Source organism: Equus caballus, chromosome 4 (genome assembly GCF_041296265.1).
Source record: "Equus caballus isolate H_3958 breed thoroughbred chromosome 4, TB-T2T, whole genome shotgun sequence".
In the NCBI taxonomy this organism is placed as follows: domain Eukaryota; kingdom Metazoa; phylum Chordata; class Mammalia; order Perissodactyla; family Equidae; genus Equus; species Equus caballus.
This window is the reverse complement of record NC_091687.1, coordinates 112,153,690-113,298,472: the sequence shown is the minus strand read 5'-3', so window position 1 is coordinate 113,298,472 and position 1,144,783 is coordinate 112,153,690. Positions and strand designations below refer to the sequence as shown.

Below are 1,144,783 nucleotides of genomic sequence, written 5' to 3'. Positions count from 1 at the left end.
ACATGAGCAGGTCACAGAAGATTGAGGAGTATAAAGAGTCGAATGCTAGCAAAAGCCTCGGAACCTAGCTGGGCCTGTTACCAGACTCGGTGCAGAATGAGATGCATTCAGCCTTGCTGGTATGATTAAAGACAGGGGCGTGGCCAGGAGTTCAGTGGGGTCAGGAAGGCAGCTGAGGCCAGGAGCTGATTGGTGTACAACATGGACACTTGTCTTCAGTGTATTTCACGCCGCTGGGCCCCCAGGTCAAACATGTTATTGCAGTCATGAAGGACTTTCTATGTGGCTTGTGTTCACTCAAGTCTTTATCTATGGGATGTGATTCTACAACTCTAGAGGGAAGACCACAAGACAGAAAAGCTCATGCTCCTTCCTATGTTTACAAGGCAATCACTTCTTTTGAGGTTGTAACTTAGTCTTGAGTGAAATGTGGCATTAAAACATTACACTGTTACATAGGAAAAGGGTTCTCACCATTTTACATATCACAACTAATATAATGAAATTTGGTGAAGAGCAAGAAAGGAAAAACCACTTCCTTCCCTTGCTTGAGGTTTAGAGCCCTTGCCTGAAGCTGTGTTCAAGCCCCTAGAGCAATGTTTTCACAGCAGATATCTATTCACATTTCTCCATAGCCATACACACATATAGGTATATATAACTGCAGACAGACTCACAGACGGAGGAGGAGAGAGGTGTGGTTTATTCATTCACGTTGCAGCAGGCACTATGCTAGCCTGAGGATATGACGATAGACACAATAAATGTGGTTCTTGCCCTCACCGAACTTAAGCCTACTTGAATTACTAATGAGAACTTGGCAAAGTCACCAATGCATGTAAATGCTCCGCCGACTGGAAAAGTTCACGCTAGCAGCAAGTCTTTTATTCAGTGCCTCGAACAGGGCTGTGATTGCAGTTTAGTCTTTGGTTGGCAGTCCTCTTCTTCTTACAGGCTTTTGTCCTCCTATCTGCACAGCAAAGTGGCCTGTGGGATATGGCTGTTTTGTCCTGAAGACACGAGGCTCTGTCACTGCAGCTCCTGCATAGTGATCAAGCCATTATTCCAGAATCCCTGCAGCATGGCAGGGAAGAACCCATGTGATATGAAGTACACACATCAATCAAGAACGTAAAAACGTGCAAGCATGCTATATTTCTCTCCAATCGTCCCTGTCCTTTCTAACGGCGATCATTCAAGGCTGCCAGCAGCATAAAGATATGAAGGATAGAAGAGAGAGAGGAAATAACTAACCTTATTGTTACAATTAAAACTTCCTTGGAACTCACTGAATACGCCCAAAAACACTTAGGAATTATCCTGATTTGAGTCCGCCGAATCATAGTGATCAAGAGCTGTCTTGCTTCCCAGAAATCACAAGCATGGTCTAGCCTAGCACCGTTAACGGCGAGTCAGCGGGATGCGGGCACCTTTCAGAGAAGTGGTTGGCATCCTGCTGAGGACACCTGCTGGGCGCCCCCTGGGGAACGTTATTTGAGCCGAAACGCTTTCATTTCATATACGCATAGGAAGGCCTATCCTGCTGGGGCTTTCCCATCCCTAAGGCAGCTCAGAGTCCGGAGCAGCAGAGCGGTACCTCCCACGCAGCGCCCTCTGCGCACCACTCGCGACGGAGTGCACGCGCGCGCGCGCGCTAACACCTTGAAGGCAGCCTGCGCCGCCTAACGACGTCTCGGTTAACGACGGGCGGCACGTCCACGGTGCTCCCGCGAGACTAGGGCCGCGGCCCGGCTGTGTGCCCGCGTGCACTGCGACGGTCGCACAACCGTGAAGCCGCTCAGCAGCGCTTCCTTGGACATGTCCCCGTCGTCGTTAAACGACCGCGACAGTGCACGGAACAGCGCCTTCCTAGCACTCGGCAAGTGCAAGGCCCGCGGAGCGTCACCTCCCCTTCCGCGGGAGCCCGCAGGCCCGGGTGACCCCGGCCGGGGCCAGCACCGCCCGACGCCCCGGCCGACACACCCGTCGGCCCAGGCCCAGAGGCGGGTGACGGAGCAGGCCCGCACACCGGCAGCGCTCGGAAGCCACGACCACCTCCGCCAGCCGCTCCCGAGCGTCCCCCTTGCCCGCCTCACGTCCCAACTGCCAGCCGGCGGCCAGAGCCCGCCCACCCCTGAAAGGACGTGCCCCAGGGCTGTACTGCCCACCGCGGGATGACGTCATAGACGGCCCCGCCCGCCCTCGAGGGGGCGTACCCAGGCCCAGGGCGGTGCCCGCCGTGCGGCTTCATGGGCGCCCCGCCCACTCGCGAGATGACGCCACACGCCAGACCCGCCCACCCCTGAGAGGGCGTGCCCGGGCCCAGGGCGGTGCCCGCCTGCCCGCTTCAGGGGCGCCCCGCCCACCCGCGCGATGACGTCACATGACAGCCCCCGCCCACCCCTGAGAGGGCGTGCCCGGGCCCAGCGCGGCCCCAACCCGCGCGATGACGTTACCGCCAGCCCCGTGAGAGGACGTGCCTCAGGCCTAGGGCCGTGACCGCTCTCCTCGTGCGATGACGCTACACAGCCACCCCGCCCGCTCCGCGCGAAGACCTCACACGGCAGACCCGCCCATCCCCCCGTTGTGACGCTTCCTTCCACCCCGAGCGGTGACGCTCTGACTAGCCCCGCCCACCTCGCTCCCCAGCACTGTGACGTGGACCAGGCCCAGGGCCGCGCCCGGTCGCGGCACCGGCGCGCGCCCTCCCGTCCGCCCGCGGCACCCTGCCCACGCTGCGTGCTGACGTCGCACGCCGCCCGCGGGCGGAAGGGCGGGCGGGCCGTAGCGGCGGCGCGCACCCCTCAGAGGGGCGCTGGCGCGCGGGCGGAGGCGCTCGGCCGGGCGGACGCGAGCGTTTAGGGTGCGGCGCGATGAGTGGCGCCCCGGACCGGGGCCCAGAGGCCGGCGCTGCCCGGGCCGAACCCCCCGGCCCGGCGCTGAGCGTGGACGTGGCGGGGCTGCTGGCACAGCTGGCGCGCAGCTTCGCGCTGCTGCTGCCGGTGTACGCGCTGGGCTACCTGGGCCTGAGCTTCAGCTGGGTGCTGCTGGCTCTCGGGCTGCTCGTGTGGTGCCGGCGCAGCCGCGGCCTCAAGGCCAGCCGCCTGTGCCGCGCGCTGGCGCTGCTGGAGGACGAGGAGCGCGCCGTGCGCCTGGGGGTGCGCGCCTGCGACCTGCCCGCCTGGGTGAGTGGGCGCCGCGCGGCCCCGCCGCGCCCGGGTCGGGGGTCCCCGCCGCGCGGTCTCTTGTCGCCACCCGCCACCTTGCCCGCGTCGGGTCCTCCCCTTGTCACGGCCCCGATCAGGGGTCCCTACCCCGCCCAAGTCAGGGGTCACCGCCCTCCTGCCCGGGTCGTGGGCCCCACCCGCCACGGCCCCGGTCGGGGGTGCCCGGCTCCGCCCAAGTCAAGAGTTCCCGCCCCCTGCCCGGGTCAGGGGTCCCCACCCGCCACGGCCCCGGTCAGGGGTCCCCGGCTCCGCCCAAGTCAAGAGTTCCCGCCCCCTGCCCGGGTCAGGGGTCCCCACCCGCCACGGTCCCGATCAAGGGTCCCCGACTGCCTCGCCACCACCCCGCCTCCCTGCCCCGACCAGGGGTCCCCGCCCCACCCGGGTCAGGGGTCGGCACCGCCGTCAGTGTACCCTCCCCAGCCTGCCTGTCTTCCCGGGCCGGGCCGCTGTCACCCGGCGCCCCCGCCCAGGTCGGGTCTCCTGACCAGCAGCAGCGTCCCGCGGGCCTCCGCCCGGGCGACGCCGGAGCCGAGTCCTGCCCCTGTCAGCCCCCTGTCTCAGTCAAGCGTCCCCGCCGCCCATCGCAAGCGGGGCCGCCAGGTGAGCGGGGCCGCCAGGTGGGCGCGCCCGTGCGCTGGCGCTGCGGCCGGGCGCCGGTGCCTCCGGAGTGTGCCGAGGGGATGGCGCAGGGGCAGCCGGGCGGGGCTCACGCCGCTCCCGCCCCAGACGGCTCCGGCGTTCCCGGCTGTGCGGCGCGGGCGGAGGGCAGCGAGGGCCCCCGAGGCTTTGCGGAGCGGGATGATTGAGGTCTGTCTCCCGTCTGGCAGTCACGTGTGGGGTCGCGCCCGTCCCCGGAGGGTGCGCTCGAGCCGGGGGCCGGCCGCGCTGCTGCCGTCTTCCTTGCCGCGGGCGGGCCTTGCTCTGACGGAGGCGGACGCGCGCGGAGTGGCTCCCGCGTCTCCTGCTGCCTCCCTGACCCCGAGCTGGTGTCGGTGCCTGGCCGCGGGAAGTCGTGCTCATTTTAGGATGCCGGACGCTCACGTTGGGCTGGGCGTGAACTTGGGTGAAGACGGCCGGCCTGGGTTTCGCGAGGGTCGCCGTCCCGGAGGAGGAAGGGCGTGGAGGAGCCGTCTTGGGAGCATTCGGTCCCCGGCGGGCTGCGGGCGGCCTCGGGAACGGAGCCGGGCGCCCGGACGGAGCCGCGCTCGGAAACGCGGGGGGACCTTCGAGTGCGCCGGTGTCTGCGGCACCGACTTACACGGCGCCGGAAGGCAGCGAGAGCAGGAGGTTCGCTGCCCGAGGAGCGGGCGCAGTCGGGCCGAAATTCGCAGGAATCAGTGATGCTGACTTGCGTGCGACGTTGGCTGTCCAGCAGTTGGTTGATACCAGATTTGCTCATAAAAATCCTTGTGAGCTGCACGCTCTAATAACAAAGTACGTTAAATACAATTGCTACCAGATTGAGGGACAGGACAAATTCTTTGTTTTTTGGGGATTTTTTAGTAGAATAAAAGGGTGATTAGCCAAAGATTTTTTTCTTGGGTTTTTCCTCCGTGTGCCTTAAACTGATGAACCATCAGTTCATCACATAGAGTAAGGAATTTATATTTTCTCCAGAATTTTTCACTTGTCTATTCCGGATTTGTATTTGCTCTCACATCTCACTTTTATGCTTAAACAAGCCTGCCTTAGAAAACTTCTGGAAGGATTCACGCGAAACTTGATGGTGATCGTATCCAAGAAGAGCACTAGGAGTCTGGAGTTTGAGAGCGATTTTTTTAATGTACTTTTGTTATTGTAATAGCCTTGTATTATTTTCGTAATAAAACCAGTGAATTACACTGTCTAGAAGTGTGCTTGTTATTCTGCTGTAGCCAGGGAGCAAATCAATAATAGGAGCCATGCATGAGAAAAGTTAAGCTTTCTGTATTAGTAGTACTTTGATTTTTACTGTACATACTTAGGTTCTTGGGGTTCTGAACTTTCAGCTGGTGTTTTTCTTTAAACGAGATATATTTGTACACGTTTTCATAGTGTGGTTGACAACTGTGATTCATAGCAGGGTAGAAGCATAGGGAAACATGAAGTAATGTGGTACTCACCTCCTAACCCCACTTTTGGATATGTTCACTCACAATTTTTCATCTTTTTATTTAGTGCAGTAAAAATTTATACTGGATTGGAAAATAAAATAATTAAAGAATATTAATACTTTGAGAAAAAAATTTGCTGTTTTGAATGAAGACTATTAGGATATGAAAAATGGTCCTCACTTAACATGTAATACTTCTTTAGGACTTTGGTCCTACAGTTTTAATGTAAATACATTGTTTTTCATTCTTCATTTTTTTTTTCCCCATAAATAGAGAAAAGGCCTAGCAGGTTTGGGTTGATGGAATGAGGGCTGGCTTTTTTGTTGTACCAGTGTTGACCCATATTAATTGTCTACCCCTGTGAAATTAGACTATGGGTGAGGAATATTCTTGAAGAGTTGTTACAGAGATGAATAAGGACAGTTTTCCGCTGCTATTTTTGTTTACTTGAAAACTTAGAACTTGGTAGTTGAAATCTGCCTTTTTCCTGCTTTTACTGCTGCCAGTCAGTGCTGATTCTGTGGCTGCAAATAAGTAGGGACTCAAACCTGTCATATATAGTATCACTCAACTTTTTTGACAGTTGGTCTCTTATTACTCTAATACTTTGTTCTGTACTATACATGTACAACCTTTTCTTTGAGGAGAGCTTTCTTCCCATAGTTCTTCTGGGAAGTTCAAGAGAATTTAACTCTAGCCAAATTTAATATGTGTAGGCTAAGAACCAAATGAACAAAAGAGAAGAAAACACTTTGGTCTCATGTAAAAGAGAGGCAAATATTTCTTTTATTCTTGGTGTTAGTCATTGAGTTATACTTTAATGAAATTTTGTGAAGACTTGTAACAAAATAACTGGTGTAGCTAAATCAGGAACCACCGTTTAGCTATTTTAGACTGTGATTGCAGCTTTAGCAGTTGGATCCTAGAGCAATTATGTACTTTGAGAAAATGTTGGAGTCGTCCTCGTAGCTGTGAAGGGATATGGATGCTGCTGGGGGTTCTTGATTATGCCCACTCTGCTGCCGTACTGTAGTCAGAGAGGAAAAGGACTGAGAGCACTGCCTGGCTCTGTGGTCTAGGATCTAAATGCTTCCTTCAGTTGGACCAGAACGCCCCAAGGTTGCTAGACGTAAAGCGGTAAATATCTGTTTTTTAGTTTAAACTTAAAAAATGAATTTAAATTTAGAATACATGCATCCATCAGCTTATGTGGTCCGGTTTTACTAATACTTCTGTCTCAGTCGAATCTTAGCCTCACGTTACATTCCACCATGGGAGAACATAGAGCTAGGACTGAACTATAAATCATTTAAATAAATACGTGAATTGAAAATGTATGTAATAAACTTATATTATGTTAAGTATATTATGTGTATTTATAAAATATAGATTTTAATCCTGTGAAGAACCAAAAACTGGTAATTTAGTGTTCTCATTAGGCCTACTGAACTTTTTATCTTTTCTGTGGGTTTTAAGGATTTCTACATTGGTTCTAACATTTAATCTTGAATAGTATCACAGACATTGTGAATATACCAGAAAACATTGAATTGTACCCTGCAAGCGATATGGCATATGCTAATTGTATCTCAGCACGTAAAAAAATGTAGACATTGAATTTCTTTTAAAAATAAGTGAAAAAGGCAGTCTGTTATAGTACTAGGTAAGCTGTATGTACTTATTTGCTTATGGAATTCCAGCTAAAACTGTACAACTTTTAAAAATTATTGTTCCAACTTAGATTTGGAGGGATTTAACGTTTTAAAGAATATTTAATGAAAGGAGTGGGCTTATGAATGAAAAAAGTAACTAGGTAAATATTTTTACCTTAAACCTAATGTACCTTTACACATTGATACCATATTGGCTGATTCTGATGGAATAACAATAGAAATCATGCTTCAAAGATATAAACAGCAGAAATGTGTTTTTCTCTAAGTTATTCTAAGCTCTTAACTTTGATTCAAGGTATCGACACATAATTATCATGTATGTTTGAGAAATTTAGCCTGTAGATTGATTTGTTTTATATTAGATACATTTTATCATGGCATGATTTTAGAATGTACTGTTTGTGGTCTTTTGCATTTTATTGTGTTGTCGCTATCTTTAGTTTCCATGATAGTGCTGCCTCAGATGAATTTTCCTCCTCCATTTAATGATCTGAGGACCCACAATAATGCAGAAGTGTAAGAGGTCATCCTGCCTTCACGTGTGTACTCTTCTGGGTAGAAACAAGGCAGTATGTGATGGCCCCCGAGTGCTGTGGTGGGTCAGAAGAGAGGATGGAAGGTGGTTAGTGGTGAGGGGGTACCTACAGACACACTTGTGGACTTTTAAGAATAGGTGGGAAATCAGGGGCATATCCTGGGATGGGGTGCGGGGTGGAAGCATCAGAGCCGGGTAGGGCAGCAGTGTGAATTCCTGAGTGGTCCCATCTGGAGGGAGCTATACAGATGGTGATGGAAGGTTGAACTGAGGCTCAACGGTTACTCTGGGCCCAGGGGTGAGGAGTGGATGTGTTTGGACTGGGGCCCAGGCCCGGCTCTCAGGGCAGCTCTCCCATTTCACAGGGAGCCCTTAGTGGGCATAAATATGAACACTACTCTTAAGACAAGGAGTGTTTGGACATGGGAGGAGGGGAAGATAGTGATGTATTCAGAACTAAGCTTGTAAAATCAGAAAATGGAAACTCCTATGCAATACATTAGAGTTCTGTTCTTGCCTCAGCTGCCAAAAAGCTTAGAGCCAAGATTATTGCTGGATTGTTGTGCTCTATACCATTGAGGCAGCTGGAAGTACCCATCCACCTTCCTTCAAATAGACTGTTCTGTTTTACTCTTAATGATCTTATTGTGCCTTAAACACTGAGTCATCTTGAGTTCTTTTGGAATTGGGTGGGGCATAGTTCTTACACAGTGTCAGTAGTTGTCTTGCCTGGAATCATTTTTCCATTTAACATGTTTATTTACAAGTATTCTCATCTTTTCCTTTCATTTATTTTTTTTAAACTGTTACAAAAGTTCTATAATTTTATTAAAGGAAACCATTTATTTTGGTGAATTTTTCCTAGAGTAGATCACATTTTAAGGAACTAACCCAATTTGTGTGTGGGTATTAAAATGAACCTTAATTGATGCATCTATTCACTCAGCCAACATTTACTAGACATTTGCTCTGTTCCAGGTATTGTGCTAGGTACTAGAGACACAAACATGAGTAAGACAAGACCTTAAACTGAAGAATTCACTAGCTGGTAAAAAGGCAATCTCTGTGTAAACCTAGTTTTAGTCATAGTATGCATTGGCAATTTTTCTTTATTAGTAAAAGTAATACAGACTCATTTTTTTAATCCAGGAAAAAAGTGTATTAAAAGCATCATCCGTAATTCCAAACAACCTGTAATAGTAGTTGGTGGAAAATTGTAACAACCTTGAATGGAGTTGTTATCGTGAATGTTTCTCTTTGTGCTGGTAAACCATACTAAAAATCATTTGTTCAGGAAAATATGGTTTAGGATTTAAAAGTTTTCCAGACTTAACTATCTGTGGAAAAAGAAAGGCAGACTTTCATTAGGTCTTTCAGTTGGTGAAGTGGGATGTTCATTTTTTAATAAAGTTATGCCATTTGGAGCATTTTGTACATTTATTAAGGTAACAGCTCAGCTCTTTAAGTCAATCTGTTTTAAAACAAAGATTTTATTGATGAAGATTAAAGCTTTTTTCTAGGGTTTGTTGATATGGCTATGCACGTAAGTCCAGTTTTGTGCTATGCTATCTTTGCCTATTTTGTGAGAGGCAGTTTTATGATTACTCATAGTGGGCGCCTGTGAGACCTCTAGTCCAATATCTTGTGTCTGTTTAATGGGTTACAACAGGATGTCCAGATGAAAGCATTGAGGATGAAAGAATCAATGCAAAGTGACAGCACATCTTAAGTGCACCCTGTGTGTCAGCAGCAGTAATTTCCTGTATAAAATAACTCTGTTTTGTACCTGGTGACTACACTTGAAAGTTAGTGATAACCACACAAACGGCAGAGGTGGAAATAGGAGTATGACCGTTTTCATTTTGCTTTCTTTTTTTATTTATAAAATTGTCATTGAACTTTAAGTTCTGTTCTTTGTTCTGTCACTTATTGCAGTTCTCCTTATCTATTTTTAGTGAATATGTAGTTGTGTTTTTCTTTATTTCTTATGTTATGGCTAGACAGGTTTTAAAAACAGTTTTTCTGGTATGAGAAGAATGCATGCAGAACATTTCAGTTTTGCAGAAGAACAAATAGGAAAAAGTCACCTGCAATTCTACTAACTAGTGATAACAATTATGAACATTTTGGTGATTTTCTCAGTCTGTAGTGATATGTTTGGATGTATGTGGATGTATGTGTGTATTGTATCCTCCTTTATTAGGTGTGCAATATTGTCAGTCTTATGGGAGTGCCATGCTTTGTTTAAATGATGTCTGATGGACAGATTCCCAAAATGAGATTGCTAGATATTATTTGGTGAGAAAAGATAAAACTAGAGATCGAGACATTTAATTTTCTGCTCTTTTCAAGTTATGAAGGATGATTTGCTTGAGCTATTTATCAGATCTGTCTAGGACATGAACTATTTTTGAATTCATGAGAGTAGCATGATGATTTTATAAGCAAAAGTCTAGCTTTGGAGGGCAGTGTTTGTTTTTGAATGGTATGATGTTAAAATGCACCTAGATTTTTCCAGATCTCCTCTTATGTAAATAACCTTTAGAAGAAAAGCATTCCCCCATGTGGAATCACAACTTTAATTAGCTTTTCTTCCTCTGTACTGTGTTGGGATATTAAAGTTTGTTAACCGAGGAATATTTTATTGTATTTATTTATTTTTTTATTGAGGTAACGTTGGTTTGTAACATTATATAAATTTCAGATGTACATCATTATATTTCAATTTCTGTGTAGATTATATCATGTTCACCACCCAAAGGCTAATTACCATCCATCACCGCACACATGTGCCTAACCACCCCTTTCGCCCTCCTCCCTCCCCCCCCACCCCTCTGGTAACCACCAGTCCAATCTCTGTCTCTATATGTTTGTTGTTGTTTTTATCTTCTACTTATGAGTGAGATCACACAGTATTTGACTTTCTCCCTCTGACTTATTTCACTTAGCATAATACTTTCAAGTTCCATCCATGTTGTCACAAATGGCAAGACTTCATCTTTTTTTATGGCTGAATAGTATTCTATTGTGTATATATACTACATCTTCTTTATCCATTTGTCCCTTGATGGGCACCTAGGTTGCTTCCAAGTCTTGGCTATTGTGAATAATGCTCCATTGAATGTAGGGGTGCATGTATCTTTACACAATCCTGTTTTCATGTTCTTTGGATAGATACCCAGCAGTGTAATATCTGGGTTGTGTGGTAGTTTTATTCTTAATTTTTTAAGGAATCTCCATACTCTTTTCCATAGTGGCTGTACCAGTTTACATTCCCCCCAGCAGTGTATGAGGGTTCCCTTCTCTCCACATCCTCTCCAACACTTGTTATTTCTTGTCTTGTTAATTATAGCCATTCTCATGGGCGTGAGGTGATATCTCATTGTAGTTTTGATTTGCATTTCCCTGATAATTAGTATGTTGAACATCTTTTCATGTGCCTGTTGGCCATCTGTGTATCTTCTCTGGAGAAATGTCTGTTCAGATCTCTTGCCCATTTTTTAATTGAGTTGTTAGTTTTTTTGTTGTTGAGTTGTATGAGTTCTTTGGATATTAACCCTTTATCAGATAGATGGTTTGCAAATATCTTCTCCCAATTGTTAGGTTGTCTTTTCATTTTGTTGATGATTTTCTTTGCTGTGCAAAAGCTTTTTAGTTTGATGTCATCCCATTTATTTTTTCTATTGTTTCCCTTGCCTAGTCAGACATGTTATTTCAAAATATGCTGCTAAGACCAGTGTCGAAGAGTGTACTGCCTGTGTTTCCTTCTAGTGGTTTTATGGTTTCAGGTGTTACACTCAAGTCTTTAATCCATTTTGAGTTAATTTTTTGTGTATGGTGTAAGATAATGGTCCAGTTTCATTCTTTTGCATAGGGCTGTCCAGTTTTCCCAACACCATTTATTGAGGAAACTTTCCTTTCTAACAGGAGGAATATTTTAAACTGAAGCAGTGGCCTCATGTAGCACAGTGTTGTGATGGCTACTTGGAGATTGCTGAGAAGACTCACTGGGTTGTCATTGACCTTGTCTAAGAGTAACCGGCCGTGTGACTAGTGTCACTGTCATCAGGCAGCCCTTGGTCACTGAGTGGTGTGTGCCACTGGCAGATGAGTGGGCTGCCTTCATGGTACCAGTCTCACACATGGCCATATCGCTGCTTAGGCACACACTCATGAGGCAGGCTCTGGATCTGATAGATGTAGGTCCTGTCTGAGATCCACCCCTTCTTTATTCTGTGCAGTTGGGTAAGTCAGTCACACCTTTTAGAACCTCAGTTTCTTCATCATTAGATGGGCATTGAAATGAGCCTGACCTTGTGATGTGGTTATGAAGCCGGAATGGGGAAAGGCCAAGGGACGTGCTGGGCCTGGGAGGACAGCAGTGGCCACTGGTGCTCTTGGGTTAGTGATCTAAGTGACTAATGCCCCCTTTCACCTTTTCCTCCGCCACTTCATCTGGAGGGGGGCTGATGAGACCTGAAGCTCCTCTTTGTTTCTGTTTCACTGCCATTTGTTTATTTTGTGGTGTTGCTCATAATCTGTCTACCATAATGCTTTGTTATTATTCACACTTGAAAGTAGTCCTTGTAATTTCTCTCTCTCTCTTTCTTCTCTGTGCATCTCTGAAATAATATCCAGGGAGCCTGCAGTATTACCCCTCATCCTTGATGCTTCTTCCTTAAAACAAATGCTGTTCCGAGGAGGACATGGTTAATCTTTCCTCGCCCTGCTTTTAGCAGCCGCCCTAATGTAGTAGATAACCGTAGTTACATTTTGACAGTCTCATGTTGTAAAGTTTTTCATTCTAATTCTCATTTCCTTTTGTGAATAAGTGTTGATTAGTGACTAAGATGGGGATTTGAAAATGCGCATCCTGTTTCTGGGTCAGTTGTAATCATTTAGTTTAACCTGTATTAGATGTGGAATTGTTTCCTGCTGAGAGATTGATATGTTTTAAGTCTCCCAGAGAAGGTAGATCTGTAGAAGGTAAATCCAGTAATGTGGGAAGAGAACGTTGTTTACTTGCTTCATGCATGTTACACTGGAGTACAGACTCCACACTGGTGTTCAGTTATCCTACTGATTCTGAGATACCAGCATCAGCTTGCTAAAATTATTGATCTGAATGATTCTCTTACTTTCTGTTTTCTTACAAAACTTTGCTTACATATTTGTTAAAACACTAGTTAGATCAGCTTTGTCCTGTAATTGTGTATAGAATTAGGAGTTTAAAGATAAGGACTTTTTATATCCACCATAGCGTCTAGCAGAGTGTATTTGCGTATAGTTTGCTCTGTACATGTAGTGAATTGTTGGAACAGTGAACTACTAATTGCTTGTTTTGTTAGGACTTTCTACACCCAGTTTGTAAATTGTTACATGATGCCCATGTTGCCATTATTATATATATTTGAGGTGAACTGCCTACTGAGATCATTAATTTATTTCATTTGTACTAAATATTTAAATGCCTAGCAAGTGAATGCATAAGTTCTGTTAACACTTTCTAAATTAGTGTCTGAGTACTGGGTTTTTAAAACCAAAAATCCAAATATAGTCCAAAACAAAAATGATAATACAACTTATACTTATTTTTTCACGTATGTAAAGATCTTGAAATCTATCCAGTAGCTAATAGAAAGTGTTGGTTATACGTAATAGCTTAAGTCAGATGGTGGTTTTGTCTTGTACAAAATAAAAGAGTGACCATTGCTGTGTGTGCGAAGGATACTTTAAAAGGAACTGTCTGTGGAGTGTAATGCCGTAGTGAATGGAACAGGAGGGGAAGGTGACAGCCTGTCTTTGTTTGCGGCCTGCACCAGGACTGCTATAACAAAACATCACAGACTTGCCAGCTTAGAACCATGCAGATTTATCTTTTACCATTCTGGGGGCCAGAGGTCTGAAGTAAGTTTCTGTGGGCTGAAACCAAAGAGTCCTGCTCCCTCTGGGGAGCCCCTGCTCCCTCTGAGGCCTTTCCCAGCTACTGGAGCTGTATTCCTGGTCTCCTGGCCCTTCCTCCACCTTCACAGCCAGTAGCTGCTTCCATCATCACATGGAGTCTTCTCTCTCTGTCAAATCTCCTTCTGCCCCCTTTTATAAGGACACTTTTGATTGCATTAGGGCCCACCCGGATAATCCAGGATAATCTCCTGAACTCAGAATCTTATCACATCTGCAAAGTCCTCCCTCCCCACCCCCTCCCTCCCCCACCCTTGCCCCTAATAAGGCAATACTCACATGTTCTAGGGATTAGGATGTGGATAGTGTCTTCTGGGGGCCTTATTCAGCTGACACTACTGCCCTATGTCTTGGAATATTCAGGAGCCAGGATAGCTAAACAACAATAATTATGACTCAGCCGTATTTTGTCAGTTCTGGAAAACACTTTCCCCTACACTTGATGCCTCTGGACAGATTCATCTCACAACTGTGTGTCATTGTTTAGTTAGCACACTCTTTCCTTCTTAGTGGCACAAAAGGAGATGACGCATCTTATAATTGATCACATCTTGGATTCAACACTGGCTATTCTCTTTTTCCATTCTATCCCTAGTGCCTGAAAGTTATGTGTGATCTTGCAGAGATGGAATAAGCAGAAACAAACGGGAGAAGGAGGAGCTGAGCCGTTGGAAGAAGGGTGGCTGACAGAAAGTGTTTGCATTGGGAGATGGGGAGAGGAACACACGAAGCAGGGCCTTACATTGTGTAAGTGAAGGAATTTGGGCTTGATCTGATAGATACTAGGGAAACATCAAAACATTTAAAAGAATCACGTCTTCCATTTTAAAAAAGGGCATGCGTAGCAAGATAAATTTGATAGTGAGATCCAGATGGACCAATAGGACAAAGACTGGTGGCCAGATCTGAGCATAAGGAAGGAAGGCATGCCTGATCTCATGGGGAAGGAAGGGAAAAAGGAGCTAAGATGGAAAAGTGAAAGATCCCAGGTTACTTGCTCGGGCTACTACTGGATATGATGCCATTTGCCAACAGGATGCCAATAGGAATAGTAGTTTGGAGGCCTAGGGATAAGGCCTGGGGATAAGGATGGGAGATTATTAATTTCGTTTTTAAAACATTGCGTTTCAAGAGCTTAGAGGAGTTCCAAGAGGAGTAATCCAAACAGCAGCCAGCACTTGGTAGATGAGATCCGGAAAATGCACATCTGAACACTGTCAGTTCACAGGTGGTTGAAATCACGCTTGAAGTGGGGACATGGAGGAAGAGTGTGTAGATAGCCTGCCAAGAGCTGACGACCCAGGACAGAACCTTTACGCTTCTGTGCAATCAGGGGATGGGAACAAAAGGAAAGTGGTTAATGCGTTTAGTGTTCACTGAGTACAAGATCTCTTCTAAGCACTCTACGTAGAAGTCATTTACACCCCACAGCAGACCTGTTACCCTCTTTTTACAGATGAGGAAACAGACCACGCTAACTCTTGAGAGGTTCCATAGTTCCAGGCGAACTCTCGCCTTTGGTCCCAGAATTGGAAGCGGCAGGGGTAGATTTTGAACTGGAAAGCCTGTTGGCTGCTGTGCAGTTCTTTCTATGCCTTCTACCCTCTCTCTTTTTTTTTGAAAGATTTTATTTTTTTTCCTTTTTCTCCCCAAAGTCCCCAGGTACACAGTTGCACATTCTTAGCTGTGGGTCCCCCTAGTTGTGGCATACGCGATGCTGCCCCAGCGTGCCCTGATGAGTGGTGCCATGTCCTCACCCAGGATCCCAACTTGTGAAACCCTTGGCCACTGCAGCGGAGTGTGAGAACCTAACCATTCGGCCACGGGGCCGGCCCCTCCACCCTCTCTTGATGGTAGTGAACAAGAAACTTGGGGTTAGACATTGACGAATCTAGTCAGTTTCCACTTTTCAGAGGAGGCGGCTAAGGCCCAAGAGCTTCCGTAGTTACCTGCAGTCACACAAGTAGCAGAGGTGATGCTGGGCTGAGGTCAGGTGCCCCTGCCCACCATACCCTTTGCACTGCTCCTTGGTGCCCAGAGAACTGGGCCTGCCACAGCACCTGCAAAGGTGGAGGCAGTATTGCTGCCAGTAGAGCAGACTAACTTGAACTGATGGTCCGCCTCAACAGCATGTTAGACCTTCCATTTACAGAGCGTTGGTGTTCTTAAGTGTTATATTAGGGGTGACAACTGGACAGTGGCATATATTTTAAATATTTTTCGTCTATGTGAGTAATTGGGACAAGTAATAAAACTGCTCTTTCTTGATCTTTGTTTCCTTCTTACATTTCCAGGTTTTTTGTCTGGGATCATTTTCTTCCTGCTTAAAGAACTCACTTTAATATTTATTTTAGAACACGTCGGCCAGCAACAAATTTCCTCAATTTGTGTTTTTTTACAAAAAACTGAGCCGATAATACAGAGTTCCCATATCCCACCCCATATACAATTTCTTGTATGTGTCATTAACATCTTGCCATTAGTGTACTACATTTGTTACTGTTATTGAAACAATGTTGATACAGTATTAACCCAAGTCCACAAATTTACATTAGGAGTCTCTCCCTGTTTTGTAGAATAGTTTCACCGTCCTAAAAATTCCGTGTGCCCTAAAAATCCCCCTTTCTTCCCCCCTCTCTCCCCAAACCCTTGAGTGGTTACTGATCTTTTGCCTTCTCCAGAATGTCATATAGTTGGAATCATACAGCATGTGGCCTTTGCAGACTGGCTTCTTTCACTTAGCAGTATACATTTAAGGTTCCTCCATGTCTTTTCATGATTTGATAGCTCATTTCTTTCCTTTATTTTTATTACTATAAAATTAACTTTTTTTTTTTTCAAAGATTGGCACCTGAGCTAACAACTGTTGCCAATTTTTTTTTTTTCTGCTTTATCTCTCCAAATCCCCCTGGTACATAGTTGTATATTAGTTGCAGGTCCTTCTAGTTGTGCTATGTGGGACACCACCTCAACGTGGTCTGACGAGCGGTGCCATGTCCACACCCAGCATCCGAACCGGCGAAACCCTGGGCCGCCGCAGTGGAGCGCATGAACTTAACCACTCGGCCACAGGCCCAGCCCCTAAAATTAACTATTTTAAAATGTACAATGAAGTGTCATTTAGTACCTTCACACTGTTATGCAGGCATCACTTCTATCTAGTTCCAAAACATTTTCATCACCCCAAAATAAACCCTTGTGCCCATTAGCAATCACTCTCCACTCCCCCGGCCCATGCAACCACTAATCTGCTTTCTGTCTCTGATTTTACGTATTCTGAACATTTCTTATAAATGGAATGATACAATATGTGACCTTTTGTGTCTGGCTTATTTCACTTAGCATAATATTTTGAAAAGATCGTACCCAGTAGCATGATTCATTTATTTTGATAGCTAAATAATATTCCATTGTATGGATATACCACAATTTGTTTATCCATTCATCCGTGATGAAAATTTGGGTTCTATCTTTTGGCTGTTGTGAATAATGCTGTGAACATTTGTGTACATTTTTTTTTCACTTTTTATTAAGACTGTGATAGTTTACAGCCTTGTGAAATTTCAGTTATACATTATTGTCAGTCATGTTGTAGATGCACCACTTCACCCTTTGTGCCCACCCCTCCACCCCCCCTTTCCCCTGGTAACCACCAATCACTTCTCTTTGTCTACATGTTTGACTTCCACCTATGAGTGGAGTCATATAGAGTTCGTCTTTCTCTATCTGGCTTATTTCACTTAACATAATACCTTCAACGTCCATCCATGTTGTTGTGAATGGGACGATTTTATCCTTTTTTATGGCTGAGTAGTATTCCATTCTATATGTATACCATATCTTCTTTATCCAATCATCAGTTGATGGGCATTTAGGTTGCTTCCACGTCTTGGTTATTGTAAATAATGCTGCAATGAACATAGGGGTGCATGGGATTTTGGGAATTGCTGATTTCAAGTTCTTTGGATAGCTACCCAGTAGTGGGATGGCTGGGTCATATGGTATTTCTATTTTTAAGTTTTTGAGAAATCTCTGTACTATTTTCCATAGTGGCTGCACCAGTTTGCATTCCCACCAACAGTGTATGAGGGTTCCTTTTTCTCCACAACCTCTCCAACATTTGTCACTTTTTCTTTTGGTTATTTTTGCCATTCTCACAGGTGTAAGGTGATGTCTTATTGTAGTTTTGATTTACATTTCCCTGGTGAGTAGTGATGGTGAGCATCTTTTCATGTGTCTATTGGCTATCCATGTAACTTCTTTGGAAAATGTCTGTTCATGTCCCCTGCCCATTTTTTGATGGGGTTGTTTGATTTTTTGTTGTTGAGCTGTGTGAGTTCTTTATATATTATGGAAATTAACCCTTTGTCGGATAAATAACTTGTAAATATTTTTTCCCAACTAGTGGGTTGTTTTTTTGTTTCAATCCTGTTTTCCCTTGCCTTGAAGAAGCTCTTTGGTCTGATGAAGTCCCGTTTGTTTATTCTTTCTGTTGTTTCCCTCGTCTGAGGAGTTATGGGTCCGAAAAGATCCTTTTGATACTGATGTCAAAGAGTGTACTGCCTATGTTCTCTTCTAGAAGACTTATTGCTTCAGGTCTACTCTTTAGGTCTTTGATCCATTTTGAGTTTATTTTTGTGAATGGTGAAAAAGAATGGTCAATTTTCATTCTGGGGCCGGCCCGGTGGCACAGCGGTTAAGTGTGCACGTTCCACTTCTTGGCGGCCTGGGGTTCACCAGTTCGGATCCCGGGTGTGGACATGGCACCGCTTGGCACGCCATGCTGTGGTAGGCGTTCCATATATAAAGTAGAGGAAGATGGGCATGGATGTTAGCTCAGGGCCAGTCTTCCTCAGCAAAAAGAAGAGGACTGGCAGTAGTTAGCTCAGGGCTAATATTCCTCAAAAAAAAAAAAAAAAAAAAACAATTTTCATTCTTTTACATGTGGCTTTCCAGTTTTCCAAGCACCATTTGTTGAAGAGACTTTCTTTTCTCCGTTGTAGGCCCTCAGCTCCTTTGTCAAAGATTAGTTGTCCATAGATCTGTGGTTCTATTTCTGGGCTTTCAATTCTTTTCCATTGATCTGTGCACCTGTTTTTGCACCAGTACCATGCTGTTTTGATTACTGTAGCTTTGTGGTATGTTTTGAAGTCAGGGGTTGTGATGCCTCCAGCTTTGTTCTTTTTTCTCAGGATTGCTTTAGCAATTTGGGGTCTTTTGTTGCCCCATATGAATTTTAGGATTCTTTGTTCAATTTCTGTAAAGAATGTCATTGGGATTCTGATGGGATGGCATTGAATCTGTGGATTGCTTTAGGTAGTATGGCCATTTTAACTATGTTTATTCTTCCAATGCATGTGCATGGAATGTCTTTTCATCTCTTTATGTTGTCATCAGTTTCTTTCAGGAAAGACTTGTAGTTTTTGTTGTAAAGGTTTTTCACTTCCTTGGTTAAATTTACCCCAAGGTATTTTATTCTTTTTGTTGCGATTGTGCATGTGATTGAGTTCTTGAGTTCTTTTTCTGTTAGTTCATTGTTAGGGTATAGAAATGCTACTGATTTATGTATGTTGATTTTATATCCTGCACCTTTCCTGTAGCTATTGATTATTTCTAATAGTTCTCCTATGAATTCTTTGGGGTTTTCTATATATAAGATCATGTCGTCTGCAAACAGCGAGAATTTCACTTCTTCATTGCCTATTTGGATTCCTTTTATTTCTTTTTCCTGCCAAATTGCTCTGGCCAACACCTCCAGTTCTATGTTGAATAAGAGTGGTGATAGTGGACACTCTTGTCTTGCTCCTGTTCTCAGAGGGATGGCTTTCAGTTTTTGCCCATTGAGTATGATGTTGGCAGTGGGTTTGTCATATATGGCCTTTATTATGTTGAGGTACTTTCCTTCTATACCCATTTTATTGAGGGTTTTTATCGTAAATGGATGTTGGATCTTGTCAAATGCTTTCTCTGCAACTATTGAGATGATCATGTGGTTTTTGTTTCTCATTTTGTTAATGTAGTGTATCACGTTGATTGACTTGCGGATGTTGAACCATCCCTGTGTCCCTGGTATAAATCCCACGTGATCATGGTGTATAATCTTTTCGATGTATTGCTGTATTTGGTTTGCCAAAATTTTGTTGAGGTTTTTTGCGTCTATATTCATCAGTGATATTGGCCTGTAGTTTTCCTTCCTTGTGTTGTCCTCATCAGGTTTTGGGATCAGGGTGATGTTGACTTCATAGAATGTGTTAGGGAGTGCTCCATCTTCCTCAAGTTTCTGGAATAGTTTGAGAAGAATAGGTATTAAATCTTCTTTGAATGTTTGGTAGAATTCTCCAGAGAAGCCTTCTGTTCCTGGACTTTTATTTTGGGGGAGGTTTTTGATTACTGTTTCAATTTCTTTACTTATGATTGGTTTATTCAGATTCTCTATTTCTTCCTGCTTCAGTTTTGGGAGGTTCTAAGAGTCTAAGAATTTGTCCATTTCTTCTAGGTTGTCAAATTTGTTGGCATATAGTTTTTCATAGTATTCTTTTATGATCCTTTATATTTCTGTGGTATCTGTTGTGATTTCTCCTCTCATTTCTAATTTTAGTTATTTGAGTCTTCTCTCTTTTTTTTTTGGTGAGGCTGGCTAAGGGTTTGTCAATTTTGTTTATGTTTTCGAAGAACCAACTCTTCGTTTCAGTGATCCTTTCTACTCTCTTTTTTGTTGCAATATCGTTTATTTCTGCTCAAATTTTTATTATTTCTCTCCTTCTACTGACTTTGGGCATGATTTGTTCTTTTTCTAATTCTGTTAGGTATCACTTAAGATTGCTTATCTGAGATTTTTCTTGTTAATTGAGGTGAGCCTGGGTTGCGATGAATTTCCCTCTTAGGACCGCTTTTGCTGCGTCCCAAATGAGTTGGTATGGCGTGTTTTCATTTTCATTTGTCTCCAGTTAATATTTGATTTCTTCTTTAATTTTTTTAATACTCCATTGTTTGTTCAGTAGCATGTTGTTTAGTCTGCACATTTTTTCCCCTTTCCCTGCTTTATTCTTGTAGTTGATTTCTAGTTCCATAGCATTGTGATCAGAAAAGATGCTTGATATTATTTCAACCCTCTTGAATTTGTTGAGGCTTGCTTTGTTTCCCAGGATATGGTCTATCCTTGAGAATGTTCCATGCGCACTTGAGAAGAATGTGTAGCCTGCTGTTTTTGGATGGAGTGTTCTATATATATCTATTAGGTCCATCTGGTCTAGTTTTTCATTTAATTCTATAATTTCCTTGTTGACTTTCTGTCTGGATGACCTATCCAGTGGTGTTAATGGGCTGTTGAGGTCCCCTACTATTGTTGTATTGTTGTTGATATCTCCTTTTAGTTTTGTTAATAGTTGCTTTACAAATTTTGGTGCTTCTGTGTTGGGTGCATATATGTTTATAAGTGTTAGGTCATCTTGGTTAAGAGTCCCTTTTAACATTATAAACTGCCCCTCTTTGTCTTTCTTTATCTGTTTTGCTTTGAAGTCTACTTTGTCTGATATAAGTATGGCGACACCTGCTTTCTTACGTTCATTATTAGCTTGGAGTATCGTCTTCCATCCCTTCACTCTGAGTCTGTGTTTGTCTTTGGGGCTGAGGTGTGTTTCTTGGAGGCAGCATATTGTTGGGTCTTGTTCTTTAATCCATCCTGCCATCCTGTGTCTTTTGATTGGAGAGTTCAATCCGTTTATATTTAGTGTGATTATTGAAATGTGGGGGCCTAATGGTGCCATTTTATCGCTTGTTTTCTGGTTCATTTGCATTTCCTTTGTTTCCCGTCCCATGATTTTTGGACTACTAATTCAGGTAGGTAGATTTCTTTATTGGTTTTCTTCTTATTTGTAATTTGTGTCTTTATTGTTGTTATTTGTTTAGTGGTTACCAAGTCGTTTGTATAGAACATGTCATAGATGAGATAGTCCATTTTCTGATAGCCTCTTATTTCCTTACATTAAGACGTTCCATCATTTTCCTCTTCCCCTTCTAAGTTGTTATTGTCAGATTTTTTTTCTTCCTTCTTGTGTTGTGAGTTTGTGGTTAAAATGACAAGATTATATTTATTCTTTGTGTTTCCATTCCTTTTATCTTTAATGTTATACTTAACTTTTGCCAACCTGTTCTGGTGGAGACCTGCAACTTTCTGATTTTGTCTTTCTACTTATCTCCTATGCTCTGGGTTTTGTAGCCCGTTTCCTATTTTGATTTTTCAGGTATGAGGGTCTTCCTGAGCATTTCTTGTAGGGGAGGTCTTGTGGCAATGAACTCTCTTAACTTTTGTTTATCTTGGAAGGTTTTTATTTCTCCATCATATTTGAAGGATATTTTCGCTGGATAGAATATTCTTGGCTGCAAGATTTTGTCCTTCAGAGTTTTGGATATATCATTCCACTCTTGTAGCCTGTAAAGTATCTGCTGAGAAATCTGCTGACAGCCTTATGGGGGTTCCTTTGTTGGTTATTTTCTTCTGCCTTCCTGTCCTTAGTATTTTCTCTTTGTCATTGACTTTTGCAAGCTTCACTACTATATGCCTTGGGGTTGGTCTTTTAACATTGATAAAGTTTGGAGATCTATTCGCTTCTGTCACATGGAGTTCCATCTCTCTCCCCAGGTTTGGAAAAGCCTCAACCATTATTTCTTTGAACAGGCCTTCTGCCCGCTTCTCCTTCTCTTCTCCCTCTGGTATACCTATAATCCTTATGTTGCATCTCATAATTGAGTCGGATAATTCTCGGAGAGTTTCTTCATTTCTTTTTAGTCTTAATTCTCTCTCCTCCTCTATCTGCAGCATTTCTATATTCCTATCCTCCAAATTGCTAATTGTGTCCTCCATATTATCAACCCTACTGTTCAGAGAGTCCAGATTTTTCTTAATCTCCTGCATTGCGTTCTTCGTCTCCAATATTTCTGATTGGTTCTTCTTTATGGTATCAAGCTCTTTTGTGACATAGCTCCTGAACTCGTTGAGTTGTCTATCTGTATTCTCTGTTAACTCATTGAGTTTTTTAATAATGGCTGTTTTGAATTCATTCTCATTTAGGTTGTAGATTTCATTGTCTTTGGGATTGTTTTCTGGGCACTTGTCATTTTCCTACTCTTCTGGAGACTTAATATGTTTTTTTTCATACTGCCTGATGGCGTGGATTTGTGCCTCCTCATAGAGATAGAGTTTAGTTACTGTTTCCACTTGCTTCTACTGGAGTGGGGGGGAGCTGTTTATTAATCTGCACTGACCAGGATCCCTGTCAGCTGTTGCTGCCCAGACCTGGGCCCCTCCTCATAGTCACAGTGGTCCTGTGGGGTCCCTCATCAGCTGTGGGGACAATCACAAGGGGGCCTCAGGTTGCTGGTGCCTACTGTCACAGACCACCTAGATGTGCTCCCTCCTTAGGCTCTGCAGTGGTGTTATGGGCTTTCACAGTGGCTGGGAGCAGGTTCACTTAGATTCGCAGCTCTATCACCGTCAGGGCCCGCAAGATCTCACTTGTCCACTATGGGCCACAGCAGAGCTATGGGTATCCACTGCAGTCTGTGGTTAGCTCACCCAGCTTTGCTACTTCTGCCTCAGGGTCTTCCAGCCTTGTGATTGCCAGGCGGGGCCTCTCCACTGATGCTGCCCGGAGGCTTTTGCTGTGGCTGCTGTGGGACTGTGGATTTTCCCCCTGGAACACAGAGAAGGGTGGCTAGGGCTCCAGCCAGCCCCCGCCCACTCACTTGGTCTCACTGGGTGTCCCTTGCCCCTTCTGGGACACAGCCGGAGTCCATGAGTCAGAGGCGGCAGCTGGCAGGCTGCTGCCCCACCCGGGCTCCTCCTTTCCTGGAGCCTCCCAGCGTTCTGAATGCTGGGCGTGGCCTCTCTGCTAATGCCGAGTAGAGTCTTTCCCAGCTGCTAGTGCGGGACCATAGATTTTCCCCCTGGACTTAGGGGCAGTTGCGGGGTTTTAGGTAGAGCTGTAGTCACCTGTTTCCACCATTGCTCTGCTGATACCTGCACAAGCCAGCCCTTTGTGTGTGGTGATGCTGTGAGTGTGTCTGCTGGAAGAAAGTCACTTGCAGTTACTAAGCTCTCTGAGGGTTGGGGGTCAGAGAGTACTGCCTATCCCCACCTCCTCCCAGGGGGATGTCCATCTGCCTTCCGATGTATAGCAGCACAGGTCTCTCAGGCATCCTGAGATGCTGTGTGGCTATCCTTTGTTGACCGATGAATGTCCAATTAAGTTGTAGATTCCAAGGGGGAGAGACAAAGAAAACTGCTCACTCCGCCATTTTGATGACGTCACCCCCTGTGTACATATTTTTGGTTGAAAACTTGTTTTCAATTTTGAGAGGAATATGCCTAGAAGTGGAATTGCTCGGTTTAATTTTTGAGGAACTGCCAAACCATTTTTCACAATAGTAGGAATATTTTACATTCTCACCAGCAATGTAAGAAGCTTCTGTTTGCTCCACATGCTTGCCAACATTTATTTTTATTTTTTTGATTATAAGCCATCCTATGGATGTGAAGTGGTATCTCATTGTGGGTTTGATTGTATTTCCCTGATAACGAATATCACCTTCACATGATTTTGTGAAGATTACCTTAATCCATTAAGGTTCTGAATTGGCCTGTGGGTGGGTTGCAAGGAAAGCTCTGTCCAGACTGGTCTCACCCATTCTTAGGGTGTAGCCCTCCCAAGGTTGTGACTGAAGACCTACACTGTTGACTAAGTCCCTGCTTGATCGGTCTGAAAGGCCAGGTTGTGCTTTCACAATATGAGGAGCCTGCCAAAAGCTCTATCCTGATTTGTAGGCTAGCTTGTCCTAAGTAGCTTAGGAATTTGGCAAATGCCTCAAGGCTAAAATTGTAACTGTTAGCTCACTTCCTTTCGCCTCCCTCTCTCAGGGCTCTTGACCCCTCAAGTCCTGGCTGCTCAGCTGTCCCAAACTCCAGTTCTTGTCTTTCTGGTCTTGTGAAATTTCTGTAAACTTGGCTGTCTCCTCTGCTCCTCAGCCACATTTCTCTGGATTTTGCCACGTCTTGTACCACACACCTGGGGGAAAAGAGCCATGGTGTTGACCCCCTAGTCGGTAGTGCCTTCTCCCCTGCATCACAGCCCCTCTAGTCCTCCATGCCTTGGCAGCTTTCCAGTGTTTCAGGGGGCGTGCATGAGCGTGCAGGTGTGTGAGAGTGTAAGTGTGTTTCATCTGGCTTTTCTGGTTATTCTCAGCAGAATTGGTCTGCTGCGAGGTACTTGGGTCATCATAACTGGAAGCCAGTGTGATTTTTAGGGAAAAATGGATTTGTGAACTCCTAATATATTGCCTGTGAAAGTTTGAAGAAAAATTCTTTCCTGTTGTTGAATGTGTGCTTTGGAAGGGGGATGAGGAGATAGATTTAGGAGAAAGGGGTCAAGTGTCAAGTTTTACTTGTATAATTTTATTTCAAAATGTTTCCCTGGGTAAATATTTTAAGTTTATGTGGGTTTCATAGTATTTTTTTTAAAGGAAAGTACTGTTAGCACAAGGTGTGCGATGACTGACTTGTACATTTTAAACAATAGAGCTTGAAGTAAACAGTTATAGAAAAATTCCGGTTTGGGCTTCACTTATTTTACCTGTGAAATGGCACCTGACGAGTCAGGTAAACTCTGCGATACCTGATCAACACAACCATTTAGTGAACTTATCTTTTTATCACTGGCAAGTACTATTTGTTTCATTTATTTTCCACTTGATAACTTCAGAAGGACAGGCTGAAAACACTGGGAGTGTTAGTTATAATTAGAGGAGAAAAAAAGTTTTGAAAATTAAATTGAAAACTTTCACAAGAACCCCCTTCCTGTGTAAGGAGGGGCGGGGGAATCTGGCTGCTCCACAGGACAGTTCATCCAGCACTGCATCAGGGCCCCCCGCCCCCCGGGAAGCTTGCCTGTTGCAGCCCTGGATCTGGAGTCAGGGTCCAAGCCAGTCCTCAGTGTGGCCACCCCTGTTCCATGGCTGCTGGCCAGCACTGACCTCATGGGGCTCAGATTCTTCATCTGCAGAATGGTGAGGAAATGCAAAAACTGATCTGTCAGGTACCTGCAAGTGCTTAAAAATAAAACAAAAGTGAGCCAGGAGTTGGCCCTTACATGGGGGAAGGGAGAGGGCAGAGTAGCACAGGTAAGACACAGTAGGCAAGAAACCACTTTAAAGCGGGAGGTGAATGTTTTGTAGTTTAGAAGAGGGGAGAGAAGGCGTGAAGGGGAATATCTGATTAAAATAAGTGAAGTGTGGTAATGCAGCGTGTGTTTTAAGAGATGAATGTATTTATTCCCCTTTTATTTATTAACAGCTCTATTGAAATATAATTCACATACCATATGATTCACCCATTGAAAATATACAATTCAGTGTATTTCAGTATAGTCACAGGATTGTGTAACCATCACCAAAATATAATTTTAGGACATTTTTGTCCCCCCTTAAAGACTCTATACCCACTAGTACTCATTCACCCATTCCCTCCACATTTCTCCTGCCAGCCCTAGGGAACCACTGATCCACTTTCTGTCTCTGTACACTTCCCTGTTCTGGACATCCCATGTAAATGGAATCAGACTGTATGTGGTCTTTGTAACTTTGAGTACTTGTATGATAGATGATAGAGAGAGAGAGATGGCAGGTTGAGAGATGGTAGAAGATGATAGATGATTGGTAGATAAATAGATGATAGATTGGTAGGTAGCATGTCCATCTCCTGGTTGTGATGTTGTCCTATAGTTGTGTAAGACGTAACCATTGTGGGGAACCGTGAAGTGCATACAGGGCCTGTCTGTGCTTTTTGCAACGTCCATAATTATTTTAAAAGAAAAAGAAGAAGAAAAGAAATCCTTGAGGGCAATCTTATGATCTAAGTATTGGTTTCTGTATACAGTTACGCACATATGGTGGATAAACTAGTGGGTTTTCTAAGAAGAATTGAAGAGAGCCTGGCATTTGACCAAGAGATGTGCAAAAATTGTTATAATTTTTTTCCCTGAGGTTCCCTGTTATTGTTCAGTCTCTTGTATGCAAAACAAAGAATGATAGAGTCAGCCATGATATTTCTCCCTGGACCATCACTGTAACACCAAGACTGACGATTTTTTAAAAGATATTTTCATATCGCATTGATCACAGTTAATGACAAACCAGCATAATAGGGAATGTACCACAATCTTGTTCTCAAACATCCAGTAAAGGTAAATGATTATATTTAGGAAAAAAGTCCTAATGTTTTCAAGTGCCTGATTATGTACTGTTCTTCATTGTGTACAAATAAAGGAGTAAAAGGAAAATACAAGTAGATTTTAGGTTGGTAAATTTCTCTGACTAAATTCTCATAACTCTTAAGATATTTATTGTCTATGAGAGAATAAAATTAAGCTTTTAGACATAGCTTAAACCTCTTTCTTGAAAATGAAAAATTCACAGTAAGATTTCAAACATAATGTGACTTGTGAATCCATGTAAATGTTTGGTATTCCTGTCAGCTCTGTAATTCTAGGGGATTTTAACCCTGACTATATAGTTTATTTTTTTTTATAGTAGAACAAAGCTGGATTGATTCCACCATAGTGTACAGAACATGTGCAATTAATTCAGTGTGACAATTACATATCTATCTTCTAGTCCATTCAAGTCAAAACATAGCATATAAATTTGAATAGTAGCATTTGATTTAAATTTAAAATAAAAAAAAACAGATTGTTTTACGTGTTTTGGTAAAGGAGATGAGAGGACATGTTTCCTATTCTTGGACTCATTTTAATTTGTAAGATTGATGTAACCCATGCCAGAACCTCAACTTGAAATCAAGATTGTCAAATAATTTACTTACGTGACTTTTCTTTTAGCAGTTACAGGAAGAATATCTAAATGATGTTAGAATTTTCTTAAAATATACTGCAAGTCTTTGAAAAATATCTGTAGATATGCATCTGTATATAGTAAGGAATTAACTAAGTCTCTTGAAAGTAGTATTTTGATGAAGGGGTCTCTAATTGTCCTCATGGGTAGAAGTTATGAAGTGTCCCTGTTTTGACTCTGCCATTGAATGTTAGTCCTGGCTTAAATTCTCCTGTCATTCTATACATGCACTGAAACTTAAGCCCCCCTTCAAAAATAAATGGATGGATGAATAGTATATCTAACATAGCAGATATATTATATGAAATTACAGAAGGTCTCATAGTAAAATTCGTTTAAAGTGTACTTTTTTGGGTTTTTTTTTGGTGAGGAAGATTGTCCCAGAGCTAACATCCATTGCCAGTCTTCCTCCTTTTGCTTGAGGAAGATTGTCTCTGAGCTAACATCTGTGGCAATCTTCCTCTGTTTTATATGTAGGACACTGCCACAGTGTGACTTGGTAAGAGGTGTGTAGGTCCACGCCCAGGATCGAAACTGCAAACCCCAGGCCGCAGAAGCAGAGTGCATGAACTTAACCACTACGCCACTGGGCCAGCCCCTAAAGTGTACAGTCTTTTAGTGAATTAGAAATAAGAATTGCTTTTCAAATAACTTAGCTTTATTAGTTACAGAAGGTATGCCGGGATGAACCTAACTTTTTAATGTTTATTTTACTGTGTGCTGATCTACAAAATTATGTAGTGGTCATTCATATAACAAAGCCATAGTATATTATTGAAGATGAACTTGCTTTAAACAAGCATTTGTCTGCAGTGGCATGTAAACACTTCCCCTCTCTGCCACCTCTCCTGCTCCTTGAGAGAAGAACCTCAAGTCCGTGGAGCTGATGTTTGGCCCAAGCTGTGGCTCTTCACTGTGGCTTCAGCTGTCTTTCCTTTTGTCAGCAGCCAGTTCTTATTTCAAACTGTTTAGGGGCCTGCCCCATGGCCAAGTGGTTAACTTCGTGTGCTCTGCTGTGGTGTTTAAATAAAGCATTCCATCAAGTAAAATCCACATTGAATAGGTGAAGCACATGGTTGCAAAATCCAAAAGTATAGGATGTCAGTAAAAATTCTTGGTATGCTAAATTTCAACAAAGAGCCAAAAGCCCTTCAACAGATCTAATTTAAAAAAAATCCTTGGGGCCGGCCCCATGGCCAAGTGGTTAAGTTCGTGTGCTCCTCTTCAGTGGCTCAGGGTTTCGCTGGTTCGGATCCTGGGCGTGGACATGGCACCACTCATCAGGCCACGTTGAGGCGATTGGAATGGGGATTGTGAGGAAAGACAGAGATAGATTACAGTAGCCCTTGTGGGAAATGGGTAAAGAAGTTTAAATATACAAAGATCTAGGGCACAAATTTCTGTTGGTACCAGTTTACATTTGAGTCATTTTCTCCTGATAGCAGCCAATCTGTAGAGTGTGCAGAGCTCCGCATTGGTCTGCCACAAAGAGGTAACATGTACGTTGCAAGATACTAATGGCTTAAAGTTCAGAATTTTTAAAGTCTTTTTGTTTGGAAGTGTTAGCCAATGTCAGTATTTAATACTGTCTCTAAAGCTTTTTTTCTCATCATAACTACATAATATGAAGAAATTGTAATGCGTTTTTCTCCAGGCCCCACACAGATGCTCCCAGGTACCCTCCAGCTTATTTCAGCAGGCCATTCACACATTGTTCTCTGTGTCTGTCATGATTGGAAGGCACTGGTGTAGAGAATTGTCAATGTCCGAATGATCCAAGATCAAGAGAATGAGAGAGATTTCTGAATGCTCTCTTGCACTGGTGTCCCAAGATTAGTTCTCCAGGAAGTCCTTCTAGATGTTGGAACCTTGGACTCCCTTTGTTTGATTTGTGTGTGAAGCAGAATTTTTCTGGGAAGTTTTAATTTTCTGGAGGTGTTTTTCCCATTTGCATTGATTTTAAGACTAATCCATGTGCAGGCAAAACAATATTAAGCATTTAAAGATTTTTAGTTAGTATCTCTCCAGCCTGTGAACTCTGAATGCAGGTCAGCTCTGTTTATGTAAACTGCAGTGTACGACATACCTCCAGGCACAGGTATGTGTTGACTGCTTAAAACTTTCCTGAAAACAGAGTGTCTCTTGTGATATAACTAATAAAGTACAGGCGTCTCATGTTTTCTTAGAACTTAGGGTTCTCCTATCCTGGCCTTCCCTCATCTGTGCTTAGTTTTTGAGATGTGTGCTAATTTTAGTAAGGAAACAAAACTCCTGCTTAAATATTTTCAATTTGTAGACTTATATAGAACTCATGGCATGGTGGAGGAAGGTTGGTGTTTTGGATTGATGATGAGTGGGTGACAGTCACTCAGGTTTACTAGGTGTGTGGTGAGGTAGGTAGAGCCCGAGAGCCTGAAGGGCCTTGGGCCCTGCTGAAAGGCAGGGTTGTGCTGGTTGGAAGCTGCCCCCAGGCTCCCAGGGCATACTCAAGAACTGCTTTACCAGATGAAGCAGATTCCTCCTTCCTTCCCCCAAAGACAGTGACAGAATTCTTCCACTAGAACCAGTCATTGCTCCAAGTAAAAATTTGGTGTGGTTTCTGGTGTTGGGTTTTTTTTGTTTTTGTTTTTGAGATAGTACATAAAGGGCTATGCAGAAATGAGCAAAGCTCAAATCCTTCTTGGAATGAGGAAGGATATGAATAAATGAACTTGATTAGCCGGTTTACTATTTGACGTTTAATGACATTTGGTTTCTGAAATGATCAATTTATCCATTTATCTTTGACTTTTTCTTAAAGATATTAAATCACTAATGCTTCAGGTATAATAGATATCTTTCTTCCTATTTTCCCAGACATAGATTATCTTATTCTAGATTTCTTTAATAAAGGGGTGAGCCGAGAGCGTTAATTAAACTGCATGTTTCAAGTGCTGTGACGCTGATGGAGTTTGGAAGGTCTCCTCCACACCCCTGTGAGGGCCACTGCACTTTGTGTAGTTCAGGTGCTCGGTCCCGTGTGGGCATGGGGTCAAGCGCTGAAGTCCTGCTCAAGTGTTAGCTGTTAACCTTGTCCTCAAGAGGAGTACTGTTTGAAGAAAGTCCTTTTAACTTCAATTTTAAAGATTATCCCATGTTATTTTTTTAATGTTCAAAAATGGGGAAAAATATGATTTACTTAGAAAATTTTAGCTATGTATGAATTTGTTGCATCCTTTATACTTCAGCAAGATGTGACAGGGAGGACTTTAGAGCCCTCTGGCTCTGGGTCTCTTCCTTCTAGTCCGATTATTTCCCCTGCGACCCTGACCAAATTAGTTACCCTCCATGGATCTGTTTTGTTATCTGTTAGATGGAGACATTAATTGTTCAAACGGTTGTTGTGAGGATTAAACAAGATATTGTATATAGAGTTCCTGGCACACAGTTAATGTTCTGTCTTTGTATACTTGGTTTAATTTTTTCTAAACAAAACAACTTTGATAATATCAGCATCATGTTAGGATCCAAAATATGTCTTTGTTCTTTTTAAAGATAAGATTAAAAAGAGGTTTCTTGAGTAGTGTCACCTCTTAAATATAATCAAACTTGAGTAATCATACAATGATTATTTCTAGTTTGTAGAGATAATATAAATAATAAATATGAAAACTTCTTTTATAATTGGACTTACAAAGGAGATTTGCGTGGTTTTTTTTTTTAGTTGAAAGGGAAGATTTGAAACCAAATGATATGTGTTCATGCATTCCTATATGATTTAGGAACATGTTTTCTGTTTTCCCTGTGTATCCCAGTCTTGCTCTGCTATGTTTTTGCTCCTTTAAATTGTGTTTTGTGGAACATAAGCAAATGTTTGTGAATATGTGTTAGTGAGAAGGAGACTTTCGACTTAGTGAACAGAATTGAAATTTGGTAACAGGTTTACTTCAATTTTGATATATTCTTTTCTTTTGGCCTTTAAAATAATCACTTATAAATTAAAAACTTCAAAACTATGGAATGCCTTGAGATTCTCTGTCTGGCCCTCCCCTGTGTCAGTGTCAGCAGTGTAAGCCAGCGCACTCTGTTGAAAGCTTATTGGGGCAGGTGGTTTCTCTGCCTTCTTCTCTCTGGTAGTTCCAGAATAAATAGGGGTGCTTCAAAGTTTTTCTTCAAACACTAACCTTACATCATTTCTCTACTGAAAACTCCAGCATCGACTTGTTGCCTGTAGAATAAAATAACACGCCTTTGCATGGCACAGAAAGCATTTCAGGCTGGTTCTGACTTGATTTTTCAGCTTCCTCACTTACCATTCCTCTCATCTCCTAATCCAGCCAGAGTAAATTGAATATACCGTTATTTTGCTTAGAATATTCTCTTTTCTTTGCATGGCAAACCTTAGCTAATCCTTTCAAACCCATCTCACATGCTGTGTTCTTCGTGAATCTCTTATAGACTCTTGCAGGCAATGTCAGACCCCTGCTCCCACCCTTGCCCCCACTGTCCTTCCCTCCCAGGCTGGCGGTCACACCTCTCCGTGTCAATCCACTCCACCAGTCATGAGCTTCCTAAGAACAGGAACATGTCTAAATCTCCCTTATACTCCTAACTCTGGACAGAAAGCCAGACCCAAGTAACTGCTTGAAAAGTGACTTCTTCAGCCTGCTCTTTAAAAAAAAACAATCTACACGTATGCATTAGATTAAGGAATAGTGCAATGACAAAAATGCAATAACAAAAATTCACACCAGTCAAACTGTGTTTCTGTTCTAGTGTGTGATCGTGAGTAGAGAAGCTTTATTATTACATGTTTAAATCCTCTAGGTGATGTGGGACCAGTGTGTGTTTTCCAAGAGAGAAACAACAGCTTTATGGTGTTACTCTGGCTTTAAGTATGATAAGATGGATAGGAATTTGCTAGCACACTGGCAGCCTAATTTGAGAAATATCAGTGAACTTAGAGAAATAAAATAATTTAGAGGAAGCAGATGTTTTCATTTTGGAACATTTTTTGCAGGAGTCATTTTGTCATTTCATCAGTAAAGCATTTGGCTCAGCATAGTTATACTTTGCCTTTAAAACTTGATGTCACAGGAAAGTTTTTCTTCAAATCAAATTTGGAGTAGATTACTTATGTTATAAGAGTCTTGTTTCTAAGTATCATTCTCTCGAATGTAATGAAAATATGATTTAATTTATGAAAATTCCGTTTTCACATAATTTTAGAGTTTTAAAACAACTCTATATGTATAAAAATAATACTTATGTGTTAGAAAATTCTTAATTTTAATCTTAAATTACAGTGGTAATTAGAAAAGTAGTTTATGCTTTGAATAAGAAATTTGAATATTTAGAAATATATAGAGGAAAATCTTATAAGCCTCATTCCCCTCCTAATACAATACATGTTACACTAATTCAATATTCCTGCAAACTTTTCTGTGCATTTATAAACACGTATAAGATATATAAAAATATATGCTTGTATAACATATGTATGCAATATTTTTAAGAATATATGGCCTCTATTAATAAATTTTTATTGATTGGAAGATCTGGCAACATCTTATGTTACCAAACATAGTCATTTCTTGTAATTTATGAAGACTTTAATAGAAAGTAGAAGTTCATTTGATGGTATTTGCAAATATGAATTTGGTACTAGGTACTGACTGGAAAATATAGGGACTAAAACTTACTGGACCGATTAGTGAATTATGTCATTTGTTCTGTATCGATAGGAATTCTCTGATGCTGGGAAGATAGAAAAGGGACCACATAAATAGCCTAATGATTTTAAGATTTGGACTTGGAGGCGGGAAGTGAGGGTTTGACCTTAACTCTGGTTGTGTAACTTGAGGCAGACCACTTTAGTTTTGAGTCCTTGTAAGCAAAGTGGAATATGCTTGCTCTGCCTGTTCATGTGGTCATAGTGATGTAATAGATGTGCATGTTCCTTGAGAGGAAACAGAGCATTCTACTAATGTATGGTGGTGTCATTAAGTGGAAGTTAATGTGAATGGATGATTGACTTGATTCCATTGCCTGACTTATATACTTGTCTCTTCTACCCTGTCCTCTCCCCCACCAAGGTAAAATTTTTAAAGTTTTTGTTAATTTTTTATTTTAGAAAATTCTAAGCTTTTTTATACACACTCAGGTATACATACATAAGCATCTCCCCTCCCCTCCTTCTGAGATGAATAGTAGCTGATTGTACATGCTTTTCTCCATCTTGTATTTTCACTTAAAAATAGATCCTGAAAATTATTCCATAGCAATTATTCAAATAATTATGAAAATTATTATTATAGAAATCTTCCTCATTCCTTTTTTAGCTTTGTAGTACGTCATCGTGTGGGTGCACAATAGTTTATTCAACCAGTCTGCTGTTGATGGCCGTTTGGGTTGTTTCTGGTCTTTGCTATTACAGATAGTGCTGTGCACACATCATTTCATATTTTTGATAGTCTGTTTTTAAGATAGACTCTTAGAAAATAGGATTGCTGGGTCACAGTGTGAATGCATATGGAATTTTGTCATTACTTCTTAATTATCACAGCCCTTTCATGTGAAGAAATGTGAATATTAGGTAAAACCAGTCTTTAAATCACTCTCTTCTTTGTCTTGGGTGAGATACTGGGTCTGTTAACAGTAGCTTATTGTGACTTGCTATGGCGTTTGCTGAACTTTGCTCTCAGCTGTTTTAGGACTTTTACTATATTTAACCTCTAGAGTCTAGATAAAGAGATCGTTATTGAACACAACATTTTCTACTCCTGGCTGTTATTCAGTACCTCATACAATTTAAGGCGTTCACCCTGAGTTTTAAGCTTTACTCTTTGATTGGAGTGTGCCCACTGAGAGCTCGGTGAGCTCTGTGGATGTCTCTGCAGCGCTTTCCACATCCCTCAGTAACAAAGTGGTCACGAGCATGGTCGCGCAAATCTACTCACACACATCATCCCCATTCTGTCACTTAGTAACGATCCTGTAAATTTAGGATATTAATAGTTCCTATTGGTAGATTTGTTTTAAGAATTAACTCAAGTAATATATGTGAATCGCTTAGCACAGAACCTGCAACGTATATAGCAGTACATCTTCAGTGGATAGCAGTTACTGTTATTATTTCAAACATGGGTAGTTGGGTCTGAAGATTCATATTGCCCTCACTAATCTTCCAGAAACCCAGTTTGGGGGAGATTTATCATCTCTCCCTTAGCCATCTGAGGACTGGGTCTTCAGTGTCTGCAATCCCTCACCTTCTCCTCCTATGAACCTTTTACATGAAAGGCTTTGATGAGAGCTCAGCCTTATCAACCACCTTATGCCATGATCTTAACCTTTTTGGTTTCTTGGATCTTGTGAAAATCTGATGATTTGGTGTACGAGCAGATTTGCCTACACACAGTTTTGTGCATGTGGCCTCTCAGACAAGACCCCAGCCTTTGAGCCTGCCTTAGATTTGAAGTGGATAGAAAATCTGGACTAGCCAAAATTTTCTCTATGTGAAGTACAGTACTTAGGATACCTGGCTAGAGGCTTTCAGAATTTAGCAAGAATTCAGTTTGTCAGAGAAACCAAGGAATCTTAAAAAAAAAAAACAAACACACCATAAACTCATTTCCCCCTTGGTAGTAGAAGGAAATCCTTCTGCACATAAACTGCAGAGAAACAGAATTTCTCTTAGGTATGTAGGGTTAATAGATGACTCCCCACCAGTCAGCAAAAGGGAACTGACCACGTACCCCTGCTCCCTGGAAAAAGATGCCTCCAGTCTGGCCAAGGACCTGAGGCTGTCCTGTCCTTGGGTTACTGCGGGATATGGAGTGTCCATCTTCAGAGGTGCCATGCCAGCCCCAAGCCCACCATATTATCAGTAGTGCACACTCTGATGTCTGCACAGGCTGACACCTGCTGTATCACAGACTCAGTAGCAACAGGTAAAGTCATTGTTTTCATGGATAGTGTTCAGTTTACTGGGGATGAGGTATAAATGAATATATCTTGTCACTTCCTAATATTTAGGGCACATGGAAGGATCTGAAAACAGGCAAAAGAGAGGGTTACATGGCAGATTAAACTCATCTTGCTGTAACTTTGTCAAAATACACTTGATGTTTGGGGTGTTTCTTTATGAAGCAGAGTAACAATCTGTTTTCTAGAATTGATGTCATGGACTGCCTTTGTGAGCCCCTCTCATTGACATCCTAGTGTCACACATTCTCACTGTAATCTGTAATCTCAGGTGGTCCTAAGGATTATCTTGATGCGGATAATTGTTATTTCTATTCAGTGTGGAATGGTACAGCATTTTAAACTAATTCCAATGTCAGGATATTATACTTCAGATAACATTTTACATTAAAGTAGAGCCCAGGAGCTGGCCCTGTGGCCGAGTGGTTAAGTTCATGCACTCAGTGTCAGTGGCCTGGGGTTCGCCAGTTAGGATCCTGGGCACAGACCTAGCACCGCTCATCAGGCCATGCCATGGCAGCATCCCACATAGATGAACTAGAATGACTTACAGCTAGGATATGCAACTATGTACTGGGGCTTTGGGGAGAGATAAAAAAAAGGAAGATTGGCAACATATGTTACCTCAGGGCCAATCTTCCTAAAAAAGGAAAAAGAAAAACAAAAGAACCCTGTAATTGGGCTTGGGTCTAAAAAAATAAGTAGAGCCCAAAGAAATTTACAGTAATTTCAGTAATATTATAAATGAACAATTGAAAAATAGTTACAAATATAGACTTCTATAAAAAAGCAAAGTACGTAGAGAGGTTCAGGAGTAATATCCTTAGAGTGAGTGGTGAGCATTCTGTCAGTTCTGAGTAACATCTCTTAGAACATCTCTCAAAAGAGAAATAATTCTTTTCTACAAGTGTGTAGTTCACTGGACAAGGGGCAATTATTGGGCACACAGAGCAGTTAGACATTTACAGAGGGATGGTGTGACAAATGCAGATTTACAGAGAAAACCTGAGGGTGAAGGCGCTGTGGTGTTGAGGAGTGATTGTGGATGGTGTCATACTTGGGGAGTTGTCTAGAACTGAGCTGAGCTGATGGTAAAGAAGTGGCAGAGAGCGGATGTAGTAACCAGGTGATTGGTGAGTGAAGAAGAATACATTTCTGTGTAAAGCAGCCATGATTGTTTTGACTGAATTCAACAGGAGCGTGATAAAGATAAGATTTGTGAGTTGTGAACCAAAGGAAATACATGAGGTAGGTCTTTGAAGATCAGGCTGAGGAAGTAGAGCCATTTGATAAACATGTGGGAGTTTATGGTCTTGAGTGAGGTAACGGAAGTGCGGCTCCTGTGTTCTAGAGTGATGGTGCTGGTAGCCAGATTTAGTGTAGTTGGGAAGCAGGTGCAGACAGTCACAACATCACTGGAGAGGGCGAGTGTGTGCATATGTTGAGGCAGAAGCGGGCAGAGACTTATTGGCTCTGTTGTTTACTCTGAAATTATAAAAGGAGGAACGCATCTACAATGAAGAAGTTCTAGCTGTCCCCAGGTGGAATGTGCTCTGCATCTGCCTTTGGTCCTTTCTCTTATTGCCAGTGGTTGGTTGGATCAGAGGCTTGGGGGCAGAAGGACGGAAAACCTCACAGCAAATTGCTACGTGGGAGCACAGCTCCACACCAGCTTTAAGGCTCATATACCCTGGAGTGGCAGCCACCTGTCGTGTTCCTGATCTAAGTAGTGTATTGTAACTTACTAGTATAATGTAAAGAAATAGCAGAATACAACCTGCAGATGAATTGCACATAATTTTGTAACCTAGTCTGCTAGTCTCGTAAACCTCTAGCTCTCCTCACCCCAACCCCCAGATGTCTCATGTTCTTGGGGAAACACAGTCCTTTCAGTACTCTGGTTCCACTCTGGTCAAAATAGGCCTCTTTCCAGTGACATATCCTCCCTATTTAAGCAAGCATTGTCAGCAATTCTCTTCCTGACTCTTCACCTTCTTGAGCATTTCTTTCCAAACTCTTAAGCCTTTTTCTTAATTCTGGGAGGTTGCCATCCCTTTGCCATCCCTTTGTCCCAGAGTGGACTCAAGCTAACTTAACTTAGAAGAACCTATTTCAGTTCACTCTCGTGCACCCTCATGAACCAAGCAAATTCAAGGCTTCACCTCCTGTGGTGTAAGGGCATAGGCCTGCTCAGGCAGGTGGACACAGGGAACAGATGGAACTTGCTGTGGCCTCTCGCATGGAGCAGTGTGGCCTCGACAGCCATGAGGACAGTGGCCTCTCTCTGACTAGGAATTGGCTGCTGCTGGGCCCCATTCTGTGGTTTGTTCTTAGGGGCCCAGGAGGAGGGGTGGGCTCGGTTCTCCAAGAACCATCTTCTTAAGGGACCCTCCCCCCATTCCCCCGGCAGTAGTACTATTCCCTGGCCAGCTCCTCTCAGCCAGAGCATGGGCAGAAGCTTGTCTTTTATTGGTGGCAGTACGTGGGTTACTTAGGAAAGTAAGTGTGGCAGTTCCAGAAACCAGAACATTTCTCTGACCACATCACCAGTACGAAAGTGTCCTGTGACCAAGCAAAAATGTGGTCTACACAATGTTAGTGTGACGTGTATGCTCTTCTTTCTTTGAGGGGCAAGGGAGTACATAACTTTTCTCAGAGGAGAACTCTCTACCCAAAAGAGCTTTAGTCTTCCTCTGCAAGGGGGTTTTATTTTTAACAGCAAAGAAAATACTTTCACCTTTTTTCCAGGTAGGTTTCTTTGTAGCTCTACAAACACTTATTTTCTCCAGTATTACAGGCCCTACTCGTGTATAACTGAAGTTGTAATACTCCTTTGGGAGAAGGTGGGAGACTGTCTAGAGAGGAGCCAAATGTGGGCAAGTATCTGCTGGCTGGTTTGGGCCAAAAGAGAAAAGCAGAAGGGAAGGTGGACTTTTGAGGCTTTGAGTCTAGGTCTCTAGGATATATGATGACAGTGCTAATGATGGAATGGAAAAGAAATTCTATTAAAAAGGAGGAGGTCTATTTGGAGCACTCTTTATGCTGTTCTGGACACCACTGAACATTGCTCTGGACAGTGGGGCGGTAGAGAAGGGCCTGTGGCCTTTGGTGACGTTAGACTTTTCTGGCCCAAAGTGTTCTTAGAATGTAAAGAGCCATTGCCACCTGTTCCAGCCTCCCTCCTCAGAGGCCTCAGAGCAGGGTGTTTTAAAGAAGCATTATGTGAACAATAGACACACAGGAAGAATACTAAGTGGCCCTTTTTTTCGTTAGTGCCATCAGGTTGATTCTAACCCCTGGCACCCCTGTGCACAGCAGAGCGGAACCCTGCCCTGTCCCTCTGTGCCATCCTCTCACCTTCCAGCGTTGTATCAATGTTCTGCTGCTAAATCACAGGGTTTTTATGGACCATTTTTTCAGAAGTGGGTGGCCAGGTCCTTCTTCCTAGTCTCTCTAGTCTGGAAGCTCTGCTGAAACCTGTCTACCATGGGTGACCCTGCTGGTGCTTGAAATACTGGAAGCAGAGCTTTCAGCATCACAGCAACACGCAGCCCCTATAGTATGACAGCCTACAGATGGGTGGTGTGGTTCCTTGACCAGGACACAAATCCGGACTGCAGTGGGGAGAGCACCAAATCTTAACCACTAGACCATGAGGGCTGGCTCCTAAATGGCCTACATGACATTTTATATAGTTGTCAGGAGTCACTAAGTCATCTGTGTGTGTGTTTTTCTCTTAGGTTCATTTTCCAGACACTGAAAGAGCAGAATGGCTAAATAAGGTAAGAATAGAATATGCTAAACACCAGATATCAGTGGGCTAGAGGATGAGATGCCATCTTTCCATATTTGGGAATTGAAATGTTGGCAACATGGGAACTCATTTGGACTTAGTGGATTTGGCTTCTGCTCCCGAAAGAACTCAATCATAACTGATAGGTTAACTTTCCTTTTCTAAACAGTGAAAACTGTCTTTGACATGAGAAAGTTAATGATGTATTCACAGTTGTATCTTTGGCCTTGTGTCTTCTCTCCTGATCAGCTAGTGCTCAAATCTATTTTATAATAATAATAAGTGAAAACTTTGGTAACATTATGGAGAGGGAATTAACTCCCAAGAAACCTACTAATAGATAATAATTATTTATTTTTTTAGAAAAAGGTTATGTTTTTAGATCAGTGTACTTTGAAGTAGATCTCTTTCATCTCTATATTTTATATATCCTTAGAGCTATATAGTAAAAACTGATGTAGATAATGATTACCTTACAGCACTGGAAGTTAGTTCATCATTAAAGAAAACTCATTAATGTTTATTAAGATCTATACAGTTTTAGAAAGTTTTTCCTAATAAGTTGAAACCACAAGATTTTCGTATCTTGTAGCAATCATGAAATGTGTTTATAAGCTTAAAGAGAATATTTTACCAAAATAACTAATTCCTGCAACTATTGGTTAATCAATAATCTATTGTAATACATTTTTGAAATTTAGATCGTGTTGATTTTGTATAACAAAAAGCACCCTCTCTTTAGTGATCAAAAATTCTGGTAAACTATAATACAGGCATAATTTTTCATGATGACTTAAGTACATTATGTATTACAACATTTTGTTTAACATGAGTTCTTTCTCCTTTCCAGACTGTAAAACATATGTGGCCTTTTATTTGCCAATTTATAGAGAAGTTGTTTCGAGAAACCATAGAACCAGCTGTGCGGGGAGCAAACACCCACCTTAGCACCTTTAGTTTCACGAAAGTTGACATGGGTCAGCAGGTCAGTTCTTCTTAAGTATCTTTACTTGTGCACACAATAGGATTGCTGTGAAAACTCTTAAACTACTTCAAATTATTTTCTAGAGAAAATTGTTCCCTAGGAAGTTCGGGTGGGTTGTCTGCAGCTCCCCTGAGGTTCTGCCTCCCACATGGGATGCCCTCTGCTGGTCTGTCAGTCAGGGAGTCCTCATCCTGCCCTCATCCGTCCACTGTGCTCTTCTGGCCAGTTTAGGTCTATTGGGTGGTTTCCCTTCGTTCCAACGTGTCTTTCTACCTCACATTCTTCTGTCAGAATTACCTGTTTTCCACAATCCATGCTATTAGAAATGGAGTCTATGTGAATTCACACTAAAGCTTCAGTAGTTGAAAACAAGCTTAAGGTGTTTAGCCCTCCAGACTTTTAAAAACTATTGAGAACTCCAGTGCCAGCCTTTTAGGCATCGTAGTAATGACATACGTGAAGGAAAAGATGGATTTTGTTATTGGAATCCTCCTATATACAAAGGAAAACTCCTAGTTCCTAATATTACTTCTAGTGAAAGCCTCAAGACTATATCCAAATTAGTTGATCAGGGGCTGGCCCCATGGCCGAGTGGTTAAGTTTGCACCCTCTGCTTTGGCGGCCCAGGGTTTTGCTGGTTCGGATCCTGGGTGTGGACATGGTACCGTTCATCAGGACACCCTGAGGCGGCATCCCACATGCCACAACTAGAAGGACCCACAACTAAAATATACAACTATGTACTGGGGAGATTTGGGGAGAAAAAGCAGGTAATAAATAAATAAATAAATAGATCATGGCAAGTTTCCCTGTTTATTTTTTTAAGTCAGTGTTTATAATAATTAGCAACAAAGGTAGCATTTTCTTTTATTGACGTATAATTAACATATAGCATTATATTAGTTTCCAAGGTGACACTATTTTCTATGCCTAATAAAAATTCAGAGTGCAGTAGTACTTTTAAACATACACACCCACACAGTTTACACCCGTTTGGTACATGTACGGCAGAGCCAGAAAACACCTCACCATACACTGTGTTCAGATGTCTTTGCTTCAGCCCATCAGGGTTTTAATAAATGTGGCTGAGGAGTGTCTGACCTGGTTGCTGTGTTGTGTTTGTCACCCCAGGTGAGTGTCAGTGCCCCCAGGCTCATTCCCATCCCACACCCTCCAGTCCCTGGGTCACCTTCCCCCATCAAAGGCGACATTCTGCATGCAGAGAATGCTCTGTCTCATCTCCGATTACTCAGAACCTGGGTCTCCAGTGCAGGCACATGCATTGCACTTAGCTGTGTTGTGCAGGTGATTTTTCCTCTTGGCTGTGAGGTCTCCACATATGTTACAAGCCAGGACTGTGGCCATCCTGTTGTTGGAGTGCACAAGTGCCTGCCCAGGAGGCCCCTGTGACACTTACCTTCAATATTTACTTTACCTTCTGTAACTAAAATGATAACAACAGATGGGGAAGCACAATTACAGGTTAGGATACTGTGTGACTATGGAACAGGGGCTGCACACTTTCTGGAAAGGGCCAGATGGTAAATATTTCAGCTTTTGATGGCCACATGCCTTTGAGGCATGTTTTTCTTCTGCCCCTCCCACCTCTTCTTTTACAACCCTTTAAAAATGTAAAAACCATTCTTAGCCAAAGGCCAGATTTAGCCCGCAGGCCCCTAATGTAAGGTATGTTCATGTTTGTGGAGATTGAGAATTCTAACCCCAGCTGGATTTGTTTTAGGAAGAATTACATTCATGTCCTATTACATGCACTTGGATTTTCATGCTAACTAAATAAGATCATCATTGGAGAGCAGGAGAATATTAAGAGGAGTGCTGATTCAGTAAAGGTAGCTTGGCATTATTATTAACTGGAGTGACGTCTTACAAGAGCAGGTAAACTTGAGCTATATGATGAAGGAACAGCTGAGCAGGGTGTGCACAGCCCTGAGCAGGGCATCTTGTCCGCTTCATGTGCTGGCTGCGTCCCTTGGGTAGCTGGCTTCCATTGCCCTCAGGTCTTTGTCTTTCAGTCGTCGGGAGTGAGGTGGGCCTCCCGCTTCTCCTAATGTAACATGTCGTCTAAGTGGAAGAAAGGAGGATTATCTAATGCAAACATTTAAACTAGTCACTACATCACCTATGCCCCATTTCCACTTAGTGATGTAGTGAGTTGACTGTGTTCTCTAAGTCTGTACATGTCTGAGCTAGTATCATCAGGGAAGAGCCCGGGAACCTGGCATAGTAGGAAATGAAGACTCTCAAATAAAGACTTAGAGTTTAATCCTACAGCTAGTTGAGGGGTAAGATTGCAGGACACCCAAACTGTCAGAGTAAACACTAGTTCTCTAAAGATTGGGTATTTTTCAGCTTGAGTTTTTAATGCTTAGGTGTGGTGTTGAGAACTTTCTTAGAAGGGATCTCAAATTGATAAATGGGAGAAGGTTTTGAGCAATGTTGTAACTGGACCCTTGAAATATAACATTTGTTACAATCTGTGTTTTCTTTTTACAGAGTAATTTGATTCTGACCCTGTATCATGTATTAGGTGTTGAAATTATACTTACAGCTAGTATTTTTGATTCACTCAAAAGCCTCATTTTTGTGAAAATCTTAAGTGCAAAATTACAAGACATTAAAGAAAAAATGAAAGGAAGTTATATTTCGAACAATGTAGTAAGGATGGAATAGAAGGAAAGGATCAGAAAATTGGAAGAGAAAGAAGGGCTAAGGGCTTGGACAGGAGCAAAACTGCATCACACGTGAGCTGACAAAGCAGGTCTTCTGTCACTAAGAACTCACTGTGCGCCAGGCAGTGCCTGACTTCCTTACGTTCCTCATGTCCTTTAATTTTGCTGTAATCTCATGCAAGAGATACCATTATTACCCATATTTTACATATGAGACTGAGGAACAAAGGTTAATAACTTGCTGAAAGTCAACAGCTAGTGTGCTGTGAAAGCAGTATTCTAACTCTCATAGCCTGATGCTAACACTCACTCTCTTCATCTCTACGTGCTATTATAGGGTTTGATTTTTCTTACCCTCCCTTCATTTTAAATTAAGCCACTTCTTGTTTCAGCCTCTCAGGATCAATGGTGTTAAGGTGTATACCGAAAATGTGGACAAAAGGCAAATTATTATGGACCTTCAGATTAGGTAAGTTTTTATTTGTATCATAGTTAATGACATAGAATGTCACTTAGCTATACCCATAAGGTGGAGGATATAATGAGCACACTTCTTACCTACTGTTTTTGTGGAATTTGACTAAATTGTTGAAGACCCAAATTTATTTACTTTCTGGATCTCAGTTCCTAATAGCCTAGAAAACTGCTAGTCATAAAACATGTTATGAATAAAAGAATAAAAGAAATTAAATAAATAAAAGAAATTAAAGGCCGTACAAGAAAACTACAGACTCATATCCCTTGTGAACATGGATGTCAATCCTCAACAAAATACTAGAAAACTGATTTCAGCAACATATTAAAAGGATTATACGCCATTACGAAGTAGGATTTATTCCGGGATTTATTCCCAGGATTCAAGGATTGTACAACATATGAAAATCAGTGTGATACACCACGTTAATAGAGTGAAGGGAAAAAACACATGATCATCTCAGTTGATACATTTGACCAAAAAAAGCATTTGACGAAATTCAGCACTCTTCCCTGATAAAAACACTCAGCAAACTATGAACAGAAGGAAGCTACTTCAGCATAATAAAAGACATATATGAGAAACTCATATATAGTCAGTGTTAAAAGACTGAAAGCTTTTCCTCTAAGATCAGGAACAAGACAGGGATGCCCGATTTCACCACTTCTATTCAACATGGTACCGGAAGTTCTTGCCAGATCAATTAGGTAGGAAGAAAAAGAAAGAAAAGGTATCCAAGTTGGAAAGGAAATTATCTCTGTTTACAGATGATCTGATCTTATATGTAAGAAACCCTAAAAGATTCCACCAAAAAAACCTCATAGAACTAATGAACAAATTCAGTAAAGTAGCAGGAAACAAAATCAACACAAAAGAAATTAATTACATTCTATACACTGACAATGAACAATTCAAAAAGGAAATTAAGAAAACAATTTCATTTACAATAGAATCAAAAAGAATAAAATGCTTAGTAATTAACTTAACCAAGTAGATGAAAGACTTGTACAATGAAAACTATAAAACAGTGCTGTGAGAAATTAAACAAGACATAGATAAATGGAAAGACATCCCATGTTCATGGATTAGAAGGCTTAATATTGTTAAATGTCAACACTAAAAGCAATCTGTAGATTCAGTGTGATCCTTATAAACATATATTTGATAAGGGATCGATATGCAGGATATATAGAGAACTCCTCCAACTCAACAGCAAAAAACCCAATTAAAAATGGGTAAAGGACTTGAATAGACATTTCTCCAAAGCAGACATACAAATGGACAATAGTCACCTGAAAAGATGCTCAACCTCACTAATAATCATGGAACTGCAAATCAGAACTACAATGAGATACCACCTTGCACCCGTTGAATGGTTCCTATCAAGAAAACAGAAATCAACAACTGTTGCTAGGCATGTGGAGAAGTTGGAGCCCTTGTGTACTGTTGGTGGGAATGTAAAATGGTGCAGCTGCTGTGGAAAGCAGTATAGAGGTCCCTCAGAAAATTAAACATAGGACTACCGTGTGACCCAGCAATTCCACTTTTGGATATACACCCAAAAGAATTGAAAACAAGGTCTCAAGAGAAACATTCGTCCCTGCTTATCTGCAGTTACACTTTCCATAGTTTCAGTTACCCATGGTCAACTATGGTCCAAAAATATTAAGTGGAAAATTCCAGAAGTAAACAATTCATAAGTTTTAAGTTGCATGTCATTCTGAGTATCATGATGAAATCTTGTGCTGTCCCTCCCAGGACAGGAGTCATCCCTTTGTCCAGTGGATCCATGCTACATATACCACCCACCCATTAGTTACTTAGTAGCCCACTCAGTTAACAGATCGACTGTCACAGTATCACAGTGCTTGTGTTCAAGTAACCCTTATTTTACTGAATAATGGCCCAAAAGCACAAGAGTAATGTTGTTGGCAATTTGGATATGCTTCCTGCATCCCCTGTGAGCCTAATAACATAGCTTTGTACGCAGTGACTGCTGAAATGTGTTGACTTAGGACACAGCTCAGAGTGTTTCTTTTTTTTTATCCTTGAGTAAGAATCATTTTATTTTATAATGTCTTTGAGCTTGTAAAGTATGTTAATATAGTCAATGTACAGAGTTGATACAAATTACCTTTATTTTAGAAAGGCGCATAGAATGTCTATAATGATCTATTATGGAAAAATCTGCATCTTTAAAATAGTTGGTACTACTGCAAAAACTGTTGGCATCAATAGAATAAAAGAGAAAGCCCCACTTATGTCTTCACTTCAGCTGTGCCCTAGAAGGACTGTCCACCAGGCTGGTCATGAGCATCATGAAGATGGAAACCTTGTTTTCTTGTTCCAGCACTGAGGGAAGATTTCATACGCATTAAGTGAGCATTTGGATGAGTCAGCTCCTGGACGCCATTTTGGAGATGCTGCCTGGCCTTTGTGGATTTAGCAGTCATATCAACATTTGCAAATTATGCTGCTCAGATATTTATGTCTCTAGAAAAAATCTGCATTCTACTTTTTTTGTATGTTCCAGACAAGGACCTTAACTAATGGGCAGTAGAGATGGGGAAGGAGTAATTGAAAGATATTAGGAAATAAAAAAGATCAAGTCTTAGAGTGAAGAAAGGGAAAATTTTGAGGTAGTTTTGTAACAGGGTATTGGTGATTTTACCAACTAGATAGAGAATCATGCTCGATGAGAAGAATCTGTAGGTATTTGCTTTAACACCAAGACAATAAATACCAGAAGAATTTCATCCTAGGTGCTTTTTGTTAGTGTTCTGTTCATGTGCTAAGACACTCTCTTTCCAGCATTTATCAAACTGCCCCCAGACATTCTCAGGCAGGAGCACAATGTCCTGCTTCCAGAATCGAGGGTGGGAGTCAAATCATACAGACCCCACTCAAAATATAGTTGACCTTCCATAGTCATATTAAAAATAGATGCAAGCCTTACATTCAGCATCACACTATGTTCATGTTTGTTTTTTATTAGTAATTTAAATGTCTTGGGAGTGCAAACTGGCGCAGCCAGTATGGAAAGCAGTATGGAGTATCCTCAAAAAATTAAGAATAGATCTACCATACGATCCAGCTATCCCACTGCTGGGTGTTTATTCAAAGAACTTGAAAACACAAAGGCATAAAGATACCTGCACCCCTGTGTTCATTGCAGCATTGTTCACTATAGCCAAGACTTGGAAGCAACCTAGGTGCCCATCAAGGGACGAATGGATAAAGAAGATGTGGTATATATACACAGTGGAATACTACTCAGCCATAAGAAATGATGAAATCCGGCCATTTGTGACAACATGGATGGTCTTTGAGGGTATTATGCTGAGTGAAATAAGTTAGAGGGAGAAAGTCAAATACCGTATGATCTCACTCATAGGTAGAAGATAAAAACAACGATAAACACACACATAGCAATGGAGATTGGATTGGTGGTTACCATAAGGGGAGGGGGTGGGGGCCAAAAGGGATGATTAAGCTCACATGTGAGGGGATGGACTATAATTAGTTTTTGGGTGGTGAACATGATGTAATCTACACAGAATTAGAAATATATTACAGTGTACATCTGAAAGCTATATATTGTTGTAATCCAATGTTACTGCAATTAAACAAAAGTTAAAAAAATAATAATTTAAATGACTTAATTGTTGAGTAAAATTGATGCCCCAAACAGGTGCATCATTTCTAACCTTTGACATCACAGAGCCCTGTAGCGCACTGATAGTTTTTTCATGACTGAGGAGCATGGGCACAGAATTTACTTGTGATGAAATATAATCTAAACTTTATATATTAAACAAACATAGTGTTTATAAAACAAATGGAAACTACATTCCATCAAGAGCCTGTTCCAGAAGTTGCACCTTGGAAGTGACATTTATAATGGGCCCTAAGCCCACTCAGCAGGCCTCCCATCAGTGTGGCTGTGTCGCATCTGGTGGCAGTGACGCTGTAACCTGGCAGTAAAAGACTTTGCCTCCACTCTGGTCTTGGTTGCTTTATATCATTTTATTCAGATTTTATACTTGCAGGTCTGTGGTGATGAAGAGAATGTAATCCAGAACTCTTTCTTTGCTAGTTTTGTAGGAAATTGTGAGATTGATTTGGAGATCAAGCGATATTTTTGTAGAGCGGGTGTGCAAAGTATACAGGTAAGGTTTTTTTACACTTCTGTCTTCTAAAATTTTCTGTGCTCTATTCAAAAAAAATTGTGAAGTTTTTATTAACTCAGAATTTCTTTGAAGTTAAGTTTTTGTTTGTAGGTTATACATGAGGAAAACCTGTAGTCAAATGCTCAGAAGTCGCTAAGACAATCCTACATCCTCTTTGCATCGGTCAGTGGTTTCTGGAATTGTTTTCTGTTACATGTTTCGGTTTCCGTTTGAATTTAGATCCATGGCACAATGCGGGTGATCCTGGAACCATTGATTGGAGACATGCCCTTGGTGGGAGCGTTGTCTGTCTTCTTTCTTAGGAAGCCAGTAAGTCAATGTTTATTTTGTTCTTGTCTTCCCACTCACTGACAAGAATATGTACATAACGAAGAGTATATAAAGTGCAGAAAGAGTTCTCTCCTTAACTCACTCTTTTCCCTTTCTGATGCATGAATCCTATGAGTGTTTTCATACCTTTTTGTGCCTTAATGGAGGGTTCATCTCTTTTGGTAGACAACTTTTCTTCTTGATTATAAAAATAGTATATTTGTTACAGAACATTTGAAAATCTAGACTTTTTTAAAAGTGTAGGCTGTACCTTGCCATTCAGCACCTATCACTGAGTATGATTTATAGATATTTGCTCATTTGATCCTCATAGCTCTGTAGATACATACTGTCTCAGTGTTGTTGTACTCACCAGGAACTGAGAGTCTAATCTGTTTTAGTCGTTCCTATATAGACACCCCTTCACCTAGGCTCCTCCCCTTGCCTGACTCCTCCTCCTCCTCCTCCTCCCCCCTCCCTTCCCTGGGCTCCTCCTCCCAGGCTCGTCCCCTCACTGAGCCTCCTCCCCCTCACCTGGTGGCTCCTTTCCTGCAAGGCTCCTCACCTAGGCTTCTGCAATCTCTGATAGGCTTCCTGCCTTGGCCCTGTCCTCAGTAGACTTCACCACCAGCGTATCTTCCCAAGGTGAAATCTGACCCACCAGAGGTTGTCTCTCACTTGCAGACAATCATCGTGGTCTAGGTGGGGTCTCTCCAGCCTCATTTCCTGGCACTGCCCCATGAGCATCTTGAGTTCCAGCAACAGGGAAGAATTACAGTCAGGCCTTTGTGTTATCCTTTCCTGGGACACAGGTGGTCAGGTTTCCTCCTTGCTCCCATGGCACCCGTATAGTCCTGTGGGGTGTAGCACACTTCTCATTAACTCTTTGAAAGCCACAACTATATCTGTCCCAACACCTTTGAGTAAATGTCTGATGGATCAATTCATCTTTTTCTCAAATGTCTCTTCACAATATGCCATTTTTGTACCATTAATATCAGGTATAGTTTAAAATGGGAATATTAGTTTGTATAATTTGATTCAAATAACTTAATACAATTTATTGTTCTTGGGTTTTTAAAGTATGTGTTTGTCTAAACCAAACTACAGGTGGCCTTTTTTTTGTATAAAAACACAAGAAAAATTAACTGTCATCACTTTCTATTGCCACTAAAATTATTATTCTCATTTGCTTTTTTTGCTTATAATGGGCTTATTTTGAGTGTATTTTAACTACACAAAACATGGTAAAATTCAAAAGCTATTAAGGAACCTCTTTGTTAAATTTTAATATATTAAAATTTTGAGAAGAGATCCATAAAAGATTTTAAATTCATGGATTCTTTTTTACATACAAGTTATTTAAAAGCCAGTATGTGTAAGAAACTTCCTTCATTAATGAGTATAAAAAACTAATCTTTAGCAAATTGCTAAGTACTTTTAACTTATAGGGAATTTTTAACAATTTAAAAAAAAGCCTGGGGCCAGCCCAGGGGTGCAGCAGTTCAGTTCGCACATTCTGCTTCAGCGGCCTGGGGTTCGCTGGTTCGGATCCCGGGTGCGGACCTATGCACGGCTTGCCGTGCTGTGGCAGGCGTCCCACATGTAAAGTAGAGGAAGATGGGCACAGATGTTAGCTCGGGGCCAGGCTTCCTCAGCAAAAAGAGGAGGATTGACAGCAGATGTTAGCTCAGGGCTAATCTTCCTCAAAGAAAAAATAAAAGCCTGGGGTTTTTTTCAGTTCAGAATGTAACAAAATCCAAATCTTTAAATCTTCCTCCAAAGTTAGTAATACTCTTCCTTAGTATGGATCTCCCATAGGTGTATTTACTTTAAAAGTAACCTTATAATAATAACTTCCAAGTGAAATGTTAATGCTGAGAAAAGAAGGATGAGTCTGAAAAGTTCAGAATCATTCATTTCCTTATATGGTGAGTAAAGTCACTAAACATATGCTTCAGAGAAGGGAATTTTTTTCAGTTACTTTCAACTGGAAAATATGAGAATAGAATTCACTGCTGACTGCCAAGTAATTCTTCCTCACTGCAGTGAAAAATACAGCTATAAAGATTTTGAGGGTTTTTGACTATTCGGATGATTTAGAAGCATAGTGCCACAGACACTTATGGAAACCTTTACACATTATTTTTCTGCTTGTTGGTTTGTTTAGATTAGTTTTGATAATGTGCTCCTTGTTAAAAAAACTAAACTAAAAATTTCTGAAGTGATGAACTTTTGGAGCACAGTATAATATGATGGTTAAATGACAGTCTTGGGTGTCATAAACCTGGTTTTGCACTCCTGGTTCTTTCTCTTCTTACTGTGTGGTTTGAATAACTTATTTAATTTCTCTAAGCCTCTGTTTCCCCATCTGCAACATGGGAATTACACTAACACCTCCCTCATAGGATTAAATGTGAAGATTAAATAACAGTGGATGTAAAACACTTAGTACCAAGCTGGCACATAGTAAGTCCTCAGATTTTTAAGAAATTAAATATTTTCCTAACGTAGGTTTAGCATTCTGGTGGAGTCCTGACACCAGAGATCAAGTATTGGTAAGCACAAAAGCTTGGATGAAACTTCTGGTAAGAACCAGGACAAAAGCTTGGATGAAGATTCTGATAAGAACCAGAACAAGTCAGTGTCTGCCCTTGGGTGTGTCCCAGGGAATGGGTGGCCCCACACCCAGGCTAAATTGCCTCTGGCATGCACACTCGTATGGTGTTTCTGAATCCTTAGGTCTTTTTTAGATCTGTCCCAGGAGTATGGATTAGACTAGAGTGAAGCCAGGAGGTCTTTTCCAGAACTTCTCCAGGAGATGGTCTGAGTTGCTCTGAGTGTGTTTATGCTAAGGAGGTCCTCCCAGCCAGCAGAGGACATGCCTCCTGAGTCTTTGAACTGCGGATTATCTTTCTTCATCTGTAAAATGGAAATAACATCTTCCTTTTAGAGTAACTGTGAGAAAAAATTGAATCCTGTTAGCCAGGACTCCAGCAATTGAAGTACCTTAGGCAAAGGAGGGAAAAAATGAAAGGTTTTACTTAAAAATAAACATAGCGTATATTGATATCTCATTAAATCTGTGCAGGAGTTGCAGTTCAGTGTCAGGAACAGACTGGAATGAGGAATTCGAGAGCCACTGTGACTGTCTCCCACCCATGCCTGTGATGCCTTTGCTCCATTCTCTCTCTCTCAGACCAGCTTCCTCTGGTCCCTTAATCCACATGCCAGAAACATAGCTTACAGCACTCCCAAGAGGCAGGGAGTCTTCCTCTCTTCCCTTCATCCTTCTTCTCCCTACCCAGCTGGGTCAGACCAGCCAGGAGTAGGAAAGTTGCAGCGTTTGTTAAGGCTCCCAGAAGCCAACTCCTACAACCCTGCGTAAAAGGCAGCAGTGAGGTGGAGAGGCAGGACTGTGCAGACAGACTGAAGAGGATCCCAAACTTAGACCACACGTGAAGCCACCAGGAAGCTTTGGGGATATTTATCCTGTTAGGTGTTTTCTGAGTTTCTGGGATCTATGGTTTGATATCTTTCATTATTTTGGACTGTCTTGCTCCACCCCCAGTGGTGGGGACAGGGGAGCTGTCTGTCATCCTTTCCGTCCTGGGTCTCGGGCCTGGTGCTCTTTCAGTAACCCTACACCCTCTCTTTGCCTGTGTCTTTCGTGGGTCTTGTGCAGGAGAGAGTTTGCACACTCACCCCCAGCACTATGGGATCTCTAATGGTCTGGGCCTGTGACTGTGTCCTACCCTCCCCAAGGCATAGAGGGTATTTTCTCTTCTTTTCCTCTCCACCAGATGCAATGGGCCTTCCCCTGTGCTTGCTTCCCCAGTGGCTTCTGTTCCTTATGGTGGAAGGTGGGGCTGTGTCTTTCTTGCAGCAGCTGCCCCTCACCAGCCTCAGCCCTACAGGAAGTGTTCTCCCTGGTCTCCAGTGTTTGCAGCGACCACATACTGCTCGGTTCACCAATTGGATTACACGTGCCCTGTGTCTGTGGATTTCAAAGGGTTTATTTTGGCTCACGCACACTTGGTCTTTAGCAGTTAGGATCTAGCTAGAGTCATCTCACCTGCCCTGTAGTGGCCTCCTCCTCCCCTTGGAGCTGCCTTTAAGGAAGGGTTTCAGGCAGGCTGGTGGCCCTGTCACTTCCGCCCTCCCATGTGTTCAAGAGTGATGCTCTTTCCAGTTTTCTACATCCCAGTTGGTAGCTGGAAGTCCCAGGAGCTTTAAAACATAAAAACACTCTTGACCTTTACCACCAGCCCAAATTGACTAATTCAAAAACTCTGGAAAAGGGTGGGAGCCACAAGTCTGTATTTTTACCAGACCTCCCAGGTGATTATATTCTGTGACCCGTGGAACTTAATGCACTTAGGATACCCAGCATGTAGCAAGTGCTGGTATAAACAGTTGCTGTTGTTGAACTATAAATTTTACTACATCCATCACACAGTGCATTATGGAAACGCAGAGAGAAGGGCATGTCTGTGCTTTTCATGAAATGCATGGATATGTTCACAGCCCACTTGAAAGGTGACCACATTACTCCTTCCGTTTCTTATAGAAGAGCTGTAGCAGCCCACAGAGGTGATTTCCTGTCCTCTGGACACCTTTCACTAGCTCTTCAGTTTCCCAGAGCAGAGACTTTAGTCATCCAGATGGGGTGGTTGAGGGGGGCGTGAGCGGTACTAACTTTAGTGGCTTTTCCAAAGCTGTGGCTTATCCTTTCCCTTCTCAGGTGTTCCTCCCTGTGTCCCTGTTCAGACTTTGCAGACTGAGTTTTCACACCTCTCTCTCTCACACACACACACGCTCATTCTCTCACTCATACCCATTCTCACACTCACACACTTTACACACTTGTGGTCATACATTCACTTACTCTCACACATACACACTTGTTCTCATACACATTCTCACATTCACTCACACTCATTCTCACACACACTTGTTCTCTCATGCTCATTCCCTCACACCTTCATACTCGTCCTCACATTCACACATTCTCACTCACTCATACTCATTTTCACAGTCACACTTTTTTTTCTCTCTTGCTGCCTCCTGCTCTATCCACTCTCGTTGCTTCCTGGTCCCCAGCCTCCCCTGTGCTCAGAGACATGCCAGCTCCTGCGTCAGGGCCTTAGACGTGGGCCCTCTTCTCCTGGAGCCTTCTTTCTTACATTCAGATCTCCTCTTTTCAAGCCCAGCTGAGTCCTGTCCTTCCAAAAATTCTGCCTTTGCCTCCCTGGTGTTTTCTTTCTTTGACCTTGGGTAGCATTTAAATGTATCGCATCATTTTGACAAGAATCATCTGAGCCAGCCCTCTATCCTTGAAGAGTTCCATAATCTTTGAGTCCCTTCCAGGTGACCTGCCCTTTGACAGGGCCTCTCATTAATCTTTGAGTGTTTCCTTAAGCTTTCTGATTCAACAAGATCCCCCAGGCTCATCTTAATAGTTTTTGCCCCAGGCCTGGAATCAGCTGTTTCTTCAAAATCCCTGGTTACTTTGAGTGAAAAATGTGTTTAGAGATCATAGTCAGGGTGCTAGGGGGTGCTGATTGCCCCTGGGTTGTCATTGCTTCTAGGCCTGTTCTTTTAAAGGGCCTATTGATATTTGCAATGCAAATTTATGTCTCATTTCTCTTAGACCAAAAAGTCTTGCTCTTTTGGGACTTTTTTAAATTGTTGCTTTTTAGTTGTGGTCTACCTAAAAGAATCTTGACTCTTCTAATTCATATTTATTTATAAACCATCTACCTCTCAAAGAGATTTGAGCGGTTGCTATATAGGTTATTGAGATCATGCAATTTCTCCTAGCATTTATTCTACAAATATAATGCACAGGTAATTTTGTTATGTGTAATATGCATTTTGATAGGAAAACAGGGTTTCTAATCAATGGTTTTTACCCGTCCACATCCACTTAATGGAATCTTAGCCAACTATTTAAGAATTATTCTAAGATAAATACCCACTGAAAAAATGAACAAAAAAAATTATAAATGTTGAATGAGTGGGTGGAACATGTTCACTAATGTCAGGAAAATACAAATTGAAACTTATAAAATACCATTTTTTAACTGCCAGATGAACTGATTTTTAATATCTATATTTGGTGAAGGTATAAAGAAAGAACGTTTTCATGCACTTTTGGTGGGATATAAATTGGTACAGTATTTTTTTAGAGCAATTAGGTGGTATCTATCAACATAAAAAGTGAACGTTTATCTTCGACCATAACTTCTACTTTTTGAATACTGGTCTGCATGTGCATACCAGGACATGGCATGTAAAAAGATATTTACTGAATCATTACTTATAATAAAAGAGAAATTATAAATATTCCAAGTGGCCATCAATAGGAGGATGGGTATGTAAATTATTATATGATTTTACTGGTGAAAACTATGACATTACAAAAAACAAAGCAAAAACAGAGGTGGGTGTCTAAATGCCAGCACAGGACGATGACCTTGATTTTTACAAAGTGAAATACAAGGTGTGGGGCAGTGTTATGTACTGACCCATTTTGTTTATAAAGAAACAAACCTGTATGATCTGATTTGATAACTGGAAGTAATTTTGATACTTCGTGTTTTTGCCCTTTTTTTAACACAGCTTGTAGAAATTAACTGGACAGGACTGACTAATCTTCTTGATATCCCTGGACTGAAGTAAGTATTATGTCATGTCCTATGGTCAGCTTGTTGATGGTGTTGTAATGTGCATTTACACTGTTATGAAAACTACACAGAACTGTTAAGGCCTGTCTCTACCAGGCGGAATCTGTGCCTTCCCAGCAGGCTCTCATATGAGACTCGAATGGAGAGACTGTCGTGGGCTCTGTTCTCATAACCTGCCTGAGACTGCTGGGATCCAAATGAGCTAGAGTAGAGTGGTTTTAGGACTTTAGACTGAGTCACTCGCCTTTCATTTTACTTTCATTCAACATGAGGCGTGTTTTGAGTTTTGTTATTTTAGAAAACTAACAGCCTTTTAGTATCTAAATTAATTTTTAAATTTGGTATTTATTATTTTTCCAGAAAAATAAGCTTGAAAAGCGAATATATGTTTCGAAACTAGCCCTCTCTGGGTTCTTTTCAAGTTTTGCTACCCCCTCCCCCTTCTGCCTTTTGTGCCTGTAGCCACTCCTCCTTGGAGGGTGGATGCCAGTTCTGGGCCTAAGAATGTGTGGGATGGCTCCAGGAGTCTGGGTGGGCAAGGTGAGAAGCCCGAAGTCCCTGCAGCACATGAGGGGAGTCCTTCATTCCCCTGGACCAATCTAGTATCTAAAACATGAGCACGGTTTCCCACAATAAGCATATGAAAACATTAGAGTGCATCCCTACTGTGAGAGAAGTGAGATCTTCCTACTTGTGTCACAATCCCCCTCACATGGTGGATGGTGACTGTGGAAAACCTGAGTCACTTCCAAGCGTCAGTCTGAGACTACAGCCTCAAAACCTGCTTTTGCTGGTTTTACTATTGTATTCAAAGGTTAAAATATAATTACTTACTGGTTAAAGTTACATATGTTTCTAGTGGGTACTTTGCTAATTTGTGAATTTTTTTTTCCCCTAAAATAGCTTAGAAATTAAATTATGAAAGCCTTCGTTTCGGTCTGTTTTTCCTATTCCTATGTATTTGTTTATGCCCCTGAAATGGCCATTAGAAAGAACTTTGTTTCATTATCAGGGAAAAATTAGGACTTTAATAAATTAAGGCATGTTCATAATAATAAAAGTCTTTCTTAGGTACTGTGGTTTACTGGATATAGAAAAATACTGTTATCTTTAAAAGATCTTTGGAAAGAAAGGACAATTTAAAAAAAGATTTGTTAAAGTGTTCATTAGAGTTCTTGGTTGCAAACAACAAACGCAACTCAAGTGGTCTTAAATAAGTGAGTAAATAAATACTGTTTTTTAAAGACAGTTTATTCATTCATCCAACAGATAGGTATTGATTGCCTGCTATGAGCCGGGACAGTTCTTAGTGCTGGGGTGTGACTGTGAACACAACAGCCACACACCCACTCTCATGGAGCTCGCAGTCCAGTGGCTCACTCCTGCCTCCTGTCACTGGGTGACTTCAGACACAGACAGGTGTTGGTGTTAAATGACTGTCCAGCTCTTGGCTCTGCTTTTCTCTGTGTGGCTTTGTTTTCAGGCAGGGTTTTGCTATGAACTAGCAGTTTCTAGCTTCTCTTCTGTAAGCTTAGCAACCTTAGTCAAAAAAGAACCGTTTCCACTAGTTCCAGCAGAAGTTCGAGGGTTGAATTCTGGTTGTCCACCCATCCTGGACAAATTCCTGTGATTCTGATGATCAGGTTTGGGTCTTATGCTCACCACTTGAGAAGGCAGAGAAATGCTTGAACAAACCCCAGTGAATGGGGGTCCCCCAAAGGAAGAACTTTCACAGAAGTAGGGGGAATGGATACTGGACAAATCTCTGTTGTCATTTAGGGTAAGAAAAAGTATTTGTTCTACATTCCTCCCTTTAATATCACGGGAGGACTGAAATAGACATAGGGTTGTGGAAGTCTACTCTGTAAATAGCGTTGTGTTAGCACCCTTAAAGGGTGAGCCAGAGGGCATGTTCTGCCCTCAGCAAGCCTGCAGCTCAGGAAGTCAGCCCAAGTCATTTATAAAACGGAGATACACACATACACATGTGCATATACACATGGAGATAACATACATACATGCATACACATACGTATGTAGCTCCATTCTATTTAATGATGTTTGTATGTAGGCAGATTCTTTTTATATAGTAATAGCTTCTAGCTATTGTTTTATATATAGATTTTATATACATAATATATAAAATATATATTCGACATATATAGAATTATATATATCATTAAAAACATATACTCATATAAACAACAGCAAACATAGATACAGAGAACAGATTGGTGGTTACCAGAGGGCAAGGGAGGTGAGGGGGGCAAAAGGAGTAAAAAGGGACGTTTATACAGTGACAGATGGAAACTAGACTTTTGGTGGTGAACATGATGTAGTGTATACAGAAGTCTAAATATAATGATGTACACCTGAAATTTATATAATGTTATAAACCAGTGTTACCTCAAAAAATATATATATACACTTGTGTATATTTTAGAAATATAGAGGGAAAAATACACACACCACTCAAAAACAAGGCTATGGCATAAAAGGGATATGTAAAAATATCCGTTTTAAATGAAATTATGTATTTTATATGACATAATTTATATTTAATTATGTAAATTTTATAAAATTGACATTTTATATTTATATAAATTTTATGTAATATATACATACTTAACATAAAATTTAGGGTACTATTTTTCACTCAGAGACTTTCTTCGAGTGAAAGCTATGGCAAGCCTTATGTTATAAAAGTAAATATTCAATAATTTTGAACCTAACATGAAATCTTGCCCCTAGCTTTATAAAATGAACATCTACATGCTGTATTTGGTGGTTAGAAAACAGAACTCAAGGTATTATAAAGTGGCAATAATTCCTGAATTACTTCAGTTTACCATAAATTTCAGCTATCCCTACTATTTTCCACTGAAGAGCCCTAAACTGAGTGTTGAAGGTGTAAGAAGAGATGAGAATTATGACAGAACCAGAGCTAACATGATGAATAGGGATGGTGTTCCGAAGCACAGAGAGGATCAGCCACAGTAGGAAGCCGCTCCTGTGTGATGAGACCGCGGCAGCAGTCAGGTCAAGCAGGGTGGCCAGCTAAGTGGGGAGGCTCCAGTGAGTGCTCGGGAGCAGCTGCAGCCATGACAAGTCAGGAGGAGGCTGAATGTGTGACAGGATGAAAGGCGAGTGTGGGGGGCACCCGGGTGGGCCTTCTGCTGGTTTGTAGGTGTCGAGCCAGAGCCTGCATGGTGTGAAGGTGAGTGGCAAGGCCATTGACCTACCACCATTGCAGCTAAGGGATTCTTGAAAACATTTATGTCCTCGGTGAGGGGATTCCTGTTTCAACAGATTTTTCGATACAAATAAAACTGGTATTTTGGGTGGAAAATGCCGAAAGTAAGAATGTGCTTGATATTGAAGCTTTGAAGGACCACCTCATACCTCTACTTTATGAACATATATCCACTGTCTGCCAGCTTAAACCCTCTGAGTCTCTTTGGAGCATTAACATCTAATTAACTGACCTATTCACAAGTAAAGTAGTGTTGTCTGTGGAGTTGGGTTTTTCTTTTTTTTCCCCCAGGTTCTGAGGTCAGGTCCCATATCTTGTCGTTGCATTTGGACACCCAACTTACAGTGAATGCTCAGTTACTACTCATTGAACGATAGTGCTGTCCCAGTGGATATTTTTATATGTACAGTTACTTCATGTATGTTAATAATTTTAACGTCTGAGAAGTACTGGCAAGAAGTAGAATTCTTTTAAAACTTTGCACTTCTGCTTAAAGGTGTCTTCTATAGCAATGAAACTTCATTTATGTATGCTTTCAGAAGTGTTGTCACATACCTGTTACTTAATTCTCACATTTACCCCAAAGAATAGGCAAAAAATATATATTAAATGTACATTTGTGTTTCTTTATCCTCCACAATTTTATTCTTATTACTGAGTTCTGTGTAGTGGTATATAGTATTTCAAAATTATTACAGTATTCAGTACCCAAATAAAGTGAAGAGAGAATAAGCTGAAAGTAAACTTCTTTTACCTCATTGGGGGGAATATAATGCATATGTACCCATGCATATATAACAAGAGAGAAATTTAATGTAATAAACATGGAATGAGTAAATGGCTGTTTGTTAGAGTATTCTCTGGACTTTTATGGATATTTGAAATATTGCATATTAAAAAAGAAAGTTAGTAAAATGTAAGTTAGTCATTATTAAATCAACGATAATGTTACATAGGAATGTATGAAATGTTATTTAGGACATTATGAAATGTCGCCAGAATGTTGCCTTGTGTTCTCAGAATAAATGCTACATAATAGTCACCATAGCAGTATTGTAGCTAAAGTGTTGAACTGCTGGTTTTAAATATTGTGTTGGAGAAATTAGACAACTCCAACCCTGTAAATGGGATGTTGTGTTGTGTTTGTGGTGAGTTTACTGTTAAAGCGACAACTAGCATTGATGTGTCTGATAGTTGGTTTGTTCTTTTTACCTCTTACCTCACAGTGGTTTATCAGATACTATCATTTTGGATATAATATCAAATTATCTGGTGCTTCCCAATCGAATCACCGTTCCTCTTGTCAGTGAAATTCAAATAGCTCAGCTGCGGTTTCCTATACCAAAGGTAAGCGCGTCTTAGCCTCCCTCAGCCCTTACAAGTACATATGGAGAACCTTCGCACACACTGGGTGTTGTAACTTCTTGCATTTCTCCTAACAGTGACCTTGCCACATGGATCTTGATGCAGTAAAGGTAGTTTCTCCTGCCACACTCCTTAAGAGGTTGGCTAATGAGTGTCTGACCTGAAAGCTTTCACAAAGACTTCAGATCAGTTCTTAAACCTCAGCTGTGAACCTCAAAGGTGCTAATAGAGATTTAATTCTGCACATGCTATTGCAAGTCATAAAGGACACTGTGATAATTTAGTTATCACAAAGCACATGTTACTTGTGTTATCAAAATGTGACTGCTTAGTCTAAGCAATGGGGACTTTGTCTAAGGACTGGTGCAGGTTTTCTCTCAGATGTGAGAATATGCTTATCTCTGGAGTCGTTAAATGAGCAGCGTGGCAGAAGCCATGCTGGTACTACAGTTACCCTGGGTGGGAGGAAGGGACGGGGCTGTATCTGAGCCACAGCCTGGGGTTGAGCCACAGCTCCACTTCCGGACATATTAATTGGCACGTCTGGGCCTCAGTTTCTTCATCTGTAAATTGGAGGTGATACCTGTCACACAGAGTTGGGTCACAGATACTGGAATCACCTTCATTCGAGTAAATAAGTAAAGTCGACTAAAGACTATGAGAACTGGCCAGTCAAGGACAGGCTAGCGAAGGAGGTACTTGGGGTAGACAGCCCCTCACAGGTATATGAGAGCTTTTCCCACTCTGTACTTGACCCACATCCCTCTAGTCTTGTCTGACTTTGGACTCTGTCTGTAGTGAGCATGACACTGATGCACACAGGATAGGTTACAGTTAAGTAACCAAAACAAAAGTGTTGAGTTGGTCCTGTTCAGTGGGAGTGGTGGTATTTTTAGTTTGTTTCCTGAAGTCGAAGTAGACAACTTTTCCCTGAGGCCTGATACTTTCTCTAGTTAAATTAGATCCCAGGGGCTGGCCCTGGGGCCGAGTGGTTTAAGTTCACGTCCTCCACTTCGGCTGCCCAGGGTTTTGCTGTTTCAGATCCTGAGTGCGGACATGGCACTGTTCATCAGGCCATGCTGAGGCAGCGTCCCACACAGCACCACCAGAAGGACCTACAACTAGAATATACAACTCTGTACTGGAGGGCCTTGGGGACAACAGATGTTAGCTCAGGTGCCAATCATTAACAACAACAACAACAAAAATTTAGATCCCAGTATCAGTGCACAAATCAGTAAATGTGTTTGAGCATTCTTAGACAGTCAGGGACTGCATGTAAATGGTGATCTCATAGGATTGGTACCATGTGACCTAGCTGTGTGGTAGACTGTACTATGATGTTAGCACAACCCTGACATCTTCTGACGACACTTTTCTCAGAGTGTATCCCCTTCGTCAGCAGACGCATAACTGTATTTTTTAAAAGTAACAGCACTCCATTTAATTGACGCCCAGTTATATTGTTGGCATTTAGCAGGTTTAGTGAAGCACTACATATGAGAAAAGGATGTCTTTTTCCTTGTCTGCTGATCTTCATCTCTGAAAATGCAGGAATTCCTTTCCATGCAGAAATCCTCGTGCTCCTTTGCCACTTAGGCTTTTTATTCTTGAGTGCGGGTGAGCGTCTCAGCCTTCCCAGATCCAGTCTTACTTAACCATGTGGTGGTTAATAATGGATGATGCTTAAATATGTTGCCAGATTATCTAAACTTTAGACATGAAATTGTAAACAGGAAATTTTGTTTGAGTTTTTAAAAGTGTATTTTTCTGTAAAAATGCCTATCTTCGTATGCTGATTGGGTTAGGAATGTCGCACAGTAATTTTTTAAAAAGGTTATGGGGGAGAATGCCACCCTACCGAAAGGTAACTTTGCCACCTTTGTTTGCTTTGAAAGAAATAGGAGTGAATATTTTTATTTTATCAATTAAACAACATTCTGGGAAAAGAGAACTGTATTTAAAGTCTATCAGTAGTAGGTATTTCAAGGTTTTTTCCTATCTATAAAATAATTTTAATGACAGTATTTCCTAGGATTGTTCTAACAATTAAATGAAGTAATCATTGCATATCAAGGGCTTATTAACGGGTCTGATACCTCCTGTAATGTTAGTTATCACTCACTGTAGTAGCAAAACAAGATTGTTTGGTGACCCACGAGGCCCTGTGTAATCTGACCTCCACTCGCCAGAGCCTGGCTCCTTGGGCTCCTGGAGCCCCGGGTTGCTCTGCAATCTCTGCCAGGAGAAGTCTCTGGAGGGGTCAGTGGCTCATGCCTTGCTCTCTTCCCACCTCTGGTCTCCGGTCTAAGCAGTGCCCCTTGGATGCTGTCCTCTTGCCCTGCTTCCGTGTTTCCTTAGCATGGCCTCAGATGTGCTCCATGGTCACTTTCTTCTTTGCTGCATGAGAAGAGGGTCTTTGTTTTGTTCCCTCTGCACCTTATTTTTAGGAGGGGCAGCACACAGCCATCCCTCCGTGTCTGTCACAGGAACCCATGAACAGTCTTCATGTATGTTCTCCTTTTCAGGGTGTTCTAAGGATCCATTTTATTGAAGCTCAGGATCTTCAGGGGAAAGATACTTATCTGAAGGGACTTGTCAAAGGAAAGTCAGACCCCTATGGAGTAATTCGAGTTGGCAACCAAATCTTCCAAAGCAAGGTCATCAAAGAGAACCTCAGTCCAAAGTGGAACGAGGTATACGAGGTAAGGTGTGCCCAGTCATGTCAGCTGGGCGCCCACACTCTTTAATTCCACTCCTGTCACGTGGCAGTGTGAGGTAAGGTGTGTCCAGTCGTATCGACTGAGCCCCACTCTCTAATTCCACTCCTGTCACGTGGGAGTGCGAGGTAAGGTGTATCCAGTCTTGTTGACTGGGCCCCCACCCTCTGATTCCACTCCTGTCACATGGGAGTGCAAGGTAAGGTGTGTCCAGTCGTGTCAACTGGGCGCCCACACTCTTTAATTCCACTCCTGTCACGTGGCAGTGTGAGGTAAGGTGTGTCCAGTCGTATCGACTGAGCCCCACTCTCTAATTCCACTCCTGTCACGTGGGAGTGCGAGGTAAGGTGTATCCAGTCTTGTTGACTGGGCCCCCACCCTCTGATTCCACTCCTGTCACACGGGAGTGCGAGGTAAGGTGTATCCAGTCTTGTTGACTGGGCCCCCACCCTCTGATTCCACTCCTGTCACATGGGAGTGCAAGGTAAGGTGTGTCCAGTCGTGTCGACTGAGCCCCACTCTGTAATTCCACTCCTGTCACGCAGGAGTGCGAGGTAAGGTGTGTCCAGTCTTGTTGACTGGGCCCCCACCCTCTGATTCCACTCTTGTCACATGGGAGTGCAAGGTAAGGTGTGTCCAGTCGTGTTGACTGGGCCCCACTCTATAATTCCACTCCTGTCACATGGGAGTGCAAGGTAAGGTGTGTCCAGTCGTGTTGACTGGGCCCCACTCTGTAATTCCACTCCTGTCATGCGGGAGTGTGAGGTAAGGTGTATCCAGTCGTGTTGACTGGGCCCCCACCCTCTGATTCCTCTCCTGTAACATGGGAGTGCAAGGTAAGGGGTGTCCAGTTGAGTCGACTGGGCCCCACACTCTCATTCCACTCCTGTCACGCGGGAATGCAGTCGGACTAGGCCGCAGTTGAAGTCCTTTTTGCTTTAATTTCCCATCTTTAAAAAGTGTCATACCTTCTATCCCTGCCTCACAACATTCTTGTCATACCAGCACATAAAATTTTAAACCTGAATTACAGAAAGCAATCATAGTAAATAATTGGCCAAATATTTTTCATAGTGTGAAAAATGTTGTGTGTAGTTAACTACACGTAAACTATACAAAAATGAGATTATTTATAGTTTGGTAAATTTTAATTTAGTACATCTGGACATCTCTACATGTCAATAAATGGACATTTATTTATAATAGCCATTCATTGAATAGATACTATCATTCCTTTACCCAACAAGATCAGCATTATAACCATTGCTGTTCCAGTGTGAATGTATTTTCCTTCATGTGGCCAAGTTTTCCCCAGTAAAGCTCCTCAAAGTAGAATTGCTGCATCAAAAGTTACGTGTTTTTGAAAGGACTGATACGTTTTTGCAAAATTGTTCTTCAGAACAGTAGTACAGTTTATATTCCACCAGCTTCCCATCCTTCCCTTCCGATTGTTGCCATATCTCTTAATCTCTGAGTGCTGGTAAGTGGATCACTTGTGGTTCTCCCAAGGATGGCATCTGAACAGAGCCACTTCAGGACAAGAAACATGTCCCAAGCCTGTACCAGGTTTATGAGTTCTGTCCTGTGACCTCGTTCTGGAGCAATTGAACTTCACCCATTGAGATGTAATCCCAGATAACTGAAAACAAACACAGTGGACTGTTACCATGTAGGCAAATATTTCAGAATGATATCCCAGTCATTGAGAAGCGTGTGGTTTGACAGGAAATATAAGTGCTTTACAACTGTTTACCACTGGAGAAAGTACAGCATATGGTGATATTTACTATTGATTATTGAGTATGATCATTATACTCAATAGGTGACAATATTAGTAAAAATGTAAAATAACTACTAATCATTAATTTTTCAGGCTTTAGTCTATGAACACCCTGGACAGGAATTAGAGATTGAGCTTTTTGATGAAGACCCAGACAAGGATGACTTTCTGGGAAGGTAAATCCTTCATGACTGTAAGGAGACCATAGGATCGCTTTTTTTAATAATTACTCTTAAAACTATAATTTAAAAAATAGATTTATGTACATGTTATATGTATTTTTAAATGGCTCTTAGGTATAATATTTGTTTCACCTTAGACATCTTAAAACAGGTTTTATTCCTAAAAAGTTTCACATTTAAGTAAGAGAAGGAAAGCTTCTAGATCTGTGTCTGTCACAGCAGCCACTAGCCACATTTAAATTATTTAAATGCTGTTTAAATTAAATTGATTAAAGTTAAACAAAATTTAAAATTCACTTTCCTAGTGTGCTTGCCGCATTTTGTTAAGTGCTCAGTGGCCACATGGGGTGTGTGGCCCCAGATGCCAGCGTAGCTTTCCAGCCTTCGTACCATGCGGACAGCTTTCCTCTGCATTGTAGAAATGGGTTTTTTAACTTTTTCAATTTGTTGGGTTATTTTTCAGGGGGGAAGTAGTAATTTACATTGTGCCTACACATTGGGAAAATAAATATTGATTTGTTTACTTCAATTGAACAGTCAGTGCAGCTGAAAAAAATGAGCTTTTAAAAAATACACTTTGGGGGGCCGGCCCGGTGGCACTGCGGTTAAGTGCGCACATTCTGCTTTGGCGGCCCGGGGTTCACCAGTTCGGATCCCTGGTACGGACATGGCACCGCTTGGCAAGCCATGCTGTGGCAGGCATCCCACATATAAAGTAGAGGAAGATGGGCACGGATGTTAGTTTGGGGCCAGTCTTCCTCAGCAAAAAGAGGAGGCTTGGCAGCAGGTGTTAGCTCAGGGCTAATCTTCCTAAAAAAAAGTACACTTTAGCCTAATCTTTATTTAACTGAATTTCTTGTGGCAAAAAAGATACAGGGATTAGATGACATTGGGCAGATTTGGCCTCATCAAGAATGGCCTATATGTTGTGCTGTGACTTATTCATGAGACAGTTTAACAAGGAGCAATGGAAAGATTTTAAGTGGGGTCGTGAGGGGATCAAATTTGCCTTCTAGTAAATCCACTGTGTGGATTAGATTATCAGGGATTGAGCCTGGAGTCTGGCAGACCATTAGGAGACTATTGTAATATACCAGAAAAGAGATGTGAGGGTCTAACCTGAGACAAAGATTGTAGGGGTAGAGGTGAGGGAGTGGCTGCAAGAAAAAATAGGTTTGTAACATCCTATCTTAGTCACCTCTGGCTTCAAGGCTGGGGGGTCCATTCTTTGCAATAGAGTGGGACTATTTAGGGGAAATGGAACGGGCTGTCTCAGACATGCTGAGCAAGAGGTGTCTGGGGAGCTCCAGGTCCGCCTGGCCCAGAGCTGAGGAGCAGAGTTGGGACGGTGGCAAAGGCCTAATTCAGCATGTGATCCGTAGTGGCGGGTGGCAGCGCTGAGGGAGAGCGCGCCAAACAAGACGGCTGAGTATTCCTGAACATTCTTGGCACATTGTAAATGGCCACATGGTGGGGAAGACCAGCTGCTTTACAGCTCTCACCTCAACTTTGCCAAACTGAGTGCTTCAGCCTCCCAGGAACTCAGCCGTGCTCTCCTCACCCTCTCTTCACACTCTTGGGTGTGAGTTTGAGGGAGCTTTTGGAAGAAGTCTGTTTATTGATAAACTGTGTAGCATTTTGTTACATTTCTGGAGTACTTTTTCATAGACAAATGTTTAAGGTTATTTCAATTATAAGGAGTGTGTTTTTATGTTCTAAAGTTGTTGTATTATTATTTCTATAGTCTTATGATTGATCTTATTGAAGTTGAAAAGGAGCGCCTTTTAGATGAAGTAAGTTTTCTTTGCATATTGTTCCACTTAATAAGCATCAACTAAGTTACCTGCTGCCGCCCACTGCATGATGCTCACAAATATCGAGAACATGGCCTTTTAATAATAGCAAAGAAAAAGAAGTAAGTTTGAGAGCCAAATCAGATAGTATGTGTTTCGTACCTACCATGTGCTAGAAGTTCATAAGAATACAAACACAATCTGACTGTCTTTCAGGCGACTGTGTGCTCTCTTTCGGAGTCAGGGCAGGGGCCTGGGAGAAGCTCCCTGATAATGGGCATTTTAAAGATAGCTGGGGTTAATGAGCAGAGCTAGCACAGAGCAGGTGATGAGAAGATGTCACATGAAAGATATCTGTCAGGCAGTGGGAATTGACAGCAAGCAGATGCTACCTCAAACAGGATATTGCTATCAGAGTAAAAAGTATGAAAAAAGGAAAAGTTTGTGGTGGCTTCTAAAAGATAAGTAAAGCATAACCAAATCAATGTTGAGATCTGCTGCTTACAAAGTAAGGTGTTTTCCTTCCCAAGCAGACAGCATTGCTTCAATACATATTTGCGTACCTGTTGTATACCAGGTGCTGAGAATAAAACCCTGCATTTGTGGCACTCTCTTCTTAACATTGAGTATTTGGGGGCCATCTTTGATTAGTTACTTTGTGGTTTTTAAGTTGAAACAACTGTATACTATTTTGTTAATTAGTATATCGTGATGAATAAAAACAAACATATTAACTTGTTGGATATTGAAATTCAGTATTTAGGATCCATGTTATATTATCTCTTGGCCCATAAGTTCTGTTAAAATTCATACTTAGAAGCCTGATAGTACTGGATGGTACTGGAAGACGTGAATCTTTGCATGTAAATTAAAGATGAAAATTGTATTTACTGCACAGGGCTTTTGTCAGGATTCAATGAGTAAGTGTATGTAAAGCATTTAGAATGGTCTCCAGCCGGTAGGCAGTGCTGTGCAAGTTCCATAGAGCTGAACATGGCAGGATTCAGTCCTTCCACGTTAACTGAGAACTGTTTATCCCTCAGTGAGCACCTTGTGACATTTGTAGAGACTGTTTAATTTGAATTTTGATTCAGGAGAACTTTTGCTGAACTTGTGCGTTTTCTCTTCAGTGGTTCACCCTAGACGAGGTCCCCAAAGGAAAGCTGCACTTGAAACTGGAGTGGCTCACGTTAATGCCAAACGCCTCAAACCTTGATAAGGTGCTGCAAAGGTTTTCCTGTGATGACCAACAGGCTGAGATTCATATCTTTAAGTTGTGTTGCTACTCAGTTTAAAAAGAAATTACAGCAATAATTTTGACTGTTGTGCTGTAAGTCACTACAGTAGTATCAGGGATAAATTAAAGATAATGGGATATTTTTAAGAGAGATTTACAGTTCATTCACACCTGTTTTACAAGATATTAAAATTGTGTGCTTGATATAGTACAGGGATCTGGAGAGCCACAGATCACCTGAGTGCTTCATTTAATTGATTTGTTTAGATTCTTGTCATTTAAAAGATATTTATTGTTTTTATTCTCTCTGTATTGCATATATTAGATGGTTTATTTCTCTACTTATTTTTTTGAGCATTATAGACATACTTAGGTAGAAATAGTCTAACATTTTGTGGAAACAGGCCTGTTGAGGCTTCTTTTCCTTTCCTTGTAGGTGCTAACAGACATCAGAGCTGACAAAGACCAAGCCAATGATGGTCTTTCCTCTTCATTGCTGATCTTGTATTTGGATTCAGCGAGGAACCTTCCGGTAGGTAACGCCATGGGAACTCATTCAAGTGCTCATTCCCTGGGAGTGGATCTTGCTGTGTTCAGCCATGCTGAGTCACCTGTTCTTGTTGCTGTTATTTTCACTTCCCTCCAGCCTGAGAGAGCAGCAGTGGAGATGGATAAGTGTGTATTTGCTTCAGAGTGTAATTTTCTCTTTACACATCTTCCTGATTTATCCAGGGTGTTCAGAATGATCTTTACGCTGACTTGTTTTATGAAGAAATCTCCAACACATAGGAAAAGAATATGCCTAGTTTTTAGGGAAGAAGTTATTCTGTAGGAAATCACTAATTATTAAAATTTAGTTACCTAAAGATGGAAATTATCTCTGTTTGGCACGGGAATAAAATGAAGCAGCTCTGATGACAACCCAGAGTTCATCCTGACTGTGGCATGGCAGGATGACAGGCCAGGCAGCGGTGAGAGGAGGAGGGTGCTCAGGACGTGCGGACACAGCACAAAAGATACACACACTGCCCCTGGTGATCTGTCACGCACACTGCTTCTACAGCCCGGGCATGTGCTGCTACTCATTTGCCTCACAATTGTTTTGCTCTTAGAAAAAACTATACAGTACAGTTTTTATAGGTAACGACTGTCACCTTGGAGAAGGAAAATCATGCCGCTTCAGTCACGTAAGGCCTGGTGGGATCCTCCACCACCATACCTAACCCCACTATTTAGGATAATGTGGTCATTATAAACGTTATGTTGTTTTGATAATTTTTTTTGAGTGCCCATTCAGTTGTTCAGTAGATGGTGATTCTTGCTTTATTTATTGTATCAAAGGCCAATTTTGTTGAAGGAAAGACTACTGCCCCCAACTACAGGGTGTTTTCCTCCTTAGATTGTAGTGAATGCACCTTCATCCAAGTGCCTTTGTAGATACCCTCCCTGTGGGGATTCACTTGGTGGAGACAGACAGGTGGGCACAGAGCACTCACTCAGCCCTTTACGGTGATGCGTCTGAGAGTCTGCTGGGATTCCGGTCTCACCTCAGCTCACCACAGTTGGACTGTTTCCTTCACCTCATGAAATACGCATTCTCATGTCAACTGTACATTTTATTTAAAGTTTTTAACAATTGAAGTCTGATTGATCATCTATTTTTTTCACACTGGGAAGATGCAATTGAACTGTTTGTGTAAATTATATATAATTGTACTCTTTCTTTCAGTAAAAGTTTCTTGACTGATTTTAACTTCTTAACCTCTTAGTTTCTCGTAAAGTATTACCTTAACCTTTTGGCCGGTCTTCCAATCTGAAGTCTATGACTCTATCTGTTATAATTTCCATTTGGGGGAAGTTGTTTCATTATTTAACGTTTCTAGAGTATTTCTTGTGTGGTAGAACTTTCTGTTTTTAACCGTGATAATGTTTGTTATAAAGTCATGCCTGATGACAGTGAATTTGTTGTATATTTTAGGAGATAGAAAATAGTGTTGGTGAATTGGCAAGAAGGAGTAGGCCTCTCTTTAGAACTGTTTTGTCACATTAAATTGAAATTTGAATAACGTCACGTAAGCAAAAGAAAAGAAAAGTGAATTTATTAACCTTCTATTAAAAGCGCACCTTGTGCATGAAGTATGCTCTGGCCGTCAGAGGCAAAGCATCTTTGCGAAACTGCTGCCCTGCGGGTGTGTTTGAGGGGCGCTCGCGTGTCGGCCCCCTGCGTTTCTGCGGGATTCTTTGACTCTGCCTTTGCACTCCTGTTTATTAGTGCTGCCTGTGCATTCATTGACCACAATCCACCATTCTTTGCTTTCTCCTCCCATTTCTACTTTCCTAAGAGTATCTACGAGGGAAACTTTGGGTGTGGCTACTTAAAAGAGAGGCGAGCGTCGGGACTAGTGTTTTGTGAAAATACTACCTCAGTCTATAGAGCACTATTTGTGAGTTCTCCAGTGTTCTTTCTTCCTTTATTTTAATGGAGACTGCTAGAATGTGGACTGGACCCTCTAATGCCGTCTACTCCGTGGTGGAATGACGCCGCATGCTGCTTTAATTTCCTTGCATGACTTCAGTTACTGTGTGTGTTTCCTCTGTGCTTGTTTTGTAAAATGTAACACTGCTGTAACTAACGTTGGTGACTGCATCTGATGATGAGATGAACAGACCTGATGAGTCACGAAGAAGCTCTAGCTTCCTAAACTGCTACTGGCCCATAAAAAAATAAAAATAAAAATTTTTGTGAGGAAAAAATGAAGCTGTAATGATTACAATTGATTTCCTTGTGGTTCATCTCAGTGTGAGATGTGAAGATTTCTTTGCAAGTTTTCAAAAAGTTTCCTTAAATCTACTTTCTCCTCCTGACCAAACACAGAAGTGCCAGAACTTGGCTTTCCCTAAAGTCCCAGCTGTGCCCATGGGGACAGTCGGTGAAGACATAAATTCACCTGTTACCCTGAAAACGTGCCTTCTCCCTCACTGTTTAACCAGAGCCCCTAAGGGAGAAAATAGAGTGTATGATCCAGCTTCTTTTAAGGAACTTAAAGAATTTCCTGGAGTGGATAATGGAGCATTTCTGATCTCTCTTTGGGAAGCTGATTTTGGTCTCATTCTACCCATCTCCCTGGGGGCTTGCTCTGGCACCTTGACTCCTCATATTGTTTTTGGCAGATAGTTGTTTTTACTTGCTTTGGGGTCAGAGAAAGCCGCCGATAGCTTAGTCATTAGTCTAGAAAGTCACCCTTTCCGGACTAACTATTGGTTTAATTCAGTAGCTAGTGAGATTCGTAAAGTTCATTCAGCCCTTTAATCTCGTAGTGGTAGCGCTTTGCATTTTTGAAGAGTTTTCATTTCTCTTTCCACATGCATTCTCAGTCTATTCTTAGTAAAAAGAAGAAGGGGGGCAAAACTTGGGGACTAGGTATTTTGTCCCAAGTAGTAGATGAGGAAAGCCCAGACTCGGAAGAACAGTTAGGAGAGCTGTTCGGAGCTGCACTGACAGTAAACGATAACCGTGGCCCCCACACCCCTTACTTGCAGCTGTTTAAAAGTAAGCATGAGGCCAGCAGTGCATGTTGCAGCTGTTTTCCACCACTTGCTAGTGAAGTGGTTTTCTGTCCCGGGTCTTCCTAGTGGAAGACTGTGTTGTGAGCTGCTGTGAGTGGCAGGCGGCTCTGCTGCGTAAGCTCGTAGTCTGTTGCCAGCAGCTTTTCTAAGTTACTTTTTCCATTCTGTAACTGCTTCTTTGAAAGAAAGTATTTCTGACCTTGTGTCAGGATTTTTTAAATCGCTTTGTAATATTTAGCTAAGACATTGCTGGGTGATCAAAACTAACTTTCCTCCTGCATTATCAAAATCACATACTCTAGGGCCAGTCTGGTGGCATATGGTTAAGTTCATGCGCTCCGCCTCAGCAGCCAAGGGTTCACAAGTTCGATTCCAGGTGCAGCCCTATGTACCACCCATCAAGCTATGCTGTGGTGGCATCCCACATAAAATAGAGGAAGATGGGCACAGAGGTTAGCTCAGCAGCAATCTTCCTCAAACAAAAAGAAGATTGACAACAGATGTTAACTCAGGGCCAATTGTCCTCAGCAAAAAAAAAAAAGAAAAGAAAAGAAAAGAAAACCACATACTCTGCTTTATATAATTCACATAGAGTCATCAACAAAGTGTTCCGTAAAATAAATTTGAACAAATTAATGGCTTTTTTGTTTTTTACCTATTGTTTTTACTGTGAAGTTAGATCAGTACTTTTCCACATTCCTCTAAAGGCTGAGACTGTTGCTGTTTCTAGTAAAAGTTTTACATGGCTGCCAGCGTGTTGCTCTCTGATCTTCTACCTGCTCAGAATTTCAGAGGAATGCTGAGGGTGTGCTCTGCCTCCAGGCCAGCTTTAGAACTTGAGGCTTACAACATACCGTGCTATTGCTGAGCACTTTCTAAGGGCTGTACGTGTCTCCCTCATTTAGTCTCAGACCATCCTGATCACTTCTCAGATAAGGAAACAGACACCACAGAGAGCCTGAGGGACTGGATTAGAGACCCAAGGTCACGGCTAGTAAGTAGCAGAGCTGGGATATGAACTCAGCTGTGTCACCTAGAGTCCGCATTTTTGACCCTCCTGTCTACTCCATCCTGGTATAAAGTGAATTTGCTATTATTTTATTAAGTTATGAGTTCATAATGCTGTATATGGAGTTTATCTGAGATGAGTGGTGTTTTTATTAATGTCTATTTCATACATAAAAATGCCAGCTGTATAATATGAGACCCATGGGTGTTGATGATGCTAGGAGCTTTATAAAAGTTATCTTGGCTCTCATTTTAAAAGCACAGGTGGCTATTACCGCCTCCGTTTATGGTGAATACCCAAGGGTGGAAGGTGCAGTCATGTTCAGAGGCCTTACACTGTGCCTCCACCTAGCGCCCTGGATGATCTGGTCTGTCTCACCCCCAGGCCTGTGCAGCTTTCACAACCTCACTTGGCTCCTCGTGCACCCGTATCCCCACACCATGGCCTCTCTCCTTGTTTGCTTTAATTGATGCATGTTAGAATAATATGTGCGGTTAGTACAGGTCGTATCTATCCAAAGTGAGCTTCAGGAAAGGTTCTTATGACACCTGAATATTGTCAGTCCTCACACCTCAGGGCAAGGGTTCCCAGCCTCCCCTGTCTTGGCGGCCCCAGAGATGGAGCTGGTGGGTCCAGTGTTTTCAGAGTTCCACAGGCTCTTCAGTGGCAGCCTGGGCTGAGGGCTGCTTTAACATTGCCTTAATTTCATTTGACCAGATGTTTGATCTTCTCATCTGGCCCAGCCTGCCGTGATCATGGAAGGCTGGGAGACTGGTTGTCTTCCATCTTTATTCATTATAAAATCTTTTCCATAAAAAAAATAATAAAATTCAATTTGTCGTTTGAAGTTAATTACAATTAAAATGATAAAATCTTTAATCTTAAACATTAGTCCTCAAAGGAGTTTGTACAACTCAGTCTTGCCTTTTTGAGGGAAAGAAAGTAATGAATTTTTAAAAATCAATGGAAGTAGGACTTAAAACCTGTAATAATAGCACTTTAAAGCCAGGAGAAACTTTTGAGGTGATCTAATCAGCCTCTGCATTTTGTACATGGAAGAGAATGGGGGACAAAGTAGAGAGGGCCCCATCTCTGCTGTGGTCTTGCATGAAGAAGGGAAATTTCAGGAGGAAGGAAAGTAGCATCTGTATTACAGGATATGATTTGGCTTCAGAGCCATTTGGGCATCTTTGGTCCCTTCATTATACTTTAAATAAAACCTTTAGTTTAATTATAATTGATACTTTAGGGGTTTATTCAAGCAAGGGATAGTAAATAGAACCTCTTCCCAAAGTGTCACTCTTGGATTTTTCACATCCCAAAGACAGGGGCTGGGGACTAAAAGACTAGTAACAATGGAGGCAAAGGAGATATGTTTTACTATTTATAGATTAAAGATTCATTCTAAGGTAGAATCTTGGGCATAAAGAAGAATTTTACAAATGATTTTTACTGTTTTTGTGTAATCCTTGTTGGTTTTCGTTTAAAGATTTTTTGTTCTCATAAATTTCATGTCATTAACCTTACATAAACTCCTCATTGCATGTTTTATTAACCCTTGGTATATTCATTTTCTTCTGACTTGAAAGAGTAACCCATTAGAATTTAACCCTGATGTCTTGAAGAAGGCTGCAGTTCAGAAAGCTTTAAAGGTAAACTAATAGTTTTCCCTTCGAAAAGTTAATTAAACATATTGAAAGAGATGATGCTTTAACCCTTATGGGTTTATCAACAAATTGCTTCCAGACTGATGTAGTCATTAGTTATCTAGTTGGAGAGAGCCTGCTTTTGTTACCAAGTATTAGTAGTGAGAAGAATGAAAACCAGCTTTAAAGATAAATTTTGTAAAGTACCAATATGATAAATTGGACTTCTGTCCTGTTGGCCTTAGGTAGCAATATCTAAGGTGGCTTTAAATCATCTGTATTTTAATTGGATTTGAATTTGTGAAAATGGTGAAATAGAGGTTCTATTTAAAATGGTAACCAGTTTTTAGGTTATGATTGACTGATATGCCTTGTGCAATGTGGCCGTCCATTTAAAAATCACCTCTTCCAATATGCTGAATCAGGGCCGTCTCTGAGTGGGTCACCTCATGGCTTTTGGTGCTGCTGGGTTTGGGTGACAGATCTTTGAGAATCTTTAAATTTCATTAAATGAGGTATATTGAAAACTAAGCTCCACTCCCTAAAACGACATGAACATGTATTTTTCTGGCTAAATTGTTAAAAGTTTTCTATGACTTACAATGTTTTATTATTTTTTATCTGATTGCTTTGATCATTTTAGGCTTAAATATTTGGGCGTGGGGGTGGTTAATGTAATTGTTTTAAGAAAATTCCATCCAGAGGAATAAAGAATGGTTTGTAATCAGTTAAATTTTAAAAGTGAGGAAGACTCATGGAGTCTGCTTTGATGTGATATGCCTTCAGCCCTTAGCGCACCCTGTCCTGTGGCTGCCAGTGAATTACTCCTCTGGAGTACTAACTAGCACAGTCATTGAAATAACTGTTCCCATCAGCACACTGGGCAGATTTATATCAACAGTCTTCTCCTCCTGCTTCTTTGATATTTGAAGGTTATTGAGCAGCAGAACATGATGGTTACAACAAAGACTCTGAAGTCGGACTGTCTGGGTTTGATCTGTTCAGCAGTGTGACCTACAGCAAGATATTTAGTCCTCTCTGTTATTCATAGGACGGAAGTGATATAATCTTCTTTATTGGAGTATTGAGTAAATTAAATAAAATCATGCATGTAAAAGTGCTCAGGATAGCTAGGGATAATATGTGTATTTTAATCATTATTACATTATCTCATTTAAGCCTAACAACTAGATTCTGGAAATGGTATTGTGCCCATTTTATAGACAGGAAAACTGAGGTTCAAATAGATGAAATATGTAGGTCTCATTAATCAAGTGGTGAAGAGCTGAGATTTAAATTCAAGACAGTCTGACTTAAATTTTTATTTTTATTATACCTTGTGTCTCTTACTTGTGCTAATACATTTTGAATATTGTGTCCTGGTAGAAAACTTAGTCAGCAATTTAACCTTATTTCATAGAATCTAAAACATCATCCATTGTAAAATACACCATTATTTTATGTACCACTAAGAAAGGAAAAAAAGTGCCTCTTAAGATTTGATAGTATTTTATACTTACTGAAAGAATTTTTAGATTTAGGATAAACATAGATTTTTATCATGTTACATGCACATGTGAAAGGAAAATATAAGCAAAATAAATTGGTTAAGGCAGTGACAACTATCTCCATACCACGATTTGCCCAAAAGCAGGTGCATAAAGTATCAATTGTAAGTTTCGTTCTGTTTTCAGAAACATTAGAAAGAAAGAAAAAAAAAGTGTGTCTTGAAATTGATAAGATAAAGTAAATCTCTAGGAATGAATGGCTACTTTTTTAGAGATGAAGTAAGTATATTAAGAAACAAACTCAGCTTCTGTATCAAAGACTCAAAAGTAGCAGCAACTTAAGCAAGACAGAAGTTTATTTCCCTCGAATATAACAGAATTCTGTGACTCTGCTGTGTTCAACCCCTGCACAAAAGTGGGGGGCGTGGCAAAGGAAGGACACCCCTTCTCTGAGGCCAGACTGTTCCCTGGCCACACCAGCTTCAAGGGAGGTTCGGAAACAGAATCTCTATTTACAGAAGACTTGTGCTCAGCCAAAACTCCGGGGTTCTGATGTTAAGGAAGAAGGAGAAAATGGATTTAGGGGAAAAATTAGTATTCTCTGCCACAGTAGTCTATAGCCTTGGATATTTTTTTAACAGTATTTATTTCATTTTGCAGAATTCATTCACATCAAAAAGATGAACCAGAAAATAGATTATTGCAGTAGGTTTGGGCTAGTAATATTTTATTCCAGTAATCATGAATTTGATGCCTTTTTCTGTCATTGCTGCAGTATTGAGTGTTGACTCAAATTATTTAACTAAAAAACATTTTTGTGACCTTCTAATATTATTAATTTCCACTAACACAGATATTTAACTGCATCTTCTTGTGGGGCTAAGTTATAAATAAACCTCATGTCCATATATGTTGTGTTTTACTATGTTTTCTTCTATCAGTTGTCTGTACTAAAGTATACTTCTTACCATTTTTTCTTATTCTTGAATTTTTCTCATTATATTCATCTCTGCTTAATTTAATGTGATTCTAGATTGATGTTTATTCTTCCAGTCAAAATTACTTAGCAGCTGGTAAGCAGGATTTGATGTCTGGTAGCTACATGTTTGAACAGCAGATACTAAGTTAAAAACGTAAAAACTTGTCTCTGACATTATAGTATTTTTATTATGCCAACCAGAGGACTATTCCCAATTATACAGTCTTTTACATTTGTCCTTTCTCATGTTTTTCTGTATCCATTCGTTGCACTTGATTCATTTTGTTATCCCAGTAAAATAAGTTTTGAGAGCTGTAATTAACATTAAAGATTTCCAGGAGATTCCATTTTTCCAAAGTAGCTTGCTATAAAGATAAAAGACCTTAACATTTAAAACTTGTTTGCAAATAGAAGTTTTCTTAATTTATTTCATGGTAGATACAGTTATGGCTTTGGGATGTGCTTAGCAATTGTTTTCCATTAAATTGTTGCCAGATATTTCCTGTAATTAAAATATCAAAAGTAAATAGAAATGACTGTTAATATAAGCCAATAATTATGTTTTTAGTAAGCCCCATTTCAAGATGTATTTGTTTATTTTGTCTGTTTTTTGTTTTTGGATAGTCAAGGAAGAAGATAAACAGCAACCCAAATCCTCTTGTCCAAATGTCAGTTGGTCACAAGGCCCAGGAGAGCAAGGTGAGGCTGATGTTCCCACAGTTGCCTGTGATGTCACTATCACAGGGGGTGGGGACTGCCAGGCTGGTGATGATGCAGGTGTCCAGACCATTGATTCCATGTCTTCCTTTTGTTTTCTCAAAGCAGTCGTTTGATAACCAGCTACTTAATTTGGTAACAAATATATTTTTGGTATTATACTAGTATATTAATTTTGGTAAAAAATAGCATTTAAAAATAACGTATGAATGTGCTTTTGTTTGATTTCATGGGTAGATGACGAGGGACAAATTTCTAAGTTTCCTTAGAATACTCTATAAATGTTTCGTTTAAAAGATAACCAACAGTGTGCTTAAAATTCAACAAATACAATTCTGTTCAAGAATTGAGAGAGGGCATTGCTGTTGCTGTAATAAGTTCTACATTCCTAAGATGAGAGAAAACATTTCAGGAATTATATGAAGTTACAGGCCATTGTTCACTTTTAACTGTGAGTTAATTTAAGAAGCTTCCTGACGTGCAGCACTGTGTCATCCCCAGGGCAGTAGGGGGACGAGGCCCAAACCAAGCAGAAGTCCTTGTCACTGGGACTGGCGCACAGGGTAGGGTGTCATATGACTGATTTCCCTCACACACTCTAAAAGCTTTGGCCTGTCTCTCCGTCTTTTGAACACTTTCCACGATTTTTTTTTTTTTTAAGATTGGCACCTGGGCTAACAACTGTTGCCAATCTTTTTTTTTTTTTTCCTGCTTTATTTCCCAAATGCCACCCCCCGCCCCCCCCCCGTACATAGTTGTATATCTTAGTTGCAGGCCCTTCTAGTTGTGGGATGTGGGACGCCGCCTCAACATGGCTTGACGAGCAGTGCCATGTCCACGCCCAGGATCTGAACCCTGGGCTGCCACAGCAGAGCACGCAAACTTAACCACTTGGCCACGGAGCCGGCCCCACTTTCCACGATTAATACATAGTATTGCGTGCTCAGTAAATATATGCCTTGGGATTTAAAGTCATCCCAAGCTTCCAAATACAATAAATGGATAAACACACTGTTGGTAGCCCCTTTCCACAGAAAATATCGCAGCGCTCATATTTGGATATTTCTTTCAGATTCGGTACAAAACCAATGAACCTGTGTGGGAGGAAAACTTCACTTTCTTCATTCACAATCCCAAGCGCCAGGACCTTGAAGTTGAGGTATTTTATTTGCATTTCTAATATATTTGTTGAAATATAATCAAATGCAAAGAACTGCACATATTTAAAGTGTGCAATTATGGACCCATCACTGTAATCAATACATCTTTGTCAACCTTATCCCTACAGTAATTTTTTTTTTAATTTTCAACTTTTGATTGATTATTACTACTATCTAGAAACGTGGTTGATTTTTATTTTTATTTATGTCATATTGTACAACCCTGCTAAACTTGTTTATTCGTTTTGTTGGCTTTTTGTGGATATCTTAGATTGTCTCCTACATGTTGTCTGCAGTAGGAATGCTTCTGTGTTTCCAGTCTGAGAGCCTTTTCCTTCCTTTCCTACCTTGTCGCCCTACCTGGCCTCCAGCCTCTGGCACGAGTGGACACCTTTGCCTGCTTCCCGACCTGAAAGGGGAGGCCTAGTGTTTCACCATTAATTCTGATGTGTGAGGACGTTTCCTTCTACTCCTACTACTAGTTTGCTGAGTGCTTTTGTCGGGAGTGGATGTTGAATTTTGTCAGAGGCTCCTCTACTTAAGCTGATTGTACAGTGTTTCTTTTTAAGTTTGTAAATATGGTGAAATACATTGTTGATTTTCAAATGTTAAACCTTGCAAACCTTTATTTGGTTTTCAAGACTTAACATTTGAAAACCTTGCAAGTAAGCCCTTATGTGGGGATAATCTCCACTGGGTGATGATGTGGTGTCTCTTTTAGAAGAGTGTGTGTAGAATTGGTTTTGCTCCTCCAGTGCTGGCTGGAATTCCCTAGTGAAGCCGTCTGGCCTGCATTTGTAAGATGTTTAAGTACAAGTTCAATTCCATTGATAGATGTAGATTTGTGCATCTTATCCATTTCTTCTTGATGATTTTTGGTATTTATGTCGTTCAAGGAATTCATCCATTTCATCTAAATTTTGAATTTCTTGGCACAAAGTTATTCGTAATATTCCTTTAATGTCCTGTAGAGATACCACCTTTCTTGTGCCTGATATTGGTAATTATTGTCTTCTCTCTCTTTTTTCCCTGTGATCAGTCTGACAAGAGGTTTATCAATTTTATTTTCTCAAAGAACCAACTCTGGTTTCATTGATTATCATTATTGTTTTCCTCTCTTTACTGTTTCATTGTAGACATTTTTTTTTTTTTGAGGAAGATTAGCCCTGAGCTAACATCTGCTGCCAAGCCTCCTCTCTTTGCTGAGGAAGACTGACCCTGAGCTAACATCTGTGCCCATCTTCCTCTACTTTATGTGTGGGACACCTGCCATAGCATGGCTTGCCAAGCGGTGCCTTGTCCACACCTGGGATCCAAACTGGCAAACCCTGGGCCGCCGAAGCGGAACGTGTGAACTTAACCGCTCTGCCACCAAGCCGGCCCTCTTTACTGTTTCATTGATTTCTGCTATAATCATCATTTCCTTTCTTCTGCTTATTTTGGGTTTCCTTTGCTTTTCTTTTCCTAGCTTCTTAAAGTGGAAGCTTGATTTGAAAACTTTCTTTTATCATTTGAACATTTAGTCTGATATATTTCTCTTTAAGTACTGTCTTAGCCGCATCTTACAAATTTTGACTTGCTGTGGCTTCATTTTCAATCCTCTCAAAATACTTCCCCTTTGATTTCTTTCTTTGACTCACGGATTGTTTATTTAGAGGTCTGTTAGTTTTCAACTGTTCGGGCATTGTTCTTTGTATTCATTGAAATTTAATTTCATAGTGGTCAGATGATGCGCTTTGTGTGGCTCGAGTCCTTTTAAACTTGAGACGAACTTTCTGGTCTAGAGTGTTGTCTCTGTCGGCACGTGTGCACACTGAGCGCGTGGAAGGAGTGCTGTCGTGTGGCAGGTGCAACGTTCCCTGCACATCTGCGAGGTCACATTGGCTGATGGTGGTGTTCAGGGTTTCTGTGTCCTTGCTGTTTTCTGCCTGCTTGTTATGTAGTTAGTGAGAGTGTGGTGTTGGGACCTCTGACTGCTGTATTTGTGGATTTATCTGTTTTTTTCCCTCAGTCTCAGGTTTTGCTTCATGTATTTTGAACCTGTGTTATTAGGTGCATGAACATTTAGGATTGTTACGCTTGCCCACCTGATGAATTGATCCCTTTATCATGGTAAAAATCCCCTTTTACAGTTACACTTGAGTGATATTCTTTGCTCCATAATCGCATCTCCATATCCTAGTCTGATACTAATCTAGCTATCTGGCCTTTTTTTATATGGGAGTTAGTGTGGTTTATTTTTCCTGTTTTTTTCTATTTAACCTATTTGTGACTTTATGTTTAAAGTTGGTTTCTTACACACAACATACAGTGGAATCTTGCTTTTTTTTTAAAAAAAGATTGGCACCTGCACTAACGTTTATTGCTAATCTTTTTTTTTTCCCTCTCCCCAAAGCCCCCTAGTACGTAGTTGTATATTCTAGTTGTGAGTGCCTCTGGTTGTGCTATGTGGGACACCACCTCAACATGACCTGATGAGCGATATGCCCAGGATCCAAAGTCCATGCCCAGGATCCAAAGTGGCAAAACCCTGGGCCACCAAAGTGGAGTGCGCAAACTTAACCACTTGGCCACGGGGCCAGCCCCTGAATCTTACTTTTTCCAATCTGACAATCTCTTCCTTTTAATTTCGCATTTAGGCCATTTGCGCTTAATGCCATTGTTGATGTGGTTGGTTTGAGTCTGCCGCCATGCTTTTTGCCCCATTTATTCTTTGTTCTCTTTCTCTTTTTTTTAATCTGACTTCTTTTGGATTAATTGAGCATTTCTTATAATTGCATTGTGTCTCCTTTTTTGGCTTATTAGCTATACCTCCTTATTTTTTTTGAGTTTTTTAGTGGTGCACATCTTTAACTTACAGTAGCCTGCCTTTCAGTAGTGGACCAGCACACAGGTGGGACAGGAGCCTTCCCTGGCATACTTCTGTTTCCTCTCTCCCAGACTTTGTGTTGTTGTTGTCTTACATTTTACTGCTGTGTGTGTGTTTAATCCCACAATATGTTTTTCTATTTTTGTTTTAAACAGTTACTTATATTTTAAAGAGCTTTAAAGAAAGTAAGGAAGTATTCTTTCCTGTTTAGCCACATATTTACCATCCCAGCATTCTTCGCTCCTTTGTGTAGATTCCAGTTTCCACCCGATGAGATTTTCCTTCTGCCTGAAGGACCTGCTTTAACAGTTTCTGTAGGGCTGGTCTGCTGGAGATGAATTTTTTAAGCATTTGTATGTCTGAAAACACCCCTGTTTCACCTTTATTTTTGAAAAATATTTCATAAGATAGAAAATTTTTGGTTAACACTTTTTTTTCTTCCACTGTCTTCCATCTTGCGTTGCTTCTCATGAGAAGTCTGCTGTTGTTAAGTTTGGAAAATTTTTGGCCATTACATCCTCCAGTTTTTCCCACCTCAAGTGTCTAATCTGCTGTCAGTCCCATCCTGCGTATTTTTCATCTTAAAGTTGAATTTGGATCTTTTTGTCTTCGCTGTCTTTCCTCGCCTTCTCGTGTATGTGGTGTCTGTGTGATAGCTTTTAGTGCCTCATTGCTAATTCTGTCATCTGTTTAATTGCTGAATCTGCTTCTGCGACTGATTTTTACCCTCCTTATAGGTCATGTATTTCCTGCTCCTTTGATTGCCTGGTACTTTTGCCTGGTGAATTTTACATTTTTGAGTGCTGGGTTTTTGTATTCCTTTAAATATTTTGGTGCTATGTTCTCATTTGCAGGTGAGTTACTTAGTAGGAAACATTGAGCCTTTCAAGGTTTGTTAGGCAAACCTGACAGCCTTTAGTCTTGGGATCATGTGCCTCATGGGTCTGATGCCCCAGGTGTGATAAGGTTTCTTCTCTCTGTTTGGAGTGGATGCTACTGGCAGCCCTTTGTGCTGTGGGAATTGTCCCTCTGCTCCTCCTGGAACATCTTTTCTGGCCTCAGGTGGTTCATTCCCTTCCATGTGCTGATCAGCTGAAGATGCCTTCAGAGGCCTCTAGCTCTCTGCATGGAGCTCTGTCCTCTCCAGAACCTCCTGCTCCCTGACTTTTTCACCTCCTATCTTTAACGCAGGGGCACTACTGGCTTCTGTCTGGGATCCTCTTACTGAACACCGTGGCCTGGACACTCACCAGGCCGTGACCAGACCCGTTGTTGAGTGCACCTCACTTGTTAGATTGTTGTCCAAAAAACCCGTTGTCTCATATATTTTATCTGGTTTTTAAGCTCAGGTGAGATGGTAAATTCAGTTCCTCTTACTCCATCAAGGTCAGAAGCAGAAGTCCTCCGTTTGCATGTTTTAAAATATATGCCGTATACCTTACATACTCAGGAGGAGTTGGAGGGAGCTTCTTAGATGTACGCCTGGTACTTTCAATGTTGTGTATTCTACCCTCCTCTCACATAGCTCAGCTTAAAGGAAAGAGCTATTAGGTGGATCACACAGCTTGTGTGGTCATCCCAGTGGTGAGTGTACTGAATGTGTCAGTCTAAACAGTTCTGGCTCCTGCATTTCTTTTTTGGCATGGCCTCCTTTCCAGCATTCAATCTTTGAGAAGTTTGAGGGCGTCTGTTTCCATTTGGCTTGTGCACCTCTGACTTGGTTCCCCAGCCGCTGAGATCCTGAGTCTGAGAGGATGGCCTGCCGTGGAGTTCTCACTTCTCCCTGACAGACCCCAGGTCACTGGAGGGTGTGCCCACCTGTTCCATTATTCTGTGTTTATTTTATATTTTTATTTTCTGTTTTATACCAAATGTGTATATCTAGCTTATTTTTGTATTAACTTTTAAAGTCCTCTAAACACTGTCTCATTATTTCATTTAAAAATGGTTTTGTTATTGCAGTTTAAAGAGAAATAAGCAATCAGACGTTTGGGTTTTCACATGTAGTTAACTTCTTTGACCATTTTCATAGAGCCTGTGAAACCACCTAAATTCTTACTCTGTTTGGTTGAACTATTTTAAGAGGTGATGCTGAAGGTTATTATTCTGGAGACAGAAATCGCCATGCCTTTAAAGTAGATATTGTAAATTTTCAAAACAACCGTGTAGATTTTGAATAGAGAAGGCTTAAAAGACTCTTAGAAATGTTTTTTCTCCATAAACAAGTGTCACCAGTAGAAACAACACATCACTATGTTGTGTGTTATCACCATTTTCAAAGGGTTTAGGACATTTCTTTCTAATCTTCAGGTTTGTGTAGACTGCTGCCTCTTAGCTCAGGATTCTTAAAATGTATTCATAAAACATGACATTCTCTTCTTTGTGCTTATTATAATTCTGTGTTGAGGAAATGACAGATACATGTGACATGGATACATTGTAACATCACTTGTTATAATTTGTGTCTTCCTAAGGAGGTTTCCTACTGTGTTAATCATTTATGGAAATAGTGCTTAGAAGGAGATGGCTGAAATATGTTTTTAAAGGCTGAATTTTGGACCTTTCTACATTTTCTGTCTTTATCCTCAGAGCTGAGTGTTTCTGTGCGATGTTTCACAGGTCAAAGATGAAGAGCATCAGTGTTCCCTGGGGAATCTGAAGATCCCTCTCAGTCAGCTGCTCACCAGTGATGACATGACCATGAACCAGCGATTCCAACTCAGTAATTCAGGTCCAAACAGCACTCTGAAGATGAAGATCGCCCTCAGGGTACTGTAGTCTCCCACAGTAAATCTAGGAGTGGACAGGGGGCAGGCTGCATTGGCGATCCTCAAGGGCGCTTGCTGCTTCAGAGTGTGGTGGAGGCACAGGACCCGGGGAGAGGTGACCGTAGTGCTGATTGCATGGCACAGGTGGACAGCGATCATGGTGACAGCCACAGGGCAGAGGACATGTGGGTGGTGATCACAGTGACAGCCACAGGACATGAGTGGATAGTGATCACAGTGCTGGCCACAGGGCCAGGCGCAAACAAGAAGGAGCTTGTTTTGGGAGCATGGAAACTATTGCTGAATGTTGTGGGAGCTCAGGGGAGAAATGATTAAGGCTTAGACTCAAACATGCAACAGAAGTAGTATTTCCAGATTGCTTGAGCAGGCCCAGGATTATTCCTTATGCTTTCACATGAATCCAGCCAACTGTTGTTTTACCCTTTGTTCCAGAAGGTATTGCTATCTGGATCAACAAAGTTTTGTGCTGAGGTTAAGTTTTCAAAGGTTACATCCCACAACTAGAAGGACCTGCAACTAAGATATACAACTGTGTACGGGGCTGGGGGGCGGGGGGAGGGAGTTGGGGAGATAAAGCAGAAAAAAAAAAAAAAGATTGGCAACAGTTGTTAGCCCAGGTGCCAATCTTTAAAAAAAAAAATGTTCAAAGGTCATTCTGAAGAGAAAATATAATAAAACTACAAGATGGTAGAAATTACAGAAAGAAAGAATTTTGTTCAAAATAGACAATACTTCATTTGTAAGTACCTAAGGAAATGTTGAAAATAAAACGGGCAATCATACGGGAAAATGCTAAAACTCACTAATTTAAAAAATGCAAATTAAAATGAAGAACCAGGGGCCACCCCCGTGGCCAAGTGGTTAAGTTCGTGCGCTCTGCTTCAGCGGCCCAGGGTTTCACTGGTTTGGATCCTGGGTGCAGACATGGCACCGGTTATCAAGCCATGCTGAGGTGGCATCCCACATTGCACAACCAGAGGCACTCACAACCAGAATATACAACTATGCACTAGGGGGGGTTGGGGAGAAGAAGAAGAAGAAAAAAAAACAGAAGATTGGCAACAGATGTTAGCTCAGGTGTCAATCTTTAAAAAAAAAAACTTTAAAAAATTAGAACAGGTGAGCCCTATTAGCCCAGTAGTTAAGTTCAGCGTGCTCTGCTCTGGCAGCCTGGGTTTGGCTCCCTAGTGCAGACCTACACCACTCATCTGTCAGTGGCCATGCTATAGCAGCAGCTCACATACAAAAAGAGGAAGATTGGCAGCAGATGTTATCTCAGGGCGAATCTTCCTCAGCAACAAAAAAAGAGAAAAATTAGAACAAACCTAGTCTGTGGAGGGTGCAGTGGAAATGGTCTTCTTGAACCTGGTCATGGCCCTGAGAATCAGCCTTTCCTGAGAGGACTGCAGTGTCTTCAGGCTGTAAATCACAGAGCCCCTCGGACCAGGGACCCTTTCTCTGCAAATCTGACTTTTGGTAATAATGTAGGATGTGAGGAGGCCACGGACATAAAGAGGTTTGCTGTAACTTTATTTCGTAAAAGCAGGAAAAAACTTCAAGCCATCATAATAACCTCAGAGTGCAGGGGTTTATGGAGTATTGTGTGCATTAAAAGTAAATATTAACAGCCAGCAAAGTGAACTATTCGTGTGCTGTCACAAAGTGAAAGGCATGAGAGCTGCTCCCGCCTTGAAGCTCGGTGTTTGGGGTAACTCTGCTGGGCAGAGGTGTCCTCAGCCCCCATCCCTTCCCTGGGGTCGCTGTTGGAGGGCCCCCGTGTAGGAAAAGAGATTAGTCTCCTGTCCAGGGCATGCAACTCAGGCTCTTCCAGCAGTAGCATTGCCCCACGGCTGTGCAGCGATGTGTGCACGTGGAAGAGGCTGAGGATAAATACACGGAAACATTTGCATCATGAGAGTGTGATTTTGATGACTTAAAGTTCCCTTTTTCTAAACTCTCTGTAATGTGGTATTACTTTAATAATAGAATAGCTGAACTGATAGACTAGATTGTTTTTAATACTTTGTGCCAAGTTTTAAAGAAACACTTGCAAATGAAAAGCTGTTCATGTATCAGGCTGTTACCACTGTGTTTATTTCCACCTCCAGGTGCTGCACCTTGAAAAGCAAGAGCGGTCTCCAGACCACCAACACTCAGCCCAAGTAAAGCGACCCTCTGTTTCCAAAGAAGGGAGAAAAGTATCTGTCAGATCTCAGATGTCTGCGTCACCAGGCGCTGGCGACAGCAGCACGGCCCCATCCACACCAGTCATTGGGGGCAGTGATAAGCCTGGCGTGGAAGAGAGAGCCCAGCCCGCGGAGGCCAGCCCTCTGGGGCCGCGAGACCTGGGCAGGAGCTCCTCCAGCCTCCACGCTGGCCCCGCCTGCTCCCCCAGCCACATCTCTGTCAAGGAGCCCACCCCAAGCATAGCCTCAGACATATCACTGCCCATCGCCACACAGGAGCTCCGGCAGAGGCTGCGGCAGCTTGAAAAGTAACTAGACACTCACTTTGCTCTTGTTGAATCCAAGCGCACGCCTCACGTGCTGTGGCGAGGGCACGCTGTCTCAGCTGAAGGAACTTCAGGGGACGTTGCCCTGTCACTCACTGAGTCTCACTTGCACAGTAAAGCCTACCATTTTCTAGGGCCTAATATTTGGCTCATTTAGAGACAGCAGTGGGGTGACAGGTTGACAGCTACGAGAGGCTCTGCAGCTCCTGTGTGCCTGTCCTCAGACCAGCAGGCAGAGGCTGGAGCTGACTGTGGAACCTTCATATGGGGGTTGGCATCTGTTTGTTGTATAAGAACAGGTCCTGTTCTTTCATTTTGGGTCAACACCCCATTACTACTATCAAGTTGCTTTGCTCTGTCTCTGAATGTTTGTGTTGATTTCTAATTTAAGTCCCATGATTTATAGATGTATTTGTGGTTTCTTTAGATAAGGAGGAAAAAACAGTCTGAGCTATCACAGGTTTCAGATGTTAACCTTTTCCTCTCAGTGGAAGGGGTAGAGTTGCCCTTTGAAACAGTTCTTCCTGTTTGTCGTTCTGAGAGGCGTGTAAAGTAATAAGAAGTGGAGGCAGAAGTGAAACATGTGGTCCTGATGGTTAGAGGGACTCCCTTGGCACTTCTCTCCTTTGTACTTTCTCATGTCCCCTATTTTGGAAAAAAGAAATCAGTCCCTCCCTCTTGTCTCGAAGGAAATAGAATTTTAAAGCAGAAACCGGTTCTTCTCAGGAGTTAAATTTGGGGAGTAGCCAAGATGACCATAGGGACACTGAGCCAGAGCAGCCGTTGGTTGTCTTGGGAGTCTGTGCTCAACTTGAGAAAGAAATGGAAGCAGGGCCGTTGCAGTCTCATGAGATGACCATCAGTCAGAAATAAAGCCAGCAACATCTGTGGGGCTGTGAGAAAGGATACACAGGTTTGCGTAGTTACAGGCTACGCCTTGCTTCGCAAAGACCGCAGAATTGATGTTTCTAAGTAGGAGACCGCTATGTCTCATTTTTCCTTGGGGCCTAACTGAAAAAGCTGTCAGTTTTTGATAATTAAATTTTATTAACCCTCAACCGAAGTATGAATTAAACTGGTTGATTTACACTCAGAAATTCAGATTAAGTTCAAGTTCACGGGTAATTTGATTCCTTCTTATCTGAATGAACATGATCTTACCCAGTAGTTGTACCAGTGACTCAGGCCCTACGTGAGGTCAGAGCAGAGCTGTAATTTCCCTCTTTGTTTCGCCAGTGGGGCAACACTGGGGCAGTCTCCCCTGGGGCAGATCCAGCTGACCATCCGGCACAGCTCGCAGAGAAACAAGCTCGTGGTGGTTGTGCACTCCTGCAGGTGAGCTGGCGCCCAGGGCCTTGGTGTAGACGTGGGATAGGGCAAGGAACCACTTAGTTGTAGTTTCCCCAAACAGATGAGTTTGTTCCATTTGAAGAACAAAGCACTCAGAGTGTGCTATAGTTAGACAGTGATCCAAGTATTCAGTTCTTATTCTTTTTTTGTTCTTAACGTCGTTTCATAAACATTTTCTACTCGTAACCATTTTGATTGCTTTGTAATACTCCCTTGAACTGCCATACTGTAGTTTATATAACATTCCTTATAGTTGGATGTTTGACATATCTATGTTATGTGTAGCACAATAATGAACATAGTTTTCTTTTCTTGAAGTGTCTTTTTGGCATTAAATGTCCAGGAGTAGGCTTGTATCAATTCAAAGGATCGAAAAAAGTTTCTGGGACCCTGATAGATATTTCCAGGCTTTCAAGAAAGAGCCTCCCAGTTGACAGCGGCACCCAGGGGTACGGGTGTACGATCAGGAACGATTTATTTTAACTTGTGCAGGGTACTACTTTAGTAAGTGTCATGTGGGACGACAGTGTTGCTTTAATTTGTATTTGATTAATGGTGATGGTATGAAGCTAACTAATTTCCTTTTATGTGACTTGTCTGTGTTGGTAGTAGTTGTGATATAAGTATTTGGATCTTGTAAAAAGCTGTTGGAAACATAGGAAAATAACATTAGTGACATTTAGAAATATGATTATATAAACGTAGAGTTCAATTCAATACATACTTATTGAGCACCTTATATGTTCTTGCTACTGAGATAATTCCTATGGGAGATGCAGGAACAGAAGACCGTTTTAGAGAACTCCAACTAAACAGTCCCGTAACTCAGTTTTCAGGTTGATCAATAAGTGAATAAATTGAAGTGGTTGCACATAACTAAATCCTAAACTGTGTTTGGTTCAGACCAGTTGTCCTAGGAAAAGAGCAACGGGCACATGAAGGAGGTGGGCCCTTGTCTGTGTAGGGTTTAAGTGGACAAGGACAGAGAGTGGGGTCAGCAGCCTGAGCAGGCACCAGAGAGGGCCGGGTGCCACTCAGGGGTCCTGTGGACAGTGGCTATGTGGCCTCCCTGGGGTCTCCTCGGAGGCCACTTTGTTTGGCTGAAAGTCTGACCATGTTACCTCACTGTGGAAAGAGGAAGCAGTAGTTTCTATGTTGGACACAGGGCAAGGGGTCACAAGACTCCCCAAACTCTGGGCTCAAAAATTGGAGACACGGGGCCGGCCCAGTGGTGCAGTGGATAAGTTCACATGTTCCGCTTCAGCGGCCTGGGGTTTGCCAGTTTGGATCCTGGGCGCAGACCTACACAGAGCTTATCAAGCCATGCTGTGGTAGGCATCCCATATACAAAATAGAGGAAGGTGGGCACAGATGTTAGCTCAGGGCCAATCTTCCTCAGCAAAAAGAGGAGGCTTGGTGGCAGATGTTAGCTCAGGCTAATCTTCCTCAGAAAAAAAAATGGAGGCAAAATAACCTTAGGGAACGCTGCTGAGAGGTTTGAAAGAGGCCAGCAGGGGAGCATGGGGTGAAGACAGAAGCATGCTGCACTCTTGTGCTCCTCAGCTTTAGATAAACATGAAATCAAAATAGTAGATTCAAATATGATGTTGTCCTTTTCCAAGATTCTAATACCTAGTGTTCTCTGGTTTGTGTCATAAGAAACCTCATTGCCTTCTCTGAAGATGGCTCTGACCCGTATGTCCGCATGTATTTGTTACCAGACAAGAGGAGGTCAGGAAGGAGAAAAACACACGTGTCAAAGAAAACACTGAACCCGGTGTTTGATCAGAGGTATGGTGTGTACTCAGCTGGGGGTAGACTGTTTGGGTTAACAAATAAGGAAGGCCTGATCAGTACCTTTCACGACTAAAGCATTTAAGCCAACACACTGTTGAGAGGTATAAGTGAAAACCCTCCTCAAAATTAGTAGATGTGGACTTGTTAAACAAATAAGTATTTTGAACTTCATGTAGAAGTGCTAAACATCATAAATTCAAGTTGTAAACACTGTGGACAGGGAGACTACTGATTAAATAAAGAGCAAATGATTGATGACCGGAAAGAACTTTCATTCATGGGGGCTCTATTGATTTTTACTGAGTTATAAATTAAATCTGAGAATTTTAAAATAACAATAAACCTATAACATTTTAAAATAGAATATTCTTGTGAAAAACAACTAGTTTCCAAACCAATAAAATAATTAGTGGGAAGTGGCAGTATTTTAATTTTTGTGAATCTGCTTAGTAGTCTGGCTTAATAGAGGCGTATGTTTGCTCTGCAGTCACTCTAGTGTGGTGACCTGGGGAGGCTCTTGGGGACCCTGGGCTGCTTCAGGCCAACTTACAGAGCCTCAATCTGTGCAAATTTCGTGTCTTATGTTATAGTCCTCTGTAGCTAAAAAGAACACCAGCATTTGGGAAATGGTCAAGTTGAATGGTAGCAATATCTGTGAATTTAGTTTACATTCCATCTTTAAAGATGCTACTCCTTTATCGCATTCTCACACCAGTAACTTTACTTGAACCAAGGTCAGAAACCGACAGACATCTACTAAATCCTGGTGTGGGCACGTTTCATCTGACAGAGTGTTCATAGCTGCAGCACTTAAGAATTGGAAGCTCCACATACGAGTTTGGGTTTCTCACTGCTGTAGCTCCGTGGGAAAGCCAGCCGTGTTCCAGCCATGTCCCTATGTGGCTGCAGGCCCTCAGTCCTCTGGGTTGCCAGAGACCCTGGTGCACTCTAGCCACACACCAGCCAGCTTCTGGGACTTGGTTCCCCAGAGGCATTTCAGTTGGTGGCATGTGACTTAGGGCATTGAAAAGTATGTGGCAGACCTTTACCCTTCTGTGAAGTTGTATTACATAATACCTTTTTTCAGTTCACTCACCCAGGGTTTGAAATTACTCTCCTTTAGTCCTTAGGCCTGTGTGAGTGAACTGTCATGTCAGATGTTACCACCACAGTCCATGTTTTAACTACCATAAAGAGTTAGGTGTTTATGTTCAAAAGAACACCCCTCCCACACGTGAGGGAGCCACAGGTATTAGGGCCTTCCACATAGGATCGAGAACCTTCTCTTATGTTTGGAAAGTAATGAAAAAAAACTTCGTTTTTGAGTCTTCATGAAATGCCAGATCCAAACATCTAACAGAACTCAATTTTACAATATTTATTTTACAATAAATTTAGAAAAAATTTTACAAAAAAATTACAGTATTTATTTTACAATAAATAACAAACATAACATTTGGAATGGCCTTAAAAACAGAAATGGCATTTTTTAGTTATAATAAAATACAGCAAAATTATGGAGAAATTTAAGGAAGGTCGTCTTTTTCCATTTCAGCTTTGATTTCAGCGTTTCACTACCGGAAGTGCAGAGGAGAACGCTGGACGTAGCAGTGAAGAACAGTGGCGGCTTCCTGTCCAAAGACAAAGGGCTTCTTGGCAAAGTAAGTTTGGAAAAAATCCTTCATCAGTTACTACACTTTGTAAAAATTAAACACTTACCCAAAGTGTATTTTTTAGACCATACTTATATAAGTGGAAAGGGGTGAACTTACTCCCTCATTAATGCTCATTTCTAAAATAGTGGACTGTGAAAGATGTGTATCAACTAAGACATCACTACATTTTAAAGATACTTTAAGGTATTTTTGTTGTTTTACATATTCATATTATTGGCACATTAGTCACACTAATTTCCTGGACTTATACTTGAAGAAAAGGTTATTTTTAAATTTTTTTTCAAGTATCACATTGAAAGAAAACCCAAAGGAAGATATTCTCCTACAATTCTGTCTCCTCAACTCATCAGCTGTTCTTTTTCTGACAAATCATTGGCTTCATTTCTCTCAATTCCTTCTAGTCTTTGTCCATATTCACATTTAACTCTTGCCTTAGATTATATGTGCTTTAATTATATGCTTAGAGGTTAAGTTAGAGAAGAGGAGTTTTGAATTGTAGATGCCATTAACAGAAAATCCACGTCAGCTATGCTGCCATTAAAGGCACATGAGCCAATATCTCTATAAATTATCTCCACTGATACTTCCTAGCAACTTAATTTTAAGGCTGTTGGATACAGGAAGGACCTCTTGGCTATCATCAACCATACAGCTCATAGGATTGTAGGTTAAGAAAATATTGAAAAACAAGAGACTCAAAATAAAGGAAAGTTCTGTGTTGCCAGATGAAGACAGAGGAAGATTGGAGAGATTGAAGAAGTGGTGAAAAGTCTAAAAGGAATTCTGTCAGCCCACTTTTACAAACTTTTAACCCACAGGTATTGGTTGGTCTGGCGTCTGAAGAGCTCGCCAAAGGCTGGACCCAGTGGTGAGTGTCCCTACCACAGACAGACAAACCAATAGACAGAGAACCCTGTATGTTTATCTGATGACACTATCCACAGTTGACCGCATGTCTGTTGTCCTCATCCTTTGCTCTCAGGTACGACCTCACGGAAGATGGGACGAGACCACAGGTGGTGACGTAGGCCACTCTGGCGTGAGGAGCCCTCCTTGGTGTGTCTGCCCCACCCCACGTGCTCGGAATGCACCCTCCCACAGACATACTGATACTATTTTTATAATGTCATCTATTTAGTTATACCTACCTTAATAGTTTTATAAAACTTGTTGACATTTTAGGCATATTTGGCCAATATTATTGTTAATTTTGTATGTTTAATCTCCTCTAGTATTTCACCAGTTATTTAGAATACAGTAGGATAGTAGTTGATTACTGTCTGATGTAAAGCTATGTGAGTTGTATCTACTGGGAAGTGGATATATGTATATGCTTTACTATTGCCTTGTTTTGTATATCACTGAGGTACACTATGCCATGTAAATAGACTCTATTTTTTATAATATCTACATGCTGGTTTGAATTCAGAAGAAAATGAATCAAGGAAATATATATATTTTTTCTTCTAAAACTTATTAAATTCTTATGACAAATAATCATTTTTGTCTTTGCAGGAAAAAGTTCTCAGTGACCTATTTTGTGGTGTTTCTTTTTAAAAAGAAAAGCTGAAAGATTATTACCTATTAGTGTATTTCTGCCCATTCTGGATAATGAAAGTATTCAGAATATTAACACTTTCATAAATATAAAGATGTATTGTTGAGAAGTCAGTTGAAGAACTTATAAGGAAAAAATATTGTATAACTGAGTAATTTAAAATATTAAGAGAATTGTCATGGTTCATAAATCATAGTGTTCTAATCTGAAATTCCTTACATAAAATGAAATGTCTTAAGTTTATTTTTAATTGCTTGTTATAACTTACTTATGAGGTAGTACACAGATACACAATCATACTTTTTAAAAAAGATAATACAGACAGACTTTCAATGTTAGCAGTTAGGCTGTTGTGAAATAGTTGGTGGTGAGCTTTGTTAATTTTCGGTGTTTTCCCAGCCTGTAAAGAAAGACAAGCTCACATTGTCACCAAAAAGATCAGGGTAAGCAGATAGGAAATGGTGTTAAAAACCAAATCGTTGGTCAGTATGACATCATGCAGAGAACAGATCACCCTGATAGCTCTTTCATTTGTCCGTCAGTGTGACATCATACAGAGGACAGGTCACCCTGAGCTGGCACTCGGTTTCACTCTGCTCTTATGCACAGACCACCACCAGTTCCATAGGGTTCGGCCCAGCGGCCAGCACAGTAGCTGTTGGTTGTAAATAACCATTTCCTGGGTTTCCTCACTTATGCCATGACTGACCTCAGTGTTGGGATATTGTTATACTATTTTTATTTTGGAATATGTTTTTCTTTTTAGGTTGTTAAAAGCATGTTTTATTTACTTAAGAGTTCCAGACCTCTTGGGAGGTGAGGCTCTATGGCAGTGTCATAGCTGTGCACGCCTATCAACAACGTATGCACATATGCAGAAAGAGTTTGAAATATTTTAAGCTGTATGATGCAAATGACTTCCTTAGCCATAAGAGCATCTAAAATCATGTATACATTATTGAGGAAATACAGCTTTGTGCTTGAAATTGGAGATCTCACCGTAAATCATTTCCTGGACTTCGGGACTGCTCGCGTGACCAAACATACCAAAGTGCCTCTAGGGGACGCTGGTGGTTATTTCTGCACACTCCTCCTTCCAGCAGATTTCAGTTTCCTCTTAATTTACACCTCAAACCCTGAGTTTGTTTATAGCGGTGTCTATAGCTCCACAACACATTTCACGTGCTCATAACGACCAGTATAATCTCACTGTTTCCTGTTTAATGAAACTTCACTCCAAAGCGTCATTGTAAATCGCTTCCTGTGTTCATGTATAGGGGAAGTTTATGAATATGCTGATACACACATCAACATATACCCACACGGAACATTTACTGTGGTATTGTAGTAGACAGGTTGCCTGCCTGCAGTATTAGATTTATTGAGAATTTTTTTTTCCCCTGAGGAAGATTAGCCCTGAGCTAACATCTGTGCCAGTCTTCCTCCACTTTATATGTGGGTCACTGTCACAGCATGGCTGACAAGTGGTGAGGGCTGTGCCCAGGATCCCAACCCATGGGCCTGGGCCAACAAAGCAGAGCACGCTGAACTTAACCACTATGCCACGGGGCTGGCCTTAAGGACTTTTTTTGTTTTTTTAAAGATTGGCACCTGAGCTAACATCTGTTGCCAATCTTCTTTTTTTTTTCCCTTCTTCTTCTTCTCCCCAAAGTCCCCCAGTACATAGTTGTATATTCCAGTTGTGAGTGCCTCTAGTTGTGCCATGTGGGACGCCACCTCAGCATGGCCTGATGAGCAGTGCCATGTCCATGCCCAGGATCCAAACCGGCGAAACCCTGGGCCACTGAAGAGGAGCACATGAACTTAACCACTTGGCCATGGGGCCGGCCCCAAGGATTTTTTTTTAAATTAGATCTGTTGAAGGGCTTTTGGCTCTTTGTTGAAATTTAGCATACCAAGAATTTTTACTGACATCCTATACTTTTGGATTTTGCAACCATGTGCTTCACCTATTCAATGTGGATTTTACTTGATGGAATGCTTTATTTAAACACCTAGGCAAAATAAGTACAGTGAAAGATACAAAGCCCAAATAAAGCCAGTTAGCAGCATGATGCCCTGCCCTCTGATGTGGTGATGGTGGGGGCTGGAGGCAGAGACCCACCTGCAGGTTCCAAGCCCCTAGCAGCCAGCTCCATTCTCTTTAAAAGAAAGGACAGGGCTGATTCTAAGGGCACCAAACACCTCCCAGATGTGATTCTGTCTCCTGTGGCAAGATAAGTGCTCGAAGGGAAGCTCTCGAGTGCTGTGGGAAGGGCCAGGCTCTGCACTCCAGGGTCCTGCGGTGGAGAACACTCTGAGTTCTCAACCTGTTCTTTTCTGGTTCTTAATAACAGGTTCATCTAGAAAAAGGGAACTGTAACTTTTCTACACACCAATGAGCCAAACCAGTGGAGGGAAGATTAACTTAAATGAATTCGAATTCTGTTAGTTTGTTCATGTGGGTTGCTTATCCTGTGCCTTAAATTAGTACAGAAATATGAAGACGTTGTTTTCAAGTTTCAGATGAATCAAAAGAAGCCTCGTACTAGATTTACCACAGTTTGTATTCTGTACTGTGAGAATTCCTTTTACGGATGTTCTTCATGAAGAAGTCGACCCTTGTTCAAGAACCTAAGCCAAATGCAAGTCCGTGTGCTCCTTTGTACTGTGGTTGCTCCTTCAGCCCCAGCTCCAGCCCGATCACCCCTGCAGACGGAAACAGCAGCGGGTGTTTTTCATTATTACAGAATGTCCTTTCTGCTCGGCTAATTTTACATGACAATGCATGTATTTATTCAATAAAACTTTTATGTTAGCTCACTTGCGATTTGTTTTTCCTTTGTGTTTTGAAATGAAATTTTTACTATAGAACCAGATAATTTGAACAGTAGATATATTGTACTATTTATACGTGCTATTTGTGAATCCTTTCATTTTCAAAAGAACCACATCAGATCATTGACATTCCTCCTCTTATTTCCATCTTTGTTTGACTCTCCTCTGCCTACCTTAGACTCTGGGTTTTGAAAACTGCTCTTCTGAAAGGTAATCATGAGGAGAGAATATAGTCTTTATATATGCTTTACAACCAGAACCCTGAGAAGCAGTGAAACAGAGGCTGGTTTGAACAGATGGAGAGGAAATGCCGGAGGTCTTCACCACTGTCCACACCCACTCCTGACGACTGGGATTGACCGAGGGCCTCCTGCTCTGGGTCCCTCCATTCAGCACGGTTGACCTCTTTTCTCGCTCTCCAACGCCTTGCTCTCTGGGTTTCCCTTCCACATTGCCGGCCATTGATCAAGCTCTTTTACCGTCTTCTCCTCTAACCGGACTCTGAATATTAGAGTAACACAGGTTTTGGTTCTGGTCCCTTTTTTAATTTGTACTCTGTATTCTGCTTAATTCCATGGGTATTCCGTGCTTTCCAAATTTACATCTCCCGTGCAGACTTTGCTGCTGAGCGCAAGATTGTTTATGCAGCTGCTGCTCATTATGCCTCTGCACGTGGAGGTCTCGCAGTGTTCCTGTCTGTCTAGGTGCTTGACCTCGAGGCCTGGACCCTCCTGACACTCCCTCTGCCTCTCTTCCCATGTGCAGATGCCAAGTCCTTTAGTTCTTCTGAGGATGTACCCACCGTGACTGCTGTGCCTGCCTGTAAGCTCCCAACATTCGGGCCTCAGCCCCTCTTTCCCCTGCTGCATTCTCCACGCAACAGCCAAAGGAATCTTTCAAAACACAAATCTGACTCATCAGTCTACTGCTTTCCATTGCCCTTAAAATAAGACCGAGAGCTTAACATATCTCTGAGGCCCTGACAACTTCCCAGCTGTATTTCCTCCTCCTGCACCCCTCACCTATGATACTTCTCAGTTCCTCAGACGTCCCCCTCCTTCCCATCTCACTGCCTCCAGCCTGCTTTTTGCCTGACACTGGCCCAGCTGACTTCCACCCGCCTTGACTCCTCAGCGTAAAGTGTATTTGCCAGGCGTCCTGACCGACACGCTCCCGTCAGACGCGGTCTCCCTGTCATCAGCTCTCTCAGTGCCTGTTACCTTCCAGCACCACACTGAACATGTTGCAGTTTGGCTTTATTTAAAGCCATTTCCCACCTGGACTGTAAGATCCCAAGGGCAGAGATGATGTGGATGTTATTTAAATCTTTTTCCGATGGCTTATCACTTTTCCTGGCACGTAGTTGGTGAACAAATATCTATTGAATAAGTGATGTATATATAAAGTTTGGCAGACCCTAAGTAACAATTTATTTTAACAAGTTTCTGTTTAAAGATGGACAGACATGCTCCGCTCCGGCAGCCCGGGTTTGGTTCCTGTGGGTGGACCTGCCCACTTGTCTGTCAGTGGCCATGGTGTGGCAGTGGCTCACATACAAAAAGAGGAAGATTGGCAACAGATGTTAGCTCAGGCAAATTTTCCTCAGGAAAAAAAAAAATACTATTTAGATAAAAAGCCAACAGTGTAATTATCTGAGAAACAATTGAGGTGTAAAAATAGGAGATGAGCCAGGAAGTCTGCCTTTAGCGTTATTCTGGAAATCCTGGGCAATACAATATGAAAAGAAAAAGATTATAAATTTTATATCAAGAAAAAATCAGGGGCCGGCCCAGTGGCACATGCCTTGCTGTGGTAGGCGTCCCACATATAAAGTGGAAGAAGATGGGCACGGATGTTAGGGCCAGTCTTCCTCAGCGAAAAGAGGAGGATTGGCAGCAGTTGGCTCAGGGCTAGTCTTCCTAAAAACAAAAGAAAAAAGTTTCAAATATGAGGTCATCTACCTGAAAAATAAAATAATCTGAAGACTTTTGAATTTAACATGTTTAATAGGGGAAAATCATAAAAACATACAAATCTCTGTGTCTTATACACTATTGTTAATAGCTATTAGAAAATGGGCTAGCCCGGTGGCATAGTGGTTAACTTTGCACACTCTGTTTCAGAGGCCTGGGGTTCGCCAGTTCAGATCCTGGACGCAGACCTACATACCACTCATTAAGCCATGCTGTGGCAGTATCCCACATGGAAAATAGAGGAAGATTGGCATGGATGTTAGCTTAGGGACAATCTTCCTCACGAAAAAGAAAGAAAAAAAAATACAATGGAAAAAACCGATACAGCAGCCTTGGAACCACAATAGCAATGAAAACCTAAAGCCAAACAAGGGAGGGGCAGAATAGGTTTAGAGCTCCCCGAAAGCCCCATCCCCAGAAAACTCAGTATTTGACCTGTCTGGCTCCTGGGAAAACCGTATCACCAGGGTGTTTATCAAAAGAATTTGTGGCAATTGTTTACCATTGCAGCTGCCTGGAGCAGTGATACCAGTTGGGATAAACAAGAGGCCAGTGAAAAAATTTTAAAGGGAAATCTGGAAAATGAGGTGTTCATAGGAGGCTTTGAAAAACTCTGGTGTTCCTGGGGCTCTAGAAAGATGTGTGCATGTGCAGGGCTGTGTGCGTGCCCAGGAAGGGCCGGTAAGAGTCGTAATCTGCCACCTCTGGTTGGGGTTGAGATTCTGTGCCAGCAGGAAGTGAAGGCTGAGGCAGAGTCGTGAGCTGCCTGCCAGAATGTTGAAGACGTACCCTAACACACACACAGGCCCTCAGCAAAGACTGGGAGACTAGTTCAAAGTATTTAAAGAAATTTCTGTCCAATCGTTAGCTGACCCAAATCAGCTAACTGAGCAGAGGCTAGAGGCAACACATGACAAAGAATAAAGCTTTTAGAAAATCAATGCAAGAAAGTTACTAAATAAAAAAATTAAGAGGGAGAGATTTTATTTGCATTGTTGCCATGCTATATTATTTTAAATGTCTAGTTTTAAACAACAACAACAAACATGAAACAGTAAAGTAGGGACTATACCCAGGGGGGGAAAGAGTCAGTAGAAAGTGTCCCTGAGGAAGCCCGGATGTTGGACACAGTGGACAAAAACCTCAAATCAGCTATTATGAGTATGTTCAAAGAAATAAAGGAAACTGTCTAAAGAATTTGAAGAAAGTATGAAAATGATGTCTCACCAAAATAGAGAATATCAATGAAGAGATAGAAAATTTTTTTCTAAATAGAAATTCTTGAGTTTAAAATAACAGTAAGTGAAATACAAAATTCACTAAAGGAGTTCAACAGTAGATCTGAGCTGACAGAAGAAAGAATCAGCAAACTTGGAGATAGGTCAACTGAGATGATCTCATCTGACGAACAGAAAGAAGAAGGAAGTAAGGGAAACAAGCAGGGTACTGACGTACACGTAATGGGAGTCCCAGAGGTGGGGAGGGAGAGCAGGGCCAGAAAGAGAATTTAAGGAAGCAACGGGCAGACATGCCCAGGTTGGATGGAAACCTGGCTCATTAACGAAGCTCAGCAGCCCGCCCTGATGGCCTAGTGGCTGAGGTTCGGCATGCTCACCACTTGGTGGCCAGGATTTGGCTCCCGGTCACAGAACCACACCACTCATCTGTCCATAGCCACGCTTTGGCAGCAGCTCACATAGAAAAACTAGAGGGACTTAGAACTAGAATACACAACTATGTACTGGGGCTTTGGGGAGGAAAAAAAAAGGGGGAAGATGCAACAGATGCTAGCTCAGGGCCAATCTTTCCCAGCAAAAAAAAAAAAAAAAAAACCTCAACAAACTCCAGGTAAGATAAACTTACAGAGATCCACTCCTAGGCACATCGCAGTCAAACTTGAAAATCAAAGACAAAGAGAGTCTTAATGGCAGCAAAGACAGACCTGTCTCTCACAAGGACTCTTCCAGAAGATACCGCTGTCTCTCATCTGAAACCACAGTGGCCGGTGCAGGGGGAGGACAAATTCAGAGTGCTGAGAGAAAGGCCACCACGGAAGAGTCCTGTCTCCAACAAAACTGCCCTTCAAAATGAGGAGAAAGAAAAGTTGGTTTTTTAATTGTTTATTTTCACCGGCCCATGTGCCCTATAAGAAACTGTAAAGGAATGAATGTCACTTTTTGTCTTTGTGTGCATTTATTATGATGGCTGCATGACTTCAGAGATCTCCTTGGGTAGTGCCTACCACTTCTGCTTGTACTATCTTTTGAGCCTGGGAAGCAGTGCGGCCCAGTGGGTGAGAGTGTGGCTCCGAGTTAGACGGCCTGCATTCGAACCCCACTCCTGGCCCCGTGTGACTGGAGCAAACCTGCAGCACCCCATCTGTACAGTAGGAGTAGCCATAGTATTTGTCTACGAGGTGGTATGAAAGATACAGTGACATAATGCCTGTGAAGTATTTGGGACAGCACTGGCACACACGGGTGGTGGTTAGCTATTGTGTGGCCCGGTCTCATTATTCTGCTTCAGACCAGAATGTGGCTACCTCTGTTCCTCGCCACCAGCACAGGGCCGCCATGCAGGGTTGCACTTTCCTCTACACTCAAATTGCCAAGACACGGACCTCCACCACTTCATTGTTGCAGATGCCCCCCAACCCAGCTATTCCAAGTTTCTGGCATGTTGCCACTCACCTGTCCAAGAACAAGAGCCTCGACCCACACACACCTCGGCCGTGGCATCTGCTGGCCGTGACCACCTGTGGTCGTGCGTCTGATGGGCCTTCCTCTGGGGGTCACTTCCACGGGGCTCCACCTGGCCTTGTTGAGAGGATGTGCCCTTCTTTCTTCTCTGCAGTACAAAGAAAGAACAGTTTTGTTATTATCACTTTTATTCATTGTGGTGTAAAACACATAGAAAAATGTGCACAAACCCTAACTGTTCCACCTTAAATTTTTACAAACTGAGCACCCCTGTGTGACCAGCACTGTGATGAAGAACAGCATCCTGGGTCCCTTGCTATGCCCCCTTCAGTATGACTGCACCCCACGGGGCCACTCCTATCCCAACGGCCGCCCTACAGATTGGCTGGTCAGATTCTGAGCTCTGTGTGAATGGAGTCATATGGCAGGTGTTCATTTGTGTCTGGCCTTTTATTCCACATGTGTTTGTGAGCGACAACAGGACGTCTTTTACGGTGATTTGGTGAAGACTGGGGATGAGACAAGCACACCACAGAGAGAACTGACACGGTCAGCCTGGGGCTTCGCATGCAGCCTTCTCCATGCGGCCAGTTCACACACCTTTCAACAAATGCATCCAGCACCCTCCTCCTGAGATCCGGGCCTGCGTGAGGGAGGGACTTCTAGGTCCAAAGAGACACCGGCCCCAGTTCCTGGACTCTCTTCCCCAGACGGGAACTCTGATTGACCCCGGGACACTAGACCTCCCTGGAGGGAGCTCTCCACTAGCACCTGGCACACATGCCTGGGCTGCACAGCTCACGGAGCAGGTAGCACGTTTTCCCAAGGCTGGCTCATCTGTTCTAAATATCTCCGTGTGAGGACACTGCAGACCAGGCCGGGTTACACCACAGCAATTCCAGCACAGGTTTCGCTCCAATGGGATCAAGGGCCATACCTCGCTGGGACCAGACCGCAGGCTGGTCTCCATTGCCAGTCTTGTGAGGACAATCACACACATGACACACAACACACTTTCCTGGAATCTAAACCTGACTGGATCAAATCGTGGAGGCCAGGCCTCTCGTGTTTTGGATCACTTCACTGCCTCGACCTGCCAATGCGAGATCCATCTCCATAACAAAAGGCAGAGCTATGTATGGCAGTTTTCTCATTTAAAAATAAGCTAAAGATGCAGACTGCTGTTCCCTGGTTAACTTCACCTCAATGTGATAGAGACTTGGTTTCTCTTTCTTGAATTCCCTTTTCCATTTCTTACAAATACTTAATACCAAATAACCTCTTTGTTTTGCCCAAGACTCCCTTTTACTTGTCCGCAGTTTTGCAAGCAGCTTCAACTCTCACTTGAGAGGCCAAACTTTTTCTTTACAAACATTTCAGCATAACTTAAACAAAACATAACACCAGAAGCTTCTTGGATCATTTTTATGCAACAGTTCTTCCAAAATCTTGCCCAGAGATGGTGCCACAAAAGTGTCCATCACACCCCACCAAATGTGTGAATGCCCTAAACACAAGAACTGGGCCTGGCAAAGTAGTTCTCAGGGCAGAACAGCTGGTCAAGTCCATTCGTTCTTCCTGGTCAAGTGTAGGAAATAGCTTTTGAGAATTTTTTGCTAGACACTCATACATTCCCTTTCTTTGAAAATGTAAACCTATGAAGCATCCATCGACTTTCTCAAAATATAAAATAAAAGACCAAACACTGATAATACTCTCCCTCCTTTCAGTAATTTTTCAATCACATACCCATTCTGCATACAAGGCAGTATGCAGGGCATGAGGGAGCAGCTCCTGTCATCATCGACCAATTGTGTATGCGTGCATGTGTGTGCACTAGTGTGTGTGTGCATGCACGTGTGCATGTGTGGGTGCATGAGTGTGTGCATGTGTACATTGTGCATGCACACTTGAGTGGGCACACATATATGTGTGTGTTCTGTCTGCACTGTGTGAGTGCACAGGCATGTGAGTGTATATGTGTGTTGCGTGTGCACGGTGAGTGTGTACATGCATATGAGTGTGTGTATATTGTGTGCATGCATGTGCATGTGAGTGCACATGTATATGCTTGTGTGTTGCGTTACATGTGCGTGTGTGGATGCCTACGAGTGTTCATGTATATGTGCTGTGTACACACAAGCATGTGTGCATGTGCATGTTGTGTGCACACGTGCGAGTGTGTATCTATATGTGTGTACACACACGTGGGAGTCTACATGTGTGTATGTGTTTAGCTCTTCCAAGACCATCTTCTCAAACTCAGGATCTGAGCCTGGGTCCCCCTGAAAGCAGAGCCTGAGGCAAGGCTTCTAAGCATGTGATTTATTTGATAATGAGGTCCTGTGATGTAAGTCTTTTCTCTTTTGTTCTATTCCCTGAAACAATTCGTATAAGATAGTGATCATCTGTTTCTTGAAAATCTGGTGAAACTTGCCTATAAAATTTTTGGAGCCTAATGCCTTTTCAGAATGGAGATTTTGATACCCATTCATTAAAAAATTTTGTATTAGTTTGTTTTCAATTCTTATCAAGTCCATTTTGAATATTATCCATTTTCTGCTTTCAAATTTATTGGAAAAATATTTCTTATGAATTTACTATCTCTGTTACATTTGTAGTTGCATCTCCTTTTAATTTCCAAATATAGTTTATTTGTACCTTCTGCTTCTTCTTGATTAGACTAACCAGAAGTCTATTTATTTTATTAGTTTTGTGAAGACCTTGCTTTTTATTTTACTATGTCAACTGTTTCTTGTTTTGTTTTGTATTAAAGTTTGCTCTTGCCTTCCCTTTTATTTTGGGTCACTAAAATGCTCTTGTTGTTCTTCTAGCTTCTTGAGTTGAACATCAAACTTATTTTAAAGCTTTCTTTTAAAAAAATTAAATTTACGTAAGGCTACAAATCTCACCTTGCTTTCACCCACTTTAGTTTCACATCCCAAGTTTTGGTGAGCACTTTCATTGTCATTTAGATCTAAGTGTGTCTAATTTCCATTGTCTTGCTCTTTATTCCATTAGTTACTTAGAACATTTTTAAGTTTTAAAGAATATTTTCCCTACCTCTTCAGTGTTGGTTACTAATTTAATTGCACTGAGGTCAGAGAAGATAGTCTACATGACACTGATTCTTTGGGGAGAAATTGAGCTCACCCCACCCCCCCCCAGTCTTTGCCCTCCTAGCCCCTGGTCCAAGCATGTCTTAAAGGACATTCTGAGACCCCCTACTGCTTAGTGATATTTGAGATTTTGAGACAGCAACTCCTGCAAGCAAGTGAGAGGGGACTTGACATGGTTGCTGGGCAAGAGTGCTAACTTGAAAATCCTCAACATGAGTTTACTTCGGAATAGCCAAAAGGGTTGCAATTTAGGCCGGGTATGCTATAGCAAACCATAGGCAAATCCAGAGGACAAAGGAGGGAGCTGCTTTTATAGAGAAAATGGAGGAGAGGGAGGGGCTGTCCTAAAGGAAAGTCCACTGGGGGAGAGGAACAGTTCAGGGTGACAACAGCTTCTCATTGGCTGAGCTGTGGCATTTCTCATTGGCTGAACTGCATTGTTTCTCATTAGCTGAGCTGCATTGTTTCTCATTGGCCAGGCTGTGTTGTTTCTGATTGGCTGAGTTGTGGTGTTTCTCATTGGCTGAGCTGCGTTGTTTCTCATTGGCTGAGTTGTGGTGTTTCTCATTGGCTGAGCTGCGTTGTTTCTCATTGGCTGAGTTGTGGTGTTTCTCATTGGCTGAGCTGCGGCATTTCTCATTGGGTGAGCTGTGGCGTTTCTGATTGGCTGGGATGTTGCCAGGTGGAGAGGGAAATCTTCCTTGAGTAGTAAAGTAGAGGTACTTCCCTGCTACTTAGGAGATGCAAGTGCTTGTCTCTTCCCCTTTGGAGAAATTGACAATGTGAGATGGGGGTGAGAGCTCCCCGTTCAGGCCTTCCTGACTGCAATTTAGTTAAGGTTTCTTTCATTAATTTCCAAAGGAGCTTATGTCTTGGCCTATGGCTCCCTATTACCTGTGCCATAGGCACCAGGCGGTGAGCTTATCAGCTTCTTTTCCTGGACAAGCAGATCCGTCCTACCCTTGGCTGCAAGCGGTGAGCCCAGACCTGGTATCCGTCCTCCATGGGGCGTGCTCAGCCCTTTTGCACAGGGAATCGCACTCTGGCTGTGCCTGACCTCCTAGAGCGGGGCGCCCAGTCTTCACCTTACACCCCTTCCTGAGTGTTTCCCGAAGGGAGTCATGCAATCTAGGGTTCGGCAGGTGTCCTACAGAGCCTGCTGGCCCAGTTCCCAGGGGGAGGGGGCGGTGGTGGGCCTCCAGCTTCCAATTACTTCTGCGTTTTCTTTAATTATTGTTCAAATAAATCTACATCCTCATTTCCCATTTTCAAACTTTTACTTTTAGAGACAGTACTGTATAAAACCACAAAACTGAAGGGAATGTTCCTGCAACTGCCTCCCAATTAGCCAGGCCCCCTTTTTCTGGAATTCATGACTCAGGCCCCTGCAGCATCCTGTTTAGTTCTTGGCTGGCCAGGCCCTTAGCTCTGCTCCACCCTGTTGCTTTTGCCCAGAATAGCTGTGAAATGCTTGTTGTAGTCAGCACCATATTAGGTTCCTAGCCAGTGACCTGTTGTTTCAGCTTATTCCACCAGTTGCAATTATTATGACTAAATTACAAATTTTGTATTTTATTATTTGGCAGAATATTTCTGGAAGGATATTCAGAAAACTGATAACAGCAGTTTCCTTTAAATTTGACCCATGTGATTGTATTTTTTGTCTGCTACAAAATAAAGTTTTAAAAAACTGAACTTTACACTCGGTCCATTATCAAAGTATTTTAGCCAAATTTTAAACCTTTTAGCCTATATGTTGCAAACAGCTTCAGCCTTAGTTTGTATTGGCTTGCCATGGAGTCCAATTTTAATTCGATAAACCTCTTCCTATTACCACATTGTAAAGTTTTAAGAAGAGAGATTATCTAATACCTCATCCATTCGTTTATTCAGAAAACACTTTCTTCAAGCATCTAAAACGTGCCAGACTTGCACTGAGGACTAGGACTGAATAAGACGCAGTCTTGTCCTCCATTGAGGGGTTGGCAGGGAGGAGGAGGGCTCAGAGGCTGCATCCCAGGGTGCGTGGGGGTTGGGAAGTGCTCCTGAAAAGGTGAAGAGGAGAGGAGTTTTTGAGGAGGCTGGGAACTATTCAGTTGGGGAAAGGCACACTGTTGCATTCAGCGGCTGACAGGCAGGCCTCCGTGTGCTTCCCTCGCATGGACCCCCCCTGAAGGAGGTACCATTACTGTCCCCATTTTACATGTGAGGAAACTGAGGCTCAGAGTCATTAAGTAGCCTGTCCAAGGTCACAAGCCTCGCTGGTAGCGAAGCCAACCGCCCAGGCAGTGTGGCTTCAGAACCCGCCTTGTTTCATCAATTTCGCATTCAGGAGGCGGAATACCAGGAAGAGTTAACTGAGTGGATGTGGAGATGAAGAGTGAGGAGGGAGCAGGATTCAGTGGAGATGAGGGGCAGCGGGGACTTCCATTCTGGACACAGTGGGTGTGCAGCGAGCTGTAGAAAGTTCCAGAGCTCCAAGAATGTGCACATAGAAGTCATTGGTTCCCAGGTGAGAGCGGACAGCTAGGCCGGGGTGACAGTGCTCAAGGAAGAGCCCAGTGTGAGAAGAAGGGGCGCCCAAACTGGGGGCTTGGCATTCACAGCACACAGGGGGTGCTGCACAGAGGGGCGGGGTTGGCGCCTCAGTGTGAGATGCCTAAGTGGCTACACTGACCCCATGGGTCTGAGCTCCTCATGCTGTTTGTGGGCCCCCTCTGTTGCCCCACTGCCACACACTTCCTGACAGACCAGTCTCCCCACCCCCGAAAAGCTATAATTTTATGTTACCTATTGAAACGACAGTATTTTGGATCTACTGGGTTTAACAAGGCACATGATTAAATTTTGTTTCACCTATTTATTTTCACTTTTCTAGGGGGGGCTACTGGAGGTCCACAGTCACATCTGTGGCTCAGGTTATATTTCTATCGGGCAGCGTTGTGCTAGGACGGGAGCAACCACCCTCGACCTCACTGAGACCCCCAGTTAGCGTGGGTTCAGTCGGGAAAATAGAATCCACCCTGGAGGTTTCAAGCATCAGTAGCTGTGAGGGGTCATGTCCTCACAGAGGGCTGTTGGGGCACGGAGGTGGGAGGTCATGCAGACAACAGGTTGAGCACAAAGGGTTTTGCTGGCAATGGACTGAGGATCCCAGTGCACAGGGGAAGGATTCCCGACGTCAGGTCGAGTGGGAGAAGGGAGAGAGTAGGTATATGGCAGAGGCTTGTGGGAACTGGGACGCAGGAGAAGAGGGGTGGTCTCAGAATGTGGGCTTTGTGTAGTGACCAACATGAACAGAACAAGAGGCACAGTGAGCACAGTGCACCATGGGACATGGGTTTCTGGGGCCCTCCTTTTCCCTCTCAAGAGGAAAAAAAGCTAAAGCCTAATGAGATGAAGTCTTAGCCCGGTGAGTTGGTTCATGCTGGACCCAGAGGGGACAGTCTTCTTCCAGGTCCTCACTCCAGTTGGAGGACAGGAGGACTAGGATGAGCCCAGGCAGGGCCCACGGGCCACGATCTTAGGAGACACATTCTTTATTTCTTAGTAGTTTATGAAACTCTTTCAGACTTTTCCAGCAGAGGTAATTCCGATTTGGCTGATTGGCTTAACAATGAGACCAGGATTTACCGATTGCATTGTTAGCAGACATTTTCTATAAATTAAGTGAGTTAAATATGCAGCTCTCCAAGGTGTGGGGAAAACGTATATAAAGCAAACAATAAAGGCATTTTTATTAAAAAGAACTGTAGGGGACCAGCTCATAGCTGAGTGGTTAAAGTTTTGCACACTCTGCTTTGGCAGCCCGGAGTTTACTGTTGGATCCCAGGCACAGACCTGCTCCACTCTTCAGCCTTGCTGTGGATGTGACCCACATACAAAGTAGAGGATGATGGGGCCACCCTGTGGCGCAGTGGTTGAGTGCACAGGTTCTGCTTCAGTGGCCCAGGGTTTGCCGGTTCAGATCCCGGGTGAGGACATGGCACCACTTGGCAAGCCGTGCTGTGGCAGGTGTCCCACATATAAAATAGATGAAGATGGGCACGGATGTTAGCTCAGGGCCAGCCTTCCTCAGCAAAAAGAGGAGGAATGGCAGCAGATGTTAGCTCAGGGCTAATCTTCCTAAAAAGAAAAAAGTAGAGGTAGATTGGCACAGATGTTAGCTCAGGACCAATCTTCCTCACAAAAACAAAAACAAAAACAAAAATGCAAAAAAAACTGTATCGACAGAAGTCCCTTGAAAGAGTAACTGATATAATTAATAGTGATTTAATGTATCTGGGTAAAGTTTTTCCCATAAACTTCCTAGAAACTGAGAAAGTGAATGATTCCAAGTGACTGGCTAGAAAATATTTTTGAATTTCAGGCAACTTCCCAGTCTTTGCTTTCAACAAAAATTGAAGAAAAGCCCAATCAGATTAATAGCTGATACAAATTAAATTAAAAAAATTGATGATAGATCAGTGTGTGGTTTTTGTATTTAACTAAAACATATTCAAGGAATTGAGTGACATTGCTATTAATTTTTCTTCATTTCTGTCTCCTTATTTGTGTGAACAAGTTTTCTGAGTATTTACATCTATAAACATGAAAAATCAGAATCAAATATTCATCCTTGGAAACATGAATTGATTGAAAAAATAGTGTTAACCATAGCATTGAGGTGTGTTTCAACAAAATTTTAGTTTTATATTTAGTAAGTACTTAAAATTTATGATTATTTATATGGTTTTGATCTATTTGTATCTCTAATAAATGTAAAAACATTTTCAATCCAGAGCATTGTGGTCATAAGATATTAAAAATACCAGTTTATATATTTATATATATATTTTGCTGGAGACATGATCTGCAATAACTGCATAACAAAAATTGATGTTACGGTTAGGACAGAATTACGTGGGAGTCACGGAATGGAAATATGAGTTCAAGAATTCCAGGTATCCAATTATTAAGAGTATTCAGATTTCGCTGGAAGTATATAAAGAGGGATGTCACAGTATTAAGAGTCAATCTTTACAATTATATCAAAGATTGCATCAGTGTCAGTCATTTAAGCCAATGATAAATTTACACGCCAGACAAAATGCCAGGATCCGAGCTCACGTGGAAGAGGCGGGGCCGCAGCGTGTGGGCGGAGCCCGAGCGTGTGCGCGGGGGGCGGGCGTGAGGGCGGGGCCCGAGTGCGGGAGGGGCGAGCCTCTCGCCCCCAAGCGGCTCCGCCCAGGAGTCCCCGGATCTCGCGAGAGCGGCGCGTGGTGACGCGCGGGCGGGCGGGCGCGCCGCGGGCGCCGGCGGGCGGGTTTGAATCTGGTCCGAGCGCGGGAAACGGCGGGTCCGGGGGACGAGGTGAGCGCTGTGGTGCCGGCCGACGGAGGGCTCGGGTTAGGGCGCCAAGAAACGGCGGGGGTCGGGCGCGTCGAGTCCCCAGCACCGCAGCCTCCGCGTGGGCCGCGATCCCGACTTGCGGCTCTGAGGCGGCCCCGGGAGAGGCGGGCGCCCGGGTCCTGGGCGCGCTGACGCTCCGTGACTTCCCTCCGGGACTGACCCCGGAGAGGACCCCTAGCCCTGGACCCGGGGACTGACCCCAGAGAGGACGCCCAGCCCTGGACCCTGGGTCTGACCCCCAAGAGGACCCCCAGCCCTGGACGCGGGGACTGGCCCCCAGAGAGGACGCCCAGCCCTGGACCCGGGGACTGACCATAGAGAGGAACCCCAGCCCTGGACGCGGGGACTGACCCCAGAGAGGACCCCTGCCCTGGACCCGGGGACTGACCCCAGAGAGGACCCCTGGCCTGGACCCGGGGACTGACCCCAGAGAGGACCCCTGCCCTGGACCCGGGGACTGACCCCAGAGGGGACCCCTGGCCTGGACCTGAGGAGAGGATCTCAGAGAGGATCAGTTCCCTGAGCCCTTGTGTCCTGGGGGAACCTGTCGCCAAGCGTCTCTCATCCTTTGTGGGAGGGCTGGAACACAGCCTGCAGGCGGTGACAAGGTGACAGGGATCTCCTTGTTAGTGCTCATCTTACCTCAGTGCCAGACCTCCTGCGTGAAGAGCAGCCTGCAGTGGGGACAGATAACTGCTGGTGAGATGATCCCTCTCCTTGGAACTGGCATCTGGCTGGAGGGGGAGGGCTTGTGTGCGAATAGTACAGTAGTGCACTTTGAGAGAGAGACTGAGTTGAAAAGGGAGTACCCTAAAGAACTGTAGTCGCCAGTGTCAGAGAGAACAGGGCAGCGTGGTCACAGACGTGGTCTGGTGGAAGGAGATTAGTGTGAAGGCGAAAGTGCCAAGGGAAGTGCTTGGAAAGAGAGGCAACCGGAAAAGTTACGAGGGTTCCCGAAAGTGGGGAGGGTTCACGCACTTGCCACTTTAGGCTGTTTGGTTCCGTGTGCTTGGCTGCACCTTTTTGGAAGGTTGTTTGTTTTTAACTCGTGAGCTGGTACTAGCCATTGTTAGTTGTCCAGCTTGTTGCTGGCTGCCCTCCCCGCCCGCTCGGCCAGTAGGAAGCTCTGCTTCACAGCTCAGACATCTGAGTTGAGACGTGAGGAGGCCAGACTTCATGGTGTTGCTTGGGGAAGTTATTTTTTTGGTTTAATTTAGACACTAAGATCTGGGGTTCTGTATTTAGGATGACTCTCTATCCCTGTAATTATTGCCGTTGGTACCAATAATTTTCCATATTGCTCTTTTAAAGCGGTGCAGGAGGTTTTCAGTTATTTTTAAAGGGAGGGGTCCTGTTGTGTGCATGTTCCATCATTTTGCTATTACTTCATCTTTGGGTTGATGTCAAAGAGGGCAGTGCTAGCACCAGGTGGTGTAATGGAAAATAGGATTTATTAGGGGAAACACAGGCAGGGAAGGAGGTTGCACACAATCCCCTGAGCTCTTGTTCCTCGCAGGGGTGGGGAGGAGCGTGCTGTGGTTGGGCGCACCCAGTGCAGGTGCTAACAAGCTCCCAGGGGACCCCAGTGCCACACTGCATAACGAGGTGCCTGACTGGGATTCTTGACGGAGAGACGGCGCTTTGGAAAGGGCGGCTCAGGGTTCAGTGGCTGGGCCAGCCCGCTCTTTGCTGAGCTGACTCGCACCTGCCTGAGCATCTTGCTAAGGTACTAACAAGGGAGGGGAGGCGCGCCTCCTGGAGCCCCTCAGTCCTCTTTCCTTATTGGCAGCTTCATGAACAGTTGATAATAACACGATGTGATATTGATACTCGCCTCAGTAAAGAAAATGAGCACATTATTCTTTAGATATTGTAACTTGTTTTATGCCAGAGTATTGTTAGAAACTGTCTACCATAGGTGGTACAGGAATTTTCTTGCAGTTTTGGATGTTAGTAACAAATTACATCTTCTAGGAAGAGGTATATTTACAAATGTTGGTTTCAGTATGATTTTGTTTTCCACAGAGTAAATGCCTTATGAAGAACAGTTTCGTTTGTCATGGAAAAACGTGAGACATTTGTACAAGTGGTATCTAAGGAGCTGATTGAAGAATTTTTGCAATTCATTCAACTTGATGTAAGTATTGTGTTTAGCTTTATTGTGATTTTGACTGTTAATGTAAAACATTTTCTAAAATCATTATGTCTACAAATGAAATATAGTCAGTTCAGTGAATCCTTAGGAACCAAGCTTTATTTAAAAAAAAAACTATACTCAAATAGACCTGGTGATGGGCAGCTATTCACAAATTGTGTTTCCTCCTTTCTTTTAAGAAGGATGTGGTAAGGATGCTGAGTGATGGACGTGAAGTCATTCTATTTACCTAACAACTGTTTATTGATCTCTTGCTGTGTGTGTGGCATAGTGAGGAAAACAGATACTTTTTTGTCCACAGTTATTTCCAGTGTTGTGGTGGATCCAGGCATGTAAATACAGCAGAGTGCGGGCTTGGCTGGGGCGGGGATACAGGTGGGACCCCAAATCCAGCCATGGAATGGTTCCCATCCCAGTGGGAAGGCTCTGGGAGCTCAGAGCTACAAGGTACACAGAAGTCAGCCAGTCAAAGGGATGTGGGGAGGGGCCCCGTTAACCAAAGGGGTAACTTTACAGACTGAGGAAGGCAGGTTGTGTTTGAACCTGAAGATGTTCGTAGGGCTGGAGTGTAGAAATGTGAGGTGAGGACTGGGCAGGAGCTGAGCCCTGGGGATGAGACCTAGATTACATCAGGCCTGCTTTGCCGTTTTAAGAAGTTGAGACTTTATCCAGAGAGACTTTATCTCTGCTTTATCTTTAAGCAAAGAGTCCCCTGCGTGCAAGAGAACAAAAGAGGGAGAGAAAACTAGTGGGCCAGAAGAGATAGACAGAAAAATAGGATTTGCCTTTTGGAAATATTGCTTCGGCTGCACATGAAGACGATTGAAGAGAGCCACAGGAGAAGCCAGAGCGTAGTGAAGAGTCTTCCCTTCATAGTGGTGGTCGAATTAGGACACGGAAGTGGGGAGACCTGGGTGCCTTTGTGAGATGTCAGGTGGTGGGCTGCTGGCACTATTGATTGACTGGATGTGCGTCAGGGGAAGGGTCAAGGAGCATCCCAGGTTCTGACTTGTAGTGCCGTTCAACGAGATCATGCACGTGGGAAGAAGACGGACTCAATTTGGGACGTGCTGAATGACTGCCCGAGGGACATGTCCAGGAGATGTCTGATAGGCAGGGGTCAGGCCGGTGCTAGAGACAGAAATTTGGACATCGTCAGCTCCAGCTGGAAGCTTAAGTCATGGGGATGCATAGGATCATCTCTGTAGTGTAGTAGGAGAAAAGGGGTCTAGGACAGAGCTCTGAGGAACCCCAACATTTAAGGTACCGACTATAAAATACTTGTGACCTTGGGGCAGAGGATGCATCCCTCACTTGTTCTGATCACGCAGTGAAAATCAGATTAGTGATAATTAGCAATTAGAGAGTGATAACTAACAATTTGCAGTAGGAGTGTAGATGATTTGTATTGATGTGCAATACACACGTGGTTTAAAGTCTAAAAGATTGTTGTAAACTACATACTATAGTGTTAACTAAAATCACAAACTTAAGTTGCTGATGATGAAGCTAAGTTAATATTAATTTAAAATTTAAAGGCAAGAATACAGCACTTGGGTGGCCCAGTCAGCACAGGATCACACTGGTGCTGTGATGACAAAACGTCCTTCTAGGTGCATTCGCATGTGGGGTCCCAGGAGCTGGCAGCTGTTTGGGGTGTGCGTGTTTTGTGTGATCCTGCAGCTCCACTCAGTTTTCTGAATTCTCCTGGGGATGAAATCCCACATAAGCAAAGCAGAAATTTGCCTTTTGCTCAAATTGTTCCCTAATGTATCTTTTGCATTGGAACAAATTGGCATTTCAAAACAAGTATTACAGAGCAGAGCCAACTGTGCCATACCCTGTCTTCCCTTTGTTTGAGGGTCAAGGATCAGTGTTGGGAGTAGAGGACTCAGGACTGAAGAGAGTCACCATTTAACTGACACGTCCTGAGTGCCTTCTCCTATGCCAGGCTCTGCTCTGAGGGGTGGGATACAGCATACAAAGCAAAATTTCTGCCCAAATGGAGTTTATGTTCTGGTGGTGGAGGGAGAGAAACAAGAAGACAGGTGTGTATGATAATCAAGCAGGGTAGAGGATGGGAGTGGCGGGTGGTTTTGATAGAGAGCTAGATGGGCCGTGTGGAGGTGGTGGAGAATTCTAGACAGAAGGGTTGGGAGGGCCAAGAGCCTGAGGCAGGCGCACTCGGGCACAGCTCAGGTGTGGACTTCCTGAGAGGAGGAGGCAGGAGTCAGGATGGAGACGTCCCCTTAGAGGGCCCTGGAGGGGCAGGCCTGCCCTCTCCTTTCCTGTTGGAATAATTACAGAGTTAAGGGAAAGTTGCAAGAGGAACACAAAGGAATCCTGAATGCCCTACTGAGCTGTGCTGGTCGTTGCTACCCACATATTTTCCTTATCCTTCTGTGTACTCACACGTTCTTCTGAATCACCCAAGAGTCAGTGCAGGCACTGTGTCTCATTATCCCTAAAAATTTCAGTGTGTATTTTCCTAGAACCAAGGTATTAGATAATCACAATAAAATCCTCAAAGTCGGGAAGTTTGGCATTGGTACAATATTTTACCTGCAGTGCCTGCATTCAGTGGTCTTGACTTGTTAGTTTTCTTTAATCTGGAGAGTCTCTCAGCCTTACTTTATTTTTCATGATGTTGACAGTTTTGAAGAGTGCAGGCAGCTATTTTGTGGCATATCCTTCAATTTGCATTTATTTGATGGTCTGGTTATTATTTTATGTGTTTTGGCAGGAACTACATGAGTGATGTTATGTCCTCAGTGGAGGGACGTGGTGTCAGTTTGTCCCATTATTGGTGGTGGTAGTTTTGATCAGTCTCTGAAGCTGCTCTTTACTCCTTAATTAGTAAGTCATCTGTGGGTGACGAAGGTGAGACTAGGTAAATACCCTGCTCCTCATCAAACTTCTACCCACTGGGTTTAGCATCCATTGATGATTCTTGCCTGAATCAATTATTATTATAATGGCTATAAAATTGTGATTTTTTCCACCTCATATTCCTTCTGTATTTAGTGATTGGCATTCTGTAGCATGCCACTACTATTAGCTAATTGTCTGTTATTTATTTACTCATTATCAGTATGATCTCATTGATTCTCATTTTGTTCAATGGGTTATAATCCTTTGCTGTCACTGTTTTGGTACTCATTGTCCCAGATTGGCTATAGGGAGTCCCTTTAAGCTGCATTCTCTACCCTTTTGATAATGGCCTCTGTTTAGTATATTAAAGAGTAGATGAGGTTGTCTGCTCAGAGTGAGAGGAAGTGGTGGATGGCTCAGAGGTTTTAAGGATAGTTAAGAGGATCTTGGCTAATGGGAGAGGAGGCTGTCTAGAGATGACTAGAGGGTGGGCTTTGAGGGCCCAAGTCAGATTGGGGACTGGAAACTTAAAATGCAGTCACGTGGCATGACCATGTTATTATTATTGTTGCTGTTATTGTTATTTTAGCTCCAGCATACTTTTGTAACCTAGTTATAGGCCTGAAGTTGGTGGACATCTGGACAGATTGATCTTAGAGAGGATTTTGCTAAATTGATTAAATTTTAAGCTCTAAAGATGAGGATACTAGGGCTGAATAGTTGGAAGAAGAATCTGCTACTTTCTGTCTGATAATTCCTGTGCTTTTCCCTTTTAGGAGTGGATTTCAAAAACTACAACCAAACTCTTGAACTTGTCACTAAGTTAGCTCTTAATCTTTTCTTTTGACGCCATTATAAAAAGGGTAGAACTAACTTTTTGTATTTGAAATGTAATACTTGCTATTTATTTTACAGAAAGATGCTTCTGACCCTTTCAACTTAAATGAATTACTAGATGAATTATCAAGGAAACAGAAGGAAGAGCTATGGCAACGTCTCAAGAGTTTATTGACAGATGTGTTGTTAGAGAGCCCTGTGGATGGGTGGCAGGCAGAGGAAGCCCAGGGTGAAGATAATATGGAAACAGAGTGTCGTGCAAAAATGGTAGCATTGGTCTTTCAAAACTAAAAATTTTTCCCTTTTGTTTGTTAAAAAAATAATTGTTTATTGAGTATAGTTGGATTTTAAGTTAAGGAAAAATTTTAAATTAGAAGTCAAGAATATTAGAAGTGTATTTATTGTAGTTTCACGTTTTCCAGTCCCACCCTTATTAAGATACTGTTCAACATTGCTCTTGTTTTCAGACAGCAAACTTGTATTCAACTTAATAAGCTAGAAATGTGGCTTGATTTTTATAAATTTAGTAATTTTTACATTTCTCTTAAAAATTGAGTTTTAAGTTGATTTTAATTTACTCATACTTTGATTTTTTTCATTTATAGAAAAAAAACATAGAAATAATTCATGCAATTACATCTGTGATTCTTGCTTCTGTGTCTGTAATAAATGAAAATGAGAACTATGAAGCCTTACTGGAATGTGCTGTCATATTAAATGGTAAGTTGACTTGTTATAATGCAGCCTATTTAGAAGTGGGGCATCTAAATAAGGCTCTGCAGAAGGAAGCCAGTGGTGAACTAGAGGCAGAAATGAGGCAGGACTTTGCCCTCAAGCTCTTTACTTCAGCTAGAAAAGGAGGAGGAGTATTTTATGAGCTATCCTGAGTAGTTAGTTTAAGCCACATATGAATGTTTTAGATGGTGAGAATGCTATTGTTTGCAGGTTTTTCAGGAGTGTCTATTTGACCTACAGGACCAATGAAAAATAGGAAATAATCAGGAAAAATAGTCTGATTATAACTTTCTCTGCTGGTGGTTACTGCCAAGTAGTTTCAATTTAATCAAGCATTTATGACATTGAATTTTTTTCTTTAAATGTGTTTTGAACACGACCTGCGGAATAATTGATGACTCTTAGGAGAGCTTTACTGTACTGAAATTTATATCATGGTACTTTTCAAGTTTTAACTAAACTGTAAAACTGTAGTTATTAATTTAGGAGGAAAACTAGTCTGAGTTAATGAGATGATCTGATTATGAATATTTATATAAAATTATTTTATAGATATAAAAGATGTAAAAGTAATTTTAAGTAATGATTTTTAAGAAAAACCTCCCAAGTACCCTCACCTCTCACTATGTGAGTATAATCGGTTCCGTGTGACAAATTCTCTCATCGAGTTTTTCACTCTCAGCGTCACTTGGATTTATACATCTGTTTAGAATGCTGTTTTATTCAGAATTCTTAAATTGGAATACAGCGTTTTATTAAGAAGTCATCCCTAATCAATGCAAAAAAGCTCCGAAATGTGTTGTGAGTGTTACTACCAGTTTGTTTATTTGCACAGTTGCCACATAACTTGCATAAAATGATTAGTGCTAATACTGTAGTTGCTCCCAACTTCCCATTAATTTGGGAATTTTACATTAGTATAATGGCATTCAGATATCTATGGATTATAATTATGAGCACATTATTAATAATTTAATTCTTGAGCTTTTCTGTTAATAAAAGCACTGCAGTTTTTGTATTCATTATAATAGTTGATTTTACTTGTTTTCACCAATGAGCCATACTTTGAGGCCAGCACACTGAGGGATAGTTGTAGTGGATTAGCCATCAGTAGACCTGACCTGGCTCTGGGGTTAAGTGTTCCCATGGGCGTCCTTGCGCTTACACTTGGGTGGCCTCGATGTCTGCCTCTCTTAAATTAAGGGTTTGGGCAATATGACCTCTTTTAGTCTTCCAGTTCTAAAATTCTCCATTCTACTGGATCTGCCTTTATAACAGTAGTAAAACAATTTTTTTAATTAACATCATTTGTATTCTATAAATAATGTATATAAATCTTTGGTGAGTTAAACTAATTTTTGCTTAATGGACCTTTGTAAGTCATAGCGCTCTACACTATTGAACCTGAACTAATACTGATTTACTTTACTAGTTGAACAGTCACTGTGCTCTGTTTCAGGTATTTTATATGCGTTACCTGAATCTGAACGGAAGCTGCAGAGTTCCATTCAGGATCTGTGTGTTATGTGGTGGGAGAAAGGCCTGCCTGCCAAAGAAGACATGGGGAAGACGGCTTTTATCATGCTGTTAAGGAAGAGTCTCGAGACTAAAACAGTACGTTTACTTTTTAAAATATATACTTTACTAAAAAGTGCGTGTCTTTATATCAGTTAGGAGTTGTGCTTGCTTGTGAGTGGGCTGACTGCAGTGGCCTCCACAGCAGGGTTTTTGAACTGTAAGCAGTTTGGAGGTGGGCGCTGGGGTGGGCAGCAGCTCCACGTGGTGGTCGTATGCAGGCTGTCTCCTCTTCTCCCTTGGTGTGTGGGCCTTGTCCTCTCTTGTGTTGCTTCATGGTTGCAAGGCAGCTACTCTACCTCTCCCCTTTTTTTTTTTTAAAGAGTTTATTTTTCCTTTTTCTCCTCAAAGCCCCCCAGTACATAGTTGTATATTTTTAGCTGTGGGTCCTTCTAGTTGAGGCATATGCGACGCCGCCTCAGCATGGCCTGACAAGCGGTGCCATGTCCGTGCCCAGGATCCAAACCGGCAAATCCCTGGGCTGTTGAAGCAGAGCACTCGAACTTAACCACTCAGCCACTTGGCCACGGGGCCAGCCCCAACCTCCGCCTTCTTGTGTGAGTTCCAGGCAGGGGAACAGCAAGGGCCAGACCTTCTCAGAAATTCTCTGCTTATATCCAAGGCCAGAGTCTGTCACCTGGCCACATCTGCAAATGGAGATTGAGCTTTTAAAGGGATACGTTGCCACTGTTAACAAAAGTGGGGATCTTTTTAGTAGCAAAGAAGGGATGAGACACTGAGATAGGCGATTGGGTGTAGCTGCCTGTGTTGGTGTGGTCTTCTGAGAGGCAGATCCCACGAGGGGATTGGACGGGATTGGATGTGCGTGGTGATGGACAGAGGGGGCAGGAGTCGTCTTGGAGAGCCTTCAGACCCAGATTCAGGTGCCACTCCGTGGGGGTGGGCAGAAAGGCAGGTGGGGTGGGACTGTTTCAGACCTCAGCCCAGATCTGAGGAAGTTCCCACCAGGCCAACAGAGAGCGTGTTTGACGATTGGATGTGACTTGGGCTGTTTCTCATCCTTTAATCTTTGGTGTACAGTTCAGAAATCCAGAAAAAGAACAGTTTTTCCCTGATCAAGACAGCAACAGATGCTTATGTTCATCCTAGAAAATTAGACAAATGAAAGAAAGGGAAAATGAGGAAGATAAAAATCATCCACAATTCCACCACCCAAGGTGGTCTTTGTTGTTTTAGGGATATTTAGGAATTTCTCTTTGACTTCCTCCCTTGTATCTTTATTTCCTTGTGAGAGGTTCCTAGAAATGAAATTCGCAGTTTGAGGCTTGGAGGTTTGAGCTTGGAGCTCTTGAAACACATTGCCAACAACTTTCTAGAAAGCTCGTACCTATTCACATTCCCCCATCCGTGGGAGGTCTGTCTCACTGTGGCCTCCAAGGAGGATTCGGGTTTATGCAGCCTCAGCTAGCTATCTCACTTTCCCTGCTGGCCATAGAGTGATGAAAAACTCTTGTTTGTGTCAGAATTTATCCTTAAGCCATCATTTGTTTGTCCTTTTTGTTCCCTCCCCAAAGACCCAGTGCACAGTTGTGTATCCTAGTTGTGGGTCCTTCTAATTCTTCTGTGTGGGACGCTGCCTCAGCATGGCTTGATGAGTGGTGCTAGGTCTGCACCCAGGATCCAAACTGGTGAACCCCAGGCCACTGAAGTGGAGTGTGCAAATTTAACCATTACACCACTGGACCAACCCTATTTATCTTTTTAAAATCCATTTTCCCTGCCATTTTTGTTTAGCTTTTAAATCTAGACTTTATTTAATGTCTTTGTAGTATTCTACAGGTGTGCTCTTCAATACGGTAGCCACTAGCCACATGATGTTATTTAAATTTAAATTTAATTTAAAGTTAAGAAAATTAAGAATTCAGTTCTTCAGTTGCACCAGTCCCATTTCAGTTGCCCCATAGCCTGATGTGGCCAATGGCTACTGCACCAGTTTGTGCAGACTCAGACATCTTCATCATCACCCAGAACACTGCCTGGCAGTGCTGGGTGTCAGTATCTCTATCTGCTTTTGCCTGTGTTTTAAAAAAATGTTCTTGAGAGCTATAAGTGGTATTCACAACTTAAAATCTATTTTCTCTTGTCATTATTTCTTCCTTTTTGATGAATAATCTAGAGTTGTAATTATTTATGATATAAAATATTCTTATAGTTAATTTGAAATGTACCTTATTTAAAAACTCTGTTTTTCTTTTTTATGTCATTCCTAGGGTGTTAACATATGTCGGCTTTGGCATATTCATCAAGCTTTATATTGCTTTGATTATGATTTGGAGGAAAGTAGAGAAATTAAAGATATGCTACTTGAGTGCTTCATAAATGTTAATTATATCAAGAAAGAAGAGGTAAATAGGTTTTTCTTTTTTGGTGTGTTTGAACTGCTTTTGAGTGGATGTTCTCCTGAGCTCATGTGGTTGCTGTTTGTACCCTGCTCAGTGTTTTAATGTTAATGAGAGAGTCAACTTAGCTATCAAGAGCTATTTCGTTTATTATACGTCATTTTTACTGCATGGCAATATTAAGCAAACATTTTACAAGTCATTGCTTATTTCATCATTAAATCAGATGGTAACAGGTGGCATTGTGAATCCTGAAGGAACCATGATTGCATGTTAAATTAAGAAAGATTAAAAATAAGGCTGAGAAAGCACTTCCCCATGGATCAGATCTGACCCTCTGCCCTAATTGCAGGTTAATTGGCATATACTCAAAACCATCATCACACACCATTGTGTATTTCTTTTTTCTACCCATCACCCAAATCCAAAGAGAGGCCTCTGGCCACTGCTGCACTGTCCATTCTGGTGGTCACTCCCACATGTGGCTACTGAGCACAAGAAAGGTAGCCGGTCGAATTGTGACCTTAAGTGTAAAATACATATGGATTTGAAACTTAGGATGAAAAAAGAATGTAAAATATCTCAATACTTTTTATATATTTATTACATATTTAAGTGATGATATTTTGGATATATTGGCTTACATATATTATTAAAATTAATCTTTTACTTTTATTAATTTGGCTACTGGAGAATTAAAAATTAGAGTGGCTTGCATAGTTCCATTGGACGTGGCTGATCTGTGTCTTAGGATTCTTCTGTAGTCATTTACTGAACGTTGATGATATTCCCAGGCTAGGGGTGCAAAGAAGAATATTGTTTATATTGTAGAATATAGCCTTTGTTTTTGATTGCTTGTGGCCTAGCAGACACATATTTGAGGCAGAAGGAGGAAGTCATCCCTCCTCCCAGAGGAGCAGGATGAATACCAGTTCTGAGGCCCACGAATGAAGAAGTTGCTCAAGGTCTCACAGCTAATCAGTGGTAGAGACAGAATTTGACCGATCCACAGTGCACTGTTGCCAGCCAGCTAGGTTAAGGAGCCATATGTGATTACTGACCGTACTGACCAAGACCTTGGGCTCCCAGGGTGTGTTGAGATCCCTGTCCAGTCACTTTATGGGTGGTGACCTTGGTCAGACTAGTTTCAACCTCAGCATCTCCTGTAAAACAGGAGCGACAGTTGCTCTCTCTCAGGACTCCAGTGAGGAGCACATGTGGGCTGCGTGCAGAGCCTATCAAGTGGCGCCTGGCAGGTAATGAGCAGGCCGGAGGTGCTCTGATTGTGCTTATTGCTGTTGTTCCTCATCCTTGTTGGAGAAGGTGCAGATGCCTGGCCTGTGCCCTAAGCATCTCCAGGGATTGTTATGAAATTTGGGAAGAGTAAAGAAGTGAAGAGTGGATTCAGACAAACTTTGTTTGTATTGACTTAGACGTTGGCAGTTGATGAATTGCATTTGTTTAACTTATAGGTATGTGTCAGTACATAGCATAGACATAAATACACATGTGTGCATGTTACTACTTCCTTTTCTTAAGAATTGGTATGTTCTTTTGAATTTAAGATATCTTAACTTAGTTTCCTAATCAGTCATTAATTTAGTCAGGTCAGTTTCTGGTCATTCTGGGTAAACAATAAATATCTTGTACTCTACTGGCAAATTACTTCCAGTGAATACTTTTGTTTTTAACTTGGCTGTTTCAAGCATGGTTCCCCTGCCATTTGTACCAGTGTGTGGCATTTCTGTAGGACTCCAGAGACAGTAGTGGTGTGCTGGTGAGTGACAAAGAGAGAATGGTGCTGTTCACTGGGAGGATTCTTGGCAGATGTATTTCATGCACTCTCCAGAGTGTAAATACTGTATTTTTGCTTTTATGGTCATCTGTATAATCTAGTAGCTTGCATATAAATTAACATTACATGATATATGTATGACATTTATAGCTTAGGGACTGCATGTATTTGAGAATTGTAGCTTGCAAACACTTAGCCTCTTAACTTTACAAGTCCTCAATTTTCTTATATGTAAAAGATGACATGAACTGGTGTTCAATTCCATTCCCACCCCAAAATGCTGGATTTCAAGCATTCTTTGATTTTAGGTTATGTAGATATCCATGACAGAGCCAGAATGACAGGACCATTTAACTTAGCTGCTGGGCAGCATGGTAAATGTCTGTCTGTGTAATCCTGTGGTGGAGCAAGGGAGGAGCTCAAGGGTGTCTGCTGCTCGACCCTCAAGAGGGGAGGCCCAAGCCCTGCTGCCTGACTGTCTCTCTGGGACTCCCACTGCTGTCCCCACACAGGAGCTGCCACCGGAGGTGCTTTTCCCAGCACAACTTCAGTGTGTAAATTCTAAGTTATAATTATGTACACTTCCTTTCTTAGGAATAGCAAACTTTAGCATTATTAAACATCCAAAAAGGATTCTTGGTTTGTTTTCTAGTTACTGGGAACTTTTTATTTGGTTGCAATTTTAACATTATATCCTATATCCTATTTTTTAATTTATAGGGGAGAAGATTTCTTAGTTCTCTCTTCAATTGGAATATAAGTTTTATTAAAATGATCCATGGGACCATTAAGAACCAGTTACAGGGATTACAAAAGTAAGTATTAAAAGTAATTAATATTTTGTGGTATCTTAATCTGGTTTTGAAAGATCCTATTTGACCTGACCTTCAAGTTATATTAATGTGTTAGAAGCTTTAGAAATTATCTCTTAATTATTTATTATGTAGTGTTGTATCACTGGATAGTTTTTTTCCTGCTATAGGAGATCATTCTTTTTCAGTAGTGACATTGAAATTAGGATTTTAATTGTGGTAGTTCTATAAATAGATTATCTACCAGTTAAATCTCAGCCTCAATCCCAATCAAGCCTGTGTCACTACACTTTTGATACCGTTTGAAGTGGTGCCTCCTGGCTGGTTTGCCCGGAGTGTGGTGTGAAGAGCCCTGTGGGGAAGTCTCAGATGCGCTCTGGCCGAGCTCCCAGCCTCCTGGACCCAACAGTGGTCAAGCTGTCATGGCCTGTTCACTGTTTGCCAGGGACAGGGCTGGGCGCTTAATCTGTTCTGGGCTGAGTGCTCAGTCTGCTTTTTAAATTGCATCCTCACACTCTCAAGGTGAGCTTGCTTCCTGGACCTCCCTCTGTCAGGCAGCTGTGTAAATACTGGCTTGGAATTTGGTTCTGGATTTCTACTTGCAAAGCTCCTGCTGTTTACTAGAATGCTTCCTCCTGTCTCTTTATTTGCAGAGTATTTGGATTGAACCGAGAGATTTCTAAACCATGATCCTGAAATCCACTCTGGTATTTTAGGGCTCTCCGAACCTGAGGGAATTAATAGCCTGGAAAACCCAAAATGACTCCAAGTCAAAAATTTATTTATATTTAAATGTTTTTTACCTAAGAGTTTGGTTCTGGGCTTGTATTCTCATAGTTTGACAGAAAATAAAAGTTCTGAGGAAGCCTTGACTGAGAAGGAAGAAAATAGTTTGATAATTCAGTTGTTCTTCTCAAAACTTTCTCCTTTTTCTACTTTCTGCTACTATAGATAGTTTGCAAAGCTCTAGTCTAAATCGAATCTCTTCTTCCCTAGGATAGAAGAGTAATCTGAAATGATATACGTTAAAAGTATAATTCTGTGAACTTGTATTAAAAGTTTTTAATTTTTATTTAAATAGATCTTTGATGGTACACATTGCAGAAATTTATTTCAGAGCTTGGAAAAAGGCTTCAGGGAAAATATTAGAGGTATGTTCATTTTGTTAAATGTTTACACATTATTATTATTTTCTAGTTAATAAATAATCATGGAAGGGTCTATGTTGGTGCTGTCTGTCAAAATAAAGCCAAATAATAAGAACTTGTGTCACAGAGATGTGACGTCGTCTTCACTCTCCCTCATGTTCATTTTCGTGCTTGAGTACAGCCCCAAGATACCTATGACTCGGTGAGATATGCACGCAGTTTGAGTGAAATCGGGATTTTACCCTTTATCATTTTGGTAGCTCTAGACCTCTACTGTCCGGCCACGTGTATTGGCTGTTTGAAATCTGGCCAGTCTGCATTGAGATGTGCTATAAATGTAAGAAACATACCAGACTTTTTTTTTTTTAAAGATTGGCACCTGAGCTAACAACTATTGCCAGTCTTGTTTTTTTTTTCCCTCCTGCTTTTTCTCCACAAACCACCCAGTACCTAGTTGTATATTTTAGTTGTAGGTCCTTCTAGTTGTGATATGTGGGACACCACCTCAATATGGCCCAATGAGTGGTACCATGTCCGTGCCCAGGATCCGAACCAGCGAAACCCTGGGTCGCCGAAGTGGAGTGCGCGAACTTAACCACTCAGCCACAGGGCTGGCCCCAGAAACATTCCAGATTTTGAAGATTGAGTGTGGAAAAGGAAGAATGTAGAATATCTCATGAATATTTCTTTAAAATATTGATTACAGGGGCTGACCCTGTGGCCTAGTGGTTAAGTTCGGTGTGCTCTGCTTTGGTGGCTGAGGTTTGGTTCCTGGGTGCAGACCTACACCACTTGTTGGCGGCCGTGCTGTGGCGGCAACCCACATATGAAATAGAGGAAGGTTGGCACAGATGTTAGCTCAGGGTGAACCTTCCTCAGAGGAAAAAAAAAAAAAAGATATATATATATAGAGAGAGAGAGAGAGAGAGAGAGAGATTGCATGTTGAAATGATAGTGTTTTGGATATATTGGGCTAAGCAAAATATATTATTGAAGTAATTTTACCTGTTTCTTTTTTCTGCCTTTTTTTGGTGAGGAAGATTGTTTCTGAGCTAACATCTGTACCAGGCTTCCTCTATTTTGTATGTGGGACGCTGCCACAGCATGGCTGGATGAGCAGTGTGTAGGTCCATGCCCAGGATTCAGACTGGCAAACGGTGGGCCACTGAAGCGGAGCATGCAAACCTAACTGCTGTGCCATTGGGCGGCCCCTCTTTTCTCCGTTTTTAATGTAGCCACTGGTAAATTTAAAATTGCATTTGTGGCTCACATTCTGTTTCTGTTGGACAGTCCTACTTGGGAACCTCAAGCCACCTCTGCCGTTACATGATTTTTGAGAATTTAGAGACAGTCATTTTGAATATGGCTAACCTTTAATGACTGTGTAATATCTATATGATGAAGATATGACTATATAGTTCACAATCATAATGAAACATTCAAAGGCCCTTTTGGGAAAAAGATCAAAAGAAGGTATCTTTGTCTGATATCTCTTATATTTTTCTAATACTAGGTTCTCAAATGTTTTCTTTCCCTCTGAGAGTAAAATTTTTACTCTTTAAGTCAAAAAAGTGTCTTTCCTCTTTGGGAGCAGGCCCTGACCTGGGGGGAGTTGCTGTGCAGGCTGAGGGGGAGGTTACCTGATGCTTGAAGTTTGTTTCTGCTCTCCTGCCCAGTGTAAGCTTGGTTGATATTGCCAGGGTTTATCTGACCTCTACTTCTAGGAAACAAAAAATTATCTCTTGTACTCCCCTGCTGATAACTCATAGAATCGTTTTACAGTGTGTAATTTTTAAGCAAAAGCGTAAAACCAGGACATTGTTATGCATTTTTTTGCATTGTTTTATTGCTGCATGAAACTTGTTCACATGAAGGAATATTTGTCCCCCTTTTCTCTGATAGTGATTTAAAAAAATGGGAGTTTGTAATTAAAAACTTAATTATTTGACTAGATATGTACCAAATTAGTACAGTAATTTGTACTTCTTAGTTTCACTCCCTTCCCTCTTTCCTCTCTTGCTTCAAGTTTTTTTTTTTTTTTTTTAAAAGATTTTATTTGTCCTTTTTCTCCCCAAAGCCCCCTGGTACATAGTTGTGTATTTTTAGTTGTGGGTCCTTCCAGTTGTGGCATGTGGGATGCCGCCTCAGCATGGCTTGATGAGTGGTGCCATGTCCGCACCCAGTATTTGAACTGGCAAAGCCCCTGGCCGCTGAAGCAGAGGTTGCGAACTTAACCGCTCAGCCACGGGGCTGGCCCCCATGCTTCAAGTTTTTAAAGCAAATTCTAGACATGACATCTCATTTCCGTGTCCATAAGTATGCATCTCTAAAAAATATGGTTATGCAATGCCATTATCCTGCTTAACAAAATTAGCCGTAATTTGTGGGTATTTTTTAAAATAATCAGGCCCTGTTTAAATTTCTCTGCTTTGTTTCGAAAACATCTTTTTACAGTTTTTTTGGAATTGGGATTCAAGTCCCCCTGGTATTTGCTTGTTATATCATTTAAATCTCTTAGAGCATTCCTTGTTCCCTCCTTTTCTTTTTTTCAAAACCTATGCTACTGGTATGTTCAAGAAGCTGGGTTGTCGTCGAGTAGAATGTCCACATTCTGGTACTTAACTCTACAGCTTCGACTTTTGTGGCACAGACACTTGACAGGTGGTGTGAGTGTCTCATATTTCATGACAAGTCAGACAGTGTGTGGTTCCCCGTGTCGTGGTGCTGAGATTTATTGGTGGCTTCGGGTGAAGGAAATATTTTCAGAGATAAAGGAGAAGAGGTTGATATCAGTAGCAAGCCTTTCCTATGTCCTTCCCTAGCTCCATGCAACCCCGTCATGAGGGCAGGGTCCAGGGTGACAGAGCCTGTGGTCCGTGGGGCTTTGGGCTGCTCCTGGCAGTTGACCTGCCTCAGTGGCTGCACTCTGGAGGCCCCTCAGTGTTCTAGGTTAGCCGAGGAGTGCCCACACCCCACCCCATCCCGGCCCTCCCCTTGGCAGCCCTGAAGGGTCTTGTTTCAGTCGGTTTGGAGTCCTGGCCCCACCTCAGAGGTCATTCCGTGTCTGTTCTGGGGAGGCTCTTGGAACAGATCCAGTCTTCTGGGATTGTCAGTGACTTAGAGGGGGCTCCCTGGCCACACGCCCTCTCTGAGCCGTCTGGCTGGAACTAGCCTTGAGTGGTAGGGGTGAGCTTACCATGCTGCTTAGCACAAATTTGGTATTTCATCAAATTAGATAGAAGGAACTAAGCATTGTCTTTGGTATATGAGAACTAAAGGAATTCTAGGAGGTGGAGACTTAAAATAGAAAAGCTCTCATGAGAGGATCCAGTTTTTTCTCTCAAGGACTGGAAGGTGAGTAGATCAGATTCTTCTTTTGTACTAAAGCTGCTGCACTGTGCTGTCGTGCCGGAACGCGCACACACCTGGTGCTTACCTGCGTTTGTCATTGCAGACAATTGAAAATGACTGCATCCAGGACTTCATGTACCACGGGATTCACCTCCCCAGGAGGTCCCCAGTGCACTCCAAAGTGCGCGAGGTGAGCGAGGCACTTTTCCGGAATTGACTGTGCGCTTCTTAAACAGTGTCTCATCTTGCTTGTGTTTTGATAATTGTTTTTGTTAAATTTAAAAATTAAGTTAAGCTTTCACAGGCATCAGTTAAAAGGACTTCTCAGAATTGTGATCTTTGGCATCTGGCAGTTTTATCTTGCCACCAAAGTCTTAATTAGGAGAGCAAAGACTGTTAAGGTGTCAGAACTTTATTCAAGCAATCTTTAATTAAATTCTTTGACATAAAAGTGTTCAGAATCATCACTTTCTGAGAGTATACTTTTTCCAAAAAAGAGGATATTTGAAATTATTTTTATTTACTTTCATACATTAAATTTCCATTTTGGTATTCTGCAAACCAAATGGAATAAATGTTTTGATAGCTCTCTTAGTGAGATTTTGTTTTTAAAAGGTAATCTCAGAATTTAGATGTACATTTTATCCCTATATTATTAGTAGTCTAACTAAATCAGGCTCTGCTATCAGTGTGATTATTACGCTGAGAGGTGTTTGATAGTCATAATGACCCTGGCAGGAGAAACTGGAGAAACTGGTCTGTTGTGTTGATCAGTTTCCTCACTCCAAGGTGATGCCTTCTCTGCTTGTGGTCAGTTTTGGCAACTATGTGTCAAGAAGCTAGGTGAACAAAGACTACCTCTTTACCTTTTTGTATGGTGAAATTGCTATTATTTGTAGAATATAAATATACTAAGTATATTAGTATATTTTAGTATATAGTATATAGTAGGATATTATATTATTTGAATGGATACAAAAACTTTTCTTTTAATGTTATTGATGATTTAGTTTGAGTTATCCAGAGATAAAGAACCCAGAGATAAATATATCCAGTTGCCCCCCTGGCCCCCAATTCCCAGTGTGGCTTCAGTAAGTTTTAGGTCCATTTGGGTCATTATTTCACATATATGATTTGATGTTTCAGAATCTATTTAGTCATAACGATGGCATCATGTTAAACTGTACAAATTTGTGACACACTTGCTTCACTCTTAGCAAATAATGAAAGCCTTTTTTTCATATCTGATTTTCTGCTGTGGCAGTCTAAGATATTATAAGTATAGATATCACTATTTGGTGAATTTATGGGAAAATGCACAGAAGGAATTAAAAAGAAGAATACTAAATTTCACTTTTCAAATGAAATGTATTCCTGAACTCCAAGTACTTGATATCACTGCTTATAACACTTTATGCCTTTTCCCTCAAATTCTTTTTTTTATAAACATCATATTTATACGGTAAATCATTTTATTGACATGAAATAAGCTTCAGGAATGCTTCGAGAGTCATTTGAAAGTACAAATCCCTGTATTGTTGATAAAAATCTTCTAAAATTAGATAGCAGTGATGGTTGCACAGCTCTGAACATCCTAAAACCCAGGGAGTTGCAGACTTTAGAAGAGTGACTTTATGGTATGTGAGTTATATCTCAATCAAGCTGTTTATAAATCTTTCTATGAAGTGAGGATACCTTTGCTACCAAAACTTGATAATGTTGTACACACAAAGAACTATAGACTAATTCCACTTACCACCATCAATAAAAACTCCTAAGTAAAGAATTGACAATCAGAAAAAGAGTCCCCAGACTGTAGTTCTTTTAGGGTAAAGTTGATTCAAGTTCACGTCAAGTATAGGCTGTTGTTTTATAGTCTCTTTAACTTTTTATTTTCCATTTTTCACTAATATAATTTCAGCTTCAAGAGTTGTAGATTAAGGAAATAAGGGAAAATTGATTGTTGTTGGGGACAAGTCTGTGAAGAGAGGCAGGAAGATACTGGCTGGTAAAGAAGGGAGTAGAGGAGAACAGGAATGAAGGCTGAAAGAGTGGTCTGTTTTCTGCTTATTCATAGGTTTTGGGAGTTTGATATCTGAATTAAGCTTGTACTGTGAAGGATCACTAGGCAGTGAGACCCACTTTGAGACATAGGCCTCTTTTGGATGCCCGTTATAGATTCTTAGAACAAAAGAGATGGCAGCCAGCACGTTTTAGAACCAGAATGGGCTATAGAGACTGCCCAGCCTGGCTCCTTTACACTCTCCTATTCCATTTTACCCTGAAGGTCAGAGGTTTAAGTGATTTTTTTATGAGGTTACGTAGCTGTTGGTGGAAGAGTGGAAACTAGAACCCAGACCTTTTTATAGCACAGGGTCATTGATCTGTATTTCTCCCATAGGTTTCTTTCACATGATTAACCATGTTTAGTACTGTCAATATATCTATCCACTGTAGTCACTCTTAGGAAAGAGTTGTTGAGACTTGACTGCCTGTTTTGGTGGAGAGAACAGCCTGTTCTCCTTGTTGGTTTTTTCAAAGTAGGACCTTAAATGCTTTTTTTTAAAAACAGCATTATCTTTCTTTTCTTCTTGTTTTGGCTTTTAGGTGCTGAGTTATTTTCACCATCAAAAGAAAGTTCGGCAGGGAGTGGAAGAGATGCTTTATAGATTATATAAGCCCATCCTTTGGAGAGGATTAAAGGTATGCCTGTTAAGTACTCTATCCATGTTTGGAATGTACTAATTATGCTTTTGAATTTAGCATACTCGAATTCAAAATTGTAATAAGTAGTAAAAATAAAACTAGAGACTGGGAACTTTGTGAAATTTGGGGATGAATGTTTTATTCATTTATTAAAAACATTTTTTAGGGGCTGGCTGGTGGCAGAGTGGTTAAGTTTGTGTGTGCTCTGCTTTGGCGGCCCAGAGTTTGCAGATTTGGATCCCAGGCATGGACCTACACACTGCTCATCAATCCATGCTGTGGTAGCATCCCACATACATAATAGAGGAAGGTTGGCACAGATGTTAGCTCAGGGACAATCTTCCTCAAGCAAAAAGAGGAAGGTTGGCAACAGATGTTAGTTCAGGGACAAGCTTCCTCACCAAAAAACAAAACAAAGAAAAAAACTCACTTTTTTTTTTTTTTGTGAGGAAGATTAGCCCTGAGCTAACATCCGCTGCCAATCCTCCTCTTTTTGCTGAGGAAGACTGGCCCTGAGCTAACATCAGTGCCCATCTTCCTCTACTTTATATGTGGGATTCCTATCACAGCGTGGCTTGTCAAGTGATGCCATGTCTGTACCTGGGATCTGAACCAGCAACCCCTGGGCTGCCGAAGTGGAACATGTGCACTTAACTACTGCGTCACCGGGCTGGCCCAAAAGCTCATGGTTTTTAGGCCCGTTAAACTAGGAATCTGAATTAGTCTAGTGCTGACTACACAGTTGGAAGGGGAGTAGTTGTGCTAAGTAAACCAGCAGAGGTGTTGGAAGGTCTGCAGAGCTAATTGGACTGTCCTGGTCCTCAGGACCTCCTGCTGGTGACGGGGGAACAGGGTGGTAATATTCTAAGAAGTGTTCAAATGAACACATGAGTAATTTTCACTGCAGGTAACTCTGGTGTCAGGCGTGGGATATGATGGTCACTGTTAATGCCACAAGGAGGGCTCTGAAGGAAGGAAACAGATCTTTTAATATCTCTCGACATTCGACATTAAATTGAGAGTTTGGTGTGACTTAAGGAAGATCTCACAAGTTTGGTCAATTTAAATGTTATGATTGTCTTTAATTTGTAAATAAGTCTATATTGAGACACTAGAAACGTTACTTTAGGAACTCTATACTGAAGCCCTTGAATGTCATCTCTTTCTATTCTGAAACACTCTTTTATTATTCTAGGCCAGAAACTCTGAAGTCCGGTCAAATGCTGCACTGTTGTTCGTTGAAGCATTTCCTATTAGGGATCCTAACTTTAATGCTGTTGAAATGGATAGTGAAATTCAGAAGCAATTTGAAGAACTCTATGTACGTATTTCATGTGGTCGAGCTCCTACGGCTTTAGCTCTGTCTAGGCCTGATGTGCATCCTGGTCATCCCTCGTAACTGCCTGTGCACTGGCCCCCCAAGGGCAAGCTTTCCAGATATTGACCTTCTTCAAGGAAGTCCATTCTCTCCCTGGTAACTTCTGCAACAGCGTGGACCCGCGGTATCCTTTCTTCTTCCTCTTATCTCCTTTGGAACACCTAGTTGTTTATTACTTTATATAGTTTTAAATGTTTTATGTGTACTCTTGTTTCCCCGGCAGAGAGGCAGTATGACATAGTGGTTAAGACACACCCTGGGCTTGATTTCCTCTCTCATTTAAGCTGTGTAACTTAGGGCAGGTCACTAACTTTTCTGTGCCTTTTTCTGTGAATTACGGTTGGTGGTATTACCTACTATAAAGTTGTGGGTAGTATGAGTGAACAAACTCTGGTTGTATTTTAAGGTGAGACTACAAATAATGCTTGTCAAAATAGGTTTTTTCAGATGACTGATTTTTCAAATGAGATGTTAAGACATTAGAATGTGACATTTATCTCCAAGGGATATTGTGGATCTTTTTCATCTAGCTGGAGAGTGGTAGCCTCTGGTTGTTTCTCTCTGTTCCCTGACATTTGCAGGGTTTCCTAACACAAGCTAAAAAATATTATTTGTTGTCCTAGTTAGTAGAGCAAAATTTTAGGAGGCTGTAGCAAAAATACCATGATAATGATGGTTACCCATGGCACTCCTAAAATACTTCCTTTTGTTTGTTTGTTTTCTGATGTATTGTAAAAAAACTCAGACATGCAGAAAGTAGACATAACAGTATAATGCATATGTGTATACTTACCTTTTCATACACACATGTACATACACACATATGCACCCACATACATGCATATGCATGCATTCACTTATATATATATATGTATAAACACCCCCCACACAGACACGCACAGACCCCTGAAATGAACAGTCATTAGTGTTTTGCCATGAGTGCCTTACCTACGTGTGTACGTATCTAAAATTCCTTGAGGATGATGGTTAATTTTGTGGGGCAAATGTTGCTTTGCAAACTAAAACTAGAGTTTGGTAGGTTTTAGTCAAAAAACTATGAGAAACTTGCACTTTTTATTTATTTACTTATTTATTTTTGGTGAGGAAGATTGTCCCTGAGCTAACATCTGTGCCAGTCTTCCTCTGTTTTGTATGTGGGTTGCTGCCACAGCATGGCTCGATGAGCGGTGTGTGGGTCTGCGCTTGGGATCCACGCTTGCGAACACTGGGCCACCAACATGGAACGTTTGAACTTAACCACTGTGCCACTGGGCCAGCTGTAAATTATATTAACTGTAAATTAAAGGAATCTTACTGTGAGAACATCATAGTTGGTAGAAATATCATATGAATAAAAATGTTTCCAAGATATGAAGGCTAATGGCTTTTTAGCAATTGTGTAATATGTACATGCTAATAAGTTTAAGAGGCAGGACTTATGAAATAATTATTTTACGGTGGAAAAAAATTACACATAGGAATGGCAAATTCTTATTAGAGAAAACACCTGAAAGATATTCTAAATCCTTGCTAGAATCAAAGGAACTCAACCATATTAAGATTGGAACACAGAGTAATCTATATTTGGATTAATCATCCTGAGTTTTGTTTTAGTTTTATTAACCTTTTAAAAAATAAAAATTATTAGGAGCTGGCCCCATGGCCAAGTGGTTCAGTTCGTGCACTCTGCTCAGTGGCCCAGGGTTTCACTGGTTCAGATCCTGGGCGTGGACATGGTACCGCTCATCAGGCCACTCTGAGGTGGCGTTCCACATGCCACAACTAGAAGGACCCACAACTAAAATATACAACTATGTACTGGAGGGATTTGGGGAGAAAAAGCAAAAAACAAAAGATTGGCAACAGTGGTTAGCTCAGGTGCCTATCTTTAAAAAAATAAATAGGTAAGAATTATTAAATGCTATTTTATTTGATTTTAAGGGAAGAGGAAAATTAAAAGAATTGTTCAAGTCAGTTAAATGTTTGTTCAGAACAAGAAATATTAAATTCTAATTAATTCCTGTAAATTTAAAAAATAGTAGATGTAGGTAGGGGCTGGCCCCGTGGCATAGTGGTTAAGTCCGGCATGCTCTGCTTTGGCAGCCCTGGTTTGCAGGTTTGGATCCTGGATGTGGGCCTACACCACTTATCAAGCCACACTGTGGCAGCAGCCCACATACAAAATAGAGGAAGATTGACACGGATGTTAGCTCAGGGCTAATCTTCCTCAAGCAAAAGGGAAGGAAGATTGGCAGCAGATGTTAGAGTAGTTGTATATTCTAGTTGTGGGTCCTTCTAGTTGCGGCTTGTGGGACGCCGCCTCAGCGTGGCTTGATGAGCAGTGCTATGTCTGTGCCCAGGATCCGAACCAGTGAAACCCTGGGCTGCTGAAGCAGAGTGCGTGAACTTAACCACTTGGCCCCGGGGCTGGACCACACAAAGACAAGCACAGGCCGGACTTGGCCTGCGTGTTGGTTAAGAGTTGACCGCATTGGATGAGGTACTGAGTAAAAGGAAATCAGTCTTTTAAGAGGATTGATGAAGGAGATAATCCGATAAATGAGAGCAATGATTACTTTCTGGGACCCTCCATGTGCCTTGACTGTTCTCACACGCTCTTTGCTCTGTTAGTGCTTCTCAATCCTGAGTAATATGGAGACTTGTTTTGAAGATAAGAAATTGAGGCCTCCCGTGAGTGTCTGTAGATGTCGAGATGCAGTGATTTCTCCCGTAGAAACAGCATTGCAAGTTAAGTGCCACCGTTTTGAGTGATTATCTGGTGACAGTGTGATTGGTTGGAAACAGATGTGGGCCCTGAGTTGTATGAGACTATGTGGTTATAAGGTGATTATCCAGAATATATTTTTGAAGAATAATATTGTAAGTAATTCATAGAAAACAAAATCTCTAAAACCTGTGAATTCCAAATTTAGATCCTCAGATTGCTAGAGTTTTCTTCTGTATTTTTTCTTTTTTTTTCTTGCCATTTGTTTTCTCTCAAATGATTTGTCATCTTCACTTGTCCATTTTTATCTTTGAATAAAGGATTGGGTTGATTTGGTGGTTGGCGTGGGTTTTTTTCTGCTTGTAGAGCTGTGTCTTCAGTAGGCTTCCTCCTTGAGTGCTAAGTTGGTCGTGGTTTTGCGTGAGTGGGTAAGCGTGTCAGCAGATAGGATTTCCTGTAGGTTCTGTGGATGAGGGATGGGCAGGCTGGTGACCCCACCGTTAGCAGGTAGGGAGGAGCCTTCCCTCTGGTGGCATTCTCTCCTTTTGTGTTTCCCCTGTGGAGGTTTTGCAATTGTCACTACTCCTCTGTGCTCCTGTCCCGCAGTGTGTATTTTGGGAACTCTTCCTGGCCGGTTGTTTACCCTGGGAGCAGGTGCTCACTCCTGAACCACCACGCTGTGCTGGGAATTGTTTGCAGCCCTTGTATCATCTCTAGTCCTGACCCGGGGTTTGGGCCTGGCCTGAGTCTATGCAGGGCGTAGGAATGTCCAGCTCACAGCCTTTTCTGCTCCTTTCTCCATGAATCTATTCCTTATTTGCTTTCTTTCTTGTAGGAATCTTGCAGTCTTTTTGTTTCCAGCATTGTTGTCTCTATTTTCTTATTTGTCAGTCTGGTCAGATTTTGGGGAGGAGTGGAAGTAAGTGCTCATTCATCCTAATTTGAAGCTTTTCTTTTTTTCTAATTATGGAGTAAGAATTATTTTATGTTTCTGTAAATAGAGCGCCTAGTGCGTTGAACCTCTATCCCCCTTACACCGTTTCAGTACTTGCCGACCCAAGCCTGACCTAGCTCCTCTTCCCCTGTTTGGAAGTAGATCTGAGGTGTCCTACCATTTCAACTGTAAATACTTCAGGAGGTATTGTTAAAAGATAGGGACTCTGTTTTTTTAAGTATAATCATACCGTTGTCATAACTAAAGAAAGATGAATAATGATTCCTTAATGTCATCAAATATCCAGTCCTTTTTTTTTAGCAATATTTCAGTGACTTTTTTCCAGTTTTGTTTGAATCTATGTCTAAATAAAATCCATACGTTGTGATTGGCCGATGAATTGTTTAAATCTCTTGGACTGTCAGTTCCCTCTCCAGCAATCCCTTCCTCTTTCTCTCTTTGTTTTTGTTATTGTTATCTTGCTATTTTTGTTGTCGAAGAAACCAAATTATTCTTTTGTTTCCCATGGTCTGAGTTTTACAGAACCTATTCCTGCGGTGTTCCCTGCCCTTTGTATTTCCTGTAAATTTGTAGTGGGATATAGAGTTGATGAGAGTCACGTTTTTGTAGGGATTTTGTTTATTGTGTTAGATTCTTCATGACACTTGCATACTTCCCTTGGGGTGCATAATGTCTTGTCTCTTTTTGTCCCGTTAGCACCCACTGACGAGCGTGGCCTGGATTGACTCATTACAAGTAGAGGGACTTTATTCTGGGCTGAGTGCGTTACAGCACTTTGGAAATTCACGGGAGCGGTTTCCGTAGGCTGTGTGTGCTAAGATCAACTGAAGTCTGTATTTCCCACTGAAAGTGGAGCTGGTGTCAAGGCCCTGCTGTCAGCAGAGTCCTCTGGCTGGGACTGGCACATAAGGCACCACATGTGTCTGGACTGTCCTTAAATACTCGGCTATGGAGCTGATAGCTAATCGGAGATCCATGAGTCTACATGACCAGTCTTTGTATAGCTTGAAATGTCTGTGTTGTGAACGCCCTGAGTGCTAATGTGCAGAGCAAATATTGATGTAAAGGGAACAGATTTAAGATTTTTAAGCCTTTCTCCCCCTCCTACTTATAGAGCCTTTTAGAAGATCCTTATCCGATGGTCCGTTCCACAGGGATCCTTGGTGTTTGTAAAATAACTTCCAAATACTGGGAAATGATGCCTCCAACCATTCTTATTGATCTCCTCAAGAAAGTAACTGGGGAACTGGCATTTGATACGAGCTCAGCTGACGTACGCTGCTCTGTCTTTAAGGTAAGATTCAAAATTAGATAAGTAGTATTTATTTATTGTAGAATAGTGGGAAATACCGAGAAAGAAAAATGTAATGATCCCCCCAATCCTGCTCCGTAGATTAGCACTATTGACATTTTTGTTGTATATCAAAGTAATGTTCTTAAAAACCAAATTGAAAGTGATTTCTACAAAAAACTGTCTACTTGAAATAATACTAGTTTTTAGTGGGGGGAGCACAGCATTTTACAATAGTAACTGTATGTACTTAAAAGTGGAAAAAATTATTATACATGAAAATTGACCTTTTTGCTATACTGTATGTACCTTTAATAAAAATATCCTTTCTCCAATCATCCAGCTTCAACAGTTACCAGGACGTATCCAGTCTTGTTTTTTATCTGTAGCCCCATTCCTTGTCTGCCACATGGTTACTTTGAAGCAGATCGCAGACATTATATCAGCTCATCTGTAAATATTTCAGTACGATTTTTAGAGTATAAGGTCTCTTTAAAAATAAAACCCTTTCTCCTAATAACTGGGAAAAGAAGATGGTCGGGCGCATCCGAGCTTCAGACAAGTTGGTACTGGACTGCGCTCGGGCCGGCTGCTTGGCTGCCCACCTGAGGGGTGTGTGGGTGTAGCCGTGTCGGAGTCCGAGTCTGACAGTCCTGGGGCTCTATGCCCTCTGGTTTTCATGCAACATCAAGTCAGGAAACAGAATTTTGGGGCTGTTAAAAAATATGTAAAAGGCTTCTTGAACACCAACTTTAGACGCAAACTGGCTTTGGAGCCCACTCTACCAGCAACTGTTCTGGGTTTCTTTCAACTCTAAAAATCCTTTAAAATTTAGCTGAGAAAGCATTGAAAAATTATTTTATAACTGCTTTAATCTTATTTGAGTGAAACAATGGATGAACTGATTATCAGTCATTGAAACTATACTAATTCATTAAAAGTATACTTTTTATATGAAACTTTTAGGAAAGTATTATTTTCTGTAGGTACGTTTATTTCTTTTACTAGTAGTTCTGGTAAAGATGGAACTGAATGTTTTCTTTTTTTTGTTTTAGATTGGCACCTGAGCTAACATCTGTTGTCAGTCTTTTTTTCCCTTCTTCTCCCCAAAGCCCCCCAGTACACAGTTGTGTGTTCTAGTTGTGGGTCCTTCTGGTTCCTCAGCAGGGCCTGAGGAGCAGTGCTAGGTCTGCACCCAGGATCTGAACCAGCAAAACCCCGGGCCGCCGACGCGGAGCACGTGAACTTAACCACTTGGCCACAGGGCTGGCCCCTGAATATTTTCTTAACTGAGTTTTTCTTTACTGAACTTTTTATTGTTTATGTTTTAATTCTGAACTATTTATGTTTCTCCTTTCTTGTAGTGTCTGCCGATAATTTTGGATAACAAATTAAGCCACCCATTATTAGAACAGCTTTTGCCAGCACTAAAATACAGTCTCCATGACAATTCAGAGAAAGTGAGAGTGGCTTTTGTTGATATGCTGCTGAAGATTAAAGCCGTGAGGGCTGCTAAGGTAGAGTGAACCGGGTTTCCCTTATTTAAGACATGAAATCAATAAGCGCATTTGTTTTCATCAGCAAAAACACAAAGCAGTTCTTATTCCAAGAGTTTTAGTAATAACATTTTAACTAATTGAAATCTGGTATATCCTACTAATTGTTTGTGTCATAAATTTTATTTAGTTTGTGATTTTCATTGAAGTTTCTAGGAATGTCATCACTGTGTATTTTCTTTTCGAAAGGTGTTAGTGTAAGCAGCCCCTGCCTTAAATTATATTTTTATCATTTGCATGAAAGTTTTTGTTGAAATATTTAAATACTTGGCACATAGTAAGCACTTAAATACTACTTTGGAAAATGTTGAATATGAAATGCCTCCTAGCCCCACGTTTTATAGAGGGAAGCGAGGAGATACTTGTTTTATCATAATGTACATTTTGGCGTGGTGTAAAACTATTGAAGTGAGAATGTTCTTCTTTACTCTAGTTCTGTTCCGCTTTTGGCTAAAAATGTTAGTTATGAAATTCTTCATTGTTATTTGGTATTATTATTTGTGAGCTTCCTTCCTCCACACAGGAGTTCTCTGAAATTACTTTAAAAGGCCGTTTTGTCACGGCACAGGATTTGCGAACAACCTGAGAGTCCATTAGCATCGGGTCAGCCACACAGACGTGTGGTGCGTTCATGCAGTGAAATAATGCTGTGTGGCCATGAAAGGGAACGAGCTTACATGGAAATACCGCTAACATGTAAGAGTAAAAGCAAGTGTAGACGTGTGTAGTGTGCTGCCAGCTGCATAAAATGGGGAACATACAGAGATATTTTCTCAGATGCCCATAAAATATCCCTGGAAGCAAACAAGGCATCAGTAACAGTTGCCTGAGTGAGGGGGATGGGACACCAGGGATGGGGCGCTGGGGAGGCCTGACCACTGCATGGGAGGTGCATTGTTTTATGCTTTTTGAATTTCAAACTGGGAATTTTTTTTATGTTTAAAAAAAACAACAAAGAATATTTTGTGTGACTTGTGTAGTAGGAATACCCCATGTCATACCTCGGTGCTTTTGTTGAAAGTCATTGGGCTGTGCGTGGTCTGTTCCGGACTCTGTTCTGTCTCATTGATCTGTTTGTTTGTCCTTAGCGAGGTGGCGCTGTCTCGATTGCTGCTGCTTTCCAGGAAGTGTCCAGTGAGTCCCCCAGCGCTGTTCTTTTGCAACCCTTTGGCTGGTTTAGGTCCTTTGCATTTACATATACATTTTAGAATTGGCATGTTAGTTTCAACAAAAAAGCCAGCTGCAATTTTGATTGCATTTGTTAGAACAGTCTGTTAAAACTATAGTTCTGAATCTGAAAGGGAAAATTTTGGCTTAGTATTGTGTTTAAAGTGTGAATCTGTTTGCAAAGGGTTATTGAAGTAATGGCTGGTGAGGAAATGGAGAGAGCAATTGTTTTCAGTTTATTAATGAGTCTACTCAAGAGAACGGGGGGGGGGGGGGGGGTGTGGGGGGAGGGACCAGGTAAGACAGGAACAAAAGGTCTGGATTTGGGGGACTAGCAAGAGCAGAGAAAGAAAGCATAGTGCTTTAATGAAGTGCTTCTTTTCTCTTAATCCTTAGCTCTGCAAAATCAAGGCAGAGCGATTGAACTGTGAGATCTCTGGAAGGTTTGTGATGGGCACACAAGCTAATTCTCCTTGAAAATCAAGGTCAAGGTTGACAGGCACGTGGAGAGGCAACTAACGGGGGTGGCTGATCATCCAGCAGGTGGGAGTGACCTGGGCAGTGTGTGCTAGGCTGTCAGGCACTGGTTGTGCTGTGTTACCCATGGACACATTTGCACAGTCATGGTCTCCTGCAGATAGCTTTAGAAGGAATGAGAGTTGCCCTTTCTTTTTATTTCCTTTGTAAGCCATGGAGGGCTGAGCTCAGAGGGGCCCAAAGCTGCGTCTTAGTCTCAGAGGTCCTGGGCCAAATGACTGATACATGTTAGATAATAAAATTAAATAAAATTATATTGTATGGTGAAGGAGCAGTTACCAACTTAGTTAGGCTTCTGTCTGTGTTTTTCATTGTCAATGTTAGTAATTTCAAGTTGTTTACTGTTTATTTTGAAATTCTACATTTCTCGCTTGTATATCTGAGATTTAGGCTGAATCAACAGTTACTGATATTGAAACCTCTTTATTAAAAAGAATCTTAGGTTTATTAATATGCAGTTATTCTTAACATTAGAAGTGAAACGCCAGTTACCCATTTGTTACGTTCTTGTCTGTTGTAGATCTCAACCTGTGGTTGATATGTTTGGGTAAAATGAAACCTCAAGGTAACTGAAACAAAACAAATGAGAATCCTGAAGTAATCAGAATTGTTCTGCTTTTTGTTTTAGAAAAGTGAATCAAAGCAAACAAGCTAATGTGCAGAGTTTCTGGAAAGGCAGACGTGCAGGGAATGTTAGTTGTGAGAATTGCTCCTGGAACCTTGGCATTTGGTGGTACAAGGTGGCTCGTGCCCATTCAGGATGGTGTGGTCTCCAGGAGCCATCTTTTTTTTTTTTTAATACACATTTGTGGATGTTGGATCCTAGTTCTTTTTTTTTTTTTTAAAGATTTTATTTTTTTCCTTTTTCTCCCCAAAGCCCCCCAGTACATAGTTGTATATTCTTCGTTGTGGGTCCTTCTAGTTGTGGCATGTGGGACGTTGCCTCAGCGTGGTTTGATGAGCAGTGCCATGTCCGCACCCAGGATTCGAACCAACGAAACAGTGGGCCGCCTGCAGCGGAGCGCACAAACTTAACCACTCGGCCACGGGGCCAGCCCCCAGGAGCCATCTTTTTAAAGTGAAAGGGGACAGACTGTGGAAAACCTCTCTTTGGGTACAGCCTCCCTGGTCGGGCCATTGTGCTGTGAGTTAAGGTGTTTCTCACGGGTAGTCATTCAGCCAGGTTTGAACTCTGAGGTCTTGAGGCTTGAAAGGCTCCCCTGAGTTCTCAAGCACAGGGCTTTCTCCTCTCTTCTTTTTCCCTCTGCGGATCTGTCTGTTGCTGTGCTTGCACGTTCTGGGAGTTGACATTCAGCTAATGCCATGGTTATTGTGGCCCAACACAAGTTCTCACTGTGGCCCCCTGCTGCCAACCAGCACATGCTTGGGGAAGGAGTGATGCTACTGCTGAGGCACTGCCCCCCAGAGAGGCTGCGTTCTAGGGCTCACAGTCTGGAGCTGTGGCCCCTGCTGCCGACCAGCACATGCTTGGGGAAGGAGTGATGCTACTGCTGAGGCACTGCCCCCCAGAGAGGCTGCGTTCTAGGGCTCACAGTCTGGAGCTGTGGCCCCTGCTGCCGACCAGCGCATGCTTGGGGAAGCAGTGATGCTACTGCTGAGGCACTGCCCCCCAGAGAGGCTGCATTTGAGGGCTCGCAGTCTGGAGCTGTGGCCCTGCCCCTTCACATATCTACTTCAGTGCTGGCCTACATGCCTCTCTCATCTCCTTTCTGTGATGTTGCAGGCAGCACAGCAGAGTAGGTAAAGGGTGAATCTATTCGTTGGTTTGTGTTGAGTCACTCTGAGCCTTGGTTTCTTATCTATAAAGGGGATACTAATATCTACTTTGAGATTGTTGTGAAACTACAACAAATAGTTATGCAGAGCCCTGAAGTGTTTTGGGAAACATTTTTTGCTGGCATCATCGCCCACAAGTGTGCTAGTGTGCTGTTCAGAGTTATTCGTTGATGTACTCAGACGCAAAACTAACCGCCGATCTGGGCTGGCACCTGTGGGCAGACAGGGACCACGGCAGAGGAGAGAGGAAAGGTGAGAGAAGGTGTTAAAACTGTCAGAATGTGAATACTAGTATTTATCTTTCTTTTTCTTTTAAACCTTGAGAGCACTACCTCTAACTCGCGAATAAGTCTCTCATCGCTTCATTTCTAAGCCTCGCTCAGTGCTGGAGTTAGTTGGCAGCAGGTTCTTTTCCACGAAGCTGCCTGCCTCCCATGGGGTGAGGGCAGGAGCTGGGCCCTCTGCTCCCCTCTTCCCGTGGCTTGCTGTTGGAAGCACTGGCTCTTGTTTGCCTCCCCAGCAATAGAGTGTGAGTACGAGGGTTTGGTGTGGGATTTGGGGTTAGTTGTTGTCTTTACTCCAGTAACTTTTTCAGAAACCAAGAGGTGTCTGAGTGGAAGTGTCCTGGGAGCGTTTCAGGGGGTCATAATCAGTAGTGTCCAGTGCTCAGAGAGTTCCTCTAAGGTGAGGGCATGACTTTGTCCATCTGAATTTGCAATAAAAGGTCACTATGACCTTGGCAAGAATAACTTCAGTGAGGGTGGACTAGATCCATGTGGATTGAGGTACAAGTGAGAGTGACAGTGAAGGTCTGGGTATAGGCGGGTTGCTGAGAGGGGAGCAGCAAAGGTGGCAGCTGGAAGGAGATGGGAAACACTTCAGAGTTTTGTGTGCGGGTATTTTGTTTTAAGGGTTGGAACGATATGAAAGTACATAAATGCTGGTGAGAAAGATCTGATTGAGAATATTGAAAAGACACAAGGATCATTAGAGCCAGGTCCTCAAGAAGAATACCTGTCAGTGGTATTGTACCCATTATACAGACGAGGAAACTATTTTGAGTGTATTTGCGCAGGATTACCAGCTGATAAGTGACTGGGACAGGATTTGGACACTCCAGCATTAAAATCTCTTTTTCTCTAATTCCGTGATATTTTTTCTTGTCTTGAATTTCTTGCTTAGAAGTTTGGCCCTAGCAGGCAGTGGACAGCTTCCATGCTTTCCAGCAGAGGGGCATAGGACAGTCTGATCTTCAGTCACGTGGCAGCAGCTGTGAGCAGGGCTGGGGCCACGCTGGTCATCTAGGCAAGCTGGCCCCAGGGAGGGAGGGAGGGGCACTGCTACAGAGCGACATGCTGGGCAACCTGGGTGTTCCTGAGTGATGCCTCTGTGTCTCTGAGGTCAGAAATGGGACGTCCGTGAGCTTTCTGTGTCAAAACTGTTGTAAAGTTTTTCGCTTTTCACATTAATGGGCCGAAAGTCATGGTGTTGTAGGAAATACAGAAATTATTAGACTGATAATCATAGCTATCGTTTGAGAGTTTACTATACGTCAAGAATGGTACTAATTGGGGCCGGCTCCGTGGCAGAGTGGTTAAGTTCATGCGCTCTGCTGCGGCGGCCCAGGGTTCGGATCCTGGACATGGACATGGCACTGCTCATCAGGCCACGTTGAGGCGGCGTCCCACATCCCACAACTAGAAGGACCGGTAATTAAGATATACAACTGTGTACAGGGCGGGTTTGGGGAGATTAAAAAAAAAAAAGAATGGTACTAATTAATTATAATTCTCCCAACACTCTTATGCTTAGGTACCTTATCTGTCAGTGCCTTTTGTTTTTGTTTTGAGGAAGATTAGCCCTGAGCTAACTGCTGAACTGCTGCCAATCCTCCTCTTTTTGCTGAGGAAGACTGGCCCTGAGTTAATATCCGTGCCCATCTTCCTCTACTTTATATGTGGGATGCCTACCACAGCATGGCTTGCCGAGCGGTGCCATGTCCACACCTGGGATCCAAACCAGTGAACCCCAGGCCGCTGAAGCAGAACGTGTGCACTTAACTGCTGCGCCACCGGGCCGGCCCCAGTGCTTTTTAAATATGGATTTATTAGTTCTAATTTCTCTACAGAAGAGTCTCAGATTCTGGTATATAGTCATTTGAAATGAATTTTCTTGAATATGAAAATCAGTTCCTTTTTGATTACGCTCTGGATATGTTGCTTAAAATCTTTTCAAGATTACAGGAACAATTGATGTTTTCCTTCTGCATGTGTGCTTTATTTATAGTTTTGGAAAATATGCCCCATGGAGCATATTTTGGTTCGCCTGGAATCGGATTCCCAGCCTGTGTCTAGGCGCCTGGTGAGCCTCATCTTTAACTCGTTCCTGCCCGTGAACCAGCCCGAGGAGGTGTGGTGTGAGCGCTGCGTCACCCTGGTCCAGATGAACCATGGAGCCGCCAGGAAGTTCTACCAGCACGCCCACAGGCACACCGCCTGCACGAACATAGGTACTGAGCACAGCCGCTCTGGTGCTTACGAGTTCTCCCTAAAGCAGAGTGTTACGTGGGCTCAGGGTTTGTCATTTTAATAAACTTTATGCTTTAATGAATTTCTTAATGGTTTCCCCTAATCTAATACTTTTATTTGGGATTATAATTTTACTATTAGAAAGATAATTTTGTTGAAGAAACACGTAAATTGTTTTTATCTTAAACATTTTAGCAAAGCTGATTCATGTGATTCGCCATTGCTTAAATGCCTGCATACGGAGGGCGGTAAGAGAGCAGCAAGAGGACCATGCTGAGAGGGAGAAGGAGAAGGAGAATGCGAGTGTAAGTGGAACGCGCCGCGTCTGGGGGAACGCCGGACCGTGCTACCTGGTGGGGACAAGGCAGGCGCCTCTACCTCTTTGCTTGGAAGAGGGCAGAGCATTAATCATTTCCACGGACTGTTTGTTAGGAATGTTTTTGTTTTCTGTTTGTTCCTTTAGTATTGATACTTCAATTCATTATTTTGGGGTATCACAAATCATGTTTTGAAAGAATTGCTGTATATTTTTTATAGTTCATTGTGAAGTTTGGGTAGGATTTAATTCAGAGGAAAGAGGAAAATTTATTATTGGTAGCACCCTGTCTCAAATTTTCTTTGCCTTAAGCTTCTCTGTATGTTTTAATTCGACCTGAGGGTAGCATATCTGCATTGGATTTTGGACACTGTTGTATTTTACAGGGACACGAGTGGTGGCCCCCAAGGATTTAGTCCTAGCCACTGCCGTAAGATTCTACTAGAAACATCTTGGGGTTGAATGTCTGGGAATGAGCTTTATTTAGAATTATCTTTTTTAAAAAAGTAATTTATCAAAGGAACTGTTGAGCTGTTATTCCTTCAGAGTCCAAAGTGACCAGTGATATAGTAAGAAAAGAATGTTTAAGCCTTAGACTTTTACTACTTAGAAGCAGTATCTTAAGCTTATAAGTAAACTCTCATGCGTATGTCCATTGAAAGTAAAATTTTTGGATAGTTTCGTAGTGCCCAACGAGGTTAGGAAATTGGCCTTTTAAAAAGAAAGTCACAAGACATTTTATCCTTTTGCTGAGCATGGTTCCTCATGTTGGCAACAAGGCAGGGTCCCTGCATGGTCTGATCTCGCCTCACTCCCCGTCCTGTGTGCTACCACCTCTGACAGAGGCTTGCTTCCTAGGCAAGGCTGGCAGGTTTGCTCAGAGCTGAAGTTTTGGCTTTGCTTGTTCATTGGTTTCACTCCAGCCTGCCTGCATTGTGAGGACAACAGTGCTGGTCACAGTTACTCCTACGCATGCTGCCATCGCACATGTGCCCATGGACTCACACCTAGTGGGGCCACCACTCCACCAGCCCAGCCCCTGTTTAAACATTTCCTTTTCTGTTTGTCTCAGCAAGGGAAAACAGATGTGGAATTAGAAGAGAAAAGAGTGTAGAAGAGTGAGTCTGGCTTTTATCCTAACAGCTGACGCTGACTAGTGGTTTCATCAGCTCCAGGCCGTTTCAGCCTGGATTTGGGAAATCCTCATCCGAGGGCATTCAGAGTTGCTTCTGCTTTTGGTTTTGGTGGAATTTGAGTTCCTCTCTTCAGAGTTTTCCCCTCAGTATGTGGATTGCATGGGCAGAATTTTTCAGGGAAGTCATCCCATTGCTTATAATACATCTTCAGAACCTTCACTGGAGATGCCAGCATGGTGACCTCAGTCCAGGACACAGGGCATTTGGGGAACCCCAGTGTGCAAAGTAGATGCAGCAGCGGGCAGTGAGCTAAAAGTGGCATGTGAAGGACTGAGCAGATCTCTCCGGGCCACCCTTGCAAACTCCTACTGATGGAAATGGTTTTGCAAAAGAGCAAGACATATTTTGTAACCTAACAGGTGAAAAACTATTACATTGTTTCATTATTGAAGGCACCCCCCCCCACCTCCATTGTTAAAACCCTAGCATTATTGAGAAACTTGTGGTTGTACAACATTTTATGTCAATATCTGTACCATTAGAAAAGGCAAGGTTTAGAAATATGTAGCTCCATTGTAACCTATGCTAGAAAAGAAATACAATTTGTCATATAGATCTTCTAATTTTAAGACTATCTAAATGGCTAAAAGCAACAATTTTTGAAGGATTCTTTTACTTTTTCTCATTGCTATCTACTAAAATCAAAGATGTTATCTGCCAAAAATAAAAAGGTGGCTTCCTATTTAATGAAATCTTGCTTAGGAACTTGGCAAAATTTTTGTAAAGAAGTAGTGACTTTCTCATGAAACTTTAATGGTAGGGCTGCTATGCTTATCAGTGGAACAGTAAAAAGTAAAATTAAATACAGAATGAAATTTTGTCAATCTGTTATTTGTATCATTCTTATAGTAGTTTCTAAGACTTTGGTAGTTTCATTGCTTTTTAAATTTGACAAAAACTCATTCAAAGTATTAAATGCCTATTGAAAAATTCAGCTTTCTATAGAAACTACCCTTAGGTTTTCTGTGTACCCCCATTAAACAAGTTAATTTTCTCCCCGGTATCTTTTTCCATTAAATTTGTATAGATAGCATAAAAATACCAATGCCTGAAATGAATCATCCTTTGCATCTGAAGGTTGTCCCCTTTCAGGAAGTTGTCTGCATTGGTATTTGCAGGTTATCAGACTCTTTGTTACAGTCACACCACAGGGCTCGTTAGCAGAGCCCATCAGTGTGGATCTGAGCTGGTCACGTCCGAGCGCAGCCTGCGGTGGTGGCAGTGTGGGTCTCTGGCTCTGTGGAGGAGAAGAGGAGTTTGTGAGAGCACACTTGTGGTTTAAACTGAACACGCAGAACATAGCAGTAGTTATTGCTCACTGCCACCACGAGTGCAGAAAATGTAAATCCGTCTATTATTTTAGAACAAACCAAAGAAGCCCATGATTGAGTGGGAGTTGATCATCGTCAGTCATTACACCAGAGTCTGGGGATCATACCCCACAAGCCCTGGAGGATGGCGGTGGCTGGCCAGAGGTACATCCAGTGTGGTCTGATGGGTGGAGTTGTAGCTGAGTCTCAGCAGTAATCACATTTAAATATATTAGGTTTTAGAGCCCTTCCCTTCCCCCATCAGTCTGTTCATATTGAGGTTTGTGGTGAGAAGTGACATCTTTTAACAAATCAGAAGCTGTATCTTGTGGTTTATACATGTTGATTTTTAGAGGATTTTTAATTCAGATAAACTGTTTATTGAAAGGATATAGGGTTAATTTAGAATTTATTTCTTGAGTGGGCTTTAAGAACAGGTTTACCTCTAATAGAGATTCTCAAATAGAGAATAAAGTCATTTTACGACTTGAAAAGAGACTTGATATCCTTTACATTTCTGCCTTAGGCCTGGAATTCTGGGATATGCTGTTATCTTAATACTTGTTATGGTTTGATTCTTTCACAATAAAATTATTTGTGTCTTAGGTTCTGGACAAAACACTGTCAGTAAGCGATGTTGCATCCATGGCAGGTTTATTAGAAATCGTTGTGATTCTATGGAAGAGCATTCACAGAAGTATGGAAAACAATAAAGAGGCCAGAGTTTACACCATTAACAAGTTTGCCTCTGTGCTCCCTGAGTACCTGGAAGTGTTCAAGGTAAGGCTGGCCGCGCTTGTCAGCAGGCTTGGTGAGATGGCACCGTGCAGTTTGCAGAAGTACCCGCACTCTTTCCTCTCTGTGCCTGGCTCCTCGTCTGTGGCAGGAGAGGCTGAGCCGGCACTCGCCCTGCAGGCCAGCCAGCCTCGCCCTTCTCAAGGATCGGGGACATGGCTCTTTCAGGGTCCTGTCCCAGCACCCAGGGAAGTGTTGGGCGAGCTCTCAGGTTTTCTGTCTCTAATAGTCTGGGACACGATTTTAGAATCCAGTCTCACTTGCTGGGAATTGAGAAAGAGGAGTCTGTGGACATCAAGATACACTAGCACCGAAGTTTTGGGGCAGTTTTAGGCATTTGGCAACACACTGTAAGCTAACATGTTTCTGACGTATCTGAGTTGTGTCTGCGTTCTTGGGACAGACAGACCCAGGTGTGTGACTTCTGTTTGGATGAAGGAAACCTTCTCATTCCTTGACTTCTTACTTCTGAAGGAAATTTATATTTCAAAAACAAAAATAAGACTGATAGCTAAAAATGCAAATTTGTTCCCAATTATGAAGAGAGCATGGTTTAAGTATAGAAAGATCATAGGTCTTATGAACCACCCTTCTTTCGGTAAATGTTACTCTTGGCTCTTCTACAACTGCTTATGTGTCCTGGGACCTCTTAGCTTTTCTGAGCTGTATTTCTGTGACTGTCGCATCTCTGAGCTTCATTCTGCCTCTAAAATACAAACGTGAGCTGCCCATGAAAGTAAATCTAGGTTGCCGAAGTTACTAGGGCATTTGAAAAGCTCAAAATAATTACACTGGGGTGAGAAACCAGCACTATCAGAAATCTCAGAAGATATACACAGAAGCCCATAGGACACTGGATGAGATGGCAAATGAGCAGTGTGGCCTGGGGATGTCCAGGAAGCCCAGGAAGGCCGTTAATTAATTCAGTTAGTTCCAAATGATTCTGGCAAGAGAGCCTCTCTCCCCTCAGTAGCTGAGAATATTGTGGTCATCCAATAAGTGAATATACAATCTATAACCCGCACATAGAGTGGAATCAGCAGCAATTACCAGTGTAATTCTGTAACATTAAGAAAATATTTTCCTTTTTTGTTAGGAGTTAGGGGTAAGGGTGGGTTTATTCTAACTGAATGCATATTAATTACAGATCAGATTTTGATGTTGCTCCTATTTCTGTTTCATGTATATTTTCAGGGAAATTGTTATTTCTTTTTCTTTTAGAATTCACCATCCCTCATTCTCCCAACCAAACAAGGATATTGTTTTGCTTTGTTTTCTTTTTGTTTTTTTTTTTTTTTGCTGAGGAAGATTTGCCCTGAGCTAACACCTGTGCCAGTCTTCTTCTATTTTATATGTGGGTTACCACCACAGCATGGCTGACAAGTGGTGTAGGTCTGTGCCTGGGATCTGAGCCCATGAACCCAGGCCGCCAAAGTGGAGTGCGCCGAATCTAACCACTACACCATGGGGCCAGCCCCAAGGATATTTTTTTTTTTTTAAGATTTTTAAAATTTTTTTTCCTTTTTCTCCCCAAAGCCCCCCAGTACATAGTTGTATATTCTTTGTTGTGGGTCCCTCCAGCTGTGGCATGTGGGACGCTGCCTCAGCGTGGTTTGATGAGCAGTGCCATGTCCGCGCCCAGGATTCGAACCAATGAAACACTGGGCTGCCGGCAGCGGAGCGCACGAACTCAACCACTCAGCCACGGGGCCAGCCCCAAGGATATTTTTTATTGAGTGTTCTTGATTGAGTCTGGTCTACTGTTTGCTTTATTGTTGTAATAATAATAATGTAGCTACAGTTTTTCAGCACTACCATGTACTAGGTACTGTCATTGGTTCTGATGTGGTTTACCTCACTCAGTTCTCCTAATAACTCTTTCCCGTTTTGCAGAGGAGGAAACTGAGACTCAGAGACTCCAACCTCTTTGCTCTGTGTTCCAGCTAGTTAGCTTGTGGAATCTGATTGGACTTGGATTTGGCAAAGTAGCTCCAAAGTCTGTACATTTTCCATTAAACTGCCGTCTTCCTAAAGATATTCTCATTATTTTATTTAAAATTTTTTCTTTGACTAGTTTCATTCTCTTGAGATTTATGTTCAGGATACCAAGTGTGTAGAGTTAATTTTTTTCCTTTCATCAGTATTTTTACAATAGACGTTAGTGCCTTGACACAAGGAATTTTGTCTATTCTGGGTACTGATGTATCCCCAGGATCTAGATTGGTGCCTGGTACACAGTAGGTGCTTAATAAATATCTGGAAAAATTAATGCATCACACAAAGTCGTGGAATATCATATAAAACGTTGAGAATACGTCTCAAATGTGAAGTTTACCAATAGGTGTAAGTTTTCCTGTTGAGCATTGGGAGGATTACTCTAGTTCCTACTGAGTGACTTTGAAAATAGGTTATTGGGAAGCTTTATGAACAGGCTTTCAAAACGTCATCGTGTTTAAATACCCTTTTGTTTTGTTTTCTTTTTATGCTTTTAGGATGATCGGTGTAAGATCCCTTTGTTCATGCTGATGTCCTTCATGCCTGCTTCTGCTGTGCCTGCATTCAGGTATTCTCTCTGCTTTTCAGGACAGCAGTGAGGTGGGAATCCTGCGTCATTGTGCTTAGGTGTCAGATGAATGTCAGATTCAGCAGACTGTCACACCTCAGTTCCAAGTCCAAAGCCACTTCCTCCCTCCTGTCTCCCTCTCCCTGTGGCAGGGAAAATAGCCGGGTGCAATTTCTGGTGGCTCTGGAGTGCTAAGGAAGGTAGGAGGAGACTACGTGGCACTAAAACAGTCTCTGAGCTGTAACGTCTGGGCTATTTGTAAAGCCCGATGTGATGAGACTCTGAAGCTGTTATCCGCCATGGAGCCGTGGGCTGCATGTGGCTCTGACGGCTGGAACATGGCTCTCTGGGTTGAGAGGTGCTGTGAGTGCAGAATGCACACACCGAGACTTGGTGTGAAAAGAAGAATGTAAAGTATCTCATTAGTAGTTTTCTATGTTGATTACATCTTAAAATGATGTTGTGGATAGATTGGGTTAAATAAGATATATTATTGAAATTAATTTTACCTGTCTCTCTTTGCTTTTTTAAATGTGGCTACTAGAAAATTAAAAATGACTTACATGGCCTGCTTTTGTGGCTTGCATTATATGTTTTTTTGGACGATGTTGCTCGAGTGTTGGTTATTATCTCAGTAAAAATTACTTATTTTTATTCATATTATGAAAAATGGATGTTTTGATGCTAAACAAAAATTATTCCTCCAAAATTAGGGTTCTTTGCTCTAGAGTCTGACAGAGGTGACACAGATATGAAAGGCTGGGGGTTTTATGTGACTGATGTGTTCTTGATAACTTAATACCTATGTTGGTATGTCTGGACTGTGTTGAGTCTAATATTCCTAAAGCTGCTTTCAAATTCAGTATTTTGTATTGAAACTTATCTCCTGTAGTAATTGTGAGAAAACAATATAATTATTCTGCAGCAGAGAATGTCCAAGAGTTCCTGTGATAGGAAGGGCTTAAGTACCCTCAATTTTTGGCTTCTTTATTTTCCTCACCTTTTAGAAAAGTGGGAAATTGTTATTGAAATATGAGATCTGATTTTGTGTATTTGACATTTTCAGCTGTGGTGTGATTTCCACGTTAAGAAACCAAGAGGAAGGAGCAGCAGACAAGAGCTACTGCACTTTGTTAGACTGTCTCTGCTCCTGGGGACAAGTGGGACACATTCTGGAACTCATCTGTGACTGGCTGCCAGATGAGCAGCCCCAGAGTAAGGTATATTTGTATCATGTTTCTTTAAATTTGCTGAATGAGGATAACTCTGTATTAGAAATCTGCATGGTTTCCCGGAAACATATGTTTTATTTATCAGTTTACTGCTCTCTGTTCTTTCAGAGTAACTCAGTGTCTAAACGTAAAGTGCAAATCCGTGATACACGCCCAGTCAAACCCGAATTGGCGTTGGTTTACATAGAGTATCTGCTGACCCATCCGGAGAATCGAGAGTGCCTGCTATCGGCTCCCCGAAAGAAGCTTAACCATCTTTTGAAAGCACTTGAAACGTCCAAGGTAACTTTCTAGAACAAATACAGGCCCTGTGAACGTTGAGTGATTCCATGAGTCATAGGAGTGATAAAGTAAGATTAAATTTTTCATATTTGTAGTATAAATTTTTCCAGCGGGAAAGGAGTTGTGTTATCTGGCCCCTTCCTCCAGTGTACAGGCGAGGACATCAAACTCAGGTGACTAACTGGGTGGCAAGATGGGGACTAGGTCACAATTTCCAGGCCTTTCAGCCAAGTGGTGTTCAGAGCCCAGTGTTTTGTCAAGGCTGACTCCTGCGAATAACCCTGTTTTTGTGAACACGGGTCTGCAGGAAGACTTCCTGTCACCCTCAAGCTCTGTTGCTCTGCTCCTGCCCATTGTCGTGGGAATCCTGATTTCCCCTCAGTCCTTGGCAGGCTTTTCTAGGAATCGGTGGAGCATTCCTGTGAATTCACCATTTTCCTCCTCTCCTTCCTGGCTCTCTGGCCATCTCCTCCAGGGCCAGGCCTCAGAAACAGCCTGTTAGTGCTGCTGAGCTTGGTTGTGCCAGTGGCAGAGCCTCCGGTGCACCAGCGCCGGGCACCAGGTGGGAGAGGAGGGAGGTCTGAAGGGGAGAGGTGCACAGCACTCAGGGGAGGAGGTGGCGGGGCTGATGGCAAGCCCAGTACCTGGCCATGCGCTCCCTCAAGGCTCTCCAGCGTTCATGTCCAGGTGGGGGTGGGCAGCGCTGGGATTTTGCCCATGGACTAAGCTGGGCACCGGCTGCACTGGTGTAGAAAGTAGGGCTGCCTGTGGGTTCTGGGAAAAGGGTGGATGTATTTCCCGTCAGGCTTTCCTAGCAGGGGCACAAATGGTATTGTCACCTATTCAATGCTGGTGGGACACCCACCCCTCCATTGTGACAGCCAAACCCACTCCCACACATTTCCAAACACTCACGCTGCTCCTGCTGGGTGCAAGATGAGGGAGTTGCAGGCAGGCGGGAGGGTCTCACTCTGCCTGAGTGGCGAGGGACTGTTCCTGGGAGGCACTGCCTCTCTCTCTGTGTTGTCGGTCTGTCCTAACAGCACCGTCTTTCTTTGCAGACCTGGCCTCTCACCCCCAGCAGGCCAGAACCTACCCCAGGGGCAAAGGCTTTAACATACTCGCTCCTGACAGCTCCTTAAGCAATAACTTAAAGTTACGTTCTTGAGGGGAGAGGAAGGGAAGACACTGCAGACTTCTCAGAAGGCTTTGCTGTGCTGCTGAATCACCTCTGTTGCTCCACGTGTCCCTCTTGAAGCGCAGCTTTGTCAGGTGCTTCCGATCATCCTGGCCATGACTTATCAGTCAGAACGCAGCCTACAGATTTTTTTATTTTACAGGTGGATCTGGAATCAATTTTGCAATTGCCAGGTGTGAAACCTCACAACTTTAATGAAGCAACTGCCCTGCGAGCCTTCAGCCTCTATTGTCGGTTGAGTATTCATCTTCAGCACAAGGTGCGTCCGTCCCTGGCTCTGTATCAGAATAAGAAGCGCATTGGCACGGCTGGCCTAGTACTAATTCATCTTTCTGTTGTTGGACAGTTCTGCTCAGAAGGAAAGGTTTACCTGTCCCCTTTGGAAGACACTGGGTTTTGGTTAGAAAGCAAAGTTTTATCTTTTATCCAAGATCAAGAAGAAGAATATCTGAAGCTTCATAGGGTCGTTTATCAGCAAATTATCCAGGTTAGAAGTCTTAAGACGCAGAAACCTTTTTATTTACGAAGTTTGTGATGTGTTTCAAGATTTTATTTTCTGTTTTAAAGTTGTAACTTTAGACGTAATGTTGCTCTTCTTAAATCCTTACAGCGGCATTTAAAGATCTGTAGTTTATCTTTTCTCAAAGTATAGACTGCATAATTTTAAGGTAATTTTACACATTCCATGTAATAGTGTTCAGTAATGTTTATGGAATTACGTAAAATGTGTTTCTGGATTTCTTATCAAAACAAAAATTAGAATTAATGTGTCTTTGTGGGAATCCTTTATAAAAATATCTGCTTTGTAAGATAACTGGTAGGACATCAGATGTGAGAGGCTTTGCAAGCCTGGATTTGTTCCCTTTTTTCCCTTTCTGTGGCCTTTGTTGGTAAATCACATCAGCACATCTGTCTCTTACAGACCTACCTGACCGTGTGTAAAGATGTTGTTATGGTTGGCCTTGGCGATTGTAAGTTTCAGATACAGCTTTTACAGTGGAGTCTTGGAATCATGCAAACAGGTATACTTCGTTCATTAAAGGACTAGTTTAGAGCAATTAATAATCAAAACCACTTCCTCTCTCCCTCCCTTACTTTTCTGGTCAGCACTCTTGCTTTTTTTGTGTGTGTATGTATGAGGTAGATTGGTCCTGAGCTAACATCTGTTGCCAGTCTTCCTCTTTGTGCTTCAGGAGGATTATCGCTGAGCTAAGATCTGTGCCAGTCTTCCTCTATTTTATATGGGATGCCACCACAGTGTGGCTTGATGAGCAGTTCTAGGTCCGTGCCCAGGATCTGAACCTGTGAACCCTGCAGCCAGGAAGTTCACAGGTGTTTCTGGCATTGGATGTGATGAAGTCCAGTTTCTGACGGGGCCTTGGGCTTCTGCTCCTTGCAGTTTGCTTGATTGTCAGGGGACTTGCCGTGTGGGAGGCTAGCGCAGTGGCAGCCCCTTGCCTCTCTGCTGCTCCCCACTGGCATCTGTATGGCAAAGCTCACAGAATAGTTCTCTTATCTGCTCTGGACACTGGGGATGGTAAGTCAGGGGATGTTCAATGCCCCCTAGAACCCCTGGGAAGTGTGTGTTACCCCACGGACAGGGGTGACAGGGTCAGCCCTGGGACTCATCCCATGGTGCTCATGCTGGCTGCATACTAGGTGCTAAGTGAAATGTGTTCAGTGAGGGAGTGAGAAGTCTGCCTCCTTATAGGTGGTCTGGGCAGGCTGGCCACTGGAGCTGGGCTGTGTGATGTTCTGGAGCATCCTACCCGTGGGTCCCCAGGCCAGCTTCTCACAGCCTATCACATGATGGCGGGAGGAGTTGGGGTATGGTCCAGAGTGTCTCCTCCACCTCTGGTCACACTGGCTAAGAAGTATCCTGCTGGGCTGTGACCCACAACCCTGACCCTGCCGCCTCCCTGGGGTAGCTGAATTGCTGTATGGAGCTGTTTCTAAATTTTCTGAGTTGTTCTTACTACACATCCCCACGCTATGTTTGGTTCTTTCTGAGATCTATGGAAACTTGAAAATTTGACATTTAAATTCCTTTAAGCCTACATATTTACTAGAAGAGATTGAAAATGATATAATCTAGCAAATTCAACATTAAGTTTTGAAAATTAGATTCAATGAGTCAATAGTTAAGTTCACAGTTAGTCATCTGGAGTCTTCAGTCTCGTCATGCAGACCCCAGAGGATTCTTGTCAGCAACTTCCGCCGTGTTTTTCTCTCCGTGCTTCTGGCACTGAGGTTGGTACTTGTGCTGTGCTGGAGCTGGGGTACTGGCCACTCTGTTCTGCTGTTTCGAGTATACATCCCCTTGAATTAATCTGTACTCACAAGCAAGATTATACATTATTTATTTAAAATATCCACAAAGACTAAGTATTAAATAAAACAAATATTTTGTTTTAAAGTCTAGCTTTCTTTTGTTTAACTCTTTATAACTCTTACTTTCTATTGTGAAAACAGCAGGTTAAACTTAAGCTTAATGATTGAAACATTAAAAATAATTTGCATCATTTAAATTTCATTTATCATTTAGGAATTATTTTCTCCTAAGAACTGAATCTATTTTTTGTATTTATAAAATTCATTTTCCAGGGAGCTAAATAGAATTTCGATCTCAGTGTAACTAGTTTCATTGTATAGAGGCGTCTCTTCCCCCAAAATGAGGCCCTAAGCTATTGACTTTATCTTTGACCAAACTGAAGCAATCTTTGTACTTATACTTTCCAATAATCAGCATTTCCCAGGAAAGAATCAACTGTGTGGTCATTTTTTATAGTCTTGTCACAAATAGGATTATACTTAGCAATTTAGCTAGGTAGACCCAGAGTCCACTGATCACTGGACTTTTTGCTCTACTTGAAAGAGTCCTAATAAAGCGTTTTAATTAAAGCCAGTCGCATTTATATTAATATTTAAGTATGGCGTTTTCTATGCTGAAGTGCATATTCCAGAAGAGAGGTCCTTGAATACAGCTGAGTCCCCACACATAACCCAAATGTAAAAATCTAAGCTCACAAAAATGCAGGTGTTTCTGCTCTAACACAGTGTGTGTGTTTCAAAAAACACCATGCATTCTGCAAAATCAGGGACTAAAAGTCAGAGGCTTTTGGGAAAGATGACTGTGCAGATACTCAGTGACACTTATTGACAGCGCTAGTACATGGTCATCTTAGCAAGAAGTAATGAGTACAATGAAAAAGGAAGGTTAAATTTCTAATAAATAAACCTTACAGTAAATATAGGACTTTGCCTTCAATGAAAAGGTAAAGGGAGATTGATGGAGACCGCGGCCACCTGGTAGAGCTGGAGAGAGCTGGGCAGGAGGGACTCCCGGGACAGAGCACGCGCCTGTCTGAGCCAGAAGGAGGACGCTCCACAGGCTCGTACGCTGAGCTAGTTCTCTGTGACTGCTGCCCTGGGCCGGGCTAGTGAGCTTCTGCTCATTTGCAGACACGTGATAGCCTGAGATATTAACTGCTGGGAAAATCCTAGCAGCCAGCACGCCATCAGTGTCAAACTGACATCTCTCCCAGCCCAGCAACTGTTTGTGAGCTGATTCACTCTCAAGAAGTAATAACTTCCAAAGTCAATGTCTTCTACTGTACATTCCTATGAATTCTGATACATCTTTAGTAATTTGTGCTGTTTTACTTAACCACTATCTCTCTCTATATTTGGTTATAAGGCACATACTGCTTGAACATAATGAAATAGCTTTGAATTAGAATTTTCAACTTTCCAGGTTTTTGTCACTAATTAAAAGTACTGACTAAGTGTGTGGTTCTCCCCCATGAACCATGACTGTGAGGATGGATGTCAGAAGACTGGCCCTCTTCTTTTCAGGGTCCTTTACGCTTCAGCACATCAGTCTCTGTGCTGCTCGTGTTTGATTTAGCCCAGCATTTCCTTGCTCACCCACATATGTGGAGAATGTGTGTCCCTTTGCCTTCTTTTATTATTATTATTATTTTTAATTTTTTAAAATTTTTTTATTATTTTTTATTGAGTTAATGATAGGTTACAATCTTGTGAAATTTCAGTTGTACATTATTGTCTGTCAGTCGTGTTGTAGGTGCACCCCTTCACCCTTTGTGCCCACCCCCCACCCCACCTTTCCCCTGGTATCCACTGATCTGTTCTCTTTGTCCACATGTTTAAATTCCTCATATGAGTGGAGTCATACAGAGATTGTCCTTCTCTATCTGACTTATTTCACTTAACATAATTCCCTCAAGGTCCATCCATGTTGTTGCAAATGGGACGATTTTGTTCTGTTTTACAGCTGAGTAGTGTTCCATTGTATATATATACCACATCTTCTTTATCCAATCATCTGTTGATGGGCACTTAGGTTGCTTCCACGTCTTGGCTATTGTAAATAATGCTGCAGTGAACATGGAGGTGCATAGGACTTTTGGAATTGTTGACTTCAGGTTCTTTGGATAGATACCCAGTAGCGGGATAGCTGGATCGTATGGTAGTTCTATTTTTAACTTTGTGAGTAATCTCCGTACTGTTTTCCATAGTGGCTGCACCAGTTTGCATTCCCACCAGCAGTGTATGAGGGTTCCTTTTTCTCCACAACCTCTCCAACATTTGTTACTATTAGTTTTAGATATTTTTGTCATTCTAATGGGTGTAAGGTGGTATCTTAGTGTAGTTTTGATTTGCATTTCCCTGATGATCAGCGATGATGAACACCTTTTCATGTGTCTATTGGCCATCTGTATCTCTCCTTTGGAGAAATGTCTGTTCATGTCTCCAACCCATTTTTTGATGGGGCTGATTGATTTTTTGTTGTTGAGTTGTGTGAGTTCTTTATATATTATGGATATTAAGCCTTTCTCAGATGTATTACTTGCAAATATTTTTTCTCAGTTAGTGGGTTGTTTTTTTGTTTTAATCCTGTTTTCCTTTGCCTTGAAGAAGCTCTTTAGTCTGATGAAGTACCATTTGTTTATTCTTTCTATTGTTTCCCTTCTCTGAAAAGACATGGTGTCCGAAAAGATCCTTTTAATACTGATGTCACAGAGTGTACTGCCTACATTTTCTTCTAGAAACCTTATGGTTTCAGGTCTCAGCTTTAGGTCTTTGATCCATTTTGAGTTTATTTTGGTGAATGGTGAAAAAGAATGGTCAATTTTCATTCTTTTACACGTGGCTTTCCAGTTTTCCCAGCACCATTTGTTGAAAAGACTTTCTTTTCTCCATCGTATGCCCTCAGCTCCTTTGTCAAAGATAAGCTGTCCATAGATGTGTGGTTTTATTTCTGGGCTTTCAATTCTATTCCATTGATCTGTGCACCTGTTTCTCTACCAGTATCATGCTGTTTTGATTACTGTAGCTTCATAGTATGTTTTGAAGTCAGGGATTGTGATGTCTCCAGCTTTGTTCTTTTTTCTCAGGATTGCTTTAGCAATTCGGGGTCTTTTGTTGCCCCATATGAATTGTAGGATTCTTTGTTCAATTTCTGTAAAGAATGTCATTGGGATTCTGATTGGGATAGCATTGAATCTGTAGATTGCTTTAGGTAGTATGGACATTTTAACTATGTTTATTCTTCCAATCCATGTACATTTGGAATATCTTTCCATCTCTTTATGTCATCATCCATTTCTTTCAGAAAAGCCTTGTAATTTTCATTGTATAAGTCTTTCACTTCCTTAGTTAAATTCACCCTGAGGTATTTTATTCTTTTTGTTGCGATTGTGAATGGTATTGTGTTCTTAAGTTCTTTTTCTGTTAGTTCGTTATTAGAGTATAGAAATGCTACTGATTTATGTAAATTGATTTTATACCTGCAACTTTGCTGTAGTTGCTGATTACTTCTAAAAGTTTTCCAATGGATTCTTTGGGGTTCTCTATATATAAGATCATGTCGTCTGCAAACAGCGAGAGTTTCACTTCTTCCCTCCCTATTTGGATTCCTTTTATTCCTTCTTCTTGCCTAATTGCTCTGGCCAGGACCTCCAGTACTGTGTTAAATAAGAGTGGTGATAGAGGGCATCCTTGTCTCGTTCCTGTTTTCAGGGGGATGACACTCAGTTTTTGCCCATTGAGTATGATGTGGGCTGTGGGTTTGTCATATATGGCCTTTATGATGTTGAGGTAGTTCCCTTCTATCCCCATTTTGTTCAGAGTTTTTATCATAAATGGCTGTTGGGTCTTGTCAAATGCTTTCTCTACATCTATTGAGATGATCATGTGGTTTTTATTCCTCAGTTTGTTGATGTTGGTGTATCACGTTGATTGATTTGCGGATGTTGAACTTTCCCTGTGTCCCTGGTATGAATCCCACTTGATCATGATGTATGAGCCTTTTGATGAATTGCTGAATTTGAGTTGCTGTAATTTTGTGGAGAATTTTTGCATCTATGTTCATCAGCGATATTGGCCTGTAGTTCTCCTTTTTTGTGCTGTCCTTGTCAGGCTTTGGTATCAGCATGATATTGGCCTCGTAGAATACGTTAGGAAGTGTTTCATCCTCCCTAATTTTTTGGAATAGCTTGAAAAGGATAGGTGTTAAATCCTCTCTGAAAGTTTGGTAGAATTCCCCAGGAAAACCATCTGGTCCTGGGGTTTTATTCTTTGGGATGCTTTTGATTGCTGTTTCAATCTCTTTCCTTGTGATTGGTCTGTTTAAATTGTCTGCTTCTTCTTGACTAAGCTTTGGGAGATTGTAGGAGTCCAAGAATTTATCCATTTCCTCTAGGTTATCCATTTTGTTGGCATATAGTTTTTTGTAGTATTCTCTTATAATCTCTTGTATTTCTTCAGAGTCTGTTGTTATTTCTCCTCTTTCAATTCTGATTTTGTTTATTTGAGCTTTCTCTCTTTTTTTCTTTGTAAGTCTGGCTAGGAATTTGTCAATTTTATTTATCTTCTCAAAGAACCAGCTCTTTGTTTCATTGATCCTTTCTACTGCCTTTTTTGTTTCAATAGCATTTATTTCTGCTCTGATTTTTATTACTTCTCTCCTTCTGCTGACTTTGGGCTTTGTTCTTCTTTCTCTAATTCAGTTAGGTGTAGTTTAAGATTGCTTATTTGGGATTTTTCTTGTTTGTTAAGATGTGCCTGTATTGTGATGAATTTTCCTCTTAATACATCTTTTGCTGCATCCCATATGAGTTGGTATGGCATGTTATCATTTTCATTTGTTTCCAGGTATTTTTTGATTTCTTCAATTTCTTCAATGATCCATTGCTTGTTCAATAGTGTATTATTTAGTCTCCAAATCCTTGTGCATTTCTCAGCTTTTTTCTTGTAATTAATTTCTAGCTTTACAGCATTATGATTGGAGAAGATGCTTGTTATTATTTCAAGTTTTTTAAATTTGTAGAGGCTTGCCTTGTTTCCCATCATATGGTCTATCCTTGTGAATGTTCCATGCGCGCTTGAGAAGAATGTGTATTCTGCTGTTTTTGGATGAAGTGTTCTATATATGTCTATTAAGTCCAACTGTTTTAGCTTTTTGTTTAGCTCCACTGTTTCTTTGTTGATTTTCTGTCTGGATGATCTGTCCAATGATGTGAGTGGGGTGTTGAGGTCCCCTACTATTATTGCGTTATTTTTAATATCTTCTTTTAGTTTTGTTAATAGTTGCTTTATGAACTTTGGTGCTCCTGTCTTGGCCGCATAGATATTTATAAGCATTATTTCTTCTTGATGAAGTATCCATTTGATCATTATATATTGGCCCCCTGTGTCTCTCTATACCTGCCTTATCTTGAAGTCTGTTTTGTCTGATATAAGTATTGCGACACCTGCTTTCTTTTGTTTGCTATTAGCTTGGAGTATTGTCTTCCACCTCTTCACTCTGAGCCTGTGTTTGTCCTTGGAGCTGAGGTTTGTTTCCCGGAGGCAACAAATTGTTGGATCTTGCTCTTTAATCCATTTTGCCACTCTGTGTCTTTTTATTGGAGAGTTCAGTCCGTTTACATTGAGGGTGAGTGTTGATGCATGAGGGCTTAATGCTGTCATTCTGTCGCTCGTTATCTGGTTTTCCTGTGTTTTCTTTGTTTCTCGTCCTGTGTGTTTTAGCCTGTCCATTGACTTCTGCAATTTCTTATGCTGGGTTTCTTAGATTTTTCCTTATTTATGTTTTGTGTCTCTGTTCTGTTTTTTAGTTTAGTGGCTACCCTGAGGTTTGTATTCAGAACCTCATGTATAACATAGTCCATTTTCTGGTGGTCTCTTACTTACTTAGCCTAGACTGTTTCAGTCCCTTTCCTCCTCCCCTCCTAAATTAGTATTTCCATGTCTTATTCCAACTTGTGCTGTCAGTTTGTGGTTAGAGTGATGATTGTCTTTGCTTTGGTGATTTCCTTCCCTTTATCCTAATGCTGTAGTTGCATATTTGCTCTCCTATTCCTATTCTATCTATTTGTCTCCCTACTCTGTGTTTTGTGACCACTCGTTCCCTTTTTTTCTTATTTCAGGTATAAGAACCTTCTTGAGGATTTCTTGTAGTGGAGGTCTTATGACTATGAAGTCCCTTCCTTTTGTTTGTCTGGAAAAGATTTAATTTCTCCCTCATATCTGAAGGATATTTTTGCTGGATAGAGTATTCCTGGCTGATGATTTTTATCCTTTAAAGTTTTGAATACGTCATTCCAATCTCTCCTAGCTTGTAAGGTTTCTGTAGAGAAATCCGCTGAAAGTCTGATAGGGGTTCCTTTGTAAGTTATTTTCTTCTGCCTTGCTGCCCTGAGTATTTCTTTGTCGTTCATTTTTGCCATTTTTACTACTATGTGCCTTGCAGTAGGTGTTTTTACATTGACAAATCTAGGAGATCTGAAAGCTTCCTCCACACACCTTTCTCTCCCAATCCCTAGATTTGGGAAGTTCTCTTCTATTATTTCATTGAGCACCCTTTCTGCTCCATTTTCCTTTTTGACGCACTCAGGAATTCCAATGATTCTTAAGTTGCATTTTCTCATTGAGTCAGCTATTTCTCGGAGATTTTTTTCAGTTTTTTTAATTCTTAGTTGTCTTTCTTCCTCTGTCTGGAGCCATTCATCGTGTCTATCTTTGATTATGCTAATTTGCTCCTCTATGGTGTCTACACGGGCATTCAGGGAGTCCGTATTCTGTTTTATCTGATCCATTGTGATTTTCATCTCTAGTATTTCTGATTGGTTCTTTTTTGTAGTTTCAATCTCTCGTGAAGTAACTCCAGAACTCATTGAGTTGTCTCCCCATATTTCCCTTTACCTCATTGAGTGTTTTGATGATAGCTATTCTGAACTCATTTTCACTTAGTTTACTTATTTCCACGCCCTCAGGACCTACTTCTGTGTTTTCATTGTTTTCGTTGTGGACTGGAGCTTTTATAAATTGCTGGATGGTAGAGGAGCGGTTTTTGCTCACGATGCTGTTATTCACTTGCAGTTACAGCCTGTCACCAGTAGATGGGGGTCGAGAGCCATGCTTTCTGGGCCTGCCGCTTTCAGCTGTGATGGTGGTGAGCGCGGTTTGGGGGAGGAGGGGCACTTTCTCTTGCGCACTGACCTGGATTCGGATAAGCTCTTGCTGTCTCTTCTCCCAGGGCCCTGGCTTGCTGGGGCTCCCCCACACGAAACCTTTCCCCTGTTAGAAGGTTTCACTGCACAGGTGGTGGGAGTCCTGGTCGATCCCTGGATGTGCGGCCCCTTCCCCTGCTCTTTCACACACCCTCAGCAGCGATCCCGGTCTCTAGGGGAGGGAGTGAAGTTCTCTCTTACCCCTTCCAGCTCCTCCGAGGGCGGCTCCAGCCTCTCCGCCCTCCGCTATGTGGCTGGTGTGGGTCTCTGATGATTTCAGTTATTAGGACCTTTTTTTTTGGTTGGAAAGTAATTGTTCTTTTTGGTTGTAATCTGGAGGGGAGAGAGTCCCGGGTGAGCTCAGACCACCATGTTGCTGACGTCACTCCCCTTTGCCTTCTTTTAGATTAAAGAAATTAGTTTCTTACAAGATTCTAATCTGTTTGCAAAGATTTTACAAAATTGTGTTGACTCTGGCAGTGTCATCGACCTTTTGAGAGGTAATCTCCCCTGGAACATGTCTCTTTATTTTACTTAGTTTTAGCAGATAAATTTGGGTTTTTCTTTAGTTTCTTACCTCTTTCTGAAGCAGTGCTTACTGTATCTTATTGATCTGTTTTCTAAACTGAGGTGCTTTGCATACTTTCTCCAGGTCCATTTCCTATGTAAGGTGATTCCATTCTAAGTTCAAAGAGGTCATACCTCTTCATCACCCAGATAATAATCTTTTTCTTTTTCTTTTTGAGGAAGATTAGCCCTGAGTTAACATCTGTCATCAATCCTCCTCTTTTTTGCTGAGGAAGAGTGGCCCTGAGCTAACATCCATGCCCATCTTCCTCCACTTTATATGTGGGATGCCTGCTACAGCATGGCTTACCAAGTGGTGCGTAGGTTCGAACCTGGGATCCAAACTGGCGAATCTCGGGCCACCAAAGTGGAACATGTGAGCTTAACTGGTGCGCCACCAGGCTGGCCCTCTAGATAATACTCTTTTAGTGAGGAACATTATTTCTGTGCTTTTTCATATGATGAATTTTGAAAATATACATGTGTATAGTTTATATAGTGCATATCTTATCACGTGTATAGGAAAGTCATGCAGCATGGCCCCTATGGGAGGGCCTGCCATCTGAGTGGGAGGCACTCATGTACACAGACCTAGAGGTTAGTCAGTGTGGTGCAGCCTGAGGGGCCAGGGATGAGAACTCAGGTGGGTGCTCATGAAGCTTGCTGGGGGCCAAGACCACGCTTTCTGCTTTTAAAACCTAACTCACAAGCAAGCTTGGATAGAAACAAAGATGAAAATTCAGGATCTCCAAGATGGAACGTAGGATTATGCTCACACATGGAAGACATTTTACTGAATTAATGCAACACAGGAAAGGAGGTGATTTGGAAGAAAAAGACAACCAATAAACCGTAGAGTATCGGGAATTTAACAGAGTTGGCCTGAGGTTCTTCAGTCGTACTGTGCAAGCTCCTGGGCTGTCCCTCTCAGGCTGTAATAGTGGAGCTGGTGTGGTGGTCAACATTATGTAAGCAAACAGGGCATGCTCTCTAACTGGGGCTCAGGGACCACCCTGTCCGTGTGTGGTGAGTGCAGTGCCAGGGGCTGATCAGGCACGCTGTTACTGTTCTCGAAGGCATTGGTGTTCTGTTTCAACAGAGCAACATTGATTGGTTGATGTTAAAGTTTATATTAGTTTGACCAACCTGGTATTGGCTTACCGGTGACAGTCTCTTACATTACCATGATACATGTGTTAAGTGAAAAATGTATATTAATTTCAACTAAATTGTGTAATTAGTTAACTGATTTTTGCATTTTTTTTTCCTAGTGAAGGGATTCTTTTATGTTTCACTACTTCTTGGCATTCTGAAAGAGGTAACTGGAAGTTCCTTGATGCAGAAAACAGATTCAGACAAAGAAGTTGCAACCCTGTTTGATACGGTCCAGAAAGTATTTCAGAAGATGCTGGAATGCATGGCATGGAGCTTCAGGAAGCAACCGGAAGAAGGCCTGCGGGTACTCGCACCTTCATAGGACGGGGTCATTAGACGTTAGATGGGCAGTGCTCCCTGAGGGACTAGGGTGTGTGGTATGTGTCCACTCACCTGCAGGCCCAGCCAACGCTTGCTTGTGCCATTGGCCTGTTGAGTGAGGTGCAGCGCAGTGCAGGAGAAAATTGCCGCGTGCCGTTCTTCAGGCGGCGTGTGCAGCCTTCTGCATTGCGTGGCGCACTCAGAGAGAAGGGGTTACCTGCATGGGGCATGCGGCCAGGAAGGGTCGAGAGCCCACTTTCCACTGTCAGCCGTGGGGCAGGTGTTCACAAGTTCACGTAAACAGCCAGCGGTGAGAGAACTTCTCCTCCTAGTAGGAGAGGAAGCAGAGAATGAATTGCATTGTCTTGTGAGTGCTCAATTGTTATTCAACAGAATTTTCCAAATAAAATATACTTTTTTTTTTAAGATTTTTTTTTTTTCCTTTTTCTCCCCAAAGCCCCCTGGTACATAGTTGTATATTCTTAGTTGTGGGTCCTTCTAGTTGTGGTATGTGGGATGCCACCTCAGCATGGCTTGATGAACGGTGCCATGACTGCACGCAGGATTCAAACTAGCGAAACCCTGGGCCACTGTAGCGGAACGTGCGAACTTAACCACTTGGCCACGGGGCCGGCCCCTAAAATGTACTTTTGAGAAGGCTAAGTTTTTTTTTTTTAAGGAAGATTAGCCCTGAGCTAACTGCTGCCAATCCTCCTCTTTTTGCTGAGGAAGACTGGTCCTGAGCTAACATCTGTACCCATCTTCCTCTACTTTATATTTGGGACGCCTGCCACAGCATGGCTTGATGAGCGGTGCCCTGTCCACACCTGGGATCTGAACCGGGGGACCCCTGGCCACCGAAGCAGAATGTGCGAACTTAACCACTGTCCCACCAGGCCAGCCCCAAGAATGCTAATTTTGATTATTTGTAAATGACAAAGACTTTGCCCAGATGAGATGTTATTTTCTGTTGCAGGTTGCCCTCCCATCACGTGTTAACCTTCTGCTGTTTGGAAGGTTAGGGCAAGGACCCGCAAGGGCCTGTGGTTCCTTTGCTGATTGAAAGCTGACGTGAAGTGGGGTATTGAGTAACCAAGTCATGTAAAAAGAGTTGACACGTGTGCCAGACTTGCTTTACTCATAAAATCATATTGTCATCAGAGAGGACCATTCTTTCTAAGTAGTAGTTTAAAAACATGAATGAGCTATTCTTTTTTAGTGAAGATATTTTTAAATGCTTAAATGGGAGAGTGTTTATGAAATATTGAAAACTTTCAATTTTATTCTGTTCTTCGCTGATAGAGATAATTGAAGTTTGTTGGCTGTATTTTCTGTAGTCTAGTTTACATTTGAGTTAATATGAAATGTTTCAGTTTTTGGATGAGTTGGTTCAAGCGTCTGTAATTTGTTTATGTAATGTAATTTGTGCCAAAATCTTTTATTTTCTCACCATTGGCTATGTAACTTCATTCAGAACACATGGCCTCATAGTTGATGTCTTCTCTTAATGTCAGTGATATTTCTTTATCTTTATCTTTCTTTCTTTTTTCTTTATTAATATTACTGATACTTCTATTCTTAGGGATTTTCCTTTGCTTTTAAGAAAGAATGTTGGAAAGATAATTCCCAGTGGGCTTCAGTCCTCTCTGTTCTCTTCTACCCACGGTGTTTAAGAGATTTGAGTCGCCAACAGAAAAGAAGGGAGTGGACACTGATAATGGACAAATAAGATTAGTGACTCCTGAGGGAGGGCAGTAGGAATACTCATTCTTAAAGTGCTCTTTTTTTTGTATATACAACCACTAAAAACGACTGATGTTTTTTCTTGTAGCTCCTTTATTCTGTTCAGACGCCTCTTCATGAGTTTATAACCACCGTTCAGTCTTGGCACGTGGGCTCGCCTGTTCACCGGGGCGTGCTTTCAACTCTGATTGCTGCCTCTGTGGTGGAGATAAGTCACCGACTACGAAAGGTGAATCTACTGATCCTGAAACTACTGTGTCTCTTTTGATTGTATAAGATGCTGTTTTCTACTAGTGGCACATTTTTATGTTTTTTCAGTATTTTTTTAAGAACTCAAAGTTTATGAGTGATCTGCCTCATGGAGGCTGGACTTCACACATTCACAGCTAGTTTGCATTTTAGAGTCATGTAATTGGGAAAATACATTAAGGGTGTTATTCTTGTTTTGTGTGTGTGAGAGGAAGATTGTCGCTGACCTAACGTTTGTGCCAATCGTCCTCTATTTTATGTGGGATGCCACCACAGGGTGGCTCAATGAGTGCTGCTAGGTCCACGCCCGGGTTCTTAACCTGTGAACCTCCGGCCACCAAAGTGGGGCGCACAACTTAACCACTACACCACAGGCCAGCCTCTAGGATGTTGTCCTTCTTGATTAAAGCCAAACTAGTTCTCCTGTTGTGAATGTTTCTTTTTGCTATCTTTTAGAGGTTTAAGTGAGTTGATACATTTCTTAAGATTCCTCTCTCCTGACAAAGTGAAAGCACTTGTGGTCAGTGGTGAGCAGGATGAAGACTACCTGGGATTGCATTTGGGGATACAGTCAATTACGCCGTATAGTGACATTTTGGTCAGTGACTGCCACATATACGACAGTGGTCCCATAAGATTAGTACCGTAGAGCCTAGCTGTGTAGTAGGCTATACCATCTAGGTTTGTGTAAGGACATGCTATGATATTTGCACGAGATGACATCGCCTAATGATGCATTTCTCAGAATGTGTCCCTGTCATTAAGGACGCATGGCTGTATTCATGTCTCTTTGACTACCTTCTACAGCATAACTCTTTGTTTTCATTTCTAAGCATGGGAATTTAAATTTCTGCTATGAATTTAAACAGATAATTTATTTATCCCTGCTCTATAAAGGACTAGCTCTTTCCCTACCAGTAGCCTACTTTATTTGGTTAAAGATCGACACAGTCATGAGGATAATTCAAGTCAGGACAAAAAGTGCTGTTTCCCCATATGGAATCCTCATGGTATTGAGTGAGGGTGTGGAATAGTGACTTAAGAAGATAGTAAAAGTAATGATGGGTTTTCTCAGAATGAAAAGATGGCATCTGACCTGGAATATCATTGAATTATACAAATGTATATATATATATATAAGTTATATAAATTTTCTATTATAAGATCATGAATATAAAAAAAGTTAACTAAATTCTAAAACATTAATAGAATTTAGTTTTGGAAAGTAATCACTAGATTATACATAGAATAAGAACTAGAACTTATTTACTCCAGTGAGCTGCACAGCTAAGAACTATAAATAAATCAGTTAATGTCCTGTGGTCAAACCTGGCCTGCTATCAGTTTGTAAATGAAGTTCTGTTGGAGCACAGCCACACTGTTCATTTACGTGTTTTCTGTAGTTGCTTTGTGTTACAACAGCACAGCCAACTCTTTGTGACAGACGGTTTTGCCCATAAAGCTGAATATATTTACTATTTTATTTAAATTTTTACTACTTTACAGAAAAAATTTGCTTGCCTCTGTTCTATATCCTTGCTTATTTTCTTTGTCTGCTTGTTCCATCAATAAAAAGTTAGCTCCGTGGAGGGTTTGTCTCTTTTGGTTAGGTCTGTCGATTTTCTTTCTGTGTGTCTGGGAGCTTTGTCACTAGGTGCGTGCGCACTGAAGATTGTCGTCTTGTTGGTGCCCTGCCCATCTTGTTCTTTTGAGAGGTCTCTTGGTCTCTCTTAAGGCTTCCATCATGCTGTCCTTTCTCTGGGGTGTGTCGTGTCTGCGTAGTGTATCTTTTTTCACCTTTTTGCTTTTAACCTGTGTTTCTTATAAACACCACATAGGTGAGTCTTTCTTTTTGTCCAGTCCTATAATCTCTGCCTTCTAGTTGAGGTGCCTAATCCATTTGATTTTCATGAAATTATTGGTATCTTTGGGTTTGAGTTGACCATTTGGACGTTTGTTTTCTCTTAGTCCCTGACTTTTCTTCCTTTCCTGCCTTTTTGATGAATCAAGTGTTTGTACTGTTCTATTATATCTTCTCTGTTGACTGTATGTTATCTGTTGTGTAATTTACTTAGTGGTTTCTCTAGGGATTAAGTTAGCGTGTGTTTCACTCACCACAGGCTCCCTGCAGAAATGCTGCTGTGCCCATGCATCGTAAGACTCCTAGAACAATGTTCTTTCCATTAGCGTCTCCTACCCCTTATGCTCCTGTCATAGACTTTGCTTCTGCATATGCCAAAAATCTCAAGATACATTTTTATTTTAACTAGTCAATAATCATCTGTCTTGTTGTGTCAGAAAAGCATTTACAACATTTAAGATGTAAAGCATTTTAATGAGAAACAGTGCTATATCATAAATAATGATGATTGACTTTAATATCCAAATTGGTGTTATGACTCTGGCAGAGGAAATACAGGAACGTTTAAGTGCTGGCTATAGTCATGCCTGAGTGAAATTTCCCAAGATAGCCAAGAAATAGGCAAAGATAGTGGTGGAAGGATATGAGGGTGTGGTGGGCATATTCACACCTCAGCTATTACAGTGGGGAAAAAAGCCCCTTCCTGGAGCAGGAGTTCTGGACTTAGACTTCACGGAGCCACTTGCACGTGGAGCTCGTTCACTAAGAACAGACGACTTTAAACTCACGAGGTTGGGGCCGACCTTGTGGCCAAGTGGTTAAGTTCATGCGCTCCTCTTCTGCGGCCCAGGGTTTCGCTGGTTTGGATCCTGGGTGCGGACTTGGCACTGCTCATCAGGCCATGTTGAGGCAGCATCCCACATAGCACAGCCAGAGGCACTCACACCCAGAATGTACAAGTACATACTAGGGGGCTTTGGGGAGAAGAAGAAGAAAAGAAGAAGAAGATTGGCGACAGATGTTAGCACAGGTGCCAATCTTTAAAAAAAAAAAAAAACTCGTGAGGTTGATAATAAAGGGCATAGATCAAGTCAGACCCCTTTGTGGATCCAGACCAGCGGTACTGCACTATGGGCAATTCTGCTTCTCCAAAGGACATTGGCAATGTCTGGGAACATTACTGGTTCTCACTTCTGGGATCTGATGGATGGAGGTGAGGGGTGCTTCTCAACACCACACAGTGCACAGGACACCCCACAACGAGGAATATCCAGTGTAAAATGTCAGTAATGCTGAGACTGAGAATACGTGATCTGGACTAATAAGAATAACTAGTTAAATTTGCTTAGTATAAAAACATTATTTACAGACGATGATATCAAGTTAAGGCTATTTGACAAAAGGCTTGTTGAGTGACAGGTCTTTCTTTTTTCTTCTGTCTAACTGAATAAGACACCCCAGTGTATAATAATAGATAAGTCATAATTATTATAGACATTTCACCAGTCAATAAAATTAACTTTCGAGTTTCTGGGAAGCCCTGCTCAAGTGTTGAAGAAAACACAAAGCAGTGTAAAATAAGTAATTAGCCCATTCTCATCCTTGATTTGCCTTTGTTTTCAGGTTTCTGATATAGAAGAGCTAACCCCATCAGAGTGTCTTTCAGACCTGCCACCATTTTCAAGGTGTTTAATAGGAATAATAATAAAATCTCCGAATGTGGTCAGGTAATCATTTTCTCTTTACTGTCCTGGTACTCTTATCGTGGATGTAAGCTCTCAGTAGCTTTTGCTCTATTCCTTTTACTCTCACAATTTTTCAAAGGTGCATTTTTTTCTATGAGAAAAACATTCCATAGAATTTTCTCTCATTTTATCAATGATTAAAAGTGTTTGCATTATACAAAGAGAAATTCTAACTTTCTATAAAATACATTCACCCAAATAGTGTCTGGTTATGCTTATCATACTAAGATTCCGTTAGAGGGAGACGTGTCAAATGTCAACGTGGAGCAGAATACTCCTTACTACGTATACTTTCCAAACACTTGACTAGTTTCATTCAGCGCACAGCTGTCACTCATTTCTCTTGTCTGTGTGTCACTTGAGTAAAATTCTAGAGTTTGTTGGGCGTGTGAAGGACTGATGGGTCACAGAAGGAATAGTGCTGCAGACGTGCTCAGTGAAAGCTCTGAAAAGCAGCTGTGCATTATCTTTCAATAACATAGTAAATCTTTTTTGTGTGCCTCGTGGGTATAAAGATTAGCTTTTTTCAGTTGCCAGAGCGCCCTGTTCTCTTTCTAGCAACATCTGATTTTTTATGTTTCACCTTTAAGATTTGCAGACTCACAGTGAAAGGATGGGAAGAGTTTGTTTAGCCAACTTTCCATGTTACCTGAAAACTAGAATTTGTGGTGGCTGATGAATCTTTGCTATGTTTGTTTTTCTATAAAGTATTAGGATATACACTGTAGAGTAATTTCAGGTGTTTACTATTTCTGCAGGTCATTTTTAGATGAATTAAAGACATGTGTTACTTCGGATGACATTGAAGGCATTGTGTGTCTCACAGCTGTCACGTATATCATTTTGGTGATTAATAAAGGTTGGTTAAATTTCCTCTCATATTGTCTGGGATATTGCTGGATGTGTCTCGCCCAGAACTTTCATGGAATGTTTGGGACCTGAGCTCCTATGTTTGACAAGTCCCCTGCCAGTCAGGCTCTCCCAGTCTTTCCACACTGTGCTCTCCCAGGCTCTGAACACATGCTGTCTGCCTGGCTTCCTCTCCCTAGCTGACCCTGTGCCCTTGTGTACCAGCTGGCTCACGCTTCTTAATCAGTTCGTGTCCACCTTTCCCCCTTCCCCATTGGACCCATTACACATCTCTCTCTGCCTCAGAATTGAATTTCTGGTGATTTGTCATGTATTAGTTATGTTTAAAAATCTGAATTTATTTTTGCGAACGATATGTTTTCATGTTAATATTTAGTATGTCTGCTGTTTTGCATTAGCCTTAACCTTGCCTATTCTGAATATCCCAGCTAGGTGAAAAAGTCCTGGAAAGTAATAGGGGAAATGTGTAAAATGCTTACCTCAGTGTAAAATATAGTAATGTCCTTGCAGGTGGACTACTGTTAATTTCTATTTTGTTTAGTTTTACTAATGTGGAAATTACTTTCTGATGTAACATATGATACATAGAGAGTGCTCCTGTTGAAACAAGCTCTCCTCATAAGGCTGTGTGCGCGTAGTATGTCTGTAGATTTATATGGCTACTTTGTAGCCAGTTTGACCCAGGCTTGGCATCAGAAGAGGCTTCCACTCTGTTCACTCAGAAAAGAGTATCCCCTGAGTTGAGATCTGGAGAATGAGGGACATTCTCCACATGGAGGGTGTGAGCTGTCTCTGAGTTGAGATCTGCAGGATTAGAGGACATTCTCCACACGAAGGATGTGAGGATGGAGGTTAGGGTGCTGATGAGGACCTAGAACTTAATAGGTACTTAAATATTTGCCAAACAGATGATGACTCTGAAATGTAGTTGTCATTTCTGATGGAGGCACAGGTGGGCGTCTGATGCATGGACAGAGCTCTGGGATCCTGTCCATTAGAACTCCACCTCAAGCCTGATGAGTTGCTCTCATAAGCATTCGTTTGATCTTCCCACATCCCTGTAAAGGGATGATTACTATCCCACAGGTCGCTAGGGGGGTTAACTCAAAGGGAAGGGAGGGGAGGCTCAGTCCTTTGAAACTGCCCACATTGATAGCAGTGTGTGTTTGCTTTTGTGTGGTGGTAATAAATCTTTTTTCTATCTTTAATACAATTTTCTCATAGGTAAACATAAGAGTTCAAAAGTGAAGGATGTTGCAGCCACTGTTCACAGAAAACTGAAGACGTTTATGGAAATTACTTTGGAAGAGGATAGCATAGAAAGGTAAAGCATAGATACACTCCAGGTCTGAAGATCTGGAAACTTAGGTATACTTGAGGTCATGTTTTCATTGCTGCTCCTACAGCCAGGGGATTGTGAGGACAGAAACATTTCTGTTGGCAGAACTCCTGGAGCATATGTTTAATTTACTTTCCTAATTCTGTCTGCAAAGCAAAACTATCATTTGCAAAATTCTGGACTACAAAAGTAACAGCATACAAACTTATATGGCTTTAAAAGTAGATAGGTTAGTGGCTGGCCCCATGGCTGAGTGGTTAAGTTCACGCGCTTCGCTGCAGGTGGCCCAGTGTTTCGTTGGTTCAAATCCTGGGCACGGACATGGCACTGCTCATCAAGCCACACTGAGGCAGCATCCCACATGCCACAACTAGAAGGACCCACAGTGAAGACTATGCAACTGTGTACCTGGGGGCTTTGGGGAGAAAAAGGAAAAAAATAAAATGTTTAAAAAAAAAAGTAGACAGGTTATCTTTGGTGGTTCCCTGGGCATTCCTAAGAGAAATTACCCAGTCCACAAGTGTCCACACTGGGGATGGGAAGGTCCTACAGAGACTGAATAAACATGTATCATTTCTTCCTTTCTGGGCCATTGCTGCCACAGGGACTGCTGCTCAGGAATGTGTTCTTTGGGCTGCTTTCTAACCGAGTGTTTTTGCTGTTATATACTGTTTTTGACAGGCTGTACAGTTTTTTTTTTCTGCTTTTTCTCCCCAAATTCCCCTAGTACATAGTTGTATATTTTAGTTGTGGGTCCTTCTAGTTGTCACATGTGGGACACCGCCTCAGCATGGCCTGATGAGCGGTGCCATGTCTGTGCCCAGGATCTGAACTGGCGAAACCCCGGGCTGTCGAAGCAGAGCACACGAACTTAACCACTCGGCCATGGGGCTGGCCCCAGGCTGTACAATTTTATGTAGACTCTGTTATGAATTGTGTTTGACTCTCAGACCAGACATAAAAGCAGTGTTTTTTCCTGCTATTTGGTGAACGTCATAAGGTTAAGTGTTACAGAGATCTGAACTAGGTCATCAGTGTTTTCTATGCCTGGGAAACTAGCTACTTTCCATAGCCACTCTCTCCTTTGGAGAAAGGCTTTCAAAATCCTAAATTGCTAACTTATGAATAAAGACAGTTTTGTCTCTTTCTTCTCAGTCTAGTACCTTTTCTTTCCTTTTCTTGTCTTACTGCATTAGCTAGTACTTCTAGTACTTTTCACGCTGAAAAGGAGCAGTGAGAGAGGACATCCTTGCCTTGTTCCTGATCTTAGTGGGAAAGCCTCTACTTTCTCATCAATAAGTATGACATTAGTTAGCTGTAGATTTTTTGTGGCTATTCTTTATCAAGTTGATGAGTTCTCCTCTATTCCTAGTTTAGTGGGAGTTTTCATTAGGAAAGGACACTGGATTTTATCAAAAGCTTTTTCTGAATCTATTATCATCATCATGTGATTTTTCTTTTATCGTCTGTTGATGTGATGGATTACCTTAATTGATTTCCAGATGTTAAACCAGCTTTGCAAACCTTTACATAGTTAACCCCACTTGATCTTGGTGTATTATTTTTTATACATTGTTGGATTTGATTTGCTAATATTTTGTTGAGTATTTTTGCATCTGTGCTCATGAGAGGGATTGGTCTGTAGTTTTCTTGTAACATCTTTGTCTGGCTTTAGTATTAGGGAAATGCTGGCATCATAGAATAAGTTTGGAAGTATTTCCTCTTGCTTCTGTCTTATGGAAGAGATTGTAGAGAATTGGTATCACTTCTTCCTTAAATATTTGGTAGAATTTACCAGTGAAACCATCTGGATCTACTGCTTTCTGCTTTGGAAGATTATTAATTATTGATTCAATTTTTTAATAGATATAGGCTTATTCAGGTTGTCTGTTATTTCTTTTTCCATCAGTTTTGGCAGATTGTGCCTTTCAAGGATTTGGTCCATCTCATCTAGGTTATCAAATTTGGCATAGAGTTGTTCATAATATTCCTTGATTATCCTCTCTCTCTCTCTCTCTCTTTTTTTGCTGAGGAAGATTAGCCCTGAGCTAACATCCATGCCCATCTTCCTCTACTTTATATGTGGGACACATGCCACAGCATGGCTTGATAAGTGGTGCTTAGGTCCACACCCGGGATCTGACCCAGCAAACCCCGGGCCACTGAAGTGGAATGTGTGAACTTAACTGCTGCATCACCAGGTTGGAACCCCCTTCTTGAGTATCCTTTTAATGTCCCTGGAATCTGCAGTGATGTCCCTGTTCTCATTTTTCATATTAGTAATTTACGTCTTCTCTCTTTTTTCTTAGCCTGGCTAGAGGCTTATTGATTTTATGGATCTTTTCAAAGAACTAGCTTTTGGTTTCATTGATTTTCTATGTTGATTTCCTGTTTTCAATTTTCTTGATTTCTGCTCTGGTTTTTATTCTTTCTTGTTTTTTGCCTGCTTTGGATTTAACTTGCTCTTCTTTTTCTAGTTTCCTAAGGTGAAAGCTTAGATTATTGATTTTAGATCTTTCTTCTTTTCTAATATATTCATTCAGTGCTATAAATTATCCTCGTAGCACTGCTTTTGCTGTATTCCACAAGTTTTGGTAAGTTGTGTTTTCATTTTCATTTAGTTAAAAGTCTTTTAAAATTTTTCTTGAGATTTCTTCTTTGACCCATGTATTATTTAGAAGTGTTCTGTTTAATCTCCACTTACTTGAGGATTTTCTGGTTGTTTCTACTGTTGATTTCTAGTTCAATTCTGTTGTGGTCTGAAAACAGACATTGTATGATTTCTATTCTTTTAAACTTGTTAAGGTGTGTTTTATAGCCCAGAATGTGATCTGTCTTGGGGAATGTCCTATGTGAGCTTGAAAAGAATATGTATTTTACTGTTGTTGGGTGAAGTAGTCTATCCATGTCACAGGTGTCTAGTTGATTGATGGTGTTGTTGAGTTCAACGATGTTTTTACTGATTTTCCGCCTGCTGGATCTGTCCATTTCTGATAGAGGTTTTGCTTTACATACTTTTTGATCCTGATATTAGGTGCATGTGAATTTAGACCTGCTATATCTTCTTGATGACTTGACCCTCGTTTTTCTTTTTAAACATTGGCACCTGAGCTAACAACTGTTGCCAATCTTTTTTTTTCCCCTCTGCTTTTTCTCCTCCAAATCCCCCCAGTACATAGTTGTATATTCTAGTTGCGGGTCCTTCTAGTTGTGGCATGTGGGACTGCTGCCTCAGCGTGGCCTGACGAGCAGTGCCATGTCCACACCCAGGATATGAACCAGTGAAACCCTGAGCCGCCAAAGCAGAGTGCACAAACTTAACCACTCGGCCACAGGGCCGGCCCCTGACCCTCTTATTTTTATGAAGGATCCCTCTGTATCTCTAGCAATGCTCTTCCTCATGAAGTCCATTTTGTCAAGTGTTAAGACAGCTGCGTCAGCCTCCTTTGGTGAGCATTTCCTGAGTGTTGGCAGCATTCTAGCCAGGAGGCAGCACCCACACAGTGAGTCGGACAGGGAAAGCTCAGTGTCAAGAAATCTTATCAGGGCATTAGTGTAACAGATTATTGGCTGGTGAGGGTTAAAGGGAACTCTAAAGCATAGAGGAGCCACAGACATGAGGAGCAGCCCACACCAGGACTGAGATGTGGCTCCCAGGATGGAGAAGTCCTGAGGCCTTCTAGTGAGACTCACTGGATGTCCAGTTCCAGGGGGCAGGGATTCCTGTTCACGGGGAGGTGCTGGGGGAGCTGCCAGGACCAAAGCTGGAGCCCTCTCCCGGGTCCTGCAAGCTTCCTTGTGCTGCTCAGGTCAGAGCGGCTGGCTGAACAGCCACCCCAGGGAGCCTGGTGCTCTGCAGGGCTGGAACTGAGAAGAGAAAGCCTCCCCCTTCCCCTGTGCCCTCCAGCGCCCCCTGCCTCCAGTGCTGTGCTTGGCGCTGTGCCTGGATGATGGCACTAGAGCAGGGGATTCTGGTGTCCTTGGTGGTAAGTAAAGGAAATGCATTCAATTATGTACTTTAGTCTAAAAACTATCGAATATTTACCATGTGGTTTTAGTAAGGTCAGGTTTGCACTTGTGTATTTGAAGGAAGACCCCAACAGACTCTAGGTTTTATGAACTTGTTTTATTTCTAGGTGTGTGGGGACGAGGGAAGTGGTCTTCTGATTTGGAGGAAGCTGAGGAGCATTTGTATATTTCAGAAAACACATGGCGTTTAAATATTTTTACCAGACACAAATATTAAATAAGGCAATCAGAATTACAAACTATATAAATGATCAGTTGTTTTCATAAGACGTGGTAACAATCTCAGAAGTCCAAGCATTTTACAAGATTTCTTTGTTAGAAATAACGTTGCAAGGACGATGTTTTGTGTGTAGAATGGTACTGTTCTGAAGATGTAAGGAAAGAGGAACATTTGCTCCTGGCTAGAAATTTCTTTCATTTCCACTTGCACAGAGTTTTAAGTGAGTACTTGAATTCTGTTAGTTACATTGAGAGAAAAAAGGCCTTAGAAGTTCAAAACTTACACTATGGAGAAGAAAAGGATATTAACAGAATTAAACACAGGGCATGTAATATTTTGTTTCTTCGTTTTTTCTACAACTATATGTCATCTTCTCTGCTAAGCTTATGCACAGATAGTAAAAAGAGTTCTTCCCTTTACAGAGGAAATATCCTAAAAAAGTAGATAGGTGGGGGCTGTGAAACACTGGACATAGAAAAGCCAGTGTCAAAAAAAAAATCAGTCTAAAAAATTGAAACTTAAAAAAGAATCAATCTAATGGAAGATAAACAATTAGGATTTAGGACTGTTTTAAAATATGATTGCTTTAATGTTGGAGTAGCGACATTAAGGCAAGTCAACATCTTTAAGACTCGGAGAGCCCCTTGGTCCAATTAACATTTTAGACAATGGGGCATTAATTTAGAAGTGAACGTTTTCTTAACATATACACTAGTTTTCTCTCCAGCAAGGTTAGTATTTTCTTAACTGGTCTGTTGGGAGCTAAGTAAAAAATGCTTCTCATGCACTTTAATTGTCTCGCCCAGTAGAGCATACTGTAAATTGGACATATTTTCTCAGAAGCAACAGTATGCATTTGCCAATGGACTGGTGCATTTAACTGTCAAGTAGGTTATATTTATTACTTTCATAAATAATTTGAAAAGAGCAATAAATTTGTAATTAGAGATTAGAGTAGCATAAGTATTCTTAAGGTTTGTGTTATATCATTAATTTTTCCCACTATGTAAATGAATTGTAATCATATTACAAGCCAATTACTTACCAATATTAATTATGCCTATATACTGTCAATTAGATGGTGTTATGTGCAGTCTCCAACATCAAACGTTGCTATCAGACCTTGAAGGAAAGAGTGCTCCCTGAAAAGTGACCTCTTTTTTGTTATGAAGTATTGATAAATAATATCATTTTATTCTGCTGTATAGAATTTTAATACTCTTTTTTAAAAAATAATTTGAGGCTGGATGCTTGTTATAGCTCATTTTGAAGCACACTTCTATCATCATCAACACTTAGCAGACCTTGATGTGGATAATTAAAAGCTATACATAAATAAAACCACTCTTTAATAAAAACATACATTGTTTATCTTACTGATTCTCAGAAAATTGATTTTTTCTGCCTCTCCCGTGGCCATGGTTGTGTTGGATGTAAACACAGCTTCCGCAGGCAGTAGGGGCTGAGGATGGATAGGGTTGTGAAGACTCATGTGTGTTGAAAGACTTTTAGAGCTCAGGTGGGCAAACATGTCACCCGTTTCAGATGTCTTGTCACACACAAGGAGAACCCTGGCCCAGGGGATTTAATTTGTCTAAGGTTTGCCACTATCCCTTCAGCTCTAAAATTCTGCATTTCCTTCATTTTGTCCTTGAATAGTTCTTACTTTATTCAACCCTTTCCCCGGGCAATGGGAGAATGAATAAAGTATGGTGGAATATGGTTTTAGTATCCAAGGCCTTTAGGGGAGTCAGAAGACGGGCAGCCTGGGTTTGAACCTAAACTCCTCCTTTATCACAGTGTGGTCTTGGGCAAGTTGCTTCACCACTCTCAGCCTCGGTTACCTTGCCTGTGAAAGGAGAACATACAGCGCCCAGTGCGCCAGCACGATGCTGGGTTCAGAGGTGACAATAAATAGTTATCATTGTAGTTAGTCTAGACTTAGGTCAGTGTGAGCAGCTGATTATTCTATAGTTAATAGGAACTTTTGTCAAGGTAACCTAACATTTTTCTCTTAAGTATTTTTAAATTCATGCTCACTGAAAGAGACAATATTTTTGAGTAATTAAAAATAAATTATAGATTCTGGAGTGTTGGTGACTTAATGTGTTCTGTGTGTGTCTCTCTCTCAACTCCTGGGGTTTGATAGAGAGCCCTTTCTTCCTTCTAGCCACCAGGGAGCTTGGGTCTGGCTGACACCTTGACCCACAGAGATCCAGAGATACGGGCCCTCATGAGAGTTCTTAAAGAGCTGAGCCGGGTGGGGTGATCTCTTTTCTGTCACTGAGGCTGAAGAGATGAAGGCACATTGGGAGTCTCCTGTTGTTTCTTTTAGATAGAGATGCCCCACTTCCTGCTGCGATGGTGGTCTCCACAGGTCTTGTGCCTCTCATTGTCCACCATCTCTGCATCCACCTGGGATGTCTATAGGACACAGACTAACCACACACGTAGGGTGGCCCAACAGTTGGAGGAAACAATCAGAACAGCCATTAATAAAGTAACAGTGATGGGCCAGCCAGACAATTAAGAATAAAAGTCTTTAAAGAAAAAAATCAATTTTAGCCCCAGAAGGATGATCTAGAACTAAAACCCTTGAATTAAAATGTCACCGATACACTGGAGTGATGTCACTCTTGGGACTCAGATTCCAGAGGATCTAAAAGATCAAGTTGGAGGAACGTCTCAGAACACAGAACAGATACTAATGAAGAGAAGTCATGGGGCTAAAGACAGTCTTGGTGGAATAGACCCAAAAGAAGCAGTGATTTAACAAATGACAGGAGAGAATTTCCTGGAGCTGAAGAAATATGTAATTTAAAAAATTATTATTATTATTATTTTCACTAAATTCTGGATGGGATTAATGGAAAAAATCACACCTAAGGAAGTCAAAAAATTCATGAATTCCAGGGATAAGGAGAAAAATCTTAAAGTTTGTCTAGATTTGTGCTGGCTACGACTGTGGCTGCTTGTCACATGTGGAAATTGAACACATGAAACATGGTGAGTCTGAACTGAGATTGGCCTAAGTATAAACTACACACCAGGTTCTGAAGATAGTATGAAAAAAAGGTAAAATATGTCAGTAATATTTTTTTTTTGCTGGGAAAGATTTACCCTGAAGTAACCTCTATTGCCAATCTTCCTTTTTCTTTTTCCTCCCCAAAGCCTCAGTACATAGTTGTGTATTCTAGTTGCAGGTCCTTCTAGTTCTTCTCTGTGAGCCGCTGCCACAGCGTGGCTACTGACAGTGGTGTGGTTCCGTGCCGGGAACTGAGCCCGGGCTGCCAAAGTGGAACACACCGAACTTTAACCACCAGGCCATCAGTGCTGGCTCAGTAATATTTTTATATTGATCACAAGTTGACGTGTGTTGAGTATGTTGCACTAAATAAAATTTATTAAGATGAATTTCACCTGATTATTTTAATTGCTTTTAATGTGGCTACTAGAAAGTTTAAAGTTACACATGTGCTTGTGTTGATGCTAGACAGGGCTGTTCTAGACTGTGTGATTGGTTAGTTTCCACGAGGAGCAGGACATGGGCAGACACTAGTGTCTGTAACCTTCTCTAGGCTGAAGGGTGTCAGTCGAGTTGAGACATTGTTTGGGATGAAGATTGGTATTTGTGTCTAGGCAGGAATTCAGAGGTTAGCTGGTCCACTCGCCATCTGAGGGAGCAGGGCGACTGTGCCCTTGTAAATACGTCTGTTTGTCTTAGTGGTGATGTACTACCTGGTGCATGTGAGAGCTGCCCAGTGAGGGCTCTTCACATAAAGGAGGCCCCTGCAAGGGAGTTGGGGTGGGGTCCTAGAAAGGAAAGCACTGAGTGGGCTCCGCCCAAACTCTGCTCCCTCCTCCTCCGGGGGAGGAGCTGGTCTCACCTGGGACAAGTGTGCGCAGGAGGGGGCGGGACAGTGGAAGTGTCTGAAGGTTTCTGGTGGTTGAGGTGGTGGGAATAAGCGTCATTGTAACAGCACATCCTGGGGTAAGTAGTTCTCATTTATGTTGTGTTGTTATGTGGGAGGGAAACAAGCTCTTGATTATGAGTGCTGCAAAGGGAGGTGCGTGTGTCCTATTTGTGAGTCTGCCGTGAATCCAAGCAGCAGTTTAGATCCTCAGAAATGAGAGTCCTTTTGAGTAAAAATGAGTCCACCCATAGGAAACACAGCCAGGGGAGCATGTGTTATTGAACTGTAGTGTTTTATTTACGCGCAGAGTTCCTTGGGGACCCCAGTGGACTGTTGCTGGCTGTGGGGACAGTGATGACGGCCCCACTACTGACGGCTTTGTCCGTGTGCCGTGGATTGTAATGAGATGACCAGTGATGGGGATTCTTACTCCATTTGACATATGAGAAGCAATTAGTGAAACAGTTACTGATTATTTCAACTTTCTTTTTAAGTGTATTTGGTTGCAAACCATTTTTAGATTTATTTCATGAAAATGTGCATTTGGGTAATTTTGTCACTTGTTTCTGTAGCTAATTATTTCTTTTTTTGAATTTCAGATTTCTCTATGAGTCGTCATCAAGAACTTTGGGAGCACTTTTGAATTCATAGCCAAGCCAACATCTTTGGTCATGTAAAAATAGAGAAAAAGGACTTACAGAAAAATGAAACGAGTGTGTATTTTTCTAGTGTTTTTAATGTTAATAACCCATATAGCAGAGAAGGGGTGGGATTTATTTGGGAGGGTCTGAGTAGAAAACTCAGAGGTTCTTAGAGTTTTGCCCAGAGCCTGCATAAATAATATATTTACTGTAAAGGACTCTAGGTATCAAGAGTGCAGAACCCTATGGTGCGAAGAAAAAAAGACACTTTTCTAGCAAACCTGGTTGTTTTAAAAAGGACTTTTATATATATAACATTGCTTGCAAACTATGAGTAATAAAGCAGACAACATCCATTTGTGTACTTTATTTAAAAATATTAGTATGAGTTGTCCCCCTAGGGACAAGGGTTGAGTTCTCGGGCAATCCTGTCTTTCTGCCCGGAAGAGAAGGTGCTAAAGCAGAGGGGATGGCTGTGCTGGGCGGAGGGAGAGGTGCCACGCGCAGGGTCCTGCAGCGGTCTCCTCTTCTGGTCTAGGTGCTGCTTCACTGGATGTTGAGATGGGCCCCATGGCTGTAAACAGGAGGAATGCAGAACTGAGTCATTCAGCCTGAAGCTGAGCCACCACTATTTTATTTTTTCTTTACGAGAGCAGTTACAGTGCTGACGGAGGACTGGCCCCAGGCCTCCTAGATACATCGTCTGTGACCCCATCTCTTCTGTCCCAGGTTACCAGGTGGTCTGCATGTTCTTATCCCTGTCAGCCACAAGTCCTAAGTCATGGCCAGTCAGCATCCTGTGGCCTGTTAGGCCACCTTATGACAGATGGGAAGTGAGTGCTGCTTCAATCACAAGCTCATTCTGTCCCCAGCCCCCAAGCGAAAAAGTAAGAAGTACCAATTTTTCATTGCCTCTGTTTCTCTAAGGTACAGAAAGGGGCCACTTACTGCAGTTATGAGCAGTTAGGGTAAGGTTTTACTGAGGGATAATCTGAGGAATTGGGAGGTGGGGGTTGCTTGTTTTAGGCAATCTTTGAACATATGACTTTCCAGAGATCTTTGCTAACTCAGCTGTATTCTGGATTGGTGAGTGTAATTTTTTTTCTTTTTTGCCCTTGTCCTTGTTTGATTTAGTATCAAGAATTGTCAAGCCTCATAAAATGAACTAAGGAGTGTTCTATGTTTTTATATTCCTGGAAGAATTTGTGTAAGATTAGAAATAGTTCCTTGGATTTGTTGTAACATTAACTGTAAAATTATCTGAGCTTGGTATTTTCTTTGTGGGAAGAATTTAATTAGTTTTTTACATTTAGATACGAGTTTTCGGAGTAGTCAAGTTTTCTCTTTTATCTTGTGTCAGTCTTGATGGTTGAACTAATCCAATTTGTGAAAAAGTACAATTCAGTTTTTCATGGGGCAAAATAGTTTGTGAATCTCCTCTAGGCATACACCCCAGAGAGACTCCTGTGGACGTGCATGAGGAGACTCGAGGAAGGACACTCGGCATCAGTGTTTGCCACAGCAGAGTGGAAACAGTCACATTCCCTTCAGTGGGAGAGTGGGCAAGGCAGCTGGGGCAGCCACAGCTCCCACTTCCCTGGGGATGACAGGGCGAGGTGGGCGGTCACCTCAGGAGCATGATGTTGAGGAAAAGAGTTTAGTCAGGATAATATTTTATGATTCTGTTTATGTAAAGTTCAAAAACATGCAAAACTGAACACTGTATTGCTTATGCTCACGTGTGATAATATGTCAATGTTTAACAAGGAAAAGATAAAACAAAATCCAGACTGCTGTTTATGGGAGGGCAGGATGGGGGAGCATGCAGGATTCTTCAAAAGTAATGGTAGAAATCTGTTATTTAAACTGGAAATAGATATTTGAATGTTCATTTTACTGTTATTCTCTCTACCTTACGCATGTTATAAATATTCTCTTGTATTCAATAATTTAATCAATTCAGTGTGAGGGAAAGAGAGAAAACATATGCAACTTTGGCAAAGGATGTGTTATCAACATGGAGTGCTGGGACACATGACTTAGTACCCTGGCAAGGACCCCGGGTTGCAGTGTGAACACTCCACGAGGCCAGCTCCTAGCAGCATGGAAGAAGTGATGGCCACACAAAGTGAAGATGCCAGAATTGTTGTGCAGACCATGGAAGGGGGCTCGGAGAGGTAGGTGAGCTGGTGTGGACACTACCTAAGGCCAGAAAAGCCATGCAGGGCTGTGTTCCACAGGAGGAGCACCATCCACTGAACCCAGAATTCTGCCCTGGGGACAGGCTACCAGCATCACCAAGGAGGGCAGGGGTGGGCTCTGCAGCTGATGGTACCGCAGGCCGTTACAGAACTGCGCTCTCTTGACAGTCATGGGATTACAGGACCCTGAACAACAGGACCAACTGGTGGCAAGTGAACATCAGATGAGTGGATGCAATGATCATAAAGACGGCACAGCAAGAGGGTTTTGTTCCTGTCCAGGAGAATCATGGAGAGGATCCTGGAATGTAGCGTTTCATAATAGATGGGCAATGAGGGCCCTGGCCAGTCTGTACCATCAAAAGAAGTCAAAGATGATGGCTGGTGGCCTCAGGGAAGTGGCCCCAGTAAGAAGTCACAATCCTTTGTCCAAGTTCCAGACCTGAGCCATGAGTAACCCAGAGGCCAGGTCCCCAAAAGGAAGGAAGTGTACCCACCTGTCTCTTCCCCAGATGGCCTGTGGCCGCAGATCCTGGGGCCCTGGGAAAAGGTGATTCCAAAACATTGTGAAGACTGGGTGTGAACTGACAAGGATACCTGTCCCCGTGAGTGTGGGGCGGTGTCTGGGCTCCAGTAAGACATGAGCCCAGCCCATTGGCCTGTGGAGTCAGAGCTGTGCAGAAGGCCCCACAGAAGCCTCAGAGACAGCTCTGCCCCCGCCAAACCAGCAAGTGAAGCACAACATCACATCAAAGAGGAGTGGTGGGAGCGTGTCGCCTGGAAAGGCCTGCGGATAAAGGTGGGCCATTGTGTCTCCCTTTAGCTCTCCGCTCAGCCTCTGCAAAGCCAGACAGAACCTGGAGGGTGAGAGCGAGTGCCGCCATCTTGACCAAACAGCAGCAGCCCAGCATGGCCTCAGACCCAGAGCATGTGATCACTCACTGGACAAACACCCTTCCTGTCCACATTTGGAACAGTCCACATTCACACGAAATGGACAAAAATAGACATTAACAGTTTTGCCCAAGCCCATATTACTCTCCCACCCTCTCACTCCAAAGAGGTCCTGCCATCTGGACATCCTCCCAGAGGCTGCCCTGTCCCGGATGCCAGAACATCACTCTGAACTGGGCCATGTGAGCAAGAAGTGGCTGGACACGGGGGTCTTGAAGTGATGTGTGCTCTAGGGGTGGGAGGTAAGCCGTGGGTCAGGACTTGCCATGCTGTGCCATCATTAGTACACATTGGTCTGGGTCTGGATTTCTCGTGGCCAGTGTTGGATGAGGAAATGGCCTGAGCTAGTGCCATGGATGGTCAGCCTGGTAGGTGGGTACAGGAAAATAATGGACAGGGCAGCACTTCTGCTCCTCTGCCCCCTCCCCCCCAGTGGCTAGTCCTGGAAGCCAGTGGGGAGGGAGCCTTCTATGGATGCAGGTTCCACTGGCACTCCTGGCTATCCACATTCAGTACACACTGCATCCCCAGGGGCTGCCAGCCTGCAGCAGCCAGTGAAATGCACCACTGCAGGACCAGTCCAGGTGGTGGTCCATGCAGATGGGTGCCCTGCTCAGGTGCAGTGCACGCTGTAACACAAAGACCTCCAATGGAGCTGTGTCTCCAGGGGCAGAGCTGAAAGGTGGCCAGCTGGACAGGGGCCTGGAAGGAGAAGTATTGGAAGCTTGGGCACAAGCAAGTCTGGTGTAGAGGTGCCTGCATGGAAATGTGGAAGTCTTCAGACCACCTGTTAAAATCCAACAGAAAACCCTTGTACCACATGATACAGCAGGAAGTCTTAGCACATGTCAACACTCAGCAGAAAAGCCTCCTCCAGGGACAAGGCACCAAACATGCAAGGAAGGCATGACGTGACCGCCTCACTCATCAGCCACCCAGTGCTGGCTTGGGGGTGTGAACAAGCAGTCACGGGGGCAGGGAAGGGGACTACACATAGGCCAACACCAGGACCTGCCACTTACCGAGGCCAGTCTAGCTGCTGCCATACCCAGTGGCCCCCTGCCAGCCTTAGACACCAAGGCGCAGCCCTTCTTATGGGACCACCCGTTGAGACCAGTCAGCCCTTTGCTAATTGCAGATCTGTGAGGAAGTGTGACTCTTCTTTAAAAACTGCCCTAACACAAAACATTTACACTATAAATTGTTTCTAAGGTGAGAATTCTTTCTCTAGGTAACCCTCAGAATTTAATAATGAAAAAACTGAAAAAGTGGCCACACTACCGTGCTTATTTTGAAAATATTCAACATAAAACATAACGATAGCTCTCTTAGGACCACTGGTAGCTAACTCTGGTGCCGTTGTTCTTTGAAAGGGGACTGGTGACAGTGCAGATGCCTGGTTACCTTCTATCTGATTCAGCAGAGAAAGCACAGCGTCGGTCTTGGGCAACGGCTGTGCTAAGGTTTAAAGCAGGGGACACTTCAGGCGAGCTCCCAACTGGGCTGAAGGCCTCCCGTTCCCAGTGCTCCTGCAGCAGAGCGGGACCGTGAGTAATGGGGTTGGGGTTCAGCTCACCCCGATCCCACATCTGAGTACTTCTCATGTGCTTCTGTGGGTTTTCTGACACCCTTTATAGCTAACTCGTGACTGAACCATTCTTCTTTGTGAAAACAAAGGATATTTCTGAGAAATGATTAATTTCAGCAGATGTGTCTTAACTCTGCTGCTAAGCTGTTACATTATCTGGCTCTTCTGTCATGCTGCAGCATGTGTGTGTGTTTCCAGTAGGAGGAAATTTCCTGGTTTACATTTCTCTATACTCCCTGGCACCAGGGAGCCCTGTGTCCCTTGGGTATGTCTCTTCAGCCTCTGTCACGTGTGACACACGCAGCTGTTTCTGTGAGTGACACTGAGCATGGAATAAATGTGAATAAGCAGCCCAAATGAGTTTGAGAAACTCATGCAGAATGGTTTCCCTGTCACACTTTAAGTTAGGGTCTCCTCAGCCTTGACTAGGCTATTTTGGATGTGAATCTCCTGTCTCCCAGACAAATGAGCATGGCGGGAAGATGCATCAGAAGGGCAGACACAAGTCAGCGTTCCAATTCTTGCATACAAATCAACTTGTAGACTTCCAGTGGGGCGGAGGAGGTGGGAGAGTGGGGGAAAGGTTGAAGACAAGTTATGGCCAGTAGAACATCCATTGACCAACAGAGGACTCCCTGCACAGCACACCAGAACGCCTGAGGGATCCATACATCAGTAAAACTGAAGGTGGGTGGACGGGACCTCCTGGAGGCAGTGGGATCAGGAAGCAAGGGTGGTAACTCCTGAGACTGGAGGTTCTGGGAACTGCAGTGATACCTCTGACCAGACACCCCAGGAACTATGGTAGGGCCCACCAATGGAGGCCCCAGGAATCCAGGCAGCCCATGCTCCCAGAGGCACCAGGAATCACTGGGCCTGTGACTGGAGACTCCAGGAACTGCAAAAATACCTGTGACCCAGCCGCCTTCCCCTCCCCCAGCAGTGGCACCTCTGACATGAGCCCTTCTAGCAGCTGGGGCTGCAATCAAGACCCTGGTACCCCCGGCAGCAGCAGTGGTCCCCATGACCTTAGATTCCAGGAATTGGCCGAGTGCCTGAGATGAGAGCCTGTAGGAGATGCAGTGCAGTCGTGGCTCAGCTCCTACTCCTCCTCCTGCAGTGGCAGGTGGTGCCTGTGACCTGAGGCTTCAGGAGCTGCAGCATTGCCCATGACCCAGCCCCCAGCAGCAGCACCCCTGACACTGACCCTACTGGCAGCAGGGGCTGCATACAAGACCCCGGGTCCCCAGCAGTGGTGACATTGCCAGCACCCCCAGATAAGTTGAGAGCAGCAGTGCAGGCAGCACATGTGGCAGCAGCACCTGAGCCTGTGGAGAGCACTGTGGAGAGCCAGGTAACCACAACAGTGGAGCCCATGACCCTGGTCCCCCAGCTGCAAAGGCACCCACATCTTTGGACCCCCTACCTGTAGCAGCAGCAGCTGCAGACACAATAAAGCCAGATGTAGTGGAGGTGCCTGTGACCCTTGCACCCACCCCACTCTTCCCCTCCCCACTGCTGCAGTAGGGGAACACACAACCCAGGTCACCAGCCTGGTGACACCTGCAACTAGGAGTGACATTGTAAGCAGCAAGGCACCAGCAACCTCAGAGGCACAGGCAGCACAAGGAGGACACTGATGACACCTCTGGCAGAGGCTGTGGAGGGTGGAAAGCACAGGCTCTCAAATACAAGCAGAAGCAGCTCAGAACAACAGTAAACGATGTCTTACCCAAATAGGAGAGGGGTTTGCCACTACAAGTGCACTGGCAGAGGAATAACTCAAGCACCATGAAGATCTACAGGGACACAGCAGACCAGAAAGAAAATGACCACCCTCAAGAAACTACACTTGAAGTCACAGAAGATTACAATCTGACAGAATTCACAAGAGCTGTCATGAAGAAACTCAACAAGTTATAAGAAGACTCAGAAGACAGTTCAATGAGCTCAGGAGTAAAATTAATGAACAGCAGGAGCACTTCACCAAAGAGATTGAAACTAAAAAACGGGGGTCAGCCCCATGGCCGAGTGGTTAAATTTGCATGCTCTGCTTCAGAGGCCCAGGGTTTCCCCTGTTTGGATCCTGGGTGCAGACCTAGCACCACTCATCAAGCCATGCTGAGGCGGCATCCCACATGCCACAACTAGAAGGATCCACAACTAAAACATACAACCGTGTACTGTTGTACTGGTTTTGGGGAGAAGGAAAAATAAAAAATAAATAAAATCTTACAAAAAACCCCCAGGAATTCTGGAGCTGAAAATCAATAAATGAGATGGAGAATAAAGTAGAGGGGCCAGCCCAGTGGTGGTTAAGTTTGCATGTTCCACTTCGGTGGCCCAGGGTTTGCTGGTTCAGATCCCGGGTGTGGACATGGCACTGCTCAGCAAGCCATGCTGTGGTAGGCATCCCACATATAAAGCAGAGGAAGATGGGCATGGATGTTAGCTCAGGGCCAGTCTTCCTCAGCAAAAAGAGGAGGATTGGCCACAGATGTTAGCTCAGGGCTAATCTTCCTCAAAAAGACGAAACAAATAAAAGTAAATAAATAAATAAATAATAAAGTAGAAAGCATTGGAAATAAAGCAGATGGTATGGAAGAAAGAATTAGTGAGCTTGAAGACAGAAATCTAGAAATGATTCAGATGGAAGAGGAGAGAGAACTCAGATTTTAAAAAAGTGGAGAAATTCTATGAGCACTGTCCAACACAATTGGGAAAAGCTACATAAGGATAATGGGTATCCCAGAAGGAGAAGAGAGGGAAAAAGGAGCAGAGAACTTATTTAAAAAAAAATAATAGCTGATGGGGCTGGCCCAGTGGCATAATGGTTAAGTTCACACACTCCTCTGTGGTGGCCTGGGGTTCACTGGTTTGGATTCCAGCTGCAGACCTACACACCGCTCATCAAGCCATGCTTTAGCAGCATCCCACATACAAAGTAGAGGAAGATTGGCACAGATGTTAGCTCAGGGACAATCTTCCTCACCAAAAAAAAAAAAAAATTAGCTGAGAACTTCCCAAACCTGGGCAAGGGACTGGATATACAAGTACATGACGCTAATAGAACTCCTAATTGTCTCAACACAAAAAGGCCTTCTCTAAGGCACATTGTATTAAAACTATCAAAAGTCAATGACAAAGAAAAAATATTAAGGGCGGCCGGAGAGAAGAAAATAATCTACAGAGTTACCCCTATTAGGCTATCAGTGAATTTCTCAAAGTATTGAAAGATTAAAAACTGTCAGCCAAGACGGGCTGGCCCCGTGGCCGAGTGGTTAAGTTCGCACACTTCGCTGCAGGCGGCCCAGTGTTTCGTTAGTTCGAATCCTGGGCGCGGACATGGCACTGCTCATCAGACCACGCTGAGGCAGTGTCCCACATGCCACAACTAGAAGAACCCACAATGAAGAATACACAACTATGTACTGGGGGGCTTTGGGGAGAAAAAGGAAAAAAAAAAAAAACTGTCAGCCAAGAATACTCTATCCAGCAAAGTTATCCTTCAGATATGAAGGAGGAATAAAGGCTTTCCCAGACAAAAGCTAAGGAAATTCTTCACCAGATAAGCTTTACAAGAAATGTTGAAAGGAGCCCTCCTACCTGAAACAAAAAGGCAAAGGTTTGCAAAGCTTTGAGCAAGGAGATAAACAGAAAGAATACGAAAATTGCACTTCTGTATCAGAATAGGTTACTAAACACTGAATTATAACATAAAGTCTAAAGGAAAAGAAAGCATCAAAGATAATTGTAACGATTTCAATTTGGTTAACTCACAATACAAAAGGGATATTTGTGACAACAAAAATGTAGAAGGGGAGAGGAGAAGGACAGAACCGCATAGGCAAATGAAGATAAGATGGTAACAGCAGAAAAAGTATTTCATCTATGAGATCTTTTATACAAACCTCATGGTAACCCCCCACCCCCCCAAAAAAAATCAGAGCAGAGTTACAAAATGTAAAAAAGGGGGAAACTGAGAAACACATCATAGAAAACCACCAAACTGAAATGCAGATGGAAACACAAGGAAAAAGAAATAACGGAAGCATAGAACAACCAGAAAACAAAAGATAAAATGGAAGTCTCAAGCCCTCATATATTAATAATCACCCTAAATGTAAATAGATTGAATTCACCAATCAAAAGACACAGAGTGGCTGGATGGGCGAAAAAATAAGACCCAAAAATATGCCACCCCCAGGTGACTCAACTCAGTTCTAAAGACAAACATAGGCTCAGAATGAAGGGATAGAAAGTGATACTCTAAGTAAATGGTAACCAAAAGAAAGTGGGCATAACCATACTTACATCAAACAAAATAGACTTCAAGCCAAGAAAGATAATAAGATACAAAGATGGACATTATATAATGATAAAGGGGACATTCCACCAAGAAAACTTAACATTTATTAATATATACTCACCTAACACAGCAGCAGCAAAGTGTATAAAGCAACTATTAACAGACCTAAAGGGAGAAATTGACAGCAACACAATAATAGTAGGAGACTTGAATATCCCACTAACATCAATGAATAGGTCATCTTACACAGAAAGTCAACAAAGAAACAATAGCCTTAAATAAAAAACTAGACCAGGTGGAGTTAACAGATATGTATAGAATGTTCCATCCCAAAGCAGCAGAATGCACATTCTTCTCAAGTGCGTGTGGAACATTCTCAAAGATAGACCATATCTTGGGAAACAAAACAAGTCTCAATAAATTTGAGAAGATTGAAATCATATCAAGCATCTTTCCTGACCACAATGGTATAAAACTAGAAATCAACTACAAGAAGAAAGGTGGGAAAGTCACAAATATGTGGAGATTAAACAACATGCTACTGAACAACTATTGAATCAATGAAGAAATCAAAGGAGAAATTAAAAAAATACCTGGAGACAAATGAAAATGGAAACACAACATACCAAAACCTATGGGATTCATCAAAACCAGTATTAAGAGGGAAGTATATAGCAATACAGGCCTCCCTTAAGAAAGAAGAAGGGGGCCAGCCCCATGGCCAAGTGGTTAAGTTTGTGCACTCTGCTTCAGTGGCCCAGGGTTCAGATGAGCAGACGTGGCACTGCTCATTAACCCATGTTGAGGTGGTGTCCCACATGCCACAACTAGAAGGACCCACAACTAAAATATACAGCTATGTACTAGGGGGGATTTGGGGAGAAAAAAAGCAGGAAAAAAAAAGAGAAGATGATTGGCAACAGTTGGTAGCTCAGGTGCCAATCTTTAAAAAAAAAAAAAAAAAACAAGAAAAATCTCAAACAATCTAACACTACATCTAAAAGAAAGAGAAAAACAAGAACAAATGAAGCCCAAAGTCAGTATAAGGAAGGAAATAAGAAAAATCAGAGTCAAAATAAATGAGACTGAAAAGGCAATAGAAAAGATTAATGAAACTAAGAGCTGGTTCTTTGAAAAGATAAAATTGACAAACCCTTAGCTACACAACTAAGAAAAAAAGAGAGACGGTTCAAATAAATAAGGTGAGAAATAAAAGAAGAGAAATTACAATGGGTACCACAGAAATACAAAAAAGATTATAAGAGAATTCTATTAAAAACTATATGCCAACAAATTGGATAACCTAGAAGAAATGGATGAATTCTTAGAATCATAGAATCTCCCAAAACTGAATCAAGAAGAAACAGAGAATCTGAATAGACTAATCACAAGTAAAAAGATTGAAAGAATAATCAAAAACCTCCCAATAAACAAAAATCCGGAGCCAGACAGCTTTCCCAGTAAATTATACCAAACATTCAAAGAAGATTTAATACCAGTCCTTCTCAAACTCTTCCAAAAAAATTGAAGAGGATGGGACACTTTCTAACTCATTTTACAAGGCCAACATTACCCTGTCTACCTTGAAGTTTGTATTTAGAATCTCATGTATAATATAGTCTATTCTCTGGTGGTGTCTTACCTACTTGACCAATACTGATTTAGACCCTTTGCTCTTCCCCTCCTAAATAATTATTTTCATTTTTTATTCCAACTCGTCTTATTAATTTGTAGTTGGAGTGCTAAGATCGTCCTTGTTTTGGTAGTTTCCTTACCTTTATCCTAATGCTATAATTGAATATTTGCTATCCTGTTCTGGTTCTATCCATCGGTCTCCCTAGTCTGTGGATTGTGTCCCCTTTCTCCCTTTTTTCTTTTTTCAAGTATGAGAGCCTTCTTAAAGATTTCTTGTAATGGAGGGCTTTTAGTTACAAATTCCCTTAACTTTTGTTTGTCTGGAAAAGATTTAATTTCTCCCTCATATCTGAAGGAAATTCTTGCTGGATAGAGTATTCTTGGCTGAAGGTTTTTATCCTTTAAAGCTCTGAATATATCACTCCATTCTCTCCTAGCTTGTAGGGTTTCTGTAGAGAAATCCGCTGACAGTCTGATAGGGGCTCCTTTATAGGTTATTCTCTTTTTTTCCCTTACTTCCCTGAGTATTCTCTCCTTATCTTTCCTATTTGCCAACTTTACTACTATGTGCCTTGCAGTGGGTCTTTTTACATTGACAAATCTAGGAGATCTAAAACCCTCCTCTACACGCATTTCTCCATTGATCCCTAGATTTGGGAAGTGCTCTTCAATAATTTCATTAAGCACACTTTCTGCTCCATTTTCCTTTTCCATATTCTTGGGAATTCCTATGATCCTTATGTTCTTACTCCTCATTGAATCCATTATCTCTCGGAGATTTTCCTCATTTTTTTTAATTCTTAGTTCTCTTTCTTCCTCTGTCTGGCACCGTTCAGCCTGTCTATCCTCGATTATGCTGATTTGCTCCTCTAGGTTGTCTACACGGGCATTCAGGGAATCCGTATTCTGTTTTATCTGGTCCATTGTGTTTTTCATCTCAAGTAATTCTGTTTGATTCTTCTTTATGATTTCAATCTCTTTTGTGAAGTAACTCCAGAACTCGGCTTGTTTCTCTATCTTTCTCTCTACCTCATTGAGTTTTTTGATTATAGCTGCTCTGAATTCATTATCACTTAGTTTACCTAATTCCAAGTCCTCAGGACTTAATTCTGTGTTTTTATTGTTTTCCTTCTGGTCTGGGGCTTTTATAAATTGCTGGAAGGTAGAGGAGCGGTTTTTTCGCATGGTGCTAGAATTCAGTTGCAGTTACAGCCTGTCGCCACTAGATGGGGGTCGAGAGCGGCGTGTTAGCTCTCCGCCTTCGGGGCAAGATGGCTGCGCCCACTGGCTTTGCTGTGGGGGAGGGGCTGTTACTCACATGCACCGGTCTGGGTTCAGATCAGTTCTGTTCTCTGGTCTCCCAAGGCCCTTGATTTATGGGGTCCCCACGGACGGAAGCTTTCCCCCCGTCAGCGGGTCTCCACTGAATCAGCGGCAGGAGTCCTGGATGATCCCCCGGTCGCGCGGCCCTTCCCCCGCTCCTTCCCCACCCGCGCCGCAGCGATCGCAGACTCTAGGAGAGGGAGCGATGTTCTCTCCTACCGTTCCAGCGCCTGGAGGGTGTAAGCAAGGTTATGATCTCCGCCTTCTTGATATTGTAGGTCTCTAACGAGCTGGCATTATGTTTATTCTCTGAAATTCAGTTCTTCCAATCTTTTGTTGTATTTTGGAGAGGAGAGAATCCCGGGTCAGCTCACCCCGCCATTTTGCTCCGCCCCCTTCTCCCAACATTACCCTGATACCAAAACCGGACAAGGACAACACAGAAAAGGAAAACTACAGGCTAAAATCACTGATGAACGTAAATGCAAACATCCTCAACAAAATATTAGCAAACTGAATACAACAATACATTAAAAGGATCATCCACAATCAAGTGGAATTTATTCCAGTGATGCAGGGATGGTTTAACATCTGCAAATCAATCAATGTGATATACCACATTAACACAATGAAGAATAAAAATCACATGATCATCTCAGTAGATGGAGAGAAAGCATTGACAAGACTCAACATCCATTTAAAAAAATTCTCAATAAAATGGGTATAGAAGGAAAGTACATAATGCTCAACATAATAAATACTCAACATAATAAACACTCAACATAATAAAGGCCATATAGGACAAACCCCCAACCAACATCATAATGGTGAAAAACTGAAAGCTATTCCTCTTAGAACAGGAACAAGAAAAGGGTGCCCACTCTCCCACTCTTATTCAACATAGTACTGGAAGTCCTAGCCAGAGCAATTAGGCAAGAAAAAGAGACAAAAGGTATCCAAATCAGAAAGGAAGAAGTAAAACTGTCATTATTTGTAGATGACATGACTATATATATATAGAAAACCCTAAAGAATATACCAAAAAAAGCTATTAAAAATAACTAACACAATAAAGTTGTGTGGTACAAAATGAACATATAAAAATCAGTTTTATTTCTATACATGAATAACAAACTACAGAAAGAGAAATCAAGAATACAATCCCATTTACAATTACAACAAAAGAATAAAATACCTAGGAATAAATTTAACCAAGGAGGTAAAAGACCTGTACACTGAAAACTATAAGACGTTGAAAGAAACTGAAGAAGACATAAAGAAATGGAAAGATATTCCATGCTCACAGATTGGAAGAATAACATACAACAAGAATAACATTTTAACATAGTTAAAACATTGTTTTACATATGTTTAGCATAATAAACATAGTAAAACATAGTTAAAATATCCATATTATGTAAAGCAATCTACAGATTCAATGCAATTCCAATCAGAATCCCAAGAACATTTTTCACTGAAATAGAACAAAGAATCCTAAAATTTATATGGAACAGCAAAAGACCCCAAATAAACAAAGCAATCCTGAGAAAAAAGAACAAAGCTGGAGCTATCACACTCCCTGATTTCAAAATATACTACAAAGCTATAGTAATCAAAACAGCATGGTACTGGCAGAAAAACAGACACACAGATAAATGGAAAAGAACTGAAAGCCCCAAAATAAACTCTCACATTCATGGACAGCTAATTTTGGACAAAAGAGCCAAGAACATATAATGGAGAAAGGAAAGTCTCTTCAATCAATGGTATTGGGAAAACTGGACAGCCACATGCAAAAGAATGGAAGTAGACCATTATCTTACACCATGCACAAAAATTAACTCAAAATGGATTAAAGACTTAAATGTAAGACCTGAAACCATAAAGCTAAAAGAAAACACAGGCAGTACACTCTTTGACATTGGTCTTGGCAGTATGTTTTTGAATATCATGTCTCCTCAGACAGGGGAAACAAAGGAAAAAATAAATGGGACTATATCAAACTAAAAAGCTTCTGCACAGCAAAGGAAACCATCAACAAAAGGAAAAGACAACTTAGCAATTGGGAGAAAATATTTGCAAATCATATCCAATAAGGGGTTAATATCCAAAATACATAAAGAACTCATACTACTCAACAACAAAAAAAAACAAACAACCAGATCAAAACATGGGGAGAAGTCCTGAACAGATATTTTCTAAAGAAGATATACAGATGGCCAACAGACACATGAAAAGATGTTCAACATCACTAATTATTAGGCAAATGCAAATCAAAACTACAGTGAAATATCACCTCAAACCCATCAGAATGGCTATTATTAAAAAGACAAGAAATAACAGGTGTTGGAGAGAGTGTGGAGAAAAATGAACCATTGTACACTGCTGGTGGGAGTGCAAACTGGATCAGCCACTATGGAAAACAGTATGGAGATTTCTCACAAAATTAAAAATAGAAATAACGTATGATCCAGCTATTGCACTTCTGGGTATTTATCCAAAGAACACAAAAACACTAATTTGAAAAGATACATGCACCCAATGTTCATTGCAGCATTATTCACAAAAGCCAAGACTTGGAAGCAACCTAAGTGTTTATCAGTGGGTGAATGGATAAAGAATATGTGGTATATATATATATATACACACACACACACACAATGGAATACTACTCAGCCATAAAAAGATGAAATCTTGCCATTTGTGACAACATGGATGGACCTTGAAGATTTTGTGCTAAGCAAAATAAGTCAGAGAAAGACAGTTACCATAGGACCTCACTTATATGTGCAAGATAAACAAACAAACATTCATATACACGGAGAACAGATTGGTGGTTATTAGAGAGGAAGAGGGCAGGGGAAGGGCGAAAGGGGTAAAGGGGCACATGTTTACGACGACAGATGGCAACTAGAGTTTTGGTGGTGAACACGATGTAGTCTATACAGAAGCCGAAATATAATGTTGTACACCTGAAATTTATATAATGTTATAAAAAAATGTGACCTCAGTAAAAAAAACAAAGACAAAAAACCAACTCACACAGTGGAATGGACTCTTCCCCAACAAATGCTCCAGGAACAGCTGAGGCCAAGCCTTCTTTATTCCAGGTCCATGGTTTCCCCCAGGAACAGCTGAGTATGAGAGTCTGCACAGCCTGTTGACCCCATGTGTCATTGTCTACTGCCCACCAGAAAGAACCTTGGTGACTGCCTAGCCTAGTCCCACCTTTTCACTTCTCAGATGAGTAGAGCGAGGTCCACAGGGTGAAAGAGTTTTGTGAAGTCTTACTGCGCCATAATGGCAATGCCAGGCTCTGCCCTATGTGGTTGCAGGTTTGATGATCATGTGCCAAACACACTTTCTACACAACAGCTCACAGCGATTACTCTCCCATGTGGACTTACACTTGTAAGTGGTAGGTGTTGCTTTCCTTGTGGAAGAAAGTGAGTTTCAGGGATAACAGCTCATATCTTCACATAGACATTCTCCTCTGTCTTGCTGAAAGACCATTCTGATAAGTTTCCAGGGAAGATCATTTTAGAGAATAAAAGTACATTTCTTGTATAAACATAGCATGTGGGATTCATGCTTACCAAGGGGCCCTGTGTAGTCTGAATAATGGCCCCCAAAGAATATTTATTATAATCCCTGGAACCTATAAATGTTACCTTATATAGCAAAACAGACTTTGCAGATGTGATGAAGTTTAGGATCTTGAGTTGGGGGTTATTATAGATTGTCCAGGTGGGTCGTAATGCCACATCACAAATGTCCTTGTGAGAGGGAGATTTGACAGAAACACACAGAGAAGGCAGTGTGACCACAGAGGCAGAGACTGGAGTGATGCAGCCACAGGCCAAGGACTGCAGGCAGCCACCAGAGGCTGGAGGAGGAACAAACAGGTCCCTCTACAGCCTTTAGGGGAAGCGCAGCCCTCCGACACCTCGACTTTGGCCCAGTGAGACACTGGACTTCCTGCCTCCAGAGCCGTGAGAGAATAAATTAGTGTTGTTTTAAGCCCCAAAGATTGTGGTAATTTGTTATAGCAGCCACAGGAAACTAATATCCCATCTTCCTCCAAAATTCTCACAAATGCAGAAAATTCAGCTATCGGGCAGCCCCCCCTCAAAAGTTCACACTTCACTTCTAGTGCACTGCTCTCCGTCCCTCCACTCACAGGCACCTTCCCGCTTATCATTACACGTCAAGTAAAAGCAGGATCTCCTGGCTAACAGTGCCACAGCCCTTCACACGGGAGGTAGCTGACTGAGCCGCCATTCCCATGGGGAGGCTCTCTGAGGGAGTTTCCAGTCCTCTAGGACTGCCAGACCCTCTCAGTTTGCTGTGATCCCAATAATGTCATGAAACAGCACAACTTATGTTCAGTAGTGGGTGAAAGGTTAGAATGTGAACATGAGCTGAAATATGTAAAATGTACGTGACGGAGATGTGGGGGAAACACGAGTGGAGACTGTGGGGTGGGCTCTGTTCAGTGGCTGGAGCCTTTGACTCTGTCTTCTCAGGACCCATTCCGTATTCCCCTGGACATCAACCAAGAGCTCTTGGTGAGCATCTTTTTCTGCTGGTGTAACCCAAATATACATTTCTCAGGGTTCATATCGAGCCAAAGTAATTTTCTCAAGAAGAAAGTAATTACTTGTTGGGAAACCCAGGAGCTTCCACTGTGACTCTCCTGTTACTGTTTTCTATAGGTAGCACACAGAGTCCTGTTCTGTCTACAAACCTTGGACCTGCTTGGTTTAAGGCAAATGGCAAAGCAGTTTGTCCTGTAGTTGGAAAACCTCCTTTCAGTTTGGGGCCTCACAAAACTGGCAGTTTTTAGCTTTATCCAGGAAGTGGTCAGAATGCACATCTCCAAATCCTGAAAGTTCCGATGGGGCTGTGCTAGCTCCCACATATCCACACAGCACACCATGCCATGCGCAGTGCCCTCCCACACTGGGGTCTCACCTGCCAGTCCTTGGTTGGCTGTGTGATGTCCTCTGGCCGTAGCACAAGGCGGAGTGCCGGCCGCTGAGCACAAGCCTGGCCTCCTATGCTCCTGCACTTTCACCATGGCCCTGAGGACATTCCTGTCTCTTCTCCAGGACCCTTCTGCCTTCTATGCAGGCCACACTGAGGTAAAGTCATGTGATGGGAATCACCACCTGGCATCGTTCAAAACTTGGGCAGCAGTACAGATCTCTGAGATTCCAGAGAAATTGGTATTACTTTTGAAAAAAATTGCATAATAATTTACATGCAGTGAAAAACACTGATCTTAAGTGTACGGTTTGATGAGTTTTGAAAAATGCATTCAACTACATAACCCATACTCCAATGGAGATTAGAACATTTCCGTCACCCAGAAAGTTCCCTCCTGCCCTCACTCTGGCAAGCAGCAGCCATGATTCAGATTTACACCACCACAGGGAATGCTGCCTGCTCTTGGACTTGATGACATGAAATTGCACAGGACTTACTCTTCTCTGTCTGGCTTCTTTCACTCGGTGTTGCATGTATTCGTAGTTCACTCCTCTTGTTTGTTGAGTAGTATTCCATTTTACCAATATATCAAGTTGCTCACCCATAGTATAGGTTTTGATTTAATGTTTTTTTTTTTTTTTTTTTTTTTGCGGGGAAGAGGTGTTCAGAGACTTTCTCTTTGCTTTCATACTTCGGAACCTCTCATTCCATGGTTGGGGACTCATCTGTAGTTCTGCACGTTGCCGAGGGTGACTATCCCAGCCACACATTCAGGAACCAGGAAATGGAATGGAGTGGGTTTCGGGGTCCACTTTGGCAGGCCATAGTGGCATTCTAGCTTGCAAAGGGTTAGAATTAGTTCCCAGTCACTGTCCTACAGTCCGTAAAAGTGTTAGCATTTGCCTTTCCCAGGTCCACAACTGGTGAATAGCTACAGAGCTTCAGGAGAAGGAAGGAGAGTAAAAGAACATGTGCTGGCGATATTATCTGCATCCTCTCTGAAGCCCCAAGCTCTGTGTTTTGGGTGATCATTAGGAATTGGGTGAGAGGCCATAACTTCACTGTGGAGGTCCACGTTAGATCGTTGTTTGCTAGACTTAGAATTATTTTGGTTAAATAAGCCAAGTAAGAATTTAATAGGCTGCCTGTGTAGTTTGGTCCTATAACCTCCACCTGTTAGGGCTTCCGAGGCTTTTTTAGACCTTTTCTATGGGTACGCCTGCTCCACACTTTTTGTGCCCTCTTGAGAGAGAATTCTGAAGCTTATATGTCTTCTCTTGATCCTGCAGAGCCAGGCCAGGTGCTGACAGCCTCCCTCTTGTTTTCCCTAGGATGGTGCTGCATGCTCAAGTTTATGCGGTTTCTCCCAATTGCACAGAGCTGCGCAGGATCTCTGCAAATGCTCACTAGCCATCTGCAAAGGCTCACTCCTACTGCCCTTGGGGGTGTGCAGCGACAGATGGCCATGGGGTTTGGGTGTGTGGGGGTGAAGTATGGGGCATCGAGGGTGCTCACGGGCCAGTTGGGGGTGTCCACAGGTAAGGTGACCCCAGTTGCGCTCCCAGTGGTGTTCACGAAGAGGTAGCTAGGATCCGTGTACCTTTGATACCCTTGAGAGCCCTGGCTGCTGTTCTCCTAGCTGCTCCCACCCAGAGTTCCTCAGCACCCCTCAGCACTCTGGATGGGGTGAGAAAGAAGTGGGTTTCTTTGGCAGTGCCCGACATAGCTGATGAAGCTGGATGCTCACTCACACTCACTTTCCCCCAAGTGAGACATCAGGAACTGGAAAGACTCTCTTGGCCCTGAGCTGTGCTGCCCTGGGGGAGGGGAGGCGGGTGAAGTGAAACTGTGCCACTTCCCTCTCCAGTGGGCCCAGTCTTGGATTTTTTTTCTTTGCTCTAATGTGCTGTAACTTCACTGGACCTCTGGACTTCCTCAGGGTGTGGGTGACTGTAAAAAAATCAGTGTTCTTTGGGGGGAAGACAATAGAAAACTTATTCTGCCATGTTGATGACATCCTGCCCCACTTTTAGTTATCACCAATTGATTACTGTTATCTGGATCTAGTATTTCACTAGGAGTTGCAAAATGGTGATTTTCTAAATCTATCATTCTTTTGCATCAATCGCTTGGAATTTTTCTGCAAAGAACTTTCCTTTAAAAACCATTTGGTTACCTTGAAATATTATTCATGCAGAAAAGTTATGATAAATGCTTTGATTTCTTTATCAATTTTTAGAAGAATGAGTTGGTGCCCTAGCAACTTGTAAAGATTATCAATACTTTTTAGTACCACTCTGAACATTTTTATTTATGTCTGATGAATTTTAATCCATTGCAGTCATTGTTTTTTTAATACTCAAATTTTCCCAGCTTTGGCCAGTAGGAGCCTCTTCAAGTTTGTTGCTGTGGTTCTTTTACATGACTCCGGTCTCCTTTGAAAGTTTCTGTGCCAGGAGCATCTCGATTCTGGAATTCTGTGAGATGCCCTGTGGGACATTCTGGCATGGCTTTGAAATTAGATCTGGCTTCACATTCTGGTTTAGCCTCTTACTAGCTGTGAGGATTGAGCAAGTTACATAAACTTTCTGAGACTCACTTTCCTTATCTCTAAAATCTGGGTAATAATACTCGTCTCGTATCAGAAAGGTATCAGATGTGAAACACCTCTGAAATATAGGAGGTAATAAATATTTACCCTTTCCTTACTTCAGAGGGTATTTCTTGACATCCCTCCTATGCACTGTAGTGTTTTGCTGAGTACTTAGTAGCTGTGTAACAAAACTTACCCACTGATAACTTACACATGGCGTAGTCACTAAGGTGGTGCTGGAGGAGGTATTATTAACGTTTTAAAGTAGGGAGTAAGACTGCATGGCATTCAAACTGGGATTTCCTCTCTACCCCATCCCTAAAGTTACCTGTTGGGAATTAGAGTCCAAATCAAATTCAAAGCTGTGTTCGTTTGGCTCTGCTAATAAACATAATTTGAAGGCTGATTTAGGACTTTAATCTGCCCCCCTGCCCCTGTGGTCTTAGCTCTGCTCCATTTGGTCAGAGAGATACTTCAAAGGGGACTGCAGTTTAAGTACTTAAGGCTTGTATCCTCTACAATCCTCAGGCTGAAAGACAAACTGTAAATAAGGAAGCTCTGTCATGGCAAATGAACAAATGAAGACTGGCTTTGTGGAAACTCCAGTTCTGACATCTGAATGGCAACACTCAGGTACTCTGATTAAAGGTGGCCCAAGGAGACTTGAGCTGGCACGTTTAGGACACATCAGACTGCAGATGGTTGGCTCCCAGTGTGGCCCAAAGCAGAACTGGTCAGAGAACTGAGAGGAGCCCCAGGCTGCCCGCAGCCCTGCACTGAAGGGCTTGGTTTTGGGTGGGCTGGACCTTCTCCTTCTTTGGCTTGGTGGTCCCTGTGGGTCAGGTGCATGAATGCTGGCTGCTAACTTGGGGAGAAGTGGATTATGGGGGTGGATGTCCCAGAGGTGAGGGCAGCACTCAAGGCTCCGATTTGGTCTTCTTCTAGGGCTTTGCCAGGAGACCTTCAGCCAGGATGTCTCCGTGTACCACTTGTTCATCTAGAATATTCTGGGAAAGCACCATAGGATATGAATGTGCTCCAGAAACAGATTGATTAGCCAGATTGTTGGGAGAACATGACTTTCTGCTCAGTTTAAATTTTGGTGAAGTAAGATTAATGCCTGTTGCTTCAGACCTTCCCTCGTCTACTTTCCTGACTCTAAGTAAAAGAAAGAACACTGATTTAAATATGAAGTCCCAGGAGCCACAGGCAATCCCCAGGGGGCAGCTTCGACCATTTCCAGCCTGTGTCACTCTGCTGTAACCCACATTCCAGGACAGAGCATCTGCCTGGCCTCATTCAAGCCCAAGCCTTTACCTGGTGGCACATCGTGATGGACAGGTATTCACGGGGAGAAGTCCCACAAAGACAAGCTGGAGTGCTGTTGACGTCACGGGAACAGTGCTGTGCAGACAACACCAGCTCCACATCACTCAGGATCAGAACGCTCTTACCATGTGTTCACTGGCAAAGTGCTGATGACACAACACCACAACATGCTCAGCCCAATTCTTCTGAGCTTTGGGGTCCAGGAGCAATACTGGGGGAGCGCTGGACAGAACTGTCACTCTCTGGGAGCCAGGGAGGTGTACTGCAGAGGGCAGGGGATCCACTCTGGACAAGACCTCAAGGAGTAGCAGGTAGGTTCCTGGTGACGTGCCAGTGCTGAGTGGCAGGCAGCCTTGTGGGGCACCTGTCTCTGCAGCAGTGGAGGTGGGAACGGTTCACTCCCAGCCCTACAGACGGGGCTCAGTGAACATCGGGCTGGCAGCCCACAGGCCAACTCAGGAGGCCCCTCTCCTTGGGGTATGGCCGCCTGCTTTCCCTCACGGATGGAACTAGACCATCAGATGACTCACACCCAGGTTCGCTGTTCAAATAGAGACCCGGGCTGTGTTTAAATGAAGAAAAATAGCCAACTAAAAATGGCCAATCTGGCAGTTTTGACTGCTTTAGTCAGTAATTCAAATTTCATCACAGTTGACCAGACTATTATGCCATTCAGCAAGAGCCAAACTGTATGCCTACAATGAATAATTTGAGGATATTTGTTAGCACATGTTCAGGCACCTTTGCTCACATGCTGCCTCTCTGCATGCGCTAAAACCTCACCTCAAATGCCCCTTCTTTAGAAAGCTGTTTCTGATCAAGTGGAAGCCCAGTGAGCATTTCAACCTAGCACAGTGAACATCCCAGCCTTCCACCTGGAGGAGGAGAGTGCCAGGACACATTCAGTGCTGTTGACGCAGTGAAAGCCTGGGGCATTCATGACTGAGCCTTCTCCCCCAGCTCTCATACTCACCACCCCACTGAATCCCCTGCAGCTCTGCTGTTTTGTGTTTTTTTCCTTTTGACACAGAGAACCGGAGGCCTAGTTGCCCCATTTAAAATACTTTCTGGGGCCAGCCTCGTGGCCAAGTGGTTAAGTTGGCACCCTCTGCTTTGGCAGCCCAGGGTTTTACAAGTTTGGATCCTGGGTACGGACATGGCACTGCTCATTAGGTCATGCTGAGGCGGCGTCCCACATGCCACAACTAGAGGGACCCACAACTAAAAAATATACAACTATGTACTGTGGGGATTTGGGGAGAAAAAACAGGAAAAAAAAAAAAAAGATTGGCAACAGTTGGTGGTTCAGGTGCTAACCTTAAGAAAAAAAAAAATATTTTCTGGTCCTAATTAGATGTCACAGTTATTCTCGTCAACTCTGATATAATCCAGAGCACTCACTGATACGGTCAAAACCATCAGGGTGGCCAATAGTTTGATCTCTCACCCCTCAGCAACATTCAAGGCCACAGAGCTGGTGCATGTGAGATGCTAGGATCTGAGCCCTGACCTTCTGACTTCAAGCCCCTGGGTTCTCTCTGGGAGTTCCACTCTACTCACCTCAGGCAGACAGGAGGCCCTTGAAGGAAGCCCAGCTCCAATGCTGTATTTGACCTTGAAAATCTCCTTAGAAGTCATTCCTTGACCTATGACTGCAAATATGTTTTAACTGTGAACTGTAAGATTGCACCACATACTGCCCCTGGCACGCTATGAGGGTATATCACAAATATTAGCAAGTGAGACAATAATAGATTAAATGATTTTATAAGTAGAAAAGCACAAAGCATAAATAAATGTAGGGGACACCCTTGGCCTAAAGGGCCCAGGGATTAAGCATATGTTTTGAGTGAATGCTGTACACGTAGTGGACAGATACATGTATATGTGTGCCTTGTATAGCATTTAATCATGTTCTTATACATACATGTAGGCACGTGCACCCAGCACACCAAATACATGTGCACGAGTGCATGCACACGTACACACCCACACATGCACATACATATGTGCAGTTGCACACACATGTACACACGCACACATGCACGCACGGGTGCACACACATGCACAGCTCGTGTATCACGGTCAAAGACTGGGAATTCCTGGTGTGATGATCTATCTAGCTAGCATTCCAGAAGGAGCCATGCACAGCTGTCCTCCAGGTCAGAAATCTGGGCTACCTCAGATTTAGTTCTGGAACCTAGCCCCATTCTTTCTTCCTTCCTTCCACATTCTCCATTTCTCTGCCTTTAACTTCCTGTCGTTTCAGCAGAGCTAAGGTTTTGTGGGTTGTCAAGTACAGCCCAGGACTGGTGTGCTCTGGTCAAATTCAGTGCTGAGACCAGAAGGAATGGGCAGCAGCTTCCACCCTCTTTCCTACGCCACCTGGTGAATTTTGTGCTTCTTCTCAGTGCCTTTGTTACTATAATCTTGCAATCCCTCTTGTGCCTCTCTGGTTTTCCATTTTGCCTTTCTTGGGGCAAACTTTGCTACAACTTTGCTTCGACCCTGTCAGAATTCCGGAGCTGGGGCCTTGGAGTGAAGCAGGACCTGGTTCAGGAAACCACTGTCAACAGCAGCCAGTCAAACAATGAAAGAACAAACAATCCCAGGCCCTTTCCGTGAGACCTGTTTAACAATGCCAAGGAACAGGAGACACCCACCCCAAAAGTAAACAGTCCTCCAGGATACAGGCACAGGAGGAGCCCTAAGCTCCTCCAAGTCTTTCACAATGTCCACTACAAATGCCAGTGGATTCTGCCAGTGGCAGAGGCCCAGCAGCCTCCAACTTGTGGGCACGGATAGGCTTTTTGGTTCTTGGACGGATGGCTCCCTCTCCAGTGTGAATGTAGTGACTCGCATTTAAGCAGGCATTTGGTTACGTAGACCCTCACCTACAACAGAAAAACGGAGTTAGGTATTTGGAAACAGATCCTTCCACATCACAAAGTGATGTCACTGAACAGAGTTGTATGTCCTGCCCTCTTGCTTCTGAATCACCTCTTGGGCCCTGGCATTAATGAGCTTTACCTTCCAGCCCATTTTGATCTTATTTCTCTTTTTTCCTATTGTTTCTGTCACCAAATTTACCACCAGTTGGCTCTCCGGACCTCTGAGGATAGACATGCCTGTCCAAGCCATCTGCCAATGTCTCCTCCCCGTTCGGCCTCCCACCTTCACCAAGGTGGATCTCTCATGCTCTGAGCCCACATTTGGGGTAAGCCCTGTGTGCTCACATTGTGGCTTGTGGTGTGGTGTAATCAAGCTGAGGAATGAGTGTCTTGCAGCCTTTCTCAGAGTGTGAGAATGAATCGTCTCATTGATGAATTCTACTCAAGGAGTCCCATTTGCTTTGAGGTGAGAGCAGCAGGGTGCTAACCTGGAGTCAGGCTACTAAGAATAACACAAGGAATAAAGAAACCCAAGTCTACTGAAAAGCCCCTTCACCACCCTTTTCCCCTACCCGTTGTGGGATCTGGAGGTTACAAACAGCCAATTGTCCATGCAGCAGGAGGAAGAAAAGTCACTGTGGGGCGATGACTGCTGCTGCTCTCTCAGGGAAAGGGACAGACAGAGCATGCTGAGCAGGTGGGGAGAGGGAGGGACCCTGCAGGGAGGGCAGTGGCCGTCTGGGGATGCAGGGCATCAGCAAAGGGGGAACTGTGGGGCAGTCAGACCCAATATTCAATTCCAACTGGAGATGGGCTGTGCTGAGTCCCAACTCCCTCGCCATCACCCTTAACCCCAAAGTGTGCACAGGTAGCCTTGTCGGGAGTGGTGAGGGGCACACACAGGCTGGCTGACGAGGGCCAGGCAGCGAGAACCCAGAGGGATGGGCAGGAGCGGGAATGAGAGCTGACCTTGGGTGAGTGGGATCCACAGGGGTCAGTGGAGGCTCAGGCCACTGCCAACGCTGAAGCAGGCGGGGGACTGGGGTCCCTGGCAGGGCCACAAGAGATGACGACGAAGACAATGATGGAGGAGATTGGCCTGGGGTGAGATGTGGGGGGCACACACACACCACACTCGCATAATACGACCATACTCTACATCCTCACCCCCCACACCCATTCACAGCGCGCACGCACACCCCACCTCTCTCTGACACACTCACACACAGAGCCCCCTCTGATGCCTTCTGCCCCCGGGGACCCTCACAGCCCCGCCTTTAGGAAGTAGCAGTCTCCCCGGGAAGTACACAGGGTTCTCAGGGGCCCCTCTGGGCCCGGCCACAGGGAGGAGGGAAGGACCCAGGCGGACCCCACCTCCGGGCCTCGTCCCCGCTATGGAGCCCTGACCCGCCAACCGAGCGCAGAGCGCAGGAGGGGCTTCCACAGCTCCAGGTTAGCCTCCCGCAGGCCCCTTCTGTCCAGGCTGAGGACCCCGCACGGCTGTTCCTCCGTCCCCTTCCAGGGGCCGCGACACCGCCCGCGCTTCAGGAGAGCTTCCACCGGGTCTGCACCTGCGGGGACACAAATGGTCATTCACATTCAAACGCAGCAAAGCTCAGTGAGAGCCGGAACTGGCTCCTGGGCCGCGCCGTCCACGCCTCAAGTGCCGCCAGGCCCGCGTGGTCGTGACGCCGCGTGTCACAGCGCGGTGGCACCTGCCCAGCCGAGGAGAGAGGGTTCGCGCCGTTCCGTCCCAGGCCCCGGACGTCTGCAAGCGGGGCAGTGCGACTCCCGAGAAAGCCGGGGCAGAGGGGCCCGAAGAGGAAGACCGGCTGGGACTACAGAGGCGCGACGCCCGTCCGACTCGGAGGCAGCGCGGGGCCAGGCGCGGGGACGTCGGGGGGCGTGGCCGGCGGGCGAACGCACGTCGTGGGGCGTGCCCGGCGCATCGGGGGCGTGGCCGGGGGCGTGTCGGGGGCGGGGCCGGCGGCGCTGTCCGGTGCTGAAGCTTCGGCGGCGCCAGGCGCGCAGGGAGGAGCCGCCGCCATGGACTGAGCGCCGCCTGCCCGCCAGCCAGCGGACATGGGGCCGCCGCTCGCGCTCCTGCTGTTGCTGCTTCTACTGCCGCGCGGCCCGCCCGCCGCCCCCGCGACCCGCGCCCGGCCACTCCCGGGGCTTCTGGGTGAGTGGGGGGGGGGTCAGAGGTCGGGAGGGGAGGGGGCGCCTGAGTGAGGGGGCGGGGGAAAGGGGGTACCTGAGTGAATGAGGCGGTTGGAGGCAGGGGGCGCCTGAGTCAGTGAGGGTATGGGAGAGGGACGCCTCAGTGAGTGAGGAGATAGGGGGAGGGGCGTCTGTGTGAGTGAGGGGAAGGGGGAGGGACGCCTGAGTGAATAATGGGGGAGGGGCGCTTGAGCGAGTGAAGGGGCGGGGGAGGGGTGCCTGAGTGAATGAGGGGCGCGGGAGGGGCGCCTGAGTGAATGTGGGTGTTGGAGGCAGGGGGCGTCTGTGTGAGTGAGCACAAGGGGGAGGGACTCCTGAGTGAGTAATGGGGGAAGGGCGCGTGAGTGAGTGAAGGGGGAGGGTCGCCTGAGGGAGTGAGGGGCGCAGGAGGGGCGCCTGAGTGAATGTGGGTGTGAGTGAGCGCAAGGGGGAGGGACGCCTGAGTGAGTAATGGGGGAGGGGCGCGTGAGTGAATGAAAGGGGGAGGGTCGCCTGAGGGAGTGAGGGGGCTGGGGGAGGGTCGCCTGAGGGAGTGAGGGGGCGGGGGGGGGGGAGGGTCGCCTGAGGGAGTGAGGGGGCCGGGGGGGGGGAGGGTCGCCTGAGGGAGTGAGGGGGCGGGGGGGGGAGGGTCGCCTGAGGGAGTGAGGGGGCTGGGGGAGGGTCGCCTGAGGGAGTGAGGGGGCGGGGGAGGGTCGCCTGAGGGAGTGAGGGGGCTGGGGGAGGGTCGCCTGAGGGAGTGAGGGGCGCGGGGCAGGGGTGGGGGGGCTCCCTAGAGCTGAGAGGGGCTTGGCCCAGGCCCCTCCCGGTGCTCGCGCGCGATGCTGAGCGGGACTCGCGCCTGCCTCAGCGTCCTCCGCCAGCGGCCGGCGTCCCCTGGTCCCCTCCCCTGGTCTCCTCCCGCGAGGCCCCTGCCCGGGCGCTCCGCGCTCGCAGACGCGCGGCCTCAGCCCCTCCCGCCTCGGCGTGGGGTTGGGCGCCGCCAGCGCCCTTGGCGACCGGCTGGGGTGCGGTGCGCCCGCCGCGTGTTCGAGCCGCGTGCGCCGCGGGCGGGCGGTGCCGGAGGGCCGCGCCGGGAGGCCGCCCACTTGGACAGGACCCTCCCGCGCGGCCTGGGGCGACCGAGAGGGGACGCGCGGCCGGGGGTCTTCTCTCTCACCCAGCCCTCCGCGCCGCGCCGATCCTGCCCTGCCTCAGCCTCCCACCTGCGTCTTCAACGCGTGGACCCTCTACCGCCATCCTTGTAATCAGACATTTTCCTTCTGACAGAAGTGGAAGGAAGAGGGAAGGGGAAGTGTTCCTGACGGGCTGAGCCCGGAGTTAGCTCTCTTCGGACACGGCCTTTTAAATTTTAACCCAGGAAGTGGCTGTCCCCCGTACCTCCCTCCTTTCTAATCTCGTTTGTTAAGGAGATTTACCGTAAAGCTCAGGTTTGAGCTTCAAGGCCAAGATTATCAAACGTAATGGATTAGAATAATAGGTGTTAAAAGAGTGAGTGCGAATTTAGGTGCATGGTGGTGGAGCGAGGACTCAGCTCAGCCACCCTGACCCCGCTCCCATCCCGGGCTTGCCCTTCTCATCTCCAGTGGGCTTCACCTTCCCGTCCCAGACAGGAACTGCAGGGAGAGGTGTGTGAACAGTCTCCCCAGATTCCTGGCTAAGCAATTTCTCCCTTGCTTTCCTTGTTTCCTCGCACTCTCCCTGGCCTGGTGGGCAGTGTGGCACAGCGTGGCAGTTAGAGCCAGAGCTGGTGCTTGGAAGGGACATCCTTGCTTCCTGGGGTGGAGTTCAGGGGTAGAGTGGTGATTCCTGTACCCCACATCCTGGAGTGCTGTTGTCAGACTTACTGGGTGTCCTGAGGGCCACTCCACACACACATCATCCTTGTTAGGTGAGCCCTGCTTGGGGAGGCTTGGGGCCTCGCTTGTTCTGGCTTGACCTTCAGGACCTTGCTCCAAACCAGCTATGAAGGCTGAGCTGTGCACCAGTACTGTTACTGGACTGTGTTCCTTCTTTCCTGCGGCTTGAACAGGTGTGGTACCTCGTGTGTGAGCTGTTTGCTCAGCTGGCCAGAAACCACCCTCCACGTACACATAGGTCATGGAGAACCAGAGTGAGCTGATCTCAGCCACTCTGTGTTCCAGAGAAGGTGGCTTCTATGAGATGAGCAGGAGGTTGGTTCTTGACTACTCTCTTTGCATTATAATTGCCGATTTATAGCATTTTGCTGAAATCACAGAGAAAGGAAGAAGGGGGAGGTGGCTGATGCAGGGAGCTAAGGAAAACTCAAAAGATGGGAAGTATATGAAGAGAAGAAAATCACGAGACTGTCTTGAACAAAGCTGCCTGATGCAGCAATGGTATTTTAGCTAGAAGCACAATTGAATCATATCCTTGAAAAGAGATGCCTTATTCCTCTTCCGTTCAGGGTGTGCCCCAAGGGAGCCTCCTGGTCACAGTCTGTGTGTGGGACAACATTGGGGGCCCAGACATCATAAGAACTGTTTCAAGGACTTCAGGTGATAGGTTTAACCTGCTACATTCCCTGTTTGATTGGAAATTGCTTGGTGCTATATCCAGATAGTGAGAGGTGTGGTCTTCCCATTTTGAGACCCAACCTGGGATAGCGTGTAGCCTTGTTTACCTTTATAAGCTTTCTACATCCTTGTCCATGTAGCCTTCCTATCCCTGCAACATCTTCACCCAGAGTGCTGCTGCCATATCCTCAGAATTCTTGTAAGCAGTCTCTAGAAAGTATAGGGGGAGCCGTGGTCACCCATGAGGGACATATGCTGCCATTTTTCTCTTTCCTTAGCCATCTGCATCTTGTTTGATAATGGTCACACCAACTACATTGTTCCAGATAATGAGGCACAATGGAAGATGCACCCAGAGACCTTAAATCTGGCCTCAACCATGTCACTTGTAATCTATTTATTTAGCTATCAATACAACCTCAGGTTGAGGCCTACAGAACACACATGGTTCCTGGAGATTTGAGTATTTGCTCTTCGCTTACATTATAAGTTGTAGGTTAAAAAGAGGGGTCAGTTGTTACTAAGACCTAAGACCAGTTCTTTCTGAACAGGGTGCCTTGCTTTGAGCCAGGGGACTCGTTACATTTGGATAGTAAAAGAGCTTTTGATGAAACCTTAGATCAACAAAACTCCCATATCTGAGTTATTCTCATTGCTCTGAGACACGCTCCATGACACCATCTTATTTTCACAATAGCCATTAGCAGCATCCCGATGGCGGTGGATGTCCCACCTCTCCCTTTCTTCAAGGGCGTGCTTTCCCCTGATCGCTTGAGCTTCCTGCCCTTGCACCACGCGTTTTGCCTGTGTCTTTTCTGTGCAAAGGCTCCCTTATGGCACTTAGTGTGCCATTGTCTGTGATATTATTGTCAGAGGTGAATGGGGCAGGAATATGGCACCCCTTTTCGATGATATGATTCAACTTTTTTCTTGTAGCCAAAATACTATTACTGTGTCAGGCAGCATTGTCCCTGACAGTTTCACAATTCTCTTTGTATACTTCCATCTTTGAGTTTTTCTTTGCTCCTTCCTTCTGCCTTTTTCTGTGATTTCAGTACATCCTTTTGTTTGGTGTTCAGCACTTTTCTCTAATTCTGACTTGAATGTAAGCCCTTTGAATTTAAGCCATTCTTCGGTTACAGGGAGGCCAGTTTGTACACCTCAGGCAGCCCCATGTTTATAAGGGCCATCATATCAAAGATCTTCCTCCTTTTGCTGAGGAAATATGAATTTCATTTGCCAAAGGATAGAGTCAACCTTTCATGCAAATTTTGCTTGGAGAATGCAAAGTCAAACCTAACCAACATACCTAGCTTTGAAGACAAGCGTTTGTTTTCCTCCTTTGTTTTTGCCGCCCTCTTCCCTTTTGCCCACACATATTTTTCGTTCATAGTAAGCCCCCATGCAGAGCTGGGAAGGAAAGAGCGGCCAGGAGCAGGAGTAGGCTTTGTGGACTAGATGCTATGATTGTTAATTGTGAAACCAAAGCCCCCTTCCTGCCATAAAAGCACAAATCCATCTTTGCTTCTTGGAGTCCGGAGCCTTTGATTCTGTTGGTTGTATGGTAATGACAGCCTTCCCCTCCCCCAGAGCCGGAGCCCTGCTGCCTTCTCTGCTGTGAGCACTTCTCTGCCTGTTGTCTCTTCTCTCTCCTGTTCTGGCTCCTTCAGCCTCAGGTGCTGATGTCCCCATGCAGAAGGATTGGGATGCATAGAAAACCCAGGGCTTCTGGGAAAAGGAGGTGCCAGACAATGCGGTCACCCACGAGACCAGATGCATTGGGTGGAATTGTGACGTGGCTGTCCCCTGTGTCCAGAGATGGCAGTTAAATGTGTCAGACTTGGAAGGAATGTGCGGGGAGTAAAAGAAGTTTTCAAATGACTTTCTTTCTATGCTAAGCTTAGCTGTGCATCTCAGCTCTTTTTGTGCCTGGGTACCAATATCATCATCAGTGGTGCCCACCGAGCAGGTACAGGGCATGTGCTAAATTTGTAGTAGTCTGCCTTCTACTTTCCTCCATGGTGATGTTGGGCCCACGGCAGCATGCAAGCCAGGGATTTCTGTGTGCCATGAAATGTGCAGACTTGTTGGATCCCTGGCTTCCATGAAGAATGGTGATAGCAGTGCAGTGAATCTGCAGCTCAGGCTGAAATATGTGACTCAAAGCTCTTCACCCCAGGACATATGTTTTGATGAACTCTGTAGCTATCATTGATTCTTTTACATGATGATAATTTCTGCATTCTGGGTTTATTTTGTTACGTTTTTTACATGCAGTATTACCTAATTTGTGAATACTGTTATTCACCCACTTTTCTTTGGATTTTTCAAAGTTAGGAATAGGGGGTGGGGAAGAGTAGTAAAGTATGAAGGAGAGGTGGGGTCAGCTGGGCTATCATTATATACGGTTTTATTAAGAAAAGTTTCCATTACTGTGACCTCTTGGGACCTTACCTTAGAATTTCAAAATTCCTTATGAAAAACTATTTATAACTAAATGTGGAAAAAACTAAAAATAACCCTCTTGCTTTGGGTGGAAGATATTTAAGACATGCCTGGGTATATGCAAATATTGCTAGTTTAAGGATTCCTTGTGTATAGAGAGGTGAAAAAGAGCTTAAGAAATGGGCAGAAAGGGTTTTCATCCAGATGTATCCTGAGGTAGATGGGGCCCAGAGAGGCTCAGTTAACTAATAACCTATCTTATCTCTTCTGACAAAGATGTTTCGTTTCCCAAGAAAGCCAACAGCTGAATTCATGGCAGATAACCCTCTGCTCCACATAAAAGCACCTGGCAGCTATTTTCACATTAGTCTAAATTGACCTTCATAAGTGTAGACCCAGCTGGACTTATTTTTTAATCTTGGTTGATAGGAAGCCAGAAACCCAAGAAGCAGAACACAGTCAATGCACTTTTTCTGCTGCCTGGAAACAGAGTTTGTTGAAGGAAGACGGAATTTTTTTCTCTTAAATTGTGCTGTCTCTAACTACTCTACCCAACCACTATTTCAATATCTAGGGCAGGAAGTGAAGAGAGGTGTGGTTCTAGAAACACTTGTTCACATATTAAGTAACTTTTTGTTTGTTAGTTGGTTTCTGCACTTATAAGTAGGTGACTCCATTATTCTAAGAAACTAGACTTTGGACTAGAGGTGCTGATGTTCGAAACATCAGGTTGCTCTGTCTTTAAAATGGTCTCTGGGGACTGGCCACATGGCCTCGTGGTTAAATTCAGCGTGCTCTGCTTTGGTGGGCTAGGTTCGGTTCCTGGGTGTGGACCTATAGCACTTGTTGGCAGCCATGCTGTGGCAGTGATGCACATACAAAATAGATGGAAGAATGGCCTGGATGTTAGCTTAGGGCGAATCTTCCTCAAGCAAAAAGAGGAAGATTGGTAACAGATGTTAACTCAGCGCCAATTTTCCTCACCAAAAAACCCCCGAAAAACCCCGAAAACCCAAAGGCCTCTGTGTATATGATGTGAAAAAAATAAGCAAGCCCTTTAGGGTTTTGTGATGATCACTCAGTGTTAACTCTCCTGTATGGAGGTAGATAAGAGGGCATTTTACTTATTTTGTTTTTATATATTCCCTCCAGTAGTATTGACTTGATTCAGAAAGGCAGGGACAGTCCCTCTCAGCACCAGTGACTAGTGATGGTTTCCATTAGGGTGGTTCAAGCCATGGCAGGAGGGAGGGAATGGATGAGCTAATAGTTATGAAACAGTTCAGGGTGCTTTCTCTTTTTAATTTGATTAAAAATGATCATACAGTGAAATTGACTTTTTATTTTGGTATACCATTCTATGTATAGATTTTAAGGACAGGTTATAGAACAGTTTCATCACCCCGTCACTGCCTGGTGCTCTCCCTTTGTAGTGACAGCCTGCCTCTCCCTTTGTAGCAACCCCTGGAGCTCTCCACGTCTGGTTACTTGTACTCCCCAGAATAACCTTGACAGGTGAGCATTTCTATCTCCATTTTACAGATTGGAAGGCAGGCTTGGAGTGGCTAAGCAGCATATTACAGGATACCCAGTGCTGGGATTGGGTCCTAGGTCTGTGCCCTTCAGAGTCTCCTTTTGTTTCCAGTGGGTGATGCCAGGATGGGGCAGGGATAGTTCTGTAGGATGCAGGTCCTAGCAGAAGGATTCTGTGTGTTGTTAGAACATACTTCCCCAACTCTACAAGAACAGGGATGTCTGCCTCTTACTGTTGTAGGGACAGAGGTGGTTTTCATTTGTCAAATTGTCTTTCTCTAAGGAGCTTCAGAACCTCTAGGCTTGTTAGGCCTGTTCCAAGAGAATTTGAAAATGCCCTTTGGCCCTGGAGGGGCCAAATTTTGATTTTTTCAAATCAAACTTTGATTTTCTGAGTTGGGTTTTGTTTTGGGTGTCAGGTTCAATTACAGATGGTCTTGGACTTATGATGGTTTGACTTAACAATGTTTCGACTTTGCAATGGTGTGAAAGCAATACTCACTGAAACTGTACTTTGAATTTTGAAGTTTGATCTTTTCCTGGGCTAGTGATATGCATGCGGTCAGATGCTCTCTTGTGATGCTGGTAAGGGGCAGCGAGCCACAGCTCCCAGTCAGCCACACAATCATGAGGGTAAACAACTGATACACTTAGAACCATTCTGCACCCATACAACCATTCTGTTTTTCACTTTCAGTACAGTATTCAATAAGTTACATGAGATGTTCAGCACTTTATTATAAAATAGGCTTTGTGTTAGGTGGTTTTGCCCAACCGTAGGCTAATGTAAGTGTTCTGAGCACATTAAGGTGGGCTAGGCTATGATGTTTGGTAGGTTAGGTGTATTTTAAACATTTTCAACTTTCGATATTTTCAACTTACGATGGGTTTATTGGGACATAACCCCATTGTAATTCGAGAAAGATCTGTACTTGGTTTGCCTATCTGAGGGAATTTTGATGTTTGGAAATGGATGACTGGTTTTTGGACTCTTTTAGTCTTCCCATGATGGCAGGAATGCAAGTGCCACCATAGAATTCACTGCTTGATGTGTCCATAAACACTCTGTTCGGAATGCTTCTATCAGATTTTTAAAATGTCATAATTCAAACAGCAAAGAAGCTAGCTCTCATTTCATACTTGTTTCAACAAAAAGCCCACTTCAGAGTAAAGGATAAAAGAGAGATTACTCTCATAAGAAAATTTTAAGGGTAGGTTCCATCTAAGCTTACTATTTATAGTGGCAAATAGGCAAAGAGATGGCTCGTTTCAGTCACTCAGTGTTCTTTTCTGAGGTGTGCTGGTAGATGAAAGAACTAAACTTTCCCTCATGTGACGTGGGCATTCTGTGTCACTGTGTGGTTCTAAAAGCCCAGTTTGGTTTCTGATGTAATGTCCTACATGCAATACAAAGCAAGTGTTTGGAAATGGTTTGTTTGGTGGAAGAAATTTTCAGAAGAAAGGCTGACTTGGTTTCCAAAGGGAAAAGGACTTTATATTAATGGTGCAAGTTAATTCTGACTCCAACAGTGAAATGTGGTCAACTTGTAAATGGATGGAGCAGCCAATAAAATTGGCCATGGGAGGCTGATACTTTTTTCATTTGAGGCTGTGGCTTTAATCCAGCTCAAAGCAGTAATTAACCTGTGGTACAGCTTGAAGCCAATTCAGTGATGGGTATCTTCTCTGAAATAGCCAGTACTTGAATGGCATCAGAGGAAGCATACCAGTGAAAGCACAGTTTCTCAGTAGTGGGCAGGGAATGGGAATCTGGGTCCATGAGTCACTGTCCACTAGCCTTGCCACCTCAAGTCTTCTGTCCTGCAAAGGTACATCTGCTTTTGCCAAAAAATGTTTCAGAACTTATTGAATCTGTTTCTCTGCTTTTGCCTCAAAATAGGCCAACTTTAAGATCATCAGACTTCCATCTGATTTAAGTGTCGTATGAGTGGAACACAGATGTGATTAAAAGCCCCTGTGGGAGTATGAGGATCAGCTCCAAGGGACGGGGGCCCATGCTTGTGACTGAGCCTTCTGGCAGCCTCATTCCTGCTTCCCCCAGGGTGTTCCAGTCTTTGATCCCATGAAATAGTCAATATAGAATGAAAAGAGGATTCTAGCAGAGCCAAAAACTTCAGATGATTTCCGCAAATATGGTGGGAAATGAATGGATGTGGCTCCAGAACACAAATTAAATGACAGAAGATATCCTTTCAGCGCAGCATGTTGACTGGTTGAGAGGTTGCCTTATCTTTCCAATCTGGTCATCTTTAGTTTGCACTTAAACTCATATTAGAAGCCAAGAGAAATGAAAGGACTTCACCTATAATCTCTCTTAATTTATACCACAAGCAAATTACCAAATTCTTTGTGTTTTTGAGATGGCCCCTGGACTCAGACTTTCTGATTTGGGGCTCTGGGTGCCTCATGGTGTGTGGGCCTGATGGGACTAAGTCCCCCTCTACAGGGAGGGGGCCCTGACTCTCCAGGCCCCACCTGGTTCATGTCCAGCGGTCACTACAATCTGTCCCTTCCTGCTTGTTCATGCGGCTCTGTGGGCCACTCTCTCTCCTCTCCCAAAGTGAGCTTGGTGACTCTGTGCCCAGTTGCCTGCCTTCTGAACTGCAGTTTTAAGGGGTGATTCTTGTCACACAATGTTTGCCTGGCCTGTGGGAATGGACGGTGAGAGAAAGGCAGCCGGTGGTTCAGGTCTGTTAAGAGTCCTGTGTGCTCTTTGACTTGCTTCGGCTGTGTCAGATTCCTAAGGGGAGATGAGCTGTTGGGCTCTGGATTGAGGCCCGGATTCCTGTTGTTTGCTCCCCATGGTTCACCCATTTCTTCCCAACATCCTTCCTCTCAGAGAAAGATGGATAAGGGTAAGTGCTTCCTTGGTCTTCTCCTGGTTTTCCTAAGGTTCCTTGGGTTCTGCAGACCCCTGGACTATCTGTGAGGTGGTGGGGAGGGTTAGGAGCTGAGCCATGTGTGACTTCCACCTTGCCTCAACTCTGTTTCTGTCTTGACTACCAGCTTTTTTGTCAGTGTATCAGGGTTGGTGCTCTCCTTGTTCTGTTGCTGTTGGTGAACATGTGTGGTATATGGCTCATGTACTCAGTATATTAGTCTCCAGAGAAAAACTGGCAGAGACGTCTGGGGGGAGAGGTAGGCAGAGGTGCCAGTGGGATGTTGTGGCAGGCAGGGGAGGTGGGGGTCCCCACGTGAAGCCCTCATGCTGCGAGGTGCACGCTCTGGGGCCTGCCCAGCAAGGACTCCATGTTCTCAGCCCCTAATATCTATTTCACACCTGTGGCCCGGAATATGCTTTAAAAAAAGGCTTTGTGGTAGAGTTGATTTGGAATAGAAACTGTAATGTCAGAAGCAAAACTGTGCAGAGACTTTGATATTTTGCAGAACCAGATGTGGGCTGAAATTCTTCTTCTGGCAGGGTCCCTGTGCAGGGTGGCCCAGCACGCAGGCTACGCTCAGCCTGCTGGCTGCTGTGGGTGGTCACCGAGCACACTGGGCCTTGGGTCTCCTGTTTTCTTTTGTCTTGTTTGGGGCAAGAAGCAAGCACTTCAAGAGGAGTCATCAAGTGTGAATCTTGAAGACATAGAGAATGCTCTTTTATGTGAGTTTTTCATTGCTGGGAGATTAGGCAGAAGGAAACATTTTGACCACTTGAATAAAAAGAAACCTTTTTCTTGTTGTTGTAGCTATTTTAATTCTTTTGGTTCCTCATTTTTTCTAAAAAAATTTTTATTTCGGTAACATTGGTTTATAATGTTATATAACTTTCAGGTGTACATTGTTATATAATTCTATTTATGTCTAGATTCCATGATGTTCACCATCCAAAGACTAATTACAATCCATTACCACACGCATGTGCTGAATCACCCCTTTCACTCTCCTTCCTCCCTCTTTCACCTCTCGTAGCCACCACTCCAATCTTTGTTTCTGTGTGTGTGTTTGTCGTTTTTATCTTCTACTTATGAGTGAGATCATACGGTATTTGACTTTCTCCATCTGACTTTTTTCACTTAGCATAATACCCTCAAGGTCCTCCATGTTGTCACAAATGGCCGGATTTCATCATTTCTTATGGCTGAGTAGTATTCCACTGTGTATATATACCACCTTAGTTTAATCCCCTAAGAAGTAGAACCTAGTTGTCAAATTCATTTTAGTGCAATATTAGTATATTCATTAAGAAGTCTATTAGTGATGTTAAGAAGTGATATATCTGGTCAATACTGTTGAAGAATATATAGCATTTGTTTAATGATTAAATGTTTTTTTGGGAACTTGAAAGAACATCAGATATCCAAGGATAATTTAAAGTCAAGTACTATGGAAAGAAGAATGTTGCAGACTGTTACAGGCAATCTTACATAAAATAATATGTCTCACAAAGATTGTAGATTAAATGAGTGCAAACTCCAAAATCAAAGGCTCCTTTTGAAAGATTCTACCTGGGTATGGGTATATTGTTACCATGTTCCAAATGTTATAATAGTTCCTCCAGAATAGCAAAAGATGCTGTTTTGCTGTGTAAAAATAAATGAATAAAGGAGGAAGAATACACCCTGTGAAGAAGGGGTAGAGGGTTGTTTTAACTCACAGCCTGGAGGAGAAGAGAGCGATCAATTCCTTTATGTAATCCAGTGGTTCTCAACTGGGGTATCAGTTGTCTGGGGACATTTTTGGTTGTCCCAACTGGGATGGAAGGTGTGCTACTGGGACCTAGAGAGTGGAGCATTCCTGATGCTGCTGAACGTTCTGCAGTGCACAGGACACCCCCACCACAGAGAATCATCCACAAAGAATCAGCCAGAACCTCAGCCAGGCCAAGACTGAGATGCCTGGTGTAGGTGGAAAGCCTTGGGAGGAAGCTGCTAGCCATGTGCTTATGTGTAGGAGAGGACGAGATTGACTGAAATTGTGGCAGAACAAACTGTAATAGAAAGCAATCTTGGCCTCTAAGCCCTCCTCCAATTCTGGCTGGAGTGACCCCTGCAGACAAGATCTGATCCTACCCACTGTTCTACTTGAAGCTTCCCCAAACCTCATGGACGAGGCACAGTCCCCCTTTCGCCTTACCACATGCACATGCCCTCCTTTCTAGCTCTCATTAGTGGGGTCCACAGGTTTGATGGCATAGCCCAATAGAAATGTGCATTTATTTATCACATATAATATAAGTATACTTATTTACTAATTATATATGCTCTATTGAACTAATGTTTATTATAAAACAGATTACGAATTAAAGAAGGAGAGATTAAACATTATCAGTGATTAAAATATGATTTTTGAAGGTACGGAAACTTTCTTGTACTCACTAAAATTATTAATATTGTTTCAGATACTTGGTTTTTAAATATCTTTAATTTCGATGGCTTCAAGCTTGCATTATCTGCTGTCTCAAGTCACAATATGCAGTTAGAACAGTGTCCACCACTAATGATGATATATGTAAATCCATATTTGAAGAAATCTGAAGGATGATTTTTAATCTTTTTGGCTGTCTTCTTGTTGGGTCTAATTAAATTGCCCTGCCTTTGACCTCAGAATGTGTCTGAAGACAGGATCCCACTAGGAGAAGTATCAGCTCGCCTCTGTTTTCTGTGTTTGGGTCATCATTAACAATCCATGATTTCTTTGCAAGAATCCCTTCAAATCTCTGGTTCATATTGTGTTAGTTAAAATGGGTCATTTAGTCCATGAATCATGGCACCAGGCATGTGTGAGCCATAGTGCATCCTGAGAACCAGGAAGCGTCCACTCTCCCTTCACCAGAACACATGGGCCATTTGCCATGGGCCTAGTGAGGCTGCAGAGTGAGCCCATATATCAAAAATACTTAGTTTTAAATTGGTGTAAGGGTGGACATATCTCAAAACATTCACTCAGTAATTTTTGCTGAATAAACCAATAATAGACTTTCAGAGTTGGAAGAGGTTCCCTTGTCCACTTTCATCAATTTATAAATAACTTCTAAGTAAGGAGATTCAGACCTAGGGGTGTTAAGATCATGAAGCCTCCCAGACCGACCGAGACAGAGAACCTGAGAAGGGATGTGGGGTCTCTTGGTCTGAAAGTCTTCAAGGAAAGAATAAACATAGCCATGAAGGGTGTGGGCGAGCACTTTGTTGGAAGTCAGGAGGCTGGCTAGTTGTTCTAGCCTAGTTATTCTTCCAGAATCTGTTCTGGTTTAGGATTGGACTTTTTATTTTAAAAAGTGATAACTGAAGAATAACTATTTTGTACAAATAACAATCTTATTTTAAAAATTTCTTGACTGTATCTGAACATCTGTTCTGGCCTCATCAGCGCCCAAAGTTGATGTTTTCTGCATTTCTAGGAAGCATATTCCCTTTCTCATCCCACACCCAGTTTATCTAGTGGTTGATATAAAATGTCAATGAAATACAGAGGAATGTTGATTATCAGGTGAAGCACCTGTGCCAGGAACAGTCATTCATTCCTATCAGGTATTTTTGTGAAAGTAAGATGAGGGAAGGGAATACGTTTCTACACTATAAGCATCAGATTTTCTTGCTCCTGTTCATCATGCATCACTCTAACCTCCAGAACAACGCTTTAGAATTTAGATTCTCATTCTAAGGACATTTCAAAATGAGTTAACGACTATTCTTCAGCTTAGAAAATGTCAGGGCATGAGATTTATTTATTCAGTTGAAATAAGATGTAAGTTATTCAGAAAATATAAACTCATATTTGCAAGCTTACTATACTGGCAATTATCATATAGATGTGATATATAGCTCAATGACATATATCATGCTCTCATCTTCATTTAGAAACTGTCATTTCTATATCAGCTTAATTGCTTTCTGCTGAAGAACAAAAATCTAAAGCCATTTCAATGCTAAAGATCCCAGATAGAGTTCTGTGTCCAACAGTGGTGGGCTGAGGTGTTTGCCTAATGCTCCTACAGAGAACACGAGAGAATCTGGACAAAACGTAGGAAATTAAAGAAGGATCAGAGTGGAGAGTCAGGGGGTGGAGACTCAGGAGAGGGAGAAGCAGAGTTTCAGCCAGTTCTGGGGAGGTGCTGCAAGGATTCTCTGCTTCCCAGGCAAGGGTCCCTGGTGTGCCTCCAAGTGGCAAGTTGGGAACCCAGTGGGCTGCACACTGGGAGAAGTGGTTCAATAGACACAGGACAGCCCTTGCAGCGACAGAGGCCCAGCTGTGAACCGTCTCAGTTCCTGGTTGAATAAAGCTGTTAGGGGTCCTTGGTCTTTAGCTACTAGACAGAAGCAAGATCCAGTCTTCTTTGGAGGAAAGCAGAATCGTTAGAGCTTCAAGGTAGCTCCATGGTTGTTCGTATATGATGCCCAGGACCAAACAAAACATTTGGAATTCAGATATTTATCCTTTGTCAGTTTCCTCTGTTCTGTGAACAAAGAGTATCAGTTTTCCATTAAACTATACAATTAGCCAGGTAGGAAAAACTCTGGTCAGTACAATAGACTGAGCACCTACTGTGGGCCAAGCCCTGTACCAGGCTCTGGATGTGCAAACACAAACAAGATAGTGTCCTTGCCCTCCGGAACCTTCCCTGCCCCCCAGAATCTTCCATGCCTCCAGAACCTTTCCTGCTTTCCAGAACCTTCCCTGCCTTCCAGAGCCTTCCCTGCCTCCAGAAGCTCACCATGGCCTTTCTCTTTCCCATACATTCCTTGTGCTTGTCTTATAATTGAATTTTGTTAAGTTAGCTCACTTAATAACTCTAGAGAATTTTCCATGCTACAGACACTGTTTGGGAAGCTCTTATCTGGCTTCATGTGAGAAGACTTTGGTGAGTAAGTAGTACCGTTTTTATTTCATGGATATTTATTTTGTTGTGTTTCCTAATTCCTGCCAGGATATGGAAACAGCACTGTGAAGTTGGCATTTACCTTTTGGGACCCTTAAGAAATAGATGCTTTTCATTAGATGTGCCAACAAACATGGGCCTAATTATTAAAAAATAACAACATGCGAAAACAAACAAAAAATCTCAAACCCTGCAACAGGCAGAATAAAATGAAATGAAATAGGTAACTGATTAAAAACTGAAGACTCATAAGGTGGAGTGTTAGGTGCAGCTTGAAAACATGCCACACAAAATGCTTGTGAGTATGGTGACCCCGGGGCAGTAGGCATTTGAGAAGGCAGGGGATCCTGTGTCCTGGCCTTCTTCCCCCTCATTCTCATACGTGGCATTTGTGACTTTGCTGTCTGGGTCCTTTGGGGCTTTGCATGGAGTAGCTGCTTGGGTGAGATAAGAAAGCTCTTCTGTAAATCCCCAGAGGAGGAGCCATCCCTAAAAAGATATAAAAACATCTCAGCTTCTGTACTAGGAGTTGTTGCCTTAGTCACGAACTACAATTGAACTTGATCTACCAGTTTATAAAGCATTCCATAGATCAGCATTGAAAGGCTAGAAAGTGACCCATCATCTTTAGGTGCCTTTGCTGATTGGTGATGAGTTCAAGGACTTGTGAGATTATTATCTATTTCTCTGCTTTGTGCTCTGCATGGCTTGTGTTTGGAATTGATGACCTTCAGTTTCTTTTCTGGGCTGTGTTACAAATTAACAGCTAGGAAAAACTGAAAGTGAAGTATTTGTGGAAGGGAAACGAGACTGAAAAGGAAGGGTTCATGTCTAGATTCTGCACACTTCACTATGTGGGCAGGCACACGAGTACTCAGCCGTCTTCTCCTGACTGCACAGACCAGCTGGTGACGCTGGGCGAGTTGTTGCCTCCTGGGCCCATGGTCTAGGCTGTCAGCGAGGTCCCTCAAGAGCGGACAGCACATGATTCTGCAGTAGATTTGAGGCCCAGAGTCGTGAATTTCCTCTTCTGGGTAACTTCAATTTGACACAGAGCAAGCCCCATTACCTTGTGTGTTCATTGCCCACAGGCTCTCTGTATTTCTGATAAATGGGGTTCCAGGTCTAGGGGCAGCACCCCTGCTATAAGACCTGGTGGAAGAGCGTGTGTCCTGGGACCCAAAGAGGGTGAAGCCAGAGGGGGAGGCCCCAGTCAGGGAAGACTAGGACCGCCTGCTTTGTGATGAGTGAAGGCCCTGGAAATTGGGCTTGTCATACACTCTTTCTAACCCAAGAGGAGGAAGGAAACACCATCCCAAGTCAGATGCTGCTTGATCCTTTGAAGCGGGGCTTCTCCCTTACCAGTCTTGTCCCGGCCTTCCCTGTGCGTGGGCCTGGTGCTCTGCATTTTCTGATGGGGAAGAGGTACAAGGCGGTGTTAGAAGGGTTAGAACTTAGACTGACAGTGTGTGCTTGCTGCCGGTGTCCTTAGAGGCTTTGGAACACAAGAAGGAGAGTGGGGGCAGTAGCGGTGGCTGTGGCAGGGCAGCAGAGTATCTCCACTGTTGGTGAGTGGGAAGGACAGCCAGTGCCCCGAGAGGCTTCAGAAAAGGTGAAGTCCCTGCATTCTCTTGGCTTTTAATGGTGAGATGGCCTCTTTTCCAGCAGGCAGAATGGCAGATGCGTTTGCATTACGTGGGCTTTCCCCATTCCTCCTCCTCCTGGACAGGGTGATTATGTTTCTCCTTTTATAGTGGATGGCCAGGCATGGTCTTTGGGCAGTCAGGTTAGGTGGATACATGTACGTGCATGATTCAGTACCCCAGGGTTACCCGTCCCCCCATCTGGCTCTCTGCCCCCACTTGAAGTGACCAGCATTGGGTTGGGTCCTCCAGCGTCATTGAAGGGGAGTGCAGTGCGTGTGGAGGGGCTGATTTATAAACTGAAGGTCAGTATGGTACCTTGGGGGAACGTGTAACCAGGGAGTGACTGGTGTGGATCATTGCACCAAGTCTGGTCACCTGGTGAGTGTGGAGCAGACGTGGTATCCCCGATCCTGAAGGGACAGTGAGTGACTGTTTCCATTGGGTCAAATTCATTCACTTTGAAAGACTTTTTGAAATTCTGAGATTATATTATTTTTTTTGCTATTAGTGATTTTTTTCTTTTTAGACGTGATTGTGATAGCAGGTGGTAGATTTTTTTTTCTTTAAGCATTTTTAATTGGAAGCATAAAGATTTGGCAACCTTACGTAGCTTCCCCCAAATTAAAAAAAAAAAGGTTGCTTGTATGTGAAATTAAAATAAGTAGAAACTACTGTTTTTAAGGAATATTTTTTCTTTCAGTTTTATTGAGACTGACATAATGCACTGTGTAAGTTATAAGGTGTACAGTGTAATGGCCAGAGTCACATATATTGTGAAATGATTACCACAGTAAGTTTAGTTAACAGCCATCATCTCATACACATACAAATAAAAGGAGAAAGAAAAAAAATGTGTTTTTCCCTGTGACGAGAACTTTTGGGATCTACTCTCTTAGCAACTTTCAAATATACCATACAGCAGTGCTAACTGTAGTTGTCATGTTGAAGGATATTTATATGAAGTGTGATAGGTGAATGATAGCTGCTTCAGGAATATTTGTTTAGAGTATTTGTGGTAAATATAATTTTGTGCAATATATTTCAGGCATGTGATTGACACCAACATTTGAAGACCTTTCCCTGCAGATTTCCTCAGTATGTTGGAAAAAGGAAATCTAGTCTAAAAGTTGTTTTCTCCCAAATCGAGGACCCCAGAAGGAATCACGTAATGTTTCTACCATCTCTGGGAGTGACAGAAAAAAAAGTAAGGGGGTTCATTATATTGTGAGTGACCAAGTTATCAGCTTTTCCTGGACCTCAATTTCCCCATTTATGAAATAAGGAGGTTAAACTACATGTGTTCATAGGGACACAATTCATAAGCACTAGTTTCAATAAATGGAAGAGTCACCTCCTTTTGTGCACGTCTTAGCGGCAGTAATGGAGGTAGCTAGCAGCATGCTGGTCATTTCTGCGTCCAGGATGACCTGCACCCTGTCCCTCACATCTGGGATGGGGCACGGTGCCTGTTTCTTGAGGTAGGATCTTTTCCAGGGTCTTCCCCTGCCGCCGAGAGTCCCCCGATGTTTCCCTGCTCCTCACTGTCTGGTGACTTTCAGCACGATGCCCCTGCCTCTCTCCTCTATCCTGGAGGGCCACATCCATGCCCAATTCATCTTTCCTCCAGCATTTCCGACTAGTTAATTAACTTGGATGTTGGGTTGCCTGCTTTGGAGAGTGGGCCAGCCCTCTCAGCACATGGCAGGAACTTGTGTGTTTGTCAGATAATGAGTGAGCCTGGATGTCTGGAGAGAGCCCGCCACATCTCAGCCTTGACATTTTACATCGCCATAATGAAAAGCCTTCCTAAAATAAATGCTGCCTGCATATGTCTAATATATTCTGTTTGGAGGGTGGAAAATGCAATCGCAGGCACAGCCTGGCCTCAGCCAGCCTGTTTGTCACAGTGACAGGATGGCCTGTGGTGAGCTCAGGAATTTTCTGGCCTAGAAAAGATTGGAATAAACACCATAAATATCCTGGCAAGTGCAGTACAAGATACATTTCATTTTTTCAGCTGGATGAAAGCCATTTAGCTTCCTTTAATTTTTTATCGTTTCTGTGGTTTTAGCATTTGCTAAGGGACCCCCATGATACCCGATGACTGTCAGGTAACCTGTGAAAACCAGGAGAGCTAAATTGACAAGGACGAGTGCTGTGCCTCCCATGGGGGCTGTTCTTACCCTCTTCCCACCAGAAGAAAATGATGAAGAAGATGAAGATCCTTTTCTCCTTTAGAGACATTTAACGAAAGGAAACCCAGAAGCTCAGAAAGGAACTGGGTGTTGCTAGCCCCCTCACCTTTGAAGGTCACATGCACAGGGACATCAGGTGCCCTGGGGTAAAGGTCAGGGATGCCTGTGCTGGGTGACTGGCCATGGGGTCGTGTCACTGGCCTGGAGAGGGGTGTGCAGGGTCACTAGTGACCGTCTGTCTGGTGTTCTTGAAGTGCTCAGGAGCTAAAAGGACCTTCTGACATCCCTGGACAAAGCAAGTAATTTAGCTGATCTTATTGTCATCAAAACTGTTCATACTCTCATGGGGAGGTTTTTAAGGGAGAAACATAGCTAAAACAAGGAATCTACTTAGAGGATAGTACTATGGTTAATGGGTGGGCTTAGATTCAGGTGACAGGGGCAGTCACTTAACACCTCTGTGCCTTGGTCTCCTCATCTGTAAGGGGCGTGGTTGTGTGAGGCTTGAGTCAGACAGTTTCTGTTTATTGTGTGGAGTCAAGACATGGTAGAGTAGCATCCTGGTCCCCCAGCAACTACGTGTCTGCTCCCGGTGAGTTCTGCTTCTGCCAGGGCCGAAAATCCCACATGGGAAGTTAGAGGCCCTGACTGCACTGGGATTCCAAAGGACTCTGCATTTTTGTGGACACAGCCACTTAGTACCTGGCCAGGTGGAGCCCGATGGCCCGTGGCTTGGAGAGGACTGGTTGGAGCATGGTTGGCTCTGTTTCCCCATCAGGTTGAGTCTTGGCTACCTGCAAAACTCTCCTTCCATATAGCTGTATTTGAAAGTTGTTTATTTAGCTCTTTTCTGACAGCTTGTTTCATGTAGCCATAAATATTGCCTGGATGAACTACAGCTCTAAAAGTTAACCTCTCCTGCAAATACAGTTGGATCCTGATCCTCAGACCTGGATGCAGCCTGGGCTATCTCCTGTCCTGGGAACCTCATGGTTTTATAAAGGAGAAGCCTCATGCTCACATATTCTGTCCTTGCCTCTTTACCCACAATGCAGTTTTCCCAGCCATGTCAGCATCCCTGGGGCTACATATGATTGTATAGGACAAGGCCTGGATAAAGGGCCTCCCTGTAGTTTCTCATGAATGCAGATCCCATAAAAAAACAAACACACACACAAAGGGACGACTTGGGCCCTCCTTGTCCCATGGCATAATTCTTCTTAGGTTAGCACATACTCTTTGCTCCAGCAAGCCCTTCCTGGCTAATTTAGGTGACAGAGACTTTCCTGGGGCTACAAGGTTGATGGCCTGCTGGCTGAGCCCACTACTCTCTGGGCCTCACCTGACAGTCTCTTAACTGCCCTGTAAATAAACATGTGCCAGGTAAAGCTCAAGCAAAACGGGTCTAAATGAAGTTGGAGGACTCAGTGGGAGATAAGAGGATCAAGGCAGGTGCTCCCAGAGCCACTCAAGTAGACTGTTGGGATGGGGGCTTGGGCCAGGAGCCTGGCAGACACCTACTGTCTGGCTGCCTGCTAATGTACCACCCTGGGGCTGAGTGCCGCTCATATTTATGTTCTGTCTCCAAGTCTCACAGAGCACTCAGGTGACTGGTGAGGTCATGGGGTGGCCTCACTTTCATGCCCTCTTGATGGGAGTGGAGTCATCTCAGCTTCTCACAGGGTGATTGGCTTCATCCATCACAAACTGCACACCTCTGTGACCTGAAACTCCACTTCTCGGAATTTGCCCTGTGACCTACTTGCACACGTGTGCAAAGATGTTTGCACAAGGATCTTCATCGCTGCGTTTTTTTGTTATAGAATAATACTAGAAAAAGTTAACTTTTCATATTAAGAGACTGGTTAAATGCATCATTGTATTCATACCATAAAATCTTATAGCTGTTACAAAGATTGAGGTAGAACAATCTCTAGAGATTTGGTTGATGATACTTATAGTAACAATCAGCTCCCATCGAGCGCTTGCTGTGTGCTGGCGCCGCTCTGTGCTCTGTATTCGTGTTTTCTTGTTCAGTCCTCACAGCGGCCCTGTGCTGTAGGAGCCATTAAGAGGCGTGTTTCATAGATGTACTCAGGCATGTGGCTTCAGGGCCCAGGTTCTTAACCACTGTAATAAATATCCAGGGGTAAAGAATGACTCTATTGCTAAGTTTTAAAAATATATACATATAGCCTGTAAATAGAAGAGACCATTCATTAAAAAATAGGAATCTTATCAAAGACCTCACCATCTTTTCAAAATTTATTAAGAGATAAGACAAAGAGAGATGAGACTGGGCCCATAGAGTCCCTGGGGGTGTCTCGAGGCCCTCTCCACCTCTCCTTGAGCCATGCCATACTTGCCCCTTCTCAGGCTGTGGGGGTCAAAGAAGGGGTCTGGGCCTGAGCCAACAAGGATGCCCAAATGTTGAAGGCAGAAATGCACATCCGGAGGTCCTATTCGAGCTGCCGGGAGCAGCTGAATGCTACGTGATTAGCTTCGTTTGGGAGAAGTATTCATTGTAATCAAGCTGTTTTTCCAGCCCAGTTGTGTTTCCAGCTTGCACCAGCTGGGTGTTGGCACCACCTCACCCAAAATGCAGACTGTGAAACATCACGGCCGATTTCCAAACTGGTGTATGAATAAGACTTGTATTTTGTTAGGTTTTCAATTCTTTCTGATCCACCGTGTCCGTTCCATTTGGGTCCCTCCTGTGTTGAACTTCAAGAAAAGGCCATTAATGACTAGTTAGCATTGAATGATCAATCATAGTGATTCTGCCTTTTCCAAGAAGTCACTTCAGGATAACTCCCCCGCCCCTCCCCGGTCTTTAGGTGAGAGTTTGCAGTCCTGCCTTGGTGGCAGGGATTTCGGCTCTCAGGTCATCCTGTGCCAGTGGGCACCTTCTTTGCCTGCATGGGGCAGCGGGGGCTCTCTATGCATGAGGGTTTGGCCATGGTGGACAATTCCTCTGTAGCCAGGAGGACCACTCCCTGCCCCAGAGAACATTTACTGTTGGAAATACTGAGCTACTGGCCTCTGTCATCTGCTGATGCTGCGATGGATCAGGGAGACATTCTGAGTCTTTGAAGGACCTATACTCTGTATAAAGAAGGCTTTTTATGTCTTAGTTTTGGTATTTAGTTAATCCACTTCCCTCCACATATGAGATTTTGAGCTGGGTCCCATTATGTTTTGGCTTTGGCCCCCAGGGGTGTTTAACACATCATCAATCCTGAATTGCCTCCTGCAAGCCTTCCAGCTCTGTGTAACCCTTGAGGTTGGTTGTACAACAGAAGATGCACGTTGTGAATTATTAAGGCCAGTGGTAATTGAAGAGCTTCACTCTCATGGTATATTACTGAACACGTTCTTCTTCTTCAGGCTTGCTGAGCAAGTGTCCAGGGTGTCCAAGGCATGTGAGGATTGGCAGTGCTGCTTTTAAGTGCTAAATGGACTATTAATAATAGGGAAATTTAACATGACGCTGACTTTATTTGTGAGAGATGGAGGGGCTGTCTTAATGTAGACAGACACTGGGTGTTGCTGCATTGACTTGCATTTTGTTTGCTGCTGTTGTCCTTGTTGATTTCATGATCACTTCTCATGCAAAGGGAAGATGGAGGTAGGGCTATATGTGCCTCTCCCCAACTCAGAAGACTTGTACTGGAGGTCATGAGATCTCCTCAAAAGACGTGTCCATTGGTCTCTTTGCTTATCCAGTCAGCACCAGGGAGAGGGAGGTGTGCTGGTTGAAGGTCTTGCTCCTGTGGAAATGTGTCTAAACGGATTCCCACCTGTGAGCTTCCTTGAGGCTCCATTCTTGGTGACCATGCTCACCCATGCTGTGGAGTTCTTGCCAAGCATCAGCAGTAGGGAAGACTGATGTGATTTTGGGAGTGGCCCATCTGCCCCAGGACTGTCTGCCCCAAGAGAAGTGTCTTGTCTTGCACAGGGATTCTCAAACTGAGATGTGACTGAGTCTTGGGGGTGGGAAGAAGGTTAAAATGCAGTTTCTGATTCAGATTTGGACCCTCAATTCTGCATTTCTTGGCCCACATTTAGAAGTGAGGTCTGAGTCAGCATTGAAGCCAATAGACTAAGCAATGAACTTGGTGCTTCTTGGGGATCAGGAAAAAGTTTCAGCTTGCCCTAAAAGAAAAAAATGAAATAACACTAAAACCTGCTGGTGTGTGTGTAAGATCATTTGGTCTTTTCTTTAAAAAGTCTCTCCTATTCAAAGAAAATGTACAGATATTGGAGGTTAGCAAAGTCAGCAGAAGCAGAGGTTTTCCATGTTACAAGAGGAAGGCCATGCCAAAAACCCCCTCCCCAGAGAGCTGTCAGGGACAAGTGGTCCAGGCAGGTCATTATCTCTCAGACCTGAGGTAATTTGCTTTTCTATAGCAATAGGTGTTGCAAATTTGTAATTTTGTAAAATACCCTGAAATGTTAATCAGAATTTTGGGGGTTGTTACTTCTAGAACCGTTGGAATGTTCTGGCGTCAAGGAAGTATGAGAATAGTTTAATGCACACCCTGATCCACTTAATCTTTGTGAACTTTTGAGATTTATTGACTTGGTCAAGTTTGCAAGGGAAGGAGAATTTAGTAAAATTAGAACCCAGGGCTCCTGGACTCCCAGAACGGCCCTTTTACCACTAACAGAGCAGCTCCCAAATACGGAATGCCTGCTGTGTGTGGTGGTTTTACCGACAGGTATGGATGAACCTTCTGGACGTGGTGAATGACAGACATCGAGTTAATCAGTCAATGCCCAGTCACACCTAAAGGAACAACATTTGGGCAAGATTTCTCTTATAATGCAAATTCTGAGTTGCTGGGATAGATATTTGCCTGCTAGGTGTATGCAGAAGTTAGGACAACTGACTTCTCTTAAGGACATTCAAGTGCAGCTTGTCATCCATTTTTTGGCAAACCAGGTATTTTTGGCTCTAACTTCAGAGATGATATAGTTTGTGCCTGTCAATTTCTATTCTCAAAAGGCTTCTTATAAAGAGCTGTGTCCTCTCTACCACTGCACGTAATAGGTTTCCTCATCTGAAAGTGAGATGAGGGGATATATTTGCATCATAAGGCCGCTCTGAGGATTAACTGAAGTGTCTGTCCTAAGCATGCAGTAAAGGACATCAGCTGTTCTCATTTGTTAAGGTCTCTGTGAGCTCCGCACTTGGCTGGTTCTTAATAAAAATCAGTTACACTTTCACCTACAATTAATTTAAAAAGAATACCCTTATTTTGTCCCCTGGCTAGGTCAAAATATTTACTTATTACTCTGAGTATCACACACATCCCATATAGACATAAACCATAGGACATAAAAATTAATATGTCCTGGGTACATACCCTAAAGAACTGAAAGCAGGATCTCGAAGATATATTAATACATCCTTGTTCACAGCAGCATTATTCACAACAGCTAAATTTGAAAGCAACTCAAGTGTCCATTGATGGATGAATGGATAAACAAAATATCCTTATAATGGGATATTATTCAGCCTTAAAAAGGACAGAAATTCTGACATGTGACAACGTGGATGAACCTTGAGAATGTTATGCTCAGTGAAAAAAGCCAGTCACAAAAGGACAAACTGCATGATTCCACTTTTATGAAGCACCTAGGGTAGTCAAATTCAGAGACAGAAAGTAGATTGGTGGTTACTGGGGGCTGGGGGAGGGGGAATGGGAGTTAATGTTTAGTGGGGGCAGTTTCAGATTTGCAAGACAAAAAAGTTTTAGAGATCTGTTGCACAACAATATGCATATAGTTAACACTATTGAACTGTGCACTTAAAAATGGCTAAGATAGTAAATTTTATGTTATGCGCTTTTTATCACAATTAAAATTTAAAATAGGTAAATAGGAAGAAAACAGCAAGGAGCATTTAGTTTTGTAATGTCTCCCCACTGCTTAGGTGTCCTTCTAGAGCCCTGGCTTTACTTCTAGGCCTTCTGGCATTCAGGGGACCTGGGATCACAGCCGTGGATCAGTCAACCTACATTTGTTTATTTTATTTTATTTTATTGAGATGATAATAGTTTATAACATTGTGAAATTTCAGGTGTACGTTATTTGTCAGTCACCGTATAAATGTGCCCCTCTACCCCTTGTGCCCACCCCCAACCCCCTTTCCCTCTGGTAACCACTAAATTGTTCTCTTTGTTCATGTGCTTGTTTATCTTCCACATATGAGTGAAGCTGTACAGTGTTTGTCTTTATCTGTCTGGCTTATTTCACTTAACATGATACCCTCAAGGTCCATCCATGTTGTTACAAATGGGACTATTTTGTCTTTTTTATGCCTGAGTAGTATTCCACTGTGTGTGTGTGTGTATGTGTGTGTGTGTGTGTGTATGTCTTTATCCAGTCATCAGTTCTTGGGCACTTGGGTTGCTTCTGTGTCTTGGCTATTGTGAATAATGGTGCAATGAACATAGGGGTGGATAAGTCTCTTTGGATTGTTGATTTCAAGTTCTTTGGATAAATACCCAGTAGTGGGATTGTTGGGTTGTATGATATTTTCTATTTTTAATCTTTTTTTTGGTGAGGAACATTGGCCCTGAGCTGACATCTGTTGCCAATCCTCCTCTTTTTGCTTGAGGAAGATTGTCCCTGAGCTAGCATCTGTGCCAGTCTTCCTCTGTTTTATATGTGGGATGCCACCACAGCATGGCTTGATAAGTGATGTCTAGGTCCACACCTGGGATCTAAACCCACGAACCCTGGGCTACCAATTGGAGAGTGTGTACATAACTGCTATCCCATGGCGCTGGCCCTATTTTTAATTTTTTGAGAAGTCTCTATACCATTTTCCATGGTGGCTGCACCAGTTTGTATTCCTACCAGCAGTTCATGAGGGTTCCCTCTTCTTCATATCCTCTCAACATTTGTTGTTTTTTGTCTTGGTAATTATAGCCATTCTAAGAGGTGTAAGGTAATATCTCATTGTTTTGATTTGCATTTTCCTAATGATTAGTGATTTTGAACAGCTTTTCATGAGCCCACATTTCTTCTTTATTGACGTCCCAGAATGGGGAGGAGAATGTGGGAATGTGGGGTGATTGGAAGGCTGCTGAAGGTCCCAGAGGAAGGTCTTTGTGGTCTGGGTCTGACAGAGTGTGCCGTGGAGAGCCAGGCATTCCCCTCAGTTACATGCTGGGGCCATGTTCCAAAATTATAACCCAATTATGTGCTAAGTCAACAAGACTTTTTTTCTCTCTGCACAATGTATTTTTGGTTTCGTTTGGTTTCCTTCATATGATAGAACTGTAATTATTTTGGTTGGAAATGAATGTTCAGTAAGAGGGAATTGGGTAAATAAATGGACATACCTACATAATGGAGTTCTGTGTGGCCATTTACTGTCCTGGAAAGATAGGGTTATGTAGTTCTGAAGAGGAAAAAATCAGATCTCAAAAAAGTACATATGGTATGACCCAATTCTGGTTTTAAAAAATTTTATATACGTTCATGGTGTTATATGTATCTGTATATAAGTGGGACTTGGGGGGTGCATTTTCTTTTCTTTTCACTTATCTTTGTTTTAAGAAAATGTTTAAGGAGAGCCATAGAAATTAGTTTTTAATTTAAAATATATAAATTATTATTTCTTTTTAAATGGGATGATGAAGAACAAAGAAAATTTGAACGAAAAATCTTCTCCCAGAACCAGACAGATTTTTGCTGGCGGTTCTGGGAAAGCCAGCCTGTCAGCCCTCAGTGGCCTTTGCCCTGCTGGACTTGTGGCCGAGCTGTAGGCGGCATCAGAGGTCCAGGTTCAAGCCATCCTGGGGCCTCAGACCCGACGCTGCTCACCTGCTAGTGGCTGACCTCAGCATGTGGTTCCTCATCTGAACACAGAATAACAATAGTGATGAAATCCCCGTTTGTCCCAAGGATTAATGAGCAATGCCTGCAAAGGTGTTTGTCTCCCTCTTCCTGGGCCTGGTGTCTTGGTGTTTGGTCTGGGGAGCTTCCTGCCCATGGAAGCTGAGAGCATCTCAGGATTCCAGAATTGCTTTTTTTCTGGTCTTGTGTTGACGTATAGAGAGGGAAGAGACTCTCCCTGGCCTGCACGGGTCGATGAGGAGAAATGCCCCTCTCCGTGCAGGATTCTGGACACTGCTCCATGCCTCGCCTTCAAGGCCCTTTTTCCAAGCTCAGCTTTAATAGTCTCCTTTGGTTCAGACACATCTGTCTCTCCGTGCCTGAAAACTTTGATGGAGATGTCCCTTGGCAGCTTTTGGGAGCCTCGTTCCTGGAACCTGCCAGACGGCGTTTGCAGCCTGGACACCCTCCAGGGACAGTGCACCAAAGACACAGGTTAATACTGGAAGGTTGTGCCTGGGCCTCAGAACCTAGAGAAGAGGGACTGAGCTGAATGGGGGAAGAGTCTTGGTTAAAGATGATCAAGTGTATCAGCTTTGAGTCTATGAATGCAACGTTTGTAACTGGGCTGACGGTGGCCATCCTGTAGGAGTTATTTAAGAGGGCTTGTGGGACTGACAGTGGTGAGGCCTGGAGGAGTAAAGAGGGGGTCCTCACCATGAGAATAAACTGTGAGGTTTTCATGCTCGAAACACGAGAAGAGTAACCCTGCCCTGTTTGCCTCTTCAGCTCAGTTAGCCCGATGCCAGGCACAGCTCTGGGCATGCTGGCACTGGGTGCTTTCTAGGGGTGGGTGGTCCAGAGAGCTCACTGACTGAGTAGCTTCACAAATAATGAATGGAATTTTAAACCTATAACTCGGAGAAATCAATGTAGGAAGCTCTAAAGTAAGGACAGGGTAGGCCAGAGGGTGGTCATGGTTTTTGGGTATTTGGAGAGAGAACTAGAAATGAAGAAAAACTGGGAGCCATGCCTAGGGTCCAGTTGGCTGCACTGGATAAACTTAAGGCTGTCAGTTTGACTAGACTGGTCAGGCTAGTTACTGAATGGTGGCTGAGGTGACTTCGAGAGATGATCTTGTGGGCCATCCCAATCCCACCATCAGATGCGTGCTCTGCCAAGATCTCCTGAGCCTTGTTGGAGCCCAGTGCTCTCTGAGGTGGGCTCTTTCCCAGTGATGCTGGTGACACCGGGGGGGAAATGAATGACTCATAACCTGCTGCGTCAGAGGGTTCACGGTCACCACAGTGATGGTAAGGTCCGTCCCGGGAGGTGGGTACCCTGCAGTGCCTGTTTCTGCAGGTGAGCAAACCAGATCCCAGAGAGGGCTTTGCAGGTTGGCAAGGGCAGAGTGAGGAGGACTCAGGCAGCCTGGGGGTTAATTCCTTGTGGTTTGTATCCTGCACTTGGGGGCTACCACCTGTCTGCCCCCAATGAAGAGCTGGTGCTGGCCTATGGGATGGGGATAGGGTACAGAGGAGGGGCCCCTGCGGGTTTCATGACTCTTGACTGGACAAATGTTGGTTAGGGCCTGAAGGGCGTCTCTGGGAGCCCCTGAGAGTCAGAGCCTCTCCCACAGCAGGTAATGTCCTCACTGCCCAGCGGGGTTCTCAGTGACATAGTCTCTGGTCCTCTGATTTTTCTAAGTCCCATTCTCCATCAACAAGATTGTGACTTTTTAGGATTCTTCTTTCGTATCCTTTTGGGGCTGACACATGGTAGAATGTTACTGCTGCCTGTAAACTGTGCCTGAGGAGTCCTGCAGGACTGTCCCAGGGTTGCTGGTGGGACGTGGTCAGCCTGGGCCGAGGGCACAGGATGGCAGACCCCACCCCAACCGGCTTCAGCCAGTGCAGCTCTGTTTTAACCTGTTTGATACTTTTAGCATCCTTGAAACCTCATGGCCCCTTTCTTTTGCAGGCAAGCAAATGGGGACTTGGGGGCTCAGAGGAAAGCTCCAGGCCTCATAGCCAACCAGGGGCAGAAACGTAATAACCCAGCTGTTCTGATGCCCAGGCACAGTGGGGTTACTTGTCTTCCTAATTGGGACGCTTCTGGGAGTGAAAGAGGTGCTATCAGTGATCTCACCAGGTCCAAAGTGGGCTTGACCTGGGCTTCGGGAGGTGTGGGTCCACACAGTACTGGCTGTGTGCCACTCGGGTGGGTGCAGCTGCTTCCTTGGTGGGTCCTCGGGAAGGAGTGCTTCCCCCAGACCTCAGGAGTACCTGTGAAGCTGTGCAGAGAGCAAGTTAAAGCAAGAGAAGCACTCCATATTTTTTTTTGACTTCATAATAGTTTACAACATTGTGAAATTTCAGTTATACATTATTACTTGTCTATCACCACAAAAGTGCTCTCTTTCATCCCCTGTGCACATCCTCCAGCCCCCTTCACCCGGTAACCACTGAACTGTTCTCGTTGTCTGTGTGTTTGTTTATCTTCCACATATGAGTGAAATCATATGGTGTTTGTCTTTCTCTGTCAGCAGTGGGATAGCTGGATCATATGGTAGATCTATTCTTAATTTTCTGAGGATACTCCATACTGCTTTCCATAGTGGCTGCACCAGTTTGCACACCCACCAGCAGTGTACGAGGGTTCCCTTCTCTCCACATCCTCTCCAACACTTGTTATTTTCTGTCTTGTTAATTATAGCCATTCTGACCAGAGTGAGGTGATACCTCATTGTTGTTTTGACTTGCATTTCCCTGATAGCTCATGATGTTGAGCACCTTTTCACATGCCTGTTGGCCATCCGTATATCTTCTTTGGAGAAATCTCTGTTCAGATCTTTTGCCCATTTTTTAATTGTGTTGTTGGTTTTCTTGTTGTTGAGATGTATGAGTTCTTTGTATATTTTGGATATTAACCCCTTATCTGATATATGGTTTGCAAATATCTTCTCCCAATTGTTAGGTTGTCTTTTCGTTTTGTTGATGGTTTCCTTTGCTGTGCAGAAGCTTTTTAGTTTGATGTAGTCCCATTTGTTCATTTTTTCTTTTGTTTCTCTTGCCCGGTCAGACATAGTTCTTGAAAATATCTTGCTAAGACTGATGTCAAAGAGCGTACTGCGTGTTTTCTTCTAGAAATTTCATGGTTTCGGGTCTGACATTCAAGTCTTTAATCCATCTTGAGCTGATTTTTGTGCATGGTGTAAGGTAATGGTCTACTTTCATTCTTTTCCATGTGGCTGTCCAGTTTTCCCAACACCATTGATTGAAGAGACTCTCCTTTCTCCATTGTATGCTCTTGGCTCCCTTCTTGAATATTAGCTGACCATAAATGTATGGGTTTATTTCTGGGCTCTCGATTCTGTTCCATTGATCTGTGTGTCTGTTTTTATGCCAGTACCATGCTGTTTTGGTTACTATGGCTTTGTAGTATATTTTGAAATCAGGGAGTGTGATACCTCCAGCTTCGTTCTTTTTTCTCAGGAATCCTTTGGCTATTTGGGATCTTTTGTTGTTCCATATAAATTTTAGGATTCTTTGTTCTATTTCTGTGAAAAATGTTGTTGGAACTTTGATAGGGATTGCGTTGAATCTATAGATTGCTTTAGGAAGTATGGACATTTTAACAATGTTAATTCTTCCAATCCAAGAGCACGGAATATCTTTCCATTTCTTTGTGTCTTCTTCGATTTCTTTCAACAATGTTTTATAGATTTCAGTGTACAGATCTTTCACCTCTTTGGTTAAGTTTATTCCTAGGTATTTTATTCTTTTTGTTGTAATTGTAAGTGGGATTGTGTTCTTAATTTCTCTTTCTACTACATCATTGTTAGTGTATAGAAAGGCAAATGATTTTTGTATGTTGATTTTATGTCCTGCGACTTGATTGTATGCATTTATTGTTTCTAAAAGTTTTTTAGTGGATTCTTTAGAGTTTTCTGTATATAAAATCATGTCGTCTGCAAAGAGTGACAGTTTCACTTCTTCTTTTCCAAAACGGATCCCTTTTATTTCTTTTTTCTTGCCTGATTGCTCTGGCTAAGACTTCCAATACTATGTTAAATAAGAGTGGTGACAGTGGGCATCCTTGTCTGGTTCCTGTTCTTAGAGGGATAGCTTTTACTTTTTCTCCATTGTGAGAATGATATTTGCTGTGAGTTTGTCATATATGGTCTTTATTATGTTGAGGTATTTTCTTTCTACACCCATTTTATTTAGAGTTTTTATCATAAGTGGATGCTGTATCTTGTCAAATCCTTTCTCCGCATCTATTGAGACAATCATGTGATTTTTATTCTTCATTTTGTTAATGTGGTGTATCACGTTGATAGATTTGTGGATGTTGAACCATCCCTGCATCCCTGGAATGAAACCCACTTGATCATGATGTATGATCTTTTTAATGTATTGTTGTATTCTATTTGCTAGTATTTTGTTGAGAATTTTTGCATTGATGTTCATCAGTGATATTGGCCTGTAATTTTCTTCTTTTGTGTTGTCCTTGTCTTATTTTGGTATCAGGATAATATTGGCTTCGTAGAAGGAGTTAGGAAGCCTCCCCTCCTCTTCAAGTTTTTGGAAGAGTTTGAGAAGGATAAGGTATTAAGTCTTCTATGAATGTTTGGTAAAATTCACCAGGGAAGCCATCTGGTCCTGGACTTTTATTTTTGGGGAGGTTTTTGATTGCTATTTTGATCTCCTTACTGGTGATTGTTCTATTCAAGTTCTCTAATTCTTCTTGGCCCAGTTTTGGAAAGTTGAATGTTTCTAAGAATTTATCCATTTCTTCCAGATTATCCAATTTATTGGCATATAGCTTTTCATAGTATACTGTTATTATCTTTTGTATTTCTGAGGTGTCCATTGTAATCTCTCCTCTTTCATTTCTGATTTTATTTATTTGATCCTTCTCTTTTTTTTTCTCGGTGAGTCTAGCTAAGGGTTTGTCAATTTTGTTTATCTTTTCAAAGAACCAGCTCTTGGTTTCATTATTTTTTTCTATTTTTTTTAGTCTCTATTTTGTTTATTTCTGTTCTGATTTTTATTTCCTTCCTTCTGCTGATGTTGGGCTTTGTTTGTTCTTCCTTTTCCAGTACCTTTAGATGTTGCTTTTAGATTGTTTATTTGGGATTTTTCTTGTTTGTTGAGGTAGGCCTGAATTACTATAAACTTCCCTCTTAGAAATGCTTTTGCTGTATCCCACAGATTTTGGCATGTTGTATTTTCATTTTCATTTGTCTCCAGGAATTTTTTGATTTCTCCTTTGATTTCTTCGTTGACCAAATGGTTATTCAGGAGCATTTGTTTAATCTCCACATTTTTGTGGCTTTTCTGGTTTTCTTCCTATAGTTGATTTCTAGTTTCATACTTTTGTGGTCAGAAAAGATGCTTGGTATTATTTCAGTCTTCTTAAATTTATTGAGACTTGTTTTGTGGCCTAATATGTGATCAATCCTGGAGAGTGTTCCATGTGCATTCGAAAAGAATGTGTATTCTGTGGTTTTTGCATGGAATGTTCTATATATATATATACTAAGTCCATCTGGTCTAATGTGTCCTTTAAGGCCAGTGTTTCCTTATTGATCTTCTGTTTGGATGATCTATCCATTGGTGTAAGTGGAGTGTTAAAGTCCCCTACTATTATTGCGTTACTGTGTATTTCTCCTTTAATGTCTGTTAATAATTGTTTTATATATTTAGGTGCTCCTATGTTCGGTGCATAGATATTTACAAGTGTTATATTTTCTTATTGGATTGTTCTCTTTATCATTATGTAGTGCCTATCTTTGTCTCTTGTTACAGTTTTTGTTTTAAAGTCTATTTTGTCTGATCTATGTGTCGACAAAAATAATCCATAACCAATCTATAAATGAAAATTTGGGAGAGTTTATTCTGAGCTAGAATGTGAGGACCATGGCCTGTGAGAGTCCTTCCACAAAGGACCGGAGCACTCCAAAGAAACGGGGGTATACAGGGTGGTTATATACCCTCAAAGAGGATGTTTCACATATGATTGAAATGTCCCCCTTACGATAGTCACAAGATTGCCCTGTTGGCACAGCGTTTGATGGACATAGCAGGTAGTGGGTCTGCTATCTCTGCAGGCGTAGCAGGAAGCAAGTCTATTGTCTCCAGCTGGGTGGTCACAGGTGAGCGCAGCAATCAGTTCCTAGCCTAAGGAAAGATGCTTAATCTTTAAGGAAATGCCAGCGGTTTGGGGGCGGGGAGGGAAGTTGCACCTTTATCTCAAGGGCCTTTTTTCTTGCCGTAGGGAATGTCTAAAGCAGATATACAATGCATGCTCAATGGCCACGGTCAGGCCCTTCTGGAAGAACAAAGTCAGGCCGAATTAGGTTTACACCAAATGGCTTCCTTATATACTCCAATATATCCTATTGCTTGCCATTTCTATTTATCATATGTATTGCTACCCTCACTTTCTTTTCTTTGCCATTTGCATGGAATGTCTTTTTCTATCCTTTCACTTTCAGTTTGTGAGAGTCTTTAAGTCTGAAGTGTGTCTCTTATATGCAGCATATACATGGGTCTTGTCTTTTTTATCCAATTGGCCATCCTACGCCTTTTGATTGGAGCATTTAGTCCATTGACATTTAAAGTAGCTATTGATAAATATGTATTTATTGCCATTTTGTTACCTTTTTTTTTCTGGGTGTTTTAGTAGTTCTTCTCTGTTCCTTTCTTTTGCTCTCTTCCCTTGTGGTTTGATGGCTTTCTTTAGTAATATGTTTGATTTCTTTTGTCTTACTTTTTTGCTTATTTATTATAGGTTTCTGATTTATGATTACCATGAGGATCCTATTTAATATTCTATGTATATAACAGTCTATATCGAGTTGATAGACTCTTTAGCTTGATCTCTTTCTAAAAGCTCTACTTTTTCACTCCCCTCCTCCTACATTTTATGTTTTTGAAATCATAGTCTCTTGTTTAGTGCATGTCTGTCCATTACTCTCTTATCATTGAAATAGGTGATTTTTGTACATTTGTCTTTTAATGTTCATATTATCTTCACAGGTAGTCGATCTGCTACCTTTACTATATTTTCACCTTTACAAGTGATTTTATTGCCTTTTTTTTCTACTTTTGATAATTTTTTTTATCTCTATTTGTGGTCATCGCTTTCCCACTTAAATAAGTCCCTTCAGCATTTCTTGTAGAACTGGTTTCTTGGTGATAAACTCCTTTACTTTTTGCTTGTCTGGGAAGCTCTTTATCTCTCCTTCCATTCTGAATGACAATCTTGATGGATAGAGTATTCTTGGCTGTAGGTTTTTTTCCTTTTAGCACTTTAAATACATCTGCCGTTCTCTTCTTGCCTGTAGGGTCTCTGCTAACAAGTCCACTGATAGCCTTATGGACTTTCCTTTGTAAGTCGCTTGTGGCCTTTCTCTTGCTGCTTTTAGGATTCTCTCTTTATCTTTAATTTTGGACATTTTAATTATAATATGTCTTGGTGTGGGCCTCTTTGGGCTTATCTTGTTTGGAGCTCTCTGTGCTTCTTGTATTTGGATGTCTGTTTCCCTCCTTAGGTTAGGAAGATTTTCATCTATTTTTCTTCAAATAAATTTTCTGCCCCTTTGTCTCTCTCTTCTCCTTCTGGGACACCTATAATCTGAATGTTGGTGTGCTTGATATTGTCCCAGAGTTCCCTTAGGCTGTTCTCATTCTGTCTAATTCTTTTTTCTTTTTTCTGTTCAGCTTGGGTGATTTCCTCTAGTCTTTTGTCTAGCTCCCTGATCCGTTCTTCTGCATCCTCTACTCTGCTATTGAGTCCCTCTAGTGAATTTTTCATTTCCAGTATTGTATTCTTCATTTCTGATTGGTTCTTTTTTATATTTTCCAATTCTTTGCTGATGAGCTCACTGTGTTCATCCAATCTTCTCCCAATATCTGTGAGCATCCTTATGATACTTTGTTTGAACTCTTTGTTGAGTAGGTCGCTTATTTCTGTTTCATTTAGTCCTTTTTCTGGGTTTTGTCTTGTTCCCTTGCTTGGAAAGTATTCCTTTGCCTCTTCATTATGCCTGTTTCTCTGTGCTTATTTCTATGTATTAGGTGAGTTGGCTATGTCTCCTGATTTTAGAGAAGTGGCCTTATGTATGAGATGTCTTATGAAGCCCAGCAGTGTGCCTCCCTCTCATCACCAGTCCAAATGATCCAGGAGTGACCCTTTTGTGGGCTACTTGTGTCTTTCTGCTGTGGCAGTGTTGCTCTTACTGCAGGTATCCAGGGAGTCTAGTCTTTCCTTCCCTGGCCAGCTGTTTGTAAATCTGGTTTGGGAAGCCTCAGCACCGTTGGCTACAAAGTCTATCAGCACACACCTATTGCAGATTTCCTCTTAATTGGGTTGTTACCCAGTGTAGCTGGTTGCTAGACTCAGGGGCTTACAGCTGCTATTGGCCTGAGGCCTACAAGGCTGTTGTCAGTTCTCTTAGGAGTGCAGCTGAGTGGGGCTGGCCCTAGGCACCAGAGCACTCAATTGTTTCAGGCTTTGGAAGTGGGGCTGATCCTTTTTATGGCTATCTGTGAAGCACAGGTCTTCTGCTACTGATAAGCCTCACCCCCCACAGGACCACAGACACTGTCAACACAGTCCTGGTCCATGCATACTTCCCAATCCCCAGGAGTGTACCCCGATGCCGCACTGCAGAGGTCCCCACCTCTCCACCAATGTCCCCCACAGTTCACCTGGTCCTCACACAGGCCCTGCCCCACAGAGGTGGACATACTCACCTGCTTATAGAGGATCAAGGCACCCAGTCATTGCAGGCTGAAAAGTAGCCTGAGGGCTTGTTGTTGGGTGGGGCGGGTCCCTAGGGAAGGCTGCCTGCCCTGGCTGAACTGGATTAAATCTGTGCTCTAGTGGGTGTGGCAGACCCCTGGGCTAACAGGCCAATGGCGCCCACCGGGGTCTGTGTCAGCACGCCTGGGAAAGGTCAGAACAATGGCCTCCACAGATGTCTCAGTCTCCGGAGAGGTCCCTCCTCTCACCAAGATGCCCCCAGAGCCCACCAGATGAGTCTCATTTCACCAAAGGACTGTCAGCCTTCTCTCTGGTGATTTTAGGTTGCTGCAATGAGTGAGTTTGTGTGTGGGCCCTTTAAGACCCGGGTCTTTTGGGCTTTCGGCCAATAGCTTTTCTGGGGGTATCCTCGCTGCAGTTAATAGCCAGCGAAGCCAGACAATAAGACCCTTGTCTCAGTTGGGTTGAATCTGAAGTATGCTTATAGCGGTATCCGCCCCCTCTGGACCTCATCCTCCAGGGAGGGCTGCGTACCTTAGGGTGACTCCCGCCTGGCTGGCTGGGAAGCTCTGCTGCTCCCAAAGGTGGCTTTTTTCCTCCCCAGCAGGAATTTCTGCCTCTTCCGCCTTAGTCAGGACTTGTTGTGGGGGTTCTTTTTATCCAGTTTTCAGTTTTCTATCCAGGGTAATTTTTCCAAAAATAGTTGTAACCTGGTTGTGTTCATGGGAGGAGATGAGTTCAGAGTCTGCTTACGCCGACATCTTGATGAGATCTCTCACACCACATCTTCTTTGTCCAATCGTTGGTCGATGGGCACTTGGGCTGCTTCCATGTCTTGGCTACTGTGAATAGTGCTGCGATGATCATAGGGGGAGAAGCACTCCACGTTTTGACAACGGACCAGGTGATGAGCAAGCACTGGTTTAGGGCCAGCCCCCATGGTTTTGTTCCTCTTGCTCCAATACCAAGCCTGTCATGCAGCTTCAAAGAATCCATTGCTTCCTTGACAAGAACGGCTTCCTGGGAGCAAAGCCCAGAGAAGTGACTGTACCTGCCAGAAGCCACACAGAGCCTGAGAGGCAGGGCTGGGCAAACTTGCTGGGGTGCAGGTGTTGCCCCAAAGAAGCTGACCATTTCCTGGCAGCCTGCCTGGGCCAGAGTACCTGACTAGAAAGAAAGGTGCTGTTCTTCTGGAAATGCCACCTCAATCATAATTGCTGGAGCACCTCTGGGAGGTCTGGTGTGTTTGCACAGCCAAGCCAGGCATTCTGAGGCTATCTGTGGAATGGGACCCACCACCACCCTCGTGTATGGCCAAGAGGCGAGTGCGGGGCTCAGCGTGGAGCTGCCATGGGTGAGCGAACTGACAGCTGGTAGGAAAGGCTAGAGCACTTGGCTGCTGGCTCTTGATCTGTTTATTCAGTTTCCTGAGAATCGTCTTGGCCCAGCAGGGTGCTTGCAGTCTAGTTGAGGAAAACAGCCTGGCTCTGGCCAGTGGGGCCAGAGCAGAGTGTGGGGAGGGAGGAGAAGGGTCGAGGTTTCCACTTCCAGGCTCATATAAGACCACAGTTCCATCCCTTCATAGGTTCTTGGGAGAGAATAAAAGCAGCAATGAGAGGAAAACTGGAATTGTCTCAGAAATACTGCATTTACGGCACCCGCTCCTGCTCAAGTCTAGGTTATAACCAGGACATTCTGGGCATGCTGGCACAGCAAGATACGGTCCTTACCCTCAAGGAGCCCGATTTTCCTGACCTGCTGGATTTCACTGTCCTGCATCTTGTCTGTCCTAAGTTCATGGACAACCTCTGTTCACGTGTTCTCCCTCCCACTGCCTTTGGCAGTTTCATGGCTTTCCTATCATCTCCTGGTTTCAGTGGCTCCAGAATGAAGAACCCACTTGTATTGAATCCTGGTAACTCTCTGACTTTTATTGTCAGGCAGATTCTGATTTTTGTGCCCTGGGGGCTCAGTGTGGGAGTGGCCAGAGTCCTCTGACTGAATCTAACTCTATTCTTACTGTAGCACATTTGTGGATTCCCCCTGGACTTTATTTCCTGCAGATCGAGAGGGTATGTAACTAAGGGGTGTGCTTCTTTTCAGGCTCAGAGGCAGCCGATGTGAAGGGATGCTGCATCAGGTTTTCATGAGCAGTCTGCAGTGAGAACCAAGCTCACTCGGAGCACTTGGAACACTTGGGGTCTGGCCTCAGCACCGAAGGCCTGCGGGTACGGGGGTTCCGGAGGACCTGTGAGTAGAAGGTGATCTAAGAACTCACCTGGCTCTCGCTTTCTCAGGGGAGCTGGCTTGCTGGAGCTCCTGGATCAAGAGCGGGCAGTGGAGGAAAATCCCAACTGTGGGCCTGCATTCAAGGCTCAGATTTTTCCTGGAGACTCGGTGCCAGCAACTTGAGGACCAGATGGAGATGGAAGTGCTTAAGAGTTTTAGTGTCTCATCTTGGCTTGAATGAGTCTCCCATGCCATCAGGCTAGACTTAAGAAAAAAGATTAAATCTCCTGAGACAAGCACAGAGTCAAACCAACTCGGCTGCTTAGTTAAGGGCAAGTGGTAGAAATCCACTTTAAAATCCGTGCAGTAATAGTAGCTAAAATTTATAGCAATCTCAAAAGCTCTACAAGCATTTTCTTTTTTAATCTTCACAATAAATTCATTTGTACAGATGAGGAAATGACTCAGAGAGGGTAAGTGATCTGCCCATGGTCACACAGCAGCAGAGCTGGGGCCTGACCCAGGTCTGCTTATGGTCAAAGTCTGTGCTTGCACCACTTCATCTTCCTGCTGCTGTGGGCCTCTGTGAGCCGCTGCCCCCTCCTCCACCCCCTGTCCCTTTTCCTGCCCCTCGTCCTCCCACACCACATATGCAAGAGTGGCAGCTTGTCTCCAAGCTCTGTGGGTCTTTGTGTGGAGAAGACTGGAGGGTCTTCCTAAATTGCCAATGGAGACAGATGTCACTCAGGGCCCACCTGCTGCATCTTCAGGAGCTTCCATGGAGGGGTGTGGGATTACAGTGGCATTTTTCAGGGGGCTGCCATGAGGCAGTGGTTGGGACTGGTTTCCTCAGGATGGTGTTGGAGACTCAGTGGCAGAGCTGGACCATGTAGGGTCTGGGGTCTGGGTTACCTGGTGCAAGAGGGGCCTCTGTGGGGGTCCCTGGAGTGCTGAGGGGCAGGAGCAGGGAGTGGCTCAAGTCTGGTCAAGTTATAACCAGGACGGCCTCCTGGAGCCGAGGGCCCATGAGCAGGTGCTTTATTTTGTCATTTTTAATCACAACTGCGTTCTCATGAAATGGCCTGTGTGCCGTTGGAATCCCTTGATAGTCTGTGGGCTCCATGCCAGTTTGGATGAATTGCAGCGGGCCTTCCTCCTGGCTTGCACAGCACGTGGCCTTAGTCAAGGTCTTGTCTGTGGGGAGCCGTTCTCAGCTGCCTGGCCCCTCCCGGTCTTAGATTTAGCTCAATGCTGTTGTCACAACTGATACCGGGCCCATATTTTGTGCCTCGGATTTCCTCCCCGTTGGAGTCTATAGATCTGTTGGCCTTTGTGAATCCACTGCCCTTGCATTATTTACGGAGGAATTGGATTCACAGAGAGAAGTCTCCTGGGGGAGGAGGAACAAGTGTTCCATTTTGCATCTCTGCCTTCTGAGTGTGTACGCTATTTAAAGATAGATTTTTGTGTAGGGACGAGAATGCCCATTCCAAGGGCTCTTCAGTGGGGAAGGGTCCTGGGCGGGGTGTCCTGGCTTGGTCTTGGCTGCGATTGTTTGGGTGCTGCCGAGGTGCAGGTTGTGCTTATGCAGCCACAGGTTGGCACAGCGCTCCTCCTTCACTCTGTCCCAGCTGGGCACAGGGACTGGCTGACCTCTCAGAGGACTGAACAGGACGGATTCTTGGCCAATGTCAGGGACTCCATTCCCCTCTGAACCGTTGTGGGAGAGACCACCCGCCTCTAACTCAGCGTGGGAAGTTTCCGTCAACTTCAGTTCCAAAAATAAGCTTCCTCCTTTCATTAGAAACAGCCTGAATCATTCATACAAATGTTATTTCCCAAACTTTCCCTTCTCTCCCACAGTATCCCAGCTCCCATTCCTGCATGCCTGTCCTCGAGTTGGATGAGGAGAACTTGTAGAAAACCAGCCTCTCAGACTCAGTCCCTGGGCCCCTCTCCTGGGTCCTGGATTTTGCTACACCTCACTTTAGAGAATGGCTCCTCAGTGGAGGGCTGGTCCTCCTCCACCTGAGGTTGGCTTTACTGCATTGAGGAGGAGCCAGGGTGGAAGGTCCCATAAGTTCTTTCCTGGAAGATGCTGTTGGTACAGACCTGAAGTTTTGATGTTTTTTGAGTCACTTTCCTTATGACCCCAAAGCTTTCCCCTCCTGTTTCAGCTCATCCACTCTTCCCATTGCCTCTATGGAGGCGGCCAGTGTAGTGGCCACTTCCTTTTGGTCAGGGCACTAGAGAGGCGGTGAACCTCCCCAGGGTCCCTCAGCCAGGGGGCATCTGGGTTCACATTGCTTTTCTGCTGGGCTTCTTTCACCCCCCTCCCAGGTACCCAGTGCTGTGATTGGTCCAGGGCATGCCTGGATGGGGGATATCATGCCTGGGAGTCGTGGCTTTCCTGGGGGGCTTTGATTAATCTCTGTGTTTATTGCTGCAAGCTGATTCATGGAGCCGTGTCCAGTCCTTGAAAAGTGTCTACAGATTATTGTAGATGGAGCAGTGCTGCCAGGTGGAACGTTTGAGGCAGCTTCAAAGGTCAGACAGGGAACACTGCGGTGCAGCCATGAACTCAGTGTTCCTAGGAGGACTCTTCATTAAGGTGTCCTTGTATTTCCAACACGAATCAGCCATCTGCTTGACCCATTTGAAGATCACAGAAGCCACTCTGAGGGGCTCTGATCTTCCAGAAAGTAAGCAAAAATAAACAAATCAATATGAAGAAAGGTTGACTTTCCCTGCACAGAACTAAATGCCATGGGGTTGACTTCCCATGCTGGTGTGTGGTGAGTAGGACGAAGAGACCTTTGGGGTTGGGGGACTCTAGGCCTGCAGATGGGAGAGCAGGCATGAGGGCAGCAGCTTGAATTTCTGGGGGCTGCTTAGTTGCATGCTTGCCCGCACTTTCTCTGGATCCTATCAGCTGTAACCTTGCCCTGGGTGAGGGCACGAGAGATGCCTGGTCTACCTTCCTGCCCAGCCAGTACCCACCCACTCAGGACACACCCTGGGGAGTGATTGTATGATGATGGTGGCCCCAGCATTAGAAGACACACGTGAGCCCTTCTCAAGCCCTCACCCCTCCTGTCTGCTGGTGCTGGGGGCAAGTGGGCCTCTGAGTGGGGCTAATGGCTGCAGTTTCTACCCCAGGTCATTTCAGCCAGATTCCTTCTTCTCTCAGTGGCCCTTTGAGTAACTCAGAGATAATTCACTTATTATTACTCAGGGGACAGAGGCTGGCTCTGTTCGTTGACCACCTGCTTTCAGAGAGTGACACATGAAGGGCGACTAGCTAGATGAGCCTCCAAAGACGTTTATGTGTTGCAGGCAGCAGTTTATGAAAAGGTCAGAGGCTGTGCTCAAAGTTTCTGCTGCAGGGACCTCCCATCTCTGGGACAGGTGGAAATCTCAAGATGTTAGAAAGTTCTCTTTATGTTGAACTGAAGCCGACACCTGTGTACCTTTCTCCCAAGAGGATGAATTAAATGACCATGACTCCTTGTTGCTTTCTCTCTCCTAGGAGGATACAGACAGTTTCCAGATCCTTCATTTCTTGTCGCTGTGCTCTTTTGGTGTCTGAAAGTCCTCTTAAAATATGAGACATGAGTCTCCAGTCATGTTGCTGTCTAGTTTGTTGGAGGGACTCTCCCAGAGTGATGGTGAGGGGCTCTGAGTGTAGCTCTCTTGAGGTCTACTGGACATTAGGATGGAACCTAGGATTCCTATAGGAGTGAGTGGTTGATATGCCCCTTTTTAAAATCTACATTTCTGAGTTTCAGTTTCCTCAAATGTGAAATGGAGAATGCAGTGCCTACCCTAGAGGGCTGGGAGGAGTAAATAAAATACAGTAGAGCACATCCAATACTGAAGGCACTCAGTGGGCCAAAATTATCACCCTCATCTTACTTAGTAAGCTAGTTAGCTCAAGGTCAAACATTTTGGCAAAGGCCCAGAGTGCAGATGTTCCAATTAAAATATAAATGCTTTGCTAATAGAGGTGACACAGTTATGTCTTAATATTAAATTGAGCTCTGAGCTTCCTGGCAGCCAAAGCAGAAAGAAAAACTCACCAGATTACACAATTTATATTAGTTGATTAAAGGAAGCATTACAAAGAAATTGGACACACACTTTTGTTTGGGCAAAGGCCTCCAACCCTGGGCATGTTAATCACCTTTGACTTTCTCAGGAAAAATAATTCACTAAACTGGCCTCAGATCAGGGCAGGCCCTGTATGGGAGAAGTGTGCCCAGCTGCACAAAGAGGGACAAACTGGCCCTCAAAGTAAGGGTGCTGGAGAGCGAGGTCCAGCCTCACAGTCCTGCTTCTTCATCCGACAGTCTGTGGCTTGCCTGGCTTCTATGTGTGTGTCTGGGCCTCTGCCTCAAGTTTGGTCTGTAGCCCTTGCGAAGAATTATTGCCAAATTATGTCTTGTGAAATTTGAGCTTCTTATAGGGAAAAGGGATGTGATAAGATGCAGGGGTGACACCAGTTCTGGAGCAGCAGAGAATTTGATGGTCGCTCACTCTGCTCCTTGATCAGGTCTTGTATCACTGTCCGCACCTTTTCATTAACTGAGTGAAAGGCTCAGTAAGGAGTCCCATGGATGATGTTTCGAGATGGCACTAATTCCAAGACCCCACAGATGCCTTTATGGGGTGGAAAAACGACCATATCAATACTGGGAAGGGTGTAGAAAGAAATGATGGACATCATGAAATTTTACTGGAAAGTAGGGTTTATGTAAGAAATGAGAGATCTTACTGGACTTTGCGTGTATTCTGACAAATTATTTTGGAGGGTAGATGAAGCATTTGATGAAACACTGACATGGAATTAGCCAATGGCTGCACTCCACTCACCCCTCCTTGGACCATCTTTGGCTCCAGCTGGGCGATGACTTGGTGGTGTTGGCATGAGCCGGAAAGGCTAGCAATGGGACAATGTGTACCACCTGCTGGTCACACCTTCTGGAAGAATCCTCTTGGTGGGGTCCCTGAGATGTGACAAAAGCCAGGCAGGAAGCAGGATGGTAGTTCCCCCAAAGCCAGCTGACCCAATAGTTTTCATACGTGTTTACTTATCTAACTGCCCTCTGATGTTACTCAGCTGAATGGAGGGTTAAGTACCGAGATTTGGGGAGTTAAACTATTCCTATTTAATTTTTTAAAGGGATGGTGGTGAGATGAATTAAAAACAAAATTTTAAGGAAAAGCTTAAGAAAAGGGGGAACTGTTAAGTCTCCAAACAAAGTCAACTGGATGATGAAGAAGGCTCCTGTCTCCAGGGGTGACAGAGGATGGCTGAGTATCTCTGGTGGAAATGGGCTTTCTGACTGATGATGCACTGAGCTCCGAAAGAGGCGTGGGAGGGCTGCACGTTCTGAGGTGGGCACTTGAGAGCAACATGCTATCTCCTCGTCTGGGTTTGCTATTCTCCGGGGCAGGCTTGTCGGGGAGTGGGGAGCTCTAGGATTAAATCTCTGCAGAGCCCCACCTTTTAATCGTCTGGCTCATAGCAAGCCCCTCAGTCTACCCTTTCCCTTTATTCTTACCTGAAAAAAAAGCAACAAGCTTTGGCCTCCAGACAACCTCTGAGGTCTTGGATCTTGGAAGGCGCATTGGGGCAGGAACGCAGAGTCGGATGAGCATGGTGGGCTCTGGGGCAGGTGTCAAACCGTGTAGGGGAAGGAGTGCTGAGCTCCTCCCACTTACATGGAGAGTTGGAGGCTAGTGGAGAAGGCAGTCCAGATAAGTCAGCCCCGCCCAGGACGGGTTTGTACAGCTGACTGCACTTTTGGCAAAAGATTGGGAAGCTCTTAGCTAGGAAGTAAGATTGGCTCCTAAAGTTAAGGATGGGGTGAAGGCCACCAAAGAGCTACCCTGGAGGGTACCCAGATGCTTTCCCTCTGATGAACCCTCTGTGAGGTCACTTAGAGATTCAACACGTGAGGTCTGTTCCCTCCCTCTATGCATGCCAGGCACCGCTGACTGGGGCTTTGGTGGCTCCAAATATTTGTTTGTGTTAAACATTTCCTAACACACACTGCATTTGCAGTTAGGCCTCACACATAAATAAAATGTAGTTTTGGATAATGTAGCACTTGATAGAAGATCATGTTTGTATCTGTATATGCAAAGTGTAAATATTATAATTTCAAATGTTCTGCTATCATGGTAGGAGTTTTTGTTTTTGGTGCTGCAGTTACCTTCAATCCTGTTTTTTCAATCACATACCAGGGTATTTTTAGTTACCATAAGAAGGGAAATAAAATACAAAAAAAAAAATTGAGCTATATGTGGCATGCAAACCTTTTTAAGGTTTTATGAAATCAAACCAATGAGGAGAGGAATCCAGCCAAGTGGGGATGGTGTGTGGGCCACTGAGCTGAGGACAGGCTTTCCCCAAGCCCTGTCTGTTTCTTCACTCCCTTTCTCGAGTGGTCTCTGAGGGCTATGAGGGTGCAGAGGCTGTGCATATGCAGCAAGGCTGATGTGGAAGCTTTGATATTCCCTGCTCTGGGCTGTGCTGTGAGTGGTAGCGACCTCAGGTACACCTTCATCTTTTTGGGTCTCAGTCTTCTTGTTTGGAAAGTGAATAGATTGCACAATTTTTTTAAAGTGTAAGAGTCTTCTCTTCAAATGAAGTCTGATAAAAGCATTCACTCAGAAAACCCTGTGGCTGGACAATGCTTGTAAACAAGGTTTCGTGTCATTACTACCAAACCTCTTAATCTCAAATCATGTGCCCGAGGCGCAGTAAGCCAATCACTGAGAGGTTGGTGCTTGGAGGTAGAGAAAGGTTTATTCGAATTGGCCAAAATGAGAAGGTGGGAGAGCAAGTTCTCCCAGATCCGCCTTAACAAAGAGAGAAAGCAGGGGGTCTTTATAGGGCTGAGGGGCTTGGGAGGTGGAGTTTTGGGGAAAGTCCTTGTTTCTTTCACTTCACATAAGACCTTGAGCAACTAAACTTCTTTACACCAGTGGCAGCTGGGGTCAGGTCGTCTGGTCGTCATAATTTCCTTAAAGGCATTCTTTTTCTTCTGCAAAACAAGCTCATGAATCCCTGTGACCACTGAACCACCCCTCTGCAAATTAGCAAGCTATAATTACACGATGGCTGTTAAGCAAGCATTTGGGCTCAACAAATACATCTAATGGGGTTTGCGGTTATTTATCTAGGATTTACGTGGGTACTAACTTCTTTTCATCTGTGGCTGTGTTGGGAACAAGGTTGAAGGGTAACACGTTCTTACTGAGTATTTACAGTAACCCTCAGCATTTCAGCATTTCTGTGAACCTCTCCTCCAGGCCAGGCCACAGTGCGCATTGTCTTGGGGGATGGGGAGGGAGGGTGTTGAGGGACGCCTCTCCTCACCCACTGTCTGTCTTCTCCTGGGCAGTGCCCTTCAGAGCTCGGGGTTTGAAGCATTTTGATTTTTAACAATGGTTTGGCTCTCCATTTAGAGACTTCTTGAATTCTGCAACAAAGCCTTGATGAATGGAGACAGAACCCTTCTCCACACACGGATGTCATCAACATGTATCAGTATTGTGTACACCATAATTTCAAAGATTTCAATCATTGATGTTTGACAAACTGGGAGCAAAATTAATATTAGAAGAAGAAAAAGGATTTCTAACAGAGTGAGGTTGTTGGGTTGAGCATTGAACCCAAAGATTAGCAGAGCTAAATGCTATTCTTCATCAGCTAAACTGGAAAGTGGCTGTGGACAGGTTCCTTCTTTGTGCTTTAGTTTATTCTTGCCCGTAAGTGACATATTACAGAACTAGAAACCACCTGCCTGGCCAGTATGTGCATAGCTCTTTGATGTCCCCAGAGAAGAGGGAAAAATCAATAAGACATACAAAAAGAAGGGTGCTGGTTTTTTGAAAACGATGAAGAATCTAGAAAACATATGCACTTTCATTTTTTTTTAAAGAACGTGACTAAAGCTTGATAGACACATTTTTGTCTCCTTCCTTAAGGATCTTACTTGATAAATATATAGATAAATGTTAGTAATAGCATATTAGTTGGTAGTTTGTAAATGAATGCTTGTAATAAAGCAATGTTTGTAGTCTAAAGTAAGTTTGCTTCATAAATTAACAAGCCATAATTTAGCAACAGTTCTGACTTATCCTAAATTCCATGCAAGTGCTGCCACATGAGCGAAGCTTTGCCGTTTTTCTTGGAGTTTCTTCCAGATTGGCTACCCCTTCCCTCTTCTAACACTATCTCCTTTTATGAGCTCTGCAAACCTTTTTTGATTCTCAGTTGTGGCACGTTTTAGCCAGTATTTTGATTTTCTTCAATTTGCTTAGCTAAACCTTAAAAGAATTAACTAATGTTCATGACTTGGTAGAATTATAGCTAGATTTTGCAAAGAGCTTGTGAAACGGCAGCCAGATGGCTGTGGAATCTGAATATTTACTCTGGGGAACCAAAGCAGGTTTTCTGTCATGATGATGCTCACCTCACTTGGGGGCCCAAAGCCCCATTTGTGGAGGCGATGCTCGGGCCCAGTACAGAGGAACATCAAGAGGAGAGGGGGAGCTGACCCTTGGGTGGCAATGTCTGGTGCAGGACTGGGCAGCACTGGGTAGATATCCATCAGGATAATTGTTGTTTTGCTGGCATTTGGACTTTCATTTTAGAAAAGAAGTTACGTTTACAGTGCTTCTGGGCAGGTCAAACGGGGCTACCTGCCATTGAAGCCCAGAGTTCTCAGCACAATGGTGGCAAACACTAGCTGATGAATGCTCTCTGCGTTTCAGATAGCACATGGTAACAGAAAGCCCTTGAGAAGCCAAGGGATGTCACTTTGACATTTATGACAAAAAATTTACCATATGTCTTCAAAAGGAGAGGCAGAGAAACTGATTTATGAAGTACTTGGTATGCCAGGCATGCTGACTGTATTGTTTTCCTTGGCATTTTGTGACCAAAGGATCAGGATCAGACTTGGATTCAAATCCCAGTACCAATTATTGGCTATGCAGCCTCAGATAGATCACTTCACCTCTCTGAACCTCGATTTCCTCATCTGCAAAATAGAGATTTCTATCTTGCAGGTTGTTGTAAGGATTAAATAAGGTCATTTATGAAAAGCACCTTTGTGGTTGGAACTCAGTGAATACTCGATAAATGGGACATATCATCACTGGATGACAGATGACCAAAACTGAAGGTATAGATTGATCTAGGCCCAGAACACTTGCTTGGTTATTCCAAATTGAAGGAAAATCTCATGAAATTTTTAGGGTGGATGAGGCATCAGTGGCGGGTAGGTATTTGAGCACCCTCAGTGTGCACAGGGAGAGCTGGGACTACCATGTCACTGCCCCAGAGTCCCAGGGTTCAGGGGCTACCTCCAGTCTGGATGAGAGGTGGAGATGCTCCAGATGTCCCCAAGTGCTGTGTTTGCCAGCCTTCCTCTGGGTATGTGTGTTGGGGGCATGGGGAGGAGGGAGCCCTCCTCAGAAATTCCACCTTACCATGGCATAAGCCCCTCTGTTCCCCCTGTGATGGAGGGTGCATGCCCCTTGGCTCCTTGTCACACACCGAGATCACCCTGCAAACATGACCTGTGTTATAAACTCACAGGCTCCCAGGGCTCAACCTTGTGCAGCATCTGAGAGCAGGGAGTCAACTGTTGTCACATCCCCAGGGCAACTTGGCTTGCAGCTGGCTCCTTCAGTCTGAGCACAGATCAACAGTCTTCTGTTTCAGGGTGATATCAGTGGCAGGAGTAGGAGGCCCTGTGCAGGGAGATGGCAGGTGACACTGAAGTGGACCCTTCAGTCTGAAGGACCAGTGAGGAAACAGAAGTTAGGTACCAGGTCAACGGGGACAAAGTGCTGCTGCAGCCTCAGCCTATGAGCATTCCCAGACCACAATGGAGGCAAAGTGCCCGTGGTGCAGCAGTTACACGCGGGCCTTGGTCCCAACCATGCCAAACCTAAGTTCGGATTTTTACCCAGCTGATGGCTCAGCAGTGAGCTTTCCTAAGTGCTCGGAGCAGATGATGCAGATAGACGGAGGTGGGCTCTACACAGACAGACAGAGGTGGACCAGGATGGATGGAGGGGGGCTCTCCCCAGGCAGACACAGATGTATGGAGACAGACGGACAGAGATGGCTCTGCATAGCCAGATGGAATTGTAGCCACCAAAAGGGGCCTTCTACTCACTGCAAAGACAAGCCAGCAGTCCAGAGGCAAGGTGGTAGGAGAGAAAGGGTCTTTTTGTTACCTTGCTGTCGAGGGAGAAGATGGCGGACTCGTGTCCTAAAGAACCATCTTAAAACTGCAAAATTTTGAAGCATTTATATAGAGCAAATGGGCTGAAGGGGGTGTCTTGGGATGTCACCCGTCTTGTGGTGTAGTCCTTGAGACTCCAGATCATCGCTTCTCTTTGTCACTGGTGATGGATACCAGCAGAAGCCTTTCTCCCAGAAGACATTTCCTCCCTGGGAAATCTTAGAGAACAAAGTTATTGCCTTATTGACCTAGGGAGGTGTACGTCTAAGCCAAGGACATGAAAATAGCAGAGCATGCGTATTTCTTACAGGCAGGTGTGTACTTATGTAGGCCACGTGCAAACTAAAGGATGCTGATAAGGAGTGGGGGTGTCTTATGGATCAGGGTCATCTATAGTCCTAACATGGTTCCCCTCTGTAAGATAGTTCCCTTATGTCAACCTGTGTTAACCATTGGTGTATTTATCTTAGCTTTCAGGTGGCGCTTAGAGAAGTACATGGACACTCAGAGATGTCTCTGCCCTGAACCCGAAACTGAAGGAGCTGTTCCCATTCCAAACTGTCATAGTCTCTACCCACCCTCTTCCTTCTCAGGAGGACACCTCTTAGAGATGCCGTTTCTTCTTTGTCCTACAGGTTGGAGCTGAGCCCACACCTAGATCCTCAGTCAGAGATGAGCTCTGTGGGACTCACTCTAGGGCCTGCCATTGAGACCACGTTGGGAGATGGTGTTGGGTGCTTGGGACCAGGTTCAGTGTAATGACATGTAAAGATGAGCTGCTCACATTTATTTCTCTGTGGAAGTAAAACACTTGCTTTCAAAGGAGCAACTTCAAGGATATTTAAATGGCAGGCAGCAGTAACCTTGCCAATTTTGAGGGTAAATCTATGTTAATTAAATACAACCAATATTAATACTACTTGTGGCTAAAGGCACTTAAAGTATGAATAAGATAAATACTAAATCCACACCTTAGTGCATTTGAATATAAATTTCAAAAGATTCTCAGGGTCATTTGAATTCATAGTCATATTTTTAGATGAAATTTGGAGAAGTAGTTCTTGGGAAAATATGCCAATTTACTTGCTCGTTACCAGTGTCTAATTGTGGAAAATTATAGCTAACATCCGGAGCATTATTTTCCCTGGAACATTTTTGAATCAGTAATTAGTTCCCTCAGAGCTTTGAGGGGGAAGTGTGATCACCCCCAAGCTGAAGGCTGACCTGCAGGGGTTTGAGGCTGCTTCCCTGCAAGCAGGTCACAGGGCCCAGTTTGGGAGTGAGACCTAAGGACCCAAACTTCCAACCTGCTGCCCCCAGCTGTGTGAGTTGGGTGTTTGCTAATCTGTGAAATGGGAATGAAATGCCAAGTTCATGTAATTGTTGTTAGAATTATGAGGTGATGATGTAACTAACGCATTGGACTCGGGGTCTGGCACATGGTCGGTGTTCAGGAATGTCAATAACCTTTCCTTCCCCAGACCCAGCCCTTGTCTTTCTGTCCTCTGTCCTCCTATTTGGACCATGCAGTGAACTAGGCATGTCAAGAAGGGGTTCAGAACAGCAGCAGGAGGGCCGGCCCGTGGTTGAGTGGTTAAGTTCGAGCACTGTGCTTTGACGGCCCAGGGTTTTGCCAGTTCGAATCCTGGGCGTGGACCTAGCACTGCTTATCAAGCCATGCTAAGGCAGCATCCCACAGAGAGGAACTAGAATGATCTACAACTAGGATATACAACTATGTACTGGGGGGCTTTGGGGAGAAGAAGAATAAAAAACAGAGATTGGCAACGGATGTTAGCTCAGAGCCAATCTTTAAAAAAAAACAAAACAAAAAACAGCGGGCCAGACTCAGTCTCTGTCACTCAGGTTGGGTGCCTGCTCTGGCCTCACTGCTTAGGGAACAGTGACATTCATCTGTGGAATTCCAGGGAGCACTGCAAAGTGAGAGAGATGCTGCTTATGGAATCAATCACATCTGTTAATTGAAACAGATATGTGTGAATTACGCTAGACACCTGGAAGATACTAGAATCATGGAACATGGAACATTGTACTTGTTCTTTGGAATCTTGCAGTTATACCCTAATTGGTAATGTGGACACATGAAACAATGAGACACAGATTTGAGATTGTCCCTTAGTGAATTTCCACAGGATGACTTCAGCACAGCAATGAGATGAGTTGCTAGGAGGGAAACCACTGAAAATAAACGTTTGCAATCATGCTCATCGGTTATTTGGTAAACAAAAGAAGAATCTTGATAACAGTTTCAAAATGAGATATAATTCACAGCCCTGGCTGTGTCTCTTGTGAAGCATGAGAAGAAAGCAACTGACACAGGGCTCCCTGAAAAATTAGTACTGATTCTAGAACTGCCTGTGCTGTGGTGTTTAGCCATTGTCCAAAACAGAATTTCTCCATCACCCCAGGGAGAATATGAAATTCCAATGGCATTTTACTCATTTTAGTTCTTGGAAAGACAGAGTTTTGCTCCTAAAGCTAGAAGAAAAAAATTATGAGAAAAACCAGTATTTTCTCTCACCAACTCTAAAATAATGGGTTTTCAGCATTTTGAAAAGCAGTTCTGCTGCTAGAATTGGAAACAACAAATTGTTGTTTGACCTGAAAAATTAAATGTATGAGGTCAAGGTGAAACTAGCAAATATTACAAGGAGAGTAACATTCATAAATAAAAATGAAGAAGAGACAGTCATTTGTCAGAAAGCTAAATAAAAAATAAGGTGAGGGTGATGACAAGGTAAACTGGTTATAGAAGGGCAGTATAAGCCCAGAATTCAGATTTCTATGCAAGAAACAGAGTTTGTCAGAAGAGCCCAGAACAGCTGGTTGCTTTACTGGGAGGATGTGGCATGGTGTTCTCTGTCTGTCCTCCCGGGGTGCAGTCCACTTTCCCTGTCCTGCTTGTGCCTGAGGCTGGTCTGTGTGTCCTGTGGGTGACTCCCTTGCTATCTGGCCTCTGGTCTGCTGGCGATGGGAGCCCAGCAGGCATTGACGGAAGGAGGAAGGATGTCTGGGGTTTCTTCATTTGGCTCTCTCCTAGCTGGCTTTGTCCTTGGGCTGAGGTCACTGCCACCTCCAGTGTCTCGCTGTGTGACTCTGGAGTTCCTTCATCTTCTGGGGCCTTTGACGCTAATAGCCCCTTTGCTGCCAACGTGCAACTCCCACATAGCCCTCATGGTTCCTTACACCTTCCACACACCCTTGTAAGTACTCCCTTTATTAAACCCTCTCCAAAGGATGTTAATTTGACTGAGCCATCTGGCTTAGTCTGTTTGGGCTGCCATAGCGAAATATCACAGACTGGGCAGCTTAAACAGCAGACGTTTATTTCTCACAGTTCTGGGGCTCTAAGTCCAAGATCAAGGCACCAGCAGATCCGGTGTTGGTGAGAGGTCTCTTCCTGGCTTGCAGACCATCACCTCACTGTGTCCTCACATGGCAGAGAGAGAGAGAAAGGAAGCAAGCTCTCACTTCTCTTCTGACAAAGGCACTAATCCCATCATGGGGGCTCCGCCCTCATCACCTCATCACCTCCCCAAAGCCCCCCCACCCAACATCATCACCTTGGGGATTAGGGTTTCAACACATGGATTTTGGGGGACACAAGCATGCTGTCTGCAGCACCACTTGTGTCCACCTGTGCTCCTGACTGACGCAACCTTTGCCCAGTTTTTCTCCCCAAATTCCATCTCAGTTGATGGTGGAGCTGGAGTCCATTATGAGTCGACTGCCTAGTTGGTCTCATAGGTACCTGGATCCACAGCAGGCTCACTTATTTAGTTTCTTAGTGTTGTTTGCTTGTTTCCTTGAAAATGACACCACCTTCATGAACCCAATTGAAGCCTGAAATTAATTTATTTTATTTTATTTTTTATTTTTTAATTTTCTTTTCCTTTGTGTCCCCAACGCCCCTCGGTACATAGTCGTATATTCTTAGTTGTGGGTCCTTCTAGTTGTGGCATGTGGGATGCCGCCTCAGTGTGGCTTGATGAGCAGTGCCATGTCCGCGCCCAGGATTCAAACCGATGAAGCACTGGGCCACTGCAGTGGAGTGTGCAAACTTAACCACTAGGCCACAGGGCCAGCCCCCCAAGCCTGAAATTTAAAACCTTCAGTTTTGTTCAGCAATCCTCTGTTTAACCAGCCCTGTCTGGATCCTGAGCTGGAGTGAAGACTTTCAGCAGAACTTGAAGAGGATTTCAGACCTTTTATTTTAATTTTCATGTCAAATTTCTTTCTTATTTTAAGTGATCAAATTGAAATTTTAGGCATCGCATCACCAACAAGCACAGTGAAACTTGATTGGGGCTGGGCTGGGTAGTTGTTTTGAAAAGTCCTAACCTTTGGGTATGAACTAAAATTTTATTTTCCTTGTTTATCTTAGCTACTGTGAAACCAGCATTTCAGATTATTTATTTTTGAATTAATTTTTTCTGGCTTAAAAATAACACAAACCCAGAGTGGAAAATTTAGACATTTGGTAGAGAATGAAGAAGAGAGAACCAATACCTCCAAGTATAGCCATTTTAAGATTTACTATGTATTGAGATTTACTATATTTCTTTCCAGTCTTTTTTGTAAATGCCTGCTTTAAAAAAAAAACAAAAAACATGGTTAAGGACACATTTGAGATACAATGTGTATCCTGCTTTTTTCACTTTGCATTGTGAGTAATTGAAAAACTCTTCATAACTTCATTTTTAATGGTTGCCTAATGACTGTTTTCATATGTTTTGAATAAATAACCCCCTGAATGCCATGGGAAGAAGTCATCTATGTCATGATCTGATCCCCAGGGAAGTCCTAATCACTCCTCCAGCTTTCTCTCTTTTTTAATGTGCATTTGACAAGTAGTTCAGCGCAGAAGGCAAGATTTCAAGTGCAGTTATGCATCGGGAGAAAGGCCACAGTGTGGATGCAAAGCCCCACACTGTCTCCTGGCACCCACCTTCACTGGCACACAGACTCTCCCAGTGACCCGTGAGATAGGGGTCGTCGAGTCCCCACTTCACAGACAGGAAAACTGAGGCTGAGTCAGTGTAAGTAACTTGCCTTGGTTCTCACAGCTGGAAGGGGGTGGAGCAGGGATTTAAGTTAGATCTGTTTGGCGCAAAGCCCGTGGTTTCCCAATGAACTGTGTTGCCAAGAGTATCAGAGACCAAAGTTACTTCTTTCTTTGACAAGATTGAGGAAGGAATGTGATGTGCTTTTGGTACAGGGTAACTCAGATCTTAAAGACTTCCTTAGATTATGTGAGTAAGAGCCGCAGGAAGAAAAACCCTGGAAAGCTGACCTTTCCAGGTTGAGGAGTCCTTGGCATGGTAATGCAGGAGGGACAGATGCTTCAGAGGGCTGGTCAGCCTCTCTGCTCTCTAAGGATGTTGTGTGGAGTGCTCAGTTCTCAGAGGGAGCTGTGTTCTGTGCTGACAAATCCCACTTCTAATGATGTTCATTCTTATTAACCCTTCAAAGCAAAACCTTCTGTGACTCACCCTGTTATCTCACCTCTGTCATGCCCTTCCTCCCTGACTGTGCAGAGTAGGAGAAACAAATGTATTGTCTCTGTTGGTCTAGCAACACATCTTTGTTGATAAGCTGCCTTGGAGCTGTGTAGTGCGTGAAGAATGTCTTGTCTTCAGAGAATTTACAGCACAGTTAAGATCAAACATTATATTGGGAAGGTGACCAGTGGTGTTAGGACTGTTAGTTTTGGCGTGGATGGTGAGGGCCAGCTTGTCAGAGAAGTGTGTTCTGGGAAGGGGGTGGTGGCTGGCCTGAGAAGCAGCTCCTGCAGTGAGATTGGGGGGAGCTTTTGGGAGGCTCTAGAGTTGTGAGGGGGGTGGGTGGAGGACGGGTGGAGCCACCTTTCAGCAGTCCAGCAGCAAGTTCTGGAACATCCATCACAGCACAGAGCTGTCCCTTACCAGAGCCCAGGGGCAGGGTGGTTATGACCCCACACAGGCTCTGGACACCCAGGGACAGGCAGGGGCACAACCTCTCTGGGCGTCTCTGGGCAAGGCATCCATACAGCAAGGGCCATCAGCTGGATGAGAGAGGGCAGCCAAGTTCCACGCAGCTGGGGAAGGTGTGCCAGCGGTATGAAGCTGGCATATAGGCAGTGGGAGGCTTATCATTACTATTATTGCTGATGTTTTTATGTTCACTCAGTGTCCATATCTTGAGAGGAAATCCCTAAGACTTTTTGTAGATAGCCCATGAGGGCACCCTGGAGAGCTTAGTAGTTGCTTTGTGGTGGAGAAAACGACAGAAATCCGTTATAGCTGAGAGCTTTCATGATCTATGGCTGATTGATTGATTGGTTTGTTCCCCATTGCTTGAATTCCTGCAAGCCCTTGGGCTCTAGGAACTCCCGCGGTGTCTACGTGATGGAAAGCAGAAGGGTTGGAGTGAGGATGGGCTCTTGGAGAAGTCCAGTCAGTATAGCTCAGTCTGCAGAGAGAACCTTGTGGTACTATAGAGAGACCTCCAATTTCTCAGAACAGGGGCACCTCTGGGAATGGACCAAGGCCAGTCCAGCTCCTGCCCTTCACTGAGAAGTCATCACTCCCACACCCGGCTCTCAGCCATCTTGATATTGGCGGGATGTAAAGGACTATTCTTCTTGGACAGTTGTCTCTAGGATGTTATCTTACCTGCATGCCCAGGGTGACCTCAAATGTGGAGAGTTCTCTGTTATCTCAATTCTTGACTTATTGGCTACCATGAGATACTCACTTCAGGCAGATGCCCTGATCTCATATGCTGCTCTCTAAAGAAGATGCATCAAGGAGTGATTAATATTACCTTAGTTACAGATTTTATTAGACAATGAGCTGGTGACTCAGGACCAGCTCCCACAGCCCCAGTATTTCAGGGGATTCAAGAATCAGTTTATTTTGTGAGTAACAAAAACTAGGGAAGGGACTGTTTCTCAAGCTTGCATTGTTGCTGGAAATAGTTAACTAATGCAACTTCTCATTAATTGCAGGCCTCTCAAGTTGTGGGGCAGGGTCACAAAATGATAGAAAATCCATCATTTCTGTTCTATTTTCTACCATTTTCTCCCTAAATCTGTTTCACTTTAAATAAATATTTTAGCTTGGCCCCAGGATGAGACGTAGTCGCTAGCTGGGTGGAGAGAGAGCAAGAAGGAGGAACCCAGACTTGGGAGCGCTCAGAGGTTGCCTTGAGCAGCAGGAGTGTTAGTGCAGGGTGGTGTGTGACCACATGTCCAGAGGCTTCCAGAGTGGAAACTATGTTCCTTGTACACATTTAACATGCACATGTTCAAGTAGTATCATAAATAACAAATTAAACTTTTTTTTTTAAGATTTTATTTTATTTTATTTTTCCTTTTTCTCCCCAAAGCCCCCCAGTACCTAGTGGTATATTCTTCGTTGTGGGTCCTTCTAGTTGTGGCATGTGGGACGCTGCCTCAGCGTGGTTTGACAAGCAGTGCCATGTCCGCGCCCAGGTTTCGAACCAACGAAACACTGGGCCGCCTGCAGCAGAGCACGCGAACTTAACCACTCGGCCACAGGGCCAGCCCCTAAACTTTTGAAATATACTTTGGTGTGTCTAAAGGGAGTATTTGTTTATTTTTTGCCATATTCCATGCTATTTCTCTAATCATATCATATCCTAGGTTTTTGAGTTTTAGAGTAACGGCTTTATTTTTGTCTTTTTATGTTTTTTACTCATATGTTGTTTTTCTCTCTTTTTTTAAAATCAAAACTTTATACAAAAGTAGTTTTGTATTAGTGCGAGTCCACCACACTCCAAATTCAAATATGCGGGCACTTAGTCAAGCTTGTTGAATGCACTACATGGATCTCACAGCTTACCCTTCCTGTTTCCCATGATGGTTTATCATTGATTGTTTTGGTGACAGCGGAGCACCTTACCCAAATGCTCTGACAGCCCTGTTTAGCATTTCAGGTTTTCTCTGTGAAACCACAGGAGTGGATTGGGTGGGCTCAGCCATGATTCTGAAGGCACCAGTTTCATCTCAAGATGTCAGTTATGGGACATCTTCCTGGAATAGGGGTGGAATCTCAGAGACTGACAGTAAACATGAGATTTGGCTAGGGAATGGAGAATGCAGTTCCTGCCCGAGAAGCTGAGCATCTTCTCCCTTCAGTGGAGCGTGGGCATCACTCAGGGTGTGAGCTGATCCTGAAGCTGTCTGCTGTCGATTGCCTTCTCCCTCTGAAGAGCTTTTGTAAACATGGTGTTGAAGTTTGTGGATGAACATGTCCCTTTTTCCTTCTGACTTTGTTGTTTGTTTGCAGTTTTTAATGCAGCATAAACCTAGTCTAAGAACAAAATAAGCATGTTTATATTATCAGTGACGTGGAAGTGACCCAGACTGCTTTGTCCTTTTTGCTTTCACTGTTCTTGTAAGTAAACAACCACCCTAAACACCTGGGCTTCTCAAACCCAGGTGAGTATTCAGGCAGCAGTTTTGGTTTGTAAGGCTGAGTTCAAGCTACCAGATGATTCTGGAGGGGGCAGGGATGGTGTCGTTTGCCTGATGGTGTTAGTTGCCGACATGTATATGAGTAGGTACATATTTGTATAAAAATGATGTAAAATTTGCTGCTGCATAACTGTACTCCTTAATTATCAAGGAGTGAGGTGGCAATGTGGTGGAATCGAGGCTGGTGTTTTATGATTGTTTTCATGTGATACAAATTTCTTAAGTTATTTCTCTAAAGGTGATATTTTAATGCCTCATCAATTTTATTTTTTCTTGAATTCTCTGAGGGCTGTGCACCTCTTGGCCAGGAGAGTTAATTTTATCTGCTGCTTTCCAGGACATTGTTCACGAATATAGGTTTCTGCTCACTCACAGCAGACTGTGTTTATTTGTCCAAAGTCTTTACCAGTGTCTTCTTTTGTGCCTCTTTGTGTGTGAGGATGCTGGGTCTGGGGAGCCATGACCATGTGTGTCCATACCCTGGGCTCATGGGTGTGAACTTGTCCCACAGACTTGAATCTGGATAGCGTCAGGGACTTTTTCCTTTCCCCGTTATGAGTTCATGAGCTAGTTGCAGCCCGTGGGTATGAGCTCGACTGTTAAGAGTGAAATGTGATTTGACAGGGGTGATGTCAAGAAGAACACTTCCCTGGAGTGTTCCTGAGATGGCAGCGCTGTAGCTCTGGAGTAGTGGAGCATGGCTTGGAAGCTGTTATCCAAACTATGCTGGTGTGCAAAGAGCTCATAATCCGCTGTCTCATGCATGCTTCTGGACAGCCGTGGGGTGACTGTAACTTGGGCCATTAAATTCCATGGGAATACTTGAGCTTTACTGGCTATGTTCCTGCTTGGGGTTTCTCTTCTTTGGAACATAGTCTTGTTTTGTTTGTTGTTGGCCTTTTCATGACAAGCTAGAGTTAGTGTGAGTTTCTCATTGATGGCCTTCCCATTCAGCGGGGATGCCACTGTAATCAGAAGAGCCAACTGTTTACCACCGTTCTTTGTGGAAAAATGAGAGAGAAATGAGCTCTGTGTTTGGCTATAAAGTTCCTTATTGGTTTTCCTTTATGTTTTTCCTTTTTAAACTTTTAAAAATTGGAATACAGAACAACTCCAAGTTCTTTGATTTCTGGATTCTGTTGCCATCACTCAAGGAAATAGTAGTGCTAATAGTAGATTATGAATCTTTTTTTTTTTTTAAAGATTTTAGTTTTCCTTTTTCTCCCCAAAGCCCTCTGGTACATAGTTGTGTATTCTTAGTTGTGGGTCCTTCTAGTTGTGGCATGTGGGACGCTGCCTCAGCATGGCCTGTTGAGTTGTGCCATGTCTGCACCCAGGATCTGAACTGGCGAAACCCTGAGCCGCCGAAGCACTTGGCCACGGGGCTGGCCCCTAAATATCTTGTGTATATGTGTAAAGGTAGTTGTTCCTTTGTGCTTTTCCCCTCCCTCCAACAATGCTCTCACACACACACCCACACATATACACGTATGCATACACGTGTGTACACACATGTATGTTTTGAGGTGACTTGACCAGTTGGTCACCCCACTACCACCACCATACCCAAGCTATTCTGAGTGAATGCTGTCTTCAGAAACCGTAAAGGGAACTCCATGGCACTGGATCGCTTGCTTTTTCCCTCAGAAAGGGGAAGAAGTGGAGTTTTGGTGGTAAAGTACATTCTCAGTGGTATGTTCCTTCACCTTTGCTGCCAGCTCTTCTTGGTGGGTAGTTCCAACCCGAGCACTCTTTCTCATGTATTTCTGTAAAGCTGCACACACCCCCCCACACACCTTGCACACATGTACTCGCAAATGCACACAGTCACACATGCACTCACGCACACGCTTGCACACACTAACACATACACTCACAAACACGCATACTCACACATGTGTGCTCCTTAACTGTCTCCATCCTCTGCGGTCTCTTTTGACTCTTGCTGTCAGCCCAGGAAAGCTCTCCCCGTCCTGTCTCCATCCTCCCTTTCTCCTACCTGCTCTTTATTTAAATTGTGAGCTGCACCAGTGCTATTCGAGCCAATAAATGTAAGAATAGTGCTGATGTTTCAAACCTGCTTCAAAGAAAAGAAGTAACACGTTAAGTGAGATAAAGTACAAGAGTGGAATAAGCTAGCATGCAGAGCATCTGGAGTGATTCAGGCTGGCTAGAAGGATCCTGCAGAATCTGTGAGAATCACCTTCTTCCTCTTCCTTCTATCTGCATTAAACTTGTTTTTCTCAAGTACTAGCATCAGCGTTGAATAGAAATAAAAATTAATTTTGGATTCCATTTGATTGTTTTTGCTTAATTATTATTGTAAAGATCTTGTTTTCCATTACTTTTAATTGCAGATATGTAGTTTTAAAGTGTCTTTCGGATAAAACCAGCTTTGTGGGCTGCTCAGGGAACTAATCACTAATTCAAAGTTCCAAATATCTATCTTAACTCTTTCTTTGTTGGGACAGTCTGTCCTAAGAATGAATCTCAGTATTTTTTTTGTCTTCTCTGTTTTCCATGTTGGTTGCAACAGAAACCCAGAGCTAGAGTCTGAGTCGGGGTGTGTGTGTGTGTGTGTGTGTGTGTGTATGTATGTGTGGCCTGTGTGTGTGTGCATGTGCGTGTGTGTATTCTCGTGCGTGTGTGAAGGGTGCCGGGGAAATTAAATGACCTCATTCCGTGTTTCTGTTCAGCTCCTTACTGCGACCTCAGCCCACTTTGCCAAATGATCAGCAGCTCCCAGCCCTGCTATGGAGACCCTGAGTGGTAGAAGAGCAAGTGAAAGTCTCTGAACGCAGAGAAGCATCTCCTTTCCTTGTTTTTTTTTGTAAGGAAGATTGTCCCTGAGCTAACATCTGCGCCAATCCTTCTCCACTTTGCACATGGGATGCCGTCATAGCATGGTCCGACAAGCAGCATGCAGGTCCTACCTGGGGATCTGAACCCACGAACCCCAGGCCGTTGAAGTGGAGCTCGTGAACTCAACCACTACGCCACTGGGCTGGCCCCACCTTTCCTCGCTTTTGCGTGTTCTCACGGTGACCAGAGCTTTAGGGTCATGAGTTTCCCACTTCTCCCCTTTGATTCTCTTTCGTCCAAAATACACAAAATACCTGAGGTAGAGAACTCAGGTAATTCCAAAGGATTGTAGCCCCTTCAAGAGAAGTGGATTTGCACTTGTACCCAAGTGCAGTGCAGAGAACATCAGTGCCCCATCCCCATGTCATCTCTGTTATCCATTTGTGGACTATCTGTGGTGAGTAGATATTCCTGTGGGCTTCTCCAGGGCATTTCTACTTTGTTTCTGCTTACGTGGTAGATGCACACTTGGGAACTGCATTCATATCAGCACAAGCCAATTTAAGTCACACATAGCAAAACAAAAGAGAAATGATTTTTTTAAGTTGGAATATTTAAAAATAAGTATCTACACTGGTGCTCCTTTCCATAGGTGTTAATACCTGTAACCAACAGTTATTGAGGTCTTAATATATGCCAGGCACTGTGCTAAGAGTTTTACATGGATTATCTCTTCTAGTCTTATGTCATAGGCATTGCTGTTATCTCTTTTCCCTCTCTGAGTGGGGGGAGATGGAGGGTAGTTTGGTAGTTTTTTGCTAGTGAGTAGCAGAGCCAAGACTTGACCCTGGGTGTGTGTTGTCCCAGAGCCTGAGTGAAGATGAGGAGATGGAGGCCCAGGGCTGACTCTTGTCATTTTCCTGCATGGGGCGACCCATCCTGAGAAGCTGGTATTGCCACCCCTAGTCAACCTAGAGTCCATCTGTGTGTAGGAGTCCTGATATTTGTACTCCCAGTTCTTGGCACTTTCATCTTCATCTGCATTCCGTTCTGGACTGACTATAGCCAGATGTCCATCTTGCAAGCAGTTCTACATCGTGTGAAACTCAGGGATTCTGAGGTACAAGACAGCAAAGTTACCCTATTCTTTTTGTTTTCTTTTTTTTGCTGAGGAAGATTAACCCTGAGCTAACATCTGTGCCAGTCTTCCTCCACTTTATATATGGATTGCTGCCACAGCATGGCTGATGAGTGGTGTAGGTACTTGCCTGAGATTTGAACCCGTGAACCCGGGCTGACGAAGTGGAACATGCTGAACCTAACTACTATACCACGGGGCTGGCCCCTAAGTTACCCTGTTCTTGATGACCCTAATGCTCTTTTTTCTTGTTTTTTGGTGAAGCTCCTTAGATTTGTGTTCCGGGGGAGAAACTGCTGACTAGCCTTAGGAGAGCAAAGGGCATGGCCTGTGCTGGGTCAGCACTGTCCAAATCATGGCAGCTTCTCCAGACTGACCAAAGCCGGGCTCCAGGGGCCTGGTCCCCGCCGGACATGCTTGAGGAGGGCAGCCTTACACCTCCTCACTCAGGTTAAAGTACTAAAAACTCCCATTAAGACATGAGGTGTTCCTGGCAGCCATTAATGTCCTAACTGTTCGACGCACACCAGCTTCCCGGATGAGTCCTGTAAGTGGGACATCCCCAGAATGGGGTAGGGGAACAGATGGTTCATCAGTTGTTCTTGCCCTTATTGTTTCAGCATTGAACAGCCTGCCTTGTCCCTTCTGTGTGCTGGGGACATGCACTCCTTGGGCTGGAGATGGGCTTTGAACCAACAGCCATAACAGGTACACAGGGTGGCCCTGCCCTCTGCCGTCCTCTGCAGGCTCAGACCACTCACCTGCCCTGTACCCCTGAGGGTTCCCACTTGGCCTCTGGGCTACAGCCTGGACCCTGGGTTTTGGCAAATGTCTTCACTCACACTCTAGTCTCTGCTGAATGGAGGTCTGTCCTGAGCCACAATGTGCCATGTGCTTCTCCGTGCCCCTCCTGCCCTAGTTGCTGGCGTGGCCCTGTTTCTGATTCAGCTCCCATGGATCTGCCAATTTGCTGCCCGCTTGACTCTGGGTTTCCCACCTCCTGCTGCCACAGCCTTGCTGTCCATAAGTCATCTGTCAGCCCTCCCTGAGCTTGTGTTCATCCAGGCACTGTGCTGAATTTGTGTCCACTCTGAGGCCGATGTGCCTGGTTTTGGCCCTGACACCATGTCCAGGGATGTGTGAGTGAGTGTGGGAAGCCCTCCCAGGGCAGGGGGCACATGGAGTGAGGGTGGTAAAGAGACAGCAGGCAGGAAGCACAGTGTCCAGGGCAAGTGTCCTGATGAGACTGCAGGCTGCCAAGGTGCCGTGGTTGGGCCCGGAAAATGCTGATGGCTGAGGACAAGGTGTGTGCAGAGGCTGGGGGGGTCTCATTTACACAAACACTCAGCTTAATGCAGGGCTGGGGGGCAACCTAAGGTCTAGGGGCACCCAAGGGCCCAGGCTGCTGAGACCCATACCCAAAGTGGAGAGCCCACATCTCTGAGCCCAGGCTAGTTGTTGCCTCTTGGAGTCTGGGCTGTGCATGCCCTGCACGTGGCTGAGCAGGGGCTGAAGGGTGTCCCTCAGACCCACTGAGGATTGGGCAGACATGGCCCATCAAATTCAGATAAAGAGAGAGGATGTGGATTGGGAGGCACAGGGAGCAGGGCTGGGCGTTGCAGACACAGGAGTGACCACAGAAGGATGTTTACCAGTAATTCCTGTGAACTGGGGAAGATAATTCCCACTTCAGAATGTAGTTGGAAGGAGTAAATGAGGAAGCCAGAACAGGCCCTGAAAGCTACTAAGTGCTGGAGGAATGGGGTTGGGTTAAATCCATTCCTTTACCTGTTCCTTCACGTGTCCCTTGGCAAATGCTGCTTGAGGATTTAATGCATCCTGGGATTGGGCACACTGAGGGACAGGCTGGGTCCACCCTCAGGGATGCTGCCATCCAGCAGGGATAGACCTGCAAGCAGTCAGCTCTGGGACCTAAGTGCCTGGAGGGCCGGGGAACCCACAGGGTGGCAGGCAGAGGGGGCAGTGGAAACGTGTTGATTAGGGTGGATGAGATCTCCAAATAATGACCCTGATATGGAGCAGAGGAGGTGAGGGCCTCGTCATCTCAAGCTGCCCATACTGGAAGGACGCTGTGCATTTCCTCCCAGGTGGAATGGCACTCGCAGAAGGGAGTTCTCTACAGCCTGGGCTGGGTCTAAAGTTGTGTGATTCTTACACATGTGTGATGGTTCTGCCCGGGGCGTCTGATTGTTTTTCTTTTTCTTAACATGCTGTTTGGGGCTTCTGGTGAAGTTTGTCACTAACTGTGACTTGTGTTGTTAAAAGTTAGCTCTGTACCAAGATTTTGGAAGGTCATTGACTATCTTGGTTGTCTTAGAGAGTGACAGACCCCACTGTCTTAGTCTGCTTGGGCTGCCAGAATTTTAAATACCACAGACAGGGAGCTTAAACAGCAGAAATTTACTTTCTCACAGTCCTTGAGGCTGAAAGTCTGAGATCAAGGTGTCAGCAGGGCTGTTTTCTCCCAAGGCCTCTCTTCTTGGCGTGTAGACGGCCATCTTCTCCCTGTGTCCTCACATGGTTGTCCCTCTGTGAGTGTCTACATCCTCATCTCCTTTTCTTATAAGGACACCAGTCACATTGGATTAGGGCCCACCATAATCATCTCTTTAAAGGCGCCATCTCCAAATACAGTCACATTCTGAGGTACTAGGGGTCGGGACTCCAACACATGAATTTTGGGGGACACAATTCAGCCCACAACACAATACAGGAAACAAAGTCAGAAAGACAGGACAACTGAGTCAGTTTTCTAAGCTATGGTCAGGACCCCTGGAAGTAAAGAACTAGGAGATGGTGGAAAGGCAGATGCAACCCAGTGGATTCCGAAGCTGGTTGCGGGTGGAAAGGACGGAGGGATCTCAGCACCTGTGTGTACTGGAAAACACCTTTGCCTGTGCTAGCAGGTGCTTTTCATGCGCATTAACTCTGACTGATTTGTATCTGGGGTATCACATGGGAAAGACCACCTCCAGCCTCAGCAGGAAAGGACTGTGTTCAGTTAGGTAAGTCTGCCCAGGTGTGGGGAAGGAGGGCCTGCCTCCACCGTGTGGGGATCCCCTCCCTCAATCACAGGCTGATGCTGTTGCTACCCACCCCCTACCCTGGGGCTGGCATAGGTTCACCGGGTGATAGCCGCCCACCGACTCTGGTTATGGGAAGTCATGCCTCTGTCATGGGCCTCAGGTCAGGCCCAATTCAGGTTTCCAGAAGTGATTTCCATAGGGACTCCATGATATACTCGTTTCTACAAAGTGCCTTCACTTTCAGCCTCAGAGATTGGGACCTTAATTAGCACCCTGGGTGCTGGGACAGGGTCTGTAGGATAGTGCATCTCACGCGGTCTTCAGGAGGCCTTCTCTGGAGCCGTGACCTCTGGCTGCAGGAGACACTGTGGGAAGGTAGAAGCTGGAGTCCAGGGTCTGGTGGGAAGCCATCAGCTGAGGGGTTTGCCTGAGACTAGGGAAGAGAGGAAGGCCAATCTGCTACCCCAGGGGGGCATTTTGGACAAAGCAATATTCATTATGTGTAAATGGATCTCTGAAATCCCCTTGATGTGTGTAATTATGCTAAATAATAGTTAAACGTTTCACCTATTAACATTCACGTCCCTGAGGACCTGTAGCTAAGGCTCCTCTCAGGAGGGGAAGAAGAAGAAGAACAGAAAATGCCTCTTCCTGAGCACAGACGGCCTGGCCCAGTGGAGAACGGGGAGGTGGAGGCCAGGCCCCATTTCTGCAGAGAACCAAAGACAGCTGTAGACCAGGCAGAAGATGAGTTTGGCCTGGAGGTAGTTCAGTCTACATCTGAGATTCCCACCCCTCTTTCCTTTCTAAACCCAGAAAAGCCCAAACTAGTTGGAGATTAGGCCTGGCGCTGGGCTTCTGGAACATGCATCCTGTAGGACTGAGTCTCTTGTCCCTGGTGCTGCCTGTTACGGCCGCTGCGCACTGCCTGACAATTTTGTTCCAAGTTGAGTGGCTATGTATTCCCCTTGGCAGATGCCTAGTTTCCAAAATAGCTAAACTTTAACCTCTGGATCACTTCTCAGAAGTAGCTTTCCTTCTACAGAGGTACATGCTTCGTCTGGACACTCTGCTCTGCAGTGAACTTGGAACCTGGAGCTGGAAAGGCTGTAGGCTACCCTCCCCAACTCCAGCTGGGGCCCTGGACTAGAGATTTCTTGGTGTGGTGGGTAGTCTGACATTTTACTTTAAGGTCCTCCAATCATGGACCACGATCCACCAAGGGCTTCTTTCAGGAGGTTGCAGGTGGCAGCCTTTGGGTCTCCTTTGAAAGGCTGTTGGATCCTTGCACCAGTCCTGCAAATGTCTGAGATTTTCCTGGGTGAGAAGGCTGATGTGGTTATAGAGCTTCTCTTGAGCATGCCCATTATCTGCTCGCCTTCTCCCCAGCAGCTTCCTCCCTGTTCACCCCTGCCCCTGTCTTTCCAGGCTTGGGGCCAGCCCTCAGTCCCCTTGGGACTTTTTCTACTCTGGCTCATTGCTTTCCTTCCTTGTGATAGAACTAGATTGAATACTCTCCACCTGCGACCTTATTTCTCTACCACTGTATGAGTTTCCCATGGCTGCTGTAACAAAGCACCACAGACCTGGTGGCTTGAATGACACAAATGTACTGTCTCACAGTCTGGAGGCTGGAAGTCTGGGATCAGGGCTGGTTCCTTCTGAGGCTCTGAGGGAGAATCTTTCCAGGCCTTTCACCTGCCTTCTGGTGGTTGTGGCAGTTCTTGATGTTCCTTGGCTTGTAGAAGCATCACCCTGATCTCTGCCTTTATCTTCACACATGTCCTCCTGTGTGTCTGAGTCCAAATTTCCCCTTTGTAAAAGGACACAGTCATATTGGAGTAGGGCCCACCGTAATGACCTCATCATAACTAATTACATCTGCAACGATCCAGTTTCCAAATAAGGTCACATTCTGGGGCACTAGGGGTTAGGACTTAAACCTGTGAGTTTTAGGGGGACACAATTTAGCCTGTAACACCCCCAACTTTCTTCTTAGTCCTTAGTGATCTGGTTTGATTTCTCACCACTTCAGTGGAGAATCACTTTTAAAGACCAGGGCTGTTTTTCTTTGGCCAGTCTCTCAGTCTCCTCCTGCCCTATCTACCTGGCCTTCTGCTGTCTTCCACCCTGCTCCCGCCTCCTGCTTCTGAGACCCTGGATACCACATGCAGCTGCTCCTGGCATCACCCTGACCTCTCCTAGTTCATTCTTTCCTGTGATATCTCTTCCTGGATCCCCAGACTCACTTCCTGCCTCCTGCATTCTTTTCTCACTCTTCTGAGACCTCATTTTCTAGTTTTCAAGATGCTGGCAGCCACCTTGATGCTGAAAACTCCCAGATCTGAATGTTGTCTCATTCTCTCATTTAAGTTCTTGGTTATTCTTGGATATTTCCACTTATAGGTATCACTTGATCATCTCAAATCCAACACGTTCAAGGGGAACCTGTCATTCATCCCTGCTCATTGGCACCTCTGTTCTTTTGGTCTGCATGTCCATTGCCAGTGGAATCAAATCATGTAGAAATGTAGAATTAGGCTGGCTAGAAGGAAGATCTTGTGATGATGAGCAGTGTTACACAGAAAGTGCGTGTCCACGTGATAAACCAGGAGAGATCTGAATTTTGTGGGCAGAGCTAATCCATTGGGTGGCTCTGCTAATTTACCAGCACCAGCTCTTGTCACGTACACCACTTGCTCTGCTCAGTTCATGTCCACAAATTGCATCTATCCCGCTAGACCCATCTTGTCAAAGCACTGTCGGTTGTAGGGGGCTGGTTAAAGGAGAGTGATTCCTTGAAGATCCACACTGGTGCGTGCACACCCTCCCTGACAGTAAATTATTCTGATGCAGACTGCCTTTCTAAACCATTACCCATCATGTTATTCTTGACAAATTGCTTGCAAATTGATTTTGGGATTGTTAGTGCTTTGGTATTTTGCTGGCTACTAATACTGTTTACTTCACTGTTAAGTTCAGAAGCAGAGAGGAAAAACCATTTAGTAGAAATGACTCTACTGGCTGCAAGCGGGAGACCTGGTTCTGCATCTAGCTCAACACCTAACTCTGGGGTCTTGGGCAAATTACTTAGCCCTGGAGTTGGTCTAGAAACGCCCTTAGGACCTTCTGTGCAATAACAGTTGGACTTTATTTATCATTAGTCTAGTGGTTATAGCGTAAGATGTTTTTTGTCACAACCATAATACGTTTAGTTAATCGACAGGAATCCATCTTCCTTGGGCAGCCTGGCCTGTTCGCTGCCATATTTCCTGTTGAGACAGAGTGGATGTTCAGTAGATACCTGCTTTATGAATGAAAAAGAGAATTTTTGTGTTCCCTCTGGGAAGGAAGTAGGTGACATTTCTCCCTGGGCAGTGTAGTTGAGTCCAGGAGGATCACTCTTAGCCTCAGTGTTATTCAGAGAGATAAGCCCTTGGTTATCCTCTCACATGAGGAGCACCCTAATTAGTGTGACAAGAACCCCATCTGCATGACACCTGCCTGTCTGAAATCTGCATCTGAAATGATGTACAGGTTGTGCTTAGCAGCCACTGGGTTCCTAACTGTCAACATTAGGAAAGCAATTACATAGGGAGGACTGGGTCTTCCATCTGGAGGTGCTCAGCAGGCAGGCAGTTCATGCTCTGGCTCCACAGAATCTTTTGCCAGACCATAATACTTCTGGCATAAAGGCATAAATTTTATAACATGTCGGGCTGTGGAGGGCACACATTGGTTTATGGCAACTTTTGTCTGGACTTGAGATGGTCATAGACCTATAGAATTTTATAACTAGATGTGACTTTAGAAATGTTCCATTTGTAGATGAGAAGTCCAGAGACAAGGACAGTCAGATAACTTGTGTGCATCATGCAGCTGATAAGGTGCCAGCCAGGATCAGAACCCAGATTTCTGGCAGGGCAAGGCCATTCCAGCCCTGGCTCTGGAGGCTCCAGCGTCTGCAAGTCTGAGTAGTTCCCACGGAGGGAAAACATGTAATAGGATCATGGCTGTAACAGTTGGAATTCCACATTGGGAAAGATGAGAGGAACTTGGTTGAATTCTCCTTCTGTGTTTGAGCTGAGTGACATCTTAGGTGAAAAGAGCAGCCGTGTCATCCTGGATCTGTGTGGGGCCTTCCGGTTTGCACAGCCTTTCCACATGTACTCTCACCCCTTCCTCCATCAACCGTGTGAAACTGGAGAGGGTGGGATCATGGTTCTCATTTCCAGGTGGGGAACCAGGATTGGTCCAGTGGGACCTGAAGAGGGAATTAGGAGTTTCTGGCACTGTGCTACTCTCTCATTCTTTGTATTTTTGTTTCTGTTGGTTATACATATTTTAAAATCCAGGAGGCATAGATTTTTTTAAAGAAAAACATGACATTGCTACTTTAAATGGTATTATCACCATCACACAAAGCAACTAAAGGCCCTCCAGAGTTCAGGGCAATGGAAAAGCAGAGTTGGAACAGCTGCTACTCCTGTCAGAAGGGCCTCTTCTTGTGAGAACCTGCGCCAGTGGGTTTCCACCTGAGGGATCCTCTGGCTGAAGGTAAAGAGCCTGCTTCAAGCATCCAAGAAAGATTGACTTGGAAACAGTCTGCTGAGAGTGTGAATTATTTTAATTTGTAACAGTGATGAAAACAGAAAGACACACCACCTAGACTGACATGAATAATACTTCTCACGAAGGAGTAAATTCTTAGGCTCTTTAAATTTCAGTGCTGAAAAGGCATTTCACGATAATTTAATCCAACTCTTCCTTCTCTCAAACCCTCTCTTCCACTGCCATTCCAAAGTGGCTGGGCGAGACCCAGACCACTGAGGGGTCTCATCTAAGACCCCAGCACTTTCCTTAGGGAGTTGGAGCCATTTAGCTCCAGCATGCCATTCTGTCCTTGGTAGGTGGGAGGAAGGGTCAATGTCCTTTTTGGAAATGTGTTCCTTTCTTGGCTTTGTTTTGTTTTGTAAAGAGAAATGTCAAAGTTGAGTTGGGGACAGCCCAGGCATTTTTAAAATTGTCCTGTGCTGCCTCAGAAAAGCTCATTCCATGAGCTATTTCTTCGTGACTCCTGTCCTACCCAGGACGTGTGTGCTTGGCAGAGTGGTGATGACAGTGAGAGGAAAAGTTGGTTTCAGTCTAATTATAAGTAAAGTTGGAAAATATGAGAGCAGATGGTTTAATTTGCAGAGTGCTACTGTGCTGGTGCAGCGTGGAAACTAGAGGACTCAAAGGCAGGAGGAGGCCTGTGGGTACCTTCTTCCTTCTCAGGTGAGTTACTTGCCCACTTGGCAGCTTGGACCAGGAGAAAGTCCTCATGTTTATTGGGAAACATAAAAGCAGTGCTTGGGAAAGATCCCTCTTTTCTCCCCTGGGGACAGTGTGTGGCCATTAGAGTCTCGAATGCTTTTAGAACTAAGTTCCAGAATCATCTGGACCAACAGAGACTGTCAGAGCCACCAGTGCAATGCAGAGACCATGCGTAGCCTAGTGCCCCCAGCACCCCGTGAATCTGCCAACAGGGCTTGCCTGGAAGGAGCCTGAGACTTCTCGCTCAGGCTAGCACTCTTCACTTATCTATAAGGGCAGTTCTGCTGTCAGTGTGGAAAAGGAATTCGGCTGTTGTGGCTGACTGAGATAACTGCGAACCACCATCCAAGGAATGGGTGCACTGGCTGGCAGAGCACTGTCAGTGCTGAGGGACTTTTTTAACACTTTCTCCTTCTTTCAACTTGAAAGCCAAAGTAGCCCCAAGGTTTGAAATGACTTTTAAACTCAGCAAGTTCCTGGAACCAGTGAAGGCACCTGTGTGCCATTTGGCCTGAGATGCTGTTCTCTGCGATGGTTTGGCATAAAGGGAGTTCCATTGGCATAAAGGGAGTTCCTTCCAAATTGCCACAAGGTGCTGAATATCATGGAGCCCCAGGTCTGGGTTTAATCAGCTCTAACCTTTGACACTGACCATGGAGGAAGGTGCTGTGCCAGCTTGCCTGCTTGGGGCTTCTCTCGAGCTGGTTGTACTATTTGCCTCCAAGTAGAGTGTGCTCATTTCTCCTTGGTTCATGCTGTTCTAGTAATTTGGAGTTTTATTTTCACTCCTTTGTTGATGCACATCCTACCCTCTTTTCTTTTCTTTCATTTTTTTTTTTAAAGATTTTTTTTTTTCGTTTTTCTCCCCAAAGCCCCCCGGTACATAGTTGTATATTCTTCGTTATGGGTCCTTCTAGTTGTGGCATGTGGGACGCGGCCTCAGCGTGGTTTGATGAGCAGTGCCATGTCCGCGCCCAGGATTCGAACCAACGAAACACTGGGCCACCTGCAGCGGAGCACGCGAACTTAACCACTCGGCCACGGGGCCAGCCCCCTACCCTCTTTTCAAGGTGAAGCTTGAGTCTTATCTTTTCATCCTTTAGGGAGAGTTTTGGTCGATACTGACTTTGTCATTTTCTTAATTTCTGTGTCCTTTGGTACCTGAGTTGCAAAACTCAGGCTTTGCTGTGTTGTGTTCTCATGTCCTTAGCAATGTTGATCTTGTTTTTGGTGTGTGTGTCCTCTGCACCCCACTTGTGCTGGGCACACAGTAGCCTCGTATGCTCTCCTTGCTGAATGGCTGCCGAGATTGCTGGGCGGGCTGCTCAGAATGCAAGCCTATGGTTTGCATTCCACATTGCACCCCCAAGCATTAAAGTTCATTCTGGAAAAGCAAGCACCAATTGTAGAAGTACGAGGATATGCAATATTGGCGGCTTCAAGGCCAGGAAATTCCTATTTCATGGCTCACAGGAAGGGTGGGCGCTGTGATGCTTCCTCTGTCTTCACCTTGCTTCCTGCCTTCCCCCTGCTGGGTAGAATTTTACTTTAGAAGCAGGTACAGTTGGAAGTTGGTTTGATATGTTTACTTTCCCACCCCATTAAATCCCCGTCTTCCTCATTACTATTCATTTATTCGGTAAGTATTGACAGAGCCCTAACCGTTGTGTAGACACCACAGTAGTAACTAAGATACGCTGAGCTCTTGCCCTCTGGAGTCAATTTTCTAGTATGAAAGAAGCTGGTATTTAAATAATTCCAGTGCAGATGGTGCTAGCTAGGACAAGGGGCATTCATGGGGCCTTGGGACTTGCAGCAGGTGACCCCAGTTGGTCAGGAATAGGAAGCCCTCCAAGAGGAGTGCTGTTTAATCTGGTACCTGAGAAACGAGGGGAATTTTGCTAGGCCAAAAAGGATCAGAGGATAATCCATGCAGTGGTTAGTGAAAGCCTGGATGTGAACAAAACATGCGTGTCTCAGGAACTGGACAAAGGCCTATCAGGCTAGACTGGGGGATGAGCCTGGAGTCACCATCTATGAGGCCAGCCTTGGGCTCTCTTCTGGAGGCATCGAGAATCCACTGACAGCAGTTAAGCTCTGGAGTGATACAATCCCTTTTGCATTTTATAAAGATTATTGTGGCTGCTGAGTGGGACAGATTGGGAAGGAGCCAGGTTGAGGGCACTGGGACAAGTCAAGAGTCAGAGCAGCAACCAGGTGGGACATGGTGGTGGAGAGGCAGAGAGAATGGACTAATTTGAGAGATAGCCAGAAGAAAAAGTTGATAAGACTGGTGGTTGTAGGGAGTTAAGTAGAGGGTTGTATTCTAGAATTTTCCATGTGTGACTGTGTTCTACAAGGATGGTGCTGCCTCACTGCTCTGCTTTCTCCAAGGCTGGAGGGCTGCTCAACTTTGTGTCTGTATACCCCTGCATGAGAGAGGTGGGCTCACTGGGGCAGTCCTCAACCCGTGGTGCAGGATTTGGGACATGAATGCCATCTTCCTTGTCTTTAGTTAGGATCAGACAGTATATACCCCTGTGTGTCTTTTCTACCCTGATTGCCTTTGTAAAATAGTGTTAGACTTAACGAATTGTAGTTTACTCAAAGTCAGAATGTGGAGCTGTGCTAAGGGTCCCAAGACCACCCCCAGGTTTGGTGATTGGGAAGGATTCACAGTACTCACAATTTGTTCTACTCATGGTGACAGTTTATTACAGCAGAAGGACATAAAGCAAAATCATCAGAGGGGGGAGGCACATGGGAGAAGTTGAGGAGACAGGTGAAAGCTCAAGAACTATTCAGCAACGAGCTGTAACAGCACTTGCCACAAATGCTGTCTTCAGGGAAGCTCATTAGACTCAGTGGGCAGCACTTGTTGCGGGACTGGTCACGTAGGCAGCCTTGGCCTGGTGTGTACCAAGATTCCAGATTCCCAGAGGGAAGGCAGGCATTCAGCACAAACCACACTGTTTGTACAAACTATAGGCCTAGGGAGACACTCTTATCATTTAGGGAAACACTTACATTGCACTGTTTACCAGGCAAGCCTCCAGATGTCAGCTAAGGACCAGCCTTGGAATCAAGGCTTTCTAGGATGTTAATTCTCTATGGCTGATACAACAGATGGCAAAATAAAAATTCAAAATCATTTTGATAGCTGGAATGCTGAGACAAAGCTATTAAGAAGGAATTTAATAGGATACAGTGAAATCTTTTATGTTAAAGGTGAAAAGATTGCACAAGTACAAGGTGACAGTCGGTAGAAAGTAATGTAAAATACCTGAAGATTTGATTATTGGCTTGTATGGGCCCAAATGTGAGGTGACGAGGGAATGAGCTAAACCAGGCCTGGGCTCTCTGTGCAGGCCCCCTTGTCCAGATTAGCCAAGTGTGGTCTTGCTGTTGTCTGCGTTGTCCAGGCCACATTTGGCCAGTCTGGGGCCCTGTACTCATGTGAGTCCCTGAGGACAGTGAGGTGGTGGGAGGTGTGGAAGCTGTGTCCCTGAAGAGTGTAGGAGGCATGGTAGGTGACGATGGTCTTGAGGAGGGAAGCTGCACAGTGTGGATGCATTCAGAAGTCTGGGGACTGTCATAGCTAAGAGAGAACAGCCTCATTCCTGAGAACAGAATTGGGCCTGATGGTGATTTCAAAGAGATCTCGAGCTAAGTAAGGACAAACCTTCCATGAATCAGAGTCGTTAAACATTGAACCAGCTACCGCCAAACCAACAGCACACCTTATTCCTGGGAGCCTATTAGCTATCTCCAGGCCCTTCAGAGGGAGTGTGTGCTGCAGCCACTCATTCATTCTCATTTACTCACATGTCCACCAACCCATCAAATATTTCTTGATTCCTTGTTCTGTGCCATTCCCAGTGCTGTGTGGAGGACTCCTAGAGCTCAGGAATCTTCTGGCCTAGTAGAGGAATCCTCCCACACACGTGTTATTCCAGCACAGCATGACACGTATTGACAGGAGCTGGTATGAGAATGTGGTAGTATAGAGAAGGGAATGGCTGAATTTCTGGGGTGGGAGAGGGTTAGTGAAGTCTTTGACCCTGAACTGAGGTCTGAGGTGGGACCTTTCCCAGGGTCCAGTGAGGAGAAGGCATTGCAGATCTCGGGAATAGCATGTGCAGAGCCATGGGAGCATGAGGCTGTCCAGAGCTGGACACAGGGAAGGCTGGGGAGGGAGGTGGGAATGGGTGTTGACAACAGAACCAGGTGAAAGGGCCCTTTGGCTTTTTATAGAGGGACTGGCATGTCACTGAAGGGTTCCCATCATAGGGTGTGATTCATTTTGCAAAACAGAAAGTTTCTGTGGTTGCAGAGAGAACAGACTGGAAGAGAAGAGACTTAAACCATGGGGACTAGTTAGGAGGCTGTTCAGACAAGAGATGGTGGGGTAGGAATGGAGGTGAGAGGAGGAGGCCAAAGAGAGGCTTTTAGGAGGTGTACCCAGCGTGGGCATGGATGTAATTGGTGGGCAGGATGGGGCAGTGAATAAGGAGTTCAACACTGGACCACTTGGTAGGAGGTGCTCATACCATAGAGCTGGGCCCTGCATATGCAACTCTTGGAAGAATTTGGAAATATATTTAGGAATCATTACTGATTAAGGCCATGGACATGGAGAGAGAACTTGGGGAGAGTATATAATGTTAGACCAGGAGAAAGTCAACAGTAAAAGTTTGGCATATGTCGATACTTTAGCGGTGTGTGGCTGAAAAAAAGCAAAGGGAAAGGAGATTGAGGAGTGGTTAGAGAAACAGGAGGACTGGGAAAGATGGAATCGTGGAAGCCAATGCAGAGGTGTCAGACACTGATCAGAGATGTCTGGACAGCTGACAGTGGAAAGCCATCGGACTTCCTGTGTGGAGGCAGGGCATGATGTGGAGAAAGCAGTTGAACTGAGTGGGAAGTGGTTCTTTGTAATGTCAAGATGCTATTATTTAAAAATTAAAACCATTGGGAGGGGAAAAAAATCAACATGTGCTAATTACCTCTTTGTAAAGTTACAGTCTCCTGCTTTCTCTGTCAACTGCCTTTTTCTCCAAGGCCTGACTCAGCCCTCTTCCGTGATGCTCTTGCTTGCTCTTTCCACTTTTCCAGATCATCAACAGTGTTACTATATTTTTAGTGTTTACCAAAAATTATTTTGATGCAGTACTGTGGGAATAAACTTAAAATGATACAGTGTGGATGGTTTCCTTTTCTTCAGATAATTTTCTTCTCATTGGCTCATCGGAGACTTTCATGATGAGAGAGAGCAGGTCCAGATAAGTCGCCAAACCAAACACGTGCCAGTAATGTTTTAGGCAGGTAGATAGTTATGTTTCTTGGAGAAGTCAAGCCTGAATGTTACATTTGTGAGGTGTTTTTCTATTCCTATTTTATTTTTCTTTTTTTAAAATTGTATCATATTTTAAAAGTTAAATTTTTACCTTGAAATTCTACAGAAATTGTTCCTATTTTATTTTTAACCAAACAGATGGGATGGATTAGTTCTCTTATGTTCTTTTCATAAATATTTCTGAATCATTTCGTTAGCTCTAAGTGAAGAAGCAAACTCAAGTAAACAGCTGCTTGGGTGTTGATGGTTGGTGTGCTTAAAAGTGCGTGTGTTTCTTCTTGCCTTTGTTTTCCTTTGATCAGCCTCTGAGCCTTCAGAGGCACCAAGGAAGAGAGGCATTTGTGATGCATGTACAAATTCTCACCACTGAAAAAATGGTTCTTTTGTTATCTTCTGGGGCAGGGGGATATGTTATGTCCCTCGCAGACACCCAAAGCTGGGCACAGCTGAGACAGTTCTCCTTTGTGGGCCAAGTCGGTTTAATTGCTTCACAAACCTCTGAGGAGCACCCCTACCAGGCCTCACTCATGCAGGGCCTCCACAGCACCCTGCAGGTCATCCTGATTGGCTCTGCACTGCTCTCACAGGCTTGTCCCCACACAACCCTGTCCTCATTTACTGGTGTATGTTCATGAGATCTCAATTAAGAGCCAGCTCTAAGAATGCCCAATATACCTGGGATGAGGTAAGGAAACCCTCAGAGGACGAAGGGAAAAATTAGGGTCTGTTGAGTAATCCTTCTTGGAGTCAGTCATGGGTGGGGCATCAAGAAGTTAATGTGATTATAACTTCTCCATTTCATATCTGCATTGTTCAATTTAAGGTTGATTGATGCAGAGTGCAGAGTGCTGGGCATTTTAAATATGAGCCAGACCTTTGTGGTCGTCTTGGTTGATGGACTGAGTGAGTGCATAGTCAAAAGCACACCTTCCAAACCTGTGAAGACATCAGGATCATTTCCTGAACTTTTTTTTTTCTAACATCTATGGCCAATCTTCATTTTTTGCTTGAGGAAGATTAGCCCTGAGCTAACATCTGTGCCTGTCTTCCTCTATTTTATATGTGGGTTGCTGCCACAGCATGGCTGACAAGTGGTGTAGGTCTGCGCCCAGGATCCAAACCCATGAACCAAGGCTGCTGAAGTGGAGTGTGCCGAACTTAACCACTGCGCCATGGAGCCAGTCCCACCCGAACTTCTTTTATCCAATGACTTTTATAAATACAATACCTGATAACTTTTAGAAGTTTTCTTATTGCAAAGGCAATAACATGTTCTTTGAAGAAAATTTAAAACATAAACAAAAAAGGAAAAAAATAAAATGGCAATGTATTTCCACTGCCCAACATAGAAGACCACTGGCAAGTTTTAGGGCTGCTTTTTACACCTTTCATATTTATAGCTAGCTTTTTAAAACTTAATGTGGCATAAGTCTATTATCTTGTTAATAAATATTAACATATAGCAGTTTTGATGGTTTTATATATTCCATTGTCTCCATAATATATATAAAAATATATTTTTTAAACAGCTTTTTTTAGAACAGTTTTAGATTTACAAAAAAATTATGAAGATAGTACAGAGAGTTCCCATATACCCTGTGCCTGGTTTCTCCTCTTATTAACGTCTTATATTAGTATAGTATATTTGTTATGATTAATGAACCAGTATTGATACATTACCATTAACTAAATTCCATACCTTATTTAGATTTCCTTAGTTTTTATTCGGTGTCTTTTTTCTGTTCTAGGATCCTATCCAGGGTACCACATTACATTTGGTCATCATGTCTTCTTAGGCTTCTCTTGGCCATGACATTTTCTCAGACTTTCCTTGTTTTTTGGTGACCTTGACAGTTTTGAGGAGTGCTTGTCAGGTATTTTGTAGAATGTCCTTGAATTTGGATGTGTTGATTTTTTTTTCCTGATTAGACTAGGGGTATGGATTTTTGGGAGGAAGACCACAGAGGCAAAGGCTATTCTCCTCACTTACATCAAGTGCACACCCTATCAAAATGATCTGTTGATGTTGACTTATATTTCCTGACTGAGGCATGTTTGCCAGGTTCTTCCATTGTACAGGTCCTCTTTTTCCCCTTTTCCATGCTGTATTCTTTGGAAGGAAGTTGCTCTGCACAGCCCACACTTAAGGAGTGAGGATTAAGCTCCCTCTCCTCGAGGGTGGAGAATCTACATAAATTATTTGGAATTCTTGTGTACAGGAGATTTGTCTCTTTTCCTCATTTATTCATTCAATAATTTCTGTTATACTTTGGGTTATGATCAATACTACTTTATTTTTTTGCCCAAATTTTTCCAGCTTTGGTCATTGGGAGCTCTTTCAGTTGCCTTGTGTGTCTCTTTGAGTACTCCCTTCATTGTAGGTATTTTTTTTTCTGAGCACCTCCTTACTTTAGGCCAGTATAAGATGCTCTAGGCTCATCTGGTGTATTTCCTGCCCCAATCTTAGAACTAGCTATTTCTCCAGGGAGCCCTAGTTCCTTCTATTTGGGAATGTTATTAGAAACCTGCTATTTCGGTGTCACTGCTTCTAGACATCTCACCTGACAGCAAGGAGATATGTATGTGTATACTAATATGTCTGCAGCTCTGCTTCATCACCACATGATCATTCTAGTCTCCTCTTTTTACTTCTCTAACATCCCAGTCCAACAGAGAGAAACCCAGCTCCCACCATCTGCCATGCATTTACGTCATTGTTCAATTTCAGTATATATGTGTAGCAGTGTCAGAACTGCTGGTCTGTACTCCTTGGGAAACAATTTTATCAACGATAACACAGGACTTATGTACAGTTTCTTTTGCTGTTAGTTTTACAGGCTCTCCTTATTTCCAAAGTTTCTTAGGTCAGCGTCTTCCCTCCACCCCATTCATTGAGGTGGTTTCCCATGTTTGTAACACAGTTGGATTCTTTTGTCACAGTCTTCATTCCGTCCTGGGGTCCCCTGCCTCCTTGTTGGTTTTTTGTTCAATTTGCATACATTAAGGTTCATCTTTGTGCTGTAAGTTCAATGGGTTTTGACAGAAGCATAGAGTCATGTATCCATAATTACAATAACATCTAGAGTAGCTTTACTGCCCCCAGAAAACACTCTGTGCTTCACCTACTCAACCCTTCCTTCCTCCTCTCTCCCTGGACTCCTGGCAACAACTGATCATTTTAATGTCCCTCTAGTTTTGCTTTTTCTAGAATTTTCAGACTGGCTTCTTTCACTTAGCACTATGCACTTAAGGATGACTTCTTTTCAAATACTGTGATAACGATCCTGTTCTACCTGGGGGCCCAGTGATCGTGCTTCTGTTCACAATGCTTGTGCCCATCCTCTGGGGCCTCCAGAGACACGATGCTGAACTGGAAGCCTATGGCTGAAACGTGTGTGTTATCTGCAGGACAGTGATGTGCAGCTGGACTTGCCTGTAGAAGTTTTCTTTTTTCTTACACAAGGCCCATGGAGTATCTTTTGGACTATCTCCTGGGAAAATGACAACAGATTTATTTGGATGGTTTTTCCTGTGGCTAGAAGATGTGCATGGTTTAGAAGAACTGGAGGGACAAAGCATTTCTGTGATTTGTGGCTTCTCTCTTGCCTTCCACCTTCTATATAGACTGATGTCATCTGTACATTCATACCTCAATAGGTAACCTATGTGCAATGATTTAAATGGAATCACAAAACCATGCTCTTCTCTGTAGGTCCTGGGACATGATGCAGGATGGGGGATGCTAATACTGGGCATGGATCTTGTGATGCTATTGCCAGTCCTGACACATCAAGTCAGACACATCAACTCACTGATTACTCTCTATTGAGCCCCGCTGTGGGTTAAGTGAAATAAGATTTCCTCAGAGTACCCTGGATGTCTAAGTTATTCATTGTCACTGGGGCTGCAGGGGACCCAAGAGGGAGAAGCTAAAAATGTGGAGACATAAATTGAAATTAGATCAAATATTCCTTCAGAGACCCAGGCCCAGAGAAATGTCCCTTAGCATGCACAGAACAGAACAGTTTTACTAGCATGATCTTGAAACTTTGGGAAATGGAGGCCCTGAAACATTACTAGTAGATTATTATCACTAATTTAAGATATGCAAATGATCTGTCCTTATTGGCTTGTAGGGAACAGAGTATAGTATTTCACTTGTGGGTTTTTCATGTAAGGCTTGTAAAAGACCTTGAATAAATGCTTGCTGAGTGGAATTACAATTTAAGATGCACCTAATTACTCATAGCTAGGGGTGGAGCAAAGAGAATTGCATATTACCCGTTGTCGCTGCTGTGCAAACCTATAGACAAATCTGCTAGCATGTCACCTTCAATTCTCCACCGTGTGTGGTCACCTAGGGCCTGAGGCCAACCTGCCAACCCTGGACAAAAGACAGGGCTCATCACATTTTCCTTGTTGCAGGCCTGCCTGCTGCATACTGGCTGGCATTTTGCCTTTTTCTGTAATGTGTTGTCAGCAGACCTCATAATATAGATGTAAACGAAGCCCTGGAGACTTTAGAAAGGAGGAAAAGAAATCTCAAGAGTTGATTTCCATGCTTGCGTGCTGTTCTGGTCCTGCTTTCTGGGCCTATACTGAGCTCTGTGTCTGCGTTACCTTATCTTCTAACTCTGTTGATAAGAAGGAGAACTGAGTTGGACGTTAAGTTCCAGATTGGCCTGAACTGCATCCCAGAATTGACTGAGTAATGTTGACGGACCTCCTATGGGGTGGATGAGTTTGCTTGGGGAGACTTGGCACGTGCAGGTTGGTGGCTGTCCTGCTTCCTTCTCTGGAGAGAGAGTCACCTGCACCCGTACTCCAGGATCAAACAACTATGACGAAGGAGGCTGATGAGAAAAAAAGGCTCATAGGCGTGTTTGCTGCAGACTTTTACCAAAGATATTGTTAACCAGCTCTGGACGTGGCCACAGAGAGGAACGGTGTTCTGGCCATCGGTTTGCTCTGGGCTCTGCTATGCAGTTGCCTGTGAGCCTCTCTCGCCTGATGGTCACTTGCGTTCTCTCCCCTCCCTTGCTCCCTCCTTCTTGTGTTTAGAGACTTCATCCATCCCCACCCCAGTACAAGTTCTTACCTCCAAAATCCACACCCTCATCCTACCTCTTCTGGAGCCCACACTTTCCTATGTACTTGGTGTTGCCTCCTGGATGTCCCCCCAGGTCTTTTGGCACCCACTGACGGGGCCAGGATCTCGCCTCCCCCTTGAGGCAAGGCTCTTGCCCTCCACCCCTTGTGTTATTCCAGCTGCTGAGTCAGACCCATCCCCGTCGTCTTGACCCCTACCTCCTCCTTATCCTTCCTTCTGGCCTAGACAGTCCACCTGTCTTCTGTACTCCTCGATCACCTTGTTCTGACCAGCTCTACACACCCGCTACCAGACACATCTTCTCTGACCGTGATTAGGTGCACAGCCCTCACCCCACCCTCCAAAGCTTGTGAACAGTGGTGCAGCTTTGTCTCCTGCCCACTGTGAGGCATCCCCTGGACAGTCCCCCTGAGCCCCATGCATGCCCTGTCCTTGTCCCATAAGCACCCTCTGTCAATTTGGGGTCTTCATAGAATGCCTATCCCAATCCAGAGCTGGTCCACCCCCCTCTCCCTGCCTTTCCATTCCTACTTCCTCCAGGTCACTTTCTGATGCGGAACCCGAGTCAAGGGTAGGGACTACCTGTGTGCCAGTGTTATTCTGCATCTCACTTAATCCATAGGAATCCGAGACCCTGCCATGTTTCATCCTCATTTACAGGTGAGGGGAACTTCAGAGTCCCATGGCAAAGGGTACGGCTAGAAGGGAGGGAGGTAAAGAACCGCACACATCTCTCTGTGTTTGTCGTTGTCATTGCCATCCTAATGGTGTGCAGTGTTTATTGTCAAGTACTTAGTGACCTCCTTCTATAGGTCAGGCTCTCTTAGACCCTGGACTCTCATGGAACTTCCATTTGAGTGGGAAAGATGAGTGACACACACAGTAAAGTATGTTGGCCTTGGACGTGGTGAATGCTGTGAAGGGGGAGTGGATGGGGAGCTGGCTCTTGTGCCTCTGCCAGACTCTGCTCTGGAAGCATCTGGAAAACTTTATTCCATTTGCATTCCCACTGTAAACCTTGTGGTAGGTGTTCTCACTATCATTCTTGCCTGTGGATGAGAAAGCTGGGGTGGGTCTGAGGGTTGGTGAGTGGGGAACTCTGCCCCATCCTGGCAGGTCTGCCTGCAGAGCCCACAGCCACCTGTGCTCCGACACCTCCAGAGAAGAGGGGAAGGTCCTTCTTATATGGCTGGCCTTCTTTTTCTCTTGCTTTCTTATAATTGCCTAATTAATTCATTGGAGCTGTTCAGAGCAGGTCAGATACCTTCTCTCTTCTCCTGTTGAGCTCCCACTTTCTCTGTTTCCCTGGAGAGCTGTCCTCCAAATTATACTGATGGATGTAATGCTCCGTTATCATGCTCTGTCTGCCAGAGCGTGTTCCAAGCCCTCAAGAAACGTCAAGTCATCTAACCCTCCTGGCTGTCTACAGACCCGATTCACTCCTGAGTCCTTGTATGCAGGGATGCATTTCCTCTCTATTTCTCTCTTGTGCATAATGCAGCATCAGATACATGAAGGGATACACAGGCAATAGTTGCATCATTGATAGCGATAACTCCCATTCATCGGATGCCACCTGTGTGCCCGTGTTATTCAGCATCTCCACTTAATCCCTAAGAATCCAGGACCTGGCCATGTTTCATCCACATTTACAGGGGAAATCGTTGAGGCTTGGAGGTTAGGGAAAGTTTCCAGGTCACCAGGGGCACCCTGCCTCTCTCTAGGCTTCTCCTTTCCTTTGTCTTTACTCTCTGGTTCTTTCTTTACTTTGTCTCACTGCCCAGCTTGGAAACAAAGTTGCCTAAGCCAGAGGCAGATACAAGAGTACATGCTTTCCAATTAAACGTGCTTTTGTTTTAGCTTATTATTATTTAACTTTAGGAGACTGTAGACAGCTTCTTGTAGCAAACGGGATGAATTGGACATCACCACGGTGTTCCACTGCACATAATTAGATGCCACACTTTTAGAGAAAGAACAGCTTGGGAACTGGTCAGCAGAGATAATTTTGCATGGCACATAAACGCAAAGCTTTTAATCCATCTTGGCGGCTCAGGGTGTGTGTTAAATTATATTACAGATCCAAAAATGTGGCCTTGTCTGAAGTTTCATTCTGCCAAAAGTGCCCATGGGCTTACTGTATTTATTTATATATTTTTTGACTACTGATGGTGCAGACTCATGCCCCAGTGACATAGGGGGGACAAAAGAGGACAGTGTCTCTTAGTCTCTGAGTTGCTTAGGATAGTAACATTCCTTCTGTGTGCTTCAGTTTATAAGGTGTTTCAACCTCTGTTATGTCCTTGGATTCTCCCAACAACCCTCTAAGGTAAGGAGGGGAGATATTTAATCGTTTAACAAATTGAGACGCTGAGGTTTCAAGGCACACTCATATTATGTTGGTGAGGCAATTTGGAAACATCTTTCTAAAGTACGTAGACGCATTTAAAAAAACCTGGAATTCTTTTTGTAGGAATTTGTCCTAAAGGGAAAAAAATCAGAGATATCCCCAAGGACTTAGAATCAAAGCTGCTGATTACAGCACTGTTTTTAATGGGGAAAATTAGAAACAATGTAAAGTTACTTCACCAGGGAATTGGTTAAATAGATTATGTGCAGAATTAATTATTATGTAGTGATTAAAACTCCTGATGATGAGAAACATTAAGTGCAGAGGATTGTTTACAATGTATTGTAGGTAAAAAGTGCAAGTCCAGTTCTTTTAAATAAGCAAAGAAAAATGACTGAAAACCAAAATGTTAGTAGAGGTGTCGGCTCTGGGTGATGAGGTAACTGGTATTACTTTATTCCTTATGATTTTATGCATTGTGTTAATTTTCTAGGCTCTTATGATATGAAACGATCTCCAATAATGGTTTAAGTAAACAGGTGCAAAGAGAACATGTAGTTTGTCATGGCAACATGACTAACACCCAGAAACTTCTATTCCTAAGCAAGAGCTCTTTCCAATACTCGAGGTCAGATTTTTAGTGCTGTTATTTCTAACTCTTCTCCTCACCATGGCACCCAGTTTGCTGTCTTCGGAGAAGAGCAGGAAGGGATGCTTCCTGGAAAAGGCCAACCTGGTGGGGAGAGAGGACTGGGCTGGTCCTGCATTTACCTCCTCTCCTGCCTTCCTTTGCTCCTACTTTACTCAACACTAAGTTAGCCTTGTTACTCTCTGTGTCCTGGAGGGAAGGTATTGTGACTTAGATATAGACATGAAGGATTTTTATTAAATTTGCTCAGGACGCACAGCTGGGCAAGGTGGAGAGAAGTTGGAAGTGTACAGGTAGAAACCAGAAAGATTTAGGCTGGGGATATGAGTCAGATATAAATGTGACCGTCACAGGGATGAGGACAAAGTTCTGTTCTTAGGGTCAAGAGGCTGGTGGTGGGAACAGTACAGGATGGTCCAGGCTTGGGGCGGGGGGGTGTGGGGGGGTGGCTCAATTGTGAATCTGGAAAGAAAATAGCTTGTATTCTAATGTGAAATCAATGTCCATGGCATGATGGGCCCCCAGAAAGGCCCACATGCTTTTGGGCAGTGGAGTCCAGGTTTGGGGATGCCTGGCTGTCCCTGTGAGAACCATGCTGGGAATAGAGGCCATTGCCCTGGTCCCTGCCCATTTTTCCAAGCCAGTGTTCTAACCTCCTTTCCTCCTATGAGGAAACCTCCTATGGGCAACCTGCTCTCCTACTACACCAGGATCAGCTAAGTTTTTCTGTAAACAGTCGAGGCTTTTCAGGCCCACGGTCTCTGTCACTGCTATTGAACTGAGCTGTTGCAGGGCACAAGTGGCCATGGTCAAGATGTAAGCAGGTGGGTGGACTGTATTCCAATAACACTATTTTTACAACTGTGTGGCCATGGTTTACCTACTCCTGAGTAAGCCAATCCTTCTAACGCCAGAAGCTGCTAGAATTGGCTTCTTTCACTGACTTCCAGGTGGCTCAATGGACTCAAGCTCTCATGATAGGAGTGGAGTCTGCACAAGGGGGTGGAGTGCTGGTTCACCCCAGGTGGCTGTATCACGCTGAAGCTCTCTGTTCAGTTCTGACATGCACACTGCATCTTCAGACAGGTTTAGATGAGACAGGCCATGTTGAGAGCAGAGAGGTTAGCCTGGTACAGTGGCCTGAAACCATGTCATGTGGAAGAACTGGAGACATTTAAATTGAAGAAGAGTCAAATTTAAACATATGAGGGCTGTCCTGTGGAGGAGGGGAGGGGGATGGAACATGCATTCATTGAGAGCATAATGTGTGCTGAGTGGTTTGTGATCTCATTTTAAGAGGGAGAAGCGTTGCTCTATGTAATGCCGAGTAGTGTATGGATCAGTAATGGAAATTTCCAGGAGATAAACTTACTTGGTAGAATAAAACCTTAATGTACTCAGAGCTGTGCCAGCGTGAGTTGCCTCCTTGGTCACGAGTGATGATGCCTCTTTGGAAGACTGGTGTGGGCTCTTCTAGCCACGAGACCTCTCCTTGGGCCTCTTTTTGGTCTTCCCTTTCCAGAGCTTATAGCTGTGCCTCTCACTCACAAAACAAGAATAGCTGATGTGCTGGTGCTGGGTCCTTTGTTATGTTGTTAGAGATGAGAAACCCAACAGTTTTCAGCAAATCTATTCTTCTTCAGGATTCTTGCCTCCCAGACTTGGGATATAGGAACATTTGAAAGAACAAAACCTCTCCCTTGGATTGTGTGGGGTTAGGAACAGGGATTCCCAGCAGAAGGCAGGCTGTTCTCTCACATACAGTTGGTCCATTAAATCATGTCCTGCGTGGAGGGATCCAAGTGATGGGGCTGTCTGAGCTGTGAATCCTGTCTACTGATACTCAGAAGAGCAAATGGTTCTCCGATATTTAGAAGATGCTAAGCAGTATGTTGTTTATTTGGCTATAACAGGGGGCAGGAAAGGATTTGAGCATAATTTAGATTAAACCAGAAGAGATTCTAAAGGAAAGAATTACTTTCAGGAGAAAATAGTGATAATTTCCCCTGTGTGGTCTCACCAAGTGAGTGGTTACTTGTTTACGCATGCACGCACAAAGATGTCATGGTTAAAAAATTTTAAAATAACAAAAATAGAAAAACAGTACATTAAACAAACTTGATAAAATTTTCATTACAAGAAGAACTCCCAGAATATTTAGCACCTAATAAACATTAGACCTCCTAAGAGAAGGATATTGGGGTGTAGAATGTTCCCAATACCATTGGCCCAGGGCATCTCACCACGTTGTCTCCTGCTGAACACATTTGGGAAACCTTCTACATGACCAGCTATGTTGGGAATGGAGTCTTGGAGTATCAGCATCACCAGGACCTTGTTAGAAATGCGGAGTCTTGGGCCCCACCCACATCTGTTAAGTCAGAAACTCTGGAATGGGCCCAGCAATCTGCGTTGTAACAAGCCCTCTGGGTGCTTGAGACTGAGAACCACAGCAGAATGACTTATGCAGCCATGCTCATCTGTACTGTAATCCTGTGGTCTGTTTGCTATATCCCGATGAGGTGCCATGTGGTAAAGGGTTGTGTTTCCAGTAGTTTGGCAAACATGGTCTGTAGGACACTTCTTTTGAAGAGAGAATGGCCCTTGGCAGTATTGAAGGTTCTAAGAAGTCCTGTGGAGAAGAAACCTGTTAAATTTCAGCTCAAATTTTTCAAATTTGTTTGACCACCAACCCTTTCTGAATAACACGACTAACATACCATGTCCTACACAGTGTTATTGGCATTTGGACATTGCTAATTCCTGAGGTGACTTTTACTATGATACAGTTTTAAATCATTTTTCTTCTTTTTTATGTCATTTAATCTGTATCTACAATGGATAGTAGGATGTACAAGCATATTGATGGTGACACCTAACAAGGTAAAGAGGAGGATAAAAACAATTATTGTTCAAATTCACCTTATTCTCTTCCTAAAATCGATCAGTCTCATCCTCTGATAAAATTCTTATGTGACATGTCCACTTGTCTCTAGACTTCAAGCATCAGTGTAAAAAGGGAAATGTCATAAAAATTATGTGTCATCTGGTTTCATTATTGGCGATAAAGATGGCACCAGCCTCAGTGTGTTATTTGTGGACAAGCGCTCACAAACAGCACAGAAACATTCTTTATCTCTTCTTTTAAAGACAAAACCAGAAAATTGTCCAGTAAACCATTTGATGTTTTTGAGCTCATACTGGAAGAATTCTGAACTTCAGGCCATAGGAACAGTTTTTGCCTTTTTAATCCTGATTAAATTACAATGTACATTTAAATATACATCTAGTCTTAAAACTGAACCTAATATATTTATAAAAATTAGTTGATGTATGACTTTTCCTACATCATTAATTTGAAATAATTTGAATAAGGCATGCCACTTGTTATTTGGCATGAGAATATGGATCCAAAAAATAAATTGTAAAGAGTTTGTTAAGTTTACTTTATAATACAATCTTTGATAATATGCTAATCCAGGTTTTTAAATTAAAATTATTTCTATGAGCTGTACCCTTGCATCTCATTGGAAATGCAGAACTTTGGGCTCCACTCCAGGCCTAGGAAATCAACATGTGTGTTTTTATTTATTTATTTATTTATTTTGGTGAGGAAGATTGGCCCTAAGCTAGCATCTGTTGCCAATCTTCTTCCTTTTGCTTGAGGAAGATTTTCGCTGAGCTAACATCTGTGCTTGTCTTCCTCTATTTTGTATGTGGAATGCTGCAACAGCACGGCTTGATGAGCAGTGTGTAGATCCACCTCAGGATCTGAACCAGTGAATCCTGTGCTGCTGAAGCGGAGCATGGGAACTTAACCAATACGCCACTGGGCCAGCCTCTATCAACATATACGTTTTATCAGGACCCCAATTGATTCATGGGCACACTGAATTTTGAGAAATACTATGTTCTATCATGTGATGATGACAAAATAATATAAACTTACTAAGGAGGGTCCTGAGATTACGTATGACTATCACAGTGTTCTGTGCAAGAATGGCTGGGAAAGGATGAGCTAGTCTTTCTCTCTTTCCTCTGAGAACATGTCTAAGTCAATTCAGCACTGCCAGAACTCTTGCTTCCCCTGAAGCCATTTGTAGAAGGTTAGGCTCTGGAATACATACCTCACACCACACCTCAGCAATCCTGCTTCTGGCAGTGTTCTTCCCTCTCTTCTCCCATTTGACACCGCTCCTTCATGGGGGTGCAGTTGGAGTTCTCAGAGGTTCCTTGTTTTTCTCCTAACAGAGTGGCTATTTGCACCATCAGTATTTGACATTCAAGGCTCCTCATTAGATATTTTTTCAAAGCTTTTCTTTAACTTTGTATCTAGGGAAACAAACTTAGCAATGCTTTCTTAATCCAAAAGAATAACTCAGAAAAGGTCCTTCTTTTGAAGATATTGTTCCATTTCAGGAAATCGCCTGAGGACCAAAACCAAAGAGCCAATTAAAGTGCCACTCAGAATACATCTAGTCGAGGTTAACTAAACAAGTGGGGCAGGAATGTGTGGTACTGACAACCATGTCCCCCAAATTAGCTCTTGTACCTTAAAAACAAAATACAAAATTCTGGGAGCTATCCTGAATTCGGGACAATTTCTTATTTTTAAGAGAGTTTAAATAAATATATACAATTAGAAAATTGAAATCAAAGGAGTTGCTCAAGGTAAGAGTTTAGGTTTTCTTTATCTTAGAAAAACGTTACAGAACTCGGTCTGCATGTGGATGGGTCCCATTTCTAGAGCCACCTTGCAGGGGTGGGCTTGGGGCTGTCTGTGTGTGAGAAGCTGACTTTGTGGATGGGTGGGTCACCCCTGCCTCAGACAAGAACTGTCTTCACAGGAGCGAAAGGAGATATAAGGCAGACAGTGGCCTTTTCAGCCCCTGCTGAACGCAAAGATCACCTTCAGGGACAGAGCCAACCAGGCAAGGACATAGGGAGAGGTGGATTGGGCAGGGCTGACTATCGTGGCATGGTGATTATTGTGGCCCCCAGAGCCCACCTCACCAAGAAGGCATCGGCTTGTCTGTGTTCGTGTGTCTCAGCCACGTCCTGCACTGGGACTGAAGCGTTGGCACGGAGGTCACTGAGCTGGGGCCGTCCCACCGCACAGGATGTGGTGACAGCATCTGCTCTACAGTTGTGCAGTGGGCGCAGCCTGTGAAACTCGCCGTATAGTAGATTGATGTGGGTTTGCTGCATCATCAGCTCTCAGTTGTTCCTGGCCAGTTGACTGCACAGCAGTGGTGGTGTGGGTAACACACACATGGGGCTGAACACTGGCTGTCACTGTTTTTGTCTCAGATCCCAGCCACTGGGTTGTTCTTGGGCCTCAAGCCCATCTTTTTCCTCTTAGTGGGATTACCAGGTCCTGGTTTGTAGTCTCTGGGCCCTGATGGCCCTGGGGTCACGGCTGCATCTGGGGTTTCAACTGTGTTTGACGAGCATGATCGCTAGAAGGCCCTCCTGCTTCGAAACCCCAAACCTCCAGGTGCTTTGGGAGGTACAGCATGGTGCTGCCTGTCCAGGGCCTGCCTGTTCCCTCTGATATTCTGAGCTGGTGGATGGATGTGTGAGGAAGAGAGGGGAGTGCTCCAAAATGTTTCCTCTGAATCTGGCTAATCAGCCAGTCACAGGCGGTACAGCAAATGCCAGGTGGGTCCGTGTGAGCAGCTTCGGCAAAGGTGCCAGCCAGTCTTCACTGTGGAACCTGCACATCATTCTGTTTTCTCTGTCAAAGTTAGCTTCAAGAATAGATCTTATAACCCACTCAGAATAAAATAGAAAGATGACAATAGCCTGTTATCCTTCCAAGTGCCCCGAGGTTCTATCCCGAGGCCAGGAGGGGTGGAGGGGCTGCATCGCTGGGCTGTGTGGGGTGGGCAGGGTGTCCCTAACAGAGCCTCTTATTGAGTAACCAGGGAAGAGGAGGGATGGGAAGTGCAGGACGAGGGCTGACATCACCCAGGCTGCAGGCTGGCTGCTGCAGGGCTCTCAGCGACGTGATTAGAATTCCCTTTCACACCCGGGAGAAGGGTTTGCTCCCTTCTCAGCCCCTGCACGGTCTCTTTTGTGGATGGAGAAGTGCAGATGGACACATAGCAGGGGGTACGCCGATGCCCACTGGCCTCTCTCAGCTCCTTCTGCAAGTCCACCTTGCAGTGATGGGCAACTCAAAGGAGTGGTCAGGGGGCCTGTGACAGGTGCTGTCCCCTCCTTCTGGGATAATCCTAGAGGCAGAGCAAGCAGCCTCTCTCGCTGTCTCCTCCCTCCCTCCCTCTCTTTCCATCCCCCTTTTCCTTTTGTCTTTGAAATCGCAATCACAGCTTTAATCTGATATATTAGGTGAAGGAAACAAGATGTTCTGACCACAGCACTTGTTGCCTGAGATAAAGGGTGCCTGAGTGCCAGTTTGGGGTCTGCTCCCTGTTCTTATTACTCGCCCAGCCTGGCAGCAGCATCCCAGCCTCTGGGCTGAGGCTCTTTAATGTCTTGCTTACTTTTTAGGGTCTTTTCTAAGAGAAGGGGGTTCTCAATGTAGAGATGGTTTTCTGTCCCTGCCTGGATACCTTGCCCTGATTTAACATTTAGGAACACCAGAGTGGGAGCAGAGAATCACAGCTGTGGGTCTGTGCCTCGTGGCATGTGGATGAGAGCATGGATGGCACAACCATGTGCCACGCACTGCTGGGTACCGCATCCTCACAGCTGCCAGGGTGGGGACTCTGCGGGGACTCTGCCCAGAGGCCGAGGGGGCTATGCTAAGGCTGCACATCGCCACTTGGCAGCGCCGGCCACTCTGCCTCCTCACTCAGAATATTAACAACGAATATGACTTTAAAAAGAACATCTGTCTCTTCAAATCGTACACCTCCCTTTTCATTGCTAATGCAGTTTCTAGAAGAGAATATAATTTAATATAATTCACCAGAAACTCAGATTTTCGTAATCCTTAGAGTTTTCCACTAGGGAGAGAAAGGTAAAATGGCTTTGGTGAAAATCACTGTTTTGGTAGACTCTGGCATTGAAACCACATTGACAAGGAATTGCCACTGTTGATTGATATCAGTTGTTGAAGGAAGTGGGCCTCAGTAACTGGGGCTCATGGTGCTCGAGGCACAGTTGGTTTTTTCTAAGGCTTAGAGGAGACAGGACAGATGCACAAAATTACTAACAATAAATGGCAGTGGGTGTGAGGGTCAGTGAGGATGTGAGCAGTAAGCTCTAAAGCTTGTCGGGAGCAGTGGTCAGTGTGTCGGTGTTTGTTGGGGCTTCTAGAGGAAGTTAGCTGGGCACTGAGGGAAAGTAAGGTTTATATTATTTAACTTTGCTTTATATATATACTTTTTTTTTTTTTTGCTGAGGAAGATTGGCCCTGAGCGAACATCTGTGCCAATCTTCCTCTATTTTACATATGGGTTGCCACCACAGCATGGCCATTGATGAGTGGTGTGGGTCTGTGCCTGGGAACCGAACCTGGGCTGCCAAAGCAGAGTGCACTGAGCTTAACCACTAGGCCGTGGGGCTGGCCCCTGCCTTATATATTTTTTTTTTTTTAAAGATTTTATTTTTTCCCCTTTTTCTCCCCAAAGGCCCCCGGTACATAGTTGTATATTCTTTGTTGTGGGTCCTTTTAGTTGTGACATGTGGGACGCTGCCTCAGCGTGGTCTGATGAGCAGTGCCATGTCCGCGCCCAGGATTCGAACCAACGAAACACTGGGCCGCCTGCAGCGGAGTGCGCGAACTTAACCACTCGGCCACGGGGCCAGCCCCCGCTGCCTTATATTTTTAAGTTATAAAATCTGCGTATGTTGCTTGCATAAAAGCTGCGTCGCATTGTGGTATAAAACACCTTCTCAGAGGCAGTCATGAGGAATTGAGTGTATCTCCCGAGACCCACTACTCTGCATTCGCATGACTCAGATGTGTTGGTGTGCAAGTAGAGCATCTAAGGAAGGACATTCCTCCTGCTGCTTCACCCGCTGCCGGACTCAAAGTAAGAGCCCCATGAACAACAGCTCAGTGCAGGGAGTGAGTGAGTGAGTGCAGTCAGTGGCTCGTGGATTTTGAAGAAGACATAAGCTTGGTAAAGACAGCAGGTGACTTCCTGGGCTCTGGGTCCAGGTGTCCAGGTGACAACTGTTTCTGGCATTGCCCAGTGCCAGCTGACGCTGTATATGGGTCCGCTGTCAGATGCTGGCTCACAGCAGCCGGGTTTTACAGCCTTCTGTGAAATTAGTTTAACACCTAATTCAGAATGGCTGCATGTGTCCCTGTGACTGTCAGGCAGGAGCGAGGCTGGATCATCAGCCGCCACCTGCAAGCGTGTACTCTCCCCACTCTGGCAGAGGGGATCTGCAGTATCTGCTCCTTTGGTCTTTGGAGGGTCCACCCCTCTGACCTGGAGAGCCCCGCGGATGTGGCGGAGGAAGGAGAATTGCTGCTGCATGGGTCCGCCCAGCACCACTCCCCTGGGCTGCTGCCTGCTCCAGGAAGGCGCCCCCTGCTGCCCTGCAGGCAGGTCAGGGCACCATGTTCCTGGTCCAGGACAGGGATGGTGCCTCCCTGCTCACCTGTGAGGCATTCTGCCCTGTGGGAGGCAAACTGTCACGTAAGCAGGGTGGGTATGTGGATTACCAAGTCTCTAGTTAACTGCATTTTGATGCCACTTTCTCGAGTAAATGGAGTGATTGAAGCAATGCGAGTGTTAGTGGTGAGGTACGGACTTTTCACGTTTGAAGGCTGGGGCCTTGAAGAACTCTCCTTCAGCTCCTTGTACTTAAGGACTGGGAAGTGATTCCCTTACTCATTAAATCACCCAATTTACAGAGCATCTACCATGCTCCAGGGACTGTTCGGGGAGCCAGGAAGGCCTGACAGAGGAGGAACAGGAACATGAGCATGAACAGAAGCTGTGACAGTCTACCTGGGTGGGAAGTAAGTGGAGCTGGCAAAAGGGTATTTGTGCCCAGCTCCAGTCTGAGGGGTTATTGGGGACCACTATGTACGACAGAGCTGTCCTGGCTGGCCTGGCACTGCTGGAGAAGAAACCGTAGCTCTAGGACCCACCACAAGCAGTCATGGAGTGGCCTGTGGGACCACAGCTGGGAGGACCTTCCTGCTTCACTGGGATGCTCAGAGCTGTTCATTGCTTGGTTCTAATTGATCACAACTTGGTTCTGGCATGAATCTTTCAATGAAAGTGCCACACATGTGCACCATCTTGCAGCTTCTAGAATGTTGCTATTGCTGCCAAGAAGCAGCTCCCAGAAAAAGAGAAATTGTCCAGGTTAATGGAGAACAAACAAAGTGTACGCCAAATCAAGACCAAAACCCCAAACCCAAAACCAACAAAAAAAAGATGTCTGCTACCCTGGGCTCTCCCGAGGTACAGCCAGATGGGCCTTGTTCCTATATGGGTTTTCCATTGTTTCTTTTGGTTTCTTCAGCATCTACTTTGAGACCTGCCTCAGGTTGGTGCTGTGCTGGTTATAACCTGGGGTGGGACTCCTGGTTATCAGTTTACGGGATGGGCCTCAGGACAGATGTGCTTTGCCCACACCTTCCATTTGTCCTCAGGGGACTGAAGGCACCTGAGTCTGAGTATCACCAGCTGCCTGCTCTGCGAGGTCTCCCATCCCTTCCTGCTGGGCTGGGAGCTGCTCTGCGAGGCTCCTGGGGATCTGAGGCTGCGTGTGGAGGCCAGAGCAGAGCAGTGCGTGGGCCGGAGTCCAGGTGTGTCCAGGGGAATTGTGCAGTTAAAGGAGGGTCAGCGTGTGGGTGCAGGGTGGCTCTTTGAAGATGTCAGTGACCGTCTCTTCGGATGGCAGCTCGCTGGCTGAGTAATGGCACAGATCTGCCTCTCCTTTCCTCAGATCGGTTCCAGGCCCACAGGAGAGCGAGGGTTGCCATTGGGGGTCGGTAGGAGGAGTTGAAAACTGCAGGCTGAGGGTCGGATGTACAGCTCCACCAAGTAGAACTCCTGGTGGTGTCACCTTGCCTCCATCTGCCTGGGTGAACCCATGTATGAACATACACCCCTCTCACCTGGAACAGCTTGGAACAGTGGAGAAGAGCACATTTTGGGGAGACAGACCAGGCTTTGAGTCCGGCTATGGCGTGTTGTTGACCTTCTTGAGTCCCAGTTTCCTCATCTGTAAAAGTAGGAATAAATGCTTTGCAGGGTTGTTGGTAGGACCTGACATAATACATGAAAAGCGCACAGTCACACTGCTCACCAAATGGCGGCTTTTATGTGATCATGGGAATAAAACGGCACAAAGTACTAGGAAAATCGTTACATTGTATCATTCACTGTGCTGGGGACTTAGCAAAAAGAGGGATAACTATAAAGTAACAGAAAATCCATATATGAGAGGACTTAGTTATTTGTGGAAAATGCCATTGGGGAAAGATAGCATACATATTAACATGTGCCCTGTCATGTATGTGCCAAGTAGGTTTTGTTATAGTTTTATTTGGCTAAAATACTAAATCATTCTTGGCTTAGTAACATTATCAGCTCTCAGTTTTAAGAATATTGAGCAAGGGGCTGGCCTGGTGGCCAAGCAGTTAAGTTCACGTGCTCTGCTTCAGCAGCCCAGAGTTTCACTGGTTTGGATCCTGGGCACAGACATGGTGCCGCTCATCAGGTCATGTTGAGGTGGCGTCCCATATAGCACAACCAGAGGAACTCACAACTAGAACATGAAACTATGTACTGGGGACTTTGGGGAGAATAAGAAGAAGCAGCAAAAAAAAAGGTTGGCAACAGATGTCAGCACAGGTGCCAATCTTTTAAAAAAAATTTTTTTTATAAACAAATTTAAAAAAAGGGAAAATTGGGGTGACATCAACAAAATGGTGGAGTGAGCAGTTTTCTTTGTCTCTCCCCCTTTGAATCTACAACTAACTGGACATTCATCAGTCAACAAAGGCTATCCACACAGCATCTCAGGACACCTGAGAGACCTGTGCTGCTATACATCAGAAGGCGGATGGACTTCCCCCCGGGGGGAGGTGGAGATAGGTAAAAACTCTCCGACCCCTGACCCCTGGACAGCCTAGTACCTGCAAGCGACTTTCTTCGAGTGGACGTGCTCACAGCATCGCCATGCACAAAGGGCAGGCGTGTGTGGGTATTGGCAGAGCAGCGGTGGAAACAGGTGACTACAGCCCTACCTAAAGCCCCCGTGATTGCCCCTAAGCCCAGGGGGAAAATCCATGGTCCCGCATCAGCAGCAGGGAAAGCCTCTACTCGGCGTTGTTGGAGAGGCCCTGACCAGCATTCAGAACACTGGGAGGCTCTGGGAGAAGAGGATCCTGGGCAGGGCAGCAGCCTGCCAGCCGCCTCTGACTCACGGACTCCGGCTGTGTCCCAGAGGGAGCAAGGGATACCCAGTGCGACTGTGTGTGAGGGCGGGGGTGAGTTGGATTCAAGCCGCCCTGCTCTGTGGTCCAGGGGGAAAATCCACGGTCCCACAGCAGCCACAGCGAAAGCCTCTGGGCAGCATTAGTGGAGAGGTCCCACCCGGCAATCACAAGGCTGGAAGACCCTGAGGCAGAAGTAGCAAAGATGGGTGAGCTAACCACAGACTGCAGTAGATACCCATAGCTCTGCTGTGGCCCATAGTGGACAAGTGAGATCTTGTGGGCCCTGACAGTGACAGAGCTGTGAATATAGGTGATCCTGCTTCCAGCTGTTGGGAAAGCCCATAACACCACTGCAGACCCCAAGGAGGGAGTGCATCTAGGTGGTCTGAGACAGTAGGCACCCATAACCTGAGGCCCCCTTGCGATTGTCCCCACAGCTGATGAGGGACCCCACAGGACCACTGTGACTACGAGGAGGCGCCCAGGTCTGGGCAGCAGCAGCTGACAGGGATCCCGGTTGGTGCAGATTAATAAACAGCTCCCCCCCACTCCAGTAGAAGCAAGTGGAAGCAGTAACTAAACTCTATCTCTATGCGGAGGCAAAAACCCACGCCATCAAGCAGTATGAAAAAATATATTAAATCTCCAGAACAGAAGGAAAATGATAAGTACCCAGAAAACAATCCCAAAGACAATGAAATCTACAACCTAAATGACAATGAATTCAAAACAGCCATCATTAAAAAAACTCAATGAGTTAAAAGAGAATACAGAGAGACAACTCAACGAGTTCAGGAGCTATGTCACAAAAGATCTTGATACCATAAAGAAGAACCAATCAGAAATACAGGAGATGAAGAACATAATGGAGGAGATTAAGAAAAATCTGGACTCTCTGAACAGTAGAGTCGATAATATGGAGGACACAATTAGCAATTTGGAGGATAGGAATACAGAAATGCTGCAGATAGAGGAGGAGAGAGAACTAAGACTAAAAAGAAATGAAGAAACTCTCTGAGAATTATCCGACTCAATTAGGAGATGCAACATAAGGATTACAGGTATCCCAGAGGGAGAAGAGAAGGAGAAGGGGGCAGAAGGCCTGTTCAAAGAAATAATGGCTGAGACTTTTCCAAACCTGGGGAGAGATGGAACTCCATGTGACAGAAGCGAATAGATCTCCAAACTTTATCAATATTAAAAGACCAACCCCAAAGCATATAGTAGTGAAGCTTGCAAAAGTCAATGACAAAGAGAAAATACTAAGGGCAGCAAGGCAGAAGAAAATAACCTACAAAGGAACCCCTATAAGGCTGTCAGCAGATTTCTCAGCAGATACTTTACAGGCTAGAAGAGAGTGGAATGGTATATCCAAAACTCTGAAGGACAAAATCTTGCAGCCAAGAATACTCTATCCAGTGAAAATATCCTTCAAATATGATGGAGAAATAAAAACCTTCCAAGATAAACAAATTTAAGGGAGTTCATTGCCACAAGACCTCCCATACAAGAAATGCTCAGGAAGACCCTCATACCTGAAAAATCAAAACAGGAAACGGGCTACAAAACCCAGAGCATAGGAGATAAGTAGAAAGACAAAATCAGAAAGTTGCAGGTCTCCATCAGAACAGGTTAGCAAAAGTTAAGCATAACATTAAAGATAAAAGGAATGGAAACACAAAGAATAAATAAAATCTTGTCATTTTAACCACAAACTCAGAACACAAGAAGGAAGAAAAAAAAATTTGACAATAACAACCTAGAAGGGGAAGAGGAAAAGGATGGAACGTCTTAATCTAAGGAAATAAGAGGCTATCAGAAAATGGACTATCTCATCTATGAGATGTTTTATACAAACGACTTGGTAACCACTAAACAAATAACAACAATAAAGACACAAATTACAAATAAGAAAACCAATAAAGAAATCTACCTACCTGAATCCAAAAAATCATGGGACAGGAAACAAAGAAAATGCAAACGAACCAGAAAACAAGCAATAAAATGGCACCATTAGGCCCCCACATTTCAATAATCACACTAAATATAAACGGATTGAACTCTCCAATCAAAAGACACAGGGTGGCAGGATGGATTAAAGAACAAGACCCAACAATATGCTGCCTCCAAGAAACACACCTCAGCCCCAAAGACAAACACAGACTCAGAGTGAAGGGATGGAAGACGATACTCCAAGCTAATAATGAATGTAAGAAAGCAGGTGTCGCCATACTTATATCAGACAAAGTAGACTTCAAAGCAAAACAGATAAAGAAAGACAAAGAGGGGCAGTTTATAATGATAAAAGGGACAATTAACCAAGATGACATAACACTTATACATATATATGCACCCAACACAGGAGCACCAAAATTTGTAAAGCAACTATTAACAAAACTAAAAGGAGACATCAACAACAATACAATAATAGTAGGGGATCTCAACAGCACATTAACACCAATGGATAGGTCATCCAGACAGAAAGTCAACAAGGAAATTATAGAATTAAATGAAAAACTACACCAGATAGACCTAGTAGATATATATAGAACACTCCATCCAAAAACAGCAGGCTACACATTTTTCTGAAGTGTGCATGGAACATTCTCAAGGATAGACCATATCTTGGGAAACAAAGCAAGCCTCAACAAATTCAAGAGGGTTGAAATAATATCAAGCATCTTTTCTCATCATAATGCTGTGAAACTAGAAATCAACCACAAGAATAAAACAGGAAAAGGGGGAAAAAAATGAGGAGACTAAACAACATGCTACTGAACAAACAATGGATTACTGAAGAAATTAAAGAAGAAATCAGATATTATTTGGAGACAAATGAAAATGAAAACATGCTGTACCAACTCATTTGGGATGCAGCAAAAGTGGTCCTAAGAGGGAAATTCATTTCAATACAGGCTCACCTCAATTAACAAGAAAAATCTCAGATAAGCAATCTCAAACAACACCTAACAGAATTAGAAAAAGAAGAACAAACCAATGCCAAAGTCAGTAGAAGGAGAGAAATAACAAAAATTCGAGCAGCAATAAGTGATATTGCAACAAAAAAGACAGTAGAAAGGATCAATGAAACGAAGAGTTGGTTCTTCGAAAAAATAAACAAAATTGACAAACCCTTAGCCAGACTCACCAAGAAAAAAAGAGAGAAGACTCAAATAACTAAAGTTAGAAATGAGAGAGGAGAAATCACAACGGATACCACAGAAATACAAAGGATCATAAGAGAATACTATGAAAAACTGTATGCCAACAAATTTCACAACCTAGAAGAAATGGACAAATTCTTAGACTCTTACAACCTCCCAAAACTGAAGCAGGAAGAAATAGAGAATCTGAATAAACCAATCACAAGGAAAGAAATTGAAACAGTAATCCGAAACCTCCCCAAAATTAAAAGTCCAGGACCAGACGGCTTCTCTGGAGAATTCTACCAAAGATTCAAAGAAGATTTAATACCTATCCTTCTCAAACTATTCCAGAAAATTGAGGAAGATGGAGCATTCCCTAACACATTCTATGAAGCCAGCATGACCCTGACCCCAAAACCTGACAAGGACAACACAAAGAAGGAAAGCTACAGGCCAATATCACTGATGAACATAGATGCAAAAATCCTCAACAAAATTTTGGCAAACCAAATACAGCAATACATTGAAAAGATTATACATCATGATCAACTGGGATTTATACCAGGGACACAGGGATGGTTCAACATCTGAAAGTCAATCAACGTGACACACTACATTAACAAAAGGAGAAACAAAAACCACACGATCATCTCAATAGATGCAGAGAAAGCATTCGACAAGATCCAACATTGATTTATGATAAAAACCCTCAATATAATGATCAAAGGGACAGTTCATCAAGAAGAAATAATGCTTATAAATATCTATGCACCCAACATAGGAGCACCAAGATTCATAAAGCAACTATTAACAGACCTAAAGGAAGGTGTTAAAAACAGCACAATAATAGTAGGGGACCTCAACACCCCACTCACATCAATGGACAGATCATCCCGACAAAATCAACAAGGAAATAGTAGAGCTAAATGAAAAACTAAAACAATTGGATTTAATAGGCATATATAGATCACTTCATCCTAAAACAGCAGAATACACATTCTTCTCAAGTGCACATGGAACATTCTCAAGGATAGACCATACGTTGGAAAACAAGGGAAGCCTCTACAAATTTAAGAAAATTGAAATAATAACAAGCATCTTCTCCGATCATAATGCTGTAAGGCTAGAAATTAATTATAAGAAAAAAGCTGAGAAAGGCACAAAGATGTGGAGACTAAACAATACACTACTGAACAAGCAATGGATCATTGAAGAAATTAAAGAAGAAATCAAAAAACACCTGGAAACAAATGAAAATGATAACATGCCGTACCAACTCATATGGGATACAGCAAAAGCTGTATTAAGAGGAAAATTCATCACAATACAGGCACATCTTAACAAACAAGAAAAATCCCAAATAAGCAATCTTAAACTACACCTAACTGAACTAGAGGAAAAAGAACAAAGCCCAAAGTCAGCAGAAGGAGAGAAACAATAAAAATCAGAGCAGAAATAAATACTACTGAAACAAAAAAGGCAGTAGAAAGGATCAATGAAACAAAGAGCTGATTCTTTGAGAAGATAAATAAAATTGACAAACCCTTAGCCAGACTTACAAAGAAAAAAAGGGAGAAAGCTCAAATAAACAAAATCAGAAATGAAAGAGGAGAAATAACAACAGACGCTGCAGAAATACAACAGATTATAAGAGAATACTATGAAAAACTATATGCCAATAGAATGGATAACCTGGAGCAAATGGATAAATTCTTGGACTCCTACAATCTCACAAAGGTTAGTCAAGAAGAAGCAGACAATTTGAACAGACAAATCACAAGGAAAGAGATTGAAACAGCAAGAAAAAACATCCCAAAGAATAAAACCCCAGGACCAGATGGCTTTCCTGGGGAATTCTACCAAACTTTCAGAGAGGATTTAATACCTATCCTTTTCAAGCTATTCCAAAAATTTAGGGAGGATGGAACACTTCCTAACACATTCTATGAGGCCAACATCACGCTGATACCAAAGCCTGACAAGGACACCACGAGAAAAGAGAACTACAGTCTAATATCACTGATGAACATAGATGCAAAAATTCTAAACAAAATTTTGGCAACCAGAATTCAGCAATTCATCAAAAGGATCATACATCATGATCAGGTGGGATTCATACCAGGGACACAGGGATGGTTCAACATCCGCAAATCAATCAACATCATACACCACATCAACAAACTGAGGACCAAAAACCACACGATCATCTCAATAGATGCAGAGAAAGCATTTGACAAGATCCAACAGCCATTTATGATAAAAACTCTGAACAAAATGGGCATAGAAGGGAACTACCTCAATATACTAAAGGCCATATATGACAAACCCACAGCCAGCATCATACTCAATGGGCAAAAACTGAGCGCCACCCCCCTGAAAACAGGAAGGAGACAAGGATGCCCTCTATCACCAATCTTATTTAACATGGTACTGGAGATCCTGGCCAGAGCAATCATGCAAGAAAAAGGAATAAAAGGAATCCAAATAGGGAGGGAAGAAGTGAAACTCTCGCTGTTTGCAGAGAACATGATCTTACATATAGAAAACCCCAAAGAATCCATTGGAAAACTCTTAGAAGTAATCAACAACTACAGGAAAGTTGCAGGGTATAAAATCAATTTGCATAAATCAGTAGCATTTCTATACTCTAAGAACGAACTAACAGAAAAAGAACTCAAGAACACACTACCATTCACAGTTGCAACAAAAAGAATAAAATACCTCGGGGTAAATTTAACTAAGGAAGTGAAGGACCTATATAATGAAAATTACAAGGCCTTTCTGAGAGAATTGGTTGATGACATTAGGAGATGGAAATACATTCCATGTACATGGACTGGAAGAATAAACATAGTTAAAATGTCTGTTCTACTTAAAGCAATCTACAGATTCAACACTATCCCAATCAGAATCCCAATGACGTTCTTTACAGAAATAGAACAAAGAATCCTAAAATTCATATGGGGCAACAAAAGACCCCGAATTGCTAAAGCAATCCTGAGAAAAAAGAACAAAACGGGAGGCATCACAATCCCTGACTTCAAAACATACCACAAAGCTACAGTAATCAAAACAACATGGTACTGGTGCAAAAACAGGTGCACAGATCAATGGAACAGAATTGAAAGCCCAGAAATAAACCACACATCTATGGTCAGCTTGTCTTTGACAAAGGAGCTGAGGGCATACAATGGAGAAAAGAAAGTCTTTTCAACAAATGGTGCTGGGAAAACTGGAAAGCCACATGTGAAAGAATGAAAATTGACCATTCTTTTTCACCATTCACCAAAATAAACTCAAAATGGATCAAAGAGCTAAAGCTGAGACCTGAAACTATAAGGCTTCTAGAAGAAAACGTAGGCAGTACACTCTTTGACATCAGTATTGAAAGGATCTTTTCGGACACCATGTCTTCTCAGAGAAGGGAAGCAATAGAAAGAATAAACAAATGGGACTTCATCTGACTAAAGAGCTTCTTCAAGGCAAAGGAAAGCAGGATTGAAACAAAAAAACAACCCACTAACTGGGAAAAAATATTTGCAAGTCATATATCTGACAAAGGCTTAATATCCGTAATAGCTAAAGAACTCTCACAACTCAACAACAAACAATCCAGCAACCCGATCGTAAAATGGGCTGGAGACATCAAAAGACATTTCTCCAAAGAAGATATACGGATGGCCAATAGGCACATGAAAAGAAGCTCGTTATCGCTGATCAGCAGGGAAATGCAAATCAAAACTACACTAAGATATCACCTTACACCCATTAGAATGACAAAAATATCTAAATCCAATAGCAACAAATGTTGGAGAGGTTGTGGAGAAAAAGGAACCCTCATACACTGCTGGTGGGAATGCAAGCTGGTGCAGCCACTATGGAAAACAGTATGAAGATTCCTCAAAAAATTAAAAATAGAACTACCATATGACCCAGCCATCCCACTACTGGGTATCTGTCCAAAGAGCTTGAAGTCAGCAATTCCAAAAGTCCTGTGCACCCCAATGTTTATTGCAGCACTGTTTACAATAGCCAAGACGTGGAAGCAACCTAAGTGTCCAGCAACAGACGAATGGATAAAGAAGTTGTGGTACATATATACAATGGAATACTACTCAGCTGCAAAACAGAATAAAATCATTCCATTTGCAGTAACATGGATGGACCTTGAGGGAATTATGTTAAGTGAAATAAACCAGCTAGAGAAGGATAATCTGTGTATGACTCCACTCATATGAGGAATTTAAAAATGTAGACTCAGAGAACAGATTAGTGGATACCAGGGGAAAGGTGGGATGGGGTTGGGCACAAAGGGTGAAGTGGTGCACCTACAACATGAATGACAAACATTAATGTACAACTGAAATTTCACAAGATTGTAACCTATCATTAACTCAATAAAAAAAATTAATAAAAAAGAAATTGACATAAAAAAAACCCTCAATAAAATGGGTATAGAAGGAAAGTACCTCAACATAATAAAGGCCATATATATCAAACCCACAGCCAACATCATACTCAACAGACAAAAACTGAAAGCCATCCCTCTGAGAAGAGGAGCAAGACAAGGGTGCCCACTCTCACCACTCTTAGTCAACATAGTACTGGAGGTGTTGGCCAGAGCAATTTGGCAGGAAAAAGAAATAAAAGTAATCCAAATAGGCAATGAAGACGTAAAAGTCTCACTGTTTGCAGACGATGTGATCTTATATATAGAAAACCCCAAAGAATCCATAGGAAAAGTATTAGAAATAATAAACAGCTCCAGCCAAGTTGCAGGATATAAAATCCACATACATAAATCAGTACCATTTCTATATGCTAACAATGAATCAACAGAAAAAGAACTCAAGAACTCAATCCCATTCACAATCGCAATGAAAAGAATAAAATTCCTTGGGATAAATTTAACCAAGGAAGTCAAAGATCTATACAACAAAAGCTACATGACTTTCCTGAAAGAAATTGGTGACAACATAAAGAGATGGAAAGACATCCCATGCACATGGATTGGAAGAACAAACATAGTTAAAATGGCCATAATATCTAAAGCAATATACAGATTCACCGCTATTGTAATCAGAATCCCAATGACATTCTTTACAGAATTAGAACAAAGAATCCTAAAATTCATATGGGGCAACAAAAGACCCCGAATTGCTAAAGCAATCCTGAGAAAAAAGAACAAACCCGGAGGCATCACAATCCCTGACTTCAAAGAATACTACAAAGCTACAGTAATCAAAACAGCATGGTACTGGTGCAAAAACAGGTGCACAGATCAATGGAGTAGAATTGACAGCCCAGAAATAAAGCCACTCATCTATGGATAGCTAATCTTCGACAAAGGAGCTGAGGGCATACAATGGAAAAAAGAAAGTCTCTTCAACAAATGGTGCTGGGAAAACTGGACAGCCACATGTAAAAGAATCAAATTGACCATTCTTTTTCACCATTCACCAAAATAAACTCAAAATGGATCAAAGACCTAAAGGTGAGACCTGAAACCATAAGGCTGTTAGAAGAAAACGTAGGCAGTACACTCTTTGACATCAGTTTCAAAAGAATCATTTTGGACACCATAACTCCTCATATGAGGGAAACAACAGAAAGAATAAACAAATGGGACTTCATCAGACTAAAGAGCTACTTCAAGGCAAGGGAAAACAGGATTGAAACAAAAAAACAACCCACTAATTGGGAAAAAATATTTACAAGTTATTTATCTGACAAAAGGTTAATCTCCATAATATATAAAGAACTCACACAGCTTAACAACAAAAAAGTCAAACAACCCCATCAAAAAATGGGCAGGGGACATGAACAGACATTTCTCCAAAGAAGATATATGGATCGCCAATAGACACATGAAAAGATGCTCACCATCAGTAATCAGCAGGGCAATGCAAATCAAAACTACACTAAGATATCACCATACACCTGTTAGAATGGCAAAAATAACCAAACAAAAAGTGACAAATGTTGGAGAGGTTGTGGAGAAAAAGGAACCCTCATACACTGTTAGTGGGAATGCAAACTGGTGCAGCCACTATGGAAAACAGTATGGAGGTTTCTCAAAAAATTAAAAATAGAAATACCTTATGACCCAGCCATCTCACTACTGGGTATCTATCAAAAGAACTTGAAATCAGCAATTCCAAAAGTCCCATGCACCCCTATGTTCATTGCAGCATTATTTACAATAGCCAAGATGTGGAAGCAACCTAAATGCCCATCAACTGATGATTGGATAAAGAAGATATGGTATATATATACAATGGAATATTACTCAGCCATAAAAAAGGATAAAATGGTTCCATTCACAACAACATGGATGGACCTTGAAGGTATTATGTTAAGTGAAATAAGCCAGACAGAGAAAGACGAACTCTGTATGACTCCACTCATGGGTGGAAGTTAAACATAGAGACAAAGAGAATTGATTGGTGGTTACCAGGGGAAAGGGGGTTGGGGGGAGGGCACAAAAGGGTGAAGTGGTGTACCTACAACATGACTAACAATAATGTACAACTGAAATTTCACAAGTTAAAAAAAGAAAGAAAGACAGAAAATTGAGCGAGAATACTCTTGTACTCTAAGAATCTTCTGGTCGCTTTGTAGAAGTTCCAAAATCACTGGTCATGTTCACGTGGTCTGTAAGAGAGAGAAACTATTTTACTTTTTGGTGAGACAATTTATTTTAGGTTCATCTTTTCCTTATATTATTCAGTCATAAAACCTCTCTATTATGTTAGTTGTGTTTGTCTCTGTCTCAGCACTTTTGGGAGAACCCTGAGGTAGGGGGGAGTTATTTCAGTTTCCTTCATCGGGCACCTGGGATGGTCATTGGCTTGCCTGTGGTCGGGTAGAGAGAGCATTGCTGATGTGCATTGGGTGGGGCTGGGCCCCTCAGTGTTCAGGCCAACTCTCCTCTGAAGCTGCACCACACCGTGAGGGGACACACGGGAACAGAAGGGCTGGAGTGTGGGCCAGCCATCCTTGTGCTTTTAGTGGGGGTGGAGATCCTGCTCACATGGACTGTTCCCACCATGGAATATAAAACCTTTTCTAAATGTCTCAGGAGTGATGGAGTATGAAAGGCAGAGCCGGCCGGGCTCCTCACAGAAGAGCTGGATCCATTTTCATTTCAAATAGGATAAGAAGAGAGAGGCACCAAGATAGTGACAAGACACACTCAGTCTTCTGAGAAAATAAAGGGGAAGCAGAATTAGAACTTAAAAATTCAGTGTGTGTGTGTATGTATTTGTGTGTATGTCTGTGTGTCTTTGGTCATGTGTGTGTTTGTGAGTGTGTGTCTGTGTTTGTAACACATGTGAGTGTGCACACATGTTCTGAAACTAGAGGGAAACCTGTGGATTTAACGGGTAAGGGGGAGTCCTCAGCTCCATAGCCCTACTCTGGGTGGTCAGCCAAAGGAGCAGTTTGAAGATTTTGGAAGTGTCAGCTTTGTTTTATGGAAAGAGAGGATAACATCATTAAAGTTGAGGAATTCCACTTTTAAGCACTGGGCACCAAGTGGTTGAGGGTCAGACAGACTGGTGTGGGCTTTCTTCATGGATTTAACTGCTTGGCTTCAGACTGACACCTGGACTTGAGGCCATCCATGAGCCTGACCTTGATGTAGCAGCGTAAGCCAATGGATTGAAGCTGCCTCCTGGTCAGCTAGTGGAGGGAGGCAGGAGCCAACGTGGAGAAGGAAGTGTGTCTGAGGCAGAGAACACAGGGTGGAGCCAAGAGTCTGTCAGACAGATGTCTTTTACTTTCTATGATTTATGGTCATAATTACTATTAGTAGGTGTCTGATATTTAAAATGAAATAGGATCTTTCTTAATTTTAGAGCAAATAATAACAAATAAATTAGCAGTCAAGTTGCATATTGCCTGGCTGGGTGGAATACGCATTACACTTGCAGCTCTGGTGATAAATAACTTGAAAACTCCTGGTGGAGGTCTTTCTTTCTTTCTTTTTGTGAGGAAGCTTAGCCCTGAGCTAACATCTGTGCCAGTCTTCCTCTACTTTGTATGTGGGACGCCTCCACAGCATGGCTGATGAGTGGAGCAGGTCTGCACCTGGGATCCAGACCCATGAGCCTGGGCTGCTGAAGCAGAGTACGCAGAACTTTAACCACTTGACCATGGGGCTGGCCCCTGGTGGAGGTCTTTCTGATGCAGTTTTTCACCAGTTCCCTGGAATGGAGCAAATTAGGTATATGCTGATACAGGTTGTTGTTCCAAGGTTGGGATTCAAGAGTTAATTGTGATGGATGCCTCATCCCAATTGCATGTGATTGTTAGCCATGATTAGAGCAGGACGGGAAGCAAATAAAGACTTGTTCCTGCTGCCTTATCTAGCGGAGTCTGTCATCTGCCATTTCCACAGGACAAACACAGAATTCTTAATGTGAGCAAATCTCCAGCCAGAGCAGTGTGGCTGTTCTTGTCCCCTGCCTTCCTCCCAGGTCTTCTGCAGGCACTGGACATGCACTGTGAGAATCCTGGGCATAGAGAGTGCCTGAGGTGGTGGGAGAGGCAGCCCGAGCCCCCCAGGTTCCTTGTGTGAGACCCTTGGTGATTTGCTTCTGGTCATCCGTGGCTTGAGTAGAGCCCTAGAGATCAACTAACCTGGCCCTGATTTACTGCTCACGATGCTGACACCAGGCGAGTCCAGTGACTTTCTCAAGGTTACCACTTTTGGGGGAACCAGATTGGATTCAGGTGTCCCTGACTCTCCAAGGTACCAGGCTGTCTCTCGGGAGGGTTTATGGCAGCTTCCCTTTCAGGCTGTTTTACCTTTTCTACCTCCCACAGCCTGGCTCAGGTCCTCGAGTGAGAAGCGACTGTGAGGGAGGGAGGAGTGGGGAAGAGAGGCACGAGTAGGGCCAGGAGCAGACCTGTGAGACATGGGGAACAGGAACACACAAGCACACTGAAAGCTTGGGTCAACTCATGGATGAAGCAGGTAGTGAAGACGTGTTGAAATGAGACTAAAAAATGAAACGCTATTTTTCATGAGACTGTGTTGTTTCAGAAAAATGGAGCTTTGGCTTAGAGTTGAGGCCCAAGGCTGGGTGTCCAGCTCGCTGCAGATGTGCACCCTGGGCCTGACTCTTGGGGCTTTTCCTCTGTGATGCAGAGCTATAAAATCGAGCTCATAAAGTTGGTGTAAGGGCAAAGTGAGACTGCTTATTCCTGTGAATTCACAGTAATTTTGTCCTCTATTGGATTCCATTGCTTTTGTAGCCTCTGCACATCCTGGCTGTGTGCCTTCCTCAGCCTCTTTGTGTAAGGGGGTTGAATGCTTCAGCTGTAAAGATTTTAGAGCAATCCTCTTATGAGGAAATTAATGATTGGAAACTTTGCAGTCAACTCCCTTGTAATTAATAGCTTTCTCCTGATTTGTCATTCTCTTTCATTCATCCGTTTACTCTTGAGCACCTACCATGTACCAGACACAGGGGTAGCCACAGAGGAAATGGCAGAGGACAAAAAGGACAAATTTATGGGGTTCCTAACCTTGAGAATCTTATATTCAAGATAAGAAGATATGCCTTTAAACTGACAATCACAGCACAATGTGGTAAGTCCTATAACAGACGCCTGCACAGAACTAACCTACCAGTCCAATCAAGGGAGATTCCATATGGGACTTTTGAGTTGGGTCTTAGTGGATGAATAGGAGTTTGTCAGTTTGAGAAACAGGAATACAGGCATCATGCTTTGACAGGAATGTGTTCTCAGTGTTGATAAAGGCACGGTGTGTTCAGAAAACTTCAGGCTTTTGTTGGCTCATGGCCCTCCACTGGGGTTGGTGTGAATATAGCATCAGGGACCTCTGAGGAGGGGGCCTCATCTTAGTTTTGATCTCACTCCTCCCATTGTTCACACTCTGACTGGCCGGCTTACCCTCCCAAGGGTGGATTTTCTCTAGTCCTTTCTCTGCATTTAAGATGTACTTGAACCCAGGGCAGAATGTCCACGTGCTCTGACCTGCCCCGGCCCCTCCGAGGTGGGTGAATGCGTTTGGTGCCGCACTCACTTGAAATTCTTGTCTGTCTCTCCTTATGGAGCATGAGTGTCCTCCTCCATCTGCCTTTTCTTTCTCCATTCCCTGGCAACAAACACAGGCTGTCTGTCCACTTGGGGCATGCACGCGGTGGGTGCTAGGCACAGATTGTTCCAGAGAAGGACCCAGAGGTCCTATTCTAGTTTCACTGCTGCTCGTGTAATTCTCTTTAGTGATGATGCTGACGGAGCCCCATGGGTCTGGCCCAGTGGGAGAGCTCAGCCAACCAGGTGTCTTTGTAGGTGGCCCGCCGCACACACTCCCTCTGCTGCTCACCTGGAAGATCCCCTCAGGCAGATGGCCCCTCCTTGTTACCAGAAGGGACTGGATGTGTGAGCATCCTCCCAGTGGAGAAGCTGTCCCCTGTATATTCCCTCTCACTAACTCAAGCTAGGGTCATGTTGTTTTGTCTTCCAAATAATCCAGCATTGTTTCAAAAAAGCCAAGTCCCAAGAGTCTGTGTGTGGATCTGCACTGTTTCTTTGGGACTCAGGAGCTGGCAAATGCAACAGCCTCCGAAGACATGCTACTCTTCTTTGTAGCTCTGATTCCTTTCTCTCTTCTGTTTTTCCTCCCCAGGCTGCTTATTCGAGGATGGCCTTTGCAGACCGTCTGAGACCTGTGTAGATGGTAAGTGTGCAGGTCCTGGCTGTCATGCAGCTGTGGGTCTAGGTTTTCCTCTATCTCGCCAACCAAGACAACTCCAATGATGGGGTTTATGCGGAGTGAAGGTTCTGGGTGAGGTTTGGTTCGTTTGATGCTTCTGAAGAGAGCTGTGGCGCTGAAACTTATCTAGACGTTATTATAAGGAGAGAAAATGGAAAATTAATGGAAGTGGAACATACTCTTTATATGCATGTATGTGTATGGGTGTCTGCATCTGTATCTGTACCTGTATCCCAGTATTTTAAGGCATTTCATGAGAAATTTTGCAACCATAGGTGGTGGGATCTGGAGCCCTGAGGATGGCTAAATGAGAGGCCTGTCCCTATGGATGTGCCCCTGTCGATGTCCCTCAGCACTGAGCCTTCGTTCCTCTGAACTGCCCAGTGCTTTTCTCACTCGCCACACTCCACCCAGTTTTGCTTTGTCAGTAGGTGAGCTTTTCAGCCTTTAGGTCCCCTAATTTCCTCTCTTATAGGTGGAGGAGAAGAAAGTTGGTGCTTTGTGTTGTCAGGTAGGGTTCAAAGCCCACAAGGCAGGAACTAAAATACCAGAGCAGGGAGTCCTCCCCGTGGCTGGCTCTGGAGGGGGTGGGACATATGCCTCCCGCCTCAGGAGTCTGGTCTCAGAAAGGACATGTGCACAGAGGGCTGCCTCTTAGAAGAAGAAAACCTAGTGTCTTGTTTGATGGACGGTAACTTTGGGGCAGTGTGCTCTTCGATAGCGATGCTTCATATGCTAAGGGGAAGGGCTTAGACTGGAACACGCACAAAGACATTTTGGTCAGTGCCACTTTTCTTAAGGTCAAACTGAGTCTGCACGTGGGAACCCAGGCAGCGTTGGGAAGACCAGGTGAGAGGCATGTGTCTTCCTCTCCTCAGTGCCTGTCTCTGCCGTTAGCTTATGGTGTGTGTTGGGGAGGTGGATTCTGTCTCTGCCCAGATCCTGCCTTCAGTGTTCCTGACACGGCACAGGTGACCCTCGCTTCTGCCAGGTTCTCTGCACAGATGTGGTGCCTTTCGGGGGAGTCTGATTTCCAGAGGACATGCGGGACTTGGGGACTGCCCTTCAGCTTGTCCTCACCAGGCCGATGTGGGACACTATCGAGAGTCTGAAAGTCAGACACGAGGCACCATGAGCATCCCTCGTTGAGAACAGTCCTGAGTCCTAGACCAGCGGATTTCAGGGCCGGGAACCACCGTGTTTGTCTGTGTCCTGTCAGTTTACGTGCCCTGGGGACAAATTGCTGACAGTTCTGGATATTCTGTCTTGTGTTTTTTTCTTTGTGGGAAGAATTCTGTGCTGAATGTTCTAAGTGGTGACCTGGGCTGGAAGAAGGTAGGACAGAAGCTCCGTGACCACAGGACTCAGTTCGTGGCCAGGTTGTGGCCCAGTCAGCCTGAGCTCCCTGGACCTGGGCCTGGCAGCTGCTCACCTTCTCACACATGGGCAGGCTTCTTGCTTGGCCCTCACTCCAGGCTCCTTGCAGTTGTACCTCTGCAGCTTTTATTTGGAGGCAGCTTTTAAAAAATAATTTTATTTTAAAAAATACATCATCTGCCCTGACTCAGTGAAGTTTGATTATAGAGCAAACAGATGTGTGTGTTTAATTTAATCAGAGATATGAGTGGCACCAACAGAATAAAAGCTGTGGCCTTCTCCTCTGTCCTTGAGAAAAAGCAGGCCTGGAAGTCATAACCATTCCTGGAGGTTTTCCTTTCCCAACCTCAACTTGCTGCCCTGGTGTGGAATTACATTAACATTATTTGAGATAATAGCTTTGAGTTCTTTGGAAAGGAAAGCAATTTAAATGTAAATATAAATACACAGGTCTTGATTATAGAGACAGACAATATTTGATATTTTCTGTGGTACAGTTAAGGTCTAGGAAGCTTCAAAGTGAGTGTGGTCCAAACTCACAAAACTGTGTGCCCTGCCAGGCTGGTGGGTGGGGAAGGCAGGGGCAGCGCCCTGCCCTCCAGGATGTGCTCCAGCTCCAGTATGCAGCATCCATCCGTGGAGCAAGAGCCTTGTTGGCCCTGGCCAGGCTTCGATGGGGGGTGGGTGCTGAGGCTGAATGTGGGAGGCCAGTGGCCTGGGGTCAGGTCTCAGGCCAGTCTGGCTATCTCTTTCTTTTTCTCCCTCCCTCCTGCCTTCCTTCTCTTCTTCCTCCCTTCCTTCCTTTCTTCCTCCTCCCCCCTTTTTTTCTATTCCTTCTCACTGCATTCCTTCCCTTTCTTTCTTCCCTCCCTCCCTCCCTTCTTGTTTTCCTTCTACAGCTTTCTTTCTTTCTGTTTTTTTTTAGTGAGGAAGATTGGCCCCGAGCTAACATCTGTTGCCAATATTCCTCTTTTTGTCCCTGACCTAACATCTTTGCCAATCTTCCTCTGTTTTGTATGTGGGACCCCAACACAGCATGGCTTGATGAGCAGTGTGTAGGTCTGCATCCAGGAACCAAACCTGTGAACCCCTGGCTGCCGAAGTGGAGCATGTGAATTTAACCAGTATGCCACTGGGCTGGCCCCTGAAGCTTTCTTGAAGTTGGAGGGAAGCAGACCAAATCAATATATTTTTGGAAGTGCTCAGAACATTTTTTTTCTTTTCATTTTTGTGTTTAGCAATCACAAGCTTGGTCTGTCAACTGCTGGTTGTGATCTACTGGGGTGCCCAGCATGCTGTGGCAAATTTGATAAACAGAGCTATTCTGCTTTATTGCACTGGGAAAAATAGAATGGTAAGAAGCTTTAATTTGACAACTGGGGAACTGTGAAAAAGCATGGTCGGTTTGAAAAAGAGATTAGATAGCAGCAATAAAACCTATACTGTATGAATCATGAGCCACCAGAGAGCCTGGAAAGGCCCTTGTGAACTGGACATTCTGAGGCAGCTGCCCAAGGAGACTTGGCTTCAGTGGCTCTGTAGGGAGGGCTCTAGCTTCCATGGTAGGACAAGCTCTGCTTTCAGGATCCTCCCGCTCTTAAGGCTGATTTCCAGGAGCTAACAGGAGCCTAACCTCCTAATTGGTCTGTCTGCCTCCCCCTCCTCTCTGCCCTCCTCCACATCACTAGGAGCCAGCTCTTCTTCCCGCTGCTGCAACTCTATCTTCCTCCTGGCCTGAGGCCTTTCACTGCCCCTCTTCCCACAGACTCAAGTCTAGACTCCTGAGGCCAACCTGAGCGCTTGAGGTCCTTTACCATGGGACTCCACCCTCAGGGATGCATCTAAGGTGACCATCCTTTGTCAGGTTAATTTCTGCCTTATTTTCGCACTACTTCCTCTACCAGACCCTCTTCCCTCATCCAAATCCCACCTCACTTCTTCATTCATTCCAGCGCTCTGGTCGTTCCTTCCTTTCACTGTTCTCCTAAAACACTCAGTTTGTCTTCCCATGGCACTCAGTGCCTTGAGTATTTTTTCAAGGGTTTTCATTTTAACTTCCCTCCTGGATTGATGTTTCTGAGAAGTCTTAAAATACCACCTTTTTTCCCCCAAGTGTCAATATAATGTGCATGCAGGAAGTATTTGCTGATTTCTGGAAGGTTTTTTTGACGTGGAGGCATACACCTGGTTGATGAGCTGTGACAGTCAGTCGAGCGAGTGAGCCTCTCCTGAGTCAAGCAACACCAGGCTGCCACTCCCTGTGCCGTCTCACTGGGTTGGTCCAGCTTATTCTCTACAAGAATTCGCCCTGGACCTGTGAGAGGTTTGCTGGTCCAATGGTACCCTTCAAGGAATTAACGCACAGCCGTGCTTTGCTCGTCCATCCTCCTTCCTGCCTCTCCTGTTATGTTCCCACCCTGGCGGTCTCCTGCTCCTGCATGCCACCTGCCTTGTCCCCAACTGGCCCGACCTCATTCCCTCTCTGCCTCCAGGTGCTTCCTCCATCCTGGACAAGGTTGGCACGTGGGTTATGTCATGGCACAGGGCACCTCACTCGTACTCCCTGCCCGTTGGGGTAGCTGGGTGACCTGGCAGGACCTGGTGACTGATGCTGCTTTTCTCAGGCATTTCTGTGACCTGACTGGAGACCCCACTCACATCCTCCGACCAGACCATGAGACTCGGGCCAGCAAGAATTCTGACAGTTGCGATTTGGAGAGTCAAAGAAAGAGAATGCCCAAGAAGGAAGAAGTATTGTGATGAGTTGGGCTGGGTTGTGGGACGAGAGCAGTGTGTAAGCAGACAAGAGTGACTCTTTCTTCCCATTGCAGAGTCAGTCGTAGGGCTCTCAGCAGCCCTTCTGTGTCCCCTGCTCGTGGATTGGATTCTTTTTTTATGTCTCTATTGAGTTAAGGAGTAGAAGCAGAAGGAGAGAAGTGGGGCATCGCATCCAAGCTCAAGTTCCACCCTACTGGAGGGTTTCCAGTTGATGTGTGACCCCAAGGCAAGTCTGTCAGAAACAGTTTCTGTAATGCCTCTGCATCCATATCCACCCTGCTTCCATGGATTGAAGGGCCGCGTGCTTGTGATCCTTGAGGGCTCAGTGCCAGGGGCTGGAGCTCATGTCCTTTCTTCCTGACACAGCCTCAAGTGTTGTATGTGGAGAGAGCTTTCTGCACTTCATAGAATCAGTGCTGTTGCATGACAGGCTGTGCTGCTGTTTGAATCTATCTCAATTTCTAGAAACTTATAGAAAGGACACATTATTGAGATTTGAAAGACTTTGTTTTATTTTTGCTTCAATAGAGAATTTGGCACACTGTTTTAAATCAACAACTTGTGTACTTATGTGTGTTGGTTTAAAGCTGAGTAGCTATTTGGAGGGTGGAAAATTGGAACCAAAAGTTTTAGGAGCCACCGTACGTGTATTATCAATAAAATGTAAAGCAAAATTATCTCTCAAATTACATGATGATGGTTTCCATAACTTTCTAGTGTGTCAATTTTTTCCAGAGGCAGGCCTGTCAGCTAGTAAAATGCTCCTAGAGTTCTTAAGAAGGACGTTAGGTTGTGAAGCTCATCTAAAAATAAAACTTACTAGAAATATAGGATGTGTTGTCTATTTGTCATTTTCTAGCTGACACATACCATTTTACTGAATGTTACAACAGTGACACCAAAGATAGGCTTTTTCAGGAAGTCTTCCTGGTTGCTTTAGATCTTCCTCCTCTTCTGCTCTTAGCAGGGAGCATGTGCTCACCCACCTCACTGTGAGCTCTGAGAGCAAGGGTTGTCTTTGTATCTTGGGACCAGCATGTCACCTGACACAGGAATCATCAGTGAGAGTGGGCAGAAGGGAGGAAATTGTTAGAGATCAAGGAAGGAACGGGAAGGTATCATTTTGCAATAAGTCATAGTGTGTAAGTTCTTAATGCTTGTATTGTCATCTATTAAATGGATTTTTAAAAATAAAAACTTTGTTTTGTTTTTCTAACTATAACTTATAAAACTGAAAATAAAAGAATAAAGGACACAATAAAAATTACCCCAAGTTCATTCTAATTCTTCCCTTTAAGCACATTCTCTTTCCTATTCTAAAATTCTTATATGTAAGGTTCGATATGCTCAGATAACGTATGTAAGTGTGAGAAAGCGAGCACTGGCGAGTGCACCACCTAGCATGAGAAATAGAGCAGTATTGTTACTCTTGAGCCCGCTTCTGTATTGTTTTGATAATAGAAGATGGTAGCAAAGTCTTATTGTATGAAAAAGGAAAATGTTAGTCACTGGAGTATTTACCTGCTTTTCTCTTTTAGGTTTATTATGTATTGTTTGATAATTCAAAAATGAATTATACAAATTATATATGGACACATTCTTGTTAAAAATGAACAATTTGGAACTATATAAAATAAACAGTGAAGCATTTCCTCCATATCCCTTCACTCCAGCAAATCTCACCCCACCCAGAAGGCACGGTTCTTTCCAGCTGCTGTGTGCCCAGCCAGACCGTTTTCCATATACAGTAACATAGAATATGCCAGGCAGTTCCTCATGGAAGAGATCTGGCAATTAGCACCAAACTGTCTCACACCTTTGTTTCGCACTTTGTGGTGAATTACCGAAACAACCTGTGTTATAGTTCTGGGCTGCTCTGCGGGCAGGATCCTGCCCCCATGTCCTCACTGCCTATGCAGACCCGCAGCAGAGAGATGTGGATTACATCATTCAGCATCACCAGGAGGCTTGTTCCATTCCCAAATTCCAATTAATCAAACCTAAACAGGAATGGAAATTAATTACTGAGTTAAGTGGTGTGAAGCAAAGTTTAATTTGGCATATTAACAGGAAAAGAAATGCAGTTTTGAGCCTTCATATTAATGGGCTGAGATGAGTTAAAATTGTTTCAGCTCCATTTGAGCACACACACATATGTTCAAAAAGGAGCATGAGGCAGGCACTCTGGGCTCCAGAGCTTCCGTTTGCTCCTCCTATTTCATCAGGCTTTTTTCTGCCAGAAGCCTGTTGGGATGAAAGAAGCAGGAGGAATGTACCCAGATTGTCTCCTCACTTTTCCTCTTACTTGGTTGCACTTATAGCATTCGAACTAGGAAGGTTGCACTTTACAGTAATGTGCTTTGTGCTTCTCTGCAGCCTCCAGGGTGCTTGACAGCATCACCAGGTAGAGAAAGCAGATTGGCTTCCAGTCAGGAGTCATGCTCCCTGGAGCCCCAAGCTGAGGTGCCTCGATGCAGCTCCCCTCTGCCTGGCACACCTCCCTCTTAGTGGCTCTGGGTTCAGAATTTTCACAGAGATATGAGCTGATTCTTGCTGCATCTGGGCTAGCAGTTCTTGGTCGATGAAAAGGCATTCGTGTGTTGGAGGCTGAGGACTCTACTTCTATGTGTCTTCATGGGGTATACGACACATTGATGGCCTGTGCCACATCAGGGTCATTGATATGACCCTGTTACATCTGGTGTGGCTTTGTAACTAAAATAATCAGTGCAGGTGTACCTCATTTTATTGCCTTTGCTTTATTGCACTTTGCAGACATTCCATTTTTTTACAAGACCCTCCACCAACAAAAAGCTTATGAGTCGCTGAAAGCTCAGATGATGGTTAGCATTTCTTAGCAATAAAATACCTTTAAATTAAAGTATGTACATTGTTTGCTTAGATATAATGCTATTGCACACTTAATAGACTACATTATAGTGTAAACATAACTTTTATGCGCACTGGGAAACCAAAAATTTGTGTGACTCACTTTATTGCGATATTTGCTTTATTGCAGTGACCTGGAACCAAACTCACAATATCTCCAAGGTATGTCTACACTGGAGAAATAATGTGAGGGTTTTATTGTTCTGAATAAACAATGAGAGGAATTCAAATCCCAATGAGTAATAATAAGTGTAAGTTCATAGCCTAGATCTGTGGTCTTCCCTTGAGTCAGGATGTTAACAAAATGAACTCTTGGGTGTTGCATTTCTGTACAGTGTGGTTCTGAGTCCTCTGATTCTTAAACTTCTCCCTTTAGGCTGCGTAAGGGTCCCCACTTAGACTGTATTGGAATTCCCACTACTAGAATCAGTTAACGGTGAACTGAAATAGGCTCCACCGAGTGCATATGTTACCTTGGGATTTCAGATTAGTATTAGGACAGCTCCTTGGCCCCCATTCATGCTCTGCTCCCGAGGGCACTGAGGTGGCCTGCTGTAGTTCCACACTGTACTCACCATTGCCAGGTGAAGCCCTCACGATGTTGGCTATCCACAGACTATAGTTTAAACGTTCCACCTCGTGGCCTTTGCCACATCCTGGCCTCTCTCCAGGACAATTCTATGATAGGACACTTGAGCTGAGGCCGCCTGCTTTCCTAACCGTCCTCAGATGTTGTCCTGCCTGAGGGGTTTCCCTTCCACCTCCACCTTGTAAAGTCCCACCCCTCCCCATGGAGGAACTGGGATGCAAGGAGGAATCGCCCCATTTTCCTGCTAGACTTCTGACTAGGAGTACAGCACTCCTGCATGGGGGCGTGCAGGTTTATTAAGATGTTCTTGAAATATTATTTTTTCCTTTTGACCTTGGTTTCTGGATTGATTTATCAGTTAATAGAATTAACTCTCCAAAATCTCCAATTTTGAAGAGGGAAGAGGATAATGAATTACCTAATAGATGAAACTCATTTCATGTTTTCTGTGGCATATCCAAACCCAGAACCATTTGGAGCATTTCTCTGGGGGAAAATGAACTGAAAGTGCCAATTACAGAGTTTTCTACACTGTCCAGGACCCCTGGCCTTCCTACCATTGATCTGAAAGTTTAATCAACCGTTTGATGAATGAGCAGATTCCATGTATGGAGCCCCGCAGTGTGCTGTGCCTCTCTGTCTGGGTTCTGGGTTTGCTGTGATGAATGGCCAGCTGTGAATGGGTGATGCTGCCAGCTCCGCGCAGACGTGTGAGTGAGGAGCTGCTTCGTCCTCCTCAGTCTGGGCTAGTTTGTTTATGCTCTGGTTTCAGTTTTGTCTTATAAGTACTAGATGTTGGTGTCTACCTAAGAAAGTCACCAATGAATAAGAAAAGAGATTCTTTTGGAAAGGAATATCCAGGGCCTGGGTGAAACAAGCAAATTAGATTCTTAGAGCCAAGAAATGTTAATATTGAGGTTTATATTGGAGTAAATTTTGCCTTGGAAATATTTTCTTTTCCTTTCAAATGCTTAAAACATTTTGGTTTTTAACGTACTTATAGCCAACCTGTTTTGTTTTTTTTTTTTAAGATTAATATTTAAAAGAACAGTTTATTTTTTTCCACTTGGTCATTGTTGACTATTAGGTAGTTGGCTGGTTTGGCTTTTCTTTTGAAGCCAAAACTGGAGTTTTAATTAGCTTAATTTGAACCAGGCTAGATTTTCTGAGCCTACGACTGTCCCCATGTTTGAGGAATGCACTTTGCAGTTTACGAAGCAACCGCTACACAGAGTTGGGAAATCTTTCCTCCTCCTTTCCAGAATCCACTCCATGGTGGTTGTAAGTATGTTATGGGTGAGGGCAGGGCCGTGGTGCACATTAGATTCCACAGTGCAGTCTTCCCCAGTCTACAGCAGCGCTGCCTGAACGCAGAGGACGTGGGCAGCACCTTTATGTCTCTGCTCTCCATGGGGGACCAGCCCAATTCCAGGATGCCCGTCCAGGCTTGGGCTCAGCAGCCATGGGGACGTCCACGCACTGAAACGGCTCCTTACAGGGACAGTTTATTCAGAGAGTGGACATGGGTTTGTGGCAGGAACAGTTCTTAACTTTTAACATATTTGCACCATTGCTCTTTCCCCCTTAGTAGGACTCTGAATTTAGAATTGCTGCAATATTTAGAGAAATCTTCTAGCTCCTGATCTAGTTTTGATTCATCTTTCTGGAGGCATTGGAGGAGACTGGAAGTTGGCATTGGGGTCAGGAGCCGTTAACATTTTCAGCCGTGACCAAGAGACCAGGTGAATGATGTATATCCCTGCTCGTGCCACTTTGAAAAGCACAAAACCCTTTATAATTAAAGCAAAATTTTATACTAAACTTGGGTCCTAAAGATTATATTTTAACAAAAAAAAAACTTATTCTTTTTGATCCATGGGTTACTGTCAGGCCTAATTCCAGTGGTTCAGCCAGTGGTGTGTTGGTAAGTGCTCAACAGCCAGCTCTGGGTTGGGGGCTGATTTGTAGCCAGTTTCCATGATGTAAATATTCCCACGGGGCTGATTTCTAGCCAATAATGTCACTGCAGGTAGAGTTGGGAAGACATGTGGACAGTCAGCTCACAAGCCCTGATGCAGCCCTGGGACGAGCCCTCAGTGTTTCAGAGGTGCAGTCTGCCCATTCTGGAGCATTTATCTGCGCCCGTTGGAAGCTCAGGTTCCATAGAAATGGGTCTGTCTGTTGAACGTCAGTTGAAGGGTGGGTGATGTCAGAGGTCCCTGTTACACGCTGACTTGGGTGATTTTCACGGCTGAGTTCACGTGGTCAAGTTTGGTTTGGGGTTGTTTTGCAACCTGCCATAGTCTGTTACCAGGGCTCAGAGCTTGTGAGAGATTTCTGCTGAATTAACACCTGTCATGGCTCTTTTGTAACATGGAACTAGCATTAAATAATAATAGTGTGTTTGCATTGGATTTTATACTTTTCTGAGTGTTTTTCACATATGTTATCTTGTTAGATTTCCACAGCATCCTGAGTGACTGTTTTCTCCCTGAGGTATTTTTGTTCTTATTTAGCAGATGGCAAACATGGTCTCATAGTTGTTAAATGTGGGTGAAGCAGGGGCAGAATCTGATCTAGAACCACAGCTGACCCAGGGGTCTTCCCACTCTTTGTCCAATTGAACTCACCGTTTGCTTCTAAGCCCCATGGCATCAGTGTGTCTCGCCATTATGTGCCTTTGAAATGTATTTTTCTGGCTTCACTACTGAGATCCAGGGTAACAGTTATTTTCCTTTTGTGAACTCTTTATGATGCTGGCAAAAGGGAGGAAATGGTCATATATTGGTTAGATGGGTGTTGAAGTGAGAATAATTGCATTCCATGGAACCTCCAGAGGAACTGTGGCTGGGCCCGAGAGCATTTGCTGAATAAGCTGGTTGTCTTTTGTGACTGGGTGTCCTCTTTTTGCCTGAGAATGAATTTCAGTGATAGAATGAATCGGGAGTCTCACACACGCAAACCCTGGAGAGATGCTATGGCCAGGGTGCCCATCAATCTGGGGAGGTTCTTGGTTGCTTGTATATTCAGAAATAAGAGAAAACAATTTATATAGAATCCCCACCTTTTATTCATTTGGCTTGAAATCAGTTTTGTTAATGGGGTTTTAAACTTGTCTCGGAACTGGAAGAAATCCAGAGACTGGAAACTGGATAGTGCTGCATTGAGGGTGAGACCCTGGAAAATGAGACTACCAGCAGATCTTGTGGGCTTTATCGATAGGAGGGAGGGGGAGGAGAGAGAGGTCGGTTCTGCAGAGACTTTCCTCATCTCCGAAGAAAAGATCCACCTTTCCATGTGGACATTTGGTGTTATCTTTCAAAGAGGGAGAAGAGCATTCCTTAGCTTCCTGCTGTGAGGTTTGACAGGAGGACACTTTACTTTCCCGTTCTTTCCTTCATTTTTGGAAAGAAAACCCCTCAGATCTTTGTTTAAAATAAAATGGATCTTCTGAAAGTGCTTGGAGAGAAAGGAGGAGGGAAACACAGTGGTTTGAAGGGCTCTCAGGTGTTAGCGGCTTGTCTGAACAGGCCTCCAGCCTCCCCAGACCTCCTGCTCCCTGAAGCAGGTTGCTTGGGCCGTCATTGAGCAGTCTGGTTTGCAGAAGTCAGGTCAGCTCACGGTAAAGTGTCCAGTCTTGTGAGTAGTATAACATGGTGAAGAGATTGGAAATAGCGCAAGATTAATGGATGCATTCAAATAGCGATTAAACAAGGCTGTGGTTCAGACGCGAATTGGTCTTATCAAGAATGATGAGGGGACCCGGCCCCGTGGCCAAGTGGTTAAGTTTACGCGCTCCGCTTCGGCGGCCTGGGGTTTTGCTGGTTCAGATCCTGGGCGCGGACATGGCACCGCTTGTCAGACCGTGCTGAGGCAGTGTCCTACATAGCACAACCAGAGGCACTTAGAACTAGAATATACAACTGTATACTGGGAGGCTTTGGGAGAATCAAAAAAAAGAAGATTGGCAACACTTGTTAGCTCAGGTGCCAATCTTTTTTAAAAAAAATTCTATAAAATAAAATTAAAAAACTGCTTTCTTTAAAAAAAAAATAAAAGAGTGATGATGACCAGGGTTTTTAAGTCCTTTGGAGTCCATTCCAGCAGAGACAAATGAGAGTGGGAGAGGGTGACGGTCTGGTCACTGTGCAGGTCCTAAAGCTCCTCCCTATAGTGGTGCCGCATCTTCAAGATGACCCTGGTTGCCCCAGAGGTGGAGGGGGCTCACCTGGGGACAGAGCAGGCCCTCTTCCCACCCCCGTGCCTTCAATGCTCACCTACCAAGATGCATTCCCACCCATTCCTTAAATTCTAGGTGATGTATAAAAATTTACTGAGATATGCACTCAAGCTTCTGTATTTATTTCACTCTTTTTACATTATTTCCAACGTGGGGATGTATATTGAGCTTGTTCTCCACCTTGGAAAATGGCATTGTCCTTCACCTCGGCTCTCTCTTGCCCTCATCTCCCACTGCACACGTTTGTTCCTTTGTTGCCGAGTACTATCCCTTCCATGAATGGCCATGTTTGGGTTGTTCCCAGTGTTTGGCTGTTGTAAGGAAGGCAGCTATGAAACCCTGTGTGGGCCTTTTGGGGGGCCCTTCTGAAGGAGAGTGTGGGGCTCGTCTCAGGACACTCACCTGGGAAGTTCCCTTGAGTCGGGTTACTTGAGATTCTCGAAGATGCATGTAAGAAATAAAAAGCAGATGATCCCATAAGCTGCTAGGAAAACACATAGCTGATCCTATTGGTCAGTCTTAGTTCTTCAGCAAAATGGAATAAATTTTATATTGTCTAAATAAAACACTATAACCATGTCTGACTATAATACAAATGGAATTCTTCCACTTTTACTTGATTATTTTTTAACATTTCAGACCCTGTTGTGATGTTGGTAGGAAAAATATCCCCATTCCTATGTTTTCCTTTGGCTAGGTTTTCTCACTCACGTGCTGAGTAGCATGAACAAACGCTATTTGGCAATTCTGATGACCTGGATAGGATTTTGTTTGTTTCAGGAAACAAAAATGCACTCAAGCATTAACAAAACTACTGTGAGTGGTGGGGAGGGGTGAGGGCCGGTTGTCAGTCTCACATAGCCTGTGCCTGAGTCATCAACTCCATCTATTAATCTAATTGGCTCAGGCCAGTCTATGGACTTAAACCACTGAGTCATGTGTCTATATGCCCACTGTTTCACCAGGGCTGGAAGGCTCCTCCCTGTCACAAATGAAGGTGTATCAACAATTTGTATTTTATATCTTCACTCTTTAAAAGGAAACACAAACAAAACAACTAGACTCAAACTTTACACATTTTTGTGTCTGCTCATTGTGAATTGATATTTTCCTTTTCTTAATCTGAAAGCCTGATGCCATTGATTCATCTGCTACGTGTGTCTGTGTGTGTGTGTGCACGTGTACATTTGTACACACAATGTGGTCAAACATATTGGACTGGAAGTCAGGAGACTTGGACTAGTCTGGGCCCTGCCAGCAATTGTTTTCTTAGCCTTCTATTCAAGTCGCTTCTCCATTGGATGTGCCAGATTTCTCACCTGTAAAATTAGGTGTTTGGCTACACCTGTGGTTACCAACCTTGGCTACTCATTAGAAACACCTGGAAGCCTTTAAACAATATTGATTCCCAGGCCTCTCCTGGCGTAGTTGAATCAGAATCTCTGGGCTGGGGGAGGGGTCCAGGCATCAGCTATCTTTCTCTTTCTTCCTTTCTTCTTTTTTTTTTTTTTTTTTTAAAGATTTTATTTTTTTCCTTTTTCTCCCCAAAGCCCCCCGGTACATGGTTGTATATTCTTCGTTGTGGGTCCTTCTAGTTGTGGCATGTGGGACGCTGCCTCAGTGTGGTTTGATGAGCAGTGCCATGTCCGCGCCCAGGATTCGAACCAACGAAACACTGGGCCGCCTGCAGCGGAGCGCGTGAACTTAACCACTCGGCCACGGGGCCAGCCCCCCTTTCTTCTTTTTTTAAGCTCCCTGAAGTGACTGATGTGCAGTCAGAGTTGAGAACCACTCGGCCAGATGATTTCTAAGAAAGCTTCTTGCCCTAAAAGTTCAATGATATGCACTAAACTGCCAACTGTGCTTTGTGCAACAGAGCCAAAGTTATGGAGGGGGAATTCAGTCTCCTCATTATTACTTCTATGGTTTGTTAGCAAGAACATCATTACCATAAAAGATATTTCTCTGTGGACATGCAAATCAATGCAAATGACTAATTTGCCATTTAAGAAATTGTGGATTGCAATGCAAACTGTTTTAGGTAAATAACCCTTGTCTAATTGAGTGACAGTATTCTGTACTTCGGTATTAAGGATATCAGCCCAAGAGGCAGGAAGACTGTAAAAATGCTACAGATTATTACTAATACCTGCACAATGTTTTACCATTTATGGAAGATTTCATGTGCGCCATTTCACTTGAGCCACAAAATTCCAGTTCTGTTCTAGACTGCCTACAGTAAAGCTGTTATTTTGTCAGGTAGAAATAGGATAGGGTGTCAGGGAATGCAGGAATGTGAACAGTTAGCCACAATACAACGCAGGAACAGGGTCAGCTCTGGGGGCTACTAGGTCTTTGGCAGTAGAATTACCTGAGTTCTGGAGGCCAATGACTTTAACATATGCCATATAAAGTGAGGAGGTAAATTCTGTGTTTACTTTATGGATGTCTTTTATATCATTGCACAGATGGATCATACAACAGGAAGACCGCTGGGTGAGAGGGGAGAGGATCTGGGTTCAAGGCCTGAAAATGCATCTCCAGGCAGAGAAGCTCAGCACATGTGACCATACACATGACGCTGGGCTCTCTGTGCTGTAGACTCAGGAGGTCAGTGACCAGGCTTGTTTTTGCCCAGCCCAAGTCCAGCACATGGCTGGCATGTAGCCGGGTCTTAATGAGCATCTAGTGGAGGCTGTTGGATGCGTATGTTTAGGGCAGTGTTTAGGGCGGAGATATAGAATGACTTGGGAAAGACCGTGTGCCCTGGAGTCAGCCAAATATGACTGTGAGAATCCAGTCTTCTGGGAACTCACAAGTACTAACTCTTTCTAAGCCAAAGTTTGCTTGTCTATAGAGTGGTATAATAATAATAATACCTCCTTTTATGACAGTGAAATGTGATATTGCAAGTAAAATGTTGAGTGCAGTACCTGGCAACTGTTAGGTAAAACTGCTATTATAATGAAAAATGCCCACAATGAGCTCCTGGCTAATGAAGGGATAAAGCAGCACACAAATGACTTGTATGTGAGATGGCATAAGGGAGGTCATGAGAGAACCACCAAGAAAAGATTCAAGGGGTAAGGAAGGGAGGGACAGAAGTGACATCAGTGTGAGAATCAAGATAGGCTCAGGGAAGAGGAGGAAATTGTGAAGGACCTTGAGAGGGCTGGATTTTGAAGGCTGTAGGGACACCATGGTGTCTCTTCACAAAACCTCTTGGAGGTGGGCACTCTTAGTGTCGTCCCATGATAGGAGAGGAGGCCCAGGATGATTTAGGAACTGCCCATCATCACAGAGCTAGTTAGTGCTGGATTTGGAATTTGTATCAGTCTATAATCTGAGCTACTCTACAGCCTCTCTAGATAGCTGTGTTATCCTAAGCAAGTTACTCAACCTCTCTGAACTTCAACTTCTTTGTGTCTAAAATGGGGATAATATTATTTATCTGAAGGTTAGTGATAATGAGCATAAAGGGTCTGGCATAGAACCCAGCACAAAGGTACTATTTAATAAATGGCACAGCAACTATGATGATGATGATGGTCATGATGATGGTGATGACAGTGACAGTGATGATAATGATATTGATGGTGATGATGATGCTGATGATGGTGATGATGATGATAATGATGATTACAGCAGATGATGATGATGATGATGATGGTGACAATGATGATGGCCATGGTGATGGTGATGATAGTAATAATGGTGATAGTGATGAGGTGATGATGATGATTATGATGATGATGGTGACACTATGATGGTGATGATGATCATGGTGATGATAATGATGGCCATGATGATGGTGATGATGGTTATGATGATGATCATGGTGACAATGGTGATGATGATGGCCATGATGTTGATGGTGATGGTAGTGATGATGATGATGACAGTAATGGGGATAATGGTGATGATGATGGTGATGATGACAGTGATGATGCTGATGACAAGGATGGTGATGATGACAGTGATGATGATGGTGATGACAAGGATGGTGATGATAATGGCCATGTTGATGATGATGACAATGATAATAATGGTAACGATGATGATGGTGATGACAATGATAACAGTGACGGTGATGATGGCCATGATGATGATGATGATGCTGATGATGCTGATGATAGTGATGATGGGTGGATGTGAGAAAATGAGAAAAGATGGAGGAAGGAGATTATGAGTTCATCTCTCTTGGACCTCCATTTTCCTATTTGCGTATTGAGGAGCATGGTCTGGTTGGTCTCTGCTGTGAGGGGATCTGAGGTCTTCATAGGCCTGCCGTGACAGGGGCACCAAGTTGCTGTGTGTGAGGAACTGCATCATGTTTGAGAGGTGACTTCCTGGGATAAACAAGCACACCCAAGCTCCTGCAGAAAGAGCCTAACAATATGCTTTGTGTTTGGAGAAATATGGGGAGGGTTGTGGTTAAGGCTTGGGGGCAGGTGTTCCTGGTCAGGTGCCCTGCTGTGTGGATGTAGAAAGGAGAGAGAGGCAAAGGATGTGAATGAGTCATATGGGAGAAGCAAAAAGGATCCATAAATAATGAGTAGAAATGCAAATGGAAACACTAAAGCTATTCTATCAAATTAGGAAAGATTTTCACTCAGGTGCTTGGTGCTCTAGTAAGACAGAACTTGTGTGCTACTATAGTGAGAATAAGTTGTTTTTCTTGAAAGTCCTAAATATGCTAATACCCTTTAAACTCAGTAACTCATACTTTAGGAATCTACCCTAAAGAAGTGTTGAAATAAAGGAGTGATGAAAATATCATATAAAGATGTTTATCACCTTTCTTTATAGTGTGGAAAAACTAAAACAACTTATGTGACTAATAGTAGCAGAGATTGGTCAAATCCGCTGTGGTGCAGCAGCCTCTGGAGATGGTCATGAAGAGCTTTTAGTGGTCAGGAAATCCTCCTGATGGAAGAAAAGGCAGGTGACAGACTGAGACTGCAGAATGAACTCAACTGTGTTTAAAAATAATTATACAAAGAGAAACCTTAGAAGAAAATACGTCTATAATGATTTCTTTCTTCATGTTTCTCTGCACGCTCCAATTTTATGCTGTAAGATTTTATTGCTCATGTAACCAGGAAGAAAGTTATCAAAAACTGGGAATTTGGAAATTTGAGGTTTCCCTTATGCTTCTTTATGAGGTCACTTTCTTACCTTAAATGGAGCCATACAACCTTTGGGCAGACCTCCCCTTGTAAAAGAAAGTACTATTGTTTCTTGGCAACAGGTTCTGGGGTATGAGGAAGTTAGTCTGTGAGGTCATGGGTTTGCATCTCTACAAGGAGATTCTTCCTAACCAACTTTATGGGGAGAAGTTGACTTTCTCTCTTCCTTCACTGCCACCTTGCATAGGGAGAATGTTTCTCTATAATACCTGAAACACTCTGCCCTCAGAAGTGCTGCGGGAACTACTGTCTGCTCTTATAAATTTTTATCCAGTCTTTACACTGGAGGTGGGTGGACATTCCTGTCCTCAGCATCAGAGCATGCCTTGGAGTACACAGTTGGGAGGGAGCTGGGGTGCTGCCTTGACATTCCCCAGGGACCTTCCAGGACAATTTTGGGGAGCGGCACCACTCATGCTGGGTTGACTGATGAACTTTCATGTCTAGACACCCGGATGTATAGATGACCCTCTTATGCTCTTCTGCCGGAGAAAGGGCATGGACTGGTAATCTGGGACAAGTCAGTCCAAGGTCACTAAGGAGGTGCTGTGCCCCTGGAGTTCAGTTTCCTTGTCCATGGTTCTGTGATGGAGAAATGGCGGGAGGCCCAGAGCCACGGCATGGACAGTCTGCTGCACTGGTAGCAGAGCCACCAGGCAGCTGGACTTCATTTAGCGTGGTCCTGAGAATACCCGCTGTGCTGTTCTCTGAGTCCTTTGTGTGTGGCCCTCAGGAAAAAGAGGGAGAAAGAGAAATGACAATAATCCAACTGAGCAGTGGTCTTTGCATCGCTGTGTGGGCCAGGCAGGCAGGGGCAGCTCAGAGCGAGGGGTCCTCTCCATGGCCCCTGCAGCCATTCACCCAGGGCCACAGGGGATTCTGGGTTCCTGTCCGGACACTGCTGTGGCCCTGGGTACCTCAGACAAGTTATCTCCCTCTGTCTGTCCCCTGGAAAGTGGAGACATAGTAATGCATGGTCTCCAAAGTCCTGGTCACCCTGGATGTGGGGTAAGTCCAGAATAGGGCAGCCAGACCCAGGTCCTATGTGTCGCCAGACAGTAGCCTAACTCCATGTCCCTGTGGTTGCTGCCCTCTTTTGCCTATCCCCATTCCTATTTTTCTAGCAATGCTCCCTGCCCAACTTGTCTGCTTGTCCTCTCTGAGCTGGAAAGCCTGCCTTTGAACATTGTACAACTCTTGTGTGACCCTGAGGCCTAAGGGCAGTGCCACTACCCAGTTGACAAAGACATGTGGTGGATTCACTCCATGCCAGCTCTGGCGGATAGGAGCTGGCTGCTAGGATAAGAGGTGGTGAGAGCCCTCGTCTGTTAGACACACATAAAATACAGTGTATTAGATTGTCTTTTCTTTTTTTTTTTTAAAGATTTTATTTTTTTCCTTTTTCTCCCCAAAGCCCCCCAGTACATAGTTGCACATTCTCAGTTGTGGGTCCTTCTAGTTGTGGCCTGTGGGACACTGCCTCAGTGTGGTCTGATGAACAGTGCCATGTCCGCGCCCAGGATTTGAACCGATGAAACACCAGGCCGCCTGCAGCGGAGTGCGAGAACTTAACCACTCGGCCACGGGGCCAGCCCCTAGATTTTCTTTAATTATTCCTACCCCTCCCAGAAGGGTGGTGGGGGCAGAGGGGAGACAGTTGGGCAGGTGGAATAATTGCACTGGGTTGATGGATACATGAACATGAACCCCTCCTCATTCGGAATTGTGAGTGGGGAATTGGCACAACCTGGTGTTATCAAGGACCCAGGCTTGGAATTTAGTGAGATCTGCGCTTGACTCCCAAGTCTGCCAGATAGTTAACTGCTCCGAGCCTCAGTTTCCTCATGTGGAGAGTGGGGGCAAACGATTCCTGTTGCAGAATTGTTGGGAGGATTGGATGAGAGCATGAGCTGCTGGTACCCGCTGTGGCTCCCGCAGTCACCCTCAGGCCATCGTGGAGTTGGTGGTGTGTGCAGGAGACTGTTACAACCATCAGGAGCTTTTGAAAACCCCAAAGCTCAGGCCTCACGCTAGTCAATTAAATCAGAATTAGGGGGTGAGGCCCGGGCATCAGTTTTCTAAGCACCGCAGGTTTCCCACAGGAGTGCCCTGACATTTCTGGCCAGTTGGCCTGGGAGCTGTGCTGTGAGTACCACTGGGCCTCAGGGGAGGGAGGGTTGCCAGAACCTGGAGGGACAGGAGGTGGAAAGCACAGGCTGGCACAGACTCGCGGAGACTCACTGGAAGAGTATTTTAATGTTTAGTAAGGTTTGTTTTATTCTGTGTTTAGAGATGGCGTCTCATCTGAAGGAAAGTGCGCAGGAGACACAGAACTAACTTCCCTCAAGGCCCTTTCACCTTGTTCTTCAACCACTTCTTCAAAGTTCTAATTTCTAAAACTCAAGAGAAGGTGTAAAAATCCATCTACGCAGACTCAGAGGAGAATTGGAACACTTCCAGATGGAAGAAATTCAGTCACAGACACGTGAAGTTTTGACCTTGCTGTGAGAATTCAGGATGTGAATAAAACACTCCAGAGGATTAAAAACATGATTTTTCCTGTTTTTATCGTAATTCCCTGGGAGACTAGATTTAACACCTTGGAGAAGGGAGGTTCTAGAGTGGATGCCGTCGTGATGTAATAACTGCGGTGCTGCTCGCTGGCTCCCCCGGCCCCGCTTCAGCACCTTTATCTATAGGTTCTGTGACGTTGCTCTAGGCTGGTGTGGGGAGACCCCCTATAGGAGGAATCCGATGATGTTGTGCTAGAGATGCTGAGGTAGCAGGGTTTCTTCCTCTTTGGTGGTTCCAGAAACGTTCTGCCAGAGTTAGGTGGGAAGCAGAATTAGGAAAAAAATGACAGAGGCTGGACTTTTTGCAGAACAGCTAAGGAAGGCTTTATGAAGTGAAGATTTAGAGAAGGGATTCAGAAAACTCATCACAATCTGTTAGAGTTCGTCTGGTTCATATTAAAACAATAAATATTATTTAGTCCATCCACTGTGTACATTACTATATAAAACGTATGGATCTTGTTTGGTTCTTGAGTCGAACAAATCAACTGCAAGATGATATTTTTAAAAGTCAGTTGGGGAAAATTTAACACTGGGCATTAGAAAATTATTAAAGAACTATTATTAATTTTGCTATGTATGATAATGGGTTTGTGATGATACTGTTTAAAAGCTCTAATCTGTTAGACACACATACCATACAGTGTTAGATTTTCTTTAAATTATTCCAACCCCTCCCAGAAGAGTGGTGGGGGACAGGAGGAGACAGGTGGGCAGGTAGAATAATTATTGCACTGGGTTGATGGATACATGAACAGCATTGTATTGTCTGCCCTACTTTTTTGTACAGTATGTTTGAAAATTTCCTTACTAAAAACTTAATTAGATGTTAGCTATGCAAGCCACCATGCTGGTTGCCAGGTCACGGTGTCGTGTGCTTTGTTTGTTGTTTTTCTGGAATGGAGTGAAAGTGGCAGTGAGGGGGTGTCGTAGGGAGTGCAGATTAACTCAGGTCATCTTCTGTGTTTTCCCAAAGTGGGCCCTGAGCACAGCAGTTGATGAAGAGATTGGAGACTCTATTCCTTACTCTCTGCAGACAGGCCTGCGTTCCGAGACTGTGATAGACTACCAGGAGTAGGTGCCTGTGAAAGGTGGCTGCTGCCCTCCTGCAGAAGGGGGAGCACTCACGCTGTAGGGTGGCCTTATATAATATATTCATTGCACGCAGGAGCTATGATTTTTGGTTTTTAATACATTGACAATATGGGGCCTGTTTGTGCCTTTTATTATGATGATCTGACATGTGGCTATACTTCTGTTGAGGCTAAAGATAAAGATAAATAGAATCGTAATCTTTGACATTGGATTTGCTCATTTTTCCTCATTCATTTCCTATTCACCAAACACTTTTTGAGTGAATGATGGTCCAGATGTAAATGAGAGATAAATACTGTGTCTACCATGTGGCACTGACGGGGAGGGAGGGTGCAGGGGAGTGAGCACCACCATTGTGAGTTGCCCTTGTCTGCACAGTGAGGGGATGGCCAGCTTGTGTGTTCTGTGGTGGGGACAGGGGTGGGTGAGTGTGGGAGGGGCAGTGGGTGTCCAGGCAGGAGATTTGGACATATGTGTTGTTTTTGCTGTTTGTGTGGAGCTTGTTTCCAGTTGAGGTTCTGTGTTCCCCAAGATGAGGGCAGGGCCTCTGCTAACCTGCTCACTGCTCTCTATGCAGTGCCTAGCATTTAGGAGAGAATGCATAAATGTTTGGTGACTGAAGAACAGGAAAAGTTTTAAAGAAAACTGTGTCATTGTGTGGGCATGTTGTGCTGTCCCGCCACCCACACAGTTACCAGGGCCACTGCAATGTGTACTCACTTCCTCCCGGCCCAGCTGGCTGGTTCAGACTGGGCTCTGGGCGGCGGGTGCCCTGAGTCCTCTCTGCTGAGTGGTGCGGGGAAATGTGACGTGGGTTGCTCCCAAGGGCCAAGGGCCGTGCTTCCTCACTGTGCTCCAGGGAACCAGCAAAGAGAGAAAGACGATGCAGCCATTGGAGGGGCAGAGAGGATGGGAGGATGGAGGAGGAGAGCATCCTGGGGTGTGGGAGTCCGAGTCTCAGTACTTTTTACTGTGAGGGGTGAGAGCCACTGTCCTGCGGCTCGACACTAAAGGAGTTCTAGTTAATATTTTCAGGCAAAGTTGTTTGATCTTTACGGTTTAGGCCAGGTTGGCAAGCTGCTGCTGTTCTGTGTAGAGAAGTTATTGGCATACAGCCACGTCCATTCGGTCACCTCTGCCTGTGCAGCCCTCCTGCCACTAGGGCAGAGTGAGGAGGGCAAAGAGATTGCACAGCCTACACAGCCGGAAATGTTTAATCACTGGTCCTTTGCAGAAAAAGTTTGTTGACTCTTATGTTTATATCAATTTCCAACCTTTGCAGGACTGAAGAAACTTTTTATTTGTTATTACATTCAAATGAGTTTGAAAAAATACACATGGACGTATTGCTTCCAGAACCCCGTAAAGGTTGGGTACTTTAAAAGCATCTGATTGGTATTGAAATGTGTCGGAGAAGAGAAGACTGAAGCTGCACCACCCTGCGGGCTTGACATGTCTGGGGAAACAGACAGGTGGCTATAAAGACATGGATACGCAGGAATAAAATGATTTGTTCCTTAGTAAATTGTGGCTTAATAAACAAAATTGTTTATTCCTTAACATGACAACAAGATATATATTAGAACCATCCTAGTTACAAAGACAAACTACTTTAAATATGTTACTCAATTTCCATCCTTTGCTTCAATTTCTTACTAGGTTTACGTGTTTATTTCCTTTCTCTGTGTAGAGTTTTACTCTAATCAGAGGCACAATCTGTTTTTAACCCTCACTGTCTACTCAGGTTTATCACATAAATGATCATAGTTCTGTTGGCCAGAACTTTTAATTAATTAATTAATTAATTTTAGTGTGTAAAGGCTGTATTTCTTTTGCTATTTTTTAATATATTAAAAATTTTTTTATTGAGTTCATAATAGGTTACATCAATGTGAGATTTCAGTTGTGCATTATTTCTTGTCTGTCACCACCTAAGTGCTCCCCTTCACCCCCTGTGTCCACCCCCCACCCCCCCTTCCCTTGGTAACCACTGAACTCTTTTCTTTGTCCGTGTGTTTGTTTATATTCCACATATGAGTGAAATCATCTGGTGTTTGTCTTTCTCAGACAGGCTTATTTTGCTTAGCATAATTCCCTCTAGGTCCTTCCATGTTATTGCAAATGGGATGAATTGATCTTTTTTATGGCTGAGTAGTATCCCCTTGTATATATATGCCACATCTTCTTTATCCAATCATCGGTTGATGGGCACTTGGGTTCCTTCCATGTCTTGGCTATTGTGAATAGTGCTGCAGTGAACATAGGGGTACATATGTTACTTTGGATTGTTGATTTCAAGTTGTTTGGGTAGATACCCAGTAGTGAGATAGCTGGGTCATATGGTAGTTCTATTTAGGAATCTCCATACTGTATTCCACAGTAGCTGCACCAGTCTGCATTCTCACCAGCAGTGTATGAGTGTTTCCTTCTCTCCACACCCTCTCCAACATTTGTTATTTTTAGTCTTAGTGATTATAGCCATTTTAACAGGTGTAAGGTGGTATCTTAGTGTAGTTTTGATTTGCATTTCCCTGATGATTAGTGATGTTGAACATCTTTTCATGTGCTTATTGGCCATCTGTATATCTTCTTTGGAAGAATGTCTGTTCATCTCCTCTGCCCATTTTTTTTATTGGGTTGTTTGTTTTTTTGTTGTTCAGTTATGTGAGTTCTTTATATATTATGGAGATTAACCCCTTGTCAGATATATGATTTACAAATATTTTCTCCCAATTGGTGGGTTGTCGCTTTGTTTTGATTCTAGTTTCTTTTGCCTTGCAGAAGCTCTTTAGTCTGATGAACTCCCACTTGTTTATTTTTTCTTTTATTTCCCTTGTCTGAGAGGACATGGTATTTGAAAAGATCCTTTTTAGTTCGATGTCAAAGAATGTACCACTGATATTATCTTCCAGGAGTTTTATTAGTTTCAGGACGTATCTTCAAGTCTTTGATCCATTTTGAGTTTATTTTTGTGTATGGCATGAGATAGTGGTCTACCTTCATTCTTTTGCATGTGGTTGTCCAGTTTTCCCAATAACATTTATTGAAGAGACTATCTTTTCTCCACTGTATGTTCTTGGCACTTTTTTAGAAGATTAGCTGTTCATAGATGTGTAGATTTTTTTCTGGGCGTTCAGTTCTGTTCCATTGATCTGTGTGTCTGTTTTGTACCAGTACCATGCCGTTATGATCACTATGGCTTTGTAGTACATTTTGAAGTCATAGATCGTGATACCTCCAGCTTTGTTCTTTTTTCTCAGGATTGCCCCAGCAATTCGGGGTCTTTGGTTGCCCCCTATGAATTTTAGGATTCTTTGCTCTATTTCCATGAAGAATGTCATTGGGATTCTGACTGGGATTGCGTTGAGTCTGTAGACTGCTTTGGGTAGCATGGACATTTTAACTGTTTATTCTTCCAATCCATGAACAAGGAATCTCTTTCCATCTCTTTATGTCATTATCAGTTTCTCTCAGTAATGTCTTATAGTTTTCATTGTATAAGTCCTTCTCCTCCTTGGTTACATTTATTCCTAGGTACTTTATTCTTTTAGTTGTGATTGCAAATGGAAATGTATTCTTGAGTTCTCTTTCTGTAAGTTCATTATTGGAGTATAGAAAAGCAACTGATTTTTGTAAGTTGATTCCATACCCTGCAACTTTACTGTAGTTGTTAATTGGCCAGGACTTTTTAGTGGTTTATCATAGCCTTATCTATTTGCAAAGTTATTTTGGGATTTCGTTTGTGGTTCTGGATTGTGACCTCCTTACTGTATGCTTAATCCACACTGTGTATTTCCTCCGATTTTCTTCAAGTACTGCAATGCCCAAGGAGCAAACTTGTAAGGGCTCTGGTCTGTTGTTTCTTGTGACACATGGCTCTCTATTTGGTCTGTTGTTCCACTTGTAGGGTAGCTTCTGTTTAACTCTGTCAACCAGGTGTTCGCTATACTTGTATCTGGCTGGAACTTGAGTCGCTTTTACAAACTCTGCAGGCTGCTATGCAAAACACCTTCCCTGCATCATCTTGGCTGAATGGTGCAAGGATGCTCCAGGTCTCTGCACATTAAAACATAGCCAACCTCACATGGCTTTGCAGCAGGCTAAGTCCTACCCAACCCCTTTGGACATTGCAGGGGTATAGATGAGTGCTGTGGGAATTCCTGGAGGAAGAGCTTTCTCTAGCTGGGGTCAGGGACACTGGATAGAGTGCAGTCTTTGAGCTGAGCTCAGCAGGGTGGTGTTTCCCAGTGGAGATGGAGAGCACAAGCATTGCTGGGGATGGTGAGTAGGTTAGCGGAGCATGGGGTGCAGATGAGCTGCAAGTAGTTCCAGTGAGGAGGAGACGAGGCCAGAAGACAAAATCCTCTCCATTCTGAGAATGTGGGAAATTCCATTTTTAATTCCTCCCTGATTCCTAGAGGCTTATGGGTAGGGCTTGTTGTCAACAGGTAAAAAGGGCTGGTTTGGGGACAGGCAGCTGGGTTGGAATCAGGCTGAGCCACTGTGGAGTGTAAGACCAAGTAGAGTCTCTCTAGCCAGTGCCATCCCAGCCACAGGTGGAGGGAGTGGTGCCTGCCTCCTGGGCTTCAGGAGTGTGACAAAAACAACCTGCGTAAAGAAAGCTCCTCAGCCATTTCCTGGCACATGTGGGTTCCTTGTTCTTTTCCTCAGGAATGGGTTTACACTCCATACACAGTAGAAATCGCTTCCGGTTTGATGTTCGCTGGCTTCTCCTGTCTGATGGGGGCAAGTGGCCTCATGCCTGCTTCCACAGGCTTCTGGGAGTGCTTGCACTCCCAGATGTGGGCAAAGTGCCCTCCTCCCCATGGCCAGTCTGTGCACTGTCTCTTATCTGAGCCCTATTCCTGGATTTCATAGCTATTCTTTGGGGGAAGCAAAGCAATTATCACCTCTCCGTTCAGCCTGCAGAGAAAGAAAACTGGTACTGTCCACCTGTATGTAGGGAGCCATGCTTTGCTGACTGCCCTTGAGTCCTGCTCACAAACAATGTAACCCTCACCTACCCACCATACCTGGGCTTATGGGCATGAAGTAGCATTCCTGCCTAAGTCTGCATAAATGTCTGGTGAAAAATAGAAGGAGCCAATCCATTCACAAATTCACGTAGACTCCTAAGAATATTATCTGTGAGTGATACACTTAATTCTTGGTTACCCATGTTGACGTGGAGAACCCACAAATCATAAGGCAGCATTATCTGAGATTAAAGTATACTTACATAAGTGCTTTATAGCATCTCTTGTGGAAATTAGTTCATTTCATGAACGTGGTCTCTGACAGTGAGGATGGTACTGGAGAAGGCTGGACACTTGAGTAGAGATGGGATCCAATCAAACTCAATTAAAAATCTCCACAGATACTCCTCTTGGAGAAGTGGGTGAAAAAGTGTAATACTGATTAATAATTTTTAAAGGTCATTTGAGCGATTTTTTCTACATAATCCTGTTCTCAAATTTTAATTGATTCCTTTAAGATAAGAGTTTTTAAAAAATTAAAATGTACTTTGTTTTCCCACTCATTTCCATTTATCCTAAGACAGGCTCCTTCAGTCTGTACCTGAAAAGTAAGGTGTTTGCTTACAAAGTGTTGGCAGCTGGAGCAGCATTTTCCTGTGTCACTTTGTCACTATGAGGAGGGGACTCGCAACGAGTCTCTGAGAGTTTCGATGTTGGTATAGTTGCTTGTTGGCATTGCTCATTCTAAGCAAAGGATGCTGGCTGGCAGGGTCCAAAGGGCAGAGTTTTATTTATTTATTTTTCATTCTAAAAGTAATATTCTTCATTCAAGAAAAATTGGAGAGTGCAGAAGAGCAAGGAGAAGACAAGGGATCCATGGTCCTATCACCTGAGACAACCATTGTTGCTTTTGATCTTTTTTTCCTAGTATTTTTCTTGCACTTGGACGTGTTTTATGCATCTATAGACGTATTGTTATTATAATTCTCTTTTGAAATTATATAATACATATTTTCTCATGTTATTTCATGTTCTTCCTAAATATAACTTTAACAGAGTAAATAGTTTTGAGCCCTAAAATTAATATCAAAATCACAATCCCTCTTTACTGTCTGGAAAAATCCATTCATTCATTCACTTACTCACCATTTTGTGAAGACATTTTGTTTATAATTGTCAGTGCCAGAAACTGATGGGTGCTGGGGTTTGATTCCCTCCCCTGAGGATGCAGGGACCTGGGGAGGTGGACATTTGAATAATCATAATGGGAAAACACTCTCCCACCCTAAGGATGGTCATGTAATTCCACCTAATGGTGGAAGAAAAGGAAGGTCCAGGCTCAGAGATTTAAAGATGAGTAGGAGAGTGGAGAGAGAGAAAACAAGTCTAGGTAAGAGTTACTAAGTTTTTATAGTCTGGTTTAGATGTCACTGTCTCTCTGACCCTTCACTAATCTTATTGTGGTAGTTGTTTGTATCCATTGTCCTCCTCCGGGGAAGGGACGTTTCATATTATCTGTGACCCAGTGCTGGCATAAGGGAGGTGTCAGTATGTTTAGTCCCTTCAGCTGCACTGAATCGTCTTCACTTATGCAGTAGGAGGAGGATGGCGGGTTTCGTGTGGACTCAACTGCTGTGTCCAGACAAACCTTCATTGTCAGTAGGGCTATGTTAGGTATGCTGGCGACCCGTTGGTATTTGTGTGCATACAGATGAGTGGTGCTTTGCTCTGAAAAGTTCATTTTAGAAAAAATGAAATGTATGGAATGAGTTAATTATAGTGATATTGTTTATAAAAAATGCTACCTTCTATCTAACTTCCAAAGAATTGATAAATCCTATGGGAATTAAACAGCTTTGGAGCATAAACACAGGAAAAAAATCTCCAAATTCTCTATTACAAAGACAGCATTGATATGAAAAGCTGTAAAAGGTAGCCCACACTTAAAAATTGTAGTGCAGTACCCCTCTTAAATATTCTTATACAAATCCTAAATAACACATGAGCTAATATAATCCAGTAACACATTAAAAGAATACTATGTCAGGATCAATGGGGCCCATTCCAAGAATAAAGAATGATTTGATAGTAAGAAGTTAAAACAATTTACCATATTAATAGGTTAGGGGGGATATACGTATATTTATTTGCATAGTACTAGAGAGAGATTTGGGAAAAATTAACATCTCTTCCCAATAAGGATTCTTAATTAAATAGGAATAGATGGAAAATTACTTACCATAATGAATTTTATAGGTAGGTAGATAGATTGGTTGATAGAATGAGTGTCAAAACCCAGCATAACTGTTAAACAGGCTTTTAATTAATACTGGCCCTGATACCGGTTCCCCTACATTGAGCCCAGCATATATGGGGTTAAAACCGAAAGCACTCATCCACTTTCCCTGCTTCTTTAGTTACAGTCATGTAAATATCTGTTTCTTTAACCTTTGACTCCTTGAGCTTTACAACCAAATAGAAGTTACAAATTGTTCAAGCCCACGTGGCCTCACACTGGGCTCACACTAAAGCTGCGGCTCATCACAGGTCCTTGAAGTTTATTACAGGGAAACTGATGTCCAGAGAATATCAAGAAGCTAAAGCTTCCCAGACCCCAACTCCTTGGCATCCTGGTGCCAGAATCCATCCTCCATCATCCAGGCAAACAACCAAGGATACCCACCTGTGGATTCCCTTATCTCACCACCCCCCATTCCTGCAAACAGCCTCACAAGGCCAAAAGCAGGCTGGTGGTAAAGTGCTGGCCAGCAAGGTCCCCCCTCCTTACAAGCAGTCACATTCCTCGAAAAATTTTAAAACCCCTTACCCACCTTGTGACAGGGAGCCAGCAATCCTTAAGGCACAAGACCGTTGCCTGCTCCTCTGCCTGGCAAAGAAAATAAAAGCTGATTTTCCTTTTTACCCAAAATTGTGTTCTCATTATTTGGATTGGCACCGAGTTCAGAGACCAAACTTTTGGTAACATAACTACATGAATTTCAGCATTCATAGGTGCGTCTCTGTGTGTACACGTAACTAGCAGTGCTATTACTTAGCATAGCTTGGCTAGTACCAACCCACGGGTTCTCAACCTTGCCACTTGTTAAAATTACCTGAGAACTTTTCAGAGCTTCCATTGTCTTCATTCTTCCCCAGATCAATGGAATCAGAGTCTCAGGTTGAGACCACTGTATTAGCAAATCAAATAGATGTGAAAAATATATGAGGTATAAAACTGAAAAGCAAGAGACAGTATGATTATTATCTCCAGATGATGTGATTATATACTTGGAAAACCTAAATGAACCTATTGAAGAACTACTGACAACATTCAGTGCGGTGACTGGTTACACAATCATCGTAGAAATGAAGAGATTTCCTATTTACCAGGAACTAACAGAAAACACAATGGAAGAAAACATCAATGAATAAAAGTTCAACCATTTGGAAATAACCTAAGAATGTGCAGGTCATGTATGAAAACCCCCTCAAATTCTGCTGAGGGACTTGTGCTTCTGAGTATGATGACCAGCTTGCAGCAGACCAGTTTTACCCTACAACTAATAGAAAAGCTGAATAAAATACAGAAAACTTCCTGCGGAAGGCACCACCAGAGAGAATTATGAGGACAGCTAGGACTTGAAGTGCCAAGATTGCAGGAAGGGGAACCAGTTCTGGCCACCCAGCATCATTGCATTTGCCAGTTGGTAATCAATGCTGGCAGAGGGAGGGCATGAGAGAAAGCAGATAAACGGAGCTCCTAGGGATTTAAGAGTTGCCATTCAGGGCCTGCCAAGGTGTGAAGACCCTGGTAGACACCCTAGGCTTTTAGTTGGGACCCCTGAAAGGTCATAACTGCAAGAGGTGAAAGGATGGATGAGACATAACCCAGTCTCAAGTCAGCCTGGCCCATGACGGGTACAGGTAATCTGCCCTGCATGTTGGCTGCTGGAAGTTGAAGAAAAGCCCGGTATGGGATAGGACATCATCTGGAGCCTATTCCATTTTTCACACACAGTGTCAGCTTTTGGTCAAAATTGCCGAGTATGTTAAGTGACAGAACCAGGAGAAAACAGGCAGACAGTAGACAGATGCAGAGGTGATGCAGGTGTTGAGGTCATCAGACTGTGACACTGAAATATTGATGATTAATATATTTGAAACAATAGTTGATAAGTGGAGAATTTCAGAGAGGTACAATCTATAGAAAAGACTATGTAGAAATTCCAGTACTGAAAAATGTACAAACTCAATTTAGGAATGCAGTTGATGAGTTTAACAGTAGATCAGACATAGCAGAAGTGGGGATTAGTGACTGTGAAGTAGGTCAAAAGACCATATGCAGAGAGAAAAAAGGAGGGAAAATATATGTATAGAGAGAGACATATGGGCATTACAAGGAGGTAGCATACTGTGAATTGAAGTCCACAAAGGGAAGGAGACAGAGAATGGACAGGAGCAATATTTGAAGAGATAAAGACTAACAGGTTTCCAAAATATATAAAAGACATCAAGAAAAAGTTCAAAAAGTGCCATGAATCCCAAGAAGAACACACACACACACACACACACACCTGGGATCAGTATAGTGAATTGTTGAAAACATAAATTAAAAAAAAGTCTAAAAAGGGTCAGAGAAAAGACATATAACCTCAAAGGTTATAAGAAGACTGCATGAAAGATTGCATTAACCTCCTCTTCTTCCTCTCTACCTGTACACGTGCCCTTTGCAGAGTAAATTTGCATTATGGATGGATCTCCTTCCCCACTGCCTTGTTCTGGGCTCAGCTGCTGACTTACCTCGACCAGTTAGATGAGGATGGAATAAGAGAGTTGCTGGTCTCAACACTAGGGATCTCTTCTGCCCCTCTGACATTGTCATGAAGAAAATGACTGAACCAGCCCACTGGCCCCACAGGAGGAAGAGAGTTGCAGGGAGCACAGCTGCCTCTAGCTGATCCCCCACTTGCTCAGACTTGTGGGATTGTTTTAAGTCCATGGGTTTTGAGGGTGGTTCTTTATGCCATTGATAGCTGACTTCGACAGAGCTGGGGCAGCTAGAAGACAGTGGAATGATAACTTTAAAGAACTGAAAGAAAATAACCACCAAGCTAAAGTTCTATACCCAGAGAAAGTATCTTTCTAAGAGGAAAGAGAAATAATGACATTTTCAGGCCATCAAAAAAATTGAGAGAATTCTTTGCCACCTGCCTTGAATAAACAAACACTAAAAGGCCTTCTTGAGGTAGAAAGTCTGTGCCCCCAGATGAAACAGAGTGGAGAGGGGCATGAAGAGCAATGGAGAAGGAAGATACACGGGCAAGTCTAGAATCTCCACTGAGACACAAAGGAAGCTGAATAATTGGAAAGACAGTGTTTCTGGGTAGGAAAGTTTAGTGTCATAAAGATATCAGTTCTCTGTGATTAACCTTTATGTTTAAGTGATCACAACAGAACATTAAGAGAATTTATTTTGAAATTAAGCAAACTAGTTTTAAAGTTCATGCTGATGAATAAATATGAGGCTGCACAGGAAAGCTATGAAACGGGGAAGTGGTGTGCGGTGCATTGACTGACCATCCCACTCTGTGGTACTTTATGATGTTGGAATATTTAAACCTGAGTGGTTGTGATCATGAATAGACAGATTGAAGGAAAAGAATAGGAAGTCTAGCAATAGACCCAAATGCATATGGGTATTTAGTATATATATGATAATGATGACATTTTAAATCAGTGAGGAAAAGATGTATTATTCAATAATGTTTGGGGACAGCTGACCAGACATTTGGAAAATATGTAGCTGGATCCCTCCCATACTCCTTACCCCAAAATGAAATCCAGATGGCTCAAAGACTTAAAAGTATGATGGGATTTTATAAGTACTAGAAGAAAACTTGGGGGAATTTTTAATAAATTCGAGAAGGAATTAGTTTTTTTAAGCAAGACAGAAAACCCAATATCTAAAAAAATTTAAAATGCACATAGTTTTAATTCACCAGGTCCACTCCTGTGAAACTACATGACTATGCTTAAGCATATGTGTAGAGAATCAAATGTGAAATGATTCTTTGAAACACTGGAATGGAAACAAACCGTGGGCATCCTAAATAACCTTCAAATTATGGTTCATCCTCAAGATGAAACTGTCTAGGTACTGATATAGAAAGATCTGGAGACATTTTGAATGAAAAAATGAAGATGCAGGACAGCAGGGATCCTTATTAGAAAAAAATGAAATTAGACCTAATTTCTTTCAGAAAGATCAACTCCTGTATATCTGTGTGAAAGGCAAAACTAAAGATTTTTAGATGAGAATATAACATTTTCATGGCCTCAGAGTAGACAAAGATTTTGGAACAGGACATAAAAAGCACTAATCACAAAGGAAAAGATTGATAGTTTCAACTGCATTAAAATCAAGAACATCGCTTAATAAAAAGACACTAAAAAGAGAGTTAAAAGACAAGTGACAGAATGGGAGAAGATATTTTAAACATGTCTAGCCAATGAAGGTCTCATAGTCAAAATATATAAAGAATCTCAACAAATCATTAAGAAAAAGACAACCAGGATAAAATTGGCAAAACATTTGAACAGGAACTTGGAAGGAGGAAATCCAAACAACTGAGAGATATATAGGATGATGTTCAACCTAATTGTTAACTCAGAAAAGTGAAACTGAAACCACACATACTTGACTGGCAAAAACTCAAAGTCGGCCAGTTTCAGGTGTTGCTGAGAATGTGGAGTACAAGAACTCTGTGCCCAGTGGTGGGATACACACTGAGTTCCAGCAAGTAGCTGGAAAGCAGCTCGCTTTGTCCTGGAATGTGGAAGATATGCATATCCTGTCCCTAACAGAGGTATGTGTGCGTGTGCTTTAGGGGACACACATGGGAAGGTTCATAGGAGCATTGTTCATAATCTCCCAGTGTGGAAGTTACCCAAATGCACTTCAGTGGAGAAGAGAGGAAAGAAATTACTTTATATTTGTACAATGGGGATATTCCACAGCAGTGAAATCAAACAAAGCATGGGGACTTGGATCAGTCTCACAGACATAAAGGTGAGTGAAAGAAGGAAGGCACAAAGATTCTGTGCCACGTGAATCCAGTTCTAAGATGGGAAAGACTAGAGAAAGGAGCAGTTACTGGGGCAGGTATGGTTGGCATGGGGGCTTCTGGCTGCTGGCAGGATTATATTTCTTGACTGGGGTGGTGATTATGTGAATATCCGCTTAATAATTGTTTGTTATGCTATATGTTTTTGTGCACATTTCCCTATGTTCACTACATTTCAAAGAAGACCAAAAAAAAATAAATAAATAAAAGCAAGAATGAATCCCAGTTGTGTTTAACCAATGTGTGTGTGGGAAGATGTTTTCTAAAGGATGGCAAGAAATGGCTAGTATCTGTAGGTTGGGGGACTAGAATAGGAAGAAAATTTGTATTTCATTGTATATTCTTTTTTTTTTTTTTTTACTATTTTTAAATGAAAAAAGGAAAAAGAACTCACCTTAGACCTCTACAGTGCATATTAAAACCATACAATTTCAAACATTTAAATAGCATACAGCTTTTCCAAGACTACCCAGTTAGCGCAGTGGAGTGTCTTGCCTTCATGTATGAGAAGGGAGGTTGGAGGCAGAACGCTCCTCCAGGGTGAGGCTGAGGTCTGCATGGTGGGACTGCTCCAGGGGATTCTTCTGCACCTGCTATAGAAGAACTGCTGCCCAGGTTGAACATGTAGAAAAAATCAACTTAAATCGTTTCTGGAAACCAGATGAATTTTGCTCCTGGCGTTACTCTTGGCAAGTGTCCTGAAGGCTGTACTTTGCAGGTGTGATAAAACTGACATGAGTGAGAGTATGTGCCCACAGGTGGCTGTAAAAGTCCCATCTGGACTGCAGGCCCTGCTCCCATGGAGAGAGGCAGCAACTCTCAGCTGATCCCTCTCTTCTCCAGCACCAACGAGGGCAGTTGGGAGAAGGGTTGGTGTCCAGACTGCGGCACTTTGAGAATAAGGGAAGGCCCTGCTGTAATGATACTAGGAGAGAGGTGTACTCCGGAACATTCCTGAGGCTCGGTGTGCTCCCCTGTGTAGGAGCAGTGTCACCCCCCACTTTGCTGGTGGAGTCCAAGCTGCCCTCTGATCTCAGTCACCTGTGATGTGACCTGTGGACCAGCTCAGCATTTGGGCCTCACACAGTATAGGAAGCTCTCTGCAATCCAAATGTCACGTCAGGCTGTTGGGACAATTTCTACTGAGTCTTACTTTTAGAAAGGGACCCAGTGCGTATGCTAGAGGGGAGAGGGCAGCTTGCCCAGGTGGGAACAAGTGGCCACCAATGCCCAGCGAAGAGGAATTGTCCAAGGGCGGCTCTTCCAGACCACGTGCTCTGCTTTCCTCCTATTTCCTCCAGGGGTCTCCTGGCATCTAGAAGCAGCACGTGTGCAATTACATAATTAAATTTAACAAGCTCCATGTTCTGATTGACCACGTGAATAGGGAGTGAGCCCAAAGGTCTTAAAGATTTAGTGGGAAAAATCTCATTAGTTCCCCATTAATTCATTTTATCCTTTCCCAAGAAATTGTTTATCGATTTGCTGCAAACCACCCTGCTGGATTTATGGGCAGCTCAGACAAGAGGAGTGACTTTGGATGAGGCCCTGGATGCCCTTGGTTGAGAGTTCACTCTTGGCACTGTCACTCTAGACATGGTGGAGGAGACAGAGCATATCCTGTAGCATTGCTGAATTTCATCCCTGGGCTGGCAAGCACCCACTTATCTAGTGAGCTGGCATCCATCTGGTGAAAACAGTAGTTTGTTACATGCTTGTTGACCAGGATTAAACAGAACAAAAGATATTTTTTTTAAAAAAGGGATACTTACGTCCCCAAAAGTGCTCTGTCCTGCTCTAGTACTTATCTTTCTGGGCCAAAGCCTTTGACATTTTATATTTTTACAAATTTCTTTTAACTAACTAACGTGGTCAGTTTGTTTTGGGGCCACCTCCTCTTCTTGTCTCCCATGAGGTGGGAACAATGCAAGTAGATGAAGTCTGTTTCAATTTTTCCAAAAATGGAAATATATTATTTTATTTTTTGAGTAAAAGGAAACATAGGTAAATTTCCTTCCATGCCTTTTTTCATATGCACATTTCCCATGATTATAATTAAAGCATATATACAATAAAAAAAGGAAACATGCTGAATGGTAGACATTTGGGCGGTATAGAAAGGTTAAGGATTAAAATCAAAATCACCCACTTATTATCCTAAAAACCCCAAATAATCATTGTGAAGGACATTCGGGTACATATCTTTCCAGATGCTTTTCTGGGTACACACTTAACAAAAATGAAATCCTATGATTCTGCAAATTTTTCTTGTCTCTTACCAAAATATAGACTCTCTTACCCTGGTCTGCTGAATAGCGTTCCACTGGTGAGTACTGACAAGCAGTTCCCATTGTGTGGACATAGTGTTATTTCTTGAGCCAATCCTCTAGTGATAAAAACTTAGATTTCAGAGTTCTGTTTCAGTCCCTTTAATCATCATATGAAGATGTTCGTAGCTCACGTTTGGGGAAACCATTACTCTCAGTTTTTAACCATGTCAAGTGGTCAGAGAATGGTCTCATGACCATCATCATCGTCATCATCATCATCAACGTTGAGTAAGTCTAGCTGGTGCTGTGCCAGAACCATGAAGGTACCCATATAAAAAGTCTATGGCACTTCACAGGCACGAAGGCCTCCACTTTGGGGCCTTTATGGAGAGCATCTAGCTCTTGGGAGCAGGACTTGGAGGTGTTTGGCATCTGAATATCAAGCCTTTGGAGCACAGATTTGAGGTGGTGTCTTGCCTATAAGAAGGAAATTTTCTAGTATGGTTCTCTGACTTTGTGGGTTGTGGCCACCCAAGCTATGGTTTAATGCATCACTGGGTTTAACACATCCTTCTCTATTCTTGCAACTGAGTTTGGGGAGAGTGTCCACTCAGAAGTGATGACATATTAGAGTGAGAGGCCAGGAGGTTGACAGGACCCAGTAGGACTTATGTGAGCACATAAAAATCAAACAATTTCCTAAGTGACTTAAGACAGTATGTTCAAGAAATGCAGGTGATGCCTCAGCATGACATCACAGAACCTGAAACCAGCTTACCCATCGGTTTTTCCTTGATGAGTCTGGCCAATCCCAGTTACTCCCAGGCCTCAATATTTCCATTTTGCAAAATGAGTTCTATCTCTAAAATGAGATTGCAAAAGGATCTAGTGTCTTTGTGAGTACTGTGAGATGTGAAGCTTCAAATAAGCCCAGAGGGCTCTGCAGACTGGATAGTCCTGTTTTTGGTTATTCAGAGACATGTCTTGGAATTAATACAAAATTATTTCTATATCCTATACTTTCCATATCTATTTAACATGTACCTAATATACAGTCTGTATTTTAATACACACTAAGAACTCGTGTTTGAAAGAAAGGGAGATGTTCTACAATAGAGGCTGGCAAACTTTTTCTGTAAATGGTTAGATGATAAATACTTTGGCGTTGGAGGTCACATAAGGTCACTGTCTCCTCTTCCTCCTCCTCTTTTTCTTCTTTGCTTTAGAATGTAAAACTCTTTCTTAGCTCAAATGCCTTATAAGAAGAGACCAAGGGCAGGATCAGGTCTGAGGGCTGAAGCTTGCTGACCTGCGGTCTGAGTTGCTCGCACAAAATTTTTGGCATGGAGTTCTGCTGAGCCCTATGTTAGTCAGCTGGACATCCAGCTTAACCAGGGTTTTAAGGTGTGTTTTGGCACAACATGTATTCATATTTGGCAATTTCCAAGAAAATTTACAAATCGGAATTGAACTTCAGAGTTCTCTTCTTGGCTGTGATGACCTAGTTTGCGGCAGATGGGGTTTCTTGCAGAAAACAATTGGAAAAGTTGGATAAAATACATAAGAATCCGTTTGAAGGTATTGGGCAGCTGCTTAAGCAACCAGGACTTGAGAGGCTGAGCTCCAACAGAGAAGGGGCCAGTGGAGAGCCGACACTGGTGGACTGCTCTTTCCCTTGTGTCATTTGCACTTCTTGGCAAAAGAGGCTGAGGACTAAGGCAGAGGTTGTGGGGAAAAGGTGTGGAAGAGAGAGAGAAACTAGCAGAGAGCATTTGGCCATCTCACAGAAATGGGAAGTTCTCTAGATCCCAGAGAGGAATAGGTAGACATAAGAGAGTCCAACTCCTGTGGCTTTCTCCTTGAGGCATTTGCCTAATTCTTGAGTTGTATGGCTAAAGCCCATTCAGAAAGGTACGGAAAAGAAGAGCAGAATTTTTGGCAGTCTCATGATGCTGAAGAGACAAAACAGAAATTCAAGGACTTCTAAAAGGAGAGGTCATAGCACATACCCCAGGTCTTAGCTGAGATCCCTGATGAGTTACACCCTAGGCATGTGGGTAAGCCCAAGGTGAAGTGACCCTTACAAAATGACAGCCCTGTCTTGTTGGCTCAGGACTTGATGGGATTATCTGATCTGCCCCTAATATGGCTGCCTAACGGAGGAGGAAGTTAGGAAGATAAAGTCACCCAGAGCCTCTGCAGTTTCATATATGATGTCTGACATTCAGGTGTCAAGAATGAATGTCCAAGACCAAGACAGAAAAATAGATAATAGAAGTATGCCACAGACAGTTATTATAATTATCACACTCAGATTTTAAAATAACTGTGATTGATATGTCTAAGAAAATAGATGACAAGATGGAAAATATTACCAGAGAAATAGATCTATGAATAAAATAATCAAATGGAAATACTAGCACTGAATTTAAGAACTTAATGATGAACATAACAAAAGATTGGAACTAGCAGAAGAGAGGATTAGTGAACTGGAAGTAGGTCAGTAGGAAATAACCAGGCAGAATAACAGAGAAAAACTGATTAAAACTATAGAAAGAGTATATGAGCCATATGGGATATATTGAAAAGTCTCCTATACATATTGTGTAACTGGAGTCCTGAAATAGGAGAGAAAATGGTGCAGAAGGAATATTTGAGGAGATAATGTCTGGGATTTCTTTTTAAAACTGGAGAAACACACCAAGCCTTGGATTTTAAAAGGTCTAAATAGCCATTTTTCAGGTAAAGAAAGGTTGAATATTGGCAGTTTTATATGGTTCAACATCATAGAATGAATACAAAGAAAACCACACCTCTGAACATCATAGTAAAATGAGTAAAAATCAAAGTTGAAGAGACAATCTGGAAGCAACATTGCATTCATTGATAAGATGGTTTCAACGGAAACTATGGAAACCAGAAGACAGGGTAATGACACCTCCGATATGATGAGAGAAAATAACTGTCAACCTAGAAATATAATACTCACTGAAATTATTGTTCACATATAAAGGTGGAATAAAAACACGTCCAGCCAAACAAAACTTAAGAGACTCCATCAAGAGAAGACCCTCACTGAAATATTAAGGGAACTTCTTCTGACAGAAGGAAAATAACCTGCGTGGAAACAAGGAGGCATAGGAAGGAATAGAGAGCAGTGGGCAGATAAGCAGGTGGTGCAGATACACAGACCCTGGCTGTGTGGGAGGTGAAGTGTTCTCAGGTTCCAGCACCAACCGGGATGTGATGACCATGTTACACTGTAGTCAGTCAGGGAATATGTCGTAATTTCTAGAGTGACACAAAAAGAATAGCTAGCAAGCTAAGAAAGGAAAATAAAAAAGGAATGATAAAAATAATCCAACAGAAGGCAAAAAGGGTGCAAAAAAAAGGACACATAAGCAGGTGGGACAAATAAAAAGCCAATGATAAGATGGTAAGTGTAAACCCTAATATACAATAATTGCATTGATAATAAATGGGCTAAATATTCCAATTGAAAATTGTCATTAAAAAACAAGCCGTTTTTATATGTTTCTCACAAGAGACCACCTTAAATGTTGAGATATAAAAATTTGAAAATAAAAGAATGGAAGAGGATACCATGAAAACACTAACCTAAAGAGACCCGGTTTGTGTAACATTAGTGTAACACGTAGATTAATCTCAAAAACACAATGCTGAGCAAAGGAGCCAATGGAAAGAGTACACACAGTGTGATTACATTTATGTGAAGTTCAGACAGGCGAAGCCAGTCTGATGGTGACTGAGCAGGGCAGGGGTGCTTCTGGGTTATGGATCTTTGTCCAAGTGGTGTGTTCATTCTGTAAGAATTTGTCAGGCTGCACACTTCTCATTTGTGCACTCTTTGGAATGCATGTTATACTTTAATAAAATGTTTATAAAAGTAATATTTCTATAGCTGTGGTTTGTTTTCATAATATTCTAAACATATTCTGGGGGCCTTAAAATATAGCATCTTAGCTGATAAATCACAGAAAATCTTTGCAGGAGGAAACTCCAAACATTACGTGAACTTCACTCTTACCAGTTAGAAATGGGGTCAGCATCCTAACTCCAGCTCAGTCTGTGCCCTCCCACTCTTAACATAGCCTGAAAATATACAGATGTAAATTAGATGTTTTAAATCTGCTGTTTGAGCTCCCTGTGTGAGGGATTTGTTGTTTGCAGTTTTCCCTAGCTGGATAAGTTTGCATGCTTGTTTAGCGAATAAATCTACAATTTCTGAGCACCTGTCATGTGTTCACCACTGTGCAGGTACTTTTACACACCACCTCCTTTGGTCCTCAGGATATTAGTGTAGGGCATTTGCATTTTTCTCTTCTTCCTCATGTTCCGTGAAAGGTACAGCTGGGTCTGGGGAATTTGGAAAATGTGTCTCAGTGAATCAACGAGAACCATGGCCCTGGCTGCAGTGATTCATTCAGGAGGGGTCATGTGACCCACACTGATCCAATCAGTGAATCGTAGGACTTTCCAGCATTTTGGCAAAAGACTCCTTTTCTGCTCAGGCAGAAAGGACAGCAGAAGCTGTCCTGAGAGCTGCTGCAGCCATCATCACCCAGAGGATGGTACCAGCAGGTGAAGTCCACTTACCAGTGGGTGGATCAGAGAGAGGGAAAGGGAGCAGACCATGGATAACACAATGGAGTTGTGTGAACCAATACAGTCCCAGAATTTAGGCCTGTTTCAGTCATGTTTTCTCTGACTTGTAACTGAAAGCGTCCTAATTGATACAGAGGTGAAAATTTTGATTGGTTCTGATTTGTTCAGAATCACACAGCTAACAAACAGCAGAGCCAGGAATTCATGCTTACATTTTTCTCAGTCCAAGCGTTCTTTCCACTAAACTGTCTCTGTCAGTGAAGCACAAGGAGCAGCCACACCAATACAGTGGTCTTAGCTCACAGCACATGAAACCATCCCAAGAGAGCAGCACCCACGTTGAGCCCTGAAAGGATCTACATGCCACTGAGTGTTTTTGTGAGGTTGCTCAGAACCATTCTCAGCTAAACTCACATAAAACACAGACCTACATCATCACCCCTTCTCAGTCTAAGAGACCACTCCACGTATTAACAAGGGCTAAGGAACAGCGTTTGCTGCATTCTTTAGGTGATTGTGATTCCGTTTGATTTTCCTGCCTAGTGGAGTCCTTTCAAATCATTGTTGTTTGAGAAAACTCCACGTGCACAGGTAGGAACTTTTACCTCGTGCTGTCTTAGTGAGTGTGTTGGTTAGGTCTGGGGAATGTCCTTAGTCCTTGCAGTCTGTGGATCCTTCATATTTTATCTCCTTGCCCATCTCCCTTTAAATGATTGTTTTTGTTTGGAGATTTGGAATTGACATTTCAAACCCCATTAGCTCACAATCCATAGCATATTATAGGAGCCTACTCCTGCATTTATTTGAATTTAAATTTTTTTAACTGAAAAGGCTGTGAATTTAGTGAAAACTCAGAAAACCAGTCTACCCCCATGTTTCTGTACATTTGTGTGCTGACAGTTCTGGACTGGAACATTTTCCTCTCGGGCAGGACTCTGCTGTTTGGAAGGCCAGTTTTGGGCATTGAGTAACATGAGTGGCAAGGTAGCCTGGATAGAATTTCAGGCCAGGTTTGGGGTAAGAACCATGAGAGCCGACTGGACCTAAGAAATCTGTAGAAGCTGAGTATTGGGACCAAGCATTAGAACTGATGGATAGCTGGCAGGTAGCAGAGATCATTACAGAGCTGAATGATGATGAGCTAGCCTAAGACAGGAAAACCATGAGCAGGCAAGTGCTGGATCTCCCATTAGCATCCGACTGGGCGAGCATCATCCCCACTCTGCAGTGGGAACAGACACTAACAAAGGACTGTACATCCTGCCTGCATGGCCTTCCTCGATGTTCCTTGGTGCCCAGCCATCTTCATGGATCTGCTAGAATGTACTGTGGTTCCAATTTAAATATGTTCTTCCTGGAGACACTGAGCAGCCTGTGCTGTAGAGAGAAGTTTCAAAACCTCATTTCAAGTCCTCTTGGCACGGACAAGCTCCTCTCTTGGTCAGGGAGTACCCCGGCATGCAGGAACAGTGGCTCACCCACATGTCCTCCTGCATGGCCTGTGTTACCCGCTGAAAAGCACTGGCTGGGTCAGAAAGCGTATTCTTCAGTAACAGAGCAATCGTATGAGAATATTATGATTTAATGATTAAAATAGCCAGAGCCAGGAGTCAAAGCCTTGGATCCAAGTTCAGGCTTTGTTGCCAGCTAATCATGTGACCGCAGAATGATTTCATTTGTTTGGTTAGACTTTGTAAAATAGCCCCCAACTTGGCCCACCACAGCTCTTTTCTTGCAGCAAATGTGTGCTGACACTAAGTGGCAGAGCATGTGGTGGGGCCCTGAGTGCGGACGTTGTTGTTTTACCATAGTTCCTTTTATTATTATAAATTCCCATTGCTATAAAAATAGCTATTTTTATTGGAAAACACAAAAGAAGTGATTAAATAAAATATAAATACATTGAACTTTCCCAGGAAAATCAGGAATGAAAGTTATAACTAAACTGTAACTCCCCTCCTGTTGGGTTTTTATTTATTTTATTTTATTTTTTGAGGAAGATTAGCCCTGAACTGGCACCTACCACCAATCCTCCTCTTTTTTCTGAGGAAGACTGGCCCTGAGCTAACATCTGTGCCCATCTTTCTCTACTTTATGTGTGGGATGCCTTCCACAGCATGTCTTGACAAGTGGTGTGCAGGTCTGCACCCGGGATCCGAACCGGCAAACCCAAGGCTGCCGAAGCAGAACATGTGAACTCAACCACTGTGCCACTGCGCCAGCCACCCCCCCTGTTGGGTTTTGTTCACTGCCCAGCCCTCCAAATCTGCTACAGTCCACTCAGAGGACATTTGCTCACTGGAAATGACGTACATATGCAACATAGAAGCATGGCAAAGTGACTGAACATGTGATAGATACTCTATGCCATTGAAATGGTATATAAAGAGTTTTCTAAGGACATAAGAAAATTCATGTAGAATAATGTTAAATGAAAAAGGAAGCTATAAAATTGTACAAATAATTTGATCTCAACTATGTAAAGAATGCCTGAATGGAAAAAAAGGAAATATACCAGAATGTTAACAGCAATTCCTCAGATTGGTGGGTTATGAATAATATTAGTTTTCTCTTTACAGTTTTCTGTGTACAAAAATTCTTTACAAGAATAACCTAAGTGACTTTTGGGAAGGGCTTTTTAAGGGTCTCACCATCGCTCTCTCTTTCTGAGCCATAAAGAATGGCCCCTTTCTCTTTGATGCTCTGTGAATTACACCAACTCTTGGTATGCATTCACCTTTCTGTGTTTCCTTATTTTTAAAAATTACTTTTTTTTATTTTGGCGTGAAATAAAGCACTCTAGCTCCCTTGTCCCTGTTGTATGAGCGAGTTTCATATATGGCCCCGGCTTAGAGATTATCAGATGGGTTTGTTGGGTTCTGTAATACCCTATTTTAACACTTGGTTATAGGGTAAGAGAACCACTGCATTTTTGGAAGCCAATCAGAATTTAAGGCCCAGGCAGAATTAGATATTGAGGCAACAACTAGAGTGGAATAGGATTTTAGCAATCCTATAGCAAATCAGGTGGGACTTTTTCAGTGTATTATTTTGGGTTCTTAGCTACAACCAGCAGACCCATCTGCTCTCTGAAGCCTTTTCTATGCATATGCTTCTAGCAGCACTTGCAGGATGGCCAGAGGGAAGCTCCTGTCTTACTGCCACCCAGCCAGGCCTCCTACTTCCTACATGCATCTCTGGCCCTGCACCTGCTCTCTCTGTGCATCGGTACCTCCCCTTCCTCCCCTGATATGTCTGCTTGGTCACCCAGTTAGTCCAGCCCACCTTCCCAAGAGCATCTCTCTCATCTGCCTTCCTAGATTCATGCTGCTAAGGCTTGTTGCTCCTCCTCTGCACCGCCAGCTTGTACGTACCTCTAGGTCAGTATATGTCTCATGTGACATTTTATTGTAACAACATATCTGCACTTCTTATCTCTCTACCACTGTATCACTCAGGGTTTCTAGAGAAACAGAACCAACAGGATGTGTGTGTGTGTGTGTACAAAGAGATTTATTTTAAGGAACTGGCTCGTGATTGTGGGGGCTGGCAAGTCCCAAATGTGTAGGGCAGGCCTGAAGCTGCAAACTCAGGCAGGAGTTGACATTACAGTCTTCAGGCAGAATTTCTTCTTCTTGGGAAACTTCAGTCTTTGCTCTTCAGGCCTTCAAATGATTGAATGAGGCAGACCACATTAAGGAGGTGATCTCCTCTATTTGAAGTCGACTGATAGATGTTAATCACATCTACAAAACACCTTAAGAGCCACATCTAGGTTAGTGTTTGTTTAAATAGCTGAGTGTGACAGCCTAGCCAAGCTGATTCACATGATTGACCATCACAGGACTAGCCTGTGAGCCCTTCCAGCTGCTCCAGGTACTTCTTACAGATGATGCACACATGGGGCTATCAGAACCTGGCTGGGCCCAATGTCCCTGGCTATGAATGAGCATTTTTGTTCACACACTGCTCTAATGACTACTCTCTGCAGGCTTATCAGTCCTCTTGTTAGAAGAGTATTTCCTGACAGAGGGCGTTACATTAGCTAATGTGCGTGCAGGTCTGTTCTATATGCACGTATAATTTGTTTAAATTTAGCCAGAGCCTTATTAAGGAAGGAGTCAGTATGTCACTTCTTTAACTAATTTGTCCCCAGCAGTCATGGTCATCTCTGTTTCTGCATGAAGCAAGGTGTGCTCGGGCACTCGGAGCCCGTGTGTCATAATTACAGACTTGAGGAGCAGTAAAGTCTTAATGGGCAGGCTTCCTGAAAAGGATGCCCCACTTTGTTCCTTGACTGACTTCCATTACAGCTGAGAGAGAATCAATACGACCTCTTGTTTCATCAGTGCTTTTCTTCCGCTTGGGCAGCTGCCTAATAAAGAGCCACATGGTGAAGAGAATGGATGATGCCACTCACTCTGCTGCCTGAGGCCTCTGTGTCCACATGTGGGAGCACCACGTGCATGTCACAGGGCTCTCAGGCCATGTGGAAGTGTGTGTCTCTGCTAGTGAAAATCACTCGGCATAGTGGAGAGTCATCTTCCTCATCTATAAAGTGCAAAGAAGAGGGGAGTTGTGAGGATTGAGTGAAATAATGCGAACTACTGAGCGCAGATGACCCAATCCATGTTAGCTATTTTAATGACGAAATTCCAGTCTGGCCCTAATAATGGTACTGTAAGGTTTCTGCTTCTCAATTTCCTCATCTAGAAGAGGAGACAGCCAGCCAGGCCTATCTCCAGAACCCCTCTCTGGGAGTGTCCTGGGTGACCTGAGTGCTCAGTGAAGAGACAGATGTAGTTTGGGAATCACTGATGGGACAGTGGAGTCACTGGGGGGATCCAGCGAGGTCCTCATGACCTTCACCAGAGCTGCCTGCATGTGCCCAGGGTTTGCTGTGCTCACGCCTCCAGAAAGGCCCAGCCTACAGGTCCCGCGAAGAGGGGACTGGGCAGTGCAGAGGGAGGTTGGATGTGCCTCCCTGACTCCAGGCACTGCTGAGACCCCGCTGTTGGCAGCCCATAGCCCAGGACAGCAGAGTGATCATGGTTTCTCACCATCCTGACCACTGTGTCTCTTGTCTATTTTCCAAAAGCTTCACTTTATACAGTTGACTCCTGGCTCACGCTTTCCTTTGTTCTCTTAAAAAGTGACAGTATTTGAGATGAATTTGCATTTTAAGGTGCCCTTGCTTCAGATTTTCTTTTCCTGTTTCTTTGGGCTGAATAGCAGAGAGAGAAGCCCTGTTGTCTAGGATTGGAATGGAAATGGTTCCTGTCCAAGAAGATGGTCTGTGCCCCACACATGCCATCACCCCTTTCTCTCTTTGTCTTTGCAGAACAGTCAGGAACACACTGTTCCTGTAAGTCTCATCTTCATTTCTATCGCACAAATGAGATTCAGACACACAGAAACCCCGATCTTGTTCAGGCTGGCTGAACTCAGGAGTGGAATTGTGACTAGGTCCGAGTCCATGGTCACCAGGAATTCTGCATTTCCCATCACAGGCCTTGGGTTCAGTGCTCTAAGTGGCATTTGCTGCTTCAGGTGGAGTAGAGGGTCTGCTTTTCCTCTTTTTCATTATTTTTATCTTCCTTTTATTTTACTTTCTTTGAGACAAGCAAGAGTATGTGTGTGCATCTGAAATGAGAATCTGGCAGCATTCAGAATTTTTCGGCTCACTTCCACGTCCAGATTTGTAATTCAGAAAATCAGATGGTATTTTGGAGTTGCCGTTGAAGGGATTTGCTGATCCCCTTCACTGTGCATATTCCAAGTCTCCCCAAAACAAGGGAGCCAAGGAGCCAGAGCCTGGTCCCCCTTTTTCAGACATGTAGGATGTTGTCTTTGCACTTTAGGAGCCCACCTCGCATGTGAATTCCCATCTGCATTTTTTTTTTTATGTTGTAGAGTTTTCTTGGTTGCAGTTGAATTTCCTTAGAGACCAGCTCTCTCATGGTTCTTGAGCTCTGAGGCAAGACTCAATAAGCTTCTGAAATTAATGAATTCCAGCAAAATTACATTTTAATGACACTTTTCTGTAGGTATTCTTTGAATGGTGGATTTTATTGAAGTATTTCTGTGATGAACCTTGATTGCTAACATGGAGACTTGATTGATAATGACCAAATTACCTCTTTAAGAGTAACTCGGGGGCCGGCCTGGTGGCACAGTGGTTAAGTTCACACGTTCCGTTTCTCGGCAGCCTGGGGTTCACCGGTTCGGATCCCAGGTGTGGACATGGCACCACTTGGCAAAATCCATGCTGTGGTGGGCGTCCCACATATAAAGTAGAGGAAGATGGGCATGGATGTTAGCTCAGGGCTAGTCTTCCTCAGCAGAAAGAGGAGGATTGGCGGCAGATGTTAACTCAGGGCTAATCTTCCTCAAAAAAAAAAAAAAAAAGAGTAACTTGGTCTCCAATCTCAGCACCTATGTTGGAGAATATTTTACAGATCTGATATTGAAGGGTGACCTAAATTGTTTAGGTTTAAGACAAACTTTATTTTTTTACTCCAAACCTTAGGGCTAATAGTAATTCTTTATTTTCCTCGCAGGTATTGATGAATATATGTTACAAATGTTTGATCACTACTTTTAAATGTAAAAATTTTAAATTTCAGTTATATTCCATTTATATCAAACAGAACATATGGCTCTCAAAGCTGCACAGAACATATTGGAGAGAAGACCAGCAATTTACTCTATTCTTCAGGTTCATTTTTCTTTCACTTTCTTGGAAACCATAAGATTGTTTGTGTGTTTCAGATCAAACATGTTTTTGAGCAAAGAGTACATTACCCAGCTGTCCTAAAAGCCATTACTTATCACTGTTCAAATTTAATCCAAGCCATCTGTTAAATTTCTTTCTTTCCATTTACTTTTGAGGCATATCATAGGAAAGCTGCTTCTTGACATAGCTCACTTGGATAAACTACAAAAAGGAAAATATGTCATAAATTTTAAATATCATTTTGTCAATGCATTTTACATAAATAATTAAAAGTTATATTCTGCTTAGGGTTCAAAAACTCGGTGCTTACTACCCCACTTTAAAAATACATTTGAAGATGCCGAGAAATAAAACAAACCTTATATTCATATTTCTTAATGGGGTAAGTCTCAATAATATTCAACAGGTTAAATTCTTTCTTTTAAGTGTGATTCTGTTGAAATTTCTATCTGAAGACTTGAGACTAAATGATAGTATGTAACACATATACTGATGTATTATTAACTGGTAATGTAGCTGGTAAAAATGGGTATAACTGGTCTATTTTTATTCTGAAGCCTGAAATAAATATCTGAGCCACTCAGGCTTACAAAGACATGAGAATTGTCCCTCCAGAAATGAATTTGAACTCAAACACTTAATTTTATCATCAGATGACATTGGCAGAATTGGGCATGTGCTTGCTTTCTGTAAGGTGACATTGGCTTTGGAAATTACAGGAAGATAATGAGTGGAATTTCCATGCATGGCTCTGTTGGAACCTGGGTGTTTCATTCCTGAGGGCGGCAGTCTGCTTGGTTTGTCACTCTGTGACATGGTCTCACTGGGATGTGGACATTTTTCACTAGGATGGGGAGGAAACTGACTCAGATGGTCACTCGATCCAGGGTCGCTTCTCACAGATGGGGATGTAGAGAAGGGTGATGGGAGCTATCGGTGAGGGAATTTATTTTTCTGGAAGCTCATTTGGATTAGATGAAGACATTGATCTCATGATTCACATCCATGACAGCCCTTGTCTTTGGGAAGGAAAAAGAACTCCGAAATAATGCCTACACATGTAAACTGATGAGGAGTAACATTCGTTAAGCCTTCTCTTCTTGGAAATACCTCTTTAATTAAAAATCTAAGCCAGCTTTGCAAATATGCTGATGTCATTTGTCTTTGATGAAGAGGGAGGAACATGTGCTGACCTGCTTGAAACAGTCCTGGGCATCCCCACCCCCAAAAAGAGAAACCCAAGATTTTGGGTTCTGAAAAGAACGAAGGGAGCCAAAGGTAAAAAGCTCAAAGGGAACCTGTGATCATCAGGACCCATTACATCAGGGGCTGATTTTCCTGTTAGTTATCTTTGCCTTCACTGCTCTCTGGCTGGCTGTGTTCTGAGTCCCAGGTAAGCCACCTCACCGTGAGGTGGACTCCATTACCTGCTGTGGGAAGGAAAAAAAACCAGTAGCTGTTTTGGGAGACAGCATGCCTTCTCTGTTCTTTGCTCACTTACCAAAGTGCTTAGACACGATGTGACAGAAACCCATTATAATATGGCTTATTCCCACATAGGTTTGGAGACGTTATGGATGAAATCATGTGTACAAGGGCATAACAATTACCAACATACTGGGCTTTCAGCAAATGTTTATTGAATAAATAATAGAGGGAGTAAAAATCTGATACAGTCCAATTTCAGACTCTATACAAAGTAGCTTTTCTGTCTCAATACTGGTATTATAGAGGACTCTTTCAGGAGTGGCCTTTGAAATAAAGACTACTGCCTGCTTCTGGATTTGGAGATGGCAAAATAATGAAACGCTAAGCATCTGAGTACATTAAAACATTTATTGCAATCTTAGAAATCTCTTGGTGGTGAATGTTGGCAAAGTAGGGTAACAGTGGGCCTGTGAATTGGACTGTTGGCTCTGAGGGCTCAAGGTGAAGATGTCATTCTAATTCCGGTTGGCAATACATTGCTGACTGGCTTCTTGGCATGAAACGCAAGAGGTAAGTCTGTGCAAATCAATATCAATCCTTTAGGAATAATGGTTGGAAAAGAAAGAGCTAGTGCTCTTCTGACTTTCCATTTTAACAATGCCTTTATGAAGCTATGCATTTTTATGAGTTTTAAGGGCTCCTCAATGCACTTGATATAGACTTTCTAAGTCTGTGATTAATAATTAAAGCAGTGAAGGGATTCCAGCTTGTTATAGCATGTGAAATGTGTGCAAAACAGCCATTTCCTAAAATGGGGCCTTCTTGGCCAAAAGGGCTTTATGTTAAAAAAATTGTCGGCTTGTGCTGTCCTCTCAGTAATATTTCAGAATGGTGGATGTACACATAGATCATTATTACCGGTCGGTCCTAGGAACCACATTGTCCAAGACACATGGTTTTAGGCTGGACAGCCTCTCTCTCAAAACCTGGCAATGCTGTGGGTCTGCTTAAGTACAGTGTTCCAACACAGAATGCTAGACTAGATGACAAGAGAACCAGAGTCACTCCCAAAAGCCAATACCAGGTGGTTCTCACTCTGCACCGAGATGTGGGACCCTAACAAGGACCATCCAGGCTGACACTGGGCAAAGTGATCCTAAGAACCAGTGGGAACATTACAGTTGTTCTGTGACATTTGAAACTTTTTGTAAAAACATTCAAAACTCTTACTGCTGGTTATGAATGTATGGGGAAGTGAAAAACAGTAGCACTAATATAAATTTAGTACAATGTAACTTAAAACATTAGAAACATCGAGAATTAAAGTGTCTCAAGTCTAGTTTGAACAATCCTTACCTTCTTGTGTTATAACTTAGCATATGAAGAAAGCATCTTTTCTGTGATGTGGTGGATTGTGATACACCTTTCTCAGTTTGGATCCTCTTCCAACATTTATCCTTTGCCCGTTCAGTGTGAACATCTCCAGGTGTCCCTTCATTGTGGATGTTTTTGCCAGCCTCACCTCCTCCTCTTCGTCCTTCCTCACAACCACATCCCTCGTTTGTGTGCATGCGTCTCCTTGGCCAAGTCCCTGTGGCCGCGTGTCTAGAGCCTCTCAGACAATGGCCATGTCCACACTCCCCAGGTCACCTGTCTCTTCTACAACTCCATTGATGTTCAATTCGAATTTCACTTCCAGCATTATCACTTTTCATTTCTTTGCTGCACTTGCGTCTTTCTTGATCAGTTCTCTCTTTCAAGTAGTATCCATTTCTGTGAAATGTGTGGTTTATCACCAGGAGACAAGGAGCCAGCATGCCTACATGCTTTGCTGTCAGTGTGTGCACAGAATGAAGATGCACAGTGACTGATGGCTGATAGACTTTGGAAGAAGTGCTGTGACTGGTCACCGATCATGATTCACATCTGTTATATGTGCAGTGATTTGTGGACTGAAGACCTGGAAGCAAACTTTGTCCTTAATTATCACAGTTAATGTCCTGAGGGAACTGAAATGTGAACCATGTTGTTGTGGACTGGTGCTGTGTGGCTAAAGTTTCTTAACTATCCATGTATGTTGAACTAGCAAAACGAGGGCTTTCTCCTGTCATTCCAGCAGTGATCCTAAACCCACCTGATTATTGAGTGAAACTAAATTCAGGTTCCTGGGCCCCAAGGGCCACTTTCTAGATCATGTGTGTATGTATGTAAACTATCTCAGGAAGACTCTGATATGTGGTCAGGTTTGGGAGACACTGATGTGTAGGATTTACTATTCCTGAAACTACTACCAAAGTCAGCTGTGGAAGAGAAGAAAGCCAGAACTCAATATAATTGATTCCACCAGAGAGGTCACTGAGATGGAAATGACAGGAAGGTTGATGCCAGGAGGTGAGGCCCCAGGGCAGGCACAGGAAATCTCAGCTCTTATGGTTGCAGGGTCTTTGAGGTGACATCTAGCCCCTCTGGTTAATGCTCTCCCATTAAAGATCCTCATAGAGGCAATTTTACAAAGTACTCTGAAGTCACTGCTTGCTGACTAAATCTAGGCTAAATCACCCTGATTCTCATGTATCATGCACTGAGGAGGAAGAGCTCTGGGGCCAACTAGCCTGTGGAGGGTCTTTGATGAGGGGTCTCCTCCTTATCCGTGGGATGGTGATGAGTCACTGCAGGGTGGGAGGAGGAAGTCGTCAGAAATAATTCTAGGGTGGGAGCCTGTGGCATGTAATTTGTGTCCACAGAATAGGCCCGGGGTTCTAAATCCTTAGAATCAGTCATCTGGGGAGCTTTTAATAAAGCCAGGGCCACCAAGGCAGCCCCCAGACCTATTGCATCAGAAACTCCAGAGGCAGGACCCAGGCATCTGCATTTTAAAGGCCACAGATAGTTCCCATGTGCAGCCAGGGCTGAGGAGGTTGGTGGAGGCTTCCGGGGACAGCGAGCAGGTGTCCCCCAGTCTCTGGTAGCATAGCCACTGGCCCTCTACCCGGATATAGCAGGTGGGTTTCTCGGGGTGATCTTCCAGAGGATTTTGTTTGTTTGGTTTTTGTTCATTGAGTTTCCAGTTATTTACCAATGCAGTTGAGTGGTCACAGAATGGTAATTGGAGAAGAAAAATGAATTTGGAAACATAAAGCAGAAGGTATAATTTATGGCCGTGCAATTGGTCAGGAAAGTAAACTGAACGGCTCAGCTCCTGTTCAACAGAATTATACCAGGAGCAGCCGCATTAATTCCAGCGCATGCTTCCAATCTATCAGAGACTGTCTCTTTCTCACCCCTTGAATGTGGATGACTAATAACATTTTCCTTCCAACAAGTTCGTCATTCAATTAGTGTGATGGATTTGGGGAGGATGGAGATTGCACTGGACAGCCCTCATCGGTGGATGTCCCTCCTCTCCCACCTCCTCCTTTTGCTATGGCTCTGAGTGTTAGTGGGAACCTTGAAGAATTAACCATATTGGTGTGGACTGGGCAGGAGAGCAGTGTAATATAGACAGTTATGCTGGATTTAGGACCTTGGGGCGAAGGCTTTGTGGGCTACAAATGGGGGGTGGGGAGGTGGGGGACTGCCTCCAGCACATTCACAGCACGGAGAGCCAGCTTATTCTTAATGGGAATTCTCAGTGGGTGGTTCTGATATATTACTTACAGCTGAGCCAGGAGAATGCCTAATTTCTTTTGCAGTTCTCTTTCTCACAGAGGCAATTACTATACTGAAACTTGGTCCAGGAGGATGTGATGAGAGTCTATTTTAAGGTTATTTTTTCTCTCCGTAGCAAAGGAGTGAATAGCCATCGTTAACACCCTACTACCCTCCCAGATCTGTCCTCTTGGGCTCAATGCTCCAGCCTATTAATTTGTTCTTTAATTTCTTCCAGGTGAGCACTCCCTGTCAGCTCCTTTGTCTTAACTCTGTGTTTTAGTGCCATCCTCCTTATTCATGGTGTGCTGCGAAACTCACCTCCCCCTGGGGGATTGGTGATGAGAGTCCCCATACAAGCCCTGCTTCTGGCTGCTCAGAATTTGGCATTTGAGTCCCTGTCCTCTGAAAGCACTCTGGCATTCTGCGTCAGGTTGGATTTACCAGAACCTTGGCTTGGACCCCTGCCTGCTTGGAATCAGCTGGGTGGGCCCTGGCTTCACGTTTAGGTGCAACCAGTCTGAGAAGCACGGGGCTTTGGGCTGGAGCAGGCTGTCCTTGTGCGTGCCGTGCTCTGCTTGTGCTTTTTCACTCTCTGCCGCCTCCCACTCCCTGCTCCAGCCTGTGGACTGCTCAGCTTTCTCAAGCTTACAGGTAACTCTGTAACCCTGGGATCAGAGACTTCAAGGAAGTGCTTGGGGTCCTTGGTTGGTAACTCATCTCTGACCCATAGAGGTCCTCCTGTGGTGCTTTCTCTGGAAGTGATGGTTTGCTTGTTTGCTGAGGTAGCCATGGAGAGTGCTGCTGTGGCTTCTTGGTCTTTGCTGTCCTCTGAGAAGGCTGAATTGGAAAAGGCCAAAGGGTAGATCTCATCCATTTATTAGCTGCTGGTCCAGAATGGGCAGTGGGGAGATGAGACAGCAAGTCAGATACACATTAGGTCAGTTTACATTGTGTTTGCCTAAAGAGAATGTTTTATTTTTGCTGAATTTGGCTTCAGATGCTAAGTCAACTGTATAGGAAATTTAGACATACATTAGGAATTCTTTTTCTTTTTTTTTTATAATCCCCTATAACTTATTACAAACAAGATACAAAGGATTGTTTTTGATCCCGAACTAAATTCTAGTTCAAAATTTTCTTTCTTGCTGTAGATTTTCTCATAGGTCTTTCACCAGCTTGCATCTATTAGATTGGAAGGGGACAACAGACATCTGCTCTCTGGAGAGCATAGTAGTAGTCCTGGAGGGGAAGGTGTGGTCGGGTGCTGACAGGGCCCTCCACCAGGTCTGAATACACCTGATCTCAGGTCACCTGCACAGGGCCCTCATGAGGTGGGGGATATGGTCCTCCTGGGTCATAGAGCCTGAAGAGGCAACCCACTTCCTTACCTAGGGTCACACAGATAGTCCATCCAGGTGTGCGCTGGAGCCCCTTCTGCCCCAGCTGTGCTCCATCCCAGGAGCTTGGCCCCGACTTCTGGGGGAGTGCCCAGCCTTCTGGGGAGGTGCTTGACCTCCAAGCGGGGTCCTAACATCCAGAGAGAGTCCCTGACCTCCGGGGGAGGGCTGACCTCCAGGGGGCCCTGGAACAAAGTATGTGCAAGTCCCATCTACAATTGCACTTGCAGACCCAAAGGCTGCCAACTGTCATTGTTTTCGGTTCCTCACTCATCGCCCAGGCGAGCTTCAGAGATAGATATGGTACACTTAAGAATTATCACTAATTTAAGGTAAGCAAATTAAGAAAAATTGAGTGACAAACCTTTCTCGTTTAGAATAGAATATCAATACCCATAGAAGAAACTGTAAGTGTTCCATCTGAGATGTACATATTCTTTAATGACTAAGGAAATCTTCTCAAAGGCTTGCAGCACAATACAGTAAGAGCCGATTTTAGATTATTTATATTATTTAGAAGAGGCAGGAGACCAAAATCATGATGTGACACAGGAGGATTTTTTATGCTCTGAAAGAAAAAAAACTGCCTTAGAAAATGGTTCCTCGGAGTCCTCTGGCTTGGCAAGGTGCAGTGACTCACACTTACCCTCTGTCAGGCCCTCAGGGTGACCCCACCACCATCCCCAGCCCAGGGCTCACCATGGAACAAGATCAGGAGATGATCTTATGGTCACAGGCAAGAAGACCATAGATGATGGATGTTCTGAGACTCTCCTGGGTCGGTGGTCAGGGGCAGGGGGTTTGTGATGATGTGGTGGTGGATATATGGATCTACAGGCTCCTTGACCTCCTGCTTTGGTGTTATTTGTTTGTCAACCACAGAGACATTGAGCACTCACCATGGGCCAGGACATCAGAGAGTAGACAGCTCGCTTTTAAAAACAAGACCAGCTTTGTGTAAGAAGGGCATTGAATCTATGCTCCTTCTGGCTCAGTTGTCACCGAGCGGCCACGGGAGTGAGGTCAAGGTTCAACATGCAGGAGCGCGAGACTGCCTGGGTGCGGGAAGCTGCCCTACAATTGGTCCCGTGGCTCTGAGCACCTCAGCCTGATTGTGGATATGCAAGGGGCTGAGAACCTGGGATGAGGGCACTGGGAAGTGGTTCCTTGGAGATAGCTATTGCTGAGCTTTGTCCTTCCCAATTTTGGGGAGACTGGGGAAGCATGACCTTCGAACCCAAGCCTGGTGAGAGGCTTTGAGGGACAACTTGGCCAGTTTGAAGCAGTTCCTTGCAGATGTCAAAGACTGGCACCTGACCCCAAGAGGGCAGAACAAGCCTGGATGGCTGCTCAGGGATTGGTGAGGCTTCCTATGGGCCAGAGTGCATGCCATGTGGAAGAGAGTGATGATGAGGGGTGTCGGAAGCATCTGGAGACCTCAGTGAGACTAGCTCAGGCAGAAGAAGGAGCCATGAGAGACCCACATCCAAGAGGAGCATGGTTCCTATTTCAGGGTGAAACCCATGGGCCTGTGCACATCTTCGTGCAGGTTTAAGAAGAGACACCCCCCACTGAAAAGCTCCAAGTGAGAAGTGAGACTCTTCCCAAAGAGAAGGTGGTCCTGTATTAGTCAGGACAGCCCAGGCTGTCCAAATCAGCAAGGCAAAACACCACAAAAGTGGCTTCTTGCTCATATGCCACGTCCCCTGCAGGCCATCTGCAGCTCCACTGCACACCATCACTTGGGGACCTAATGACCCAGCATGGTCATATGCCTTCTCCTTTGTACTCTGTGTGCCTTTTCTTCTCATAGGGACACTAGTCATTGGATTTGGGGCCCACCTAAATCCAGGATAATTTCATCTTGAGATCCTTAACTAATAACATCTGCAAAGACTCTATTTCCGAATAAGGTCATATTCTGAGGTTCTGAGTGGTTGTAAAATTTGGGGAGACATTATTCAACTCACTACAGGACCCCTATTCCCAAAGGGGTAAAGAGCCACTGATGTTTTTGTTCTCACTTTAGGGTTGAGGAAATGATGCTTGGAGAGGTTGGTCTTGCTCAAAGCTTTCAGCAGCTTTGGGACATCCTGGGAGCCTCTGCTCCTTGTTTCCCAGAATCCCTCACAGAATCACAGAGCTTTCATCAGAAGAAACCTTAGCTGGAAGTCGCTTAGAGAGCATCTACTCTACTACCTTCATTCTGCAGGAGAGAAACTTGTTAGTCTAGAATTACCTGGGTGACACCAGTGGAACAGTGATGGCATCTGGTGTCCTGACCTCTGGTCTGTTTCCTCCTTCTGCACCTCCTACTCCAGGGGACTACACACGTGCCCTGATTATTTTGTTAGGTTAGTGCTTTGGTGTTGGGGAAAAAGCTATAGAAAGAGAATGGTGCTCTTAGGTGGGAGTAAGCCTTGGCACATGGCGGGAGGCGGGAGAGGGTGGGCTTAGGTGACACGGAGGTGGGCTGTGTTTTTCTTAAATGGTGCTAGAGAGGGAGGGTGTCCAAAGACCTTGGTGATGACCAGCAAATGAACTCAAGTTCTTCTTGCAGCCACTGGAAGAAATCGAAGGCAAAATTCAAACCCCGGGGTGAGTTAGAGAACTGCTCTGGTGACTAGGCCAGTGTCTGAAGGTGGTGAAAACCACGTAGACACACACCCTGTTTTTTCAAGTTTCAGGAAACTTTGGAGAGCAAGTGCGTGGCATCTACTCAAAATGCATCAGCTCTCTTTCTTTTTAAAACTGGATTTTTGACAGGCGATGTCAATACATTTTTCTCACTCTTTACTTCAGTTCTTAAAATACTGCTCAGATCCTGCAGGAAATGTTCTGAATGTCTGCACCTCTGTGAAGGCCCCTTTTCTCCCCAAAGTCTCAGGTTGGGAGGAATCCTGAGCCATTTGTGGGCCCAACCCCTGCCCTCAGGCAGGCGAGGTCGAAAACCAGCCAGAAGTTACCTGTTCTCAAGACCTGCAGGGATATCCTTATCCTTCATCGACTTGTATCAAGGTCATCCAGCTCCTTCAGAGGATTTCTTGTGGATGCTCCCTAAATCCTCTGTGTGTAACCCAGTCTTGACTGCTTGCACTGCCGTCCTTTCTGGGCGCTTTTATACATGTGGAGGATGGCAGCGGGGGCAGCTGCAGGGAGACCCATCTGTCTTTGTGTTTTTAGCAGTGAACCACTGTTTCCTTCTTAGGAAGGATGGTCTTATGGATGGTCCACACTTTGCATCTGGACGAAGCCTTGGTCCTAAGGATGAGGACTTGCTGTCCAGCCCAACATGCTGTTGGTGGTTTGAATATGGAGGCCAAGGGGAAGCACTTCCTGTCCCCATCTAGTACGGCCTCCATCCAGCCTCCCAGTTCTGGCAACGAGAGAGTGGCCACACATGGTCCAGAGGCTGAGTCGTGGCAGAATCCAGTTTAGAACGGAATCCTCCCCGCATGGATAGCAGATTGCGGTGGTTTTCTCACATGTCCCATCCATCTCTGTCTTCTAGGCCCTTTGACAGATTTTATTATTGGGGACTCCAGACCAGCACTGCTCACAGCTGAGGGAGGTGGGGATTGTGTTAAAAACATCTCAGTGGTGGACAGTTGTGCAAACCTTCTTCTTTGCAAGAGTGATTTGTAGGTTTGTGATCAGCCGCTCCTCTGTGAGGGGCCAAGGACTATGCCTTCTTCCTCAGGTGTGTGTGACTTATGTCGAGATTGGCAGGTTTTCCCTTCCTTGCTAGCGTACCCCTGGGCATTTCTTCAGAAACCACAGCAGCCCAAACGTCCAGGGTCTGGCTGGAGGTAAAGCTGCAGTTGGAGCCACAGCGGCATCAGCCCCCAGCCTGGGTCAGTGGTCCTGGAAAAGGAGGGTACATTGTAGGGGGCTGTCCGCCTCCCTCTGTCTGTGGTTGTTCCCTATACACACCTCACCTTATAACACCAGGTCCAGGCTGGCCCAAAACACGGGCAGAGGGGTGGCTTCCAGCTGCAGATGTCAACTGGTGGGTCCTACAAGATCTCCAATTTTCCAGAATCTCCTTTTTTGACTATGCAAGATGCCTGGGTAGGCCGTCACCTCTTAAGCCAGTCAAAGCTGGTTTTCAGTGGCCACTGCAGGCTGTGTTTATTTAAAGTGAGCATGGCCTACGGAATGGGACTGGGGTGGCAGGAGGCTTGCGGAGAGAAGCTAGGTCGGCCTGGCACTCCTGCCCCAAATCAGATTCCTGTGGGGCTCCCTTGGGCTCACACTTCCCCTCAGGTTTCCTGACATTTCTACTGTCTTCAAAGTTGCACGACTTGAGAGGAGTGGGCTGGGTAGAATAGAGCTTAGAAGGCCATAGGCACGTTAATCATATCAGCATGAAGCGTAAAAGATCAGCAGTCACATTAGGAGGCGGTGGAGGCAAGATTGGAGCCTTTGGTCTTGTCATTTACAGTTTTGCTCATTCTCAAGTGCATGTTGGATGTCAGGCACCCTGTTGGCTTCTGTATGACCCAGCCATCACTGTCTGTCGGGAGCTGCTGAGGTACCAGGCTGGAGAGCCCAGTGCTGACCATGGACAAAGGGACTGGCCTCGGACAGTGCAGTAGCCAGATAGCGGGGTGGGCACTCCTTGGGGGAAGCAAGCTCTACCCAGCCTTTAGAAGGAGTATATGTTAGCTCTGGGAGGGGAGAAGTGTACATTAATGCAGAGAGTGGATATTACCGAAGATGAGGTATGAGTGGGAGGGAGAGTTTCTGAGGAAGAGGAACAGCCTGGGCCAGGTCTGGAGCCATGGCAGCATGCCCGGGAACTGAAAATTTCCCCTGGTCCAGAAAGTAAACCTCAGATGCTCATCCACTCCTGTAGATGCCACTTGTTCATTTGTAAGATGGGAATCATGGATAAGAATATATAACTTCTAGGGTCCTGTGAAATTAAATTAGATTGTGCCTGGTGAGGGAGGTAAGGATTATTACCTTTTGATGCTTTTTTAAAAAAAATTAAAGACAGTAAAGTTATTACTAAAATGAGTGGCAAACATGGGGATTAACTTTGTGTCTTTTAAAATAACATTTGCAGTAACAGAGTTTCAAACTGTGTTTGTTATCTGTAGGACTAGACAAGCAAACAAGTATAAATATTACTGGGGAAATTCAGTGTTTGTTAGCAGTATTTTTAATAAATATATCTGACCTTTGATTAGAATCTGAAGTTTTGATCCAACCCCCTTCTTCCCCATGTCTTACAGATCCCCAAAGTCAAATTACAAAGGAGTGGTTGTATGTTCAACTGTATTTCTGCAAACACAGAGGAAACACCAATTATATTATGCAATTACCTTTTCTTATCATTTGGACTTTTTTTGAGCCTAAGTTATCCATTTTATTTAATTTTGACACGCTTAGTAATAAGTATCATTTTGCAGAAACAAGTAATGAACATCTACTTTCTCCTAATTTCATTACAAAAAAAAAGATGCTAATGAGCGATCAACATGTCTTTGGATTTGCAGTTTTTGTGGGAGGAGAGAGGCCGCCTGGCTTATACCCGCTGGGACTGATTTCTTCTTCTTCTTCTGCTTCTTTTTTAAATTCTATTTGAAAAATTCAACTGTGGAGGGAGCTACTGTAATCTTCCCCTTAAGAAGGCCTATGAAGAGGAAAATCATGCTTTATTCTTTCAGTTTATTAAAATTAAAAATATGCATAAAGATGTTCTTATTAATTTCTTCATTATTTTATTAACATTTATACTGCCTTTGGTAGTATTTGCTTTCAATCCCAAAGACGTGTTTTGATGATGCATGTGTTTAGTTACAGGAGGGAGACTCTTTCTTTTCTGAAGTGAAAGACCACCAGATGTCACTGTAACTTAATGAATAGAATCTCACACGCATGTCGGTGCCTTCGTCACTGCGTGTCTGAGTGACCTGTTCCTTTCCTGTTCTTATTTCTAAAACCAGGAGGAGCTTTAGGGAACACGCATGCATGCCCCTCCAAGACTTGAGTTGTGAAATATGGTGGGAGATGTCTTCTTGCTTTCACTCTCTTGAAGATTTCCAAATACATATGTTGCTAATTCATGCCCCATTCCTCTTAGCACTATGATGTTTCAGTATCATGGTTTTATTGAATCCTGAGCACGGGCTCCCAGATCGGGGTTGTGGTAGCACTCTGTCTGGGCTCTCAAGGGTCTTTTTGTCTCAATTTTGGGCCCAGGACCCGGAGGGCTTATCCACAGTCTAGCCTCCCCTGAGGTAGTGCTTTTTCTCCCATCAGTTCTCCCTCCAGGGCCCCTTGCCTACAGCCTGAGGACATGCAATCTGGTCTTCTTTCCAGGGCTAGGAGCCGAGTATTAACTCCAGGCAAGGCTGAGTGCTGTGTATACTTTGTCCATTCCATATTTATTGTGTTGCCCCATCCACGGTTGAGGAAGCCCCATGGTTGCTACAGTCACCAGTCTGTCTGATTTTGACGTCTCATTGTCCAGGCTCTGTTTCTATCAGGGAGGAGGACCAAAACTAGCTGAAGCACAGACCTCAGATGAGAAACAAAAAATAAGGTGCATTTTGTGAGTATGGAAGTGATTCGTGGAAACTGAGGTTAAGAAGCAGCCAGCTGCTTGTTCAGCAGGACCTTGGGTGAGAAAGTGACCGTTTAAAGGTGTATGGGCAGGGCGGGAGCTGGGAGAGGAGCTGAGGCTCAGTCAAATAACTTCCGTCACATGCAGCAGGTGGTCCAGCGGGATTCACACAGGAGGTCAGGTCAAGAGGTGGTCACTGTGGAAGGGACGGTAATGGTCCCTCAGGTGTTCTCCAGGTGTACCAGCCTCTTCCTTCATGAGATAAATGCCAATTTTCAGCCAGATATCTCAGGAGCGTTGTCATTTACGGCCTGATACACAGCCTTTCCATTTGCTACTGGAGAGATTTTCTAAGGAGAGGCTCCACAATCAGACAAGTTTCACTTTTTTAAGCATGAAAAGGGCACAAATTTGTTAAAAAAAAGTTAAAAAAAAGTACATTCTGAATATGTTCAGGAAATACTGGATACCGCATAACTGGGTAAATCATATTTTGTAGCAGGGAGAATTGTGCAGGTAAAACACTATTTATTAGGAAAACTCTTGAAGTTTGTTGTTTGTTTCTTGCCAATTAGGAGGAAGGATCCAAAACCTGTACGCTCATTTTGTGTCCCTGATAGGCATAATACTAAGCAAGCATTTCCTCCAGAGGTCTTTTCTGGAGAGGCAAGTTTTTCAGAGGTTTTGATTAGGAAGATCTCAGTCCTTCTGGACCAAGCCTCAGTTTACAACCAAAGAAAAGGTTTTGGAGAGGTTGTCCTTTAGCCAGTGCAACCTCTGTGGCCATGTCCAGCCCCTGGCATCTGCACTGCAGGGACCCAGGAATCCCAGGGAGATGTGGGACATGTGTGTCCCCACTGTGGAGGGTCATACTGCTGTGTTTTGAGAAGAGAAATGCAGGGCAACAACCCTCAGGTGCTGCCTGCCCTCCTGAGACAGGCCTCCTTGGAAGTGAGCTGTTAACATGTCTTCTAGAAGAAGCCTAGATTCAGGAATGCAGCCAAACAAGTGCCTTGGGCCAGTCCCCTGGGAGCCCCGTCCTTGTGTGGCCACAGAGACGTCTTCATAAAATACCTCAGAGCCATATCCACTTTTTTTGACTGGCAAAGGTGGGCTGAGTCCCTGAAGATGCAGGCTGGAAGGGCCCACCTTTCCATGGGCTGCACACATGAAACGGAAGATTTTGAATTGTGCTGTTCTCAGGTCTGCTGTTGGGCTGTCATCATCCTAATGGGCTAAAATATCTCCCACTCAGAGGTGTTTGCACCTCTGAGCTCACAGCATTCCTTGTCTCTAATGCTCATTTCGTAATTAATCATGAATTGCCTTGTAAAAACTCTTGTTTTTTTCTTTTTTTGTGTTGTTCAATATCTACTACTTTCCCTGTCCCAGCATCAGAGTGTCACATTTATAGTCAATAAAATCGACATTTAAAATTCTTGGAGAGATGGTATACTCTGATTAAGTGATTTTTATAAAATTAATTTTTCTTATTGCCAGTGATGCCTTTTATCATAGAAAGGTCAGAGGATGCAAATAATCAACAAGGGGAAGATACAAGTTACTGTGAACTCGCCACCCCAGTGTGTTAGCACTATTTGTATGTATGTCCTATCAGTGTTTATTTTCTTTGGTAGGTGCATGAGTATTCATAAAAATTAAATCATAGTGAACTTTGTGACTTTTAACCTGCATTTTAAATTTCATTACCTTGATTAGTTGAATTTTTACATTAACCTTAGGGCTAAAGCAAATACACATTTCCTCCCTGTCAATTATTGTTGATTTTTCCAAAGTGTACCATCCTAGAATTGGAATTTCAGAATTCCAGGGAAGCCAAGTGAAGTCTCAATTCTATGGGACTTTCTGGTTGGAGTTTTCTGAGTGGGGTGCAAGGCTCTCTTGAGCCAGTTTGATTCTCAGTCCATCCATATTGCCCGTTTAAGTGAGTTGTTCAATGGTGAATAAATCCTCAGTTTCAAGAGTTTGTGCCTCATGTGAACTTACTGTTGGGCCCTGGTTCTCAAACCTGCTGCCCAGGAGAATCGCCTGGCGGCCTGTACCCACTGCCTGGGGCCTGGTCTGATCTGTCTGCACATCGCTATAAAAACCCTCTATTCTCATGTCCAGCCAGGATAGAGAAGTACTGCTCTGGGTCATACTCTGGAATTAAAAAAAAAAAATTGCACAAGAAAGGAAATCCCCTGACATGTGTTTTTGTATAATTAATTTGCTTCTTTAGCTTAAGAGGCTGCTTCACATGGCTTCCTGTTAAGACAGCCTATCAAGGAAGATTGTGCCGTTTGTGCCTTTGCTGGGGAAAGTCTGTCCCTGTCATGTGCTGAATGTGCATTTGTCCATGCTTTGCCTCCAATGTGCACATTGAGAAGGCATCATGATCTTGTAACAGGAGAAGTTTTATCAAAACCTCAAGCTGTCTCCAGACAGCCTTGTTGGAAAAGGGCAGAGTGCCCATCTTGGCTGCTTCAGGAATGGGTTGTGTAGAATGTTCTGGGATGTGGGAAGCATGTAGGGGACAGAATACCAGAATATCTTGATGGTCCCACATATTTGACAGAGAAGCATGAAATCAGGAGTAGAACTGAGGAACAAATGGGCTTAATAAGCAACTTTGACTGCGGTTCAGCTTTTCTGGGTCGTGTCCTGTTATGGGCTGAATTGTGTCTTACCCTAGAATTTATATGTTGAAGTCCTAACCCCCATTACCTCAAAATGTGTTCTTATTTGGAGACAGAACTGATGCAAATGTAATCAATTAAGATGAGTCATTAGGGTGGGCTAATCCAATATGACTAGTGTCCTTATAAAGAGGAGAAATTTGGGCACAGACACACACAGAAGGAAGACCATGTGAGGACCCCGGGAGAGATGGCTGTCCTCCTGTCTGGGGAGGAAAGGAGCCTCCCCAGAAAGCAGTCCTGCTGACACCTTGATCTTGGACTTCCAGCCTCCAGGATAGGGAGAAATAAATTTCTATTGTTCTAAGCTGCCTAGTCTGTGGTGCTTTCTTATGGCAGCCCAGCAAATTTGTGTGGGCCCTTTCTCCTGAGCTGGGACTCAGCCTCTGGTCATTTTGGGATGTCACTCTACCTTCTTACTTCTCCAGAGTTCACAAGTTCCCCCAGCTGCCTTTGGGTCTCTGACCCCAGACTTGTACCTTTTCTCACCTACTAGTTCTCTGCCTCCTTGCCCCTGAAACCAGAAAAGTTCAACTTTCCATTTGAGCATTAGAGAAAAAAATGGTTATTTAGTCTTTGCCCACAAGAGCCTCTTTTTTAAAAAAAGTCTATTCAGTCTCTCTTGAGTGAGAAGATCATGCAAAACCTGTGAACTTCTCTTGGAAGCAGAAATAGTGTCTTGGCAAAGGTGGCCACATCCATCCTGGTCTGGTGGAAACTAATCTCTGGGAAAATTTTTAAGGAGATCCCTACAGAGTCTTGCATTTTGGGAGGAAGGAGAAGTTGCAGATGAAGGGCTGGGCTGGCCCTGTAGTCTCCCACAGCATCTGTTGACATTGAACATGAGGTCATGCTGGCCTTGAGAAAACAGGAATGGGAAGTCTGGCTTTTATTTCAAGTCCTAAGTTGTGACATGACACCAGGAAGAGGTAGCAGCCACCTGAGTCCTGGCATACCCCTCACATCTGACTGCAAAGGACTGAAGCCCCCATTCTGGGACCTGGAGGGGAGAATTGTGGATAATCAACTTCAGCACCCAGCCTTGAGAAAATCCTCAGGTTTACCTGATTCTTTATTTCTTTCAGGACTCCCAGTTCTCCCTTATCTTCAACTATCACAAATCCTGAAATTAGCCTAGAACATGCAGCCTCAAGACAAAATATGAGTGGCTTACTGCATTTGATGGAAAGGAGCATTTTCCCTTGCACAAACGTTTACAAATGGAGTTTGGACATGTCCTGTGTTTTATCCCTCCAGTGGCCTGTGGTGCATGTAGTGCTATGGATAACAGAGCATCCCCATTTGTACATGTCTGCTTGATCGACAGAGATGTGGGGTGGAAGGGGTAAGTTCCCTCTTTCCACCTGTGATTATTTTTCTGATTCAGATGGCATCTTGGCACCAGTGCTATGCATGCTGAATACATTTGGAGAAGGAAGGAAATAATAAAGATTAGAGCAGAGGTAAATGAAACAGAGAATAGAAAAACAATAGAGAAAACAAATGAAATCAAAAGTTGGTTCTTTGAAAAGATCAACAAAATTGACAAACCTTTAGGTAGATGGACTAAGAAAAAAAGAAGACTCAAATTACTAAAATCAGAAATGTAAGTGGGGACATTACTACTAATTCTACAGAATAAGAATGATACTAAGAAAGTACTATGAATAATTGTATGCCAAAATATTGGATAACCTAGATGAAATGGACAAATTCCTAGAAACACCAAATCTACCAAGACTAAATCATGAAGAGATAGAAAACCTGAATAGATCTATAAGTAGCAGGGAGATTGAATCAGTGGCCAAAAATTTCCCAATAAAGAAAAGTCCTAGACCCGATGGCTCCACTGGTGAATTCTACCAAACATTTAAAGAAAAACTAGTACCAGTCCTTCTCAAACTTTTCCAAAAATTTGAAGAGGAGGGAACACTTCCAAACTCAATCTATGAGGCCAGTATAGTCCTGATACCAAAGCCAAAGACACGACAAGAAAAGAAAACTACAGACCAATATCCCTTATTAACACTGATGCAAAAATCCTTGAAAAAATACTAGCAAACCGAATTCTACAGTATATTAAAAGAATTATACACCATGACCAAGTGGGAGTCGTTCCTGGAATGAGAAGATGGTTTGACATAGCAAAAACAATCAATGTGATATACCACCTCAGCATAAATAAGATTAAAAAACCCACATGATTATCTGAATTGATGCAGAAAAAGCATTTGACAAAATTCCAACAACCTTTCATAATAAAAACATACAACAAAATATGAATAGAAGGAAACTGCCTCCACATAATAAAAGCTGTATGTGAAAACCCCACAGCAGATATCATCCTTGATGGTGAAAGACTGAAGGCTTTTCCTCTAAGATCAGGAACAAGACAAGGATGCCTGCTCTCACCACTTCTGTTCACCATGGTACTGGAAGTTCTAGCCAGAGCAATTAGGCAAGAAAAAGAAAAGCTATCCAAATTGGAAAGGAAGAAGTAAAATTATTTCTTTTTGCAGATGATGTGATCACATATGTGGAAAGCTCTGAAAACACCACAAAAAAGCTGTTTTAGATCTAGTAAATGAATTCAGCAATGTAGCAGGATACAAAGACACAGAAAAGTCAGTTGCATTTCTACACACAATCAATGAGCAATCTGAAAAGGAAATTATAAAAACAGTTCCATTTATAATAGCATCAAAAAAGTAAAATACTTAGGAATTAACTTTCACCACGGAGGTCAAACACGTGTACAATAAAAAATACAAAACATTACTGAAAGAAATTAAAGAAGACATAAATAAATGGAAACACATCTTGTGTTCATGAATTGGAGACTTAATATTATTAAAATTTCAATATTACCCAAAGTGATCTATAGATTCAATGTAATTCCTATCAAAATCCCAGTGATGTTTTTTGGAGAAATAGAAAAATCCATCCTAAAATTCATGTGGAATCTCAAGGAACTCTGAATAGCCAAAATAATCCTGAGAAGGGGGAACAAAATTGGAGGACTCCCACTTCCTGATTCAAAACCTACTGCAGTTGTAGTAGTGGCATAAAGACAGACATATAGACCCATGGAGCAGAATAGTGAGCCCAGAAATAAACCCTTGCATATATGGTCAGATGATTTTCACAAGGCTGCCAAGACTGTTCAATGGGGGAAGGACAGTCTTTTCAACAAGTAGTGCTGGGAAAACTGAATATCCACAAGCCAAAGAATGAAGGTGGGTCCTTACCTAAAAGTGTATACAAAAATTAATTCCAAATGGATCAAGGACCTAAATGTAAGACCTCAGACAGTAAAATTCTTGGAAGACAACGTCCGACAAAAGCTTCACAACATTGGATTTGGCATTGATTTCTTGGATCAAAGGCACAGGCAACAAAAGAAAAAATAGACAAATTGGACTTTATGAAAATTAAACATTATGCATCAAAAGACACTATCCACAGAGTAAAAAGACAACCCACAGAATGAGAGAAAATATTTGCAAATCATACATCTGATAAGGGATTAATATCCGGAATATATAAAGATCTCCTTAAACTCAACAAAGAATAAACAACCGGATTAAAAACTGGGGAAAGGACTTGAATAGACATTTTTCCAAAGAAGATATATTATGGCTAAAGATACTCAACATCACTAATCATTAGGGAAATGCAAATCCAAACTACAGTGAGATGCCCCCTCACGCCCATTAGATGGCTACTATCAAAAAACCAGAAAACAGCAAGTGTTGATGAGGATGTGGAGAAATTGGACCCCTTGTGCGCTGTTGGTGGGAATGTAAAATGAAACATCCACTGTGGAAAACAGTATAAAGTTTCCTCAAAAAATTAAAAATGAAATTATCCTATGACCCAGCGATACTACTTCTGGGTATATCCCTAAAAGAACTGAAAGCAGGGCCTTGAAGAGATATGTGTATACCCATGTTCACAGCAGCATTTTTCACAACAGCTAAGATGTAGAAGCAACCCAGGTGTCGATGAATGGATAAGCAAAATGTGGGATATTCATACAATGGAATATTAGTCAGCCTTAAAAAGTAATGAAATTCTGACACATGCTACTACACGGATGAACCTTGAGGACATCATGCTCAGTGAAATAAGCCAGTCACAAAAAGACATACTGTATGATTTCACTTATGTCAGGTACTTGCAGTATTCAAAATCATAGAGACAGAAAATAGAATATGGTTGCCAGGGGCTGGGTTGAGGAGAGAATGGGGAGTTATTGTTTAATAGGTATAGAGTTTCAGTTTTAGATGAAAAGGGTTATGGGGATGGATGGTGGTGATGGTTGCACAACCATGTGAATGCATTTAATACCACTGAACTGTACACTTAAAAGTGGTTAAGGTGGTAAATTTTATGTTATGTGTATTTTACCACAATAAAATAAGGAGAAACAAACAACAAAAATCAATGATGCCATTATAAGGTACTGAGATTTTGAGAACAGATTTTGATGAATTGCTAAGGCAGCAAAGCCATTAGGGAGGAATTGATTTGTTCTGCTTAATCTGATACAAGAATCGTGGCTAAAATGGTCTTAAATAGTCTTGAGTGGCTTGTCATTCATAGGCAACAATGTATGGACAGAGAGAGGAAGGGATAGTGCCAGTAAGATGGTCTAATTAGTCCTAATGACTGCAGCGATCCAACTGGAATTGCCTGATAAGGAGTGCACCCTTATTATCACACCCTGCACACCTGTCCCTCTTCCAAGAGGGTGAAGCCTTGTACTAAGAGCTTGTGACGATTTATTGGAGGTGGTGAGAAGCCTTAAAGTGGAGAGCCAGCGTGCCTTGCCTCCTCGTTGGTTAGTGGAGTTAATACCAGATCTTCAGTGATAGCATGAGGCCTGCTTGTGGCCCCAATTCCAGTTATCTCTGAGGCAAAGGGTATGAGCTTGCAGATACATACACACACATGCGTGGAGCCCTCCTGTGGCAGGTCAGGAGCAGCCTAGGAAGCAGGCAGCCCTGGGGCAGAGCGGGTGGGGGTCCCCCAAGCCCATGCTCCCTTTGGACTTTTTAGCTGCATAAGCCAGAAAATGCTTGATGTTTAGACCGTTTATGTGTGTGTGTTTGTAACTAGAATTGGGAAGTGTCCTGACATAATTAGTTGTGTGCCATTAATATGTGTAATTTTGAAAAAAATCAGATGGTGGCCCAGTCATTTAGACAGTAATCCCCAATCTTTTCTCCAGGCAGGAAATGGACAATGCTGAAACTCTGCGAATAATTCTTGATGAGAGGCTACTCACCTTTTCAGAGCCTTGCTCATAGCCTGACACATCATAGCAGTTAACACTCTGTGCTGAACAAACAAAGGAAGAGCGAACCACTGAATGGAAAACTAGCAGTGGGAGAGCTGGAGCAGAATCCCCAGCTCTTAGCGTCCGTGGTGGTTTGGGATAGCTGCACAGGCAGTCGAGAACTCGCCCTCAGCTACCCAGGGTTTCTCTGGACACCTGGGTCCTTCAGCAGATCATCAGTGTTTGAAAGCCAAGTAATAAAGGATATCAGGGGAAGATGGGCCTCAGGTACTCAGCCTGGTACAGGTCGGGCCTCGGGAAGCTGCATGACATGCCTGGGGTCACTTGGCCCACAGTGTGCGTCCCTTCACCAGGACCTGTGACCCCTGGCACTGTCTTGAGTGTCCTGCACTTCCCACGCTCATTTCCACCATCCTCAGAAGTCCACCTGCAGCTGGCGGATCACATGTGGCCATTTCTACCATCCTCAAAAGTCCACTTATAGTGGGCAGAATATGTATGGCCTTGCAAATCTGTTCCTGGTGTTGAAGGGGTCACCGCCTCCCAAGCCCATCTCAGGGCTGGACCCATGCAGGTGCAACAGGAAGGCTAGGGCTCTATGTCAAGCCCAGGGAGGGGCCCAGTGTGGGGATGTGGGATGAGCAGTGTGAGCAGCCTGAGCTGGGCTTCCGTCCACAGCCTCCCTCTGGAGCACTATCCTCACACATGGAGGCCAAGGGAGCCCCCAAGGCCGATTTCCGAGCCAGTGGAGGGCCCTGCAAGTGGGCCTTGAGATCCGGGTGGGTGGTTACCAGGAGGTTCAGAGATGGAGGCAACCTGTGGACACACCAATATGGGAGGTGGAGGGAAGGCTACTGAGGGGCCTCTGGATCTCTTGTCTCTTTACAGCCTCTGTACCCTGAAGCTTCCTGGGCTTCTGTCTGGGCTGCAAACTTAATCTGTCCCATCCCAAACCTCTAGTTTTGTGTGTCCTGGGAGGGACCATCCAGCAGGTTAGGCTCTAGTGTCTGTCATGGGGACAGCCTCACTGAGTGGTGGTCTGACCCTATGACTCCAATTTCTTACCATGAGGAGGTTCTGCTGCCAAAGCATTGAAGCTCTGCATGATTATCTGCAGTATTTAGTTCTGAGGGGTACCCATTGGTAACTCAAGCATCTGCCATGGCATACAGAATCTCCACCATTGCTTTGCTCAGCTGTTGATCCACGAGCATGCATCACCACCTCACCTATGTCTTATTTGTCAGATCTCCCCCACAAACGTTTTGGGTGGTCACTTTATATGGACACTGTAGATGCTGGGTAGACACAACACCCTTTCCTGGAGGAGGTGGAGTGGGGCTTGGACAGAGGATGACATGCTGTGGGTGGAGTGCACAGGTGGCTGTGGATTCTAGAAATGGCAAATCACTCAGCAGAGCACGAAGGAGCCTGGGCGCTTCCTAAAGGAGGCAGTGCCCCCGAGAGCAGATGTGAGGCTGGTCTGCTGCCCAGGGGAGTGCTGGTCCCTGGTTCCAGCGCCTGGTGTGGGGAGGGAAGCGGTGTGGTGGGAAATAAGGACAATTCTCCTCTTTCACCTCTGCCTCTCTTGGCCCTGAAAGGAGGGGAGGGGACCCAGGCTCCATTGCCGCAGCTGTGCCCCGACACCTGATTTACAGGTGCCCATGTTAGCAAGGAGCCCACCTTGACCTGTTTTAACACGGGGAGAATTTATTGCTTTTTTCCTGATGTCAAAGATGCATTTGTTTCTCTGCACTGAACCTTCCTGACAGGAATGACAGCCCCTCGAGTACTGCAGCCCTGAGATGCAGCCGTGCTCCTGGGGGGCCTATGTCTGCTGCAGATCAGATCCCGCCTCCAGCCTGCTGGACACGTGGCAGCTGTCCCTTGTGGGGTCACTCAGTGTTCCCTCTCTTCTAATTGCTCCCTGTTCATTCGTGCTCTGCTGCTGCCATCTGCTTTGCCGTAGAGATGCGTGGAAGGAGCTGCTTTTTTTCTGTCCTGCTGCTTCCCCACCCATTGATTTTCCTTCGTCAAGTGCTTGTTTGCTGTGAACAGACAGTCTCCCCACCTGCCTGTCCCTCCATCTAGTGCAACCTCAGACCAGGGCTGCTGGACACCTTTAGTCCTTGCCATGGGAGTCAGCACACACAGGGTGTTGGAGCTGCAGGGGTGACACCTGATCCTCCAACCAAGCCTTTCCTTTCCTAGAAGGGAATTGCACTGATGTGCCCAGGGCCACAAGCCATTAGCCTCAGAAGGAGATTCATGATGGAACCCTCTACCTCATTTTGGGGAAGGGTTTAATTTTATCCGACAAATATGGACTGAGCCCCTATCATGTAAGATATTGGGACTGCAGTAGTGCTGTGACACTGAGTTCTGTCTCTGAGGTGTTTGTTCTCCAGAGGGGCATTTAGATTCTTACTAATTTAAATTTGTGTGGTTGCAGACTTACCAGAATGGAGAGTGGGGGGTATGTTAGCATAGACACAACGGCATGAGCACCCCCACTTCTGGGAGTCCAGTTAGCATTCTGAGGCATCTTGTCTGAGCTGTGGGACTCACCTTCCTGCCTGAACACACATGCATGGAGGCTGCGTCCCCAGGTTGGCCTATTTAGGCTGGCGCTGAGGTATGTGCCTCCCTAGCACAGAAACCTGAGTCAACCCTCAATGCCCAGGGCCTGTGAGATATAAGTATGGTTATCCTGAGTGCTCTCTGCACGTGGGACTCTGGAATTCTTCCCAGGTCCTCAGTTCTCCCAGCCGTTTTTTGGAGTGAGTGCTGACTGTGCCGAATTCTCCATTTCTTCTCTCTTCTCCCTGAGTGATGTGCCTTTCCCATGCCCTGCTGGACACCGACCGGATCCTTCTATCCCAAATATCTCTGATTTTACTGAAAGCAGGGACCAATGCAAACATCCCAGGTCCATCATGTGCTGGGGCGTCTGCAGTGTTCTGGGTTGTGTGCGACCTTCCAGTTGTTGTCCCCGGCTCTCTTCACTCCCGCATGTCAGAATCCCCATCCATTCCATAAGTACAGCTGCTTTATCTTCTCATTATCTGTCTCCCAATCCTTTGAAGCCATGTTTTAGAGATAGTTTTCAACACTAAAATATATTAAGGTATTTTACTAAATATAAATTTTTCCACAAGAATTTATTATGGTTATTGAACTAGTATTTCCCCTGCCTTCATGACAATAGGGGCTCTTTAGTAGAATGCAATCATAATTGTGACATGGGGTACCAGGGACCTGGAACGTCCTGCATAGCCAGGACGTCCCTTGGCCCTGACCGACCTCTGTGTGAGTCTCCTCCAGGTACTGCCTTCACTCCCACATCCCGTCAGGGTCCAGCTCCTTCTGTTGTGGTAGCAGAACAGGAAATGAGCTTCCAGGTTATTTTCTCCTCTAAGGAGGTTTTTAAAGACTTTTCGCTGCTGGAAGAATGGGAAGCAGCAGAGTGAGAACAACAAATGAGGAATGAAATCTCTCATCTCACGCCTTTCCAAATCTCACAGGGATGGAGCCTGACTCTGCCTGTCTTTGATCCATGTTTCTGTACATCTGTCAGAACCTCATGAGTTCTAAGAACCTCTAGGCCACTTGGGATCATCGCTGCCACCTGCAACACCCATCCCAGCCCCTGACTGTCCTCCACCCTCCCTCAGAAGGTTTCCTGCTTTCTATTCTCTATCTTGCAGCATATGTAAGGCCAGCCCTCATAATGATGGGCCTTCCGGCCAGCAGAGGCTAGAGCAGGACCCAAGTGCAATTTCCCTGGAGGGAATCCAGGTTTACTGCCTGCTCAGCTTTTACTCACAAAGGGAGAATATGCTAGATCCAGGGTATTTTTCACAGGATCTGTGGGAGAGTGGGGGTTGGGTATTATTGGTTGGTATTTGAGAAGCTCACTCAGAGCAAGGACTGCCAAGAGACCTGCCGTGACCAGCATGGCAGGTGCGGGACAGGCAGTGTCTTTGTGGACAGGGCACTTTGTGGTGTGGAGGAAGCTCTGTGGAGCTCAAAGCCTGACTTGGTGTAAGAGGCTTCAGGGGCAATGAGCAGAGGCATCGCGTCTGTATTTGCAGCTGCAGGGGTGGGCACCAAGTCCAGTGGCTCACAAGGTGCTGCCCACGGTGGGAGACTGGCCTTGCAAGGATGAGAACTTCCAATCATTCTTCGTTTTGGTCTTAGTTGAAACCAGAGACCAGAGGTTAATGCAGTTGTTGTTTTTCTTAGGTTTGTGTTGACTTGGCCCACGCAACATTATGATGCCAAGATGGCTGTGAGTCTCAGAGAAATTGACTTGAGCGATCATGAAGTGATCTCATTGATTTTTGTGGCTGTTACTTTCTTGCAGTGATATAAAGAGATTTTTCTGTCAGATTTTTGAGGAGCTGTTTTCCTGGAAAACATACAGCAATACAACAAAATAAAAACAAAACTGAAAATCTACCAACCCCAAGTGTGGAGATAATAGGGAAGCATGAATGTTGTTTACAAATGCCTGCTCTATCCATGTAAAGTAGTGCATGGGTTTATGCTCCTGTTAAAAATGTGATCAACTAGAAGGACCTGCAGCTAGGATATACAACTATGTACGGGGGAGATTTGGGGAGATAAAGCAGAAAAAAAAAAAAGAAGATTGGCAACAGTTGTTAGCTCAGGTGCCAATCTTTAAAAAAAAAAGGTGATCAGGTCAGTCCAAAGGTGATCAAGATAATGGCTTCAAGAGAAATATCGATCAGCTATACCTTTTCTTTAGGCAAAATTCACGAAATTTGTGCAGTCTATTAAGTTTGGTTGTGTTAGTATGTCTAAAGATTATGTTTCAGGCTATGAGAAAGAGCAGTGGATACACTTTTAGAAGTTTTTCCTGTCTGGCCCTTTGTTTCTTGGATTATTTACATAAAAGCATCTACCTGAATAGGGTATTACTTTCTCTACTTAGCCTCCTGACATGCAAGGCAGTACAGGTGCAGTGCATGTGTAGTTTTATTTTAAGTAGGTGTGTTATAGTCAGGGCAGATTTTTAATATTACAGGTAGTTTGAGATTCTTAGTAGTCTGGCAGATGCTGATGCCCTGGCCCCGGCCCTTTCAGGGCGTATCCTACTGTACAATCCTTTGGCTTTGCTCCCTGATGAGACTGAAAGTGCCAGAGGACTAATGAGCTTGGCTCCCCTATTCTCTCACCACAGGAGCCCTGACCAATGGCAAAGGAGGGGGTGTATAAATACTCCAGCCACTCCATGCCTTGGGAGGGATGATTCTGAGGTGTGTGGTAATTTTAGTGTCCGGAGTTCCATGGGGTTAAACTCCAGGCACCCAGTGATAGCTGGCTTGACAGTCCACCTGTTATTGAAAAACTTACCTTCCTGTCTGCCTTCCCCAATATGGGTATTTCTTATTTCAGAGTCTGCTTCTGGGGGAACAGAAACAATGACAAAAGTTTGTCCAGTGAAACAGCTGAGTGGGATTGCCTATATTGACATCACTGTCAATAATTCCCCAAGTGCCCATGGCTCCCAACCAGCTTCTTGTTGCCTCATTATTAAATATGAGCAGGAATCCCAGAATGACCAGACATGTGTAGAAAGCGTATAATGAAATACAGGAGCCCAGAGAAACACACAGAAGACAATGTGAAATAAACAGAGACTACGGAAAATAGGCAAACAAGTAAGACGTTTATAACTCTGGGGAAACAAAAAGGAGTATAAGAAAGGAATACTAATCACAATATACTATATGCCCTCACTGGGAATAGCATTTACAAAGTCATAATATTGTAGGTGTATAATACCAACCTGATGAAAATTATAACTAAACTGGGGCAATAGAGAGTGAGTGAGTGTGTGTGAGAGAGAGAGAGTGTGAGTGTTGGATGCAGTGATGTGTGATGAGGCGGTAGGTCCCCATCTTCCCTAGTAGGAAGTCCAATAGATAATGCCTAAATCTGAAAAATTGAGAAGTAGCAATGCAAGTGTGTCATTCAGAGATATGGAGATAAAAACCAAGAGAGTCAATTAGATGAGTTGAAACTGCTTGCCTCTGGGGAGTTTTAAAGGGGTGGGGAGTAAGAGGGTTAGAGGTTTGCTTATTTTCTTAACAAGACTTAGACTTTTCAAACCATCTGCGTGTTATGATGTTGAAAAATAAATCCTGAAATAAGAGGAGAGAGGTAACTTTGACAGCAGCAGCAACAACAAAAAATGAAACAAATACAAGTTATGTATGTTCTCTTTGTTCTTGTTCCAACAAATGTGTTTATTAACCTCTGCCAACAGTAGAAGTGATGGTAGTCGTTGCGCCAGCACTAATGATAGACTGGTGGACACCGCCAGCCCCCGACTTTTCACTGGGTGCTGAATAGTGCGGTTGGTAGAGTCAACTGGCTCTTTAGTAGATGGGCAGCCAGTCCTCAGCACCATGTCCACCCTCGGATGGCTGTTTGGTGTAAACACAACCTAGTGATGGGGACCTCTCTTTCTGATAGGATGACAATATCTAGCACTTATTGGGCATGGTCAGTTTTGCTATTGCACTTGTTTTGAAATTACGGATTTGTTCCAATGTGATTGATATGTTGAGGGAACACTTTGAGTGGAATGTGAATTTTGGGTTATGCATGACACTGATATTTTGCTAGTGTGGTTGAAGATTCACGAATAGATATGTTGAGTTTGACCACTTTCCTGGAGGACCATGTGAATGTACAGAAATGTCCACACTAAAGAATCCTTAAGGTATTTGAATCCCCTGACCTCAAACTCAGATGGGTCTCATTTTCTTTTTTCTTTTGTGTTTCCAGGTCTCGGTTTTCACTCTCTGAGTGACCTCTCTCTGACTTCCTGCTCCCCATTGCTATCATGGGCACTTGTCAGTTCACAATTTACAGCGTGACTGCTAGGTGACACCATCCTGTTTGTGCATTTTAAAGGGCGCTTAGTTTTGGTCTGTTTTGCATGTGTGTGTGGTTGCTTTTGTTTCATGGCTATACTTTTATTCACTGTTTCTTGTTCTTTGTGGTTGAAATGCCTTAAAAGGCCTCTCTTCCCTTGAAGGTGATGAAATACAGCCTGCTAGAAATGGTATGGTGCTTGTGAGGAACTGAGGCATAGAGAGATTGAGCTTGGTTCACAAGTGGCAGAATTGAGGTTCCAAGATTCCAAGACCAGCGTCTTGATTTCATTCCACCTCTTTCCCTAGTTTACTTACGGGAGATCCAGTAGCAAGTTGTCAATATGATGTAAGAAGCTCAAATTGTGTGGCGTTTTGGCCCCCAACCTTCCTGGGCAGAATCCTATTTTGACCCTCATTTTAAGCTGGGACATGACAAGCTATTTCTCTGGGAAGGAAGGTGGGGGTCTGGGATGGGATGCGCTGTCTGGGCTACAGAGCGGGTCTCAATCCAGGCACTGGCCCTCACCATTGGGCCTCCACCGCCCCACCATGTGCTCCAAGGGCAGGTCTGGGGGGAGCCCGGTGGGGAGGAGTCCTGCTGCTGCCTGGTTATGTTGGTGGGAAGGCACTGGTGAGTGCCAGGTCCCCTTCCAAGATGCCTGGACGGGGGCTCCCAGCAGCGTCTGTTAATAGAATTAGCTTGCTGTGGTGTTTTCTGCAGGGCCCAGCTTGAGTCCTGACCCCTGCCTCTAATTTTTGGGCGGTGTCTCTGGCCTGTGACTCAGGCAGTGAGTCTCTCTAACTCTTGCTGGGTTTGAGAATTATGCAGGGAAGGGAAAAAATGGCAGAAGTCTAACTTTTGGGAGTCCAAGGCTCGGCTTAAATCAGAGATCTTACAGCAGGAGGCCTTCTGGAGTCCTAGAAGAGCAGCTGTTTCAGCAGGAGCGGGGTATGCAGGGGGAGGTGCCAGGTGCTCCCAAATGTGGAGGAGGTGAGTCTCTCCAAAGGTGTCTCACGCACCTTGTACTTCCCCTTTTTCCTGGGACTTTCAGCCCTTTGGGGCTGTTTTTGGGTTCTTGACGCCTTGTTTTGGGAATCGCTGCGTGGTTTGGCATTCATCACAGCTATGACACAGAACTTGGGGTTTGCTTCTGGTGTTGAAGTTGGAGAGCGAGCGGGGGACACACACTCGTGGCAGATTTCCTCTCTCGGTGATGTCACCCTTCTGTGCACATTTCCATGGGACTTTTTGTTTTGGACCATTTTGCATGTTTGAAACAAAGTATATATAATAACCGTTACCTCAACACAATGCTTTTATTCTGTGTTTCAGACAGCTTCTTTTTTGGGTGAAAATGCTTAAAGGCCTTTGATACTGACAGGTGAGAACCAGCCCTGGTAGGGAACAGTGTCTCCCCTGGAAGATGAGTGCTCAGCCCTGTGGACCCTAATGACCTTCCATGTGGCCCATAGCAGTGTCCCTGGGCTGTCCCCAGGCTGTCCCTCCCTGTCCCCAAGCTGTCCCTGGAGCAGCATCCCCACGCTGTCCCCAGGCTATCCTTGGAGCAGCATCTCCAGGCTGTCCTTGGGCTGTCCCTGGAGCAGCATCCCCAGGCTGTCCCCAGGCTGTCCCTGGAGTGGCATCCCCAGGCTGTCCCCAGGCTATCCTTGGAGCAGCATCCCCAGGCTGTCCCTGGGCTGTCCCTGGAGCGGCATCCCCAGGCTGTCCCCAGGCTATCCTTGGAGCAGCATCCCCAGGCTGTCCCCGGGCTGTCCCTGGAGCAGCATCCCCAGGCTGTACAGGGGCAGTGTCCAGCCTCCTCTTCTGCCTGAGAACTTGGACAACTTGGTCCCAGCAGGAGGAGGCTGCTGTGGCCAGCCTGAGCCTGAAGTGTGTCGCAGGGAGAGCTACCCACCCACAGTGCTCACCTTGGACTTGCTGGAACCTCCTGGGCAGCTTGAAACTGTTCCCTCCTGGGCCCATCACAAGAGGATCTGTCTTGTGGTCTGGGTGGGACCTGCCCTCACCCCAGTGAAAGGCCAGATGGAGGAACTGAATTCCTATCTACTTGGTGTCCTGTGGCTGGGCCCTGGGGGGAACCAGGCCCCTGCTATCCCACACCCGCTCCTCCTCCCCACATCTGGAGGGGACTGAGGGGCAGATACACCTGGACCCATCGGGGCAAGGCCAGACCCACACCTCCCATCAGGTGAGCCTGGGTACCTGGGGTTTGGCGTAAAGGACTTTACTCGGTGCCATCTTGTGGCCACTTTGTGGTATTGCAACCCTCCCACCCCAGTTCTCACAGAAGTGGGTGGAATTAATCCTACACTAGCTCCTGGAAGGGGGAGTAGAAATAAACAAAGACCACCCAAATGAAAACAGAGACTACTTATTCTGAACTGGCTGTAGCATAGGGCCAGGGACACTTTGTGGTCGCAAAGGGGAGGCCCAGATGGGCCTGATGGAAATGGCTGGTCTTGGGGCTGCAGGTGGGCAAACTGGGAGCAGTGTCCTATATGATTGATTAGGGGAGTGCATTTGGCTTCCTCTGGTTGGTCCTCACTTGGAAGCAGGGACCAAATTAGGGAAGCTGCAGTCATTGACCAAGTCCTGGCTCCTCTGGGCTGATGGCTCCTGTCCCAACATCATCATGGTGTGGCCCTGCGCCTGTATCTGTTCAGTCTGTCAGTGGGCAGCTGCACACACCAGCAGTCCAGGGCTATGTGGGATTCTGAGGCTTCAGCTCTTACCTGAGAGTCAGGTGCAGGGGCAACCCCATTCCCACAGCCTGCCCACCCACTGTTTTTGTCACTTCTCTATAGTCTTCATTGCCCTTTCCAGGGAATTAGAAGTTTTGATGTTTATTTTTCTTCTGCAATAGAAAAAGTTTCTCTATTCACTTAGCTGACTTCTGTGTCTTATTTCCTTTCTGTGCTTTGAGGGGTGGCACCAAAGCAGAGCGTGCTTGGTGGTTGGTGGTACCTATGTGGGAGGGAGGCTTGGGCATGTGTGGCTGGAGGAGAGCCCATTGGCCACAGTTTCTGCATGGCCTCCTTTGCCTGCCCTTGGAGCTGTTGAGCAGTTCCCTCTCTTAGCCCAGTGTTTCTCCTCCTAGGCAACACCACCCGTGGCAGGGCCCGCCCTGCAGCCTGAACTCGGCCTTGGGTTTCACTTGGAAGATTTCTACTTGTCTTCAGGTCTCCTCTTCTATGCTGCCTCCTCTTGGAAACCTCCGACTCCTCTGGATTTGGGAGCCTTTCTCTTCCGTCTCTTGTGCTCCCAGTGCACCTTCATTTTAGCAGCTATGTCTGTACTCAACAGGCTGGGACTCTAGGGGGCCAGCCCTCCCTGTGAGCCTTCGCCTCCCCCAGGTTGCAGGGTTTTGATGGGAAAGAGCTGGGGGCAGAGCCCTCCCAGAGCTGTTGAAACCCCTTGGTTAGGATTGGGGTTGTGTGCTGGGGCTGGGGAGAAGGGAGATTGTAGAAGGTGACATAAGTTGAATGCAGGCTGCATTATACCTTTTTTGAGAAGCCAATAAACGATATTGCGTCATGAAGAGCCGGAGCTTTATTGCTGTGCGTCCAATTACACATCATAATTCTGTCTTTACGAGTATTAGGTAATTAGGTTATAATGAACACCATTAGAGTAATTACACCATTTGGAAGAATCACCCAATAAGCCATGAGAAATTGCTTTGAAAAACAAGAAAGTTTATCTGATGAAAATTACGTTTGAAGAATTTCAGTTCCAAGGTGCAGATTCACCAAAGTAAGAAATCCACAGCAGTGTTAACCCCCACAGACACCCAAGCAGGAGACCTGTGCATTGTCTCCAGGAAATGCTTTAATCCTCCAAATGACATGCTAAATATTGTCTTTCCCACTGTGAACGGTTTCTGCATCGTTTGTTTGGGGGGCGGAGGGCATCCAGCTTGGCACACGGCCCATTTTGTAGGGCGGCTCCTAGAATGGACTCCCCAGTGCACCCCTCAGTGCTTTTGTTTGAGAAAACCAGGCTGAACTTTGATTTCTTAGCGTGTGAGTTGGAGACTGTGCTATGTACACTTGACCTTTCTAAACAACATTTAGGTTTCTTGGATGTTTGCAGGATTTTCAACTTGAGGATTTCAGGCTAAAAGAAGCCACTGGGGTGAGGGGGAGGCGGGGGTGTAGATGGTGTTAGAAATTGTGGTGTTGAATGTTTCCAAGCTCTGTTCTCTTTCTGGCCCCTCTCCTTTCTGGTAAAAATTAATGAGTGTGACCAGGATTCTCTTTGGGGTACAGGAAGCCCCTACGAAGACAAGGATGAGGATGGTTCCTCCTTCTTTTCCAGGGCCCTTGGAGAGGGAACTAATGTAGTCGAGCACCCCTAGATGACATCCCTCTCTTGTTAGGGCAGGGCTTTCTGCACCATTACAATGAGAAGACTGTGGGGAGGTTGAGAAAGGTTAAGCAGTTTGTCCCAGATGAGGCCATGCATCTGGACAGTTGCAGAGCACAGTCCCGCTGCCAGCCCTGTGTCCTCATCACACTTTCTGCCTTAATGGAAGAAAGGTATTCTCCAAGTTCCACCCAAGTGGCTGTGTCGGGGAGACAGCCTCCGAGACATGTGAGGTGGCTTAGGAACGTGACCTGAAAACCAGGGCGGAGGCACCGGCAGAGTCCCGGGCTCAGCTTTGTATCTTTGTGGTTTGATGTAGAGAAACTCTACCTTTCTGCAGCGTCTCCATGTGATGGGGTCCTAGCGGACTGAGTCACACTGACACAGGCCAGTGACCCCAATGCTGAGCAGGCACTGGGGCAGTCCCACCCCGACGTGGGCTGCCACCTGGGACTCTTAACTGACTGGAGATGTCTTTCTGTGACCCGGCAGCAGGAGGCCCTTCTCACAGCAAGAGGAGTGTCTGGTGGAGCCATGCATACCCAGACAGTACTGGACAAATGGGTGAGCCCCCACGTTCTGCTTTTTCTTTTGAGGAAGATTACCCCTGAGCTAACATCTGTGCCCATGTCCCTCTATTTTATATGTGGGACACCTGCTGCAGCATGACTTGATAGTGGTGTGTAGGTCCATGACTGGGATCTGGACAGGTGAACCCTGGGCTGCTGAAGTAAAGCATGCAAACTTAACTGCTATGCCACTGGGCCAGGCCCCCCCCCCCTTTTTTTTTTTTGCTGAGGAAGATTGGCCCTGAGCTAACATCTGTTGCCAATCCTCCTTTTCTTTTGCTTGAGGAAGACTCGCCCTGAGCTAACATCTGTGCTAATATTTCTCTATTTTGTGTGTGGGTTGCTGCCACAGCATGGTTACCAATGAGTGGTGTAGGTCCATGCCCAGAATCTGAACCCACAAACCTGGGCCACTGAAGCAGAAGCGCCAAACCCAACCCTTATGCAATGGGGCCAGACCCCCACTTTACACTTCTCATGCGAGCTGATGTATTAAGAGATTAGTTGGTTTTGTTCCCCATGTTATTCAGACACTAATTCTGAGATGAGGCCCTGTCTTGCAGTGTGTGGATACCTTCTGCTTTCAGCTTCCCATGTTCACAGCCGTTGGTGATGCAGAGATGGACCCTGGTGAGCTGGTGCTCCCACCAAGTGTCCCCCACCTCCCCAGCATGTCCCCCCAGTTCCCTCTCTTTGGGGTGCCGAGCCAGGCTCTTGTCCCTTGGTGAAAGGTCAGCCCTGTCCACACAACCCCCTTTCTGGGTGTACCCCTCACTGACCCTCACAACCCACCAGGTGCAGTGTTGTCTCTGCAAGGCTTCCCTGCATCGACCGGCCCTGAAATGCCCATCATAACCCCCCTGTAACTGCCCAAGGGGACTTCGCTGTCTGTCAGTCCAGGACCTGACCAAGGCTGGTCTTAGCTCACAGTAGGGCTCTTGTCTGTCCCGGTGCCAATTCCCAGGAACCCACTTCTGGTAGGAGTGGTGTGGCCTGAAGGTGTCCTCATTTTTGTCCTCGCTTTACCTGGAGTGCAGCTCCTGCCCCACCTCTACTGACCACCAAGCCTCTGGGGTCCAGCATCAGGTCGCCCTCCCTTACTGGACCACGCAGCTCTTAGAACCATTGGAATCTCTGAGTGATACATAAGAGTGTCTTCTGTGTGCTAATGAGATGGCTGGGGACCCCCGTATGGCTTCAGGATGGGGGCTGGTCCCCAGAAAGACCACAGCATGATTAGAGGATTGGAACTTTCAGTCCCACCCCCTGACCTCCGGAGAGAAGAGAGGGGCTGAGGTTGAATTAGTCACCAATGGCAGATGATTTAATCAATCATGCCTATGTAATGGCACCTCCATAAAAACCCCTAAACAACAGATTGGAGAGCTTCTGGGCTGTTGAACACTGGAGGTGCTGGGAGGGGGGTGCCTGGAGAGCACATGGGAGCTCCCCGACCCACGTGCCTGGCCCTGTGCCTCTCCTGCATCCGGCTGTTCCTGAGCTGTACCCTTCATAATAAACTGGTAATCTAGTAAGTGAAGTACTTTACTGAGTTCTGTGAGCCTTTCTAGCAAATTACTGGACCTGAGGAGAGGGGCATGGGAAGCCCTGACTTACAGCCCGTCCATTAGAAGTTTGCGTACCATGGGACTTATGACTGGTGTCTGAAGTGGGAGGCGGTCTTTTGGGGCTGAGTCCTTAACCTGTGGTGTCTGCAGTAACTCCACTATTGATTTGATTTGATTAATTCAATGCAGTCGGAATTGATTAAATTGTTGAACATCCAGTTGGTGTCAGAGAAACAGAGAAATGGTGTGGGAAGAGACACCACGTATTTGGTTTTGGGGAAAATAATCTCAGACTGTGCTTTTGGAAATTGCCAGTATTTTTGTTTTTGTTTTTAATACTTAAGACATACATCTTGAGGGAGTTAGCAATATAAAGTGCTTTATCATCATGTCCTAATGAGTGAAAGGAGAATGAGTGTCTCAGGGCTCATGAAAGGGGAGATGACTGGGCTTTAGCAGCCATGGGTGGGCAAGGCTGGAGTTGGCTTTGGAAGACCAAGAAGGCTCTAGATGGGCAGAGAGAAGAAGGACTTGCCCATGCTAGGGACAGCAGAGCCAAAGCCAAAAGATGAGAACAAATGTAGAGGGGATGTGACGTGCCAGCTGCCATTTGCGTGAGTGAAAATAAGTAAAATAAATAGAGCAGCCCTTTATGGCCCTTCCTGCTGTGTGGATTCCATGTTGAAGTTCACAATTTGGCCTGGCACCCAAGCCTCTGATTTGAATATTAGGATGCGGTAGTGGGGATGATGAGAAGTTATGGGCCCTCTCTAATGCCAGAGAGGCAGGGGTCTTGGATATTCCTCAGTGAAGCTCACTTGTTCACTTGGAATGTGAGGGAACGAGCTAGAATCAGTTAGGCTGCTGTGGGACCAGGAAAAGAATGAGCTGCTGGCTGAGAGTGTACGTGATGGGGCGTCCATGCCAGGTGGAATTTTTCAGACTTGCTTTATGGGGCACTTGGCAGAGATGAGCTTGGCTGGGTGAATGCGGTTTTCAGGAAGAACTTCCCCCGTGCCATTAAGATATTTGTTCATCCTGGCTTTGCTCATGAGACTTGAGATGTCAAGTAGAGGTGAAAGACTGCATTCCTCTAAATGGAAGAGAGCAGGAGAGACAGAGGCTTTCAGTAGAGAACGTATTAATGAATCAGGTAACAGTCCTCCAGAAGGATGAGTGGGTTGCTACGCTGCCTTGCTCGAGGTGGACAAGCGTGCTCCTTGTCGACATCTACACGACAGAAGTCTATACCTGACTTGTGAGGTCTCAGTCACACAGGACTAACATTACTGTGTTCAGTTCAGACTGGGGATGGTGTTTTGTTGCTTTTGCAACTAAAGAATCCCAACCACTGCTGCAGCAGAACCAGTTGAGGGGGAGGGTGGAGGAGAAAGATGCTCTGGGTTTACTTGTGATGCAAGGAATGCTTGGGCATGATTAGTGCACTCAGACATAGATTCTTTATGATGGATAAATTTCTTGTCTCTTTTCCTTGGTGTGGGGAGAATATTACAAACAAGTGGAAAAGTACATTCTAAACCTGCGTAAATTGATGTGCTGCGGGTCTACACCAACACCAGGAAGAAGGGTAAGGCTGGAGTGGAGGCTGACCATCCTAGAAGAATCCATCAGACTTTTGTGATCAATTTAGTAATAGATATTGTTGGAGGAAAAGAAAAACACTCATAAAACCACAATGAAATATCAACCAACTACAGAAATATATGTGCAATAGATGAGAGAGCTCCAAAATAGCATAAGAGTGTTCCAGTTTCTCCAAATTGTATTTAATTCCCCTTGTAATACATCTAATACACCTCACTCTAAAAACATGAAAAATAAGGAAAACAACAATAAAAAATCACTCCCAATATCATCTTTGTCCCAAACACCAGCAGTAGCTGCAGAAGCGATGTTGATTGCAGAGATAGAGAACCCAGAGGGCTGGGACATGTTTATCACCTCCACATGACAGTTGGCAGATTGTAAATTTACATTTGGTGATGGGGGTTGTTTTTCTTACAGTATGTACTGAGGATTGAGGGATTGTTTTAATCAAAGGCTAAGACAGAATTGCATCTCAAAAGACTCATCTGACCTCATTCTTGGATCGAGTACTTTATAGTGTCTGTAGTTGTGTCGAGGTTGCTGTGAGGGTTTCCTGGGTTATTATCCCATGGGGTGAGAAGAATGAGCTGGAATGAAGTGCTGCCCTCACGAAGTGGAGAGGTCACCATGCTCAGAACCAGTGCTGTGGAGCAGTACTGAGCCCCACCATAGCCCAGTAAGTGTAGGCAAAACAAAGAAATGGAAATTTTTCTATCAAATTTGGGGGCAGAAATCTTTGATAGGAGTACTTTAAAGCACACTTAACTTTGGGAGCAATTTTGATAGGAAACAGGTGATCTGAATTTTCAGGAGAACGGCCTCAAGTTTCTCTTCATTTTCCTATTTGGACACTGCCTGGATGGCCAGTGTCATAATCCTGGTCCATCCCCATCTTAGAGGACAGAGTTACCTCTGATCTGATGGTGTAGGACCTTCTTGGCTCAGGGGCTGCCCACAGATGTCACCATGCAATATCTCAACAAAACCTCAGCGTGGTGGCATCAGTAATTCTTGGCCACTGTTACCCGGAAAAGGACATTTTCTGAAACTTGAAAATGAAAGACTAAATAATTTGGCATTCTAATCACTGAGAACAATGGTATTATGATCCTGATGGTAGTGGCTCTGATTTTCGGTTAAGCAGGATGTTTCATGTTTGCCCAGGCAAGTTTGTGATTTTCCATTTGATTGCCTCCAAACAGCTCTCTTTGATTGGCATACAATGAGATGGTTTTCATGGAAATAAAAACAGAAGTGAATTCTGCTTTGGTTGTTTTGTGTTTACCTTTAGTGTTTCTTCAAATCCCTTCAAAGCTGAAATTTCATCAGAGTGAATTTTCATGGGTGCAAGTAAAAACAAGATTCTCTATGAAGTGTTGCCTTAATTGAAAAGCAGCAAAACAGGATACCAGGACTCTGGTCTCTGGAGCTGCCCCCAGGACTTTATAGGAAAGCAGCTTTTGTTATCATGGGACTCAAAGAGTGTTGGCCTATGCGGAAGAACTTGGTTCTTGTCTGTATTACCAGAAAAGAATAAGTTGTCTCATCTTCCTGTTCAATATTCCGAGGGCATTGGCAGAGAGTAAGAAATGGAAACTCAGAAAGAAGAAAACCTCATCCTGGACTCTTAAAGTAGCACTCCAGTGAATGCCACTGCTATGAGGATGTGGAGGCGACATTATTGATCAGCAAAACCCATTCACTGCATAGTTATGTGCTAATATAAATTATGTTTGTTTGAGCTTGGACTCATGAAGATGTCTTTTGAGAATTAGTCCTTCTTGTCTGTACCTTTTACAATAAAGGCATATCCACGAGTTAGGTATAATCAGTTTTTGGTAAATGAAATTGATTTTAAAAATACAGATGGGCCTTACTTAAGCATATAGAGTTTGGAGTGATTTTTGATAAAGTGAAGGCTCACTGTTTCCCACAAACACATTTCTGGCTTAATCTCTCCTCTGAATTAGGGTTCTATTATTTAAAACTCATTTGTCTTGATTTAAGCAGTGTTCTTCCTCAGTATTCATGTTGTGCACTTTGGTCTATGTTGCAGAGATCTCTAACTGTTAAGAGACCCTCCCCCTCACTATGGGTAACTGAGCTTGGTAGGAAAAACCTTTGGAAACTGGATCATTGCTTCTGCAGTCCTAAATTAATAGCTTTTACAGCCCGTGGTCCTAGCAGCTTGGGTAGGAGTTTCCAATGTTGTTTGTGCTGCCAAGAGACATGGTGGAAAGTGGTTGAGAGGTCCTGTCTCGTTTCCAGGCTACCGTGAATCCTCAAAATTAGTGGACTTCTCTGTTCTGCTTTGAGAAAGTGTGACACTGCATAGCCTTGGCCAGGTCTTTCTCCTACACAGTGACCTCCGAGTGCTGCTCTGTGGATGATGTCATTGGACATATACACGTCAAATACTGTTGAATGAGAAAGGCGGATGCAAGATAGTCAGCACAGATAAATCATTAGAACAGGTGTGGATGATCAATGATAGAGACAGGAGATACTTAGAGTGATTCCAATGAAATTTAATGTTTGCTATGATCTCTTATTTGTAAAATCACTCATGTTCTTAATTTATTTTTTATTTATTTTTTCACTGAGAAAGATTCACCCTGAGTTAGCATCTGTTGCCAGTCTTCCTCTTTTTTTTAAATGTGAGCCTCTGCCACAGCATGGCCACTGACAGACGAGTGGTGTAGGTCTGCACCCGGGAACTGAACCTGGGCCACTGAAGTGGAACATGCCAAACTTAACTGCTAGGCCACCAGGGCTGGCCCTCACATTCTTGATTTAAAATGTTGTTCTTTTCTCTGAAAATGTTCAGAGTCAGAGTTCTCAACAGAAAGTAACAATCCAAAATAGGGAGCCTTTTAAAACAAAGGATTCCAGCCAAGTCAAATTCCTTCAATATACTCAGACTTTATGGATAATAGTAATTCTCAAATGTCAAAGGATTTAAAAAATATTAATGACCATTGCTTATCGATGTCTGTGCATCTCTTCTCAAGACATAAACTTGACAAGAAAGATGATTCAACTTGAGAGAGTGCTGTGCCCAGCTTGGTCTCCCTGTCCTCTTCTCTCATTGGTGTTCTTTAAATTCACACTCTTCTGGCACTTGAATATAGATCAATACCTTTCTTTCCTAACAATTTAAAGTTCTTCTATTGCCCTTCCGTTTTGATGACTCTATTTAGAGTATTCTTGGCTCTTGAACTTCAAATTAAACTTCTGACAGTCTGACTGGTTAACTTTTAAAATCATTTCTTGGATTCTCTGTGGGATATTTAACATCTCTGAGTCCATGTAATTAATAAGAAATTGAGAGCACATGCACAGACAAAACTCTGCACCTTAAATCGACAACTACAGGGGGCTGAGAGCGAGCTCTTCTTGAGAAGATTGTACTTTAAAATTTTAAGTATTTGTTATTTTCTGTTTTGTTATGGGGTGATATTTACATCATTGCTGTGTTCTGAAGCAAATATTGGTTCCGTAGATCATATCTAACAGATACTTTCAGTAATGGAAAAGAAATACCTTAATCCATCTGCCACTTTTGCCTCTGATTACTTTTTTGAATGAGTTATAAAAATAATTCTTCAAAGCAGTTTAATAGGAATTTTACATTAGGTCTGTCTTTTGAACTTTTGTCAGATGTTCAATTCAGGAGGTGTGTCTTCAAGGGTACCCTGATATATTAATATACACATTAATATTCTCTAGGTAGCCTGTAATGATAAACATTAATATACTCTCAGGATATTGAAGGGATTATGTATCATTTATTAATATAAGAGAATAGAGTGAGAGAGAAAAAGTTCTTTCTCCAGAAAAAGATTTATGCATCTCTTCTCTTCTTGGTGATTTCCTGAGGAGAGAAAAGGGGGAGTGAGGAGGAGCGAGAAGACTAGCATTTAAAGGACTTTTCGATTCAGTGCAGTTTCACCTACCTTACATTAAAAACTAAAAACTTAGAGAGGCTGTGTGGCTTGACCAGGGTCATAACTCCGGGGTTGGTTTTCAAAACAAGTGTCTGTGATCCCAGGGGCCTGCCATCAACCCTAGGACATGGCCTTGGGTCCTTGCTTGCCTTCCTCCACATCTTGACCCTGCACAGCTGCTTCTAGAGGGCCTTCCAGAGTCGCTGAGGCTTGTCCAGCTGTCTACAAATGTGTCCCACCCTGAGGGACCAGAGATTGGGCTCAGCTCACAGCTGGCCCACAGTGAGGGGGTCACCAAGAAGTAGATGGGAACACAGAGCCCAAACTACTAGGGGGTTTGATTAAGTAAAAAAAAAACATTGTCAAGGTCTTTTAGAGTTGCTAACAATATTTTCTGAGACAGAATAACCAATGCAGTTTATTTACTTTTAAGTCAGGTTTATTTATATAATAATATAATTTGTAAACAGTAAAATTCATTGTTTCTTAAGTACACAGTTTGATGAGTTTGGAGAAATGTGTACAGTCATACAGCCAACACCACAGGCAATATTTATAATGCTTATGTCATTCCCAAGTTTCCCCATGTCCCTTTGTAGTCAGCTCCCCATCCCCCGCCCCCTGCACCCGAGCCCAGCAACCTCTGACCTGACTTCTGTGCCTGCAGTGTTGTCTGTGTCACAGTGTTGTGTAAATGGACTCCCGCAGCATGTGGCCTGCCATGTCTGGTTCCCTTCACTCATCATAATGCTTTTGAGAGTCACACATATCATTGTAAGTATCAGCAGCTCATCTCTTTTTATGGCAAAGTGGTGTTGCATTGTGTGGATGGGCTGTATTTTTTTTATCCATTCACTAGTTGTGGACATTTGGATTGTTTCCAGTGTTCATTGTTATGAATAAAGCTGTAATAAACAGTGGCATACGATTTTTGTATAAACACATATTTTCATTTCTCTTGGATAAATAACCAGGAGGACAATTGCTGGGTCATGTGGAAAGTGCGTGTGTAATTTTATAAGAGAGGGGTGAAGGTGTTCCAAAGCAGCTGCAGCGTTTGACGCTCCCCCCAGTGAAGTGTGAGAGTGCCGGTGGGTCTACTCCTTGCCAGCACTGTATTGTGAGCTTTCCCCTCCATCTGGTGGGCCTGTAGTGGTATCTTATTGTGGTTTTAATGTCTTATGAATGATGATGGTGACCACCTTTTCATGTGTTATTTGCCATCACAACTCTTCTTTGATGAATGCCAAGACATTTTAAACTTAACTATTTCCCTATCTTGGATATGAGAATATGGGCAGATTTTATTAACAGACTATCTAGTTGTAACCATATTCATGATGATCTTCTCAGGGAAAATTGTAGTTTTTGATGGATTTAATGTCTGTGGGGTTTAGGAAGAGAAAGGATCATTTTTCGGATCCCTGGTACTACTGGCTTTAACCTCGCTAGCTGTTCTGTGCCTGGTTGCTCTCCACATTCTTCTAGACCACCTGCCGCAGACGCAGAGACATTGCCCATGTTCTCCGCAGGGTTCACAGTGCCTGGAGCTATGCCTGACCCCCAGCAGTGCCCGCCCCCTGGCACTCTGTCAGTGTTTGGTGAGTGAAGGAATGCATGAGCAAAGAGAGTCCAGGGGAGCAGACCCTCTAGTGCGTTGCCTGCCCCTCGGGGCACCTTGCGCCCGGTGCCCACATGTCTCCCCTCCAGGCCCTGCTGTGAGAGCCCGAATGACTTCCTAGGGGAGGATGCGAGCCCCTGCCTGGCATGTGCTGGCTCTTTTCTGACACGTGTGCTCTGAACGTCAACCGTGGCCTCACTGCCAAGGGGAGCTTGGCTTACACCTTCAACTTCAGCCTCGAGAGCCAGGTTCTAGAGCAGCGCAACTGTTGTAAACCCTTCCTCCATGCGCGGGTTTCCTGTCTAACCAGTTCTCTGCACAGCCAGGTACTGCCAGGCTCTGCCTTTCTGCTTTTTTGATTTTAAGCCGGAAGGGATTGTCTTCATCTTTCCCCATCTTTCATTATTTGTTGTTCACATTTTCCATTAAATTTTCATACAGTGGGAACCAGAGCGTTCCGAGTGCACAGTTTTGAGTTTTGGCAGATGCACATGCCACGTCACCCCTCGTCTGTTGAGACACAGGACACTTAAATCATCTGGAAGTTTCCTTACGCTTCTTTCCTGTCAACACCTCAGCCCCACCCAGGAAACGACTTCTCTGAGTGGATTTCTGCTGGGTGCGTTTTCTTCTTCCTGCTTCTGTCACTCAGCGTAATGGCCCAGAGAGCCATCCACGTGATTTCCTGTCTCAGTGGCTCCTGTTTATTGCTAAGAGGTACTCCATTCTATGCGTACATCACATCGTCAAATCTGTTTTCAGGTTGATGGATATTTCTTTTCTTTTTTCAGTTTTTGGCTCTTATGAATAAAGTTTTTCTGAATGTTCTTGTGCAATTATTTTTATGGACATATGTTTTCATTCTCTTGGGTAAACATCTGGGAGTGGAATTGCTGGGTTACTGGGTAGGGGTATGTTTATCTTTTAAGAACTGCAAATTGTTCCCCAAAGTGGTCATCTGTCCTGTTTTACCAGGAATGCGAGTGCATCAGTCAGCTCTGCACTCTCGTCAGCAGTGTTTTCTGTCTTTTTAGTGTTAGCCACTCTAGTTGGTATGTGGTGGGATCACATAGTGGTTTTAATTTCCATTTCCAATGGTCTGTTGGGGTATGGCTTCTTATTCTCAGCAAAAGAGCCTGCAGACCAGACAGGCAGCGTTTGAAAGCCAGCTCTTCCCTAGAGCTATTGCTAGGACCCTGAGTGAAGCGCTCAGGGTCAGACTCCATCTCTTCCTCTGAAGATGGGGATAAATAACTGTACCTATCTCAAGATAAAGGATTAGTTGTGTGAAGCACTGACTCAGGTGCCTGGTGCATAAATGTTGGTATTGTCATTACTGTATTTTTCCTGGAGTGCAACCAGTTGTTGTGTTTGCTGGTTTCTTCAGTGTCCAGCCCAACACCACCCACATAAGCATCTCATTCCTCACTCACTTACTGCATAGTTACTGGATGCTGCAGGACAGAATGTTGGGCTTGGTTACAAGGCGAGCCACAGAGAGATAGGAGCCTTCTTCCTCATGCTCTGGGTTGACAGGGGTCCTGACTTTTGCCCAGGTGAAGAATGTTTTCATTCTTTTGTTGCCAAGCTGGTCTCTACTCTTCAAGCGACTGGTCTGAAACATGATTGTTATTTATCTGAGTGTTCCTGAGTTCTGTTCCTTCTTTAACTTTCATTTGTTGGGAATTGGCTACATTGCGATATATTCTCCATTTCAAAGATGGATGAGTCACCTTAATTCATCAGCAGAAAACAGCAATCCCCAAACAAAAAATCAACCAGTTATCTGTGCCAGGAGAGACAGACTTTATTTGATTCTGTGGTAGCTGGTATATTTTTTCCTCTGAAGAGATTGAGTAAAGGAACTCTTAGTAAATGTGTGTATGTTACAAAAATGGTCTCTTAGCTGTGGGCCCACTAGTTTACTAGAAAGAAATATACGTATATTTAAAATCAATATAACTTTACTTGGTGAAGATAAATGTATTTAAGAAGATGTGGGTAAGGCTATGAAATTAATGTTATTCATACTAGGTTGGAATAGAAATGCCTTCAACCTTTTAGCAAAAGCAAGAGCAAATTATAGCAAAAATTTCATTTCAGAAGTCATCTTCATCTAGAATAGGCTGGGCCCCGAGGTCAAGTCATCAATTTGGTATTCTATTTCCATAATGCAATTCTGCAGTGTGTGTGCATTATGATGGAAGTCACATTTGCTTCCATATTAGTTTTATAAATGACTATGTTAATACTCCTTTACAGACAAAGCCGTCTGTGGTTCATATCAGCAGAAGTTTCTTCTGCAAGAAAATACTTGATTTAAGCTGCCACTGGGTTGAACTCTTTGCTCTTCCACTTTTGTTGAGCACTGGGCTGACAGCCCACCTATAAGTGGCCCTGGTCCAGCTTTAGCTTTGATTTTCAACAGGGCTGTCCAGACTGGCCATGGTTATCCCGAGCCACCAGAAGGGTACACAAGAAGCCATGAGGTTCAGGGAATTTGGGCAGCAAGGCTTGGTGTGAGCCGAGGCTGCTGGACATGTTGGGGGATGTTCAGAGGGGCAGGTCTGGGGGAACTCCCTGCTCCCTGACCACATTTTCCTTTGGGTTTGTTTGTTTAATGTTTTTTTCTTTATCTAAAAATAATACAAATTGTATAAAAGGCAGAAGAAATAGCAGGTGGGATTCCCCAGGAAGACTGTGAGAGGGTGATTGGAGGGCGCAGCTAAACTCTGGTGCCCCCAAGACCAGCATCTGGAATTCTGGATGGAGGGACCATGGGAGGGAGCAGCAGGGTGGCGGACCAGGCCTGCGGTGGCCTCAGCCTCAGGCACTTCTGGAGCAAGAGGAGCCTTCACTGCTGACTCGTGGGGCAAACAGGTGGCCCTGTGCCCCGCACTGACCAGTCATTGGATGTACATTTTTGAGAGTCTCCAAATATCCCTTCAGAGGGCAACTGTCAAGTCCCTCCCAGCACAAGTGTGAGGCCTGTTTCATCACTTGCTCACCAACGTGGACTTCTGTTACTAAAAGATACTCATTATGTGGGAAAATATGCTTTCTTGTTTTAGTTTTTGTTTCTTATGCTGTGTTTTTTCTTTTATGAATTTTATTGGTAAAAGTTGTTACAAATATTTTATTCTGTATGCCAATTACGTTCTTACATTTTTTTAGCATATAGAAGATTAAATCTTTATGAAATTAAATTGATGTTTTCCTTTGCTTTACTTTTTACTTAGAAAAATTTCCTTATTCTAAGATCTGATAACTATTAACCTAAATTTTTTCTAGTTTTCTTTTAATCTATTTTGTTGTCTATTTTGTTGTCTCTATTTTGCTGTCAGGGGTAAATGAAGTATTACATACTTCTTGTAATACGTGCCTTATTTCTTGCCTCTGTTTTCTTCCTGTGCAGTTGGTCACACTTTTTGTCAAGGTTGTTCCTACGTGTTTAATGTTTTTTTGTTACTTTTGTGAATGAGATTGTTCTTCCCTATTATATTTTCTAAATGGTAATTTCTGGTACATTTTTTACTTTTGTCTCGGAATTGGCTACTTTACCAGAACTCTTTAGTTTTAATAATTCATTTGATTCTTTGTAATTCGAAAATGTTGCCTATAACGGCTTTTTAAAAATTATTAACTTTATCTTTGATTATTGCTTCCTTTCCATTAATTCTGTTTTGTTTTTACAGTTGTATCTCATTTTCAGTTCTCTCTGTGTGTCATTTCTGTCTCACAATTTCCATCACTTTGTTCTGCATATTAAGTTTGGCTGCCATGTTATTGATTTGATTTTCTGTGGGGACAGTTTTGTTCTTGTGTGTTTCTCATCCAATTTTTTCTTTCCATTATTGCTTCTTGTGAGTCTTGTCTTTCATGTTGAACTTCCTTTTCACCATCCATCTGTCTTGCACTCAGCTCCCTTCACATTAGCCTTTTGTGCTCTTACCTCATTTTTATAGTTTCTATTGCCTTAAAGTTTACTGAGAACACAGATTCATGCTTTTTAGAATTTATGTGGGTTTCCAATAGCATTTTTTAAAAATATGTTCTCTTGTACCTCCTGTGCATGTTTACCTTTTTTATGTTATGGAATCATCGTTTAGGCCTCCTATGTTTTTGTTTTTTGGTGTCTGAATTTGTGTATTTTTTTAATAACTATTTTATTATCCTTGCATGAGGAGAAGTGTGTTCAGACTTGATATTTATCAAGAACGGATGAGTGAGTTCTCCTCGGTCTGGATAGAGGAGAGAGGCTTCCTCTTGGGTTAGGCTGCACCCGCGCGTGGCCTTGAGTCAAATGTCAGATGTTGGCATATCTATCTTGTGGCCCCGCCGGGTTGGGACGTCCTGCGCCTGCTGCCTAGCTCGCTGACGGAGTGTTGAGGGGTTTATTTCTGGACACTCTGGTTCAAAATGTAGCTGCTTCCATGACATAAACAGGTACAAAAGGCTTCTAATCCAAAATCTTCTCATCACCTTTGTACCACAGATTTCCTCTCCTAAAATTATAGATCCCATGTGAACAAGGAGAATGGGAACAACCCCAGTCAAGGGGCGGGGGCTTGACTCTCTCCTCCCCAGGAAGCTCTGCCTCAGCTATTCCTCTGTGCTCTGGTCACTAGACATTCCTCCCCTGGGCCAGCCGGCCATCTGCGCACTTTCTAGTTCCTACTCTTGCCGTCCCTTTTAGTTACCACATGAGGCAGGATGAGTCAAGCTAATGCTTATGCGTTAACTTAAGCTAAAAGTCTGTGTGGAACTTTTCCAGGTGGCATCTGTTATCTGACATTTGCCACTACAGAAACCCCACTTCATCTACCTGGTAATAATTGTATAGTAATTATTAGCCCAGGGAGTGACACTGGCAGAGCTAAGAAATTTTTTTCAAGAAGGTTTGGGATAAAATAAGAGCTATAAATAGCTTCTTAGAAAAATCAAGATCTGTTTATTTAAAGTCAGAAGCTGCTACAACAGTTAAAGGGACCATGGTCTGTCTCAGCAAGAGATTGTGATGGTTCTATTCAGCTTGTCTCTGAATATTGGGGGAAGTCATCGCAAGAGCTGACCTCTTCAATCAGTACACACTGTAAAAACTTGTCCTGTTAAAATGATGGAATTATAGGACAAATTTTATGTGACTTAGATAAGGAACAATCTTGATTTTGTAACCTCATCAATGAGGTTTATGTTATAATGCTGATCAATGACTTCTGATATTTGCCAAATCTTGTTCACTCCTTAGCTCAATGTAGTAAGTTAATGCTCTGGGAAACTTAGAGAAGTGAAAGTCACACTTAGGCATTCAGCATCTAACAACAGGAAGATAGCCCTGGGCAAGGTGGAATCAGATGACACTGTTCCCAAATGCTGTTTGCCCGTAGTTGAAATTTGTAAGTGTGCTGGAGAAATTGTTCATATAATTGAGCCTTTTGAAAATGAATTCATGCTGTAGAGAGCTGCATTTCACAGGGAATGTTGAGCAGCCAGAGGGCCTCCTGAGTGAGAGGGACCAAGCTCTTGCTCTTCCCCTTCCGGTACCACGTAAGTGTCCACAAGGTTGTTTCCCACTATCTGGGAAAAACCATAATTGAGCTTATGTCATACTTCTTGGTGCTGTTTCCACAGGATGGAGAGCTCAAGCTCATTCACAGACTAATTTCTCTCATTCCAGCAATGTTGTGCTTCTGGCAGCATAAACACCCACCAGAAATCAGTAAAGGGGTTGCTTTATTTTTTCTTTTCCTTGGGATGTTTTCAGTTATTTTCAAGGTTTACTTCCACTTGCAATACCCCTTGAAACAGAACTCAGTTAAATGGCGGCAGCTTTTGGATCTCTGGTGACCAGAGGCAAAGACAAAAATCCAGGAACAAGAACCCTGGCTTAAATAGCAATCAGTTTTAAAAGAAAAGTGTCCTTGAGATGAGTCCTACCAAATATGACAGAAGAATCAGCCCATGATGACGTTGCCTCCTGTCCTTCAAACAGTGTGTGTGTCGGTCAGCGGAGATGCCATTATGCCATTGTGTGAGGGGAAACAAGAGGTGTGGGTGCTTGTTCAAGAGTTGCTATGGTAATTCCTCATTATCGCCAAGTAACAGAGAGAATCTTATATGGGGTATTGACAGATTATGTGTCTCCTGCTGCTTCTTCCAATAATGATTGCGTGTGTGCGCGTGTGCAGGAGCACACGTGCACCCACACATGCTGCATTCATTAAAGAAATGATCCCACTCCATGCCACTTGTAATGGGTTTTCAGCTGCATGTGAACACGCTGCCAGAGATAAGCCGTTTGCTGTGGGAGTGCATGTTTCTCTGCTTTCCGGCTGATTGATCAGTCTCTGAATATCAGGGAGTAGACGTAACATGATTTCTTTTGTAGCAAGGAAGGGACGGGAAATGAAGGGAAGAAAGAAAGGACAGACCACACCCTGTTGGTTGTAATGAGCTTAAAAAGTCGAAGTTTTCAGAAGTGCCAATTACATCTGCTTATAGCTCGCGGACATTCTGGAGCTCTGAAAAATTCCCAGGGACTGTCCTAACATAAGTGGAGACCTCGTTCTGAGTGTGCTTCTTGTGAGGCTCTTCCAAGGGTGGTTTCCACCTGCATACTTTGTAGTCCTAACTTTCGGGAAACACTTTGGAATCTGGGATTTTGCAGATCATGTCTGAGGAATGAAGGGTGCTTATTGGAACAAATCCCCCGAATTGATCATTGCTTTAGGACGTTCACTGTGTGTGCAGGGAAACACTGCCTTGACGAATCCTAGTCATCTGCTTCAGTTGTGACTGTTGCTCTTTCCTTGGTAGAAGCTGAGTCTGGGACTCTCCAGGTAGCAGCTCTTGACAGGGGTGTATATTTCAAGATAAACGTGCGAGATGGTCTGTGTGGAGGGCAGAGACAGGCAGGTTAGAGCAGACTCCACACACACATCGAGGGCCTGGATGTGCTCCCCTGCAAGAGCAAAGCTTGAGTGGGTGGATGTGAGCAGTTATGCACAGCGAGCCTTGTGCACAGTCTTTCAGTGTGGAGTTTGATGTTTAATTGAACATCCACCCAACTTTAATGTGAACTTCTTTATTAAACTTACATGTGAATCTCTGCCTCTTTACTTCTATTCTCAGATCTTGGGCAATATTTAAAAAATTCATTTACCGTTATAAACCAGAAAAAGAGACATTCTCACTCAGACTTAACTAAATATAAAGTTAAGGTGGAAGCTCTGAAAAAACCCTCATACTCGGTGGGTAGATTTATGATCGTTTGGAATGGTTAAGAAAGCAGGTCTTTGTTGGCTGTAATTAATTGATTTACCTCCCCAAATCCCATTGACTAGAACGTCATTAACTAGGTTAACTTTCAGCTTTTGAAGTGCTTCAAGAGAAGGATGAAATACTCAGTGTATGACAGAAAGGTTCGTTCTGGTGAGGCAGGAGCATGTGTGTGTGTGTTTCTGTGTGGAGAGAGTTGTTGCAAATCCGTAGTCCTCCCTCTGGTCCCATCAGAGTCTGCTGCGGTCCAACGCAGATGCCGTCTTGGTGGCAGCATCCTCTGTCCTCTCCCTGACCACTTAGGAGGCATCTGTGGAGACCAAGCCCATTGTCTCCTTTGCTGCCTGTGAGCTTCCCACAAGCCCCTACCTGAAGACCTCTCTCCCCTCTTCTCCCCACCCCCAGGTAGACAGTCACTAGTTTGACCCCACTGTGAAGGCAAGCTCCATGTACACTTTTATGCACATAACTGGTATTTCTTTAGGACATATTCCTGGAAGTGAAGCTGTTGGGTCATGGGGCCTGAATATTTTATTTATTTATCTATTTGCCAGGAAATATTCTAATTTAACAAGCAGCATGAAAAATAACCAGAGCCTGCTCTCAGTTGTAACTACCCACTTTGTCTCAGGGCAGGTGACAAAAGGAACATCTGCTTTCCTCCTTACAGAAATCTTCACCAGAGGAGAAAAAGAGAAATTCCTCTTTCTTCCACAAAATACTCTAAAAGCCTAAAGAGCATGACCAGATGTAGTAATTTAGGAGCATTTTTCTTCCTACAGGCATCTCACTTATGAATCCTAACACCTAAAAGGTTTTATTTCTATTTTTCTTCAATTAACTGTTTTTGGCTGGTCACCTAGCCTCTTTCTGGTCCCTTCTTCTAAGTAATATGCACCCATCCCCAGAGTATGGAGTGAACTGAACTGTGCTCCCCAGCCCAGTGTGCTGTTACCATCAGTCTGTGCAAGGCCCTGCTCTCAGTTTATTTTATTTTACTGTTTTTCCCCTTTATCTCCAATCCTCCTTCTCTCTACTCCTACATAAGCAAACACTTAATGGTCAGGCATCTGTCTTTGGATATAGCTTGTTTATTTGAAAAATATCAAGTGTTGTTTTGTGTATATATAGTTTTTAAATTTTCATAAATGGTAATGTGCTATGCATAGCCTTATTTTCTTATTTTACTAAATTCTCTTTTCAAACTATGTCCATGCTCATATGGCCCTTTATTTCATATAAAACTGTTGCATTGTATTCCAAAGAATGCATCTGCTACATCAAACAATGCTGCTGTATCCAAAGTTGGCCTCTAGGTGAATTAAAGCTTAAATATCAGGGTAGCTAACAGGGAAAAGTGCCAGAGAGGAACCCTTTGGCCCTGGATCCTAAAAGCATAAAGTATAAGGTTAAAAAAAAGTGATTTCGCCAACTCAAAATTGAGGTTTATATCAACGTGAAGTCTTAAGTCAAGTCACAATAGTAAAAAGCCAAATAACTAATTAGTGTATAAAGAGATGCTCGACTTCATTAGTAACCAGAGAAATGCAAATTAAAATGAAATATCACTTTACATCCATTGGTTTGGGAAATGAGGAAATCTAAACACATGAAATGTAGGCAGGGACATGGAGAAGCAGGAGAGTCATCTACTGTTGGGGTGTGTGGACTGCAGTGGGGAAGCAGGAGAGTTCATCCACTGTTGTGGGGTGTAGACTACAGTGGGGAAGAAAAAACCCATGGTGTCCACACTATCACACTCACGTCCATGTCCTCATCCTGAGTGTGGGTAGATACAATGTCTGTGTCCTCATCCTGGGTGTGGGTGGACTTCGGTGTCCATGCCATTCTGGGTGTGGGTGAACACTTGGTGTCCACGGTGTGGATGGACACATTGTCCGTGTTATCCTGGGTGTGGATGGACACACTGTGTCCAGTCCTCCTGGGTAGGGGTGGACACTCCGTGTCCACATTGTCCTGGGTGTGGGTGGACACTTGGTGTCCATGTTGTGTTCTGGATGTGAGTGGACACAGTCTATGTGTCCCCCATCAGAGGGATGCTCTGCTGAGGATCATGTTGGTGAGAACCCACCTGAATGGGGTTGCCCTTGGACGCTCTAATTCTAAATGTCTCCCAGGTCCTGCGTTCCAAGAGGACATATCCATCTATTAGTGAGGTTACTTTATATTAAAAACTGTCAGAGGAAGGAAAGCAATTTCATCAGGCTCTTTGGGCAATGAGAGCTGGTTGCACATCAGGCACTTTCCTTAGGCATCTGGGCTCTTGCACAGGCTGCCATTCTTAATCATACTTTAATTTTCAAATAAATTGTGTTCATTATCCTTTCATTTACAATACCATGTGTGCATCACTGCTCATTAATGTCTGTCAGCACTTTGCTGAGGTTGGTTTTTAAATAGCCACGGCTGCAGTGCAGTAATTAAGGACGATCTATGTCGGTTTACAGCAATTATTATTTTTTTCAGTCTTTGAGAAAACAACTCAGAGAGTTGCTGAAATTGGTCCTTTCGATGCAAACACTTCAAGGCCATGTAAGGACTGTGACTGTCCTTGATTTTCATCTGGAGAAGGCCTCCATGGTTCCAACTGGCCCCTTCGACAGAAGGTTCTTCTGAGGTCTGACTGGGGCTGAAAGGCGGTCTCTTGAGTACTGCCAGACTCACCAAAGATCCCTTTGCCAACACGAAACCAAATTAAGTTGTTTTTGTAAACCCACTATTTAAAAAACTCATCAACCCCCCGCACCCAAGAGCTGATCTTATCCAAATTGGAAATCAAGGTATTTTCAAAGTTGAGTGATGAGCTCTTCCACTGGATTTGCTTGTTTCTAATGAAATTTTTGGGTATCGACAATGTATTTCAACCTATACATAGACCTTGTTGGACTGTCTGGCTCTGGAACACAGGCTCATGAATGACAGCTGTGCGGAGATAGCCTCCCATTGCCTCTTCTTTATAGTTGGGGCAGCTGCTCTAACACCTTTATTTCATACTTGTCTTAAATTTTATAGCCCACTGAGTTTATAAGTCTGTCTTCCCATCACACTCCTTAAAGTGGGGAGCATATCTCTTCTATTCTGTTTCTCATTCATTCACTAAATTTTTTCTTGCTTAAAAATAATTGTAAAATATACATAACATAAGATGTACCTTTTTAACCATACTTAAGTGTACAGTTCAGTGGCATTAAGTAGATTCACATTGTTGTGCAACCATTACCACCATCCATCTCCAGAACTCTCCGTCTTCCCAAACGAAATCTCCATCTCCCTTAAGCACTCACTCCCCATCCCCCTCCCCAGCTCCCGGCACCCACCGCTCACCATCCTACTTTCTGCCTCTGAATTTGACTCCTCTAGGGACTTCATGTAAGTGGAATCATGCAGTATTTGTCACTTTGTGACTGGCTTATTTCACTCAGCATGATGTCCTTGAGTTTCATCCATGTTGCGTGTGTTAGAATTTCCTTTTTAAAGTTGAATAATATTGCACTGTATGAATATACCACACTTTGCTTATCCATTCATCTGTTGACAGACACTTGGGTTGCTTCCTGGCTGCTGTGAATAACACCATTATGTGCATGAGTATGCAGATATCTCTTCGAGTCCCCGCTTTTGATTTTGGTAAATTCTTATTAAACATTTCCATGGGGTGAGCATTGTGGCAAGTGGGAACCGACTCTTCCCTATTAGAAGGAGACAGATGGGCAAAGGGATGATTCCAGAATGCAGGGCTCACTGTGCACTGGAAGGGTCAGAGGGGACAGGAGAGTGAGTCTTAGGAGAGGGATGATGAATCAAGCCCCCAGGATGTAGGGAGCATCCAAGGGCCGGTGGGGAGGGGTTGAGGTAAACAAGAGTAGGGGCCTTCCATGCATCCTTTCCCTACTCCCTGTACAGTGGGCTCATAGAATGTGGAGGAAACAGAGGCAAGTGACAGTGGACCTCTGAGACGCCTGAACTTTCAATGTAAGGGAAGCCCTACTGCATCTCCTGGACTTGGTGGGGCTGTTTTCTGGGTGCTGACAGGACGCTAGGTGTTTCCAGGTCGTCTAGAGGCCATTCTCCAAGCACGTGTGGCCAGCTGCTTCCACTGAGAGGCCTGCAAGGCCATGCTGGGTCTGCAGGGACAGGGACGGCCCATGCCTCTTGCCATCTGCAGAGGGTCTGATTCCCCGTGGGCCAGAGGGGGCACCCTGAGGTAAGGCTCTGGCCTTGGGGGGTGGTCTCACAGGGACTTTCTGAGGCAGGCTGGTAGCAGCATAACCCTTGTCTAGAAAGTGACACCTTTTCCTCCCTTCTGCCCAATCTTGTCTCGGCATTTCTTTTCCCACTAGCTGGGAGAATAGAGCTGAGAATGAGGCGGGGAGAGGGTCTTGGGTCTCCTTCATTGACAGGTGGTTGGGGGCGTCCTTCTGAGGTTCATGCCAGGAGCAAGCCCTGTGGGTGTCCCAGCATCAGGGCTGTGGTTGTGCCCAACCTGCTGGGGGCTCAGCTGTGTCCACCCCAGGCTGGAGGGCTCATACTTGGGTAACTCAGAAGGTGGAACCTTCTATTCTAAGGAGCCACCTTAGGTCGGTGAGAGTGGAGAGGAGGGAGAGAGAGACAGAGAGAGAGAAGAAAGGAGAGGAGAGGAATCCCTACAATAAACCTGGTTATGAACAAGTCCTCCCTCTCTCTCTCCATCCTCCCTCTCTCCCTCCCTCCCTCCATTCTCCCTCCCTCTCATGTTCCAACATCCCTCCCTCTGTCTCCCTCTCTCTTTCCATTCTCCTTCCCTCTCCCTCTCCATACTCTTCCCTCCTCCATCCTCTCTTCCTCTCTCTCCCTCCCTCTTTGGAAGGTGGGCCAGACATTCTTCAACTGGTGGAATAAGAATGGGTGTAGAGGCAAGTGATGGGTGGCTGTTTTTGAGTAACTGTCACCATCCAGATAAGATGAGGGCTAACAGATTCCCTTTTCCCTCATCCCACACAATGTGCCATTTTCGTTCAGTGCTGCTTACAGCCATCAGTGCCAGCCCTTTCTATTCTCCTCTGAATAGTCAATAGAACGTGCTGGGCTGATAAGAGGAGCGGCCTCGGTTACTTGGCAACGGACTGGAGCAGAGGGCTGCTGATGAGGAGATTAGCTGCCACAGATAAACCGCCTTTTTCCTTCCCTACTGCTTATCTTTGGTCCCATGACAGATTGCACCAAACCTGAGGGTCCATGGAGATTCAGGTGGGATCTGAGCTCCGGGCAAATGAAGTTTGCTGTGTACCCTGGAACTGGCTGTGGGCGGGTCCCCTGAACTCCTGGCCTGGCTTCCCGGGAGTACTGGAGAGGCTGGGACCTGGAGGTCAGGGCTGGCCAAACCTCTCTCTGACCAGGAGCGAGGATCCGGCTTGCTAATCGGTGACAAGGCTCCTCCTGTCACCTCTCTGAAAAGAAGGGAAAACACCACTGAAATTGTGGAAGCGATGCTGATATGTCAGTCCCCTCTAGATCAAGGGCAAAAGACCAGAATGTGGCCCCAAAGGTGAGGTCAGAAGTCAGAACACCTGCAAGCTTGCAGTGGAGGCATGCAAATTGGGCACCCACTAGGGGTTTGGTTTTTGCTTTTTCCATCTTTTAATTGAGTCTTTCTCCCAATAAACTCCTTCAGGGTAGATGAAATCTCTCAGGGCCTGCTGTGGTTGGAGGCACCTTCCTGTCTACTTCTCTCTCCTCTCCCCTGAATTGGGGGTTGTTTGTAGGGGATGCTTGAGTTTTAGATTGGAAGAGATGTTCAGATCATTTGGTTCCACTCCATTATTTTCAGAAACAAACAAGCAAAAACAAACACCAAACCCCTGAAGACCAGAGAGGCTCAGCAGTGGATGAGTCACACAGTGGCTGATGGCAGAGCCAGGCTCCTCCAGGCCAGGCTCCCCAAGCTGCCTCCTGCCTCCCAGCAGCAGTTTTGATGATGACCACAATGAGTTTTGGTTGGTCTATGTAAACATTCTCTCCCTGGGCAATTCTGTCTAATTTCCCCACAGAAAATGCAAAGAAGAATTTGGTTATTAGAAATTGTACTTTCACTTTGTTTTGTTATCAGTTGTCCATTTGTCAGGCTCCTTAAATACGAAGTGAGCTCCTTGCAGACGTGAGCTTGTCTCTTTGTCTTTGTCTTTTCTTCTGTGCTCGGCGCTCAGCACTGTTGCTGGATGAGGGTGCACATTTGGGGTCAGTCTGTCTATCATCTACTCAGAAGGTGTGTCTTGGGCATCTGCTGTGTGCCAGTCCTGCGTTTGGCACTAGAATACTGGTAGTGTTTTGGTTGGGAGTTTTACTATTATTATTTTTAATTATGTTTGACTTTCCTGTTCCAAAAAAGTTAAGGAAGCAACAAAGAGCTATAGCATAAGCCTGATAAATTTGAAGTTGAAATGTGAAATCCTAGCCAGGGAAGGGAGAAAGAAGCAAATGTGCTGCCCAGAATGGTCAACGAAGCTACTGGGATTAAGTCTTAAATTTGCCTTGAGCTCCCTGGCATGCAGGAGAAAAGAGGAAAAAGAATAAGTTGAGTGAAGTTTTATAAATAATAAACAAATTCTCATACTAGGTTAGACAAAGGGAAATGATTGACTTGTTGGTTATGTTAGAATCCAGGGAGAGTTTTATCAAGAGTGAGACCATTGTATTGTCCTTATGCTAAAAAATTATGATCTTTTATGTTAGATGTCTTGTATCCCAACAGTGAAGGTTTAATAATTTATTTAAATGCCGCAGACAGCCAATAGGTCATTTGCATAGTTTTATATGTGTGTGAAAGAGTGTGAAAAAATTGTCCATTTTTAAAAAAGATTGGGCTTGGGGCTCAATAGTGTGCCCCGGCCTGAGAATGAAAACCCTGGGGTACAGTCATGACTGGGTCCTGGCAGCTGGGCAGGCTCCTGGAGTTGGCCTCCTGTCCTGCAGGCAGCAGGCCTCCGGAAGCCTTGGGCAAGCACAGCCTTTCTGAATCTCAGACTTGCTCGCGAGCTGACTCCTTCCTCCACCTTCTCCAGTGGCCACAACTCAGCACTGTCTGTTCTGCTGTGCGTTCTCTGGATCCGCCTTTCGTGCCGGCCGCCTATGAGGACCAGTGATCCTGTTCACGTCCAGATGGCAGACACTGGACTTTGGATGCTGCTGGAGTAGTTCAGCAGAACCTGGCACTTGGAGGACTTGCTTTTGGTTCATAAAAGCCTCTGCACCTACAGGTTTCTCCACCCTCCCGCCGAGCACCCTCTTGGGCCCGGACTGCCTGTGGGCCATAGCTAGCAGCCAGCCCATGCATGTCTGCAGCTGTGAGAGTTGCATGTGTTCGTCTCTTTGGATGAAGTGCACAGATCAGCACAGTGCAGGCAGTAGCTAGTGCCAGCGGGGCATGGCTGGGGATGCCTCTCTCAGAGTGAGATGAAGGTGGCGATGCTTGCAGCTCAGAGAAACTGGAGTACAGACAATCACAGGTATTTTCAGGCAAACCCAGAGCATTTGAACTAGAAAGGATCTTAGAAGATATCTAATTTAACTCTTGCTTTAGGAAACTGAGGCAAGGAGTGGAATAATTTGCCCAAGTTTGTACAGCAGGCTGGGGGCAGAACTGGGACTAGACCTGGTCTCCTTGGGCCCTGTTTGGTGCTCCTGTTGTGTTCTCATTGCTGTTCAGTGGAGCTCACAGGGCAAGGGATGGCTTCAGGCAGGGGGCACACACAGTCTCTCAGGCGTGAAGTGAGTGCTGAGCTGTAGCTTCAACAACATTCTTAGCAAAGTGAGTAGTGTCCAGCCACTACCTTATAGGGCTGTTTGCACAGCCCAAAGCAATGTGTCATCTTTCGACTCTGACCTTCAATTTTATTCCATTGTTTTCTATTAAAGGAAAGCCATGGAGGCTAGAATATCATACCAGGGCTGACAGTGAGGATGGCGGCTGCAGGCAGTGTCTTGTGTGAGGGGGGACTGTCTCCACCACAGGCAAGGACAGGGACGACCCCGACAGGTCGCCCATCCCTCGGGACTCAGTTTTCTCGTTTGTAAACGAAAGGGCCTGAATAGAATACACACTACCATTCTCTTCAGCTCTCAGTAAAGACCCTGATTATTCCAGAAGTCACATGGTGTGACCTGTTGACCTGTGGAGTGAGCGCCTGGCAGGTGGCTGGGCTGGGATCCGTCCTTTCTGGAACAGAGCAGAAGGACGGGCAGAGCCACTGCCCAAGATGAGAAGAGCAGTTCAGCAAGGTTAATGTCTCCATTTGAAAATCTATTACTGCTCCCACCTAAAACATTTAGATTCCAGTGATTGAACGCCATGGTTGATAATACTAAGGGGAGTTTTCTTTGCAGGAAGGGCTAAGCGCTCTGAGGCTCAGGTGTGATTCATTTTTGCAATCAATACTGTGCTCAGGATTACCAGCACCAGCCTGCCCCCGCCTCCCCCCCTGGAGAGCTCTGAGGCCCAGAAATTCTGTCCAGCGCTCCAAACGCTACAGCTGCCAGGTCTGGTCTTCATGGTTCAGAAGTCAATAAGAAGTTTAAATGCAGCCGTGAATGAGCAGTAGTGTTGCACAGACCTGATCTCAATTTGGTTTTCAATACTTATCAGAAGGAAGTGAAGGAGCCATGCTAATGGCTATCCAGACGTTTCTGGAAAAGCCCACCAATGGTGGCAGTGGGAGAAGCACTCGTGGACACTTGCCCCAGGCAGCCAGCTGCGGTAGGAAGCGAGTGCCCCTCTCTTCTTGATGCTGGACGTTCCGCTGCCTGCGTTTCAGCCACTGCAAGCGAAAGTTATCAGGTCATGCAGCAGACCCTTCCACGGTGGGGGCAGTGGCCATGCACGCCAAGGCCTTTCCTGAGGAGGGCTGTGCAGGGGCTGGCATCTGCCTGAGAGTGAGTCCTGCAGGGGCAGCTACAGTGGGGGACTGACCGGGCGGTGTGAGCCTTCTTGGCCTGCAGTGCCCCCTCTGCGGTGCCCACCCCCGATGCTGGCTCTGCCCTTGGCTGTAAGGGCTGCCCTCTCCCTCCCAGTCAGTGTGCTCCCGAGAGCCATCTCCCCACAAAAGTGTGATGCTGACAAGTTCCCCAAAAGTGCAGTCTTTTCTTTTTTTTTAATGGGATCCATGTGGGTCTGAAAGCTGGTTCCAGTGTGATCTGATTATTTTCTGAAGGGATTTCCAGAACCAGGTTACACAGTTCACCCCTGAGGGACCATGGGAGAAGGTATACTCACATGCATCTCTTGTCTCAAGGGCCCTGCTGGGAGGAGGGGCTGGGCAGCCAGCCACCAAGTGACTCTGGAAGAAGGGTCTCTGTCTGGCCTCTGGCCTTTCCTTTCTCTAGGCCTCCTGACTCTCTGCAGACCAGTGCAGCCCTCCGGACTGAACACACTCTTTGGGGAGGCACAGAACACACTGATCCGCTTCACTGAGCATCTCTGTTGATGGAAGGGCCGTGCTTTGTCCCCATGACCTGTCTGAAGGGATGAGCATGGGAACTGATAAAACACAGCCTAGCAGAGGGCTGGGGTCCGAGCTGCCCATATAAGCCTCTGTTTGGGGGATGGTATCTTCTGTCAGCTTGTGGGGTCCCACCTCACTCAGCATGATCCGCTGACTGATGAAAGACACTTGTAAACAGAGAGGGGGACGATTTCCAGGAGACAGTGGCACTTGGCAGGCATCTGATTTCTTGCCAGATGAATCTCAGGTTTCTCTGGGTTCCATTTTCTCAAAAGCAGTTACGGATGCTGCTCGTGTCCGTCCCATACATCCCAAATCATGTGCCTTCAGCTTGTTTATTAAAGTTGAGCTAAAAGGGAAATATCAGCTCTAGCAGTCCAGCCTCTCCTCTTTCTGGGCTGGTCATATCTGAGGCCTCTTTGATTTTTACTGTTTCTTATTCTAGAACAAGAAGAGTCTGGTTTTCCATGTCTGTATGCAGTTCCAAATTCCTGTGTGGCATTTCAACCAATACCCCAAAGAGTTTCTTGTATTAAATTCCAAGTAGTGTGTTAGCATTCAAAACCCAGATGCAAAGTGTTGCGAGCAGTCGTTTAACAGTAACACATGTAGCTGTTCTGATGGAGGAGATGCGTCCTGTGAGGCGCAGACCTGATGCGGTCCTGCTTTCATGGTCACGGCAGCCGGCTCTCCCCACTGAACCAGGAATCCTGCAGATACGTCAGCCCAGTTGCATCTTCTCTAGAGCTTTGGACTTAGTCGGTCCTGTGCCTCCTAGGAGCCGGCCCCTCCCCAGGCTGCAGGCTGCTTCTGCACAGGTGTGGAGGAGCAGCCACAGGTCGCTTGTGAGCACAAGCCTTACTTTCCAGGCTGTGGGGAGGGTCCTCTCAGCTGCCCACAGCTGGGCAGCGATAGTATAGAGCCGCAGGCCCACCTCCTCCAGAAAGTCCTCCCTGATCAGCCCCGACTTTCTCTGTGAACCAGGCCTGTCCCTGGGCCTTTGCTCTCAGGCACTTAGGTCCTGGCGAAGTCTTGATGCTCCTGAGTGTCTCCCATCAGCGGGGAAAGGAGCAATTTTTCCCAGAATGCTGACTACTGGGCCATGCTTGTGGACAATGTGGGTGCCACGTGTGTGCTCACCAGTCTGAACTGAACTAAATTTAACTCATTCTAAGGACTGGGAATGCACGTATGCCCCCAGGGAAAACCTGTCACCCAAGCATGATTGTCATTGTGACAATAGCAGCAACATCTGACCTCAGGAGCTTGAGCAGCTCCTCTGCCACTCCCGCTGGGGCTGGCCTCCCCCACCCATGAGAACTTTTGACTTCTGTTATCCATATCCCTCATTGCTCTTTAAGAGTGTACCACTTTGTTATATTCTTTTATTTTTATTTTGAATTTCTTCTTTTTCAATTTTTTAATTGTGGTAAAATACACATAACTAAAATGTGCCATTTTAATCACTTTTTAAGTGTACAGTTCAGTGGCATTAAGTACATTCACATTGTCGTGCAACCATCACCACCATCCATCTCCAGAACTCTTCGTCTTCCCAAATGGAAACTCTGTCCCCATTAAACACTCACTCCCCATCCCCCTCCCCAGCCCCTGGCACCCACCATCCTACTTTCTGTCTCTGAATTTGACTCCTAGGTCCCTCATATAAGTGGAATCATACAGTATTTGTCCTTTTGTGTCTGGCTTATTTCACTCAGCATCATGTCTTCAAGGCTCATCCATGTTGTAGGATGTGTCAGAATTTCCTTCCTTTTTAAAGTTGAATCATATTCCATTGTATGGATGGACCACATCTTGCTTATCAGTTCATCTGTTGATGGACACTTGGGTTGCCTCCACCTCTTGGCTGTTGTGAATGATGCTGCTGTAAACATGGGTGTGCATGTATCTCTTTGAGTCCTTGCTTTCAGTTCTTCTGTTTGTATACTCAGAGTGAAATTGTAGGATCATGTGGTAATTGTGTGTTTAGCTTTTTGAGGAACCCTATACTGTCTTCCATGGTGGCTGCACCATTTTACATTCCCACCAGCAGTGCACCGGGGACTTGCTTTTTAAATTGTTCGCTTTTTAAAGACAAATCATATTTGTCTGATACTTTACCTAGATTGTTATTTTCTAAAGATCCAAGAGTCTGTACACTTCTTGGTTCTCTCCAGACACTTGGGCGTCTGTGATACACAGTGACTGTTGGTTCTTTGCCTTTGGTTTGATTTCACTGGGAAATATGAAGGTTGCTGGGCTGTGGAGAATGTTCCCAGCCCTCATTGAGTTCTCAGCCTCAAGGTGCACTGGGACAGTGCGTGAGCTGGCCCCCATGTCTGCACACACAGGCCTGGTCTGAGCACTGAAGGCACGGTCTGTGGATCGCTGTTTTAATCAGGGTGAGCACACAGCTCCCACAGATTACCCCGCGTCTCGGTGGCTTGTTGCGGTGGACCCTGCTCCTTGCTCCTGCCAATCCAAAGGAGTTATTCCTGGTGGGGGTGCTGCCTCCTGTGCACATGGCCTCCAGGTTGCCGGGAAGAGCTCTGGGAGGCATGTGGGCTCTCATCCCCACGGCCATGTGCAGAGGTGGGGAATGACCTCCGGAAGGGCTGTGAGTGACTTGTCTGCAATGCAGAATCCACTCAAAAAATTGGTTGCTGCTATCCACTAGCTAAAAAGAGCCACACACTGGCCCATCCTCCTCTTTTCATCTCTCCTCAAGCCCCCACTGGTTTATTTTTCCTGTGTCTGGGCTCGGGCGATCACAGTGATGAAGGTTCTTGAACTACACGATATCTGGAATGTTGGTTCTGCTTCCCCACACCCTGGTCATGTGCTAGTTATCACAGCTGGTTTTCCACCTCGCAAGAGAGGTGATGTGATAATAATAAAGAGTGTGGACTCTGGAGCCAGCCTGCCACTTACTGTGTGACTTGCAGCAAGTTGTTCAACCTCTCTGGGCCCTAGTGTTCCAGGAGTGAAGAGGCCCATTATGGTTTATACCACTGAGGGTTGTGGTAGGATTACCCAAGTCAAGTGTGTCAGAATGGAGCCTGGCACATCATAGTCCTAGGTACATGTTAACTCTTATTTGGGGAGCTGACATACATGGGACCCGAGGGATTTTGTTAACTGGTTTCAGAACAAGATGTTCCATCACTGCAGCATGACTATGATGGCCATGTTTGCTACGTCAGGAACTGGGACATGCGTTCTGAAGGGAGAACTGGTGTTCAGGGTGACGATGGCCAGAGGGCTGTTCTGGAAGGCGCCAGGCAGGACTTCGGGCATCACAGATGCACACTGTTGGCTGTGAGGCTTCGGGCAAGCTCCGGAGCCTCTCTGCGCCTCCGTTCCCAGGTGGTGTGAGAGGGGATGATGGTGCTCATGGGAAACAGCTGCCAGGAGTGTGCTGAAGTTTAGATGAGCGGTTGCAAGTAAAGTGCTTAGGAAAGTGCCTGTGACATAAGTGCTCAGGGAACAGCGATGTGTGTAGTTTTTCCTCACAGGGCTGTCCCTGACCCCTGGTAGGAGCACCACCTCACACGGCAGTGCCCAACACCCACTGCTCAGCCAGCCACTCTGCCTGGGGCCTGTTACCAAGTTTACCTTCCCAAGACTCAACACGCTTCTTGGGAGACATGGATCCCTGGTACTCACAGAACGGGTGGTGGAGTATCCCCACCTCCTGAGACTGGGGACTGAGGCTGGCTCCCAGCTTCAGGACAGCTGGCACCTCTCTGGGTCCCTGGCTACACTGTGCACACAGGCACCAGACACAGGAGCCTGGAATTGTGTTCCCTGAGAACAGAAACGATTTTGTAGCTTCATTGCAGAAATGTACGTGGAGGATATTTTATCAATTCAAAGAAAAGGTTTTTCCCCTCTCTTCAGAATTCTTTTCAACAGGGTAGTGATTCTAGACTGTATTACTTTTCACTTCTCCAAAGATATCTGGGGAAGATTTTGTTCTTGTAGTGCTGGGGCTCTGATGGTGGGGTCCCACAAGGGGAGGCAGGAAAGAATTAAAGGGTGGTCGGGCCTGAAATAGCAGAACACCGGAGGGGGATGGTCCCCAAGCTGGCCTGCCAAGTGGGTGCTTGCAGATTTTGGGGGGCCCCTCGGCCTGGTATGGACCCTGCAGATGGGGGGGTGGTCCCTCTGCCTGGTTGTGGACCCTGCAGATGGAGGAGGGGGTCCCTCAGCCTGGTGTGGACCCTGCAGATGGAGGAGGGGGTCCCTCAGCCTGGTTGTGGACCCTGCAGATGGAGGTGGTGGTCCCTCGACCTGGGTGTGGACCCTGCAGATGGGGGATCCCTCGGCCTGGTTGTTGACCCTGCAGGCAGGGGGTTGTAGACTTCTGGCTTCGCTTCTCCAGGGATGAAAAGCTTCTGCGTCAGTAAGCCCCAGGCATTTGTGCTGCTGAGGGACTAACATGTCATTGACTCGGTGCTGAGAGTGCAGAGACTGCCTCTGGGTCAGGCCCCCTCCATACGGCCTGTGCACAGGCACATCATTTATGGGGACAACCATCCTGCAGGGCCTGAGGGGCACCTTTAATGTGGTGGGAGGGGGGCACAGGCGTGCATGCTGAGCGCTCTGAGCTGGTTCAGTCCCCCACAGCCCTTCACGGTGAGGTGCATCTTCATCTCCCAGAGGTCGAAGACTGTCCCTGTTTGTTCCATGAGTGTGGAGAAGGTGAGGCTTGCTGTGTCCACTCAGCCCTGTGGAGGGTTTGCCCTGGGACAAGGGCTGGGTCAGGGGTGCATGTGGTGCCCATGTGGGAAATGCTTGCAAAGCCCATGGGACAGACAGCACTTGTGGGGACAATCTGGGAGGGCTCTTGCTGCTCTTCTCAGTGTGAGAGTGTGAGTGCATGTGAGCGAGTGTTATTTGCAAGCATGAGTGTTCACATGTGAGTGTGTCAGCTATAGTACACAAGTGTGAGTGTGCACACGTGAGTGTGAGCATTGTGTGAGTGTGTAAGCTTGGGTGGGTGTGTGCACATGAGATCATGTGACTGTGCGTACTTGTGCATGTGTGGGTGAGTGTGAGTGTGCATGTGTCTTACTTCCCCTGCATCCCTGGGAAACAGCGTGCCATGTCCTCACTCGAGTCCCACTGGAGCATGGGGCCACCACGCTGGGTCCCTGACGTGTCTGGCTGTTCCAGCAACCTTGTCCTGAGCTGGACCAGTGTGCCTGGATCTGTCACTGCTGAGGATCTGATGCTGCGGGTGGCGGCCATGAGGGGTTGCTGTTGCTGTTTCATCTATGCTGGCTACCTGTGTGCCAAGTTTGATGCAGGGAGGGGTGAAGGAGGATCAAGTTTCATAAAATGTAATGTGGAGCGGTTGCTTCCTGGGTGGCAGCTCCTTGTAGGTTGACAGGTGCTTCCATGCGGCAGGTATAACCCATGGGCCAGGAGTAGGGACCTGGCTCCCCCTGAAAGCACTGCTTCTAGGAAGTGCTTTAGACCTTTAGATCAAAGGTGTTCCTTTAGTCCCCTAAGATCAATTGTCTGCTTCACAAGGTGGATGAATGCGTTTGCTGCTCACTATATACAGTGTTTTGAGAACCTGAATGCATATCATGGGCCACTGCTTCTGTGATTATGGAAAGAAGAAGGTCTTGTGAATGCTGCCTGTTCCTACCCTCACAAGGAATTCTGCACATGGCTGACTTTCCGGACATTTCACCCTGCCCCATGATTATTTTAATAGCACCTCTGGTGCACCCTCATTTGCAAAGACTTGATGGTTGTGGCACCTCTTTTGCCTGTCTCTTCTCACTCCAAAATCAAGAATATTGTTCTTGAGGTTCCAGGGAACCAAGATAATGCATTTATACAAGCATATTATTTACACAAATAAACCATTTATACAGGTTATTGAACGGGTGTGTGCATTGCAATGATTTCTGAATGTGCCCTAAGCTGACTACCCCACTTTCAAAACCTAAATTAGGTTATCACATGGTGTTTATTAATTCTCCAGCCCCATTATCTCTTCTCAGAGAGAGAATGGAGAAATCTAAAAAAGACGTAAAAAGAAACACTAGCAAAGACATTAAAAATAAAAGAAGAAAAGATGATTAAATATCATGGGTACAAAGAAAATGATTACTTCCCTGAAATAAATGCCACCAGAGCTTGCACAACTAAAAACGATCAGTAAGTTGACATGAGCTGTCTGGTAGCCCTGGTAAAGAGGGCAACTGGAAGGCGGAAGGTGGTTGGTCCTGGCCCTGGGGTCTGGGGGATTCCTCCCATGGATCTTTGCGGTAGAGATGATGGTGATACTGTGAGTGACGTTTCTCAGCAGGCACACAATCATGCTCCACAGGCTTTTTTCTTAGAATGTCCTTTAAGGCAAATCTGAGGCATATCACCTAAGAGAAACTTAGCAAAAAACGACTCTCTCAACGGGAGAGCAAAACCAACTTGTTCAAGCCCGTGGCTGCCTGGTGGTCTGACCTGATGGTTCTGGATCGCTCTCCAAGAGGCCCAGCACTTAGCAGTCCGTGAAAGCCATGGCATCTTGAGAGTGAAGGCTCAGCGTCTCGGAGCATGAGCTTCCTTCCCCAGAGCAGAGGTCCACTAGGACCGCCTCTCCCATGTGTGATGAGCTGGGGTAGAACAAGCACCCTGAGGCTGAGCAGAGTGTGTGTGGGAGAGGTAGAGGAGGCCCAGTGTTTGCTGAGAAAATACGGAGGTGCATCCCTGTGATTTGCAGTCTCCATGAGCCCCTCTCTTTGGTCTCAGTGATCCCTGGCCCTTCATTCCAGCTGCTGGGAGTTGAAGACTTCTAAATCGAACAAATTAGGATCCTAGCTAATGGTGTTATAAGTTTCTGTGGGCATCTCAGTTTTCTTTCAGGCAAATGGAAAAATACCAGTTAATCAGTCACAAATATGTATTTAATCCACAGGGGCTTTAGAGCGTAGTATCAGATGCTGTGGGGAATTTAAGAGGCAGGAGCTGTGATGCTGCCTGCCTTCCAGGAGCTCACAGTGCCCCTGGGCGAGAGAAGAATGTTGGTGCTGAAGGGTTGTGAGGGTGAGGGGCAAGTCTTGCGTTGTGGAGATGTGTGTGTGTGAGTGTGAGTGTATGTACACAGGGGCGTCATGGGAGAGCATGTACATGTGTGAGTGCTTGCACACACGTGTGTGGACTGGGGTCAGGGGACATGTGCAGTCCCACAGACTAAGGGAGAAGGAGGCACTGTTGGTTCAGCAGTAGGGACATTGCGACAGGCCTGCATCTGTATTTAGAGGACAGTGATGTTTATGAGTGAAAATGACTTTTGCCTGTGGGAACACTGCTCCAAGGAGCACTGGTTAAAACAAATGAACAGACAAGATAAACAAGCTATATTTTCACATTCTTCCAAAAGTCCAGCATAAAATTGTGAGTGTTTTCCCTTTGCAGTGGAAGATACTGCCATTCATTCTAGATGACTGTTAATACAAATGTCTCTAAGCAGCTTTTGCTCTTCGGAGCTTCTGGTCTGTGATACTGAGCTGGGAGATGGCTGTCTGTTTTCTCTGGACCTCAAATGTCCCTTCTCTTTCTATCTTTAGAACTGCCCACTCTCTGGTCCCCAGAGGCTGTGGGGATCCAGGCTTCTGCTCTGCAAAATAGAGAGGAGGATTGACATTGTGGACTCTGAATAACAAAAGAATAAGCAAAATGGATTTGCTAAGGCTAACTGAGGCCCAAATTACAAAATGGAGTCTCAGTTGACACCATTCTATAGTGAATGTCATTATACATTTATCCAAACTCATAGAATGTACAACAGCAAGAGTGAACTCTAATGTAAACCGTAGACTTGGGGTGATTATGATATGTCCATGTAGGTTCATCACTTGTAACAACTGTCCCATTGGTGGGAGACGTTGATAATGAAGGAAGCTGTGCATGTGTCGGGGAAAGGAGGGTATGGGAAATCTCTTTACTTTCCTGTTAATTTTGCTGTGAACCTAAAACTGCTCTAAAAATAAATAATAAGTAGTCTATTAATTAAAAGTATGCACTGGGAACAGTGTCAATCTCTACCTCATCAGCATGGCCCCACAGTCTAGGGGCAAAGAGAATCAGTAGTTTAATTTCAACTTTCAAATAATTAAAACCAAATTATTGGCTAAAACTAATTTTAAAAGCACAAAATATTATGTATTATGATATATACTAAATAGATGTTTAAAAGAAAAGTGTCAAGAAAATCTAATTAACATTTTCCTGGGAATATATTTACAACATTGTAAACCACAAACCTAATTTAGAGAATGATGTCATTGTACTTCAGAAGGGACATAATTTACTTGGAATGTTTCAAAACAGGCAATGTCTTCAGCCATGTTTCTCGATGAAAACTTGATTGATTCGGGGAGTGTCCTTGGGAGGTAATTCTCAGACATGTTTCTGAAGTGTGGTTACCCAGGGACATTAAATGGTGGCTGATAAGGACTCCAGCCATGAGCTAGGGAACCAGGCTTCTCCTCCAGCTCAGCCACCATCCCTCTTGTGGCCTTGGTCACGACGCTCCAGCCTCATCTGTAAAGTGTGGGGTCAGACCATCTTAATGCTCCTTCTAGTCCCAGTATGCTATGATTCTACTTACAAGATATTTCCATTTGAAAAGTAAAATGAGAAGAGAGAGTGATATCAGTGACATGGCTCAGTGAGCTCACCTGGGACTCTCTCCCCTCCAAATTACAACCAAAAAGAGCAACCGCTTTCCAACCAAAAAAAACATCCTAATAACAGAAATTGTCAGAGACCCAAAGCAACCAAAAGTCAGAAGGCAGAGAGGCTGGAGCTGCCCTTGGAGGAGGTGGAACAGGGTAAGAGAGAACTTCGCTCCCTCCCCTAGAGACTGGGATCACTGCCGTGGGTGAGGGAAGGAGCGGGAGAGGGGCTGCACATCTGGGGATCATCCAGGACTCCCACCGTCCATGCAGTGGAAACCCTCTAACAGGGGAAGGCTTTCGCATGGGGGAACCTCAGCAAGCCAGGGCCCCGGGAAAACAGAGAGCGAGAGCTGAACAGAATCCAGGTCTGCATGCAAGAGAAAGTGCCCCTCCTCCCTCAACCCGTGCTGCATGCCACCATCACAGCTGAAGGCAGAGGACTCAGAGTGCGTGGCTCTCGACCCCCATCTAGTGGCGACAGGCTGTAACTGCAACCGAATAATAGCATCATGCACAAAAACTGCTCCTCTAACATCCAGCAATTTATAAAAGCTCCAGACCAGAAGGAAAACAATAAAAACACAGAATTCTGTCCTGAGGACTTGGAAATAGGTAAACTAAGTGAAAATGAGTTCAGAATAGCTATCATCAAAAAACTCAATGAGGTAAAGGGAAATATAGAGAAACAAGTCAATGAGTTCTGGAGTTACTTCACAAAAGAGATTGAAACTATAAAGAAGAACCAATCAGAAATACTAGAGATGAAAAATACAATGGATCAGATAAAACAGAATACAGATTCCTTGAATGCCCATGTAGACATCATAGAGGAGAAAATTAGCATAATTGAAGATAGACAGGCTGAATGGCTCCAGAGAGAGGAAGAAAGACAACTAAGAATTTAAAAAAATGAAGAAAATCTCTGAGAAATAGCTGCCTCAATGAGAAAATGCAACTTAAGGATAATCAGAATTCCTGAGGGCATGGAAAAGGAAAATGGAGCAGAAAGTGTGTGCTCAATGAAATTATAGAAGAGAACTTCTCAAATCTAGGGATTGAGAGAGAAATGTGTGTGGAGGAAGCTTTCAGATCTCCTAGATTTGTCAATGTAAAAACACCTACTGCAAGGCACATAGTAAAAATGGCAAAAATGAACGACAAAGAAAGAATACTCAGGGCAGCAAGGCAGAAGAAAATAACGTACAAAGGAACCCCTATCAGACTTTCAGCGGATTTCTCTACAGAAACCTTACAAGCTAGGAGAGATTGGAATGACGTATTCAAAACTTTAAAGGATAAAAATCATCAGCCAAGAATACCCTATCCAGCAAAAATATCCTTCAGATACGAGGGAGAAATTAAATCTTTTCCAGACAAACAAAAGGAAGGGACTTCATAGTCACACAACCTCCACTACAAGATATCCTCAAGAAGGCTCTCATACCTGAAAAAAAAAAAAGGGAGAAAGACATCACAAAACACAGAGTAGGGAGATGGATAGAATCAGAATAGGATAGCAACAGCTATCTACTAACAGGATAGTACAGCATTAGGATAAAGGGAAGGAAATCACCAAAAACAAAGACAATCTTATCACTCTAACCACAAACTCACAACACAAGTTGGAATAAGAGATGGAAATACTAATTTAGGAGGGGAGGAGGAAAGGGACTGAAACAGTCTAGGCTAAGTAAGTAAGAGACCACCAGAAAATGGACTATGTTATACATGAGGTTCTGAATACAAACTTCAGGGTAGCCACTAAACTAAAACACAGAACAGAGAAACAAAACATAAATAAGGAAAAATCTAAGAAACCCAGCATACAAAATTGCAGAAGTCATTGGGCAGGCTAAAACACACAGGACGAGAAACAAAGGAAACACAGGAAAATCGGAAAACAAGCAATAGAATGACAGCATTAAGCCTTCATGCATCAATACTCACCCTCAATGTATACGGATTGAATTCTCCAATAAAAAGACACACAGTGGCAAAATGGATTAAAGAACAAGATCCAACAATTTGTTGCCTCCAGGAAACACACCTCAGCTCCAAGGACAAACACAGGCTCAGAGTGAAGGGGTGGAAGACAACCCTTTAAGCTAATAGCAAACAAAAGAAAGCAGGTGTCTCAATGCTTATATCAGACAAAACAGACTTCAAGATAAGGCAGGTACAGAGAGACACAGAGGGCCAATATATAATGATCAAAGGGATACTTCATCAAGAAGAAATAAGGCTTATAAATATCTGTGCACCCAACACAGGAGCACCAAAGTTCATAAAGCAACTATTAACAAACCTAAAAGAAGATATCAAAAATAACACAATAATAGTAGAGGACCTCAACACCCCACTCACATCAATGGACAGATCCTCCAGACAGAAAATCAACAAAGAAACAGTGCAGCTAAACGAAAAGCTAAAACAGTTGGACTTAATAGACACGTATAGAACACTCCATCCAAAAACAGCAGAATACACGTTCTTCTCAAGTGCGCGTGGAACATTCTCAAGGATAGACCATATGTTGGGAAACAAGGCAAGCCTCTACAAATTTAAAAACATTGAAATTACAACAAGCATCTTCTCCGATCATAATGCTATAAAGCTAGAAATTAATTGCAAGAAAAAAGCTGAGAAAGGCACAAGGACGTGGAGACTAAACAATATGCTATTGAACAAGCAATGGATCATTGAAGAAATTAAAGAAGAAATCAAAAAATGCCTGGAGACAAATGAAAATGATAACATGCCATACCAACTCATATGGGATACAGCAAAAGCTGTATCAAGAGGAAAATTCATCACAATACAGGCACATCTTAACAAACAAGAAAAATCCCAAATGAGCAATCTTAAACTACACCTAACTGAATTAGAGAAAGAAGAACAAACAAAGCCCAAAGTCAGCAGAAGGAGAGAAATAATAAAAATCACAGCAGAAATAAATGCTATTGAAACAAAAAAGGCAGTAGTAAAGATCAATGAAACAAAGAGCTGGTTCTTTGAGAAGATAAATAAAATTTACAAACCCCTAGCCAGACTTACAAAGAAAAAAAGACAGAAAGCTCAAATAAACAAAATCAGAAATGAAAGAGGAGAAATAACAACACACTCCGCCGAAATACAACGGATTATAAGAGAATACTAAGAAAAACTATATGCCAACAAAATGGATAACCTAGAGGAAATGGATAAATTCTTGGACTCCTACAATCTCCCAAAGCTTAGTCAAGAAGAAGCAGACAATTTAAACAGACCAATCACAAGGAAAGAGATTGACACAGCAATCAAAAGCATCCCAAAGAATAAAACCCCAGGACAAGATGGCTTTCCTGAGGAATTCTACCAAACTTTCAGAGAGGATTTAACACCTATCCTTTTCAAGCTATTCCAAAAAATTAGGGAGGATGGAACACTTCCTAACACATTCTATGAGGCCAACATCACGCTGATACCAAAGCCTGACAGGGACAGCACAAAAAAGGAGAACTACAGGCCAATATCGCTGATGAACATAGATTTTTTTTTTTGCATAGATGCTAAAATTCTCAACAAAATTTTGGCAACCCGAATTCAGCAATTCATCAAAAGGAACATACATCATGATCAAGTGGGAGTCATACCAGGGACACAGGGATGGTTCAACATCTGCAAATCAATCAACGTGATACACCACGTCAATAAACTGAGGAATAAAAACCACATGATCATCTCAATAGATGCAGAGAAAGCATTTGACAAGATCCAACAGCCATTTATGATAAAAACTCTGAACAAAATGGGGATAGAAGGGAACTACCTCAACATAATAAAGGCCATCTATGACAAACCCACAGCCAACATCATACTCAATGGGCAAAAACTGAGTACCATACCCCTGAAAACAGGGACGAGACAAGGATGCCCTCTATCACCAATCTTATTTAACATAGTACTGGAGGTCCTGGCCAGAGCAATTAGGCAAGAAGAAGGAATAAAAGGAATCCAAATAGGAAGGGAAGAAGTGAAACTCTTGCTGTTTGCAGATGAGATGATCTTATATATAGAAAACCCCAAAGAATCCATTGGAAAACTTTTAGAAATAATCAACACCTACAGCAAAGTTGCAAGGTATAAAATCAATTTACATAAATCAGTAGCATTTCTATACTCTAATAACAAACTAACAGAAAAAGAACTCAAGAACACAATACCATTCGCAATCGCAACAAAAAGAATAAAATACCTCAGGGTGAATTTAACTAAGGAAGTGAAAGACCTATACAATGAAAATTACAAGGTTTTTCTGAAAGAAATGGGTGACAACATAGAGAGATGGAAAAACATTCCATGTACATGGATTGGAAGAATAAACATAGTTAAAATGTCCATTCTACCGAAAGCAATCTACAGATTCAATGCCATCCCAATCAGAATCCCAATGACGTTCTTTACAGAAATAGAACAAAGAATCCTACAATTCATATGGGGCAACAAAAGACCCTGAATTGCTAAAGCAATCCTGAGAAAAAAGAACAAAGCTGGTGGGATCACAATTCCTGACTTGAAAACATACTACAAAGCTACAGTAATCAAAACAGCATGATACTGATACTGGTACAGAAACAGGTGCACAGATCAATGGAACAGAATTGAAAGCCCAGAAATAAAACCACACATCTGTGGACAGCTAATCTTCGACAAAGGAGCTGAGGGCATACAATGGAGAAAAGAAAGTCTTTTCAACAAATGGTGCTGGGAAAACTGGAAAGCCACGTGTAAATGAATGAAAATTGACCCTTCTTTTTCACCATTCACAAAAATAAACTCAAAATGGATCAAAGACCTAAAGATGAGACCTGAAACCATAAGGCTTCTAGAAGAAAACGTAGGCAGTACACTCTTTGACATTAGTATTAAAAGGATCTTTTCGGACACCGTGTCTTCTCGGAGAAGGGAAACAATAGAAAGAATAAACAAATGGTACTTCATCAGACTAAAGAGCTTCTTCAAGGCAAAGGAAAACAGGATTGAAACAAAAAAACAACCCACTAACTGGGAAAAAATATTTGCAAGTAATACATCTGAGAAAGGCTTAATATACGTAATATATAAAGAACTCACACAACTCAACAACAAAAAAATCAAACAACCTGATCAAAAAATGGGCAGGAGGCATGAACAGACAATTCTCCAAAGAAGACATACGGATGGCCAATAGGCACATGGAAGGTGTTCATCATCGCTCATCATCAGGGAAATGCAGAACAAAACTACACTAAGACGTCACCTTACACCCATTAGAATGACAAAAATAACTAAAACAAATAGTAACAAATGTTGGAGAGGTTGTGGAGAAAAAGGAACCCTCATACACTGCTGGTGGGAATGCAAACTGGTGCAGCCACTATGGAAACAGTATGGAGATTCTCAAAAAATTAAAAATAGAACTACCGTATGATCCAGCCATCCCACTACTGGGTATCTATCCAGAGAGCTTGAAGTCAGCAATTCCAAAAGTCCCATGCACCCCAATGTTCACTGCAGCATTATTTACAATAGCCAAGACGTGGAAGCAACCTAAGTGCCCATCAACAGATGATTGGATAAAGAAGATGTGGTATATATATACAATAGAATACTACTCAGCCATAAAAAAGATCAAAATCGTCCCATTTGCAACAACATGGATGGACCTTGAGGGAATTATGTTAAGTGAAATAAGCCAGATAGAGAAGGACAATCTCTGTATGAGTCCACTCATATGAGCAATTTAAAAATGTGGACAAGGAGAACAGATCAGTGGATACCAGGGGAAAGATGGGGTGGGGGGTGGGCACAAAGGGTGAAGGGGTGCACCTACAACACGACTGACAGACAATAATGTACAACTGAAATTTCACAAGATTGTAACCTATCATTAACTCAATAAATAATAAAAAAATTTTTAAAAAAAGAAAAGTAAAATGATAGTTTCAAATAGATTCTAAAAAGTTCTTTATTTTTCTCCGTCTTTCCCCCTTTCTCCCTCCCCCTTCCTCCCCTCACATAAACACACCACCCACAGGCAGGAGTTCTTCGAGCAAAACAAAATCAAAGGAACAGGGACAGATCTTGTCTGTGTTCACACTGAGCAGACTGTCCACCTCACTTGGTGGTGGAAGTGGGACGAGACCCTCCCTTAAATAGAACTGTCACCCAAAATCACTCTGGTGATATGTGGCACTTGCGTTAATTTCAGTAAGGCACTCAGGCAAAGGGGGAATGCTGCAGAGCCCAGTGTGTCAGAGATGGCCGACAGGAGGTTTAACTTTACTCCATGGCCGTTGTCTGCCTGCTCTGAGCAGCTGGCCAAGTTGTCTTCCCAGATTCTTTGGGCTTTACAAAGTCCCATAGAAATCCATGAGATGCTTGCAATACTTAAGATGATTTTCTGCTAATCACATGGTGCCATCCGTCTTCAGCACACGTATAATATCAGACCAGCAATTACTGAGTCAGCCTGGTGCTGGGCAAATGTGTTTCTGCTAATTAAACTTGTTGCATTTGAATGGCTTTCTTCAGCTACACTCAGTGCAGTGAAACTGTTGTGGATGATGAAAGAAGCGTTTTCGCCTTCCGTCCCAGCCTGAGACTGCAGATGGCTGCTCTGTGTGTGACGCACTGGTCCCTGAATTAGTCTTTTGTGTGGATGAGAGGTGGTAATTTGAATGTTTGAACCCCCCACAGGAAGCTTGTCTCAAAGTGAACAATTCGCCATATAAAGACTAATTAGGGCCTAAATTAATTAGAAGGTGTGGTTTGAAAGGATGTTGATGAGCAGAGTCTGTCATTTCAGACAAATGGAATAGAGCCAGATAAATTGGTCCCCATTAACATCTCGCTGTTCCGCAGGCACAGCTCCTTTGCTGCATTCTCAGAAATCTCCCCTCGAAACCAGCCTTGCTGGCCATTCAGGGTCTGTTCCCATTTGCCAGCGCCTCCCACATGGTGCCCGCGTGGAAGATATTTCAACAATCCTTGTGGCTTCTGCAAATTAATATTTATACTTCCTGGGTGTTCTGTTTCTCATCTGGAAAGCCAATCCTGAATGTTATTGATTTTTTTGTCACTGGATTGTCAAAAGCAAAGCTTGACATCAAAATGTGAAAGCCGTGGGCAGGAAATTACAAGAAGGGCGGGGTGAGGGAGGGTCAGGGAGGAAGGGATGGGAAAGTAGAAAAACAAATCCAAGCTAATCCTTGTCTCTCTACCCTCACATTTGTGTTTTCCATGATGCCCTGTTTTTTATTTAAATAAACCGTTACTTTCCAAGTGCTTCTAAATTCTGATAGCTCCTTGATGACTTTTAAAACCGTGCTCCAGAGCCTCGCCATGGTGCACAGTTGGAATACGTTACAAGGATGTGTGTAATATCTCTCACCTCTCTGAAAATGAACATCACTTTTGCTTTCTTCTCTACCTCCCTTTTCTCACAGATGCAGTGTTTGGAAGGTGCCAGAAGGTTCCAGTGATAGACATATACCGCTATGAAGTGTCCCCGGTGGTTCTACAGCACCTGACAGCCACCTTACAGAAGCTCTCCCACACAGGTATGGCAGGCTCAGGCTGAAACCACCCTGGGCTGGTGGCCTGAGAGGAGATTCCTGGTGGCTGCTGTCATGCTGAGGGCTCAGCAAACACTTTGCTTCTCCTTAAAAATCCACAGGCCTCTTAGGTAGTGAGGAATTAGAAAAGGACTAAATCAGGGGCCGGCCCCGTGGCCAAGTGGTTGAGTTCGCGCTCTCCACTTCAGTGGCCCGGGATTTCACCAGTTTGGATCCTGGGCGCAGACATGGCACCGCTTGTCAGGCCATGCTGAGGTGGAGTCCCACCTACCACAACTAGAATACACAACTATATACTGAGGGGCTTTGGGGAGAAGAAAAAAAAAGAAGATTGGCAACAGTTGTTAGTTCAAGTGCCAATCTTTAAAAAAAAAGAAGAAAAGGACTAAATCACCTAGTGTCATGGTGGAGAGAAGAGGGCTGGCAGCAGACAGCCTTGGTCACAGAAGGTGCCAGTCAGCAGCTCCCTGTGTGGGCTGGAGGCCATCCTGGGTGCTGTTGCCTGCACAGGGACCACAGCAGTTCTGTCAGTGCTTCAGACATGAGATGCTCGCTGGAGGTCATGCGAGCAGAGTGGCTGGTGGGCGCCTCCTCTTGGCCTGACCACATCCAGTCCAGCCACTGATCAACCTCAATAGAATCAATTCGCTTTTACCTGCTGTCATTACTAAATTTTTGTCACACAGTTTTGTCACAGGAGATTCCTGATAACCATTTTCTTCACAAGCGTGCTAAGAATATATTTTTAAAAATTATCGTAATTTAAAATTGTTATATATGTAATTATTATACATGTAATTCACATTATGTATACATAATTTTTTAAATTGAGGAGGGAAGCTGTATCATCAGGCTCAGCATTATGACCTGTTCCTTTTACTAAGGTAAAGTTCCCACTCCTCGCGCCCTCAGAGCCTGGACAAGAGGACAATTTGTAAACACAGCGCCTGGCGTTGGGTGAGAGCTGTGGGTGAAGCTCTTGGGGGGTGAAATCTGCATGTCTCATGGTCAGGACCTAAATGGCCTGCCCTGGGGGAACAGGCCTGGAAGTCAGGGACCAGAGAGCCCACATTCACTCTAGGTCACGGTACTCCCACTGGGCATGTGAGTTACTCCATCAAGGAAGATAAAAAATTCTGAGGCCGGCCGGAGCCGCAGCGGTTAAGTTTGCACCCTCTGCTTCAGCGGCCCGAGGTTCGCTGGTTCAGATCCTGGGTGCACCGCTTGTCAAGCTGTGCTGTAGCAGGCATCCCACATATAAAGTAGAGGAAGATGGGAATGGATGTTAGCTCAGGGCCAGTCTTCCTTAGCAAAAAGAGGATTGGTGGCGGATATTAGCTCAGGGCTGATCTTCCTCAAAAGAAAAAAAAAAGAAAAAGGAAAAAAAAGTCTGTGGTCCAATAGGTTTGGGAAACAGTCCTTGCTCTGTTCCTCTTTCTGGATGTTCACAGGGTACATTGGCTTGTTAGGGCTCTGGAAAGTTCTGCAGTGAAGAATTATGTTAATTTATTTACTCAAAGTCATTGGGCCATGGCACCCTTTCTACCTGAGACACCATCTGTGCTAGGGCTCAGTGAGAGAAGTAGAACTGCTAGGAGACCATGTCCGTGATTCCTTATAGGGTTTGGCTGCTCACAGTTGTGGAAGCTGATTGTTGTCTCTGCATTTGGAGCTTAAAATATGCATGGCAGGCAGTGGGGAAGGGATGATGGGTGTGAGGTGGGAGATCAAAGACAAGAATGAATGGGAGCCTGTGTCTGTTCTCATGGCCTTGACCTTGGTGATGAGGTATCCTGCAGAAGCTGGCCCCTCATAAGGGAGCTGAACACACACAGGTCCCAGGAGCTGAAGAAGCTGAAGAGGGACCCAGGGGAGGTGGAGTGGTTGCTGGGAGGTGCTGCAGATCAGAGAGAGCGGACAGAGAAGCAACAATGTGTGTGAGCTACAGAATGGCTGGGGTCAAGCAACACGTAGTGCGTAATAATCAAGGCAAGTTGCATGGTAACTTGGTGGCCTGTGGTCAAGTATTCAGTCTTGACCAAGGCCTAGTAGCAGGCCGAAAGCAATTTCTTAAAAGGAGAGTAGTAATCTGCAGAGGATTTCATGTGTTTGCTCCGAAATCTTAAGAATCTGCATGGTGATTCACCTGTGGAGTCTTCCAAAAGGCCCCAAATAGCATCCCTTTCTGCCACTGGCATCCTTTAGCATGCAAGCATCTTACCAATGTCTGTGGAATAGTTGCTACTTCCTGCTCAGTAGGTCCATAAGCATAATATCCTCAGTGTACTGATGTCCCCTGGGAAGGAAAGGTAATTAAGGCCCTTGAGGACCAGATCATGACTTAGGGCTGGAGAGCTGATAGACTTTGATACAGCACAGTGAAGGTGTATTGCTAGCCTGGCCAGGCGAGAGCAAACTGCTTCTGATGATCTTTACTACAGGTGTAGGCAAAAACCATTCTCCAGATTAATAGCTGTGTAATAGGTACCATGGGGTGTGTCCATTTGCTCCAGCAGAGGAACCACATTTGCAACAGCAACAGCAGTTGGAGTCACCCCCTGGTTAAGGTTATGATAATACACTGTCATTCTCCAAGATGCATCGTCTTCTGCACAGGGCACCTGGGCGAGCTGAATGGGGGTGTGGTGGGAATTGTCAGCACTGCATCTTTCGAGTCCTTGATGGTGGCACTGATCTCTGCAACCCTTCTGGGAATGTGGTGTTGCTTTTGGTTTGTGACTTTGTGAGTAGAAGTTTTGGTTTATGGTGTTTGTAGGTCGAGGCAGTTCCAGTGTGTTTCCTACCATTATAGCCCTCTCTTCACAGGTCAGGGAGCCGGTGTGAGGATTCTGCCAGCTGCTGAGTGTTTGTTCCAATTATGCCTCCCGGAACTGGGGAGATAATCACAGGATGGGTTTGATCATCTGACTTCCATAAGCCACTCCTCTGACTGGTGGACCACAGTGACATTTTGGATCTTCTGGAGTTAATGTCACTTCAGGGCCAGTGTCCAGTAATCACTGAAAAGTCTGATTATTTCCTTTTCCTCAGTGCACAGTCACCCTGGGGAAAGGCCGTAGGTCCCTTTGGAGGAGGCTGGGGGGCAGATTAACAGTATGAATTTTTGGCTTGTGTAGCAGAATCCTTCCTCAAGGGGACCTGTTCCCCAGCCCCTTCACTCAAGCAGTTCTGGTCTGTGAGATAGAATTTCCAAGTGGAAATTGATTGAGGGGCTGTGACTCTGTTTTGGTGATTTAAGTGAGTTCAGTTTAGTAGATCTAGAATTTTCCTGCTTATGCAGATCCATAAGGCTCTAGTAGGCCGCCCATCTGTTCCAGTTCTAGGAACACTGTGATTGCCTCATCAATGCCAAAGGTCTCTGTGGGCCAGGCTCTTCTGATTACTGCTTTATGCTGACCATGTCCACCTTTCTTTGGCTTTTAAGTGCCACCACTGGGCCCCTGACACCTCAGGATCCCATCATCCTCACTGCACTTAGGGGTCCCAGATTGGTGGTAGCGGCTCCCACTGTAACTTCTGACCTCCAGGGGGCATCGCCTGGAGCTCTTCGAGGGTGCTGGGACAACTCTAGGAACTTATTTCTCACAGCCTTGGTAAAGGCATGTCCTCTGGACCCTCCTGAGCTTCTTAGCAGATATACGTGATACATCCACTCTAGCATCCCAATCTCCCTAAGCCTTTGGATACTTGACTCTACTATGTCAAGGAAGTTCTGCCATTCCACTTCATTTCATGCAGACTCTCTGCTTTGGGTCCCTTTTTATGTCAACCAGCAGTGGAAACTGTTAAAGACATTTCCAGCCCCCCATTCTAAAACATTGGATGGAGAATCGGTGCTTAGTGGCCCATATCAACAAATTCGACCGGGTCCAATTTCTGTTCATTTCACTTTGATCTCACATCCTTAAGACTCATTCCCACATGGGTTCCCAGGTTTCTGTTGATATAAATTGGCAAGATCATGTGATTCTTTGGTGTGCATTGCACTCCTCATGGGCCATGCTTTTGCGTCACCCTTGGGGGCCTGCTGGGACTTGAGTCCAGATATGGGTCTAGATGCAGTGAGAGCTGCTGGGGGTGGGACTTGGGGAGGGTCAACAGGGCCGTGCAAGGCAACCACCTTGTGTGGCATTACAGGTTCTTCAGGCAAAGCCAGGGTTAACCTCTTCAACAAGAGAGGAGGGGGTGCTTCTCCTGGCAAAGAAAGTTTGGTGAAATTTAAGGGTCAGTGTCCCAGCTTCATCAGGATGCCCATATTTCAGTATCCCATTCCTTTCCAAGCAATGCCATAACTATAATAAAAGACCCTCTGAAGCTGGGGATTCAGTTTGCATAGCAGTTCAATCACACAGGGGGTTAGACTTTGGGTTTAGTGCTTAGGGTAAGTTTGAGACAGAGAGAGAACACTTCATGGAGGGGGTTAAACATAGAGACAAATAATTTTTTTAATTAATAGATTTTATTTTTTAGAGCAGTTTTAGATTACAGAAAGGTTGAACAGAAAGAGAGTTTGCATATACCCTCACCACCACCACCCCCGAAAAAGTTTTTCCTATTACTAACATCTTGCGTTGGTGTGGTACATTTGTTGCAATTGATGAGTCAATATTGATGCATTATTAACTAGTGTCCATCGTTTGCATTAGGGTTAACTTTTTGTTTTGTACATTCCACAGGTTTTAACAAATGTGTAATGACATGTATCCACCGTTACAGTGTCACACAGAGTATGTTTACTACCTGCACCCCCCAGCAACTGCTCATCTTTTTACTGTCTCCATAGTCTTGCCTTCCCCAGAAGGTCATTGAGTTGGAATCACACAGTGTGTAGCCTTTTCAGATTGGCTTCTTTTGCTTAGTAATGTGCATTTAAGTTTCCTCCACATCTTTTCACAGCTTGATAGCTCATTTCTTTTTAGTGCTATGTAATATTCCATTGTCTGGATGAATTACAGTTTATTTATCTGCTCACCTGCTGAGGGACATCTTGGTTGGTTCCAAGATATTGCAGTTATGAATAAAGCTGCTGTAAACATCCATAGCAGGTTTTCATGTGGACAAAAGTTTTCAACTCCTTTGGGTAAATGCCAAGGAGTGCGATTGCTGGATTATCTTGTAAGAGTATGTTTGGTTTTAGAAACTGCCAAACTGAGCTGTTGTGAAGGTCAAATGGAATCAAATAAAATATTTTAAAATATTTTATAAATATGAGTATTTCCAAATGTTAAATATTATTTATTTTGATACTTTGTTTCCAGTTTATGACAGCTATTACACAGACCATATGCACCTTTTTTTTTTCCAGTGGAGATTATTGCAAAGTTTTGCTAAGTTGGTTAGCTCTGTGGATCAGGTCAAATGCCAGAAAAACAACTGTTTTCCAAGGGATGAGGAAATGTTCTAGTTCTTTTCTTAAAATGATGCCAATGCCAATGATGATGATAATGCACATGGACTCTCTTGACAGACGTTTAGCCCACGAAGCCCTGGGGTGGTATACAGTGCGCTGCTTCAGTCTCTCACACCCAGAGGCACTTAGCACACCCTAGCAGGATGTGGGGTCGGGCTGTGACTGGACAGACACCAGACCTCTTCACCATCGTTGTTTCTACCATTGACTTGGTAGCACTCAGATCCTGGGTTTTTGTCAGTAAGAAAGACACATAGGGAGAAAGCCTGTGGACTAACTGTGGCAGTTTTTCTCGTGGTCGCTTTTCCAGGTCCTAATTGTGTTGCAGACTCCTGCATCTCTTCCTACAAGCCCATGCCTGGGGAGGCAGGGATGGGGTGGAGTGGCTCCTTACTTCTCCAAAGATGACTTTGGAGGGGGATGGAACAAGCAGATGAGGAAGGGCCATGGGGCGAGCCGTTTAGCCTTTGTAAGCCTCAATTTCTCCCTCTGCACACCGGGTTCATACTTATGCGAGCACTGCTGCCTGTACTTCCCGTCACTGACTCCTTCTTGCCTCGTCCTCCCTGTCCTCCCCATCCTCGCCGCCCAGACGTGCCCGGCCAGCTCAGGCCACTCTCTGGGGTCCCTGGCTGGACATGCTGCACCTTCCCAGCCCTGTCTGCTTGGTGCAGGGTGGACAATGACCAGAATGGACATCTAGGGGCCTCAATTCTTGTCTTCCCTGCTACCACACCAGCCCTTCCTTTCTGTCATGATATTAGCTCAGAAAAGCGGAAAAATGTTCAAAAGTATTAGATATGGAAAAGCAAAGGTGCTTTCTAAAGCTAGGATACTGACAACTCTTCATGTAGCTGCTGAATTGCCATCTGTTAAAATACTTTCTTTATGATGTGCTGGGGGTGCTCTTGTGGGAATGGAGGAAGGCCAAGGCTGGGGGAGGTGTCTCTGGTCAGCTGCTCTAATTAGGTGCAGGCCTCTGCCTCCTGGGCTGTGCTTTCTCTACAGCCATTTTCACTAGTGTCATCTAAGGTTTAGTGCAGCCCAGGAGGAACAGAAGGGAGGGAAGCGCATCTACAGCCCTTCGCAGCCCTCACCTTAGCAAGGATTTCTCAGGGTCAGAGCTGGTGGGCTGGAGAGGGGGGTACGGACACAAACAGATCTGTGACCCATCAGCCTGGGTTCCCCGATGTGCCTACCTGCAGAGACCACCACCGGCTTGCTCTCCTGAGCTGGCTAGGCAAGCAGTTCCCTCTCCCTCTGCCCACAGAGAATAAAAGGGATACCATATGCTGTGTGCTTCTGATAATTTCCCTCCTTCACGCTACGTATCTAGATGAGGCACTGTTGTGTTACCCAAGACCTGGACTGGAGGGTTTGATGGTGGCATTCGATGGTATGGGGCAAGGGAGGGAGGACATTTGGGGCTTGGAGAGCTCTTTGCAGCTCTTCCCTGAACCCATCCCACTGCTTCCCTAAGCACACCCCAGTCCTTCCCCAGTTCTAAGTTAATTCCCTCCAGCCAGTCCTTGAGCAGATTGCATTTCTTCTCTTGGAAGCCATGTGGGCACCTCTGATGGAAGTTGGAGATGTCCGGCTGGTGGGATTCCTGGCTTTGAGATCCCTCGTCAGTTTCTGCTGCTGGTGGCTATTGCTGCTTAGTCACAAGAGGGCGTGTCAGAGTGATTGGACAAACTCAGGATGCAGCCATCCATTACCTTGTACCTATGATGGCAAATTGTGTTTCCTCCTCTCTGTTAGCAGCAATAGAAGACATGTCCCAATAAGACTGGAGGTGTGAGTGCGAAAAGGGATTTTATAGGCTAGTTTGAAAAGAAATGTCATGGGGACAATTGTGCTGTCCTGAACCATACTGCTCTGATGCTTTCCAGAAATGATGTTCATATTTCTCCCTCAGGCTCTCCCTGAGGGCTAATGCTGGCTGGCTCTCTGCTCTCCCCACCTCCCAGGCAACTGGTGGTTGAAACCTCTTCTCTGCTTCTTCTCTCCTTTGGTCGGCGCACTGGGGATTCGCAGCCCATTTGGCTTAGGGGGTAGACACCCCTACGTACTTTCCATCGTCTGTGTGAGGATCAGATTCTAGGGGTCAGGTTTGCGAATCCTGCACAGTTTAATGATGGCTTTTTGGGAAAATCGTTTGGGAGAATGTAAAGCACGGGAATGAGACCAAGGTGCTCTTTATAGAGGGAATTGGAGCACTGTTTCAGAGCAGGACCAGGGAGGGAACTGTGAGCCAAGCCCTTGGCTCAGATCCACAGAACAGACTTGGAAAGGACCCCTGCTTTACCCCGTCCCCCCAGTCCTTATTTCTTCTTTCAGGGGACCTGAGAGGGATAGAGAAACAGAGGCAAAGTGCTTTCAGGTGGCAGAATGATCCCAGTGTTTAACCTTGAAATTGCCCCATGATGAGCTCCCTTCTGGGTCTGACCTTTCCTCCAGGCGTTCCTGACTTCATCTTGGCCCCACTCATCCTGAAACCTCTGGCCAGGGACTCACGTGATGGTGTGAAACTCTGGATGCGGACAAGGGCACCCTTCCCGAGAGAGGCAGAGGCAGCACATTCTCTTTCTGACCTCACCCAGTGCCTGCCTCCTCGGGATGCCCTCCATAGACGTCTGATCTTTCTGACTTGCCACGAGCCTTGAGATGGACTTTCCCTTCTTCTGCATTTCTGGTGCTTGAAGACAAGGGGCATCTTCTTGGAGCCAGGAAGCCACAGCAGTCAAACAGTGGACAAGAGCCCCACCCAGCTGAGTACCAGGCCTGTTTCGTGCTGTGGCTGGGCATCATCTCATGTGCATCCCAGACAATAGGACACAAATGCCATGACCTGGACAGCCAGAGCCTCCTAGTTCAGCTCTGCCCTCCGGGACTGCTGTCCAGGTGCCCATCAGCCCTTGACCAGTTACCTCTGTCTCCTGGGCTATTGATTTCCCCAGACTGGGAAAGTCATCCTGGAGACCTGTGAAAATGCAGATTTGTGGGCCCGTCCCAATGGTTCTGACAAAGAGTGTGGAGTGGGACCTAGGACTCTGCATTTTCAATAAGCACCAGAGATAATCCTGAGGCAGGAGGTCCTTTTGGTCAGCTTGGTCCTTTGAGGTGTTCCAGCCTTCCTCCTGTAACCACGTCCGAGGTGCATGCCAGCTTGTGCCCATCTGCAGGAAAGAGTCCACATAAACCGAAGTGGTGTGAATTTAAATTTGGGTAATTCTGGTATGATTTAGATTCTGACTGCCCTGCCAAAGTTCATCCTATAACAGTCCTTATTATGAGTACTCCAGTATGACTGCCACTCAGAACCTGGGCTATCACTGCCTGCATCCCCACTAACACACATACACACATGCATATGTGCGCACAAATGAATACACCCGCACACATGCACTCACACATGCACACACATACAAACACACACTTGCCTGCACAGTGTGCATACACACATGTGCATACAAATGCACACATTAGCACCAACATATGCACACATCCATGCATACACATACCCACATGCACATACCACACATGTGAGGGCACACAGGCACAAACATGCACATGGCATATGTGCACAGACACACTAATGAACATGCACACACATGTACACCAATGTGCACACACACCACATGCACACATGCTCACCTACATGTGCACACGTGTACAAACACATGTGTGTGCCCACACCACTTTTGGGTCCCTTATCTAACGCTGTATTTTCCAACAGTGCCATGTAATCTGGAACTTTTTCTCTGATTTCTTCGATCAGTGTTACTTACTCTCTGCCTCATTTTTTTCTCTGGATCTGTTAGGTTTTTCGCCCTGGTCATGAAAGACTCAATAGTGGAATACACCCAAGAGGTGTTGTCTTTCCCTAAGGAAGGAAACTCTAATCAGCTGGTTTCCTGAACTTGGTTAGCCTGATATGGTGTGGTTTTTGGGAAGGAGACTTTTCAGAATCCTTGAAATCGTTCTACCCTGGTAACTGCCTTTGAAGCAGAGTTGGGTATATGTTTCTGTTTGTTGGCTTCATCAAGGCCACTTTTTGGAGATGCAGTTGCTGGGCTCAATGACAGATGGCTGCTTGTGCTGCCATTGGAGCGTCTTCCTCATGAAGAAGGAAGGGAAAATGGGATTTAATTGTGCAACTTTCTTCTTCAACATAAATATATACATCAAGGAACAAAATTGTGTTCAATTTTATTTACCATTCTTGTCTCCTACAGGCAGCATTATTTCATGGATGGACACATTGTTCTCTCATGTATTAAATTTTTAAAAAATACATTTCACTTCTTTTGACAAGCCATTAAAATTCAGCATTTAAATGTCACTCTTTGGCACATAATTTGCTGTCATGAAAACAACTATGGATTTATTTCTTGGCAAGAATCTCCTGACATATTGAGCTGTATGTCAAAAGCAAAATTAAAAGAAAAAACTAACACAGTGTTGCAATTCCTTGAAACAGAATGAAAAGAAATCTCCTAATGATATGGAACAGCACACAGAAAACCAATGTCAGCTGCAGTGTTTGCCAGACATGACGGCCGTCTGCAGTGGGGTTCGCTCCTGTGCTGTGTCACGTGCGCGTTCTGCACCGTGGTGCTTTGCGCCGCAGGCCAGTCAGGCCGAGCTTTGCCTTTCTACTGGATTTTCCTCCTTGGTTATTCTCTCTGCTTGCAGTCGACCTGCACTTGCTCACCTGTCTTCTCTTGTTGGATCACCCACCCTGTGCCTTTGGAAATTGGAGTCATTCCTTCTTGCTGAGGTCTAGCTGAGGTCCACACCCCCAAGCTCCAGGTGGACTCAGCTGTGCGGTAGGGAGAGGGAGATGTGTACATGGCAGAATGTACCAGTTGCAAAGTTGATACTTGGCCTTCACGGGATTTATGTTATATTCAGTTGGACATTCACATGCAAAGGTAGGAACATGGCAGAGGGACCACTAAGGGTGAAAGATGATTGTTGGGAAATAGAAAGGTCATGAAGGGGTTGATGGGAGACAGCGGCAGCTAGACGACAGGTCCATTATTCTCATCACCTAGCCCTACCTAACCTGCGCCTGGGATGCTTCTAATGTCTCTACATCCAAGGGTGTTTCTGTGAAATGAACTTTTATTAAACACACCCAATTTCCTAAATAAACAACATGAGCTTCAAAGCTTAAACAGGCCTGCATCACTGGCAGGCAGCAGGATGTGCAGATGAGGTTGTATATGGTAATGGGAGCTGCAGGGCTGGCATCATATCCAGCTGACCTCCTCTCCTGATTAACGCAGCCATCGGCAGCTTAGCTGTGCTGAGCCTCAGTGGCCGCTGGGGGATATTATTTCCGAACTTGAAGAGTTGCTGTGAGGATTTTAAGGATGGAGGGCTCAGCCTAGTCCCCGGCATACAGCAGCATTAATTTGGTGGTAGTAAGGAGCTCTTGCTAGATTCCAATAAGCAAGAATGATTGCAGATTCCTGGAGAGGAGTGAGTGAAGCAAGTCCATGCAAAGCCTTGTAGCTGGTGAAGTGTCCTCCCTCCAGTGATCAGCTGGTACTCTTTCCATGGGAGGGCCTGGGGTCACCGAAATGCTAATGCCTCATACAGTTCATCTCCAGCACAGCCCTCCCTACCCAGCTCCAGACTCACATGTCCAACTAGACATTAACATGCCCCCAAAAGGAACAGTTTCACTTCACTCGTATCCCTTTTCCAAACCTGTGCCTTCCTTGGTCTTTGCCTGTTTTGGTAAAGGTCATCACCAACCACCAATTCTCCAAAAATGGGCTCCACCAATTCTCCAGAAATGGGCTCCTGCCTACTCTCCACCTCATCCACACTTGCCTCTCTTCATTCATAGTGCTCCAGCTGCCCCTGCCTTCCTTCCCTCCTCGTCCCCTCTCTGTTTGCCTGGAGTCCTTTCCCTCTGCTTCTTCCCATAGCTGGCTCTTATGCTGGAGCTTTCAGTTCAGGGGTGACTCATCACAGTTAAGGGAATGGTCACTCTGTCACATCATCGTGTCTGTTTCTGTTGTAACACTCATTACTTTCAGGGGTCTAGTGTGTTGCCAGTGCCTCTGCTGTCACGAGCTCTGAAGACCTAGCTATTCTTCTCATTGCCAAGCTTCCAGTACCTCGCGCCTGGTGCAGAGCAGGTGTCTTGTTTGTATGGGTTAGATGAATGCGTCAATGACCCAGTGATGGACTTGCCTCATGTGGAAGGCACTGCCACACAATGACAAGGCACTCCCTGAGTGTGAGCAAGGACAGCTGGATTTTACTCTCCTCTCCAACATAAGTTAACTCTATGATTGTATCACTAAGGCCTCTTTCCTTATAAGATACGTTTTTTCCCCTAAGGGAGATTCACCCTGAGCTAACATCTGTGCCCATCTTTCTCTATTTTGTATGTGGGTCACTGCCACAGGATGGCTGCTGCTGAGTGGTGTAGGTCCATGTCTGGGAACCGAACCCAGGCCACCAAAGTGGAACGTGCTGAACTTAGCAACTAGGCCATGGGGCTACCCCCCTTATAAGATACTTTTTAATCTTTTTATTGTTAAATGAAAACAGATATAGAAAATTGTACAAAACTTGTATATGTGGTGTGCACACATACTCATATATTTATATGTATCCTCATGGATTCATACAATTTCTAATTCAAATCAGGACTACAAAGTTTACTTAACCTTTTTAATATTAATTTAAATTTCTGTTCTTCCACAGTGGGAATGGTGGTTTCCCACGTGACAGAGAGTGATAGAACTACAATATGCAGAATTATTCATTTATTTTATACTGCCGCACACATTGGCAGAAAACAATCCTGAGACTACCTCCCCCAACTGCTACTACTGAGAACAATTACAAGCTGCCTTTGCTCATGCTGTCCCCATCTGTGCACTTGTTAGCCCCCTTTAGTGTTAGGTTTGTGTATATCTGCAGCAGCAGTTCCCACGGTCAGGGTATGCAGCACTCTCCCCATCACCCTCACTCTATCCTAATTCCCCAAGTATCTGTGTAATTCCTGCTCGTTATCAGTCCTTGTGTCCACATTTCCTCCATCACTTTGGCTGTCTGAAGTTTGTTCTCAAATAGAGTCCTTAGGCAAAGCTCATGCGAGAAAAATGCCCTGATTTCTTGTGTTTTTTTGTTTTTTAAGTTTGTGCCTTTAATATGTGAAGGTCATTTTTTTAAGTATAAAGTCCTTGCTCACATATCTTTTCTTAACTATCTTAAACTATCTTAACTATCGCTTAACTATCTTAAACATGTTACTGTATTTTGTTTTGGCAAAAACAACAACTAAAACAACAAAAAATCACTGCTCTTGAAAAGTAGGATGATCTAATCTTATTTCCTTTTTAAGTCATGTGCTCTCCTTTTAATTTTATTGAGATAAAATTTACATACCCATTTTAAGTGTACAATTGAATGGTTTTTAGTATATTTACAGAGTTGTACAAGCATCACCACCATCTAATATTAGAATATTTCTATCACCTCGAGAAGAAAACTCATGTCTATTTGTAGTCATTGCTCCCCAACTCAACCCTAAGCAAGCACTAGTCTACTTTCTGTCTTTGTAGATTTGCTTTTTCTAGACATTTTGTATAAGTGAAATAATTCAATGTGTGGTCTTTTGTGTTTACTGGCTTTTATCACTTTACATCATGTTTGTGAGTTCATGCTTGTTGTAGCATGTATCAGTACTTCATTCTTGTTTAATGCTAAGTAGTAGTTCATTGCATGGATATACCACATTCTACTTATCCATTCACCACACTCACCAACTGATGGATATTTGAGTTGTTTCCATTTTTTAGCTATTATGAATGATGCTATGAAAATACATGTGTAAGTCTTTGTATGGACATATCTTTTAGTTTCTCTTGGGCAGATACCTAAGAGTGGAAGTGCTGGGTCATGGCCATGTTTTTTTTTGCCTAGACACTTGAAGAACTTTTGATTCCTGAAAAGTCTTATAATTTTGTGAGCATATGTCTTGGTCATTATGGGTCAATATTCTCAGGTACGTTGTGTGCTCTTTCAATATGTAGCTTCAAATATATGTATTTTCTTATGTATGTATTTATTATATATGAACATATATATTATATGTATATTGTATAATATATATTATGTATATAATTGTAAAATATTTATTATATAACATTGTATATTATATATAATACTGTATACAGTATATTATTGTTATATATTGAAATATATATTTTGTTATATATATATATATGTGTGTATGTATATATACACACATGCGTGCACATCAGGAAAGGTTTTTGAATGACAGATTTTAGTATTTATTCTATGCTCTGATTTTCTTCTTTGGGTGGTGTTATTCATATACTGTATCTTCTTTGCCTGACTTCAATATTTGTCACTTTCTCTCAATTTCTTTTTCTCATTTATTTTGATTCTTAATATTATCTTCCTTACTTTTAAGTATTTTAAATATTGTTATTATAAACTAAATTATTATGCACCTTCTAGTTTAGTTTTCATTTCTTTCTTTTTTATTTTTTTAATTTTCCCCTTTTGCCTTCCCCCTCACCCCTTCCCTTCTGGTAACCACCAGTCTATTCTCTGTACCTATATGTTTGCTTGTTGTTGTTGTTTTTATCTTTCATATACGAGCGAAATCATATGGTATTTGGCTTTCTCTGTCTGAATTATTTCGCTTAATATAATGCCCTCAGGTTCCATCCATGTTGTCATAAATGGCAAGATTTCATCTTTTTTTTTATAGCCAAGTAGTAGTCCGTTGTGTGTGTGTGTATATATATACCACACCTTCTTTATTCATTCGTCCCTTGATAGGGACTAAGATTGTTTCCAAGTCTTGGCTATTTGCTGCAGTGAACATTAAGGGTGCATGTATCTTTCCAAATTAGTGTTTCTATATTGTTTGGATGAATATCCAGAAGTTGAATAGGTGGATCGTATGGTAATTCTATTTTTGATTTCTTGAGGAATCTCCATTCTGTTTTCCATAGTGGCTGCACCAGTTTACAGTCTCACCAGCAGTGTAGGAGGGTTCTGTTTTCTCCACATCTTCAACACTTGTTATTTCCTGTCTTTTTAATAATAGCCGTTCTGATTGGCATGAGGTGATATCTCATTGTGGTTTTGATTTTCATTTCCCTAATAATTGATGTTAAACATCTTTTCATGTGCCTGTTGGCCACTTGTATACCTTCTTTGGAAAAATGTCTATTCAAGTCCTCTGCCCATTTTTTAATCGGGTTGTTAGTTTTTTTGTTGTTGAGTTGTATGAGTCCTTTATATATTTTGGATATTACTCCCTTACCAGATATATGATTTGCAAATATCTTCTCCCAATTGCTAGGTTGTCTTTTCATTTTGTTGATGGTTTCCTTTGCCGAGCAGAAGCTTTTTAGTTTGATATAGTACCATTTGTTTATTTTTTCTTTTGTTTCACTTGCCTGAGGAGACATGATATTCAAAAAGATACTGCTAAGACCGGTGTCAAAAAGGGTGCTACCTATTTTTCTTCTAGGGGTTTTATGGTTTCAGGTCTTCCATTCAAGTCTTTAATCCATTTTGAGTTAATTTTGTTTTTGGTGTGAGATAGTGGTATATTTTCATTTTTTTGCTTGTGGCTGTCCAGTTTTCCCAGCACCATTTATTGAAGAGACTCTCCTTTCTCCATTGTATCTTCTTGGCTCTTTTGTTTAAAATTAGCTGTCCATAGATGTGTGAGTAGTTTTCATTTCTAAAACGATTTTTCCCATTGTTTATGATTCACTCTTAAGGTCTGTCCCTTCATTTTAGAGTATTTCTAATTCAGATTTGTGGTTCTTTTTTGTGTCTTACATCACCTTAATGCCTTTTACCTTACTTTAAAATAGTGCATTACAGTTTGGGTTGTTGTTTTCTTTTCTTTTGTTTGTTTGTCTTTCTAGCATGGTTTTCCATTGTTTGTAGTGATGTTATTCTATTTTATCTTTTTTCTCCCTCATGGTAGCTGTCTATGGGATTTGATCTCTACTTTGTTGTCATCTTTTTTTATATGAACTTAGTTTTCCTGACATTTAGATGGAGGCTGAGTTCATATAGCTTTTCTAACTTTCTGGGGCTCTCTCTTCTGTTGTTTTTGCATAGTGTCAAAAAAAATTGGCAGGTTACTTCTTTTCATCATTCCAATGAAATTGATGTGTCATAAGTTAACCTTTGAGGAGTATGCAATTTATGGTTTTTAGTATGTTCACAAAGTTGTCCATCACCACTATCTAATCAGAATATTTTACTCACTTCAAAAAGAAACCTCATGCCTATTAGTAGTCACTTCCTATACCCCCTTCCCCCCAGCTCCTAGCTACCACTACTCTAGTTTCTTTCTTAATAGATTTATCTATTTTGGACATTTTATATCAATGGATTTGTACAGTATGTGGCTTTTTTGTGTCTGGCTTCTTTGACTTAGCATAATGTTTTCAAGTTTCATTCATCCTGCAGCGTGCATCAGTACTATGTTCCTTTTTTGGCTGAATAATATTCTATTGTATAGGTATACTACATTTTATCTATCCATTCATTGGTTGATGGATATTTGAATTGCTTCCATTTTTGGCCGTTATGAAAAATATTGTTAGGAATATTCATGTACAAGTTCTTGTGAGAACATGTGTTTTCAATTCCCTTGGGTATACCTAGGAGTGGAATTTCTGGGTCATATTTAGTAACTCTATTCTCTAATTACTGATTAGGTAGGATTTATGTCTGCCATTTTGCTATTTGTTTTCTGTATGTTTTATGCCTTTTTTTTGTTCTTACATTCCTCCATTACTGCCTTCTTTTGTTAAATAGATATTTTCTAGTGTATCATTTAAAATTGTCATTATTTTTTATTTACTTTTTTAGTGCTTTCCCTGAGGACTACAATTAACATCTTAATTTCTAACAATCTAATCTAATTTCAATGGTATACAAAACTTTATTCATATGTTGCCTGCTTCCCTCCTCCCCTCCTTTGTGCTATTATCTTACACAAATTAATCTTTTTTTTATTGCAGTAACATTGGTTTATAACATTACATAAATTTCAAGTGTACATCATTATATTTTGATTTCTGTGTAGATTACATCATGTTCACTACCCAAAGACTACTTACCATCCATCACCACACACATGTGCCTAGTCACCCCTTTCTGCCCTCCGCCCTCCCCCCTTCTCCTCTGATAGCCACCAATCCAATGTCTGTGTGTATGTGTTTGTTTGTTGTTGTTTTTACTTTCTATTTATCAGTGAGATCATACGGTATTTGACTTTCTCCCTCTGACTTATTTCGCGTAGCATAATACCCTCAAGGTCCATCCACATTGTCACAAATAGCCAGATTTCATTGTTTCTTATGGCTGAGTAGTATTCCGTTATGTCTATAACCACAGCTTCTTTATCCATTCATCTCTTAATGGGTACCGAGTTTGCTTCCAAGTCTTGGCTATTGTGAATAGTGCTGCGATGAACATAGGAGTGCATGTATCTTTACACATTTGTGTTTTCATGGTTTTTGGATAAATATCCAGCAGTGGAATAGCTGAGTTGTCTGGTAGTTCTATTCTTAATTTTTTGAGGACTCTCCATACTGTTTTCCATACTGGTTTCACCAGTTTGCATTCTCAACAGCAGTGTATGAGTGTTCTTTTTCTCTACATGCTCTCCAACAGTTATTGTTTCCTGTCTTGTTAATTATAGCCATTCTGACCAGAGTGAAGTGATAGCTCATTGTAGTTTTGATTTGCATTTCCCCGATAGTTAATGATGTTGAACATCCTTTCATGTGTCTATTGGCCATTTGTATATCTTCTTTGGAGATACATCTGTTCAGATCTTTTGCACACTTTTTATTGGCTTGTTAGTATTTTTTGTTGTTGAGATGTATGAGTTCTTTGTATATTTTGAATATTAATGCCTTATCAGGTATATGGTTTGCAGATATCTTCTCCCAATTGTTAGGTTGTCTTTTCATTTTGTTTATGATTTCCTTTGCCGTGCAGAAGATTTTTAGTTTGATGTAGTCCCATTTGTTTATTTTTTCTATGGTTTCCCTTGCCTGGTCAGACATGATACTTGAAAATATGCTGCTAAGGCTGATATTGAAGAGTGTACTGCCTGTGTTTTCTTCTAGAATTTTTATTGTTTCAGGTCTTACATTCAAGTCTTTAATCTATTTTGAGTTAATTTTTGTGTATGGTAAAAGATAATGGTCTACTTTCATTCTTTTGCATGTGGCTGTCCAGTTTTCCAAACACCATTCATTGAAGAGACTCTCCTTTCTCCATTGTATGCTCTTGGCTCCCTTGTTGAACATTAGCTGTCCATAGATGTGTGGGTTTATTTATGGGCTCTTGATTCTGTTGCATTGATCTGTGTGTCTGTTTATGCGCCAGTACCAAGCTGTTTTGGTTACTATGGCTTTGTTGTATATTTTGAAATCAGGAGTGTGATACCTCCAGCTTTGTTGTTTTTTCTCAGGACTCCTTTGCTATTCGGGGTCTTTTGTTGTTCCATATAAGTTTTAGGATTCTTTGTTCTATTTCCCTGAAAAATGTCATTGGAACTTTGATAGGGATTGTATTGAATCTGTAGATTGCTGTAGGAAGCATGGACATTTTAACTATGTTAATTCTTCCAACCAAGAGCACAGAATGTCTTTCCATTTCTTTGTATCTTCCTTAATTTTTTTCAATAATGTTTTATAGTTTTCAGTGTACAGATCTTTCACTTCTTTGGTTAAGTTTATTCCTAGGTATTTTCCTCTTTTTGTTCCAACTATAAGTGGGATTGTATTCTTAATTTCTCTTTCTGCTACTTCATTGTTAGTTAAATAAGAGTGGTGACTCAACCAGAGGCACTTGCAACTATAATATACCACTATGTACTAGGGAGCTTTGGGGAGAAGAAGAAGAAGAAAAAAGAAGATTGGCAACAGATGTTAGCTTGGGTGCCAATCTTTAAAAAAAAAAGGGTAGTGAAAGTGGGCATCCTTGTCTAGTTCCTGTTCTTAGAGGGATAGCTTCCAGTTTTTCTCCACTGAGGATGATATTAGCTGTGGGTTTTTCATATATGGGCCTTATTATGTTGAACTGCTTTCCTTCTATACCCATTTTATGTATAGTTTTTTTTTTTTTATCATAAATGGATTTTGTATCTTGTCAAATGCTTTTTCTGCATCTATTGAGATGATCATGTGGTTTTTATTCTTTATTTTGTTAATGTGGTGTATCACCTTGATTGATTTGTGGATGTTGAACCGTTCTTGTGTCCCTGGAATAAATCCCACTTGATTGTGGTGTATGATCTTTTAAATATATTGTTGTATTTGATTTGCTAGTATTTTGTTGAGGATTTTTGCATCAATGTTCATCAATGACATTGCCCTGTAATTTTCTTTTCTTGTAGTGTCCTTGTCTGGTTTTGGTATCAGGGTAATGTTGGCTTCATAGAATGAGTTAGGAAGCTTCCCCTCCTCTTCAATTTTTTGGAAGAGTTTGAGAAGGATAGGTATTAAGTCTTCTTTGAATGTGTGGTAGAATTTGCCAGGGAAGCCGTCTGGTCCTGGAATTTTATTTTTGGGAGGTTTTTGATTACTGTTTTGATCTCTTTACTGGTTATTGATCTATTCAGATTCTCTGTGTCTTCTTGATTCAGTTTTGCAAGGTTGTATGATTCTAAGAATTTATCCATTTCTTCTAGATTGTCCAATTTGTTGATATATACCCTTTTGTAGTATTCTCTTATAATTTTCTGTATTCCTGAGGTGTCCATTGTAATTTCTCCTCTTTCGTTTCTGATTTTATTTGTTTGAGCCTCCTCTCTTGTTTTCTTGGTGAGTCTAGCTAAAGGTTTGTGAATTTTATCTTTTCAAAGAACTGGCTCTTAGTATCATTGATTTTTTTTCTACTGTTATTTTAATCTGTTTTCACTTATTTCTGCTGTGATATTTATTATTTCCTTCCATCTACTGATTTTGGGCTTTGTTTGTTCTTCTTTTTCCAGTTCCTGTAGGTGCACTGTTAGATTGTTTATTTGAGATTTTTCTTGTTTGTTGAGGTAGGCCTGTATTGCTATCAACTTCCCTCTTAGAACTACTTTTGCTGTATCCCATAGATACTGGCATGTCGTATTTTCATTTTCATTTATCTCCAGGTATTTTTTGACTTCTCCTTTGATTTCTTCATTGACACAGTTGTTTTTCAGTAGCATTTTGTTTAATCTGAAAGTATTTTTGGCTTTTCTTCCTGTAATTGATGCTAGTTTCATCCTGTTGTGGTCAGAAAAGATGCTTGATATTATTTTGGTGTTCTTAAATTTATTGAGACGTGTTTTGTCACCTAATATGTGATCTATCCTGGAGAATGTTCCATATGCATATGAAAAGAATGTGTATTCTGCAGTTTTTGGATGGGTTGTTCTGTGTATATTTACTATGCCCATCTGGTCTAATGTGTCATTTAAGGCCAGTGTTTCCTTATTGATCTTCTTTTTGGATGATCTATCCATTGGTGTAAGTGGAGTGTTAAAGTCCCTTACTGTGTTACTGTCTATTTCTCCTTTATGTTTGTTAATAATTATATATTTAGGTGCTCGTATGTTGGGTGCATAGATATTTACAAGTGTTATATCCTCTTGTTGGATTGTCCCCTTTATCACTACCTAGTGCACTTCTTTGTCTCTTGTTACAGTTTTTGTTTTGAAGTCTATTTTGTGTGATATCAGTATTGCTACCCTAGCTTTCTTTTCTTTGCTATTTGTATGGAGTATCTTTTTCCATCCTTTTACTTTCAGTTTGTGACTGTTTATAGGTTTGTAGTGGGTCTCCTGTATGCAGCATATATATGGGTCTTGTTTTATATCGGCCACCCTATGCCTTTTGATTGGAGCATTTAGTCCATTGACATTTAAAGTAGATTTTTTTTCACCCCAATCCCCAGTAAATAGTTGTGTATCCTAGTTTAAGTCATTCTAGTTATTCTGTGTGGGATGCTGACACAGCATGGCTTGATGAATGGTGCCATAAGTCCTTGCCCAGGATCCAAAGCGGCAAACCCCAGGCTGCCAAAGTGGAGCATGCAATCTTAGCCTTTTGTCCACAAGGATGGCCCATAAAGTAGCTATTGATAAGTGTGTATTTATTGCCATTTTGTTACATTTCTTCTGGTTTTTTTTAGTAGTTCTTGTCTGTTCCTTTCTTTCTTTCTTGCTCTCTTCCCTTGTGGTTTGATGGCTTTCTTTAGTATTATGTTTAGGTTCCTTTCTCTTAATTTTTTGTGTATTTATCAGAGGTTCCTAGTTTGTGATTACTATGAGGTTCATATATAGTAACCTACATATATAGCAATGTATATTAAGTCAATGATCTCTTTAGTTTCACCTCTTGCTAAAAGCTCTACTCTTTTACTCCTCTCCTCCCACATTTTATGTGTTTGATATCATATCTAACCTCTTTTTGTGTGTGTATCTGTTACCCTCTTATCCTGGAAATAGATAATTTTAATACTTGTCTCTTTTGATCTTCATAATATCTTCATAAGTGGTTGATCTGTTACCTTTACTGTCTATTTGCCTTTACCTGTGGTTTCCTTGCTTTTGTTTGGGTAATTTTCTTATTCCTATTTATGATCTTCTCTTTCCCACTTAAATAAGTCCCTTTAGCCTTTCTTGTAGGGTTGGTTTTTCCATGATAACCTACTTTAGTCTTTGCTTGTCTGGGAAACTATCTCTCCTTCTATTCTGAATGATAACCTTACTGGATAGAATTTTCTTGGCTGTAGATTTTTTTCCTTTCATCACTTTAAATATATTGTGCCACTCCCTTCTAGCCTGTAAGATTTTGGCTGAGAAGTCAGCTGATAGCCTTATGGGGTTTCCTTTATATATCACTTGTTGCCTTTTTCTTTCACCCTTTAGGGTTCTTTCTTCATCTTTAATTCTGGACAGTTTAATTATAATATGTCTTGGCATGGGCCTCTTTAGATTTATCTTGTTTGGTGCTCTCTGTGCTTCCTGTACCTGGATGTCTGTTTCCTTCTTTGGGTTAGGAAATTTTTCAGGTATTATTTCTTCAGATAGATTATCTGCCCCTTTGTCTCTCTCTTCTCCTTCTGGAACACCTATAATATGAATGTTAGTGCATTTGATGTTGTCCCAGAGGTCCCTTAGACTGTCCTTGTTCTTTTAAATTCTTTTTTCTTGTATCTGATCAGCTTGAGTGATTCCCTCTAGTCTTTTGTCCAGCCTGCTCATCTCTTCCTCTCTATAATATACTCTGCTATTGAGTCCCTCAGGTGAATTTTCCATTTCTAGTATGGTAGTCTTCATTTCTGACTGGTTCTTTTTTGTATTTTCCAGTTCTTTTTATTTACTTATCTATTTACTCATTTACTTATTTATTTATTTATGTTAGGATGATTATCCCTGAGGTAACATCAGTGGAAATCTTCCTCTACTCTGTATGTGGGACACCACCACAGCATGGCTTGACAAGCAGTATGTAGGTCCATGTCCTGGATCTGAACCCGCCATCCCCAATCCACTGAAATGGAGTGCACAAAATTAACTACTATGCCACTGGGCCAGCCCCCTATATTTTCTAATTTTTTGTTGACGTTCTGAGTTCATCCATTCTTCTCCCAAGACCAGTGAGCATCCTTATGACTTTTTATTTGAACTCTTTGTCAGGTAGATTGTTCATTTCTGTTTCATTTAGTTCTTTTTCTGGGTTTTGTCCTGTTCCCTTACTTGGAACGTATTCCTTTGCCTCCTCATTTTGCCTCATTCTCTGTGCTTATATCTATGTATTAGGTGGGTCAGTGACGTCTCTTGATCTTGGAGAGGTGGCCTTATGTAAGAGATGCCTTATGAGGCCCAGCAGTGTGCTTCCCTTTTGTCACCAGTTCCAAGTGTTCCAGGACTCCCCCCTGTGTGGGCTACATGTGTCCTCTGTTGTGGCAGGGTAGCTTTTGCTGCAGGTGCCTGGGGAGACTAGGTTGTACCCCTGGCCAGCTGGTTGTAAGGCTCACCTGCATGTGGCTGCTATGGACCCTTCAGTCACTTTATCAGGTTTGGGGAGCCCCAGCACAGTTGGCTGCAAGGTCTAATAGCACACTCCTGTTGCAGTTTTTCTGTTAACTGGGTAGATCGCTAGCATGGCTGGTTGCTACACTCAGGGCCTTACAATTGCTGTAGGCCTCTGGCCTGCAAGGCTATTGTCAGCTTTCTCAGGATTGCAGCAAAGTGGAGCTTGCCCCTGGCATGGGAGCACCTAATTGTTTCAGGCTTTGTAAGGTGGGGCTGATCCCCTGTGTGGCTGTTTGAGAAGCACAAGTCTTCTGCAGCTGAAAGACACCCCCACCTACAGGGCCACACACCCCATCAACACAGCCGTGCTCTGTGTGTGCACCCCACCTACTGAAGCAGACCCAGTCACCACTTGCAGAGGCCCCACACTCTCCACTCACTTATCGTGCATGCCCTACCCCACAGAGGCAGACCCACTCACCTGGCTGCAGTGGTTTGAGGCACTGCGCCTATGTGGGCCCACAAGTTGCCTGAGGGCTTGCTGTTGGGTGGGGCCATTCCCTAGGGCAAGTTGCCTGCCCTGACTGAGCTGGATTAAATTTGTGCTCTAGTGGGCAGGGCAGTCCCTGGACTAACAGGCCGGGGGAAGACCTTCAATGATGTATGCCAGCATCTGTGTCAGCATGCCTGTACTAGGTCACAATAATGACTGCTGCCAATGTCTCAGCCCCTGGAAAGGTCTCACTTCTCACTGAGATGCACCCAGAGCCTGACAGGTGAGTCTCTTTTCACCAAAGGACTGTGCACCTTTCTTTCTGGTGATTTTAGGTTCCTTTCTGAAACTGGTGAATTTGTGTGTGGGCCCTTTAAGAGGAGGCCTTTTCCGCCTTATGTCTGATTGCTTTTCTAGGGGTATTTCCTGTTGTAGTTAATAGCCAGCAAAACCAGATGTTATGACACTTGTCTCAGTTATGCTGAATTTAAAAGCTTCTTATAGTGGTAACGCTCCTCTGCCCAGCTCCTCTGCTCCTCCAGGGAAGACTGTGTACCTTAGTGTTGCTCCTGCCTGGCCATGAAATACCAGGTCTCACAAAGGTGGCTTTTTTCTCTCCAGAAAGGAATTTATGCCTTTTCCACCTCAGTTAGCACTGTCCCTTGTTGCAGGGCTTCTTTTGATCCAGTTTTCAGTTCTCTCTCAGGGGTCATTGTTCCAAGAATAGTTATAAATTTGTTGTGTCCATGGGAGGAGGTGAGTTCAGAGTCTGCCTATGCTGCCGTCTTGACTGAACTCCTAACCATCAAATTACATCTTATACATTGTACATCCATCAACACAGATTTGTAATTGTATTGTGGGATTGCATTTAAATCAGATAGGATAAAAAAAGTTACAAAACATATATTTATTCTATTTTTTATATTTACTCACATAGTTACCTTTACTGGTGTTCATTATGTCTGCATTTGGATGTGAGTTATTATCTAGTGTGCTTTTACTTTCAACTGAAGTACTCCCTTTAGTGTTTCTTTTAGGGGAGGTTTGCTAGCAATAAATTCTCTCTGCTTTTGTTTGTCTGATAATGTGTTCGTTTCTCCCATATTTTTGAAAGATAGTCTGGATATAGAATTCTTCCTTGACAGTCTTTTTCTTTTAGGACTTTGACTATATCATCTCACTGCCTTCGGCCTCCATGGTTTCTGATGAAAAGTTAGTTTTTAACATTATTGAAGATCCATTGCATGTGATGAGTTACTTCTCTCTTGCTGCTTTCAAGATTCTCACTTTGGCTTTTGTCCATTTGATATTGATGTGTCTAAGGGTGGATCTCTTTGAGTTATTCTACTTGGGGTTTCTTAAGCTTCTTGGGTGTAGATTCATGATTTTCATCAAATTTGGGGAATTTGGACCATTATTGGTTTAAATATTCTTTCTGACCCTTCTCTACTTTCCATCTGCAGCTCCTGTGATGTGTATGTTGGTACACATTGATGTTGATGGTTTCTCACAAGACTCTAAGGCTCTGTTAATTTTTCATCATTCTTTTTTCTTTCTGTTCCTCAGACAGGATAATCTCAACTGACTATCCCCAAGTTTACTGATTCTTTCTTCTGCCTCCTCAAATCTGCTGTTGATCTCCTCTAGTGAACTTTTCATTTCAGTTATTGTAATTTTCCACTAAAGAATTTCTATCATTTTTAAAAGAATGTTATTCTGTGTCTTTATTGATATTTTCTATTTGATGAGACATCATTCTCATACTTTCCTTTAGTTCTTTACTCATGGTGTCCTTTAATTTTTTGAACATATTTAAGATAGTTCATTTAAAGTCTTTGTCTAGGAAGCTCAACATCTGGCTTCTCAAGGACAGTTTTTATTGTTTGTTTTTCCCACAATGGATAGGGCATACTTTCTTTTTCTTTGAAGGTCTCAAAATTTTTCATTGAAAACTGGATATTTCAAATGACATAATATGGCAACTCTGGAAATCAGATTCTCCCCTCTATTCAAGATCTTTTGTTGTTGCTGGGTTTTGTTGTTGTTGTTCTTATTGTCTCTTTAGTGACTTTGGTAAGCTAATTCTGTAAAGTCTGTACTCTCTGTTGTGTGTGGCCTCTGAAGTCTCTGCTTGGTTAGCTTAGTGGTCGGATAATGATTGGACCAATTTCCTTAAACACCTGGAGTCAGTCAGTCTCCCAAGCTTTGCTGAAGAGTTCTGTATGTGTGCTGGGGCATACCCTCAACATTCAGCCAAGCAGTTGACAGCTCTGCCTTAGCCTGCACCTCATGCTTTCTCAGAGCATGAAGGTCAGCCAGGGGGAGAGCTCAGGGCCTTCTCGTCTTTCTTGAGCAGGCACACTGCCCTGGGCATGCAGTCAGCCCTATGCACGCTTGTGGCTGTCCAGATTCCCAGGATTATGGAAGAGCTCTATAAAGCCTCTATGAATATCTCATTCTCCAGCTTTTTCTTTAGAACTTTTTTGTTAGTCTATTGCTTGCCCCAACTGTTATCTCCACCTTAGGCAGCTGAGAAGTTAAACATGTCTCTAGATATTTTCAACAAATACCCCTGGAGTAAAGGCTTTTACACATGGTGAGCTTTGAGTCAGGTTAGATGAAGTCAAATGGGGTCCTCTAGGGAACCATCAGCCCGGTCAAATATTGACAGTCCTCTGGTAATGAGGCTTTGAAGGGACTCCAAACCATTCTGCCCTTTCCTGTGGTTTCCTGGCTTCTGGTTTTCACTGTGATTGTGGCTTTTCATTTCAAGGCTGTGGCAGAGCTGGAGAGGATGAGGGAAATAGGGCAAGTTGAAAATACCTGAAAGTTCACTGTTCTTACTGAGAATCAGCTGTTTTCCTTGGGTAAATGCTCTCCCCAGATCCTTGCCAACCTTTAGTTATTTTCCAGAGTTCTGAAAAAGTTGATTCTGAGCATCTTTGACAATTTTCTCATTATTTTTATGGAGGACTGCCATTTTCACTGATTCTACAGCTTACTTCTTGAGGTTTCTTTCCTCTGGTCCTCCAATTTTATCTGGACATCGTCTGGGGTTAACTATCCTTGGAGATAACGTCACTTAGATTTGATTTAAATGTGGTCTTGGGTTTTGTTCACCTTCTAGTTGCTATGTCTATTTTTATGTAGGAATTGGGGAATATCCAAAACAATGCTGCCATGGCCACATCTGTCTTCCCAGAATCAATTGATCACTCAACCAATTTGCCTCTCTCTCTCTCTTTCTGTCTCTCATCTCTTATCTCTGTCTCTCATCTCTGTTTTGTCTAACATAGAAATGCATGCCTGTTTTCTCTATTGCCCTTTCCGTATTAAAAATATCCATTGGATTCATCTACATTGAAGCAGCAAGTCACTTTTGGCTTTAGAGTAGCAGTTTTAGCCCTGGCATCATAGTAACAACCTGAAAGCCTCAAAAACGAGGGTGTCTGGGCCTTACCCACAAAGATTCTGACTTGATTGGTTTCCTATGGGGCCTTCCATCAGCACCTCTTGATAATTCCGCAGGTAATTCCAGTGTTTTAATACCTCTTTTCGTGTGTATAAAAATGAAAGAAATACTCTCTGAGTTATGCCGAACTTGTTTTAAATACAAACATATGAATCACTTTCTTCCTATTCATGTCTTAAAATTTTTAACTGAATGTTAAGATATGTAAATTATAAGCTTTAATGGCATTTTAATCCTGTTTGGCAAATTAATATGATATATTTTGTTACAATTTTCATAGAAAAGTGAATAGTGATACTTGGTATAGTATAGAAGAGTATAATTTTTAGATAGTTGTAACTTTCAATATTTGGCCCATACTTTCTTTTTGCTATAGGAAGAATAGACCTTTTTGTTTAGTAGATTTAAAAGCCGGAGGCCCAAAGTGATTAAGGCGCATTCCCAGTGCCGTGCAGTTGGCACAGAGGTGGAACGAGAACCAGAACCCCAGCAGCAGTGTGAGAAGCAGTGGTTCCCAAAATTCTGCTCTTAGGGCCCATTCATATTATTAAAAATTATTGAAGACCCCAAAGAGTTTGTTTTTTTGTGGGTTAGTGTTTTCCAGATTTATTGTATTAAAAATTAAAAATTGAGAAAACTTAAAAACAGCTGTTTACTAATTCATTTAAAAATTAAAATAATCACAATAAACTCAACACATAATAACCATAATAACTATGTCTTCTAAAACATAAAAAATAGATTTTTCTTTTGTTTATGTTTTTGCAAATTTCTTTAATGCTTGGCTTAATAAAACAGCTGGATCCTCATATCAGCTTCTGCACTCATTCTATGAAGTTTCCACCTGCATAGCCTCTGGAAAACTCCAGTGCATGCTCGTGAGAAAATGAAAATGAAAAAAGCAAATAATGTCTTAATATTTTATGAAAATAATTGTGACTTTATGACCACTTGGAAGGGCCTTGGGGACCCACAGAGGTCCTTGGATCGCACTTTGAGAACTGCTTACAGAGTTTCAAAAGAATATGGGTTTGGAATCAGGAGAAAGTTTAAGTTCCAACGGTGCCACTAGCGAGCTGTGTCAGCTCAGAACATACCTATGACAGCACGTAATCTCTCCTACTTTCCATCTCTTTACTTGTGAAATGCGGGCAGCACCACAGGACTTTGTTCAAGTGCCTGGGACCAGACTCTGAGACAGAGGTACTTGCAGCCAGGTTACTTTCTGTCCTCACCAGCTGGATGGGTGATAAAGGGAACCTATGATGTATGCTTTGTGGTTTCCACTTCAAAGGGAGGGGCACAGCCAAACGTCACACTGGTGAACTCCACGGTGGACCCATCCCTTCCCATTACAATCATTTAGTGTTTGTTTCTGTAAGTTTGCTTCCTCATTGTCCATCTCAAAATTTCAGAGGCATTGTCCATGATTCAAAGTGACATCAATTGCTTGCTGCCAAGGCATCCCAGTCTACATAGAACACAAATCCTTTCAACTATCAGACATTGGGAAAATGTATTACTTGGAGGAAAGGCTTGTGCTCGCCGCCTGACCCCATAAGCCATTTTACGTTGTCTCCTGGAAAAGACCTTCCCAGGACACACCTGCACTTTTACCAAGACTTTGGAAACTGATTCGTGAGGCTGGTGGAGGCAGGGGGGAGTCAGGCTTGGTCCCAGGAGCTTTTCACATGGAAGAGCCGCACGTTGGAAGGCAGATGCCAGGTTTGGGGCGCTGCCGGGAAGGGTGAAAAATGGCGGTGGGAGATCGAAGGGGTCGATGTGTAGGTCAGAGGGACGGAAACTTGAGCTGCTGAGTGTCACAGATACGTGAGCCAACAAGCCAACAAGGACCAGGATGTCGTGGGGAAGATGCCTCATGCAGTGTGTATCTGAAGAGCATTACTGAGGGGCAGTTTCAAGGGGTGCCCCGAGCTGAGGCAGATGGAGCCCAGGGCTCCTTACTTGAGCAGTCATCTCTCTAAGGAGGGATGGGACGCTGTTCCCTCTGCACTTGGGCTGCTCAGGCCTCGTTCCCCTATAGCTCTTTCCATGGGGGTCAGGGCTAGGGCTTGGACAGGTGACAGAGTTCCCTTCTGCCTTTCCTCCCAAGGTCACAAAGGAAACAAGTCACGGAGACACGCAGAAGAGCATTGGAAGGGGTGGCTGTCTGGCCTCTCCAGGTGTGGCACCTGCTATGGTGGGTTGCAGAAGCTGTTCCTCATGTCTCCCCTGTCGCTCCCTCAGGAGGTCTCGCCTAAGCTTCACCCTAGTGGAGCCCCTTTCTTATGCTCTTTCTGTATTCCTGCTTTTTCTCCATACCATCTTACAGGTTCTAATTCACATTGATCTGGCTGTTCTTTGGCATCAGTCTCCCATCTAGACTGTAAAGTCCGTGTGGTGGGATGGGTTTGCTTCCCTCACCCTGCCGCTCCCCACCCTGTGGAATGCCTGACACACAGCAGGTCCAAAAATGTAGACATTAGGGGAAGAGTTCTCTCTTGCCTTTTCACTCCTCATGTTTCTGGGTGGGAAGCCAAGGATTGCACTCTGCTTAAACTTATTTAAATGCTATTTTAGTTATATCTGTCGATAATTTGGTTTTCTACAGGAGAGGGTGAAAACATAATACTGCCAAGTGATTTGGGGTATCTTTTGGTTTCAATACCAATATTCTTACCCCTTCTTACTAAGGTGGGCAGAAAGTTGAATAAAGCAGGTGTATTTGACTTCAACACTGCTAAGAAGGAGTTAACCTTTTCCTTTGTTTTATTCTTCAGAAAACCAAAAGTTATTAAACAAAAATCAGATATCCTATTCAGAAAATGACATGCACCCATCCGTCAGAGCCTGCACATGCTTTTTACCACAAAAGTATGTAAGAAATGGATATGAAAAGAGGGAGCAGGAAGCAATGTCCACAAACTTTGCTGAACCAGTGGCATCTAAAGTCAATGCATTCTTCAAGCTTAGGTAGTAGTTATGTTCATTTAACTCTGTATTTACTAACACATTGAGGGAGGAGCCTTGAGCATGTGTGAGGGAAGAAGAATTGCTGGTTGGACTTTCAGGAAACTGCTTTCACACTAGACAGAAGGAGCACAGGAAGGCAGACTAACATTTGGGCAAACAGAAGAGGCACTGATTTATGCACAGCTTGAAGGATGCCTCCTTAGTAGTTACCTGTGCTGCTGGCTAGTACCAAATTGACTAGAATTCTAGCAAAGACGTGATCCAACAATGCTAAAGCTACTTCATGCCATACCTTGGACATTGCTGACAGCTAAACAAGGCATGTGTCACCCTGCCACACATTGAGATACAGCCAATCAATAATCTATATCCATACACTCATCCAGTAACCTTCCAATGCAGAAATGTCGTTTAATTGCATGGCACCGGAACACAGCCCTGCTTGGACTCAGACCCCCTCCCTCTCCCTCTGGGCCTAGGCCTGGCCAGAGGGACCCTAGATCCTAAATTTCCATGAGAGCCACTCTGGCAGCTGCAGCACATTGTCCCTGGGATGGATGCAGGCTGCTGCCTCCCACTTGGGTTCCAGGCTAGAATCAGCAATTTCTGAGGCCCCCACCTCTACACCTAATTATCCTAGTTTTTTTCATTTCTGTTGTCTGTTTCCTTTTTAATAACTTTTTGGCACCAGCGCCCATGCTGGGGGTGGTGGTGGAGGAGGTGCAGCTGGAGCAGAAAGCTGGGAGACCAGCCATTCTGCTCCCTGGAGGGACCTGGGCTCTGGCCGACAGAGCTCTGCACTCTGTGTGCTACTTCTAACTGTGGCCTGGCTGGGTCACTGGCAGGTTGCTGAGGACCCCAGCCTGCCCTGTGGGACAAGGGCCGCATCCAGCTGTGTGTGTGGAGATGTTTAGAACATCTAAATACGATTTGCAGTTCTATGAAACAATCAGAAAGCTTTTCAGTGAGAAACATTATACAAAAAAGAAACCAGGCTATTTATGTGAAATTATGAGGACAATTCGTGAAGGAAAATCTCTGAAGTTATTCTGAAAATTGACATTACTGAAGGAAGTGTTCATGTGCTGCTTCTTAGAGGACTGCATTTATCAGGACAATGTTTCAGAACCACTGAGATCCCAGAAGCAAGTGGAAGCCACGCTGTGGTGACTGGATCTGAGACAAGCTGGATACCCCAACTCAAACAGTCGAACAGTAAAGACCACAGGAGGAACTGCCACACTAGAATGAGCCAGAAGAAGCAATAGATAAAAGATCGAGGCTGTGAGAATAGAAATAATGGAATAGGTTGCAAGAGGCTACCTATTCACCGTTTGAAATAATTAATAAGGAAGTAATGTAAGCAATAATAAAGAAATGAAACAATGAAAAAGGAATGGCAGGTTAAAACAGAATAACTAGAACTTCTTGAAATAGAAAATATGGTTGTAGAGACTAGAAAGTCTGTGGATGGGCCAGGCAGCCGGTTAGATAGCCAAGAAGTGAGGGTTATTGAGCTGGAGTACAGGTCTAAAGAGATCTCCAAAAATGCAGCATAGAGAGTGAAAGAGATGAAAGATTCAAGTGATGTCAAGTCAGAATTCTTGAAGGAAAGAATAAGGAGAAACCAGGAGAGGCAATATTTGAAGGAAAGGCTGAGGAACTTCCACAAGTGCAGGAAGATCTGAGACTCGAGGTTGCAGGAGGATGTGAGTTCCCAGCAGGAGATTCCAAAATAAAAATTGAAGGTGGACACATCCTAATAGGACTGTAGGAGACCAGAGTCCAAGAGGAGACTTAAGAACAACCAAGGAGAAAAGGCAAAATACATTAAGAAAGAGTGATATTTATACCGCCCCTTTCTCAACAGCAATAAAGGCAGAAAACAGTGGGGGAATTCCTTAAATGCTGAGAGAAAAGACTTGTCACCTCGAATTACATGTCCACTAAAGCTGAAACTAAAAGTAAAAGTAGAAAAGACAAATGGAAACTGAGTTTCCCACTAGTAGACCTCCCTGAGGGAACTTTTAAAGCATGTAATTCAGGAGTGACACGATCCCACCAAAAAGGTGCAAAAGGAAAAACCATAGAGGAAAAAGACCAGAGAAGACGGAAGTACTATAATTTAAAGTGTTTGTGTGTCAGCACACCAATGAGAAAATGAAAATCTTCTTCAAGCCACAGACAGGAAGAAGATTTGGCTGTGTATATGGCCAATAAATAATCAATGCCCAGAATGTAAAGAATGCTCACAAATCAGTAAGCAATAAAGGCTGCTCCACCTCAGTAGAAATCAAAGAAATTGAAGTTAAGATCACAAGGTATTAATTCAATAACTGTAAGATTGGTAAAAATGAAAATCTGGCAATCCCAAGGGTTGACCAGAATCTAGGGCAAATTGGAAATATTTAGACACAGTTGATACAACCATTTTATGTGGTATTTTGGCAACAGAAAAAATTAAGTGAAAATTCGATATCACAGCTCTTTCACTTCTAGTCATTTACTCCGGATTATCTATCTTTGCCTCAGGAAACCTCTTCATGACAGTCATTGCTTATCTATTGTAACAGCAGACAAATGGAAATAACCCAAACATCCATCAGCCAGAGAGTGATTCAAAACTGTGGAGTAACCCAAACTGATGGATTGTGTCTGCATCTCACAAACATGTTGAGCAGATAAAGCAAGATTGCACAGAATACAGAGTCTGAGACTTGGTGGATTTAAAGGAGTAAAACTGTACTGTATCTTGTTTAGGAGAAATTAGATATGCAATGGAAATATAATGGAATATATGGGATGTTGAATATGATATTAGGATAGTTGTCACCTCTGGGATGAGGCGAAGAGAGAGATGCAGTCAGAGGGGATCTCAAATGTAAGGTTTTATTTCTTACATAATGCAGTGGTGTGTACAGGCTATTTATTATGTTGTCTTGTTCTTTTTTGTATGCATGAAACATTTCATAATGAATTGAATAATAAAACGGCCAACAGAGCAAGCAAAAGACATTAGAAAGAAAGTAATAATGAAAAAAAGAGCAGAAAATAAGAAATAAAGAAATGATGGCAAGCATCAAGGAAACAAACATACTACCTTATAGCCAGATGGACTTCCGTGTGTCAGCAGTAGTACCAGAAGGGCACACGCACACAGTTATGAGGAAAAGGAAGTCTCGTTCTAGGTAAGCTGAGTTTAAACATCAAGGAGAATGCCACTAATACCTTTGTTCTAAGAAGTGTTAAGAGGCAATTAAAAAAACTATAAACAAGTAAAAGTGACTCACAGAGGTATAGAAAACATGAATAAGTCTATAACCATTAAAAATGTCATATACCTAAATTTTCAAAAAGTTGTTTTTGTGAATTCACTGAGCGTAGCCTACATTCATAGTGGGACATCCATTCTGTCCACAAATTATACTCTTGTGATACTACCCCAAACATGGGCGACCCCCCACAGAGAGGAGGGAGCGCAACCATTGGAATGGATAGTCATAGAGCACCAGTGTTGTTTGAAACACTGGCACATGCAGTGTGTGCCTAGCAATCTAACCTCTGCAAAAGCCTTTGTGTGACTATACATTGACCATCTTCTCCTGTTGGGTAAGAATCCTCCTGAACCGTATTTTTTTTCTAGGTCCCTATTTGCTTGTAACATCTCCTTATTGGCTCTAAAGGACCCCTGCTTACTGGTGAGTTTTGCAATCAAAGGAGAAACAAGGAGTCTTAATTAAATGAAGACACTTTCCAAGACAAACTTTTCTCTCTGTTTTTAAAGAAGTAGAAAGAATGATCAAGGTGAGCTCATAGTATTGTAGGCCGAGGGTTGCTGAACTAAAAGGAAATATAATATTCCAAACAAATGGACTTTTACTTTGCACATTGCGTTTTCACCATTATCTCTTCAAAAAACTAAGAAGATGTATGTCTTGGATGTAAAGATCTCATATTTTCTAAGATATTCAAGGACTTGAGAATGTTGCTGTCTGGCCAGCACTCACTGGTCCCTCCCATTGCCCAGCCGCCCAAACCTGGCTTTCTCTCGGGTTCTCAGTGTTTTGTCTAAGAAGCACAGTCCTTTGGGGAGCACTGTGGGGCCCAGGAGCCTGGAGCCTCTGTTCCCTCATACACACACTTTGCTCCATTGGCTGGCTCAGACAGACAGACAGTTCGGTATAAGAGGACGGGCCAAGGAGTTTTAGATTGATTAACAGAAATTCATCTTTCCATTTATATAACTATTTTAATCAACTCAAACATAGTATCTGATAAGGTGTCAAGGAAGGTTGACAGTATGATGATTTGATAACTTTGCTCGATATCAGTGAACAAATATATTACCATGAAAATACAGTAAAGTGCCAGCGAGGCCGGGTCTAGTGGGTGCTGTGCACCCGGATTCTCAGCCAGGAGAGTAAAATGGACGGACAGACATGGATATAGTCCAAGTTCCATGTCCCTTCAATGTTGGGCTTCTCCCACCTGTCAGCTCCCTCCCCCGGAGCCCTCCTCCATCACAACTCCCCCACTGGTTCTCCGCTTGGCCCCTTGCCCGCCCTGTCCTGTCGCTGGCCTCCAGCAGTTCCCTGCAGCTGCACTTCTGATGTTGCAGCTTGTTTTTCAGGAGCTGATGGTGGGCAGCCGCATGCCTTATTCTCAAGGCAGAGCAGATGCGGAAAATGGAACTCTGTCATCGCAAGCTAGGATACAAGTAGCTGACACCAGAGTGAACCTTTAATTTACATGAAAGACTGACTACAAATATGGAGACCAGAAGTGAAAACAAGGTCTTCCCACACAGTTTCATCACTTTTGGGGCAAAGCAAAGTCATTCTTATTTATGTGCATTTGAGAATCAAATTTTTGTTTTTCAGAAGATGCTTAGATATCCTTGTAGGTTCAGGAAATATTGACAAACTATATACTACCCTTCTGATTAAAACTAGATTTCTTAAATTTGAATGCTTTAAAAGCTTGCATTTTTTTCTGATGCAAACTAAACAGTTTGCTTTTTAGTTTTAAAGTATGAGGTCAGGTAGACTTCATCCCTATTAAAACTTAAAAAGGTAAAAGCTTGATTTAGGTTAATGGAAGACCCATGTCAGGAGGCGGGCTGGCATCTGCTTTTGAATGTCCTGGAGTAGGGACCATCTTTGTTTCATGCAGGCTTCCTTTCAGACACGACAGAGCCTTCACCCTCAAGAGAATTAGATGTATCAACGGAAGAGGAAATTGAGAACTATTGAAACCTGGAAACTTCCCAGATGGCACAGAAAAACCTGTATTTCTGAGAGAAGCAGGAAGGTGGTGGAGGGGGGATCCATTTATGGGCTATATGGGATGTAATTTTTGTCTTAAATCTCACTAAAAGCTATGTGGGTCATGCAGACAATCAGGCTTTTATTCTTTGAAATAATTCACATTACGGGCTTGTGTATTACTTGCCTTATCAAATAGAAGCCTTTAGACTCCTGTGGGCAGATAATTACAAATTGATTTCTGGACCTCTCATTTTGGAAATGGTTTTTACCCTCCTCTTCTTCCTCTCCCTCTGTCATCTCTCTCTTCTCGAATTAAACTTTCTTGTGGTTTGGTAGGGTTCTCGGGGTGTTAGCTGGCTGTACGGTAAACGACAAAGCTATATGAAGAAGTCACTTTTATCTGAAGTCAGGAATTGGATTACAAAGTGCTGGAACATTGGTGCAGACAGAGGATTCTTTCTACTCTGTATAAGCCTCTAAGGAATTAGTGCAAACCGGGGCAGTAGGCCAGGCAGTGGGGCGTCGGCTCTGTCCAGCACCTCTCTCAGCTGTCCTGGGATTGCATTCTTGCCACAGAACTCTTTTTTACTTAACCCAGTGAATCTCAAATTTTCAGAGAAAAAGGAGATGGATAAACACCTTCTGTAAAACATTAGAAACTAACCAAAATCTAGGTTATTCACCAAAACTAAGAGGGGAAGGGGCTTCTAGAACTTAGACTGAAAAATAAAATAAAACAGATGTAAACACACTCCAATAAATGATAGCTTCATTATTTCCCAGATCTGCAAATATGTGCAGTTCTGTACCATGAGTTTGTCTACAATCCTCAAGCAAGAACATGATCAGACATCGCAAGTAATACAAAGTAACAGAGCGGGATCCACATTGAAAAATGTTGTTGTGAAGATTGAATGGGTTAATATTGGTGAATGCATTTAGACAATCACTGAATGCCATATAAATGGAAGTGGTTACTGGCATTACCAAATGGAACAGAATGAAGATGAGCCTTTTCTCTTGCTGCATGGTTCTGAATGCCCCCACCTCCCCCCAAAATGGAAACGCAGCTGACTTGGACATGCTTTCTGCTTCTGGCTCAGCAGATCTCCTCCTCCCAGCCAAGAGTCCCCATGTTTTATTGTTGGGCTTCTTTAGGAATCTGAATACAACTTTTCCCACATCCAGTCAGCCAACACTTATGGAATGTTCTGGATGTTTCTAGACATGGAGATGGATCACCACTGGTCCCTTCCAGAAGTCCCCACCAAGCAGAGAAGACTAGTAACAGAGTGATGCCATGCTCTTCTGGGCAAAGTAGAAGGTGCTCACAGAACAAGAGAACGTTTAAGAGGTGGAGTTGGGTTTTCTTGATTGTCATGAATGGATGTTTGTGCTCACAGTCTCCCTGCACACCAGGATTCAGTTCTGTTTAACTCATTTTGTGTAGCAGATGGCACCACAGTGCTGACCCCACGGCCTCGAAGGTGAACACTTGGTGTCCTTCAGAGGTGGACGTGAGTCCAGCCCAGGAATGGCTGCAGCTCCCTGGCTCAGTGTGAGTGTTCTTCACTGCATCCACCTAGCCGAGGACTGGGTGTTGTTCACAGACAGGAAACGAGGAGCTGAGTTAGCACCTATTGTGGATGTGGGCGTCCAGCACTCACTCACGGGTGGGGAGGTAAAGCCCTTCCACACCCTATGGCTTAACACAGAGGCCCTTTGTGGGGGGGTGGGGGGGCAAGGAAGGGATGACGGGTCACATGAGGAGAAACGGGGCCAACTCTTGGGGAGGAGACTGGGGATGCTGAGTGCTGATGGTGAAGAAGGAAAGCGTGGGGCCTACTTGCCAGTGCCCGGGCCTCTCCAGGTGGCCCAACTGCCAGAACTGGCTCTGGACAGAGTTGGGGAATCAAGTTCTCACTCTCTTCTTCCTGTGGGTTGAGTGGGGCAGAGTCAGGAACCTCCAGGGGTTTGCTCCTCGTCCTCACGAGGAGTGTGGCCATCAGCCATTTGCTAGTTTCTCTTGCCACCTTCAATTCACAAGCCATGCTTGGGCCTTGGCGTTTCTCATTCGCCACAATCCTCAGCACATCCTCCTCTCCCCTCACAGTGTGGACACATCCCTCCAGCCGAGGGCTCCCTAAATCCCCCTTTTGTTTGGCCCCAGGGTGTCTCTAGTGCCCTTCTTCCCACACAGCCCCAGGCAGAGTATGATGACTGGGCCTGTATGGTGGCTGGTGGATCTCACCAGTGTGGCCACACCGGGGCTCGTTGGGAGTATCTTACAATTTTCAACTGAGAGCAAGCAAGACTGGGTGCAAATAGGAAAAAACAAAAACCAAAACAAAATCAAACAAAAATCAAAACCAGGAAATTACGGAGATGGCTAGTGCTTGTTGGGAGGGTCTTGCCACCCTTTTGATTCTTGCAGTGCAGGGTAACATCAGCACAAGGGCGGAGAAGGCGTGGGTGCTGATGTGCACAGAGGGACAGGCCCAGACACAGTGTAGACAAGTGTCTGAGAAGGGAGCGTGTATGTACACGTGCCTGCTTTTAGCCCGTGTGGTCTTGCTGTGTGTATACACAGGCAGTCAGGTTTTCAGTTATTCCTGTGTGCATGCTCGTAGCCTTAACCCACTGGCTCAGGAACGTTCTGGCAGAGGAGCGGGAAGGGGCATGTGCTCCTGTGGGAAGGCGCATGTGCAGGGGGAGGAGGGGCCGGCCAGCAATAAGTGAGGATTAGGGGTGTCAGGGAAAGTCCTAAGGGGGCCTAGAGAGGAGAGGCAGAGAGAAAGACCCGACATTCTAAGAAGTGCTGCCGGGAGTTGAGAGTTCTCTTAAATCATCATTAAGAAATGCAAGGACAGTTTGTAATTGTTTTCAATGCCCTCAGCAGTGAGTGATTAGGAGTGTGGGCTCTGCCTGAGTTCAAATCCTAGCTCTTCCTCGTGTGAGTTTATGTAATGTCTGTGCCTCAGTTTTCCCATCTGTACAGTGGGAGTTTATGATTATTACCTATCTCATGGAGTTACTGAGAAATGTAAGAAGTGCTCAAAAATTGTTGGCTATTTATTATTATTATTACTCCTTTTAAATATAAAAAATTGCCAATGCTGAGTCACGTGGGGTTGGCTTATACTTGGATCAAACTTATAAACAATGTATATTGGACACAAATCCATAAACATTGATATATGCAAATATGCAAGTGTATAAGTGTGCTGGAGAGAATTCAAGAATGTCTAGAGTGGAAACACAGTGACCTCAAAATGTAGTTATCTCTTTAAAGCATATTTTAAACATGTAATTGTTTAACATATGATCTGCTTTTGATTTCCTTAAATTCAAAAATTTTTAAAAAGGAGTACACATTTTGAAGGAAAAAATTCCATTTTAAACTGTAGACCGTTTTAGTGTTTGCTTCTCCTAGATTCTACATAAGTACTCGGAGTGCATTTTCATCCAAGTTTCTCACATTTTCTGTTTTTCTGGGTGCTCAGGGAGACCACTGGGGTGGGAGCCAGGGCGTCGTGTGACTGGAGGGGAGGGCATGTCGCGCTATGTCCTGCAGTACTGCTGAGCATCTTTCCGGCGTGTCCACTGCGGGGTGAAGATGGGGTGGGGCTGGTGTCTGATGGTGAAGGACACACCTTCCATCCAGGAGTGCCGACATGCCGTGGCTAGTCTGACAGGCCAGAACGAGCTCCCCAGTCCTGTTACTCACCTCCCGCCCTCTTCTACCACCACAGAGACGCTACCAACCCCCAGCCCGGGCAGGGAAGTGAGCTCTGGGTTTCTGCAGAGGAGCCAGTTGCCCAAGTGATGCGGTGGCCTCTCAGCTCTCACTCCCTCTCTGCTCCTCCAGGCAGACTTTGTGGCCCCGGGGCATCTTGGCCTTGAGAGGCTGAAAGGCTCTGATTGAAGAGAGTGTGAACAGATGGGGCATGTTCCCACTCACCCACTTCTCTCCTCTTGCCTGTGGGTCGGGGCGGCTGGCCTGAGATGACTGTCAGTCACCCTGAAGAGGAGCGCCTTCTCCTGTCATGGCTGCTGCCTGGTGAAGTTGTGTGCGTGGCTCCTTGTGATGAATATAAACTCATACATGGCATGTGCCAGCATGGCTGCTTTCATGCACACAGTCGAATGCTCCCTCTACCTGACTGCATGGCCATCTTTCCTGTATCCTTTCTTTCAGTGTATTTCCTTCGGGGGGTGGAAGGCCCTGCTCTTGGGGTTGAGGGTTGGGAAGGGGAGAGATGCTGACAAGCTGCATTCCGGGTGCACAGCTAGTTGCCTCTGTCATCCCATTTACTACTCAACATATCTTCCAAAATAAGTGTAATTATCTCAGATTTACAATAACAGCCAGTGAGCCTTAGGAAGTCTTCACACACTGCCCCCGGGATTTGGGTCTGTGGATGGTTGACCAGACAGAATTCCTGGGTCTATACCTCACGTATCTGCGCTCTTTGCCCCACAGCTCGGTGTAACTGCTTTCATGTCCACGGTGAAGCCTCACATTGGATTCTCAAAGACATTTGCTTCACCTTAGATTTCAAAAAAAAATGTATTTTCTCCTCTTGCTTTGGGTAATACACTTGCCCAAAACCCCAGAAAAGACTGGTTACTCAGTTGTGGTTTTTAGGATCATGTGCTGGGTGAGAATTTGTTTAGAAATAGCAGAAAAGATATCCTGAAGCTTTCTTGGGCAGATGTGTAATTTCTTCTCTTTCAGTGCTTTTAAAAAAGAGCCACTCCTGAGAGTAACTGGCTTATTAATGCCAGAGATGTATTAGCAGGCTAACTCAGACCTTACTCAAGGGCTTCTCGTGGGAGAATCCTGAGGCTTCACTAATCAGGGTCCAGAACCCCTTCTCAAGATGCAGCATCCTCTAACCTTATCCAGACAGAAAACTCTTCCCCCGGACAGGTGTCTGGGTTTCTTAAAAGGTGAATTTCCATGAGGCCCACAAAGTCTTGGAGATGATGGCTGGGCTTTGAGCTGGGAACCTCAGTTCAGGAGAAATGGCCTTTGTCCCCACTTTAAAATGTAAATCCCACTTCTCCTGTTAGCAAAAATGAGTTTGCAGGGTCAGGGCATCTGAGACGATTTAAGTCTCAAGAAAACCAGCAGGATTTATTCTGGTTTTATCTGTTATTGATTCATAAGCCTTTATGGAGAGAACTGTCTTTGACAGGAGTGTGGGTTGGGGAATGCAGCCCCTCAGGGATTTTGGCTTTCTGGACGTGGTGCCAGAGTGACTGTGCTTATTTTGGTTCCTGTCTTCTTCATCGGAATGTAGGGGAATGAAAAGCCAGTATTCTGATGTCAGAGGAGCTGGGCTTGATGTGTCCACTCACTCCCTGTGCCCCTCACCAGGCTAAATCTGTTCCTTTCTCTGTCAAACCAGGAGAATCTTGACTTACCCTGTTGTTGGGAGCGTCCCAGGAGATGGTGGGTGTGACAATGCTTGGTAGGATGTAATTCCTGTCCATGTGGCTCTGCCCAGTCTTGCGATTGGTTGGTGACCCTGTTCTCAGAAATCACATTGTTCTTGTTTGGCTTTGTTACTTAGGAATGTGTGTGCCACTCTGATGTTCTAGGTGCTTCCAAACCACACAGAAACATAAGTAAATGATGTGATGAAGATACAAAGGCGACACTTTTAAGTGTTTGCTCTGTCCTTACACTAGTCTTAGTTTCCATTTCAAGGCAGCACCGTGGTGGGTCCAACAAACACCTGCCGGCACCACCGCTGCTGCCAGGCCTGCCCACTCCTCTGCGCTCTTTTCACTTCACTCCCAGTAAGCTTTTATTCCTCTAGTTTTAACTCAACAGGTAAACTCTCTCTGCAAAAATGCTTAGATTGTTCAACGTTTGAGAAAATTTAAAAATTGATAATGTGGTCCTCAGAAAGTACGAGGCTTGTGATTTTTCTCCTGTTAAGTTAATGAACCAGCTCAGAGAATCTAGGATGGTGGAAAAACACACAGGCGGAGTCTGAGCCAGGCGTGCGCGTCCTTCACCCGCTCTTCCTCCTTTGTCATCTGTTACTCCTTTCTTCTCCTGCCTCTCTTTTTATCTGCTCTTTTTTTCTCTCTATAAACCTCTGCTCTTTCTCCCTTTATCTCAATGCCATAAGGAAAGGTCTTCAAAGACCTAGTTTCAAAAAATAGCCCCCAGAGAGGGCCAGTTAAATACATAATGATGACTTGTGTGTAAAGACTGGCGTCTTCAGAGTCATGGGACTGTCTTGAATTTCCAGGTGGGTCACAGAAGCCGGGAGGCACCTGCAGCTCCTCCTGCCCCCTCCTTCCTGTCTGTCTCTCAGCAGATTGTCGGAACCCTATGGACCCCACCCAGTAGGGACCCCATCCCACATGGGGCTCTGACAGCGAGCCGCCGCCTCCTTCCCAGCGGTGATGTTCTTTAGCTGTCCCTTGGCAAATTTTATTTTATTTTATTTTATTTTACTTTTTATTGTGGTCATGTTGGTTTATAACATTATATAAATTTCAGGTGTACATAGCTATAGTTCTGTTTCTGTACAGACTACATTGTATTCACCACCAGAAGTCTAGTTTTTTACGAGAGCGCACCACCTCTCTGAGCTTGGTCTTCTGTGTTGAGAGAGCTCCCGCTTCTGGTTGGGTCTCTGTGTTGGGAACAAACGCCCAGGGAGGCTGTGGATTTAGGATCTGTGATATTCCAGCGACAGAGAGGCAGATGTTTATATTCATGAGGTCTGTGGAGAAAGGACTGGGCTGACCAAAGCCTTAAACAAGTTTAACTATTTGAGAGCAAATTGTTTTCAGGAATCTTAGGGCAGTTCAGGAGCTGCTGTGGAACCATGAGGTCATGCCAAGGTTTGTGTTGTGGGGTACACTCAGTGGGGTCAATTCACATGTCACTTCAAATCAGGAAGTGAGGGGTCGTATTGGTTATTGATCATATTGGTTATTTTTCAATGGTGGGATTTGACTTTGAGTCCTTCTTTCCTGCCAGAAGGCGTGGGAGGTGATGCGGTGGGAGGCAGGTGGTTCCTGCACGCAGTCCCCACTACTTTGTCCATGAGAAATTGCCTTCTGGAGGGAGATTCCTATGTTCTTCTGGAAGCATCTATGGGGAGGCTGGAGGAGCAGGCATGGGCCCCGTCTCTTCCCCAGCTGTGTCTCTTGAAGCCACCTGGGTATTTTGGGAGAGTGATGCCTCTGAATCTGACACGCATCTCTCTCTGAGGAGCACCCAGGTGAAGAGTCAACCTTCCTTCCTGTTGCTAAACATGTAGGGACTGCCTGGGAACAAAGCCTGCTCCCCACAGGCAATTCTCCCTCTGGCGCATGCTCTCTGAGAGGGATCCTGGGCTGGAACATGTGCCAGGCTCATGCCACCTAGAGCCCTCCCCAGATGAGAAGCACAAGGTGGCGCAGGACAGAGAGGAGAAGGGGAGTTGGCAGTGCTTCTCCCAGCTCCACCCTGAAGAGCGGGACCACACCCCCAACCTCTGTCCTCCTGGCACCTCCCTCCAGTGTGGCACTTCTTGGGGCACTTCCTGTCGTTAGGACTGGAATGAAATGCATGTGTGATAAAGCTGTGGACACTCCTTTTCTCCTGAGGGCCAGCGAGGAGAGGCACGTGAGTGTGGTGCTGCTGGGAGACCAGGGCCCTAGGGAGCGTCAAAAATTGGGAAGGGAGGAGCGGGGACAACATGTCTTTTCCTCTTTTCCAACTCAGTTTTGGAGACAGGACATTTGAGCCTGGGCTGGGCTACTGGAATACCACACATTGACAATGTGGAGTGCCTGGCGTGAGCACCCACAGCCAGTGTGCCGCTGGCTTCAGAGCTGCCCTCTCCATCGTTGGAGGTGCTCACCTGGGTTATGAAGGTGGTACTCCTGACTGGTCCAGGGACCTGCCCTAAGGAGGTGGAAACCTGGGGTAGCACAGTTATTGTCCTTCTCCTCTCCTGTCAGCATCGCCCCATGCTGCTTGCTGACTTCAGGGTGCAGTGTCTTCCAGGTTTGTCTCGTTCAGACAGCAGGCACGAAGCTTGCAGACTGGGGACTGGACTTGGAGGGGAATGTCCAAGTGAAGGCCCGGCGCTGGGCTGTGCTCTGACCCAGGGCTCTTCACTTTGTGGTCCGGAGCACGGTGGCCCCATCCAGTGGCCGAGGGCTCTAACTCCTCGCAGCTCCAGGCCATCCCTCCACAACTGGTGTCCCAGGAACCCAGTGGGGGATCAGAGGTGGTTCTGGAGGGCACTTTCCAAAACTGAAGCTGCCCCTGCTTGAACATGCCGTCTTTAAAGCAGATGAGAGAGAGATCAAATTGTGCATGAAGGTGCACTTTCCTGCCATCCTGGCACCTGTGGGAGGGTTAGGTCTGGAGAATGAGAATGTGCCAGTGTGCGTGCATGTGTGTTTTTTGTGAGAAAGGATGGGTCCAGAGGAAGGGGCTGTGGTGGGTCCCACAGAAGGACTCGGCGGCCAAGGGCACAACCAGAGGGGCAGAGCCTGACTCCCAGATCAGAACACTTGGTCCATGGATCCCCTGGAGCCCTGGTGTGGCTCCTTGTGGGGACTTTGGAAGCTTCAGTGCAGCCTTCAGGGAGCTTGTGGTTAATTACAGGCCAGGCTTATAAGGAGGAAAGGTACCAACAAGGCTGTGCAGTCGGGACAGGTGTGGAAGGGAACCAGGCGATGGGGAGGAGCCCTCAGGGCCAGTTGGTCAGGAAGGCATCCGGGAAGGAGCTGTGCCTCCAAGGATAGGAGGGTTTGCAGGTGGAAAAGAACCCTGGGGAGGGAAGAGAGCCACAGACGGAGAGGGAAGATGAGAGGCACATTTGGAGACTGTTGGTTGAGACCCATTTGGCTGAAATAGAAAACTTTCTGGGAGCAGTGACAGAAAGCTGACCAGATCAGAAGGTGGTTGTAGGGTTGTAAGGTGATGGGGATGTTGATGAGCAAGACGCTGCTTTTCTGGAGAATCTGGGTTCAATTGAACACACAAACTCACCCTCTCAGAAGTGCAGATGGACTGGCGCCCTTGTCCCCTCTCCTGTAGGGAAGGTGTCCTTGTCCCTGAGTGGCCGAGGGGCATGAGGCTGCCATACCCTGGCCTTGCCTGGGCCCGATGGTGGCATCTTCCCTCTCCTGGGAGGTCCTGCCTTGAGGCTGGTGCAGGTGGAGGTGCCAGGGTGGGACCCAGCGCTGCAAAGCCGTGTGCACGATGCAGCACCTTGCCTCTCACCAAAGAACAAAATTACTTACAATTACATGCAATTAGCAATTTTAAATTATTAATGGTGGTGAAAGAATGTGTCTGTTCAACAAATAATGTGTTGTAATTTTTAGTAATTGAAAGTAATTTCTAGCAATTAAATTCTAATTTAGTGCATTTTCTGGGTGATGCCTTTATTCAAGGGGTGCCTCTGAGTTGTGTTGTTGGCGCTTTTTTCCAGGCACTTTGTTCAGTAAAATTTGCCAAGTAAGGCATTTGGGGGGAGAAAAATAACCAAACTCTTGGAAGCACAGCAAAAATAAAGAGTTGCTGCAGGCTGACCCAGTGGAGCAGTGTTTCACTTGGGGTGTGAAGAGATGTCCGCCGCCTGTTGGCACAGGCTGTCCCCCCGAGGCACCTCTGCCAGTCTGTCCAGTCACTTAAAGGAGCTCGGTCTGGTAAGGCATTCAGGGAGCGTGTCCGGCCCAGCCCACTGTGCTGGGTCACAGGATGCTGGCTGGGACAGCAGCTGACCCTTGCTAGGGGAGAAGGCTAGAGAAAGGGCAGTGGCTGGACACCACGGGCTGGACACTGCCACGGGACCTGATTCTTCTTATTCACTTCTTCTCTTAGCTTTTGGAACTGGACTTGGGGGCAGGCATGCTCAGGGCGGGCGGGGCCAGGGAGGACAGAGAGAGGCTCTGGCAGCACCTGACGAGTTCACCTAATCACGGTGGACTTGCACGTGAAGAGCAGCTGGAGACTCTTTGTCTACCCAAGGAGGGGATCTTGTCCCTGATGAAATCTGTCCTCTCCTTTGTCAAGTGACAAATATTCTGACTAAATTCTTCAGAAACACAGTGACATGGGTTCATCTGGGGGCTTTACTCCCCTTGCAAATCCATCATTTAATGACTGTCAACGTCAATGATCCATAATTGATCTATAAATCAAAATTGGGGTGAGTTTATTATAAGCCAGATCTGAGGACTAGCCCAAGGTCTTCTTTCCCCAAGGAAGGAAGGGCACCAAAGTAAGGTGTACAGAGTGGTTATATACTGTCTTGAAACAAAGAGCAAATATCACTTGTGACAGGAATGTCCCTTTTACTTCTGTCACGAGAAGCTTGGCTGGCACAGCAGGTCAGTAGTCAGAAGGTCAGTGGTCACGAGATGAGTACGGCAGGTCAGTAATTAATCCTTAGTTTCCAGGAAGAGATGCTTGTCCTCAAAGAAGTGCCAATATGGGGGAAGCTACATCCCTATCTTTAGAGGCATCATTCTTGTCTTGGGGACATAGTAAATGTTTAAAGCAGATGTGCAATGTACGCTCGACAGGCCACGTCTGGCCCTTTTGGAAAAACAAGGTCAGGCCGAATTAGTTTTAAACCAAATGGCTTCCTCATATGCTCTAGTATATACTATTGCTTTTCCTTTATTTATCACTACACAGGACTTCTTCCCACTGCCCTGGGTCATACATGAACCTTGAGTGTGAGTCTGCCTTCCATATTTATCTTCTGTTGGAAGTAGTGATACCAGCACCCAAAGACATAAGAATGAAAGGCCAACCATTTTTACATGTTTCTGTCTTTTTCCTGAACAAACTGGGACCAGGGTGACACCTCACATCTCCCAGACAGCAGCCTTGTTCAATCCAGGGGGGTGTGTCCTGGACACTGCCCCCTGAGTCCTGCTGGCTGGTGTGTGTCTGCCTGGCCCTGGGCAGTTAATGTTGTCTGAAGGGTCCCACATGCACTTGCTCGGGGCTTTTCTGTTCTGTGTCTTCCTCCTTCCCTCCGGCTCCTGTGCCAAACCTGAAAGCCCCTCCCTGCCCAAGTGCCAGAGCTCCTCAAGACCCGAGTCCACAGCCACTTCTTCAGAAAGTCATCTGATGATGGTCTCACACTGGCTGGGACAGGGGGTCTCAAGCTTCTCGGACTGGGGCCCTTTTTATAGCAAATATTTTGTAATGCCCCCTTTTGTGCCCTGAAATGGGATTAATAAATTACAGCATCCCCAACACACTAGAATTTAAAAAAATGAATATGATGCTATGACATAAAGGACAGTAGAAGAAAAATGAGTGATGATAAAGCAACATGCATTTTGATATGTGCATACCCCAGCACAGACGAGGATGGAATGAGGTGCCTGGTGCAGAATCTCAGTGAATGGCAAAACCAAATGCAAACTGCGGTCCTCTGCGTGCTGTGGGGACCAGCACAGGGTCTGAGTTACCACAGGTGCTCCACAAATGGTGCATGGAGGACTGAAAGTACATGCTGAGGTTACAGGCCTGCCCTGAGTTTCTGAAAGAGGAGCAGGATCCTGAAGTGCACACTTGTGTGGGTCTGTTTGTGTCCTCCCCCACCAACCCCGTGGAAACCCCTGAGGGCTGAGGAGCACCCTGAGGAACCCGGGAGGTGGAGGCCTGGCCGCTGTGCTGCCCAGCAGAGAAGAGAGGGAGGACACGCTATCTTCTCCCCTCCCTCTGCTCACGGGCCTGATGCCAGGACCCCTTGTTCCATTGATTTTCCTGCTTCCTGGCAGCAGTGGCCATGCTCAGGAGCACTAGGCACCTGTGGCTGGTTTTACCGAGCAACTGTGTTTAGAAGGGCTTCTGGCCTAAGGAAAAGCCACGGAAAAGAAAAGTTGCATTCTGTTTCCTGATCATTTGTTAAGGGCAATTCGCACAGCTGCCTGGGAGCCCCGGTGGCGAGCTCTGACCTTTTCAGCTTGTGTGATTTGGTCTTTCTGAGCGGAAACAGCAATTGTATCTGCCAACATCTCTTCAGGCAAAATGGTTAGGGGGCTGGAAGGGAAGCAGAGGCAGTAAGTTCCCTTTCTACACATTTAACCAGGGACAGCAGAGGTGAAGTTTGAAGACCAAGAATCAATCTAAACATAAAAAGAAGAGAAAGGAACGGGAAGAAAGAGGAGGTAATAGCTCCTTGGGAGGGCTCACGATTATTCCATGACCTTTCTGTGAAAACTGAGAGGACAGCAGTGTCTTTCATTTTTCCGGGGAGTGTTTACTAAATGCCATGGTGTGTCCAGCCCTGAGCTGTGGCAGAAGGGGTGCCAGGGGAGGGCCCTCACATTCCTCAGCCCTCTTGCCGTAGGCCAGTTCTGGTAGTACGCTACGTGAAAGTGCCTTCCTGATTGCAGGTGTCCTGTGGTCCTAACTCTGGTTTGGGTTGAAGCATTTAAACGCCCCCCCCCACCCCCCCCCGCTGCCTTCTTGTCCTCTGATGGATGAACAGCAGCTCAAGATGGAAGCAGGTTGGATCCTGAGTCCCTGCTGGGAAGGAGGCGTTCTACTTTGTTGTGTTAACTGCTAAAGTGTTGGGGTTAATTTGTCACTGTAGGATCACCAAAACCTAACACAGAGGAAATTCAGTCTTGGGGAGGCTGCTGTAGAAACAAATAAGAATGCTATGTGTGGTAATTAGAATGGAGGCTACACATTCATGCACGATATATACTAAGATTTTTGTGAATGCCAAAATTTATTAATTAACTCTATAACAGCATATAATCTACTTCTTAAAATAAAGTATGATTTAAGAAGTTAAGGAAAATTTCAGAGCCTTGATGATTCTATATGAATAAGACTAAGTTAATGGAGATACAAAAATACATATTGCCACTAAAATAAACTGTGTGACTTCAGCACATTATTAAGTGAAATGAACTAAATTGCAAGAAGCAGTAATGAGGTGGTGAGCAAGGTGGATGTGTGGTTTGTTCCATGTGTGTGGACAGTGGAGATGACGATGAAATGTACAGAATGTCAAGGTGAAGTCATGTACCGGGAGCTCAGGAAATGCTCCTGACGTCCTGAATCAGCCAGCATCACCAGGAGACAGGGCAGAGGACTGAGAGCATGAAAGGGCAGAGTTGGGGAACAGACAGCAATGGCGTAAGGGGAAGGAGCACCCTCTAGAGTTGATTCTCTTCTCCCTACTCTGATTGTTTCCTGATCTGGAACCATGGGAGGCCCTTTTCTGGAGTAGTTTTAAGACTTGGTAGGCTAGCGCTGCTGGGAGAATGGCACTCGTGGTAGAATCGACAGGTGATGACTAACAGGTGTTTGCTGCAGGCATGCACATTAAGGTCCTTTAGGAGGCGGCCTGGTGGTGTAGTGGTTAAGTTCGCACTCTCTGCTTCAGTGACCAGGGGTTCATGGATTTGGATCCCTGGTCCAGACCTACACACCGCTCATCAAGCCAGGCTGTGGCAGTGTCCCACATATGAAATAGAGGAAGATTGGCACAGATGTTTGCTCAGTGACAGTCTTAATCAAACAAAAAGAGGAAGATTGCCAACAGATCTTAGCTCAAGGCCAATCTTCCTCATCAAAAAAAAGTCCCTCTTTAGTTACATGACTCTAGTTTCCTCCTGGCTGGTCCTCCTCCCTGCCCTCTGGTTAGCATTCTCCATCACATTCATCCACGTCGTGAGGCCAACCCCAGGTACTTGTGTGCTTCACTTCATGGTTCAGTGGAAGAAATCCCAGCAAGACATGTCTAATTGCAAAGGGCTGTCCGACCCACAGCAGCTATTTCTGATCCCACCTTGCTGGATAATCCTTGGTCTTACACTCAGAGATTTTATACTGTTGTAATGTCAGCTCACGTCCAGACTCAGATTTCACTCATGGTGTTACTGTGTAAGCCACATGCGTGTAATGTCATAAAGGTGGGACCACATACTGGTGGAGGAAGAGGGAACACACTGGGAATGGGGAGCGACATCTTGACGTTAGAATGTACAAACTGTGTATTTTCTGAGCAAACCTATTCAGTGTCTTTGGTAAGCAATGCCTAAAATTCAAGATTCTGTGATTCAAGGTATTTCTCTATTTCTGACAATAGCCACTTATAAAACCAGCCAACAAAGAATTATACTGCTACCCAAGCTTTTAAAAATATACTGGCCGTTCTTAATCTTGACCCTTGATACCATGGTATTTGCAAAAAGTGGAATGAGCCAGCCTTGCATGAAGATGGCTGTGGCCCAAGAATTGACCACCACAGACCTGGGCATGCTCCCTCCTCTGAGGCAGGAATGTTCCTCAAGGTATTATTTTCATAGGGATTTGTTGTTTTCCTAGGGACCCTTGTTTTCATAAGGACCCGTTCCATTTGGCTTGAGATGTGTCTTGCCCAGACCCTCCCTTTTCTTCTCTAGCTTCCTCAGCACCCATGCCGGATCCTGAGGCAATTTCCCACTTGCCTCAGTTTCCTCTTATGCCCTTTGACCTTCTCGATAAAGAGGATCCCAGCCAGGACTTAGCGAATGGTAGAACTGGCTAAATAATTCATTCATAAGCACTGACTATAGAAAATAATATGAAACAAACCAATAATCTCACGACAAAACCAGAGCAAAGTTATCGAAAGAAAGCTCTCTTGTACTTCAGGTGCCTGACAGTAAGGACGGTGATCACCCCCAAGTCCCTGGAGCTTCAGCCAGTGTCAGAGACACCTCTGGGCGGTGACGAGGGTAGAGGTGCCCGGGGCCTGGAGGTGGTTTCTGATCCCAGGCTTCAGCCATTTAACCAGAGCCCTTCTCGAGGAGACATTGAAAAGTGGCTGACATGGGGAGAAAACTAGCGTCACGTTCTCCCGTCCAGGGCTCCTCCTGGGGTTCGCTCTCCTCCTTGCTAGTGTCTGAAAGTTGCTGGCAGCCTGTGCAGGGGCCCGTCCCTGACTGCCCAGCGGGAGACTTCGAGGTTTGCTTTAGACTCACGGGACTGCTCTTTGGCAAACACATCTGGTGCTCAGGCCGTGACAGATCTAGTCAGTGGAGGTCCATTTTGTGACTCTCAAAGAATTTCAAATAAATTCATCTGTGCATATAATGAAAAGTTACTTATCAGTAGCCCATCAAGTGAGTTATTAATGTTTGCTAAAGTTTGGCCTGCAGAAACTAAAAAGTGGCAGCGTCTGCAGAGAAGTCCGAGCCCCAAACTTCCGTGCTCAGGGTCTCCCCCCACCTCCCCACCCTGCGCAGACTGCTGCTGACATGCCTTTGCTGTGGGCAGGGCCCTTGATGAGTCATGTTGAGTTGTTGGTGGCTCTTCATTATGCATTCTGTAACTATCTACTTTAATGTTAAGTTGCTGCTGGCCCAGCTTTGTCAGTATTTGCTCGTTTACTGTTGGACATTCAGTTAATTATGCAGTGTGTGGAGAGGCCTATTTGCATCAAAAGCACTTTAGGCCTGAGGATCCCAGTGACTCAAGTTTGAGGCGTGTTTGCTGGTTGTTCAGAGCTGACTCTGCTATATTGATGATGCAAACAGGAACGAATAGGAGTAGAGCCACCATCTCAGTCATTGCCTGTTAAGTTCAACTTCATTTTCATCACAGAGTAGTTTCTCCAGGAGCTCTTTGGTAGAGAGGGAGGCCTGGGAGCCTTCTGCCCTTCTGTAGACAATTGTGGTCAGTATTTCCCCCGTCACTCCCCTAAGGTGACTGTTTCCTCCCTGGCATTCAGGCAGCTGTATGGGGTAGGTGTTCGTTAGGAACATCCGTCTTCCTGTGGGAGCATGACTTGCTCATGAGTACAAGAGCAGGATGTGCCTCCTCAGGCCACTACCTCCTGGTAATCTGGATAGAGCTGCAGGAAGCAGGGCCCTGCCTGGCTCTGGCCCGGCTCTCCTCTCTGCTGCTACAACATCGTCCCTTGCTCTGGCCTGTCTGCTTCTGGCCTGTAGGACCCGCCCTGCCAGCACACGGCTTTGGACTGGCCTCCCTCACAGGGTCTTGCAGGAGTCCCTGACTTCTACAAGCTGGCCGACGCCTTTGCTCGGCTTGCCTCCAGCATGTACTTCCCATGTCCCGGGAGCGGGACAGTCTATGCTGGGCTCCTCCATGGATGGGCTGTCATTGCTGCAGGGGAGCTCTGGTCACAGTTGAGTCCAGGGCCAGATAGGCCGAAGGGTCCAGGCCGTATCAGCACAGGAAAAAAGCAACAGCCTCTTCCCAGGGAAACCCCAGATCCCCTCTTCAAACCTCCTGGTCTCTGAGCCTTCCTATACTGGAACTAAAACAGAAAAGGAGAAGATGCACTTCTGCATTTCTCTCTCCAAACCCATGTCATCTCCTCCAGTTTGGAGAACCTCAGACAGGTTATGGGTTCCCAGTGCTCCAGCTGACTTCATTCTCTGATGTCCCAAGAAAGCTACTAAATGGGATTTCTCATCCTGTACGGCTTCTTGGACATTTTGAAGCTTGTTCTTATTCTTGGCACAAAAGTTTCCTTCTTCAAGCATCGTCTGCCCACTCCTTTCCTCCCCTACCCAGGGACTTAAAAGCCTGACTTGAATATGCTTAAAATAGTTTTAAAATTAAAGTAGTGTTACAGAGTGTTTTACTCACACATCTGAGTCTTGGTCTTGTGGGTGGAATATTTTCAGGCACAGACAGTGTGGTCAGAGAGAAAGAAGTTGATACCTTGGATTACATTAAAATTAACAACTTCTTTTCATTGAAAGATGCCGCTGAGAGAGAGAGAGAGACAGACAAGGTGAGCTATAGGTTGGAGAAGACATGGCCATGCATACATCTGATAAAGGACACATCTCCAGAATGTATGCCGATTACAAACCAGTGCAGACAGCGTGACAGAAAAATGGCCAGAAGACCTGGGCAACATCCACACAGAGAAGGTGTGCATCTGGCTGGCATGTGTCAGAAGGCGTTTGGTCAGTTAGTTTCCAGAGAAATGCAAGTCAAACCTGCGCAGGATGCTGCCTGCGCCCACCTTAGCACCCCAGTGGGGACTGTAGGGCCTGGCATGGGGATCGTGTCACTGTTGTGTCCTCGGTGGTCAGGGCCATCCCTTTCCCATCTCGCAAACTCGTCACCTAGAAAGGGCCCAATGAAAACAGCAGAAGTGGGCTCTGTGATCCAGGGGACCATGTGGAGGACAGCTGCCGTCCAGTTTTTATTGGTACCAAGGAAGATAAGTGCAGAAACTCAGTAGGACCACCGCTCCTACTGGCTGCTGTTGGGGCCCTTTCTGCATCAGGCATGGAGCTTAGCTCCCCCAAACCCCACTAGCCAGGTGAGGGCCCTGTCAGAGGCTCAGGGACTGAGGACGTGCCCAGGTACTGCTGCATAAGGGCCTGGTGCTCTCGCGCACCCGGCTCGTCTGCTTCACGGGGGCAGGACATCTCCCCCAGGGAAGGGCCCCCAGGAACAGACCTTTGGTGTATTTTACCTAAGGAACAATCAAATGGAAGATGTGGGGGGCAGGGGCGAGCAGGGGTGTGATGACAACCCTGGAGTGCTCCTTGATCCCACTGTGGAAACCTGAACAGCAGCCACTGTGACCTCCCTTGAACACACATAGAGATGTGTGGCATGCAGCATACACTTCCGAAAAACTGCAGTTTCAGGCCCGGCAACCACTTTCAATAACAACGTCACTGGATGTCCTGTGCTCGGCTCTGTGTGCTTGCAGCTGTGGCTTTGACATGCTCAAGGATCATCTTGTGTCATTGATCCACTGAGGAAGCTCCAATTAGCCATCACATAGTGATTACTACTGACCACCCTCCATCTCCAATGTGCTCTATTGTGTTGAGAATCTTGCGCCCTGAGATGGCACCAACTGCAGCACAGATGTCCCCAAATGCAATATATTGGGCCAGCAATTGTGTGTCACAGAGCCCCCAGTAGGTGTTTAAATGACAGGCTGGGTCCCATCACGTTGTCCCAGCTTTTACATGGTTTACGGGGGGAGGAAGTGGGGAGGTGATGTTAAGGAGCAGAAAATAATGTTTCTAGCACTGTGGGCACAATTAATACTGTGGAGAAATGCCCCAAAGTCTTGCCATAGAGATAGGAAACGGAACAGTTGTGCACAGCTGGTTGCAGAGGCTGGACTTCATTCTCTGCCCTTGAGTACTAAGTAATAGACGTCTTAAAGTTATTCTAAAAATGTTTCTCAGTTTGGTCTCTTCAAATTATGGAAGGAGGAGAGAGAGATGAAGGAAAAGGAAGGAGAAGAAAACACCACAGAATGTTAGACTTGTCTTCCCAAAGAGGATAGTTAGGGGGTTCAACTCCAACCAACAAAGCAGATTCCCTTGACTGGCCGTTGTCAGCTCTCTGAGATGGAGTCCCGGCAGGCCCATGTTGCCCTGTCCAGCCCTGGATTAACCACTCTTCCATGCAGTGTCCCATGGGATGTGATGCCGAGTCCACATCAATCTTTTCTCAGGATTCCTGCAGCTCTGAAACGAAGAAGTAGTCCTGTGCTGAGTGGGCTCCCAGCACTGCGGTGCTCCTTGGGCTGGCCATGGGCATTGCCCACAATCGCTGCAGACACACAACTTACTTAATGCCTGAAGATGCTCCAGATGGAGAGAGCACACACTCTCCTGGTCGTGTTTCTAATGAGGGTGGTTCTGCCTGTGAGTAACCACGTCTGCTTCCAGCGGGTGCTGATTGCAATAACCACCACCCTGCATGTGAGCTCTGCTGGGCCCTGGCTCCCGTGAGAAGCCAGGGCAGCAGGCGCTGTCCTCCTGACTCTGTGGCTCCTTCCTGATTAAGCAGTCTTTGAAATGCCACAGCAAGGTGTAAACATTTCCGAACCTCTTAAATTAAAGAGCTTCCTGAGTGCTTGGCGAAGCTGCAGCAGGTGTAGCAGCTGTGTAATGTATAAATCATTATAAGCAAGGCTTGAAAGTAAGTGAGGCATTTATGTTGCAGCTCCTCTGCCCTTTAGCAGCAAAGAAAATGGAAAATGCCAGCACATCCCAAATGCAGAGGGGAGCAGGCGTGAGGGTGCAGGGTGCTGGGTGCTCAGCCGGGGGATATTAAGCAGCCTGACCCCAAGTCTGAAGGGAGGATCTCCCAGCAGTGGCCCCATGTCAGCACCCTGATTAACAAAGACATTTAAGTAATGTCACTGCTCTGCATAACAATTTGAGCCTATTTTCCCTTTTGTATAGCCAATGAATGATTTTTTTTTTAATTTGGCATATTTGAACTCCATCTTTTAATGGTGTCAGATGACGACACTTTTAGTTATTCAACTGACTATGAATTCAATCTTCAAAAGTAACGCAGCTTTCATTTCTGCTCTGATTGAAAGTGTAATTTTGTGAACGTGCCCACTGCTGAAGCAAAACTGTGAGGTCCCTTCTTCAAAACCTTTCCTTAATTGTGCAGAGTTAGGTGCTGCTCATAGGCTCCCTAACCCGTGGTTTCCTTTTGTGAGCACTAATGGGAAGGAAAGCGTACAATCAAGAGTCTCAGGTCAGATTCCATCTGAGGCTTCTCGACCCCTTTGTTTCACTCAAGACCCTAGGTCTGTCCAGAGAACTCTTGGATCTGCCTGTCTTGACTGCATTGTGGCTGCCTGGCCTGACTATCCCAGTGCTATCAGTCCATGTGGCTGCCCGAGCTGGCCTCTCTCCAGGGTCAGATGCCTAGGGAGGGTGAGCTGTCTGCCTGCAGCCTGGACACCGCCACCGGCAGCGTGTCACCAGCAAGAGCACTGCACTGTACTCTTCCTGTCCCAGGCACCAGCCTAGGCTGAACCGACCCCGAAAACCTGCAGATGGATTGGGTGCCCAGTCACATCAGGAAGTGGACAGCCCTTCCTCAGAACCAGTTGGGCATGGGAGCAGGCAGAGGCAAGCCTTCCACTCTGGTTTTCCTCAGGGCAGTTTCCCAGGTGAACAGTGAGCTGGTTTGGGGACACACACACATGCCTCCTGCAAAGAAAAGGGGGAAGAAAGCGGCTCAATTATGCCAACAAGGGATCCCTTCTCATTCACCCTCTGAAAACGCACCCAGCCTGGGGAGGGGCTTCACTCCCAACACGGGCGTGCTGCAGCTACTTTTCGGGGCGCTGTTCCTGACCTTCTGACTCCAGGACACAAGGGGAGTCTCAGGAGATGGCCCTCCTTGCCAATCGACAGTCAGTGCTTTCAGGACAAAGCAGTTGGATCATTTGGAGAAACTTCAAGGAGGCAGCCAGACCTTTGGGGCTTCTCCCAACTCCGAAGGTGGTGCCGTCGAGCACTCTTACCCTTGAAGATAGTGGTGCTCAGCTCTGAGCCTGGCTTTGGCCGGCAGCCTGATGGACACTAGTACCCTCAGGGTGCCCTGTTGTCTAGCGCTCCTCCAGTGTCACCCTGGGCACCTGCCGGGGCTCTGAATTTAACCATGCCGTGTGCAGTCATACGAAGGTAAAGCAGAGTGAGACAAGCGTATCCCAAGTCCTCAGAAGCTCCCAAGGAGGAAGGAGCAGGGAAACACATTTCTCTGCTGGTTCCTGCTTCACTGCTTCCCAGAGGGCGTGGGCAGGTCCTGTGGGAGGAGCCTTGAGGTCCCAGGGAGGTGATGGATTGAAGTGCTTGGAGAAAGCATGAGAATGGTACAGATGTGAGGTGTTTTCAGGGTCCCAGTGACCACATCCTAACGCCAAAGAACGCACTTCCTCAAGCAGAAAGGCCATGTGCCAGTGTGTTCAGCTCATCAGGTGGGGAGCCTCTGCCCCAGCGCTGGGTGGGGAGGCCCAGACCCATGTGTGTGACTCAGTGTGCTGGAGAGAGAAAGCAGGGGAGTGCAGCCCCACGAAGAGGATCCCTGGTTCCACGTTTCATACGGGGGGCTTTAGGGGGTCTCAACCGAAGGCATTGATAGGAACGCCTATTCATGGAAGAGCTGGGTGCCTCTGGACAAGGCCTTTTGGAGATGTGTGTCTGGACCATGTCCCAGCAGTTCATTCATTCCTTCCCACCAGTCTTCGTGGAGACCACACTGTGTGCCAGACACAGCTCTCCTGGGCAACCCACATGCGTCTGCCTGACCTCCGGCGGCTGGGGCACCTGCTCTGATGGCCGTCTGTGACAGTGTGATAGGAGCACCCTGCTGTGGGGGTGAGAAGGCTGCCTGGAGGGCGGGATGCCTTATCCAAAAGAGGAAAATGTGCAGAAGGTGGCCCCGCAAAGGGGGCAGAGGGAAGAATGGGCCCTGGGAAGTGGGTACCCCCACCTCTGGTAGGAGCAGAGGTGGCCCATGCGGAGCTTGGGCATCTACCTCAGGGGCTGCCGGAGGGTCTCCAGCAGAAGAGGCTGAGTGGGGGGTGTGGAACTAGGACCATGGGAGGTGCACAGCCACTCGCCGCTGGGAGCTCTCCAGTCTGGCTGCTTGGCTTCTGGGCCCCGAGCATGAGGGGCCTACTCTCAGGAAGCGGCACTCCAGCGGGAGGGGGCCAGACTATGTTGAGCAGATAGAGAAGTGACCCTCAGCGGGTGTTTCTGGGCTGCAGGCAGTGGAGAGCAGAGAGGAGAGAGCCCGAGGTTTGCAAGGCTGGCTGTGGAGGGAGGGGTGTACTGTCTGACCCGTGGGTGAGCATGGTGGAAGAGAGGGCTCTCCCTCTGAAGGGAGAAACTGAGGAAGGAGGCAAAGTTTGGGACCCAGAAGCATCTCCCAGGATTTTGAGGGAAGTGACCAGAGTGGACAGGGGCCCAACATGAGCATGACACTGGCCGGGCAGAGAAGATCATGTTATAGAGAAGTGTATGCTTGCACTGTTTGAGGGTTTTCTACCAGGAATACGCATAACACAAGCCAATTTTTTTAAATGGGGTGTTTTCAGCACTCAGCTGAAAAGTGGGTTGGAGCTCTGGTGAGGGAGGGTCCTGCAGAGGAGCCCACGGCTCCCCCATCCTCCTGTCCTGACGAGGGGACTTGGAGCTGTGTCAGGTCTCCAGAGGTAAGTACAGCTTGGTGGCATCTCTTGCTTGGCTTATTGCAGTAGCCCTGAAGTCACCCCCACTGCTGCCTTCACCCACTCAAGTCCAGCCTCTACACAGGACCCAGCTGTGCCAGCCCTGGGCACTCTAAATTGTTTGTGGAATGAATAGGGAATGGGGCTTAGGAAAGTGATTTTGGAGCCATGAGAATTAAATGCCACATGCGGAAGCCCTCATAGTGTGCTGTATGCAGTAAGAGCCCAATAAATAAATACTCCTGTAATATAACATTACTTTCAATAGTAAATACTAACAGAATGCACAGATAACTCTCCACTCTAAATTGTAGTATGCCTCGTGTCTTATTTCATCTGGATATGTGTTTTAGTTCCTCTGCTGAGTTAGATAGTTTTATTCCTATCGTGACACTTAGGAGGTAGTTCTCAACTCTAAGCGGCTGTTCGTTACACTTGGTGCCACAGTTATCGATTGAGGGGCAGCGGTATCAGCAAGCATCGGAAGTGAGGAGACTTCCATGTTAACCATATGCCCTCCTTCTAAATCATGCTTCCCAGCTTAGGAAATGAGAATGTTGAAGTGTAAGAGTGGTGAGGCTCAACTTGATTTAAGTTTAAGAAGGGAGGTAGTTGTAAACGCCATCCAGCACTGTCAGCTGGTCAGTGCTGTCACTGAGAATCAGCTGGAATTGGGCTGTCAGTCACTATTAGCTGGATACATAGATGCAGGATATGCTAGCAAAATATTAGTGTCTGGGTTGGCTGTCATTTCAGCCTTTCACATTTCAAGAGTCTTTGAAATTAGCATAACCTACTACTGTGCAGAGAGAGTGTTCATCTGTTGAGAGGCAGTGGTTCTGCCCATTGCCTTTTGGGATCGGAGGGCCTTCAGCTGGCAAATACCCACCTAGTCCCCTGGAAGGCGAGGTCCCTAGTGAGGGAAAGGATTGTGAAGGGACTCAGAGCTCACCCACACTAAAATGGAAGGTCATGGAGGGTGGAATCTTCACCCTCCAGCAGCTAGAGAGCCGAAACACTTAGGAATGAAAATCTGGATACTGGTTCTGAGCCTGGCCCCCGTCAGGCTCTCTGGTAGTGTAAATGGAGAAAAAACCAAATAGTGTCAGCTGGACAAAATCCCCCAGTAGAAGTTACCAGAAGCTAATGGGACCCCCAAACCTGGGGCAGCTCGGGGAGTTAAGAAGCCATCCTATTGGAGTGCAAGGGTTCTTCATCACAACAGTTCAAGTAGGACCGAGGGCCACAGATGGTCATTTGGCTCAGAAGTGGGCAAGATGCACACCACACGTGAGTGGAGGGCCCACCCTGCTGTCCAGAGAGAAGCACCCAAGGCCTAGACACCTTGCCCTCAACCACGGAGTAGTGGGAGGGGCTGCGGGAGGGGGGCTGTGTGCACACATGTGTTTGTATCTGAGTGTGCACATGTGTATATGTGACTGTGAGTGTATTTGCACACATGAATGTGTGCACATGTGTGCACGTGTGGTTTTATGCATGATCGCATGTATTCATGTGTGTCTGTGTATGTACACATAGGTGTGTTTGGGCAGTGTGTCTATATTCGTACGTGTGCTTATGTGTCAGTGTGTGCACACCTGAGTGTATATGTGCATGTATTCATGTGTGAGTGTATGTGTGCACATGTGGGTATGTGTGTTCACATATGAGCATACATGTGCATGCACATGTGTGTGTCTATGTGTGTATGTATGTGTGCATGTAGATCAGGAAAGCAGGATGGGGAGGCGGGAGAGAAGAGGGGAGGCCCTGGGGCACTCGCTTTAGCCGTAAGGGCTTGTCTAAACATCCTCCACCTTCATGGGATAGAAGGTCTCAGGCTCTGATACCTTGGAAGCCCTCGGTCTGCAGCCATCAGCTTGGGAGCACAAGGTTCGGGACTCATGAGGTCCTCCTTGTGGTCGGGCCATAGCTGGAAGGTGAACTGCAGTGCAGTTTTGGAGGTTTGGGACCATGGATGCTCCCCTGAGTTCTTTCTCCTGAAGTAATAGCAACCCCATCAGAATGTTCAAAGTGCTGCAGACACATTCCCTGAGAAGGTCTCTAGAACATGGAGCAGTACATCTGAAAGGCATTTCCTGTGTTCCACCAAGAAGTTTCCACATTCTTGTCTGCTTCGTGTCCCGGCATTTGTACCTCCCAGAGAGAGTTTCAGAGAGTGCTGGGGAGAGCTGCCTCCTAAGTCCGCCTTGCTGTTTTGTCTCTCCTACGGGAGACCCACAGAGCAGACATTGGTGTTCCAGCTCAGGCCAGGCTGCTGCACTCCATGAGCTCCCAGCCACCTCTGGAACTTGCAGGGATGCCATCAGTTTCCTTCCCAGCAGTGGGAAGTCAGACACTCCCCAGAACAGGAGCTGTTTGCTGAGAATTGCTGGCCCTCCGGACCTCAGTGCCTCCCTGTGCCTGACACCCGTCCGCATCCTCTTCAGTCTTAGCCCAGTGCTCCTGGAATTTGTGCTGACTTCCTGTCCACGATGCGGATGCTGGGGAAGGAAGTTTCTCTCACAATTCCATGTGCAGTTGTTCTTTTCTGGACAATGTCTCACCTCAATCCCATGGGCTCCTTTATGCTCTGCGCCTTCCTGGGCGGCCTCTTCTGCCTGCCAACCCGCTGTCTGCTTGTTTGCTAACCCCTGGCCTTTCCCACCTGTTCTTAGCTGCCTGGTCAGTCTGCAGTGCTGACAGGCACAGTTTTCCATTTGCCACTGCTTCTTCTGGGTCACTGGGAAAGAGCCCAGTTGTCCTCTGTGGACCACTACCTCTAAGACTAACAGAAATGTAAGCAGTTCAGGTTGGGCTGATAGGATAAAATGTTATGGGTGTTTTTGTTTTGGAGGTTGTGGGAGAATGCATTTTGGATTTTATAGCCCTTCTGGGCTTTATTCAAATAGACTCTTTTCCTAGGCCTTCAGAAAAAGTCATATTTAGCCAGATTCATGGCTTTTGTTAACCATGATTTATGAATGTATGCATTATTATACATTACTGACAAATTATTTATACGGCAAAGTTCTGTGTATAAAATTTTATTTCCCATGGAATTATTTAATAAAATTTGAGCTCTGTACTGAGAAGGCCATCTTGTAGACACCAATATGAAAACTTTTGTCAAGCCAGCAGCAGATATGAGAAGGCAGCCCATGGCAGCATCCTGGCTCGAGAGTCCTCAGTGTTGATAATTGCTTTGCTTTACTGGGTATTAGAGCATCTGCTGACTGCACTGATGTGTGCCTCCAAGCACCATGGGTAGATAAACAGGCATCTTATCTGTTAGGCATCTAGGAATTTTAGTTCTCGTGTGCAGACTATAATCCCCTACACATGTGTGCATACACACACATGCAGACAAAAATGCACACACACACACACTCACATGCACACACAAATGCATGCACGTACACACATGCACAGTTGCTCTGCTCCCTGGTGGAGGTTAAAGTGGGTGCACCGCCCTCATCGCAGCTTGGGAGGAGGTGGGGTCCACAGGAAAGGAGTCGCTTCCCCTCTTGGGGCTTTTAGCAAATCCCCTTTACCAGCCTGGCCCAAGCTGAGAAGTACTGCATGTCATGTAATTTTCAAGGTAATAGAAATGCACTTCTCCAACTTCCTAAAGAGATACGCTAGTTATTGGTGAAGACAGTCCTAGGCAGAAGTTCCAGAAGCCCACTTAGTCTCTTTCTAATGACTCTGATGGGGCGGCATGACTTCCCTCCCCTTTCTCTTGGCACATCCTACCCAAAAGGCCTGCTTTCCAAATTTCCTTCCTGCCTGTTTCTGCAGCACTTCAGCTGTTGCATTTGTTTTCCAGCCACTGGTTGTCACTTATTTATGCTCCCAGAGTGTCTACCTTGAGCAATCCTCTACTTCTAGAAATTTCTTCAGAACTTCTGCTCTACCCAACTGAAGTTTGGGATCACTCCATAGAGTGTTCAGCATTGGAGAGAACTGGAATCAAGGGAGACCTTTCAGAGTAAGTGCTTGCTTCGATGCCAGGCTGTGCAGTGTTGCTGCCTCAGAGGCCTTCCTGGACCTCGTGTTGTGCTGGGTCTCCTGAACCTGCCCTGTGTATAGGCAGAAGCCATGTCTCCTTCATGCCATGTTAGAATTGTTTAGTTGACTTTAACTTGTTCTACACTGTCTCCTTACTAGACTGTGACATCCATCAGGATGCTGCTGACAGTTGGTCAGGGCCTACTCATGGGAGATCTCTCTTGGCCGTGGCTTCTGGTTTCATATGGCACATGAAATGGCATCTCAAAATATTTCCCCAAAGCTTAACAATAAGAACAAGAAGCAGGCCAAAACTGACAGTCTTACTTGAGCTGCCACCCAGGGAAGTCCCTTTGGGTAGAGAAGCAGGAGTGTAAAGCAGAAGGATGGTGAACATGCAGAATTACATTTCTGTAGCAATAAAAGGAAATTTAATCAAAACGTAGACAACAGGCAAAAAAGATCTTCTTCAAGAACTGGAGCAGGAAGAAGGCCCACTGAGGGCAGAGCTCTGAAGGGCAGCCTTCCCTACCAAATTCTTCTCCAGTCTGCCAGCAAGGGAGGGGGTGGCAGGGGCATGATGGGCAGAGGGGTGGAGCAGCTGGGTGGCCATATTTGGAAGAGTCCAAGGCTTGGGTCATTCAGTGGGGTTTTGGGAAGAGGCTCTAAGGCAGAGAGAGTGGAGAAGACACAGGGCAGGACATTTGGCAAAGCTCCATCTGGAAAGTAATAACTTCCTCATAAACCCCTCTTAGATAAGAAAGAATGTATAGAAAGTAGCCGTAACAAAAAAATACATTGCATTCAAAACTGATGGGATATGGCTAAAGCCATGCTTAGAGGAAAAGCTATAGCCTGTATCATCCACATTACTTTACAGGTAGAAATGCTTTCAGCTATAAGTAAGGAAATCCAGCAGTGGATTAAACAGTACAAGCAGTTCTGCTCTCCCCGCACAAGGAAACTGGAAGTAGATGTCTGCTGATTGGACCAGCACCCAGTGATGTCATTTAAGATCCAGACTCCTTCTCTTTTGTGTCCTGTGGTTCTAGCATGTTTGGTTCTTCTTTCTCAATCTTTTCTCCTCTTTTCTTGTTACCTAATGACTCCAAAATGTCTGCTGCAGTCCAGGCATCATGCATGTGTTCCAGACAGAAAGAGAGAAGAACAGAGACAAAAGGAATTTTCCCTGAGTGGCTCTTTTCATTTACAGCAAAGGAAATATTTCCCACCCCAGCCAGCACACCCTCCCCAGGGGGACTCCTTTCCTTTCCAGTGGCCAGCACTGGTCATGTACTGATCCCAGGTGAGTGTCCAGCTCTTTTAGCCCTGATGGGGAGCAGGTAAGGCCTAGAGAAGTGATGGCGCAGGTTGGCCATCAACATTGTCCCCATGTAACCTGAAACAGAAAGGTTAGGGTAACTGAGTGAAGCACACATGTCAAGAAGTTAGAAAAAGAACAATAAGACAGACTTGATGAAAGTATAAGAAGTAAATAATAAAGAAAAGCAGAAATTAATGGATCAAATATGGAGAGTCAGTAAAATTAATGAATAACGTTAAGAGCCAGTTCTTTAGGAGAAAAGGAGAACAAGAAAACAAACTATCAGCTAGCCTAATTGAGGAAAAAGAGAACACAAATGCACAAAATTTGATGCAAAAGATGAAATATTCAAAAAAAGAATCATAAGTGAGTACTTAAAGAGAAATGTTATTAAATCTGATCACAGAAGATGAAGGCTACCTAAACAGACCATTGATATTGGAAGACTTTGATCAGATTGATACAATGCTCACCACGTTCACCACTTAACCCATGAAGTACGAGACTAGTTCATTTTACAGATAAATTATTTCATTTCTTTGAGAAATTGATTATTTCAGTGCTGTTTAAACTATTCCAGCATATACATAAATATTGAAAGTTTTCAAGTTAAGCACCATGCTTCATAGCTTATCAGTGAAAGAGAACAGAGTCCAGAAACAGACTCAAATACATGTGGAATTTGAGAATGATGAAGATGGATTTTTAAATCAACAGTATGCTGTCCCGTCCTCTCTTGCTCTCTGAGCAGTAAGGTCTTTGCTTGTTGGTTTGTTTCCTCTTTCTAGTTTATACCCAGTGTCCAGTTTGCATCTGTTTCCCACCCACAAACTACCAGGATTGAACTGAGTGTGGTGCAAACCATGTTAGGCTTCAGATCCCAGTTGGGCTTTGTCTGGGCATTTCTGAAGGAATGGCAGAGCCTGCATTACTTGTCATCGATTCTCCAGGACATTTCAAGCAAGAGAGACACTTAGCAGGGCTTATTCTAAAGAGTTAGTAGAGCTATACTTGTGTAGCAAGAGGGGCTCCTATAGAAACCCCAGTCTCCTTGCCAGAGAATGGCCATGTGTCCAACTGGATGCCTCTGTGAGCATGACGTCAGACGGCGGAGTGAGCCCTTGGGCAGTCTTGGCATCCGTGATGGACGGCTCTCAGGAGGGCGGCATGGACTCATTGTGGGCTAGCTGAGGGAGAAGCCAGCATTTGTGACTGCAGGGCTCCCCTAATTGGATCAGTGTCCACTGTAAAGAAGCATCCTTGAAGACAGCTATCCAATAGCCATTCGTAAGGGGCATGACGTACTGGCGGGCGTAAGACACCACAAGCTGCCAGGAAAGCGCAGCATCTTGTTCCCTCTCTGTTGCACAGCTCCTCAGCCAGCCTGTGCCCACCTGCTTCTCACTCCTCCACCAGGACTGCTCCTCTCCACATGCTAGAAATTGCTCCAGACTGTGCCCCCAGGTAGAACTGACCTCTGTCTCCATGTCCTGCTCTTCTCTATGCACAACAGGCATGGCTGTAATACTTAATGATTCATGTGTTTATGCATCTCCTCACTAGACTGTGGTGTTTGAAATTCCGTTAGACCACAACAGTTGAAAATGATGGTGGGATTTGTGGTGCAACTAGACAGTATTGGAGCAGGAGGCCAGGGAACACTCAGGTCTTGATCCAGAGCACAGGTGACTTCCCATGAGGAGCCCAAATGATGGGAGGATGGATATGAGTGCTGATGTGTGTGTGTGTGTGTGTGTGTGTGTGTGTGTAGTATACGTGCACACACACGTACATTTATATGATGGAAAAGTAAAGCAGAGTGCTAATCTGGTGAGTTGGGGATTTGTCCTAAATAAGTATATTGGGGCACTACAACATGGGGATGGTAGTCGTGAGCTGGATGGCGTCTACACAGAGAAATTGTTTTTTCAGTAAGAAAGAGAAGAAAGTCTGAGCAGGGGCAGATGAGGGTGCAGTTTCACAGAATCACAGTGGCATCTGTGAGAAACGTTCCCTGGGCAGGTGCAGAATGGCAGTGCTGGGCTGTGGGGCACGTGGATGTGCTGTTGTTTTCCCAGTGGCTGGCACGCTGGAAAGATGTGCTGGGATGATGCAGTGGAGGAGGAGAGACCATGGAGTGGGGCACACCAGCCCATCAGGGACCAGGCGACCACGGGAAGGGTCATGCAGATTGAAACCAGGTCAGGTGGAGACTGCAACGATGGGTAGAGTAGAAGGGAGGAACATGGGACGTGAGGCCATAATTGGAGAGGAGCAAAGGAGAAGGGATTGGCCACAATGGTGAAGTGCAGGCAGTCAAGAAGTCTTTGGAGGTGGAAAGAATTTAAGAAATCAAATCAAATTGCTGATTGTTGGTTGTTGACCGAGTAGGTCATCGATATCGACTGTCCGCATCAAAATCCAGGCCAGGAGGCCAGCTTCTTCCCTCACTTTCTTCTTTGGTTTATATGTAAAATAAAATTCTTGTTGTATAGATTAGTCAGAGTCCTAGAGAAAGAAAGGAATATTTCTCCTCTGCCTTGGCTCCTCAAGCCTCACCAGGGTTATAACCTGAAAAGAATGACTTTCAGAGCCACGTCCACTGGAAAGCACTGTGGGTGGAAGCCCTGCAAGCTGTTTGTAGAGAAAGGCTGAACTCAGCTGCTCTCTGGGAGTGAGGCTGGGGCCTGGAGCGGGGGCTTCACTCTGTGATACCTGGCAACAGGTCAGGGCATTGCACATGCCAAGCCCATGATGGTTTCCTGTTCTTATTGCCTGGCACCAGCAAGAAGTGCCTCCCCTCTTGTTTCAGAAAGAGTAGCTTCTTGCTGATGGACCTTATGGTCGTGCTGCACTTGCCTGTGGCATGTCCCAGGCCAGGCAGGGACGCAGGGGTCCCCAGAGCTCAGGAGCTCTGTCCTCGAGGGCTGCTGTTTCCCTCCCAGTGCACCCTGTATGTGCTGGAAATACTAACGCCTTGGGACAGCGCTGTGATGGATGGATGCTGGCACTGCAGGATTCAGGAAGCAGGCATTGCAGACTTTTCCCTGTTGAGCTTCAGGGTTCCCTTCAGAGTCTCTCTTCTCCCCTCATGTGACCAGCAGAGCAAAGGGTGCAATAAAGGCAGCACCCCACACTAGGTCACTGGTCAGTTATTTCAGTCTTGTAAGATAGGTAAGAAAAGTGATCAGATTAGTATATTTCTAGAAATGTCTGTTAAGAAGGGAGGATAGCCAAGAACAGGAACTCTGATGCAAGTGGAGGGGTTGGGTGGGAGAGCTGCCAAAGCTAGAACCTATTGGTGCTACAGGTAACAAGACGGCACGCCCAGCAGAGGGCTGAGGAAGGCCTCTGCAGACCAGTCTGTAGGTCCCAGGCTCTGGCTTTGTGACGGCAGCTCTTGCCATGTGTGACATTATACATGCCGTGCAGGCTCAGACAGAGAGGGGAATACACGACAGCCTACACAATAATTTGCAGTGACACCATCGTGCAGAAGGGAGGCCCTGCCCCAGAGTATCACCACTGCCTAGCAGACCACCCCAAACCTATTGCTGCCTCAGAGCATCCCCCCCACAGCAGACCACCCCAAACCTAAGGCTGCCCCAGAGCATCCCCCACACAGCAGACCACCCCAAACCTATGGCTGCCCCAGAGCATCCCCCACACAGCAGACCACCCCAAACCTAAGGCTGCCCCACAGCATCCCCCACACAGCAGACCACCCCAAACCTAAGGCTGCCCCAGAGCATCCCCCACACAGCAGACCACCCCAAACCTATGGCTGCCTCAGAGCATCCCCCCCACAGCAGACCACCCCAAACCTAAGGCTGCCCCAGAGCATCCCCCACACAGCAGACCACCTCAAACCTATGGCTGCCCCAGAACATCCCCCCCACAGCAGACCACCCCAAACCTAAGGCTGCCCCAGAGCATCCCCCACACAGCAGACCACCCCAAACCTAAGGCTGCCCCAGAGCATCCCTACACAGCAGACCACCCCAAACCTATGGCTCCACACAGTAACTGTGGATCTAACTCGGTTCTGTGGGTCAACTGGTGGCTTTTCTGACCTGAGCACATGGCTTTGGTTGGGTGAGCTGGTGTTGGCAGGCAGGCAGTGGGGTGATGGGGCAACAGTGCCATTTGTCATTCACTGTCCTATAGCCTCTCAGGCCTCTTTGTGTGGAGGTCTCAGAGTTCCTAAGAGCAGCAGGAAGAGCAGCTCTGGCATGTGAGTGCTTCTTAAACCTCTGCTTGTGTTTAGTTCCAAAGAATCTCACCCCAAAACCATGGGGAGAATTATGGTCAGCCAGCAGTTGCGTGAGTCAAGCTTTTCTGGCTGCCAAGGCAAAATGGAATGTTGCGTTGCCTTGATCTCTGTTGTAATGACCCATCCTTGGTGATGTGACACTGCTGTGCCTCCCACAGAGACAGAGTTCGTTCCTCCTCTGTGAATCCGTGCTGGCCTGTGACTGGCTGTGGCTCACGGACTGGGCAAAAGTGATGCTGCATGAGCTCTGGAGTCCAGTGTCCTTTGCTCTCTTGTACCCTGAGGCCACGTGTGGAGAACTGAGGCTCCCCAGCCAAAAGGGTGAGAGTTCTGGACACCGGAGGGAGGTCACCGTGACCCTCCAGCCCTGGTGAGCCATCAGCAGACCACAGCTATGTGAGTGAAGCCAGGAGCAGGACGTGCTTCTTTCTGGTGTTCAGTTCTAGGACAAATCCATCATGTGGGTTCTTATATAAAGGATAATGGTTTGTGCAACTGAATCCAAGTCTTCTTGCTAAGGGAGAACCAATGTTTTCTGGGGACATTTCAAGGGCAAGTGTTACAGTTAGTTAACATGGCCTAAGAGACCCTGGGTAGAGCCAGCAACACTCACTGAGAAATACGTCTCCGAGTAACCATGGGTATCCACCTGTGCTCAGGAATTGCTTAAACTTCTCCTTTTACACTTAGAAACTATCTGCCAAGAAACATTCTTTTAGTTCTAGTGTCGTTGATCTGGAGCTGCGCTTTCTTAGAGGCAAAGTCGATGTATTCATTTACGTTTTAGGACCACCACTTCTGGTTTGGGGTTAGTAAACACATGTCTGGCATAGTGGGCGCTGCCATCTGTCTTCCTCAATTGAAGGGTGTCACACACCCAACTTGTAGCAAGTAGGAGCACATACTTTATATTCATGCCTAGAAAGCAGATGCCTCGGGGACCCTGCCTCGTTTCACCCTCAATTAGAGCTGGACTTCCAGTGTCCCCAGCTTGTGGCCGTCTGTGTGTGTGGTTGGAGAGATGCTGTCTGGGCCTATGCTGAGTGACTCATGTGATTACGTTCTCCACGGGGTGTGATGGGGTGTCGAGGACTGTACCAGTGATGTAAAGGAGAAGTCAGGGAAGCTTCATGTGGAAGTATGGCTTACTCAGAGGTGAACTCAAGGGGAAAAGCTATTCCAGGTTACTGAAATCCCAGGTATGATAATGATGGTGATGAAACTGGAGGGAGGGAGAGAGAGAGGGGAAGAGAAAGACAGAAAGTGAGAAGGAAGGGGAGAAGGAGCGAGAGAGGGAGGGAGGCGGATCCACCAGGCCTGCATGTAGATTCCCCAATCCGAGATGTAGGGCCCCTCTGATGAGCTTGGGGTCCCCAGGAAGTGACAGGCTGATCTGTTACAGTGGGTTAGCAGCCAAAATCACCTATTTGCTGAACAAATGCCTCCTAGAGAGAGTTTTGACAGAATCTCCTGAAGCAAAGGAGACTGGGCTCCCCTGAGGCTCGAATTGAGTGGCCCACACCCTCTGTTCCATGCAGATATACTCATTCCCCTGGATTCTGACAGCTGAAGCTACGCAGGATGCAGGATGAGACTGATGGAATCAGTTTTCATGGCTGGTGTTTCACTGACATAATTGGGAAGGAAGTGAATACAACTTAAAACCCCTGTATTGTGGACGTTTAGGTGGCCAGAGCTTGAGGACGTCTTCCTGGGAGCTCAACCATGCTGGCAGTTTGATCTGTCTTGTTGACTTAGGGCTTAATGATTTATTTTTGTGTCTCCCCATCGTGTTTTAAAGTTGAGCTGATAGCAGTGGGACATCCTCTGAGCATTAATTTGCACTTACGCCAGAGATCGCAGAGCAAACCTGTGGGTCTGGAGAGGAGAGGAATGGAGACCCCCCTCCCATGCAGTGGCACCTCCCAGGTGGGAGCTGCTCAGGCCAGTGAGAATCTTCCTGGTGGCTGCTCCATCAATCACAGGATCCCACTCTGTGGAGCCACTGTGTTACAAGTCCTTTTCAGGGACTGCAATGACTCTTCCTTTTTCACACCTACAGTGATCACTGCTGCTGGCTCACGAAACATATGATGTGTCACCATTCAGGGCCTTGCGCTGGGGACCTGGTTCTGTTCCCATTGCTGCTATGAATTAGCCCTGGGACCTCTGATGAGAAACTTTGACTCTGAGCCTTCCTGGTGTCTTCCTCTGGAAAATGTGTGTTACATATCCAGTTACTAAAATGCTTCTAGATTTTGGGGAGGAGTTTAAAGTGATTATTCTGTGAGCTCCTCCGCAGTCAGACATGCCATTCTGCATGCTTGTGGTTCAGGTGATGCTGGTCGTTAGAAGAGATTCCTAGTTGGTGTGGGCGTCTCCTTTGCTCTCAAGGACCAGGCCAGGCTCCCTGACTGTCTCAGCTGACCCTGCGAGAGGCCTGAGCAGCTGCATGAGGGGCTCATTTATTGCTGATGAAATGAGCTCAGAGAAGGTAGTTCTGAAAGCCTCTGAGTGAGGCTTGATTTGAGGGGTGCTGAGAACCACGCATCTACATTTACACCCCTGGCCCTTTTCACTGCTTTCTAAAACTTTTAAAAATTGCTCACAGCATGGAACAGAATGGTTTCTGAATTGCTCTGTGACATTGAGCATCAGTGAGAATTCGTGAATGACCATTGGCCTCACTCAGAGGGCACATCTTAGAGTGATGAGAAGCGTCAGTGCTGTCCAGCCCCATCCATGGGCGAAGATGCTAAGCACTAGTTGTCACGTCCCTTCTTGGTCAGTCTGTGTTAGACCCTGAGTCCTGAGAGGGCCAGACCTTTGTCGAGGGCAGAACTTGGTCCAAAGCCATACTGTGGATGACCAATGAGTGTCCTCTAAGTAGATGAGGAGAATTGAAGCATTGGCATCGGTGCTGCCTTCCCGTGTAATCTTTTCACAGAAATTCTGAGCCCTGGCCTCCAATATGAAAGCCCTTCACTGGACCAGGATGTTCCTTGGCTGAGATGAAACACCCTTGACTCACATGGGATCATGATTGCGGTGTCCAAAATCAAGTGCACTCAGAACGGAGCTGGCAGAGGCTGTTCTACGGAGTTATGTCCTAGCGGCATGTTTAATCTGAAGATGTCGTCATGAGGCTGGTAATTCTGAGGACTGTCTGATTGTAGGTGGTCTCCCTTGGAGGACACAGTAAGGAAGTAAGCAGAGAATGGCGGTTAGGAAACAGAAAGCAAAGGGCATCCTGAGAGCAGGATCTGCTCCAGATCAGCCATGCCCCGCACAGGAGGGGCACAAGCCGCATCAGGAGAAGAGGTGAGGAAGGCAGAGCAGAGCCTGAGAGTGACTGGAGGAGACAGGCTGAGGTTTCCAGACAGAGAACGAAACACCCACCCTCACCAGATACCTGCTCACACAGTGTCCCTGTGCACCCACTTTCCTGTGCTGCTGCAGCCCATGGACACCGTTCCCTCCCGGAGCTGCGATGCCAAGCAAGGTCACCTTCATCCCCACAAGGTGGTTCAGCCACGGTGCCTTATGGCGAAAATTCAAGATGGATGGATGGACGTGTTCCTGATAAGGAAGAGGGCATCCTGTCCTGAGCTCCCAGTGGGGCCTCCTCTCGAGTCTTCCCACTGTGCCTGGACCCTCTTTTTCTCCATGAGCTTGACCCCAAGAAGCTGACCTGGGTTCAAACAGGGCAGGTCCATGTTTTTGTGTTTTTCTTGTGGTGTAACTTGAAGGACACTTGTGGGAAGGGTCAGATATTGCCCAGTATCTCCCCCAAATACGTTTGAGTGAGACCCCACCATTGGTGGTCTTTTGTGGGAAAATGATTGCCTTGAGCAGGTTCTTTTGAAAAAGCATATACTCGTGTCTGTGTGTGTGTAGTGTGTGTGTGTGTGTGTGCACGCACGCATGTTTGAGCATGAGCAACGTGTGCATCACATCAGACCTGTGGTGGGCTCCTGGGAGTGTGGTTTTGGATGCTCTGGGATGGTGAGCATCAGGAACGGGCAGGAGCCTCTGCAGAAGCAAAGGGCTCTGGATGGGCTGAGGGAGGTGGGCAGTGAGGAGTGTCCCGGAAAGGGGAGCCTAGAAGACTAATCTTACCTCTTCTACGGGATTTTCCTGGGATTAGGTCACATCTCAAGTGTTTCTCTATCACTCAGGGATTTGCATTTCTTGTTTGTTTTCAGTTGGTTTTTACTTTAAAAAGCAGATATGTCTAGGAAATAAATTTCAGGGCTAGGGAAAATTGAGGTACTTGGTTTTCCAGGAGTGAAGGTGACTGCGGTCACACCCTGTCCTGTGGGGAGTTAAGACTCATGTGCTCCCGTCCTCTGTGTGGGCTGAGAGGTGAGCAACGCTGTCAGGAGGCAGCGGCCTGTGCTGTGAGGAAGAGAGTGGTGCCTCGGTGGTTTGGGTAAACATGTGCCATGTGGTGGTTGTCTTTTGCCTGGCATGTCTGTGAGCTTCTGTAGCATTGTTTGAAATGAGTTAGTTCACCCTTCTTTGAACCATTTTTCTCAATGTCCTCCTCTCCTTTGGAGCGTTTTAAATGCTGGATGCCTGTCACCCAGTGAGGCCCAAGCTCCAGACTGCCTCTGCACATTCGGCAAGTTCCTCTACCCAGCAGCCACCGGCCAGCAGCCCTGAGAGGAGGCAGACTTGGCAGGGTGGGCTGTCTCGTGTTAACCGGGTTGGGAGTCCACCATGTGCTCCAGAAACCAAGGGGCTGCCCCACCCAGGGGGACAGTCTCAGGTGACATTTTGCTTTTGTGCAGGGTTATTTGTAAAAGCAGCATAGGTGGCTATAACCCTGGGACCTGCCAAGAACAGGAGTAGGCCTCTTTCCTTCAGCGTACCCCTTCTCTCCTCTTCAAGAAATTCAACCTAAAAGAAAATCCTGTGAGCTTATTGTCCTGAGAAAGAGATGGGTTCAAAACTGACTGTCTGTCTGACTGACTGACTGACTGATGGACGGACGCTGTTTCATGGCCGGCCCCGCCCTGATTGCTGGCTCAGTTCTGGGGCAGCTTCAGTTATGCACGTCTAGACTCAGGTTACCTGGAAAAGGAAATTGCCAAGATAGATTTATGAGATCCAGTCAGTTTTCTGGAAGCAAAGACTCAGATATTTATTTTAAATTCTCCCAATTTTAGTGCTAGATACCTATTTAAAGAAATCAGAAAAAAAAAAAGATAGAGTAATTCTGGTTTGGTTTGTTCTAGACAGTTAAGTCCTGTGAAGGAGATCATGCCTTCCACATGTTCCCTGGTTCTCAGGTTCATGAGGGCAGGATAAGGAATTTTGGACCAAATTGACTCTTACCTAGCCAACCCAGATTCAGGGAAGAGTAGTCAGATCTCCCTAAGTAGAATCATGTCCTTTTGAGAAGTGCGTTCATCTTTCCAGCATTTACATCTGTCTCATCATCAGAACATTCGGACTGTGCTCTGGGGTGGTTTGAAGTTGGGAGGATCCTGTCCTGGTTTTGCATAGTGAGTCACTTCTCATTAGGGAACTAGGACCCTTTGCCGTCTGACACACGATTTGACTGTGTTAACTATCCAACCCTTTGTTCCGATTTCAGCGCTTGGCTGTGACTGTTGCACCTCTGCATCTGTCTTGTTCTGTGCAGCCATGCGAATGTCTGGGCCCGCCTCCCCACAGCCGTGTGCCTGGAGACAGGCTGGTGGGGGGCTCGCTGACAAGTCCACGACTCTTTGGGGGATGTGGATCTTGTTTGTCTGTTGAAACCAGGTCAGAGATAAGGGTGGGGAATAGAGAGGAATGCAGCCCAACAGCACACAAATAATTTAGTAGCAATATGCTCAGGTCAGCCCGCATAGAAATGTTTCCATTCCCATCACCAAGTCACCTAAACTGTGCAAGCTCACCACCCAGAGGCACTGGAAGGATTTTGTTTCTCCTTCAAGTAATTGGTGCCAGGAGGCTTGCCTGCGCAGCATGGCACAGAGCCACCGTTATGGCTCTGACTCTAGCAGAGGTGAGGGGCAACGTCAGGCCATGGGGTGCTCCCCGCCCACGGATTCCCAGCCACACCAAGTAGCTGGGAATGCCAGGGTTGCCATAGCAACTGGAGAGGTGAGCTGCTCAGGCAAATGACAGAGGGACCTTCACTTCCTACCAGCATTTTATTTTTAATGAAATGAGTGTCATGCAAGGTGACTAGGAGGCCAGATCTCTGGGCTCCAAGAAAGGTATTTGCTGTGATGTGGCCCAGACACACATCTGTAATTCGCCATTCGTGACATGCTTTCTCCTCCTCTCCCTCGGGTGCTCATCCTGTACAGTGGTTATGTGGTCCTGTGTCTGTAGCTCAAACAAGGGGCTGCAGGTCTCAAGTCACAGCTGTGGTAGTGGAGGTCCAGGAGTCACACGCTTACTTTGCTTATTGAACACGTTCTGAGTTTTTATTCATAAACCTATAGGTTGCAGCAATAATTTCCCTACTGAGAGAAAAGCAATACTTTTCCCAGTTTACTGACTGGGGACTGCTGGGTGCCAGCAGGACATTTAGATCGATCCTCTGTCCCCAAGTGCTGACAGTTTCTCTTCTCCTCCAGCGTACTTACTGTTGCTCGTATTCTATGTAACTCTGAGTGCCTGCACAGTAACACCACACTGCACATGCCTTGTTACTTTCTCTATGTATTAGAGTTTTTGTTTTAGCCTAGATATGGAATTATCTCCTAACTCTATTTTTATGCTATTTCCACCAAGATTTCAATAGTGCTTTAATCTCTGTACTTATTATAATCAAGTCAAAATGTACTCAGTTCTCTGTCAATGATTTCACTTTTTTCTTTTAGAAAAATTTCCCAAAACAAGTGAACAAAAATTTCAGAACAAGTGAATCGTTAATTTTTTTCCTGTCAGACAGGAAAGAAACTGAAATTTTCTTTCATAACAACACAGTTGGTGAGGCAAATTTATAACTGGTTGGAAAATGATGTAAAATAATGCTAAACATCAGTTGGTGTCAACCTGAAAGAAAATGTCAGGATTATGGCTCACAAATAAGCATGTTTTGTGTCACATCAAAAAGCAGACAAGATGGTGAAAACCATAAGAATTGTTTGAGATTTGTCATAAGAAATAAAATTCTCTTTTAAAAATTACTGTTTTTTCTATAACAAATCTTCCTTTTGTTCTCTTTCTGTGTGGGTTCATGAGTATTTGGGTGCATATGTGTGCATTTCGTGTGTGCCCCTGTGTGCATGCATGTTTATAGTGTGTGCAGTGCGTATGCGTAATTGTGTGTGCTGTGTGTGCGTGTTTTTGCTGTGTTTGTGTGTGCGTGTGTGCATATGTGCATGTATGCATGCAGGAGAGAGCAAAATAGTGAGTAAGAGCAGATTGAGTGGGGAATGGGGAGGCTGACTCTTTTTCTGGTCTATGTAACTTCTGCATTGTTTTGGTTTATTTTAATTTTCTTCAATACATATGTATTGTGCTTTCAACTTATAAAAATAAAGATAAATAATATGTATTCATTAGAAAGAATCTGCAAGATACAGAGAAGCACAAATAAGAAAATGTCCACACTCACACCTCCCACAGACAGTGACTCTTGACGTCTCCCTCTGTTTGTGCCTGGATGTACAGGCAGGGTCACACCACGCACCCAGTGTGGACCGGTCTGTTGAACTCATCTTGATAATATAAGCATTTTCTTTGTTGTAAGATGTTTTTATAAATGTTTTAATGACTGAAAAACATTTTGAGTTAACATATAATTCATTTAACAATTCATCTATTGGGGCTGGCCCCGTGGCCGAGTGGTTAAGTTCGCGCGCTCCGCTGCAGGCGGCCCAGTGTTTCGTTGGTTCGAATCCTGGGCGCAGACATGGCACTGCTCATCAGACCACGCTGAAGCAGCGTCCCATGTGCCACAACTAGAAGAACCCACAACGAAGAATGCACAACTATGTACCGGGGGACTTTGGGGAGAAAAAGGAAAAAAAATAAAAATAAAAATAAAAAAATAAAATCTAAAAAAAAAAAAAAACAATTCATCTATTGTCAGGCATATAAAAAAGGTTTTATTTTTTCACGTCTGCAAATAATATGCAATACACACCTCAGCATTAAGTTTAGGAATGGTGTGTATGTGGATATGTGTGCTACGTATGTACTACATATACACATACACTGGGTGGGGGAGTCTTGGTAGTCCAGAAGTGGACGTACTCTCTGTCTCTGTCATCCCACATCCAGGAACGGTTGTTCTGACCACTTCTTAATCCATGTCACATGTGTCCCCTGCCACTTAGTCCGCCTGCTTACTTCTTGAAAGTGTTCCACACTGCCCCTGGAAGTGTATGTTTTTTGGAACAGCAGTGCTAGATCTGTGGTTCTCTGTTGTCTTATCCTAATCCACCAGCACACATGGTTGCTTTGCCCATTAGCTCTGTGGGGCTGAATTACTAATAAAACCATACTATTTTGATTGCAATCACTTTCTGCATAAGTCTTTAAAAAAGTCAAAAGGAAAAAGCAAATTCTTTAGAATATAGTTCTTACTTTTGAAAAGTCTGGTGAACAAGGACAATTGTGATCTGAATTGAATTGTGAAATGTTCATGCTTTCAAATCCTGATTCTGAAATCTAACCACCCTTGCTGGCAGGTCGGAAGTCCCTCCCTTCTCAAAAGAGATTTTGTTTTCCTCTGGATGATGCTTAAGTCAGAGCTGGAAGCAATCTTAGTTATCTTCTGCATTTACAGATGGAGAATCAGATTCTGAAGGGTGAATGACTTGCCCAAGGTCACCCTGTGTGTTAACAGCAGCCATCTTGGCTCCAATCTTTAAGATTCTGTCTCAGTCTGCTTGGGCTTCAGGACAAAATACCACAGACTGGCCTGAAGCAGTTCTTCTTTTTACTTCTTACAGTTCTGGAGGCCAGAAATTCAGATCAAGGTGCTTCAGATTTAGTGTCTGTTGAAAGCCCACTTCTGCCCTGCAGACAGCTGGCTCCCCACTGTGCGCTCACACAGCAGACAGAGGGGGCTCTGGTCTCTTCTTCTTCCTGTAAGACACTAATCCCAGTGAGGGACCCCACCCTTAGAACCTCAAGTAAACCTCCTAAAGGTTCCATTTCCTAACACCATCCCACTGGCGCCCAGCCTTCAACATATGGATTTTAGGGGAACACAAATGTACTGTCCACAGGACCCTCTATTTCTGTCCATCTCTCACCTCGAAGAATCTGCCTGTAGGTCACTAGGGGACCCGACATGCTTTTGCACTGTCATTTCCACAATGATGGTCCCCTTCCTCCTTTCTTTAAGTGATGCCTTTAATTTAATTTTCATGGGTGTTTATATTTTGCTACATGTACACAGAGGCTTAGGAGAAATGTATATTTTAAATAAGTCCTATAAATAAATCAGTCAAACCGTGACTGCAACCTGGCCCAGAACATCCATTTTTAATGAGTATTGATATCACATAATCTTGCATCATTACTAGAGGGTCACATCGTGCAGTATTTATTGTCCCAAGTGGAGAAGGCATCTTGGAAAATTGTACTTCTGCCAACCATGCCCTGATTGGTGCCTTGACATAACTGGAAATCACATAAATTAAGAACTGCTTTCCAGCAAAGTTCTTTCACAGTGGAAGTCAGGGGGAGCACCTATCCAGAGGGTGACCATGGCGCCAGGCGGATGATGATGACGATAGTGTGTTAAGGACCTACTGTGTGCGATGCTGTGCCAGCTGTGTCCTGTTCCATCTCATCAAGCCTCACAGCAGACATGTGCGATATCCTGTCTAATTGCAGGAGAACACTGCCTGCGAGTTTATAAGACAGTTCTTACTTTCATGAATTTGGATGTGCAGAGTTCCATTTATCTTCACCCAAATAAATTTAATCTGGAAACTCACTCAGCCCAGTTAATTGATAAGGCAAAGTTAGGCCTGTTCTTTATAAAGACGTTTTGTTCTGTTTCAAGAGATTCATTCAGATGAAAGTTCTCTGTTTTGACTCAGGCTGGGGCAGCCCATGCACTCTTTGACAATGTGTGAGGAAGACACCTTCTAATACCAGTAATCAATGAAACCCCACAGCCCATGTGTTCCTGGTCAGGTGAATGGGCTTCAATACCATTTAACTGAGCTTAGGAGATACTTACTACTCAGTAGTACTTAGTTTAAGTAGGGGCAGCTACTTATGAGGTACTTAGTACTCAGTAGTGCTTAGTACTAAGCACAGATTTCTGCCTAGGAGGTACTTAGAGCTATGCAGAAACTGCTACTTAGTAGGTACTTAGGACTCAGTAGTACTTAGTACTAAGCAGAGCCTGCTGCTTAGGATGTTCTTAGTAATACTTAGTCCTAAGTAGAGACTGCTCCTTAGGAGGTATTCAGAACTCAGGAGTACTTAGTACTTAGAATTAAGTAGAGACTGCTGCTAAGGACTAGAGCCCTCTCCCTGTGTGGAGAGTCCTGGTCTGCAGGATGCTTGTGTTCTCTGAGTCAGCTTCCTGGAGCTCCCTGGGGGTCCTCAGCCAAGACCTCAAGGACCCTTGGCAGCTTGTGGTTGTGGCATGTCCCTGGCCCACAGAATGACCTGGAAAACATGAGAAGCCATCTCTCAACTGAGCGTTTCTTCTTGTGAAACCAGACAAAGGATTTCACAGGTCCTTTTTTCTCTCACTACAGTGACTGAGACTTTTTAAACCAAATTGTCCAGCATGTTGTGCTCATGAGGGAATCTTTCTTACTGAGATAAGCAGGAAAACCTAGGTGAGATGAGCCAGTGTCAGCAGAGAGATGGTTTGCTCCTCTTGCTTTAGATTAATTTTGAGAAAGAAGAGACTTTCTTTGCTGCTCTGAAGCTGACTTAAAACCCCAGACTTTGCTGAGGTGCTCCATTCTAATCAGAGGTTGAGGTTTGATTAAAGATGTCTATGCCTTGTTGCTAGAACATTCCAATGCCAGCTTCCTGGGTCAGCATGCTCTGTGTTCTGAAAGGAGTTGAACTCTGTGGGTTTCTCCCTTGCTCTCGGGCACCAACTTGAATCTTTTGGTGAGACTCTCATCTTCTGAATCTCCATTTTGCTGATGTCTGAGCTCTAATTCTCTCTGATTGGAAAGACCCTGAGCTGAGAGGAGTCTGCGCATGGGCAGATGGAGAGTGTGGCTCCAGGCAGCAGCCTGAAAAGATGTAAGGGAAACAGACTTATTTTACCAAGGAGACCACAAGGACAGGAAGAAGCAGCGGAGGGCGCTGTGGCAGAGACCTCACGTCCAGCCCTGTCCCTCACTGGGGTGGTGGTCACAAGCTGAGGGATCCCCCAGTCTGGTCAGGAGCCCTTAGGGTGCAATTTTAGCCAAATCAGATTCAAGTAAGATTTGGAAACAAAGAGCAGCAAAAGTAAGCAAGTGAGTTTCCACCACAAAGCGCGGGCAGTCTAGTGACACGCCGACCCTGTGTGAGAGCGCCTCACGCATCAAGTTTGGCGAGAGACCTGGCATCAGCGTTGCTGCCGCTGCATGGCCTCTCCCCTCTCGGATCCATGTGCATTTTTAGGAACACTGAAGCCATATGTATCATTTCCTTGACTTTAGAAAATGGCCCCAAATATTTTCTTACTCAGTAAGCATCTGGGGAGGACTGCATTTGGGTGAAATCTCATCAGGGGAACCATGGGCCGTAAACTGTTAATTTTAAAATCAGTCGAAGATTCAGGTTGAATAGGGAAACTGTGGCGGACATTTCCTCCTTCCTGGTGAATCAAAACCAGGGGAGTAAGAACTTTGGGAAGCAATATCATTATGACTGAGTCTGCTGGGATGATGTGTATTTGGAAGTCTGTAGCAGGGGAAATGAAAGATTTTAATTAAAAGGTAAAGTCTGTCAACAAATGTGTTATGAAAGGAAATATTGTCAAAACTGGGTGAGAGAGAATCAACCTGGGGATCAAAAAAATTTATAAAATGTCACAATTGGGAAAACCGTGAGGGCTTCCATCATAAAGCTGGACCTGGAGGCTTGCTGGTTCTCGGCTGGAGGCCCACACTCACCAGGGGCTCTGGGCCCGAGGACACCTGTGTGTGAGGTTGCACCCGCCAGCATCACAGACGTGCTTGGGGTCTCTTGGTATAGAAGCGAAATCCTGACATGGTTCCTAGGAATGTACCAAAGGCCTCTGCCAGGACATCCAGCCACAGTCTGCGCTTCCCACTCCTGTTCATAGACAGTTAAAAATGCGAATTTTTTCTCAGTTATTTAATGGTTTTTTTTTTCTTTGCTGATAGAAGAATGTGCCTCCCTGCTGAACGGTATTCAACAGAATATTAGAATCTGCCAAGTGTGGAGTTTGAAGGAGTTGCAGATTTTGCTGTTAATCGCACTGGCCTGTCTGATATGGCGGCTGTTCTGGCTAATTTGGGGTCTTTTAAAAATAATACTGAATACCATTCTTTCTCCTCTCTACCTCCCTCCTCATACTCATTTAAAAGACTTATTTGCTGGTTTTATGTTCTTGTGACTTTTTTGCCCTCTTTTTTTATATGTTCCCCATCATTTTACTGTGATCTATTAATAGGAGAAATTAAGTTATCCTAAACCAGCTTCCTCCGCATCAGAGACCAAAATCGGCAGTCTTAAGAAATGAGCACTTACTTCTACCAAATATGCACTGTGAACCTGAGTGTCTGTCTGATGCCGTCAAGTTTCCCCTGGTGGTTTTCTCTCTCACCTTGAACACGTTGGTTTGGACTGTAGGACCTCTGGTCCTTCTTTCCCTTTGTGTTTGGAATTGCAGATAGCCGCATCACCACTTCCAACTCTCTTGATCTGGATGTTGCCCTCACACCCTTGACGTATAATCAGGTGCCCATCATCTGCCTACTCAGAGGTCCGCAGTCACTTCCAGCACCTTGCTGAGGGCCGTAGCTCGTGAGGGTGCATCACCAAATGGCCATGGGGGAAGCAAGCCCTGCTCTCCTCTCACTGGGAATGATTGGTGCCTTATCTCTGCCGCATCCAGAGGAGGGAAATGCGGCAGCTGCTTGATAACAGGAATCTTATTTTGTGCAGCAGCCAAGGTGCTGGAATGATGGTCACTAGAAGTGCATGAAATGACGCGGACATCATTTGACGTGTCCTTGAGCTCTGGAAATGGAAGTCTGAGATGAGAATGAGTGTGGTGGCAGGGGACCATGGAGCAGCAGCCGATAGACAGCCACGTCTTGGTGTTGAATCCGAGGTTGTGAAAATGGGGAAGAAAGCCACTCACGCATCATCCTGGCGCATTCTGACAGCTAAAGGAGGCGTAAACAATTTGCAACATGGGGTGTGAGGGGCCAGGGTTCCCGCTTGTGCTACAGAGAGCAGCCTGGCTTTTGGACTGAGAGAAAGCATCAATCGATAGAAAGAAAGCAGCTCTGGAATAATCCAGCTCCAGAGCTCATCACTAGTTGTAATTTAAATACAGGCCCGAGAGTTGTGGCTAGAAAGTGTTTCGTGTTGCCCCAACAAAGTCGACTTGCTTACTCTCGTGTGGACAGTGGTTTGGCGAGCTCAGGGGACTGGCCAATACATTTTACCCTTGTGAAGTTTCTGCACTATCCTGATATTTGGAAAAGATATGGGAGGACATTACCCACTGGCGGAGCAGACCCAGCAGACCAAGGCCTTGAGCATCAGCCCGGCCTGGCTCCCTGCCCTCGCCCCCTCCGCGGCCCCATCAAGCTCTCTGAGCCTGTGTGTGCCTACAGCCTCTTCCTCAGGAGGGACCCGGGGTAGCCCATGGTCACCCATGGACAGGTGCTGCATGGGCCCTGCTCCTGGTGTCATACCTCTGTCCTGCCTTTGTCCTGAAGCCCCGTGTCACTGGGTCCCTGATTTTGTTGCCTCTTCAAGGGACCTTTGTTCTTCAAGACCTGCCATAGAGTCCCTCTTGCGGGGCCTGCCAAGACCTGGGCTTGCCCCTTGCCACTAGATCACTTGCGGAAATCCTACAGTTCTCCTGGGCCAGCTGAGACCACATCCGTCACTAGGAGCCTCCCTGGCCTGCATGGGCAGCCCTTGCCTTGCCCCCACCTGGCAGGCTAGCAACATAACAGTGAGGAACTTCCCATTTAAGAACACGAAGGAAAAAAGTCTTAGGGAGATAATTAAGAAGATCTGAAGTCTAAAATAAAATAGGTTCCAGCAAATAGGTCTTCCTGGGTGGTGCAGAAGCTGTGAGTGCAGTTGGATTAAGAAGGATGTAACTAGGGGCAGAAAAAAATGCATTTCGAATGGGAAGTGGAGATGAGTGAGCTCTTGGAGCTGTGCTGGTGTCCTGCCACACTGTGCTTTTGGGGCCAGATAAGCCCCTAGCCTTATTTTAGATTACCTAGTAGGATCTACTTGGCCAAGGATACAGAAGGAGGCTGCCTCTCTGAAAGACCTGCAGGGTATGGAGGGCCCTCGTTGGCCCCACTGAGCATCTCCCCTGAACCATCCTTTTACCTCCTCTCCTCATGGTCAGACGCTCTAGGAGCCTTTCTTTCTGATCAGCACCAGGTTTCCATGCATCGATGAGCTGGCCAGGCTCCTCTGGGAGAGGCAGGGCACCTGCCTGAGCGGGGAGGAGGGGCTGCGGCTGGTGTCCCTCTGCTACGTGGGAATGGGGGTGCCCTGTCCTGATGGGGTATGAGAACAGGGCAGACACACATTCCTACCAGGATGCATTGTGATGGCGGGTGTCATGTTCCTCTGAGGTCATTCTGCTTGTTCTTTGTGGAGCTCTCAGCCCAAGGGAAAGGTCTCTTTTATTCTCTCTCTCTCTCATGCACACTGTTCCCCCCACACCTTTCCCTCTATCTCTCTCTCCCCATCCTTCTATCTGTTTCTCTCTCTCTGTCTCTTTCTGTTTCTCTCTCCATCCCTCTCTGTCTGTCTCTGTCTCTGTCTCTGTCTATCTCTGTCTCTCTCACTCACACCCACAGTCACACACGTAAGGGTTGTGTGTGTGTCTAAGAAAGAAGGGAAAAGGATCGTAGCCCCCAGGTTGTGGAAATTGGCAAAGTGACTAGAAGGAGGGACACATTTTCACTCAGTTATAGATTTGCCCTTGAAATCTGTGTTGACCTGTGTTTTCTATTCAGTTGGGGTGACAGCTGTGACCCAGGAAGAGAACTCTGAAGGTGGTAAGGGAACACCCACCCTCAGTCACCCTTCCAGTCCACGGCCCTGGTGTCCATGGGTGTTGCCCTGTCTGGAGGCTCCAGCTGGCTGACCACAGGCCCTGAGCAACTCTGGGGACTGTTGACCCTGGGGAGGTGGGGCAGTTACAGTGGGGAAGATGGTAGAGTGGTACTGGGGTCACCTGGGGGTCTGAGGGGCAAGTGAGAAGAAGAGATGGACTGGTGACCAGGGGCTCAGCTGGAAGCAGATGGAGTGCTGGTTGGGGTGAAGAAGTCCTGCAGGAGGGAGCTGGTGCCTACCTTGATAGGAGCCCCCTCAGATGCCCGCGGCTGCAGGTTGAGTGGTGACTGTGCATCAGGCTATGGGACCTGGCCAAACATTATCTCGTTTCATCTTTACAGTAGCACTGTGAAAAGGTCCTACTTTTATCTGTATTAAAACAGGCTCAGAGGAGCAAAACAGTGTGCTTAAAGTCTCCCAGCTGGCACTATCAGGGCTGGGATTCTCTCTCCTGGCCCCACAGACTCCCAGGGCTGGGCCAGATGGGACTAAGCAGCTCCTGGATCCAGGCAGCCTTGCCCATGATTCTGAAGGCCCAGAAGGGCGTTTCCACCTCCCTCTGCCTTAACTGGGGGTGGAGTATGATGAGAATTGGATGGGGTGGCGATTGGGCTTCTGTTCACACCCCCAAGGGAAAGAGGAAGATCGAGAAATCTGGGAGCACCCTGGGGTGAGGAAGGGAGAGGAGATAGCTTGCCTGTGTGGGAGAAGCAGTAGCTGCATGGAGTCCACAGCATCCTCATGGAACCAATCATTTCAACAGTAATGTGCTTCTAAGGCTCCCTCTGCAGTGACCAGGATTGACATATGATGATGAAGACACGGGTGGTTAGAGATCACTGCCTGCGTGTTAGGCTCTGCATGGCACCTATGAGTGCCCTGCTCCTGGACCAGCTCTGGGCTGCTCCTTTGTCACCAACTAGGCAGCTTCCCTGTGTGGCATCATGCCTAGAGCTTTGAATGCATCTCCAGTGCTGATGCCCCTGTTCAGCTCAAGGCTGGTCTCCGACAACCCGCGTGGCCTCTTTTCCTGCTTGTTTACCAGGCACCTCAGATCTCATGGCCCAGAGGGAACAATGGAGGTCCTGCATCAGCCTCCTGCTCTGGAACCACAGAGCCACCAGCCCTTCTGTTGCTCAGTCCCAACACTGGAAGTTGTCATAGATCCCCACCCACAGGTCCAGGCTGTTCCCCTGTTTTCTGTACCTGCATCTCTCTCCTCACGTCCGCCGTTGGTCTCCTAACTGATCCTCCATAGCCACCCTCCACCCCTCCCCAGATGGCAGCTAGTGTTCCTTTAACAATGCCTGTCCCCTCTGGCCACCCTGCTGACCTCCCTTCGCTGGGGTCCCAGGGTGTTACCATGGCGACAGGGCACAGCCCTCTCCTGGTTCTTGAGTGCCTGGCCTGACCCGTTTCTCTCAAAGCCTCCTCCCTGGTTGCTGTCTCTTCCCAAAGATACTTCCCTCACCCTTCACACGTTCCCTCCGTCTCATTGCTCACATCCCAGCTTCTCCTGACCTCTCCTTCTAACAAGTCCTGTCCACCAAGTGCACCTGTCCATCCTGACAATTCTCCCATCACCAGTTTGCTTTCTTCATAGCACCAATCACAATAGAAAATGTCCTTGTTTAATTGTGTGTTTATATTTAGTGAGTCTCCCTCCATTAGAATGTAAATCCCATGATGTGAGCAGGAACTGTGTCTTTCTTCACAGATCAGAAAACTGAATGCCTAATATATTTCTAACTCCCTCTACTTTATTGACATATTTCATCAAATAGAAAATTCTAACCATGTATAAAGTGCTGTGTTTGTATGCCCAGGAAGCAAAACAGCCAAAATGTGGAGTTAAAGAAGTCAGCCACAAATTGCATTTTCAGTCCCTTAAAACTCACAAATGCAGTTAAACGGCAATCTCTATGGCAGAACACTGCACGGTGAAAAGTGTTGAATTACAGACACACACACACCAGATGGAAACCAAGCTTAATTACCCTATGCTCTAGTTCAATTTTTCTTTTTTAAATAAAGCTTGTATTTCAGCTTTGACTAATAATGTTGATGGAATTTGCTCTACTGCTAAAGAATATCAAGATGAATTTGACATTCCGTTTTGTCTTCTCTCAGTCATCTTAAAGCTAAATAGTGGCAGATAGAAGCATTCCATTGGCATCTCTCCTGCGGTGATAAATAGGTTCTTGTTTTGTCTCATTGATCGTTGAATTTACAGATTGTGTAAAATAAAATATCTGTAAGTGATAGATTTGACATCAGAAAGATCAGAGCTCAGCAGTGATATCCTCCCAATGGTGCTGAGTTGGCGGTTTTCAGGGTGTGTGACCATACCTGTTCTGCTCTTGCTTGTTGTAAAGTGTGAACTGCAGCTGAGTGGGCACCCTAGATATTTTAAAACAAGTATACAAGTGTATGAAATGTATCAGCATAAAATATTTTATTTTTCGGAGAATTCACTGTGGAAAGATGTCTGCTATTGTTCAGAACGTTTAATTTCTTTGGGATCTTCCTTTAATACCATGGCATAGGCTGTCTCTGAGCATTCCCAATGATGGTGAATCTTGGAAGGTAGATGTGTGGAAAATGGTGTAAAGTCATTTGGTACGAGGTGGAATGAGTAAGTTGTTTACAACCAAGTCAATAAGTTGATTATCACACTGTTTTCAAAGTGAAAATAAAGTGTGAATATATAATAACAAGACTGAATTTTTGTGTGGTCTGTAAACTGTCTTCGAAAACATTTTCCAAAGAGGCAGAGAAAACGATCCTGAACAGTGGCACCATCTTTGAAAGTCTTGGATGTATGGGTTCCAACATGTTGCACAGAAAAGTCCTCCTGCTTTGTAGTGAGGCCTTGACTCTCCCAGGGACTGTGAAGCCCATCTCAGAATGCCTGTGCTGCCTCTCAGCCATGCCCTGCACAGGCTCTCCTTGGTCTGCGTGCCAGACCTGCGTGATCAGCCCCGGGGTGGACTGTAAGTCAGCGTTCTCTGTCGTGAAGGAGAGCCCGCTGATCCCTTGGGTCTTCTGCTTCTCACCATCTTGTTGAGAAAATGTCCTCTTTCTTCTTGGGATCTTCCTTGGGACCAGTCACCAGGCCTTTCCCTGATGGAGGTTGGGAACTCCTGCTGAGTGATGTCACTCTGTTTTCAATAGTCAGATCTTCTCACATAAAACCTGGATGCTGCAAATGGCCAAGCGCTGCATCTCCCCTAAACTTCCTGCTTGCTGCCCGAGTGGTATCTCTGTGGCTCTGTGACAGCTCTCTAGTCACATTTCAGCCCTCACCTTGCTCACACTTTGAAAACACTGACTCCTTTGCAGCATCCTTTGTAAAACAGAATGCCAGAAGATTTCATTTTGGATTCCTATCACTCTGATTTCTCTCTTGCTTTTATTTATTTATTTTGGTGAGGAAGATGAGGCCTGAGCTCACATCCGTGACAGTCTTCCTCTATTTTGTATGTGGGACGCTGCCACAGCATGGCTTCATGAGTGATGTAGGTTCACGCCTGGGATCCGAACTTGCAAACCCAGGCCGCCGAAGCAGAGAACGCTGTACTTAACCACTACCGTGGGGCTGGCCCCTCTCTCTCTTGGTTTTCTCTCCTCTCCCTCAACCTTGTGGATAGGCCTCGTCTCCTGGCCCCTCCACACAACCCTGGGTTGTCATTATTTCTGGTTCCCTCCTCTGCCCAGCACCTCTTTTCCTCACACTGGCAGAGTCCTCTAGATTCTTCTTCCAAAACTGATGGAGGACCCACCTGCCTCTTTCCTGGGACAGACTTTCTCTCTTCCGTTCTCTCACATACTCTTCCTCCTCACTGGCCTCCCCAGCTCTCATTTCTCCACATGCAGCTCACAACTTGAGGAGTGTTTTTACAGGCTGCTTCTGTGCGTGGTTCTCGGGGGCAGGGATCTCCCTTGTTCACTCATGGCAGTGGTGTCTTGCTAAAGCGCACAGCATGTTCATCACCATCCATTCATCCTGCTCTCTGCACCTCTGCTCCCCAGCCTGGCGCTGGCCCTTCACTTGGGCCTTTCACCTGGTTGCGCTGTTTTTCAAACTGCAAGCCAGGACCCATTAAGGATTACGAAAGAGTTTTAGGGGGTTGCAGCCAGACATTTTAAAAAGTGAAATAGAGAGGAGTAAATAGAATAAAATAGGACAGGCCAAAATATGTTGTGCATGCGCACAATAACGGCCAGTGCTGTTTCTGAGACTCTGTGCTTTCACTAGGCCTCACTGTCAAATGCCATCTTACTCTTGATACTACCAAAGGGAAAAAAAAGTTGGGAAGCCACCGACTTACCTTCTCCTGTGGATCCTGTACTTTTTTGTTTTATGCTTTCTTGGCTGTTGGCTTACGTGTTTATTTATCACTGAGAAGCAGGGCCCACCACGGCCTTTGCCACCACTTCCTCCACCTCCTATGCTTTCTGCCCCTGCTCGCTCACCTGCAACCATCTTCTCGTTGATGGATAGGCTCCATCCCCAAGTTCAGCCTGTTACAAAGCCAGACACAGGCTCCGCCCACAAGGTGGTGTGTCTGTCTTCCTCCTTTAGTGCCCTGTTCCCAGGGATGCAGCTGCCAACCTTGACCCCACCTCTCCTTTAATCCTGTGTTGAACTGGAGTTCCTAACAATTAGGCTTCTGAATTGTCTCTCAAACCATTCTAGCTGTCAGTCTTTGAGTTCGAAACTTTAACCTCTCTTGAATGAACAATTTTTACGACTCTTACCAAATGCTTCTCCCTTCTCTCTATTATCGTCAATTCATTATTCACAAATCATGAGGATCAAAACAGGAAATACTTAGAACAGTACCTGGCTCATAGTTAAGGCTCACTGGATAGACACTATTACTATTTTTACAATTTTTGTTATTTTTATCATCTTTCTAAGACACAGATCTTTCTGTCATACTTGGAAAGTTTTTGTGGCCCCCTACAAAGTACAGAGCACGCCAGTGCCTCAAGATAGGATATCCAAGGTCTCCTGTGACCTCACACTGTCCCTCCACCCCTCCTCTGCCCCTTCGCTGGACTCACACTCTCGTCAACTGTGTCATGCACTGTCTGGGGCATGCCACACAACCGTACAACCATCGACTTTTTTCTCGGGCACTTCCATTATCTTGGGGCTCTCCCCCTGACCTCTCTCCATCTGTGAGAATTCTATATATCTGTCCTACCTGGGTTCAAATACCCCTTTTCTCTATGAAGCTTTTCCCAGATCTCCAACCCAAACAAATCTCTTCATTTCTCTACTCCTATAGCTGTTTGCTTGTAACTTTATTATAGAATTACTGCATTCCTGCTTAGATCTTAGCTAATTATGTACCCTCCTGTGTCAATGGTAGACTGTAGATGGTATGAGGTCAGGGGTCGTGGCCGTCCTCATCTACGTGCCTGATATAGAGCACAAGCGTAGGTTATTTATGTCATGTACGTGAAATCACACAGCATGTGACCTTTCTGGATTGGATTTTTTTGCTCAGCAGAATTCTCTGGAGATCCATTCAGGTTGTGGCTGTATTAGAGGTTCCTTCTTTCCATTGCTGAGTAGTATTTATTGCTGAGTACTATTCTGTGGTGTAGATAGACCATAGTTTGTTTGACTACTCACTCACTGAAGGGCATCTGGGTTGTTTCCAGTTTGTAGCTATTAAATATAAAACTGCGATAAACTTTTGTATGCAAGTTTTTCTGTGAACATAAGTCTTCTTTTCTCTGGGATAAATGGCCAGAGCCTCAGTGCTGGTTGTTTGATAAGTGTCTGTTTAGTTTTTTAAGAAACTGCCAAGCTGTTTCCCAGAGTGGCTGTGCCATTGGATGTTCCCATCAGAAATGTGAGAGTTATCCATTTTTTCTGCATCCTCACCAGCGTTTGGTATTGTCATGACTTTTTATTTTAGCTCTTCTGATAAGCGTGTAGTGATATCTCATTGTGGGTTTAATTTGCATTTCGCTGATGGTTAATGATGCCGAGCATCTTTTCATATGCTTATGTGCCATCTGCCTCTCCTCTTTGGTGAAATGTCTCTTCATGTTTTTGCCCACTTTCTAATTGGATTTTTAAAATTTTTAGCTTTGAGATCTCTGTATGTATTCCAGATACTAGTCATTTGTTGGCTATGTGGTTTGAAGTATTTTCTCCCACCCTGTAGCTGTCTTTCATCCTCTTAACAGGACTTTTTGCAGAGCAAAAGGTTTTAATTTTGATGATGTACAATCTCTCAGTTCTTCTTTTTATGGATGATGCTTGGTGCTAAGTCTAAGAACTCTTTGGCTAGCCCTAGGTCTCAAAGATTTTTGGGTTCTTTTCCTCCTAAAATTTTTATTGTTTTACACTTTACCTTTGCACCCATGATTCATTTTGGTTACTTTTTTGTTTAAACCATGAGACTTATGTCTAGGTTCCTGTTTTTGCCCATGGATGTTCAATTGCTCCAACATCATTCTTTGAAAAGGTAGTTTTTCAACTGTTAAGTTGCTTTTACGCCTTTGTCAAAAATCTTTTGGGCATATTTGTCTGGGTCTATTTCTGGGCTCTCTATTCTGTTCCGTTGGTCTATTTGCGTGTCCCTCCACCAATATTACGCAGTCTTGATTTCTGTATGTGTATAATAAGAGTATAGGTATGTAATTATTAAGTAGGATCCCGCTGCTTTATTCTTCTTTTTCCAAATTGTTTTAGCTACTCTGGTTTCTTTGCTGTTCCATATAAATTCCCTGTCTATATCTACAAAGAATCTTGCTGGGATTTTAATAGGAATTGTGTTGAATATGTATATCAATTTGCGGAGAATTTACATCAGTTATGTTGGGATTTCTCATCCATCTATCATTATTTTGATTTTTGGTTCCTTTCATCAACATTGTGTAATTTGCAGCATAGAAGTCCTGCACATGTTTTGTTAGACTTACACCTAAGTATTTAATTTCTTGAGTGACTGTAAATAGTATTTTAATTTCAGTATCTGTGTGTTCATAGCTCATATATAAAGAACTTATTAATTCTAAGAGTTTTTTTAATAGATTCATAGGGATTTTCCATGTAGAAAATCATGTTATCTGGAAATAGGTAGTTTATTTCTTCCTTTCTGATCCACCTACCCTTTATTTCTTTGTCTTACTCTGTTGCACCTCTACAACTTTCAGCAGTGGGAGAACACATCCTTGCCTTCTTCTGGATCCTAAGTGAAAAGCTTCTAGTTTCTCACCACTAAGTATGATGTTAGCTGTAGGGTTTGTGTAGATGCTCCTTATCAAGTTAGTGAAGTTCCTCTCAATTCCTGTTTTTCCTAGAGTTTTCATCATGAACGGATGTTAAATTTTTTCAAGTACTCTTTCTGCATTATATGATCAAGTAATTTTTTTTCTTCTTTAGCCTATCAATAAGGCGGATTACATTGATTTATTTTGGAATATTGAACCAGCCTTGCATCTCTGGAGTAAACCTCATGGTGTGCAATTATTTTCATATATGGCTTGATTTTATATGATAATATTTTCTTAAGGATTTTTATGTCCGTATTCATGAGGAATATTGGTCTGTAGGTTTCTTTCTTTTATTTTGTACTCTCTTTGTCTGCTATTGGTATCAGGTTACTATTAGCTACATAAAATTAATTGGGAATTATTTCCTCCTCTTCTACTTTTCTGTAAGGGATTGTGTAGAATTTATGTTAATTCTCTCTTAAATGTTTGGTAGAATTCTCCAGTGAAACCATTTGGGCTGGAAATTTCATTTTGGGGAGGTTTTTAATTATGAATTCAATTTCTTTAATAGTTATAGGGCCATCAAATTACCTGTTTCATATTGGATGAGTTGTGGTAGTTTGTGTTTCTGGGGAATTGGTTCATTTCATGTAAGTTACCATGTTTACATGTGGAGACTTGTTTGTTCTCTTATGAGGTCTGCAGGGGCCATATTGATATCCCCTGTTTCATTTCCAATATTGGTAATTTGTGACTGCATTCTTTTTTCTTTGTCAGTCTTGCTAGAAGTTTGTCAATTTTACTGATCTTGTCAGGGAACCAGCTTTTGTTTTCACTAATTTTCTCTATTTTTTTCCTCAATTCAATTCTGTTGACTTCTGCTCTTTGTTATTTCTTTCCTTCTACTTGCTTCGGGTTTATTTTGCTGTCCATTTTCTAGCTTCTTCCTGTGGGAATTTAGATGATTGATTTGAAACTTTTCCTATTGTAAATATTTGGTGCTAAAAATTTCACTCTTAGCATAGCTTTAACTGTCTCCCACAAATTTTGATATGTTGAATTTTCATTTTCATTTAGTTCAATGTATTTTTCCTTTGGATTCTCTTTGACTCATGGATTATTTAGAAGTGTGTTGTTTAATTTCCAAGTATTTGGAGATTTTCTTGTTGTATTTGTGTTGTTGAGTCTAGTTTGACTCCATTGTGGTTGAAGAATGTACTCTGAATGATTTCAGTTCTCTTAATTTTGCTGAGGTTTGTCTCATGGCCCAGAATATGGTCCACGTTAGTCCATGGTCTGTGGGTGCCTGAAGAGAGCACATATTCTGCTCTTGTTGGGCGAGTGTTCTATAAACATTGATTAGACCTGTTGACTGATGGTGCTGTTGAGTTCTTCTCCAGCCTTGCTGGTTTTCTCCTTATTTGTCCTGTCAGTCACCAAGAAAGTGGTGTTGAAATCCCCAATTAGGACAGTGGATTTATCTGTTTCTCCTTTCAGTTCCATCAGTTTTTGCTTGACAACATTTGCAGCTCTGTTGTTTGGTGCATGCACATTTAGGACTGCTATGTGTTCTTGGTGGATTCACCCTTTTATGATTATATATAGTCTCTGTCCCTGATAATTTTGTTTGCTCTAAAGACTAATTTATCTGCTGTTACTCTAGCCTCTGCTACTTTCCTTGATTAATGCTTGCATAATATATCTTTTCCTACCCTTTTACTTTCAACCTGCCTATAGCATTATATTTGATGTGAGTTTCTTTCTTTTTTTTTAAGATTGGCACCTGAGCTAACATCTGTTGCCAATCTTCTCTTTTTCTTTTTCTTTTTTTCTTCTTCTCCCCATAGCCCCATAGTACATAGTTATATATTCTGGTTGTAGGTCCTTCTAGTTGAGCTATGTGGGACACTGCCTCAGCATGGCCTGATGAGCGGTGCTAGGTCCATGCCCAGGATCCAAACTGGTGAAACCCTGGGCCACTGAAGCGGAGCACACAAACTTAATCACTTGGCTATGGGGTGGCCCCGGAAGTGAATTTCTTATAAACAGCATATAGTTGGGTCATGCATTTTTAATCTGCTCAGTCAGTGTCTGTCTTCATTGGTATATTTAGCCCGTTTACATTTAATGTAATTATTGATGTGTTGGGTTTAAATCTGTCATTTTATTTTTTTGTTTTCTATTTTTTCTTTTTTTCATTTTTCTGTTCTCTTTTCCCTGCATTCCTTTAGGTTATGTTAATATTTCTTGGAAATCCATTTTGATTTATCTGTACTGTTTCTGAGTGTATCTCTTTGATACCTTTTTAGTGGTTGGTCTAGTTATCACATTGTATACATATCACTTATCACAATTTATTGATGTCATCCTTTTACCAGTTTGAGTGGGGTTTAGAAACATTGCCTCCCTTTATGAACCTGCCCTTGTTTATTATAATTATTTAAAAAATTTCTTCCACATACATTTAGAAGCACATCAGACAGTGCTATCACATTTGCTTCAACTGTCGAACATATGTTAGACAACTCAAGAGAAGGAAAGCTTATCATAATTGCCTATATCTTCACTTTCCTTGTTCTTTTTTCCTTTTTGATTCTACAAGGTTCCTTCTTCTGTCATTGCCTTTCAACTTAGAGAAGTTTGCTTAGCAGTTCTTTTTGGGTACGTCTGCTTTAAAAAATGTTCTCATTTTCCTTTTATCTGAGAATATCTTATTTTCCTCATTATTCCTGAAGGATATTTTTGCTGGGTATCTTGACTGGTAGATTTTCAGGATTCTGGGTTGACAGCTCTTTTCTTTCAGCATTTGAAAAATGTCATGTGATTTCCTATGGCCTCTGTGTTTTCTGATGAGAAATCTGTCATTTGAATTATGTTGCCCTCATAGGTAAGGTGTCATTATTCTCTGGCTGCTGTCAAGATTTTTTCTTTGTGTTTAGTTTTCAGTAGTTTAATTATTGTGTGTCTTACAGGAGATTTGGGTTTATCCTGTTTGGGGTGTGCTGAGCTTCGTGAATCTTTAGATCTGTGTCTCTTGACAAAACTGAGAAGTTTTCAGCCATTATTTTTTTGAGTACCTCTTCAGCCCTGCCTTCTTTCTCCTCTTCTTCTGGGACTCTGATGACATTAAGGTTAGATCTTTTGTTATAGCCTCATAGCCCCTGAGGGTCTGTGTATGTTTTTCAAACTATTTTCTCTCTGTTGTTGAAATTGGATGATTTTAGTTGTTCTCTCTTCCTGCTCATGGATTCTTTCTTCTGTCCCCTCTATCCTTCTATTGAGTGCATCCACTGAGCTGTTTACTTTTGTTATTGTATTTTCTAGTTATAATATTTCCATTTGGTTCTTTCTATATTTATTTAGTTGCTGAGACTTTCTATTGCTTTGCTGAGGCTTCCTATTTTTTCATGTTTCAAGTGTGTTCATAATTGTTTATTGAAATATTTTCATCATGGCTGCTTTACAGTCTTTGTCAGATAATGCTAACGTCTCCATCATCTCAGTGTTAGTGTCTACTAATTGTCTTTTTGCATTCAGTTTGGGGTCTTCCTGGTTCTTGGTATGATGATTGATTTTCTCTTGAAACCTGGACATTTTTGTATTATGGTGAAACTCTGGATTTCATTTAAGTCTTGGGTTTTAACAGGCTTTTTCTGGCACCACTTTCTTGGGGTTTGGGGATGACTCTGTTACTTACAGGTAGAGGTAGAAGTCCAGGTTCCCCATTAGACCTCTGCTGACACCGAGGGGAGAGATCTTGTCCTTACTGCTGGTCAGGGGATTGGGTGGGAGTTTCAACTCCCCACATGGTCTCCACTTACATTGGGGAGTAGTTACCATGCAGCAGGGGTGAAAGTCCTGCTCCCTACTCAATCTGCTCTGAATCCGCAGGCAGGGTCGGGGGGAGGTTGGGGGAACTCATCCCAGCCTCATGAGGGAGCATGTCCAGGCTCCCTCTTAGCCTTTGTTGGCATGGGTGGGGCAGGGCTGTGCTTTTTTTGTGTGGTGTTTGGTGGGAGTAGAGCTGTTATTGTCTGAGATGTGCTGAGTCACTCCTTTTCTGGCCCTCTCACTAGGCAGAGGTGTCTTTACTTGGGGCTTCGTCTGCACCCGTTGGTGTCCCAGGTTGCTGACCTGTTCAGCTCCAAGAGATACATGAGCCAAAAGAAACCCAGAGAACACAGGACATATTGCTCCTCAGGTCCCCAGGTCCCTGACTGGTTGGCCTTCTTCTCTCCACCCTTCACAGCTGTCCACTTGTATAATTTACAGTGTTTTTAGTTGTACCTAGTGGGAAGAATAGGGAAAATTACGTCTTCTTCATCTTCCTGGAAGTGGACTCTCTCTTCTCAGGGTTTTATCTCCTCTGATATGCCTTGGAGAGAAGTTCAGAGGGGAGGTCTAACCCCCGGATCTATGCATTCTGTTGTTTTTATATCCAGCTGCCTGGTTCCTACCTGCTCCCAGGAAAGCTTAGAATTTGGGCTGGGGGTTCAGGGTCCTCCTCAGACTGTCCCAAAGACCATGTTTAGCAGCTGGCCAACTGTTGTGACTGAGCCCTCCTCACAGAACCCAGAATTGACATAGTTCAGACTTTTGTGCTCTTTAGATGAAAAATGTTATTGAAATTCTGTTATTTAAATTTTAAAAATGACTTTGTTTTCTTGGGAAGTTTGTTCTGTATTCTTGATTTTCTCTGTTTCGTGATAGATATTGATATTAAGGCCATACTTTTGGGGATAGCATGGTTAAACTATGCTTATTTTCTAAATCCACAGTGCTTGATATTATGCTAATATTGCAAATGTGCTTTCAATTGAGAATACTCCTGGAAATGGACCAATAATCGCCACATAAATACACAGTTCATATGGGATGTTTTTTAGTTGCTCTTGGCAAATGGGACAGACTTGCTTATTATTAATTACATTTAATCCTAAAGTAAGGGTAACAGTGACTGCAGGACTGGGTCTCTGCAGCAACCATTGTCTAAGTGTCGTGTTTCAAACTGAGCTCTCAAAACAAGTTGCCATAGGAGGCCGGCCTGTTGGGTGAAAATTCCCATCAGCTTCTACTGCGAGTGCCATTGAGCCTCCTGAGATTTAGAACTGTGCCAACTGTTGGAATATTGCCATTTGTAAATTTTTTAAAAATGTTGGATTTGCATTTGAAAAAATATTGAAGTGTGTATGAAGGCAGCTTATATGTACTGAGCTATTCTTTTAATTCCACCCAGAATATGAAGTTCTTAGCAAGTTCTGGACCTCCTTCCACCACACTTACACACACACACACACAAACAAGCACAGAGCTGCCCTGATTTGAAGATTTTGGTAGTGTGTTTTTGTACAAGGCATAAAAATATATCTCTGTAATTACATGATATTTAGTGATTAGATAATTATGGATAATTGCATAGGGTAGTTCTAAGTGCTAAAGTGTTATCATAAGATCTAAAATGTACAAATTGCATAATAATTATTCTTGGGAGTTATTTGGTAATTTTGAACATAATTATCATGTGATCTGCAGTGCATGTAATTAATGCATAATCACATGAATTTTGCCTTCATAACTACTTCGCCCTTGTTATAAAGTTCTTTGTCATAACATTTGAGTATAAATATAATGTAATTGGCTCCCAGATACAGTACATTAAGCCCCATGATAATTGCTTTCACAGTAACAATATCCCTTATTTCGTGCCAAATGTGTGGCTCTTAAGCAGGATGGGGTTAAGAAGAACAAATCACACAAGATATGCCAATGAACAGGCAGAATGGTGGCTGAGTGGTGGGTGAATATGTACACATTTGAGTGAAGAGTATCTTTGCTATGACCAAAACCTTGCTGTGTAGAAAATTTGCCTCTTTTATCGTGGACAGAATCTCTTTTCTAACTGAAATGTGTGCCTGATTGAAGGCTCCTTGCTGTCCAGCCACGGCCAGCACCCACTATGCCTAATTTTTTCATATAGCAAAGTACCCATCGTATTTCTGGGCTATTAGTTTCAGAAAGCTGGAGTTTCTATAAGGAGAAGACCTTATTAGTAAACCACAGTGAAAGAGAGCTTTGGTTTATTGATGATATTGAGGGAAACCTTCCGAAATGGCAGCAATTACTCAAGAGACTGAAACAAGAGCTTTGGCTCAACTTCCAAATTGACAATGCAGTTTTTGCAACTTTCCCCACAGGTTTCACATGGCAGGATGACTATACCCAGCAAGTGATGGCCCAGGAACTCTCAAACCTTCCCAAAACCTACCCACAACATCCTGAAAGTTCCAACCCAGCCAGGTAAGCAGACTTGGTTTATGTCTCCTGGCTGTCTGGCACAGCTGGCATCCATCCAGCCTGTCTCTTTTTCAATGTAGCGAAGCCTCTGGTGTGGAGGTTTCACAAAGTTGGGATGTCTATAAGGAGGGGATGGGTGCTTCCATCTCCACTGTGTCTTGGCCCCGGGGGAAAGATACATTGGAGCGCCTCTCTTACGAAGTGCCATTCTCACTGACAGACATGCTCAAGGGTCCCTGCCCTAGTTCTTCCCGGAGGCCCTTGGAAAGTCTTGCATCTTCAGAGCCTTGCTTGAAAGCAGAGAAGTCAAGAATTTTCATTTCCCAGTAAGGCTTTATGTTCGCTTTAGTACAAAAAGCAGAATTAGATCGTGGAAGTCTTTCTGTTCCCCCAGCATAGCTACCTATAGGAACTGAATATTTAACCCCACACCGTGTCACTGCATCTTCCCTGCATGGTGTGAGGAAATTACTCATGTCTCCTCTATTCTTGCAGGGTGGAAACTGAGACATAGGGAAGTTGAAAACAGTCCAAAGACAACAAGTAAGCGAGCTGAGACTGTTTCATTCCTGAGCTGTTGTGCTCTTTTTCTTCGTGGTTATAAAGCATGAAAAGGAACTTCCCTAAAGGCTTAGTTGGGAAAGTCCATTTCTTCCTGAGAGAGAATTTTCTAAATCCATAGCCTTTGGTTAGAAAAATCTCTATAACTGAATTTGTGTCTGCCTTTGTGTTCATGACCATCTAATAGATGAAGCAGCTAAGTCACCAAGAAGTTGATTTCCAAGTCCTGTGGGATGAAATGAATGAATACACGTAAAGAACTTGTACATACAGAATATGTCACCATATTAGCTCTCTCGCTGGCCGGACTGTGAGTTTCTTGAGAGTAAGAACTGTGTCTCTGTATTTCCTATGACAGTACATCTCCCTTGAATGCCTCGTTTGACAAAGAGAATGTGCCACTATAGTCTGTGTGTGTAAGACATTTCTGTAGAAAAAACAAAAACCAAACCCAAAACCAAAGTCAAACTATCTTGAATTCCCATTTTCATTTTGGATGAGTTCAAACTCTTCCCACTGCTCTTTAGATTACACCTGGGTATTTAAGTTCCACCCACTCCTTCTTCCCTCTTAGTGAAGATTTAACTGAGCGTGGAGCACCATCCCTAACAACCTTGCACTCCACTAAGAGAGGGAATTGGGCTGGAGAGCCCAAGAAGGTCAAAGAGCAGAGGGATAGGAGAGTCAAGAAAACTGAGCAAGGAATAACTCTCTATGTGGTCTAAATGTGACTGAAAAGTACAGCCAAGGTGGGGAAAAACCAGAGTATGGTGTCACCAAAAGCAGAGTGTGTCCGGAGAGAATGACTGAGAAATCAGACCAGGTGAGACCATGGCACAGACACCTGGGTCACTACATTCTTAGCAGTGTCAATAATGTCAGTTTTTTAGTTGCCAGTTTTATTATGAAAAATGGTACCTTTTATTTTTATTACAAGTGAGATTAAAGATTTAAGAGTATACATATATAAAGATTGGAATTTTATTCTATATGAATTTCCTGTATGTGATCTTTGTCCATATAAGTATTTTTTGCATTTTTCTGTTTTGTTTCATTCAGTATAGAGTCTTTATATTTAAGACTAGTAACTTTCATTTCTCATACTTGTAGAAATATTTTTTCCAGTCTATACCATAGATGGCACTAGATATAGTTGTTAATGAAAACAGAGAGCTCTCAGCCCTCTATAGACTGGATTCTAGTTTTTTTCCTTGAGCTGTTGAACCTCAAGAAAACCAGTCATCCATCTCTAAAGGCAGCATCCCATTCGGGGAGGACATGATGGGATAGTCTCCAGATTCCTTCCCACCCTCTCTGCCGGCTCTGCCCAGAGAGACGGGTCTTCTCGGGCTTCCAGTAGGTCCCCTTGACCTCGGGCTGGGGTTGGGTTTGGCCTGTGGGTGCAGCCCCAGCGTGGAGGGTGGGGTCCAGATGACAGGTGACTATTCTGCCCAAGGTCACAGCCCTCTCTGCCCTTAGCTCTGGTCCCGTGACTCCTCCCTCCTGTCCATCCAGTTATTCTCCATCATAACCCTCGTTGGTTCTTAGTCCTGCCATGCCTTTGTAAATAGTTCCCTTAGTAAACTCCCAGGATATCCCATTTCAGGGTGCCGTCTGTTTCCTGTGGGGACTCTGCCTGATAGAGAGACTCAGCAGCCAAAATAAGGAGCATAGCAGCCTGTCGTCTTCCTGCTCAGCTGCTGTTCCTGCAGCAGTGTGTCAAGGTTACGTGATCGTCATGATACATGTGGAATAGTTTTCATTCTTTTCATAAAATTTCTGCAAATCTTTAGCATTGAAATGATCTGCTTCCTGGTATATGTATTTTTAATCTTTCTTTGTAGGTAAATCTCATGACACTTTCATTGTCTTCCAAGATTATTGGCAAAATATGCTCACAGTTTTTTATTGAGTGAAATTGGGGCATTTATATTTTGCAGAGAACTATCATCCTTTTCACAGGGATTTCCAAATTTGTTCACTTAGTGCAACACATGGTGTTTATTGTATTAGAATTCCAAAATCATCCAGCGTATGTGTGGTTGTCACTCCTTCGTCATTTTTAACTTTATTTTTCTCTTCACTCTTTCAACACAATTTTTAAAAAGAATTATCTCTTGAATATTCTTCTTTCTACTATCCTTAGATTTATTGTCTTTTATAAAAGTTCTTGAGTTGAACATTTTGTTCATCTTTTTATTTATTCATCTTTAAAAAGTAATGAAATCACCCAAGTCTCTGCATTTGCCTGTGTCATATCAGCATGATCCTGTGATTTCAATGTGTTCTCATCAGTTTTTGTTGTAAATTATATGTAATTGCAATTTCATATCCTTTGGGAACAATAAGCATTTGTAGTCTTTTTCATTTTTTCATAATTAAACTTTAGCGTAAATTTTACTCCATTTTAGTCAGCGAATATTACTTGTTCAGTTTTTAGTTTTTGGAAATTTTGAGGTTTATACTATACTTTTATTAATTTTCAGTGGATTCTTCAAAAGGATATTATATCCACTATTTGTAGGGTAAAGATTTTTATATACAATTTATAATTATATATATACATATAATTTGCAATTGTATATAAATATCAATCATAATACTAAAAAGTCAGTGTGTCCTTATTTATGTTTGACTCATTGAAATTTCTTAGACACAAACTGTGTTTCCGTAAGTTTTCCTTTCATTGTTAATATATTCTGCTTTATACTCTTAGAGGTCCTGACATTTAGCACATAAAGGTCTATGTCGTTTCGTCTTTGTTGTCAGTCGTACCTATTGCCATTTTTAAATGATGTCTTTGTCGCCTCTAATGTTTTTTGCCTTGGATTCCATTTTTCTAAAATTAGTATTGCCATTCCTAATTTTGGCCTTGTTTTTGCTGCCTAATTAATCTGTGGCCGTCCTTTAAAGTTTCACCCGTTGGACTCTTTCTGTTTTATCAGTAACATCGAATGCCTTTTTCAGCCTCCCGGACAGCTCAGTAAGGGCACTCACACCATGGAAGGCCCTGATTTCTTTCTTTCCTCTACGGACTGCGATTAGTTTGCTTTTGCCATCTTTAGTAGTTGTAACTATGTATCTTATTTTAAATTCAATTTGTGCCTATTGCCCTTAGGTTTTCCAGATATTTTTAAGTAACAAGTTTATGTAGTTATTAATAAAGGAGTCCATATCTTCTGGTACCCCACCTGAGATAAGGAGCTTGTGCTTCCCCCTTCTCCACTTTCCAAGTGGGGCTTCTGACCAGCATATCCCTAGCACCTGGAGTGCGCCTTTCACGAGGCAGACATCCTGTTGGTATCTGTTGAATAAAGGAAGGAAGGAGAGCATGAACTATCTGCTGATGCTTTGAATTATTATCTGGGTAGCTACACTAACCAGGAATCTTGACCGACTTTCTTCATTCCAGGGGTGCATTTCTAGAGCATTCTGTGCTTGGTAGATTTGTGAGTATCCACAGTCGGCCAGTGAGAAAGTACTTGGCGTTCTTCATTCAAGTCAGTTTATGTTTAGAGAGATTAGGGTCCTTGCCCCAAACCAATGGCCCATTCAGGAGGCAGAGATGAGTTAGAATGCAGCCTTCAGGGGGCCCCGGCCTGTTCTGGGCTGATCAGAGTGAGGATGCATGAGAAAGCCGGAAAGAGGCATGATGCAGACAGTCAGTGCAGCGACACTGAGTGTAAGGACAGAGCTGAAAGTGTTTGGGCATGCTGAGGACCTAAGACCCTAAGAATGCCCTTTGCCAAAGCTCCTGAGACAGGAAGAGATGACTGGGAGTGCCAGCATGATGCAATGAACTCCAGTAACACTGGAGAGAACCGTGACCAGAAGATTGGGTCAGGGGGGTCATGAGAGTTTTATGTGAAAAATAAAATGAGCCTGAAATCATTATTAAATAAGGTTAGGATTATTGAGAAAAGGAGTGAGAACCAGGTTCACCTGTGCTCTTTGCAAAGATTTTGTTCATAATTTGGATTTTTTTGCCTCCAGCTAATTGGGTAACAATTTAAAGGACTTCATATTATTTTGAGCCTGAAGGTCAGTTCATGTAAGTGGGAAAGAGAGTAGTGGAGACCTAAGTGTAGAACACTTTTGATCTTTTAGAAGTAGAAGATGTATATTTATAAAGTTTGACCTACTTCAAACCAAATGACAGGGCAAAAGTCAATTTGCAAGTTAATTGCTACAAAACCGCACAACATAATGATGAACACTCCCATCACTGTAACATATTACAGCATCACAAACAAATCTGCAAGTACCCACAGGCACACAGGGAAGATGAATAAGACAATTTAAAGGCACATTTATGAGGTGGTGCTATCTGCATTGATTAGTAATTAGTGAGAAAAATAGACGAAATACCAGAAAAGTACATTGACTTCAGTTAAATTACACTCTGACAACGTAGAACATGGAATTTCATGCATTGAAGAACGGTCAAGGGAACAATAGCCGTGACTGAGAATAGCTGTGGGGCCTTGGTGATCAATGTGCTGTTGAGTCTGAGCTAATATGACTGAAAAGCCATTAGAAATAAAAACAGGACAGTTTTATCAATTGAGATAGTTAAGCACAAATATGAAGATTTTCTGTAAGTCCCAGCTTTTATGAAATACATGCATATATCACACACCTAACATTAGGGATCTGTTCTTGAAAATCGGACGTTCTACGTGAAATCACTGCTTGGGATCCTGTTCTCCATTACTTTAAGTGGGAAATCTATGATGAGTTACACACCCACCTAAAACCCCAATGCGTTTCCTAAAGTGTGTCTAAATCATAGTGAGTACCCACAGATGAGTAACAAGCTGTTGTGTTTGGATAAAAAATACTTAAAACATTGTTTCCTGGTCACCAAAAGTGGAGATGGGTATTAGCAAATGGGCACTTGATTTGCAGTAACACAGCCTCACCCAGAACCTGCAAAACACACACATAGACACACACACGTGTAGACACACTCATGCATGCATGCGTGGTGATGTCAGCCTGTGGTCACTGCCAAATTCCTTGTTACAATCAGAACATAGAGCATTCCCTTTGATAAAGCAGCATTCTTACTGTTTGGCTAGAATAGGGTATCCAGATCAGCCTGTCGTAAATGGACGTCATCCCTTGGCCTGCAGAAGTCAGGTGGCGAGCAGATAACAGTGCTGGCAGTAACTATACATGCTCACCACACGGGCATGTGGACCTTAGTGGTTGTCCTGTACCACTGAGGTGGCAAGTGTGGAGAGAAGCGGATGGATCTGGGTGTATTGTTTAGGTCATCTCGTGGGATGGTGTTGACGTGTAGGCAGAGGGAAGAGAAAAGCACAAGAGTAACAGTCAATCCTCTAGGTTTGTGGCTTAAGCAACCTGTTGAATGGTGTTGCCATTTACAGAGCTGTGTTGTCGATGGGCATCACTAAGCTATTTGCTTATAGCAAAGTGCAAGAGGAAAAAGATAAACTGAGGGAAGAGCTCTTAAACTAAAAGGAATCTGGACTGGATCATTTGGGAAGTTCTCAGCCTATCAAGAGTGCAAAAGATGCTGATGGCAGGAATTCATTGTCAGGAAAGCCAGGAATGGGGAGGCCAGCCCTTTGCCAGTCCTTTACAGGGATCAAGAGGCTGGAGAATTCAATGACAGGCGTCTGTGAAGAGACACCTTCCTGTCTGATTTCCTTCCGCACTTAGGAGACACCCTGGGCCTTTTCCAGTTGGGTGGTGTGCATCAAAGCAAAGTTGTCAATTGGGCTGCGAAGCTCTGGGTCAGCAGAACCCTCAGCACTGAAGCCGATGTCCAGGTCCAGGCTGTGAGATGGAAAGCTCTTTATGGCCCGGGCTCTGGGAAGCAGCCCTGTCACCTTTGGCCAGCTCTCGGCAAGCCAGGGTGAGAAGACAGGGAGCAAATCTAGACAGGAGCTGGACATTGAGGGCATTCCTTCCTACCCCGGCTTAGGTCCCAGGACAGAGTGAGTTGTGACATTGGTTTCCTGGCGCCTGTTAGGAGACTTGTGGCCCTGACTTTCTTCTGGTTCCCATGGCCATCTGGTCACTTTCTCAATGCCTTTTGTTTTGGCTGCACTTAGCCAGTGACAAATGTCTCGGCTGGGAAATAGGTGACTCTCTTAATGACTTTGAGCATAAGTAGGATGGTCACATCTGACTGCCCTTCATTTTGTCTCCCAGATTCCCAACTTGACAGCCAACCTGTATGTCTGTGGCCTTGTCCTCATGGCCCCCTCTGGACCCAGCCTCTTCCTTATAGGTACTCGGGTGCAAAGCCACATCCAGCTTCAGGATGAGCTTGCACCACACTGCCACACAGGAAATAAACAGAAAGTGTCCTCATCTGTCATTCCGGCTTCAAACTGGTCTGCCTGGCACGGTCCATGCACACAGATGGTGATCCAAGCGTGGCCTTTGGTAATAACAGTACTACAATGTAGCAGTATGTAGCACTGTGTTAGTTTCCTACTGTGGCGAATTACCACAATGGAGTGGCAGATTTATCATCTTACTGTTCTGTAGGTCAGAAGTCCAGCACGGGCCTCCCTAGGCTGAAGTCTAGGTGTCGTGGGGCTGGCTCCTTCAGCAGGCTCTGGGCGAGGATCGTTCCTGGCTGTTTGCATCTCCAGAATCTCCCCCACTCCTTGGCTCCTGGTCCATCCTCCCAAGCTGGAACTCTTTTTCACATGACATCACTCTGACACCAACCCTCCACCTCCTCTTCCTCTTTTAAGAAGCTTGTGATCACACTGGGACGCTAACCCAGGATCATCTCTGCATCTTAGTGTCAGCTAACTAACCACCCAATGCCTCCTGCCCCCTTATCTACTGCGTGGCGCTGCGCCTCCTGTTGCTGGGAAAGTGGCTTTCACGTTTGCTGTGATATCCCGCCTGCCTTGCTTGTAAAGTGGTCAGTTCTCTGTTCTACTGCCCCAACCTCCACTCCCGGCTGCCAGGGCTCCTTACAGCCCCGTCCGGTCAGACTGTTCCTGACTCTTTGCTTTGCCCTTGCTGTCTCTGTGCCTCCATTCCATTTCCCGAGACCTCTGGCCCCTTCCACATAGACCTCCAGCCTCAGGCCTGCCGAGCGCTGCTCCTCTCTCTGCCTCTCAGACTCTCGTTGCACTTGTTGTAAGTATCAGCTCTTTCCTGTATATTAGTGTCTCCTGTAACATACTTTAGGGCTGGCCCTCTTCTCGGGGTGGCTCGTCAAGTCCCCACAGTGGCTCTGAGGTATGTCAGGGCATCAGGTTCAGGAGGGTGCATGAGAGATTCAAATCCTGGTTAGTGAGAGCTAAGGAGGGTCGGACCTTGCCACCTGGCCACGCATCCTGCGTGCATAATTTCTCTCATGCTCCGGCAGTGGTGTCCAGCACAGGGCCGGGCGCCTGATCACCATCCAGCTGACATGCAATGGCTCACAGTGTTCTTTTGCTTTTCAGGACCTCAATGCAGAGTGTTGATAATGAAAAGAGATACAGTCAGGAGGGTGACATTGCACTAGCCAAGGCCCTTCAGCGCTACCTGCCGTACCTGGAGGCCCTGTCCCAGGCCACCACCTCGAACCTGCTCCCCAGGATGAAGCATGGCAGACCACCATCTGAGGTGACCCTTAGCTTACTCTGTGATCTGGGATGTGTCTGTTACCTGCTGTGTTGGTTTTCTCTGGGTGCACACACAGGGAATGCTTCCTAAGTCTTCAGCCTCTCTTTGTTTTTCTCCTGTGTCCCAGGCTAGTGGGTGGTATGGTGAGGGACAGGGATTGTGTGCAGACAAATGTCCCTGGAGCCCTTTTAGAATCACGCACCACTCCCCCCGCCACGTCCAGCAGTGGCTGCCTACCCACCATCAACACTGAGCCAATCAGTGGTCCAAGCCACCCTTACCAATGGTGAGGGTCTTTCGGATGTCTTCTTTGGGACAGGCACTGGAGAAAGCCCACCATCTAAAATATGGCATGACACTTGGGAGGCAGCACAGAGCATTGTTTCCTCCCTTTAAGGAGAGGACCTGCATTCACTGCCTGAACCCAGGACAGCAGTGGACACTCATCTGTGAGGGAAGACAAGCTCCCTGAATTTGGCTGGAATTAGGTGGGCACAGGGTGACCAACCATCGTGGTTTGCTCAGGGCTGTCCTGGAGTGAGCACTCCAAGTCCTGCGTCCAGGACACCTCTCCTTGCCAGCACACCTGCCTCGGTGGGCGCCCTGTGTGGGCGAGGAGGGCCTGGAACCAACTGACTGGCCCTCGGGGAGAAGTTCCCTTTACACCAATGCTGAATCTGCCCTGGGGCTATCTCAGAGTGCGGGAACATTCAGAAGAACACTTTAAAGAAACAGAATTAGAAATCTCCATGACCTTTTACGTGGAAAAGCGTGCATGATTTTTATAACAACTTGTTAAACCGGAGTTGCCAGACTTTGACTTGCCTGGACACAGGCAGAGATGGGGGGCTACAAGTGACCCTCAGCCAGACGACCATCGCACGTCCTGAGGATGGGATTTGGGGCGAAGTATGGAAGCCCTGGAGGGTCCTGGGTGTGCTGGTGTTTGACAGCGATGCTCACACTTCTGTTTTGCCAAGCATTAGTTACATCAGCTGAAATTTGACATATTTTTGCTTCTAAGAGTGACACTCACTGGCTGGCGTGAGGCTGGGGGTGCTTTTCACTTCCTCAGAAGCTCCCCAGTCTCCTCAGAAGATGGCTGGGGCTCTTGGAAACACGTGGGAAGAAATTTGATCCACTTATTTGATTATTTTCCTGTTACGAAGCCATTGAAATTATGTAAGCCGACTCTGGGCTGGCATTTCTGGCAACGCATACACACCAGTTCCTTTGAGAGGCCACACGGCTGACGATGCCTCACAGAGTCACCTTAGGATCTTAGTGACCTTGGAGTTGACACATCAGAAGAGAACTCATAGAAGGCTGTAGCCCCACAAGGAGATGTGGGCTAGGTTAAGAAGCTGGTTCATTTCTGCCTCTTAGGGGCAAACATCAGAAAAAGGACCTCTGTTGTCCAGCTGCTCTCCAGGATGCTCGTGTGGCGCCCTCCTGGAGGCCCCTCGCCATCCAGCCTCCTTGATACGGAGGTGCCTCACAATAATGTTGGAATGTAGAGGCCCTGTGAAGAGTCCAGCACTGGCCCAGCACTCATGCTGAGGCCACAGGGGTTTCCAGAGACCCCAGGTCACGTTTGAGAGCTGCTGGGAGCGCTGTCCCGCACAGCTCTTATTCATGTTTCCCTGAGGAAACAGCCGCGACATGGGTCCCTGGAACCGCTGCTGAGCCTCGGGAACCTGGAAATGTGTTTGCCCAGTTCTCAGAATCCGTCCTAACGGCATGGAGTGGGGTCTCAGTCCTCACAGATGAGCACAGGCAGCCGAGTGCTAGAGCCCCTACAAGGAGAGAATGAGACCACAGAGGGACAGTTCTGCACTATGCTTCACCCAGGCCCACCCCAGCCCAGGTTGCTGGCCAGACTGAGAGGCATGGTTCAAAGCCTTTCACATGAACCATCAGCCAGCATCTCAACATGGGCCTGATCCTGATTCAGCAGGGTCCACTTAACACTTTTTTAAAAACGTTAAACTTAAGGTTTTTTCAATTCATTTGCTGGTATTGACTAAGCACTTTCTATGACCCAGAGGCTCAGCTAGACGTTGTGGGGTGAGAGATGGATTCCAGAGAGGAATCTCTTCCTGGGGGAATCGGCGATGGGCAGACATGGTGGGAGAGATTCTGGACGTTCTAGAGCAGAATCCTGGCAGTTTCAGGAGCGGGCTCAGAACCAGCTCCTCTCCAAGTGCTGTGTGGCCTTGGGGAAGCTACTTAACCTCTCTGTCCTCCAGGGTCCTTGGCTGTAAAATTGAGCAATAGTGGTCATGAAGTCGTTGTGAGGATTAAGCAAGAAAATATATGTAAAGCTCATGGAGAAGGGCTCACTTGATAGTAGTTATTATTATTAATAATAAAATAATCTTTTAAAAACAAAATGACAATTAGGTCAAGAGTCTGAAAACCATCTGCTGGATTCTTAGTGGATTTCTTGACTCTACCGAGGAGAATCAGAGGAAAGCAGCCACACTCACAAAACAGAGTTAATCAATATATCCCAGCGCCTCAGAATCCCCTGGAGCCGTGGGCTGCTGCCCCGGCCACAATGCAGTGCAATACAGATTTCATTTGTTTACTTCACAACCTGGTAGAGACCGACATTTCTCACAGTCCTCTGTGTATTGGTGAGTTAAGTACATTCCAGTACAAAGTCATTGTTTTGTCTTCCTGCGTTGTGCCCTGTTGTGTCGTTATCAAAAGGATGTGATGCTTTGTGCTCCGTCTGGCTACTGCTGTGGGATCTCTGGGCTCCTATAATGGAGACGTCACATTATGTCCCTGGGTATTGGATGCGAGTAATCAATAAAGAGGAACCCATGTGCAGTCCAGAGATGTGTTCGAGGAGGGAGAGGAGAGAGCGGTTAAAAGTTCCAGAGACTCAGAAGAAGTTTGAATGAAAGGAAATCAGTTGAAATTTCTCTGTGAAGCAGTTTAATGTGTTTTCCCCCAACTTAACATGATATCCAACAAACCAGACTTATGTCCTCTTTGTCAGCTACAGAAACAGAAGAGGAAGGGGCGCAGGCTCCAAGGCATGGCCCGCCAGCCTCAGGGCAGTAAATGAAGCGTTGACTGCAAAGAGCATTTGGTTTTGTACAGTGGAAGCCTCAGTTGTTCACTTCTGAACTCATTATCATGTTTCTCTTTCAGTTTCAGTTGTTTACTAATTTAGCCCTCATGCTAAAACGACAGAGTCAAATTTAGAATAGAATTTGCTCCCTGGACAAGGAGCGGCATGAAATTCAACTGGAGGGAGTATTAAATGGGACCCCCAACTCTCTGCCGTATGCTCTTGCTGTTAGCACCCCAATGTGAGTAAAACAAGAGGTTTGACATTCGGCGTTAGAGATACATCGCAGCAAATTGTAGAAACTTGTTGAAAGGGGAGACTTTGGTTGCCTGTCAAGCAGTTTGTACCATGAACATTGGGACGTGCTGTGGGTAACATCTGTGAAATGGCGAGGAGCAGCTCCTGGGGGAGGGAAAAGTGCTGCTGCTCACAGCCACTCTCAGGGTACTCACGGGACAAGGGCTTCTGAGGTGGGTAGATCATCCTCTTGCATCCATATACTAATCAGTAGAGTTTACTGCGGAGTCTTTCCAGTCCTGACTCATGTACGGTGTGATTCCAACACCAGGAATCTGACATGTGTCCCGGGGCCGTTCTCAAAGCAGCCTACCCAGCACACATTCTGGCAGGAAGTGTGATGTGTATCTTCGCACGGGGCCACTCATCCCTTCAGGAGCTTATTCTCGAGGTGGCGGGAGGACTGAGCTCTTGAGATGGGGGTCCATTACCTCCGATGCTACTCTGCAGTCTCTGGGGTGCTTGGGAGGGGAATGGCATCCTGTCCCTGCCCACATCCCTACCTGCTCTCCATTTCAAGGAACAGACATGGGAAAAGGGGGTTGGTAGGGTCTTATTAAACATCCTTCACTAACCACTTGCTACCTTCCATCAAGTTTGGCTTCTATAATCTTTAAAACTCCCACCCAGTAAGATGACTAGACAGTGTGGTTTGTCTGGACAGTGCTGGTTTATGCCTGTTGCCCCATCATAATTACTAATAAGTCCTCCTTTCCCTCTCAGAAATGTTCCAGTTTGACTAATGAATTCTATGTTGATCCTACCACACCGCCATCTTAGCATGATAGTCACAAGGATTATTCAGAAAATGAGCACTTGGTGGCATTTTTGGCTCAGGTATTTTTCTTCTATGTTAAGATAGATGCTTCTCAATATTAAAAAATATGTGAAAACCTAGAACTCATTGTTTTCTCTGTCCAATGTTTAAATGAGGAGAAAGCTCTTCGTCATCTCTCTAGTGAACAAAGGCTGGATAAAGTACAAGATGTCCATGATCAAATATCACCAAAGCCACTGTGCAGACTCTGTCGCTACATGAGTGCAGCCAGCTGAGGTTTGGTCAGTGTTTTCTGATCCCCCTCTGCTCTCAGTTGATGAAATATTTCAGTTGGAAATTTAAGCTGTATACACTGATGGTCTTTCAAAGTGCAACCAATTTCCAATGAATTATTTTATAAATCATTTTTTCTGTGTATCTGTCATTAAAAATCTAACTCTCGCATAGAGAGTCAGAGAAATATTGTGAATTTATTATCTTTAGAGGCTTTAATACTGATTACTCCATAAGAGAAGCCGGAGGGAGTAAAAATCACACTACTCCTCTTAAATCAAACCAATAGCTCAAAGCTCTGATGCACTAATTGAGCTCTTATTGATCATGAAATAAGTGTAATTATTCCTTCTGTGTTGTTGTGGCGGAAACCAGCTCCTGCTTTTATCGACCACAGTAGCACTCGTGAAAAGTCCTTGTAGTCAGTATAGAGAACATTGTAAATTCCCAATTTACTCTACGCTATTGAAGAGGCTTAAACAGAAATTCATCACTTGGAAATACTATGAATTAACTGTTTTATTTTGGAAACATTGTTTTAGCATCTTTAATGCACGAGAAACTTTGCTGGGTGCTGGAATTGAAGATAAAAATTAGTCCTGCCCTCTGGGACTTTCGAGTCTTAGTGGATAAAGGAGACAAAAATATATAGTTGAAAATAGAGCAAGTGCTATAATGGAGAGAATGATAAAAATAAAGGAGATGCTTGAACCAGATGGGCATGTGGGGCAGGGATGTGTCAGAGAACAGATGTAGGAAAACAACTAGAAGCAACTGGTTGAAGATGTTTAGATGGACTTAAAGGTCAAGAGACCACCACAATCCTACCCTGACAACATGAACAAGCCAGGTGAGCTACTAAATCTTAACTTTAGAGATAACCCTCAGAGGGCCAAGGATACAAAGAAACATGAATGAACTAAATTCCAGAAAGCAATAAGCTTGTTCTAGTGGAAAAGAGACCACCACTACTTTCATGCAGTCTGGAATCACCCATAGGAGAGATAGGAAGAATGCAGCCTAAATTTTAAGGAACTGTTGACAGCACATGGAGACTGACATGAAGGGTAGAATCCACAGAGGCAGGCTGCATAGAGCCCTGAGTACTTGAGACAGAATACGGAAGGGTGGGAAAGGGAGGAGGGCTGAGAGAAACCCTTACAAGAAACTGCAGGCTTTTCTGACCACACCTCAGCAGCCCTCTGAAGGCTTGGAACAAGGCAGCACGGTGGAGAAAAATCTATCGTATAGGTGCAGAAAGCCAGGACTTGAGAGGGAAAAGAAGTCTTCAGCAACTCACGAATTGGCACTTGGGCTGTAAATCAGAGAGAGTGCTCCCCTGGTTCAGGAAACTGGCAGGTGTCTGCAAAGTATAAAGCAATCCTTGGAGTTGCACTGGGGCTTTGATCCCAGCCCTGCTGAAGAGAAGGTCCTGATCCTGCCCTCAGCATAACTGTAGCCAGAGTACTATGACTGAATGACTGAATCTAACCCGTTTCAGCTACAGATTGCATCAACTCAGCCCCCACATCAGCCAACTGAGAGAAGAAGGGACATGCTATTTTCAGGGATAGGTATTATTCACTTCATTATTTATTACTCTTTTATGCAAAATTTCTAGCATACAATCCAAAATTGGGAGACACACGAAGGAACAAGAAAATGAGTCTTATGGTCAAGAGAGTAAAGAGTCAAGAGAAGAATACCCAGGTATGTTTCAGTTGTTAGAATTGTTAGAAAGGGACATTTTAATAATTAGGGTAAATATATTAAAGGATTGAGTGGGAAAAGTGTAAAACATATAAATGGACAAATGGAAAATTGCAGGAGGGAGATGGAAACATAAAAGAGAACCAAATGGAAATGCGAGAAATGAAAGTAATAAGATCAGCAATAAGGAATTCATTTGATGAGTTTAGTGATCAACTAGACACAGTAGAGAAAAGAATCAGTGAATTTCAAGACGGGTCAATGTAAATGATCAAAAATGAAACATAAAGAACATGAAAGGAGTGCAAGAATGAAATAAAACATCCAAGACATCTGGGGCAATATCAAATACTCTAACACATGTGTAATTGGAATCCTAGATGAGAAAAAGAGAGGGAATGAGACTGAAGAAGTAATGGCTGGAGTTTTCCCAAAATTGATAAAAGTCATCAAAACATAGATCCATGCTTAGTGAATGTCAAGCAGGACAAACATAGAGAAAACCAAATCTAGACATATCATAATAGAACTGGGAAAAACAAATAAAGAGAAAATTTTTATCAGTTTGCCTGAGGGAAAGAAAGTCATATTTCATCTAGAGGAACAATTATAAGAATGAAGTCCTACTTCTCATTAGGAGACCAGAAGACAATGGAACAACATCTTTGAAGTAATGAAAGGGAAAAAAAGCCTGTCCGTTTAGAAGTCTATATTGTTCAAAACCATAGACGGAACAGGGAGAACGTGTCTCTGGAAGAGCTGTACTTCAGAAGTGCTAAAAGAAGTGCTTCAGTGTAAAGAGAAGTGATGTCACGGAGAAGCCCATATCTGCAAACAGGAATGACAAGAACCAGAAATGGTAAATCTGCGAGTAAATGTAAAAAATACACACACATAAGATACATCAATTCTGACAAAGACTATTGGATATTCAAAGCAAAGTATAAAACTGTGTTGTGGGATTTATAGCTTATGTGGAAGAAAAATATATGACAACAAAAGCATGAAGAGTAGATAGGAATCCTGGAATTATACTGTGGTGACTTTCTGTTCATTCATGAAGTTGTAATATTATTTGAGGCTAGACTGTGATAAATTAGAGACATACATTATAATTTTTACAGCAACTATTTTCAAAAATAAGTAAAAATAGGTATAGCTAAAAGTCAATTTGGGGATAAAGTGGAATGTTAAAAATGCTTTATTTATCCATATGAGAGAAAGAAACGAGGAAGGAAGAGAGGAACAAAGATCACGTGGGTTGAATATAAAACAAATATCAAGAAAGTAGAGTTAAATCCACCCATATTGATAATTATATTAAATGCAAATGGACTAAACCCTCCAAATAAAAAAGCAGAGATGTTCACTCTGAATAAAAACCAAAACCAAGTTTTAACTATATTCTACTACATCCAAAGCACATGAAATAGAAAGACTTATATAGGTTGAAAGTAAAAGTATGGAAAATATATACAATGGAAACTCTAAATATAAGAAAGCTGGTGTGACTATATTAATATTAATCAAAGTACACTTTAAGATAAATAATGTCAGAGATAGAGACATTTTGTAATGACTAAATGGTCACTTCATTAAGATGACATAGAAATCCTTTTATGAACCTAATGGAAGAGCTTCAAATACAAAAAGCAAAAATATGAGGATATTGAAGAAAGAAATATACAAGTCCATAGTCATTTTTAGAGATTTTAACTCTCCTCTCTCAATAACTGATTATACAAATAGACAAAGTATCAGTAAGTATATAGAAGATTTGAACAACACCATCACCCAAATTAACCTAATTGATATTTATAGAATGGTACACCTAAAAACCGCTGAATGCACATTCTTTTTAAGTACACACAGAGTATTTCCCAAGATTGATCATATGCTGGGCCATGAACTAAATCTCAATAAATGTCAAAGGATCAAAATCATGTAGAGAAAGATATTAAAAGAAAACTGCAGATCATTATCCCTCAGAAATACAAAAGCGAAAATTCTAGACAAATTTTAGCAAATCAAATCCAGCAATATAAAATAAAGGATAATATACTATGATCAAGGGAAATTTATTCCAGAAATGCAAGATTGGTTACATTTGAAAATTAATCAGTATAACTTATTATATTAACAAGGAAAAGAAAGACTATATGATAGTCTTAATAGATACAGAAAAAGCATTTGACAAAAGCCATTATCCATTCATGACAGAAACCTACAAATAGTATTATAGTGAATGAGGAAAGACTGAATGCTTTCTGCTTAAAATATGGAATTAGACAAGTATGTCTGCTCTTACCGCTTCTCTTCAGCATTGCACTGGAAGTCCTAGGCAGTGCGATAAATCAGGAAGAAGAAATGAAAGGTATCTAGGTTACATAATCACCTTTGTAGCAAATTTGGTGAAATATACAAAACAGCTGCTAAAATTAATAAATGAGTGGAGCAATGCTGTAGAATGGAAAATAAATATACAAAAATCAATTGCATTTCTATATACTAGCCACAAAAATTAGGCATTGAAATTATAAAAATATCATTTACAATAGCATCAGAATTATGAAACAATTGAGATAATCTAACAAAACATGTGTAAGGCTTTGTACACTGAAAATTAGAAAACATTGATGAGAGTAATTAGAGATCTAGGTTGGTGTCAAGATGGTAGTGTTGGTGGAATCTGAAATCACCTCCTCCCATGAACACAACCAAGTTACAACTTTTCCTGGAACAATTGACCCTCAAAGAGGACAGAAAACTGAAGAAAGAGAACCCCCACAACAAGGGACAGTGCTAGCTGAGGCAGAAGAGGCAGAAATTCCTGTCTGGAGAGAAAAAAAAGCCACCTTTGTGAGCCATGGAGCTTCACAGCTGTGAGGGAGCAATCCTAAGGTACACAGCCTTCCCTGGAGGAGTGGGAGATCTGAGCAGGGGTGTGTTACTGCTATTAGCATCCTGCAGACTCAGCACAACTGAGACGAGTCTCATAATATCTGGCTTTGCTGGCTGTTAACTACAACGGGGAATACCCCTAGAAAAGCTATCAGACATAAGTGGAATAAAGTCATCTCTTAAATGACCCACACATAAATTCACCTGTTTCGGAAAGCAACCTAAAATCACCAGAAAGGTACAAAGTCCTTTGGTGAAAAGAGACTCACCTGATAGGCCCTAGGTGCATCTCAGTGAGAGGTGAGATCTCACTAGAGGCTGAGACATTGGCGGCAGCCATTACTGTGACCTAGTACAGGCATGCTGACACAGACCCTAGCAGACGCCATTGGAGTTATTACCCTGGCCTGTTAACCCAGGATCTGCCCTGCCCACTAGAGCACCAATTTAATCCATCTCAGCCAGGGAAGGCAGCCTTCCCTAGGGACTGGCCCCACCCAACAGCAAGCCCTTGGGCTACTCTTTGGCCTGCATAGATTGGGTGCTTGGATCTTCTGCAGGCAGGGCAGTGGGTCCACCCCTATGGGCCAGGGTGGAGTACATGGGGTGTTGGTGGAGGGTGTGAGGGCCTCTGCAGTGGGTTGACTGGGTCCGCTCCAGGGGGCTGGGATGTGTGCGTGGTCCAGGACTGTGTTGATGGTGTGTGTGAACCTGTGGGCCATGGGGCTTATCAGCAGCAGAAGACCTGTCCATTTCAAACAGCCACATAGGGGATTAGCCCTGCCTTCCAAAGCCTGAAAAATTGAATGCATCTGTTCCTGGGGCCGGCCCCACTCAGCTGCAATCCTGAGAGAGTTGACAACAGCCTTGAAGGCCAGAGGCCTATAGCAATTGTAAGCCCCTGAACTTAATAACCAGCCATGCTGGGGGGCCTACTCACTTAATAGAAAAACTGCAACAGGAATGTGCTATTAGACATTGCAGCCAACTGTGGTGAGGCTCCCCAAACCCAATAAAGTGACTGAAGGATCCATAGCAGCCCCCTGTAGCAGAGCATTGCAACCAGGAAGCCAGGGGGACAGCCTAGACTCCTTGGGCACCAGCAGCAAGAGCAACAGTGCCACAACAGAAGGATACATGTAGCCCACATAAGAGTCACTCTTGGAACATTTGGAACTGATGATGAGAGGGAAGCACACTGCTGGGCCTCACAGGGCATCTCTTAAATAAGGCCACCTCTCCAAGATTAGGAAATGTAACTGACCCACCTGATTCATAGATATAAGCACAAAGAAAGAGGCAAAATGAGGAGGCAAAGGAATATGTTCCAAGTAAGGGAACAGGACAAAACCCAGAAAAGGAACTTAATGAAACAGAAATAAACAATCTACCTGACAAAGAGTTTAAAAAAAAATCATAAGGATGCTCACTGATCTTGGGAGACGAAGGGATGAAGAAAGTGAGTATGTCAACAAAGAATTTGAAAATATAAAAAAGAACCAATCAGAACTGAAGAATACAATAGTGGAAATGAAAACCTCACTAGAGGGACTCACTAGCAGAGTAGATGATACAGAAGAACAGATCAGCGAGCTGGGCGAAAGGCTAGAGGAAACCATCCAAGCTGATTGGATACAAGAAAAAAGAACTAAAAGCAATAAGAACAGTCTAAGGGAACTCTGGGACAACATCATGCACGCTACATTTGTATTATAGGTGTCCTAGAAGGAGAAAGGAGAGACAAAGGGGCAGAGAATCTATTTGAAGAAATAATAGCTGAAAATTTTCCTAACCTAAAGAAGGAAACAGACATCCAGGTACAGGAAGCAGAGAGAACACCAAACAAGATAAACCCAAAGAGGCCCACACCAAGACACATTATAATTAAAATGTCCAAAATTATTCCCAATTATCTTTAGATAAAGAGAGAATCCTAAAAGCTGCAAGAGAAAGGCAATAAGTGACATACAAAGGAAACCCCATGAGGGTATCAGCTAACTTCTCAGCCAAAACCTTACAGGCTAGAAGGGAGTGGCACAATATATTTAAAGTGCTGAGGGGCCGGCCCTGTGGCTGAGTGGTTAAGTTTGTGAGCTCCACTTTGGCAGCCCAGGGTTTTGCCAGTTGGGATCCTGGGCACGGACGTAGCACTGCTCATCAGGCCATGCTGAGGCGGCATCCCACATAGCACAACCAGAAGCATTTACCATCAGAATATACAACTATGTACTGGGGGACTTAAGAAGAAGAAGAAGAAGGAGGAGGAGGAGGGGGAGGAGGGGGAGGGAGAAAGAACAAGATTGGCAACAGATGTTAGCTCAGGTGCCAATCTTTTTTTTTATTGAGATTATAATGGTTTATAACATTGTGTAATTTTGGGTGTACATTATTGTTTATCAATTCCTGAGTACACTTCATTGTGCTCACCTCTAGTAGTCTAATTTTTTTTTTATTAAGGTTACGAAAGTTAACGTCCTTGTGAAATTACAGTTGTACATCATTATTAGTCATGTTGTAGGTACACCACTTCACCCCTAGTGCCCTACCCCCAACCCCCTTTCCCCTGGCAACCACCAATCAGTTCTCTTTGTCCATATGTTAACTACCACCTATGAGTGGAGTCATACAGAGTTTGTCTTTCTCTGTCTGGCTTATTTCACTCAACATAATACCCTCAAGGTCTATCCATGTTGTTGTGAATGGGACGACTTTGTCCTTTTTTATGGCTGAGTAGTATTCCATTGTATATATATATACCACATCTTCTTTATCCAATCATCAGTTGCTGGGCACTTAGGTTGGTTCCATGACTTGGCTATTGTGAATAATGGTGCGATGAACATAGGGGTGCATGGAACTTTTGGAATTGCTGATTTCAGGTTCTTAGGATAGATACCCAGTAGTGGGATGGCTGGGTCATAAGGTATTTCTATTCTTAACTTTTTGAGGAATCTCCATACTGTTTTCCATAGTGGCTGCACCACTTTGCATTCCCACCAACAGTGTATGAGGGTTCCCTTTTCTCCACAGCCTCTCCAACATTTGTCACTCTTGGTTTTGGATATTTTTGCCATCCTAACAGGTGTAAGGTGATATCTTAGTGTAGTTTTGATTTGCATTTCCCTGATTATTAGTGATGATGAGCATCTTTTCATGTGTCTATTGGCCATCCGTATATCTTCTTTGGAGAAATGTCTGTTCATGTCCCCTGCCCAATTTGTAATTGGGTTGTTTGATTTTTTATTGTTGAGTTGTGTGAGTTCTTTGTATATTGTGGAGATTAACCCTTTGTTGGATAAATAATTTGTGAATATTTTTTCCCAGTTAGTGGGATGTTTTTTTGTTTCAATCCTGTTTTCCCTTGCCTTGAAGAAGCTCTTTAGTCTGATGAAGTCCCATTTGTTTATTCTTTCTATTGTTTCCCTCATGTGAGGGGTTATGGTGTCTGAAAAGATTCTTTTGAAGCTGATATCAAAGAGTGTACTGCCGATATTCTCTTCTAGAAGACTTATGGTTTCAGGCCTAATCTTTAGGTCTTTGATCCATTTTGAGTTTATTTTAGTAAATGGTGAAAAAGAATGGTTGATTTTCGTTCTTTTACATGTGGCTGTCCAGTTTTCCCAGCACCATTTGTTGAAGAGACTTTCTTTCCTCCATTGTAGGCCCACAGCTCCTTTGTCAAAGATTAGCTGTCCATAGATGTGTGGTTTTATTTCTGGGCTTTCAATTCTGTTCCATTGATCTGTGCACCTGTTTTCGTACCAGTACAATGCTGTTTTGATTACTGTAGCTTTGTGGTATGTTTTGAAGTCAGGGATTGTGATGCCTCCAGCTTTGTTCTTCTTTCTCAGGATTGCTTTAGCAATTTGGGGTCTTTTGTTGCCCCATACGAATTTTAGGATTCTTTGTTCAATTTCTGTAAAGAATGACATTGGAATTCTGATTGGGATAGCATTGAATCTGTAGATTGCTTTGGGTAGTATGGACATTTTAACTATGTTTATTCTTCCAATCCATGTGCATGGAATGTCTTTCCATCTCTTTATGTCGTCGTCGATTCTTTGAAGAAGGTCTTGTAGTTTTTGTCATATAGATCTTTCACTTCCTTGGTTAAATTTATCCCAAGGTATTTTATTCTTTTTTTGCGATTGTGAATCAGATTGAGTTCTTGAGATCTTTTTCTGTTAGTTCATTGTTAGCATATAGAAATGCTACTGATTTATGTATGTTGATTTTATACCCTGAAACTTTGCTGTAGTTGTTGATTGTTTCTAATAGTTTTTCTATGGATTCTTTGGGGTTTTCTATATATAAGATCATGTCGTCTGCAAACAGTGAGAGTTTTACTTCTTCGTTGCCTATTTGGATTCCTTTTATTTGTTTTTCCTGCTGAATTGCTCTGGCCACAACCTCCAGTACTATGTTGAATAAGAGTGGTGAAAGTGGGCATCCTTGTCTTGTTCCTGTTCTGAGAGGGATGGGTTTCAGTTTTTGTCTGTTGAGTATGATGTTGGCTGTGGGTTTGTCATATATGGCCTTTATTATGTTGAGGTACTTTCCTTCTATACCTATTTTATTGAGAGTTTTTATCATAAATGGATGTTGGATCTTGTTGAATGCTTTCGCTGCATGTATTGAGATGATCGTGTGGTTTTTGTTTCTCATTTTGTTAATGTAGTGAATCACGTTGATTGACTTGCGGATGTTCAACCATCCTTGTGTCCCTGGTATAAATCCCACTTGATCATGCTGTATAATTTTTTTGATATATTGCTTTATTCGGTTTGCCAAAATTTTGTTGAGGATTTTTGCATCTATGTTCATCAGTGATATTGGCCTGTAGTTTTCCTTCTTTGTGTTGTCCTTGTCAGGTTTGGGGATCAGGATGATGTTGGCTTCATAGAATGTGTTAGGGAGTGCTCCATCTTCCTCTATTTTCTGGAATAGTTTGAGAAGGATAGGTATTAAATCTTCTTTGAATGTTTGGTAGAATTCTCCAGAGAAGCCGTCTGGTCCTGGACTCTTATTTTTGGGGAGGTTTTTGATTACTGTTTCTATTTCTTTACTTGTGATTAGTCTATTCAGATTCTCTATTTCTTCCTGATTCAGTTTGAGTAGGTTGTATGAGTCTAGGAATTTATCCATTTTTTCTAGGTTGTTCAATTTGCTGCTAGGCCCACCGTCTCCAGTGCACGGGTCGGTGCAGGGGGTGCCCAGACTTCCCGTGGACGTACTTAGTGACTGGGTGGAGCTCCAACACCCGGCTCTGTGGCCCGGGGGGAAGCTCCAGGGTCCCGCACCCCCCCCCCAGCAGGGAGGGCCTCTGCTTGCCATTGGCAGGGAGGCCCCACCCAGCATTCGGAACACCAGGAGGCTCCCTAGAGCAGAATTCCCCACAAGGCAGCAGCTTACAAGCCACCACCAGGCCCACGGACTCTGGCCATGTCCCGATGAGGCAAGGGGCTCTAAGACATCCCGTGAGAGTGGAGTGGGGCAGAGTGGAGCTCCGGTGAAATGGCTCCATAGCCCAGGGGGGAACTCCAGGTTCCTACAGCAGCCTCAGCAAAAGCCTCTGCACAGCACTAGTGGAGAGGTCCTGACTGGCAATCGCAAGGCTGGAAGGCCCTGGGGCAAAAGTAGCACAGCTAGGTGAGCTAATGACAGACTGCAGAAGATACCCATAGCTCGGCTGGGACCTATAGTGGACAAGTGTGATCTTGTGGGCTCTGTTAGGGACAAAGTGGCGATTATAGGTGATCCTGCTCCTGGCTGCTGGGAAAGCCCACAACACTGCTGCAGACCACAAGGAGGGAGCACGTCTAAGTGGGCTGCAACAGTAGGCACCAGCAGCCTGAGGCCCCCTTGTGATTGCCCCCAAAACCGACAAGGGACACCACAGGACCACTGTGACCACGAGGAGGCGTCCAGGTCCAGTCAGTAACAGCTGACAGGGTTCCTGGTTGGTGCAGTCTAAACAGCTGCCCCCCCCCCCCACACCAGTCACAACAAGTGGAAGCAGCGACTAAACTCTATCTCTATGCAGAGGCACAAATCCACACCATCAAGCAGCATGAAAAAATATATTAAATCTCCAGAACAGAAGGAAAATGATAAGCACCCAGAAAACAATCCGAAAGACAATGAAATCTATAACCTAATGACGATGATTTCAAAACTGCCATCATTAAAAACTCAATGAGTTAAAAGAGAATTCAGATAGACAACTCAATGAGTTCAGGAGCTATGTCACAAAAAAGCTTGATACTATAAAGAAGAACCAATTAGAAATACTGGAGATGAAGAACACAATGGAGGAGATTAAGAAAAATCTGGACTCTCTGAACAGTAGGGTTGATAATATGGAGGACAGAATTAGCAATTTGGAGGATAGGAATATAGAAATGCTGCAGACAGAGGAGGAGAGAGAACTAAGACTAAAAAGAAATGAAGAAACTCTCCGAGAATTATCTGACTCAATTAGGAGATGCAACATAAGGATTATAGGTATACCAGAGGGAGAAGAGAAGGAGAAGGGGGCAGAAGGCCTGTTCAAAGAAACAATAGCTGAGAACTTTCCAAACTTGGGAAGAGAGATGGAACTTCATGTGACAGAAGCCAATAGATCTCCAAACTTTATTAATGCAAGAAGACCAACCCCAAGGCATATAGTAGTGAAACTAGCAAAAGTCAATGAGAAAGAGAAAATACTAAGGGCAGCCAGGCAGAAGAAAATAACTTACAAAGGAAACGCCATAAGGTTATCAGCAGATTTCTCAGGAGAGACCTTACAGGCTAGAAGAGATTGGAATGAAATATTCAAAACTCTGAAGGACAAAAACCTGCAGCCAAGAATACTCTACCCAGCGAAAATTTCCTTCAAATATGATGGAGAAATAAAACCTTTCCCAGATAAACAAAAGTTAAGGGAGTTCATCACCACAAAACCTCCTCTTCAAGAAATGCTCAGGAAGAACCTCATTCCTGAAAAATCAAAAAAATGAAAGGGGTTACAAAATCCAGAACAAAGGAGATAAGCAGAAGGACAATAACACAAAGTAACAGCTCTCCATCAGGACAAAATGCAAAAGAACTGGAAAACAAGTGATAAAATGGCAACAGTAGGCCCCCATGTTTCAATAATCACTCTAAACGTGAATGGATTGAACTCTCCAATCAAAAGGCACGGAGTGGCAGGATGGATTAAAGAACAAGATCCAACAATATGCTGCCTCCAGGAAACACACCTCAGCCCCAAAGACAAACACAGACTCAAAGTGAAGGGATGGAAGACAATATTCCAAGCTAATAATGAACAAAAGAAAGCAGGTGTTGCCATACTTATATCAGACAAAGTAGACTTCAAAGCAAAACAGATAAAAAAAGACAAAGAGGGGCAGTATATAATGATAAAAGGGACGCTCCACCAAGATGACATAACAGTTATAAATCTATATGCACCTAACACAGGAGCACCAAAATTCGTAAAGAAACTATTAACAAAACTAAAAGGAGACATCAACAGCAATACAATAATAGTAGGGGACCTCAACACCCCATTAACACCAATGGACAGATCATCCAGACAGAAAATCAACAAGGAAATTATAGAATTAAATGAAAAATTAGATCAGATGGACCTAATAGATATATATAGGACACTTCATCCAAAAACAGCAGGTTACACATTCTTCTCAAGCACGCATGGAACATTCTCAAGGATAGACCATGTCTTGGGAAACAAAGCAAGCATCAATAAGTTCAAGAGGGTTGAAATAATATCAAGCATCTTTTCTCATCATAATGCTATGAAACTAGAAATCAACTACAAGAATAAAGCTGGGAAAGGGCCAAAAATGTGGAGACTAAACAACATGCTACTGAACAAACAATGGATTATTGAAGAAATTAAAGAAGAAATCAAACATTATCTGGAGACAAGTGAAAATGAAAACACACCATACCAAATGACTTGGGACGCAGCAAAGGCAGTCCTAAGAGGGAAATTCATTGCAATACAGGCTCACCTCAATAAGCAAGAAAAATCTTACATAAACAACCTCAAATGACACCTAACGGAATTAGAAAAAGAAGAACAAACAAAACCCAAAGTCAGTAGAAGGAGGGACATAATAAAAATTAGAGCAGAAATAAATGATATTGAATCAAAAAAGACAGTAGAAAGGATCAATGAGACAAAGAGTTGGTTCTTTGAAAAAATTAACAAAATCGACAAACCCTTAGCCAGACTCACTAAAAAAAAAAGAGAAAAGTCTCAAATAAATAAAATTAGAAACGAGAGAGGAGAAATCACAACAGATACCGAAGAAATACAAAGGATCATAAGAGAATAGTAGTAGTCTAATTTTTATCCATCAACATACATACGTGCCCCTTTGTCCCTTTCGCTGATCCCCCAACCCCCTTCCTCTCTGGTAACCACTAATCTGTTCTCTTTATCCATGTATGTTATCTTCCACATATGAGTAAAATCATGCCATATTTGTCTTTCTCTGTGTGGCTTATTTCACTTAAAAAAATAATAAAGTGATGAAAGGAAAAAGCCTACAGCCAAGAATACTCTACCCAGAAAGATTATCATTCAGAATGGAAGGCGAGATAAGGAGTTTCCCAGACAAGCAAAAATTAAAGGAGTTTATCACCAAGAAACCAGTTGTATAAGAAATGCTAAAGGGACTTATTTAAGTGGGAAAGAGAAGACCACAAATAGGAATAAGAAAATTATCAAAAAAAAAAGGGGCAATGCAATCACTGTTAAAGGCAAAAATACAGTAAAGGTAGCAGATCAAACACCTATGAAGCTAATATGAAGGTCAAAAGACAAAAGTACTAAAATTACCTATTTCCGTGATAAGAAGGTAACGGATACACACACACAAAAGAAGGGGTTAGGTATGATATCAAAAACTTAAAATATGGGAGGAGGGGAGTAAAAGAGTAGAGCTTTTAGCAAGAGGTCAAACTAAAGAGATTATCAATTCAATATAGATTGCTATATACATAGGTTATTATATATGAACCTCATGGTAATCACAAACCAGCAACCTATAATAAACACACAAATAATTAAGAGAAAGGAGCCCAAATATAAGACTAAAGAAAGCCATCAAACCACAAGGGAAGAGAGCAAGAGAAGAAGAAGGGAACAGAGAAGAACTATTAAAACACCTAGGACAAAAGTAACAAAATGGCAATAAGTACATATTTATCAATAGGTACTTTAAATGTGAATGGACTAAATGCTCCAATCAAAAGGCATAGGGTGGTCGATTGGATAAAAAAACACAACCTATATATATGCTGCATACAGGAGACCCACTACAGACCTAAAGACACTCACCGACTGAAAGTAAAAGGATGGAGAAAGATACTGCATGCAAATGGCAAAGAAAAGAAAGCTGGGGTAGCAATATGATTGTGAGACAAAGTAGACTTTAATACAAAAGCTATAACAAGAGACAAAGAAGGGCACTACATAATGATAAAGGAAACAGTCAACAAGAGGATATAACACTTGTAAATTTCTATGCACCCAACATAGGAGCACCTAAATATATAAAGCAATTGTTAACAGACATAAAAGGAGAAATAGACAATAACACAGTAGGGGACTTTAACACTCCACTTACATCAATGGATAGATCAGCCAAACAGAAGAGCAATGAGGAAACATTGGCCTTAAATGATGCATTAGACAAGATGGATTTAGTAGGTGTATATAGAGCATTCCATCCAAAAACCACAGAATACACATTCTTTTTCAAATGCACATGGAAGATTCTCCAGGACTGATCATATATTAAGCTAAAAAACAAGTCTCAAAATTTTAAGAAAATTTAAATAATACCAAGCATCTTTTCTAACCACAAAGGTATGGAACTAGAGATCAACAATAGGAAGAAAATCAGAAAAGCCACCAGTATGTGGAGATTAAACAAAATGTTACTTAACAACCATGGGGCAATGAATAAATCAAAGGAGAAATAAAAAAATACCTGGAGACAAATGAAAATGAAAATACGACATGCCAATATCTATGGGATACAGCAAAAGGGGTTCTAAGAAGGAAGTTTATAGCAATACAGGCCTACCTCAACAAACAAGAAAAATCTCAAATAAACAATCTAACGGTACACCTAAATGAACTGGAAAAAGAAGAACAAACAAGGCCCAAAATCAGTTGAAGGAAGGAAATAATAAAAATCAGAGTAGAAATAAATGAAATAGAGATGAAAAAAACAATAGAAAAATGTCAGTGAAACCAAGAGCTGATTCTTTGAAAAGAAAATTGACAAACCCTTAGCTAGACTCACCAAGAAAAAAAGAGAGGAGGCACAAACAAATAAAATCAGAAATGAAAGCAGGGAAATTACAATGGACACTGCAGAAATGCAAACGATCATAAGAGCATACTATGAAAAGCTATATGCCAACAAATTGGATAATCTAGAAGAAATGGATAAATTCTTAGAATCAAACAACCTTCCAAAACTGCATCAAGAAGAAATAGAGAAATTGAATAGATCCATTACCAGTAAGGAGATTGAAACATTAATCAAAAATCTTCCAAAAAGTAAAAGTTTGGGACCTGGTGGCTTCCCTGGCAAATTCTACCAAACATTCAAAGAAGACTTAATACCTATCCTTCTCAAATTTTTGAAAAAAATTGAAGAGGAGGAGAAGCTTTGTAAGTCCTTCTACAAAGCCAATATTACTCTGATATCAAACCAGATAAGAACAACACAAAAAAGGACAATTACAGGCCAATATCACTGATGAACATCAATAAAAAATCCTCAACAAAATACTAACAACTCAAATACAACAATACATTAAACAGATCATACACCATGATCAAGTGGGATTTATTACAGAGATGCAGGGATAGTTCAACACCTGCAAATCCATCAACGTGATACACCACGTTAACAAAATAAAAAATAAAAAATCACATGATCGTCTCAGTAGACCCAGAGAAAGCATTTGACAAGATACAGCATCCATTTATGATAAAAACTCTGAATAAAATGGGAATAGAGGGAAAGTACCTCAACATAATAAAGGCCATATATCACAAACCCACAGCGAATATCACTGTCAATGGAGAAAAACTGAAAGTTATCCCTCTAAGAACAGGAACCAGATAAGGATGCCCACTTTTCACCACTCTTATTTAACATAGTATTGGAAGTCTTAGCCAGAGCAATCAAGCAAGAAAAAGAAATAAAAGGGATCCAAATTGGAAAGGAAAAAGTGAAACTGTCACTATTTGCAGATGACATGATTTTATTTACAGAAAACTAAAGAATTCACTAAAAAACTTTTAGAAATAATCAATACAGTCATGTTGCAAGATACAAAATCAACGTACAAAAATCAGTTGTGTTTTCTATACACTAACAATGAAGTAGCAGAAAGAGAAATTAAGAATACAATCCAATTTACAATTGCAGCAAAATAAATAAATATCTAGGAAGAAACTTAACCAAAGACGTGAAAAATCTCCACACTGAAAACTATAGAAGATTGTTGAAAGAAATTGAAGAGGACACAAACAAGTGGAAAAATATTCTGTGCTCTTGGATTGGAAGAATTAACATAGTTAAAATGTCCATACTTCCTAAGGCAATCTACAGATTCAATGCAATCCCTATCAAAGTTCCAATGACATTTTTCAGGAAAATAGAACAAAGATTCCTAAAATTTATCTGGAACAACCAAAGACCCCATGTAGCCAAAGGAATCCTGAGAAAAAAGAACAAAGCTGGAGGTATCACACTCCCTGATTTCAAAATATACTGCAAAGCTGTATTAACCAAAACAGCATGGTACTGGCACAAAGACACACAGATCAGTGGAACAGAATCAAGAGCCCAGAAACAAACCCACACATCTCTGAACAGCTAATTTTCGACAAGGGAGTCAAGAAAATAAAATGGAGAAAGGAAAGTCTCTTCAATAAATGGTGTTGGGAGAACTGGACAGCCACATGAAAAAGAATGAAAGTAGACCATTATCTTACACCATACACAAAAATTAACTCAAAATGGATTAAAGACTTGAATGTAAGACCTGGAACCATTAAACTTCCAGAAGGAAACCTAGGCAGTACACTCTTCAACATTGGTCTTAGCAGCGTATTTTCAAGTACTATGTCTGACTGGGCAAGGGAAACAATAGAAAAAATTAACAAACAGGACTACATCAAAGCAAAAAGCTTCTGCACAGCAAAGGAAACCATCAACAAAATGAAAAGATGACTCAACAATTGGGAGAAGATATTTGCAAACCATATATCCAATAAGGGGTTAATCTCCAAAATATACAAAGAACTAATACATCTCAACTACAAAAATTAACAACCCAATTAAAAAATGGGCAAAAGATCTGAACAGACATTTCTCCAAAGAAGATATTCACGTGGCAAACAGGCACATGAAAAGATGTTCAACATCACTAACTATCAGGGAAATGCAAATCAAAACTACAATGAGATATCAGCTCACTTCAGTCAGAATGGCTATAATTAACAAGACAGGAAACAATGAGTTTTAGAGAGGATGTGGAGAGAAGGGAATGCTCATACACTGCTGGTGGGAGTGCAAACTGGTGCAGCCACTATGGAAAACACTATGGAGAGTCCTCAAAAAATTAAGAATAGAACTACCTTATGATCCAGCTATTCCACTGCTGGGTATTTATACAAAGAACGTGAAAACATGAATGCATAAAGATACATGCACCCTTATGTTCATCACAGCATTATTCACAATAGCCAAGACTTGGAAGCAACTTAGGTGCCCATCAAGGGACGAATGGATAAAGAAGATGTGGTGTATATGAACAATGGAATACTACTCTGCCATAAGAAATGATGAAATCCGGCCATTTGTGACCATGTGAACGGACCTTGAGGGTATTATCCTAAGTGAAATAAGTCAGAGGGAGAAAGTCAAATACTGTATGATTTCACTCATAAGTAGAAGATAAAAATGACAAACAAATATAGACAAACAGAGATTGGATTGGTGGTTACCAGAGAGGAATGAGGGAGGGAAGAGGGCGAAAGGGGTGTTTAGGCACATGTGTGCAGTGATGGATTGTAATTAGTATTTGGGTGTTGAACATGATGGAATCTATACAGAAAACGAAATATATAATGATGCACACCTGGAATTTATATAATGTTATAAATCAATGTTACTGCAATCAAGAAAAAAAGAAAAGAAAAAAACCCAAAACCAGCCAACCAAACAAAAAAGAACAGCTAAATTAGTGGAGATATAATATGTTTATGTGTCAGAAGATCATGTGTCAGTAGTTTTAAGGTGGCAATTTCCCACAAACTCCATCTGTATATGACACCAAAACACAATTCATAAAAGAAAAATTGGACTTCATAAAATTTAAAATTTTTCTTCTTTAAAAGCTACTGTTAAACACATAGATAAGGAGAACAAATAAGAGGTTACCAGAGGAGAAGGTGGTCTGGGGAGGGCAAAAGGGATCAAGGGGCACCTATGTATGGTGATCCACAAAAACTAGGGGGAGCATGATACAGTCTATACAGAAACTGAAATATAATAACGTACACCTGAAATTCATACAATGTTATAAGCCAGTATGACCTCAATAAAAACATAGATACTGTCATGAGAATGAAAAGACAAGTCACAAACTGTGAAAAAACATTTGAAATTAATACACCTGGAGAAGTACTTCTCTGCACAATGTATGAAGAACTCTCGAAATTCATTAAAAACAAAAAATCAGTCAAATAAAAAATTGAGCAAGAGATTTGAACACTTTACCAAAGAAGATAGATAGGGGGCAAATAAGCTCATGTGAAAAGTTCAACATCATTGTTCATCAGGAAAATGAAAATGGAAACAACAATGAGTTGCCACTACTCATTTATTAGAATGGCTAAAATTTAAAAGACTGACCACATCACATATTGGCAAGGAGGTGGAGGAACTGGATTCTCATACACTCATGATTGGAGTGTAAGATGTTACAGCTACTTTGGAAAATATCTCGACAGTTTTTTAAGAAATTAAACAAACACCTTCTCTAGGATCCAGTTTTCTCACTCCTACCCAAGGTAAATGAAAGCTTTGTCCATTTGAAGACTTGTAGATGAATCTTCATAGTAGCCTTAACAGTAAGTGCCAACAGTTGGAAATAACCCACATGCCCACCACCAAGTGAATGGATGAGCAAATTGTGTTTGATCAATAAAATGAAATGCTATTCAGCAATAAAAATGAATGAACTATTGATGCATGCAGCAGCATGGATGAGTTTCATAGTGATTATGTGGACTGAACGACAGAAAAAGAATACATACTGTTATAATTTCATTTATACAAACTGTTAGAAAATGCAGTTCGGGGGCTGCCTGAGGATGTGGTGGTGGGCAGGAGTGGGAAAGAAGGAGGACAAAGGGGGATGAGGAAACTTTTAGGGTGACAGATATGTTCATTGTCGACTCTGGTGATGATTTCATAGGTGTATACCTACGTCAAAACAAATGTATACTGTTAATTGTGTCAATCATACCTTAGTAAAGCTAAAAAAGAAAAAAGACAAGCAACCCAACCCAGAAGTGTGTAAAAGTTTTGAACAGATGCTTTTTTAAAAAAGAAATATACAATTACCAACAAAGGCATAAAAAGTGCTAACCATCATTCATTAGGGAGATACAGTGTAAATCTGTAAAGAACTACCGCTCATGTCCACTAGATTGGCTAAACTTTTTGAAAAATTCTTTAATACTAACTCTTGGTGATAATGTAGAGTAATGGAACTTCTCCAGTTAGTGGGCACATAAACCATTATCAACCACTGTTTGGCGATTTCTTTCCAGTTGAACATCCATCTACCCTGTGACACAGCAGTTCCACTTTGGGCTCTACCCTAGAGAAAGGACAGCATGTGTTCAAAGTAGACTTGCATGAAGCTGTTCATGGCAGCCTTATTCATTAAAAACTCCAGACTGGAAACAACCCAGACGTCTACCAGCAAGCCCGTTGTCTCCTGTCACTCCACTTTTGAAGAGGTGCTGCCTTGGGAAATCAAGTTTGGGGACACAGAGTTCCCTCCTGCCTTCTACTTAGCTATACCACTGGGAATAGCATATTCAAAAGCATAGAGAGCTGTGAGGATTGTGGCCACAACATTTTCTATGTGCCACATCTGTGATGTTTGCTTCGTTGAAAAAGTGGCCTGCTCAAGTTAGTATTTCTGCTGACCTTTGCTTGGAAGCTGAGCTCTGGTGGTAGAGCTGTCCTCAGGGTTCCCGCTCTGTTCTTCGTGCACATAGTCGTGTGTAATGTGTAGGAAGGGATTAATGCATGCTGCCTGTAGTGACTGTCAGCCTATTCCCTGCCAGATAAAGTCCCACCTGCAGACGCAGCCACACTCCACTTACAGGAAACCTACAATTCTGACCAGCTCAGAACTGGGCTCCGTGGGCAGACCAACCTGTCTATCATTCATCTGTTCATCCGTTCACCCAGCTTGGTGAGTGCCTAAGATGAGACAGACACAGAAATGCTGGGGTCAATTCGTGACCTTATTTGCAGCGTGGTCACACATGCACTTTCTATCCCAGACCCAGGTCCTGTTCCCTGCCCAGCTCTGTTTCTGTGTCCTGGGCTCTTGCGGGGCAGCGAGTTGAGCCTCTGTCCTGCTGGGCCCTGTGCTGGACGGTGCAGTTATACGGGAGGTAGCCCGGCCTTGCCCTGAGCAGCCAACTTGCTGATAGGAGAGATGGTTGTGTAAGCATATGGAGCAAGCAGCGGTGAAGCTTTGTAGGAAGCCATGTATTTTCCATGCTTTTCTTTAGTGTTGAATCCTGTGTGGGCAGAAGACAGTCTCTTTTTTCTCTTGGTTTTTGATTTAACTCCTCTTGTCACCACATGTGAAAAGCTACTTGGGTGGTCTCTGGCAGTTGTTCACTTCTCCCATACAGATTCTTCAGAACTGATTGCGTGGATGCAGGAAAAAGGCAACAGCCTCATTGCCTAAGGTTTTGTTGCACTTTCTGTAGGCTCATGTTTTACTAGAATGAGAAGGTCCCTCAAGACCTTTAGTTCAGTCATCTCATTTTACAGATAGGGAAACTGAGGCTGAGAAAGAGGGAGTGAAATGTCCACTTTCAAAAACTTACTTAGTGATAAAGCTCAAATAAGAATCCTGGAATCCTTGGGCGACTTTTTCATGATTTTTAAAATTAAAAAAAAAATCTTTTTTGAGGAAGATTAGCTCTGAGCTAACATCTGCCACCAATCCTCCTCTATTTGCTGAGGAAGACTGGCCCTGAACAAGCATCTGTGCCCATCTTCCTCTACTTTATATGTGGGATGCCTGCCACAGCATGGCTCAATAGGTGGTGTGTAGGTCCGTGCCTGGGATCCAAACCTGTGAACCCTGGACTACCAAAGCAGAGTGCAGGAACTTAACTGCTACGCCACTGGGCTGGCCCCTTCATGTTTATTTTTTAAGCCAAAACAAGGTCACTGAGTTCCCTCTTCCAGACTCAATTGAGCACAGTTCTGTCATTATCCATCAGGCAGACTGCATGACAAACCTGCTTCTTTCTGTGGCATAGCCCAAAGCCAGTCTCCTGGAGCTGTATCCCAGCTCTGCTCCTTACTCACTGGGAGATCTTGCCTCCTTGTAAAATGAGGAGAATTGTGTCTACACCTAGGGTTGTTGAGAGGGTCAAAAAGAATTACAAGATACAAAGCCGAAGAACAGCCTGGCAAGAGCACTCAGAAAACATGACCCACTTTGTGATGGTTATCCTGCTGTCCTCCAGGTGGTTATTCAATTGGCCTGTAACTCCATGCCTCGTGCTTATCAAACATGGATAGAAAAATGGATTGCAACTCTCTGCTTTAGTCCATTCCCTTTAATTTTTACCTGCTAGGTGTGAAGCTATAGAGTACAACTGCTGGAAAGGCCAAAATGCCAACGAGAAAGAGAGCATGAAGAAGCAGAAGTGGCAGAAGGAGGAAGGTAGTGCAGAGTGGGATGGAGATGAGAAACAACAACATTTGCTTCGTGTCATTTGTCTCTTTAGAATAATTCCAAGCTAGCCTAATGTAGTGTCATCTGCAGATATCCATGTTCAACACCCACACCTTGTATTACTGTCAACTTTCTACAAATTTTGTTGATCTTGTAGTTTGGAACTTAACATCTCTTCAACCTTATACATTTTGTGAACTCTGTAAAAACTGTTTGAGAACTGATTTTTCTAACTGAAAGCACCATGTCTCGGCTGCAAAGATAGCACACTATAGACCAGCGTGAGGCTCCTCTGAATGCAGAATTTCTTTTGTCCTGACAACAACGCTGTCAGTAAAAATGACACCTTCAATCTTCTTCCTCTGCACATGGACGGGCCACTTAGAGCCTAGACACTGTTAAGCACTGACAACCTTTCACTGTGTTGGGGTGGGGGTGTGGAGAGGGGGAGGGAAAGACACAGAGAGAGACAGAGAGAGAGTAAACAAGTTGCCAGAATCACCTTCCATGGCCCGAACACAGAAAGGCACAGAAGTAGTCCCAACTTTACATTAACAAGCTGGAGGTGAAGGGTTGCTGAGAGCCCACCGCCCCAACCTCTCTGCCTTGAGCTCCCAAATCTTGCCGCATCCAATGGCATCAAGGGACCATCTCATTAGGAAGCCTGTGGACAGCCCCAGTGCTATGTGCTGTGTGTGGTATCAGCAGCAAGCACGTCTTGATCAATGTGCTTGTCAACGCTGCCTTCAGGCTGTGAGACAAACTGGAGAAAATGTTTGTTGTGTGGTCAAAAGATGGCCCAATTTGGGTTTCCTAATTTGTTTTGGGTCCTTGGCACAAGAGAATATTTGATGAGCCTGAGTAACTGCTATATAGACAAAAGTCTCATCCACTCAGTTTTTGCTGGCATGTGGGACTCCGAGGGCCTCCAGGCCTTCCTGGCAGTCTGAATTCATAATGGTGCAATCTGAGGTTGGGGTGGGTGGATTTCCCTGAGAGGAAGGAGGCCTGACTTTTAACTCTGGTACCCAGCCCTGGTAGTGAAACTAGGAGCAAGGGGAGCCACTTCCATGACTACCTTTTATCAAATGCCTCCTCAGCCATGTGCTGAGCTAGTCACTTCTACCCATATTCGCTCTAATCCTTATAGATTCTTTAAGAAAAAAAGGAATTATTTTCCCAGTTTTGCAGATGGTAAAAGTGAAGCTCAAAGAGGTTAGATAACTTGTCCAAAGTTACACAGGTTACACAGAGCGATGCTAACAGGATTGGGCCAGTCTCCCAAATGAACCTTCTCTCCCCTTGGTTTTATTCCACAAACGTTGTGGAATGTGTGGGTGAGTGGATTCTACTCCTTCTCATGTGGAAACACCATGGGTTAAGCAAGATAAGCAGAGGAGTATAATTTCAGTGTAAATTTCAGCAAACTTTGGCAGCAGTTCTCAGATGCTTCCTATGCACAAAATGGGCCATATCAAAGATGCCCACACTAGATTTCTCTGACATATAGTATGAGGAATTAATGCACCAGGAGTGTCCATACCATGTTTTGGAAATTGGTCATTGTTCATGCTTTTAGGTTGCTACTTTCCAGATTTAAAATTCCAGTCTTAAAAATTATTGAGCATTATCTTAGGAAACCTGACATGATAGGTTTGTTGAATGGAAGCTTAAAAGGTCTTCAAAGTAAGGAGTTTGAAAATGAGTCATAGAATTTTAAACTCAGAGCTGAAAGAGGAATAAAAAGTACAATTGGATGGCTCCTCCTCAGTTGAGTTATAGATTTCCTCCTGCTTTAAAGAAAATGAAGATATAAGAAGCTGAAGTAAAAAATAGTAGGAATCATAGTAGTAGTGTAACCACTAGCACTTCTGTGCCAGCACCATGACTATCACCGCACTTCACAGATGCCTTAGAGGTTACATAACTCACCAAAACAAAAGTCACTGAGCACAAGCATCTGAGGTGGGATTCAAACCCTGGCAGCCTGGCCTCAGAATCCAGCTCCATCTGCTAGCTCTCTCCTTCAGGATGTGGAGCCACACAAGAAGAAGCGACCGTGAGAATGCTTTTCCTCACTGCTCTTTTTCCCAGCTCCCAGTCCTCTTGGTTATGGGATGGGCACCCTCACCTTGAAGCTGCAGTAAGCTAAGCTCCCCCAAGGACACCATCATGCTGGCCATTGTTTACAGAGGGCCTGGAATGACTCGTGAAAACTGATGTTTTCTATTATTTCTACAGACTACCTACTGAAATGTTCTTTTTCCCTTTTCCCTTAATTTGTTTCAGAGCGTAGACAGACCCAAAATAGATTGTTTATCCCAGTCTACTGCACAGATTACATTCTGCTGCAATTTGTCGTGCACAGTGTTCAGCCTGGCTTGTCCTCTACCTGGAGCTCTCCAGGTCAACTGTAACTAAAGGCCCTTTGAATCAAAGCTCCAGGTGAGGCTGCAATCACAGCAAAGAGGAGAGTTGCTCGTGGGCACATTGATGAGCCATTTGGATGCAGATCCCCAGCCCCCAGTGCTGTCATCTGACTGGGTGTTCAGAGGCAGCCTTTCTGAAGGGCTGAGCTTTGAATTGACACTCACCCCTAATTTGTGAAACTGCTGGAGGGGCTATTTGTTGTGGTAGCATTTTGTATTTCTTTCTCTCTAATGAGTCTTACTTTCTCTTTTTAAAGGAAAACAGTTGATTTCAACTAGTACTTGGACAAAATTAAACAATTTGGATGACAGCTAAAATCACATCATTTTAGAAATGAAAACAATCTTAGAGATAATATGCAATCTCCTTCTTTGACTGAAGAAAATTGAGTCTCAAAAGGTCAAGTGATTTTTCCAAATTCACATAAGAGAATGGAAACTAAAACCCATGCCAACCTATTCCTGATTTCCAGCTTTCTGCACTAACATAGATCCCAGAAGACTGAAGCCAAGTATTTTTGAAAATAGCCAGACTTGGGCGTCTGAGCCACCTGTCTTAAATTCAGTGATGGTTGCACATCTTAACTAGATCCCAAGGTTTGCACCCCATTGACTCTACATTCATCATGTGCCTCAGGGGAAGTGCATGTAGAAAACATGAATGGGCAAGATATTAAGAATTGATGGTCCACAGACCCATGCCACACCATGAAGGGAGCTCTGAGAATGCCTCCAGGACAAGCATAACCTTTCTGAATGTCTCAGAGTTGGAAATAATTACGTTTTTCCATGAAATTTTAAGGTTTTGGATTACTGTTTCAATCTCTTGACTTGTGATTGGTCTACTCAGATTCTCTATATCCTCTTGCTTCAGTTTTGGGAGGTTGTATGAGTCTCAGAATTTATCCGTTTCTTCCAGGTTATCCAATTTGTTAGTGTATAGCTTTTCATGGTATTCTCTTATAATCCTTTGTATTTCTGTAGTATCCATTGTAATTTCTCCTCTTTCATTTCTGATTTTATTTATTTGAGCCTTCTCTCTTTTTTCTTAGGGAGTCTCTCTAAGAGTTTGTTAATTTTGTTTGTCTTTTCAAAGAAACAGCTCTTAGTTTCATTGATCCTTTCTATTGTTTTTTTAGTCTCTATTTCATTTATTTCTGCTCTGATTTTCTTCTTTCTACTGATTTTGGGCTTTGTTTGTTCTTTTCCTAATTCTTTTAGGTACACTGTTAGATTGTTTATTTGAGATTTTTCTTGTTTCTTGAGTGGGCCTGTATTGCTATAAACTTCCCTCTTAGCACTGTTTTTGCTGTATCCTGTAAGTTTTGGTATGTTGTGTTTTCATTTTCATTTGTATCCAGGTATTTTCTGATTTCTCCTTTGATTTCTTCGTTGATCCAATAGTTGTCACTACACTTCTCTTGTGTAGACCCAAGAGAATTGAAAATATATGTCCACACAAAATCTTGTATGTGAATGTTCACAGCAGTATTCATCATAATGTCCAAAAAATGGAAACAGCCCAAATGTCCATCAGCTGATGAATGAATAAGCAAAACATGCTATGTCCTTAAAATAGAATATTTTCAGCCATAAAAAGAAATATGGCTCTGACACATGCCACAATATGGATGCACCTTATAAACATTATTCTATGTGAAAGAAGCTAGACATAAAATACTACATATTGTATGATTCCACGTACTTGAAATGTCCAAAATAGGCAAATTCATAGAGACAGAAAGTAGATTAATAGTTGCCTGGGCCTGAGAGGGGGAGGGAACTGGAATGGGTACAAGGTTTCTTTTTGGGGTAATGAAAATATTCTGGAATTAGACAGTGGTGATGTTTCTACAACTCTGCGGATACACTAAAAAACACCAAATTGAGTGAATTTCATAGTATGTGAATTAATCTCCTTAAAGCTGTTATTAAAAAATGAATGCAATAACAAATATGGATTATGGAACTTGGTCAATCAGTGGGTGTGCATTTCAGATGCTCAGTGCTGTTTAGTGCCTTGAAAATTGAGACCAAATGCTATTTTGGCATGCGTGGCTGATGATGGAGACTCACCTACTGCTGTTTTGTTCTCTGGCCCGTGTAGGGTGAAGATGCCCTGGCCGAAAGCGTGCTGACTTACGTGGCCCAAACGTCTGCTCTGACCTACGCCCCCATGCCCCGAGAGGATTACCCTGCAGGCCACCCCCTGCGAACCCTCAGCCGGCTCCAGCCTGATGAGCTCAGCCCAAAGGTGGTGGGTAGTGTGGACAGACAGAATCTTGTTGCTGCGCTGGGTGCCTACGCGGCTCAGAAGCACCCCCCACCCCCCAGGGAGGGTGACCCAGGGTTGCACAACCTTCTGCACGCACCGTGGAGAGAGCCGAGGGTCCTTTCAGCACCAGCTACCCCCCAGAAATGGCCTTTGTCTCCAGGAGACCCCAAACACCCCCTGGGCAGGGGCGATGGTAAGTCAGCCTCACCTACCCTCTTTGGTGTTCTTGTTGTTGGCTTGTTTTTGTCTTTCTGTCACCTTCCTGTCCGGCCCTCCATGTGCTTTTCACCACTGAGTGTCTTTTCAGACACATCAGCATTTCTCCTTAGGGGACAGCGGCAGAGCAAGGCGCAGTGTGAGGGAGTGAACCTTTGGCAGTCTCACTTCCCTCTGGTGCTGGTAGAAGAGAAGGTGGTTGTATTCATGCCAAAGGTGAATCTCTCCTTGGGGTGTAGGGGGTGTCAGTGTTTAAACATCTTCCCTGCAATGTCACAGTTTTGTGACTTTATTGATGAAGGTGATAGGTTGGGGAACAAGGCCAAATCTGGACCCCAAATTTTGTTGATTGCATAGTGTTTTGGAAAATTGAATGAATACTTTTAGATTCGGCATATGCTTTCATATTGTCACATGCCTCACTATTCCTTATGGTCAAGCGCAAGCCCTACTCACATATTTCTGATTATTTGCCTTGTCCCCAAAAGAGCCCAGTCTGAAGCTAATGCTGCTCACAATGCGTATGTGTACTGTGTGGCCCTTGACGTGACTGACTTTCAACACTGTGGCTTCAGTACTTTTATGTGTGTTATGCCTTAGTTCAGATCGTCCCAAGGGAGAAGGAGTATGTACTGGGTCCCACTCCTCTGGAAGATGCAGAAGGCTCTCATGCATTATTTTCTAACAGCCTTTTCCTAAGGCCATGAAATATAAAGTGAGCTTCTGATAAAATGTGACTTCTCCTCTGAAGATATACAAATAATAAAATCAAACAGATAACAGATTTTAAAAAAATATTGACTGAGAAACACATTCACATTAGCCTCTATTTTCTATAAGTGAAGGTTTAATTGGATTTGCTCTCACAGTACTTTTCTAGACATTGCTGCTTTTCAGCTAGGTAGCTCTCTCCTCTCTCTTTGTCCATATAACCATTATGGCACTTTCTAAATGGAAGAAATGCAAAGTTATAATTAGAGGGAAGGATATGTAGCCATTAGTAATGCTTTCTCCTTGTTCCTGTCTTGGGAAAATAAGATGTATGAGAAAACAGATTGTGCACCTGACTAAGAACTGTTTGCACATAAATGCCCCGTTAGTGAGACTGGTGTTTCTCTATAGGAGGTTGCTCTACAGAGAAGCTCCTTTCCCTCCAGCATTTTCTCTTTGGGGGCTGTTTTTCCTCTGCTTCAAACCAGGCACTATTCTGAGAAACCCCTTTTGTTGGCCCTGCTTCCCTCTGCAGTCTCATAGTTACCAGACTCCATCAGTGGTACTCATCTGCTCCTTTGGCTTTTGGATGGTCACTGTACTTTCTGCTCTTCCCCAGCTCAGCATCACCTCACTCCTCTGCTATACACATGCTGCTGGGACCGCCCCCAGGTGTCCAAAAGCCATGCTGTGGCCTCTGTGGAGGACTCCCAGGTCCTCCCCATGGTGCCGATTGTCCCTTCCCCGTCCTCTCCTGCTTGGTGCCCCCCACCCCATGTCGTGGAATGTCAGATTGGCTTCTCCTCTTCTCTCTCTAATCATCTCTCTCTGTCTCCCTTCTCATGTCTCACAACTTAAAAAGTCCCATTTATTGACTACTTCTATTCTAGTTATTAGAAATAGGAAGAGGTAAATACTACTGCTCCAACCAGAGGGACTTCAACCCACCCCACCAGTGCATTCACAGGCGAAGTATGACGCATGTCTTTGCTCGTGCTGCTATTACTGCTCAGATGAGCCTCCTGTCTCCCCATTGCTTGGTACTTTGCCATTCCTCTTCACGCCCCGAAGGCGCAGATCTTCAGGACCATGCTGTCTCCACTCTCCAATGACCCTTATTAACTGTATAATTTGGTTGACATTTTTTCTGTGCTAACTTGCTGTGTTGGTTATCTTTTTATATATACTGTCTTCCCGACTGCACTGTATACTTTAAAAAGAGTCATGTAAAATGTCAATCACAAAATAAATGCGAGACAGAGTTGTCCAGTGAGCCCCCCGTGCATCACTGGGCTTCAACAAACGGCAGCTGCTTGCCTCTCCTGCTGCTGCTGTGCACCACCACTTCCCCTCGTCTCCCCTATCACCCGTGATTTCATCTGTCCATATTTTAGCATTGTATTGCAGAAAGATAAGGACTCTTTTATAAACCTAACCACAATAGCTCTATCACATATTAAAATTAATAGCAATGTCTTAATATCACCAAATATCTAATCAGTGTTCAAACTTCTCAGTTGTCATAAATTTTCTTTACAACTGGTTGTTTGGAATCAGAATCCAAAGAAATTCCATTGAATTGGTAGATATAGCTGTTAAGCTCCTTTTAATCTGCAGATTTCTCTTCCCTCTTTTTTCTTTCCTTGCAACATTTTTTTAAAACTAGTTCATTAGTCTCATAGAGCTTTTCACATTCTGGATTTTGCTGATTGCATCCCAAAGATAACGTGTACCTTGTTCCTCTGCTCTGGACCTCCTGTAAATAGGAGCTAGCCCAGAGATTTGACCATTTGTGTTCAATGTTTAGCAAGAAGCCTTCAGAGGTGGCGAAGTGTCCTTCCGTGAGGGGGACACTGTCTAGCTGTATCTTGTTTTAGCATCCAGCAGCCATGGACCACTTACCTCTCTGTCAGATTTCAACTTGATTATTTGAGAAGAGCTCGATCCCTTAAAACGAGCCCCACCCCATCCCATCTGCAGGCTCTGCTCGCGGTGCCCCGTGCTGTCCTCCAGAACAGGTCTCACAGTCTGCACCTGCATATTCGTGTGATTATTTACTGTGTGCTGGTCTCCCCTGTAGACCATAAGCTGTGGGAAGATGGCAAACTGTACCTCTTTTTTTGTCATTGTGTCCCAGGGCCCAGCAGGTCCCTGGCCCAGTATTTGCTGAGTGAATGAATGAGTGGATTCTTCCACAGAAATGGTCTCATTTGCTCTTCATGTCAACCTGAAAAGATGGTATCATTGTCAACCTTGTTTTCCTTGTTTCCTTGCAGCTTGAGAGGGTAAATGATGGTACTTAGCCCGGAAGTCAGATCACTTAGGACAGAGTCGGAGCTTGAAGAGCCGACTATCTAAAATGCAGGTTTAAGCATAATTTACTTTATTGCTCTGGCTTGTTGGTCCTGAGCCCTACTGCTTTAAATGGCCATTCAGCTCTGAATTTTAGCTTTCTCTGGTTGTTCGTTGTATGCAGAGTTGTGTGCTGAGCCTTCAAGGGGAGCAAAGGAGTGGAGTAAGATCACTTGTGGGCAGGGGTCAGCCGGGACAGGAGAATAAAGATTTCTCTTCTTACAGATTTAATGAAAAGGGACAAGAGAAGAAAAGACCAACTTTACCCTAAATTTTCAGTCCAGGGCTTCCTGAGGTTACCTCTCCAACTCAGTGCACTATTGGGATTTAGTTGATGTTCAGCAATATCAGGTGCCAGGTGGGCCATTTCATGGCACTGCCTGGAGAAGTGCCCATGCCACGCAGTGTAACAATGCCGGGCTCTTGTGTAAGGTTCAGGCAGATTCAGCATGGCCCGCACACAGAACCCCTATGAAGGCGCAGTACACGGACAGCCCTCCCCATGAAACCCAACTTCACCTGGAAAGCAATAGTTCGAGAAAGAAGGGTGGTCTGAGGCCTGGTGTGCCATGACTTCTGAGGGGGGTGTGGCCCTGGGAACTGGATATTTTAGATGCCCAGAGGGCTGCTATGCCAGAACAGGAAGGGAGGATCTTGTGATAGCTCAGAGGGCAAGGAAACTTCTGTGTGACTCAGCAAGGTGGAATCCAGTATGTGGTCCTCAGAGTCCAGGTTTCATGTGGAACTATGGGAAAACCCACCCATATGTGCCCCAAATAAGTGATAAATAGTCTGGCTGCTCACTTAATACGTGTGGCAAATGTTCATTTGCTAAAAACTTATCATAGAGAAGAGAGAGACCCTTTTCCTTCATTTATTCATTGTTTACACCTTGCCTCCTTTCAAAAAGCTTTAAAGCCACACAACATGGAGAGACTTACATGAGACAGGATAAAGGGAAGGCCAGACTGCAGAGCACAGTGCTGTTGCACGGGGTTCAGCCACCATCTCGGCCAACTTCTCTAACTCGGAATGCAGCGTCCCGGCCGCCACCAGGCGGGAATGCTCTCGTTAGAATATAACTCTGTAATTTCATGATCAGTTTGTTATGAGAATCAGAATTTGTAAAAGATTATTTGTTGTACTTTTAACCAATTATAAAAATAATAAACGGTTACTATATAAAACTTGAATAATAGATATGTAGAAAGAAGAAAACAAAAAATCCCGTTTAATCTCGTTACCATGAGATAAGTGCTGTCGGAAGCTGGTGTGCATCCTCTGGGTCCTGTGTGGGTTTGTGAGGCCCTGCAGTGAGCCGGGCCCGCTTGCGTGGAGCCAGAAGCAGCTATATCTCGGCCTCTCCTTGTCTCTTGAACATCTTCACCGGGGCTAATTCTTCCTCCCACCCTGGATTAAAACTCAGGCAAGTCCCATGAACTCCAGTCACTCTTAGGTAATGAAAGTGCCATTACTTTTTATATTTAAATTTTTCAAATTGTGGTAAAATACACGTAACATAAAATTTACCATGTTAACCATTTTTAAGTGTTCAGTTCAGTGGTATTAAGTACATTCACTGTTGTACAACCATCACCACCACCATCTCCAGATTTTTCATCTTCTCAAACTTAAGCTCTGTCCCCATTAAACACTAACTGCCATCCGCCTCCCCAGCTCCTGGCACCCACCATCCTACTTTCTGTCTCTATGAAATTGACTCCTCTAGGAACCTCATATGAGTGAAATACAGCATTTGTCTTTTTTGCAACTGGCCTATTTCACTCAGCATCATGTCCTCAAGGTTCATCCACATTGTAGCATATTGCAGCATTTCCTTCCTTTTTAAGGTTGAATAATATTCCATTGTATGGATATACCACATTTCATTTATCCATTCATCTTTTGATGGATGCTTGAGTTGTTTCTACCTTTTGGCTGTTGTGAATAAATGCTGTCATGATACATTTAAATTTCTAAATTAACTTTTATATTGTAAATTTAAGATATGATCATTTCTAAAATTTCTAAGCAGTGCAGAGGGTACAAAGTGAATCTGAAGTTTCCTTCCCCATGGCCAACCCTCCTAGGCCTTCCCCACACCCAGGGGGAAACTGCCATAGTGGCTCTGTGTCCCTTGGATTTCCTACATAAAACCAATGTGTCTGTACATCTCTGTTTTAAAAGAATGGGATTCCAGTGTTGTAAGATGCAAGAACTTGCTTTCTAAGCTTTGGACAGCTCGGACGTCTTGATGTCAGTGTTTCTGGACCTGCCTCATGTTGAAAGCTTCAGAGTGTCCTTCATCTCACTGCTCTGTAATCCACCTAGTTAGCTTGGACCCTGCTTTTCCCACTGAATATAGTGTTAGCATTTTGCTGCATTATTAAATGCATTTCTATTACATTTTTTATGGAGGCATATATTCAATCATATGTATGTACCATAATACATTTAAATAAGTTCTATATCTATATATTTCTGTTACACTATGTCTAGTTTGTCAATCTTTACTATTCACATAATGCTGCAAAAACACCCTTATGCATATATCTTTTCAGATCATAGAACCTTGACTGCAATTCTCCCTGGGCTCAATTGTCACCAAGTTTTAACAAAGCTTAAAGTCATTCCTTTTTTCACAAAAAAGTAAACTCTACTTTTTAGAGCAGTTTTAGGTTCACAGCAAAATTGAAAGGAAGGTGCAGCGATTGCTCATGTACTCCCTGCTCCCACATATGCACAGCCTCCTCTGTTATCAACATCCCCACCAGGTGGTACATTTGTTACAATCCATGAACCCACACTGACACATCAGCATTACCCAAAGTCCATAGTTTACATTGGGGTTCACTCTTGGTGTTGTGTGTTCTGTGGGTTTGAACACATGTATAATGATATGTATCCATCATTATAGTATCATACAGAGTATTTTCACTGCCCTAAAAATCCTCTGTGCTTCACCTGTTCATCCTTCCCTCCTATCTGACTCTTGGCAGCCACCTATCTTTTTGCTGTATCCATAGTTTTCCCTTTTCCAGAATGTCATACAGTATGTAGCAATTTCAGTTTGCCTTCTTTCATTTAGTCATAGGCATTTAAGGTTCTGCCATGTCTTTTTATGGTTTGAGAGCTCATTTTCTTTTAGTGCTGAATAATATTCCATTGTCTGGATGTACTGCAGTTTATCCATTCACTTACTGAAGGGCATCTGGGTTACTTCAAAGTTTTGGCAATTGTGAATTAAAATGCTATAAACACCCATGTGCTGGTTTTTGTGTGGACACAAGTTTTCAACTCCTTTGGGTAAATACCAAGGAGAGCGATTGCTGGATCCTCTGGTAAAGATACTGGTAACAGTATCTTTAGTTTTGTAAGAAATAAAGTCTTCCAAAATGGCTGTACCATTTTGCATTCCCACCAGGAGTGAATGAGAGTTTCTGTTATTCCACATCCTCGTCAGCATTTGGTGTTGTCAGTGTTCTGCATTTTGGCCATTCTAATGGATGTATAGTGGTATCTCATTGTTGATTGAAATTGCATTTCCCTGATGACATATGATGTGGAGCATCTTTTCATTTGCTTACATGCCATCTGTATATCTTCTTTGGTGAGGTGTCTGTTAAGGTCTTTGGTCCATTTTGTAATCCGGTTGTTTGTTTTCTTATTGTTGAGGTTTAAGAATTCTTTTTTTTTTTAAAGATTGGCACCTGAGCCAACAACTGTTGCCAATCTTCTTTTTTATTTTTTTCCTGCTTTTTTCTCCCCAAATCCCCCTAGTACATAGTTGAATATTTTAGTTGTGGGTCCTTCTAGTTGTGGCATGTGGGACACCACCTCAGCATGACCTGATGAGCGGTGCCATATCCACACCCACGATCCAAACCGGCAAAACCCTTGGCCACTGAAACAGAGCACACGAACTTAACCACTCGGCCATTGGGCCAGCCCCCTAAGAATTCTTTGTATATTTTGGGTAAGAGTCCTTTATCAGATGTGTGTTTTGCAAATGTTTTCTCCTGTCTGTGGCTTGTTTTCTAATTCTCTTGATAACTGTCTTTTGTAGAGCAGAAGTTTTTAATTTTAATGAAGCCAGCCTATCAATTCTTTCTTTTATGGATTGTGCCTTCAGTGTCATATCTAAAAAGTCATTGACAAAACTCAAGGTCATCTAAGTTTTCTCCTATGTTATCTTCTAGGGGTTTTATAGTTGTGTGTTTTTTTTAAAGATTGGCAACTGAGCTAACATCTGTTGCCAATTTTCTTTCTTTTTTTTTTTTCTCCACAAAGCCCCCAGTACATAGTTATATATTCTAGTTGTGGGTCCTTTGGGTTCTGCTATGTGGGACACCGCCTCAGCATGGTTTGATGAGTGGTGCTAGGTCCGTGCCCAGGATCCGAACTGGCAAAACCCTGGGCTGCTGAAGTGGAGCACACAAACTTAACCACTGGGCAACAGGGCCAGCCCCTATAGTTTTGTGTTTTAAAATTAGATCTGTGATCCATTTTGAGTTAGTTTTTATGAAGGATGTAAGGTCTGTGCCTAGGTTCATTTTTTTGCTTGTGAATGTCCAGTTGTTCCAGAAACATTTGTAGAAAAGACTATCTTTGCTCCATTGTATTGTGTTTGCTTTTGTGTCAAAGATCAGTTGACTATATTTATGTGAGTCTATTTTTGGACTCCCTATTCTGTTCCATTGATCAGTCTGTTCTTTCACCAATATCACACTGTCTTTGTTTCTGTAGCTTTATAGGAAGTCTTGAAGTTGAGTAATGTCAGTCCTCCAACTTTGTTCTTCTCCTTCAATATTGTGGTGGTTATTCTGGGTCTTTTGTCTCTCCATATAAACTTTAGGATCAGTTTGTCAATATCTGAATAACTTGCTGGGATTTTGATTGGAATTGCATTGAATCTGTAGATTAAGTTGGGAAAAATGGATGTCTTGACAATATTGAGTCTTCCTATCCATAAACATGGGATATCTCTCCTTTTATTTAATTCTTCTTTGATTTCTTTATCAGAGTTTTGTAGTTTTCCTCATATAGACCCTATAATATTTTGGCTAAAGCCATTCTTTCAGCTTGAGACTCAATGATGACAATTAAAGAATTATAGAAACCACATTAGAGAATTTATCATATACCTTTTTCTAAACAGTTAACTAGAACCAATGACAAATAATATGCTACTGCTGGTAGCATCCAATCTAATCCTTACTCATTGATGAAACTTCAAACCACACCAAACAGGAAACAAAACCTCTAACCTGTGAGAACCCTTTCTTTAATTATCTTGATTCTGCATCCTCTGGGTCCTGGACTGAGAATTAGGAGAACTTAATTCACATTATCACTCTGCTAACTTTCAGCTAGGTATTTCCTATCTCAACCTCTTCCCAACATAACTTGTTGTTTCCTTTATTCAGGTGTCTTCCTATATTATAGCTTGAATGGCCAAGGTAATGAGTGTTCTCCACCCCCACCATCATCTATACTAAAGTGGATTCTGTCGTATATTAATGTGGAATGTTCACTGGGATGTAAGTCTGAACTTTCGTTGACTACTGTTTGTGCACCTTCCTAACTCTGTGACTCTTAGCAAGTTTATTCATGAATTAACTCGTTGACAGAGCACATGCTGAGCCCCACCAGTCACACAGCCTTTCTGATTCTCTTCCCTCATCCAAGATAAGAGTGTTGTGATAAACGCATTTTGGGGCCTCTTCCTACTCAAACCTCCCATGACTGCGAAGTCCCGCATGTGTCTACTTTCCCATTTGTGTGGGAATCCCAGCCTGAAAACTCATACAGAGCAAAGAGTATACCCTGCATCACCCAATCTCAGGAGGTCACTGAACCAGGGCTTTCCCTTTTCATGGTGACAATGATAGATTGTAATGTATAAAAACCAGATCCCAGTGCTTTTATCATCCTGGAGAAAATATGCTCACAATTTTGGGATAATTTTCACTTGAAAGGAAGCACCTGCTGCCTTTTTCATTTTTAAAGAAATTTATTCATATTTGAGTGAAGGCCAGTGTTGCTCAGTACTCTAAACCCAATCATGCCTTTTGGTTTTTTATGAAAAGAGGCCCAAATTAGCCATCTAATCACTGGAGCAAAGAGGCTGCCTTTCAGAGTCTGCCCCACAAGGAAGTGCTGATATACTCTTTATCCTGGATTCATGTCCCTCTCTGGGGTTTAAAAGCACCTTCTAGAACATAAGAAAGAAGGCACCTATGTCATCAAAGAACCTCTCATCTCAGTGAAACATAGTCCCATATTTGATGTGAAATGCCAGAGGCCATTATTTCAGCCAATCACCATGTCATGGGGTCAGCAAACAGCCAACTTTCTCCTGCAGTGGAAGGGAAGCGGAAGCGGGGCCTGGAAAGTCTCTGGGTGCCACTCTGTCGCTTACACAGCAAGGAATGGCTCCTCTTGTCTACCTACTAATCCCACCATGCCCACCCGGCAGCCCTGATGTGGATGCACCTGAATAGGTTGCCCACATGTGGAGTGAGAGCAGACATATGTGACTGGGGAGCCCAGCTCTGCATTGCCCCCATCCCATGCCTTCCTCCCTGCCTGGGAGACAGCTTCCTCCTACTTCTGCATCAGCAAAGAGTCACTGTTTTCAGATTTGGAAGGAACCCAGAGTCATGCACTCTGCCCCACATGAGAAGTCTCTTCTACAGTTTCTCTGACACATGACCTTTCAGCCTTTCCTTAAGTACCTGTGAGCTCATTGCTTCCCTGGGAGGTCCTTTCCACAAAAAGCCAGCTGCATTTGCTAGAAAGTTCTTTACATTGAGTATTGAGTTGGAAGTTCCCTCTTTTAGACTGAGAGTGGGTGGGGCTCCAAAAGGTAACTTATCGCAAGTGCTTGTTCCTGCCAACTTCCGCCGTTGGCTCTAACAGGAAGGCCTTTTAGAACAACATGGAGCAGGGGTGCTCTCCTTGTGGCCTGTGGGCTCTCACATATGAGGTCGTCCTCTTGTCATTTTTCCAACTCTTTCCACTTCCAAACTGAACATTTTGGGTTTGGAGACCACTGAACCTATGGTGAGGTTTTCCTTCTGAAGGCACAGGGTGGGTCTAAGGAAGGAGCTGAAGAGGTCAGAAGAAATTTTTCCCTTTCCCACATGTGAGGGTCTCACTGAGCCCCCACAGAGTAGAACTGAGGCCCTGAGGCCCCAGGGCATTCTGGGCAGTGATTGGTTTGGATATGATCATAAATTGAGTTCCTAACTACAGATATATATTAACCATGCATGCCTGGTTGTCTACCAACTAGAACTTTGCTGCTAAGAGGGAGTTCCACAGCACTCACATTCAGAGGGTATTTCTTTGAATGGGATCCAAATACTCTACTGGTTCAGCCCATTTAGTTAATGTGGACAAATTTCAGTTACTAGCCCTGATAGCCATCCCTGGAAATTTTTATATTTTAGTCTGGCATTTGCCAGCCAGTACATGTCTAGACTGGTTCCCCTTGTCATATGTCAGTTAACATTCTGAGTGTGCAGACCCATGTTAATGTGAATCTAAATGAAATACTCCTTAGAAGGCAATCTGACTGCCAACCCCTCCACTGAGTCACGTAATTAATGCCAAACCTAATTTGATATGTGTATTTGTTCTTTACCTCACTATTACTGTAATAGAGAGAGAGTTAGACTGGTATATACTGAATTCTAAGTACAAAACAGCATGGCCTCACTGAGCAACAGGTGCTTTATCCAGACTATAGTTGGGCACTTTTCATTTAGCCAGTGAGTGATGTATGCCACTTAGCTGTGATACCCTAAGCCCCTCAAGTTGAAGGAGAACACATTTTACTTTACTTTTGTTGTTTTCATTGAAAATAGTCAGGAAGCTGACATATGATTACGCCCATATCTCCCAGGTGGAGGCCCATATGAGGACAGAATAAAATAATAAACTCCTACTGAATTTATCTGAACCCTTTGCAAATATCTGAGAGTTGGACTCTAGCAACTAAATGGACTATATGCTCTCTAAACAAAAGGAGCACAGTAAATTCTTCATGATGATGATGATGATAATGATAATGATGATCATGGCAGTGATGATGGTGATGATGATGATAGTGGTGATGGCGATGGTGGAGATGATAAGGATGATGGTGGTGATGTGTTTATACATGGCCTAACTGTATATTCTCATGTATACATGGTGATAAAGGCACTTAGGAGGAAAGCTGATATGCATGATTCACATCTTTTTTGTTAAAGCAATTTTGTAGTGAGATTATCTGCATGCCATTGCTTATTCTCTAAAGCATGTAACGTTTTGTCTGGGGTACCCTATTAAGACATCTAATTTCAGTAGGTCAGGCCTCCAGCAGTTGTGCGTGCAAGTTGATCTCCTACTCCAGGCCTTACATATTTGATGTCCTGACATTTTGTGTAATTGCTCTGCTAGAGCCCACTTGGAGCATTGAAAGCTACTTAAAATGTCATTATGAGCTGGCCGGATCTCGGAATTATATGGTGCAGTTGATGGAACAAAAGAGCGTTCCACTTTGATGCGCGTGGTATTTGATTGTGCTCTATGCCAGGGTCCCTCTTCAATCCACCAGGGCTGGCTGGACTTTTTAAAAAGGATTTCCTCACTTCTGTTCATCTTCAAATGACTGACGGTAGATGCCTTTGAGATGGCTCGGTGTGGTTTGCGATGGTGATATGAAAGAGGATTTCTAATATGCATTAATTGTTCTCATCATAAGCTGTCAGCCACTTAGGGTCTGCCATTGTATACCTAAGGTTTTTTTTAAAGTTATTTTTCACTAATGATAACCTAAAAAGTTTCTTTTTTGGATAAGAGGAGGCAATTTTAGGAATTATATTTTATTATTCCATTTTGAAGCTATTTCTTCTTATAGTCATTCTGAGAGGGCCACGGAAAGTCTTTCCTGTTCTCTGATCTTTATCTTAAAGAACATGAGTTTTTCATGCCACAGTCTATTCCTCCTCTTCCTTTGAAATAATGAGAACAGAACTAAAGGAAGCTGAAGGAAAAAAGATGTGTGGTAACCATAAGAGATAATTTCTCTGAGTTGTTAAATGTTAGGACAGATTATTGGAACAGGGGCACAATTTTACATGAACTATATTGATTATTGGACATGTGGTAGACGATCAACACACTTTATGCTGTGTTTTCAAGAAGCCCTTCAAGTAGGAATTATTGACACTATTTATACAGACAGAACCTGAGGCTGGAGGGGCTGGATGGGGTGCCCTAAATCACAGGCGGCAGTGAACCTGGGTTTGGCTGACTCCAGAACACACCAATTTTCTCCTTATTTGTGGTGGGTCTTTTTAGGATCTCTGCTCTGACTTGCCTGAGTTTGACCAGGAGGAGCACCATATGTTCTTCCCACCCAGAATTGGCATAAAACAAAATATTACACGGTGGGGTTCTTTGAGGGGCTGCTGAGAGTTCTCCACCCCTCCTCAGGCTGTCCCCCACGTCTGAAACTGACACTCAAACAGTTCCTACTGCTTTGCCCTCAAGTCGTCGTCCGTTTAGGCTCCTTTCTTTCTCTCGCACCTCACGTCCAGTCCAGCAGCAGACCCTGCTGGGCCTGCCTCTACAGCACGCTCAGTGCATGGCAGCACTGTCCCCAGTGGGCTTATTACAGGAGCCTCCTTTGGCCTCCCTGCCCTGACTTTGTCCCAACCGTGGAGTGGAATGGTCCTTTTAAAATTGCAGATCAAATGATGTCTCATTCTCAAAACTCAGCAAGGGCTTCTCACCTCACTGTAAAAATCCAAGTCCTTTTCATGTCCTGAGACCCTGCAGTCTCTGCCCCACACCCCCTTCTCTCACTTCATGCCTTACAGTCTCTTCCCCTTACTTTCTCCATTCCAGCCACTCTGGCCTCCTTTCTGTTCTTCCAACCTTCTGCCCAGGGCCTTTACACTTGCTGTCTCCTCTGCCTAGAGAGTGTTTCTCCAGAAACCCACTGGACTCATGCTTCACCCGCTTTGAGTTTCTGCTTAAACTTTGCTTTCTCAGTGAAGTTTTCTCCAACAATCCTATATAAAACAGCATCCTCCCTCCCAGCTCCCCTGTCTTCCATACTTTGGATTATTTTTTCCATGGCCCCTATCACCACCAGACATTCTATGTATTTATGTTTTTAATTGTTTATTTTCTGTCTTTTCTAACATGGATGGAAGTTCCATGAAAACAAGAGCTTTGTTAACTGCTTTAGTCCTGCACCTGGAAAGGTAGCTGGGCATAGAAAATGTGCCATAAACATTTGTGGAGGGACGGAAGGAATGAAGGGCAGGAGAGAGGGAGGAACATCCCATCTCCTGAACTCTCCTGTTGAAATCTGAGAACCTCTGGGGGGCGTAAATGACTCACTGATCATTGGTCACCTTCATGAGACCTGGAATGTGTCACCCCCACCTTGGTCAGCTCGAGAGTCTGCCTAAAGAGCAACTTGGGTGAGGGATGTAGGGGGCAAAAGGGACGGAGTGTTTGGATACACAGGGACAGCGACACACCCTGGCCTCCTGCACAGAAGATGGCACGAGGGGTTGAGAGATACGAACATTGCCACGTGGGTGGGATGTGCTGAAGGAAATTCAGCCTGCTGCACAGTTTTGTCTAGGGCCAATTTGCTGCAAACCAGAGTCTGAATAGTCACCACGATATTCTATACTCTCTCCTCTGCATTCCTGTTCCAGCACGACGATCCCATCAGCTTACGTTCGTACATATGGAATTCGAGGGAGGCTGGAGATAAAGTTGAGAACTTAGATGGAATGCTCTGTCAGGTAGACAGTAAACCTTGACACTCATAATGTTCACCAAGTTCTAGACTCCTTGAAACTGGCTTACAGAGTGACTCAGTGGCTTAACTTAGTTGTGAAATGTCATTGCGGGAGAGATAAGAAATGTCCACTGGCCTGCTGCCATTGGGTGCAGATCGGGGCAGGCAGGGATCCCACGTTTTGGAGCCCCTTTAGGATGGGCACCTCAGCTCTGCAAGATGAGGATGGTCTGACAGAGGCTAGGAACAGATCCTTGGTTAACCAAGGTGCTCGGGAATGGGACATTCTTGTCCAGTGAATTTTCTGGTTAAGTTTGCATTAATCAGAAACACATTTTTGATTCAACACTTGTTAAAAATCTCTCATAAATTTATCGATCCATTTCCTGCCTTGGTCAGTGTGTTCCTGGGACGTTGGGTGGGTTCTTAGGTGCACTGGCCCCTGGGGGCACTGTGCCTGCTGGAACGGCATCTCTCTGACGAGCATCAGCCTTCTGCAGCCTGGCCTGTGATGTTAGGTGAATGCATCTTCTCATCTTTTGTACTGTCACTGCAACAATACAGACGACTTAAATTTGGTGGATTTATGTTAAGACTTAGTAAACGGCAGAGTATTGTTTAGCATACTTTTTAGTCTATCTTATTTTTTCATGTATTTTATTGATTTTCTATTTAAAGTATGTTCTTGACATTTTTTTAAAAACTTTTCTTTCTTTCTTTCTTTCTTTCTTTATTTATTTATTGGGGAAGATTAGCCCTGAGCTAACATCTGCCACCAATTCTCCTCTTTTTTGCTGAGAAAGATTGGCCCTGAGCCACCATCTGTGCCCATCTTCATCTACTTTATATGTGGGTGCCCCCACAATATAGTTTGGTAAGTGGTGCTTAGGTCCATGGCCAGGATCTAAACTGGCCTACTCCAGGCCACCAAAGCAGAGTGTGTGAACTTAACCACTACACCACTAGGCCCGTCCCTATTCTTGATATTTTTAATGAAAAATTTTTGCTCAGAGTAACTGAGACCCAAAAATTATACAGTAAGACTTTTTTCCAAAAGACATAATTTGAGTTTATCTTTTTAAAAAATCTGTAAATTAATTGGGTTGCCCTCATTGGGACTAATGCGCATGCACGCGCGCACACACACACACACAGACATACACACAGATGCATCAAAATGTTTTAGAAGCCAGAGAGACGTGACTTCTGGATAGTACAAGCAAAGTTAATGTATGAGACAGACCAACCACTGAGACCCTATAAGGAGATCAAATAACAGCACATTGCAAGTCATTTCTCCTTCCTCCTAAAACAGACAAGTGTTTGGGCTGACGTGCTATTCAAACTGTCACTTATTACCCTATTTGGAAGCAAATGTCTTTCCTGAATTCAACCAAACAACTTCCAAACTTTTATGACATAATCTACTTGTAAACTACTACCTATATTTTACCCTTAGAAATTAACAATTAAATTGATATAAACTTAAGATTGGACAAATGTCGCTATAAAGCTCTTAAAACATAAAACTTTACCTTTGCTAAAAAGGTAAAAATCTCTTAGTATTTTTATCTCTAATGAGGATACTCCAAGAGGACTATGCCTTTAATTCTCTATGCTTCTTCAGGGTGATACTTACTCCCAGGTTCTGAACACAATGGGTGCCAATACTAGTTGATGAAATGCATAGTGAGTAGAAGGATGGATGGATGGGTGGGTGTGTGGATGGGTGGAGTCTGGGGTCTGATGTTAATAACTGAGGTTCACACTGTTGAAAACGTAGGTTAGTACTTTGGCAAAGAACTGTCTCACAATGCATAATCTTAAATTGAATGTTGAGCACACGGGGAGGCAGTAGCCCACACAGCTATGCATTTTAAGGGGCTCACTCTGTGTTCCTTGCTTTTGCTTGAGGATTGCAGTGAGCTGTGGCCAGAGCTTATCATTGAAAAATCAAGCATTTGTGTTTACAGTGGATTGGAAGGAATGAAAGGCAACAGAGGGCTAAAATGATTCTACATCACCTCATTATCATGAAGATAGTTACAATTTATCAGGCACTTATGGCAGCCTGGCACTGGATAAGTGATTCACAGACACATCTCATGTGTCCCTGTGGTACAAATAAGGAAACTGAGGAATAATGAGATTAAAGAACTTGCCCAAGACCACCTACTGGGAGTGCTGGAGGCGAGACTGGAGTCCAGAATGCATGTTGGACCCCAAAATCCGTGCTGGTAGCTCCTCAGCCCTCGGCTTCCTGGAGCATGTTTGAGGTACCGCAAAGCACTCTTTCTTCCAAGTGGCAACAGTGCATTCCCACCAGAAAGTAGTCAACTTTTCTGCATGTGAATCCAGTGCAGTGGCCCCAAGGACATGGCACCATGAGGACTGACATTGTGACTGATAAGAACTTTAAATATGCACTTGGAAACCAAAGTCTTAACCACAACTCTGACAAAAGAAAGGGGCAAACCCCCTGCAGTTTCTAGAGTTATTTGGCCTGAGAAAGCTGATGAGTAGCCGCGGCCCCTGGCAGTGGGGTTCATGGCCAGCATCAGGGCATGCCTGTGATGACAGGTCCAGGCAGGGATCAGACACGGCCTGGCACTGTCATCCTTGCTGGCTGTGGTGGACGAAGGCCTCTTGCTTGCTCTGCTTCCTCCCTTCCTGGCCAGCCACAGCGCCTGCTCAGTTTCTCAAGGTCAGGCACCTGCTGGTCCTAAAACTCTGTCTCCCAGCATCATTCTGTCCCTGTGTGCATACAAATAGTCAGATTCTGCATACAGTGAGTGTGGTGCCCCTTAGGACATGATTCCTAGCTGGGTGATTTTTCATTCTCACTGTGCTGAAAGTGGAGGCTTGCTGTGCTCATGGTTCGTGGAGTGGATTCGGGAAACGTGGGTTATTATGGACTCCCTTCTTTCTGGAAGCACTTTTTCAGAGTGGATGCTTGGTGTCTTTGTCAGTTGGAGGGCAAGTAAGCACCGTTTTGTAGAGAGCAGCAGCCCTGAGGTGGCTCTTCACTGTGCTATATGTGACGTGTAAATAGCAGTGCCGCCACCGCTGTTGGAAACAGGCTCCACACGAGAAGTAGCACAAGAAACTCCAGCTGATGCTCTAACACGCCGTGAGAGGGCATGGAATAGGCTCTGTAGCATTTTGGTGATGTAGGTGAGGTGCCAATGGGGGCATAGCTTCCAGTGTCATTTTCTCATCTTTCTCTTGACGTTTTCCTGCTCATCTTTTTTCCTAGCAATGCAGTAGCCACTCTGGGTTGAAAACCTCAACACACATGTACACACATGCACACTCACGTGCACACTCATGCGTGCACACACTCATGCACATGCACACACACAGGCACTACCACCTTTTCATCCCCCCCCCAAGAGACATGAGGGCCTTGCCAAAAAACATAACATGAGACTTAATTCCAAACATAACCCCCAAACGCGCCACTTTAACTTTTCCATAACTACAGTGGTCTCGCTGTGTTCAGGTGGAGTCAGTGGGTTTTTGTAATTCACTGTTAAAGTTTTGGCCACAGTAGTGCAGCTAGTGGGGTGAGCGGTGGGCCACTGCAGCCTGTTGGCTCTGGAAGGCAGATCCTCGTGGGATCCGCTGTTCCTGGGCTGGTGTGTGAAGAATCCTCTTTTTGGTAGAGCAAAGGTATGTGCTGACTTTAAGTGCTGATTGCTGTATGACATCCGGAAGCGTGGGAGCAGGTCCCTGTGTCACTCACAAACACGTTTGAAGTCACTGACACTGCCCCAAGGTGGCCTCTGCTCATGCCATCCTTCCTGGGGCCTCCCTGCCCCAGCTCACCTGAAATTAGAATGGTGGAGCCAACGAACCTGCTGTCAGATTGGTCAGTGTTCTAAAGAAAGCATTTTTTCCCTTAAGAATGATCATTTTAGCCTGGCTTTATCTGTCTCCTTCCCTCAGTGTAATAAGTATGTAGGGGTCTAGTGCTCACTGTAGGGGTTGCAGCGGCCAGCTCCTCTGGGTGCAGCTCAGTCTTCTGGGCTGGGTGTGTTGAGGGTGTGGCCTTGCCTCTCACTGGAGCCTGGTGACTTTGGGATAGCAGTGTCCGACATGAAGTGGCCCCTTCCCCAGGTGTCACTTTGGTTGCACTGCTGACTCTCCCATCATGACCTCAGGCCTACGATCTGCTCCCTCAGGGCTGTTGGATGCTCAAGGGAGGTGGACGCTGCAGTTTGCTGGGATTGCCTGATGGAGCAGGACCTTTACAGAATCCACTGCAGACCGGTGCCTGTGCCATCCACGTTTCCTGATACAGCTCCTTATTTCCATTTTCTTTGACATGAGTGAGTCCTGTGTGGTTGGCATTGGATCTATGGAGGTGGACGGTCAAGATAAGCCCTTGCTTAGATGATAAGCACGAGGAAAGAAAAGTGTTTTGGTCAGAGTAGATTGCCGTGAAACAGAAATGAAGATGTTACACTCAGCTTGTTGTTCACTGACTCAGTTATAGGTTCGAGGTTGTTCCTTCTGATTTTGATTTTTTTTTTTCTGAGAAAGATTCACCCTGAGCTAACATCTGTTACCAGTTTTCTTCTTTTTGTATGTGAGTCGCTACCACAGCATGGCCACTAACAAGTGGTGTAGGTCTGCGCCCAGGAACCAAACCCAGGCCGCTGAAGCGGAGCATCCTGAACTTAACCACTAGGCCACGGGGCTGAAAGCTACAATGAACAGTGGCTTTTTCAAAACAGCAACAATGGCTATGGCATGTGCACACCTTCAATTCCAAAGCACATCTTTTATCTTTTCTATGAAACAGCCTGTGCCTTATGTCAGCCCAGAAAGAGCAGGAATCTGGTATTGTTTATGTGGGATTGCTCATAAGCAATCCCCCTTTGGCTCCTGTCATCTGTAGGAAAGAGTGACTGTTCTGTGCTTGTCTATTTTTAAGCGTATTTTTGTTTACAAGGAAGTGAGAAATATTTTTCCAACTTCATTGCTGGAAGTTATTTTTTAAAGCAAGTGTTCAGTCTCTGAACATTTGGGAGGGCTGCTGCATGGGGCCTGATGGACTCTGGGGACACAGAGGTGGGAAGTGCATTCTCCCCAGGGACTCAAGTCTGGAGGAGTGAGAGGGAAGCAGCCACCAATGTAGGCATTCACCTGCATTTCCTTCTACAGGAAGCTGTTTCAAAATCAGGTTTGGTTATTATTCTGGTGTGCTGAAGTCAATAGACCAGGAGACAATTATCATTGACAAGGTAGTTCCCCAAGAGGAGGGGGTGTGCCATGCCCTGCGGGGCTACACAGGGAAGCAGCAGGTGGTCAGGAGGCGGAGGGAGGGGAACCGTGGGCAGAGCAGGAGAGGCGGGGCCAGCAAGTTTAGGACTGGCTAGTGTGGATGATTCAGGCAGGCTCTGGGCCAAGGGGTTATTGCTGATTGTCTGATGCCTGACTCGGGGGTAATTAGGGTGGCAGATGGTGGCCCAGAGTGTGAGTGCCTCATAGAGGACAGGGTTGGAGTTGGGCTCTGGACTGGTTGGTGGGCATTTGAAAAGCAGTGTTTGCTGACTCTGGGACATGAGTAGCTCTAGTAGGGGCAGTCCCTCCCGGATCAGCGAGGCCCCAGATGTCGGAGCATCAGAAACACATGGTTAATACACAAGGCAAGGCCAGGGTGGTATAGTGACGTCCTCACTCTGTGGCTTCAGTGCTGCCCCCAAGGGGCCCTGCTGCTCCTGCAGGAGAACACGTCAGTGCAGGCGACAGCTCCAGTCCTGACCACAGAGGTCGGCTGCATACGCCACATTTAGTGTACACCCCACTTCGGAGGACACCACCGACTATCGACTATCATGCCAGCTTCAGGTCAGGCTGTGTTTCAGAAACAACTGTAGTGGAGACTGTTAAGAATTTTAAATCCAGAAGGGGTCTCTGTGGTCAACAGGAAGTCTGATGGAATACGTCCTCCAATAGTAAAATCAGAAAATTATTGCAGTGACTCTTCCTTGGCAAGAGAGAGACTGTGGGGAGAAGGTGGGCATGGCAGAGAATGTTCAGGAATGGAAACAGAGCACTTTAACGTTTCCTTATGTCAATGTGGCAAGACTGCCCCTGAAAAAGATGAGCTTCAGTTAGTAGGTAAAAGTGGACATTTTCTTTCACTCAAAGAGCTCATAATAGGCTCTAATTGCTTATCTTTGAAAAATCGGTAAGGTCTGGGTAACCCAAAACACTGTCTTCTGTCATGCTTTTGCAGTGTGTACAAAGCTCGTTTTGACCAGGTGACGCTGCCTGCTGTGTCAGTCAGCGCTGACTGGGAAGTAGAGCCCTGGCTGTGTGGGGACCCGTGGCAGAGTGGAGGGTGATCTCAGGTCAGCGGTGAGCTTGGGAAAGCTGTGTGGAAGGAGCCTGGTTAGTGCCATCGGCGTTCCCTGGGTCCTCTTAGTGCAGCGTGGGGTGGCCTTGGAGTTGCCCCAGAGAGCGTATTCCTTCTGTGTGCTGTGTATCAACAGGGAGTGCTGGCGGCAAGTGCCTGGTACTGTGGTTGTTGGTGTCTGGAACTTTCTCTCACCTGCTGGTGGGGACGAGAGGGAGAAAAGCTGCTGGGAATTGTGTTTGTGGCTCTAGTTCAGCAACAAAAGAGGGAAAGTTGAAAAAACATAAAAAGCCTAAATTTCTTAATTTGTAAGAAGCAGACACTAATCCCCACCCTGCTTGGTTTAGAGGATTGCTGCGTAAGGCTGCAGGAGTGTCGGCCCGAAGTCCCCGTTCTGGTGTCGTGGGGCAGGCAGGGCACGAGACCAGCCGTCCTGCGTAGAGCTGCGCCGAGGGTCAGAGTCTCAGCATTGCAGACTGAAGGAAAGGAAGTCCAGGCTCCCTCCTACTTCAGAGATGGGACTGCATCACATTGATCACTGTTCTTGAGGGCGATTTACATATAGGGAGATGTACGGATCCTAAGTGTACAAATTAGTGAGTTTTGACATGTGCACACATGCAACTCACACCCCACCAGTACTCAGACTACCCCACTCGGTCCCACACCCGCTGTCACTGCTCTGACTGCCCTCCCCAGAGAGGCTGCGCCTGGTTCGCCCTCGGCTTCCTATCAATAGAATCATGTGTATTCTTTAGTGCCTGACTTCTTTACCCAGCATAATCCTTCGTGGGTTCGCCCCTATTTTTGCGTGTATTGGTAGCTCATTATTGCTTATGTGGATGAACAACAGATTGTTCATCCTTTCTCCTGTTGGTGGACATTTGGACTTTTAGAGTGTTTTTGTTTACTATGCATGTTCGTATAGAAATCTTTTGTAGACATAGGTTTTCATTTCTCCAAGGTCAACATCAAAGAGCCCGCTTTCTGGGTAACATGGAAGGTGCATATTCACCTTTATAAGGAATTGCCTGTTTTCCCAAGAGTTGTAAAATTTTACATCCCCACCAGAAGTGTATGAAAGTCTCTGTTGTTCCATATCCTCTCCAGAATTTGTTCTCAGTCTTTTTAATGTAGTCATTTTAGTGGGCATGAAATATGCCTAAGGTAGTTTTAATTAGCCTTTCAATGATTACTAATGATATTGAGCATTTTTTCATGTGCTTATTGGCCATTTGTATATTTTCTTTAATGAAGTTTCTGTTGAACTATTTTGCCTGTTTTTATTGGAGTGTTTTCCTTTTTATTGTTGATTATTGTTGTCGGAGTTTATACCTATATATTCTGGATAAAAGTCTTATGTCAGAGGTTTTTGTTCTATCGCCTTTTAAAAAAATACTTATCTTTCTCCATTGAAATGCATTTGAGTTGAGGGCCTTTGTCGAAAGTAGTCTACTTAGAATTATTATCTTAGTACCCCATGTAAAACGTGGATAAACCCTACAATGGCGTGATCCCACTTGCAACGCTGTCCTCTGTGTCATGTAGCTTACATCTACATGTATTTTATAAACCCTACATTAAATGTTATTAATTTTTCCTCTCTAACAATCAGTTGTCTTTTAGAGGAGCTATGAGGAGAAAAATGATGGTCTTTTCCATGTACTCACGTATTTACCCTTCCAGGAGCTTCTCAACACTTCCTGTAGCTCTGGGGTTCCATCTGCTCTCGTTTCTCCTAGTGTTTCTTGTAGCCTAGGTCTGCTGGTGACGGATTGTCTTAGCTCTTTTTCTATAATATGAAAACGTCTTTCACTCTCATCTTTGAAAGATATCTTCACTGGATACAGACTTCTGAATTATATGTTTTTTCTTTTTTTCCCCCCCTTTTTCTGGGAGGGGTGAGGAGGATTAGTTCTGAGCCAACACCTGTTGCCAGTCTTCCTCTATTTTGTATGTGGGATGCCACCAAAGCATGGCTTGTTGAGGGGTCTCTAAGTCCATGCCTGGGATCCGAACCTGCAAACCCTGGGCCGCCAAAGCTGAGTGCACAAACTTAACCACTATCCCACCAGGTGGTCTCCGTTTTTTCTTTTAACACTTCAAATATGTCATTTGTATGTATACTATCAAATGTATAGTTACATATATTATATCAAATATGTTATTTTTACAAGACGTTCGTTATATCTCGTGACCTCCATTTTTTAAGAAGTCAGCCACTACCTGTATCATTTCACACTACATGTGATGTGTCTTTTACCTCTGGCTGCTTTTAAGATACCTTCTCTACCTCTGGTTTTCTATGAACTGAAGGAATTTGACTATGAGATGCCATTGTGTGGTTCTCTTCGTATTTATTCTTCTTGGGGTTTACTGAGTGCCATCAATCCCTAAGTTAATGCTCTTCACCAATTTTGGGAAACTTGTGGAGGTTTTTTTTTTTCAGTTTTTCACTCTGATTCTTTCTCCTTTCCTTCTTGGACTCCAATTACAGTATGTCATGCCTGATGCCGTCCCACACCTTACTGAAGTTCTGTTCAGCCTTCTTCAATCTTTTTCACTCTGTTCTTCAGATAATAATAATTTCTATTATCTGTCTTCATAGTTCTCCTTTATCCAATGTGCTGTTAAGGCCATCCAGTAAGTTTTAAATTTAAAATTCTGTACTCTTCAGTTATAGAATTTTCATTTGGTTCTTTTTTTTATTCCCATTTCTCTGCTCACTTTGCTGATGTTGCCCATTATGCCTGTATTTGTGTAGCTCCTTTAAGGTCCTTCTCTCCTCATGCCGATGTTGACTACTTTTCTCTTTATTCAATCTGCGTTTGTTTCCCTCTAGAAGCACTAATTCAGAGCCTCCTGAAGGACCTGAGGAGGCATCAGGTTGACATGGCGAGTCTGAGCCCCCTGGACCCCGAGGAGATGGCCCGTGTGATTGCTAATGCCATGCAAGGTGTGGGTACAGAAGGGGAGCGGGAAGAGGCCGGGATGGGAGTCGGAGGAGAACCGGGAGAGCAGGTGGACAGCCCCGAGGCAGGGCTCCACGAAGCCCGCAAGGTCGGAGATGTGCGAGGTGAGCCTCCCAGCTCCTGGGCCCCTGTGTTTGTGGTAGATGTCGGGGGAGGCCGCAGGTCTGCGGAGAGATGGCCCACTTTCCAGGCTGAAATGTGTTCTTTCCGCTGGGGAGGTGGGATTTCTATTAATGATTTTTATCTGTTTGAACTTTTGCCTCTAAAAGCTTTCTTAACAGGCAAGCCTACCAGAGCAATTATGTTGAAAGGCAAATTGCTCTCTGTGAGATGTAATTCCTGTGTGCTGAGGTTCAGAGTTAGAAAAAGATGGGAGTGATAGAGTTTTTGTTTGGATTGTGCTGGTGAATATAGTCAAATATTTGAATCATAAAGTAAAAGGGGTTTATTTGAATGCCTGCTTGAGGCTCCCATTCACCCTCTGAGGCTGCTCCAGGGAGAGAGCAGAGATCCCCCACAACACATGCACACACACACACACACACACACACACACACACACGCACGCACATGCATGCATGTGCCCACGCAACACACATGCAGCAGCCGGAACCCTTGAGCAGAGGGCCGAGCAGGACAGCTCGATCTCCCCCAACGACTGCCTTCGCCAGGCCTGATGACTTTGCAGAGCCCCTGGAGCTACATTAAAGCATCTAGCTCAGTGCTGCACACAGAGGGCACACAGACAACACACCGGGAAGACACCTGTCTCCTTCCTCTGTGGACGGGACAAAGGTTAGCTTGGAAGCTAGAAGCATGGCTTGATGTATAGGATGCAGGAAAAGATGCTGAAACTCCACCAGGGCAAGGCATTATGTTAAACAATTGTTAATTAAAAGGATTGATACCTATCCTGAGGGCTAGGAGGGATCCAGAAGGTGTCAGGTACACCCAGGAGCAATTGTTTGGCCTTCAGAAGTGAGTTATGCACTGTTGGACATTGCAGGCAGGATATTTATTTAGAGAAACGACTACCACAGGAAAATAATGAATTCTGAAGACATCTTAACTTAAGATGGTTTAGGTTAGATGCTTCACTGTACTTTTTTGTAACTATTAACTGCTCCTGGCACAATGGATTTTTCTTGCTGTGAGCTCACACTAAGGGTAATACACAGATCCATGGAACTGGTCATGTAATTAACCAGTGACTTCACATCTGACATTTAGCTGGCACCCCCTCCTCTTTCATGAAGTTTATAGAGCACTCTTATTGTACTACAAGCAGAGAAGGTTTATTTATAGTAGAAATTAGGCCAACATCATTAGGACTAGTCTTCAGTAAAGAAGGGTTCTATGTGGTTGTCTTTTTACACACTGTGACACTTTGTGATGACCTTCTCGACAAGGATTTTGATAATGCTCATGTCTTTCACAGATAACAGAGTACAAGACGATGATGATAGAGTTTATGAAGAGGTAAGATGGAATGTCATTGCAGGTTTGGTTCACATTAAACTCAGAGCTGTATTGATAATCTGTTTATGTCTTGGGAATGTTTATAAAATACAAAGTTCTTTTTTTCCAGAAAAGGCTGGAGAAACCCTCAAAATCCCCAAATTGAGAAAAGTATAAAGAATACATACAAAATGGTGTATATTTAGATTTTGTTTTGTTGTTTGTGCCATCATTCAATTCCGACTCCTAGCGCCCCCATGCACAGCAGAGCGGAACCCTGCCCTGTCTGTCTGCGTCATCTTCTCACCTTCCAGCACTGCCTCAGACAATGCTCTGCTGCTAATCATAGGGTTTTCATGGCTGTTTTTCTGAGGTAGGTGGCCAGGTCCTTCTTCTTAGTCTGTCTAGTCTGGAAGCTCTGCTGAAACCTGTCCACCATGAGTGACCCTGCTGGTGCTTGAAATACTGGTGGCAGAGCTTTCAGCATCACAGCAACATAGAGCTGGCACAGTATGACAAGTGACAGCTGGGTGGTGTGGTTCCCTGACCAGCACAGGTACCTGGGCCATAGCAAGAGCACCGGATCTTAACCACTAGACCACCAGGGCTGGCTATATTTAGATACATACTAATATCTATGTTCAGATTATATACTAATATTTATCTTTTGTATAAATATGAAAATATGGTTAATACAAAGAAGAAAATGAGTATTCCTTAGAATTTCCCCACCCAGGGATATGGAATGATAACATTGCATGAAAACATCACATGCCCACTAAATATGCTTGACATCGTCCTGTGTGTGCTGATTTTTGAGGTTCACATAACAGGGACGTTGACAGGCTCTAGATCATTTAGACCTGCACTGTTCGAAGTGGTAGCCATTAGCCATCTGTGGCTATTTGAACTTGAATTTAAATTCATTAAAATAAAGTAAATAAAAAATTCAGTTCCTCAGCTGTACTAGCCACATTTCAAGTGTTCCTTAGTAACCTCTGGGTTGGATGGCCCCGATATGGAACATTTCCATCATTGCAAAAGATTCCATCAGACAGCACTGGTTGAGAAGGCAGTTTGAAAAAAGGCTTAGTCACAGATAACACCCACTCGCTGAGTGGTTTGTTGGTTTTTCCTATTACAGAACCTCTGCTCATTATCATTAGTACAAGTCTTAGGGATGCAGAAAATCAGTTCATAAGCAATGACAATGACATTATGTGATTCCACGAAATTCTAATTTGTGGAGTGGAAAAAAAAAAATTTGGTTAGTACTTCTCTTGTCAGTTTGTCTTAGTGGTTTTCTGTTCAATGCTTGTTAACAAAGAGTGGAAGAAAACATCAGCAATTCTTTTAAATGTCCATCAAAAATGGTGGGATATTCTATCTGAGCTGAGGAGGGAGAAGTGGGGTTTAAGAAACACATTTCCTCATTGGGAAGTGGAGGGTAGGAGATGGGCAGTGGCTGAGCGTGGCTGGACGCCAGGCTGTAGGGTCTCCATGTGGCACACAGTTCAGCCAGATTCCTGAACCTGCCCTATGTGGAGACCCCTAGGGCTTTTATATTACAAAGTTTTCATCCCAGATGAGTTGAATTTTGATTCATTTCTCTGTTACTTGGGGTACATTTTCAAGCAATTTTTTCCAAAAGGGTATTTGAGTGTCATATTCTCTGAGTCCTTATTTATTCAATAACATCCGTTTCTTCCTCACACCAGGAAGTGTGAGGAAGTTTAAGTGAGAACACTATTCTCTTTCCTTCACAAGCCTGAGGACATTTTCCATCCATATTTGGTAACTGAAATGCTATGACTGTCATCATTCAGGATCCAAATTTGACCAAATGTTTTCATCAAACTCTAGTTTTCTTTAAATAATTCCAAAGCACAAAAGGAAAAGTTATGAATAATTTTTAGTCGAAAAGGAAATAATTAATTTTCTTTATTATCCTCCCTAATTTTCTAAATACATGTGTTTTGGTGAAGTGAGTTGTAAAGTAAGTCCAGATTTCCTGTTTCTGTCTAAGATAGTATTGGAAATGTGGTTTCCTAGTAAAGAAAATAAATGCCTCACTGATGAGCATGGAACTTTTGCTCACGTGTTCAGGTGTCCTTGGCATGCTCTGCTTTGTGAGGCACCAGCAGCAGGAGCGGCCATTTGTTTTCTTAAGAAGTGGTGCTGGGTGTCTGCGAGGCTGATGCGGCCCAGGGATGGCATCTTTGACATCAGTTAGATCTGCGTTAAGATTCAGGATCTGCCAGTCACTACCCCTGTGAACTTGTGCAAATTATTAATCTCTATAAACTCCAGAGTCTACAAATTAGAGATAAAACTAGTAAGGAACTCATGGGTTGGGGTAATTAAATGAGAATTTTCACAGAGCACTGAGCACAGTGTCTGATATATAATCAACACTGAGTGTTGTAAGGTAATATTCAGCAGGCAGGCTGTCAATTAAGTGGTTCTAAGGACCCTCTTGTCTAGGAAACAGGGATCAGGAAGGGGTGAGTATTGGCATGTGAAGATCAAAGATCCCCTAGATGTTGTTGGGATGTGATTGTCCCTGTGACTGCTCAGTCCTGGAGCCTCAATTTCTCTGTGAAATGGGGGAGGTATGACCGTTCCTGACTCACAGGGTTATCATGAGGACTCGGTGAGTTCATGCATATGAGCATCTAGTACTGAGTGCTTGTGCGTTGTGAGAACTCAGTAAATACAAATAATCATTATTGTTGTTATTCTTAGGTGTTCATTGTTTCTAGAGGAGTAGGATGGGGTCTCAGAATCACATGGGCTATTTTTTAAAATCTAGATGCCAAAGACCTACACTTAGGGTACAAAATCAGATTCTTCAGGAAGGTGTGTGTGTATGTTTCTGACCGAGACAGGCAGACAGAGACAGAGAGACAACGCACTGTTAAGTGATTCTATACATAGTGCCTTCATCCTCCAATTTGTTGAAAATTTCTCCTCTAGGTATGATTCTAAATACAGGCTGTAGAAGCTTTGCCTTCATCAACTGTTTTGTTTCATGTTACTGTTATCTGATGTGGATGACTTTGTCACAGATGGCCCTTCCATCATGCAAGTTGACAGTCTTTCTCCCAGACATCACCTCACATGAGTTTCCTTTCTGCTAGGTCAATCGTTTGAGCCTCACACTTGGGGACCTCCTGCAGGATCCTGGGTCTCAGTTCTTGCCTGGAGCTCCCCCTCTTGTGGAGTCCTTCAAAACAGAGATCAAGAAATCAGAGGACCCTGGGGCCTCCCTGTCTTCAGAGGAGGAGAGTGCTGGGGTGGAGAACGTAAGGAGTCAGACCTACGTGAAAGAGCTCTTGGAGAGGCCCCAGGTCGACGGGTTTGGGGAGTTCCAACGCCAGATTCCAGGGGCCTGGAAGGAGGACCGGCGCCTCGAAGCAGGAGCTCAGGAACGCTCAGGTGAAGGCCTGGAACTGGAAGTCCAACCTTCTGAGGAGTCCGGCTACATTGTGACGGAGACCGAGTGAGTAGGGGCTTCGGCTTTTCCCTCCTGGTGGCTGAGGTCCATAAGCCTCACTGGAGTGAGGAAATGCTGTTACTTTTGCCTGTGTTCACCTGGGGACATGAGGGAAGACATCCCTGCTATTGCAGGTGTCGGGGGCAGCCAGGAGCCAGCCCGGGCCTCTCAGCCAGTGTCCTGAACTGGGAAACTGAGTGTGAGGACAATTCTCCACAAAACATCCCAAACCAAGCCCTTCCTAGCTCCTGGGTCCTGGCCTCGCCGCTGCTGGTCAGACCATGGGGCATGCTGAAGCAGGCCTGTTTTCGGGGTTGGGGGAGGCGGTAGGGGCTGGAGGAGCAAAGCCTGGGCGGGCTCTGGGGTTCCCAGGAGGAGTAGGTGGGACGTGGGTCTGCACTGAATGCTGGCTCTGTGCCTGTTAAAACTCCAAAGCTGTGTCTATTTCTCACCGAAGTGGTCCAGGTATCAGGATGGGAGTCATCCTTCAGAGGGAAGAGCATGCCTCACAGCAGCAGAGTATGCTGTCCTCACTCTCACTGTGATCTGAATGTGACAAGGGGCAGAATTCAAACAGCACGTACCTGGCAGGCGACAAGCGGGAGGCCCCATTGTTCAGGTCATCTCACTAATGAATCTGACATTACAAAGCACCATGCTTTGTAAAAATGTTGTGTTTTCTTCGAGTAATGGAATTGGTGTTTCCAAAGGAAAAACATATCTGGCTGGCTGCACAGACACATGTGCGTGTGTGTGGCAGCTGTGTGTACACCCATATCTGTATATAATTTTGCTCTTGCGTTGTATTGCACACTTGTTCAGGTGTTTCTTCATTAATTCAGAAGTCGATCGTCTTTCGGTGATCACAGTGGGGAAGGGGCTGCGTCAAAGCCAGAATCGATCTCTCCTGCTGATTCTGCAGAGTTCACACCTCCTGACAAAATTCAATCCACAGCGTGTGCAAGTTGTTGCTACACTGCAAATAGCAAATTTCATTAGTGAGAAGTAGTTGCATACCACAGTCGGGCAGAAAATATTTGATTTTGAGCTCAAACTACAGACCATCTGTTAAAATCAGATTGAAATTTAAGACTCCTTTCAGCTGTAGAGGATATTCTCACCTGTGTCTTTAGAGAAATCCTCAGCAGCAGACACTTGAAGCTTGCACCAAATATTGACTCAGTTTCCTCGAGGACTTTTTTTTTTTTAATATTTTATTTTTCCTTTTTCTCCCAAAGCCCCCCAGTACATAGTTGTATATTTTTAGCTGTGGGTCCTTCTAGTTGTGGCATGTGGGATGCCGCCTCAGCCTGGCTTGGTGAGTGGTGCCATGTCTGTGCCCAGGATCCGAACTAGTGAAACGCTGGGCCACCGAAGCAGAGCGCACAAACTTAACCACTTGGCCACGGGGCCAGCCCCTCGAGGTCCTCTTTTTGAGATGTGTCTGCCCCTTTCTGACTTCTTCACCTAGATGGTGTGCTCCATGTGTTTGTCTCTGACCTCATGGTCCTTTTCTTAGAATTGGAACTCCTAGTGGGTATGTGTCTTTAGAATCATGCCTTACAGAGAATGGCAGAGAGGAGCTTGAGCAGTCTGTCCTGCTGAGGGCACAGCTCTGTGCTATTAAAGCGAAGGTGAGATTCGTGATGCAGACCATTGTACCAACCTGTTCCTTACTGTAAATCATCAAAAACGCTGTGTTGTGGATTTTTCCCTTCCTTGGGAAACATTGCTATGCTGTGTGTGTGTATGTGTGTTTATATGTGTGTTGTGCATATACGTGTTGTGTATGTGTGTTATATGTATGTGGGCATGCGTGTATGTATGTTGTGTGAATGCATGTGTTGTATTGTAGTCTGCATGTATCTCTGTAATATCTGTGTATATGCCTGCATGTGTATATGTGTTCATGTGCATATGTGTCCACATGTATATGTGTGTTATATGTGTTCATGTGTTGTATGCGTATATGTCTGCGTGTGTATATGTGTTCAAGTGTATGTATGTGAATGTGTGCCTGAGCGAACATCTGCACGTGTATGTGTGTTCGTGTGTATGTTTTCATGTATGTGCACACACATGTGTTCATATGCATGCATGTGTGTGCATGTGTATATGTCTGAACATGTGTGTATGCATGTGCATGTGTGTATATGTATGCGTATGTGGGTATATGTATGTGAGTTTGTGTGTGTGTGTGTGTGTGTGATTACCCATGGTTCCTGCACTGCACAGCTCCTTTGGAGCCTTCTTTCTCCCTCCAGGATGTCATTGTCATCATGTCCCGATACCCAAGGGCTTGTTCCAGCATGAGGCAAGGGCGCTTGTAGGGAGATGCTGGCTGCTCCCTCTTCTGGGATCCTGGGGCTCAGCTGCAACACCAGGAGGATGAGCACCTCCATGGAAGTGCTGGGAAGAGAATTCTGCTCATTCGAAAGACTCATGTGAAGGCACCTTGTGCTGATGGGGGCAGCCGAGGATGGTGCAGTTTGTCTGGGAACCTCGAGGGCAGGACACTCCATATTGACCATTCTCTGCATTGGGGCCCATCTGTGGAGGAAACTGACCGTTTGTTGTGAGTGGTCGAGGAGAGACTGTCCACTTGGACATCTCCTCGTGCTCTGGTTAACTTCCCAGGAGAGAAGGAAGCCATTACCAGGGTGGGTGTTCTTTGCGTTCAGAGTTTGTTTTCCTGTGGAGCTTCCTGGCCGTCCTCTGGGACATGAGCTACTCCCTGTTGCAGTGAAGCTTACAGAATATCATTATCTTATCTTAGTGGCTTTCCCTTACTTTTCTCTTGCTGCTTCAATTGGATGAAAGATATATGGTGCAGATAATACAGCTTTATGTCAATAATTCTCACTGTTTGTCACAAGGCATAATGCACTAGAAGATAGATTGAGGTTTCTGCTTCTGTTGTCAGATTAATTGGTAATTTGGCATTCTCTGGGGCAAGTTTTCACCCGGTCTCAGCTTAAACCTTAATAGATCAGCTATTAATTGACAAGAATTCAATGCCATTCTTTAATAAAGAAAGATTTTTGTATATTTGGCTGTCCAATAAAAAGGCAAAGGAATGTGACTTGTAAGTCAGTGTTGTCATCGACGTGCGTTCTCTCTGTTGACGTTTAGGTGGGTGAGTAACAGGGCTTAGCTTTGCCAGCTCCACTGTCTCTTCTCCATTTTCTGATGGACAGGGTGTAGTTTAATCCTTCACCGTTTACATTTTCCTCCTCTTTACAAACTAGACAGATTATTCAAGACTGGATGAAGCATAGGACGGCCATCCCTGGTCCTCTAAGGATGATTTAAAAATGATTTCAAGGTAGGTTGACAGGAAGAGATCACAGGATGGAAGGGGAATTTGAAGCAAAAGGGGTTGTTTACCTCTCAGCAAAGAAGAAACTGCCATTTACGTCTGGTAAAGAAATACTCGAGGGACATGTGGCTGGACTGGTATGCCTCTCTTAACAAAAGAACTCCTGTGTTTGGGATGTGTTCCTGGGGATGGATCACCTGAGCCGACGAGAGGGACTCTGGAGAGGTAACCATGGTCATAAGCATGTGGAGGCCGAGAAGCAGAAGTGCAGCGAGTCTTGGATCTGATGCTGGCCACAAGCAGAGTCACATGGGATCCTCTGCCGCCATTGGGACAGGGCTGTCCCCACAGGTTGTGGGTGGCTGTGGACAAGGACGTAGGATGCATGGGTTGTTAGGAGCCCAGCAGTCCCTCGCTGGAAGCACTGGAACACCTGCCGATGGGTAAAGCGTTGATCTCCTTCTGATCTTTGCAGCCTTGGGTGGGTGAGGACAGCCCATTGGGAGGCCATCGGTCAGGGTGGGGATCCCATGCCAGTCCTGTGTCTTAGGCAGTTACTTTTCTCCCCGGGCTTGATTTCCTGTCTCTAAAGGGGCAGTGATGATAGTGTGTACCTTGAGGGGCTGTCAGGAAGAGCAAATGTGATGCAGGAAGAATGATAGCTGGGACACAGTTCAGTAAATAAATATTAGCCCAAGAGCAATAACCAAAGAGCACACAGCTCCTCCTGAAAGAGATGAGGAGTAAATGACCTTCCTCAGGGGAAGTCAGGGGACAAAGCTAGGGCAGGGGGGCACTGAGGTTTCAAGGTGAGGGTCGCTGGAAGTAGAGATGGGACAGCTTTGCTACCATCTCTGTGCCGCCTCTGATGCTGATCCACACATTCTGAAAAAAGACAGGTTGGGTGTCAATTTTCCTCCTTCAGTTTTTTCTTATGACAAAACTTCCTTTCCCCTTGGGTAAGCCAGTCAGTGAAACTACAGATGCCCTTTTACTCTCCTGATTAACATGCTCACTGGAGTGTGACCTGCCTCCCAAGCAGCTGTGAGGGCTCCCCTTCCAGTGGCACCACGCTTGGGAGTCAGTCAGAACGTCTGCTTAAGGAGATACGACCAGACTCAGCCTGAGCACGGCTCTACCTCCCTCCAGTGAAGAAGTTCAAGTTTTCGGGAATCAAAAGTCCAGAAGGGAGTTCAGAAGTAGAGTTCTCTGTTTGCCAAGGCCTCAGCAAGTAGGTACCAGGCCCAGAGCTTTGTGTGCCAGTAAGACCTGGCCTCTTCTGAGGACAGACCACCCTTCTCCTTCCTCTCGAAACTTCCTTCTGGGCCATCCAGGGGGTTGAGAATCAGGTGGCTGGAGCCTTTGGAGGTGGAGATTGCCCACACTCTTCCTGTCGCTCATTCTAAAGTGTAAGAACCCGTCTGCTCTGGAGTGACTTGCCTGTCTCCCCCGGGAGCCAGTGTGGCAGAAGAGGAAGGGGTGCCGTCCAACCTTAGCTCTCCCACCGCCTTCCGGAGACCCCGGCTGCCCCCTCAGCCCTCTGACCTTGGCAGGGGAGCCCCACCTCCCAGTGGTTGCTGGCAGACGGGCAGGGATGGGAGTGAGCCATCATGACACAGAAAAGGAGTGTGGGCCAGTGTGATGCACGATCTTTCCCACTTTTTCCTTCCTTTCAGAGAAAGGAAATCTTAAGATTGTTGTGGATGGACTCTGTGTATCTGTGCCAGTGCAGACTTTACTCTGCTCTGTTCTTGGACCGTCTCAGGCGAAGTGCTGTGACTTTTTGTTCAGAAAATATAGCTGCCACCTCTATCCGTCTTCTTTCCTGAATGTCCCTCCTAGGCCACTGTTCCTCTCCTCAGTTTGTCTTAAAAGAGTCTCTTTAGCATGATGGATTTATCATCGCTTAAGATTTTAGGTGGATGGGATACAGCCCCAATGAGTAAAAATGGCCATGGTTGCTTGTATATTAGAAAAATAATAAGAAAAAAGAAGCAAAAAGATTTCCCAAATTTAAACTCTTGATTGCTCGGTTGGTGGTTCTGGGGAGTGTCAATGAGAAGAGCGTGAACGGTGGCCTTCGAGCCCCAGATGGGGGCCCTGCCCTGCGTGTCTGCTTCCTATTGGCCTTTCTAGACTTGGGCCCCCTATAAAACTGAACAAATATTTATTCAGTGCCTGCTGTAATGAAGATACAGTAAAGCTTCCCAGAGAAGGAAAGAGATTCAAAGATAAACACAGTGTAATTTTTCCCTAAGGCAGTCAGACAGCTCCCGGGTTAACTTGGGGGATTGTTTGGGAATTCACATGAGGAAAGTATGTAAACGTACAGGCTGAGAGTCACAGAAATCTGAGGCGTCTGTTTTATTGATAGAGGGTGTAAATAGTTTTAGCTGAGTGGGTCCCCAGGCCCATGAATTAAGGAATCTCAGAATCCTGTATCATAACTTAAACCAAATTTTTATCTATAAACTTCTTGTCCTTGACCCCAGCTCTACTCTCCTTCCTTCTGTCAGTTGCAAAACTCCTCGGCCCAAACTCAGTAACTCCTCTCTGTCTGCCCTCTCCTCCTTGTTTCCTCCGTGTCACCAAAGGCCTTAGTGCTGCCTGGTGCCAGTGACCTTCTCAGTCAACCCCTGCTTCACCTTGTGCAGCATGTGGTCCATGGGAGATGCCACCCATGCTGGTGCTTTGGGAACCATGTCCATGTGGCCTCTCCTCTTGGACGTATAAAAGAAGGAAGTCAGCTGGAACTCAACACGGTGGATGGAGTACCCCCCAGTGCCATGCTCCTCCTCGTGCCAGTGCCTCGGTCAGCATCGGCACCGTCAATCCCCCCTCTTATCTCCTGTGTCCAGCCATGAGGACCTCTCCACCTACCCTCTCCTCCTCCTGCCCCTCTGCATCCTGCCCCAGGCACTGCCTCTCCTGCCATGGTTACTGCCGGTACCTGGTGTGGGTATCTGTGCACCCCCTCTGACCTTCCTCAATCCACTATGCATGTTGTACCCAAAGAGAACTCTCCATGCCCTAAATCTGATTGTGTCACCTTCTCCTTGGAAGACCTTGTGGTTACCTTTCACTGCTCCTGAGGGAGAGACCCAGGCCTCTACGGTGTCCCCAGGCCCTGCAGGCTCTTCAGACTCATCCTCTCCCCATTTCCCTTCCCTCTGGGTGCTTGGCCACGTCTGCCTCCTTTCTGCTTCTGGAATATGCAGGGTCACGACAGGGCACCTTGTGTTTGCTCCTCTCACTCTGGCACACTCCTCCCCTAGCACATGCTGCCCCTTTACTTCCTCCTCATCCTTCTGATGTCGGCTCAGGGGCCGCCTCCTCCGTACAGCCTTCCTGATTCCCCGGCCTCTGTCAGGGTTCCTCGTCAAGTGCAGCCCTGCCCTTCCTTCCCCTTGGCACCTTACCTGGGCGTGCAGTGATGCACTCCTGTGGAGAGTTACTCCTCTCTTTTAGCTCTCCTTTGCCAAGTCAGCGGCTGTGTCCACTTCTGCTCAGTTGCATCCCCCACCCCTGCCGAGCCTGGCTCCTCAGAAGATGCTCAAGGGTTTCTCGCACTATTAACCTCCCACCTGCTTTCTCTGCACACGTTTCTCCTCCTCCCTGATCCACCCAGGTGCTGCCATCAAATCACAAATTCTGCTCTGGGATGCTCAAGGGGTCCTCTGCCTGTACCATGGGACCTCCTCAAGCCCCTATCTTGAAGACAAGGCCCTTCACACCCCAACTGAAGCCCACCCACCTTTCCACCTGCACTCTTGTCACTGTTGCCAGGACCCCACCCTCCAACCAAGCCATCTTCTTACGTTTATGATTCTGAGTTGGCCCAAGCTGCCCTTCTGGCCTGGAAAGTGTTTCAGTCCTAAGTAGTCAGCTAGAGTGGGACTTTCTGAAGCTTTCCCTCTGGTCACCTGGAAACCACTGGTACTAACCACTGGTTCCATTTGCTTAGTCACATGTCACCTCCTTAGTGCAGACTCACACTTCCCACGGGGAAGGCTGCTCTGTCTTCTTCTCCCAGGGCCCAGCACACGTCTGGATGATGAGGAGTAAGTGAACGAGTGAGAAGGCCCTCTGGAATAGCTGGTTAAACAATCAGCATGTACTTCTCGCCTACAAAGTGGGCTTTTGGAAATTCTAGGAAAATGGACATAATTGATGTGAAGGTTCTTCCCAAGGCAATTTGAGGATTGGATTGTAACAGAAATCCAAAGTCACAGAATTGACTCTTTAAAGGCACCAGCGATGAAGATTTTGCCCCTAAATAGAGGGCAATAAATAAATAAATAGAGGTTCTATTTAGAAACTCCTCTAAAGTTTCATGTTCAAAGGCACCACACCTGCCCACCTCAGAGCTGCTCTAATGAAGGACTCGGTGTCCTGAGAGCATCCTCTGAGGCTGCATTCCAGGTGCCTGGGCAGCTGTTCTGGGAGCCCACCCGCCCCTGTCCCGGGGCCCTTGGGCTCATGGCCTTGGCTTGCCCTGGTAACGAGATGCAGCCACAGGGGAGGTCCCCAGTCCAACAGGCTTTGCCTGGCTGTTCAGTTTCATGTTTTTTGTGAGGTAGCGGATTTGTTTTCTTACTTTTTCTTGTGCAGAACTTTGAACATATACAAAAGCAAGATAACGACCCAGACCAAAAACCAAGACAACCTTGCCCCACCCACACCCCATCTACTCCCACCCCTCCTGCTGCTTAGAAACAAATCCCAGTTATATTGTCTTATAAACATTTCGTGAAATATCTCTAAAATGTAAAGATTCTTTCTTTTTAACATACCACAGTGCCATATCACACCTAAAAAGTAGCAAAAATCCCTAATATCATCAAATATCTAGTCTGTGTTCAAATTTCTGGTTGTCGCATCAGCGTCAGAACTTTGTTTTAGTTCATTTGTTTTTTGACTCAGGATCCAAATAAGGCCCACACCTTGCGGTTGGCTGTTGGTCTTTGATGGCTCTAAGTCTATAAGCTTACTTTCCTCTCATTTGTTGAGGTTACAATGATGTGTTGGATTTAGATGTCTGTTATTGGCTGGAAATCTAGAACTGAAGGATTTCTCTGCTTGTCTGGCCTCTAGCTATGGCGGTGGGCACAGTGAGAAAGTACTGTAAAGGCACAGATGTGGTGAGCATTTAAACAGTTTCAGGGCCTCTTTGGCCCAATGACTTCCAAGTTAGCTTGGCCTTGTTTGGCCCCCTGGAAGATACCGGAAGAGGTGATGCTATACCAGGAAGGGGCCCTTTATGGTCTCTGCCTATGAGCCTCTTTCCCACATCTGATGAGGGTGAGGTCAGGTGTTGGTGGGGAGGAGAAGGGAGTACTGGAACAGCCCAGCCCACTCAGACCACACCTGGAGCCAGGCCTTCAACACTCTCTGCTTCCTGCTTGTCCTTAGAGGCTGACCTACAGGCTGTTCTAGAACTCACTCAGGTGCTAGAAACACAGGAGAGTCTTAGGAGGGCCTCACGATACTGGGACTCTCCTTTAGCCACACTGACATCTGACACCAGCAAGAGGGTCACCGTAAACATCTGCATCTGCATCTACACCTATCTATCTACACATACACCTATACATATACATATATATCTACGCCTACACCTGTATCTATATCTCACCTATACGTACATCTGCACCTATATCTATATATCTACATCTATACCTACACGTGTCTATATATCTCCACCTCCATCTACACCTCCATCTATACATCTGCATCTACACTTATATCTGTACCTCCTCCTACATCTATTCATCTACATCTATACCTACATCTATATATCTAAACCTGCACCCACACCTATATGTCTATACCTACACCTCCATCTATACATCTGCATCTACACATCTATACATCTACACCTCTATCTATACCTACTCCTACATCTATACATCCGCATTTATACCTACACCCACACGCACATCTATACTTCTGTATCTACACCTACACCTATATCTATACATCTCCACCTACACCCACACCTATGCATTTACATCTACACCTACATTTACACTTATAACTATACATCTCGTCTACAGCCACATCCATATCTAGATCTATATTTTGTATCTGTATCCATCCATATCTATATCCACGCAGCCTAGTTTGGTGCCAGATTTCCATAATTGTTGGGAAAGTTTGCTTTTCCTCTTCAGCAATGCCATGAAAGTCCATAGTAGAGTCACCCCAGGGACCCTCCCAGCCTAGTCGCTGTGATGGGTTTTTGCAGTGTCACCTGTGTTATAAATTGGCCTGGACTTACATCTGTCTGAGTTAAGCAATTTAAATTCCACTCCTCCAAAGGAGGGAGTAAGAAAGAGGGAGAAAAATAGGAAAAGAAGAGATTTGGTAGGCTGTCAAAATAGAAGTAAGTCTGGGAATAAATAATGAAGCCAGAGAGAAAAGGAAAAATAAGTATCCTCGTGTAGCTTGGTTGTGAAATATTGGCTTACTTAGGATGATGACTCAAGAAAAAGTGTTGTTTTGGAAGAGCTGGCTGTGGATAACTGAGTTCCAGCACAGCCTCCTGATTCTATTTAAGAAGGAGTCCGTTTCAAGCTTCAGATGAACTTGTTCAGCCCTTACTTCTAGCTGTGTAGAAGGCAGACAGGTGGGAAGGGAATTGTGTTCCAAAGAGAAAAGCATATTCAAGGCTCTGAGTCAGGAGGGAGTGTGGATGTTTGAGGAGCTAAAATAAGGCTGGAGGAGCGGGGAGAGGCTGGTGAGGCTGCAGGGCCCTGGCAAGGATTGGGTCCTTACCCCTGATAGACATGGGACACCACTGGAGGCTGCCAAACTGGCAAATGGTGGGTCAGGTCCCACTTTCCCAGACGCCTCTGCCGCTGAGTGGAGAAGGGACAGTGGGAGGTCCACAGGAGATGTGCTGGCCACTCCTCACTCTCTGTACTACAGGGCTGACCTGCAGTGTGTCATCTATGCTGTGAACTGGCCTGGACTCAACTCTGTCTAAGTTAGGCGGTTTCACTACGATTTCCAGGCTGCTTTACCAGCGGGGCTCCAGGCGAGGTTCCAGTGGGCAAAGCTGCCAGGGCCTGGAGGATGAGACTGGGGAGCCAGGCAGGGTGTCCATCCCCTCTTTCCTGCTGCAGGGGTTGGCCGTGTGTCCCCAAGGAAGTTTGGTGGAGAATCCCAACGTGTAGGTGCTTGCTGGAGGAGCAGAGACGGCAGAGGGGGGAGGGATGCAAGGAGAGTCATGGGACGGTCAGCCCCCGAGCCAGCACTGCTGGTTGGGCTTCCTGATTCAGCTTGGCTTCCCAGGAAACCCAGCGTGGGTAGAGCATGTTGGAAACACAGCATGTGTAGAGTATGTTGGAAACCCAGTGTGTGTAGAGCGTGTTGGGAACAGCGTGTGTAGAGCGTGTTGAGCATGCTGGAAGTAGACGAGAGTGTAGGTGTGAACCACCAATGTTTCTCCGGACTCAGGTGCTTAGAGACAATGGTGAGGCCATACATCTATGCCCAGAGCTCTGCCTTGATGCAGCAAAGATACGGAGCTGAGGTATCACACAGACTGTGGGCACAGATGAGCTGTCTCAGCTGGCCCCTGTGGTGGCTCCTGGAGGCCCCTCTGCTCCACGCAGGACCCTCCACTGGTGTAGCTGCTCCATCCTCTCACCCCTGAGGTTGGCGTGTGAAGACCTCTTACCTCTACACCAGCCTTTTTACAACTCTCGCTGGTACCCTCTTCTAAGGGTTCCCGGTGGTAGGAGTTGCTCTGCCCGTGGGCTCATCCCAAGACATTCACGTGGCTTGTGTGCTGCTTCTTCAGCTCTTGGGTGCCTCCTTGGATGGAATCTTTAGCTGTCCTCAGCGGTTTTCTCCTCAGCCCCAAGCGAGGGCTGGAAGAACGCATCTGGAAGGCATCGACACTGACAAGTTACTAACTAGAATCGTGAGTAGCAAGCTTTCCGAGAGAGTTTATAAAGAGGCAAGAAACGAAATGAAGGCGCAAACCCTGAGCGGCCGTGCAGTCTGATAAAGTGCACGCAGCGTGGGGCAGAATAGGAACTGGTCGGCGAGACAGAGCCACGAGTTCTGGCCGCAGCCGCGGGGCAGGATTTTACAGAGAAGTGGGGTTCGGAGGGGCCACGTGCTACAGGTGGCCTGTGAGCTGGCTGCTCTGTTCTCAGGGATGGTCTTTCTCTGAGTAAAGTCACTCTTTATTCTGGGAAGCAGAGTTTCAGCAGAGGCGTGTGCGAGCACGTGTGTTTGGGAGAGAGGCCTGACAGCTAATGATTGCAGAGCTGCATGAGAATGAAGGCCCTTGGCTTAGCATGTGCCTTCCAGGAGTGGCTCTGGAGGGGGGACTGTGCTGATGCGCAGGCTCTGAGGAGCCCCGAGCCTCTGAGGATGGGGCCCAGCGAGTAGCCAGCGAGTGAGCGTGTGAGAGTGGGAGGCAGCCACAGGAGCTGGCCTGGTGCGTCCTCCTACAGGCCAGGAGTGAGAGCAGAGACACCCACATGCATCTGGGTGCGACCAAGGTCGGGGACAACTGATTTGTGTCAGAAAGTGCTCTGCAGGTCTTCCTCTCACAGAGCTAACTTTCCTAATTGTCCGCTATTCACAAGGGTTTGCAGTCCCTGTTGACTGCCAGGGCCGAGAATCCACTCCCTCCCTCTGCATTCCACCCCAGCCAGAGATCCTACTTGGCTTCTTAGCTGGACTCCTGTCTCTCCTGTCCAGCCACACGGCTCGCTTTCCTGATGAGCTTTCGCAGTCCTGGTCTCAACCCTCCGCACTGGCCTCCTCCTGCACTGTGAGCTGCTGCTGGACCAAAATAGCAAGAACATAGCCTTTGGAATTGTCAGACCACCCACAGTTGTTTTAGGAGAGACTGCCTGAGTGCTTGAGGCTGGTGCTGAGTGGGTCTAGGAGCCCAGCCCAGGGTAACACTGCCACCAAAAATCCACATGCAGATATTTTGAGAAGACCTAGAAACTCGTTATTTTTATTGATTGATTGATTGATTGAGGAAGATTAGCCCTGAGCTAACATCTGCTGCCAATCTTCCTCTTTTTGCTGAGGAAGACTGGCCCTGAGCTAACATCTGTGCCATCTTCCTCTACTTTGTATGTGGGACGCCTGCCACAGCATAGTGTGCCAAGTGGTGCCATGTCCGCATCCAGGATCCAGACTGGTGAACCCCGGGCCACCGAAGCAGAATGTGCTAACTTAACTGCTGCACCACCAGGCCGGCCCTAGAAACTCATTATTGTGGCTTTACCCCCACGGAGTGGTCTACTTAATTTTCTTACAAATACCCAAACTAATCTGAAGTCAACACAGGACAATAGACCCCTTTGGAAGCAACTTCACTAGCCTACTTAATATACTTTTCCTCCCAGTTTTATTGAGGTATAATTGACAAAGATATTTAAAATGTACCATGTGATGATTTGATAATTGTAAACACTGTGAAAGGATTCCCCCATCAAGTTAATGAACACATCCATCACCTCACATATTTATCTTTTTTTAGGGGGAGAACGTTTAAGTTCTACTCTCTTAGCAAATTTCAGCTATACAATAGTGTTATCAGCCATAGTCACCACCTTATACACAAGATCCTCAGATCGTATCCATCTTATAACTGAAAATTTGTACCCTTTTACTAACCTTTCCTTATTTCTCCCACTCCCTAGCCCCTGGAAATGACCTTTCTATTCTGTTTCTATGAGTTCCACTTTTTTTAGATTCTACATATAAGGGATACCATTCAGTATTTGTCTTTCTCTGTCTGGCTTATTTCACTTAGCATAATGCCCTCGAGTTTCATTCATGTCACAAATGACAGGATTTCCTTCTTTTTTAAGGCTGAATAATATTCCATTATATATGTGTGTGTGTGTGTGTGTGTGTGTGTGTGTATATACACATGCCATGTTTTCTTTAGCCATTCATCCACTGTTGGACGCTTAGGTGGTTCCATACCTCGGCTATTATGAACAATGCTGGAATGAACATGAGAGTGCAGATATCTCTTTGAGATAATGATTTTGTTTCCTTTGAATATATACCCAGAAATGGAATTGCTAGATCATGTGGTATTTTTATTTTTAACTTCTTGAGGAACCTCCATACTGTTTTCCTTAGTGGCTATACCAATTTATGTTCCCACCAACAGTGTGTAACGGTTCCCTTTTCTCCACATCCTCTCCAAAACTTATTTATTGTCTTTTTGATGATGGCCATTCTAACAGGTGTGAGGTGCTATCTCATTGTGGTTTTGATTTGCATTTCTCTGATGATTAGTGATGTTGAACATCTTTTCATGCCTCTATTGGCCATTTGTATGTTTTCTTTGAAAAAATGTCTTTTCAAGTCCTTTCCCATTTTTTAACTGGGTTACAGTCATGCATTACTTAACGATGGGGATGTGTTCTGAGAAATGTGTTGTTAGGCAATTTCATCATTGTGTGAACATCATAGAGCGCCCTTAAACAAACCTAGATGGTGTAGCCTACTACGCATCTAGGCTATGGCACTAATCTTGCGGGACCCCCATCATATATGCGGTCCGTTGTTGACTAAAATGTTATTATGCATTGCATGACTGCATTTGGTTATTTTGCTATTGAGTTGTATGAGTTTATTGTATATTTTGAATATTAACTCTTATCCAATTTGTGGTTTGCAAATATTTTCTGTAATTCCGTAGATTACCTTTTCATTTGTTGATGGTTTCCTTTGCTGTGCAGAAATTTTTTAGTTTGGTGTAGTCCCACTTATTTATTTTTGCTTTTGTTGCCTTTGCTTTTGGGGTCAAATCCAAAAGAATCACTGCAAAGACTGATGTCAAGGAGCTTACCCCCTACGTTTTCTTATAGGAGTTTACTGTTTCAGGCCTTACATTCAAGTTTTTAATCCATTTTGAGTTGATTTTTGTATATGGTGTAAGATAGTGGTCCAGTTTCATTCTTTTGCATGTGGGTATCCAGTTTCCCCAACACCATTTGTTGAAGAGACTATTGTTTCTCCATCGTGTATTCTTGGCTCCTTTGTCATAAATTGACTATACGTGTGGAAGTTTATTTCTGGACTCTCTATTCTGTTCCTTTGATTTGTGTGTCTGTCTTTATGCCAAGCAACACTGTTTTGATTTCTATAGCTCTGTAATATAGTTTGAAATTAGAAAGTATGATGCTTCCAGTTTTGTTCTTCTTTCTCAAGATTGTTTTGAATATTCAGGGTCTTTTGTGGTTCCATACCAAATCCAAATTTTCGGATTGTTTTTTCTGTTTCTATGAAAAATGCCATTGGAATTTTGATAGGGATTGCACTGAATCTGTAGATTTCTTTGAGTAGCATGGACATTTTAACAATATTACTTCTTCCAATCCATGAGTACAGACTATCTTTCTATTTATTTGTGTCTTCTTTCATTGATGTACAGATCTTTCACCTCTTTTGTTAAATGTATTCCCTGGTATTTTATTCTTTTTGATGCAACTGTAAATAAGATTGTTTTCTTAATTTCTCTTTCTGATGATTTGTTGTTGGTGTATAGAAATATAACATATATTTTTTTTAAACTTGATTTTTTTTTTAAAAGATTTTATTTTTTTCCTTTTTCTTCCCAAAGACCCCGGTAAATAGTTGTATATTCTTCGTTGTGGGTCCTTCTAGTTGTGGCATGTGGGATGCTGCCTCAGCGTGGTTTGATGAGCAGTGCTATGTCCGCGCCCAAGATTCAAACCAACGAAACACTGGGCCGCCTGCAGTGGAGCGCGCGAACTTAACCACTCGACCACGGGGCCAGCCCCTAGACATATAACATATTTTTAAATATTGATTTTGTATCCTGCAACTTTACTGCATTTGTTTATTAATTCTAACAGTTTTTTGATGGAGTTTTTAGTGTTCTGTGTATATAATACCATGTCATCTGCAAGTTGAGACAATTCTTCCTTCTGATTTATATGCCTTTTATTTCTTTTTCTTGCATAATTTCTCTGGCTAGGAATTCCAGCATTAAGTTGAATAAAAATGGCAAGGACACCTTGTCCTGTTCCTAATCTTAGAGGAAAAGCATTCAGCTTTTCACCATTGAGTATGATGTTAGCTGTGGGCTTGTTGTATATGACCTTTATTGCATTGAGTTATGTTCCTTCTATACCCAGTTTGTTGAGAGTTTTTACCATGACTCAATGTTGAATTTTGTCAAATGTTTTCTCTGCATCTATTGAGATGATCATATGATTTTCATCCTTCATTTTGTTAATGTAGGGTATCACATTGATTGCTTTGCAGATGTTGAACCATCTCTACATCACTGGAATAAATCCCACTTGATTGTGGTGTATTATCCTTTTAATGTATGGTTGAATTTGATTTGCTAATATTTTGTTGAGGACTTTTGGATCTATGTTCATCAGGGATATTGGCCAATTTTCTTTTCTTATAGGGTCCTTGTCTGGCTTTGGTATCAGGGTAATGCTCACCTCACAAAATGAGTTTGAAAGTGTTCCCTCCTCTTCTATCTTTTGGAAGAGTTTGAGAAGGTTTAGTATTAGTTCTTTAAATTTTTGGTAAAATTTACCAGTGAAGCCATCTGGTCCTGGACTTTTGTTTGTTGGGAAGGTTTTGATTACTGATTCAATCTCCTAGCTAGTAATTGGTCTGTTCAGATTTTCTGTTGCTTCGTGATTCAGTCTTGGGAAGTTTTATATTTCTAGGAATTTTTCCATTGCTTCTGGGTTGTCCAATTTGTTGGCATATGATTGTTCATAGTTTTCTCTTATGATCCTTTGTATTTCTGTGGTATCAGTTGTAATGTCTCCTCTTTAATTTCTAATTTTATTTGTTGCATTCTGCTGTTTTTCTTTGGTCAGTTTATCTTTTCAAAACACTGGCTCTTAGTTTTGTTGTTTCCATTGTCTTTTTAGTTAGTATTTAATTTATTTGTGTTCTGATCTTTATTTCCTTCCCTCTCCTAACTTTAGGCTTAGTTTTTCTTCTTTTTCTAGTTTCTTGTGGTGTAAAATTAGGTCGTTTACTTGAGATCTTTCTTCTTTCTTAACGTAGGCCTTTGTCACAATAAATATCCCTCTTAGAACTGCTTTTGCTGGATCCCATAAGTTTTGGTATGTACTATTTCCATTTTCATTTGTCTCAAGGTATTTTTTGACCCATGGTTGTGCAAGAGTGTGTTGTTTAGTCTCCACATATTTGTGAATTTTCTAGTGTTCTTCTTGTAATTGATTTCTAATTTCATACCATTGTGGTTATAAAAGATGCTTGATATTATTTCAATATTATTACATTTATTAAGACTTATTTTGTGACTTAACATATGATCTATCCTGGAGAATGTTCCATGGGCACTTGAAAAGAATGTGTATTCTGCTGCTGTTGGTTGGAATGTTCTGGAAATGTCTATTAGGTTCCTCTGGTCTAATGTGTCCTTTAAGCCCAATATTTCTTTACTAATTTCCTGTGTAATAGATCTATTGATTGTTGAAAGTGGTATATTGAAGTTCCTGTTATTATTGTATTGTCTGTATCTCCCTAATATTTGCTTTATATATGTAGGTGCTCCTATGTTGGGTGCATAAATATTTACAGTTGTTATAGCCTCTTGAAGAATTGACCCCTTTATCATCATATGATGACTTTCTTTGTCTCTCGTTATAGTTTTTCACTTAAATCCTATTTTGTCTGATATAAGTAAAGCCACCTCTGCTTTCTTTTGGTTCCCATTTTCATGGAATATCTTTTTACATTCTTTCATTTTTATTCTATGTGTATCCTTAAAGCTGAAGTGAGTTTCTTGTACGCAGCATATAGCCGGGTCTTGTTTTTATTATCCATTCAGCCATTCTGTGTCTTTTAATTGGAGAATTTAGTCCATTTACATTTAAAGAAATTATTGATAAGTATGGGCTTATTATTGCCGTTTTGTTAATTATTTTATGGTTGTTTTGTAATTCCTTTGTTTCTTTCTGATTTGATGATTTTCTATAATGGTATGCTTAGATTCCTTTCTCTTTATCTTTTGTATATCTTCTGCTTTGTGGTACCATGAGGCTTACATAAAGCATCTTATAACAGTCTATTTTATGCTGATAATTTAATGAATGCATACAAAAGCTCTGTATTTTTCCACACCTCCTCATTTTAAGTTTTTGATGTCAATAAACTTTTTCTAAAGGTGACTCTAAGACATTCTATCCTCAGATTTGTCTTAAGCTGTTGGAAAATTTTTTTCCAAAAAATTTGAAGAAATGAATATATTTATGGTGAAAAGTGAAGTCTCATCTTGGTGTTAAAAATAATAAGTAGTTAGATTACGACAACCTTTCATTTGTTGATTTTTCACTTGTGAAGAGTCAATGGTTGTTAACAACTTTACTAATAAGAGTATAATGCAGGATTGTTAGCACCTTGAGATGAATTTGCATGTGCTCTAGAATGCTGTTGTAGACAAACAGTCAGAGGAACTCTTGCACAGCTCACCCATGCTCTGAAAAACATTGGGCTTTATTAGTCTTCTACAGGGAAAAAGGGTGGTACTGAATCAAAGTTGGAATTTTGAATCATTCTGGCTCCTCCATCCTCCATCATTTGCCCTCATCAGAAATATCACTTCTCTGCCTTGGGGAGAATCCCTGTGGATTAGCAAAAGTTTTAAGTAATTTATAAGATTATTTAAATAGAATAAACATCATTATTTGTTATAATGATGGTTAGGGATAAAGTAACTGGTGAATCCCACAATAATATCATTTTATCCATTGGTTTCAAATATCATTTCATCAGAAAGTTTGTATCAAAGTTGACTGATTTCATTTTTCATTCCATCAGTCATTTGGTCCCTACATTTGGTGAATTTTCAAATAAATAGTAAAATGTCCAAAATCAGGAAATGAAGCAGCAGAAGCAAAAATGGTCAGTACTTGAAAACTGAGTCCTAGATGTAAATGTCTAGTTAGCAGGAACATCTGGCCCAATGGCCAGATCCTGTCCTCAGCTTGATTTCATCTGGCCCATAAGGAAGACACAATAACACCATTGTGAAAATAAGACATGGAGAAATCATGGGAGAGACACTCTTCAGTTTAGTTAAGGTAAAACATAGGTAAGGATACAGCAATTATTTGGGCTTACCCACAGTTCTGGAAGTCTACCGTGCAATATTCACTCAATAATAACATTTAGGTTTGAGTTTTTCCTTTTGGAATTTACTAGTAGCATGACCTTGGACAACGAATTTAATTTCTCTAGTCTCAGTTCCACACCTTTAAAATGAGGTTCCTAATGGTACCTTCCTTACAGGTCTGTTGTGAGCATTAAATGAGAGAATTTACGTAGAGTCGTAGCATGGTGACAAGCATGACGAAACCTTCAAGAGTTTTCACTGCCCTTAATATTTCTGACCCTTGTTATTTTCACTAGTTTTTTGTTTTTAAGGGTGGCATTCCACAGCTCTTTTGTCATCTAACATATTCAATTTTTCTCATTTTTCATCCATTCTCTCATTCCAGCGATGATCTTAGGACACCATGGATGTCCACAATGTTGCACATGGTGTTTGAGGCTATCACAGATGTTGTGAGTTCTAATTCAAGCTTCCCGTCAAGTGAATGATGTGAATGCTTTAGAATTTCCGCTGTTTTGCTTACTTAGTAGATCCCTAGGAGCATCCTTGTTCAAAATGATTTACAGCAGTATTAACATGCTGCCATGCTTCAGAATGGAGATACATTAGAGAGAGTAGACACTGTCTAGCTTTTGAAAATCCTTTCTGCCACTAGACATGGAGGCAGGCAGTGAGGAGCCCTCACCACCATCCCAGCTCTGACCCTGAGCCGCTGAAAGTTCTCGCATCTCTCTGTCTTCCACAGCGATATTGGGTGTCCAGGTAGTCAGGGTGACAGCTGTCACAGATGGACAGCTGAAATTACACGTGCTGTATCCATCTATTGATTTTCAAGATTAACTCCAACTGCTTTCTAAGGAAGTTCAGGCCGTGAAATGACAGATGATGGCCATGTATTTTAAAAATAAAATAGAAATAGCTGCAAGCTCATTTTGAGTACAATCAGCACCATCTTACTTGTCTGACTTATTGAATGGAACCACTATTGTTGTAAGCCATTTGCCCTCCCTGCCTGGAGCCATGACAGCTTGCAGTGATGAGACAGGAAGGGGCTGATTGTGCTTGTCGTGTAGTTTGTGTGACCAGGAGGCAAGCAGGTTCATAAACATACTCTGGGCTGATGAACTTTATCATTATCTGCAAAGCTGTTTTAAATAATCTTGTTTTGGAGGAAAATGTTAAACTTCTCTATTGTGAGAGTGAAGGAGATTGTCTGACGGCTAACAGTGGGACTGGAATTCGTGATGGAACCTCTGGACTCCTCATCTCATCATATTACCCCTTTGGTTTAAAACAAGCTAGAAAATGGAATTCATGGAATCTGATAGCAAACCTTGGCTGGGAAGTTGGTTTACATTCAGCATGGAGCAATAGGCTTTGAGATACAAAGAAGGATGAGCCATGGTTCACACCCTCTCTGAGTCTGCAGGTTGTGGAAGGAGACAGGGTGAAAACACACGAGATCATTACAGACCTTTTACTGTAAGTGATGAGCTGGCTGGCTTTGAGTCAAAGTGCAGAGGGAGTTTTAGGAGAAGGGGGAGCCTCCCAGGCCTCCATGGTTAGAATTGGTGGGGCTTTGGTTGGTGGCCAGGATTTGAGGATGAAGAACAGGCATCGTGGGTACAGAACCCCAGACAGGTGGTACGAGGAGTGCAAATAGAAATAGTCCTATGTGGGGCTGAGGGAGGGGAACCTGGGCTGGCTGAGGCATCACTGGGAGGAGAGGGAAGTCAGACAGGGCAGGCAGGGTGGCCCAGTCATGTCAATCCAAGAATGGATGTCGTCGCCACGTGCCTCACTGGGTTTAGGGCCAGTGCTCTTTTTGGTGAGTGTGACAGCATATGTGTCTGTGTGTGCCTGTTCCACTGTCTCATGCACATGCCCACGTCCTTGCAGATGGAGGTGTGTGTACACACCTGGGAAGTCTCTTGTGTCTGCAGGTGTATGTGTGCACACCTGGGGAGTCATTGGTGTGTATTCAGGTGGGAGTATGCACAGCTGGGGAGTCTTTGGTGTGTGTGCAGGTACGAGTGTGCACAACTGGGGAGTCTTTGGTATGTGTGCAGGTGGGAGTGTGCACAGCTGGGGAGTCTTTGGCGTGTGTGCAGGCGGGAGTGTGCACACCTGGGGAGTCGATGTGTGTACAGGTGGGAGTGTGCACACCTGGGGAGTCGGTGGTGTATGTGCAGGTGCGAGTGTGCACATCTGGGGAGTCCTTGGTATCTTATCAGATGCCTCTTCTCCTACGCCACATGGAATGACTGCCCTTGTTCATCCTTCCTGCAGGGCCAGGACTCCAGCTTTAGGTTCTGTTCCTAGAGCAAGGGTTGAGAGGGAGGCCACTAGGGAGGCCATTGTTTATGGCCCACAGCACCCAGGATGTCCCGGTGTGGGTCTAATACTGACAGAGTCCTCAGCAGCTGACAGGCACACTCACCGACAAAGCATGGTCCGAGTGACCACAGAAAGATAGTTCTGACTACCCAGCCTGACCTACTGACCATAACGTGGGAGACACATGTCATGAAGGAGAAGGACAGCAAGCTGAGGGGGCCGTGGGAAGTGCTCTTCATCAGGCACAGCATCAACTTAATTTTTTCCCACATTCTCATCTCTGTAGTAATTGTCTCCTAACAGCCATTTTCCTAAGATTTAACTTTCATTCAGCGGAGGGGCCCATGCCTACTGTTGCCTCATTGAAATCAGCCAGGCACCTCACACCTGGCCGTAAATGTGTATTCCTATCATCAGTTTAAACTCTCTAAGATCTAAGGGGGTGAGGCTGAAATATAACTTGGTTCTGAAATCAGGTTCTTTTGAGCACTCCTCTGTTCCATTTCCACACGTCACTGATGCACAGGGAGCCAAGGATGTGAAGGGATCTTGTTTTGCTGGAGCGTAAATCCTTTCTCCTCTGTCCTAATGATTGGTGGGAGCCTGGGGACCCCTTACAAGGTGGGGAGTTCCATGGGTCATGCAGAGGTGTTTGGGAGATAGATATGGGAAGTGTGGGCAGTGAGCAGGCGCCCATGTGCACACGTCGCTGGTCCCTACCTCTGTCTCCCTGATTTCCTACCTGCAGTCACCACTGGAGCACCCCCTCCCCCAAGGAGCACCTTCCTGGAGTCTCTGCCCGGGGCTGTTGGGCACGTTCTCGCAGCCAGGACCCCCTTTGCGCGGAGAGGACTTCTCTGGACAGGCCCTTCTAGCTCTTTCTTTCAGGAGTGCTCCCCTGGCCCCGCCCCCAGGTAGACCCTGCTGTCTTCTCTCTTCATGAGACAAAAGCAGCCCAGCAGCTCCAGGCTCCCCCTCAGGAGATCTGGCATCCATCAGGTTAAATTTGCATGTTCTGTCACAATTTCTGGAGTTCTAATGTTGTCACTGCGCTGGCTCTGTAAGATGATTCTTGTTCACCTATGTCCTCTGTATCTTTTTGCAAGTGGTAAACGCATGCCTGGTCCTAGCATTTCCTCTGGGCCTGTTGCCTTTGTGGTCAGACATTCGCCCCCTCTTTATCCCTGCAGCCTGGGCAACAGTAGCTCTTCAGTCTCCAGCTGTGGCATCCCCTCCTGGCTCACTTCAGCAGTCCCATTCATGACCCATTCATCTCTGTTTCATGTTGTTGTGAGGAACAGCACCCCAAATTGAATACTTCAGGCCATGTTATCTGTCAGTTGATTGTTAAAGCAGCATTTCTTGGGTGCCTACCCTGGGAGGCTGATGCTACCCTTCTGGTGGGAATGCAAACTGGTGCAGCCACTATGGAAAACAGTGTGGGGACTCCTCAAAAAATTAAGAATAGATCTACCATGTGATCCAGCTATTCCACTGCTGGGTATTTATCCAAAGAACATGAAAACATGAATGCATAAAGATACATGCACCTGTATGTTCATTGTGGCATTATTCACAATAGCCGAGACCTGGAAGCACCCTAGGTATCCATCAAGAGATGAATGGATAAAGAAGATGTGGTATATATACACAATGGAATATGACTCAGCCATAAGAAATGATGAAATCTGGCCATTTGTGACGTCACGGATGGACCTTGAGAGTATTATGCTAAAATGAAATAAGTCAGAGGGAGAAAGTCAAATACCATATGATCTCACTCATAAGTAGAAGATAAAAATAATGACAAACAAACACATAGCAACAGAGATTGGATTGGTGGCTACCCGAAGGGAAGTGGGAAGGGAGGAGAGCAAAAGGGGCGATTAGGCACATGTGTGCAGTAATGGATGGTAATTTAATCTTTGGATGGTGAACATGATGTAATCTACACAGAAAATGAAATACATAATGATGTACACTTGAAATTTATATAATGTTATAAACCAAAGTTACTGCAATAAAAAAAAACTTGGACAAAAAGTGTGAAGATTTAATAACCCCTGTTTATGAGGGTAAAAGTGAGCAGGAAGAATAACCCTTGTCTGTAATTTAGAATCAACGGGAGGAATAACCTCGTCTATGAGGGTAAAGTTAAGAGGAAGAATAGCATCCATCTATGAGGGTAACAGTGACAGTGGAATAACCACGTCTATGAAGGTAAAGTGAACAGAAGGAATAAACCCAGTGTCTGAGGATAAAGTGAACAGGAGGAAGAACCCCCATCTGTGAGAGTAAAAGTGAACAAGAGGAATGACCCGCGTCTATGAGGATAAAGTGAACAGCAGGAATAACTTTGTCTGTGAGGATAAAAGTGAGGAGAATGAACAAGCACCTTCTACAGGGTAAATGTGAGCAGATGTACAGATTTCACTGCCTGGAGATCTTTCCCACTGGCCTCCTGGCCCTTTCTCCCTTTGTTGTCACCATGTCCAGAATAGACTTTCTAGGCTGATGTTCTTTCTCTGACAGAAGCTCTAGAGTTTGGCCTCGAATGAATATGTCTTCCTGACATCTCTGCCCACCTGTTCTCCTGATGCTGGACTGTGGAAACTTGTTTTTGAATCTGCACCTTGATGTCATCTCTGCTAAGTTATTTCCAGTATGATGCACTGGAATAGTGGTCACCACAAGACTGCTCCCTCAAGACCCGTCCCCAGTGCCAGGGTGCAGATGCCTAACGGGCTGCCTGTGTTGCCATGGCCTCTCCCGGCAGACTGTATTTAGATACACACATGCTTGGGACACTCATTGGCTAATGAAGAGAAAGCTCTGACCTGCAGTTCCACATGGATGGACAGTGAGTGATGAGGATGACTCAGAGGTTCTAAGTGGACTCCTTCCCCAGTAGGAATCTCACCTCCTGGTGGGGCTAAGGCATCATCTCTGACAAGTATACAGGGGATTTCATAAATGGGGGGACAAAGGCACAAGGGCACAGTTGCACACCACATGTGCATACCTACTGAAAAACATATTCTTATTTAAGACATCTTAAGGAAACAAATCTGGAGAGCTGTGTTTCAGGAGCTTTGGGGAACGAGTCCATCCTTGGTAGGAGCGTCCCCAGCCCATGCATTACTTGCAAGCTCAGGAAGCAGGACAGTGCACGAGAGGGCAGCCCCTTGATCACAGATGCAGGTCAGACCTGCCTTTCACTGTCCTTTCCTTTCTCAGCTTGTGGAAGAACAGTGCCTTGGAGGCGGGGAGAGGATTTGAAATAACCTAGGTGAGGTTGGAGAGCAGGCTTGGCACAGTCAGCGACAGTGGCAGCCACCTGCAGATGCCTGGTATTATTTGGTGATAAGCATTTCCCCATTCCTGTGCAGGGCTAGGGGGGCTCCCTTCTCCTGAGAGAAGGCGTGGGGTGGAGTGCCAATAAGCGGCTGGGCGCGGGGCTCCCAGCCCAGTCCTGCCATCTGCTTGCTGTGGGACTTTGGTTAATTATCAGCCTTTCTGAGCCAGTTTCCTCCACTGAATAGTAGCATCTACCTGGGGGTGCACCACCAGCAGCTTCACAGGAGATCCCAGAGCAGTCGCTTCATGCCTCTCGGGAGTCAGCGACTCTGGACCCCAGTCCCGCCTGCTGCACTCCTGCTTCTGTCTCCACTTGAGGTTCTCTAAGGATCTAGAACCCTTACTGGACACCACCCTCATGATCTCCTCCCATGCTGGCTCTGTTTTTGGTGTGTCCTGCTTCAACCAGTGGTCCATCTCACCATCCTCCCTCCCCCAGAAGCCTGCCTTCCTCACTCTCACCAACACGGGGCCTGTCCCCTCCGTCCTGCATGTCTCCGGGCCATTCTGCTGCCCTGGGCCCTGCCTCACGTGGCACTGCCTGCTCTCCTCCCCAGCTTGGATGCTCAGCAGGGGCTCCTTATCCGTGTGTCCACAGTGAGATTCCTGACTCTGTCCTTCCTGACGCTTCCTCGACTCTCGTTTCCTTGGCTCACCAGCTAGTCCCGTCAACAAGCCCTAAATTGTCTCTCTGAGGCTGGCAGGTCTCACCCCACACTCACCCGGCCACCATGTCCTCTGAGCTGCTGCGAGCCTGTTTAATTCCTCCTCACCTCCTGAGACCTGGCTGGCTCTTAGAATCAGCAATCGCAGGAAACCATCGTCGCTCCAGGTCTTCTGCTTCACTGCTCCCTGGTTTCATCTCCATGTCCCCTGCCCTCACTCACAAGGTGCACTGGCCTGAGTTCTTGAAGCCTTCTGTCCCAGGTGGGGCCTTGGTGCCTGCTCTGCTCATCGTCTGCCCTGTGTGCATGTCTGTGTCCTGACCTCCTCTTCCTATGAGGGCACCAGTCATGCTGGCTCAGGGCCCACCCACATGACCTCATCTTAGCTTGATCATCTGCAATGCCCCTATTTTCACATAAGGTCACATTCTGATGTTCCACATTTAGCATTTGAACGTGTGAATTTTTGGTGACACAATTCAACAATATGCTCTGTTTTTACTCATTGATGACTTTGCTGCCTCTGTCCCCACTAGAATGTAAACCCTGTGAAGGCAATGGCTCAGCCTTTGTTTATTGCTGCATTTCCTAAAGCAGTGCCAGGCGCCCAATAGGCACTCTTACACATTTGCTGAAGAAATGAACAAATGAATGAATGAATGGTCAGCTAGGATGAAAACCTTTGCTGTACAACAGTTTTTATATAACAATATAATTGAATACTTTTTGCAGTGGTACTAACAGGATTTCACAGGCAATGGGTGATTTACAAGCCTGAGTGCTGGCATTCAGGATTTGTAATTGGAACTTTGAGTTACGTGCCATTGCTGCTGGTGCCTCTTCATGGAACTGGCATTGCTGGGGGTGTCTGAGGCCTTCTGGAACATGAGCGCCCCTTTTAATGAGTCACTGCTAGGGGGCTGTCCATCCTGTCTCACTGTTTACCCTTAAAAGTGTGATATTTATAGATCCTTTCATTGGCATGTAACACTTTTTAGAAATGAATCCATTAAAAAAATATGCATTTCCTTTGTACATTTGACTCCCTATCCTGAAATCTGATTTTCAGCATCTGCTTATCCCTCCATCTCCCATCTCTTCTCTCTCCTTTCTGTCCTTCCCTCGCCTCCCTCTTCATTATATTTTTTATTGAGGCTGAGATGAGCAGTTGCAGCACCATGGGCCCATTACACTTCCTAACAATTCCATTTGCAGTGTATTGTTTGTCTCATTGCTGGAAATTCAGGCGATTCATCACGCCTGGAGAAGCACCTGATCCCAGGTGCCCTGAGAGCCCGGTCACTATGTGACAGGAATACAGTGAGCGGCTGCTCTCAGGAACTGCGGGGCTGCGGGGGAGCTCCTGCCGCCTTTCAGCTTCCTGAGGACTGGTGAGTTCCATTTTGTAATGCTGCCCCCTTTGCTCTTCCCCCACAGCCCCCTGAGCCTGGAGAAGGGGAAGGAGTTGCTGGCGGGCGTTGCACGTCTCCTCGAGGTGCCGATGAGCGTCTTCGTGGACATCGAGTGAGTGCGGCTGCGGGTCCTGGGATACCCTCAGCTCACATTGGTTCTGTCCCATAAATTGGTTTGTGAGGGAGAGAACTATGTCTTGTGGTTCCTGTTAATTATGTCAGAGAGACTTTAGGAAAGAAATGAAAGGAAAATTCCAGTGGGTTTTGGCAAGTTATTCAAACACAGCTGAGAGCTGTGTGTAATTATGGAATTACATTTCCTGAAGAGTGGGACTCACTGAGGCTGTGGCCCTCAGCCCTGCCGCACCTGGAATCGCCAGGAGGCTCTAGAACCTTCTGGTTCCCAGGCCTCACCCTGCTGCAGATGAGCCAGAGTCTTGGGGGTGACGCATGCTGGTGAAGGCTCAGTCAGCATTTACTGAGTGCCTACAGTGCACAGCTGCTGCCAAACCCACTGCATGGGGGAAAGGGCTGGGGTCGCTGGGTGCCACCAGCCCCTCTTGCTGCAGTGGACTGAGTTCTAGAAAGATTTGGTGACATTGGGGCTGGAGTGGTGCTCACATGACAGGCACACGCTGAGGGGCAGCCATGTTCCTATTCCCTGAAAAGTGTTTACAGAAGGCTGAGCGTGAGGATCATGTAAGGGAGATGAATGGAAATACACTGATGTGGGGAGTGAGTGGGGTCACCAAGTGTGGCCGTGGACTGACCAGGCATGCCACATTTCGCCGAGCCTGAGCATGGAGATCAGTAGTTCTGAGGAGGCATGAGGACAGGTTAGCACATGTGGCGTGAGCTCCTAAGGACCCAAAATATAGACTTAGCTGAGCCATCTGTTGATGCGAATGTGGACACAGGGTATGTCCATTGTGGCCTACAGACACTCATGCGTCACTTGTCCTCCACACGGCAAGTGTGTCTTGAGCACCTGCTGTGCCCTGGCATCATGCTGGGAGCTAGGCGAACGGTGTGAGCAACGTTGCCCTGCCCAAATGTCGTACCACTCAGTGGGAAAGGCAGATGGGTGTACAGGTGGCTACAGTGGAGGGTGCTTGGAGACATGTATGGGGAACAGCTTCACCTAGCCTGGGGCCTTCTAGAAGAGGCGAGCTGAAGTACAGGTGGCGATGTCCCACAGGGGGGCGAGGTGTGCTCCAGACGTGCATCTGCGGTGTCCAGCACAGAGCACAGGGTGGACTCAGTAAACATTTGAATGAAGAAGTCCACGGACGGGCAAAGAGCTGGAATGACCGAGGGAGCTGCTGAGAGTTCACCTCACCTGGGTGCACAGACGGCTGTGCAGGTGAGAAGTGCCGAGCAGCAGAGAAGGCAGGGCCATCTAAGGAGCCCGCACTCCAGACACACAGCAGCAGGCCCAAGGAGAGCGACTCAGTCAGATTTGCTGAGAAGGAGCAGCCCGCCTGCCATGTGGCCAAGACAGGACGAGAGGGAGGAGGGTTAGCAGCATTACAGGTGAGGGAGGACGAAGGGACCTGGTATCAGGTAGCTGCAGTGGGCATGTGGTGTCAGAAGCCTGCCTGTGAGGCAGAGTGGCATAGACATGGAGGGGAGGGTGAGTCAGGGCGGGATCACAACATACAGTGACCAGCCCCTCAGGATCCATCACTACAACCAGAGCAGATGTGAGTGGGGCTGCAGCCAGTGGTCCTGGAGCCCCAGCTGTCAGGCATTTCCCTCTTATATCTGGACCAAGGGGGCCAGGGATGGCTGGGCACTGGGCAATCTGGTGGTGGAAGGTGGGCAGGGGCAGCAGCTGTCCCCAGGTGGGGAAATACTTCCATACGGTGACCCCAGTGTGTCTGACGGTCCTCCGAGCGAGAGGAAACCTGCTCAGACCAAGGTGTGTGGCGTTCAGGAAGCCAGGGACTTAGGAGAGATGGGAGAGGCTTTGGGGAACATCCTGACAGGTTCCACTTGGACAGGACTCTAAGGGGCACGGTCCAGGTGGCCAGGGATGGATGCAGATGCTACAGTCCTGATGCAGTGGATGCAGGGCCCTGTCTGTGATGGGGACGGAGAAGAGAGGACGGTGTGGAGGGGCGTGGGGCAGGGTCCCCTACAGATGTTCCCTGAGAACCACACACACAAGTGTGTTGGCACCATCAGGGTCTGCCATCGTCCTTCTACCTCCCCTGGCATGTCCATGTCCTAGACTGTGTCCTGGAGGGCAGGTGAAGAAGGGTTGCACAGAGGGTGATACTCTGAGGTAGTTTTGTCTGTGCTCTGTCACCGTGAATGCAAACCCCAAACCATGAGGCAGTGTCTGAGCACAGTGCACTGAGGGAGGCCCTGTGACTTCATTGGCAGCATGGGGGGCCCTCCTGCGCATGCTGGGTCGTAGAATGGGGATGTCAGTGCTGTGTAAGTACTGAGAGGGGATAGAGAGGGAAGACAAGTCCACCCAAGCAGATTGCAATCTGGCTGAAGAGACACACACACAAGAAAGCGTAGAGAATGTCACAGGAATACAGAATTGTTCAGCTTCGGGGGGCCGGGGCACTTCCACCATACATCCAGTCCAGGGTGCCTTGGTGGGAGGGGGCGATCTTACAGGCACCCGAAGAGCTGGGGCCTCTCTGCTCCCCACCGCGGGGCCATTGGTCCTGAAGATAGTTTGTCTGTCTGTCTGTGAGTCTTGCTACTCTGTGGAGCTTTCCAAGTTCTTTTTCCTACTGCCATTATTTTGTTTTAAAGTTTATCAGCTTTTGTTTTGAGTAGGAAGTAGCCAGAAGTTGGGGCAGAGGGGCTAAGGCCAAGGCCTGGCTGTAATAATCTGCAGTTCCCTTATCGGACTCCTTGGGGCCCACACAGCCCAAACTGTCCCCGCCAGCTAATGAAGCCCTTGTGTCAACTCCACACTGGCGAACGTGACCATCTGTAGAGATAGTTGTTCATTCTCTGAGGGCCTGCTACGTGCTGTGTGCCAGGATCGAGCAGAGAGCAAGTGGGTAAGGTCCCTGCTCGGGTGTAGCTGACCTTTCAGCAAAAATAGACTCATAGACAGAGCTAGGAAAGGTTAGGCAGCCTTAGTTCTCCTGGAAACAAAGGGATGAAGGGATGATGGCAGTGAGGGAGGAAGCTGCATGAGGTCTAGGGAGGACCTGCCTAGCTGGGGGTGCTGAAGTAGCTGCCCAGTGGCCACGCTGCTTATGAACAGGAGGGACAGCATGGTCCACGTGAGGCACGTGGGACGACACTGTCCACACAAGACAGACAGGATGGCCTGGTCCACGTGAGACAGATGGGGACGGTCCAGCCCACGTGAGGCAGGTGGGGATGGTGTGATCCATATAAGACAGACAGGATGGCCTGGTCCACGTGAGACAGATGGGGATGGTGTGATCCATACAAGACAGACAGGATGGCCTGGTCCACGTGAGACAGATGGGGACGGTCCAGCCCACGTGAGGCAGGTGGGGATGGTGTGATCCATATAAGACAGACAGGATGGCCTGGTCCACGTGAGGCAGGTGGGGATGGTGTGATCCATACAAGACAGACAGGATGGCCTGGTCCACGTGAGACAGGTGGGGACGGTCAGCCCACGTGAGGCAGGTGGGGATGGTGTGATCCATACAAGACAGACAGGATGGCCTGGTCCACGTGAGACAGGTGGGGATGGTGTGATCCATATAAGACAGACAGGATGGCCTGGTCCACGTGAGACAGGTGGGGATGGTGTGATCCATATAAGACAGACAGGATGGCCTGGTCCACGTGAGACAGGTGGGGACGGTCCAGCCCACGTGAGGCAGGTGGGGATGGTGTGATCCATACAAGACAGACAGGATGGCCTGGTCCACGTGAGACAGGTGGGGACGGTGTGATCCATATAAGACAGACAGGATGGCCTGGTCCACGTGAGACAGGTGGGGATGGTGTGATCCATATAAGACAGACAGGATGGCCTGGTCCACGTGAGACAGGTGGGGATGGTGTGATCCATATAAGACAGACAGGATGGCCTGGTCCACGTGAGACAGGTGGGGACGGTCCAGCCCACGTGAGGCAGGTGGGGATGGTGTGATCCATATAAGACAGACAGGATGGCCTGGTCCACGTGAGACAGGTGGGGACGGTCCAGCCCACGTGAGGCAGGTGGGGATGGTGTGATCCATATAAGACAGACAGGATGGCCTGGTCCACATGAGACAGGTGGGGACGGTCCAGTCCATGTGAGACAGGTGGGGATGGTGTGATCCATATAAGACAGAGAGGATGGCCTGGTCCACGTGAGACAGATGGGGACGGTCCAGTCCATGTGAGACAGGCAGGGACAGTGCAGTCCACGTGAGGCAGGTGGGCGTGGAAAGGCTCTCGTGAGACAGGTGGTGACAGCATGGTCCACGTGAGGCAGGTAGGCCTGAAGATCCTTGCGAGTAGTGTGCTGTTTCTTCTGAGTGCTGGGAAGCCACCAAAGAATTTTTATCAGGAGAGCATGTTTCCAGCTGCATGAAGAATAAATTCATTACAGGGGACATGAGTGGAGGCCCAAGTGATTTGGGAGCTGCTAAGGTTTCTAGGTGAGGGGTGGTACCCCATGCTGGGCGGGGTTTAGTCTTGGAGAAGAACCTGTGTGACTGGGGGTTACCCACTTTTAAATACTTTATTTGTGTGTCTAGTTAAGCTGCACATAAGCCCCATGAGAGTGACTTTTACTTTCACCTGTCACCTCAAGAGTCTGTTAGAATTGTCCTTTGTCAAATTGCACTCCTTTCGAAGTGAGATTCAACACCTGGTCTGTGCATCCGTACTGCCCGTCTGTATACCATCCCCTGAAAGGGGCTTGGCTGTAGGACTCAGGAACTCAGCCATGAACAGAGGCCCTGTGGAGGGCCACATGGCAGCTGAATGGGCACGTTGTTCCCACTGACTGTGGCTGATGTCAACTGGCCCTTTGCCCATGTCATAGCCTCTGCATGGACAGGCACAGAGAGAACCAAGCCTGACCCGGTGGTGCTGACTCTTCTTTTCAAAGGGGAGGGAGGTTTCCTGAGCATCCTGATGGGCCTGTTTCAGCCTTCTGTGGATGCCTTCCCTGCATTCCACACATCGTGAGTCATCTTCCATCTTCACTACGGATGCTAAGCTCAGGGGCCAGAGTAGTCCCTACACACATTCACACCAGGCACCCAGCATGGTGACTCTACAGCGTGGGCACGTGTTAAATGTATGAGAGATGGCACAGCACAGGCCTGTCCCCTCAAACTGCCCCACCAGCAACAGCTGAGGATCCGTGGCTCACCACTCCCTCCGTAAGTAGGAGACATTGAATATGGCCGGTGCTTCCACAGGCCCTGGGAATCCACCAGTTGGTGCCAGGGTGAGTGCTGCAGAGGAGGGAGGCAGTGGGTGAGTGAATGCCTTCTTCATTAAACCTGAAGATGTTGCAGGAGAAATCTGACAGTGTTAAATAAGAGTCGGTCCCACGGGACAAGCTTCCAGGAGCAGCAGGGTGGCTGGAGCATCGGGGAATGTCATCTCAACTCTGCCTGTCATGAAGGACATTGGACCAGAAAACAGTAATCACCCGAAGCAGCTTTAGAGTAAAACTTCCTCAGGCCCTTCGGGACTGTGTCTATTAACTTTTCATTATTTTTCTTTGGCAAAACCCTGCGTGATGACTCTGCAGCATAGAAGGCAGAGGTCCCAGGCCTGGGAGGCCTCGTGTTTCCTGGGGCCCCCCTCACCACTCCCGTTGCCACCGCTTCTTGTTGTAAACTGAGGTGTGTGTGCATCAAGAGCCAGGGCCTGCCTCACAGCCTGGGCACAATGCTGCGGAGATGGTGGCGTTCAGGACGTGGGGCTGGAGGGGAAATTCTCAAGATAAGATGGGAGCTGCAGTGCGGTGGGCTGGGAGCACCACGGAGCAGCCTGGGAGCCTTCTGGTTCCACGATGGTGCCCTTCCCTCTCCATCTCTGCCCCTCATTCCTCTCCTCTCCCACCATCCCCAGAACTGTCCCCAGGATTGGGGGGTACGACCCAGGTTCTACAGCTCAGGAGGGAGCTGCGCTGCAGCAGGGCTGGAAGCTGAAGTGACCGCCTGTGTCCTTGCTCACCTCAATAGCACAGAGCCCACGCAGACAGGCCCACTGCACACCACAAGACTGAGATTCTTTCACACAGAGATGGGACTGCTGCTCGCATCTTCAGGGCTTCTGTGGGTGGTAATATTTTACACTCTTTGGGTGTTATCGAGGAAGGTGTGAGGTTTCTCTCTTTCTGGAGAGAACACGACCTGGGTTTCCAAGACTGAGAAGCACGTTTTGCCCTAGACCCAAACTTGGTACCCTGAGATGCCACTATCTTCTCCCACCATGTCCCACAGGGTTCTATGTTGTGTACCTGCTACCTCACTTTCTCCCCCATCCCATCATCTTTCCCATTCCTCATCCGTCTTTAAGAGTCTCAGCAGTGGCAGGACTGTCAGCCGCCAGGATGCTGGGAGCAGGGCATCAGGACCAGAGCATCTTCAGGTGGGAGGGGGCTTCAGGACTAGAGGGGTTTCAGGTGGGAGGGGGCTTCAGGACTGGAGGGGTTTCAAGTGGGAGGAGGCTTCAGGTCTGGAGGAGCTTCAGGTGGGAGGGGGTGGCCAGACTAGAGGGCCTGCAGGTACACACTAATTTAAGTGTGAAGCTGGCTGGGCTCCCTCTCTCCCTGGTCCTTCACCTCCGGTTAGCTCCTCATTCCTTGTTCCCATGCAAGCAAATGGCGTCCATGTCTGGAGAGTGATTCCGGCACAGAGGGGTATCCAAGGAGCGCTTTCCAGCCTCCCCAAAGGGCAGTCCTGCGCTGGCCAGCTGAGCTGGGTACCAAACCAGAGATCTGTAAACATCACTTTTCAGTCTCTTCCCTGCTCAGAAGCCTGGGGGCTTCTTACTTCCCACGGAGCAGACCCTGACACCACTGCCCTCTGTTTAAGCCTTTGGGAATCGGGTCCACAGGGCTCGCGGGAGCCAAACCCTCAAGAGTACCTTCCCCATGGCCTGGCCTGGCTAGGGGTGTCCTCAGTCTTCCCTGCTCCTAATCCTGTTCACGTTTCAAAGCTGAAGTATGGTCCTCTTGGTGCCAAAGCCACCTCTGAAGCCCTTAGTCCTGGCTGGTTAATGTCTGTAATTAGCGTGTGTGTGTGCACGTGTGTGGTGTTAGCTTCACCCCTCCCAAGCTGTACGTGTTGTCCTGTGGGTCACCCCAGGACCAGCACAGTGATGGCACACACTGAGGATGTGTGCCTGCTGGACAGACGGACGTAAGCAATGGAGGCCCCAGGCAGGGCCGACTGCATGAGCAGCACATGGCTCTTCATTTAGAGCACGTTCTCAGGGCTGTTCATTGTTCCAGGAGAGGAGGAGAGGCCTCTGTGCGATCTGGCACCTTCAGAGATTGTCTGCATTTTTATGGAAGTACTAGTTATGCTTAATATGTTTTGTTAATGGTTATGTAGCTGTCAAGTAAATTCCATTATTTCTTATTACATCATTAGAAGCCATTAAAACAGCATTAGCATGCTGATGTAATTACGCCAGCAGAGGCACAACGACCAGCTATGATTTTATAATCTAATCGTGGCTGTCCACGGCGGCGCTGATTGATGCTCAGGCCTCTCTCCGCCTTCTCAGTCAGCTGGGTGGTGCTGCGCGGACCTACAGTACAAAAGAAGACATTCCGAGCTCGCCGACTCCACAGCGAGGTGGGGACCAGTGTCAACCCTGCTTCTAATGAGCTTCAGCTGAGTCTCCGGATCAGCCCAGTGAAGGTTTGGATCAGCGGAGGGCATCCGGGAGGACAGCATAATTCTGTGATCAGTCTCCATGTGTTCTCACGATATAAGAAGCAGTTTAGTTCCCCATCTGTGGGATTTACTGAATTGATGAAAATACAGTGTTCTTGTTTTTCAAGACTCCCACTGAAGATGCAGCAGTGGGAATTCACAATCCTGACACTTTTCATTATCGTCTCCTATGCAGAGGGTCGGGCAGATGCCCGAGCTCAGCTCCATCCTGTAAGAGTCCTGGCAACGCCGAGGCCACTCACCCCTCCTCCCTGTGCCCCACACCCTCGCCCACCCCCACAAACCTCCCTCCATGTGTGAGAGGATCCATGGGAGTTTGGAAACTTTGGGAAAGCATGCTTCAGTTTCCTGGGGCACAATTGTGGTTGTTTGCCCCCTTATCTTGTCTCTGTGGTTTATGGAGACATTTAATAGGAAGTAGAAGTAGGAAGAAGGGTCAGAATGGCCTTTATCTCTCAGGGTTGACCCCTCTCGCTTGCTTTGTGGCCCGAGTGATTACAAAACCCTGGATAATTTGGTGTGCATGCCAAGGCAGTGCAAATTCACAGTGGCAAAGCTTATGCTCAAGGTAAATAAACATTGCTCACAGCTAAGAGCCTCCAACGGTACAACCCAGAGGCCTAGGGGAGGGGCCGGTGTGAGCTGTTTGCACCCTACTTTTAGTATGTCTGCTGCCTGCAGGCTTTGCTGCTCACAGGTGGATGCTGTCACCTTGCTCTACCACAGCTCAGGATTAGCTCAGTGATGCTACCTTAGAGGGGCAGAGGAGGAGGGGCCTGATGGAGTCCTTTTTTCCTAGAGGAGGAATGCTGGCTCTGCCATGTGTACACACTGCAAGATTGCCAAGGTCCAGCCACCTCTGTAGTGACAGCTACAGTGATTTTCCTTGAAATACAGTGTTTCAAGGAAATGTCACAATTTGTCAAAACAGCCTCAGCTTTGTCTTTAGGCTGAAGATGAGACAGCAGGAAGGAACCACTGTGTATTCACAAATAATAATTCTGCTTGAGTGAAAGATGGCCATTTCTCATTTTAAGCAAATCTCCATGCTTTGAAGACATTAGTGTTTAAAGTATTGATTGAGCCCCCTTGACATCAGTATTGACATCACAACTTAGGAGAAGAGTCAGGTTAGTTCACCTTTCTAAACCTCAGTTTCCCCACCTGTTAAATGCGGATAGTCAGGGTGAGGCATGGGGTGTGACCTAGGACCTTGCTCTCAGGAGGCCCCCACTTGGGTCAATGCTCTGCTGTTGCTGTGTTGAAACTCTTAATATTAGTTTTTTAACAGGAGGCCCTGCGTTTTTCATTTTGCACTGAGTCCCACAATCACATAGCTGGTCCTGAGGCCGATAGGGTTGCTGTGAAGATCCTAGGAGAGAACACATAGTAGAGGGCTTAGACCAGTGCCTGCTGTGTAAGTATTCAACCCAAGCCAGCTTGGACCATTGTTCTACCGTCGTTTGCATTGCTACGTAGAAAGACAATGCTAGCATCTGCTGTCCATAGGGTCGGATGGTCCAGTAGTTCGGCACTCCCTAAGAGACTCTGCTGCCTTACAATGATCCCTTGATCTAGTAGAGTTGAATCTTTTTCTCTCCTAGTAGATGGCGAGGTCCTTGAAGGCAAGGACTGTGTCTGTATCACCCGATGATCTATTTTCAGTGCCTGGAACAGTGTTAGGCAGATAGGAGGTGCTCAGGATTTGCTCAGTCAGTGAATGAATGAATCAGTCAATTGGTAGGCTCTGGATATAGGCACCTCTGTTTGCATCTGTTTTTCTCTACTTCCCATTAGACCTTGGGTAAATTAAACCAAGAAACATGTAAACACATGAAAAGAGTAAGATTTGTATTGAAATAAAACCAAACATTGTGGTAAATATATATTTTATTTATTGCCTGTGTTGTCAATATGAGATACCTCTGCTCAGCTCCCTTATTTTCCTCACAAGAACAAACTGGAAATCCTTTTGCTCTTCTGCTTTTCTCTCTTGGGTCAGTGGTGTTGCAGACATGCTGATGTCAGCAAGGCTGTGGAGCAGGCAAGTCAGGCACTTTATTCGGGACCCATCTCTACGGGGAAGCCATAGGGACTGAATTCACCATCCTGCAGGAAGTCTTCACCTTTCACACGTGGAAACTTAACCCGTAATGAGGGCAGGAGAAGAATACAAAATCACCCTGACTGGGGAGCCTAGTAACTCTTTCCTGCCATGGAAACTGGCCCCCGAGTGTTTGTTGCATCACATTGTGAGTTACAAACTGGAATATGTATAAATGCCAGGCAGGTACCCTCAGGAATTTGGCAGCCTGGGTGTCCAGAGAAACAAAAATAAAACTAAGACAAAAACAGTGAGCTCAGCACCCAGGAGGTTCTCAGGGACTGGGACGCGGCAGGCTGGAAGCCCAGGGCCCATCCCATGAGAAGGGAGCTCACGGTCCAGCCTTTGCTGCCCGTCTTGCAGCACTGAATGGCCATCGGGCCCAGTTCTCTGAAGTTTCAAGAAAAAGCCTTAGTCCTAATTTTTAGGTGGTCACTTTTGTTTCTAAATGTTTGTTACTAATAATTCAGTTACTTACTTTTTGTTTAATTCATTCCTCTTTAAGCACTGTGCAGGTCCAGCTGCAACAGAAGATACATCTCAGGCAGTCCTGGTCCTCCAGGCACCAAGGGCGTTCTGCTTTTCCATTAGACAGACCCAGGCAGTTGCCGAGCACATCCCTGCCAGTGTAACACAGGGTTCCTGTGACCGGTCACACTACCTGTCAGTAGTAACAGGAAAATATGTTATGAGAATTAAAAACTAAGCAGATGCTTTCAAAGTTCAAAGGCAAAGCATAAACATTGAATAATCTGTTTTTTTCCAAATGCCCATGAGAGGAAAAGAGTGCCAGGCAGGCATCCCCTGACAGAAAGGAGCCCTAGGCTGCACATAAGCACAACATATTGCAAATAAGAGACACTGCACTGGAAAGCAATTGCTCAGCCCTTTAGGCAGATAAAGCATCATCAGTAATTATGGCTTGGTTAACCTCATGTCATGTTAAATTATCTTGCAATAGCTTTGCAAGTCTTTGTTTCGTCACACATTCAAGTAGGAACTGATTCTCCCAGTCCTTCCTCCTGTGTAAGCCCTCCAGTTAGATATTTTGGAAAGTTATTGCCTAATGTTTGGGAGGCAGGAATATACAATTGTGCAGAAAATATGGTATTGGAAAGTTAGCTTTTGGGATATGCATGTGCATTACTTTGCTATCTACCTGGAATTCTAGAATTTTGTAATATGACATCGCTGGAATGAGGCATGCACAGAGAATTCTGTAGCAGTCAGACATGAGCTTGTTTTTCTGTTGGCAGCTTGGATTAGCCCAACCTGTGGGCTTCCCCAGAGTTGAGGACAGCTGCGGAGAAAGACTAGGAAGAGGCTAGTGATCCAGGGAAACAATTAAGGGGCGGTACCAGTTTTAGGGAAAGAAAATGTCAGCAACGTGATTCTTGGCCCAGTGACAGAGTAAGGCAAGGACACTGGTGAATGCCGGTGTACAGACTGTCTGATGATTACAGTGTCCTACAAAAAAGCTCTCAATGGAGACTCAAGAAGTTACTCTTCAGTGGTGGCATTGATATTAAAAGTGGACTATTTGGGGCTCATTCTTAAAACTCTATGTTTTTCAATTTATTCATCTGTAAAATGAGAGCATTGCCAGAAGAATTGCTTTGGGTCTAAATGATGCGATTATGTTGTTCAGCTCTACACTAGAACACTCTCCTGGTTTGTGCTCCCTGAAGGCCAGCTACAGCGCTGGGTGCAGCGTGTGTGTCTCTAGTGCCTCAGCCTGAAGTCTAGTTGAAGGGGCTGGTTTAAGAAACCCCTCAAAAGCAGGTAGTCCATATAACGAAATCTTCCTCTTCTTACATGGCCTCAAATTTATGTTCAGCCAGAAACAATAAGTCTCCTAAATCACTCTGATTTTGTTTGGTAACTTTGAGACCTTTATTTAGCACTTTGTTTTTCTTAAACTGATGCTGAGTAAGGTACAGAAGAGCAGTTCACTACATGTATAGCCCACTACAGGAGAAAAGTTAATGCAGAAAGATTCTTAAGCAATAGATAGGATTTTGAGAAAATGTCTCAATATGTTTGCATTAATATAGGCTATATATATATATTATCCATCCATCCTTCCATCCATGTTATGAACTTCATCCCAAATCCAGGCAGCAGATAGACAAAGCACAGATCAGTCTGTCAAGCCAAGGGAGAGCATGCTAATAAAAAAGTTTTTTAATTACTCTATCAAAGGCTTTTTTTTTCCTTTTATTTCTAAACAGCTCTCAAGAAAGTGCATCAATTGAAAAGATCAGCATTTGCTTTTACCTTAGTTATAAACCATCAACGTTACATAATTAACTTTAAAACTATCTGCTGTTGCCAAGTGTGCCTTCTCATTCTTCTTTATGTTCCCCCAAATTCAAGGGAAGCTGAACCTGAGGAGTTTGTTAAACTGACTACAAAGTTAGCTGCTGGTTAGCCAGTGTTTATAAGGAAAACTATGGTCATATATGTTATATTCACTGTAGACCCTAAAGGTTGACTTCATACAAATAATCGTATGTTATGGATAACCTATTGTTATATAGAAAAAACAATACCCAAATGAGCCAAACTAAGTGGAACCCTCAATTGACTGGAATTTTACAGTGTTCTATGTTTTGGAAATGGTGTTAAACAATAAGAAAAATAACCTTTCATCAGAGATTGGCTTGCCTTCCCCACTCTCAACTGAAATACAGGTCTGAGTACACACTGAGTTCAATGTCTAATAATTCCTATGATTAGAGTATCATGCAATGAACGGTAATATTCAGAAGTTGACCTTGAGATCTATGACTATTAGGAATATTCATATATCAGTATATTGGTATTATAAAGGAAGAACATTATATGTATTTTTAAATTATTTTAATGACAAAAGTAGGGAAAAAAAGAGATTTCTAAATAGTCCTCATTTAAAGAAAAGATCATTTAGGCGGAACTCTTAGTCCCAACACTGGTTAATGGAGGGCTGGCTCATTTGTTTCATAAAACTTAAGTGATAAGAGCGGAAATTCTGGAAAACAAGCAACATATCAATGTTAAAATGCTGGAAGTTACTTCCGACCTTCGTCAGCATGTTCTGTGACCATGGAAAAGAAAATGAGTAATTATCAATATATAGTCAATGTCTATAGAAACACTGAATTTTAGAGAGCCCACGACCAGTTGGACTTATACTTAAGACAGATAACTACAGCTGGAATTTGCGTGATGAGAGGCTGTCTTATCTGTGTGCACATGTGATTTGCTTAAATCGGTTAAAGATAGTTTTAAATCAATGCATTCTGCAAGATCACAGGGATATATCTTTCCATAGTATTTCCAGCTTGATTGGGAATCGACTCCTAATGATAATGTGGAGTATTTTTCTCCTAATAGGGGGCCATGTAAAAGCATTTTTTGAGAGTCACACACCCAGTGAGATTTCCTAAGCCAAGATGTGATTGTGAAGACTCCCTTTCACTGGAGCAAGGAAGATGTGCATCTGGGTAGATGGGTTCCACCTTTTGGCATTCCTTCCACTGTAAATAGGAGTCACCTCTCACAATAGGTGCATTTGACGGTCAGAAAGTTGATGGTCCTACAGGAACGATGACTCAAGTGACACGTGCTGTCACAGCAAAAGCACCTTGCTATAGGATGTGCCAGGCACTGATGACCCTCTCCAGGTCTGCCTGTAGTGACTGTTTATAGATTGATCATAAACTCCATGTCCTAAAGCCATGGGGTCAGGAAAGAATCGAGCTGATCTTCCCCCGTATCAACCAAGTCATTTCAGATGGAGGACAGCTGGTCTCCTGCATCGAAGCAGTGTGACATGGAGGAACGCCATGAACCTATGCAGGCAGCCCAGGATTTAGAGTGGATCTCGTGGAAAAGCTCGGAGGGAGAACAGGCTGCTCTGGACTGATGGGGGCAGAGAACAATAGCTTCAGTTTAGAGAAATATTCCACCGCCCAGTCATCCACACCCTCCCAAGACACATACCGTTATCCCTACTTTACAGGTCAAAGAATGTGATGTGCTAAAACCACACAGCAAGGAAGGACAATACACAGTTGGGTTACAAGCCCCTTTAACTCTGATGCCCATGTTCTCTCTACAATATTACGTTATAAAATGTGATGAAAATAGCGAGGTCATCGATGTATGTGAATGTGCTCAGCACCAATGCTACAAAACAAGGTTGATCCCCATTATTCCTGGATTCCATATTTGCAAGTTTATCTGTAATGCCAAAGTCAATAGTCACGGTCACTTGAGGACATGCGCAGAGCCGTGAAAGATTTCAGTTTCTGGATGTGCACGTTCCCTGCTGAAGTTGAGGCGATGCCTGCCTCCTTGTTTCAGATCATTCTGTAAACAAGGGTTCTTTTCACAGTCTGTGTAGTGCTGCATTTCCACATCTTTGTGCTATTTTTTGGTGATTCCACTGTTTGAAACAGCCCCGAATGTAGCACTGTCTAGTGTTCCTATGAGCAAGAAGGCTGGGCTGTGCCTTTCAGAGAAAATACATGTGTTAGAAAAGCCTGGTTCAGACGTGAATTAGCGCTGTAGGCGTGAGTTCCGTGTTAATGAACTGACAATATATTAAATAACATGCCTTTAACAGAAGACATAGCATGAGGGTGCGTGTTGACTAGCTGATGGAAGCCTGACCAGAGGCTCGCAGGAACTAGGCTGTGTTTCATCAGAGCACGGCGTTCCCTAAACCGGTGCTCGTGGGGTGGGGATGGAGCGTCACCCCGCAAACAATGGGATGGGACCACTGTATGTTTTGGGTGATTAATGGTTTAATCTGAATAAGGATCTGAAAGTCAATGAACAAAATTAGTCTCTTTTCCCAAGCGAAACCTGGCTATTCCCTGGTAACCTGATGTTCATCTTTCTTTGCGTCTGCTTCAGGAGTTTCCTAATCTAAACCCCAATTCTTTGTATCAGTAGGGTTGGTATATCCTGCTCTGCAGGACAGACTCCAGTCGTTTATCAATAAGTGACTTTCTGAAAAAGAAAAAAAAAGAGGGACTTGTCTTTTCCCTACAAGCTCTGCTAGATGCTATGTTTGCTTCTCAGAGACTCTGTTTTGTTTTTATTTCCTCCTTAAACAGAAATTCCCCTTTCTATGCCAGCATCATGCACATGGGGCTTACACAGTTTTCCCCAAATTTATGGAGGACTGGATTGGTGACCAAGATGGTGAGGACAGCCAAGGCCACAGGGTCTTAGGAGGAAGACGGTAGAAATGACTGGGACCTTACTCCCACCCCGGTAGCCTCATTCAGACCCTACACTGCCTTAGGCTTTTGGGCATGGGGAGCCCCTCTTATCAATTAGGGAAGGTTGGGACAGTTTGGGTGTGGGGAGCCCTTCTCATCCATTACCGAAGGGTGGGTGTCCTCCTGGTGTGTAAGTTCCCAGCTGCCAGCCCAGGGCCAGCCCTGTGTGCAGGCTTTCTGGGGACGGCAGTCTCAGGCCTGCAGCGTTAACCTTTGCTGTGTGGGGCCTGGAGGAAGACTTTCTTGCCCCAAGTTAAGGTAAGACTGAAGAGTTGACAAGTGAGATCAGAAGCACATCCTAGGGGTTCTCCCCTCACCTACTCCATCACCAGCTGTCCATGCAGGAACAAGAGTCCTGTCTGTGTACCCACACCCAGCCCCTCCTGAGGGGCCTTGGCGCCAGGGCAGGACACGGGAAGGGTCTAGAGCATGCCCTCCCAGCAGGGCCGATATTGCCTCCAAGGGGAGTACACAGGCATGTGGGGGCAGAAATCCTGGATTTTATGACCGTCCGTCGCCCTGTGAGGAGCCACTGCACGGAAGCAGGGCATGGTGCATCTGTGGTACTGACATGTCGTGGTCAGAAACTATGAGGGAGTGAACATCTTTAACTTTCCGTTAGGGGATCAGTGAAGGAAGATGGGGAGCACCATCTCGGGGTGAGACCTGTGGAGAGAGTGAGCCACAGTGGGGCCTCGTCACCTGGGCTCGTGCGTTCGTGTGTTTATTCTGTGCATTCGGGCATCCAGATGTCCAGTGCCTGCAGGCAGGCTGCAGGAGGGCTCACGGTCCTGCCGGTTCTAGGCTCCCGAGAGAACACCTCTTTGCCTCTGTCTCTCCGTGGGAGGGAGCAGGGGTTCATGCAATGGTCTCTGTGCCCCAGAAGTCTTGATGTAGTTGGGTAGAAATGAGTTACACTCTTGAAATATGTCTATAAGAGCAGTGTGCTTGTGTCAAACCTTAGCACAGACAGTGAGTGAGGCCAAGGGTGGGCGCTGGGGCTGGGGTGGGATTCTGGGAGGAGGAAGGCTTTGAGGAGGGGAGGCCCTGGAAAGTCAGAGGTACTGGGTGGGATCATCATACCTTTGTGGCCCATGGCAGGGGGTAGGGGTGCGCAGTAGGACTGGCCACCTGCAGGGGGACCTCCACTTCCTGTGTCCCTGCTGGAGCCCTGTGCCAGGAAGGGTGGAATCAGGTTCTCTGTCCCTACGTCACCCCTGCATTTCCATCCCTCACCTGTCCTCCCACCTGTGTCGGACCCACCCTCCCTTCCAGTCCCTGTGGAGCTGGCTGAGGATCCTCCTCCACTTCCTTGCTCTCTGGTGTGACGTGGGGTCCAAGTGTGGGCTCTGAGCGCATTCCTATTCCATCTCTTTCCTCCACAACTGGCCTGGAGGTGCCAAGAGCTCCTGAGGCTGAGGGCTCTTGCTGAGCCAGTGAGAACTTTCAGGGCTACCATTTCCACCGAATCGAGGATTACCGTTTTCTGAGCACACCCAGGGCTTCTAGACTCAAGGAGGTGGTGGGTCTGGGTGTCCACCCACAAGGACCACAGATGCCGGCCCAGGGACTGGGAAGCTGCAGGGTCACATGACCTGCCTGTGACATCCTGTGTGTCGTCAGTGGTGGCCCTGTCAGTTCTGTGAAGTGCCCTGGTTCCATCTGTGGGGTTGGTCTAGGAAGGAGTCATCTGACCGTGTCTACTGTCTCTCCCAGAACGTCGGCCCCACAGCCTCGTGCCTCCAGGACTGTGCTGGGCAAAAAAAAGGGACCGGGCAAAGGCACGTGTGGTGTAGTGAACACAGCATTTCTGTAGTCTGCCACCCTACACCTCACAGGAGATTGCTGTGTATGTGTCTGCGTCCTCACCTCCTGCTCATTCACCTAGTGAATGCGTTCTAGAACAGGGCACTGTCCATGGGGATGTTCTGTGGGGACCGTGCTCGTGGTGCAATGCCACTGCTGCACCATTGGCAGAGCCTGCAGTAAACTTGCCTTAGCCAGTTCCTGCCTTCAGTGACTGGTATGACGGCAAGGTTCTAGGGCACGCCATTGGCTCAGAGTTCATTCTTTTTATTGCCCTTTAATACCTTGCATTTAAAAAGACTGGTCAAAACACTCTATACCCAAGGAATAGCTATGTTGGAGTCCTACAGATGATGGGCACCAGCTGGCATAGTGTAACCCCTGGGTCTGTTCCAGCTGGGCTTCCCACCCCTGTCCCTGGCACAGCAGGAACTGTTCTGGGCTGTTCAGCATGTTTCCTGTCACTTTCATGCTTTCTCTCTCACCATAAAGTCACTTATCTCATTCTGTGAATTTTAATTGAGCATCTCGTGTGCTGGCCCTGAGCCATGGAGTGGCCCCAGCACCAGACGTCTGAGCCGGCCCCAGGCTTCCACCTGCCTCCGGAGTCCCCTTCCACTAGTGGGTAAGGCAGACCACATCTGCTCCTGGGCCCACTTCCCATGGAATGTGGCAGCCCTAGAAGCCCAGGAGAGGAACTGCCGAAGTGCCTGCAGCTGGAGTCGCCATTCCTCAGGGATTTCAGAGCTCTCCCGCAGGCCCTCACCCCAGAGTACTGCGTGAGCAGGCTGGGGCAGGTGTGCGGACAGGCCCATCCGCTGACCCACCTTCTTGTGACTCTCTTGCCCCAAAGTGCTTCTTCCATTTGGAAGGGAGAATCACCTTCTGTGTGCTGCGTCCATCCACCTTGGTAGTGGGCATTTGCCAAGAGGGCAGGTAGGCGAGGCATTCCCTCAGCAATCGACCACGAAGTCCCTTTCTGCACAAATCTTGCCATTTCCTCATCCCTGTAGACAGAACAGAAGAGACAGGGTCACAGTTTGCAATAGGTAAAAATGCTTTATGGCTGAAGGCAATGCAATGGAAATTAAAAAATTAGTAGCAGAGGCACTGACATCCAAGAAAGGGAGTGATTCGTCTATAAATTTCAGGTGATATATTCGGCAGGTCGTTAAGGGAGATGGTGCATCTGGCATTGGGAGTCTTCTCCACGTCCTGCTTACCTTGACTGGAGAAAAATCCAGCAAATGAGGGGAGAAGCATTCAGCATGTTTGCCCTCATGCAGCCTGTAAAATCTCATGCTCGAAATTCCCAGAGACTATTCCTTAATACTGCATTAAGTGTATGCCTACATCTAACATACTGAATATTTTCCCAACACAATGAGGCAATCTTTCTTCTTCTTGTCAGCCTGTTTTTCCCTGGGCCTTCAGCCTGCACGTCCAGCCCTGTGTCCAACTTGAACATCTGGACCAAGATGCTGTCCGGAACGGAGAAACCTCCAACACCCAGAGTCCTTCAGGACACCCATGAAATGATCTCTCTCCACCCACTGTTTGCAGACACCTCCATGCTCAGCAGCAACACCGTTTATTGCAATATAGAGACAGACTCAATGTTAGCTCCAAGGATCACAAAGCAAAGAAGGAAAGAAGAAAATGAGTTGCACCTTGACCCCACTGTAGAGCTGTAGGTTCTTGCAGACTCTGTGTGTGGTGCTTCCCCTGTGTGAGGTTGAGTCACCCCTCAGCGTCCTCTTGTAAATGTTTATCAAATGCATCCTAGTTTAGTTTGGGGATATGACACTTCCTGACGGTGGGTCCACGGCAGGCCGCAGTCCCTGGGTCTCGCTGTGCTTGCTGAGATGTTTATTTGCAGAGCATCTCTACTCCAAGGCTGTGGCTGAAAGCTCAGGCTTCTGCGTGCTCCTGCCGTGGCGGGCCCTGTGCGTGCAGCTGGGCCGGCAGGACGAGGTGGTGTTTTGCAAAGGGGCAGCAGGGGTATGGGTGGTGGGGACACCCGTGGAGCTTCCTGGGATGAGGACTATGTCTCTGCTTCAGCCTCTGCACCCCTGCCCTCCTTTCCTCTTGTCCAGTACACTCCCCGGCAGTGGCGTCATCAGCAGGCATTGGTTTCACACAGTGATTTGCCATGGGAAAGGTAGGGCCCCTGGGCCAGAACATGCCTCCCCATTTTTCAGTTGAGTAAACTGAGGTCTAAGAGGTTAAAAGAATCAGCAGAGGTGACAAACAGTGACCCCAGATGTAGACTTGTAGTTGAGACCTCTCCGAAGAGACTTTCACATCATCACACGTCAAAGCAGGTGTTAGGGAAAGCGCGTGTCCACGTTCACATCCTGAGAAGTTATGCAGCGGGTCGGATTGCTACTCATCTCTCAATCTGCTCTGTAAAATGGGGTGATTCATCTCTCGCTGGATTCTGGTGAGCCCAAGAAGTAGCACGCGCCCAGTGCCTGGGCCAGTGCCAGGCAGCATGGGGGCTTCACACTTGCGGGTGTAGTAGGAGTCTTGGTGATGACAGAGCCAACACTCAGTGAGTGCTTGCCATCACTAGGCATGTTTTCCTGTCACTAGGTGCATTCCAGGTGCGTGTCCCTTAATGAGTAGGCGGCCACAAGTGGCATCCTGAAAGGAAGGAAGTCCATGTGCTCGTCTGCCTCTCCTGCGAGTCCAACAAGATGGGGTGGCAGATGAACCACAGTCTTATGACACAGGTGTGCTGGGCCTGTGAACTCTGAAAAACCAGGAAAGTCCATGTGGTCTTTAGAGAAAACTTTTGGCACCTGAGGGAAGATTTCGGTTTAGGGAATCCCCCTGCCAGGAACTCTTTAGATGTAGTTTAGATTAGAAATGTCACAGAAACTACATGTAACCTGAAGTCCTGTTGCTAACATCTGTCATTAGTGCTTTTTTGATGGCGGAGGAGTACTGCTCGTGTTAATAAGACCTTCTCAATTTTAGAAACAGTTGTGCTCAGATGCGTGATTCAGTCACAAATGTGAATCCAGCATCCACCGTGTGTGAAAGGCACTAGCAGGAAATGTCATGCGTGCCCTTGAAGAGCCAGTCATCCCCTTGGGAAGCTATGAATAATCTGTAAAATAATTAACGTGCAACTTAAGTACTAGATGTCAGGTGCACACCACACTTGCTGGAAGCTATTGGAGAAACGGAGGGTCTGCCGCTGTCAGGGTGCTCATGGGCGAAGCCAGAGCTGAGGGGGCTCTGAGAGACACGTGGAACCTAATTCTCACCATGGGGAGAGAAAACAGGTGGCAGGAAAGTCAAGTTGCGTGAAGGCAGAGAGGCAGGAATAACCATTGCTCCATGGCCCAGGAGAAGCCAACCTCTTCCGGTTGAAAGTGGTTTGGCCAGATCACTTCAGATGGAAGGGCCTGCAGAGATGACAGAGGGTGTTAAACTTGATGTTAGCAAAGAGTGCAGCCACTGCTCAGAGGGTCGGCGATGCGGTGGTTCCTAAGGACAGTTTCCTGGGTGCCACGTGCAGGACATGGGGCTGACTTGGCTCTGCCATGACATGAGTCAGGCTAGAACCGTCACAGTGGGGACTAAGAAGGGAGCATGGAAACGATGGTATTTTCAAGGAGTTTCAGCAGAACCTGGTGACTGGACATTTCTTGTACAAAGAAGCCAAAGGGAATGTCCATTGGCTGGAACCTCCTTGTTGCACAGAGCTGTGGACACGGTGGCAGGAGCTGGTTCAAGGACATCTCGTTGAGCTGATGCTAAGGCTTCTACGTAGAATATCCAATGACAATGGTGTTGGAATGATAATTACACTGACTTACAACGGCAGCATTTTACATTTACAAAGGGCTTGCACAGCGGGCCATCCTGCCAGGGAAATGAGCCAGAAACTCCCATGAGGAACAGGACCAGAAGCTGAGACCAAGGTGTCATGAGTGGAGATGACATCTGAATCCACGAAAACTCGTCAGGTTCAAAGGAAGAAGACTTGATCTGAAATCACGAAGACCAAGAAGCAGTAGGCTCAGCCCTGGATGAGTGAGTGTTGGGAAGGAAGGGAGGTGAGAAGTTAGATGCAAAGGAGCTGGCAGATTTTTGATATGGTAATTTCACTCCCACTAGCTATGTTGCTACTATTTTTGAGATAGTCATTTTAATTTTTATGTAACTCTTCTTGAGCATGGTCTCATTATTCAGTTGACTCTCACTCTTATGTACTTTTCTTTACATCGTTCTTCTTATTAGTGCCTTTTAAAGGTGATTTTATCATAAACACTGAAATGGGCAATAGGCAGATAGGAGGAATAGTGGGTGGGATAGGGCCCGGTCACAACATGCGGGAACTTTGGATCCTGCAGGTAAAGTAGGCAGCTTGGTGAGGGATCTGGAGAGGTGTAGGGTGGGCGTTGTCTGTGATTTACTAACTGGGTTTCTCTGGAGGGGACTGTTGAAAGCCCTTGGATCTTCAGTTTACTGATCATTAAAATGGCAGTGAAGGCACTTGATTTTCAGGAACACTGGAAGGATTAAACATAATATATGTGAGGCTCCTGCGCACAGGTGGAAGCTCCTGTACACACAGGTAGAAGCTTAACAAATGACAGAAGTGGTTGTTTTGCTCTTAATGGCATTATTATTGGTAGTTGAATCCGTGCATGTTGATCAGATTCTACGGCATGAGCAAGGAGAGCTCAGCCCCTGGACCGAGGGGAGGACGTGGAACCTAAGAGCCTGTCCACAGGGAGCGGTGGGATCCTCCAGTGACCCCCAGGAGAGCAGCTCTCCCGCCAGATGTGTCCTGACAGCTCTGGGCCCGCAGAGACCTCTGCTCTGCAGAGCAGTATCTGTCCTGGGGGCAAAGACAGCGTGTTGTGTGTGTGGCTGAGAACGTGCCACCTCCTCAAGAGCTGCTGTTCTCATTTCTTCTCTCTACATGACACCAGCTCTGGACTGAGTGCCTTCATGTACAGGAGGGAGAAATTTAAAAAATGGGAAATGGGGCGAGGGGGCTGGCCCAGTGGCCTAGTGGTTAAGTTCACACGCTCTGCTTCGGAGGCCTGTGGTTTGCTGGTTCAGATCCCGCACGCAGACCTGCACACTGCTCATCAAGCCATGCTGTGGAGGTGTCCCACATACAAAATAGAGGAAGATTGGCACAGATGTTAGCTCAGGGACACTGTTCCTCAAGCAAAAAGAGGAAGATTGGCAACAGATGTTAGCTCAGGGCCCATCTGCCTCACCAAAAAAAAAAAAAAAAAAAAGTAAAAATAAAAATGGGAAATGGGAAGGAATGATGTTTTTGAGAAGTGTCTGGACAGATGATGGAGCCAGGAGACTGAGGAACTAGGAGAGAAGTCCTGGAGAAGGTGATCCTGACTTCCTCCCCCTCCCCCTTCAGATGAATCAAATTATTTAAAAAATGATGTATTTTTCAAAATCGTGTTCAATATAGTATTTAAAAAGCTTTGAAAAACTTTGATAATTTCTGTCTGGCAATTCTTTGCCAGTTATTTTTATACTGAATAGTTCTTAACAACTTTGGTAAGATTTTCAAATGGTTCCTGTAGGGAGAATTTTAAAAACACCCATCTTTTTCCTTTCTGCTTTTGATTTGTTCTGCTCTCTTGGGAGCCAAATACTAAAATCTGTTTCCATAATGATTGTTGTTTTTCCCTTGCAAGAATATCTGCTTGTTATTGTTGGGTTATGGGGATTGATTTGAGTTTTTATAAGAACATTGTCGAGTGTGTGTGTGTTAGAAAAGCAGAGCCTGTCGATGGAATTATTGGAACATGGGAACAAATAGTCACGGTATCCAGGAAAACCAAAACCTGGCTGAGGTCACATGTGGAGCAAGGGTGGCCTTGGGTGTGCGTGTTCTGTAAACATATCAGTGTTTTCCTTGTAGCATTCAGAGAAGCATCACCGTCTGCTGAGTCTGGTCTGAACTTCTTCTCAATGATCTCTTCCAGTGTTGTGGGACCAGCAGTGACCTTCAAAGTGAGTGCCAACGTCCTGAACGTGACCACTGCGGAGGCTGTGGAGGCGGCAGGTAAGGCAACTTGAGACAAACACACAGGCACACGCACCCCAGGCAGGGGAGAGAAAGGCAAGAGGTTCAGGACAGCCTGGAAGGAGGTAGAGTCTCCCCAGGATCCCCATTTTTATGGGGGAGACAGAGAGGGGGTAGCAGGGTCAGTTCACGTGGCCAGGGCCTCACCATGGCTGTGAAACATGGCCAGGCTTCAGTGGGAGATGATGACCTCACGGTCTGTCTGAGACAAAAAGGCTGACGTTCGCAAGAGTGAGGTCTGCAGTGACCCCCATGTGGACAGAACAAATGTGGTTTTGCTTTGATGTTTTCCATTTTGTACCAGGCAAGAAGCACATACTGGCTTTACTTCTGTCCATCAGCGACCTAGACAGCACAGGAGGGAAGGTCTGAATAGAAACGGCCACTTACTTAGAGCTTGGCTTTTAGATCCCCAGCCCCCGTCACTCTTGCTCACACTCTGACACCTGTTGAGGGGTCTGTGTCGTGTGATTGGTGTTTGTCCCTGAATGAAAGACACAAAGCTTGACCAGCAGGGATGGGAAAGAACAGAATGTGGCGGTGGATACAAAGTTTGCATTTTCCTCAACTTCAAATTTCTGTTTTTAGCGTACTGAAAACTTTTGTAAAATGCTCTGTACAGTCTTTCTGCCTCCTAAGGACAATGCAGGCAGTAGAGCTGGACCTTGGCTTGCTGGTTCCATGACTTCGGTACGTCTCGGTGGTTAGGACTCTGTGTGTTGTTGCCATTTGTAAGAGACGTGGCTGGACGTGCGCTCACCAGACACAGCAGAGACAGCTCTGCGTTTGAGCCAATCCTGTGTGTTGCTAAATATATGAACTGGTTTCAATTGAATTTTACGTCTTTTTTCCCAATGTAAAATGCAGCCAGATATTCTGGTTGACTTAGAGATTAGAATATTTAGTTTTCGTTAATTAAGATGTCACTGTATTGGCATCCTATTAACTTAAAGTTTCTTTATCCAGTGATAGTAAACAAGGCGTGAAAATGGCTGTTCTCCCCTATTTAATGGGATAAACTATTGGTCTCATCTGTTTTGGTTGCTGCTGGCTTTTACTTGCAGGATATCTTGGTGCCCCTAGTAACTATTATTTGCTGAAAAGAGTGATTTTGGGGGCCAAGTATTTTTAGGTAGAGAATTCCTTGTGGAGTTGTACTGCACTCTAGAACTCTGACAGACTTAAGCTGCGGAGATTCAGATCTCCGGCTCCACAGCTGCCATGTTTCATGGTCAGGCATTCTGGACTGGGGGTGTAATGTGCAGAGTAGTAAAATGTCGTTACTGCAGCTGAGCGGCTCAATGTAGTCCTGGCACAGGAAGCCAGCAGATTTCATTCTAAACGCTCTGCCCCAGAAAAGGAGTGGAAGTTGTGTATTAATGGCTCCGACCCCTCCTGGTCACAAGCTCTCTCCTTCCCTCCACAGCATCCATTTTACAGTCCTAGTGCCCCAACATAAGAGATTATTGAACATATTTAAGACCAAATTGGTTACCAGTTTTAATGCAGAAATGCATTAACAATTGTTCCACAATTGGCAACTCATCCCAGTACTGGGAACCAATACTTTCAAAATTGGATTTCCTGGAACTTAAGGATGCTATGAATGGACTAAAGTGGAATGAAGTCTTTTTATCTTTTTGAAATCATGATAATGTGCTCACTGAGTCACTGACAATGGCCTTTCATTTATTTTATTGCTTTCTGGGAAAATGAGGTTGATTACTTGAAATCTAGTTTTGGGATCATTTTAAATGTGTTCATGTCATGTACTAAAGTGCTAGACCAAGGGGGAAATTACACATAAAATGTATGTTTGAGCATCATATCAACAACTTTTTAAATACCTGAATTTGCTAAATTGTACCAATGCACTTATATTCACCATCATAGCTGTGTGAGCCAGAGTGTTTCCTGCTTGTTGTATATGTGAGAAATGGATAACAGTTTAAAAAAATTAGTTCCTTTTATATTTTGAATAATTTTATGATGTTATGAATGTGCCTGATGCTGTACAGGGAAAACATTAGGAAGTTGTGGAGATGCCACCTCTCGCTGAGTGCAGAGTCCGCACGAGTGGCAGACCAGCTCCTGTTAACAAGGCAGAATTGTGAACCCAGAATGAATTCTTTATGGTTTCTGGTTTTAAAAGATGTCGTGGAATCTTAATAGTGTTGTCGCAAGCTACCTAACGGTGTTGTTGGGCAAACCCGGTTTGGGCATCCATGGCGGTGTAGCTGCATGTGTCGTCAGCACGCTACCATTGGTATGCGCTGTGTCCTGCGCCACCTGCGTGTTTCAGCTGCCTGCACATCCAGTGAGTTGCATTTGGTTCCTTCTGGGCCTTAATGACACAACACTGTTGCCATTTCTCGTTCTTATTAATGGAGACACAATCCTGGTGATGGAATTTAAAGGGCATTTATTTTGCTATTTTATACAAAACGATACAAACCTAATGAATAGGCATACAGTTAATGCCACCCTAGTCCCCATCAGCGTCACGTGGTCTGCATCCTGAAGGGTGAATGGGCATACAGTTAATGCCACCCTAGTCCCCATCAGCATCACGTGGTCTGCATCCTGAAGGGTGAACGGGCATACAATTAATGTCACCCTAGTCCCCATCAGCATCACGTGGTCTGCATCCTGAAGGGTGAGCAGGCATAGAGTTAATGCCACCCTAGTCCCCATCAGCATCACGTGGTCTGCATCCTGAAGGGTGAGCAGGCATACAGTTAATGCCACCTTAGTCCCCATCAGCGTCACGTGGTCTGCATCCTGAAGGGTGAGCAGGCATACAGTTAATGCCACCTTAGTCCCCATCAGCGTCACGTGGTCTGCATCCTGAAGGGTGAGTGGGCATACAGTTAATGCCACCCTAGTCCCCATCAGCGTCACGTGGTCTGCATCCTGAAGGGTGCATGCACCTGATTTTCGTTATTCAGAATCTGTTCGTTGTACTAGGTGATACTTTTCTGGGGATTCTGCTTAATTTATGAACTTGGGCATGACCATAGGGTATTAGTGAATATTAAAATTAAGCAGGTTTTGCACAAAGAGGTGCTTACTACACTGCAAAGTGTATAGAAATGACTGGTAGTTACATTTAATCTGTGTGGCCAGGTCATCTGGTCAGATTGGGCAAAGCAGAAAAATCCTTTTTTCACTCTTCATTTCCTTGGTAGTTTGTTCTGAAATAGTCTATTTCTAATCAGTTTTTTTTCATTTCTCCTTTCAGAGAAAATGGGGTTAATCATCTTTTAAAAAGGCATCCACCTTTGCTTCACCTCCCGCTTGTAGAGCTCCTGCCTCATCACCTTTTGGGTTTCCCAGGACTTACTGCTGGGGGTGACCTTCGTGTCCCGATTTGTTTCCTTCCTGCCCCTTGGTCGGCTCTTTCTACAGCCTTCCCCTCTCCTGGCACTGCAGAGGTTGCACTTTCAGCACTGGACTTCTGCGGGTGGTGTGTTTGACTCACTCACTGACCGGGATGTGGCCTGTCCTTACTGGTGTGGATCCCTTTCATCTTAGTGTTGTCTGGCCGACTGTTGTCTGATCAAAGCCTCTAACACTTGGTGTCTGGCAGCCATTGTCTCTTTTGGCTTGCTGGAGAGGTTCCGCGTGTTGTCTCAGATAACAGGCATCTCCTTATTCAGAGAACTTGGTGACTTTCCGTGAAGTTCTCACGTCCAGAGCCCGGCCCTCTCTTTTCTCACCTTCACCTGTCGAGTGTCTCTGCCGAGTTAGCGAGTCTTCTCTCTGCTGCATTGCCTTCTGGATTTTGTGTTTTACACATTGTCTTGTCTACATGGAGGAGGAAGAGGCCTCCTCTCTTTTGGCATTGCCCTCGGACGCTAGCTGAGGGCTGGGCTCTGGACCCTGAGGCCTGTGGGTGTGTTGTGAGGACTGGCTCTCAATGCAGGAGTGCTTTTAAAACACTCATGTCAAGTGTGGGCCACAGAGCTAGGGACCCAGACGGTCAGACCCCAAGCCTGAGTGTTTGATCCTGGAGCCCCTGATGCACTACGTGCTACCCAGCCTCTGGTGTCTGGTAAAGGGGGCAGGTGTGTTTGCTTTGGAGAATACAGTGGAATCGCTCAGGTGAAGTGAGATGAATCCTCCGTAGTGTGTTCTTGATTCTACCTTCTGAACTGCTCCTCCCGAGCGGGCATCAGTGCTTTGTGCTCCTGGTCCCCTCCAGTAGGTTCTCTCCTGGGCAGAGTGCGTGCTAGTCCTACGCTGATGTCAACACCCGAGGACAGGGCCCTGCCCAAGAGGAGCCTAGCCTGTGTGTCAGAGAAGTGGACACAGCGCCTGGGCGCCGAGGGGAGGGGCGTCGTCAGACAAGGCTCGTGGTGAGTGGAGAAGCTGGCCTTGGGCGGGCTTCAGGGACTAGCATGGCTCTCAGGCAGACTGGCAGGGGAGAAACAGTGGCCCACGGAGGGATGGTGTGGGAGGCCAAGGCGCAGAGCCTGCACACCAGGCACAAGGCAGGATGGGGCCCGGCAGGCTTGAATCCAAAGTCAGACTTTGCCACAGGAAGTTGTATCTTCAGCACCCACAAGAAGCACTGGGGCTTGAATTTCACGGTGCCAGATGGAGTCAGTACCACTGTCCTGTGACCCTCGGGACTGGGCTGGTGGCCCATGCGCTATGCCTGCAATGAATCCAGAAACCAGGAGGCAGCTGGTGAGGTGGAAGGAAAGGAGGCTTCACTGCAGCCTCAGCCACACGCACACAGGTTCCCCATCCCGTCTGGCCCTGCGACCCTTGGTCACACCTCTATTCTCCATTCTCGTGGGATGCCACACAGCTGCTGGACTATGCTCTCAGGATGGAGTGTGTGCATGTCACCAGCTAGCCTGTAGCCTGAGACCTGTTTGCGCTCATTGCACTTGCTTTGTGATCAAGAGACTGATTAGGAGCTGGCCCTGTGATGTAGTGGTTAAGTTGGCATGCTTTGCTTTGATGGCTCCAGTTCGTGGGTTTGGATCCTGGGCATGGACCCACACCACTCATCAAGCCGTGCTGTGGTGGCAACCCACAAAGAAAGTGGAGGAAGATTGGCACAGATATTAGCTCAGGGCTAATCTTCCTCAGCCAAAAAAAAAAACCGAGAGAGAGAGACAGAAGTAAATGTTAGAGGAATAACTGAGCCTTGGATGTTGAAAGAACGTTGTACTTTTTCAATGGAAAATGAGGATGCTTTGGAAATGCTCAAAAAAGCCCACTTGCTAAGAAAATGTGTGTTCATTTACAGGTGAGTGAGACATCTGTTAAAAAATTAAAAGTGAAAGTCAACAAGGATTCTGCACTCTTTTCTAAGGTACAAAGTTAGAGAATCAGAGGATTTCTTACGTATGAGGTGTGTTGGTGTTCCTCTCACTCCAGCCCTGTGGCACAGATGAGTCACTGAGGCCCGCCAGTGGGTTTTGTGGTGAGGCCAGGTGGATGGGGCACAGTGGGATGGTCCTGACTGGGGCCTGGTGACCTGCCCGCAGCAACAGGTATGAACGGCCACATCTGACTTTTCCAGTCAAGCTGCACTACAGCTCAGAAACCGGCACTGCTGAGGTTCTGATGCGTCATGGGCAGCAGTGGTCACATTTGCCCAGCAGCTTTGGGCAGGTGCCAGGCTGAGGGGCCCGCCAAGCCTCGCTGGCCTGTGGGGTCCCAGCCGATGACCAAGAGGCCACGAGGGGAGCCCCGTGCTCACCTGCTCTGCTCAGGAGCAGGCGCTGATTCCCCACATGGGCTGGTAGAGACTGCAGCAGCTGTGGAGGTGTCCACCAGGCACGTTAAATGTGGAACGGGCAGGAGGGGAAGCATCAAGCCAAGGTCTGTGGGGGAAAGACAGAAACGGAGGGCACAGGAAGGCAGACATGGGGAATGGATGGGGCACCCCATGCTTGCACAGAGGTCGAAGGCTGCTGGGTGAAGGGGCAGCAGAGACCACGTGTGACTGGGGACTCGTGTGTGAAGTGGAACGCTAAAAGCCAACTCTGAAAGAAAAAGGGAATCGTTTTGCAACTCTGACGCTTCTGTGTCCTGTGTTGATTGTTACTTGGAAGGGAAGAGTTTTCTTTATTGAACTGAACTGACAGATAAGTTTCAGAAGCAAAGTGTAGGAAAGAGGCCCTCATCACTTAGGCATCCTGAAGACGTTGTCGTCTGCTGTGTTCCGCAGAATGAGAATGAGGACTTGTTCCTGTGAAGGTGTCAGTGCAGTGGGAGGGGACGGTCTCCCTCAGAGGGGAGCGCAGTGCCGAGGCCCTCCACTTTTTTGATGATGAGAAAGGAAATGGAAAGACAGAGCAACATTGCTCCTTCCTCTTTAGAAGAAAGCAGATGAGTGAGGAAGTGTCAACCTGGATTGACTCAGTGGCCCACCTGCAGAATGCACGTGGGGTAGAAAGGTTCAGTTCCTGCTACTGAAGAAAAGAATGAGTCTGCTAGCAGTGAAGGCACACTGTCGTTTGGAGGATATCTTGCTTTTTGGAGAGCTCAACTCAAGAAGTTCATGTGATAACATCTGGGTGTCGCCCCTCTTCATATTTGTGTGAAGGCAAAGTTTGCTTCTGTTCGGGAGGACCTTAAGGATCTGCTTGTGAGCACATCTCTCTCCTCTCATCCTCGGTCTTCAGAGAAGTATTATGTGCTTCTTTTCATGCCCTCGCTGCAGCTGCAACCCCGTGTGGACGAGGGGGCTCGCTTCAGGGCAGAGACGGGGCAGCCTTCAAGGTCAGGCCCTGGCTTTCCTGCTGAGAACCAAGGCTGGTTGACTCGGAGTTGGAATATAATCCAGACTTCAGTGTGCATTCATGCTCTGCACAAGTATGCATAGGCACCTCTCTTCTAGATGCTTCTATCAGCACCAGAATGCATCAGCTAACAGGGTCAGACACCGATGCAAAACCGTCCTGCAAGGATGTGATCAGGGTCAAACTGCAGAACTCAGAAGCGAGGCCACTGCAGTCGGGACTGGAACAAAGGCAGGACTGGAGTCCAGGAGCTCGGGGGCCCTGGGAGGCTGGCCAGGCTGACACCAGGGTCTTGGGGAACTATCAAGAGAGGGGCCTGGGTGGTGGGCATGCATGGGTGGGAATGGCAAGCTGCCTCACTCGAGCTGAGCTCCCTGATGGATCCCAGGCCTGGCCTGTCCTCCCTGGGTCATGCTCTCATGCAGAACTGAGTGTGGAAAGGGCCAGACTTACCTCGAGAAGTTCCCTTTGAGGGTTTCCGAGTTCCGTTGTCTCTGAGGATGGGTAGCTTCTGCTGGGTCTCCTTCGTAGTTGGAGGACAGTTTCCCCATTTCTGAATCATTCAGCTAATACGTCTTGGGAGTCTGCCATGTGCTAGGCACTGTCCAGGTAGCAGGGGGGCTGGGTGAGGAAGACAGAGGCTTGGCCCTCATGAAGGTGTGGCCTCATGCGGAGGGTGAAGGAGGAGGAAATAAATCAGTGTCGTAATGTAATATGGTTTGGTACAATATACTGTAAGGTAATGGGGTATAAGGGATGGGATGGATAGGATGTAACATAGTATGGCATAGCAAGCATTGTGTAATAGAATATTGTGTAATGTAATGTGGTACAGTATAATTTAGCAAGTGTAATGCGATATAATAGTATAGTGCATAAATAGCATAATAACAGTATAGTGTAATATGACATCAGGAAATGTTTAGTGTTCTGAAGACAGACAAGGCAGGACGTGGGAGCCAGGTGGGCTGGGATGGGGGATCTGTTTCAGACAGGTGGTCAGACGAAGCCTGGGGGTGGCCTTGGAGCAGACCCACTGGGCGTGAGGCAGCCAGTGGACACCTAGGGGAGGAGTGAGGAGGTGGTGGGGTGCGTGCTTGGCATATCCTGGGAACATCAGGAGGCCCATGTGACAGAGGCCCAGCATGTGTTTGTGGGGCCGGGTGGGCACAGGAAGGACTTGGCCTTCTTTCCTCAGGGTGGGGAGGGCCCGCTCCCAGGCCTGGAGCAGAGAGACAAGTTGGTGGAGCAAGTGCCCGATGGCTGTAGCTTCAAGGAGGTTTTGATGGGGGCTAAGGGAAGACACTGCACCCCACAACTCCTTCCTAAGCAGCCAGGTTATCCTTCTGGCATTTTGACAAGGGTTTGCTGAGTGGAGGTCAGTGCTGTCAGTGAGGAGGATCCATGCCGTCCACCCAGCTGGGGAGACCCAGCAGCCTGTATGTTTGTGATTAGCCAGTCTTCCTCATGACTCTACTCTGCGTGTGAATGAGTCATTGCTGTAAAGTAATTGCGCTGGTCCTAATTTGCAGGGTTACCTGTGTAGAAATGTGTGAATGCCATTTGGGGAGGGTGAGGGAAGGTGGGTAGACTAAATACTAGGAAACGTGTCACTCAGCATTCCCCCTTGTACGTTCATTTCTGTACTAAAGCAGCCTGTGCATGGAGAGCATCCTTTACAGGAGGAACATGCTCTCACTTGCAGATGGGCGAGAGGGTGCAGATCCCGTTTGCTCCAGGCAGCATCTGGCCTCCTGCTGGTGCGCTTGAGTTCTTGGTGCATGGTCACATTCACAGTGACTTAGGAATCCATCCAGAAGGGGAGCAAGGACAGCCCTGGGCCCAGGCCCAGGGTGACCCGGTTCCCCCTGCTCAGGAGAGGCCCTGCGAGATCTGCTATGCACATAGCCAGCTGTCACCATGCGGCGTGCAGGAACCACGGCCAAAGCACACCCAGTCGGCCAGGATTTGGGGAATATGGATAAATATCCAAAGAAATACAGCCAAGACTTTTAAGTACTAAAACTTAAAACCCACCTCTGAACAGAAATGAGCAAGAGTTGTCTGAAATGCATAGACAGTTCCCTGGAGGTGTTCAGGCATGGCTGCCAGCGTTTATGGCAGAAGGACCTGTTGGGAACATCAGTTAGTCTCACTTGCGACTCTCTGTGCTCCCGGGGTCCCTGGAGGCTGCTGTTCTTGGTCTACTTTCTGTGGGTCCTCGGCTGGCCCGTGCTCACTGCCTTCCGCCCTGAGCGGATGGCAACCTGGAGGCCCACCGCCTCTCCATATGCTGCTTCTGGAAGGGCCTGGACTACCACCTTGCCAGGTGAGCCTTCGGCTTTGGCAGCCTTTAAATAGTGTCTCAGCTGGACCCACTACTATGCTGGATCCTAGTCTGTGCCTTCTTATCTGCCCCGCAGGTAAAGAGTGCTTAGCTCCCCTTTTAGGCATTCTCGTATGACACTGCCTGACACAGAGCTAAATAAATTATGCCAAATCAGTCTCTGGTCTTCACACTGTATGTGGAAAGTTGTCTATTTTTAGCAAGCAGGTTCTGCATGGGCCACAGGGGTCTCTTTGGGGACCCAGGGCTTGGATTTAGTGCTCTGTCCCATTGTGTAGACCCTTCATGCAGGGCTAAGTGGGGCAGATGCGGGAGTCAGGGAGAAGCCGACTCCATCCAGGAGTGTGGGGTTCTGGGGTCAGAGACCCTGGGCTCAGATGCGTCCTCTGTCACCTCCCAGCTGTGAGAATTGGGAAGTGACTTAAGTTCCAGTTCCCTTGTCAGTAAGGTAGGGGAATAGCACCGACTTTATAGGGTTGTTGTGAAGATTAAATGAGACCATAAGACACTTGGCAGCAGCCTAGCCTCTGAAGGCTCTTGGTATGCGTCATTTCTGCTGCTGGTGGTTCCCCACTGTGGATGTCGGAGCTGCGGGGTCTTCATCTGTGACACGGGGATGCCGACACCCACTGAGCCGGGTGGTGGTGAGGCTGACATGTGATCACGGGCGGTGGTATCCACCGTGTGAAGGGGCGCTCTATCGAGAGCCTACTGATTCCGCACAGGTGACTCACGTGTGCTGCCTGCAGCCCAGGCCTCGTCTAAGAAGATTCAGTGACTCCCTCTCCTTTCCCTGGAGGGTTCGTCTTTCTGTTTCGTTATCTGTGTGATTTCTTGGTTTTCTGTGGAGATGGATGCTAGTTCCAGGTGCACGCGGCTACCTCGTTTCTACGTGAGCTAGACGCCTCTGTGCCCTGACAAGACTGATTCTGGAATGGAGGGGCAGCTACCTGAGCAGGAGAAAGGAGCCTGAAGAGTAGGTTCTGCTGGGCTCTGGAAATTGCTTCACACTTTCCAGAAAGCAAAGGTTTATTCTGTATGACTCGTCTGTCCCTTTGTACGTGAAGAGTGTTCACTCAGCGAGTATTTCCACTCGTGCCAGCACATCCCTGGGGCTGCGGGCAAAGCGTGTGCGTGGATGAGAATCCTGCCCTTGGACAGCTTGCGTCGGAGCAGGAGGCCTGACCAGACAGGGTGGCGTGTGAGATGGGAGAGTCCTGCAGGGACGATCGCCCGGGAAGGAGGCCTCAGGGCAAGTGTGGTCAGAGGGCCCCCAGGGAGGGGCCTGGGACTTCTGGGGGCAGGCGCCCAGCAGAGGGGTCGGGAGGCAGTGGCTCTGATGCGGGGATGCCTGACCCGCTTGGGGCCGTGAGGAGGCGAGGCTATAGAGTGGCGGTGGCAGGAGGGAGCGCGGGGAGCTCGGAGCTTCTCCCCCCATAATGCAGGTGGGGGAGCCTTTGTACCGTGTGCCCAGGCTGCTCACGCCCCTGCTGCTCAGGGTCCAACTTGCGCCAGGAGCACCACGCCCCGCAGCCGTTGGGGTCCAGCTGGAATTGCAGTGGGCTGGTGCCGGGCCGCCCTCAGCAGTGATGGGTGAGAACTGGAGGGCACCCACCCAAACTCCCTGCCCCTGGGGAGTGGCTCTGTGGGTGGCCTGCATGGTCTCCCGGGCTCCGGGCATGGTCGGTCCTGTTCCCTTGACCGTCAGTGGTTCAGTGAAACCCTCAGTGCCCTGTGCTGGGTCCCTTTGCTTCCCGCCTCTCTTCTCACAGCTCCACAGTCCCCCGAATAATAGAAACTTCAGTCCTCCTCTCAGGTCGGCTTTGGGGAGCCCACCTAGGTAGGACGCTGGCCCTTTCTTTGCGTGGGGTGAGAAGCTGCGAGAGTCACGTGATCTGAAGCATTTCGGAGGGTCGGGCTGCCTGGTGTACAGGTCGTGGTGGGGGGTGTAAGGGAGGAGTGAGGACGAAATCGGGAGGCAGTCCTTGCAGTCATCTGGTCTGAGATGACACTGGCTTGGGAGGGCTGACAGGCTGCAGACGCTCAGCTGGGTGTGATGTGGAGATTTAACTGGCTCAGTCGGCAGAGAGATTGGAGGCGGGTGAGGAATACAGAGAGAAACTGAGGCTGGCCCATCCACTTGGAAGTGGGAGCTTCTATTAACCATTTGGGGAAGTTGGTAGAGAAGGCAGGTTTTAGGGGATGATGAGGAGTTTGATGTGGGACAAGTTGCATCTGGAATCAGACTTCCAGGTATAGGCAGTTGGATATTTGGATCTGTGCTTTGGGGGCAAGACCCCACTGAAGGCATGACTCCAGGAGCTGGTGATGCGACACCCAGCACCGTCCTTAGAGTTCATGTGTGGTTGTCGAGCCAGGTTTCGTAGTCCCACCCTTGTAACCTGTCTGCTTTCTTTCCTCCCTCCTTCTCTTCTTCCCTGCACCCTTCCGGCCTCCTCCTTGCCCTCTACAAATATTTCTTGAGTCCTGCCCTGTGCCAGGCTGTGCCGGGTGCTGGTGCAGCAGGAGACTAGCTGTCATAGGCTTGCCCTGGGAGCCTGGCATCCGGCGGAGAAGGGAGACAGAGAAGGGTGTTCTGATATGTGCAGGTCATGATGCTGAGAAGGCAGGGCCGGTGTCCTGGAGGAGAGAGAGGCTAGAGCTGTGTTCCTTTCTCCAAGGGGAAGTAGTGAGGAGTTTAAGGGGCATGTTGGGATCAGATTTGCACTTTAATTCTGATACATTTGCATTTCCACAAGCTCCTGGCTTCAGCTTGGGGAATGCACAGTGGGGACAGCTAAGACGGGAGCTGAGGAAATGGAGTAGAGGCCTTTGGGTGGTCCAGAGAGGAAAAGGGTGGTATGGATGGGGACACAGTGACTCAAATGGGAGGACGGTGACCCAGAGGGGGATGGTGACTCAGATGGGGGGATAGTGACATGGAAGGGGGATGGTGACATAGATGGGGGGGATGGTGATTCAGATTGGGGGAGGGTGACCTGGATGGAGGACAGTGACCTGGGTTGGGGGAAGATAACTCGGATAGGGGGATGGTGATTTGGGTCAGGAGACAATGGCATGGATGAGGGGACAGACGCATGGACAGGGCATTGGTGTTGGTGAGGCTATGAGGGGAGAGGATTCTGGAGGCACACCTACTGGCCCTGGTATTGGATCACAGGTGGGTAGGTATGCGGGAGGAATCGGGGGTGAGGGTTGACTGAGTGGAGGGGTGTTTGCTTGCTGAGGCAGGAGGCACTCCAGAAGATGCATTAGAAGGAAATGGTAGGGGTGGGTTAGCCCGTGTATTCTGGGGGCCCGCAGACTCTCAGAGGAGGTGTGGGATGTGCAGTCACACTCGCAGACATGGGTGGAAAGAGCAGCTGGGCAGCCCTGAGCTGATTTTGTGGTGGGCAGGCATGGCCTGAAGCATCTGCCATCAGGGGAGAGCAGAGTTTGTGATCCAAAGGGCCTTGGTAGAAATCTGCTGCTGCCCCCGAGCCCTATAAACTATGACCCAGGCCTCTGACCTTAGACAGCTCCCTCCTGGTGAAAGCCTAGTTGGTTTGTTTGTAAGTGGTATGGAAACATTAGTCTGTAGGACTCAAGTGCTGAGTGAGGTGAAATTCAGGAGAGGACCTAGCACACCAGGGACGCTCAGCGAATGGACATGTCCTGGCAGCTGTTACTGTTGGGATCTAGTCACCAAGTTCCCTGAGCAGTTCTCTTCCCTACCACGTGGGTTTCTCACCTCCACTGTCCATGCCTATGGCAGTGTTGGGTCAGCGGCTGATCTGGGAAAGCTGGGCTGGTTCAGCAGTCACGGCACAGCTGGTGCCCTGTCGGTGACCACAACACCCACAATGGGAGGTGAACGCATACGTGGGGAGCTCACAGAGGAGCATGTCCAGTGACAATGGGCTCTGGCCCTTGAGCTAACACTCAGAAGACACTGCTGGCTGTGCATTTTGCTTTTCTGCTTAATGTGAGCATGGAAACTCCCGACCTTACAGTACACGAGGGGACCGTGACTGTTGCACCATCACTGCAGTTCTTTTTCTACACGTGAAGGGTATTTCTACTTTCTCTCATCATCTTGGCATAAAAATGTTAGCTCCTTTGTGCCTAAGTAGAAGGTGGCTCATTTTGAATATAGGGCTGTGGGCTACTGTGCAGCTTTTAAAGACATTGCTTCAAGACAGGCATCTGAGGGAGGAGACAAGCCATGGGACAGGCCACATCAGCAGTGCAAGGAGGGCCCATGCCGTGGCAGCCAGCATGCCCTTCCAGCACAATTTCTGTCAGCTGAACCGCTGCCTCCCATGCTGCGAAGCAGGCTTTCTAAGTGGAGAGAATGCAGCGTGTGTCGGAAGCCGCCTTCCTGGGAGTTCTCCTGGCAGTCCCCATAGCAACTGCACGGCAGGCAGAGGGACAACAGAGCAGCGGTGGCTACATTTCAGCTGGGCCTGCTGCTCCTCACAGGGCATGGGGCATCAGTAGGCTCTGAGTGGAGGTTTTCCCATAGGGCTCTCAGCCCCGCCGCTCTCTGGGCCCCGCGGTCCTCAGGGGCTGTCCTTTGGCTGCTCCACGTCAGGAAGCCTGGTGTACCGTGGGTAGGCCTTTTCTGCTGGGTGCCCATCCCTACCAGCTCTGCGGCCAAGCACAGGCCTTTGACACTTGAATCTGTCCCAACGTTATGATCTTAGAGGCTCTATGAGGCCCAACTTCTTAAAAAATTCTTCCCACAATCGCGTCAATATCTGCAATCCTCACCCTTCCTCCTAGAAGCTGTGTGGCATCCTAACCCCTCCGCAGTCACTAGCATCTGTTAGCACACCACAGCAGCACAGAGTTGGTCAGGTTAGCAAACTGTCACCTGGATGGCCTGGGGCAGGTCCTGCAGGTGCCAGGACTCAGGAGAGGGCTCTCTCACTGGAAGGATAGAGGAGGCTCAGAAAGGTCCCTGAGCCCAAGCTGCCTGGGTGGGGTTGGAGCGGGCCCTGGCATTTGGGACCAGCATGAGTCTTTTTGGCACTTTGGGCAAGAAACCCTTAGAAATCTGTGTGTGGGGAGATCTGTCATTGTCAGACCTTGCTGGTCAGCAATCGCTCAAGGCCAGCTCTGCCTTCCAAGGACTTGTTTCCCATCCATTAGCCCACTTTTTCCACCAGCACAGAGATACTAAAGCTCTGATGGCCCATTCTTGAAAGTGAGTCCACTAATTTACACAGCAAGACTGGTGCCCCACGTCCATCCGGCCATGTGTGAGTTCTTTGTAGGAAGATATAAGGTGAGTGTGTGTCAGGGCTCAGCTTTTCTTGTACTGTCAAGGATGACACTGTAGGTAGCTGCACTGTGGGACAGCACTCCCAGTGTGATGATGGATGTGTTAAATGCAAGTTAGTCCACAGAATAAGGGGTGCCACTGGGCGCCATGGACACTCCCTCATCCCATCACATCCACAGCATTCATATTTTATTTGTGGGACTGAGAGCCACACAGCTCCCTCACTTTCAGGTCAGCGCCTTTGTCCCCATTTTGGGTGTCTTGGCTGTAATGAATTGGCCTGTAAGTCATGAGTCACGTTAAACCAGGTTCCACTTTCCTCAACCCTGTCTGGATGTCCACTCTGCTATTTTGTGACAGATGAGGTTGGCGAAACGGAACCACGAAGAGTGGGTATTGGGTTCAGAACCTGAGTCCCAGTCTCAGTTCCACTTTTTTGTCTTGTGACTTTGAACGACTCAGTTGCTCTCTTCAAGCTCCAGCTTCCTTCTCTGTCACATAGGACCAATAATTATGCTCCATGGGGTTGCATTAGGATCAAATGAGGTAGCAAGAATTTGATATGAGAGCAAAATTTAAATTCTAAAGGGTTTGCAAATTGTTAGTTGTCCTTGCTCACCTGAGGTTTCTGTTGGCTTTGTGTGCCTGGAATGCCTGTAATCGGAAAGATATTGTGCGAAATCATCAGAAAAAAAAAATCTTTTCAGTGGAGTTAGCAGTTTGGCCAGGAGCTGACGGTCGTGTCTCCTGGGGTTGGAAGGATAACAGCACATTGTGCATAAAGAATGTAGGAGGATCTTGAACTGACAAGATCCGTTACGTGTGCACTAAAATGTGAAACCTCAGATCTTCTCAGGGTGGGGTAGGAAGTGCATGGGTGACCATCGCTCACTGGACTCCCTTCTACATAAAGACCAAGACTGTTTACTACTGAGATGCTAGCGATTCAAAGGTGAAGGCAGTGCCTGGGTTCTTGAGGATCGCTGGAGAACAGCATCAGCACGTGGAGTTAACACGTCGTCAGAAGGCAGCTCGGGAAGAGAAGGCCTCCTCTGTCTGATAGCTCAGTGCTGATCAAAGGTGGACTGCACAGTTATACCTTTTAAATTTAAGGACAGTTTGCACTCTGTCAACACCTTGTCTTATTACAATTGCAAAGCATGAAAAAAGAAAATGCATAGTGCAAGGTCTTCAGCAAAAGTGATGATATAACCCTCCCATGGTATAAAATGGTACAAATAGAGTCTCGTCAACTCCACAATCTAGTTGACATCCCCACACAAACCCTGTGGTGGTAGCTCAAGCTGCCACTTGTTTGAAGAAACCTGTTTATGATGAAACAAGTGTAGATATCCTGGTTTAACAATGACAAATTGGGCTGAGCTTTGATGTCTGAACAGTGACCAGGTGCAATAATTTATTTAATTTTATGACTGAAAAAATGAAAACAATGACCCCACCAGCCAATGCTATCTCGTAGAGGTGCCATTTCACTTCTCTTGGTTGGAGAGCTTGGAACAGAGATGCTGTATGTGGGGCCTTTATGACGTTAGGGACCTGGGCAGAATGTGAGACACCACAAGGAGAACAAAGCAGCACATGTGGCATCTCACCAGCCTCACCAAGAGGCCTTCCTCTTTTCTTTCTCCCCAACATTTAGGGAGTGGAAGGAAGGGAAGTGAGGGCTCAGAGCTCGCGGCAGTGGGGCCACCCGCTCAGCCAGGGCTCTGCCCTGGCTTGCTCCTGCCCTGGACCCCCACAGCCCGACTCCCTTTGCAGACATATCGGAGTCCTGCGACTGCCTTCACCCAGCTCTTCCTCCAGCCCAGCATGCCCATCTCTTCCTGTCCCTGTGTCTGACCCCCACCTCTCTTTCCTGGCTGTCGGATCAGTGCCAGCTCTGCAGGAAAGGTTTCGATGGCAGTTCTGTTGGTTCCTTGTGACTCCTCTCAAGCCCCACAGCGTCTGCCTGTTACTCCCTACTTGACCCACGGCCTCACCATCTTCCACTAGGGATCAGCCACCTACAGCCCTTGGCCAATCCCGGCCTACTGCTGCCTTTGGGGTAAATTTTTATTGGCGCACAGCCACACTCATCCATCTACGTCTCATCTGCGGCGCTTTCGCTGTAACAGTGGAGATGAGTAGTTACAACAGAGACTGTGTAGCCACAAAGCCTAAAATATTTACTCTCTGGCTTTTTATAGATAACATTTGCTGAACCCAAAGTTTTAAAACAGTGGTTCTCAAAGTATGGTCCCTGGTGCAACAGCACCACTGGGAGCTTGTTAAAAATGCAAATTCCTGGCCCGTCCAGCTGTACTAGGTCCTGAATATGGGGTGGGGCCCAGCAATCTATGTGAGGACAGCCCTTCAGGTGCTGTTGAGGACACTAAGGTTTGAGAGCCCCTTGCTGTTCCCTAAAGATGTAACCAAGTGCTCAGGCATCTCAGAACCCAAAACCAAACTAAGTGCTTTGCCCGCAACAGGAGCTCAACCAAATTGGTGGCTGATGAGAGCAGTGATATGGAGAAAAGAAGAATCTAGGCGTTGGAAATGTGTTTCCCTCGTCTCTTGAGATGCCCTCAATGGAGGAGTCTTAATCGAAAAGCACGTGTATGGCATTTTCATTCATGCAGAAATAAAAATTTCACCTTAATTCTACCACCATTTCCCTCCGCCTGGCTATAGGCACCTCCCACCGCCTTCAACTGCAACAACTGACACGAACAACAGTGCACCGCGAAGGCAGAACTTAGCTGCTGGGCGCAGAGGAGTTTCAGTAAGACACGTCCTGTCTTCTCCCAACTCTGACAGAAGGTGTTGATCTCCAACCGCTGCTCCCCTGTGATAACCGAGGAGCGTGTTGGTGACGAGGTGAAGCGCTGGGAGTCTGCTGAGGTTCCGCTTCCCGCTGCTCAGCCTCACTGAGCTGGGAGGGATGTGGTTTCAGTGTTGCGCTGTGGAGTCCACAGTCACCCACTCTGTCCCTGAAGTCTGTGCAGGTCACCATAACCAGCACCTTTTTGTTGCGTCCCTAAGTCCAGACAAGGTCAGATACCTCCAGAAGGGGTCTATCAAGTGAGAGTTGGGACAGCTCAAGTGACCTAGCAGTTTCCTAAAAATAATCTTAACTTTAACATCTTTACATAGGGAAAATCATTTATTTTGTGTCTGTACAATGTTTTGGAATGTCTCCACAGCATTTTGTAAATGTCTCACGGTGCCCACTTAAAGTTGGTCTTTTAGCACTCAGAAATTCTCTCAACCGAAGAATTTGGGAGATGTTTGAAGGTGCTTCCAAAAGGAGAAGCTCAACTCTCAGTGCCTGAGACGGAATGCCCTGTGAGTCGGTCCTGTGACTGCTGCCCAGGCCTGAGACTGGCCCTCCAGGGAGACAGAAGCCAAATTTAAAGTCTCTCTCCATCCTGGAGCCAGAAAAGCGGGCTGTTTGTGAAGGAGGTCTTGAATGAGAGGACACACCTGCCTCGGGAATGCACCGTCCCAGGCTGGATCAGACACCAAGGAGGAACATGGGGCGGCTGCCCCTCTACTGAAGACGCTTGTTTTATTGTGGCACTGCTAAGTCTCCAGAACTTCCAAACTCACACTGTTTACTTGCTAAAGAAACAAAATGGCATCGTTCTGTGATTACCAAAGAAGATAAATAGAAACACAACTTCATGTCAGAAGGGACTTTGGACACATAAGTAAACTGAGGCCCAGCAGGAAAAATCAATCCCCACTTAAGTTAGAGAGCCAGAGCAGCATCCTCCCCAGAAGAGTTTATGTTACATGCAATTGTTTGCATTTCCTTATTCTTGCTTTTAAGAATACATTTTCAAGAACTAAATGATCACATAATTTTCTTATTCTAAGAGAATGCAGACAGAGTGACATTCTCATGCTCTGGGGTAATTTCTGTTCTAAATATGCAATTTCACAACTTTTAAAAGAAGTCAGGTTTCTTTTAGCTGCAGTTAAATCCAGAAAGTGTTATGTTTTGAAGGCCCTCATGGAATTTTGACTTTATTGTTCTAAGAATGAATGTGTAGAAGAGTTCCCTGCATCAATTTAGTGAATGGCTCCACGCATTGTCTGCTCAATGTGAAATGTGGGTCGTAAAGTGCGCTTGACTTGACCTGTCAAGTCGTAAGTGTTGTTGCTGTAAACCCTGCCCTCCACCCCTGTGCACAGCCCCTGTCTGGCTGCTCCGTCCTCCCTAGGAGACACCATCCTCACCAGTTGCACCCCTCTCAGCCTCTGTGTCTCTAAGACACTTACCTGAGACTCACCTTTCCCTTTGCCAAAAACCACTTGAGAACAGCTGGTGCTGGAGGCCTGTGTGCCGAGGGATGGTTACCTAATCATTCCTTGAGATTCTCCAAGATGTGTTCTGTGTTAGTCTTCTCCAGACCTTTATAGGACTGTCTTGTAACCTGATGTTGTTGGCTTCATGAGGGTGAGATGAAGGGACTCTTTCGGGGAAAGCCCACCTGCAGCTGATTAGGATGCTTCTCCAAGTCTCTCGACCAGAAAACTCCATAATAAATCTCAGAGCTCAAGGCCAGGATAAAGGTTGGTGTCTCCATTGAACTGCTAGGATTCCTGCCACTAGATGGTAAGAATTGCTTAACTCATCATGTTTTCCTCTTTGCTCTGCCTGCCAGGAACCTCATACCTAGATTTTGTGCCCACTTGCTTAGCATCTCTCACCCAGGAATATATCATGTCATATCATATATCATTTGTATCATATCGTATCATACATAGCATAGTGTGTTGTATCATATCATATTGTGTCACATCATATCATGTCACATGATACCATTTCATGTCATGTCATATCACATATCATATCATTTGTGTCATACTGTATCATATCATATCACATTGTCATATATTCTTTCATATGATATCATATTGTGTCACATTGCATCTATTGTGACATATCATATTGTGTCATATCCTATTGTGTCATATCGTATCACGTCATATCATATTGTCTGATATCGTATCGTATCATATATTTTTTTCCTGCTTGCCTTCCCCTCTATCACTTTCTTCTCAACGTCTCTCTGTTAAGCTGAGTCTGCATCACTGCACCTGAGTTCCTAAGTAAGCTGCTTTCAGTCCTTTCCAGAATCAGGCAGAGCATTGATCAGTCAATGAAATTAGTTGCTCTGTGTCCCCATCTAGAGTCTCTGTCCCCAACTTTCCCCAGGGACACCAGCTTACCTGATGTTTCTGTAATATAGTCACGTGCACACAGAGCAGTTGAAATTCTCTTCTAGTGACACTTGGATAATGTCAGAACTGGTGGTCAACCTGCTCATAACAGAGTGGGCTTTTCGTCTTCCCTTCCCTACAAGAAGCAAATGTCCTCCAGCAGATGAATTTCTGGAAGCCAATTGAATGGGAGAGTTTTACATTACATTGAAGAAGAGTGGGACATTGGAAAAGAAAAAGGGTTGTTCTGGAAAAGATGGAGCCATTGGCATCCTGCAGATACAGTGTGTAGACAGCTCTCTCTCTGTAGATGACTCTCTCTCTGTATAGGTGGCTCTCTCTCTCTGTAGATGACTCTCTGTAAAGACAGCTCTCTCTCTCCTTCTGTAGATGACTCTCTCTGTGTAGACGGCTGTCTCTCCTATGCTTGCACACAAAGGCATGGTGGTTGTTCATCTGGGGGCAGCCATGGTAAGAGCGGCTCACATGAGATTCTCAGTTCTGTGTACCAGGTGGTCTTCTAAGTGCCCTTTAATGCTGAAGACCACCTACAGAGGGTGCTGTTTCCTCCCTTTTGCAGAGCACAGAGGGGTGGGACGACTTGCTCAAGTTCACGCCCAACGTGGTAGTCCCCAGCAGGAGTCCAACTGGAGTTGTGGTGGCAGAATTTCCTGTGCCTCCCGAAGCAATAGTCACAGTCCTTCATAATCACTCCCTTCCCCATTCCACTCTCACCCCATGCCTCGTGGGGTGGGGAGGGATGTTAGGAAGAGGTTGACGACCTGGACCCTTGAACAAGTGCTGGGCTCAGACCCTCCTGTTGGAAGCGCAGGAAGTGTGGGAGGCTCAGTCCCACCATGCTGTGTGTGTTCCACTCAACGGAAAGGCATGAGTGGTGCCTGCTGCATGTGGGGCCTGAGCCATGGGCACTGCCCGTGCTCCTCCCCACAGTACAGTCTCTGGTGCCTTAGGGTGCACAGTTCTCTTGCACACACCTACCTAAGGATGTGGCTTTTGTTCAAGAATTTTGTCTTGTCATTGAGATAGTTGGGTCTGAGGGACACTCCTGCCTCGAGCACCCAGCCCTGGCTGCGTGTGCCTGCTGTGGGCTCTTGCTTTGCATCACAGACACCAGGAGTCGGAGTTCTCAATGCCTTTTCAGGTTAAGTTTGAGTTGAGCAAGGAGGTTAAACCCGATTTGCTCTGTGCACCTGGCTATTTTCTCCTGAACTGTGCAGGATTAACCCTGTGTGCTCTCCTTCCTATTATGGAGGGAGGTTTGCACTTTATTTGGAGGCAGGAGCCTCGTGGCCCCCAGCCAGCAGGCACAGGTATTTGCAGTGTTACCGTCACATGGATGTTGCCTATCCATGGGCCAGAAGCAGAACAGACCCTGGGAATACAGATCCGAGGGGCCAAGATGCAGCAGCTGCTCCCGATTGCGCCTGACTGTCCTGTGAGCATCCTGGGGCCGCCGGCTGCTGGACTTTGGAATGAGGTGGCCACGGCCCTGCAGCGAGTCCACACACACTCTTCCCGAGCTGCTCGCTGGACTGGTTAGTGGAGAGCAGCAGGTACAGTGGGTTTTATGTGTGCACCTAACCCACCCCAAAGGGGCTGCCCAGGGCCTTACCCTGAACAGCGGAGTTGTGGGGATGTGTGCACACACGTGTACGTATGTGTGTATGTGCGGGTATGTGTGTGCACGTGTGTGTGTCTGAGCATACAGAATGGCCATTAGTCAGTTGGATGATAAATGTTATTGGGGTGACCTTGGAGAAGTTGTCTAGGTTGCTTCCTCTCCCTAAGTGTCACTGAAAGTGTCTGAGAAGCTACCAAGCTCCGTTCCCACATGTGTGTGTGTGATGGCCACACAGAGCTCCGTGGCTGCGGAATAGTTGACGTCAGGTGAGACTGAGTCTGAATCCAGCGTCTGATTCACATGCAGCCATCTTCTCCGAACCCCCTTTCTCTATCTGTAAGGTGGAGTCAGCATCCCTCCCTAGAGGACAAATGTGGGGTCCCAGCAGGTGATATTTGCCAGCTGGCGGGTGCCTGGCAGGAGGGGAGCGCTCAGACCGGGCTCTGCCGTCAGCATTGTGGGTGCTCCATGCTGTCTCACTGCTGAACACTAGGTCAGGGCCTGAATTTCCCCAGCGAGATAAGGGCTCAGACCCTGAACTCTGGCCTGTCTGCTGTGGGAATAGAACGGCGCTTTGAACGTCACTGAGCTCAGCACCGCCTCTTACGAGCACACCACGTTCCTGGTTGTTTGGCACTTTCCTTGATGGAGGAGCAAGTGTCATTTTGGATTGTCGTTTTCCTCCTTAAATCTTTAGCTTCCACTTTTGCTTGTTAAAAAAGTGTGTCATACTCTTCACCAGGAGTAGCGAGGGTGGGTTCTTAGCTGCTCACACTCAGAATGGCTCGTAGGACATTTGACTTTGATGCTTCAGCAGATTAACAACCTTCTTATTTGCACTCAATTTCAGATCCTTCTGGTGTTGCACCTGAGCAGTTTCAGGTGTGTTTATGGCTGCAGGTCATGGGAAATAAATGACACTATTAAGGAAGGAAACCTCCCATCATGGTTTTACCCAGAACTCTTGTAGCCGTGTGCGGCGGCAATTATCGTGGCAACCTCCTGTTCCACCGGCTTCCTCTGCCTCCGTAGCCAAAACGTTCATCAGAAACCACTCAGATTTCAGTCCCTAACTTTTTACATTCTGGCACCAGTGGCCATAGTTTGGTCTGTCCTCTCTTCTGAGTGACTCGAGCTTGGAGAGGATTTGCTTAACGGGCCGTCTCTCTGCAGAGCATCCACATGTGGCGGCCAGAGCCACGGGACGTGCAGCAGCAGCTTCTTGACAGGAGGCATCTGGCTAGAACAAGAGCCACCTCAGAGACAGGTTGTGAATGGCCCTTGTCAAGAGCGTGGGGAGCTGCCCCTGGCTTCATCCTGCGCTGACGTGGTCCCTCCTTGCTCTCCACGTCCTTGCTGTTTGCTCACGTCAGTGATTGCAAAGGCGGGCACATTCTCCAGGCAGAGCAGCTGGCCTGGTTGTGTCCCCTTAATTTGCACTGTGTTTGGGACGACTGTAAGCCTGCTGCGCGACGGGGATGGCCATCCTGGGGGTCGGGGGACACGCTAGCTGTTTGCCCACATGGATGTGTGATTTATCTCACGGTGATTTCAGGAAGTGTCAGACGGACAGGATGCTGTGAAAGAAATGCAGCTTCTAGACACTGAGGCTGAAACACCAGTACAAGTGTGCTCTGCAAAATAATGAAATGACGAAAGTCTGGATTCAAATGAAATGCCTGGAAAGGTGTTCCTTCACTCCTTCTTAGTCTTTCCTTCTGAACCCGGCTGGTACAGCCTCTGTTTCATACCACTCATCGCTCTGGAAACCTTTCCATTTCCAGATGTATGAAGATAATGAATGCGCTGTGTCCAGCAGGCTGCTTGGTGGTAGATGCTCTGTCAGAGATGGCTCGTGTGACTGCCTGTTGTGGGTAGGATGCTGCCCCTAAAGACATGTTCAGGTCCCACCGCCGTACCTGCGATGTGGCCTTATTTGGAATATGGTCTCAGCAGATGTCATCCAGTTAAGAGGAGGTCACACTGGATTGAAGTGAGTCCTAATCCCATGTGACTGACGCCCTTATAAAAAGAGGGAAATGCCAGGAGAAGACAGACTCCCAGAGGGAGGGTCACATGATGACAGAGGCAGAGACTGGGGCTTCAGGAGCTGGCAGAGGCCAGAAGAACCCTCCCCTGGAGCCTCCAGAGGAAGCACTGCCCCTTAACACCTTGATTTTTGCCTTCTGGCCTCTAGAACTGCGAGAGAACGCACTTCTGTTGTTTTAAGCCAACCAGGTCGGTGCTTGTTGCACCCTCCCCAGGAAACTCAAGCACCACCAGCACCACGTTTCTAGAGTACAGCAGAGTCAGCCAAACCAGTGAAATAAGGCAGCCCCAAATGTCATTAGCCCAATATACTGGTTTCTTCTCTACAACTGCTCCTAATTAGCCCATTTGACTTTTATGAAGTGAGTGCCCTCTGACAATGTACCTGGGACACAGATGAGGCAACAGGTTTGTAAGATGTGAAGCTTTCTGCTTAAAAAAGGTGCTGCTGAGAAAGTCTTCCCGTGGGATTTAGATGAGGCCAGCCCAGTCCTGTGAAACAAGGAGAGCACGGAACCACAGAGTCTGGACTGTCACTACCAGGAGACGAAACTGAGACGAGAGCCATGTGCATGATCTGCAGTCCCTCCGTAGGTCCCTGAGGAACGACGGTGCCCCAGCCTGGGGCCGCTCCTCGTGTTGGCCGTGCTGACGCTGGACTGCTCACCATCAAGCACAGGCATCCGTGAACCTGAGGCAAGTGTCGGGGCAGAATTCTGCCCCCACGTGGCACGGTGGGCAGCACTGAGCCCAGGCAGGCTGTGTCCACTCATGGGAGCAGGGCTGGGCGGGCCGTGGCGTCTCCAACTCCACCCGGTGTCCTTTCTGCTCAACAACAGGTGACTGCCTCCACAACCACCAATTCCCTCTCATCTTGCCTTTATTTTTAACACCATCCTTCACAAAAATCTGGGGAAAGCAGAAGGAATGATTCCACTGACTGGCTTCTCAGCATCTAGCACAGAGCCAGGCTCCACATTACGGTGTATCAGATGGATGAATATGCCCTCTTGGTTATAGTTGACTCCCTCTTGCCTGGTGTGATGACAGGCAGCAGGATGCATGTGAGTTGCAGAAACGGTGAGCAGAGCAGGCCTGGCTCTGCCTGTGCAGCTGTGTGACCTTGGGCAAGTGACAGCCTCTCTGGGCTGCAAGGGGGACAGGATACCTGCCACCTGCAAGTACGATGAGAAGCAAGTGAGTGAAGAATTAAAGTGTCAGCACATGGCTGAAAACCTCAAGGACACGGGAATGTTAGTTCTGTCCTTTCCTCCTGTCTTATTTTTCTTCCAGATTGCTCACCCTGTCTCCTGGTAGCCTCTGTCTGGGTAGACCCAGCCATGGTCACCCGTTTGCCTTCCTCCTGGGCTCCACCCATCTGCTCAAGAAACACTTACTGAGCCCCCACCTTGTGGCAGACGCTGTGTGAGCTGCAGGGAACCAGCCGCATGCTCTCTCTGCCCTCCTGGGCCCAGGGTCTCAGGGAAGGTGCAGTCTGTGGACAACAAGGAATGACAGGCACACATGTCTAATCATTCCAGCCACACGCATGTGTTAGGGCCATGAAGGAGATGAATATGCAGTGACAGAGGATGAAGGGAGGGTGGGTAGGCCTCCGAGACCTGAAGGAGAGAGGTGGGCACAGCACTGCCCAGTTCATAGGGACCAGCCGCCAAGAGGGACTCGGGCACTGTGGGCTGAACCAGCTGCTCCAGGGGGTCCTGGGCAGGAAGAGCTTGGTGCGTCCTGAGTGCAGATGGGAAGCCCGTGGGTATCGAGGTGCAGGATGGGGGGCATCAGGTGGGTTGGGGTGCTAGACTGAGGGAGACTACATGGCGCCTGTTGGCCACGGTGACAGGTCTGCTGGGTGTGGTAAGTGAAAGGAAAGTCTTTGAAGCAGCATTCCCCTGTTTATGTATTCAAAGACGGTTCCGCCTCTGTGGGGATAGTAAATTGCAGGTGTGAGTGTGGAAAGCCGTGGCGGGCTAGTGCAGAGGCCTGGCATTAGATGGTGTGATGGTGGGGGACGAGGAGAAAGTGAGCAGATTTGAAAAGGCAGGAAAAATAGGATGTGCTGGTGGATGGGCTGTAAAGGACAGGAGGAAGGGAAGAGTCCAGGAAGGAGCCCGGGTTCTAGATGAGGTGGCCGCGCAAATGGGGTGGCATTTGCAGGGAGGGGAGCAGAGGAGTGGGCTGGGGAGAGGGTCGGTCGGGGGCTGTTCTGTCTCAGACGTGACAAGTGGGAGACACCTGTGAGGCTTTCCAGTGGTAACTACAAGGAGGGGTTGTGGTCCAGATGTCCAGAGCCAGGAAGGGGCTGGGTTAAAGATGCAGTCTGGGAGATAGCCACACCTGTGAGCGGCACCATGGCAGGGCCACGGTCAGGAGGGTGCAGGTTGTTGTGTAACCTGCCAAGCTATGTCACGTTGCACAGACGGAACATTTCCTGTGCACGAAGTGCCTAGCTTCTCATGAAAAAGAGAAAATCTTTGTGTAGATTTATAACTATTTATTTTTAGACAATTACCTATGAAGACAGCAGCTAATAAAGTGCCTCCTTGTATGGGTTATGTGTTGTGGTCTGGGAGTGAGGGAAATTCTTCCTGCAACATGGAATCTGACCTGAAGATTTAAACAAATTAGAAGGAAGCAAGGAAAACAGAATAGCAGTAGGAAAAGGAAGAAAAGAAACAACATTTTATTCCTAGATCCCAGGAATTTTCCTTCTTGATGAGGGGCGTTTGGGAAGTTTTGCTTTCTGTGGCCAAGTGGTCTTTCTCCCGTGTGATTTTAGACTGTGTGTGTAGGGGTTGATGAAGGCGGAGGAGTGGACCACGCTTAGCAGTGATTTCAAGGAGCTTTGATGGAAGGAGAGGGATTCTGGGAGACTTCGCTGTGGCTGAGAACACGGAAGTGTTGTCATGGGCTTTCTGCTACAGGAAACCAGGCCGTAGCCTCCTCAGGTCTCTCTGCTCAGGGCGGAGGGCTGCCTTTGAGCCTCGTCTCTCCCGCACCAGACTTCAGCGGGGTAAAGTCAAGGTTTGTTTTGTTTTTTTCTCATGCACAAACCTAGAATTTATTATTGTAGAGCCAGGAGGTAATCCTAACAGACTGTATTATTTTGTCAGTGTTCTGCATTATGTGAGCCTTGAATTTGTGATAATGTTGGAGGATGTGGTTTGATTCACAGTATATACAAAGGCTTGTCATAAAAAAGGATACTTGTGTCTGGCTTCGCTGCATGTAAGGTTGAAGTTAGTCCCAAATCAAACCTTCCTAAAGTTTTAGGATTCTAGCGGACAAATAAATGTGGTGGCATCAGGAAATTTGAACAGAATGCACGTGCAGATCTGACAAAAGTAGAGAAGTTTCCATTTCTTTCCATAGTTGCCAACAGAGAGGCAAAGTAGGTGGGGAGGGCAGAGGAGAAAAAGAAGAAAGGTGGATTTGGGCTGACTTCTTGTGTTTGTCACACATTAAAAGTTAGAGGTGCAAGCAAAGGGGCGGGGGCAGAAGCCCCTGTGCGCAGAGGCCGAGCTGGACGGGCAGGGACCCCGCTGAGCTGCTCAGGGAAGCCAGAGCGCGAGCAGTTGACCAGAGAACGATCAAAAGAGGAGCTTCTATAAGGATTCAAAGGATGTTAATGAAATGGAAACTAACTGTCAAAGTTGCAATTCTGTCATGTTGACTGTATACACTGAAAAAGAGTTCTTCAAATGAAAAATAAAGTGGGGGAAATTTCCAAGGAAATAAACTTGACTGGGAAATTGGACGAGCAGGAGGAGCCAGCCTGGCAGAGCCCTGTGCGAACAGGTGTTTAGTCTCGTGGAGAATTGATCTGAGCTGTGGCTGTGAGGGCACAGGCACTAAATATCCCCTAATTGACCTGGTGACCCTTACGAGAGTTTTAATGCCTGACCCAACCCTGGGCACATGGCAGGAATTTGGTGCTGCTGAGAAATGAATATGAGTGACTTTTACAAAGTGGTTTTGCCCTTTGGATTGGATGAGCAACCGCTGTTTCCCACATCTTCTTGGGTGCTGCGGACAAGGCAGACCCCTGTTCTCGTGCCTTCCATCTGGTCGGTGCAACAGATCTCGCCATCATATACACAACGTCAATTGTTAGGATGTGACGGCCTACGATTTGTGGAGCCTCTAATAAGGAGATCCTCCTGAGTCTGTGGGGAGACCACCCCTTTAGGGTGAGACTAGCATCATATGAAGGAGGAAGATGCTCTAGGCAGAGGGCAGGCTCCAGTGAAATTCTGGGGCAACACAGGGCTGAAGGCTGCTCAGAGATCTCAACTCGGTCCAGAGAGGTGCACGGGGATAGGGGGGTGACCAGGACGAGGCTGGGTCGGAAGGCAGGGCTGGGTTGGCCTTCCTCCCAGGACCCCTGTTAGAAGCATCCCTCTGACCGCTGACCACCATGGGCAGGCACAGGGCAGAAGGAGGTGGAGAAACCAGGGAGAGGCATGGTGTGAACTGGAGCCGGCACACAGGGCACAGAGCATCAAACACAGGCAGGAGTGAGACCAGTAGGGTTTGGTGATGGACGGATAGAGGGAATGATAGTGAGGGAAAAGTCAGGAACACATGGCTCCCAGGCTCCCAGCTTTGTCAACGTGGAATCAGGGAAGGAGAAGCAGATGCATGGGGTGGGGTGGGAGTGGGGTGGGGATTGCGCTGTCTGCAGAAGGGTCTGGTTTGGGGAGGGGGGAAGCTGCAGGGCCCCAGGTGCATCCAGGTAGAGGTGTCAGTTGAGAGGTGGGGAGTCTGATCCCTCTGCCTGGCCCACTGTGGGGCCTCCCATGGTCCCTGGATGCTGGACAGCAGGGCTATGTGCCTCACCCGTGGCCATGTGAAGCCCTTCTGAAATGTTTGTAGGATAAATAATGCATCTCAGAAAATAGTTTAATGGCACCTTTGTTAGACTCTGGACTCACTGAGTTAGGCAGACATGAGCTCCGCCCTTATCACCAGTAAAAGTCCTTGTCCCTTTTCATCTTCCTTTCTTCCTTCGTCACCTGCCATAGGGTGACCCCAGCTCCTCGGGAGATGCTATTTCCCTGCTGGCTTCCTTTGCCTGAGGAGTGTCCTACTGCCTCTCCCTGGACCTCCGCTATTTTCTTCTTGATTTTCAGGACGGAAGCATGAATCAGCACTGATAGGAAAAATCCCATAGAGGTGCCCTGAGAGCTGGGCCCCAGCTCTGAATATTCACCCCACTTCGGGTAGCTCCCGCCCCCCCCCCCCCCCCCCCCCCCGCCCCCACTCTGAATATTCACTTTCAGCCAAAGAGATTTGGAAAGGACTCTTCTCTCTACAGGATTCCGCACTCTCTCTGGGGTTTCTTTAAATCTTCCACAGTAGGTTTAAACATTATTTAAATAGAAAGAAACTTACCTTGTATGCAGCTTTCTGGCACATGCCTGTTATGTTTAAATGCTTTTCTTTTACCACATTAAACAAACTTAATTCCTTTAAGAATTTATAGTAAAACACACTAGGAAAATTTGTTTTCCATTTTGTCATAATATTCATCCCTCTTTAGAACTCCCCATATAAGATGCCACCGTTGGTCCTGAACATTTTCTCTGTTTCTCTTTTTTGAATAATCTGTTTTCCTCTTTTCTGCACTCATTATTTCCACACTAATTAAGTAGTTGAGCTTTGCAACAAAGCATGAGCATTTTGCATTTTGCAAAAGCATTTTGCAACCACATGAGCATGACCTGCACCGTGAGGGGATACATAGGCCCCTCCATTTTCCTGCTCCACCACTGAAACCCCAGATGAGACGAAAGCACTGGCACTTTCCGACCCCCAGCACTTCTCCCTCAATGACTTTGGCGCATCTGCCCCAGTTGTGAGCTTTTCCACAACCAGGTGGGTTTGAAGCCTGTTTAAGGCCCTGGTGCAGAGGCCAGGCTCTGAGATTCTGGACAGGCAACTGCAGGTCTCCCCAGCCACAAACCTCATTCTGGGTTGGTTTATGAAAATCCCTTTCACTGAGGTTTTTTGAGGTTGAAAGGATAATCTTGTGCCCCAACAAGACAGTGCCCTCAAAAGAGCAGAACTGCTGTGTTTACAGGCCATTGTCAGTTGGGGCTCTGAGAGGCAGCAGTGGGATCAGACAGAGGGACGGGTTGGGCATGTGGCAGGACTGACACCTGAGAAAGGACAAGGACATCGGGCAGAACCCCAGATGGAAGCCGGTCTCAGGACATCCCAGTGAGACAGGAACAGGGGCTCACAGCCCCAGGCCCTCCATCCTCGGCTGGCACAGCTTGGGAAACGTGGCCTCATGGGGACGTGGTGGACCCAAAGGGGCGGCCATCAGCCAGCTGTGCTTGTGCAGAGGTTCTCTCGACAGAGATCGGGAGCTCCCCCGGGGCCCCCATGTGTGGCAAAGAGGTGACGCTGTCCGCTCCGTGATGGAAGGGACTTAAATGCTTCCCCCAGGAGCCTGGAGCTTCCTGGCGTGAATGGCTGAACCAAACTTAACACCATTTCATTATTTTAAGAATTCCTCTTGAATCACCCACAAAACCATACTCACGGCTTTTAGGGGAATCTCGTGAAGCCTTTCCATCTTTAACTTTCACAACCCAATTTTCACACACAGGTTTTTCGCCTCCTTTTCAAAAGTTAGAAACCAATGAACAAATGAATGGACATCAAAGGAGATCACTTATGATAAGATGTTATGCATAATAAACATTAGCACATGTTTAACAAAAAAATTTCCTCCAGTAGAAGTCATTCCTATATTAATTTAATCCTACTGTCTAAAATAATGTAATCTCTTTGAAACAGTCTCCACTTCAGCGCCCAGGGACTTTTTCTGGATCAGAGGCTGAGTTTCCGTCACCTGATGAGCTCATCTGATGTGACAGCCTCAGATGCAGATGGGGAATCTCTTGTCAGTAGCTTTTCGACAGAGACAAAGAGAGACAAATGTCTATATTCATGCCTTCCCCTCATGCATGAGTAACACCAGTGCTTCTCTCTTCCTCCCTCTCCAGCAGGCAGTCACTGCAAGTTCCAACTTCAGCTTTTGTGTTTCGAGCTGGCTGTGCCGGCAAAGCTGTTTACCGACGCCTGGTAGCCTTGTCTATCTGTTTAAGCTCGGTGTGTGTTTTGACATGTAAATTTAGGTGAGCATATTTAATCAGTCACAATGATATGCTAATTGGATTCATCTTTGAACTGAAAGAAAAACACATTTGAGGAAAAATGAAGCGAACTTATTGCCAGCTGAGATGCTTTGTAATCAGCGCTGTGCGTCATCGAAATGTGAAAAGGTAAAGGGGCCAGGTATTTGCTGGGGAAACACAACAGCCCTGATTCAGTTTGTCAGCTTTTCTAGCTTTGCTGAAACACACACTGTTTTCTGTGAGTCCCTACCGCGAGGGCCCACTGTGCTCTCCGTGGTGCTGACTAGCAAACCCCAGGGGCAGCTCATGCCAGGCAGCCTGTGAGTCTGATGCAGGTGTGTCCGCGTGTGCGGGCGCACATACATACAAGTGGAGAGGAGGGGGGCTATGTTTCCTGTCCTGTCCCCAAAGTCACATAATAACTTAGGAATTGAGCTGTGACCAGAATCAGATTAGGCAGTTTCCATTTCTCGCCCACGTGCCTTCTCATGAGTAACAGTCCAGAGCTGGAGGTTGTCCATGAGGCTCAGCCATTTAGAGTTGACTGCTGATGCTGCGGGCCAGACACGGCTCCATGCACGATAGCATGTGGCTCTCCTCCCCCCACGCCCCCACAAACACACCCTCTGTGGACATGGCCCGCTGATGTAGGTTCTCTGCTTGCTTCCAACACTTCTGCTTTTTGATGCTCTAGTCTCAAACTGGCAAAGGGAAGCAAAGAGTCCAGAGTGTATAACCACCGTGGGGTGCCCAGACTGTGCCCTTGGTGGGGAGCAGCACCTCCAGTCCTCACCCGTGCCGTCTCACGTCTGCTCGCAGGGCCCTGGGCATGGCCGCGGGCGTGTGTTGCCTGTGCTGTTCTGTGCAGGGAATGGACTTCCGGAAACCCAGCGGGCAAGGAGAAACTTATCCAAATGAAGCTGCAGAGGGAGTAGGGGCCCAGCACGACTCAGCCGGCACTAGGTCAGCGGGGCCTCTGGTGTTTCACAGCTTCTTGCAGGGACAGACATCCGTGAGGGATGAATAGACATTTCTTTTTTGGGGGGCAGGTACTTGAGGAGCTGGGGAACAGGCGAGGCCATACTAGTGGGAGGGATAGAGCAGTGGCGGGGTCCTAGGCTTTCCTCTCCCCAGGGCTGTATCCGAGCCCTGCAGAGAAGGAAGACCTTCTGCTAATCCCGTCACAGAGCACCAGCCGACTGCAGAGACCGAGCTGGGGCAGTGCTGCCTGCCTGGCACCTGGGCAGGTGTGCAGCGTGGGGAAAGCCGGGAGACTGTCAGATGCAAGGCAAGCTGTGTGAGGGTCTTGGAGAAACCTGGAGAGAAAGAGCCTTCGTGGGGCACCCATGGGACCCCACGGGTTATCGGGACTTTCCCGAGGTGGTTAGCTTGAGTATCGGCTGGTGTGAGTCAGTACAAATGAGGTGTCAAAGCTGATGGAAGGGTACTTTTACGAGTGAAGCTGGAGGACACTGAGCTTGTGATGCGTGAGGGGAGCCGCACCTCCAGGCGTTCAAGACACATAACTTGGTACAGGTCTCCTTCTGTGAATTACGGTTTTCTTTTATTCAAAATGAAGATCGAAATATAAGCATAATTGCTTTAAAACCTGAATAATCCATGAAAATCTGCTCTCATTCAATGATTCTAATCTTTTCAAAGTTCTTTCAGCAGTTTTTTAAGCAGTAGTTTTTCTCAGGCCATTGAAGCAGGTGGGTGGACATCCCTCCAGGAGCAAGCTGGTTCTGAGCTGGTCTGAGCTGGTTCTGAGCTGGTTCTGAGCTGGTTCTGAGCTGGTCTGAGCTGTTCTGAGCTGGTTCTGAGCTGGTTCTGAGCTGTTCTGAGCTGTTCTGAGCTGGGTCTGAGCTGTTCTGAGCTGGTTCTGAGCTGTTCTGAGCTGGTTCTGAGCTGGTTCTGAGCTCTTGTGAGCTGGTTCTGAGCTGGTCTGAGCTGGTCTGAGCTGTTCTGAGCTGGTTCTGAGCTGGTCTGAGCTGTTCTGAGCTGGGTCTGAGCTGTTCTGAGCTGGTCTGAGCTGGTCTGAGCTGTTCTGAGCTGTTCTGAGCTGGTTCTGAGCTGGTTCTGAGCTCTTGTGAGCTGGTTCTGAGCTGGTCTGAGCTGTTCTGAGCACCCCCACCCTGTGCCTGTTTTGTTTTGCCACAGTAAGATGATGGTTGCAGTGGATCCGTGTGTGCCTGGACAGCTCTCTTCTTTAGCTTCTGCTGGCTCCTAAGGTGACCAACCTGTAGTTACTGAGCACCAGTGTTTACCAGGCAGCATCCTTGGAGGCCCGCTGGGGCTCAGCCCAGGCTGGGGCAGTGGGACCATGAGGTCGGGCTGAGCTTCCCATGGACCTTAAGCATCAGCTGAGCGCCCGAGTGAGTGAGTCTTGGCTGGGGGCCTGTGGCGCTCCTGCACTGATGTGAGAGTCCATAGGAGCAAGTAAGGACATGGGACAGGAGAAGGCGTGAGTAAGGGCAGCGTCCAGCAAGGTGGGTGGTCTGAAGTCGTTGGCACAGATGCCACAGAGAGCTGAGACAGCGGGGGCCTGGGAGATGATGGGATGGCCAGCAGAGGACAGGAGGTCGGCAGAGGGATGGGTGAGTGGGACGGGGCCCTTCTCTGGAGGAGCAGAGGGCTCACTCGGGGACAGTGGGTGGGGCGTCTGGGCTTCCGAGACCTGGGCTGCCAACTGTAACCCAGGGCAATCTGCTTAACCTTTGGCTGTGTCAGCTGGCTCCCCCATGAGACAGTGATAACACTGCTCGTTGTGAGGCTCTTTGGAGCCTCACACACTCAGCACGGCGCCTGCCACATCACACGGCTCGGGACGTGCTGGCCGTCCTCATTAACATGGTCGATGAGCAGGTAAACTCCCATTCACACGCTATCTGCAGAACTTCAGAGCGGTCCCCGAGACACAGCCATGTGCCAGTTGCAGGCATAAATGGACACGACTCTGCAGTCAGAGCCCAGCAGAGATGGGTCCACCCCAGAACTCACGAAGATGGAGGTGAGGGTGGTGATGGAGGTGGTGGGGACATGGGACTCACGCTATCCCAGTGGAGCGAACTCACCTAAAAATGCACATGTAAGTCTGCAGAGCCAAACCGTGCTCCCTTGCCATAAGAGAACTTACGTCTAAGAAAATGAGGTAACTGAGGGCAGGTGTGAGAGACCCGTCACTGAGAGGACCTGGCAATTTCCAGATGAATATAGCACTTTTCCTCCACATGGTCTACAAGAGAAAACTAAGTTTCTAATGCCAAGGAGTTCTCAGATTATAGAGTTGGAAAGGTACCATTTTTCCAACATTTTATTCTGAAGATATACAAACAAACAGAAAAGTTGAAAGAACAGTCCCTAACCATGTGTGTATGTATGCACATGCGTATATGCATGTATGCGTGTGTGTGCATGTACATATACATCCACATGTGCATACACATGGTGTTATTATTCTTTACATACATGTTTATAGAAGAAAAATGCCCTCACGAGAAAGCCCCACACACTACCCTGGGCTGCCCTCCATGTCCGCCTGTCCTCTGTCCCCATTTCTGCCTGCCCCACGGCCCAGTTCAGCCCCCGCCTCCTCCTGACAAAGGCCTGCCCTCCTGTCTGTCGTCTGCCCCGGTGCCCTCCCCCCAGCTCAGCTGCACGGCCCCAGTTTGCCTTCCTGCAGTGCCACATGGGTCAGGGCTTCCAAGTTGCCTCTTTTGTCCTGAGGAAGGTCCGGCCCTTTGTCAGGCTGCACATTGCCCCGCGGCCCCGCTCCAGCTCCTTTTCCAGACTTGCCTTCCAGACCCCAGGCACCAGCTGCACCCTCTCCAGCTGCCTGCTGTGGTGCGGTTGGCTCTGTGGTGCCACATCCTGCACCATCCCCTCTCCCACGCCTCCATGCCCACATGCCAGACATTCCCAGGCCTCTCTGACACCTCGCTCCTTTCCTGTGGTGACCACAGTGTGCCCTGGACATTGTCATGTTTGTCCCTCATCTTCCTGCTAGATTGAAAGCCCCATGAGAGAGAAAGAAGCCACTCCTCTGCCTTTGGCCCCTTGAGCTAGTAAGTGTGGCGCCTGGGTGCCAGCACAGGTCTGTCTGCCTCCAGTGCCCGTGACCCTCCACTGCTGAGCCTGCCTTCCAGGATGGTTTCATTCATGTGTGTGTCACTCGGAGGAAGTAGCAGACTGCAGTAGAGTCCGCTGTGTGTAGACTGGGTGGCCAGCAGACGCTGTTCAGGCAACAGGTGAATTTGTGTGAGTCACTGACTGGCTGTGAGTGGAAGGTACGTGGCGGCCCCGTTCCAGGTGGGATGTCAGACCTGCCTTCCGTGTCAGCAACTCCCCTCCCTCATTGGCAGCCTGCTTGCCCGCCCCTCCAGTGATCCCAGAGGACCGAGGTTAATTTAAAAATAGGCATCTGAGGGGTTTAGACAGGCTTGGCGCATTGGTGGAGCTGGTGCAGAGCTCTCGGGTGCTCCTAGATGGCGGATGAGGGACTATTGCTGACAGACCCCTCCCCGCCTTTCCCACACTGACTGAGGAACCTGCGTGAGAGGGCCCAGGAGCAGCTCCAGGCATGCCTGCTTGCGGCGTCACAGCGGCCCTTGTCTCTGAGGCCGCCTGATGCCTGTGTTCTGTGGTGTCAGCTGCCTTTTGCAGCGTTGCTGAAGGGAGGGTGCTGAGGACACCCCCGTGGGAAAGTCGAGGGTTGACTCCAGTTTCCCAGATGGCAGTGCCTGGAACGCAGCAGGAGCGGGTCTTGCGTGTTTCCGCGTGAGGCGTGTTCTCTCCACTGCTCAGCCTCCAGGCGATGGTGCGGGAGGGGTTTGCTGAGTGGTCTCTGTGGGCTGTCCTGTCTCAGATTCCCTGAACACGTTCTGTGAACACCACTCCCTGTCTCTTCCGCTCTGCTCTCTGCTCTGCCTCTCACTATCCATGTAAATGTCAAAGCGCTGAGCTGGGCCAGCACCGCCAGGCGAGTCGGGATGCTTCAGGCAGCATCTGTCTGGATAGTCAGGATCTTTCCCAGTGAAAAGTGAAAAATTGGAAATCTTTCCCATTTACTTTTGTTTTTATTTTTTGGAAGATTGGCCCTGAGCTAACTACTGCCAATCCTCCTCTTTTTGCTGAGGAAGACTGGCCCTGAGCTAACATCCGTGCCCATCTCCCTCTACTTTATATGTGGGACACCTGCCACAGCATGGCTTTCCAAGTGGTGCCATGTCTGTACCCAGGATCCGAACCAGCGAACCCTGGGCCACCGAAGCGGAACATGCGAACTTAACTGCTGCACCACCATGCTGGCCCCCCCATTTACTTTTTTTAACAAAAAAATTTATTTTTCCAGGCGTTTGGAGCTGCCTGACGTAGGGACTAGTTTAAATTTGTTTATTCATTACTGCCTTTGCCAGAAACAAAGATACTGGTGCTGCACATTGTGTGAATGTTTTCCAAAAAGCCCCCAGCTTTTTCTGCCCGAATCAGATCCCAGGTCTCCAGTGGTACTTTAGCCTTTGCATGGTTTCAGCATAACTCTCTGGTCAATTTAGGGATCGATACGCGTGTGTAAATTCAGCACAGTAAGGTTTAATAGCATTTCTTTGTTGTTTTTAATATAGGGAAGTTTGCTTAAAAAATAATCCAACAATGATCATCGATACAAATCTCAGGCGTGTTCTAGAGAAGTAAAGGTCACTCCTGGTATTTTTGGCCACCTTTTATTGTTCATGATCTTTCCTGCCTGTGAAGTTTCTCATTGCAGCTCCCACCAGGTGCTCCTGCTAAGAGTAAGATGTAGCTTCTGGGGTGCACTCCTCAGCGCTTCATTACAGTTCGATGTCGTTTCTGGGGTGCACTCCTCAGCGCTTCATTACAGTTCGACGTCGTTTCTGGGGTGCACTCCTCAGCGCTTCATTACAGTTCGACGTCGTTTCTGGGATGCACTCCTCAGCGCTTCATTACAGTTCGACGTCGTTTCTGGGGTGCACTCCTCAGCGCTTCATTACAGTTCGACGTCGTTTCTGGGGTGCACTCCTCAGCGCTTCATTACAGTTCGACGTCGTTTCTGGGGTGCACTCCTCAGCGCTTCATTACAGTTCGATGTCGTTTCTGGGGTGCACTCCTCAGCGCTTCATTACAGTTCGATGTCGTTTCTGGGGTGCACTCCTCAGCGCTTCATTACAGTTCGATGTCGTTTCTGGGGTGCATGCCTCAGTGCTTCATTACAGTTCGATGTCGTTTCTGGGGTGCATGCCTCAGTGCTTCATTACAGTTGGGCTGAACACCTGGTGGCTTGGGTGTGGGGAAGGATCTTTTCCAAGTTCAGTGAAGCTGGTAACCAGGGCCCCAGCACCCTGGAGACCATTGCCGAGGTGGTCCTGCAGGAGCAGCCTGTTATCTCGGCAGCTCACCGTTCTCCGTCCTTGTCTGTCTCCGTGCACTTTGTCCTCCTCTGCTGAATTCGGTGACAGTAATGAATAAGTGTCTCCATCACCGTGACTCCTGCTCCTGCTGGGGCTCTTCCTACGCCAGGCCTTCTGGCCATCAGCAGTGGCTGCTTTTCCTAAGCGACCCCACTCTCTTTGGGGGAGCCAGCTCCAAAGTGTGCCTGTGTAGTAGCAACAATCACGACATGCATGTTGGATTGCTGCTTTTTTTTTCCTCCACAGAAGTGAGGAGTCTGAAGGGAGAGAAGGGGTGGGGGTCAGGCACTGATGAGACAGCTAATAAGGATGCCCTCCTCCCCCCAAATCCCTCCCCCTCTCGCCTTGCGGCTGTTCAGGCTTCATCTCCTCGTGAAGAGCCCCTGAGATACACCAGCCTAATAATTTCTCCTCTGTTTGCTGTGCCACTCAATCTTTTTTATTTAACCGAAGACTGCTTTGGACATTTCTTGGGCTGTTCGTTTTTAAAATCATACAATTCAGATAAGGTTACTTTAAATTTTCTGATCTTAAGCACCCCACAGGGTTGCTTTGAGGGTTAATTAGTTTTTTGAAAATTCTGTGTGCTGTGATGTTCTATTAAAATGTTAGATATAATTTTGATTATGGGTCTGTCATCATCTGTGGCGTTCTGACCTTTTTCATTCTCTGTACTCACTGTGTCTAGTAGAATACTCTGCATATTTAGGTGTTCAACAAAAGTTTTGAGTGAATGACAATGAATTAATCTCTAATAGTAAAATACAGAACCAATCACGCTATCTCGTGGGTGGGGCCCCTTGGCCTCCGGGCAGGGTCCTTCCTGGCCTCTTCTGGGTTGTCTGCAGTTTCAGGAAGGCTTGCTGGCGTTGGTGCCCTGAATTGAGGACAACAGTTTGTGAAGGTCAAGTTTCACTGTCTGGCAACTCTGCTCCTGTGTTGAAATTGGTCTCTCCTACAGAGGGCCTTTGAGGCGAAGTCAGACCCTTCTCATCCTTGGGGGTCTCCTGCCCAAATGCCCCTCTTCTTGCGTGGAGTTTGCTGTGGGGGAGATGGTTTTACTGATGAGTTTTCTTTTTAAAAAACTCGTAACCCTATTATGTTAAGTGAAATGAGCCAGATAGAGAAAGACAATCTCTGTATGACTCCACTCATATGTGGAAGTTAAACATGTGGACAAAGAGAACAGATTAGTGATTACCAGGGGAAAGGGGGGGTGGGGGTGGGCACAAAGGGTGAAGGGGTGCACCTACAACATGACTGACAAACAATAATGTACAACTGAAATTTCACAAAGTTGTAAACTATCGTAATCTTAATAAAAAGAAAAAAGAAAAAACCCATAACCCTTAGTGTCAGGCAACAAGAGCAGAAGTCCTGCTGACGCCCCGATGCCAGTGTCACTGGTCACGTGGGACTGGACACACTTGCACCCAGGGCACCTCTGATTTAACGGGAAAGAATGTCATTAGTAAAGATCACGATCTTGTCTGCACAGGGTATTGAAATCTTGCATTTGTTCAGTGAGATCAGAGGAAAGTTTTCCCCTCACATAACGCGTGGTCTTCATTCCCCCGGAGCTTTGTAATCCACCTTCCCCACTGTCCTCCCTTTTCCTCGTCTGCCTTAGAATGGCCAGACGTTTGCATACTGAAGGATTCCAGAACCTTTACGAACATATTTTGTTTTGTATAGAAATATGGAATTTACAAATGAGGAAACTGGCAAACTTTCCTTTCAATGATAACAGAGCATAATATAAATATATGCTTAGGTAATTTATTAAAATCTGTTTTCCAAAGTTGTGTCAGCCACAAATCTCCATAAGCCAGCGCTGTCTTTCTTCCCCAACTCACTGATTGCTGACGTTCATCCCCATGGCTCGAGGCATTGCAGTAAGAGACCAGCTGGGATTCTTAACCAACTTAACTTAAATCAAGTACCTACTGTGTGGGGGGACTGGCCAGGTCCTGCAGGAAAACCATGAGCCCACAGGCTCCCTGTTCTCCAGGAGTTTTCACTGAGGAAACAAGAGCAACCTCTAAGAAAAAAGTGACACGGCATATAATCAACAGTGAATTGATATGATGAAGATGTCAAGAGCAATGGACATAAAGAGAAATACTATGTTCCATTATGTTATGTTCAGTATTACTTACAGTGCAGGAATCTTTCATTTCTTCCTAAATTAATGATTTGTGTATTTGGAAGGGTGTAGCCCTCTTCCACACAGCCTGCTACGAAGAACAGCATGGATCATACCCACGTGTTGGATTCACCTGAGCTTGCACAATTCTAAGGTATGTTTTGCTTTGCTTTCAGGGGGCTCACCATTAACTAGAACGTGTGATTTAACCAGAACTGCCTATCATCAATGTGCCGCACAGTTAACCACACGGCCTGTGAGCTGAGTTCACGTCTTTGTGTTCCCTTCCCCTGCTTCTTAGTGCCATGCGTTTGGAAAGCCACTCACTGATTACTCTGGATATAATGTCTACAGAGAGGAGGTGTTTAGTGCATGTAGCTTCTTGGTTAGATCCTATTACTAGACAGAATCCTAGCTCTTGTCTGCAGCCAGAAAGGGCAAGGAATGACAGGTACCACCAAGGATACTTGGTTGTTTAAGCGATCAGAGTTTATTGATAAAGGGAACAGAAGGAGGAGCAGGGATAAAGGGGAACAACAAAACAGTATTTACAACATCCACACCACAATCGGCTGGGGAGGTCCCAATACTTTGTATGGCGGGTGAGAGTGCCAATTGTCTGGCTCTGAGGCAAAGCGTCCTCCCTTCAGTGAGACTCCCAATTGTTCCATGTTTGTGACTCCCTTTTATCCTGATGTTATCTGGGTTCTAACTCGGGTTTTCATACATTTAGATGCTTTGAGTTGTTTTTTCTTGTTCCCATGGATGGGGTGTATCTATCTTTTTGTTCCCACGGATGGGATGTTTCTATAGTCCGGTCAGGTGCCTGTCGGGGTGGCCAGCCCAGACAAGAAACATGACGCAGGACATATTCTTTTTAACTTGTGCCTTGGGGTCAGGGCTGAAGTGGCCATCTCCGGCTCTGAGCCCAGACACATTCTTTCATGTAGGGCCCAGGTTCCAGCATCTCCGGAAGGCGGGGAAGTCAATGAACTCTGAACACTAGCCATGATTCATCAGTAAAAGCTGTGTGTCCAGCTTCAGAATCTCTGGGTGTCTTTAATTACATCTTCTTTTGATACAAACATCCTTCTTTTGACTTTGATCTTCTTGAAGGCTTAAAACGGGTGATATGTATACGCGAAGAACCCCAAACCATGTGATTAATAAGAATTTCGCAAGATACAAGAATTAATAAAGGAGCTAGACATGGCTTGAAGGAAGTCTGCCTTTTCAAACACAAACTTAATCATTGGTAGGAAAGGATGCATTATTAGGAAGAGTCACACGACAACGGTTAGCGAAGACTGAGACCTTCTTAAAAGAACCAAACCCACATAAACTTCGTTCCTTTTTTCCGGTCCTAAGTACTCAGTATCTCTTTGGCCATATGTTTTCCAAAAGAATAAATACTATTTGTAGCTTTTAATTGTTTCTTTATATTAATGGTATTAAGAATACTTGGAAAAAAGCAGTTCACAATTTTTATATAGATAAAGTATTTTCATTCTTACTGTCAAATTCCCTTCATAATTAGCAGGTCCATTTCAACCACCTCAGCTTTCTTGCTGTTCCTCAAACATTCCAAACAAGCCTCTCCCTCAGGGCCTTTGACTTGCTCTTCCTGATCCTGGAATGGGTTCCCCTGGGAAGATGCTCCGCTTCTTTATGTAGGTCCGAGTTTGAGTTTCTCATCCATGTCATTTTCCTTCTCTCTGAAGAACTTTGTTTAAGAATTTCTTTCAAGACAGGTCAGATGTTGAGAAATCTCCTCAATTTGTTTTTCTGAAAAAGTCCTTGTTTCCCTTTACCTCTGAAGGATAATTTCATTGGATGCAGAATTGCTAGGTTGGTGTGTTTTTTTCTTTTAACATGTTAAGTGTTTACTCCTACCCTCTTCTTGCTGTGTGTTTTCTGAGGTGGAGTCAGGTGTGCGTCTGCCCTGTTCCTCCGGAGGCAGGTGCTCTTCTGGCTCGTTCAAGATTTTCGCTTCGTCTTTGGCTCTACGGCTGGAACTGGATATGCCTAGGTGTAGATTTTTTTGGAATTTATCCTGCTTGGTGTTCTCCAAGATCCCTGGATTTGTGGTTTGGGATCTGTGCTAATTTTGAAAATTTTCAGCTGTTGTTACTTCCAATATTTCTTCTGTTCCTCTCTCTTTCTTCTCCTTCTGATAGTCCCAATTACACATTTGTACATTTTTGGTAACTTGTCCCAAGTTCTTGGTTATTCTGTTCCATCTTTTTTTTTTTTTTTTTAAGATTGGCACCTGAGCTAACAACTGTTGCCAATCTTCTTCTTTTTTCTTTTTTCTGCTTTTTCTCCCCAAATCCCCCCAGTTCATAGCTGTATATCTTAGTTGTGACTCCTTCTAGTTGTGCTATGTGGGACACCACCTCAACATGGCCTGATGAGTGGTGCCATGTCCGTGCCCAGGATCCGAACCAGCGAAACCCTGGGCCGCCAAAGCGGAGCACGCAAACTTAACCACTCAGCCCCGGGGCCGGCCCCCAACATTCTTTTTTCTCTTTGCGATGCAGTTCTGGCAGTTTCTATTTGCAGCTCACTGGTTCTTCCCTCAGCCATTTCTAGTCTACCATGAGCCCATCAAAGGCAGTCATCATTTCTATTAGTGTTTTTGATTTCTAGCATTTCTTTTTGATTCTTTCTTAGAGCTTCCATTTCTCTGCCTCCACTACCCATCTGTTGTTACAATGTTGTCCACTTTTTCCATTAGAGCTCTTAGCCTATTAAATCATAATTATTTTAAATTCTTGGTCTGATAATTCCTAAATCTCTGCCCTATCTGAGTCTGGTTCTGATGCTGGCTGTGCATTCTGTAGTCCTGTGATTACGTCTCAGTCTCTGAGGGAGCCTTGCCCCTGGGCTGTGACCTTCACATGTGCTTCTCAGCATTTTTTCTCCCTTAGGTGAGACAGAAAGACTAGAAGGGGTGAAATTGGGTGTATGTATAATGCATTATAAATACTATGCATATTTTTATACATTAGATAAATATATGCATTATATATAAATATATATATGTAAATGTCACATATATTTATATGTAAACACTATATATTTATATATGGTATAATATTTTGTTGTACAATCTATAGTATTATATTTGAATACTAATTCTTTGTCACTACATTATATTTGTTACAATAATAAAAAAATAGCTTATCTTTTATCTTTGTATGTGGTGTCTTTTATTGTATAGACCTTAAATTTTAATCTCATCAAGTTTATCAATATTTTTCTTTATAGTTTGGGTTTTTGGGTCTCAGTTGTGGTATCTTTCCCTATAGTGATGTTATAAAATATTTGCCCATATTCTCTCCTAGAATTTCTTTAATCCACTTGGAGTTTTTTTGTTGTGAGATAGAATTTTCTCTTTCTACTTAGATGGCTGATTGTCCTAGCATCAATGACTTAATAGTTTAAATATCCTCTCCCTCCGTCTTGGCTGTCACGTCTGTTGTGTATCCAGTTCCCATGGGCACGTGTTATGTTTCTAGCTTCTCAGTTTTATCCCATTGATTCTATTTTTCAATCTTCCCAATAACATGGTTGTCAAGTTCATGGAAAAGATTGGTTAGATTTTTTATGGGAATTTTATTTAATATATGCCTTAGTTTGGACAGAATTGACTTGTTTACGATATTGAATCTTCCCATCCATTTACATGGTATATGTATCCATTTATTTAGATCTTTCTTTGTCATTCAATGAAGTTTTATTATTTTTTACTATAAAATTCTTAAAATATTTTGTCAAATTTTTTGAAGCACTTTCTCATGTGAATGTATTATTTTTAAGTTAAATTCTAATTATTTAAAATGTTTAAATTATTTTGATAGAGCCATTTGAAAAATGGTCTACTATGGAAAATACTATGGAGGTTTTCCAAAAAATAAAAATAGAACTACTATGTGATCGAGTAATCTCACTTCTGGGTGTATATCTGAAGGAGGTGAAATCACTATCTTGAAGATGTATCTGCATTCCCATATTCATGGAAGCAGTATTCACAATAACCCAGACATGGAAACAACCTAAGTTTCTGTTGACAGATGAATGGATAAAGAAAATGTAGTGGATAAATATACAAGGGAGTATTACTCAGCTGTAAAAAAGAAGGAAATCCTGCCATTCATGACAACATGGATGAAGCTTGAGGACATTGTGCTAAGTGAAATAAGTCTGACAGGGAAAGACAAATATCGTATGATCTCAATTATATATGAAATCTAAAAAGAACTGAACTCATAGAAAGGGAGCAGAATGGTGAGTACCAGAGGCTGGGAGCTAGGAGTAAGTGGGGAGATGTTGTCAAGTGTACAAAGGTTCAGTTGTAAGATGAATAAGTTCTGGGAATGTAAGGTACAGTGGGGGGACTATGGCTAACATTACTGTATTGTATACTTGAAAGTTGCTAACAGAGTAGATGTTAAATGTTCTCACAACACACACAAAAGTAACTGTGAAGTGATGAAGGTATTAATTAACCTTATTGTGCTAATCATTTCACAAGATATGTGTGTGTCAAATCATTACATTGTACACCTTAAACTTATACTATATGTCAACTATATCTCAATAAAACTGGAAAAATAATAAGCATTAGTTCAATTAAAAGAAGAAAGATAAAATTATTTTATAATTTGTTGTTGCTGATGTATGGGCACATTGTTTTGCATTTTGACCTTGTGTCTTGCATCTTGGAGGAAATCTTGAGTTAGTTATAATGGCTTGATTATAGATTCTCTTAGATTTTCTCTGTGGACAACCATATCATCTGCAGCTACAAAGAGTTGTTTTCTTCCTTTTGAATCCTCAAAGCCTTACAATCTTTTCTTATTGCGTTAAGTTATCTGGGATGCTCTGTATAGTGTTAAATAAAAGGAGTCATGGTAGGTGTTATTATCTTTCCTGGACTTTGAGAGAAACCTTTCTCCAATATTTTATCTTGCCAAGCGATGATTTTTCTTGAAAGATTTTAGTAGATAATCTTTATTGGATTGAGTAAGTTGTATTCCTAGTTTCTTAAAATTTTTAAATTTTTGAATGGATGCGATGCTTATTCTTGAATCTCTGAGATGTTTGGGGTGTTTCTCCCTTTAATCTCATGGTAAAGTAAATAACATTGATAGACTTTCTGATGTAGAACCATTTTTGCATTTCCGGGATCGACACTTTTTGGTCATTAAGTTTTGTTGATTTTCCTTTGTTGGATTCAGTTGCTAATATTTTTTGAGAAGTGAAATTCACTTATTTTTCTTTCTTATATTTTCTTTGTCCAGTGTTAGTATCAAGGTAATATACTAGCCTCATAAAATAAATTGTGGCTCTCGATTGCAGGAGAATCTGCATGAGACAGAGAGCAGCTGTTGCGGGGGTCACTGAGCACATGGGACCGTCTGGGCGTGGGCTCTGCAGTGAGCTGAGTGTGAATAATGATGTGACTATGTGCTGGTTGTGAGTGGAGTCAGATTCTATTCTTTTCAATTCAATTTTGGCATTTTGTATCTTTTTCTAAAAATTATTCATTTCATTTACATTTCCCAATTATGTTCATGTTGTTCATAGTATTCTCTTGTGATTTTGTAAATCTCTACTGTATATGTTGTTACATCCCTTATTCATTCCTAATGTTATTCATTTTTGCTTTCTCTTCTTTCTTGATAATCTTAATAGATGTTTTCCTATTTAACCAGCTTCTGTGTTTTGTCAGTGCTCTATTCTTTTCCTTTTCATTAATTTCTGCTATTATAGTCCCTTTCAGATTATTACATTATCTTGATTTCTTATGGTGTTAATTCTCTTGTTTGCATTTTCTTTTAAATTTTGCTGATATTTCTTCATTGTGGATTGTTTCCTATCTGGTTTATAATTTTTCATTGTAACCTTATCTTTGATGTCTTTCTTCTTGTGAGAATCTGTGGAAGTCCCAAGACTCATTGTTAGAAATGTTCCTCCAAAGAGATTTTAATTAGAGTGATTCCAATTCGAGTTTTATGTTAAGTATGTGAGTATTTTGTTATATGAGGATGTGACCCCCCCCCCCCCCCCCCCCCCCCGCTGCCGTGTGATGCAGGCTCTGGCTTTCTCTTTCTCAGGAGAGAGATTTTTGTTTCCATCCAGAGCCTGGAGAAGACACAGACTCCCTGCCCCCTCCCTGTTGAGGGCAGATTGTTCTGACAGCTTCCATACATAGGCTGTTCTGAGCCTCTGCCTGGTGTACAGTCGAGGTGGCTTCCTGCCTCTGTGTGGATGTGGGGACCCAGCACCTACACCCTCAACAAGTAGTGGACACCACCCCCACCACCGCCACTTACCCGTCTCTATGCGTGCTTGTCGTTCCAGCTTTGCTCTTCCCTGTTTTTGGCATCTGAGGATTTCCCTCTCTTCCTTTCAAGTTTAGTAGTTTATCACAGTCCTTGTCTGACGCATTTTATTTAGCAGATTTATGCATTAGACCAGGGCAGCATCTGTGTTGTTTTTACATTTGCTTCAATCTGAAGTCCATTTTGACTCTTTATAGGTTTATAATTAAGATACTTGTTGATTACAAAATTAGAGTATTTAAAAGTGCAAGTTTTTGCCACATGGATTCTTCTAAAGATGAGTGCGCATGTTAGATGTTCTAGACAGTTTGAGCTCAAATTTTAGGTCCTCCTGAGCTCAGACATACTAGGCAGGCCATGTGTTTTGAGTTGGTGATCCAAAAGAAACGTGACCATCATTTTAAGAAGAATTACTAAATTGATCCTAGTCTTCAACTATAGCATTATGTTCAACGTACATAGCAGGGAAGAATTCTGTGTAGAATTTTGACTGACAAGCATGTTTCTGTGTGTACTTACGTAAAGCTGCTCCAAGAGTAATGAAAGTCCACTCCACCAAATGTTGGCCAGTCTCGTGTGGCTGATTCCTGCCTCCAGTGCTCGTTATCAGCAGCTCCCAGCACGTGTGCCCGCAGGAGGTCCAGGCCCCTGTGTGACCACAGACGCTATTCAGGTTTACCGCAGTTCCGGAGGGGTGACGATGCTGGGGGTAGGGTGAGGAATCCAACCACCGCCCTGACTCCCAGTTCCTTGGTCCCTGACACTCGATCTGGGGGCCCATGTCAGTTACTCTGTGTGTCAGCAGCACCCCCCACTTCTCCTGGAGAGGGAATGACTGAGCCACAGGCTTTACAGACTTATTTTAGCCCTGTTGCATAGTTTAGAATTTGTCTGGCCTTTGTCTCAGTTCCTGGGAGGGAACCTCTAAATCCTTGGAATTTCCACACGACAGGAGAGTCTGTGTTATCCCTGGTAGGCCCCTTGGACCACACCTGATGGTTGATGCTCATGAGGTGGCTCAGGATGGGGGCTCCCTTGGGGGAGACACTGAGGGGCAGCAGTACAATTCTGGCCCCAACCATGCACAGTTAGCCACACTTCCTGGGTGAGGGGCACTGCCCCAGGAGACTTCCCTCACTCAGATGCCAGCTGCTAGTTTGGGGGTCCCCAGGTCACCTACTCTCTGCCCAACTGGCTACCAATTCGGGGTTCCCACAACCCCCACTCACAGAACTCAGGAAAGCGCTGTCTTTATGATTACCATTTCATTACAGCAAAAAAAGGATACAAATCAGGACCAGCTGAAAGAAAAGACACACAGGGTGAGGTCTAGGTGGGTCCCCATCACGAGGCTCCTGTGCCCTCTCCCTGTAGAGCCAGGACATAGCACCCTCCGGGCACTTCAGTGTGTGACAGTACACAGAGTCCTGCCAACCAGGGAGGCTCACCTGAGCTTCAGTGTCTAGAGCTTTCATTGGGGTTTCATGGTGGAGGCCTGATTGATGAGTCACTGGGGTTTTGTTGTGGAGGCCTGATTGATGAGTTATTGGCCATGAGGCTGAGCTCACTGTCCAACCCCCTCCTGCCCTGGGGTCAGTCAAAGCCCCAACCTCCATCTCCTGGTTGGTCTCTCTGTATGGCAGCCCCCATCCTGAGCCACCTCATGAGCATCAACCATCAGGTGTGGTCCGAGGGGCCTACCACGGATAACACAGACTCTCCTGCCGTGTGGAAATTCCAAGGATTTAGAGGTTCCCTCCCAGGAACCGAGACACAGGCCAGACAAATTCTAAACTATGCAACAGGGCTAAAATAAGTCATTGTTCCGGCCAATCACTGGCTTGATTTTTCCTGCCTCTCTTGTGCCTCTTCTTCCTTAGTCCCAGAGGCAAATGTGGGTCCACAGGCCACGCTTGGCCTTCCAGCACTTCATCAAGCCTGGCTGCAGCTCCTGCTTAAACTGATGTCATTCAGATGCCTGCCTCTGGCCCAGAACTGTTCTGACCTCCAGATCAAACCCTTTTTCTGCTCTCGAGCATAGCACCTGGACATAGAAGCAGCCAATTGCATCAGTGACTTCCAGAAAAAGTACTGGATAGACACATCCCGAAAGACAACTCCTAGAAGTTTCTTATGGTGAGACTTTCCCCTTCCTCTGTGGACTATAGAAATAAGCGTCATCATCGGTCTCTCTCTATGGTGCAGGAGCACAGCTCCTTAGCCCATCGTTGAAGAGTACGGAGGGCTACGAATGACTCAGTGTCCTCCATGCCAGGTTGGACACATGGTAATCCAGGCCCAGGGCTCTACTCGGTCACCTCATTAAGACAGTCAGCACTCCAAGTGTCAGCCTGAGTGACAATGGGAGACAAATGCAGGCCTTGCTGTGAATTTATGCCCAAGTGTATTTAGAATCACTTGCATTTGCAATTGTAAAAAGTTACCACGCACTGCATTAAGTGCGCTTCGTGCTAAATTTACCTAGTCTGAGCCTCAACTGGGTCCAATCTAATTCTAATACATGAAACAATTGCCAAATATGCACTTAGGTACTCTGTATGTATGATTTACAACTTGTGCACCTGTCTTTTCTACTTCAGCGTCCATCTTTTCAGACTGAGGATTTATTAATTATAGACTTTATTCCCTTAGTTTGATTTACCTTTGCTTTCTCTAGACTTTAATTCTGAAATACATGCACATGCACACACACACACAGGACTCAAGTGGCATAAACAGATATTGTACATACACTACATTAATTTGCTACTATTCCACAGCATCTCTTCAATGTCGACACTTTTTTTTTACTGTTTTCCTGTAGAAATAACTGGCCCCTGAAATTAAATTTTTTCTTTTTGAGGAAGATTAGCCCTGAGCTAACTACTGCCAGTCCTCCTCTTTTTGCTGAGGAAGCCTGGCCCTGAGCTAACATCTGTGCCCATCTTCCTCTACTTTATATGTGGGATGCCTACCACAGCATGGCTTGCCAAGCGGTGCCATGTCTGCACCTGGAATCCGAACCGGCAAACCCTGGGCCACCAAAGTGGAATGTGTGTACTTAACCGCTGCACCACCAGGCCAGCCCCCCTTAAATTAAATTTGAAGCAAGCCGGGTACCTGGAGATATAATTTTTGATGCCTAAGTTGGTTCACTCTTCTGGCTGCATTTCCAATGCTCTACCAAAATACAGGGCCACCTTCTTGAGGGACAAGGCAGGTCCTGCTGTTGTGGTCCTTGTGTTTTGTTCCATGTCCAAATGACGGCTTTGGAAGGATTATTTGGATAAATATTTTAAACCACAGACATTTATGGGACCTTGTTTAAAAGACGTAAGATATACTTCTGGTTAATTGATTCATAGAGCTGTATTTTATATGTATATGAATAAGTAGATTCTAAGTTTGTTCATTTGCTTGGTCTTATGTCCTCTTGGGAGCTGAGAATAGTCACCTATTATGTGGCCTCATCATTTAATAAGTAAATAAGATGAGATTTCCTGCCTGAAGTTGAGGTGTGTCCAGTAGGGGCCACTTTTCCCGTGACAGTGGTGTAGGCGCCACAGTGAATGTGCAGAGGCAGCTGGCACTGAGAGCCGGGGATGCTGTCTGCCACGTTGCGTCCCAGGCTCCCTCCAGGTCCTACTTAAACCAGCGGAGGACTTGCTTGCTCGGGACGTGAGTGTGTGGGGTGTCACAGCACACTCTTCTCCTGCCACGAGAGCTGCCATGACACACACAAATGCAGTGTTGCCGTTCTCAAAGCCCAAGAAGCAAAGGAGTGTAGGAGTGGTTGGGGAGAGGGGACTGTCACTAAGGTGGTCCCTGAGGGCAGGTGCAGGCAATCATCGGAGCATCGGCTGCCCTTCCCGCTGGCCTTTGCTGTCTCCTCCAGAGGGCATCTTCATGCTCCCAGGAGAAGCAGTAATTACAGAAAGCAGGAAGTTAACGAGAGGTGAGTGGAGTGCCGTTGTGGCTCCGTGCTCAGCCAGGGCTAGGATGTGGAGCTGGTTGTGGGGCCAGCGGGAGAGAAAGGCCCCGTCCTGCGTGAGGTCCGGTTTCTGAAGGGGAGCGGAGGCTCCACAGCAGCCCCTGAAACGGGCTGCCTTCCTGCTCATCGCTGGTGCAGAAGACAGCTGAAGGTCCCGTGAGAGTGACCGTGCAGCTGCTCCAGAGCCTCCTCCTGTGTCGAGAGTGAGATACAAAGGAGACGGAGGCTGCCGGGTTCCCGGGGCTCCAGCTCCACGGTGGCCCCTTGCTCTGGGGCTCTGTATGGTGACAGTTCCAGCGCTTGACATGCGGTGCTGTAGACATCTCGCCTTCTCTTTCCTGCTCCCTTTGCTCCTGGATGATTTAAATAGTTTTCCCGAGTTTATCTGTCACTTTACTTAGCAGCTCCTAACGTTTCTCTTTTCTTTTCTTTCAACAAATGAAGACTAACACTGAAGGTTAAAATGCCTTTTGGAAAGTGTGTGTGAGAGCCATTTCCAGAGAATATCCTTTGCTCACTCCTCATTTATTTTTTTCTAAAGTCAGAGAAAGCATTCATTTCCCAGTTTCTGAATATGCATTACTATTATATCTTTCCATTTCAAAAATAAACATAAGCAAAGGAAAAAAATAAGCTTTAAGGGCTTTTTTCACACTCTCATTTGTGGACACCATTTTATCACAAGTGACAGCATTTGGCACAGTCATACTGGTTATAAATGAATATTTTATCACAATTAAGGGCATTTCTGTGGCTTTACTCTGCTGTTGTACGCTCTGGTGAGACCTGTCCTTCCTTGAAAACAAAATGGATCCCAAATGTCAAATATGGGAGCCGAGTGAGCACAGGAACGAAGTAAAATTCAGAAAGGTGTGATGTAAAATTGATCGTCTCGGCATTGATGTTTCTATCGCTGCAGCATCAAGGTGGTCTGTCAGATCACACAGAGTCTTCTGGAACAGATCTTTGGTTCTGTTTTAAACTTTAGAAAACCCAGGCGGACTAGGAGGATGTTAAAGACAGCGTCGTCTCGGTGTTCGAGCCTGGGGCTTTGGTGTCTCCACCCGTGGCTTGTGGAATCAACGCGTTATCTTCGCATTGTCAGCATCTACTACAAACTACTTGGTGGTGTTATTTAACATGATTCCTTCTCTTCTATTTCCAATTTAACGAGCACAGGGTGGAAAAGAAAGAAAGACCTCCAGAAAGAGAACGCCTGCGGTCCTGAGCAAGGCCCTGGGGCCTGCTCCTCCCCGGGTCAGCTGCCATAACGAAGTTCCACAAACTGAGTGGCTTAAAACAACAGAAGTTTAACGTTTCACGGTTCTGAGCCTAGAAGTCTGACATCCAGCTGTCCGCAGGGCAGGCTCTCTCTGGAGGCTCCAGGCGAGGGTCCTTCCTCGACTCTCCTGGTGTCTGCTGTTGCTGGCAGTCCCTGGGGTTCCTTGGTTTGTAGAGGCGCACTCCCTCCCCCGCCCCCCCCCCCCGGCTCTGTCTTACATGGCTGGCTTCCCTGCGTCACTGTCCAAATTTCCCATTTCTATAAGGACACCGGTCACATTGTACTAGGCCCACCCGGATGACCTCGCTTTAACTGGATCAAATTGGAAGATCCTATTTCCGGGTGAGGTCACATTTCCAGGAACAGAGGGTTAGGACTCCGACATATCTTTCTGGGACGCAGTTCACCCCAAAGCAGACAGTTTCAGCTCTGTGTCCTATTTCCCTGTGGTTGGAAAGGTGCGTGAGTGGTGGTGTTTCTTCTCACGGGTTTCTCAGTCTGTTTATGTTACTTGCCTCTTTGGGGGAGTTTGTTTCTGTGCTATTTTACCTTTAAAAAGTAACCAGTCTCGATTAGAAGGTAAAATTTCAGCATGGAAATTCTACCTCTGAACTAGTCACCGTGGGTACTTTCTGCTCATTCTTTCCACTGTCACCCCAGTTGGGTGTTGCTCCTGTTCAGGAAAATGTTTCTTCCAATCTAACACAATATTATAACTATTATTATTTGTGTATATGTTTCCTCTCTACACGTCTTTGATTATATTTGAAATTGGTATATTAATTACATTTACATGTATAATGTCCTCCCCATTTTTTTTCAATTTATTTTTTTCAAGGAAGATTAGCTCTGAGCTAACATCTGCTGCCAACTCCTCTTCTTGCTGAGGAAGACTGGCCCTGAGCTAACATCTGTGCCCATCTTCCTCTACTTTTTATGTGGGACGCCCACCACAGCATGGCCCGGCAAGCAGTGCACAGGTCCATACCCGGGATCTGAACCTGCAAACCCCAGGCCGCCAAAGCAGAATGTGCACAGTTAACCACTGCACCACCGGGCCAGCCCCACGTCCTCCCCATTTTTATCAGATACTTTACTGCTTTGTGAGGAGGAGAAACATGTGGGTTGGTTGTTTCTAACTGCTGGTAGATGCAGGTGGCAGAACCCCCAGCCCCCAAGACTGATGCTTGCTGTCTGGATCAGTCTCTGCTTGATGAGAACAGCTGCAGGGGAGAGATGGGTGAAGAGCTTCTCTTCCTTTTCAAGTGGAAGGATCATTTGCATAATCTCTTCTTATTAGGCTGGGTGTGGTGTCTTTTCCAACACGACTTCTCCAACTCTGCTTCTCTGACGCCACTCTAGTTCTCACACTCACTACCTGCAGTTAGTGCAGACCCCACAGGTTAGGGGCTCAGCCCCACAAGACCGCCTCCCACTTCAGATGCCAGTCATAAGTCCCATGGTACGCAAACTTCTGATGGACGGGCTGTAAGTCAGGGCTTCCCACCCCCCTCTCCTCAGGTCCAGTAATTTGCTAGAAAGGCTCACAGAACTCAGTAAAGTACTTCACTTACTAGATTACCAGTTTATTATGAAGGGTACAGCTCAGGAACAGCCGGATGCAGGAGAGGCACAGGGCCAGGCACGTGGGTCGGGGAGCTCCCATGTGCTCTCCAGGCACCCCCCACCCAGCACTTCCAGCTTTTACCACCCTGGAAGCTCTCCAAACTGTTGGTTAGGGGTTTTTATGGAGGTGCCATTACTTAGGCATGATTGATTAAATCATCTGCCATTGGCGACTGATTCAACCTCAGCCCCTCTCTCCAGCCCTGGAGGCTGGGGATTGGGGCTGAAAGTTCTGGCTTCTAATCAAGGTTTGGCTTTTCTGGTGACCAGCCCCATCCTAAAGCTCCCTAGGGGCCCACCGAGAGTTGCCTCACTAGAACAAAGATGCCCGTATCATCCTTATCAGTCAGGGAATCTGAGGGTGTTAGGAGCTCTGTGTCTGGAAGTGGAGACAGAGAGCCAATATCTTTCTCTGGTGCCACAGGGGGCCTTCAGAATTTAGGAGCTCCCATGTTGAGAAATGTGGCTGCTCACTCTAGGGTAGAGTGAAGAGGGTGCTTGAGGAGGAAGATCTCACAATTGAAGGGGGGCACAGAGGAGACAGCACGCTGGGGACAGACAGTTTGCTCTCCTGAGAAGTGGTGGGAGGGCCGCAGTAACAGCACAGACAGACAGTTGTACGTCAGTCACCATGTAGTCTGGCTTTTCCACCCACTTGCTGGGCATTGTGACAGTTCTTGGTGGATGATGTCAGCCGGTTGATTTGAGCTAATAACCCAATGTTCTGATTTGGATCCATTTTCCACCAGGTGATCTTTGCAGTGTTGGCACGACTGTGGCCCTCATCCCTCTCGGAGGTCCTGGTCTCCTAAACAGGAAGGCAAGTGTGGCTTCTCCTTATGCTCTGTGCTCACTCTCCTTTTGTGGATTTTGGATTCTTCCCCTACAGTGCTGCTCCCTTCAAGTGAGCGTTTGCTGGCTGCCCACCACCCACTCGGCTGGTGCAGGGCTGACCCTTCCAGCCGTCGAGGGTGACAACCCTTGGGCAGGATGGAGGAGGAACAGCCCATGAACTGGTGTTTCAAACTTCAGGGCCTTCCTCTGAAGGACAAAACTATTTTTTCCTTCTAAAACTTTGGTCTTTTTTTTTCCCCCAATTAAAATCAGGTAATTTAATTAGCTTCTCTTTCTCTTGTTCCTAATTTTTGTCCTGTTCCTCCAGAATCTCTCTTCATTTTTAGACTGCGCTGGCGTTCTGCTTATTGTCTCTCTGCCTGTTTTTCCCCATTCTCCCTCTCTTCCCTGAAGTGACTTCTCCCTGGATCTGGGGGAGAAAGAGAACCCATGAGTCCCGGGTGCCACTTATCTTCAGCTCTTTCTCTTTACTCTTCTTCTTAGTTTTTATACTTTTAGCTCCTGCTCTTTTTTTCTCATGCTTTCCCCCTCAAGCAAATTTTTCACCTCTGATTTTGTTTGTGTAGGCTTTGCAAGCTTACTGTCATTCAAAATAATATACCGACGTAACCTGATCCCCAGAAATTTCTGGAAAAAATTTTGTGATGGCAGGTGTTATTGTGGGGTTTTCAGCCTTACCAATGTTGAGAGAATTTTGGTCTGACCAGGAGAGGACAGGTGGGCAGAGCAGCTAGTACCATGGGGACTCTAACATCGCAGGGGACCGGGAAGAGCTCCAGTTCAACATGGACTCTAACATTCAGCCGTCTTTCTACGATAGACTAGTTATTTATAAAAATGTTCTATGCCTGAAGCTCAAAATGGATTTTTTTCATTTTACACTTCTGAAATATAAATGAAGCCTCCAACTTTAGGGCTATGGGAAAGTGGGGGCTTTTTTATGCTGCTTTGAATATAACCAGCTCAGAAATGCTGTAAATCTCTGGTGTCTGACTGAAAAGACAACAGTATGGGAGGTTTCCAAACCTGACCACAGCTTTGCTGACTTCCTCCCAACTTTGTGGATGCTGTTGCGTCTGACTCTCTTGATGGATTATATGTGTGTGGAACATCCCCACTGGTTAGGACATCCCTGAGTGGTAAGGACATTCCGAGTGGTTAGGACATCCCTAGTAGTTAGGACATCCCTAGTGGTTAGGACATCCCTAGTGGTTAGGACATACCTAGTGGTTAAGACATCGCTGGGTGGTTAGGACATCCTTGAGTGGTTAGGACATCCTTGAGTGGTTAGGACATCCCCAGTGGTTAAGACTTCCTTGAGTGGTTAGGACATCCCTAGTGGTTAGGACATCCCTAGCAGTTAGGACACCCCTGAGTGGTTAGGACATCCTGAGTGATTAGGACATCCCTAGCAGTTAGGACATCCCTAGCAGTTGGGACACCCCTGAGTGATTAGGACATCCCTAGCAGTTAGGACACCCCTGAATGGTTAGGACATCCCAAGTGGTTAGGACATCCCCAGCGGTTAGGACATCCCTAGCAGTTGGGACACCCCTGAGTGATTAGGACATCCCTAGCAGTTAGGACACCCCTGAATGGTTAGGACATCCCAAGTGGTTAGGACATCCTCAGTGGTTAGGACATCCCAAGTGGTTAGGACATCCCCAGCGGTTAGGACATCCCTAGCAGTTGGGACACCCCTGAGTGATTAGGACATCCCTAGCAGTTAGGACACCCCTGAATGGTTAGGACACCCCTGAGTGGTTAGGACATCCTAGGTGATTATCTTGGTGCAGGATCTATTTCCTCTGTAATAGTGAAGTCATGGTCTTTGTGTTGTGGACTGTGATTACTCACCATGTATTTCACCGTAATAGTATGATTTACTCTGTTAGAGAAATGTACACAGCTTTAGTTTCAAAATAGTACTTTTTAAAAAGTGTTCTGGTTGATTTGTGCATCTAAGAAGTGTTAAGGAGTAACCAGAACAACTATGAAATTATGGGATAACCAAAGGTGAGGAAGGTAGGAGATTGTAGGCAATGTAGGGAGTCATGGGAAGGGGTCTATGTATTCTCATCACTGCTGTCCCCCAAGTTCTTGTTAAAGTCTCTGGACCTGTTTCTTCACCTCTGAACTTCTGGGTTGACCAAGAGCAGTGGCTCTCACACTGTGTCCTGAGGAACTCCAGGTGTCATCGCACTGGGATGGAGCAGGACAGGACATGGGCAGCTACGTAAAGTCCCAGTGATATTCCATATTGACCCCTCCTTACCCCTGTCAAGGTCCCATGAAGGCCTGGCCTTTTACTTTTTAGTTATGTAAATAGTGTCACAGGATTTCATTTTAACAGAGTCCCCTCCTTTGTTTTTAAGTGGGAAGCAGTAGAGGAGCTGCTTCCTCGGGTTCCTTCCACTTCTACATTGCTTACATTTCTCTTCACTGTGGCTGTGGTTCTCTGCATTTGACTGAGCAGTTCAGATGGGGTCTAGTGATCACGGATCAGCCGTACGGCATTGTGGGAGCCCCTGGGCAGCTGCCCGACCCCCAATAATTAGATGTTCTGACTGCAGGCTGAATGTTGGTGGGGTTGTGGTGGATAACCTGCTTGTCCTAGGACCTGAGCCCTGGCCCTGTCTGGTCTGGGGAGCAGAGGAGAGAGGAGTAAGTACTGAGCCCTCACCCATGTCACTCCATGTGAAATCATAAACTCTTACCCAGTATGGGTGTCCCGAGCTAAGTGTTAAAGACACAGATGACTGTGGCACATGCCACGTGGAGGAAGACAGGCAGAGATGCTACTTAAATGACTGGGATGGATTGAGGAGAAGAAAGATGAGCAGGCATGTGAACCACATAACTGCAGTGGGGTGGGCTGAGGAGACCGTGACTGCCTTTCTGAGAAAGTGGGTGTTGAGGTAGCCCCCCGATGAGGTGCTGTTGCACGGGAGGGGCCTGGCGTGCTGCAGGCACAGAGGAACTGGCCAGCTGCTGGGTGTGGCTTCTGCACAGAGTGCATGTGTGGGGCAGCCTCTGGTCATGGGGGCTTCACTTCATGCCCCATGTCTGGGAAGTTTGGGCCTGATGTTGTGGGCAAGTGGAGTGACTAGCAGTTTCTGAGTAGGGAAATTCCGCTTTTGAAGTCCCTTCTGGTGGTATCTGAGGGAGAGGCTAGGAGAGAATGGAGCCGGAGGAGGAGAAGGCAGGCTGGAGACCCCTAACAGGAGACCAGCAAGCCCAGAAGGCACCGCTGCGGCCTGAACGACCACCAACAGTGGAGATGCAGACAGAAGATGCAGGAAGCATTTGAGGGCAGGAATAGGTGGGCTTGGGTGGCCAATTGGACATGCAAGCCAAAAGCATCAAGCCAGCAACTGCAGCAGCCATTGGAGCTGTTTGTTACACAGTGTAAGGTGGCCTGTGCTCGCTGATACAGGGCTGAGAGAGCTGCCCACCACATGTCACCGGTTGGCTCTGCTCCTTATGCTGCACACAGGCCCTGCTGGAAGAGTGGGTTGTGTTGTCATTAGCCCTCTTCTTCTGGAAAAGGTCCCTGTCATTGACCTAGAATTGGAGATATAAACAGCGTTTTGTCTTGTTCCCCAGCGCACCACACATCTAAACCGGCAGTGCATTCAGTGGACTGAAAAATCTCTGACAGAGTCTAAATAAGGGCAGATTTTAAAACAAAGGCAATAGTGCCCCCTGTGACTTCTCGTTATAATTTCTCTTCTGCTTTCACATGGGAGTCCTTAGTAGAGCTGCTACTGGCAGGTCCTTGATTTTGCCTTTAGTTGGTAAATTTGTTTTATGTGATGATTGTAAGAACCATGAACATAAGGAGTTACCTATATGTTTGTAAGTATTTAAGTAAAAGAGTGATAAAAAGAATCTTAATCAATACTGAGATGTATGAGAGTCCTTTGCCTTTAAACAGGGATGATGCTCAGTGCTGTGCTGTGAGGACTCTGCTCCACGGCGTCCTGGCCCTGTGTGAGGAGAGTCCCAGCCCCCACCCCGTCTACTGCCCAGCCGACCCTTCTCCAACAGTTTGCTTCCCATCACGTATCATTTTTCAAGACAGCCAAGTTGATCGGACCAGGCCACCTCCCCTTGAATTTTGTGCACATGTAAGTCCCATAATCCCTGGCATTTTACTTGTGAATTAATATTTGGGGAAATATATCAATAGCAGAGATATGGATTCTGTAATTTTCCCTAAATAGTTAGGATTCCAACATGAATTTTGAGGGGACACAAACGTTCAGACCATAGTAGGTTCCTAAGGTCCAGGGGTATATGTCTTCTTTCTCTTCCTATTTTTGAAAGTACCCTGAACAATGCCTGCCCCAGGAGGTGCTCAGAAAGCATTCTGGACTGATGTCCAAATCTCCACAGGAATAGGTCCTTGTGACAGGGTAACGTGCCACTGTGCTGTCATCAAAAGCCAGACGCCACCCAAACAAGGTGCCTGGGCATGGAATCCTTTGTGATAAATGCGTTACGGGTTTGACTAGTCTTCACTTGGTAAATTACCTTAGGAAATGAGGGAATTAAGGAGTGAGGGTGCTTATGTGAGTTCATATGAAGGGGCCAACTGGAGGCTGATTATAGAAGACCTTCAGGAGGAGGTGTCCTTGGAGGATGGTGGAGGGACAGTGTCATCACACCACAGTGTAAAGTTGGGCAAAAGAGAAGCATTCGTGGAAGGCCTTCTTCATTTCATAAAGTGAATTCATTCCAGAAGCAGTCTTCTCTCACTGCCTCTGGCAACGCTGCTTTTCCAAACTGGTGTAGACTGAAGCCTCTGGGATGCCCCTCACCTGTCTAGTCTTATGGAGCTGGGGGCCGACGGGAGTGTGCGTTCTGGTCCTGCAGTGCCCATGGTGGAGGTGGGGCCAGGCTTCAAAGCTGGACTGTGGGGATCACCAGCCACCTCTCCACTCCAGTCTCTCCCTTCCCCAAGGGGACCTTGCGAGATCACTCATTTTTGGCTTCAAGACTGGCTCCAGAACAGAGGTTAGCAAAATCTGGCCCATGCACCAGCCACCTGTTTTTGTAAATAAAGTTTTATTGGTTTACATTGGTTACCAGATGTGTTTGCTTTCCAGCGCTGCCATAACAAAGTACCAGACTGGGTGGTTTAAACAACGAAATTTATTTTGTCGCAGTTCTGAAGGGTGGAAGTCCAAGAACAAGGTGTCAGCAGGGTTAGCTTCTCCTGAGGCCTCTCTCCTTGGCTTGCAGATGGCCACCATCTTGCTGTGTGCTCACCAGGTCTTTCGTTTGTGTGCTCAGGCCTGGTGTCACTCTGTGTATCCAAGCCTCCTCTTCTTATAAGGACGTCAGTCATACTGGATCAAGGCCCACCCTGATGGCCTCAGTTCTCCTTGATCACCTCTTTAAAGGCCCATCTCCAAATGCACCACATTCTGATGTACTGGGGATGAGGGCCTCAGCCTGTGAACTTTAGGGGGACACACAATTCAGCCCATAACATCAGATTTAGCAATTAAGAATAAGGACTCCAGTTAAATTTGAATTTCAGATAATCAGCAAGTTGTGCACAGGGCATACTCATATTAAAACATGGTTTGTTATTATATGAAATCCTAGTTTAACTGGAAATGCTGTTTTGTCTGCCAGCCCTGATTAGAAGACAGTCATACCCATTCATGTATGTTTTACCTGTGATGTTTTCATGCTACAGTGGCAGAGTTGAGTAGTCGAGGCAGGCCCCAGTCCCTTTCAAAGTTCACATGAAAAACTAGCCACCACCCTGGGAAGTGAGGATACGGGCTTATAATTATTTCCAGGGACCAGGGTAAGAGCCCAGTATAGGAGCTAAGGCAGCACCTCAGAGTTGAAAGGCACTTCCTCAGATGTTCCGTATTGACGGCGTGTTGACCTGAAACCTCCAGAGGAGGGGCTATAGGACTGGAGGCTCTACATTCTGTATCGATTACCAGTATATGTCCTTCTACATATTTTCTTTAAGGACTTCCTAATCTTTTCTTTCTTAATATATACACTTATTTTTGGCCAACCCCATTGGTCAGGTTTCTCACTGTCTTATCCTGAATTAGGAAAGTGTTATGTCTGTTGGTCATTGTGGGGGTTTCTTTCTTTCTCTCCCTTCTTAGTTGCTGTTTTCATTCGATGCTTTTGAACTTGTTTTCCGTGATAATTACTGTGGCTTGAATTACATCCAGCTCTGTCCTAATAGCTGCTGTGTCCTAACAAAGTAAATACAGGCACTTAAACCTGAGAAGCCAAAGATGTCAACAAATTGGAGAAAATTCAGAGAAAAGCACAGAAATGGTTAAGAGGCTGGAGGATTTATTTGTGAGACAAGTGTAAAGGAACTAAGTGCGTTTGCCTTGGCAAAGTGGTGACTGAGGCACGGGGGAAGCGCCGCCAAGACACGTCCACCTGCGGTCCCAAGGAGAGAGGACTGGGTCGGGGCTGCCGAGGGAATTTAATTACGGTGAGAGAAAGGGGCTGTGTGGCTGATGTCGGTGGAGGAAGCTGGGTCCAGTGGAGGGGAAGGAGGAGGTGGAGAGAGACCAGCAGCAGCCCCGCAGGGCAGCGCGAAGTGGAGTCAGGAGCGGGAAGGAGGTAATTGCAACGCTAAGTGCGAGCTGTGCCGTCAGCTCCTAAGGGCTCCAGGTGACTGTCTGCCCTTCGTGTTCAGCAAAGCACCACTCCTCTGTGGCCTCCACCTAGACTTGACATCAGCTAAAGTCACTGCTCCTGCCTGTCTCTATCCCCTGTTCCTTCTGAGTACCAATTTCTGCCGTATTCCTTGGAGCACTGGCCTGGCAGGGTTTGGGGACCCCACCAGCCACATCAAAAGTCACCACACCATGCTGATTTTGCCTCCAAAGTGTCTGAAGTCAGTTCCAGCCCCTTGACTACTGACTGCATCCCCAGTGCACGCCCTGATTCTGGCAGCCACCTGCCTGGCCACCCTCCTACTCCACCTCCAGCCAGCCCTGACCTGTGGCTTGTGGGTCAAGCTCTCCGGTGACTTCAGATGCAGAAGTCCTTTGCCCACCTCACCTCCCCTCTTCCACTCCCTGGTTCATCCCCACAGGCTCCCGTCAACCTCACACACTGCTTCTCACCTCCAAGCCTCTGGCACTGGAGGTCTCCTCTGTCTGGAATACCTGCCCTCACCCCTCCTCTGCAGTAAGACCCTGCTCATCTCTGCAAGCCCAGTTCAGGGAAGCAGCCTACGCTGGAAGTCCCCCCAGAGCCTCTGGAGATGGCGGCATAGGAACCCTCCCCGGGCCCTTCATTCTGTCTGTTTCTAGCTCTCCATCCAAGGAGTTGAATCCAAGGACTTAAGACAAAGGAACAGAGTTGCGTTGAATCATGGTAACAACAACAACGTGAAGGGAAAGGTCAGTGCTGGACCTGCAGGGGCATCCCAGGGTCCAAACACACTGAACAGGGCTGGTGGGAGCCTCTCCAGGGGACAAGTGTGACACAGAAGTGGCGGGCAGGTGCAGCATTGGAATCCTGGGAGACCTGGAGCCCAGCCTCAGGAGAAGGTCTGGAAGAGCTAGGAGGCAGTCGAAGGAGCAGAGCTGCTGTGCGTTCAGGACACCAGGCGGCCGGCCAGCCTGGGGCTGGGCAGCTCCAGGACACCGAGGCTGGCGCTGTGGCAGCACGACCGACCACAGGGTGCCTTCGTGCTGGGCAGGGCTCCTTCTGCATGGCAGGCTTTGCCTGGCGTGTTTGGAGCTGGGCTGGCCTGAAACGCAGAGTTTGATGAGACTGGGCGTGAGTGAATGATACCGCATACCGCTGCTTTCCATCAAATGCTTGTGACTGACTCCCCAGTTTGGTTTGCTAAATCTATGTCTTCCATATGAGGGGCTCTCAAGAAATTCTGCTTATTTTTCTATTTGACATAATTTAACCTCCCTCTGTCATTCCTTGAATTCTTTATAGGAAAGATACTAAGGAAGGAAAATAAATCACTGTATAAATAAGATAAATTGATCACTAAGTCCTGTAGGCATGTTATTTTGCTCCTCCGAGTCTGAGACCTGATGTGGTGTCTCGTCTGTGTCAGGAGGGCCCTTGCCCAGGAGCCGAGCATGGATGGGACGCCCTTCTGGTGCCTCCAGCAGGGCTCTGTGACAGACGCAGAGCCACCTCTGCTGTTCTACTTCATGCTAGTGTGGGTCATGTTGTCATGAATCCTACCTCCTAATTTTAGTGAATTAATTTCACTTCATTTATGCATTTCTTATATTCTCAAAGAGAACGCAATGGCATATTTGAATAGGGACATTTCCAGCATCTATGGTGCTGTTAAACCCCGGCAGCCTCTGTGGGACAAAGATCAAGCACAGATTTCCATGTAGAGACAGATATTTTCAGAGGTAAATTTCAAAGTCCAAGGTACATGCTATAAATTATAGACTTTAAAAGTTTCAAGCCATACAGATTTCTATAAGCAATGAAATTCTCCATTGCCCCAAATCTCGTTCCCCAGAAGTAGCTCCATGTGGATTAGTTCTGCACAGATCAGCCGTTCTCTATGGCACAGCAGATATTTACATCACACGTGTAAATCCTGCCAGCATTTGCATGCAGTTCCTAATGCTCTTTTGCTACAGTGACATCTGACCACGCAGTGCCTTTTCTTTTTCATGGCAGTGTAATATTCTGTTGTGCTCATTTCTTCAGCCATTGGTGCCTATTGATAGGCACACAGACAGTTCCAGTCTTCACTGTTTCAAGCAGTGAGCACTCACAGCTCTGTCTCAGAGTGCCCGCTCCAAGGGGAACTAGGCTGGTCCTTTTCCTTCTCCTTCTCCACCTGTTGTGGAAGTTGCAAAGTGTTGCAAAGTATTCTCCATCATGGCCCTGATCATTCAGAATTTCACGGGAACCCTCATGATGGCTCTGGGCCAGTGATGGTTGTGCGTGGATTGAGCATCAGAGCGCCTACGTCTCACAGATGCCAGGGAGGGTGTGCAGTTACTCTGGGACCAAGCCCCACAGAAAGGAGGGACGCGGAGATCTTGTCTGGTCCTTGCCCTTGAGCAGAGACTTAAGTCCTTTGACTCCCGTGTGCGCAGTGACTTGTTATTACAGTGAGAAAACAGGACAGCAGCCTCTGAGAGTCGGCCTGTCACATCTGCCCTCCACTGGGAGCCAGGTTGGTGGGCTGCTTCAGCTGCTGGTTGTTCAGCTCCTAGAGACCGTGGGCCACACTGCTGTTGCAGGCCTGGTGTGGCGGTGTCCGGCAGCTCCTGCAAGGGTTCACAGTGCGGCCAGTGCTCTGACACTGGCACGGAAGGGCCAGGTGCGGCTGTGTCCCTCACACCTCTGATCCTTTCCCAGGCAGTCTCCTTTTCTCCAGTTACCCTTTTGTTTGTGAGAACACTTAAGATCTCCTCTCGGCCCATTTCAAGGGCACACACAGTGTCATCAACTCTAGTCTCCATGCTGCACCTCGGGTCCTCAGCAAGTTAGGACACTCGTTCTTAGGAAGGCACAAGGATGTCCCTGGACCCCCCAGGCAGGGCTCCCACAAGGACACGGCGGGACAGGGGTTCACCCTCTCACCCAGCCCTTTCCTTGGCTGTTGGCTTGTTCCTCAGTCTACGCATTTTAACATGAACTTAAGCAGAACTGGGCCAGTCAATACAGAAATGAGAAAAAGAACATAAATTCTTATGGGGCACTTTAAAATCAAACCGTACCCCAAATGGGACCACACTCCCTTCCAGAACTGCTTCTGCTGGCTCGGACCTGGACCCTGTAACTTAAACGTGTTAGTGGGAAGCACATCCCTTTCTCCCAGGGCAGGAATGAGACCTAGAGCAGAGGTCTCCCCCTCTGTGCCCTGGTCCTTCCCACACAGGGAGATTCTTACCCCCACCGCAGCCTGGCTGCCAGGTGCTCACTAAACTGGGCTCTCAGAACATCTATCTTCTCTCCCTTGATTCTAGAACGGCCTCTTTGTTTGATGTTCCTAGTTGGGAAAATCAACAGTGATAACTCTCGAGACCCTTTCTTCTCTAACGAGTGCCCTCATTTTGAGCCATGCTTGTCAGAAAGTGCTGTTCATTTGCAAATGCACCTTTCTGTAATTTTAAAGCAAAAAAAATGCATTTCAAGAAGCACCATCCTGCCCTTTGCCATAATATTTGTTAACATTATTAATCTGTTTTAAGTGAAAATTATCCTTTATATTGCTTCCCACATTTACACACTTTTTTTCCCTTTAAAATTGGAAGGTTATACCAAATGCTGTATTTCCCTTTCCTGCAAAGACGTATGGGGGCTGTTTTAACACAGATTAGTGAAAGCGCAATAGCAGAGCCCAGTAGGTGGTGAAACTCCGTTATCATTTGTATGATTAGTTTCACCTTGTAGCTGTGTCTCTGAAAATGCAATTAACAGTTTCATATTCAGCGTAGCTAGCTTTTATTCCTGCTGCATGCTGTGCAACATTTGCATCATAAAAAAAAACTAATTGGTAAACACAGTCTTGCCAGCTTCTCTGCAATCCACCGAGTTCTCTTCACATTAATTGGCTCAGCTTCAACAGACACTGGATGGAATTTCAAAGGATGCTGCAGATTAGAGAGCCTGCGAGCACTTGTGTTTCACGGAACCGACTCCAAGGAGACTGGGGGAAAATATTTTAAATTAATGCCAAATGCAGGCAACGCTCTTGTCCAGTCGTTGCCATGGGAACTGTTTTGTCCCCTAATCTGATTCGGGCTAGTGTTTCCTGGGACTCGTCCCTAATGACCTTCGTGGAGGACGTTGGCTGCAGGGCCCTCTGCCTGGTGGGGCAGCTGAGTGACGACATCCTGAACTTCCTTTTACATTTCATGACCCCTCATGCTTCTCTGCCCCGACTCAGCCCGCTGCCTCCAAGCGCATTGACCTAGTTCTATATGTGTGTGACCCTGGGGTGGCAGTCGTGTGAAGTTTAAACACACTCATTCCACTCGAGAAATTCGTGGCTTGTGAAATGTGGCGATTTGCCTGTTCTCTATATTGAAATGTCATCACAGAACTTCCCCTGGGTATCCCCACCTGTCTTCATCCTCTCTACCCTCCCTCCACATGAGGGATTCGAAATAGTAAGATGATGCCTTACAGATAAGCAAAGTTTTTCTTTTCCTGAGCGAGATAGACCATTAGACCAATAGAAATAGATTTGCTGGTTCTTGGCCTGAATAAAAAAGTTCTTGGAAGTGGTTCTTATTCTTAGAGTGAGGAAAAACTGCCACGCAGATCCATGCAGTGTGTTTTCCTGCAAGGCTCCCAGAGTGTGAAAAGGCCATGTGGGTGACACACTTCAGTCAACAGTCGTTCCATGCGACGTGTGAGGGAGGAGATCCAAACTTGTCCAGTGACACGACTGAGATTTTATTAGCCAAAGACTTTTACTTTCTTTCCTCCCTTCTTCCTGCTCCGTCTCCCTCCCCTCCCTCCCTCTCCTCCTAACCCTCCCTCCTCCCAGGTCCCAGGTTCTATAGATTTTGTCTTAATTACCAGGCTCTAATGAACGGATGTTTTCTCTTAGTGTTTAGCATGGGGACTGTCAGACAACTGTAATAGACAGACATGTTTGTTATTTGTTTTGAACTCCTATAAATAGCTATTTGTTTAATTACAAAAAAAAAAAAGAAGAAGAAAGACCTCATATGTTCTCTGCTAGTGCAAAAAAACAGCTCTTTTTAGTTAAAAATTAGCAAAATGAACCACTGGTAAGTAGAGAGGAAGTGACAGTGCTTTCTCTGAAAGTGGATTCCAGATGTGTGGATGGGGAGCGGAGTTGGGGTTGGGGGAGGGATGGACGGGGGAGCAGGCGTTTGTCCCTGTTCTCAGCAGGAAAGAATAACAGAAAGTGTGAAATGGGGCCATGTTGTCATGGACACAGAACTGGGACAGAATTCCAAACTGAGAGCACACAGGGGTCTCTAGCACCAGTACTGCGTGATCAGATGCTCAAGGTCATGGCAGGCCCTCAGCCCTCATCCTGGAGACACACTTCATGCTTCTGGGATGTTCTCTCTCTCTCTCTCTCACTCTCTCTCTCTCCCTCACCATCCCCCTCCCCTATTTGCCACAACTTATCTAAAAGTAATTTGAAGATTTTTTTATCAATAGACTAGGAATTTGTTCATTTTAGGATTTTAGGTTACAAAGAAAGTGAACAAACATAAAACAATGAGAACAAATGGAGAAAAGGTAACTGAAGATATTATGGCTTAGAGAAGCTTAAAGGTAGACAACCAAATAATTAGATTCAATGTGGAGTACAAATGAAGCACAGATTGGCACTCGGCCTTTTTTATGAAGAAAGGTCAGCTAACCGCTCAGGCTCCGTGGGCATTTGGACCTGGAATTGTTTTCCTCTGCTCTGTCCAACCCTCCCCTTTCAGCAATCTACTTTTCTCTGGTGTTTGCAAGATATAAGAGAATAAAAAAAGAGAAATACATGGGAGAGGAGAAGGGGAAGAAAGACTTTCTGGAGAAGTTTGTATTCTCTTAAAAATTAGGAAATGAAAGTAAGCTTTTGAATTAGAAGAAGATACCACCAAAAAAAAAGCCTTAAATCTTTTTTTTTTTTTAAACAGAGAGAGAGATGGATAGAGGTAAATGATGGATGGATGGATGGGCAAATGGATGGACACATGAATGGGTGAATGGGTAGATGGATGGATGGGTGATAGGTGTTTGATGAATGGATGGATGAATGGATGAATGATGGATGAATGATGGATAGGTGTATGGATGGTGGATGGATGGATGGATGGATGGTGGATGGATGATATGCATGGATGGATAATGGATGGACAGATGATGGATGGATGGATGGAAAATTTTTATCAGTGGCCAATACCCCTACAAATCCTGCCTATGGAATGATATCTTGGAAACTTACCTAATCTGCTAGAGTGCTGAGTGGCTGAGAAGAGAAGGCACCAGGCTATGATTCTGAAGTAGGAATTCAGGGAACATAGTATTTCCTTCAAGGAGCATGCTCTTCAGCTGATAGGTGCCTTGATGAACTGGAAAAAACTGGTCACAGGCATGAATGGTAACATTAACTTTTCTCCTTTGTGGCTAAGTCTTTGCCAACTACACACATTTCCTCTAGCACAGTGGAGCCGCTCTCCAGGGGATAATAACAAATCCAAATCCCCGAGCTGAGCATCTTCCCTTTTGATCACAGATTGAAAATGCAGTTGGTTTTAAACAGTGAGCACACCACATGGGCATTTTCTTACAGGTGTATCTGCTCCTTCTGAATCACCTGTGAGAGGACAACTGTAAACGTGCCTGGCACACTGTCTGTGAGGGGAAGATGTGGGGGGAAGATTTAGAGCGGTTTGGCGTTCTAAATCTCTGATTACTATGGATTGAATGTTTGTCTGCTACCCAGTTTCAAACGTTGCAGTCCTAACCCCTGATGGGATGGCAATAGAGGGTTGGCCTTTGGGAGGTAATTAGATCATGAGGGTGGAGCCCCTATGATGGGATTTGTGCCCTGGTAAAAGAGAGAGACAGGAGATCTTTCTCCCTCTGCCTTGTGAGGGACAATGAGAAGATGGCCATCTTGGAAAAGGGCCTTTACTAAGAACCTGACCATGCTGGTGCCCTGATCTCGGACTTCCAGCCTCCAGATCTGTAAGGAATAAGCATTTGTTGTTCAAGGCACCCAGCCTGTGATGTTGTTGGAGCAGCTCGAGCTGATGAGACACCAATTTTGTCTTCTTTGTCCCCTTCCCAGCTCATATCTCTTTCATGGCACATCAGGAATGCTGTACTCTGATGTTAAGTGTGTTTAAACTCCCTCCTCCCCAAGTAGGCATGGCTGGGCCTAAGATCTGTTCTCTTCTTCTTCCTTAGTGATAGAACTGGTAGTTTAGTTTGGGCCCATGGCCACCCCCACCTTGAGTAAAATCTACATTCCCTAGCCTCCCTTTCATCAAGGTGTGGCCACTCGACTAAGTTCTGGCCAATAAGATATCAGCTGGTGTGTTATGCAGGCAGTCTTCGCTCCATCTTCATTTCTCTTCCTCATTCCTGCTTCCAGAATGCAGATGTGATGGCTGGAACTGAAGCCACATCATGATCCATGAGGTGAGCTGGGAATTGAGGCCACATAACAGAGCAGCAAGAGAGGAGAAAGGAGGGCCCATGGACCAGAGTCCCTGTATTAGCCCTGAACTGCCAGCTTGCAAATTTTATATGATAGATAAGTCTGCTGTGTTGCTCAAGCTGTTATTTGGGTCTTTTTTGTTACTCTCAGCCAAAGTCAATGTTAGCAGAGAGAGACTGCACTGCACATGCCTTTAGCTTGGTATGGGACTAAATGGAACCCTACTCACCCCACCCCAAGTTAGTTACTTGATATACCTTAAGAAAATCTTCCTTCTACATTTTGTGAATTTTGGTATTTCTTCCATGTGGATTCATTATCCCTTACTCTGAAATTTCCTACTATGGCTTCCTAAACACTACAGATTTTTTCTTTGAAACGTTGCTGCCTAAATTATGTACGCTTGCTTGCATCTGCCTCATTGTGACCCATCAGGTATAAGACCAGCATCACGTGATCTGCATCACATATGGTCTCTAGGCATTTCTTTATCCCTCTCTCAGCTAGCAGATATTTTTAAACACCTGCTCTGTGAAAAGTGCGTATTAAACACTATGAAAAATACACAAATGAATGAGCTTTGGCCCCACCCTCTGTGCACCTACAATCTATTAGGGAAAGTCCTAGAAAGGAAACAGTTATCTAATAATTACATGATAAATAACCTTATACAAAACAGAAACCAGAGTGACTTTCATAATAAGCTTGAATTCCCCCACATGCAGTAAAAGCCTTCTGTTCTTTGTCCCAGGCTGAGTCTGCAACCCTTGGTGAGTTATGGAACAGCTACTTTTGATCTGTCATTGTTATAGTTTTCTAAGAAGGAAGGGAGGGAGGGAGGGAGGGAGGATGGATGGATGGACTCTGTGCTATGATTGGACTGAGAAAGAGCTGAAAAAGACACCATACTATAAAATAATTACCTATGACCAACTAAACCAGCTAGGCTTTGGAAAAAATAATATTATTCTTTCACTTAGCATTATGCCCTCCAAGTTCATCCATGTTGTCACAAATGACAGGATTTCCTTCTCTTTAAGGCTGAATATTATTCCACTTATATCTGTAAATGACATTTTCTTCATTCATCCATAGACAGCCACTGAGGTTGTTTCCATATCTCAGGTTTTGTGAACAATGCTGCGGTGAACATGGGGGTGCAAATATCTCCTTGAGATAAGGATTTTATTTCCTTAGGACGTATACCCAGAAGTGGAATTGCTGGATGGTTCTATGTTTAGTTTTTTTGAGGAGCCTCCATACTATTTTGCATAGTGGCTGCGCCAATTTACATTCTCACCAATAGGGCACAAGGCTTCCCTTTCCTCCACATCCTCGTCTCAATAAAACTGGAAAAAATAAGATTATTCTTGCTCTTTTTTAAAAAATAAGATTGGTCTTGCACGTGTCTTCTTTCATGTTTTCATCGGGTTCAGTAGAACTTCTCTGAGACAGAAGTTATGCAAAAGGCAATGTCACTTCAAGCTGCTGGCCCCCTGGTCCATCCTGTGTCACGATCATTAGTTTGTAAAACAAGTTCACATAAACAGCAGAGCAGACAAAATACAAGGCAAAGTGCCTACGTTGATTTTGTTTTAGTATTCTATAATTTTATTTCTTTCTTTGCCTACATCTCCTTATGACCCCAAGCATCATAATACGTTCTTAGCGTAATCTGTACAATTTTTATTGCTAAATGTGATTGTTCTGGTTGTGATGATGATCTGATTGTTTGGAGTTTCTTTTAAACATGTGCTCCCTCTTCTGGTTGGATGGAATGGAATTCAAACATGCGCATCTTTGATTTAGGGCATTGGTGCTTTTAAGAACTTGTTGCAGGCCAGCCTGGTGGTGTAGTGGTTAAGTTTGCACACTCTGCTTTGGTGGCCCAGGGTTTGTGGGTTTGGATCTGGCTGTGGACCTACACACCGCTCATCAAGCAGTGCTGTGGCAGCATCCCACATACAAAATAGAGGAAGACTGGCACAGATGTTAGCTCAGGGACAATCTTCCTCATGCACACACACAAAAACCAAAAACGTTTGCAATAAAGGATTTCAAAAACAAGGATAACAAGGGGGAGGCTTCTATCATCTCTTAACAATAATTGGGAGATAGGACTATGGCGTTGCTCTTTTGTAAGTTTCTCCTTCTTTATACGTCAGGGGGAAGCAGAGGCCCAATATGAGAATCATTTACAATGTCAAACAGAGGCACATTTTGCTTTCTTTAGCAATGACCTGCAGATGGGATTTTGCATTGGTGAAGACACCAGGGAGATCCCGTAATAAACATCTCTTTGGTCATTTTTAAGTACACCTTGACTGCCATGTTCTGTGATCCCATCTGTGTTCATAAATTGGTGAACTTCTAAAATGTTCTGTGTATAGAAGTGATTTTTATTCAAAGCAGAAAGATGTTATGAAAGTGGGGATATTCCTCCCCTTTCACTGCCAGCAGGACATTTGGAATGGGGTAATAGCCCTCCTTGTCTCAAGAGCATCTTTGCCCTTCAGCCCGGCACCAAAGAGCATCTTGCTGATGTTTGAAATGGGGACTCTGGGTTATCAAGAGCAAGTTAGTGTTTGTTCATTTGACCGTGCTTAAGGCAGCAGAGAAATAAGCAATACTTTTAAAAAAAACAGACTTCCATTTAAAGTGTGTGAACCTTTCCTGTGGACGCTTATGTAGGTGTGTTTAAGTTATCTTGGAAATACATTTATCTGGAATAACTTTCACCTAATTGATGCTAATAAATGAGGTGCTACTGTATTGTCTCTAAAAGTTGAATCTTTCTATGGTTTTCAATAGTTTTGAGACTCTTTCACTGTCCGTTAACCTAAGTGCAGAGCAGCCCCTGTAGAAATGGAATGGACTCCTAGAAGCTGGTGGACAGCTCTTTTGTGGGTTTGTGTGAGTCCTCCTTCTAGGCTCCGGCCTACATTCTCCACCCTCACCAATGACCTCAGAGGTCTTACTTTTTCAAGTATAGAAAAAATACTGTGTGTGTAACTGAATGGGAAACACCCAATGCTGTTAATTCAACTTTAAATATAGAGCATTAGTGTATCTGTGGATCCATTCTGGGCGTCTGCTCAGCATGGGGTACGTGCTGAGCTTCTGGGTGGAGTTGTCATGGGAGCTGAAGGCTTTACGACCCCGGGATCGTCCTGTCTAGTGGAGGAGACGACATCCCTTCAAGCCCTATTGGAACTTCACTATGAGGACTGCTGGAGATGCTGTAATGCATAGGTCAGTTCTCACATGCTAGTACCTCCCCACGGCACCTAGACGAAGAGACAATGGTATGAACGAGAGGAAATGCTCTAACAGAGGCATGAGGGGTATGAAGGAAACGGAAAGCGAGGGGAAGGCCCGCTCCTAAAGGATGGGCAGGAGTTCATGAAATGGCACAGGAAGGAGAGGGCACTCCTTGGCGAGACTAGCTGGTGCAGGAGGGCGGGATCAGGAAAAGGCACGGCAAATTCTGGAAATGGCGTCACAGAGACAAATAAGTAAAGAATGTGGGCAGTTGAGGAAGTGTCAGATGTGTAATGAGTATATGGTCAGCAATGTTCATAATTCCAAATTGGAAATTCAAATGCGTTGCTTTTTGTGGTCTTTCCTATAGGGCTTAATGTGAGGTCTCCTTATTGCTCTTCCTAAGCCTAGAGGAAGCTGTGCCAAGGCGGACGCTGGAAGGAGAAGGGACAGACTCCCCGGTGTATGATGCAGTGTGCTGGGGAGTGCTGGAGTCCTGGACAAAATGGCTTTTAGGCCAGAATTGAAATGTGTCCTGACACTTACTACAATGTCATGTTTTTGACATAAGTAGGAAAATTTTACTCATCTGCGATCTGTGGTCAAAAATGCCCAATCTGTTATTAAGAATCATGGCCTCATCATTAGAAACTTTTCTGTCTTTCATGTTTTTAATATGCGTTACTTCAAATCACATATTCTCCCATTTCCCTCATTTGTAGGTTGCACTCTAATGCTGAATTGACTCTGCATTTAAAATAAAATGGTAGCTTTCCCATGGAGAACAACAAGTAACTATCCATAACAGAAACTTCTTTCAGGAGCCTCCTTGTTGGCACAGAACTAGATTAGTGGTGGTGGTTCCTAGAATGAATTATGTGAGTGTGATTGTTCCTCAGAACCGCTTGACTATAAATTGAGTGGATACAGATTTGGTGATTAATGAAGGTATTTTCAAGTCCAGCCCGGAGAGAATGATTATAAAACAACTGAAATACTGCGTTGTGTGTGAGTACATTCAGTAGACTCACCTCACACTGAGAGAACTGGCAGGTGCCCTGCTGATTATAAGGGTACTGGGTCGAGACTGGCTGGGAGTTGTTGTTCTGGATGAATGAGAAAATTCTGGCTACACCTTGAGTACTGGTCGTGCAGGAAGATCTGCAGGTGTAGGACTTCCAGGGACCTTAGACTCAGTGAGAGGATCTTGCAAATAAAGGTGAAAGGAGGAGGTTGAAAATATCGGCATTTGTGATAAAATTTACTGAACGTCAGACATTTACTTATCACATTTACTAGCATACATACTTAACAGTAAAAAAAAAAACTTACGATCACTAGACCATGGGAAAGATATACACGTGCAGGGAAGAGAATACAGAGGTAAAAGTTTTATAGAAGCATTATTTAAATTTCAAACATTTGTTAAAGGCCTACCGTGTCCTAGACTTTGTGGGGAGATAAGTAAGAAAGGGTCTCTGGCTTTGAATACCTCACGGCCCTGAGTGGAGACAGATCAATACTGCATGGAGGGTGGTGGGTCATTTTTGTTCTTTTAGAATGATATTCTTTGTTGTTGTGGTGCAATTTTTAAAGTAAATAAAAATCAGGGGAAGACAAAAAGGAAATCCTACCCCTTCCTCTGATGATCGGAAAGCTCCTTAGGGCGTTGCAGGCGTCTGCAGTCGCCGCAGTGAGAGCGTGGACTAGGTTCATTCTGTAGAAGTGGGTGTTGAAGGAGAGGAAGCTGAGCTGAAATGCAGACCCGGTGGCCGGGCTTGTTGCCTCCTACATTTTGGGCACCGCCGCACCCCCAGCCCCCGCCCCCGCCCCCGCCCTGTTCTCTTTCTCTTTAAAATGAAGGCAGGAATGAGCGATTACGCAATGCTTTCCCATTGTGCTTTAGGTAGAAGTTTGGTTGACCCCTACATCCAGGGTCGGCACGGGTTACCTGACTCTATGATTTCTTCCTCCCTGAGATTTCTTCCTGTCATGGACTGAGTTGTGTGTCCCCCAAATCCATATGTTGAAGTCCTAAACCCCAGGACCTCAGGATTTGACTGTATTTGGAGACAGGGTCTTTAAGGAGGTGGTGAAGGTAAAATGAGGTCATATGGGTGGGCCCTGATCCAGTGTGACTGGTGTTCTTCTAAGAAGAGGATATTTGGACACACAGAAAGACACCAGGGATGTGCACAGAGGGACAACCGTGTGAGGACTCAGGGAGAAGACGGCATCTACATGCCCAGGAGAGAGGCCTCGGGAGGAATAACCCTGCTGACAAATACAAATGGCAAGCAATGGGATATACTGGAGAATATGAGGAAGCCATTTGGTATAAACCTAATTCGGCCTGACCTTGTCTTTCCAAAAGGGCCTGACCGTGGTTGTTGAGCATGCATTGTATATCTGCTTTAGATATTCCCTATGGCAAGAACAAAGGCCCTTGAGATAAAGGTGCAACTCCGCCCCCCCCTCCCCCCAACATTGGCATCTTCTTAAGGATTAAGCATCTTTCCTTAGGCTGGGAACTGATTGCTGCACTCACCTGTGACCGGCCAGCTCGAGACAATAGGCTTGCCTCCTGCTACGCCTTCTGAGATAGCAGACCCACTACCTGCTGTGTCCATCAAGAGCTGTGCTGACAGGGCAATCTTGTGACTATTGTGGGAGGGACATTTCAATCATATGTGAAACGTCCTGCTTGGGGGTATATAACCACTCTGTACACCTCACTTCTTTGGTGCCCTTTTTTCCTTTGGGAAGAAAGGCCCCGGGCCACGGTCTTCAGATTTCAGCTCAGAATAAACTCACCCAAATTTTCATTTATAGATTGGTTATGGATTATTTTCGTCGACACTGCTGACACCTTGATCTCAGACTTCAGCCTTCAGGACTGTGTGACGATAAATTTCTGTGGTTTTAAGCTGCCCAGTCTTTGCCACTTTGCTATGTGAGCCACAGCAAACTAACACACTAGCCAAATGTCAGCTCGTGAAGAGATGACACAGGAAACCATCCACAGGGCATGGATTCTGCTTGGGGGTCATCTCAGTGCAAAATACCATTACTGCATGAGAGTGCTTGCATTTTCACAGAGTCATGTCTTTGAGACCTGCCACCGTCGGTGTTTCCTCTAGGAAAAACAGCAACAGTCAGGGCGGCCCACAATCACTTTACGTTTCTGCAATGGACCCAGACAAGACTCTCCAGACCTGAGTAAACGAGTCCAGCCTTCCTTAAACGGATGAAGAGACGAACTCTCACGGGACACTTGATGTGCCCAGGACGCTGCCGATGCAGCAGAATGCCTCCTCAGCCACGTGTTCACCTCTGCCCCAGTTGAATGAATTACATTAAAAGAAAATCGAGACTTAAAGAATTTGTGGGAATACTCAGTTGGGAAGAATCATTCTAGAGAGAGAAATGAATGATAAAGATGGTCACATCAAAGATGACTTTTTGTTATATTTTGCCTGGGCCAGCCCTCACTGGGACTTCTGTGTCCAGTGAAATGTGTGAGGCCAGGACAGCAGGAGGAAGCCACGTTTCTGGATGTCAGGACCATGTTCTGATGCCAGAGGGAGCCTCCCAGTCTGACTCCAGACTAGGTTAGTGCTCGAGCCATACCAAGCACAGGAGGGCAAGCAGAGATTTGGGTTTTCCTTGGAAAAGTTTCTAAAAATTAATACATCCCTTGGCATTTCCATTTGTACTGCCTAAATGGATTCCCTCTCTTTATAGAGGAAAGAGTGCTGAATACAATAACTTCACGTAAAGAATAATAACTTCCATTGTTTTCTTATGGATGTCATGTTGGCAGTTGAGGTAAAGCCTGTGCTCCAGGGCATCTGGTTTGGGGCGAGCAGACCCAGGCACAGGAGGAAAAGCAATGTCATGTGGAACATGCCTTGACAGCAGCAAGAGCAGGGGCTATGGGAGCACCAGCAGGGGCATCCAGTGTCAGGATCAGGGGCAGGGCCTGGAGGAGGCGACGCTGATGTGTTGGTCTGGTGGGTGTTCCTCCCCTAACCACAGCTGCTGTTAGTGGAAAGATGGGAAAGGAGCCTTCCAAAGAGATTCAGAGTCGGGTCCAGTGTGAGAGCTTCTCAGCCTCTGAGCTGTTGCCTCCATTCACGTCTTCATGGAATTAAAAGACTGTGACGCCAGCTTGCTGTTGTGACAAGTTCTGGCCACAGGAATTTGTCCATAGGAGTGTTGCGGACGAGCGCACTGGATGCTGATGTTGGCTCAGACTCACATGTCACATGCGCGAGCAGTCCTCCTTGACTGGCTGCTCCTCATGTCGGTCGGTGTTGGCTCGGTGGCCCAGCTCCACGAGCTCTGTCCCTTCCTTGCTCCCGCCCCCTCATCTTTGAACTCTCTAAAGACAGCTTGAAACCAGATGCCACTTCTCTTATTTTCTCATCTGACTTGGGCTTTATAAGCCCCCCCACCCACCTTTTTATTTTACTCACTGTTGGATTAGTGAATTCCAAACCAGCTTAGGCACATTGCTTAGTGACCTTTCTCTTCTCTGCATTTTTTAGAAGAAATCAACAAAAGACAACAATAGTAACCTTTCCATATTCATTATCATAAGCTGTGCTGACCTTAAGAAAGAGTTCTGGGCAGCCTCGGGTCCTAGGCACTCCACGGCGGCCTGGACGTCAGACCCGGCTCCTCCAGCTGGGAGTTGTGTGGCTTGTGAGGAGAAAGGGAAATTACATTTCTCCGATTGTGGTTCCGTCTCTTTGTTTATGTAACTATTAGCATTTAGCGTTTCTACAGCACATTTATACTGCGAGAGGCTTTAAAATCATCCATCATGTACATCACCATTGTTGCAAGAAGAACGGAAATAAGCATTTTAAAGATGATAAAATTTGATAGAGTGGAGGATAATGCTTCCAAAACCATTCTTTGAAAATGAGCTCAGAGTCATGGAAGTGAAATTTACATTTATTCGCTTGAAGGACATGGTTTATAAATGCTCTGGGAATCAAATATTGTCATGAATTTTAAAAAAATGAAAACAAATTTAGGGAGAGCAGAATGCAAGGGGATAAATATTTCCCATACTAGCATGTAGTGTTAAAAGTTCCTGAAAATTAAACCATCAGCAGAGTGGTAAGACTTGCCTGTTTCTGTTATCTCCAGGAAATATAATGTGAACGGGCAGCAAAACCATAGTGCAAACGAAGCTTGGTTTTTAATTACTTTTTTGTGTTAAGTAAGGCGTTTTCATAGCAAAGGAATGCATGCAGCCCTTTAGAAATACATGCTGGTTGGCTTTATATTTGCTGTTGAGAAAAACAGCCACCCAGCTGTGGATGCAGAGGGCACCACAGGGAGAAGTGAAGTGGGGACTTGTGGCTTCATTAAGTGCTGTTCTGAGCCTGTCTCACATGGGACAAGGGTGTCCTGGGCCGAGCCCTCATCCCTGGAAGACATTCAGAGGGGCCAAGCCCTCCAAACACTGCATTCTTTTCTCAGGCAGAAATGGCCCTAAGAGTCTCTCTTTGTGGTGATAAAATCCATTCTTTAGCCCCAAATTGGACACCGGAAGCATTAACAGAGCAATTTCTACTTTTTCCATGGCTCCAAGCCACAAGGCATTTTAAATGAGGAACTAAAAACAGCTTCCATTTACACCCAGTTGGTTCTGGCTCAGTATGGATTTTCTGGAACTTGGTGAAATGAGAGCCATCGGCTGGGTTTACAGGCGCTGACAAGTTTCCTATAATGATATGACAGTAGCAAATGATTTTTGCAGTTTATAGAATTGTAAATGAAGTTTGCTGATTAAGTCAGCAACAGTGATGAAATTAATACTCTCAAAGTAATTAGACAAGCAAGCTATTCTTTAAAACCAGAGAGCAAGGGAGCCTGGGAAAATCTTATTCCGTTTTGTCTGTGCGCTTAGAAGTGTTGGGAAGGGAGAGGCTGATGGCACAAATTGAAAGCTACTGCCACCAGGGGAGGGCCTCACTGAGGAAGCAGAGACAGGAAGACCGAGTGGAGCTTCTCCTACCTGAGTGAGTCTCTAGGGCCGCCAGGGCAGACCCAACAGACTGGGCTTCAACGACAGACATTTATTTCTCACAGTTCTGGAGGCCAGACGTCCGAGATCAAGGTGTCCGCAGGGCTGGTTTCTTCTGAGGCCTCCCTCTATGGTGTGTGGATGGCATCGTCTGTGTCCTAACAAGACCGTCCCTCTGCGAGTGTCTGTGTCCTGCTCTTATACGGGTACCGGTCAAATTGGATGGGGACCTGCCCACACAACCTCATTTAACTTTTATCAGCTCTTTAAAGACTCCCTCTCCAAACACCATCGCATTGAGGCTTAGAACTTCAACATATGGATTTTGGGGGGACACTTCAGCCCATAGCACAACTCAAACTTTACCTGCCTGCCTACTCCTGCTGTCTTTCTTCCTCATCTGAATTCTCCTCCTACTTTCAAGGTCTCACCTTGACTTTAAAGCCCACTGTAGTCATGCTGTCATGCGCCTCCAGACCCCCAGGCTGGGGCTGGGCCAGGCCGCCCCACCCACCATGCCAATAGGGACAGCTGAGCTTCTCCATCAGCACTGACCATGTCGGTGACAGTTACGGGACGGTTGCAAAGGCCTGGCTCCTCAGCTCAATCTGGACATCTCTGAAGGGCCCTCCTCTGAAGGGCATGCGAAAATGAGCGCATCCAGGGTTGTGAGAGATTTGGGTAGCACGCTGTTCAGGCCCCATGAAACTGATTTCGTTTTGGGAGATAAGTTGTGAAGATGGTTTTGCCATTTATTTGAAGGATAGACGAAGAGGGAACAAACCAACTAGAACCACCAGTGACTGGAGCACGAGCGAGGGGTGAGGACGTGGCTGTGGGATCTTGGGGCGCGAGGCTGGCCTTCAGGAGGGGACTTTGAGTGGACATGGGATGTGGTGGTGGGCCAAGGGGCAGCCAAGGGGTGGACCCCAGAAACCAGCCCTGTGTGGTTGCTGTGGCCTATGGCCATGGGTCCAGATTGTCTTGGCAGAGCCTGGCTGAGACTTTCCATCCCTGCAGGAAGATGCCCTGTCCGCCCAGAATATGGCCTCCTACATGGGGTGTGAGAGACAGAGAAATGGGCTTAAAACCTTGGAATCAGGACTTAAAGTGGAGTTAATTTTAAAAATCACATTTACTGAGCTCAGAGTGTCAGACTAATTTATTAAGTCTACACTTAAACTCACATGTACCGTCCCAAAGAAGTACCCACTTGAGCCCATTTTCACTGGGGAGCCCACTGTTCCTGCTAAGCCTCCCGCGGGCAGGCGGTGACCTCGGGCAGACAGAACTCTGGCGGCTGCAGCCTGGGGTTTATTGACCCTGCGCTCGCCAGCCCCCAGCAGGGGTTGTAATTCTTCACGTATTCCATGACCCTTGCCCTGTTCCACAAAGGAATACAAATTAATTATTGGGTCAGACAGTTAATTAAAGAGAAGATGGAGAAGAAAAACCAGAAAGGGAGAGGGAGAAGGCGTTGCTGGCCTCCACGGCTAAAGCCTTTCAGCACTAATTATGCGTCTCCTTCGTTTCATTCTTATCTGTACTATTTCGTACCCTCAAAACATTTCAACATGCATATGTCTCATAACTCCGACTTCCTTAAAAGGAGTACTTGTATTTAACAAGTCGTCCACACCTGCTCCTGATATTGATTACCTTGTTGCTCTGTCTCACAGTGCCGTCCAGTAGAACTTCCTGCCGTGACAGAATGTTCCGTAATCTGCACTGTCCAATATGGTAGACTCTCGCCACGAGTGTCTGTTAAGCACTTGCGATGTGGCTAGTCTGGCGCCTGAATTTTTACTGTAAGTTTAAATAGCCACACGTGGCCAGTGGCTGCTGTAGTGAACAGGATGGGTCTAGCATCTCTGGTCCATTGGTTCAGTTTGACACAGTGAAGTGTTTAGAGCTGAGATGATGGGCCTTCCAAAGCCCTTGGCGCTCCTCCTTAGGCTGGCAGCCACCTTACCTCTGGCTGCATCCAGTCGTCCTGAGGAAGGAGGAGGAGGGAGATTGGAACGAGACCTTGTCGGGGTCGAATGGCTTGGTGTTAGACATCTTACGTTCATGTTTAATAGCCGGGAGACTGAACGGCCTGCAGAGCCCCAAGTGGAGGTGGTAGTGCGAGAGTTCTTGCCCCAGGACCTCCTTGTCTCGAGCGCGTTGTTATTGTTCTTATTTTACCATTTGGCAGTAAGCCCAGGTGACTTTCAAGGGCAAACATCGCATCTCAAGAACTGGAAGCAGATGCTCCAGCTCCCGAGATGCCATTTCCAGGGCGCATCACCCGTGAAGAAACGTGCTCTTGAATGCTGGGTGCCTTTTGGCAGATTAATCACCAAACTCTTGACCAGATAAACAAGGATGAATTGAATATTAAGAAACCGAAATAGACACTTCTCAGCTCCTGCAGAAAGTTCATCAACATGCAACGGTGTAGACACACGTGATTTTTACCACAGTTTTAAGAGATGAACTTTCACAGCCCACCTCATGAGAGGGAAAGCTTAAAAGATGCTGGCCTCTCAGCGTCTGTGGCAAATTATTTTGACAAATCAGTGACTTTTGAGGGGAAAAGATTTTAATTTTTTTCCCCCAGTAGTCCCTATTAGGTCACCCAAATTACCCAAACCTTACTAGCCCTTTGCTTCTGTTTTATAACAAAAGATAAGGCTACCGAAGAAAATGCAGACTTGCCTCCTGCTTTGGGATAAACGTTGCCTTCCACTGCTTTCCCACCCGGGGGGCAGACGAATGCACCACACTACAGCTCTGGGTCTTCCCCCCACCACGCCGACTGCCTCATGGGTCCTTCTTGGGTACTGGGGCCAAAGACTTGCTGGTCTGATTCAGACCAGAGCTGAGGATGAGTCCTGTTTGGTTTTTCTAAGGCACCCATCTCATCAGAGCATCTCTGTGGGCTGGGAAACTTCTGGAACTCATGACACATCCCTAGGGCACCAGTACCCTGCCTGAGTCTAGGATCAGAATGGGATTCTGGGCTAGGCTGGGCTCCTGAAAGCAGTGACATCATGGAAGGGACTCCACAAGCCTCGTCCAGCCCCTCCTCCTACACAGGGAAGGCAGAGGACATGCCCAGCTCCTGCCCCATGGCCTTTGCATGTGCTCTTCCCTTGGCCTCTGCAACCCCCACTGACCCTCTGCCCCCAACTTGCGTCTCACTAACAGCTCCCATTCCTTCCAATCCTTCCTCAAGGAAGCCCTCCCGGCCCCAGGTGGCTCTCAGACCACCCTGTCACTTCCCTTCAGTCTTTACTTCCACTGCAGTTCTAAGGTTAGTTGTCTGGTTAGTTGTTTCCTGTCTCCCTCTAATATAAGCTGCATGAGGGCAAGGTTGATTTCTGCTAGTTCACCATTCATTGGCACAGGACAGACAGGAAATGCTTCTGGAGGGACGAGGGAGAAGGGAGTGAGGTAGGAGGGAGGAGGGAAGGAAGGAGGGAGAAGGAGGGAGGAGGGGACCCGATCAAATGGACATCTCCAAGATCCCCCAGCTGATCCTTATAATAACAATAAAAAACGCCACCACTCAGGCTTGGTACCCAGAACACCGGGAGATGAGAAACACACAACTTCTCACTTAAACAGGGTGTCTCGTTAGGAGATGAGGTTTGTGTTTGGGGCTGGACACTTCGCAAATGGCCTTTCTTATTGAATCTGCCTGAATTGCCTTTGAAATTAACTTAATCTGGCAGAGCCACCTACCAGAGAGAAAGGAGCAGGGAGGTGTGGGGGGCGAAGCCCTCTACCGACACCCCTCACGTCCCGTATGAAATGCGCTTTGTAAGGAAACAGCAGATGCGTGGCCTGGACCTTAAGAGTCCTTCATTGTGGTTTTCCCAGGACAAGCAGGAAGCAGCAGGTGGGTCCTGTCCTGTGCATCCTCCACAGAGGGAGGGCGAGGAGCCCACGGGAGCTTGATTGGAGCCGGACAGGATGAGCCGGAGCCGCCCTGAACCCCCAAGCAGAGGGACCAGGGGGCTGAGACTGCAGGTGGGATCCCAGGGCCAGGCCGGGGGATGCAGGTTCCTCCCTCTGACAAGGGAGCAGATCGGGTCGTCCTGGCCACCCCACAGGGTGCTCAGAAGCTTGGGAACTCGGACACGGCTAGTGGGGCTGGCTCGCCAGGGTGGCTCAGGCCCCTTCACGTGCTCATGGTTCTGCTCGGGGTTGGGCTGTGGCAGGAAAGGGGCAGAGACCATGTGAGAAAACAAAACTCTCCCAGACAGGACTCCGCATCAGTGTCAGGGGGCCCTCATCACAGCAACCTGATCGAAACAGCAGTTGTTCTTAATCTTAATCATAGTTTTGAAGGAAATTCTAGTTTTAAAATTATTTTCACCTAAACCTGAGTGTATGCAAGAGAAGTCGCGTTTCGGTGGGTGACTTTTTGCCACACGCAGTGCGGTGTGAGCGGGTAGATTCTCTCCTCCATGTCAGTACGTGGACCAATGTGCTAGGGGGAGCCCGAGCTGGCCTCTGTGGGCCGTTCGTGCCTTCACGGGCTGGGAACACCCGTCAGCCATCCTCGCGGCTTCCTGGGGATGGACTAGTGCGCTGAGGCCACATCCTGGATCTCTGGAGTTGCTGCCTGTGGGAATTTGGAATCATGGGTCCAAATGCTGGGGTGTGTTTAGTAAATGCGAATTGGGTTGAGACAGACAATTTTCCTGGTGCAAGTGGGCGTTTTTGTCTCCCAGATGCAGCCAGACTGGTCAAATAGTCCCCAAGAGACAAGCAGGCCGTGGGAGTGTCAGAGGAGAATGAAATGGGATAGAAATGGGAGAATACGACAGGGTGTCCCTGAGGGGAGAGTGTGACCTTTAGTCTTGAGAACAAGGAATCTGGTCTGTGCCGAGAGCGAAGAGACGGCCCAGGGCAGGTCGAGCAAGGCCCCCTAAGGACTTCCTTTGGCTCCCACACCTTCATTTCTCCTCCTGGGGAGTGAGACTAGTTTTCTGTCAGCTTGTTTGTGGTTTGTCTATTTTAAGGAGGTATTAGGGAACTTCACTGTGCTTCTTATTGAAATAAATTAGGAAGCAAACACACCAGGTTGTAATTGCACCCCAAAAAGCTGAAATAGCTCAGGGCAGGTGTCGCCCACCCTTAAGCTGTGGAATTAATTTTCCTCTGGAAGCAGATTGCTGGTGGCCCGTGGTGGACTATTGCTGTGCTGAAAGTATTTAAAGAGGATGAAAACAACATTGATATATTAGGTCTGTTCTGCTGGTTTCCAAGAAGCACCCAGCGCACTACTTGATGACATCGAGGGCCTAACAACACATGATCTGTGTCACCGTTTCTCGTGTGAGTTGTCGCCCTGCATGTGAACTTGGGGCAGTGGGATAACATCCATGCCTGCAGTGACATGTACCATGTTCTCATTGGAGAGGACTGGCACAGTGGCCCGGGCTTGTCACGAGGGCTGCCTTGGTTTCGTCTCGACAGCCATGGGTGGTTGTGGGGGAAGAGTCCTCTGGACCTTTCTGCCCACTCCTGGGTCCTGCAATCCGTCTCCAGTTGGGGGTTTGAATCTCCAGTCTGGAATGGCCCAGTCCCCCCGTCCTGGGCCCCAGTGGGGCAGGGGCAGCCGGCACCTCCCCAGTGCTCCCGTGACCTTGGAGCCTCTGCAGTGCCCCACCCCCTACCCCGGCCCCCTGCAGCAGGGACAGGAGCTACAGCTCCTCTTGGCTGGGTGACTTGTGATTCTTTAGGTGTGCAGATGATTAAAATGGCATCTGTCCTGAGCATTTTCCAGGAGCCTTTGGAGGTTTCCTGCTCTGCTTTCTCCTCCGCAGTGCTCTGGCCCTGGGTGGACACACTGTAGAAATCACTTTTCTGAAAGGAAGAGGAAATTGACCCCCACAGTGAGCGGGTCAGCTCTGCCCAAGAGCAGGGATGGGCCTGTAGGTCTTTTTCCCACAGATGCTAGTTGCTGCTCAGATACTAATATTTTTTAATTTCATCAAGTCATACCACCTAGAAAAAAATCTATTTTCCTCTTACGTCCTTGGACTTAATCTGAACATGGGCTGGTGCACCAATGTGGGAATCTGCTCTTCAGAGAAATCGGAATCTATTTACGTTTTGATGGAAAATCTTTCCAGCCGCCTGTAACACATTGTGGGAAAATGAGTTTGAGCTAGCCGTCAGAAAATGGAAGTTGCGTGCATGGCGCCATGGAAGCAGACCACCCTGCAATGATCTTTCTGAGACCCTGGTGCTAGGAGGAGGGACTGCAACCTGGGCCTGGCCTGGGATGGAGCCCCGCCTTCCTGCAAGACAGGGGCTCCACTGGCAAGCGCCCGCTGCCTCCTCCGCAGGACATCCCCGTCTCCTGGTCCGTGCTTCCCTCTCAAGGGTGCCTGCGTGGGTGACACAGAAGGTATGTCCAATGCCTCGTAAATGAAGAAGTCCAAGGATCCTTCATCCAGTGTTCATTCTCAACGTGTCAGTGTTTGCAGGCCTGGAGCTCAGGCTCTGGAGATAGCCAAGGAGATTGTCCGTATCACATGGAGCCTGATGGCTGTGACCTGGGGTCCCCAGGCTCCTGGTCTCTCTTGGTCTCCACCTCCTGCCTGGGCCCACCCCTCCCCTGCACCCCAGGCCCCGGAGCTGAGGGCTGAGCCCTAGATAAAGGCCTGCCTCAACTGGAATTTCCAGGGAGGGAAGTTGTGGATAGCCTCTATTTTAGTTTCTCTGTATTATTTTAATGTTTTCTTTTTGTTGTTGTTTTTTAAAGATTGGCACCTGAGCTAAAATCTGTTGCCAATCTTTTTTTTCTTTTCCTTCTTCTCCCCAAAGCCCCCCAGTACATAGTTGTGTATTCTAGTGCTGGGGAGCGTCTGCCGATGAGGAGGAGGCTGAGAGGGAGGTCCGTGGGAGAGTTGGTGACGGCACCAGGAGATGGCAGCAGGAAAAGTAAACTTGCTTTCATCATCATGGTTCATGATGACCAGCAGTAGAACTCAGCTGTCAAAAGAGAGTCTGTGTCTGATTAAAAATGTAATTCTCAGAAAGGTGGGTGATTACCATGTTTTAAAGAGTTTCTCTCTGACGCGTGTTGTTCCCAGTGCTTCTGTGCTGACCTCCCTTCACCTGGTGACCATCCTCTTGAGACCGTGATCATAGTTCCCATGCTATGGGCGAGAGAAGAGGTTGAGAGAGACAGGGGGCATGCCTGTAAGTGGTCACATGCTCTGTGCCTATCGCTCTGCTCTGGGGCGTGTTGCAGACGTGCGGGAACGTCCTCAGAGAGAACCCCAGCCGCCTCCAGTCTTGTTTGAACCAGCTGGCGAGACGCAGAGTTGCTGGCACCTGACCTCCTCATGAGCCGGACGTGGTTCTGCAGAACACATCCGGGGACGTGTGACCCTCTCTGAGCGAGGGTTCTGCTCTGATGGGTCGACTGGGCCGGGGCCTTTGCACTTTCGTGTCTACACTCCAGGCACCTGCAGGAGAAGCTCACGCCTCAGAGAGGGTGCTCCCTTGGGCTGAGGGCTCCGGCAGTGGCCAGAGGAGTTCACTGGATCCCTTGGGGGTCCTGTGCATGTCCTGTTGTCATAGCAGCCATCATAGTCACATGGACTAATCGGGCACAGAATCAGAGTGGAAACGAGTAGCTTTCCATTCTTGACGGGAATCTCTGGGGTCCTTCATGGCTGCTTCTCACAGGGGAGCATCTCGTTCCTTAGTGAACATCCAGATCAGGCTCTTCATCTCTGGACCTGTGGATTTATTTCTCCCTCCTCCCTCCCTCTGCTGGAGGATGGATCAGCAGAGCTCTGCTCCGCACCCTCCTTGTCTTTGGTGTGCTGCTGAGAGCAGTGCCCTCTGGGGAAATGAACAAGAAGGCAGTCAAGGCACATTCAGCTGCTCCTTGTCCCCGTGACTTCTTTGCAAAGGTGGCCGCCTCCGTGAGCTCTGGGTCCCGCCAGCCCTTTCCCTGCCTCCCTGCCTGCATTTTCTCTTCCTGCTCTCCTGTCTTCTCTCCTCTCTGTGCAGAGTGTGGCCGTGGGAGGGTGGCCGTAGGTCCTGCCGTGGCCTGGGGAGGACGGCGGTGCTGTCTGCTCCATTCTTCCGTCCTCATGTTGGTTTCTGCCACAAAAGGAAAGAGAATACCCCTAACTCCTGAGGGATTGGAAGGCCGAGGGGCGGCAGAGCCGTGGGCTGGGCCCGGGGGAGCATGCCCCCAGGGCCACGATGTAGGTACCTCAGACCTGCGCTGCTGTCCATCTTGGTCACCCAGCAGCTCCGTTTCATTTAGAAACCATGCTTTCCCTGTGGCCTTGGACCGAGTCTCAGATTCGTTGAACTTAGGAGCGCTCACTTTTTCCGGGCAGCCTCAATACGTGATTTATCTGAGCTTCCTCCTGTCCCCAGGCTCTTGTCAATGTTGACCGATGATCCCTCCTCAAGGCTCAGCCCACCTTGTTTTTATCCCTGTAATCTGAGCGCGGAGGAGCAGCGAGTGCTTCTCTTCACAGAGGAAAGAGGACCAGCTTAGTTGAGAAATCTCGAGATTTTCACCATCACAGAAGGGACACAAAGTGGCTCTGCACTTGACAACTCAGGGAAAGTTTTCTTCTTGGGCTGGTGAGAAGCAAGGGAGGGAGGGAGGAGGCCAGATCAGCCCCCGCGATGGGAGGCTGGGGGTATGAGCCGCAGAGGAGGGAGGGTGACAGTGCAGACGCTGGGCGGCAGCCCACCCACCTCCCCGCCCGCCTCCCTCCCTCTCCCGGAGTTGTCTGAGCCTCTTTTCCTGTCTGGGACTCCGCGAGGACTGGAAGGGTGGTGTGCTGGGTGACGTGGAAGTGGCAAGACCCCGGTGGGGCGCTGGCAGACTCGGCACCTGGCCACCCCGCTGTGGCTCCTCCTGTGACCTGCCCCCAACTCACCTGGACGGCGGCACCTGCAAACCTGGCATAACTGAGTACAGAGAGCCCCACGGCCCCTCAGGCCCTTCTCCCCACAGCAGCACTTGGTGGGGGTGCTGAGATAAACTGCACGAGGACGGTGCTGGGACCACCGACCCACGTGCACGGAGGCCCCTCCCTTCTCCCCACACCTCCCCTGGTCTCCTGCTCGCTGACCTCGCCTCCTTATTAAAGTGACTTCTGAAAAGATCAGGCAGACTCAGCTGCGCTAAACTGGTCCTGCCGACCATCCAGTTGGGGGTATTCACTTTTTTAGAAGGTGCAGTGCTTCAGCACAAAGGAGCATACTTGTTCCCGTAGGAGTTCAGGTTTTTGGGCTGTATGTGTGTTGATTGCTATACGAGGGAAATATCTGTGGGGTGGACGGGATGTCCCTGAGTTCCTTCAGGCCCTCTGCCCATCGATGGCTTTCAACACAAAAGCATGGACGGAAGTCCCTGAAGAATCAGGTGCAGGGGACAGTGCCACCCTGGGCAGGCCGGCAGGAAGGAGTGGGCACAGTGCTGGCTCTCTGCACCCGTTTCAGGGCCCAGGAAATTAAACCATTTTCTGTATATGACTTTTTTGGGAAAACTTAATGTGCACGTAACTCAGGAGCTTTAGGCAGTGATGGACAGGCTGAGCTGGGAGCAATTCTTGGCTATCTCATCCCCCTTGTTTTCCCTCATGAAGCGCGCCTCACGGTGTGGGGGGCATTGCAGATTGTGTCTTCAGTATGTTTTGCCCCATTCTCACTCACTGTTTTTACCTATGAGAGTCTCACTGCCCCCAGCATCTGCCATGGGGACCTGGTTTGGAGTTTGTCCGGCAGCAACATCAAGCAGTGGAGACAGCCCCGTGGTGCTGGAGGGACTTTGCTCGAGGCCGTGTTCAGACGCTGGTCCCCGTCGTCTGCACTGGAGATGTGGTTGCTGCAGTGGGGCTGCGGGAAGGAGCCAGGCAGGCCTGCGCTGTCCCGGGAGCAAGAACTAGTTGGTCTTGGTTTGCTTTGGAGGATCTTTGCCATCAAGGAGAAGATAGAGAGGCTGCGCTGATCGTTCTCTGTCAGTGAAGTGAATAAACCCACACGGGGCTTCAGTCTGTGGGCTTCCTCCCCGCTGCGTCCCAGACTGACCACACGCCTGCGGCAGGACCACAGTGAGCAACTTGGGGTGCCGTGCACGTGTGTGTCTAAATGAGACTTCCACACAAGCTCGTCAGAAGCAGTGCACCCCAAAACCCATCAGAACACAGCGCTGTGGGTTCTTTCAGAATTTTCAGAAAGAGCTAGAACACCCTTTGTTCTTCAGTTAGAGACTTTTAATGGACATCGATTAGAAGTTGTGTGTACGTGGCTCATTTATTCATTCAAAACCATTTACGGGGTGCCTCCCTGCACTGTGCTAAGCAGGGGTTTGTGTTGGTGGTGAAATAGATACTGCCCCGCCCTAATGGGGCCAGTAGCCTCTTTAGAAAGAAGGACAATAAATTCTCAAACAAGCAATTAGATACATATGTTGAATTGTGATGAGAGATAAGCTGGAAACCAACAGGGGTATTGACAGAGAATGAGGGGACAGGGGACAGTAAGTGGGGGTGCGGAGGACCTGACGAGAACAGCATCACTGAACTGTGTCCATAGCGCAGCAGGCCTGTGAGCGGTTAGAACCTCTGAGAAGTGGGGGCGCCTGGGAAAGAGAGACCCAGGAGTGAAAGGATGTCATGAGGAGGGGCTGGCCTGGGAAAGGCAGTGTGCCCTTGTGGTGGAGGGAGGGCTCCCCAGGAAGTTGGAAAGTGGAAGGACCGTATCCGCAATTCTAGCCTTTCCTCTGTCATAAATGCACGTGTCCGCAGGCAGGCTGCTTCCGCTCTGTGCATCCAGTGTCCGCATTTCTAACCTGAAAGGGGCAGGCGACCGGGCCTCTCGGCACCTGCGTCTCTAATGTGAAGGGAGCAAGGCGAGCAGGCATCTCAGCGTCCGTGTCTCTAACCTGAAGGGAGCAGGCCTCTCGAGGTCCATGTCTCTAACCTGAAGGGAGCAGGCCTCTCGGCGTCCGTGTCTCTAACGTGAAGGGAGCAGGCCTCTCGACGTCCGTGTCTCTAACGTGAAGGGAGCAGGCCTCTCGGCGTCCGTGTCTCTAACGTGAAGGGAGCAGGCCTCTCGGCGTCCGTGTCTCTAACGTGAAGGGAGCAGGCCTCTCGACGTCCGTGTCTCTAACGTGAAGGGAGCAGGCCTCTCGGCGTCCGTGTCTCTAACGTGAAGGGAGCAGGCCTCTCGGCGTCCGTGTCTCTAACATGAAGGGAGCAGGCCTCTCGGCGTCCGTGTCTCTAACGTGAAGGGAGTGGACTCCCTTGCTTTTCATCGCCCACAGCTCTCCCTCACCTTCTTTGCTGTTCTGCCTGGGGCCTGACAGTGGAACCTCCAAGCTGCTCAACATGTGAAAACTGTTTGAGCGGCTTGCAGCTCTACATGACTTTTCCATATCCCAGTCCCCCGTCCCCGCCACGTGGTAGCCCGGGGCTGTGGGTTAGAGCATCTCATAACTACTCAAACTGAGCTCCTAAGATGGTTAAAATCCCTCCCTCCTCCCCCTGCCACTCACTTTGGGGTGAATGCATTAGTATTCTCGCCTTTCTCTTGCCAGTGCTGAGTCATTTGTTACAATTCAACTCCAAGTGCCTCAGGAGGGGCTGGTCCTAGAGTGCTTTCCAAATGAGGTTGGTGGAAGTTGATCAGGAATCATTCTCCTTAACTAAGTGGGGTGTCTGGCTTGTTTTTCTTCCTCTCAGAATTTGGACTGATGATCTCGTGCATGCACCTCTCTCAGGAGTTTGCTCAAGAGCAACGCTGGCTTCGCAATATATAGAAGACACACTTGCTGTGTCCTACACAGAAGAAAAAATTAGGAAGAATGGAAGAAGGATGGAGCCTTAGAGACCACAGTGATGGATCTGAGGGGTGATTGAATCTTAAATACTATCCTTATTCCTCCCCAACAAAGGGGTCCTACAGCATAACTGCATTCCTCATCTCTAATCACTAGTGCTACATGTCAGTATCTTTTATTTCTTTCCCATTTTGAGTGACATAGTGTGATATGTCTAATGACAACTAGAACAAATTCTGGTAATGAGGTCACCTTGGGCCTGTATTACTGTCTGACTGCTGTTTTCCATAGAAATTATTTGTGAAAGCACCCCACGTGCTTAGAATAACTTCCTCTGCATAAGTGTGGGTGTCGACAGGCAGATATGTTAGAACTTGCCAGAGATGAACGGCTTGCCTTGGCCTCTCTAGTTTAGACCTGTAAATTGGTCTGTAATGAGACAGCTTTGGCTTTCATCGCAAGGAAGGAGTGATTGGTTGTGATTAAGTTACTTGGTTCCCTTTAGATGCAAGCTTTTTATGCAGAATGTAGAGTGGTTTAAAAGTAAATGGGGCCCAGAACGTCTTATTAATTCTTTTTTAAAGGGAGATTTTAGTGAACACATACCATGTTTCCAGAATTGTGGAGAAGATTATTGTAGGAGAAAGTTGCAGGCATATGGAGCAAGAGGAGGCTGCAGGGACCTGGGTGGATGCACAGGACTCAGAAAAGTGAGAATCTGGGTGTGTGGCAAGGAGTGCGTCAGGGCACAGAGGAGCTGCGAGTTGGGAAGGAGCTTGAAGAACGCGAGGGCCTCAGCAGGGGAACAGTGGAGCGTGAGGTTGGGAGGCTGAGGTGCAGCCCAAGTGTGAGAGTCACGAAGCCAGAGGTAAGCGTTGGACCTGCCATGTTATGCTACTGGAAGCCATCATGGGCCCAGTAGAAGGGGTGACATGACACAGGTCATGAGTTGGGGAGATTGGGCCTGTAGAGTTGACAGTGTGCTGAGGGGAAGGCTGGAGTCATGAGGAGAGTGTCAGGAGGACCTGGCTGCTTCCGAACAGGTCAGATAGTGGGGCAGCTTAAGACAACAAGCGTTTCTTATCCCACAGAGTTTCTGTGGGTCAGAGATCCGGAAGCTGCTCATCTGGATGGTCCTGGCTCAGAGTCTCTCCTAAGATTGTAGTCAAGCTACAGGGTGGACTGAAGTCTCATCTGATGCTTTGACTGGGACTCTGGGACTGAAAGATCCTCTTCCAAGATGGTGTTCTCACATGTCTGTTGGCCAAAGGCCTCAGCTCCTCATCACATGAACCTCTCCAAAGCGACCTCCCTGACAGGGCAGCTGGCTGCCCCAGGAGCAAGTGATCCAAGAAAGAGAACTAGCAGGAGGCTGTAGCACCTTTTATGACCTGGTCTCTTCCATTTTATTCTACTCGGTGGACATGAGTCATTAAGTCCAGCCCACATTCCAGAGGAGGGGTATTTGCCTCCACCTCTTGAAGGGAGCAGTATCAAGCATTTTGTGGACATTGTGAAACCACCACACATACCAATGATAAGTAAAGGAACCAAAAAGTAGTGTTCCTCTGCAGTCAGGCTGTCTGGATTAAGATACTGGCTTTTCTAGATATTAACCAAGTGACCTTAGACAAGTTACTTCAGTTTCCCCATCTGTAAAATGTGGGTTGTAAGAGTACCTCCCTCATAAGGTTTTGATGTGTTAACTATGTTGTAAGAACATATAATAATGACTAGCAGATAACGAACACTCAGCAAAACAGTGTTGCTACTAATATTACCATCATCATCATCCACCACCATCATCATTGTCACTGTCATCACCATCATCATTGTCACCCTTATCATCACCATTATCAACATCATCCTCATCATCATCCTCACTGTCACTATTATCATTATCAGCATCATCACCATCATCATTATCATCATCATTACCATCATCATCACTGTCACCATTATCATCACCATCATCATTATCACCATCATCATCATCACCATCATCATCACTGTCAGCATTATCATCACCATCATTATCACCATCATCATCATCACCATAATCATCACAACCATCATTGTCATCAACCATAGTCATTGTCATCATCACAATCATCATCACGATCATCATCAACACTGTCATCATCCCTGTCATCATCGCCATCATCATCACAATCATCATCATCAACCATAGTCATCATCATCATCACAATCATCAACAGTGTCATCATTGTCATCATCACTGTTATCACTGCCATCATCATTACCATCATTGCTGTTTCTATTGTTATTGCTGCTGCAGCCACAGCTATGCAAAGAGTGTTTTCTCAGATGTTTAAAGTACTAGAGTGGTGGTTTTTACAGAGAAAATCATGGAATTAAGGATAATATTTTCTAAACTGTACCTTACAGTTAACATGTTTCTCTATTGGGAATTCTGTACCTGCTAACTTTAGTAATGTCCTTTCATCTCCTTTGAGTATTTCAAACATTTGAAATATTTTTATTTTTCATTTTTATCTATTCAACAGACATTCATTAACCACCTACTACATACTAGGTCTTCTAGTGGATTCTGAGTGTACAAAGAAAAAGAAGTGATCTCTTCCAGCCAGGGACACACAAGGCCATGGGGGGTGATAAACACATAAACCCGACAGTGTGAATGCATTATGGGACCCAAGCAAACATGGTTCCTATTCTGGCTGTAACAGCACTCTAGCTGACTAAGCTTAAGCAAGTCACCGTATCCCCTGACCTGCAGACCGTGTTGTGTGTACTAGAGTTGACACGTCTGGACCTCCAGAGTGGCTGTGAAGATCAGGATGATGTTTCACAGCACAGAGCCAGGCGCATCTTGAGCGCTCTGTCTCTGGCGGCCGTGCTGCAGGAGGTGTGCAGGAAGCACAGTGGTCATTTGGCAGAGCAAGCACTGATCCTGGCTCTGAGAAGTCAGGACAGACCTTGTCAAGGATGAACATCGCACCGTGCCTTGAAGGAGAGACAGGAGGAGAGGACAGAAGGGCCTATTTTGAGGAAGGAAGAAAAAAACACTCTGTCCCTGAGAGAATTTGGGGGAGCTGAAGAAGACCTCCTATTTTATAAAGCATCGGTCCTTGAAAATCTTCAAGGCATGTCAGCTCTCCACTTTGAGAAAAGTTTAGCTCTGGTTCCTATTCTCCTGGTTTTGTGATTTGGTGGGGGGGCGGGGGTTTGTTAAAGGTGCCAAAATTAAGATCTTTCTATTATGTTCACAGATGTTGTAGCTTTAGGCATGACTGGACGGGCTGCCTTGCCAGAAACTAAGACACAGTGGAGTGCAAAAGCTTTCTCGGGAGTGAAAGACTCAGAGTCTGGTGAACAGTTTCTCAATGCTTTATGATTTCTCTTTGCTTGGGAAGTATGCAAAGTCAAAATATTTTGATATATATTATCTAGAAGGAGAGGTTTGACTCTTGAAGAGGAAGGTCAAGAAAAAATGTGATAAATATAATGAGTTACTCTATCATTACACCAGCCGATGTTGAACAACTTAGGGAGACCCTGTTCCACCTTGAGCTTTCTGAGTAGTAAGAAGCATAACGTTTTGAAAGAGCAGGAAACTCCTGGACCACAGCCTTTCCAGGAGTGCCCCCCGCCCGAGGGCACTCAGGCAGCCCCTTTTGTCCTAATTAGTGCTAACAATTAGGACAAATCATTGACCCGTCATTGACCTCTGCTTTTTTAGCTTGTTTGGAAATTATTCTATAGGTTGTTCACACAAACACCAGAGAGCTCAGGGTCTGACATTCAACTTGTTTCCAAAAGTATGGCAAACCTGGCGTGGGCTGCCTGCCACGTCCGCCCCCGTAAGTGCGTCTGGGATCCACCTCCTTCCCCACCTCCTTGGTCAGCCCGTGGGAGCTGCCTCAGCACTTCCAGGAATGATTCTGTCCACTCGTTCCCCATGGCAGCCACGGGGATCTGGGGTGTAATCAGGTCATGTGATGTCCCTCTGAAGGCTTTTCCCCAGCTTCCCGCCCTCCTGAGATCCGGCTGACCCTGCACTGTGACGGCCTCTGCAGCTGCCTCAGCCTTGCCACCCGCCACCTGTGCTGATGGCCGCACACTCTGCATGGCCACCTCGGCCGCAAGCATCTCAGAATCTGCCTAGTTGGCTGTCATTCAGGCATTGGCCAAGTATCCCCTCAGGAGGCCTCTACTGGCTTCCGAGTTTCAAACAGCCCTTCCCGCACCCCCAGCACATCACCCTCTTACTCCAGTCAGAGCCCCGTCATGATCCGAAGTCACCGTGTTCACTTATTGATCTGCTCACTTACGATCGGTATTCCACAGGTGTGGAGTCCATGCCAGCTCTGTGAGAGTGGCCCCGTCTCCGTGGGATCCGCCACTGGGTCCCAGCACCTGGAATAGCACCTGCCCTCCAAGACCCTGTGGGTGCGCTTGATAAATGTACAATTCATTAATTAGTTCACTAATTAACTAGATGCAAAGACTGTTAACTCTGGTTCATACCCTAGCATCTATTTCATTTTCCATACATACTAATAGGTTTTTATTGAAACTACTGTATTTATTGCTTTGTTAATAAGTACATGTGTCTTTGAAATTTGGTGAAGTCTATAATAATTCATGTTGCATCAGCGATCTTTGTTAATGGCCTCTGATTTTATTCAACTAACTTTTCTTACCCTAAATCTGGCTTTAGTGATTCTGAGGCTTAAGCAAAGCAAAGTATATTCTCTGATGACTTTGCAAAATGCTCCCCACCCCCCACTCAGTTTAATCTAAACAAGATAAAATGGGTTTAGATCTAAAAACAAAACATTTGTTTTTAAAACAAGTTTAAAAGCAAGATATTACTTAGTGTTATTAATTACATCTTGAACATTTTATCTTAATTATCTGATGTAAGAATATTTAGCTCAATTCAATACATATTTATCAAGTGCAGAAGCTGTATGCAAGGCATTACCCCCAGATGCTCTAGAAGACAGAGAAAGGAGTAAACTGGTTTGTGACCTCAGGTCCTTAGGATCTAGTGGGGAGGTGACAATAAGTTCATCAAGGACTTGAACAGAAGGCAGAGTCTGCAGCCTTGTTATGGAGATGCCAACACAGACTTAGGGGACACCGGCCGAGACTATCCAGGAGGGCTTAAAGGAGAAAGTGGTCACTGGGGACGGCCGTTTGGCTGGACTGTGAGAGATGGAGCTGAGGACGGACACACAGGGCAAGAGGGATAAAAAGAACAGAGGCGCAGGGAGAAAAGCATCGGCCTGTTGGGGACAAGAAATCGCCCACTGGGGTGAGGCACATGCAGGGTGTACGGCAAAGGAGACCAGAGACAAGGAGCTGTAACTCTGAAGGAAGCTGGCTGCAGGGGTTAGCGGGCAGCCATGAGTATTTTTGATCAGGAAAGTGTTAGGCTCAGGGCTGTGTTTTCGGGAGGCCCATTTGCTGATAAAATGGCAGACTCTAGAGCCGAGCTGAGGTGCTCTCTGACGAGGGGTTGTGTGACGCGTATTTCCTCAGGAGGTGTGTGTGCTGGGGTGGCTTTGCGTCCCATCCCGTCTTTGAATGACGAGGATGCTGATGATGAGCACCCCAATCAGTGAGGACCCTCTGTATCAAGGGGGTAGCGAAGGCTCTCGATTGTCTCTCACTTCTGGGATCCCTCTGAAGGTGTTTCTTTCTCCCCAACTTCTACTTCTCACCTGTCTGGAGCCTCTCAAACTCTCCCACGCTCGTCCCGGCGTGTTTAATGCCTTCTCTGCTCTGCCATGGCTCTGCCAACCCCGTGTCGTGCTGTGTCCTCTGCGTGCTGTCTTTCTCTCCACCCTGGTCCGTGAATTCCTTCAGGACAGGAGCTGTCTCTGCAGGCTCAGCATCCCCCACTCCCCAGACACATGTGAGGTACTGGGGGATGTTGGAAAAAAATGGTGATGGAAATAGGCAAATTCGAAAAAGACACTGAGAGTTTTGATTCCTCATGACTTGGAAACTGGTTGCATATGGACCACAGGGTGAGCTCTGTGCCAAGTGCAATGTTGAGTGATTGATCATCATTGATGGAGCAGCCAGGCCAAAGTGTCAGTGGTTCCATGTGGCAGATGAGAAAACAGACATAGAACTTAACCTACTGGCCCAGTGTGTGTAGAATGAAGTGGGTGTTCCCATGTGGGCTTTGTGAGGATGTGACTCAGGTGACGTCTTGTGGGGGGGATTGGGCACTGTGTGTTAAGAGGGCTCCAAAGTGTCACCTGAGCCCATAGTGCAGGGAGGTCAGGGGGCTTGGAGGGCTTAAGGGGAAAGCTCTTAGTTGTAATGAGACAGGCGGTGAAATCTAGTTCATAATCAGCAATTGCAGGACTGAAACTCAGAAGAGAATTTGGGAGTAGAGGGTGGACAAGAGTGCAGATGCCTAGAAACTGTGGGTGCAGAGCAGTGCGGTCAGGAGGGGAGGCCAGACAGACCGTGGGCACAGGGGTCAGGGGCCCGGGAGGAGGACAGAGGGCAAGGAGTTCCAGGACTGATGGCACCCAGCTGGTAGAGGGTGGGGAGAATGTCTAGGCAGGGCCACGCCCACACCCCCACCCTCCCCGGCCTGGGCCTCATCTTGTCGCCAGCCCTGTTTGGAGGTTGTGTGTTTCAGGAAGCCCTCAGACCACCGCAGCTCTGTGCAGCCTGGGTTTTCTCTGTTGAATCTCTGCTCCCCTTCTCCCCCAGTGCCTGCACCTCAACGATGGGGTGAATGCGAATGAGGGAACACAGAATGGATGAAATGGTGCTTTCACACCGCAGGATGCCAGTCTGTGGCCAGCTCACCTGCCAGCTGGACACCCCTGGCCCGTGTCTGCCCTGTCAGGTGTTCGCCTGTTCTCGACTTGTCAGAGGCCCCCACAGGTCTAGACGTTGGTCATTCTGCTGCTAGCACCACTTTCTAGGACTTCCCTCGCCCTGCCCGGCCAGATCATCCTTCCAGCTCTGGCCACCCAGCCCCTTGACCCCTCAGCTTTCCAACCCCGTGGTTGAGGTCAGAGGTCCCATCCAAATAAGCTAAACCTCTGACAGCTGAAACCAAGAATGTACAGACCAAGGCTGGAAGAGCATTCTTCTTGCAGCAGTGTCAGTGAAGTGCTGCCTGGGAGACATCCGGAGTGCTCTCTGCCAGTTAAGGGCTTTATCCTTGACACCCACTCTGCTTTTGTCTTCTCGAAACAGATTCCTTAACTCCTACGGTAGGTTGCCTGTGCAGTCCAAGAGCGCCCCCCTCCAAGGCCACCTCAGGGACTGCAGCAGAGCAGAGCAGAGCAGAGCAGAGACGTGCTGTCTGAGATGAGGGCTTCTCTATGAGCGAGGAGCATGCCCCCGGGAGGAACGCCGGCTGGGCCACCTTCCTGGCTCACGCGAGCCACCTGCGCAAAGAGCCATCAGAGAGATCTAATTATAAATGTGTCATTCAGTATTTATTCTAGCAGAAGAGCCCACCAAAGCCTCTTAGTGTAGCTGACAAGTGAACCCTCTCAAATGTGTCTCCAGAAAGATTATGACAGGAAAGGCCATCTTCCACTCTACGTTGTCTTTTCACAATAAATTGTGTTATCTTTGTTGTTTTTCTTCTTTTACATTGCCATTAAAAAAATAAGTACAGATTTTTAAAATCTTACAACACTGCTTTATATCATCTTATAAACTTGCACCTTGCCCATTACCTGAAAACTGGGCATTTGATATTTAAGGAAACCATCATGACTTGAGTGAGGCGACACCCAGGGAGCCGCCTCCTGCCGTCATCTGCTGTAGCAAATGGATTGTTCATTATAGAACAAATCATGCCTAGCTGTTGTTAAATCTCTTACGTGGACTTGTGGCCTTATGCAAGTCTTCTCTATAAAGCCCTGTTATTTTGTAAAGTTATTCTAAATGGTGTATATTATTATTGGAAATCAATTTCCCTCCAATTAGGAAAATGATAGAAGAAGTCTGGAAACGTGGATTTTTTGTATGTTAAAAGAGTATATCCTCATGATTTTTCACCTCTTTCTACCATTCCTCCTCTTAAATGCTATTTATTTTATATTTGTCGATTTTCTATGATTCTCTATATTCAACCTTTAAAATACGTTGATCTATCCTATCAGCCCATTAGCCAAAGGAGGCAGGACAGGACTGTCTTCTTTGAGGCCTGCTCCTCCACCCCGTAGTCCTAAAGCAGTTGTGGGGTGCAGGCCTTCATCCCATGGCCTGCCCCTGCCTGAGGGGCCTGGCACAGCCCTGCTCTGCTCATGTGGCTGCACGCTCCTTGCCCGAGCCCAGAGTGTGGTTCTGCGTTGACCCCGTTGTGGCTGTTGTTGGTGCTCTGTCCTCATGCTGTGAGACTCCCGTGCTTTCCCGCGAAGGTTGTTGGGACCCTGTCAGAGTGCTCTTGTCCTGGTGTTTGTCAGTCAGTGATTTAATGCATCGCCTGTGTGCTCCAGGTTCCTCCTTTAAGATCTGAGGTTTTATTTGCCACATTCCAGGTGCCTCTGCAAGTGTCTGTCATCCCTAGAAAGATGTGCATCTGAACTAGCAGAGAAAAGATAGAATGATTGACATGACTTTTGACACAGGTTTTGTTAAGACTCTGGCATGCCATTTGCTGGAGCACCTACTCTGATGAGCACCTCTTACGCGTGCGAGCTGTGCAATCTTGCGATACGCTCCCTTCTTGCCCACCTCGGTATCCACATGCCAATCATCGGGGAGAAAATTATGCTGCTGAATTGGGTAGCATGCAATTTACCCTCTAGAAATTGAACATCCACCGTAAGTGGTAAAAAGGTGTTTTCTATACCTTGATATAAGTTTGCATATAAATCTCTGCCTTCATGGTTCTCATTCACGTACACTAGGCGTGTATCTTTGCGAATTATGCTCTTTTATTTCACTGGAGTGTTTAATACACATTTTAAAATTGCTTCTCTACATATGCAGTTAGTAAATTAAAGCACAGAAAAAGGCATTTCAGTTTACTCCTTCCCTGGGGAGCTCTTCTCTTCAGTTCAGGGTGTAGCTGGTGTGGCCGCCGTGGAGAAGGCGCAGTGGCTTTACCGATCCTTTCATTATTGCGTGCCGAGAAGGTGTGTGTTTTATCCTTCCCCACTTTTTTTCTGTATTGGCTCGGGATTTGTGTCTTAATCAAAGTGTGCAAGAAATGCACTTAGTCGTAAGACAGGGTGACACTTCTACACGACGCTCCAGTTAATTAACGCGGAATGCTGCGGGAGAGCCCATGGTCTCCCATTTACCTCCAGTGAGTTTGTGTGATTAATGTTATCATAGCAAATACCAAAGGAATTAATAATGATTAGGCCATTACTTCCAAGTGGCGCTGGAAACTCAAAGATCTTCATTCATTACAGCAAGAGCTTTAAAAAATTCCACCAACTTTAGTTTCTCTGTTCTGATGTTACAGGTTGAACACATTGAACTTGAGTGGAATGGGTCCCCAGACTCACCATTCTTTTTTCCAGAAGTATTCGAATTTGGGTTCCTGATGGGTTAGGGAAAAAGTCTCAATCTTTTTTTTTTTTTTTGAGGGGTTAATGCTTCACAAATTCATTTATTCATGCCAAAAATACTAAGCACAAATACAAATGTTAGTTATGCACAAGGCCTTGAGGTAGGTATTCAGGGGTGAGATCAAAGATGAACATAACCCAGTCCCTTTAATTGAATAACTGGAGAGGAAGGACCACACAGACAAGAACAGTTAGGACAGTGTGCTGTTAAAGCTGTAACGGAGATGCCCAGGGCACGGGTGGCACAGACGCAGGTGGTGGACGCTCTGGAGGACTCTCAGGCTGGGCAGGAGCCATGAAATTCCCACCGCTTCCCACAGTGCTGGGGAGTTCGCCAGGCAGACGAGAGCCAGAAGGTGGCATGGAGTTTAAGGTATTCCGGGCCAGGATGACTTTGGATGTGACGGGAGCACAGGGCAGACAGGTGTGACGGGGAGAGGTCGTAGCCTTGCGAGGCGGCATGACCACTGCTACAGCTCTGCTTTGAATTAGGGTAGAGAACACGGGGACGAACACCACAGTGGGTGTGCAGGGCGCTGAGCCAAACAACGTCTTAGTTCACAGCCAGCCCTGCAGGGCCTGGGCGTCCATGCTAAGCTGCTGTCCTGGCGACTCAAGCAGCCTCCTGAACTCGACGTGGACACCATAGCACCTCCATGTGACAGCCCTCCAGATGTGGGGTTTGCATAGATTTGTGCCCTTCAGGCCTGTTGAGAGGGTTCTGCCAGCATGAGTTGACACAGGTGCTGGTGGTCGACCTCGGTGTTCTCAACTCACTTGCTGTCCAAATGTGCACGGTGCTTCATGCTTTCCCACAACGTTGCATCCTTGGACCAGAGTTGACACCATCACTTTTCCTGCCCACTGTGACCGCCACCTCCTTGGCAGTCAGGTTGTAACTCAGCATCTTCTAATCCTGAGCCGAGGGGTCTGATCGAAGTACTTGAATGCCCGCTCGTCTGAGTTACACCAGCTCTGGTGTTTCCAAGTGTGCCATGGCTCTCGGAGATGTCTGAGGGCAGAGGTGGCCAAGGAATTGAAGTCACTCTCATCTTACGATGCCTAACATCATTGTCTAAGGGGCTGAGCTGGTCGGGCCTTCACAGCCCCAATAAGTCATTCGTGTTATGTGTTTCCTGTGCTTGCCTGAGCTGAGCTCCGGCCAGCCCCGCCCCTACAGTTGCCCTTGCAATCGTTTTCCTGGACTTGCCCTCCCAATGGCCTCCTGGGTGGGCTGTGCTGGTCCCTGACCCGCTGGGAATCCCACTGCCTGATGCCACTGTGGTGCTGGCCTTGCTCCTTTCTGTCCTTCCCTGGCCCCTCTTCCTCCCAGCCCCATGGAATCCCCAAAGCCCTCTACCCAACTCGGGGGCTCAGGGTCTCTCCCAGCCTCAGTGGCTCTCCGGATCTGTGCCTCCAGCTCTCTCTGTTATTACAAGCTCCAGGCCCATCTAGGAACATTTTTATCTGGATATCTCCCTGCCATCTGCAGTCCCAGCTTGCCTAAAACTGGAGCTCCCCAGGTACCTGTCTCCATTGGTGACTGGAGCCCCAGGGTCACCCCTCCCTCCTGTCTGTACCCGAGATTCAGCCCACACGCTCGACCTTCCTTCCCAGCATCTCCCTCATGCTTGCTTGTTTCCATGGTTACCACCTGGTCCCTGGAGGTCTCAGGAGGTCTGATGAAACACAGACAGCCCCACTGCTGGCCTGTCAGCCCTCCCCCACTCCTGCCAGACCTTTCCTGTTGTGATTTCACTGGAGATTCAGAAGCGAGGAAGAGCCTACGAACAAAGCCGGAGGCCTGGGAAGTGGGCATTCTGACTCTGTGGACGGTAGAAGATGCTCCACTTCACGTCAGCATCTTAGGGGGAGTCAGACTCTCATAAGTTAGTCTGGATTGAAAGCTTAAACAAGGACTAATTTAAAAACGAAATTATTCTGTGATTCATGGGGTGGGGAGATCTCTTGCTTTTTCTCTGGCAGCTTCCACTGAGCTAACGAAGGAGGTCATTTCCACAGGGCGACCTTGCGGAGCCAGAACACCCAAAGGCTTGCCTGCCTGCTCACTTGAACTCCATGGACATAAAACCAGTTCCTACACATCCGATTACATGTATCCACTTGATTCTCTCCTCTCACTTTGTTCTTTTCTTCCTCACCTTCTTCAGTGTATGCGTAGAAGTAAAGTAAGCAAAGAGACATCAGAAATTCACTTGAAAAGACACCAAAACAACCTCTCAGCTACTCAGGGGTCAGGAGACGTGCAGGCTGGCTCCTTCACCTTTCCTGATGACCCTGGAGATGCAGCACAGGAAGCTCGGGTTTCCAGGGCTGAGAGCCTGGCTCAGCCTCCATCTGCTGGGAAAAAGGAGAAGCGAAGATGATGGAAGAAGACCATTTTCTGAGAATTGAAAACCTCTCTGGGTTCTGAGCACCCCTAACCCTCAAACCACAGTCATCTTAGACAAGCCGCTGACTTCCCGAGGCCCTGTTAGCACCTCCGGGGAACCGGGCTGTGCTGGCCACCATCCTCATGTGCAACGCTGAACCCTAGAAGCCGCTGGAAACCAAGAGTCTTCTCACAACCCACCTCGCAGCAAAACACACCCTGAACTGAAGTGAGTGGCCATGCACTCTCCCTAGGTCAGTGTCACCACTCACTCGTTCTGCTGCTGGTAAACAGCAGACAGGGTTCCGGAGCGTGGCTGAGACGCCCACGGCTGAGATGCTCTACGCTGAGTGGAGTGTGTACTGCTCGCGGAAGTTCTGAATTCCCAAAGACGCTGTCCCAGGGTTCTGAGATGAGGGCTCCACCTGTAATGCTTCTCACAGATAATTTACATTAAATGGTCTAAGGTGGGTGGTGGTACTTTGTAAAGCATAAAGCGCCGGGCGTCTGTTTACGGTGGCTCCTAGGTGACAGCCCTGGCGAGCAGGCCTGCAGGGCAGGCTCGTATGGACCCAGCAGGGCAGCCCTGCCTGGCGATTTCTACAGCTGGGCGGTCCTGTGGGCACGTCCGGGCCAGAAAAAGAAGAGGTGTAAGCACCCTTGATTATTTGTGTTTCTCCTTATTTTTACTTATCTTTATTTTTCCTGATAATTCATCCTGAGGCAAATTTGTCTTCACTTACAGAAGGCCGACCAGCCAGCCACTGTTCTCAGTTTCCATCCTCTTACTCATTTATTTTTCCTGCTTTCTATTTCTAATGGCATTATCGGGCATAATTGGCACACAATTAGTGGCACATATTCAACTGGTACAATCTGGCCAGTTTGGGAGCAGGTGAGCAGCCTTCTCCTTCCTTCACCTCAGGTGCGAGTTTGCCCCGAGCAAGGGCGCTCGCAGCTCCTCTGCCGAAGCGTCAAACTCCAGCCCCCCTCCGTCTTCCTGAGGTCTAACCCACAGAAGCATCTAACGCTGTGCGTGGTTCCAAGCTACATGAATGAGAAGTAAACTGCCAGGCAGAGGTGTAACCTGCATGTCCCCATCCTATTTATAATTATCTGTGTTCAGGGGGAAGCCCTGGGCTCCTTCTGGGTGCCTCGGGAGGAGAGGGGCACAGTTTCTTCAGCAGGATGAGTGTTTAGCTGTGTTCTCTCTCATGCCTGGAAGAGTGACTCCCCACTGAATAACATTTTGTAGATCACAATGTGCAGTTAAACGAACACCCTGTTGCAATAGCTGGATAAATAAGAGGGTGTCATGTTGTGTCGTCACCACATCTCTTTGTTGGGAGGACCAGGAGACCTGCATGCACAGGCATGAGGTCGGCCCCAGAAATGCATGCCCAGCTCCTCATCTGCTTTCATCCGTGAAGTTGCCCTCTTACTCTAGGGAGACAGAATACCCTCCCCAACCAGTGTCCTCATCCGGATCCCCAGAAGCTGTGAGTATGTGACCTCACATGGCAAACGGGGCTTTGCAGGTTGAGGACCCTGAGATGGGGAAATCATCCACATAGACCCAGCGTAATCAATACACAGTTCCTTAAAAGGGGGGGCGGGACAGTGTTAGAGGGAGATGTGACGACAGAAGAAAAGCAGAGAGAGACACAACTTGCTGACCTTGACGATGGAGGAAGGAACCAGAAGCCAAGGAATGCAGGAAACCTCTAGAAGCTGGAAAAGGCCAGGAAAGAGATTGTCCCCTGGAGCCTCCAGAAGGACCAGCCCTGCTGACCCCTGCAGACCAGTAAGCTTGTGTTTCATTAAGCCACTGAGTGTGTGGTCATTGTTGAGCGACATAGAAAGCTAACACACACTCAAACCCAGGACATTTTAGAATTCCTTCCTTTTGAAAAATGATGTGGATGCTGCTGCTGCTGCTGATGATGATGAAAAGAAGAAGGAGGAGGAGGGGAAATTATCAGGGACCAGAACAGAGACCTGTTCTTTCATGGGAAGGCAAGTAAGCCAGGGCCAGGGAGTGCTGCCTCAGGGTGGTGGATCTGCCGGGACGGAACGTGTTCTCAAAGTAGTTCCCGAAGGTTTTATAGACCGTGGAGGGAACTCTTCTGGATGAGAGGCAGGTTGATGGAGCTGGAAGAGCGTTCGTGTTGGAATGGACCCCGGGTCAAAGGGCAGTTCTCCCGTTACCTGTGTGTGCGCTCACTTGCGTCTGTGGAACCTCGAAGCCCACGCCCTCCACACGTGGTTCCTGAAGCCTGCTCCCCCGGGGTTTGCCAAAGTCCTGGGGGTCTCGGGGTTACGCACTGCCTGTAATCTTCCTTTGGAGATGTTTTGGGAAATGGACTTTGTTTTTGGCAATTAGGGGCTCCTGTTTTTAAAGCAACAGGATTCTTGAGAAAGTCATGAAATAAGACCCTATGTTATTTGAGCACCAGAATGTTGAGTTGGATTGAAGATGAAGAAAGCAGTGTTTTAGGAGAAAGGAAACTGGAGAAATGAAGATGATAAAAGAAGACGCCCTTTTCTGAGGATGGAAACCTCTGTGGGGTCTGACCACCCCTAACCCTCAAATCACAGAGGCCAGATCTGGCCTGGAGAGTAAATGGGACAGAGTGAGAGTTGAGTGGCACCCACAGTTGTCATGGGGTGTAGGAAAAATACCCCGAATTGTAAATTAGGGCTGACTTTGATCGGAATGCTGGCTTTACCACTTTTACTGTGTGATCTTGGGAAAGTTACATAACGTTTCCAAAACTCAATTTCTTCACTGTGAAATGTTTATAAATGTTGTAGTCCATCCAATCCAAGCCACGACCGATTGTGAGAAGCACTGTTACTTTATGTGCCAATAAGAAAGAAAATTCGTTCACATGGCCATAAATTATCTTGCTGTTCATGGTAAGATGCATCTTGACTTCAGAGATGTTACAATGGAAAAAGCTGTGCATCTTGGAATTGATGAAACACAGTACTACTTATCTCACATGGGAAGATTAAATAAGTATTAATTAGCACAAAGTGTGTGCTCACAGAATCCTAGACCCTTCCCTATCCTTCTCCCACAAATCCACATTCTGTCGTTTCTAAAATTCCCTCGTGGAGATTAGTCTCTGGGTGTTAGGAGGTGACTCCTGGGATTTCCTGTTAGATGAAAACGTGTCACCTACAGCCAGGATGACTATATGTCATAGTTTCCCTGGGACAATCCTGGCTTATCCTGATGTTCCTCCTGAACACTCATATCCACTCTCAAGGCTTCCCTCTTTGGAAGATACCTTATGTTCTGATCCTGCTTACAGAGAGCAGAGTGCCAACAGGCCAAATGCCAGACCCATGAGTGTGCAAGAGGAGGAGAGCATCAAAAGTACCAACCGTGATGCACTCCCAGGGACCAGGCAGGTGGGGCTTGTAGAGGTGCACCTGGAGCAGCGTGGAGACGAGAGTGATGACAGCTGGTCCAGGCAGGTGGGGCTTATAGACGTGCACCTGGAGCAGCGTGGAGATGAGAGTGACGACAGTTGGTCCAGGCAGGTGGGGTTTATAGAGGTGCACCTGGAGCAGCGTGGCGATGAGAGTGACGACAGCTGGTCCAGGCAGGTGGGGTTTATAGACGTGCACCTGGAGCAGCGTGGAGATGAGAGTGACGACAGCTGGTCCAGGCAGGTGGGTTGTATAGAGGTGCACCTGGAGCAGCGTGGAGACGAGAGTGACAACAGCTGGTCCAGGCAGGTGGGTTGTATAGAGGTGCACCTGGAGCAGCGTGGAGACGAGAGTGACAACAGCTGGTCCAGGCAGGTGGGTTGTATAGAGGTGCACCTGGAGCAGCGTGGAGATGAGAGTGACGACAGCTGGTCCAGGCAGGTGGGTTGTATAGAGGTGCACCTGGAGCAGCATGGAGAAGAGAGTGACGACAGCTGGTCCAGGCAGGTGGGTTGTATAGAGGTGCACCTGGAGCAGCGTGGAGAAGAGAGTGACAACAGCTGGTCCTGGATGCAGGTGCTGCAGGAACATCATCAACCCGGTCATGTGCCGGGGCTGGTGTTGACGGTAACAACTACGCATGTCGGAGACAGGTCAGCTCCAGACTTCAATGGAGTAAGATACAGTCAAGGGCCGCTCTGTGCCTGCATCCTGTGCTGGGGCCTGCACTGGGTTGCTGAATGAAACATTCAGCCAAATTAACTGATCATGAGTGCAAAGCTTCAAATTTAATCCATTTAAATCCAAATTGGTTAATTCCTCTCAAATTTAAATTGTCCTCAAGCTCTACTGTCTTGACTATTCAAGCACTCCTTTTGTTTTTGCAGCGGCGCAGAACCGGATCCTTAGGGCCAGCAGCCATCCCAGTATCTGCATGACTATCTAGTCTAGTGGCTCCATCTCTTGCTGCTCCTAGGAACCATCTCGGAAGATTTTTAAATGCCCCCACCCCCCACCGGACTAATGAGTCAGACTCCAGGCAGTGGGTGCCAGCTCCACACCCCTAACACTCCTCAAGTCATCCCACTGTGCACACAAGGGCAAGAGCCCCAGTCTGATCTGGTGTCCTTACAGAAATAAGGGTGTTGAGGATCCAGGAGCTGGCACACAGGTTGGGGGGAGCCAGCATGGCACTCGGAACTCTTTCACCCCGGTGCTCCCCAGCATGCTGGGCTGGATGTGGGGAGTCCCACAGGGGAGGGAAGGCCATGGGCAGAATGAGTTTCTCACCAACCACAGTTCCCTTAACAGCCTCTTACAGATAAGGAGTAAGATCTTTTGAGACTTGTCTTCAGATTTTAAAAAGTATGTTGTTGGAACTTAATTTGGGCAAATAACATATAAATAGGATTTAATGAGAGAAATTACATTTCGTCAATGTAGCGACCACTGCTTTTAAATTAGAAATGGAAATGGAAATCAGTGACTAGAATTAGTACTGATTTGGCATTTTAAATATGGACTTTCTCTGCTGGCCCACAAGTGCGGTGTCGCTAAACCGAGATGGTCTTAACTGCGGGAAGGCGTTGGTGTGCTTGGGGAGTGAACGTGAGCACCTGACCAAAGGTCTCCATTGTCGGGACTTCTGCCCCAAGTTGGAACTGCTTCCTGTTTTCAGTCAAGGTTGCATGGGTATTGTGGGGATTCTTTATGTTTATGGAACACATTCTCAGAGAAAATGTGAAGTAATTAAATCCTAGCTAATAGGCTATTTAGCAACTGAACTGATGTCTGTAACACAGATCCCGTGTAATTCTTTTTAAGAACTGATTCTTAACCACGGCCTTAGTGCCTAAAGAGAAATAATAAAACGAAATCGATCCTTAATTATTTTAGTCCTGGAACACAAGGATGCTTTCAATAAATAAAATCCACAGATCAGTGTAAAACCTTGTACCTGTCATTAGTTCCAATATTCTCCACCTTACCTTTCCCGACAAGGGCTGTGAGAGGTGAGGGTGGGTGTTTACCAAGCAGGTGTGTGCTGGCCAAGTGTTTTGCATGTGTTAACTCATTTATCCTCTTCCATTCTATGAGATGGCTAAATCATCCCCATTTTAGAGATAGGAAAAGTGTGGAATGGACAATTTAGGTAACCTGTCAACATTGCATGGCTAATAGGGTTGTTTATCACCATTTCAAGGGTCAAAGACTATTTTGCACAAAGTCGTTCAAAGAGTGGGAGATGGTGGGGTCAAGAATGATATATGGTGTGTCTGACTCCATAGTCTATACAAATGTGGTCCCCAGACTGGATAATCATAAGTTCTCCCAGAACAAGACTTGTGATGTCAACCTTTGTAAATCCTCTGTAGGGTGGTTGAGATAACTCCCAATCACCTCATTTTGAACTTTGCCCATGACGTCTATGATAAGAACAAAAATCAGGAACCACCATTCTTCCAACTGTTGCCATCCAGAACCCTTCCCAGAGGATTCTTTCATACTATCAACTGTGTTTATTGAGCTCCTGCTGTGTGCAGGCTGTCCTGGATAGAGCAATAAAAAGGCAGGCTCTGCCTTCAGGGACTTGTAGTCTTAACATAAGTAAAATAATCCATGTACTAAATATGTTCCAAAAAATAAACACCCCTGGGCTGAAACAGCATTTGGACAGTATGTCCTCTAATTTCAAATGACAAAACTTAGTATTGAAAATAAACCTGCTGGTGACTGAGCTTGAAAATTCTACCGTACTCTGTGCACCTGAACATTCCTGCATTAGAATCAACACCAAAGAACTGGAAATTGGAAAGGAACAATTCTCCTACTCTTAAATGTGTACATTTAAATTCATATCTCATCCTTATTTCCATCATGGCCAGGAAGCATGCAAATAATTTTGGTTGTTTATACTAATCCACAAACAGACTTTAAAGCATGCTGCTTCTCCCTCAGCCTCAAAGAAAAAGAGAAGACACTGTGAATTTTTTAAAAAGTAATGACCCACTTTTTTCTCCTTAATTTGTTTAAATTGTTTGACGAGGTCCTTCCATGTGTCTGTGTGTCCCGCTGGGACAGGCTCAGGCTCTGGCACCGCCTCCTTTTGTATGCACCCAGGAGGCATCGAGGCTTCTTCAGTAGGAAGTGAAGCAAGCTGGGGAATTGCAGGTGGGGCCTGTGGACTCAGCCGTGCCACAGCTCCTGGCGTTGCGCCGACCCCGGGTCCTGTGGGCATCCATTCGGACACAGAGAGCCTGTTTCACCACGATCCATAATCTAGAAACCTGGCAAAGGCTGACATGTGGGGGACACAGGCTAGAGACCACTGTAAGCGGGAAAATTTAGTACCCTAGGATACGTGCTGAGAAAGTCTCACTTCACAATCAGGAAACCCAAGAACAGAGAAGTTGAATAACTTGCCCAAGGTTGCACTGTCACTGAATGGATGGTTAAAGCTAAAACTCAGGTCTCCTGATTCCTGGACCAGACAGTCTTTCCTCTCTCTTTTGCTGTTATTGTTCTAAACAACTTTTTATAATAATTTTTCTTAAATATATGTGATATGTATCATTGTGAAATTTTTGGAGAAAAACAAAAGAGAAAAGAAAACCTTATTTCTTTATAATCTTGCTAATCAGATATAACTACTGTTAATATTTTGGCATATTTCCTCCCACAGTTTTATACATATATATTTTAATGTAATGAAAACATGCTTTTTATGCAATTTCTTCTCTAGATTTTTTTCATGTACATGACATTAGAAGAATGTCTAAAAAGTTTATCCTTTAAACGTTTGTAAGCATTCTTCTAATGGTTGGATAATTTTTCATGGATTGCATGTACTGCGTTTACTTAGCTATTTCCCTATTGTTAGCCTTTTTTTCTATAACTAATATTTACTACAATTTTTAAAAAAAGCTTTGATGGAATTAAGGATATATTTTCAAAATTGAAATTATATGGTCAAAATCCCTTTATACTTTAGAGAATCTTGATGCGTGTCACTCGATTCTTTTTTTAGAGAGACTTTACTGATTCATTGTCTACAGCAGCACCTGACTACAATAGTGTTACTATACTTTTTTTTTTGCAACGATTTTGTTTGTTGTGCTAAGATATACATGACATAAAGTTGGCCATTTGACCATCTTAATTTAAGTGTACAGCTCAGTGGCACTAAGCACATGCACCCTGTTATGCTATGACAAGGATTTTCCTGGACCAAACTTTGGTCAGGCTCCTCTGAGCCCTCTTAGTGACTGGGCCTCATCCTGCGGCTTCCCTGTCCATCCTTGCAGAGTCCAGTTTTATTGAGAATCCTGCTAAGTCAGTTTAGAGGGAGCTGCTACCCTTGATATCTGATCAAATTCCTTATCCCCTACCGTTGCTATCTGATCACCATGGCTGCCATCAGCAAGAATCCTGTTAAGTTGGTTTAGCAAGAATCCTCCTACCTTTGACGTCTTCTCTTAGTAGTTTTCCATCCAGTTGCTCCCTCACTCTGCTCTTGGCTATAAACCCCCGCTGTCCTTCCTACTCAGAGTGGAACTGGCCTAACTCCCCTGTTGCAGTAGGCTTGAATAAAGTCTTCCTCACGACTGTGACAAATATCAGAATAAATTTTTTTTAACAGCAACCATCACCTCCATCTCCAGAACTTTTTCATCTTGCAGAACTGAAACTCTGTATTCATCCAACAGTAACTCCCCATTCTTTCCCCCGCAAGCCCCTGGTAACCACCATTTTCCTTTCTGTCTCTATGGATTTGACGATTCTAGGTCCCTTTGCAATCTGGCCTATTCCACTCAGCATAACGTTCTCAAGGCTCATCCATGTTGTAGCATGTGTCAGAATTTCATTCCTTTTTTAAGACTGAATAATACTCCATTGTATGAATATACCCGTTTTGTTTATCCATCCAACAATGGACATTTGGGTTGTTTCACCAAAAGCTATTAAGAATAATTTTGGTATACAAATATCTTTTTTTGTCCCTGCTTTCAATTCTTTTGGGTATATAGCCAGATGTGTAACTGCTGGATCATATGGTAATTCAAAGTTTAATTTTTTGAGAAACTGCCATCCTGTTTTCCACAGTAGCTGCACCATATTACATTCCCACCAACAATGCATAAGGATTCTACTTTCTCCACATCTTTGCCAACACTTGTTATTTTGTGTTTTTTCTTCTTCTTTTTTTTAATAATATCCATCTTGGGGGCCAGCATGGTGATATAGCAATTAAGTGCACGTGCTCTGCTTCAGCAGCTCAGGGTTTGCTGGTTCAGATCCCTGGCACGGATCTATGCACCACTTATCAAGCCATGCTGTGGTAGGCATCCTACATATAAAGTAGAGGAAGATGGGCACAGATATTAGCTCAGGGCCAGTCTTCCTCAGCAAAAAGAGGAGAATTGGTGGCAGACTTTAGCTCAGGGCTACTCTTCCTCAAAAAAATAAAAAAAATAAAATAAAAATAATATCCATCCTAAGGGGTATGAAGTGGTATCGCATTGTGGTTTTGATTTGCATTTTCCTAATAATTGGTGTTGTTGAGCATCTTTTCATGTGTTTATTGACGATGTGTATATCTTTGGAGAAATGTCTTTTCAAATCCTTTGCCCGTTTTTAAATGGAATTATTTGGGTTTTTTGAGTCTAGGAGTTCCTTATATATTCTGTATATTCATCTCTTATAAGACATGTGATTTGAAAATATTTTTTTCCCATTCCATGGGTTGCCTTTTCACTTTCTTGATAATGTCCTTTGATGCACAAAAGGTTTTAATTTTGATGAAGTCCAATTTACTTATTTACTCCTGTTACCTGTGCGTTTGTGGTCATATCCAAGGAATCACTACTAAATCCAAAGTCATGCAGCTCCCTCCGATGTTTTCTTCTAAGAGCTATAATTTTACCTCTCACGTTTGAGTCTCTGATCCATTTTGAGTTCATTTTTGAATATGGTGTAAGGTAGAGGTCCAACTTTATTGTTTTGCATATGGATATCCAGCTGTCCCAGCACCATTTGTTGAAAAGATTGTCCTTTCCCTATTGAATAGTTTTGGCACACTTGTCAAAAATCATTTGACCATATATGCAAGAGTTTATTTCTGGGCTCTCTGTTCTATTCCATTTTTTGGTATATCTGTCTTTATGCCAATACCTCAGTGCTTTGATTATTATTATGTTTTAGGAAGTTTTTTTTTTTTTTTTAAGATTGGCACCTGAGCTAACATCTGTTGCCAATCTTCATTTTTTAAAAAAATTCTTCTTCTTCTTCTTCTTCTTCTCACCAAAGCCCCCAGTACGTAGTTGTATATTCTAGTTGTAGGTCCTTCTAGTTGTGGCGTGTGGGATGCTGCCTCAGCATGGCCTGATGAGCGGTGCCATGTCTACTCCCAGGATCTGAACTGGTGAAACCCTGGGCTGCCAAAGTGGAGCGCGCGAACTTAACCACTTGGCCATGGGGCCGGCCCCTGTAGGAAGCTTTGAAATCAAGAAGTGTAAGTTCAACTTCATTCTTCTTTTCTAAGAATTTTTTGGTTATTCAGGGTCCTTTGAGATTCCATATGAATTTTAGGATGGGTTTTTCCTAAATGGGGCACTGCAAAAAGTAAGAGTACTGCAAAAAATGACATTGGGATTTTGATAGGGATTGCATTGAATCTGCAGATTACTTTGGGTAGTATTGACATCTTAACACTATTAAGTACTACAATTCGTGAACGTGGGACACCTTTCCATTTATTTGTGTCTTCTTTAATTCTTTCAGCAATACTTTGCAGTTTTCAGTGTACAAGTCTTTCACCTCTTTGGTTAAGTTTATCCTTAAGTATTTTATTCTTTTTGATGCTATTATAAATGGAATTTTCTTAACTTCCTTTTCACATTGTTCATTGTTAGGTATAGAAACACAACTGATTTTTCTGTGTTAATTTTGTATCTTGCAGCTTTGCTGAATTCACTTATTGATTCTAACAATGTTTTTGTGGAATTTTTAGGGTTTTTGCATATAGGTTCATGTCATCTGCAAACAGAGATAATTTACTACTTCCTTTCCAATTTAGATGACTTTTCTTTTTCTTGTTTAATCGCTGTAACTAGTACTTCCAATACTATGTTGAATAGAAGTGGCAAAAGTGGGCATCTTGTCTTTTCCCTGATCTTGGGGGAAAGCTTTCAATCTTTTACCATTGAGTGTGTTGTTTGCTGTGGGTTTTTCTCATATGGCCTTTATTGTGTTGTAGTTTCCTTCTATTCCTAGTTTATTGAGTGTTTTTATCATGAGAGGGTATTGAATTTTCTCAAACGCTCTTTTGGCATCAGTTGAGATAATTATGTCGTTTTTTTTTCACTTCATTGTTAAAGTAGTGTATTACACAGATCAATTTTTGTAAGTTGAGCCATCCTTGAATTCCAGGAATAAATCCCACTTGGTCATAGCGTATAATTCTTTTAATATACTGCTGAATTCTGTTTGCTAGTATTTTCTTGAAGACTTTTGCATCAACATTAATAAAGGATATTGATCTATAGTTTTCTTTTCTTGTGGTGTCTTTATCAGGCACTGGTATCAGGATAATGTTCACCTCACAGAATGACTTAGAAAGTGTTCCCTCTTCTTCAATTTTTGGGAAGAGTTTGGGAAGGATTGGTGTTAATTCTTCTTTAAACATTTGGTAGTATTCACTCATGTAACCATCTGATCCAGGGCTTTTCTTTGTTGAGAGGTTTTTGATTACTGATTCAATCTCCTTACTAGTTACAAGTTGTTTAGATTTTCTGTCTCTTCATGATTTAATTTTGGTAGGTTGTGTGTGTCTAGGAATTTGTGCATTTTAACTAGGTTTTCCAATTTATTGGCATACACTTGTTCATAGTACTCTCTTATAATAATTTTTATTTTTCCCATACTTTTGAAAGCATCAAATATTACTATTTTTAAAGCATTATTTAATCACTTTGATTGTTTTTAATCTTTTATTTATGTGTATTATAAATATTTTTCTCTAGAGATTAGCTCACCATACTCTGGTTCCTTTTTCATTCTATAAATATACTTTCCTTTAAACATCTTATCCACTCACTGCCCAATCTTTAGTTTATGGAATTCACCCATATGGACTAATATTCACGTCCTGGATACCAAATGTAAGCATTTCATAAGCACACAATTAGGATCCACTGTTATGCTGTGTGAAGAGAATGGGGACTGGGGTGGGGCCACTGCAGCTTCTGGGAAGTGGAGATCTAAAGTTACCTTGCATTTTTCTTGTCTCTCCACATTCGTGTTATAATGGGCTCAAAAGATGAAACCCCAGAGCTGTTACTAACTCCTCTCAACCTCTTTATTTGTTCCCCAAGACGGCAGTTTCAAACAGACCTGTGTTCTCTGAGTGGCTGTTTGCTTTATCTCGCTCTTACATCGCATAGGACATTGCCTGTCACTTTTCTTCCTGTTCCTCTTTAGCGGACCATTGCTGAAAAGCAGAACGAACTCAGATGCAGGTTTTACAGTGGAATGAATCAGCTGTTCTAGCCAGGATGCTTATTTAAATGATCTCTTTGGCTTGTGGCAATTGAGACATTTTTTCTGTGTGAATTCCTAACATGAATTAGTCACACAAATTAATTCCAATTCACAGGGTCAGGAGCCAAAAGAAATCAGGCCCTGTATATAATAATGCATCCTCTGGGAAAGTAAGATTTTTATTAAAAACTGAAACAGTGACCCTGACTCTTGGCTGCCTCTGTCAGCCTTTGATTCTTGTGGCATTGGTGGGACATTTGCGAGGGGAAGGACTGCTCCACCTCAGTGCCTTGCTGCCATTCCTTCCGCTGGGGCTTGGAGCTGTGGCATCTCTTAACTTACTTCTTTTGTGCATCACATGCACATCATGGCTAAGGACTGAAAACAGGCTGATCCTCCGAACAGGAGGGCACCAGCAGACCCCTGGAGGAGTGCCCTGAGCTCCAGCATTCAAGCTTTGTTCAGTGGCCATCAGGTCCTTGTGCTCATTAGTGTCTGAGGACGGTGCAGTGTTTCTCATACCAGGGACCCAGCCCCTCGTAGCAGTCACTGACCAAGGCTGACAAATGGCCTTGCCTGTGCTGATTCGTGTAGAAGCCTCTCGATAGATGTCATATGGACTCAGCAGAACGGGCAGGAGGAGCCATCACCGCCCCAGTGCTAGTCCAGCCCACCACCTACAGACTTGTCTGCAGATCTCTTACTGGTCCCCAACCTATTCTTGGTTGTACACATTAACAAGTGCAGGTCTTGCATCTTCTGCTCTGACTCTCCACGCTGCCCAGCACAGCATTCTGTACTCGGAGAACTCCCTGGGAATGCTCTTAGCTTAAAACCCAGCAGTTTCCTAGATTTTTCTCAGGAAACAGCTGTCAACAGCAGTGTACTAGATGCTAGCATGTAGGAAGAATGAAATGTCATCCCCACACAGGAGAAATGCATCCGGTGTTAGAGGCACACAAACAGGCTGGGATGACATCCCAGCAGCTGACATTGTGATTAGAAAGCATCTCTGAATTTGCATGTTTCCTTCTTGGTCTCCTGGCTTCCTGCCAAGCCCTGACTCTCCTTAGAAACAGGCAAACGTCACTTTTTGTTGCTGAAAATTGCACCAACTTTTGGACTTTCTCAGGGGTGCTATCTGGGAGTCTTCTGACCTCTGCTTTGCAAGCCAGGAGCCAGCCGCACGTGGTGCTGTTGACAGCAGCCACAGGGGCCTCGCGGACGGATCCAGAGTCGTGCATTGTGCCGCAGTGTCCCCGTTAGTCCCCTGCGCCAAGCTGCAGGGCTGACCTGACCCTCACTTGTCTTTCTTTTCTGAGTTGTGCCCTGCCACTTAAAACCAAAATGATTAGGAGTTGTCTAAAGAAGGGATTTGATCCCAGAGACCGTTTCTTCAAATGCTGAGTAGACCCCTGCTGTGTGCTGTCTGGAAGCCGTGGTGCAATGCGAGGTTGAGGTCTTGCTTTCTCAAGGGGTCTGAGATGAACCAGGGCTGCTTTCCGGGTTTTTGCTTTTAGAGAAATTGAGATGGTTTAAAAATTGCTGGCAGGGCCTCCCTCCCGTTAAATAGCTCCCCACCGGGAAGATGTGAGCCGGCCTCACGTTTCGTGGTAGGTTTCCAGCTGCAAAGAATTTTAAGTATTACAAACATGGCTATAGTACGTAGAATTGCTTTTCTCCACCAAATTATTTATGATCTGGCATAAACTTAGGATATTTATGGCAAAAAGAAGTTGCTTGATTGGCAGTGAAGCAATATGCCCCGATAGAACACTGCAGAGTTTACTGAGTTACATCAAGCTCACATCTTGTTCTGCTGGCAGGACAGCACTTGCATATGTGCTGTTCCTGTGCACACGTGTGGCCGCAGTGAATCCATGTTTCTGGAACATACAGTCGGACGGGTGTTACTCTCACAGAAAAAGAGACTAACTTAGACTGCCCCAGTGGCGGAATATGAAAATGAACACAGAAACAGTGCTTTGTAAAGCCCAGGAGAATGCCAGAAACGCCCCACATTTTTTATTTTAAATCTATTATTTTGACTTATTATTCTTTTAGTTTATTTTAAAAGACAATTTAGCAGAAATAAATAGAAATTATGACTGAAAAACACGTGGATTGTTTAAACACATCTCTTGACTCGATTCCAAAGGCGCCAGAAGGAACTGTGGTGCTGCCCTGCTGGAAAATGCAAGTGGGGCCGAGCACGCCTGTCCCATCTCCCAGGACACTCACCAGCCGGCAGAAAGGAGTCCTGGGGCAGCTCTGCCCTGGGCCGACTCCTCATGTCTTCATATTGACGTCACTTGCCCTTCCACTATCTAAAGGTCCTTTAGGTAATTAGGAATAAAATAAAAATTTAAGACCAGATGCGTAACACGCACTTTTTAGCCCAGAAACTGAAACTGGTTCACTGTTGCTGGAGCCTCCACCAAGATGACATTTAAAAAAATGGTAACTCTTTGACCTGCCTTTTAAGAGCATTCTCTGGATGAAATGGCTCCCGCACGCGTGTGTCTTCAAAGAGCACACATTGGCGGGTGGGGGAGAGGAGAAAACATTGAAACTGGTGACTTCTGCTCCAAAATGCTAATTTTCTATGTTTCTCCAGCATCGCTTTCTTTTATCCACCTCTCAGGATGCCACGGCCTCCCGTTCCTTTCTCTATCTTTTACCTCTTCTCTCGCTCACTGCAAACCTCCTCTCTGGGCCGGTCCTACTTCTGAGCCCACCAGCTCCCATCCAGCCCCGGGTCTCGTGCTGCCGTGTGAAGGCTACCCCTGTCCTCCGCAACCGCCCTCCTGGCAGGCACTGCAAGCTGTGGGGTCATCCTTCTGAAGACTGGGTGTGGAAAGGAGCTAGACTGTTTCTGTAGGCCGAGAAAACAGACCAGAGCTGACAGAGGGAGGAGATGCAGAAGCTCAATGCACGGAGAGAGATTCCTGGGTGGGGCTGTGCAGACAGAGGAGAGTCCTTCCCCATGGAAGACCAGAGCCCCATAGGGGCATCCACTCAGGGCACTGTCACCGTGGAGATGCAGGATCAGCTTGGGCGAGACGATTCTCTGGTTTCCTTCCAACCGGGGTCTTTACCCTGTGGCGGGAGGAGGGCCAGCTGGACCCAGGTATCCAGGCAGACAGGGTCCCTGGGACATCTTAAAAGGTTTACAGGGGCAGTGGAGGTGACAGACATTGGACGGGGACTCAAGTTGAAGTGTAGGTGCAGACATAAAACCAGCAGGTAGAAAGACTCACAAAGGAATCCACTTGCTCAAAGCTGGACAGGCTCCTGGGGGAAGAACACCTGTCTTCGTTGGGGGAGGACAGATTCCTGAGTCCGTCCACACTGGGCGCTCATGCTGGGTTATCAGGACGTGTGGACCAAGTGCTCATGCCCAGGCGTCTCCACTCAGCTTTCCTGTACACGGAGCAGGCGGCAGGCAACTTGGGGGAAGGGGCCCTGTCCTGCTCGTCCGTCCTCCTCTGGGCTCTGTCTGCACAACCCTCCTCAGCGCTGGGGGAAAGCCACAGCTGCAGGTCACGCTCAACATCTCACACGCTCAAGATCTTGTTCATGTACCTACAGGGCGGCTGTATGGGTCATATCAGGTCTGACTGCACCATTAACACAGAGATGCAAGCGACTCAACCTGGAAGGAAAATAAATGTTTCGAGAGCGTTCGAGGACCTGGCTCTGAGTCTCATCTTCACTCCCCTAGGGCTCCTGGGCCAGGCCTCACGTGTAGGACTCTGCAGCTTCTCCTTCATACTTCATTTCAGAACTAGTCTTAGAGTCTCTCCCTCCCTCCCCTCCTTTGTCTCCTCTCTGTCTCTCTGTCTCTCTCACACACACACACACTCTCACACGATCCCTCTGAATCTCCCCTTGGCCTCCGTATCCAGGACTCTCTCACGCTCTCCGAGGTTTGCCTGCCAGGTCTTCAGTCTCAGAAATACCTGTGCCAAAATCTCCTTGGGTGCAGAGTGAGGTCTGGCCAGCAAACGTCCCCAAGAGGAGCTTTGGTTGACTGCTTCCCATGGGCACCCCGCGCAGCCTGCCTTGACGTCCTGCCCAGGCCGGCAGCCAGCTCTCCAGCTCAGCTTTGATTTTTGTTTTGTGGTTTGACCGTCGCTTCATTGCAAGGCATGCTGAGGCTGACAGAGAATGGGGGTGGCAGGCATATGGTGGTCGGCTCGCGAGCTTTGAAGAAATATGGGCAGCACATCACAAAATGAGACCCAATATGGAGAATGTAAAACAGGGCATCTGGAGAAGCATGATCAGACCCATAGATATTTTGGATGAAAAGCAGCAATGGGGAAGTGAGCTAGATATGCAAGCAGCAGCCAAATATTTATCAACAAGTTGGTTGTAAGGAAATGGCACTGAATCCAGCCGCCACCACATTAGGAGCCACGTGCTATTTGCTTTCTTTGCTGGACTCTGGTTCCACCTGGGATCCAAAGACAAACATGTGAATCAGAGAGAATTCAGGGGAAACCGTACAAAGGAAGATTGTAGAAAGTAAACCCTGAAGCATCACGTGATCAAGATGGACAGAACTCAGGAAAAGTCATCAACGGTGTGGGTAGCCATCAAACCTTCCAAACTTAAGACTATGGGAATCGGAAGGTGAGACTAGTTAATTATTCTGATGAAATGAGAGTCATTTAATAGGGAAATGCTTCTGTTTTAATCCTTGATGAAATGTTGTTAGAGTGTATCTGTCTGTTTTCCAGCATTAGAAGTAGGATTGTGGTGACGGTAATTAACAATAATGGAATCCTCTTTCTTTTCGATGAGTTCTGCTGGGCCTCCCCTGTTGCTCTAAGAATGTTCGTGTGGTTCTCCAGGACTGAGGATGGTGACCGGGAAGACGAAAAAGGCAACACAAATGTGCAGCGAGCCCAGGACCAAGCCTGTTGGGTTTGTCTGCTGCTTTTACAATCCCCAGTAACACATTAATTGTTGTGAGCTTCCTTTTTTTTTTACCAGAGATTCTATGTACGAAGTAAAACTCTAATTTCCTAAAGATTTTAATTGAAAGAGGTTTGAGTGTGGTAGTTTCAGACAACAGGATGCCTTTGCCTGAACTTTATTGAACTGGGTATCGGTGTGTGTTTCATCCCTGACTTAAAGAGTGTGACTGGAATGGGAGGTTGGCCAGTCCAAGCGGACAGTGGCTAGGATGCTGGGCGGGGCGGGGTGGTATGTGTGTGCGGGGGTCCTTCTGCCATGTTCATATACTCTCCAAACAGGAGTGTGGCCACAGCAGAAAATACAGCTGCATTGGATGACATGACGCTAAACAGATGGAGGCCAGGCATCCAAGAATATTCCTAATGAAGAATTAGTAGACTAACTACACAGAGGGAGAATGGAAAACCCTTTTATTTTATTGTGAACAAATGAGGAGCCGCTCCATCCGCAGGGAACAGCAGCCGCTGGGGAGACTTTCCTGGATGATCACTGCCGTCCTGGCAGCATCGTTGGCCCCGAAGTGTTCCCGCTGTGGATTTCCTGGTTGGGCGTCCACGACATCGCTGTCTTCGTCATTTCTAGAATCCAAAGTGGAAAACAAAGAGCTCTGACTCAAAGCAGACTGAGTTTGCCTTTTTGTAAAATGGTTCTAGAGATATCCTCGCTCCACACCTGCGGTCGATGCTGTTGTCATCCCCAGGAGGAGAATCACAAATAGTGAAGAAATACAGGGATATCAGAGAAACGGGAGGTCACAGACCAAACTACCACTAATACCAACAAAAGTAACCAAAGATGAATCTGAGCATTTAGGGCAGAGATAGGGCCAGTTATAGGGTGTGATCCTCTCTTCTTTCAAACACCCATCTGTCCATCCCTTCAGTCATTCATTCGTTCAGTCCACAAAAGCTGGGGCCCCGTACTTTCTGCCAGCCATTCTCTGTTTGGGGGACACAGATGAGACGGCAGGATGCTGTCCCTCTCAGAGAGCTTTACAGCCGCGTGGAGAGATGGCAAACAAGTACCGATAATGGAGGAAGCTGACGTCAGCTGAGATGCTCACACAGCGCAGCATTAAACGTTTAATCTGTTGTAACATAAACTTTGGAAATTTATTATAAATTTTTTTTACCAAGATATAAAAAAATTGGTGACCCACAAGCTAAATGAAAAGTATCAATCCACAGCCTCAAGATTCTAGTTCAACCTTTTGCAGTTTTCTACCAATTTAAGCTTAGTGTATTAGGAAAAGTCAGCTGGTGGGGCTTGAAGAAGTATGAATTCTAATAGGGGCCTCTGGAAGAGCCTCAAACTCAGGGGACTCAGCTGCTCGCGGTTGGAAAGGTGTCTGGAAGCAAACCCCGCTGAGCCCCATCAGGCGCTGCCCAGCCCTCCCGGCGGTGGGCTTCAAATAAACTTCGTATCTGTGGGCTGAGGAGTGGGAGCTCCTGTCTAGTGGGAGACAGGTAGATAATTACCATTTGTTTTTAAGGGTTTTGATGGAATGTGGGCTCAAAGGAAAGAGTGGTCAAAATTGGCAGCTGTAGGAGCAGCAGGCAAGACCTCCCAGAGAGGTGCCCCGCCCTGGAATACCAGACAGGTGGGCACCAGCCCCTGGCCCCGAGCCCAGGCAGCCCACTGGAACCACCCAGGGCTGTGAGCAGGGCCCAGCTCCCCCGCTCAAGGCTCTGACTGGACTGGTCCGGAGCAGTCCTGAGGAGTTGTGTTGCCTGAAAGCTCCTCTGCCTGAATGTGCAGTCGGGGCTGAGAAGCCGCGAGCAAGCGGAGGCTCTGACGATACCTGACGTCCGAGTGGGAGAGGAGAGCTTTTAGGGTCAGAGAGACCAGTCCAGTGTCTCTCTGAGGGGTGGGTGTAAAGCAGAGGCTGCAGACAGCAAACAAACGGTAAAACCAAAGGCAGGGGGATGTCCCGGTGACCCGGGAGAAGTGACAGTCAGGCAGCTCAGGTCGGGCAGCGGCACGGAAGACAGAGGCCAGGGGGCAGACAGGACAGACACCGAGGGGTCGCGAGGACTTGGAAATGCAGAGGGGGAGGCCAGGGCGTGGTGACTGGGAGCAAGCTGTCATCAAGTAGGACATCCCAGTTCAGTGCTGGAAGGAGACCCTGGTCAGCTCCGGATCCCGATGCCCATGTTTTCCATTTGGTAGCCGGCAGTGTCTTATAGCTTGAACTGCTTGATATGTGGGGTCAAACTCCCTGATGGGGCACTCAAGCTTCGACACGCACTGGCTTTATTAGTGTGGCTGGCTGGCCCAGCCTCACAGGGGACAGTGTTCCTCTGTGTCATTGACCAGAGGGAAAGGGAGACCCTGTTGTTGGCAGGTGGCTGGCTTAGCCAGATGCCCAGGCCGGGATTTCTTTAGCTCAGTTCAGTGCTGTTTCCAATTGAAAGGATAAAATGTCTCTGGCATAGCTGTTGTCTGTATGCTCCATTTCTGTGATACTATATACTTAGCAGATGGCACACGACCCTTAGTTGATGATTTTTCGAGAAGATTTAGGTCAAGCCTTAAGGCAGTACTGGCTCCAGCGGAAGTGGAAATTACCTTGGATGACGTTTGTCCCTGGCCCCTCCTCCACTGTGGGGCACGGTGTCCCCATGCTGCCCATGGAACCTCACTAAGGGGCCACTCCCAGGCCAGTCCTGCTCAGGCAGCCGACCCATTATTCCAGATCCTTCTTCCCCACCCCCATCCATCCATTCACCCAGCATTTCCTGTGCACCTGCCATGCACACTTGTGATGCTACAGTGGAGTCACCTCACAAAATGCATTTGCCAATTCAACGATAAGCTTCTCCAACTCCTGGCCTCCCTTTCTAAAGCGGGGAAAATGCCAGGAAGAGAACAGGCGCCTTCCCTGTCCTCCTGGTGGGTTCCGCTCCCCTGCAGTTTTCACACCGAGAGTGTCTCTCCACACTTTGATGCTGGTGTCGACAAATGTCTGTTTCATATAAAATAGCCTTAGAACAAGCCAACTACTCTGTCTGTCACTCAAGAGAAGAGCCTCAACTTCTCCCATCTCTGGGGAAAACAGGTTGGGGTCCCCAGGGGGGAGTGTGTCAGTCTCCAGCCCCCAGATCTTCAGATGGTGGAGACAGACACACGGTCACAGTGCCAACCAGACAACCCTGGCAGGAACTGGGAAGAAACCCACACCCGCCCTGGCTCCTGTACCACCTGTACCAGAGGCGGGCTCTTCAGAAGCTCAGTAACTTCAAACTGTGTTTTTGCAACTGGAGTCAGGGCACGCCTGGGGCCAGAGGTATATCCTAGGGCTGATTCCTCTGTGGTAATTTTATTGTCTTGAGTTTCGTGTCAGAGAGAATCTAAAAAGCTTACCAGGCATCTGATCACCTGGTGGCCACTTCGCACCAAGAGCTGTCATTCTTCAGTTTTGATGACGCTGGTGCCACATCCTCCCCACAGTGGCAGCTCCTGCCTGGGGTCCTAGCGCTTCTCCCCAGCCAGGGTGCAGCCTTGCTTGATTGCTCCATGGCTGTGCTGGAAGGCCCAGGGCTTGGCAGGTTTTCTCCTCAGCACTGTTCCTTGAAGCCAGGCCAGGAGGCAGCACCCGCTTTCCTCAGATTTGAGGGTGGACAGAAATCGAGGCGTTTGGGGAGCTTAATACAGCGCCTGGTGTCTTTTGTTTTATTTAGGAGGTAAAACATTGAGGCTGCACCTCCTAGGATGGCCTGTGGCTGAGCCCTCGCACACCCTGCCCCATCCCTCATCGGCCTCTCTGTTCTTCTCAGTCTCCTCCCTTGCTCTCACGTTCTGTCTCTCGCTCAGTCTGTATGGATGATTATTGTTCCTTTTGAGGAAGCCAGTGCTGTGGATTTCACCGGACGCACTTGAGCTATGAGTGGCAGAGCCTGGTGCAGGCCCTCGGGGCCCCGTGGTCAGCTCTGTGCCTGATCCCCATGCCTCCTGGGTGTGATCGTGTCTGCTTTCAGACATCACGCCATCTGCTAACTGGAATGCTGGGAATAATTCTAGGAGATCATTCAAAACCACATTCCTCAGAAGGCAGTCTGTCTTAAAAAGAGCTGCAGGTAGATTAGATGTCATTCCTGGAGCTCCGACCTGCCCACGTCTTCCTGTATGGCTGGGAGGGAAGAAATCCAGAGAAAGGTTTGTGGGCTCTCGTGGTTTTGTTTAAACTGTGCAAATTCAGTGTGGGACACATCACTCATTCCCCAAGAAGATCTGAAATCAAATGGCCAAGGTGGACGAACAGAAAAATACACTTAACACCCCACTGCACATACTAGAGGCTGGGACACCCTGGGCAGCAGGGCCAATCAAGCAGGAAGGGCCAGGAATAGTGGACAGAGCAGGAGGCGAAGCCCCTCTTGGCAAGATGACTTTCACTCTGCATTTTAAGCTTCCACGGTTTATCAGGCTGATGAGTTTGCAAAGGTGGTCCTGAGCTCTCTGGCACCATCGATAAAGGGACTAGTCAGGAGAGACTTTCATTAATGCTCTCCTGCCTCGCATTGAAAGGTGATTGCAAAGCCAGGCTGGGGGCTGGCTCGGCGCCGGCTTACAACAGAGAATGTCTGCTTGAAGGCTGGCTTTCTCCTGTGCTGGAATTCCACCTCCGAGGTCGCTTCCTGAGGGAGGAGCCAGACCTCTGCAACCGTGTCCTGTCTTCACTTGCCTGCAGACCCTCAGTGCAGTTCCTCTAGGCCACTCACAATTCCCGTTGGATCTACCAGTTTCCCTCTGCACGTCTGCTCATGCTCTTCTTTGCCTGGAAATTCTTTCATCCCTGGCCACTCAGGGTGGGTTTTAACTGTTCTGCAAAACCCCGGGCCACTGCAGCGAGACGGGTTCTCCCCCTGTTCTGAGCTCACTCAGCATTCATTTTCGGCTATTTTGTATTGTCACTTACCTGTTTAAGTGTGACTGGACTTGTCTCCCCTGCCAAACCCTAAGCTCTATCAAGACAAGGCCTGAGCCTTAGGTCTCTCTGCAACATGCCTGTCCCACACAGTGGCCATCACAAAACTACAATGGACAGCCTGGGGACACAGCCTCCCATCACCCATAGCTTCCCAACGCACTCAGAGTCAAAGCCAAAGTCCTTCAACAATTGAAGCCCAGTGATACACGAGTCCCAAGCTCTCCAGCCTCCCACGGCCTCTCCACCTGTACTGGCCTCCTCTCGAATTCCAGGAACACAGCAAGCCCAGACTCTTTCTTACACTCACCTGGTGGGCTCCCTCCTAGCTGTCATGTGGTCCATGGGCTTCTCCCTAGATGACAACATGGCCCATGGGCTCCTCCCTAGATGTCCACGTGGCTTGTGCCTCACCATCTCAGGGAGGCCTCCCCCGGCCACCTTACCCAAAATGGCAGTAGCTCTTCCCTACCCCATTCTCTACTCCGATTTCTCCTTTACATTCATCACCAATTTGTTGTTTATTTTATTGTCTACCTCCCCTTCTAAAATGTCGTTTCCATGAGATCAAAGGTTTGGTCTGTTTTGTTCACTACTTAAGCCCTGAGCCTAGAGCTGAGCCCGGCATGTGGACAGTGGTCAATGAATCAGCAAAGACGAGACGTGGACTCCCCCATCTTGTTTGGAAAACCTGTCAAATATTCTATTTTATTTTGGTGCCATGTTTCTATGGCAACCAGGCTAGTCATTCTCTTATATTTAAATGTAAGACTTAAAAGGCTGTGAATGAGTCTTAGATATTTGTAAGGAAATATTTTTAGAAGAAAAACTGGGTGTTTTGAATATAACCTCTCTCCCTCCCTCTCTGTGCCTTCCAGCAAAGCTGGAATATTGACTCCGAGTGAAGAAAATCTTGTCAAATGAACATAATTTGTAGGAAAAGTGCACAGTTTTCTCAGTTTCCAGATACACACATTAACTCCTTCCCACACCCTCTTTGGCATGAACGTGGCTGGAATATTTATGAGAAGAAAGGCCTGCTTGCCTTCTTGGTGGCTTCACAACAGTTGATCTTTTACAGTCTTGCTTTTACAACCAAAGATCTGTCACAAAGCAAGAGAAATTCAGAATTACCTATGTCACTGAGAGAACAAAGTGAAGAGTGGGCTACCTGAGCCATGTCTGTTCCCTCGGTCATTCGCTGAGGGCTTGAAGAGCCTGAGCCGTGTGCTTGGTGCTGTGAGGACGGTACAGGAAACAAGCCAGCAGAGCTCACAGACTTGTGAGAATTGGTGTAAAAATGGTTATTCCAGAACTTCCTCACAATTGTGCATTTCTATCCATGCCACAGCAGGGGGAACCAAGCTTGCCAGTGAACTGATGCAAAGAGAGAGGCAGAGAAAAGGTGGGCAAGTGCCCTGCTGCTCTGAGCTGGGCGTCCCTGAGCCTGGGGCGCTGCAGGGAGCTGGCTGGGACACAGCCGGGGCTCATGTGCTTTGGCCCCTCCTCTTTGAGCTGGAAGTTGTGGGCACACAGGCAGGGCTGACCTTCAGCACAGTTGTCTTCAGTGTTTGTTTCATGGCTTTGCCTGAGCCACCCACGTCTGAGTCATTCAGGGATATTGGGCTCTGTGCTCACAGGGACCTTCAACAGATAGACACTGAGCTGGTGACACCAGATAGAGGAATAAGCCCTTCTATGCTCTCAAAAAACTTGTAATCCAGAAGAGCAAATAAATAGGAAACTGATAAATGCAATCCATTTAAATTGATGGAGCTTTTTAAAAAATTGAGATGAAATTCATATAGCATAAAATTGACCATTTTAAAGTGAATAATTCAGTGGCATTTAGCACATTCACAGTATTGTGCAACCACCACCTCTATCTAGTTACTAAACATTTCATCATCCCCAAATGCATCCTTTCACTTTCAACCTATTTGTGTCTTTGGATCTAAAGTGGGTCTCTTCTAGACAGCACATAGTTGGATTACACTTTTAAAAAAAATCTATTCTGCCAGTCTGTCTTTTAATTGGTGAGTTTAATTCCTTTGCACTTAGTAATTTCTGATAAGGAAGGACTTACTTCTTCCATTTACCTATTTTTTCTCTCTGTCATATACCTTTTTTGTTCCTCAATTCCTCCAATATGGCCTTATTTTCATTTTGATTTATTTCTTTTAGTCTGCCATTTTGGTTCCCTCCTCATTTCCTTTTCTGTACATCTTTTAGTTATTTTCTTAGTTGCTACCATGGGGATTACAATTAACATCCCAAATTTATAACAATTTATTTTGAATTAATACCAAATTAGCTTCAAAAGCATACAAAACTCTCCTCCTACACAGCTGAGTCCCCCCAGCTTTATCTTGTTATTGTTACAGATTACCTCATTATACAGTGCATGCCCATTACATAGATGTAGGGTCTTATGGGACAAAGGGGGTATAAACCAAAGTCACAACACTACTGGCTTTTATATTTACCTATGTAGTTATCTTCACTGGAGCTCTTTATTTCTTTGTGTGGCTTCGAGTTACTGTGTAGCATCCTTTCATTTCAGCCTCAATGATTCCCTTTAGCATTTATTGTAGCGCACGTCTACTAGTGACAAGTTCCTTTAGTTTTTGTTTATCTGAGAACATCTTCATGTCACCTAAATTTTTGGAGGATAGTTTTGCCAGGTATAGAATTCTTGTTTGACAGGTTGTTTTTCTTTCAGCACATTAAATATGTCATCCCATTGCCTTCAGGCCTCCATGATTTTTGATGAGAAATCAGTTGTAGGTCTTATTGAAGATCCTTTGTATGTGACAAGTCATTTCTCTATTGCTGCTTTCCAGATTCTTTGTCTTTGGCTTATGGCAGTTTGACTATGATGTGTCAGTGTGGATCTCTTTGAATTTATCCTACTTGAAGTTAGTTGAGCTCTTTGGATATGTACATTTGTAGTCTTTCATGAAATTTGCGACATTATTGGCCATTATATCTTCTAATATTCTCTCTGCCCCTTTCTCTTTATCTGTTCCTTTTGGGACTCCCATAATGCATATGTTGGTATACTTGATGGTGTTGCATGGATCTCTTAGGCATTTTTTATTTTTCTTAATTCTCTTTCTGCATCTCAGACTGAATCATTTCAGTTTTTCTACCTTCAAGTTTTCTGATTCTTTCTTGTGCCTGCTCAAATCTGCTGTTTAATATCTCTAATGAATTTTTCATTCAGCTATAATTCTTGTCAGTTCTAGAATGTCTATTTTATTCCTTTTTATAATTTCTATCTTTTTATTGATATTTTCTATTTGCTGATACATTGCTCCCCGGTGTTTTCTTTTAGTTGTTTGCCCATGGTTTCCTTTAGCAATTTGTGTATATTTAAGACAGTTGATTCAGTCTTTGTCCAGTAAGTCCAATATCTGGGCTTCCTCTGGAACAGTTTCTCCAATTTCCTTTTTACTGGTGAATGGGCCATAATTTCCTGTTTCTTGGTATGCCGTGTAGTTTTTTTTGTTGAGAACTGAACATCTTGAATATTACAATGTGGCAACACTGGAAAGCAGATTCTTTCCTTTCCCCAGAGTTTGCTCTTGTTGACATCTGGGGGCTGTGATCATCCATTTATTTAGTGACTTTTACAAACTACTTTTGCAAAGACTGTATTCCTTGCCATGTATGGTCACTGAAGTCTCTATTCCATTTTCTCCATGGTCACCCAGTAGCCTGAGAGAGATTTCCCTAAATGCTTGGAGCCAAGAGGGGAAGAAAACACTTTCCCAGCCTTTGCACATTGGCTCTGAGCCGGGTCACTCCAACACTTGGCCAGGCTACCTATGACTCTGCCTTAGCCTTCACTTCCTGCCTATGCAGAGCCCAAAGATCAGCCAGAGATGCCAGTCTAGTATGCTGTCAGCTCTTCTCTGAGTATGTGTCTGGCTCTGAGCATGCATGTTAAACTCCAGATTCCCTGGGATATACAGCAGCCCTTCAAAGCCCTGTTGCCCCAAGAATCTTCCTCTCAGCCTCCTCTTTCCCTGGCTTTTGGGTCTCTCTGCTGCCTGGTCTTCCACTCTCTCTTGCTCCAGCTGGTCACAGTCAGTATATGTCTTGAAATGCTTTCAATAAGCCGATCCAGCCCAAGGGGTGCTAACCAAAGGTTACTGTCTGCACTGGTCCCTCAGGGAACCACCAGACAGGTCAAAACACACAATCTTAATTTGTTGAGAACGAGGTCAGTATTGCCTTGTGGCACCAGCAAGCCATGCCAGAATGCAGGCCATTGTCCTCAGGACTGCTGCCCAGCTGGGGGTCAGGCTGACAGGTGGGTAAGCAAAAATGCCACAGTGCTTTCTTCCAAAATTTAGCAGTCACTTTCTTCTTTGAGCATACCTCTAGTTGCTGTAAGTTTTTTTTATTTGATCTCAGAGTTCTGAAAAGTTGATTCTTTCTGTTTTTCTCACCTTACTGGCTATTTCAGTGGAGGGACAGGTCCTTGGAGCCATGTACTCCACCATCCCACGGTGCCATCAATGTGATGGAGCGTCTCAGCCCATCATGGAGGAACTCTGTAACAGACCCCATCACCCACATCCTTACCACCCACCTGGGCCCACTTGCAGCTCTCCCGGGCAGTTCCTTGATGTGCCCATGGCTTCCAACCCTACGTTCCTGCATCTCTCTGGCTGAACAGCCACACTCAGTCTACGTCCAATGCAGGCCAGGGCTCCTCAGGAGTTAACTTCCTCAGAGACCCTTAAAGAATGAGGGATGAGAGTTGATGGATAAACACCCTTGCTTCTCTGCCCCTCAGAGATTCTGAGGCATGTTCTGCAGCCTCTCAGAGGACCCAGCAGGACTGGCCTGTTGCCCTCACTGGCATTCATTCCTGCACCTTTATCTGCTTCCTGCCTTCCTGGTTTCACATCCCCACTCCCTCATGGTGTTTCCTGGGATCACCTCCCAGACAAATTACTTGTACCCACATCTTTATTTCAGGATCTATTTTTTTAGAAACCCAAACTAAAGCACCACTGCCTTCATTCTTCGAAGTGTTTAATCCCACAGCAGTGACATCCCTGTGCCAGGGGCTGGCAGAGTCAGCCTTCGAGAACAGTGTGCAGTGCAGCAGGTACCTGCACAAATGGCCGGGGTGCAGCTGGAGGGCGGCCTGTGCCCGTTCCTCGAGGTAACAACCCTCAGTTGTGGGCTGTGGGCCTTAACATCTGGGTTCCATGTTAATAATTAAAAGCTTCTCATTTGTATACAGATATGTCAGAATGTTGAAATGCAGAATCCTTGCCTTGGGACAAAATAGGCATGTGTGAAATGGTGTGGAAAAAATGACTTAGAGTATCCTCAGTCCCCGTGACTTCATTCAGTGCATAAGCAATATTTCCCCTGCTGAATTTCCCTGCTGAATTGAAGAAAGCTTTCTCCCTGAGGACTACTGGATCTTACTTTTTTTGAGTGTCTTCTTCGGACAAAGATCTATACAAACTCCCATGAGGCATGAGCTGAGGCGACTTCAGAGAGCTGGTCTGGTTATTTCACAAGAGCAGAAAGGTGTTGTCTCCCGCATCCCCTAAAGTGAGTTTTGGAGGTTGCAGGTAGCTAACCGTTCACTGCGTGGCTCTGAGAAGTGACTGAATGACTTTCCTCTCCTTTCCTCCTGGCTTCTGTCCTCTTGGCTGGAGGCAAGGCCAGGCCTGTGGCAGGCTCTGCCAGAGATCTGTGTTCTGATTTTTCCTATCATGCTGGGGGCTCATGCACCTGCCCTGAGCCCTGGGTTAGCCTGAGACCACGAGGCGGGAGCAGCCGGCTTGCTGGGCAGTGGAGGCGAAGGGGCAGAGAGAGCTCATCTGTGATCCGACTCTTTTTCTCGTAGCTTCCTTCAAGCCATGAACTACATAACACGTGGACAGAGCAGAGTGAAGGCTGGTGATGTGCCAAGTGCACCTGGGGGCAGGAGTTAAATACCTGAAATGGCAGTGATCGCTTTCTTTAGGGGGAATCAGCAGTCTCAGCCGGCTCAGTGGCCCCCGTCGCCCCCAGGCCTGTCTGCTTTCTGCTCCTACTAACGGACACTGCATTTCACACTCTGCACTGGTGCATCCACGTGCCGCGGCTGTGGGAGCTGCCAGTTGCAGGCTTGCTCGTGGAAACCACTTCTGGCTGGATGCTCTCCTGGTAGCTCACAGCAGCAGGCAGTTCAGCTGTGGTTTGACAGAAGTTGGTGTCTTAGTGATTTTTCTTCTTGACAGGAGCCCAAGAGCAGAAAGACCATTGTAGAGCTTGTGAGAGCTCCAGCTGAGCTCAGACGTTCAGGCAGGTAGGAAGAAATAAGAAATGATGAAAGCTAGGTGGCGTCTTGAACTGTTTCTGTTTCCCTACAAATAACCTCACGTCAGCATCTCTGCCGTCTCGAGATGAGAGGCCAAGGTGGGGTAGAGAGAGAAGTTGACATCAGCAGCTCCCAGGTCTGCTCAGGTCTGGAGGAACCAGATTAGGAATCTTGCTCCCAGTAAATCCACCCTCAGGGCTCACAGTGCTGGAACTCAGACGTGGGGTGGACAGTTGAAACAGGGACACAGAACCTTCTAGAATCACAGCCAGGCTCTTCCTGGTGTCCTGTGCCACTCTGTCGGTGGCCGTGCTCCTGACCTCTGAGCCTCTTCTTGGCGCCATCCCAGTGTCCACCGGGTCCTGAGTCCTAATGGTGAGCCTGGCCGATGTCCGTCTCTCACAGAAGCTCCCTGGGCAAGGAGAAGCTCAAGCATTCATTGATCCTTGCGTGTTTATTGGACATATTGGTGAAATGCGATGGATTCTCTCAGGGGATACCAGGAAGCGTTTTCTTCTTTCTCATCATCGTTCCCCTCAACGCGCTCTGTCAGTTTGATTTTCTCCACCCTGGATGAAACACTGATCCAATCTCATAGGGCTTCTCCCCGCTCCCTCTTCTCCCCTCCCCTGACGGGGCCTGCCTGAGGCTGAGAGGGGCGGAGCGGCTGCCTTCTCGCTGGGCACCACCTCTCTGCCTGCTGCCCTCAGAGTCCTGGCAGTGGCTGGGGCGGCACAGGGCCTGGGGCAGAACCCCACACGGCCTCTCCTGGTCACAGACTGCCAGTTTATGGTTCTCGCCTGTGTGTGAGTGTGTGAGATGGTGTGTGTGTGTGAGGAGAGTGCGTGTAACAGCTATAAGAAGCTCTGCTACAAATGATCCAATGTCCACAACTCACCAAACCTGGATTCACTTAGTACAGTTCTGTCCACATCCATGGGTGATCTCTTGATGGTAACAAACAGCAAACCAGAAACCAGTACCTTGTGTCCCATAGGTAATCAGGCAATCTAACAGCCACCCACACACACAGAGCCCAAGGGACGCACAGCTCGAGCTCAGCCCCTCTCTCTGGGCTGTCCTGTCTGTTCCAGAGAAGGCAGCAGCAGAGGAGAGTGGCTACAGCGATGCGTGAGAATTGTGAGGTTGGCATGAGCCGTCTTCTGGTGGCAGGACCTTGAAGCCGGGCAGTGGCAGGGCTGGCTTGCTTTCCAGAAAGCTGACTTTGGTGGGCATGAGGAGGAGGCATTGCAGGTGTTGGGAAAGGCAGGCGTGGGGACAGAGCGAGTCATCGATCATGGCAGTGATGACGGAGGTGGAGAGAGAAAGGACTGGAGAAACGTTGAGGGGCAGATGTGTTGGTTCAAAAGGAACAGGGACTGAGAGCAGTAGAGAAGAAAGGGTGATTTCCAGGGGGAGAGAACGGGGTCTTTTGGGGACATGTTGAGTCCAGTGCCTGGGGAGCTGGCTGGTAATGGCAGGAGGTGGGGGCGTGAGTCTGGACATGTGGGACGGAGGCTGGTAGGGACACCTTGGGTGGTGTCACTGCTGCAACGCAGTTGTTGGAGCCACGAGAGTGAGTGAGGCTGCTCTGGGAGGAGCTGCCAGCGGAGGGGAAGTGGGCCAAGGAAAATAAACTCTAGGGACCTCCACCTTTGTGGGATGGACGGCTGCCCTGCCTCTGGGCTGGCCAGTGACCCAGACCGCTCATTTTATTCCTCCCACATCAAAAGATATCTCCAGTGTGTAGGAGATACTGACCTGCAGCCTTAACTCAATGAAAATGCGAAAACTGGATGGAAAAGGAGCACACTTTTACCTGGAGGAGACGAGTGATAATTCTTCTTTCTCTTCATGGCGGGACTACAGTATTGCGAGCTGGATAGGAGTCATTCAATACCATGTTTACTTCAAAGTTTGCCTTTATTCCATAAACACGCATGCAGTGCCTAGTAATTGCTGGAACACTGACCCATTATTTACCACCCACTCCACGGTCTGTACTGTGTCCTATGAAGCACATCGCCTAACACAGGCGGGAAACTGGCCAGGCCTGGCCCCGTGCGTCCTAGAGACCCGCACGGAGAGAAGACAGAGGGCAGAGCAGAGCTCGGCACAAACACCAGCTTGATGCTGATCCAAGTACCTAACGGCCGGTTCACCCAAAATCAACTCTTTTCAGGATATGTGCATCCATTTTGGTGTCCTAGTCTTTCTGACCCCTTTAAGATGTTTTTTAACCAGTTAGGTGTGCTTCTGATTTAAATATTATGTTTTTACAACTAATTATTAGATTTGAGACATTATGAATAACTGCAGGGATCTTTTCCCATTAGATTTTTTAAAAGAAAATTGGTCAATAAACACTTTCCTTACAAATTTTGGTTTCTCTCAATAAATACTTATTCATGCTACTCAACACCTTAATTCAAATGAATTGCCTGCCCTGTACTCTAGCAATCCCAAAGTTCAGTCACTGTGGGCAGTGGATGTCACACCCAGTAGGGTAGCAGTTCGCTCTACAAAATTGGTGGAGCGTTGTGATGGGAGAAGCCAAGGAGGTGACAGACAGGCACAACTAGCTATTAATGTTGTGCTGTGTTCAGTCTTTTGTCAGAATGCCATTAGAATAATTTTCTTTAGCAAGAAAAGAAAGTTCGACCTTCTCTTTGAAGGTCATTTATACCATTCAAACAAGAGAGTTGGACAGGTGTCCTAAAGTGTCTATAATTGGCACTGTCAAGCACAAGTGATAACATTTTAAAAATATGTACTAGAAATGTCAAATTAAGCTGATTCTCCCTTAAAATAATGGTTTAAAGTCCTTAAAACGTGGGGGGAAAGTGACAGAGAAAGAACAGATAGTCTGAATGGATTTGGTTTTAAAATCCCATAAAGAGATGAAACATGACAAAAAAGAATAAGAAATCCAAGCAGATACAAAGATACAGGGGCTGAGTCGTGGTCGAGTTGCTGCTGGGGCATCCTGATCGTCGGTGAATTGATGACTTGCCTGTGTGGGCAGGTGGCAGATGCTCTCTCGAGGAAGCGACACCCGAGCGGCACCTACTGTGAGTGGAATTTCCACTGTTCATAGACCAAACATGTGAGGCCTGGCAAGCCCTGGAGTCAGGTCTCTGCCAGAATCTCAAGGCGGCTGGAGGAGGGGCCAGACCAAGGGCAGTGGGAGCTGCAGACAGTTGGCTGGTGAGGCTGCAGGTGAAGGGACATGAGGGCACTCAGTGAGTCCAAAAATGGCTGTCCCACCGTGATCGAGGTATTGCTGGATTTAAGGGCAGGAAAGTGATTTTGCTGGAGGCTCTTGAATTTAAAGCATAGAGACTTTGTCTACTGCACCCGCCCTCGAGTGCCCTCTGGGACTCCTGAGGTCCCCGAGACCCTGTCAGAGTCTGTGGACTCAGATATTTTCATTCACAGGAGGTAATTTGCCTGCATCACACTCGTCCTCTCGTGACTGGTGGAAGGTGTGCTTGTGTCTTGAAAACCTCTCCTTTAACATTTTCAGTACAGTAAGTAGGGATAGATGTAGCCAGGGAAACAAAAGCTCTTTGGGGTCCTCAGTACTTTTAAGTGCATAAAGGGTGCTTGAGACCACAGAGTGTGAGCACTGCAGCTGTCCTTGGTCCCTGGTGCCCGCTGCCATCACAGGGCCAGGCACCCAGAGGCCCTCGAGAGCATGTGTTGAATGAGTGAATGGAGAGGCAGGGGGTCTCCAGAAGGTGGGTGGGAACCTGAGAGTGAAGATAGAGACCAAAGAGCAAGTTCGCACTGCACTGATTCTGGCCTGCGGTGAGAAGAGAGTAAGCTGGAAGAGTGGAGACAGAAAGGAGGACGAGATCCAGGAACATCCAAGAGGAAGTGTGGACAGCCCTGGGCACTGGTGCACCCAGAGGTGGCAGGGAGGGAGGAGTGAAAATTACTCTGATGTTTCCTTTCTGAAGACGGTGTCAGGGCAGGAAGCACAATTTGGGGAAGAAGAGAGGGTGTGGATTGAGACACCCTGAGTGTTGAGACACTTGCAGGATGCACAGGTGTGTGTGTGGCAGCTGGGACCTAAAGCAGACTTTAGTTGGGGTATGGAGCTGGTGGACTCCAGGTGATGGCTGGCCATGGAGCTATCCATACATTTATTTTAGGTCTCCTGTCGACTGTCCGCGCCCTGCGGGGAGACTGTCTCTGGTTTTCCTTCATGTTCCTCAAGTGCCTCACAGGGTGTCTTATACCTTTAAGTGCCAAGAATTGTGTGCAGAATGGAGGATGAGTGTGCGAGTAAGACAGGTGTGTGACCGGGAGTTTTAGGTATGCAAGTCCTCTCTCAGGTCACCTTTAGATTTGGAATCAAGTCTCTCTGAAGATAGTGGTGGGCCCCTTCCATCTCTCCTGCGCCAGCCTGCTCCCTGCCAGGCGCACTGTGTTCTTCTGAAACTCTCCTTTGCCATTTGTCTTGGGGAAGTGTTTTCTGTGTTCTAAAACAGATCCTGTGAGACAGCTGTCATTTCTGCAGCCTTGAGTTTCAGTGGGAACGCTGTGGCAAGGTCGGGGGGACAGGAAGTCCCTCCCCCATGGTGAGTGAGACAGAAGGAGCCAGACTAGAACCACAAGCGTTTGCTGCTCCCACGCTGGGAGGACAACACAGCTGAGAGGGAGGAAAAGCGACCTCAGGAAGGAAGACAACCAGGGATCCTGAGAACCATGTAAAAGAGATGGAAGAATATGAAAATCAACTTGTCAACAACCAAGGATTGAAACTCCCTGGACCTGTATTTGGCATACGGTGTGTCTGGGGTTCTGCTCTGGGGAGGGCTGGCTTCATCCTTAGGTGGGGTAAGTGGGCAAATTCTGTCGGATGCTTGCCAGAGCCAGATTCAGCGCTTGACCCTAGGAAGACTACACCCTGGAACCTGGGGCATGTCTGCAATCCGTCATCACACTCATCTGAGCTGAGATGCTCCCAGGAGAGGACAAGGATCTGGGCTTAGCCAGCATGGCACTGAGGCCAGGCAGAAGCACCGTGATGCTGGGCACGGAGGAGCGGCAAGCCCTGAGTCCACCCTGCCGAGGAGCGATGTCGGGAGAAGGTGTGAGTGCTGAGGCCTGAACGCAGAATTTAGAAATGTTCACGGAGCCTCACCAGCCTGGGCCGGGGCACAGGGCCAGCCACGGGCAGGCGTGCCCGCCGCGCACCTTAGAAAGGGGCAGTGCGTTGTGGTGGAGTTTGCCAGAAGACGGCTGAATTTAAGGATTTCAAGCTTTGTCTTGTTTCAAAGAACTCAACCCCTGACCCCATCCTTTTTTTAAACTGCTCCTCACACTCCCAAAGTCCTGCACCAAGCACAGGTCAGTGGCCTTACTCGCAGGGGAGTCCAGGAGGGCTGTCAGGAAGGAGAGGGTCTCACCAACACCCAGTCACAGGCTGACAGCTGCTTCTCAGAAGACAGGCCAGTTTGGGGTGGTTCACCTCCAGTGGTCAGCCAAGCCAGGGCTGGTCCTGGCATTGATGAAAAAAATATATACAGACACACGCAAACACACACACACACACATACATACACATATATACATCACATACATATACACGTACAGACATATGCACACATACACACATCATATACAGACATACACACATATAGACACACGCGTGCACACATCATATACGTACATATACACGTACACACACATCATGTACATGCACACACATATAAACATGTGCACACACACCACATACACATATACATCGTATATGTACATGCACACATACATGTATATAAACATATACACACATACATACACATGCACACACATGCCACATTACTAGGGCCCACCTCTGGTGATTCCTCCTCCCAGCAGAATGTGTGCTTCTGCTCGGGGCACTGACTGCATCGACCACTGATACAGCCTTCTGTCCCGAGCCCCGCTCCGCCACAGGGGTTTTGAAAACTGTGGTGCCTGAGTCTAGTGATGAAAGTTTCCACTGCCATGATAGGGTGAATTTTAGATCTTTGTAACACTGAGAATCTCTAGGCTTCTTTATTTTTTAATTTCAGACATTTTAATGTTAGAGAGTCTGCTGAATATGGGTCTGCATCTCAATGACAAGAAAAGGAGTTTTCTTTGAAAGTAATGAACACAGACCTTATAAAATTTAATACTAAAACTAGGAAGAGGAGAGGAAAAATCTGCAGCTGGGCTTTGAAGAGGAACCCGTGGTTGAGTCGGAGCTAGAGTGTCAGCGCTGTTATTGCCGACTGACAGGTGAAACCGAACCCTGGGGATGAGGGTGAGGACTAGAGAAAATGCTCAGGGTTGTGTCCCTTGGGGTGGGCACCTGAACTCTGATCGGGGGATCATGGTCCTGTCATCCGTGCAGTGAGAACTTCCTCTACCAGGTTCATTCATTCATTCAATAAGCGTTTCCTCAGGATCCATGTGCCAGAGGCCGGATGTGTAGTGGCTCACTGGCCAAAAGACCCAAGTGTCATCCGTAGGCACATATATAGCCCCCTGCTCCTTCTGGGGCATGGTGTACCCACCTGTTTATCCACCCCAGGGTCTTGCAAAACCAACTGTGATGTCAACACATTTTTATTTTATTTTATTGTGGGAAGAGCGCAACATGAAATCTACCCTCTTAACAAATATTTCAGTTCATGTCACAGTATTGTTAACTATAGGTTCAGTGTTATGAGGAGAGCCCCAGAACTTTTCATCTTGCATGATTGAGACTTTATGCCCATTGATGAGTGACTCCCCATTTCCCCGCCCCCCCAGCCCCTGGCAACCACCATTCCACTCTCTGCTTCTATGAACTGGCCTCTTCTAGATGTCTCATGTAAGTGGATCACATAGCATTTGTCCTTCTCTGACTGGCTTTTTTCACTTAGCATAATGTCCTCCAGGTCCATCCATGTTGTCACATGTTGCAGAATTTCCTCCTGTCCTTAAGACTGAGTAATATTCCACTGTATATATACACCACCTTTTCTTTATCCATTCATCCACTGACAGACACATAGGTTGTTTTCACATCTTGGCTATTGTGACTAACGCTGCCCTGAAGGTAGGGGTGCTAATGTCTCTTCCAGATCCCGATTTCAGTTCTTTTGGATAAATATGTAGAAGTGGAATTGCTGGATCATAGAGTAGTTCTATTATTCATTTATTGAGGAACCTCCATACCATTTTCCTCAGTGGCTGCTCCATTTTACATTCCTGCCAACAGTGCACAGGGTTCCAGATTCTCTATACCTTTGCCAACACTGGTTGTGTTTTTCTTGATAGTAACCATCCTGACAGGTGTGAGGTATACAAACATATTTTAAGGCCTTGATATTAAAACAAATAGCAGGTTATAGCAGAGATAATGCAGGACTAAGGGTTTAAGAGGTCAGAATCTGTGTCCTTTGCTGCCTCCGAGCTGTAGTAGACGCTGGACGCTATGTGTGAGGCCTCTGGGTCTTGCTCCACCATCCTGATGATTGGTTTTGGTAAATTAGATTCATGACCGTACTGTGACCTTCACTGTAGACATAGTTCTGCTCAGAGAGATTTCTGATCCTTGGTGAGCTCCACCCATATATACTCACAGCACTTAGAGGAGGAAGCTGGTCTCTAGACCAGCTTCTAGAACCAGTGGCTGAGGTCTCTAGGGCAGCATTGGCCTAGAACTTTCTGTGATGACAGGAATGTTCTAGATCTGTGTTGTCCAATACGACAACCACTGGCCACATCTGACTACTGAGCACTTGAAGTGTTGCTAGTGTGACTGGGGAACTTAATTTTTTATTTGATTTTATTTCGGTTCATTTAACGTGAATTCACGTGGTTACTATGACGAATGGTGTGGCTTTAAGAGGCTCGTGGTTATACTTGTGGATGCTCTGATGGTCTTGAAGAACAAGACTCATTCGCCTTTACTGCACATGGGGCCATCTTGACATGGGCAGTTGCTCTGTGGGCCAAATCCACAGCTTTAAAAACCCTCCATTGCACTATCAGAAGTTAGATCATACTGTGTAAGTGCTAAATCCCCAAAAAGCTGGTTATTTTCATTAAAAAAAATGATCATGTTTAGTGTATCAGAAAGACGATGTGTCTTTGATATTAAATAGAACTTTTGGGAAAAGAGTTACACATAATCCCATCACTTTAACACAACTTAAACATTTAATGTTTAATGTATTGTTATGGCAGGTCTAACACTGAAAATGGTGGTGTTTGGTGCAAGACAGACCTGGGTTCAAATCATGCCTTTGCATTTTGTTGTGTGGCATTGAGAAGATGCGTGGCCTGCCTGGGTCTCTCCTCCCCCATCAGAAAGGGAAGGGGCAGCATCGGAGCACCATGCCTGGCACATGGTGGAGCGTGGAAGGTGGCTGTGCCTGGTGGTCTGCTTCTATTGGGGTTTGTTTCTCATACCTGCCCCCTCCCCTCTCTGATGTCGACATGGCTGAGCATTGCATCAGGACTTGAGGCCAGCAGTCACCTAGGCAGAGCCGACTGTTCCCAAGAATGGCACCAGATGACCTTCATCTGCTTACCACCACACACACATCCTTCTCCTCATCATGGCTCAGTTCAGCTGCTGTATTTCCCCTGCATTTTCACTTCAGCTAATGTGGGATTTTCAACCCAGTGGGTGCTCCAATTTTTCTGAAACTGCCAACTACTCAAAGCAAAAGAAACCTTTCATAAGAGGCAATTGGTGCATGCATTTGGCAGCCCCGAGTGACGAGCCCACTTCGAGGCTGCCTCCTCCATCCAGAACGCTCTGTTCCACACCAAAAGTGGCTCTTCACTTTGAATAGTGGGGTCAAGTTATGCACAAAAGCATATCGAGATAGCCCCACCATGCATTTGCTTCAGATCTAAAAGGCTCCATGTGTCACACTGTTTCCAAATTTTCGCTTGACATTGTCAAAGGAAAATAAAGGGAGCGAGAGAGAACAGAAAACGTATCAAATAGTGATTAAGTTCCCAGGTCACGGCGGTTGTAAATGGTGCTGCCGTGCACAGATAATTGCAGGGCTCTCATCCTCAGGATGTGAGAGGATAGATGAAGAAGCGCTGAAAGACACACAGGATTTTCCAGGCAGACTCTGCAGCTTATTTGTAAATATTAATCCATTCATCTTGCTCTAGCTCTGTGGCCTGAGGCAGTGGGTCATTTTCAGGCCTTGACTCATGCCGAAACTCAGAGAAGGTGGTGCCTTGTTCTGGTGGTGAACAGAGTTGGTGATAGTTGGGAGCAAAACCTTTGGACAAATGAGTCCAACTCCTCTCTGGCTTTTTAAGCATTTTCTCCCAAGTGTGAAAGGTGAAACCTCAGTTTGATGCCTCCTCACCCGAGTAGCTCTGGAGCAGCACCCTTGGAAATGCAAAGCCACTAGGGACCATCTCATGGACAGTTTTATTCTTTCATCAAACACTTTTTGTCAGGCTCTTCACTAGACAATAGTGACTTAACAGTGGGCCCACACACTCTGCTCCAAAAATCAAGGATAAGCATATTCTCCTACCTTTTCATTTCTTCACTGAAATCCTCAGTTCCCCTCATGTTCAGGGAAGAAGAGATCCTGTGTCACCCTCCAAAATCTTTTTGGACTTTACTCACCTATATGTGACTAGTTCCAAATTCATGTTATTGCTCACTGGGGACTGGCCACAATGGCATCCTCAAAGAATCCAGCTCTTTACATGTGCAAAGAGTGTCCTGACATCCTTAGGGAGAGCTTCTGCCCCAGGGTGTGAGGAACACAGGAGGGCTTCCTGAAGAAGGGTGGGTTCTGCAGCTTGAAAACAAATCACCCAAGTGAAGGAGGCTGGCATGGGGGTGAGCAAGGCAGGAAGACATTAAACAAGAGACAGACATATGCAAAAAGATCCAAAACTGAACAAGAATATGTGTGTGTTTAAGAAGATTTGTATGGCAGGGGGGCAGGCTGACAGGTGGGAGAATGGCAGGAATGAGCCTGAAGGATGGGGCGATTGTGAAAGGGCCTCTTCCACTCACTGGAGAGCTCAGAAATTCTCGAAAGGGACAGAGGAGCCTTTGAAGAGTTCCACACTGGGTTTCATGTGACCAGATTTACATTTTAGAACCCTCATGTGGCTTCCGAGTAGAAGAGGTGCTGGAAGTGGGAAGTGCTGGGGTGTGGGAGCAGCGAGGAGGCTGTGGTGGTAAACAGTCCAGGCAGGCGAAGTCAGTAGGAGAGGAACGAACGGGAGGGCTAGAGCGCTGTGAGCAGGATCCTCAGCGGTGTGGTGAGATGACCCACATGTGGAGAAGGGAAAGGAAGTCATCTAGCAGGCTCTGGTCTGGGAAGTCGTGTGGATGGTGGCGTGTCGCTGCCCACAGAGCCTGTTGTCTCATGTTATTTCCTCAAGAAAACAGGAGTTTAGCCCAGCGACTCTCAGTCTTTTAAAAAAAATTAATTGAGGGAAAATGCCTTTTCCTATCAGTTCAGACTTTCATGTAGTAGTGGTTGCAGTAAAATTCAATGATGACTATTAAGCATTCTGTACAAGAAAATGTGGTAATAAGTTAAAGCAGGAGGAACATGTCTGCATTTACTTTAGTAATAGGTATATGATTGACTCACTTTTGGGTTGTAAAGCGTACATGGCAAAATAGTGTTGGTGTACATCCCAACGATAACTAAGCAGCAAAAGATAGATACTAATGAATGTAGATACTAATAACTCAGTTACTTCTAATTTTAAAAAGCAATTAATAAGGTGTAACTGGATTCCTATAATGGCCCATTCAAAATGTCCAGCATGCAATCAAAAATTACTAAACATGTGAAGAAGCACAAAAATGTGACCCGTAATGAAAAAAGAAAGTAGTCAATACACACAGACCCTGATAAACCATACAAGGACTTTAAAACAACTATTACAAATATGTCCAAGAACTTAAAGGAAAATATGATCATAATGAGTGGACACATGGAAAGTTCAGCAGAAAAACAGAGACTATACAAAAGACCACATGGAAATTTTAGAAATGAAAGTACAACATGGAAAATGAAAAACTCATGGGATGGACTTCAGAGCAGACTGGAGACTGGAAAGAAAGCATTGGCAAACTTGAAGACAGATCTATAGACATTATCCAACCTGAAGAAGAGAGAAAAATATTGAAAAAAATAGAGTTAAAGTGACGTGTAGGACAATACCAAGTGGCCTTCAGCCACGTTACAGCAGTCCCAGAAGAAGAAGAGACAGAATGGGATGGGGGAAAGAAGAAATAATATACAAATCCCCTTCCCCCAACAATTTGGTGGGAAAAGAAGCTGAGAGAACTCCAAGTAGGATAAACGAAAAGAGAACGAACCTAAGAAGATCATAGTCAAACTGCTAAAATATCAAAGATAGCAAATATTAAAAACCACCGGGAAGAGATACACATTATTCTCCAAGGAGCAATGACGTGAACAACAGGTCATTTCATTTCTCACCAGAAACAATAGAGGCCAGAAGACAATTTAACATCTGTAAAGTTCTGCAAAGGGGAGAAAAAGTCAACCCAGAGATATATATCCAGCAAAAATATTTTTCCAAATAAAGATGAAAAAAAACATTTTCATGTCAGCCCGTCATGAGAGAATCTGCAGCTTTAGACCGTCACTCTACAACGTGCCACAGGCAGCTCTTCTGACTGAAGGGAAGCAACAGCAGATGGAAACCCAGATCTGCAGGAAAGAATGAGGAGCCCAGGACACAGAAGGACTGAGTGACCAGGCAGCAGAGTGGAGTTTTGGGACGAATGTTGAAAAGGAGGTGGTCCTACAGCGAACAAAGCAGGCAGGGCCCAACGCACAGCAGTGCTTGCTCACCTGCTGCCATGTGCCGAGGCTGTGCACCACAGCGGGTCTGCAAGGGCTCCACACGTGCAGGCGGAGGGCAGGCAGGAGTGGGAAATGGAAACAAGCTCAACTTTATCTTTTAAAAAAGTAAAAATAAAGGGGGAGTATTTTATCTAAGTGGAAAAACAACTTCTATATGCCAGAGACTTCCAGTCAAATACTTGTTTATGTACAGATGATGGCAAGGTAAACTCATGTGCAAGTTGACTTCTGTCTGTCCAAACTGCCTTTCCCTGTGCCTCTTCTATTACTCTACTGAAGTAAGAATAAAAGATAAGTTTCTCACATTTGCTGTCTATAGCAGTTAATACCTAAAATCTTCTCACATTTGATACTCTCTATGTTAAAATCAAATAAATCTTACTAATATTTGATTCAGACAAGAATCATCAATGCATACTGAAATGAGTGGGTAAAATTCTGAGCAGTAACAAGATGGTCTCGCCACAAGATACATGCTAACTACAATGGGAACATAGTAACGTTGACAACGGGAGACCTGGCACACACCACCCTAACAAGTGAGAGAGTTTGCATCACCGGCAGTGGACACGTCAACACACACGCCTCTTGATGTGATGCTCCCAGAAGGACACAGTATCACTTCTGTGATGTTCTGACCAAAATGCAAGACCTGCGTGTAATCGTGAGGTAACCTCAGGCAGATGCAAACTGAGGGACGTGGTGCGAAGCTACTGACCAGCACTACTTAAAAATATCAATATTAGGAAAGATAAAGAAAGGCCTAGAACATATTAATTAAAGGTGGCTGAAGAGACATGACGATTGAATGTGACACATGATCTAGGCTTTTATTTTATTAAAAATGTTACTGGGATAGTTGGATAAATCTGAATAAATTCTATTGATTAGATATTAGCACCATATCAATGTTAATTTCCTGGTTTCCATGCTAACAGGTTCCTGCCCCTGGTGGAATTCCAGGTTCATGCCTGTGCTCATATGCGTAGGAGCTGTGTGATGTCGCCAGCACTGCAGGCGGCCAGTTTTTATTGGAGCATGGAATTAGTCAATGGTAAATTCTAGTCATTTACCAAGTTTGGTTTACCAAAGCTAAACTTTTAACACTGCCAACAACTTACTATAAATAGCCCTTAGTCACCTATAAAAATGAGAGTTTATGGAATCATCCATAAAAATTTTTAAAAAGGACTTTGATTCATTCATGCCTCACTGAGATGCCTCTTGAGTGCCCCCACGGGCTGGGAATACAGTTTAAGAATTAATACTTTAGCCCCATTCAAACGCATATGCCTTCTGAAACAGGGTTAGATTAGTAATCTAGCTCCCACTTAAACTGCCTTTCTTTCATTGCCTGTTCAACATTTTATTTGGAAAGAGACTGGGTGCTGAGTAAAAGAAGAGCAGAGAAAAACCACCCGACCTCCATGGTCTGGGCAATCCCACCCAGGCCCCACACTTGCACGCCCTTCTCAGCAAAGCAAAAACTCTTGACTGGATCTACCTTTCTTAGAAAGGAGCACTGGTTATTATGCCCTCTGGAGACCTCATCCCTCACCCCAAGCCTCTTGTATCAATCAGAATTTTTATTCATGAGCAATAGAAGCCTGGTTTAAGCAGCAGATCTGTTCTTGAAAAGGTCTTGGTTAGCTCACAGCCTTCTGGGAGAGCTAGGGAACTAGGCTCAGACAGCCTGGAAGACACCTGGGACTGTGTCCTGAGCCACTGATGCTCCTACTGAGCGCCAGATGCTGCCGCTGGGGCTGCTGCTATCTACACCCTGGCATCTGGCTTCAGCTCCCACAACTGCTAGAAAGAATTCTCCACTTCCTCTTCTCCCATCCCTGGTCCCACTCAGAGTCCAGGTGGGAGCGTTGGACCGCACGCACCTGCACCCTCGCTGTAAGGGAAGGGAAGAAAGCCTTGTCTGTCAGCATCTTGGCTTGTAGGGTGGGAAGCTGGTTCTGCCTCTTGCCAAAAATAATCTCTAAACCTAGGAAGGCAATCAGATACTTTGGGCAACAAAAAGACTTGTAACATTCCTATAAACAATCATTTCACCCATAAGTAGTACTTGCCCTGCCAGCAGTCCTGGAGAATGCTGAGCTCTCCACTCCACCTGTTCCATTGACATGTCAGCCTCCCTCTAGAGGCTGCCATCAGGGGAAGGTGCCCCGCTCCTCTGCTCCTTGATCTGTCCTTCCAGAGAAGCCCCTTCCAGAAGGGCCAGTGTTGGGAGGCAGTTCAGGCTCCACATCAGTCCGTGGGAAGCAGGAAGAGCAAAGCAAAGAGAGCCGTCCCAGGCGCCTCCAGGTCCCGGGAGGGCTGGGGGCCCCTCGGTCTGCCTGCGCCTGCACAGCCTGGCAGTTCCACACACAGGAGCCCGTGAGGGCGCGTCAGCCGAGGCTACATGTGCCCACAATCCGTCCGGAGAGGATTCTGACCCACCGGGGAGCAGCGAAGAGCGGCCGTGGGAGAAGGTGACGAGCCCTTCCCCCGACGCGGGCGACGCCAGGAGAGGCCACCGGGCGTGCTTGGTTACACTGAGTTCGTGATCAAATATTAATAAATCAGAGCCCCGCTTTAACCGCTACCACTTAACGCGCTGTGTGCGTGAATATTTCAGAATTGGGGTTGGGCGGAACTCAAGGAGGAGTGGCTCAGGACCCACCCCACCTCCACCCGAGGCCCAGGACGGCTCCCTCTGTGGCCCGGGCCTTCTCGGCAGGATGCTCCTTGGGAATTGCTTTTCTGTTATGATCCACCCGATTCTTGCCCACAGCCTACGGAGGGCACGGTTATTATCCCTTTACGGGCAAGGCGCCCAGGTCCCAGCAGGATGCTGGCCCTGGGCGCCGCTGTGCCAGCGCGGCCACTTGGCGCGGCCCGAGGTGGAGGGCGCGGCGGCCGCCTGCCCATCGTGGCTATGCCGCCGGGGGCCTCTGACACCAGGCCTTGGGGAGGCTCTGCGGTTCAGCGTTCCTCGGCAGCTTGCCTCTGGAGCGGCTCATTTCAGCAAACTGAGATCCCTCCCGTGCCCGGGGGGGGGGGGGGGGGGGGGGGGGCGGGGGGCGGTCCCTGACCTCGGGCTGGACGCGGTGGTCAGCGGGGCGGGGATACTAGTGTGGAGGCCGGGCGCAAAGGGAGGCAGAGGACGGCGAGGGGGTGTGGTTAATCAGGGCGGAGCGGCCTGCGCTCCGAAGGGAAGGTGGGACTAGAAGCGGCAAATGTGGGAAGAGGAGGGCAGCCCGGGTGTCTCGGTGTGGACGCCGGTCCCGCCCCGTCAGCTCCACGAGTTTGAGACGGAAACCCTCCGCCGCCTCCTTCAGGAGTAGCACGCTGAGCCCCGAGCATTCGGGAGATTTGCCCCCCGTCACGTGGGACCCCGTGGAACTGGCATTTGGTCTCCTGACTCCCCGTCCAGGGTCCCCACCGTAAGGGCATGAGAGCACAGCCAGCGGCGCAGGAAAGAGCAGGGGTGTGGCTCTCCGAGCAGAGGGAGGGGAGGGCGCGGTGACTGGCTGAATGATTTAGGTGGGCAAACATGGGGCTGAAGGAAGGCGCCTGGCTTGTCCTCATTTCCAACCTTCCGCCAGTCACCTGTTGCACCCCGCTGGGCCTCGGTTTTCTTGTCTCTAAAGTACGCGTGAGCGTTGGGGTGGATCAGTTCCGGCGTCCTGCTCTAACGTTCTGGGACGCTCTGGGGGACTACCCGGTGCGCGCTTTCTGAGCCAGTTCCCTCCGCAGTCAGTGCACTGGACCCTGCACAGCCCCCTGGAGCCGGAGCCGGGGCTTCTGAGCTGGGCTGTGCACCTGCGGTGGCCATCCGCATGTGGACTGTGCCAGGCAGCTCCGCTACCCGCCGCGGAGCAGGTGCATGGAGCCAGCAAGCCCCTTGGGGTGGGCCAGAGGGGCTCTGGGGAACTGGCTTTCCTGCACAGCCCGTCCCATCCCCGCAGGAAGTGTTCAGGGCCTACATTTGTCTCTTTGCCCCAGTGCCCTAAATGCGAAGAAGAGCACCAGGCCGGTTCTGTCCTTCTCAGAGGCACAGGGCGCGTCTTGTGGGTTGGCCAGTGGTCACCAGGAGACCAGCAGACGCGGGTCCCGATGCATCCGCTCCACTAAGAAGTAGCCTGCACGAGGCGGTTATTCCGAGGATGTAGCTGGGAAGGTGGGTTCTGGTCCAGACCCTGCGTTGAGGATGGGCTCCCACCGCTTCATGACCTCGGAAGCCCTCGGTGTCCTTGCCGGCTCCTTCCTCCTGGCGTGGCTGTAAGACGCGGGAGTGAATTCTCACCCAGCACTGGCGCAGTGTCCACAGTAAGTCACTTATGATTATGGTGTTCCCAAAGAGCTGGCTCCACACTCTTGTTCCCAGTTTGCAAAATGGAGGTGATGACTGCCCTTCGTGTCTTCGGGAGGCAGTGGGCACTGAACGCATTTCACACACAGCAGTCGTGAGTGAATGCTCAGCCTAACCACAAACGCCACCGACTTCCCAGCATAGCTGAGTGGAAAAGGTCAACTCCTGCTCTGGGTCAATATTTGCATTTCAGTAAGCACCTACCCTCCTCCTGCTTCCTGCCCTGCCCTCCACACTCCCCGGGCCGCCCTCCTGCAGGGTGGGCCGTCCACAGAAGCAGGGCCTCTGCTCTCCCAGGAAGGTTGGCGTTGGCGGGTTTCCATCTTTGGGGCTTTGCTTCAGGCGTTGCTCTGGTGGCGGGATCCCTGGAGCCAGAGTTCCAGACGCAAATGGAGGCAACACTTACCCAGCGGGGTCTGTCGGGTGTCACACCAGGTTAGGGGCCAGAACTCCAGGCCTGTGGGCAGAGACTCCTTCCTCGGCTGAACGGCAGGGAAAGAGAACAGACACCCTGTAAATCGCCTCCTGCTGTAGGGGGGCGGCTTATTAGTAGACGTGTTTCCAGGCTGTTGAGGGGAAGACCCTGGAATGTGCCCAGGAGAGCTTCTCTGAGCCCCCCTCTGCTGCTCTGGGACCACGTGACCATGGGCAAGGCCCGCCGGGCTCAGTTTCCCATGTTTGTGGTATAAAGGGGATTAGATTCGATGGTCTCTAAAATCTCCTCTTGCTCTCTCAGTTTTTTATTTTGAGCAGTTAACTCCCTTACGTGAATTCAGCGTTTGAGATACTGTACGTAAAACTCCTAATGCAGTACGGTACCCGGTACAGTAGGTGCTCGGTAAAATCTGGTTTTCATCTTCAACTTATTGTGGCTGCGAAAGGCAGGTAGATGATGGATAGACACTTAGATAGTATGTGCGTACATTTATAACTTATATAAGTGTAAATCAAGCCATTTGAGTGTGTCACGTATGTACTCAAGAGCTTAATAAAGTCTATACCAATATGCCAGAATTATAGTGCATATATTGAAAATTACGACAAAACCATAAAATGCGTTTTATAGGGAAATGATCCTCTCATCTCTGGGAGAAGAGGTTTTAGAATTACCCAGAAAAAGAGAGATCTCTGGGTATGTTTTCTGATGCAGAATGCTGCGAATCGCTGCCCATTTTTTCCTCCAAAGCTTCCCTTTTTTATTATCATTTCTTTTTTCCCCTATTGTTTCAGGATGTGACGTTTGAGTGCCAGTTTCTCACTGACATCTGTCTGTGGCCTTGAGCAGCAGCACTGGTTTCTCCCAGGAGCTTGCTAGAAATGCGGGATCTTAGGGCCCTCCCAACCTCCTGAATCAGAGCCTGCATCTTTGCAAGGTCCCTGCTGATTCTTGTGGGCCACCCCGTGGCACCTTGTCGCTTCTGCTGCCTCCCATGGGACGGCTGCTGATGCCCCTGCCAGGCAGGGCTTGCCTCCAGCCACAGGAAGGGGGGAGGTCCGCAGCTGGAGAGTGGATCCAGGGCTGGCCTGCTGGTACAGGGACCAACAGGAGGCTGACCCATCACGGCTGTTCTGACAGCAACAATTTGGGCACATCAAATGCAGGCATTAGACTTAGGATTCTGGAAGGTTCTGAAAGAGATATAACCTACTGAAGTGAGATGCTAAACACAGGGGCCGTGGATCCCGGCTGCGTATCAGCTGTTGCATGCGCCTGTTTGAACTCAGCTGAAGTGCTTTCCTCACCTCAAGATGGGGAGAATTACAAGTCCAGATCAAGCACGGCTGGGCGAGCTAGAGAGCACTGGCAGGGGCACTTCCTGCTCGGTCGGAAGTCGTGCATCCACTTACGCACAGGCCTCCTTACCCCTCATGTCAGAGGAGTAGCCTGGAGGCGCCCTCTTCATTGCTGTGTAAGTTCTGCATTCCAGCTTCTTTCTGGGAAATCTCTGTCACAGGAGCAGCAACAACTACGTGGGCTGTTTGGTGACCAGCTCTGACTGGACCCAGCCTGAGTCCTCCGTAAGCAGGTCCCTGTGGCCGGGACCTCATAGGCCAGTCTGGGACATGGGAGTCAATCAAAGGGAACTTCCTCGGCTTTGAAACCCAGGATTATTCCTTATGATGCTCCAGCACAGAATTTTTCCTCGTCAGTGAAGAGCACGAGAGCAATGGTGTTGGGACAACTTTCCTCTGACAGTGAGTGTGCTTTCAACAAGAGCCTCTCCTGAGAAGCCCCCAGGATTTTCCCAGCGTCCTTCATGCTCCTCTCCTGTGCCCCCATGAGGAGGCCGTCCTGTGATGTCTGATTCCCCCACTGAGACTTGGGAAATGCTTAGGGCTGTTGGGCCCCATTCGTGCTGTCCCTGGCCCCCTCCCCTTCCAACACAGCCTTTCTGACAGGGTTTCCAGATCCCGCCATTCCCTGCCACCCTCCGTGGTGAGCCCGGGGCCTCTTGAATAGGGCTATTGGAATTGAAAACTACATTCAGATGATGTTTCTTAACCTAAAGATGGAGATTTCACTTTATCCTTTGGAATTCCCTTTCATTGGCTTTTTTTTTTTTTACAGGGGAAGATTTGCTCTAAGCTAACATATGTTTCCAATCTTCCTCCTTATTTTTTTTCTTCCTTTCCCCCCACCAAAGCCCCAGTACATAGTTGTGTATAAGTTGCAGGTTCTTCTATGTGAGCCACCACCACAACACGGCTGCTGATAGACAAAAGATGTGGTTCCCCAATTGGGAAGTGAACCTGGGCTGCCCAAACAGAGCACATGGAACTTTAACTGCTAGGCCATCAGGGCTGGCTCTCTCATTGGCTTTTTGGATCAGCGTTTCTACCTGTCAGGGCCATTTGCACAAGTGACAGCCTCTCTGAGTTTCTGGCTTTTTGTCTGTCAGGTGAGGGGGCAGGATGTGAGGCCCTCAGAGGTCTGACATTCATTGACTTTACCCCAAATGATTTGCACAGAGTCTTCAGTGGTTGGTTTCTGGCCTCCGTTTGGACCAGCTGGCACAGGCGGAAAGACATGGATGATGTTCTTTGCATTTCCACTAAGTGTGATTGACTGCCCTCAGTTCCACTCTTCTGAAGGATGAACTCTGTGAACAGGCATTTCCCACGGCTCAGGCAGGTCCAGGCCTGTGGGTTTGGAGGGTCCCCAGCGAGCTCCCTGACATCTCGCCTGCCCAGGCACACCCAGCTATTCTTTTCTCAGTCACAGGCATTGCAATAATGAATTGCCAACTGCTCCCGCCACACCTACGCCGGCTTGCAGAAAGGTTCCTGGTGACTTATCTGATTTTTATAGTTTGGGGTTAGAAAAATTTCCCAGTGGAATTGCTCTAATATTGTGCTCTGCAGAGTGTTGGGATTAAGATAAAAAACCCAGAGTGATGTTTTATTTATAGACCTCTATTGAAGCACACACAGTTTAGGCTAAATTTTACATTAAACCCTGGTTACAAATAAATGTGTTCACCTGAGTAAACAGTCTCTGGGGTCTTTATTAAAATGGCTGTAAGGAGAGGGAGGAATTTTTAACTGCCAGTGATAGGAAACCACGGGGATGGCTGGTCCCAGAGCCAGCTTGATACTGGTGGCATCATTTGTAATATATATTTTCATTTGGCTCTGAAGCAGAGCAAATAGATTTTTGTAAGTGAGTGACCTTATGGATTAGCTGTGTTATTTGTGACTTAGTGAAGCAGTCAGCTGAAATATTGAAAATGTTTTTTCAACCCAGCCTGGTTTCAGTGTGCTGCATGATGACGTGTTGTTGTCCCTCCTAATGAATAATAAAGACGGCTCACCTCACGCGGTTTGGAAGGGAAGAACCTAACCTTAGCACAGATGCTGCTTCTGCTCTCCCAGCAAAAGGAGTTCACATTGAGAAGGTGCTGGAAGCAAAGTCACACTTGCCAGTTTGTCTTCAACCAAGAGAATGTGTATCTCCTTTAGATTGGTGGATACAGGTTTCCTTGTGTGTCCATCTGTAATTTTCTGTGTCATTCCAATTTTGCAGAGTTGGTTAAATGACCCACCGCTGGCCTCCAGGATTGTGGTCCTGATGTTCACTCTCCTTTGTGCCACGTGTCAGGACGCAGCGCCAGGGCCGCATGGCGCAGCAGAGGGGAGCCAACCAGAGCCCTGCCCTCTCCAGCCGCCTCTCCCTCTTGGCTCCCATCTCCCAGTTTTTAAAAATTAAAAATCCCATATTGAGATGTTATACACAGAACACTGGTCACTTGAGTTGAAAAATAATAATCGTTCTTCAAAATTCTCCTGAACATTCCTCTACAGTAATAATCTTTGTACAATAGGATGCCCTGTACCTAAAGTTCTTAAGGCATCCGAGCGTCTACCCAGGGACGGCTGTACTAAGATAAACACAGCTGCCTCTTTACCTTTGCTTTTTTCAGTTGTTCTTAATTGGCTTTGTTTTTAGAGTAGTTTTAAGTTTACAGAAAAACTGAGTAGCAAGTAAGAGAATTCCCACAGGCATCCTCTCCCCACCTGCCTCAGAGTTTCCCTTATTACCAACACGTGACACCGGTGTGGTACATTTGTTGCACTTGATGAGCCAATATTGACACGTTCTTATTGACTGAAGTCCAGAGTTTACACTCGGGCTCCCTCTTGGTGTTGTACACTCCGTGGGTTTTGATAGATGTATGATGACATGTGTCTACCATCTTACTATCACACAGAGTGGTTTCACTGCCCTAAAAATCCTCTGTGCTCCACTATTCATCCCTCTCCTTTTTCCCTAACCCCCAACAACCACTGGTCTTTTCTCTGTCTCCATGGTTTTCCCTTTCCCAGAATGTCATAGTTGGAATCCCACTGTGTGTAGCCTTTTAGATTGACTTCTTTCACTTAGTAATATGCATGTAAGGTTCCTCCATGTCTTTTCATGGATTGACAGTTCATTGCTTTTTAGTGCCAAGTAATAGTCCAATGCCTGGATGGACCACAATTTATCTATCCATTCCACTACTGGAGGACATGTTGGTTGCTTCTAAGTTTTGACAATTATGAGTAAAGCTGCTGTAAACACCCATATGCAGGTTTTTGTGTGAAGAGTTTTCAGCTCCTTTGGATAAATACCAAGGAGCATGATTTCTGGATTGTATAGGAAGAGTGTGTTTAGTTTGGTGAGAAATTGCCAGACTGTCTTCTAAAGTGGCAGCACCATTTTGCGTTCCTGCCAGCAATGAATGAGAGTTCCTGTTGCTCCACGTCCTCGCCAGGATTTGATGGTGTCAGTGTTCAGGATTTTGGCCATTCTAGTAGGTGTGTAATGGTATCTCATTTTCTATTTAATTCGTGTTTCCCTGATAACATAGAATGTAGAGCATCTTCTCATATGCTTATTTGCTGTGTGTATGTTTTCTTTGGTGAAATGCTGTTACAACCTTTTATTCATTGTTAATTGGGTTGTTATTTTCTTTTTGTTGAGTTATAAGAGTTTTTGTATATTTTGCACACAGTTCTTTATCAGATACATTTTGCAAAGATTTTCTCCCAGTCTGGGGCTTGTCTTTTTATTCTCTTGATAGTGTCTTCTGCAAAGCAGAAGTTGTTAATTTTAACAAAGTCCCACTTATCAATTTTTCTTTTCATAAATCGTGCTCTTGGTGTTGTACCTAAAATGTCATCATCGGGGCCTGGCCCGGTGGTGCAGTGGTTGAGTTGTCATGTTCCCACTTCAGCAGCCCAGGGTTTGCAGGTTTGGATCCAGGACGCAAACCTAGCACCACTTGTCAAGCTATGCTGTGGCGGCATCCCACATAAAATAGAGGAAGGTTAGCACGGATGTTAACTCAGGGACACTCTTTCTCAAGCAAAAAGAGGAAGATTAACAACAGATGTTAGCTCAGGGCCAATCTTCTTCAAAATGAATGAATGAATGAATGAAAGACACCATCAGACCCCACGTCACCTAGATTTTCTCCTGTGTTATCTTCTACAAGTGGTTTACTTTTGCATTTTACATTCAGGTATATTTTGAATTAATTTTTGTGGAAGGTGTAAGATCTGTGCCTAGGTTCATTTTCTGCACATGGATGTCTTATCGTTCCAGCACCATCTGCGGAAGAGACTGTCTTTCCTCTGTGAATTGCCTTGGCTCCTTTGTCAAAGATCACTTGGCTCTCTTGTACGGCTGACTCTTAACTTTTGACTCATAAAATGTAGGAATGAAATGGATATTTCACTCAAGTGGCTTTGGAAGTTTCAAACCTTTCAGCACCTGCAGTCTCTCTAGAACGTCACCTTCAAAGGGAAGGAAAGAGAGGCAGGGCCGTCTAACCACGATGGAGGGTTTCAGTGCTGGAGGCAGAGTCTCTGATTGCTCTCAGTCTATCGGCGGTCACCAAGCGTGTTCCTGCCAGTGACCTCAGTCCATCTGTGGTCACCAAGCCTGTCCCTGACCGTGGTCACTCCTGGGCTCACACACACCTGCAAGGTGCTGACACCCAGAATGGCTCACTCCTTCCAGTTTGTACGAGCTTTGCTCCAGCACAGTCTGGGCCTCGTGCTTCTCCCGAAGGAAAGTTCTTTGACAATCTTTTCTGTTTCTTCATAGTTATCTATTCATATTTCTTTCTTCATTCTTTGCCAGGTTAGTAATTTATATTTTCTCTGTTTATAGTTCAATTCCTTGAGAGTTCCAAATTTTTATACATAAGTAGTATTATTAGCTTGTAACTCTTAAATTTCTACTGTATCTGTGGTTATGTTTCCTTTTTCATTATTAGTTTCTGGTAATTTTAGGATTTAAAGATTCTTATTTTTCTCTATATTAGACTTCTATTAAGAGTATATGTATTTTTACCCTAAAATCAAGCTCTTAAATTTATTCAATAATCGTTTCCCTTTTATAGTTTATTAATTTGTACTTTTATTATTTATTTCTATTCCTTCCCTCAAGTTTTAGCTGTTTTATTTCTGATTGCTTAATTTGAATGCCTAGTTTTTCGTTTGGCTCATTTCTTGTGTAACGATGAAGGCCTTGGTGCTCCAGACCCACCGTGATGAGTGCTTTGGTTTCCTCCTACAGTTCAGATTTATAGAGTTCTCATTGTCATTATTTTCCAAGTATTCTGTAATCATAGCTTTGATTTCTTCTTTAACCTAAGAATTATTGAAGAGTATATTTTTCAATGCCCAAATGATGGGAGAGTTTTATTTTCTGTGGTTAATTCCTAATTTTATTAGATTATGATTAGAGAATGCAACTTGTTTGATTTTACTTTTTGGAAATCATGAGGGCTTCTTTTAGGCCCAATATCTAATCAGTTATATATTTTTTTCTAGACCATAGAATTTGATCAGTTGCTACTGAATTCTTTATTAATTAAGTTATTAAGACTCTCTCTGTGTCCCCCATTTGGGTTAGGGAGACTAGTTTCAAGTCTGGTCTGTCATTTACTAGCTGTGTGACTTTAGGTAGGGTACTTGTGCCCTGTAAAACTCAGTCTTCCTCATCCATGTGGTGGGACGACTGAAGGGACCTGTGTTAGAGGCTGCTGTGCGGGGTGCGTTGTGTGGGCAGCTGTAGTGCTGGGCCCCACTCCCAGGACGCGGTAATGGAAGTGTTGGTGTGATCAAGGTCTTCCGTCTGTCAAGCCGTGAGAGGCGTATCAGTTCTTTATTAATTTCAGTTTTGTTTTATTTCGTGGTGCATACTGGTTCATGAATACTATACCTTCATTTTGGATTTTTTTAAATGTTAATATACAGTTATCTTGTTTATTTCACTTTAAAAAAGTGTAGATTGTCTTAATGTTAATACCGTGACCCTGCCTTTATTTCTGCCTATAGTTACCTCATTTTTTCCTACCCTTTCAATTTTTAATCTTTCTGAACTGCTTTCTTTTGATGTGTTTTTTTATAGATAGTTGACCTAAGTGAGAGAGTTTATCCTAAAAGGATAGTTTAACCTATTTCCATTTATTGTCGTAACCACGTGCCCTGTTTATTTATCGTCTTGTTTTATGCTTTCCATTTTCTCGGCTTCCTTCCTATTCTTTTATTGCTTATTTTTCGCCGTGTAGATCATGTTTTAGTTTGGTTTTATAGTGTCCTCAGGTGACGTGGAGAGTATATTCACTGTTTTAGGTTCTTAAAACTTCAAAAACAATTTGGATCTGCATATTTCTATTGATCAACTTCAAGAATTAAACTCATTCTCCTGTCTTAGAAGGGCACTTGAGGATATCTAGCTCCTCCTGCATTTTATAACATGGATGTCTAATTAGCTTCATGTTTTCGTCTGTGTAAGGCATGTCTTTATCCGAGTCTGTGCTAATATCTGGGGGGGAAAAGGCATATCAAAACTCAGAACCTAGAACTGCCACGGTGTGTCTGGGAAGAAGGATCTTTTGGGGGCAGGTTCAGGGCCTGTGGCGGAGAATTGTCAGAAAATGTGTTGATGAGGGAATGTGGCTGTTTATTCAGATGCCTCTTAATAAAGAACACCTTCATCAGGTTTCACTGAAATTTGCATTGGGAAAGCCAATTACATAAAGAAATTGGTGGAAAATCTTATTATTATGAGCTCCTCACCCCTTGCTCTACCTGCTTACTTTAATGTCTAGAGATAAATGATAAGAAGACAAATTTCCATTTCTCCTGAGCACCAAGGTTCTCCCTTCCCCATCACTTTTATTGAACATAGCAGTTTGCCAGGACCCGTGCACTGAAAATTGCTGAAGATAAACATTGTATTTTAAATTACTCCAGGCAACCAGGCAGGCTGGAAAAAAATCATTTGAACAAATTGATAACTGAAATGTTGATATCAGATATTAAATTAATGTAAGTGAGATTGAAACAATATCTAATTAAAATAATTTGAAAAATGACTTGGAGATTGAAGCTGACAGTCGCTTTGACCAGCCTGTCGTTATTGTTACCGCGCAGCTCAGCTCCGTTTTCACTGCAGCCCTTCCTACTCAGGAGACTGCACAGGAGTCCCGGCAGATAAAAGTCTCGTTTATTTACTCAGTTACGTCTGGAAAACAAGGGCTAAAGAGCCTTTCTTGGGACCCTGAGGCGTGGAGTTTGACAAATTGACCTTTCAGTTTCCAAGGAGAAGGTGCCTTCCATATTCTCTGCTCTGATGTGCAGTTTTGCATTTGAGACTGAAATGTGTTCAGTGCCTTCACTTCATCCAGGGCATTAAAAAAAAATCAGGTTTGGAACGTCAAAGGAAATGAAGCAAAAGCTTTGCTGCTGCAGTGACCAGTAGTGAGTGGACAGAACGTGCCGCCAGCCCCTCCTCGGCAGGGACCTCACAGGGGTGTCGGGCATGCATTAGGATGGTCTCCTAAGGGCCCTCCAGGAGCGGAGCCGTGCTCTCAGACGCTAGCTTTGTGAGCAGAGTGGAGTGGTCTGTAAATGAAGTACCACGGCACCTCTCAGAATGCAAATGTGACCGCTAATGATGTTTCTTTCAGGCCTCTCTAACACCTGCTTCAGAGCTGTCCTGACATCTCTGTTTTATGAATAAAAGATAATGAAAGGAGAGCAGTTCGTCCTGTCGAAACACACACTTCTTTGTAATCCATGGTGCAGTGGGTGAAAAATGGCCCCAAGCTCAGAAGACCTGGCTTTACTTCCTGCAGCCACACTGAGAAGGGCGCAGCATTGGGAAAGGCCTCTCGGAGGAGGCTCACTTCTTGTTGCCTGTGAACTGGGACCATTTGAGGGTGTGGGCCTCAGATCCGGCATTGCTTCTCAGAGGTGTTGGAAATAAATTGAGTCTGAAGGTATGTGCAGATTGTAGGCAGAGGAGAGACCAGCATCCATACTCAAGGCACTATGCAGAGAAAAGGTATATTGATATTTCTATTTCACAATCTGAACAAGAGTTCCTACACAACTTGCATAAAAACATTGATTAATCTGACAATTTGATGTACACATTTATTTATAGTTATGTTTAGTATAACACGAAATTTTTAGATTAATGTTTTACACACTTCGTATTTAGCTTCTCGTGAGATTTTTCTCAAACCTGCATTAAATTAGTTGTTCTTCCATAAGCACAGAGCAGTTGGGGACGGGGCGGGAGCTTCTTGGAGGATTGCTGGGGTCTCCCCGTTTTCACCAATGCACTGGGAGGACTAGACACTGGGACTGACCTGTGTTCAGAAAACAACCAAACATGCTGGGATGTGGAGATACAGAGATACGGATTAAACATACCAGGTATCCAGCAGTATGGAAACTCTGGGAGATCCCAAACTAAGTGAAAACAGGAACCCAGAGAGAGAAGTGGACCCCTCTTTCTTGAGGGTATTTTCCAAACCAGGGTGAACTTGAACTTTAGCATTCATGGCTCTGTAGACTGTGGAGGGCAGGAGGCAAGACTCAGGGTGTGCCAATATGGCAAGGTTGATGGAAGGCCTGCCACACGCAGCCAGGATCACCTCAGGAGAGCAGTGAGCTGACAGCAAACCCTCCTGCCCCCCAGTGACCAAAGGATGGGAAGTTTCCTGTATTCAGCATCGTCACTGGGTGCGTGTGGGATGTGGAAGGTGTTCTCCCTCAGGCACTGAGTGCAAGGCAGCCCCCACAGGGACACGCCATCCACGCCATCACTACCTGGTGATCCATAAAATCTCAAGCAAAGAGTTCAGCTTAAAATGGACTTGAGTTTGTAGGACCAGAGTTTGTAGGACCAGAGGCCTGGAGGAAGGAAATGCAAATCCTCTCTGAAGGGATCCACCTTTTTCTTTGGCCTCAAAGGATTTCCACAGTTAAAATCCCAAGTAGGAGTCACAATAAAAAATTTCACAATGCGCTGGGGAAGAAGGTGCCCTGAGCAGAGGTCAACTGAAAGAATGGACAAGATAACCCTCAGTGTGACAAATGGACATAGAACATAAACTTAAGCATTTTAATCTGCTTAAAGGAACATAAGAGGGAGATAAAATATGACTAAAGATTAAGAGTCTTAAAAATGACCAAAAATACTTTTTAAAAGAATAGAATTTTTTTAAATGAAAGATATTCTGATAGAAATTTTAAACCCAGGAGGTGAGTTTAATGACAGATTAGATATAGTTGAAGAGAGAATTAGTGAACTAAAAGATAGAACTGAAAAAATTATCCAGAATTCAGCATAGAAAGAGATAAAGAAATGGAAAATATGAAATAAAAAAAAAGGTAAAGAGTCCTGGAAGACAAAGTAAGAAAATCTTATGTCCATTAACAGGAGTTCCAGGAGGGGAGGAAAGGATGGTCAAGAGACAATACTTGAAGATATAATGCCTGAAAATTTCTATCACTGATGGGAGAATCCTCAGATTCAAGAAGTCTGTTGGAGTGAAAACAATTCTACATCTAGATTCACAATAATGAAACTGCAGAACATTCAAGACAAAGGGAGAATCTTACAAGCAGCCAAAGAGAAAGACAAGCTGTGCAGAATGAATGAGTATTGACTCCTGGCTGATTTCTCAGCAGCCAAAATGAGTAAGAAGACAGGAGGATAATGTCTTTAAATTACTGAGAGGGAAATCGTTGTCAACCTAGAATCATACCATGAGAATATGTCTTTCAAAAATGAGGGCAAAAAAAGAAAGAAATGAGGGTTAATCAAGATACTTTCAGAAAAATGAGTTAATTACTAACAGATCCTCATGTAAGATAATTCTAATAGATTGACTACAAGCAAATGAAATAAGCCATAAGGAAGACCTCAGACACAGAAGGAATAATGAGCAAAGAAATGGGAAATATGGGAAAGATGCATCTAAACAAAGTATACTGTGTAGAACAGTACTGTCTTGTGAGGCCAAAACCAAGATAGGATTAAAATAGCAAACTTGAAAACAGTATTTAAATCAAGATGAGGATGATGGGAGGTAAAGTGTCCTAAGGTCTCAGTTATGTTTAGGAAGAGAGCCTAGATCTTTATTAATATGAAAGTTTGTTACATGTAAATATTAAAATCTCTGGGCAACCACTAAAAATTAGAAATAGAGTATATAACTTTCAAGCATGAAGACAACATAGGATGCTAGAAATAAATTCAGATATGTCAGAAATCACAATAAATGTCAGTAAAAAAAAGTTCCAATTAAAAACAGATTTACAGACTGGAAATACATATATGGAGAGAGAGAGAATATATATATATATATATATATATATATATATATATATAGTGTGTGTGTTTGCATATATATATATATATATATATACTGTAACCAAAACCAAATACTAAACAAAAGAAAGTTGATGTACTATACTGAGAGCAGATAACATATTCAGGGAAAAAAACCAAAGTATTATCAGAGAAAAAGAGGGTCACTATGCAGTGGTAGGAGGAGATAAAAATCCCAATCACTCGTGCCCTGATAACATGGTCTAAACGTGTGTGAAAGCAATGTGCAGCACTGTGAGGGGACATAGATACCTGCCCCCTCCTGGGGGGAGATGGTGCACATCTCACACGGTAATGGAGAAATCATGCGGAAAGTCAGGAGGGCGCAGAGGACTGTAACTGCACAGGTGCTGAGCCTGGCCGAGCCACAGCGGGACAACAGCGCACCTGACCAGCAGAGCACCCTGTTCTTTTCTAGCGCACTGCACATCCATGAAAACTGGTATCTCACAAACCACGCCCTGAGACAACAATGCTGTTACGTTACAAAAATAAGTAAAAGGAAAACCTCATGTGTTTGGAAATTTAAAAAAAAAAAATTTCCAAGAAGCCATGAGTTAAAGAAAAAGTCAAAATGGAAATTAAGAAAGTGTAACTTTGCAGTAATGGACATACTGGACTATATTTCATTGTCTGGAGGTTTGCACTGAAAGTGGCAAGTGGAGAAATTTATTGCATCAACTGTTTATATTAGAAAAGAAGCAAGGCATAAAAATAATTGTTTTGCATTTAAGAAATTAGAAAAATAATGATAATAAACCCAAATAAAGTGGAAGAAAGGAAATAAGGTAAAGCAGAAATGAATGAAATAGAAAACAAAACAGAGAGGATAAGCCAAGAAACAGTTTTCTTCCTTGAAAAAACTGATAAAATTGAAAAATCTCCATCATAAATGGTCAAGATAAAAGAGAGAGAAGGCAAAAATAATGTTGGGAATTAAAAGTGGAGTGTAAATATACATCCTTAGGCATATGAAAGGATAACAAGAGGGCCAGCCCTGGTGGCCTAGTGGTTATGTTCCACTTCAGCAGCCTGGGTTCAGTTCCTGGATGTGGAACCACACTGCTGGTTGGTGGCCATGCTGTGGTAGAGGCTTGCATACAAAACAGAGGAAGATTTGCTGCAGATGTTAGCTCAGGGTGAATCTTCCTCAGCAAAGAAAAAAAAGGATAACAAGAGGATATTGTGAACAACGTTATGACAATGTATTTGAACATTTAAATAACATGACCAAAATGAAGAAATAGAAAACTTTAATAGTGCTGAAACCAAGGAATAAATTGAATTAGTAATTAAAAGTCTTTCCACAGAGAAATTATGAGGCTCACATATTTCGTAAGCAGGAGTTCCACACATTCAGGTATCAGTCCTACACAGAACCTCCTGGCTCCACGGCTCCTGAGGTCGGTATTACTCTGATACCAAACGCAGGAGTGACAGCACAAGAAAGAGGGCTAGAGACCATTTCCCTTGGAAACAGATGCACAAACCAAACCAAATACGAGGGACTAAATCTCACAATTTATTTTAAAAATACATCATGAACAATTTAAATTCTGATGTGAGAAACATAATCTATCACATTAATAGTTTAAATAAGAAAAGTCATTAGTTATCTCAATAAATCCAGATAAAAAGATGCTAAAATTTAGCATTCATTCGTAATAGAAATGCTTAGTAAAATAGGATGAGTTTGTTAAGTTGATTAAAAAAAAACTACAGAAACATCAGACGTCATAGTGAAACACTGAAAATATTCCCTTTAACACCAGAAACAAGACAAGGATGTGTGTCCTCACTTCTTTTATTATGTGTTGGCCAGGAGGATCCAGCCAGCATGCAGTGAAGCAGGAAAAAGAAATGGAGGAATAGTTAGAAAGGAAGAAACACTACTCACTACTCATAGACAATCTCCTTATGTACACAGAAAACACAAAAGGATATCCAGATAAAGTAACAGAATTAGTCAGATAGTTGAGGAAGGTTGTCAGGTATAAAATCATGTACAAAAAGTCAATTTCATGTCTATATTTAGAAAAAAGTTAGAAAATACGGCTTAAAAAAACAATCATCGTTTACTATTTTAAAAAATAAGATACCAGGAATAGATATTTATTTAAATGTACAAGACCTTTATGGAGAAAGTTATAAAACTTTATTGAAAGATGTGAAAGAAGACATAAATAAATGGAGAGATTTACACGTTCACAGATTGCGAATAATGATGTTAATTCTATGAAACCTCCAGATTCAATAAAATTTTAACAAAAGTCCCAGCAGATTGATTTGTTTATTTCATTTTATTTTTTTATATTTATTTGGAAACTTGACAACCTGATTCTAAAATGTATTTGTAAGTGCAAGAAGCCAAAACAGCCAGAACGCCCCTGCAGAGAGAAAGCAAGTGAAGGCTGCCATCCGTGACGTAGTATATGGCAGCGCTTACGCTGAAGCGTGGCGGGTGCTGTGGGTCTGGGCAGGACAGACCTCAGGACCTGGAGTGGAGGATGCCCAGAAGTACACCCTCCTGCGGAACTGACTGATGGTAGAGTTGGCATTGTAGATCAGAGGGAAGGGTGGCCTTCAGTAAATTGTGCTGCAAAAACGGGGCGTCCACTTAGGGAAAACCTCTCCTCGTACATGAGCATCAGTCCTGGGTGTGAGACTTACACGTGAAGGCCCAAACTGGTTTAGAGGAAAATATACAATAATATCTTTATGATCTTGGCATAGATGAAAAATTTTTAAACATGGTACCCCAAGTGCAAACCTTAAAGAAAATGATAAATTAGAGTGTATTAAAACTAAGAAATTGTGAAAGCTGAGCCACAAACTGAGATAAGGTAGTAACACATATAACTGACAAAGTATTAGTATGCAGAATGTTTAAAGAACTCCTACAAAGCAATATGAAAAAGACAAGTAGCCCAATAGAATAATGGGTGAAAAGCACAAACAAAAATTTCAGATAAGAAGCAGTGTGAATGATGAATAAACACCCAAGACGGTACTCAACCTGATTAGTAATCAAAGAAATACACCTTGAAAGCACGTGAGATGCAATGTCACGGCTACCAATGGCAAAAATGTTTATATCTTACAAGTTGGTGAGGATGTGGAGCAAGAGAAACTCTTATAAGCTGATGGCAGGAGTGTAAATTGACATAATCACGTTGGGACATCTCCGTCCTAGTGATTCTGCCAGACAGTCCTCTGCTCGTGCCTGGGGACAGCACAGAAATGCTCCCAGCAGCAGTGATGGAGATGTGAAAGGAAAAGGAGAAACAGCCCAGTTGTCCACTGGACTGTCCGCTGGATCGGACAACTGACTGAAGAAATAACTTATGACATCCTGTACGTGTATAACGCAGCCATACAGCAACAAGGGCCGCAGCGACCTGTGAGAACATAATGGTTAGGGGAGGAAGCAAGTCAGAGAAGAACATGTGTTATTGTTCCATCTTATTAAGTTCAAACCCAGCAAAACTATGCAATAGACGCGTGTGTGAAAAGGTCTGGAGGAAAGGAACCGATCAACCCAGAATTCGAAGAGTTAGAACGTCTGATGGGGAGGAAGCGGGGGCCCACGTGGGGCTCACGGAGGATCGAATGTCGGTGTAATCCTCCATTTCTTTCTCAGAGTGTAGGTGTCAGGGGTGTTTGCTGTCTTATTATTCTGTATAACCAGCGCTTATTTTATAAATATTACTTGATATCTATCTAACATATAACTAAATATAAATATAAAATAGTGATATTTTTGAATTACAAATTAACAGAAAAATGTTTCTAACTATCGAGAGGAAGTCACCGTGAGTTGGGTAGGGAGATTCTTCCCAGGAACCCCTGACACACATGTTTAATAAAATGTTGCATTTTATACAGATGCAACTGATACATATTTATTTTGTCTACCCAACAGCTTTGCTGTTTCCTTCTCAGTGTGGCCAGGCTTCGGTTGTCTGTGCAGGAAGGAGCATGGCACGTTGTTTCGAGTGCTGGAGGGGCCTCTCTTTGGACTGGATTTGGTGGCAGGCAGGCCGGTCGCAGTCGGTGCTGCACTCCTCCAGCAGGTGGTTCTGCGTGGCCTGTCCACTGCCCCCCTCCCTGTGGTGGTCAGGTCAAGTGCACAGTGTCACAGGGCTCTTCCCAGCTGCCTCTCTCCTTTTCCTGGGACAGGCGAGCTCCAGTGCCCTGTGCCCAGAGCTTTGGAGGCTCACAGAGCAGACAGAGAGCCCACCTCCTTGTGGGAAAAGTTGATGCAACACCCATTCTGACAAAGGAAGAGCCAGGCAGCAACCCCCTCCTCCTGCCCCGTTCTTTCTCTTAGAATTCAGCTTTAAATGGTAGCTCCGGTTTTAGTAAATAATTGTCAGGGAAGTGGTTATGTTCCAGGGTTATTTTAATTCTTTCTGACAGTTAGCAAAATTAAATATGCAGACATTGTGGCAACATGCTGCTCTGAGATGACTTGACGTAAAATGATTAACATCACAACGTGTCCTTGTGTTTTGTGTTGTCACAGCGAGGTGTGTTACAACACAGCAGGGCGGCACGCCCTGCCAGCCAGGCAGATCGCCGGTGCCCCACAGGCGCCCTCCTGCACGCTGTCCCTCAGGCCTGTTTGACAGGCGGCTCTGCACCGGTTTGCTTTGCACACAGTCCGGTTCCGTGTGGCCGTGCGGGAAATGGCAGCCTTGTCTCATGACACCTGAGAATGTGTTCTTAAACCAGGCCTCCTGGAGCGGCAGCCTCCATCAGAAGAGAATCTTGAGGATCCAGTAGGGCAGCCTCAGATACCTTTTCTGGATTAACACTTTGATTTGAAAACTTGAACTGTGGGTGTGGCAAAGAACACCACTGGTGATAGGGATGTTAGTGATAGTACAGTTACAGCGATGGGAGTGACGCCATAGTGATGAGAGTGACAGGACACCACCACCGCCGCCAGCAGGGAGTGAGCCCTCCTCGTTCTGCAGTCCCATATGCCTTCCCTCAACACATAGTCCCGAGAGCGCCCTGTGTGCCTGACATCGGCCTGTGCACTGGGGCCTCCCATGTCACAGACGAGCCCCTGCCTTGTTGAGCTTACGTTCTAGTGAGGAGAGCCGATAAGAAATGAGTGCACATCACGTCAGATGGGATCACTGCCTGGGGAGCAGTAAGCAGGATGAGGGACAGGAGCCACACGGGTCACGGGGCTGTGTGCACGGGGCAGCAATAAAGGGACTTTAAACTGAGACATGGAAGACATGAGTCATGCTGATACCTGGGGACGACATTCTGGGCCCAGGGAACAAGCAGCCTGTGCCAAAGCCCTGGGCAGGAGGGCAGCTCTGGGAGTGTTCGTGGATGGAAGGAGCTGCAGAGGTGGGAGCAGAGGCCCGGGCATCGAAGGAGGGTCAGATCTGGAAGCCCGTGCACCTGTGGCAAGGACTTTAGACGGACCCTGAGTGAGGTGGACCCCAAGGCAGGGCTTTGCTGTGAGGAGCGATGTGCGGGAGCTGCATTTTGCAGGACCACTGCCGCTGTGCCGATCATCAGCCCACCCCAGCCTTCGAGGGTCAGGAGCACAAAGGGAGGCCCTGTGCTGGGCATCTAGTGGTTAAGAGTCTGTAGGAAGCTAACGAATTGTTAAGAAGTTCTGCCTTCATACTTTGAAAAAGATATTTTCATAATGAAAAAAATTGTTTAAATATATATCAAGCTATAGGTTTTATTTCTGGAAGTCAGCCAAACATAAAGGACAGCCGGACTGAATTATTATCCGGCAAGCTGGGGGTTCTCTTGATGGGCCAGTGGAGTTTGGATGAGTAATAAGTTAAAGCCATATACAATTCCTAAATTATTGTATATTTATTTATAAATGTATTTTCTTCCTTTTGTTTACAAAATCGCTAATTATATCATTTAACAAAGATTTTTATAAAATTTGTGCATTTAGATGGAAATGATACAAGTGTAATTACACACAGCGTATAAAATGTGAAAGTATTTTCATCACAAATATAAGATACATATCAAATTGAGAATTAAATTATTTATATGTCTTCAAAAAGGTTATTTTTTTAAAAATATTCTAAATGAACTATTATAAAACAAAATATAATTAATAAATGACAAAGCTTTAAATCAAAGTATGTAAATAAAGCTGCATTTTTAATTCTGTTTTTTGAAAATTTAATCAAATTGTAGTCATTTTTATAAAAACAAAATATATGCAGCTGTGGCCGCAGTGTCCTCCGTTGCCAGTGTAATGAACAGCAGTGTGATTCCTGCGTGCGGTGTCTAGAGTGGCACACATAGACATTGATAAGCAGTAGGCACTGTTCAGCATTGCAGGCTGCATCCCCACCGCCATGCACAGCTGCTACAGATGTGGTCTCATCCACGGAAACTTGCAGAACCACAAACTGAAAAGCAAAGAAACATGGGAGTGGACCCTCAGCATTGCTGGGAAATGACACTTCTTCAGGCAAGAATCTTTTGCTTTCAGGCTGAGAGGCAGGATTTGACAAGTTCATTAATGTGTGTCTGCTACAACTCAGACCCTCTCCACCCACTCCCAAGCTCAAAACCCTTGTGGCGTTAGACGGGAGTAACATGCTGCTTCCAGAGCAGAGGCCAAGGATGTGGGGGACCCTCCCCATGCCCAGCTTGCCTGTGGCCGCCCTGGTGGTGGGTCGAGAAGCCCAGGGCGGCATCCTGTTGATCACAGGGCAGCTCCGTTAGGGGTCCTTCTGTGGTCTCTGTCCCCTTACCCAGCGGGTTTGTGGGGTAGATAAGCTGCTCCAGGCCGAAAGCCCATCTGCAGGGGCTGAGGAGAGGCAGGGCCAGCAACCCCACAGGGCCGTAACCTTCCCTAAAGCAAGTCGGGCCCCCTGGTGCCACCTCACCTCCTGTTTTCTAATGGAGCACAGCCATTAAGTTATCCCATTGCAATGTAGATCGCAGAGGAGATTTCTGCACATCCTTTCAGGTTAAAATAACGGGGATCAAGAGAGAGGCAAAATTATTCCACTGTAGCTACGTGCTTAATTATATGGGATACTGCCTAAATTGTCAAGTGCAAAGAATTATTCTGATAAATTAAAATACTAATTAAAGAGGCTATTGCAGAATTTTGAGAACATTGTAGAGTTCTGCTTCTCCAGGTAATTTGCATATCCTTCATCTAGCGAATTTAATTTTAAAGGACTTCTCTTTTGTGTTTGGAAACCCTTTTTGTCTCCCGTGAAGATAAAAATGGGCTTTATGCATCGTTCTCTCCTTTATTAAAGCAGCTCCTCCCAGGGTCTCCGCATCCTGGCCTGCCGGCCAGCCCATAACCACCAGCTCAGAATCCACGCTGGGCCATAAAAATAACTCAGAACTGACATTTGACAGAATGTTTGGCAGAAGCAAGGCTCCTGCTTTACCCCCAAAATGCCTCAGCAAAGACAGAAAAAGTGGCCATGTCCTTGTGGAGTTCACAGAAAGGCTGATGGTGACCCTGCACTCGCACAGTGCTTCCTGAGAAAGAGTAGTGTGTGCACGGGGACACGCCCGTGGGAGAGGCGCCCTGTCCTGCCTGCTCAGAGGCAGTCTGAGGCCTGATGGAGGAAATCACGCCTGTGTGTGGGGTGCAGCCTACGAATGTGGAGAGACTATTTCTGTCGCAATTCCGTTCAGCAGAAGGGTGTCTGATAGAAAGCCATGTGGTCGTGTAGGGAGCCCTCGGAGGAAGTACTGTAAAATGATCAATGTGTAAGAACGGCATTGGGAAGGGTGTCCCGAGTGGCCTGAAAATCACAAAGCAGGCTGAGGACTACGAGGCTTGTTTCTCTTTTAGGCATATTTGACCTAAAAAACCCAGAAGGCTTGCTTAGAATAAATTGTGTACCTTTTACATGTGCTAGAGAAAAAGCAAGATTCCACAGCTTCTCCATTTTTCCATCGCCACCAATGAGAAATTGCAAAAACAAAAACATTAAATAAAATAAAGAGAGAGACAGGTGTTGTTGGACAGGAATTGGCCCCGAGACTGACAGAAAGGTGGAAAAGGAGCACAGAGCGCCTGACGTCCCCAGACGCCGCAGCCACCAGGGGAGCTCGCGGACGTGGCAGGAAACTGTCCGCCATCTCCCAGGAGGTTCCTCAGGCAGAGAGGGAAGCCGGGGCTTCTGGAATCTGGGTTCTCACAGTGCCCCCACTTCCCTGCGCCTTCTCAGGGCGTGCCGGCGTTCAAGACCGTGACTGAGTTGTGACTTGAAGTGAACCACGGCGTTGGGTGCGGCTGGCTGGCAGGATTCTGGAAGGAGCTATGAGCAGATGCTGCGCACATCTCAGAAGGGCTCTCCGGGAAGCGTTGTGGCAAACGGTCTCCATTTCCTTTGTGGAAGAGCCCCATGGTGGTACCCAAGGGGAACCCTGTAGCTGGGACTGCCTCACCAAGACCCCAACTGCTGTGATGTCCTGTGGAGAATGTGAAGAAATGAGGGCAAAGTGACGTATTTTGGGGTAGATTCATCGCTTGTTGAACAACCACAACTAAAGAACATAATCTGTGGGTTAGTATAAATCTGAAAGACAGTTACTGGTCCACACCGCAGGGCACCTGTCCTGGGTCTGTCCTAGTCATCTTTATGTGTGTGCATTTTTGGAGGAAAATAACGGGAGAGCTGGTTAACATCTGCATTCTGGGTGAAGAGTCTATGGGATGGAAGGATGTACCAGACATTGCAAAGTGAATTGTAACAGAGACAGATGTGATGTCCTGACTCAGGCTGACAGTGATGGTCCACCTGCCGTGTTCCATCCATCACACCTGCAGAATAGGTGACATACTCCTGGGGGACTTTGCCAGCAAGACTCTGAGTGACAATGACCCCTCTGTGCTGATGCTGGCCAGACCACATCCAAGTGACACGGTCATATCTGGTGGCCCTCTTTCAGATGCATGTTGGACACAGAGAGCTGCATGCCTGCACACACACCCTTCCAGCCACTGGCGCCCCTCACCTGACAGACCTCACCTGACCACCTCAGACAGACGCAGCTGCTATCATGGCCCCCGTTAGGATGTCAGGTCGAGAAGGCTCGTCTCATTCCTCACAAGGCCGAGCGCCTGGCACAGGGAGTGTCTGAACAAGTGCGTGGATGAATGGGTGCAGGGGGAGAGGTAATTCTCTCATTCAACCATGCTTCCGTCTGGCTAATCCTGAAAGTAGCTGGTGGTGGGAGATGGAGGCACGCTTTTAGGAATGGACATGACCAGAAGCACCTCCAGAGTTTCTGATTTGAAGGCCTAGACGGGCAGGAAACAACATTTTTACAAGTGCCCAGGTGGAGGGGTCTAAACCCACTGCTGCGAGGAGAGGGGAAGGAGCAGGCTGTCCTGAGAGAGGAGAAAGCAGGGCCTCTCCTGGCTCCCCTTGTGCAGAAGAGAGAAGGGCCCGTCCCGTCCCGCGTGGCTCTGAGAGCAGGCGGAGCTCAACTTGGAAGTTCCTGCGACATGTGACTGTTGCAGGAGGAAGATGTAACCTGAGTTGTCTAAACAAGGTCGCGAGGGACACTTGAGCTGATGTTCAGCCTCTGAAACGAAAACAGAAGCATCGATCGACAAATGGCAGCACTGGGGATGAGAGATGATGGGCACTGCAGAGCAGCGAGCAGGCAGATGCTGTCCTCCTCCTGTGAATGGCCTCTGGCCAGGCTGCCACACGGACCCAGAGAAACAGCTGAGGAACCACTGCCGCGCGCCGAGCCCCATGTGTGCACGGCACAGAGGCTCCACACAGTCCCGCAGCCACTTGTCAAGTGGGCATCGGAGTGCCCAGGTCTCATAAGGGAAACTGAGGCAGGGTGCAGTTCAGTAACGAGCTCAGGACACAGGCTGGCCGTCCTAACTGCAGATACCTTGTTCTGTTCAGCTCTGTGAGGAACTCCCCCCTGCAGATGAGAGGAATGATGGCCAGCGAGGAGCTGAAGGTCACTAGGCATTATGTGCATGTGTGGCTGTGTGCCAGTCTCCACTTTTAAGAGAAAATGTCTTGGGAACAGGTTTTGCCCAGGACTTTAAAGGATAAAATGGGAAAATTTTATTGGATAAGAGGAGGCAGACTCTGCTATCCATGCAAAGTTTGGGAAGCGGCAGCTCTCCATGGATTTCGTGTCATTCTAAGGGTAAAATGAGTAATTAATTGGCAAAACAAAGGGTGCCAGCAGTGAGCACCTGCAGGGACTCAGGGAAGCACAGAGGCTACGGAGCAGACAGAGAAATGGGCTTACAGGACGGTGGGTCCTCAGGACGTGCCATTGGTGGCCACAGAGCACGGGGAAGGGAGAGTGGATGGTGAGGTTCCGGGGCTGCGGGAGCCTAGGATTGGCTGGCATGGGGAGGAAAGCACGCAACTCTCCCCTCTGTACAGCCATCCATCACACGAAGGAAGTGGAGCCAGGGCCTCATTGCAGGCCATCCCGCAGAAAGGTGAGGAGAAACCGTTACCAGGGGTTGGACCAGGGCTCGCCCCATACAGCTCACCCCTGGCTCGCTCCGCCTCGACGTGGCGAGTCCGCTGGGGCCAGGGCTCTCTGTGGCCTCAGATCACTGCCCTGTGTCTTCTGGTGGATAATTCCCTCGAGTGCTTCATTCAGTTCTTGGTGACAAGCCATTTTCCCCTCAGCTCTTTTCATCAGGTTCGAGTCTCAGAATTCCCTGGGTTTCCTGCCTAGACCCACTTGCAGGACACTGACCCCGAGCAAGGCCAGCCTGGTGGTGTCCTCGTCGCAATTAGCATTGGCCTTGGGCTGTGGGCCAGACCATGTCCTGCAAATTTGTATGCTGAATCCCTACCCCAGAGTGACTGTGTTTGGGGGTTGGGGGTTAATTAAGGGTATATGAAGTCCTAAGGGTGGGGCCCTAATCCCCTAAGACCCGTGGCATCACAGGAAGAGGGAGAGGAAGACCTCTCTCCACACAGAGAGAGGGCAGCTGTGTGCGTCCAGGAAGAGGGTCCTCCCCAGACACCAGCCCTGCCGGCACCTCGATCTCACCCCGGGCGTCAGCCTCCAGAGCTGTGGGAAGTCGACGTCTGCCACTTAAGCCGCGGTGCGTGGTGTTTGTGGCAGAGCCCCAGCTGACTGCGGCCCCTCGGAGACAGAGCGGCTGTGAATCCTGCGGTTCAGACCTGGAGTTTAGGACGAGATGGATTCGCCTCTGGCTCTCGACAGTGCCACACCCTGTGTCTCCTCAGTTTTCCCATTTCTAAGATGGAGGCAACACAGTCTACTCCCTGGGCGTTTCCAGGGATGAAGGGAGGCCCAGTGTGCGTGCCGGCCTGGCTCGGTGCTGCATGTGGCCGAGTTATGGGTGTTTTCATTGTTTACTTTGTGGTTGGGATTTGACTGGCACTTTGGCCTTGGGTTGGTTCAGAAGGAGGAACCGGTCCCTGTGCTCTGTGAAGCCCTTTACAGCTTCAGAGACAGCCCTCGTTTACACAGTTTGGGTGGTTTGCCCCAATTGCTGGTGGTTTTGAACTGACTAAACTAACTTTTAAGCAGTCGAGGCAGCCTTGAGAGCAGCTGAGCAGCTGGCTGGGCTGTTGGAGTTGCTGTGTTTCCTGGAAAGAGAGCTCGCCTCGTGCTGGGCCCTGAGGAGCAAAGATGAACTGGCGCCTGTGCCCTCCACGCGGGCTCAGGCAGATGTGTGAGGGACCAGCCACGGCACAGCGCCATATCTCATGGACTCCAGGCCTTTACGTTGTTCTATGAACCACTAAAAAGCAAAGACACCACCAATTAAACTGTAACATAGTGCTTTCTAATCAGTTGGACTTACTTTCTGCTTATTGAATCAATCTTTCAGGCTCAGTCATCAAAGTTGCTGCTGCGCGTGTGTCAGAGGAGTGTTCTGGCTTCCACGTTCAGAGTGTCATATTCCTACACGACACCTGTGGGTTTTCCACATGACAGCATTGCCGGGTCATCAGGAGCATTTATTCATTTATCTTAGGTGAGGAAGATTGTCCCTGAGCTAACATCTGTGCCAATCTTCCTCTGTTTTGTATGTGGGATGCTGCCACAGCATGGCTTGATGAGCAGTGTGTAGGTCTGTGCCCAGGATCCAAACCAGCGAACCCCAGGCTGCCGAAGCTGAGGGTGTGAACTTCACCACTGCACCACCAGGCTAGCTCCAGTATCTCTTAAAGAGTCTATGAGATGATCTTCCAAGCAGTATCTCATCCAACCAGCCGACACCCCTTCTAGAAGTTTCTGGAGCTTGTCAGAAGGTGCCAGTGGAGAATTTTCTGATAGAAAGGAGATGCATATTCTTTCAAGGCCGTCCAGTGGTGGCGGCAGGCGACTGTTCAGTAGGCCAGGTTTGCACGCAGTGCAGTGACTCTGTCAGGCCCAACTGTAGACGCGTTAAGATGTAGGGGAAATGCACCTTTTAGAATCAAGGAAATATGATGTTTTAAGACCTAAAGTTTGGGTATAAACAACGTATTATACCGGTGGGGCTGGAGCCAGTTCGTACCAGCTCACTGGAGCTCATTTTTACTCTTTCAGGAATTTTGTGAAATTAAAATTTCACATTATGCCATTATAAAAAATTAAATTCTACATACTTACAGTTAAATTATGTTAAAAAAACAAAAAAGGACTAGATCCCCAACTCATCATTGCGCGATTTGTTTAATACATTTTACTATCGTCTATGCCCATGAGATTCTCGCCGTATCTATGTGGTGGAAACCCCGGATAATGGTGTGGTACCACCGTGCATCTCTCCCCAACTCCACTTGGTGACTTTATATGAGCATCCTGACGGCGTCCACACGTAGGAGTGACAACACCACAGTGCGAGGTTGCCTAGGGGTGTGGTGAGCCCACACAGCAAAGCTGTAAGATGCGAAGACGTGTCCTTGCTGCAGGCTCCAGGGGCGGGTGGTGCCAGGAAGGCCTCCCAGCGCAGGGCAGTTCAGGCTGCTTGCAAGATGATCGTGTTGTCACCGAGCTGAGAAGGTCGATGATGTGTTTCTGGCAGGGGAAAGGGCCTGCCTGAGGGCCTGGGGCAAGGAGACCAGCCTGGACCTCGGAGACTGGCTGGGCAGGGCTGTGTGTCTGCGGGAGAGCTGAGAGAAGGGCTTGGAAGCCCTGTTGAGGAGTCTGCAGACAGGTGAGCCAGGGAAGGAGTCTAGGCAAGAACCAGCAGTGTCTGGCCTTCTGCACATGGTGGAGATGGACCAGCTCTGACGGCGGGTCGCATGGGGCCACCACCTGCTTCGTAGACGAGGTTGTGTTGACACAGCCAGGACCACTCCCTGTTCCCTTAAGTCTCATCCTGCTGCCTTCACACTGCGGGGCAGGTGGTCTCTTTGGCAGGTCCAGCCTGCAGTGCCTGCCGCCGGGCCCTGCTGGACGCTGGCTGATCCTTGGATTGCACCATCTCCAGTGTTATTGTTGGGCTGGTGTTTCCATCCCTGAGGCTGAAATATCTGTTACTGCTTTGCAGCAAAAGGTGGAGTGCTCTTTAAATTCCACTTTTATGTACTTTCTGTTTCTCAGCCTGTTTAAGAGTTCAGTAACTATTATTCCCCCAAAAGCAGCTTGCCGTTCAGTAAATGTTTCCCTTGTTTGCAGAACAGTAAAATCGGCTGCTTCATGCTCTGTCTCTTACAGAACGTTCTCTTCCAGTCCAGGTTTACTTTGGGCCACGGCCCCCTGCCTCCCTCTGCTACCTCAGCTTAAAGTGTCTGGAGGCACCATCACTCCACCCAGACGGTGCCGCCTCCCTCTCTGAGTGCGTGGATAATCACCCAAATGTAAAAAGCAATGTTCACTTGTTCAAAGGGAAAACTTTCCACAAGACAATGAAGAGGCCTGCAGGGTGGGGAGTGCCATCTGCTGTGGGTCTCATTTGTATCACTCTAAGAGACGCGATTTCATTACCCAGATTCACGTACGTGTGTTACAAGAAGAGGTGAAAGTAATTGCTGTCTGCTTGCTCCCTCATTCTGCATTAATCACAAGCACAGTGCACTCTTCATTCTTAGGGCTTGCAGTAAAATTCTATTTTTTCTGGTTTTCATTTCCAAAATGATGGCTTTATCCAAAAGAATATTTCTGCAGAATCGTAAGCCAAGGTCAATTGCTTTGTGATCCAGCTTCCTCCCGACCAAGGAGGGCAGGTGGGCTTTCGGTGTTAGCATCAGGATTCTTGGGTTTTCATTTGTGTCTGCTAACTGTCTCCAGGGCTCATTTCTCTTGGTCTGATGTGGAGGGTAACTCATGCTCTGAAAGTCTTCCTTGTTCTAAGTCAGGAGCAAATTAGGGTGAAGCTCGTGTTGGAGCTGAATTAATATGGACTGTTTCTCACGGGGCACAGTAAGAGGGACTAGAGCGGCTCCCAGCCGTCTCGGAGTGAGTGCACACGCGCAGTCGGGCCTTTCAGGGAGTCTTCCCTGTGAACCAGAAGTCTAGCTAACGGGGCATATTTCCCAACGATTACGTAATTAATAGCCATCCTATTCTAAAATAAAACTTGACAGTTTGCAAAGCATGCATTCGAACAATCTCCCATCCAGTGATGACAGCAATTCTGAGGACTTCCCATGATGACTCTGTGTAGATGAAGCGGAAGGCGCACGGGCAGGCTGGCCCAGCACATCAGCTCCTGAGTAGGAAATGGGGTCCCTCGCTCAGGTTTTCCAGCTCCAGGCAGGTTCACACACTGCAGTTATTAGGCTGTCCGAGCAGTGGTGTAACGGAATTTTTCAATAGAGCAAAATGCTCAGGCTGTGTTGAGAATGTTACCTCTCCAAGCTGATGCCTCTGTTTCTTAATTTTTCCTAACAGTTGAAAACAAGGACAACTTGGAAAAAACATCTGGACTGAAAATCCTTCAAACCGGAGTCGGGTCGGTGAGTAACTGAGGGGCTGCCCTCTCAGATGCGCTCGATCGCGGCCTTGGTCTCGTCTCTGGGTGGAGGCCTGGTGAGCGGAGGCGGGGGGCGGTGAGCGGAGTGTGGGTCGGTCCGACGAGGTTGGAGGTTGTGCTGACTGTGGGGGGACCTGCTGGGTGGCGCACAGCAGCCCTCACTGACTGAGGGTGCTGACCCCTGTGGATGGCTAACTTGATGCTGCTTTTGGTTTCCTTTGTTATCATAATTTGGTGTCTCCTCAAGAAAAAGCAGTTGTGGATGAGAAAAACAGAGAAACCTTCAGAAAATGTGTACTTCCTCCTTCAGTGTTTCGTTATTGCTAAATTTGTGGACCTGAGAAAGCCAAGAGAAATTGTTCTTTCCTCCGGGATTCGGTGGGGCCTACTTCTGTCTTCCTTATTTAAAGACACATATTTGGGTAAGGGCCATATCAGAGAATGAATGCCTGCGTAATATAATTTAGAATCTATCAAACAGCAGTCATGTCCTAACATTGCTGTGCTGGTATCAGAAAGAGGTACTTGACCAGACACTCCATCAGCAATTAAAGCTGATGGCGCTCACCTCCGGGACCCCTGGCTGATGCCTGTGTTCCCAACCTCAGGCAATTTAATGAATTGTTCTCAGAACAACGGACGTGATTCCTCCCAGGAGTGGTATGTTGCCACTCATAAGTCAGCGTGGACTGAAACCAATCTGTGCTATCGCATTTGAAATTCTAGATTTCACGGCACTCCCCATTACAGATAATTAACTGTTAAGGGGCGGCTTATTGATGAGTGCTCCTTGCTAACCGCAGAGATGTCCTCCGCACAGCCACTTGGAGGCGAGCCGCTGTCTTTGGGGAAATCTCCTGTTCAGCAGTCGTGAGTCCTGGCTCTTGAAATAAGAGGTTGTTTAATTGGTGGTTCTTCAGCAGCAGAGGCCGCCGTGCTTCCCGAGCAGGGGTGTGTAAGAACAGCCTTGCGGAAGCGCACTGGGCCTTGAAGACACGCGTGTTGCAGTGACCCGGTGGGCAGAGTGCAGGAGAGAAAACAACTGATGACTGACAGAAACTTGTCAGAAAATGCTTGAAGGGACTGAAAGACACTCCCGTTCTTGTTTTTTCTCACTCCCTGGCCGGCTCAGCCTGGCTTAATGAAGCGTTTGACAGCTGAGGACTCTGGTCTTTCCCCACCGTAACGTGCTGTACCTTTAGCAGTCAGTGAGGGTGAGGTGGAAATCAGGAGTCTGTGGGGGTCCCAAGACCATCTGTACCCCGTGGAGGGTGCAGTGACCGTGGCAGAAAGGGCCAGAATGGCTTGGAGGATCGAAGTCCGTGATGGAAGCATTCCACTTTGGCTGCCTGTATCTTGGGTGTAGAAGTAGACATGAAATCCTCCTTGCCCTTCCTCTCCCTTCTCATCCCCGTGAAGTGGGATCCGGTTTGGTGCCGAGTCATTCCACAGGAGGGATATTGGTGTCCAGTGATCGGGGAGCAAATCCAGACTGGTCCAGGTTAAAGCCACTCGTGTAGGCTGAGCAGAGAAAGCTCTGATGCTGCGAACCCTCCCCCATTACAGGGCATGTCGGCCGTGTGGGAGGCCGGCTGGGGGCTTGGGAAATGTGCTCTGGGGAGCTGAGGCAGGTGCCGCCCTGGAGGAGGGGAGGCAAGGCAGGGCTGCCTTGGGTGATAAGGGGACCCCAGGGCTGGTTGGGGGATGCCTGGCGTGGCACCTGGCACTCAGTGGCCGTCCTCCTGATGGAAACGTGGTCTCCTGCGGTTCAAGAAAGAGAGGTAGGACGTGGCGATGGGGTCAGCCTGCTGACTGGCTGGCTCTAGTCAAGCATGGCTTTCGTACATACCCTGCCAAACATGTTCTTAAACATCACGAGATCTAACGCCGATATCAGTAAACCTTGGGCCTGAAGGGTGGGCCTTCCTCTCTGTCCTGCTTAGGACAAGCGGCTCACTCCCGATCTGGGAGGACATGGGGGTCAGGAAGTTGTGACTTCCTTCTCCTCGCTCCTCCCCAGGGTCACCGCCAAACTCTGCTCTCAGTGACAATTCCTGCTTTGGTCCCTAGGCCATCTCTGGCAACCTCTGACCTCCAGTGATTTTCCTCATCTACCAGGGAATTGAGGGTTTTTATTCTCTTCAGGACTTGATGTAATCTGTTAATGAACAAAAATTCAACTCATAAATTTAAAAATCTAATTAGCTTTATTCAGTGATTTGTGAATCGAGGAGCATCCCATCTAGTAAATAAAAAGTAAGGCCTCTGGGGAGTTGTACAAAGTGGAAGTATTTAGAGGCAGAAACTGGGTGGGACAAGGAAGTTGTCAGCAAAGGAGAAGAAAGATTGTTCCAGGAAGGGCCCCCTTTCTCTGGGGGAAGGTGCAGGGGTCTTATTGGGCAGATGACCTCGCCAGCGCTGGTCAGGAATTTCTGGACTGAACAGTGTAAGGTCACCTCCCTGGGAGAGGCTGAAACTGCAGTTAAGTCTTGGTTTGCTTCCTGGGGGTAAATGACTCCCCCTTGAGCCTGTTATTTGTTTTTTTAAGAGTTCCTTCAATCTAGAGCCCATCATCAACTCTGCAAATTATCATCTGTTATCTCTCTGAATGTTGCCTCTCTCCCAGGTTCTCTGTTCTCACTACATGACTCAGTTTCCTCTGCTGTCCAATGGTGGTGATCACCGAGTCTCCCTCACTGGGTCGTTGTGCAGATTTGCTGAGATAATAGATGTGAATGCCTGGACATAGTGTGCACTCTGCAGATACTCTCTTCCTCGGCACCGTCCTTGGTACCCTGCCACGGTGCTCCTCTCAGACAGGTGTGGGCCTTCTCCGTGCTGTGTCTCAGACTGCTGTTTCATACTCTCCCCTTTATCTCAGTGCCCCGTGATGGATTATTTCCTCACACTGTATTCCGAATCTCTCCTTCTCTGCATCTAGCCTTTTATAAAACTGAAATGTTAGATACTTTTGTTTAGTTACTGTATTTTCCACTTCCAGAAAACAATTGTTTAGTGCATCTTCAAATCTGTTTTTTTCTACTGACTTTTATGTTCATTATGTTTTTGATACTTTATCTTTTTAATCATTTTACAGCTACTTAAATTATAGTCCTATTCATACTCTTTTACTGTTTCCTAATATTGGGTTTCTACTACTCCTTTTTGTTACGCTTTTCTTGTGTGGTTTATGAGGGATTTGTGTGTGTGTGTGTGTGTGTGTGTGAGCTCACCTTCAGTGGTGATAGATTATACTAGAAGTGTGATTCTCTGTAAGAGTTTCTGCATGCTTTTTGTTTACTTCCACTGGGACCCTCAATGTCTAAGTGGATCCATTTCTGTGTTAATCTCCCACCTTGAAGTTTCTGCCCCTTTAAAGTAGTAAAATCCGTGCATGTGGCACAGGTCTGGTTTCAGCCTCCGTCTCCTTCCCGGGGTAGCAAGTGCTTGATCCTGGCCTCCATTCATAGGTGAGGCAGCTCTCCAAGGTTCTAGGCTTAATCTGAGGTCTCAGTTTTAGCCTTCCCACCTCCTGCAGCTCCAGGGCCATATCTGCTATCCTTGTGTGGACACAGAACCCTATACCCCAAGCCCCAGGTCTCAGGCCATCAAATCTATATAGTGCCAAAACCCCAAGAGCAGCTGTAGCTCCAGCTCCCCGTTACATCCTGGGTTGATTTCCCTCTTCATTTTGGAATCTGGAGATTCCCGTTCCTTTACTTTTGTCTTAGCTTTGTATGGTTTTAAGTGGATGCATTTTATTCAGTATTCCCATGTGTATCAGTGAGAGGACCCCCGCCCTCCTCAGCTCAGCGCACTGTTTGTTCATTCAGAGGATATTCACTGAGTGCTTGCTATGTGTCTGGTGCTGGTGTAAGGACTGGGGTGACAGCAGTGAACCAAACAGACTTGCTGTCCTCATGGAGCTTCCAATCCACCAGAAACTGGAGGCCCGTGAGGAACGTTTCATCTTTCCTCTCAAGACAAAAATCCTACCACCACCTTCACTGGTTTCTGTCTCGCATGGGCAAACCGTGTCTCGTCTCTTCAGCTCCAGTGTCCTTCATATCATGTCTACTTGTGGACACACTTCACAACTCCTGTCCCTCTCAATTTACACTCAGTTTACACACCTGGTCTCCAACCTAGTTCCCTGCTCTCGCTGTACTTGACCTTTGAGCCCCATGCATCTTGAAGTCTCCTTTTCACTTCTGTGTCCCACCCTGACCACACCCCTGGCCTATTTAGTCTGCACCCACCTCCCATTCAAGACCAAATCTTCAATACTCTTACCCTCACTTCCCCAGGCCTCCTCCAAAATCATTGTTTCTTTTCATTCACTCACCAGCAAATATTGAGCACAACTGTGTGCCGTCAGGAACGTCCATGCTTTAATGCAAATATTTATTTTCCTCCACTTCCCCCACTAGGTTGTGGTTTCTAGGTAGAAGGGAGTGTGTCTTACTGACTTTGCTGTCACCTCCTTGCTAGGCTGACTGATCTCACCAGAAATTCATCACCACAGATCTCAAAGGAAGCCTCAACACTACCAGACAATCATTTTAAGAATGTTCACCCTCCCACACTCCAAAACATCTACTTTTTAATTCTCCTCTTCCCTCATGTAGGCAACCACCCCTCCACACATGCACACACACACATAGCCACCCCCTTAGTCTGTGATCTTTCATTGAGCAGAAGAACTCTGCATCCTCCCTGCTTCTAAAGCGTCCAGGGAAATGCACGTCTTGAGCCTCCCCTCTCCCAGTGGATGAAGTCACCTGCTCCTGCCACGCCCTGGCCCATCTCCAGTCACCCCCGAAAGACCACCCTCCTGCTATTATAGTCTCTTTCTTGCATCCTCTGTTTTCCTGCTTTTCCGGTTTATTACTGTCAGCCTACAAATATGCTCAAGTATTTCCCATCTTATTAAAATAAAACAACTCCCTTGAGGCCCCAGTCCTTCTCACCCTCCACCATTCTCCATTTCCCTTCACAGCAAAACTTCTCAAAAACTTCGTCTACATTCCCTGTATCCAACATCTCACACCCGCTCTCTCCTTGCATCCCAATCAGATCTTGGCTGAAATCTGTTGTCAACACCACTAGTGGCCTCATAGTTGCCAGAACCAGTGGTCACTGTTCTGAACTTGAACTGCTTGTCCTCCTGGTGGCATTTACTGACCAAACTCCTATTTGAAGCCTGGACTGTGCTAGGGGCTCCCCCTCACACTTCGTACCAGCTCCCGTCTGTCGGATCCCCACATCTCTGAATGCCCCCAGGACAAGTCTTCTCCTCAATCCCCTCTGCACTGTCTCCCCAACACTTCATCCAGGCCCCGGCTTTTTATGTTATCTCTGTGCTGATGACCTGGGTTTATATCTCTAGCCCCGGCCTGTTCACTGTGCTCTAAACAGGCAGAGCTACCCGCCTCCTGCGTTTCTCTGCTTGGGGACCTAGTGAGGTGTCTCAGACTTAAAGTGGGCAAAGTATAACTCTTGGTGTCCCTGCCAGAGCCCGTTGCTGCCCCCAGGTTTTCCTCGTCTCATAAATGGGCACCGCGTCACTATCAGTTGGTGAGGCGCTGTCCAGGAACTGGACTGACCTGATTCGTGGAAAGCTGAGCTGCGCTTAGATTATTTATGAAGACGACCATTTAGTTGTTGAAGGAATCACCCTCTGCCCATTCCAGATGCCCACCCTTGTCAGGTGTGGGCCGAGGGCTTCTGCCTAGACCAGTGGTCAGGGGTGATTGACCCACGCACGGTGGGGGCCGTGGCTCCAGACCAGGGCAGAGGGTGAGAGTAAGCCAAAGCCACCACAACACTGGCTCCTCCATTCCCATCACAGTGTCTCCTGTTTCCTCGCTGGTCCCTGAGAGGCCAGAAGTGTGACCGTACCATCCACTGGTCAGGAAATGACCAAACCCTAGACCATTTACTTTACCCACTGATTAAAACCTGGCCAAAGAAGCTCACCCATCACCTGAGTGCTCCCTGAGCTGCCTCTGTCTCCATGGCAGCCTCCAGCTGTTCCCTTGGTCCGTGAGTGTTTGCAGCCCAGCTCTCCGACCTCCTGTCCTTTTCCAGGGGGCAGTTTTCCATTTTAAAGGCTGCATTTCTCTCACCTGTGAAACTGACCGAGGCCATTCTCTACGGGCTCTGGCCAGGGATCCCACATTCCTTCCATTTACTTTCTGCCTATGCGTCTCCAGGCTGGGAGCTGTCCTTGACGAAGGGAAGGGGAGTTTGTTTCTTTGGAACGGATTTAGATAGTGAAAATGGGAGAAAAAGGAACCAGTTGAGGTATTTTTTAAAAGCTAACTATCTCTTTTTCTAATTTTAATTGCCTTATGCAGTATTAAGCTTGATTTTGATGATTCTGATTTTTCTTTTGAAGTATGTGTGCTATGGACGTCTCTCCTAATTCCTGACTCTGGGATGTGAAACAGAGTTTGATTGCTAGGAATCTAACAGCATTTACAGAGTCTCTCCCTGGTGCTTGTGATTCACACATGTGATGGCAGGTAGTGGAATTAAAACCTTTTAAGCCAAAGGAAATATCTCAAAACAAAATTTAAAGGAAATGAACAGATTACAGTACACGCACACATTCCTAATAGATGCGTGGTATTTTGACGTATTTCAAAATCTAATTTCTGATATCTTGCAAGTGTTTACATTTTTTTAAATTAACGAAGTCATATTTCTTCCAAAGGAAAATTATAATATTACAAAGAAGAACTCAAATATTTGGAAGGAAAATAATGTAGATGATTGTTACCAGGAAGGAGGTCCATGAGCACAGCCTCCATAAATGTGTCTGAAACAAAGAGTTACTTTCTAATTTCCTAACAGTGTGATAAACGCAAAGCTGTAAGATTAACCTGCCCAGCATTTTAGTAGGAAAGAGCAGCTGACCCGTGAGTCAGCATTGCTCAGGGGGCCTCAGAGGCGGCCCATTTCACAACACAGAAGTCCTGGCCCAGACTGAGCGCCGTGGTTCAGCTGCCCTGGGCAGTAAGGAGCCCTCCGTCAAGGGAAATTCAGGCAGAAGAGAGATGGCTGTCTGTTCAGATTCTGGAAAAGGGAGTCTTTCTACCTATCTAGTGTAAGGAGAAGAAAGTTTTCCTCAACTCTTTTGGGGTCCCTGGCTGGGTCTGAAAATTAAACCAACAAAGACAGATTAACAGGAGAAAAGCAGCCAAATGTATTTAAGGTAAGGTTTACGTGGCACAGGAGCATAAGAAATGAAGACCAAAGAAACGGTTAGACCTGAGTGTTTTTAGGCTGGATTTGGTGAAGGACGGGCCATCGTGGAGGAGTAAGACAGGATAGAGTGTGAGGTGGGGCAGTAAACAGCAGGGGGAGACTTAGCAAGGCCGGCCTGCTGGGCTGCTTCTCTTCAGAGATGAGGAGTCTCCTTTCGCTGGGTGCAGGGAGGGCACCTCTACAAAAGGGTCTCAGGACCTGCTTCAGGGGAGAAGGGGGAGGCAGAGTGATCTTTCTGCTCTGGCACTTTCTCAAACTCCTTCAGCTTGAAATATTCAGTATGGGCGCCGTATTTTGGGGTGGCATGTCTTGAATCTCATGACTAGCGTGGTGTGATGTTAGACGTGGTTTTCAGATATTTTTTCAGAGAGCCCAGGGGTGAGTGTTTTGCTTGAGTGAGGGCAGGTAGGGTGTGAACCCCAACGTGTGCACCATCCGCTCTCTGGTTTAACTAGGTCTGCGCTTCTGTGGCCTCTGTCACTCACTGGGCTCCTGAGTAAGATTTTGTTCAAAGAGAGTATTATGTGGCTAAGACTATGTTGATCCCAAAGGTCCCTTAAAAGTCTATGACTCTATGGGTGTGCTTCCAGCCCTGTGAATTAATGTGAATTTATCGTGTGATGCTGTGTTGGTGGTGGGGGTGTGCATACATGGCAGTTGGACCATGAAAAGCAAGTGGCCATGATGGAGATACATAACTGATGTTTGAGAAAACAGCTGTTTCCTCCCCCAAATCCCACTTGTTCATTGCCCATCTGTTGAAAGAGATACTCTACGTAGCTGTTCTCAAAATCAGAGTCCAGAGGTTTAGGGGATTACTAAGAGGAACCTGGTACTAAATGCAGACTTGGGCCAAGTCAGGAGGCAGGACAGCGTAGGTGGTCATGGCCGTCCCTGGCCACATGCCGTAGTCACCGGGACGCTTGGGAGGAGGCGCGTGAACATCCCAACTCCTCAGAGACTGAGTTTAGGGGGTCCAGGCTGGCCCAGGAGATGACCTGATGTAGAGAGATCTTTGCCCACAGTGTGAAGAAACCAGCAAAGTAAACTTTCCCCAAAGAAGAACGGTGGGGAAAAAACTCCATCTGATGGTCAGGCTGAGGGGAAGTTGTCACTGCATGTCACAGATGGAGCAGGGGCCTGCCCTCGTCATGCTTGGCAAATGTGGGTTGGTGGTGAGGCTCCTGTCTTGAGGAAATGCTGTGGTGGCTGTGTCAGTGGATGACTGGGACATCCAGTGAACAGACGGGAGCCGCAGAAGGCTCTCCAGCCGAAATAAGCTCCGTTGCAGTCAGGTGTGGGGTCACAGGTCAGAGCCACACGCAAGTAAGGAACCAGTGGGCGCTCTGATAATGTCCCGGGTCTAATCTAAAGTCTCATCCGTAAGTGGTTATGGAGGTTGCTTAGAGGTAATAGTTTTGGTTTCTTTAATAAAGATCAAATGTGCTAAAACTTATATATACTCATCTTTTAGAAAACAGCGTGGCAGTGGGCTTCTATGGCTTTAAAAAAAATCTTCCCCTGCAGCTCAATAATCATATTCCCAGAAGTTTATCTTAAGAGGACCATTGACTAGAAATGAAAATGAAAAAACAAAGCTTTGTGAAAAACCAAAACTGACCCAAGTATAAAACCATAGGAAGGTAACTAATTACATTATAATAATAATGTAAATGGAATTCAATGGTTTCATTAAAAATTGTTATGAGAACTCTAAACTTAAAGGCAGCCATGTAAAATGTGTGTGCACGCAGACTTGGGTTAGACGACAACAAGCAAAGAGGATAAGTTACAGAATGGGGGTGGTAGGATCAAAGTGACTTCTCTCCTTTTCCAAAATTTTCTTCAATATCCTTTTTTAGTCTTTGTTTTGAAGTCATCGTAGATTCACAGGAAGTTGCAGAGACAGTGCAGAGATGTCCTGTGGCACTCCACCAGTCTTCCAGGGTCGCAACATGCGACAGGACAATAGCCAACCAACAGATGGATATCGGTTCAATGTGTGTGCATAGTTCTTGTCATTTTATCTTTAATACCACTTTTTACAATTTTAATGGAGAAAAACATGCAACCGAAGTAAATGAGTCCATATTCACATTTACAAGTGAGTGAGGACGTAAGACGAAACACCCCCATGTGTGAGTGCCCGGAACCTGGGGCAGCTGAGCCAGCTCCTCGTGGCCTGTTGACTCACAGGGTGCTATAGAGAACGTTACGTTAAAAAATAACTGAAGTTGTCGGCATTTAGGAAAGTCTCACATGGCACTGTGTCATGCACACAGGACTTAAGAAGTAATTTACAGGGTCCCTGGTGTTTACAACAGGCATATGTGTGGAAACCCACGAGAAAGAGCCCTGAGGTGGGTGGGTGAGGAGCGGAGAGGCCGACCCCAGGCAGCGGCAGTGAGTGAGCGGACAGTTCTGACGGGAGCTAATGAAGTGGAGGTGGGGCTTAGAAAATGGTCTTGTCAGAAAAGAGAGAACCCAGTGGATTCAAGAGCATTTGAAGGAAAAAATGGTAGTATTTGAGGTTAAGTACAATGAACAAGAAAAGATGGAGATATCAGAGTGGACAAGGTCTCCTGGGTGAAGAGACCATAACTGAATTTGAGATGCTGGTCACGTGTTTGCAGGTGCCTGGTGACCTGTAGATAAATAAGGCTTCGGCCGCCTCAGCTGCACGTGCCAGACCCTACATCTCACCCCATGGCTCCTCTCTCATCCAGCCTCAGGCTGGCTGTGACCAAGGTGGAAGGTGGACGCCAGAGTCACAGGCCCTCTGAGAGCCCCGGGAAGACCATGGAACCTCTCTCCAGAAACACACACACGTGCACACACACAGCCCCAGACAGCGCCCAGGCATACTGCTCCAGGGAATTTGTGGCGTCACAGCCCCAAAGCCTAGTCAGTGATCCAGGAGCCCTCGACAGGCTTCCGGAGCCATGACTGGACTTCTGCTGAGACCTCGGGGGCAGTGAGGGAACCCAGGGCCCCCGGCCGGCATGGGGCCCTCTTCTCTACCCCTTCATGAGATCTGGGCTCCCCTCACTCTCATTTTGTGCACAGTCACCTTATTTGATTCTAATCTGCATTTCTTGACAGAGAAAACTGAATTTTTTCCTCCGAAATGCATTAAGTACATCAGTCCTAAGAAAAACCTGTTTACTTATAAATACTGCTAATTTGTGTTTGAAAAGGGAAATCTTCATGAAATTGCATTGAAATATTTGCAGCAGCATGTCTGAGACTTGTAAACTCAGCCCGTCTGAGCTGTGGTGATGGAGGGTCAGAGGTCAGCTGAGCAGCCCGTCTGGGCTCTGCTCCTCCTGTGCCAACGCCTTATGACTTTTGCTGGACAGGCCACCACTGAGCATCGCACAGCTTCCCCCACACACAGCCCTAACAGATGCTCTTCGTACTGTTTTCTTATTTCTCCAAAGTGAAGAAAATCACACAAAAATATGTTTGACATAATTAACTGCACTTGACATATCGACAAATATGCGTTTATTATGAAACAGCATCTTTTGCTTCCGAAATGCTGTATAAAGCACATGTCACGTGGGCCCACGAATGTCTCTTCAATACTTTTCTGTGATTTAAAGGCAGCAGAGGTACCCTGTGATGTGGCGGTTGCTATAGTGACAAACTCAATTTTTATTCAGTATCAGAGTAAATAGTCACGTAAAGTGAAATAAGTCCCATCTGCCTGTGGTGGTGGCTCCCACTGCTCCCCTCCCCGTCCCTTGTCCTCTTTTAACATTTTCAGCTGCATTTTCCTAGAAATGTGCGTAATATGTTTCACTTGCGGGGCATGGCTGGGACTTGATGGTGTCCCCGTAGGAGATGGAGGGACCGTCTTACTGAAGTGTAACACTGTTCTGGTAGCTTCCTCTACAGAGCGGGGTTGGTGTGGTATCGGAAGTTAATTTTCATTAAAAAAAAATTAATCTAGAGATACTCCTAAGAGAATGCAATATTCTAGAAACGCTTTTTCGCTGCTTAACCCATAAGACTTGGAATTGCTTGAAAAAGAGTGAAGAAAATTGGAGGGAAGATACACAGTCCAAGCGTCCTCAGCTTCCTGCAGAGACAGCAATGGTGGCCAACAGTTGCTTCCTGCTCCCTCCCCGCCGGGATCTGTGTGCATCGTCCCCATGTCGTGTGAGGTAGATGCATTTCACAGATGAGGAAACTGAGGCACACAGAAGTTAAGTGATGGAAACGGTCAGGTTTCGTCTCCCGGCCGCCCAGCTCCAGAGCCTGTGTCTTATTCCCAGATTGTACTGGACCAGCTCTGGATTCTGCCTTTTCTTGAGAGGACCCTAGCAGCTCCTGTGACTTGGAAATGCGTCCACTTGTGGTACTGGCCTCAAAGGGGGCTTTGGATCTCCTACAGACGGGGTCTACTTGGAGACCCCACGGCCGGCCGCTGGCCCGAGTCCTCCTGCTCCTGCCTGAGACCCCGTACGGGATGGACGGACAGCTGTGCAGTCTTGCTGGGGCTGCCGTAACACAGCCACACAAACTGGTGCTCAAACAACAGGCAGTGTCGTCTTGCAGTTCTGGGGACCTGGAGTCTGAAGTCAAGGTGTGGGCAGGGTTGGCTCCTCCAGGGGCTGAGGGAGGATGCGCGCCAGGCCCCTCTCCTCGGCTGCTCAGTAGCCACCTTCATCTTCACGTGCTGTGCTCCCTGCATGTCTGTATCTGTGTCCGAATTCCCTGTTTTCATAGGGCGCCATGCCTATGGGATGAGGACCCACCCATGTGCCCTCATTGTGACTGATCACCTCTGTAAAGACCCCGTCTCCAAATAGCGTGACATTCTGAGTCCTGGGGGTTAGGACTCCAACATATCTGTTTTGGGGGGACCCAATTCAGCCCATAACAAGCTGGTAACGCTACCCGTCCCTGCTCCTTCCCCATCCTAAATCCCGGAGGGGCGGCAGGGGCTGTCGTGCACTGAGTGGAAGCCCTTCGGCCCGGGCCGAGAAGGTGCGCCTCCCTGCCCTCTGCCCGTCCCTGTGCTCCCTTCTACCCATCTCTTCCATGACGTCCCTCAGCACCTACTCGAGGTGTGGGATTTCATGTCTCTCTGCCTTTTACCCCACGAGCTTGAGTAAAATCCACGTGGTTAATCATCCTGGTGTCTCCAGCACTCAGTACAATGCCCGACATACAGCAGGAACCCTGTGAACACTCGCTGAAATGAATTGAACGTGGCCCCTGGGCAGCAGGGTGGACTCCCCTCGCTGGCACACTTGTCTCTGCGCTGTCCTCCTCATGGGCCCTTCAGATGCCTTTCCCAGTGCTTCGAACCTCCATCAAAAGTAGACTCTCCGTGAAAGGGCTCCTTCCTACGATTGTGCCCACTTTATCTCTTGTCACAGGAGTAACAGAGGCCCCCCTTCCGTAACGTTGTCAGGCCCCAAAGACATTGTGGCCCCATTCTTTCCTTAAATGTTAACATCCCAGGATGCATCTTCAGGACAACTGATTCCAATAACTCCCTGTGTTTGATCCATGAGTTTAAAAAAAAGGCTCTTTTCACCCATATAAAAAAATTAGTAATCAATATAACACAAAATATAATCAAATGCTAAATTTAAAGTAATCTCGTCTTAACTTGATCACATCCGCAAAGACCCTATTTTCAAATAAGGCCTCACTCACAGGTACTGAGGGTAGGACTTGCACACATGGTTTTGGGGGAACACAATTTGACCCACAACACCCTGAAATCACAGATTTCATCCACCCTTTTGACTAGAAGCCGGAGTATCGATTATTAACTGATGGATAACCGAGTTTTCTTCTTGTGGGGATGCGACACCTTTCATCCTGATGGCACAGAGTCAGCCTTCCTGCAGGGTTGGTTTCTCCACTAGCAACCGAGCTTGACTGAATGGACCTTGGGCCAGGTTGGATCTCCTCTCTTATCTCCTCCTCCGACCACACACACATGCATGCACACACACAAACACTCATGCACACACAAATGCACACACGTGCTCTCCAGACCCACCCATCTGCCCTGTGCTGACAGGATTGAGCTCTCAGGTGAATCAGGCTGACACTGTCGGTACCTGGGGTTGGGGTTATCACTGAGTACACCTGTGCTGAGAAACTTTATGAGGTGAAAAAAAAATAGAAATGTTTCACTTATAGACCTTTCTGATAATTTCATATTTTCAAGTAAACATGAAAAGTAAATAATCTAATTTCATTTTTTATTAAACCCACTAATTCTCATTGTATTGTCAAATTATGTTATTTTTTCTCATCAAGATTCCTGAAAGCTGGAGTCTCCTTGGTTGCATCCCTAAGGCACATTAACGGCTGGTGTACCCCATGCGTATGAAATATTTTAAAACTAAGTAGTAGGTTAAGTGCACATGTGTAGTCTTACCTGCAAAGTTTGTGAGATACAAGTACAAGACGCTAAGTTTCTGGCTTCTGAATAAGCCCCCTCCTAGGGGCTGACAGGCTGATGACTCCATCCTGGAAGTGCCGTGCGGGGTCAGCAGTAGGACTTGGTTTGGTTTCAGGGTCATACAGGTGCATCCACAGTACCAGCCGAACGTGCTGTCCTCCGGGGCACCCCAAAGCCTGCACTCAGGGCTCCACACAGTCTGGAGAGTTCTAGACCTGGAACATGCTGTGCACTAACTGTAGGCAAGTGACTTGAGCTTTGCACCTGGGGAGGTAGGAGGCGGGGTACGTCCTGCTGCGCCCCTGGGACCTGCTCACCCCGCTGGATGCTGAACACGGACCTAAGCCCCAGCCTGGGGGTCTGTCCCTCCAGTGTCTAGGCTGTACCTCCCTTTTGCATAGCGTTTCATAACCAGGCATCAGGGAATCCTCAGAGCAGTGGGGCACAGGCAGACCCCTTTGCCTAGGGCGCTGGCGTCACACTACCCGAGGGAGGGCGGGTGGAGGGGCACCGCCGACTGGGATCCCAGTGACTTTTCCCCAGTCGGCACCCACAAAACTTCACCTTTGTTTCTGTAAAACAGAAGACCTAGTTAAAAAGCTAATTAGGCTTCTGTGGGTACAAACCCTTCTATTGAATTACAGCTCCATTTTTTTTTAATAAGAGCATAAAGCAAAAAAGAAAATTCTTAAGAAGTAACTTTCTTCCCTTGACAAGCACTTGAACTTAATGCTACACTAAAAATATCAAATTCTTTCCTCTATTACATGGTGGTGACGCACCCTGCAGTCACAGAAAAGGGTTGACTTGATGCCTGACATGAACCTAAGGAGTCGTTTCCATGCCAACCATATTAATTTCCTAGAACTGCCTCAACAGGACCACAGGCGGGGCCTTCAACAACAGACGTGGATTTGCTCACAGTTCCGGAGGCTGGTAGTCCAAGGTGAGGGTGTGGGCAGGGCTGGCTCTTTCTCAGGCCTCTCTCCTTAGTGTGGAGATGGCTGCCGTCTGCTGTGTCCTTACCTCATCGTCCCTCTGTGCGTGTGTGCGTCCCAATCTCTTCTTCTTTTGAGGACACCAGTTGTACTGGTTCAGGCCCCACTCTAGTGACCTCGTTTACCTTAGTCATCTCTTTAAGGATCCCATCTCCAAATACAGTCACGCTCTGAGGCCCTGGGAGTTAGGACCTGAACGTGTGGATTGGGGAAGGACACGGCTCAGTCCATCACACTGACTCGTAGTCAAATCTGTCCTGTCAGTGTCTCATAAACTTAGAATTCCTTGTATACATTATACTTGTCCAAAAGATAGTATTTGGACAAGATGGATTCTAAGAAACGTGTATATGTACAGTGCTCCTACGTCATGTCAAACAATAAATGGAAAAGTGAAAAGTTCTACCAAGCCAATCAGGGAGATAAAAATTAATTAAGTAAAACTTAGTGTGCAATTTTAAAAGCGTAAGGGGATAGTTTTGTCCAAAACCCCATCAAATTCATGATTTGATCTGGGACACCCAGCCATAACAATAAAGTAAAAATTACCCCAAAGTGTGGACAAACTGGACATCACCATTGGTGGTACACAGAGAGAAAGACACAGCCATCCTAAGGACCAGGGGGAGGATTAGATGTCACCACTCGTGGTGCACAGAGGGGAAGACCAGGCACCCTAAGGACCAGGGGGAGGACTGGCCGTGCCTGCTGCTGGCCGGGTCACCATTGGGTGGTTTGCAGGGAAGGGAGTGTCTTAGCCTCCTTCCTCCGATGGGATGTGATGACTGGTGTGCAATGTGGACAGGCTTTTCTAGCAGGGGAGCCCTGAAAAATTCTTGACTTTGAAATCATATAAGTTATGTTGAAATTTTATTTCTTTGGCAAAGGGCTGTCTGCTTCTTTGCAGTTTATTTACTGGTGGAAGCCTTTTTGTTCTGGAGTGCAGCAGGTAGACTAATGAATTTATTTTAGAAATGTCAGTGATGTTTTATGACGCTGCCTTTGGCAACAACATAAAAGGGACTGATTGTTAAACTGCTAATTTACAGATCTTCTCTAAGTGAATGCAAACAAATTCTGGTCCTCAAAGCCCTGCTAATATACAATGTTCAATTTTTAATTTCCAGTCCATCTTAGATTATGGGGATGAAAAACAATATTTAATCCCTCGTTAACACATGAATAAGCGGAAGCTGTCATTTTCAACCAGACAATAACGGGATTATCTCAAGAACTGTCAGTTTATGTGAAAACATTATGTTGCCCAAATTTTCATAAAAATTAGCAGTGGATAGTATTCCAGATCAGAGCGATGGAAAGAGGAAAGTCTGCATTCATGGTAATAAATATTCATATTTGTCTGCTCAGGAGATGGAAATCTAATCAAGGGGCTATTGATGCCCTGGCTTTTTTTTTTTAACCAAGACGTTTCATCGAAATTGGGTTTGATATGGAAATTAGCGTCACTGGAGCCCTCCAGGCCCTGTGCGCTGGGGACCCTGGCATGGGAGTGTCCACAGATCAGAGGTTGTCCAGGCGTAGCCACTCCAAGACAACAGCCGCTGCACACGTTGGAGGCTGACAACATCTCGCTTAGCTCTGTCCTGAGCGTTTAATGCATTGGAGCATTTTGAGTCCTCCCTCCCCTTTCTAAGAAAAAAACAACATAATTTCATGCCGGTTAATTCCGAGCTACTGCAGGGTTAAATTCGTCTGTGTTTTTGCTTTTGTTGACAATTACCATAAATCAGAAGACACTCTGCATGAAGCTTAATGAAATATGTATGATTTTAAAGAGAAAAGATGGTGACTGCAGGATGTTGCTTTGCGTGTGTGTGTTTGGTGCAGGGTGCCTGTACGTGCGTGTGTTCCTGCGATTCTCTTGAAGGCTGTACTTTGCACGTCAACAGGCATTTGAAAACATCGAATTAAACAGCCGTTCGTCAGTCAGCTCAAGAGCAGGCTGGTCCCACTGACGTTTCTGGCCATCGAAGCGCCCTGTCTTCACTGTTTATGAGCATTCCAGGCCACGGGGAAACCCCCAGTGCTTAGACCACAGCCCACCAAGTAGAGCAGAGCCTTTTCTGGCTTACACACAAATTCTGAGAGAGCAAGAACGGTCTCTGTCATTTTGGCAAAGAGCCAGGTCAGGCCTTCTAGAATGCTGGTGCCTGAACACTGTGGAGTGACCTTGTTGCACATCAAAAATGTTTGCTTCTTGTGTAAACAGGGTTTTCTTTAGGTCGCTATTAATTATGTTAGAGAGCAGACTATTTATATTAACGTACACTTTAAGTTATGACCCGGATGCTTACTTTCCATTCTCTTTTACCCCCTGACTCAACAGAGCTAATTATGGGATGGTCTGATTTTGGACAAGCAGGTGGACAGTGGTTTCTGGATAGAAACCTCCCTCCTAGCTTCTCCTGTGATGGGTGGGAAGACTGCAGAAAAAAGAAGCTGGGGAGGAGTGAGAAAGGCTTTCTTTCCACACGCTGCCTAGTGTTCAGTGTGTGTCCCTAACGTCTGGCTGGAGGGCCTACCAGACTCGTGGCCTGTTTCCCCACCTGTCCCCGCTTCTGCACCATTGGTGTTGGGTCCAGAGACATTTCAGTCCTCAACATGCCATGGCGGGAGAGGGAGCCCAGGGGGAGAAGAGGAAGAACATCTGAGACAAACGTGCTCGCCCCTCAGACCCGCTCAGGCCCACTTGGGGCTGCACCCGCGGGCAGTGTGGCATTAGACATGGCTCTCTGTATGGGTGAGAAGCTAATGAGCCTTTTTCAGAGGAAAGCATTCCTCCCAGACACCAGGTTTGATGAGTGTGCCTGGCAGCCACCATCCTCTGTGCCCCTGGGGGGCTCCCACACACACGGGTACAGACACCCCCCTCACAAGGTGAGCTGTCACCCTGCCCCAACAGCTTCCCGACTTTTCTCCTGAGAAGTTCTCCACCCTGGAACTCAGAACATGGGAAGGAGCCCCAGCCCCGTCCCACCACCCAGCCTCTCCTCACATTAGGGGACAGTGCCACCTCTGCTTCCCTCCCAGTGTGGCTCTGGTCTTCAGTGCACGTGGCAGGTGGAAAGTGAGCTGACTTCCTGCCTCCAGCCTTCAAGGGCTGTGCCAGTAGTGACAACCCTCTGTCTTCAGCTTCCCGAGGGAAGCAGAACCGAGAAGATAGAGAGAGATGTATAGAAAGAGTTTATTAGGAAGAGGCTGAGAAATCCCACGATCTGCCGTCTGCAAGCTGGAGGCCCAGGGACACTGGGGTGTAATTTAGTCTAAGCCAAAGGCCTGAGAACTGGGGGAGCCATGGTGTGAGTCCTGCCCAAGCCTGAGGCCCCAGAACCAGAAGCACCAATGACCGAGGGCAGTGGAAGGACCTCCAGGGTCAGGCAGAGAGCAGGCTGCCCATCCCTCATTTCTGTTCTGTTCAGACCCCCCAGGGAGTGGATGTTGCCCACCCACAGTGGGGAAGGTGGTCTTCCTTACCAAGTCTATCAGTTCAGTGCTGTTCTATTCCAGAAACACCCAAAAATGATGTTTGACCAGCCATCGGGGCATCCCGTGGCCCAGTCAGGTTGACACATAAAATTAGCCATCACAGCTCCCAAAACCACCTTTCTTCCTTGCCGCCTGCCCCTGGAGACGCTGTCAGGCTGCTCTTGCATCTCCACAGATGGAGAAGGGCAGTTTTAGGGGTCGGGATTCAACAGGAGTTGTGTGGTTTCTCATGCTGCTTTTGGTCAGAGCTGGATTTCCTCTGCTGTGTGAAGCTGGGGGACCGTCCTTGTTGCTGAGTTGGGAGTGAAGACGCTGGTCAACAGCAGTTCCTGTGACTTCCAGGGTTGTCTTTTTCTGGAAGTGAAAACTTGCTACCAAGAGGCGCCGACAGGCACAGTTCCCGTATTTCTGCCGAGAACAGTGCCGAGCCGCGCGGGGCAGCTTGTCCAGTGCAAGAGGCCAGGGGCCGAGTCCAGGGAGGAGCAGGAGGATGAGGCATCGCGAGGATTGGGGGCCTCGTGGCCACGTGAGGAGTGAGACCACAGCGACTGTGGCCCAGTGAAGGGAATTCGTAAATAACTGGGATTATGTGTGGTGTTGTTAGTATCGACTCTATTTTTTCCAAGGAAAGGGATAATTTGCCGCAGCAAAAGATAGGATTTAGACACACCCACAAAGTGACTTCTGGTGACGGAGTCTGTCCCAGGGCTCTGCTTGTTGGTTCAGCAGGTTCGGTCCTCTTGGTGCTGAGACTTCATCTCCAGAATCTGATGCAGAGACAGCAGCACTTCTTCCCGTCAGCGTCTGCCCCGCTCAGCACCTCAGCAACGACGGCAGAGGGAAGACTCGGCATAACTACAAGTGTCTTCTCACAGCAGTGGAGAGCAAAAAAGGACTTTCTGATGGACTCACTCGGGCTTCTTTCCTGCGGACCAGTTCGTTGAGGGGTCGCTGTAAAGGACCCGGGAGGCAGGAAAGGCACAGGATGGGAGCCGGTGTGACCCTCAGGAGCAGGATGGTGGGTTCCGACCACTGTGGAAAGGAGCTTTCAGATGTTTCCCAGAGAAACAGCCAGAATTTGCTTCAGTTCACCGCGACCGCGAAGCCAGCCAGACCCCAGCAGGAGGCCTCGGGGGCAGTGCCTTCCTTCCACCTGGGAAAGCCTGGGGACCACCCCTGTGGACCCCACAGGACGCCGAAGTCGCTGCCGCCTGCTGTCACCACTAGGGGTCACACTCACATTCTCTTAGCCAGAGTTAATGGGATCTTAAAATTAGGTGGCCATCCACCACAAGTTGGAAGGACTTTAGCAGCATTTAAAAAATAGATTTTGGGGAAAAAATGTGAAGAAGAGGTGGGGAAACAGGCAAACTGGAAGTCTCTGGGAAGACCTGTCTTTGGAGGAGCCCCGTGTTCCAGAAGGAGAGCTCCTGAGACTGTGCAGTGAGACTGAGGGTGGAGGAGTAGCAATGACTTGTTCCCTAATATCGCGTCTGAGTTGACATTCTCTGTTGCCACCACATGAGAAAGACGGGAGGACCTTGAGCAGGGTCATCAGAAATTGCTGATCTCTATTTTCCCATCTTCTGTGAAGCACCAGAAGCCGAAGGGAAGAAAGCCCTCGACAGCGCCCTCAGTGCCCACGGAAGGCCTGCAGACTTTGGTTTCCTCTCATCTGAGGGAGTAGGGGCTCCTCAGGGCTCCCGGGAGAGCACTGCCAAGACCCATTGCCAGCCTGCTTTAGGAAAACTTTTAAGAAAGTCCCCAGAAGGCAGAGGGAGGAAACAGAGGAAGCCAAGAGACTGTCTGTGGGCCATTCCAGTACCTTCCACAGGAGGTGGTGAGGGCTGGAAGCAGGGTAGGGGAGAGGGACAGAGAGCAGGAGAGAGGGGACCATGCAAGGGCAGCCCTCGCTGACCAGACCGCTGGTCAGATGGGAGGACGTGGTCTGCAGGTGGGCAATGGGTTTGTGAGGTGTGGACTGCCTCAGTCTGCCTGGACACCCCTCCCTCTCTGCCCCCAGAACAGTACACAGGCTGCCGAGGACTCTGGAACTTCACTGAAGTTTGGGGGACAACAAGTGGCATGAGAGCCCTGCGTGAAAACCAGATCTCTCCTAGCAGGTCGAGGCCTGGCCACTTGGGGCTCTTGCTGGGGGCTCGTCAGATGCCAGAATTTCCACCTCCTTCCTCCCATCCAGCCGGAAGCCCACGCCCTGCAAGGGCTGGGCGCAGCTGTGGTGACCTGCTCCTAACTTAACTCCTGCAGGCTGTGCTGGGCAGGATCCAGATCTGACAGACTTTGTTTGCTGAGTGTAACTGTCCTGTCCCCAGCTGGACAGTCAGCCTGGGGGAGGAACACGTCTCATCCCTTCATTCCACCTGGACGCATCAAGAGGCTAAAATAGTTGAGACTCAACAGGGTGCTCGTTGGGATGACAGTGCATTGTCAGTGACAAAATGACATGATGATGGACATTGCGTGGATCCATCATTGCATGCTGGAACTGAGTGTACATGGGTGTGTTTGAGAGAGTGTGTGCATGTAAGTGTGCAAGTGTGTGTTTTAGGGAAATTTTAACCCTATGACATACTAGTTTTATAGAAAAAAATTCCTATAAAATAGCTTGAGGACTTAGTGTTCATAAAAACAAGAGGAAGAGGGTGAAGTTGTTGTGCCAGTGAAGCAGGTCTGCTCCCCGAGGGACTGGGGTGGTGTGCAGACGGGCCAGTGCCTCCTACAGAGGCACCATGTGCCTTCCCGCAGCACAGCACGGATGGATGAGGCTGCTCTAGCCTAACGTAAAGAGAGCTTTCTGGATCTGCCCTTTCCCACAAGCAAAACAGCCCTGACCTTCTAGCTGGTGGTTGTCACCCGTCAGCCTGCGTCAGAAGCTCTGGAGGGCTGGTTAACACACAGGGTTCCTCACTCAGGGCTCTAGGCTGAGCCAGGGGCTGAGAATGTGCTCTTCCAAAAGTTCCCCATGATGCTGTGGTGTGGGGCCACACTTTGCGAACCACCCTCTAAGCATCTGGGTTTTATAGGATGAGATGAGAGGGGAATTGGCGCCCAACTGAATTCACTTTGGAGGGTCTGGGAAGCCCAGCCTCTTCCTGAGGGTGCCTTGTGTACAGTGACGTCTGTATGTAGCCAAGGGCACTGTGTGCACATAAGAGAACACCCCCCAGAGCCATGCCACCCCTGCCCATTTGCACTGAAAGAGCCCAGGTTGACCTATCCCTGTCATGTAGCGTCAAGTAAGGCCAATGGCACATGTGTCTGCAGGACCTCAGAGAGAGATCGACTGCAGCATTCCAAGGGGAGACTGGATGTGGCAGAGGGCTGCTCATCCACCCCTAAGGGCTCTACCCGAGGGCGGATGGCACCAATCAGAGGACCAGAGGAGGGCATGCAGGTGAGCGAGAGGCAAGCTGGCAAGCATCACTGTGTGTCTTTAGGCAGGAGGTGAGGCCTTGAGTAGCTCACTCAAATCTCTTCTTGCACCTTTTTCTGAGTTTATCTCACCCTTAGAGTTGTCATCTAGGTTTGTGACATATTTCCCTTTCATACTAACTAAGGGAAAATGTAAACAACTTTTTGTTTACGTTGACAATAACAGTAGAGGCGTGGAACTCTCCTGTCATATGAAATAGTTCACAGATTCAGTATGTAAAAGAGACAAAGTGAATGGCCCAGAGCCCATAGGCCAGGGCCTTACCCCCAGCAGAGGCTCTGAGGCCCTTCACAGAATTCCTGGGTGTCAAGGGACCATGCCGAGTGGCCCCGCAGGTACAGTAAGTGCTCTTTTGGGCCTCAGCAAGGTGGAGGCACCAGGAAACGTTTGTAGAAGTAACTTGATATTTTAAATAAAAAGCCATCTTCCCACCAACAGGAAAATCAGAGCTTTGACTTCCTTACACTAATTCTGAAACTCCATACTCATAAATTTTGAATTACATGTTGTAGTGTGCTTAGTGGGTATTGGGATCTGTAAGCTTTATTTCAAAGACCTTTATGAATCTTAATTTGGTCCTACATGGAGCTTACTCTGAGAATGGCTGATGTTGTGGCAAGAATGGTGACAAGATATTGGGAGGCCTGGCCTTACCATTAACTCCCTAGTAACTTTGAACTAGTTGTTGACTCCTGCTAGCCTCAGTTTCCTCATGTCTGAGATGGGAAATGGTATGGATGACCCTGAAGAACTCCAGGTGGAACATTCACTAGAATTTATGTTCTGTGAGTATAGGAACCCTATTTGTCTCATATGTCTTTGCACCTCAAGTGTCCAGCATAGTGTGTGCTCAGAATATGATCTCCATTAATTTCTGTTGGATGGATGGAGGATGGATGAATGGGTGGGTGGATGATGGGTTTATGGTTGGATAGGTGGATGGATGGATGATGAAAGATAGAGGGATGGATAGATGATAGATGATCGGTGGATGGATGGATGATGGAGGATGGACTGAGGGTGAATAGATTGATAATAGATGGATTGATGGATGGATGATAGATAGATGAATGGATGGATGGTTGGATGGATGGATGGGTGATGCATGGATGGAGGATGGGTGAGTGGGTGGGTGAACAGGTGGATGATGGATAGATGGATGATGGGTGAATGGATGATGGGTGGATGGATGATGGATAGATAGATGATGGATAGATGGACAGATGGATGATGGATGGATGGATAATCAGTGATAGATGGATGGATGGGTGGATGGCAGATGCATGATGGATAGATTGACAGATGGATGATGGATAGATGGATGGCTGGCTGATGGATGGGTGGATAATCAATGATAGGTGGATGGTGGATGATGGGTGGTTGAATGAATGATGGTTGATGGATGGATAATAGATGAATAGATGGATAGATGATAGATGAATGAATGGATGGATGGTTGGATGAATGGATGGGTGATGCATGGATGGAGGATGGATCTGTGGGTGGGTGGATGGATGGGCGGATGGATGATGGGTGATGGATAGAATATGGATGGATGGATAATAGATGGATAGATGGATGCATGAAAGATAGAGAATGGATGGATGTACAAGTGAATGGATGGATGGGTGGATGGATGGGTGTATGATGCATGGGTGGATGGATGATGAATGAATGGGTGGATGGGTAAATGAGTGAGCTGTTCATCTGGATGACTCAGACTTTTCATCTGGAGCTGTCCTTGAACGGGAATGAAGTCTTTCTCTGTGTACCATCTTTTTCTTCTCTTTAAAAAATTTAGCCTGTTCTTGAAATTGGTAGTTTTACTGAATTACCAGGGAGAATAAAGAGGATGGACAATGCAGCTCTGAAATTCACAGGGCTCATTTCCTCCAGGTGCGGTTTTAATCTGAAGGCAAGGTCTTCCCTAGGGCCAAGGCCTTCGCAAATTCTGGGGCGCCAAGGTGTCGTCCTGCAAAGATCTGGTTTCATCATGGAAACATCACATCATAGAAACAAGCAGGTGGGCCAGAGCCCTGAAAGGAAACCTATCACTCAGCAAACTCCATCACCCAAGCCTTCCTGCAGAGATCACAATTTGGATGAGCTGGCTGGGGCCCAAATTCCCCCATCACTTAGACACGAATGGTTTATGAATACATCAGCTCGCTCATTGGAGGACATCAGGACAGGAGCTGTTCCTGCATGTGAACATTTGGATAACTGGTGTCTAAGTCAGTAAGCCTCTCACCAGGCATATTTTAGCTGTTTTGGATGGGGTTTCCTAAGGTGTAGCGCATGTCTCGTGCTTCAAAGCACAGGATACTGGGCATAAATCCGATCTTTCCCAAATGACTGATGGTCATCACAGGTACACCAGTTAATTCCAGAGGGCTCCTGGTTGCTGTTCACTAAATGGCCTCAGGATCTCATGGCATTTGTGTCCCATGTCCTGCTTTTGCAGACTTTGTAGGTTGCATCCTCAGGGAAGCCATGGCCCTGCTGCCCTCCCTCGGCACATCTCCAACATCTGCCCCTCTGCTGTGGGTGGCCATGCTCGAGCTGAGACAGTCCCAGATCAGCCCTCAAGGCTGAGTGTAAAGAAAGAGGACAGAGGCTCCCTGGACTGGGTCTCAGGAGGAGCAGTGGTCTTTTTGCTGAACTGCGTGAGTGCTATGCACAGACTTTTTAGTCTTTCCATCTGTTTTATGTGTTTGAGATTTATTCATGTTGATTTATATGAATCTAGCTCATTCTTCTTATCTCTGATGTCATATTTCAATTAGAATCAAACTCTCAGTTTATTTATCCATTTCCCCACTGAGGACACTCAAGTTGTTCCCACTGTGTTCTGATCAGGGCTGTGACGAGTGTCTCTCTGCACTTGTGCTGTGGCTTCTTAGGAGAGGTGGAGAGGGAGGAGGGAGTCCTGGGGGAGCCCGAGACACTAGGCCAGAGGGCGCAAATCCTGACTCACCCACTCATGGGCACCATGACCTCAGGAAGAGGGGAACCTCTACAAATGTCATTCAAATACCTCATCATTGTTATTGCGAGGACTGCGAGATGCATGTGGAGACTAGAACAGCAGATCCTAGGCAGTGTGTGTGCATGCACACGTGTGTATTCTGTATAGTATGTATGTGTATATGTACAGTATGTGTGTATGTACACACAGAATGTGTGTAAAGCATGTATGTGTGTACACAATGTGTGTGTGTACAGTATGTAGGTGTGTATACACAGTATGTATGTGTGTATATATGCACAGAATGTATGTGTGTGAAGTATGTATGTGTGTACACAATATGTGTGTGCACAGAATGTATGTGTGTATGCACAGTGTGTATGTACAGTATGTGTTTTATGCACAGTGTAAATGTGTTTATGTACAGTGTGTGTAAGTATGTACAGTATGCATCTATGTGTGTATGCACAGTATGTATGTGTGTATGTATAGTATGTGTGTATTGTGTACAGTGTATGTGTGTATATACATGCAGCATGTGTGCATGTATGTACAGTACACATGTGTGTATGTAGAGCATGCATGTGTGTACAGATGTATGTACAGTATGCTTGTATGTGTGGGTACAGTGTAAGTATATACAGTATGCATATGTGTGTGCAGTATGTGTATTATGTACAGTATGTATGTGTATTATGTACAGTATGTATGTGTGTATGTACAGTATGCATGCATGTGTATGTGCAGTATGTGTATGTATGTACAGTGTGCACGTGTGTGTGCATGTGCAGTATGTATGTGTGCGTGCAGTATGTGTGTATGTACAGTATGCATATATGTGTGGCGTGTGTATGTATGTGCAATGTGTGTGCGCATGTATGTACAGGATGCATGTGTGTGCAGTATGTATGTGTGTATGTATGTACAGTATGCATGTATTTGTGTATTCAGTGTAATTTCCTGATTCTTAATTTACCAAAACATAGGAGTAGCAGGCCCAGGGTGGGCCTGGAGCCTCAGCTTATCCTTAGTAATTAACACGAGCCTATAAATGATGGACTAGTTTTCCTTTGGTTGTGACCTGTACATCACTAACATGGTATTTGTATAAAAGGAAAACAAACAACAACAAAAATGGTGCATCCATCTCCCAGTTTCTGGCATCTGCTCTAAGTGTATTAACACAAAGGAGGGAGAGGCCCTTGTTCTGAAGGAGGAGAATATGCGAGGCGGAGATCGGTGAGGCTCAGCTGTCAGATGGCCTGGCTGGGAGTGAGGAGTGAGCCCAGCACCCGTCAACCGCAGCAGAGCAGGTGAGGTGGGGAGAGGCTGCCGAGAGGGGCCCTGGGCTCTGGAGCCTCTGTCATGTCACCGTCCTCCCATCACACGCCCTGCAGTCACTGCTCCAGGCCAGGGCACTGGGGGCCGGGCTGGCGATAGTGAGCTCAGGACCAGGTTTGCAGCCCCGCTGGGCCATTCACCAGGCTCTGACCCACAGGCAAGGCCCACGCAGGACCCCACCACCAGTCTTGCAAATGGAAGCCCTTGGCAAATGCAGATAAAGCTGCAAAATTCCTTTCATCCACAGAAAAACAGTAAGACTAGAAAGACAATGGTAATATGCGCTAGCTAACATTTATTGAGTGTTTTCTACAACATCCGGGCCTTATATTCATGCCTTGTTTAATCCTGACTTGAGAAGGCTCAGTCCAATGAGGTCAATTTTCTCAGATTTGGCTGGACCCCAAAATAATGTTTCTTCTTAGAAGCTGAAGCCTGCACCAGCTCCAGGGTCTCAAGACCCTCAATCTGCAAACCTTAAGGGGAAGGCTTCTGAGGTTTAGGGGAGGTCCCTTGTTCTCCAGGGCATTAGACTAACGATGGCACTGAGATTCAAACTCAGGTGATGTTTTAGTTAAGATTTCCAATAATTGGACCCAACCATGTTTATGTCTCCACACGGCAGAGGCCAATTCCTCGCTCATCCCACAGTGCAGTGACTCCGTGTGGCCTCTCCTTCAGTGCCTGGCTTCCGTCTTGCCCTGGAGTCACTGCCTTCCAACAAGAAGCAAATAAGAAAGAGCCCACAGGGGCCCTGCAGGAGGGAGGTCTGTGTGGGCAGCCTGGAGGGGCACATGTCCCCCATTCCACTGCCTAGAAGCTGGCCCCAGGCCAAACCCCCACCTGCCTGCCCGGGGCGCTGGCACTGCCTTCTAGCCGTGTGTCCAGAGGGGAGCAGCTACATTCTCTGCTGCCACAGGACGAGTCAGAGACCAGGTTCCTAACACATCACCCACACAAGCTGCCCATGCGGGAAACCAAAGGCCTGGGAGAGGAGTGTTTTAGGAGGTGGCAGGATCTGTAAATTCGGGTACAAAAGAACTCAAACACTGGGCTCTGGTACCCAGCAGGTGGGTGATGGATAGAATGCTCAAGTTTCATCCTGAATGAGGGCATTCTCTTAAACCTGGACTCAGAGGTGGACAGGCTGCTGTGACCCACAGGTATCAACGAACATTTGAGAAAGGAATAAGCATTTGAATGTGACTCTACAGAAAAGATGGAGCAGCTCGTCCTCGGCCACTAGGCTTATTTTTCCGGACTCGCACACGGGCGTTGGCACTGAGCCCCCTGTGGCTTGCAGCTATGCCAGAACACAGGTGGCAGCCACCAGGCCTTGGAGGAAAGACACCGTAGACTGTGGGACCTTCTTTCCTGAGCTCCTCCCCACTCTCCTTCCAGCCCCAGCCACCAGGGCTTCCTCCTCTGGATTTGCCCACAGCGACAGAAGCACCACAAAGAGCGTCTGCCTAATGCTGCCGGTGCCAGGCCCCAGCCTGGCAGCATCTCTCCAGAACGTGTACCCATGACCCCTGGTGTGGGCTGGATCTCGGACAAGTGCCAGTGAAATCCGGCAGAGACCAGATCAGCCAGTGATGAGGCAGCTCACTCTACAGAACTGCTCTGCTTTGGGGATTCAGCCTTTCCGTGGTCTTCAGAATAGCCGTCTAGTGTTTTCAGGTCAAAATTACTGGTTCAGCAGAAATCATACAATTAACATCAGTGTGCACCGTGGCTGCTGGCTGTGTGGTCGTTGTGGCCAGAAGGATATACATGGAGATCCTTCTTTGGGGCCTGCATGAATTTGCTGGGGCCCCCACAACAAAGCAGCATAAATGGGGCGACAAACAACAAACAGTCCTGGAGACGGGAACTCCAAGATCAGGGTGTCGGCCACCCTGGTTCCTCCTGAGTCCTCTCTCCTTGGTGTGTATACAGCTGTCCCCTCCCTGTGTCCTCACATGGTCATCCCTCTGTGTGTGTCTGTGTCCTGATCTCTTCTTTTAAGGATACCAGTCCTATTGGATCAAGACCCACCCATGTGGCCTCATTTAACCTTCACCACCTCTTAAAGGCCCATCTCCAGATTCAGTCACATCTGAGGTCCTGGGGGTCAGGACGTCAGCATATTGATTTGGGGACACAATTCACCGTGACAGGGCGAATGAATCGTGTCACAGTCTTCACCCTGACAGTTTCCTTTCAAAGAATTGTATTTAAATTATCAGAGTTTTGAATCTTTTTTTTTCCTTTGAAAACTACTTCTTGTTATAAAGTTTTATTGGGCACAAATCTGGTCCAGGTAATGTTGGCATCAACCGTTACTTCAAAATTCAGATGCTGACAAGATTGGCTGGGAATCGCTGAGATGTGTCACTGCCCACATGAGGCAGGAAAGGCTTACTGGGTGCGTTTTGGCATTTCCCACACGTTCTCCAGAACATTGTTTCTGTGAGAGAGCTTCAAGAAGAGGGGCTGAGAGGTCTTGGGTGTGAGACATCAGGCCTGGAGATTCACAATGCCATCAGCCGCTTACAGCTGGAAATTCCTGTGGTAAAGTTTAAACCGATTATAACCTAACCTTCTCGAGCTTCCCTGACCACAGAACCTAGTAACGTTTATGAGAGCACACTTTGAGAATGTTGGTCCTTTACAACCAGATCACTGAATGTGTCCGGGAGTATGACCCCATAGACTGAACACATGAAGCTGATTGAGTCCTCCACTTTCTTGTAAGGAAATTCCATCTGCCTGGAGCAATGTCATTGGAGTTCCAGCTTCCTAACAGCAATGTCTGTTTTCTGGGCTTTTACAAACAGCCCACCCACCTGTATACATGACGTGGCCACGGACCTCCCTATCTTCCGCCCTTCCTTGTAAAAAAGGAACTGTTGTGACTTTTGCATCTGCCATTGCAAAGTTCCTGCATGTCACTGAGCTTATGCTTCCAGGAGCTGTGTCTAAACAATGCACATTGTCAATGCAATGTGAATTTTGTGAATCCTTCTTAAAAAGCATTTTATGTTGGATAAGAGGCCCTTGGCTTTTTTTTTTTTTATTGCCAATTTGTGAGTATTAAATATTCATTCATTCCTTCCATGGCATTTTGTTAACCTCAGTAACTAGACTTGACTCTGGAGATGGGACAATGAATAGAACATGGTTCTTGACCAACCAGACACACACCAGAAGTTTCATTCTCAAGGTCTTGTAAAGCAAATCAGCAAGTATTTGTTGACCATGTGGGTATCAATTTCTGTTCTAAAAATAGAGGTGAGTATAAAATAAAAATGAAAACTCATGAATCCTGCCCTCAATTAGCTTATAATCCAGTGGAAGAAATATAATGAATGTATAAAAACTAAGCCAGTCAACAATACGTGATGAATTAGTACATGAGTGGAATGAACAAGAAAGTCTGTTTTCAGAAGAGAAGCCCGTCACGGTGGGCTCTAGTCTATGGAGGGGACTTCCCAACAGAGAAGGCCCTTTAGCTGGTGTTATGGGTTGAATTTTGTCTCCCAAAAAGAGATGTTGGAGTCCTATGCCCCAGTGCCTCAGAATGTGACCTCGTTTGGAAATAGGGGGGTTCCAGGTGTAACTACTTACGTTGAGATGAGCTCATACTGCAGTGCGGTGGGCCCTTGGTCCAGTGTGGCTTGTGTTCCCATGAGAGAGAGGAAAACACGGTGTGAAGACACAGACACACAGGAAGAGGCAGAGAGTGCGGCGATGCCTTACGGGTCAACGACACCAAGGAGTGATGCCACCACCGGGAGATGGAAAGGGGGGAAGACTCACCCTGGAGCCTTGGGAGGGAGCCCTGCCGATGATGCCTGGGCCCTGGCTCCGGCCTCCAGACTCTGAGAGGGTGTGCTCCTACTGCTTTAAGCGGCCCGGTTTGCGGTGATTTGTCACAGCGGCCCCGAGACTGCTACGGCTACACTTGGAATACTACGTAGAACGTCTGTGAGCAGCGACGGGAGGAGGTGGTAGGAACCAGTGGTTAGAAACCACAGGGTCCCCTGAGGACCGGTGAGCAATCCGATCCTAGGGCAGAGGGCTGGCTCGAGGAGGGAGATGGGATTCCCAAGGTCAGGAAGGCCGTGCTTAATGAAATCACCCTTGAGGCAGGGAGTGAACACAGGCTGGAAGGACTCGTGGGCCCTGGTCAGCCGTCGAGCAGCCTGGACCTGCTTCTGGCATGATTCTGGCCTTCCATCCTCCTGCACACTCCTCAAAGAGGGCTTCGATGCAGTTATCCAATTTCATAAATTTCGTTTATTTAAAAAGTCTGAGGATTGAGCACCTGCACCTCCCAGGGGCACTGTTACCACAAGCCACACATGGGGCATTCCCAGAACAGGGACCTCCCTCTGCATTGGGAGAATCAAACTTCCGTCTGACGTCCCGAAGCACTCTGTGCTTTCCCACCACTGGAGCTCCTCTCTTACCCCTTTAAGACAGGAGAGATGGGTTTTACTTTCTCCTCTCCACAGCTCCCTTGAATGAGCCGCATTTCAGTTATCCTCCTCTTGATTTTTAATTAACTTTAGGCTGGTCCAGCTGTGCCTGTTCTGGACTCCAATTTTGACAACTATTGACTGAATTGCCCGGTCAGTTCCATGAAAAAATAAAAATAAAAATGAGCTCAACCAGCCAGTTGCTGATTAAATCGACCAGCCAGTGCAATCCAATGATCTCTCATGTTGCCTGCTTGAGATGGGCCACGAATGCAGAGTTTGTGTTTTATTTAAAGCATGTGTATTTATATAAATACAAGAAACTGTCTGCTCTCTGCTCATAGAGTAATTGTCTAGTTCTGTCACCTAATTATTTCGGCAGTTTACCGAGTGAGGTATTAAAACAGAAGACTAAATATTAAAAGGTCTCATTAAATCCCAGAAATGAGATTTGCATGGAGTGATATCCAATCCAAACTGGAAATGCATGCACAGAACACACGACTGATATCTAGACCAGCCTGGAAACATCCATGTAGGACAACAAAGATGAAGATTCGTCACTGTGTCAAAAAAATATGAACTCTGCCATTTGTTTAAAAATGCAATGTTATGGACCTCCAAGAAGTGTTTGATGATAAATGAGATGTGGGATCCTGTTTGCGAAATATCGCCCAGCTCCTAAAGAGAGAGCAGGAGGAAGTGGAGCAGGGCAGTGTGTCGGCGTCATCTCGAGAGACGCCCCGGTTGTATCCGGCCCTGGGCCTCACGAGTCCTGGGACAGCCCAGCTGCCGGGTGCTGCCCTCCACGGGTGCTGAGCACGTGATGAGCCAGGGCCAGGAGGCCTTTACTTATGGGCAAGTGAGGAGGCAAACCCGAGGGACTCCCAGAGAAGGGCGACTGTGCATCCTGCAGGCCGCCACTGAAAGCTGGACCTCAGCCAGATGCCCCCACTTGAGCTGGAGAGAAGCCTTTTGCAAGCTGCCTTCCCTGTGACGGTGGCCCCCCAACCTGAGCCAGAGAGAAGCCCTTTGTAAGCTGCCTTCCGTGTGACGGTGGCCCCTCGCCAGCTTTGTCTGTGGGCAAAACACTACACGGACTTGTCTGGGCATTTGAGGAGCTCTGCTTAAAGGAGTGTCGACAACAGCTTGATTTATGAACTCAGTTTCAGTACTGAGTTTTATGAAATACTCTTTGTAAACCACTACAGGAGAGATGTAGAGAACAAGATATATTCAAAATAGCAAATGACTTCTCTAATAGCAGCAGTACTCTATGGGCAAAAAACGTCTTAAAAATTGGAGTAACTATGGGTGAAGTGGCAGCTGTGACTGAAAAAATACTAAAAAAGTTCTGGGGTGGGGTTATAGAACTAGTATTCCATAGGAAGCCGTTCCCTGCCCTATTCAAGTTAACACAGCAAGAAGGTGACTTTATAGATTTAACATATTTTTTAACTTTATAAATTTTATAGAAACAAGACCATTAAACTATTGTATAACTTTTTAAAATAAATTTTGTGATAAAGTAGGGAGAAACCAGGAAGTGTGTGCCACACAGAGGTTTGCTGGTTATCTGTGGCAAAGTATTTAAGAAGAGTGGAAGGTCGTGTAGACCGAGTGCACACAGCACCGTGTCCGAAGGTGCTGGCCTGCAGGTGGCGTGGGACGTTCCCTAGCAAATGTTCTCGAGTGAAATAAACCTTGAGTGTGGAAGACACGTTTGGAAACATCTCCCTTGCTGTGCGACACGGTTGCAGACAACAACTTGTGTCTCTCGTAAAGTCTCCCACAGCTACATTTCTAAAAAACTTGGAAATTGAATTTTCTGACTTACTTAACATCTTTCTAAATGAAACATTCAATGGGTTGAATATGTGTTAAAATTATAATAAAAGTGTAAGAAATTTCAATTGCTTTTGAAAAGTAATTAATGGACATCAGCCAAGGAGAAAAACAACCTTCGCTTAGCTGGTGGGTGGACTCAGAAATCAGGACGTGATTGGGAAAGCACAGCCAGCTTCTTCCGTTTGGATCTGCGTACGCTTTAGGGTAACTTCAGCACAAGAGCCGTTAAAACAAGTGTCAGAATGATACTGGACTTAGAATCAGAGCTTCAAGTATCTGCAGGACAAACTGTAAACCCGATCACAGCAGAAATAATGAAGAATATGCAACCATGCGACTGTCAGTAAGATAGTTATTATTAAAGCATGTTTTAGGGAGAGAAATGAGTTCATGCCAGTACATAATACAGAGTTATTTTTATTACATAATACAGGGAATTATTTTTTAAATGTTTATTTCCTCTTTCTTCATCCTTTAAAAGTTACTTCGTGGAAATTCTACAATGTACACATATATTAGTACAGTAGTAGACGGATACGTTATCAATAAAATACTGACGTGCTCAAAAGTTACAGATTGAGAGCGTTTTAAAACGGGGCCAGATTATTTATGGTGATTTGAGGGTTGGAATTTTTTTCTTATTCATCTTTATATCTCTGTTTCTCAGAATATACCTACCTTTAGGATTTCAAATGCTCTGAGCTAGGCCAGTAGAGGAGGCAAAGGCAAGCCTCCCCCTTGCCGTCTCCCCCAGCCCCTCCTTCTGGGCAAGCTCATCCCCCTAAAGGCCTGGCTCCCTTTTCTCATCTCAGCCCTGACCACCCTGTTTGCATTCGCATCCTGTGCCTCAGGAAGAGATCTCTCCTGTCCCTGCCTCCCAGGGAAGCCACGCTGGGGGTCACCAGGACAGTGTCTGGTTGCCCACATGGACAATTCTTTACATCAGATAGACCTGCAAACCACTGTCATCCCTCGGGGTTACTGGAGGAGTGACCCTTCTGGCCCCAAAACCCTCAGGCTCCACAGCATAGACCCAAGAAGCAGCACCAGGAAATCAAGGGTTTTCAACTCCAAAAGATATCCAGAGACTGTGTCTCCAAGGGATTCGGTGGTGGTTGTTTGGAGAGTTAAAATGCCTGCTGTCGGCAGCCTCGTTGCTCAGATGTTTGCATCTGTAGCTTAGGAGACGGAGCTGGACCAGGCAGCACCTCATCAGGGGCTCTCCTGGTCTGACATTTGCAAAGCTTGTTCAGGGCTGCCTTCTTCCATGGTTTTCAGGTTTTCCATAAACTCGAGGTCCACGCCTTGCAGGTGACAGCAGGCTCTGATGTGCCTGGCCTTGTCTCCTGACATCAGCTCTCCTGCTCCCATCACACATGCCTGCTGCCCTGACTTCGTAGGACGATCACTCTCGAGTTACCTTGTGTGCTGCGTGGATACCTAGAAAGTCAGCAAGTGCTGCAGCCACAGCCTCACCCATCCAGAACCTTCCGCAGACTCAGAGCCAGCGGCTTCTGACCTGTTTTCTCTGTTTCTGCTTCTCTCGCTGCCCCTAGCCGTGTGCTCCACTCTACTCCCCAGTCCGTTCCACAGAGCTGCTCCAGGGGACTCACGGGCAGACCTCCAACACAAAGGAGCAGTTGGGGTCACCTGTCCCCATGCGGGAGAGGCAGAGCTCTTGCACCGCTGCTTCGGAGGCCACTTTCTGATCCCACTGTGATGACTGGAGGGTTCCGTGACCCACACCAGGCCAGGGAGGGCCCCCGGCAGCTTTGCACAGGGCTGTGGGCTCGGCAGCACCAGAGCCTCTCAGCCTCCCTTCCAGCCCGGAGAGGAGCCCTGGATTTCCACATCTGTTACCTCTGCCTTCAAAGCCTGCATGCCAGGCATGGGTGCTCCATTTTCAAAGGTGTCAGCTGGATTTAAAGAGACTCACCTTCTTGCTTTGGCATGACCAGGAAGTCAACCCTGGGCTCTCTGGCCTCGTTCCCAGGCCCCATGACGAGCTATGTGAATATGTAGATGGCACAGCCGCAGAATCGTGGACACAGGCAGGTTGGGATGGGGAGAGTGGGTGGAAAAGTGACCACAGCTCACACCTCAGCTTCCTGACCTGAGCCAGTGCCGGCACCGGGCCACCAATGGTTTGATGTCCTGTCACTGTGGCAGCATCCGGTGATCAGGGAGCAGCATCACTGGGGTTGGAGAGGGAGCGAAAGAGGAAGAAAGACATCGTGTGTCAGTTTCCCACCACCGACGAGGCAGCTTAACCAGCAGACATGTCTTCTCTCCCAGTCTAGAGGCTGGAAGTCTGAGATCAAGGCGTAGGCAAGGCTGGTTCCTTCTGAGGCCTCTCTCCTGGGCCTGCAGATGGCCATGATCTCCCCGTGTCCTTGCAGGGTCGTCTCTCTGTGTGTGTCTGTGTTCTGATCGCCTCTTCTTATGAGGACACCAGTCCTATTGGATCAGGGCCACCCACATGACCTCACTGTAACCTGATTTCCTCTGTAAAGACCCATCTCCACATGCAGTTACATGCTGAGGTCCTGGGGGTCGGGACTCCAACATATGATTTGGGGAACACAATTCAGCCCCTAACACGTGGGGAGTGATGTCTTCCTTTGGACATCGATTTCCCTAGAAACAGTGGAGGGTGGAACTCTCTCCATATATTTCTGTTATTGTTGATGAAAACACCAGTTTTATTGTGTAAGAATTTCCATGGAGAGCTCCTGTCCTGGGCTTTTTCCTCTTGTCTCGTCTTCCAGCCATTTTTGATAAAGAGTGACCCAAGGAGCCCACGCCACTCTGACAAGGGGCCGCCTCACAGTCAGGACGGGCTTAGGGCTTGATGGCAAGGATTTCCCATTCCAGCGTTTAAACAAAGGTCAGACACGAAGAAAATGTGAATGGGGGAGAAGGGGCCACACAAAGCGAATTCCCTCTTCCAGGACCTCAGCGGGCTCCCACGTGTCCGTGCCTTCCTCCCTGCCAGGGAGATCCCCATCTCCAGCAGCTCTTTCCAGCAGCTGGGGGCTTGAGGAGGCTCCGAGGCCCCTTCCCCTCGGGTGGGGCCACATCTTCCTGGGCACATGCTCACCACCAGCTGGTCACCATCCTTCACGGTGCTTAGGAATAAACTGGCCCTCAGAACATCCAGGAAGAGAGTGCTCCCCAGTAGCTAATTGGGGCGATTTTGATGTTGTTATTCAAAAGCTGGTTGCTTTCCATTTACTAGATGGATGGAGCAGCAAGAGAGACACAAATGTCCCTTTCCTTGCCTCCTGCCAGGGTGGTGGGCAGAGGCTGTGGGTGAGAAACCTGGGAAGGGAGCCCAGGGCCTGGCTGTCCACCTGTGTCCACGTCCTCACAGTGATGGGGAACAATTTCATTACAAAACAAATGTGGAGAGTTTACCCTGGCAAACTCGTTGATCAGCGTAAACTACTCTGAGCCTCATATTTTAAACGGTTTATTTAGAGTCACTAAAAGCTATCCATGTTGCTAGTATTTTATTTTTTATTTTATTGAGGTCATAATAGTTTATAACATTGTGGAATTTCAGTTGTACATTATTATTGGTCAGTCATCATATAAATGTGCCCCTTCGCCCCTTGTGCCCACCCCCAACCCTCTTCCCCTCTGTTAAACACTAAACTGTTCTCCTTTTCCATGTGTTTGTTTATTTTCCACATATGAGTGAAATCATACTTTGTCTGGCTTATTTCACTTAACGTAATATCCTCAAGGTCCATCTATGTTGTTGCGAATGGGACAATTTTGTCTTTTTTATGGCTGAGCAGTATTCCATTATATATATATATATATACACACACCACATCTTCTTTATCCATTCATCAGTTGATGGGCACTTGGGTTGCTTCCACATCTTGGCTATTGTGAATAGTGCTGCAGTGAACAAGGGGATGCATAAGTCTCTTTGTTTTGTTGATTTCAAGCTCTTTGGATAAATACCCAGTAGTGGGATAGCTGGATCATATGGTAGTTCTATTTTTAGTTTTTTGAGGAGTCTTCATACTGTTTTCCATGTGGCTGCACCAGTTTGCATTCCCACCAGCAGTGGATGAGGGTTCCCTTTTCTCCACAACTTCTCCAACATTTGCCATGTTTTGTCTTGGTGATTACAGCCATTCTAATGGGTCTAAGGTGATAATCTTAGTATAGTTTTGATTTGCATTTCCCTTATGATTAGTGATGTTGAACATCTTTTCATGTGCCTATTGGCCATCTGTATATCTTCTTTGGAAAAATGTCTGTTCATATCCTCTGCCCATTTTTTGATCAGGTTGTTTGTTTTGTTGTTGTTGAGTTGTGTGAGTTCTTTATATATTTTGGAGATTAACCCTTTGTCGGATATATGATATGGAAATACTTTCTCCCAGTTGGTAGATTGTCTTTTTGTTTTGTTACTGATTTCCTTTGCCTTCCAGAAGCTCTTTAGTCTGATGAAGTGCCACTTGTTTATTTTTTCTTTCATCTCCCTTGTCCAAGTAGACATGGTATTTGAAAAGATGCTGCCAAGATCAATGTCAAAGAGTGTACTCCCTGTATTTTCTTCTATGAGTTTTATGGTTTCACATCTTACCTTCAAGTCTGATCCATTTTGAGTTACTTGTCGTGTATGGCAAAAGATAATGGTCTACTTTCATTCTTTTGCATGTGGCTGTCCAGTTTTCCCAACACCATTTATTGAAGAGACTTTCCTTTCTCCATTGTACGTTCTTAGCTCCTTTGTCAAGGATTAACTGTCCTTAGATGTGTGGTTTTGTTTCTGGGCTTTCAGTTCTGTTCCATTGATCTGTGTGTGTGTGTTTGTACCAGTACCATGCTGTTTTGATTACTATGGCTTTGTGGTGTATTTTGAAATCAGGGATTGCGATGCCGCCAGCTTTGTTCTTTTTTCTCAGAATTGCTTTAGCTATTTTGGATCTGTTATTGCCCCATATAAATTTTAGTGTTCTCTGTTCTATTTCCATGAAGAATGTTACTGGGATTCTGATTGAGATTTCACTGAATCTGTAGATTGCTTTGGGTAGTATGGACATTTTAACTAGATTTATTCTTCCAACCCATGTGCATGGAATATCGTTCCATTTCTTTATGTCATAATTGATTTCTTTCAATAATGTCTTTTCTTTTTTTTGAGGAAGATTAGCCCTGAGCTAACATCTGCCACCAATCCTCCTCTTTTTGCTGAGGAAGATTGACCCTGAGCTAACAACTGGTGCCCATATTCCTCTCCTTTATATGTGGGACTCCTGCCACAGCATGGCTTGACAAGCAGTACATAGGTCCGCACCTGGGATGGGAACCAGTGAACCCCAGGCTGCCGAAGTGGAACATGTGAACTTAACTGCTGTGCCACCAGGCCGGCCCCTCAATCATGGTTTTCATGGTGTGGGTCTTTCACCTCCTTGGTTAAATTTATTCCTAGATATTTTATTCCTTTTTTGCATTGTGAATGGGATTGTATTCTTGAGTTCTCTTTCTGTAAGTTCCTTATTAGAGTATAGAAATGCAACTGATTTTTGTAAGTTGGTTTTGAACCCTGCAACTTTGCTGTAGTTGTTGATTATTTCTAATAGTTTTCCGATGGATTCTTTAGGGTTTTCTATATATAAAATCTTGTCATCTGCAAACAGCAAGAGTTTCACTATTTCCTTGCCTATTTGGATTCCTTTTATTTCTTTTTCTTGCCTAATTGCTCTGGCCAAAGCCTCCGGTACTATGTTGAGTAAAAGTGGTGATAGTGGGCACCTTGTTCCAGTTCTCGGAGGGATGGCTTTCAGTTTTTCCCCATTGAGTATGATGTTGGCTGTGGGTTTGTCATATATGGGCTTTATTATGTTGAGGTACTTTTCTTCTATACCCATTTTATGGAGCGTTTTTATCATAAATGGATGTCGGATCTTGTCAAATGCTTTCTCTGTGTCTATTGAGATGATCATGTAGTTTCTATTCTTCATTTTGTTGATGTGGTGTATCACATTGATTGATTTGTGGATGTTGAACTCTCTCTTGTCCCTAGTATAAATCCCACTTGATCACGGTGTATGATCTTTTTAATGTACTACTGTATTCAGTTTGCCAATATTTTGTTGAGGTTTTTGGCATCTATGTTCATCAGCAATATGGGCTACAGTTTTCCTTCTTTGTGCTGTCCTTGTGTGGTTTTGGGATCAGGGTGATGTTGTAGAATGTGTTAGGGAGTGCTCCATCTTCCTCAATTTTATGGGAGAGTTTGAGAAGAACAGATATTAAATCTTCTTTGAATGTTTGGTAAAATTCTCCAGAGAAGACTTCTAGTCCTGGAGTTTTATTTTTTGGGAGGTTTTTGATTACTATTTCCATCTCTTTACTTGTTATTGGTCTATTCAGATTCTCTATTTCTTCTTGATTCAGTTTTGGGAGGTTGTATGATTTTAAGAATTTATCCATTTTTTCTACATTGTCCAAAGTGTTGGCATGTAGTTTTTCACAGTATCCTCTTATAATCCTTTATATTTCTGTGGTATATGCTGTAATTTCTTCTCTTTCATTTCTAATTTATTTATTTGAGCCTTCTCTCTTTTTTTCTTAGTGAGTCTGGCTAGGGGTTTGTCAATTTTGTTTATCTTCTCAAAGAACCAGCTCTTTGTTTCATTGATCCTTTCTACTGTTTTTTTATTTGTTTGTTTCAATTTCATTTATTTCTGCTCTAATTTTTCTTATTTCCCTCCTTTGCTGACTTTGGGCTTTGTTTGTTCATCTTTTTCTAATTCTGTTAGGTGGAGTTTAAGATTGCTTGTTTGAGATTTTTCTTGTTTGTTAAGGTGGGCCTGTATTGCAATGAATTTCCCTCTTAGGACTGCTTATGCTCCATCCCATATGAGTTGGCATGGTGTATTTTGATTTTCATTTGTCTCCAGATATTTTTTGATTTCTCCTTTAATTTCTTCAATGATCCATTGATTGTTCAGTAACATGTTGTTTAGTCTCCACATATTGTCACTTTCTCAGCTTTTTTCTTGTAGTTAATTTCTAGTTTCATAGCATTATGGTCCAAAAAGATGCTTGATGTGACTTCAATTTTCTTAAATTTATTCCCAACATATGATCTAGCCTTGAAAATGTTCCATGAGCGCTTGAGAAGAATGTGTAATCTGCTGTTTTTGGATGGAGTGTTCTATGTATGTCTATTAAGTCCATCTGGTCTAGTTTTTCATTTAAATCCACTATTTCCTTGTCGGTTTTCTGTCTGGATGATCTATTGATGCAAGCGGGATGTTAAGGTCCCCTGCTATTATTTGTTGTTGTTAATATCTCCTTTTAGTTTTATTAATAGTTGCTTTATGTACTTTAGTACTCCTGTGTTGGGTGCATATACATTTAAAGGTGTTGTGTCTTTTTGGTGGAGTGTCCCTTTTATCATTATATACTGCCCCTCTTTGTCTCTCTTTACCTGTCTTATCTTGAAGTCTACTTTGTCTTACATAAGTATTGTGACATCTGCTTTCTTTTGTTTGTCATTGGCTTGGAGTATAGTCTTCCATCCTTTCACTCTGAGCCTGTGTTTGTTTTCAGAGCTGAGATGTGTTTCCTAGAGGCAGCGTATTGTTGGGTCTTGTTTTTCAATCCATCCTGCCACTGCGTCTTTTGATTGGCAAATTCAATCCGTTTGCTTTTAAAGTGATTATTGGTATATGAGGACTTAATGTTGCCGTTTTATCACTCATTTTCCGGTTCTTCTGCATTTTCCTTGTTTCTTGTCCCATGTATTTTGGACTACCAATTCAGTTTGGTAGTTCTCTATGATGGTTTTCTTAGTTTTCTCTTTATTTATCATTTGTGTCTCTGTTCTGATTATTTGTTTAGTGGTTACCATGAGGTTTGTACAAAAAATCTTGTAGATGAGATAGTCCATTTTCTGATAGCCTCTTATTTCCTTAGACCAAGCTAATTCCCTTCCTTTCCTCTTCCCCTTCTAAGTTGTTGTTGTCACAACTTTGTGGGTCTCTCAGATGTCTTTTGTGTTGTGTGAATGTCCTCTGCTGGTATATGAGTGTCCTTTTCATTGTATCTTAGGGGGAGAGTCTAAGGGAAGAGCTCACTCTGCCACAATGCTGATGTCACTCTCGCTAGTATTTTTTAAGGAAGCACAAGAAAAAAATCAGAAAAATCTGAACCATCCTTTTTGAACACCCCCTACCCCCACCCAGGTAGAATAAGTTTTTTAATATAAACTTATTTAAACATTTAACTTATTTAAACATTATTTTAACATAAAAGTGATCATTTTGGGGGAAAAGGGAGGCTTAGTTTAGAAATCATAAAATTAAACTTTCTAGATTTCCATTCATGGCCTAGTCATCTGCATTTTGTCAATAAAATTATCTCAGCATAAGTGGCCCTCATTGTCCTTTTTGAAGTATTGGGATGCTTAATACTTGCTTTCAACAGAGATATATAAATTAACTTTTTAAAAAATATGTTGGTGCCTTTTGGTGAAAGCTTCCATAATTGAACAAAAAAATTGCTAACATTTCAGAATTTTTTAAAAAAATAATTCTCATATAAGTACAACTTTCTTTGGTTCTATTCACTGTGACCCTGGGATACTTTTAGCATATTTTAAAAATCTAGACCCAAAGGTGGGCACCATTTCAAGCAAACTTGGCGCTAATATCTGATAACTTTAAGGTATAGTTTTCAGCACAGAGTTTTTTTTTTTTAATGGGCAGTTGTGCATCACATTTAAAATATAATTCTGATATCACGCCCACCTCGCCAGTTGTCCCAAGAAGTGTGCGTTGTCTGGAGGGTGGCGGGTAGGCAGGTGTGTGTACCTGCAGCACAAGGAGAGAATATTTTGTTCAGTTATAAATACAGGAGCATTGAGGTTTTCTGCCAAAGGAAAGAAAATTTTCAACATTTTCTGCCATCGACGAGGTCTGTTGCACCTGTGGGCAGCCCGGGCCAGTCCCTTCTGTCAGGACGTAAGTCACCTGTGTGACCCAGACTGGATCATTTACCTTCCCTTACGGGAAGCGGAGGACACTTGGCTCCAGCAGATGCTACGCCCGGGGACCTCCAGGATAGAAGGATCGCTTTTGCATAACCAGCAGTAGGGGAGGGGACGCCATGGGGTGGGTCTCAGGGCTGTCTGTCAGTATGGATTTGTATTTAAACAAAAGTGCGTTTTCATCCCTGACTTGTATGTGTGTGAATTTTCAAACGCATGTTATGATTATTTTGAGAAGTTAAGGGGTAATTTAGATTCTCAGCTATACTCATGTTATCATTTGGATAACGCATGTGCTTATTAAGCATTAACTACCACCCCGTAGGGGGCAAGAACCCAAAACGGCCTCATTAAGGGAACGATAAAAAGACCCTCGTTAAAGAACTCTTTTCAGGGGTTGGTAATTACCACCGGTGTTTATCAGGCAGAAAGGGACAGGAGAGGGCCTGAGGACACGAGTCAGAACGCAGGCGCTGGGTCGGAGCCCAAAGGAGCCTGCCAGGGGCTGCCCAGTGCGCCGCGCTCTGTCCTCTCATCCTTGGTGCTCACTGTGCACCTCCTGCCTTGCTTCTCTCTCTACCTCCCCCTTGCCCACAAGAACTCACCTTGCTTTGGGCAAACCAAGAAGAGTAAAGATCTGAAAATCCTATTTATAAAGCATATTTTAGAGGTTATTATTCACTTTCCCAAAAAAAGAGCTGCATTTTGCACATGGCCATGGCACAGAGCTCCCTGACACGGTGTGGACTTACACTGGGATTTCCACATGGACTCTCGAAGGCGGCCACCCACTGCGTAAAGGGAGGTTCCACCCACGCCCCAGACTAGATCTGCCCTCCGGGACCCTCACACGCCTGGAGTTCCGTGGGATCTGGACCATGTTGTCTCTCAAGAAATGGTGGGTCCAGGGCCGCCCCCCAGCCTCCGCAAGGGACTCCTCCTGAAGGAACTTCATCAAGTCAGTCTGAGGCGGTTTGAGAAGGAAGGTTCTGGATCTGGTGTGTGGATGTCAGGCAGCACCGTCTGTCTGTCTTTCTCCCAGCTTCCCTCCAGAAGCACGGTTGAGAATACCTAGTGTGTGGCTCACAAACCAAGCCCTTGGGAAACACCAAGACGCTTTACGTGGACGGGGGTCCCCACATCAGGAATGGCCAACAGTGGCTACCTCACGCGTCTCCCCACTGACTTCTCCAAAAACTCCTGGAAATACAACTTGACACTCCTGCTCTTTGGGTGCAGAGAGAAGAGCATTATCTCTGTTTATTGGGAGTATCCCCTTTTCCCCATAAAATATTTTGAAGCACGTCTGATCTTGTAGTTTATTTAAACCGAAGCTTTTGAACATAAGGGAATAAACTGCAGCAGGGAGAGCTGAAACATTGTGTCCCTGGAGGGCAGCCTGGCTGCCCTGGGAGTCTCACTGGGACAGCACCCGCTCCCACACGCCCCCTGCCTCCCGCGGGCTGCCAGCATCGTCTGTGCCAGCCCCGTGCTCCTCGCAAGAAGAGCCCTGACTTTGTTCTGGGCCTGCACGCACGGCTAGAAGAACACGTTTCCGCCTCCCTTGAGGACAGACAGGTTTGTTCACGTGAGAAGAGAGGAGCCCTGTGTGTTTAAGGCGACACTGTTAGAGGCCTCCTGTCACGTGCAGCTGAATTTGTCCTCAGTGACGCTTCTTCTCAGCACCGGGGTCCTAGGGCTAGCCCCAGCTGGGCATTCTTGAGTTACTGGGCCGAGCCACAGGATGGACTCTAACTGAGGGAAACGGCGTGGCGGCAGCTGGGAAGGGGGGGTGCTCTGACCTTTCTTATGATTTAGCTCTGTGACCTTGAGCAGATAGATAATCTCTCTGGACCTCCTCGTGGCTCCAAGCTCCAACGCTAGGGAGGAGGGTCGGCCTCCCGCACACTTCCTCCCACCCCCCTCACCCAGATGCAGTGGGAACAGACGGCTGTGGCGTCTGTTCGTCCTGTGAGGTTTGACCTTGAGGAAAGGAACCTCGGCATCACCTCATTCCCTCAGAGACGCTCTCCTTTGAGGGGTTGAAGTCGGGCGTGGAAGCCATAGAGTTCTGGAAACCAGCCAAGCTGATGACCGACCCATCTTCCAACATCGTCCCAAAGACCTGCCCTTGGGTCAGAACGTGGGGGTCGGGTCAGAGTCCAGTGTGGGCTCTGAGTCTGCTAAGGAGCACAACGAGTGTCCAGCCCTCAGCCTCCCTCCCATGCGTTCCGGTGTGGCGATGGCCTAGCCAATAGAGTCGCCATAGAAGATGGTGCCCATGTGAGACTGTACCAGATCTGGGCAATGCGGACCCAACCATGCGGCCACTCCTGTCCATGGAGTGTGTGCGGGTTTCTCAGGAGAGGTGTGTGGGCAGCGCTTCATGCAGGATGAACCTGTCAGAGACTGTACCCCAGCAGGACCCTGAGGAAGGACGTCGTTCTCTCTCCAATGGAAGCCTGGATTTGCTGCTGACAGCTCTGGTGCTCTATTGGCTGCTGGGACTCGATCTTCTCACCTGTAAAGTGGGTCAGTTGTACCTAATTCACAGGGATGTGAAACAAATCAAACACAATAACGGAAGCACTTTGTAAATATCTATACAAGTGTATTATACACTGATTTATAGCGTCTTTATGATGACCATGATTCTGACAGCAATGGTGTAGGGCTGGCACACAGTGTGTGTACTGACTGACGGATGGTGAGGCTCCCCACCCGGTCCTGGCCTCAGACTTGTGCTGTAGCTCTCACCTGCTCAGAATGTCACCCAGAGGAGGCCAGGGGTGTTCTTGATTGCTGATTAAAGGGCTTTGCATTATCGGAGCATCACTGTCTTGCAGGCCTCCTAACATGTCCTGCCTGGGACCCCACCAGTTCTCTCAACACTTCTCTGAAGGAGACACGGACTGTTCTTATGGGAGTCAATTAAGAGGCCTCGGTTCTCAAGATCAGTTTTTACTTCTTTAATTTCCTAGGATGCAAACTGAAGTCAGACCTTGGGAGCTTCTGGAAGACCCATTTCCATGTTCCTGCCTCCTGCTTTGTCTTCTAAGAATATTGGCGGCTCCATTGTCCAAGAATCTTCATTGCTGGAAGGACGGGCAGCAGCACCCTGGTCTGACAGCCATCCGCCAGCACCTCCTCCCCGTTTACAGCCCATGTGCACCTCCCGCCACCTTCTGATGCTGTTTCTGAGGCACAGAGATACTTCTTTTATTCTAATCACATTTTATCAATCTTTTCCTTTGTGGTTTGTGCTGCCGCAACTTCAGAGAGATGTGTAGATGTTTTCCTTTGAAGCGTTTGCAATTCTGTTTTCACGTTTAGGCTTCAACCTGCCTAGGATTGATGTTTATGAATTATGGGCAGCTGGGGTCCAGTCTCTTTTCTTTTTTCCCATGTGGACCACGTATGAGTGGGCCTTCCTTTCACACTGACCTGCGGGACCACCACTTTCTGGGGTCTCTGTTCTGGCTCCCAGGGCTCTTTGCCCTCCCCTCAATGCCCCGGGTAGATCCTGCAGCTGAGCAGTGTGTCTCAGAGCCAGTCGGGTGGGTCCTCCCCTGTGAAAATGGTCCCGCCGTTCTTGGCCTGTGCAGCCACGAACAGGAGTGAAGTGAGGCTGCGTGTGCAGCATGGGGAAATCTCAGGAACATAAGGGCAGATGACAGCAGCAGGGGTACAAGAGTGGATGGTCTCGTTCGTTACCTCACTGTGACATGGGAAGAGCAGGATGCCGTCAGGGAGCCACGTCAGCAAGGCTTTGGAGTGTCTGTGAGGTACGTTTTCTTACAGCTGGCTGAGGGTACTTCTGTTACCGCACGAAATCGACATTCTCTTGCCCGATGCACATTTAAAAAGGCAATTGTTACAGCATTGGCTTTTGGGAAAAGAAACATAGCTTTATTTTGTGAGATTGATCTTCAAGGACACAGGGGCACATGCTCTCAGATCCGTCTCCCTGATCCAGGGCTTGGGGCACAATTCATGGGAAGAAGGGCAGGGCCGTCTGGAGCGTGGAGATGGCTGACTGGAGGTGAGAAGTGAGGTGACTGATTTGTGCAAGCGCAGTCAAGCTTTGTCCCTCTTCAGAGGGCGTGTGTTCACAAAATGGCGGCCTCACCATGATCTGAGGATGGAGTTTTTTGCTCCTTGACGTCAAAAAGGTCACTTACTGAGCATTTGCACAGGCCCAGTTGGTGGGTTGGTGTCCTCAACCGGCCTGAACTGGACAAGGGGTCTCGGTTCCTGAAAGGCTGCTCTAATCTTTCTGTTGGTAAGATGGGGTCAGTTGACCTGGTCCTGGAGGGCCCGTGGTTACCCATCTGTGCCTCGTCTAGTTAGGAATAGTCCATTTGAAAAAGAGGAAAGAGAAATCTCTTAGTCCTTCTTTGCCTTTCCTAACAAAGGGGGTCAGGATTGGTGTGTCCTCATGTCCCTGTCCATGCTTCTTGTCTGTCTGTTTTTAGACCTAGAGGACAGACCCTTGAAGAGCAGGCAGGTGGTCCACTGCAGGGTGGACAGAAAGCCAAGTGTCCAGAGCTCCTGTGGGACTGCAGGCTGGACCATAGTAAGAACCCACAAATAATAATAATAACGAAACAAAAGAAACAGAGACCCTAACAGTGCACAGGAACGTGTCCCTCTCCAAGGGAAGGACTCAGGGGTAACCGGAGCGCCATGCAGGTGCGTGCAGCCCAGAGGAATGCTCGGCTTGCTCACCCCTCAGATCAGCCACAGCTTTCAGTGCTGGGGCAGGTGATGGAGGGTTGTCAGGAGTGTGGACCAGCCTGCACAGAGAAGGACCTTCTCATGACTGGTGATAAAATAGGAACGTTTATGCACTGCTGAGGCCATGCCCTCCTCAACTGGCCTATGTTCACGATGTAGAAAAATTCCCTTTCTTCAGGAGTGCTTTGGGATTCTAAGCCCTGGTGGCCCGGCTCATGCCCACCTGTTCAACCTGGCCCCTCTCTCCTGCACCCCGCTCCCCGCTCTGCCAGGCCTCCTCCTCACGTGGTACCTCTGCGCATGCCGTGCCTTGCCACAATGTCTCCCTTCTCCCCGGAGGTTCAGCTCGTGTTATTTTCACCACTCTTTCCTCTACCTCCTGCTGACCTGTCCACTCCTCGTGGGTCTGGGGCTTCAGCAGGCACCCCAGGGCCCAGTGAAGAGAGTCCACCTGGAGGGTAGCAGGCTGGGTTGGGGAGACCTGACAGCCTTGTCAGAGAGCCTGTGTGGGTGTCCAGCCATCTCGCCTGTCATGGCCCAGTGCCTGCTCCCCAGCCCGAAGACCTGAGTCCATCCCCTCCCACACGTGGGAGGTCCAGAGTCTTTCCTCTCTGTGGACCGGTTCGCAGTGGCTTTAGTGGGTTAGCTGTGGTCATGGCACGGGATCAAAAGAATCCCTAATGCAGGCGTGTGATCTTCAGCCGTGTGGAAAGACTGTAGCTGCCCGTTGCTCCGCTCGCCCCTCCCTCCTTGTCCACAAATTAGCGTCTCAGGCGTTAATCTCAGTCCGTGGATGATCTGCACCAAAGCGGAGGTTTCTGTTCAAACTGTGTGTTCAACACAAAGAGCGCTTGTTAGCACGCAGTGGGGCCTTTGGGAGAGAAGCCAAAAGGTGTGCTGATACGCGTTCGTTCATTTTCCCCAGCACCGCACTCACGGGCAGCCCCAGGTCTTTCATAATTTTTGATATTCGTGCTTTGCCCTCGCTTGCCCTCCCCCAGAGGGTTTCAGTGTCAGTGGCCAGGGGAGGTGGGTACTGAAGGGACCGAACCTTCGCTGTCCAGGGGTCGCTGCGTTGTAGGGAGGGAGAGGGAGACAAGAGCAAGGAACAGTGTGCGGGAGCTGAACAGCACCCAGCCCCTCAGGACGATTAATTCATTAATGCTCCAACCTCCACGGCATTGTTTTCTTGTGATTACACACACCTCGTGTGCTTGCTTTTGAAGACATTAATTGCATGATTAGTTTTATGATTTCTTCTGATTACCAATTACCTTACCTTTTTTTTCGTATTTCATACATACCATTAGAGTTTACAGCTCAGCTTTTTTAATTTCTCACCTAGCAGGGGTTCTCACACATCTGAAGGCTACATTATCCACTCAATAAACAGAGAGAGTTTAATTTTCTGTGTAAAGTATTGGTGTGGACTTGGGAAGATGATGTTTCAGATATTATGCTATCAAGAGTGACATTTAATTTTACAGGGGGAAAAAATCTTGTTTTTCACTGTCATAATGATGTTCACAGAGCGTGATTTCAGAGGAGTGTGGAGACCCAGTGCGATGATCCTGTGTCTGCTGGCTGGGATGGAGTTGTCACATCCCCTTCACTGGAAAAGAGATTGCCACCACTCTGCTCTTTCTTCCTATTTGCTAATATATTTAATTTCCTTATTCCCTTCCTCTTCCCAAAGAGGAATTTGAAACCGTTTGGTGCGCGTCAGATTCCCACGCAGTTATATGCATGCCTGTTGGTGGTGCACGCCCACTGCGTCTGGAGATAGGAGGGTGGTTCTGCCCAGCAACAGAAAAACAGACACAGACCTTACAGGGTCCTAGTGAACGTGTTCTTATGAGGTCAGAGGAGAAAGTAAAACGGCCAGTCTCCTGCAACTGCTCACAAAATGGCATCCAAGCCCTTGTTTGGACCATCCGCGCTCCAAAATCTCCTCCCTTCCCCCAGGAGAAACAAGAGCAAAGAGATCTGTAATCAACAGCCGGGCAGGTGGACGAGATGCCTAATTGGGTTGCACGGGAAATGACTCCGTAACTGGGAATGTGTGGGAGGAGGGACATTTTAATTGTGTGATTTAGCAGCATCGATTCACAGCTCCATGCACAAAGGGGCGGGTGAATAATGCCATTTGTAATATTGCGTATGGGTTGGAGACCTTCACGTTGATTTAAAATGTATGTGTGGTTCCCGTGCTCTGACAGCCAGGCCGCCCAGAAGGGGAAACCCCGGGAGGTCTCAGAGACTTTTAATTGAATGTGGCTATAGAAAGAGAAAGTTCCAATTCTGATGTTGATCCTTCAAGTGTTAGCTCCACAAAGCCTTGCATTATGGTGGAGAGAAAGGGAGAGGGGAGAGAAAGGACAGGAACTGCCCACCGGTGCCATGTGCCCTCCCACAGGCACCCTGCGGGCAGCAAGCCAGCAAAGAAAAGTGCAAAATTGAAGGTGTCCCTGTGATAACCAGGGAGAACAGCCCAGCATCCTAAAAGCTGCAATTTTTTCATAGATTGTAGGAAACATAGTAGGGTTTCTTGAGTAATCTTTATTTCCTTGCGGCTCCCCTTTAAACCACTCTTTCTCTCTTGTTAAAGTCTGCTTCATCTACTGTCCCACGGTCTCCCGAATAATGCACAAGTCGGGGCTCTGTTGGTCCCGAGCACAGAGGTCTGGGGCTGGGCCTGGGGCAGGGGGCTGAGTTCTCCTCCTCAGAGTAAGTCCCTCCCTCGCAGCCTGGGGTCCTTACCTGCCCTGCCCCGATGGATCTGGGTGTATTTTTAAGGCTGATTCAGGGTTTCTTTAGGGGAACTTTTAAAAGCCATCATGTTGAGTCAGAGGGGAGGGAGGAGGGGCAGGACCCTTCACTCCAGTTTCATTTAAAACCCAAATACAATATTGTAAATTTTTAAAAACCTATCAAGAAAGAGATGACGGTCCTGTCATGTGGCCTCTTCGCTGTCCCCTGTGGGGACATTGTCCTCTGGTTGGCACCTGTATCTGGTCACCTCGCTCAGCCAGTCTCAGAGAGCATGTGAAGACTGGATATGGCGAAGACACTTTGGGACCCTGTAGTCTGCTCCAGGAAGCATCTAGATGAACTGAAAAGTCCCTGTCCTGCCATCCTGGCCCGCGTTCTTGGTGTCCGTGACGACAGACAGGCTGTCACTAGAACCTCCACAGCTCGGAGCCGGCCCTCATCTGACTGTGCCACGCCGAGCAGGGCCTGGGGCCACACCGAGGGCAGGGGCAGGGAGAGAAGCAGGGCCCTGGGGGCAAGCAGCAGCACCCCTCGCTGACCCTCAGAAGGGGACAGGGCTCAGGGCAACAGCAGCTCCCCTGGGAACCTGGGCCCAGCCTGGCCACGGGCCCTCCGCTAACATTCTAGCTGGGCTCATAGCCACAGTGCCCCCCACCCCAGGGAACTGCTGGCCTTGCCGTAGGGCATTCCCCAAGACAGGCCCCACCCCTGCCCTCATCATGAAAAGGAACCAGTTCTGGTTGCAGGGAGGGGTCTGACATCAGGGCCCCTTCCAGGGCCACATGCCTGCCCCCTCGGCCTTTCCACAGGGCCTGGGGCTCCTTTGCTGAGCCCGGGGCATCGGCTTGTTGGACCAGGCCTCCAGGATGGGGGTGAGGAGCAGCTGGACAGCAGCTTCAGCCTTTGGTCATGGCATTTGTCTAGAACAGAGTGTCGCTGCTTCGACTGGAGCGCCCTCACACTCAGGCACCGCCCTCTGAAGACTTGGAGACTTGGTGCCAGCCATCCATACCCCAGGCCTTCTCCCTTCCCTGCCGCCCTGCCCCACGTCAGGAAGTATTTCACAAACACCCACTGTTATCTAACTAAAGTGAGTCCGTGACAAGGAAGTTGCACGTCTGTGCCCAGAGTAGATCCCAGTGCAGTTAGACACGCTCACACTCGCACACCTGCACACATGAACACACACTCGTTCCACTCACAGTCACACGCAAGTTAAACAATTAAAGAACAATCAGGTACTAAGCTGTCTTGTGCTCACTGTGAGGTACTGGCTTTCAGAGAAGGGTGGATTCAGAAAGGGTTAGAGGAGTCAGAGGCAATCTCGTGAAGACATTAACATTTTAGGAGCTCCTTGAAAGACGAGAGGGATTTGAGTAGACAGAATGGAGGAGGAGGTCTATTCCAGGAGAAAGATTGGTTCATTCGCTTGGCAAGGATCTACTGAGCTGCTCATGTGTTCAGAGTTAGATATGGGGTAGAAGGTGTGCAGCATCCAGCCTCTGTGTCAGAAGCTCCCAGTCTAATGAGGGCCGGGGACAGACGCATTCCCACGGCCCTGCAATTCTGGGCAACACGAGCTTAGAGCTGTGGACTGCTGGTAGAAGGACGGACTGGACGAGAGGGGCCACGGCTTCACAGGGGAGCTCTCTGTGCTGGGTCTGGAGCTTGGTCGGATTTGCTGACTAGGCCAGGCACAGGACACGTGGAAAGAATGAGAGAGGCATAGACCCGGATGTGATCAGGGACTGTGGGTATGATTGACGTGTCTGACATGGAATGCGTATAGGGGGCAGCGTTGACTACCTCCCCTAGAGCTGGTACGCTGGCACCCTCTGGTTAGCCGTCTCATGTGGCTCTGCATTGCAATGGCCTCGGCTGTCTTCTCCATTAGACTCTGTATCCCCCAAGGGCACAAATTATGTTTTAGCCATCCTTAAACCCCAGTAGTACATCCTTAAACCTAGCCCATAGTATACCATAAGTAAAAGTTCATCTGTTTGGATGGATGGAGGATGAAGACGTGGGGGATGGGGGAATGGATGGAGGAGGATTGGTAGGGGGATGGAGGAATGGGTGGATGGATGGATAGATGGGTGGGTAGGTGGATGGACAATGGTTGGAGGGATGGATGGGTGGATGAGTGGGTGGGTAGGCGAGTAGATGGCTAGATAGATAGATGGGTGGTTGGGTGGGTGACTGGACAGGTGAGGGAATAATCACACAAAGAAACGTAGCTATAGTGACACTATTGGAAAGTCTCTGGGGAGATAAAAATGGTTCAGGCCAGTACTCTGTGTCCTGAACATGGGCCACAGGCAGCCTTTGACATTTCCAGGGTCAGGACGTGCATATTTTTGTTAAAACACCTGTTTTGCTGAATACTTATGTGAAAAACTTAAAAACTGCAGAGCAATAAAATTAAAGTCACTAATGATTCTGCCGCCTAGATTTACTCACTTGTTGGTATTTCTTTTAGAGTGTCTGTGTAACACACTATTTATAGAGTTTTATCTTGCTTTTTACTCAGCATGTTTGGCCTTAGCAAATAGTCTTTAAAATATTATTCTGAGTGATACACAGATCTTTATATGGTTATGCCAGAATGTGTTTAACCCATCTGCTATTGTTGAACGTTTAGGTTGTTTCTAGAATTTCAATTTTATAAATCTTGCTGCAATTAATATCCTTATACGTAAATTTGATTTATGTGCCTTATTATTTCTGTAGGATACATTCCTAGAAATCTAACTATTGTGTCAAAGGTGCAGACTCTTCTAACTCTATTGACTCTTTTTTTTAAGTTGTTTACTATGCTTGGATATACGTTTCTTTTTTTGTTTTTGTTTCTGTTTTGGTTTTGGTTTGTGGGGAAAGATTTGCCCTGAGCTAACATCTGTTGCCAGTCTTCCTATTTTTTTTCCTCCCCAAAGCCCCAGTGCATGGTTGTATAGTCTAGTTGTAAGTCCTTCTAGTTCTTCTGTGTGAGCCACCGCCACAGTGTGGCTGCTGACAGTGGGTGCCATGGTTCCACGACCTGGAAGTGACCTGGGCTGCTGAAGCGGAGCACACCGAACTTTAACTCTAGGCCTTCAGGGCTGGCTCCACTGAGTCTTATTATCCAGTTGAACCAACGTCTGCACCAGACTCTGGGACCACCTGCAGAGTGGGCATCCGTCATGCCTCTCAGCTGCAATGAGGATTATCACTTAGTTGAAGTTTTTGCCATTCTTGAAGGTGAATTCTGGCATCTTTTCATTGCTTTAATTTGTAGTTTTGATTTCCTGTGAAGCTTGATCATTTCCAGTCCCCCTTCTGGGAGGAACCTGCCCATGGATGTGCCGTCTCTCTCCTCCTGGGGCTGCTGTTCGTCCAGGCCCACCTGCCTCTCAGTTTGTCTGCCATCCTCTTTGAAGTTCAGGATATTAAGCTTTGGTGTTTTCAAACATGTTTGTCATTTTCTTTCAGATTTCACCAGTTGTTGTCATGTTTAGAAAGTCCTTGATCATCCTGTGATCAGTTAAATAGTAATTTTTTCTTTTAGTTTTTCTATGGTTCATATCATTTTGCTTCGTCTTTTAATTCATCTGGATCATTTTTGGTTGTTATGTACTGTGAAGTGAGGGATAAATGTGGATTTTTTCCCCCAAATATACCATCATTGGTTGAATGACCCATCATTTTCCCATTGATTTGCAATCTTTCCTCCAGGTAAATCATTCATTTTGCCTAAAGCAAGGCTCCACAGTGGAGAGATCTGCGCTGGATCCTTTTGTAAATCCTTTGACTTTCATGCCAGTGTTTTCCCAGATTTGCACGTCTTCCTTATGTACTTATTTACTGTTGTTTCTACTGATTATTCTGGTTTCTTCCCCCCAAACCCCTGTAATTCTCAGGACGAGTCTCACCCTCTTGGCATGCGTCCTTACTGTCTCCTCTTTCATTCCTTTTGTGCTTTGACTCATTGCTCTGGAAGAGCTTGGCAGGTCAGCTTCTGAATCGCATTCAGCTCAGCTCTGCTGTCCTTACTGTGGATTTTAACTCGGCTGTTGTAGTTTCAATTTCCTTGCTGTTATTTTTCCTCTCTCCTGATTCCTGTTCTTTGCCTTCATGACTGTATCACTATGTTGTTTTATTTCACCCTGCTTCTTATCACTGTGTGCTGTGTTTCTGCTCCCATGTTATGGGGACTGTGCATTCTCACATCTTCTTCAGAGTGGCCCGCAGGGCTGTCTTCTGGCCACCATAGTAAGTCCTCATCAGAGGTCAGCGTGTCAGCAGAGGCTCTAGATGCTGACGCCTCCCCCTTGTTCTAGAGCATTCTTGCAGATATCCCCCGTTGCTGGTTCTTATCTTTGCTCTTGACTCATTTTCAAATGAAGATAAATCCATTTAGCCTCTTTTTCTGACCAAGGACAAGCAGCATGCTTGTCCACTGGCTCGGTTCATGGTGCATGTGTTTGCTAGTTACTTTCCTTTCCCAGATACACGGCTCGGAAGCGAGGCGGGGTGGCTTATGTTCATCGCTCCTGGGAAGAGTCCAAGTTTCTGACGTCTGTGTTAATCAGCTTTATTGACGTATAATTCACCTATGATAAGTTTTGACCAGTGTACACAGCTTGTACCCTCCCTGATCAGGAGCTATAAGGTTTCCATTGTCCCAGAAGCTCCCTCCTCCATTTCCACCCTCAGGCCCCTTGCCCCTCCCCCAGGCCTCTGGGAACCAGTGATTTGCTTTCTCTCACTTTAAACCTCCCTTTCTTGAACTTCATATAAATGGAAAACTGCAGGATGCAGTCTTCTGTTCCTTTTGCTTTCCGTGTGGCGTGTGCTCTGATGGGCAGCGTTGCTGTCTGTGCCATGTGCTCCTCTTTACTGCTGCGCAGAATTCTGTTTTGTAGAAGTGCCGCAATTTGCCTCGCATTGCTTAACATTGTGTAGTTTTCTTGGTCACACGTGAAATCTCCTCCTACCCCACTCTGGGCTTGTCTGGCAGTCTGAACTGCAGAATGCCTGAAAACCCGGGCACCTGAGCATACCTCTTGCGAATGCGTCCCTCTCTGTCTTCATGCTGTGCATCTGCACTGGCACAGCAGCCTCCCAGGCACAGTTTGATGGTCCGGCCCCCATACTCTCTTCTCTGCTTTGTTCAGGAAGCTGCAGCTTCTGAATAGTTAGGAAGAACGGGGTTAGGAGGAACAGAGCTCCGGGCAGCTCAGAGGCAGCAGCAGTCTCGTGGGCACCTGCTGCCCACTTTTCTGAGTGCCAAGCTCCGAAGTCTGAGCCAGGACGAGAGGGTGGGGTGAGATGGAGAAGTCCACTGGCCTTCCTCTCTGTTGGGAGGAGGGCAGATGGACCCCCTCCCTGGCTGACACTCGGAGGCCTCATGTGCTCCCCCACCTTCCTTGCCCCAGGGAGAAGTGTCTCCCATATCCCATTGGCAGGCGGTCTGTAGGCGTAGTTCTCATTGTGCACCGGCCAGAAGGCAAACGAAGAAATGAGAAATATAGTTATGCACACAAACACATATGTATTTAATATAAAATTCTTCTCTTTTGCACTAGCAGAAGGAATTGCCTTTACACCTAGGTGCGGTGTGCCTTATGTACGAAACAAGCCCCGCTTGTATCTCAAGTGGCTCTTTCCTCCCAAGATGGGTCTTCTTGGTCAATGCAGATCTCACCTGCCTACAGGCCCAGGTCAAGTTTTATCTGAGCTGGATCCCCGCAACCCAGTTATCCCCCCTTCTTGGAAATGTGTCACTCAGTGTGTCTTGATCTTCTGCCACTTGTCTCGGTCTTGTGCCTCCCACGCCTCCCTAACTTCCTGTGTGAAGTGGTGAGCCTGTGCCCCTTGTAACCAGCGTGGCGCCTGGGTCGCTGATTCACTGGTCAGTCAAGTAGTGGACGGAGAGTGCTCCCAGAGAGTGGGCTGATGATAGAGCGAGGATAGCAGAAAGGTTTAGAGGACATTGGCGGGAAGAGGTATCCTCCAGCTCCTCCTTTTGGTTCCAGGAGGAGAAAGAGTTTGAGGCTGCAGTATTGGTTCCATTTTCTAAAGTACGAGGCAATCCTCAGGCACAGTTAAAACAGGGAATTATAAAGTCATTTCTGCCCTGGCTCGACTCATATAAACTCATGCTGTTTTCACAGAGGTGAGTGACTTGTTAGTCCTAAAATTTCCATGTAAGAAAGAGTTTTGACCAGAAGAAATACAAAATATTGATTTACATCTGGAAGGAAATCCAAGTATATTAGATGGTTAAATACACCGCGTCCGGTCAGTTTCAACACTGTACCCAAATTACTAAAAGCCGTGCACAGCGTCCCTCTGGTTATGTTCAATTACATTTACGGTCATAACATAATGTCCCTCGTGCCCTGGGTAGATATCGCTCTTTTAGTTCCTCCTAAAGAATCTGGTGGTCGTGGAACACTTTTCGACTGGTTGTCCATTTCTCCCATGAAGGAAATTGCTCTGATAACTTTCCCAAGGCCACTGCTGGAATGCACCATCGATCCCGTCATTCTCTGTTGTTGCTTTGCTACTAGAAGGAAGAGCTGCTCCCTATACAACAATATTTTGGGCCAAGCTTTCCAAGTACACAAGATCTCCATACAGCCTTTAAATCAGCCCCAGATTCCTACACGAAACATATGTTTTTGAAAACCGCGACAGATTGAGCATTTCTGTCCTTCTCACCGCCCCCACTCCATTCATCTCCTTCGTGTTCTTTGATTTCTTTATTCCTTTTTTAATGGTAATTTTTGTGGTATCTAGAAACAAGTGCAGTAAATCTCTGAGTTTTAGGAGGGCTTGAGTACATTCATCAGTCAGGCAAATGCAGATAAAACTTGGAAATTGTGAGTGTTATCTACCAACTCCGCTGAACCACTGAACTTTCTTGCCTTCCACCTGCTCCTCAGATTCATATTTAAAATAAAACAAGAGTATCCTTCTCCGGTTTACAAAGATGCAGCCATCCTTAACAGCCAAAGTGGATTAGAGCTGCCGCACCAGCAGGGCCCACTTAGCAAAGTGTGGAACAGTCACCCACACAGTGATTTGCAAAATGCGGTCGCCTCTGATCAATCTGAAATAATCCTCCTGTTTATAAAACAGAACATAAGATGCAGCACCGAGCCCGACGCCAATTACGCTGGTAACACGGTTAAAGTGGAGCCCGGGCCCCCACACGGGGGGCCAGCCGAGCATCGGCTTGCGGGCTCTGCTGTTCCCTTTCAGATCCTCCGTGCTTTCAGGGTGCAACTGAAGGGGAATTAATCACATGGTCATGGGAGCGGTTTCCATCTTCGGAATTAACGGAGGCACCAGACGCTGTGAGCACCGCAGAGCACCATTAATAATCCCAGCGGGCTCTGGGCTGTAGCCATCCGACAATTCTCATGCAAATGCAAGCGGGAGCCAGGGAGAACTTTTTCTCCCATTTTGTCAACAAGCACAGCCTCTGGAGGTGGATAGCTGTCCTCCGCCCGTGGAGGAACTCTGATGAAGCAACCTGTGAGCACCAGCGTGTTTCAGGTTTCAGGTCCAGGTCTGCGAACAGCTCGCCTCAACAAGCCTCAGTCCTGCCTCCTAGGAGCTGTTGTGGGGTTCCAACATGGTCGCAGCTGTAAGGAGACTTGGATTGTGTCAACATCAGGTGGCAACACCTGGCAACCTCAGGCAACTCCCCGAGCCCCAGCGTCCAAGCCGGATACTTTCCTGGGTCTCCGTTTCCAGCCCCAAAGCAGCGAAGAACTCAATACGGACATTTGTGCAGATGATCTATGAGGGTTTAATCTCTTCCTACAACTACCAGGTGAAGGCTGCTCTGAACACGCCCTGTAGATCCCCCCAGCTCTTTTCATCATCGCTCTCCCTTCTTCACTCCACACGGTGCTATAGGGGAAGGGTGGGGAGAGCACTTGAGTTTCTCCCCACATCCCAGGTGTAGCTCCAAATGTCCTAGCCTCTTCCAGCTCTTGTCTTGAAATATCAACCTGCGTCAGTTAAGATGCTCTCAGAAGAAATAAAAGAAACCCCAAGAGAGGGCTGACCCCACAGGGTGTTTGTTGCTGCATGTCACGAGAAGCCGGGAGGTAGAATGACCATCAAGTTGGGTAATTCTGGGGCTAATCCAGCTGTCCTTACTGTGGTGGCTTTTGTCCCCACGCTGGTCCCCTTGTGGTCGTCAAATGATACAGCAATTCCAGGCATCTCCTCTTCCCACAGCTGGGCTCACGGCAAAAAGGAAGAGTCTTTCCTCACGTTTTTCTCCTTTTCTCTTCAAGTTTATTTTGCAAACTCCAAACTTTCAAACAAGTTAAAAGAATAGTAATATAAACACCCATTACTCTTCATCTAGACTCACCAACTGTTAGCTTTCTACTCCACATTTTCAAACTCTATCATTTATCCATCTGGATCAACCTTTTTATTTTTTTTTTAGGAAGATTAGCCCTGAGCTAACTGCTGCCAATCCTCCTGTTTTTGCTGAGGAAGACTGGCCCTGAGCTAACGTTGTGCCCATCTTCCTCTACATTATATGTGGGACGCCTACCACAGCATGGTGTGCCAAGAGGTGCCATGTCCGCACCCGGGACCCAAACCGGCGAACCCCAGGCTGCCAAAGCGGAACGTGCGAACTTAACTGCTGCGCCACCAGGCCAGCTCCCTGGATGAACCTTTTGAAGGCGTTCCAGACATTGTGGGAGTCCACCGTGGGGAGCTTAGACGTGCATCTTCTAAGAACAAAGGTGTCCTCTGCGTCACCACAGATTAGGTTCAAATGAAAGATTGCAGCAAGAATGCTACACACGTGGAGTCTGTCGTGTGCTTCCCCTTCCATCTCATCAGAAGGTGGATGGTGTCAGTTCTTCCCAGTTTGGGAGATGCTGAGTTGACCACTTGGTAGAGGTGGTGTCTACCCCATTACTCCATTACAAAGGTAACTTCTTTCCTTGTTAATTAATCAATAATTTCTGGGGTACTTTGAGACTGTGAAATGATGCTGGTCCCCAATTGCCTTTCGCCATGTGCCTCCTTAAGAGCTGAGAGGACAGAATGCAAGAGCAAGCTGAGGAGGGAAGTTGAGTGGCCAGGCAGCCCTCTATCTCCAAGGACAAGACCATGAATTGCAGTGGCACCAACCCACCCAGGCCCCTGAGATTCTCAGCAGGGCTCCGCAGCAGATGTGCAGGCGCAGAGAAGCCAGCGCCTAGTTTCATCAGAGGTCGAATCTTGCCATGGGACCAAAAGGCAAGAAGGCAGAATATCCAGGGCACTGGCAAGAGAGGATGGTAGGAGGACAGGGATGAAAGTCAGTAGGGCACTGCTGATGGGGAAGAGAGGACTCTGAGGCCAGGGTTCTGAGGTCGTGAAGACACGAGGATTTTGGAAGAAGCAAGGGATGGTGCTGAGAGAGTGCAGAGTGTATCCTGAGAGAAGCGGAGTTGTCGTTTCTGAGGTAGAGTGGCCCAGGTCGGGTCAGGGGCTGAGCGATGTCTGGGAGAGGATGAGGCTCTGTGGAGAAGAGGAGAGAGTCATGCTACGAAAGGCCGATGTCTGGATGGGATCGCGTTTGCCCAAAGCCAATGCATTTATCCCCAGATCAGTGTTCATGGGCCGCGTGGAGGAGGAGGACCAGAGTGGCTTTTTCCTGAAGGTTGTGCTCCTCCGATCACGTTGGAGCCTGGGCTCCTGGATCAGCTCCTTGAGCAGAGGGCGTAGCTCCTGCTTCCTTGTTTTCCTGTAGAGACGTTGCCGAGTACAGAGGTGTGGTACTTCCTACACTTTTGGGTGAGTCTTCCGTGAACATCACTTACCACCAGACTTTCCTTGTTAGTCTTGCTAGAGCCTCGAAGCAATAGAGGTTCCCTGCCATGCACCATAACCTACCTTGAGGGACACCCTGTGGAGCAAGAGTCACACAGGCGGCTTTCAGCTCGCCTGGTCACACATGTGGGTCTGCACATGCACACGTGGGCAGGTACGTAGCCTTAGGGCAGAAGAAGAGCCCTGAGACAATGATCTGTTTGATGTGGAAAGTTCTGGTGGTCATTTTTAAAGATCTGTACTCACCGTCAGCTTCGTGAAGCACCCATCAAGTCTCGTCTTCCCTTTTTGTGGCAGAAAATTCAGTGTTCAGATAGCACCTGCCTGCACAATTGCTTTGGGAGTGGAGTCCTTGAATGTTTGTTTTGACTTTAAATAACTTCTCTTTGTAGAAGACAGTTTATTATGGGCTCTTTAAAATAAATTTCTAAGGAAACAAATTTAGTTGTCCTTATTAAAAATGTATTACATATTTCAAAATTACAGTGGGGCTCAGGAGCATGCTGTGCCCAGCTGCATCTTATGCTAGCCTCAGCAAACGCAACATGAAAGGAAGCATGAGATGCATTTGAAATTAAAATTGCGTTTAGTTTTAAGACGGGGATGTAATCAATTTCCCTTAGAAAATTATAAAAACTGGGGTGCATGAAGAGATGTAGTTTGAAGAAACAGCGACACCATCCTTTTACTGAATCATGGCTCCAAAGGACTCATGCTTGGTGATAATTTTTATAGAAGGATCACAAATAAAACTGAATGGCAGCAATAAATTCTCCACTGCTGGCCCTTTCGGCTGAAATGGGCACATTCAGGAGTCGGTGACCCAGACAGGCCCCTATAATTTGTCAGCTGTTCTGCAGGAAGTTGGTACTTTGCCATAGATTTAAGTTTGCCTGGTTTTGTTTAACTTCTCATAAACAGATACTTGATTTAATTATTCATATCTGCAATAGCCAGAACCTCCATCAAGATCTCTTTATGAGCTATTCTAACTTCTCTAAACACTTCCTTTTGCTCTCTCCTCTTGGTGCTGACATCACAGATGGCCACAGTGGTCAGGGGACCCAGATCTTGTGGACATGGGGCTTCCTCTTCTGTCCAATCTCTTGCTTCATGCACCAGCTCTTTCATCTACTCAACCTCTGATTTGAGCTCCTCACTAATGCACAGATCAGCATCGTCTCCAAAGAAAGACACAGCCTAAGGAAAGAGAAGAATCGGCAGTATCCAGACGGGTCCGGAAAGGAAGGCTGTGCCTATCAAGGAATTTTTTAAGAAGCCTCAGCTGCCTGAGGTAATGCCACCGGTCCAGGAGGCTCGTGTCGTGCGTGTGCATTTGCTATCCTAGCGCTCGACACCAGGTGTCGCGCTCACCCATGGTGCCCTGCGTCTCCCAGGGTACTGGGAGCTGCTCTGGCCAGGACTCACCTGTCTCATCTGCCACTGTCTCCCTGGTGGCTGACACAAGGTGTCCCACATGATGGGAGCGTCATCAAGTGTTACTGAGAGAAAGGATGGAGGAAGGATGAATGTGCTGAGAGGATCTTTATTAACTCTGTGTTACGGATGGGAAAAGAAAGGTACAAATGAGTATCTGACTTGTCCAGATGCACACATTGACCCTGACACCAGGAGGGACTGGCAGACCCCCGTGTCTCCATCCCGTCTTCTCTCTGTCCTGATTATTGATTATGCATCACCTGTCAGATCCGCTCTGTGCGTCACTCACCCTGTAGACTGGAGGGCTGGAAACCAGCTAAAATACTGCAAATGAGGCAGCTCTCCCCGCCCCTCATTTCAGTGTCTCTAAAGTTAAGTGGTCATGCGAGGTGCTCTCAGGTCCTCGCTGGTTCAGACATGCTGTGTGACCTTCCGTGCAGCACACATATTGCACGTGTGACGACACACACAGCTAACCCTTAGCCAGGCACGAGGCTGAGTACTCGAGGAGTATCATCTCCTTCAAGTCCTCCAGCGGGGCTGTGGAACCACACCCGCTTTCAGAGGTGGAGGCTGAGGGGCCAGTCAGAGACCCCCCAAAAAAGGAAGAAGAGGAGATGACCCAGAGGGAAACCATACCCCTCCCCATCCTTCCATCTCTACTCCCTACTGGGAAAAGGAAAGGGAAGTGTCTTTGGGGCCTAAGCCTGACTGGTGCAGTGGGGAGAGAAGGAAATATTCATGGAATTGAATATAAGATCGATGCTCCATACTAGGCTGGATGGAGTGTTTAATAACTGAAAGTGACTGGAAAATATGAGATAGGTGCAAAGTGTTGTTATTAAGAAAGGCGATGCTTGCTCAGGTCACTCAGAATGGGACTGCTTCTGTGATCTTCACTCCAGGGGACTCTCTTTCTCAGAACCAGACAAGGTCTGAAGTTCTTTGGCTGGATGACATCCCTGCAAGTCTAGGTGCATCTCTTTCATCAGCTCTGCGTAAGGCTGGAAGGCCATCGGTCCATGAGTCTCCTCTGTGGAGAGCCCCTCTCTCTCTGTCCCCTTGTCACCATGCGCCCCATGCACGGCCCTGTCTTGCGGGGACCTACTCTGGACGGTGGCTGCACACCAGGAAGCAGCAGGACATTCATTGTCTGAATCTATGAGAGATGGTAGATGATTAGGTGCTAAGTTTTCTTTTCACCCAGAGAATCAGGCTGGTCGCAACTCTCGTCTGAATTTAGGGAAAATTAATCTAAGGAAGGAGGAAAGTCAGGACTTATTAATGCGCATAGTGGTGGGCATCTTAGCTACAAGTAATTGCTTGATTGACTTTATTTTTCTCGTGGTTTCTTTTCACTCTTCTCTTTTGAATAATACATGCAGAGGGGCTTTATATGGTCCTAAGACTCACCCTGAAATGGGAGCAGTGAGGAGAAGAAATGAGGTGGGTGGGAAAACACAGGCCCAAGCGGCACAGACCCAGGGTCTGGACTCTCCCTCGCCTCTGGAACAACCGTCCACCCAGATGACCTTTGGGTCCCTCCCAGAGCTTCACACCAGTGCCTCCTGCCCCTGGGGTTGTGGACATTGATGCTGAGTGGGCTCCCCAGCCTCCTTGAATTTGGGAGGCTTCTCCCCTCCTGAGCCTGCCCCCACTCACTAGGCCTCCGCTCTCTACCCTTCCAGAAAAGGCCATGTGGAATAGTCAGGGTTTAATGCCCTTTAAGGTTTTTTTAAGAAAAATAAAGAGCTTAGTAAAACTCTATAAAGAGTCCTTGATTGTAAATTTTTTCAAAGTTTTTGTGTGTTTGGTCCAGACTCGCAGTGTACTCGGTCTGTGTACGGCGACGGGCACTGTCACTGGAGGAGAGTGTGCACTGGCTTCCGAGGAGGGGGTGCCTCGTGGAACTGTCGCAGGGCAGGCTGTAGAAGCAGGAGCTCGCTTCCCCATTCTGTCCTTCCCCTCAGGGTCCTGATGCAGCCTCGTTCCCCTCCAATGAGGGTGGGACAGGGAGACACTGGCCCCTTGGTGACAGAGAAGAGGGGTCAGAGTCTCTAGAAAGTGGGTGGACAGCTGGGGCTGGGCTCTGAGCTCACCTAGCTCCATTCGTGGCTGAGACTCCCTGGCACAGGACGGACTCCCAGGACAGAGCCTCTCAGCTGGGGGGCCAGGACCAGAGCCACTGACGGCACGTGCAAAGTCAAGTGTGAGCTGGAACAAGCCCGGCCTAAGAAAGAACAGGGACCCTCACAAACAGCTGAGACTGTGGCTTGTAGGAGGTGATCAGACCTGTATGATTCTGTATGTCAGCGGCCGAGTGCCCCCCACGTAGGGAGACACACACAGTGATGTGCTGGCAAGTAGCTCTCTGAAGCAAGAGTCCTGACTGGCAGTGTCTGCATATTCCCGTGGTGTAAATGTTGCCCTCACGAACAGTTGTGAGCTGTCAGCATTTTCTCAGCTAGCTTGAAAGGCATCAGTATCTCACAATAGCCTGCAGGGGAGGGCAAGTGGGCCAAGCCCACACAATAGGACAGCAGTCTTAGCCTGTAGGTGTCACTACGCTGCCAGACCGTGATCAGCATGGCTGGCCTTTGGGTACGTTGCCAGCCACTTCACATGGACTATTCCGCTGTGTTCTCACAGCAGACCTACGGATTGTTATTCTTATTATTCTGCGTTTCAGAAAAGAGGAAGCTGAAGCACAAGGAGGTTGAATAATGACTGACATTACATGCGGCTGGATAAGTGGTAGCAATAGAAGTGGATTGCAAGAATCCCCCCACAAAAGCAGCCAGGTGAGAGCTCTGGTGGAGGTGTCCAGCTGCCAGAGGGTTGGACGTGGAGAACTCCCCCAGGCTGGTCCATGTCCTCACAGAACCTTCAGAATGTTGGACGTGGAGCAGTCCCCGAGGATGGTCAGTGTCCTCTCGGAACCTTCAGAATGTTGGACGTGGAGAACTCCCCCAGGATGGTCCGTGTCCTCTCGGAACCTTCAGAATGTTGGACGTGGAGCAGTCCCCCAGGATGGTCAGTGTCCTCTCGGAACCTTCAGAATGTTGGACGTGGAGCAGTCCCCCAGGATGGTCAGTGTCCTCTCGGAACCTTCAGAATGTTGGACGTGGAGAACTCCCCCAGGATGCTCCGTGTCCTCTCGGAACCTTCAGAATGTTGGACGTGGAGAACTCCCCCAGGATGCTCCGTGTCCTCTCGGAACCTTCAGAATGTTGGACGTGGAGAACTCCCCCAGGATGGTCCGTGTCCTCTCAGAACCTTCAGAATGTTGGACGTGGAGCAGTCCCCGAGGATGGTCAGTGTCCTCTCGGAACCTTCAGAATGTTGGACGTGGAGCAGTCCCCGAGGATGGTCAGTATCCTCTCGGAACCTTCAGAATGTTGGACGTGGAGCAGTCCCCCAGGATGGTCAGTATCCTCTCGGAACCTTCAGAATGTTGCACGAGGAGCAGTCCCCGAGGATGGTCAGTGTCCTCTCGGAACCTTCAGAATGTTGGACGTGGAGAACTCCCCCAGGATGGTCCGTGTCCTCTCGGAACCTTCAGAATGTTGGACGTGGAGAACTCCCCCAGGATGGTCAGTATCCTCTCGGAACCTTCAGAATGTTGGACGTGGAGCAGTCCCCGAGGATGGTCAGTGTCCTCTCGGAACCTTCAGAATGTTGGACGTGGAGCAGTCCCCCAGGATGGTCAGTATCCTCTCGGAACCTTCAGAATGTTGGACGTGGAGCAGTCCCCCAGGATGGTCCATGTCCTCTCAGAACCTTCAGAATGTTGGACGTGGAGCAGTCCCCGAGGATGGTCAGTGTCCTCTCAGAACCTTCAGAATGTTGCACGAGGAGCAGTCCCCGAGGATGGTCAGTGTCCTCTCAGAACCTTCAGAATGTTGGACGTGGAGCAGTCCCCGAGGATGGTCAGTGTCCTCTCGGAACCTTCAGAATGTTGGACGTGGAGAACTCCCCCAGGATGGTCCGTGTCCTCTCGGAACCTTCAGAATGTTGGACGTGGAGCAGTCCCCCAGGATGGTCCATGTCCTCTCAGAACCTTCAGAATGTTGGACGTGGAGCAGTCCCCGAGGATGGTCAGTGTCCTCTCGGAACCTTCAGAATGTTGGACGTGGAGCAGTCCCCCAGGATGGTCAGTGTCCTCTCAGAACCTTCAGAATGTTGGACGTGGAGAACTCCCCCAGGATGGTCCGTGTCCTCTCGGAACCTTCAGAATGTTGGACGTGGAGCAGTCCCCCAGGATGGTCCGTGTCCTCTCAGAACCTTCAGAATGTTGGACGTGGAGAACTCCCCGAGGATGGTCAGTGTCCTCTCAGAACCTTCAGAATGTTGGACGTGGAGAACTCCCCCAGGATGGTCCGTGTCCTCTCGGAACCTTCAGAATGTTGGACGTGGAGCAGTCCCCCAGGATGCTCCGTGTCCTCTCAGAACCTTCAGAATGTTGGACGTGGAGAACTCCCCGAGGATGGTCAGTGTCCTCTCAGAACCTTCAGAATGTTGGACGTGGAGAACTCCCCCAGGATGGTCCGTGTCCTCTCGGAACCTTCAGAATGTTGGACGTGGAGAACTCCCCCAGGATGGTCCGTGTCCTCTCAGAACCTTCAGAATGTTGGACGTGGAGAACTCCCCGAGGATGGTCAGTGTCCTCTCAGAACCTTCGGAATGTTGGACATGGAGCAGACCCCAGGCTGGTCAATATCCTCATGGAACCTTCTGGCCATCCATCTGTGCTGTGTCCGGGACTGCCGTCCCTCTACCCATCTCGCTGCACCTTGGGCATCGCCTGGCATTTCTGGCTCTCCCCTGGCACCCGGGGTCTTGAGTCCACCACGCTGCCTGCACTTCCCCTACCTGCAGAGCTGGGTGTGCTCAGGACGTCAGCTGGCATGGGGAGTTTGTGGGTTGGGGACCCAGGAATACACTACCTGGAGTCTCAGTACCTGGCAACTGAGTGCATTTGCTTCAGGAGTTTTACAGCTGGGGAAACTGAGGTGCAGGACTCCGGAGCAGCTCCTCCAGGGTGCTGGAGTGTGGGAGGTCTGCATGTCCACCTACTTGGTGTGGCAAACTAGCCCTCCACGGGGCTGCTCGAGGACGCCTCCCTCTGCTCACCCGCATCCACCACCCCAATGCTCAGGGCAGTTTCTCTAGTCTAACCTTTTGCAAAATTCAAAATCAAAAAGGGCAGCTCAGAGAAGGCCCTGATCCCCTGAAAATGACTGTGAGACAGCAGTGATCCCAAAACCAAAGCAGCGTGGTCTGGTGAGTGCAGGGCCGGCCAGCTCCAGGGTCCCGGGTTCCAGAATGTCAGGGGTGAGCCCTTGGGACTGTCCTCAAGCCGTGGCACCTGGTGCCTGGCACAGAGCCCTCGCAGCCAACAGACGAGACTCCTGAACATGCCAGCCCGCTCCCTGGGGCGCAGCGCGTTCCATAGCTGCCCGAGTCGTGGACGTGTAACCTCCTCGGGGGAGGGATGTGGAGTGAATGCTCGACACTGTGCCTGCTGGCGGGTTGCAGGCCCTCTGCCTCCACACAGGTCTGAGCCCCTCCCTCGGGCACTGTGGAAAGTGCCAGGGACCTTCCGGCCCCACAGTGCCACCAGATGGCCCTGAGCCCAAGTGCATGTTGCATCCTCTCTCTCCTCCTCCGTCCACGACTGGGGCCCCAGCTCTCAAGACTCCTGAACAAACAGCACGAGATGACATGAACACACACCGAGGCAGAACACGAAAACCCAAATGCCACACTTCTATATTTTAGGTATTCATAAGGGTTTTTTAGGTTTTATTAAGTATTTTAGATAAATATTAGCTCTGGTTTTTTTGTACAACATAGGTTCTCAATAGAAGTTTTGATGAATGGGTGGATGGATGGGTGGATGGGAAGGTGGATGGGTAGACAGGTGGATGGATGGATGATGAATGGGTAACAGATGGATGGATGAGTGGACAGGTGGATGGATGGATGGATGGATAGATGAATGCATGGATGGACAGGTGGATGGATAGATGGATGGATGCATGGACAGGTGGATGAATGGATGGATGCGTGGATGGACAGGTGGATGGATGCATGGTCAGGTGGATGGATACAGGGACAGGTGGATGGATGCATGGACAAGTGGATGGATGGATGCATGGATGGACAGGTGGATGGGTGCGTGGACAGGTGGATGGATGGATGCACGGATGCATGGATGGATGGATGGGAGTTAGGTTGATGGGTGCATGAACAGAAGGGATAAGGATTCCCAGTGGGTTTTCCCCCTTTGCTCTTGTAAAAGTCCTCACTCCTTTAATCAAGCTCTCTGGCTAGATATCTCTCACCCTTGTTAGGCATGGTGTTAGCTTTCTAAGGCAGATCTCTCACGGTGGTCTTTGCCACAACAGCTGTCATCATTCTCTGTGACCTCAACAACCATGGGGCTCCCTGGCCTCTTGCCTTTTTGCGTTCCTCCTGGTGTTCACCTCTGTCCTCTCCCCCACCTGCTGCCCATTTTCCTGGCCACACATACAGGCTCACCCACCTCCCTGTGGGTTCTGATCTCACCATACCCCCCAAACTGCCCGTGCCTTTCATGCTGCCACAGCCAGGGGCCCCTTTTGTTCCTGGAGCTCATTTGTTCCTATACTTCCAATGGCATCTGTATGTTGGATTTTCCCTGAATTTATGTCTCTGAGCTCTTCCCAGAACTCCAGACTATAGCTCTACTTGGGGCATCTTATAGGACTCTCAAACTCACACATCTAAAGCTGGAAGTTGAATTCGTAATGTTTTCTCCGTATGTGTGATGATCCTGGTTTTCACCAGGGAGGAGAGCGCCATTCCCAGGTGGGTCACCTTCCTCCACCTCAGCTCAGCTTAGTGCTGAGGCTGTGGGGCTGCACTGTCCACTCCTGGATCCTCCCTCACCAGCCTCATGGTCTCAGGTGTTTCTGAGCTTGTTTTCCCATCTCCTGCAGTGCTGTGAGGCTCAGGTGGGACCACACGTGTAAAGTCCCGTGCGTGTGGGTACTCAACAAGTCCACTCCTTTCCCTTTGTCTGCAGCCCTGAGAAACAGAAAAGTGATTCCCAAATCTGATACTTATTCCCTCTGCATGAGGTTGTTAACCCAAGTCCTTCTGTTTTCACCTTTCCTGGCATCATATGTAGAATAAGGAATAACCCCAAGATGATTCCCATGGATTCTGGAAACCTCAAGCACACAGCAATTTATAGTCTACGGCTCCCACTGGGCCTCCACAGACAGCCTCATAGTTCCCTCTGTGCTGACCCAGCTCCAGGTCAGGGTGTGTGTGTGCATGTGTGTGCACATGTGCGTGGGATGTGTGTGCACGTGTGCATTGTGAGTGTGTGCGTGTGTGTGTATGGGGCTGGTGTTGGGTAGGTAGGTGATGGGGTGTGGCGAGGAGAGCCCATCTGTCCAGGTCACAGGTCACAGGTGGAATGCCACCTCCTTCCCTCTGCATCTGTGCTGCCAAAAAAAGTGGGAAGGGTGTGCCTCGGCCGCTGCAGTTTGTCTTTGTGAGGTGCAAGCCCTTCAGGGGTTCCTTGTCACCTTCCTCCCCATGCAGAGCCCGTCCTAAGTCCTGAGCTGGGCCCGCAACCAGGCGTCATAGCTGACGCTGACAGATGGGCTGAGCGCCAGGCAGACGGCACTGGTTACCTGGAGCCGGTGAAACCTCATCTCTTACACCAAAGACTCCACCCGCTGACCCCAGAGGCGCCAGGGCTGTGCTGTGGGGACACTGGGCATGGCTTGTCCCTAAGCCCAGACAAAAGCAGCTCTCCCTGCCGCAGAGGGACTCGCCCCTCAGAGAGACAGACAGCCGGAGCCAAAGTCAACTCTGAGGGGCAGCCCTCATCCCGGACTGATGGAGCACCAGGAGAGGTGCCCGACCCGGTTCTCACAGCCCACAGAGCTGACCCAGGCCAGCAACCAGCATCCCCACCCAGACCACCCAGAGGGGGCCATCCAGCCTCCAGCCCCGGGGACGGAGAGCCCCATGGGGACACGGGTCGCAGCTCTGTCTTCTGAAACGAGGAGGCACTGATGGCGCCCGCGGGCTCAGCCTCAGGGACGGGGGGTCTGAGCAGCTTAAAGCAAGGCAGGAGCCTCCTTCCGTTTGTGGCTGAGTCACCCTGGTACCCAGCACACATTTAATGAGTTAAGTAAGTAATCATAAAAGCATTTTGTGATGTTTCACGTTTCTCACTAGAATTAACATTGAGCCTTCCGGATGATGCTGCAGGGTAAATGCTACTATTCGCTTCCTCCTACAGATGAGGAAATTATCCTGGGTTAGAGCCCCAGGGACTCAAGCCTGGGACCTTCCCATGTCACTCAGCCCCGTCCACCCACTTAGGCTGCCCTTCTGGAAGCTGTTTCCCGGCAGCGCTTTCTCAGATCGGCCCCACCTGCAGTCCCTCCAGCTTCCTCCTGGTTCTCCTTGTGGAACCAGCCCCTCTGAGGAGTGTCTTGGAGCCCCGGATGGTGCGAGGCTGTGCTTCCCTCTGCCCCAGCCCACATCCCTCCACAGCCCCTCAGCCTCGTGTGTCGTGTGGCCCGTTTCATAGACGTCCTGCTCACTTCTCTCCACCACGGGACTGCAGACTCTGTCCTGTGCCCCAGCAGCTCCACAGCGCCAGGCACCCATCGGGTCCTCGGCACGTGATCAATAGATCTGAACCCACAGACACGGACACACCACACATGGAAACACACACCACATACACGCCACACATGTAAACACACACTACACACAGGCCACACACAGACACACACCACACATGCAAACATACACCACACACAGATACACACACCACACATGCAAACACACACTACACACAGAGACACACGCCGCACACACACCACACATGCAAACACACACTATATGCACACCACACACAGACACACACACTACATGTGCAAACATATGCTCTACACACATACCACACACAGACACACACACATGCAAACACACACTACACACATTCAAACACACTAACACACCACACACACAGACACACACACTATACACACACCACACACCAACACAGACATACCACACATGCAAACACACATACTACACACACCCCACACACAGACACAGAAACACACATGCATGCCCACACCCCTGCTGCAGGGGCTCCAGACTCCCCTTCTGGCCTCGTTTGCAACCTGACAGGAACCAGCTCCTGACGTTGGTCTGTGAGGGCTGGAGTGTCTCTCGTCAGCAGTGTTACCCAGTACGTTCTCCTCTCTGTTCTCTGAGGCAGAGAAGGAGCTGCTTGGTCTTTGGCTGTCTTCAGTGAAGAGGATCTGCTGGGAGGAATGGGGCCGGGGGAGCACTGTAGGCCGGCTCCTGAGACCACACCACTGTCCTGATCTGCTGGGAGGAACGGGGCCATGGGGACACTGTGGGTCAGCTCCTAAGACCACACCGCCGTCCCAATCTGCTGGGAGGAATGGGGCCGGGGGAGCACTATGGACCGGCTCCTGAGACCACACCACCGTCCCGATCTGCTGGGAGGAATGGGGCCGGGGGAGCACTGTGGGCCGGGTCCTGAGACCACACCACCGTCCTTATCTGCTGGGAGGAATGGGGCCGGGGGAGCACTGTGGGCCGGGTCCTGAGACCACACCACCGTCCTTATCTGCTGGGAGGAATGGGGCCGGGGGAGCACTGTGGGCCGGCTCTCGAGACCACACCACCGTCCCGATCTGCTGGGAGGAACGGAGCCATGGGGACACTGTGGGCCGGCTCCTGAGACCACACCACCGTCCCGATCTGCTGGGAGGAACGGGGCCGTGGGAGCACTGTGGGCCGGCTCCTGAGACCACACCACCGTCCCGATCTGCTGGGAGGAACGGAGCCATGGGGACACTGTGGGCCGGCTCCTGAGACCACACTACCATGCTGACACTTATTTCGTCTTGCTACCACATGCCCCCCATCCCTTCCTCAGATGCCGTCAGCTCCCCTGTTTCCCTGCAGGAGGCAAAGGGAGAAGAGGGGAGCTGGTTGCTGCCTTTTTACTGCATCGTTCCTCGTTTGGGGGCGCATAGCGCCCTCTCTTATTTAGACACAACTACTGCAGGTGCACCAAGCAAAATGCAGGGATGAAAGGAGACCCAAAACATGCATGGTCTTCTCTCCTGCAAACATGGGGAGGAGTTTTATGTGAAGGGTGAACTGAATCAGACCTGTCTGTGTGATGCGTCAGCAACCTGGGAAGGAAGAGGGAGCTTGGTGTATCCCAAGGACCTCATGTGCCAGGTCCACCAGCACTGCTCTGCGTGACCGCATTGGATGCCCGCAGGGCTCAGGGGGTGTCCATCAACTGCCTGGGGTCAAGCAGAGCCTGGTGGCCAGCAGGCCTTTTGGGATGTCCTGGAGGTTTGCCCCCGTCACACTCCCACCCTGCTATCTCCAGCTCTTACCTGAGACAGGACATTCCTGAGAAAAGAGAAAGGGAGGTGGGAAGAGAGAAGGGAAATTCTGTAGGCTATCTGAATCCTGTGTTGATGGGAAAGGAGGTAGAGGAGCAAGCGATGCAGAGTGCCGCCCCAAGGACACGGCGCCAAATCCACCCCGGCCCCACTCTCTCCTCCCAGAGCAAGTCCAGGCCAGGCATCAGCAGGTAGCTTCATGCAGACAGGCAGAGTAGTGGAGAGAACCTGGCTGCCACAGGAGACATCCCCAAGATTGTCGTGACTCAGCCCATAAACATTGATCTCTTGCTCCAAGAAAATCTGGTTGACTGGGGGTCTTTCCAAGGTCCAGGCTGACACAGACTCTGCCGGCCTCTGGCTTCCAGGCCCACTTGTCCCCCAGAGCTCCAGTCAGGGCGAGAAATGTGCTTGGAAGATGGTACTGACGGGGCTGCAGGCAGCACATGGCCTCTGCTCATGCTCTGCGGGCTGACACTCACCAGTGGCAGCGAGTCTGCATGAGGCATCTGCACAAGGCAGCTGTGGCCCAGGAAGGAGGCAGATGCTGTGTGAGTGGCTGGTCCTGCAAGAGCCCACGTTGGGGAGTAGGACCAGGCCTGCCGGTGCTGCATGTCTCTGGGATTCTTTTCTTGGAATTCTGCTTACATCCTCTCAGGCTGCCACCGTGAGCAAGACTCATGAAGGAACAAGTGCATGTTCATACAGACACAGACAAGAGTGTGCGTTCTGGCACACATGAGCAAGAATGTGTGCTCATAGGTGCATGAATGAGTGCAAGTTCTTACATGCATGAGCAAGAGTGTGTTCATAGGTGCATGAATGAGAGTGTGTGTTCCTGCACACAAGAGCAAGAATGTGTGTTCATATGTGCATGAATGAGAGTGTGTGTTCCTACATGCATGAGCAAGAGTGTGTTCACATGTGCATGAATGAGAGTGCATGTTCTTGCATGCATGAGCAAGTATGTGTTCATAGGTGCATGAATGAGTGTGCATTCCTGGATGCGTGAGCAAGAGTGCATGCTCATGCATGTGTGAATGAGAGTGCACATTCTTGCACACATCAGCAAGTGTGTGTTCATACATGCCTGAATGAGAGTGCTCATTCTTGCATGTGTGAGCAAGTGTGTTCATAGGTGCATGAATGAGAGTGCACATTCTTGAACGCATGAGCAAGAGTGTGTGTTCATACATACAAGAATGGGAGTGTGCATTCTTATGTGCATGAGCAAGAGTGTGTTCATACATGCATGAATGAGAGTGTGCGTTCTTGCCTGTGTGAGCAAGTGTGTTCACAGGTGCATGAATGAGAATGTGCGTTCTTGCATGCATGAGCAAGCATATTCATACGTGCATGAATGAAAGTGCATGTTCTTGCACACATGAGCAAGAGCGTGTGTTCATACATACATGAATGGGAGTGTGCATTCTTGCACACGTGAGCATGAGTGCATGTTCATACGTGCATGAATGAGAGTGCATGTTCTTGCATGCATGAGCAAGCATGTTCATACGTGCATGAATGAGAGTGTGTGTTCTTGCACACATGAGCAAGAGTGCATCTCGTGCGTGCATGAATGAGAGTGTGCATTCTTACATGCATGGATGGGAGGGTGAACCGTGGGAAGATCTGAAGCAGAGGAAACAGGACATCCCAGCACCAGGCCTGGGACAAGTGTGGCCATCGGGTTCCCTCTGAAGCAGGACAATGATTGGGGCCAGGTTAGTGCACAGCGAAGCTCGCTCACAGCTCTGCTTGGTGATACACTTGTGCACAGCAGCCCAGCCTGTACCCAGTGAGCTCAGGCTGTGCTTCCTGTGTCCTCACATTGTAATAAAGGGCACATTTTATCTGCACTTCTGACCTCTCATGGCATTCTCAGAAATCCTAATTAGTATCCTCAATGACTTTTATTTTAAAATACAGAGAAAATGAGGCCCAGAATCACTCCCTGAGTAGGCCCTGGTCACAGCTACTTGGCGGAAGGCTAGTCTGACCCACTGTGCTAGAGTCCTGGGGCTGCCATGACAGAGTCTCACTGGGGGGCCGAGACAATAGAAGCTGACGTCTCCCAGTTCTGAGGCTGCAATTCTGAGATCAGTGTGTGGGTGGGGCTGGTCCCTGGGATGGAGCATCCTTCCAGGCCTCCCAGCTTCTGGTGGCCTCAGACGGTCCTGGACGCGTAGGTGTCTTCACATCCTGTCCCCTCTGCATGTGCCTGTCTTGGTCAGTTTCCCCTTTTTGTTTTATAGTGACACTCATGATGCTGGATTAGGGCCCACCCTGATGACCTCATCTTAACTTGATCATCTGCAAAGACCCTGTTCCCAAATCAGGTCACATCCACTGGCCCTGGGGGTTAGGGATTCAACGTCTTCTGAGGGGGGCGCAGTCTTGTTGAGATGGACGCAGTCTGATAGCCTCCAGGAGCTGTTGGGGCAGAGCTGTGACAACATCCAAGGGGGAGCCACCTCTGAAGTCACCAACTGCTTGTGTGGTGGTGCTTCTCAAAGTGGGGTCCCCAGACCAGCAGCCTCAGCACTCCCAGCACCCCTGGGAACTTGATGGAAATGCAGATTCTTGGGCCCACTCAGCCCTAATGCCTTAGAAACCCTGGGGTGCCCAGCCGTTGGTGTTTTAACAAGCCCCCCTCAAGTCTGACTCTGGATCAGGTTTCAGAACCACAAGACTAAGGTGTGCTTGCTATGTAGCCAGCGACACAGGAAACAGATTCAGTGTGCAGGGAAATGGACACAGAGTCTGAGCGTGGGGGCTTGAGGCTATGCAAGAGCACTGAGACCCACGTTGACCCTGTGACTGGCTTCCCTTCTGAGGGAGGCAGAGTTCTCCACTTGGGAGTCAGCACCGCCCTCCCGAAACACACGGGGAGTCCCACCTGGCCTCCTGTCTGCCTGGCCGGGACCAGCTCTTCTGTCAGCCCCCTCGCCTTCAGTTCTTGATGCCATGCATCACTCACCAGGCATCTCCACTTTTCCCACTTGAGCCTCTCGGTTGTTCTGCCTGAATTCTGAGGTGACTTTGCCTATCGATCATCAATATTGTGTTGATTTTCCTGGTCTAATTCGCAGCCTCCTGTGAATATTTTGCTGTCACCCACACTATCCATTACAAATGCCTTTGGCTACAAGTCATGGAACCCGAGTGAGCAGTGAAGACAGCTGGTCATCTCAACCAAGAGTGAACACCCAGGCAGCAGCCCCGAGATGCCATGCAGATCCACACCTGCCATGCTTCTGCTTCACCGTCCTGAGCATGTGGACATGGGCATCTGTGACCAAAGATGTCTCTCTGGTGCTTTGTGTCACAAGGGGATGTAGTGGCCCCTGTCACATCTGCCCTGTGCCTCAGGAAGAACAAGACCCTGGCCAAGAGCCTCCACAAGCAGGTCCTCCTGTACCCCTTGACCCAACAGCACCGAGCCCCACGGTTCCCCTCGCTGCAATGGGGGCTCAGCAGGGAGAGAGCGGTTCTGACTGGGTTACACCAGGACACATGCCTGGAGCCAGGCACACTGCTCCCGTCAGCAAGGAAGAAGGGTGACCAATGTGGAGCAGGCACAGCCATGGCAGGCTCTCCCAACTCAGTTATACCTGGATCCAGGGCCAAATACTTGCACAGCTAGGGATCCATCCTGTTGTTGTAGAGGTCTATCCTATTCTTCTGGGTGATCTAACCTGTTGTTCTAAAGGGTCCATCCTGTTGTCCTAGGGGATCCGTCCTGTCATTCTAGGGACCTAGCCTGTTGTTCTAGGGGATCCATCCTGTCGTTCTAGGGCATCCATCCTATCATTCTAGGGGATCCATCCTGTTGTTCTAGGGGATCCATGCTGTCGTTCTAGGGGATCCATCCTGTCATTCAAGGGGACCCCTCCTGTCATTCTAGGAGATCCATCTTGTTCTAAGGATCCATCCTGTTGTTCTAGGGGACCCCTCCTGTCATTCTAGGGGATCCATCTTGTCATTCGAGGGATCCATCCTTTCGTTCTAGGGGATGCATCCTATCATTATAGGCATCTATCCTGTCGTTCTAGGGGTTTATCCTGTTGTTCTAGGGGATCCATCCTGTCATTTGAGGGGATCCATCCTGTCATTCTAGGGGATCCATCCTGTCATTTGAGGAGATCCATCCTGTCATTCTAGGGGATCCATGCTGTTGTTCTAGGGGATCCGTCCTATCGTTCTAGGGGATCCATCCTGTCATTCTAGGGGATCCATCCTGTCATTTGAGGGGATCCATCCTGTCATTCTAGGGGATCCATGCTGTTGTTCTAGGGGATCCGTCCTGTCGTTCTAGGGGATCCATCCTGTCATTCTAGGGATCCATCCTGTCCTTCTATGGGATCCGTCCTGTCGTTCTAGTGGTCTATCCTGTCTTTCTAGGGATCCATCCTGTCATTCTAGGGGATCAATCCTGTTGTTCTAGGGATCCGTCCTGTTGTTCTAGGGGATCCGTCCTGTCATTCTAGGGGATCCGTCCTGTTGTTCTAGGAGTCTATCCTGTCAGGGATGAGCCTCCTGATAGAGCTGCCATCTCTGGAGCCAGGGCAACCACTTGGTTTTGTGTTGACTTCTCCTTCCAGAAAGACACAGGACTGTCACCTCCACCACTGCCTGCACGTGATAAGCACGTCGCTTATCGCTTCCCTCCTGCCACGAGGTTGAGCTCATCGTATACACGACATCAGTGGGTACCCATGACTATGGGGCTGAGAGCAACAGAGACGTTCAGGGTCAGCTTGGAGCAGCCTGTTCGGTAAAGAGGACACAATCGTGGAGAGCCCAGCAGAGCGTCTCTGCATTCCAGCGGCATCTCCCATCCTAGCGGGAGACACAGAGCCTGGAGGTTACAACTCCAGAGCATTTACAGTCAAAATGTACAGAGTTAGTTGTCTACAAATTAGAGTTAGTTGAAAAGGACCTAATCCGCACTCCGCAGAATGAGTTAAGTCCATTATATATTTGTTGGTAAAGCAAATTTTCGCATTGGAAGCCTTCTACAGGAAAGCTGTTGAGGTGGCAGCAGCCCAGGATGCGTCAACGCCTCCCGGCTCCCTCAGCACCGGGCTCTGCGGAAGTCAGGCCTCCTGCTCCTGGTCACTGCCTCGCCCACGTCCCACCTCAACCCAGAGCCTCCCCCGACCTGGAGGGTCTTCTGACACCAAGCCGGTTGCTCTGCATGACTGTGACCCGCTTCCTGTTTATGGCACTTGGAGCAGTGAGCTGGGACCTAATCTCTCTGTGGACACGTGTCGGCTGATCGTGTGTGCTGACTCAGTTGGCGAGACAATCTCACACGTCATGTTGTGAGAGGCGGCCAAAGAAGTCGGAGGCTAAAATGAAGTTTGCGGCCTGACAGTGGCTTTGGGAGGCAGTGGGATGTGAAGCCTTCGGAGCTGTGGAATATTCGAGAGCCCCGCCCTCCTGTCTGAGGCCCCGTCACGTGAAGTGGGGCAGAGCCCTGCTTGTCTTGTGAGCTTCAAGCTCTGTGCTTGACTTGCATGTGAGGAGGTCACGCAAGTGTCCGCAGCTGTGCAGTAAGGAGGGGACTGGACAGTCCTAGAATGCCGTGAAGGCGGGCTGTGAAAGCCCTGGAAGGAGCAGGGAGGGGCGCCTCCAATGAGGTGGTGGTGTTCTTCCTCCAATGATCCTCATTATCGGGTTTGGTATGAGGGAAAAAGAAGGCACTTTGAGTCAAGTAGTTTGTTCCAGGCTCCCAGAGTGGAGCTAGGACCCGGCGTATCCAAGACTCAGCTACAAATCTGTGCATATTTTTCATTTTGCAAATTCAGTGGTCTCCTCCTGGGCCTGCCCACTGTCTCTGCCCAGGGCGGCGTGGGCAGGCACCCTTTCTCCTTCTCCCCAGCTCCCCCTGGCTTCCTGACCGTCTGTACCAAAACTTCTCCTGGGCGAGGCCTCCTGCAGGGTGGCCATGGGAGGTCTCTGGTTCTCTGGACATTCCCAAGTGGCCGAAGAATGGTCCCTGTGTCTCCAGATCGCCCTCTGAATCAGTGGTGGTTTTCCTGCCGGCCGGGGACCTTCTGCAGGTCTGCTTGCAGCATCTTTGTAATCTCTCGCTGTTAGTTGACGCATCTCAGGTTGCCATGAGCAACTAGACAGAAATAGAAGGAAACTCAGTGCTGCGTGGTTCCAGATCCTACCCAGCGGGCGCTAGTGGACGAGAGGCCAGCCTGAGACCAGCCCGCCGAGGACCTCCCCTGCCGAGAGGTGGGGCGTCTGGGAGGGTCCTGCTCCCGGGACAGCCACACCGCCCGCGACAGGGCAGAAGCGCTCCCACCGCGGGCTTTCAGACAACCTCTGCCCATCAGCTCAGCTAACGGCACAGGCACCCTCCAGCTGAGCCCCCAAACCTGGGTCTCACTCTCCAGTCCTGGTGGCACCGACCCCACGGGGGTCAGCAGGAGGCCCCGAGACTAACCCTGGCGGCCGTCTCCACATGCCCTCACCACATGCTGTGGCAGCACCATCTCCACTCGTCTCCACATGGCTCAAAGAAGGGAAGGCCTGCCCATTCCCCAGACGAGGAAGAGACCTCCCTGAGGGCCCCCTGACCGGGGGCTCAACCCAGGCCTCTGCCTCCTGCGCCTGTATTCAGGATCCCCCTGCAGCCGCCCTCACTGGTAACCACCAGCCTCCGAGCTCCTGCGGAAAACATCCCTTGGTGGGTTGCCTTCACATTGGCTGAGATTTTCCTTAAAAAAATGAAATAAAACCAGGCGTCGGTGCTACAGAAACGCTGTGCGGCATGTGCCTGGCTGACCACTCCAGGAGGCCCAGCAGCTGGTGCCCGTGAGCAAGCCCTTCACCAGCCGGAGACAGCAAGCGGGGTGCCCCAGAGGTTGCACGTGGACAGCCCCTTCCCGGCTCCTCTCCCACTTCCTCGGCATCCTGGCCATCCTCGCCGTCCCTCCCTCTGTGGTCCTGAGCCATAGTGCCGTTTAAGGAAAAGTGGCGGGTGATCCTCCCAGGGTTTCGAAAATGCCGTAAGAAGACGATTGAAATCGCCTGTGACCTGCCGCCCGTACTCCCGGGGGTTTCCCTTGGTCTTTTTCCTAAACAACTGGACTTTCTTTTCTGTAAAAGTGGGCTCACCAGATTTCGTCTACTGAGCTTTAAAATTTAGCAAATTGTTCAAATCTCACATGCTGTCGCCTGGACCTGCTGTCGGACCCTGGTCTGTCCTCTGCTTTGCGTTCATGCCCCTCCCCGTCTCCTCCGCCCCCCGCGTTCCTGGCCCCCGAGCTCTCACCCCCCGAGTTCCCGCCGTGATGGACATGTTCCCCCACCGCAGGAGCGAGGCTGGAGGGGCTCAGGTCCTGGAGCCCATCGGCGGGCTCTCAGTGCAGTTACACTTCTTACCAGCCAGCGAGTGACTGGGCCGGGTCACTGCCATCTCCGGGATGACTCAGGTTGCTAAAATGTGTGTTTACAGGGTTTTGCTCATTTTGGTTCTGGAGGGATGATGTAATGTAGTAAGGTTTTCAGCGAGGTGCCCGGTACGTAGCTGACACCCTGTAAACGCTGCTGTCATTTTTCCTCCATCGCCCGTCAATCACCCAGTTATCTCTTTTTAAAATTACAGAAGTTTATGGGGAGGGAGGGGGCCCAATTCAAATAATTAGCCAGGAGGAGGGTGGAAAGTGAACAGGAATCTGTGACTTCTGAGCCGAAGATGAGGTTTGCTGGATTTGGGAGGGAGGGGCTGGGTTTCCACTAAGACCCCGGCTTGCACTATGCTGGCTCCAGATGGAAACCACCACGGGGAGAAGAGTGGTCCCTCTCCATGAGGTCAGGCTCTGCTTGCGTGAACCCCTGCCTTTATCCTGTTGTGGGTTAGATGCGTGAAATTACAGCCCTCCCTTGCTATAAATTAAATGGAAATTGGCAGAATACCTGGTTATCTCAGGGCAACACTGGGTAATGAAAGGCGGAGGGCCAGAGTGGACTGCCGTCATCTTTTCATTCTTCTGATGGCCAGCTTCTCAGCCACTGCGTAGTTCCCCAGTCCCCTCTGGCAATTTCTTTCTTCTCACAATTAGGAAAAATTCCAGATAATTTCAGTCAGCTGCTCATTAATCCTGTGTTCTTTATCCTTGTGATTAAAGAAGGCTCTGGAATTCGGGACTCCTGGCCCTGCTGGGCGCCCCACCCTCTGCAGGGCTGTCCTTGCAGATTATGTGACCCCTTAGGAAGGGCATTACTCACCCCCCAGGAGCCGGAGGAAGGGGCCCCAGGTCTTGGTCCTTCTCCATCAAGAAGCACAGCTTGTGGCTGGGGCTTGGGGCGAATAGAGCTGCCTTTTGTCTGCTCGTGGAAACAGCAGAAAGACCTAGTGAGTAGGTTGAGAAGTTGGGGGACACATTATGTTTGCATCCTTAGCCATAAAACCTCCACGTGTGTCTGCTTCCTGCGGGTCTGGGCACTCAGGGTGGGCTGGCTGGAGGGAGGCTCTGCCACACTCGGGGGGCCCAGGGGGCTGGCGGTCCTCTCCTGAGAGCTTGAGTGTTGTGTGGGCTCGGCTCTGACAACAGAGCTGCGATCTGAGGGCTGCTTTGCTGGCCCAGGGGTCTCTCCTGGCCCCTCTGGATTCCCCAGGGGCTCTGCAGCCATCCGACCCTCCTGTGTGACTGGTGTTAAAAATACTCCAGCGCTCTGAACTGTAGAACGGGAGCTCCTGGAGGCACATCCTCTGCTGGGAGTCAGTGGTTCTCGGGACAGGAACCAGGCTTACGAAGACTTGCAGTCTGTGGGCAAATGGTATTTTGCCCTTAAAAGGACCCCCTTTTTCTGCAGAACTGAGGGTCAGGACAGACCACCAGTCAGGGGCACTTACCCAGGCATGTGGGGTCAAGAAGAGAGGGGCGCAGATCTCCAAGCGTCCCACCGAGGGAGAGTGACCTGGAGGGGGCTCCACTTCTCCCAGCCCTAAGTCTGGGGCCTCAACAAGCAAAGAAGATTCTGGAAATGGGAACTGTGGGGGCAGGTGGGGACATCAGGAGTCGGGCTCGGACACGTTTCACTGGGCTGTGGATTAGATCCGAGGGGGACGTGGAGTCTGGGATAAAGGCCTGCTGGCGATGCAGGGCGGTCAGGAGTGGCCGCTGGGGGCAGGACAACAGTCCAGCAAGAGGAAGAGCCCAGAGGAAGCCCACCCCTGGGAGGTGGGGAGGAGTGGCTTTGAGACCCGGGATCCTGAGGTCTGGTGGTGCGTGGGGCTGAGGGGGCTGTGAGGATGGCTTCGCTGGAGAGATGCGACGCCTGTGGAGACTCTGACCCAGATAAGGGGCAATTCTCTGGCTTCCTGAATGGGCCAAGAAAGCTTTTGTGGTTTAATGTGAATGGAGAACTCCCCACCTCAAGTCCACTCAACTTCCAATACCCACTGATGCCGCTGGGTTCCTTCCGTGGGATCCCAGGAAGACGGCTCTCCCCGCCGGGCTGAGTTTGCTCCGTGAGAAGCTGGTGGAAGTCTGTGCTGTGAGGCTCACACCCACCTCAGCAGCCCCGCCTGCCCCTGTGGCCGCCCAGTACCGGTCAGAACCCTCAGAGACAGCACGCCTGACCCAGAAGTTATTTCTCAACCCCATGGAAACGCTGAAACCTTGGAAGGTTCCTGAGAGACTGAACCCCTGACAGTGTCACCCGCTCTGCACGTGAAGAAGCCAAGGTGACTGCGGCTGCCTCTGTGTCCGCCTGGGCAGGGCGTTTGTTCCCCGGGACGGCACAGGTGAAGTGAGCAAAGGAGGGAAGCCTCAGGAGTCTGAAGCCCCTCTGAGCTTGAGAACGCTGCGGGGGCTCTGCAGTGTCCCCACTGTGGGGCCTCAAACAGCAGGCTGGTTGGGACTCGGTTCCTCCTTCTTGCAGACAGCCGTCTTCTCCGTGTCCTCACGTGGCTGTCCCTCTCGTGTGTGTGTGTCCTCCTCTCCTCTTGTCATAAGGACACTAGTCAGATTGGATCAGGGCCCACCCGCACGACCTCATGTTACCTTTGTCACTTCTTTAAAGGCCCTGTCTCCAAAGGCAGTCACATTCTGAGGTCCTGAGGGGCAGGACTTCAGCATATGGATTTGGGGGGACACAATTCAGCCTACAACACCCCAAAGCCGTGACTCATTCCCGAGGATGGGTGGTTTCAGCCCGTCTGCAGAGCGCCCCCAGCCAGCAGCCCCACCAGCAGCTGAAGACAGCTGTGTGGTTTCCTCCTGGAAGCCAGACGTCCTCAGCGTGTGGAGATGGTGTGACGAGAGCCAGAACGAGCGGCTCTGAAGCGGGTTTGTCTGGTTCAAATCTAAGTCCCACTTAAAAGCTATCTGACCTTGGGCAAATTTCTTGACCTTTCTGACTGTAGGGAGTATTTTTTCTGTCAAACATGAGACTCATGATGCTTATTTACCAGAATTGACAGGAAGAATTACTAAAATAGTGAGAAATTAGGGATGTAGCACAATGCCTGAAATAGCTGCTGTTCCACAAACGTTCATCTGTCTGTTATTCTCAAGCACCTCCTCTCGCCACACGCCCGCAGGCCCCGCACACGCCTGTCTGTCTTGGGAAGAAGAGAGGAGAGGCTGCGAGTCCTTGCGGCTGGCTGGCCTGGGTCCAGCCCATCAGCCGACAGGCTCTGCGGCCCCCCGCCAGCTGAGTGCAGGTCCGAGGGCTGGAGAGGGGCTGGCAGCGGGAGAGAAGGCACGCCCAGAATGCCTGCCGAGCCGCCAAGTGACTCGTGAGCCTGCAGTCCCGGGCGCACAGATTGGACGTTCGGGCACATCGTCAGGATTGAAACAGAAATAGCACTCACCTCCTGCAGGCAGAGGAAATGGATTCAGAAAGTGAATCTGAACCCCTCCGATGAAGTTTCTTGTTGCTGAACTCCGCTCGGGAAGCTGTCTAGAGCAGAGACCCCACCGGGAGCCAGGAGCACCTGTTCCTTTTTCTAGGGATTCGTAGCCATTTCAGAGCCCGTGAAATGCTGGCTTGCACACTCTGGAACTCGGCTGCACGTTCGCATTTATCGTCGAGCGACTATTTCCGGTGCTCCCCCTGCTCAGTGGCTGGCACCGCTGACACTAAACTCTGATGGATTGGCCAGTGTCATTGGGGTTTGGGTGTAGCCACAGGCCAAGTCCTGCCCTTGAACTTGGAATCCTCTAAATGACGCACTGACCCTGGTACTGGTGCTGTGCCAACAAACAACAACCGAGGACAGAAACATTGACTTAACACAAAGATTTGGGGTAAAGTTATTTTCATACTAAAACATGCATAGACATATTAAAATGTGCATAGATTATTATGTTGTAGAGCAGATTGCAAAATACACACCAATTTTTAAAATGTAAGATGTGGCTTCAAAGACCCATCTTCCTGCTGTTGGGCCCTCAGGGCTCAGTCCTAAGCCCCCACAGTCAGCTCTGCAGCTGGGGTAGTGGGGAGGGGACCTGGGATGTGGGTTGGGGGTGGGGGGTCTCTCGAAGAGAAGCCCAAGCAGCTCAGGGCCCTGTCGCTGTCTAGAATTAAGGCCGTCTGGCTGCCGGGGTGTCCGCTGGGCGTCCTGGGACCCTCCTACTGGGGCTAGCTGATGAACAGTGTGCGTTTGCCATGGGGTCACCAGCCACACCAGCCTCCCTGGGGCTGGTTCCCAGGATGGGGGACTTTCAGTGCTGACACCAAGAGAGTTTTATACGTATACACTCACACACAGACACACACACATACATACATACATCTGTATGCACACACATATACAAATAATCATACACATACACAGATGCATATACATATACACGTGCACACACGTTTTTTAATGGCTTCTGACATTCTGCTTTCCAGCATGCGCACATCCTTCTGCTCCTCTTCAGGCAGGGAAGTAAGCAAGTCTTGCGTGCTCTGGGACAGCATCAGCAACCGACACAGAATCCTCCGGGCTTTGCTGTCAGCCTGGACTGTGCATTGGAGCCTCGGCTTGTGTGAAGGTTCCCAACTGGTGCCCTGAGCGTTCCCCGTCTTGGAGCCCAAGGTGTCCTCGTGGAACGGCAGAACCAGACAGAGCTCACCAGCTGCGCTCGGGCCCTCCCAGCTCTTTAGAACAAAGCCAGGCTCCCCTGACCCGCCGTGGGGTCCACAGTGCCATCACCTGGGCCTCTCGCTCTTGCTGTTTCTCTCCCTGTTCTAGTTTGCAAAATGTGATCCTTTTACTGAAGTTACAATTGTGAGCTATTAGCTAAGATTTCCCTTTTACTTAAATACTAACCAAGTCCCTCCCCGCCCCGACCCCTCAACAGGTACCGAGGCCAGGGAACCGTCGACTGACACCAGAACAGTCTTACTGTGTGTTACACACCAGGGCCGTGTGTCTGATGCGTGCTCCATGCATCTCAGTGCCTCCCTGTTGCCCATTTAAAATCTTCGCACGTTTTGAAATCTTATTTCTTCCTTTCCCATCTCTCTGAATTTTTCTCTTGCCTATTTATAAGAAAAATGTGCTTTGAACTTTTAACTAGACTGTTGGAGAATAAGCCACGTTTCATTCTTGATAAGCTGACATCCCTTCCCTTTTCTTTAAACCTTGAGTTGCTGATATTATATATATATTTTTTCTTTGCTTCTTAATGAAACAACAAGGTCTTAAAAAGACCTTCCAAATGCATATTATAAAAAGTACTGTGGAGGAGGGGAATTAATAATTATTGTTATCAGAGAAGAAGAGATGATCCTATTTCTTACTGAAATTTGCGCCTTTCTGGTTTTAGTGGAAACTGTATCTGAGAGCGTTGGTGTGACTGTCAGTGTATCTGGTGGCTTTTGTGCTTGTTTTCAAGAGCTGAAAGGAGCAGGTCCAGGCAGTTTCTGTCCCTCGTCCCACCATTGTGGGATAAGCTGGCCCACAGGACCCGCTGGGCCCTCTGACATCTCAGGACAGTGGAAGCCAATATGACACAGGGAGCATGGGTGACAATGGCGATAGCAGAGAGAAAATGAGTGACCACCCTGGATGCGGCCCAGCCCTGGCCTGGAGGTAGGACTCGGGGTGGGGGAGGCGACATCAAAGCTGTCTACAGAAAAACGCCTCCATAAAGAGTGAGAAGGTCTTCAGTTGTGATTGAATGGTGGTCTGCTGGTGTCCCCCGGAGAGGGCAGAAGGGCAGGAGCGGACGTAGAGGGAAGAGTGTGCATGTGTGCACACCTGTGCTCACCTACACATATCATGACTCGTCAGGAGCTATTGGCTGGGAACTGAAAGTTCTCTCTGGGAGCAATCCCCAACCTTAACAAATTGTTTCATGAATTAGGAAATTCATCTTTTCTGACCTTTAGAGTTAGGCACTACCAAACTATGACATTGGGGTGCATCCTCCAGTGGGGCAATGTAGTCTGTACATGATTAAGAATAATAAAAATTTGGAGAACAAGGGTTTGCGCCTATTTCTTAGGGAATCCGAGATTGCACAGTTTCTAAATTTCCCATAATAAGATCTTTATTTCAACTCTAAATATGTAAGGGTACATCAGTATTACCCATTCTTGCATAAGTTTATACCAAATGATTTCGATAGCTTCTCCCAAGGAGCTCTTAGAAAATGTTTATTTCGCTATCTAAGGAAGCTGTGAGTTGGAAATGAAAAAATTACAAAGGAAAAGTTGACATGTTTTGCTTTCATGAAAAATCCACCCAGAATGCCAGTTAAAAAATCATGCAACATTTCCTGATTTCAAAATATGCTACAAAGCTACAGTAATTAAAACAGTATGGTACTGGCATAAAGACAGACATATAGACAAATGGAACAGAATAGAGAGCCCAGAAATAAACCCACACATATACAGTCAACTGATCTTTGACAAGGGCACCAAGAACACTTAGTGGGGGAAGGGCGGTCTCCTCCATAAATGGTGCTGGGAAACCAGACAGCCACATGCAAAAGAGTGAAATTGGATCTTTACCTTACACTATACAAAAAATCAACTCAAAATGGGTTAATAAGACCTAAGTCTATAAAATCCATAGAAGAAAACATAGAGAAGAGCTACATGACATTGGTCTTGGCGATGATTTCTTAGACATGACACCAAAAGCAAAAATAGACAAGCGGCACTGCATCAGATGACAAAGCTTTTGTACAGCGAAGGAAACCATCAACAAAGTGAAAATACAACCTACAGATTAGGAGAAAATATTATCATATATCTGATAAAGGGTTAATATCAAAAATATGTAAGGAACCCCTACAACTCCATAGGAAAATACAAATGACCTGAGTTAAGAGCAAGCAGAGGACTACAACGTGTCTCCAAAGAAGGCACCCAGATGGCCGACAGGCGCCTGAGAGGACGCTCCACATCACTCACCATCAGGGAATGCAAGTCAAAGCCAGAAGACACCACCTCATGCCCCTCAGAATGGCTGTCATCAAAAAGACAAGAATAACAAGTGTTGGCAAAGAAGTGGAGAAAAGGGAACCCTTGTGCACCGTTGGTGGGTATGCAAAATGGTCCAAAATGCTGCTAAATGTGGAGGTTCCTCAAGAAACTAAAACTGAACTACCAAATGATGAGTAAGCTCATTTCTTTCTATTCATCCAAAAGAATGGAAATCAGGATTTTGAGGAGATATCTGCACTCCCATGTTCATTGCAGCGCTGCTCACAGTAACCAAGATGTGGAAACAACCTAAATGTCCATCAATGGATGGATGGATAAAGAAAATGTGGTATATATACACACACACACACATACACACAAGGAATATTATTCAGCCGTAAAAAAGAAGGAAGTCCTGCAATGTGTGACAGCATGGATGAACCTACAGGACTTATGCTGAGTGAAGTAAGCCAGTCACAGAAGGACAAACACTGTGTGACTCCACTTATGTGAGATATCTAAAATAGTCAAACTCATAGAAGCAGAGAGTGGAATAGTGGTTGCCATGGGCTGGGGAACTAGGCAATTGAGTTACTAATCAATGGGTATAAAGTGTCAATTATGCAAGATGAATAAGGTCTAGAGATCCACCGTACAACCTGGAACCTACAGTTTACAGCAAAGACATGTTGAGGGGCTAGGTCTCAAGTGAAGTGTCCTTACCTCACGGAGGAGAGGGCCACCTGAAGGAAGCAGAGTCACAGGGGGAAGCCTCACTGGCTCTGAGATGGGGGAAGGAGCTGTGAGCCCAGAAACTGGTCCCTGCAGGCTGAGCGAGTGCCGTCCTGCCAGCACCACAGTTTAGCCCAGCAAAACCATTTCCGACTTCTGGCCTCTGAAACTACATGAGAATAACTATTTGATAGTAAAACACGTCACGCTGGTTTCCAAGAAGAGCATGAGTGTTTGGGAGGGAGGCCATGAGCTGAGGACCGAGAGCTCAGCCCGCATCTTCTGCCAGCGGTTTCCTTTCTCTTCCAGATGACGCCGAATCGCACTTTTCGTTGAGGTATTCAACAGCCGCTTCTCCTCCTGCGAATTTTCCTCAATTGTCGTTGGGCAATGAATAATATGGTGTCCATCAGATTGTCCCCGAGAGTCAGTAATTGTCTATGTGTCTTTAAGACATTCCCACCTTCGTTCTTTCAAGATAATGTTTGTTTTCAAGCAGGCTAAATATGTGTTTTTACTACACCCTGTCACCCACAGATTCCTCAGCCCAGTGGGGCAGAAATGGGGATTTGTGCTCTGTTTTCATGTAGGGTTTGACATTAAAAAAATCTGTGTGGCGGCTCCCAGAGGGGAGCAGAACATCCCCCTCCAATGGAGTAATGAGGAACTCACCGGCCGCACTCCCGCAACGTGACTAGCCCAGAGAATAAATCACGGCCAGTCTTCCCAAGACGGGAAAACAATGTTCAATAAGCGATGGCATTTATCCTGATTTACTGTTGTTGCTCCAACAGGAGAAGCTGGGAGACAGATCTCCGAGGGAGGGCCGAGCAGAATCAATTACTCTCCTGGTCTTCGTTCAGTTTCTGATGTGGAGTCACTGCTACCTGTGTCACATAATCAGATTAGACGTGCAAAATGCATTCCAATGTCCCGTAAACACCGCTGTGAAGCACAAGCTGCGAATTGGATATTCATATTTTAAAAGTCCTTTTTTTAAAAAAACCCTCTCTTTAACAAGGTATTGATTAAATTTTAAATGAACAAGGTATAAGAGGCAAAGAGCCAGAACCTGTTCACACAGAGCGTCTCCACCAGGGCGTTCCTGCAAGGAGCAGGCTGCGCACCAGAATGCACACAGACGCCCATCCCTCCGCTCAGCACAGCTGTGAGCAGCCCAATGCCCGGGTCTGTTCTAGGAGCTGGGGGCCAGGTGGGGACACCTGGTGAGAGCTACCTCGTTATGCAGCTTACGTTTCAGACAAGTAAATGGACAAGGTGATTTCAGATAATGAGTGATGCGAATAAAATAAACAGAGGGATGTGAAACAGATGCTGAGTGGAGGCGGGAGACCTCTGAGCCATGAGCCTGGGCTGACCAGGAGTGATAAGAAGACGCTCACCTGGAAAGGATGAAGGAGAGGAAACACAGACCAAGGACCAGAAGGAAGACCAGCCAGAGAGTGGAGGGCACCATGTCCCCACAGCCTACTACACACGGAAAGGACCTCGGATTCCATCCCCAGCAGGGTGGAAAGCCAGCAGGGGTGCTGAGTGTGAAGTTATGGTTTTGAAAGACCCCTGGGATTCCATGGCAGGGGAGGGACTGGTGGAGAAAAATGGGAGACAGGAGGCAACTCAACGGCTCCAGGAGCCGATGGAGCTGTGACGCTGTGACCCACCAGACTGGAGCAAGGAAAGGGAAGGGAATAAACAGATGCTCCATGTGTGCATTCGGGGGTTGGACCAACTGACAGCACAGGCTGCACACGGGGGCTGCAGGGACAAGGGGACTAAGAAGGCCTGGGTTTGGGGCTGGACCACATGGTGATGATGGCCATGCCCTGTGTTGAGAAGGGGCTGCCAGGCTGGGGTCAGTTCTTTCAGTGAGATGAAGAGCCGTGCTTTGCCAGGTTACATTCGGGGTGTCCAAATGCAGATTTATCATAAGCAATTAGGTGTGCAAATTTTGAGCTTAGCGGAGGACTCAAGACAAGAGATATCCACATGGGGGTCATGTGTGCCCAGGTGGTCTTTAGAGGGAGAGGCAAGCAGGCAGCCCAGGACTGAGCCCTGTGGAGCATTCGGAGAGCCGTTGACTTCAGTATGTCTCCTGGCTGCTGTGCTCCACAGCCGCCCCCTCTTCCCACCCTTGTGAGCGTGATCTCAACTCAGCCCTCCAGCCGGGCCTGCTGCCCCCTTCTCACGAACACACAGCGCCTTCACCTTCAGGGCCCATCTTTGCTCCTTCTGGTCCCACCTCAATTGGGGGTCCAGCGCCCCTAGCCCCCAGGCCGCTGCCCCTCCTGACGTCAAGGTCACGCCCCACTGCCCACTGCAGTCATCTGTTCTCCTGTGATCTCCTAGAGCAGGCGAGTCTGGGGGGCTCATGTGGGGCAGGCACAGCTAAAGAAAGGAAGACCCCTGACGCCGGCACTCTTAAAGGGCGTCCAGGCTCCCTGCGGCTGACCTCTCCCTCTGGCTCCTGACAGGGAGGAACAGACTGCCCGCTGAGCTCCTCTCTGTTAGGCACCTGGCTCCTGCGCAGCCTCCCGTGCTCCACCGCCTTCCCCAGACCCTACTCCTGTCTAGGTCTCAGAGCAAGACCACTGTGGGCAGCCCATGCAATCGCAGGACTTCATGCGAGTGTTTACACAGTGTCGGCCATGTGCATCAATGCCACTGCAGGCCTGGAGGCAGAAACTTTGTCGAGTGCCTGGATCTGAGTCCCCAGATCATCCGTGCAGCTGAGGCCGGAAGGCAGGGCCGCGAGTCCTCACTGCTTCACTGGATGGACCTCGATCTGGCGGTGCTCCAGGATGCTCCTGGGCAGGGGTCAGTTAGTGGTGGTTTGTGGCCACTGCCAGCCACTCAGCCTATGAATTGAAGGCGTCGTTGATGTAACCAGCACAGACTCAGAGGGCCACACTCCTGGACCACACCTGGCTTTCTGTATAACAGCAATCAGATGTCCCATCACCTCATCCTTCCTGACTTCAGTCTCCTCGTACGATATATGGGAATGACAATGATCAGCTCACAGGCTTGCTGTAAAAGATAAAGAGTTAACATATGGCCAGTGTGGGCCTGAGACATGGGAAGTGCTTAGTAAGAGGTGCTGCTATTCGGTGATAGGAACAGTAGTGACGTTGTTCACTTGGAGCAATGAGAAAAGAAAATGACTTAGAGAGGGATGTTTCTGAGCTCGGAACCAAGGACAGCCACAAAAGGTGAGTCCCAGGGAGAGTCCCCAGGGACCCCAGGGCAACATGAAGCGAGGGAGCTGCACCTGCCGGAGCTGAAATTGTGTCTTGCTGAGTGCTTCTCACCCTACCTGAAGCAGAGCAAAGGGTAGGGACCACCTGTGCACTCTGCAGCCCATCCAGAGAGCTAGGGGATCTCGGTGGAATGCAGAGTCAAATGAAAACAGGATCTACCAAGTGCACATTCTGAAGAGGTGGAGAAGAATCAGTGTCAAGGGCTGATCACCATGGTGGAGAAGACAAGGGAGGACGCACCTCCTGGCAGGGACCCCTTCCTTGGGCAAGAACAGGACCTGTGACGCCGAGGATCAGGAGGGGCCCCACGAGGTGAGCACCTGCGCCCCACGTCCACAGACAGTAAAAGGCACAGGTCAGGGGAGTCGCGGAGGGTTCAGCCGAGTAGTGGTGTCTCCTTGTGAAGGCCCAGCACTGCCAGACGCCAGCCTGATTCCTCCTGGGAGTGACTGCCAGAGGGACAGAGCGCCCTGCCCATCATGGTGGCTGTCCGCTCTCTGCCACACAGGAAAGAACGAACAGCAGGGACTGGGGGTGTCAGTACATTTGGGACGAGAACCCAGGGACTGGAGGTCAAGGCTGTTTGGTCACTTCTTCGGACTAAATTAGGAACTTAGATAAGAAAGGACGAGGGGAATGCGCCCTTGCCATGTCGGCGGCATTGAAGGCCGTGTGCTCCATGGCAATGCTCTAGGAGGTGGACTTGAGTCCAGGACACAAATGGTAAGAAGCTGCGCCCCTGAAGATGAGTGGACACCCCAAGGGGGCATCACACTGAATATGGGAAGGAAGGCAAACCTCCCCCATCTGTAACCCCGCCAGCAATCTACTGATTGGGTTTATCATCTTCAAAAACGTGGAGTAGAGAAGAGGCTGTCATACTTTATAGCCTCAGATATTTTTCCTATCAACAGGCAGAGAAGAGGTAATTAATAAAATGAACATGAAGTTCTAATTATAGGGTATAAATATCTCTCTCAACAGCATCATTAAGATGAGGGATGGGTTTTGTGATTAGGAGAAGAAGGAAATAACCTATTCAAGGAATGAAAAGGAGGCGAGGTTCTCCAGCTAGGAGAAGTGACGTGCATGTGTATGCGTGTGCACAGGCGTGTAGGTGAGACACCGCTGGCGACTGCACAGTCAGGCAGAAGAGACAGCTGCTCTGTTCCTGATGCAGACGAGAAAATCAGCCTGGTGACAAGATATTTAGTCCAAGGGGCCAAGGGCCAGAGAAGGCACCCCTGGCTTCTCCTGGAGGTGATGAATCACAGGTTCGTCTCAGAGGCAACTTCACATCCAAGAGACAGACAGATAATTCTAGAAACCAGGGTAGGAAGACAGACCGTGGATCGCAGAGAAGATAGCAGGGTCCGAAGTTCCAGGTTTGGAAGTTGAGGTGGCTCTGAAGGTTCTGGAAGATCTCAAGATGGTGCTCTGAGTATGAAACTGCAAAGGATACCAGTGAAGATGAAGAAGCAGTGGGACCCAAAGAAAGAAGCAGAGATGCGTAGATAAATTTAGAAATAAAGATAAAGAAGCCAGCTTGGTCCAGTGTAGCCTGCTAGCCATGCACTTAGTGGTGGCCATGCAATTCGGGAGGTCCAGTTGCTGGAATGGAACCTTCCTGTCACACAGTCCCACACAGCTGAGAATCCAGCAGGTCATGCTGGACAAGTCACCGGATAGCCCATCCCGAAGGGCAGCAAGGAGCCCGTGTCCAGGCATCCCCCTCCCTGGGCTCCTGCTCCGTGGCATCAAACAAGACCATCTGGTATGCCTCGGTGGGGAGGGGGTGGGAGACAGGCATCGAGCCCTGCGGAATGGGACGATGGGAAGGAGGAAAACAACCCCTGACTCCTCTCCAGAAACAACTCAGTGCATTATGTCACTAACACATCTGCTCCTTCTCCATCTTATGGGCACCGTCCTCAGGGTGCTCACCGGGTCTGGGGTCCGGGTCTTCAGAGGGCACGGTCAGGTGCCCCACTCCCACAGTGGGCGGGGAAGTGGGAAACCTATCCTGCTGCGTCTGTCCAAGTTTTTGCCCAAGTTGAGATGGGACCTGTGAGAAGAGCCACAAAACTTTGACAGTTGTGGTCAGAGCAAGAAAAAGAGTGAGGAGATGCCCGCTGCCCAAGGCCATGGTCAGGGTGTCCACACAGAGAGGTGGCACAATTTAGTTTCACTTTTTCTATCAGGAAGAAAGAAGATCGGACGGGGTAGAACAAGCCTGGCTGGGGCCCCTGAAGCTCATACCAGGTGAGCACACCTGGAAGAGACCTGCCGCTTCCAGGCAGGCCCAGCTTCCTATCCTGTGGGAGCTGGAATTCAAGGGACCCAGATGATCTATGATAAAACATTGGAACAATTCTGGGTGATCTTCTAGAAATTGTAGAGAATGGGAGAGACAGGTCAATGTTCAATTTTCAAAAACGAGGAGGGAATTTGGAAAACCACAGCTAAAGGCCAGTAGGCAAGCCCAAAATCCAGGGTTTTGAGAGCAGCCGGTGAACCCCAGGAAAGAACTCGGTGGGCCAAGGCACTAACGGGGTCTCGCTAGGCATGGTTGTGCTAGAACAGATGCATTTCCTTCATCTTCAAGTGATGGGACAACTTTCCAGGATGTTTGCATATTCAGGGGATGGTTACCACATCTTTTTTATGTTCTTAATGGAAACAAAATCATGGGTACAATTCAATAGATTCATAGCTGGTGGACTAGCTCATCAGTGGTTGAGGGTCGATACTTGACTTTCCACGCGAGTGTGGCTTTGTCGCAGACAGGGATGAACATCTAGGACTGTGTACTCCAGGCCAGCACTCAGGAAACGAGGCAGAGGTGTGGTTTTGGGTGACAAACTCAGTCTCACGAGATCTTGAGTGAGGCAACCCAAATGGAAGGCGCTCTTCCCGGGCCGCTATCTGGCCTCCACTCACCCGTCTCCCGCGGCCCATCTGACTGCGCACCTTCCTCCTCCCGGCCGACCTCACCATCATCTCCCCACCCCCCCCCCACCCGGTGCCCACAGCTTCTCTGGCTGTTCTCTGCTGCCCCCTCCTGTCTGAACCTTGGGACTACTTTTGGCCAACAGTCTTCTCTCGACCCTCAATTGACAGGAGTCAATCCCACAGCCTCAGTCAGCCCCACTGGGCCATTTCTCAGGCAGCCCATCTAACCAGGCCAGAGCAGGACTGGGGCACAGTCTGCGCTGGTCACACACCGTGAGCATGCTGTTCTAGCAGTAAGGCCAGGGCTCTTCTGAACGAGCAGCAGCCTTAAAGCTGACTTGTGTGTCTGCAGTGAGATATTCTCTGGGACTGGTTTCATGTTTGTGCATATTTGCTGATTCATCATCACATATTTAACTTCATACTAAAGGTTCCACTGATCCCGCGTTTTACACGAAACTGAGGATGGGAGGTTCTTTGTGTTTTTGTTTTCAGTTATAAAGCCTCAATGATACAGCCGTGGTAAGCGTTGAAAGTTGGGATTTTGGTGCTGTTTAAATCCCAAGCATTTTAGCTCAAGCCTCAGCCCTGGCCGTGACCCACTTCCTTGATTTGTCCTCACACTGATCCACGTATTTATGGGAACTGTAATCAGAACTTGGTTTGCGCCAATTTTTGCTACCCAAGATTGTTCCAGTTTAACTGTTTCCTCGATCCAACTAGATTTTTTTGGAGAGCAAGGTGGTATCTCACTCACTCTTCTCTCTGGTCCCAGGAACAAGGACAGTGACGGCCTCGTCTAGCTGTTTGATAAATAGTTCCTGGTTGACTTGGGGCTGCCAGCCCGTGAATCCTGTGGTTCCCTGTGGACGTAGCAGCCATGACTGTGAGTGACTGTAAACATGCCCCAGCTGACGCCCTACCTGGGGCCCAAAATGCCCCCAAGTGGCATCACCTTCCTCATGAAACATGTGAGCTATGACTGAAGGAACGTCCTTTCCTTGGAGTGTCCGTCCATCGTTAGGAGGCTCGCTGGGGAAGGACGGCTGGGACCCGTTTCATCAGTCTGTGAAGAGACCAGAGGGCCTCGTGACCGCCGTTCCTTCCTGGGTCTGAGGAGGAGGTTTACCTGGTTCAGGTGGAGCTGACAGGACCCGCCAGCCCTCCCAAGCACAGGAGCCTCTGCTTGCTCCTTCACTGTGGCCACTCCTCTGTAGCCGGGCGTGGCGGGACGCTATCTCTGGGCTTCGTCCACACCGTCCCCTTATGTGATCCGCCGTCTGCCGCCATGGCCGTTGCAGGTGGCCACAGCCCTCTGGGCCCCGGCTGCTCTGTGTCCGTTGCGTCTCTCGTGCTTCAGGGAGTCCTTTCCTGTAGATCAGGACTTTTCAGGAGGGCGAACGGGGCAGGAGGCCCTCACAGAGAGGCCGTCGTCTCTCCGTGTGGCCTCCACTCTCGGGGCCCTTCCTTGCCCTGGGCTGTCTGTCTCCCTGCATTGTGGGTGTGTCAACATCAGCAGTGATCCTGCTGAGAGCAGCATGCCCTTTACCCTTTGCCCTGTGGTGAGTCAGCCAGGAGGCCCTGCCCAGTGGAGTCTCGCTGACGCCTCAGAGCCACTTCCAGGGACCTCTGAGCAATCTCCCCTTGTCAGCGGTGGGGTGACCGTCCTAGCCCTCCATCTGCCCGCCACCCTGGGATGGGACAGGCCTGTGTGAGACTGCACCCCCTCCCCACGTAGACCCCAGATCCTCATCTTCCAGGATTCAGCACCACCTCCTAAGGGACCAGGTGGCAGCTAGAGGAGGGCAAGCTGACACCATGGCCAACAGGGAGCTGGGCACCCTTGATGCCCGAGGGTGCAGTGCTGACCGGGAGGAGGGGTGGGAAGCCCTGGATGAGAACAAGGCACCACAGGATGGGGAGGCTACTTCTCATCCTCAGGAAAAACAACGACCATCTCAGATCATTTGTGCCCGAGAAAGCACTGTGTCACCACTGACAGTGAGGCCCTGGGCTATGGGCAGCAGGCCCTGAGTTCCTGGCTGACCAGGTGGTTCTGAGTCTTGGTTTGGGGAAGGGGGCCACAGACCCCTGTGATGAAAGCTATGGTCTCCTGTGGGAAAAGGCACAAACAAGACTCAGCATGCAATTTCAGGAGTTAGAGGAATCCCTGAAATTCATCCCAAGTCTCCTGGGGATTTGGGGACCTCCCGTCCCCCGATGAAGACCCTCTGTTCTGAGTGTTACCCGGATTTCTCCAATTATTATTGGACCGCATGGAGTAAGACAGCCTTGATCCCCTTTATTCACGTGTTTCTAGGTGATGGAGGCAGAGCCAGCTGTGACACACCCCATGCTCTCTAGGCTCGAGGGCTGCAATCGCACCTGACTCGGGGGCGTGCTCACAGGCCCTCGGCCACCCAGTGCTCTCTCTGGAAAGGGCGAGCTCCTTGGAGATGGGACTGTGCACCCTGCTGGCCTCAGGGCAGGGGGCTGAGGGTGGAAAGTGCACAGAGCTGGGATGGGGCACGGACGCCTGGGTGTGAGTGGCTGCAGCCCTGCTGCCTGCGAGGAAGGAGATGCCATGTGGCAGGCGCTCGGCCTCTTCCCAGCAAACAGGAAGCCGGTTGTGAGAGGGAGAAAGCCCAGTGAGCAGCGCCCGGCTTCTGGAGCTCCGCTGGTGAGCCCTGAGGACAAAACCTCTCCTGGGACCCATGTCTGGAACCCTGATCTGAATGACAGCGTTTCCCTTCTCCTCTCCTGTGACCCAGGGTGCCCGTTACGAACCCTTTCACCCTGCAAACTGCTCTCCGACACCCTGAGCTCTCTCTACTTCGGGGCGTTGGTGGGGTGCACATGTGTTCTCTGCAAATCTCACCTCATGTGGCCTGACTTGGGAGACGGGGAATGCCCGAGGACAGGCAGGCCGGCCTCGCACCCCGCGCACCCACGGGGATGAGGCTCGCGTGTGGCGGCTGCTCCCTATGTGACACGAAGGGTGATGTGGCAGCAGGTAGGACGTGGCCTCCAAGGAGGGGCCGGGCCAGCTGGCATCACAGGACGTGCACCCGGGAGCCCTGCAGCCAAGGGCCGAGGGAGGCCGCGCCCCTCCCACAGGCGCCTCCTCACGCGCCCAGGAACTGCGTGTGGAGACCGCCTGGAGCACTTCTTTTGAAAACTCCTCTGTGGTGCAAGTCGGCATCTTTTGAGGGAGGAGTTGCTCTGTTGTTATTAATAGCTCAGAAATCACGTAGAGCCAGGTTTCCTGAATAAATGCAAGGCCTCTCAGCAGTGCTGGTTTGGGTAACTTCTGAGCCTGCCTCGGGTAGAAGGACCCGCGTGGTCGGCTGTTGGTGAATCAGTGCAGATCCACATCCTGTGAGCCTCCGCTGTGCGGTGACGGCTTTGAGGAGGTTAAGAGTTAAGACGAGTGGCTCCCACCTCAGCTGTGGTTCCTTACCTGGAGATTTAGAAAAAGGCAGGGCCTGCCCCCCACCTCCCGGAGGTCACAACCTCACCGCCCTGTGACCTAGGCATTGCTGGGCTCCAGGCGACCAGGTGAGGGCCAGGTGTGCACGCTGGGATAGGAGGTCCCACCCCACAGCACCTTCCAGACAAAAGCACTGGGCTTCCTGAGCCTGGGATCCTCGCCCCAGAGGACTGTGGGAGGTGCTTTTGTGTGACAGTGAGGGCGGAGTGTCAGGGCCGTGCCCCAGGTCTTCTGGAAGACAGGTGGGGAGGTGACCACAGGGTGAAGCAGGTAGTGTCCAAGAGCCACCCAGTGTGTGGGGGGTACAAGGAAGGAGGACCGCCCATGAGGTGCCGCTGTGCCCACGTCTTATGGAGAATGCAGAGTGTGACAGTGGAGGGAGGGCAGCTGCCCTGGTGGAGGGGACTCTTGCATGCAAGGCCTCCTTTAAGTGAGCAGGTCCCTGTGAGAGATGATCCAGCATCAGAAAACCCCCAGAATAATAATCTATGTTTTCGGCACGGCAAAAGCAAGAATTGTTGACATGCTGAGCAAGGTCATATCTAAAACTTTTCTTGTTACCACATTAACATAAAGCCACGAGGAGCTCTTGGGTCAAAAGGTGATTCTAGGAAAAACAGGTGAAGCCCAAGGAGTTGCTCTTGCTGTGCTTGTCCACGTGAGTTGAGGTCAGTGCGAGAAACGGTGTGTGGAGGGGAGGAGGAGGACGTGGGTCTGTGAGTGCCCCCGATGGAAACTTGGCTCCTGGTGCCGGCAGGCAGATGCCCAGGTCCTTGAGGGAGTTCGGCCTCCTGCGGGCGGCACATGGGGCCACCTGCCCTTCCTGCGACCAGACGTGCCTTTTAGACCAGCACTGCGAGCTCACCTCCATCCATGCCGTGACCTCAAAGCCACGCTCGGTGCCACCTTGGCTCCCCCATGAAGATGGGCGATGTCTCCTCAACACACTTCCACCTCCTCACACAGGACGCCATCTGCATCTCTCACTTGGCCTCAGTCTCCAACTGCCCTGGGCCAGGCGAGAACATGTCTTTCAAAGATTTTCCTCATTCAAAAACTACAGAAAAGCACAAACGAAAAGGAAAATTAGCATAGCCCTTCACCCCTCCTGCACAGTCCCACTCAGATGTGTGCACGGTGCCCACGCCCCAAGCCACCACAGCCCCAGTGATGCTAAGCGTAAAAAGGCACATACGCACACGCCACTCACACATGTGTTGGCGAGGGGAAGTCCTCCTCTGCCCTTCCAGGTTCTTTTGGCTGATCTAATAATTAAATTGACACAAGACAGATGAACAGGAGAACGTCAAATTTAATTTCATATGTATGAAGTTCTCGTAGAAATGGGACCTAAAGAAATGACCAAAGCAAGCAGCTTTTAAACTCTTAGACAGAAAAAGAATAAATTTTATGAAGAACCAACAAGACAAAGAAACCTGGGCATGGGTGCTAATTAGAAGGAGGCTGAGCAGAGTTTGTCTACAGCCTTCTCAGCCCTGCGTGCCTGTCTCCGGCAGGAAGGACGCCTCTCTCTCTCCTGGGGCAGGAGGGTCCCTTTCACCTGGGAGATTTATTTCCTGCTTTCAGGGGGACAAAGGACAGTCAGCGTGCCCTTTTTGCACCAACTGTTTCTTAAGTGACTTTAATTCAGAATAATCAAGATGCCGCTTTGGCCTATTCCGGAGCGGCCTGCCCCAAGCCCACCCATGGGACGGGGGTGTGATTTCTTGCTGGTTTTGTTTTGTGATCGAAGGTGAAATCAGGTGTTTGCTATTGTTCCATAATTTGCTGAAAGCACTTAAGGACAAGCCATAGACCGTGGATGCCTTTCCCGACCAGGGCCTGTAGGTATGTCCCCTTATTTAATCACATAACATATTTATCCTCAGCAATCGCTTGTTTTCTACTTGTTTATTTGTTAATGCAGACAATGCCAGAGTTATTATTCTTGTACAAATGTATGCATTTATACTATAATTTTTGTAAATTAGTTTACAAGAAATGGATTTTTTTGCTCATAGAGTATGTGCATTTTTATTGCCAAATTACCCTCCAGAAGGGCTTTACCAATATAAACACGTAATTGCAGTATATGAAAAACATAAGTATTATAAGCTTTTTAACCTTTGCCAATGTGGTAGGCAAAAAATTTGTTTAATTTTTAATTTTTTTTGTTTGAGAAAGATAAGCCCTGAGCTAACATCCACTGCCAATCCTCCTCTTTTTGCTGAGGAAAACTGGCCCTGAGCTAACATCGTGCTCATCTTCCTCTACTTTATATGTGAGACGCCTGCCCCGACATGACTTGACAAGTGGTGCACAGGTCCACACCTGGGATCCAAACTGGCGAACCTTGGGCCAGCAAAGTGGAGCGTGTGAACTTAACTGCTGTGCCACCAGAATGGCCCCTTTAATTTTTTAATTATTACAAAGTTGAACATCTTTTCACGTACTTATTTCCACTCGCATGTCTTCTGTGATTTATCTGATCATAATCTATGCTCATTTTTCTTTTGCTTTTTTCCTTACTGATTTGTTGGAGCCATTTTCATATCAGAAATATTAACCTTTTAAAAATAGCTTAGATTTTATGATCATCTACACCCAGGATGAGTATTTCACACTTTCTTGTAATCGTTTTGTAGTTAGTTGTTTTTACATTTTGATCCATCTGAATTTTTTATGTGGGGTGTGGTAGGACTCTCACTTCATTTTCTTACAGAATATCTCATTTTCCCAGTCGTACTCACCAGGTAATTCACTCTGCACCACAGCAGTGAAAGCGGCCTTCAGCCCTGAATTCCCGGGCGTGATGGGGTCTGCTGCTGGACAATCTATTTTATTCCACTGATCCGCACACTTATTCTCATGTCAGTGTGGTGCCACCTTGATACTTGAGCACGTGTTTTAATGTCTGCAGAGCAAATTGCTCATTCTTCTCTCTCCCAACTTCTTGGCTAGTCCTACACATTTATTCTTCCAGGGCCCAAATCCAAATTATCTTGAGAATCAGATTATCCAGCCGTACATTCACACACACACTCACACGTAAGACACACCCGATGAAGATTCTCATTAGAAATGTATTAAAATTATTAAAGTTAACGTGTGACTTTATAAAGCTCTGCTCTTCACAGTTGAGAGACGTTCAGTCCAGAGTGTAATTAATTTCCCATTTACAAAGGACTTGTTTTACATGTTTTAGTAGAGTTGGGCAGTTTTCTTACAGATGTCTCCACCTTTCCAGTTAAACTGTTGTAGGTATTTGTAGTTGTCCCTGTCCTCATGAGTAAGATTTTCCCGCTTCCATTTCTTCTGAGTAGACCTGCGAAGAGAAACCTGTTGGCTTTGAGCATCACCATCTTGTGAATTCTCTTAGTGCTGTGATGTCCAGCTGGGTCTTTGCGGTTCCCCGGATACATGGTCATATCTTCCCAAATAATAGTTTTGTAGTTTTCGATGTTCTTGTCAATGTTACCGTGTTGCAGTAGCTTGAACCTTGAAGACGAGCCCAAGTGGCAGGTGGCAGCGCCCTTTCTGCTGGCGCCAGCAGCCGGGGAGTCGCACCGTCTCCTGGTCAGATTCTCAGGTCCCGGGAGGTAGGAATTACTCCTTACACCCCTTTCCACCTGCAGCACTGGATAGTGGCTTCCCATTCTAAGCTCCTGATAGTGGTGATAATAATGTTATTTCTTAAGACCTTTCATCAAATTACTCCTTGTCAGAAACACCTTAAAATGTGTTAACCCATCGATGTGCAAGGCTGTACCCGTGGAACGCTCTAGTTGAAACTTTTGAGCTCTGAATGACCTCTAACACTGCGTCCTTGGGTGTCGTGAGCTCATTACCTGTTCACATCCTGGCCACCACAGCAGAGAGGGCCCTGTGGTGGCCCAGACACCTACCATGAGATGCAGGAGCACAGCACCAGATGGGACGAGGTCAGATGACCACACAGCTCTTGCTGTTCGCTGGTCCTCACACCTGCAGTCACGCAGGTCCGGCTCTTCCATGTAGCCTGTGCTGAGGGGTCTGGGTTCAAGTTGTTTTCTTTTGCGTCAGTAGAGCTCCAGCATCCCAGGCACCCACAGGGTATTTGTCAGAGGTCCAGCCTGGCGAGCTCACTGAGCATGTTCCGGTAACTTCAGAGCACTCGCTCGGCACTGGTCCTTGGCAAACTGGGGGTATGGGGGTCCCTCTCTGTGTCCTTCCCTCTCTACAGCACTGCTACCCCCAGCCTCAGGAGCCCAAGGCCCCTCCTCAGGGAAGGGTCCAGGAACAGTCCTACTATGCCTACTGGTGCTTCCTGTGAGCACCGTTACCAATCCTGGGGAGGCTGGCCGTGAGAGAGAGACAGAGAGAGGGAGAGTGTGTGTGTGTGCATGGAGAGAGAGAGTGGGGGAGACATTTTTTTTAAGGAATTGGCTCATGCAGTTGTGGGAGCTGGCAGTTTGAAATTTGCAGAGCTGGCCGGCAGGCTAGAGACCCAGGGAAGAGTTGATGCTGCAGCTCAAGTCCAAAGGCCACCTGGAGGCAGAATTCCCTCTTCCTTGGATTCCAACATATGAATTTGCCGGGGACACAGATGTTCACACCATAGCGGAGGTTAAAAAAACGTAACAAGGGTGCATGTTTTACGACTACAGTCATGCACCACATGGGGCAACCGCGGGCCACACAGACAACGGTGGTCCCCCAAAATTAGTACCGTATAGCCTAGAAGTGTAGTGGGCTCTACCATCTAGGTTGTGTAAGTGCACGCTATGATGTTTGCACAACTACGAAGTTGCCTGACAACACGCTTCTCAGAACGTGTCCCTGTTGTTAAGCAGGGTGCCTGTGACCCAGGGATTAAGTCCCAGTGAAGAGAAAAGAAGGGACTGACATTGCTGAGCTCCTGCTGCCATTCACCAGCTCTGAGCTAGGCGCTGATACGTATTTGAATAAGTGATGGAAGCCTCGTCTTCAGGCTATAGAATACAAATAAGATAATAAGAGATAAAAGAAAGGAAATACTGATAAAAGCTTATAGAAATAAAAAGAAGAGTCTCTGGGCACCAGAACCATGTCTCATGGTTTCCAGACTCTGCATCAGCTTTGCTGAAATGCCCACATGCCAATGTCCCTCGCCAGAACATGAATCTGGAATGGACAGTGTTCCATCTGTGGACCCACCAGATAGAGAGCATGGGTAGCCCTTGCCCTCCCATTCGAGGTGGATTTGAGGTGGGAAGAGCTTCTGTTGTGCTGTCAGCCCCGCTCTGCTCCTGGGGCCTCACTGCCCATCACTGATGTGTGCCTGTTAAACCGAGTCACACCATCAGTCAACATTCAGGCAACTGGTTTCTCTGAGCCTTGGTTCCCAACCTAATGCATCCTGTTGGTTTTCTTGTTTTTGGTTTCAGTCTATCATTCCAGACTGTTTGGGTCCTGAATTCTGCTGCCAGTGTTCTAGCTATCCAGAGGGCATAAAGGGCCCTGAAATACTAAAGTTACCTAGTCAGCCCGACAAAACTTCCAGGAAAGTCCAAACCGCCCCTTTCTTCTCTTCTAATTGCTAAAAATAGCATGAGTCAGCTTCCTTAGAATGAGCTGCAAATGTTCAGAAGACCTGAAATCCGCAGGCATTCTGATCATTGTGCACAATGTTCATTGACTATTAAATGGCTAAAAAGGGGGAAAAAGGTAGAAGCAGCAGAGAGGCAGGTCAGATCTCAGAACCCCGCTGTCCTCTCCACCTTCCCGGGGTTCGGAAGCCCCGCTCCCCGGCTGTGCCGATGCCTCCTGAGGACCCTGCGGGGGGCTGGGTGCCCACAGAAGTCAGTGAGAGGGGAGTAGAGCCAGGGGGAGACTTGTCAAGGGACCGCCCACCCTTCAAGGCTGTGGAGAACCAGGCCCAAACAACTTTGTCCTCCCATTTTAGAAGCGTCCTTCAGAGGTAAATAAAATTGGGCCCGGGACCTTCTGACTTCCTGATACTACCAAAGAGGGTCAATTACCCAGAAAACAGCAACATTTTTTCCCATCAAATGTAAGCATTCCTTAGAAGTTTCTGACCTCCTAGATTTCTGTTAAGCTTTCCAGGTCCTCAACAATTTTACTAAATCCCACAATTTTCGTGAATGCTTTAGCCCCTGCCATGACTCAACTGGGTGAAAAAGCTGGGGAAATGGAGGTGGGCCGGTGCGCTTCATGTGGAATGGTCTCCGGGTTTGGTCTGAGGGAAGGGAGAGGATTTTTTGTGAGACTCGTGTGTGCGTGTGCGTGCGTGTGTGCGCGTGTGTGTTTGGGGGAGGAGGGCCTGCAGCTCCTGTGTGATGATGCGCTGACTCCTGAAGAAGGGAGAGCTGGCCTCAGCTCCCGGGACGCTTCCAGCAGGCGCTCGGGCGCACAGTCTGCCAGGGCTGTGCTCAACGAGACCACTTAGGGATCTGTAGGCGGGGTGTTTCTGCCCGAGGCCTGGTGAGCTCCTTTCCAAACCAGAACCGCTGCTGGCGACTGATTTGGGGATGCCATCCTCTGTCCCAGGAGCTGGAGGTGGGGTCTAAGGAGAAGGCAGGAAGGCCACACCCAGGCCTGCCTGCCTTCTCCTGCTCCCTCTCCTCTGGTAGAACCGCCTTCCAGTTTTGCCCCTGAGGCACCAGGGATGGGGAGGGTCTGGGTTGTCATCCTCCTGGCATCGGCCTCAAGCTTACAGCCTGCTGGGCACCCAGACAAGGGGTGGCCGACTTCCCCCCACCACCCCCTCAGTGGACCCTGCAGCCACCGGGAGAGTGGCCACATATGTTCCTTATCCCCTGGAGGGTGTGGGGTCAGGGGTCAGGGTGCAGGGGGCAGCAAGGCTGGGAGGAGCTGCGCCCATACCCTCAACCTTCAGCAGCTGTTGACCCCTGACCTTCCCCTTCGGACCCAGTATGACCAGCACAACCTCAGGAGTGTGAGAAAATGGAGTTTTGGGGGAGAGGGGGCAGGAAAGCTGGTGGGTGCCATCTCCCAGGAGCTGCTGGGCGGCAGGGGCTCCAAGTCCCTCCCTGTGGGCTGTGCCAGGCCCGCCAGGGGAACATCGCTGCTTCTCAGTGGTGTGTGTTTCACTGTCCTCTCCTCCAGAGCACAGCCGCTCTCTCCTGGTTTTCCCTCTTGTCACATCTTCTAAAAATCTAAGTCTGAGGAACATGCTGGGGGTATAAACGGCCTCCCCGTGGACCCCCACTCAAGTTGTTCATGGACAAGGCAGGTTTCTGACTGGCTGCCCCCAACTCCTGCTGTTTTTGTGTTTGCCCTCTGGCTCGCAAGTCAGCCCACATCCGCACGGCGGATCCCTCTACAGGACCCTCAGGGAAACCTAGGAGCCCCCGGCGCCCAGGGCCATGATGGGGGGGATGCTGTGATGGGGTGGGAGGCTGCCAGGGGAGCAGACTCGGGACCTTGGAGGCACCTCCCTGGGGCCACTGTTGGCAGTGGGGCTCCAGACTGGACTAAGGTAACGGGGATGTGTTTGTGCATCTGTCATTTGTCGAGCACGCACTGTGGGTGAAGCACAATGAAACCAGCCAACCTGAGGCTCGCGGAGCCGAGGGCAGGAGACAGTGTCTAGAGCTGATGGGTTAAGCGAGAGCCGCCTCATAAGCATGTTGATCAGGGCCTGAATCCAGGGGAGACAGCTGAAGCGTTGGAAGGAGGAATGAGACGTGGGATGAGGGGCAGGCACAGCTCTTTGTCATAAACCTCTGATTTTAGATTACGTGTATAGAATTACTTAAACGTCAATAAATGAGGAATGTTTCGTGTATTAAGTACCCACCCGCCACGCTCTGAGCTGTGCGGCAGGGTCCTGCTCCGCGGGCCGGCAGTGTCCTCCCTGCATGGCGCCCACTCCCTGCCTTCGAGGCCACATGCTTGCTGGGCCTTGGGCTTGCTGCTCCACCCCTCACCAGTCCCTGGTCTTCCGCCCCGGGGGCTCTGGTCTTGGCCTTGAGCTGGGTCAGAGGAAGGGAGTTGAGCATTAGAGGCCCAGTCCCCACCAGCCATGGAGTTTGGAATTGGATGCCACTCTCCCAGAGGCTGGACCACCCTGTGGCGAGGCGGCCCCCAACCCCAGCGGGCCCCTGGGCCGCCTCAGCTCAGCCGAGCTCTCAGCGCCTCCACCTCCTTCCCAGGCTGGCCCTCGGCCCAGGGCTGCCTCCAGCTGCCCCTGGTCTGCCATCTGCACTGTGCCCGGCCCCTGGAAAGCCCACCTCACACTTGTCCAGCAGCAGGATGCTGTGGCACGGCGGTGACGGGGGTGTTTGTGACAGGAGCTCCCCCACACGTGTGGAAGTGGTCGTGGTCTAGAGAAGCCTGTGCTCGGTGCTCTGGGTGGGCGGCCACGGTACCCCGGCGCTGTCCTTGGCCGTCTGCCAGCGGTCGTGGTCTTCACGGGTGACAGTTCAATGTGCTTTGCTCTGTGTGTGCTGGCAGCCTCTGGAGGGGCTGGTGCGAGCTGTGGAGCCCCACTGAGCACATGGAGCCGCTGACAGAGCATCGCTCTTCCTGCCGTGGCTGCACGGCTCACAGACACCATGCCCGAGTACAGAAGCCGGAGAGGGGCTTGTGTTCACTCCTGGCGGAGCGGCGCAGGTTCATGTGGATGGATTATTTGAAACACGGTTATGAAACAGGCAGCATTTAGAGAACGGTCTCTAAACATCCGTTCAGTCTAACTTAATAGACCCTGACTTCTTCCCGCCGCCCGCCAGGCCCCATTGGCAAGGTCGTCTCCATCACCACTTTTTAATGTTCAATCAATGCCTCGTGGTGCTGTGCCAAGATTATACATGTACACACATAATTTTATTTAACTCATACAAGGACACTATGAAATAGCTATTATAATTGCTATGTTATAGATGAGAAAATGGAAATTTAAAGAAATTAAATAACCTGCCCAAGATCGTGCCTTTAGTAAGTGGCAGAGTGGCAGTGTGGACACGTGTCCATCAAAGCTGAAGACCTTACTCCTTACGGATGATTTTAGAGACTCACCTGCAGACCAATGTTTATGACACAGGACACGTGGCACGCTCTCAGGACAGGCACAGGTTCCAAGGGGCAGGGCCGGCCCGTTGGCTTCAGAGTGTGGTCCCTCGCCTGCCCCCACCACCCCTCCTGGCCGCCCAGCAAGCCGTCCTGCTCCCCACCCTGAGCCTCGTGCCCCGAGCCAGACAAGTAGCGATGGAGTTAGCCAAGCGTCCCCCTTCCTCCTAACCATGAAGTCGGCCCGCAACGGCAGGTCTGTCCTCACCCCGAGGAAAGTCTCCCAGGACACTGGTGGGAAGGCAGGTCCTAGAGCCGCACACTGGGAAGATGCCCTCCGCGCCTCGTCACAGGGCACGCACACACATGCATGTGCACACACACGTGGGACATCCCTTCAACAAAGACACTGTCCTCTGTCTTGACCTCCAAGGTCAAAGGTTGACCCCCTCCTCCCTGGTCCCCACCTGCCCCACCAGGTCGGATTGTGTGTTTCTACCGTCTCTTTCTTCCTGGTCACCTCACAGCCCCGTGGCCTGCCCAGTGACTGCGGCCTGGCCTCCCCCCGCCTCTCTCTCCACAAGCTCCATTTGCTAATTTGGCAGCTGAGGAGGGGAGTTTCCTCTGAGAAGGGGTCAGCCTTCGATTTAACTGCGTCTTGAAAGTATCCCAACCTTATTATTTGTCCAGCCACTCTGGACCGCGAGAGCCCAACCCACGTTACGGGTTAATTCCCTTCTCTTTGCACACTTCTCTGGGTGAAGCTGGAGAAGAGCCTGGCGTGGCAGGTTCAGGGTTCAGAATACTGAGACCCCTGGACATTCGCATCTCAGCAGAGTCAGCTCAGCCCCGTGCACTTTGGCCCTGGGCTGGGGCAGGGCTGAGGACGGTGGGCCTGGCGTGCGGGCCCAGGGGCACTGGGGGCCCTGCTGCACTTTCCTCTCTGCGAAGGAGCTTGGGTCTGAGTTGGGAGCAGAAGCTCTGCCGCATACGGTCAGGGTCTCCTGAGGCTACGGCCTGCGTTAGGTGTGTGGAACTCGGCGAGATCAGCCCTTCGTGCTACCTGCTGCGGGCTTAGCATCATCCCAGGAGCATCTCCTGTGCAGAGGGCAAGTGAGTCAAAAGTGAAAAGGCAGGGGAGCCTGGTAAGTCACGTTCTCTGATCCCGTCTTCTTGCAGACGAGGATGTCGAGATCCCTCGAAGGCTGAGGTCGGGCCACGCCTCCTCACACAGGGACTCGGACCTTTCCTGCCACGTTGGGCTGCCTCCCCCGCGTTCTTCTGGAGTTTAGGAGATTATGAGCTACTCAGGTGCCAGAAGCTGCGTCATGTGTCTGGTGCCCTGCAGAATGTTTACCAGCCCTCTGCCCGGGCCACAGCGCAGGATATGAGAATATTTCTTGAAAGACTGGAAGTACCCATACCGACTTCTTTTTCCTCCTCTGCATTTATACGAGTATCTTTAACTTCAGAGGCTTAAATTCCCAGGACATAGGAAATAAAGTTCAACTGCTCTTCCTGAATTTACACCCGTGTTGGCTGGAAGAGGAATGAGAGGGGAAGCCCAACCTGGGGCTCGGCCGGCCTTCTGGGATCCTCTGGAAGACACATGTGTTCTTGGTTTCACTTTTCTACTTGGACAAAACAGGGCAGGGCCCAGGCCTTCAGGGACCTGGAACAACAAGGAAGATGTGAACAAACTCCAAGGGAACTTGTCCAAAGGCAGCATCTTATGGCATCATCCGAGAACCACATGCAAGAAAGCTCCTCCAGTTCACAGTGAGAAGAGCAGCAGAGGACTGGGTCGTGGTCCCGCAAGAGCCAGCATCATCCTTCATGGTGTTCTCCACAGTCAGACTCGTCCTGAGCCTTATTTATGATTGTGATTTTCTTTGCAAAACTTTTCACAGTTAGACTCAGCCAGCATCATTGTGGACCTGCTGGGTACCGTAAGCTCTGAATTAGTGGAGTTCTTATTAATAAGATTATTTTACACTCAGTTAAATGAACACGATGTGGTATTCAGAGTTGTAGCCTGCCAACTCATCGTAGGCCAAGCCAGTTCTGCACTCAAATATGCACGCGGACCCTTCTTGGTATCAACAGATTAAAGCCCCCCGGGCTGTGTGTGCAGAAGGCTCCGGGTGTCTCAGTGGAAGTTCCCGTGATAACACTTGGTAGTAGCATAATCACGTAAATAACAGCAACCCGTGTGCCCCTGCAGCCTCCACGCAGGCAGACCCTGCTGTGCATGCAGTTCTCTCCTAACAGGGGAGCAAGCAAATTCCGCCACCCACCGCCTCTTCTCTCTAAGGGAAGAGAACAAAGCTTTTATCTTCATCATCTATTTTCCTCTGATTCCTCTCTCTGAGCTGGACGGTTTTGTGTTGGAGAGAAGTGCTGAATGCTGATGAGATGTTGTGTGATGGTGTCTTGGGTAGTCATTTTCCAAATAGCTTCCTCGAGTACAGATACTGGTTTCCCTCTCTTGAGGGACAACCGGGAGTAGTTAGGATATTATACATGTATGAGTTTTTAGATGGTTTCTCTCAGATTATTTCTGCTGTCTCTGTTAAGATTATAGACAACATAGTCTGGATGTCTGATTCCACAGGTTGACCCTGAGCAACCTCCCCTGCCTGGATGATCAGTATGAGATCCTGGAATCACATTCTCGGAGGGCGGGCATTGCTGCTCTTTCCTCTTCGTGATGGTTCACTCCCTCTTTTCAAGTTCTGATGCCAAACTCATCCTCCAGGGTGCCTCCTGTAATTGATTCCACCTGATACCGAATGTGCCCCAACCCTGCGCCCCTTTCATTCCTGGACACTTGAGTCTAGATCCACTTAGATCAGTTGGTTGGAGCCTGGGTCACGAGTTTCATTCCTGCACTAACCAATTAGTTGTATCCTGGTCCATGGCTTTAAGCTGTCAGCCTCCCTCCATAGCTGTGCGTCAGCATGTGTCTTTGGCCCTACTCAGGGCCAGGAAGGTGTGGTCAAACGATCAGGGCAAATCCACCTGCACCATTGGGAAAACTAGCCAGCCTGCTCCCTGTGGGTGATGGAATAAATGAGTATAAGATGTCTAGGGCAGGAGGTGGATTCCAAGATGGCGCCGTGAGTAGTCCTCTTTGTCTCTCGCCCTTCGAGTCTACAATTATTTGGACACTTATCGCTTGACAAAGGATATCCAGACAGCATCTCAGGACGTCTGAGACACCCACGCGACTATACATCGGAAGGCGGACGGACTTTCCTCCGGGAGGATGTGGAAATAGGTGAAAACTCTCCGACCCCGACGGGCAGCCTAGTACCCGCAAACGGCTTTCTTCCAACGGACGCCCCCAGAGGATCCACACACATCTAGGGCAGGAGCGAGAACACAACAGAGGAGCGACGGTGGAAACAGGTGACCAGAACCCTACTTAAACCCCCTGCAATTACTCCTAAACGCAGAGGGAAACTTTGGAGTTGCACACCTGAGCCCGCGGGGAGAGTCTCTCCCCGCCATTGGCGGGGAGACCCAGCCTGGTGCTCGGGGCGCCCGGAGGGTCCCAGAGAGACGCCCGCCCCGGGGGACTAGGGATTGCCGGAGATCTCGGAGAGGACCGGGGCGGGGGAACTTTCAAAGGCGCATCCGGCGACCCGGTGGGGAAGCGCCGGAGCTCCGCCAGGCAGCAGACAAAACTCTCTGTCTGCCAGTAGCAGAGGGGCCACGCTGAGCACTCAGGGCTCCCGGCAGAGGCCCGGAGAGAAGCCCAGAGGGCGGGGCGACCCCCAGCTGCCATTGCCCGCCCCGGGGGACTAGGGATTGCCGGAGATCTCGGAGAGGACCGGGGCGGGGGAACTTTCAAAGGCGCATCCGGCGACCCGGTGGGGAAGCGCCGGAGCTCCGCCAGGCAGCAGACAAAACTCTCTGTCTGCCAGTAGCAGAGGGGCCACGCTGAGCACTCAGGGCTCCCGGCAGAGGCTCGGACAGAAGCCCAGAGGGCGGGGCGTCCCCCAGCTGCTGTTGCCCGCCCCGTGGGACTAGGGATTGCCGGAGATCTCGGAGAGGACCGGGGCGGGGGAACTTTCAAAGGCGGGTCCGGCGACCCGGAGGGGAAGTGCCGGAGCTCCGCCAGGCAGCAGACAAAACTCTCTGTCTGCCGGTAGCAGAGGGGCCACGCTGAGCATTCAGAGCTCCCGGCAGAGGCCCGGAGAGAAGCCCAGAGGACGGGGCGACCCCCAGCTGCCGTTGCCCACCCGGTGAGGCTAGGGATTGCCGGAGATCTCGGAGAGGACTGGGGCTGGAGAGAGTTCCAGAGACCCAGCTTAGTAGCCTAGGGGGAAACCCTACAGGCTCACAGAAGCCTTAGGGAAAGCCTCTGCACAGCACCAGTAGAAGGCACCCAGCCGCCAGCCACAAGGCTGGAAGACCCCAGGGCAAAAGCAGCATAGCTAGGTGTACTAACCACAGACTGTAGAAGATGCCAATAGCTCTCCTGCGACCCATAGAGGACAAGTGAGATTTGGTGGGTGCCGACAGCAACGGAGCGACAAATATAAGTGATCCCACCCCTGGCCGCTGGAAAAGCCCATAACACCGTTGCAGACCCCAAGGAGAGAGCGCATCTAGGTGGGCAACAACAGTAGGCCCCTGCAGCCTGAAGCCCCCCGTGACGGCCCCCACAGCAGAGGAGGGAATCCAAAGGGCCACTGTGGCTACGAAGAGGGGCCCAGGCCCAGTTAGCAACTACGGACAGGGTTCCTGGTTGGTGAAGTATAAACAGCTGCTCCCCCCACCGCAGCAGCTGAAACAAGTGAAAGGAGCAACTAAACTCTATCTCCATGCGGAGGCACAAATCAACATCATCAAGCAATATGAAAAAATACATTAAATCTCCAGAACAGAAAGAAAGTAACAAATACACAGAAAACAATCCCAAAGAAAATGAGATATATAACCTAAATGATGATGACTTCAAAACAGCCATCATTAAAATACTCACTGAGTTAAGAGAGAATTCTGACCGACAACTCAACGAGTTCAGGAGCTATGTCACAAAAGAGTTTGATACGATAAAGAAGAACCAAACAGAAATATTGGAAATGAAGAACACAATAGAGGAGATTAAGAAAAATCTAGATGCTCTGAACAGTAGGGCCGATAATATGGAGGAAAGAATTAGCAATTTGGAAGATGGCAATATAGAATTGTTGCAGGCAGAGGAGGAGAGAGAAGCAAGACTTAAAAGAAATGAAGAAACTCTCCGAGAATTATCAGACACAATTAGGAGATGCAACGTAAGGATTATAGGTATACCAGAGGGAGAAGAGAAGGAGAAAGGGGCAGAAAACCTATTCAAAGAAATAATGGCTGAGAACTTCCCAAATCTGGTGAGGGAGATGGATCTTCAGGTGACAGAAGCCAATAGATCTCCAAACTTTATCAATGCAAGAAGACCAACTCCACGGCATATAGTAGTGAAGCTAGCAAAAGTCAACGACAAGGAGAAAATATTAAGGACAGCCAGGCAAAAGAAACTAACCTACAAAGGAACCCCCATCAGGCTATCAGCAGATTTCTCAGCAGAAACTTTACAGGCTAGAAGAGAGTGGAATGATATATTCAAAAATCTGAAGGACAAAAACCTACAGCCGAGAATTCTCTACCCAGCGAAAATATCCTTCAAATACGATGGAGAAATAAAAACTTTCCCAGATAAACAAAAATTAAGGGAGTTCATTGCCACAAAACCTCCTCTTCAGGAAATCCTCAGGAAAACCCTCATTCCTGAAAAATCCAAAAAAGGAAAGGGGCTACAAAACCAAGAGCAGAGGAGATAAGTAGAAGGACAACAACAGAGAGTAGCAGCTCTACATCAGAACAGATTAAACCATGGGACGAGAAACAAAGGAAACTGAAGAAAACCGGAAAACAAGACACAAAATGGTAGTGGTAGGTCCCCACGTCTCAATAATCACTCTAAATGTAAATGGATTGAACTCCCCAATCAAAAGACACAGAGTGGCAGGATGGATCAAAGAACAAGATCCAACAATATGCTGCCTCCAGGAAACACACCTCAGCCCCAAAGACAAACACAGACTCAGAGTGAAGGGATGGAGAACAATACTCCAAGCTAATAATGAACAAAAGAAAGCAGGTGTCGCTATACTAATATCAGACAAGGTAGATTTCAAAGCAAAACAGATAAAGAAAGACAAAGAGGGACAGTATATAATGATAAAAGGGACTCTCCACCAAGAAGACATAACACTTATAAATATATACGCACCCAACACAGGAGCACCAAAATTTGTAAAGCAACTCTTAATAGAACTAAAAGAAGACATCAACAACAATACAATAATAGTAGGGGACCTCAACACACCATTAACACCAATGGACAGAACATCCAGACAGAAAATCAACAAGGAAATAATAGAATTAAATGAAAAATTAGACCAGATGGACTTAATAGATATATATAGAACACTTCATCCAAAAACAGCAGGTTACACATTCTTCTCAAGTGCACATGGAACATTCTCAAGGATTGACCATATTTTGGGAACCAAAGCAAACATCAATAAATACAAGAGAGTTGAAATAATATCAAGCATCTTTTCTGATCATAACGCTATTAAACTAGAAATCAACTACAAGAAAAAAGCAGAGAAAGGTGCAAAAATGTGGAGACTAAACAACACGCTTCTCAACAAACAATGGATCATTGAAGAAATTAAAGAAGAAATCAAATATTATCTGGAGACAAATGAAAATGAGAACACGACATACCAAATCATTTGGGATGCAGCAAAAGCAGTCCTAAGAGGGAAATTCATCGCAATACAGGCTCACCTCACTAAACAAGAAAAAGCTCACGTAAGCAACCTCAAACGACACCTAACAGAACTAGAAAAAGAAGAACAAACAAGGCCCAGAGTCAGTAGAAGGAGGGAAATAATAAAAATAAGAGCAGAAATAAACGATATTGAAACAAAAAAGACAATAGAAAGGATCAATGAAACAAAGAGTTGGTTCTTCGAAAGAATTAACAAAATTGACAAACCCCTAGCCAGACTCACCAAGAAAAGAAGAGAGAAATCGCAAATTAATAAAATCAGGAATGACAGAGGAGAAATCACAACAGATACCAATGAAATACAAGAGATCATAAGAGAATACTATGAAAAACTATATGCCAACAAATTGAACAACCTGGAAGAAATGGACAAATTCCTAGACTCCTACAATCTCCCCAAACTGAATCAGGAAGAAATGGAGAATCTGAATAGACCAATCACAAGTAAGGAAATAGAAACAGTAATCAAAAACCTCCCCAAAAATAAGAGTCCAGGACCAGACGGCTTCTCTGGAGAATTCTACCAAACATTCAAAGAAGACTTAATACCTATTCTCCTCAAAGTGTTCCAGAAAATTGAGAAAGATGGAGAACTCCCTAACACATTCTATGAAGCCAACATCACTCTGATCCCCAAACCTGACAAGGACAACACAAAGAAGGAGAACTACAGGCCGATATCACTGATGAACATAGATGCAAAAATCCTCAACAAAATTTTGGCTAACCGATTACAGCAATACATCAAAAAGATTATACACCATGATCAAGTGGGATTTATACCAGGGACACAGGGATGGTTCAACATCCGCAAGTCAATCAACGTGATACACTACATCAACAAAATGAAAACCAAAAACCACATGATCATCTCAATAGATGCAGAGAAAGCATTCGACAAGATCCAACACCCATTTATGATAAAAACCCTCAGTAAAATGGGTATAGAAGGAAAGTACCTCAACATAATAAAGGCCATATATGATAGACCCACAGCCAACATCATACTCAATGGACAAAAGCTGAAAGCCATCCCTCTGAGGACAGGAACAAGACAAGGGTGCCCACTTTCACCACTCCTATTCAACATAGTTCTGGAGGTGCTGGCCAGAGCAATTCGGCAGGAAAAAGAAATAAAAGGAATCCAAATAGGTAGCGAAGAAGTAAAACTCTCGTTGTTTGCAGACGACATGATCTTATACATAGAAAACCCCAAAGAATCCACAGAAAAACTATTAGAAATAATCAACAACTACAGCAAAGTAGCAGGGTATAAAATTAACGTGCATAAATCAGTAGCATTTCTATACACTAACAATAAACTAACAGAAAAAGAACTCAAGAACTCTATCCCATTCACAATCGCAACGAAAAGAATAAAATACCTTGGGATAAACTTAACCAAGGAAGTGAAGGATCTATACAATGAAAACTACAAGACTTTCTTGAAAGAAATAGGCGATGACATAAAGAGATGGAAAAACATTCCTTGCACATGGATTGGAAGAATAAACATAGTTAAAATGTCCATACTACCTAAAGCAATATACAGGTTCAGTGCTATCCCAATCAGAATCCCAAGAACATTCTTCACAGAAATTGAACAAACAATCCTAAAATTCATATGGGGCAACAAAAGACCGCGAATTGCTAAAGCAATCCTGAGCAAGAAAAACAAAGCCGGCGGAATCACAATCCCCGATTTCAAAACATACTACAAAGCTACAGTGATCAAAACAGCATGGTACTGGTACAAAAACAGGTCCACAGATCAATGGAACAGAATTGAAAGCCCAGAGATAAAACCACACATCTATGGACAGCTAATCTTCGACAAAGGAGCAGAGGGCCTACAATGGAGAAAAGAAAGTCTCTTCAACAAATGGTGCTGGGAAAACTGGACAGCCACATGCAAAAGATTGAAAATTGACCATTCTTTTTCACCACACACCAAAATAAACTCAAAATGGATCAAAGACCTAAAGATTAGGCCTGAGACAATAAGTCTTTTGGAAGAGAATATAGGCAGTACACTCTTTGACATCAGTTTCAAAAGAATCTTTTCGGACACTGTAACTCCTCAGTTGAGGGAAACAATAGAAAGAATAAACAAATGGGACTTCATCAGACTAAAGAGCTTCTTCAAGGCAAGGGAAAACAGGATTGAAACAAAAAAACAGCTCACTAATTGGGAAAAAATATTTACAAGCCACTTATCCGACAAAGGGTTAATCTCCATAATATACAAAGAACTCACACTGCTTAACAACAAAAAAACAAACAACCCGATCAAAAAATGGGCAGAGGACATGAACAGACATTTCTCAAAAGAAGATATGAATATGGCCAATAGACACATGAAAAGATGTTCATCATCGCTAATCATCAGGGAAATGCAAATCAAAACTACACTAAGATATCACCTTACCCCCATTAGATTGGCAAAAACATCCAAAACCAAGAACAACAAATGTTGGAGAGGTTGTGGAGAAAGAGGAACCCTCATACACTGTTGGTGGGAATGCAAACTGGTACAGCCACTATGGAAAACAGTATGGAGATTTCTCAAAAAGTTAAAAATAGAAATACCCTATGACCCAGCCATCCCATTACCGGGTATCTATCCTAAGAACCTGATATCAGATATCTCAAGAGTCCGTTGCACCCCTATGTTCATCGCAGCATTATTTACAATAGCCAAGACGTGGAACCAGCCTACATGCCCAGAAACTGATGATTGGATAAAGAAGATGTGGTATATATACACAATGGAATACTACTCAGCCATAAAAAAAGACGAAATTGGCCCATTCACAACAATGTGGATGGACCTCGAGGGCATTATGTTAAGCGAAATAAGTCAGTCAGAGAAAGACGAACTCTTTATGACTCCACTCATAGGTGGAAATTAGCATATTGATAAGGAGATCTGATCGGTGGTTACCAGGGAAAAGGGGGGGTGGGGGGAGGGTACGGAGGGGGAAGTGGTGTACCCACAGCATGACTAACAAAAATGTACAACTGAAATCTCACAAGGTTGTAATCTATCATAACATTAATAAAAAAAGAAAAAAAAAAAAGGAAAAAAAAAAAAGATGTCTAGGGCAACGTCTGTTCTCCCATACCCAGAAATCTAGGGCCATCTGTGACAAGCCTGAAGGAAAACAGCAGCTGAAAATGTAAGATCCTTCTTAGGTTTAGAGGGTCTTCTCCGAGGCTTTCGTGGGTGTTTAATGACCATCTCCTAAAGCTGAGGAAGTGATGACAGTGCTCGTAGGAAGTTAATACACGTTAACAAGAATGTGATTCGGAGCTGGCCGGGAGGCTGGCGTGGGTTATTGAGGCTGAAATAATGCAGAATATTTTGAATGTTGTTAAGTCAGAAGACTTGATAAAGACAGTAAAAATAATGATTTAACTGAGGGTAAGAAAACAACCCTGGAGGAAGCTGTTTCAGCCTTGATTCAATAATGAATCTTTCTGTACTGCGCTGCCCAGGAGGCCTCCGTCCTGCGTGCTTGTCCTCTAATGTTTATGAGAGAAGAACCCATGACAATAAAACAAGAGCGTACCTGGGATTTTATTGAAGAAGTGGGATCACTTCCCGGGTTAGTACAAATTCATCTCATCTTGAAGTCTCAGACCATCTATAGTCGCATAATTGATTACGGTTATAAGGCCAGACTGTGTTTACTGGGATTAGATAGAGAAAAAGTCAGGATGGTTTGGTTTGGTTTTGGTTTTTTTGAGGTCACGTTGGTTTATAACATTATACAAATTTCAGGCGTACATCATTGTATTTCGACTTCTGCATAGACTGCATCGTGTTCACCACCAATAGTCTAGGTTCCATCCGTCACCAAACACATGTGCCCCTTTACCCATTTTGTCCTCCCCCTACCCGCTTCCCCTCTGGTAACCACCAATCTATGTGTTTGTTTGTTCGTTTGTTTATCTTGCACATATGAGTGAAATCATACAATATTTGTCCTGCTCCATCTGACTTATTTCACTTAGCGTAGTACCCTCAAGGTCCATCCATGTTGTCACAAATGGTACAATTTCATCTTTTTTTATGGCTGAGTGGTATTCCATTGTGTATATATACCACATCTTCTTGTTCATTCATTCATTGATGGGGACTTGGGTTGTCCCCATCTTGGCTATTGTTAATACTGCTGTGGTGAACATGACTGAGAAGTGCAGACAGAGCAGGATTTGAAACCAGGCGTATGGGTGCAGTGTCATACCATGGGCCTCCCTCCTCTGTCTCCATATCCAGGTGCCCTTAATTAGGCAGCCACTCTCCCAGGCATCCATCGGACTGAGCTCTGCCCTGACAGCCTGGTGACAAGCTCCCTGGGGGGGTCAGGATGGAATCTTCTCTTTCCGTTGAAAGAGTAACTGGTGGGGGGTTGGAGGCTTCAACCTCGCCTGAAACTTCATCTTGGCAGGGCACACTGCCTCATCTCATGCTGTTCTGAGGGCTAGCTGAGAGTGGTGAGAGCGTGTGTAAGGACAAGAAGATCTGCCTTGAGGAATGGCCTTGTCCTCCAGGTAGACCAGGAGTCTCACACCCAGAAGAAAGAAGGTGGTCAGATCATAAAATGGGAATTATTCCGTCTGCTTTCCCTGGTCCCTGGAGAGCAACTGGAAATGCATCCTAACTTTAAAATATTTGATCAGAACTCAGCCAGCCAAGCACCGCCGTCACAAGCGCTTAGCAGTTCGGCAATAAGTATCGACCAATGATGGACACAATAGTCGGAAAAAGTTTCCCATTCCTCGAAAGCTATTTTTAAACATAATGTTGATCATTTTAATTAATATTAATTTCAACCAAGCTCCTCCTCACTTAAAACCCAGCATTCCCTCTGCTCTCAATAGCTAAGAGGATTGGTGACCGTTAATAGCATTTGTCTGAGAAGAATTTCTGGACATAGGGAATGTAATTTTGTCCATTCACCTCTGCCACATGCCTGTCCTCTCTTCTCAAAGCACAGAAAACATTCTGTCCTAATATTGACAGACAGATGTGGAGCCCAGCCCTCTGAACTCTAAAGCCACTTGGTAGCCGAAACCCAAGTTGGATAAAATGCAGAAAATCATACGAGTTCAGACAGTTGAGTTGTCTCGACATACACAGCTCCCATCACCATTTACCCGTAGACCAGTTTATTTGGGTGGTAGATTCAAGTGACGGTTTCAAGCTGTTTACTATTAACGTGCGAGACTCTCGCTCAGGGGACAGCCTTGGGGGGATGTGCGAACAAGCATGGAGAGTTAAATCAGCAAGTCACTTACCGCAGGCTGATTGATCTCAGACGTGGATTTGGGTGGCTTGGTCCATAGGTCACTCAGGCCAAAGTCTTCATCTGCCGTGACCCAGGAAATACTGAATGTCGGGACTGCTCAGGATGGCTTGCAGATCAGAACATATGCCCGGCCAGGTTCCCCTTCCCCCGGGTCCTCATGTTCAGAGTCTGGGGTTAGTCTCCAAGCTGTTGAGACTCCAGAGTGGAGCAAGAAACGGGTTCTCTTTCCCCCAGACAAGCTCATGTGAGAGTCTGCTGCCCACCCTCCCGAGCCTGGTGGGGATAAAGGAGGGTCCCAGTGAGAGGAGAGAGTTTCAGGGTGTTCTCACTGCCCTAGCAGGATGTGAACATGGCACAGGGAGTGCTGCGATAAGGAGGCAAAGAGGGGAATTATTCCAGCAGCCTGCAGGTTCCAAAGGATATGGGACTTTCCTTGTCTGGTCAGATGAGAAACGACGCCTTCATCAGCACGATGACCAGTACATGCTCTTTAGTCTCAGGCTGCCCCAGAGGGGCACAGGACCGACCAAATGCTGTGCTGACCCTGCCAGCAGAAGCCAGGCTCCAGGAATAGACCCCTCATACTGGGAATCACCAGTCTTGTAAAAATATAAGCCATGGCCTGGCATTTTCCATGTAGCATTGGTTCCTAAACTCAAGATGTGTCCTAATCAAGTTGGATCCAGTTTTGTATTTAAGGCCTACATCCTGGTGACCAAGAAGGAAAGTTTGGTTCTAAGTGGCATTTGCTGTAGGGGCCCAAGATCCGAAGGAGGGGTCATCTGAGAACCCCTGACAAGGCAGCCAGCCATTCTCCATGAGCACAGTGGCATCGCTTTGAGCTGCTGCTCTTTGTGTGAGCGATTCAGTCCATTTCCAGCAAGAGGTGGAGTTGAGTTGAGGAGACTGGTGACAACTGGGTTCCGTGGCCTCCCTGTTGTTGCTGTAATGTTGGTTTGCAGACAAACAGTGCAGCCTAAGAGCACTGGGTTGTTGTCTCTGCAGGAATTTGACTCCCACGTTCAGATGTGGGCTCAGCTCCTTGTCTTAAGCCTGACTGATGGAGGTTAGTTTTGACATTTTGTCTTGTCTTCCTCGCTGGTCCCTGTCTGTCCTTCCCAGGGAGGATGAGAATACGTGGCGAACCCGGAACTCTCTAGTTTACCGTGGACTTGGGTTTGTTCCCTTTAAGCTTTTGTTCTGTGACTTTTAATTCTTTTGGTGCTTCTCATCTAAGTTGCTTTTTACTCTAGTTTTGTTTGAATTTGGGCATTTTGTACTGTGCTGTAAAGATTTGTCTAAAGGTACTTTAACACTATAAAAGTGACTTGTGTGTCAATATTATTGATTAAAACATCTTCCTCAGCAGGGGTTGAAAAGAACTGACTTTCAGGCAGGCATTGTATTCTGTTGGATCTTTCAGCACTTTTACATTCCACCCCAAATTAAAGAGTAGAAGTAATGGAGAATAAGCACGTTTTCATTTGCATTTCAAGATCCAGTCTTAGCCATTGCATATAAACTGATTATCAAGGACTACTGTCCTTTCATAGATGGAGCTGCATCTCACACTGGGATGCAGACATCCACCAGCTGTGTCAGTGGCTCCGGAAGAGAGTCACTGTGAATGCAGTCGATGGAGGTAGTGGATGTAGCCTTGACACTCTGTTCTAGATTCTGTTTGTCATCTGTGTATGCAAGCATTTTACCTGTGTTGTTAACGAGTGGCACTGTCTTGGGACACGTCACTAGCTGGGTTATGCCAGAGCCTTGCTGTGTCATTGGGTTCATCAGTTTGGGGCCTCAACTCTCCTGAGGCACCAAGGACCCAGTGGAGTGAGGGACTGCCTCTGTGAGGAAACTCCCGCCCCAGCTCCAGGCATCTCGCACCACTGTTTCCAGTTCACCTTGTTGGTGATGCTACTATACCCAACAAGCGCTGGTGGATCTGTTTGCACTTGAGGGAGTGCAAACAGCCTCTACAGTTGTGATGTGTCAAGAGAGAGAAAGATATTGAGGAGAAAACACTGGAAAGAGAAAGGAGGGAAGGGAGGAGGAAACGGCAGGTGAGAAAGAGAAGAGAAAAGGAGCAGCAGGAGGGGAGTCGGGAGCCGAGGGAGAGTCCACAGGCCTCCCCAGTGGACTTCCTTCCTTGGGGCAGGAGTGTACTCACGGGGGCTCAGGCGGGGGCGGGACCTCATGTTCTTCCCTCTTTGTATTCCAAGAACCAACTCACTGGAGTTGTTCTCGGATTCTCACTGCTGTCCTGTCCTGGTCCTTGACTTCTTCTTGTAGATGAAGAAGTTAGGTTAAATAGCCTCTCATTCCTTTACCTTCAACATTTTTACCCTTGGGGCTCTTCCCTTCCATCTTTAGAGACTTCTCCTTTCAAAGGAGGGATCAGGGCTTCCAACCAGTGTCGCCACCACACCAGGCGAGGATCGTCCATTGTGAGCTGCAGCATCGGTGGAGGTTCTGGAGAGAGGATGTTCACAGCCACCAAGTTTCACTACCAATTGCTCACTAACTGCAAAAGGAGGAAGGAATCTTGACAACGGGGCTCTGGCGGACACCTCCTAACCACAAGGTCAAACAGAGCATGGCCACCAAGACAACATGATGTCACACACCTCCGAAATGGGCACCGTGGGGAGAACACAACATCCATTACTTAATATTCTTGCTAAAAATATTTAACCTGAATCCAATAATGAGCAAACAAATGGACAAACCCCGATTCCTGTTCTAGCATGGCCTCATCAGGAGACATTGGGAGGGTTCTGTGTCCATTCCGTCTTCCGTAGGGTCCTATTTCATGGCAGGAACTCCCTGTATGAACAGGAAAAGCGAACTAACATCCACAGAAGGTCCACGAGGCAGCAGGCACTGAGTAAGGACTTCAAATATGACGTTCTGTTTAAAAACGTTACAAACACCCTTAAAGTGGTCACTATTCGTTCTTGTTTACTAATGAAGAAATGGTCTGGAGAGGAGGTGTGTGGGGGTTGTGTGTAAATAGGAAAACCTAGAAAGAAATACGCAAAAATACTCAGCGGCCCTGCAGCAGGCCCCCCATCTCTAAACATAGCCCATGAGACTTGAGAAGGCCAAACCCTAGGGCATCCCCCACCAGACCGTGCTGGGTCCCCAGGCAGCAACATCCCACAGGAGCCTGGGAAGAGGGCCATCCTGGGCGCCCTCACAGTCGAAGGTTGGTGAGCTGGACTCACAACACGTTCACACTCAACAGCCACCAGCAAAGGGGAAGATTCACCAGGCAAGTCTGGAGGACCCCCTGTGCAGACTCCTACGTTCCCTCAACCCCAGGCCTCGCACACAATACACACCTCCTCCCACAGCGAAATGCATCAACTCGTGAGCCATATTGAAATTCCCCTTGAGGCTCAAAACCCTATATATAGAAATCGTATATATAGAAACTCAAACCCTAACTATAGAAATTCCACATTCCCAGAGAAAGCAGGTGGTCAGTGTTCCAGGTGGACAACACAGCCTTATCAATGCAGGGACTGTTCCAGGGCCAAGGTCCCAGGCGCCAGCCCAGGGCCACCTCAGGCCTGCCATGCTAACTCTTGCCTATATACCACCTGCCTCCAGAGTCCCGGATGGGGGTGGGGAGCCTCAGGGCCGTCCTTGGTCCTTAGTGATGCTATCCCCTGACTGATGCACCCCACCAGAAGTGGTCCACAGAAGGAAGCATGGGCCACACACACAGCAAACTCCTCTCCCTCGCTCCCCCTTCCTCTCACAGGGAAAAGATGTGAGCTGTCTTCCGCTCCTATGTCATATTCCAGTCACCTCATGGAGTTTGCCCTTCTGACCAAGCCAGGAAGGATAACCTCTCAGCCTTCTCCAGCCCAACAGGGTGGATCTCCTGTCCTTACCTTCTACACATTGAAGGAGGAGGGAAAAGAATCTGGGAAGTCCTCTTGTAAGAAAACAGCCTCTCTCATATTGCAACATGATTTTATTTTGCATCTTAGAAACTGTTAATATATATATTTCCTTCCATTCCTTCTGTAATATAAAAAAATCTGCATAACTGTTAGGAGATGACGATGCTTGGATGGGCCAGGACAAAGGTGACATGCTCAGGACGGCAGAAGGGAAAAGCACTAGTGGTACCCAAATACTGTCACTAGTGCATGTGCAGATTTTGTCACTCCTATAAAGCATGCACGGCTGATGGAGAGTATGATACACGGTTGCTGTTTCCTGATGTAAGCCCCCAGAACAGTGCTTGCACATAGTAGGTGCTTAATAAATATCTGCTGGATGAATATTAAATACTGTATACATTTGGCCACATGACGTACATCACCCCAAAGGCTTCAGGCTCCCTGTCTCTTTTCTGCTTTTGGGGCCATGTCAGGCGGCCCACTGGCCCTGGACCTGGGCTCCTTCTCCTCACGTGGGCTCCAAGTCGCCAAGCAGAATCTCAGCCTCACTCTGAATATCCTAAAATGACAAGGATTGTGACTCGTTCTGTCATAGGCACTGGAGCACCTAGTTTTTTTAAAAACTAGAAACATAAATCCTAAAACTCTTTGCTGATCTCTCTGTAACTCATATGCGTTTGGTCATGTCCATGCTGCAGAGGGAAGGCATTCGCTGCTGAGTCATGGAAAGAGAAAACTTAAAATATGTGTCAAAGCTTTTCTTGTATCTAAAGTTCTTTTAGGATATAACAGAGTTGCACTGGTAAAAAGAACTAAATGAGAAAATAAAAAATGGAATCCCCCTTCTCAGGTTTGATGAGTTTAAGGCTTTTTCCCATTTCAGAGTTTCGAGGGTCGGCCCTGAGGAGCACTGGGGAGGACCAGACTTGTGGAGGAGGTGGGGGGTCGTCTGGAGCTGGAGCTCTGTTGGGGCGGGTGGACGTGGGACAGGAGCTCAGAGAAGCTGGGGAGGAGGGACAAAGGGAGCATGTCAGCAGTCGATGGCAGGAGAGCCACCAGCGGGAGGAGAGAGAAGGACGTGGGAGGAGAGAGGAGAGGATGGTTTTCCCGCTGCGTTCTGTGCTCGGGGCCGTGGGTGCAAAGGCAGTGGGTCGTGGCCCCCGCCCTCCTCGAGCTACTGGTGAAAACTGCCCCCAGGTCTAGTTTTCATCAGACGAAGTCCAAATGGTAGCAAGAAAAAGAACTCCTGTGTCTGAGACGCCTACTTTTCTCTAACCGCTGTTTCATAAGCAGAAGGGACTGTCAAGCCGAAACACGTTCCAGCCAAACAGTGCTTGTTCCCATGTAAATTTTCCACTGGAAGCTGTTAGGAAAAAGCGTCATGTGAGAGGGGGTCTGAGAGCCAGGAGAGTTCCTTGACCTCACCGACTGAAGCTCCTGATTGAGTCTCAGCGGGAGGACAAGTATGCGTTTCCCTCTCTCACTGCTGAGATGGCTGCGTGCTCCACCCCAGCTCTGTAAAGGTCTCGCCTGAACGATCTTTTCATCCAGGGGCCTCACTGTGGGTGATTTCTCATCATCCATCTGAGAGCAGCCCAGTGTCCTGTTATTTTTATTTCACGGGCATAGCTGTTTGGGTTTATCCTGTTATGTATCTGAAGAATTTGGGAGACTGCCGTTTACCAAGTCCAGAGAATAATTCATCTCTATGACTTCAAGGGCCACTCAACTTTTCCCCTCCCCAAAGCCCCAGTGCATGGTTGTATGGTCCAGCTGTAAGTCCTTCTGGTTCTTCTGTGTGAGCTGCTGCCACAGCACGCCTACTGAGAGAAGAGTGGTGTGGTTCCATGCCCGGGCACCGAACCCAGGCCGCCAAAGCAGAGTGCACCAAACTTTAACTGCTAGGCCATCAGGGCTGGCCTGCGCAACTTCTTTCTTTGCTGTGTCATGTCTCCACTTCCCACCAGGGTGGCCATGAGGACAGGCCCTCCTGTTCCCACCTTTACTGGGCTGTGGCCTGGGCAGTCCAGTGTGGGCGTGCAGCTCCTGACCCGTCCAGCTGCCCCGGCATCCCCACCCCCTCCTCCTGCTGCTTACAGGGGAACCGCCGGTCCCCAGAGGTCCCAAGTCCTACTCACTCCCCTCCTGCACAGCCATGTTCTCACGAGGCCCCAAAGAGAACCTGGACCCCAGCCCCTGCCACACCCTGCCCCCCTTGTCCACGCTGCCTTGAAAGCACTGTGTCACTTGCTGTTTTCTGTCCTTTGTCCTCTCTCCTGCACTGTGCCCAGAGGGCCAGCGTGTCCGTCTAGGTGAGGGCCTGGTGCACAACCCGGGTAAATAGGTGAGTGTTCTTGGTGCCACTGTGGCAATCAGGGCCGTGCCAGGGGTGGGACGGGGGCCTGGTGCACAACCCGGGTAAATAGGTGAGTGTTCTTGGTGCCGCTGTGGCGATCAGGGCCGTGCCAGGGGTGGGACGGGGGCCCTGATGCTCTCCTATCCTCTGTGCCTGTCAGTCAGACATCAGGAGAAAAGAGGCCTGCATCTCACTTAAGTCGATGCTGTGGACTCACGACTTCGTGCAGCCCCGGACCCATGCACAGGAGAGGGCCCCATGTGCCTGGTCCCATTCAGGGGAAGGCCTGTTCCGGGGACCTAGGGACCCTCTCACAGTGCACTCCATGGGCTGCCCTCCTGGCTGTTACCAGAGATGCATTAGTAAGTGAGGCAGGGACTCCCAGGCCGCGCAGGCAGCAGAGAGCACGCAGCTCATTCCCCTGCAGGCTGGCCGTTTCCCAAATGCTGCAGAGCCTGAGGAGCCGCCACAGCTGTGGATGGGCGGTGCAGAGGCAGGGTTCAGTGCCCTCCGACTCTGGAGGGCTCTGTCCACCCACTCGTCCCACTTCCAGGATGTACTGTTGTCAGCCTCTCTGTGTGGGGAGTGTCTGTGAGCGTGCTGCTTAAATGAGTGTCAGAAGGTCACTCATACTGCAGCCTAAAAGCCCAAGGGCATAATGTGTTACCTTCCTGGAGTGTTACGTTATAAGAGGGGAACATCCAACGGAATGCACCTCTAATGGTGGAATTGCAACAGAGAAAATATTTATCACCCAGCTAGCAAAGTGCATGTGGGCACAAGGGAAGGGTGTTAGAGAGACACAGTGAAAACAGGCGATAGGCCAAGAAGAAATTCCTATTCCTTTGGATCTCTTCTGCATGGTCCCTTTTTCAACCCAGAATTCCTGACATGGTGACTCTCCCAAAAAGTATAGCAACTCGTAATGGTGGTGAGTCTTAACCAAGAGAGAGAAGCAGCAGGTAGTCAGGAAGCAGGGTTGGGGTGTGGGACTGGAGGAAGGGGTGTGCAGAGTTTGAGGGGACAACCCTCCCCTACCCACCCGCAGTCTCCACGGCGCCGTGGGGCAGACATCGTCCTGGGACCCTCCACTGTTCCCAGTGCTTGGCCCCTGTCAGCACAGCCCTTGCCTTCCCAGATGCCAACATAGCCACAGACTGTCCCTCCATTTCCCTTGCTCCCTCTGGGGCGGAGTGGAATGTGGTGCTGATGTTGGTTCAGCCAGCCCCGGGACCCACACACCCTCAGGTGCAGACAGATAAAGATGGCTCCGGGAGAGTCTCCCACAGTTAGCGTCCTGCCCCCATGCTGGCCCTGACCTGCCCCGACCCTGACCACGCTCCACTCCATATGAGCCCCCGGAACCGTGTTCCTCAGGCAGAATAGGAAACGGACTCCACTGGCCACAAACCCTTCCTCCCTGGGGCCTCGGGGAAGAGGCCTGGGTCAGAGGCCGGGACAGAGCCCAGAACAAGACTGCAGGGCCTTGTGGATGGAAGGGCTGGTTTGGGGCAGGAGATGGGTCAGGGGTCCCATAGGGTCCTCAGTCACAGCTGTGCAGAGAGAAGAGGATGGGCCAGGAAAACGCCCGCCAACAAGAACGTCGTCCTGTTCTTGTTGGAAAGGTGGATTGAGGCCAAACAGCAGTTCTCGTTGCAAACTTCCGAAATCACTAAGCATCAGGCTGGAACCATTGCTATTGATGGAGGAAGTAAAAGTGGGGCCTTTACCAATAACTGAAGTAACAGCACCGTGAGGTGGACCAGCGCTGTTCCCGCTGTACCGATGATCAAACCGATGTGCAGACGCAGCCAGCCACACGGAGTCTCCGGGCACGAGGGCGTCGAAGCTGGGGCCAGCCTGTGGACCCCTCGGCGCCAGGGCCCACGCCCCTGCCTCTGGCTTTCCCGCCTGCGAACCGGACCTGAGGCTGTCCCCTGGAACGCCTTTCTCGTGGCAGCAGCAGAGGAGGCCTTGCTGGCCGTGGGGGACGAGCACCGTAGGAGTGACCGAGGGCCCACACCTCACACGGCCACATTCTGGCCGCTCAGAGAGAGCGGCTCCTCTGGCCCCGTGAGCCAGGTGGGAGACAAGTCCCAGCGCCTCCTGGGGTCAGAGACAGGGTCTCTCAGCTCAGCAGAAAGAGTCCTGGCCTCAGCGACCCACTAACTGGAGTCCGCCGAAGTTGGGTTTAAATGCCATCTGGTGGTGACGTGTCTGCTCTCCTTGTGGAGTTCAGAAAGCTGGTCCTGCTGACTCAGGCTCCTTCTGGGCTAGGAGTCAACCTGGGCCTCACTTCACCTTGAGATCCGTGCGTTGGGACGCCCCATCCAGGGGGTGGGGCCCCAGGGGCCACCCATCAGGGGACAGCCACCTGCCTCCTCCCCCTCACGTCCATCCCACCTCCAGGTCCACAGATTGGCTGCTGCTCCCCTGGCCCCTCTCTGAGTCTCTGATGTCTTCACGGCGGACCGTCAGCTTGCCCACCAGGAGGTGGGATCACGACCAGCCCTCGGAATCACGGAGGGCGGCAGCTTTATTATAGGTTATAAATTGAAACTGCTGAAACCATTCAAGAATTACGGCTTCAATAATGTCAGATTTTGTCAGGGAGCAGAGTGCCATCTGGGGAATTACAGCCTGGAAGAGTGAGCACACGGCCTGGGGACCTGCCAGTGAGACAGTGGGCTGGCAGCTAAATCCTTAAACCCACCTGAGAGGTGGCCCAGTGACGGCCGGCGGCCTCTGTTCTCCAGGCGCCGTCCTCCACCTGCTGCAGGAGACAAGGTGCTATGGGAAAACCTCGGAGGCACCTACGGCAAGCGTACACCACGACCGCCTCCTCCTCCAGCCTGTCCTCCTCCATTCAGAACTGTTCATTGATTCATTCAGTCAATCAGTCATTGAACACACTTGTTATTCCCACCTCTGAGCCGAGGATCATGCGCCATCTGGAGAGGGGAGGGCGGATGAAATGAGCCACCTTCCTTCTCCTCCAGGAGCTCCTCGTCCCAAGACGCTCTGCTACAAAGCTGGCTCTGCGTGGATGTCCAAGGTGAAGCAGTCTAAATTCTGTGAATAAATGAACCCCTGGGACCCCATGGTCGCCAGCCCCATGGAGGTCAGGGTGCACTCATCCAGGGACCCCATGGTCTCCAGACCCATGGAGGTCAGGGTGCACTCATCTCTGGACCCCATGGTCCCCAGCCCTGTGGAGATCAGAGTGCACTCATCCGTGGACCCCCATGGTCCCCAGCCCCATGGAGGTCAGGGTGCACTCATCTCTGGACCCCATGGTCCCCAGCCCTGTGGAGATCAGAGTGCACTCATCTGTGGACCCCCATGGTCCCCAGCCCCATGGAGGTCAGGGTGCATTCATCCATGGACCCCATGGTCTCCAACCCTGTGGAGGACAGGGTGCACTCATCCATGGACAACATGGTCCCCAGCCCCACGGAGGTCAGGGTGCACTCATCTGTGGGACTGCTGGAGTCATTGGTTTGGGATCTCAGGCTTTCCTGGAAACTGAAGTCATGACTAGCCGTGACTTGTGCCCCCGGGGTACAATTGCTCCCTGGGCCCTCACGTGATTGTACTTTCTCTGTCCCCATTATGTCACCAGATATAAGATATGAGAGATAAGGTGGTGTCCAGGCCACATGGTTGACAGATTGAAGCTCGCCACCAGCCATTCATAAATTCTGTTGGAAATGGGGAATTCTCTGAATTTAATATCTCAAGACCGTCCCTCAGAAGACCACATCCTTCTCCTGACAGCGGCTGGCACAGACGGGACGGATGAGATCAGGTGCCTTGCCCAGCTCCGTGGAGCGGCACCATCTCACGAGTCAACAGCGGAGGTGACCTGTGATTTCAAAGGGAAACTCCCCAGGGCTGTTTCCATTTTCATGAAGCGTGTGTCTAGGGTTGAAGGGCTTTTTGATACTCTCAGGTTTTCTCTCCAGACTCTCCTGGTAGCAATTAGGATGCGGGAAAACCTCTTAGTCTTCCTGACTTTGCTTTCATTTGGTCACTGTTCTCATCGGGAACTTTCCGTGACTCTGTTACCCACAGAAACGAACTCTGTCCCTTGGCCCTCACTTTTGGGGTCTTCCGAGTCTCTCCCATTCGTGCTCATGGTTCCCCCAAGCAGCCTCCACCATCAGTCTGGGCTGCTCACCTTCTCCTCTCATAGGGCGTCAGTGGCTTCCCTCTCGAGAATGCCCCCTCCACCCACGGTCTGAATCGCATCCAGTTTGGGTCCCGCCCAAGCCCACCTCCTTCCCTGACTCCTCAATCTCGGCGATTCTCCTGACACTGAACCCGCTCCCGAGCAGCCGTGAGACTGGCACACGGGCGTACATTGTGTCTCACATGTCAGGTTGAGAAGTGACGCAGAGACAGGCAACCTCACGGCGACTCAGGCTTGGATGGGTCATGGCTGAGCAGAACATACTGATGCCAGGGGGCCTGAGGGAAATGCCATCCAGCCCTTCCCAGCTCTCGCCCACCTGCCGGGGCCGACCAGACTGGAGGGTCAGGCACGGCTGGGCTGCCTGGGCTCCTGAAGAGCCACTTACTTCCAGAGCCTGGGCAGGAGGCCAGCATGCCCGTAATCATACTGTTCTCATAGAAAGTTGACAGTGAGGATGTTGTCTTCTTCATTTCATCCATCTCTGTGAAAAGAATATTTCTTTTGAAAATCTAGTAATAGTTATGATTTTCAAAAAATAGTTGGTTTGTTTTTATCACATCAACTTTGTGAATCCTGTTTTCCCCCTCACAGTGGCTGCTAGGGAGCTTACCGTCCAGTTGTAGCTGGTTATTTCCCTTGCGTATTTCTCCTGCGTTTGATTTTCTTCACCCATTTTTCAAATATTTGTTTTGCTTTGCTATATTACATGCATCTCTTTTAACTACCTTTCTGGAATAATGTGAGGCATGAACGAATAACAAGGTTATTTAGTGTCCGCACAACTCTCGGCACTGTGTGGAGCTGAGTCTAGTTCACTGAGGCGTTGACCAGTCAGCTTGAACCCAGATCACTGCAGTTATTGTGTCACCATCATCGAGGGATCTGTGCTGCTCTGTGCCAGAGAGGACGAGATGGACCTGGAGCCAACAGGCAAAGGGATTAACGGCCAAGGTGAAAACAGCCACGGTGGATGAGCGCTGCGTGGAGGCCCGGACAGGGCAGCATGCGGGAGGAGGGGAGGAGGGCTGTGGCCTCTCAGCTCCCACGTCACATAAGGCTTCCTGCCGTGTGCACGTGGGCATGTGGCCCTCACAGCGGCGGATGCAGGAAGCAGGACGTCAGCACCACTTCCTGGGAGTAAAGATGTGGGTGACGCTAGGGAGGCAGGGAGGTGGCCGAGCGGCTGCCCGAGGAAAGGGCGGGGCTCACCTGGCCACCGTCACTGGTCTTGCTGAGACCAGAGTGACACGTCCTGGAGGTGGGAGCCCCCGTCTGCTTGCTTGTTACCTGACAGCGGCTCCAGCGAGTGCCGCCTCCAGGCACGTGCTGCTGATGTTAACGTGGAGCCAGGGCATCTTTAAAGATCCTCCTGGCCCATGACCAAGGTGAGGAGCCAAAGTTCAGAGAAGAGGAAACGTGGGACCCCTCTCGTTCTGTGGAAACGCCTGGGGGAAGGCTCACAGGGAACGGTGGGCTGGGTGATCCCGCCTCGTTAAGCACAACGTGTAAACGTCTATGGAATTGATTAGGACATACAGCGTGTTCTCACTGAGGCTTCAGACCCATCCCACAAGGCCTGGGAAGGAAGGAATGTGCTCCTTTTCCAGAGGAGCAAACCGGGGCAGGAAGACAAAGCATCCGACCCTTGTCTCAGTGGAACCTGGACCAGCCCAGGCTCCGTGGCTCCAGGCCAGTGCCCTCCTTCCTGCAGCCCGGACACCCGTCCCCAGGGGCTGCCTTGGTGGGGGCCACCTGCCCCCGAAATGCCTCAGGCTCCAGAAACAGCTAGTCAGAGGGTGGAGGCCAGAGAAGGAAGTTTAAACAGCTGATGCATAAAGTAGCCGGAGACGCACACTTGCCTGAAAAGATGCTCCACCATTCCTGAGACCCTAGTGGAGAGACCGGCATCCTAGCAGCCGGTTCCTCCTGTCAGGTTGCGCCTGGTGAGATGTCCACCTGGTTTGTCCTGCAGGGAGCACCCTGGTCGGGAGCTGGCACGCAGCGGCATCTGCCGGGGCCTGCGTGGTGCACAGCCCAGGCAGGGGGCCAGGCCCGCAGGAAACGGAAGCGGCCCCAAGCTGCTGCCCACATGCCTCAGGCCTCCATACAGGGCACGACCCCCTTCCTGCCCTTAGTCCGGGGACCCCCGGCTGGGCATGTGCTTCAGGGGGCTTGGCCCCTGGAGGGTTTCAGGGAATTGTCAGGGTCGGCAGCTACCCTTGTCTCCATTTCTCCCTCCAGCCTGATGTTCGGCTTCCTCAGCCGCTTGGAGAGTTCTGTTTGAAGCATGAACATCCTCTGTTAAAACGCAAAGGCTGGGCGCCTCTGGCTGCCACTGGCCTGTGACGCTTCCGTGAGATCTAAGTGAGTGCTTCCTGCAAGGACGAACAGCAGAGGCCGGCAGCCGGGAGACCCTGGAGCCGTGGGCAGAGCCGTCTTCCTTCTCCCGGAGCTGGCCGGGCACTCACTGTAAACTTTCCCAGCTCCTCCCTGTCCACAGAGCAGACTCGACTTCTAGCGTCACTGCAGGCCCCCTCGGCCTGCCTCCCCCGTCCTCCCAGCATGGTCACGGATGCAGCGTCAACCCCCACTGTGGCTGCTGCCCTGGCTTCCTCCCAGGGGCCAGGGTGAAGGGCGCAGCCCTGGGTCAGGCAGACCCACATCCCGGCCCAGCTGTGCTCTCCGACCTCAGTCTTCTCACTAAGCTGGGAACGTGAACAAGAAGCGTGTCATAGGAGTGCTGTGACCGTTCACGAGTGACCTCGCACAGTGCTCAGCGGCATCGTGGCAGATCATGGCAGGCATGCCATGACGGCTAACAGCCTTCAATGCGATCACTGCTGTCTCTATCCGTCCACACCCAACTCGTCCCCAGGCAGGACACTTCCAGAACTCCTCAGGGGGATTCTGCCCCACCAGTGTCTCTCTCTCTGTGTCTCTGTCTCTGTATCTGCCTGTCTATCTGTCTCTTTCTGTCTCTGTCTATCTGTCTCTGTCTCTCTGTCTCTCTCTCCATCTCTGTGTCTGTCTCTCTGTCTCTCTGTCTGTCTCTGTGTCTCTCTGTCTGTCTCTGTGTCTCTCTGCCCCTGCCCTTTGCGTTTCTTTATTAGCACACTTGCCTTGTGCTCTGTCTTTCTCTTCTCCTCAGTGGCACGCCCTCTGAGGGCAGGGCATGTCTTGCTCATCTGAATCCCCAGGTGCAACACTTTGCAGGTAGGACACCGTGATGACTGTGAAGTGAATTGGGAAGGAGTGGTGGAAGGTCACAGGCAGTGTTAGTGATGGGGAGTGTAGACGGGGAAGATGAGGGCAGGCATTCTGGCAATCTCTCTCTCTTGCTGCATAACAAATTATCCCACAGTTTAGGGCTTAAATAATCACTCATTTTGCTCACAAGTCTGTCATCTGGGCAGGGATGGTGGGGGTGGCCCATCTCCGCTCCACTGGCATCAGCGGGGACACCCCAACCAGGGCTGAAGGGTTCACTCCCAAGATGATGCATTCACATGGCAGGAAAGTTGGGGCTGGCAGTCAGCCAGGAGCTCAGCAAGGGCCGCTGACTGGAAGCCCAGCTCCTCTCCAAGTGGCTGCCTCCACAGGGCTGCTTGGGCTTCCTTACAGAACAGCAGCGAGTTTCTGAGAGCAAGTGTCCCAAGGAATGGAACTCAGGGTCTCTGGAGGCCCAGAACCAGACGCTGGTCCAGCAGACATGCAGCCCCCCGCTCAGGGAGGGCAGAGGTCTCACCTCAGCACAGAGTGTCCGAGAACAAGCCACCTCTTCGGTTGACCATCCAGGAAGCTTAACGTCCAGTGCTCCACAGCCCTGCAGCGGGCGGGGCCGGCTGGGCAGCTCTAAGAAAGTCCGGTTTATTGGGCCCCGCATTAGAGGAGGAGCTGGAGAGAATTTTCTTTCAGATTTGTTTCATTGTAAAGTACTCCCCACACAGTGCTGCGAACTTTGTAACTAGTGTCTCCCCAGAGCAGAGGGTCGGAGAGCACATCCGCCAATGCACAGGGCCAATGAAGGAAAATGGAAAGAAATGAGCTTCACGCACTCCTCATTCCCATATTCTTTGGTGCGTAGAGCCTGACAATAGCAGAAAACCTCACAGTTAAATATGGAGAGAGAAGGAAAGCTGCTCAGCCCTTCCACACAGAAATGCTTAATTGAAACTTCGGTTTCTCTACATGTTGCTGTAAGAATACTTAATTAGCATTATCATTAAGCAATAATAGTTCGCTATAGTGACATTACGCATTCTGTGACCGATGCATTTAAACCAGCAGAAACCTCCCGTATGTTCTGTCTGTAAAAACCTCACTCTGCAGCTAGCACTGTTACAGCACGTTCTGAAATTAAATTCACAGGATTAAACAAATAGAGTTAAGGGCACCGGTGTTTCATATCTAAATTACATGTTGCATGGGGAAGAGGATGGGAAAGACTTCTTTTTCAAGTCGCTGTACACTTTCCGGGAAAATCAAACCATAAACGGCAGTTGCACAGTTTGTATTGGACCCAGTTAGCAGTTTATCTTTTAAATGAAATAGCTGAAGTGGATTCAGTCTTATGGTCCCTCTAGACTTTGGGTCACCCGGGGTCAGACAGCGGGACCAGAGAGCTGCTTCCTGGGGTGACAGCATGTGAGTTTCCCCACCATGTTCGTGATGTTCCTATTTCTGTGGCAGTTTTGGAGGGTCTTAACAAAAAACCTTGTGGATCCTCCTTCTTATTGGGCCACTCTGAGGACATTTTCCACTGAATCATACCTGCTTGAACTGCATTTTTCTTATAGATATTGTGGATCCTGTGGCGGGTTATTTCTCATCTTTCCTGTGGCCTCCTGGAAGCTCAGGATCCAATTCGTAGCTCACTTTCAGCAGCTGGATGGGAAGTGGTAGCCTGGGGGTCTGCAGTCTAATCTTCCGCCTGAATTTTTTCTTTCTGATTTTTATCAATATTTCCCCTAGAATTGATTTTTTTTATTTATATACTTCTCCACTTTATTGTATGTTTTCCAGTAAGCTGTCTTTTGTAGACTGAGAAGAGATATAAATAAATTTTAGTTCACAAAGAAATAGATAAGTAAACATATAAAATGTCATTCGTTGTATGAGGAGTTTGGGAGATCAGATACACGTGACACCTTTAACAGTTTTTGTTATGGGCATTTAATTAACACGGTGTGGAGAGCACACTTTGTGTTATTCATTCAACAAATAATTATTGAGCATGTCCTCTGTGCCAGGCTCTGGGGACGATGGGCCTGGTCCCAGCTCAGCGTCTGGTAGAGGAGACAGGCTTTATGTGGGAGCAGTGCTCGTGACCTAGACTGGACCAGAGGGAAATCTGAGATCAGAAAGATAACAAGCAGTGGGTGGGAGAGGTAGGGCACAGTGCTCTGGAAGAGGGAACAGCACCTACCAAGGCCCTGGCACTCCCCAGCATGAAGGGCCGGCAAGCGAGGCCCAGAATCACGGAGGGTCCCCAGAGCTGGCGCCAGGTGGTCTTCGTAGGCCATGCTGGGGACTTGGGGTCTTCATCCTAAAAGCGCTGGCAAACCACTGAATGTTTAAGCTGGATGGAGGGGCAATGCAAGCTGTGTATTTTGAAACCATCTGGCTGGTCTGGGGAAGAACAAACTGGCGTGAGTGGAGGAGACCACACGGTGGAGGGAGGGCGGCCAGCAGGGGCCTCCCTCACAGAGGCCTGCTGAGAAATGTGGGGGGTATTCATGTGGCTGCTAGGGATGTAAGATGCAAAGTCAGCAGGACCCGGAGAAGAGCAGGGTGTGCGGGAGGCAGGAAGGCCAAGGGTGACCCTCGGTGGCCAAGGCCGAGCCTGAGTCCTGGAAGGGGATCCCACCTGGAGGACGTGGTCGTGAGGTTGTTTTGCTGTTTAGAAATTCAGGGGAAGACGTCGAGTGTGGAGACATTTACACAGAACTCTGGGAGCCAATGACGTGGCTAAGACCATGCTTTTGCACCCAACGTCTGCTGAAAATTTGGGGCCCACCAGGGACCCATACTGTCTTGTATGGCCCCTAGTGGGGCTTGTGTTAGCAAAATTCCCAGACATTTGCAATTTCATCTTCACTTCTTGATATTGTTCTGATCCATGTTTGAATTTACAACTTTGCAACCTTCATATTTCCATATTTGCTTAGTCATCCTGTTATACCTAAAAATCAACAGAAACGACTTCCTCAAACCAGAACAGAGCCATTCGGGGTGGGTGGGGTGCTAGAAGGAAGGGCGCTGGGAATCAATGGGGTGAGTGGCGCCATTGTTGCCTGGATTGCTGGCAGCTCATTAGCACTGCCCCCCCTTCAGATTAGCAGTAATTAAACTGTGAAATCAGACCAGCGCCTTAAGCTCTGACACCATACCAGGCTGTCAAGAGGGATGGCGGGGGATAAATCACCGGCCCGTGCACGGCAGCCCCCTTGGCACGGGCACGGCGTGCGAGAGGCGGAATAATGAGGACATTCAGCCTCTCCTCTCGGGTGGACGCTGGGCAGGCGAGCTTCGGAGCGTTGTCATGACGATGACGGGGCGCGGGCAAACTCTTCCTCCCGCTCGCTGTGGTTAATGAAGACGATCATGAAAAATTATGCCAACATTGCGGCCGCCGTTTTTGTATGCTGGCTGGCACACACACCTTCACGCCCAGTGGCACCACACAACGGCGACAGGAACTGTGCGCTGACAAACGGGGCAGGGACGCCGGGCAGCGTCTGACTCAGAGATGTGAGAGTCGAGTCAGCTGAGTAATTTCTCCAAGCAAGCCTCGCTTTGCTCTTCAAACCCTCACTAGGTGGCCCCGGGCTGTGGGTGCCAAAAACATCCCTACTCACTTTTCATTGTTTGCTACAGAAAAGACACTGCAATTAAATTGAGAACCACTCCCCTCAGCAGAATGAATGGGAGCAACAGACCTTTAGATGTTCTAAAATTTTTAAGGAAATCAGTATTTATCATTTCCAAATGACTCTTCTTGTGGGGTGACGTCAGTGAGTTTCATTTTTTGGATGGCTTCTCTTGACTGAAACATTTGAGGCGGGGCTGGGGCCGGCTGGGCGCTTCCCCTCTGAGGCACATCGGCCCCTTTAGCTCTCCAGGAGCCCACGAGCCTCCTGTTTGCTCCATCACCTCTCCTCGAGAAGATTAGCGACCAGGAGGGTGGGTGTCCGGGCCAGAGCTGCACCGTCACCACGGTGGGGTCACTTCTTGGCTCCAGAGACAAGCCTGGGTAGGACTGTGCATACGTGCTCCGCACGTGCGCGCCGTGCTGTTGTGGATACGCTCAGACGCACAGACAGATGCATGTGAGCTGCTCAGAGGAGCAAAGGACGACGTCTTCACTGTAAAATGGACTTGCTGGCTCTCCTCTCTGCATCTCCCGTGCTCTGGACTTGAAGTTCCAACAATTTGGGGAATTCACAGAGATTCACAGATAGAGGTCGGCCTTGTTCCTGAGCTCCCCTGGTTGCTGGTTTGTTAAACAAAGACACCCAAGGAGTTGCACCTCGAGGTGGTGCTTGTCCTTCTAGTTTTCTGGGTTTTGGTGTTTGTGGAAGGACAGCATTGCCTGCCACACCGGTGTTGGGATTTGTGGTAGCAATTCTCTTCTTATTGCTCAGCTTCGGCAGTAAGGGAGTTCTGGGAGATCACACTTTCCATTAATGTGTCTTCGAGCCCTTAATGCTTCTCAGCTGAGCTCTCTTGTTTTTGGAGTTGTTTTTTTTTCTTGAGGAAGATTAGCCCTGAGGTAACATCCACTGCCAATCCTCCTCTTTTTGCTGAGGAAGACTGGCCCTGAGCTGACATCTGTGCCCATCTTCCTCTATTTTATATGTGGGATGCCTCCACAGCATAGCTTGATGAGTGATGCACAGGTCCGTGCCCAAGATCCAAACCAGCAAACCCAGGCTGCCAAAGCAGAGTGTGTGAACTTAACCGCTGTGCCACCGGGTGGCCCCTGAGCTCTCTTGTTAGGTTGTGCCTACCTTTCCACTTGAACAACAGCCAACAGCAAGGAAAAGACAGGTCAAAGCTGCTGCTTCAGAGCTCTGCTCCTGTCCTGACCACGTGTGCCCCGCTCCTGCCGTATTTCCAAAGTACGCAAGAATTAGAGACTCCATCACTGCCTTTCAGAGGCCCAGAACCGCCGTTTGACAATATCAAACAAAGCAGGGCGCTAACGTGTGGTAGTGGAAGGAATTTGAAGAACTGGGCTGAGCCTGGCTCAGCTATGCATTCAGCACCCTCAGTCTTTCTCTACCCGTAAATGGGAGCATTCGTGGTTCCCCGGGTCACATCCCGTGGTTGTTGGAAGGCCCCCTCAATCGTCAGAGAGTGCCAGGATTCTGGAAACAATGAAGTGCAGGGTGTGTCACAAAGGTGGGAGAAAATGGACGGCGCAGTCCTGAGTGAGCGGCACTGTGGACGGTCGGTCTGACGTTTAGAATGAAATACCAGGGAGAAAACAGAAGCCCCTCTTTCCTGTGGTTTGGGGTCCTCAGTGCTCCCATTCTGCTGGTGAGCAATGGTGGGATGGTAAATGCGCGTGGGAGTGATCTGGCAGTGAGCCCGTCGAGGGGCGGCAGGCACTTGTGTGCGGTGTCAGGCTTACGTCATTTGGCCCCACAGGGCGGTGCCACTGTCATCCCCATTCTGGAAACAGGAGGTAACTTGCCCCAAGCCCGTCGTCTACAAGGGGCAGTGGCAGGAATTCCATCCCATGCGCCAAGCCCTGGCTGGTTACCAGGCTCCAGCTCAGGCTGGGAGCCGGGCAGATGCCAGCAGGTGTAGACGCTGCTGGTGCGAAGAACCCGTGAGCAGCCAGCAAGGGAGTTGGCTTGTGCTTCACTTGGGCTGCGCCAGAGGGCCCGTGGGGAAGGCCTGAGAAAGCCGGGAGGGAGGCGGAGGGGATGGGCTCCGAGGCCAGGAGCAAAACGTCGTGACTCGCTGAGCTGCTCCAGGCCCAACACCCTGCTCAGCCTCGCCCCGAGGGGTCTCGAGCGAGTGGCTTCCCTCCGGGCACCTCAGCCTTCCCCTCTGTGAAACGGGTGAGCACAGGACCCTGGCACAAGGTTTCTGTGAGGATCCCTCAGTCCCGTGGAAGCCCTTAGAGCAGAGCCCAGGACAGACACACACTCTGCACCCAACAGCAAGTCTCCCTAGACAGAAGCTCCCTGAAGAGCTGGGTTTTCTGTTCCACTATTGTATCTGCTGTGAAACGCTTGAAGACGGGATGGATGGATGGATGGATGGATGGATGAATATGGAAGCTGACCTGTCTGTAGCGAGTAGCTGCTACCTCCCTGGCTACATTGCTGGTCTGTCCCGACCACAGCCCCGTGACAAAGAGTGAGCCTGTGTCTCTCCTTCTTGGTGGAAGCGTGGACATTTGGAGGGTGCTGGGAACACTCATACCCCCCATCCCAGGTTCAAAACCATCTGCCTCCTCCCAACAGCTCACCAGAGGCCAAGGGACCTGCGTGCACCCCTGGGTGAGAACGAGGCCGTCAGACCCTTTCCTGTGAGTCGGTCGCTTGGGGAGCAGGGGGCTGCATTCTCCAGAAGGGAGGCAGAAAGGCGAGTCCAGGCCCCAAGACCAGCCCACACACATGCAGCTGGGTGGCAGAGCCTCAGATGCAGTGTCCTGGGTGCGAGGACAGAACCTGGATGCCTAGGGTCAGCCAAGGCCCTTCAGGGCGTAGAAAGACGCATGTGGCTTGGAACACTGACGGGGTACCCTGGGCTCCACTCCCAGGGTTCTGCAGCCTTGAGAGGACGTTGGTGCCCTTGAGCCGTGACGTAGGAGGGGCCATGAGTCCCCATCCATTGACCCGTGTCTGGCTCAGGAAGGGGAAGGCTCAGAGACTCACAGGTGGATCCTCTCACGCGCCCCAGACCCCTCACACTGGGGTCTGAGCGTAGGCTTCCTTTGTGGGTGTTAGTGACACAGCTGCTCCTTCTCCTGAAGGCGTCTGCACGGGCTCTGCTGGGCGAGGGGCAGGCAACCCAGTGGTGAGAGCGCGCAGAGACCCTGGGGCAGTCTGAGCAGAAGCCCTGGGGAGCTGGATCAGGATGCCTGGAGCTCCGCAGTGGGAGTGTATGTGGGAGGGAGGAGGGTCCCACACAGCACAGAGGCCTGATTGCTCTCAGGTCCCGCTGCCTCCTCAGCCACGAGTCTCTCCGCTCTCGCTCTTCTTTTTGAATTTTTTTTTTGCTGAGGAAGATCAGCCCTTAGCTAACATCTGTTGCCCATCTTCCTCCACCTTATATGCGGGTCACTGCCACAGCATGGCCCACAAGTGGTGTATGTCCCTGCCCAGGATCCAAACCCGGGGAACCCAGACCAGCAAAGTGAAGTGTGCTGAACTTAACCACTACGTCATGGGGCCAGCCCCTTGAATTTTTTTATTGTGGTAAAATACATAACATAAAATTTCGCATTTTAACCATTTTTTAAGTGTGTAGTTCAGTGGCATTAAGTACATTCACATTGTCGTGCAGCCATCACCACCATCCATCTCCAGAACTCTTCATCTTCCCAAATGGAAACTCTGTCCCCATTAAACACTCACTCCCCATCCCCTCCCCAGCTCCCGGCACCCACCATCCTACTTTCTGTCTCTATGAATTTGACACCTCTAGGTCCCTCCTATGAGTAGAATCATGCAGTATTTGTCCTGTGCCTGGCTTATTTCACTGAGTATGATGTCCTTAAGGTTCATCTGTGTTGTCACATGTGTCAGAATTTCCCTCCTCTTTTTTTTTTTTTTTTTTTTGGTGAGGAAGATTGGCCCTGAGCTAACATCTGTTGCCAATCTTACTCCATTTTGTATGTGGGATGCCACCACAGCATGGCTTGATGAGTGGTGCGTAGGTCCATGCCAAGGATCTGAACTCGTGAACCCCGGGCTACTGAAGCAGAGCACGTGAACTTAACCACTATGACACCAGGCCAGCTCTGGGAATTCCCTCCTTTTTAAGGCTGAATAATATTCCATTGTATGGTTGGACCACATTTGGCTTATCCTTCATCCATCGATGGACACTTGTGTCTTGTGTTGTTTCCCCCTCCTGGCTGCTGTGAATAACACTGCCGTGAACGTGGGTGTGCACGTATCTCTTCGAGTCCCTGCTTTCCATCCTCTTGGATAAATACCCCAAAGTGGAATTGCTGCATCACAGGGTAATTCTGTGTTTAATTTTTTGAGGAATCTTGGTACTTCTTTCCACAGTGGTCATGCCATCTACGTTCCCACCAGCAGTGCAGACGGGGCCCACTTTCTCCACACCCTCACCAGCACTGGTTGTTGTCCGGTTGTTAATTACAGCCTTCCTGGTGGGGTCAGGCAGTCTCTCTCAACCTCCACTTCTTCATCTCACGTGGTCGCGACTAGAGCCACCCTGTGTTCAGGACGCTACGAAGACCAGCTGAGCATGAAAGAACTGGGGAAAGGTCCAGGTCAGGTTAGATGTCGGGGGTGGGCGTTTCTCTGAGAATGGGAGCTGTTGCCAGTGTGAGCCTCAGGGTCTCCCCAGGTGTAATCAGCTCTCCGCAGGCACGGCTGGGGGCCGAGATGCCCAAGGCAGAGCAGGGTGTCAGGGGACGGGCCCCATGTGGACCACAGGCATCCTCACCACAGCCTCCCGACTGACCAGGAGGCTGCCGTCCCCCTCCAGGAAGATCCACAGGGTCAGCAGGATGCTGGGCAGTGCAGCAGCACGTGGGATGGGCTGCCTGCGGCCCGCTCCTTCCCGCAGCCGTGAACTGGGGGCTAGAGGGTCCACCCTCCCTCTCCTGGCCCAGATCTGTCCTCCGTGTGGCTGCCCTGCCTTTCCTGCCCGCAGCAGACTCTTGTAAGTGACTCCTTTCGGGAGGAGGGAGAGAACTTGCCACCAGCCATCACCATCCAAGTGAAAAATTAATTCCTAATGAAGGAGAAATCAACCAATGAAGCGCATTAAGACCTTAAGCAGACTTTAATCTGCAGGCAAATAGCTGTCATGGGGCAGGTTGGGGGCCGCCGACCTTCTAGACAGGCAGTTGAGGGCCATGGCTCCCAGCTCTGAAGCTGAGATGAAGTTTTGGGTGCAGCTCACCATGGACCCGGTGGAGAGGGGCCTCGGCTGAGCTGGGGGCTGCAGGAGAGGGTGTAACCCAAGGCTGCAGACCTGACTCCGGCCGGCTGGACAAGCTGTGCTCTGGGACGAGTCACCCAGTTGGAGTGAAAATAGGGTCCCAGTTGCAGTGGCTGCTGGGGTCTCCCTCTGGTCTAGGAGCTTCCTGAGAGCTGAGCATCCAGGCTGTCTCGTTGTCTCTCTGCCGAGCAGCATGGTGCCTGGCACACGGCGGGCGCTCCTCTGTTGGAAAACAAGAGGGAGAGGGACGACGCAGGCGCGCACCCAGGTCACGGTGTGCGCGGCGGAGAACGAGGTCAGATGAGACGGCTCCAGCCATCTCGACCCCTTCCACTGCTCTCTGTGCCATCCTCCAAGCCCCGTGAGCAGGCGGCTGTGGGGTCCAGGGGAGGACGGGCTCAAGTGCGCCAGGACACGGGCCACCCTGGGTTTTCAGGGGCGGGAGGGGACTGTCACTGCAGGACGGTCTGAGGGGACCGTGGACACACAGGGACCCAGCTCTAGAGCGATTCTCTGCCACATCCCTTCTCTCCACCTCATGGTGCCTGGACCCTCTACCCTCACAGTTCACTCTTTTGGCTCTTAAAGGTTTCTCCAAATTCCAGACTCCTTGTTAAAAGGCAAGTATCCTGGGAGGTCCCAGTGAGGAGTGACCACTGAATACCGGCGACCATGGGGTGAGGCTGGGTCAGGCCAGGAGATGGCTGAGGGGCGTGGAGGACACGGCAGAAGGAGCTTAATTATTTTTTTCCTTCACAATTTTGTTGAGTCTGCCCTGGGCCCAGATAACGGTCAGTTCAAGAGCTAGACTTGCCATGGTTTCATTTGCATAAAGAGCGTTTGCAGAGTTTGGGTTGTGTGTGTCGAGTAGAATTTAAGGCCCCGGGGAATGTAACGCGTACCCGCTGCATCCCGACGGCACGGAGTGTGTTTCTCTATAAAAGTACAAATTACTCAGCGTTGTGCTCCATGAATGAGACAGGCCGGATGGGCCCCGTCTCTGCCCCACGTCAGGAGAGGACGTTGGGCAGGTTTCTGAACACTCAGCAGAAGGGAAATGACTACTCCTTGTAGGGACGTTGCAGGAATTCAGCAAAGTGGGGGCACCTGGCACAGAAAGTAGTCGCTGTTCTCGCGGCCTGTATGTCAACTTCCCGTGCACCTGGGTCTCTGGAGGGCCTTGTCTCACACCCCCAAGGCTGCAAGGGGCCTGCAGACCACAGGACAGCTAATGCCTCTCCAACAAAGGGACGGACGGAGACCACCTAGGTTGGGGAGCTGAGAGCACCTCCACTTTGCCTCCTGGTCTCGAGGAAGGATGGTTCCACTGACGCTTCCAGTGCAAACAGCTTGCGGAGGCTGAGCATCTCCGGCTCGAGGTCTGCCCAGGCCCCGAAGGGGGTGTGGGGCTGCACCAGGAGGTGTGACGTCCACAGGAAGCTGCCGTCTTCTGAAGGACACCACAAACTCCGGGCACTGTGGCTGCCCAGGCGCCCATCTCAATGTGCACATTACTTTAAACAGTGTTTTTTAAAACCTCCAAGGCACGAGTCCAGAACTTGCAGATCTGAAGGTGAAACCATCGGCCAATAAAACACACGCTGAAGACGAGCAGCGGGTACAGGCTGTGCCGGGCGAGCCCCACCTGCCGGGAGCCGCCACTGTCCTGGCTTCCAGTTGAAGGGAGGGCACCTCATTTCTTCAAAGTCTGGCTTTCAATTCAGCACCAAGGAGCGAGGCTTTCATGTTCCCATGAGGAGCTCACAGCAGCCCTGGAGGCTACAGGACACCAGGCCTTCCTGCAGGATCAGTCACATCCGTGGGCAAAGCAGTGAACTTCCGGACGTTTCCCAAATAAGCACTTCTGCCAGGTGTGTGAGGATGGGCAGGGCATGCCAGCTGTCCTTTTCTGGGTGGCTACCAGGCGTTCCACCTCAGGTGCTGAGCACAGTCAAGAACTAATAGATAGGGAAGGTGTAAGATGAGAACACGTCCTTTCCGGAAGCCTCCTGGTGCCCCTGAGGAAGCCCTCCCTTTCACGGAGGCATGAGCACACTGGAGCTTCTGGAGCTGGGACCCCAGGAGCTTGGACGGAAGCCCACTACACATGGATCTCCCACAACTTCCCGTCAGGGGAACGCTGCGGTATGTGGGGGCTCTGCACCCTCCCGCCCCAAGAGATGCCAGCATGCAACCTGTCCATTCTTAAAGGCTTTGGGCCTTCCTGAAACAATTTTTAAATATCTTAATTTAAAAATATTTATAAATAATCTGGCCAAATTATATGTAGCCATGCATCTTTAAATAGTATTTAAATCTAAAGTAAATGAAGGAGAACCAAAGAATAGAAGAAATCTTGCACGTGGACTGTTTTGTCATCACATATCCAGTTGAAAATTCAGCAATTCAGGGATCCAGATTTGGGTTTCATGTAGAGAACCAAGTTCAGACTTTGTCCAGATTTCCTGGTTTCCTCTCAGATATTGAACACTGGCTGAGCGTAGCTCCCACCATTGCTGTAAGTCGGGACGGAGGCAATTCGGTGTCTGTAGAGAACTCTACCGCCCGCTCCACTGGACTGTCGCTCGTCACCTCACCAACATCATGAATCCCTCTCTGTGCTGGGCAAATGAGGCCAGACTGGGGGATCTGTCGGGCCTGGCCTGCTTTCTCAAAGGTGGGCTGAAGTCAGCTCTCAACGCAAAGGCTGAACTTTTCCTGTTGATTAAAGCAATAACTGCAAAAGAAATTTTCCTCTTATGCATGCTAAATTCAGTATTTTGATAGTTTTCTTTAAGAGATCAACCCAGAACAGGGTGCTGCACCAAGCTCTGAGAGGCACACAGCAAAATACGTCCCCCAACGCCTTTCTTCAGGAGTGGATGCAACTGAGCGAATACGACTTAGCTCAAACCCACCCGAGGGCACTGTGTCCAGTCCCTGGGAGAGGGGGTCCACGAGGGAGAGCCAGAGCCCCGAGTCGGTCCGAAAGGCTTCACGTTACGTGATTTTTCAGACCCAAGAGAATGAAGCATAGAGTCACTTGCCTTTTTCTAGAAACACCAGAATCAGTCAATGTGACTTGATAGTTTGAAAGTGCAACACGTTACAAGTATGAAGTTACAGAAATATTTCATTCCTTAATTATTCCACAATGACCTAACATTGTGAGTGAGGTGGAACCTGGCTGCGTGGCGGGGGCCTCACTCCAGGGCTGAACCACTATAGCAGTTGGGGTTCCATCCGGGAAGCAGAACCCCCAGACGTGATGTGAAACGGAGGTTTCAGCAGGGATCCGTGTCGGGCAGCTGCACGTCGCTGCTCTGAGACAGGTGGCAGGGATGGGGAGCCAAGGAAGCTGGCGCGTCTGTGCCTGCTGGAGGGTCCCCAGTTGCCGCGGTCCAGCGGGGCGGGCGGCCAGGAAGAAACTGGATGCAAAGCCAGGGAGGGCAGGGACGCATAGGCCCGGCTCGATGACGCTGGTGAGGAGACTCAGCACAGACGCTGCCCCAGACTTGGAGGGCCTGCTGGAGGACATCCTTGGGGGCCACCAGGCAAGCCACGCTGTGTCCATGGTCAGGGACAGCCAGCCTGCACTGGCCTTCTGGGGGTGAGGGCTGCCACTTCGCCCCAACTGCCCCCTGCAGTCTCCCACATCTGTGCGGACTCCCCCGGTTGGCAGCCCACCCGGACCCAGGACTGCAGAGGGAAGGAGATTCTGGGGACCACAGCCCCCATTTAGCCAGGCTGATGGGCCATGCACCTGACAGCTTTGGTGCAGTGGGGTTATCCTGACTTACCAGCGACTTCCAGGAAAGCTGTATGAATGTAGGGTGAGCACAGAGTGAGGAAGCCCTCAGAAAAGTCGGGTGCGGTGCACGCAAGCTGTTGTCATGTTCCTTCTTACCCACATTTGTATGTGTTTTTCATTAATCTGTGCTTACTAGATTACTAGAGTGGACCCTTCTTTCCTCAACAGACCCGCTAAAGCCACAGCAGGATTACAACGACGAGCTGCCACGCCTTGTATCGCGACATCGTCAACCCCTGCAAGTGCCAGTCCCCTGCTTGGCTTTGGGGGTAAATTCAGACGATGTCTGTGCCTTGCACTTGGTGGGGGTCACCTACAAGGTGCTGAGTTTTAGCTGTACAAACAGGCCCTGCAGGGCCGTCCCACGGGACCGCACTGCCCCTGTCCCGGGGTCTCGGAGGGTCAGCAGAGCCTGGTGCGTTGTCGGAGCCCTCTCTTCAGGTTGGTGCAGCCCTCCATCTGTGATCTCTGCAACAGCCTGTTTGTAGAGCAAAGGGGTCTTTGGCGATTACTTCTCTTATTCTTTAAAAGATCTGTTTTGCAAGCCTAGATGTTTTATATCATAATGTAGTGATGGATGAGAGAGATTTTCTTTAAAAAAATATACTTTTATTTAGAAAACAGTCTAATCAGTGAGAGTGAAATAGTCAATGTCTGTACTTTCTTCCATGGGCAACATTAAACGGTTCAATCAGATCTCATAACCAGCCCACAACCCTAAATGCCAAGGACCCTAACACCCCCGTCTGTCCCAACCGGGAGACTGTGACCTTCTCTGTTTCAAGGCTGCCTGTGACTCGTCCGGAGCACAGCCCGCCTGGCCCTGGTGGTGCCCTGGTCACCCTGGGACACTGATGCCCTTGCCTCGGCTCTGAGGCCTTCTCGGTTCCCCTGCGTCCCTCTGTGCCTTCCTCCTTCGGGCCTGGCCACCCTGTGTCTGAGGCCTGGCTCCATGCCCCAGCACTGGGGTGGGGCGTCGTCCGGGTAGAGGCTGCTCCTGCTGAAAGCTTAGTCTTGCTCTCCCGTCACACCCCTGTTGCCCCTCTGGATCTCTGGACCTCGCTCTGCTGGGTGTCTCCCATTTTCCTGCCAGGGGCCTGGTGGCCCACCTGTCTGCTGGGTTCCTGCCCCACTTCCCTGACCTCCAGACCGCGGTGGATTTCTCCATCTGACCCGTCCTTGAAGCGCGGCTTTGTATGCGGAGCGCGCCTTCGCTGTTTCGCGGGCAGACCTCCTCCTTCAGCCGGATTATTGACTAACGCCTCGATCCATAGACATTGGCAGGAGAATAATGGAGTGGAAAAGCTATTTCTTCTTTCTCATGAGTGGTTTCTCATCCATCAGGAACAGGCTGATTTTTTTCGCCTGCCTTCTCCTCATACACTCACCTTATACTCCCTATAAATGTGGAGCCAGCGATGGTGGAGTCCCTGTGCCGACAGCTGCCAGACCTGTCTCAGCTGATCGCCGTGGTGGTTTGCACGTACCATTCGGGGAGAGCCACAGGGCCAAGACCCTGACCCAGAGCCTAAATTATCAACATTTCCAAAGCTTTACACATTTGTGGAAACTGCTTTTTGGAAATACCACTTTTCCAGGGAATTCCACTTTAAAACACACACTCACACAACTATTTTTACTGTAAATGTCTTGTCACTACGTTTTGTGCTGTTTTTCACATGTGTATTTTTGCTAAAACTCCTAATTGTGTGGTTGCACAAATCCTGCCCCTAGCATGTCAAAGCAGGCACTAAGCACTGTGCTGTTTCATGTCCACGATGCTCAGGGCCGGGGGGCACCACGCGGGAAGGGCTTCTGACAAACTGGAAATGTTCCCATTTTTCTCCCGGTCAAATGGAGATGATTCGATTTTACAAACCCCACCATGAAGCCAAAGCTGTAAACACAAAGCTCTGATGTTTGATGAGCTTCTCAAAGGAAGGCACTCTGTAATACTCTCATCAGTACCCTACATCTCATCATTACTAAATCATAATTTAAAAATAACAAAAGTCATCAGAAGTCAGTGCTTTGAATTACCGCTTTCCTAGTTCCCTCAACATTTGGAAGGTGTCAGGCTCCTGAGTAACTGTCTTTCCAGCTTGCATAATCTGAAGTTTCAATGTTAGTACTTTCCATAAAGAATTTTTTTAAGTAAAACTTTATAATATTAGACCTTACTTCCATTGAAGCAGACCTGGGCACAGATTTTTCATATCAGACCTTAATTTCTATGCAACTTAAATGGTTCTTCTAATTTTTATCTGGATGGTCCACTTGGTGTGAAGCAGTTTCCGCGTCCCGACGGGCCAGCGGTTCCAGGGAGCTGGCTTCGCAGTGCTTCTCTGAGGACTCGTGTTCTGTCACCTCCTCTGGAAAATGGGATCCTGCCCAGGCTCTGTGCTTCACATGCTTGGAGGGCGTTGGCCTAGGGAGGACATTTGTCCTCATCCCCATCGGCTGTGGACTCGTGCTGGTGGCCCCAGTCCCCTGGCCTCTCGCAGAACCCACTCACTGACAGAACGGCCTGGGGGCTGGAAAAGGAGGCTTTCCCAGGATGTGGGCCAGCCGTCCTGGAGCCCAGAGGGAGGGTGTGCAGCTGGGCTGGGGCGAAGCGCTTGGCCAGCGTGGAATGTGGGCACAGAACACTGAATCGAGACGTAATGGCTGACCGGAGTCGCCTCCTGGCGTCACAGGAAACTGATGAAGAGCCAGGAGGTGATGTGGTTACTTAGGCACAAACATGAACGGTGACTTCGGCAATTAGAAAGCAGTGAGGCAGGAGACAGACGTGGCCGGGATAACTGGGCTTAGGCTGGAAACGGGGCATTCTCAGAGACAGGGAGCTCGGGAGCTGGGGTGCACAATCGAGGGAGGGCCGAGATAGTCACCCGGAGGTGCAGGATCAGGGACGGACAAGGCCTGGAACCAGAACGTCAGCCCAGATTTTGATGGAAAGGAACAGTTGATGTGTTGATCATATTTATAACAGCTTTTTTCTGATGGCAGAGGGGGAAAACATGCTGGCAGAAAAACAGACTGGTATGTAATAAACTGTATTTCATATTTATACACTGCTAATACTCCTGAGCAGACGTTCGGTTAAAGACAGTCTCTGGGGCGTTCTTATCCATAAGGGTCCATGTAGCACCTCAGTTCATCACATGGCACCCGTTTCTCTCTTACTTGAAGATCATCGTTGCGACCCACTTGACTGCACAGCAAGGAGGCCTCGTACTTTGGGGGCAATGTGTCAGTACCGGCCTGGAGGGGGGCGCCGACAAGACAGTTGGTCACCTTGCCCTCTTTGTTACCAACGCTGTTGGCCCCAGCAGAAGCCTTCGGGACTTTCTGTGCCCATTGCTGGACTGCCACGAGGAACAGGTGTGTGAGCTGTTTACCATAAGGACCTGAGTTGAGGTCCAGTGGCTCCTGAATGACAGCAGGGGCCACCTCTGCTTGTGGGGCCTATCTCGGGCCCCCTCCTGCTGGGCTGCCCCCTCCTCTGAGGAAGCACTGCTGCGTCTCTAATGGCCATGTGCCCAGTGCCAATGGCCAGCTGCTTTTGACTGTTGCTCTTTTGTCTAAAGCATCATGGAAACATCACAGGTGGAACTCAAGGCAGGAGAGGAGGTTCTGGAAACCAGGAACAAGAACAAAATGTCTATGCCTGAATTTGGGGTTTCGATCTGGTGGGGGTCTGCAGTCCACAGAAGGTAGGATTTGTTGAGGCAGGAACTGAGCTTCTGGGTAAGGAAGGAGCTGGAAAACAGACCCTGGAGCGAGAGAGAGTGTGCATGGGAAGTCGAGCCCAGCGCAGGCCCAGGGCCACGGGGAGGCCTCCCCAGGAGAGGCAGGGAGGACTCAGACCTGAGGCCTGGGCTCTGGAGCTCACAGAGGGGTAGAAACTACCCCTTTCCTGGGGAGGCAGCATAGTTGGAGTCAGGGTTCACATTCTGCTGGAGCAGCGCCAGAGGGGGGTCTCTCCAGCACTGTCCCTTGCCATGCTGGTGACGTCCAACCTCTCCTTGTTGTGCTGGTCACCTTGGTGTCTCTGCCCTGGAAACCGCACAGCCACGCCAAGCGGGAGGTGCTGAAGGAGCGGGCAGGCAGGACTGGGAAAGTCCATTAATGAATGCTGGGCCGGTGACCCGGGGCTGAGATGCAGGCTCTGAGGATAAGCATTCAATAGCTTGTAGCCTGAAAGCTGGAGTTTATCTGAACACATCTAAACCTCTTTGGTCAGGAAATTGGATTGGAAATCTCACAAGGCCAGGTTTTCTAGCACAATTTCGAGTCCCGCTTGGCTGCAAAATCCTCCGTCCGTCCACAGCAAGAGCAGAAGTGTGTGCTTCTCTCCCTGCCCTCTTCCCTTGCTCTTCCTATTTCTCCTTTTCTCTCCCTCCTTGCTCCTCCTCAGTCCCCTCTCTTTGGAGAAGGAGCATGCAGGCATGTTCCTCACTCCCAGGAACAGGCCTCTGGTTTGGGGTGACGTGGGAGACAAAGGCGCTCTCCGCCGTGATTCTGCGAGCCGCTCCGTCACCTTCAGTGACGCTGGCTGCACGGGCGGGCTCTCGTCGCCTCAGCGTGTGGAGCAGCCTCAATTAAATAGTCATTTGGGAAAAAGAGGAAGGAAAACGCCTTCTCAACAACGATCCTGTCTGTTCCCGCCACCCGTCTGGGTTCCGCCTTTGCAGGCCCCCCAGTGCATGGAAGCCCCCCTCCTGCCCGGGGGTCTCTCCACAGGGCACAGAGGAGGCACAGCAATTAACCACTCAGGAGAGCTGTCGGCTCTCCGTGCACACCCTCCGCCGTGTGACACCTCGATGCTAAATTGCATCTGACATTTAATTTAAATGCACGGTGCTTTCATTCAAACCCAGCTCGGCTGCCGCAGTCAGGGTCTTCGCTGTATGGATTTTCTCTTTTTGCCCCCTCTCCTCGCTGACCCCATCCTCACCTTGTCTGGCTCCCACAAATGGGAATTTAGCCATCTCTTTACTCTGGACATCACCCCAGCGCACCCCGTCCCAGGGCTTCCCTCTGCATGTCAGGATGTCTCCATTTGCAATTTGTACCAAGAAAGAAATCAATTCCCCAGTATGGCGGCTGCAAGAACGCCCCCCCAAGCCCGGTAATGGGTGTTCGGAGCACCGTCTCCCCTTCACACCTTCACAATCAGTGAAGCGCGACGCCCCAGCCGCAGCTCAGGAGGATTCTGCTCAGAAGCGGGTAGGGTGCTCATTGGCGAGTGATTTCTTTAGGGAGCCAGTAACCCTTTCCATGCAGACGTAAGATGTGCCCCAGAACATTCTGCCTGAGGGGGAGCCCCTGCTCCTGTCCAGGAGGACAAGCAGATGCCCGTGACCCCGTGCCCCCCAACCCCCCCGCAGCAGCTGCATCCCGCGTCAGGAGCAGACTGTGTCTCGGCAAGTTGAATGTGTGGTCGTCTCAGACACACTGTAAACCCTCATGTTCCAGCTGCTTCTACACTGACTGAGGGTTTCAACACCCTGGCACATTAAGGCGTTTCTCTCTTAACAGGAGTTTAGGTACTTGGCCGTGGAGCCAGGAGGGAGTGGAGTGGGTGGAGAAACTGAAAGCCAGAGGAGTTTGATATTTTGAACTTTTTTTAGCTGCCAAAACCTATTTTCAAAAGAAATGAAAGGGAGACATAGCCCAGTAAAGACCAGATGTAATGGAGTGTGTTCCAGCCAAAGCAGGGCTGAGGGTTCAGGGTCCCCACGGCCTCGCCTCCATCCCTTCCTCCTCTTTGCTGTGCAGGGGCAGCCAGGGGACCAGGACGCCGGGGCCCCAGGCCGCAGTGGAAACCAGCGGTTAGGAATCCAGAGGGAACCTGCATAGTTTGTGACTGTCACTTGCCCAGACTTTGGCAGCTGGTCACCTGAAGCAGAGACCACTGTACGGCGGCTGAGCAACCTCCCTCCTCTTAACTTCCGAGACACCATCGCAGGCTACGGGAAACAGCTCTCCTTGGAGGCAGGAGCCCTTCTCACTCGTCCTGGAGCCCAGTGCTGGGCAGGACCTCAGGCGTTCCTGCCGTGTCACTGAAAGGGGCCGCCAACCCCGGACACCTGGGTCCCAGGCATGGTGGAGAAGCCAAGACCCCATCACACAGCAAATGAGCCACAGAGGAAGTTGGGTCTGGCTGCTTCCAAAATTCAGTCTTTTCTCTCTGTGTCAAGCTTTGCCCAACCAGAGAACATTATAAAAATAAATGGATGAACAATAAACAGCCAGCCAGTCAGATGTACGTGTTGGGAGTAGGGGAGCCGCTGCCCTGTGACCCACCTCGCCAGCGGGTCTGCTGAGCTCCTCATCCCCTAGGCAGGAGTCGCCCGTCGCCCCATCGCCTGCCCCAGTGCGTAGATTTGCCTGGATTATACGGCCTTTTCATGACACTGGAGTTCCACCTGATTTCCCTGCTACCCCCTCAGGCAGGAGCCTCGGTGCGCTGTGGAGCCTGCCCCCCTCTCCTGGGCAGCCAGCCGCAGACTCCAGACTCCCAAATCCCACTTACCTGGTTGGCGCGCTACTTCCTTTGCTGATGGCTGGGCAGGGTCTGGGCCACAGCTCCCCAGGGAGCCATAGGCAGCAGCAGTTTTCAGCCTAGTTACCTGTTCGGTCACATTCTGAGCCGAAGACATAAGCCCAGCCCCCCTCCCTCTGTTCACAGCCTCTGAGGCGAGGCCGGGTGGGGAGGCAGCCCTGCCGTGCCGACTAGAGAGCAGACCTGGGCAGCCACTGCCCAGAGCCAGGTTAGAGGATGCTGGCGGCCCCACGGCCCCCACCTGGTCACTGAGGGGCTGCTGCAGGGCCCTGGCCCCTCCTCCCCACGCCACAGCCAACACCTGTCCCAAGACTGGGACCGGATCTGGTTTCCTCCCAGATCCTGGTCACAGAATCATTGAAGAGCGGGGAGATTTAAGGGTGGAATACGCCTGCTCACCTATATTCAGGAGGTTAAAGAGAACTGGTGACTACAAGAGGCACTTCAGCGCACCAGGGCAGGGCTCGGAGACACAGATTCCCACCTCCTCTTCGTCCCACCCCACAGCTCCAGGGCAAGAGCCGTCACTGGCCTCCTGGCGCGCAGATTATCTGTTAGGGCCAAACAGGCTGCAGGCCAGGGTGACCTGTTGGGTCTGTGGCCGCTCGGCTTCTGCCGTGTGCTGCAGGAGGATGTGATTTGATTCACACGTGCGTGCAAATCTCTCCTAAGACCATGGCGTGCAGCACGTATTCAGGAACTGGCCTGGAGCTCCATGGGCCCTGGAAGTGACCCAGGACCCAGGGGCAGTGAGCCCAGGAAGCGCTGTGGGCATGTGGGGATGGTCGATGCTCCGGCAGAGGGCTTGTGCACCTCGCCTCTGGGCTTTGGCACCTTCACCCTCCCCTGCCCACCCAGCCCATCTGTGCTGGGGGGGAGATGAGGAAGGACGAGGAGGGGCAGGAGGCAGAGGAGAGAGGCGTGAGGTGGGGAGCATCCCTTCCTACCAGCCATGACCCAGCTGCCGACCACACACGTACGTGCAGGAGGAGATGTTTAGGTTCTAGGGGCCAGGGTCAGTGGGAGCAGCTCCTCACCAAGAGATGGACGGATTGTGACCACCTGGGTGTTGAGGGACGTCAGGAGGATCTCAGGCTGGGAGCCAGGCACTTGAGGTTGGCCGGGGTGTCAGGACCCCGTGACTCAGGCATCCTTGAATCCTCGTTTCTTCCCCTGCGAGCTGCTGGGGCTGCGCCACCTGGGGGCTTTCTCCTTCCCTAAATCTTAGTTCCCCACACGAGGGCACTGGGGCCAGCCCACCTCCCAGACCTAGTGTCATGGGGACCAGAGGCATCTCTGCGTCATACTTGCAGGCTCCACCAGGAAGGGGTGGCCCAAGTGAGACCACGTGGACCCTGAAGTGACAGTCAGCCCTTAGAGGCCCCTCAGAAACCCTGGGGGACCAGGGGGCGGGGTGCTGGATGACACACCAAGGGGCTCTGGAGGGTCCTGAACCATCTGGTCAGAGGTACTGAGTTTTCTGTTTTGCCTGAACTAACCTGAGTGACAAGGACAATGGGAACAGCGTTGCCCGCACTCAGCCTGACTCTGTGTGAACTGGTCGATGGGCTTCTTGCGTGGGTCCTCTCTCACCCTTCCCCTCACCTGTGTGTTCTGGAGTGCCCACACGTCTGAACGTAAAAAGAGCAGACTTTCGTTTCTCTCTAAAATTCAAAGGCAAACCCAATCTCGTGCCTTGAATTGAGGCTGCAGGTGGCTAAAATATTGTAACTCTATTTATGTTCCAGATAAAGAATTAGTTTTAATCTTCTAATATTAAAATGGGACTCTGAGCATGTTTACAGAAGAGCCACTTATTGTTTCCAGAGTGGATTCCATTTTCTGCGGCTCCACAAGAAGGCCTGGATGGCAGCGGTGAGGGCTCGGGTCTGCTCCCATGGGCACCTGGAGTGGGGCCCCAGTCGCCCTCCGTTTAGGTGGACGTTCCATCATCTTCCATTTACTTGAATTTCAACCTTTCGGAATCTAATTCAGTGTCTAGCAATGCTTTTCTGACCTCCCTCTCTAGGCTGGATGTCCCCACCCTCCCATGTCCTCTGTCACAACACCCTCCCTCTTTGTCTCCATCAGCCAGTACCCTCTCTTCTTCATTTGTTTATGCTTTGTCTCCTCCACTGGACTGTTGAATCCCTGTCACTAACGCATAGTAGCTGTTCAATAAATACTTGCTGAATTAAGGACTTTGCACAAAACTAGAAAACACAAAAATTACCCAGACAGTGTCTGATACTAGCTCTTCCCAGCGTTGTCAGAGTTGTAGCACAGAAAACAACCAAATGGAACAGGTGCCTCACTTGTCGTGAGCTGTCTTACAGTTTCCATGGAGAGACATGCAATGTGGCAGGAGTCAATGGTTTCTCCTTCAGTTGGTGTGGGACGGCAAATTTAGCGTCTCTTTAGCATACTTGCTAGGTCCTTGCTAGGAACCTAACTCAATCAACGAGGAAATATTTATCTCATTTAAGCTGGAGAAGGGTGAGTAGCGAAAACAGAACAATATGGACCACCCCTGCCGATGCCACTGGAGGCTGGGAAGTGCAGTTCTCAGTCAGGCCCTGAGCTGGAGCCCTCTCCAGAGACAACATCTTTCTCAGCGAAACAGAACGATGCTGATACTGTGGTTGACTGGCGTCATCCATTTGCCCTGGAAGGTGCTAACACCCACCGCCTGACGATGGCCACGCTCTGCTGGGTGTAAACTCCCGCCGTGCAGAGGGCAGGGTGCTGGGTTTTCTGGAGCCATAGCTGAGGAAGGTGCTTTCATGACTGCCTAGTGGCACATCTGTGGCTGAGTCACTAAGGATGACCTGATGGATTCATGTCTCGTGCACTGTAAGAACCTATCATCTCAGAGAAAATATTAAATTAAGATATTTGTAAATTACAGTATATCTACTTCCAGGAAAAGGAGTTAAGGTAGCTCACCATTGAAAGGACAATGCGTGCATGTGTATGCAGTATGGTTAGTACACGGACGGGAAGTCTACAGGGTTACAGGGTCCCGTTGGCCCAGTCAGCAAAAAAAACACTTAGAGTATGTACTTAAAGAAACGCAGAAATAGAAGAAATCAATAACAGGAATTTGGACTCTACAGAATGTAAGGGTCCACGTAGTCATAGAATCACTCGCCCTGGAAGCTTGCTGGCTTCTCATTTCTGAGTGATGAAGCTGTCGGGGAACCATTTCTCTCCCTGGCACAGCCCACCTGGACTCGTTGTGGAGATCGGGCATGTTTGTAAGTGAGAACGTGGACCTCAGTGTCGACACTCTGTGAGCTGCCCATCTCTTCTCTGTCATCAATACCCAAAGCATCTCGGTCTTTGGTTTTCCAAAAAGACCCAACCAATCTGGTGACCCTAGGGGTGACTTGTTCACACAGTGACTGAAATTAGCAGCTTCAAGAATTCAGTGTATGATTCAATAACAACCTGGTGGGCTCAGCACTTTGGAAGAAAGACCCAGGGCCCCAGCGGTCCAGACGCTGGCTTTGCCCCAGGCTGGTCTGGGTTACTCTGTCCACTGCAGTGACTGGGAGAGCTCAGGAAGGGCTGTTTTCACAACACCCCAGATGCCACCCTCAGTTTCTTGCTGGTACGTCAAGCTTCTTTTACAGGAGAGCGTCTTCACTCCAATAAGGAAAAAATCGGAGGGAGCGCAGGTCCTGCTAGAGGAGGCAGCATGAAGGCTGGCACTCCTGGGTGTGGAGGACTCACCACACATCCTCCGCAACAGCGTCTCCGGCTCTGGAGGCAGGTGTCGGGAGGAGGGGAAGACCAGGGACAGAGACTGGGGGCCGCAGACGCAAACTGAACACGTTTTATAAGTTTCCCTGGGGCTGGCCTGGGCCGACTTTACAGCTGCTGCTTTTTATCCTTGTGTTGAGCTGCTGTTCTCCAAGCAATTTAGAGAAATGAGACTTCAGACCAGGCGGAGAGCCTGACAGTCCACCTTAATCTTCGATACATCATGGATTCGCAGTGCGACCCTGGGCAAGTCACTCATCTCACTGGGCTTGGGCCCTTCACCTCTACAACATTTTATAAAGTAACACTTGCCCCTATCTGGCAGGGACTTGGGGACAAGAAATGAAAACTTATGTGTAAAGTGCTCAAAGCTCTTTGGAATAAAGATATTATGTAAATTGGAGAAGCCTATATGAAAAATAACCTTGGGCTGGCCAGGTGTAGCGGTTAGGTTCACACACTCGGCGTCAGCGGCCCAGGGTTCATGGGTTTGTATCCCAGGTGTGGACACGGCACCGCTCATCAAGCCATGCTGTGGTGGCATCCCACATACAAAATAGAAGATGATTGGGACAGATGTTAGCTCAGTGACAATCTTCCTCACCAAGAAAATTTTTTGAAAACCCTCATACAAAATTAAATCTTAAATTGAAATAGTTCAGGAGTGTGATTTTCCTCCGCTTCCATCCTTCTGCTCTTAACCCTTTCTGTCTTCCTCTGAGCCTCAGTCCGCCAGGGGTGGTGAACGGCTAGTTGAACAGCCATATTTGACTTCCGAACATCTTAAGAACCTGGTCTCTCTACCCCTTCATGTGATTGAAAATGATACTTGTGAAACCATAAAACATGTGTCTGGAAGCAGTGTAGACTTCTGCTCCTTCCCTTGATGGTGACTTTGATGCTTAAAACATCAAATATCGGATTATTTCATTTAAAATATCCAAGTGTGGGTGTCCTAAGCAGAAACAGGGTCTGCCTATGAGTGATGCAACGTCGGCTGCATGAGAAGCCCCCTGGGAGCCGTGCAGAGGGAGCCCTCGTCCGCTCGTGCTCCACTTGCCGTCTGGGGTTTGGCCTCAGAGATGCTGGCACCAAAGACCTGAAAACTTCCGCAGGATTCCAGACTGTATCCTTGAATCCCTCACTTGCCTTTGTCCTTCCGCGGCTGTTCTGCTGACAAACTTCATGCCAATAACCCCCTCTTCACCCCTACTCCCTGGTGCCTCTGTCCTCTCAAGAAATGGAGTGAATAAGCATGAAATGCCAGCCTTCCTGAGGCTCGTGGAGGCACATCTGGGCTTAACATGTAGTTTCTTGCAGAGCAACCACAGTCCCATTGGTTCGAAGCTAGCCAGCTGTGAGATCCTTGTTCCAATCAATGCCATAAACAATAAATAGATTTTTTAAAAAGAAATTCAGCACCAAGAGGGCTTAATACTGTTTAAAAGTGAAAGTGTGCTCACGGCAAAATAAAATTTTAAAATAATCCAGAAGAACAGTGAGGGCTTTGGAGAAGTGGGCACGAATGAGGCAGGGCCACTGCCCTCGGCAGCCGGCGCCCCGGAAGGTGCCCATGAGCAGGGCCCAGCTGAGGTCCCAGTCCTGGCCATTGGAGGAGGGCAGGGGTCACAGCCTTCTCTTTCCTTGTCGGTGTGTCTGCGTGAGCCGTGTCCCCGAGGCTGCTGGCCCAGCCGAGGCCACCCAAGCAGCAGGGTCCCAGACCACCAAGAGCCTCCAGGAGCCTCTCTCGCTCTCCCAGTGGTGGCGTTTGTGGTCTAAGGCACGGTGTCCCTGATTCACAGGCAGGTTCTGTTCCCGACGTGCTAAGTGGGCTATGTGGGACTCAGAATGTATTTTTGCTCTGGAAATTGTGGCTCGTTCTTCAACCAGAACACAACGAACTCTAAATGTAACTAAAAATGGATGCTAATGTCCCATTCCTGCCATACCCAACCACCGTTAGGCAGGAAAAGCAGGCTCCTGTCTGTCCCGCTGTAACTCAGGACCAGGATTAGAACAGGCCCAGCTGGAGCCCCAAGGGGGCGGGAGGCCTTGCAGCTTGCCGAAGCACTTGTTCCTCAGACCACTCACCAGGGAAGGGGGCCTCCTGTGGAGCCCGCCAGGCACGAAGGCCGGCACCTGGAGCAGAGGGACAGATCACGGCCAGGCTTCCCCTGCGTGCGGGTGACTCTCACACATGTGCTGCCTGAGTGCGGGCCATCCGGGCCACCGGATTGTGCTGACTAGTCATCTGGCACAGGGAGCAGCGCCCCACGCGACCAGGCAGGAGGCGCTGGGGGCCACACCCACGGCTGGCCAGGGTCGGGGGCTTAGCTCCCAGCCCGTCCCCAGGGGAGAAGCCGCACCAGGCTCTGCAGAGAAGCGAAATGCACGAAGACGGAAACCAGCAAGAGACTTAGACTGTGTGCCCAGGCTTCATGAAATACTTGTCAAATTAACTTTTTTAATGAATGTGCGGAACACGTACAGCTGGAAGCGGGGCCTCGGCTCGCGGTGTTTGTCCAAGACGTGGCGCTCCGGCTGCGTCAGTTCTCCCTGCTGCGGAGACGCCTCCCCCCAGCGCTCCTGCCGCCTCCGCAAAGGGCACTGAAGCCGCGGCAAATTTATTCTACCCTTTAGAAATGTCACCTCCGCGTCTCCCCAGGACAGAGCGGAGCTTCCACGGCAGAGGGAAACTGCTCCCTGGCTCCCCAACCAGCACGTGTCCAGTCTGGCCCTGATAGGATTGTATCCTTTTCTTATTTTTTTTCTCTCAAAATGGAGGGAACTGCACATAAAGTGGATGAGCTGCACACTGTGCGTAAAGGCAGTGAAACATGAGGCATGAGAAGTGGCTCTGCTGGTCTCGAGGAAGGTGCCCGCCCCTCTCCCATCCGTATGTGGAGTCTGTCTGCATTCCCAACACTGCCGGGTGCCTCACTCCCTCTGTCTCAGTCAGCTTGGGCCACCGAGTAACAAACACCATGGACTCCATCCTGGAGGCCGGAGTCTGAGATGAACATGTCAGCAGAGCTGGTTTCCCCCAAAGCCTCTCTCCTCGGCGTGTAGACAGCTGCCTTCTCCCTGGTCCTCACGTGGTGGGCCCTCTATGTGCCCATCCCCCGCGGCTCTCCCTCTTCTTATAAGGATGCCAATCCCATCAGGTCCGGGTCCCACCCTCATGACCTCATTTAACCTTAACTATCTCCAGGCTCTCTCTCCAAATGCTGTCACATCGGGGGTTAGGGCTGCAACATGTGAATTTTGGGGACACAGTTCAGTCCATAGCACTCAGTGAGGCCAGAACTAAAGCGTGAACCCTGCCCGGTTTAAGCCTGGAGCTCGCAGGCCTTCCAGCCGAGGACCCCCTTCCTTCAGTGAGGGGAAGCACAGGGGAGGCCGGGGTTTGACAAGGAAAGGCGCTCCACGCTTAGCAGGACCATGTGATTTACCACTCAGGCAGAGACGCTTCTGACAGCACCGGGGGCTGTTAGCCATGATCACGCTGGAGCAGCAGGCACCAGGCCCGGCCGGACAGACACAGGACGTCGCATCATCTCATACACCAGTCCCACAGCACAGGCTTCAGGGGAGGACAGTCGTATGTTCACGTTCTGAGAAATGCGTCGTCAGGCGATTTCGTCGTTGTGCGAACACCATAGAGTGTACTTACAGACATCTGGATGGTGTAGCCAGCTACACACTCCGGCTGTATGGTACTAATCTTATGAGGCCACTGTCACGTATGTGGTCTGTCTTCACGCAGCGCGTGACGGTATTTGGGAATAGGGCCATCTCTGGTTCTCTTTTGAGACATATCTGGCAAGTCCCAGCCTGGAGAATCAGCCTTCACCTCCTGCTCTGAGGCTGGCCTGGATTAACTCAAAGCTGTCTTCTCTTTGAGGCAGCTTGATGGGTGCACTAATCATTATCGATACTGTCCTAGATCCAGTGTCCCCCCAAAGTCATTATGACCCACTTGTCTCCTGGGAATTCGCTCAACAGGTGCTTCTAGGAACAGAGGGACGGCTCATCCCCAGCGCTTGCTGTGCATCCTCCGTAGGAAAGACGAGGAGACTGGCTCCACCGGATGCGTGCCCCTGGCCCTGAGGAGTTTAGACCCCAGCCCAGGGGTTAAACCACGTTCTGTAATTTCAAGAGTTTTGATGTCATTTGAGCCCTTCATATTTTTTAAAATAGACTCCCATTTATTTTAGCCCCTTTTAAAAAGCTCACTTTGTTTTAAACACCCTGTTTCCAAGGGGAAGATTCAAAACTGTTTTCAAGACCAGCTCACACACACTCTACATTCCTGGGCCACTGCGCTTGGTCGAGTGTGAACCCAGGTAAGATGCAGATCTCTGGGAAAATCACACCCCCCCGATGACGTGGGGCCCTGGACAGTCAGAGTCCACCTGTGCCCACGGCACAGCCGAGGGGGTTATTGTCCCCAACTGATGGTTCGGTCCAATAACAACTTTGATGGATTTTCCAGCCAAATTCAGTCAAGGGTTGCTTGACCCGTCCGTTTGGTCAAAACAGCCAATCTAGTTGTGAGTGTGAACACCAAGTGTAGAATAGCTCAGCCCTGAGGAGCGAAGGCCAGTAGGAGATTCTGTCTAACATGGGTGAAAGTTATGACTGTGTCACTGAAGCCATTTCCAAGCGATGCACACGTGCGGCACCCATTCGCAGTTGTGAGAGGCAGGCCAGCATCATCCCGAGGGCCGCTGCCCTGGGCACGGCTCTGCCCCGAGTCCACTGAGGCGGACACACTCGAGACACTGAGTTTCTCACACATGGTCTTGTCTGCACGGTCAGTATCAGAACTGCCACTGATTTGAGGAGGTGACTCTTTCATAGTGGCAGTAAGTGGCTGCTATTTAATAGTCTCAGATGTGTGTGTCTCCTAAACAGTGATGTGTTTGGCTCCCATCCAACATCAGTGCATGAACGGCTGGTATCTGGATGAGCACTGGGGAAGAGTCAAAAGCTGGGTCCTCAGTTGTGCTTGCCTCTGACTGGTTGACCTCTTGGTCCTATGATCTCCGTCCGTGACATGGGTGGGGTTGAATGGGTAACCTCCAGCAGTGGTGGCCCTCTCTAACCTGGTGGTTCTAGGTCATCATGACAGTTCCATGTTATCATCTCAAAGCCAGTCGAAATTGGCTGCATTTCAGATGTAAGAATGGCCTTGTAGTGGTTTAGTAAGATGGGAGCAGAGTTAAAAATAGAAAATTATTTATTCAGGGAGTCTTGGCTGAATCACTGTTTAGTCATGGGGTGTTGTTAAAATATTTGTACATCTCTAGGACTGGAAGATGTTGGAACGGCGTGTTTGCCTTCCTCCTCCTGTCTACTGCAAACCCAAGGAGGCGACAGTCACTGTAAAGCAGAGCACTCTTATGAAGGTGTGCACGCTACTGAAGTTGGTTACAAGTCCTTTTTAAAGACTGAGTTGTGTTTTCCTGGAACAAACTTTGCTGGAGCGTTCACAGTATGTCCACTGCTGTGCTAAGTGCCTGAGACACAAAGATGAGCGACGTCGAGCCTCTGTCCCCAAGGAGATCTCATTAATTAGTTTATTCACTCCCTCAATACATTTTCCCTGCACATCTGTTATGTGCCAGATGCTGTTCTGGTAGCTGCACAATTCACCTTGCAGACAAGCAGTTGCCGTGCGATGCGATCCTGCCGTAACAGAGCTTTGCACACAGTGCGCAAGTGGCAGGCAGGGCCTTGCTTGACCTCCTTGGGCTCTGGGCAGACTTCTCAGAGGAGTTGATATGTGGGCAGGGTCCTGAAAGCTAAGAAGTAGTTTGACAACCGGACATGTTGGCAAGAGCCTTCCAGGTGGGGGCATGTGACAGTAGAGTCATAATTAGTGTGAGATGTTAGGGGAACAGGAGTTTTCCATGAATGGACATACATTTTGAGGGGGGTGCCGGCTGAAATAAGATGGTGATAGACCGGGCCAGACAAGCCTCAGGGTGGACTCACGGGGCCTTGTGTCCAGACCAGGTCAAGGAGTGCAGTTCTGTCCACTGAGGGGTTTACTCTCAAAAAGTAACATGGACGGGATTGCGTCTTAGAAAAAACACCTTGGAAAATGGCTTGAGAAGAGGAAGGCTGGGGACAAGGAAGCCGGAGTAAGGTATTAACGAGAAGGAGACCGAAAGCTGACCTAAAACAGGCTACTGCATAACATGCAGCTGGTGACCTCTGTACCTCGGTATAGAGGAAGGAGGAGAAAGTACAGCAGCACAGCAGACGTGAGCCAGGCCGAGGCCCATCATCTCTGTGATTGGAGGGGCACGTTTTGACCCATCGGGCACCAGCAATAGAGCTTCCCACAGTAGAAGGGAAAACAGGCGGAAATATAGGAGACAGATCCTTCTCGGTTATAGGAGGGCCTTGAGCATAATTCTCTGAGAAACTGGTGGATCCAGCAGACAAAAAACAAGTAAGGACAAAGGCACATTTGAGTAGCATGATGAACCAGCCAGACCCATTAGACGTCGTGTCTCACTATGAGCCCAACACATGGAGGGTCCAAGTCCTCTCCAAGATATCACATTCTTGGGAAGGACACCAGGCATTGGGCCACAAAGGCGACTCTCAGGATGGCCGTGCAAGGAGAATCCTGCTGGCCGCACAGTGATGCCTCTGGCCTCAGGTCTGTGGCTGTTTCAGGAGCATGTCCGGGTAAGACCAATCTGCTGTCGAGCTTTGTGTGTGTGTTTCACTTTGTTTTTACATAACCCAGTGTGTTTATATGTTGTGAGGAGGGAGCCAGCACAGGGCAGGAGCCTGGAAATACGGAAATGTGAAAGAGGGGTACTAGAGGACAAATCCCAGAGGAGAGGATGCAGGTGGAGGTGGGGCAGTCGGGGCAGAAGGGACGAGACCCCCTTGACTGAAGGCAGTGACGATGGGGAGGAAGGCAGAGAGCGAGGGGCCCATGCGCAGGGACCACCATGTTCCTTGAGAGCAGGACATGAGGTCACCTGCAAGAAAGGAGGAGCTCCCAGGTAGGTGTGAAGTGTGGGAGGAGTCAGATGATGCTGGGCCAGCACTGATGGGGTGGGAGGCAGAGGCACCCAGGGATCAGTGCAGGCTGGCAGATGCGAGAGGGAAGCGGTTGCGATGAGGGCCACGCCTTGAGGTACAGCCCCCTCGCAGAGGCAGCTTTCTGTTCTCCATGGTGTACAGGCTGGACGTGGCAGGTGGGGGACAGTCCACGGCCCAGGGAACCAGGATGGGGCGTCCAGGCTTTGGGGCCCAGCAACGCTTCCGACGGCCCACTCTGGCTCCCAGGCTGGCTGCACGCACACTCTCTAGAGAAGTCCTGTGGATACTCCCGTAGACGTAATGACGACCCCTACTTACATTTGTGCCGTCCCTTCCAGTCATCTCCTGTATCATAAGGACCGCAGCATCTCAGAGAAGGTGAAGGAGTTTGGAAGCCTCAGTAGCAGGGTCCCAGCAGAAGACAGGAGAACGGCCTTGGCTCCAGCTGTGCTCTCGCAGGCGTGGCCTCCCCCACCCTGGAGAGGGTCTCAGAAGCGCCTACCCCAGGCTCAGCGTGGCCCCAGGCTCAGCATGGCGCCGGGCTGCCACATCTCCTGCTTTGCAGACAGTTCGGGCTCCCCATCCCTTTTTCCCAAAAAAGGAAGCTGCCCAGACAGTCATCGCAGGCCACAGAACATCTCTGTGCTGGGTTACAAGGCGAGCTTGAACACTAGCTACGCATTAAATGCAGGAGATGCCGGAAAGTGGATTTCCCTGCAGGGTGGGCCTTGGGTTCCAAGATGGGGTCACCCCACTGTGACAGTGCACCCTGTGCCACAGTGGTGGGCCGGGGCACAGGGCTCCTCCAAGGCCCCAGAGGTTGCAGACCTAGAACCCAGAATTGCTGGCTCTGTTCTCTGCCCTGGTTAAAGTTTCACGTGAATCTGAGTGTGACAGCTGCCGCCAACCCAGATCCCACACTCCACCCGCTGGGGTGAGACCACTTTCTCGCACCCCCTCTTACTGTGTCCTTTCCAGCCACACCGGCCTCTTGGGGTCCCCCCTGGGGCCCTCTGAGGACTGTGCCTTGGTGGGTCAAGACCAGGAAGCCCGACCCACCTCCCTGAGTCCAGTCACCCTTTCTAGGGCTCAGAGCACCTAGAGCTCTTCTTCCAAACTGGACTGCATGTGGGATTCTTCGGCCATGTCCGACTCTCCTTTCTGGGGACCAAGTGTGTTGTCCCTCACCGAGGTCCTGGGGCAGGCACAGCCTGGCTTACAGAGCCATGGGTGTAAACTCCCTCTACTCTTAGATTTTCCAAGTCTGCCTTTAAACCGACAGCAGTCTTCACACAGCTTTTAGCAGCATAAGCCTTCCTTCAAAGAGAAGTCTTTCTAGGAATTCCAAACACGAAAGGGTCAAAGGTGGAGGGGGGGTCCTGGCAGGTGTCCAGGCCCCAGCCTCTGGGCTGGTGTGCAGACTCCAGCCACCGCTCTGGACACCAGTGCACAGACGTCCCACGTGCGCCCTCAACAAATCTGGACCAAGAGATCAGTGTCTTAAATTTCTTCTTCCTTCAAGTATATGAAAATTCAAAGATGGGCAGATGGAAAAATAAGATACTCTATATTGCATTTAATGAAGCTTCTGCCCCAAAAAGGATTCGTGCAAAGTGATTATTGACTCTTCCATCTTTTAGATTCTCCTCCTATTTGCATTCCCCTGTGTTATTACCAGGGTTCAAAAGCCCAGGTATCAACCCAGAATCCCGTTGTCGGTGTTGGGGAGCACCTTCTTGTGGCACCTGGGCAGGGACTGCCGGAATCACCACAGTGCTTCGACTCCCCCCCCCCCCAGGACAGAGCGTGCATCCCACCAAGCTGAGCCTGTCCCCCTCCCAGGGAGATTTTGAGGGCAGAGCAAAGACTAAGGTGCCACCACTCCCGGGCCTCTCTGAAGGCTCTCCAAGCCGGGTTCAGGGGCTCACGGAAGTTCATTCTGGGGGCCTAGAGGGGCTGGGCTGGGCTGGGGAATTCATTCCTTTTTGTTCCAATTTCATTAACCTCATATGAGAGGCAGGTGAAAGCAATTTATGCAAATCCTTTTTTCAATAGTCTAAGACTTTTTACCTTTTGATAATAGACAGCCAGCCAGAGGAGAGCCGCGGACAGGCAACTCTGAGGGCCCAGTTTAAAATTTGAGCTCCCTTTTCTTCCCGCTTCTTCAAAAGCTTTTCTGAGGATAAGATAAGAGTGTAATCCCTTAGTTTGGTACAAATGTTTTAAGACTTTGTGTTTCTAAAATCCAATTTGAATTAGCCTTGAACTTTAAAGCTGTTTTGTCTACTGAACCAAAAGACGCCACGTGACACACAGAACAAACAGTGTTGGCCAGTCTCCTCTGCTTCTCCCTGCTGACCCCAACCAGAGCAGGCCAGGGAATCGTCCAGAGGCAGAACATCACACCCACAGAAAAGCCACAATGCTTGTCTCTTTTCTATAAGATTTCCCAGGCGTCCTTCCCCACGGGCTTCAGGAGTCTTAGAGCTTAACTGCTGCCCTCGCTGCCAGACACACTTGGGCCGACCTTGGGCATTGCATTGTCCGGAAGACCACTGGAGATGCTGTCGCCAGAACTGCGCCCACTGCTCTTTGTGTGGTCAGCCGCGTCTGCTTTCGCCGGGGCCTCGGGGCAGGGGCAGAGAACAAGGGCATCCTGGCAGCAGCCATCTGCTCATCGCCCGACTTCATTTCAGGACACTCACTGGGTGCCTACCAGGTCCCAGGCGCCATTCAAGAGCCTGTGTGAGCCTCCGCATGTGGACAGAGTGAGGGCACTCAGGGTTCCAGGACATGACACCCCAGCGGAGAGGAGGAGGGCGGGGGAACGGCCAGCAGAGGCTGGAGTGTTGGCGGGGCCAGCCTGGTGCAGAAGGAGGGATGGCCTGCTGGGTGCAGGAAATAACCGGGGACACCAGATGCAGACCTCAGGGGTCCAGGGATCCAACCCAAGGGGCCTGCTAGACCCAAGGGTGAGGCCAGGGCAGAGGAGGCCTGAGGATGGGGCAAAGTCCAGGTCAGCAGGGCTGCCCTGAGTCTGCAACACCACCACCCACCACTTCCCAGCTCTGCGCTGTTTATCGGCCTGTAAGCCCTTTTCTCAGGAATGCGTACGTCCGAGCAAACCCCGTAGGTTGGGGATTTTCCCACTATGATAGCCTTTCTTTTTTTTTTTTTTTATTGTGGTAAAATATACACAATCTAAAGTGTACCATTTTAGCCATTTTTCAGTATAAAATGTAGTGGCATTAAGCTCGTTCACACCGTCGTGCCACAGGTGGCTGCCATCCGTCTCCAGAGCTCTTCATCCTCCCAAACTGAAACTCGGTCCCCGCTGAACTCTAACTCCCCTCCCTGTGGTGCCCACCGTCCTGCTTCCTGCCTCCATGAGTTCAGCTCCTTTAGGCCCTCACAGAGGTGGAATCACACAGCATTTGTCTTGTCGTGACCGGCTCATTTCCCTCAGCATCGTGCTCTCAAGTTTCCTCCGTGGTGGAGCGTGTGTCAGAATTCCCTTCCTTTTGAAGGCTGCGCTACGTTCCCTTGTACGGATGGACCACGTTTTGTTATCCGTTCATCCGGTGATGGACACTTGGGTTGTTTCTACCTTTTGGCTATTGTGAATAATGCTTCTATGAATATTGGCATACTAGTATCTGTTGGAGTTCCTGTTTTTAATTATTTTAATTTCGGTTATTTTAAGTATATGCTGAGAGGTGGAATTGATGGGTCATATGGTAATTCCATGTTTAGCTTTTTGAAGAACCACTAAACTGTTTTCCATAGCAACTGCATCAGTTTACATTCCCACCAAAAATGCATGAAGATTTCATTTTCTCCACATCCTCCCCAAAACTTGTTATTTCTGTTCTTGTTTTGTTTTTGTCTTTTTTTATAATAGCCATCCTAATAGTTGTGAAGTGGTAGCTCATTGTGGTTTTCAAGTGTGGTTTTATTTTTTTTCTTTTTTTGGTTAGGAAGATTGGCCCTGCGCTAACATCTGTTGCCAGTCTTCCTCTTTTGTTTTTCTCCCCAAAGCCCCAGTGCATAGTTGTATATTCTAGTTGTAAAGTCGTTCTAGTTCTTCTGTGTGGGATGCCACCACAGCATGGCTTGAATGAGCAGTGTGTAGGTCTGCGCCCAGGATCTGAACCTGTGAACCCCGGGCTGCCAAAGCAGAGTGCATGAACTTAACCACCCGGCCATGGGGCCAGCCCTCTCATTGTGCTTTTGATTTTCATTTCTCCAATGACTACTGAATTTGAGCATCTTTTTGTGTGCTTAGTGGCCATTTATATATCTTCTTCGGAGAGATGTCCACTCAACTCCTTTACTCTTCTTTTTTTGCTGAGGAAGATTGACCCTGAGCTAACATCTGTGCCAAACTGCCTCTGTTTTATATGTGGGATGCCTCCACAGCATGGCTTGATGAGAAGTGCATAGGTCCACACCCGGAATGCAAACCAACAAACCTCGGGCCACCAAAGTGTAGCACATGAACTTAACCACTACCCACCAGGCAGGCCCTCCTTCACTCATTTTTGAACTGGGGTTTCTTGTTGTTGTAGTTCAGCTTTAGAAGTTCCTCATAAATTCTTGATATTAATGTCTTACTAGGTATGAGATTTGCAAATATTTTCACCTATTCTGTGGGGTACCTTCACTCTCTTGGTAGTGTCCTTTAATGAAGAAAAGTTTTTAAGTTTGATGAAGTCTATTTTTTAATCTACTTTCAGATATCTATTAAAAAATTTGTGTATTTTTTCTTTGGTTGCCTCTGCTTGTGGTGTCATATCCAAGAAATCAAGACCAAATCCAACGTCATGAAGATTTCCCGCTAGGTTTTCTCCTAAGAGCTTTACAGTTTTCCCTCTTGCATTTAGGATGCATTACAGGTTAATTTTAGCACGTGGCGCGGGCAAGGGCCCAGCTTTCTTTTGCACGTGGATGTCCGTTTTCCCAGCACCGCTTATTGAGAAGACTATCCTTCCCCCATAGGCTTTTTTAGAAGTCAGCTTATTTTAGTATAGTATAGGGAAAACTCAGGTAATTTTTAAATAAAAGAGAGTTTTATTTCAGATTGATGTGTTTTAAAAAACTATATTATTAAATTTATTTGATAAGATCTTTAAAATATTGATAATATATAAAGTCAAATATTGACTGTGCCCCATTTAACACATCATACGTACTTTTTAATTTGCTTTAAATTAATTATGTAAGAAAAAGCATAATTCATGAATAGTAAACTCAACAATAATGTATCACGTTTACTTTGCAAACTGAATACACATTCAAATGTAAATTGAAATTTAACCAGGTGTTATGACTCCAATAATAGACAAAAGATGCTTTAATGACTTGATGTTTAAGATTCTCACTTTCTCGATTAAAAATAGTTTATTTTCATAATTGCTATGTTTTACTTATAAATTACAAGATAAAATGAAAAGTTTCAGGCTGCTATTTGTAAGCAAGCCTCTGCAAATAAACATTTCAGTTGTGGGCAGTCTAAGTTCTTGGTAAATTAAAAGCCAATTGGGGTGTATTCACTCCTAAATTTTCAGTTCCAAGCATTGTTTGGGGGCATGAGAGTCATTTTGATGTGCTGCGTGGGAATTGCGAGTGGCTGGAGGTGGCTTTGGTGAATTGTTACTGTCACCAGCTCACAGTCTCACACACTCGTTTAGTGTGGCTGTTCGGCTGATTTAACCACGTGTCCCCGAGTTTAAAACTCCAACCCTGAGAACTTGTTACGAGCGCGCCTTCCACGCTGGCCGGCAGCATGCAACAGCTCCAAGAGCCCTGAGCGAGGACTGGCGAGCTCGGGGGTGGATGGCGTTTGAGGGGACAGGGACGAGCCGGTGGCCCCACAGAGGCTGCGCAGTCCTCAAGATGAGAGGCTGGGAGGCCTGAGTTGGAGGCAGGGGCAGAGGAGGGAGAAAGCGTTGGCGAAATAAAACCAGCAGGACCTGGTGCGGGCGGGATGCAGGGAGGAGGGCAGAGGTCAAAGGCCTCAGCCAGGTGTTGGTTTGGAATGGAGCTCCTCACCGTGAGGGGCTTGGCCGGGGTGGGGGGGGGGGGGGGGACGACGCCATGGTCTCCATGGGGACATGCGACCTGAGATGCGCCCAGGACACCAGGGGAGGCACCAGCCAGCGCTGCAGCGGGGTCGCAGCAGCTCCAGCCGAGGCCGGGACCAGAGACGCACCTGGGGCCGAGGCTGGGAGGGCCGGCTGCTATGGGGACCCCACGTCCTGGCGCAGCTCCCTGACTCCCAGGAGGCTAGCGCTCAGCTTGACTGAGGCAGCTCCCCTTCGAAAGAGGGTTTCTGAACATTGCTTAATTTAATTCCAAACTTCCAGCAAATCCCCCCTCATTAAAAATAGCTGGGAGACTATCTGAATTAGAGAAAGTCGGGGTTTACAGAAGATCTTGAAGCAGGCCCTGCAGTGTAGACAGAGTGTGAAGGGGGTCTGGTGTGCAGGCTCACAGACACGGAAACCGGGGCTCCATGTGTTTGTGATGGGCGTGTGGCTTCAGCGTGGTCCTGGGTGCCCACCAGGGGGCTTCAAGCCGGGGAGGCTCGTCCTGCCCACCAGCCCACGCACGTCACACACACTAAACCAGAGGAGAGGCAGCGCCACCTCCGCCACCCCCTCTGGCTCTTGCCCCCTTCCTGCCTGTCTTCAAGGACAAGCTCTTGGGTGCAGGGGCCACCTCCCACCCCTCCCTGGCTGCCACTGTCTGCAAGTCACTGGCGCTGGCCCCTCCGTTTCTTCCTCTGCCAACCTGCCTCCACCCACTCAGCCCTCACCAGCTCCTGCCCCACGCTTCCACAGGCGATCCCCCGCCAGAAACAGGCGCCCCCTCATCCCCCACACTCGGGAACGCGGGAGATACATCTTGCATGAAGCCCAGAGTCCACACTCAAACTCTGCCCCGTCAGGGCCAAAGTGCCATCCTAGCTTCGTCTTTTACCACCACCCCCACTTATCCAACCAACAGGAACCACCTTTCTTATATGCTAACCAAAAGGCTGGTTGTCTACATATTAATGCTGTTCCCTCCACCTGCCACCTTGCCCAGATGCAAGAACCCACTCAGAGGCCACACTTTCCATCAGCCTCCCCTCGGCCAGCATTGTTGGTTCCTTCTTAGTGCCCAGTCGTCACCATTGACTGAGCTCCCAGACTATCCAGGCCGCGCACTGAGACCTCCTGCCCTGTCTTCCCTGGACCCTCCTGGGCTGTGGGGTGCCCTCCTGTTATTGCCCCTGGTGGGCCCAGCTAAGCAAGGGAAGGCGGGAAAGTGCACCACCCGCTGCAGTCACCAGTTCAGGTCGGGATCCCCCCATTCATTGTCGGGGGGCTGGAGCCAGAGACTCGCGCTGCCCCCTGCCGTTGCCTGGGTGTTGGGCCTCGGGGAGCCACTTGGCTTCTCTAAACCTGCCTCTTGCCTGCGACACGGCCCCGGGGGGGTGGGCGGAGAAGGGCTGGCGGCAACAGTGGGGGCCCAGACTCCCACATTGTGACAGCTGAGCCCCAAGGGAGGTGGGACTGAGCAGAGCAGCAATGCAGCTGGGCGTTGGGGATGCATCTGTGACACGCCGTCGGGTGCTTAGGCCTGGGCCCCCTTCAAACCAGCGTCTCGTAATCCTGCGTGCTTAGTGCTTACCATTTTAAAAGTCAGTTGGGAGACACACTGAGTTCTGCCAGTAAAAATTATACACCATAGTTCACTTCTATTGGTCAAAGCGGAGTCAATATTCTAAAAAAATGTCCAACAGAATATTTCCTATTTTTTTGGCAATTCTTCCTTACTTTAGTTTTCTTCTGTGGGTTTTTTTCAAACCAGGGAAACTTCTTGGGCGGGGGTGCATATTAAAAGGTATGAATTTTAGATAACTAAATAAATCCTTTTCCTTTAGAAATCCCAGCACCATCCAGTTTAAGAGTTTGGGGTGACTGTTACTGTGATTTTCAGCTGGCTGTAAATGCACGTGTGCGGTACAGAATCACTCAACGAATAACGTGCTAGGCGGCCTTTCCCTCCGCCTGCGCCAGCACCCAGGGCAGCCAAACGAAGCACCACAAACTCGGGACTCAAAACCACAGAGATTCATTTTTCCAAAGTTCTGGAGGCTGACAGTTCAAAATCAAGGTTTCGGCAGGGCCGTGCTCTCTCCAAAGGCTCTTTCTTTTCTCGTGGGGTAATCTATTTTCTCAGCAAAGCTCAAGTGTACAACAGTGTTATTAACTATAATCACTGTGCCATACTTTAGATCCTCAGAACTCACTCCTCTTATAACCGAAGGCTTGCATCTGTGACCAGCATCTCCCCATTTCACACCCCCAGCCCCTGACAACCACTGTTCACTCACTGTTTCTGTGAATTCGACTTTTTTTTTTTTAAGATTCAACATATAGGTGAGATCATATAGTATTTGTCTTTTTCTGTCTGACTTATCTCGCTTAGCAGAATGCCCTCCAGGTTCATCCATGTTGCCCCGAATGGCAGAATTTTCTTGCTTTTTATGGCTGAATAATATTCCATTGTGTACATATATACATCATATTTCCTTTATCCACTCATCCGTTGTTGGACATTTAGGTTGTTTCCATACCTTGGCTATTGTGGATGATGCTGCAATGAACATGGGAGTGCAGATATTCTTTGAGATGCTGATTTCATTTCCTTGGGATAAATACCCAAAAGTGAGATTGCTGGATCATATGGTAGTTCTATTTTTAATTTCTTGAGGAGCCTCCATACTGTTTTCCACAGTGGCTGCACCAACTTATGTTCCCACCATCAATGTGCAGGATTGCCTTTTCTCCACATTCTCACCAACACTTGTTATCTCTTGTCTTTTTGATAACAGCCATCCTAACAGGTGTGGGGTGATACCTCACTGTGGTTTTGATTTGCATTTCCCTGGTGATAAATGATGTGGAGCATCTTTTCATGTGTCTTTGGCCATTTGTGTATCTTCTATAGAAAAATGTCTATTCGGAGGGTCCTTCCTTGTGTCTTCCAGCTTTTGGTGTTGCTGGCAATCCTCGGTGCTCCTTGGCTGGCAGCTGCATCACTCCAGTCTCTGCCTCTGTTGTCGCATGTTCTTCTCCTGCGTGTCCCCGTCTGCACATGGCTGTGATGACACCAGGCATATTCAGTTAGGGGCCTCCCTATGACTTGATCTTATCTAATTACATCTATAACAACCCTGTTTCCAAATGTGGTCATATTCTAAGGTGCTGGGGTCTCTTAGTCTGTTCAGGCTGCCATAACAAAATGCCATAAACCTTGTGGCTTAAACAACAAACATTTATTTCCCACAGTTCCGGAAGCTGGAAGTCCAAGATCAAGGCCCAGCAGGTTCAGTGCCTGGTGGGGGCCTGCTTCCTGGTTCGTAGATGGCCGTCCTCTTGCTGTGTCCTCACATGGAGGAAGGGGAGAGAGCGCTATCTGGGGTCTCTTTTATAAGGGCACTAATCCCATCATGGAGGCTCCACCCTCATGGCCTAATCACCTCCCCGAGGCCCGCCTCCTCACACTGTCACACTGGGGACTGGCTTTCAACATTCGAGTTTGCAGGGGACACAAACTCTGTCCATAACATGTTAGTAATTCAACATATATTTTTCTTGGGGGGACACAATTCAACCCATAGCACCACCTAAGGGTATGTCCACTTGTGTAAGAGGGAGAGAAATTCACTAAGGTGTTCTAACATTTTTGCATTGTTTTCCGATGGGTGGGAAGAGTAGCTACCAACTGCTCACCAGCACCACCCCTACCCTCCAACCTGAGTCCCACTCTGGACCTAAGAAAACCCAGTTGGGTAATAAGCCAAGGATGCAGGCAATGTTAACTGCCCGGCCTGCTGGACACTGAAAGTATCTGGGACTAGCCACATTGAGAAAGGCCCCTAGCAGTACCATGTGGCTGATAAGAAATCATTCCTATAAATGAGTATCTCACCTCCCAGCCAAAAGTAGTATTCTTTCCTCCAAATTGATGGCTATCTGCCTACCTCCCTGGATGAAAAGATCCTTATAAATGAGAACCATGTCTTACTTATCTTTATGACCCCCACAGCACTACTATAGTGCCTTGTACTTAATAAGGACCCAATAAACGTTTGATGAATAGACACTAATGAATTAATTAGCTGATGTGCCACCTTCTTGGTAATATATCTGACGTATCTCTCGGTCCAGTTAGATTGTAAATTAACGAGGCCTTTGAGGAATGAGGGAAATAAATGGGGAATTCCGGGAGGCTGGATGTTGAAGAAGGTTTTCTTGGGAAGGGAGATTTCGTAGCACCCTCCCAACTTCCTCTGGTTGGCCTCTGCCAATTCTGCCAACACGCAAAGCCCTGTCAGTGGAGGAATTCGGAGGAAGTTGACTTATGTGTCATCACACGTTAACACCTCGATGGGTTTGCTTTTCAAAAGAGAGGGGAAAGTTCATGCAGATATCCCATTGCTGCCCAGTATGATAGAAGAGAGACAAAAATAGATAATAGACCTGAATAGTTGATGAGTGTCTTGAATTCTCATTCTGAAAAACAATTTCTCCTTAAGCCTCCAAACACTCTTTCCTCCGTTGTCCCACCCAAACTGTCGGATTCCTCTTGACGGGCCCTTCCCTCTTAAAGGGAAGCTCATTCCTGCTGCCTCCACAGACTATTAAGACGTGTTCTTTCTGCCTTCATTTTGGTGGAAGCTCCTAACTGCTGAGAACCAGACAGGAAACAGGAAGGGCCCCACATTCCAAAGTAAGAGGCTGGTCCACCCAGACGGGACCTGCAAAGGAGGAGGTTGGATTAGTCTGCCTGAGGCCCACCTCCGGGACACGGAGGGGCTGAAGTCCAAGGGGCTGGAGGCAGCATCTCTGGGGCATTTTCCTCCACTCCCATTGAAGGAGGCTCCCCCTTCCTCAGCCCTAAGGAGCGGGGCTTCAAGGGGTCCCCTGGAGAATCTGATCTCTGTACCTCCTTTGGCTGGAGTGGGACTGGTGGGGGCCCCCACCTACAGAGAACTTAACTTGAGCGGCCCCAGAGCTTGAAGTTAATGGCAGCTCCCCCGACAGTGGGAGAGGGAGCAGAGGGCTCTGCAACCTTGGGGGGCACACAGGACCTGCCAGCCTCTGGTGAATTCTAAAGGGACTCACTCAGGAGGGTTCTCCGCTCAGGTGAGGCATCTCCGTCAGAAAGAATTCACAGGTTTGGTCGTGGGCAGCCAACCAGGGGAGAGGCCCCCATGCTAACGTCTTCAGGGGACACCTCCTTGGAGCCCTGGATGTCAGGACATCCTGCAAGAGGACGAGTCCAGACAGCACCACCCAGCAGGCCAGACACCAGGGCAAGAAGGCAGAGGAGAAGCCCCAGGCCTCCCCAGGGGTGCCCACCCACGGAGAGAGAAGCTGGGAGCTGCAGCAGGTGCACAGGCCTGAGTGTTACAGAGGTCAGCGCCTCGTAACAACCAGTTGGAGACGCTGGCCGGACTGCTTATCATTGTCTCCACAAGGTGTGACTACCCGCCCAGGAGTCACCCAAGGAGAGGGAAGCAGAGCCCGCAACGCAGGCTCCCAGCGGCTGTAGGAGAAAAAGTCCAGGGGTTTTCCACACACGCCCCCTGGAGCCACCTTAAATGGTCATTTGGTTTCTAACCTGGTCTGTACCAATCTCTCTTACTGTGTGTTCAATGAAAGTCAGCGCCTGCAGAATGCTTTCATAATGCCTTGTTTCATTCAGCATACATGAAAGCAGAGAAAATGAATTGTTTGTAAAAATAGCCTCTCCTTCTACAAATGATTATGTGTGGAATTAGCTGATAGTTCAAAAACTCTAAACTCATCGGACACATTCATTCAAATTATTCTGATTTTATCATCCTACTCAAATTCTGTGTTTATTGCAGATTTATTTATTCTTTGCTGGCCCCCTCCCTCTGCATAATGGCTTGGGAGAGATTACAAAAGGTCACGTAGACTAGGTAAAGAGGAGAAGTCAGCCACAAGAAGTCAGGACAAAGTGGGCCGGCGCCTGTAGCGCGGGTGTGGATTCTGGGGAGAAGAGTGGGGCTGGTGGCCCACAGTGTGGAGACAGCAATGAAACGGTTGTGTGCATTGCAGAGTCTCTTAGAGGAATACTGACAAATGGCTTCATATTAACATCCTAGAGTTACGCAGTGGTAGGAGCAATTAATTTTCCTCAGTAGTAAAGAGTCCAACTGCTCTGGCTGTGATGAATGTCTGGCCTTGGCTCTTGAAGGCTTTACAGCAGGCATTACAGGGAGTGAGAAATACGTGCTGGCCCCTGAGTGGGTCAGGGATGTGACTGCTGAGCCAGACTGGGCCCGCCAGCCATTGGCACCAAGCAGCCAGCCCCACAACTGTAGGGAAAGCGAGGCTGGCCTCGTCTGGCCTGATTTGAAGCACAAACGTGTGTCCACGTGAAATGATGCTAGAGTGCACTTTACTTTTTTGGTGAGGAAGACTGGCCCTGAGCTAACATTCGTGCCCATCTTCCTCCATTTTGTATGTGGGATGCTGCCGCAGTGTGGCTTGATGAGCCGTGTGCAGGTCTGCACCCAGGATCTGAACCCACGAACCCCAGGCTGCCAAAGCAGAGCACGTGAACTCAACCACTACGCCACAGGGCCGGTCCCCAAGAGTGCACTTTTTAACGAAGCAGGTGACAGACCTCTTGGAGCTGCTGCAAGAAGGCCTTTCTCTTCCTCAGGGAGAGCACTGGCTTCACACAGAAGTCCGAGTTCCCTTCCCAGCTCAGACACTCTCAGACGTGGCCCTGGAGCAGGTCAGCTAAGCTTGGAGCTCAGGTGCCCACTGTGATAACAGGGTCTCCCACGAGGGCTGCCGGTGGCGTCCAGTGCAGGCACCAGTCCAGCACGGGCTGTGTGGCCGTGCTCACTGAGTGTGGGGTGTCCTATTACCCACTGCCAGAGTTCCTCTGGCCTCTGCACAGTGTGGTTCAGGGTTGTGAATGAGCAGTAATTATTGAACCAACCAAATGTGTTTCCAGATGCCTATGTGTACACGTTTTCCAGGTCTCATGAATCTATTTTGATGACACCATGAGTGACCATGTTCATGTGTGTGATTTCCGATACTGTGGAAAGTGGGAGTCGGTGTTTACACGCAGGCTTGCTTGGCCCAGGAGTCTATGGCTCAGCTGTGCTTTCTCAGCAAGAGAGCTGGGGGCCCCCTCTCTCAGGGTCTCTGCTGAGCACCCCCAGCCTGTGGGCTCCACCTGAAGGCACGGCCTGGAGCAGCCTTTGCTGAGGCCAGAGGTCACAGGACTGTCTACACAGTCCACTCAGGCTCCTGGGCTGTGGTTGGCATCACTAGTTTTGGGGGCAGTTGGTATCTTAGATTGGTTTGGGTTGAAAAAAAGGAGCAGAACTAAATCTGAGCGTCCAGCCCAGAGCTCAGGAAGCCTGGTGCTCCAGGGGGGCTCGCAGCCTCGCCCCGGGCCTGTACCTTCTGGAACACGCCCACTGCTGCCCTGCAGAATATGACTATGGCTCGCTGTATGGGGAAGGCGGGTGTCCTTCTACCTCAGCAGGAGTTGTGGAGAAGCAAGAGCCCTCCCAGATGGGGGGGCATGGTGTCCTCAGAGCCTGGTGCGACCTGGATGCGGCTCCACCGACCGCAGAGCCCGACCTCCTCTCTCGGCAGTTCTGGCTCCTGGCGGATCGGCAGGAAGTCACTGTCGACGCCCTGCTGCAGCCGGGCTGACGATTCTGGGGTGGTTTTGAGTCAGGATGGTCCAGTGAAACGGTCTCATGCCGGGGCAGCGCCTGGCAACACAGAGGAGAGTCACTCGTTAAGGTCAAACTCGTCAATAGAGCTAAGAGGGCACTACTGAGGAGAGGCTGTTGTGCAGCACAGAACCAACGAGACTTGACCCCCCTTTCGGGACCCACCGAGCAGCCTGCACGTTTCCTTCCTCTGCCTGCCCCATTGTCTTGTCCTGCTTTTCTGCTCGGCCGTTCCGGGGTCATGGCAGTGGGAAGACAAGCCCCCAAGGGCCTTGCATCTCCTCTGGTTGGGTTGGGACTGGCATGCAGGCCCTCCTGTTTCTGCCATCCTCACCAGGCCCTCGGGCTCTGTCACCAGGGTTCTGTGTGACCCGGGACCCCACCCAGCACCTGGCGTGTGTGTCGTTTGTCCCGTTATGGCCCTGGTCAGGGGCCCGCCACCTGGCCTCTCGCCTCCAGCTCTTCCCGCTCCACAGTTTCTCTCCCAGCTGCAGAGAGACTGACTTCTCTCGACAAAGATCGTTTTAAGCAAAACGAAGCTTCACTCATTCCGAAGGAAGGTGACACAAAGACACCAGATACGCATCACTGGAAAGCTGGCGACGTAGAATATTCTAAGAGAAGCGCAGCTTGGTGATGCGTTTCCATGGGAAACTGGCTGCGAGCGCTTTCTCACCCTGTCTCTGGGAGCTCCTGCTGGAGCCGGCTCTGGCTTTCTCGAGGTTTTAGGATATTGATTTTCTGAGGAAGAAAATAGTTTGAACATTGTGCTCAATAGCAATTATGTACCTCAATTTCTAAATTCATGAGTTTTTTCTCTTTATTCTAAGCCTTGTTGGGTGTCCTTCTCACAGTCCCCGAGCTTACGGCATTCCTACGGCTAGCCCTCCCTGACAGAAAGGGGACACTTCTCCCAGTACTGCCAGCGGGGGCCCCCGGCCGACTCCTGTGGTCACAGCCCAGCCCTGAGGGACCACTGTGTGCTGGCTGAGTCATGAGAGCAGCCTGGAGTCAGTAATTAATGAAAATATGAGTGTGTTTAACCGATTGCTCTACAGTGCCAGACACAACTAATGTGGCATCCACAGTGTCTCAGTCAAACTCAGTCATGAATGTGGGTTTAGAATGTATTCTTTATGTTTTAACTTTTCATAGCATAATGCCACTTATGAAATGACTCAGAATGATGGCACAAGGCAACAGAGCTCATCTAAGAATGTCTACCATCTCTGGTCTCAAGAATAAGATGGAAGAAACGATTTGATGCCTTCTTGTACTTACACACCCACAGTGGGGAGTTTTTCATTTATGTGATTCTTTTCTCGAAGACATAATCACCAGAAAATACACCTTAACGGTAATCAGAACTTGGCAGCTTCGCATTATTGCTGCCTCCTTCGTGAGGGGGGAGCGCCATGCGGCTTCGTGCGGGCTGAGAGGCTCTGTGTGCGAGAAGCAGAAGCGGGCATTCCGCTGGGTCCCGAGTCAGAGTCTCGCCAAGTCGGTTGCATTTCAGGACCCACCAGGAAGCTAGACGGGGGCCGCCGTCAGGATGCTCCACTGAGAGCAGGGCAGGGTGTGAGGGACATCCAGGTAACAGAGTCGGGTAAATATTCATGGAGAGTTGAGGGTAGATTCTGGGAGACACACCAATGTGCTTGCTTTGATCTCTGGTAAAATTCCAGAACCTACCATAGACCAGATGGCCTCTGAGCACTCGGGGAGGGGGTAGGGTCGTTGACCTCTTTTCTGAGGGTGCAACTCTCTGAGAGATGAAGGAACTGCTGTTGACATCATGAATATGGATTCTAGCATTTTTTTTTTCTTTACAAAATCTCCAAAAGAAAAGTAAGAGAAGAAAGACAATAGCACTGTTAGATAAATTTCCAGTGAGTAAACCAGCCTATTCTTACAGGCTGTTAATCAAGTAAATAATTAAGGAGGAAAGCTAGAGGAAGGGGTGCGGGGGTCCCTGAGAGCGTGCCATGAGCTGTATCCTCAGTTCTGCTCTGTTCGACATTTCTGTCCAGGCCATGACTACAGGCATAGAATCAGATTTATTAAGTTTGCGGGCTGGGAGGGCTGTAGAAACAGAACAAGATAAAGATGAAAGTCAGGTCTCGCCCTGGACTCGGACATGGGACGGCGCGAGGGCAGCGAGTCAAGTGCAGGGTTCCCTGTGAGTCTGCCAGAGGCCACAGAGCCCCCGGATGACCCATGACAAAGCCCACCCACCGTGAGGGCGGCATAGGCTCTTGGTTCCAGGGGCCACAGTCCCAGACCAGAGTGTCGGCAGGCAGAGCTCCTGGGGAGGGCCCTTCCTGCCTCTCCCAGCGTCTAGTGGCTCCTGGCTGCTCGTGAGGTCCTGGGCTCTTTGCTGCATCACTCAGCCCTCCGTCTTCACAAGGCGTCCTCTCCCTGTGTGTCCGCATCACCTTCTCTCTGTGCATGTCTGTGTCTGTGTGCAAATTCCCCCTTTGCACAAGGACAGCAGTCATTTTGTATCCGGTCCCACCCTAATGACCTCGTCTGAACGTCTCACCTGTACGGACTCTGTCTCCAGGTGCAGCCACATTCAGAGGTGTGGAGGGTAAGGACTTCAGTACATGGATTCAGGGAGACACAATTCAACCCATAACAGCCCATTCAGTGTCTTCAAAATTGAAAAATTTCACAGAAATAATCCAGACATCTGACTGCTACTTGAAAAAAAATCAAAAGATCTGAGCACCACCAGGCTCCCCGCCATCCCCTGCGTGCCTGCCTTCAGCGGACAGACCCTCTCCAGGTCACCCTACCTTGTCCTGTGGCTACACCCAGACACACAAGACGGACATGACAGAGCCCTGGACGTCGTGCTCAAGTCCGAGGCCTTCACAGCAGGACTTGGACGCCCTTGGGGAGGGTGTAAGTCCTTACCCTCCACACCTCAGAACGTGGCTGCTGTAAGTCTGTGCCGACGTGCTGTGACCTAGCGGGGAAAATGAGTTTTAACAAGCACGTAAGCACGTCTTCACCTGTTTGAAAGGCCAGACGTTGAGCTGGGGATCACGCCTATTCTGAACATTCCAGAAAGCACAGGTGCAGCTAGTGGGTGGGAGAGGGGGAGCGGGCTCATATTTTAGCTCACCGTGGGGAAAACCTCCTGGGTGCCCGTGGCCGGAACGCTGTTGAGTTCCCCAGCATGAGGATGCTCAGCGTCCACAGGGTTAGTGCGGCGTCCTCTGTGCCACTGCCCACCACCTCTCCTGATGCGAACTCCTAGTGGCCCAGGGCCGGCCCTGACTCCCCAGCTGCTTGGGAAGGCTCCCCAGAGCCCTGCCCACCTGTGGCCGACATCTGGGTGAGGACCTTTCTCTGGGCGACGGGGACACACCTGCGCCTCTGCCCCTCACCAGAGTCTCCCAGATCTCCGGGAGGCAGACTTTTCAGTATGCCACAGCCTCCTCCTCTGAGCGTCCATAGTTCGCACCTGGCTGAGCGCTGCAAATACCGCTCACCTTGTAACCAAACACCACTCCCTTCTGAAATGCGGGTCCTGACACCGAGGCTGGCTCGCCCTGTTTACCCGATTTTCCCCTCTGGGTTTTCACTGTCCATCCTTGAATGCTAGCTTCCCAGAATGTCCCAGCCCATCGGAGACAGGGCTGTGTTTCACCCTCTGGGACTTCTGCAGCCCACACAAATCAAGGTGGATCTGAACAGGAGGATGCACTTAGCTCTTAGCACAGATGCCTTGGATCTGCGGGAGCATTAGGCTCCCGGTGTCCATGGCTGTGCTGCCTCAGGTGGATGAAAACACCTGAGAAAGAAGGGGCTGGACACCGGCTCAGGCAGGTAGCCAGAGGGATGCCACTGTGGAGGGACAGGGTCCTGTGGCCTGTGTGTCACTGAATCTCCTGGACCTCTGTGAACTCAAGCTGCGAGGCCTGTTGTAGGTAACCCCCTCATGCAGCACGCGGCCTTGCAAGCTCCCACGTGCACAAGTTACTTGTAGGAGGGGAGGAGCTACAAGAATTTCCAGAGGTCAAAATCATCTTTGCATTTTCTTGGAAATAAAATTAAGCAGCTCCTTCCAGACAATGTACCCATTAAGAACTTTTGCACAGAATATGCACACAAGGGCATCGCATTTATCTGTAACGTCTGCGCTCACCTTCTCCCACAAGTGGAGACCACAGGAACCCATCCCACGGCCCCTGGCAAACAGGCCTGATGTCGGAGCAGCATTCTGCTCTGGGCAGCATTCGCCTTTTGACACGTGGCATACCTCCCATCAAAGGAAAGGGAAACCACAGGGGACTCCCCAGGTCCCTCTTCTGCCATCCACCCTATCTTAGCATCCAGCCCTGGGTGGCCTCTCATGGCCCTGGAAGGGGTGTCAGTTCTCAGGTGACAATTAATCTCTATTCAAACCCTGTGTGAAAGCCGGGCTCTGGCAGAGTAAAATTAATGGAAGAACATCTCCAGCTCTTAATGGTAACTTTTATTGAGCCCTACTTGGTTTGTTATTAAATTGTGCCTGTGACCCATATTATGTCTGGGTACAAAGGATAAAGGAATTATATACCTATGGCTGATTATATTGCATTCTTTGGTTTATGAACCTATAAGTCCCACAGAGAGAATTATCCACCACAAGGCACCTTCATGGCTGATTTTAAATTTAGAATACTAAATTGCTTTGAAACATGTAAAGGCAGAGAGCTCATATCCATCTGTGTTTCTGTGGTTTCACAAAAATCTGGGCACACAGGAGGTGTGCCCCAGTAACAGTCATTTCAGACAGGAACCGAAGGTGATGCGTCTTCCCAGCCTCAGCTGAGGGCCCCTCCAGGATGTGGACCACTCTGTTTTCATCCACACGCCATCTTCCGGGGAACTGTGGGCCAGCTCCCAATGAACAAGAGCCTCCGTGGTGATCCGACGGATCAGGCAGAAGGAAAGCAAGTCTCTGCAAGACAGCTCGGAGTCCAACAGGACGAGGATAGATGGTGACACCTCAGAAAGCAGACAGCGCTCGTAAGGGTGAACAAAAGAAGTATGATTAGATGGAGAAACGGATGGGCAGCAGGAATAAAGCTAAGGAAAATCGTTTCAGGAGGAAAAGGCGTAATGTTTAAGGAGCGCACGACCACATGGAGAAAGGGTTGGTTCTAAGAAGGCAGCTTCTTCCTGCCACTGCCTCGGGGAGGTGGAGGAACTGGTCCCTCAGTAGTCGCTCTGCCCTTTCCCTCGCCTTCTACAGGGTAAATGTTGGTTTCTTAAGGACTGTAGTTTCACCACCTTTGCAGTGACATTTGCTGAAATCAGACAACGAAAGGATTTTATTTTTGAGACTAAAAATTAAAGCTATTAAATCTTCTTGTTGTTACTTTTGTTTTCGAAGTCACATAAGGAAGTACCTCTTTAGTCTAATCCTATTCAAGGCAGAGTTACCTACGGCTGTAACTAACTCCTGCAAGACTAGCCATGACTCTCTGAATTCTCCTTAAATACGACTGTTGACGATCGTCGTCACTGACGGGTGTTCAGCAAGTACATGCTTCCAGAGAGCTGGGCATCCACCGAGGCTGGGTCAGCGGAGGCCGGCTCTGCCTGAGCGTGTGTGGAAGGACAGGTCAGACAGCAGGAGCTGAGCCCAGTGGATGCCAGGGATCTGGATATCAGAAAACATTTGGGTTGTTACTGAATTTTTCCACTTTTCGTCAGCCGCATCCCATCATGGGGGCCTATGGGATAAGCTCGTGGAGAAAGCACTAGTGTCAGATGCCCTCCGTTTGAATCCTGCCCTCACCACTGACCGTGAGACCTTACATAAGTCACGTGGCAACTCTATGCTTCAGTCTCCTCGTCTGGAAAAAGGAGATAAGGATAGTCCCCACCTCGTGGGATTGTTTTCGGTTTTCGGGAAGACACCTCATGCAGCACACGTGGGCTGGGACACAGACCAGAGTTAGAGACTTGCGTCACTGCAGGGTTCCAGCCCAGGAGGAGTGGTTCTTAGACATGCAGACACGCTCACGAGAGAGGAAGATCACTTTGAGTATTCAGGAGATTTCAATTCTAAACTAAAACATTTTGCTTTGAAAGCAACAAGAGCGACAGAGTGGATACGGTAAACCACAAGAGATGCAAAATGTCGCTACAGCACTAGACTCCAACTTCTGCCTGTCCCTGTGCCGTTGGAGAGGTGTTAATAGGCAGAGCAGTTGAGCAATCTGAGCATCACCTCCTCCTGCTCCCTCATGTGGGCCCTGGAGGGAGGCTGACAGACCCGGAAGGGAAGGAGCCAGAGAAGCACAGGGCTGGCGCTCCCCACAGCAAGGTTGACCCTCGCATGGGCTCACACATTCTGCGCCTGAGCACAGCACGTGCTGCCCGCTCCCTTTACTGCAGATAATTTTTTCCTCTTTAGATTTTTATTACTGAATTGTATCACCTTAAATTATAGTTTCAATTGTTGTCTGAAAACAGAATTTCCATTTGCTTCCATGGAAATGAAGCACACACAGCAGAGGTAATAAAAACAACAAATAGCAACAAACCCCCAGTGCTGACTCCACACTGTTCCACGGGCTGTGCACCTGTTAGCCCGTTCAGTCCTCTGATAACTATGCCCATGAGGCAAGTACCATTTTTTTTCAATTTTCAAATACCCCTTTCACCACGCTCCCTCCCCCGTCCCCTCTTGTAACCACCAATCTAATCTCTGTAGCTATGTGATTGTTTGTCGTTGTGTTTACCTTCCACATATGAGTGAAATCATGTGGTGTTTGACTTTCTCCATCTGACTTATTTCACTTAGCATAATGCCCTCGAGGGCCATCCATGTTCTCGCAAATGACAAGATTTCATCTTTTTTATGGCTGAGTAGTATTCCATTGTATATAGATACTACATCTTCTTTATCCATTCAGCAATTGATAGGCACTCAGGTTGCTTCCAAGTCTTGTCTATTGTGAAGAATGCTGCAATGAACATTGGGGTGTGTATATCTTTTCAAATTAGTGTTTTCCTGTTCTTTGGATAGATACCAGAAGTGGAATAGCTGGATCATATGGTATTTCTATTTTTAATTTTTTGAGGAATCTCCATACTGTTTTCCATAGTGGCTGCACCAGTTTGCATTCCCACCAGCAGTGTATGAGGGTCTCCTTTTCTCCACACCCTCTCCAACACTTGTTATTTCTTTTCTTTTTAATAATAGCCATTCTGACAGGCATGAGATGGTATCTCATTGTAGTTTTGACTTGCATTTCCCTAATAATTAGTGATATTGAACATCTTTTCATGTGTCTGTTGGCCATCTGGGTATCTTCTTTAGAAAAGTATGTGTTCGGATCTTTTGCCCATTTTTTAATCAGGTTGTTTGGTTCTTTGTTGTTGAATTGCCTGAGTTCTTTATACATTTTGGGTGCTAACTCCTTATCAGATATATGGTCTGCAAATATCTCCTCTCAGTTGTTGGGTTGTCTTTTCATTTTGTTGATGGTTCCCTCTGCTGCACAGAAGCTTTTTAGTCTGATGTAGTCCCATTTGTTCATCTTTTCTTTTGTTTCACTTGCCTGAGGAGACATGATATTTAAAAAGATACTGCTCAGACCAATGTTGAAGAGCGTACTGCCTATATTTTATTCAAGTACCATTTCATCCCCATTTCCAGTTGAACAAACTGAGGCTTTGGAAACTGAGCCACTTGCCTCGGGTCACAGAGTTGGCAAACGGCAGAGCTGGGGTTTGATTGCTTTCTCTAAACCACAGCACCCAGTCATGTGAGCAGAATAGGAGGAGTTTCTCAAATGTGCAGCATTGAAAATAGCAGAAAAATGACCTCACCGATCACCTTAACCCCACATGGGACAGCAATAGGAATTCCAGTTGGAAAATAATGGTGGCTGCTTAGCTTAACATCAGCGGAGATCTTCAGAGGAACCTGGACCCCGGTCTGATGACGAGTTCGGAATACTTGCTGCATTCCACCACGTCAGCATTGTGGGGAAAGAAAAGTGGTTTCTGAGAGGGATGGTTTCGGCCAGCAGCTCTTTGGGCGCCTGCTGTTGACAGGGAGCACTGTGGGGTGGTCTAGCCTTCCCACATTGCTGTGATGACACGCCAGGGCCTTAGAATCGGCATTGAGGGTGGACTGAGGATGAGTGCTCTGGCACTTGTGCAGATGGGGGTGGTTGGCCCTGTAGGAACACCTGCCCGGGTGGTCCAGGACTCGCCTGGAGATGGCCTTCTTAGCTGAGCTGGGAAGATGGACCTTCTGAGGAAGGCCCGTTCTGGGCACTCCTCATTAGTTCTTCCTGGTTGGCTTGACTTTGCTTCAAGGTCATTCGCAGCTCCATTAGTTATCCTTTGCTGGGTAACAAAACTTAGCAGCTGAAAACAACCAGCATCTTTCACCTCGCGGTATCTGTGGGTCTGGGACCCTGGCCTGGACTAGCTGGGTGGCTCCGGCTCGAGGGCCCTGGTCAGACTTCGATCGGGGTGTCATCTCAAGGCTCAGCAGGCGAGGGTCTCCTCCGAGCTCACTCCACCTCAAGCCCAGAGCGCTGGCCGCCAGCCTGAGCCTCAGTTCCCGGCTGGCGCCCCTCAGAGCAAGGAAGACTTATGACCTAATCCTGGAAGTGACCTCCCATCGCTTTGCCATACTCCGCCCATGGGAACCGAGTCACAGGTCCAGGCCACGCTCAGGCTGGCCGCCACACCAGCAGCTCAGGATTAGCATCTCCAACTTCAGTCCGAGCCCTTTGCCACAGCCTGGACTTACAAGTAGTTTTGATTTCCCCATTTCCCAAACTTGCTGTAATGCAGTTATATTCCTTTTTTTTAAGTTTCAGTTTAATTTAAGGCTTTCCACAAAGAGCTGCATCTTCAGTCCTCTCCGAGGACCAGTCCTGTTTTAAGATAACAGCAGCTTGAAGACAGCTGTTTGGGCAACATGAGGAGTAAGGGTGCCTCCAGGTTTCCTGTGGACACCCCCCTCCTTGTCTCATGGGACTGTAATGGGGGTGGATTCCATCCCCCAGAGGGTAACCAGCTAGCCGGGTCGGCAGGGCAAGCATGGGGCCCCATGGGAGCAGTGACACAGAGGGGCTGGCAGATATTTCTGAAATAGCACAACTGTTCTTTTCTGACTATATATCATTGTTGTAGTCACTTAACAAAAGTAAATTTTTTTAAACCATAGACTTATAGAACTGATAAAAAGATGAAACCGTGAGCTGAGCCATAGTCTGCCTTTTGCACTGTCAAAAATTATTATCAACGTATACTGGAAGTGGGCCTGGGGCTCTACCAAAGCTGGGCTGCACCTGTCATCTGACAGAGCGATAAACCAGGCAGGGGAGACGACAAGTTACACGTAGGGATAGCAAGGTGACGTGGGCACAAAGGCCGGTGGCGTTGCCGCAGGGCTGGGAGGAGCTCGCCCCTCAGCTTCCTTCTCCGAGGACGTGAGCAGCTCTACCAGAGCTGCCCTTCCTCCTAAGCGTGTGGCCAGGGCCGGGCCCTTCTTGCGTAAAACCCCAGTTCTTTGGCGACTGGGTCAGAGTGGCAGGCCGTCCACACAACTGTGCTCCAGAGGGATGTGGAGGGGCCCGAGGGCAGCCGTCAGGAAGGTGGGGACGGGGCCTCTGTAGCGTCCATGCAAGCACCCACCTTTTCTTAGGTTGTGTGCGTAGAACAAACAGCAACGTTCACAAGACGCCCAGAATCCCATTTCGCAGAAGACTGAGAATTATTGAATTATTATTCAGATAATAATCCGGCTACTATGATCATGGGGGGAGGCTTGGGGGCTCCAAGGGAGATCAAGGGAGCCCAGCCCCACGTAGGAGCTGCTCGCCCCTCACCTGGAGCCCCAGAGTCTGTGGCTAAAAACCCAGTTCTCCCCGGTAAAAGGGCGAGTGTGTGCACGTGCGTGAGCGCGCATGTGTGTGTTTCTTGAGGTTCCAGTACAGACCAGCTTGGGATACGTGTTTAACTTCTCAAAACTTTGGTTTTCTCATCTGTAGAACTAGGAATAACAATGCACATGTTGTGGGGTTTCTGGGAGAGTTCCGTGAGACGACACGTGGAAAAGCAGCCAACAGAATGCACGTCACTGCTCAGTGAAGGGTCTTCTCTGCTCCATATGTGCCAAAGTGCATACGTGCATGTGAGACGGTGTGTGTGCATGAGGTGGTGTGTGGACATGTGTGCGATGATACATACATGTATGTGAGTTGGTGTGTGTGAGGTGCTACATACACGTGTGTGAGGTTATGTCTGTATGTGAGACGATGTGTGAGCATGTGTGTGAGATGGTATGTGCTCATATATGTGAGGTGATGAATGCACATGCGTGTGAGAGGATTGTGTACCTGTATGTGAGATGGTTGTGTACATGTATGTAGATGGTGTATAACTGTGGAAGGTGATGGGTGTGAGTTGGTGTGTGTGCATGTGTATGAGAGGATGACAAGTCTGGAGCACTCAATATTCTGAAGGCAAGGGATTCAGTGTTGGGTTTCAAATAAGTGAAAGACTCTGAGCCACAGCACAGAGGCCAGTGTTCCCCAGGCATGTGAGGGAAAGCCTAGATGAGGAGCAGAGGGGAGCCCCCACTGGCAGCTGATGCAGGGGCTCCCAGCGTGGAGCTGAGAAGCAAGGGTGCTCTGGACACAGCTGTCTGCTTGGTTGGCTGCAGGGAAGGGAGCAAGCCTTTGATGGGTCTAAGGAAGAGTTGGTGGAATTCCAAGGGAGGGAAAGAAAGTGGGTCAAACGGATTGAGGTGGGGACACTGGGGTCAAGGGCAGTGCATTGAGGAGACAGGAAACCAAGACACCTTTAGGCGAATCACCATCAGCACAGGTGGGGACCAGGAGGACTGTCAGACCACGTGATGGCCTGAAAGCAGTAACAGGAACTGATTATGGGAGGACGAAGGATAGGAAGCCTCAAGCTTCACCCCAAAGATGGACATTTAGGACAGGGAGGCTGTTGTCAGGGAAACCAGGAAACCCACTGGAGGAGAGGCAGCCGATTCTGTAGTGAACATGCTGAGCCCACAGGTGAGCCACGTTCTCCTGCCGCGTCGCCTAGAGGAGCCGCCCGCCTCTGCCTCCCACCACGCCCTCATGGCTCACCAGGTTTTGGGCACTACTCTTGTGAAATGGCCTTTTAAAAAATATTCTCAGTGGTAGGAAGTGCTCTGTCTTTAAAGGTTTATTTTATTTTTAGAACATCTTAAGAGCTATTTGGAGATACAGGTGGTGAAATAGGGGGTGATCAGGTTAAGTAATTGAGTTTTAGGGGAATCAGGAAGAAAAAACGGTCAGAAAATATATGACTAGATCTCTAGTTTTGTTTGAGCATATCCCCAGATAATTATAAACAGGAATTTTAGGTATGATGGAAAAAGGCTGAAGTAAATATAGAACTTCCTAAAGTGTCTGAATGAAAGATATGGGGACATGTATGTCGGGTAGGTTTATAAGAATTTTAAAAGCAGTCTCAGTACATTATAGCACCTTATTTAAGATTATATGCTAATTTTGTACCATACTTGCTAAAGTGCCAACACACATCATGCTGCATCTACAGAGAAGATTCGACTATTTTTTATTCAATTGGCTATCTGGCAGCTAAGGGTGAATTCATACGGAATTCTGAAGTGCCATTACTGAATTTAACCCTGAACCTTCTGGGATGGCTCCATGTTGTGGCAGAATGAAAAACGACAAGCTCCTCCCTGAGTTTTTGTCCCTTTAGATCTAAATAGTTGCACACATATTTGCAATATAAAATCAGAAAACAGCCCTTTCTTGTGATTGCTTCTCAGGGAACCCGGGCTCTGAGGCCAGCCTTGTCAGACTGAGGCTGCTCCTTCATTTAACTGGAGCCTATTTTCATGTGTTAAACCATACATCGGCATTTTTCTTAAAAGTAGGTGAAGAGTGCAAAGCTGAACTATATAACTGTGAAATAAACATTTACTTAAATTGTTGTTCTTTTTTTAATTCCAAAGCGCTTTAAGGAAAAAACTGTTTCCAAACAATTATAATGGACCCATAGTATGTCACTGACAAAATATGTGAAAGAGCTTTTAATCAAAAAATAGAGATAACCTGGATATTCTTCATAGCAGTATTTTGTTTCCTTTCATCTGAAGATAATGGTGTTATTTAGCCATTTTCAAAAAAGATTGTTGTTCACATGGTTATGAGTCTTTCTTAAAAGCATTCACTCTAAGAAATTTTAGCTCAATTTTGTAAGAAGAACAAAATCTAGTCATTAGCATACAATATATATACTATACTGAACATCAACTATTAAATATGTATTTTTACAGCATTATTTTGTAAATAATAAAAGGTTCGAGCTTTACGAAGAGGTAGATTGAAAGTAATCTATCTTCTAGACTCTTGAATCCAGAGAATAAAAACCAAATTAACCTTTAGGGAGACTGTTCTGTTTGTAAATTTCTGTTCCAAGGAAGATCGGTTTTTCCGAATGCTCCTCTTAATGGACAAGCTAATAATAATAATAATAATAAGGCTTTGAGGCTTTTCTTGCCCTCACAGGAATCGTAATTTCAAAGTTTGAAAAAGAAAGTCTAAAAATCTCTACATATTTGTTAACCAATCCTTCAAGCATAAATTTTTGCTGAAATACATTTTTTGTTTTTGATAAAATGGTTTCACGTGATCATGTTAAGCCATTGGAAGGGGTATCAACTCTATTTCAGAATAGAGTTTCTATTTTTGGATTTTGAAAATTCTAGATCAATCTGATTATGAGCAACATGAGAACTAATAATAAAAGCTGGGTTACATTGGTAATTTTTTTCAAAACAAAAATAAAATGGCTTTTTTCTGTTTCGAGTAAAGAATTCACATTTTTCTTGAGGTAAAGCAAAATATTTGAGCCAATAATTTCACTGTTTTCTCAGTTCCTCTCAATTTTAAAGCGAGGTCAACAATTTTATAGCAATCTCTTAAAGTTGCTAACATGAGAAATGCAACAAAACCTTTTCCTGCAGCCTCTCCGCAGCTCTGAATTTGGTTGTCCTGTAGGAGAAACTCTGCTTCCAAAATGCCAGGGTGGGTGGTGAGGAATCGACTAAAATGCTGGTGCCCCTTCCCCGCAGCTGGTTGCAATGCACCTGTCTTCTTTCACAACGAATCAGGGCTTGTCATTAGTGTCTAATGCTCTTCCAAATATTGTCCTTGAAAAAATAGCTATTTATTGATAATTAATGAATTTCAAACTGACCGGTGCAACTATCTTTTTAAAAAAATTATCTCAGTGCCAATTACTGTGTTTCACTAGGAGGCTGACCAATTAAAACGTCTTTCTTTTCAAAATTCATTCATTGATAATATAAAATGTCATTTGCCTTAACGTTATATATGTATAAAAATACCATATACCCATACCTACAACATTCAGAAAGATCTAACTTCATTTTTATAATTGAAAATCATTTTAATAAGTGGACTTACAAATCAAAAGTATTTTAAATGTATTTGCGTACTATTATTATATTGTTTTACTTTAAAAATAAAATTGGTTTAGATTTTCTGAAATCAAACAAATATCCCAGAAGGTGTTTTACATTTCCTGTCTTACCATTATCCTTCAAAATTCCCGAAATAGGTGTTGTTTTGCTTTATAATAATCATCTTTCCCATGACAGTCTTTCTCTAATTTGTTAAAAAATACATTTTCTTTGATAATTGAGTGCATTGGAAATTTATTCTAATCACTTAAATATGTGATCTATGACAGTTTGGTGTTCCCTAAATTGAAAATGAGATTCGTATCACAGAACATTAGGTTTTACACATAACAAATGTGCGCTGCACTTTAAAAGAAGTATTAGGATCAACAGCTCATGGTAAACTGTTTCTGTGTGTGGATGTCTCCTAGGTCTAGGGGGTTTTTACACACACTGTGTATTTTATGCATCAGCCAAACAATCCTAACTTCTACAGGAATAATATACTCATTTATCATTATATATAAATGATTTCAGGCAACATGCCTCCCAAAACATTTTGCATCGTGTTTAAAATTTTCTCTGAAAATGTCATTGAAATCATAAACTGAAATTTATTATTAAATGAAATCTAAGCTCTCATGACAAAAAAAAAAAAAATCCTAACAGTGTCATTCATTCTTCAAGATATTAGCTGAATCTAGTCTTACATTATTGTCAAGACACTTTTCTCAAGTGTTTTCAAGAATTAAAAGATAGCATTTTTCCTGCCCTGGAAATAAGAGAGGATTTTAAAATAAAGGAAAATAGAATGAAAATCTGGTGGATTAATTTATCAGTTTCTGAAAGAGTAGACTAAAAGGATCAGCACCTAAAATACAAATAGGTTCTTCTAATGAATTCCCCGGGCAATCCGTTTATCTTGAGCTGGGAGAGGGTTGGTTAAACAGCCGGGCTCCTGTCCGTCAAAACCTTGAGGGACGGAAAGGGGTGGGCGGCTTTAAACAGACAAGTCACCGACCCCACAAAGCATACACTATGTGGCGTGGAGTCAGGGAAAATATACTTTTCTACTTATCAATACCTGCATCAAGAGTTGAAGGCCCATCTAACTATTTAAAAAGTGACCACATCCAACTTGAATCGTGCCCCACCCGTCCTTCCTGAAAGCACTAGAAAGACAGGTAGGTCAGTAAATTCATATTAAATCAGAAACGAGGTGCTTTGATGTTGGAAGCAAAACCCTCAGGGATAACTGAAAAACTAGCTAAATAAAATAAATTTATTTATTTACTTACTTATTGATCATGTCATGTGGTGTTTGTGGGGAAAGCAAAACCCTCTGCCTGCATTGAGCTGCGCCCCCTGTTCTGTGCTCCAGCTTTCTCTGGGGTTGCCGACCCTCTGGTCCCCCCAAGACTCCTGGACAAAGTAGCCAGGGTCCTCTTGTCGCCATGGTAGAGCGGGGCGGCCTCGTGGGGTCCGGGCCACCTTGGTGACTGAGGGGCTGGACACGGGCTGGTCAAGCGAGCCGGCCACGGGCAACTGGCTGGTCCCTCGCACCATTCCCCAGCCCACCTGAGTGGGGTCCTCACACCTGGTTGTGTCTCTGGAGATCGAGGGCGAGAAAGGGAGAGGGGCGTGCACGGGGCGGGCCAGCGTGGAAGGTGGCCGCCGAGGTCGCGTCTTGGGGACTGGCCCGGCCTGCAGCGCGCGCAGCCCGGCCACTCGCGGGCTTCCGGAGCCTCTCGGCGTGTCGCTGCGGGTTGGGAGCTCGCGCGGTTCCCCTCTGGCAGAAGTGAGCCCGGCCGGGCGCCCCCCGAGGCAGCGCGCGGGTCCTCGGCTGATGCCCCGCCGCCTCGCCGCCCCTGGCCCAGACCCTGACGCTAGGTGCGCCTGGCGCGGGCGGGCGCTCCGGCCGGCCCGGGATGGAGGAGCGGCCGCCCGGCCCGAGTCCTTCCCGCCGCGCCGCGCGAGGCCCCGCGCTGGGTCGCGCCGAAGACGCACCGCCCGCGCCTCTCCCGCGATGTCCCAGGGCCCTGTGACCGCAGCAGGCGGGCCGGGCAGCGAGGACCCGGCTCCCTGGTACCCCTTTGGCTGAGCGCGCGGCCAGGACGCGTCCGCCCCGCCCCGCCCCGGGCCCAGCGCGGCGTGCCCAGCACCTTGGAGGCCAGCCCGCTAGTCCCAGAGGGGACTTCCCTGTTCTCCGGCCCTAGGGTTCTGCGACCCCCAACCCAGGGCTGGGGAGGTGTAGGAACCCACACGCACACACACTCACCCCCGCGCGAGCACACACACGCGCGCGCGTACAGGCCGTTGCTATGGAGAGGCCGGTTACCAGCGAGGCGGAGGGCGGCAGGTCCCCTCCTCCAGGCCTCCCTCCCTCCCTGCCCCTCTCTCCGCCGTTCCCCACCTCGCCCCACTGGGGCTCCCCTGGCCTCCTCCCGCCTCCTTTGCGCCCCCTGTTCATGCACCACCACCCCTCCTCCCTCTTTCCCTGCCCAGGGCCTGGCCAGGGGTCGCCCCGGAGGCTGGAGAGGTACGCCGAGGCCTGAGCAGAGCGGCAGGGAGGGAAAGGAACCACCGCCACTCGGGTCTTGGCTCGACAAGGTCCCTCAGAGGACCGCGCCGGCTCAGTGCGGGGCGTGGGCCCAGGGTCTGGGGGGGACGGGACCCAGACCGCTCCCGGGAAGCCCAGCGGGCTGGCGGAGGGGAGGGTCGCGCCGCGCCCCACGAGCAGTTTGCAGGGAGTCCTCAGGCCGTGCCCTGGAGCGGGGACGCAGAGCGCGGCGACTTCCCCGCTCCCGGCCTGGTGGAGGTATGGGGCGGGGTGCGCTCGGGTGGATGACCGGCGAGAAGCCGCCTTTTCCGCTTTGGCTTCCCGGGAACTCCTTTTCCCCTGGCGCTTCTCGAAGCCCCGCGAAGCGGCAGGCAGGCTTCCTGCCCCTGGCCAGCTCGGCCACTCGGCCTGGGGCTGGGGCTCCACGAAGCGCTCGACTCTGGCCCCTATAAAGACCAAATCAAAGTAGGACTGAGCCTAGGCCCTCTGTCAGGGGAGCGAGTCCTTAGGACACGTTGAGACAGAGGCGAGGACTTCGCAGGCCTGGCGACCCCTTCCCATGAGCCCTGGCCCCGGGGTTTTATGGACGTCGATTTCCAGGAGTGAAGCGCGACGACCGGGCCCTCCGCGCGGGGCGGGTCTGGGGGCAGCGCCTGAGTGGAAGGGAGGGGAGGGGAAGCGTTGTAAGCTCCGCCCGGTCGGGCTGGCGGAGCCGGGGGGCGGAGGGGATGTGGAGTCCGCCCTGGAGGGGCCGGAGCGGGCGCCCGGGCCGGCGGGTGTGGGGCGGGAGGGGCGTCGGGTCAGGAGGGGCCGCCCTGCTCTCGCGGGCCGCCGCCTCCAGCTGTCCCGAGCGCAGAACAATGGGCAGGCGGTGGGAGAGGAGGACTGGGAGGAGGGCTCCAGGGTTTCCAGAAAAGGAGAAACTAAAGAGCCCTCCGCAGACTGTCATCTGCATGTGACAAGATCTGCGCCCCCCGCCCCTTCTTTCTTCCTTCCCCTTGTTCCTGCAGCTGTGGGCCTCGGAGAGCGCATTGTACACACAGATGTTGGGTTTCAGCTCTCCGCTTTCGGCTGCTCGGTGGGGGCGCCGCGCACCGGGGGTGCCTCAACCTGTGGCTGCGACCGAGGGTCCAGGCCTTGGGGAGGGCAGCACGGAGGAGAGGGGCATGGGAGCGCGGCCGGGCGGCAAAGAGGCCTCGGGATGCCAATCACAGGGCGCAGCCGGCCTGGCCGCCCCTCAGACCCTGCTCGGCCTTGCGCACCGCCTGCCTGACTCGAGCCCTGGGCCCGCCGGGAGTCAGGGAGCTCGGGAGGCACGAGCGACTGGGAGCACGGCCCAGGGAGACGCTCTGCTCCTCCCGCCTGCGGGGACCTGGTCCAGGCCGGGCCTTTGACCTGGGGAAGCGAGGACCCAGCTCGGTTCCTCCCTTTCCACCGTCGTCTCAGGCCTGAGCTTTGGACTGGCGGCCTGCCGTTCACTTGGACCAAATGGTGGTAAAGTTCTCACTGGTTACCTCGTCGGGCAAGGCGCTTTGTGCGCGCGTTCGAGACCTACAAACTCCGGTGGGATTCATGTGGTGGGGGCCGTTTACTCGCTGGTTTGTCCTGCGTCATCGGCCTGCTTCAATTTGGAATGGGAGCAAAAGGCCCCCACGGAAAAGTGGAAAAACTTAACTCGAAAGAACGATTTGCCATGAGTTTTTCGCTTGCGAAGAGTTGCGACGCCCCCACGCCTCCCATAGCAAAGGTCACAGCGGGGCCGTGCGGGGTGACGTTCCTCGTCGAGTCCCCTCTCCCCCGAGTGCACCCTGAACTTGCCCAGTATGAAGTGCGACTCGACGATGAAAGGGAGAAAGGCTGAAAAGAAAGAAAAGGCGAAGGCCCGGGCTGCCGCGCTGAACGAATGACTGACAAAGCCGATGTCCATTCATAGTCTCGGGCGGGAGAGGGTGTACGGAGAGCCGCGGCCCCTTAGCCAATTGCTGTCAGCAACATGTGGGGGGGGACATCGCTATAGCAACCGGTGGCTGGGCCACGAGCCGCGCCGCCGCCGGCCGGGTGCGCGCCGGGCCGGATATAAGGCGGGGCGCGGCGGCCGCGCGGGATGGAGCTGCGCGCGCGGCCGGTGGCCCTGCGGGGACCGTCCCGCGCCCGGCCCCGCGCCGGTCCTCACCGCACCCCGGGCCCGCGCGCTTCTCCCCGAGGCCGGGCCGGAGCCGAGCGCGCCGAGACCGGCCAAGCGGCCGAGCAGAGCTGCCGGCGCCCGCGGTCTCGAAGCCGGTGCCGCGCCGCCGCCGCCGCCGCCGCCGCCGCTGGAGCCGCGACGCAGGGCACCTTTGTCTCCGCCAGACGCCCGAGAAGTTTGTGGTCAGAAGCAGGATGGCCCCTCTCGTTTGTGGCTCCGGCGCAGGGAAACAGCTAGCCGTGGTGATGGCGCCGACGCCGCCCCCGGCCGCCGCGCCCCGAGGCGGCTCGGCCCGGCGCACGCCCCCCCACTCCTCCGGCTCAGGCGCCCGGTGCTGGCCCTGCTGCAGGTAACCAGGGTCTCCAGGCAGGGGCGCGGGCACTGGTGGGGCCACAGGAAAGGGGAGAGTGGCTGGCGTGGGGGCCAGAGGGAGCAGGAGGGACCCACCAGAGCACCGCCAGGCGCGTAGGTGGCGGGGCGCAGAACTGGAACCTGGGAAGGGTGGAGGGTGCACATGGGGGACTCGGATTGGCGACCTGGGCATCGGAGAGCCCAGTGCAGGGGCTAAGTCTGACTCGCAGCAGGACGCCTATCAAAAGCTCTGGCTGGCAGGGGCGGTCTGCGTCTGAGGTCATCCTCAAGTGGGTCTGTGGTGGGCATTTCAGGGTGACCCGGTTGTTGGCAGCTCTTCCTGGGCTCAAAGATTGAGAGGAGGTGGCAGCTGTTCCACCCCCCTACCTCCCCTCAGCTCCCCCCACCCCCCAGCCCCCAGCGCCCCGCGGAGACCCGCGGACTAGGCTGCGGACGTAGCCTCTGGACTTCGCCCGGAGCGCTTTCCTCTCTTCCCGTTGCTTCGCTAGCCACTCCGGGCATTTCAGACCATCGAGAGAGAGGGGCGGGGGGCATGCAGACGGGGAGGGGTGTGGGAAAAGAAGGACAGGATGAGCTGCCAGGATGAAGAGGAGCCAACATGGGGGCATTTTCCTCCCAGCCCATTTTGGGCGCTCTTCGCCCTCTTCGCTCGGGCCCAGGAGCGCACCTCTGTGCCGCTGGGATGTTCCACTTAGAGGTCACTGGATGGGCGCGGAGGGAGGAGCGTGTGAGGGGCAGGTGGGGCCGTGGGTGAGCGTGGAGGGTCCTCTGAGCCCCGGGCCGGTTGGAGAAACGCCTCGGAGCGGCCCCCTCCGCTCCCGAAAACGGAATCTGCTCTTTCTCGGCCCTCCCGAGGTGAGGCGGCCGCGTGCTCGCCAGGGAGAGAAACTTCTGACGAGGAGCTATTTGAAGGAGGGACTTCATTTCCTTCCCTCGTTAACTACCTGTGTGGTTCTGAACCGTGGCCTGCTTGGAGGTTTTAGAGAAGCCTTGCTCCAGTCGGGCGGACCCCAAAATTAGGGGCTGAAACCTCAGCAGAGTCAGTTTTTAGAGCCAGGGAGTCTCCCGCCCTTTTGTGTCATCAGTGTACTGAGCTCGCCGCGCTCCACGCTGGGGGTCTTTGTCACAAGCGCCAGTGCCCATTGCACCCCCATACGCACAGCCAGAGGGCGGCCAGGACCCGCCCGCCCTGCGGTCCCCGCCGCACCGGACGCTGCGTGGACACCTGCTCCGGCCCGGTGGCCCTGCTGTCCAGGCCTTGTCCCCAGCCTCCTGCCCCTGCTCTGGGTTCGAGTTGCTGACCAAGTCCGCGGACGGCTGTCCCTGCTCGCCTCCGGGGAGCCTCCGCGCCTGGGGTCCGAGTCACCTTCGCCAAGCCAGCCTTCCCTGCATTTAGACGCGGGCGAAAGTGCAAGGAGTGAAGGTGTGTGTGCAGGAAGAGGACGACGGAAGCTCGTTTCTTTCTACCAACACAGGAGGAAATGCCCCCCACCCAGCAAGAACACCCCATTTGGCCTCCGAGAAGGGGCGGCCGGGGTCGCGTAGGGCAGCAGAGAGGTGCGGCGCTGGCCTGTGGAATCCCCGGGATGCTGGGAGACGAGAGCGTCGTTGGGGACATTGGTCCGTGCCCCGCGGCCCAAGCGCTTTGTGGCGGGGGAGGCTGGGCGGCAGCATTGTCCCCGCGGGGAAGGGGGCCCAGGGCGCTTCGGGACCCCTCAGGGCTGTGAATACTCCTGGCTCCCAGGAACCTTCGACCCTTTGTGTCCGGCGCCTCGGTCTGATCTTTCCGATCTCTGTGGGATCTTGTGAATAAGTGAGGGGGAGGGACTGGGAAGGAGAGGCGAGAAAGCCCGCGGCCTGTCGAGGGGGTAGGGGGCCGGATCGGGCTGTGCGTTCCCGGGGACCGACGCTCGGAGCAGCGCTCAGGCTGGTCCTGACCCGCGACGCCATCCACGACTTGAGGATGGGGCTCCTTAGCCTCCAAGAGGAAGGTGAAGCAAAACCGCCAATCCTGCGGGGGAAACTCCGTCTCAAGACCACGGAAACACCTGACCGTGGAGGCGCGGGTGTGCGCCTATGTCACAGCAGGCCTCGGGGACCCCATATGCATGCCAAAAACACGGGTCAGGAGCCGGTGCATCAAGTTTATTGGCCGGCCGAGTTTGCGTTTGAGAGTAACAAACATGCGGGCAGTGGATCTGAAAGACGGCTGGGGCAGGCCTTCTCCGGGGGGCCGATCCGCTCGGTCTGTTCCCAGCTGGTCGCTCTCTATTCTCCCCGAGACAGTTTGTTGTTTATCAAGCTCTCCTAAAAATTAGTTCACACGAGGGTGTCTTTTCCCCCTTTAAACATAAATATCGTAAATCTTCCCTGATATCTTAAAACAGAGTATTTCCCCAAAATTGATGTTCTCAGAGTGCTTAAAGATGGCAAATAGACAATTTATTATTTTTTGTATATTTACTTTTAGGCCTATGCCTGAAAACACTCAACAAATAGCCTATTTTAAAATAGCATATCCCCACTTATTTTCACTAAAGTTTATATTTAAGAATAATTATTTCTTGGAGAGTCTTTTCTTTTGCCCATATAGGCTTTTTCTTTTTTTTTTTTTTTGGCTACTTGAATGGCAGATTTGCAAGTACAATTTCATCTGCACCGAGGAACAATGGCTTTCAGCTGCACAAAGGGTTTCTCCCACCCTGAATTCAGACCGCAGTGCCTCTTGCTCTGATAATAGCTTCTGAAAAGATTTTGTAATGCAGAGAATTAATACATGATTATTTCCGCCTGACTTCTCTCATTTATTAGAATTCTGTGGCAAATTCCAAATTAAAAATAGTTCAGTTAACAGCTTTAAAAAATACTTTAAAAATATTTTAAGATGCCCCGCCCCCATATTTTTAAGTTTGGTCATTCCCAAGGCCTGAAAACTGTGAAAAATTTTGATCAGCCTTAAAGTGATAGTTACTATATTTTAGTAAACATATTTAGTAAATTTAGCATGAAATTTCCAAATAATTCTAAGATGAATCATCTAGGAAACCAAAGACAGTCTTGTTCTAACAACTCATTAGTAGTCTCTAAAACTAATTTCTAAATTTTACAGGGAAAAAGGTCTTTACAATTATAGTAACTTAAAAGTACAGAGGAACACAGGGTGAGGCTGGGTTTGCAAATCAAATTCCTTAAAAACACAAATTAAAACATGGACCATAACGGAAGTTTAATATTAATGAAATTGAATGCTTGTGCCCCTAAGTTTTTTGGTAGGTGTGAGTTTTAAAATGGGAGTCAGTGACGTAGATAACGAATTGCTCTTGCTAACCCGTCACATTGCACAGCTTCGGAAAAATACTAAATTTTGCTACCTGTCAACAAGTATTTGTCACCATAAAGTTTTGTATTTAGGTGGCTGCCTCAGTTCTCACAGTGAAGTTTGGGTATAGAATGTTCTTTTTTCTTCTCTCTCCTTTTCTTTTAAGTTTACCACATGGACAGCTAAAAAAAAAAAAAAAAAAAGTTTTGAAGATACTTTGCCGTAAAGGGCTCAGAGGATAATGTATGGGAAACCCCATGCACCTTCACTTATAAGCACAGATCAAAATAGTTTAAATAGGTCAGAACAATGTCTGTAGATTCCAATTTCTAAGAGCAATTCCATAAATTGTCTCTGTGGTCACAAATTTATTTCAAATCACAGCTTTTGCAATATTTTGTATTTTAAATTCAAGGAGTTGCAGGTGGAGACAGTCAAGTGGAAGAAGTAAGCAATATTGTACTTCAGTTTACTCTCAAGTAACAGCTAACCTGATAAAAAAAAAAAAAAAGGTGGTTTATTATTCCTGATCACTTTAAAATCATACTTTTCCTGCACCTGAAAACTTAGCACTAGGTGCTTGCAGTTGCGTCTCCCACAACCTGGGGCCCCAGACGCCCCTGCTGCGCCTCCGATTGCTGCTTCCTCCCCTTCTTCCTCCTCACTCCTCCCCTGCCGCAAACTTTCAGCGAGGTGAGCCGCTGTGCAGGAGGAGGTGCTCCGCTCTTAAAAGACGCCTGACTGTAAATGTCAAAGTCATAAATATTTAAGCATTATTTTCGTTCAATTTCCAGTCAAGACTGACAAGATGCCTCTAATTAGTGGTGGGCTCTCTGCAGGGCCGGCCCCAGGACAAGGTTTCAGGGGAGCACCTGCAGTTCCAGGCACTCAGTCTTGAGGCCAGGGACCCAGGAAGACGGGGGGCTGAAGCCCCCCAGGTCACACGTGGAACAGACAGGACTGTGGAGCAACTCACTTTTAAGCTGGTAGCAGACTCATTTTTTTCTCTTAAAGCTCCTCATCAGCAGGGGTTTGAAGTTTTGGGATTTTCTTTTAACCCCACGAGAGGAAAGGAAACGAAACAATTGTAAAGTTATTTAAACTCAATCACTATGCCAAGGAGAGGAGTTCACTCTCTAATTTTTTTGTAAGAATAGAATGTCTATAAATTTTTGTTTCTTGTGGGATTCTTAAGACCTGACTTACAGCCAGTTTCCGTCCCCAATTGACCCACCCAGCCAGCACAAGGTAGGACGTTGGAACCGTTGTGGCCCCAGGGAAGAGTGACTTTTCAGGTTCCAGCCCAGGTGCCCGCAGGCCTGCAGGAAGGAGGGTTCCCAGCCTGGCCCTGAGATCCTGCGACCTCCAGTCCGACGGTGACCTGCGCGGCTCCCACCCAGCCTGGGGACCACTGTCACCCCTTCTCTGTGGGGATCTGGGGGAGACCGTGGAAGAGGGGCTCGAAGGGCATGCGGGTTCGTCCTCTTTCCTCTCCTCCTTCCCTTCTCCTCAGGGAGAGAGCACCTGGGACCCAGCGGGGGCCGGGCAGCTGGGAGGAGGGGCAGCGGGGCCCAGGGAGGAGGGACTCGAGATCTCGGGACATCACTCTCCTTGACATTTTTCTTTGACCTTTGAGTAAATTACAAGCGCGCCGCGTGAGAGGGAGCCCAGGCAGGCCCCATTCCGTTCCCCGCGTGGGCCGATCGCGTCTCGGGTCACGGTGACGGTCGGTTTCCGGCGACAAGCAGCATGTCGGCCACTCTGCCTCCCCGAGAAGAGCTTCGGCACGGCCTCCCGATGAGCGCCCGCCCAGGTGTCTCTCCTGTCGTCCCAGGCCTGGGCCAGGTTAACGTGAGGGCACCGCCACCTCCTCCTCGGTGCCGCTCCAGTGCGTTCACGGCCTCTCACCTGAAACCAAGTGACAACCGGCTGAGTTTGTGCCCCTTTCACGGTGAGCCTGCGGCCGCCGCACGCGCACAGCCCCTAGTGGGGCCAGACTCCCGGCCTTCGTCCCCAGGGCGCGTGAGACCGTTGGTCGGGTGCCCACTGATGCGTCTGCCACGCACGGAGGCAGTGCGCGTCGCCTCGGAGCCGGGCTGGTCACCGGGCATCTGTGCGCCTCGCGTCGCCCGGCAGGAAGATTCGGGAAGTCCCTGTTCCCAGGGGCAGTCAGACACCTGGGCGCGCGGGTCCTCCCGACGCCGGAGCCAGACGCCCTGGGTGGGGGCCCGGGGACCGCCAGTCGTCTGGGGGGGGCGTGTGGGGCGCGCAGTGACCGCCAGGCGGGCTGGGCCGGGCTGGAGGACCAACCGGACACCCCGCCTCGGCCGCGCCGCCTGCTTTGTTGTGGACCCGCTCCTTCTGGCGAAGCTCCGGGCCTCGCGAGCAGTCCTCCTGGAAACGTCCCCACTCCAGGCTCTCTCCCGAAGGAGGGGATTGGAGGGGGACAGGCGGCCCCGCCGGCCGAACGCGAACACCCGGCGGCGGCCAGCGACCCCGGACCCGTGCCTGGCCCGGCGGGAGCCTCGCGGGCGCTCTCAGGGAGCGTCCCGGGCCGGGTTTGGGCAGCTCCCCCGGCCCCGCGCGCTGCGACCTCTCGGCGCTGGCCGCCGCGGGGGACACCCGGGAGTGCGCTCCCCTTTAACCCGCCGCCGCTGTCGGACCGGCGGGACCCAGCGACTCTCGGGGGCGAGGACCGGGCCGGTGGCGTTCCCTCCGCCCTCCCGGGTCTCGCGGCGCCGCGTCGGGTCCCCCGTTTGTGTAGTTTTGGCTCTCGCTCCGCGCGGGGCGGGGACCGGGTGCGGAGGGACAGGGCGGCGGGGGGAGGGGGGCGCCAGCTGCCTTTGGGGTGACTTCTTTCTGGAGGCTGCAGTGTGAGGCCGGGGAGGGAGGGGCGAGGGGAGGGGTGGAGAGGGGATGGGGAGGGTCTCCCCGCTGTGGCGGCCGCAGAAGCGGGCCACACAGGCCTCAGGCTGCCGCGCACCCCGCTCGCTCCCCTCCCAGGCATCCTGGTCCCTCCCCACTCTCTGCGCACCTCCCCCCCGCCCCGCGCCCCTCCCACCGTAGGCGAACTCGCCGTCCAAGGAGCCGCGCATCCAGGCAGGAAAATCCGGCGTCTTTTCTCATTTAACCCGCGTTTCCATTAACTCAGTCCCGGCACCGGCTAATCCGCGGCACCGAAGGCGAAAGGAGGCTAATTAATGACCAGCTTTTCCAGTCAAGACCGGCGATAATTGCCTTGGTGGCCTTTATGATTACAAGATAAAAATGGCCCGGCCTGACATCAGAGGCCCTGTGTACACTCGGAGACAGGAGGAAATGAAGAGTTGGGAGGCTGAATACGGAGCAGAAAATTACTAATAGAAGAGAGATAATGAATAGGCCGGCCAGGCATTCATGGGGAAAAATCCATTTTGTTACCACGCGAAATTAGGTGGTGGAAAGGGGTTTGCTAATTGTTCTCATCTTGTAGCAACCAGGACCGAGGCGGGGGCGTGCGCTTCCATTCATTTCCCTAGTAATTGTGGAAGCGCGCGCTGGCCGGAGTCGCGGCGCCGCCGGCCTCTCCATCTTCCTGCTCCGGTTTTAATTGTTGCTAATATTCCTCATCATGAAGCTAATGAGGGCGAGCACCATGCAACTCTTTGCACGTGGGGACCAGTGAAATGCACCAGAAGGGTTTTCTCACACCCCCCCCCGCCCCTCCCCCATGAAACGGTGAGAATTTGATGGAGTTTGGCTCCCTCACTTTTGACACCGCGGAGAAGTGAATTCCTGGACCATCGTGTTCCAAACGCCCTTCGGCCTTTCGGGGAGCAGCGCTGAGGCAGCGCTGAGGCGCGAGGTGCTGGGGTCTGAGTCCCAGGCGTTCGAGGGCCCAGGTGGTGGGGATCGTATTGGTGATCCGCCACGGAAGGCAAGCGGAGCGCTTCCGCCAGGATGCAACCACCCTACGCCCCTACCAAGGCTGTTAGCAGCAGCTCAGAAGAACAGCCCGTCTGGGGTGCGAAGACACGTACTTGCGCTGCTGCTTTTAACCCAGCAGATCTGGGCACCCCCATCCCGACCTCTACCCCCCAAACATCTGGGAGGCAAGCTCTGGATAAATTGCTGAATTTTCCTCACATCTGTTTAAAAGAAGGGATGAACGCTTTGTTTTGCTTATGGCAGCAAATTAATTACTAAATATCTTACATTGTTAAGTTTGATGAATGGCCGCCATTCAGAGAAAAAAAGTGATGGCTCCAACTTTCCTTTTGAAAACATCGCAGTCTGTGGTGTGCTGTTGTGAAATGACTTCTGCTTCCAGCTTGAGAGGTGCTGTTCTGGAGGGCCCTCCCACTGTGGTTCCAATGCCAACACTGTGTGTTGTGTTGCACTTTGCGTTTTGAGTTGCTTTTGGAAAGGATGGTTTTAGGAGCTGATTTGTTAGGTGCTAACGTGGCCCCTCTCTCCTGTTCTGCAGAAGAGCAAACTCAAGCTCCGGCCTCATCAGGCAGAGCAGGAGGACTCCACCAAGTTCATCGTGCTCACCCTCATCTCCGTCGCTGCCATCCTGGGGGTCCTCCTGGCCTCCGGTGTCATCTACTGTCTGCGCCATAGCTCTCACTACCGGCTGAAGGAGAAACTCTCAGGACCAGGTGGCCACGCGGGCCTGGATGCCACCGCCTACCAGGTAAAAGAGACCTTCCTGTTAAGCGATGTTTCCATTCAATTCATCAGTAGAACAGATTATTTAACCGCCTCTGGCCCCTCCCCCATTCCCACAGTTGTTCATTTCTTCATAGTTTGGGTTCTTTTATGGTGACAATTTGAAACTTCTCATTAGCATTCATGTAAATACCTTGCAACCACAGTTTTACTGCTCTATATTAATCTTATGCCGTTCTTGGATAGTCTCATGTTAGCTGTGAAAGCGGGTTGCTAATTAAAAGTGTGGGAAAAGTACAATACATGAATTATGTATTATCTGTTATCTTTCTTACTTTGGCCGCTATTAATGAAAAATGCCAGAGTTGCAGGATAAATTGGTTGTGTAGATGTTTGAAGATGTCTTTTAGATTATGGGCTTCCTCAGGGTCTTACAGGAAAAGATCTTCCACCTGATCCGTTGCCCCCTCTGCTATTATTTGGACACAGCGAGATCTAATGCTGATAAACGGAAGGTAAACCAAAGGTGTCTCTGAGAACAACGTGGCCGCTGTGTGCTGGTCCTGCAGAAGTGTCCCAGGAGCACCTGCAGACACGTTAGAAGCCGACAAGAATGTGAGGAAAGCAAGTTCAAACCAAATTGGGCGTAAAAAAAAAAAAAACAGAGTTTTTGGAAGACCTATGGCATACACTTCACATTTAATAATGTCCTGTAAGGAGACTATGCCTTCAGTTTTAGCAATAGCGCAAGCCCTGAATATATACAAGTTAGGGCATTTGATTTCTTTTAGCATAAAATATCATTTAACTCCAAGCATATTTTCCCATTTGGGAAGGTAAAATAATTTACTTAATCATCGTTTTGAAAGTTTAATCAATATAAATTTGTAAAAGATTTTCTCCCATTGAACTAGACTCTTTGTTTTCTGTCGTCACGTGATCCTGAAGTGTAACGTGTCTTGTAAATGATACATATTTTGCAATCATATATAAGTTAAATATTATTATTCTATCAGAGTTACAAGGTGGGGGAGATTCTCAAGCTCTTTCTACAAAACACCCCCCAATAATTGTCCTGCAAAGTGCCCTCCATGAGCTCCTCTGAGCTGGCTTTTTGTGCTCCTTGGGCTGCCCTGCCCTTGTCCCACAGAAGGAGCAGGGGTGAATTTATAAAATCTCTATGCTTAAAAGAGACCAGGAGATAGCTTCTTTTCCCATTTCAGGATTCTTGGTATTGTTGGTGAATGGAGAAAACCTCTAGTTTTCTGGAGGAGGTCACAAGCCTGGTCAGTGGGATCTTTTCTTATAAAGAAATGGCAACTTCAAATGTGTGGGAGATGGCATTTCAGCCGCAGTGCATAGCTTTGCTTCAAAGCAAAAGAAAAATCACGTTTGAAGAAGCCTGGAAAAAATGTCACATAAACTAGTGAGAATTTATCCGGAAATACTAGTGAGCAAGCCCCATCAGTGTAAGGTCCCAGGTCTTCTCGGCCAGGGCTGTGCCAGGACATAAATAAATTATCACACCAGTTCTGTTCTGGGTGTGACGGGAGATCATACAGGGGAAGATTTCTAGAAAGCATGGCATCCTTTGATCCACTTTGAAATTCAAATATAAAATATTGAAAGAATGGAAAGGTGGGACTTGCATGTAGAAATGACTAATTTTTACAAAGATGCAGGTTGCAAATGCATACATAGAACTGAGTTTGTGATAATTAACAGAAAAAAAATCTTCCCAGTGACAGCTCTAATTAATAGTATCTGTAATTAAAATCATGCCCTTCCAGCAGGAAAATTGTTTGAATTTCTTAGAGTGACCTTTTTGCTGTTCCTCCTGGGGGCATAGTGGTTAAGTTGATATTGATTTTATAATGAGCTCTGGTTTGTTTAATAAGAATCTATAATCCAGACAATAAATGAAATGTGTGTTTTTCTTCAATCCAGATTAATAAAAAGGAAAAAAAACTTTTCCCTTTAAAAATATGATCTAGGAGAATTTGGAAATTAAACTGTTGTAAAGATTTTCTGGTGGGCTTAGTTTTGGAATCTCTACAAAATGCCCTTTAGAGAACTCCTCTGATGAAACATGGAGGTTTGCCCCCATCGCACTGGACTGTCGATGACGAAAAAGTGCCGAGTGTGGTGCTGTTTTGATTTGTTTTTAGCAGCGCAGGACTCAGCAAGAGGGAATGAGGGCATCATGATTTTTAACTCTAAATTTAGCCTAGTCACATATTAAGAACTCATGAAAGCGTAGTTACAGATAGAGGGTATTTACATTTTCAGATGAAGCATGTGTTAATTTATTAATGTGCTCATATCTCATTTGGGTTTTCTAGAGCTGCCACTGAGACCCTCTTCAAGTTTAAAAACCTATCTGAAAAGTTTTTTAAAAAATTGTAAACATCAACAATAATTTTTGGGAAAATATCTTGTAACCATCAATGCTTACTTATTTTTAAATCCTTGAACTGCACTTTGCTAATTCTGTAATACAAGTGAGATTATGGATAGACCTCATCACAATTCTCATCACTGGGTTACAAGGAAAATTGGGCAATTTAATATTATGCTTTATTTCAAGGGGACATGATGGAAACACTCAATTCATTCTTATAAAGTTTCTAAAGAGAAAAGAATGATTGTGTAAGTTAGGTTAGAAGTAAGTGACCAGGAATGATAGAATGGGAGGTGGCAATGCAATAAGCTTTATTAGTTTCAGAATATGGAGTTACCCTCCAAAGGGAAGAACTGGGTTCTTCTGCAGGAGAAGAGGAGGCACACAGGCCTTCAGGCTCGGAGCTGGCATTCTGCAGGAGGCACTGGTGGCCTCTTGGCGTATGGTCCCTTCTTCCCAGAGAGTCAGAAAGGGGAACCTGCATGTCCCCAGTTGAAAAGCACAGCGGCAGTGTCATTGCAGACACCCCTAGTGGGAAGACCCCTCGTGTTGCTGACCCTTTGTAAAGGGTGAGTCCACATCAGCCCTCAGAGTGCACATCTTGGGCGTCTGTCCCTGGGGTCACTGCAGTCTGTGCAGTACCCTGCACGCTTGCAATTCGTGGTTTGGGGCTTTGGGTTACCATGGATTCATGAGTGCTCCTGAATAATCAGTGGGCTTTTCTTAAAATTCTTTCAAAGCAGTTAGTAGTTTGCATTATCAGATTCTAATGCAAACATGTTTAAACATTTTTTCCTTTCTTCCTCAAAAGAGAACTATTTCATAGACAGAGTCAGCATTTTAAGGCTGTCTTGGTTTGCACATGTGTGTGTGATATTTTTGTTTGCTTTACCTATTGGAAATCAAATCTTTCTTGCTAGACTCTTATACTTTGACGCTTAATGAGATATCAGTCTCACCGGATGATATACTATCAAAGTGTAATTTGCTCAGACTTGAAAGAATTGGGTATGTTAACTTCTAGAATAACCGAAATCCAGTCTTAAAGGTTATTTTTTAAATGGAATTGCCACCAAACTTTTCCCCATTGTTTTAGTAAATGTTATTTTTTCTTCTAAATATGTAAACAATATATTTGGATTAAATCTGTACTTCATAATCTAAAAGGCCAATTTCTTAACTTTTATTCTTTTTTCCCCCAAATTGGCATGTCATGTCACTTATATCTATGATGTTGTATGTGCACACATGTGTGTACATGTGTGTATATTTACACACACACGCTCACTAAGGATGACGTACAGGCACCAGAGAATTGTGATCTTGCTGTACCAGGTCACACTGTGCGTGTGTCCCCACAAGTGTCCTATTTCTGTGGAAGGTGATTGGGTAAAAGTATGCATAAATCAGTCGTTTGCTGATGAGAAGACATCCCCTCCTTTCTCCCCGAGTCTCTTTGAATGTTGCCTCCGTTTCTAGGGGGCTTTGATCATCTTGGAGCAGCAAGTTAGTATTCTGCCGGCCCCCTCCCTCCCCTCACGGTGGGCAGAGGCTCCTGTGGAATTTTCAGCACGTTCTCTTTTGATGGTTTGTTTCACAATACCCAGCAGGTTTCCCTGTTGCTTGGGGGCCTTTGGAAGCAGACCTGGAGGAAGGTGAGCATCCCTCCATGGGACGGCCTGTAAACAGCCGCTGAGCGCACTGCTCCCCTTAGCAGTGACTGTTCCTATACTGTGGGCTCATGGTGACTGCTGCTGTTTGGGGTGCTCCCTTGGACTCAGGCGGGCGTATCTGTGAGCCCGGACGTACTCTGACCTCTCCGCTCAGGGTGAGGTCGACTTACTCTCCTGGGCTTTGAAGGAAGGGACCCTTCGTCTCGGTAGAGTTTAACCTTCTGTGATGAAAGTGATCACTGGTCATAGGAACAGCCACTGGGTAGGACTGTTTTTTTTGCAAATTTTCAATAAGCAAAATCTATGCTGCTTCAAAAACGGAAGGGTACCCTAAAACATTATTGAAGAATGTTTCTTTTTGTTATAACCTAGCCCAGCCTGAGAACAGGCATTTCTCTGATTTTCCCTTTGCAGAAGTAGCTGAAAGCACTAGTGTGTGTGTAGGCAGAATTCTCTTGAACCTTCCCAAACATTGATTGGGTTTTGTGAGTGTGTGTTTCGCTACGTCACATGGAGTGTGACTCCTGAGGGTGCGGCCTCGTCATTGTCCCCTGTGTTCTGCCATCCCCGAGGCAGGCCTGGGCTTCACTGTCAACTAAGTAACCAGCCTAGTGGGCGCCAAGTGCCACTGCCTCGAGGCGGCCACCTGAGAACCTAAGGAACACGTGCAGACCTTTGCCACGATGACAGCAAAGGGATGCATTTGTGCCAAACATTTCAAGAATCCAGATTTGTTTGCGTGCACATTCAAATGATCAACATTAGGGCCACAGCTTTCTTCTGCAAGCTTGGCTGAAACTCCTAGACACCTTTCCACTCTGAGTTGAATGTTTTTCTGGAAGGCACCCATTTGTAGTGCGTTTTTCTCATAAATCTTAAATTTTCAAACATGCGGTTTCCAAAGGCGGCAATACATGCCCGTTCTCTGGTTTCCATGCAACGTTTCCTCAAAAATAGCTCCTGAGATTTGGAAATAGATCTTCTAGAGGAGGCTGAAGTCTGGAAAGATTGCCAAAGAAATATCTAAACATAAAAATAAAATGTGTTGCCATCCTAATATAGCAGGCCACTCCCCGTGATCAGACAATGAGAATTAGATCAGACTCAATTAAAACCGCGGACCAGGGGCTGGCCCCGTGGCCAAGTGGTTGAGTTCGTGCGCTCCGCTGCAGGCGGCCCAGTGTTTCGTTGGTTCGGATCCTGGGCGCGGACATGGCACTGCTCATCAGACCACGCTGAGGCAGCGTCCCACATGCCACAACTAGAAGGACCCACAACAAAGAATATACAACTATGTACCAGGGGGCTTTGGGGAGAAAAAGGGAAAAAATAAAATCTTAAAAAAAAAAAAAAAACCCCGCAGACCACTCAGTGAGATGCTGGGACGTCTAATACTAGGAACCCCGAGGCCTGGATTCTATGGCTTCTCTTGGTGTCTGTGTTGCTTAACTCTGTTTTGTTTTCATTTTTGTAGTGTATTAGCGCATCTGGATTTTACTTGAAAAACTGTTTCTTAAGGAAGGACAGGAAGTTGCCTCGAGGAAGATGAGAGGGAGAGGAGGAGGGAGCATTCTCTTCACCTCTACTCTGTCGGGTTATCTCATTTTGTTCTGTAACAGCCAAGGGAAGACCGCGTGGGAGGCTCCGGGAGGAAAGTGCTGGTCCTCACACGGCGACTAGGTGAGGGGCTGTTTAGGGGCCAATGAAGGTGCACGCCTTTAATCTTCTTCAGGACGGGTAGCGGTCTGGTCTGCCTTGCCCATCTCACTGTCAGAGTCAGAGTGTGCTTCCATCCTGCAGAAGCCAGAGGAGCCCCTCAGAGGGCGCCTCACATAGGGAGGTTCCTCCAGAGTCCTTGCACTCAGCTCCACCCGTCCGCATCCTCAGTCACCGGCTCCCATCTTGCGATGCCCATGGGGGCACTTTGACAGCCTACCCTGGCCACCTGTTCACTCCTCGAAGCCACGTGAGACAAGCAGAGTTGCACTGCCATCCTTGTTTTACATGTGGGGAAAGTGAGCATCAGACAGTTGTGACTTGTCCTGGATCCCATGGCCAGTGAGCGGCAGAGCTGAATTACGACAGTCTCCGGCAGCCGGACCCTCAGGCTCACAAGAGTAGGTCAGCTGGCCAGGCCCCACACCAACACAGGACAAGACAGAACCTCCTCTGACTCCCAGACCTGATGCCCCGCTCCGCTGGCTTTGTCTTCATGGTGTGAGGAAAAGTCAACATCAATTCTCTGCTCAGTTTATGATTTCCTGTAAATGAAGAGTTTGCCATAAAATGGCATGAAAAAATAGTAAGCAACCCAAGTCCATACATAATTACAAGGTAATAGGGATGACAGGGGCCCAAAGCCAGCTGGTGGGTGGAGAATGTCATGGTAGACTCATGAAGGATGGACCCACAGATGCGTGGAGAGGACATTCCAGGCAAGTGAACAAGCACAGACACTGGGTATTCACATGACTCTGGGGACAGACTCAACAAGGAAGGGCCAGGAGAGCAGTGGAGGAGCTGGGACGAGTGTGGACATCCTTAGTGTTCACCCTGGAGGCAGGAGGCTGGGGCATAACTGCAGGGACAGTTAAAGGACCCCACTTTGGACCGCTCTTCCATGAGAGTCTCTGCTGAGGACCAAGTCCATCCTCCCTGGTGCTCCGAGGATGGGCCAGCTTCTCCAGCTGCTCAAGATGACTCCAGAGGAGGAAAGCGTGTCTTGACCTCTCTCTTCCATTCTCAGTCTTCCTGCCCTCCTACTGTACTTTTCATTTTTAAATGTCCTTCTCTCCCGATATTTACACTCATGAGAGAAAGAGTTCTTTCCATGCCTCAGGCATGCAGCCCGGAGCTTGGGCCCGGCACCTTTCTGAACCCCACTTTCCTCACCCCTGAAATGAGAAGGGAAGTGCTTTCTGCTCTTTGCTGGGCTGTGGAAGGTGGACAAGGTCATGGAAGTGCGAACTTGTCCCAGCTCTGAATTCTCTCTAAGGATGGTCCTTGTTGTGACTGTGGGTGCTCAGAGATACTTGTTGGTGGCTTTCAGATTCGTCTGCATTGCTTGGTTCTTGATCCATACCTCCCTTTCCCAAGTGTGTACTTATTACTTCTTCTTCCTACGGGCTGCTCTCTCTCCTTTAGGCCCTGACTGAGAGGTGGGCATGTTTTCTAAACCAAACCTGGCACATACAATCTGCAAAGAAAGCATGTACTTCTCAGGAAAGCTGGAAATCTAGACTATTCTGTAAAGCTCAAGACATTTTGAGGAAGGCATTTAGAGGAGGCACAAGTGTGAAGAGAATGTTCTGGTGGCTTCCGTGTAGCGCTGCTTCCCCCATCTTTCCAGGACCAGAGATCACTCGTCATCCTCGGCTACGTCTCTAGAGTTAGGTGGGCTCAAGTGTGCAAATGTAGGTCCAGATCATCGTCAGTGGGAAGGAACCTGCCCTAGGCCCACTGGCCCTGGCCCCAGGAGGCATGTCACTCCTGTTGTGCCAAGGGGCTCTGCGTGGGGGCGGCGAGGAGAGAGGCAGCGTGTGCGCAGCCGCGAGTACGGGGAGCCCTGCTGCCCATCAGACTCAGAGAAAGGATGCTGAGCGCTCCTGAAACAAAGTGGGTGTGGGGAGGAGAAACTTGAAAAGATGAAAGGAAGTATAAAAAAATGGATTAATCAGAGATTTCGACAAAAATGGTAGGATGGAGGGGAAGAAATTCCAAAGGGTAGGGAACGGGAGATTGAGGGCAGGTATAAAAGAGCGAGACCCCACCACGAAGTCTGACAGACCCAGAAAACATGCCCCTACATCTGAGGGGCTTGTCTCTGGCCATTTCAGCATCTCCTCTCCCCGCTTCCCACTGGGAGGGAAAGCATCGTGAAGGTCTTCTTCAACCAGAGCCAGGTTCTCCATGTGTAGGGATAGAATGCCCCTCAAGGCCTGAAGTCTCTCTCAGCGACAGCCTCGTGGACGGCCGCTGTGAGCAGAATCCCACAAACCCGCAGTGGGATCCTGCATCGGGAGGCTGGTGCTGGCCCCGAGGACGCTCAGGCATCCACTCGAACGCAAGCCTGTGCTGGGCGCTGGAGAGCGCGCTCTGTGCTGAAGGGTGTCGTCTGCAGTGAGATGCATTAGCCTGTCAAAAATCGCCAAGCCCAGCTCTTAACACAACCCATTCGCTGCATAGACGCAGGTGAGAAGTTAGCTAAGATGTAGAATGAGGAGGGACAGCTCAAACTGTCAGACGCATGCAGGAGCTGTGTGTTTACAAGGAGCAAGAGCTTCAGAAAGAGCAAATGCACAGTCCAACCCAGGAGCATCAGGCAGATGACAGTCGTCCCCAAATATCCTTGAAGGGACACTTAAGGACGTGAGAGAGGAAGACCGACTCGGCCAGCAGACCCCAGCATGAGAGCTCCGAGCATAGGAGAGGGTCCCCAGATGCCCAGTGGTCCCCTTGGTTTGGCGAACTCTCCTGCCCAGGGACGAGACTCGCCATTGGCATTGCTTTTCTCCAAGGCCCAAGGTCTCTTTGGTTTGGAGTTCTCTGTGGCTCTCAGCCCCGTGATGGCCACTCTCTTCTTCCCACCCATGGCTGGCAGCTGTGTTGGGTGCCGATTTCTGCCTGAGGACCTGTACACGTGTGGGTCCCCAAGGCTGTGATTGCTGGGTACTGCATCCAGGTCTGAATCCGTGTTGACAACCCCTTGGGTCCCCTTGAGGAATGAAGACCCCAGAGAACCTTGTAAAGGCTGGATGACTAAACTTAGAACTGGTCTAGAAAGTCCTTTTCCGGAAAGCTTATTTCTTCTGATGATGGAATCACATTTTCTGAAACAATAAGGACAGCAAAGAACTGTATTTTGCATCAGAGTTTACACACCGGACCAGTTTACACTGGTGTTAAGCATGTGCTCCAGACGAGCACACTTCGATGGTCCACAGGGAGCCTGGGGGGTGAGGGAGGGCTTCCTAGAGGAGGGGAGCGAGAGGGCTCAGAGGGAGAGAAATGGAGGCAGGGACGGACGTCAGGGAGAAGATGGAGCCAGTGCAGCCAGAAGTCTGAAGCATGCATTTGGGGCACTGGACAGGGAAGTTTTCCTGGAGCTGAGTCTTAGGTTGAGGAAGAGAGAGAAAAGTCTGGAAAAGGCTGAGCCCAGACCTGAGAGGGTCTCGAATGCACAAATAAAACAGAGAATTTCAGGGACCAGGCGGGGCTTTTTCTTACTCATTTTAGGTCAGTCTGTGCCAGACTAAGTCTGTGCAATGTTACAGTCATTTCTTCAGAAATGTAACAGTGACGACTTCTTCTGTTACATTAGAGAAGCTACATGTTAGGGTTTCTCTTCCCCATCTAAGTAACCGTTCTTAAACTTTCTTGCTCAAAATATTTGAGTCTCTATTGGGGTTTTCTGCTTTGGGAGAATTGCTGATAATTAAGAATGAAGTCTTGGTAGATTATTTCTATATTAGCAAGTACAAGATATTCATACAAATGATCTCTGGTTAGGAAGGTGACAGTTGCAAAAAAGTATTCTCTCAAGATTTTTGAATGTAAAACATAATGCAACCAGCAAAATTAGGTGTCTAGGTGTGTATGTGTGTGAGTCTGTGTGTATGATTATTTGGCAAACAGGAAAAGGAAGATTCACAAACCATTACGTTAGCAAGTAAGGCCAACTGTTTTAAAATCCATAATTCTGTATGGTGTTTGAGGAATATGGGCACAAAGTACAGGTTTAAACTTAGATTGACTTTGTGGCATTTAATCACAAATCAATTAAAAGAGTTTATCTAATAAGTACTGGGATTATTAACATGCACAGGATGTTAGTATCAATATGTAACTAGACTTAAATTCTCTAATTAAATTTTTAAAAATTAGATTTGTTCTATAGGTAAGCATTTTATCATTTTTATTTTTTTGTAAAGACGATACAGAAGAGTAACTGATAAAGAAATATTCCTATAATTATGCTTTTAATAAACCCACAAAACATATACTTTAACCAGAAACCAAGATGTTCTTGAGTGGGCAGAAATAAAATGCAGATTTGTTTGTAAAACAAGCTCATCAGTTGGAAGGGGAATTACACCCCGTTTACAGGTTTCAGGGTTATCTACCCCCTGCTGGCTTTCTTATCCTCCATCACTGTTCAAGTAGAATATAAATTCTAGAGGCCCGCCCCGGGGCCGAGTGGTTAAGTTCGCGTGCTCCGCTTCGGCGGCCCAGGGTTTCGCCGGCTTGGATCCTGGGTGCAGACATGGCACCGCTCATCAGGCCACAGTGAGGCAGCGTCCCACACAGCACAACCAGAGGCACAACTAGTATATACAACTATGTACTGGGGGGCTTTGGGGAGAAGAAGGAAAAAAAAGAACAGGATTGGCAACAGATGTTAGCGCAAGTGCCAATCTTAAGGAAAAAAATTCTAAGTTGAGTGACCCCAAAATCTGAAATTGAAATGTGAGGGGAAGACTAAGAAAACATCTCGGACTCTCAGTTGCTTCTGGACCCTGCGATGGACGATGCTCAGCCTTTCCTGCTCCAGAAGCCCTGGTGCTTCTAGATAGAGATGGACTTTCTAGGCACATCTTGAGTCTACAGATTTCTGATGGACTCCAAGAGAGGCGTCACAGCAGAGCTGGTGCCCGTGTGCCGTAAGTGGCTCTTGTCCCCTGTAGGCAGTGTCCCAAGGGCAGGTTGCCCTCAGATCCTCTCCTCAGCACCTCCTGCCAGCCCAGAAGTTCACCTTCCACAGCTGTTGAGCTGTGGAAATATCTTTTGCTGGTCTTATTCAAGGGCCGTTGGAAACACTGACTTCCTGTCGAATTCAGCACCTGTTCTCTTCCTGGAAGTGGATGACAGACTTTTAGAAACTTACAGGCTGTAGAGGTCAGAGCCCTTCATTTCACAGCAGAGCTAAAACTGAGACCAAGGGTGACTTGCCCACGTCACCCAGATGGTCAGTGGCAAAGCCACCAGACCCAGGTGTTCAGAGTTCTGTTAGGAAGGCCTCTGACCGCTCTCCAGGCATCGTGCAGCTAGATCACCATTCAGATTTGGCTTTGGATGGGATAATTGGGTCCCAGAATGATGTGTGGCTTCTGAAAGTGCAGAAGCAGCTGCTGCGGTGGCCCCTCCACCCCCGCCCCCGGGCCTTGCCCTTTGGCTTAATTAGGCCGCTGCAGAATGGAGAGCCGTGAATACCCTTTGTATTGCTGGCTGGGCTCCTCCAGCCCCTGCAGTATCCCCTGTGCTTTTCTGTCTCGCAACCTTTGTCAGACTGCTCCCCTCCTCGGAAAGCCCTCCCGCCCTGCCTGCACTTCCAGATCCTTCCCATCTGTCAGCCTGCTCAGACCCCACACCCTCTACCCAGGCTTCCACCCAGCTCAGGAGGACCCGTGCTGTCCAAGCCCCAGGGCCCCTTCCTGTGAGCCCTCCAGTTTACCTTACATTACCCTGAAAATCTTGAGTTACTTCCTCATTATTACCCTTCAAATCTAGAGTTATTTCCTCATTGTTACCCTTCAGATCTGGAGTTACTGCTTCATTATTACCCTTTAAATCCAGAGTTACTGCCTCATCATTACCCTTCAACTCCAGAGTTACTTCCTCATTATTACCCTTCAAATGCAGAGTTACTTCCCCATTATTACCCTTCAACTCTGGAGTCACTTCCCCATTATTACCCTTCAACTCTGGAGTTACTTCCTCATTATTCCTTCAAATCCAGAGTTATTTCCTCATTGTTACTCTTCAGATCTGGAGTTACTTCCTCATTATTACCCTTCAAATGCAGAGTTACCTCCTCATTATGACCCTTCAACTCCGGAGTTACTTCCTTATTATTACCCTTCAACTCTGGAGTTACTTCCCCATTATTATCCCTCACATCTAGAGTTGCTTCCTCATTAATACCCTTCTAATCTAGAGTTACTTCCTTATTATTACCCTTCAAATCTGGGGTTACTTCCTCATTATTACCCTTCAAATCTAGAGTTATTTCCTCATTGTTACCCTTCAGATCTAGAGTTACTTCTTCATTATTACCCTTTAAAGCCAGAGTTACTGCCTCATCATTACCCTTCAACTCCAGAGTTACTTCCTCATTATTACCCTTCAAATGCAGAGTTACCTCCTCATTATGACCCTTCAACTCCGGAGTTACTTCCTTATTATTACCCTTCAATTCTAAAGTTACTTTCCCATTATTACCCTTCAACTCTGGAGTTACTTCATTATTCCTTCAAATCCAGAGTTATTTCCTCATTGTTACTCTTCAGATCTGGAGTTACTTCCTCATTATTACCCTTCAAATGCAGAGTTACCTCCTCATTATGACCCTTCAACTCCGGAGTTACTTCTTCATTATTACCCTTCAAATCTGGAGTTACTTCCCCATTATTATCCCTCAAATCTAGAGTTACTTCCTCATTAATACCCTTCTAATCTAGAGTTACTTCCTTATTATTACCCTTCAAATCTGGAGTTACTTCCTCATTATTACCCTTCAAGCCTGGAGTTACTTCCTCATCATTATCCTTCAAATCCAGAGTTACTTCCCCATTATTACCCTTCAAATCTGGAGTTGCTTCCCTATTACTGTCCTTCAAGTATGGAGTTTCTTCCTCATCATTATCTTTCAAATCCAGAGTTACTTCCTTACTACTACCCTTCAAATCCAGAGTTACTTCCTGATTACTACTCTTCAAATCCAGAGTTACTCCTCATTATTAGTCTTGGTATCTGGAGTTACTTTTTCATCAGTGCAGGCTGAGACAGATCTGGGTTCAGAACAGTCTTGTTCCCTCCCTGCCACGTCTTCCCATGAATGTGAGGAGGGCCTTGGTTTCCTGAAATGCCAGATCTGTACTGTCCACAAACAACACCTACGAGGGGACCTTTAGGTGCTCAATAAGTACTCATCGATACATTGAGCTAAGATGTCAATGTGAGAAGAGCTGGCCTTGGGGAAGCCACATAGAACTCTGTCAAAAACCATCACCCGTAATTTCCAGCATCCAGGGGAGTGCCCAGCATATAGGAAGCATTAGATAAATGTTGAGTATTGTAGATGTTGAGGAAAGTGACGATGACGATGATGACAAATGATAATTCATTACCTTTTGAGCAAGAAGAAAATTCGGAAGGTGGCAAAGTCCCCTGTGGAAAACAGCTGCTCCTTCCCTTGTCCGTGTCAGGCCCAGGCCGCTCTGAAGAGGTGATGATTTGTTTCCGACTGAGTTGGCTATTTTAGATTGTCTGACTGTGAAACTGAAAGCAAAGACCCGCCCCACAGGCTTTGCTCACAGAGGTCGAGATGAATCTGTGAACTCTGAAGCTTCACGGACTTTTTGGGAACCCTTGAAACTTAATTGTGCAGTGAGTCATCAGCCACAGGATCCCAGGAAGTTTGGGGCCTGTCTTTATTGTTTTCTTTGTCTCACAAACAGTGGCCTGGCTGGGGGATGTGGGGCCGTGACTGAGACCTCCTGCGTAGCTGAAAGTCATACGGGTGTTGCAGACCAGACACTCTCTCTCACACGTGTCAAGTTCCAACTTTCATTGAGAGCATTAGAGATTATTACAGAAACCCATATTAAATACGGATTATAGGGGACAAGATGCTTATTGAAATTATGTGTTTCCTCCCTCTGTTTTTATTTTCACAACTCATTGCTGATTTCAATCTGGTATTTATCAGGAGCAGAGCCAATGAAGAAAATGAGTGTGTCTGGTCTTAAAGGAGAGGCCGTCTTTAAGTGGGTGCAGCCCGTTAGGTTTTAGGCACATTGGATACGTTTGGATAAAGGTGAGCACACTCTATAACTTACCTTTGGAGCCTCACCTTTAGGCAACACACCGACTACAGATTTGTGAGACGGCAGATATCTTCTCACTTTAAAGCTGTGTCAGATGATAACACTTTGGAGCTGTCTACTAGGGGGCTTCCAGGTGAGGAAGACGGCCTTCTCCTTGTCAGAGGACGAGGCCAAGCCTCTTGGCAGTGGAACTTGGTTCCAGCTTCCTGGGCTGCACCTCCTGCATGAGCTTGGCACTGCCCAGCCTGGGGCACTGGAGGCTCGGGGCTGCTGGATGCTGATAATGCACCAGTGAGCAGGCGGCTCCGCTGATCTGTGCTAGATGCCGAGGGAGAGAGAAGACAGATGAAGATGACCTCAGCTCTCAAGTTTGGGAGGCAGATGTAGTTAACGTGACGTTAGCTAGGGAACAGCACAAGGCTGCCTCTTATTTCGAGGCCAGTGAGGTGTGTGGCAGTGTGTGCAGGGAGGGAGGAGAGAGCGGAGGGGGTGTTGTGGTGGGTGTGGGGTGGGGAGAAGAGAAGCAATTCTTTACTTTCTGACTTTAGACTACTCAAAGACTGTTCTAGATTTAGAAGAGTGTTGAAATTATTTTCACTTCTATTAGTTAAAATGTGTCCATATCTTGAAGTTTTATTTTGAGGAAACATCTTGCAAAATGGGGAAAATTTACTCAACATTGCTTAGTAAACACTGTTGATCATGGAGTTGTTTCGGTTCATTTACTAATGTGTGGAACCCAGCGCTAGAATAATGTAGCCACGCACGTGACCGGAGCAACACAGATTTGCGCCAAATAGCTATCCGGCCGTCGGCAGTGGGGGTGGAGGACGATGCCAGTTCTCTGAAGGTCAGAATGAGCGACCACCCTGCAGAAGTTCTCAAACCGGGCTCAGCATTCACTCTGGAGAAGATGTTTCTCCCTTGTGTGTGTACATGTGTGCACTTGTATGTGCGTGTGTGTTGCCTGTCAGTCAAAATTTAAACATTGTCTGGGCATCATTTAAACCGATTGTGCCATCCAGGAAACAAGGGGTTCCCCAGCCTGGTCAGGGACGAGGTCTTCATGTGTCGCCATGGCTCTGACTCTGGGGCAGGAGGGAGGAGGATTCCTCTGTTACCCGGAAATAGCGATGGCCCAGCGGCCCGCATCTCTCAGGAAGAGGCCCACAGGTCCCAGGACCCGGCAGCCCTTGCTGCGTGCACAGAGCACAGCACAGGTTGTTCTCTCCCTTGGCGATACGAATCAGATAAGCTATTTATGGTGAGATATTTATGTAAAATAGCTCTCATAAACCAAACCGTGAGTTACTGTTTCTGTGCTCACAGCCGGCCTTGCTGGCCTGGAATATGAGGCAGTTCCTGTCCGGTCATATTTGATTTACGGTGAAATAACAGCCGTCTTGAATCCGGCTGTGCTGTGACGAGGAGAGTGATGACACGAGACAGTTTCCTTCTTTATATGCTTCTCTCTGAGACATTACTGGCCACTTTGACAACCTGGGATGTTTTCTCCCATGCTTTTCCTCCTACATACTTTCTAGGCATTTCACTTAATTTTAATCATATTGAATGTAGAATTTCACATATTTTAAACACAGCTTGTATTGGTTTTTCTTATCACCAAAGTAATACGTGCTCAATTTAGAAAACACAATGAGCGGGGCCGGCCCAGTGGCACAGTGGTTAAGTCCGCACATTCCGCTTCAGCGGCCCAGGGTTCACCAGTTCGGATCCAGGGTGCAGGCATGGCACCGCTTGGGAAGCCACGCTGTGGTAGGTGTCCCACATATAAAGCAGAGGAAGATGGGCATGGATGTTAGCTCAGGGCCAGTCTTCCTCAGCAAAAAGAGGAGGATTGGCAGCAGTTAGCTCAGGGCTAATCTTCCTCAAAAAAAAAAGAAAGAAAAGAAAATACAAATGAGCAAAATAAAAACCTCCTGTTCCTCCACCAAGTGGGGGCCTCTGTTAGCGTTTCAGTGTCTGCCTTAGGCCTTTTCAGGCTTTTTGTCCTACGCTTATATCTACTTTCTGAGTTTGAGATTCTGTGATCAAGGCTACCCTGTGGTCACGTGCTCTGGAGCTGCCGTGTTAAGCCAACGGTGCAGACTTTTCCCTCAGCCGCTCTGCTTCCCGCGCCGTAGTTTCCGCTGTTTGTCGGATGCCGGGCGCCCTCCGAGCTGGGGATCAGGTCCCTCCCCAGAGGGTGGGTCCTGGCCAGCGCGCCCTCCAGTGCCTGGTCCCGTCGGAGAGTAATTGGCCTGCACCCTCCCCTGCCCTTATGACCCGTCTCCCTTCGCCTCAGCTTCGTGCCTTCCTCCTCCATGTTGCCCTGTTGCCACTAGTCACGCTCCCCAGAGAACCCTAAAAACCCCGCACCCTTTGTGGACACACACCAGCCGTGCGCTGCTTTGTTCCGACTGTTCCTTGAAAGGTGCAAAGAGGTTTTTCTTCAGCCTTTGTAGTCTTGGTCTTTCTTTTGGTAGAATTTGGGAATGACAGGTCTTTTCTCTCAGAGCGATTCCCGCTCTCTGCAATTTTCCCCCATCAGATAAAGATTTGAGAAAGGAGACATTTGCATTGTTATGTGTATGGATGGATTTCTGCCCTGAGAATCTTATTCAGCTTATTTTGCAAATTGTGTTATAAAGAAGTATAAAATACTTGGAGGCTCTGCAGAAATATCGCAGACCTTGGCTCGGTGTGGAACAGAGGAGCAGGTGGTTTAGAAAATGATGACTGTGGGACCACAGCCTAGTGTGCGAGCCTCCGTTTCCTTCCTCTGCCTCCTTGGACCCCGAGGATTTGCTCTGAAGATGTGAGGCTCTCGGGGTGCAAGCAGCTCCTGTGCTGACTCAGCTCTAGGGGGACCTGCCTGGGGTCCAGGGTTGGGGACGGGCAAGCACGCTGGTGCTGGTGCCTTCGGGCGGGGTGTGCGTGTCCTGCTGGGAGGCTCATGTCGCTGTGCCAGTTGGCTCTGGACGGTTGGCAGCAGCCCAGGCGGTGCTGAGATGAATGTCTTGCATTTTCTTGGTGGAGAGTTGGTGCACGCCTGGGTGCAGGCGGTCATGTTTCACCTCCCTTGACAAACACTGTGCCATTTGGATATTTTAAAATCGTGTGGCACAAGCTTCACGTGTTGGATTATTTTGTGATTGAGCATTTAAATTTAGGGGGACTGTGAAGATGCTGTCCTTTTCTTTTTAGAAACCCCATTACTCTGGTTTCTCTGGAAAGTGTATATGCAGGGGGCTGGGGGGACTGTTCTTGCTAAAGGCGGTGATCGATCATCAAACTGGGTTCGACATGCCCTTGGTGCCATCATCTGGCAGGGGGATAGCCCTGTGGATCTGGGCCTTTTGGGTGTAGTGTCCTGCAAGCGGGACCTGGCCAGGGTCTTGACTTCTCCAGCTAACCATGTCACCTTCTCTGCGTCAGGAGTCCTGCTGGCAGTGACTGGATGTTGGCTGCATGCCCAGTGCCGTGTAAGGTCCTGTAGACACACTCACTCTCAGAATCCTCCCAGAAACTCCACGCAGCAGTCCCATCATCATTCCCACTTCACAGATGAGAAAACTGAGACACACAGACTTAGGCGGCTGGTCCAGAGTCAGGCAGCTGGTGAGTGGCAGAGCAGGGATTCAGATGTGCCTCCACCACGTAGATGCAATGATGCACACTTGGGTCTGTCTGGGCCTGGTTTCTCAAGGATGGATTTCATTTTCTGCCACGGGATTTTTTTCCTAGGACACTGATGGCTCCAGGGTACTTGCCTCCCAAGAGCAGAGGCACATTAACCATTGACGGCTGCTGTTGTGGACATTGCCTACAAAGCCGTGTCATCTTCCCATTACATCCTTCTCAGGAGCTTGGAATGATTTTCATCGGTTTTCCTCAATGACTCTCAGCACTAGAGAGGGTCCAGACAGCTAAAAAGGCACAAAGCAGATATGCCGAGATGAGTAGGCCTCTCCAGAAAGGCTTGAAGCCCAACGCCAGAGACGGACATCCTGGAAATGCAAAGCAGTGTGGTCCAAAAACACGTGATTTCCCCTTTTGCTGTCTGGAAAAAAAATTCTAATTCACACATGCATTGGCTTTTTCCTTCTGGCTAAAGAGTAGGCACTGGGATGAGAAAAGAAAAGAGATTTGGTCAAACTCCTGGTGGGAGTGTTTCCTGCCCTAGGGCACCACTTCCAACCGCAGGGAGCTCTCCAGGGTCGGGAGAGGCTCACAGCAGGTGCGCAGAGGATCCAACCCAAAGTACGTCTAGACCCCCAGTCTGCACAGTAGACAGAGGACGCCGCCAGGGAAGAGCATTTGAAGGGGGTTATGTGGCAGGCTGGTTGGGTCTGTGACCAAAAGATTCACTTGGTTCAACTTCCCTTTCTTCTTCCTTCATAGCGAATTGCCTCTTGGTTGTTGAGTCGTATGAATTACTACACGGAGATCGTAATTGTCCTTATAATCTCAAGGTCATCAGCTAAATGTTCAGGATCATTTTTATTAAAGTAATGCTGTTCCAGATCATAAACAAAGTCATTTTTAAAATTAAAGGACAGTTAGTCTGGATCTTAAACATCTTTTAATGTTTTTTTTTTAACAAAGGTGCTAGAAGGCACTGCACCTCCTTGTCCAGCCAAGTGAAGACCTATTTGCCAAAACTGCCTTGTGTGCTCACCACATGGCCGTGCGTGGGACCCGCCCAGGGGGCGCTGCGTTTGTGAAGTGGGAGGATGCTCTGATTTTGCTGAGTTTGCGTCTTTGTTAGGGACGATCTTTGACGGCCTGTGTAGCCTGCAGTCTTCATTTTCAGCGTGTCCATGACCTTCACCAGGAGTCTTGTCCCTCTTTGCTTGCTGCCAGGATTATAAATTAGAAAAATTTCAAAACATGGTCGAGCGGGTCTCTGGGTGTCTTTTGGAGCGTGCTTGTGTAGTTCGTTAGCTCTGTCTGTCTGTCTTTGCTCAAGTAAAATCCTCTCTGTAGATGATCGTGGCTCTGTAAATGTGTTAAACTCACATAACAGAACTTTTCTTACGGAATATTTATCTTGGCGATGGCCCGTCTGTGGTTGCTGGTCTGAGCTTCCTGTCCACCCTCCATGGCTTCCACCTGCATTGATAAATGTCAGGCGGCAAAGGCAGGAAGGGCTCTGGTCTGACAGCGGGTCCCGGGCAATGGAAACCAACGCTGTGAACTTCAGATCCCACGTTCAGTAAGCATTCATGCCCAGCCCGGCCGCAATGGTTGCCTGAGGGGTCACTGGGACCACACCTTCATTTGTCACTGTGTGGCCTGCAATTGCCTTTGTAGGGATGGACGATACTTCCTAATTGAAGACTGTGGCTCGGTGAGGTGTTTTCTAGTCTGGGGAGGGGACACATGTGGGAAGACCTTCCCCAAGAGGCTCCCAGCCAAGACCTTTGGTTAGAGATTAGGTCTGCAGAATGCGGGACCGAAAGGTTTCCACAGAGCCCCCAGCCCGAGGGCTGCAAAACCCTCGAGTTGGTCTCCTTGACCCCGGCCAGACCATGGCTGGGTCCAGAAGCAGCCTGCGTTTTTCTCCTCCATTATAAGAGTTCATTTTTCCTTAGAAATTTTCATTTTAAGGGAATAGTACAGAGACTGGGCAGGATGTAGAATTTCTATTATTAATTTACAAACTATAATCAATGTAAAGGACTAAATGAAAGGGCCGCATGGCCATGTCGCAGAGATTTCTTCAACAGGCAAAGCAGCAGCATCGGGCGGCATCTCTCTGCTCCCTGCTGCCTGTCTGGGGACACCTGGAGACCTTGCGCCTGTGCAGCGAAGGGGACGGGCCGGAGCGAGGAGAGCAAGCACACGAGGGAGCCCACGGCCCGGGGTCCTGCCGTGGCGGCCGCGCAGTGATGTGGCGGGACTCCGTTAGGTGCTGTGATGGAAGATGCACCCCTTCAATGCCGAGTCCCCTCCCCAGGCAGTGGGACTGGTGTGTGTCCACTCCTGGAGGTGTGTTCCTCAGATTGGGGTACTTCAAACTGAACAACTTGGAGTAATCTCTATTTTCGTCACAGATACATAGAGGTGGCCTTGTATGGATCGTTGAGGGAACGGAGGCTGCAGCCTGCCCCCTTACGGTCCAGGGAGTACGCACAGCGTGGCTCCCCAGCTCCGTGATTCTGAAACCGTTGTCACCATTGTGTCTCCACAATTTCTGTTTGTGTGATGCTCATGCAGCAGCCAATGAAGTGAGGCTGGCGTCCTGTGCATCCCACGTCTCAGAGCAGGAAGACGACGCAGGAGAAGGGAAGCGATTTGCCCAAGGTCAGAGCAGTGGAGGAAGGACAATGGACCCTGGGCTGCTGCTCCTGCCCGGGGCGGAGCTTGGACTCCAGCCCGTCAGGCCGTGGCAGCGCGAACGCCTGTGGACGTCCTAAGGTGCACCTTGAAGCAACCGGCGCTTTGGTTGGTCCCATGAACGCTCAGTCGTGAGCCGTGCTGCTTTAGCAACAGCTTGGCTGCGATGAGACACAGACTTTGTGTGGACAGTTTCTCTCCAGACGTGTTCAAAGACTGTCCGTACAGGTGGGCTGCCAATGGCCAGTTTCCCTTCAGACCCGCGTGTGCACAAGAAACCACGTCACTGATCCTAGTGTTTCCAACCAGACACATGGTCGAGCTTCCCACATCTTACTTTCAAAATGTAAGCTTAGCATCATCAGAGCACACCAAGGGAAGCAGTCAAAATGAAGACTGAAAATGCGGATGGTCACAGCAATGCAGTCAGCAAGCACACGGAGAGCGTCCTTCTCCCTTTCTCTCCACCTGTAGCTCCGTCTGCCTGGAAGGCTTTCAGCCCCACCTGGACCTGCACTTTCTTCCACCTCACCGGCCTCCAGCTCCCCGACGTCACGTCTGCCCCAAGGCCGCCCTGACCTCTCGTCCCAGGAGGTTCTTGCTTGCTGGCTTGCTGGGACCTGTGGTCCCGTCCCATGAAACACCTGACAGACGTCAGCCTCCTGGTTTCTCGCGCCCGTTCAGCTCTGGGCTGGACTGTGAGCACCAAGAAGTCAGAGCCTGCTCGTCTTATCAGTCCTGGCATCTACAGTGTTTGACACATGGTGTGTGCTAATAACCAGACGTTGAGTAAGTTAGTATAGTCGCCAATCATCACCTGGTGTGTCGGGCACAATTTTGAAGGCTTGTTCTGAGCATGTTATCTTATTCAGTCCTCACAAGAACTGTCACGTTGGCACTGGTGTCACCACCTCACAGATGAGGCACAGAGAGGTCAGGGGGTGTGCCCAAGGTTGCACAGCCAGCAAGTGCTGAAGCCAGGATTGAGAATTAGGCATTGTGACTCTAGGTGCTGTGAGTGGATGGATGAGTTTGCTGGAAGCCAAGAAAAGAATCAAAGTTGAATATACATTATAGTTTTCATCTCAGTTCCTCTGGGAAACAAACGTCTCCTGGGTCCTGGTTTCTGAGGGGAATCTGTCAGGGTACGGCTGCAACGACCTAGCTGTGCACATCTTGAGGGTCGATTTTGTGGAGATTCTCTTAGTGTCTGCTCTGCTGACGGCCCTCGGAGAAGCCTGGAACACCGCCTTAGCTCACACCTCGAGGGGAGCGCAGCTGCGTGAGGCTGGCCACTGTGCTGAGGGGAGTGCCCTGCTGCCAGCCGCGTGGTCAGGATCAGGACGTCCCGGGGGCACAGGGACCGCCCAGGCCTTGCATGTACAGTGGCTTCACCATCAGGGACCCCCTCAACCTGCCCTCCTGGAGAGAGGTCCTGGGTCATCGCCTCTCAGATGCTCCTGCTTGCTCGTCTGCTGCGGGGGAACTTGAGAGCAGCTGCTCACAATTAAGCGCCCCACCTTTGTAGACGGCTCCTGCTTTCACTTGCAGTTTAAGAGCCTGAGCTCCCTGGGCCACCACCAGGCAGCGAGCTTTCTTAGCCGGGCACGTGCCTCCTCCCGCGGCCTTTGCTCCTCCGTGCAGGGGGAGAGCCCTCACCCTGGGCCACACTCACACGGCCCCCACTCTCTCGCGGGTTCCTCTCTAGAACCAAGGCGCCCAGGGTCCGGGACCCATCGCTGTTGGCTACGGGTAGGGATCAGTTCCTCTTGGATCTTTATCTCAGCTTCCCTACTTTTTAAAAAAATTTATTTTTTTTAAATAAAGACCAACAAGGAGAGGCAGCACTAAGTGGCCATGGGAAGAAAACTGGGCATGAGTCCCGGGTGCAGTCCCACCTCCAAACCCCGCGCTGCCTCCGCAGAGTCTCGCTCGGCCGTGAGTCATCCGTCAGACCGAGGAGTCTGGGTGGACGGTCTGTCGGCTCTTCCAGCTCTGAAATTCTGCGGCTGCGTTAGAAATGTCTTTGAACCCGCCAAGCCCTCAAGAGTTTGTTCTGGTCTAGAGAGTTGTTTTAATTTCTGTTGCACTCACACTTCAGTGTTCCACTGATGAACGGTTGAGGAGTTTCTCCGCGGCAGGCCCCTCGCCGAGCGTTTGGCCTCCATGAACTTCTCTCGTCCTCACAGTAACCACTGCTCCTCCGTCCTTCAAGAGAAACACCCAGGCCCGCGACCTATGACTCGCCCAGTTCACACGGAGGGTTTATGGTCAAGCAAGGCCAGCCCAGTGTCCTCTGCTCCGCGGGGACCAAGGCAAGAACGGAAGCTCGGGTTCTGTGGTCGTCCTTCCCTCCCCGGCACATTCACAGGATGGACACCCAGCTGGCTTGATGCTCTGTTTTTAGTGAGTGGATCTCAAACATCTCAGATCTTCTTCCCCTGAGGAGCTCATTCTGGAGACATGTTCTGAGCTCCCTTAGCCGAAGCTGGGTGTTTTTATTTATTTATTAGTTATTCTTCTAAATGAACTATGTTAAGCCATAGAAGCTACTGTGGAAACATTTGTTGGTGTGCTTTTTCCAGAATCAAGTCATAGTCCGTGTGCATCCGTGGGAAACAAACGAGATGTGTTCCTGGTTACTGGTGTCATCTACCTTGTTAAAATTACCCGCTGGGTCTGGGTTTCTTTCTGTTTTTAAGATTCTGAGAAAACTTGGATGGATTTTTAAACAAACTCATTGTTTGAAAACCACCCGTGAGCCACTGGGCGAGGCAGACCGTGGGGAGGACGGCGGTGCAGATGCAGTCGTGGTTTCTCTCCTCTCTTTTCCACCTGCTGGAGACCTCCTCCCCTCACAGTCGGCCCTTTTGATCCCAAGTTCACCTTTTTTGCTCCTTGTCCCTCGGGGTGCCCGTGACCCGTTGATCTGACAGAGCCGAGGGGTCATGTAGGACGCCGGCCCCAGTCAGCTCCCTCCTCCAGGCCCCTGTAGGGTGGTGCCTGTTCTGGGACCTGAGGAGGCTCGGGAGCACAGTCACGTCTCCCAGGAGCACGGAGCCAAGAGGAGGGACTTCCTATGTGGTGGCAGCTGGCTTTCCGGGCATCTTTAATGCCAAGGAAAGTGGCAGGAAACATGCGAGTGCTCTGTGGTCTTTGGTGTTGCCGAGGTGCTGCAAGGCCTTGACGGCCGGGACAAGCGGATGTGGCCTCCCCTGGACCCGAAATGACAGCCAGGGGCACAGGGAACCGGGCAGCTCTCAACGCCTCCTTCTTCCCGTGAATGTGCTTTGAGCTGCTCTCCTGGGCCCAGATTGTTATACACTTTTTCCTGATATTGCTTTATTTTGATGGCTCGGGTTACAGTGATATTTTCAGTGGGCAAAAGGATGGAATTCATCATTCCGTGACTGCTGGAATACCTCCCAAATGCGATTTTGTCAGTCAGAGCGGTGGGCCGCATCCGGCTGGATCCTCAGTGACGATCAGTAGCTAACGTCCCTTGAATCTGCACATATGAGCTGGCCTGTGCAGGGCCGAGGCCAGCGCATCCCCCCTGGCCCTGGCGTGGTTGAACGTCGCCCGTGCGAGGCGGCCGGGATGCTGCCCTGACCTCACGGAAGTGCGTGAGGCTATCCTGTCATGATTTTCCTTGAGACTAGAGACTTCGCCTTCAGTCGTGTACTCGGAGAGCAAACCATTCCCATTAACCACACTTTCCTCTTCACGTGTGGTGCTGTTTATTCTCTCCTGTGGCGGCTTTCATCGGTTTGTGTGTTGTTTTGGGAAAAAAGGGAAAAACCAAAAAGAGCTTTTTTTCCCTAAACACCCTGACTGTGGCAGCAGTTTCTGTCCTTCCTTGAGCGGTGTCAGTCCCCTCCTCCCACCACGGCCTGCGCTCTGATGAGGAGGAAAGATGCCTAACTTCGCTGATGCTTTATCCTAAGGATGTTCCCACGTGACCGCAGAGTTGGGTCCAGCGGCCCCTTTTTCTGAATCTGTGGGGGGCGTGTGTGTGTGTGCGTACATGTGTATAGCTGTGTGTGTTTCTGCGTGGTGTGTGCGCGCATATGTGTGTGTGGCCTCAGGGCAAATTTTCCCCATGTGCACCGTGGCTCTCGGGCCAGGCAGGCAGATGGGAGGGAGGCCGGCCACACAGGCGCACGGCAGCCCTGACTCATGCTCTCGCTGTCTTGCAGGAGCTGTGCCGGCAGCGCATGGCCGTGCGCACGTCCGACCGCCCCGAGGCCCCGCACACGTCCCGCATCAGCAGCGTCTCCTCCCAGTTCAGCGATGGGCCGATGCCCAGCCCGTCTGCACGGAGCAGCACCTCGTCCTGGTCCGAGGAGCCGGCGCAGCCCAACATGGACATCTCCACCGGCCACATGGTCCTGGTAAGGCCGCTGTCCTCTCCATGGGGAAATGGGTCCAGACAGTCTCTCTGCGAGGGGAGCGAAAGTGAGGGGTTCGTGGCAGCCCCCTCTCCAGCACAGGCTCACTCCCCATGGCCTCTGCACGGTGCAGCCACGGCCTGTTTCATAACCATCACTGACCGAATCTGACCCGTCGGGCAGCTGATAGGCAGGAGGTGCCAGCCCCAGTGCCGGGTCCTGCGTACCACCCCTCAGCTCATGCAGGCACGGGAGTGTGCATGCGCTGGGGCCTTCTCCACACTCCACTCCGGACACCCAGCCTCACGCACACTGAATCGGGAGACTTTGCCCAGGTCGTGCTAGGTGCGCATGGATTAGCACCTACTGTGTGCACTGCTCTCTCAGCCTCTAATAGACAGCAGCTTTTTCCTGGCTCACAGAGCATTGTTTGGGGGCATACATGTCACACACATGCTGCTTATCAGGAAAAGTGACGCCAGGGAGAGGTGAGGGCTTAGAGCTCGGCTCCTGCATGAGAAGCCTTCCTGGGGGCCTCAGTGCAGAAGTCTCCTCGTGGTGAACCACTCGTTGTCCTGCCCTGTCTCCCCTGAGCTGAGGTCGTCCTCACAGGGCCACGCACGGGTGCCTGGGCACTGCTACTTGGGGCATCCTGAATGTCCAAGTTTTATTAAGAGAGAGGTCCGTAGCTCAGTCTTTCTTACTGACCGTCTCCGAAAGACAGGAGAACACGGTGCCCCTGGATCTCCAGGCCACGGGCGCCTTCTGTGTAGTGACTGCATGCCGGCTGTGACTCCTCACGCTGGGGAGGGGCTTCCAGATGAGGGGCAGAGCCCAGTTTCCTTGTTTCTCAGTGTGGGACTGGCCCTGCCAGTTGTTGTTGCTAAACATTTATTGTTGTGGAAAACTTTTCTTACTTGTTTATTTAATAACAACACAGACTGTGGAATTAGACCACAAAAAGCCAATGTCGTAGTCCATGCAGGCTGCTGTAACAAAAATACCGCACACCCAGTGGTTTATAAACAACAGACACTTATTTCTCAGGGTCTGGAGCCTGGAAGTCCGAGATCAAGGTGCCGGGGGATGTGGTGTCTGGTGGGTGCTCTCTTCTGGTCCTCACTGTGTCCTCACATGGCAGAAGGGCCAGGCACTGTCTGGATCTCCTTCATGAGGGCACTAATCCCATCATGAGGGCTCTACTCTCGTGACCTCCTCACTCCCAGACCCCGCCTCCCAATACCATCACATCGGGCGTCAGGATGCACCACGTGAATTTTGAGGGGATGCAAACCTTCAGCCTATAGCAGCCAGGAAACCATGTTGTCACTATAAAGCCCCATTGCAGAGCCTGGAACCCAAGCCTGGGGACACCCTGACGACCTTGGTGGGGCTGAGTGCATCCCAGGGCGGCTCTCACTCCTTGAGTGTCCGAGGCTATGGCGCAGGAAGCACACGAGGTGAGGGACGTGGGGACACTGATGAACCTGGCCCTGGCCTCAGGGATAACTTAAGATGCAGCAAAGTCGAGAAGTTCAGCTTTACGGATCTGCTGAGCTGCGATGACTAGTCCGTCTTCTCTGCTGTCTCTGCCTTCCCCTCCCTTCCCGTCAGACCTCCTGGCCTCCCCAGGACGGAGAGCGCTCCTGCCTGAGGTTGCCTGCTGCCGATGCTCTTCCCGCTGACGCGTCTGGGCTCAATGGAGACGCCTTGCGTCTCCCACACTCCGGGGCAGACAGCTCGCTGCTCACGTAGCAAACCTTTCCTGGGTTGCTGCTGTGTGGCCACCAACTTTGACAGACCCTCTTCTCTTGATACATGGCACTTATATTACTTTAGATCTAAATTTTCAGAAAATATTTCCACATTTGTCCCATTTAGAAAAGGAAGCGCCACCAAAAGTTGAGCTTTCTAATGAGATTCAGTCTTGGGGCCAAACACATTAGCCCAGTGTTTATCTGACGATGGCTGAGGGGAGATGCGTTTAGAGAGCTTTTATTGTATTCTGGTATTATCATATTTCAAGACACTTGAGCTACAATTTGATGATATCTCAAGTCCAAATGGGAAATGAAAATATTGTATTTTTCACAGGAAATTGTGTTTGGCCGTTCACATGTACAGTGGCAAATGCGAAAGGGAGCGTTGTGGTTAATTGAAACGCCTCAGCTCAGGAGCCGACTCAGCCTTTGCCCGGCCGGCCAAATCTTTGTTAGCCTGACAGGAGGTGTCCCCTTTTAGAGGTCATTTAATGCCCCAGCCTCTGACGGGGGCGTGTCTCTAAATGCTCCTCCACCTCACCCAGTGGTCCTGCGAATCTAGAAACCCATTCAGACGTAGAATTTGGGTTCGGCCACCTCCCTGGACTCCCTCTTACAGACTGTGAACTCAAGGGTCTTTCTCGATAACCAAGGCTCTGCTTAAGTTGGATGTCTCCAAGTGCATGTCCCCGACTCCGAGGAATCGGGCGGTGGAGCTCCAGAGCTGGGGGCGCGTGGTGGAGGGTTGTGCACACTGAAAGCCGAGCGGACCCGCCCTGAGCGTGGGCCTCTGCGTGTCTTCTCCTCACGCGAGTCCTGGTGTTCTGTCCTTTCCCCCAGCATCACAGATGAGCGTCTCTCTCAACCCCGGGGTCATCCTCATCCCAAGCATTTTCCCTCGTATGGGAGCTGAGGGACTTGGAGGCGTGTGGCGTTTGCGAGCCCCATTTAGCATTTTCACAGAACTTCTCACCCACTGAAAGTAGGTGAAATGACTCATCTTTTAGGCCTGGAACCCGCAGCCCATTCCCACGGGTAAGGCCGTAGAACACATTCTGATGATTAGACCAGAGTCGTGTTCCAAAGCAACGGGCTCTCTTATTGCCTCGTGGACGGCACTCTCCCTCTCGGCGCAGGCTGTGGAGAGCCTGGTGTGTCAGGACCTCAGGAACGTGCCGGGATAGCTGACCTTCTAACTCATTAAGGCTACAAGGAAGATAATTCTTCAGTGATCAGTCACCTCGACCCTTTAAGAGAACTTCCGTGTTTACCAGACAGCTAACATCATGCTCGTCCTGAACTACACGCCAAGGACTCAGAGACCATCAGATAAATTATGCAGGGTCCAGGCACAGCCCAGGAACCAACTGTTCCTGATACTCAGCTGCTCCCACGAGCATCAGGCAGATGTGACATTTCGACTTAAAGTTCTGATGAAATCAACAGCAAGCCTGTTTACATTTGGACCACAGGATGGAAGCAAGGAGGACCCCACAAAGGAGGAAGGATGTTGGCCAGGTTACCTGGAAAACATACTCGTCACCAAAGCCTGTTGCCACTGTGCAAAATTGGGACATTTTCTTTAGCAAAGGACAGAAAGCATTTTTGAAGGAGTAAGTGGCATAGGAACTTAAAAATCTCGACCCATCACACTGAGTACCATCGGGGGCTGACCTGGGGAAGGCGGAGCTGAGGCCTTAGGAGATGCCCTCAGACCCCGAGCACCCTTCTCCCTCTCCTGGTCACTGTCACTCCTTCCACTGTGGTGTGGGAACGGGGCATGCTGTTGACAGTGCAGATTCTGGGGTCCCATAAACTTGGGAGCAAACTGGGAAGCTCAGCTGCTTCCTGCTTCCATGTCCCTGGACAAATCCTTAACCTCTGTTTTCTCATCTGCAAAACAGGCTTCGTAATCATGCTTCCTATTAGGGTTCCTGTGAGAGTCAGACAAGATGAGCATGTAATGCTGCGCGTTGTAAACCTCACAGGTGTCATTTACCGCAACTGTAATTATTAAGCTGGACAGGATGATGGCAAAGAAACAGAACCAACTTTATTTTGATGAGATTAAGGGAAAAATGGCCGTATCTACAGGGAAAATGTCACATCTACCTGGAAACTGGCAGCCCCGGGTACAGAGAGAAGGGTGCATTTGGGAACTTGTAGGATTGAGAAGTGCGAGCCCAAGAAAGGGGGTGCCTGGGAGGCTGGGACTGTGGACTCTTCTGTTCGGTAAGTTGAGGCCACGCTGGGTGTGAGAAAGGTGGCAGGTGAGGCTGGCCTGGCCTGGGCTGGGAGCTCCACGGTGTTGGCAGAAGGAATGGAGGAGCTGGGAGGGAGATGGGAGGGGCACACCACCATACGTCTCTGCAGAAGTGTTCAGGAGGCCCTGTGGCCGTGTCTGATCAGGGCCAGTCCAGGACTCTGAGGAACAAGTGACCGTGTTGGAGTAGCTCTGGAACTGTTATGAGCATGGCCTCTTAAGAAATTCCATCGCATCCTTCAGGTAAAGAGTCACCCTTGACATTGTCTTTTAAAAGGATCTGTGTGGGTATCACATTCATTTCAGAAGACCGATGTTTCAGCGTGACTGCTTGTAGGCGGCGCCGAGAGCAGATGTCCATCCTGAGTACTGACCCGACAGGAGCCGGTGCGAAGCAGCCTCACAGGAAACACACTCGCACACGTGTTTGCAGAGAGGAGCTGCGAGGACACGTCTCAGACTCTGCATTCAAGGGCTGGAAAGCTAGACAAGAACAGTGTTTGGGGAGCGGGAATATGAAGAAAAAGTTGGATAATACTCTCTCCACTAGATGTGAGGAATGTAGAACTTGATTCAGGAAATGGTGCTGCAGAGTCCTTTTTAAAAAGACCTCTTCACCCTGTTGAAGGGGCGAGCATGGGCTGCAATTCCTGCCTGCCCTTTGTTCCTGGAAAATGCGATCCGACTACAGACGAACGCCACTGAGAGTTTATGTGATCATGTGAGACCCACTGTCAAGTAGGAGCTGCTGCTGGTGCCATTTCATAGACAGAGACGGTACAACTGAGAGCAGTGAGGTAAATGCGTGAAAAATGAACAGTCACGACGTTGCAAAAAGTGACCAAAGGCTTCATCATAGAAGACAGGGAGTGAACGTCCCCGAAGCAAGAAGAGTTTGGGGATGGCTGGGAGCTAAAGGCCCCCGGGGGTAAAGTACGGGGTGGAAATGGCCTGGCTGCGGCACCCAGGACCAGCTCACGTCCCCTCCTCTGCGCCTGAGTCCCGTGGAGGAGCCTCGTTTCGCAACGTGTTGCGCTTTGCGTGATCCCTCTCTCTGATAGTTTGTTTCCCACCAGGCTCCTTGGCTGACGCTTGTTTAGACTTGTCAGTGGTAGAAGTTAATCGCTTAACCGGGAAGGCTCCTTGGAGGCACGGGGACCGTCTCTCCCCAGAGGCTGTGAGTCAGTGCGAGGGAGCGGAGGCGGGCAGGTCTGTCCAGGTGGCCGTGGGTGAGGCTGGGCCCCGGTGTCTCCGTCTTTACACTCAGCACCTTATACTTGTAAACGGATTCGTTCCACAGGTCCTCGCCATGCGCTTCCTGGCCCTGCGCTCTGGGACAACTGCTCACTGTCCTGTGATGAAGTTGCCTGGGCTGCCACAAGGTTGACACCCGGCCAGCCTTCCCCCGGGGCCACTCCTGCTCACTGACTTAGGCAGCGAGTAAGGCCTAAACCATCCCATGAGCCGTGGGCCCTCCCGTGGCCGTGGGACATGTGCTCCCAGAAGCGGCTCGTGCTGGGAGGCGCATAGTTCTGCGTGGAAGTTGTTTCTCACTGTTTTAACACTGCTGGTCTTTAGACAGGCTTCCTGGGAGTGAGCCGGCACAAAGGCGTCGAAGGATGCCCTTGGCCAGCACTCCCGGCGCGGTGGGCATAGATGTAAATCACTTGCCCGGCGCGGTGGGCATAGATGTAAGTCACTTGTTGGGGTCTTTCTCCGGGGGGCAGCCCTGTGAAGCCTTCACGTGCCACACGTGCCACGGTGTCAGCTCAGGTCCTGGGGCTACAGTAAGTCTGCGGAGCAGGAGGGTGAGGAATGAGATGAGTTAGGGTGAGAGGAACATGCAGGTGTGGGAACCGCCAGCTCTGATGACCTTAGGAGGTTTCCTGAGGTTGGTGCTTTCAGCCTGGAGAACCACTTAAGAGCAGCATGGATTGTCAGTTGAGTCCATTTGGATAGAATTGATCTGACCACCAACGGCGGCCGTGGCCTGGGGCTGGCCCTCACCTGCAAGGCCTGGAAGGCTTGTCCTAACTTCCTCCCTCGCCTTGGGTGGTTTTCCTGGGGCTCCTGGGTCTCATTCCAGACCACTCCCGTATCCACATAGTTTCTCACCCGGTCACAGCTCTGCCATCTAATCGCACCTGCCACTGAGATGCTCTTGGGGGCCAGAAATCAGTCAGCCCCCCGATTTCACTGCTCATAGGCCCCTCAAGTCCCAGGAAGACCCCAGGATAAGAACCAGGAGACCTGATTAATTCAACAAGACAATGTGCATGCCTAGTGTGTGCCTTGCACAGAGTAGGTGTTTAACTGGTGATCAGTGGGAACCCTTGCTCTGCCACCTCAGAGTTTGTGGGGTGCGGGCCCCATCCTCTCTGTCATCACCCCTCAAAGGAGGGTGTTCATCCAGCTGTCTCCAAAGGGAGAGTAATTTCCAGCTCTAAATCCTGCATCTTCTTTTGTTCTTTTGAGAAAGATTAGCCCTGAGCTAACATCTGACTCCAATCCTCCTCTTTCTGCTGAGGAAGATTGGCCCTGAGCTAACATCTGCACCCATCTTCCTCTATTTTACATGTGGGCTTGATAAGTGGTGCATAGGTCTGCACCTGGGATCCGAACCCGCGAACCACAGGCCGCCAAAGCAGAGCACACACACAGCTGCTGCGCCACTGGGCCAGCCCCTAAATCCTGCATCTTCTTAAAAGAAAGTTTACAGTGACCTGAGTTTATGGTTTTCTTAGCATTTTCCTGTTGATGTGTCCCAGCCACGCAGGTGCAAGGGTGTGTTTTGTGTGTTTAATGAAAACAGTTTAATAACAACCTGGTGCCCATGGTGGGAAGGTGAGCAGTTGAGAGCAGGTCTTCCCTCTCATGTTGTGACTTCTGGGACCCCAGCCCCTCTCCTAGAGCCAATGTCATCATAGAGTTTTTGTGATATACTGTTCTGCACGTGACACTGTGTCTAGGAGATGGCCCCGTATGAGTCCATGTGACTCTGCTCATTTTCCGAACAGTCATATATTATTCTGTTGTTTAATGTATAATAATTTATTTATTGTATAACTATTAAGGATGATTTAGGCAACCTTCAAACGTTGCCGCTCCAAACAGCACAGCATATATGAAAATAGTTGTAGGTTCAATTTCTAGAAGAAAGACCCTTGCTCATAGAGTATGCTTGTCATTTATGTTGAGAGGTATTGCCCAGTTTCCTGCCAAAATGTTTGACTAACTGATGCTCCTGCCAACTGTGCAGAAAATGGTGCCTTTGTCTCAGACCTTCTCAACCCTGGGTGTTGGCCAACCTTGATTTTTGCCACTGGTGAGGAGGAATGCTATTTCAAAGTAGTTTTAATTTACATTTCCCTTGCTATTCATGAGATTGAGCATCTTTTCATATGTTTGGGAGCAATTTTTTGTTCCTTCCAGGAATGGTTTCAGAAATGTCCCTCATGGGCTGCAGGGCCATCGACCTCTGAAGCCTGTCGAGTAAAAGTCTTGCACATTTTTTACACGGCACCAACCACGCATGCCAACGGGAGTTTGCCCACCTTGACAACGTGGTGAAACCAGTTGACTCTTGTCTCTCCTCTCTGTGCCCAGCTGTTAGAGCACACGTGAGAGTCAGCCCCACTGTCTGTGAGAGAGGCAGCGATAGCGACTGACTTGGGTCAAGTCTCAGGAAGACCAAAACCACCCTCTGAAAAGTCACACCAGGATAACGATTTGACTTACCGAACTGGAAGGCAGGCAGGCCAGATGCCTGGACACGTGTGTTTCCTGTGTGTAAGAATCACATGAGTATTCTGAGATGGGGCAGAGAGTGCTGCTTCAGTTTCTAAAAGTGACTCGCCCTGTGATGTCAGTGAGAAGCGCGGCCCCTGGAAGGCTTGAGAGCCTGGCTCTTCTGGGGTCTTTGGACCTCAAGGGGTCTGTGTTAGTCAGCTGGGGTGAGCATCACAAAGTCCCACAGGCTGGGCAGCTAAACCACAGACATTCACTGTCTCTGAGTCCTGGAGGCTTGAAGTCCAGGATCAAGGTGTCGGCAGGGCTGGTTTCTCCTGAGGCCTCTCTGCATGGTGTGTGGATAGCCATGTTCTCACTGTGTCCTTGCGTGGTCATCCCTCTGTGAGAGATGGTGTCCTCATCTCCTCTTCTTATAAGGATACCTGTCCTGTTGGATCAGGGGCCACCCTCATGACCGCATTGTACCTTCATCAGCTCTTCAAAGGCCCTGTCTCCACATACAGCCACATTCCAAGGTGCTGGGAGTTGGGGCTTCTCCATATGAATTTGGGGGACACAATTAGCCCCTGACAAGGACTGGTGCTTGAACTCACCAGTGTTTTCTGGCAGCTTGAGGTTAGTGAGAGGACGCAGTCTTCTTTCTATAGCCCACAATGGGTATTGTTTCCATCTCCCCCAAGTACGTGGTGGCTGAGTGAGAGGCAGGCTGACTCCTGGGCCCCGGTGCCTCTACCTGCAGCCTGCGCCTCCCCACGCCACCCCCACCAGCTAGGACGGAGCCTCTGCGCCTGAGCAAGAGGCTGTGAGCCGTTACCGTCTCCTCTTCCTCCTGGGCACAGCTCAGCTTTCCCTGTCAGAGCCTGACCTCCCACCCATCAGGGTGCTCTGGGAGGTGTATCTCCAGGACCGTCCTAGGGGGGTGGGTGGCCCACGAGTGTTAAAACATTTAAATGGTAGCACAGGGCAGTTACAGCGTCAGGCCTGTGCATCTCCTCAAGAGCCGGCCCCAAAGAAACCCACCAACAGGCACTTGTGTCAGGGGGAGAGGCCAGGAGCACCCTCAGGTACCAGGTGGCAGGGAGGGGGTTAAGGTGGCGGAGGATCACGGATGCTGGGCCCCAGGTCAGGTGCTCCACCTCAGAGAGACACCTGCAGCTCATCCGAGGGTCCTCGCCACTGGGGGAGATGGTGCCCCGTGTTGCAGGGCTGTGACAGTGCCTGCTGCCCGCTCCCACCAAGCCCCGCCGCATCCAGGGCCTCCTCCGGCAGCTGCGACAGTGGCAGCCCTTGATAGTTTGGTTTAGATACAAGGCAAAGAGTGTTGTTTCCATTATTCGGTCTTTACTGGGGGGCATGGAACTCTATTGTATTTTTTGGGGGGATGCAATTTGCCGTGTTATTGTTTAAAAATCCGTTTTACTGTGTAAAATGCTGGAAGGTTTTCCTGCTTTTTAGACCTTCTTGTAGTAAGTAAATTGGGTAAAATAAACTAAGTAAAATCAAGCATCCAATTGATATTTTTTGAATTAAATTGAATAATCAAACGCTAAATTTGGTAGCTAGTAAGTCTATGAGTTAATGTTCTCGCAGGGAAGAAACTGAAACTGGTGCCCAAAATAGGGGTTGAAAAGTGTCCATTCACATCTGTGAACAGGAAGCACCTTCTGAGTGCCAGAGACCCAGGGGACCTGCCTCGAATCACCTGACGGGACGACTCAGTTGCTCCCGGATCTTGTAGAGTTGTAGACAGCATTCAGAGGAATCGAGGTCCAGCAGGCCAGGGCAGAACGACCTGGTTGTTCACCTACATGTGCGAAGTTAACAACATATAAAGCGCAGGTTTTGAAATTGCCTGAAACCGTACAGTTGCACAGATAATTCATCGCAACAAGCACTAACTGGGCGTCTCTCGGCATTGCATCCTTAGCATCGAGCACAGCTCCAGACATAGTAGGTGGTCAGTAAGACTCTTCTGAGTGCCTGAGGGAGGTAGATGGTAAGTGCTCTGCCCCTGAGAAGCTTACAGTCCATTTGAGGTGGAAAGGTGTAAACAGCTGGAAAACACTAGACATAGCCAAAGGCCAAATCGCATTCTTTTGACAGAAGATCTCTCCATCTTTCATGAGGGCTGGAGGAGCCCAGAAGGAGCCTGAGAAGAGGGGTTGGGGCTGAGATGGGTGTTCGATGGACGGTCTTGGTCAAGGAGGAGAAGCTGTATTGGGGCTGGCGGGAGACAGACCAGGAGAGATCACAGCTCCTTCTGGAACCCTGAGACAATTCATGGATTAGTTTATGGTGGAAGAACTAGGAAGTTAACAGCCTAGACGTGGGAGGTGAACTTAGGCAGACGTGAGGCACCCTTGAGCACCAGCCTGCAGGATCTGCACTTGATCCACATGCGGCCACTGCAGTTTCTTGAACAAGAAATGCGACGTCCGTGTCCTCATTCCTTCACTTACTCGTGTACATTTGCTAGAAGGTGAGAGCATTTATGACAAACGAGCCAGGATGGAGAGGGTCAGGGCCAGTCCTCTCTGGTATTTTTCTCTCATGGAGCAGGAGGGAAATGAGACCCAGAGAGGCCAAGAGAACGCTGTGCTCTGATGCAAAGATGATTCCAAATCCAGAGGCAGCTTTCCAGGGTGACGCCTGGGTCTGCATAACACTCCGTCAGCTTGGGTTTCCCCACCCATAAAGTATGACTGCTCAGAGAAACCACGGGAGAGTCCTGTTGTAAGGGAAAGGAATGGCGTCTCTGCAGGAAAATCTCCTAGCATGCTACAAAGTATCATAAAGATGTTTCTCTTATTAGAGATGCTGGAAGCGAGATGTTACAGAAAATGAAAAGACTGTGACCATGTTGTTAAAGGGGTTTAAAAAAAATTCTAATCTGGGGCTGGCCTTGTGGCCTAGTGGTTAAGTTTGGCACTTTCTGTTTCAGTGGCCCTGTTCGGTTCCTGGGCGCAGACCTACACCATTTGTTGGTGGCCATGCTGTGGCGGTGTCTCACATCAAAATAGAGGAAGACTGGCACAGATGTTAGCTTAGGGCGAATCTTTCTCAGCAAAAAATTATAGTAATAATAATTCTGGTCTATCAGTCTCCCAACGTTTAACCCACCACATCTTACGTTTTGCTTCCTGTGCACTGTGTGTGTGTGTGTTTGGCATCATTCCCCAACTTCTACTGGAATGATTGGGTTTTCCTTATTCCCTCTCTTCCCTCTACTAGTTCAGCAGTTATAATTTAATAATTACCCTGATCATTTTGACAAGCATGCTTTAACAAGACCTGAAGTTATTATCTCTGCCCCTGTCCCAAATAAACCCAGAAACTCAGACTCTGACACACAGATTATTGTTGCCCAGTACTTTAGTTCATTTTGTTTTTATAACCTTAAATTAACCATTTTTATTACTAATCTTCACAGTCAGCACTTGTTCAGATTGACTGTCGTTTTACCAGGTGTTTTTTTTTTCCTTCACCACTCCGCCTTGCTTCTCAATTCTTCATTTTGGGTAAAATTTCCTTTTTTCCCCCCAAAATATATCCTTCTTTCAGTGTTTCAGTGGGAAAGTCTCCCAGTCTTTGTCTGAAGATGTCTTTGATTAATCCTGACACATGCATAACAGATAAGCCAAGGGTCAAATTCTAGTTACTTTTCTCTCATTACTTAAAAAATGCCGTTTTCTTGCCTTTGATGCAGTAGCTATTGTGAAGGCTGTTTGTTGCTGGTCCGATGGCTACTCTTTGTGGGTCATCATACTTTCTTCCTGAGTTCTGCTCCTTCATTGTCCCAGAATTTCCTTGTTTCCTGCCTTGGGGTGGACCTGTTTTATTTTTATTTTTGCTCCCGTCTTCCTGTGATTCCTGAATTGGAGAATTCCTGTCCATCAATTCCAGAAAATGACAAACCATTTATAATTTAAATGCAACTCTCTTCCATTCTCTCCATGCTGTCATCTAGTAGAACAACGTTGGGCATTCTTATCCCCATGTCTCTTAAATCTCTTCCATATTTTCTCCCTTTATCCCTCTGTCCTGCATTCCATGGAATTTTCCTCAGCTCTGTTGTCCACTGTGCATTGTTTCTCTTCAGTAGTGTCTAATCTACTATGTAGTCCATCCATTGTACTTACAGCTTCAAGGAGTGTAGTTTTCATTTGCACACATCCTGTTTATTCTTTTTCAAATCTGCCTGCTTTGTTGTTCTTGTCTTATATTGTTGATTCCCACTTTAATATCTTTAATCATTACAAATGCATTATTTGATTGCGTCTAGCCAATACTTCTATTATCCAAGTTCTTATGCATCTAATCCTGCTCTTTTATATGTTTACTCGTGGTAGTTTCTTGTCTGGTGGGTTCTGTAATTTCAGATTATAAACTCCTGATCAGTGGGGCTTTACCTCTCAGAGCTTTTTGTAGCCTATGCTGAGGTTGTTAACCTCAAAATGAAAGTTTTGAGGTTGATTCTGCCAGCCACTCCAGGCTGTCATTAAACCAGGACCATGTTTATATCGATTCCTCACCTGGAGATTCCCAGACCACTCATATATTGTAAATTTGAGCCTCAGTCCTAGATGAGGCCCAAGGTCCAAATGTATTTCCATTTGGAGGCCATGTGGAGACCAATAAGCTTCCTTGTGGCCTGAGCAAACCCTTTCACTGAGAGTGTGGTCTTGGGAAGGACCTGGTTTATGTGGGGGTCTCACGTCCAACCCTCTGCCTCCTGCATGCCAGGGTTTCCCCCATGGCCTCCCATGGACAGTAAAACACAAAACCCTGCGTTTTAGGTACCAGAAGTCATCTCGCCCTGCCCCTTCCCTCAAGGGCTTGAGTGGCTTCAGGTCACATGCTTCCCACTCTGGTTTTCACTTCCCTCTTCATTTCAGATCCGAGGATTTCCCTCAATTTTGTGAAAGGCTGATTTCCATTCCATTTCTCCAACATTTCTACATGTCTTACAGAGGAGGCTCTTCAAGTTATCTCATTCTACGTGTTTCTGGGAACATAAAACTCAGTGCAGGTTATACAAAAGGGAGACAGTGCACATGGTGTGCTGCCATTTACTTTCATATCACCTTGACAGTTGCATCTAAGGACCAACTTTATATTTTGGATAATAAATAAAGACACCTAAAAGTGGCTACCTATTATCAAAGAAAGCCAGACAGTGACCTCACTCAGGCTGGTCCCCACACTTCCCTTTCTGTATGCAGACAGAAGGATTACCTTGCTTCAGGAATCACCCGCATACCTGTGTGTCCAAAATGAACCACCTGAGTGTGCGCTGACAGAAGCCTCAGTCAGCAGGCTGGTGGGCGGGTGAGTGGACCCTCAATGCTAAGGGCTGGTGGCCATGGAGAAATTCCAGGTGGCACCCATGTTGCAATGATGGTAAAGGCAGCTGTTGGGAGGAGTAGGCTCCAGATCCCATAGTTGCATTGTGCTGGAACGGAAGAGCAAGAAGTATGACATCTGATAATCCACTCCCGCTTCACCTATCAAACCTTGAGAACACGTGGGCGTGTAATTTGCAGTCCACAATATGATTGGCAGTTGAGCTGGAAAAAGATTAAAAATATATTTGATGGTCTTATCTCTAACTTTTCATCCTTAAAAGTGAAAATAATTTTTGATAGATCAACTCTCTTCTCTCTTCTACTTCAAACTCCTCATTTCAAAGCTATTAAATGAAGAATGTTTGCCAACCAACTCTTGGTTATTGTGGCTGACTATTGAATCCTATTTCTTCCTTTTTCTTCACTGGCATTTTAGCTATTTCACTGTTGGTAGGAAGGTCTGGGAAAATAGACTCAGACCTCTAGGCTTCATTCCCTCCTGGCACATTTGGTTGATGAAGAGAGGGAGATAAATTTTTGAGTCTTGTATGAGCTCATCTAGCATGGTGCCATTTCTGTCCCCCATTCTTGTGTTATTGCTCATGAGCATATGGCTGTTGGTTTTAGGAAATTAAAAAACAAAACATTCTATTTCCAGCAAGCATTTTTAGGATTTCTGCAAATATTTTGTAATAATGTGCTATAGAATCCAGCATCTCCCATTTGGATATGGGAGAGAAAATTCATGTCTATGTCGCTGTCCTAGGTAACCTTTACTACACTCACTGGAATTCTTTATTCTTCCTAAAAACTTCATCAGAACATCTTAATGAGTACATCATTGGTACAGAACATAAAAGGCTGCTGCTACTGCTTTATAGTGGGCGAAAGGCTGTCTGTGTGTTGCTAGGCAACCATCCCCTCCTCTTTTCTCTTCCTGAAAGGTTCCCCTGTTATAACTGCTGCCATCATCTTTCGAGTAAAAATTGTCTCCTCCGGGCTTTTTCATGTCAGTTGGGTGAGAGCGAAGGTGTTGGGTCTTTGAGACCTCCTATGATTTGAGAGCTCCTATGACTGTGACTTGGAATTGGCCATTTGAATTTTACAGGCAACTAGTGAGTTGGGGAGGGGTGGGTGGGTGCCATTTAAACACATGAACCTGCGGGTGAACAACATACAGAAATGGTTATTGACAATCTGCTTTTGAAGAAGATCTTAAAGGAAGCAATCCTGCCCAAGTCCCTGAATGCCAGTGTAGATGTATTGATCAGTGACCCGATTTCTCCATAGTACAGCTTCTCCTTGTCTGGGTGGTCCCATCACGTACCCACGGTGTAGAGGTGGCAGGGGACGTTGTTTGTTTTGGGGATTCTATTTTTCTCCTAGAATTTATTAACATATTAGAAGATCTTTTCAGAGTTTGGTTATCTTAGAACAACATTTTCACAACTGTTTTCCTCTTGTCTCCCTGCCTCTCCTGGCAACTCTTTGGAATCCAAGCTTGGCTTCCAACTGAATGTTGTACGTTAATGGAATTTCTAAATAACTCATAGCTTAAAGTATTTTTCATATGTCAAAGGGATGTGGTTGAGGATGGAATCAATTTTTATCATTTAATGAAGACTATGTATTAATTTATATTAATAAAAATTTGTTGTAAAACTCGTATTTGCAAATGCATTGCTTCATATTGTCCAAGTAATGTGTAAAAGGTAAATAGAAATGTAGCTTTAGCCAGACGGTTTCCTTCTAGTTAAACTATTCTGATTTCTAGTCTACATCAAAGTCTCAGAAACATTAACTTTCCTTGTAAAGGTTAACATTGGTTTCTGCACCAAGCCGTCTAGAGTCAAACTTTGATTATCCAAATGGAATGAGAGGATTTAATTATTGCTAAGCACAGAGGTTTAAAATGGATGAGAGAAGAATTAGGAGAGTTTAATCTATTTAGAACGAGTGAGGTTTATCTCATCTTTCATGCAGTTTCTTCTAAATTTTCCAATGTTTTCCATTTACCTATTAAGATAAATATATCATTGGTAGAAATAAGTGATTTTTTGTTTGATAAACAGCTGTTTCAGGAGTTTACAATGCCATAGGTAGACATTTTAAACTTTTAAAAGGCAGAAATTACTAGAAATATCATAAAATTGAATTAATTTTTCTTTAGACTTGCGTTAATTGAAGTAGACGCAGACTGGCAGACTGTTATTTAAAATCACCACATTGTCCATTGTCTGTGTGTGTGTTTTTACTGTCTGTAGACCAAAATTACAAAAAGAAGGGAAGCACACAAAAGATATTTGGTAAAGGCAGGTGGTCTGGATGAATAATGTTCCTTTCATTAACATATTTCCCTTATTAACTGTATAATTAATTGTGCATAGCCAAGGGAAGCTTGGAAATTGCATTTTGAGATGATCAGACCTGACTTACGCTTCAGACTTCGTGCAATTTACCATTAATGAAGCCAGAGATGGAAGCCTCAAATCTATAATTATTACTTACTATTTGAATGACAAGCAAAGAATTTTATCAGCAGAGTTTTAAATGAAAGGGGATTAGCAGCTAATGTTGAAATTGTTAATCTTTCTTATGAAAATAATTTTGAAGAAAATGTTTTAGTGGAAAGAGAGGTTTGAGGAAAGCATTTGCCGTTAAAATAGCCATTTTCTGATACTCCATATGAATTTGTCTGCGTTTGACAGCAGGGTGCAAACATTTTTTAAAGTGAATGAATATTTTATAGGATCCAGAGCTGCTCATGCATTCCAGGAAAGGATTATGCAATATTCCCAAATATCCCAGGGAAAGTGGGAGAGGCTAAAAGCTAGCCAAGGGAAAGAACAAGGCTGAAAAAAATTCCAATATATGAAAATATTCTAAAAGAAGTTAAAATTTGTTCATTAGCATAGAAATCTGCCTTTCCCTCCTTCTGAGTGCCCAATTGATTTAAGATTGTAAACAGTAAATACCATTAAAGAAAATTGTTAAATGAAGCACTGGTGTCCATTTGTCTAAAAAGATTTCATTGGCAACACTGCACTTCCAGAGAAATGCTGACTGTTACCTTAGACCCACGTGTCCGACACACAGGACCAGCCTTTGACCGCACCAACGGTCTGAGTCAGACCAGGGAGCTGTCACATATTCTCCAGGGACTCAGTGGATGGTTGCGCCCTTCATTCATTGAACAGATATTTGTCGACCACCTAGGATATGCCAGGGTGGACACTGGGGCGACCATAAGCAGTAAAACAATTGGCTAATTGGGAGTGTCTAAAAACTTCTCTTACATCTATTTCTTTGTCCTGATTTTTCCCACTGAGTTGGTGGCACAGACTAAAATACTGAGTTTATGGCATCTACTGGTTAGAACCCAGTGTCGTTATAAATAGGAGAAAGGCAATGTTCAGGTTTCTAGAAGGCCTGGGAGACTGACCTGGAAGGGACGGGCACTTCTGGGGCCTGTGGCTAATTCTACATGTGTTCTGGGCTTAAGGTCATGCTAGAGCCATGGCTGACTGGTGGAAACAGCTGGGGCCTGGAGCTCTGCTGTGGTTCTCTCGAAAGTGCTGAGCTGTCCGCACACGTGGCACCCAAGGAGGACAGCAGGCCACGATGTGCGGTGCTCATGTGCGCTTTCCTCGTTTCTTAAGAGTTCTTGTCTTGTCAAAGCTGATATCTTCTTAGTGTCAGGCTCTGTGTCTTCATGCTCTGAACCCATCAGTCTACTTCAATTTGTGATTCTCTCGTAGAATTTTTTGTCGCCTGGGAACCAGTTCATGATTGCAGTGGTAATTTGATAACTGGAGACGGGTGGTCTGAAGGAGGTAGGACAGTATTTCTGACCTTCCAGGGGGTAATTCGCTCGCAAGGACCACGATGGTTATCTTGCGCTTCTAACATGGCTGTGTGTTTGTGTTGTAGATGCACACGTCCTTGCACACCTTTGTCTGTATGTCAAGAATTGCCATATTTATGAATGAGTATTTCACAGTATTCCAGGCTAATTTAGTTCTTGGACTGATTTTACGTTTTAAGGTTTAGATTAAGCCATTGGCTGTTAATTTTCTATGGTAATTTGGGCAAACGTCCTCAATGAGACCTCGTACAATGACTAAGATGAAAACTAAAAACTACTGTTAACTATCTGAACATTCTGTCCGTGTAACAGAAGCAGGAAGGTTGTTAGAAACATCAGGGTTGTTGATGGAATTTGTCAGATCTTTACCCAGACTTTTGACTTCAGGTAAAGTAAGACTGTGACCTTGTTTCTCAGATTGAATCACTAAGATCTTTCCTCACTGGTGGTGTGAGGGATAAGGAGTTTAAACAATTACAAACTAAAGGGTTGCAGAAATTTAGGAGTGTGAGAAAGAACAGGGCAGATAATGAAATGAGCTGAGTCTATATTAAATAGACTAAAATCCTCCGATTTGCTCTATTAGCAAATCCTGGCAGTTCTGCCTCCAGAATATGTCACACATTTGCCCATTTCTCTCCCCCGCTCCCCTTTCCCTGTGGTTCCCCAAATCTCAGCCATTGAAATCTCATATGTGGATGGCCCCAGCTTGTATCCTCAGTCCCCACCTGCAGCTGGAGTGGCCTTCCAAAGCATCTTTATCACCATGGGCCTCTCTTGGTTGCTTGCTTCCCAAACATCTCCAATGGCTTCTTAAACATCAAACTCCTCCCCACGGCCAGGGAGCTCTCACAGGATCCGGCCTCTGGCCACCCCTCCTCCCCACTCCCTTTGTTCCAGCCACCCTGGCTTTCTCTCTGATTCTGGAACAGTGCAGGATCCATTCTCCCCTGGCTGTCGCCCTCGTTCTCCCCTCTCCCTGGAGCACCCCTACAGTGCTTTGCGTGACGGCCCTGCCACCTGTCAGGATGAACTCAGGGATCGGCTCTTCAGAGGGGCCGCCATTCCTGGAGTCCCAGCTTCCTCCCCTCCTGCACCCACTTGCTTTTACATCTCTGTTTTGTCTTCTTACTGCCTACTGTTATCTGAAGTTATCTTTCTGAATTATGTTTATTTATTTGTGTGTGGTCTGTGCTCCAGCTAAAGAAACCAGCCCCATGAGGAGAGAGTCTTTGACAAGCTACCTGCTGTGTCCTCAGAACATGCAACATTCCTTGGCTCATACTATATGCTTAATAAAATTAGTTGGATGAATGAATGAATGACTATACCTACCAACAAATGAGCAGGAACCTGAAATAACACTGCAACTCTTTACTCTCTCGCCCACAATTAGAGGAGGAATCCAGGTTTCACTCATAATGTCAAGCAAACCTCTCTTGCCTAAATTTAAATATTAATAGCTGTACATTTATGGAAAATATGGTAAAATTCTCTTAATTATTTTCCATTGCTTAGAAGTATTCATCTTTGTATTTTACCTATGTTGATATAACCTTAATTTTTAAGATGTTAGATAAAATAAGAAGATTCATAAAATTGTTCATTTAAAATTCTTTGAGCTTCTTGAAGAATGACAGCCTGAAAATACAAGTGGTGTTATTGTCATCACCACTGTTATTACATAGCTTCGTTCTTAGTCTCTCCGAAGACCTTCGTTGCCGGCCCCTACGCGCGTACCCAAATGTTATATCACGCTAAAGAATGCCCAGCACCAAACAAACTATCAGTCACACAGAAGAACAAGCCTTTCCTCCTGTTTAGTAAGAGTAGGTGATGAGGGTGAAATTACTTATTTCTTTACGTTTATTAATTAGAATGTTTCTGGAGCAGAATGTGTGCATTATTAACATTTTCCACCAGGATTTTGGTTCTAAGTCTTCATACAATTGTGGTTTTCTTTTTCTATAAGTCTGTGATGCCACACGCTTGTTTGATGGCACCGCGCTTTTAGTGTACCGGGGTGTCTTTCAGAGCATCACTAATCTTTGCACAGCACTCTACAGAAACGACCCAGCGTCTAGTTAATTATTTACTGACTCCAGGAAATACCCTGCAGGTCACTCAGTCACTGTTTTAAGAACTCTCTTTTATCAAGATGATTTATTGCAATTCTGGACTTTGTTCTAGATTTGGAATGCTAAAACCCAAAATTATAATAAAAATGTATGAATTGAAGCTTCCAAATAGTTAAGTTCTGCGTCATGGAGATTTACCTAGTTTTCATGTCCTCTGAACTCACCGTTTTGCAAAGTTACCTTTCCTTTCTCTCGGCTCCTCCCCACCCACGTGAGGTCCGTGCAGCGTCTCAGCCCCAAGGGGAGATCCAGGAACTTGCCTTCCTCAGGACTTTCCCGACAGTACTTTGAAAAATATGTTGCTTTCTTTAGAGCTTTTGCTTGTTTGTTTCCTTAGTTCTTGAGTATATTTTATTTTTCAATTACACAAAGGATCTTGCGTAAAACATCATTCAGTGTTCAGCCTCAGAACCCACACAGTACGTTTTCTGTTTCTCCTTTGGCGCTTTGTTTCTGTCGCCGGCGGTCACGCACGCACCTTCTCCACCTGAACTGAGTTAAGGTGGGGACTTTCTCTTAAAGGCTTTACATTTGGAAGTATTTGAACTCTTCTCTACTACTTTAACAATTTAAAATGTCTGTCACTCCACAGTCTGCTTGGTTACAGTATGAAGCAGGGGAGTACATTTCTAAATCACTTAAGACAGCACTGAGGACAGTTTTCAGGGGTCACTGAGCTTGCAAAGATTCTACTTGGTCTTCAGAATAGTTCAGCTTGAGAAACAGCTTTCAGAGGAAGATTTTGGGAGAAACGACATTGATTCACTGTTGTCACTGAAGCCAAGCCTGCTGCCCACGCATGATGCTTTTGCTAGTCAGTTTCATCTGTTTTTACCACTTCCCAATTCACTGGGACGAGCGAAGCTAATTACCCACTGCAAATACTTGTGGGGATGTTTCCTCTCAAAAACAGATTTCCATGGAAGCAATTTTTAAAACGTAATAAAAAGAAAAAAGACTACATGAATGGTCTTTCATTTATTCTTCCTAATTCCTCTGTTCCCATTCGTGCCTCTTTAGGCTTTGTACACATAACCCAGAGGTTGAATTCCAAACCATGTTTGCTTTTCCCAAGTCAACCTCATCTTGATGGCGCAGGAACATGCTTTGAGTGGGCCTTTTCTGGGTCTGTGTTTTTTGCCTTTTTTAATATATATAATGTGTTTGTTCTGCATTTTAAGTTCCTCCTCTGGAGGAAATAAAGCAATGCATATTTAACTATCCAGTAAGACCAGCAATCCCAGGACAAGTGAGAAGTGGTGCAGACACTGGGCAGGTGTCAGAGCGACGAGCTGCTTAGGAAGGTGACTCACTCTGTGCCGGGTTTCACTTAGTTGTTATTTTTTAGTAGAGTCAGATGGTAATTTGAATACAATTATGGTTCATAATTCCTGTTTCAAGCAAATCTTTCTTAAGCTAAGAAATAGCAAAACTATCCTCTGATCATTTAACCGTGTCCTTCCTTGAGTTTGAATGTACTGTTTTGATTTTCTAATTTTGAATTTCAAATGTCTTACCATGCCTGCTGTGTAATATTAATAAATAACATTTAAGATATGCCAGACACAGCCGTCTATAGACAACCAAGTACCTTTTCTAATCGAGCCGTCTGCTGTCGCTGTGTCTGTATATGCTAAGCCAGCACAGATGACCCATCTAATTTCTCTTTTCATCTTTTCATCTTTTTTGTTTGGAATTCAAACTTCTTACTTTTAGAACTCAAACATTTAACATAAACATGTCCCTTTAATGTATTAATGAAGACAGGTGATGATGTTTATTTTTGAAGAAAAGAATGTCGTCACTTCCCCAAATGGCAGCTGAAGCAGCTTACTGCTTGCTTTTAAAAGCGTTAATCTAGCTTCACCTGATTTTAAGCACAGACCCTATGGTCTTCTCACAAGGAAGGAAAATGTAAATGGTGTGTTCTTCCCTTTAACAAAAGATTTAATCAGTCAATTAAAGGGCATTTGTGCTGTAATAGGCGCCAGTGTAAGGAAAGGAAGAGAATCAAAGCTTTCCTAAAAATAATTGGATCTTCGAAAACCCCAGCTTCCTTTAATATCCGTTCTCCACAGCGGGCAGAAGTTTGTTTCCGGCAGTGTCATTGTGAAATGAAGTTTCAGTGGGACAGTTTCTACTCGTTCCTCATCTAAGCACCCAAAAAGCAGTGGACATCTCCAAAGATCTGTGAAGACATTGTTTTGTGCTGGTGTTAGTGGCTTCCGTCTGTGCTGATGGACGTGACAGTGCTGAAGGGATCCTGTTTCCTCTTTTGTTTATTTTTAGGTGGTCCATCGTCCTAATGAGTTTAGTATTTTTGTGTTAGTTTGTTTTCATTATTCTTCTTAATAATAGTAAATCCTCTTGTACTTCCCAGTATCTTACCCCATCATTGCTAGTGATAAGAATTGCCAAAATAACACACAATTCCTATGACTTTTAATGGAGCTACCACTGTGCTGTCTGCTCCGGGCTCTAGCTGACCATTGCACGTGGATTTGGTTGAGCACCTCTGGCAGCTGGCATCTGCAAGGAACTGGATGGGCCAGTGTTGCCTGACACAAAGGATCCCAGCACTGCAGGCTGGATTCAAACGATCCTTTACCAGTCTCAAGACCCCATCATCCCAGCATTCACCACCTGCTGGCGCGGAAGGGTGGATGAGTGTGGGCCCACAGAGCGCGGGCTGCCATTGGCTTTCCTTGGGAACCACCACAGTTGAACGCCCCTTTGGACCTACAAATGTTGGCTTGTTGCATGTGGTGAAGCAGAATAGCTTTAATAAGTGGGATTATTTCCTTAGTGATCCTGGGAACTGATCCTTGATGTTGACACTAGTAAAATGGTGCCCATGAAACAGTCTCGGATTGCGATACGATCTTAGGGGCTGAGTCAGAAGCACCAATGGGTGTTAGTGTGCTGCTTCCACGCTCGAAATCCTCCTGATTAATTAGCAGCTTAGTTTCACTTCATCTCTAAAACCGGCATTTCCCAGTGACTCCTCTTCTCAGGACTCCCTCTCAAAACGGTAATAAACAAAAGAGAGAAGATAGATTGGAGTGCAGATGTGTTCTAGAACCATCCTTGATTGCATGGGAGAGTGACATGCTAACTCGGGCATAATTATCTGATCACATGTTGGTTTTGTACACACAGTGAGGAAACTGTGAGTGTGTTAGAAATACCGCTATTCCTTGTAAATAAGATATAGTGTTGAAACTCTCTACTGTGTACCTCATAGGTATTGCTTGTTTTTTATCTCTTTAATGGTATTAATGGAAATGTTACTGCACTTACTTACCTCAATGGTGCATCTGTGGTAATAGTGCTACTGTAATCAGCCCTTACATTCTGCCTTCAGGCTGCGGTCAGTGGCTGGTGTTTGTCAGTGGTGGTGTTTGGCAATGTGCTGTATTTCATTAGGTAAGGGTAAATGTACCCAGAACTGCGGGGGAGTCACAGAATATGGAAGAGGTGGTAAGAGATGCTTGAACTCTCTTTTTCCATAATGAAAAACTGAGACCCACTGCCATCACCGTCCCTTCCATTTGTATGTACTTTATAGTTCACATAGCATATTTCGTGTATAAACCCAGTCAACCCTCAGAACCACCTTTGAAATATGAACTATTGGTCCCATTTTATGTAGAAGTAAATTAACAGTCAGTGAGATTAGATGGTTTGCCCAAAAGCACATAGCCAAAATGTAGCTGTGGGGCAACCAAACCCTTTTGTTTATTACCTTTTTAAGAAATCTTTCAAAGTCAAGTCCGAGTTGCCTTCCTACCTAGCAAAGGCTCCTTTGGGTATTTATAAAAGTTTTGTGAATAATAGGTGAAATTATCTCCTGAAGATACAAAGTGCTCTTGTGATTATTAACAAAACCCTATTATGTTCCAGAATGTCCCAAATGCTCCATATGCCTTAGAAGTTGCTTTCTTGACCTGAAGTTGTTGGCAACTGGGTCAGAAAACTGTGCAGAAAATATTTAGGCTATATTGATGAATTTTGGACACGTCTTCATCTTATAATGGTAATAACACTTTTGTTCCAAAGGTTTGGGATTCTGTGTATGATTCCGTTAAATGTGGAAACCACTTGGTTTGTGTGACCCTTGGAGAGTGTTTCCTGAAAAGTCATCTGGTGGCACATAGTCCTTATGATAGTGTGGGCTAGAACAAAAGAGGTACAAGATAGGGAGCTGGAGGATGAAGTCAAAAATAAGAGGCAGATTAAAGAGGAAAAACCTTAGATTGAATTAATATCTCATAAAATAGGTCTTATGAAAGCTGATGTCATTCTCAGTGGGCAGAAAACTCAGAAGAAATGCAAGCTCACCTTCAGCCTGTTGTAAATGCCAATGCCATGTGGTCGGAGGGAGTGTCAGCCAGTGTATGTTGGCTGCAAACTTGAAAAAACCATTTTCTGAAACCTTGGGGCTTTTTTCCATGAACATTTTGATCTGGAGACTATCTTTTATGCAAGCACAATGCGTTTAGGCCCTTGAAAGGATCAGAATTCAAGAAGGTTCTAGACCCTCCCCCTCGGGGCTCATCTAGAATCCGCTTGAGTAAAATTCCCTAATGGAGCGCTATGGTGTGAAAACGTGGTGCTGAGTTCTTCCAGCCAAGAACACTTGAAGAACCTCTACCTCTGTCATCATCCAAAAATATCGTGAAGACTGTAGTGAGCAACTCTAAAAGATTAAAGACGTGCTTCCAGACGTCCCGAAGAACCAGGGGTAGCTATCGAGATTAATTTATCTAAGCTCTTCAAATTGAAAGAGCTGAGACGACCCGCCGCGCTGCACTTGGTTTGTGTTTTCAGCATGGACATGCTGGTGGGACCACACCTTCAGGCACTATTAACTAGTGCTTTGCTTTGCGTGTCCCAGAGCCTCCTCCTTAAAGCCTGGGTTCAGAGGCTCTTAGGAGAGCCCAGAGTGCGGAACTGTGTAGACCAATGCATGTGGGTGTGGGACGGGTGCCTAGCCAACAGAGCTCACGGCCTGTCGGGAAGATGGGTTCTGGAATACCTAGCTCCTTACACCAGCGCACATCACGTCCCAAATGAGTGGGCTTGTGAGTGCACAGCAGTTCACAGCAGGACGGAGAAGTCTCCAGGGGGACTGCACCAGACCTGGATTCTGAAGGAAAGTTAAGACTGAAAATCAGGAGAGGCGGGGAGAAGAGCGTTCTGAACCGTCACCACTCCTCCCAATTTATAAGATTGCAGTCACACTGGAGTCGTCACGGGAGCATCAGAGGGCGGCACACCTACCTGGGTGAGTTGTCAAGGTGTTTGTTGGATGACCCAGAAAGGAAGAAGGCAGGGAGGAAATATATAATGAAACATTCTAAAGGCCTTATGCTACTTTTGGGGGCAATTCTTCCAAGTTTCAGAAGATTCAAAGGCAAGTTTTTTTGGATGCCCATCATCCCTAGAAAACTTTTATCTGTAAAAATTACTTATAGAAATTTCCAGGTTACAAGCAATCATTCATGAAGTAGTGACTGTGTGCCCGAAGGACGTGCTAAGTGAAAGAGGCCTGGGCCCCATTCTCAAAAAAGCTCATCTCCAGGGGCTGGCCCCGTGGCCGAGTGGTTAAGTTCGTGCGCTCCGCTGCAGGCAGCCCAGTGTTTCGTTGGTTCGAATCCTGGGCGCGGACATGGCACTGCTCATCAGACCACGCTGAGGCGGCGTCCCACATGCCACAACTAGAAGAACCCACAACGAAGAATATACAACTATGTACCCGGGGGCTTTGGGGAGAAAAAGGAAATAATAAAATCTTTAAAAAAAAAAAAAAAAAAAGCTCATCTCCAGAGAGGAGGAAGGTCCTGGCGCCACAGCTACAGCACAAAGCAGAGAGCGATTAGTGCCATTTTAGTGAGTGTCCCATGTGGAGGGTGGGGGTGTAGGAAAGGAAGATCGTAGAGGGAGGCGACAGACTCAGGAAGAGGGGCTGGCAAGTGCTTTGACCTTGAGGTCTGCACGGATTCTTTACGGAAGAATCAGTGTGAACAAAGGGTGGAAACGATGGTGGTTTCAGAGGGCGGGAAATAGGGTCTCGTTGCGATAGGGAGCAGTAGGTTAGTAAAATGAAGTTTGGACAAAGGACAAAGCCAGTCTAGACACCGCTGGCGGCTTTTGAAACGGGTGGTGTTTTGGACCAGAGATGCTGACCCAGCCGCTCTGTGACTGGGCTAGAAAGATGTTGTGAAGGTGGAGCGCAGCGAGGAGGCCGCAGAGCAAACCAAGAGGTGGCCAACAGCGCTTCAGACGCGGCCCTCAAGCTCTGGTGCCGCCCCTGGCTGCTGGGCTTTGGGCTGACGGTTTGACTTCTCTAGGCTTGTTTTCCCAGTAGTGAGATGCAAGCCTCATCTCAGCGTCTTTCCAACTTAAACAAGAAAGTCCTCTAGTATCAACGTGGTCCAAGCTGAAGCGATGGCCGTCAGCCCATACACGCGTCTACAGGGTGGTGTTTCTCCAAGCCTCGCTGTTAGCTCTGACGTGGAGCTATTAACGGTTCTTGTTTTCATCCTGCTTATCGTCATTTCCTATGATTTTCTATGTGTGCTATTTATGTAATAAAAAGTTACAATTTTTTTTTGTTAAAGATTGGCCCCTGAGCTAACATCTGTTGTCAATCTTCGTTTGTTTTCTTCTTCTTCTTCTCCCCAAAGCCCCCTAGTTTATGGTTGTATATCCTAGTTGTACGTCCTTCTAGTTCTGCTATGTGAGATGCCACCTCAGCATGGCTTCATGAGCGGTGCCATGTCTGCATCCAGGATCCGAACAGGTGAAACCCTGGGCCGCCGAAGCGGAACATGCAGACTTGACCACTTGGCCACGGGGCTGGCCCCAGAAAAGTTACAATTTTTTTTAAAAAGTAAGCCCTCCCATCATTACCACCACATTCCCTTGCACATACAAGCATTTGTATAGAAGAAAAGTATTTTAAATGTCAGTTTTTAAAACACCTACAGCTAAATGCCCACTGGGGGAAAGAACGTGAGTAGTGTTTAAATTACATGCTAATTTACCTAATTATTCTAGAAAGTGACTACATCTGAGGAGGATTACTATACCTGTTCTAACTCATGCTTCTCACATCCTTGAAGAGAAAGGACCTCATAGTGTCTTTTTTTTTCTTTCTGCTCTCTCTCACCAAATCCCCCCAGTACATAGTTGTATATTTTAGTTGTGCGTCCTTCTAGTTGTGGCATGTGGGACGCTGCCCCAGCGTGGCCTGATGAGTGGTGCCATGTCCGCGCCCAGGATCCGAACGGCGAAACCCTGGGCCACCACAGTGGAATGCGTGAACCTAACCACTCTGCCACGTGGCCAGCCCCAGGACCCCATAGTATTAAGTTATTGTGGCATTTTTTGTTTTTGTTTTTGTTTTTGTTTAAACCATGTTGTTTTGCTACCAAGGCCTAGATTCCCCACAGACCACGTGAAACGACGCTCTCAAGTCACAGAAGAAAAGCATCTTACCCGCAAACAGGAAAGAGGGAAGCCTCCTCAGACATGGATGGGAAAGTGCATCAGTTTAATATAATAAATGATGCTTCATAAGAATATTAATAGGAAAACAGAGAACAGGTCAAATCGAGACGACCAGAACTGGACAAACTGACTACGGGAGTGAGACGAGCTGAGAGAACGAGAAATTCATCTCAGTTGTGATCAGTCGAGTACAGCACAGCTTTAGAGGACTTAATTCTCAACGAGAAAAGAGAAGTCCGTACCTACTCTTCCCTCCCTCCCACCACCCAAGCTTCTGCACCAGAGTCCCGGTCCGTATTTCTTGCCGTAAATTTAGAGTTTAAGTGAACTTGCAGCATGATTTCACTTCCCATAGTTAAAATAAATGTGAACATTTAAGCAGCTGTTATTTACAGGAATTAAGATAATATCCAGTGCACCCTTTGCAGACAGTATTTGAGATGGGATTAAACCTGCCAAGGTTCCTCATTTTAGAATCCGTCATCTTTTATTGAAAGAAGCTCATTCATTCGTGATGGATTTTGTGAAAAGAGCATTTTCCAAAGAAAAACGAGAACCCAAAATCATTGTACCAGGAACCATTTTATATCTATTTGTGAGACTGTACGTTAACCGATCTTGAGAAAAGTAACTACGGAAACACTGAAATGGCACACTCTCACCAGAACGAGCCCTCCCTCCTGGGCTCCCTTCACACACGGTGTTTTAGGCTAGGTAAGCTAGTGACTATTTTCACAAAACTTAAATATTGGATCATGCAAAAATGTCCTTCTTAGGATATCTTCGGTACAAAATATTTATTTGCTATGCCATAATGATTGTCTCAAAAGCAAGCAGTTTGTCACTTACATTTTCCACACTGAGGCATTAAATTTGCCACTTCCCCAGGTAAAGAACCCTGTGGGCCATGTGGGCAGAGGTGGCAGCGTCACGGCTGGCCCAGGGAGGGGGCAAATTCATGTCCTTTGCTTGGAGCAGCCATGATGTTTCTGTTCGTAAGAAGGGGGTGCCTCCGAGGTTCGAGTGTGTCATGGAAAGGTGTGCACAGTGTGGCCCTTGAGTTGCTCGGTCATCTGCACGAAAGGCCGTCTGGGATCCGGGGGATGTAGGACAATGACCACCTAGGCCCCACTTCTGGTCACTTCTAGCCCCTCGCTGGCTGCCAGGGTTGGGGGCTCAGCTGCTGAGCCAGGTGAACCTGAGGGTGATTCCTCCTCTCCTGCTGCGCCCACCCAGGGCACCTGGCTTTCCGTGCGCTGGTTCAGCACGCATGTGTTGATGCACATGTGAGTCAAATCAACATGGATAGAGTAGTGTTGGTTGAATGCATAATACAAAACAATGAAAGTCAGCTCTAGTCAAAACTTCGGTAAGAGGTGTGGGAATCTAGCACAACCGTCTGATTTGAGTTTTCTTCCTTTTCCAGGTGCTTCTCCCTTGCCTTCCTCTCCCCACCTGTCCCCACCTGTCTCTGCCCACCCCCTGCAGTGCGTGCCAATGAGCAAGGGATGGCCAAGGGCAGTTGGTGGGGAAGGAGGCAAAAGCAGGCCCATTGGCGCCCTCGGAGTGAACTGAGCTGAGTGTCGATTGGAGGAAGGGACGAGAGAGGGCTGACAGAGGTGTCGGGGGGCAAATGTGGAAAGGGCATACACCTCAGCTTGACACTGGGGTGCCTGAGCACTGGAGCCCTGGACCCACATGCGTGCGTGTGTGTGTGTGTGTGTGTGTATCTTTTATTTTGTCTGTGGATATATTTGAAAACCTATGTCTACACATGACACTTTGAAAACCCACAGGGGCCGGCCCTGTGGCCAAGTAGTTAAGTTCGCGCACTCTGCCTCGGCGGCCCACGTTTTCACCAGTTTGGATCCTGGGCACCGACGTGGCACCGCTCATCAGGCCACACTGAGGCAGCGTCCCACACAGCAGAGCCAGCAGGACCTATAACTGGGATATGCAACTATGTACTGGGGGCTTGGGGAAAAAGAAGAGGAAGAAAAAAAAGATTGGCAACAGCTGTTAGCTCAGGGCCAATCTTAAAAAAAAGAAAACCCACAAACAAGATGCTAGGGGACGAGACCAGTATCTCCTTTGGGCACAATAATGCAGCTGGGTTTGGTCCTTTGAAATGCTTTTCCTTAAAATCACCGTCGTTTCTCCACTGAATGGATCGATAAGAATGCGTAGACTGGGCCGGCACGGGTGTCTTTGTGGAGGGAACGTTCCAGAGGCCTTTGTTTCCTTGTGTACGTCTCCTGGTAGTCACCGCCGACAGACAAGTGCCCAGAAAATTAAGATCGGAGCAGCCGAGGGTCAAAACATTGGGCTTCTTTGTTTTTGTTTTTGTTTTTTTAGCACCACCGGCTGTTTAACATTTTGCACACATCAGAGCAGCTCAGTATCTTAAACGCATCACACCCAGAGGATTCAGGAAAGCAGGCCAATTATAAGGAAAACGGCTTGTGTGCAAACAGAAATGGGAACCAGAGAAGCCCTACCAAGAGACTGGTCTGGCCTTGCTGGCCCTGGAATTAAAATGTGTGACATGACTGCTGTCCTTGAGTGGGAGCTGATCCCAGAACCCCTTCCCAATACCCGAGGGGCACACGTGATCCTATACACACGGTAGGGCTGGGGGGCTTTCTCACTTCCGTTGTGTGTTATTAGCACATATCTGAAGAAACGACCTCCCTTAATTAAGTAACAGCGCTCTCTCTGAGCACACCCTCCTCTGCCAGAAAAGCAGAAGAGGTCTGGTCCCTCGGTCTGTCCTCACCGGGACGACCCGCTGGACGCGTCCCCCGCAGTTCCAGAGGATCTCGAGGGGTCGATTCCCATCTCCATCTGAGAGGCTTTCTGAATTCACCACTGTGACGTGAGTTTGATTGGCAATATAAGATCCTTTTCAAATGGTGTGTTTTATAGTTTTCTGTGAAATAATTTCAAGCAACTATTGCAACATAGTGTGTGTTAGTCACGGATGGTTCTCTGAGAAAGAGAAAAAGAAAATGAAAGACTTTCAATGCAAAACATCATTTTCTGAGATGCTTTCCGGGACTGAGGTTTATCCACGGCTTTTGTTGGCCCTGTTTCTTTACTCCGCCACAGCTTCTGTCTCTTCCCGTGTGACATCGCCTGAACTGTTTTATGCAGCTATGTTTGTTCCGTCTTTGACAGAGAGCAGTGTTCTCCCTCGAGTGTCGATGCACAGAGGCGCAGCCTACATGTCCTGCTCCCAGCCTCCCTGACTCCCCACCGCGGAGCCCAGATGCCCCGCCCCCCACCCCTGCCATCCCCATTGTCCTGCCACCTGCACCCATGCCTGTCGCTGTCCCCACAGCACAGCTCAGTAAACCTCCCTGGCTGCTGCCATCCCGGTCACTCACCCTGGGCTGGACACATTCTCTGCACCAGTTTTCTGTGGTTAATAGAGTCTGATCTGCCGTGTGTACGTCTTTCTTCCGCACTCAGTTCATGGTAGCTGAAGAGGCGACGTCATAATCTGAGCACCCTCAGTAAACACAGCATGAACACCTTTGGGCCGACAAACAGAACATGTGAAAGCCTTTGCGCCTCTGGTTGGTCTGTGTTCCTGCTAGATCTAATGTGAACCAGCTCCCTAACTCGTCCTTGCAGGTGAAACGTGGTCCCACCCTCTGCCGGCCACCTGGTGTCCCCGATCACGTCCAGGGTCAGGACCCTGTTCCCCGTGACGCTCCCTGATTCTGTGCTTTCCACTTCAGGCCTACATGGAGGACCACTTGAAGAACAAAAACCGGCTGGAGAAGGAGTGGGAGGCGCTGTGTGCCTACCAGGCGGAGCCCAGCAGCTCGCTCGTGGCCCAGAGGGAGGAGAACGTGCCAAAGAACCGCTGCCCGGCGGTGCTGACCTGTACGTACTCAGCGAGAGCTCCGGGCGGGCAGGGGGCCGTGAGTGATCCGTGGGGACAGGCTGCACCCGCCTGTTCCCTCATCATTTTTCTGCTGACGTCCTCAAGGGCTGGAAAGCCCTTGCCCGCTCCTCCCCACCGGGCGCCCTGTCTACCAGCAGACTGTCCTCTCACTTTGAGACGGGTGTACTCATCACCCCTGTGAGGCCGTCCCAGCCTGAAAACAGGGAATCAGTCTCTTCCTTTGTGGTCCAGTGGCATAGTCCTGAAACCACAGGGGAGACATACAGCCCCAGTGAGTACTTGCTCTGTTTGCTGTTACTGTGTGATTTCAGACTCCCTTCTTAACCTCTCTGAGCCTGTTCTTCATCCATAACTGGGGCCCCACAGCCGTCCTTGAAATGTTGGGACTGTGAGGATTAGACGAAGGAGTTAGCGTTGTAGGCACAAAGCGGGTAGTGGAGCCACCACAGCAATTTTCAACCTTGCAATTATTTCAACAAGTGTGACTGAGGACCTCCTATCTGGCTAGAACCATTGGCAGAAAATGGAGACACAGAAAGATTCCAGGTCTTTAAAGCAGCTTGCATCAAGTAGAAGACACAGTCTTAGATTGTGCGCAGTGCGTGATGTGTAAGCGACTTGCAGATACACAGCCCAACACAGAGGACATAAACGGACAGACCAGCCGAGTCTGTGTCTCTTCCCGCCGACCTGGAGCGGCTTCCTCGTGTCACCAAGCTGTGATGCACCAACGTCCTAGCAGGCACTCAAGCAGGTTCCAGGCCAGGTTTGGACTTTGCTTAACACATAAACCCACCCTGCGGGGGGGCACGGGGTCTTAGGCATGTGTGACACAAATAGACACTCACTGAATGTGACCTTCATGAGTGATCCGTGTGTGTGTGTGTGTGTGTGTGTGATACCCACTGACTATCCTCATAACCTTAACAGGAGAGGAATTCATGCATTCTTCAGACATAATAAAATGTACTTGGTCGGCTGACATTTTCGAGGGCACAGCAAAGCCACTCTCAACCTCAGCAGGCCAGATCAGCGTCCACCATGGAGACAGCACCCCTGTGTCACAGGCCCCTGTCCCAGCCCTTTGGAACCAGTCTGGGGACCACCAGTCATGGGACCACAGCCACGGTGCCTCCAAAGCTAGAGCTGGGCTCTTGTCCCAACAGCCCCATGCTCAGCTGGCCTGGGAGAGGCAGCTGTGACTTCTCCCTGATGGGAAATGGCAGCAATTTGACCAGTGTTTACAGGTCAGAAAGGCCAAAAGCTAGAACCTTGTGTTGCTCTTGACAGTCACCTGGAATTACAAACCTTCGTGGAATCTGAACACACTTCCTGCATCAGTGTTTCGTAACAACTTAGTGTTCAGACCAGGTGCTCCGTTTCCTTGAGGTCTGAGGGAGTTTTTCCCTAAAGAGCTCTAAAAATGGGAGTGTTGCAATTGAAAGTTTTATTTCTAGAAGAAAAGCAAAAAAAATAATAATACATTCAATTGACTAACAGGTATTTATTAAGTACCTGCTGCATGCCAGGGGCCACTGACAGATGCAGAGACGTCCAGTGGGCCCAGTGTGGTCGCCGTCCTCAAAGACGATCCAGATGGGGAGACAGGAAGGAGGAGGGGCGGGGGAGGCTTCCCATGGGTCTTGGATAACTGCTGTTTGGGGCAAATAGACACTCAGTGAGCTCGGATAGAGTGTCTGCCGGGGGTCTGCTTGTTTACTTGGGTTATCGGGTCTCCTACGGGAATTAGTGAAATTCAAAGCCTTCCCTCCAGCGCCCCATCCCTTAGTGACAACCAGCACGTGGCAGACACGCGATGGTGCTCCCATCCACGTGCCCTGCAGCCCGTGCGGCCCCTGGGCTCGGGCTCTGTGCTCAGCGGTGGGTCCACAGGCAGGACTTCAGTGATGGTAGAGCGTCCTGTCCTCGGCTGTGAGGCAGGGCCACCTCAAGGGCCCTGGGAGCCCCATGTCGCCCTTTAGCCAGATCCTCGGGCCTGCCGTCCTTGGGCCAGAGCAAAGCCTGAGAAGAGGAACATTTTCTTGGTTGGCTCTGGCGCTGGGAGCTGGAAGGAAGCCACCTGAACTTGGCCCGTGCCACTGTCCCAGCCGCCTGACCCCCGTCTGTCAGGATGTGCCCACCCAGGGCAGCTCTGTGGACGGGGTTGAAGGTCCGTGCAGGAAGCCAGGGTGAGGCAGGCACACTGTTGAGAGAGTGGGTGGGTTAAGGTATTTCTGTGGATAAACGGGTCTGCTTGGAGCAAACTCGTGTCACCTCCTTAGTTCTCCACACCACTGGCCTTAACTCAAAAGGAAATCGTCTCCGGTTCTGCCCACATGCCTTTCCCAGCAGGAGACTGGGCAGAGACATCACTTCAGCCCTTGTGGGCCTCGCCAGACTCCACCAGAGAGAATGACCTCCTCCTTCTGAAGCCTGCTTTCTGTTGTCCAGCCGTCACCTCGTCACAGACCTGTGAGGTGCAGGGGAGGGCGGCCTCCATGCGGCTCCTGTCTCTGAAGGCCAAGGTCCACGCCCCATAAACGGGTAGACCAGCGCTGCGTGGTGGGAAGGGTGCTCCCCCAGCGTCCGTGCTTTGGCAGGAGTGTCACCATTCTTTCGTGGAAACCCTAGAGCTGCCTTCCTCTCTGCATTTGCCGTATCTTTTGCCATATCCTCTCCCATCGCTTCCAGCAAGTTCCCTCATTTCTCAATTTGAAGGTCCTGCCCGGTCTTCTCTGCTCACTCCCACCCCTGGCCTGGACCCTCAGCCCCTAGGCCTCCCATCTTCCCACTTCCAGCTCCTGTCCTTTGAGCCAGCCCTGCTTCTGCCCCGCCACGCTGACCCATCTCAACCCCTCTGGGTTCTCCCAGCCTGTCCCTCCACTCGACCCAGAGGGCAACCTCATGCTCGCTGCTCCTCCCACCTTCCGTCTTTGCTCGTTTGGTTCCCGTCTGAAATGCCTCTCCTGCCGCCCGGCACTGGGACTGTTCCAGCTCAGGCTGGAAGGCGTCTTGGCTGGCAGGTTGCGTGGGAAATTCAGAAGTGGCCGGGCTGGTGACTGGATCCCTCACAGCCTGGAGAGTCTAGCTACGTCCGAATTATTGTTCAAAGGAGAAGGCGACTGGCATTTATGAGATGCTTGACTGGTGCTGTGCTGGGTTTAGTTATACCACCTCAGAAGTTTTTAGAGTTTAATATGCTTTTCAAATTTTTTTGCATTTTTAAAAAGAATTATGCAATATTCCGCCCATCTGCTTTTTCAATTAAGAACAGGAATATGATGCTATTTTGGTGTACCACCTTAAACGAAAAAGTAGTTTTGATTCTGTGTTATAATAACAGAGAAATAGACAGAGACGCAAAAACAGTAACAGAAACAGTGAAGCCAGAGAGAATGAAAAGCTAAAGACCCAGATACGTGGAGACAGAGAGAGAGATGCACCACGTAGCCATCTGCTAATTGGGCTGTTGCTAAAGAGACTCCACTCAGTTTCGCAAGCGCAGCCATTGGTGTCCCGCCCTGCCCTGCAGGTGCAGCCGGGGGGCACGACGGCAGACTGTGCCCTTCTGTTTCCAGTCAGGGCACCTGGGTGGCACTGGCCCGTGTGTGAACGACTGAGCGTGTGCCACCACCTCCCTGGAGGCCTGTTCCCTCTGAGCCTCCCGGGAATCACCCCTCCATCTGTCAGGTGAGGACACGGGGTGTAAACCCACATCCTCGGTGCTGACAGGACGCTGCGCCTCATACGCTTTGTGGACTCGCCCTAGAACTTCTGTGTTGGAAACATGTACACAAATTTCAAACTTCTACAGAAACGAATATTTGAAATACACACCAGGACGCAGTACGTTGGCCAAGCATCGCTTTCCTTAAACACACAGAAGGGAATTTCTTTCCAAACAAACCTTTGGGTCACATGTTTTTTTCCAACTCTGAGGAGAATCCTGGGGGAGGACTGTCTTCTTTAGTCGCCTCTGGGTGACCGAGGCTTCCCCTGGGTGCCTCTAACGAGCAGCCGGTGGAGGGTGCTCCTGACTGACAAGCAGCCGGAGTTCCCTTTCCTCTCGTATAGGCGGCTCCAGACACACGTCCCACGTCGCAGCAAAGTTGCACGTCGAGAAGCGTTCCTGGCTGGGCCTTCTTTCTCCCCCGTTTTCCGGTCTCAGAGCCTGAATCTCTGCCTCAGGACTCAGGAAGGCTGTGGGTTTGTTGGTGCTGAAAAGAAAACATCCCAGCAAATTCTGTGCAAGCTTTTTTCTTTGGTACATCACAGGCAGGAGCTGCCTGAGACTGAAGGATATTTTTTAAGGGGAGCAGGAAAGAGGCAAACCCAGCGTTTTAGAAGCCCATGGAGTCATTCGCATCAGGCTACACTCGGAGAGCAGAGACCGCCTAAAAGTGGTGTCCTCGGCCGTGAGTGCGTGTCCACCGCCGTGAGTGTGTGTCCACCAACATGAGCATGTGTCCACCGACGTGAGCTCCCCGCCTCTGAGACCTGCAGGCGCTGGCACCAGGCTGGAAGCTGCCCTGCTGTCTGTATGACATGACCGCTCACGATTCGGCTCTGACGTTCTCTTACTTCTCTTCCTGAAGCACAGCCCTAGATTGTAGGGTGTCTGACCTCGTGCAGCATGGCTGTCCACACTTCTCAGCATTCACTTCCCAGTGTTACCTATGGAGTCCTAGCATCGGGGGCACCTGAGTGTGTGGAAAGAACTGGAACCTAGGAGGTGGCCAGCCAGCAGCAAGGCCACGTCTCACGGACACGCTCAAGTGATCCACGCCCGGAGGGAGCGAGCGCAGCCCTTCAGGAGGGCCGAGAGATCGGGGGTGTTTCCTCCTTGGTCTGGACGTTCTTCCTTATCTGGCGCAAGTTCACGGTCATTGTGCGATAGGCAACGGCAGGTTGGCTCGTGCTGGGGTTGCAATCATCTGAAATCCAGGGCCTTTTCTGCAAGGACGGCAGTTAACCCAGGATCCCCAAACCCCCGCCCATCCTCACTCACAGGCTTTTACATTCATCTCTAATGAACTGCTCCTTGTTCAAAATCAAGAAGATTTTGATTCCTGGTTCACCGTAGCACCTCCCCCCTCAGCTTTTCTTCATCTGCATATTTCATAAACAAGTTTTACGTGTCTTCAAGTGATTGACAAAAAAACATATTCAACAGGATGAGTACAGGCGCTGCCCTACGGAGACCTCCCTCATGCTGCCACAGATCCTTGAAGGAACCTGCCATGGCTGTTCTGTGAACTGAAGCTTTGCCTAGAGCCCTGCTGTGCAGCCCAGGTGGGCAGGCGTCCTGGAGGCCCCAACAGTATTGCAAATGCTCCCCCAGCACTTGCGTCCCAGACTCAGAGTGAAATGCCGCAGAGGCGGTGTCTCCTTTGCATCCCATCAAGCCTGGAAGCCCTGTGTTATCAACTCCACGTTGCAGTAGACGAGCCAGAGCTTAAGGAGGTGAAGTCACTGGCCAGGGTCACCCTGGTGACCCCACAGAGGACCGCCCTCCGGCGAAATCCGAATCCGCCCTGAGCCCCACTCACCCCTCCTGAGGGCTCCTGTTGGCCTGTCCTTTGCAAAGAACCCCTGCTGGCTGGGCAGAATTTCCCCCACGCTTTTTACTGCAAAAGCTTTAAAACGCTCAGGTTGAAACACTCATTTGGTGAGTGCCTGAAGACCCACCACCCAGACTCAGTAAGAGCCACTCCATATTTTGCCATTTTTGTGTGCTGTGTGTGTGTGCTTTATTTATTTTCTGGTTGAACTATTTCACAGTGAGTTTCAGGCATCAAGACTTCTAAATGCTTTAGCCTGTGTCTCCTAAAAATAAGGACATTCTCCTGCATAACTGTGACCCCACTGTTATAAGAGAAAATGAACAATATCCCCTAATATCATCTAATTCTGGTCCCTCTTGAGGGTTCCCATGTTCCAATCATGTCCTTTAGCACCGTTTGTTTGTTTATTTTTTAACCAGATGCAATCAGGGTTCTAACTGCAGTTTGGTTTTACGTCTGTTTGATTTTTTTAATTTTAAACTCCCCCCACCTGTGTTCTAACATGACTCGTCCCTAACAAAGCTGCTCTTCTCCTGGTGGTCACCACTCCCTCTCTGCATCTCCTCAAACTGCCCTGGGAGGAGTCTTACCTTTGTGCAGGTCTGTGGGAAGCTCACCTGCCTGCTTTCCAGACCTGCTCTTTTTCCCTGTTCTGTTCATGCCCAGGGACACTCTGAGGCTGAACCAGCGTGGCCAGTCTCCACATCCCCACGCTGAGGGGACAGGCCGGCGTGCATCTGCGGCCACTCTTGCAAGACTGGTAAAACCCTGATCTGGTCCACCTTGGCCGGTGGTGAGAACCTCGACAGTGAATGCTGTCCCACCAGCCAGCAGCTGCCTAACTCTGTCTTCTCCGTTCTTAGAGCTGGCCAGGGCAAATGGTAATTGAACAGATTTTCTCTTGGTTATCTGTTAAAATGATTTCAGCTCCATCAGGCCGAGGTTTCCTACCTGGTAAGATCTTTTGCTTTAACAAACACAGCTAAGGACTCTTCTCCTCTGTATTTTGCACCGCCAACCTGCTGGGGTGCCAGCCTCTCTGGTCCCCTTCTCATGAGTTGCGTGCCCCTCGTCTGTGTCCATCCTTTGTCAGATAGCCCCTTCCATCTTCTGTACGTGACTTTCTAAATTGTGAACCACGGCAGCTTCTTTGTTTCTCCTTTTCTTACTTGGGATATTTACACTTGTGTCATCATAACTCTGATTTTTAGGGTTTCCCATCTCCTTTTGGCTGGGCTCCCTTCTAGTGTCTCTGGAACAAAATTCTCTCATCTGGTTATATATTAAATGCCCAGCATTCTCTTTCTTGGCAACCAAAAACTTTAAGATGATTTGGCCACTTTTCTCTCACAGTTATCCTCAAGTTAGCAATTTTTTCCTTATGGGAGTTCAATTCAGATGGATAGCAATACCAGTTGCTTACTTAGACTTCCAGGACATCAAGTTTTAGCAGGAAAATTGGAATTTACAAGCTGTGCTTCCTGTTCCTAACCCCGCTCCCCATCCTTGTTCTTCCTACCACTTCTCATCATTCACTTCACTCCACTTTGCCTGGAGCAGCTACACTTCCTAGCAGATGAGGCTGCCAAAAGACGTCCAGTTGGTGTGGTCTTTGCCCACAATGATGCAGATCTCGCCCCGCGGTGTCTTCTAGAACTGGACCAGGAGAGTGTCGTCCGCACGGCCACCTGGTCTGTAACAGGCAGTGGCTGGGATCACAGGTCCACGTTTGCCCTGTGAGAGACCCTGAGGCTCTGACAGATTACACTTTGTCCTTCTGCTGGGTGTGGACACAGAATAGCGCCCCAAGATGCCCATGTCCCTGTGGTGGGGTCTGTGAATGTGTCACCTTATGTGACAAAGGTGAATCAAGGTTGCAGATGGAACTAGATTGCTGATGAAAGGACCTCAAATTAGGGAGAATATCCTGGATGATCATAAGAGTGGTCTATGAAAGAGGGAGGCAGGAGAGCAGGCCGACGCTGCCATGTGAGGAGGATGGGACGGCCCTACAGGGGAGGGGCCGGCAGCCAGGAACGCGGGCAGCATCTAGAAGCTGGAAAAGGCGGGAGATGGATTCTCTCCTGAGCCTCCAGACGAAGCAGCATGGCTGACAGCAGTGCAGATCCACTTCAGACAGCTGCAGAACCGTGAGGTGATAAACAACATGGGCCACTAGGTCTGTGGAAGTTGGTTACAGCAGCCACAGGGAGCTCGGACTCCGAGGGCACAGACGCACACTGGGAGGCGCGAGCAGAGCCGGTCCCGGCTGCGTCCACCAGCGACCGGCTCTCTCACCTGGCTGTGCGTCCACACACCGTCATCTCTGCCCTAACTGTCAGAAAGTCATCAGGAAAACATTCGTTTTTGTGAAAAAACGCACTGGCAATAAGGTCAACCGCTGGCCTTGTGATGGGAATGAGGAAACAGTGAAGCCGGCCAGCACAGCTGCTTCTCAGCACAGGCAGCAGCCTTCTCAGTTGCTTCAGGCCTCTGAGCGTCCAGACAGACTTCTCAAGGGCTAACGGCGTTACCAGACTTTCTGGCTACACTTGTGCATCTGACAGGAGAGGAGGGGTTATCTGCTGACAGAGTGCCGAGCGCCAAGGGGTTCAAGAAGCTTCCGGCGCGTCCCTTAGAGCAGAAGGCACCCCTTCCTTCCTCAGCTGGGGGCTCTCCCTTCTCATCCATCTTGAACTTGTGCCCCCGCCCCAACTTCGTGCAGGTGGAACAGCACCCACCTCAAGGCTGCAGTGCGCCCTGCCCCTTCTGGGCTTTCTCTTTTCCACTGAGATCAGCTCCCCTTGCTGTCATGGTCCTGTGCCTGCCCACGAGGCCCAGGGACACCGCGAGGCTGCCTCTCCATCTGAGTGGAGGTGCCAGGCCGCTGGAAGGTGCACGTGAGGTATTGTCCCCAGCTGTTTTCCTGCTCCTTCCTCCCCAGGACCTCTGTGCCTCACTCCAACGTCACTCCCCTTCTCGGCCATGTACACCATTTGTTCTGCAGGCTGTTCGGGCGTTCCTCCCACCTGCCCATCATGGTTAATTGGCAAGTTTCCTGCCAAATTTTCTTCCTTCGCTTTTCCAGAACCATCCTAGTTGGCAAGGCCCGTTCTCAGACACCATTCCAAAGGGTCAGGGGTCACTTCCAGCCACCTGGGTCCCCTTCAAATGTCACGACCGTCTGTCCCCACAACAGGCTTTAATCTCCTCCATCGGCACAGATGTAGGCCAGGATACTTTTCTGGTGACATCATGTGTTCTCAACAAAACACAAACTTTTATCTGTTTTGTTTAAATGCGTGAGTTGCCCCCATGTGGGGTCCTTGGAGGCTGTCCTCTTGCCGTCCCCGTGTCTTGCACCTCCTTGTCTCAGCCGCTGTGGGAGGCAGCCCCTTGCGCAGCATAGACTCCTTGTCAGTGTTGTTGACTGACGGTGTCTCCGTAGAACTGTGCGGATGGGCGGTTTGCTTGGTTGGTGTATGCACCTTATTATGCAGAATCGTTCATGTGCTTGTGGACACAATTACTGCCAGCAAGCTTTGCCCCGCTGCTCCCCTCCTCACTTTGCCCTCTGTGTGACAATGGCACCCTGGTGTCACCTCTGTGCATGCTAGGACTGTAAGGTGACTGTCCGGGAGCACCCTTTCCACTTACTCAGCAGGGTTGGTTGAGGTTCTGGGGGGTGCCGACCCCTGTCTCAGGCCCGAGTTCACAGGAGCGACCTCATGTTAATCTGCCGATTTTCTCATAGAAAGCTTATTGTTTAGCTAGTAGGAAAATTCAATGGTCTAGTTTAGAAGAGATGAGGACGCTGGAAGAGGCTAGGTGACTTGGTAAAAGGCAAACAGGTACGTGGTGAGAAAGCCAGCCGGAGCCAGGAACCCGGCTCAGGTGTGTGTCCCAGGCAACACAGGCCGGGCTGAAACAGCAGAAATTGATTGTCCCGATTCTGGCACTGGCGGGGTTGGGTCCCCCCCAGGCGCTGAGGGAACATCTGCTCCAGCCTCTCTCCTCAGCTTGCGGACGCTGTCTTCTCCCTGGGCCCTCACATCGTCCTCCTCTGCGTCTGTCTCTGTGTCCAAACTTCCCCTTTAATAAGGACAGCAGCAGTGTCGGATTAGGGCCCAGGTGACCTCGTTTCAACCTGATCACCTCTGAACAGACCCCATCTCCAAACAAGGTCACACCCAAGGTGCTGGGGTTAGGACTCCAATGGGTCTTTTGCGGGGGGACACAATTCAACCTTTGACACAAGGTGCCTCCAGACAGCTCGGGGGCCAGGTGGGTGGGGCCAGGCCACTGGCCCCCGAAACCTCTGGAGTCAGCTCCTGCCTGCGCCCTGCTCAGTGCACAGCATGCCAGGGTGTGCCTTTTCCACATGAGTGTGCAGCCGTGAGGTGAGCGTGCAGTTACAGCGGCCACCAGCTGTGATGCACCCGCCTGTCATTCACCTGCCTAGCTAGTCAGCAATCCTATTTTGGGATTGCTTTTTGAGAGATCTGCAGAGATGCTGGTGAAAGTATTTAAGAAACGAGATGTGAGACCAAGCCTTGTGACCACATTTCAGGCCACTGGTGCAATGCCAAGACGTGCTCTTGGCATGTTTGGAGCCGGGAAGCCAGCATGAGCCCCTGTGTTGTGTGATGGCTCTCCCACAGGCAGCAAGCTTCCTGGGTGGGTGAATGGGACCATCTGCCTTTCATGTAGGACGGTGTTCTGAATCTGGGACCTCAGCCGCCCCAGTTTGCCCAAGTGCAGCACTGTGTTCTGACCCAAGGAGGCACCGAACCGTGTTGCTTTTCTTCTTAAAAGTTTGATGATCCTAATAGTTTGAGCTATGAGTTTCCAAAAAGCTTAGTAAGAGCAGAACACCTGCCTACTGACCGACCGAGGAAGGGACACTTACAGAAAGAAGCCTGAGGCAGCCTTCTTTCTAAAGAGAACTCCCCACTCAGAGCTAGTGTGTTTCATGAGCACACTGTTGTCTTCAGGTTCCCAGATCTGCAAAGAAACAGGACGTCTATTTAGCTTCTCAGAGTCTTGAAACGAACATAGTGTAAAAATGTATTGCTTTCCCTCAACTCTGACAAGTTCAAAACAATAAAGACGTTTCTCTGTGTAATTGGCCAGAATCATTAGACCAGCACTAACAGCTGGTGGACTGATGGCGGTCGGGGATTTCAGGCTGTGTTTGCAGTATACTAACCCATCAACGGACCTGTGAATCGGAGAAGGAGCTGGTGGTCACTGATGCCGTTTGTTGAGCATATCCCAGTGCACGGGCTTCATTAAAGACCCAGTCCCTGACCCTCCAGAACAATGCTGACCCTCACCAGACACACCCCACATTTCCACTAGCCAAACCACCAAAGTGAAGAAAATGGCATCCAGCTAGCATCGTGGTGTAATCTAAATCTTAACAGAAAATTGAGACAGCTGGAGAGCCCCAAGAGAACATTTGGCAGACCACTCGGATGAAGAAATTCCCTTGTCAAGTACCAGAGTCAGCTAGTGACTTCTACAGATGCCTAATTTGCGTTACTGTCAGCAACATCAAGGAACTCATCGGCTAGTGAGTGAAGACTGCTGGCCCGTATATGTCAGTTCACTTAGATGGGTGGGAATAACACAACCAGGAAGCCTAAAGAGACACTCTCCTTAGAGAGCCATGTTACAAGACGCCGTTACGTCCGTGCACACTGTGTGTCCACACTCCTTTGGCGGCTCGGGGGACATGGGGAGGTTCTAGATGATGACGCGTGTTAGAAGGAATCCATCAGGGATTAAGCTGCAGTGTCTGCCAGAGGACCCTCGTTTGGCTGTCTTCAAGGGTTCCAACCCTAGGGACAGTCAAGAAGGGACTCTACAATTTGTTTCTTCTGTTGGCATTTATGACAATCATTCTGTATTTACTGACAACACAATGTACCATAAATAAGCTTCCCCCATTCAGCTGACTATTAATCATTTAGGTATGTTTCTATCTGTAATCTTGAATTTGTTCCTAAATTCCTTGCTGTGTGCCAGGCATTACAGTGTGCGCTTTATAAACGCCATTTATCACAACAGCCCTATTAGCTAGATATCATTATCCAAGGTTTGGGTGACAAATCTGACACTTTAAAATATTGAATATTTTACTCAAGTATCACTTGGCTAGTAGGTGGCAAGGCTAGGATTCAAGCCCTGGGCTCTTAGCAGTGTTCCAGGAAGAAGGAGGGTGATGTATGTGAAACTACATTTAGAACAGATAGAGGCTGGAGGAATTTGAAATATTGTTCCTGAACAAGGTGGCAGTGCATCCTAACTGCTTCAGGAGTTCAGAATAGAAACACGCTCGGCAGTTTAATGCAACAACTATCTTCTTAATAGGTGTTTTTCTCCTTCCCTCCTTGATAAAACTTATGATTGTGGCTCGTCTTAGAGGAAAATAACCGAGTTATAGGGCCAGATGCAGACAGGAAGACTCTGCCTGAATTTCCCTGTTTTCCTGGCTTCTAAGTGAGGTCTCAGACTAAGATCTTAAAGAACACACCCCCTTCTTAATCAAAATGTAAGTGCGAGGTTGTTAAAAATTCTCGCTCTGTGGTTGAGGTCAGCATGTTATATTTGCTCCCAAGGCTAGGCGGGTGTGTTTATTCTGGCAATGAGGGGAACAACATTCAGTCAGTTGAGCACAGGCGAGAGGGAGGATTATTTGCCCACGAGCCTGGCCCTGGCTTCACCTCCACCTCACTTGTTGACCTTGATTGAATTGCATAATCCTGCCAGGTCACCCTGCCCTCCCTTTGTGGTACAGAGAATAAAGACAGCCATACTCAGAACTTGACGTCATCTCATGGGCTCCATAACATCTCTGTAAAAAAAAGATGAACGGGAGAAATGAACCACAAAATAGCTGAGAGATTTGCCCAGCAAGGTGGAGTATCCACTGGACCATCTTTGCTTTGGGTGTCTACACTCCACTTACTCTGGCCGGTGTCCCTCTGGCCCTTCCAGGATGGCTCCACGCGTTTCAAATGGAGGTTCAAGATGGCCCAATACTAAAAACAAAATAAGTTCACTGTTAATTTTAAAACCAACATGCTGCCACAAAGTCAAATATGTGATGGAGGATGGCAGAACTCTGAGGCTTTTGAAGCCCTTGTCCCAGACTTGGTTCCGTCTTTAAAAGGGTGGCCTCCGGGTAATGGTAGGCAGCTGAAACAGTGCTTCACAAGATGCTCGAGAGCCTGTGAGCTGTCCTCACAGCCAGCAGAGGCTCAGGTGCCCGGAATAGTTTGTCCCATTAACCATCAGAGCGCCAACCTCTTCGAGTACATTTTTATTTCACTGACACTCCGAAACTTACAAAGCATTTTCATAATTTTCCAACTGGAAAAATCCAGCTGGCACTTCTTCCCTGATCCCCGTTGCTGGCAGGGCATGGCAGAGCGGTGCCATCCCCTTGGAGATGAGGGGACCCGGTGGCTCCCCAAGACTGTGCCTGTCAGCTCCACAGGAGGCCGCTTGGCTCTCTCGGGCACCTTCCCAGCGTGACCTCTGAAACCAGGAGATTCCGGCCTCTGGTTCCTCTTCCCTGTCCCCCTGCCTCCCTTTCCCCAGAGACCCTGCTCTTTGTTAGGTTCTCAGACAATTAGGAGCCGTCCCAATTGCCACTACCACCACTGCCTGAAGTTGGTGTGCTAAGTGTTTACAATGGGGCAGGAGCCCCTCTAGAATCCTCCGGAAGCAGCGAGAAGGCCTGCTCTTTTGTTCCAGAATCCTTTATAAGCTGCAACAGTCAGCCCAGCGCATCGTGCAGGAAAGGGCGCCTGTTCCTGAGCTGCTCGTGGTCGACCCCACTCTGAAACTGGGCCTCTTAAACTCCGTTTTGGGTATTGTTTATAGCCTGTTAGGGCATCAGAGTTGACCAGTTTTTCTGGTAAATTTCATTTCAATTTCCTGCCACTGCTTATTTTCACTCAAGAATAAATTTGTGCAGGAGCCCAATGCCCAGCGTGGGGTTTTTGTATCATTATTCATACCTTAGCTGGGCAGTTGAGCACGTACCATCAAAATACCTTCAGAACATGCCCACAACATTCAGGTGCATGTGACGTGTGACTTGTGAACACACCATGCAGTGTATGAACTCTCTCCCCGTCTCTAGATGTTTCTCCTCTGTCTCGTCTCTTCTGGGAAAATGCTAAGATTAATATCTTAATAAGACGGATAGGATGGCGTCCAGTCCAGTAGCCAAGATTCCCCAGGTTCAATCAGTTATAGGACGTGCCAAGTTTCCCAAGCCCCAGAATTGTTTAAAAAAAAGTTAAATAAAATCTCCTAGAGAGACGAAAGAAACACAGACTGAGGCAGCGTCTCCCTGTGTTGCATCTGCCCGAGCTGCTTTCAGGGCTGGAAGCCATTTCCTCCTGGTGGCCAGGCGTCTGTGTAACTGGGGAGAGGCGGCCAACCTGCAGGGCGGCAGGAACGGGGCGAAAGGCTCATGAGGCTGAAAACCCTGCTGCCGAGGCTGTAGGCCAGGCTGTCATCATTTTCTCCGAAGAAAAGAAATAGGTGTCATGCGGACCACCGAGAGGCATTCGCTGGAGCAAAGATTACAGAGCTGAGTGCTCTCTCAGGCTCCATGACTTTTGGTTTCCAAGAGCACCTTGCAGAGAACAGAGAGAAAGGCAGCTGCACCCCAGGGGCCCTGGAGGGACCAGGAGGGACTCTCGAGGGCGTCCCTCCACCCTCCACCCTGGGCGTTACCAGGCTGAGCCACACACTGCCCTGCGCCCCATGGTCCCTCCTCAGCTTCCCCCCAAGGGTCCCACTTTGAAAGTCCCTGAAAACAAGGGAAAAAGGGATGTCACCCTACACAGGAGGGTGGTTCTTCCAGAGCCAAAATCAAGACTAATTTGTGTATCAAACACACGAAGCTTTGACAAATCACGTGTCCTTTATCCCCACTGATGTGTCTGGTTTCCACATTCCACAAACTATTCTGCCTGTTTGAGGCACAATTTTAGGTCAGTGAGTCTCCACTCGTACATTCCTCCTCTGCTCCCTCCTGTCTGCATTTTCTTTTTCTCTTACTTTCCTTTTAAAACTAAATTCCCGTAATCTCGAGGATTTAACCGTTTTTCAGCTGCAAAACTTTGTATATTGAGTGCTGGCCTATAGCCTAACATTCACGTTTGTGTTTATTTACTGTATGTTGCCCCACATGTCTGTTATATTAAAGGCAGATGCTACATAAAACCTTGGAATCTGAGCTTTACACGAGACTATCTAGGTTCCACCAAGTGAGACTGTCGGTTCCTGGCACACGGCTGATTCCCTGCCTCTCGTGCTGAAGGACCACACGCAGAGGAGGGACGGGAGCAGTCACGTTCAAGAGCCCCTCAGAGGGTCAGGCAGAGCCCCTGGAGGAGGACGGGGGCAGCGGCAGGCAGCCCAGGGGGGTCCCTCCCGCCGTCTCCGCAGAGGCCTGGGTGCTGCGGGCCGCAAACGCGTCTAACTCTGCTCTTGGGTTGCTTGCAGACGATCACTCCAGGATCCTGCTGAAATCAGAGAACAGCCACAGCAACTCCGACTACATCAACGCCAGCCCCATCGTGAGTACTGCCACTTTGTCTGGGGTAGCAGATACGCAACTGCCGCTGGAGCTCAGGGAACGTTTTCCGTGGAAAGCAAGTCCCTGCCCTTCTCAGGGTGACAAGCTTGTAACTAGCCTTAACCACTTGGGCTGGGTTGGGTCTGTGGGCCACTCCCTGGGACCCCTTCACCAGGTGCCAGCCTGTCCTGGGTCCCAGAATCTAGACTGTCCAACAGTAGCGACCTGATGGCTTACTGACTAGAACCCAGGACTTTTAGGGGAAAATCGCAGTTGGCTGCGCTCCCCTTCTCTAGACACACTTGTTCCCTGTTTATTCCGGAGAAATGGAAAAACACAGACCCAAATCTGCCACTTGTCAAAATGATGGGTGGCACTGGGGCAGATTTGAAGTTACAGGCTTGTTTCCTGCGATCCTCCGGTGGGCGGGATCTTCCTTTCAAGGACAGCAGAGGGTTGGGGCTGTGCCTCCTCTGGGAGCGGCCCCTCCAAGGGCTGGAGGAAGCGCTTTCCATCTCTGGAGAAAGCAGCTCACCCCCCTCGGCGGCAGACCCTCTGACCAGCAGGCGTTCCAGCTTCCGCTCTCCTCACAGCCTGCACCGACCGTGGCCTCATCCTGCAGCTCCCCTCTCATTCTGTGAGCCCAACAGTCTTCCTGTCCTGAAGCTTGGTGGGAAGGGGCTGAAAGGGGGAAGCCCGGAGCCTGAGGGTGCAGAAGAGGAGGCGCAAGGGTCCGGAGATGTGATGGCCCAGAGCTAAGGTGGGATGACTGTAGGTGGGAAGAAAGGGAAACGAAACTGTCTGAAGACAGGGTATTTGTGGAGAGCGTGGTTGGTGGTGTTTTAAACCAGTGGCAGAGAGAGGTCCAGAGTTGGTGTGTATTTGTGGGGGAGGTTGACGGTGGTGTTCCCCACTTTAAACTGTGTCTCAACGTTGGTCCTCAGGGAAGAGTCAAATCTTGCTAAAATCTCAAATTTGCATTCAGTCAAATATAGCGCATGTGGGATGCAGCAACATCCACAATTCTACTAACGCAGTGAGATTACTGGTGGTGTAGACGGCTGAGTGAGACGGTCATCTCTGGATTCGTGAAACGCACCCTACAGCGCCCTAGCCACCCCTTCTGTTCCTTCAGTTCTTAGCTTTAGAGGAGAACATTTATAGCCTGATCTCAAGCAGGAGTTCTGGGCGGTACCATGTTCGCAGTTGTTGGCTCCATTGATTTCAGTGCACCTGTTGTATAAAGCTGATTATTTAATAAGACTGCAGTGTGCCATGGGTCAGATCCCGTCTCCCGACACTTCACAGGAAACAGAGAGAGCACACGGTAACATACTCTGCCATGAGAAAGTGGATTCAAAGTGAAGAGCTGGTCTGTTGCACTCCGTCTACACCCGCCTGAGCCCAGGCCTTCGTACCTGTGGTTACTTTTAAGAAGGAGTAACTTCTTACTTCCAGCAGAGGTCGGCCTCAAGGACTGGTGCCATCTGTGTTGTGAGGTTCTCGCTTGGAGCCATTCAGTCGGTCTTTCTCAATCAACACACTGTGATGTGTTTAGTTCTCTTCTGTCAGTTCTAATTCAGAAAATCAACCCTAAGCCTCACTCGTTTCATGGACGGAGTGTCATTTCTGGTGAGGTTGGGATTTGTCGGTGCCCATACTTGTCCCTACCCCATGGGCCATGTTGATGGCAGCTCCGAACTGCCTGGAGAACAAGGACATGGGTTCTTTCTGTGGGGTTCCTTGTCCCTGGAATGAACCATGTGACGGGGCCAGAAGGAGAGAGAAAGCAGCTATTTTCAAGTCTAAAAGGAGAGTTCAGTGTGTGGCACGCCCAGCTCTCCCTCACTTTGCGGGCTCCAATTTCCAGGTGTCTGAGCTATTTCAGGCTAATGTTTGGTCTCGATGTGGATAAGGGTGCTCGGTGCGGAAGCTGCGTCACCCTTAGAAACCATCCAATGGCTGTTACCCTCACACCCACGGGCATTAAGGGTGTTGTGGAGGGTTACATGAATTCCTGTGCTTCTGTGCAATTCCCAGTCCCGCTTCTAGTAGTGGAAATTCAGAACAACCTCCCCAGGCCTTACTGGGCAGGGCCTGGGGTCAGAAGGCGATGCCAAGAGAAAGAAGGCATTTTATGGTATCTTTTGTGTTTTCCTTTATTCCATATTACAATTCCTTTTTTTTCAATTTTGGGTTGTAAGAATGAACTAGGAGAAATCCACAGTACCTTCTCTCTCTGAAATTACTGGAGGTACCATGGTAAGGAGACTGCCAGCAGCCGTTGAATGAAAGCTCGCCATTAGAACCCAAGAAGACCCTCGCTGTGCAGAAAACCGTGATAATCACGTCTGTCATGTTTGTACTTAGTCCTCGTTAAATTCCGGGGAAGTCACCCAGTAGTAAATCGTGTGCAGTCTTTGCTTTTAAATCAGAGGTCATGAAAGTAACAGGGAATTCTGTTTTCCCACGTAGGGCGTCTGAGAAACCCATCAGCTACGTTTAAAACCTCGGCTGGGTTGTTGTTGAGGACGCAGACTGGGCAGTGTTGTCAGCACAACCGGTTGCTCAGAACAGCAGAGGTTTCATTACCGGGAATAAGTCCGAAATTCCCAGCAATACTGGAAAATAAACATACTCTTCATTCTCCTGTTTATTAAGGGAGAAAAAATTGTTTGAAGTTTTAATTCTGAATTCCTTGGACTAACTTAAGCAGGTATAAATTGACTCCTCAGAAAAGGATGGTGGGTCAGCTGCCCTAATATCGTAAGAAATTGGCCAAATATGGGAGCCAACTCTTTGGTTCCTAGAGGATATTTACAAGCAAACGTCTATGTGTGTATAATTATGGTTTATATTCCATATTTTGCTTAAATAAATCTCAACTCATAAGAATAAAACAGGAAAGTAATTCCCATTGATAAGTCAGTCTCTCTCCCATTGATTATTGAAGCTGCAATTTCCCAGCAAATCCCCGTAGGAAGACTCAGCATCTGGAAAAGGGACCTGAACACTCAGGATTTTGCTTGATTTTTGCTTGTTTTCAAGAAAGTGTTCTGTGAAATTTGCTTTAAATGTCAGGAAAAGCAGGTGCAAGGATGGGCAGGTAGGAATACAGAAAGGTAACACACGTTCACTCTGTGAGATTTCAGCGTAAGAGGGTGGCCCCGGGCGTACCCCTCCCAGAGGTCGGCCCAGGGCCTCCCTGAGACTTCGGGTCCCAGCTGCCAGGCCGCGGGTGGTCTGGGAGCAGACCCCACTCTCCCCTCACCTCCACACCAACAGGCAGCCCCACCAGGCATGAGGCTTTGGGACGTGGGTTCCTTGTCTTGATATGCTGAATCCTTAGTTTTTAAAATCATTTTTGTTTGGAATATTAAGGAAAGTTTTTTAATACAGATTAGAGTTTCTAAAGATAAAACCAGTCACTCAGCTTATTTAACAATTGTCATTCTACAGCTTAAGGCAAATTGCTAGTTTATTCTTTTAACTGTACATTTAGAAATTCATAGGAATATGCCTAGTTCTTTTGGTGTCTTCATAAGAATCACTCTGCCACGTGGACAGTAGGTTCAATGCAAACAGATGGTTTTCCATTTTCCAAAAAACAGGAACAATAACCATAGTAAAATGATATAGCAGAATGATACTGTTAACCTTAGTCGGGCCCCAGCCCCCTGTGTCCCTCGAGGACGTGCAGCCCCTCGGAATAAGTCACGTTTGATGGTGTGGTCAGGGTCTGCTACCGCAGAGGGTCCTCTTGGGGTGAAAATGCTTAATCATGGCGCCACTGGACTTGGTCAGATGCCCAGCCACTCTGGGCCGCTGGAAAGCACGTGAGCTTGGCGTTCATCAAAGCGGAGCCCCTCCATCTTACAAACTCACAATGGAGGACCCGACCTGTCCCCACAGGCCTCAGCCACCTGACAGTGCGGCAGCTGGATTAACAAGTGTACAGGCTGTCACTGACGGCCTCAAGCTTACCACCAAAACACTAGCACACACCCACGCCCAGATGAGTCTGCATGCACAGACGGGTGGAACCCCAGAGCTGAGGGCGGTAGATCATGTTGTCCAGTCTGCTCTCCGCCTCCCACCCCATTTCATGGATGCTAGACCGAGGCCCAGACAGTAACTGACTTTTTCCCAGTCATGGAGCTTATGCTTGTGAATGTAACATTTGAACAAATAGAAGGTATACCACAAAGAAGTGGGAGACAAAGAGAAAGAACGGAGGAAGATTAAGCACAGAGCTCAGAGGAAGCTGCAGGCACTGTTTGTTTCCATCGAGAGCAGTGGACGAAGACACACCCGCCATGTTGGGGTTGTCACCAAAAGCCCCAGATGGAAAATCAGTGTGAGCAGAAACTTACTTGATTTCCTCTAGGTACACTGCTCCTGTCTGGGAAATCGTAAATGTGATAAAACTTGCATTCATTTAGTTACATATTTGCTTTACTTTTATTCAGTTCGAGACTACACGAAACCACAAGAAGGCTTTCTGCGGCCCGTATTTGCTTCATGCACAAAGTGCTTCTGCCCAGAATCGTTTCCTGTCCAACAGGATGTGCATGGAATAATTGTGATTGTCTTCTGAGTTATTGTTAAACTGATGGCACATTTCACCACTCTGTGATCAGTGTGCTGTTTACTGCCATCCAAGTGGCAGCCTCATGACAGCGTCGCAGGTGGAGAGCACCCGGCCGCGGTGTGCACCGCTGCCCCTCGCCCCACCTCCTTCCCTGTCCTGGGGGCTTGAGCAGGCGACAGTGGAAGTAGCTGAAACACCGTGACAGTTCGAACCTGCCACCACACTCGCTTTATTTACCCTCCTGAAGGCTGTGCAGATTCCACTTTCAATCACACATTTCTCATTTTGGAAGCAGCTAAAGTGTGCCAGTTTGAACATACTAACAGTTTAAAAATGTGTTGCTCTCTAAATTGCTTTGGGCAAAAAAGCACATTTGAGAAGGAGGTGGGGTTTTACTTTTATGCAGAACTATTTGCAAGGAGGAGACAGGGGTCTCCATAAATAGCTGTCACCCTCAACAAACGTATATTTTGTAAAATCAAAACTCCTTATTTCTGCTAAGCATTTTTCCACTGAAACATTTTAGTTGGGGCTTTCAGAGAGAGTAACGTAATTTTACCTGTGTTGTGTGTGTTGTGGTGAATTTCAGAACGAGGTCCGGTTTTAATTACGAATCACTAAATCAGACGCACAAAAAGCGCTTTTCCTGCTCCCCCACCCCTGAGCCAGCGTCACGTTGTTGTTCTGTCTGAATAACTTACATCTGTTCTTTTATGCTCTTCGCTCTTCCGTGGGGTACATAATTATAAGGTGCACTCAGTGCGTCCTTTCATGCTGACAAGCGTCATCTCTGAAAGTCTTGATGGGTGAGCATGGATTCACCAGATTGCTGTCAGAGAAGAGGGCCTCACATGGCTCTTCTTCAAACCCAAAGGCAGAGCTGTGTTTTAAGGTGGCACCAGGGTTTACGGCTGACGTCCTTGTGCGTCGCCTCAGAATTACGTGCGGTCCAGACTTTATCATTTTTCACAATGTTGGGAAATGCATTCTCAACAATTATCTTTTAAAAATGCACAGCATTTTAAATCTTTAATGAAACCCTGGTCTCACAAGAGGACATTCTAGTGCTGGACGTGAAAGAATAAAGACCTGCACACGTCTCATTAGCGAGCGGCTCTCCCACACAAAGGTGAGAGTCCGCCCTGTCTGCTGGGGTGGTCTCTGCGGTGCCTTTTGGGGTGTGTGGGAGGGGAGGAGAGGGATGAGGTCTTGGCTGACACCTCGCCTGCTGGCTCCCTGTCCTCGTAGGATGGCCACGGTTTGGCGTTGAGGGGAGAGAGCCCCGTTCATTTGACAACCCTCAGACCAGGCTTTAATCCTGTTTGCTTCTCCAGGCTTTGTTCTCCTGTTGTTGTTTTTTTTTTCCCCCTGCTTAGTCAGTCTTTGAGTTAAATGTTATAATTAAGGTCTTTTAAGCCAAACTTCCCCTATTGAGGCTCGCAGGCTGCACTCGGACAAATCAACTGGCCGGAAAACCCACGACTCGTTCTTCTTTGTTTGTTTGTTTTCATCTCTCGTCTGGCACTGTAGAAACAGAATAGGAAATTAGCTGCTGGAAGGCTGGGCCCCGTCTCCTGGGAAGTGCTTGCCACACTGGGCCGCAGACTCCGGCGGCATGACTCAGCTGTGCCTGAGCCCCTTTTGGGGTAAACAGAAACGAGCCCCCTGTGAGAGGAGTTAACTCTTTCTGGGAGGCAGGACCCTGAGGAGTTGTTCACGGGCCTGGGGGAACCGTGGCCTCACCCTCTGCTGAGATTGCAGCTTTCACCTCTCCCCAGCCCGGCGCCTGCAGTTCTAACAACTGGGCTCATTACCTTGAGCCCTGCACGTGCCCTGTGGCTGGGCTCGGAGGCCGTTCACGCAGACACGTGGCCAGCTGTTTGGCAAGCACTCGCATCCCCGGAAGTGTTGCCGGTGCTGGTTGGGCCGCCCTCCTCTCCTGCCCTCATCCCGCCCTTCTGCCTCAGCCTGGCCTGTTACGTGGGTCAGTTCACATATTGGCATCTGGTCTCTTTGGTCTACTGGTCTTTGTTTCTGCTGCTGCCACTCCTGTTCCGTCAATATCAGGTGTAGAAAAAGCATTCAGACATGATGCCCAGGCTCCAGGCTCCAGACCACCCGGGCTCCACCTAAAACCCCAGCTCGAGTTTGAGCCGGGAAGGGCAACAAAGAAGACCAGCCTGCGTCTTCTCACTTCTGAGAGTGTGTCACTGTCGCATTCAGCGCAGGGCGAGCCACCGTCACCTCCTCCTTAACCGCCGTTTTCCCTCCTCATTTTTTGACCAGCTTTTTAGCTAAACTTGTTGCTGTAATGTCGTTTCTGCAGATGGATCACGACCCTAGGAATCCTGCATATATCGCCACCCAGGGACCACTGCCTGCTACCGTGGCTGACTTCTGGCAGGTGAATCTTTTTTCATTAAAATTGTGTTTCTGAAAGTAAGATCTTAATCAATTGATTGTGAATAACGCCTTGGGTTTGATTAAGCCAATTCACACTTGTTTTCAGGTGCTCGTCCGCCTAAAGGAGCGAAAGTATTCCTCTCTCTACCTTGAAATAGTCCCTGCCGGGGTTTTTCTGGGAAAGCCAGGAAGGGACCCAGGACTAGCCAGGGGCCCACTAGTCTCTTTGAGCGTGTTAATACACAGGTGCCGTCATCTGCATTTTCTGGGTAAGGCAGGTGAGCATCCGGAGTTTATATGACTCACCCGAGCCGGCACCTGGAAACTAAGAACATGTCTGCATGGCCCCCAGCTCTTTCCTTCATGCTATTTAAGTAAAACCCCTCAAACTCCCATGTTACGTTGTTCAAACTTGTCATCGTGGCGTAGAACCATTAAACTTTGGCATTAGGACAGTCCTGAGGACAGGCTGTCCCCACCACCTGTGAGACGCTGTTTCCTCCGTGCTGTGCCTACCGAGAGGTGGTCCAGACTGCGTGAGTGCCTCTGGGCACAGGGCACACAGCACCCTCGGGCTGTGCAGTCCTGGGGCAACTGCTCCTGTTGCAAGTTCTTCCTTACGCCGTGCAGAACTGCTGCCTGAGATGTGAGCCCATCGGACCTGGCTCTGCTCTTAGGATGTCGCTGAAATGTCATAGAACCCAAGGTCTGTTCACTGCAGTTCACCAGCTACAGCTCGGGCTTCTCCTGCTCGGCAAAAAGGACAAGAATATCCAGAGTCATGTGGCAGAATGAGGACTACCAACAGAGTTCCAATAGCACCAGAGTTTCCATTCTGCCATCACCCGTTATCTAAAATGTGCGTGTTTACATATGGCATTTAGGGCCCCCAGTATGAGTTGTTTTATTTTTACCAACCTCAGATCCTGCTCATTATTTCGCATGTGCAAGACTTCACTCACCAACAGAATCACAACTTCTTGAGGGCATGTGGACACTTAACAGCATAAAAACTGCTCCCATCCACCCTCCACTTGCTGTGGACCAGGTCCTGTGTTAAGGGTTAGACGTCAACGCTCTCCTGACTCTGAGATGTTCCCCACTGTGTATCTGTTTCTGTGCCCAGATTTCCCTCCTCTTAGGTCACCAGTCATTCAACTTAGAGGCCACCCAACCAGTGTGACCTCATCTTGATTGATTCCATCTGCAGAGTCCTGTTTCAAATAAGGTCATGTTCACAGGTTCCGGGGTGGACACGAATTTTGGGGAACACTATTCCACCCATTGCAATGGCTAAGAAGAAAACAGACATTGCTTGAGCACCTAATATGGCGCTTTTGTGACAGGGCAAGTGGCCAGTGTGGGAGTCCAGAGAGAGGCCGCCAGGCAGGCAGGGTGGCGAAGGAGGGGCGGAAAAGCACCGAGAGTTCCATGGTCTTCAGCAAGGGAGACATGGTCGGCCTAGCATGTCCGGAACGAGGAGGTCTAGAAGACGGATTAAGAGTGGCTCCTCTGTCTTCACGTGAACGTGGGACATCTAGAACATTCTCTCTGTAGGATTTGACTCACAGCGCGAGCCCTTCCACCTTCGCCACACTGCAGAATTTCTCACGCGTGACGTGGAAGGAGCCTTGCGTATGTGTTCACGGGTGCGAAGGACTGAGGTTTCTCTGAGAACAGCTGTTTGCCTGCAGGGAAGTGGGACCCCTGCACCTGCCAGGGCTCATGGGGCCTGCAGGGGCTTTCACACGGCACCAGCGGCCTCGAAAGGAGAGTCAGGATTGCTTTTGTGGAGAAGTCTGAAGGCGTAAGCCAGGGCGTGGAGGACCGGCTTTGGGTGGCAGGAGTAAGGGACTGGTCCTGGAGGAATTTGGCAGATCCTTGGCATTTCTGTCACCATTTCCTGCTCTCTTCCCAAAGCAGACGTCACTAATAGCCTGTGGGACTGCCCCAGCTGACCCACATGCAGCTCTGCCCTCTCCCTCCACATCAGCTGTGACGAAGCTTATCTGCGAAGGGAGTCTGCTATTTGCCACCCCTCCTTTCCTATTTTTAGGATGAGCTGGCAGAATGACGTTCTCTCTGCAGTGGTAGCTTCCGGGCATGGCCGCCACGTGCTGGGTGTGCCTGGGAGGCACAGAGCAGTCGTCTCTTAACCAGAAATTCCGCCAAATTCAGGTGCGTGAGGAGTGTTTGTGGATGTGAAATACAGAGCGGGGTTACGTGAGGTCCCTCGCGCTGGGTGTGGCAGTGCCGTGGCCCAGGAACTGGGCGGTCACCACAGGACTTGGACTGATGGCCATTCCCTGGTCACACGAGGTGGCGAAGCCCAGAGGAAACTCGTGAATTTCTAGGCTTGTCCACCTGCTGGACGAATGGCTAACTCTCAGACAGAATCAGAGACTGGACGCCTCTCCCGGCTGGCGAGATGGGACACAGACCCCGTGACAGAGCAGCCAAGCGCTGGCTCGAATCAGCAGGAATGCGGTTGGTTCCCAATTCCTGTTAACATTTATTTCTATTATTAACATTTTATCAAAAGAAGTCCACCCGTCAATTTCTATTTTGCACTTTCTGAAAGCGTTCTGCCATGAAGTCTTAACTGGGGGAAATGCACTTTCTCCTCTCCAAAAGTGATAGGCTCAATTTACATAAAGTTCTTGTTCTTTAGCACCCACAAATGATGGTTCTTAGGATGGTCGAGAAAAAACCTGAGCTAAGAACTATAAGAGACCCACAGAATGTAAAGATTTTTCCTTCCAAGTACTTACTGTGCAGTGGGGGGTGAGGCAGAAACACAGGAGAAAGGTAATTGAGTTAAACAGAAGGGTGAGGGAGCAGGCCAGGGCGCCCCCAGCCATGCCGAAGGCCTGAGGCTGTGGAGGTGACGGTGTCTTGGAGCATCTGTGTGCACTTGCAGCACTGGGTCCAGCAGAGATCAAGTTGGAAGACACAGCCCTTTTCCGTAGTGCGCTCCCACGCTCCCATCTCCGGACAGACAGGCTCTTCTGGTCAGCCGACAGATGACCACTTTGCAGGCATCGCCATCAAAGCTGCCAAGAACCAAGCCGGAGCCTCCAGAGGTGACCGAGCCTGGTGTCAGTGGAGGTGACGGGCCCACACCACCTAATTAAAACCCCGCAAAGCTGACTCTGCTCTGCCAGCGCCTGCTCATCACCACTCAGACCCCACTCCACGTGCGGGCACCCCATGCCATCCCACTGCTCCCCGATCTCCAGGATGACCAGGGTCACACAGTCCCTCTTCCTCCTGAGACCATGGCAAACCAGGGCTTGTGACTTACCCTCAGTGGCATGACTCCAAGAGTGCTAGAAGGTCCCCAATTCCTTTCCCTCTGTGATGCTCGCAATGACTCGCCCTTGGTTGTTCATTCCTGTATATCCTCTGGGTAGCCAACAATGAAAGACAGGAGCATTCAGAGATTTTGCTGATTCTGGAGTGTCGAGAAATTGGGGAAGGGAGAAATTTACTTAGGATCCCTGTTAACTTACAGGTTGGTTGATTTTAAAGCACATTATCTGATTAAAGGAAAATACAAGAATTGAGGACAGTTCACTGCTCAGGAAAAACTTGAGTTTTCATTACCTGAGTTCATAGGCACTTTAACCACATGCCCTAGATTTTCCGGGACACTTTACTTAAAATATTTAGCCTTGTTGAATTTTCTCTACATAAATTCACAGCTCCTTAAAGATAAAAGGAAACTTTTGTCAGGCCATCTTATCTAAATTCGGGTTTGAAAACCATGGCCCCTGCAGGGTTGTGCATGGTTATGCCTGGCGAGCATGGCAGCAAAAAGTTCGTGAGTCCTCTTCTGACACAGGCCACAGAGTCGACTTAGGCTTGGTTGAAAAATACATATCCTGAGTTTCTTTTTTAACTGATTTTTATGAATCACGGCTGAAAACATCCTGACTATTCTGCTGTTACGTGTAATGCAGGTTCCCTAGTCTGCCTGTCTGTGTCTGCCTGCCTTCCCCCGCCTCCGCCTCCTCCGCCTCCGCCTCCTCCTCTTGATTCACAAGTGGATCTGATGCCTTTATATCAGGTCTTGATTTTGAAAAGGAAAACGGCAGCCTAACAGTGGCACTTCTATCTAAAGGGACAATACGCATATTCAGTCTGAAATGGGAACACGGGCCTCAGGACTCGAAGCGATTCTAAGAGACAGCATCCTCGGGCCCAGGTTGCTTCCTATATAGTCAAATACTGACATAAAGCCCTCCATGGTGACTGCACAAGTGTGGATAGAAAAGAAGTCCAGTTTGTAAGTATGTGGCCTAGGTAGGGAAACCCCTAAATGACACAGTAGGCAAGCCCCATTGAAGCTGCTTGACAAATAAGCAGGCCATTCTTTTCAAAAGAACTCTTACTTGATTCCAGTGCAATGGCAAATGCTTCTTATTTAGATGCTTTCTCCTCCTTGCCTGGGCAAAAGTATTGCTGGTGGAAAAAAATTCCAAAAGTTGCTGCTGTTTATCAGATATCAAATCGTACCTGTGTGACTGGCTGGGGCTCGGGTCCCATCCGAACTGCTGCAAGGTGCGCGTCCTGCTGCTCGGCCCCAGCCGGGCAGGACATTTTATCCCAGCACTGCTACCGTGCACGTCGGCTTCCACGACCTCACTGTTCTATCTCTAAAGGAAGCCCACGCTGACACGTTCATTTACTGGAAAACAGATGAGGTAGGTGTGTTATGAGTCATTTGTGGAAGACGTAATAAAGATTTCATTACCCTTCGTTTACTTAGGTCTCCATCTCCGAAGTTATGGTGTGACCCAGCGCCTGTGACTCTGTGACTGGTACAGAACAGGGCCGGAAAGGGCTCGCGATGTTACGTTTCTTAAGACTGTCCTTTAGGCAGGGTGAGGGCGGGCTTTGGAAATCTCTGCCGCAAAAGGTGTTACAGACACTTGTTTTTTTCCTTCTTTAACCTATTTCAGACCAAACGGTTACAGCTGATTGACATCAATGAGCTCATGAGGAGTAACATGAAGTGCTCTTAAGCCTTATTAACTGACTCATTATTTTTAAATATGAGTCAGCATCTTCATCGCTGGGGTTCAGTTTATCTCTGTTCACCCCATGAGAGGAAGTTTACAAGGGAGACGACGGTGCGCTCAGGACTGCAGGGAGAAGCTCAGCTGGGTGGAGAGAGGCTGTCTGCATATCCAGCAGCTGCAGCATGTGTGCAAACAGTTCATGTGCTTTAACAAAAACCTGCGTCTCTCTGCGTGAAGCAGGTCCTGCGAGGACCTCTGCCAGGCAAACCTTTGATAGCATATTCTTTGAGTTATCTCTTTTTACAGAAATATTCAAATGATCTCTTTTGAAATTATCGATTGTTTTCAACTAAGCACCAGCCATAATCAATCTCTATGCTAGATGCCTTGGAGGGTAGAAATGGCAGCCAGACGAGTGTCTAGTCTTCAAGGAGGGGACAGCCTGGTAGAAGACAGCCGTGAGAACGTAGGTGAGCGTAATGCAAGCAGAAGGGACACATCACAAGAGGTCTAGTCAGAGGAAGGAAAGGTTTTCTGCCTGCAGGGACCAGGGTGCTTTGTAGAGAAGATGGCCTGGGCGTTTTACTGTTTCAGGTTGATCATCTTTCCTTTTGTCGGTTCTTAGCGGGGCTTTGAAAGAGTTTTGTTTGCTAAATATTTAGTATGTACTCCAAAAAGACTTGGCATGGAGAGACCCTACAGCTCTTTCCATGTGCTTTAATTAGCTTAATTCGTGAAACAGAGTTGACATTTTCAACGCCCATGAAGGATCTGAGGGATGGAATATTCGGCCACATGTCAACGAGTGTGCTGGTGTCCTGGGGCTGCTGTGACAAATTACCACAAACTGGGGAGCTTAACACAACAGAAATGCGTTATCTCACGGTTCTGGAGGCCAGAAGTCCAAAATCAAGGTGTTTGCAGGCCCTGCTCCCTCCGGAGCGTCGAGGGGAGCATCCTTCTTCCAGCTTTGAGTGGCCCCAGGCGTTCCCGGCTGTGGCAGCATCAGCCCAGGCCCTGCCTCCTCATCACACGGCCCTCCCCCGTGTGCCTCTGTCTTTACATGGTGCTTCCCTGTTCTCATAAGGACATCAGTTTTATTGGATTAGGACCTACCCTAATCCAGTATAGTCTCATCTTTTTAACTTGATCACATCTGCAGAGACCCCATTTCCGAATAAGGTCTCGTTCACACGTACCAAGGGCTAGGACTTCAGCATATCTTTCAAGGGGACACAATTCAACCCATCACAGAGGCAATATGGATTTTTCTTATCAACAACGTATAAACGTACTCAGTTGTATCAAATAGCAGCCAAAGTCTGTATTTCGTGTCACTTGGGACCACTCTCTGAACTACTTAGTGTCAACTTCTCCACTTGCTGCTGATGACCATGGACAGGTTCCCATTCTAAGTAGCGTCAGCTGTGTTGTCATCATGAGAGTCTCCTCTGTGTCATCTTTGAGTGGCTCAGCCTGAGACGGGCTCACAGAGATTGGCAGCAGGTGTAGCCACAGTGTTCTGTGGTAGCTGAGAACCAGTGAGCTGGCCGTTTGTGTTCCCGCGGCAGCAACCACCAGTGCAGTTGCCAACGCTCCCACCCCCCGGGCACTCCAAGTGACAATGTTCAGGCATCCTGGGCTTTCAAGGGGGACCTCCAAGGAGTAAAGCTGTGTTTTTGAGAAGAAGCTCACCTAAAAGGTGGGCTTTCCAGCTCTTCTCCGAAGCACAGTGACAGTAATTTATACTCGGGATCCAGCGCTTACAGCTCATTTTTAATCCACTTTGGCAGCTTTTTTTGATCCAGAGATGGAAGCACTTACTTCCTGTTTGGGAAAAGTAATCCACTTTATGCCAAATGAAGGCAACGTGGGCAGGTCTACGATGGCCGTGGCTTACTTCAGGACATTCCCACCACGCCCGCTGGTGACAGGGACCTTGAGTCACCTCTGAGTCTCCCGATGCACACCAGGTGCTCAATAAACCAGAAGATGACCGTGCAGGATGGGTTCTCTGATACTTAACCAAACAGAACTGCTAGAAATTGCCGTTTCTGGTATTCAAGCATTCGGCTCTTTCATTTAGTAAACTGCCTATTTCGGTGGACTACACCCAGATTAGGTAGGGACTCTGGGTCGTAATTTACTTCCTCGAATAGAAAGGTTTAGATTTCTCTAAGATTTGTCACACAAACAGCACCCTCCTAGTGTTGGGTACCAACCAAGCCAAGGAAGACAAAAATATTGAAACTACTCCCTGTTCAGAAATGGAAACTGAGTTAACTGGAGTTTCCACGAGTACCCTATATTCCCACCAAAATCCACACTAACTTGTTCAGTGTGTTCTGATGTGGAGCTGGGCAGGGACGGCGGTGGGAGGTGGGAAGGGGGTTGGTGGAACACTGGCGTGTCCTGTGCCCCAAGTCAAGGCACCTCGAGCTGATGTAGCCAGAGCCACGAACGACATCATGACGCAGGAGCCCAAGCGGGCTGCCTGGTTTGTTTGATTGAGTAAATTCCCCTCTCTGCTTTTACACACGGTGACCTAGAAAGAAATATTATCCCCAAGAGTGCCTTTGGGATTGTTTGTTTAAATTAAGTTTCATTTGGATTTAATCTTAACCAAACCTTCAGAGAGCCAGGCGGGCTCCCTCGATGGAGGTGCCGCCTGTGTGGACCAATGAACACGGCCGCCCGCCCGGAAGGACCCCTCTCTAAGTGAGGGGGCTTCCTAATGTCACACTTGGGTGGCACAAGCAGAGTGCCAGATGATTAGTTTATGGTCTAGATCATTGTATTTTTATTACACTCATAAAATCTGTGTTTCTCCTCATTTTCGTAATGGCTTCAATGAGCTTCTCCACCTTCCAAAGGCACATTAAATTGTCGTGTGCTGGAAGGCCCTATTCAGTGGAGCAGGTTTGAAAGCCTGCAAAGCTTGAATCAGACACATGCTTTGAATTCTCGTCTCGTTGTTGGATTTGCACTAGGAAAAAGGAAAGTATATGGGTTTGAGCATAATTCATATTTATTTGTGGACTTTTTTGTAAACACTTCAGCAGCATCCATTAAATTCCAACATAAATGATACTCGATGAGGTGCCCTAAGAGCATCGACTGTTTCTATCTCATGGGAATATAAATCAGTGTTAAAAGAGGAAAACATCGTGCACATGTCGGATTTTTAAAATGTAATTTAAAAGGGGAATTTAATAACATGAACATGAAGAGAAAGCATTTTATATTCAAGATATGTGGATTTTTTAAATGACAAGATCTTAATTGGATTGTTATATCTGTACTTAAAAGAAATAGAAGCTCTCGGATACTAAATACATCAAAATGTGGTTGCTTATATATTTTTCTGTGGAGTTACTGTAAGCCACTGCAGGAGAAGCAGACCCCTCTTACTCTGTAATTTAGTGTGCTAATAAAAGTCTGCACTGCCACCTCAGTGTTCCCCACAGAATTAATGGGTTTTCGTAATTATGCTCTAAGTGTTAATACGCAGGTTCAGGGCCACAGAGTTGCGAGCTGTGTTTGGAAAGCAGTTGAGTGGAGGGCTTTTCTCCTTTGCCGTTTCTCTCTGGTTAAATGTGCGTGCATTAGTTTACTGTGTCTCAGAGTTGTTTTCTAATGTGGCTATTATGAAGTATTAAATCAGTTTGGGACTTGCTTTAATTTGAATAGAACTGCTCTATTTTGGTGTAAGTAAGTGAAATTCCAGTGGCAAACCGTGGCTTTCTGGAATGCACTTGGAAAAGAACCCTTGCAGGGCCTGCCTCCAATAGGAGAGCTGCTTCACAGAGCAAAATGTTTCCCTAGTCACGCAAAATAACGACAACTACCGAAAAATGAGCGTGTCAACCGATCTCAGTTTGAGGGTTAGGGAGAGGCGGGCGTTCATTCCGGCGTCAGCCCGCCCACCCTGGAGGAGGGAGCATCAGGTGTGTGTTGTCTGTTTCTGTTGCATTATAGAAAGTTTCCCTTACAAATCAGAAGTTGGGAAGCCAAACAGCTGAGCATGGAACTGAGGAGGTTTTAAAAGGCGTGCAGTGAATTCACTGGGTTCTTTTTTTAATATTTCATGGAACATGCAAAATCTGGGGCCAGCGTATTCAGAGATGCGAAAGCAGCTGCAGAGTAAAAGTGTCTAGTGAAAATGAAATAAATTTCCTGTGAATGGAATAAATTTGGACTGCTCTCTGAGTGCAGTAATTACACGTGTCACGCAGTGAGGAGCCAGTCACGCCGTGGCCGTGGGTCTCTCTTTGTCTGCAGATGGTGTGGGAGAGCGGCTGTGTGGTGATCGTCATGCTGACCCCCCTCTCGGAGAACGGCGTCAGGCAGTGCTACCACTACTGGCCGGACGAAGGCTCCAACCTTTATCACATCTACGAGGTACCCACCAAGGTGCCCCCCACCCCCGGGGCTCGTGGCAGGGGCTGTGGACCTACCCAGCGAGGGGCTCGGGCCACTATCCCCACTGAAGCCACACTGGGCAGTCAGGTCCCCACCAGGAGTCAGCCCCTTGGGGGAGGCTGGTGAGCAGACCTGGGGGCCAGTTGGTGCCAGGCGTCCCAAGGACCCTGCGGTCAGTAGACAGCCAGACCCTCCAAACAGCCATGCCCTGGTGACTTGGACTCTGGCATAAATGGCATGGTTTTCATTTTTAAAGTTTTATGAATCCAAATGCAGACAGAAAGGACAAAAAAAAAAATGTACTCACGGGGTGCTCCTTGAGCCAGGTTCCCAATAACAGGCCGTTTAGTGGGTCCATTTTCAGAAAGAACCCTGCCATGATGCTCGTTGCTCATGGCTCCCTGCCTGCACCCTGCATATCCCCACTGGTCTGTTCTGAGGTTTGTGTCACAGCATTTGACCTTTTTATTTGAGGGTCACCTGCTGGCAAGCCTATTTCTCTTGCTGGATTTTCTATCCACATCAAGAAGGAACTAAGAAAACCTGAGCAGTTAAACCAGCAGCAGATGCATGCTTCAGCTCTATTTTGCATTAAAATTAGTCAAAATGCCAAAGGCTCCCAGTAAGAACCATGTTAGAAGCTTAACGATTAATCCTGAGTCGTATAGTTGTGGCTCTGGGGTCAAATGGGCTTAAATCTGAGAAAAGCTTGCGCTCAGTCACGTCAGTGTATCTGCCAGGGTCCTTTGGTCTCCTCTTTCTACATCCAGGTAATGCCGTCTGTGCTGAAATTTAAGTTAGAGTGGAACCCCATTGGTGTTTTTGTTCAAAGGTATAATTTTTCTGCGGTGATTTTTCTTGAAGGTTTATATGGCTTAGAAATACAAAAGACAAAACTGGAATAGTTTTGTAACATATTTTTCTTAAAATTTGACTAATATGTCCCTAGGTGACATTTACAGAAATCCCACAGTTAGCTTTTGTATAAACCGTGTTGAAATTGAGAAGGCAGGAGGGGGCTGTTGAGCCAGTTGTCAACCCACCTGGGATGTAAAATTTGTCATCCTCGTGGTGTCTACCCTTCTCTTCTCAAAGCGGCTCCGTGCCGGGCGATGCTGAGGCTCCGATGCCCATGCCTGGCTCTGTCTCCCTGTCCGCCTTCCCGCCCAGGTGAATCTGGTCTCTGAGCACATCTGGTGTGAGGATTTCCTCGTGAGGAGCTTTTATCTGAAGAACCTTCAAACCAACGAGACACGTACCGTGACCCAATTCCACTTCCTGAGCTGGTATGACCAGGGAGTGCCTTCCTCCACGAGGTCCCTTCTGGATTTCCGCAGGTATGACAAACAGCCCGCGAGCAGCTAACGCATTTGGAGGGTGGACTCAGATAGAAGGGAGCACGGTTGAGTAGCGGGTCTCCTTGTGGCTAAGCTGCCGTTAGCTGTAAGATGTGCCATCTGTTCTGTATTTACGTATTGTAGATATATTTACATTAGGGGAGGGGAGGGAAACCATATTAACTGTACGTACTAATTGCAAGATGTTTTCTAGTTTTAGGGGTGTTAAAGCATGAGGGGGGAATAGGTGTCTTAGAATCGTGGAAATATGGTCATTATTTTTGATAAGATTCTTCGAGTGATGAAGAGTCCTAAAGTTTATATTTCACAGGATATTGATGAATAAAACCCAGATTTTTAGTTTGGATACTCATCTGGTTAGATATGACGATGAGATTTAACAGGCGTAGGCCCACATTCTAAAATGGATCATCTTGGATGAAAGCCTGGATATAGTTAGCACATAACTGTGTGTATTTTTAGTGCAATTTTGAAACTGACAGTTTAGAAACATCCAGTATTTTGTTCACGCTCTAGTCAGTTAGTCACCCAATGGGTTGTCTTGTTTTAAAGCGTATGTATTGAGCTGTTGAAATGAATGCTAGACTCCGTCTTGCAGGAAGATATTGACAATGCAGAAAAACAAAATTTAAAACGGAAGCTTTGATTGTACGTCCGAGTTAGGGATAATAGTGGGCTAGCACTGGCTATTTAATGGTGGTAAGTGAATCAACAACTACGAGAAAGTGAAGGTGTTGAACAGCATCAATCCCAGGTTCTAAGTTTCACTGAGCCTCTCTTACACTGAACTAATTGGAAACCCACCTAGGAAGGAAAACAGATACGTGTTCAAAACACGGAATTAGAGAAGAACAAAATGCTCTTAACTCCAGCCTTGTACATAATCACAAAGTGACTTGTATCTGAATGGCTGTGCATCCCTGAGTCCACAGTTAAGTAATTGGAGGGAGGTTGAAAAGGCAAGTATTGTCATAAAGATGGGGATTCAGGCTTATCTCTAAATTTTTTGAATTTGTATGTTAGCGATTCTTAAGGTTATTGGGATGCTATTTCTTTTGCCTTTGAGTCTACTTTGAAAAACAAAACAAATTTTTGATTTGAGTAATTCTTTGGCTCAAATAGCATATGAAAGAGGTCAAAGAGAGACAAGCATTGGTGTCACAGCCGTAATACACATTCGGTGACCCCATCCCCTCTCCATCGCCTCTCTCGAAGAGCAGAGGGGGGTGCCATGTGTCGACTCCCGAACGCATCCTGAAACTGTGCCTACACACAATGCCTTCCCAGTCCATCCTAATTTCCTGGCCGTTTTATACATTTTCTTGATCAAATTTATCTCGAAAGCCATGATATCTAAAAATCTTACTTAGGGCACATTTCCTGAGATAACGTCTTCAAAAAACAGTTGTTACTGGCAAAATGGATGAAGCTACAAAGATGGCAGTTCACCTGAATCCCTGTCTTTATGCTCATCCGGCGTGTTTGAACATATATGCATATGGACTTATTTCCATATCCATATCCATGTATGGAACTGAGGAATACGTAACCAACCCTCTGTGCTTACGATTTGTCATGAAGAAAAACTCGATTCCCAAAATCCTCTTTCTCCAGAGTCTTTGGAGATAGAGCTCATGTTAAAAGGAACACAAACGAACCCCCTAGACACAGTTTTGAAAGTCTCGTTAGAATGAGAAGCCTTTCTGGCTCCTCTTCTTTGGCACTCCCCGGTATTTCAAATGAGGCTGCCTTTCATGTACTAACTGACGATGGGGATGAGCAATCACATTCTTGGAGAACATCGTGCTTAGGCACGGATTGCTGCTTTGTGACTTCCTATGTAAAACAGCCACCCAGGTCTCAGGGATCGGAAAGGTGAGACTGCTCCTGAAGCCACGGTCATTTTAATGCAACAGGGTTTCTCGTCCTCCTTTGAACAATAGACCAGCATTCATTCTCGCTCTGGCCCAGTGTGTTCGTCAGGCACCGAGATGTGTAATTAAATATTTCTGGAGCCCAGAGGGAGCACATTTACACTTTAAAGAGAAACTGCTAAGCTAAGAGATAATTAGCATCACTTGTGAGGGCTTTGCTTTTAAAACATTATATCTCTCTCTCTTTCTCTCTCTCTCTCTCTCTATTATTCTCTCACTTCTTGCTGTGTGCAACGACATTCACTAACGCTGCTCACTGTAAAAATGGACAAACCCTTACCTTGCCAGCTAATTAGCGGTGGCCAGTGTCATTTTTGTGATGTTGCAGCTAGTAATATGAGCCCAGTTGCATAGTCACAAAAGTGATCATTGGAAACTGTGACTGTACTGCAGGGGCAGTGTGGGAAGCCCCTTTTCTGAGCTTCTAACGACCTCTGACCTTTGCTTGCTGTTGGTTGCATGACGGTTCCTTCTCACTCAGTGACCGTGGGTTGGTTTGTATTACTAATTGTTCTTTCTCAGTGAATGCCTCCTGCTGAAGTGTATATAATATCCGTGTTTCCTAATGTGTGCGACCTTTGCTTACCGATGATTTGTTCTGATAGAGCCAAATGAGACAGCCATGTATGGCTCGCCTTCTCGATAATCCGCGTCGCTCTCTCGGGTCGACCAGATGAACGCTCTGTTGACTATGCGGTGCCTTCGCTTCTCTCTCTGTGATGTTTGACATTGTAATAACACAAGCACATGATTCTTTGTAAATAAAATTCTGATCCAGAGCAGCACAATGTATTTACACCGCTCGTCTCCTTGATTGCTTGTGACTGTTTGTAAGTAGGTTTAGCAGGGGGCGGGGCTGGCGTGGATATTAAAATGACCGCGAAACCTTCCTCGGTCCTGCTGAGGCAGCCAATCACAACATGTTGAAGAAAATAGTGTTTAAATATACCATAAAATAAAGACAGGAATTGCAGGAATGCAGATCAAGTTGCAGCTAGAGTAGCCAGTTATTTGCTTTTTAGCAACATTTTTTAACCAGGGAGGTTATTCTGACTGCATTTTGCCAAAGAGGTGGCCGACCAGCTGTAAATGGGCCACTGCTGTCCCGCTAATTCCTTACATTTAACTTCTCTGAAGCCAGTGCAGCTTAATGAAGAGTATCTGGTTGTTATGTTTATTTTTTTAATGTACTTTTTTTGTGCTTGGTCCCTTCAGGAAAAAATGACCCAAACCTAGTGATTGACCAGTGTGTGAACATGCAAAAGTTGAGTTTAGTCGTTACAGACACAGACTGGACTGTCAAGTCCAGAACAACAGAACAAAGCTGAGGGAGCTCCCATTTAAAAGATTCCGTGGCTGAGAAATTTTCAGTAAAATCTTCTGTTTGAGAGTGAAAGGCCTGTAAAAATAAAGCCACATTAGATCTGATCTGCCCGTGGAGCTTGCTTGGTCTGCACACACACGCACAGTGCATGCACACACATGTGCGTGGCCACACACACACATACACACAGACCTGGTTGAATTAGCGGGCTTCTTGTTGCTCACACTTGAGGTGCATCCCGGAGTCTCGCATCTATTTTATCCAAGTTAAAGCTCACTTTGCCTTTACAGCCCAAGTCAAGAATAGGAGGTTTTAGAAGGAGAAATGAATGGATCTATTTTCCAATCTGTTTCATTCTCAAAGGGCCAAGAGTTTTAAGGCATCCTGGCGTACACGTTGACTTTAATGAGTTCACTTTTGCTTTCTTTAACTTTCCCCCTAAACCTTAACATGGTGGACTACATCAAAGGCAAGAAAAGGCTCCAGCAGAAATGGTGACCTGTCCGTGGGGACACGGACAGCTTGTTTACCCGTGTCTCTGGGCCTTCTTGTTTTTAAGGCATCCTTGGGTGGTCTGCAGGCTTTAAATGCTGAGCGTTTTCAGAGACAGGAGAGCAGCCACAGATCGCATGCTGCCCTGAGTGGGCTTGGCGCGCCCGTCTCGGGGCTGTGTCTTGTCTCAGCTCCAGGCTCTGCTCCTGCATCTTCCACATGCTGTTCGAGGACAGAGGCCCCACTTCAGACCTCGCCTCATTCTGTTCACTCCACGAGGAAGTAGAAAAAACAAAGCCACTCCGATGTTTGGGCTCCATGCCATTAAAACGTCCTCTCAGTCCATCAGTCAGCTACTGCGCTCACACCCCCCAGCCCCATCCTCTGGGTTTTTAAGGTTTTGTAGCAAAGCAACCGCTGATCGAATTTTCACTTTCAACTGACGACTTCCACACTAGGCAGGCAAGCCTTTGCAAGAATGGACATTGTCCCATTTCTGGTACAAGGAAAAGATTTTTTCTGTACTGTCATTCTTCTTCAGATTTTACTTCTTGTCTTGTATTGTAGAAAGTCGTACGTCACACTGAGAACACACCCCTTTCACATGCACGGTTTTTCCTCCCGATAAACCAAGATTCTGTCTTTAATTTTCTTTATTCAGAAATATTTTACTGAGAACTTTGGTGTACTTTCTAAACATGTTTACTTGTTTCCCTGACTTAAAAAGATTTTTGAGTTTATACAGTGAATTTTAAATCAGCTGTTTTGATTTAGGGCTTGGTTACAAAATCTTAATCCAGGCTTTTTGTTGATTTTCATGAATTCTGATCTAAACTCTGCACAACAGAGTTGCTTTTAAACATACTCAAATTCTTAAAAGTGGAAAGACTCATCTTGGATGTAATTGAGGTTTCTCCGTAATTTAGATATCCTTACAAAATTGACAGATCAAAGAGGATCTTTAAAATGCTATTTTGAGATAATACAGTAATATTACATCCCAATATGATGTCTAGCCTATAAGAAATTTTGAGCATAAATTGCAAAATTCAAAAATTTCGGTGAAGAATCTTGACATGCATATCACAAAAAAACAAGTCAAATCACCTGGTGCAGTGAAAGAAAGAAAGGAGGAGGCCAGACCCATTGACCGAAGGCCTCGAGGTCATTCTTGCAAAGGGAAAAAGAAAACTGTGAAAATGTAAGAATTGTTTTTAAAGCTCTGTTTAATAATTTAATATTGAAAAATAAATCTTTGGAAATGTGTGTGTAATTGTTATTTTCTTTGTCAAAACAGGCTATTGCAAAATGATGTCCAAGATAGGGTCTCTTTGCTTTGGCTTATTTGTTAATTTGGATCTCATCGTGCAAGAGTCATAGTTCATAACCATAATTTCTGTGTCTCTTTTTATTTCAGAAAAGTAAACAAGTGCTACAGGGGCCGTTCTTGTCCAATAATTGTTCACTGCAGGCAAGTACAACTTTTAACACAGATTAAGAAGTGTTCACTACCTCCAGAAATAAACTACAATTAAGTATAGGAGTTGAACTTTCTAAATGCTTAATAACTACATCTCACTGGCACTTCTACAGGAAAGCAAAGATGTAAACTTAATTTTCTATGCCATTTAGCTAGAGGACGCTGTGTGTTTATTTCCCTGCACGTGGTGTCTCCTTTCTGGCCAGCCTGGTGCTGGGCACCATCATCCGCTTCCATGTGTTTGTGCCCTACCACCTCGTCTTTTTCTTGAACCCTCGCAGTGCCACTGCGTGAACACTCTGAGACCATATTTTTGATCTACTGCATTGTCTCAGCCGCCAACATGCTCAGCTGAGGTTTGTGGCCCTGCACAGATGGTCAGAGCACTCAGGGCCAGTTAGGAACAGGGACAAACCTGTAGCTACAAGAGGAATGGCCGCCTCCAGTGTGTTAGGAGTCTGGGCCTTTGGGTGAACATCCGGTGCTTCCACCCACACCAGGAGGATAGTCCACTCGAGACAGCTCCCTCTGAGTGGGGCTCTTCTCCTGGGCTGGATGCCCACCTATTTTGGGTGAAGAACTCGACTCCATTTTCTAGAACTGTCTTATAGAATGTTCCTTTCTGCCTGGGATAAAAAGGAAATGTGTCTCCAAAGATCAAACGCCAAGTCTGTTGATTCATTCAAAAGCGAGCATGTCTGTGTGTGTGTGTGTGTGTGTGTGTGCGCGCGCGTGTGCACACACATGCCCGTACATGTAGGGTGTTTCTGTGTCAGCTGTGGGAGGGGAGGAGGAGAACAGAGTGTGGTTTTGGATCCTCAAAAAGTAGAATGGAACATCTTTTACCCACAAATGTCCCGGACGAGCTGCAGGAAGCGGGAAGGCGTCTGTGGCAGGTCTCAGGGTAGTGGGTGCAGAGGAGGGAGCCCTCCCAGCGGACAAGGGCACGGTCAGAGGGCCGACAGGCTCCGCGCATCTCCTCCTGATGCGGTCAAGATGGACACATGGACACCTTTGAAGGTGCAGCGTGTGGAATGTTTAGCTTTCCAACTGCAGCTTTTTTCAACCATTTGTTTGAGAAAACACGTTAAAGCCGAACCCAGTGATTCTCTACCGTTAAGAAGAACATCTCAAACTCATGTAGCTCGGTGACACATCCGTGTGGGGAAAGAAGTGGCTTCACGCGTTCCTTATTAAAAAAGGATGATGCTGGGGCTACTTTTCCTCTTCATTTTCTTTCATTTGCTGTTGTCGAGGCACAATTCAAAACATTTTTACAACTCCAGTCCAGATGGTAAATATTCCAGTTATAGCTGGGGGATGAGGAAGAGACGAAAGGAGGCTCTGACTAAGTGACAAATGACACCTGTGCCTCCACTTCTGCGAGGGAGGGGCACGGTCTACCGGGAGGCGCCAGCCCCACGGACACCCAGCGCCCTCTCTCTGCCGGGAGGGCACCCCACCCCAGGGCTCACAGAGAGGGTACCTGCAGATACTTTGAATACAAGTGCCGTCGACTCTAACACAGCCACATATTTCTTTATTTCGTTTTTTCCTGATAAAATTTACCATATCTTTGGCCAAAGAGGGGGGAAAAGAAGAAAGAAACAAATCTACGCAGGCACAGTAGCTAATCCACAGTGCTGCTCCAAGCTTAAAGCTCTCCCCCTCCCCCTCCTCCCCCTCCTCCCCCTCCTCCTGCTCCTCCTCCTCCTCCCCCTCCCCCTCCTCCCCCTCCTCCTGCTCCTCCTCCTCCTCCCCCTCCCCCTCCTCCCCCTCCTCCTGCTCCTCCTCCTCCTCCTCCTCCCCCTCCTCCCCCTCCTCCTCCCCCTCCTCCTGCTCCCCCTCCTCCTCCCCCTCCTCCTGCTCCTCATCTCCATTCCCTTCCTCCTCGCCTCTCCCACCCTGTGATTCTTCCTCACTCGCTTTCTTGCTTTCTCTCAAATTCACAGCCGTCCTCTCCCCTCACGAGCCCCACTTAAACACAGAAGGAAATAAGCTGTCTCTGGCTTTGTTGGGCGTGGGGATAACTGTTTTCATCTCTCTCCTTCTGTTGACAGCGACGGCGCAGGCAGGAGCGGCACCTACGTCCTGATCGACATGGTTCTCAATAAGATGGCCAAAGGTGAGACTCAGAGCTCAGAGCCGGGATGGCGTTGCTATGGCAACCTCGGGTGTAATATTCACAGAAGGCCTTGGAAAAAATTAGCCAATTGTTGTCCCTTCCCTGAATCATATGAAAGCTGTTTGCAGCAGGCACGGTTCTTTCTGAGGTTCCTTCTTTGTTCCCAGCCTCCACCCAGTGTCCAATACTGGGCTGAGCGCACAGGGGGTGCTGGATAAGCACTTGCTGAATATGTTACGTATTAACATCAGCATCGAGGAGAAGGCAGCCTTTGGACCCTTAAAGTCGTGGCAGTTCAGAATATCCCTGAAGTGTTTCCTATAACCCTTCCCTGTTATTGAAACTCTCTTTGCAGAATATCATTTAGGTTTCATTCTAGAGTCACCTAAAATCCCTGGTAGTAATTGTCGTCAAATAGAAACCACCTTGTCTCCAACACACCTTTCAAACACCCCATTTTTAACATCTCTTCATCTAAATGAACCCCTGTCTGTGTTCCTGAATCTTTTCCTCCCCAAGACAGCACACGGGGCCTTAACCTTGAAGCCTCATCGTGGCAAAACCCCTGGTGTGTGTGGAACTGAGCTGCCACGATGCGTGTTCTCGCTTTGGGCGAAGTTGATGGGTCTGTAAGGCATCTCTGTAGAGACCAGAGAGAGCGCTCCACAGTCGAGTTGGGAAAAGACTCCTGTTGGACCCGCCTCCTGGAGAGCCACATGCATGTGAGCCGGGAGCCTGGGGGCCGCTGCCGTAGGGATGCCTGTCTAGACACTCCGACCCAGCAGAGCCCAAATGTGTCTGAAGAGACGCCATTTTTCTTGTGATGTGGTCATCGTCCCCCGGAACCTAGCAAAGAACGCTGACATAGGCAGCCTTTTATAATCTCTTTCCCACCTGTGAATAAATCCTTCTGTCTCAACATGCATGCGCACACACCCACACATATGTTCTTGCATGGAAACCTCCACCTCCCAGAACATGCCTTCTTTATCCTTTGCCCAGAAGTAGGAGCAGATGCTGATTATAGAAGTGAGTTTTTACACATTTTCACACAAATATCAGCCACTCTAAAATAGACACTTTCCTTACTCCATTTTCTTCTGGTTAAAAGAAAAATACAACACATGTTCAGCCCAAGGGGTAGACGTGTGAAGATAAACCAATAGCTCATTGATTCACACATGAGGACTAGAGCGCTTGAGTAAGTTATCTCACACCCTCCACCCGTGGCTAGAGGACCGGAAGCGACTCCCCGGGCTCTGACCCCCCCAACCCGACGTCTTTGGGTGCCTCTGCAGGCGCCGGGGAGACTGTGGAATTGCTTTTGCACCATCGAATGATATTGTAAGCACCTCAGTCAGCTTCGTGCTGGCAACAGGCAAAGACACAAACTGACACAAAGGACAGATGCTCCAAGATGGCTCTTAATAAGTTTTTTGTTTTCAGATCATAACATAATCCTGACTTTCTTAGTTAAAAGGTCATTTGTTCCCTATCCATTAGTGCCACTGTGTCTCATCAAATGCATCTCTTCATTTGCAAATGTGCTCTTCCTGGGAGCCCGGAGCGCTCAGTGGAATTTGTATTTCTTCCCTTATCATCCACCCTCCCTTCTCCATGTGTCAGGCACATGATATTTCCCTCCTATTAAACCACAATGCCTTCCAAAGTCTACAGATCATTGCACAGATTCGAGGTGACGCCTGTGTTTGTAAGCAGAGTGATAGAATGCACCACTGAGTGCAGTCACATTGGAATGGAACCTGACTCATCCCCAGTCAGTGGGGTGGGGGCTGCCGTTTTCTCAGGATTGTGGGGTTGCCCTGGTGTCCACCTAGTTGATGTGACAGAACCTGGGCTCTAAGTGACCCAGGCCTGTTTCACCCAGGAGCAATCGTGGAGAAGCACGTCCCAGCCTGAGACCCCAGCCCCGGGGCAGGCTGACTTCATCGTCCGCACCTGCAGTCCGCAGGCTCCTGTCTCCCGGCTCCGTGGAGCCATGTAATGTCAAATTCCACTTGAAGTGTGGGCGGGCATTCAACAATGCCAGCCCAGCCATGTGGAACTGGCCAAGGAGGGCAGGCTCCAGGCTCTTTCTGAGATTGGTCACCCCTCATTCTGTTCCTGACCTGCTCCCCTCTGCCCAGGGGGTGTGCAGTGTGAAATCCTCTGACCCGGGGCCCTAGCCGTGGTCTCAGGGGAGATCAAAGGGCAGGGCGGCCCCTCGGCCGGCTGAGGTGGGCCTTTCCCAGGCCGCCACACTGAGCGGCCGCCCAGGGTTTTGTTCTGGCGCAGCCTCGCTCGGCCTGTGCGGCCCCGGCTGCCTTTGTCTGGCCTGAGAAGCTGGAGGCCCGCGCTGCAGACCCCACGTTCATCAAATGATCAAAGGCCCAGAGCCTGGACACGAAACCTTTCTTCCCGTTTCCTTTTCTCAAAAGGAATGAATTGCTCGAGGACCAAAGAATGCCTTTCCAAAGCTTTCCTGGGCAGCCCGGCGCTGACGTGGAGCTCTCCAGGCTGAGCGCAGCCCTGAGAGCACTCGCGGCCCAGCCCAGCTGCCCTGTTCACACAGGCGCCCAGGGATTAAGGCTTCAGGCCTGTTTCAGGCCTTTGAGAAGAAACGGGGAGTAATTGAGGTCCCTTCTCCGCCGTCTAGTTTATTAGCAAGCAGACAACAATGCAGTTTGAAATCAAAGTCAATAGGCTGCGGCTGTGCCCAGGACTGGTGGCAAGAAAGTAGCATCAATCTGTAAACTTCACCTGCACGTTTTTTCTGTCACTGCAAATACATTTCTCCCTCATAATTAACGTTTTGCACCAGCGTTAGTTTTCGGGTAGCACATTCCTCTCCCACTGAGGGACCCAGCTCGAACACGGTAAGGATGTGTCTGCAGCTGAGACTTTTCCCAAGGTCAGGCTTTTTAAATTTCGCCAGTGCCGTCTCTTTACCCAGGGTTTTTTTTTTCTATTTCATCACAATTTTTAAAGGACTGGTGAGTGCCAGGCAGGTGGCAGAGATTCCCAAGTTCACGCTGGCTGGGTCGCCCTGAGGTGGCATCAGGGTTCGCTGGCCCAGGGTGTCCAGAACTCAGCCACTGAGAACGACGTGCCGAGGAGGCACCCCACCTCCAGCCGCTGCAGGTGTGCAAAGGCCCCACGTGTGTCGGGGGCCCATTTCCTCTGTTTGCAGGGGCCACAGGCCTGGGGAAGCCATCTGATGATGGGAGTCACCTGTGGTGTTAGCAGGTGTGCCCGGAGCTGGCATTCAAGCTCCTGTTGGCAGGGAGTGTGTTCCTAAGTGAGCTAGCCGTGGGAATGTGGATGTGTCCGGTGCCTACTCGGCCATCTGTCCAGCTCCCTGTCTCCATCTCAGCAATCTGACATCCTTTATGGTCTCCTGTCACACGGTGTGTGTACATCAGTCAACACCTCTGCGTAGCGGGATGTGTAATCTCCATCCTACTTTCTGTCCATGGGATTTCGAATTCTCTAAGTACCTCATATAAGTGGAATCAGGCAGTATTTGTCCTTTTGTGTCTGGCTTATTTCACTCAGCATCATGTCCTCAAGGTTCATCCATGTTGTAGCGTGTGTCAGAATTTCTGTCCCTTTTGAGGCTGAATCGTATTCCATTGCGTGGGTAGACCATGTTTGCTAATCCATTCGTCTGCTGATGAACACTTGGGTTGCTTCTGCCTTTCAACGCTTCTGAATAATGCTGCTGTGAACGCGGGCGTTCAATTGAGTTTCTGTGTTCATTTCTTTTGTGGACATACCCAGAAGTGGAATTGCTGGATGAGATGGTAATTCTATGGTGAACTTTTCAAGGAACTGCCAGACTGTTTTCCAGAGCAGCTGGACTAGTTTCTGTTCCCACCAGCAATGCATAAATCTTCCAATTTTTTATTTTCTGTTCTTGTGAGAGTAGCCATCCTAATGGGTGTGCAGTGGTGTCTCATTGTGGTTTCAATTTGCATTTTCCTAATGACTAGTGACATTGAACATCTTTTCATGTGTTTGTCAGCCATTTGGTTATTTTCTTTGGAGCAATGTCTATTCAAGTCCGTTGCTCATTTTTCAGTTGGGCTGTTTGGGTTTTTTGTTGTTGAGTTGTAGGAGTTCTTTATATATTCTGACTACTAATCCCTTATCAGATATGTGATTTGCAAATATTTTCTCCCATTCTGTGGGGTGTCTTTTTACTCTCTTGACTGTGTCCTTTGGTGCACAAAAACATTTAATTTTAGTGATGTCCAATTTATCTTTCCTTTTGTTGCCTGTGCTTTTAGTGTCATATCCAAGAAATCATTGCCAAACCCAACACCATGAAGATTTTCCCCTACGTTTTCCTATAGAAGATGTTAACTTTTAATAGTGGGTCAAAGTAGTAAATGGGAGACTAGATTTGGAAACCAAGAGATTACAAAGTAGAGAAGATTAACCAGACTTGTTGAGCAATATTGCCCGTCGTGTATGCTTGTACCTCGTGATTCATTGTCTACTGTATGGAATGATATCAAAATATCTTCTGTTAATTTTTTCCAGCTTTATTGAGATATAACCACAATGTAACATTGTTTACGTTTAAGGTGTACTACACGATGATTTGATACATGTATATATTGCAAAATGATTGCCACAGTAAGGTTAGTTAACACATCCATCACCTCACGTAATTGCAATTCTTTTTTTGTGGTGAAAACATTTAAGATCTCCTCTTTTGGTAAATTTTAAGTATATAATACAGTATGTTAACTATCAAGACATCTTTCTTAAGTCATGTTTCACGGCTCATTGAACTTTTTAAACCCGACGGTCCTGCCGAGCTGCAGTGTTCGGTGCAGCAGCACTAGCCACATACGGCTGCCTAAATTAATTAAAGTTTAAAAATCAATTCCTCAGTCACGGGCCACATGCCAAGTGCCCAGTGCCACAGGCTGCCATCTTGGATGCTGCAGACAGAGAACATTTCCCTCGTCGCAGGAAGTCCCTTGGGCCACACTGCTCTAGGGAACATTGAAGGTGGTCATTACGTGTCCTCTGCTCCGTTTCTCTCTGGGCCCAGCAGCACCATCTCTCCCTACCTCACTGCAGACTGGCCTCCTCACTCTGTTCTTACCCCCACATCTGTTCTACACATCTGGTCAGTCTGATGTCTTACAGAGAAAGACCCGGGGCACCCCACTGCTTCTCCTATCTCACCAAGCCACTTTCTTGGGTTAAGCCAGCTCCCTCCGACTGCAGACCTCAGGACCTTTGCACTGGTTGCCCTGTGGCCCAGGATGTGCACCAACCCTACCTGGCCCCTCTCCTCTCATGGACCCGGCTCTCCCTCAGGGTCACTGTCACAGCACCATTCCTTCTTTTGGCAAACAGTAGGTTAAACCACAGCAGCCATTTCAACCTTGTATATACTGGGCACCTTGCCAGGCTTCGTATCTGGGAATAACAGTGAACAAGATGGGAAGAAAAATCCTTTCCTTCTGGAGTTCATACTCTGGAGAGCTCTCAGTTTGCAGGATTGGCGAGTGCCGACCAGGACCCCCAGATGCAGGGTGCGATGGTGTTTTCACTCCCCATGGGTCACAGAGCTCCATGCAGATCTGCAGACTGTCTCTCACAGGGACCGAGGGGGCCTGAGGATCATTTATCCCAACACTTGGTTGTAAACCGAGGGAGCAGATCCCCGGAGGTTTGGTGACTTGCCAGAAGGCCTTCAGCCGGCCGGGTCGACGCAGAGCCCTGGTCTTTTGCAGACTGGCAGAGAGCAAGGGGTTAAGATGGGAGAGGGCAGTGGGGCCCTCGTGGACAGTGCTGCAGAGACACGGTAGCCAGGGTGGTCCGGGGGCAGCGGTGGAGCAGGCAGCTGGCGAGCAGTGTGTTTAGCGCCTGGACCCGCAGGCTCACCGACTTGGATCAGTCTGGAGCCACGAGGGCAGTGAGAATGTCCCGGCGGCTGCTGCAGGATGACGTGGGACCCTGGAGGAGGGGCTGGAGGCTGCAGGGCCGGAATCCGGGACCCCAAGGGTCTGCAGAGAGGGCTGAGCCCGCCCCTCGCTGTGGGGTGCACGTGGCCAGCTCTGCTACGGACAAGGCTGCAAAGAACAGAGTATGTCAGGGGGAGACATTTCATTTCTTATTTGGCTGAAACAGAAACCTGAAGAGCCGGCAGAAGGGGATCCCACAAACAGGTTAGCCTTCAGCATGTCTTCAAGGAGGTAATGCCTTGTCTTCAGCTCAGGAAAGTTTCAGACTGAAAAAGTGTCCAGAATTGGTGGGGGGTGCCTTACGTGAGCTTTATTTTAGTTGGAGAATTTGTGTTCAACCAGGCGATGGTGTGAGTCTTTCTTCCCTTTTCTGTTTCTGTATTTTGAGTGCCAGTCCTTCCCCTGAGCTGTTCTGGTGCATTAGCAACAGTCAGAGACCAGCAGTGGGAGCCGAGACTTGTGTAGGGCGGCCCATGGGAGATGTGCCAGCAGCCCCGGAGCAGCATCACTGGCATGTGGGCTGCCCCCCACCCAGGCTAGGGTGCACGATAGACAAGGTTGATTGTCTAATGGGAAAAAACAAGACAAGATGGGACTGCTTTTTCCTAGAAAACATCATAAGCCCAACTTGGGTATTTTTGTGAGCCATACTGCAGCCCCATATCCTACAATTTGCCTCCTAAGTGGTTTCCGTCCTGTGGAACAAGCGACCGTCCTGAGCAGCATAAAGTCGACAGTTCTCAGCCCGACGGGCAACGCTGGCCTGTGAACCGGGGCCTGGCCGGTGTTGACCCCTCACACGTCTGGTCGGTCAGATCAGCCCCCACGGTCTGCCAGTCGCCCACCTGCTCCTCCTACCTCCTTGGCTTATCCACAGCACCCAGACACGCCGTGGCACATGAAGAGCCATTAAACCCCCATGGATCCATCCCAACGCTGTGTACAGCCTGCAGAGAGCTCACTTCCTTCTGCCAGACCGTGGGCAGCCAGCTCGTCCATCAAGGTGTTTCTCTCATGTGTCCCCAAACCCAGCTCAAACTCCTCCCCTCCCTGTGGGCATCACTGCCTCCCTGTCGTGCTGACTCCTGGCAGCCTCACTCACTCCCTGGGCCCCTGCCACACACACTTGGTGGTGCTGCTGCCAGCTGCAGGGCCCAGGAGAGCCCTTCCCCAGAGCTCGCTGGCCACTGCAGGGCCCAGTGTGGCCGCTCTGCTGTCAGCCGTCTCCTAAGCCCGTGCACCCCTCTCCCCCGGAGACCCTAGAGGCCCCAGGAAGGCTGCCTGTCCCCACGGCCCCTTAGGCGGCGGCTCATGCCTGGCGCTCTTCTCCCCAGACCGAGAGGGTGCGTCCCTGCCCCTGCAGAGGACTCTTTGTCCCTTCCTGGTCACAGGAGGTCCCTGAACAGCCACCCCAGTCATTTGGCGGTGGCAGCTCCAACACTTTGTTACGTAGAATTCTGAGGCCTTGAGCAAGAAAGGGTGCTCTGATAGAGGGGCCGTGCTGTATGGGCAGTGTGGGGGACCATGCTTGGTCTCTGTGCATTAGTGACCCTCACATCCAATCCTCCCACAGCCCCTGGACTGGGATTAGACAGAACGTACTGTGATAAGTGCTGGCACCTCCTGAGGCCTCCCCGGCTCCTGTTTCTCCTTCGCACAAGGTCAAATGGTGTGAGGGACCTTGGCTGTTAGTCTGCAGAATGGGGTCCCAGAGCTGCTGCTGTCAGTGCAGAGCCAGGGGTAACTGTGCCTGGCACTGGCCCAGGCAGGCCGGCGCCCCAGGGGGCAGGACTGGCTGCACAACCCGGTTCCTGCATTAGAAGTTGACTCGGGGACGAGGCTGCCGGGCCTGCGGTGGGCGGTGGGGGGACAGGGAGAGCCCTTGTCGCCCCTTTCTATGCACGGCGCTCGCCTGCCTTTAGGGGTGGATGGCGGCGGGGAGCTGTGGACGCAGCGGGAGCTGAACGGGGCACTCGCGTCCATGCTGGCCCCTCCTCGGGGTGTCGGTGGCCATCGTGTTCATCTGTTCTCTTAGGTTCGACAGTCATCTCTTCTCACCGGGGTGCACGCACTTGCACGTGGGGAGGGACCCAGCTCGGGTTCTTCGAGTCGATGCTGCCAGTGCGCGGACGGCACTGCAGACGCTCCCACACTGGATGGAAAACGATCAGGGTGCTTTGCACAAGTCGAAGTCTCCTGGGCAGTTAAAGGACGGTGGCTTTAAAGTGATGTGGAGTCTCATTTTGTGGAACTTACATTTTTTATAAAGATTTTAAGGCGTCTCAGTTTCTCCTGAAAAATTATTTAGAATTTGTTTTAAACAAAACATGAAAAATACTTAGTTTGGGTTCTGATACACGATTTTTAAGTGAATGTGATACAGATCTGCCTCCTTTGATCCCAGTGAAATGTTGCAAAAGGGAGATTATAATTTATCTATAAGGTCAACAAAAAAATTTTCCTGATTTTTAAAATAATTTTTCTAAGCCTTTAGTTGATTAAGAGCACCCAGAAATGTTGTGAAGTAAAAACTGCTCAGCACAGACAGCCCAGGACAGCATGTGTGTGTATAAGTGTGTGTGGTGTGTGTGAGCACGGATCGTATGTGTACATGTGTGTGGTGCATGTGAGCATGTGTGGTGTGTGAGCACATATGGTATGTGTACATGTGTGTGTGAGCACTGTGATATGTGAGCATGTGTGGTGTGTATGTGAGCATGTGTGGGTGTGTACATGTGTGTATGTGATGTGTGTGAGCACTGTGGTATGTGTACATATGCAGTGTGTGTGAGCATGTGGGGTGTGTACATGTGTGTTTGTGATGTGTGTGAGCACTGTGCTATGTGTACATGTGTGGTGTGTATGTGAGCATGTGGGGTGTGTACGTGTGTGTATGTGATGTGTGTGAGCACTGTGCTATGTGTACATGTGCAGTGTGTGTGAGCAAGTGTGGGGTGTGTACGTGTGTGGGTGTGGGAGTGTGTGCAGGCGTGCCTGTGCACAGTGTGGTGGCATTTGTGCCCAGGTTGTGCGAGGCAGGTTGGGTCTGACGGTGTGGTGCGCACAGACCATCCTGGCTCTCGTCACCTTGAGTACAGTTGTTCTGCTAGCCGGGGGGCGCTCCAGCTGTGGCATCGAACGGTGGCAGTGGTTCTGCCAAGGTCGAGGGCTAGGACGCTGGGAGTCCCTGCCCTTCACTGTCCAGACTTGCCAAAACGCGAGCTCAGCCTGCGGGAACAGCAAACCCCCCGACCAAGTGTGCAAAGGGCACTGTCCTCCTGAAGCCACCCCCTTGGTTACTTCTGAAGTCCTAATGTCTCCTCTCTTCCTCCGTCCCTTTAATAAGTGCATTTAGCCGGGAGCAGAGCATTTCCTCTGTTCCTCCAGAGGGTGGAAAAGAGACAATTTCCTCACGCAAAATGAAAGCCTCCTCTGCATGTACTTAACACATTGTCTTTTTCACGTTGAGAAAAAAGAATACATTGGATCCTGCAGTTGGCGAGGCTCTGAGAAAAACTCTGTAACAATATTCATGTTGATTAAGTTTTTGTTCCTGAGCCGCTGTTGAAGCTCTGCTGGAGGAGTGTGGAGGCGAAGACAGTGGTCTTCTCAACGACGACCCCAGGCCACGTTCACCGAGTTTTCCTGGACGGAGACCCACTAACGGAATTAGGCGAGTCACGTGCTCTGCCCGACGGGCAAACGCCAAGAGAAAGCGTGGCAGACCTTGCGAAGAGACGCCAGTGGCACCTTTGCTTGCTTTGCTTTGACTTCAAATTGATTCTTTCATTGTAAAAAATAGTTTTAATACTTTAATCCTAATGTTCTTTTAATGTTTATTTTTTAATGGTTATTACTTTTTATCTAGAGCTAAAAAACCTCTGTTGTCTTAAAAATGTATTTAACCAATATGTAAACTTCGAAACCAATGAACCCTGAGTGCATTAGGAAGCAATAGTGAGAGCGATTAATATTTATTGAGCAGATCGCCGGATGGCACCCAGGTGGGCCATTCTCTTCTAGGACGCCGGCGGACCATGTCAGGCCTCATGTCTGCACATGCTAACCGGTCCACTAACGGCGTGAAAGATGGGTCCTCTGGGTGTCGGGGGAAAGGGAAGCAACCCGAGCCCAAGGGAGCAATCGACTCGATCGTCTTCACCCCCACGTGGTGCTGGGTCCGGGCACAGACTGCCTCCCTTCTGCTGTACGTTCCCGGGATCACCAACATAGACCTGACCACAGGCTGTGCCTTTAGCAAGCACGTCACACTTCTCCAGCGTTTGAGTAGTCATGATGCTTCTCAAATAGAAAATGCCAGAAACTTCTCCATGAAATCGCACTCTGTGTTCCCCTATATCCATTTTAGGACTGCCTTGCTCCTGTCTCACCTTCTATTTGGGTTTTCTTTGTATATATTATAATTCCTCGACTATTTACATGCTTTTTGACTTGAGCACTGCATCCAATAGGTCTCTTCACCTGGAACTTAACATGTGTCAGCAAAACGGGATTTTTAAAGAGAGAGCTCCATTTTAAATGCACTAGAGGGAGTTTCCTAGATGTTGGAGGATTTAAATAAATCCTTTTACCTTCAGTAAAGCCTTTTATAAAGTGACAGAGGACATGAACCCCCTCCCCCTCCCTCCCAGCCCCCGACGGATATGTTTTATAAATGCAGGTTCTGTGTTTCATGCACCATGAGGTCGCAGCGATGCTCGGGGGCGCTGAGCGGGGCCCGCCTGCTCTGACGGCCTTTCCCCTGTGTCTCTCTGTCCCGTACAGAAGATCACATGTGAGTTCTATGAGGCTTCTCTCTCCACACACACTTCAAGTAACTAATTATTCTTAATCCTAACATGAAGGAGACAGCAGCAATACACATCAGACAACTGATTTAATAAATCCATTACTTCCCTAATTTTGGTGCTGCGCATTTTTAAAGCATTAATTTGATTTCCTCCACTGTTCAGTTTTGGTCTCAGTATAATTCTGAGATATCTTCCCGGGATTGTTCCGTATTTTAAATACCTTGTCTAGGGAAAAGCTAATTAGGCTTCCTCCTTCCTTTTCTCACCTCCCCTTGCAAACAGTAGTCCAAAAGGTGTCACGATGTAACAAAAACAAGAAGGAGATTTCATCCGTAGCATTTTACCCTGGGCGGCTCCGGAGACAACCCTCAGCAGGTGTTGCCCCAGGTAACTGTGCCCTGGAAGGGAGACCTGCTCTTCCTGGCCAGTGCCAGTCGCAGCTCCTGGTGGCTTCAGGTGTCCGCAGCAGACCCGTAAGAAATCAGTCCACGGGTGACTTCCGGTGAGCGGCTGTCGGGGATGTAAGACTTCACTGCTAGTTCATCGTACAGAGCAGCCCTTAGAAGAAAATAACTGTCGGAAGAGTTCTTAAAAACCAGTTTCAAGGACTGAAAGAAAGTGCCCAAAGCAACCTTAAAAACAGAAAGGTGTTTTCAAGTCTGTATCCGAGCTGAACCCTCAGTATTTCTCTTTGGAAGGACTAGGACTTTCTCTGCTATCTGTATCTGAGAGTCTGAGTCAGACTCTGTCCCACTCCTGATTCTCCTGAAATTCATGACTCGTGGGTCAGAAAGTGGAGCAGTGGCCACAGAAGCTGCAAAGCTACCCTCCTGGCTGGAAGCCCGCGTCAAATATAATTGGTCGGATCTAGTTCTTCTACCAGAGGAGTTCTACTCGTAGAACCTGTGACACAGCATTTACTGAGCATCTAATGCCCACTGTGAAGTAGGAAGCAATCGTGTCTCATCTCCCTGGATCCCGGCAAGGACCGTTCCTGTTTCCAGCTGGAGACTGCACCCAACGCAGTATGCTTCCAAGCTGGGGAAGTGAGCCGCAGCAAGTCGCCCAGGTTCTGTGTCGGCTGTGGCATCTTTCAAACTTAAATTAGGTCGCGGCAGAGGCTCTGTGCACAGCACACCCGGGAGTGGCAGCCCTTTCCACAAGGTGCAGTGGCAGCTGCTGCACACGTGGCTGGGAGTTTCTGGCGAGACCTGCCGAGGAGCAGAAATGTCGCCGTGGGATGAAACAAACGTCCCTCTTTTCCTCGATCACTCTCCATGGAGCACTCAACTTTCTCAAGGCAAACTTGTTTTTTGAAGAAGCCACATCCGTGCATCTTTATCCTCTAGATCGAGTGCGGGCCCGACCGCCGGGTGCTGCAGGGAAGATGAGGAAGCAGATGCTCACGCCGGCCATGCGGGAGCCACGGCGCACAGTGGCCATGCAGCCGGTGGCGCAGCCCCTCTGCCTGATGTCCCCATCTGGTGGCAGGGCAAACACAATGGTTTGTTTCAGACTGTTTTAAATACGTGGATTCACTTCAAAACGAGACTGTGTGTCCTGTGGCCTTGTCAGCTCTCAGAAACGGTCGACACCTGAGGAGGAGCCATCCAGCAAACCCAGGAACGGACCTTGTCTTTTGCTTGAATGAGTTTCTCAGCCGAGCTCCCTGGGGGGCGTCCGGCTCTTCCAAAAGGGAGCTTTCTTCTCCTTCCTGTGGAGGCCTTGATTGAGAGTTGGGGGAACTCGTGGTGTTCCCACACCCAACAGGATGGCCTTCCTTATCTGGGGACTGCCAGCTTAGTCCCTGTAAGGTCGCCTGCCATGCACCGAGAGCTCAGGCTGGCCGAGCGCTGGCCCCTTGGGCTCAGGAGGGGCAGGTGCTCCGGTCTCCACTTCAGGGTGGGAGGCAGAGACCGGAAGGTCAGGGGACTTGGGAGGCCCCACCACTGGCCCATGGGGTAGCTCAGATCTTGGTCTCCCAGTCTGGGCAACTTACTGCCAGATTCTCAACACTTTGTGCTCCGTTTCCCTTCATGCAAATGCAGCATCTGGTCCAAATAGGTTCCAGGACTCCCAAACGTCCCTACCTGCTTTCTACCTGCCAGCAGCTGGGAACCCGGCCGCCCTCTCCAAGGCACTGTCCCGCCTCCTCACTATGCCTCCCTCCCTCCATGCAACCCGGGGACGGCCCTCCTGAGCGGTGCCCAGCTCGGCCAGCCCCCTGGGAAAACAGCGCCAGCTACTCAGCTGCTACCCAAATAAGCCGTAGAACCTAGGACTTCAAATACAGCCATAACCTCAGAAATTCTCCAGCTCGTTCTCCTGGGTCGATGGCTGAGGGTGCTGTGTGCATACTTGGGTTGTGACAGAAGTACCAGGGCTGGGAGCTCTCGTGACGGGCGGCCAGTCTGGGTCTCTCTTCCATGCCACCTGAGACTCACCCCTTCTGCCTGGTGTGGTCCGGGCTCAATGAGTGTGACCGCCCGCTCTCTGTGTGACCAGGGACAGGCCATTCAACCTGGACAGGCCTCCATTTCCTACAGCGGGGGTGGGAGTGGTTCGCATTCCACCAAGTTCCCGTAACGATGAGAGGAGATGCTGTGCTTTGAATGCTCCCATTCGGGGGTGGCGAGTGGGTCCCGGCCCACCTCAGGGCGAGCGCCTGCTCCCAGGTCCACAGCGTTCGCGTCATCGTCTTGGCAGACATGTCTTACCTCCCCTCTGAACCGTAAGAAGCTTTCGAGCTTGGGGTCCAGTCCTGTCCATTATCTGTCTACCAGGGGACCTAGCAAAATGGAAAAACAAGAACTCGTGTTGAATTAATGATAAGGTTAAAATTTTAAACACAAATAGTATTATTTCCATGAAACCCGAATGGCCTGACATGAGGTAGATGCTGTCTGTGGGAAGAGGGGTGTCTCGGTGAGACGACCAGCCGGACAACGTAGCCAGGGCATTCTCCCCTTTTCTTAACATTCGGAACACCCAATTTTAAAAGGCAGAGAACTCTGCATTTAAAAGCCAATATTAAGATGTATAAGATTAGTCGGTGTAACTTATTTCTCTAAATAAAAGAAAGTCCTATGCACCTGAAATTAAAGCGTATATGCTACTTTCTTGGATTTAAAACATTCTTTAAAACACCACCAAAGAAGAGAAGCAACAGTGAACGAAGCTTTAGTTTCTGGTGGCAACGGCTGGCTCTGCAAGTCTGGGTCTCACCACAGTTCTCCGAGCCCAGCTTTCTTGAATCAATGCTAATGAAAGCGCCTCACCATATTTTTCTCTATGAACCCTGAAATCGCAGCTGCCCGCCAGGTTGCCAAGGGGTGAGTTTGATCATTTCCAATTGGCCTCTTAGCCCAAAGGGAACCCGATGGTGGGAGCGCGGATTCTCACCTGTCTGCACTCAGCCCGATTTGTGTTTGTTGCAGGCGCTAAAGAGATTGATATCGCGGCAACGCTGGAGCACCTGAGGGACCAGAGACCAGGCATGGTCCAGACTAAGGTACTGTCAGCCGTCCCCGGGCACTGGAAGGTGTGGGAGGTGTCCTTCTGCCACTGTTTTCTCGAGAGGCAAGAGGGTGGACCAGGCGTGACTGGCCGTCTTACCCAGTCCTCCAGGCCAGGCCAGCTGGGCCCCTCCTGTGGGGGTGCTGGCGATTCCAGCAACAACCCCAACATGTCAACATGCATAGACACAGTCAGACCTCAGGTCTTTGGAACTCTCCGTTCTCCAGATTTGGGGAGGAGGAAGAACATTGCATTTTTGTAAAAAGAGGTCAGTGATAAACCCCAGCACCCTTGGGGGAATGTTCTGGATTCACTGAACATTCTACCCAGCCTCCCCTATTTCCGGGTCCCCCAACCACAGCTCTGCTGTGTGGTCATCAGGACAGTGGTCATCGGAATGTCCCCAGGGTGTACGGCGTCCCAGAGCACCCCTAAATAGCTTATGTGCATTCTCACTGAAAAGACCAAGTTTGCAACAACAGGGTAGAGACGAAGGTTACTGGTTAGCTTTGGGTAACCGGAAGTAGAGATGAGGTTGATATAAAACCCCTTCCCTTAGCGTTCTGGAAACATCTGTCCAAGGATGACAGCTCCCGCTTGTCTGTTCCATAAAAGTGCCTGAGTCATAAAATACAGAGTCTCTTTCTCAGTGAAGTCCCGACTCTCCAGATGCCGTTAGTGCTTCCACAAAGGACCTAAAATCGTTAGAAGATGCCCTTGCAAAATTACTTTATACTTCAGGGGACTTTAAGGTCTAGAAATTGCTCCCATGAAGTCAGGCTGACCGAGCGCCCGTGGATTGTGCTCTGGTGCCTGGCGATGACAATTCTGGAACCCCAGGCAAGTCATCCTGCCTCCCAGGGTCTTATTGTTCCCTGCTAAGGCGTGAGTGGTTCCTAAGCCCTCTCTGTCTGTCTGACTGTTACAGCGAGAAATTAAACAGTATAACACAGTGTTTGAGCCGGACGGGAGAGCGGACAGGCTAAGTCCCACTCATTCTCTTGAGAGTCAAGAAGCCAAGTGCCTTGTGAGGTTAAGCTGAGCACATTTTGACCTGGAAGATCACCTATGAGAATACCTTAATAGAGCCATTTGGCTGGCTCTCCATTGCCAAAGTCACCCCCATGCATTGGGGCAAAACTAACTTAGTTCTTTCCTGTAGAATCACAAAACTATTCTAGAGAAAACCTCTGAAAGAGTCAAGAACTCTGGTCCAGGCTTGCCCTTTCCAGCTGGCCGTCACAGCTGCCCTGCTCTCTCTCTGACCACCACCCAAGGCACCAGCACCCGGGGGCGAGAGCCAGAGTTTGAAAGCCGCAGGGGCACCTCGAGCAGCCAACGGCTGTGTGCTTGGCCGCTCTGTCCCTTAGCTTTATTTTGGCATCTACAGCTTGCAGGATTGTCACGAGAATCTTAGGCGATTAACGTGAAAGTGTTTTGTAAGTCACGGCACACTTTATGTTTCCTTCGATTTTTTAATTTAAAATTTGCGATTTTCATTTTGAAGTTATTTTAGACCTGCAAAAACCTTGCAGAAATGATAAAAGTAACTCCCGCGTGCGCTTTGTCAGCTTCCCCGTGCTCGCAGCTCCCATAACCGCCGTGCAGTGTGGCAGGCTGGGAAGTCGGCATCGACGTGCTGCCATAACTCATGTACAGCCCTCGTGACATCTCACCCGTGTCCGCCCGGTGACCTTTCTCTGCAGCGGGGTCCCATTCAGGACCCCCACAAAAAGCATCCAGTCCTCACGCCTCCTCGTCTCCTCTAGTGGGACAGCTCATGGCTTGAGCCCTGGCCTGTTTGGTTTGGTTTCTGGGGACCATCTTGCTTGGCTCATCTGACATGGAAAGGGCAAGGCTTGGTTCCGGTTGTGCATCTTGGGCTGGAAGGTCCCGAGAGGAGACGTGCAGCCTCGGCGTGTGGCCTCACTGGCGAGGTGAGCCTTGAGCCCCAGTTCAGGGTGTATCTGCCAGGGGCCTCTGCTGGTGGGTTACTAGTGTGTCTTGGTGATCGGTAGCGTCCCTGGGGAGAACCTGAGACTGTGCACACCTGGGCGTTGTGCTTTGTCACGCTGTGACGCTGTCATGAGAGGAGGTGATGCTGTTCCAGCAGCACGTGACCTATAGGTTTTGTGCCTTGGGAAGGGCCGTCTGGCTAGACTGACTGACCGTGCCCCTGGTGGTGGCCTCATCAGGCCCAGAAAGGCAGGGTCGGTTCACTATCCCTGGAGGGTCTGGGCCCCCTGTGGCCACTAGCAGCCCCGGAGCTACGGGCTCAGAAGTGGGGCTGGGAGAGCTCTGCAACTGGGAGCAAAAAGCTCATTCTGCCTCAGGCCGAATCTTCATTCCTCAGTAAGATCTGCAGGAAATCTTACATTCAAACCAGCTTCTTCCCTCCTTGCATCTGGGCACCTCTCAGGCCTCTTCCACCCCTAGACGGCACAAGGAGCCCCAAAGCATGGACTGACCTCAGGACAGGTCTGGGCAAAATCATTGGAAAGGCACATCTTCTTGCAAAAACAGGAAAAAATTGCCTAACGTTGCAAAATCCGTTGAGCCGTCTGTTGTCTGCATCCTGTTTGCTAGAACAAGCCCTTCACAACACACGGCCCTGAGGCCCGAAAGGTTGGTCCCCAGGCTCTGCCTGAAAGAAGGATGAAGCTCCATTTATTATTGTGTGTCGTGTATTCCCTTATATCCTAATGTTTTAAGTGGCAAAATGACAGCACGTGCACATGGTAGCAGTTGGCCAGGACACGGGGCTGCAGCTATCTGGTGCTCCCAGGCCCCCGAGAGCTGGCCTCGCAGGTATCTTCCCGTTGGGTGGATGGTCCACAGGAATTTATCCTCTCCCTTGGGTTGGGACCTAAAAGTTGTCTTGATTCATGTGCGTAAACTCAGTTCCTGGAATTTCAAGGTATAAGAAATAGTTAACACATAAAAGCCTCCATTCTGTCTTAATTTATGACTGTTTTACCCAACGTTACTCCATGAAGCTGAGCTTCCTCCTAAAGTTCAGTTTTTTAAAAGATAGAAAATTTCCTTGGGCAAAATCATGCTGTACAACCTGAATACTCCTCACACCAGCCCAGAGAAGGTCGTCTCCAGTCTGTTCATTTGAACAGGTGTAGTCAAGTTGCGTCGTTGAGCTGAATACAAGGAAGGAGCAATCGATCAAGAAATGGTGAGCCGGTTGAGACCAGAGCCGAGGATGGCGACGGACCCCCCCACGCCCAGGACCCAGCCTGACAGCAAAACTTCATCTTTATGTTTAAAAAAAGTCACAGACAGCTGTTTTCCACCCTGGAGACAAACGCTCAGTCAAACAAACCCAGGTACCTACTGGACACCAGCTTGAGCAAAGAGCGGGGACCGTCCCCAACCACTGACGCGGCGTCAGCCTGGAAGACGGGACCCAGACCCCAGGGCTCAGTCAGCCGCCACAAAAACCTTCAAACCAACAAGACATGGACAGAAGGAGATGTCACATGTCGGTGCGTGAAATTGTCCACACGGTCCTTCACTGTGCGTTCCTAACAGGCACAACCTAACACTTATTTCTAGGAAGGGAGATGGAATCCCGGGATGTGCTACAGTAACAGACTTCGGAAGACGAGTGGCCGTCTCCTCCACGACGTATGTCTCGTAAACAGACTCCTTCCTTCCTGCCTGCCTTCCGCCCCTCAGTGTGTCTGTGACAGGCCCCTCTGTCACCAAAGGCCGTAACCCTTTCCCTTCCGGAGAAAGCTCCTGTCACACTGGTCACTCGGAAGGAAGAGCCACATGACGATGTCAACTGCCTGGAAGTTACCATGTCTCGTTGCCACGTGGCCATGCACGGTGTCCACACGTGGTTCCACGGGCCACCTTCCTCCCCCTGTCTCCACACGTCCCCGGTCGCCTTCCTCCTGGAACGGGGCCTCTGTGGCAGCCGTGTTCCTGTCTCCCCGGCCTCAGGAGGTGCCTGAGTCAACACACTGACTGGATTGCATGTGATCCAGCTCCTACCCAAGGACCACGCTCGACCACGTCCTGCTCGCTCGCCAGAGCCCTCCCCAAGCCTGGGAAGTTGTCCTTGAGGTCTCTGTCTCTGCCTCTCCCTCAGCCCTGCACACATGTGCACACACGCACACACGTGCACACACACTGCCTGCACCCTCTCCCTCGCCAGCTCCAGGTCAGAGGTCAGGGATGGAGCCAGGCTGCTCTGCTCGGGGAGGAGGGCCTTTCTGTCCTGACCCTTTCCAAGGGAGATGCTGGGAAGCCCCGCCCCCAGAGGTCGTTTGTGCTCCTGGAGGGTCACAGCCGCTGAGACAGCGTTCTCTGAGGCCCCTTTAAAACTGGGAATGTGGACTGTCACTGCAGGAGCTCTCAGTGTGTGTACCCACAGCCCTTTGTGTGGGCCACAGGATCACAAATATCAGTCTGAGTGTAACTAAGTCCAAACACGAGCAGCCCCGCAGCCCCGGGCACTTCTATCTGACCTGCACAGCCCTGTGTGAGACTCAAAGAGGTTCAGGAACCTGCCCCAGGCCACACAGCTTTCTACACAGAGCTGAGTCCAATCCACTTCTCCTGCCTCCGAGTCCCACGCCCTTTGAATGTGCCTGATGACTGAACTGGGTGGTTAGGACACCAGGTAGCCCGCCCTGTGTCATAGATGCAAAGCTGTGATATTTGAGACCCCGCAGCCTGCGGACTGGCAGCGCCCCGAGTCATTCACCCTCTCCTCGGTTTGGGTTGGTCTGTGGGAGGCCCAGGCAGCACCGACCAAAGTTGGTGAAGGGCTTCATGTCTCAGCCCCACACAAGGTCTGCCCCGCCACCCTCCAGTCCGCCCCAAGGACCTGCTGGCATGCATGTCCTTCTGTTGTCACGTCCAGCCTGGAAAGGTCCGTCCCTGCTTACTGTCCCTGTTCAGCGTGGACATGGAGCCAGGGCCGGACCCTCACTCAGCCCGACCCCACGGGCATGCTGCGTCGGCCGCTCCTCACGCTGCCGGGCAGGGAGACCAGGCGGGACGGCGTAAACCAGGAGGGTGCGAGTCCTTACCGCTCAGACGACGCCCGCCCTGAGACTGATCTGGACAGGTGGTGACTTTGTTGTTTACTGTATCTTATTCCTTACATATGGCTTACGCCTGTTGTTTTCATGGTTTCCTTAAATTGAATTTCTATCACAAAAGGACTTCAGGTGCTGGGCACTTCCCAGCTTGTGTGCTGGATTCTGTCCCCGACTTCTGGGGTCCGATCCAGCTGTATTAGCTAAGGCCGGGCAACTCAAAATGGGGGTCTGCACATGGTCACCATTGTGATGGGTGAGTAGGTGACACCAGCACCACCACCCTGCCGACACATCGAGGTGAAGGAGCAAGTCCCTGTCTCATCGCGGCCGGCCTGAGGGTCCCCATCACAGGAAGCCCGCTCTCCTTCCACTGATGTCTCAGAGCCACCTCCCCATCACAGAGCCCAGCGGGGAGCCACTGGTGTCACCCCTGCTGTCCTCTCTTCAGGGCCACACGGTCTGTGCTGTGACAGTTTACACGACACCAGCTATCACGTGTTCCACGTCCCCTTCCCACTGTTTGTCCTATGGACACAGAGTCCAAATGACTATAATCGTGACACAGGTGCAGCTCTGCGTTCTGCTCTCATCACTTAATGTTGTAGCGTGGACGGTGGCTTTCCCGTCAGACACTTTCCTGTAACATTCTGTGCTTCCCTCTGGTATCCAGTGTTTCCAGGGTCTCACCACACAAGTGAGGCTGCACTTCTTCCTGCTCGTCTGTTTTTCCTTTGAAGATCATTTCTTAGGATGGATTTCCAGTGTGTCAAAAGACATAAACAGGCATGTGACAGGTAAAATTAGATTCCCAACGAGTCTCCCTTCATTTTTTCTCATTTCCGAATCATCTCGAAACCTCGGTCCACCCGTTGATAAGTCAGCGTTTTGAGAAGAAATGGTCTGGTGTGGCTGTTCATGCGAAAGAGACCCGGGTCCTCCCCTGACGCGTTCTGCTGAGCAGACTCTTGGCTTGAGAGACTCGGCGGACGGGACAGGGAGCCGTTGACGCACGTGAGGGGAAAGCAGTGTGAGGGGGGCTGGACCGCTAGGATGCGCCTCGGCAGCTCCCACCCCAAGGCGGTCACCACACGCAGCGTGGGAGCGCCCTGCCTCTCCTTGGTAACGCCTAGGAATTCTTCTAGAATCTCCATCAGCAGCACGTGACCAGCATCACAGGCTCCCTACTGTACGCAGCAGACCATCCCCTCAGCATCGGGTCCAGGGGATCCTCAGGGAGAAGCGGTCTTGTCCCAGAGCGAGCATTACGTCACGCTGACTTTCTGCTGTTTTGATGGAGCTGTTTTCTACGTCTCTGTTACGTACTGGGCATTCGAAGTGGAAAGTGATCGTTGATTTTGGATTTGCAGTTACCCTATGTGTTGATTGAATCAGGAAGCATCTGAGCCACAGGGCTTTCCTTAATCAAAAATTCTTAACTAGGCGATCGTTCGAGTAATTTGCTGTTTTCCCTGACCCCTCTGGTATCTTGGAAAGTGCCTGTTGGCCGACTTTAGGGTTCTTAACGCAGCATTTCGAGGCATTTATGTGGAAACTGAAGAGCGCAGGAAGAGGTGTGTTTTGCTTTTTGTCTGCTAAGGCCTGGACGGGAAGGGAGTGAATAGTCCTGGATATGCCTCATTTCTACCTAATAGTCTGGCGGGATTTACACGTGAGAGTGGTGTATCCCTTCTGTCTGTGAGCACGTGTGTGCGTGCACACGTCTGAAGTTGGGTCGAGTCGTGGATGACATGAGGCGTCCCGACAAGTGGGACAGAGCTGGATCGGGCCGGATAGTGGGTTGATTTCCGCAGCAGTGGGAACCCTCCCCTTCCACATTTCTGGGGAGAGGAAAACCCCGAGTGGGTTTTTCATGGTGACTGTTTTCATGGCAAGTCTGTGCTCAGCCGGAGTGGTGGCTAGAGTTGAGGGGGGCAATGTCTGCGTCAAATGCCCTCTGTCCACTGAGGGATTTGCACATTCAGTGCTGGAATCAGAGGGAATGGGCAGGGCGCGTGGGGCCTCACCCAGCCAGCTTCCTGCTCGCTGTTTCTGTTGGCAGCTTCTCCCAGTGATAAAAGGTGAGACTTTCCAGGGCCGCCCCATGGCCAAGTGGTTAGGTTTGGTGCACTCTGCTTCAGCGGCCCAGGTTCATTTCCTGGGCATGGACCTACACCACTCACTGGCGGCTATGCTGTGGAGGCATCCCACACACAAAATAGAGGAAGATGGGCTCAGATGTTAGCTCAGGGTGAATCTTCCTCAGCAAAAAAAAAAAAAAAAAAGAGACAGAGAAAATTTCCAATACAAGAAATCCTGGTGAGCGTCAGCATTGGGTCTTACCATGTTCTCCCCTTTCCACGGAAATCTGCAACCTTTCTTTTTTTTTTCCTAAACAATTTCTTTCTGCAAAGTAACACCCAAGAGCTCACGGCTGGAGCAGAGACGCAGCTCCCACTCACACTTCTCCCCTTGCTTTTTCTTCCAGGAGCAGTTTGAGTTCGCGCTGACGGCGGTGGCCGAGGAGGTGAACGCCATTCTCAAGGCCCTTCCCCAGTGAGCCGCTCGCTCCCGCAGCCGCGGACGAGCCCCTGACCCCCGGAATATTGTTGGGAATCATGATATCACTTAATTGTGTGTCTTCTAGTGTAACTACCTAGTGATAGGGTCCTTGAAATCCTGTAGTCAGTGCCGGTTAGCAGTCAAAATGTGTATTTTTGTTCAACCAATTAATAATAAAGAGAGGTTTATGGAAACATCCAATTACAGGGGGCAACCAGTTCATCTATTTTCACTTTCTTGAAAAAAATTAATTTTCCTTAAAGCCCATTCACACTCCTAACTGCAAACATGTCGTATTAATGATGCGGTAATTCGCCCACTCGTCATGGTCTCCAGGAAGAGAGCTGGTTCGTTATCTGTAACTTTCTGAAGGATGGATCAGCCGGGCAGGGAGGGCATCCAGGGAAACGCACGAGGCACTAAACGCAGGCCGCCAGGTGCAGAGAACACATTTGGCATTTGTCTTTCAGACGGTTTATCACCAGGAGAAACCACTGGCTTACCAAAGAGTTAGGTCAGAAGCCTTGTAACATTCTGCAGCTTTGGGGCAAATGAGAAGAAAGCGGTCACAGCATATCAGTTCTGTTCTTATCTGGGCTGCTCGACACCCTCCCCCAAGTGCTGTCGAGAGACCACCTCAACCTTCCACCCCGCAAGGATGGGCAGGGGCCTCCCCAGGGGCAAACGCTCTCCCACTTGGAGAGCGCCTGCTTCCGTGGCCAGCCACCCCAGGCGACCCTTCACCTGGGCAAGGTTGTGGGTGAGCCCCGACCTCAAGACAGGTTTTCCACTTTAAAATGATTTACGTACTGCAAAAACAGGTACAGCTAATGATGGCTTCCTGCTGGATGACCACAGTGAGGGGAACAAATCCGGGCACATCGGCAGGCTCCATCAGGCACCTGTGTCCCCTCAGGGACTGTCGTGGGCCTGCTGGCATCCAGAGAGACCACGGCTACTTCCCTCTGTTCCTAGAAGGGGGGACATGCAGGGAGAGCCACGGTTTGTGCTTTATCGGCGTGAGGTCGCAGCACCTGGGAGAACGATAGGAGATGCAGGCATGGCCTGGGCCTCCGCCCGCTGCAGACTCCTGGTCACTCAGGTCAGCCAGGTGTCCAGCCGCACATAGACATAGCGTCTAGAGATGACCTGGATTTGCCAAAATAACACTTGAGCATCAGGCTTGCCGCCGCCCCCCAGAGACAGAAGAATCATCTCATTAAGCTTAGAGCGATTGTGTCTAGACGGGTGCAGACGGCTCGTGTGCTGCAGCCCTCCTTTCAGGGTTAGCCATAAAGACATCGCCAGTACCTTCTCGGTCCTGCTGTGTCGCACACCATCCTCTCCATCCTAAATCCATGCAACGTCTCGAAACCAGTAGAATAGGGAGAGTGGCCTGCTGAATGGGCAGAAAGTGCCAAAATGTTGTTCATGTCTTTCAATGGTATTGTCATGTGTATCTGCTCTAATCTATCTATGATTTCCTTCCTGAAGTTGTTTCTCTGGAATCTGAATAATTAATAGAGAATAATTTATCTGCATATAGAGAGCACATACCTACTTGTGATTTCTAACTTCTTATGTTTCAAAAGGAATCTTCCAGTGTGAGATATATAAATAGATTTCATTGTGTCAGATTAAACTTTTGATTTCATGTGTGAATAGTCTTCATTTGGGAGGAGCGAGCGATTTTTTCCTATCTGTCCTTGTGTCTCCTGAAGGTGTGGGCGTTTAGATTGCGAAAACAAAGTGTGAGCATTTCTTAGAACTGTAATTTCACTGCTATTTTATCTGCAGAGTTAGATGTGTACTAAGGGCCAGACGTTGCTGAGATTTTATTTGTTAAAAAGAGATTAAAGAGCCAGCCCTGATGGCCTAGTGGTTAAGGTTTGGTGCCCTCACTGCTTCCGTGGCCCGGGTTCATTTCTAGTTGCAGAACCACACCACTCGTCTGTCAGTAGCCATGCTGTGGCAGCGGCTCACACAGAAGAACTAGAAGGACTTACAACTAAGATATATGGAACCATGCACTGGGGCTTTGGGAAAAAAAAAAAAAAGAGGAAGGTTGGCAACAGATGTTAGGTCAGGGCGAATTCTTCCCTGAAAAAAGTGTTTAAAAAAAGAGATTAACCATCTTGGTGAAGAGTTGCAGGTGTTGTCTATGCTGTGAGCGTCACCTGAACCTTCTTCTCATGCATGTGTCTGCCAGGTTTGAGGCCCAGGGACCATGCGGACGTGACCTCTTCCTTCCCCACCTTCCCTCGTCAAGCAGGTTCCACCACCTCTTGGAGGAGCACCCCTTCTCCCCAGCCTCAAAACTGGCTACACGGTCGCACACCCCTGACAGGAGAGCATGCTGGGGGCGTCCCACCCGCAGCCAGAGGGAACACAATCTTGGCTGTGACACCGCGCTCCTCTCTTCCTGGAACGGTCCTCTTCAGCTGGTGATGGTGAGAGGAAGGCCCATGGAGTCGGCTTATGGCAAAATCAGATAATTCCTAAACAGCACCCACCCATTTGAGGGTTTGATGTCCGTCAAAATGTTGGTGTTCGTTTCTCAAGAAATCGGCCCGTCGGTCTCAGCCGATGGACGTCCAGTTACGTCCTGTTAGTGCTGCCACCTTCCCTGAATCTCCTTGCCCCAGTTTGCTTCATGCTGGAATCCTACCTAAGCATCCATGAACCGTCTGCTTTTGTGTGTCATAAAAAGCTACGATGCTGCACGTATGACGATGGGTAAAGCCTCTCATGAGAAACACGTCGGAATTTGCACATGGCCATCTGAAGATTCCCCTCCCGCCGTGAATATGCAAGAAAGCTGGACAAAATGTACTTTACAAACCCAGTGTGCAGCCAAGTTCTAAAGAAAGACAATGAAGGGGGAGCTTGAGGTCAGTGTGGGCGGAGTGGGCTGGGGGCCGGATTCCAAGCACATCCATGCGGAGCGAGCGTAGATGGCCCCAGGGCAGTGGTGTGCTAGGAAAAGGCTAACAACCAGCTCTCTGAGAAAAGAGACACACAGAGATGCACTTAGTTTATTACGCCATCTGCACACAACCAGCACATAATAATAACACAACGAGTCCTCCATTGTCTATGCCACGTAGCCAAGTGATCTCCCAGAATGCTCGCTCTGGTTTTTCTGGAACTCTTGTGTCCGTCGCCAACCTGTGATGGCATTTGGGGAACAAATGTAGCTCCAATGTGAACATTGGTTGGTGTGTCATTTACCTTAACAGGTAAGAGAGGACAACGAAGACGTAGGTGGGCCCAGCAGGGCACGAGCAGCTTCTGTGCCGAGTCAGGTCGTAGCTTCTGAATACGGGAGGAGCGTGTCCTCGCCTTCTCTGTGCAGTTCTCCGTGTAAAGCCTATACACACCGCACACTTTTCAGTCTAATCAGCGTTCTTAATGTCTTCCCATCACTCTCAAAAGTCTAGACGATTGACAAAACAGAAGATGAAGCCCTGATTTGTCCTGTGTGCTGATTTCTGTGATGTAAATACACTGACGATGAACGACTTCAGATGGGAAGGAACGTGAGGGGGCCCACCGTGATTCTAGTAGAAGGCAATGGTTACTAGAGATCAGAGTAAAATGGAGTCGAAATAATTAGGATGTGATTTGTTTTGAGTATTTATTACCTGTGTATTAATATAATTTGTCAGTTAATATAATTTTTAATAGTGGCTGTATTTAAAACCAGCTCATAAAATTCCTAACACTGTAACAATCTGCTCCTGTGGCACACCCTGACCTCGGAGCCACACAGGAGGGAGGGTTTGGGGGACCCCCACCCAGCTGTCCATCTGGGCTGCAGGAGGCGGGGGTGTTGTTCACCCGCCCACATCGCACAGGAAATCCAAGCTGCATACTTTGGGTGAAAATGTGATGTGAGCCCAGTGGAACCCTCAGGGCCCAACATCAGTGAAGGCAAAACCACTCAGCATGGAGCCTCCACAGCTCCCAGAAAAGATGCCCCAGGAAGATTAGCTCTTAATAAAAATGGACCACGCTGGGGGAGAGTCATCTGAGGCACGAAGATGCAGAAAATACAGCAACATGAAAAGGTGGTGAACCAAGTTCAGACATTTTAAATGGCACGTAAGGAGAGCAGCATGAAAAAAAGAACAAGTGGATTTGAAAAGAGCCCAGCAAAACTTTAGAAATGACACCCAAAGGGAATGATTATTTGGAAATTATGAAACGCACAGTCACGTGATACAAGCGGACGTTAAGAACTCCGAGGCTGGGTGAGATGGGAGATTGGGAACAGCTGAGAGCTTGAAGAGTAAACCGGAGCAGAGGGCTGATGACCACGCATGAAACCAAAGTGTGCGAGGAAGTTACGAAGTATGGTGAGCAGAGCGAGCGGTTCATAAGAAGAGGGGTGCCAAGGCGTCCCGAGACTCCGGTCTCTCCAATGGGACAGGTGCGCTGACTTAGCACTTGGTGCTGCTGTCTCGAGCTCGTCCTGGCCAGAACAGCTCTGAGCTCAGCACGGATCCTGGCGCCAGGTTCCGGTTCTGAGTGGGCAGCAGGCACCTGTCCAAAGTTCTTATTATCAAGAGAAGACTTCCTTCTCGATTGGCGCCAGTGACCTGGGCTGTGCGTCCCCCGTGCGCCAGCTCCAGACCAGCAGGGCCCCCACCAGGAGGAGGGCTTTCTTCCCCTAGACATACCCAGTGCTCAGTGTGCACCCGGTGTACACCCTGCCTGGGGGAGGGCACAGAGGGGGCTTCGGTCCCTCGTCCCGAGGGGCTTTAAGATCAGTTAGAAAATACAGGCATTTGGGAGGCTAGAGAGAAATATGTGAAGTCACTCAGACCTGAATCCTCAGCAGGTGCCTACAAGCTCATCAATGAAGCAAGGAGGGGACGACCAGGGTGAGGCATGTCACCCACTTTACAGGAGGCGGGGCAGGAGCTAGCTCCCAGAGCAAAGGTGAGGCATGTCACCCACTTTACAGGAGGCGGGGCGGGAGCTAGCTCCCAGAGCAAAGGTGGGCAGGTTATGTGATGGCACCCAGGCTCGGAATTCACCCTGATGCTGGGCCATGGCACCAAGATGACCCACGCCCTCCCCCAGGTCCTCTCCCTGGGCACAGAGCACATCTTGGGGACGATTCTAACTATTCACCCTTTCAACATCACAGGGCCTAATCATCGAGCACTCCGGGGATGCGTTTTTATGACATTGTTGCTTGAGTGTACAGTAAAATAAATTGTGGCTAGATGTGTTCTTACAAAAAGAAAGGAAAGATCTACATGCTGCAATTCTACAACCTATGCAATCAAGAAATGCACAAGGCTTCTCTTAATATTGAGCCCGTAAGTCTGTGTTCTCAGAGCCTTGGAAGCAGCTTTATTGGAATTCTTTGAAAACTCACACGTGGGTGCTCACACACACGACACGCATGCCTGCTGGTAGGGAGTCTCATTAAACATGCCCACCCCTCCTGGGAGTTCTGGGCCCTCGTGTGTGAGGATGTTGGTGGCCATGGTCCCTGGGGCCAGCCCACAGCTGACCCCATTGTTGTCACACTCAACTCTGTTATCATCCTCCAACACCGCCCCCCACCCACCCACACACACACAATCAGCTACAAACCGACATCAGGAAGGAATTACCTTCCAGCACTGCAAACCTGCCCTCCAGCGTCACGTCACGGCTGGCTGAAGGGGCATCGGTGCTGGTACAAAATGTCCATCCTCCTCTGAAGTCCCCGAGATCCTGGGGAGCCAGTGCAGCCTTGTCCCCAGACCCCGAGTCCACTTACCACCCCGGCCTGTCGGTGGCTGAGGTCCCACAGCCGTGGTGTCAGCTCACTTGGGCGCAGCAGCCACCACCTGTGTCCCTCGCTGCTCAGTCCATGGCTGGCAGGACACCTGCCTCAAGTGTCCACACTTCAGGTCAAAGCTCTTCCTCATCCTCTGCCAACACCAGGCCCCCGGCGGAAGGCAGATGCAGGTCCCCTGGCCAGGCCCTGTGGTTTGAGTTGATGCTGTTAATGTATTTTACTGGGTAGAGTAAACTGACGGGGTGGGTCTTGGAAGCTTAATTTTTTCTTACAAAATTAACTTCTTCCTTTTAGAGAGCTGGTGTGATGCCCTCTGCCCTCGCAGCTGTCTCCTTTCTCTTGCTCCTGCTTTCGAATGTGTGCATGAACTGCCGAATTCATCCCACAGGGAAATGACGGCAATATTATATGTAATCTGTGTTGTGTGCTTTATTAATCAAGTAGAACACTAATAAAAAACCTTCATAATTAGTGGAATAGGCATTAATTCAAAGATGTTTATTGGAATAGAAAATTAGAATTTGATTATACCTTTGTTCTGAAACAATGGCTGGTTTTCATTTTATTCAGGGTGTTTGTTTAGAAACTGGTCTTAGACGAGCCATATGGTGAGTGTCATTTGCTTTTTAGTTGAGTTGATAAATACCGCTGTGGTCTTTGTGGACATGGGCGATCTCTCCATGTTCGATGCTCTAAGAAACCAGGACCGGGCCTCTCCGGGGAGAGAGGTGTGTGGCCGGCGCAGGGTCGCCCTGCTGGGCCGTGTCCGGGGATGGCAGGCGTGAGGGCGAAGGCCAGCTCTGCTCTTTCCAGCTCTTCTTGGGGCAGCAGGATGGTCCCAGGGCAGCAAGGGCCCACTGCGAGGCGGCTCTGTCCTAGGACACCCAGCCCTCCCACATCGGGGGCAGCTGTGGGTTTGGGGGCGACGCTGAAGGGCTGGCAGCCAGGCGCTGCAGGTCTCAACGGATTTGCCAGAGACAGTTCGAGAGGCTGAAGCTTCCAGCCCGACGCGCACCTTCTCAGGGGACGCCAGGGTCGCGGGCCAGCTCCTGGCTCTGAAAGAAGCCTGGCTCTCCAGAGTGACCATCTCCGGCAGCGGGAGGTCGGTCCTTAGGATGGAGAGAGACAGGACAGGAGCTGCGGGGAGCAGGCCCTCTGTCAGCTCTGCTGCTCAGGCTGAACCCGACTTTCACAGCCTGCCGACCGCCGCCTGTCTGCTCACGTCCGCCTCAGGGGGATCCTTGTGCACGCATGGGCTCTCACTCTTGCTCTGTCTCTCTCTCTCTCTTTCTGTCTCTCCGTCTCTCTCTGTCTCCCTCTCTCTCTGTTTCTGTCTGTCTCTCTGTCTGTCTGTGTCTCTCTGTCTCTCTCTGTCTCTGTCTCTCTCTCCTCCCTCCTGGGGCATCTACTTTGAAGGAGCAGCTTACACTTAAGTCTTGTGGTTTGGATTTTTTAAACAGTAAGCTCGCTAACGTGCGTGGCCCTGCAGTTTTCGGATCGGCAGCTCCGTTGGGTGGACGCTAACGAAGGGTCAGGGGAGGTGCAGACTCCCACCCGGCCTGCATAGTGGGTGCTCAGGGGCCGCACACAGACACCCCTTTGGGTCAAGACACTGGACCCCCGAGGCTGTCTGGCTGGGCCCCTCTGCACCAGCTGCCCTCAGCCAAAGCCCACAGCCTGAGCAGACGCCCCTCCCAGGGCCAGCCCACACTCCGTCACTGGTCCCTGTGGGTACAAAGGCCCCACTCGCTGGCCCCAATTTGGGACCACCCTGTGGGGCCGCCAGCTCCAGAGCTCCCTGTGGGTGGGCTGCGGCCTCGTCGTGACAGCATCACAGCCCAGCGTTCCTCACCCGCTGCCCCCTGCACAGGCACAGTCATGACTGGAGAGTCACCCCCTGACCTGGGCATCCCACAATCTGACACGTGCGTGTTGGTACCATGGTCATGCATGTGCGCACACACACGGTGCACACCCGCACATACGTGCCCCCCAACAGGCAGAAACGAATGCCCTGCACAGCCACACTCCTGACCCCACATTGGGGTTTACTGGGATTTGAAATGCCCTTAACCTAGAGACACATGGAACTCCTGGTGCTCAAGATCCTACGAGGCCGGCCACGTGGGGCAGGGCCTGGTCGAGCCCCCTCGGTGGGCCCCAGGCCTGAGAGCCTCCCTGAGAGGACCCAGGCCCTGCTGCGGAGACTGGCCTGGAGTCTGGGGTCCACAGACAGGTGCAGGGGAGCTGCAATGAGGGCGGAGGGCTGGGGAGCACGGGGGCCGACAGCAGGGCCATGGTGCCAGGTCTGCCTCCCAGACCCGCCAGGCTCCTCCGGCCATGCGCCCCTCTACCAGACCTCTAGCGCAGGGTCACACGCGTCCTGGACTTGGCGGCTTCAGACAACCACCTTTTACTGTTTCTCATGGTTCTGGTGCCGACACCAAGGGCTGCTGATTCTGGCGCTCACCTGCGGCTGCGCTCGGACTGTTGACTAAACCGTCGTCACCGTCATTTGCCGCTGTGAGACCAAGGCTCCCCAGGGGGATTGGGGATTGGGGCTGAGGCAGGTATGATGCTGAGTGGGGCCGACTCCAGGGGTGAGGGCTGGGTGCCCAGGGGCTGCGCCGTGGCATAAGCAGCAGCCCGGGAGGGGCAGAGTGTCATGTGGGGTCTCATGCGGCTGCAGGCAGATGACAGCTGGACTGGAACATTGGAGGTGGCCTCACCCAGCTGTCCAGTACTGGGCAGGAGTGGCGGGGCGGTGGGACCCCTCTCTGTCTCCCTTCCTCCTCCCTCTCTGTCTCTCTGTATCCCTCTGTCTCCCTCCCTCATTTTCTCCCTTTCACCCTCCCCTCCCCCTGCATGTCCTCCCCCCACCATGTGTCCTCCCCACACCATGTGTCCCCCACACCATGGGTCCCCTCACACCATGGGTCCCCACAACATGGGTGCCCACACACCATGTGTGCCCCCCACACCCTGGGTCCCCCCACACCATGTGTGTCCCCCACACCATGTGTGCCCCCCACACCGTGGGTCCCCCCACACCATGTGTGCCCCCCACACCATGTGTGCCCCCCACACCATGTGTCCTCCCCACACCATGTGTCCCCCACACCATGGGTCCTCCCACACCGTGGGTCCCCCCACACCATGTGTGTCCCCCACACCATGTGTGCCCCCCACACCATGTGTCCTCCCCACACCATGTGCCCCCCACACCGTGGGTCCCCCCACACCATGTGTGCCCCCCACACCGTGGGTCCTCCCACACCGTGGGTCCTCCCACACCGTGGGTCCCCCCACACCATGTGTGTCCCCCACACCATGTGTGCCCCCCACACCATGTGTCCTCCCCACACCATGTGTCCCCCACACCATGGGTCCTCCCACACCGTGGGTCCCCCCACACCATGTGTGTCCCCCACACCATGTGTGCCCCCCACACCATGTGTCCTCCCCACACCATGTGCCCCCCACACCGTGGGTCCCCCCACACCATGTGTGCCCCCCACACCGTGGGTCCTCCCACACCGTGGGTCCTCCCACACCGTGGGTCC

General features: G+C 46.6%; 3 protein-coding genes, 7 long non-coding RNA genes and 1 other non-coding gene across 23 annotated transcripts; 6 read left to right on the top strand and 5 right to left on the bottom strand.

Moving 5' to 3' along the window:
* Nucleotides 1-682: 682 nt before the first annotated feature.
* On the bottom strand, nucleotides 683-2,159 carry LOC111773298 (uncharacterized). The gene is made up of 2 exons (XR_002807686.2): nucleotides 1,255-2,159; nucleotides 683-1,041 (listed from the first exon to the last, which is right to left on the bottom strand). It is a non-coding gene; the product is annotated as an uncharacterized lncRNA (long non-coding RNA).
* A 512-nt stretch (nucleotides 2,160-2,671) lies between these two features.
* On the top strand, nucleotides 2,672-94,774 carry ESYT2 (extended synaptotagmin 2). 2 transcript variants are annotated; one of them, XM_070266145.1, is made up of 23 exons: nucleotides 2,747-3,185; nucleotides 39,094-39,135; nucleotides 39,997-40,131; nucleotides 43,214-43,290; nucleotides 47,393-47,465; nucleotides 47,706-47,795; nucleotides 54,420-54,475; nucleotides 58,964-59,084; nucleotides 61,631-61,807; nucleotides 63,696-63,778; nucleotides 65,529-65,577; nucleotides 66,708-66,797; nucleotides 67,251-67,346; nucleotides 72,980-73,042; nucleotides 76,148-76,222; nucleotides 77,313-77,399; nucleotides 82,889-83,038; nucleotides 85,167-85,552; nucleotides 86,807-86,905; nucleotides 88,580-88,711; nucleotides 90,273-90,378; nucleotides 91,212-91,261; nucleotides 91,376-94,774. In XM_070266145.1, the coding sequence occupies exons 1-23, from the start codon at nucleotides 2,874-2,876 to the stop codon at nucleotides 91,419-91,421; spliced, it is 2,595 nt and encodes an 864-aa protein (XP_070122246.1). In that variant the 5' UTR covers nucleotides 2,747-2,873; the 3' UTR covers nucleotides 91,422-94,774. The 2 variants fall into 2 exon arrangements, with proteins under 2 accessions (XP_023495892.2, XP_070122246.1); XM_023640124.2 differs by lacking the exon at nucleotides 72,980-73,042 and having other exon boundaries at nucleotides 2,672-3,185.
* A 13,016-nt stretch (nucleotides 94,775-107,790) lies between these two features.
* Nucleotides 107,791-179,685, top strand: NCAPG2 (non-SMC condensin II complex subunit G2). Of its 3 annotated transcripts, none has more exons than XM_001915105.5 (28): nucleotides 107,791-107,932; nucleotides 109,997-110,108; nucleotides 113,913-114,101; nucleotides 114,440-114,554; nucleotides 116,029-116,183; nucleotides 118,376-118,510; nucleotides 121,020-121,114; nucleotides 122,193-122,262; nucleotides 125,714-125,800; nucleotides 128,218-128,313; nucleotides 129,512-129,637; nucleotides 134,489-134,668; nucleotides 136,030-136,182; nucleotides 142,009-142,231; nucleotides 142,446-142,555; nucleotides 145,679-145,852; nucleotides 148,360-148,430; nucleotides 149,497-149,650; nucleotides 149,771-149,944; nucleotides 151,285-151,401; nucleotides 151,489-151,629; nucleotides 152,065-152,164; nucleotides 162,514-162,701; nucleotides 164,550-164,690; nucleotides 168,195-168,298; nucleotides 169,075-169,175; nucleotides 170,411-170,510; nucleotides 179,288-179,685. In XM_001915105.5, exons 2-28 carry the CDS (start codon nucleotides 110,031-110,033, stop codon nucleotides 179,337-179,339), a joined length of 3,429 nt encoding a protein of 1,142 aa, XP_001915140.1. In that variant the 5' UTR covers nucleotides 107,791-107,932; nucleotides 109,997-110,030; the 3' UTR covers nucleotides 179,340-179,685. The 3 variants fall into 3 exon arrangements, with proteins under 3 accessions (XP_001915140.1, XP_005613989.1, XP_023495891.1); XM_005613932.4 differs by having other exon boundaries at nucleotides 107,828-108,670; XM_023640123.2 differs by lacking the exon at nucleotides 107,791-107,932 and adding an exon at nucleotides 109,112-109,697.
* LOC138923936 (uncharacterized) lies at nucleotides 179,682-191,695 on the bottom strand. The gene is made up of 2 exons (XR_011438316.1): nucleotides 191,559-191,695; nucleotides 179,682-179,903 (listed from the first exon to the last, which is right to left on the bottom strand). It is a non-coding gene; the product is annotated as an uncharacterized lncRNA (long non-coding RNA).
* A 10,306-nt stretch (nucleotides 191,696-202,001) lies between these two features.
* LOC138923934 (uncharacterized) lies at nucleotides 202,002-206,655 on the bottom strand. Of its 4 annotated transcripts, none has more exons than XR_011438309.1 (5): nucleotides 204,857-205,102; nucleotides 204,516-204,712; nucleotides 204,111-204,240; nucleotides 203,487-203,643; nucleotides 202,002-203,144 (listed from the first exon to the last, which is right to left on the bottom strand). It is a non-coding gene; the product is annotated as an uncharacterized lncRNA (long non-coding RNA). The 4 variants fall into 4 exon arrangements; XR_011438308.1 differs by having other exon boundaries at nucleotides 203,487-203,640; XR_011438311.1 differs by lacking the exon at nucleotides 203,487-203,643.
* On the top strand, nucleotides 205,133-1,137,074 carry PTPRN2 (protein tyrosine phosphatase receptor type N2). 4 transcript variants are annotated; one of them, XM_070266126.1, is made up of 24 exons: nucleotides 205,185-205,323; nucleotides 312,138-312,188; nucleotides 433,286-433,399; nucleotides 466,498-466,552; nucleotides 528,395-528,497; nucleotides 536,501-536,663; nucleotides 567,299-567,659; nucleotides 590,768-591,001; nucleotides 592,335-592,375; nucleotides 595,495-595,856; nucleotides 622,102-622,188; nucleotides 645,115-645,194; nucleotides 817,088-817,152; nucleotides 1,017,799-1,018,008; nucleotides 1,042,423-1,042,617; nucleotides 1,072,994-1,073,141; nucleotides 1,088,259-1,088,332; nucleotides 1,095,249-1,095,326; nucleotides 1,104,631-1,104,750; nucleotides 1,105,942-1,106,108; nucleotides 1,111,297-1,111,350; nucleotides 1,113,420-1,113,484; nucleotides 1,127,720-1,127,793; nucleotides 1,135,347-1,137,074. In XM_070266126.1, the coding sequence occupies exons 5-24, from the start codon at nucleotides 528,430-528,432 to the stop codon at nucleotides 1,135,416-1,135,418; spliced, it is 2,718 nt and encodes a 905-aa protein (XP_070122227.1). In that variant the 5' UTR covers nucleotides 205,185-205,323; nucleotides 312,138-312,188; nucleotides 433,286-433,399; nucleotides 466,498-466,552; nucleotides 528,395-528,429; the 3' UTR covers nucleotides 1,135,419-1,137,074. The 4 variants fall into 4 exon arrangements, with proteins under 4 accessions (XP_070122225.1, XP_023495958.2, XP_070122227.1 ...); XM_023640190.2 differs by lacking the exon at nucleotides 466,498-466,552 and having other exon boundaries at nucleotides 205,136-205,323; XM_070266124.1 differs by lacking the exons at nucleotides 312,138-312,188; nucleotides 466,498-466,552 and having other exon boundaries at nucleotides 205,133-205,323.
* LOC111773324 (uncharacterized) lies at nucleotides 321,468-331,839 on the top strand. The gene is made up of 2 exons (XR_002807709.2): nucleotides 321,468-321,599; nucleotides 331,577-331,839. It is a non-coding gene; the product is annotated as an uncharacterized lncRNA (long non-coding RNA).
* On the top strand, nucleotides 387,971-390,208 carry LOC138923937 (uncharacterized). Its single transcript, XR_011438317.1, has 2 exons — nucleotides 387,971-388,030; nucleotides 389,768-390,208. It is a non-coding gene; the product is annotated as an uncharacterized lncRNA (long non-coding RNA).
* LOC138923863 (uncharacterized) lies at nucleotides 762,965-777,359 on the bottom strand. The gene is made up of 2 exons (XR_011438067.1): nucleotides 776,785-777,359; nucleotides 762,965-763,149 (listed from the first exon to the last, which is right to left on the bottom strand). It is a non-coding gene; the product is annotated as an uncharacterized lncRNA (long non-coding RNA).
* LOC138923935 (uncharacterized) lies at nucleotides 892,492-898,820 on the bottom strand. 4 transcript variants are annotated; one of them, XR_011438314.1, is made up of 4 exons: nucleotides 898,577-898,802; nucleotides 895,984-896,082; nucleotides 895,672-895,870; nucleotides 892,492-893,869 (listed from the first exon to the last, which is right to left on the bottom strand). It is a non-coding gene; the product is annotated as an uncharacterized lncRNA (long non-coding RNA). The 4 variants fall into 4 exon arrangements; XR_011438312.1 differs by having other exon boundaries at nucleotides 892,698-893,869; nucleotides 895,672-895,803; nucleotides 895,984-896,107; nucleotides 898,577-898,820; XR_011438313.1 differs by having other exon boundaries at nucleotides 892,698-893,869; nucleotides 895,672-895,803.
* Nucleotides 1,108,369-1,108,435, top strand: MIR153-1 (microRNA mir-153-1). Its single transcript, NR_032820.1, has one exon. It is a non-coding gene; the product is annotated as a microRNA mir-153-1 (primary transcript).
* Nucleotides 1,137,075-1,144,783: the final 7,709 nt, after the last annotated feature.

Coding starts and splice junctions, on each gene's coding strand:
- NCAPG2 (XM_001915105.5), top strand. CDS start 110,031: ATGGAAAAACGTGAGACATTTGTACAAGTGGTATCTAAGGAGCTGATT. Junction 148,431..149,496: donor TCTGCTGTGCCTGCATTCAG/GTATTCTCTCTG, acceptor TGACATTTTCAG/CTGTGGTGTGATTTCCACGT. Junction 162,702..164,549: donor AACCGGAAGAAGGCCTGCGG/GTACTCGCACCT, acceptor TTTTTCTTGTAG/CTCCTTTATTCTGTTCAGAC.
- ESYT2 (XM_070266145.1), top strand. CDS start 2,874: ATGAGTGGCGCCCCGGACCGGGGCCCAGAGGCCGGCGCTGCCCGGGCC. Junction 47,466..47,705: donor CGGGTGTGCAAAGTATACAG/GTAAGGTTTTTT, acceptor GTTTGAATTTAG/ATCCATGGCACAATGCGGGT. Junction 76,223..77,312: donor ACAAGGCCCAGGAGAGCAAG/GTGAGGCTGATG, acceptor TATTTCTTTCAG/ATTCGGTACAAAACCAATGA.
- PTPRN2 (XM_023640190.2), top strand. CDS start 205,224: ATGGGGCCGCCGCTCGCGCTCCTGCTGTTGCTGCTTCTACTGCCGCGC. Junction 528,498..536,500: donor GAAAGTTCCAACCCAGCCAG/GTAAGCAGACTT, acceptor TTTGCTTTTCAG/GACCTCAATGCAGAGTGTTG. Junction 622,189..645,114: donor AGCGTCTTCGTGGACATCGA/GTGAGTGCGGCT, acceptor GATCTCTTCCAG/TGTTGTGGGACCAGCAGTGA.